This window comes from Desmodus rotundus, chromosome 2 (genome assembly GCF_022682495.2).
Source record: "Desmodus rotundus isolate HL8 chromosome 2, HLdesRot8A.1, whole genome shotgun sequence".
Classification (NCBI taxonomy): domain Eukaryota; kingdom Metazoa; phylum Chordata; class Mammalia; order Chiroptera; family Phyllostomidae; genus Desmodus; species Desmodus rotundus.
This window is the reverse complement of record NC_071388.1, coordinates 127,900,114-129,053,546: the sequence shown is the minus strand read 5'-3', so window position 1 is coordinate 129,053,546 and position 1,153,433 is coordinate 127,900,114. Positions and strand designations below refer to the sequence as shown.

The 1,153,433-nt window shown below is 38.0% G+C and overlaps 1 protein-coding gene, 1 non-coding gene and 2 pseudogenes across 4 annotated transcripts; 2 read left to right on the top strand and 2 right to left on the bottom strand.

Annotated features, from left to right (window-relative positions):
* Positions 1 to 244,474: 244,474 nt before the first annotated feature.
* Positions 244,475 to 249,689, bottom strand: LOC128780305 (large ribosomal subunit protein uL4 pseudogene; annotated as a pseudogene).
* A 6,673-nt stretch (positions 249,690 to 256,362) lies between these two features.
* THSD7B (thrombospondin type 1 domain containing 7B) lies at positions 256,363 to 1,121,846 on the bottom strand. 3 transcript variants are annotated; one of them, XM_024569693.3, is made up of 28 exons: positions 1,121,704 to 1,121,846; positions 998,332 to 998,504; positions 834,919 to 835,729; positions 802,219 to 802,467; positions 789,062 to 789,231; positions 750,690 to 750,845; positions 740,534 to 740,731; positions 664,084 to 664,275; positions 662,214 to 662,448; positions 653,829 to 653,944; positions 624,414 to 624,543; positions 620,893 to 620,996; positions 504,429 to 504,623; positions 498,939 to 499,202; positions 460,494 to 460,672; positions 363,900 to 364,033; positions 359,730 to 359,880; positions 307,708 to 307,852; positions 305,717 to 305,832; positions 303,292 to 303,409; positions 284,984 to 285,129; positions 278,600 to 278,759; positions 277,346 to 277,519; positions 277,151 to 277,246; positions 274,824 to 274,906; positions 273,231 to 273,423; positions 269,684 to 269,771; positions 256,363 to 257,540 (listed from the first exon to the last, which is right to left on the bottom strand). In XM_024569693.3, the coding sequence occupies exons 2-28, from the start codon at positions 998,468 to 998,470 to the stop codon at positions 257,459 to 257,461; spliced, it is 4,824 nt and encodes a 1,607-aa protein (XP_024425461.2). In that variant the 5' UTR covers positions 998,471 to 998,504; positions 1,121,704 to 1,121,846; the 3' UTR covers positions 256,363 to 257,458. The 3 variants fall into 3 exon arrangements, with proteins under 3 accessions (XP_024425461.2, XP_045059111.2, XP_053774600.1); XM_045203176.2 differs by having other exon boundaries at positions 256,378 to 257,540; positions 269,684 to 269,735; XM_053918625.1 differs by lacking the exon at positions 664,084 to 664,275 and having other exon boundaries at positions 256,378 to 257,540.
* LOC112313204 (U6 spliceosomal RNA) lies at positions 453,341 to 453,445 on the top strand. Its single transcript, XR_002975668.1, has one exon. It is a non-coding gene; the product is annotated as a U6 spliceosomal RNA (small nuclear RNA).
* Positions 902,169 to 903,020, top strand: LOC123480671 (procathepsin L-like; annotated as a pseudogene).
* Positions 1,121,847 to 1,153,433: the final 31,587 nt, after the last annotated feature.

Here is a 1,153,433-nt window from a genome sequence, read left to right as displayed (position 1 = left end):
CTCAGCATTATCAGCATTATTACCTCTGTTTCTCTCACTCCCATTTCCAACCTGTGAGGAAATCCTGTTGGTTTTACCTTTGGAAAGAGAGTAAAGTCCCAAAAGCAAATGCCAATTTGCTTTCCTGAGAAACCCAACCAGACCAGACTCTGGCCAGAGCCTAAGGCTTTTCCCTCCCCCCAAAACATGTATTTTTGGTACCCTTTCTTCCAGGCATTTTAAAGATTTGTTTCTCCTTCCCCTTGAAATTAGGCCTGACAATGTGACTAATTCTAGGCAACAGATTGTAGCTGGATGTTTGCTATTTCTAATTTGCACATTTGTCAGTTGAGGTGTTTTAGGAACTTCTTCCCCTACTGCCACAATTGGATATGCTTCAGATGGTAGAACTTCCATCACCCTGAGCCCTAAAATAAGGATAATACAGAGTAAACCCCTCACAGGTATGTATTGGTCATGCAGTGTAATGTAGAAATAAAGTTTGGTGGTTTAAAACCACTGAGATTTCAGGATTTGTTACCATAGCATGGTGTAACCTGTCTAGATTAATATAACCAGATTACCTCTAGCTTGAAAGCAAGATGGTTAAATAACGAATTGCATACAATAGAATAAATAATTAAAAATAACATCTACACTTGTGAAATATTCTAATTTTGAGAAACATGCTTTCAATTACCTAGAGGGAAATACAAATATGCACACACATGTGCATACATACCTGATGTGTCTACAAGGCTTCATTCCAGGCGTAGCAAATAGTATTATGGATTTGACTAGATAACCCCAATGACATTTATAGTTACTCATCTACCTCGTATGAGCTCTACCATGCTTGCGCCTTCCCGGCCTGCATGATCAGTACCTATCCATTGGCCGTGCATTGACCTTTAGGGATAAGCCAGAATGAAGATTGGTGAGTATAAAATGGGGTATGGAAGTATTTGGTCCAATTATTGAAGAAATAGTTACTAATGTCAGAAACAAAGGCATAATTTTTTAAAAAAGATTTTATTTGTTTTTAGAGAGAGGGGAAGGGAGGGAGAAAGAGAGGAAGAGAAACATCAATATGTGGTTATCTCCAACACGCCCCACACTGGGGACCTGGCACACAACCCAACTGGGAATTGAACCCGCTACCCCTCAGTTCACAGACCCGTGCTCAACCCACTGAGCCACACCAGCTGGGGCAAAAAGGCATAATTTTAAAAAAATATTTAAATATTATGCTTTTACTAAAGAGAGGAAGTAAAAATTCTGAGGTTATTTCACAAAGGAAGGTGGATGCATTGTTTTGGGGGCATTCTCCCCCTGTACCTAGCAGTGACATACAAGCGTACCTCGGAGTTTTTATGAGTTTCATCCCAGACCACTGCAATAAAGCAAGTGGTCATCTTTTTGCTGGCAGAGGGTCTTGCCTTCAATTTGTATAAAAAAATGCAACATTTGTGAGGTGCAATAAAGTGAAGTGCAATAAAATGAGGCATGCTTGTGTTTAGCTACGAGTGAAAACAACTGTATAACGCTTGATTACTGTTGTCTGTGTTAAGCAGGTTAGAGACTGAGGGCAGAAACATCATCTGCTCTGCACACTGCATTTGATGCACTCAAACACAGGCCCATCTGTCCAGGTGCCTTAATTACACTCTCCCATATTCAAAAGAAATGATTTTCCAGACAAATCATGAGTACCATCTCCTCTGTAGAGCTATCCTGATTCTTTCTAGCAAAATTAGTTGCCCAGTTATCTTTATCTGCTAATGGTATTAGATACATAATTACAGCACTCACCAGGCTGTCTACTTCTTTACTTGCATGTCTTTTTTTAAAAATATATTTATTGATTATGCTATTACAGTTGTCCCATTCCCCGCCCCTTCACTCAACTCCATCCTGCCCCCCCCCTCCCTCCCACATCCCCCCACTATAGTTCATGTCCATGGGTCATACTTATAAGTTCTTTGGCTTCTACATTTCCTACACTATTCTTAACCTTCCCCTGTCTATTTTCCACCTACCATTTATGCTATATATTTTCTGTACCTTTCCCCCCTCTCTCCCCCTCCCACTCCCCTAATGATAACCCTCCGTGTGGTTTCTGTTCCTGTTCTAGTACTTTGCTTAGTTTGCTTTTATTTTTATTTTAGGTGTGGTTGTTAATAACTGTGAGTTTGCTGTCATTTTTACTGTTCATGTTTTTTATCTCCTTTTTCTTAGATAAGTTCCTTTAACATTTCATATAATAAGGGCTTGGTGATGATGAACTCCTTGAACTTGACCTTATCTGGGAAGCACTTTATCTGCCCTTCCATTCTAAATGATAGCTTTGCTGGATACAGTAATCTTGGATGTAGGTCCTTGCCTTTCATGACTTGGAATACTTCTTTCCAGACCCTTCTTGCCTGTAAGGTCTCTTTTGAGAAATCAGCTGACAGTCTTATGGGCACTCCTTTGTAGGTAACTGTGTCCTTTTCTCTTGCTGCTTCTAAGATTCTCTCCTTCTGTTTCATCTTGGAGAATGTAATTATGATGTGCCTTGGTGTGTTCCTCCTTGGGTCCAGCTTCTTTGGGACTCTCTGAGCTTCCTGGAAGTCTATTTCCTTTGCCAGAGTAGGGAAGTTCTCCTTCATTATTTGTTCAAATAAGTTTTCAATTTTTTGTTCTTCCTCTTCTCCTTCTGGCACCCCTATAATTCAGATGTTGGAACGTTTCAAGATGTCCTGGAGGTTCCTAAGCCTCTCCTCATTTTTCCAAATTCTTGTTTCTTCATTCTTTTCTGGTTGGATGTTTCTTTCTTCCTTCTGGTCCACACCGTTGATCTGAGTCCCAGTTTCCTTCTCATCACTATTGGTTCCCTGTATATTTTCCTTTGTCTCTCTTAGCATAGCCTTCATTTTTTCATCTAGTTTTCAACCAAATTCAACCAATTCTGTGAGCGTCCTAGTTACCAGTGTTTAGAACTGTGCATCTGATAGGTTGGCTATGTGTTCGCTGCTTAGTTGAATTATTTCTGGAGCTTTGAAGTGTTCTGTCATTTGGGCCTTTTTTTTTTTTTGTCTTGGCGTGTCTGTGACTTAAAGGGGCAGAGCTTTGGGTGTTCCCCGGGGCAGGGTAACGCTGGTCGCTGTGCTGTGACGATATATGTGGGGGAGGGACTGAGAGGGAGCAATGGCATTTGCTCTACTCTCCACCCGATTTCAGTCTTTACCTCTGCTACCCACAATCAAATTGGGCCCCTCTGGTGCTGGTTCCCGAGTGGGTGGGATAGTGCAAACTCTAGGCCCCTGCGTGTCTCTCCAATGACCTCTCCTGTGAGGCTGGGAGTTTCTCCTGCTGCCGCCCCAACCCCCATGGGCGTTTTCTTTTTCTTTTTCTTTTTCTTTATTTTAATTTTTTTTAAATTTTTATTGTTATTCAATTACAGTTGTATGCCTTTTCTCCCCGTCCCTCCACCCCACCCCAGCCGAACCCACCTCCCTCCCCCATCTCCACCCTCCCCCTTGGTTTTATCCATGTGTCCTTTATAGTAGTTCCTGTAATCCCCTCTTCCCACTGTCCCCCCCCCCCCCCCGGCTATTGTTAGATTGTTCTTAACTTCAATGTCTCTGGTTATATTTTGTTTGCTTTTTTCTTCTATTGATTATGTTCCAGTTAAAGGTGAGATCATATGGTATTTGTCCCTCACCACCTGGCTTATTTCACTTAGCATAATGCTCTCCAGTTTCATCCATGCTGTTGCAAAGGGTATAAGCTCCTTCTTTCTCTCTGCTGCGTGGAATTCCATTGTGTAAATATACCATTGGGGGGGTGTTTTCAATCAGAGGTTTGAGGCTTTATTTCCCCGTGCTGGAGCCCTGGGTTGCATGGTCTGCTTCGCTCCCCCGCCGTTGGTCCCAGTTTATCTATGCGCGAATGTGGGGCCATGGGTGCTACCCGCCGCTCTGCCTGCCCCGTCCTCTGTCACTCTGAGTCCGGCCCTCTTGGTTTATCTGTGTGCAAATGTGGGGCCATAGGGTCTGCTAGTGGCCTGCCCCGTTGGTCCCACACTCTGCCAGTCTTGGTCCCACCAAGGCAATGTGATTCCTCTCTGCCCCAGCTGCCCGTCTCCACCCCTCCTACTGGTCTGGATGAATGTTTCTTTTTTTATCTACTTGGTGTCGGACTTCCTTGCCGTTCGATTTTCTGTCAGTTCTGGTTGTGCGAGGAGGCGCAGTGTGTCTACCTATGCCTCCATCTTGGTTCTCAAATCTACTTGCATGTCTTTATCCCTGACCAAACTGTAGGCTTTTTCAAGGGCAAGAACTTCATCTTCATCATTTGTGTCTTTTTCAAGGCCATTTCTTGGTTCCCACAGATCATATGGGAAAGAGTTGAGGGTAAAAGGAAAGAGGAATGACTAAAGGGAAAATAGAGAAAGAAGAAACAAGGAAGCAAAGAAGCAAGGCTACAAAGAGGAAGGAAGGGAAGGAATCTGCACCTTCCCTTGGACCTGCCTTTGGTCTCAGGTATCCATGGATCAACACAGGCTTCAGCACCAGCAGAGCAGGAGGACAAGTGAGAGAGGCTTTCTCTGTGTCAGGGTTGCCACAGACCTCACACCCAACAATGCAGTCAGTACTTAACTATTTCTAGGATATTCTACCTCTTCTCACCAGCCACCCTAGTTCAATGTGTGAGACTGTTGCCTGTTATGTCACTGACTTCATAGAGTCAATAAAAGCTAAGTCAATAAATTATATAACTTATAATATAATAAATTTTATAGTTCAGTGGAATAGCTTAGTTTGATAGGTTATTCTAGTTTTATATACAGTTTACCCTTCAACAATGTGGGGGTGCTGACTCACCATATAGTTGAAAATCTGCATATAACTTTTGACACCCCCAAAACTTTAGTAATAGCCTCCTGTTGACAAGAAGACTTACTAATAATGTAAACAGTCAATTAACACATATTTTAATGTTATATGTATTGTATATTCTGTTATTACAATAAAATATGCTAGAGAACAGAAAATTGTAAGGAAGAAAAAATGCATTTACAGTACTATATGTATTTATTGAAAAAAATTGCATATAAATAGACCCATGCAATTTAAACCCATGTTGTTCAAGGATCAACTATATAAGGAACTCAACCATTTTATACCAGATGATAAGTTGGTTTGATATATTCTATCAATGGATGAATAAGAGAGACTCCCTTAAGGTAGACTGTAGCATGTTGCTAGGCTCCAGGAAGGTCTCAAGCCTCTGTGTGACTAGCCAGCATGTCTGTGTTGTACTTGTTCGGTCAATTCCTCAACTTCTAAAGAACAGTGATGTTTTTGCAAAAATTATTTACAAAGCTAAGTATTTACATTTTGTGCTCCTGCTCATTAAAATCTTTGTGGACATCATCAATAAATCAACAAACAACAAGTGCTGGCAAGGTTGTAGAAAAAAGGGAACCCTAGTACTCTGTTGTTGGGAATGCAGACTGGTGTAGCCACTGTGGAAAACAGTATGGAATTTCCTCAAAAAATTAAAGATGGAACTGCCTTTCAGGCCAGTGATCCCACTGCAAGGACTATGCCCTAAGAATCCTGAAACACCAATTCAAAAGAACCTATGCACCCCAATGTTCATAGCAGCGGTATTTACAATAGCCAAATGCTGAAAACAGAGTAAGTGCCCATTAGTAAGTGAGTGGATAAAAAAGCCACATACATTTACACAATGGAATAGTACACAGGAAAAGAAAGAAGGAACTCCTACCTTTTGTGAAAGTGCGGATGGAACTGGAGAATATTATGCTAAGTGAAATAAGCTAGGCAGAGAAAGACAAATACCATATGATCTCACCTATAAATGGAACCTACTCAACCAAACAAATAAGCAAAATAGAACCAGATACTTAGAAATAAAGAACTGAAAATGATCAGAGGGGAGGAGGGAGAGGCATGATGGGGGAAAGAAGGAAAAGGGGCAAGCAAAGGAACACAGAGGACTCATAGGCATGGACAATGGTGAGGGGATTGACTGTGGGAGTTGGGGGGATAGGGTAGGGTTGAGCAAAGGGGAAAAAGGTGGGACAACTGTAACTGAACAACAATAAATAAAAAATACAAAATAAAAGACATTGCTTAGAAAAAAAATTCTTTGTGGACTTAAAGAATTGAAACCCTTAAGTTTAAAATACATTAGAAAAAGGAAAAGGTAGTCTTATGAGTTATTGGAGACATGAGTTATTAAATTGAGGATTGATTATGATTTTAATGTTTATATTGTTTGATACAATAATATTATTTCCAAAAAATTTATGCTACAGAATCACTAAATTGTCCACAAAGTGAGGGGTAAAAATATGTGTGGCAAAATAATTTATAGCTATGCAAAATTCAAAATATTGCAAGTGTTTTTTAAGTATATTTTATTGATAATAGTATTATAATTGTTCCATTTTTTTCCCCTTTATCCTCCTCTACTCTGCACCACTGCTGCCTCCAGCATTGTCCCATCTTAGCTCATGTCCATGAGTCGTACATATAAGTTCTTTGGCTTCTCCATTTCGTATACTATTCTTAACCTCCTCCCCCATCTATTTTGTGCCCACCAATTATGCCTCTTATTCCATGTGCCTGTTTCCTCCATTCTCCCCTCTCCCCACTGGTAACCCTCCATGTGATCTCCATTTCTATGATTCTGTTCCTGTTCTTGTTTTCTCAGTGTGTTTTTGTTCTTTTTTTTAGGTTCAGTTGTTCATAGTTGTAAGTTTGTTGCCATTTTACTGTTCATGTTTATCATCTTTTCCTTAGATAAGTCCCTTTAACATTTCATATATTAAGGGCTTGGTGATGATGAACTCCTTTACCTTATCACTCCTTGACCTTATCTGGGAAGCACTTTACCTGCCCTTCCATTCTAAATGATAGTTTTGCTAGACAGAGTAATCTTGGATGTAGGTCCTTGCTTTTTATGACTTGGAATGCTTCTTTCCAGACCCTTCTTGCCTACAAGGTTTCTTTGGAGAAATAGGCTGACAGTCTTATGGGCACTCCTTTGTAGGTAACTGTCTCCTTTGCTCTTGCTGCTTTTAAGATTCTCTCCTTATCTTTAATCTTGTATAACTTAATTATGATGTGTCTTGGTGTGTTTTTTCTTAGATCCAACTTCTTTGGGGCTCTCTGAGCTTCCTGGACTTGCATGTCAAGTTCCTTCACCAGAGTGGGGAAAACTTTCCCTCATTATTTGTTCAAATAACTTTTCAATCTCTTGCTCTTCCATTTTCCCTTCTCATACCCCTATGATTTGGATGTTGGAATTTTTAAAGTTCTTGCAGAGGTTCCTAAGCCTCTCCTCATTATTTTGAATTGTTTCTTCATTCTGTTCTGGTTGAATGTTTATTTCTTCCTTCTGCTCCTAATCATTGATTTGAGTCCTGGTTTCCTTCCTGTCACTGTTGGTTCCCTGTATATACATAAAACTATATTTAACAGAGAGTATATAGCAGGTTTAAAAAAGGATTATTTTATATAGGGAAAAATAAAAGATTCTATGATCCATATTCAGTGAAAAAAGTTTCAGGACCATATATATATATATATATATATATATATATATATATATATATATATATATATATAATTCTATTTCATAAAACAAATAAGAATAAAACCAAAAGCTGCGTGCACACACACATACACTAGGACACTTTTGTGAATTAAAGGTGTCACTGTTGATATTTACATCTGAATTCTCAGCATGATTCAGGAGTGTCTAGAGGAAACCAGGATATATAGCCTATCTTAATTTAAGGAACTTTATATTCTGGATTAAATGTTTTTGTAAGCTTATTTTAACAGTGAACCTGCACTACTTTGTAATAATAAAACTAAATTCTCCATACTTAAAAGAAGTGTTTTCCAAGAAGAACATTGAGCTCATCTTATACTTAGGTCTCAAGTCTGGTACCTTCAGTTGTCTCAGAAGTACCTCCCTTTGTTCCAATACCCTTAGACTAATCTGTCTTCTTTAGAACATGCTCACAGTATTTTAAATTTATGTTTCACCAGGACATTCTTTTACCCTGTTCTTTTACTGTCAGAACACACTGTTAATCATTCCTGACAATCTGACCATTGCGAAGATCCTAAGCTTGTCGATTTCATCTTTTATCATCCATGTATCCAGAGCAGCAGATTTATGGTACTAGATAGTCTGTATTTTTTATTCTTTGAGGCTTTCCAAAGATAAATTTCAGTATCTATTTAGATGGATGATAGGTGACCACTGTCTCTTCCTGGTTACATTGCTAATGAGGCCGAGGCAAGGGCCTTTGCTGAATTTCTACGTTATCTTGGTGATCAGTCGTATTTTTATTATAAGTTTCAAGCCACATTCACATGGCAGTCTTTCAATAGAGCTATTGGTCACAAAGACTGGAAAAGAAACTGCAATGATAGGGATTAATACAAAACCATTTCTCTAAGAAAACACATAATTCAAGACATATGTGTTATGAAAGTTGGACCAGGGATATTATCTTCATATTAAAGACTAGCATATAGTTATTAAGGATAGAATTGTAAAGAAAATAAACAACTGGATGATAGAATTGTTTCATATTTATTATTAGAAATCTTATGTGAAATGCAAGAAGAACAACTGAGTGGATTAAAACATGTCAGACAATACAGGACAAGGAATACGAGAAAATTAAATCTTTATTTTTTCCATTAATTTGACACATTTTTTAAACCAAATTCCTTACTTGACTGAGTGAATAGTCCAGCAAGGATATGGACTCAGGGAGATATTCTTGCTGCCATTGTTACAATCTGTGATACAGGTAGTCTGGGGTTTGCATGCTGCACTGGTCACACTTTCTCTCCTTCAACAAACATCCACTGAACGTGAAATCAGACATCTGGCACTGGGGCTACATTTCAAAATAAGTCAAAGGTTGTGAAGTTTACCTTTAAGTCTAAAAATAATAAAAGTTTTTGAATATAAAAATACATTGTGATAATCAAACATATAAGATAATATCATTGTGAAATTTGATTCAAAAACCATCAACTTTTTAAGTCTTTTTCTATTCCTAAGTTAGAACATGTTTAATAGTTAATGGTCAGGAAGATGGCAGAGTAGGAAGGACCAGGAATCTGTCTCCTCATCCAGAAAATTGCACTAGTATTGATAGAATCTGTCTAATGTAACTGTTTTCGAACTCTAGAGTCTATTGAAGGCTTAAAACAAACATGGAATAATTCAATAGTAAACTGCAGCTAATTATGGTCAATTTTAGCTCTTAATACAGTAGCATCTATCCATCCCCATCCACAGCCAGGTGGCAGCCAGTGGTGCACAATATTCTTGAAGCAGCTTGCAAACAGCTGGTAGGAGCAACTGTAAACCAAAAGGACCCTTTTCTCCAAAAATCAATGTTCTGATCACTGATTGCAACTTTTGATCTCATAAGTATAGACAAAGAGACAAGCACCCATTGTTTTTACACATACTTCATTGTTGCAAGTTCCTTCCTCTCCCAATAAATTGACTTCCAGGTCATTTAAAGGACTAATGCCCGAATCTCACTTCATTTTCCTATTTTTTCTCCTTTTGTGAGCCATATATTAAACACTAGGTTATTTAGAAACAACTTTTATACTGGGAATATTAGAAAGTGACCATGTATATCCAAGAAAAGGCTCAGAAAATACTTTAGAGCCCAGATTGGTCCTCAGCCAGAGACAACCTACTAAAGTAGAGAAACAAAAAACAACAATAAAAAAGGACATACATTGGAAGGTGGAAATATGATGTACCGAGCTACCACAGTGTTAGATTCAAACAGCCAGTTTTCAACAGAAAAAAATCACTAAGGACACAAAGACACATAAAAATATGGTCCATTCAATGGGAAAAAAACAAATAGGAACTGTCCCTGAATAAAGACCTCATGGCAGATACTAGACCAAGACTTTAAAACAGTGTCTTAAAGATACTCAAAGTACTAAAGGAATATGTGGAGAAAAAAAAATGTATGAACAAAATGGAACTGTCAGTGAAGAGATAGAAAATCTAAAAAGAAACCCCAAAAATCAAAAACTGGAAATAACAATAATGATATAGTAAAATGATAAATTCACTATAACAGGTCCTCAAATAACACTTTCTCCAACATCATTTTGTTATAACATTAATGAGATGCCATAGGGACTTAACTCGTGTTTTGTTATATGTCATTATGGTTAAAGCTGCAGTAGCTACCTTACAACATCGAGGACTTGCTACAGAGGGATACAAAGTCAGATTTGAGCAGACAGAAGGAAGAATCAGTGAATTTGAAGATAGGGCTATGGAAATTTCTGAGTCTGAGGAACAGAAAGAAAAAAGATTGAAGTGAAAGTCCTAAGGGATCTGTGGAACAACATCAAACAGACCAACATATACATTGTGCAGTTCCAGAGGAGAAGAGCAAAAGAAAGGAAAGAGAGAATATTTGAAGAAATAATAGTTGAAAACTTCCTAAATTTGATGAAACTCATGAATATCAACATCCAAAAAACTCAAAGAATTCCAAGTAAGATGAACTTAAAGAGATACATACTGAAACATTATAATCAAGCTTTGGAAAGACAAAGAACAAATCTTGAAAGCAAGAGGACAGAAGCAAATCATCACATACAAGGAATCCTCAATAAGATTGAATCATATTTCTCATCAGAAACTTTGGAGGCGAGAAGGCAGTGAGGTAGTATAGTCAAAGTGCTAAAATAAAAAGTCTGTCAATCAAAAACCCTATATTTTTCAAAACTCTTTAAAAACAAAGAAGGAATTAAGATAACACAGATAAACAAAAGTTGAGGGAGTTTATTACCACTAGACTCAAGACTTTCCCTGCAAGACATATTCAATTCTGCAGAGTGAAATGGGAGGATACTAGACAGTAACTCAGAGCTCTATAAAGAAATAAAGATCTTGGTAAAGGTAAAATAAAGAACTCAATAAAGCTAGTATTGTGATTGGACATTAACTTGTAACTGGACTTTTTTATTTTTTGCATGATTTGAGAGACTGATATATTAAAAAACAATTATTAGTCTAAAAGGTAGTATTAGCACAACTTTGGTTTGTAACTCCAATTTTGCTTTGTACCTAATTTAAGAGACTTATGAATTTAAAAGAATTATTATTTTATGTTTGTGGACACACAATGTATAAAGATGTAATTTTGGGAGGGCATCAACAATCAAAAGGATTAAGGATAGGCGATAAAAGAACAGAGTTTTTTATGTTACTGAAGTTAAATTGGTATAAATTCAAATTAGATTGTTATTACATTCAGATATTAAATATAATCCCTTGGTAACCACAAAAATAGCTATCAAATATATACAAAAGGAAATGAGAAAGGAACTTAAATATTTCACTATAAAAATCAACTAAGCATAAAAGAAAAGAGTAATATAGGAAATGAAAGACAAAAAAGCTATAGGGCATAGAAATAACAAATAAAAATGACAGAAGTTCCCCCTTATTATTAATGACTTTAAATGTAATTGGATTAAACTCTGCAATTGAGAGGGATTGAAAGAATGGCTAAAAATACATTGTCTAATTATATGCTGTATACAAGAGTCCCTTTAGATTTAGAGACACAAGTAGACTGAAAACAAAAGGTTGGAGAAAGTAACCAAAGAGAACAGCCATACCTACACTAATATCAGACAAAATGAATTTTAAATAAAAAAAGAGTATAAGAGACAAAGAAACACATTATAATTAATAAATGATTAAGCAGAGCAAGAAGAAGATATAACAACTACAAACAGTTACATATTAATGATAGACCACCAAAATATATGAAGCAAAAACTGAAAGAATTGAAAGGAGAAATAGACAGGTCTATAATAATACCCCACTCACAATAATGGATACTTCAGTACCCTACTTACAATAATGGTAGAACAACCAGACATTATATCCACGTAAGGAAATAAAGGACTTAAGCAACATCCTACTAGGTCTAACAGATATAAACAGAACACTCTACCCAACAACAGCATGCACATTTTTCCTCTAGTGCACCTGGGACATATTCTAGGAAAGACTGTATGGTAGGCTACAAATTAAGTCTTGGTAGATTTTAAAAGAATGGTATTATACAAAATATTTTCTCCAATCACAAGAGAATAAAGCTAGAAATAAATAACAGAAGAAAAACTGAAATGTTCACAAAATTGTAGAAAGTAAACAACATAGCCTTAAACAACCAGTGGATCAAAGGAGAAATTATAATGACATTCAGAAAATGCTACAGACAAGTGAAAAGGAAAATACAACATACTGAAACTTTGGGGATGTGAAGAAAATTGTGCTAAAGGGAAAAATTATAGCTATAAATGCTTATATTATAAAACAAGAAAGATCTCAAATAAACAACCCAACTTCACAACTTACAAAACTAGAAAAAGATGAACAAACTAAACCCAAAGTGTACAGAAAAAAGGAAATAATAAAGATTAGAGAAGAGATAAATGAGATAAATAACAGTAAAACATAGAGAAAATTAGTGAAACCAAAGTTGGTTCTTTACAGAAATCCACAAAATTGATTTAGCTATATAGACTAATAAAAAAATGGCTCAAATCAACTAAAACACAAAATGAAAGTGAAGACATTACTGATTCCACAGAAATCAGAATAATTTTAATTATACACTAATTAAATAATTATACACTAATAAATTGGATAGCCTGGTGATTTTCAACCTTTTTTTCTCTGTAGGCATACATAAACCAATTACTAAAATTCAACAAAAAATATATTATATATGGGAAACCATTCCAAGTGTGGGAAATGTGGCCCAGCCCCAACTTGGAAAAGCCAGTGGGGAGCAAGGTTTGGCGGGCAGGACCCACACCCACAGATAGGTTCTCTGTGGGGAGTCAGGCCCTCGTTGTACCTAGGCCGCTTTGAGACTTGCTTTTTGCTAAAACTCCCTCACCCTGAATTGAGGCAGCAAACGTTTACTGCATATCTTTAAAATAACTTCCTAAAATCTATGCTGAACCTTCCAAGGACAAGTGTAACCAGCTTAATATCCCTTTACATTTGCAAATATCCTTCCTCTTTTATGTAATTAGCAACATCCTCTCCTTTGTTTTCTGGAACCAACTAAAGCAAACCTGTGCATAGTAAATGAGGATCATCCTCAACACGGATCTCGAGGGCCAGGATCCGTATCAATTATATATTTTGCCAATGTAACAAAAATAGGTACAAATTTTGATTCATTTACACTAAACTGCTATTGTTGTGTTGGCTATTGTAATTTTTTTATTTGGAAATCTAAGGGAAAAGAGGTCATTGTAGAAGAACAGTTGAAAAAATTGCTAGGATAACATAGATGAAAAATACAAAACTTAAAATACTAAATCATGAAGAAATAAAAAATTTTAATAGACCTATAATTAGTAAAAGCTAATCAGTGCAAACTAATCAATGCAAATCAAAACCACAATGACATAATCGAACACCTCTCCCAAAAGAAAGCTGTATACCCGATGACTTCACTGGTGAATTCTACCCTAAAAATACTATTATCAAGGCTTCTCAAACATTTCCAAAAAACTGAAGAGGAGGAAACACTTCCTAACTTATTCTATGAGTTCAGTAACACTGTAAAACCAAAGCCAGACAAAGATGATACAAGAAAGGAAAGCTACAGATCTAAATTCAGCAGAATATTAAAGGGATTATACACCAAGACCAAGTGAAATTATTCCTGAACACAAGGATAGTTTAACATATGGAAATCAATCAAGGTAGTACATCACTTTAGCAGAAAAAATAGTAACACTCTTTCATGATAAAAACACCCAAAAACTAGGAATAGAAGAAAGTTACCTTAATATAATAAAAGTCCTATATGAGAAATCCCAGTGAACATCATTCATAGTCAGTGGTGAAGATTGAAAACTTCCCCCTCAAAGATCAGGAACAAGGCAAGGATGTCTGCATTCAGCACTTCTATTTGACAGAGTAATGGAAGTTCTAGCCAGAGCAATTAGACAAGAAAAAGAAATATAAGCATCCAAACACTAAAAAAAATGTTAGAACTAATAAGTGAATTCAATAAAATGGGAGGATACTGTCAGGACACAAAAATCATTGCATTTCTATATACTAACAATGAACAATCTGAAAGGGAACAACAAATACAATTTAACTAACAAAAGCATCAAAACGAATAAAGTATGTAGGAATTAACTTAACCAAGGAGGTGAGAGACTTGTGCAATGAAGACTAAAAACATTGCTGAATAAAATTAAAGAAGATGTAGATAAATAAAAGCATGACATGTTCATGGATTGGTAGACTTAATACTGTTAAAATGTCAATATTACCCAAAAGCAATCTACAGTTTTAATGTAAATCCTATCAAAACCCCAAATGACATTTTACAGCAATAGAAAAATACATCCTAAAATTTATGTGAACTAGTATGGACCATGAATAGCCAAAACAGTTTGCAAAAGAACAAAACTGGAAGACTTATACAATAATTCCTGATTTGAAACTTACTACAAAGTTATAGTCATTAAAATAGTGTGGCACTGGAACAAAGACAGACATATAGACTAATGGAATAGAATATAGATTCCAGAAATAAATGCTCATGTGTATGGCCAAATGATTTTTGACAAGGGTGTAAAAATCATTCAAGTGGGAAGGTCAGTCTTTTCAACAAACCAGGCAGAAAAAGTGGATAACCACAATGAAAAGAATGAAGTAAGACCTTTACCTAACACCATGTACAAAAATTAGGTCAAAATAGATCGAAGACTTTAATGTAAGACCTAAAGCAATAAAACTCTTAGATGAAAAAAATAGCAGAAAGGAATTAGAGTATTGGATTTGGCAATGATTTGTTGGATATGACACTAGAGGCATAATTAACAAAAGAAAAAAGCCAATTGGACTGAATGAAAATTTAAAATTTTGTTTATCAAAATACACTATTTAGAGTAAAACAGCAACTCACACAATGAGAGGAAATATTTGCAGTGAGGATTAATATCCATAATATATAGAATACTACTAAAATTCAACAACAAAAATAACCTGATTCAAAATTGGACAAAGGATTTGAATAGGATATTTCTCCAAACAAAATAAACAAATAGCCAATGAACACACACACAAAAAAAGATGCTCAACATCATTAATAATAAGGGAAATGCAAATCAAAACCACAATGAGATAACACCTATTAGGATGGCTACTATCAAAAAACAATCGACAAGATGCTTTGGTGAGAATATGGAGAAACTGGAAACTTTGTGCACAATAAGTGAGAATGTAAAATGATACAGTCACTCTGGAAAACAGTATGGCAGTTCCTCAAATAATTAAGAAAAGAATTACTATATGATCGAACAGTTTGAGTTCTGGGTATATACTACACCCCAGAAGTTGAAAATAGGTTATTAAGGAGGTATTTGTGCACCCATGTTTATAGCAGCATTATTCACAATAGATAAAATGTGGAAGCAACCTAACTGTCCATTGATGTCTGAATGGGTAAGCAAAATGTGATTATATATATATATATAACATACATTATATATACATATATGCTATATATGTGTATATACACACACACAATGGAATGTTAATCATCCTTAAGAAAAGAAGGAAATTCTTCAATATATTATACCATGGATATAAACCTTAAGGACCTTATGCTAAGTGAAATAAGCCAATCACAAAAAAAGATAAATACTGTATGATTCCACTTAGAGTAGTAAAAATCATAGAGACAAAAAGTAGAATGGTGGTTGCCTGAACTAGGGCTTTGGGTGATGGGCACTTGTTTAATGGGTTCAGAGTTTCAGTTTTACAAAATGAGAAAGTTATGGAGATACATGGTGGTGATGTTTGCCAAACATTATAAATGTGTTTAATACTACTGAACTGTACATTTCATTAAAAAATTTTTTAAATGGGACTTTCCATTTAAAAATTTTAAATAGTCAAGATGGAGGCATAGGTAGACACACTTTGCCTCCTTGCACAACCACAAAAAGGACAACAACAAATTTGAAAACAAAAAAGAAAACCAGAACTGACAGAAAATTTAACTGTATGGAAGTCCGACAACCAAGGAGTAAAAGAAGAAACATTCATCCAGACCAGTAGGAGGAGCAGAGATGGGCAGCTTGGCAGAGAGGACTTGAAGCAAGGTGGTGGCTGGCAGAATGGGTGGACCCACATTTGAATGCAGATAAACTGGGAGGAACAACTGGGGAGCAAGACAGACTGGGCAATGCAGGGTTCCAGTGTGGGGAAATAAAGCCTCAAAACCTATGACTGAAAAAATCTGTGAGGGTTGAGGCAGCAGGAGAAGCTCCCAGCCTCACAGGAGAGTTTGTTGGAGAGACCCACAGGGTCCTAGAACATACACAAAACCATACACCCAGGAATCAGCACCAGAAGGGCCTAATTTGCTTGTGGGTAGCAGTAGAAGTGACTGAAAGCCAGCAAAGAGCTGAACAAGTGGCATTGTTCCCTCTTGGAATCCTCTCCGACAGACCGCAACACAACACTGCAAAATGCGTTGCTCCGCCCTGGTGAATACCTAAGGCTCCACCCCTTACTACGTAACAGGCATGCCAAGACTAAAAAAATGGCCCAAATGAAAGAACAGATCAAAACTCCAGAAAAAATACAACTAAGAGATGAAGAGATAGCCAACCTATCTTCTTAGGTAGCCAAGCCATCTCTTCATCAACAGATGCACAGTTCAAAACACTGGTAGTCAGGATGTTCACAGAATTGGTTGAGTATGGTCGCAAAATAGAGGAAAAAGTGAAAGCTATGAAAAGTGAAATAGAGGAAAATGTACAGGGAACCAACAGTTATGGGAAGGAAACTGAGACTCAAATCAATGGTTTAGATGAGAAGGGAGAAATAAACAGTTAACTAGAACAGAATGAAAAAAAAAATTCTAAAAAGTGAGGAGAGGCTTAGGAATCTCTGGGACAACCTTAAATATTCCAACACCCAAATCATAGGGGTGCTAGAGGAGAAAAAGAAGAGCAAAAAACTGAAAACTTATTTGAAAAAACAATGGAGAATTTCTCCAATCTGGTGAAGGAAATAGACTTCCAGGAAGTCCAGGAAGTCCCAAAGGAGTTGGACCCAAGGAGGAACACACCAAGGCACATCATAATTATATTACCTAAGATGAAACAGAAGGAGAGAATCTTAGAAGCAGCAAGAGAAAAGGAGACAGTTACTTGCAAAGGAGTTCCCATAAGACTATCAGCTGATTTCTCAAAAGAAACCTTGTAGGCAAGAAGGGTCTGGAAAGATGTATTCCAAGTCATGAAAGGCAAGGACCTACATCCAAGATTGCTGTATCTAGCAAAGCTATCATTTAGAATGGAAGGGCAAGTAAAGTGCTTCCCAGATAAGGTCAAGGAGTGATAAGGTAAAGGAGTTCATCATCACCAAACCCTTAATATATGAAATGTTAAAGGGACTTATCTAAGGAAAAGATGATAAAAAATATGAACAGTAAAATGACAACAAACTCACGGCTATGAACAACCAAACCTAAAAAAAATAAATAAATAAAACCAAACTAAGCAAACAGCTAGAACAGGAACAGAATCACAGAAATGGAGATCACATGGAGGTTTATCAGCAGAGAAGGGGTTGGATAATGGGGAAAGATACAGGGAATAAGTAGCATAATTGGTAGACAGAAAATACACTGGGGGCAGTTAAGAATATTATAGGAAATGGAGAAGCCAACGAACTTAAATGTACAACCCATGGACATGAACTAAAAGGGAAGGGGGTGTGTGTGTGGGAGGTGGTATGCAGAGTGGAGGGGAATAAATGGGGGGGGAAATGGGACAATTGTAATAGCATAATCAATAAAATATATTAAAAAAATTTAATGGTAAATTTTGTTATATGTATTTTAGCATAATAAAAATGGAAATAAAGGCACTAATGAACAACATTGTTTTATGTTTCAGTGGACAAATAGCATCTTCTAATAAGTAAATATTTTGTATATATCTAAGTTTTCTCCATTATTTTAAAAACATTTATTATTTTTATTTCGATGAAAACATCTCCAAAATGTTTAATAATTTATTCTTTGAACAGAGGAAATTGCATATAACTAAGGGTCATCATAACTAAGGATCATTGCTAGAAATCATCAGCATTGGGGCTGTGCTTTTAATATGTGATGCTCATTGGGTTTTGAGGTATAATACCTGCCCCTGAACCAAATGATCCCAAACTGCTTTATAGTTGTTGATTTTGCTACTAATACTGTTTCCTTCTTCATTACGTTTTGTTTTTGAGTGTATCAAATTCTAAATGTTTGTTGCCAACTGTAACATGAGAAGAATCAAAAGTTACCAAGATAAGTAATCATCAAACAAAAGAGCAAATGATACATTTTTGCCAGAGGGTGGATGGATGAGTTTACTGTATGGATAGCAGGAGTTCTCAATCTTGAGCAGGCCTCAGAAATCATCTGGAGGGCTTGTTAAAGTACAGATCACCGGGCCCACCCCAGATTTTCTGATTCAATAGGTCTTGGGTGGGACCTGAGAAGTCCACATTGCTAACAATTTCTTAGCTCATATTGCTGGTCTGGGAACCACAAAACGAGAACGTCTGTAGCACAGCAAAATGGGATGGGAATAGTTTAAAATATCAGTAAGATTGAGGTTTTAGGAAGTGTTGGAAATATCTAGACATCTATAAGTAGAAAAAGAGTAATGTTTCTTTTCCCCCTACATATTGAACATTACATTTATGAAGATTGTAACATAGAGAAATGCTGAAAAAAAATCCAGGAGTATAATTCATAATTTGATAGATTAGAGTTACATGTGAGCTCACTAAGAGATTTTCAGAAGATATATTATATCCATCCATCCAAATATATAAACCGATACCACATATATAAACATGATCTCCAAAAAGCCTCTCATGTTACTTCTGTAGTAGGCTGGCCTGGATAGACCAATGGCTTGCCCCTGTGTGGCATTCCTAATGTCTCTACATTCTAACTGGTTGCCACTGAAGTGCTTTGCCAACAGATTTTGTCCTCAGATAGTGCACAACACTGAAAAGAAAATCACTTTGCAAATCCAGTGATTTCATGGACCACTAGGCTCTCTACTTTCTCTATTACCCAGTTTATCTTTTGTTCATTTAATGCACTGCAAACAACATTGAATTCGTTTGTTGGACAATTAGGTAAGATATTAAACTAAAGATGTACATATAAATATGTCAAGTAATTATTTTAAGAATACATCTCTAAGGAGTAACTGGAGAACACACTTTGTGAAGGTTTTTTCTCCTGATTTCTCTAATAATTCAACATATCCCAACTTTTACAAATAATACACCTTTTTCTAAAGTGTAAGCAGCAAAATAACTTTCTGTAATGAATGTTTAAAAATTCATTTCCAAGGAAATCAGCTCTTGTAAACATTCTGGAATATGTCAGGAAATTACATGGGTGTTTGTTAGAATGAACATCCCAAATCAAATTCACTATTGCAAATATTAGCCCAGGCCTGGTTTCTAGTCTCTGTAAGTGCCTTCCTTCCTGAGCTGTGGCAACCGAATTACCTCCTGCAGTTTCACACTGCCTCGACCTTCAGCACTAATCTTGAAATGTTGCTGGGGACTTTTATATGGCTACATGTCTGGAAGCTGTGGTTTAATCCTGTTTCCTTTGGTTCTGCTTTAATGTCCTACAGTAGTTCTGATAAATGGACCTCAGTCTGGTCCAAGCTTTAGCTTGATCCCTGATCCCGAGCTCCTATTTAGTTATCTGCAATCGCCCTTCTCTCAAAGGGTGCCCAGTCCCAGAACATGGCCATTAACTTGGACCCTTCTCTGTAATGACAGATACCCCTCACCCAATTAGCTGTCCTTCCTGTGATTATCTCACATTCTACCCATCTGTTGGGACAGGCCAACATTTCATTTTAACTCTTTGTCGACATCTACTTACCTAGGGCATAACCTGCTATCATTATTGTATTGGACACTCCACTTCGGTCTCTATTTACAATTGTGATGGGATCCACTCACCCAGATCCTATTCAATGATTGAGTACTTTTCCAAATTTCAGCCCTTTCTCACCCGAGCTATATGATAATACAATATGTAACTGGACTCAGCTGGTTTGTTTATTTGGAAAACACTGGATACCCGAGGTATACTGGCCAATGGGGAGATGGACATGAACAAGACAAAGTTTCTCTTGAAGAAACTCGTTCTGGATGACAGAAAAAACAAACTAACGATTGAAATATAATTTTTAAACAGTAGATTCTCACCATAGGTCAGATAGTTGTCCTTCCATAAACATTCATCCTACTAATGTTTGCTCAAAACCTACTGTATGCCAGGCATTTTATTAACACATTGGGACTGGACCTAGAGGTTCCCTCTGGAAATTGTGAATGAGATCCAGACATTCACCCTGGCCTGGTGTCTCCAGGCCTCAGACCTCCCAGAGACAAGTGGTATGTCTTCCAGTCAAAAAGTAAAAATAAAAATAAAGAACAGTAGGAGACCTTTATAATAGATTGACTTTGAACCTGGCTCTTGCTCCCTCAATCTCCAGATGATCTACCTTGAACCCTGATTACTATAGAATGGGGTGGGGAGGAGGTTGTAAGTTCAGTCACTTTGTTGTCAAATCTGCTTTCTTTCCAGAACTTCTGAATCAAGTGTCAGCCTGTTTCCTTCACCCTCTTGATTAGCTAGAGCTGGATATCTTGAAGGGATGAAAGTGTTTCAAGTTAGTTGTATGCTTGTTGGAACAGGTAGAAAGAACCCGGAGATAAACCTACTGTAACTTTCAGAAGTCAGCATTCATCCCTGAGTAGCAGAGTTGCCTTCAGTTTCTATTCTGGTGGAAGTGACCATCAAGATGTCCCTACTACCTCCCAACCCACGGGCAAACGAGCAGTCACTGGAACTCTGTGAGTGAATAGCGGCTGCCTGAGGACAGCCAAAGCTCTCCTGGGGCTGAGTGGTTAAGGCTGCCCATGGCCTTCGGACGGTGGAGTGATGTCTGGGCCCCAGACAGACAGGACAAGGGTTCCTCAGGACATCCGGGGAGTGCATGTGAGATTGCCCTGGTGCCTGCTCTAACTCTAGAGCTAGCAGACGTTTTACCAAGTCCTTTGGTTTCTTTATCCCAATTCTAAAGCAGCCCTAGACCACTGGAGGATAATTCTGAAACGAACTTGGAAATAACTTCCCTACTCATCCATGTTCCTCAAGTTTCTTAGGATTCTGAAGAGAAGAGACAAGTGTTTGGCTTAGAGAGGGCAGGAGGGCCAAGGTGAGGAAAGACCCGGGGGCAGGGCCATCAGTGTAGGGTGCTCCAGAGACTTGCAGCAACTAGGACTAAAGCCATGACCCCAGACACAAGCGGCAATCCTAAATGCTAATTTCAGTTGTGCTTTGGAGATCATGGAAATGCAAAATCAATTACTTAACTTCTCTTAACGTCAGTATTCACATCTGTAAATCATACACATTCTACCTCACAGCATTCTTCCCATAGTCTAATACGAAAAATCATGTTAAAGTGTAAAAATATTTTCAGGAGTTATGTATTATTAGGGCAGATGATAGGTTATCTCTTTCCCATTTGCTTATTCCCTAAGAAGCTCTTATAAACTTTCAGTTATTTTTCCATCCTCTCTTATTTATGAGCATGCATGTCTTATTTAAAACATCATTTCAAAGTTAATAAGGTATTTCAAAATTCTGTATTCCTTATTTGCTCACAATATTTTATCTGGAATAATTGTTCTTAAAATAAAAAAGAAAAGCACTGATCATAAAATCGCGATATGATCAAGGCCAACCAGAAACAAATGCTCACAGGCCACAGGACAAGTATGTCCCACAACATGGATGACTTCCCAGCATATCATAATACCACCTTAAAGCTGTTATAAATTGTCCCATAAACGTATATTTAGAGACCTTTAAAAATGCAGATTATTGGCCTGAGAAAGCATCGTGTCTCCAAAGGAACATTGGCAGGCTGTCGTGCAAGCCTGCATTTGAGCTATTTGCCCATTATGATCCTAGCGAATTCTTGACCAGATGGACTTGAACAGCTGCCACCCATGCCCAGGAAGTCCCTTTGCCTGAGAAGACAAAATAGCTCATTTGTTTGTGATTCCTTACTGAAAGGACACAAGGGCGATTTTCTACATTGTGAATTCCTTCTATCAGAGCCGCATTTTCCCTGAGAGACCATAGCTCCTTGTGCTCTTTAGAAACAAACAAAAAATATGCACAAACATTTTTTCAGGAGTCTTACAATTTGTACCCAGAAGGGACAAGTTCCTTTTCAGATTAAGTTTTTTAAAAATGTTCTCTAGTTGCCATTATGTTCAAGCTGACATGGAAGGTTATAACTGAGAGAACCCCCTCTGAAATAATAACGACTCACATTTGTGGAGCACTTTATACTTTTCAAAGTGCTTTCAGACACATTATCTCAGCTGATCCTCAAAACAATTCAAGGAAGCAGGGAAAGCAGCTGTTTTTATTCATTACTTTTAGATAAAGAAATATATTTGCTACACAAATACTATCTGATTATCTACTAACTCCATTGTGTTATCCTAAAGGTATTACAGAGGAGAAAATAACATGTATTCCTAACAGGAATCTATTTTGTAGATAAGACATAAAACCACAAAGCTAGATGATACAAAAAGCGTACAATATATTTTAAAAGATGACCAAAGGCTAAAGACAATATATGGTTAAAATGTTAGAGGTACTTATGATGAGCTAACTATGTTCTGGAGGATTCAGGGGCACTTTTTAAAGCAGATGGCACCTAGAATACACATGCCTGGAAGGGGCCCTAGAATTGGGGGAATCTGTGAGATTATTTACTCTTTGGTGTCACAATCATATTCTTATAATCTTAGAATATAAAAGATTTTGGCATTCACCTAATTTATCCTGATACTCAATGCTGGAACTATTTCTATGACACCCTGGACAAAAACGTTGGAACAGCTATAGTATTTAGAAAATTCTATCTCATACAAAGTTACAGTCTCTAGCTCTATAATTCTACTCGCTGACTGGAGCAACACAGCACTAATCTGTTTCCTTTTTTTTGGAAAGCCTTTAATATCTCTGTAGACAGCTATCAGATCTGTCTTTAATCTTTTCTTCTTTTCACTAAACCTTTTAACCCTTCTAAGTACTGACATCATTATTATACTGCTGGACCGCTGTCTTCTTTGTACAAATTATCTGTAACTCTTGTCATTCAAAACTGTTATAGTATTGTAGGCATAGAGAGTTAAGTAAGAGTCTTACTTCCTGGGCTCTAAATACTATAGAGTTCAATTCACTTTCAGCATGTAAGTTAATACTGCTAGGATGAACATTTATCTCATGTGATAATAACTAGTAACTATCACATAAAAGCTGCTTAGTTGATATGGCTGGAATGATTTATAAATGATTTCCTAAGGAACAAAGCGTACTTTCATTGCATTGCTTTATTCCCTTTAAAAGTTTTTCTGTTCCTTAGTCCTCCATGATCTATGCAAAGCCACCCAGATGATGCCTGCTTAAAGAATTGATACCAAAGCTCCAATATAACAATGATCCTTTGTATTTTATTTCTCTCGTTTAACTGGGAAAATAAAAATGAATGGCTCAAGTAAATTAACAAGCCAATACTGCCCTCTGGTGTGTAGTAAAGGAATTGCTTACTGGATTAACTAGTGGATGGTTGGGAAAAGTTCTGTTTGAATGTAGTAACATTCAAAGCAAAGAAGTTTTTCGAGTTACAATTACAAATGTAGGAATTGTGGAATGTAAAACTAATGAACTGAATAGAGAATTTCTCTGTGTTCGCCCCTTGTGGTAGACAGGTAAGTAAAGAGGAAAAGAGCACTGTCGACACTGGTGTGCCCCTTAGATGAGTTGTTCTACCAGTTTGCTCAGCTTCCACACAACTCTGAACACAGAGAGTTAAATGGCCTATCCCTTCACTCCTGACTCCACAGGAACTGGATTTTTTCTGAAGGCCTGTTGTGAATTTGTCAAGTTGATATATATAACAATAGGTTATGGCTACACTCATCAATATGAACTCATCCAAGAAACTGCTTTCCAATTATTAGTAATAACTATTTTAATTTTATAAACCCCCACTTTTCCCATTTCTGCTGATACTTTAAACAAATGACCTACTTTTTGAAGATAATTGGTGGGTAGAATAAAAAAATTATCCATTTCCTGTCACCAAATATTTAAATCTGTTCTTCTGAATTCTTTTTATTTTTTACTGGTTCCTTTCCATCAATATTTAACCAACCAAGGTCATTCCTCTTTTTAAAGCATAGATTCAGAGACTCAGAACTATAGTTGTGTGTGTCCCTGGGAGAAATAAAATGAGCCTGCCAACAAAAGTTTCCTCTAACCCACAGGTGCCGAACACAAGGCCTGTGGGCCAAATCCACCCTCCGCCCTGTTTTATCCGGCCCAGCATCTTGTTTCTACCCAGCAGCAGTGCCGAGCTCCTTGCTCCCAGTTAGGGAGTAGTTAATTACATTTAAACAGTCCTAAAATTACATTCAGCCCTTTGAAGGCAACCTCAAGGCCGATGTGACCCCCCCGTGAAGATGAGTTTGACACCCCTGCTCTAACCAAAACAGAAAAGTAAGGTTTATTAGATTTTCATGCATGTGAAGTAGCAAAAAAAGTGACAAAAACCCTGGATGGATTTTCACATAGTTTATTTAGCAAGACAGAAGCAAAAGTAACTTCTCTTATCTCCTCCAGGGATAAAGGGCCACACCTGGTGGTAGTCTTCCTGTGAAAGTGTCCTGAGTTAATTTCAAAGGTATATGTTTACAGTTTCAAGGATCAGAAGGTCCCTAAACTTTCATTGTAAAGCCAAAGGTCAGCTCTCTTACTGGGCCTGTTAAGATCTTGAGGACACACTCTAAGGAGGAGAGTGAGGGAGGACTGCCTGCCCCCTCCTCAAGTAAAATTTTATCATTTTATCTTTACAGTGTGTGTTGGTTAGTGCATACATCTATATCCCTTAGTTTTGTCCAATGAGAGGGCATAAAAGAAAGGACGTGCCAGTAGAATACATGAGGAATACATGTCTACATAAAAAGCCTGTGGATTGAAGCCAGAGCTGGCAAAGGTTTCGGTGTATGGAGGTGGCCCCACATGGGCTTTCAGAATCCAAACAGGCTGAGGTGAGAATCCTGATGAAAGCATTTTCCAGCATTTAATGTCTAAGCTAAGGGTCTAGTGGGAGGAGAACACCAGTGCTGGCCTTAGGCTTAGAGTAGAACTTCAGAACCAGAAGGAGGAATAAAACAATGGGGTCCATACGGAAGATAAAGTTCAGTGTTGTAGAATTTTAGAGTACAAGCAGGCTAAGGAGGGCATCTCTATAGGAAGGCTTCACACTACCAAGTACTGAAGCCACGGAATGGGAGCTTGTGGCCATGTAGAAGTGGAGGCTGGCCGGTGAGGGATGCCAGAACCAAAACAAGATGAAAAGGACCTTACCGCAGAAGTGTGGCATGGTTTGGAGCATCAGAGCCTGAGCAGGGTGGGGCACACACCCATGTGAGGTTAGCCCAGGAAGGATAAAATGTGTATCTACAATGTTACACTACAATGGGTAGTCACCCAAGCAGGGTATGGAAGCCTGATAATTGAAAGTCAAGCGTGGGGTGTTGAAGCCACAGTAGAGTGAGAAGGGTGATGACAAAGGGGTAGCGGTGCAGAGTGTCAGAGTCTTGTGTGGGGTGTGAAGATTAGATAGTAGCAGTGTAGTAATGGCTATACAACCAATGCCGAGAGTTCATTCTGAATTAATAGGAGAAATCTTTTTTGTGTAAGAACTATAACCCCAAGTATTAGAGTTGTTGGGCCGCTTACTCTCAAATGAATAAAGAAAAAATTTCTGTGTATTGTACTTGCAACATTTTTATAAGTTTGAAATTATTTTAAAACTTAAACAATTTCTTTGAAAATTTAAAATAAAGCTAGAACTGGATTAAAAAAACCCAACCATACCAATAAGGGAAAAAATGTGGAGAAACTGGAGCATTAATGCATTGCTGGTAGGAGTATAAATGAGTACACCATTTGAAAACTTTAGTTGTCTCTTCTAAAAAACTCAACATATACGTACTTTCTAAACAAGCAAATTCAGTCTTAAATGTCCAGAAAGTATCCATCCATGTACTATGAAAAATAGAGACATTTATTGAAGAAGATACAAGAAAGACTGTATGTAGGACAATGACTCCTCAGTCCCCTTCAAAGTAGGCACCTTGGGACCTCACACAGTTCCCCAGCACATCTTCCTCTGTTCAAAACACTCTACAAAATCCTTTGTGGAATTGCCATCCTGCCCCATTGTATTTTCCTGAATCTCATCAACACTGTGAAATCTCTTCCCTTTCTAAGGTGATTTTACTTTTGGGAAAAGCCAGAAGTCACAGAGCGCCAAATCTGGGCTGTAGGGGGGCTGAGTCACTTCGGCGATTTGATGTTTTGCCAAAAAACTCTGAATGAGACATGATGCATGAGCAGGCACATTGTTGTGATGAAGCTGCCAGTCATGAGTTGCCCATGCTTGTGGCCTTCTGAATCAACCGAATAGTTTCCATGGAGGAATGTCAAGCTTAAAGCAAAATTTGATGCAGATAGGTTGCTCTACTTGCTCAGTCATTTTGAATGCAAAGGCGTCTACCACCCCCACTGACTAGTACAGGGAAGTCATTATTGTTCACACATGTGCATTCCAGTCCACTCTCCTTGGCTGCCAGGTTACATCAATGTCTCACAGACCATTCTTGTTATATTAACAATGGCTGGACAGTTTTAAGACAGACCTTGCTGTATACATAAAGCAAAGATTTACAAAGTTTGGATATTTGAGAGAGACCACTAGAATATACTCATATGAGGCATTTCTTTAAATGCAAGGAATATGGTGCAGCAAGTGAAAGATAGTGAAGGCAAGCATTGCAGATCTGAAAGACATCCCATGTGCAAGCTCCAGAGGTCTTTCCTTATTCACATACACTGGCTATATATTCTCTCCAGCCTGAGCCACTTGAGATTTGTGCTACGTACCTTGCTTTAAGGCACAGGTGGCCAATATAAGGCTTATGGGCCAAATCCGGCCCTCCACCTTGTTTTATCTGGCCTGGCACCTTGTTTCTACCTGACAGCAGCACCGAGCTCTCACTTAACTGTTAAGGAGTAGTTACATTTGTACAGCCCTAAAATTACATTTGGCCCTCTGAAGGCAACCACAAGGCTGATGTGGCCCTCAGTGAAAATGAGTTTGACCCCGCTGCTTTAAGGAGAGCTGAAAGAGAAACCCTCTGCAAGCCTTTTATATCGTCTTGACCATGCATTCAAGCTAGACTGTCAAACCGGTTGCAAACCATTGGTAAAAGAAAGACAAACAAAAAAAACCCCTGATGCTTCAGGTCACCAGGTGATATTTCTTGACTGTAAATTTTATTTTAGACATCTATTATCTTGGCCAAGAGTTATAATTTAGATAGCCAGGTTTTCCCAGAGATTGTCTAGCTGTAAATCCATACATATTATCATTTTAAAAAAGAATGGGACTATTTAAAGCATAATATTCATTATAAGCAAAAATGGAAAAGAATACAAATATTCTTCAGGAGGAGAAAAGAAACTGCCATCTATTTGCACATGGAATACTATGGAATAATGAATACATATGCATTACTGCTCTGTAAAACAGCACACATGTATATCACAAATAATGTACTTAGTGAAGATATCTGACAGAAAAAATAGGTATTGATAACTCCGTTTATATGTAGTTCATTGTTCAGGCAAACCAATCTTTGTATGAGAAATCAGGATAATAGTTGCCTTTCAAAAAGAGGAAAGGAGTAATTGATAGCAAACGTGAAACAGGTAAGAGTAAGTGTAAGAGTAAGTGGTTAAGTGTTATTGCTGATTTGATGGATGATTAAATGTTGTGTTTACTTTGAAAAAATTCATCAGGCTTAAACTTTGTCCGTATATGTACATATCTGATATTTAAATAAAAGTACTTTCCTTTTTCTTTTTCTAAATATAGTTAATTGATTATGCTATTACAGTTGTCCCATTTTCCCCACTTTATTCCTCTCCATCCTGCACACCCCCTCCCACCTGCATTCGTCCCCTCCTTAGTTCCTGTCCATGGGTCGTACATATAAGTTCTTTGGCTTCTCCATTTCCTATACTATTCTTACCCTCCCCCTGTCTATTTTCTACCTACCATTTATGCTACTTATTCTAGGTACTTCTTCCCCCATTCCCCCCATCCCCTTCCCCACTGATAAGCCTCCATGTGATCTCCATTTCTGTGATTCTGTTCCTGTTCTAGTTGTTTGCATAGTTTGTTTTTGTTTTTTTTTTTTTAGGTTTGGTTGTTGATAATTGTGAGTTTGTTGTCATTTTACTGTTTGTATTTTTAATCTTCTTTTTCTTAGTTAAGTCCCTTTAACATTTCATATAATAAGGGCTTGATGATCATGAACTCCTTTAATTGACCTTATCTGGGAAGCACTTCCATTCTAAATGATAGCTTTGCTGCATAGAGCAATCTTGGATGGAGGTCCTTGCCTTTCATGACTTTGAATACTTCTTTCCAGCCCCTTCTTGCATGTAAGGTTTCTTTTAAGAAATCAACTGACAGTCTTATGGGAACTCCTTTGTAGGTAACTGTCTCCTTTTCTCTTGCTGCTTGTAAGATTCTCTCTTTATCTTTACTCTTGGCTAATGTAATTATGATGTGCCTTGTGTGCTTCCTTGGGTCCAACTTCTTTGGGACTCTCTGAACTTCCTGGACTCCTAGAAGTCTATTTCCTTTGCTTGATTAGGAAAGTTCTCCATTATAAGAAATTGAAATAAGTTCAATTTCTTGTTCTTCCTCTTTTCCTTCTGGCACCCCTGTGATTCAGATGTTGGAACATTTAAAGTTACCCTGGAGGTTTCTAAGCCTCTCCTCATTTTTCCAAATTCTTGTTTCTTCATTCTGTTATGGTTGATTGTTTATTTCTTCCTTCTGCTCCAAACCATTGATTTGAGTCCCAGTTTCCTTCCCATTACTGTTGATTCCTTGTACATTTTCCTTTATTTCACTTTTCTTAGCTTTTACTTTTTCCTCTATTTTGTGACATACTGAACCAACTCTGTGGGAATCCTGATTACCAGTGTTTTGAACTGTGCATCTGACAGATTGGCTATCTCTTCATCGCTTAGTTGTATTTTGTCTGGAGCTTTAATCTACTCTTTCATCTGGGCCTTTTTTTTTTTTTTTTGTCTCTGCTCACCTGTTGTGTAGTAAGGGGTGGAGCCTTAGATATTCCCCAAGGCAGGGCACCCCAGGTGGCTGCATTGTGATATTGGGTGGGGGGGAGTGTCCGAGAGGGAACAATACCTCTTGTTCAGCTGTCTGCCAGCTTTCAGTCACTTTTGCCACTACCCACAAGCAAATTGGGCCCTTCTGGTGCTGATTCCCAGGTGGGTGGTTTTGTGTACATTCTAGGACCCTGTGGGTCTCTCCAATGAACTCTCCTGTGAGGCTGGGAGTTTCTCCCACCACCTCAACCCCCACAGGTTTTTTCAGTTAAAGCTTTTGAGGTTTTATTTCCCCACCTTGGAACCCTGGGTTGCTTGGTCTGTCTCACTCCCCAGTTGCTCCTCCCTGTTTATCCACATACAAATGTGGGACTGCCCAATCTGCCAGGTTCCCCCTTGCCCGTCCCACTCCTCTAGCTGCTGCCTTGCGGACGCTGCCTTGCTGCAAGTCCTCTCCACCCGGCTGCCCATCTGCACCCCTCCTACTGGTCTGGATGAATGTTTCTTTTTTAACATGTTGGTTGGCAGACTTCCATACAGTTTGATTTGCTGTCAGTTCTGGTTGTTTTTTGTTTTCAAATTTGTTGTTGTCCTTCTTTGTGTGAGGAGGCATAGTGTATCTACCTACATCTGCATCTTGGCCGGAATTACTAAGTACTTTTATTTTTTTTAATTATATTTTATGATTTTGATATTACAGTTGTCCAGGTCTTTCCCCCTTTGTCCCCTGCTACCCAACCTCCCCTATTCCCTCAGGCAATCCCCAGACTGTCGTTCATATCTATGGGTCATGCATTTATGTTCTTTGGCTATTCTATTTCCTATGCTGTACTTTACATCCCCATGACTGTTCTGTAACTACCAATTTGTACTTCTTAATCCCTTCACCTTTTTCACCCATTCCCCTGACCTCCCTTTTCATCTGACAATCATCAGAAAATTCTCTGTCTATGATTCTCTTTCTGTTCTGCTTGTTTATTTTTTTAGATTTAATTATTAGTATGTATTTATTGATATTTTATTGTTCATATTTTTATTGTCTTCTTCTTAATGAAAATCTTCTAACATCGCATATAATATTGTTTTGCTAATGGTGAACTCCTTTAGGTGTTGTTGTTGTTGTTTTTTTAATTTGTCTGGAAACCTCTTTACCTAGCCTTCAATTTTAAATGACAGATTTCCTGGGTAGAGTAATCTTGGTTGTAGGTCCTTGCTTCTCATCACTTTGAATATTTCTTGCCAGTTTCTTCTAGCCCAAAGAGTTTCTTTTGAGAAATCAGCTAACAGTCTTATGGGAGCTCCCTTGTAGGTAAAACTAACTGCTATTCTTTTGCTGCTTTTAAGCATCTCTATTTGTCTTCAACATTTGGCATGTTAATTATGGTGTGTCTTGGTTTGGGTCTCTTTGGGTTCATCTTGTTTGGGACTCTCTGTCTATGGCATGTCTATTTCCTTCACCAAATTAGGGAAGGTTTCTGTCATTATTTTTTCAAATACATTTCCAATGTCTTGCTTTTTCTTTTCTCCTTTTGGCACCCTAATGATAAGAATGTTGGAATATTTGAAGCTGTCCCAGAAGCTGATTACCCTAGTCTCATTGTTTTGGATTCCTTTTTCTTCTTGCTGTTCTGATTGGTTGTTTTTGCTTCCTTATATTCCAAATCACTGATTTGATTCTTGGCTTCATGCACTCTACTGTTGAACCCCTGTAAATTTTTCTTCATTTCAATTAGTGTATCCTTCATTTCTGATTGGATTTTTTTATGCTATTGAGGTCCTAAGCTCCTTGAGCATCCTTGAAACCAGTATTTTGAATTATGCATCTAGTAGGTTGCTTGTCTCTAATTTGTTTAGTTCTTTACCTGGAGTTTTTTTCTGTCCTTTCATTTGGGCAATGTTTCTTTGCCTACTTGATTTATCAGACTCCCTGTATTTATTTCTGTGTATTGCACAGAGCTACCATGTCTCCCAGGCTTGGTAGAGTGGCCTAATGTAATAGGTATCCTGAAGAGTCCAATTGCACAGCCTCCCCTATGACCCATGCTGGGTATTCAAGGTGTATTCACCATGTGGACTGTGTACACCCTCCTGTTGTAGTGAGTCTTGATTGCTCTTGGAAGTCCAAGGCCAGCCATTGACTGTGTTCTCTCAAGAGTTACACAGCATAAGCTACAAAGTGATCTGCAGATGGCTGTTACTTGTGCTGGTTTGAAGGTGCCCAGGTGGGCCAAGCTGTGAACCAAGGCTGGCTGCTGCTAGTGCCAGGCCTGGGGCAACTTATAGCAAGAGGTACAGTACTCACTGAAGCCAGATGCTGCTCATTTGAGAGAATTTAGGAAAATCTGAAGCATGGATCAGGACAAGCCATTTGTACAGAAAAGCCACTGGAAAAAGCTTAGATGGGCCCAAAATTTGGATGGGGCAGAGCATCAGGGAATCAACAGGGTGGGACAAACTGTGTGAGCCAGGTTGATGGAGTCTCAGATATGGTGCCTGCCTTCTTGCTCTGTGGTTCTGTGTGAGCAGACTCAGAAAAGGACCCACGACATTTGCGAATACTTCTCTCTGGGATAAAGCTGACCCCAGCTCCTGCCCTGATGCCGGATAATTCAGTTCCTCCTCATATGTCTCTGGTGCCTTTCAATCTGCTGTCCCCATGCTGGAGCTCAGAGGGAGTGAGTGCAAGTAACTCTAGGTGTGGGCCCTTTAAGAGGAATTGTCTGAGACTCCAGCAGTTTGTCTTTCACAGGGTCAATCCCCACTAGTTTTTATAGCCAGATGTTACGGGGAACCTGGTGTGGGGCTGGGACCCCTAGCTCCTCAGATATTCCTCCTGATTTTTGTCTGTCTCATGTGGGCATAGTACCAGTCTGTTGTACACCTCTACCCCTTCTACCAGTCTCGATGTGGTCTCTTCTTTAATTCTGAAGTTGTAGGACTTCCATTCAGCTCAATTTCTGATATTTCTGAATGATGGGTCTATAGCTTAGTTGTAATTTTGATGTGGTTGTGCAAGGAAGCAAGCCCTATTTACCTATGCCACCATCTTGAATGGAGGTCCTCCAATAAAAGTACTTAAAAAACATTTTAAATATAACACACACCACATGCATGTGCACGTGCAATACACATGCTATTTGTGCTTGTAGGATCTTTTCAAAAAATTAATTTATAGTTTTTTCTATTATTTCTTTAAGTGTTTCTTTCACCTTATTTTCTCTGTTATATCCCTTAGTGACTTACTTAGGTAGATATTATAATTTATGCATTTAACTTCCTTGTTATTTAGTTTTTCTTCATATTTATCATCTTTTTATATATTTTAAAATTCATTTTGCAGTAGTTCACTGAGGTTGATCTTCTACATTATGAATTAACTACAAAGGTGTAATACACTCATTCATAGAATACTAAGCAGCTATTTTTTAAAATAGTATACAGGTGCCATAATGTATGGGAATGTTGTTTGCCCTTTTAAATGAAAAACAGTAAAATTTATATAGCCTGATACTTTAATTTAAAATATCTCTGCATGTATATGGTCTGTGTTTCTTGGACATTGCTAGAAACATACTGTATTAATTGGGCACATGGGGTTATAGATAACAGGTGAATCATTAATTCATTAATAGTGGCTTAAGCAATATATGTGTGTATGTGTGTATGTGTATACACACACATATATATATATATATACACATACACAAGGCCTCTGAAAATGGCAGCTATCAGGTTTTCTGCAGCAGTTCAACAGTGTCGTTAAGCACATAGCTTTTCTCTAGCTTACTTCTCTGCTATCCTCAGCATGTTTGATATTCATCCTGTATAAATCTTCAAATTAAAGATCACTACCACAACTCCAATAATTATTTCTTTAAACAATAAAGCCAAAGAAATTTAAAAACACCTCTTTTGCTGTGTTTCTTTTTCATCAGAAATCAAAACTCTCTCATAAGCTCCCTTCCCAGCATGCTTTCTAATATGTCTGATTAGCTACAAAAGGATCACATTTTATCTCTAAATCAATGACAAGCAAAGAAGGATTAAATCAACATTTGTATTAATCAACTTTTGCTATAGTACTGTAGCTGCAAATACTCACTGATATGTCAACACACATTTTAAAAATTATTTCTGGCTTATGCATCTGTGGATTAGTCATAACAGTTCTGTCTCAGAGCAGTGTCAGACTCAGGTATACTTTATGAGTCCCTTATTCCTGGAAGGTTGAAGGACAGAGGCTATTTGGGGCATATGATTTTTATAATTTAGGGAAGGAGTGCAAGAGGAGAAGCAGAAACACGTGATGCTTCTTAACAGTTCTGCTTAAAATAGGCACTCTCCATTCTACCCACACTCCATTGGTAAACCAATCATATAGCCAAGCTTAAGTCGATGAGACGGGGGAATGTTTTCTTCCTTATTCAAGCATGGCAAGGGTGGTGAGGGAACAAATAATTATAAGATAATAATATAAACTCTCACATTTATGGCTTAGACCAATCCCCTTGGATTGGAAGAGGAGTCCATGTTCTGTGAACTTACTGCTACATGCACAAATACGATTATAAACTAAGGAAATAAGGGATAGAGACACACATTACCAAGGATGTGATAATGATGTGAACATTATCAAGGTTCACATCAACATCATGATGAGTACACAGAGCCATAGAAGAGAGAGAGGGATAGGCAAGGACCACAGTGAGGCAAAAGTAAAATAGTTCTGTGTTGATTTCTTAATATTTTTTTCATTTTTTAAATTTTATTTATGTGTTTTTAGAGAGAGGGGAAGGAAGGGAGAGAAACATCAATATGTGGTTTCCTTTCACGTGGCCCCTGCTGGGGACCTGGACCTTAACCCAGGCATGTTCCCTGACTGGGAATCAAACTGATGACCCTTTAGTTCACAAATCAGCACTTAATCCACTGAGCCACACTAGCCAGGGCTTGATCTCTTACTATTTAAACAAATCAACTAGAATCCTCCTGTAACCGAGAAAATGTACCCAATTGGAAAGGCAACTCAAATATTGATGAAAATAGCACTGATTTACTTAATGACTAAGCATTTTAATTCAACAATTTGCAAAGAGACTCTACCTTTCAGAAACCATTCTGCCTTATTTCAAAAAGGCTGAAATTCATGTATCGATATGTGAAGTATTAATTCACAATATATTCAACAGCTCTCTGACACCTTGGGTGAAGAAATTCCAATTGTCTTGCCTGAAGGACAGCAATATTTACATTGTATTAATTCTGGCCCATCCACTGGCACAAACTGTTCACTTAGGCCACTGTCATGGGCAAGTGATGCAGGAAGAGAAACACAGCTAATCTGTGAAATTGGACAATACATTAAATCTGTCTTGGTATTTAAGCCACCATGAGTACCACACTTAATTGGGTTTATGAAATGAGATCTTGTTCAGGGCAAGGGTCAGTATGGAAGAGAAGCTATAATGAATGCTAAATTAAATGCCTAAGTTAAACCTGAACTGTTACATGTGCAAGTCAGTGAATTCAGAACTATGGCGCCCAAGTGAATCACAAATTGACCTCTTTGTGTGATATCAAATGGCATTAATTTTAAAAGCCTAATCTGACTTTCCAATTATATGCCCAAAAGCCATAACTGGGAGCTCTCTCTCTCTCTCTCTCTCTCTCTTTTTGCATTTCCTGACAGTTTTTTTTTTTCCTGTAGTACTAAGTTAATAGAGGCTTCAGAGGTAAAATTATGAGAAATGAAAGAGTTTATACAATTCTTAATATCTGGATCTTAGGATTTTTAAACTATGGAATGTCTAAAGATACAAAATCTACCTTTCCTGGTTTTGTGGAACTTCTAGATGTGGAAATAAAATCCACATTGCATGTGGGAGTGCCCTACCAGGCACAATTTTCACAAAGGGAATTTAAATGGCTATTTTAGTTTGTAGACCAGACTGTATGTGCCAGGAATATAAGACTAAATTAGCTGCTTTCTCAGAGAACTGCCTCTTCTAAATAAACAAGGCCTTTTGCACTGACCCAGGAATATGAGTTGCAGCTGAAAGACTAATTATACCAATAATATAATGGACACATTTACACCAATACAAAAGAATATTCTCCCCATCTTCAAAGTTAGATGCTCATTCAAATGAAATAGTATTTATTTATTTGGATTGTCTTTAATGTTTTCTTGTGAACTTCTAAAGGAACTGAAAGAATTTTTAAAGAAGCAGTTTGATAATCCATTATTTTTATTATTTTTTTCAATATATGTAAAAATTCCTCTACAAATGAATTCAAAAACTAAATTTCTCCTTTGGTAATTTGATTTGAAAGGAAATTAGAACAAATATTTATGAGCAGAATGCTTTCAATGAATATATAATTAAATTTGGAAATGTAGAGTGTAATTCGATATGCAATTAGATGACTGATAATACCAGAAATCTAATTTCACACTTAAATTGCCAACCACACCCCTATCTTGGGCTATTGACCCACATCACTCATGACTACAAGGTTGGACGTAACCTCCAGAGAAAGTGTTTCTGTGGATTCATGTTATTGCAGTGATTCTATAATCAACTGACAGTGTCTGTCTTTAGATAGAAGTCAGATGCAACATGCATAAAGAAGCTTCTTTCTTGCCTTCTTATTTTTCAACTGGCATCTTATTTGATTTTAAATAAGTGGTACAAATCTTGGCAACTTGTGAAAGACTTCTTTTATTCCTTTGTACTTAGTAACTCTTTTCTATTCAGTTACTCTTTAAAAGAAAGTTGATAATCAAAATATTAAATGTTAAAAAGTACTGAACTTTGAATATTTTAGAAATTATTTGATATTGTGTTTTAAGTTGTCTTTAAGTTTTAGATATAAATGTCTGGAATCTAGACTTTCCTGTTGGTGTTTATGGGTCTTTTGGAACATCCTAGAGACAATGAATTCTATTGCTCTAAGGAGCAGGAGGGTTGATGAGCAAGGTTTGTAACTGATATATGAAATCTGTCTGGAAAAAGTCCAGCCATTATTAATATAATGAGAATGGTTTCTGTAACATTGATGTAACCTGGCAGCCAAGGAGAGTGGACTGGAATACACATGCATGAACAATGATGGCTTCATTGTACTAGTCAGTTGAGGTGGTAGATGCTATTGAGTGAGCATGTATATTGTGTGGTTGTTGCGTTCAAAATGACTGAGTGAGTAGAGCAATGAGCCTGAATCAAATTTTGCATTAAGCTTGAACAGTCCTCTGCAGATACTCTTCTGATGATTCAGAAGACTTTTGGGGATGATGCAGTGAGTGCAGCACAAATAACAGTGTGACACAAACACTTCAAAGATAGTCAAGAATCTGTTGAAAATGATCCATGTTCTGAAAGGCCTGCATCAAGCAGGACACCTGGGAATGTTGAACCTATATGGACCACAGACAACAAAGATCACCACCTGATAGTGCGAGAATTAGAAGCTGATCTGGGGAATTCCGAAAACTACTGTGTCTGAGAATTTGACTCAGGATCTTGACATAAAACATGTCCTGGTAAAATTCGTTCTGTGGCTTCTGCTACAAGAGCAGAAGGAAAATTGTGCTATAGTTGCTAGTGACTTGATTCAAACCACTACCAATGAACCAGATTTCCTCAAGAAGGTGAAAACCGGAGGTGAATCGAAAGTCTATGGCTATGATCTAAAAATGAAGGCCCAGTCATCCCAATGGAGGTTGCCTGGTTCTCCACACCCAGAGAAGATGTGGCAAAGGTATGGCAAATTTGCAGCAAGATCAAGACCACGTTAACCATATTTTTGGATTGGGAAGGTGTTGTCCAGGCCAAACAATTAATAAGGAGTACTACCTCAATGTTCTTTATTGGTTGAGAGATGCAATATGATGAAAATGGATGCAGCTCTGGGTGACTTGTGATTGACAGCTTCATTATGACTATGTGCCCATTCATGCATCACATCTCAAGCAGAGATTTTTGGTGAAACAACAAATCATCCAGGTGACTCAGATCACCTACAGCGTAGATTTGGTGCTCAAAGACTTCAGGCTTTTCTAAAAACTAACATCACCTTTGAAAGGGAAGATATTTCAGATCATCGATAGGATTCTGGAAATCACAATGGGGCAGCCGATGGCGATTCCAATGAAGGATTTTACAGTGTTTGAACAGTGGAAGAGACACCAGGAAAACTGTGTGAGGTCCCAAGGTGCCTACTTTGAAGGAGACTGAGGCATCACTGTCCAATGTACAATGTTTGCTGTATCTTGTATCTTCTTCAATAAATGTCCCTCTTTGCCATAGTACATGGATGGATACTTTCTGGACAGACCTCATATATCAATGTTGATCTAAAATTTGAGTAGATTCCAACACATACTTAAAATAATTTACATTTCCAAGAATTGGCTAGAGTCAGTATATACCCTCTAAATCATACATTGTTTTAAGTTTCTGAAACTTGAAAATTTGTGAACTGTGAAAAAGTGGGTCATTGGGGAAGGAGAAAAGACTTAACAAAAGTGAGAGTGTTTGTTGAGTGTGTACTGTGTGCCAGCCAGTTCATTAGAAATTCTATTATATTTTGTCTATGTGTTTCAGTTACTCACATTTCATCTCTCAGCTCCATATTTCCCTATCTTTTCCTGTGGTGCTGGGTCTGGAAATCTGTAAGCTGAGTTTCCCAAAGGCAGCACACTTTTCCCACAAAGCATCATGGGAATGTCTTGGAGCAAAGATATCTCTCTAGCCTGAAACACAGCCATTAGTATTTCAGGTCATTAGTTAGACATGTTCCTCTTCAGATGACTTTTGAAAATGCAAATGTTCATCAAAGAAGATATCAGTCATATTTTGGATCACTGAATCTTCAATAATAACAGTTTTGTCAGATATTTTTCTTCGACAATAGTGGGCACTTTGTCACAAAGGCAAAATAGGGATCTTGGGGTAATAGGAAAAAACAGGTATAGAAAAAAGATAGATAGCATCAGAGCTTATTGATCTTTTAATTGTGTCTTATTTTGATCCTACGGATATTGAGAAATGATCCAGTTTCCCTTTTTTTTTTTTTTGTGGTTCTTCAGTCTAGTTATGATCTGACCTCTGGGGGCTGAATATAGGAAGAACATTAAGAAATAGGCAAAGATATGTTATGTTAACAATTACTAGAAAATCTCAAACAGTGGTTCTCAACCCTAGCTAATACCTAGGTCCTACACCCAGAGATTTAAAAAAAAATCTTGAGATGATTCTGACATTCTAGTAAAGATGGAGAGTCACTGCTCCAAAGAGTGAATCAAATGAACATTTACCACGGGCTAACAGGATTTATGATTTAGGAAGACCTAGCACAAAGAAAAGATGAGAAAACTTCCAGTCAGCATCCCATTTTATGCCCATGCTTTTCCTTATTTCCAACCCCATCTTTTCCCCAAGCAACATGTGCTTCCTGCTGCTTCAAGGGAGCTATCACTTAAGTGAAAATTCCAATGCATATCTAAAGACCATGGTAGTAATAGAAAATATGAGCTATCAGAAAGCCCTACCGTTAGTGAACAGGTGCAAAGAAAAGCATGTTTTGCTAGAGAACTCTGAGTGATGCAAAACTCCCTAGAAATTGCTCACTTTTTCAGCAGTTGGTTTTCTGTGAAGATGTAAACTGAAATATGAATAAAGAACAGAAAGTTAAAGATTTTTCTCAGGAGCTGAGTACCTGCTTGTAGAAGGCAATCAGGAGAGTCAACAAGGTAGGTGGAGCCACACAGGAGTTGGCAAGGTAAGAAAACAAGCAAGAGATAAGAAATAGGTATGTTGTCATGGACAAAGCCAAAGGAGGAGAAGGAGTGAGGGTGTGACAGGGGAAAAGTGGTGGCAGGAAAATTGAGACAACTGTAATTGAACAACAATAAATAAAAAGAAATAGGTATGTTGTGATTCTTTTTGAAGACTCAGTTTCTTCTATGGACCTAAAATTTCTGCATCTTTTGTGTCTTTTTCCCACTTTCTACCTACAATAATTGGGTTAGCTTAAGTTTAACTATAGCTTGAGAAGAAGGTTTAGCAGAGTCAGACTAATACAATTTACTGAGACGCTGCCCTGGAACCAAACCCCAGGTAAATGGTTACCAAGTTTCAGTATTGGTCAGAAAAAAACTGAAGGGCTTGTTTAAACAGACTTCTGGGTCCCAGGACCAAAGTTTCTGATTCAGCAGGTCTGACCTGTGGTTTGAGAATGTGTGTTTCTAACAAACTCCCAGCTGATGCTCTTATTCTATCTGAAGACCACACTTTAAAGACGACTGCCTCTAGGGCTGAAAAACGAAATCAGATATCAGCAATCTGTCCTTAATAATCTTCTTACAGAGGTGTATTAGAAATATAGCTTGTCACATATATGACAAAATAAGAATACTGTCAGGTAACATATTATTCAAATAAAATATAGTGCAATACATTCCAGAAGTCCTAAGATTTATGTCTGGTTAAATACTAGTGTGGCAGAAGAGGTTAGAGATGACAAGAATCATACAAAGACCCTGGGCTACAGAGGTAGAGGTGGCCAGTGGAATTGAGTTTATTAAGGAACATATACCAGTGAAGAAATTTACTGAATATTTGGGCCTAAACAGCAAAGCTCAGGGTTTTTTTAAAAATTGAATTTATTAGAGTGACATTGGTTAATAAAATTATGTGGGTTTCAAGTGTATAATTCTATGATACATCATCTGTATATTGTATGGTGTGTTCACCACCCAAAGTCAAGCTTCTTTTATTACCATTTATCCCCCTTTACCCTCTTCTATCTCCCCCCAGCCCCCTTTCCCTCTGGTAATCACCATACTATTGTCTGTGTTTATGAGGTCTGTTCCTTCCTTCCTTCCTTCCTTCCTTCCTTCCTTCCTTCCTTCCTTCCTTCCTTCCTTCCGTCCTTCCTTTTTCCTTCCTTCCTTCCTTCCTTTCTTTTTTGCTTAATCCCTTCACCTTTTTTACTTATCCTCCCCCAACAGCTGCCAATCTGTTCTCTGTATCTACGAGTCTGTTTGTATTTCTTTTGCTTGTTTATTTTGTCCATTAGAGTTTTAAATGCTAGAAACCCTGGCATTTAAAAGAAATCCTGGACAGCCATGGTTCTTATGCTAATTAAGCATCTAAGACTCACCTTTCAGATAGGGCTGAGGCCTGTGCATGAGATCTGTAAACTAGTCCCCTTGTTTGGTAATGAGTCTTCAATTCTGGTATCTGGAATCACTCAAAGTTCCTAGTGGTTCATTGACTTCTGCTGGTAAGGACACATGGTAATGAAACATGACATCTAATTTTGTTATCTCTTGGGCAAGGGCTTCTGTAAGCCCTAATTTTCTTTTTATAGAAAAGAATAATGGGAAGGACCATTCAGAGACATGTCTCAAAAGCAGTGCTGGACAGGGATTGACAAAGGGTTGAGGAGTAGGCCAGAGGTATTAGTGACAGAAAAAGTACCCCTGAAGTTGAAGATAGCAGAACCCTTGGAGAATTTTTGAGCAGATTAGGTTGGCTTCAGTGAGGGGACCATATGGTCTAAAAGGAGAAATAAGAATATTTATGCATCTGTGCAACATTTAAAAGGTGTGACCATAAGATAGTAAATATAATTCCTCCAAAATGACCATTGTATTCCATGTGTGTGGTGGATACCTGAAAATGTTAAATATTTAGAATTGTGTTCAAAATATTTTTTTATTGTTGACACTATTACAGATATCTCCCTTCCCCACCTTTCCCCCCTCCCCTCCCCCTCCTCCCCCTACCATTACCACATTATTTTCTGTACCCATGGACTATGCATAGATGCATGTATGTTCTTTGGCTAATCTCTTCCAGTACCCCCCCACCCTTTCCTCTGAGAGCTGTCAGTCTGTTCCATGTATCCATGCCTCTGGTTCTATTCATTCAGTTTCTTTTGTTCATTAGATTCCACATATGAGTGAGATCATATGGTATCTGTCTTTCTCTGACTGGCTTATTTTGCTTAGCATAATTTTGAGACACCTAAGAAACTAGAACTTATACTTTGTTACATGTGTGTGTGGGTACACACACATAGTAAGAGTCAGAGAATTTTCCCAACTATATTTATACAACTGTATACTATATTTTTTCCAATCTTAGTCTCTATGACTACATAGGTTTTACTGTATGTGATTTTGGCTGCTTTCAGATGGCATATATAGTCTCAAATGATCACTGAAGAGATTCAGAAAATCTTTGATAGGCTCTGAGGAAAATTATTTGAAAATATCAACACATGTAATACTAATAACAGCAACAGCATCATCATGGGGAACTTTGGAGAGGCAACAGTTATTTAAACATATAAATTCTGGTGTGTTTGATAAAGAAAAAAAGCCTTAATAAAGAAATTCCAAGCCCGTACATTTACACCACTGTAAAATATTTATAGGTGTTCAGAAATGAGAAGAAATTAGACCCAAAGCATGCATGGGTATCCAGTATGGATACACTATGTAATCAAGGTCAATATAACTTCTCAGACTGTTCTGCTGGGTTAGCCAATATACTAAAGCCAATTTACCATAGAGATTTTTTAATTTAGCAGAATTAATTTCTATACTAATTAAACAGCTTAAGATATCAAATATTTTTCTTTCAATTGAAAACTCAGAGAGAAAATCTATTTGTATAAATAAGAAAATGAAAGGCAAAATAACCATTTTCTCTTCTAGTCATAATGATGCTAGGATTTTCTGATGGACTGTAGACTCAAAGAGATCTCCATGCCCTGATGCTTCGGGTTACGGTAAGGGTACCATGAAAGGTGCTGCATACGGATGATGGTTCTAGGCTCCTTTTAACTTTTTTTGTGTGCCCAATGCCTCTGGTGCAAACAGATGGAAATGGGAAGAATTTCCAAGCAACTGATTTGAACAAGCTGCTGTTCAAGGTACAGTTTTGTGGGCCTGAGAAGGATAATGGAGAAAGGGAAGAATTTAGATGATTGTCAGAGAAAAATAGAGAAGGGAAGCTATTTCTGGATTCTTTATTCTATGTCACTAATCTATTCCTGTCTTAGACAAATACAATGAGGAATTAATTATAATATTTTTAATAACTGTTTAATCATCATGGTCTTTTTCTTGGCTATATTTTGGTAATGGAAATCATCTTTAATATAAACTTTAAAATCAGTTTCTCCAATTAAAAAAGAGTTATTGAGTTTCTGGTTGGAATTCCATTAAATTTATATGTTAATTCACAAGAATAAACAATGCCCTGAAATTAGGCTTTCCCCTCAAAGAGTGTGTTCCTTTTAGATTTCGTTTTACACACTTCAATACAACTTTATAATTTTCTTCATATAGATCAGTGATCCTTAAATTCAGTGCCTCACTGGAATAAGTTAAGAGCTTTAAAAAATGGTAATGCATAGAGTTTACACCTGGAAATTCTGACTTGTTTTGTCTGAGGACATCAGAATAATTTAAAGCTCCTCGAGGTGATTTTAATGTAAAGCTAAGGCTGAGAATTACACATATGTATATTGTGTCATTCACAATAAATTTATTCCTAAGTATTTTATGCTTTTTTGAAACCTTTTCCAATAACATACTCTTTTTTTTTTTTTGGTATTTTAATAATATTTTATTCTAACACATAAGAAAATTTCACAATACTTTTTCTTTATTGTTACACTTTTTTTTATTGTTATTCAATTACAGTTGTGTGCCTTTTATCCCCAGCCCTCCACCCCACCCCAGCCAAACCCCCCTCCCTCCCCCACCTCCACCCTCCCCCTTGATTTGGTCCATGTGTCCTTTAAAGTAGTTCCTGTAATCCCCTCTCCTCACTGTCCCCTCCCCACTCCCCCCCTGCCCATTGTTAGATTGTTCTTAACTTCAATGTCTCTGGTTATATTTTGTTTGCTTTTTTCTTTTGTTGATTATGTTCCAGTTAAAGGTGAGATCATATGGTATTTGTCCCTCACCTCCTGGCTTATTTCACTTAGCATAATGCTCTCCAGTTCCATCCATGCTGTTGCAAAGGGTATAAGCTCCTTCTTTCTCTCTGCTGCGTAGAATTCCATTGTGTAGATATACCATAGTTTTTGGATCCACTCCTTTGCTGATGGGCACTTCGGTTGCTTCCAGCACTTGGCTATTGTAAATTGTGCTGCTATGAACATTGGGGTGCACAGGTTCTTTTGGATTGGTGTTTCAGGGTTCTTGGGGTATAATCCCAGCAGCGGAATTGCTGGGTCAAAGGGCAGTTCCATTTTTAGTTTTCTGAGGAAATTCCATATTGTTTTCCACAGTGGCCTCACCAGTCTGCATTCCCACCAACAGTGCACGAGGGTTCCCTTTTCTCCGCATCCTCTCCAACATTTGTTTGTGGATTTGTTTATGTTGGCCACTCTGACTGGTGTGAGATGGTACCTCATTGTGGTTTTAATTTGCATCTCTCTGATGGCTAGTGATGCTGAGCATCTTTTCATATGTCTCTGGGCCCTCTGTATGTCTTCCTTGGAGAAATGTCTGTTCGAGTCCTTTTCCCATTTTTTCATTGGGTTGTTTGTCTTCCTGGAGTGGAGTTGTGTGAGTTCTTTATATATTTCCGAGATCAGGCCCTTGTCTGAGGTATCATTGGCAAATATATTTCCCCATACTGTTGGTTCTCTTTGTATTTTAATGCTGTTTTCTTTAGCCATGCAGAAACTTTTTATTTTGATGAGGTCCCATTTGTTTATTCTTTCCTTTATGTTCCTTGCTTTAGGGGATGTGTCTGTGATCCAATAATATACTCTTAATCACCTTTCCAATCTCTTAAATGGGGTGTGGTCCATCCAAGTTTCCCACTTCTTAATTTGGCCATGTGTGCTTTGTTGGGAACTCATTCATTTACTCTAGGTTTTCAAGTGTATTTCTATGGAGTTCTCAATTATCTTCTATTATTATTATTATTGTTGTTGTTGTTGTTGTTATTTTGCACTTGAGTCTTCTTATGTAATTTGTTTTAGGTTTTCTTCATTCTCTCTAGCAATTATATTTTACTGGGTACATATGATGCTTGTTACACTTGATCTTCCTCCCTCTTGCTGCTGACCCTACCTTTCTTAGTCCTCTCATTGGGATACATTTCTAATTATTGGAAAAATACAGATAGTGCAAAGGCAGATTTGTCCTTATAGGCCTGCTCTAAGAGGCCCCTGCAAACACACCTGGAGGAAGCCTCTTGACTCTTTCTACTCTAAATACTCTATTTACTGCGAGTGCACAAAATCCGCTGCTTACCATTTGGCTTTTTCACTTTTGGGGGAGGGATCAGGAAATCCCTCCTTACAGGAGATCCCTCCTTTTCACCTTATAGGAGAACCATGTTGCCATTCTCCCAGATATGGCTTCAGATCTTTGAAAGCCAAGCTCTCCCCTAGAAAAGTCATCTTCTTGTCAGTGCTCATCCCTGGGCTCAATAGTATTCTCTTGTTCTTTGGTCCCTTGAACCAAAGAACACAAAAGGGAGAAATGCCCACATGTGTGCTCTCAGTTGAAACTTTATAGAGGCTCAGGTGGCCTAATCCCTTCCTGCTGAGGTGAAGAGGAAGGTAGTTGTATTTAGGAGGCCACATTCCCTACAATGGTAGAACAAGAGATCACTTAGTTTCACTGAATCTCTCAACTTTTCTGCGTTTGGTGCACATTCAACTTCACCCTCCCCTGAACTATCTTATCCAAACTCTTAACACAAAGATATTTTTCATAAATTTATAGATGTATCTAGTTATTTTCATACATGTGTTTGGCTAGTATTGTATAAGAAGAGAAGGAAAAAATCATGCATGCAAGAAGTACATATTAGGAAAAATAGACCTTACTGGGCATAGAATGGGTACACATAAAATCTGTTGTATATTAACTATAAATACACTGCATAAAATTTGATCCTTTAAAACTTCTTTTCATTGTTGATAGCAAATAAATGCCCCATGTCAAGCAGAGTGTCTCATAGTTATTCTAAATACTGAAGAGACATCATAAGGTTAATTGGGGAGCTTATATAAATAACCATTTCACTGACTTAAGTTTATTTTGGTAGTGTATGATCTATAATAATAGAGGATGAAACAGTCATATGTAAATTATGTTTTCGGTGGTTGCATGACTTTCTGATCTTGTATTAGATTTCCCGGGTCAACTAAAAACAAAACCCAAGGTGAAAAACGGGAGCAGGGATCAGAAACATAATATTCTCCTAATTTTATTCTCCTAATATTTCCACTTTAGCTACAGACAAGAGGATTTCTGTATCTCCTCCAGCTCAGGGAGTATGAAGAGAACTAGTCTAGTCTTGTTCTGTCTTCACATTGAATAGTCTTCTATTTTATGAGACTTGATTTTTATGCCTGAAAGATACTGGCTCATGTTATTAGTGGAAGAGGTAACTAGGTCCCCCAGAAGAAAACAGGCTTCTCTTAGGTTTTTAAGTCTAGTTTCTTTCCCTTTACTCTGTCTGGACTGAGGCACAGCATGCACTTACACTTAGGGTCCCATACTGCATGCTGTTAGGGGGGAAATTCCAATGTTTTGCAACTTTTCTGCCTGAGTTTTGATGGATAAGTAATATCAGCTGTGCCTCCCACAGTCACTTCTCTTTATTCTCATGCCCCATTTTGACCTCATTTTCCAGAAGTATTTCCAAGTAAGCTGTGACAGAAAAGCCTATCCCATGGGATTTTTTAGACCTCTGCTGATGCTGCTAATACTCCAGATCTTCGTATGGAAACTCAAGTTTGTTTTCCATACGTGACCGTGTGAAGGAAAGGATAGGTGGCTCACTGTCATTCCCATTCCCAACAATTTGTAGAATTACCTCCATTGTTAAACTGGCTAATGACTAACTTTTTAATAGAGCCATTTTTCCAATTAAATTTAACACTGATTAGTGCCTTTACATATAGATAAACTTAGACTTCATGCATTAACCTCAGTGCTAACAATTTCTAAAATTTTATACTTTCTCCATGCCTTAAGTCATCTATGAAAAACTGAGTTTTCAAAGATCACAAAGGGCACTAATCCCATTCAGGAGGGCTCAGCCCTCATGACCTCACCTCCCAAAGCCTCCACCTTCTAATGTCATCACACTGGACATGAGGACTCGACATATAAATTTGGGGGAAACACACACATTCAGTCCATAGCAACAGTTAACACTATTGGTGCTCTAGCAGATATCCTGAATCCCTTCTGCTCTTTCCGTGAACCCTCTACCAGTGCTTTGTACTTTGCTTCAGAAGGCTGTACCTGAGACTCTCTTTGGAGACCTCCTCCAAGCAGCAGTTCTGCAATGGCTGACATTCAGGCTCAAGTGTCTGAAAATCCAGTGCTCTGGCCTCCACTTGGAAGAGGCTGGAGCTAGACTTTGTATGAAATTACAATCTTACTTGTCTTTCTCTCTTTCCTAGCCTGCCCCTCTCACTCCTTCCCTGTTTTCCTCTGATATCACTCTATTAGTAAAGTACTTTCACTTGAAGCCTCACCTCAAGGTCTTCTTGAGGAGAACCTGACCTGAGACCACATGTAACAAAGTGCCTACAATAAAATAGGAGAATAACTCTCATAATCAGAATATGAGCAGAGCCCATAATGGCAAAGACTGTATAGATTATTTCTTAAACCAACAGCAGCTCAGTGCTCTTTAGTGATTTCTCAGAAATACTTGGGTATAATTAGAGGAGGGAAATAACTCTCATGAGACTTGAAACAAAAATTAGTGAAAGTGGACTTACTACAATGATTCCATTTCCACTCCCAGGTTGCCGAGGTCTAAGGAAATGAGGACTGCATGTTAGGTGGATAACGTGATACCAGCTCAGCAGGTGAAGGGAGGTGGCAACTGGTTCTATATCTAAATTTGGAATTTAGACCAGAAATCTGGTCTATATGTAAATTTAGGATGCATTGCCAGAAGGTATTTCCTTTACAGGTTTTCCACAGAAGCTCAAATATATTTATAGGAATTTATTGAATTAAAGATAGAGTTTTGTCTAGGAGTAGGCCATGGAGCATAGAAAAGACAGATCTGGAAAGGGCCAGAGATGGCAGAAGACTTCTGCAGTCCGGAAAAAAATAAGCTAAAATGTTATAAGTGATTACATTAGGAAGGGAAGAAATGGAGATAAATTTGTTTTTAATTTGCTGTAATTTTCTTTATTCTCCAAATTTCCACAATTACATGTACTATTTTTATAATCTAAAAAGTAAATTAAATTTTGATTATTTTATCACTTTTTTCTTAGAAGATATTTAAAAATAAATTTTAAATTTCCATTATTAGGGAATTGTTAGTAATTGTGAACATTCATATAAGGAAATTTGTGCAATCATTAAAATAATGATTACCAAGTGTTTTGGATGAGATTGAAAGACATGAGATGTCAAATAACATAGACAAGATTTGAAACTATCTACTATTTGATATCCTCTACATTAAAGTGTATAGAAAATATACTAAAAGGAATTATAGTACATTATGAATTAATTTTCACTAGATTATTAGGTTATATATCTTTCTTACTTTTTACATTTTCCAAACATTCTGTACTGAATATTTACAATCATATGAGAATCAACTTAGTAAAATTTGGAGCTATGTGCTTAGTTGTAGGTCTGAAATGCTAACAACCCGAGGTGGTACTTCTTAACAGGTCTAAGAGTAATCAGTTGTATCTAAAACATTTGAACTAATTTATGCCTTTAAATGGATTCCATTTTTCTCTGCTACACTTCCCCATTTTCCTCTAAGCATCTGTCTTACTTTGAATGCCTGCCACTTCTTTGTCTCAGGAAAGCTTAAATTTATTTCCAGCAAATTCCCTCACATTCACATGACAAATACACATCTGCTTGTGTGTGTTTCTTTTTTTCTCGCCTCTCACTGAGAGTGTGCTAGCATTTTTCTGATGATTTATGGAAAAGTAAATATAGTTTTCAGTGCTATTCACCCCATGTAAATTTCTAATGATCCCAAATGTGAGGGTGTGTATGACAATGACGCCTCGGTAAAAAGCCAGCTGCTCTTTTCATTTGAGCAATAGTTTGATATTATTCAACTCACTAAGCACGCTTGTTTGTTTCAGCAGCTGTTGACTTTATCTCCCTCTCAATGGATGGAAAGAAAGAGAAAAAAGGGAATGCTTCCCTCCATATGCCTTGCCTGGCTACCTTTGGCAGGACTCTTTACTAGGTGGCAGACTTATCTATTATTACAATCTGGAACATTTGGAGCTAGAAAGATCTAATAGATTATAACTGTCAAGTATCCTCTTTGTGAAGTAATTTTGCGCTGCATACATTATGGTAAGTGTAATTAACCACTTTCTGTCAGGTAAGAAAATTGAGGCTCAAATTCATTCAGTAGCTCAACTACGGTCACAAATATTATGGAGTGAGAATTTGGGTCACTCATTTCCTTCTCTCACAGATAGAACGGTGAAGGCCAGTAAATTTATTCAGCTTAAGGTCTAATAATGGATATGGGCCATAAAACAAATTTCTTGCTAGGCTTGAAGACTGTATACTTGGTTACAATCTTAGCCCAAGGGAGCTACTGCACTCTAGCAAGAGGATGTGGGCCCTTCAGCAGGCCTAGAGCACTCAGGGGTCCTGTGGTTCAGGTGTCCAAAGGGTATCTATTGATGTGCTCTAATTCCAAGTCTCAAGGCCTCCTTCTTCCTTATTGAAGCCATGACTGCTGCCTAGGGCACTTGCTTAGACTGCAAACTCAGCTTCTCTTAGACGGACAACTCTAATGGTTGGCTCTCAGCTTCTCTCAGCATGGTCCATCTCTGGCAGTAGGCCATCTGTTTAAAGGATGTGAAGGGGTTTTCTGACTTTCTCACTGTTCCTGAAGTTAACCAACTTGAGCCTTTCATTTTCTGTTTTCAGCCTATTTTGGAACCCACTCAGTCTTTGTAATTACCATTCATTCACTTTGTACCTCTCAAAGGCCAAAGGAAACTGCACAGTCTGGAATACTGCCTTCCGTCAGTTTGCTAAGGATGCCATCATGGAGTACCACAAACTGGGTACACCAGAAATTTATTGTCTCACAGTTCTGGAGGCTAGAAGTCCAAAATCAAGGGCTCAGCAGGGCTGCTTCTGAGGGCTCTGGGAGAATCTGTTCTCTGCTTCTCATAGCTTCTGGGAGCTTCAGGTGTTCTTTGCCCTCCCTTCATTTTCCCCTGTATGTGTGTCTGTCTGTGTCCAAATTTCTCCTTTTCATAAGCACATCAGTTATATTGGATTAGGGCCCACCCTAATGACTGAATCTTAATTTGATCTTCATAAAGATCTTATTTCCAAATAAGGTCACATTTAGAGGCACTGAAGTTAGGACTTCAACCTATTTTCAACCTACATTTCAACTCATTTAATCATTTTAGTTGACCACAGGTGCAAGCTTAGGGATTGCAATACTCTAACATGCCAGGGACTCTCAAGGATCCACAACCACCTGTTGTATACGGCCTTTCTTGCCATTCAGCTGGTGACATAACTCTGGACCCCCATCCATAGAGTCTGGCTTCGTGAACCACCCCTGCACTCTTGGTACCAAATATATTATGTAGGCTTCCCAGCAGCAGATCCTGAGACACAGCTTCATGGACAAGGGATTTCCTAAGGGCCAGGTGAAGCATGTAAAGGAGAGGGGAATGTAGAGCAATTTTAGACGACTCCTCAGCCTTAGGCTGATTCTTGGGGAGTTTTAGACTATACATTATTGAGTTGGCCAAAAAGTTCATTTGTTTTTCTCTGTAAGATGGCTTTAGCAGCCCTTAGCTGTCTTCATTCAAAACGATTTTGTTACATTGTATTTTGACAGCTGTCATATCAGCGTTCATTAAAATATAATCAAATTGGTGAGCTTTTGTATAGCCATTTTAATAGTGAAAACAGAGGAAAGTACACAACATTTGTGACATGCTTTGTTATTTCAAGAAAGATAAAAACATAACTGAAATACAAAAATAGATTTGTGCAGTGTACAGAGAAAGTGTTGTGACTGACTGAACATGTCAACAGTGGTTTGCTAAGTTTTGTGCTGGAGATTTCTTGCTGGATGATGCTCCAAACTCAGGTAGACCAGTTGAAGTTGATAGCAATGAAATTGAGACATTAATTGAGAACAATCAATGTTATACCACACAGGAGATAGCTGACATACTCAAAATATCCAAATCAATAAAGTTATTGGTGAAAATGAAAAATGTGTCTTCTATTTTATAGAAAAAAACCACACAAAGTTTTTGGCCAATCCAATTGATCAGAATCTGCCCCACTTTGAGGCAAAGGAACCAGGCTGTCAGACTCTTACAATAGTCTGTCTAGGTTACAGGCTGCCTCAGAGAGACGTAAGCTCTCTCCTGTTGCCGGCCCTTTGAAGAAGGCCACAGGTAGTGCAAGATACTGGAACAAAGCACAGGGACTGAAGGCCGTGCACATACATAGCTGGTGAGGAGGATCAGAGTGCATGGGGGTGGGGAGAGCAGGGGCAGGGTTGACTGCACACTTCTTCCCACCTGTGTGTGAAACTTACCGCAGCTTCCACACATGAATGTTTCAGGTAAAACAAGGTTACTTTGGAACACTGAAGGGAGGACCAGGAACGCCTCATGATAAGACCCAGCCTGTTCTGGGAGCAGGGGGTCATGGTATATGAGGGGAGGTGCCTGGCAGAGGTCATTCTCAGATGGGTGGCAGCTACAAAGGCAAGTCAGAGGTAGCCCTACTACGGGCTGGGGGACGGCAGGAACCAGCCCTTCAGGGTCTGCAGAAGAAAGCAGCAGCCTTTGGTCCTGGATGATACCTTGTTTATGAGATTCCTCCAGAAATTTCCAGAGACAAAAACAAGATAAGCAACAATGGAGAGGCACTGAAAGCCTTGCAGTAATAAGTCTGTGTACAGCCAGATGAGTTAATGCTTATAATTTTAACATGTCACACTTCTTCATTTTAATGCTAGACAGGTATAGCCATCCTTTGCGAAGGACAAAATTATTTTATTTTCTGCACAATGGTACAGAAAATGCACAGGGTTAATTAGAAAGACCTAGTGGAGGGAAAATAATATGAAGAAATAGATTAAGTTGAAAATAATAATTAATAATAATTAAAATAAGCCAGAGAGGGGAAGAAAGAATATAGAATTTACTTGAAGGCAGGTAGATCAGAGATATATGAGGAAAAAGAGGACATAAATTCTGTCTTTGAAGTGGGAAGTATGCAGGAAGGGAAAAAAGAACTGTCAAAATGCACCCTGACAAAGGCCTCAGTATTCCCTTGAAAAGAGGTTTGGGAGTATAGATTAAATATATTTGAGGAAACTGAGGTTCCGAGGGGTTAATTGATTTTTCTCAAAATTATGCTGAGGATTTTGCATCTAAGAAAACGTGAAAAGAAAAAAACTAATAGGAATTATAAATGAGAAATAGGTGTTTTTTTTCTAAGAGAATATTCTATGGCTAATTCTAGATGTAGGTTCTTATAACCATAACTCCAAGTTGTGCTCAATAGTCACTCACTTCCATGTTCCCATTTTTATAAGAAAGGCCTGTAAATTAAGTTTCTTAATGTGATTTCTCTGATCTATTTGGCCGGCGTTAGCACACAATTGCCAATTAAGTTGCTTAGGCAAATTAGCATTAGCTTTGCTACATCTGAGCAAATGTCTTTCCTGTAACTGACCTTTTTATATTTGCGTTGTGTCTTATATTTTGTCGCACTTTCGTCACTTGTATCCTGCTAGGACAGATTTGTGACCACTGGCATGAAGCTTTTTTCAGAGAAATGTTCAGATATGAGGCAGCTAGCTTCTGAGCTGGTAACTTCCAGACTTGGGTTTGGGATTGCCCCAGGCTGCTGAAATAAAATTTGTAACTTTTTTTTACATATGTGAATTTAACATCCTCAGAGTCAAATCTAATATGCTCCAAATGCAATGCTTAAACCACAGAAAACAGAGCAAGTTAGGTCAATATTGTGCTTGACCTTTCTAGTGCTATTTATGGAGCTCACTGGAAATCTTGTCTCACTGGATGAGGTTGCCCTCTCGTGGCCAATTATCCCACTGATTCAGTAACAGCCAGATCACAGTGAATGAAGGTTGCAGGCTTTGCAGAAACTGCAGATGAGGTCAAAAATAGTAATCCTTTCACTATCTCTTCACGTTCCAATGGCCAGCGCAGCTAACCTTACATTCTAACTTAAGGAAAATTGTGTTGTTGTTGTTGTTGTTGTTTTATCCTCACCTGAGGACATTTTTTTTTCTTTTCATTGCTTTTTAGAGAGGGAGGGAGGGAGAGAGAGAAACATGGATACCTTCCATACACACCTGGACCAGGCATAGTAGGTATAGGGACTGGGAATCGAACCTGAAATCTAAGGCCCCGTAAGCCTTAGCCCTGACCAGGAATCAAACCCGCAACTTTTCGGTTATGGGATGATGCTCCAACTAACTAAGCCATACGAGCCAAGGCTGATTGTGTTTTTTATAAACGTGTTTCTGTTTGAAGAATAGTTTTCATTCTATTTTGACAAAGTAGCATTGGAAAAAGACTTAGAAATGCTTGCTTTGAAACGTTATTTGAAATACTGCTTCCGAAGCTGACCATTGCTTCTCTGTGCGCACGACCCTCGCTTCATGGCAAGGAGGACACTAAAGCTCGTGTTCTGTAAGAGCCAAGCTTGGTTCATCTTTTCATGTGAGCTCTTCCTTCTCAGAGTGCACTTTGAAGTATAAACACTTGCCAAATGGTAACTACTTCTCCAAGTTTTACTCCCCTGTGTGCTGTTTCTAAACAAGAGAAGTTATTTTACAATTTATTCATTATATTTCAAGGTATTAGAATATAGAAAAAATTAAACCACCCAATCTCACCTCCCACTGGCCTATAATTTTAATGTACCATATGTTCTTTTATTCCTTTTACATGCATATATGTATGTGCTTATAATACATTTAAAATTTATGATTGTATATAGTATATGCTATGTAGTATATATTATAATTATATATACCATAAGTTGTTTCATTATTTGTAGCTTTTTTTGATAACATGGATCAATTATTACCTGGGAGAATTATATTCAGAGAATATACTATACGTATTAAAAGCTTAATAACAAAAATCTGGACTAAAGTGGACCTGGCATGTGCTCGCATCCAATTTCTTTCTTTCTCCTGGAAGCAAATGAGGTTATTAAAATGTAACTTGTTTACCATTACTTGTGTGCCCCTTCACCAAAGATACACTACAAGGAGGAAGAAGAGAATTTTACACCTGAAAAGTCTGAGACTTTGCTGCCTTGTATCGAATATTCTTATAGCGTTCATCCTGCCTCAAGCTCAACAGGGCATTCTCCTCCTGTTTGCCTGGTGAAACTTTATTTACATACGCTGATGCCCTGGAGAAGCTATAACTGTGTTCAGTCACATTCCACTGTGGTTTTGCTTTTAGTTAGCCAACCATGTCCATAATTCACACAAAGGATATTAAGGTCTATTTTGGCCAATCAGGCAGCCCCCGACAATTTGGGAACCACAGGACATTCAAAGTCCCTGAAATCACTCCACACACTGGGGGCAGTCCCCACTCCAGAGTGGGCCGGTTCCTTAGGCGAGCCCCACAAAGCACAAGGCAGTTCTGTATCTATTCTCTCCTTAAGTCAGAGACGGCAGTACCATACACACATTTTTCCAGGAGAGTACATAAGTGTGATAAAATACTGACATTGGTCACAAAGACAAAGATAGATCATCTTGAACATAATGGGTTTGGACTTCCAATCAGCAGCAAAAATTACTACTGGGCACCCTTACTGTCAACTGGGAATGGGGAGTCTGCACTTGAGAACTGGGGAGTACGAGGACTCCTGCTTCCAGAGTCACTGCTTCCAGAGAGGAGTTTGCTGCCTTCACACCGCTTTGCCCTCTGCCAGGGGCTTGATGACTCGTACCCGGGAGGCGGAAACTGGAGCAGAGTGCATCACAGCTGAGTAGAAGATTGGGGCTGATTGCTTCTTATATTTCATTCTAATATGCGTTATCACTCAGCTTCACATCACTGTTTTTACATATATATAATGTCTATATATAATTTTTAACTGAAAAGAAAAATTCCTCTTCTTTTCATTTTTGTACCTGAAATTATCGTGAACAATTTGGTTGCTATTTGTCAGTCACATTTGAATTATCTTAAAATCTACTCACATGTTGTTGTCATTGTTACATGTCTGGCAGGCACGCACCAACGTATGTTGTAAAATATGCTTGTGGGTATTTAATGCCAGACATAGTTATTCCCTTTCAACTTTGGTCCACAGCATGGGACCTCTTCCGAAAGTGCATGTAAAAACGATCACTTCCAGTGTGGCCCAAAGTGTTATCTTCCCTTCTGTTCATTCCTGGAGAACATTATATTTTATCCTCCCTCAAGAATATTGTAATTACTGTGGATGAAGGAAAAATTAAATGATGCTAAATTTCCTGAGTGCAAATTCCTTAAAATTTCACAGGTAAAGTTGCCACAAAAACATTTTCTTCAAGTGGTTTTTACCCCTGCTTTAATGAAAGAATTAACTGAACACTTGATGTCTGATATGAAATTATACTATTCTCAGAATGTCTTTCCTCTGTGGTAAGAATTTATAACCCTCATGTCCCAATTTAGTTTTATTATCTGTTATCCCTAAAATATTGTCAAGCTAATATGAATTTCCTTGCCCCATCCCATTTTCCTAGTAAGATCTTTAATTGCTCTCATTTACTGAAACAAGTTTAAAAGTTGAATGCACATGAGGGAAACATTAAGGAAATACCACACACTCATCGTTGTATTATAACCAAACACTTATTTTTTGAGCACGTACTAATTGCCAAGCCCTGTGCCAGGTGCATTACATTCCGTCCTCGTTTGTTCCTCAATCTACGAGCTAAGAATGATGAGATTTTGCTGGTGGGCAAACACATTTAGAAAGCTTATTTATTTTTCTAACATCACTGTCCTGAATGTAGTGACCTATGAGAATGCAGTTCTGTCTGTCCTCACATCCCGAGCGCTTAACTATTCCCCTCACTGCCTCACGCATTCCGTCAACAAGGGACCACGCGCCGGACTCCCTGTGCCTTCTCTTTGTGGCTGCAGGGCCTTCAGTTTGTCTTCCGCCTTTACCCTGAACCACTCGGATTGCCGCGCTTTCTGAATATGGACAGTTCTCCAACTCCACACTTCCTCCAGATAATTCCACCCAGTGCCACAGCTTTAAATATTAACCAAACGCTGATTGTTTTCTAACTGACAACCCAGCCCTGACTGCCCCTCAAATTCCAGCTTTAGATTCCTAACTGCAAAATCAGCACCTTCACTGGGATGTCTCATAGACACCTAGATTTTATGTCCAAACAGAAAACTTAATTCCTCTTAGTCCCAAATCTGATGCTTCCCCTCACTTCCAACCTTAGTAGAAATATCTCTGATCACCCAATTGCTTAGCCCCCAAATTTAGGAGTCAGCCTGGATTCGCTATTTCTCACACACCCCACATCCAGTCCATTAGTCAAGCCTGTACTCTCTTTTTCACAATACATCCTAAATTGAGTTCTAATTATTTTTTTGTAGCTACCAGGCCAGAATACGTTTCCATTATCTCACTCCTAAATGACAAGGAAAACTTCTGACTTGTCTCTTTACCTCCATTATTATTTCTTTACCACCCCAACCCCAGGCTATTTTCTGAACAGGAGCCACACTTATTTTTCTGAAAACATCTGATCACATTGTTTTCTGCTCAGATTTTTTTTCAGTTTTAAAGATTTTATTTATTTACTTTTAGAGAGAGGAGAATGGAGGGAGAAAGACAGGGAGATAAACATCGATGAGTGAGAGTGACATCGAGGCAACCGGGGACTTGGCCCACAACCCAGGCCTGTGCCCTCAATGGGAATCAAACCCCCGAACCCTGGGTTCGCAGGCCAGCGCTCAATCCACTGAGCAACAGCAGCCAGGGATTTCTGCTCAGATTTTACAATGGATTTCCATCAGGTGGAGAACAAACCCAGAGTCTTCGCCAGGATCTGCCAGGCCCCAGGTGATCCAGGTCCTGGTTATCTTCTGCATTCACTGCATACCAGTTTTCCTTCACTCTCACTTCTGCACCATTTTTCTTGCTATCTATTGAACTCTCCTAGCTCTTGCAGCCTTTGGGCTTCTGACTGACTATTTTCTATTCCCCCAAATATTGGCATATGTCTTTTGTCATTTCTTTCACCTATGAACCCTCTCTCTATGATGCTCCCCCACCTCACCTCATCAATCACTCTCTTCAACCAGGTTTTATTTTTTCCTCATTGTCCCTACCACAACCTAACCCTATATCATATACTTCTTTCTGAATGTATTTACTCTCAGTTTTCCTCATGATAATGGAAAACCCATAGGGGTAGAGATTTGGCCTCCTTCATTCATCCTTGTATTCCAAATGTTTTCAAGTGTGCTTGGCACAGAGTAAGTATTTAAAAAAATGGAGATTAAAATTATTTAGACATTTTTTTCCCTAAATTAAGCTTTTATATCTTCTATTCTTGGATAATACCGAGTGCAACTGGCTTTGCTTTAAGATTTGCTAGAAACGCAGGTTGTGCCAACGTGTTAGAGTACGCTTATAGCTGGGGAAGTATGACAGGGCACGGGAGGCTGGAGCTGACCGTGGCCTCAGTCTTCGCTTTGACTGACCATCAGTGTCCCAGCCACGAGGGGAGGCTCTTCTACCCTTTACACTGCCACTACTGATTACACTGCCCATATTTTCCTTCTGCATCCCTATGTTCTACTTCATGAAATATATTTCTCTTACAGTTTAGTTGTTTTTTCTCTCCTTTCTTCCTGTTGAATGCCTATTTACACCTCAAAAGGCAGTTAAACTTTACCCTTATCAGGACTCATGTTATAATATTTTCTTCCTCGTTTTCAAATATATAGCTACTTATTTGCAAATTTCCTATGAGATTTGTTATATTATTGTAATTTGCTTATTGAATTCTTTGGACTTGATGGGGTACAAGTAAATAGTAGCTACTTGTTTTATCTACTTTCACATTCTCTTTCTTTCATCATTTGTCCACACCTGGAGGTTAGGAAGCCTGTTCACAGGATCTGGTGTTAAATGTAGTCTTCTCTGACCCACTAAGTCTCCTAGGTAGGTACCTGAGAGAAGCAGTTGTACAAATATGCTCACGGGCAGTTTTATTTGTAACAGTCAGGTCCTGGAAACAACATGTTCGTGCACAGTGCGATGGATAACAACGGTGACACATTTACACAGGAAGTGTACACAACAGAAAAACTGTAGCGCCACTACAACATCCTGGATGGATGACAGCCATAGACCTGATAGTGAGCGAAAGAATGTTTCACACAAAGGATTTCATACTGTATAATTCCACGTATGTGAAGGTCAAGGAGAGTTAACCATCTAAGTGAAAGAGGCCAGGAGAGTAGTTAGTTACGCAGAAGCTCTGCCTGATGATTACATATATAGAGAGATACATAAAAAGTTACCTGGCCATATACTCAGAATTGTTTACATTATGTGAACAATTTCTTCAAAAGAAAAGAAATAAAAGCCAATCTAGCCTAGTATAAAAATGCATTTCAATTCCCTGTTCCTGCCCCCGACCCCACGCTTGGCCCAATGTTCTTCACACTTGAAGACGGGTAGGAAGAGGCACTTGCAGTTTTCTCCTTTCTTTTACTTCATCCTCACCTACTCACTAGCTGAACACTTTAAGGTCAGGCCCAGGAATGAGGAGGATTTGCAGAAAAGGCCAAGTATTTCTTGGTTGGGGCTTGTGTGGCAGACATACCAGTCCTGCCTCTTTATTCTCGGGATGTGTAGTGGCTGGGGCCCTGCAAATTAAATCGACAAGAGACATTTGCGGGAGAAGAGAAAACAGGGTTTATGCTTGCAGAGTGAACACATGCAGGGGAGACATGGGGGTAAGTAAGTCCAATGGTGGTTAGAGCTTGCGTTTATATACTTAATGCAGTAGATGATTGGGAAAGGGAGACAGGTCACTTATGGGAAAACAAATGACTTTTGGGGAAGATAATAGGTTCTCAGGAGAAAAAAGAGGGAATAAAGTTCGTGATAATGTTTGTCTATATAGGGGCCCGTGGTCTTTCCATCTCCTGCAGAGCCATAAAACTCCTCTGGAGAAGGAGTTTGGAGAAGGTTTCATTCATTTGCTGCCTTCTAGCCGTAGGTCTGTGCTAATGAAGAATTTTTGGCAGTCCTGTTACCCAAAGCCGCTGTTTTAGTCAGGTAATGGGAGCTCCGAGAAAGCTTTTCAGTTTTTTTCTTTTTTTGTATTTGTTGAATCTCAAATGTCTTCAGCTTAAAATGACCTTTTTTTTTTAACGAAGTGGGATATTTCGAGGTGGCATATTCCGATCTGCTGTGGCCTATTCTTTTGGGATGGCCTACTGTGGAGGTCACTTCCCACTGCACCTTTACTTAGCAGGAGCAGAGCGCCCCCTGGTGGACACTCAGAGGCACCTCACCCTGGCAGGGCAACCCCTCTGGCATTAGGGTCTTCACGATGCCTACATTTCTGCTACCTCCCATGAAATGAACTTCTCCCACATGCAAACTTATGCCTCTCCCTTTGTCTTTCTAAACTCTGGAATTACAGACTGCTTCTATCATGTGGTTCTCTTTGCTCTGCAATGCAAAACACTTCAGCCAGCCTCTCCCAGCGAGGTTTTCTGACTATCTGGTTGCTATCCCTAGACCGCAGGGGTTTCTGTCAGGCTCTGTAAGCTGGTGTTTGGGTGCAGCTTTCACTGGTCTTGAGGGGGTGGGGGAAGTAGTTTGAGGGAAAGGAAAAGAGTGCAATTTGCTAACAATTCTCATCAAGGAAAACCTCATCAATTTCCTCTCCTCAGTCTTCTGGCCTCCTCTTTATAAATACTCTTGTTAGGGGGTACACAATGGGCTAAGATTTGCAGAACCAGCTTGGGGACCACCCACCAGGGAAGTCCATTAGATGGTCTGTCCTCTGCACCTTTCACCCATTGTCTTTATTGTTCAATCCTAAGAAAATAGCACAGACCACTGAAAAAATACACTTAATATCTGTTATAAAATATATTTTGATCTATTTATTTTAGGCATAACTACTTTCCCCATATATTATCCACAGATTGAAAACATAAACTAAAAGGTTTTTCTTTGTATCCAAAGTGCCCAACTCATGTCTGATAAGCCTGATACTTAATCAGGATTGCGGGTAAAAAAAAAAAAATACGTGAGAGTTACATCCATTTAGGACCAACACACTACTCCCCTAAATTTATTACACTTTAAACCTTCATAGAAGTACACTCTGAATACCTTTGCCTCTGTAAGGACATGCTACAATTGCTAATAAAACAAAATCTCAGCGACTTAAACACAAAAGGCTTACATTTCACAGGAGCTACATATCCAGTGTAGATTGGCCTGGGAGTTTTTCTCATCATAGTGACACTGGGTTCCAGGCTGATGGAAGCTTTATTTCTACAAGTTTCCATGATCATAGACATAGGAAAAAAGGGAAAAAATGTGAACCACATACTGGGTTTTCAAGATTCTGCTCAGAAAACTCATGCTAATTCCCCTCACATTTCATTGACCAAAGCAAGTTGCTGGGTGAAGACAGATGTCAACGAGATGAAGTCTAATCCTCTCCAAGAGAAGGGCAATAAAGCTCTGTGAACAATACTGCAAGTTAGCACACAGTAGTCCTTCACAGACCAGAATTAACCACTGTCTATATTGACTGTATTTTCCTCTGGTACTTCTGTTACAAAGATGACTGTATTTCATATCCATGGATTGCTGTATTCCAGTCACTGCTTTAAACATTTAAATACTGTATAGAAATTAATCATCACAATAGGCTATGAATTTAATACTACTGTTATTTGGAAAGTGGCATAAAGCTGGCCCAAGGAGAAGGAGAATCAATTAGAAGTGTTTAAGGCAAAAAAAAAAGGAGAGTCAAAGCAAACTCAGAAAGAAAAATAAATGGTGGGTTTTTCAAAGAATGCTCATGTGACCACCTTGCATATTTGCTCAGGTAGAAAATAAAAATGAGAGCAGAACTTTTAAAATTAAAAAAATAAATAAGTAAATAAATAAAAAAGAATTTTAAAATGAGAAAAGAGAATTTCCAAGCAGTTAGGTAACTTGCCCAAAACCACACAGCTAGAGGAAGAGCGATTCACACTCAGCAAGTCTAGTTGCAGAGACTACAACGTTAATCATTGTCTCTCTGTCTGAAACAAACTATACAATTTCTACGTATAATGTGATATGTTATATAGCTGGACACACGTATAAATGTACATAAATGTATGAAGCATATGCCCCTCTTCCATTTAGAACATTATAAAATGTAGCGAACCTTTCCTAGACTTCTGTCTTCATTTGGATCACACTTGTCTGAGTACTGTGGACGTGGTGTATGTACTTCCGATCTTACTCGGCACATTTTCATAGCAAAGTTATCCATAAACATGTATAATTTTGTGTTTTATATTTACAGAAATGACAACATATTTGCCACTTGCTTCTTTTACTAAATATTATGTTATTGAACTATGTCCTTAGTTCATACATACAGATCAGTTTATTTCTCTTAAATTCAGTTGACTTATTTTCTAGTCTCATGTTATAGTTACTGGATCATATACTTGATTTATCAAAGGTAAAAAAATTTGTTTTTTTTATTTTGCTTTAAAATTTCTTTCCTCTAAAAAAGTTAGAGTGTATTTACATACACTCTGTTTTTTCATTTTGTTTAAATTGTTGCAGATGACTGAAGGGTGTGTGTTAAAGTCTTTCCCTAAGAATGCCTTTTGCTTTTCCTATTGCAATGCTATGCTATATATGCATAAGTGTTTACAAAAACACAGGTATCCATAATAAAGCTTTTTATCCAATTTAATTATTTGGGCATTAAGTTCTTTATCATACATTAATATTTATGCTCATTCACTCTTTATTGATGCATATCTGTTCTCATCCCTTCCTCCAGCCTATAAGATCAGAAGACCAAGTTAGAAGAATAATGCTTTGTAAGAATATATAAAACAAAAAGAGTTGTATGGATGTGAGTAGCTACTTCTTTTCACTACAGGCAAAGCTACACTGTTATGATGAGAAGTCTGTTATTAAGGAATCAAATAAAGGGAGTTCATTAGGCGACCGGATACCTAAATGGTATTCTGTTAAGAGAGGTAATAATACATCCACCTTTATACTGAACAACTCCAAAAAAGGGAGGCCTAGAAATATTTATAGCTTGAAGTTCTCTTTCTTGTTTTTACCCCTTTGTATTTAATTTCCTCATATTATGTTAAAAATTTGAGTCTTATAGATAACATACTCTAAGTCTCTGACCCAACACAGAATAGATTCTTGGGGGGTCAACTGCAGACCCTCCTTCCCTGTGTGTGAGGATGGACCACGGGCATTACAAGGCTGGAGTTCCAGCTTCCCCTGGCCATGTGACAGATCTCAGTGCCTGCTTCCACTGAGATCTTTTTTTTATTTTTTATTTTTAAATACAGACTTTTGTATTTTCTTTTGACTTTTTAAAGTAATTATGATTTTGTAATTTTTCCAAGACAGATTAGAACTACACGAAGTCTCTTACTTTGAACGGCACAATAGCATATGTTTATGGTAATGATGCGGTTTCTATCAGATTGTCTGAATCTCTATTTAAACTCTTGGGTCCCAGAAAACGAGAGAATGGAAACGTTTAGATTATGATAATGTGAGGTCAGATGACAAATTCACTTTTTTGTGGTTAGTGAAAATATGAGACTTGGCTGGGGGAAGCACTGAGGCGTTGCACCGGAGTTGTCCTCTCTGCACTGGTTGTGAGGAACCCAAGTACCTGCAGCACTGCCTTTCTTCTGTGAGACCAGGCCTGACAGTGGCCGGTGCTCCCCCTCCCCCCACACCCAAACACAGAGCGCTGCATCCCCCAGTAAGGGCACGCTGAAGTGCCCACCCTGGCTGACACTGTGGGCCAGCACTGGAATGCTGCTCTCAGGAGAGCTGGAAGGATCACTGTTTACGTCTCATCTATTGCCCTTGCCACCGAGCACCTACCTTCTGAACTTGGCAGCATTAGTTTCTGCTGGGTATTATATCTAACTTTGACATTGTCCATGGTGTCTTAACTGCTGGTCAGCTTCCTTCGTTCTGATCTCACTTGCACTACATTTTCCAGAGTCCACGAAATTTCTGGCATGTAGCTGGCACCCATCCTCTGTTTCTAATGTGGTGTCATTAGGTCCTTATGGTTTGGGGGTAGTTGAAAGGATTGTGGGGAGAGTAGTTAAGTGTGCAAGGCCACTTTGCCCTGCTATACTGAAATACATCACTTCATCATTTTAGATGTTTAATTGCCATATTAACCTTTTCATGAATATTTCTATATAATAGTTAGAGGCCTATTGGACTAAGGACAAATCGACCTGTTTATAAGTTACTGCATGATCTTACGAAAGCTTCTTAGTCAATCTCGGCTACATACTGAAATACGAGATAAAAAGCGTTGATCTCTAAAGTTCCTCTCACTCTCTCATTTCATGACTCTGTGGTTTTTAACAGTGCACTTAACTGAAGCATTTCACCGGGACTGTATTTGCGTAGTGTGACTTTACGTGTTAACCCTCACATTTATATAAAAGTTCATTCCTACATGAAAAGACAGTGTCACGCCCTCTGAAATCTGAGCAGACTTCAACAATAAAAAGCAGCCACTTTGTGCCCATTTTGCTTATCTATCACATGGTGATTGCTCATTGACAGTATTTTATGCTGCAGAAATTTTAAGGGCCACTTCTCCTGGATGTTCCTGATGAAAAAATGTTATGCTCCATTACTCAGCACTTAGAACTAATGGCTGTTAGTCTAGATTGTTGTCAGCCAGCTCTCACTTTTATCTCCAGAATACTTGTGATGGCAAAGGGCATTTTTTGAGATCTTTTGAAAGATTAGGGTCAAGAAATGTCAGGTTCATAAAATCCTTGCTTCCTGACAATTGTCCAACAAAATACTTAGTTGCAGTTCCAGCTGATAGGCAGCGAAATGCTTGTTGCAAAGCATTATTTCACTAAAGAAACAGCAAACAAGACTACTTCCCATAGAAGGGGGGTAGTACTTGTTCTCCTAACAGTCCAGTCCGCTCCTGGCTTCATGCCATGGTAAGTCACACATAATGTTCAGGCGTAGAAAATGTTCTTTTGCATTGGTATACACGATCAATTATAGGAACTAAATTGATCAAATAACTTTTCAAGAATCTTAATTATCTTATATTTAAAGCAGTTTTTAAAATTGTGGTTTGAGATACCACTGACTACTGGAAAGGACCATCAGTGTTACCTGAACAGCCTCCTGACCAGACCTTACCAATCAGAAGGTAAGTCCTTCTGATGTAGCATGACTGGTGGCCGCCCGGCTCCGGCCCTGGTTGGACATGTCTCATTTCAAAGAAATCTCTATTATTAACATAAATATTTCTGTTTTTGCACTAGTTTTTTAAAAGTTAGGTTTACTAATTTCCTCTTGGTTCTACCAATCGGTCCTGATTTTTGACCTATACCCTCATCCCCAACCTCATTCCCTTATTTTTCACCCCTATATCTGCACAGAGAAAGGAAAGGTTTTCCTCTTTCGTGTGTGCATGCAATCGTCTGAGTCAACTAATGTATACAAAACGCGTGTGTGCAGGTGCACGTTTGTGTATTTCACGCTCGTCTTCGCACCACACACCAGGTCAGAATAGTGATCGGAGTGAACACCGCGGCAGCCCTCGGAGAATTTGCGGGCTAGGAGAAACACGGACAAGTGAACTGTTCATTTCCCTGCATGGCCAGTGTTTCAAATCTTTGTCTGCAAGTTTTGGGGAGTAAGTTTGCAGCTAATAATCTTATATGTGTTTGACCCTCTCCATCCTCCCAAAGTAGTAATTTCAACAATACATTACATTTGTATGGTACTTATGATATTGCATTGTAGCTGTACTTAATAAATACTAATTAATACATAATAATTACACTAATAATTAATAATAAGCACTTAATAACTAATAATTACAAACCTTGTTTATAATAATGGAGAGTGTCATTTCAATAGTCCTTTAATGTGTATTGTTATCTTGACTGTATTTTTAAGTCTGAGGAAACAGATTCATCTAAGTGACTTGTTCAAAGTCATGGAACAACTGAGTAGAAGAACTAGATACAACACCCCGTTCTCCAACCTTAAGTTTCTGCTGAGTATCAGCCATGGGAAAAAAGCCTTTACTTTTTCATGGGTAAGAGGCATTCTTCACCTTCGAATCAATCCTATAAAACGTTACTAAACAGCACAAATGGCGATCAGCCCCACCCAACAATGAAAGGGACATATAGAAAGGACTCGTATGCACGAATCTTTTCAGGAAAGTGGTTTTAATCTTGTTCAAATACTACTGATATGGGGATTAGGAATACAGCATTGCGATTTTAGATCTAAATAATTTTAAATATTTTATAAGAAACAAAGACATTTCATTGAATAGCCCTGAGAGAAGTATTGAGGGCATCTACATTTACTATTCCAGTGGACTTCAAGCTTCACCCACTGAGTTAAGCACACTGTAAATAAACTGCAAAGATGGCTATAAAATACACCCCTCCAAAGCACAAAGTTTGGGACTTCATAACTCTCAGGATGTTATCTTGAATGATATCTGATAGATGCACATCACCCTGTTGTTAATCAATGCCAGAAGAAGCAGGGGTAAGTCAGTCATCCCCGGGACACTCTACTGTACAGAGCTCTTCTTCACCTCTTTTCTGTTAGTGCATACACGTGACCAAGAAGATGTTTAAAAAAGACATGCAGCTATCAAACTGTTTTCCTGCTACGGAAACATTTGAACCTCAATAATAAAGGCATTTAAGTTTTTCTTTCTTAGACAGAGATTACCAATAACAGACAGAATTCACATTTAATTGTAACCTTGAATCATTATTTCTAGTTAATTTCAATTTACAAAATATATTAAACACACACATTAAATGAGCACATAAAATGAGCAATATCTGAGATTTTACGGCCTATGTTTTCTACTAGGATTTTTACGGTTTCAAGTGTAACATTTAAGTCTTTAATCCATTTTGAATTTATTCTTGTGTGTGGCATAAGAAGGTGGTCTAGTTTCATTTCTCTGCATGTATCTGTCTAATTTTCCCAACATCATTTATTGAATAAACTATTTTTAGCCCATTGTATGTGCTTGCTTCCTCTGTCAAATATTAATTGACTATAAAGGTGTGGGTTTATTTCTGGGTGCTCTATTCTCTTCCATTGATCTGTGTGTCTGTTTTTATGCCAGTACCATGCTGTTTTGATTACTATGGCCTTATAGTATAGCTTGATATTAGCTAGTATGATTCCTCCAACTTTGTTGTTTTTTTTTCCCTCAGGATCATTGTTGCTATGTGGGGCCTTTTGTGGCTCCATATAAATTTTTGAAACATTTGTTTTAGTTCTATGAAATACATCATTTTACCTCGATACAGATTGTGCTGAATCTATAGATTGCTCTGGGTAGTATGAACATTTTAATGATGTAAATTCTTTCTATCCATGAACATGGTATGTGTTTCCATTTATTTGTATCTTCTTCAATTTCTTTCTTCAGTGTCTTATAATTTTCCAAGCACAAGTCTTTTTCATCTTTGGTTGGATTTATTCCTAGGTATTTTATTCTTTTTGAAGGAATTGTGAATGGGATTGATTTCTTAATTTCCCTTTTTGATAGTTCACTATTGGCATATAAAAATGCAACTGATTTCTGGATACTAATTTTGTATCCTGCTACTTTGCTGAATTCATTTGTCAGTTCTAGTAGTTTCTGGGTGGAACCTTTAGGGTTCTCTATGTACAGCAGTGGGTTTGTCATATATCATCTTTATTATGTTTAGGTATATTCCCTCTATTCCTATCAGGCTGAGAGATTTTATCACAAATGGGTGCTGGATTTTATCAAATGCTTTTTCTGCATCTATTGATATGATCATGTGGTTTTTATCCTTCATTTTGTTCATGTGGTGAATCACATTTATTGATTTGCAAATGTCATATACCAAACTTGCATTCTTGGAATAAATCCCACTTGATCATGGTGGATGATCTTTTTGATGTATTTCTGTATTCAGTTTGCTAACATTTTGTTGAGGATTTTAGCATCTATGTTCATTAGTGATACTGCCTCTTGGTGTTTATTTCTATGTATTAGGTAGATCTGCAAAGAGTCAGGTGCAGATCTATGTTGGATGCTGCCTGTGAACAGCCCTGAACATCCTTTGGAACTATCAGCAATCCACAGCTTTTGTCTCCCTCGTCTGGGGCTGTTTGTGTGCAGAAAGAACCAGGCTGTACACCAAGACCAGACCGACTTTTACCAACACTGGGCCCAGGGGAGGGTCAACTGATGCCTCAGAGTTCCCAGATAACTGCCTACACCTGGAGGTTTTCTTTTAATCTTAAACACTGAAATTGCCTCCAGTTATATTCCTTTGCAGAACTTAAGGAAAACAGGGTGGGGTGACAGGGATTCCTGTGGGTGGGGCTATCGCTTCCCCCCAGGATGATGCCACGTGGAGGGGAATGCTCTGCCTGAGAAGGACGGCTTCTGCAGTATGGGAATGACTCAGCACAGGGATCCTTGTGGCTGACCCTTCAGCTCTCTCCCCACAGCCATCAACGCGATTCTCATGTGTCCCTAGTGTGATCTGTCCAGGAAAACTAGCCACAGATGAAATTCTGTGCATTGGCCCTTTAAGAGTCTCTGTATGTCTCTAGCTGTCTTTCCCCAGCAGACAGAAACCCCATTGCTTTCGCAAACAGGTATTACTTGGGTTCCCTTCCCGTTCTGGTGCTACAGGCTGGGGAGCCTAGCTTTGGGTTTAGACTCCACGCTTCTCCCGGCCACTGAAATATCCCTCCAGGACTTCAGCTGCCATCCATGGGAGCCCAGCCAGCCCTTGTGCACCTCTGCACTTGCTACCAGTCATGTGGTGGTGAAGTGGTGTCTTCCGTAAGTCCTTGGTTATAAGGCTTCTCTCCAGCTGGTGTTCAGTTGGTTTTCCAGGATGATTTTTCCATAATTAAGTTGTAATTCCAGTTTGGTCCAGGGAGGGGGAGAGTGTAGCTTCCGCCTACTCTGCCAACATCTTGGGTACTAACCATGCTGTTTTCTGTCATGGCTGTCCTAGTTTACATTCCCAGCAGCAGTGAAGGAGGGTTCCTTTTTCTCCACAACCTCCCCAACCCTTGTTACTACCTGTCTTGTTCATAATAACCATTCTAACAGGTGTGAGGTGGTAGCTCATTGTAGTTCTGATTTGCATATTCCTAACAGCTAGTGACGTTGACGTTTTATCATGTATCGGTTGGCCATTTGTAAGTCTTCTTTGGAGAAGTGTCTATTCTGGTCCTCTGCCATTTTTTTAATTGGATTGTTTGTTTGGTGTTGAGTTGTATGAATTCTTTATGTGTTTTGGATGTTGACCCCTGTCAGAGCTGCTGTTGGCAACTATCATTTCTCATTGTGTTGGTTCCTTTCTGTTGCTGTTGTGCAGAAGCCTTTCAGTTTGATATAGTCCCATTCGTAGCCCCATTCATTTAGTTTTGCTTTTATTTCCCATGCCTTTGGGGTCAAATTCATAAAAACTTCTCTATAAACAAGGTCCATGAATTTAGTGCCTATGATTTCTTCTAGGTAATTTAGTATTGAGATCTTATGTTTAAGTCTTTGATCCATTTTGAACCACTGCACACTGTTTTGTTTTTCCATAGCACTTCTTACTAACTAGATATTTTACGTATTTACCCTACTTAGTGTTTTCTCTCACACTAGAAAATAAGTTTGATTAAGACAGATACTCTATCTGTTCTAAGACAGAACAGATTCTAAGACAGATATTCATATCTGCCTCCCCCACTCCTGGTACAGTACCTGTGGCATTGTAAGTATCCCATAAATCCATGTTACAGAAGCCAATGTATGAATATTACCACTGGGTTCAGAGAAAACGTTCTCATTAACCAATACATGAATGTGTGCTAGGACTTTGATTCTACTTAAGTTGTTGATGATAAAATAGACTTATTCATTTATTGTCATTGTGGCATAATATTAACCAAGTTACATTCAGTGTTTGGTACCTCCCTGTGCTCAATACCATTAATTGACCATCATGACTACAGGTAGATTTGCTTTCCTTACTGAGGGCATTGAAGTTTCTATTGGAATTCTCATGATTTCAGAATGACAAATTTCTTCTTTTTTTGTTCAGTGAGGATAGCCAATTTGTGCAGGGAGAAAGACAATTTGAATGATTTTATATGGATCTAGATATTCTGAGAAAATTGTGCAACACACAACTCATCAGAAATGTGGAATAAAGTATAGAGAAAAGTAAAAATTCTCCTTTGTTATGTCTTAATTTAAAGCATTCATCCTAACTTGTACTGTTAGGTTTAATGTTCATGTGCTTAACTTATCAAAGCCCTCAGCAACTGTTACCTCATATTAGTTTTGTAACCTGTGTACCACAAAGTGCATACCTACTCCTCTGTCATACCACCAACTATGGACCTGTCTCCTCCAGGGGCTCTAGTGCCCTAAAGGTAGGGATTATTTCTTCATTTTCATGCCATAAAATTAAACATCTGTATATATTTTTTAAAAGTCATAAAATACATATTTTAGAGTTAAGATAGATGATAGAGAGATAGATAGATGACAGATAATATCTACATAGTAGTTGGTTATTGATTACTTCTTGGACTTGGAATTGGTGGATCGATTCTTCCTTTGAAGTACTAAAAACCAAAAGAGTCCTACTTTCTGATTCTATTCTGTTACATACAAATTTGACAGTAAGATGGGCAAACCTATTCAACTAAAAATCATTGATACAGAGGTTGTGAAAGTTATGATTTATTCCAGTTCACCAATCACAAGATCTTACCAAAGATTTAAAAGGTCTTAGCACAATATTAGGTAATTAGAATATGTTTTTGATGTTATAAATTTTCTATGCCTTCAAGGAATATACAGTTTTTGATTCTTTGACAAATGGACCACTCTGCCCCAAATCAGAGGCTTATCTGCCAATGCAGAAATTTATACTTTTGTGTAGAAATGCCTTTAATTTTTGCTTGGTTTAATATTGCTTCATAGTACTAAAATTCAACTCATTCCACTAATATACCCAGTGTTAACTCTTTTGTCTTGAGGATTTTATAAAAATACTAGTTTAAATTATTGCCACATAGAAACATAAGCACTTCAAAATGTGAATTTTTCCAACCCAAATTTGTTATTAAAATTCCATGAAGTTTTTTAATTAGAAGTCCAATGCACTAGCCATTGTGCCACGGAGCCACCTAAAATTCCATGAAGTTTTTTCAAGAGCTTACCAGTCATCTTAAATACTGTTCACTGCTGTGAGCTTCTTAGGGAGAAAGCCAATGGGACACTGCTGAATTTTTCCTGAGGCTCACCATTGCAAAGATTATGAAGATATATCCGAGCAAGAGCATTGAAGGGCAAGTCTACTCTTATTTTCAAAATTTGTTTCAACAACCACACACTGCTCCACAGGTCAGATGATTGATTGGAGGTTTTACCCTCCTTGTCTTATGTACTTGGTAGGCTGCCACCAACTGAATTTGTATCATAATGAAAACCAAGGGTTTACTTAAGATCCATGTGATAGCCTTCTCTTAAAATATATTGGAAGGTTTTTAAAGAGATGGTCCTATCTTTGAGTCCTAGTTTCAGATTACTGCCAAGATATGCTTGATTCCACAAGCTAACAGAACACACGGTTGCTTGCTGTTTCTCTGCCTGACTTCATTTTCCTTGACCCTCCCTCCATATATGATGAAGAGTAGAGGTAATTGTGTTATACACAAATTTATGTTATGGGTTGTGGCATGTTAACATGAGTTTTAATGTTTGGAGGTTTCAAATTAATACTCAATTTCACTAAAAACAGTTTTTCTTAAACCTTTTAGTTTATGTAACATTTTAAAATTTATAAGGAATACTTAAATACAAATGAGAGAAATCTCTTTTACTTTATTTTAAAATTAATGATTGATTAACCCAACTAGTGTTGATGTTAATCAATCATTAACATGATGTCCCCTAACTAGTGGTTCCCACTTATAAACTTAGAAAGGCACATTCTCTTAAGCATATTAAATTGAATTTATAAATTTAATATAGTTTTATTTTTAAACATAAAGAAAATTATTAATCTAATAAATAAATTAATAAAAGTTGAGAACTGAATTCCCATGAATATTTCAGTTCATTTCTCAAACTTAATCATAATTTCTCATAGATGGATATCATAAAACTAATGAGATGATTTTGAACATGAAAAGTACTTTAAATAATATATACAAATTATTCTAAATGTAATGTAAAATATTAATGCCCTGGGCTTTATTATTACATTTATTCATATTTATCTGGCTGCCCAGTGCTCCAGAAAGTTCTCAGTGAAGTAATCTCATGTAAGTCTTCTTCCTAATATCTTAGTAGGCTGACATTACTAATTTAAAACACTGGAGTCTGAGAAAAGTGCTTATCAGTTTAAGCTTGAGATGGGGGCAAGAATTCTCCCAGGATGATTTTGCTAAGTTTTTCTTATAGTCACTAGGTCAGCAGGTACAGTTCCCTGCCTTTCCCTGGAATTTGGTTTTACATTCTATGCCCTTAGGCAGTGTTCTGAATCTCTTTTATGTTTTTATAATTTTAGTTGACAAAACATTGCCCCCATCCACAAGTTCTTGAACTTTCTATCATCTGTCTCAGTAGCAACAGCTCTGTTATTTAGTGATGTCCTATTGACTTTGGCAGCCCTTTTACACTTTTCTGGTTTTTACTTGGCCACAAATATGTAGACTGACCACCTCACTGAATAACTATTTAAAGAACAATTTTTTGAAAGTAAAGATGACATATTATCTATTTGATACAGATAGTTCCAAAATATATTTATTTAGTATTTAGTATTTAGTATTTAGTACTAAATATATTTATTTAGTATTTCACTTCATCATGAGTCATTTGGACACTGACTAGCAGCTATTCCTGTACTTCCAAATTTTTCTAATAATAAATTATAGACATCAGTAAATCATTGTTTGGAGATCTCTAAATGGAGAATGTTATATAGGGGCTAGAAAATCCAACTATCACACATATATTTCAGATGCCTCCAATTTGAGAGTTAACTGCAATGTCACAAAAGCAGTTAATTATTTCCTAATGGATAATGTTAAATATTGCTACATGTCAGGTGCATAGGTTCAAGGTCATGACTAGCTACATGTTTGTGTGTGACTAATGTTAACTCATAATGTCTAAGCCATCCATTTGGCTATAATATGTGTTTTGTAAGGGTGTGTAATATTTGATACATGTGACCTAGGCTGTAATTTTTTTGACTGTGACCTTTGCAGGGTTAAGAAAAGAGTCTGTTTGTATCTCTCAGATGAGCCACAACCTCCACAGGGTAATGGAACATATTACTTCGCTTACATCCTATATAAGTAAAAAAATGCAATTACGTCCAGGGAAGATAATATATTGTTTAGGACATAATAAATATGGTGGTATACACTTCATATACAGATATATATCAAGAAAATCCACCAAGTAAGATTTTTAAGCAGAGTCAGTATGTTGTTTATGCAGGTTTGCAAGAGACAGAAAATTTGGAAATACTTGGCTTAAAAACAGTGAAGTCATAGTTCCTTAGACCTAAATGCTTTCCGTGAGAAGTAAAAAGATAACAGTAGACATCAGGTGACATTTAGATTTATCCTGAGTGTTTCTAAAGACAATGCTAAAATTAACAAATCTTGATTCATTTGTATGCTGCCATTGAGGATACTGTTGAGAAAAAAATGGAAGCAGAAAATAAGAATGTCCCATGGAAGCCTATCTACAGTCTATGACTAATCTTGTAAAAAAATAAACATCTTTTCACTGATTACAGTAAGGTAGCTTGAACAAAGAAAAATACGCAATTCTGAAAGATAAATTTATCATCTAAGACAATATTGGTAGTTATTGTGAAAATTAACCAACCAGCCAGATCTAGACAGCTGGTGAAGGCAGCAGTCATGTTACCAGTTATTAACCATTAAGACTTAAAACAACTCTGAAATCTTTAAATAACAGTACATATGAGACAGCTTTTTTTTCAGGGGCATATACAATGCTAAAATAATTGAAAACAAACACCTCATAAATGTTAATCTGGGTGTGGTTTCAAAGAGTGAAAAATACGTATAATTTATAAGTGAACAAGATAACAGTTATTGTTTGTGCAAAGACATAAACTTCAATTGAGAAAGTGCCTTTAAAAATATCTATTAAACAAGTAAATATGTTTATTTAAAAAAATACAGGAAAAAGTCAAGTTATTTAGTTCCACTGCACAGAAAGAACTCTTACGGAGTGTTTGGTGTACTTCTCTGCAAGCATTCTTGTCTTCCTATGGGGGGAAAGGAAGTGGATATTGTCAAGTGACAAGTTCCACAGCAGTTGCAGAATTGGAGAGAATGAGAGAAGAGAGAAAATTGATTGTTGTAGTGTAGTTGTGAAGGATGAATTTAATAAACTTCAATATTCTTTGATACCCATAGATTTTATATTTGTTTTAATTAATTTGACCTTTGGACATATTTCTCTAAATTCAAATCCATTCAGAGTTTGTATCTCATGAAACCTCTAGATTTATTTAGATTACAGTCATGTCTTAATTTTATTCCACAACAACATATTGTGAAAACACTTCTACGTTAATACATATATTTCTACTATATCTTATAACTAACTTTTATAAACATGTTTTATTAACTAAACTCTTAATATATAGACATGGTTTTCTTCTTTATTCTATCATATGAAGTGTTAGATAAATGTATTTAAGAATTAATGCCTAAAGTAGAAAAAGATGAATTTTTTAGAATTTATGATTTTTTTAGGATTAATACCTAATAGTAGAAATATAGGAGTTAAGGATTGATGTGGACACTGGCCCACAGTGTCTGTGGCATTATGGATGAGATGTGGATCCTGGCCCGCGGGATCCTGTGTTGTGGCGGCAATAGACAAATATGCACGGACTACAGAAATCCTGTGGGGAAAAGGGGGCTGCGCTGCCACTCTCTAAGTGAGAGAGAGGCCCCGAGCCCCCTGCCTGGACAGGCTTTTATTGTTTTTCTAGGCACATTACATCAAGGATGGTCCTCATTTACGATGCACAGGTTTGTTTTGGGTGGTTATCTTTTACAGACAACAAAGGAGAGGATGTTGCTAAATACATCAAAGAAGGATATTTGCAATGTAAAGGGAGAAGTGGCTGAAACCGGTTATGCTCCATACTTGGGAGGTCTAGCTCAGATTTTAGGAAGTTAAAGATACTCAGTAAACATTTGCTTCCTCAATTCAGGGTGAGGGAGTTTTAGCAAGAGCAAGTCTCACAGCAGTCTAGGTACAATGCAGGCCTGATTTCCCACGGGAGAACCTATCCATGGACGTGGGTCCTGCCCACCGAACCTCGCTACCCACTGGCTTTTCCGAGTGGGGGTTGGGCCACATTTCCCATGCTTGGAATGGTTCCCCATAAGATAAATGAATTTAAGAATTAATGCCTAATAGTAGAAAAAGATGAATTTTTTAGAATTTACAATTTTTTAGGATTAATGCCTAATAGTAGGAATACAGGAGTTAGGGATTGATGTGGACACTGGCCCGCAGTGTCCGCAGCGTTATGGATGAGATGAGACAAATTCACACTGACTACAGAAATCCTGTGGAGGAACAGGGATGACACAGCTGCTGTGTCAGTGAAAGAGAGGGCCGCCCTGTCCCTCACCTGGTCAGGCTTTTATTGGATTTAATTTGCATAGGAATACGGGGCATATAGTTAAATCTCATCAATCATTGTCAGGCAGAAATGATTAAACAATAGATAACACTCAAAGAACTCAGGGCTTCTTCTGAGTCAGGGTCAGTTAGCTAAAGGGCCATAAAAGTTTGGGGAACAAACTCATTTCATGCTTGGACCCTTATTATTTAAATTGAAGGTATTAGCAAAGTAGGTTTCATAGGATTTTATGCATTCTTTCTTAGGCCTGATCATGCTAGGGAACCTGCCCTTTCCAGCACAGGGCTGCACTGCCTTCTGTTATTGTTTCAGGCTTAAGTCAGGGAGGGGAAGTAAGGCGACCAAGAGATGAGGAGACTTTTTGCAGACAGAATGAGGGCTCAGGCTATGTCAAAGCTGAGGGGCAAGGTTCCATCACCCCCTTTTTCTATAGCCCCCCAGGTCCTTCCCTGAGGGCTCCTTTGCTAATGTGCCTGCCTTAGGTCATCCCTCCTTTGAGGAATCTTACCCATCACTGGCTAACCGGTCATCCACCAGGGGCCAAGCAAGGTGAAGTAAAAGGGGGCAGAGGCAGCACCCCTGCCAGGGAGATAAGCCTTGTCTCCTAAGTGGCTTATGGTCCCAAGGTCTTTTTACTCAGCCTTAGCCACAAGGGGTTACAGTTTCTGAAACCAGGCAGGGTGGTTCCCAACAAAGGATAGTAGACTAATTCCATCCATCTGCCCCTTCCCTCTCCCAAGCGCTCATTAAAATGATTATAGATAAATTTTGAAAAGCATAAACCCTAACATTGAGAGTAAATAAAGAGATTCATTGGTGGGCCTATAGTTTCAATAAATTCTGGGATATGGATAGCATAGCAATGGATAATACAAAAGGAGAGAAAATAAGAGCAAGAACAAGGAATAACTCAGGAAGACGCAGATTGACAGGCAGATTTCAGAAGTACTTGGTTTTCAGTTAGCATATCAGAGATCCATCAGAAATAAGACAAAAAGGAGGGGATTGATTAAAAGTCTACCAAGTTTTTCCTCCATATCTCCTTCCCACAAACTAGTAATGCAGCGTTCACTCCCATGAAAAATCTTCAGAGCTCTTTCATAAAGAAATAAAATTTTCTCCTTGGGAATTATGAATATCAGGATGAGTGTTGGCACTATTCTTTTGCTGGTATGTACATTACATGTATATTACACAGAGCTTAGAGTCAGATCTCTGTCCTTTTATGCTAGAGTTAAGCCTGAAATTTATAAATGCACGGGCTTTCTGGTTTTCCTTCACTAGGTGGAAAACCTCTCAGTCAACAGAACGCACAGATACAAAAGAAGAGGAAACCGCAGCAACTTCCTAGGAAAATCAATCAGAAGCAAAAATTACTTTCTATGTGAAGTTGACTAAAAGATAATACATAACATACTTTTAAGTTTAAAATCCATTACTAACATTCTCTCCATCTCTTTTGTGAGTCTAGACAATCAATAAAACAAAACAAAAAAAAATCAAGCCCTGATTGTTAGTGTTTGCCAATTTCTGTGGTATAAATGCTCCCACCATTGGGGATTTGAACTATCAGTGTACCATCTTTGAGCACAGAATCTGGAAGAGATTCACAGAAGTTTATCCTTATATACTATTTATAGTATAGAAATATTAAATATAAGTAATCTCAAGAGGATCAATAATAGTTAAATAATTTTTTTAAAAAGGAGAAAATTTTACCCTTTGAAACAGCATGAACATGGATGGATGGACTGATGAACATTATGCCAAGTGAAATAGGCCAGTCAGAGAACAACAAATACCATATGATTTCACTTATATGTGGAATCTAATGAACAAACTGAACTAACAAGCAACGTAGAGACAGATTCATAGGTAGACAGTGGGATGACAGCTATTGGAGGGGGGACATTCGGGGGTGGGGGAATTGAGCAAAAAGAAAAAAGGAGTCATGAACATAGACACCAGTGTGATGATTGCAGGGGGGGAGGAGTATAAGGGGGTTAGTGGTAATGGGAAAAAGTACAATAAAATTTTTTAAATAGAAAGAAAGAAAATAACCAAAAAAGCAAAATATAAAGTAAAATAATTAAGAAATGATGAGCATTTAATACCTAGCTTTGTTTTTAATATATCTCACTTAAATTTAAATTAACTATTTGTTTTAAATATAGTTCACTTAAATACATTTAATTTAATGTTTAATAATGATCATGTTTAAAACCAGCTCACAAAATTCCTAACAATTTAACAGCTGGCTTTGCTGAGGAATTGCAAGCCAAATCCCACACCACTGCACCTCCAGGACTTTGCTCCCACTGATACCTCTTCCAGGATCGTTCTTCCTCCATTATTTTCAATACATTGTTCAACGTCCATTTCTTAATAAGATCTATTCTGATCATACAATTTAATAGTGCAGTCTGACCCCCTCTTCTTTGTATGCTCTGTTCTACTAAATGTATTCCACTAATTTTTTCCTATGTAATTTCTCACCTCAAATATACTATAGTATTTATTGATAGGTTCACCCCTCTATACCATCTAAAATGTAAGTTCAATGGGGCAGGAATCTTTGTCCATATTTTCAGTATTGTAGCCAGTGATGTGAAACAGAGATTCCACTTATAGTTTCAACTCATATTACTTATTTAGTGACTGTTTAAAAATCCCAAACACTCCCATTTGCCACTTTAATCAATCTTCCTGTCTGTCCTTGATTCTGCTTGTCAATATGCGTCTATTCTGTCAAAACAAGTGGTTAAAATTTTAAAATTCAATCAAATTATTTTTTACAAACTTAATCGAGCAAAAAACATAGCTTATTTGACTACTTTCAAATAACTATTCTTGGGGAGATTTTATGCCAAACAGCTCGCTGGGTATGTCAATACAATCTGTGCTTCATAGATAACAGTTAATATTAATCCTATCATAATATATAACTGTAGTCTGATTTATTATCCAAACAAGAGACAATTGATTATTCTTAGGTACAGAATTGCTCTTATCAAAGTTCCTAATCGCTTGAGTAGATATGCTCAGAGCTTATGAATATGCATTTATAATTCAACCAGGTTCTGTGTTTAAATTAGAGCTAATATATTCTTGAACTAAAACCGTATAGTGTGAGTAGTAGGGGTGTGTGAGTTCTATCTTCTGCTTATTAAGAAGGTTGTTTTATCCATAAATGTTAGTCATTACCTATTTACCATACAGCTTAATGAGCTTTAGTTAGAAAGAAACAATTGATTTAAAAGCAACTTTAAATATCTTTAGGAGACTGGAAATTTGTGTGAATTCCTTATGTTTTCCTATAAACAAGATTTGCTATCAGCAAATATAGAAGGTTTTACTTCTTTTTCATCTGTATGCATTTTCTTTCTTTTTTGTCTAGAACATACAATACAGTGTTTAATAGAAATGGCAAGAAGGATATCTTATAATGTTCCCAATCTTAGAAGAAAGCTTTCAGCTTTTCACTATTAAATATGATTCTGGCTGCAGGGTTCTCACAAATGCCCTGTATCAGATGGAATGTATTTCCTTCTATTGCTAGGTTGTTGAGTTATTTTTTATTGTTATTATTATGAAAGGTAGTTGGATTTTTGTCCCATGCTTTACAGCATCTATTGAAATGATCATATCCTTTTTTCCTCCGATTCTATTAATATATTACATTAACTTTCACAACTCTGAAAATATTTTGCATATTTAGAACAAACTCCACTTGGTCAGAGTGTGCAATTCTTTCTGTATATTAATAGACTTATTTGTTAGTATTTTGTAGAGGATTTTTTTGTCTTTATTCATAAGAGCTATTGGTCTTTTTTTCCCCTTTGTGCTGCCTTTGTGGTATTAGTGTAGTGGTGGCCTCATAGAAAAAGTTACATCTTCTTTTCTTATATTCTTTGGAAGTGCTTGTAGAGCATTGGTCTTAATTCTTTAAACATTTGGTAGAATTCACTGATGAAGTCATTGGGTCCTCCCCTTGTGAAAAGTTTTTGATTAGAAGTTTAAACTCTTTACTTGTTTTAGTTCTATTCAGGCTTTCTATTGTTTCTGGATTCAGTTTTAGTAGGTTGCATTTTTTCTAGGAATTTGTACATTTCATCAAAGTTATCTAATTTGTTGGTATACAAGTGTTCATGGTGTTTACTTATAATTCTTTTTATTTCTGCGTGACTGGCAATAATGGTTCCTCTTTCATTCTTCAGTTTAGTAATTTGAAATTTCTCCTTCTTTAACCTCCTTGACCAGTCTAGCTAAAAGGTTTGTAAATTTTGTTTATGTTTGCGAAGAACCAATAGTTGGTTTTATTGATATTCTGTACTGATTTAGTTTTCTATTTTCTCTACATGCTAATCTTTATTATGTCCTGTTTGCTTTGAGTTTAGGTTGCTCTTTGTCTTTTTACTTTCTTAAATAAAAGGTTATTGGCTTGAAACTTATTTATCTTTAATGATGTGTTTACTGATATAAATTTTTCTCTAAGGACTGCTTTCACCACATGTCATGTATTTGATATGTTGTGTCTTCATCTTCATTCATATCAAAATATTTTCTGGTTAATTTTTCTTTAAACTGTTTTTATACCCATCAATTACTTAGCAGTAGGTTGTACTGCTAAGTACAAATATTACCAAATATTTTGATTTTATTCCTTTCTAATTTGGTTCCATTTTGGTCAGAGGGCACACTTTGTATGATTTCAATTCTATTAAATTTATTGCTACTTGCTTTATATCAACATATGATCTATTCTGAGAATGATCCACATGAATTTGAGAAGAATGTATATTATGCTGTTGTTTGATGCAGTGTCCTACAGATGTCTTAGTTCTAGCTAGATAATAGGGCTGTTCAAATTAATTTCCTTGTGGATCTTCTCTGTCTAGATGTTCTGTCCATTATAAAAAGTGAATATTGAAGTTTCTAACTATTATTTATTTATTTACATATTTATATTTTATTATTTTATCATTGTTCAAGTACAGTTGTCTGCATTCACCCCCATCACTCTCCCTTCACCCCACCAATTCCCACCTCCCTCCTCTGCTTCCACCCCTCCTTGGTTTTGTCCATGTGTCCTTTATAGTTGTTCCTGAAAACCCTTCCCCCCTTCCCCCTATGACCCCCTTCACCTCCCCTCTGGTTACTGTCAGAGTGTTCTTAATTTCAATGTCTCTGGTTATATTTTTCTTGCTTGTTTGTTTGGTTGATTCTCTAACTATTATTGTTAAATTGTCTATTATTTCAAATCTGACTATTTTTCTTCATATAATTTAAGGTTATTTTAACAAACTCATATATATTTAAAATTGTTATGTCTCACTGAATTTGCCTTTTTATCTTTATAAAATATTCTTCTTGCCCTGGTCAGTGTGGCTTAGTTGGTTGGAGCATTGTCCTGTAACGGAAAGGTTGCAGGTTAGATCCCCATCAGGGAACATACCTGGGTTATGGGTTTGATTCCTGGTCTGGGAACATACGATCCTGCATTTGGGTGCATTTGAAAGGCAACCAATTGATGTTTCTCTCTCACATTGATGTTTTCTTATCTCCCTTCCTCTCTCCCTAAAAGCAATGAAAAAATGTCCTCAGGTGAGGTTAAAAAAATAAAATAAATAAAAAATAAAATATCCTTCTTTGTGTTTAATAATTTTTGTTTTAAAATCTATTTTGTCCGATATTAATACAGAACTATAGCTCTCTTTTAGTACAGCACTATTAGCCTCTGTTTGCATGGTATCTCTTTTCTTTCAAACTGCTTCTATTTTTTAATATAAAGTATGCCTCTTATAGATTGTGTAGAGTTGGATCATGTTTTTTTATCCACATCAATATGTGTTTTAATTGGGGTATTTAATTAACATACAATGTAACTCATAATGTAAGATTTACATCTAGTCAATTTTGTATGTTTTCTCTATGTTTAATGTCTTTCATTTTCTCCATTACTTCTTTATTCTGTATTAAATAGATATGTTCTAGAGTACCATTTTAATTCCCTTGATATTTATTTTAGTGTATATGTGTATATAAATATACACATAATTTATTTTCATAAGGGTGACAGTGGGAATTATAATTGATACTTAAATTTGTAACCATCAATTTTGAATTAAAAACAACTGAATTTCAATAGTATACAACACTTTTGCCCTTATATGGCTTCCTACTCTCCCCCATCTTTATGCTGTTACTGTCACACAATTTACATCTTTCGGTATTGTCTACCCATCGATGCAGATTTATAATAAGCACTTGTGTAGTTGCCTTTTAAATAAAATAGAAGAAAGAAGCATTACAAAGAAAAAATACACTTAACTATTTTTTATATTTATATATATAGTTAAGCTTATGAGTGCTCTATTTTTATGAGGCTCCATTTACTGCTAATGTTCTTTGATGTCAGCCTGAGGAAATTCCTTTTGTATTTCTTGTTGCTAGGTTTGCTGGTGACAAAGTCTTTTTAGGTTTTATTTATTTGGGAAAGTCTTATTTTTTTCTCCATTTTGAAGGATAATTTTACTGGATATAAAATTTTTGATTGACAGTTTTTTTTCTCTCAGCACTTTGAGTATGTCATGCCACTGCCTTCTACTTCCCCTTAGTTTCTGATGAGAAATTAGTTGTTTATGTTATTGAAAATCTCTTGTACAAGATAAGTTGATTCTTTCTTACTGCTTTCAACATTCACTGTATTAGCTTTTGAAAATTTTTGATGTATCTAGATGTAGATCTCATTTAGATCTCATTTAGATCTCTCTACTTGGTGTTTGTTAACCTTCTTTCATGTGTAAATTTATGTTTTTCATCAAATTTGGAAAATTTTTGACCATTATGTTATTAAATATTCTTTCTGTAAATATTCTTTCTCTCCACTGCTTTTTGTAGTTTCATTATGCATATGCTGGTATTTCGGATTGTATCCCCAGGTCTCTGAGTCTCCATTTATTTTTCTTCTTGTATTCAGAGTGAACAATCTTAATTGACTTATCTCAATTTGAGTTTAGTTTGCTCTTTGTCTATTTACTTTCCTAAACAAAAGGTTATTGGTTTGCATTCTTTCTTCTGCCTGCCAGATCCATTATTGAGACCCTCTGGGGAATTTCCTATTTTATTTGTACTTTTCTTTTTTTCATTTTTTTTCCTTTAAAATTTTTTTATTGTTGTGCAATTACATTTGTCCCCATTTCCCTTAGTTGTATTTTTCCACTCCAGAATTTCTATTTTGTTCCCTTTTACCTATAGATATTCTCTATTGTTGTGACATTGTTCTCATACTTCCTTTTATTCTTTAGACATTATTTTCTTTATTTCTTTGAACATATTTAAAACAGTTGATTTAAAATAGTTATCTATTATATCACTTGTCTGGATTCCTCAGAGATAGTTTCTATTTGTTGATTTCCCCCTAGTTATGGATATCAGTTTCTTGTTTCTTTGGATGTCTCATAACCCTTTTTTTTTTTTATAATGAACATTTTAAATAGTATAATATGGCTACTCTGGAAATCAGATTCTCTCCCTTCTCCAGGGTTTAATGTTGTTGCTTTGTGTTGTTGATGTTACTTGTTTAGTCACTTTTATAAATCCATACTGTGAAGTATGTACTCTTTGTTGTTTGTGGTACTTAAACTCCCTGCTCATTTAGCTTAGTGGTCAGCTAATGATTGGGTAGAGATTTTCTTCAGTATCTGGAATCAAAATATCTCACAGCCTTTGAAAAGTGATTCTGTGTATGTGTCCAGTAATGCCTTTAACACCAAGACAAGAAATTCATAACTCTACTTCAATATTCACTTCCTGCTTGTGTAAAACCTCAAGTTCAGTCAGAAGTGAGAGGCTGCTGGGCCTTCTCCCATCTTTCCTGAGCAGGTACACAGCACTGGGCCTGAGCATGTCCTTCCAGATTTCCAAGAGTATGTCAGAGCTTTTTAAAGTCCCTGTAGACTTCTTATACTCCAGCTTTTCATTTGTAGCTTTAAAGTTAGCCTCTTTTTTCCATTACCTCATGAAGTTTGAAGTTAAATAATTGTCTCTTAATGTTTTCAACAAATACCTTTTGCAAAGAGGCTGTTCATGTTGGGTGAGGTATGAGTCAGGTAAGACCTGTGAATGTTGTCTTCCAGACAACCACTAGGTGAATGAAATAATGACAATTCTCTGGGAAAAGGGCTTTCAAGTAGCTTCAACTCTGGTAGCAACTACCAGACTTTTGTTTTCCACTGTGATTTCAGTCTGTTTGTTTTCTAAGTTACAGCAAATCTGGAAGGGATTGAAATAGAGCAGGTAAAGCCATAAAGCTCACTGTTTTTTATTGAGATTCTGCTATTTTTCTTGAACACATACTTTAATTAGCTTCATCTTAGTTAATTTTCAGAGTTGTAAAACATTTAATTCTGGCAGTCTTTGACACTTTTCTCATTACAATTACAGAAATAAAAATATTTGGAGGTTGCTACTCTACCATTTTTATTGACACTACCCCTGAAAAAAAATTGTTCCTTTTTAGTTTTCTTATTTTTTATTTTATTTTTATTAAAATATCATTGAAATGCCATAGTATGAGTTTTAGGTGTACAACATAGTTATTAAACATTTATTTACCTTATGATGTAATCACCATGATAAATCTAGTAAAATCTTTTAAATATAATTAGTAATGGTGTGTCCATTACAGTGATAAATACTTTTATAATAATAAACTATATAAACTTCACACAATGAAAGATAAACTTTTCATTATGAAATAGGAGGAATGTCATAATAATATATGTCCTATGACTGGATTTTTCTAGCAGAAGTCATTGGAGCAATAGTGATTTTCTGAGGCATTTGGGAAGGAATCAGCTTATCTTGGGTAATCTCATGGCACAGAAAATAGCAGCCAGCCAAAAAGTTTATATACCTCAATAAAAAGAGGGTTTTTAAGCAAAGGCTCCAGAGCAGTTCGGAGACCAACACACAGCAAGTGGATTTGGAAAAGAGCAGAGGTGATATTTGCCAAAGGAAAATCATGCTTAGATGAAAAGCCAATAGTCACACACCAGAGCTTTTAGACTGATCTGTGAACACAGCTTTACCCACTTTGGAAAGGTCATATTAAAGTAGGAAGGCCAAACTGTAACTATTACGGAACACTCTAATTCCGGAATGTTCTGAGGGGCTGGTTGTGTATTTGAGATATCAGATAAATTTTGGATTTTTCTTCTATAGTCTTATGAAAAACACAAGGATGCTCAAAAGGGTAATTCTATATTGTAATAATTTTTCAAATCCTATATTTGAGAAGTCTAGTTTAGGATTAACTTCAGAATTCACCTATGCATTCTATCATTACAATATATTTTAACCATCTCGTTATTGTTTTAACATGGATGCAATGTGAAAGTGAGGTAAAAGTGATTGATATGCTTTGTTGTTTCAAAAGATTCCAAAATAATGCAATTTGATCAATATTTAACAGAAAATTTCCTGGAAATCAATCTAATTTACCAGTATAAAACATCAAGTATTTTATTTTATTTTATTGTGAATATACATATAGAAAAGTCTATATGGCATATGTAAATTTTAACAAGTAATTATTTATGTGGTATCTTGCAATAAAATATTGGGTTGACCAAAAAGTTCATTTGCTTTTTTTTCCCATAAGATGCTTCTAATAGCACTTAGTTGTCTTTAACTTCATTTGAAATAATTTTGTTAGATTGTATTGTGACAGCTGTCATATCAGCATGCATTTAAAAAAACTTACCAAAATTGGTGAATTTTTGTGTAGTCATTTTAATATTTGAAGATGGAAGAAAATACACAACATTTTGTTTTATACGTAGTTACTAAATTTCCAGTTAGAAAGTCCATTCCTCTTTATACTTGTTTTATATTGTGCTGAAATCAGACATTGTCAATTTGTTATGTCTGCTTATAAAAAAATGGGTTTAATTTGCTCCTAGTAAATGGTCAACATTCATGACCATTCTATTTCTTCTCACACATCCAATACTGTCTGTATAGTTGTGTTTGATATGGTAACATAACTGATCATTATTATATCCTCTTTTAAGTCATACCCTTTATCTGTGAATTTTTTATCTAGTTGAATGCTTTCTGAACTGAATTATATGTTTTCAGATATCAAAATCCCAGCCCCTATTTATTACTGTTTGCATGTACCTAATATACATTGCCTATCTCTTATTTTATGCCCCCTGAACCACTTTGGTTTAGGTTTAACTCTTATGTAACATACAGTTGGAACTTGTTTTGTGAGCCATCTGAAATTATTTTCTATTAATAGAAGTGGTAGGCCCAGTTATACTTATTTGAGTGATATTTTGGCCTCAGCTCTGTGATTTTTTTAAAAAAATAATATTCATTCCCTTTTTTTCTATGTAGTCTTTTCTGACTTTATCTCCATTCAGAGAGCTGTGTGAATATATATCTTTAGGCACATACAATAGACTATGTGTCTTTTTGTTTTAGTTGTATCTTTGTAATAATATTTTTATATAATGTCTTTAGTTCCCTTTTTTTATTAGGACTTTTACTAGTTTGTCAGAATTAAATATCTTTGACTTTCCTTTATTATATATATGGCATTCAAAGACTCTACTCCTCTCTTTGCCTCTCACATTCCAGTTTTAAGAGTTATGCTTTCTTTCTTTTTATTAAAGTTATTGGGGTGATATTGGTTAATAAGATTACATAATTTTCAAGTATACATTTCTATAATACTGGGTGTCCATATTGCGTTTGGGGTTCATATTGCATTCATCACCCAAAATAAAATAACCCTCCATCACCATATATTTGATACCCATTACCCTTTACTCTCTCCCTACCCTTTTCCCTCTGGTCACCATCATGCTGTTGTCTGTGTCTATGAGTTTTTGTCTGTTTGTTTGTTGCTTTCAGTTTTATATTCCACATGTGAGTGGAATCATATAGTTGTTAACTTTTTCTGTCAGACTTATTTCCCTTAGCATAATATTCTCAGGGTTCATTTATGGTGTTGCAAACGAAGAATTTCATCTTTTCTTATGGCTGAGTCATAACCCACTGTATAAATGTACCACACCTTTATCCAATCATCTGTCAAAGGACACCTCAGTTGTTTCCCTGTCTTGGCCACCATGAATAATGCTGCAATGAACATAGGGGTGCATATATCTGTATGAATAAATATTTTCCAGTTTGGGGGATAGTTACCCAGAAGAGAGATTGCTGCATCATATGGTAACTCTGTCCTTAAATTTTGGAGGAGACTCCATGCTGTTCTCCACAGTGGCTGGGCCAGCTTACATTCCCAGCAGCAGTGACTGAGGGTTCCTTTTTCTCACAACCTCCCCAACAGTTGTTGTTACCTGTCTTGTTGATAATAACCAATATATCAGGTGTGAGACATTATCCCATTGCAGTTTTGATTTTTATTTCCCTAATAGCTAGTGAAGTTGAGTATCTTTATATACCTGTTAACCATTTGTATGTCTTCTTGGGAGAAGTGTCTGTTCAGGTCCTCTCCCCATTTATTAGTTGGATTGTTTGTTTGGTGTTGAGTTGTATGAGTTCTTCATATATTTTGGATATTAATCCCTGTTGGAGCTGTTGTTTGCAAATATCTTCTCCCTTTGGTTGGTTGCCTTTTTGTTTTTTTGGCAGTTTCTTTTGCTGTGCAGAAGCTTTTTAGTTTGATACAGTTCCATTCATTTACTTTTGTCTTTACTTTCCTTGCCTTTGGGGTCAAATTCCTAAGATCTTCTATAATACCAATGTCCATAAGTTTAGTACCTATGTTTTCTTCTATGTAATTTATTGTTTCAGGTCTTATATTTAGGCATTTGATCCATTTTCAGTTAATTTTTGTATATGGGGATGAACAGCAGTTTAGTTTAATTCTTTTGCATGTGGCTTTCCAATTTTTCCAGCACCATTTATAAAACAAGGTTTCTTTGCTCCCTTGTATGTTTTTGGCTCCTTCATTGAAAATTATGTATTTTTTTTTGTCTGAGAATATAACATTTGCATTTTCCCTCCATCTTTACCAACTTCTGAGTCTTAGATATAAAATTAAATATTTAGTTCCTTTTACCAATGACTTGTCAGTTTCTTCAATCATCTTTTAAATGAAAAATGTTTATCTACTAGAAACTTTAATAAAAAGAATGCCTGAGAAAATATTAACAGATTCTTAAGAATTTATAACTATTTTATTCCTATATCCTGATATTTCAAAGAAAACTGAACTGAATATAAAATCTGTTTTTTAGAAATTACTTTATTGTTGTTCAATTACAGTTTTCTGCATTTCCTCCTCACCACTCCCCCTTACTGCAGCCAAACCCACCTCCCTCCCTTGCTTCCACCTTCCCCCTTGTTTTTGTCCATCTGTCCTTTATAGCAGTTCCTGATAAGTCTCCCCACTGTCCCCTCCCCTCTCCCCTCTGGCTATTGCTAGATTGTTCTTAATTTCAATATCTCTGTTTATGTTTTGTTTGCTTTTTTCTTTTGTTGATTAGGTTCCAGTTAAAGGTGAGATCATATGGTATTTGTCCTTCACTACCTGGCTTATTTCACTTAGCATAATGCTCTCCAGTTCCATCCATGCTGTTGCAAAGGGTATAAGCTCCTTCTTTCTCTCTGCTGTGTAGAATTCCATTGTGTAAATGTACCACAGTTTTTTGATCCACTCATTTGCTGATGGGCACTTAGGTTGCTTCCAGTATGTGGCTATTGTAAATTGTGCTGCTGTGAACATTGGGGTGCATAGGTTCTTTTGGATTAGTGTTTCAGGGCTCTTAGGGTATAACCCCAGCAGTGGGATTGCTGGGTAAAAAGGCAGTTCCATTTTTAGTTTTCTGAGGAAATTCCATACTGTTTTCCACAGTGACTGCACCAGTCTGCATTCCCACCAACAGTGCACTAGAGTTCCCTTTTCTCAGCATCCTCTTCAACACTGTTTGTTGATTTGTTTATGACAGTCATTCTGAGTGAGGTGGTATCTCATTTGGTGTGAAGTGGTATCTCATTGTGGTTTTAATTTGCATCTCTCTGATGGCTAGTGATGCTTAGCATCTTTTCATATGTCTCTGGGCACTCTGTATGTCCTCCTTGGAGAAGTGTCTGTTCAAGTCTTTTGCCCATTTCTTAATTGGGTTGTTTGTCTTCCTGAAGTGGAGTCGCATGAGTTCTTTATATATTTTGGAGATAAAACCCTTGTCTGAGGTATATAAAATCTTTAGATGATAATTTTTATTTAGTTTCTTGAAAGTAGTTCTTTATTGTAGTATTGCTTTCCATGGTTTTGTGATCAGTCTAACTTCAATGTATTTTTTTATTTTTCATTTTTAAGTGATTTTACTTTTTTGTCTGAAGCCCACAGAATTTTTTGTTTATCTTTAAAGTCCAATAACTGAACTAGGAAACATCTAGGAGTTGATAATTCAGGTTTTCTATCAGGAACCTTTTCTTGAATTATGGTCTTAAAAGTTGGTTCTCTTTCTATATTTTGTTTTTCTTTTCCATAGACTCCAATTATACATATGATAAAATCTTCTTCAATTCTTTATCACTCTCACTGGACTATTTTAAATTTTTAATTTATTTTGGTTTTATTTTCTTTGCTCTTTTTATTCCTATTATCTATAGTACTCCTATTGAACTTCCAGTTGTACTTATTTTCCCTTGAGCTTCTTGTAACCTCTTTTACTTCTGAGATGACCTTGTTTATTTGTTTGTTTATTTATTTATCTTCTTATTTATTTTATCTACTTATTTATCTTATTTCACATATCTCCTCATGCTGAGTTTTCAAATTTATGATTTGTGGCATTTACACTTGTTCTATTGGTTGTTACAAAGAGTTATATTTTGGGGCCCTCTCTTCAGCTGCTTCCTAACTTTTTTGTTATTTAATCAAGGCAAACCCTTTTTCCACATTTCCTGCCCCATTTCCTAAAACCCAGAAACCGTTTTTCCCAGGCTGTCCCCTCTAGTCCCTCACACTCTCTCACCTTTTTTCTTCCCACTTCACTCCCCAGTAGTCAGAGCTCTGACGCACCAGGATTAAGACCTATTCTCAGGCTTCTCTACTCACTGAGTTTCTTTCCATACAAGGGTCAATCCTAACTGATGTAAGCTGTATTCCCCTATGCGAACCCTATGCATCGTTTGTGTTCTGTGCAATTAACACCTGACTTGCCACAAATGCATGCACTCTGCATCCTACTCTGATGGCTTCTCTCTTTTATTCACCCACTTAGAGATAACTTGAAATTCTAGCATTCTCTGTCTTCTAGCTATTTGTAATTATGCACTCTAGGATATTTTATTTATTATTTATAGTTAGCCTGTATGATATTTTTGATGATATATGGGTAAGATTTGAAATTAGGGGGCTGTTATTTTTTTTCAGAATCCTTCATGAGGAGGTTCTAAGTTAATGAGAATATTTAGTTTAGTTATTTTGTTTACTATATTAAATTGTGAATTGGTGATTAAGTTGAGTTAATAGTATAATAATAATGATGATAATAACAAGAAAATAGAGAAAGAGTTATTTTTAAACTTTACACAGTGCTTCAGGGCATTTTTTTTCATTTCTTTTTGTTCATATTTTTTAATAGGTATTTAAAAAGGCAAAGAGCTAATGCTATTATCATGATTCCCAAACTTCAGATAAAGTCAGTGGAATCAATGATATGCTCTATGATCTAACTTAATACGGTCCATTAGGTGTGTTAAACAGCACATTACAGCTTGTCAGAGAAAATTTAAAAAGAAGGAAAAGTAAGCTGTGCTAGTCAAGGGGAAATTCTCACTTTTTAACAATTTTTTTTATGTTGTAATTAAATTGCCATTTCATCTAACTTCAATATATTTGGTTGAATAGAAAATTTATCATATTTTTGACTCTTTTCAGTCTCTCCCTCAATACTCTTTTCCAAGATGTTGACATCTAGAAATATTGGTGAATGCATCTTTAATTATTACTCTGAAGTTATCATGGCATTTATGTGGTTAAGATGTAATTCAACTGCCTCTTCAATGAAAATTAAGCATCTCAGATTTAAGAAATATAGGTTAAGAGTGGATGTCATCAATTAAAACATCTTGCCATCTCCTGTGGAGATAGGAACATCCAGTAAAAGAGATCAGCTTATTTCTCTTTGTCACTACATGGACATGCATGATTAATTTTAAATATTTTGTCTGAGAGGACTTAGTAACCCAAAACTTCAAGGCATATAATACTTATCAAAGGGAATTATATTTAAAATATGCATTTAAATTTTCTCTGAAGCCTATGCAAAGTATTAGATGTCAGCCATATCTCAGTTCAGTGAGGCTCAATTAGTTTGAATCCATTGACACTTGGATATAAAGAATATTATATTTGGTCTCTCTTTCAAAAACTAGAATTGAAGGAATCCAGTTAAAGTGTTCTCACTTTTTACAATTAATGTTTAAAGTTTAAAAGGTATCTGGATGTACAGAGAATTATAAGGAAAGAATTTACTAAACTGAAATCTATTCCTGAGAAAGCTACTGACTGTTGACAAAGGTTGTATTTTCTTCACCCCTGATTAATTGTGATATGATTGGAAAAGTTGTTCCTCTGTGTTTCTTTATTTAACTCAGTGGTTTTAACCATAAAAGTACATTACAGTTACCTATGAAGGTTTAAAAAATGTATATGGAAAATTAGAAAAATAGCTTGGAAAGCAATATCACTATCAAAATACAAATCATGCAGGCCTTGGAACCCAGCAGTTATACTTCTACAAATTTGCATGACAGATATACATGCAGAAGTACACAAGCATATTGTAGAAAAGTATCTAGAAACTAAACATTAAATAGCTATTTGGTTCAATGCATAATGGTATAGATATATTAAGAAATACACTATTGGTGGGAATGCAGACTGTTGCAGTCGCTGTAGAAAATAGTGTGGAATTTCCTTAAAAAACTAAAGCTGGAACTGCCTTTTGATCCACCAATCCCACTGCTGGGATTATACCCTAAGAGCCCTGAAACACCAATCCAAAAGAACCTGTGCACCCCAATGTTCATAGCAGTGCAATTTACAATAGCCAAGTGCTAGAAACAGCCTAAGTGCCCATCAGTAAATGAGTGGATCAAAAACCTGTGGTACATTTACACAACGGAATACTACACAGCACAGAGAAAGAATGAATTCCTTCCCTTTGCAACAGCATGGATGGAACTGGAGAGCATTATTCTAAGTGAAATAATCCAGGCGGTGAAAGACGAACACTATATGATCTCTCCTATAAATGGAATCTAATCAACAAAACAAACAAGTGAGCAAAATAAAACCAGAGACATGGAAATAAAGAAAAAACTGACAGTAACTAGGGGGGAGGTGGGGAGCGAGATAATAGGGGAAATAAGGGGAAGGGTTGTCAAGGAACATGTTTAAAGGACCCATGGACAAAGACAACAGGAAGGGGAGGACTGAAAGTGAGAGGTGGGGGGGTGGGTAGAGCAGGGGAGAGTAATGCTGGGAAAATGGGAACAACTATATTGAACAAAAAGAAAAAATAGAAAAAGGAAAAAAGAAGAAATACAATGAAGCTTTTAGTAAGGAGAAAAACAAACATAAAATATGTTTTCAATTTGTTTTGTGATAAAACAAGTTGCAAATCAACATACATGCTATAATGCCATTTATGTAAATATTTATGTATGTAAATATATACATAATATATGTGCATACACATATAATTACAATATATGGGGTATACACATTAAGTAGTAGCAGAATAGGAAGATGAGTTCAGAAGATTTATTTTGTATCTCATATGTTATGCTATTATACAACAAAGGACATATATTTACTCTCTAGTATCAGTAACAATATTTAATGCAAAAGCTTGAACTCAACACCCAGAGGTTCTATTCTGACTCAATAACCTGAGGTGGGGCCCAAGCGCTTTTATAATTTTAGAGATTCACAGCTGATTTTTATGCATACTACCCTTATTTTCTGAACACTATTTGTTGGCAACCCCACTAGCACTGCATATCAGAAATAGACATAACACGCACACATGAAGCTCAGAGTCAGAGGAAATATATTATTCAATTTACTTTCAGTAACAAATCCACCCCAAAATATTTATGATTTCCAACAATTAAAAGTTACAACCATCAGCAGGTCAGCTCTGGGGCCCAGGTTGGGGGAGCAACAGCTATCTGGTGTCTGCTGTTCTCATGACAGATGTCGGGAGTGTCAGTGAAAACAGGCAGATACAGACAAGATCTCAAAGCCATTGCTCTGTTTCACCCAGATTAAAGACTGAAGTTCTTTTGGCTAACAAGACCCTACGTAATTTGTTCACCAGGTATGTTACTATCTGTGTACCTCCCCTCTACTCCTTCTGCTATGTTTATTCTTGCTATTCTTCAAGCATTCCAGACATGTCTGTTCCTGCAGCTCTGAAGTTGCTATTTCTTCTACATGAGGCAATCACTCATTATTTGCAAAGGAAATTCACATTGAAAGAATATTTTATTCTCTGTTCTTTAACATTAACTCTTGTACATTTATTTCAAGTCACTTAGAATATTTGAATTTGTAATAGAATGGGTGCTTTTTAAAAAAAATATTTTATTTATTTATTTTTAGAGAGAGGGGATGGGAAGGAGAAAAAGAGAGAGAGAAACATCAATCTGTGGTTGCTTCTCACATGCCCCCTACTAGGGACCTGGCCCACAACCCAAGCATGTGCCCTGACTGGGAATCAAACCAGCGACCCTCTGATTCTCAGGCCAGCACTCAATCCACTGAGCCACACCAGCCAGGGCTAGAATGGATGCTTTTTAAAACTTAATCAGCAAAATGAAATATTTTTCAAAATTTCATTTACTCAAATCCAAGGAAAATTATATTCACATAGTATTTTCCTGACTGATATTTAGGATTCCTGAAGAGTGGTTATTGGTTTATTCTACAGACATCATCTGAATTTCAAAACTAGCAATGTCTTGCTGCCCAAAAAACAAAACAAAAAAACTCTTGCGAAGTACAGCTATGGCTTACATATTATCTTCTTCATTACGGGGAATAATGGGACAGCTGAAAGTTGTTTCAGCCTCACGGTAAAGATGGCAGAATCACTTCGTGCTTTTCAATTATTCTAGATAAGACAGGCATGTGAATTCTCCCTGAAATATTCTACGTTTTGTAGAGCCTTTGCTTACATCTTGTAAACACATTTCCAGTATAGTTGAATACTTAAGTGCACCTCATTTTGCATATTATTTCCTATGATATTTACATTACAATAGCAAAGTAAGATACAACCAGAATAGCACAGCTGATGTCCCAGGTATCAGTTCATTTTAACAGCACAGGTACTTTTTTGGTGGTAGCCATTCTGGCAGATGTGCGGTCTAGCTCACTGTAGTTTTAATTAGCATCTCTGTGATGACTAGTGACATCGAACATCTTTTCATATGTCTAGTGGCCACCTGTATGTCCACTTTGGAGACGTCTCTTTTCACAACCTTTGCCCAGATTGGGTTGTTTGTCTTAACTCATGTTGATCTGTATAGTTTTTTTTTATACATTTTGGAAATTGAACCCTTATAAGATGTATCATTGGTGAATACTTTCTCTCATATAGTGGGTCCTCTTTTCATTTTTGATGGCTTCGTTAGCTGTGCAGAAGCTTTTAATTTTTAAAAAAATATTTTATTGTTTATGCTATTACTGTTGCCCCAATTTCCTCCCTTTGCAACCCCTCACTTCCATAGTCAATCCCCACACCTTTGTCCATGTCCATGAGTCCTTCATATACGTTCTTTGATTAATCCCTTCACCTTATTTTTAATTTGATGTAGTCCCATTAGTTTATTTTTTCCTTTGTTTCCCTTGCTTTTGGAGATATATTGGCAAAACTATTGCTACACAAGATATCAGAAATTTTACTGCCTATGTTTTCTTCTACTATATTTATGGCTTAGCAACTTATAATTAAGTTATTATCCATTTTGAGTTTATTCTTGTATATGGTATAAATTGGTGGTCTAGTTTCATTTTTTGCCTGTACTTGTCCAATTTTCCAAACACCATTTATTGAAGAGACTGTCTTTACTCCATTGTCAACAAAAAGCAAGTGTTGGTGAGGATGTGGAGAAAAGAGAACCCTAGTACACTGTTGGTGGGAATGTAGACTTGTGCAGCTACTGTAGAAAACAGTATGGAACTTCCTGAAAAAATTAAAAATAGGACTGCCTTTTGACCCAGTGATCCCACTTCTGGGAATATATCCTAAGAATCCTGAGACACCAATTCAAAAGAATATACGCACCCCTGTCCACAGCAGTGCTATTCACAATAGCCAAGATCTAGAAACCACCTAAGTGTCCATCAGTAGATGAGTAGATAAAAAAGCTGTGGTACATTTACACAATGGAATATGACACAGCAGGAAAAAAAAGAACTCTTACCTTTTCCTACATCATGGATGCACCTGGAGACTATTATGCCAACTGAAATAAACCAGTCAGTAAAAGACGAGTACCATATGATCTCACTTATATGTGGAATCTAATGAACAAAATAGGAGCAGAAACACAGTTACCTGGCACAGACTGACAGCTGTTGGAGGAGAGGAGAAGGGGGACTGGAAGAAAGAAGGTGAAGGGATTAGCCAAAGTACATGTATGCATGACCCACAGACACCGGTGATGGTATGATGATGGCCTGAGGGTGGGTAGTAAGGTGGGAAAAGGGGGAGAAGGTAATGGCATAAACAATAAAAATAATGTTAAAAAGCACTGATACCTTAAAATTAAATAGGCAATAGCATTGGTCATTGATTTTCCCCTCAACCCTTTTCATCCTATCCCTGCATCACTTGCCTTTTGGATAGGGCTTGCCAGGGAGGTGGATAATTCCCTCCCTCTATGTTTTTTTAGTTCTTATGACGAGACTAACAATAAAATAAAATGGACACAAGACTTGGTTAACCGGAGAAAACCCAACTTAATACATGTGCATGGGAGACTCACAATATGATGCTTAGATATACAATGAAGCTCAAACAAATGGTCAAACTCTGCACTTAATATTTTTTAGACAAAAGACACAATAAATTTGTGAGAAGTTGACAGGACAAAGAAGGTTGGTGCTCATTAGAAAGTAATCTAAGCAAAGTCTGGGCTTAGGTAGTAAATTAGTAGAGGTGTTATAAGGTTTGCTATATAGGCTTTTTCTACCGTGGGAGTGATAACTCTTGTGAGAAGGTTGTTGCTCAGCCCTCAGGAGCAGGGAGGGCAACTATCATGGAGATTTACGTCCTGCTTTTAGGCAGACAGAGGAGAGTCAGAGAGCTCCTCCTGTTCCTGCTGCTTCTCAGGCAATTTATTGTACTTTTAAATAATCAATCTGTCATTGTGAAATATCTTGGGGCATCCTGTGCTGGGCCCTGAGAGACCAAAAGAGGGCACTGATAAAAAGTCCACGCGTAGAAGTGAAACTGGAAAAGCCAGTGTTCGTGCTGCCTGTCAGTCACTACCAGAACCAATAAGCAGAGAAAGGGATTGAGTCTTTTGGGGCACTTTATTCAGATGGCCAGCCATCTGAGAAGACAGCGGGTTATGTCCCCTAACAGATCACCTTAAATTCCATTTTAAACTGACCCTTTTTGTAAGGAGATGAAAAGTGTGGGTGATGGGTTAGGAATTCAGGGAAAAAGTTAATCGGATGAAAGCTGCAGCACTCATCTCTGTCCTGGGTGGTGGGCATCTCGCCCTGGAGCCCCGTGGCTCGGCTACATCTTGACTGCTTGCAGTCCTCCTGAGCACAAAGTGGAGGAACTGTTTCTGGTCTTGTGGAGTCAGGGTGGATCATACCTTCAGTTCCTGGAAAATAGCTTTACATGCATTGATTACTAAGTTTATTGGCTATTACCTTAACTAGAATTTTCCAACTCTTGAGTCCCTCATCAGAAGGAGAAAAGTTCTGGTTCCTCAGGGCACCTCTCACAGTTTAGGGGTAGCTGTTCTCCTCCCACATCCAAAGCTCCTGGGCGGCCCCTTTCTTACAGCTGCGGCTCTTACACATTCTGGCCCCACTCATCCCTTCTTTCAGGCCTTACAGCTGTGTTCGCTCCATACAGTGGCAGCCGTATTCCTCAGTGCCTCACCTTTTCTTGTGACTTCCTTACCTTGGCCCTCAGCTTTCTAAGTAGCCCCTGCATTAAACTCTCACAACGACCCTGCACCCTACACCACCTGTTTCCTCTCCAGGACCGTGACTCCCAGTCACTGCCATGCACTGCGTCCTACAGAAGATTTAAAATAAAAATTATAATGATGAAAATAAGTTATAGTTTTCCAACTGGAAAACTTTAAATCAAACTTTCAAATCATAAAAATGAGATGCAACTGACCTCACTTCTATTTCTAGGTCACTTGTCCCCCATGTTCTTCTGAAAACTGGGCTGACCTTAGTCTTGCTAATCCTCCTTTTCAGTCTATTTCCCCAACACTTTGACTCCCCAAAGCCGATGCAACCTGATGTCCATTGACAGAAGCCATGTGGCTTACCTGCTTGCTTTGCTTTGCTTTTTTTTAGCATATTTGGATAATCATAGCTTTTCAAAAAATTATTTTGTACAGGCAAAAGGTTTTTGCTGTGGTTATTTAGAAAACTTGGGCTCCCTTTCTCATGGCATGAATAATACACGAATATATTATTATTTCACAGTAATATGAAAATGTTATTTCAAAAGTAGAATGTAAGAGACCCTCCTTGTTACCTTCCGATCTTACTTTGGTCTCTAGAAACAACTGCTCTTTGTCAATCATCTGATATGCATCTTATTTTCATTTTTAACATCAATGGAATCATATTATACGTATAATTATGTGACATGTGCATGTTACATTTATGATATATCTTATAGATATGTTATATAAAGGCATGTCTCTGTAGGTTTGTTGCTATGTGTCACATATTATCATATAAAAGGCATAATCTCTGTATCTCAAAATGTCTAGTGTATTTATATATGCCTTTGGTCTCTTTCCATGTCTCTACACGTTATTACAATTTGTAAGTGCTGCATAACACTCCACAGAATTAACATATTTTCACACTATGCAAACAATGTGGTGGTAATAGTCAACTTTCTCATATATATTCGATTGAACACCTTCTTTGGGGGGATCTTGGAAAGAAAAAAAGATTTCTGAGTCAAAAATTATGTTCTTTAAAATTCTTAATAGATAACTGTCAAATTGCCACACCCATTTAGCAGTCACACCCCATTGCCCCTCACCCCGAGACAACCACTAATCTACTTTCTGTCTCTGTAGATTTGCCTATACCGCATAATGGAAGCACAAACTTAGCACAATATTTTCAAGGTTCATCATGTGTGGCATGTGTCAATATTTCATTCTTTTTTATTGCCAAATAATATTCTATGTTGTTGATATACCACATATTCATGTATTTATTGGTTGGTGGAAATACGTGTAGTTTTAACTTTTTGACTATTATAAATAATGCTCCTATGACCATCCATGTATGAGTTTTTGTGTAGACAGATGTTTACACTTCTTATGAGTTTACAGGAGTGGACTTGCTGGATAACCTGGTAACTCTAATGTTTTGAAGGACTAAGAACTCTGCCAAGATTAATCAACAATAAGTTCAGCTTTACTTGTATTGGTGGCATTTATGTCACCAATAGATATTGAGTCTATAAGGTAGGTAAAGTTTGATGAAGATCATAAATATTTTGTCTGTAAAGTTAATCAAGAGCTATTATAACTTTGCTCAAAACATCAATTGGCTATTCAAAAATATTCATAGAAACTATAAAGAGAAAACTGGAAAAATAAAGTCTGTTTTGGTCCAATTCAATTTAGATTATGGTCCAGGTGGAATGATTCTTAGAAATATTTAGAGCTTAAATTTCAAAGCATTATAGATCTTAAAAATCATCATTGCAAATGTCTTTATTTTACATGGAGGAAATAAAGTAATTGTTGTTCACATATGACAGAATTACAAAAAAAGCTGGGTTTTATATTAATAACCCAATTTTTTATTGTGAGGACCATAAGATTTTATGTCGTATACCTGTTTTGCTTTTTGGAGGGTTGTCTGCTCAAAATTAATATTTATCTCTCTAATGGAAAATAGATGGTTTGGGAGTACACACAATTTTTTCAAGAAAGCCTGACTGCTTTGGTATTGGATAAAGTACTATGTCCACATAACAGATGACCTTCTGACAATGATAAAGTGATCTTTGATTTTTATGTAGAAAGGTTAGTTTATGGCTATGTAAAAAATTCATCTCTATATGCTAATTAGTATGATAAATACTTTAAGTATTTAACTTATTTTTTAACAAGTTATGCTACAAAGATATATTTTGTTTATATTTTTGGTAGAAACCAAATAAATGCTCAGAGTGGTAATTGACTTGTTTACATTCAAATGTTAAGCAGCTGTAATTTCAATCCCTGTCTCCTAATTCCACATCTAGATTTTTACATCACAGCAAAGAAAGTTGGAAGGTATAAAGGAAATTTACTTCATAGATTAATTATCCATACCAAGTGACTTTCAGTGAACTGTGAATGCTTCATAAGCATGTTATTTAAACCTACTGTACCTCTACAGATTGCCTGGGGAGATTTTGGGTGTGGTGAGTCCTGTAAGATACGGTGCCTCTAGGAGGTACCGGCCAGGGTCTTATAATAATACCTCCTAGGGCTTTTCAAGGAGCTCGTAGGGCTGAGTTTCCTTTCCTCTCCACCTTATGTGAGGGCTGTGAACACTCCTAGGTATGTAATTTGTGATTTAAAAAATGCTTTAAATCAAAACTATGACCTCCATTGCTGTGTCACAGGTATAGTTATCAATGATTTTCTTAAAAGTTACTACCAATTAATATTTAAATTTTCATGTAAAAAGCCCCAGGCCTCTAGTATTCATCTAAAATATGTTTTTTAAATAAACACTATCAACAAAAGACATTAAAAGTGATGACTTCTAAGTTCTATAATTCTAGATTTATAAATTCACTGTCTCCTGGATTTTTTAACTATATTTTTATTTCCTATTCTTTGAATTAACTACTTTCTTTGGTTGTCCTGCCTTCCTTCCTCCCTTCCCTCCTTCCTTCCATGTTTCCTTCTTTCTTCTGTATTTCATATTTATTTTCTTCTTTTGTATTCATAATGTCAACTGTTCTTGCATGCCTACAGATTCTTGGTTTTCTGTTCATATTTAAGAAGAAGGCCATGAAAAGTTGATGTGGCTTTGGTTTACGTGAATGAGGATTGTCAGTTAGTAGGACTAACTAAGGGAGAAGTAGATAAACTATCTCATTAATTAAGGAAATTTTAATTAATTGCAGCTGGATGTCTTTGAGCCAGGGCACCAGTGCCCACAGTAGTTGAGCTATTTCACAAAATGGTGTGTTTTAGTTACCATTGTGTATTCCTACCTTAGAAAAAAGAGAAGATAAGCATGTAATCAAGCCACTAGATAGGAATACATCATTTAACACCTATTAACATCATTTTGGGAATTGCTAGACTCAATGGATACAATGACAAATCTCAGACTTTAGTCTAAATGAGCCCATACTGTTTTATTGTTATTAAACCCAAACTTATTTTATTACTGGAAAACAGCATATTATATGGTTTTTACTTGTTCTCTTAGTGGTAGTACTGCTCTCCTTGTATCCCGTATTCAGACATGGGAAGCTGCCCTTAGATACGCATCTTTCTGCTGGAATTCAGTTTAGTATTTATCTGGCACCTGCCCCTCATTTCCATTTCCCCTGGAGCTGCCCTTTGCCTGGACTTCTAAAAGCTCTTTTAACAAATAAATCATATTTGTTATAAATGTGTCCACGCTTGAAGAAAGATAGTGTATGTACTCTAGAGCCAGGTAAAACCAGTTAAAATTCTGACTTTGTCACTTATAATCTGAAAGAAATACAGAATTTATCCTCTTTAACCTGCTGTTTCCTCTTCTACAAAGTTGATGCAATCATATTTCTTACCATAAAGGATTTTGAGAAAGGTTACATGAGATTAAAAAGGTAAAACACTTCAACCAGTGAGGACACATAGTAAGTAACTGAAGTGTTACCTATGGTTATTTTTTATTTTATTACCTGTCAATTTTTAAATATTATATTTGGTTGGCCAAAAAGTTTGTGTGTTTTTCTGCAAAAGACACATTTTTCATCTTCACCAATAACTATATTCATTTGGGTATTTTGAGTATGTGGGCTGTCTCCTGCATGGTATAGCATTGATTCTTCTCAATTAATGTCTCAATTTGATTGCTATCAACTTCAACTGGTCTACTCAACCATGGAGCATGGTCCAGAAAAAAATCTCCAGCACAAAACTTTGCAAACCATTGTTGATATGTTCGATCAGTCACAGCACCTTCTCCATACACTGCACAAATCTTTTAATTTGCATTTTCATCATTCTTGAAATAATATAGCATAATATGCCAAAAATGTTACTTACTTTTTTCCATCTTTAATATTAACATGGCTACACAAATTCACCAATTTTGAGGTTTTTTTAAAAAAAATGCATGTTGATATGACAGTTGTCACAATACAATCTAACAAAATCTTTTTGAATGAAATTAAAGGCTAAGTGTTACTAGATCCAGCTTACACATAAAAAAACAAATGAACTTTTTGGCCAACCCAATATTTAAGCCAACACTCTCAACACATAAAATACGAATTATAGTTATTTCTTTCAATTATTTTCTCTTTTGCAAAGCAAAGTACTTCTAGACTCTTAGTGACAGATCAACCCCTTCCAGCTTTCTATTGCATTTTTAACCACTTGCAATCCACACCTCACTTACAATCTAAAAATTACAGATTTCTATAATGTCTTTTTGCATGGAAACCTTATACTGAGAAACCTTGATTTTTCTCCCAAATACCTAGATAATAGAGATGAGATGTCTTAGCTGATATTGAAGGTACTTTCCTGTCTCATCTCTATCTACTTTAGATTTTTCATTGATGCCCCATTATTTTGTTAATTTCAGCAAAATTCATCTGCTTATTGTTTGCGAGTATACCATATGTTTCTGTTCTCATTCTTTTTCTGATGAAGTAATCTAAATTATTCCTTGAATTCCAAATTCCAGTTTTCATCCCTACTTGAAGTGTGAAATTTTATGTTTTCTCAAATTTATACCTGTTACATAGTACTTTTATTAACCTTTTTTACAAATGTGACAAATATCTACACTTAAAATTAGGTACCAGATACATATAGTTCACCATTACCAGTATGCAGATAGTAAATAAGGAGAAGAGAACTATTTGTAGTGGGATGCTTATAAAAAATTCACTCCTTTGATACAGAGTTCAAAATTCACTCCTTTGTTCCAGTTGGCAAAATCTACAGTGAAGAACAGCCCAAAATGCAGAAAGTGTTACGCACACAGATGTTCATGATATTTGTTTACAATTGCAAACATCTCAAAATCACCTAAATGTCCCAGTACAATGAGGTCATGAAAAACATTATAGTGCATTCACTGGTGAAGAAATACATATGGTTAAAAATTAGGTTATAATCTGCCTGAGAAACATACGGAAATACTTCTTGCTTTCCTTACCATCTATCAAGTACTCACTCAATGCCAGAGTTGGGTTAAGAGGTTACGAACACCCATTAATTTCATTCTATCTATATTACCTGATGAAGTTGGTATTCCTGCAGTTTTTCTATTAATCTATTTACAGCATGGTTCAGCTCCCATGTCATTGCCAAGGTAGGTGACCTGCAGTTAAATACTGTTGTTATGGGTTCTAGCTTTCCCTAAGGGCGATCTCCCATTTGCAGAGTAAGTGATCTTCATAACATTTAGAAACTAAAAACAGCATGGGCACTGACCAATCAGAACAATGCCACAGCCAGTAGGAGTGGATACCTGCGCAGCTAAACAATAACACCATAGCTGTGAATACCTGCCCTGGCAATTGGGGATAAAAAGTTACTTGTGTTAATCTGTCCCCTTTCAGTCACACTTTACCAGCTGACTCAGAATTAGTAGAGTCTTAGGTATCAACTTGTACTTGCCTGGATGGCTGAGCAAAGTTTAGACACTCCTTTAATGCATTGAAAGCAGTTTCTCACAAAATCCCAATAATCAAGATAAGTAGGTCTCCAACAAGTTATATTGGGAAATCTGTACAGAGTTCTTAATGAAGTGGCAAAGATAATTACGGACTTCTAATTAACTACTTAATTGCTTTCAATTAGTAAATATCTCAGCTTGGATAGCTCTTACTCAGTTTTGTGGTTGACAAAATACATTCTCTTCAACTTTTTCCAGTGTATTCTTTCAGTGTAAACAACCATTTCCTTGTACCAGTGACCTTTTCTAAGAGTCATTTAATTATTGTTAATCCTTACTCTTGTTTTTAATCATCAAAAAAATAATGACTTTAGCAGCAATAAGCACCTTAGCCTAGAACTGGGTCCATGTAAGTTATAGAACATTGAGTCATGTGACCTTGAGACTAATGTAGCCTATGTCTTACATAGATGAGAAACCGTGCCAAATATCTATTACAGTAAAAGGAAAGCATTAGTTAACATTTTATGATATATTTTTGATTTTGTTATATGTTAATGCATTTCTTCTCATCATCACCTCCTCATTATAAGAGAGAGAAGGACATCGTGAAGAGACAATTGAGTTTCATATTTAATTCAAGGTAATGAAGGGGAAAGCATTAAGAATGCTTTCAAAACAATCATTTTTATTTACTGGACTTATTCACAGAAGCTTCATATAAAGACCCATCAATCCGTTTCTGTTGGTTGTAGAAATAAAGATTTATAGAGTAGAAACAAAATTTTAATTCAATGTGTTGACAGAATCTAAGAAATTTTGTCATAAGTAATATATGATATGTGATCTAAATTATCACACAGTTGTTCTGTCTTGATCTTATGGGTGGGACAAAATATTCCCTTGTCTCCCATCCTCTCCCACTAGTTACTGTCAACAATTACTGCATCCATTTGCTTACCTACTCTTTTATTGTTTTATTTAATACACTTTTATTTATCATCTGGATGATTGAATTCAGAACAAAGGGGAAAGAAGAATCCCTGACCCATTAGAAATGCTCTTGATGAAAATCCATCTGATGAACAATCCAAACCTGAGCCCTTTCTGAGTCTCTGTCTGCAACCTCAATGGGAGGGTAAGGAGGTGAACAAAGTTGCAGAGGGACAAAGATAAACTGTGCCTGAGGAGACTGATCAGTTGAATAGAAGTTAGAAGAGTCAGTTAAATATGTTTAAGACTTGTTAACATATATGTGGCTGCTGTGTTCTCATGTAACATGGGGAAAATCAAAGAGTTTAGAGATACAAGGGGACCACCAGCACCCCTCTTTACTCTCTCTGTGAGTTTAGGCAAGTCCTTTGAGTTCTTCAGGCCTCAGTTTATCAGTGATTAATTCTACCCCCCTTCCAGTGTGGTTAATAAATGATGCATATATATTTCTTTTTTAAAATATATTTTATTGATTATGCTATTACAGTTGTCCCATTTCCCCCACTTCACTCCACTCCATCCTGCACACCCCCTCCCTCCCACATTCCCCCCCTATAGTTCATGTCCATGGGTCATACTTATAAGTTCTTTGGCTTCTACATTTCCTACACTATTCTTACCCTCCCCCTGTCTTTTTCCACCTATCATTTATGCTACTTATTCTCTGTACCTTTTCCCCCTCTCTCCCCCTCCCACTCCCCTGTTGATAACCCTCCATGTGGTCTCCATTTCTGTGGTTCTGTTCCTGATCTAGTTGTTTGCTTAGTTTGCTTTTGTTTTTGTTTTAGGTGTAGTTGTTAATAACTGTGAGTTTGCTGTCATTTTTACTGTTCCTATTTTTTATCTTCTTTTTCTTAGATAAAAGATTTATTTTTCTTAGATAAATCCCTTCAACATTTCATATAATAAGGGCTTGGTGATGATGAACTCCTTGAACTTGACCTTATCTGGGAAGCACTTTATCTGCCCTTCCATTCTAAATGAAAGCTTTGCTGGATAGAGCAATCTTGGATGTAGGTTCTTGCCTTTCATCACTTGTAATACTTCTTTCCAGCCCCTTCTTGCCTGTAAGGTTTCTTTGGAGAAATCAGCTGACAGTCTTATGGGAACTCCTTTGTAGGTAACTGTGTCCTTTTCTCTAGCTGCTTCTAAGATTCTCTCCTTATCTTTAATCTTGTTTAATGTAATTATGATGTGCCTTGGTGTGTTCCTCCTTGGGTCCAGCTTCTTTGGGACTCTCTGAGCTTCCTGGACTTCCTGGAAGTCTATTTCCTTTGCCAGATTAGGAAAGTTCTCCTTCATTATTTGTTCAAATAAGTTTTCAATTTTTTACTCTTCCTCTTCTCCTTCTGGTACCCCTATAATTTGGATGTTGGAACGTTTCAAGATGTCCTGGAGGTTCCTAAGCCTCTCCTCATTTTTCCAAATTCTTGTTTCTTCATTCTTTTCTGGTTGGATGTTTCTTTCTTCCTTCTGGTCCACACCGTTGGTTTGAGTTCCAGTTTCCTTCCCATCACTATTGGTTCCCTATACATTTTCCTTTGTTTCTCTTAGCATAGCCTTCATTTTTTCATCTAATTTGTGACCAAATTCAACCAATTCTGTGAGCTTCCTGATTACCAGTGTTTTGAACTGTGATGATGCATACATATTTCTTAGTAGAGTGTGTACCACTAGGTATTACATAAATATAGGCAAGCAGTCCAATCTAAGTTCTGAATTAAACTAACTGCTTCCTTATAAAAGTTAAATTATATACAATTTTAGTTTTCAAAAAGTTCCCAATGAAACAGAGAGGAACAAAATATGAGGAGTTCTTGGGCGAACTCTTTCCAGTATGACTCTGACAGTTCCCCGCTAACTCCCAGGCTCCACTTGAAGGTGGCTGTTGTTACCTCCACGTGGACTGAGCCGTCTTGCTACACTGGCCTTGGCACTTACAGTGAGCTGAGGACAGAAGACTCCTTGAATATGAAGCTCCATGAATTTCTCTGAGGAAGGTGCTTGGCATGCTTACAGCCATGCCATAGAGCGTTCTTTCCAAAGGACAATTTCCCACAATCTACAATGGTCCCGTTACCCAAGCCGTGATGCTTCCCCACCAAGTCAGCCTCAGCTTTAGCTGGGTAAACTTAGAGGGTGGTTGGGTTTGTTGAGGTGCCTTCAATGTCTCCAGGCTGAAGTCTCTGGGTATAATGAAAGCCTAAGTTTGTGCAAACCTGAGAGCCGTGCAGATTCTAGGTTCTCCAGTCCCTGTGTAGTCCTCCATCTCCCAAGGTTTATGGAGATGCTATCAGGAGTAGAGCTGTAGCCACATCCATAATGCTTCTCAGTGCTACACCTACACGGGAGGGTTGGCAGAAGCCCAGGAAAGACTGGTTGTGTCCAAATCTTCCCTGTTGGCTCCAGGCATGTCTAATGGGCCTCTCCCTCCTCCACGTCTAATAGGCCTGGACTGAAGTATCCTGTTGTCTGATCTTGTGGGGGAAACAAAAAGACCATAAGGTAAGTAAAACTGACAAAGTAGAGCTTTGATGTCCTTTTTATATTTTTAATGTACAAAATTGCATTTAATACTCAATAGTTTCTATATTTAAGGAATTCATCCATTATAGCCAGAAAAGAGTTGTATAAAATCCTAAAGGAAAATATGTATTCAAAACATATTAGATGCCACAAATCATAATTTTTTACAAAAGTTGCAGAAATTACCTTCACAATGAACATGTTCCTATATAAGTTTGTTGTTGGAGCAAGATTTAGGCCTGGCTAAAAGCATACTTTTTTATCATAACTTAGGTACATTGTTTATGGGTATCTCATAACCAATAACCTTTTTCATTCATTATTTCAGAACTCCCACTTGAGAATAAATTTTAGTATTCTAAGAAGTTTTCAAAAACATTTTAATTTCGCTGCCAAAAATGTATCTTATTAGAGTTAAAATAGGTTTCAGTATAACTTGATGGTATATACATATGTGCATGTTAGCAATACACATGCATGCCCACCCATGGCGTTATTGCCCTCAATTAGCTTTAGGAAACAAGTCAGAACGACCATCTTTTTATGTACACTTTGATACAATATGTAAATAGTCACTTAGGTATTGACATATAGGTAAGCATGTTTCAGAATATGAAAAATAGAAAAGAATAAAGAAAACATGTTCTTTCTTTCCTACGTTGTCTTCAAATGCATGTACAGCTAACAGTGTCTGACTGAGCAAATTCTGTGCCCACCAAGGGCACAGTGGATGCCTCCCCTCTCTATGTCAGAAGAGTATCATCCCAGTAAGTCCTGTTTGTGCCTCTAATTTCACACGTGAAATCTTGTCTCATCCACTGGAAGTTAGCTCAGCGAGGATGGACATTGTCCTGTCCTTGTCCCCAGGCATCCAGAGAAGTTTTTAATCAGATGTTTAATAAATCTCCCTTTAAAGATTGAATGGAAAAATTCTCTTTCTCAGAACTTATTCCTTTGGACAATCTGAGATCCTCATAGACTCGTGAGCTCTGCTAAGTGTCCTGTGGACACTCTATTTCAGCTCTACAGCAGTAACTATGAGGAAGGTATTATGCCCATTTTAAGAATGAAGAAACTGAGCTTCAAAATGTTAAGTAATATACTCAAGTCTTCATAGGATAAATCTGGAATTTCAAGGTAAATCAGTCTGAATCTATGCTCATATCTATTCAATGTGACTGGCAAAGTGAGGGTAGAATCTCACAGGATTGTGTTCTCATGTGTGCTCACAAGGCTTCTTGCAGTTTGTGAAGGAAGGGGGAGGAGGGAGAGGAAAGGAGTCCACAGGGGCTGGCTTTCCCCGTGCTGCCGTGACCCAGCAGGTAACTCCCCAGTCCAGGTCTCCCTCCTCTGGGATGCTGAGGAAACAGAATAATGTCCCCCTGCCAGCTGTCCATGCCTTAATCCTCAGAACTTTTGAATATGTTACATTAAGTGGCAAAGGGGGAATTAAAGTAGCAGATGGGTCCTGGCTGGTGTGGCTCAGTGGATTGAGTGCCAGCCTGTAAACCAAAACCAAAGGGTCACTGGTTCAATTCCCAGTCAGGGCACATGCCTGGGTTGTGGGCCAGGTCCCTGATGGGGGGCGCATGAGAAACAACCACACATCAATGTTTCTCTCCCTCTTTTCTCCCTCCTTTCCCCTCTCTCTAAAAATAAATAAAATCTTAAAAAAAATAAAGTAGCAGATGGGATTAAGGTTACAAATCAACTGCCTTTAAGATACAGATATTGGATATTATCCTAGTTTATCATAGTGGGTACAATGTTATCACAAATTTCCTTTAAAGTAGAAGAGGAAGATAAATGAGGGAGAACCAGAGGAATGGCAGCATGGGTAGGCCTGGAACCAGCGTCGCTGGTTTTAACAATGGGCGAAGAGGCCCAGGCAGTCTCTAGAAGCTGGAATAGGCTAAAAAGTTGATTCTTCCCTGGAGCATCCTGAAGGAATGCAGACCTGTTGACATCTTGGTTTTAGCCTATTGAGACCCATTACAGATTTCCAACTTTCAGAAATATTGAGGTAATAAATGTGTTGTTTTAAGCCACTAAATTTGTGGTACTTTTAAGGCACTAAATTTGTGGTGATTAGTCACCAATAGGAGACTAATACTAATAAGTTCTGTAGAAGCTTCAGAACATATATTTTACAGTGGGGTGATTCAGAGAAGTTCCTTCCCTCTCCACATTTACACAGAGCTATTCAGCATTGAATTACTAACATGTGGCCTTACTCTGGCTGTCAGCTCGCGCACCTGTGCCCTGGGTTTAGTACCAGAATCAGCTCTTCCATGAACTTAACATAGAAGCTATCTTTGATGGAACAGAAGTTTCAGGTATGAGTGATTAAAAGCAAATTTTAGTAATTTTTGTCTGAATTTCTCCCTAAAATTTTTGTCCAATTAGACAATGCCAAAGGCACATGGTGTCACCAGGGGGAGTTAGGAGAGCATGTTTGCATTGTGATTTTAACTCCTGCACATTTGCAGTCACAGTTCGAGTGCTGAAGATGCACCTATTTCTTTAACTTCTCCGTTGCACAAAAGATGACCAGGTGGGGTATGCGTATGTGGGACAGGTGCACAGAAAGATTATACATGAGTATGTGTTGGCAGGAACGGGAAGTTGATATGGGTTTTGATAGGCTTACTGTTTTAAAAAGCAAAATTTTAATACCAATTAATTACCAATACCCCAAATTTTGATTCCAGAAATGTCACCTGCTGCCATTAATTATCTTCCCACTAGATGGCAGTATCATGTAAGCAAAAAGAAAATCAGGCTCCTCAGCCTTGGGCTTGTCTTGCTGCTGGTAAAGCATGTTTTGTTGCTATTTAAAGAGAAGAGGAAAATCAACTGCGTCAAAACAATCAACTTAGAGGGGAAGAGATATTCTAGACTGATTCTAGGGCAATGGAGTCCTAGAAAGAGCATGGACTTTGTGGGTCTCAGTGCCTATAATTCCCAGCTGTGGGTTACTGCCAAATTGCTTACCATCTTAGAACCTCAATGTCCACGTTTGTACAATGGTTGTGAGTATCAATATCTTTTTACAGAGCTATTATAAAAATAAAATAAAGTAATATAGATTAAGATCTTAGGATACATGGGCAATCAATTTTTAACAGTTTGTTCTGTCCTGTTCGTAGGGAAAAAAATAAAGTCTATTTAAAATTTTAGACCTTAAGCTCATATAATCTCTAGGAATGACTGTAATAAGAAGACGGGCCTTAAAAAGCAAGGAGAAATGATTCATTATTTGCCCTGCTTTCGTTGGGCTAACACTTTCCAGAAAGCAATGCCATCACCTTCACTGTGCCCTCAAAAGCAGGTGCTCCCTTTCCCGTCTTTCCCTTAGAGCTGAAGTCAATCTTCTGTGAGTTCTGCAGTGCTAGACAGCCATTCACGGCCTTGACGCAGGCAGGAGACCACAGTGGGACTCCAGTACTCAGCATTTCTAGCTTCCTACACCTGCAGCAGGCGGGCCTTCAGTGTGTGGGTGTGTCAGGATGTTGCCCAGGGGCAGAATTTGATGATGTAGTGAGTTGAAAGATGACCCCTGCAAAGACAGGTCCACCTGCAACTTGTGAATATGACCTTATTTAGAAATAGGGTCTTTGCAGGTGTAATTAAGAGTCCTGAGATGGATCATTCTGGATTATCCAAGTGGGCCCCAAATTCAATGACAAGAGTCCTTAGAAAGGCAGAGAGAGATTTGAGACAGGAGCAGAAGGCCGTGTGAGATGGAGGCAGAGACTGAACTAACGCAGCCACAAACCCGGGAGCACCTAGAGCCGCCACGAGCTGGACGAGGGGGGTGTGGATTTCTCAGAGTTGTCGGAGGCAGCGGGCCTCTGTCAACATGTCGACTGCAGACCCTGGTCTTCACGATTGAAAGAGAAAATCAACTTCTGCTGTCACAAGCCACCAAGACGGCGGTACTTTGTTACTACAACCCAGGGGAACCAGTACAGATTTATATCAAGAAAATTTCTTTCCTCAAATATGTTTCTAGTGTTGCTAGAAATTTCATTATTAGCAAATTTATTTATGTGGTTTAAATTATAGCCTCTAAAAATTAAATACATGAGGTCCTTGGGAAAGGTAATATATTTCAGAGAATTAATTTTTCACATTATGTCTTCTGAATGGATGGCTTGGATTTGTAGAAAAGCACTGGGTATGTACTTGGAAGGAAGTAATTCTAAAGATGTGACAGGATTTGGCTTTAAAAGACCAGCTTGACTTGCAAAGTAAATTGTCTTGCGTTTAGCCCAGTTATTCCTCATCATGTCAATGATTCTCAATGAGAGAAGCCATGATTTGGAGAAATCTCAAGCAATATTGCCATCAAAGAAGATGCCACTCTAGACTAATTTCAATAAGCCATTTGCCTTGACATAAGCAATCCATAAGGCCAATGAAACCTCCCCACAACTAGTATCTTCCCCTCTCACACCGTGATACAGTCCCCTAGAATCCCAGACGTCCTTGCCCAAATAGCCTAAGCCACTTTCCAAGGCGATGCAGCCTTCTCTTCCAGGTCTAACCTCCCTAGTGCAGACCACGCTGACGTGCACACACACCTGTGCTCAGGGTGGTTAGTATAAGAGGTCTTTCTCAGCACAGGATGGAGGAAGCAGTGGAGAGAAGAGGCTCCCCGGGGCCCAGGACCCACCTCTTTTGGCACTACCACATTTGGGCAAGAGTTTTGAAAATTCTGTACCCAAACATGGCCTTCCTGGTCTTCATCAAGATATATTTCTCAAGTTAGAAGGATCAGACACATTTTATTAAACAGATTGTTAGCTTGATATATGAATTAAATATTTAGACAAATGAATGTGGACCCGCATGTATACTCTTTCCCTGTGCCCAGCAGAAGCTCGGGGGTGGCCCTGCGTCTGAGACACACAGCACTTTAATAGCACTTTGAAGGTGAAGTAGGGAGCCAACAGCAGTCCATAAAAGGCAGAACATAAAAACAGAATCACAGTGCTGGAAGGGCCATAGGAGGAAAAAGTTGGAAGGGAATTGGTAGTAAAACTTAAGAACTGCATCAAACGTGTACATGGTTACATGGTAGAAAGCAGACACAGGCTTCACCAACTCTTAGCTATTTGACTTTAGAAAAGATACTAAAAGTCTTTGAACAACAATTTCTTCGAATATAAATTTGGAATGAATAAACCTATGCCAAAGAGGTACGATGCGAATTCAGGAAGCAGTCCATGAAAGTCATTGCTTTAGGTGAGGACACATGCTCTCCTGTGGTGACCACTGACAGTTTCTCTCATGATGATACGAGGCTTAAAAATAGGCTGAGACTTGTCATGGGGTATACAGCACTGGAACGCACACCTTACCTGCAACATCAAGTGTCCCAGGAAAAGAGGCAAAACTGTCACCCAAAACTGAGTTTTGCATGGACATATTCCTATGGATGGTGAAAGTGAGCTGCCTGAGACAACACTGTGAAGGGGATCACTTATCAGTCAGCCCATTCTAAGCCCAGAGTCAAACGTGAGTCGGAAGTGGGATTTTCCTTTGGGTTAGCTCAGATCAGATGTCTCTCTGACGTGATACAGAGGGAGAGCTGTTACTAATTTTTAACAATAGGGTTCTTTCTAATTTATAAGAAAGTAGGTGGATTATTAAAAATAAAACTCTCTGTAGCCTATTAAAAAGCAATTTGAGAATAATTACATATAGTAATATAAAAGTTATCAATAGTACACTCTTAAACTTCATTCTCTCTTTACTAGTATCTGGTGGGTCCCCAGTGAGCTGGGAACGCTGATGGGAATGGCTTTTGTTTTGGTTCTGCTCAGAGTCCGTTACTCCTTTCTCTTCCCAGAATTTAATTTCTTTTGTGGGCTGCATCTCCCTGGGTCCTTCCCAGGTGGCTGGGATAAAGGCTTCCTTGTATCACAATCTTTACTGTAATTGCAGAAAGTTTTCCTTTGTACAGCCATAGCCACTAAAAAAGTCCAGGTTTTAAGTAACAAAGTCTTTACTAGGTCTTCCTAAGGGGGACCCTTCCTCCACTAGAGTCTGCAAAAAGCCCACGTGCTTGCTGTGGGTTATTCAACGCCCAGGGCAGAATGGCCTCTCTTTCTGCTCTCCTGGGTCAGCATATGCATTCTGTTGGGGCCTCGTGTGGGTGCTCTGTCTGCCCACTTGATTCCATGTTGTTCTTAAAGCAGGGGCAGTGAATTGGATTTTAAGATTCATGGAATTTTTTTTCTGTATTTAAAAAGGAACTTTTCAATTTGATCATCGGCATTAAACAGAAACATAAATACCATTTTATTTCTTGTGTAACAGCATTAAACATCCTCCTTGGCTGTGGCAGTTTAAATTTTATGATGTTTCATATTTCTTGCCAGTAGTCATTTGGCTGCTGGAGCACCCAGGACTGGGCAAGGTGAGGAAAGGAGACGAGAACAGTTGATATTATATCACTAGGCAAGAATGCTATAGCTTAGTGGTGACTGACAACTTCTATTTAAATTTGTAGGCACCGTCCAGTAAGATTTTTCTTAGGAGCTTCTCCATAGCTTGATGAAAGTGGAAAGCTGAAAGATGTAGTAATATATTACAAGTCAGAATCAGGGGACAGTAATATCTTTACACAGAAGTGGTGAGCAGAAACCAACAATGTCAAGCGCAGGATGGATAAATGAGAATTTCTGCACTGAAGCTGGAGTACGTGCCCATCTGGTGCAGTGCAAGAGACGTATCTTAGCAGCTGGGTGTTTGCCAGAGGCTCAGTCTTCACAGCAGCGTTAGAGGCTGATGTGGCCTTCAACACACTTCATCTCTGGCCTTTACCACCCTGTCTAGCTTCATAAGTAACGACATTTTCGCCCAACCCACTCCCTTCACACGGGTAATAGGGGAGTTAGATGTGAGCTCAATGTAAGGAAGAATTTCCTAACAACAGAGCTGTCCAAAAATAGAATGGACTATCTCCAGAAGCAGCCAGTCCCCCCCAGCAATAACAGGGGTTCCAGCTGAGGCTTAATAACCTTTCGTAGGGTAATTGGAAAGGGGATTGAAACAGTGTAACTAAGAAAATAGACTTTGGAATAGAAAAATGCTCAAAGGCTCTCTCTAAATAGATGCATTATTTTGGACAGAATGGTGGTTTCTGGAGCTTGGTGGCCTGGTTTCCAATGCAGATCTGTCAGAGACTAGCTGTGTGACCTTGGCTTGTCCTTAAAGCTCTCCTGGCCTGAACTGTCTCCTGTATAAAAGTGGCAATAATAGAACCTTTCTCACAAACACTATCTTCAGCATTGTGTGAGGATTAAGCAAATAAACATACGTAAAACTCTTAGAATAATATCTGGCATATAGTAAGCACTTACAAATGTTAATAATAATAATTATATTTAACTCCTTAAACCTACGTTTTTTCTTTGGGAGACTAAAGATAATATTTACCTCTTAAATTTCCTTTGAAAAGGAAATGAAGTATGGTTAACATAATGTTTAACACATTAAAGAGTTATGGTTATTAGTGACAAAATGTTTTGTAGTATATAATATCTAATACTTCTTATAAACCTGAGGTTCTTTGGTTAAATAACTCTCCAATGGCCAGAACTCTGAGGAATTTTCCCAGAATGTTCTGTGGAGGTAGATGCCTATAACTTGTATATGGAAACAAAACTTTTCACCAGTCCATCCAATTTAATACATTGATGATAAAGGGAGGGGGATGTGGGAGAAAGAAATAAAGAAAACAAAAACTTGAAGATAGTAATTCTCACTCCCAATATTCCATAAAACAACCTAAGGACAATTAGTTACCAAAATGGAGATAACAAATAATACTGCACTGGGACCATATCTTTTCTGATAAGCAATATATTTGTTAGTCCTCATTATCATTTTAATTGGGTTTTTAAAATGTGCATTTTCCAGGTTGAAGAATAGAAATTGATTTCAAAATCTCTGAACAATTTTTCAACTATATTCTAACAACTCTGAACTCCTCTCCAGCCCAATCACCTGCAGCACACTGTCGGTATCGGGATGCGGGAGGGTTGCTGTTGTCCCTCCGTGACAGTGGTTTTTAATGCATTTCTTGATACTGTGGATTGAAAGGCATCTCTAATGGCCATTTTTAACTTCTTTTATCCTGGTACTAAAATGTTAGAGCCAAGACACCTATTCTCAAAGTTTCAATGCTCCTATGAATTGGAATTGGGCTCTCCCTTCAGCTGCCTTTATTTTAATTTTCTAATTCATTTACACCTCTGTGTAACAGACACTAACTTGACTGCACGCAGTGGGCCTTCACAAAGACACAAAGGGAGAAGAAGGTCTCACCCCAGGTTTTTAGGTTAATACGTTGTAGTGGGGGGTGCAGGAAGGAGAAGGAAGTTAGAAATATGTCTACAAAATGGTTCATTATTAGCACAAATAGTTGGCAGTTTACAAGGTAGACACTATTAGTAATCCGGGGTTCAGAGATGACTCTGGTCTGATGTGGGGGAGTTATCCTTAAGTGGTGTTGCCCACACTCGAGAGCGAATGCTGGCCCCTGACACCTACACTCTGTGACAACGGGCAGAATAACCTCACTGAGCCTCCGCTTCCTCATCTGCAGAATGAGTGTAACCAGGCCTGCCTCCTCCCTTGCTGGCTGTGAGCACCAAAGGCTGTGTATGGATGATGTCTGCCATATGGAAATAATGAATAACTGCGAGCTCGTTATCTTTACCCTGACATGTAACGGAGCTAGGGTTTCAAAGGATAAGTAGAACTCAGAGGCGCAGACAAGGACTTGACTCTGAATATGCATGACACCCTGAGAGGAAAAGGAGCAAGCCAGAGAGGGTCCGAGGTGACAGCCGCTGGCAGACGGGAAAATTTGACAAACTATGGGCAGCCCAGAAGGGAGGGTCAAACTAGTTGTAATTTTTTAAATGCATCAATTTTTTAAAAACTGAAACTTATATAATTGGGTATTTCTATTAGAGTTTTCATACAACATTAGCTACAAAATGAGTATTTATTTCGAGTGAGGAAATAATTACAACACATTACAAATTTTTAAAGGCTGACAGATTCCAAAAACATCACAAAATTTAGAAACATAGCACAGTGTGATTGGGAACCAAGAGGGATATATGCCACTAAACTGAATGAAAATGTCTTCTCAACTAAAATTGCTGTCATGCAGATCCAAAGTCAGAGTAGCAAGATGTGGCGGTCCTAATTGATTTGGGTTAAATATCACACTTTCTCTGAGTTTACCATAACATGTCACCACACAAACGTGATGCTGGATTTGCTGGGGGTGAGTAGCCTTCAGTGTTAATCCTCGTTCTCTTTGTGGCAAATCCAGCTCCACATAAAGGCAGTGAGAAAACCACTGAGGTTAAGTCACTGAAACTCTTGTTTTGGGAAGATGAACCTAGCGTTGTCATAGCTAGAAAAGCAACGGAACGTGGCGCGCCCTACACTTGGAAGTCAAAAAGGTGAGAGACATCAGAGAGGGTATCACCACTTATTCAATGACTGACCATGACAGAGAGGGGGATTCCAAAGTGACAGAAATGTTGACCTCGTAAGACTAAGAAAATACAGGGTGGGGCAAAAGTAGGTTTATAGTTGTTCATATGGAAAGCGATACAACAATTAACAAAAATATGAGAATAAATGACGTAGTTTACATACTCACAACTGTAACACTACTTTTGCCCAACCCTGTACATACTAGAGGCTTTAACGAGGAAACCGCTGCTGTCTGTAAGTCTGTCTACTCACACTGGCCGTGGACGTCAGAAGGTAAACGCATCAAGTGGTCTGAAAGAAAGGGAAGTGTCCCCTTGCAGCCTGATTGACCACATCAAACACAGAAATAGAATTAATAGTTACTCCAGGGCGTATGGTGGTTAGGAATCAGGAAAAGACTGGGTCCCTTCTATGGCAGCACTGTCGCCAGAGTCTAGGGGTTCCCGACTTGACCTAGACCCTCACAGCATACAGAGGGTAAATTGTTAATTGGCTATTCTGGGAGCTCCCGGCAAGTCCCCAATGGGAACTGTAGTGATGTGGGATGCACCACATTACTTAAATCTCTCCTTGAATCTAGTCCTGAATCCCAATCCCAGCCACGATGGGGGAAGGGAAGCAGAGAGACATCAAGTGAGAGAGTGTTTGCCTGTGGTGCCTACACTGAGCTGCCTATGCAGGAGTCATATTCTATCTTCAGTCGGCAAGTGGACTCGATCCACCATCCTCCTGGACACTAACTTGGGGAATGATTCCAACTACTTGACAGCAAACTTACTTTCTTATTTGACCACCTCGTCCACTAACAGGCAAGCATTGTCATTCACTTCTGAGATGACCCAATAGACTCCAAGCTTAGCTACTTTTCAAGACTACATGGCTATGAAGCAAGTACCAAGCCTATAGTAACTACAGGTAACATAGTACTTCAGTACAATAGTTTAACCATGTTAGCTCATTTAATCATCACCGCAACCCTATAAGGTACTGCTGTTATTACTATCTGCAGTTCACGGGTGGGGCAACTGAGGCACAGTGAAGCCAGGGAGCTTGTCTGAGGTGAGGCTGGAAGTTGAACAAAAGCAATTAAGTTCTAGAACCTAGAATACTTACCATGTGCTGTTCCAACTCCAAAAGTTCAAACTATGACTTCTGACTCCACCCACAGTCATCCTCCTTGAGCTCACTCCACCATCCTGACCTTCGCTCACAGCCAGATCTCGTTCACGTGCAGAGGATGGATCTTTTCAAATGCCAAGAGAAGTAAGTAGAGGAAGAAGCACGCCGGGGGAAGGTGATCAGTCCATTACTGGAAATACAAAATGGAGATCTGTGATTGTCCCTGAGGAACAGGAGCCTTTAGGGACTTGTCCTAGGAATGTAGATTGGGAGTCAGCAGCAGGAGGAAATAGAGCCGTGAGATAGGATCTACTCACATATAATTATGTGATTAAAATAATGACAGCTTTGAGTCATTTAGTACTTTATAATTTCCAAAACACTTTTACATGTACTATTACATTTAATCACCTGTAATATTTTTAAATTTAAGCATACTTAAATGTTGCATGTTACAAAAACATTTATGCCACAGATACAAGAGCAAGATGATGTAGGAAGGTGAGGAACCTGGAATTTGTTGCATTCATGCTGTGTATGTAGAAATGTATGAGATGTATATGATTACCTTACTTAATCCAAAAACAAATTTTAAGAGTAAATCACATCCTAACACTACAGATAGGGAAACATCAGACAGCTACCCAGTGTTCAGGCCTGCTTCTCCCGGGTCTAATGATGGAGTTTGTTTTCCTAGGCAACACTGCAACATACCCTTTTTGCAAAGTCTTCCCACGTGTTCTAGGCCCTCATCTGTCATCCTGCAGATGACATTGCCCAAATATATTTTTTTAGCTCTCATGCATTATAGTATTCCATTAGTATGTTCTCTTCTGGATGTGTCACTCACACATCCGTACAAAAAGTGGGATGAAGATTACAACATCTGTGTCAACGCATCTCCCCATGACCACCAAACTCCTCCTGTTCTGAGCCAGCTCACCTGGTCACAGCTGTCTTCCACAGAACAGCCTTTACCTCCACTTCTTCTCATACACTAAGACTTGCTGAGTGAATGGATTTTCTCTGCTTCTCTATGTTTCCTGTATTCTTCACTGTAGTCTAGCAGGAGGTCATTGGCTTTAACCCTGGCACCAGCTGTTACCAAGCCTGATTGTTGGCCCCTTTGGCTGAGAGATTTCGGGGTCAGGAAGGCCATTTAAAGGAGCATGACATTATACCAGATATTGACAGAAAAAGCCCACCATGCCACTTGAACAAATGTGTTTGCTGGATCAAGTCTTCCTGAAGCCGGCCCCAGGCTACATGTTCAAAGTTACTTTTCAAGCACCTAGCATGAGGGGTCCCAGTTAGGAGCAGCATGGTCAGGCGGTTGAGACAACTGGTTTGTGGTGAATGTTGTGTTCAGATTCTCCCCCTATTCTTTATTTACCTTGTAATTTTGAACCATGTTTCTAAGACATTTGAGACTCAGGTTCCCCATGTATAAAATTGAAGAATACCGCCTGCCTCAGTGTTGTTACATGAATTAATGAATGTGAAACATTTGTTACCTATGGAGTACTCAAGGGGGCTACTGCTACTATTAATAAATACCTTTTATCACTAAGAATTATAAGATTAAGATTTTTGAAGATTTATGAGCCTTTTCAAAGTGTTACTGTAGTTGCTTAAGGAGCTAAGTGTGATATAGACCAATGGTTCCCAAACTTTGCTATCGATTAGAATCACCTGAGGACCTTTTCAAAATTCGGATGCCCATACTGTCCTAGTTTAATCATAATATCAGGGTGTGGGAACTAGGCATCTGTAGTTTTCAAAGATCCCCAAGCGACTGCGATCTGCAGCCAAGTTTGGGAACACTGAGACAGAGTTGCTTTCAGTTGTTCTTACACCTACCTCAAAGACTAAAGTCTCTGCACTCTCACCCCTGGTGACCCACACAGGAGGGCCAGTGACTTCCGCTTCACCGCTGTGGTCTGCCTTCCTCCGCTCGGTACATGCACTTCACCCGTGGAAGCCTCCTGAGCCTTAAGGAAAATGATGAAAGCAGAAGAATGTGGGCTATTATGCAGGGAGGTTGGAGAGGCCACAAATTCAGGAAGATAGGGGCTGAAGGATTTAGGCCTCTGGTGCTCCAAGATGATAAACTCAGTTATTCAAATCCTAGTCAGTCCCTTCTGGAGCCAGAGCTGTTTCAATTATGCAGGATCTTCTCAGGATAATTCACTTCCACTTCTGCTCCTGATAATGTGCTAAAATGGAAAAGTGCTGAGCTTTTCAATGGAAGTTTACAATGCCCCTTCTCAAAGGCATTAATGAACAGGAGAGATTAAAGGTGCCAAGAGAGTATTCTTATGAAGACTGTCCGAGATAGAGCTGGATGCCAGTTAAAGGGTAAGGCCAGATTTTAATCAGTAGTACCCAGGCCAATAAAGAGTCCAGTGTGAACTGACTTGGCTTTAGTTCATGACTGGGTATTCAAAAAGGAGGATGAGGGCATGAGTGGGTGAGGGTGAGCAGGGGCTCAGAGTCAGGGAAGTGAAAAATTGCACGTAGTCGGAAAAAGATTGGGCCCTATGAAATTCGTCTGGGTTTGCTAACTGGATTTTCAAAGTTCAGCTCCTGCCCCCCAGTACACACACAGACATGGGGATTCAGGGGCAGTGTCTTCAGGTAGTCACTAGAGCAAACAACAAATTCTTTAGGCACCTCGAGTTTTCTCAGGAAGGCACTTAAAGGGAAGCTGGGGTCATCCTAGGGATGAGGCCTTATTAGGGTGTTAGAACCCTGTTAGTGTTGTTCAAGTCTTTTTTTTTAATCTTTTTATTCAAGTCTTTATAGGCCCAGTTGAGGCCTAGTGGAGAAGAGTGCTCAGAAAAGCATGGCTAGCCACCATTTGGTTAAGGAGAGAGTCTCCATCAAGACAGAGGACTGGAGAATGTTGTTTATAGTCTTTCCTTTCCCTTGGTGTCAGCAGGTGACTTTCTGCCATTTGGTAGGATTAAGGCTAAATTCACATCTCTGCAGCTGGTGCTGTGTAGCACATAGCAAAGCAAGTAGCACAGGCCCGACTCATAATGAAAGCGGTCTGTGCACTTGACATCAGGACCTCCTCTTGTTGAGCACCGCCACAGACCCCTTGTTCTTCCTCAGTGTCCTCTCTTCTCCCTCTTATCAAATACGAGGCTCTACTTGGCCTCTCTGCTAGTTAAAGAACCACCTCCCCCCCCCCCCCCCCGCCCCGCCCCAGAAGTGATGCTGGCCTTCAGGGCCGCAGAAGATTCTGCTGCCTGGGGCTGTGGAAGCTGCAGTGTCACCGTGACAGCAGGAGTCACCCAACCCTTCCTGGACTCCAAGTCCCTGGAAGGGATTTTTGTTTTTTAACTGATAATGAAGAACGCTGAGTCAGGTTATCCCACAAACCACTATTACACAGCCAGATGGGAACAGCTGTCACTTAGTCATTTCACAGGCTGAAGCCTGGTTGGTGCAGGTGTCATTCTCCTGAAACTGGCACGATGGTGAAGGATGTTCATGCGTGGACTGGACTCACTGACTCAGCTGGTGATGTGGCAGCTCTGCTACTTACTAGCTGAGTGACTTTGGACATTGCTCCTCTGTGTATCTGCTTCTAATCTGTAAACAGGATTAATAAACTTGTGGTAATTAGATAATTAATATGCATAAAGCACTTAAAACAGTTCCTGATACATAGTGAGCACCTTTCAGGTATTTGCCGTTGTTATCCCAGTTTCTGACAACCGTCCAGTCTCACTCCGCTCTTGTAACAACTTCTACTGTGTATTATGAATTTTTGTTGAAACATCCTTCCTTATTTTCTGTGACTGAGACCCACTTCTATCTTCTGATTTCGCTCCTCTCCATATTCTTATTTCTTCCTATTTGTCACTACCCACTCAAATTAGGCTATCCCAATATTTTGTTCATGGCAATATTTCTCTTGATCTTTGTGTGTTTCCTTAGAACAATTTGCTTTTTTCCTGTAGCGCCTTCTCCCATGACAAGATAGATGACTCAATGCCTCAGTTCCTGCCTTCAGAGGAAATCTGGCCTTTTGGTTGGAACCTGTGGACTGATTCGGTGGTTGGTCAGCTTTGATATCAGATAGACTTAGTTTGGGTTTGGCTAGATGAATGATATAATTAGTTAATCACTGAATTTCTCTAAGTCTTAATTTTTCCCCCTATAAAATATAGGTAATAATAATAGTTTCTACTTCATAGAATAATTATAAGCATCACATGAGTATTTTACATCAAATACATGGTAGAGTGCCTGATGCATGAAATGCGTTCTAGCTCAGCATTTTGACTTCTCAAATCCAATGTATTGAAAACTCTGATTAATGCCACCTTCCCACAAAAGCCAGCTCCTGTTCCACATTTCTTATTCCTGTTAATGGTACTATCATGTTCTTAGTCTCTTGTTTCCATGAGTTATGTTATCCTTGACTCTTTTCTCTCTTTCACTCCACATTTCATGGGTCAGCAAATTCTGTTGACCTTATTTATTCAGTTCTTGTTAACATCTATCTTCCCTTCCACCATTTTATTGTCACAGCCCTGTATCTGTTTTGCTTTAACAAGTAGTCTGCTAAGTAATCTCTTTGGTTTGGGAGCTTCACTACTATTTTGCTACTGACAAAATGATGGTCACAGACAATGGTCACAGAATAGGGGTGTGTGTGTTTAAAATTTTAACATTGAATGTCCTCACTTTTTCTAGTATGTCACAAGTCTGCCATTTCCTTTGCTTTTTGATTCTGTTTGGCACCTGAAGCTATTAAAATATTATTATTTACAACCTCTGTTAACCCTGTTAATGCCAATCCTTTGATGACATATGGGCAGAATTGCCCAAAAGTGACCCTGGAAGCTAACTGGACCGTGGGACCTCCATTAAAACTTAAATTCTGAAGTGGCTTCCTACCTCCACAGAGGATACTGCAACATCTTATGGATTCCAAGGTCTCTAAATTCTGACTCTCTACCTTTCCCAGACACTTCCTATAAATAGCTTGTGCCCCACATGGTCGGATAGCTCAGTTGGTTAGAGTGTCCTCCTGATACACCGAGGTTGCTGGTTCGATCCCCTGTCAGGGCACATACAAGAAGCAACCAGTGAGTGCATAAATAAATGGAACAACAAATTGGTGTTTCTCTCTCATTAAAAAATTAAGTAGCTTGCACCCCAAATTCAGACTCATGTGACTAAGACATATTCATTCACTGTGATGCATAATTTTAATGTGTAACTTCACTGGCCAAGGGGTGCCCGGATTAAACATTATTTCTGGGTATGTGCATGTAGGGATCTCCTGATAAGGTTAGCAATTGAATCCTGCACTCGAATCTTGTAAACCAGACTGTGATATCTATGCACATTGTGGAGGGCAATGTGCTGAGGACCTAAGTGAAGCAAAAAGGAAGAGAAAAGGAACCAACTTTCTTTGCTTCCTTTCTGCCTGCCTGAGTCTTCTCTTGCCCTTGGACTGGGGTTTATGCCATTGGCTCCTCTAGTTCTTAGGCCTTCAGACATGGACTGGAACTATACCACCAGCCTCCCTGGGCCTCTAGCCAGCAGGCAGTAGATCATGAGACCTCTCAGCCTCCATAAGCACATGAGCTTTAATTCCTAATAACAAATCTCTCCACATATGTGTATATTATTGGCTCTGTTTCTCTGGCTGACCTATTTTCCATACTTTCCTTGTAAGAAGTGAGAGTTAAATAGAAGTGGACTGTCAACTATGGCTTGGGCACTTGTCAAGATGAGCAATTTGCCTTGAAGGCAACATACTTCTCTGTGGAATGATAGAGGAATCAGGGCTCCCATTACCTCTTTTTCCCTTGATTATCTTTGGTCTATGTAGGCTTGCCTAATAAAGCCAGTTCCTTAATTCACGCCATGTGAAGTAGTCAACTTTGTACCTTACCCTGGTGTGTTACAGATGGGGACTCAGAAGTCCACCTTACTAAAATAGCCTGTCAGCCTGTCCTGAAAAGCTCTTTATAGCCCCATGACCAATTTTTCCTTCCAGATTTTTCTTCCATTAGCCCTTCCAGTTAATCTTTATGTACACTGAGGAACTCACCATTTTAAATTTACTACCTACCTTGTGGTTTGCTGCCTCTACCCTTAGTTATCTCTCATCTCACCCCTACCTCCTCAAACCCTCCTCATATTCTACCACCTATTTAAAGTCACCTTCTCTAGGAAAGCTTCCCTTGCAATTTAGAAGAATTTTCTTCCCCTAGATGTTCTTTCTTCAGACCATCTTTATGACACATAACTCATACAACCTTGGATTGTGAATATTTGGACTTTTTTTTAATCTGCTTTCCTTCAGAAATGAGATTATTACTCATCAATGTATGCCCCATAGTTATCACACCCAGCTCTGCTTGAAGTATTCAGTAAATGTGTGGTAAACTAGGGCTTCTGTGTCATGACACACATGAAGAAAAAGATGGATCATTGGAATGTTTGCAGCTTTTAAAACTAACACACAAATTTTTTTTCCTTTAAAGGTTACACAAAGCCAATGACTTATTGAATGCAAACTATAACTACAACCTTTCCCTGCCATTCGGAATCACTGGAGATATGTCTTCCAAGTCTAAATACCTGGCAAGTCTTCTGAAATGAGTTTTTTGTTGTTGTTGTCTTTTTTTAGCTACACATAGTGAGTAGTCCTGATATTTTTACTTGATTGTGTATGGACCATGGGACCTCATTTCCTAGCCAGCCTTCTTATCAGCAAACCAGCTGTTTTCTATATGTGGAACACACACCTATTTTAGTGTTTTACAGTCTTTTATATTCAAATACATTTCAAAAATGAGTGAATACTTGAGATGAAGTCTGAATGATAAAATGTCTTTCACCCTACATAAAATAAGGCTTTATCAACAGGGTGTAAAACTTCTGGATATAAAGTCAAACAATCTAGGTGCTTGACACAAGCCATACATCCTCCAAGTATTTGCCTTTTGCCTTTTTCTCCCATAGATGTTTGGTATCTTTTAAAATAAATTATTTAATCTGTGGTTTATAAGTTGATGTTTGTCTAGCCGAAAATAGGGATGAAAGGAAAGCAAAGCTGTCTATATCCATATTCTAACAACTGGTTTTATTGACCAGATTCAAGTTGACATAAAGTGACTAAAATTTTAACTTCTAATCGAGAGTAACAGAAACTGACTTTACCTTGTATGGACTGAATGTCTGTGCCTCCTCAAATTCATATGTTTCAGCCTTAACCCTCAATGTGATGTAATAGCAGGTGGAGACTTTAAATTGGGTTTAAATGAGGTCACAGATTTAGAGCTTCCATGATGCAATTAGTGTCCTTATAAAAAAACAAACAACGGCCAGAGCTATCTCCCTCTTGCTCTCTACTTCTAGCTATGAGGACACAGCAAGCAGGCAGCAGCCTTCTGCAAGCCAGAAAGAGCAGCCTCACCAAGAACCAAATCTGTTGGCAGCTGACCTTGCAACTTCCATCCTCCTGAGCTGTAAGAAATGAATGTCTGTTGTTTAAGCCACCCAGTCTATGGTATTTTTGTTATAGCAGCCCAACCTGATTAAGACATGCTCCCGATTAAAACAATTAAAAAACAAGACAAAATATGCAAAGCAATAGTTTTCACACATTAAACAACAGTGATCAATGTGTAGAACAGTGATCCCCTAGAGAAAGGAAACAAACAAGATGAGCCCCGTGATTGTCCCTACTAACTGTACAATTGTGAGGTGACACTGTAAGGAGAGCAACCATAAATGGAGCCTGGTAATCCATCTGAGTTGAGGAAAACAATTTGGATTTTAGGGGACCAAGGAAATTGGCATTTGTGGGGCAGAATACCAGAGACAACAGAGCTTCACAACGAGAGAGTTCCAGAGATCTTCAGAGGGTTCTGCTTTCAGCCTTCAGCGCAGTACTGATCAGTGCACATAAACAAACTACCAAAGCCTAGCAAAGAACCATAAAAAAGAGGCAAGAAGAACAATCCAAAGAGCTCACACGGGGCCAGGAACAGTTTGTATTTCCATCAGCCAAAGTGGGAATATCTCCTAATATATGTGCACAAAGTGGAGTCTTCAAAGGACACTACCTTATAAGTGGGATAAATTAGCTCCCAAATAGAGGCTGCTCTATCCAAAATCAACAAATTTTAAATACAGTCCTCAAAAAGATAATCCAAGTGATTTAACTGCATCTCAACACAAAGTTCCAAACTACTTAATGGAATTACAAACAAATAAATAAATAAACAGAAATGCCAGCACCCACCAGCACAGAATTCACAATATCTGGCATGCACTGATAGGGTCACATATACCCTAACTCACTGGGGAAGGCAGGAGCTGTTTCCTGAATGAATGAGGAAAGCGCTATGTGAGCTGTCCTTTTCTAATATTTTACATAGTGAGGAGGATATAGTAGGGATCACTAAACCAGCTTAACCTACCCTCACTGTCTCCCACAGTCTGTGAGCATCAATGTTTTAACCTTGATCTGACATTGAAAAGCACTAATATTTACATCTTTGTCACTATCTCTGAAAAAAATCAGAGAAGGAAAATGTATATATTTATAATCAGTGGTTGGATTTTGATGAAAAGCAGGGACACAGAATAAACTGCCATTTATGCCACCGATAAAATACATTAAAATTTTTTCCCTTTAAATAGGATTTTTCTGAATTGTAAAATGCAAACAAATAAGATCTACTATTTCTTGTGGTATTCCCTTACTTTAAAAAACAATAAAATGCAAACAACTCACAATGTTAAGTATCCAGCTTAAGCCATTCATGCAGATGATTTGGAGACAAACACATTCAGAGTTGGTTCTACTATTTATTATTCCTATAACTGCACAATTTAAACTACCTGAGCCCCTATGTATATGTTAACAAAATGGAGATAGTGACACCTCATAGGATTGTTGTACATATTAAATTAGGTCATGAAAACAAAGAATTTTTCTCACTTAGCTCTTGGTACTAGTAGGTGATCAATAAATATTAGTCCTCTTTTCTTCCCTCCCTATAATATCATTACCTAAATATCTTAGTATAATTTAAAATTTCAATGTAGTGATGATCAGATTCATACCTTTACTCAGCATTTGGAAAAACAAATTTGTTTGCTTCCTGATAAAAATGGCAGACTGAGACACATGCATTTCAAAATATCATTGAAATTATAGTATACAGGTACAAAATGGAATGACTCCTTCTTAGCACCACAAAGGGGAAGAATACCTCTGTAAATCAGATATTTGGGGAAAGTAGATGGGACGACATTAACATATGAGGCAGGATACAGGAAAAAAGCCAAAAGAGGCCACATTAGGACTAGGAGCTATGCTTCCTGACAGAACCCTGGAGAGACTTCAGGCTCAGAATCATTAGGCAGAAAAGCAAAAAGAGTTGTGGGATAATAATCTGAATAATTCACTTTGAAACTGTCTATATAAAAGCAAAGTTAATTGACTCTTTCAAATATACATTTATACACCAAGAATCAGAAAGCAGTAGAGATTGCCTCCCTAACTGAAAGTTGAAAATTGTTTTCCAGAGATTTTGAACAATCTCTCTGTGTAAGACTGGATTCCTAAAAAGAGTATGTGTGCCTAAGAGTAAAGCACTTCTCTCTCAGTAGAGGGGAAGGGCAGTTTGTTTGCACATGCGCACCTGTGTACCATGAAAGAAAACCTGACGGCGAGCTTGTCCTGCCCCATCACCCAAGACTTGTGGTCAGCCCTTCAATTTTAAGGAGGGTTTTTTGTCTGTTTGTTTCCTGTTTGGTTGTTGTAAGAACCAGATTGTCAGAAGAAGCTTAGACCAACTATCCACTCATCTATGGTCATCTGCCTCATTGATTACTAATAAGTATAATAAAAAATAAAAGACAACTAGGCATTTTAGGAAAACAAATGGCCTGATATAGGAGTGCCAAAATGATAAGTAGAGTAGGATAGCGTGGGGTGTGAGTTTCCTCCCCCCTCTTTTTAAAAATCCTCTGTGGAGGACATTTTTTTTTTTCATTCCTTTAAAGAGAGACCAGGGGAGAAAGGAAGGGAGAATGAGAAACATCGATGCAAGAGAGAAGCATTGATTGGTTGCCTCCTGCACAGGCCTACACCAGGACCTGACCTGCAACCCAGGTATGTGCCCTGACTTTGAATTGAATCCAAAACCTTTCAGTTATGGGAAAATGCTCCAACCAACTGAGCCTCACTGGCCAAGGCTGAATTTCCTCTTTAGGTGTGAAGTTCATAGAACAAAAATATTGGCCCAGGTATTTTATTTACATTTGTTTGTAAATTATTTAGAAGAACTAAAATAATACGTCTCAAAATTTAGAATAAAGGGAAATACTTAGGATGTGGTGGAATAAATCAACTGAATTTTTACTTTTCCACAGTTGAATGAAAGAGAACTATCTTAAGTTGATAAATCAAGCAATGGAGTCATATCCATATTACTAAAACACTTTTAAACAACAGAAATCTGAAAACATAAATAGTTAAAAGTGGCTACCTGTAGGGTAACTAGGAATGGCATTTACAATCAATTTTGTCTTTTTCATTAAATTTTATACCGTTATGTGTACATATTATTTTTATAAGTATTGATCAAATTGCAGCAAATGTGATGAAATTTAAATAATTTTAAAATCAAAGTGTTTAAAAGTTATCATAATATTTACATGGCAAAATTATTTGAGGAATAAATGAGATACTGTATTCGAGAATGATTAGCACATAGTAAATATACATCCACAAAATTATATTGTATATACTTATTTTCTCAATTTATATGTCTCAATCTAGTTTTTTTAGTTCCATTATGCAATTTGTTTTTGTTTATTTATTTATTTATTTTTACCGTTGTTCAAGTACAGTTGTCTCCATTTTTCTCCCACTACTCCCCCCCACCCCAGCCATTCCCACTCCCCATCCTAGATCCTACCCCACTTTGGTTTTGTCCATGTACCCTTTACACATGTTCCTAAAAACCCTTCCCCCTTTTCCTCCCATTGTCTCCTCCCACTTCCCCTCTGGTTACTGTCAGTTTGTTCTTAATTTCACTGTCTCTGGTTATATTTTGCTTGCTTGTTTTGTTGATTAGGTTCCACTTATAGGTGAGATTACATGGTATTTGTCTTTCACTGCCTGGCTTATTTCACTTAGCATAACACTCTCCAGTTCCATCCATGCTGTCTCAAAGGGTATAATCTCCTTCTTTCTCTCTGCTGTGTAGAATTCCATTGTGTAAATGTATCATAGTTTTTTGATCCACTCATTTGCTGATGGGCACTCAGGTTCCTTCCATCACTTGGCTATTGTAAACTGTGCTGCTCTGAACATTGGAATGCACAGGTTCTTTTGAATTGGTGTTTCAGGGTTCTTAAGGTATAATACTAGCAGTGGAATTGCTGGGTCAAAAGGCAGTTTCATTTTTAGTTTTCTGAGGAAATTCCATACTGTTTTCCATAGTGGCTGCACCAGTCTGCATTCCCACCAACAGTGCACTAGGGTTCCCTTTTCTGTATCAACCTAGTTTTTCAATAGCCTTATCCCTTTATTACAATCCGATGTACTTCCTCAAAGGCCCTGGAGGAAATCAAACTGCTTTTGAGTATCATGTCTATATTCATTTTTCTGAAGCAATCAACAAGTTGATGTCCCATTTAACCAGAATATTTTTCTCATTAAATATTTCCTTATACGGTACTTTACCATGTGATAATATCTGGAGAACCTATCATGTGCCAGGCATCATTCTAGGGACTGGAGATGGTGCCCATTCACCCAGATATCTACCAAGGGCATGCTGCCTTTCAGGCTATTAGGGAGGAGGCAGTATCAGGACATTGAGGTAATTTTGAGGATAAAAGTAAATTAAGATATTTTAACAATGCAAGAAAAGGTTTTCAAATCCAGCCAAATGGGATCTGAGAGGTGTCCCAGAGTATGTGATGTCTGAGTTGCTCTTTAATGGCTAGAAATTGGTGGTCAAAATAGAGTGAAGAATGGGATGCAGCTTTCTAGGCCAAGGGAGTATGAAGTGCCAGTCACGGAGACAAAAAACAAGGCGTGGTTTTAGGGTAAAATTAAGTAGTGTGTGTGCCTTGTTCACCAATTTTACATTAGACACTGGGTGAGGATTCAGCCAGAGACAGAATTAGTGCAATTAGGGAAGAGTTTATTCTGGACTATTGTTCTGGAGCTGCTGCTTCTTGAAATAGTAACCAGATCTTCTGGACCAAAGTAATCACTCCCTACTCAAGACTTTCAATTCAGAGTCTTATTCAGGTTGTCTTCCACTCATTCAAAATGTCGTGCATTTCATTTTTCCTCGGTAAGACTCTATGTTCCGGGAGAGAGAGACTGTGGGTTATTTGTACTTCCATAGATGTTAGCATTGTTCTTAGTACACAGTGGTACTAAATATATACTTGTTGCATTAAAATGTTTAGGGACATATATATTAGATAAAATAGGATAAATCTTTAAATCTAATTCTTAGAATCTCAGCTAAATGGATAAACACAGTGTCATTGTAGATGTATTTATTTCTTCCATATGAAATTGTGCACATCTGATTTTAACATATTTTCTTTTTGAGGTCACTGAGATTGAATAAGAAATGTAAATGAAATGCTATACTACTTTCTCTATTTTTATAATCAAGACTTTCTCAAAGTTTAAAATGGAAATGCTTTCTGTCATCAGAATATGCCTACATATTCAAGAATAACATTCAAGAATAAAATGAATGTTAAAAATAGCATTTTTTTCTCTTGTCAGTCCAAACTAACAAAGCATCATGGCATTTTTAGCAAAGTCTAGATTCTCATTTTCAAATGAGGGCTTGATTTATCCTCTAAATTCTGTGCTATGTATCAGCCAGACACCTCATTAAAACCTGGGTTTATTAAAATCAAGGAAATAGCAACTTCTAGCCTTGCTTCTGAAGTGTGCGCTATCTATAACAAAGCCAACAAATAAAACTGGAACAGCTATACAGTAAGACAATAACTAATTAGTGAGATTCATTATAGTGAAATAAGAGAAATTACAAAATACAACATGAACACTATAAGGCCAGAATATTTTGTATATAATTATATGGAAACTCTAGAAAAATATCATACGAGTTTCAACTAATGAAAAGCATTGAGTTCCCCATAAGAGAAAAGATAAATAATCTTTATCACTTTTTATTTAATTAACTCTTTTTATGCTGTGGTAAATTAAACTATTGGTTATTTCGTTATGCAAGACCATCTCCCTCCATGCCCTCCTTTTTCCTGTGTAGACTGTATGTCTCGCATATAATAAGTGTTCAGTACATGTTCCTTGTTGTCTTTTCCTGAGACAAAAGATAAGAAAGCCAAGGTAGAATAAATTCCATTTTAAGTTTTTTAAAATTTACCGCTCTGCTGCCCACATTACTTATTCTTCTCAGGCTAATTTGCATCCACGTCTCTTACCTTTTCAAGTACCACATCAGGATCATGTGGTTTCATAAGTTGAATTATATTATGCCCCTTTTTATCCCCAGTACAAACATTTTCCTTCTCACTTTTCTCCGAAGTCACATACCTAGGCACTCCTTACTGTTATAAATCTTTGGTTACCAACTTCAACCAGACTGCCATTTCTGCATTTTTCTACTCAAGTCTCTCTCATTTTCTTTAATCCTCCAACACCTACCTCTGTGGGACTCACAGTAGAAAATCTGTCTGGTCTCCCATTTCCTGGAGTAAACAGATGCTAAAAGAAGCAAAGTATTTCAACTTTTTGGTGTGAAAACCTCAAATCTTCTTGCCCTTAAACACATCCATTCTGCCTTGCCTCCTGTCAAGATGAAAGCAAAGTCTCTCCACTGGTCTAAGGTCAATCAATATTCCTAGTACTTCAATGCCATCTCAAAATTCAGATTCTCCCATCAGTGCCCATCAGCAAATGAGTGGATAAAAAACCTATAGTACATTTACACAATGGAATTCTACCCAGCAGAGAGAAAGAAGGAGATAATATCCTTTGAGACAGCATGGATGGAACTGGAGAGCATTATGCTAAGTGAAATAAGCCAGGCGGTGAGGGACAAATACCATAGGATCTCACCTTTAACTGGAACATAATCAACAAAAGAAAAAAGCAAACAAAATAGAACCAGAGACATTGAAGTTAAGAACAATCTAACAATAGCTATAGGGGAAGGCGGAGACAGAGGGGAGAAGGGTTTTCAGGAACTGCTATAAAGGACACATAGACAAAATCAAGGGGGAGGGTGGAAGCAGGGGAGGGAGGTGGGTTTGCTTGGGGTGGAGTAGAGGGGTGGGGAGAAAATGTAGACAACTGTAATTGAACAATAAAATAATTAAATAAAAAATAGTTAAAAACTCAGATTCTTATGATTATCTTCTTTCTGTTTCTTCAAACTTTCTCTATCAACTTGCACATACTAGCTTTTCAATACTGTATACTCCAGACTTCCCTTTTTAAACACAAACAAAAACTCTACTTACCCTACTTTCATTTTTAGCTACTACACTCTCTTCTTGAGTTTTCTGGTTGTTTTCAGTTCTTTAAACTTTGTTTATGCCTCAACCCATGGCAAAATAGCTTACTCTGTCCTATGTGTTTGTCCTACTTTAGGATGTCACCAATAACTTTGTCACACAATTTAATCAGACTCCTCAGTTCTCTTTAGCTTTAATCCTAATAAACAGCACGTTACACTTTGACACATTTCAGAAAAGAATAAAAAGCAGGTCTGACTGCTTTTCCTTTGAAAGCCTTGCTTGTAAGTTTGGCCCTGGGAGGTATCTGGGAACTTGGATTTCAGGGTTCCTACTATTCCCAGAACTAATAACAGTGGTTTCCTATACCTAAACTGCCTGTGCAAACAATAGGGTTTATGTTTACTCTTGCTTCCTTCAGGGAGTGTGGAATTTTGACATATGCCAGACAAAGGTTACCTATATGACCAGCTCCCCCACCCTGCAATGCCCACCCTCCCGCCCCATAAAAACTGGCCACTGAGTTTCTCATGAGCTTCCATAGTGGGCTGTGTTTTACTTATGTTGTCACAACTTGCTGCCGGAGGGATTGGGTGTGTCTTTTGTGACTACCTCTAGGAGAGGACACTTGGAAATTTGTGCCTAGTTCCCTTTTCTCTTTGCTGATTTTATCTTGTACCCTCTCTCTGTAACCAGTCATAGGTGTGAGTACAGTGAAATGCTGCATCTCATTAGTCCTCATAGACAATCATGGAACCTGGGGGTGGTCTTGGGGACTCTAACACAGACAGCCACTCCTTTTTAAAAGCTCTTTCCACCTCTGGCAACACATTTTCCTGGTTTTCTTACTGTCTTTCTCTCCTAAATTTATTTTTTAGATGCCCTTTTCTCTCTCTGTCCATGAAATGTTAATGTACAATGGGCTTTTTCTCTTGGTGATATTTCATACATTACAGCATCGCCAGTGACGGACAGTTTTTACTACTAAACATGTCTTGACACTAGCCAGCATTATTTGCTCCAAGGCACAATTATGATCCTAATACTTGTGTGTTTCCATTTCTGTTCTTGATCTATAATCTTGGTATGAATTGAATTGTATCACCCAACAGTTTATGTGTTGAAGTCCTAATATCCAATGTGACTTGACTATATTTCGAGATGGGACTTTATGGAGTTATTTAAGGATAAATGAAGTCATAGGGTGGGGACCTACATCCAATAAGACTAGTGTTCTTGTATGAAGGGAAAGAGATACCACACCTCTCTCTCTGTCTGTCTGTCTCTCTCTCTCTGCACATTCACGAGGAAAGGTCAGGTGAGGACACAGTGAGAAGGTGATCATCCCCAAGCCAGAAAGAGAAGGTGTTAATCCTGCTGACACCTTGATCTTAGACTTCCAGCCTTCAGAAAGGTGAGAAAATAGATGTATGTTTAAGCACCCTAGTCTGTGGTGTATTATTATGGCAGCCAAAGCTGACTATTGCAAATCCATTCTCCATACAGCAATTAGAGTAATCCTTAAAAATCTAAAGCATAGAACAGTAACATCAGGACATGTTACCTTCTGCTTAAACTTTCAATGGCTTCTTATTGTTATTCAAATGTAATCCAAACTCCTTACTATTGCCTAGAAAGTCATGAATAATACACCCTTAAGTTCACCTTGGATCATTCTCCCTTTCCTTTTATACCCCAACTTCTGTAGCCATCTTTAATTTTCTGAAATGTCTCAAGATATTTTCCCCTGGCCTTTACGCATACTGCTCCTTTGCCTGGAATCTTCATCCATTTTTCACATGGCTGCCTTCTCCTTCTTCACTTGTCATCATGAATTACACTACTTTAGAAAAATCTCTACATGACCGAATGTAGCTGTAAAAGGACTGTTTTCTTCACTGTACTGATAAGCTGTATTACATACTTGTTTCCTTATTTTCTTATCATCCACTCTTCCAACTTCTGTATAAATTCACAAAGACAGCAACTATGTGTAGTTTATTCTCTAATGTAAAGCTAATCCCTGCTACAGAGCTTGTCACATAATAAGCAGTTAATAAATACCCGTTAAACAAGCATAGGGATGGATAGATGTATGTATGGGTGATTAGGTTGATAGCTATCATAAAGAAATTTCCAACACCAAATCTAAATCTTTTAAAATAATTTATAAGACCCTCCACAAGCTGACTCCTTGTGGGTAGTGGGCACCTGAGAAAAAATAACCTCCTTATTATGAGAACAATAATCTGATCCTATAGACATTAACTGAGTCAATATTTTTCTCTAGTAACTACTTATGCTATTTACTGTGCTAGCTCCATCTGTCCGCAGTCTCTCCTCACCACACCATTATGTCCGAACCATAATGGACACGTTGTATTTCCTCCCGGGGACAATGCTCCCTTTCTTTTGCTTTATTCTTCACACATGCTGTTCTTGCTGCCCAAAATACTCTCTACAGATACTTTCATTTGGCTAATCCTATTTGTCCCTGTGATCCTGGCTTAAACATCAATTTAGAAAGGAAGGCCTTCTCTGCCCCTAGATTAGTCAGGCCTCCTGCTGTAACTTCCCCTAGCTGCCTGAACTTCTCCAACATAACTCTCTCCTTACAATTTCATTATTGTTTGTCTTAACTGTTTTCCTTCCCGTTAGACGAGCAGCTCAGTGGCATTGCATGACACACTGTGCACCGTTGTATCTCTGGGAGCTAGCACAGTGGTGAGCAAAAAATGGCTATGGGATTATTTAGGTATTCTCTAAATCAGCAAAGTCTGATTCTAATTACAGGGCGTTCTGCCTCAACCATCCGCTCACTGGTGGTTGTAAATATGAAGACTCTACTTATCTAGTTACCTTCAGAACTAAAAGACTTTTAAATTGTGCCTTAAAAAATGTGCCACAGTGTTTTCTGAAAGTACCAGGCTACCTGACTTTCTAAACTTTGTTCAGTCTCTCCTTAAATCAATGGTTCTCCTCCATGATTCCGTAATGATCAAGAGGTTTACGAATGCTTAAATGAACCCCAAACAAAATAATCCCAATTATGCTGAGTATCTTTAATTTCTCAGCTCTTTACATAGGATTTAAATAAGCTAAGCGTTTTCTTGAGAAAGCAGGCTTCCGCAGACTCTGGAATTTTGCAAATGATTTCAGTGTTAAATCAGATGGGTTGTTATCCTTGTCCAAGGACAAGCATTCTACTAGGAAACCATATTGCTTGGAGGCTGGCTGATGGATAGCAACATTCAGGAGTGTGAGCTCAGAGGCAGAGACCGTAGTTATTGGCCGCTAGAGGGCTAGGACCACCCTCAAGACGTTAGCAGTTTCATTGGGTGCGCTATGTGAGTTGGCAAAGTTCCATACATGAAAAGACTATTTCCTGTCCTGTAATATGTATTCTTGTCTTTGACACTGACACACATTCCTCAAGCTCCATGCCAGCTTTGCCTTCTTCTACTTCCCTGTCTTCCATCTATCTCGCCTGTCCTTCAAGGGTCCGTCTTTGACATAGAACCTGGAATACACTCTAGCAACTCCTTTTTCTTCATTTCCTAGCTAAAGTCACTATTCTAATCTTTGTTTTTTAAAAAAACTCCTAATTTCATGTGTGGTTGAGTCATTTTTGTGCTCTGACTACCAGATGATTTATCAGTTCACCTTATTTATCTTTATAATAGGTCAAATGATGCAAGGAAGAATAACATAACCGAAAGCAGCTTGAATAAACAATAAAATTGGGAGCACTTATTGGCTTAGGAAACTAGAAAGGATACCTGGACTTGAGGTAAGAGCTGTAAGAACAAAGGACTCACCTCATAGACAAATACCAGGATTGAAATCCCATTACTGTTTTTTTTATCCTCACTTTGAAGATATATTTTCTGTAGATGGATATAAGACACTTTCCAACAGTTCCAGATTCCAGTTTATTAACCCCAGTGCAAAGTTAGCTTCACTCTCTTAGTACCAGCATATCAAAAATAAAAATAAAATAAATAAAAAGCTAAATGTCAACAAAAACACTAGTGTCTATCTCTTGGACCAACCACTTATTCAGTGAGAAGGAATATAATAATTGGCCAGACTTGGGACATGTGCCCATTCCTATATCCTGAGGAAAGTAGATGATTAAGGATGGATAGGGTAGGATTAGGGTTAGGGCATGATCTTCCTACCCCTGTTCCTCACTTGTTTTTACATAATAACCTCAATTTAGATCCAATCCTTTTACCCACTCCTATACTGAATTTTTTTTATGGTTGTAAGGAGAAAGTATAAACATATTGCATTGGTAACATATTTTTTTCAAAGACACTTAGAAATGTGGGATAGAAAAGAACTTCAATGTTTCATTCATTATAGGAATATGTGTTGCCTTCTCTCTGCACCTAGGAATTCACTTCCACAAAAAGAAAACTGATACAATCTTTGGCCCTTATGCAAATCAGCACCCCTAATGGTAGAATTTTGCCCTAAGATATTTAGAGGGTGCCTTTCCTTCAAATGCTCTTAACTCTTTGGTTAATCCATAACCAAAAGAGTTAAGACTAAGAGAAAAGGTTTGCTGTTGTTTGACATGTGAGCCACAGTATTTATGCAAATTCTTTCCTGCAAAAGTAACTGGGCTTAGGGCAGGAGCATGAGGCTTCACTGTCCAGTGAGCAACCATTCTCAAACCAGAAATCCAGACCTAATTTTCAAAGGGAATCAACCCAATCATTTATGCATGCAATTTATTCATTCATTTATTCACTGAATGAATATTACTTAAACAGGCCAGGTACTGTTATACTCTGGGAAAATCAATAAACTAATGTCCTTAGATCTAGAGGAGTTTTTAATCAAGGGGAAGAAATAGATATATAACTTTTCTTTGTAATTTAATATTTAAAGTACTGTTAAGAGATGTATGAATAGACTGTTATAATAACACAGAATGAATAAATCGAACTCCTTGCAAGTGCCTAGAGGGACCAGAATACTCTGGTTATCTGTCTCCTGGAAGATCGCAGTAAGAGTAAGTGAAGGACTATTAGCTCAAAACTAAATCTTGAAATAACTAAGGCAAGATTTTGTGCAGTTTGAAAGAGTCCAACAATAATGTATCCTGATATCTAATGAATAGGATGACTGTTTAATGTATATTTAAGCTGAGAAAGTTTTGTAGGTCAAAGAAGGCTCTTTTCAAAATTACTCAAAGACAGCAAACTTGTCTTGGGGTATCTTCCCTCAATGTGGACTTGGAGACAAGCATTTGAAAACAAGTCATATTTGTGGGGAAGTTATCCCAGAGAGCAGCAGTGGGAGAGTGAAGAACTAGTACAAGAACATGAGGGAAGCCAATAATAGATATGGGTCAAGCCAGTTACCACTGTAGTCAACTGGGGCTCAATCTCACTGAGAAGCTCTGAAAATCAGTCAATACCGCAGAGCTATCACCTAAGCAGAAAGGAAGCTGGGCTTTTTTCCATTGTCTACGGTCCTCTCCCAGAGGCATAAATAATGACACACTTCTGGACTGTCTCTCTTTTGAGTCAAGAAAAAGCCCTTATAGCGACAGTCCCAAGTGATGGCACTAGAACACCGTAGACATGGACTTGCATGTGACAACAAGGTAGAAACCAGTAGCCTCTGCTAGAAGATGTTAACTAGGACTACCCTGACGAACGGACATATGATGTCCCTGCAGATCAGGTGTACATGCTGTTCCATCTCTCCTTGAGTGACTGTGAATCTGAAGAGTACAAAACAATTAAATTTTAGGGAGGCGAATAAAATTTCCATTATTAGACTTCTGCTAAGATCTTCTTCTAATATCTTGCTTATACAATTCCACAATTACATAAAAGCTCACCGGATTGCTCTATTCCTTCATTCAATTACATTTGCTCCATCTGTACTCGCTCGTGAAATCTCTCTTAATTACCAAGCACACATTTAATTAAGCACCTTTTTAGTCACTTAGCATGAAGTTGTTGAAGTTGTAAGAATGAGAGTCGGTCATGTGAGACAAATAGCAAAAAGCATAATAGACCCTCCTGTTTGGAACTGGTGTAATAAAATGAATGCCTAGCACATCAAATATTCTGAGGAACAAGTTCTACTTTATTGTTTTGCAAAATGGCTTTTGAGTCATCATTAATACTCTCAGTAATTAATGAATACCAGATGGAATATGAAACAGGGCCACATCCATCAAGAGGTGTTTTCTCAGAGTTAAACGAGATGGCTTGAAAAGTTTTCAGCTTCTCTAGTCTTGGTTCAAGAAACATTTTGAACATACTTTGGAGGAAACCTGGATGCATGCCTTGATCTTTCTGATACCCAAATATGAAATACAGCACCTTCTTTCCACTCATCTGTTTCTAATACAGGATTCTGTGATCTGACCTCAAATGTTTTTGAGCAATTTTCCTTCTTCCCCACCAGGTAGAAAGAAGAATTTTGAAAATCTAAATAGTGGGTAGAGAGAGGACAAAAGTAACCCATGTCATGCTATGGGGCTCAGTCATGAAATAAATGAGTTAGTAGTTACTCCATGGGTCTCTGCTTGGGAGGCAGGGTATATTTATAGACCAAGCATATTGTCAGTAATTAGTACTTCTAAATAGTAATAGAAACAGAGGTTCCAAGGCTTTCTAAGGTTCTGAAGGACAGGAAATCAGGGTCATAACCTAAGGAACCTCAACATGCAGGAAGATGATTAAAGAACAGGTGTGAGATAGGTGGCAAGTGAGAATGTAATGATTGTGTTCTGTGATATAAGAATGGAAAGATTATTTGTTCTTTAGATTTTTCCATAATTTTCCTTGTAATAGAAACTTGGGAATTCTCAAAGGGAATGGAATAACTCCTTTGTCTAGCAATGAAAATTTTATCGGTAGAGTAGTTTCTGAGGAAGCCAGTGGAAAAGATATGAAGGTGAGTCAGAGGTCATGGTCAGAGATGAAAAAGGGAGGATGGCCTATAATATAGGGAAGCTCTCCTTAGAAGTAAATAACACATAAATGTATATGAATACCTCAGTTGATTAAACTCCAGGTCTTGAGTTTGATTCTTACCCAAACCAGTCAGAAAGTTGGAAATAGCCATTTTGCAAGTAGAAATGAACCAATTTCTACCATTTGAAACTGATGATATATTGAGCCCTTTTCTTAGTTGACCTTATTATGTTCACTTCAGATCTGTGCTCCTGGCCTTGTACTTCCCATTAACTGGATTACTATTACCCATTACCTTTGCCCTTTAATTCTTCTACCTGTTGGGTCTACCTACATTAAACCTAAGTCTAGTCCTCTCTAGGGAGATTTTCTTTATCCTTTGAATCCACATTGATCTCTCCCTCTTCTGACATATTCTGATATTCATGATTTGTTTGACCTAACTCATGACTAAAGTATAGTCTGCTCCGTAATGCTGTTATTTCACATGCATAGCTTTGTATCTACAACTAGACTGTGGTGCCCCCAGTCATGACTGTGACTTCTACTTCTGTATACACATAACATTGAACATTAACATGGATTCATGCACTGTTGGAACAAGAATAGAGATTCAATTTAAAATCCAAGGTTTAAGGATGAGGTAACTGAGACTCAAAAAAAAAAAAAAGAAAAAAAGAAAATAACTTGCCCAATGCCTTTTAAGAGTTAATTACAATGTCAAAACTGGAATATAAAATTTCTGACCCAAGTCTAATGTTTTGCTATTATTATGTTAGAGAGCCTGCAAAATCTGATGGGCAATGAGGCACATTTAATTACCTTAAAGTACCGGAAATTATTGTGGGTATTCTCTAAAAGACAAGGATCAGACTCACCACTTTTGGGGAGGGGGAAGGGAGCCCTTTAAAAGTTTGCAAATTGATGTTTTTTCCTCCAAAGAACATTTAACCTGTTTTGGTTGGAGCGGAGAGCTTTGGTTTTTCTCATCACTGTCTCTGCTCTTTGGTTCTATCTAATAATCAACAAGAAGGAGGGGTAATGTCATTTCAAGTAAATCAGTCCATCTGAACTTAAGACCATCTTTCCGCCTTTTCTATCAGTTAGGAAGTCTATAAATTTGGTAACAAGTGCCAGGTGGAAAAGTTCTAGCTATGACTCGAGACTTCATCAAAAACCTGCCTGTCCCTTCTAGCTATAGATCACTCAGCATTTTCCCAGCAGCATATGCGCTTTCTTCCAAAGAAAAAGGAACAAACACACAGTAAGAGAAAAAAGAGAAATGCAAGACAAAAACACGAACTGACACAAAACACCAGTGAAGACTCCCTTTTGCAAAGCTTATACTACCTGATGTCCAAACCTGACTCCTAAACCCCACCCAAACGTAAGAATGTGATAGCTGCCAGTCTGCAGACACAGGCGCAAGCTGCTGAAAATACACAACACTTGGGCTTCTTGGAATCTGACAGCAAAGATTAGCTTGCAGGAGTCTTATAGGGACAGTGCACTTTGAGTGTAGGGATAGAAGCTGCTTGAATGCAGCAACAGCGGGGCTCCCATGAGTGCTGTGAAATTAACAGTCAGTATATATTTTACTTGAATTCTGAACAAATAGCAGAGCATTAATCTTGGTAAAGCTTGACTAGTTAATCTAGACTTGGAAACTTGAAGCGCTTCTAGTCAATTTCTTGACTTTAAAATTTGTTTTGGACTACTTTTCCTTTCTGCTGGGCTAGGAAGTTGTCAGCCCTGCCTTAAAACAGTCTCTCACATTTCTCTTTTCAAATGCATTCAGAGTTGGGTTTCTGAAATGTGCCAACCTTTAAAAAATAATTCACATAGAAGAGAAAACACTAGGCAAAAATTACATGTTTTAAAAATTATAAAATTGAGACTATACTTGACAACTAAAGGAAAATTTATGTTTAGGTCTCCCTCTAAAAACCACCCCATGATTTTCTCCCTATTATGATAAACCAAAATGATTCCTGAACCAAAGACAAAAAAGTCATGTCCTATATGGTGCTGATTCATTATAAAATAATTTGTTACTGAAATATATTATATTTATGAGTGTATTCAAATTTAGCATTGACTTAGACACAATTCAATACAAGTTAAAGCTGATTTATTTTTCCAAGCTTTGGATGCCATTATACATTTATAGTTAATGTGAGTTAATGTTTCAATTCAAGGCCAGGAGTAGGGTGAAGTGAGCGAGGGTCCTAGAAGCTCACGCTGCACTTGCACGACCCTCTGGGTGAGTGCTTTCTGAATTGCACCCTAGGAGTTTCACCGGCCTGTCCCTACTGTGAGCCCTAGTTGCAGATGGTGCCCTACACTCTTCTCCAATAATTGATCTGCCATATTTTCTTGAACTGAGTATTATAGTGTTGTCTGCCTTGATATAGCTTCTCTTATCTTTTTGTGTTCCACTTAACAATTTAGAGCTATAAGTGTCTGATTAAGTGTATGCAAGGAATAGGAATGAAAAAAAGACACAAAAAATATGTCATATTAGAAACTAAAATACCAACTATATCATGAATAAAAGAAATGGAGGGAACCATACTAAAATAACAGAAAGGAGTTGGGATTGGGAGAAGTGTTCCAAATTATGAAGAGTGGTTTAAACTTCCCTGCCTGGGAAAACTGACCAACCATTATTTGAAGTGTAGCTGAAGAAAAAAAATACACTGTGTGTGGTAGCATATTCTAACTTCGGGGGATCTGAAGTAAACAGAAGAAAAATGGCTAGTATACGGATCTGACAACCAGCTCCTCAGAGACTAACCTATAAAAACTTAATAAAGCTATGATTCAACTATGTCTAGAATTCATCATTTTGTGAGTATCTACCTTGTTCTATCCAGTTTATCTCTAATTCTCACAATCGCCTGTTGTACAGATAAAGTTAGAGTGACTAGGGAGATTAGTGGCACCCATGAAGCCAGCAACTGTCAGAACCTGCAGTGTCGCGTGACTGCGAGATGTAAAAACAAAGTAATTTCTGTAATTTAAAAAGTCAGAATTATGTGATAATCCATTACTATGTGCTGTGATTAGCCTTATGACTTGGGCAATATTTAAGCATCTCACCCTCAATCCAGGTCACTAGACTCTACTGTGTGTATTCTCACTAGATTTCCCAGTAGAATACACTACACTACACTATACAGACACGCCCATAGACACACAAACACTTGCACACAGATTCAAACAGAAACATGTTTTCTCATCTCAATGTGCAGAATTAAAGATCAGCTTGCTCCTCCTAGGTTACACACTTGGAAATAATCAGGTTCCCAATTGTGGTGCGACCCTTCAAGCCCAGGGAGGTTCACTTGGGATTCAGGTAGATGGAGGAAAATGCGCAGAGCCCTGGGAAGGCCTGACATACCTTTTTTCACAGGTGGGGAGATGCAAGCTGGTGTCACACAGCAGGAAGCCCCAAGTCCCTTGTGTGCTAAATGTACACAAAGCAGGCAGGATGCCAAAACATTGCGTAACACAGTGTGATTCTGTGCATGCTGGCCCACTCAAGGCTATGGGAATACACTTTATCAGACCCGTCTCAAGGCTATGCGAACACTGCTGATCTTAGTTGTTCAGACATCTGGATGAGGGATCCTGACTGATGCCATTCACCCTACACCATCTTCAAGTTTATCTAGTCTAATGTTACAAATCTGAGTACATCAGGCAATTTTACAAAGGTTATAATTCTAATAAATACAATCTTTATTTTTCTGCTTATTAGTCTCATTCAAATCTTTACATTATTTGTTACGCTATAAAAATATATTGCTTTTCTTAAAGTTTTCCAGACAAAATATTCTCTCTTAACCATCATTTCACTCCTTGATTTATCTATTTGGAAGCTATTTTTAAAAATTTTTTATTGTTGTTCAATTATAGTTGTCCCCATTTTTACCCCATTACTCTCCCCTGCCCTACCCACCCCCCATCTCCCAAATTCAATCCTCCCCCTTTTTGTCTTTGTCCATGGATCCTTTATACATGTTCCTTGATTTGTCCCTTCCCCTTCTTTACCCCATTACCGTCCTCCACTCTCCCCTCTGGTTACTGTCAGTTTGTTTTCTATTTCCATGTCTCTGGTTCTATTTTGCTCACTTATTTGTTTTGTTGATTAGGTTCCACTTATAGGTGAGATCACATGGTATTTTTCTTTCACTGCCTGGCTTATTTCACTTAGCATAATGATCTCCAGATACATCCATGATGTAGCGAAGGGTAGGAGCTCCTTATTTCTTTCTGCTGCGTAGTATTCCATTGTGTAAATGTACCACAGTTTTTTGATCCACTCATTTACTGATGGGCACTTAAGTTGCTTTCAGCACTTGGATATTGTAACACTGCCATAGACATTGGGGTGCATAGGTTCTTTTGAATTGGTGTTTCAAGATTCTTAGGGTGTAATCTCAGCAATGCAATTATTGGGTCAAAAGGTAGTTTCAATCTTAGTTTTCTGAGGAAATTTCATATTGTTTTCCACAGTGGCTGCACCAGTCTGCATTCTCACCAACAGTGTACTAGGGGTCCCTTTTCTCCACAACTTTGCCAGCATGTATTGTTTGTTGCTTTGTGATGGCCATTCTGACTGCTGTGAAGTTGTATCTCATTGTAGTTTTAATTTGCATCTCTGATGGCTAGTATTGCTGAGCATCCTTTCATAGGTCTATGACCCTTCTGTCCTCCTTGGAGAAGTATCTGTTCAGGTCATTTTCCCATTTTTTAAATGGATTGTTTGTCTTCCTGGTGTGGAGTCATGTGAGTTTGTTATATATTTTGGAGATCAAACCTTTGTCTGAGGTATCATTGGCAAATATATTTTCCCATACAGTTGCTTCCCTTTTCATTTTGCTGATGTTTTCTTTAGCCATGAAGAAGCTTTCTTTTTGATAAAGTCCCATCTGTTTATTCTTTCCTTTATGATGTCCCTTGCGTTAGGAGACATATCAGTGAAAATGTCACCGTGTGGGATATCTGAAATTTTCCTGCCTATGTTCTCCTCTAGGAGTTTTAGTGTCACGACTTATATTTGAGTCTTTTATCCATCTTGAGTTTATTTTTGTATATGGTGTAAATTGGTGGTTGAGTTTTTTTTTTTTTTTGCATGTAGCTGTCCAGATGGGAGCAACAGCACTTGTTGAAGAGACTATTTTTACTCCATTTTGTGCTTCTGTCCCCTTTGTCAAGTATTAGTTGACCACAGAGGCTTGGATTTATTTCTGGGCTCTCCATTCTGTTCCATTGGTCTATGTGTCTGTTCTTATGCCAGTACCAGACTCTTTTGATTACAGTGGCCTTATAATATAGTTTGATATCAAGTATTGTGATTCCTCCTGCTTTGTTCTTCTTTCTCAAAATTGCTGCAGCTATTTGGGGTCATTTATGGTTCCATATAAATTTGTGAAACATTTGTTCTATATCTGTGAAATATGTCTGGTATTTTAATAAGAATTGTGTTGAATCTATAAATTGCTTTGGGTAGTATGCACATTTTGATGATGTTAATTCTTCCAATCCATGGTACTGTATATGCTTCTATTTATTTGTGTCTGTCTTAATTTCTTTCTTCAGTGTTGTGTAGTTTTATGAGTACAGGTCTTTTACCACTTTCATTAGGTTTATTCCTAGGTACTTTGTTTTTCTTGTTGCTATATCAAATGGGACTTTTTTCATGGTATCTGTTTCTGATATTTCATTGTTGGTATACAAAAATGCCTTTGATTTCTGAGTGCTGACTTTGTATCCTGCTGTTTTGCCAAATTCACTTATTAGGTCAAGCAGTTTTTTGGTGAAGTTTATCAGGTTTTCTATGTACACTAGCATGTTGTCTAGTGTCACTGCAAACAGTGACAGTTTTACTTCCTCCTTTCAAATTGGGATTCCTTTTATTTATTTTTCTTGTCTGATTGCTGTATCTAGATCTTCCATACTATGTTGAATAGAAGTGGTAAAAGTGGACACCCTTGTCTTGTTCCTGATCTTAGTGGGAAAATTTTTAGTTTTTGCCTGTTGCGTGCAATGTTGGCTATAGGTTTTTCATATATGGCCTTTATTTTGTTGAGGTATGCTCCCTCTACTCCTACTTTGCTGAGTTTTTTTTTTCATAAACGGGTGCTGTTCCTTATTAAATGCTTTTTTCCTCATCTGTTGATATCATCATATGATTTTTGTTTTTCATTTTGATTATGTGATGTATTACATTTGTTGATTTGTGAATTGTACCCTCCTTGCATCCCTGGGATGAATCCCACTTATATTGGCCTGTAGTTTTCTCTCTTTCTTGTGTCTTTATCTGGTTTTGGGATTAGGATGATGCTGGACTCATAAAAAGAATTTGGCAATCTTCCCTCTTCTTGAATTTTTTGAAATAGTCTCAGAAGGATAAGGGTTAGCTCTTCCTTAAATGTTTTGTGAAATTCTTCTGTGAAGCCGTCTAGTTCAGCGCTTTTGTGTGCCACAAGTTTTTTGATGACTGCTTCCATTTTACTAACTGTTATAGACCTGTTCAGGCTTCCTGCTTCTCTTTCATTCAGTTTTGGAAGATTACATGTTTCTAGAAATTTGTCCATTTAACCCAGGTTTTCAAATTTTTTGGAATAGTGTTGTTTGTAGTAATTTCTTTCACTCCTTTCGTAATTTCTGTGGTATTAGTTGTAATTTCTCCTCTTTCATTTCTGGTTTTATTTATTTGGGCCCTCTCTCTTTTTTCCTTGATGAGTCTGGTTAAAGGTTTGTTGATTTTGTTTATCTTTTCAAAGAACCAGCTCCTAGATTTATTGATCCCTTGAATTGTTCTTTTAGTCTCTACATCATTTAATTGTGCTCTGATCTTGGTTATTTGCTTCTTTCTACTTGCTCTGGGCTTTCTTTGTTGTTGGTCCTCCAGTGCTTGTAGGGTTAGGTTGTTTATTTGAAATATTTCTATCTTTTTTTTAGGTAGGTCTGTATTGCTATGAACTTCCCTTGCAGGGACGGCATTTGTTGTGTTCCATAGGTTTTGATCTGCTGTATGTTCATTTTCATTTGTTTCCAGAAACTTTTTTGATTTCTTTCTCCATCTCACTATTAACCCATTTGTTGTTTAATAGCATGCTATCCAGTCTCCATGAATGTGAATGTTTTCCAGTTTTTTCCTTGAGGTTAGTGTCTAGTTTCAGGCTATTGTGGTCTGAGAAAATGCTTAATATGATTTCAGTTTTCTTGAATTTGTTAAGGCTTTTTTTGTGTTCTATCATGTGGTCTCTCTTTGAAAATATTCCATGTGCATTTGAAAAGAGTAAGTATTGACTTCGGAAGATGGCGGCAACATAGGTGGGAGCGGAGTCCACTTCCCCTCAACGCCAGGGAAATACCTAGCTGATCTGAGGAGCAGAGCGAACAGCCAACAGTATTCCAGCATATACGAAGATCAGAGACCAAAGATAGAGGACACTGAAAGATCTGACGGTAAGAAGAGTGCTGAAGGACAATAAGGTCCACGGGACCCAGGACCGCGCGGTACAAGGGCGGCAGAAGCGCCAGCCCTGGCGCAGGGGCTGCGGCAGGAGTCTTGGGAGAGGGCCAGGCTGCGCTGTGAGCAGCCAGGTGCTTGATTAGACCAGGGGGGCTTGAAAAGGAGGAATTTCTCAAAAAGAAAAAGAAAATAGAGACACTCAGGGGCTAATTAGAGAACTCTCGGTAGTAGCCGAGGCCCCTGGCGCCCCTCCCCCTCCACCCCTGGACTGCTACGCTCACCTGAGGTCCCGTCGCGCGCGCGAGCAGATTAGCGAACGGGACCCACACTTGAAACCCCGGAGGGGCGCCCACACCTGAAACCTCCGAGATAATTTGGAGCAGAGACTAGCTGCTCCACCCACAGGCCCAAAACCTCGGAACCGAGTGCCGCGTGATTCAGTCCCAGGGCGGCCCCGCCCGCCCGAGAGACTCAAGCCCAGGGCGGCTGGATCGGGCCCCCAAGCACAGAGCCTGTGGCTCAGCGGGCTGCGCGCGCTCACCAAGCTCAGGGCCGGCTGGGTGCCTGTTTTCCAAATACAAAGCTGCTGGCGAGTGTCCTAACCCCAAGGCGGCTGAATCCGCCACCTGCGCGCCAGCGTTCCAAGCCCTGGCGGCTCGATTGGTCCGCCGGCTGCGCGCTCAGGGCACAAAATAACGTCACAGACCCAAAGCGGCTGGATTCCCCCGCTGCGCACGCACGCGTCACAAGCCAAAGCGGCTGGATTGGCTGATCAACGGACTGATTGACTGCCAGGGACCACACCTACAAAACAGTGAAGAGTGTGACCCAGGAAGAGAGAAAAGTGAAACCAATCCTTCCAACCACCCCCTCCCGTTGCACAGACAGGACACCAGCAGAAATAACCTGACCGGTTTAAAGCCAACAGAAGGTTTTTTTTTTTTTTTTATCCTTTTTCTTTTTTTTTCCTTTCCCCCTGAATTCCTTCTTCCTCTCTCTTTTTTTCTTTTTTTTCATTCCTTCTTCCTCCCATCCTTTACCATTTTTATGTCTTCTTCCTGCCTTCTTTTATCTATTTCTATGTTTTAATTTTTGCTAAAATTCCTCCTTATCTTGCCTCCGATCTTTCTTTATTCCTTCTTCCCTCCTTCCTTCCTTTCCTCCTTTCCTATTTCCTTTTTCCCTCCTTCCCATCTTTGTTTTGGTTTGTTTTGTGTGTGTGTGTGTGTTTTTTTTTTTTCTTTTCTTTTGCCCCCCCTTTCTCTTTTTCCCACAGGTGAGACAACAAAACCTGGAGTGCTGAAAAGACTAGAGTTAGACCGTGTTAAACACATAAACGTCAGCTCAAGACCAGTGAGCACAGGAGAGTAAGGAGACAGCACCACCGAATCCCATTGGCATTCTACCATAGAAGTTCATATCATAAATCCAGGGAGTCAGAACAAAGCAATTTAAGACGCAGAGGCCAACAAGAAGAGCCTCACAAACAATGGGAAGACAAAGAAACAATTCCCAAATGAAAGGAAAGGAGGAAGCCTCAGAAAGAATACTAACCGAAAAAGAGGCAAGTCAACTATCAGATACTGAGTTCAAAGCAATGGTCATCAGGAAACTCACTGAGCTCTCTGAGCTCAAAGAGAACTACCAGAAACTACAAGGAAACTACAATGAACTCACTGCAAACTATATCAACATGAAAAAGGAAATAGAAAATATCAACAAGAGCCAAGAGGAAATGAAGAATACAATTTCTGAATTGAAGAACACAGTAGAAGGAATTAAAAGCAGACTTGACGAAGCAGAGGATCGGATCAGCGAGCTGGAGGACAAAGTAGAAAAAAACACCCAGAAGGAGCAAGAAAAGGAAAAGAGGCTCAGAAAGAATGAAGAGGCAATAAGGGAAATGCAGGACAACATGAAACGTAACAATATCCGTATAATAGGAATACCAGAAGGAGAAGAAGAAGAGCAAGGGATAGAAAACCTGTTTGAAAAAGTAATGATGGAAAATTTCCCTAATCTGAGAAGAGAAAAAGTCACCCAAATCCAGGAATCACAGAGAGTCCCAAACAAGAGGAACCCAAAGAGACCCACTGCAAGACACATCATAATTAAAATGGCAAATTTCCAAGACAAAGAGAGGATCTTAAAGGCAGCAAGGGAGAAAAAGGAAGTAACATACAAGGGAGCCCCAATAAGGTTAGCAACTGACTTCTCAATGGAAACGCTCCAAGCCAGAAGAGAATGGCAAAAAATATTCCAAGTACTGAGAACCAGAGGCCTGCAACCAAGACTACTTTACCCAGCAAGGCTCTCAATCAAGATAGAAGACCAAATAAAGAGTTTCCCAGACAAAAGAAGTCTAAAAGAATACAGCTCCACCAAACCAGCTCTGCAAGAGATGCTAAAGGGACTGCTTTAAGGAAAGGAAGGAAAAGAGAAAGACAGAGGAACACAGGTAGGAAATAATGGCAATGAATAACTACCTATCGATAATAACCTTAAACGTAAATGGATTAAATGCTCCAATCAAAAGACACAGAACAGCTGAATGGATAAGAAAACATGACCCACACATATGCTGCCTACAAGAAACCCATCTCAGGACAAAAGACTTACACAGACTGAAAGTGAAGGGCTGGAAACAAATCTTCCAAGCAAACGGACAGGAAAAAAAAGCAGGGGTAGCAATACTCATATCTGACAAAATAGACTTCCAAAGAAGGGCCATAAAGAGAGACCCAGAAGGTCACTTTATAATACTCAAAGGAAGAATCCACCAAGAAGACATAAACATTGTAAATATATATGCACCCAACATAGGAGCACCCAAATACATAAAGAAAATCTTGGAGGATTTCAAGAAAGATATTGACAGCAACACAATTATAGTAGGGGATTTTAACACCCCACTATCAAAAATGGACAGGTCTTCCAAACAAAAGATCAACAAAGATATTGTGTCACTTAACAATACCTTAGAGGAAATGGACTTAACTGATATATACAGAGCTTTTCATCCCAAAGAAGCAAAATACACGTTCTTTTCAAGTGTCCATGGAACTTTTTCAAAGATAGACCACATGATAGGACACAAAGCAAGCCTCAACAAATTCAAGAAAATTGAAATCATATCAAGCATCTTCTCTGACCACAAGGGTCTGAAACTAGAAACCAATGCCAAGGGTAAAAACCCAAAACACTCAAAAGCATGGAGACTGAATAGCATGCTATTAAACAATGAATGGGTCAAGAACGAGATTAGGGAAGAAATCAAAAACTTCCTGGAAACAAATGAAAACGAACTCACAACAACCCAAAACCTATGGGACACAGCAAAGGCAGTCCTGAGAGGGAAGTTCATAGCAATACAGGCCTACCTTAAGAAGTTAGAAACAGTTCAAACAAACAACCTAACCCTACGCCTACAAGAACTGGAGGAACAACAACAAAGACAGCCCAGAGCAAGCAGAAGGAAGGAAATAACCAAGATCAGAGCAGAACTAAATGACATAGAGACTAAAAGCACAATTGTAAGGATCAATGAATCCAGGAGCTGGTTCTTTGAAAAGATAAACAAAATCGACAAGCCTTTAAGTAGGCTCATCAAGAAGAAAAGAGAGAGGATCCAAATAAACAGAATTAGAAATGAAAGTGGAGAGATTACAACTGATACCACAGAAATACAAAGGATCGTAAGAAATTACTATGAAGACCTGTATGCTAAGAAATTTGAAAACCTAGATGAAATGGACACATTTCTAGAAAAATATAATCTTCCAAAACTGAATGAAGAAGAAGCAGAAAACCTGAACAGACCAATATCAGCAAAGGAAATTGAAGCAGTCATCAAGAAACTCCCATCACACAAAAGCCCTGGACCAGATGGTTTCACAGGAGATTTCTACAAAGCATTTAAGGAAGAACTAACCCCTATCCTTCACAGACTATTCGAAAAAATCCAAACTGATGGAAGACTCCCAAACTCTTTTTATGAAGCCAACATCGTCCTAATCCCAAAACCAGATAAAGACACAACGAAGAAAGAAAACTTCAGGCCAATATCGCTGATGAACATAGACGCTAAAATTCTCAACAAAATATTAGCAAACCGCATCCAGCAATATATTAAAAAGATCATCCACCATGACCAAGTGGGATTCATCCCAGGGATGCAAGGATGGTACAATATTCGCAAATCAATAAACATAATACATCACATCAACAACAGCAAAGACAAAAATCACATGATCATATCAATAGATGCGGAAAAAGCATTTGATAAGATACAGCACCCATTTCTGATAAAAACACTCAGCAAAGTGGGAATAAAGGGAGCAGTCCTCAACATAATTAAGGCCATATATGAGAGACCTACAGCCAACATCACACTCAATGGACAAAAACTTAGAGCTTTCCCACTAAGATCAGGAACTAGACAAGGATGCCCTCTCTCACCACTCCTATTCAACATAGTATTGGAAGTCCTAGCCACAGCAATCAGACAAGAAAAAGCAATAAAAGGCATCCAAATTGGAAAGGAGGAAATGAAACTGTCACTGTTTGCAGACGACATGATAGTGTACATGGAAAACCCTATAGACTCCACTCAAAAACTACTCGACCTAATAAATGAATTTGGCAAAACAGCTGGATACAGAGTCAATACCCAGAAATCAAAGGCATTCCTGTACACCAGCAACGAAACTGCAGAAACAGAAATCAGGAAAAAAATCCCATTCGATATAGCAACAAGAAAAATAAAGTACCTAGGAATAAACCTAACCAAGGAGGTAAAAGACCTGTACTCAGAAAACTACACAACACTGAAGAAAGAAATTAAGGAAGATACAAACAAATGGAAGCATGTACCATGTTCATGGATTGGAAGAATCAACATTATCAAAATGGCCATACTACCCAAAGCAATTTATAGATTCAATGCAATCCCTATTAGAGTACCCATGACATATTTCACAGATATAGAACAAACATTGCAGAAATTCATATGGAACCATAAACGACCTCGAATAGCTGCAGCAATTTTGAGAAAGAAAAACAAAGCAGGAGGGATCACAATACCTGATATCAAACTGTATTACAAGGCCACTGTAATCAAAACAGCCTGGTACTGGCATAAAAACAGGCACATAGACCAATGGAACAGAATAGAGAGCCCAGAAATAAACTCAAGTCTATACTTGAGATCAATTAATATTTGACAAAGGAGGCAGGAGCATAAAATGGAGCAAAAACAGCCTCTTCAACAGATGGTGTTGGGAGATCTGGACAGCTACGTGCAAAAAAATGAAACTCGATCACCAACTTACGCCATACACGAAAATAAACTCAAGATGGATAAAAGAATTAAATATAAGCCGTAACACCATAAAAGTCCTTGAGGAAAACATTGGCAGGAAAATCTCAGACATTCCACGCAGCAACATCCTCACAGACACATCCCCTAAAGCAAGGGACATAAAGGAAAGAATAAACAAATGGGACCTCATCAAAATAAAAAGCTTCTGCATGGCTAAAGAAAACAGCACCAAATTACAAAGAGTACCAACAGTATGGGAAAACATATTTGCCAACGATACCTCAGACAAGGGCCTGATCTCCAAAATATATAAAGAACTCACTCGACTCCACTCCAGGAAGACAAACAACCCAATTAAAAAATGGGCAAAGGACTTGAACAGACACTTCTCCAAGGAAGACATACAGAGGGCCCAGAGACATATGAAAAGATGCTCAGCATCACTAGCCATCAGAGAGATGCAAATTAAAACCACAATGAGGTATCATCTCACACCAGTCAGAATGGCCAACATAAACAAATCCACAAACAAATGTTGGAGAGGATGCGGAGAAAAGGGAACCCTCGTGCACTGTTGGTGGGAATGCAGACTGGTGAGGCCACTGTGGAAAACAATATGGAATTTCCTCAGAAAACTAAAAATGGAACTGCCCTTTGACCCAGTAATTCCGCTGCTGGGATTATACCCTAAGAACACTGAAACACCAATCCAAAAGAATCTGTGCACCCCAATGTTCATAGCAGCACAATTTACAATAGCCAAATACTGGAAGCAACCGAAGTGCCCATCAGCAAACGAGTGGATCCAAAAACTATGGTATATTTACACAATGGAATTCTACGCAGCAGAGAGAAAGAAGGAGCTTATACCCTTTGCAACAGCATGGATGAAACTGGAGAGCATTATGCTAAGTGAAATAAGCCAGGAAGTGAGGGACAAATACCATATGATCTCACCTTTAACTGGAACATAAGCAATAGAAGGAAAAAGCAAACAAAATATAACCAGAGACATTGAAGTTAAGAACAATGTAACAATAGCAAGGGCGGGGGTGGGGGGTGGGGGCGGGGACAGTGGGTAGAGGGGATTACAGGAACTACTATAAAGGACACATGGACAAAACCAAGGGGGAGGGTGGAGAGGGGGGAGGGAGGTGGGTTCACCTGGGGTGGGGTAGAGGGATGGGGAGAAAAGGCATACAACTGTAATTGCATAACAATAAAAAAAAAAAAAAGAAAATAAGATAAAATCTTAAAAAAAAAAAATAGCAGGACATGCAGCTGTTTATATAACATGGTTACAACCACTCTGAGCAATAATTAAAGCATATAAAATATTTTTAAATTCTAGTAAAAAAAAAAAAAAAAAAAAGAGTAAGTATTTTGCTTCTTTGGGATGAAAGGTTAGATATCTATCAGTTAAGTCAATTTGATCTAGTGTGTCGTTCAGTGCCATATTGTCCTTGTTGATATTTTGTTTGGAAGATCTATCCATTGTTGACAGTGGGGTGTTAAAATTCCCTAGTATAAGTGTGTTGCTGTCCATATCATCCTTGAAGTTCTCCAAGATTTTCCTTATGAATTTGGGTGCTCCTATGTTGTGTGCACATTTTACAATATTTGTATCTTCATGATGGATTCTTCCCTTCAATGTTATGAACTGTCCTTCTGTGCCCCTTTTTATGGTCTTTGTTTTGAAGTCTCTTTTGTCTGATACAAGTATTGCTACCCCTGCTTTTTTCCCCGTCTATTTGTTGAAATGTTTTTTTTTTTCCAACCCTTTATTTTCAGTCTGTGTAGGTTTTTGTTCTGTGGTGGCTCTGTTGTAGGCAGCATATTTTTAGGAGCATTTTTTATGTCTTTTTGCTGGAGCATTTAATCCATATATATTTAAGGTTATTATCCATTGGTACCTATTCATTGCCATTTTTCCCCTTTGTACCTGTGTTCCTCTCTCTCTCCCTCTTTTTATTAATCTTCTTAAAACAATTCCTTTAGCATATCTTGCAATGCTGCTTTGGTGGAGGTGTATTCTTTTAGCTTTCTTTTTTCTGGAAAACTCCATATTTCACTTTCCATTTTAAATGAGAACCTTGCTGGGTAGAATAGTCTTGGTTGCAGGCTTTTGCTTTTCATCACTTGGATATTAATAACAGGACCCCTTCTCAATGACTGGCCAGTATCTTGGGGTGTCTGCAAGGGAGCCATTATAATGAGGGCACATGTGTGAGGGAGGGCAGGACAGTGAAGAGCTGGTGGAGTAACAGATGGGGCCCCAGGGCCCTGAGAGGGGCTGGGATGGAGCACTGGGGCCAATGTAGGCGATGGCATCAGAAGAAACAGACGTGAGGGAGGAGCTATGACAGGACACCTGCCATTGGTGGCTTGATGGGGTTCAGGCTTTCTGGGGCATTTGCTTGGGGACATAGCAGCAGCTAGAGAAGACAAGGGGTTGCTAGATTTCTGAGGTGAGTCCATAAGACTCCAGACTCCCAGGTTCCTTAGCCCCAATTGTCAGTTTCATGGAGTCCTAGGAAAATTCATTGTCACATGTGGGAGGGTGTGGGTTTGCTCCTTTCTGTGCCAGGTTTCCTGAGTCTGGGGTCCAGTGCTAGGAAACTTCCACCATTGTCCTGGGAAGTCTTGAGGTCCTTCCAGATATCCAGAAAGCAGGGGACATTACTGTGTGAGTGATGAGTGACCACACAGAGGGGTTTCCTCCCTGATTGCGGTCACTGGTCCTTCTCCTGGGCCGGGGCAGGGAGCCAAGGGAGACAGGGGTGAGCTCAGGTCCTCTGCCTGGCTCACTGTGTCCTAGCACACAGCCCTGGGAGGACTCAGCTGCCCAGGTTCTTGCTTCTTGAGCAACACCTACTGCTGCCCCTGTTGCCCTTCCTCCCCTCGGCCAGGGATGTCCAGGAACAAACAGGGCTGTCCCTGTTCATTCCAGGAAATTCCTGAGTCCAGACATCTTCTGGGCACCCAAACTCAGGGACCGGCTGAGCCCCTTGACCCTCCCATGGAGGGGCTACTGGGGGAGGGTGGATGTGCCCAGGAAGGAGGGGCCACTCCAGAGCACCAGCCAGCCCAGCTGTCAGTCAGCCTCCCTGGGCAGCAAGCAGGCCAGGATGGAGCCCCAGCCCAGGTGACTCAGGCTGTAGAGAGGACATGCTCTGGCTCTGGCTCTGGCCCAGGCAGTGCCTTCCGCAGTCTCCATTAAGACCTCAGTTTGCTGATCCCTACAACTGCACAGAGTTGTGCTGCAGGCGGGCCCTCTAAGTCACTCTCTCCAGAATGCTCTTCTTCTGATGTCACAAAGACACACCCTGAGGTAACAGAGGCAGATATCTGAGATTGTAAACCCCATGCTTGAGTCAGACTCTCACTCTCTGCATTGGCAGAGATGAAGAAGAAATGTGTCTCTTTTGCTTCTGTTCCCAGACCACGCTCTCCCATTCTTCCCTCTGCCTCTTCCCTCTCACAGATTTCCCACTCCCCCTGTCCTCCACTGGCCCCCATTTCTGGGCTTTGGACTATCCCTCCCCCTGCCCCACCACCTGACCAAACCAATGTCCCATATCTCATCATTAGGCCAGCTCCCCTCCTGCCAGCCCGCAAGCCCATCAGCCTCTGCAGGTCCTCTTAGGACCTCTTTCCCCCTACCCTGTCAATGCCCATTCATCCCCTTCCATTCCCCAAGTGGTCTCCCACATGGCTAGTCAGTATCCTCTCCTCCCGAATCCCCCCTCCTGGTCCTTTCTGGCCTCTAGCCCCCTGGGCAGAGGGTCACCAGCCTTTCCCCACCTCCTGCCAGGTCACCACTTCCCACCATCTCCCCTCCCTTGGGCCATCCTGCAAACTTCCCCAGGGGCCATGAGTCCCTGCCACAGGGGAACACTCAAAGATTCAGGTGTCAGACACCTGCTGTGTTCAGGGAGGAGAATACAGTGGGAAGCAGTCACAGGTAATTCTGGTGGGACCCCCAGAAATCCAGGAAGCCCCTCTCCCCCAACCATCTCCACAGTGAGATCTCGGGCATGTGGGTGTCTAGCCTGTATCATGGAGTGGATGCCCCTCCTGAGCACTGGTAGAGGAGCGATGGTGCCCTGTGTCTGGTATATACCCCACTCCCCAAACCAGCCTCCCTGGGAGAGAGTGACTAGGGTCCCTCTGGTAGAGCAAAGAATGTCTGGGCTGGGGGTGGGAGGGGGTGCTTCGGCAGTGCGAAGAGAGGTTAAGCCCCACTGTAAAGTATTGGGGCCTGGAGGCTGGGGGAGGTCTGGGACCCGACTGGGGCAAAGCACCCTGTTCACTCTGGTCTTGGGCACTCAGAGGGCAGTTGCTGAGCTCTGCAGTTGAGCCAGCCATCAGCATCGCTGAGTCAGGGCCCTGTTCCTGCAGCCTCCCTGGGGCCAGCTGTAGGCCTCTGGAGGTGTGAGAGAATGTTGCACCTGGAGGTGAAGGCTGTCTGCAGGGTCTGCTCTGAGACCTCGGGGGACCCCACCACACCATCCTTCCCTCCCTTCCCTGCAGGGCCCAGGACAGCCAGGGCTACTCCCAGTTCCCATCTCTGACATGATTGAGGACAGCCCTGACTGGCCAGACAATGTGGAACCTACATTCTGACTCGTTTGTCGGCCCAGCTGACCCAAGCAGCTTGAGAGTGGATGGCCAAAAATTGGCATATTTACCCTGTGTCCCTAGGAAGGTGAGTCTGGGGAGTGCTGACTGAGTGTGGGGAGGGAGACCCCTGGACACTCAGAAACCACACAGGCTGTCTGCCTCCCAAAGTGGGTCCACCTGGGCTGGCTGTCCTGACCACAGCCTGCTGTGCTCAGGGTCCACAATGATGCTTTCTTTTGGCCCCAGTAACCTGCTCAGTTTTGATCACCTCCTTCGGGCCCAGTGAAGTCATGCACTGAAGACACACCCTGTGACTGGCGCCCCCTCACCAAGAAGCACAACGTTTGCAGGCCAGGGGAGCCGGACCCCTCCGCCCGTGGCCTCCAGTTTGCAAAAGATCATCAGGTGAATGCAGCCTGCCAGGACCCCAATCTCTGGCTCTGCTTTCTAATGCTCAGAGCAGGTGGGGAGCCAGGCAGAGCTTGAGGACCTCCTCCACGGGACCCTTCCTGAGCAGTTAGCCCCCTTCCCCTTCTATCCATCTGCTGGGGGCAGTGGGTAGGTCCCACCACAAGTGGAACTTGTGCGGGGCACTGGTCCAGGCACAGGCCAAAAGCCAAGTAAGAACCCACTGCTGGAGGCTCCAGCGTCCCCAGGACCCAGCATGGAAGGACTGGAGGGTGGGAGGACTGGCTGCCTCTGGAGCTGCCTCCCAGCTCAGCCCATGTATTGTCCAGTCAGGGGAAGAGTCATGGCCTGATCCTGCTTCCAGAAGAACGACCAATTCTACTCCTGCACCTGACCCCCAAGTCCCTCTTGTCCATTCTCTCTCTATATACATACACAGCAGTCCTCCAAATCACATATGGGTCACCTTGGTCCCTCAACATTCTTGATGGGGTAAATGGGCACATTTGGGCCTGTGTTACTGCCAGAGACCCACAGACACTTGGGCTTTGGGGTCAAGAAGACCTTCAGTCTCCTGCTCAGTGACAAGGAGACATCGCTGGGGATGCCTATGGAGCCAGCAGTATGATGTCCAGACTCCTGCAGCCTGGGGGAGGGAGCTGGGCAGCCTGAAGGACACAAACTGTCCTTTCAGGACCACAGAGGTGGACAGCTTCTATGAACACCTCCCCAGATCACACCCATCCTTTTGGGTTTGGAAACTCCTCTGGGAAACATCTGGGGCTCCAAATAGACCCACCCTTGAGGCCCCTGCCTTATGCGCACAACCTGAGGCTCCTCCAGACACCAGCATGTCAGACAGGACACACCAAGGACAGAGCTGTGCCATGTCTACACAAGAAACCTGTGACCCAGCCCCTTGGGGCCATGGGACAGGAGCCTTTTCCCCTAGAGCTCCTTAGCCCCCAGCCCAGGGGAAAGGAAAGACTGGGTTCTCAGAGGCTTAGCCCAGATCCCAGGGATGCAGGGCAATGGAGAAACTTGGGAAAAAGCTTGTGGGGAGGGGTCATGGTTGGCTAGCCCCTCGCTCTCCATCTCGCAAACTTGCCCTCTCAAGAGATGCATCCGACATCCAAGTGGGGAAGTGGGAGCCGTTCTTCAGCCAACTTTTCTTCCCAAGTGCTATTTAGGGTCAACGTTTTATGAGCTCTGATACACCAGGCCCTTCTGCCAACAATAGAAGTTGTTTAAACAAGACCTGTAAGAGGTGCAGCTGGAGTCAATGTTCCCACGAACACGTGACCAGACTTGGAGGCTTTATTTCTTCCCACCCAGAAGGACATCCTTCAATTTTCTGAGGGAAATGGAGGCAGGTCATGAGAACTCATGGAGAGCTCCAGGCTGCCCCAGGGCTGAGGAGGGAGGGCAGTGGTGGCAGGGCCTAGAGCTCCCTTGGAGCCCTGCTGCTAGGGGTCCCAGAGACTTCCATATTGCTGAGAGCTGGTAGAATGGAGCCTAAAGAGGGCCGGCAACCTCCCCTGACTCTTCTCCTCACTCCAGGCTCCCAGCACCGGTCAGCCTCCCCTTGTCTTTGCTCCAAGTGATAGAAAATAGTTGTTAAAACCATTTCACAGAAGCAGGGCAGAAGGCCAGCATACGTGAGGCTGGCTGAATCATTTTTTGTAACCTGGTTACAGAAAGATAATTTTGATTGTTGTTCTTAATGTGCTTTACAATGAATAAACAGTGTTAAATGGTCTTTTGTAAAGACAATTGATTCCGTCTGAAGCCCACCCTGACAGCTTCACTTCCTCAGGCGGCAGCTCAGAAGGCCCTGGCCTGAGCTTTCACACGACCCACCCGACCATCGGTATGAGGATGACTGACCAAGTTTTAGAGCGCTCCCACGTCTAGTGCTCCCTGGTACATTTTCTCTAGTCTATTTGGTGATCCAACAGCATCTGTGCTGCCTGGTGTACAGATTCTGAGAAATTAGCATTAATGTTCTAGATGAGGCCTGTGTCACGTGATTGTTCTTTCTGAATGAGCCAGGGCAAGACTTTTTTCAATGGCTTTCGTTTTTACCCAGAATCCACAAAACAGGTGATTGCTAATTATTATATACTATATGTTTATGTAATGTTAAGTCATAAGGCCCGAACTAGAACCAGGGCCATCTTATTCAAGGAAACCTATTTAAAACTTTTTTAAATTTGTGTTTAATTTGTTAACATGTATTTTAAAATGTATCAATAAACTTAGGAGACTAGGGAGACCAAAGGAAGACTAGGGCAACGTTTTTTGGCAAAGGAGATTCAGCTCAGTTTGGACTCAACAATCGCCACTTCTAATTCTTTACATGGAAGCTAAGAGGAATCATCATAAATATTGTCTCCTTGTCATATCACCTCCAGCCAACCACCAATAAGCCCCTGAATTCTCCAACACTTGTTTTCTCTGTGTTTGATTATAACCATCCTAGTGTGTTGGAAGAGGTCAAAGTATACCCTTTTGGACACAAGCCTGAGATGTCCCGTCATCTGCTGTGATGTTACCCTTTGGTCTCATGAGGCCACATAAAGCTTCCATTCTCCTGTAAATCCGGTGAGCCTGTGCTATCTTACAGCTAAGTTGGTGATCCAGGGACTCACACCTCTAGGAGAGGGATCCTGGTGTACACTAAGCATGAGGTGAGGTGAATGTTTGCAAAATGAAGGACCAAACAAACAAACGAAAAAACTCAAAGAAACTGACTTTTCCAGCATATGGCCCATTCACAATATACTTGGGAGTACAGGAAAACAGAGGTGATATTAACTTGGGAGGGGTTTGAAGTACTTGAGACAGGTGACCCTTAGGACTTTTTAAAGCTACGCTATGTGTGTGGTGGGAGTGACCTGGCCCAGGCCTGCGGTATCCAGGCCTCCTGAGAAAACCACATTAGTGGGGGAATCACCCTTCCAAGACCAGCCCTAGCACTGAAAATTTTCAGCCAAGCACCTGTTGTTTAGGGTCTTGTTGGCATAGAGACCAATCTTTGGGGCTGGGGACCCCAGTGTCAGAGCCAGAGAGCAGTGAGGGTGAGAATGACCACTTCCTGTACCTGAAAGACACTCAGAGGAACGCCAGTTTCCACAATGGCCAAGAATCAAATCAGATTCTTTCTCCATCTCTTGGCTTCAAGCCTCCCCACAAACTCCCAGGGAAAACCAAGGCTCCGACCACAGAGCTTACATGGGGAGGTCAAAGGTAATTTTCCTTACAGCTGGTGGATGATTTTAGTTATGGTTATTCCTCACGCTTGGCAGCCGAACAGAGGTCAGTAGCATTCATTCAATAATCTAGGTTTTCTCTTGTGTTAGCCTCACACCATGTAAAGTACCAACAAAGTTTGGAAGTGGAAAGTCCCACCTAGTGCATCAGGAGAGGCTGAACAGATAGAGGGGTGTTTTGTGGAGACTTCTCTTAAAGGGTGGATGGCACTGAGATGGAAGAGGACGGGGCAGGGAGGTAAAGGTGTGTCCCACATGCACGTATGGACGGCTGAGCCAGGAAACCAAAGGTGAGTGTCCCAGAGTACAATGGACTTCTGGGATAAAACTGTAAATCTGAAATGTACCCAAAATTTTATGTCAAAAGTCCACTGGCCAAATTTTAAAAATCTGAGGTATTGGAACAGAGTTCATTATTTCTTGGTCCTGTTAATTGTGAGATTTCTTCCGTAGTTACTCTGCCGAACATTTGCCAGACTAAGTTTTCTACTGAGGCCGGTGGATGTCTTTCTCTGAGGTAGGAGCAGAAGGTTTTGGGGGCATGTGGGCTACCCAAGACCATCACATTTATTCCCCCCAAAGTGTCCCAGTTTGGACAATGCATTATAACTGTTACTTTAATTATGATGGCTTATTTATTTTTATAATTGTAGTAAAATTTGCCATTTTAACCGGGTGTACAACTTGATGACATTAAATACATTCTCATTGTTGTGCCACCGTCACTACCGCCCGTCTCCAGAACTCTCTTTCTCTTTCGAAACTGACACTCTATGCTCACTGGGTATCAGCGCCCCACCCCAGCCCCAGCTCCTGGCAGCCAGCACCCTGCTCTCTGTCTCCGACTGCTCTAGGTCTCTCATGTATCTGTGATCATTACACAGCCTTTGTCTTTTTCTTACTGGCTTTTTTCATTTAGCACAATGTTTTTCAGATTCATTCACATTACAGCATGTGTCAGTTTCCTTCCTTTTTAAGGCTGGGTAATCTATTGTGTGTATGTATAAATTCCACACTGTTTATCCATTCATCTGTAGGAAGACACTCAGTTGTTTGCAGCTGTTGGCTATTGTGAACATTTGTTGTGTGTCTGCTTTCAGTTCTTTTCAGTTCAGGAAGTGGAATTGCTGGATCATGTGGTAATTCTCTCTTTAATTCTTTGAGGAATTTCTGTACTGTCTCTGTTAGTGGCTATTCCATTCCACATTCCCATCAGAAGAGCATAAGAGTTCCAATTTCTCCACATGCTCTCCAGTACTTGCTTTAAATAATAATAATAATAGTCACCTTTGTGGGTGTGAAGTGGAATCTCACTGTGGTTTGACTGCATTTCCCTAATGACTATCATGTTGAACATCTTTTCAGGTGCTTAACGTCCATCTGTATCACTTTGGAGAAATGCCTATTCAAGTCCTTTGCCCATTTTTTTAATCAGATTGTTTATTATTTTTTTATTTTTTGTTTTAGGAGTTCTCTATGTATTCTGGATATTTATCCCTTACGAAATATGTTATGGATTTTGTTTTACATTATTGTGGAACTTTTGTTCCTTGTAAAATTTGGAGATATATAAAGTCCCCCAATTGGGCTTTTACGTAAATAACTCCATCTGCATGATTGAATTGTATCATTAAAAAATTAGATACCAGCTGTCTTTCAGCCTCTCAAGGCCAGGGAGGTTCACTCAGGATTTGGGCAGATGGAAGAAAATTTGCGGAGCCATGGGACATGATCCACGTACCCCATAAGCCACATGTCACACAGCAGGAATCACCACATCCCTTATATACTAACTAAATGCACACAAAGCTGTCGGGGTGGCCAAACATTGTATAACACAGTGTGATTCTGTGCATGTGGGCCCACTCAAGGCTGTGGGAATAGAGTTTATCAGACCCTGTCTCAAGGCTATGTATGGGATTACTGCTGATCTTAGTTGCCCAGACATCTGGGTGAGGGATCCTGACTAACTCTGTTTACTCTACACCTATAAACTTTAAGGAAAGCAAATATCTCAGTTCAACTAGAAATGAAAGCAATGTGACATGTGTTCAAGAAGACTAAAGTTTCTCATGGCTTTATGAACCTTACTTATCAATAAGAGATTTTTCATTTGCATTTTCTGTTAATGTATTTGGAGAGGAGCTGCTATATCTTGTGCTTACAGGAAGTGAAGAATAATAACTCTCTCTTTTATAAGAAAACATATGTCTGACCCCATATTTATAAAGAGGTTTATTTTCTAAGTTGCTTCTTTCCGATTTGGGGAATAAATTTGAACAACCCCATCTGTTCTCATGTATCACTATTTGTGTTAAAAAACTCAGTGTGTGTGTGGGTGTTGGGACTGAGATTTGTTAAACATCTTATATGTGACTGACCCTCTGTTTAGCACTTTATGTCATTTTTTTCATTGAGTACTCACAAAATTTGATGATGCTCTATATTTTTTGGAACTCTTCTGGTCAGAGGTGACAGAAATCCAGCTTAAAGTGGCTTAAGCCAAAAGTGGTTTATGAAACAGCCTCATATAACCACGAATGCAGGGGTTGGCTAGCTGCAGGCATGGGTGAAGCCAGGGGCTCAGACACTACCATCAGGACACAACACTACTCTCCAGCTCTGAGGTCTACATGGTGTTGCTCTGGTTAAGTTCTCCAACAGCCTCTCAAATGACATTAGCAGCTCTAGTCTTATATCTGTATCTCGTCAGCCTGATAGAAAGTAAATTCACCTCTCAGAGTTACTTCACTGAGTCCTAGGATTGGGTTCAACTAGATCACTGTGGGTCACATGACCAGCTTTGAGCTAGAAACAGTGACAAGGAGAATTTGGTGCTTCATTGCCCACACCTGCATTCCCTTTCCTGTTTAGTGCTGAGTCCAGACAAACTCTACCGGAGACAAATGGGCTTATTTTGGGGGAAAGGTGGTTTCCTGGGGAAAATCAGGACTTACCAGAGAATGGGGTGGGGATGGGGTGGGGTGGGGATAGTAAGCATAGAGTAGCTGGATAAAATACAGGATTCTTATTTAAATTTTAGTTTCACACAAATAATGTATTTTTTACTATAAGTATGTCCAAAATATTGCATAATTTAGTACAAACATACCCCATGCAATATTTGGGACATATTTGCATTAAGAAATTATTCATTGTTTATTTGAGATTCAAATTTAAGTGGGTGTCCTCTATTTTTATTTGCTAATTCTGGCAACCTTAATAAGCAAAAACAATAAAGGTTCAATACAGAGGTCCTATTATTTACATTTTTTACATGAGAATATTTTAGTTCAGAGAACCTGTATATTAATTTTAATTGTATAGATTAAATATGTTGACACGATATAAACCCATGTCTATCTGATTAAAAAGACCCCATTTACTTTACTTTCAATCTTCCTCATTTCATGCCTCTTAAAATGTTCCAAGAGTTCACTAGAAATAAGGACCTAACATTGGCTTTCAACTTAATAGTGCTCAGCTGGGATAAATCAAAATGACCTCCTGACTCATCAAAACTAACTTCAGCAGGATCAGCAAACAGTTGCAGCTACTAATAATTCAAATAATTCAATTTAGTCAATATTCTTTAAAATATAGATTTCCCCACCAGCTTCCTTCTCATTCACCCTGCTCATTGAGAGGAACATTCAAACGCGGACAGAAAGATGATCTGGGAAGAGGCGCAGAGAGTAACTTCCATCAGACACAGTTTACCAGTAAAGAAATACAGGAGAGGTTTGGGAGTGACTTGAACCAGAGGGTTTATAGGGATGAGGAGAATCGACAACTTGGGCTCATTGGAAGGCGCAGGAAGTCAAAAACTTAACAGAAGATTTAAAGAAAACAAAATTCTTGTTTCATTGGCTTTAAGTACATAAAGCAAACAGCAATTTTAGACTTAGTGTTATCACCCTTTTGTTGTCTGCTTTGTTGTCATTTCAAAAAAGAAAAATGCAAGTGGTTCCATTTCATTTCCTGTTACAGTTTATTTGTAATTTATCACCTCACAAAAATTGGTACATTAAGGATAACTAGACCTTCTCTTTTAATTACCAACCTTCTCATTCTGATTACAAAATTCCCTCTGCAGACAAAGCACAAAGAATTGAGAACACAGATGACAAAAGAGCCAAGAGCGTGCCTGCTTACACGGGTTTGCTAGCTCATTGGGATGGATCAGCCTCTACCACTTACAGACATGTGGTTTGGATGAAACAAAAACAAGCAGTCAATCCAGACAAAATAAGACATAACAATAAAATCAATAACTGGATTTAGTTAATGGGTCATTCTGTTCAGTCCATCCATGTTTCCTGAATGATCCAACATCACCGAGTTGACAGGACTAGTAACCATGACAACACTTATTTGACATTTTCAATGATGAAGACTATAAATACTCATGGTTATTTATTTAAAATTTACAACAGTTACATCAGGTAGATTTTATCTTCACATTTTGGATTTCAGGAGACTATGGTTGCAAGACAAGTAATTGAGCTTACTCAGTGACAGAGCTGGGTTTCAACACACATCTATTCTGTTTCAAAATCCATGCCATTAGCCACTGAATCATACTGCCTCTGTAGGCTGCAAAATAAACATAAAACCAAGGTTAGAAAAAAACTTTAAAAAGTCTTTAAAATGTTTGAAAACATATTTATTTGCACTTTGGCTACTCATTAAAATAACTGAAGCAGATGACCTCTAAGATTCCTTTCAGGAAAATAATCACCCAGGGCCTAATGCCCCCTCAGGATTCCAGTCAGACTCTCAGCTGCACTCTGGTGCCCTTGGCTCCTCTTGGGGCCTGACCTAGGACTTCCTTCCCTGGTCAGCTCCTGAAGGTCCCCGCCGAATTCCCCTGGCCTGGAATGCTCATTGCAGCTCTCATGTGGAGAATCTTGTATGACCCTTTGTGGCTAAGAGCCCTGGGAAGAGGAGGTAAGACACTTCATCAAACACCTCATCCTGGGCCCTGGATTTTCAGTTGCTACTCCTTTCTGAAACATCCCTTTTTATTTCTAGTCCATGATGATCCAGCAAGCAGCCAATTTAAATAAACTACTATTCTTCAGGATATAATAATTAAGGAACTATCCAGACATATTTTTTGTGGTAAAAGCTATATCAGGGCTGGTGCCTGATATATTATTTTTCTTGATGCCCCACAATTCCCAGTGTGTGACTAGCACCACCACTTTGCTGGTCAGTCCACCAATCCTGATGGGTTAGTCAAGTAACCAATTACCTATGGCTGTGGGATGTAGGGGTTGTTAGAGCGAAAAACAATCAAATGAACTGAGCCACCTGTCTGAGGACTCACCACATTTAACTCCGTGACTGGTCAGCTTTGTGCATGGTGCTACCACTCAAATTAGCTGTGAGCATTTTAATAAGGACAATAAAGAGATATCCTTTAGGAGGGTATCTCCTAGAGGGATGAATCTAATACCTGGAATCTCCAGTTCCAAGTGATGAACTCAGAAAATTACATAAAGAGAAACATAGTTTTTCATACCTTGAATAATACTTTATACATTGATGTCATTTTATGTACATACAAAGCCAACCTTGGCCGCGTGGACCATGGAAGAAGGAACCGATTCCAGGGACCCCTGTTGTAATATTGACTGCTGCTAAAGCACAAGATTTTGGTGCAGAAAGCCATTTAATATCTTCAAGACTGCTCATTAAGTTGTAGATACTTTCTAGAACCTTGTCCAGATTGCTATGCTTTTGTGATTCTATAAAATCTAATCAAAGAGCAATCTCTGTACTGGGAAGTGTGTGAGTGAGTACTTACTCGTCTTAATAGTCCTAGCTGCTACACCAGAATACGAGGGCTGGGTGGGTGAGGCCTGCTTCCTGGTTTGCAGAAGGCTGCCGACTTCTCTTGAACACCTTGAGGGGGGCCAGGATGGGGATTTTGTGTCTCTTCTTTTTCTGAAGACATTGGTCCCATCTTGAGGCCCCTAATTATCTCCTGAAGGCCTCACCTCCAAATACCTTCACAGTGCATATTAGGGCTTAAATTTGGGGTGGGGGGAGAACACACAAACATTAAGTCTATAACAGTTTTTTTTGTTTGAGCATCACTATCATTATACTCACTGAAAGTATTAAAGAAAAGTTTTTATTAAGTGCCTGCTTATGTTTCTCCACCAATAAGAATTCCATAGTGATGGAACTCTCCTGGGTAATTCTTAAACAGACAATGCTAATACATGTTCTAATCTTTCAAACAATTCTTCTGGCTAAGCATTATTAATTCCTCTTTGCAGGTAAGAAAACTAAAGCTCCGTGAAATTTTAACTTATCTGGGGTTAAAAAAAGAAAAAAAAAGCCTGGTTGGTAAGTCAGCAAGATTTCACTCCAAATAATCGGATCCTCCATCTGTTCATTGGCATGAACAGAAAGCTACCCTTCTTTCTGTATTATAGCTAATTGGAGCAAACTGGACAGAGAAATGCAAGGGATGAAGGAATATTATGGAAATCCTCTAATGAAATATAGCAGAATCGTAGGGATTGACTGCTATGTAGCCAGACCTAGGTTCAAATTCTGTTCCTGCATTATTAGCTTTGTGACCTAGATTATCTACCATGTATTTCTGACATTTGGACATGTGGGTCCTTGCTGACCCTGAACAGACTGCCCTTCCCAGGTTTAGCCAATTCCTAGAGAGAGTAAAGGACTCACCTAAGAGTCCTTTCAACTGCAAACCAACAATCCAGAAGCCATATCCCCAACAACTTTCTGTATAGGACGCTTGCACACCAGGCCAGTGTCCTCCTACCCTAATTGCCCAGGTCCAGGTGCCAGATAACCAGGGGCAGCCCCTACACCCTAGAACCACCTGAAATTGTTCTAACTAGCCCGTGCTATACCTCCTTACCATGCTCTGTCTGCTCCCTTCCCCAGAAGCCACAATAAAACCTCTTGCTCACATTTTCTCTCCTCGTCTGCTTGATCACCCCTGGTGCTTCCCTGTGTGGCCTTGTGTGATGCAGAGTGGTGTGATGTGTCTCCTCTTGGGAACTGTGAGTAACAAATTCTTTTCAATTATAGTCATCTCCCAATCTGTTGGCTTCACCATAATTGAATAATAAAATCTACATTTTAAAACATGTTGGGAAATTGATTTAACCTCTCTGAGCCTAATTTATTTTCTATAAAATTGCTGATCATAAGTTTCTACATGAGAAAGTGCATGAAAAGCATAGCACAGGGCCAGGCAGGTGGTAAGAAAGCAACAACTGATAATATTGTTGATCTCCCTCAGATAACTATTATCATCACACCGTGTGCTTCCAGAAAACACAGAACAAACTGATTCACCTCTGCATCTCTGGTGGCTGGCAGACAGTAGGCATTCAACAAAATGTTTGTTGAATTTCAAGGGTTAGGGCATTTATGTTTCCCAGAGTTCTCTATGACTGATGTTAAAAAGTTACGTGAGTGAACCTGCCTTTATCATCAGGGTGCTTTAAGTTATCAGCACCTGTGCAGAATGACTGAGCAAAACCTGTATTTCTTGGGTATATGTAATTTAACCTATTTATTTTCTGGGTAATTATGTGAACACAATAAACATTTACATACCACAAAACAAAGACATTTCTTCCATGTGAAGCTTTCTCAATCCTGCCTTCTAAACTATTAAGAATCTGAAGCTTGGGATACATTCTTGGAGGAAAAAAATTTACATTTTCTTTTAAAAATGAAATAAATGTTCTTTCCTCATAACACAGTATCTGCTGGGTACAAATGATTGCCACATTAAGTGGAAACAGCATGAATCCTTTATAAAGAGGAATTTCAAATTACTCTTTATTTTTTTATTCCAATTGTGCATTCCAGAGGCATATTATAGCACAGAACCCTGGGGGGGTGAAGCGGAGCCACTCGCGGGAAGGCGTTGGACTCAAACGACCATTAGTGAGGAATGAGATGATCTGAGTTTCTGTCCCATGTGTGCAGGCTCTGATCCACCTCCAACACGATTTCTCTGTGTGTGCTGGGGAAGCATTACTCTGTCTGCCAAGCAGAAAGGGTTGGTATTAAGAGCAGATGCTGTCAAGTCTGGGCAATATTTTCTCAAACTAAAATTCTCTAATAATTCCAACATTCGTAGTAACTGTGGGGGAACAGAATATGAGAGAGAAGAAATGTGGTTCTGTAAGCATTTCTACCATGAGCACTGATGCTGACTGACAAGAGCATTCCGTGGTCATGGCCAGAGTGCCCGCGGACAGCCGCCTCCCCTCAGTCTTGCCCCTCTCGCCCTCTCTGTGTGTTGATGTAGAATGGTTTAAGAAAGAACTGCAGTTTTTCACTTCCAGGTCATAGTCTTCATTTTTATTTTCCCCTTGGTAGTTTGTCTTTTCATTTGCATTGCAACATCTACCTCTTATTAGGAAAATTTGGACCAATATCAAGACCACGTGCCTTCTAAATAATTTGTGTTTTTATGTGCTTACAAACCCACTGATGTTACTTGGCTGAAATTGCTTGGCCTGAAAAAAATAATCTATAATATTTAAATCCTCATTGATTGTGTGCCTGTGCCAAATTTATTGCACTCATTATCTATAATCCTTACAAAAATTCTCTAGGCTATACTCTGGTTTCTCTTCAGATCATATAAATCTTTTGCCCTTTACAAAAATTCTCTAGGCTAGACATATGACTGGAAATGGGACCAGCCTGGAGCAGGTCTGCCTCAGGCCTGCTGGTCGTGTGTGGGCTCCTGACTTTGTGCAGGAAAGATTTCACAGCACAAGTCCAGGTGATCTTGCGAGTACACTTATTAAGGGGGCAGGGAAACAAGGAAGGGCCTAGAATAGAAGAAGCAACAGGAGAGAGCCTAGGTGGGGTTACTTTGGCTCCCTAGAAATGTTATGGGAAAGAAGTGAGCCAAGGCAGGGCTGCTGTCAGCTTACTGAGAGTCAGAGAAAATGGGGCCTTGAAGACAGAGCTTTAGCCTGGGATTAGCCTGCCCATTGTTGCCCTAGTTGCAAGGCTTGTGGAGACCTTTAGAATTTAAGAGAAAGAAAATTCAATTCAAATGGGTGCGTCCAAAGGAGGGCTTGTGCTGGCTTCTGTGACTTGAGGGGTTTTTTTTCTGCTTTCCGAAGGTGGGGATTTTAGGCAAGGTTTCAGGGGAGATCTCAATAGACAATTAGCTTTTCCAGGTGCGCCCTTTCAGGGTCATGGTCTCCACTGATTGGTCAGTGCCAGGGCAGGGGGTCATTAGTCACAGCAGCTGGTCCTGGCATCCCCTGGCTGGTTTTGCTGCTTTTCTGAGCCTGGTGCTGAAATACAGCTGAGGCATAGAAGATCAGGGGAAGGTCTTAATTGCATGACCAGCAATACACCAGGGGAGGAAAGGCAACCCTGGGGTGAAGTCCAGCACCAGTTTTGCCGGTTGCTAGGCACCTGTGGCTTTCTACCCTGACTGACCTTCTGTATCTGGCTAGGAATTGCTCGACCAGTTTGTTCAGTTAGCTGTCTCAGTTTCCCTATTCCACTTGCCAGGAAACTTTCCCAGCTTCTTACTGTCCTGCCTCAGAGATACTCATTTTACAAATGTGGATGCTGAGACTCAGAGGTTAAATCGGGCAGCAAACGTCACTCAGATATAAGTAGTGGCATAGGGACTCTACAGTCCATGTATTCTTCTACTTCCTCTTGTGTTTCATATTACTATTCATTTTCAGTGAATTGCTAGAGTTTTAAAAAGCATTTATTTGATTTTATAATACAGAGATGCATACTATTTCTATTCTTTATCATATTAAAAAATAAAGGGTAAATTTTTCTGGTTGATTCTGGTCTGCCTCCATAGCATTTCTGAGGAAAGTTGTTCTTTTCGTCCTTGTCCTAACTGGATGTCTGACTCTATGCTTTTCCCTTTCCTGTGCAAACATTTCTACTCAACCGGTAAGGAGCCCCAGGCACCACCAAACACCTTCCTGATGTCAAGTTCCCCGAAGCTGAGCTGGGGTGGCAGATGTTACTGATTTCCTGACAATGGGGATCAGGGGGCCTTTGCACTAGGCATTGAATTTGGAATCGAGCTTTCTTTCATTCATCAAGCACTACTGGACTATTGATAATACCTGGGGCCCAGGCTTTTAATCAGTGGATGTTTGTTTTGTCTTGCTAAGGTGATTTCTTCAGCGTAGCATATAAAACAGTAAGAATTATCAAACAGAGAGTTGGTTGAATGCCAGCAAAACAAGCACTGGGATACAAGCTAAATCCAAAAAGTTTAATAATGAGTGTTACCCACTAAAGACTCATCAGAGGGATAAACTGAAATTTAGAGGAGAGAGAGGTCCTCCCTCCAGGAACCATGAATTAAAGGGCGGCCAGCCTCTGGGTGAGCTCCCTTTATCAGCACCCCACATTAACCGACCATCGTTGTGGCTGTGTTTGTTGCCCTTTCTCAGAGCAGAGGATTGTTTTTGGTTTTTTCCCCCAGCCTTATCATAAACAGTTAATGCTGAGGAATTGGAAACCTCAGAACTAATGTCCCTTTGTGGCCCCCGCTGTTTAGTGGTGACAGAACGCTCTGCCGTGCCGTATGTGCCTTTCAGATTAACCTGAGGGTTTCACTTGTTCAGGAGTTGGCTCCCATTATTGTTCTGATATTTTTGTTGATATTGGGAAACATTTAAAAAAATACTGGCATGGGAAAGAGAACATGGAAATGCAACAGACTGCAGAAGAGGAGGGGCAGTTTGTGCAATGCAGCTTTGCTACGGGTAGAATCGCGGTAGGCAGTTAGACAGACATGAGTGGACAAAGACGATGGGCCAGGTACAGAAGGTCTCAAGGTGGAAAGCCCCAGGTGCCTAGCACCAGGCAAAACTGGGAAAACAAAGACTTTGTCCCCATGGTAACCTTTCCTCCCTTAGTATATCCCTGGTCATTCAGTTTGGACCCCCTGACCTTTTCTCCCTAGAGATACCATCTAAGCGCCAGTTTTATTTCAGCTCCAGACCCAGAAAAGCAGCAAAACCAGACAAGCGATGCCATGGCTGACATCAGGACCAACTGCAGTGACTAGTGACCCCCTACTAGTGCCCACCAATCAGTAGAGACCATGGCCCTAAAAGGACACACTGGAAAGCTGATGGATATTCTATTGAGACCCTCCCCCTGGGACTTGTAAAATCTCCACCCTTAAAAGCCCTTAAGGATAGAGGATGCAGCTCACTCCTTCCCTCCTGGGAGCACCCCTGTACTTTTCCCCACCCCTCTTCCCCCAGGTGTGTTACCATTACCTTCCTCTCCCCTAAACTACAAAGGCCCTTCTTGCACCTCTGCAACTTGTTTCCTGAACCCATTTCTTCTACAGCTCACTTCTCCTACTTCTGTGACTTTCTAAGTAAACTTGCTGTTACAGTTTGAGTCTTGGCTCTGAATTCCTTCCTTGCCAGAACTCAAGTACTGAGGTTGCTAAACCGAGATCCAGTCTGACCCCACCTGTCTAACACCTGGTGCTGTGGGTGGTGTCTACCACCACCCACAGAATAGAGGGAAGCCAAAGTTCCCCAGGCACATCTCTTGTTGGACATGAGTGGTATCAAAATGCCATAAACATAGAATATCTCTTTATTCTTTGATTTTGTTCATTAGAGTTTTATAATTTTTCTTATGTAGATCTTATACACATTTTGTTAGATTTATGTCTGTCTATTTCACTTTTGGGAGGGCTAGTGTAAATGGTATTGTCTTTAATTTCAAAATCTATGTGTTCATTGTTCGTTAGTAGGAAAACAATTGACCTTTGTACATTATCTCCGTATCTTGCAGTCTTGGTGTAACAGCTTATTGGTTCTGGAAGTTTTTGGTCAGTTCTTTCAGATTTTCTCCTTAGATGGTCATAATATCCATAAATAAGGACAGTTTTCTTTTTTTCCTTCCCAATCTATATATCTCTTATTTTCCTTTCTTGTCTTATTGTATTTGTCTATCACTTCCAGGACAACGTTGAAAAGACTGGTGAGTAGGGACATCCTCATCTTATTCCTCACCTTAGTGGGAAAGCTTTTAGCTTATCACCATTAAGTATGATGTTAGCTATAGATTTTTGAAGATGTTCTTTATCAAATTGATGAAGTTCCCATTTATTCCAAGTGTGCTGAGAGTTTTTATCATTAATGAGTGTGGAATACTTTTTCTTCATCTACTGAATTGATATGCAATGTTGTTATTAATTGACCTCTATTGTATTTTTGGTAATTAACATGTTTATAGCTAATCTGTCTGTGACTGATTTCCTCTCTCCCCAGGGAAAATTAACTTTTGCTCTGTCACATGGTTAGGCTAAGCAAATTAACGTGAGCTAATATGAAGTTGGACTTCTGTAAAAACTGCCTATTTCCAATTACTTTTAAGTGTGTAGCTCTCAGGGCCTTCTAGTGTGTGGCCCTTTGGAACTGGTTGCAACTAGAAATCTGGAACATTTACCAAGGCTCTTTATCCCTGATGTTTCCTGATACCTGATTTTTGTTGTTCATTCCTGTGAAATAGCCCAAATCCCTTCTAAATGTCTCTACTTCTGCCCAGATTCTCAATCTCTGAGCCACAACTTTCAATTAGCAAAGTCTGAAGTGGAAACGTGGCACAAATATAGGCCTCACCTCTTTGGAATTCCTTTTACTCTATGCCAGGGGTGTCAATCTCATTTTCACTGGGGGCCACATCAGCCTCCTGGTTGCGGTTAAAGGACTGAATGTAATTTCAACTCCTTAACAGTTAAGGAGTAGTTACATTTATACAATCCTAAAATTATTTCGGCCCTTTGAAGGCAATGGTGAGGCTGATGTGGCTCCCGGTGAAAATGAGTTTGACACCCCTGCTCTATGCTTTTAGTTCTGCACTCAAGTTTTTGCTTTATCTCCAGTGAATTTTAATATAATATATATTTAATAATATAACTATTTTGTCCATCTTCTTTTATTTTTAAAGTACATTTTATTGATTATGCTATTACAGTTGTCCCAATTTCTTTCTCCCCTTTCTCCCCCTCTACCCTGCAGCTCCCCCATCCTCCAGCAATCCCCCCTTAGTTCATGTCCATGGGTTGTACATATAAGTTCTTTGCCTTCTCTATTTCCTATGCTCTTCTTAACCTCCCCCTGTCTATTTTATGTCTACCAATTATGCTTCTTATTCCCTGTACCTTTTCCCCCCATTCTCCCCTTCTCCACTGATAACCCTCCATGTGATCTCCTTTTCTGTGATTCTTTTCCTGTTCTAGTTGTTTGCTTACTTTTTGTTTTTGTTCTTTTAGGTTCAGTTGTTGATAGTTGTGAATTTGTTGTCATTTTACTGTTCATAGTTTTTGATCTTCCACTTCTTAGGTAAATCCCTTTAATACTTCACATAATAAGAACTTGGTAATGATGAACTCCTTTAACTTTACCATACCTGGACAAATAATGGAAGAAAACTTCCCTAATCTGGTGAAGGAAAAAGATTTCTAGGAAGTTCAGAGAGTCCTAAAGGAATTGGACCCAAGGAGGAACACACCAAGGCACATCATCAAGTTACCCAAGATTAAAGATAAGGAATCTTAAAAGCAGCAAGAGGAAAGGAGAGAGCTATCTACAAAAGAGTGTCCATAAGACTGTCAGCTGATTTCTCATTTTTCTTGTTATTTACTGAAGGAGGGTTGATCTTAATTGTTTGTCCACCAATGACAGACGGGGGTTTTTTGTTTTCTTTGCTCTTGAATCACATTCTAGCTGGGCCACATTTTTTTGGACTTTTTTTTCCCCTCAGAACTTTGAAGTCATTGCCTGTTGGGGGACTGCTCTGTATGGTTTCAGAGATTGCAGCCCCATGAGAGCAGGCTCTGAAAGGGGCTAGTAAGTCTCCCTGGAAAACCTGGTAAAAACGCAGGTGGCAAGCATGACTCAACTCTAACACCAAGGGACTCTAACACCAAGGGTTCCCGTGGGAATCAGGCCTGACATGTACATTGTATCCTTTGAAGCTTGCTCTGCTTTGTTTTGTGTAGCCCTGGTGATATAAACTGGATGTTTAAGTTCAAGACATAAGGTGTAAACTCCTTATCTCATGAAATACGTCTTAAAGACCCTCTGGTGTCAGCATGACTGACAGACCCTGTCCTATGACAGATCTCTGTGTTCCTTCAATTCCTATCTATAGATAATACCTGCTTTTGTATCACTATAGCCTTTTTGACATTGATTGATGAGCTATGCATGTATGCTGCATCCACCAACACATAACATTCCCAATAAAAGCCATTTGGGAGAAGGGCTCGGGGTGTTCTCCCCAGAGGGAATTGCCACCCCCTTCCCCACTGTAACAGCAAGATTGTGTCCGGAACAATTTATTTCTCATCTGTGGCAGACGGGAGGATTCTGCGGGCCAGAGTTCCTCCCACAATTGCCATTGTCTGTGACACTGAATAATGCTTAGAGAACTGTCATTCTCATCTTGACAATGATTTAAGTCTTTTGCCTTGGTATCTAAAGGTAAACTTAATCTTTCCTGATCTCTTACAGGGGTATGAGGTAAGCTGGGGTATGTTTTTGTAAAAACCTTTTAGGACAAGTTTTTTTTAAAAAGAACATGCAGCAATTCTACTTCTGGGAATTTATCTGAAAAATCCTGAAACACTAATTGTAAAGAACATAAGCACCCCTATCTCCCCTGCAGCATTATTTGCAACCCCCAAGATGTGGAAGCAGCACCTGTGTCCAGCAGTAGCTGAGTGGGTAAAACAGCTGTGGGACATTTACACAATGGAATACTTCTCTGCCACAAAAAAAGAAGAAATTTTTACCCTTTGTGACAGCTGGATGGACCTGAAGAACATTATGCTAAGTGAAATAAGTCAGTCAGAGAAAGACAAATATCATATGATTTCATTCATATGTGGAAACTAATGAGCAAACTGAACTAACACTCAAAATGGAAACAGACTGGTAGGTAGAGAGCAGGCTGACAGCTCTGCGATGGGTGGGAGATTAGAGGTGGAGAGACTGAGCAAAAAAGGAGAAAGGACTCATGGACATGGACACCAGTGTGGGGACTGCAGTGGGGAGGGAGTTGAAGGGTGATAAATGGTAGTGGAAAAAATGCAATAAAAAGTTAAAATGAATAAATAAATATGTTAAAATGAAAGCATCTTTACTATCATAGGTTAGCAAAATAGCCTTTAAATACACGTGTATGGTAAACAATGATCTTTTGATAAGAGAATATATATTTTTATAATATTTAGAAATTAGAAGTTTTCTTATATTTTAAATGTTTCTTTTTATATTTTTAGTGTTCTCTACCGATTAACATTGTGGTATATTATCTGTTGAATTTCTTTTACTATTTTTGTTTTTTTCTGTATTTCCTGGGTTTATAGAATATTTTTATCTGTCAGTAATTTGAAAAACAGAAATGTTTATTCTAGTATTTTCTCTTTTTAATTTACTTAATTCCATATTAATGTTTTTTGGTTTCTAGGTAACATTGTAGTTCCCTTTTTATATACACTTTTGTAATTTAATATGTCATTTTTGAGTCCTTGTTGCCATAAGATTTTATAATATGAAACAATTGATAGAAATTTACTTCTAATTCTTGAATTATAGTTTCATCTATCATGGGCTTTTCTGCTTGTTGCATGCACAGTGCATTTGTTAAGGTAATGCTGGCTGTCATAATAATTTTTTTAAATTTATAATGTTTCACAGGTGAAAGAACTTTATCTGATATATAGATGTTTCTGAGAGTGGCAGCTCTCTGCCAAGTTTATTTTCCAAGACTCCAGGCTCTATCTTATGGCACTACCATTTTCTTCTTCTTCTTCTTCTTCTTTTTTTTTTTGTATAATCAACTATATATATATTTGTTCAAGTACAGTCATCTCCATTTTCATCCCACCATCCCCCTGCCACTCATCCGTGCCTCCCATCCTCAAACCTACCCCCTTTGGCTTTGTCCATGTGTCCTTTATACATGTTCCTTGATTGTCCTTCCCCTATTATCCCTCCACCCCCCCCCCCGGCCGGTTACTATCATTTTCTTCTGTATTTCGGCATCTCTGGTTGTATTTTGCTTGCTTGTTTGTTTTGTTGATTAGGCTCCACTCATAGGTGAGATCATATGGTATTTGTCTTTCACTGCCTGGCTTATTTCACTTAGCATAATGCTCTCCAGTTCCACCCATGCTGTCACAAAGGGTAGGAACTCCTCCTTTCTTTCTGCTGCATAGTATTCCATTGTATGAATTTACCATAGTTTTTTGATCCACTCATTTACTGATGGGCACTTAGGTTGCTTCCAGCACTTGGCTATCGCGAATTGTGCTGCTATGGACATTGGCGTGCACTCTGCTCTGTAGCACAATGGATACCACTTTGGACTTCTACCATTTTCAACACATAGGTTTCAAAGTCAACATGTTTTGTCTGTATCCAGCTAGTAAAAGGCAAACAACCATATTGTATTTCATGTGGATTTTTTTGATGGGCTATTTATTTCTTCCTTTCCTCCCTCTCCTTCCTTTCTTATTTCATCTCTAGTTTCTTCTCTCCCTCCCTCCTTCCCTTCCTTCCTTCCTTCCTTCCTTCCTTCCTTCCTTCCTTCCTTCCTTCCTTCCTTCCTTCCTATTGGCCTACTTGCTATGATTGCTTTATTTTCTATTTTGTTTCTTTTGGGGAGTCTCAATGTACACAATTCTATTTGCCATGATAAATTGTGGTTAACTTTAAGACTCTCTCCCCAGAAGTGTATTTTTGCTTTTTGTTGTTGTTGTTCTTTTTCACCATGAGCTGTAGTGAGAGCTGGATACTTTGTATTAACTCTATTTTTCTACAGCCTAGGGAAATGGCAAAGAAATAGATAAAACTCAGCTGAGTTGGTGTATTTTCTTAGTTAGAATAGTTCAAATCTATTTTCTCTCCTGAGACTTTTGTAATGGGAATAATGAAGTAATAGCATTTATTCCTCCTCTCTGTGGCTAAGGTGAGCTTATTACAGCATTTCAATAGGAACAGACCAGAGGGATTAGTTTACCCAGACTCATTGCACTTTATCAGCTGGGGAAGGGTGGAAGCCACTACTCCCTTGGCAACACACATTAAACTGTAGCTCATATTTTTGCCTTTGTTAGATTGTTCTCAAACCCTTACATCTCTCCGAGAAGGTCAGTTCCTGCTTCATTTTTTTTTTCAATTTCCTGTCATAAGGATTTACAGTATTCTTTATAGTATTCTCCCATCACAACCCAGAATTAAAGTGTTCTAAATTATTCAAGTTATTCTGTTATTATATAGTCACCCAAAGCAAAATAAATGCCACCTTACGTTCCTTGAATAAACAGGACAGCAAATATAGGTTCCTGAAGATGACAAGCTACTTTACTTTAAAAATAAATGAATAAATGTTCTACCTACATCCCTAAAACAGGAAAAGTGATTTCTAAACCATATACCCTCCAGTCGGACGTTTTGGTTATTTCTTTTGGTCAGAGCCATGTACAAAACTCAGGTCTTCCCTAATGAAAAGAATCAAACCCTAGGTTACGTGAGAATTTTTACCTTAAAATTCTCCCTTTGGCAAGTGAATACTATTTAAAGATAAGACATTTATAGCCTAATTCAATTTATTAATAAAGACAGCTATCACGTTCCCAGCCAATTATGTAAACAATGCTACTTCCTGATCATGTGAGATCATTAAGCTTAAAAATGCTTTAATAGTTGTAACTGACAGTGAAAATTCTGATAAAATATCCTAATAAAGCTTTCAGCCCTACAATTTCAGATACAGTGTTTATACTCTGCGACATTTTATCCCCATGTCTATTATAGTCTCTTGACCAAGGAGCAAGTAAATGAAAGGATAAATATGACTACTTTCCTGAAAGAAAGGGGGATAATTTGGTAGATGCTCAAGTTTACTCAATTCCCCAAATACCGCTTCCAAACAGAGGTCCGTATCTAAAGGACACTACAAACTTTTTTTTCCCGATGAAACTTGAAGTTTTTGAGTTTTCTTAATGAATTCAGGCCATTTAAAAATCTCCAAAATATGCATCACATTGAAATTTTACCAAGTTCTAAGCAGCCACATTTGTTTTTCTAAGCTCAGCTGCTAATTACTGTAAAATTTTGACAAATAGTTCACACATTCCAAATTCTGCGCTCTGCTCCTCACAGACTCCGGGACCCTTTCATCATCTCAGCGCTGTCAGCTGTGTCAGAGGGAAGACAGGAGCGTAGCACAGCCAATGAGGAGTCGCCCAGTGCCGCTTTATTTCAAGCGTAAAGTGGCAGGCGGGATCCAAAGCAGAAGCTCGGGTGTCTTTTTCAAACACCTATTGAAATTTAATGAAAGGGGAAGGTTTCCTTTTAGCTGAAGAATCAGAGAAACAAAAAAAGTTTGAGACAGTTTACTTTTAGAGGAGTCAGGAAATAGCAACTTTGAAATGAAAGGATGTTTAGGGTTTTGAATACATGGTCAGGTATCAAATCCCTGCAAAAAATTGTGTAAGATCATGAAGAGGGAGAACAATACGGTACTTTTCATTTCTCATCACGTCATACTTTATTCACCCAATATTTACAACTTTGTGAATATTTTTATTCATCTTCATTGAGCTAATCATAAAAGATTGTCCATTCATTCATTCAGCAAACTAGTGTAGAATCACTTTATTAGATGCAGGCTAGGTATCAGGAAAAGATACAGTCTGATGCATACTTCATTCTACACAGTAGAATAAATCATACTAAAATATTTATGTAGCACTGCTTAAAAAACGTACAAAATACTCAGCTTAAATGTTTATACCTCACCTTTTGAATTGTGGAAGCAGATAAAAATACCTAAGTAGAAAATATTATATGTAAAGATTTCCAGTTTTTCCAGGACTTCCAGGGGCAGGCTGGCAGAGGGAAGGTGGAGTGCGTGAACCCCGACACTTGACTGTGTTTGCATCCCAGCTCTGCTTCTTTCACCTGGGCAAACTCGGCCAAAATTTCACTCCGCATATTTCAATTTCATCATCCTGAAATATGAACAGTAATAGCACTTATGTGGTTTTTGTGAGGATTACATCAAGTTAACATACATAATGTAGTGTGTTGCCTATCTCATTAAAAGTGGCATGTAAGTGGAAGCTATTACTACTTAATATACATCATTTAAATGTTTGGTAAAATTCAGCCATGAAGCCATCTGTTCTTAGCTTTTACTTGGTAGTTTTTTCATTACTAATTGAATCCATTTTTTTTATTATTAATTGAATCTAGTTACTTATTATAGATTTACTTAGATTGTCTATTATTTCTTGCATAAATCTCAGGAGCTTGTAATTTTTTAGGAGATGTGTCCATTTCATCTCAATTATTTAATATATTAACATACAACTTTTCCTAGTATTATTTCATAATTACTTGTGATTCTGTAAGATTGGTCATAATGTCTTCTCATTCATTTCTAATTCTAGTAATTTGAGTCTTCTATTCGTCACCCCAACCCCCCTCCTCAGCCAATCTAGCTAGAGGTTTGTGAATTTTGTTGATCTTTTCAAAGAACCTGCTGTTGGTTTTATCAATTTTCTATATTATTTTGTTATTCTCTACTTCATTAATAAATAATCTAATCTTTATTATTTACTTCCTTCTGCTTGGTTTGGTTTAGATATCTCCTTATTTCTCAGTTGCTAAAGTGGAGGGTTAAATTACTGAGATGTATCTTATTTTTTAAATATAATTTTTCTCTGATTTAGCTGCCTCCTATACGTGTTACTATGTTGTATCTTCATTTTCATTAGTTTCAAAGTATTTTTTAATGTTTCCTTTTTATTCTTACAGCCCAATGGTTATTAGGAGTGTGTAGTTAATTTCCACATATTTTTGATTGTTCCAGATTAATTTGTTATTTCTAAATTTTTATACATATTTTACAATAAGAAAGTCCAATAGACAAGATAGGAAGAAATACTGAGAGCTACTCTTAACTGAAAGTAGACAACAGTAATAAAATAGTATCATGGTAGACTTATAATTATCATAGTAATAAACACATTAAATGTAAATGGACAACAACTCAAAGCATAAATTATCAGACTAGATAAAAAGCAAGATACAACCTTATCATGCTTATGAAAGGCACTATAAATACAAAGACACGCTAAATATTTAGGTAAGTTTCAATATAGAGTCTTATTAAAAGGATGAAAAATATACATTGTGCAAATGAAGCATGAGGCAGCCAGTATGACTTCATTAATATTAGACAAACTAGACTTGAAAATGAGGAGTGTGACCCTAAAAAAAGAGGGCCATTTCCTAATTATGAAAGGAAAAATACCTTGTATATAAATTTGTGCTCTTAAAAATAAAATTTCAAAATATATCAAGCCAAAGAATTAAAGACAGAACTAGAAGGAAAATAGGCAATTCTACAGATGTGTTTGGATATTTTAGCAGCTCTTACTAATTAGTAGGAAAAAAACCCAATAAATAATTAAGTATACAGAACATTTGAGTAACTTTTGGGTTGTTCTAAGGTTGTTTCCTGAGAAACAGACTCAGAGACAGATGTTTGTTCACACTTCATTTTTTATCCTCAACCAAGGACATGCTTATTGATTTTTAGAGGGAGGGGAAGGGAGGGATTGGGGCGGGGGAGGGGGAACAGAGAGAGAGAGAGAGAGAGAGAGAGAGAGAGAGAGAGAGAGAGAGAGAGAAACATCTGTGTGAGAGAGGAACATCAATCAGGTGCCTCTTGTATGTGCCCCGACCGGGTACCAAACCTGCAACCTAAGTATGTACCCTGACTAGGAATTGAACCTGTGACCTTTTGGTTTATGGGAGGATGTCCCAAGTGAGCCATACCACTTAGGGTTGTGCACAGAATATAATGAAGAATAATTTTGTATACTTTACAGAAGTGAAAAAAGCAGGACTAAACTGAGGGACAACTGTATTTTGCCATTTATAATGTGAAATTTTTTGCCCCAACTTTTTTTTAAAGACTTTATTTATTTATTTTTAGAGAGAAGGGAAGGGAGGGAGAAAGAGAGGGAGAAAGGCAGTGTGTGGTTGCCTCTTGTGTGCCCCCTACTTGGGGACCTGGCCTGCAACACAGGAATGTGCAATGACTGGGTATTGAACCAGTGACTCTTTGGTTCTTTTGCCCAAACTTTTGAGGGAAAAATAGGGATGCATGTTATACATGGGTATAATGATTACATACCATGGGTGAAAAAGTGGGTGTAATAATCCTGTGTATAATGTGCACAAAAATGTGGGTGCATTTCACACATGGAAGTGCATTATACATGGTAACTGCTAAAGTACAAAATTATATAAATTGTGGTCTTGGTGTTAAGATAAATATTAACGTCCAGAAATGGTGAGTACACATACAGTCAATAAATATTTGACATGATGCCAACTGTGCACTAAAAACCTGTGTATTTTATTAGATGTAAAGTAACTCAATTTAAAAAGAAATTTAATACATTGCTTTTCAGTTCTTGAAAAACAGAACTACTTAAAGATAAATCCTCATAAATTAGCAGTTAATTAAGACAAAGACAGCAGGATGAAGTCATGGCTTAAAAAGCACTGAATCTATTTAAATATAGAATTAACATTAAGTGATTGTAGAAATTATGGTTGTAGTACAGAATATAAATTTTTAAAAATTGATCATGAAAATATTACTATACGTGATGGGGTCAGGATTGGGAAGAGGAAGTTTAAGCATATTTGTTTCATCATCTTTTATCATGTAAATAGTGTTCTAAATTTTACAGATAATCCTTTCATACAAATGTCAACAGGATGCTTGTGAATATATGTGTAGAAAGTGAGTTTTGGTCAAAAATTTTGAAATGATACCTTTATATATATATATATATATATATGTGTGTGTGTGTGTGTGTGTGTGTGTATACACATACACACATATATGTAAACTAAACATGAAGAGGGGACACAAGTTTATATTTATATTTAAGTATGCTCATTATTATCAAGCTCCACCACTAAAGGTATGCATTAAAATTTATAAAGATTTTTTTAATGAATATAAAAACTGAATATTTAAATTAAGTACAGAAACAAAGGTAGGAAAAACAGCCCAGAAAGCAGAGATATTAACAGCAGAGTTACTGGAATACGAGTATATTTAATATTTGAGATAACCTCTGGCACCGGCAGAAACAAAAGGATTTCTGACATCCTGAGCTACGTCAGTTTATGTGAACATCCCAAGAACTTCCAGCAGTATGAGCGAGCTCCAGACTCCCAATTCCTGTAGGCTTCTGTTACAAATTACATATCCCCTGAAGGAAAACTCGAATGGGCCCATCTTGGATCAGGATCTAACGTGGATTAACTGACTGTGGCTGCAAAGGCAGGGTGGTGGTGTTTAACACACTGAACAGGTGGCACTCACTCCAGTGCAGTTCTCAGAGAAGGGAAAATAGTTGTGAGCTGAGAAGACACACTAAGATGTGCTAATTAAATAAAATGTCTAATTTTCATTTATTTTCATCTTTTACACTCAGAACATTTGTTATTTCTTTTGTTGAAATTATCTTCCTGCATGTATCAGAAAGACTGGGTATATCTAGACAGGAAAGTCATTTCTCAGTTGTTCTAAAAGTGATCACTGTTTTGGTTTTTTTTTAAACATTTATTTGAAGAGCCCTCTAGATCAGTTAAAAGAGAAAGTAAACGAAAAATGAGACTTTCCACACTGTCTATTAGTCTTCTAGCATTAAACCAATACTAGTTCTATGCTTATATTCAATGAACCCAGTTAAGCTTCCAATAATCATTAAATAGGTCATGTGAGATTACCCTTTTAAAAAGTTACATATATGGCAATTAATTAATTTTTCTCTAATTACCTGGATTTATCCAAAGAAATTGGTCAGTTGTACTTATTTGCCAATAATTTTAATTCAATAATTTTATAGCATTAAACTAAGAGTTTACAAATTAGGAATACACTAAATTTAAACCTTGGTTCTGGTTCTTTAACAGCTATACAATTGTCTTAATTTCCTTAACCACTCCGAATCTTATTTGAGTCATATATGATAGAAAAATAAGGTTTTCATATGATTTGTTTATATGAAATACATTTTTAAAATGTATTTTTCAATTACAGTCAATAGTTTCAGGTATACAGCATCATGATTAGACATTAACATACCTTACAAAGTGCTCACTCCAATAAGTCTAGTATCCATCTGACATCACACATAGTTATTAAAATAGTATTGACTGTATTCTCTATGCTATAGTTAATATCCTCTTGACTGTTATTATAAGTATCAATTTGTGCTTTCTTTTTTTTCTTTTGACATTTTATAACAGTTTATTTGAACTGAACTGACACCATATGCCAGGAGCAAGATCTCAAAGGCTCCCTCAATTTGTACTTCTTAATCCCTTTCAACTTTTCCTCCCATTCCTTCCAACGCCCCCTCTCATTTGGCAACCATCAGTTTTCTCTCTGTATCACTAAATTTGTTTCTGTTTTGTTTGTTCATTTATTTTGTTTTTAAGATTCCACATATAGCCCTGGCTGGTGTGGTTCAGTAGATTGAGCGCTGGACTTCCAACACAAGGCTAGCGGGTTCGATTCCCAGTCAGGGCACATGCCTGGGTTGCAGGCCAGGTCCCCAGTAGTGGGCATGTGAAAGGCAACCGCACATTGATGTTTCTCTCCTCTTTCTCCCTCTCTTCCCCTCTGTCTAAAAATAAATAAATAAAATCTTTAAAAAAAAAGATTCCACATATAAGTGCAATCATACAGTATCTGTCTTTCTCTGTCTGACTTATTCCACTTAGCATAATGCACTTTAGGTCCACCCATGTTGTCCCAAATGGCAAGATTTTATTATTTTTTATGCTTAGGTATTATTTCTTAGCCATAATTTTTATTATCTATTCATCTATATCAAACTAGGTTACTTCCATATCTTGATTATAGAATGCTGAAATAAAACATAGGGGTGCATATATCCTTTGGAATTAGTGTTTGCATTTTCCTCATAAATGTGGAAAGATACATATTTTCCAGATAAATATGCAGGAGTGAAATTGCTGAAGCATAAGGTAGTTCTATTTTTAATCTTTGGAGAAAACTCCATGCTGTTTTTTACAGTGGCTGCACCAGTTGCAATCCCATCAACAGTGCACGAGTGTTCCCTTTTCTCCACATCCTCTGCAGCACTTATTTGTTGACCTCAGGAAGATAACCATTCTGACAGGTGTGAAGTTTATGTATATGTTTGGATTTACATTTCTCAGGTGATGAGTGATGTTGACCATATTTTTATATGGCTATTGGCCATCTGTATGTTTTGTTTGGAGAAATGTCTATTCAGGTCCTCTGCCCAGTTTTTAATCAGATTTTTTTTTTGTTCGAAATTGTATTAGTTCCTTATGTACTTTGGATATGAACCCTTTTTAGATATATTATTGGCAAATATCTTTCTTCATGCAGTAGATCATCTGTTTTTATTTATTTATTTATTTATTTATTTATTTTTTATTATTATTTTTATGATTCCTGTTGGGAGCCAACCAACAGCCGACCCTTGACACAGTCAGGACAGATGAGATGTGTCTGCACAGCAGAGGCAACTGTGGCTGGACTTCCTGTCTATCTCTTCTTGCATGTCTGTCTTTGCTATTAATAGGTGGTGGGATTTTTAGACACCTGTATTTTAGGCCCAATGATCCGCAGAATTCCAGTGAAGTTGTACAGAATGATGTTTTGGCCATGGAACAAAGGTCCCCAATAACCCCACTGCGGCCTACTTCCCCTATGTGGAAGGCTAGTATTAGACAATGGGCATACCAACTACCAGAGAAGTGGAGAAGAATTTTATTAAGGATCCCACCTGATGGGGTAGCCCCTAAACGTCTAAAAGTTGATGGAGTGGTAACCGCCCCCTGTCCCCCCGTGCCTTGGACAGGAGTGTATATGGATGGGTGGGGAGGCAGGGAAGCTGGTAGACTATTACAAATTAAGTACATGGGAACAAATACAAAGGAGGTGAAGTCCAAAGTGCATAAGGAAAGAACCTAGACAGGAAGAGAGATGGCTAAGTTAGACAGACCAACCACAAAGGTCTTTTAATAATTCCTATATAACCGCTGTCTAGTCTAGCGTATCCCTTTGACCTATGCCAAATTCTACGAACTGAGAGTCTGCCCATGTTGTTATGTCTGACTGTCTGATTGATGGCCTTCCTGGTCAAAATAACCTTTGTTCAGCATGATTAACTCTGTAAAACTTCCTATACTTTTCCAAGTTATTGTACTGATTTTTTCCACTTATGCAATCATGTCATGTACCTGTTCCTCTTTTCGTTATGAAATCATCTCTATAAAAATAAAGCGTGACTTAACACAGAGTCAGTCAGACCCACAAAGGGCTGGCTGTCCTCCAGCATCCAACTTGGTGTCTGACTCTTCATTCTTCGCCTGCACCGTCCATCCTTTGGGGACCCTGAGACCTGCCGAGGCTGGACCCGGGCAGATTCCCTTCACTGTTCAGAAACATTTCAGTTGATATAGTCCCACTTGTTTATTTTTTATTTTGGTTCTCTTGTCTGAGGATGTATTTCCCCAAAAAATCTTTCTAAGAGTTATATCAAGGAGTTTAATGCTTATGTTTTATTATGGGACTTTAATGGTTTCATGTCTTGCACTTAAGTCTGTATTTTGAGTTTGTTGTATATAGTGTAAAAGAGTGCTCCAGTTTTATTTTTCGCATGTGTCTTTTCAGTTTTACCAAAACCATTTATTGAGGAAAATATCTTAACCCCATTGTATATTCTTTCCTCCTTTGTCATAGATCGTTTGATGATGTGGTTGTGAACCTATTTCTGGCCTTGCTACTCTGTTGCATTGATCTATGTGTCTGCTTTTATGCTAGTACCATGCTGTTTAATTGCTACAGGTTGGTAGTATGATTGGATATTAGGTAGTGTGGTACCTTCAACTCTCTTTTTCTTAAGATTTTTTAAGGCTATTCAAAGTCTATTGTGCTTCCATATACATTTTAGGGTTAGTTTTTCCAGTTCTGTGAAAATGATTTGATATTTTGATGGAGATTGCATTGAACCTATAGATTGATTTTGGTAGTATAGACATTTTAATGACGTTAGTTCTTCCTGAAATGAGCACAGTATATACTTCCATTTAATTTTATATTTTTTATTTTCTTTCTTCAATGTCTTTTTTCCCAAGTGCAGGTCTTTTACCTCCTTAATTAAATTTATTCCTAGGGGTTTTTTTTAATCAATTGTAGACGAGATTTTTTTGCAGTATTTTTTCTTGACCAATTGTAGATGGAATTTTCAAAAAATTTCTCTTTATAATAGTTCATTATTGGTATATAAAAATTTAATCTATTTCTGAATATTAATTTTGTATCCTGCTACATTTCTAAATTCATTTGAGTTCTAAATTTTTTTGTTGTTGAAATCTTTAGTATTTTGTGTATATAATATCTTGTCATCTGAGAATAAGAACAGTTTTTCTATTTCATTTTCTATTTCAATGCCTTTTTCTTTTTCTTGTCTAATTTCTGTGGATAGGATGTGCAATACTACATTGAATAAAAGTGGCGAAAGTGAGTATCCTTGTCCTGTTGCTGATTTTAAGGAAAACACCTTTAGCTTTTCACTGTTGAGTATAGTGGTTGCTGTGGGTTAGTCATGCGTGGCCTTTATTATGTTGCGGTATGTTTTGTCTATCCTCACTTTACTTAGTTTTTATAATGAAAGAATGCTGGATTCTGACAAGTATTTTTCCTGCATCTATTGATACAATCATATGATTTAGGTGGTGTATCACATTAGTTAATTTGCAGGTATTGAATCAATCTTTCATCCCAGGATTAAATTTCACTTAATGCTGGTGTACGATGTTATCAATATATTGCTGAATTGGATGGCTAATATTTTGTTGAGGATTTTTGCATCTGTGTTCATCAGGGGTATTGGCTTCTTTTTATTTTTTTTTTTGTAATGTGTTTGTTTTGGTATCAGTGTAAATGCTGGCTTCGTAAAATGATTTTGGGAGGTTTCCTTTCTCTTCAATTTTTTGGAATAGTTTGAGAAAGATAGGTGTTAATTGTTTGAATGTTTGGTAAAATTTCCCTGTGAAGCCATCTGGTCTAGAGCATTTGTTTGTTGGGAGCTTTTTGAATACCAATTCAATTCTGTTAGCCTCCATGTGTTGTGTGTGTTTCAGTTTTCTTCTTGTATTGATTTCGAGTTTCATATCATTGTGATTAGACAAGATGCTTGATATGATTTCAATCTTCTAGAATTGCTGAGACTTGTTTTGTGTTCTAACATTTTTTTTTTTTTTACCTAGACAATGTTTCCTTGTGAACTTGTGAAAAGAATGTATATTCTACTGCCTTTGGGTGACTTGTCCTAAGAATATCAATCATTTGGCCTGATGTGTCATTCAAGGTCACTGTTTCCTGGTTCACTTTCTGTTTGGATGACCTACCTATTGATCATAACTGGGTGTTAAAGTTCCATTCTATTTTTGTCTTACTGTGAGTCTCTCTGTCTGTCAATATTTGCTACATATTTAGATGCTCTTACATTGGGTATACAGGTGTTTACACAAGTTATATTGTCTTGTTGAACTGAGACTTTATCATTAAGAAATGCCATTATTGTTTCTTCTTACAGTTTTTATTTTAAAGTTGATTTTGTTTGATAATAAGTATTGCTACCCCAGCTTTTTAAAATTTCCATTTGCATGAAATATCTTTTTCTATCCCTTTCCTTTTTATTGTGTGTGTGTCTTTTAGTCTCAAGCGGGTGTCTTGTTGGCATCATATGTGTGGGTCTTGCTTTTTTACCTGTTCAGCCACCCTATGTCTATTAATTGGAGCATATAATCCATTTACATGTAAGGATGTAGTTATTGCCATGTTAACAATTGTTTTCTGATTGTTTTTGTAGTTCTTATCTATTCCTTATTTTCTTGATCTCTTCTCTTGTATATTCATGATTTTCTTTAGTGTTTTTCTTGCATTCCTTTCTCTTTATTTTTGTTTATCTCTTATGGATTTTTGGTTTGTTGTTACCATGTGCTTCATATACATCAAGCAGTCTGTTTATAGCAGTCTGTTTTAAGTCGATGGTTGCTTTAGTTTGAACACATGCTAATCACTACATTCTTGTCTCACCCCTCCACACTTACGTTTTTTCATTACTTTTTACTTTTATGTGTGTGTTTGTGTGTGCCCCTTAATTTATTGTTGTAATTACACACAATCTTTTTACTTTTGTCTCTTAACCTTTGTACTAGCTTATAGTTGGGTAGCCCACTGCATTAACTAAGTTTGCCTGTGTCAGTGAGGTTTGGTTTTGTTTTTCTTATTTCTATTTTTTATCTTTATAAAGAAATGCCTTTAACATTTGTAATCATACTGGTTTAGTGGTAATGAACTATTTTAGTGGGCTTTTTTTTTGGTCTGGGAAACGCTCTCTCCTTCTATTCTAAATGATAGCTATATGGGTTGGAGCAAACTTGTTTGTAGATATTTGACTTTCATCACTTTAACTTTTTGTTTCAATCCCTTTAGGCCTACAAAGTTTTTGTTGAGAAATCTGCTGACAGTCTTGTGGGAGCTCCCTTGTATGTAACTGACTGCTTTTCTTTGCTACTTTTCTAACAATAGTCAGGCGGAGTGGGTAGGGGACAGTGAGGAGAGGGGATTACAGGAACTACTATAAAAGACACATGGACAAAATCAAGGGGGAGGGTGAAGGTGGGGGAGGGAGGTGGGTTCGGCTTGGGGGTGGAGGGATGGGGAGAGAAGGCATACAGCTGTAATTGAATAACAATAAAATTTTTTTAAAAAAGGAGTATCTATTTATCTTTAACCTTTGGCATTTTATTTATTTTAAAATTTGATTTAATTTGATTAGTTCATTTTTAAAATTTTTCTCTTTTTTGTTTTTCAATTATAGTTTACACTCAATATTATTTTGCATTAGTTTCAGGGATATAGTATAGTGGTTAGGCAATCATACACTTTGGAAAGTGTTCCCCACAATATTTCAAGTACCCACCTGGCACCATACATAGTTATTAAACATTATTGACTATATTCTCTATATTCTACTTTACATCCCCATGACCACTGTCTAACTACCAATTTGTACTTCTTAATCCTTCCACCTGTTTTACTCAGTTCCCCAATGCCCCTCCCCTGTGACTATCATCAGTCTGTTTTCTGTATCTATGTGTCAGTTTCAATTTTGTTTGTTTTTTATGTTCTTTAGATTCTATATATAAGTAAAATCATGTGATTTTTGTCTTCCTTTCCCTGATTTATTTTTTTATTTACTATAATTCTCTTTAGATCATCCATGCTGTCACCAATGGTAAGATTTTATTCTTTCTTATGACTAAGTTTCCATTGTATATATGTAACACATCATTTTTATCCACTAGGCTACTGGTGGGCACATGGGTTGCTTCCATGTCTTGGCTGTTGCTAATAATGATGCAATGAACATAGGAGAGAATATATTCTTTCAAGTTTAATTATGATATATCTCAAAGTGGACCTCTTTGGGTCCAATTTTTGGAGGGACTCTGCACTTTCTGTATTATATGGCTATTCTCTTTACCAGGTTAGGGAAGTTTTCAGGTTTTCAATCCCTTGCTCTCTTTTTTTTTTGTTTTTTCTGCTACCCCTATTATCTGAATGTTGGTTCATTTGATGTTACCCTAGACATCCCTTAAACAATACTCATTAAAAATATTTTCTCTTTGTATTCTGATTGGGTATTTTCTGCTACTCTGTCTTCTAGATTTCTGATTAAGTACTCTGCTATATCTAATCTGTTGTTGGTTTCCTCTATTCATCCTTATTTTCAATTATTATATTCTTCATTTTCTTACTGTTTCTTTCTTATGATTTCTATATCCTTTTCTATGTTTTCTCTTTGTTGAATTGTCATGGATTTCTTCCATTATTCCCTAAGTCCACTGAGTGAACCAGTGTTTTGAATACTTCCTCTGGTAGATTGGTTGTCTCCATTTTGTTCAGTTTTTTTGTTCTGGAGTTTTCTTTTTGGACATTTTTCTTTGTCTTCTCATTTTTTATGAATCCCTGTGTTTCATTCTGTGTATTATGTGGAGCTTGATCTTCTCTGAGTGTTCTTATGTAGAAGGTGTCCTATGGGGCCCACTGATGCAGCCTCCCTTGTCACCTAAGCTGGATGCTTCAACAGTGTCCTTCTTGGGTTTTGTGCCATCCTGTTATATTTGAGCCTTGATTATTGTTGGTATATCTGTGGGTGGAGTTGTCCCTCAGGATGACTGGCTATGATGACTGGCTCTGACTAAAATGGACAAGCTGTTGTGCTGGGGCTGACCCCACAGAGTGATAACCACTTAAGTGGGTCTCTGGTGCCAGCCAAGTTTGGCCTTCAGGTATGTTGTTTGTGGAGCTGGTTATGGGGTACTCTGGTGTGGTCTAAAGCCAGCCATGAGGTGTATTGATTTTAGAGCCTCTTGGGTGTGGTTCTGGTGCAGGCCAAGTTAAGCTGCCAGTTGTGCCAGTCTTGGGCATCTTGGCTGTAGCTCTAAAGCAATTGGCAGTTGGTTACCTCTTACTCTGGGCTTGGAGGCACTTGGGAGAGGCTACACTGCAAACCAAGGTTGGCTTCTACTTGTGTTGAGTTTGAGACCCACTGGTGATCGCCATGATGTGAGATAAAGATTGTTGCCACTTATGCTGGCCTTGTGGATGCTTAGTTTAAGCTATGTTCCAGGTTGAGACTGGCCATCAGTTACACCAGGCTTGCAGTTACCTTATGGGAGTTACAATGAAAGTTGAGGTTGGCCACCACTTGTGCTGGTCTTAGGGCAACTTAGCAACAGCTAGAAAGCATGCTTATGCTGGTTGCTGCTTGGTTGGTGTTTGTGGACCTTTGAAAGATTTGGGGAAAGTATGCATTGGATGGGGCTGGGTCATAGGAAATCACCAGGATTGGGTGCATGCTGCTAGCCTGGTTAATGGAGACTCAGAATTGGTGCCTATGCAATACTAGATGGGTGGAAGAAAAATTTAAGAAAGATACAATAGTGTCTGCCAGTGCTCCATCCCCAGAGAGTGGGCCCATCCCCAGAGAGTGAAATTAATAAGTTTGACCCATACCCCTCCAGCCTTCTCCATGAAGTTAGGCATTTTAGTTCCTCCCCATATGTCCTTGGAGCTTCTAGAGCTGCTGTGACTGTGCTGGAGTTCAGAGCATGAGTGAGTTTCTAGATTGAGCTAGTTTGTGTGCAGGTCCTTTGAGACCTGCAGCACCTCAGTCTCTAGCAGCCCTCTTCTTTGTTGGATTTAATTCTTGCTGGTTTTCACAGCCAAATGTTATGGGGATTCCTCTTCATGGCACTGAAGTCCTAGGTTGGGGAGCAAGGTGTGGGACTGGGACCCCTCACTCCTGAAGCGTGACCTCTGCAGCTGAGATTTTTAATTGCCAACCCATGGTTTTGGATCTGTCTATTTTGTGTCTCTGTACCTCCTACCAGTCTCTACATCCTTAGTTAGGAATCCTGACCAGCTAGTCTTCAGGTGGTTATCAATGATGGCTTTTCTATAATTTAGTTTATAATTTTGAAGTAGTCTCAGAAAAGGCCAGTGTAGAGTTTACTTATTCTGCCATCTTGACCAGAAGTGTGAAGTGTATTGATAATGAAAACACTAGGTAGAATATCACACATAGTGGTTGTTTCATAAATGGTTTAAAATCTTATAAGGAGTTTTTACTATAAGGTATGAGAACAGATGAAGAGAGAGGTGCCGACACATTGCTGAACATAATGGATTTTCACTGAATCTTTGCCTAAGAAGAGGGATGGGGAGATGAATAGAGAGATAATTTATTGGTTAATGGCAGAAAACACCACAAAGGCAATGATAGAAAATCTTGCAAAAAGCAAAAGAACAAGAGGGAAATTTTAAATAGCTTTTTATGTTCAGAAGTCATATGTATCTATAAATGTATGGAATTTGTGGTGTTTTCTATTTAACAATGTGTTCTTTGTTAATTTTACCCACCTTTTACGGTGACAGAAAACCTTTTATATTGTGCTTCTATTGTCCCTATGCCAGATATCTCTGATTAAATTTGGCTACAGTATCAACCTTCTAAATCTCAGTGACTTCAACAAAATTTGTTTTTGTTGTGTTGCATGTCCACCATGGGTTAAATGCAACTTATCTTTATTCTGGGACACAGGATGAAAGGACGCCCTTATTTGGGATATTTTCAGTCTCATGGCAGAAGAAAAAGGAAATAGTGAAAGAAAGACACTGTGACTCTAAAAGTTTCTACTCACCAGTGGCATACAAGATTTCTGCTCATAATTTATTCGTCAAAGTTATGCTTAAGTTATGCAAAGTTATTCAGTCTAGTTATGCTTAAGACTGAAATTAATAAATTTGAGTGTGTAATCTTCTCACAAGAAAGGGTAGAGATTATTTTGTATCATAATATAACTAGATTCTATCCTTTCCTCATTTTAAATAAAAATCTTATGGATTAAATATGTACTAAAATATTACTAAGAAAATAAAGCCATATTTTACTCTGATTTTAATTAGTGGTACATTCCAGTATTTTTTTATTGCCAAGTACAATGTAAACAAATTAAGAATCCCCTCAAGTTTCTAGCTTATGCATCCAGATATATAAAGGCTCAAATGTTGCCATTATTATACTATCAAAATAATTATCTTTAGCTTGCATGGATTCATACGCTACCAATATTTGAATAACTATCGAAACCTAATTCTTAGTAGAATATCTAAAGTCTAAAATATGTAAGAATTAGGAAAAGAATTGACTTTTAAAGGCAATTCATAGAAGTAACCACATTAGCTCGGCAAGATCACTGCTGACCTCTACTGGATGGAAAATTAAGCCAAAATGAATTAGCTGGGAGAGCTATTCGGATTGACGTGTGTTCCATTTAGAAAGAGTTTGCAGAACTGCCTATTAATTTCTTTTTGGCCATCCAACTATACTTGAAAGTCATTTTTTATAATGTTATGATGATAGCTATGGCAGACTATTTAATAGTAACATTTTATTGAAAAATTTGACTAATCCCTCTGTCGGTATATATTAAGCATCTACGATATGCCAAGTGTTGTGACATGCTAGGAAATGAAATCTTACAGCTTCCAATATTAAGGTTATTTATTGTACCTGCAACTATATTAACTGCTTATATGTAAGTTTCGCCTTATCTTATTGTCAGGAATTCTGAAGGTTCTGATATTTTTTCTTTTCTTGCAAGCTAACAAGTGAGTCTGCCAGTTTCACTGATGCTGGTAGATTACGTGAGACTCCTAGTTCGATCAGAAAAGAAATGTTTATTATGCAGAGTAATAGCATGAGCTAGGGTAGCTAGAATAGTTGCACGTTTTCGCAGAGTGCCTCCAAGTCCCAGTTCCCACGCAGCCATGTGAAGAGGAACAGAAAGCACCTACACATACTGTCAGTTGTGTTAGAGAAGAGGAACACTATGGTTAGAACCCTGATATTTCATACCAGGCAATAAACATGTCCTTTGCTCCACAGGGAAATATTATCTTCATTATATAGGAATACTTATCTTTTGCTCTGGAAGGAAATACTATCTCTGTATTCCAAGGCTATTCTTCTCTATACAAACATCCTTAAAAAGATAGTAAAAAATGAAGGAAAGTAATTACTTTCCTTCAAATGATACACAAAACATGAAAAGATCGATCCCTGTAAAATTATATCCCAATAGTATCTGCCCTCCTTTGCTACTCTGTCTTGACAGCTGGTGAATTTCCCCATGAGTATGCTACTCTCATTAGTCTGAACAACATGGGTTGGGACTAGGTCCATCAATTGGTTTCGAATATTATTTATAAGACTACCATCATTAAGACTCTAAGCAGCAGGAGAACAATCTCCAGTATTGACCATTTGCTCTAGGTGGACCCAGGTGGCTGAATAAATTCCAAAAATATCAGTGTCTACCATAGACATCCATATTATTTTCTTTTTAAATTTCTGCATTGACCTTTCTACTTGGTCCAAAACCTCAATCCAGGTGCAACGAGATGTATCGATGATCATACAGACTCTGTCCTGTACCATGGGTAGAAATCTAGGGCAATTTTATCATGTATTACAACTGTAGCTATTGAGTTGTGGCTGGTCTGAGTACATTCCAGAACTGAGGAAGTATTATTGATCATGTCAGTTAAGTTAGGGGATAATTTCATACCACCTTTTCTGATTGGATGGCTCCTATTGTAGGAGTGACTATCCATAGTGTATGCATAAATGATGAGTCATTTATCTCTCCAGGAATCTCTTCTGAATAACTTTGTGTGACCAAAGTTATTGGGAAGGTTTCCACAGTCAAATGAAGGCTACATGAGCCTAGTGATCATATTTTCTTAAATACTTTAAAGGTCCTACATTTGTCAGGGCCTCAGGCTGACAAGACTTTCTAACATGGTCCCCTCTCTGGCCATTGGACCTCAGGGTTCCCAGTTCAGTTGAAACAATTGAGTGAAGTCTTTGTTTTGGGGGAACTCCCTGAGGGAAGTCTGTCCAACCTGTTCTGTTTGTTTATGCCAGTAGTTGGGCGGAATTAGCCTCCCCCATGAGGCTGAGCAAGGAGTATAAGAATGGGGCTTGGGAAGACATCCAGATTTGTGAACAATATTCTACCTGGGAGGTACAGGAGATGCTTTTTCCAAAAGAAATATCAGCATGGTTAAGGGCGATGATTGTACCAATGATAAAGGGTCAGGGATGGTGCACCAAACAGTCAGCTGAATTGAAAGATCTTACAACATTTTTGTAGAGCAAAATAAAAGTATTTTCCTTTGTGAAAAGGGCTTTAGGGGTGATTCTGAAAAACAAAGATGATTAATCTACCTCCTTCCCCCAATCCTTTCTGATGTCTGAGGTGTTCCTCTCCCTGGTGCCAGGATGTTGTTCTCTCTGCTGCCACAAATACAATGCGCCTCCTTTCAGTATCAGTAAGTTTGCCTTTTTTTTTTTTTTTTTTTTGCAATCATTCCCTATTCACACCTAGAATTTTTTTACAAAAAGATCAGGTATGAGTAAAACACACATTTTTATAAATCATATAGAAACCTGTCAAGTTCCCCAATTTGTCCTGGATAGGTCACGGTACAGGGACTCAGTGAACAATACAGTCAGTCAGAAGATCATTATATATGACCTAGGACCATGTCAACCCAATGTGAGAACCCTGGTGGCTGAAGTAGAATTAAGTTCATATTCTTTATGCTACCTTTTAGCTGCGCTGGTCTCCAAAGGACATACCAACCAAACTAGCCTGTATTTTCCTTAGAAACAGTAAGAAACTTCATGCCCATGGATGGTGAAGTAGGAATGGGTCTATGTAATCTCTCACACCTTTGGTCTTGATCATTATCCAAGAAGCAGCCACAAGGAGTTCATCCCTTTCTTGGGACAGTTAAATTCTGTGACCAAACTGCCTTACTGAGGTGTGTAGACCAGGAGAAAGTGAGAAGGGTATAGTCAAAAACTATTTGTCAATTTTTGAAGGGACTGTTGTATTGTACAATATCAAGTATAGGTGGATGAAAGGGAATATCCAAATTCCATGAAACACCTTGATAGGTAACTTGTTAAGTGACTTTTGTGATTAATAAAGTTATCAGACTGCAAATGGTTTGGAAAGTGAATCACAAGAGGAGGATTGGTTTTAAGGGCCATAACTGTGGCCAGAAGCAGCTGGTCATACAGGAATATCATCACAAGAAAAAAGTATAATGAGTGGTGAAGCACTACTGCTAGCTTGAAGGAGGAGTCAAAGATTTGATCTAGTTGGTCTATAGGAGTGGATGAGAGCCATGCCCTGTTCAATATAGGCTTCTCCCACAGGACATGGCTCCCCTTTTGCCATGGGTCATGAGACTGGCAAGCTGTGGTAACCTCTGCATCAGAAATATAGTCCTTTATATTGCGTCCACTCTAGGATAGTGGATGTATTGCCCTATCTGGTGTGATGATGAATTTAGGCAGCAGTGGTGGCAATCTGAACTGTACAAGCTAGAGCAGTCTCATCAGAAAATGAACACTGTGTCTATGATGTGTTTTATTATTAATCTCTTTATCTTTTTTACCCAGCCCCACAACTCCTTCCCTCTCACAGCTGTCAGTCTGCTCTCTATCTATGAGTCTGTTTCTGTTTTTGTTTTCATTTTGTTCATTAGCTTCCACGTAGGAGTGAAATCATATGGTACTTGTTTTTCTCTGACTGGTTTATTTCACTTAGTATACTGCTCTCAAGGTCTATCCATGATGTTGCAAAGGGTAATATTTCCTTCTTTTTTACAGCGGAGTAATACCCCATTGTGTAAATGGACCACAGCTTTTCTATCCACTTATCTGCTGTTGGACACCTGGGTTGCTTCCCCAGCTCGACTGTTGTAAATAACACAACAATGAACATAGGGCAATATATCCCCAGCATATATGCTTTTGAATTATTGTTTCAGGTTTCTTTAGATATATTCCCAGAAGTGGAATTGCTGGGTCATAAGGCAGTTCCATTTTTAATTTTTTGAGGTAACTCCATACTGCTTTCCACAGTGGATGCAAAATCACGGTGATTACCAGAGGGAAAGTGGGTGGCGGGAGGTAGAAGAGGGCATGGGGCCATAAATGGTGATGGAAGGAGACTTGACTTGAGGTGGTGAACACACAATATAATATACAGATGATGTAGTAAAGAATTGTACACTTGAAACCTATATAATTTTATTAACCAATCTCACCCCATAAAATTCAATTTAAAAAAATTTAAAAAAGAAAGAAAAAGGGCCCTGATCTTGGACATCTGCATGAGTAACCCAGATGTAGCCAGGACTTGTTTTCACAGCTTTGTGCCCCAAATAGGGTTTACTTTAATCTTCCAGTCTGCAGTGTACCAAGTGGTGAGTCACACAGCTAGGCCATTAACAAGAGCCCAACAGCCGGTAAAAAATACAAGAAGGTTCACCAAGGGGATTATTACCTGCAAAACAGAGTAATTGCACTGATTTTGGTTCTCCAGAGGTAGAGCTGAGATACAACTGCGGCAGCAGCCCAGTGGGTACCCTCAAGTTTCAGCTTAGGTGTGTCGTCACATCTGAGGCACACAGGTCTCAACCGTGTATTAAGAGCACAACTGAGCCAGCAGCTTTGTTTAAATAGTGGAGTAGGTGATAAAGATTTCCCCCCAAGAGATCGTTGTCAGGTTTAATGTAAAGCCAAGATGGCTGTCCCAGGCCAGCCTGGCTGTGTTCTTAAATAATGCCAGATCCATTTGACAAAGTGAAGCTTGATGGACCTTTCACATCTTGTTAATTAATAAATTTAGACTGATCCACGCCAAAGTGGAAATATCAGCCTGGAGAGTCACGAAGCCTCCAAGAGTCCAGAGTTCAGCATCAACAAGAACCCAATAGCAAGCCAATAATTACTTTTCCACAGAGGGAGTGCTCCTGGTAGCCAGGTAAAGGAGGCAGCAAGTGCAACCCAGAGGGGTGCCTTCAAATGGAGGTTCCTCTCTTTGCATGGGGATCTAATCTGCAAAATCATGAGTCACAGAGATTTTTAGTTTAAAGAGTCATTAGAGAAATCCAAGCAAGATGAATACAATGAAAACCATACCTAGGCACAACAGAGCCAATCTGCTGAAATCATGAGATTAAATAGAAAGTTTTTAAGGCAGTAAGAGAAAAAGTGATATGTAGGTTAATAACAATAAGATACTGGCCAACTTCTTGTCAGAAACAATAATGGTCTGAAGAAAATGGAATGACTTCTTTAAATTGCTAAAAGGAAAAAAATTCTATATCTAGAAAAACTATCCTTCAAAACAAAGGCTAAAATGAAAACATTTTTAGGTGAAGAAAAAAGTAGACAGTTCATCTCAAGCATCTTGCATTGCAAGAAATGCTAGAGAAAATTCTTCATTCTGATGGAAGATGATAGCAGATGATAACTTTTCTCCAGATGGCCAGAAGCAAAGATCACTGGAAATGGTAATATAATAGAACACTAAATATAATTTTTTCTCAACATTTTATGACTGACATATATTTAAAGCAAAACTTTAACACTATACAATATGTGTATAATGAATATATGCCAGTAGCACAAAAGGCAATGTGGTAAATGGAAACATTCTATTGTTGCAAAGTTTCCATAATTTAAACAAATAAATAATTCTCATTAGATCATGATAATTTCCAATTTATATTGTGATCTCTAGAACAACCACTGAAGAAAATAATGCAAGGAAATACAGCAAAAAAAGACAAATGAGGAATCAAAATAGAATTCTAAAAATACTTGTTTAATCCAAAAGCAGAAGTGATCGAGGGAACAGAGTAACAAAACAAAACAAAACAAACAAACAAAAAAACAGATGAACCAAATATAAAACAAATACCAAATGGTAGGTTTAATATATATTAATATAAAAATAGACTATAAACTCCAATTAAAAGGCAGATTATCAGACTGTATAAAAAGTAAGACTCAATTACTTCTCACAAAGATGTGTTTTTAATATAAGTTAGAGTAATTGGTACTTGATATGCTCTTTGACAATAGGCACGCTGTCTTAGGTAGCTAACCTTAAGCCTTGAATTAGCCTGCAAATATTTACAGATAAAAAAAAGTGTAGAGACTGAGGTGATGTCAGACTGGAATTTATTATTGTTGGTATTATTACTTTTATTATTATCACAAGAGTGCAGTTCTAATTCCTAAAAAGAAAAAGTGAAAATCTGAAAGACATTTTAAAAGAAGAAAAAGATGGAATTGGTAACAAATTGGATAGGAAATGGGATGAAAGGGTAAAAAATGACTTAGGACTTATTAAAGAGTATTTTGAAATTAACATTCTACTGAGCAACCCATGTTTGTTGATTCAGTGGTTGTCATTAAGGACACGAATATAATTTTGTGTTTGATTTCTTTTTTTTCCCAGTTGGTCTCAGTTAGTGACAAATGAGTTCCAGATTGGGGGGAGAGCTAAACTGTGAGAAATAGCAGAACTCAAGAAATTCATGAGAGAAGAGTAATTGAGTTTCTAACTAATTTTCTCCATAAAGTTTTTTTTTTCAGCTAAATTTCCCCTTCTGGCACTATCAAAATGTTCAGCTTTTTTTTTTTTCTCCTTCTTAATCTTACTAGTTCTTACATGTGATCTTATATGTAATGGAAAAGCTTATCTTGCTGAGGGAGTAAAACTACAGTTACATAATTAAGTTATAGGACAAAGAACCCTGTGTCTCTGCCATATCAACTCAATATACAGAATTAGGCAGGTTACCACATTATGAGAATCTGGAGTGAATTCCACACACATTCAACTTGTGTCTCTAACTTATGAATAAATGATACCTAAAATTAAAGCTGCTTTGTTTTTTCCATGAAGCAAAATGTTCCTCTTTAAAATCACTCTAGAAATCTGCCTGGAGGGTTGGATTGATTGGAGAGCATGTTGAGTTCATTACCATTGTTTTTCATTTTGTTTTTTGTTTGTTTTAGCCAAGTCTCATGGGAATGTTTTCTGAACATATTTCCTTTTAATGTCTATGGTACTCCTATGTTTAGATGAGCTTTATAAGCTCACAGCAGAACAAGAATTAGCCTCATGGGGATAACATCCCTGAAAAAAGACATTAATAATCCAAACGAATTCCAACTGTCCTAAGGAGATAAGATATGAAGAAATGTGTAGAAGGCTGACTGTAGATTGAAAAAGAGACATCAAGTACATAAGAGACCATTCTGGGAATGAAACTACCTACCATTCTCCATTTGAATACACGCCGTTTTAGACAATGATGTAGTGATTTACTAGAGCAAACACTGCAAGGTTGATAAGAGTTACTGTATTTTTTGAAAGTACGTATTTGTAAGTCTCAAAACATATATTGCATTACAGGGTTAGTTGAGAAAGCATCATGTAAAGTAATTCTACAATTACCCTTCCTTCCTAATCCAAGGATATGGTCTAGGCTAAAGCAAAGGGACTTCATGTTCACTGGGTAAATATAAAATATTTTGGAAGGCAATGTTGTTTCCAGGGAATTAAAAAGCATGGTCTTGAATTAAATATATATTTTGAATAGTTATTGATTCTGTTTCTTGGGCTATATAGTTCTTCATCTGAGTAGAGTCTGCAGGAACAGAATAAAGCCTCATTAAGACTGTATTCTGTACCTGCAGCTGCTTACCTATTTAATCCACCAGAATCTTGACTCTAATTTTCTAAGATGGTTTTCATTCATCCCATAAGAAAACATTGAAAGCCCTTTACTTAGGTAATATGTCAGAGGACAAAAGGAGGGCAATAAGAGCTATATAACATTTTAGTTAAACACATATTATAATGAACTTCAAATTAATTCAGTGGCTTTTGATGTCTATTTGCAATTCTAATTACCACAGAGCTGATAAAAATCATCCCTCAGTTGTGATAAGGGGCTAGTTCTGGTCTTCTCTGGGCTCTCTTTGGGTGTGCTCTGATCTTTGCTGCTTTCTTTGGTCCTAATGACTTACTTTGTTTCTTCTACTTTTGCTTATGAGACAGCCTGTATCAATTGCTTTCATAGAAAGTGTGTTTTAATTCCATGGGCTCTGCTCAATGCTAGCTTCCTATTTTCATATTATCAGAAATAGCTGTGGACTCTTGAAGCCTCTACTCTCTACCTGAGGCAGCGGCTCCACTCTGTCATCTGTCTCCTCTCTGTGAGATCACTATCGGCCCAGGTGCTGTTGAGATGGGGGGGGGGTGGGCATTTCAAAACCACGTCAACGGGAAAAGTAATTTTCTGCCCAGAGACTTTATAGAAAATGTTCTGCAATCTAGTTAAGCTAATATAATATGGTTGTTCTCATTTATGAAGTTCTGTTTGGATTGATCCTAGGAAGTCTCCAGGTAGTTGAGAACTATAGTTATCTCCCTTATAGTCTGTCTCCCAAGTGGTAGGATACAAAGAAAACAAATTCTGCTATACGTATCAAGGCTATTATCAAGCACAAAAATATGCACAAAAATAATCATAAACATGTTCAGTTATATTGGTGTAATCCCAGCTCTCTGTCCATCTCGCTGTTCCAACATCACATTACATGATCACTGGGGACAAACGTGACATCATTCTACAGGTAGCATTGACTTAGTTATAAGTCAGGGCAAATGTCAACATTTTCTGACAGGTGCTTCTGATGGTTAATTTTATATATCAACTTTACTAGCCGTAAGGTGCCCAGATATTTGGTCAATCATTATCCAGAGTGTTTCCGTGAGGGTGTTTTCGGTCAGTTTAACATTTACATCAATAGACTCAATTAAGCAGACTGCTCTCCCTAAAGAGGGTGGGCCTCATTACATCAGTTGAAAGCCAGATTAGAACAAAAAGGCTGACCTTCCCCCAAATAAGAGGGAATTCCTTTTAACTGCCTGTGAGCAGAGATGTTGGCTTTATCCTGACTTTGGGCTCAAATTGAAACATCAGTTCTTCCTGGGTCTCAGGCCTGCTGGCCTTCAGATGAGAACTTACAGCTCTGGCTCTCCTGAGTCTCCAGCTTGCTTCCTGCCGGCCTCAGAGCTTGTGGGGACTCAGTGGTTGCTTTAGCCAATTCCTTATAATAATTATATATTATAACCTTTTCTTGGTTCTGCTTTTCTGGAGAATTCTAATACAATGGTAAAATACAGGTCTGATTTCAGAATCCTAAACTTAAGACAATTTGTAGGGTTGTACATTCTGAGTTTCCCAATTTTTGCTTTGTTTTTACAAAGGTGCTGGAGGGGGTCATGTTACTGTGAACACTAACTCTCCTTCGCACCTACCTGAAATGCCGCACGCTTCACTGATGAAAATGCATTTTATTATCCAGTCTGCTAACTTCTAAGGGATTCTGTTGATTGAAAATAAAGACAATTTAAGCCTCTGAACTGGAGGCTTACAGGACTACAGGCTGGTATATTCCCGTTAGAGGAACTCACTCCTGCCTCTAGATTACAGATTACGAATAACACATACAGAAATAGCCTATACTGAGATATGTTAAAATCAAGTACAGACAAAATATAGCAAAACGGGCCACTTACTGCAGGTACATGAGCAGTAAAACCCTCTCTATGTAAGCCAGTAATTTCCTCTCAACAGCAGGAACTTGAAGCCTGTTTCATTATTCTATGTCCTATATTATGGAGCTATCCAAGATAGATGGCATTTTATATTTTGTATAAGACCAAAACTCAGATTCAGGCTCTATTATCAACACTTTGAAGAGAATTTAGAAACAGGTGTCTTTGTGACACCCCCTTCCAGGCTTCTGTTCAGAATCCCAGCTCACATGCATTTCTGATGATATACCATTTAATTGCCAAAGTATAAATGCATTTTGAGACATTCCATGAAAGGAAATTACATGGCTCCTGGGTTCTTTTGAATATGTAAATTAACAGACACAAAACACATTCATTCCATATTATCCCAGCCTGTCAGCTGGATAGCTCTTTCTTGAAAATTATCCCAAGAACTAAACACTCTCCTTCATATCATATTCATTCCTTTGGGTAAAAAAATAATATATAATTCTCAGTCTCTTCCATTATTTTAAAAAATACCACAGAGCACAGGGCTGGTGCCCATCGCCTCCTGAGACCCTGACATGTAGATAGTATCATCTAGGGACTAAAATATCTTCCCTTTTGGTAATAGCCTTTGTATTTTTTTATTATTATTATCTATTGACTGGAGAGAGAGAGAGAGAAAGAAATATTGATTTGTTGCTCCACTTATTTATGCATTCATTGGTTGATTTTTGTATGTGTCCTGACCAGGGATCAGATCCACAACCTTGGCATGTGGGGATGACCAGCTGAGCTGCACGGCCCTTTGAATTCGAATATAGCCATTGAGGGTCCTCTTCCAGTGTGGCCTCAGCTTAGCAATGCCATCAAGGCACGTAGTTTGATTATTGCTAACCACTTGCTAACTGTGTTGGTTTTTAGCCCCCAGTGTTGTGGTCAATTTAAATTCCAAATTTAAGGAAAATACTGCTTCCAAAGAAAGGCCATATACAAATGAAGTGTCTCTCTTATTTGTTTGGCATTCAACACAAGACAGCAACAAATTAAACACACTTTCCGGTCTAACCAGAGTCCCTGGGGGGGTGGGAGGATGCCTCCCTTGTGTCTTCCCCGACTCACATCAGGCTCTCAGGAAGCTTCGGCTCTATTTTGAATTTAAGGTATAATGACAATATACTCCTTAAGTAAGACCACAGCTCATTATTTGGGATAAAATTTGGGCCATTCACCTGAATACAATCTGAAATGGAAGCATTGGGCAGCTGGTCCCTAGGCTCAGTCAACTAATGAGCAAAAATAGTTTTCTTTCCTTGATAGCAGGCCAATTAGCTTAAAGCAACAGTCCAATCAGTTATTTGACTAAAACGCCCTGTTATCTGATTAAATTTAGCAGCCTGTTTATGTAAAACGAGTAACCCAGAGATAAATGAACTGGAATCCCTTCTAGTATATTGGAATCTATTGGTAATCTCTATGGCCTAATTGAGTAGATTGTTACAGCACTTTCTAGATGGGATGAGACACCCAGTGTGAGAAAAACACAGTGGTTTTATGATTACTTTGCTCTTGCACCCTCCTTCTCCATTCCAGAGTGATTTTGGAAGCCCCTGTGGGGTCCAGAGAGACTACTACAGGCTGTGAACGCCGGACAGTTTTGTTTTGGCAAGTTTTAGTTTTGTCCCTGGGCCTGAATGCGTGGAGGGTAGGGAGAAGAGGGCAACACCTTCAGACTACTTTCACAGATGTGGGCAGAAAATGAGTCTAAAGCACAATTTCGGGGGGGGGGGCGGGGGGAAGGTGACAATATTGGAAGTTTATGTGGGTAGCCGGGAAGAAATCAGAGGCAGAAGACAAAGAACACAATGACCTGGGGTGACTAGGCGTCACTCCACTCAGCTCCCAAAATGACACAGCTGAAATGGTCAGGAGAGATTAGACACAGACAGGAGCAGCAGGGTGAAGTGCCTGCTTAATAATCAGATCAGTAGCTGCCTGTGCACTGCGATAAGGAAATGCAAATGCGACAGGGTTGAGGGGGAGAATAATGCACCGTGTCTTCAACTGACAAGTTCTGATTGTCCTGTAGGCCTGGAAAGGCTCAGCTTTTCGAGGGAAACACTTCTAAAAATACCAAGTGCAAACCTCAGACCTCTCAGGCTGCTCACAAATCCGAGCACCCTTTCAGTAGTGCTCGTTTAGAAGGGTGCTCAGCCTTGCCGCACTCCACTGGTGTTCAAGCGACTGAGGAGGAGCCGAACAAATGGGCATACACCAGGCTGAATTTCCAGCTCAGCATTTTGGAAGTCAGAGTTAAGATGGAATTGGTTTTTTCTTAAAGCAGTATTGGTAACTGTCCAGAAGAGAGTTCTGGAGTCATATCATGTAGTTAGTTTCACATTCTAACTCAGCCATCCACTCTGTGACCCCAAGTAACTTAATTTCTTTGCCCTGTTTTACTCAGCTTATACAATGAGGGGACTGATGTTTCTGAGAGGATAAAATGTGTGGTAGGATGGAGCGATTAGACTAGTGCTTGGCACAGACTGATTTCACTGCAAATGTTTGTTATGATTTCTGTGCCTCCCACATCCTGGCATGTGCCTTGGCTGAGAGAAAAGCCTTTAAAGTCTGTGCTTTCTCTTGACAATGAGAATGTACAGGATGGGGTGATCCTCTTTTGTGTTCCTTTCTAAGTGAGGGATTCGGGTGGTGATTATAGGAAGGAGGATGACAGATACCTCCAGGAAATGGTGGCACCCACGGAAGTCTATTCACAGGAGAATGGCAGGCTCCCACACAGGCAGGACTGGGGATCATTGCTCTCTTTGCTCACTTTCATTTCCCTATTTAACTGAAGCAACAAAGCTTCTTAAGGTCCACTCCTGGCATTTTCATCACACATGTGTTTAGCAAGTTCTAGGTATCAAAACAGGATAACTTGGTGGTGCTTTTTCCAGAAATTCGTTGGAAAATCAATTTCGAAGGAAAGAGGCCAAGCACCTCACACAACTAAACTGTTACAGGTATTGTGAGGGGTCAAAATCTTTGGCTAAATTAATGAAGTAACAATCATTCACCTACAACTTATGTCACCCTGTCAGTTCAATTTGCTTTCTTGCCCATTTCCCTTCAGAACGCGGGGCTGTTGGAACTGAACTTCATGTCTTTTTGTTGAGGCACCTGCTTTATATTCATTCGCTGTGAGGCATTTTTATGTCAAGAAAACCACATTTGCTGTCATGAAATGACCCTAAGGTAATAAACCATGAGTTATCTTTAAAACCTGGAAAATGACTTGAAGTTATAAACAACTTATAAAATAATTTGCAGGCTCTGTTATTTCCCCACCAGATTTACCTAAAGAGGCTATTTTATGACAAGATTGATTTGTTACTTAAGTCATTGTAAAGATGGCAAATGGCTATTACAATTTTTATTTGCTTTCAAATTAAAAAGAAAACCGGAGGTAGAAGGTGTGGGGAAAAGCTCTAACATCAAGTTAACTGAAGAACTAGAAAATAATTTTAAAATGAGCAAGCACTTTTATGGCCTCACATTACATTTCATATAATTGTAAGAGATGGGAAATTTGATTTAAATATGGTATATGGGATAAAATGTTTAACCTTTATACTTATGCACACACATTGACATTTCATATTAGTAAATACCTGCTGTGAAAATCATTGGGATCAAAGATGTACCACGAGGGTTTTCTTTTTCCGCCAGCAATAGGTGTTCTTACGTTTTGTAACAAAGCCTCTCTAAAGAACACTGACCAGTACATCTCATGTATGTGTGTTTACATGTGTATAAGTGTATATATGCATATATGTGTGTATGTATAGATGTGTGTGCCTACACATATATCCAGTTCATCAATCCCACTAATCATTTCATTTACCTCCTCTGTATATTGTTTAAAATTTTAGTAACTCAAGTATTTTGGATGGTGATAAATAACTGATTTTTCATAGTTGTAATGATATTTTAAAATGCATAAAATGGAAGAGTAGACTAAAGAAGCAATTGAGGTGAAGAAAAGATAAGAGAAGGGAAAAAGCAAAGGAGAAAGGTTCGGATAAGAAGGAAGATTCTGGGATGTTGAAGTAAAACAATGGAAAACTAGGGAAAGAAACTGATAAAATCATTATGTTGTATACCTGAAACTAATATAATATGTTAATTATACCTCAGTTAAAAATGAAAAAAGAAACTGATATGTCCCCTAGAGCAAGAAATATAAAGGAAAGAATAAACAAATGGGACTTCATCAAAATAAAAAGCTTCTGCATGGCTAAAGAAAACATCAGCAAAATGAAAAGGGAGCCAACCATATGGAAAGATGCATTTTCCAATGATACCTCTGACAAGGGTTTGATCTCCAAAATATATGAAGAACTCACACAACTCCACTCCAGAAAGACAAAAAAATCCAATTAAAAATTGGTCAAGGGACTTGAACAGACATTTCTCCCAGGAGGACAAACAGAGGGCCCAGAGACATATGAAATGATGCTCAGCATCACTAGCCATAAGAGAGATGCAAATTAAAACCACAATGAGATACCACTTCACACCAGTCAGAATGGCCAACATAAACAAATCAACAACAAGTGCTGACCAGGGTGTGGAAAAAAGGGAACCCTAGAGCACTGTTGGTGGGAATGCAGACTGGTGCGGCCACTGTGGAAAACAGTATGGAATTTCCTCAAAAAACTAAAGACAGAACTGCCTTTTGACCCAGCAATTCACTGCTGGGTTTATACCCTAAGAATCCTGAAACACCAATTCAAAAGAACCTATGCACCCCAATGTTCATAGCAGTACAATTTACAATGGCCAAGTGTTGAAAGCAACTTAAGCGCCCATCAGTAAATGAGTGGATCAAAAAACTGTGGTACATTTACACAATGGAGTACTATGCAGCAGAAAGAAAGGAGGAGCTCCTACCCTTTGTGAGAACATGAATGGTTCTGGAGAGCATTATGGTTAGTGAAATAAGTCAGGTAGTGAAAGACAAATACCACATGATCTCACCTATAAGTGGAACCTAATCAACAAAACAAACAAGTGAGCAAAATAGAACCAGAGACATGGAAATAAAGAACAAACTCACAGTGACTAGAGGGCGGGGGGGAGGGGGAGCGGGATAATGGGAGGGAAAGAAAGGGGATGGTTGTCAAGGAACGTATGTAAAGGACACTTGGACAAAGCCAAAGGGAGGAAGGATTGGGACGGGAGGTTGGGGTGGGTGGGGCAGGGGAAAGTGGTGGCAGAAAAATAGAGACAACTGTACTTGAACAACAATTAAAAAAAAAAAAGAAAAAAGGACAAGGAGGTACAATCTCTCAATTATGCATGAGGAAGAGACTCAGAAACAGTTTTTTTGTTAATATCTTCACTAATGTATGGGAGGAAAAGAAAATAAAATGACTACAGGTTTCTCATGATTGAAGAGATAATGGGGAAATGAAGTCTTGTCAACCCTCAACTAAAAGTACAGAAAACAGGCTTGAAAACAGTTTTTAAAAATTATCATCTCTTCTTCTCCACCTCCTAAAATATACATAATTTGCTTCCTTTTTATTTGTTTATATTTCCCTATAGCCTTTAACTGTTAGGGATTGAATTCATCTGCCTAATTTCATATAACTTGAAGAAATTGGGAATTTATAGTCCACTCACACAGTGAGAAGTCTGAGGACAGGTATTCTCAGGCAGGTATTCGCCCTGCTGCTAAAAGATACCCAAGTCCAGGTGTCTGGGATTCTCTTAGCTTCTCATTACTGGTCTTCAGATGGCTGCACCAGTGCCAGCTCTCATTCTCACACCAGGCAGGAGGAAAGGAGATGGCAAAGGGTAAAAGGGATTGAACCTGCTGAGTCTACTCCCATTGAAGCAGCTTTTCAGGAGGATCTGTCAGTTGTATTTACATCTACTTGACCAGGAGTGCATCACTTGGCCATCACTGTTTGAGAGAGGGACACCTTGATGCAGGGTTTGGTTTGGCTTTGTTTTTAAAGCTGAGCCCTTTGCTGCTCTCCACAAAATCAGGATTCGGTAAAGAAGAAGAGAATGGATACTAGGTAGGCAGTTCTTTTTGAATTACATAAATTAAATATACTGAAGTTAATACAATGGATCTAACTGAACTTTTTCTTTGCTGATGATAAAAGTATTAAATTTTCCAGTAAATACCTATGTTTTAAAGTTATTCATTCTAAAACATAACTAAATGTTTACTAATGATAACAATTCTTTTTATATACTCGAAATAATCACTAAGAAAAGTTGAAAATTTGACTTAAATGTAAATAAACTATTTCCATGAACAAAATCAACTTAAAATAAAAATATGAAAATACGTTAATCAGTGCTATTGATGTCCATAAATTTGTAGAAATACTTAGGAATCATCTGTAAGCAAATTTCCTTATTTTTAAAAATAATAACAGTAATGTTTGGCAGTTTATAAAGGTATATTATGACTATATAAATTAAGATTAGTATGGCTGAATAAGAGAGAAAATTCAAAATAACAGATGAACACATAAAAAGTAGGTCCTCCTGCTTACCATTTCATAACAAAAGCTCTCTCCAAAGAACACTGATCAGTACATGCATGTGTTTATGCATATGCATGTGTATTGTATGTGTGTGCATACATAGTGTGTGTATGTATATATATCTATTTATACATAGATCTCTCTCTCTCTCTCCCTCTCTCTCTATATATATGTATATATATACATCTGATGATTTGATGAGTTACTCAACCACCTAACTTCTAGTTTTATGTTCAAATATCTTTACCACTGTATCTTTTCTATTATCAAATTCGCTACATGGACAAAGATGGTGTCTGGGGTTACCACTTTCACTTTAATCAAGCAATAAGAAAGTAGGAGAAATAGAGGTGTGGCTTAAGTAGACTCCCCTTAAGCAATTTTCCTGAAAGTCCCATACAACACTCCCCCATATATTTCATGGGCAGTAATGTGTTCACCTGCCCACACTCTTTTGAAAGGAAGGCTGTAAAAAGTATTGGAAAGTTGATTATATTGTGACTCTAAATAAAGATTGAGTTCTGTTTTTATGGAAGAAATAGAGAATGGATATTGGGTGGCAATTTTCAGTATCAGCCACAGTGAGTTAAAACCATTCTACTTCAGCAGTTATCAGGGCTCTTGACACACAGTCAATAAATAGCAAAGTGGCCACCCAGCTCAATTCATGGTTACAAATGGCAGCTTCATGGCACATAAAATACGACAATACCAACAAAGACAAGTGGTTTGGATTGCTTATTGTAACATGTAGACCTTTGCAGCCTGTGCCCTTGTCTTGTGCTCCTGTTCAGGCCACGCTTAGCATTTGGTACACTCCCTGCCCCAATCCTAAATATCCAACCCTGAAAGACTTGCTGAATAATGCAGATGACAGCGAAGAGATGATCACTGCGCAAACAATAGAAAATGTCCCTACATGAAACTTTAAACCACTTGGTCTTTCTTCATGGGTTTCCTCCCTCTGGTAGCCCCATCTTTCCCCTCTTTTCCAACTCGTTCTTCTTCAGAAGCTTCCCCTGCCTTTTGTTTGGGCAAAACGCTTAAATTTGCAAAGCTTTCATGTCTCATCACAGTACCACCCACAATGGGCCCAGAAGTCATTCAAATGAAGACCACATAGTGTCCCTTAATTAATCTCAGCCATTGAACCTTGCCTATTACATGTTAAAGAGATATTAAATGTCCACTATTAGATCTAACAAGATTCTGGATTCTTAGCAGAGTACAAATGCATATGAGGCATTCTCGTGGAGCCCCAGAAGTTTGAGTTCTGTTGTAATATAGACTGTAAACGCCATGAGATTAGACTTGTTCTGCTTGTTTACTGGTAAGTGCTATGACCGTCAGTGCAAAAAATCACTGGCAAGCCTCATCTTTATTTCTGCTAGGGCCCAACACACCTTCTCTGCAGCTAAGTATTCTCTCCTTGGTGGCTTCTTTCAACAAATGCCATTCTGGAGTCTTCTGCTCTCATTTTTTCTGGCTTCTTTGTAATGAACATTAGGAATATAAATTTGTCTAATTTTTTTTGCATAAGTAGCAGAAAGTTTGCTTCCCATTAATAGAAATAGCTAACATTGTCTTACCTTTCTGTGTACCAAGCATAGTACTAGTGTATTTAAGGATATTATTTCTTTCCATCCTCTAAACAGTTCTATGAGCTAAGTATCTTAAGCAGAACATAACTAAAATATTTGGAGAAGAAAGTGACCTAGAATACTCTGATGGAATTTTGTAGTATTTTCACTTATTCAGGTAAAATAAAGCCATAGATTATGTTTCATAAGTTATTAGATGGCTTTTTTCTATTTTGACAATTTTATTATAGTTTTAATGGTTAAAATACTTCCTAACCAGCAATCCCTGGCCTGCTTCTGAGAGATTGAGAGCAGGGTCCCTGGTCCTGTTCTCTGGCCACCCGTACCTTACGTAGGTTAATTAACATATTTGTGAATTGTAGGTAAAGGAACTGAAGCTTAGAGACATGAAATAATTTGCCTAAGGTTAGGTAACTTGTAGTAGAGATTTAAAGTAAGAACTGATCAACCACGAAGTTCATTTTCCTAATTATTATGACATTCAGTCTTTTAGGTTCTTAATATTAGGAGAGGCTTTCCCATAAATAAAGAATAAAAACTCTTTTGGATCAAACCATGAATGACCAGATTATTCATTAAAAAGAGTGTGCTGGTAAGTGTTTTAGAACTAATCTCTCTCTCTCTCTCTTTCATGCACACACACACACAACCTACAAGAACCAGCTCTAACTTTTAGCATTTGCAGATTTCTGTGATATAAATATTTCCTCCATCGCTTATTTTAAGCAACCAATGGGACAGAATTGAAAGAGGAGCTGAGAAAAGATGTAAGCAAAAGGTTCTCTTAGCCAGAATGAGTCAGCAAATCACTATGATAATTAGTAACAATATCAGAGCTCTGCATTAACAATTAACTAGATAACCTACCAATCTATGTACTAAATAAGGCAGTATGTTTTGTGGGGCAGACAGACTTTGCAATCAGGTCAATCAGAATTGAATCCTGGCCATCCTGCTAAATAGCTGTGTGACCGTGTGATTGTGCACAACCTGTCTTCTCTGAGCCTTTGTTGCCTTATCTCTTACATGGTGATAACACCACCTGCCACATGAGATTAGCTGAATATTTAATATAAAAACATGGAAACAGCCTGGAACAGGGTGTTAAGTGTATTTAGTTCCCTACATAGTAACACATTTATTTTCATTCATGTCATTGGCAAGCATTTATTAATTAATGAGCACAAAAGAACAATTTTATTGGCCTTGTAAAGTACATTTTTTGTTTCCTTAATTATAAAAAGCCATTTTATTTTATTTTCCAAATTTTCAAAGAGATTTTAGTATAAGAAATACTTTCATTCCCTCTAACACCACTATTATACCCAACGTATCAACAAGCAAATCTCACACAAACTAGTGACTATTACCTTGGTCTCAGTATTAGGGAGACAGTAGGGAGTGGTGGGGTCTGCTCCATTTAAATACAGCAGCTACTACTCAGCTTCTGCCAGTTCCTATGAGATGGCATGTATTACCAGATCATTCCATTTTACTGAGAACCAGAAATCTGAATCTGTTTGTGAAACTTCCTAATTTTTATTTTCATTTTATAAACTGGAAGTTTGTATCTTTTGACTACCTGCAGCCATTTTGCCCACTCCCCATCCCCAACTTCTGGCAACCACCAATCTGTTTTCTGTATCTACGAGTTTGTTGTTTTTAGATCCCACATATAAGTGAGATCATATAGTATTTTTTCTCTGTTTGACTTATTTTATTTAGCCTAATAGTCTTGAGGTCCATCCACGTTGTTGCAAATGTCAGGATTTCCTTCTTTATACAGCTAAATTATATATATATATATATATATATATACATAATCACATTTTATTTATCCATTGATGCATAGCTAGCTTAGCTTAATTACATGTCTTGGCTATTGGATGCTGCAGTGAACATGGGGGTGCATATAACTTTTTGAGTTAGTGTTTTAGTTTTCTTTAGATAAATACCTAAAGGGGAATTGCTACATCATATGGCAATTCTAATGTTATTTTTTGAGGAACCTCCATAATGTTTTCCATAGTGGCTGCACCATTATATTCCCACCAACAGTGAACAAGGGTTCCTTTTGTTCTACACACTCGCCAATGCTTATTTCTCAACTTTTTTATAATAGCTATTCTAACAGATATGAGGTTATATCTCCTTGCAATTTAAATTTGTTTTCTTTTATGACTACTGATGTAGAGTACCTTATCATATATCTGCTGACTATATATGTGCCTTCTTTGCAAAAATGTTCAGATCCTCTGCCCAATTTTTAATTGGATTGTATTTTTTTCTATTGGATGTGAGGTAGACCTGCTTGTTCATTTTTGCCTTTACTGCTAATGGTTTTGGTATTAAACCAAAAAATCATCCCCAAGAATAATGTAAAGGAGCTTGTTTATTTTATTCTAGGAATTTTATGGTTTCAGGTCTTAACCTTCGAGTTTTTCACCCATTTTGATTGATTTCTGTATATGGTTCAGTTCTATTCTAATATTAAAATATCTTCTTTTAAAATACCATAAAAAAACCACTGCTGGATATGTCCGATCTGACAGATCTGTTACCAGTTTGCAACTTCTGAATTAATAGATGAGGAGGTCTTGGGTAGCAGAAGAAGTGGGGAGAGGAGCCTGAGCAAGGCAGAGGCAGGAATGATGAAGACAGGAGCATGCCTCAGGCAGAGTGGGGGCGAGGCTGCCGCTGCTGCAGAGAGGCACTCTGCAGTTGACAAGCTTGGATCAGTACCACTGGGAGTGATTAAGCATGGTCTAAAATTCTAAGAAATGACATTTTTCCATGCAAAATGGGCACTTTTAAATCCTATACAGTGACAGAGTCAATCTGCTAGTGGAAGGTAAATCTGAGAACGGGAGGAAGTGCCTGTAAGCGTCCGAAGAGCCCATCCTCGGTGCCAGGCTGCCTGGGTTTGCATCTGGCTCACCACCGTAGAAGTCTGCTGTTACGGAGATGTTTCATCTGTCCAGGTCTCATGGTAAATATTGTGGTGAGGGTTAATAAATTACTGATTACAAAGTGTTTAGGAAGTAACATAGTACATAGGAAATAGTCAAAACCATGTTAAAAATGATTATGTGTTTAAATAAAGGAAATAAATGGCAGAAACATTGTTTAAAGAGGTCACTATAAAATGCAAGTGCAAGTTTTTCAATGAAAGTTCAAAGGCATCTGATGGCCTTAAAAAGAGAAGAAAAGGGAAGCATAAAAGTAAAGACTAAGATTTTTTTTTTTAACTTGGCTAATAAGAAAAATGTCCTACCTTAATAAAAATAAGGAATTGTAATTGAGGATCTTGTTATCAGGGGAAGATGAGTTCAACTTTAAATATGAGTAGAACTGAGATAAAAATGAAGTAAAATGTGCTGTCAGCAGTTGAAGATGTAGGACAAGAGGCAGACTGCAATTTAAATACGACACCTTTACTGAATGGTGAATGACGTGCAACGCCTTATGTTTAATGCTGTAGAGGACAAACGGATTGTGAGACAATCTAGGCCCTTCGTTAAACAACAAGCAGTTTATTTAACATGGAAAACCCGAAAAAGACACAAATGGCCTTTCCACCAGGTAAGCACTGACAACGATGGTGGCAATTGGTAGTCTGGGTGCTTACTGGAGAGAAGATGGAGAATCAGGTTAGTCTGGCTGCAGTGTGGAGGTTCTTTGGTTGTACACATTGTTGAAGCAGGAAGATTGGTTAGGGTCATATTAGAGAGGGTCTTACTGTCAGGATGAGGACTTTTGTGCATTTGGTGAACAGTGTGCAATGAGCATTTGGGCAGTGCAGTAGTACAAGGAACCTCTGGCTTTTGAAAGATGACCATTATATATATATATACATATATAAATGAATATATATGACTGAATAGATGAAGGCAAATAACTACATGCAGTACAATTTGTATGATTTACACTGACTCTGAAGGTGGTGAGCTTGAAGGAGGAGAATAGAAGTGCCTTTAAAAGAAGCATCTAAGTTGCACAAAACAGCTGGTGCCCAGGAAAACATCTGTAACTCAGAAAAGAGACTGGGTTTTAAATTGCAAACTTAACAAACACCTAGTAATCATTGTAGAAACCAGAAAGTAAATGGGATTGTCAAAGGATCAAGTTCACAAGAAAGATTCTGTGTTAGAGCTTTGGGTGATGCCTGCATGGAAGAAAAGGGAGGAAGAAAAACTTTAGCGAAAAGGACAGAGAAAAAAGTAGAGAGGACCTAAGACTATCTGTGTCCTGTCATGGAAAACAATGACACATATCGCTGGGCAGCACAGAGCCAAAATCAGGATTGGGGACGGGTTCCTGGGCCTCCTTTGCTCTTCTCCTCCAAAGAAAGCAGGGTCTATGGAAAAGGAGGTGTGCCCGCTGAACTCGGTTCCACAGTGCAGGGGGGCAGAATCGGAACAGAAGGAATTCAGAAGTCCAGAGTATTGCAAATTACAACTGAACATGCAGTTGATTTTCTTAGAAATGTATCTAGGTGATATATGCCTATATAACTTGTTTAGATGTTTTAAAAGTTGCTTACTTTTTACACAAATGTCTGGTTTGATGCAGGCATATCTTGATAATGTAACTCCATTGCACTAAGAAAACCATTCTGTAGTTCAAGATGTAACAGCCTTGGCACTACCGACATTTCGGACTGGATATTTTGCTGTGCAGGACTGTCCTATGACTTGTAGGATGTTTAGTGGTATCCCTGGCCTCTCTCCACTACATGCCAGTAGCATTTTCCAACAGTAGTTGCCAAGTGTCCATTGGAGGACAAGATTCCCCCCTTCCCAGGCATGGGGAACCACTACTAAAGTTCAATATTAGCCAGAGTACGGTTTTTTCTTCTCTCTTTTTCTTTTCTTTCTGCAAGGGGAAAGAAAGTATACCTATGGAACGCAGTTCTTGGAGTAATGAAATTATAGTTACCAGAGTTGTGACATAAAGAAATGACATAAATAAACATATATATATTCGCAGATAGAAAGAGAAAGTTATGTTTTCAAGTATCTAACGAGTAGAAAAGGCTGAAGTTATAAAACAAAAAATAAATAAATTAAGCATTATATCTAAAAAGATATGCCAGAGGATAGTATTCTCATTTAGTGGCAAATACAATTAAACAGACATTTAGTTTGAAGCAAATAAAGTCCTCCATATATCGGGTGGCATCTTTACACTGATATAAATTGCAGTGAGAAGCAATTTGTATAAATCACTATTATTCCAGAGAGAGAAATATATAGACCAAGCAAATCTAATGAGACAGATGTTATAAATGTCATCATTTTAGTTTTTCATTTCAATTCCAGCAGTTTATAGACTTCCTCCACTGATTATATTAAAAAGAAGATTAGAGCTTTTCCTGTCAGAAAAGACAACAGTCTTGTCGCGTAGCAAATTTGTTCACCTAGGGTGAGCTTCTTTACCTTCCTGTGGATAAAATGGGCTCCCTAATATAGTTTTCAAAACAAATACCTTGGATCAGGAACAGGCTTAGAACCTATCTGAAATCATAGATTAGGAAAAAACAAAAAAGAAAATCTCGGTATGTAAACAGTTTTAGATAAGTCTATGCAAAAGAATGAATTTTATATTTTTTCATATCACTAAATATTGAAATGCATATACAGGGCCATATAAATGGTTCAAAAGGCCTCAATTCTCATAAGCAGAGACCACAAGAGCAGTCTTATTGCAGAAGCCAGCAAGTACCTTTTATTCCTTTAAATACGATGAATGATGTAGAGCAAGCAGAATTTATCTCTCTGTATTAGCATGTCTGTAAGGCTATTGCATGAGAAATAGTATTTCCACTTAAAATCTAGATCTTTCCTAAAATAACAATGTACTACTATCTATTAGAGATGAGTTGGCTGTGCAATCTTAATGGCAAAATACAAACTTCATTTTGAGATCCATTTCAGAATAAGTCAAATACTTATTATATACATAATATGTATGTAAATATTATATAATAATTTTATGTATGACATCTATTATATACACATGCATAAGTACACATTAAAGATTACTCTTTGAAAGAGAAGATACCCATGAAACTGGCATTCTGGACTTTACTGAATGCTGTGATCTGAATTCTCCCCCAGTTCATATGTTGATGCAGTGACTGTATTTGGTGATAGAACCCACAAGGAGATAGTGAAGTTTAAATGAGGACATAAGGATGAGGCCCTAAATTAATATGACTAGTGTCCTTATACAAGGAAGGCACATGTGGGATGCATGTGCTCAGAGAACAGGCCATGTGAAGACACATTGAGCACATGGCCACCATAGGCCAAGCAGAAAAGCCTTAGAAAAAACCATATCTGTCACTACCTTGATCTTAGACTTCCAGCTTACAGAACTGTGAGAAAATAAATTTGTTTTTATGCCACCTGGTTTGTGATTATGATATTTTATTATGACAACCTGAGCAGATAAATACACAGAGGAGGTTGTCTATGCCTGAATTTACCCAAACCTGACTGCTATCACTGCTACCATCTCTTGAACTTATAAGATCATATAGAATTTGAAAGACTCCGCCTTTGCAAATACCTCCAAAATTCCCTAGGAATGCATACATTTCTACTATCCACAAATGAGAATTTGGTAACACTTGCTGTTCTTTCCCCGTAGAATAATAATACCTATAGGCTTGTCAAAAAAAGACTTTATAAAACATTGGTTTTAATTACTCATCTTAAAAAGTTAGGCTATTGACATCTTGCTCATTGTTCCACCATGACAGTCTTATAAAGATCTGAAGGACTATTGCCTTGAAGGACTAGCCTGGAATATTCATTGCTGCTATCACATTCCAGAGGTCATTTCTACAGAAAAGAATAGTGCTGTTACCTAAACCTCTGTGGTAGTTTCTGAGCACAGATCTAAAAGCAGCAAAGACAAAGCAACTGTCAGTATGGAGCTAGTGATCCAGTGAGAGAAACAGAAGTTAGTTATCTTGTAATTAAAATGAGAGAATTTTTGGCTTCCAGACAAGATGGCCAGGTAGGCAGACATGGCGTGCCTCTTCACACAACCACATCAAAATTAAAACTAAAATATAGAACCACCACCACTCAGAAACATCAGAAATTGAGTTGAATGGAAGTCTGACAACTACGAAATTAAAAAACCACATCCACCCAGACTGGTAGGAGGGGCACGGATGTGGAATAGGCTGGCCCCACACTCATGTAGATAAAAATTTGGTAGGGAATTGCTGGAGCGAGGAGTCCCAAACCCACACCAGGCCCCCCAGCCCAGGTTTCCAGTGCCAGGGTGATAAGCCCCCACTACTTCTGGCTGAGAAAACCAGCAGGGAGTAAGTCTGTGGATGAGGATGCTGGAGTCCTAAGCAGTTCCTCTTAAAAAACCCACACATGGACTTACCTAATGAGACTCACTCACTCTGAGTTCCAGCACCAGGGTAGCAGCTTGAAGGACACCAGTGGTATACAGGGAGATACTGAAGTGTCTATTGGGGCGAGCAGAAGCCATTGTCCCTCTGCTGAACCCTTCCCCCACAAAGCCAGAAGCCTGGTGCCAGATCTGAGACTCTATCAACCTGGTTAACTCTGTGTGACCCACCTTGGAGATCCAAAGAGGCTCTACCCCACACAAATTACGGGCCCACACAAGCTTCTTTTCCATAAGAATAGCCATTGGCTGGTCTTGTCTCCTAAAACCTATCAAACAACCAACAGCTGGCTTCAGTGAGCCCTAGTGGCAGCCAGATTACACTCACAGCTTGGCTTCACCTGGGAATCTCCAAGCCCAGCACAAGTTGCAGCCTTCTCAGACTGCTTTACAGCTCAGGCAGGGTGCCTCAGGCAAAACACAGGCTGGGGCTGACCTTAGCGTATACCACTGGGAAACCCCAAGGCCAACCCACCCAGTGGGCAGCTACAGACCACGTCAGAGCACCACCACACTGATCCTGAACAGCTGTCCTTCCATGGAGGGTGGAAGTTTGTGGTCAGTGGTCACAGCCAGTCCTTGCAGCTGACTGGCATGGATAAATCCCTCCCATTTATCTGCCAACAGCAACCAAGGCTCAACTACAAGAGGTGAGTGTACTCAGCCCACACAAAGGGCACACCTCCAGTACCCAGCTTGGGTGATTGGTAGGCTGTGTCCTGTAGGGACAGAACACCTACTACATCAGGCCAAACTACCAAGACATAGAGTCAAAGTAGCCCTAGCTAACAAATAGAATAAAAAGGAAAAAAAAAATACCCAAGACAAACAGGGAGTTTGCCAAAATGAGGAAACAAAGAAACATGGGTCAAATGAAAGAACAAATAAAAATTCCAGAAAGAACAAATCAAAAAGCGATGTATCAGATGCAGAGTTCAAAATACTGTTTATCAGGATGCTCAAGGAACTTAGTAAGGACCTCAGCAGCACAAAAAAGACCCAGTAAGAAATGAAGGATATACTAATTGAAATAAAGAACACTTTACAGGGAAACAACAGTAAAATGGATGAAGCTGAGAATCAAATCAATGATTTGGAACACGAGGAAACAAAAAACAATCACACAGAACAACAAGAAGGAAAAAGGAATCCAAAAAAATGAAGATAATATAAACAACCTCTGGGACAAATTTAAGAGGTCCAACATTCGCCTTTGGGGGTACCACAAGAAGAAGTGAAAGAGCAAGGAATTGGAAATCTATCTGAAAAATAGTGAAAGAAAACTGCCCCAATTTGGTAAAGGAAATAGACATGCAAGTCCAGGAAGTGCAGAGAATCCCAATTATGATGGGCGCAAAGAGGCCCACTCCAAGACACATCATTATTAAAAGGCTAAAGATTAAAGATAAAGAGAGATTCTTAAAAGCAAGAGAAAAGAAGTTAGTTACCAGAAGGTTACCAGATGGGAGTGGGGAGAGGGAGAATAGGTGAAAAGGTGAGGGGGTAAAGAAGTACAAATAGGTAGTTACAGAACAGCCATGGGGATGTAAAGTACAGTATAGGAAATGGAGTAGCCAAAGAACTTATACACATGATCCATGGACATGAACAATGATGGGGGATTGCCTGAGGGAGTGGGGGCTGCTTGGTGACTGGGGACAAAGAGGAAAAATCAGGACAACTGTAACAGCATAATCATTAAAGTATAAATAAAAAATAAATAGTAAATGAAATGAGAGAGTTTTCGTGTATGTGAAGTACCTAACCTAATCTTGGAGGTTGGGGAAATTTTCTCTGAAGAAGCCACTTTCAGGCTGAGGCAAGAATGAGAATAAGTCAACTACTTGAAGAGCTAACCAATGAAGAACATTGGAGAGGACCTGAGAAAGCACAGAGGTGAAGGAACCCAGACAACAGAATGCCTATGTGACTATGCTGAGTATACACAGTGGGGCCGCATAGGCAAGTGGGAGAAAAGGGTGGTAAGAATACAGGCTAAAGGAAGACATGAGGAAACCTGATACAACATGATGTTTGCAAACCACTTTTTGTGTCTGGCAGAAAGAAAAAAGAAAAATCTACTTTGCAATAATTCCAGGTGATTAATTTTACTATGGCAAATAATTATAAAACTAATTACCTTGAAGTGATAATTTAATGTGTATTGGCAGTAATTGAGTGGTCAAGTGAGATTAATTCAATTATATGAGAATATTTCTTTGGAGCTGGTGCGGAACCTGCCTGTACTGGATCTCTTGCATGAAATGTATGCCTGTGGGAAGCCATTCAGTTGTTTGAAATGGAGCTAGAAAGTGTGTTCAAAATATGTAAAACTGACTCCTGAGAAAAGTCTTCACTTGCCCAGGAGAGAATCAGATTGTCTCTTAGTTCGTTGCAGCCCCAAAGGTCAGCTGCCTGAAAAATTGTCACTTCTGAGACAAATTCTTAGCCAAACCAGAGCTGCCCAGAGTTTGAGAGTTGTGATTGCTGGGGCCAGAACTGCACCCTCCTGACACATGCTATATCTCTAGGGCAGGGGTGTCGAACTCATTTTCACCAGGGGCCACATCAGCCTTGCAGTTGCCTTCAAAGGACTGGAATAATTTTAGGACTGTATAAATGTAACTACTCCTTAACTGCTAAGGAGTTGAAATTAAATTTGGCCCTTTGAAGGCAACCACAGGCTGATGTGACCCCCTGTGAAAATGAGTTTGATACCCCTGATCTAGGAGAATGGTGAGAGTGTGTGTTTCTCTCCGCTTGCTAAAATCACCATTAGGCTTAGTATAAGAATTAAATCTTTGCCCTGGCCAGGTGTCTCAGCTGGTTGGAGCATCATCCCATATACCAAAAGTTTGTGGGTTTGATTCACGTCAGGGCAAATACCTAGGATGTAAATTTGTTCCCTGGTTGTTGCATATATGTCAGACAACTGAAGGATGTCAATCTCTCTCTCCCCTCCTTTCCCCCTCTCTCCCTCTTTCCATCTCTCCCCTTCTCTCCCTCTCTAAAATTAATAAACATATTCTAAAAAAAATTATATCTTTGATGGCAGGTCAAGTAGTAAGTATATCCTCAGTTTACATTATTACAGAAAGATTCCTGCTTACTTTTGAAATAATTTTGAGTCACAGTAACTTTTCAAAGTGTTAAACAGCTGGTGCCTCAGCCACAATCTATTATAACCCAGCCTGATAATATCAGCAACTGAGTCTTCAATGCAAATTGCTCGACAATGCTTTTAGCCTATAATTTATATCTAAGGTGCTTCTTATTGTCTACCCCAGAGTTGTTGAAATTGTTTAAGATAGAAAAGAGATGCCTTTAAAAAGGGAAACTGTGCAATTAGGTATGGCTTTCAAAATATCCACCAGGTAATCACTGGATTCATAAAACAAAAATAATTGGTGAAATGAGAGTTTGCTTTAAGTCTGTATCATTGTTGAGCTGCTTGATAGTTCCTATAGTAAAGATTTAAACATTGTAGGTAAAAGTCTTGGTTTGCCCCAATTTTACTGTCACTTATTTCCCTCTTAACTCTGCACTAAACTTTAAAGAAAGAAAGAAAGAAAGAAGGAAAGAAATAAAGAAGAGATTTATTTTCTTCTCTTACAAAAGAGTGCATATATCTTTTCAAATTAATGTTTCAGATTTATTCATATACAGAGTCCAGCACAAATAATGCCCCTTTCTCATGACAAACTCTTTCTCTTCACTTATATGTGGAATTTATTTATTTATTTATTTATTTATTTATTATTGTTCAATTACAGTTGTCCCCATTTCCCCCCCATTACTCTCCTCACGCTACCCACCCCAACCTTCTGCATTCAATCCTCCCCACACCACATTGGCTTTGTCCGTGGGTCCTTTATACATGCTCCTTCATGACCCTTCCTCTTCTTTACCCCATTATCCCCCACCTCCTCCCCTCTGGTTACTGTCTTTTATTACAAAATCATAACAATGTAATTCTGTAACATATCAATATCACACTCAAGGACACTATGTGGCATTTTAGGTGAAATGTTCAAACTGAAACTATAAATTATCACACCCATATTGTTACCCTACCAACCATACTCAAGCAAGCCTTACTTCTGCCAGACCCTGTATATTCCCAGAAATGGAATTGCTGGGTCATAAGGCAGTTCAATTTTTAATTTTTTGATTTAACTCCATAGTGCTTTCCACAGTGGCTGCACCAATTTGCATTCCCACCAACAGTGCACTAGAGTTCCCTTTTCTTCACATTCTCCCCAACATTTGTTTTTGTTGATTTATGGATGATAGGCATTCTGAGAGGAGTGAGGTGATATCTCATTGTGGTACTAATTTGCATTTCTCTGATGATTAATGACGTTGAGCATTTATTCATGTCTATTGGCCATCTGTATGTCCTCTTTGGAGATGTGTTTATTTAGGATCTCTGTGCATTTTTAAATTAAATTGTTTGGGGTTTTTTTTGGTGAGTTGTATAGGTTCTCAATAAATTTTGGATATTAACCGCTAATCAGATGCATCATTGAAGACTATCTTCTCACTTTCAGTAGGTTGTCTTTTTGTTGTGTTGTTTTCCTTGCTTTGCAAAAAACCTTCTAGTTTGAAGTAATCCCTTTTTTTCTGTTTGTTTGTTTCACTTCCCTGGGAAGTGAAAAAGTCCAGCTATTGTTAATATAATGAGAATGGTTTTCACAACACTGATGTAACCTGACAGCCAAGAAGAGTGGACTGGAATGTGCATGCGTGAACAATGACGACTTCACTGTACTAGTCAGTGGGGGCAGTAGACGCTGCTGAGTGGCATGTGTACTCTGTGGCTGTTGGATTAAAAATGACTGAGCAAGTAGAGCAACAAATCTGCATCAAATTTTGCATTAAGCTTGAACATTCCTCCATGGAAACTATTTGGGTGATTCAGAAGGCTTTTGGGGACAATGTAATGAGTGTAGCACAAATAAAAGTGTGGTGTAAATGCTTCAAATATGGTCAAGAATCTGTTGAAAGTGACCCACATTCTGGAAGACCTGCATCAAGCAGAACACCTGAGAGCATTGAACATGTATGGGCTGCAATCAACAAAGATCAGTGACTGACAGTGTGAGAACTAGAAGCTGATCTGGGGATTCCAAAAACTACTGTGTCTGAGATCCTCACACAGGATCTTGGTATGAAACATGTCATGGCAAAATTTGTTCCATGTCTTCTGCTACCAGAGCAGAAGGAACACCATGCTACAGTTGCTAGTGACTTGATTCAAACTGCTACCAATGAACCAGATTTCCTCAAGAAGGCCATAACTGGAGATAAATAGTAGGTCTACAGCTATGACCTGGAAGGGAAGGCCCCATGGTCCCAAAGGAAGTTGCTTGGTTCCCTATGCCCTCAGAAGGTGAAGCAAAGTTGCAGCAAGATCAAGACTGTGTTAATTGTGTTTTTTGATTAGGAAGGTGTTGTCCACCAGGAGTAGGCCCCTCTAGGCCAAATAGTTAATAAAGAATACTACCTCAATATTTTTCATTGGTTGAGAGATGCAGTACAATGAAAACGGCTGCTGCTCTGGGCAACGGCTTGACAATGCCCGCTCATACATCATGTCTCATGTAGTTTTTTGACAAAACATCAAATCACTCAGGTGACTCAGCCCACCTACAGTCCAGATTTGGAGCCCTGCGGATTCTGGCTTTTCCCAAAACTAAAACCACCTTTGAAAGGGAAGAAATTTCAGACTGTCAATGAGATTCAAGAAAATACATCTAGGCAGCTGATGGCGATTCCAACAAATGATTTTGCAGTGTTTTGAACAGTGAAAGAGACACTGGGAGAACTGCATGAGGTCCCAAGGTGCCTACTTTGAAGGGGACTGAGTTGTCATTGTACTACATACAACGTTTCTTGTATCTTGTGTCTTCAATAACTATCTCTGTTTTTCATATTACATGGCTGGATACCTTCTGGATAGACCTAATATATCAGAAAAAAATTAGCTAAGAGAAATGTCAGATTTTAATGCCTGTATCTTCTCGGAGTTTAATGGTTTTGAATGTTACATTTAAGCCTTTAATCCCTATTGAGTTTATTCTTGTATATGGTATAAAAAGGCATTACTCACAATAGTCAAGATATGGAAGCACCCCAAGTGCCCATCAACAGATGAGTAGATAAGAAAAGTTGTGGCACAATATACAACAGAATATTAATCATAAAAAGGATAAAACCTTACCTTTTGGGACAGCATGTGTAAATCTAGAGGATATTATGCTAAGTGAAATGAGTCAGACAGAAAAAGACAAATATACTGTTTCACTTAAATGTGGAATCTAAGGAGCGAAATAAACAACCGAAGAAAACAGAAACACACTAATAGACGTGGAGAACAAACTGATGGTTGGCAGAAGTAAGGAGGGTTGGGGGCTGGGTAACAAATTTGAAGGGATTAAACAGTAAAAAAATAGCAATTACCAAACAGTTATGGGATTGTAATATGCAGCATAAAGAATATAGTCAATAATATGTAATAACTGTGTACGGTGCCAGGTGGGTGTTTGAATTATTGGGGAGATCACTTTGTAAGTTAGATAATTGTGTAACCACAATGCTGTAGACCTGAGCCTAATATAAAATAATATTGAATGTCAATGGTAATAGAAAAATAAAATAAAATAAATAATTAAAAAAAAGAGTGAAGTCCTATGTATATTGATTAGCTATTGAAGTAAAACTTTTATTGAGTGTTTCATATCAGATGTGGCTGGATGAAAATAAATTTCCACTGGAATTAGTAAATAAGAGTTTCAATTATAAAAATTAAACTAATTCCATCACAAAACATTTATACATACATAAACATTTACACATAAATATATAAAAGAAACATGCACTTAAGTAGTATGAAAAAAATAGATTTTCTTTTTTGTCAAAGTGAATGCAAAGAACTTTTTCACCAAGCGAGAATTTAAAATAGTTAAAATCAGCCCGGGAGGTGGATTTCCCTTTTTCAGTATTGTGGATTTAAAGAGCCTGGCTTGCTGCTCCTCCAGTCACCTCAGGTTAGATGCATCGCCAGCGCATGTATCTTTCCCCCAGACCAGATCCACACATATTTTTAATTCATCTCTATTTTGTTTCCATCGCCATCTCCTTCTTGATTCTGTTACCCTGTCCCCTCTTTCAGTTCTAAAATACAAATCCGAGTAGTGTTTTGCTTAAGTATATTGAATGGATCTCCAAGTCTTTAGATAATGTCGAGACTGCTTATTATGTGATGACAACTCTCTACAATCCAGCCCTTCCCTCCCTCTCAGGAAGTCCATCCTTTAATCCTTCTTACATACTCTTTCTGTCATACTGTTTTAATCATAGTTTCCAAATATTGCAGGTATCTTATATCTTCATAGTATGCTACTTCTGTTTCCTTTGCCTGGAATGCCATTCTTCAAAATTTAGTTCCAAATCCTTTATGAAGATATCTCCTAATCACTACAGGTAAACTTAGCATCTTGGGACCTCTAACATACTCTGAATATACCTTTACATATTAAGTAAAAATTTTATTATACCATACCACTTATGAGTTCTTCCACATAAGAGATTTATAAGTTCCTTGAGGGCAATATCTATTGTATCTTTGTTTTCCCTATAAATAACCACATAGAGGTGGGATGCACAGTGTCTTATACAAACTAGAAAAGACAAAGACATTCCAGATCGTAATGACTTGTGAAATTTTATTAAACCCCTGAAGCCAAGATTCCACCAAAGCAAATAAATGGAACTCTTATGGTCATCTCAAAGGTCATATTTTCACATAAATTTATATCAGAAAAAATACCTTTCTCTTATTTTAATTAAAATTTGCTCATGGATTTTACCCTTTAATTTGAATAATGAAAATATTTTTCTATTAGTTATCTTTTCTTGTCTTACCACATGGATAGGACATATTAAATAATATTGAATAGGCCCTGACCAGAGTGGTTCAGTTGGTTGGGTGTTGTTCTGCAAAGCAAGATATTGCCATTTCAATCCCTGGTAAGGGCACATGCCTGGGTTGAGGGTTCAGTCCTCAGTCTAGGGGCAGACAATAGGCAACTGATTGATGTTTCTTTCACACATTGATGTTTCTCTCCCTCCTTTTCTCCCTCCCTTCCCCTCTCTCTAAAAAAGACATAAAATCTTTAAAACAATAGAAATAGAATCAATCATTCTGGGCACCCATGTCTCCATTAGAAATGATAACTCATGTAAGTAACTTATATTAGGCTAAGAGAGTTTCCATTTATTATCAGTTACTAGCGGTTTTTAACATTAATAAGTATTGAATTTAATCAAATGATTGACATATTTTTTGAAATACTTGTTCCTCTTACTTTAATTTCCAAGTGTATCAAGTTAGATCTATAAGCCATTCTTAGGACTATACCAGGTATGATTTTAAAACTTTTGAAAATATATTTTTCACTAAATATAGTTGCTATGCAATATTATATTAATTTCAGGTGTACAACATATTGATTCAACATTTATATACCTTACAGTGTACTCACCACAATAAGTCTATTAAACATCTGTCACCATACAAGTTGTTATGATATTATAGATTATTTTCTCTGTGCTGTATATTACATCCCCATGAGTTACTAATTTTATAACTGAAAGATTGTACTTCTTATTTTCCTTCACCTTTTTCACCCAGCCACCCAGCTTTTTTCCCCCTGGCAAGTTTATACTCTGTATCTATGAGTCTGTTCTTGTTTTGTGTTGTTTATTTGTTTTTTTCCCCCTAGATCCCACATTTAAGTAAAATCCTATTTGTCTTCTGACTTATTTCACTTAGTTTAATACCTTTAGGCCTGCCCATGTTATCTCAAATGGAAAGATTTTATTCTCTTTTATGGCTAAGTAATATTCCATTATATACATACATATATATATGCACATATATACACACGTACACATACACACCGACATATACACATCACCATTATTATCTATTTATCTATTGGTGGACACCTAAGTTGCTTCTATATCTTGGCTATTGTAAATAATGCAATGAACATAGTGTGCATGTCTTTTTGAATAGTGTTTTTTTTTATAAGATAAATATCCAGAAGTGCAATTTCTGGGTAATATGGTAGTTCTAATTTTAATTCTTTGAGAAAGCTCCATCATCTTTTCCATAGCGGCTGCCCCAATATACATCGTACTAATATTGCACAATGGTTTCCTTTTCTCTACATTCTCTCCAAAACTTGCTATTTGTTATGATTTTATAATAATAGCCATCCTGACAGTTTGAAATGATATGTCTTTGGGTTTTGATTTGCATATCCATGATGAATAGTGACATTGAGCAACTTTTCATGTTTGTTAGCCTTCTGTATATCTTCTTTGGAGAGATGTGTGTTCAGGCCCTCTGACCAGTTTTTAAATCAGATTGTCTATTTTTTGATGTTGGTTGTATTCTTTATATATTTTAAATATTAACCCCTTACTGGATATATCATTTGCAAATACCTTTTTGCCTTAAGTTGTCTTTTTATTTTGTTGATGGTTTTCTTTACTGTATAAAAGCTTTTTAGTTTAATGTAGTCTCATTTGTATATTTTTGCTTTTGTTACCCTGACCTGAGGAAACATATCAAAAATATTGTGCTAACATGAATGTCAAAGAGTTTGCTGCCTATGTTTTCTTTGAGAAGTTTTATGGTTTCAGGTATTACATTTCATACTTTAATACATGTTGCATATATTTTTGTATAGGTATAAGAAAGTGATTACACTTTTTTTTTTACAAGGATATGTTTACTTTTCCCAAAACCATTTATTGAAAAGACTGTCTTTTCCTCATCTTATATTTCTGCCTACTTTGTCATACATTAATTGGCTATATGAGTTTATTTATGGGCTTTTTCTTCTGCTCCATTGATCTATGTTTTTTTTTGTGTGTGCCAGTACCATATTCTTTGGATTACTAGGCTTTGTAGTATTGTTCGAAAACAGGAAGCATGATACCTCCAGCTTTGTTCTTCTTTCTCAAGATTGTTTTGCCTATTTGAAATCTTTTTTTATTCTATATGAATTTTAAGTTGACTTCTAGTTTTAGTGAGAAAAAAAAAGCCTTTGGTATTTTGATAGGGATTGCATTGAAACTAGAGATTGCTGTGGGTAGTATGGATATTTTAACAATATCGATTCTTCCAGTCATGGGCACCATCTACCCTTTTATTTATTTGTGTCATTTTTAACTTCTTTCAACAACATTTTATAGTTTTTAGAGTATATAGATCTTCTACCCCTTGGCTAATTTTTTTTGTCCTAGATTTTTCTTATGCAATCATAAATGGGATTTTTTCTTAATTTTTCTTTCTAATAGTTTTTAGTATATAGAAATATTATTGGTTTCTATGTATTAATTTTGTATCTTAAAACTTTACTAAATTCATTTATTAATTCTAATTTTATTCTTGTGGAATCTTTAGTGTTTTCTATATATGATATCATTTCATCTGCACATAGTGACAGTTTTACTTCTTCGTTTCCAACTTGAATGCATTTTATTTATTTTTTCTTCTTTGATTGCTGTGGCTAGGACTTCTAAAGCTATGTTGTTTAAGCATGCTCACCATGAGCATCCTTGTCTTGTTTCTGATGTTAGAGAAAAAGCTTTCAGATTTTTGCTGTTGAATATGATGTTAGCTGTGAGTCTGGCATACATGACCTTAATAGTGTTGACACATGTTCTATCTATTCCCACATTGTTGAGGGTGTTTATGATAAATAGATGTTGCTTTTTGTGAAATGCTTTTCCTGTGTTTTTTGAGATCATGATTTTTATTCTTAATTTTGTTAATGTGATATATTATTGTGATTGATTTATAGATATTGAATCATCCTTGTATCCCCAAAATAAATCCCAATTGATCATGTGTATGATCTTTTTAATGTATTGCTGAATTTGGTTTGCTAATATTTTATAGAGAATTTTGTCATCTATGATCATTAGAGATATTGGTCTGTTGTTTTTTTGCAGAGTCTTTGTCTGGTTTTGGTATCAGTGTAATGCTGGCTTCATAGAATGAGTTTGAAAGATTTCATTTCTCTTCATTTTTTTTTGAATAACTTGAAAAGGATAGGTATTGCTTCTCTATAAATATTTGATACAATTCACCTGTGAAGTTATATAGTCCTGCACTTTGGTTTTTTGGGCAGTTGTTTTTTATTACTGATTGAATTTTTTCCTAGCCATGTCTGTTCAGATTTTTTGTTTCTTCCTATATAGTCTTGTGTTGGGGGGTTTTAACGCAGCCCCCCGGTCTGCCACGGATGAAGAAAAAGACTACCAAGACATGATCTGCTTGGGTAGGAAAGGTGGCCACTTCTCTCAAAGGAGAAGGGCCCAGAGCCTTTCTCTCCATGGGCTTTTATTAGGTTCATTCACACAGGAATACAGATAAAGCTCATCAATCATTGTTAGCCAGTAAGGGTTAAACAATACAGGATTTACAGAGAACTTTAAGGGCTTATTCTGAGTTACAGCCAATTAGTTAGAGGGCCATAAAACTTTAGGCGCCAGACTCATCTCAGGTCTGGACCCGTATCTCTTAAACTGAGGGTACAAATTAAGTAGGTTTCACAGGAATGTATGTATTTTTCTTAGACCTGATTCCCCAGGGAATCCGCCCCTCCCAGCATGGGACTGCACTGCCCTCTGTCATTGTTTCAGGCTTAAGTCAGGCAAGGGAAGTAAGGCAGCCAAAAGATTAGGAGACTTCTTGCAGACAGAATGAGGACTCAGGCTATTTCAAAGCCGAGGGGCGAGGGTCCATCACCCCCTTTTTCCACAGCCCCCCCAGTCCTTCCCTGCGAGTTCATTCCTGGTGACCAGAGCCTGTCTTAGGTTGATCCTCTCTTGAGGATTCTTACCTGTCATTGGCTAACTGGCCAAGCTCAGGGCCAAGCAGGGTGAAGTGGGCAGAGGTGGTACACTTGCCAGGGAGACAAGCTTTGTCTCCTTAGTGGCTTATGGTCCCAACTCTGACTCAGCCTTAACCATGGGGGGTTACAGCCTCTGAAACCAGGCAGGGTGGTTCCCAACAGTCTTGGAAGATAGTATGTTTCTAAGAATTTATCCATTTCTTCTAGGTTGTCCAATTTGTTGGCATATAACTGTTCATAGTATTCACTAATGATCCTTTGCATTTCTGTGGTGTTAGTTTTAACTTCTCCTTTTTTAAATTTCTGATTTGATTTCTTTGGGTCCTATCTCATTTTTTCTTGATGAGTCTGGATAACAATCATCAATTTTGTTTCTCTTTTCAAAGAACCAGCTTTTAGTTTTATTGATATATTAGTCTCTATTTTAATTATTCTGCCCTGATCATTATGATTTTCTTCTATTAATTTCGAGCTTTGTTTGTTCTTATTTGTATGAGGTCCTTTAGGTGTAAGGTTAGATTGCTTATTGAGGTTTTGTTATGTCTTGACGTAATCCTGTACCATTATGGACTTCACTTTTAGATTATTTTTATTTGCTATGTGCCATAGATTTTTAAATGTGCTTCCATGTTATTTCAAGATACTTTTTAAATTGCCATTTTGATATCTTTTCTGGCCCATTGATTGCTTAGTAGCATGTTGTTTAGCTTCTATGTATTTATGGGTATTTTCCATTTTTTTCTTGTAGTTGATTTCTATTTTTATTGGGAAATCAATCACCTTGTGGTTGGAAAAAGTACTTGATAATATTTCATCCTACTTAAATTGATTGAGACTTGTTTTTGTGGCCTAAAATGATGATCTATCCTGGAGGATGTGCACTTGAAAAGAATGTGCATTCTTCTGTTTTCGGATAGAATGTTATGTAATAATCTATTAAGTCATCACCTAATTTGATGTTGAAGGCCAATATTTCCTTGGTATTTTTTTTTCTGGATGATGTATTCAATGATATAAGTTAGGTGTTTATGCCCCCTATTATTATTCTTTATACTGTTCTTCTCCCTCTTTGCTTTATGTATTTAGGTCCTTCTATTTTGGGAGCATAGATGTTTACAAGTATATATCCTTTTGTTGGATACATCCCTTTGTCATTATGTAATGCCCTTCTTTATCACTTGTTACTGTCTTTGTTTTAAAGACTATTTTATCTAAGTATTGTTACTCCACTTTTCATTTTTGTTTATAGGAAAAATTTTTCTCTGTCCCTTCATTTTCAGTCTGTGTGTGTCTTTAGATGGTAACTGAGTCTCTTGTAGGCAGCATATGCATGGGTCCTGTTTCCTTCTTTTTAACAAATCTATTTGATCACTTAGTCCATTTGCATCTAAAGTAATTATGGATAGGTATATATGTATTACCAGCAAAGTTTTTGCTAAAAAATTAGCTGATAATCTTTTGGGGATTGCCTTGTGTATAACCAGTAGCTTTTCTTTGGTTGCTTTTAAAGTCCTCTATTTTTGACTTTTGGCATTTTAATTATGATGTATCTTAGTGTAGGTCTCTTGAGTCTATCTTCTTTAAGGCTCTGTGTGCTTCCTGGATCTCTTTTTCCTTCACCAGATTAGAGAAATATTCAGCTATTATATCATATAGATTTTCTGTCCCTTTTTTTCTCTCTTTTCTCCTTCTGAGACCCCTATGTTGTGAATGTTGATACACTTGATGTTATCTCAGAGGTTCTTTACACTCTTTTTTCTCCTGTTTTTTTCTTTTTGTTGTTCCAATGGGTTATTGCTATTACCTTATCTTCTAGATTGTGGATTCATTTTTCTTTATTATCTAATTTGCCATTTATTCCCTCTAGTATATTTTTCATGTTAGTTACCATATCCTTCAGGTCTAATTAGGTCTTTTTTTACATTTTATGTCTCTTCTTGAAGTTCTCACTAAGTTCATCCATTCTTCTCCCATGTTAATAGAACATCTTTATAACCATTGCTTTGAACCCTTTACCTGGTAGATGTCTTCTTCATTTTGTTTGTTCTTTTTCTGGACTATTGTCTCATTCTTTCATTTGGAGTGTGTTTTTCAGTCTATTCACTTTGCCTATCTTTTTGTGTTGTTTCTATGCATTAGGTAGATAAGCTATGTCTCCCAGTCTTGAAAGAATGGCCTTGGCCTGACTGGTGTGTCTCAGTGGTTGAGCATCATCCCACAGAGCAAAAGGTCACTGGTTTAGGTCAGGGCACATTCCCAGGCAGGGTGCATGCCTCAGTTGTGGGTTCAGTCCCTGGCCAGGGCCTGTACGAGAAGCAACTAATTAATGTTTCTCTCTCACATCAATGTTTCTCTCCCTCTCTTTCTCTTTCCCCTCACCTCTCTCTAAAAATAAATAAAATATTTTTTTAAGAAAAGAAAAAGATGGCCTTAGAAGTTGTCCTGAGGGCCCCAGTAATGCATTCCCCCATCACTAGAGCCATGTGGTAAGGGGCATTCCTTGTATGAGATGCATGTGCCTTCCTGTCACAGATGAGCTGCAATTGTTGTGAGTGTGCCAGTGCGGAGTTGACCCAGGCTAACTGGTTTTGAGGACCAGCCATGATCTGACAACATCTCTGCCCCTCTAACCCATCTCGACATCACTTCTTTATCTCCTTAGTTGTAGAAATTCTGGTCAGCTAATATTCAGGCCATTCTCAGCAATGATTACTCTATATTTACTTGAAATTTTGGAATGTGTTCACGGGAAGAGATGAGTTCAGGACCTACCTACTCTTCCATCTTGACCCTGCCTCCCATGATATATTTTTAAAGAGAAATGTTTGAGTTTGGTACACTGATATTTTTACAAAGATTTTTGTCTATGGCCAGAGTGAGGTTGGTCTGTAATTTTCATTTTTATTTATTTTTGGTCTCTTTTTCTTCCATTTATGTCATTAATACTGTATAGTTTATCTTATATTTGCACATGTTTATTCACTGTAAAAAATAATTAAATTTAGCTATGTACTTTTCTTTATTTAAATTTGTCTAATTCTCCTGTTCTCATTGCCTTTCAACACATATCAATCCTCACCTTCTATCAAAGAACATACACATTATTCAAGAGTTCTCCATGCTCTCACAATAATATGTAAAAATGTATATGAATATTAATACATGATGTATATTCAAACACACTGAAGTGATTTGAAGTAAATATATATTCAAACATAATAGGGTGATTTTATAAAAATCAAACATTCTACATCCTTTTCTTACTTTTCAGCATCTTGCTTTATTCACTTAGTATTTCATGGAAATCTTTCCAGGTCAGATAGTAGAACTATAATTCTAATGGCTGCATAATTTTTTATGTTGTACACACACCATTACTTATTAAAAAGTCCTCATTGGACATTTACTTCTTTTTATGATGATGAAAATTGCTACAAAAAACAACAATGTATGTATGTTGTTATGCACTGGTAATTTCTATTATATGCTTTCCTTGGAAATGGATTCTTGGAAACATGAATGTATATTTGTATAACCAAATGTATATTTGATTCTTTTTCAGCACACTTTTAATAATGTCTATTGTTCATACCAAATAGTATACAAATCATAAGTATGTACCACATAGTTTAATATATATAAGTACTTTACATGGAATCATACTCTCTTGTATATGACTTCTTTTGCTTAATATGTGTTAAATTAATTTTTGTTGCATATAAAAGTATTTATATCATTTTCATCGTATGATATTCAATTATATAAACAGACCTTACTTTATCCAATCCACAATTAAGCATTTGGGGTGTTTCTAATTTTGAGAGTTATTACTAATTGTGCTGTTATAAACATTCTTTTATATCTTTTTGCACACATAGGTTCCTACATACACTGAATGGTATCGATGGGTCATAGGATGTGCTATGATACCACTTTACTGGATACTGCTATTAAGTTTATGTAAAGTTGCAGTACCAATTTACATTTCCAATAATAATGTATAGGGTTTCCATTGTTTTACGCTCTTAGCAACACTTTATAGTCTTATTTTTTTATTTTATTTTTATTTTAGCCACTTGTCAAATGTGTGGTAATAACTCATTGTGGTTATAGTTTCAGTGTCTTCAGGACTAATGAAGTTTGGCACTTTTTCATTTATTGGTCACTTGAATATTATATTTTATAAATTGCTTATTCAGGTCTTTTATTTTCTTATTGTGTTATCTTTCATTGGTTCATAATTGTCCTTCATGGATTCTGGATACATGATATTCATGCACTATGCTTTTTGCTTTACCTTTCTGTAATAATGTTTTTTGATAAACAAATGTTTTAAATTTTCATGTATGTCATCTATGTCATATTATTCTTTGATCTCACAGTTTATGTTTTTTGGTCTATTATAAGTAACCTTTGCCAGCCTTAAGCTTAACATAGTCTAACATTTTCATGCAGAAGTTTTTATTGCTTTATCTATTACATTTAGAGTTATAGTCTTTCTAGAATTGACTTTTGCATATGTTGTGAGGTATTTGTGAAGATTAAATATTTTTCTATATGCATAGCCTATTGACTCAGAATTAATTATTGAAGATCTTTTTTCACACTATATTACATAGTCATCTTTGACATAAATCAAGTGACTATATATGTAACCAGTCTTTTTCTGCATTCCCTATTTTATTCCTCTGATTTATTAATCTGACACCAACACCACATGGCCTTAATTGGTATAGCTTTATAATAAATTTTGATATCTGGTAATAAAGTTTTCCCAACTTTGTGTTTCTTCTACAGATTGGTCTTGTTTATTCTTGGCCATTTGCAGTCTCATATATATATAAGAGCCAGCTTATAAATTTATACACACAAACACATACATATTCTGGAGTTTTAATTTATAGATAAAGTTAGAGGTAACTGGCATCTTGTACTTCTGAATATTGTAATTTATAAAGCTCCATTTAATTAGCTAGGCCACTTTTGATTTCTTTCCAAAAAGTTTTATAATTTTTCTGTGTGTATGTCTTATGCAACTTTTAGTTTCTTTGATTTTTTTATCATTCCTTTAAAAAAAAATTTTATTTTATTTTATTTTTTATTTAATATTATATTTTATTGATTACGTTATTAGTTGTCCCATTTTCCCCCTCTATTCCCCTGTGCCCTGCACACCACCTCCCACCCACATTCCCCCCCTTTAATTCATGTCCATGGGTCATACAGACAAGTTCTTTGGCTTCTACATTTCCTATACTATTCTTAACCTCCCCCTGTCTATTTTCTACCTACCATTTATGCTATTTATTCTCTGTGCATTTAAAAAAAACATTATAGCCGTTTCTTTTAAAGATTTTATTTATTTATTTTTAGAGAAAGGGTATGGGAGGGAGAAAGAGAGAGAGAGAGAGAAACATCAATGTGTGGTTGCCTCTCACGTGCCCCCTATTGGCCTGCAACCCAGGCATGTGCCCTGACTGGGAATCAAACAGGCGACGCTTTGGTGAAGGCCGGCACTCAATCCACTGAGCAACACCACCCGGGACTGATTTCTTGTCATTCTTGATACTAAAATAAATGGTTTAATTTTTAAGAAAACAAGAGTTTGTAATTTTATCTGTTATTCCATAGGAATATATACTCATTTACATATTGACCTTGAATCTAGAGACTTTGTTACATTCATTTTTAAAATGCTATTTTAATAATTAAAATTTTCTATATACACAATTATGTTATATTTGAAATATGACCTTCCCCCAAACCATGTGCTTTATTTTTCTTGCATTTGCTATAGGGAAGACTTTTCATGATGTTGTACAATGTTGAGTGCAGGTGGTGATTGTGGAGGACATCTTTATCTTATTTTTGAACTCTTGAGGTAAACTAAATATTTTATTATTAAGTAGAACTTTTTAATATGTGTACTTTATATTGTTTTTAAATTGAGTTGGAATTTACAAACAGTAAAGTACACAAATATTAAGTGTTCTGCATAATTAATTGTTACATATGTACGTACTTTGGGAATCACCAGTGGATCAAGATATGTGAGGTATATTCCAACTGTCTCAGAAGGATAATATGTGCCCTTCTCCCACTTCTACCAGTGCCTCTGGCTTAGTGACTGAACCAAATTGGAATTAAATGGGTAAGGAAGCTCACTGATAAAATTCAAAAAGTATTTTCTGGAGGATAAAGCATGGTAGGAAAATGTGAAGGTTAAATAAATCTACAGGAGTAAAAGAAACATATTCAGCCTTTTACCTCTTCAGAATTAACTTTTGCCTTTTGTTATGTGGAAAAACATTAGTCCCCATGCCAAGTCCTACCAGCTACTGTATTATTCTAAAATTATATCAATTCATGACCCAGCTGGTATGGCTCAGTGGATTGAGTGCTGGCCTGTGAATCAAAAGGTCACTGGTTCAATTCACAGCCAGGACACATGCCTGGGCTGCTTGCCAGGTCCCTGGTTGGGGGGCACATGAGAGGCAACTGATTAATGTTTGTCATACACATCAATGTTTCTTTCTCCCTCTCTTCCCCTCTCTCTAAAAATAAATAATAAAATCTAAAAATATGAAAAAATAAAATTATATCAATTCAGTCATACTTTTTCCCTGAAATATAAAAGACTGTTTTTTTCCTTAGGATAAGAGAGCAGTAAAAAAAATTAGTGAAGAGTGGGAAAAAAATTAATTGACATAAAATATGTATATTTGAGTTTTGATCTCTGTTAAATTATAGGTAGTCAAAGAAGAAAGTTGATAACTCTGTTAACATTAGGAAAAACTTAAACCTTAAAAATTAGATAGTTTTTAAAGTCACCAAGTAGCTACAGGAACAAAGAAGTCTAAATAAAATAATTTAGGGGTTGGGTTGGTAAGGGGAAAGTGGAAGCGGGAAAATGGAGACAATTGTACTTGAAGAACAATAAAAAAAATAATATTACAGAGATATTAGCCCTTTGGAGATGAACAGAGATTGGTAGTATTCTTTATTTCCTAATGCAGTTGCTTATTCTAAAGAAATAATTGGGTTGAAAAGTAAGACCACTTTAGGGAGAGGGACCTTAAGAAAAAGAGAAGAGATCAATTGAGAGTTTTGCCCCTGCAAATTGGCTGTCATGGATGTTGACAAATTCTCCACATAAGGAAGTTGGGTGACTTAATGATCTTGGACAACTGAGCGCTGACTGGACAATGAAGAGAAGTTGCTTAATGTGAAAATGTGACCCATAATAAATTACAAGTTAAAAAGTCAAAAAAAGCAGAACATAGATAACACAAATGCAGAAATAAGTAGTCTAAAAATAAGTATTATAAATAAGAGATTAGAGGAAAGCTAAATCACTGGATGAAACTAAAAAACTGAAATTCTATAGCTAAATAATATAATATTTGAAGTAAATAACTTATTTGATTGGATTAAAAAAAGACTGGACACAGAAGCAAAAAAATATTAACTTCTGAAAGAGTCATTTGAAATCCCAGCTCATAGAGAATGAATTAATTCTCCCCTCACTTCTTTGTTCTATTTGGGCCCTTAATTGATTGGATGATACCCACCTACACTGGTGAGGGTGAATCCCTTTACCCAGTCTACTGAGTGAAAGCTAACATCTTCCAGGAACATCCTCACACTCACACCTCAAAACAATGTTTTACCAACTATTTAGGTCTGTTTTAGCCTAGTCAAGTTGACACATTTTAATCATCACAACAAATATTGTGGTAGAAATTGTATATCCATATTAAAAAAACAGTTTACAAAATTAGCTACCATTGACACCTCCCTACCATAACCCTTACACCAAAAGTAATGCAAAATAAATTATAAACATGAATGCTAAGGATAATATTTTTAAAGCTTCTTAAATTAAACAGAGAATTCTTCTGGAGAAGGAAAATATTTGTTAATTAGGATAGGTAAGGCACTAACCATAAAAAGTTGAAAATGGGACTTAAAATTAAAATCTTTGACACACCAAAAATATGAAGGCACGGAAATAAAAAGACAAACCACAGACACAGAGTATATTCATTAAACATATATCTGGCAAAGAATTTATATCCAGAACATATTTAAAAAGCCTACAAATCAATGATAGATGACAACTTTATTTCTGTGTGGCCGATAAGCACGCAAAAAGGTTCTCAAGGCAATGACAAATGCAAACTACGTCCAAAATGGGGTTTTAAAGTTAAAACAAAAGCAAAACAAATACTTACTACATGTACCAGATCAGTGAAAAACTCCAACAATTTGTGAGGATGTAGAGCATCTGAAACTTGTGTATTGAGAGTCTAAAATTGTACAATCATTTTGGAAAACTCCTAGTCTCTAATAAAGTTAACCTTGCTTTGATTATATGATTCAGCAATTTTCCATATATGACTATGCATGACTTGCACAAGAATAGTTATTAAAATTTAATTTATGAAAATACCTAATGAGAAACAACCACCATTTTAAATAATAATACATTAGAGAAATAGCTTGAGGTCCCCAAGACCTCCAAGCCCACAATTCTGAAGCTGCAATGCATGGATGCAGTTTTGTGGGTTGATTGGCAAAATCTTGAGAGAAGTCTATTCTACCTTGAATGTGTGTGTCCCGCCAAAATTCAAATATTGAAACCTAATCTCCAGTGTGAGAGACTTGGAGGTGGGGGCTTTGGGGAGTGATTAAATCATGACGGTGGAGCCCACATGAAGGGGATTAGTGTCCTTATAAAAGAAGGCCAAGAGATTGCTGTCCTATCCCGTAATGTCGAGGTTAAAGTGAAAAGATGGCTGTCTAGGACGTGGGCTCTAACCAGACATTATATCTTCTAGTGCCTTTATCTTGGACTCCCCAGAACTCTTAAGTTCTTACACTTCCCAAAACCATAAGAAATAAATTTCTGTTGCTTATGAGCTATGTGGTCTGTGGTATTGTGTTCTAGCAGCCAGAACAGAATAAGCCATGCTCTTCCACTTTGATTTTAGAACTTGTTCATGGGGAAGAACATTGCTAGCTGAAGACAACTTAAATGGGTTTGCTGGATCTTTTAGGAATGCTCCTCCTGACCTTGGATATGTCAATCTCCTAAATGTTGCCATCCATAAATAATTACACTATTCAATCCAGTCAGCTTCTTACTAGTTATGGGAACATATAGTAAGAATGGTGAATTTAGTGAGCTTATTTTCTGATGCAGACCCTGGCTGGCAGGGTCCATGTGTTGTGGCTGTGATGAACAAACTCACATGGACTACAGAAGTCCTGTGGAGAAAAAGGGACAGCATGGCACTATCTAAGTGAGAGAGAGGGCCCTGACCCCTGCCTGGACAGGCTTTTATTGCTTTTCCGGGTGCATTACATCGAGGATGGTCCTCATTTACTATGCACAGGTTCACTGTAGGTGATTAACTTTTACAGATAACAAAGGAAAGAATGTTGCTAAGTACTTCAAAGAGAAAGATGTCACAAATCAAGGGGAGAAGTGGTTGAACTGGTTACACTCCCTACTTGGGAGATGTAGCACAGATTTTAGGAAGTTAAATATATTCAGTAAACATTTGCTGCCTCAATCCAGGGTGAGGGAGTTTTAACAAAAGCAAGTCTCATAGCAGCCTAGGCACAATGCAGGCCTGATTCCCCACAGGAAAACCTATCCATGGGCGTGGGTCCTGTGTTCCAGACCTTGCTCCCCACTGGCCTTTCCAAGTGGGGCTGGACTACATTCCCCACTCCATGTGGAATGGTTCCCTATAATTTTCATGCTTCATGTGTTGTAAAATGTGTTTACTAGTTCAAGGTAACTTTGTGTGGAATACCTGACAAATGATGATACTTTCTGTTAACCCATTAATGGAGGTTCTAGGAGAAGTGTGGCAAAGCAGTCTGACCCCAGAATATATGTCTGTTTCTGTGAGATCAACTTGCTCCCTCTGTGATGAAGGCTCCAATATAAGCAATTAGCCATCTGGTAGCTAGTTGGTTTCCTTGGTAATTGGTTTCTCTTATTAGCAGGGTTTGTTCTCAGTAGTGATATATAGTTAAGCTTAGGTGAGGGAAAAAAGAAGGCTATTGAGCTATGTATAACTTCCATGACTATCAGCAGGGCCCCATTGTATATAAGCCCACTGAGCAAACACCAAACTTCCTGGGAAAAGAGGCAGACCGACATCAAATAATCGATCTTGTGCATTATATTATTGAGAGTATCCTCATATCCTCTAGTGGGCATTTTTGTAGAACATAAATATCATTATATTCTGTGCCAGGATATTCATCAACTTAAATCACTCTCAAATCTTGTCACCAGTATTCCAATTTTGTTCTTTTTAAGTCCTTAACTTACCAGCCAGCATAAAGAATTACCTGTGAATTGGTGTCAATCTTTATCGTGAGCCATCCCCATCTCATGTAGGGTGAACCACCAACCCGCTGGGAAGATACCGCATAACCACAGTCTTTTCTTTTTCTCCATTTCTTCCTGGTTTTAAAATACTGGACCTGTTCGTTCATAATCCAGATTTTTCCTTTTCCATTAATTGGTCTTACAGTATTTTCAATGAGGCTGTGAGTAGGATGATGAAGAGACAGTGAAGCAGCAAGAGGAGGCACTGAAATTGGAACCACTTTGTGTAGTTTACACGTGCATCCTGGACCCGCGAGTGCTGGATTGCCTGTTATTTCCACTTTGTAATGCAATGGCTGCTGAAAATGTTCCAATTTTGTGATTTGGCAAATTATGTAACAAGTGCATAACAGGAAATTTAGATTGCTGAGACACCTGGTGCCCCACAGTCGCGTATTCAGTTTTCCCTCATGCCCAGTAGCAAGCCAGGAGCTGCTTTTCAAGTAGAGTATAGTTGTCAGATGAAGAGAGCAAAGGGTGTGTGACCCCACTCCAAAGTCCTCAGAGTCTGCACTGTGCTGCTGCTATGGGGGGTTTAGATGTTTCATTTAGTTTCTCTCCAGCACATATATGTCTAAAAAACAGTGTGTCTGTGGGCTATACATCCCAAGGGACAGGCCAGGTTGCACCAAAGCCTGTACTTGCTACAGAGCACAAGTACCCTTTTGCTTCAAGGTCTCACTTGAAGTCAGGGCTTACAGTTATTCTAGTAAACATAATGAAACAGCATGTCTGAATAAATTATAGTTAACCCCACACCTAGGATATCACCTCTACTGGGTCCCTTCAGTGGGGAGAAGGGCAAAGAATAGCAGTTCCTTTTTTACTTCATAAAAGATATCCCAATGTGCCACAAATCATGGGTGCAGAAACACTTACATAGCAGGTCTCTGAATGTGCGTGAGTCTTTATTGCCCACCTCTTGGCTCATGTGTTACTTCCCACCTTAGGTACAAGAGGGACAATGTTATCAATATAATGAACCAGTGTAATTTTTTTTAGGCTATCGGGAAAATCAAGGTCCCATTGGAATATTTTAGGGACAGAGAGCAGGAAGGTTAATACGGTCTGTTGATAAGATCATAATAGTGTACTGTTGTTCCTAATATGTTAAGAAAAAATGGCGTCTAACTAACTTTGCTCATAGAAAAAAGAAAAAAATTGAAGTTAATATTTGTCTACTAGGTGCCAAGGGCTGTGTTGTTTTGCTCCAGAAATATAGCTATCATTGACACCACTATCTAAGTTTGTGCTGATGTATACTAGAAGACATCTGGATTTTGCACTGTTCACACAAGAGAAAAGGAAATGAAAGGCCTTCATTCTATGAATTAGAAGGTCATATTTTGAAAAACCACTGATCTTGAATGCCCCAGTGGATGCCTGAACCAATTGGGTAGGGCTCTCAGATTATAATCTTCAGACTAAAAACATCCCTATCACTTAGAAACTTAAATATACAAATAGGTCTCCAGAAGAGAACCATTAAGGCAGCACTTTGGGGATGATGCTCAGCAACCTGTGTTTTAACAAGTCATCTGGTGACTCTGGTGTATGACCAACCATATCATACACCAGGTGACTGTGGTGTATGATATGGCTTGAAAAGCAATGTTCTCTTTACTTCCTATACCTTTCTCAAGTCTGAATTCTTGGGTAGGATACATCACCATAGGATATGTTTGAGTTTTCTCTGGATTCATTGTGAGATGGATTGAAATAAGTGGTTTATCTGTCACCTGACTTCTATAAATTCCCTCTTTGGCTTGTGAAATATAAGTAATGTTTTCAGTACCTAGGTATTATTATTAGTGAATAGCCAGAACCAAGTTATATCCAGAAACTGCGTGTTTGCATTTTTGTAGTGCACAAAGGTGATGGGAAATGGCCACAGGTATCTTTGGGGAGGCCTTGAGGTATGATTTAGGGTATACTGCATGATTATGCTGCATTGTTTCATTTTCTATGAAGAGACGCTAGATCCATGAACTAGCTTAGTTAGGTCTTAGTATTGTATAAGAGGCCACAATTCTCTGCTATGGGGAGCCAGATCTTTGGCACCAGACCTAGGAATTTTGTCCTGTATATATAAAACAGTGCCTTAATAAACTTTCAATCTATTTCATTTCTAGGAAACTTATAATCAATTAAAAATCACCAAAGACTCCTATGGGTCAAAATACTCTAATTACCACCCTGACCCTATGAATAATTGTCACAATTGTGCCGAATTTTAGTTGCTGTTTTTAAGCACAGCAACCTGATCTTTTCTGGGTAGGATGTTATAATTTTTATTATAAACAGGGAACCCAATTCCACTGCTGCATCCTCCACCACTATCTCAGACCTACAGAAGTCAACCAACACAGAACTTACCATGGAACCTGGCATGCTCTTAAGAATACATTTCTCTTTTATTTTTTTTCTTTGTTTTATTGAGATATAATTGACCTACAGTACTGGATAATTTTAAGGTGTGCAGCAAAATGACTTATGTATATTGCAAAATGATTACCACAATAAGTTTGGTTAACATACATCTCATATAGATATAAAAATATTTTTTCCTGTGATGAGAATTTTTGGGATTTATAATCTTAGCAACTTTCTATAGGGAACCTATCCCTGTGGTATGGTGAATGTAGCCCAGCCCTATCGGAAAACCAACAGGCGCGAGCCAGGAAGCCAAACCCATGGATCAGTTTTCCCGTGGGGAATCAGGCCTGCATTGTACCTAGGCTGCCTTGAGGCTTGCTTTTGCTAAAACTCCCTCACCCTGAATTGAGGCAGCAAATGTTTACTGTATATCTTTAAAGTAACTTCCTAAAATCTGTGCTAGATCTCCCAAGTAGGGAGTGTAACCAGTTCAACCGCTTCTCCCCTTGATCTGCAACACCCTTCTCTTTGAATTAGCAACATTCTTTCCTTTGTTATCTGTAAAAGTTAATCGCCTACAGTGAAACTGTGCATAGTAAATGAGGACCATCCTCGATGATGTAATGTACCCAGAAAAGCAATAAAAGCCTGTCCAGGCAGGAGTCAGGGCCCTCTCGCTCACTTAGAGAGTGGCCATGCTGTCCCTTTTTCTCCACAGGACTTCTGTAGTCCATATGAATTTGTTTGTTACAGCCCAACACATGGACTCCATGAGCTGGAGTCCGCACCAACTTTCAAATATATTATACAGTAGTATTAACTATACTCATCATGTTTTACTAACCTTATAACTGGAAGTTTGTACCTTTGACCACCTTCATCCAATTCCCCTACTCCCTATTGTAGTTCACCACAAATAGGATCTTTTCCTATGAGTCTGGTGGGTTTGTTGTTTGTTTAAGATTCTACATATAAGTGAAATTATATAATATTTTTTTTTCTTTGTCTTATTTTACTTAGGATAATGGCAAGAATTTCTTCATTTAGGTACTTAATAGTGTCCCATTGTGTATGTGTTTTTATCTATATACCAAAATATTTTATCTACTCACCTGTTGATGGACATATGTCTTAGATTATAAATAATGTTGCAATGAACATTGGGGTGTAATATCTATTTTTTTTCAGTTTAACATCTATTTTGTATAGCTATGTCTGCCTTTTTTGGTTGCCATATATTTTTTCCATCCTACTTAGCGTGTGTTTTTTCTTTATTTTATTCTTGTTCTGTTACAGTTGTCCCAATTTTTTCCCCTTTGCCCTCCTTCATTCCATCCCATCCCCCACTCCCACAGTCCATCCCCACCCTGATGTCCATCTCCATAGGTCAAGCAGTTTTTTGGTGGAGCCTATAAGATTTTCCATGTAGACTATCATGTCTTATGCAAATAATGACAGTTTTACTTCCTCATTTCCAATTTGGATGTCTTTTATTTCTTCTTGTCTGATCACTGTGGCTATAACTTCCAGGAATAAGTTGAATAAGAACAGAGAGAGCAGAAAACATTGTCCTGTGCCTGACCTTAAGGGAAACACTTTTAGTTTTTGCCCATTGAGTATGATGTTGGCTGTAGGTTTTTCATATATCACCTGTATTATGTTGAGCTCCCTCTATTCCCACTTTGCTGAGTATTTCTATCATAAATGGGTGCTGGATTTTATCAAATGCTTTTTCTGCGTCTATTGATATGATCATGTGATTTTTGTCTTTCATTCTGTTTACATGATGTATCACATTTATTGGCTTGCAAATATGCTACCATCCTTGCATTCCTGGAATAAATCCCACTTGAACATGGTATATGATTTTTTTAATGTATCGATGTATCCAGTTTGATAGTATTTTGTTGAGGATTTTTGCATCTATCTTCATTAGAGATATTGGTCTGTAATTTTCTTTCTTTGTTGTATCTTTACCTGGTTTTAGGATCTCTTGTAGAAAACATGATCCAGCATATATGTGGGTCATGTTTTCGTATCCATCCAGCTACCCTGTGTCTTTTGATTGGAGCATTTTACCTACTTATAGTTAAGATTATTATTGACAGGTACTTATTCATTGCCATTTTTTCCCTTTGACCTGTGTTCCTCTCCCTCTCTCTACACATATATATGTACTTAAATATATATAATATATATCATATTTATTATACAATTTATATCGATAAATTATACTCATTTATTATATTTATTATATATTTACACATTACAAATACATTATATATAATTATATATTATAAATATAATGTTTATATATTATTTATTATATTGTATAAATATATATTTAATATATGCATTTATTTTAAAAATACATTTTTAAAATTTTTATCAACTAGTCCTATAAACCAACAGGAAACAAGTAATGATGGTAGTTGATCCTGAGGAAAGATTGCATCTGCTGTGATACAATTTTCTAAAGTTTTTATGCAGGAAAATGGCTAATTTCCCTAAAAAAGGTAAAAGGCGCACTTTTGTTGGCAAAGGAATCCCAGGGGTGTTTGGTGATTTACAGTTGGCAGGATTATTTCTGTGTGCTCAAATGCCCAGTCCCATTCCTTATGGTCCCACTACTTCCAGACCAGTGGCCTTATTTTACTGTAAGATACATGCGAGAATTACAATCAAGCCTTGGGCTTAAGTTTGACCCATAACTATTCTGAGAAACCAACTGCCATACAAATATTTTGCACCCATGTTCTGAGTTGGCATTCAGGGCCCTTAATTTTTCCTTTGCTGGTTCTTGCTTCCTTGCATCATTATAATCACTTTTGTCATCATGAGAATGGCATGCCACAGGTGATCTCCCAATGTCTTGCTCCGTTTGCACTCTATAAAATTCTACCACCAGCGTGAGTCTGGTTAACTGTGCATCTAGTGAATGCCGTAAATACAGGGCAAGAAAGTAATTTGTGCTCTCCATGAGCAAAGCAATGCTAGAGTCCCACTTCCTGAGGTCACTCTGGTACAAATTACTTTATACTCTGAGTTTAAGCAGAAAAGAAGTAGCTTACTTAAACAGTTGATTTGAGTTTAATAAAAGTATTTTTAAATAAACAAGCAGGGGTAAGTGAAATTAACAACCATAACCCAGTATCCCTCTCTTGCCGAAGGGGCAAAGGAAGAGACACAGAGGGAGTAGGTACTGGAAGGCAGGGAGAGAACCTCTAATTGTACAAGAGAGCAACTTGACAGAAGATCTAGCCTTTATTAGAGGAAAGTAATAAACTTATGGCAATCGAGAGGGAAGCAGTTGTTTGAACAAATACTCTGCATGTTCTCATTACCTGCCAGTACCTCTCATTGGATGATGCCTACCAGAATTCAGAGTTCAAGGGAGCCCATTGAAGTAGTCCATAAATTCAGTCTTTAAGAGTTGGTGAAGAGTTGAGAGTGGGTCTGGGGAGGAAAAAAAATGGAAACATCTAGCACATCGACCATTTAAGTTTTCTTTATTGCCTCTAACAAGATGTTATCTTACAGGAAAGTCATATACATCCTTTCTTGAGTTTACTCCCTGTGATTTTTTTTGGGGGGGGTTATTATTTCAAGTGGCATCTTTTATTGCATTTCTAACTATTTATTTTTGGTATGAAGAATTGCAATGGATATCAATATTTTAATTTTCTACCTGACTAACTTACTAAACTCTTATTAATTTTAATAGTTTATAAATTCTTTTCCATTATTTATTGAGACAACTTTTTGTCTGTAAATAATTAGGCTTTTTTGTCTTTCACAATCTTTATAAATGCCCCCCCCCACACACACCTTTTTGTTTGTTTTTGGTTTTCACTGCCTTTTTGATCAGGTCCTTGTTCAAAATAAATTTTCCAACATGATTTGGTCTTTATGAAGTGAACATATTTAAGTTTATGCAACAGGTTTCTTTCCTTCTTAATGCATTTCTTTTCTGCTGGCTTCTTTTCAGCAGCTGGATTCTTGGTGGCTGCAGTCTTTACTCCAACCAAAGGCTTCTTTCTTTTCTTCTCTGCAAGTCTTCCTGCCTGGACCCCCCTTCTCACTTGATTTGGTTTCAAGTGATGCTGTTGCTTTATCCACCTGGAGTTTGGACTATTGACCTGGCAAAAATGGCATTAAAGCTTGTGGTCTTTGCATATGTGTTCAACTTCAACATAATTTCAGGATTTTCAGGGAATTCTTTTTTAGAACTCTGCAATTAATCTTGTTGCGTGGTACATGAAAGGCTCTTTAGATCTCTGGTCTTTTCCAGATTCTGTTAAGGTCTGAACTGAGCACATTGCATGCGGGGAAATTGCAGCTACTATGAGGGAGACAGTTTTATGCCAAGTGCCATAAAAATCATCTAACTTATGAAGGGCACTTCTAGTCCAAGTGCAGTAATGTCCCACAGGCCCACTAGGAGTAAGTTTCAAAATGTTCAGTTTGCCACATTTGTCTTCATCATAGAAGACGCCGGTCCCTTGCACTGGATATAATGACAGCTTCTTGTTTTGCCTTTGCCAACTCTCATTTGCTGAGAGGCAGTGACCTTTTTATTACATCAGGCCTTACGTTTCTAAAGAAGCTAGACAGTTTCCTTAATCTTTTCATGGTTTTCAACTTTATCTTTAACCACAAAAGGAAGTTCAGGAACTTCCTCTTATACAATGACCTTCAGATGTGATCAGCCTTGGCAAGGCCAAGGCGCCCAGTGCAGAGCAGATGGCGTATGCTTCCATGTAGTGTTCACTCTGTGGGGCCAACAGTGCCAGGTTTTGGTTGGTGAAAATATGTGGCCACCACAACACATATTTCCAGAAACACCTTGTCAAGAACGTGAGTACCCACCATCTCAACCTCTGGGAATTCAAACTCCAGCTCTGCCAGTACCCCAGGACTCAGCAATGATTTGCTGACACACCAACTCACTGATGGCATAGGGCTCTTGTTTTTATACAAGCTGGTATGAGAAAAGTTCACAATAGCTAGTCAAATGAGAGCCTTGAATATAGCAAGCAGTGACATTTTTGCCAGATGACCCTATTTTGGGATATCAGTGAATGAGCACACACCATCGTAAGGAGAGGAGAAGGCCCGTCTCCTCTCAAACCAGAGGCCTCAATAGGAAATGCTATCCCCACCTTATTGAACTGGCTAAACTTTCTAAATATATGACATTGTAAACAAATGGTGATATCAGGATTCCCTGGTTTATTATTTTTTTAAACATAAGTATTTTAGTATTTCATTACTGTTTATTAAGAATTCTGTAAGTTTTTATTAAAATATTTTTCAGTTTTTTTCAGTTATCCATTACTGCATGACACATTACTTTAAAAATTAGTGTCTCAAAACAACAAACATATATTATCTATAGATAAAGAATCTGAGAGCAGTGTAGGGGTACGATGATGTCTTGGGATCTCTCGTGAAGTTACAGTCAAATATCATCCAGGGATGCAGTAAGTTGTAGTCGTCTGAAAGACCAGAGTTGAAATATCAGCCTCCAAAATTGCTAATACATATGGTTTTCCAGTTGGCGCCTGTTGTTGGGTGGAGACTTCAGATCCTTTCTTCATGGACTTACCTTTCAGATGTCTTGAGTGTCCTCACAACATAGTGGCTGGCTTCCCTTAGAATGAGCAACCCAAGAGACTGTAAGGAAGATACCAAAATATTTCTATAACAGCATTCAAGGTCATAAGCTATTATTCTTGCATTGTCTTATTAGGTTCACCGATCAGACACTGTGTGGGAGGGATTTACATAAGTACATGGATACCAGGAGGTGAGGAACATTGGGGGACATTTTTGAGGCTAACTACTAGTAACAAGTTAGTATTTTTCTTCTATTTCTTGTATTAAGATTTTTTTGTCATGAATTGTTTTATCAAATTATCTTTCGGTATTTATTGAGATGATCGAGACAGTTTCTTGCTTCATTACTTTGGCCTATCACTAGATAATCAATCTTATATTCTTTGATATATCTCCAAATAGTCATAATGTATTTTGCTAGATTAAATCTGTTAGTATTTTCTTCTGAATAACTCTTATTAAATTGACTGATGGTTTTCATAACCCATGCAGTCTTTTAGTGTTTTGGTATCAATGGTATGCTAACTTTGATGTGGAAAGTTTTATGTCTTCTAACAGTTCGTATAAATGTTTGTGATCACTATTTGGAATTACATTTTGAATGTTTGCTACAACTTACTAATAAAACTATCTGTGCTAGTTGTTTCTTCTATAGGAATATATTTAATATTAAGTTGGGTATTTTAAATATTAAAAAATCTATCCAGGTGATCAATTTCTTTTTGAGTTTTATTTTTTCTGGAAATTTTATGTAATCTGTACATTTTATTTTGGGGAAGTTGATCATGTTATTCCTATTACTTTTTATGCACTATACCATGCAGTCTGTCCCTTTTTTAATTCTATGTATTCTTTATTTGTAACTTTTTTTCTCTTGGTCAGTCTTTCCAGGAGATTATCTTATTTGTAGTAACTTTTAAAACCCAACCAAACTGAACTAACAATCAAACTAGAGACCAACTCAAAGAAAGAGAGCAGGATGACAGCTAAGCAGGGGGAAGGTTAGGGAGTGGAGGGGTCAAGCAAAGAGAAAAAAGGACTCATGGACATGGACTAGAATGTGGTGATTGCAGGGCAAAGAGATGTAAGGGAATTAATTGGTAATGGAAAAATACAATAAAAATTAGAAAAAATTAAACCCAAACTTTGATATTGTTTGTCCCCTATTTTACATTTTTTTTCAAAAATTTTCAAATGTATATGCCATTTTGTCTTTGTAATTTATATTTACAATTGTGATCATACATGCTTTTTCTTTGCATGGAAACACACATATTTGTCCAGAAACTTACTCTTCCAAACAGACTTGAATGCATTGACTGGATGCTGGTTGTAGAAGAACAAGCAAGGTCATCCTGGTCTGAGGGAAGGTGAGCTTGTAGGCAATTGAACCCACAAAGCTGGACAGCTATCTGCAGACAGGGACAACAATAGAACCAGAATGAACAATAATTGAAAAAAAATCTCTCAAAATTTGGGAACTGGATACAAAGACCTGATGAATGACAAATGAGCTAGTGAGCATGTTCTGCAATGACTACTTGAAGCCCAGAGGCTTTTCGATATATTGTGTTCATGGACAGTCATTGCTTGCTATGTGTATTGGACTGACATAAAAGGGTAGCCACTTTGGGCACAGCAGGTTTTGTCTCTTGAGATGCAAGCCCGTGATTTACTAGTGACCAGAGCAGTGAAAGAGTCTGACAATAATTTTCAGTTCAAATGAAAAAAAAAACCAAACAAACCTAATCCTTTATGCTAATGTAAACCCGTCAAACATAGGACGATGATAGTTATGAAGAAAATCTGTCCAATGAAGCGATTATGAGGTCTTGGTGACCGCCAGCATGACAATATTTGATGAAAACCACATTTCTATTGCATCAAAACATCCAAATTTATTTTAAAAAGCATGATTTTCTTTAACATTTAAATATATTATTAGTGCCTGTCACTGTATAGCATGTAGCAATATGCCACTCTGACTTGTGCTTCTGATTCAATATGACTGAATGACTTCCTTAAAATACATACAGTAATGTGTCCGTGTTCACCAGCTCCCAGGGAACGGTGTGCTTTAATTAACATATGCATTACACAGATATCTGCTCATCTTAGTTCTCTACATAAAAAGTATTGAAATTTGTTCTACCTAAGAAGCAAGATCAACACACTTAGAGGCTGGGTGCAGATTTTAACATTTCAGAGGTTCAATTGTCATAACTGGCTTAACTAAACAATGCTGTAATGTACATTTCAGATAACTGCCAGAAAGGAAAACCAATTTCATGTTTGAATTGAATTCAAATAAATCTAGCACAGTGTATCCGTACTATGCATATCCCTGCTAAGGATTTCTACAAATTAGTTGCAAAGTCTTAAACTTGCTTGAAAAGAAGCATGGGATTTGCTATTTTTCTTAAACTGAAATTTTTGTCTGTATAGATTTATGGAAATACCTTGTGTCCTTAAAAGTGACTATGCTATTTTTCAACTTCTAGCTAGGTGTACTTTTTAATACTCTAAACTTTAATTACAAGCTTACTCAATTTACTCATTTTTGGAAGGGGACATGGGCTAAATGAATTGGTTCTGGTGTATAATACCCAGGGTCAGATTAATCAATGGAAACATTCACTTAGACAACATTGGAAAAATGGCAACCCCCCTTGTGCAACTAATGGTGCATGGAGCTCCATGGATCTGGGCCATCCCCCCTTGCAGCCTCCAAGAGGACTGTGAATATTTCTTATCTTTTGTTATCAAGTGCAGAGAAAGGAGAACTTGAGACTTTTCACTAGCTCATCTCTTTCTCTCCCCTTCCCTCCTTAAACATCCCCCATTAATGGTATCTTCTCCATTCCTCTGGAGGTGATTAGCCTCATTGGCTTGTCCCACCCTGCCGTTCTATCCAAGGGAAAATACTGTACAGAGCCTTTGTTATCTCATTTTGTTACAGACGAAAGGATCTGAACTGTAATTTTTAGGATTCTTTTGCGGCAGCCTCATGTCCATGCTTGACATCAGGAATAAATCTGTAGGAAGATTTTCATTTGCCATATGATAACCAGCCATTCTAAACGTTAGGAGACAAGATTGCAGGCAGCCAGTCTGTTGGTGAAAGATTAATTTGTTAAGTAGTTGTAGGCATAATCTAGTGAGTTCATTACAATTTACTGATGGTGTAATCATCTTTTAAAGAACCTAACCTCATCTGTGAACAGAAGATAATAATTTATTTCTTGCCTAAGTGAGTTGCAAAATATTAACTCTTGAGTTGTTTTAGATCTGCTCTTATTAGTTTTAAATTTTGGTTCCCCGAAGAAATGCTTACAAATACACACAGCACATGCACACACAGGCTTGTGCATATATGTCCACACACATATACATATTCTCAGACAATTTTACAGTCAGGAACACAACTTTCATTAGCTGCTTTTTATGGCAATGTCTTTGGATCCTTTCAATTAATGATTCAATAACCAGAGCTAAAGATTCTCTCCTTTTTTTACTTCCATTCTTTCCATTTCTGTATAACTTTTTGCCACCTCCTGTCTGCTGTTCCAGTTGTATGTTCCCTGTTTACCATTTTGTAATATATAAATAGAGTTATGTTAGACAGGTGTTAATGACAGGTGTTTTGATAAAGGGTCTGGTCATAGAAGACTTGGTCGGGAATCCCCATCACTGTATTTTAAAGAAATGCTCTGTGAAATAATATCTGTATGGATCATATTTTCTAGGGGCAAGTGGCTATGCACATACAGAAAGTCCTTTGACTGCTTCCCTTGTACTTCAAACATGGAGCAAATCAGCAGTGTTTGATACAGAGGTATTTGGAGATTTGGGAAACAAAGCTGCATGTTTAGGAACAAAAACAACAAAAAAAACGTGGCTCACATGGTTATTCAGCCCTGAAATGGCAAGCCCACAGAAAACAGACATGGAGACCTGGAACCCCGTGGTAGTCATGGTCCTTCATAAACACAGCTCTAATTTGCTGTGTATCAAAGGTCTCTTTGGGATTACACTCACCAGTGATTACAAGGAAAGCACAGCAAAATGAAGCATCTGTCAGGTGTGATATGAACTACTAGCTTGAGGTAGTTTCTATTTCAACATTAGATTGCACTATTTTGTGATGAAGTCACAGTGTTTAAAGCTGAGTTTTCATTGATCGTTGTGAACAAAATGAATGGTGAGTAAGCATCACTGTGGAATAGGAAATGGGGGCAGCAGCGTGTAATCTGAATCCAAGCTGGAAGAAGGTCCAAGAGCACACCTCCACTTAATATGCTATTGTGGTTATTTAGAATTAAAAAAATTAATTTATGTGTATATAGTTAAATGTTACTAAGTTAAGCATAAATTATTAAGTTGTTTGAGCTTAACTACTTCTTAAACAGAAGGATTAGGTATTTTTTCTAACTAGTGAGCACCATGAAAAAATGACTTAGACACTAAGAGTCCTACAAACCAAGAGTCTTGAAACCTCTGAATTACATGATTTCTTGTTTTACTGTTTGTTTTAATCTGTTGATTTTTCTTTGAGAATAATCAAGAAAGACTAATGATGCTGTAGGAAAGTTGTTTTATTTATTTTTTAAAATATGAGGTGTGTGTGTGTGTGTGTGTATGATTCCTACACAGTGGCTAAGTATTTCCAGGTCCCCAGGCTCTAACCACCAATACACCGAGGCAGGGGTTTTTTATATGACATATCTGAGTACCGTGATGTGCTTTCTACAATTCCCACTTCTGGTGTGAGACTGATGAGGCTGCTCCATGGTGGACACAGGATAAAAGCCCTTTCGTATGAAGACTTCTAGTGATTTGGCCCAATGAAAAGGGTGTGTAAATAAAGAACCTTTTCAAACTGTTTGATGAAGGAATTGATATATCTCACTTTAGGCTTATTGATTCTTGGACCAACCCGACAATGTGAAAATTATCCTCACCTTGGTCTTTACTCTACAGAATGTGAAAATTATCAAAATCTCTGGGGCAGCAATGCCAGGCCAATTAGCAGTGACCTTGCCCTCTACCTGTCAAAAATCTTCATTACTCAGTGTGTAGCCCAAATTCCAATTTTTTCCTGAGCCTTTCCTTAATCTCCCAAATGATGTTTGTCTAGTCTTCCCATGAACTGATTATATCAGTGATCCTTATTGTTTATATACGCTTCTCCTAGTTTGTAAATTCATTAGAAATAGAAATATACTCAAGAAACCATGGTCAAATTGTCTCAAGGACACTCATAATTTTAGCCATAGCCACAGTGGAATGACTTCTCTTCTCTTCTGGAAAACAATGACCATTAACAACTTATGATTGTCCATTGCAGGACTACTTAATATTATCACATTCATTTAAAATGATATTAATTCTATAACATCTGGATAAATGAATGAGGCCTTGACTAAATAACCCCCAGAATGGAGGAAAATTGATATTTCAGCACACCCATAACCCCCTGACACACCAGTGCACTCTAGTGCACAGATTGGTAAACTGAGTCTTGGGTCTTATGCTGCTTTGGTTATAATAGTATCTTTGTGTATATTCCTCAGAAGACAACTTATAAGCATTAGAGCAAATGTAATATCTAAACCTTATAAAATTCCCATAAAATCTCTCTGATTAAAAAAAAACTCTCTGATTTAAAATCATTGAGCTTGCCAGTTAATGTTGTTGAAGAACTATGCAGCACTTGCCGGTAAACCCATCTTTTCCTGGGCTTCTGCCCCCAGAGGAACGTTTGAGGTGGAGTCAGTGAAGACTGTTGTTTTGAGATTCCATCACCATATTTATTTCTCCATCATGGAGTATTCGCTGCACTAAGGCCCGTAGCACAGACCAGGTGAGGAGCACGGGCCTGCTTGGTGCAGGGCAAGGAGTGTAAGTCATGCGACCGCAGTGGCCTGCTTCATGTCATGTCACTCCACTGTTTAAAAACCCACTGGGACTGCACATAAATTTTGAATAAACTCCAAATTCCTCACTATGCTCTCCGTGGTTGTATGCTGTGTATTTCATATTTCTCCAACCTCATTCAGTTATTCTACAAATATTAATTGAGTACCTACCATATTCCAAAAATTTCGGAGACATACATGAACAAAATTAAGATCCTTGCCCTCATGGTGTTAACAACTTAATTCAAGAGATAATGGACAATAGCTATAAAATAGAGGTGTGTAATAAAATTATTTGAGAGATAATAGGAATATGAAAACAAAGTTGGGGAAGTTGGAAAAGTTGAGAGTAGCAGCAGGAATTGAGTCAGACACTCTTTTCTTTGTAAAGGGCCAGGTATCATTTTAGGCTTTGCAGGCCAAGGCTCTTGGTAGCAACTGTTCACCCTTGCCTTTGTAGCACGAAGGCAGCCATGGGCATAAGTTAATGAGTGGGTGTGGCTGCGTTCCAGAAAAACTCCATAAAAACACGAAGTTGGCTCATTCGGTCAATGAACTGTAATTGGAAGATTCCTGGATTACAGTATTAAGTGATCACTGGGGAATGCTTGATTGAGAAGGTAGAATTTGAGCAACATTACTTTCTGTCCCATTGTCCTGGGTAGTTTTAATAACATGTGTCACCATGTTAACATGTTCTATGTGCATGTTTGTAGGCAAGCTTTTTTCCTCTCTCCCTATAAGTATACAAATGCCGTGGGGGCAGTGAGCTGGTCTTGTTGCTCATCACCTAGTGTAGTGTCCAGAGCATAGTAGATACTCAATAAATATTTGTTAAATGCATAGGGAGTGAATGTTGTTCCTAAAGAGGGCATTTAATATTCAGTTTTAGCAAATTATTGCCATAAAAGATTGAGGCATTTGTTATCAGATTTTCTGTTTCAAGCAAAGCTAGATATCCAAATTATTGTGTAAAATCTCTCAATTTTATTTTATTAAAAAATATACATATATATTGACCTTTTTTTTAGAAAGACAAGAAGGAGGGGGAGAGAGAAATATCACTGTGTTGTTCCAATCATTTATGCATCCATTGGTTGATTCTTGTATATGCCCTAGCTGGGGATCAAATCCATGTGACTGCAACTAATATAAAAATATAAACATCTTTGGATGTCAAACTAAATATTTCTGTAAGCTAGTTCTGGAACTTCGACTACATGCATATATCTTCATGGGGGAAAGCAACTGGTATTTTATTTAGTCTTTTTTCTACACTGTGCAGTATGAGAGGTGATGTGGGCAAGTTCTTAGGGTCAGTGGTGGGTAGCAACAGCAGGTTACACTCACTCCTTAGGACTTCCTCCCCACAGTCTCTGACTGTAAGAACTGCACATGTTGAAAATGTGTTTACTGTTGCAGCAATATGCTCTCCTAAGAAAAAGAGTTCGCAGACTTCATGCATACAATTAGAATCTCTATCACCCTATGGAAAATTCTTTTTCACTTGCATCACACCTGTCTACTTGGCTTGCTCCAGAGAAGTGAAGGTCCCACATCTTTGGATCTATGTGCTATAATTCTCGAGTAAGGTAAAAGTCAGAGGAAATCGTATTTCACTGAATCAAAAGTATACCTCCTAGCACTGTGCCTTGCCCATGGTAGATGTTTAATAAATAGGTATTGTTAGAATGAATTAATTAAATCTGTGTTAATTGTTATATTTGAAGTATATATGTATATTAATTGGAATAAAAATATTTTGAATATTTCAGAATTATTGTACTCAAGCCATGGATGTTGAAAATTTCATATATAAACACCAATTCAATACCTGGATAATTGTTGAATCTATAATAAATGAAAAACTTGAAAGATCTAAGGGTTACAGCTGAATATGCTATATAATACTAATTGTAGGTAATATTTATTGTATTTTTGACATGTGATTAATACTAATTATCTTACCTTTATTATTATTATTATTTAGGTTAAGGTAAAATATTTATCGCTAATGCCATGAGGATGAAAAGTCATATGATCTATACAGTTGCAAAACCATGGCAGGTGACTGCTGTGACCTGAGTCCGAGATGCACTAGCTTGTTTGTCAGTACTGGGGCTACTTATTCCAGACCATTTTCAAGATAACAGAAAAGACAAACAGATAAACACATGGTACTCTAACCTATGAGATAAAGGCAAAGGATTGAATACTGAGCGTTTTAAGTTTATGATACTTTGCAGATCAGATTTGGAAAGAGCATGAATGATCTATATTTGCATTACCTTCAAGGGATGAAATTATCACAGATACCTAAAAACATATATAATATTGAGGATTTTTTTTTCTTTTTGTAAAATCACATTCTCAGTCTTCTGCCTTAAGCTAAGACCAGAACAATTAGTTCATACTGATGTACATGCTGGATGTGTGCCCAAGGTCCTTTCTTGGGGATACTGGTGACCTGGGTTTGGGCACAGGGAGAGCCAAAGATGGTACCCAACAGCCTCCCCAGTCTCTGTTGGAGATTACAGTCAGGCTTCTAGAGGCATGTTTAATTAGAAGTCTGCCCCTCAGGCTATGGCTCTGGAGATAAATTAATAAGCTTCTTTCATAGAAAAACCGGGTGTTTCTCTCTTGCCGCTGAGCTGTACCATGGAGGGGTGGGTAGCTGTGGTGAGTGCCTTTAGGACCTTTAGGCACCGTTTCTCAGTTTGCTATAGCCTGGTGGGTTTTCTGATACAAGACCCTTTGGCTTGCAAAGCTAGTGTTTGGGGCATCATCTTTCAGGTTCAGGTCCTAAAATTTGGATTGCCAGGTATTGGATTCAGACCCTTTGCTCCTCAAAGAATCACGGGGCACTGTGAGTTTCCTTCCAATTATGGACTGCTCTGCTGAGAGTGAGGTTCATGGTGAGACTGTCTCAGCCTTTTTTGTCTGTTTTGATGCATATTTTTCCTCATTTGCCTGATATGTAAGAGTTGCTCAGCTAGTTTTTTAGTTTCTTTTGTACAGAATTGTCCCATATGTAGCCATATATTTGGTGTGTCTGCAGGAGAAGGTTCATTCAGATTCTCATACTTCACCATCTTGAACTGGAACTCCATTTTACATCATCGTCTTCCTTAAGAGGAAATAATTTTATTATCTTTATCTTGTGGGTCAGACAACAGAGAGACAGCTGTTTTGCAATTCTTGTAGGGTAAGTGTTCCACAGATGGTAGAGGGCACAGTCAGGTTTTGATCTCCAAAGCAGGATCTCTTGCACTGCTATAAACAGTATTGAAAATTTAGCTAAAATAAACTAATGAAAGGACAGCTAGGAGTTGTCTCCTCAACCACACTATTGACAGAAGATATTATCTTTTCGTTTACTCTTTTGATTTAACCATTTAAATGATAAATGGTTAATGGAAACCATATTATTGATACAAACAAACATCCTATATCTCACTCATTGTATCACATTGCTAACATTCCCATTTTCTGAGCTCTCTCAGGTCATTTACATATCTGCATTTGCCTTATTTCAGTTTGTTCTAATACTGACTGAGCTTTGAATATTCCTTAAAAGCTACTCCGTAATTGTGGTTGACTCTATTTTACAGTATACAAAATGGTGTTGAGAATGTGGGGTAAGATTCCTTTTTTCTGTCAGTGATTTCTCTCAATCTCTAAAACCGTGACATGGGGAAACTGTTATTAAAACTGTTTTTGTCAAAGTAAGGGCGCTTCAGAAGTGTGTAAGTACAGAGCGGTTAACTTCTCAGTCTCTTGAGCACTTTATTTGTTAGAAATACAAGTCAATACCACAAGATGGCACCTTCTTACTTTCAACATCTACAATTACAAACAATTATCTTCATAAAATGGTTTCAGGTTTTTAATGTGTTTTAGATATTATTGAAACCTTATAAAATCAAGACTTGCCACAAACAGGATCGGCGTTTGATGTATATTAAATGAGGTCAGATAATTAAATTCAAAAAAGAATTTATAAATTTTTGGATAAGAAAATTGAAATTACAAAGGCAGAGTTGGTCATCATTAAACTGAATTACAACTGTGATTAATTCTATATCTACGTTGCTAAGTTTTTGTTAAAATGCAGTTTTAATAACTAAATAATCTACCCCATTCTCCAATATAACCACCTACTTCATTTGTACACCCCAACATTCAGTACACATTTCAACTAGAAACCACCAGCTTTCATCTACTCCATCAATTACGCACACTCCTTTTTTCCAATAAATGCAACCCATGAAGTGCCATCATCCCCTGGCTACAAAACAAAATACAAGATTTAAAGGTTAAAAACTCAGAGAATTTCTGAAATGGCAACCCATTCTCTCTGTGTTCATGAAAATAGTCAATCCCATTTGAAAGTCTTTGAAGTCATGTAAACTCTAGAAAACGCAGGGTTGAAGTATGGGAAGAGTAAAGACTTGCACTAATATAGTGCGTAACAGCGCAGTGTCAGACTCTCATTTACAGTAAGTGCCTGGATCGGACTTTCCTCCGGATTGTCGTCGTGCTGCTGCAGATGAAGTTGACTCAAGTCTGTGGAGATTCCATCTCGTTTCTTCCTCCCGTTTCCAAACAGGAAGAGAAGGGTTTTCAGTTCCCTTGGGAGAATAAAAAAAATAAACACACCCACAAACAACTTGAACTCAAAATGGCAGACCAAATAATCCTTGACTCCATGTCCAAATGAAGTTGAGGCAATATTACTTTTGCAGTATTTGTATTCTGCCTAATATATCACACCGTGAGATTCCTCAAAAAACTGAGAAGTCTGAGAGCTACAAAAGAGAAAGCAGTTAAGGCAGTTGACGTCTACATTTGGATTTCTTTTTCAGGTTACATATCTAAGTCTCCATCGTAGGCTAAGGTCAGAGGCTTCTGTTGGGGAGGTGTGCTTTGATGTTGTTTTGGCTTCTTGCTGCAAAGGGAAAAAAAGAATTCCTGAGACAAAGTTCACAGAGCTTTGTTTCATCTGCTAAAGACAATTGTGAGGTTCAGAAATTCAAGTGGATAAATGCACTTTTGCTTTTCGTACTTGTACACTTTGATGTTGTTTTTAGCAGAAGCCATAGTGCTTTCAAAGTCTTAACAATGGTTTAGTGGAAACAAGGAACATAGTAGAGATCTATTTGCTTTCCTTTCTTGTTCTTATTTATACTCAGTCATGTGAACATCTGCTGCTCACTAATTCCCTTGCTACTGCAACCTTCACATCAGAGATGTCTATCATCATAAGCTGCTAGAGTAGTCAGACCGGTGTCTTACCCTGATCTTGTTTTTAAGTAAACAGAACAGAAGTTCTGAGTTTTTTAAGTAAACTTCTGCTCTGGCCTGAAACCTGATACTTAGCTGCCAAGTCTCTAGAGTCTGTCAGGGAAATTAAACTGAGTCTGCACTATGCAAGGCCATCCTCACCTGGTCGGTTTTACCTGAGGGCAACAACTTTGCCAGGTGAGTGGGGGCTGCTATTCCTTCTTGTGGAGAGAGAAGCTGAAATGGAGTACCATTGCCAATTCACATAGTGATGCCCCAGATCTGGGGCAAAACTACCTCCCTTATACTCTTTGGCTCTTGGTATGGGTGACTCTCACTTTATGTTCATGAATATTTATGGTTTGAACTATGCCTCACACTGCCCCGCCATGCCGATCCCCTTCCTCCTCCCTGTCTTTGCTTTGCCCTGCCTCTAGAGCCCAGCTCTCCCTCCGGTTATCCTCACTAGCAGGGAGACATCTCACTCCCTGCCTCCAAATTTCTATACTATTATTTTACAGTAATATCTATGATTACTTAGATGCCCAGTAAGTGCCAAGCTCTCTGATGGACATTTTACATAAAATATCTCAGAACAAGCCTGAGAGGGAAGAATCAGAATACTTGCTACTTTACAGAGAAGCCACCGAGGGAGGCAGAGCCTGGATTCTATGCAAGCCTAACACCCAGACCCATGCGTTTAACCTCCTTAGCACATTCTCTCTCTACACATGCCATTCTGTAAGCGCTTAGTAGAAACGACTTGTCTATATGAATGAATTTTTATACCCTGAGGAAATTTAAGTTAAAAACAAACATTTTAATGTGTACAGTTCAGTGACATTTAGTACATTCACCATGCTGTGCAACCATCTCCCCTACCTAGTCCAGAAACATTCTCGTCACCTCAAAGGGGACTCTGGGAGCAGTTCCTCTCCACCCCTTCCCCACACCCAGCCTGCCCAGACACCATGTACCCACTTTCTGCCCCTGTGTGTTTGTCCCTCGTGGAGGTTTCACATATCTCCCATAGATGGAATTATACTGTATGTGAATTTTCTGTCTGGCCTCTCTCTTTTAATGGTTAAAATGGAGAATTTTATGATATGTGAACTTTACCACAATTTAAAAAATGCTTAATAAAATTAAAATGGTTGTAGAGAGAATGTCCTACCTAGTTTAAAATGCTTGAGTTCTAATTTAAGGAGAAAAACCTTTTATTTTAGGTTTGATGTATAAAGCAAATTATAGGAGCTAAAGAGAGAAATCAAAATGATTAAAAATAAACTCTGAGAAGGAGCCCATCAGCGCCCCCACCTGGCAGCTGGCCTGCGATGGGCGCTCAGAGGACATGGGCAGCAGGCAGCCTCCAGCAAGGGACGTTGAAAGGCAGAAACAATTTCCTGCTTCCCAGGTCTTTTCCACTTCTCCAAAGGTCCAAAAGGCATTTATTATATAGTTAGATGACTAACATTCATCTTAACTATATATATACACACACACACTCTAGTCATATTGATGGGTCAGGCTTTAATATGAAGAATGGACCCAGACTGAAATGGGTTCCTGAGTACTCCAATCTGAAACACTTAAAGGTACTAAGAAAACACACAAATAAGAGTTTAAGACAACTTGGAAGTGAAAATTTGTATGTCCGCCCTGGTGGTGCTGGTAGCAGTGATATTGGGGGTTTTCTTAAGGTCAAAAGAGCACCTGGAGGTCCATCTGAAATGATGGTAAGGGTCCCCTCTCTCACCTGTATTTTTCTAAGGCTGGGGAAGAGAAAGGTAAGAAACACTGGGTTGGCCAAAAAGTCAGCTTAGTTTTTTTCATAAAATACAAACACATTTTTCATTTTCACCAATAACTTTATTGCTTTGAATATTTTGAATATGCTGGCTATCTCCCACATGGTGTAACACTGATTTTTCTAAATAAGTGTTTTATTTGATCACTATCAACTTCAGCTGGTCTAGCTGACCATGGAGCCTCGTCCAGTGAGAAATCTCCAGCACAAAACTTCACAAACCTCTTTTGACTCGTTCCATCAGTCATAACACCTTCTCCATACACTGCACTAATTTTTTTGTGTGTTTTTGCCACTTTTGAAATAATAAAGCATAATATGCCAAAAATGTTGCTTATTTTCTTCCATCTTCAATATTAAGATGGCTACACAAAAATTCCCCAATTTTGATACTTTTTAAAAATGTACAGTGATATGACAGCTGTCACAATGAAGCCTAACAAAACTGTTTTGAATGAAGTTAAAGACAATTTAGTGCTACTAGAGCCATCTTACAGAAAAAACCAAAATGGACTTATTGGCCAACTCAATATAATTGCTTTCAAAGAGTTTTTGGCAATCCACTCTCAGCTGGCATTCACTAAATGTAATTAGGCAAAGTGAGATGGGATTGCTGAGTTCTAGGGGGTGGGGAGGAGGGATAGAGATGGCTGGATCTTTACAAAGAGAGGATATTTCCTTGGAGACAGCTAATAAGGTCTAGACACTGTGATCTGGGCCTGGAAAATTCTACTCAAAACATTACTGATATTTTTATAGAAGTTGTCACATACGGAATTATAAACAGTGTGTCTACCTCTAAAAAAGAAAAGAAAGAGGACTCCCAAATATAAATGTTGGATTTTTGTAGGCTATGGGTGTATTGGGGATCATTGTGATGAAGATCTCATTTTATGATGATTTGTTTTTCATGTCGTATAACCTCTCAACTGACAGATACTAAAATCATAATTGTGAATGCATGAGATCTGAGATTATAGAGTTTAAAGGGTCAAATGTTGGCAAACATTGAATAACGTGGTACTTTGTGGGGTAGCTGTGGCTTTACAAAGCTCCTGCTCTTGTAAAAAGCATGCTGAGGGGGAAGTTGAGTGGCAGGGCCACCCCCTGCAAAGCCAGTAAGCAGGAGGCATTTCGTTTTATTTCAATTACAATTGACATGCCATATTTTATCTGTTTTGGGCATACAATAGTGATTAGATGTCTGTATAACTTACAAATTAATCACCCCAATAACTCCAGTACCCATCTGAAACCATGCATGTTTATTACAGTATTGTTGATTATATTCCCTGTGCTCTATTTTACATCCCTGTGACTATTTTTATAACTGCCAATTTGTACTTCCCAATCCCTTTACCTTTATCACCCACATCCAACCCCTCTCCCATCTGGCAAGCTTCAATTTATTCTGTTTATCTGTGACTTTTTTCTGTTTTATTAATTTTATTGTTCAATTACAGTTGCCCCCATTTTCCCCCCATTACTCTCTCCTGCCCTGCCCACCCCCCCCCACATTTAATCCCACCCCCACCCCCCTTTGTCTTTATCCATGGGTTCTTTATACATGTTCCTTAACTTGACCCTTCCCCTTCTTTCCTCATTATCCCCCTCCCCTCTGGTCACTGTCAGTTTGCTCTGTTTTATTTGTATGTTTATTTTGCTTTTTAGATACCACTTTCAAGTGAAATATGATATTTGTCTTTCTGTGTCTGACATATTTTACTTAGCATATTACCCTCTAGGTCCATCCATGTTGTCGCAAATGGCAAGATTCTATTCTTTTTTCATGGTCTAGTAATATTACATTACATATATGTACCACATCATCTTTATCCATATCTTGGCTATTGTAAATAATGCTGTAATGAATATGGGGTGCACATATCTTCTTGAATCAGTGTTTTAAATTTCTTCAAATAAATACCCAGAAGTGCAACTGCTGGATATGGCAGATCTATTTTTAATTTTTTGAGGAGACTTCGTGCTGTTTTCCATAGTGGCTGAACAAATTTACAACCAGTGGTCAAGGGTATCCTTTTTCCACATTCTTGCCAAAACTTGTTTATTGATTTAGTGGTGATAGCTACTCTAACAGGTGTAAAGACCTATGTTATTTTGGTTTTCATTTGCATTGCCCTGGTGATTGGTGATGTTGAGTATCATTCCATAAGTCTTTTGGACATCTGTATGTCCTCTTTGGAGATGTGTTTATTCAGGTCCTCTGCACATCTTTTTATCAGATTATTTTGTGTGTGTGTGAAGTTGTATGAGATCATTACACATTTTATATATTAACCACCTTATCTATGTATCGTTGGTGAATATCTTCCTCCATTCAGTAGGTTGTCTTTTTGATTTGTTGATGGTTTCCTTCACTGTGCAAAAACTTTTTGTTAGGTGCAGTACTATTTGTTTATTTTTTCCTTTGTGTCCCTGGCCTGTAGAGACATATCCAAGATAATACTACAAAAGATTATGTCAAAGAGTTTACTGCTTGTATTTTCTTCCAAAAGTTTTATGGTTTTGTGTCTTACATTTAACTCTTTAACTCACTTTGAGTTTATTCTTGTTTATGTGTAAGAAATTGGTAGTTTCATTTTTTGCATGTATCTGTTCAGTTTTCCTAACACCATTCATTGAAAAGAATGTCTTACTTTGTATATTCTTGTGTCCTTTGTCATAGATTGGTTGATCATACAGGTGTGGGTCAATTTGGGGGCCCTCTATTCTTTTCCATCAGTCTGTGTATCTGTGTCAGTACCATATTTTGATTATTATAGCTTTGGTGTAGAGTTTGATATCAGGAAGAATGATATCTTCAACTCTGTTCTTTTGCAATTGCCTTAGCTATTTGATTTTTTGTGGTTCCATGGAAGTTTTAGGATTATTTGTTCTAGTTTTGAGACAAGTATCATTGGTATTTTGTTAGGGATTATACTTAATCTGTAGATTGCTTTGGGCAATGTAGACTTTTTAACGATGTTAATTTTTCATATCCATGAGAATTTGTGTGCTTCCATTTAATTGTATCTTCTTGAATTTCTTTCTCTAATGTATATAGTTCTGCAAGTAAATGCTTGTTAGTTCTTTGATTAAATTTATTCTTAGATATATTATTCTTTTTGATGCAATTGCAAATGAGATTATTTTCTCAATTTTTCCTTCTTTCATTATTGGTCTATAAAAATGCAACCTATTTCTGAATATTAATTTTGTATCATGAAACTTTACTGAATTGATTAGTTCTAATAGTTTTCAGTGGAATCTTGAGGGTTCTGTCTATATATTGTCTTGTCATCTGCAAATAATTACGTTTTACTTTTTCATTTCTAATTTATAAGCCTTTTATTTCTTTGTCTTGTCTGTTTGTGGTGACTAGGATTCCAATACTATGTTGACTAAGAATGCTGTGAGTTGTCATCCTTGTCTTCTTCCTGATCTTAGAGAAAAAGCTTTCATGTTCCCTGTTGAATGTAATGTTAGCTTTGGGTTTGGCATATAGGTCTTTATTACGTTGAGTTTTTTCTTCTATCCCCAATGTGCTGAGAGTTTTTGTCACAAATGGATGATGGATTTTCTCAAATTGTTTTTTTCCTGAATCTATTGATATAATCATATTATTTTTATCCTTCATTTTCTTTATGCAGTGTATCATGTTAGTTGATTTGTGGATATTGAGCCAAACTTGCATCCCAGGAATAATCCCACTGATCATGGTGTGTGATCTTCTCTTTTTATTGCTGAATTTGGTTTGCTAATATTTTAATGAGGAACTTTGCATTTATTCATCAAAGACAAATGCTTATAATTTTCTTTTTTTGTGATGTCTTTGTCTGGTTTAGGATTCAGGGTGATGCTAGACTCAAAATAATCTTGGAAGCCTTCCCTCCACTTGAATTTTTTGGAATAGTTTAAGAAGTTTAGGTGTTAATTCTTCAAATATTTGGTATAATGCACCTGTGGAGCCATCTTGTCCAAGACTTTGCTTGTTTTGGTAGTTTTGTTTTTTATTGTTTCAATTTTGTTAGCAGTTGCCAGTCATTCAGATTTTCTATTTCTTCCTGATTCAGTCTTGAAAGATTGTATGTTCTTAGTAATGTATGTGTTTCTTCCAGGTTGTCCAATCTGTTGGCTTATTATTGTTCATAGCGTTTTCTTATAATCATTTGTATTTCTCGTTACCTCTACTCTTTCATTTATGATGTTATTTACTTGGACTCTTTTTCTTGATGAGTTTATTGATTTTTAAAAAATCTTTTCAAAGAACCAGTTCTTGGTTTCATTTATCTTTTAAATTGTTTTTTAGACTCTATTTTGTTTATTTTTACTCTGATCTTTATTATTTCCTTCAACTATCTACTTTGGATTTGTTTGTTCTTATATATATATATATATATATATATATATATATATATATATATATATATATATATATATAGTTCCTTTGGGTGTTCATTTAGATTGTGTATTTGAGATTTTTCTTGTTTTTCTGAATTTCCATCTTAGAATCACTTTGGCTATGTCCTGTAGATTTTGGATACTTGTGTTTTCATTTTCATTTGTCATGAAATATCTTTTGATTTCTTCCTTGATCTCATGGTAACTCATTCACTGTTTAGTGGTATCTTATTTAGCCTCCACGTGTTGTGTTTCTTGGTCTTTTCATTGATTTCCAGTTTGATATCACTGTTATCAAAAAAGTTTAAATTTATTGTGACTTGTTTTGTGGCTGAACATGTGGTCTATTCTAGAAAATGTTCCATGTGCACTTTTTTATATTCTGTTGATTTGTGATGAAATGTCCTAAAATATCAATTAAGACTCTCTGGTCTAATGTTTCATGTAAAGCCACTGTTTTCTTGTTTATTTTCTGTCAGAATGGTTGATGCATTGCTATCAATGGAATGTTAAAATCCATTACTATTACTTTATTACTGTTGATCTCTTTATGTATGTTAGTATTTGCTATATATATATATTTAGGTGCTCCTAAATTGGGTGCATAGATGTTTACAAGAGTTACATTTTCTTGTTGGATTGATCCTTTATTATTATAAAGTGTCCTTCTTTCATCACTGAAAGAAGCTGTTGACATGTCAGTGGGTGGGATTGATCCTCATGCTGACTAGCTGTGAGGACTGGCCATGACTACAGTAAACGTGCTGTTGGTATGAGGTGACCCCATGGAGATCGATTTACTTTAGCCGAGTTCTAGTGCTCACCAAGTCCATACTTGGATGTTTCATTTGTGGTGCTGGTTGCATGGTACTCTGGGTATAATCTGAAGCTGGACATTGGGTATGTTTGTTCTATGCTCTCTTAAGAGGGGCTCTGGTGCAAGCCAAGGTCAGCCATAACATGTGTCCAGCCTGGGGCCATGTGGTAGGGGATAAAAAGTGATCTGTGGTTGGTTGCCACCTTTGCAGGGTTTGGAGGTGCCTGGGAGATGCTGTACTGTGAAGTGAAGCAGGCAGCCACTAGTTGTAGAATTGGGTCTGCTTCCCAAGAGGTATACTGTATGCCAGGGCCAACTGTAATTTGTTTGGGGTTTGTGGACCTTTGGGAGATTTTAGGAAAGTCAATAGCATAAGCTGAGACAGTCTGCTTGTGTGAAAAAGCCTCTGAAAGTGGTTCAGACCAGCCTTGATGTGGCTTCTTTATATTTTTAGTTATAAGACTTTTGTTCAGCTAATCTTCAGATGATTCTCATTGATGATGGTACTATAATTTAGTTCTGATTTTGATGTGATTGTGGGGTGATGGGAGCACAGCATTTACCTACTCTGCCATCCTGACCCAAAATTCCCAGGAGACTTGTGTTTAGAGGCCTCTGCTCCCTTTTCTTTCTCCCTTACTGATATTCATTATACCCTTAAAATACATTTTATTTTTATACATATTTCACCTCAATTTTGGTATCAGAAAAGATATGATCGCACTAAATCAGGACCCATAAATGCTGGGCACATAGGGCACCACCGTCATTCTCTAATACATCATGCAACTGTGGCGATGAGAGATCATTGAGGGGCACATTATAAGTGACCTCTTCCACAACCATTTGCATCTTAGCAAAGTATAAACCCATTCAGCCAGAAAAGTGAGTTCATTATGAACTGACAGGCAAGCTGCTAGCTCTTAGCAATGTTGGATTCAAGCCACAAGGACTCATCACCAGGCCAGTGGAGATTAAATAGTTTGATGAAAGCCAGACACTGTCTTTTGTGTAGGCAGATATTCCTGAGGTCTGACCCTCTGGAAGTGGGGGCACCACTCTCAAACTTCAGCAGAATAAGAGCCCATTTATTGAGTTGTGCTGAGCAAGGTAGAATGGATGTCATTATCTGGAGTAACTTCCAAGCATTATGTCTAGATTAACTACAAGCTCACCTAGTGGTTGTCCCCATTAATTGCCTCATGGATCTTTACTGCCAGAGAAGCTGTAACATCAGCAATATTTCAAAAACTTCAAAGAGTATTGGCAGAGGTACAGAATAGTGTCTGAATGAAGAAGTTTTTAAGAAGACTACTTTTCTATATTTTCTCAAAAGCATTTCCAAATTTTATTATAAATAATTTTCATCTAAAGTGCATACCTGAGACTTGGCATATTAGGCAGTTGTCTTGTCTTAAGCCTTTTATTTGGGGAGGAAAATATAAAATCTCCCAAACTATCCTCCTGCAACTCTTTTGCAAGCTATTTAATAGAAGTATATGCTGTGATAGTATCTACTTGGATTCTTTAGGAAGCTCCTAGACAGCTCAAAGTTATATGCTATGTGTTTTGATATCAGTTAGACCTCTTCCTGAGTCTGTAGCTTAATTTAAATGAAAAATAAAGAGCCTCTAAAAAACATGGAAACAGCAGACACTGCATTCTGTCAAAAGGAGTTTGGAAATTACAAAAATGGAAACAAACTATGGAGACTGGAAGACCAGTGGAAAGAGCACATGCTCTAGAGTTAGGAAAACCTGGAGTAGATGTTACCAGGCTGATGACCTTGGGTGTATTATTTAACTTTTCTCTATTTAAAGTAAGGATGATAAAAGCAACATCTCATTAGCTTGTCATCGGGGCTGAATAAAGCAATCCGTGTAAAGTATTTTGTTTGACATATAAATATTCGGCATTTTCCATGACCTTTGTCTCTAAAAATAATGAGTAGTACATTATATGTTTTACTTACATACTCATTTATTCATTTGTTCATTACACGTTTGTCAGATATATCAGTAAAATATAGCCATTACACCTCTTGCCCTCCCTCCCATAAAGTTTTTGGGGTTTGGTAGAGGAGGAGGATGCTTATACAAATAACTACAATACCAGTATGGAGTAAATGACATGAGGGAGGAGGCATGGACAAGTTATTCTAGATTGTGTGATAAGGAAATGTTGACATTTGAGTTTTACTGGGGAGGAAGGGTGGAATGCCAGCAGCTAGAGATGAAAAACTTATTCTTGATGAATGGGATATAAGGAGTAAGCCACGGAAGCAGAAGCCTCCATGTAAAATTAGAAGGTCCATCCTAAGTGCTCTAAATAAAGTTACCTCTCTCTCCCAAATTATCCTGCACAGAGATGTTGTAGCCTTATATTCAACCCCTATAAATCTTTATATTACGAAGAGCTACCTTTATAATGCATAAAGTTGTTTTTCTTAATGGATAGAAACAAATATGATAAGCTTGAAAAACTGAATTTGTAGGATGGGAGCCTACAATAATGATTAAGTGATAGATCTGAAAGATAGGTATGAACTTTGAATAAAACTGTTATGAAATTAGATAATTTTTTAATAAAAATGAAATCATACATAGTAGAGAATTATTGATGAGAAGGTATAACTAACTGAATGGTTAAATATTTTTAAAAATAGGATAAAATTGACTATTTTATCAAAATAAGATAAAGTTTATCAATAAAGTAATATTTTTGTGTTTTAAAAATTTCTTCAATGATAAAATGAGGACTTAAATATATTTGGGAGTATACAGCCCACCAGACTTTGCCAGGCATAGGCTAATGGTAGAAGCTGGAGTTGAAAGAGTTGTTTAGGTGCAGACTGTGGAAGACTTTTGTTGACTAGTTGGGCAGGCAAAGCACAACTTCATTTTGCTGTCAATGCGGAGTCTCGGTTGGTGTCTGAGTAGGGAGGGGCCCGTCACCTCACTAAGGTTAAGAAAAACTAATCTGGCTGCAGACTGGAGAAGGGAGCATTTGTAATGAGTCCAAATATGGACACATTGTATCACTTGCCAAAGAGGAATGGATCAATACCACCAGGCACTGAGGCTGAACAAAAATAGATGTGAGAAGTAATGCACAAAAATATTTATGTAACTTGGTCCTCACTGAAAAGTGAGGAAAAATTCTATTGATTTTTTTAATATTAAACATTTCTAGAAAATTGTTTGTTATCAGAATTCAGTGTTGTACCTGATTAACCACCAGAGCTTATAGTCAGGGAGGCAGAGCCTCAGTAAATACTTGTAATCAAAGGAATGATTAAGGTTAACATGGTTTTAAGTTGGAGGGAATGGAGAAACATAAAAAGGCAAAGTTTATAAGCATTATTGATACTAAATGTTAATTTTAGATCTCTTATATATTCAAGGAATGTGGGAGCCATAGAGTCTGGAATTAGGGATGTGGCTATTAACAAATAGAACACAGTCAAGCTTTGAAAGACCAGTAGATTGTCTGATTACCCTAATGTATTAGGCCCTTGTTTGAAGAGCAGTTTCTCGTCTCTCAAACTTCATGTCCTTTGTTGCAATTTAAAACTCTCCTCTTTTTCTAGCCTTTTCTGGTGGTGGATGCGTCCTATCCCTCTAAACTTCACATAAGGCTTTCAACCTCCCATTTTTTCATTAAAACAGCATCTAGGCAATTCAGATATTAAAAATGGTTAAATCATTTGATTAAAGCGTGAATGACTAACTTAGGGTGTTACTTTTTACTACAACCCTGTTGAAGGTAAAATAAGGTGAATAGTAATACAATTTCTAGAGATTCAATTTCAATCACTATAGGTGGTAGAAAAAACATTAAAGTCATCTTTTTTGCTTCACTAACTTTTGCTGACCAAGAGCAAAGGTTTAAGAACCTATATAGCATTGGAAACCAAATTTAAGGCTCTATGTACAAGGCTGGATTTAAACTGAGATTAAAACTTGGATGAAAGTTTTAAGGGAGAAAAAAGTAAAGTAACACTTTGATCTCATGAGAATAAAAAAATCCTTTGAAAATTCTGCTTAGGAAGTTAATAAAATATTCTCAGCATACTTGAAAACATTCAAATGTATTTACTTCTGTCTAGTTTCAACAGAAGCTCATCAACTAAAATATATTCTGTACAAAATCTAATCATCCTTTTCTGAGAATAATAAATTTTCAGGAACTAATCACTTACAAAATGGAGTTCCTGGAATTGACAATCAAATTTTCTTGAATAGCTGGTTGATGTAGATAAACACTTGGATCTATAATTACAATGTTACCAGCAGGTTGTTTGAACCAACCTAACTGGTAAAAAGAAAAATTTAAGAAAAAAACTTAGGAACTTGAATTACCTAGAGTAATGGTTCTCAGCTTTGTCTGTACATTGAAACTAGTCAGGATACTATTAAATGCCTAGACAACCTGGCCACACATAAGATCCATTGAATCAGAAATGTCTGGGGCTGGGACTCAGGAGATGGCCACCCATAGAAACCACTGCCAAGCTGAAAAGTGCTCATATAAGTCAAGGCTAAAAAAGGAAAGTCCTAACCCATGATTGGTCTCATGTACCTTCTGATGTTATCTGAAAATTAAACAAAAGAATGTTATTTCAAATGAGGATCATAAAGATAGTGATCTCTCATTCCAACTGTTCAATAATTTTGTCATTTATTTGTGGGTTCAAGTGTCCTGTTATAATGGTTAATTGTCCCGACTAGTATAACATGATACCCACAAAAACATGGAGTACAAACTAATAATCAGTACTTACCAAACAAGGTAGGAAGTAAATACTAGGAAAATCATGATAAGAAAACCACCACCTGAAACACCATAAACCCAAATTTTTACTCGGCCATCTGTTTAAAATAGAGATAAAACAATAAGCTTAGCATACGACATCTTTACTTTTCATCTGAATTCTGAGTCTTCCATAAATCATAAACACAAATACCCAGTTTTGACAATTATGAAATGTAAAATGTTAGTCTGAAAAATTTCACAGTGCTAACCAACACCAACAATCATTACTTCATAAAATCTAGCTGGCAAGCTCTTTTGAATTTATTTTCGTGTGTGTATTTTCTTGTACATGTAACACAATAGTACTGTAAAACATCTTGACCACATAAATAGAACAAGAAAATAAATTATTAGTAAGAAACAATCCTGCATGCAAAGAAAATTCCTGTGACCATTTTTGGTGACTTTGCTTCCTGAATGATGTTGAGTGAACAAAAACTTCATGACTAAATAAGCTCATCTATTTACCAAATTACTGTAAAATTATAACTATATGTGTACAAATATATATTTTTATTTGATATTTGCCAGAATTAAAGAAAACTAGATTAACTCAACAGTCTGGTCGATTCTGTGACTTCTATATAAGGTCTGACGTGAGAGTACACATGTTTCTCTGTATATGGTAGATACTGACTTGTTCCTGAAACCAGCATTGTTTGCTCTATTTTATATGAGCATACAGTTAAGTAAACATAGAATTCTACGCAAGAAACTGTATTCCTTTCTGAAAGATATACACACCCAGAAGGTTCATTATACTATATGAATTTAATTAACTGCGGGTCTAAGACACAGATATTAGTATCTTATTCTAAATGTCTCCATAAGGGGAAAAATAATCAAAATCTGTTGTAAACAATACTTCTTTGGAATAAAGGTGTAATTACATTCAGTTATATAATGACCACTTACAATAGTTTTTGCTTACAAGACACTTTCAAGCCTCATTCAGGTTTTAGGTTGAGGTTTCAATGTAGTAACGATACCTTTCTGTGGTCCAAAATCTTTTACAAAGCTCTGATTGTGACCTCGTTCAGACACTCACGATGAAATCCCCCAGCCTGACTCTTTTACATTGATAATTTTAAAAAGGCTCCCGTGAGTGAGTGAATATGCACCATTACTCTTATTACCCCTACACCTAACAAAGTTGAAGTATCGGGAGAATCCAGTGCTTTTAAATCCCCAATGGAGAGGTATGTGGTCCATGACCTGTAATTATGTTACTTAAACAAAAAGAATTCATATAACTTTTTATAATAACATAATGGGTAGGGCCAAATTTCAACTACACAGAGAGATATGTGGTGAAAAATACGTCTTCCTGCCACGATCCCTCAGTCCCCCACCCAGGGGCCGTCAGTTACCGGTCTCCCTGTGAACACTGCCCAGTTGTTTCCACAAACGCAAGCGTGAGTTTGTGCACACCAGCACACACACAGGAGTGATGCACATCATTCCCTTTGATTTGGACTTATTTTCACTTAAAATATATGTTAGAAGTATTTTCATTCTAGCTTGTAAGTCTATTTTATTTTAATATCTCTATGATATATGTTACATAAGTGTACCATTTTGTTTTTCATTGTTCTATTTTACACATTGATGTTGCTTCCACTCATTTGTGATCCAACAAGTGGTCATGTAATGAATAGCATTTACATGCTTATTTTAGGATGTGTGTATATATTGGAATGATGAATGGCTAGGGCAGACACGTTAGGTCACAGTGCTCGGCAGGTCACTGAGTATTGCACAGGTGCCCTCCTAGAGGATGACTGAATTTACATTCTCCTCATGAAAACAGTACAAGTTATACCCCCTGTGCCCAGACTAAATACACAGTGTCAGGCAGAAGTGACGCCTGCTTGAGTGTGGTTGGTAGAGTAATAATATGGGTGTAATAATTTATAGTTTTAATTTGAACATTTCACCTAAAATGTCATACGGTGTGCTTGAGGGTGATAGTGTTATGTTACAGAATCACATGCTCATGATTTTGTAATAAAAAGGGGGTGTCATTTGTCCCAGACCCCATATATTATATATATGCTTATATATATATATATACATACATACATACATACACAATAGTTTGCATGTGAATATATATTAACATACATATTATTCATGCTTTAATGAGAACCCACAAGGTTAAAGACTTCACTTGTGGATTTGAAGACTCATTTCCCTGAAATATGTCTTACCCCAATTCTCTTCTGAAATATGGTCTATAAGCAAAAGGGGAGCCTGGCTACACTTTATATCATGTACCTTTTAAAGTTAAATAAACTGATTAACTCAGTCACAACATGGATGAGATGTTTTTAAACATCTATGGCATACCTAGACATATGGGGGAATCAAAAGTGAGTTAAGATATTGTAGTCATCCTTCAAAATTGGTGATCTAGGGGTCTTTGGGCTGGGCTCTGGTTTTTGCTTTATTGAAGCACATCATCAAGGCATTTTTGGTCCAGCGAAGGCCTAGGATCTGGAAGCAAAGTTCCCAGGGTATATTTTGCCTGAGTTTTGTCTCTAACTTCCCTCTCCCTGCCCCCTCAGTCATGCGACTTTGCTCAGTCATTAGCAGCATTTTGTTTCTTAGAAAAGGAATATGTGATAGGCAGAGTATCTCGCTTTCACTTTCTGCCTGCTTTACAAGGTGGGAAGCAGAGACCAGTGCTCTGTAAGGGCCTTAACGATCTACCTTTCAAAGCTTGCTGTCACTTACTAGTAGTGTGACTTTCCTAAAATTAATTTGCATGGGCAGTTTCAGACTCCTAATCTCTAAAATGAGAATAATAGCATCTCATTAGGTTGCAAGAACGTAATGAGAAGATTCATGCAATATAGCCAGCACAGAACCATGGGGGTATACAAAAATAGTAAATGTTCATTCCTGTCCTTAATAACCACAAATCCCTGAACCCTGCAGGCCTGGCGCTGTGCTAATACTCATGGCGGTCCTGCAGGGTAGGTGCCTCTAGACTGATCTCACAGAGGAGGCAGGCCCCGAGAGGTGAAGAAATTATACTCAGTCACAAAACAGGCACATTCTGAGCCACGATGTCCACGAGGTCTGGCTGCATTTGAAACTGATGCTCTCTGCTGTTTCACCTGTTTCTCAAACCAGACAGGGTCCTGGGACATTTCCTCAGGTATCTGCATGTTCCTGAGAATCCGTTCCAATTTTTTATTTTAACTTAATTACATACACATTTACAGTTGTAAAAGCATATACTGTTGCAGAGATCCTTTACAGTTAAAAGGTATTTTTAAAGGTTAATATTTTGATTATTTCAGTGTCTCTTAGACTGGGATTGACAGACTTATCCTAAACAATCCATGAAAAATTTTACATTTAAAAGGGATCACATTGCCTCTTCCTTTTTTCTTCCAGTCCTCTCAAAGTGAACCCTAATCCCCCATACGAAAATGTACATTTCTTTTTTGTTTGTTTATTTGTTTTTTTTGAAAATGTACATTTCTTAACACATAACTGAAACATACCTGGATCAAGGGGTTGAAGAGACCATCCTTTAAACATATCGTGAATTTTTGAATTCACAGGTCTGTTTTTCCCAGACAGGTTTTTCACATGAGCTTTTTTGTCCTCTGAGCCTGGTACTTTCATGCAATAATCCAGAAAACCATTTGATCTCATTATCTCTGTATAGCCCTTCTCACAACCGCAGACTCCACCCTACAGCGTAAAAAAATATTTTTGCGGTTACACGTTGAATTGTGCAGATGACCAATTTATTGGAATCATTTAATATCTGCATATGTCATGACAATTTTGGGGTTTTCATCAACAGACTTGCCAAAAAGATGAAAATCCTATTAGTTCATCTTTCTGAATTCTAAAGTTAATTGGTAAGGAAATCATCAGCTTTGTCTAGTGGTTTACCATTCTTACATCTTCCAAATATGAAATTACAATTTGTCAGTAGAGGGTACTAACTACATGCTTTTTTCTCTCAGGGAGATGTTTAAGGCATTTAATCAAATTGTCCTCAACTTTTCCCATTAGCTGTTTCAGATTCCTGCCCACTCACTCCAATCTGCCCTCGGCAGTAAGAAGCAAAGCAATGGAACTGTGTACATATCTTCTTTGAGATATGTGCTCTTGGAGCTCTGTTGCTGCCCCAGCTGCTGAATGCCTCTCTCACCTGCTACCATCCATCAATAGCTGGTCTGAACTATCTCTTTGCTTGTAGGCTTGGTTCTGCACTCCAAGAGGGCAGCCCAAGGGGAGAAAAAAGAAAACTTCACCAAAGGCACATGTGTATGAAAAGAAACCTGTTTGAGGAACATGACACAACTCTTTAAAAATTATATATGCATTTACAATGGCAGATTACAAGTGCCATTGATTAGAATACATTGCGCATTTTGCATTATTTCCTGAGCATTTGGTAGATGGGAGTTATGGGAGAACAGGGAAAAGGACTTCTGCTCTAAAAATGTATGTGCATGTGTGTATGTATACATATATAATTTTTATACATAAGCATTTATTTAATTTAAATTGAACTATACACCAAAGAACATTTATGCACAACCCATGAACACAGACAACAATATAGGGACTAGCTTGGGGTGGGGAGACAGTGGGGCTGGGAGGAGGTGGGGAAAGGGAGAAAAGTGGGAACTGTAACAGCATAAACCATAAAAATTAAATTAAAGCAACAAAAAATAAAAATGTACACTACATTATTTGTAATCAATTTTGCTAAATAATATTTAGCAAATATGAACATGTATTTATAATAACTTTCAAAATAGTTTAGGTAGATGAAAGGCAAAGAATCAAAGAATAAATCAGTAGAGAATATTTATTGACAACTAGAGCTAATATAAATGAGATATCTGAAAAAACAGATTTGCCTATCGACAGATTTATAGAAAAAAGACTACTTGCCATAACACATGCCCCTGCAAAAACGTTCTGAATAGTTGTGGTTATTCCTACAGACGCCTCTAGATGGTATCGTGGGCACGTGGAACTGCTGCCTGACTCTCACGGACTGGCAAACATCCAACAGCATATGTACAACACAGCAATTAAAATACTTATAGGAGTCTCCAGCACAGACTCACCTGTGTGCAGTAGGAGAAAGGTTTTCTGCAGGCTGGGTTACACTGGCGAATGGCAGCCGGACGTGCCTGAGGGGAGCAGCCTCCTACAACGGAAATCCCACCATCATTTGCAGATTTTTCTATGATAAACGTTAAAAACATTTTTTTTCCCTTTCTGGCATGGGCCACTTTGTAACAGTTATTATTTTTTTTATAAATCCATTGGCTGACATGTGGTCCAGTCTTTTATTGATTATTACAGGATGGATTGAGATGGGAGGCTCTGCTAACAGAAGCTATTTATAGTAGATTTTTTTATACCTGCTCACTGGCAATGTGGTTCCATTGTACAGCTATGCTTGAGGGGATAGTCTTTGCTGCCAGCATCGGTAAAAGAACTGGTGAAATCTCAATTTAAGTTCAGGAGCATAAAATACATCTGCTTGAGACTTATTCTACATATATTTTTCTCCAGTTCTAGAATACCCCAACTAGACACTAGGTCAATTCCCAATAACCAAATGCTAAAAGAAGGACACTAATCAATTTGTGGGCCCAGAATATCAAACACTTTGCTAACATTTTAAAACATTTCAATCAGGACACAGGCACACATACATACATACACACCCTCTGACCCCCACACACATTGTTAAGAGCAAATGTACAGGCTCCAGGAGGAGCAGTCATACAGCCGACACAGTAGTTTGCACAGAACTCATTAAATGCTTTTGAGTAAGGGGATGGAATGATGCATGCTTCTGTAACCTGAAAATCACTTACATGTTAGCCTGGCATTCCTACATTCTGAGTACTGAGCAAAGAACTTGCATACTATTCAAGGGCAGTATTTAAGCTTTATTTATAATATTGGTTGCATTTATACTGTAGCCTTTGCCTTACTATAATCGCCAACCCATTGTAGTTTGATTTTATAGCTATCAAAAAGCATTGGCCTATGTCTGTCAAATCTACACTTTCCCTAAGAACGAAGCAGCTAAATCCCCAGTTACTTAGAAAATAATCCACACAATTGTTTTTTAAAAAACCACACTCCAGACTTAGCACTTTGGTGTGAAATTATTAATTGTGGGCATGAGTGGCAATAACCACACAGTTCTGTTGCTACCAATTGTGTTCGGAGGTTTTTTTTTTCACTTTTTAAACCAGCGATGTCCAAAAGTGCAGTGTGTGAACCCCTGCAGGAGGGGTCTTGTGAGAACCAAGAAGAAAATATTTGAATTTACATAGCTTATACAGCATTTTTGCTTACACTTTAGAAATGAAATTAAGCTCTAAGAACACTCAGCCACCTGAGCGCATGCATCAGTGTCCACGCGTACTTTGTGCGTGAAGTACCCTGTGCAGGGAACGGGAGAACGAGAGCGCAGCCCGCGCCCCTCTACCCCTCCCTATGTGGCAGAGTACATGTGGTGCTTTCCGTGTTCCTGCTCAAGGTGATTTACAAAAGTTTTAATAATAACATAAAATGTACAGGTAGCTTAAAATAAATTATTGAGTGAATAAACATTGGATTGAAGGGAATACCAACAATGCAAAAACAAATATACAAGGAAAAGGCAGAACTGACGATCTTATTCCTCCTATAGAAGAACAGAAAGTCTCCCTACAATAAGTTCTTTGTCAGTCTAGTACTAATAACAACAATGGCAATTTAATGACCTCTGATAAGAAGGCATAAAAATACACTTTAGGATAATTAAGGCTGCTTGTAGATCAAATCATATCCATTGTCAGGAATGAGGAACCCTCCCCTCAGTCTACATGTTGATATTAAATAATAATCATGGCTCTCACCATCTTTAAAAACTAAGCTTCCAGTGAATGAATATAAGCATCTATACAGCAAATTTTTTGCTGCACTAACAAATACAATGTATTAAATTGTTATATATCCTAATAAACCCTTTAAAATTTAATTTCTGTATGTTTCATAATATATAAGCATATAATATGATACATAAGCATGTGATATGTTGAAATAAGCCCTCAAACACTTTTTACTAAGAAAGAACATGATTTAAAATTTTAGAGACCATTGTTTTAAGCTAGCATCTGTCTTTTCAGTCTTTGTCCCAGATCATGATATTTAAGAGAATTTAATTGTGTTTCAGCCTATTTCTTTAACTTCTGTGATATATTACGGGTCTTCATATAGAATTGTTTGCTTTCTGAGATGCAAAGGCCTAGTGGCAATTTGACAAGAAGATCATCTAAGGTCATCTGTCCAGTCTTTCCATTCTTATAATCTGTAAGCTAATTCTCCTCACAAACAGTAACACTCAGCAACTTTTGGAAGTACCCACATGGACCTTAGGTAGAAATACCTGTGACATTAATGCCATCTGAACGCTGGCACCATACAGTCCGCTCATTATTGTTCCAAAGACTAGCTTTCCACGTGTAGTGGTAACATTTGCCTCCTGCAAGCAAATAAAATAACAGCAGTGCTATTATACCTGACATAAGAAAAGAATAAGCTTCATCAATCACAGCTGAGAATTGAAAAGTGCTCTTGGTACCTGTACAAGGACGTGTTTCTAGAACCTGCTGGGGGCAGCTGTCTTGGTTTTCCAAAGACTGAATTATAAATGTCCTTGACCTAGATTGGCGGCCCGTTGTCTCGAAGCTTCTGCCATCGATGCAGGTTAATTCACACGGGCTCCACGCTGACCATTCCGTTAAGTGGCAGTCTCCTGGGCGATGGTGCGGTGCAAAGCAGGGGAAACAACACGGAAGCTGACACTTGACAACATTTACACGAACAGGTTCACAGTGAGATTCGTGGTGGTGGCAGCAGTGGTGGGTGGGTTCAGGTACCACAGCTGTGCCTTGACCAACTTCCCAATTAGAAAGTACTAAGGATGATTAATTACTTTATGATTCAATAGAGGTTAGGAAGAGAGTGCCAGAACTAGACTGGCATTACTTTGCTTCAAATCATAGTCATATTTAGAGAACACTATGTGTCTGCCAGTGATAATAAACATTTTAAAAAGGAAAATGTAAAGATTAAAGTAAGTTTTCAAGAGGCAGCATAACATAAACTTGATGTTCAGAGAAACAATATAAAGAGAATAAGTTGGTCATTGAAGTGAATAACTTCGAGCTTAAAGAATGTTGAATTTAATAAACTAAATATACACACACTTCTGTGTATATACGTACACATGTATGTATATGTTTATATACATGCACATGTATTTTACATGTCATACTATAAAATATATTAAGCCACCTTAAACTTATGCCATATACTGTAAGTTATTAGAATTAAAATAAACTTATACACTTTATGTAACTGTTAATGACCTTCACAATTACATAGGACATAACAGAGTGCTTTCACGAACAGACAGCCTTACTTGTCCCAAACATGCCATCCCCAGAGGTTCATCCATTCACGGATTCAGTCAACACTTTCTGAGTGCAGGCCAGTGTGCTAGGTGCTGTCAGGTCAGGTATTATTAACGCATTTTCTATGCTCCAGGTAAACCACCAGAGAAGTGAGAGACAGGATTCTAACTTAGCTCTTAAATTTCCACGTCCAGTGTTTCCTTTTCCTCTGGCCTACACTGCCTCCACTGAAGCTATGTGTACATTCCAAAGTTATAACCACAATTAAAATGAGTTAAAGTTAGTTTAAAAGTTCAATTTTGATGAGATAGAGCTTCAAAAAAAGATAAATAAGTAAGTAAGTAAGTAAGTAAGTAAGTAAGTAAGTAAGTAAGTAAGATCACCATGGAAGGCACTCCCAATTGTTTAAAATTGCATACCTGGGCAAGGCACAGAACACAGCTGCTTCAGGATGGCATCCTGAAGGGGTGTTTCTTTACACCTTGTGTCGTCTACACGTATAGCAGAAGCAGAGCCTGAACCATTGTGGACCACACAGGAAAGGCTGCGGATCTGGACTCCTTCCCCACAGTCTCCACCCTGTGAGAGGAAAGGATACTGTCAGAATTACCCAAGTAATTAGTATCTTAGAGCTTTGGCTCCCGCTACCTCTTGTTTAAAAAAAAAAAAAAAAAGGCAAACCCTCCTAGCTGTATATTTCAGCAGGCTCCTCCTCTTGGGAGTTACCTTTCAACTATTAACAATAAAGTATCACTAAGCAATTTTTCAAGAGTTAATAGAGAAGCTGAAGAAAAATGCAAATTTATGCCATGAAATTTCTGTTCTCAGAATATGACCATTCATTTTGGAACTCAGCCAGAATTGACTGAAAAGGAAAAAACAATGTGTAATTTGTCTAGGAGTATGTGATAAAATGGCCTAAACTATAATCACTCTCCCTAAAGAACATGCACAGCCACAGGGCATACATTTCTTTCTCACTTTGCTTGTTTTCCCCCAGGGGGAACTCAGCGCTTTCTCATATGGATTAGGCTGGGGTTTCCGGTGCAATACTGATTTTCTCTATTGCTGTGAGTTGATTTCCAAGCATGCGTTTTGTGATGAATAATGTTCTTTGAAGATATTTACAAAGACCACTCAGATTATTCTTGGCAATTAGAAAAAAACATGTACAGTGTCTCTCAGAAACAGAGGCTTAGAATTGAAGGGGTCTTACTGGTCACCTGGCCTAAGCATTTGTTTGATGTAAGGTTTCCTACTCCACATTTTGGCCAGATGTTCATAAAACGAGTGTTCTTTCTTCAGTTTTAGCCAGGTGTTTGTTCATACTTCAAAAAGAAGTCCATTGGCTATTTTGATAACTTCAGATGATAGCTCTCTTTTTGCACAAATACCTTAAAAAACAGAGCCTCAGGCAAGCTTTTCCCATAGGGAGGTAAACTCCCTCCTTGCAAGATCAAGGGTAAAAGAAATGAATCAGGAACAGAAGGAAAGCAGATAGAAGGTGGTGTTACTAAGGTGGCCTCAACTTCGAAGTTAACACAGTTGCTTTCTTGGTCACCTAACATCTTTCAGACAGGCCACGTGGTATCACTGTGCCTCAGTACCATCCACGAGGGGCCGAGGAGGAAGGGAGAGGCATATAAGTGCCAGCTCCTCCTTGGATCCACTTCTCATTGACCAACCATCATCCCAGGGAGTATTAACTGTTCTGTGCTTCCAAGGTGTGCTACTCAGTTTCCATTAAGTCCAGAAGTTGGTGGAAGAGCTAGAGCTTTTCTGACTACTGCTGGTATGGTTGAAGGGTGAGGGTGAGCATGAGAGGGAGAGGGGAGAGAAGAAGTGTGCAAGCCTTTGCATCTCTGTTCCTGCAGCCAGGAACACTATGTGCTATAACACACCAATCCATTATTAGGTAACAGTATGGTAATTGTTCTCTGCACTAGGACACTGGATTTCACCTCCTTATTCCTCTCCACCACTGGACTCAAACTGCATTGCCTCGGGCTTGGAGCTACTGTGGCTCTTGCAGTGGCAGGAGTAAAAATATTTCAGGTGGTCAGCTAAAGCAGTTGGAACAGTTTTCCAGGACATGGAACAGGTGATTGGGGCTGATGGACCTGCTGGGCACCAGCCGGGTCAAGGCACAGTGGCAGCCAGGTCAAGGCACAAGGCACAGTGGCTGCCTTTGTGTCAAGGGCAGCTTGTAGATGGACCACTGGAGGGGCAGGATGGTACACAATGGCTGTGCTGAGAAAAATTCTTTATGTGAGGAAGTCAGGATTCAAAGGCGCATTGGCAAAAAGAAAAGGTGCAACTTGGAGGAGGTCCAAATTGTAGGAACTTAAAGCCTCCAGAATCCGAGTAGGCACAGAAACCAGGACCATCACATCCTCTCCTAGAGATGTTTTAGCAAGAATTATAATTCATTTATCCAAGATGGCAATTCTCACAGTTGATTTATCAATACCCCATAATTGCTCTAATCATTTTTACAGCTGTTATGAAATTGGCAAAAAATGCACCTTAATTTTGAATCTAAGTACTTTTATTTTGAAGATAAGTGGAGGTTTAAAATCAGTTTACAGTAGGTTCATTCAAAGCAAATGCTGCAGAAAATGTTTACTCCGTAAAGTAGAAAATAATTATTGTAAGTTAAATTTCATATTAGGGGAGGATTCTCTCTTATAACTTATTATTCTACATACTGGATCTAAGAATCGTCTAGGGTGTTGTAGAGGGGCTCTGCCCGCAGGACCCCCCCCCCCCCCCCCGCCCACCCGGCCACCACAGATGAGAATAAGTCTACCAAGACTTGATCTGTTTGGGGACCAAAGGTGGCCAATCTCTCAAAGGAGAAGGGCCAAGAGCCTTTCCTCAATGGGCTTTTATTGGGTTCAATTTGCACAGGAATACAGGTAAAGCTCATCACTCATTGTCAGGCAGTAAGGATCAAACAACAGATAACATACAAAGAACTCTGAGGGCTTATTCTGAGTCAGGGTCAGTTAGCTAAAGGGCTATAAGACTTTGGGAAACAAACTCATTTCAGGCTTGGACCCTTATCATTTAAACTGAGGATATTAGCAAAGCAGGTTTCACAGGATTTTATGTATTCTTTCTTAGGCCTGATCTCCCCAGGGAACCCGCCCTTTCCAGCACAGGGCTGCACCCATCTCTGGCATTGTTTCAGGCTTAAGTCAGGCAGGGGAAGTAAGGCAGGCAGGAGATTAGGAGACTTCTTGCAGACAGAATGAGGACTCTCATTCTTCATTTTTGACAAAGCTTTGACAGGCTTTGTCAAAGCTGAGGGGTGAGGATCCATCACCCCCTTTTTCTGTAGCCCCCCAAGTCCTTCCCTGTGGGCCTCTTTGTGACAATGCCTGTCTTAGGTCGTCAGTCCCTTGAGGAATCTTACCCATCATTGGCTACCTGGTCAGGTTCAGGGCCAAGCAGGGTAAAGTAAAGTGGGCAGAGGCAGCTCCCCTTCCAGGGAGATAAGCTTTGTCTCCTTAGTGGCTTATGGTCCCAAGGTCTCTGACTTAGCCTTAGCCATGGGGGGTTACAGCTTCTGAAACCAGGCAGGGCGGTTCCCAAAAGGGTGTGTATTTTGTTTTAGAGTATCAGACTTTGTGTACTTGGAGAGTAAAATCTGAAGACCCAGCAGCATGTATGAAATTTGAAAACACTGCCATCTGGAACCTCAGAAATAGAACATGTAATTGACCCGAGTTTTGTTTGACATTCCAGGAGATGGAGTATAAGGAAATGGTAGGAAACAAGTCTACATCAGGGGTCACTTTAAAAACCGAAACAAACTATAATATGCTCTTAGTCTGTATCCATATTCAACCTTAATCTCTCACACCTTGGATGACAGCAGCCACATATGAAGATGAATCAGAATGATAATTTCACTCATAAAGCAAACATTTGCTCACTCTCACTCCCAAGACTTTATACACGAGGGTCTGAAAACAGAACCTGGCTTTTTAGAGCAAGATTGTCAACACCAAGGATCCTCTCAGTAAAACTTTCCACTGGCGAGATCATTAACGGACTTTGCACACTCTTAATTGGCATCACCAGATGTGGCTAGGCAGATGGTGCTAATAATCATAATTATAGTTTTAATTAAAATTTTAATAGCCATTACAATTTATAAGCTCTTCTTTTTGCCAGGTACTATGCTAAGCATTGTAGAAAGGAAAGGGGAGGGGCAAGGGGGGAAAGAACGGGAAGGGTCTAGTCAAGGAACAGGTATAAATGATGCATGGACATGGATGTGGACAACAGGGTGGGGATTGACTGTGGGAGTGGGGGATGGGCGTGGCAGGGGAGAGCAATGGAGGAAAATGGGACAACTGTAATAGAACAACAACAACAACAAAGAATTCTCTACTGCCTACCGAAAATCCCCAGTAAAATTTGTACTATTGCTATCCCTATTACATAGGATTTAAAAAGAGGCTTGGAGAATTTAGAAACTTTGTAAAAATTGCAGAGCTAAGAACTGGCAGACCATTGATCAAAATTAGGCCTGCTAATCTCCAAGAGTCTGAGCTCCTAAAACAGATGAACCAACATATGTGTGGACACAAGTTATCCGCTGAGGAACTTGGAAAGAATGAGGGGGAAAAAAAAGTGAAGACTGAGGATAAACACTCGCCTTTGCTCATCTTGTTCCGTGTCATATAAGGGCAAACTTGGCATATCAACAGGGCTCTGTGCAAACTTCTCTTATTATGGTTTGACACTTGTTGATAGCAATCAGCCACTTCAATATCATCACCACCCTCAGTGAATGAGCAGGTTATATGCCTGAATTTGGTGGGTTAGGATATGATAGGACAAGGAGAAGCAGAAGTGCAGTTGCGAGAGCAGTGTTTTTCCCTTGCATGCAAAGGTCCACATGTATTTTTATCAGTAATTCCCAAACCTCAGCTTACATATGAATTTAAGAAATGGCAACTCACTAAAAAGATACTGTGTTTTCTGTCTCACAAAGGGTTCACAATTAGGCTTTGGAAAAGCAGAAATGCAATTTGAACTCAGGACAAAGTCAAATCCAATATCATCATGATTCCCTTTCCTTTTTGCCTCTGCTTTTCTTTGTGTTACTTTCTTTATTCTTTCTTGCTTCTGAATGACTGGCTTTATCTACAAGGTGGGATAATGAGGCAGCAAAGAGTTCCTGAATACAGTACCTTTGAACAGCTTTAATTCCATCCCAAATTCTTAGGGAAGAACTGTATGTATCAGTTAGTGGGAATAACCTCATCTGGAATTCTGAGCAGCTCTGAAGTTTCTGTATACACTTGCTCTTATGGTCTCTAGGGCCTCCAGGTCTGGCTATTGCTAGAAGATGCCATAACCCCACATTTCTCACCTCACTGCTACAGAATGTTCTCAACCCACCACTTGTCCCTATGGTTCTGTCAAAAGCTCAATAGGTAACAACAAAATGAAACATTACACTTGGCATTTCTCCATCATGTTCCTGGGTGGGGGGTGAAGGAAAGGCTCCTGAACCCAAGAAGACAGAATGGAAAGTAGGAAGAACTAGTAAGGTATTGTATGTAACACTTGCATGCCTGCTAAGACCTGGAGAGTGGAGTGTGTCAGTCCCCCCTCCCTCCCTTGCTCCTCCCTCCTCCCTCCCTCCCTTCTTCCTAAATTTCTTTTTCCTCCCTTCCCCTGCAATGGGTTGCTGAATTGTTTGAGCTTATTTTCTCTACTCTGTCAACCTTTATTGCAATTATAAGAAAAAATATTCCTTTCATTTTCTTAATTGTGATTCCAAAGCCTTATTTAGAAACTGCTAAAGGTTTAGGAAAGAAGATGTTAGACTAGTAGACAAAAAAAAAATCCGTATTTAAAGCCATTAGTTTAGTATTGAATTACTTAGCATGGTTACATTATTTTCTGTATAAAGGAGACTGAAGAAATGTACTGCACATTTTTGTTCCTCTGGGATTTATCACAGTCCATGGGCATTTAACTCCTGCCAGACAGAAATGCTGCATGAAAATGTCATCTGACAGGAGCGCCAAACATCTTTATGAGAATACTCTGCAGATTTCTTAATGCACAATTAAAATGATTGTTATCTAATTAAAATAAGCTTTGGAATATGAACTGAAGGATAAACTAGAAAAGTAAGAAAATAGGAGAAAAAATCAATGTGCATTTTCTTATACAGGAAGCCAGGGAGAAAATGCAGTGGAGGATCTTTGCTGACCCAGCAAAAATTCTGGGTATGTGATATATGATGATGTTTCTAGGCATTTATATTTCAGGCCAATAAAAAAGTAATCATTGAGGAAATTATAGGAACCTTGGTTTGTATAATAATGTTAAAATATAACTCTCATATGCTTTTGGTTTTCTGCCCATATGCAAGACTGTGTCTAAGCCTAAATGTGCCTCTTACAGAAATACAGTCTAAAGCAACCTGTGCATTTCTCTAGCATCAGGGCTTTGCCTAATTAAATAATATTTTGAAATTTCCAACAAGCCAGGAAAATAACAGAATTCTTGAGGGTGCCAAGGAGATTGACAGTCCCTATGACCCCACTTATTACAACCGGTGCCTAATGAACAGTTATGTATTTTCCTAGCAGTATTACTCTGCTTGAGGTTAAATCATCTTATTGAATTTCCCCCTGTACTCCATTGCATAAATATACATTGTGCCAGGCCCCTGCTGCTGTGAAATTTATTCCATCAGCACATGGGTTTGCCCGGACAAGTGCTTTTGACATATGAAGAGGTATTTCTCTAAGCATCATTACATGACCTACCTCCAATTTACATGCAGACCAGTTGCTGAGGACCCAGCTGTAGCAGGGGGTCACTGGGCAGGTTTTCTGCTGAGTAAGCTCTGGGGGGCATGGCCGTCCTTCCCCTTGGGTTGGCAGCATGATAAATCGAGTCCTGCTCATTCGACCTAAAATGTTAAGAAAGATGTGAGCTTTTCAGGTAGAACTTGGCTTAGAAAGGGAATTAAACGACAAAATGTTGCCTTCCATACTCAAGTCTTCAATAAAATACACTGAACTTTGTCATGTCCAGCTTTCAATTTTCCTGCTATCTTAATTTAGGTTTCTATAGAGACAGGTTATCTAAGGTCTGCATGATGCTTAGGATCTAAAATTCTGTCTTCTACTTCTTCAGTGTTCCTAAGTTCAAGCTGTGTATTTTTGCCTAATAAACTGATCCTGTAAACATTAGCAGAATATTAATTCATTCAATGCATATGTATTTGTTAAGCTGTAGTATCACCCAGGCATCCTGCTATGTGCTACGGATACAGCAATGGAATTGCCAGGTGTACCTTCAGCCATCACAGAACTTATATTTTAGGCCAGGATTACAAATATTAAAAATAGATACAGTTGCATCTTCTTTATCTGTTAGGCTATACATTAGCAAATAAGTTAAAAATTACACACAATCCAAAATACCCTAGACAATCCCTTAGGAAGGTTCTACTCTAAGGGCCCAATTGTTTTTCTCAATTATTTCAACACGGCTAATTTTCCTAGAGTTTAAAACATTTTTTTTTCCTACTGAGCACAAGATAAAGTTGTTGCCTTATGGGAAGGAGACGTGCTGTTTAAAAAACATGTTCAAATTCTGGTATTCCATAATGAAATAAAACTGGTTAATAAGAATAACTGAGGAAAGAGCAGGGCCCTCCTGTCAACTCATACCCATACCCAGGGGCATTCGGTCATACGCTCATCAAGTAGAATAGTGGATGGAATTTAAGTGTCTGTGTTTCTCTCTCCTGATATCTCTCTCTCTCACTCTTTTCGCTACTCTTCTTTTACTGCTAAGGTACTATGCACATACAGTTTCATTACTATTATATCTGTGGATATAATGTTCTCCCGTTGTTGTTACAGATTAATTATGTAATTGTATTTGTGATAAAACATTCAAGGAAACACCAAGGGTCCTATTAGAGAATGTGATAGGGATGCATCCCATTCTGGGTTGGAATCAGGAAACATTTCCTTGAGCAGTTGAACTTTAAGCAGAAATCATAAGTAGTGTAAGCCAAACATAATACAGAGTGTGTCCGTGCGTGCAGAAGAAAGAGCACGTGAGGAGGTCATGAGATGAAAAGAAGTAGAACACATTTAAGGACCTGACAGAAAGCCAGTGTGTCTGGAACAGAGAGAGTCAGGGAAAGAGTAGGATGAGACAATGTTGGTAAAGCTATTAAAAGTGAGGTCTTTTAGTCAATTCCAAAGATTCCACATTTATATCTTCAGAACTGGAAAGCTAGTGATGACTTCACTTCTATGTAGAATTCAGGCCCTGGGTAGGGACAATTCTTAGATGCTTTCAAATTTAGAGACAAGCAGGGGTGACTCACATTTTCAGTGCACTAGATATCTTATTGGCCACCAGAATATTATCATAGATTTGGTGGTAAACTAATGCTGTCTGAGAAGACCCTTGAAGAAAACCAGGAAGTTCTAACCACTGAATTCTAAATTCCTTGAAGTTTGGGCTTCTGTCCCTAAAGTGGTGTTTCATATATTTTAAGTACTAACTAAATATTTGTTTAATTCATATATTCATAAATTATCTACATGATATTATCTGGTATCAGATAATATGTAATAATTTAATAATACCAGTATAATTATTAAGCAGGTACCACATACTAGGCAATATTCATAACAATCCTAGAGGGAAATTCTATTATATTCCCTATAGATGAGGGAACTGAGTCACAGAGAGTTTAAATCACTTTTCTAAGGTCAAAAAACTCCTATGTTGCAGAATAGAATTCAAACTGTGGAACTTGTGATCCAGCAGAAGCTATATTAGTCAGGATGCTGGGTAGGTACAGTCAAGACAGCAAGGATAGTACCAAAAATGTTTAAAAAAAAACTGTGGGTGATGGTAAAATTTTGTCAGAGATAACATGGGTTTGGTGAAGAATAGGGTCTACCCATTCTGCATCGTTGGCTGTTTGGGTAAATGTTCTCCCCAGCATCACCACTCAGATCAAATCAGATAGGTCAGACATCACCTCATCCATATGAACACATTTGGCCTAAGATTTGATGTTAGTTCTTGTGTATATACTCTTCAGTATTATAATAATCTTTATGTTTATTTACTTGACCTAAATATCCATTACCTTAATGTCATTATAATTGCATTTTGTCCTAAAACCTGTTTTTGTAAGAATAATGACAATTCAGTATTGCCTTTATCATAACTATAGAAGCTCTATTTCATTATAATCAAATAACTCCAAGCTTGTTCTTGAATTGATGGCACGTGGATAGCTATTATTTTAGAAATATTTTATTTATTTCCACTAATGTGATAGATATCCTCTCCTGGACATAGGGGCGGAGGGAACCTTCCTAATGGACACAACAGGGAAAAAATGATGCTATTACTTTTTGAAATAATGTAGTGTTGAAACCACTCACTGAAAGCATAGTCATATGATTTCTCTACCTTTTGCTATCCAATCACAAAGACTTCCAAACAATGCCAATTACTATCAGCAATATATTTTTAAAACCAAAAAGCCTATAACAAACCTAAATTTTGCAGTATGTTGTTATATTTAATTGCCTGATATTAAAGTTCAGTTAAGAATCATAATTGTTAGGCACAAAATAGACAGGGGGAGGTTAAGAATAGTATAGGAAACAGAGAAGCCAAAGAACTTATATGTATGACCCACGGACATGAACTAAGCGTGGGGGATACTGGAGGGTGAGGGATGCAGGGCAGAAGGAGGATAAAGGGGAGAAAAAATTTGGACAACTGTAATAGCACAATCAATAAAACATAAAAGAAAAAAGAAAAAAATTGCTAATAAAGGCACAAGAGTCTAAAAGGTAACTCCTAGCCCTGGTATTTCTGTGGGGTACTCGACATCTTTAATGTGTGTCTTTTTCTTTGTAAGTCAGGGATATTTGGTTGTATAAATTAAATAATCAGAGAAAGCACCCCTCAAATTAGGTACTCTTTCTCAAGTCTCAAAGTTTTAAATATAAAATCTAGCTACATGGAATGTGGACGGTATGACAAGGAGGCCTGCCATCTCCAATGATAGTAATCCGACACTACCTGGGATTCTAAACAGCAGACTGGATGGAAAAGTCAGCCAAACTCTATCTCAGCAATGACTATTCTAAAAGGGACCCCTAATGGCAGGAGCATGACGGAACTGTTTTGGCAATAGTGAACTTGCATGTGATGGGGGAAATAGTGGAGGTTACTGCCAAAAAAAAAGATACTTAAAATTATGATACAATATAGAATATTTTAAAAAAGATAATCTAAAAATAACGGCTGTGTGGTGAAAAGAAACCTGGGCTTGGCACCAAAATTCCCTAACTGAAAACAGTTTTCTCAAATTAACAGCTAGTAAATGTTGTGAGTGCATGAAAGCATTTTAACTCCTCTGAGCATAAATTTGCTCTTCTGTAAAATAAAATTAAGTATACAATAGTCCTTATAAACTGAGGAAAATCATGCTGAGGAAAACCCTACTTAAAAGTGAATCTATTTAAAATGGGGATTAAATTACTTGAAATAGATAATAAAATGTCTAAATGGGACATTTTCTGGAACTAAAGAGTGTGCAGTGGGTTTATTTGCTCTAATATCAACTGCCATGCGTATTATAACTGCAACTATGCACTTATTATTCGGACAAAGAAGAAATCAGCCACTGATATTTAAAAGATCCATTGGTTCATGACTGGCTTGAGCAGTTTGATTATAACATCTTTTGCCTTTGAGTCTTTTCATCAGTTTTCTCAAGAGCCCCCTTTCATCTCTGGTGTACAGATCTCTCTTTTTTGTACTCCGTTTGCAACTCAAGATTGGCCAGCAAATACCCTGATGCGGTGACAGCACAAGTGTGTCAGTGGAGGATGCTTGTCGACTGGGGATGGCTTTATAATGGGTGAGGCCTTTAGTGAATAATTTGATATTTTGAGGGGTCTTACTCCCCACAGGGACTCACGATTATGGCGATTTAGGTGAAGAATGCTGAGACGATGTGGACTCCTCACACTTACCTCTCAATGACTGGATAAGTAAAACATATATAAACCACCTGATAGCATATCTAAAATATAGTAGATACTTGTTAAAATTTTTGACATGTTAATCATTTATTTTAACAAGTACTATTTCATATCAATTCCTAGAACAAGCCTATAAGGGGTACATCAAGTGTGCTACCTGTATTCACACTAAAAGCACACAACTATGAAATCCATAAAGATTCAGCCCGTTCCCAACCCACCAAACCCCCCAGGCCCCCGCCTGGACTGCTTTTGTCCTCAAAGTAAGAGTGAAGTTTGCCGGCATGCATATCCGTAGGTTTCCAGTCTGGTGGTGGGAGATTTTCTTAGAAACTGTCTGGACTTTTCTTGTTTGGGTTTATGTTTTTCAATAAAAGCATAATATATGGGTCTAGGAATCTATTTGGAACCTGAATTCAATAATAGATATAGACAATCTGCTTAATGAGCAATACCAATGAGATGTAAAGCAGAAATTGACTATTCATCTGCTCCTCAGGCTATATAAAAGAGAGAAAACACTTTCTACAAAATATGTTTCCACTTATTAAAAACCCAAATTATGATAGGGTAAGTTTGCTAGCAATTCTCTCTGAGCCTTTTTCTCTCCTTGGGAAATAGTTGAAACTCATTATAATCAACAGTGGCATTAGGCCTACTCTTAAATTAACAATAATTACAATACTTGCAAAGAAGGAAAAGGGACTGCCTGGTAAGCCCTCCAATTACAGAAACAGGCAATGGGGCATATTAGTGTAAGACACACAAACACCACTCAAAATTCGAAGAGAGACCAGAAGTTTAAACCTGCATGTAGGTATAAAGCATATTGGCCTAGGTCACATTCCTATTGAACTGTGGTCAGACTCTACTCTGAGGCCTCAGGGAACACAGGATGTGGGAAATTTTAAACAATAACCCACCCCTCCCGAAAGTTTGTGAAGAACTTGTCAGTTTATACACTCATAAAAGGAAATTAAGTCAAAGTACATGGTTTCCTGTTCTGACTGTACTTTCTGATCCAAGTGGCCAGCAGCCATGCACCTTTACAGTACTGTGTTTTAAACAGTGGTTCTTTTGTGGCCCTGATACATGATCAGTTGAATTACCTGAAAATTATCATTTTGATAGCTCTGGACAATTTCAATATGACCCAGGCAAACAATGTAAAAGTAAGTACGTAGAGGAGAATGGGGAAGGGAATACATTACTAATAGAGCAAAGAAGAACATACCTATTTAACCTTACATAGTTCATTCTCATTTCCTATGTGGTAAAATGAAGCTCATAAAAGTTAAATAATATTTGCAAAATCACACAGCTAGAAGGACTGGAGCAAAGATGTGTCTTACTCCAAAAGCACGTGCTTTCCGCAGATGTCAATCCCATTTGGTCCAAGTCAGGAACCAGAGTCTATGCTGCGATTGTTAGGCCACTTGTACAGTTTTGAGAAGGGCACTTAGATCGACCTCTGCAATAAATGTGCTACGTGCATTCATTGGTTTTATATTTTCCTTTAGTAAAAAGTCATTAAAAGTTTCATGCTAATAGCTTTCTCTGTGATAACTCCTCATTTGCTTTTGGGTGCTTGTCAGAATAAATTTCTGAAAGCAGTGAAAAGTTAGGTTATTTTTAATAAAATGCTGAGTTAATTTCATGCAGTTCTTTATGCTGGATATCTAGTTTTTATTCTCTTAAGTATCATCTGGAATGTTTATCCCAGGTTAATTTAAGTGCAACGTTTGTTTTAAATATACACCCCAGTAGACATGGATTTGGTTATTTTCTAATGTAACAGAGGACAGAAAAATTGGGGACAGAGGAGAGAAAAACTGTGGCTATGATCTGAAACATAAAGACGTATCTTTGGCAATGTCTACAGAGATGGAAGATGCAGTAATGGTTCTCATTTGCAGCTATAGTCCATGGGTTTTCCCCAGAAATGGCTTTCTTGGTTTATCTGAATATTGCTTCAGGAACCCATATACCTTTCCTCCTAAAGTGCACTCAATTGTAGGCAAGGTACAGATTTATAGGCTTTTCAGAGTAAAATAGACTAGTCCCAGCCATGACCATCTATTGGGGACTGAGGTCAGCTAAACAAGGAACTAACAAGACAGAGTTTTCAAGGTCAAGACAGAACACGGCGTCACAGGAGTAGCATAGTTATTTTTAGGGCAGAAGATTAGGCACTTTTGGTTTTTCTTGGAAATAAAGAACTCCAGACTCCTCTGTGGTAGAACAAATTTATATGTTCTAACCTCTTACCTCAACAACAAATGTGAGTCCCATTGAAAGCTAACAAAATTTTATGATAAATCACTTTAAATACCTATGTACCCCAAATGAGATGCTACCCATGGGATGGAAAAGGAGAAGGTCAGAGAGAGTGGTTTTGGCAATCCTGGATCTCCTCTGTCCATCATAGGCACACATCCTCTAAGTATAAGATTGGCTCCCTGCCTATAGTCCAATTGGATGGACTAGATAGTATGCAAAGTTACTGATTATGAAAGAAGTATTTAGAGAGACTTCCTAAAGCCCTCACCACTTTGTGTTCCAATCTGAAATCCATTGCCTCTGCCTATTTTTATATATACCTATAAATTCTGAGAATTTTTATAAAGTGACATAGCACCGAACCTAGGTCCATGCACATTACAGGAATATTCACGTGTATAGAACGTCCATTGTAAAGGGGCATATTGGAATAAATGGGGCTTGGAAATCCTTGAACTTGGGTTCAAATTTTTCCTGTTACTTAAAAGCAACATGACCTTAAACAGGCTGCTTAATTGCCTAGCACAGGGGCGTCAAACTCATTTTTACTGGGGGCCACGTCAGCCTCGAGGTTGTCTTCAAAGGGCCAGATGTAGAGCTCCTTGTCCCTAGTTAAGGAGTAGTTACATTTATACAGTCCTAAAATCACGTGTGGCCCTTTGAAGGCAACTGCAAGGCTGATGTGGCCCCTGGTGAAAATGAGTTTGACACCCCTGGCTAGCACCTCACCTGTAAAATTATGCCTATACTTCATAGTACTCTTGTAAAAAATTACTAAAATACTCCTAGCATCTATAATTGTGCCTTTGACCAACAGATATTTAAAAGTAGTTATTCTAATATTTTATCATTTTACAGATTAAAAAATAATGCAAGTGAGTTTGCCAAGAGCAGCTCAAAGTCCTACAACTTGCCATTGTAAAGGCCTGCTCTAAAACACAGATACTCTGGTTTCTTATCCACGCTTTCTTTTCCTCTTCTACCATTTAGCTTCTTGATCTTTTGTCATAGGAGCTAACTAACTGGTATGGTAAATAAGCGTGAACTGTTATAACTATTGGACTGCGCCTGATCAAGAACACCGCACTGATCCCATTTTATAAAGACACTAAAAATAAAGGTGTCTGGCTTGCCTTTGAAATCTAAAAGAGAAAAAAAAAAGCTGAGAAATTTCAAAGTTGTGATGCTTTGTAGTTAATATAAGATTACTTTTTCATTATGAGCTATAATTGACAAAAATTATATGTCACCTTGGAATCACAAGAGGCAGTCTGGATTACATAGAATAGAAAAACTATTAAAAACTCATGTACATTGAATTAAAAATATGAACAGGAAAAAATCATGGCCTTGGATTAAGAACATTCTTATAATGTTATCAGCTAAATAACTATAAATAATTCATGCTATGCTAAATTTAGGGAGTTCTACATTCTATTGAACTGATGAAAATTCAACAGAGAATATGACTAATCCAAATATTAAGCTCTTCTATTACATGCTTTGATCTTTGAAATCATCTAAAAAATGCCTTAGTGGAAGCTTAGAATCAGTCTCTTTCTAACATAAAATAAATTGGATTAAAACTGTTCTGACCTTGAAATCTTTAACACAATTAGAAAGTATATATGCCAAGCATCAGGTGTACACTAAAGAGGCAATCCAGATGCCTGGAAAGTAAGGAGGAACTCATTTCAAAATTTCCCCTCAGATCAATGTAGTTCTGTGGATTTGAAGGTGAAGTGCGGCTCCTGGGGAAGCATATTCAGAATATCCAGCATACCAGGTTTTGCCCGACAACCTACTGAATTCATAATCAGAGACAATCAGACAATTGCGTGAGCTTCTGCCTTTGATAAAGAAGTCAGCTGGGAGCTGCAGGTGCTAAAGTCAGACTCCTCAGCAACTTGCTTCCCCACATTAATGTGACTCAATAAACTCTACCTCCACTCATGGTCCCTGCCCCATTTCCCCAACCAGGTGGAGAAAAGACAGCACTGGTACAAAAAGACAGCTTCTGGCAGACTGTCTTAGGAGAGACAAGCTGCAGATATTTTTTACCTTAAACAATTGCATTACTTTCTCTTTTTCATTGCTTTTAATTGTTATTCTTACAGTTGTCTCAATTTTTCCCTCTTTGCCCTCCTCTGCCCATCCCCCCCCACTTCATAGTCAATCCCCACACTGTTGTCCTTGTCTGTGGGTCATTCATACATGTTCTTTGTCTAGTCCCTTCCCCTTCTGTCCACCATTATCCCCCTCCCCCCGCCCCTCTCTGCTCTGAATGTTCCATGTTTCTTTGCCTCTGCTTCCATTGTGCTCATTACTTTGTTTTTATTCACTAGGTTCCTCTTACAGGTGAGATCATATGGTATTTGTCTTTCATCACCTTGCCAATTTCACTTAGCATAATATTCTCCAGTTCCATCCATGCTGTCACAAAGGGTAGGAGCTCCTTCTTTCTTTTTGCTGTGTAGTATCCCATTGTGTAAATGTACCAGTTTTTTTTATCCATTCATTTACTGACAGGCACTTTGGCTGTTTCCAGCACTTGACTATTATAAATTGTGCTGCTATGAACATTGGGTTGCATGGGTTCTTTTGAATTGGTGATTTGGGACTCTTAGGGCATATTCCCAGCAGTGGAATCAATCGGTCAAAAAGCAGTTCCATTTTTAGTTTTTTGAAGAAATTCCATACTGTTTTCCACAGTGGCTGCACCAATCTGCATTCCCACCAACAGTTCACTAGGGTTCCCTTTCTGCCACATTATCGCCAGCACTTGTTTGTTAATTTATTAATGATGGCCATTCTGACAGGTATGAGGTGATATCTCATTGTGGTTTTAATTTGCACTTTTCTGATGGTTTGTGATGTTGAGCATCTTTTCATATGTTCATGGGCCCTCTGTATGTCCTCCTTGGAGAAGTGTCTATTCAGGTTTTTTTCCCTTTTTTAAAAATTGGATTGTTTGTGTTCCTGGTGTGGAGTCATATGAGTTCTTTACATATTTTGGAGATCAAACCCTTGTCCGATGCATCATTGGCAAATACGTTCTCCCATACAGTCGATTCCCTTTTCATTTTGATGATGGTTTCCTTAGCCATGCAGAAGCTTTTTAGTTTGATGTGTTCCCATTTGTTTATTTTTTCCCATTATTTCTTCACAATACTTTCCAATCTCTTCAGCTCCACATTTTGGTCTCTTTTAAGAAACAAGTTTGTCTGTGCCATACATTTCTGCTTTTGAGTATGGCCTGTTTGTTGTCGTAGGTTGTGCGGCATGAGGCTTAGGGAAACATTCTGCTCTGCCAGGGGCTGGTGATCAGAGGAGAGCGGCTGTAAAACTGGCACTGGGGGTTGGAAGGGGGGTGAGTTTGGGACTGGTGAGGAATAATATACACGTAATATTCCACACAAGCTGTCTTAGCAAAGTCCTGAGGGTAGATGCTTAAAATTTCAAAGGCCGTATGTCCTATTCTTTTTAGTACTGCACTATCTTTTTTAATATTGAGGTTAGACACAAATATAACTAGAAAAAGTCATTTCTATATTTTTGCCTATAGGTTATAACATAGAGTCTCGAATGCAACAGTAAAAAAATGTAGCTAGTAAAGAAAACAACAGTTATAAGAGCTATTGACTTTGTCATTCAATTTTGACATAAATGTCACCTCCTCAGCAGCCTTTCTTCCCCCATCCCTCACTTCCCTGAAAGATACTTGTTATTCTCCATCTCATGATCTGTTTTTGTTCCAGCATCTGTTAGTTTTGTGTTTATTTACTTGTTGATTTCCTATCTCTCTGTCTTGTCATCGTCTAATTTTCCTGTAGGTTATTAAATTTATGAAGTGAGGGACTTAGTTCCACACACAGTACCCCCAGTTCCTGTCACTCAGGAAGCATCCAATAAGTATTTGCATGAATAAATTCCTTCTACAGTTCTGCATTCAAGAATAGAACTCAAAATATCAGGGTAATTATATCATTTATATTCCACAGTGCCACTCTTGAAAATAAAAGAGGATACAATTGGATGCCTGAATAATAGGTGTCAATTTTATAAATCTTGTTGAATAAATAAAGAGAAAAACAAGAATATATATACATTTAGAGCAGATCACTGAAGGGTTTGTCAGATATCAGGATTAAGGAATATTTTCTAAAAGGCATTATTATCTTACAATTTAGGAGATCAAGACATCTAGGGTCAAGAAAGGATTCCCAAGAAATTAGCTAGACTGATTTAAAACTAGTGTTTTATCTATGTGCCAATGGATACTATTTATATAATTTCCAAGTGTTTTGTGTAACTTGACTTCTCCAAGTACCATATTTTGCCTTGTATAATGTATACTTTTTGCCCAAATTTTTGAGGGAAAAATAAGGATGTGCATTATACATGGGGAGTACTAATTCTGTATCTATATAAATGTTTTTCTTTTATTTAATGCTTATGTATTAACCATGTGACTCCAGAAGGCAATAACAATATCCATATGCAAAATAATACCCTGGAATACAATAATCGGTTTTGTTGAACTTAGATCAACTTGTAATGAAAGCAGTTTCAGTCAATGATTCAATGAAATGGAACAAAGAGCAATGTATTGTTATCCACAGAGTATGATAGATGATGCCGATTGTCATCCACTCAATAAGATAGGTGATGCTGACTTTATTACTGCGGGGTGAACAGCATGACATCTCTCTGTGCAATTTAGGAGGGAGATATTATTGGAAAATCCCTTGGAAAATGTTGAAATGTACACTGCAAGCTTTAAGACAGAAGTTAATAAATATGCTACAAAGCATGGCAATAGAGCTGCCAAGAGACTCTTTGGACAGTCTTCCTCAGAGAATGTCAGCAGATTGTGGAGGCAACAGGAATAAAAGCTGCTTCAGATGCCAAGACAGAAGTCAATGTGAGGGAAACCCCCATCGTGGCTGGAGGTGAAGACCTGGATTCTGGAGCAGCCACAAACTGGGATCTCTGTTTTGACCAAGATGATACAAGAAGAAGGTAAAAGGATTGCATGAGAAAAAAAGCATTGATGATTTCTCAGGGACACCTAAATAGTGCTTTAATTTTATGAGGAGAAGGTTTCAGTAAGAGGCCATGAATGAAACTCACCCCAAAACTTCCAACAGCCTACAAGAATCAAGTTTTGAAATTTCATTCTTATGTTATCAGTCTTCAAAAGGCTTAGTAGAACTTTGAACTATCCCAAATTGCCAGTATGGATGAGGTCCCATTCACATTTGATGTGCCATCCAACAGAACTGCAGATGCCAAAGGAGCAAAGACCGTGGCTGTTAAAATGAGTGGTTGCAAGAAAACACATTTCCCCGTTGTTCTAGCCTGTTGTGCAGAGGGGACAAAGCTACCACCTATGACCACCTTTAAAAGAAAAACGTTTCCAAAAGAAAAGATTCCAAGTGGAGTTAATGTCCATGTGCATGAAAAAGGATGGATGAAAATCTGGTTTCACAAAGTCTGGTCAGGAAGGCCTGGAGGATTACTTAAAAAAACAGCTTTGTTTGTTTTTGATCACTTCCAAGCCCATGTTACACAAAGGGCAAAAACAATCGCAGTGGACTTGCTGTGATACCTAGTGGGCTAACCAGCCAACTGCAACCTATTGATGTATCAGTAAACAAGCCCTTTAAGGCCCTAATGAAGAAAGAGTAGATGTCATGGATACAGTCAGCTGGTAATGACTTAACACCTACAGGCAGGGTGAAAAAAGCATCCATAGCCCTTTGTGGTTGGATCCTAAGATTGTGGAACTGTGTCAAGAAGGAAGTAGTTGTAAAGTTGTTTTAAAAATGCAGCATCAAAAAAAAGGAGCCGAGAACCAAGATGGCAGCGTAGGTAGACACACTGCGCCTCCTCACAAAACCAGAACTGACAGAAAATCGAACAGCAAGGAAGTTCGACACCAAGGAAAGAAAAAAATAAACATTCATCTAGACCGGTAGGAGGGGCGGAGACGGGCACCGGAGCAGAGAGGACTCACATGGCTGTGGCGGGACGAGACTGGCAGAGTGTGGGATGAACGGGACAAGCAGTCTGACCACTAGCAAACCCTACGGCCCCACATTCGTGCACAGATAAACTGAGAGGGCCAGACTCAGAGTGGCGGAGAGCGGGGCAGGCAGAGCGGCAGGTAGCACCCTGTAGCCCCACATTCGTGCACAGATAAACCGGTCAAACAGCGGGGAGCTAAGCAGACCTCGCAACCTAGGGCTCCAGCACGGGAAAATAAAGCCTCAAACCTCTGATTGAAAACGCCCGTGGGGGTTGGGGCAGCAGCAGGAGAAACTCCCAGCCTCACAGGAGAGGTTGTTGGAGAGACCCACAGGGGCCTAGGGTGTGCACAAGCCCACCCACTCAGGAAACAGCACCAGAGGGGCCCAGTTTGATTGTGGGTAGCGGAGTGAAAGATTGAAATCCTGAGGAGAGTGAGGCAGGCGCCATTGTTCCCTCTCGGCCCCTCCCCCACGTACAGCATCACAGCACAGCAACCAGCGTTACCCCGCCCTGGTGAACACCTAAGGCTCCGCCCCTTAAAGTAACAGATGCGCCAAGACAAACAAACAAACAAAAAAAATGGCCCAAATGACAGAACACTTCAAAGCTCCACAAAAAATACAACTAAGCGAGGAAGAGATAGCCAACCTATCGGATGCACAGTTCAAAGCACTGGTTATCAATATGCTCACAGACTTGGTTGAATCTGTTCGAAAAACAGATGAAAAAATGAAGCCTATGCTAAGAGAAACAAAGGAAAATGTACAGGGAACCAATAGTGATGCGAAGGAAACTGGGACTCAAATCAACGGTGTGGACCAGAAGGAAGAAAGAAACATCCAACCAGAAAAGAATGAAGAAACAAACATTTGGAAAAATGAGGAGAGGCTTAGGAACCTCCAGGACATCTTGAAACATTCCAACATCCGAATTATAGGGGTGCCAGAAGGAGAAGAGGAAGAACAAAAAATTGAAAACTTATTTGAACAAATAATGAAGGAGAACTTCCCTAATCTGGCAAAGGAAATAGACTTCCAGGAAGTCCAGGAAGCTCAGAGAGTCCCAAAGAAGCTGGACCCAAGGAGGAACACACCACAGCACATCATAATTACATTACCCAAGATTACACAGAAGGAGAGAATCTTAGAAGCAGCAAGAGAAAAGGAGACAATTACCTACAGAGGACTTCCCATAAGACTGTCAGCTGATTTCTCCAAAGAGACCTTACAGGCAAGAAGGGACTCGCAAGAAGTATTCCAAGTCATGAAAGGCAAGGACCTACATCCAAGATTACTCTATCCAGCAAAGCTTTCATTTAGAATGAAAGGGCAGATAAAGTGCTTCTCAGATAAGGTCAAGTTAAAGGAGTTCATCATCACCAAGCCCTTATTATATGAAATGTTAAACGGACTTATCTAAGAAAAAGAAGATCAAAAATAGGAACAGTAAAAATGACAGCAAACTCACAGTTGTTAACGACCACACCTAAAGCAAAAACAAGAGCAAACTAGGCAAACAACTAGAATAGAAACAGAACCATAGAGATGGAGATCACATGGAGGGTTGTCAATAGGGGAGTGGGAGGGGGAGGGGGAGAAGGTACAGAGAATAAGTAGCATAGATGATAGGTGGAAAATAGGGGGAGGGTAAGAATAGTGTAGGAAATGTAGAAGCCAAAGAACTTATAAGTATGACCCATGGACATGAACTATAGGGGGGGAGTGTGGGAGGGAGGGGGTGGGCAGGATGGAGTGGGCTGAGGGTGGGGAAATGGGACAACTGTAATCGCATAATCAATAAATATACTAAAAAAATGCATCATCAGACTGGAGAGCATTATGCTAAGTGAAGTAAGCCAGGCGGTGAGGGACAAATACCATATGATCTCACCTTTAACCGGAACATAATCAACAAAAGAAAAAAGCAAACAAAATATAACCAGAGACATTGAAATTAAAAACATTGTAACAATAGCCACAGGGGAGTGGGGAGGGGATAGTGGGGAGAGGGGTCTATAGGAGCTACTATAAAGGACACAAGGACAAAATCAAGGGGGAGGTTAGGGGTGGGGGAGGGAGGTGGGACTGGCTGGGGTGCGGTGGAGTGAAGGGGAGAAAATGCGGACAATTGTAACTGAATAAAAATAAATTAATTAATTTAAAAAATGCAACATCAGCAATGCTATGGATGGAACTGAGGATGATGAAGTTTACTGGGATGAGGAAAGTGACTCTTCAGAAGACACCGGTTATGTAGAAATTGAAGAAGATGATAGCTCTGATATTGACAGTGACAAAGAGTTCTTGTCCTTCTATGATGCGTAAATATCATAAATTTGTTACTGGAACATAACATTTCTTGCACTTTGCATCTGTTCTTGTGTTTTGTAGTTATTTGTCACATAAAATTTCTTGTAACATATTATGTTCATTGACCATATTATGAAAATTGCTTTACAGTACAGAAAACAAATATCTAAATACAAATAAATAAAAAAATTGAATTAAAAATTAAAACGATTTTGTTCCCGAAATTTTGGGCCAAAAATGTGGGTGTTCATCATTCATGGCAAAAGTCAGCAGTTAACATTCCTTCCCTCTTTCCACTATGCATTAGTTTATACAATGACTTGCCTTAAGAAATTTTTGTTTTATTGTTTATTTATTGTTTATTATTCAAAGAATATAAAAAGGTGTATTGAAGTTCAAACTAATTGCCTAGAATTTTTCAATAGTGGGACCCAGATTTGGAAGGTGTTTTCTTTTTTTTTTCTAGTAGTCAGGCAAGCTCTGATGTGTCCACATCACTAATAGAGCTCTTTGAAAAATTAAAGTGATATTTTAATATTAAACTTACAATTTGGGGTCTAATTTTTAAAGGTGATTTGTTAGCATAACATGGCAATCTGTCATGTTACACTGACTTAGCATGGTGGCAAAATTAGGACTTTCACAAAAATAATAACAGACATCTTCTGTTTCATTGCACTGAATGGATTCTTAGGTAATGATACCAAAGATTGATGTATTTATTTAGGAGGAAAGGGAAACAGCCATGGCCAGAGGCTGGCTGCCTTTGAACTTGTGAGCTAGTTTGCAAGTTCTTCCTGTTAAGGCTTTCCCCTATAGTCCAGAACCACCTTGTGCAATGACAAATATTAATAAAAATGTCTCCAATATGCCAGGTACTATGCTTCATGGGAACTGGGGGAATTCACCCATGAAGAAACCAAACAGTGGGGTTGCTTCCTTAGGTAGACAACCATTAAAATTTAATTCATGCAAGATAAAAGTAGTAAGAGGCAGCAGTGGGGGTGATGGTGAGATGTCCCACAGAGGGAAAGGTGCCAGGGTGCAAAGAAGAACCCTTTCAAGGATATGACTGAAATGTACAATAGTGGAGCTCAAAACTCCAGCTGGACAGAGGAAGGTGATAGGGATAGAGAGGCAGACATGGGTGAGATCCTGCTGGTTCATGGGGACCATGCTGTCGACACAGGACATCGTCTTTCTCTACTTTTCCATTCTACCTTTTAGCACTCTCGAGTCACCCATACCAGCAGAGGCCCATCCGGACAAGACTGTGGTGTTCATGGCCACGGGATAACCAGTGTAGGTCACCACTGGACAAAAGAGGAACCAGTCATTCTGATGAAAGACATCACCGATGTGAATACCACCTCTCACTTGTATGAGTCTTTAGTGAACTCATCAACATACAAATTACCTATTTTTTTTTACTTACTATTTTCTCTCAACTAGAGTGTAAGCTCCATGAAAATAGGTAAATTATCTTATTCCTCTACTGCTGCAGCCCCAGCACCCTGAACTAGAACTGGCACATAGGTATATCCTTAATGGATAAATGAATTGATGGATGACTCTGAAGCCCACAGGAAAACAACTGTTCAGATTTGCATTTTAAAAATTTCACTTAGGGTATGAATGGAGCATATGGATGTTTAGTGAGGTAACAGAGTAAGATGAAAGTGGGAGATGAGAGTGACTGAGTTTATAGGATAATCTTTAAAGATCCTAGAGAGTTTCTGATAACCTTTTCTACTGGTGGGTAGGAAGATGATGATGGGAATGAACATATATTAAATTAACATATTCTAGGCACCTTCATATGCTTTACATCATTTCATTCTCAAACCAACAGTGCCTCTAATATGTGCATGCATTCTATTATAGATGAAGAAGCTGAGACTCAGAAAACTTAAGTAACTGGCTTACACAGCTACAATATGAACCTAGGTTGCCCAACTTTAAGGTGGATGCCCAACTGGAAATTATGTCATGCTGCCAATCAGAAAACTTGAGGAACTATATAGGTCAATCTCTGAAATCCAGATCCTAAAACTTACCATTTGGTTTTCGGAGGTTCTTTGCAGGCTCTAAATTGTGCAGGAAATGGTATGTTTTTATTAGATACTGTGATTCCTACACTTTCATTTTGAGTAATGTTCTTTGCAGAAATAGTTTTCAACTTCCTTAGCCACATTTAGCTAATTCATATTCTAGCTACCATTTTTAGCTCTGCCGTTTCCAGGATTTTCAGTCGAGTTCATGGAAGAGCCCCTTTTCCATGTTGCATCCTGCCTTAGTTTTTCAGATGATCCCAACTAAGGCAGAGAATTATCAATGACCCCAGCACACTTGTTTGTGAGTAGCTCAGAAAGGAGCTGACATTCTAGTCCAGTGCTCCAGTGACAGAACTTTCAGACACCCACTTTCAAATATCTCTGACTATTGGACGCAGGTGTGGGCATCCTCTTCTCCCACCCAAATTCCATGATTCCTCCAACTTGTAGTTCACATTCCCTTCCTGTCCCCTGCTTAGTGCCCAGCTGTATAACAGGATTTCTCTTTAGGTCCAAGTTTCTGACATTTACTTAAGATAAATTATACTTCTCTCTCAAGACTAGAGTTCTATCCTATCCTAAACCACAGTCCGTGCATGCCTGTTATCCTCTTGTTGACTCTCGTGCATGGGCACATGTTTCAGTCCCTACTTCAGCCTGGTGGCTGGGGTGCTGTCTACACTTCTGTTGGTGTGGCTTCTGGGTATCAGTTGACTTCTGCATTTCTTGCCATTGTGGAAACTTCATTTCCTACCCTGCCATCTTACATGGAGCTGCGAAAGTGGCACTGACTTTTGCCTAGTAATGTAGATGGGAGAGATGTATGTTACTTCCAACCTGGTCCATAAAAATCTCCACAGAACCAGCTGGATATAACCCTGCAGAAAACCTTGGTTATTTTGAAGTGCTAGAGCCTCTACCAATCAGTATCCTTGACTGGTTTCTGTGGCATAAACTACTCTACCTTTCTTGTGAGTGAAAAATTAGTCTCTGGTCTATGATGTTAAGCCACTTTGATCTGGGCTTTTACCTGACCCAGAGGCCAGAGATACTTGTATAAAACCTACTTCTTCCAAAAAGAACAGAGGCTGACATTTTTATAATTGGTTGAGCTTATGACCTTTTGAATAAATACTGTCCCACATAGCCATCAGCTCCTCTGGCAGTGGCCACCATTCCCAAGTCAGTCCTTCAACCCTTGTCTCATCATAAAGGACTGATATGAGGCCAGCCCACTGTCTTCTCCCCTGTGTCAGCATTGAGTTGCTTTTAGCTAACCACCATGAGTACAGCATACTGAAAGATACATAAATCTAAATTGTTTAGTAGGAAAAAACATAGGGAATCTAAATACCTCCATGGCCACAAGTCTGTGAGCACTCTGTCCAAGCTGTCCACCCCGAGAGCTGACAGTCTACCACACATTCCACTAGGCAGTGAGTGCTCATCCTCTGGGGCTTCTCCAAGTTACGCTGCAGATGGAAATAAAATATGATTTTACTAGAGAATTCCTACCAACAGCAAATCAAAACATTATCCTTTTATGCAAAAGACTGCCCTTTGTTCTATGATAATAATCTTTGTACATTTTTGTGGGGAAAGATACCCATTCTTATATAAATTGTTGACAATCACAGAAAATGGTTGTCCTTACTTCACAAAATCAAAACTTGTCAGCTGAAATTTCTTTTTATAAACGTTAGAATACACCTGCATTTATGGTACTGGGAAAGCAGGTGGTTATATGATAAAGGGATCTGTCCTGTCTGTCACTGATCTGGCAGTGAAGCAGAAGGCGGGCTCAGCGCTACATTCAAGCTCGTTGTTGTTGCTCTGGGTGCTCCAATAGTACATAGAGAGCTCAACAACTAGCTAGGCTGATACATAAATAAAATAAGAATAAAACCAAAATCAATAACCAATCTAAAGTTTATTTAAAAAGAGCAATTATGCAAAAAAAAAAAAAACATGGTCATGGGCTTAATCACAGGAAAAGCTGATGATACAGTTCGTTTTCCTCTTGTTCTCTCTGAAACCCGAATCTAGGTAAAATCTACAAATTTTCTAATGATCAAGGTAGAAGAGGTCTCAGTAAAACAATAAATCACCTAAGAAACAGAAAGAATAATTACAAATTCTGCTTTAGGAATGACACACCGTGTGCTTCTTTAGCAAATATTTGACAGTCAACACATGTTAAATGTTAGAAATGTCCATACCAAAATAAAATTAAGGATTATAGTATAATTACTTGACAAGTGGGCAAAATGGAAATTAGCATATGGGATCTATTATCCATATAAGATATATGGATGTTCAAGTTAGGTTAATAATTCGGGACTACCTTAGACTAATATGTTTAAAAATAATTATTGGACATACGGTATTTAGAAAGCAGAGAAATTGATTTTTCTATTAACGAAAATTTTTATCTTTTTTTGTGGCAAAAGAAAAGATTTATTAGACAAAATAAATGTAAGACTTTCAATTATTTGAGTTATTGTAGACTGCTGATTTATTTTTCTTGTAGCTGACAACTTTTGAGAGGCAGATATACTGAAATAAAATGCTGACACAAATCACTGACTCCTGGTTGACAGAACTCTGCCACGCATTAGCCAGTTTCAGAATTTCACCAAATGGAACATCCAATTTCAGACGGTCTGGTCTTAGAGTTGGTGTTGGTCTGTAGGTACACTTCTGCTTTAGAGAGCATGTTGTTGGGACACTACTTAACATCGTTAAATCAGGACAGATGAGGAAAGTTTTGTATTGATTTCAATTTCTACTTGTGGACTCCACCTACGTTAGGAGAAATGTGACAACTTTTTGTTCTGTAAGTTTGTTTAAAAAAAGTTTCTGTGGTGATCTGATTTAACTGGCCCCATATTTTCAATTTATTCCAAAGATTGTTTAGTGATTCTTATAGTGTGACAGCATATGGTCATTTTTATTTCTATTAGATTTCCCCCTTGGTGCTTTCACTTGTACATCAAGAAGGTAATGCCAACTTTTTTGGAACAGATTTTAACCAAACTCCATATAGTTGGTCACAGGAAAAACAAGGGCAAAAATTTCCAAACCTGCTAATTTAAAATTGGGTAGGGAGGCACTTTAACTTAGTTTGAGAAGAAAAATACAACTGCACTAATTATCTAGCAATCAAATACTAAAAAAATTAGCACAGTATCCTAAAAGCAAGTGTCAGTGTTCTTGTTACATGCCAGGGACAGTGTTTATCACACATGGAAATGAATCGCCTGCCCAACACAAAGAATCATATCTAAATATTAGAGCCACATGATGTCAATGGTTTGTTGGTCAGATAATACATATAAACGAGTTATTAAAAATAATAAAAATATATATTATTTATTTATTATTGATTTTTTAGAGGGAGAGAGAGAAAGAGACATTGATTTGTTGCTCCACTTGTTTATGCATTTACTGGTTGACTCTTGTATGTGCCCTGACCAGGGAAAGAACCCACAAACTTGGAGTATGAGAACGATGCTCTAAAAAAGGAGCTACCCAGCCAGGGCAAAATATATATATTTTAAGGAACACATTTCCCCACTGCAAAATGGCCTTTGCTGGCCATTGTGACTAAGTTCAAACTAGTGAGATATTACTGTATTATACTAGTACCAATTTCTCTAGCTGAACCTAAGCTGTGATAAGAAATCAATCTGCCACCTGTATCAAGAATCCTGGAAGTTACACACCAATATTAATGAAAACAAAGCCTTGGGTGTGAAATGCAAACATGAACAACTTACCTGCTCACATTGGTCCATGCTGACTGGCTTGCCATCACTGCGTACACAGCTCAGAAGGCGGGTCCTGACACCTTGCCCACATGTCGCATTTTCACTCAGCTGGCATGTGCTCCACTCTACAGGCAAAGAACCACCAAACTGAATTTCAAAACCATGGCCATGAGCCCTGACTGGTGTAACTAGTGGACTGAGCATGGGCTGCAAACCAAAGTGTTGCCAGTCCAATTCCCAGTCAGAGCACATGCCTGGGTTGCAGGCCAGGTCCCAGTGGGGGCCACGTGAGCGGCAACCACACATTGATGTTTCCCCCCTTCCTCTTTCTCTAAAAATAAGTAAATAAATTCTTTTAAAAAAGCATGGCCATGAGAGCAAAATACAACAAACCTTTGATATCTGCATTGGTAGAGGAGGATAGTGTGCCCATAATCCTGAACCCACTTTCAGCTGGCTTCAAAAACATCATGCAATCTCTTTCAGAACAACAATCAAATGGAGAACAGTGAGTCACCTTCCTAAGTTTGCTTTCTTGAGGTAAAGCACCAAGTATTTGTTAGAAACCATCTCACAGTTGGCTAGGAAGGAAAGGAAAGGCACTAACCAGGAAAACCAGTTTGGAATCATCTATTTGCTGGGGATAATAGAGAAAAAAACCCAGAAATAAGCTAGTCTTTGATATAAACTTGAAAATGTTTTCAAGGAATAAATATGATCATCAGAACAATTTGGTACATTTGGTACAGTGAAACCAAGAGAGATACCCCAAAAGGAAAGAGTTTAACATATTCAGAACTATATGGTCTGTCCCCAAAACTCTGTATTTAAAAAATTATTCTGTCATCAAAAAAGGTTTTATATATTGGGATAGTTGTTTTACAAAGTAGACAACTGAGAGCTCAACCCAAATCTCCCATAATTAACCTACTTCTTAAAAATTTTTTATTGTTGAGGATAAAAAGGACAATCTTGATTATATGCAATCAGAACCTTTTAAAGGAGCTTTTCCATATTTGGTAGATGATCTGAGAGTTTAAAAGCATAGCAAACTCTTGGTATAATAAAATCAGTGTTTTAAAGACATGCTTTTTTCACTAAAGCAAATTTAATTGTATTTCTGAAAAATCACTAGGAAAACCAAGTATCCGAAGCACCTTTAACTAAAGAAAAAGAACAAAAACATGAGGCCATATTTCACCTGTAAAGACAGCCATACTGCTCCACAGAACTTACTACAAGGTTTTCTACATGAGAAACCTCAGCGGTGCCACTGGGATTTCAGCAGGGAATTTGTTTCGGAAAACAAGACTGCTTTGCACTGCAAGCACATGGCAGTTTGGTCGTCAGTATTGAGTTCAGTGCTGAGACTGAACGTGGTTCCACGTTTTGTGGCATTTTGTATATCTGCTACTGTGGGAAACGGTGGGTAGCAGATCAGTGTGACTGAACAGTTTTTGGTGTTGTACACTGAGCACTGTGGTTCCCAGGAAAGATCTTGGCGGCTTAGTAACAATGCTGTTAGGGTTCTCAGTGCCTCTCAAACATCCCTGTCCAGATGGCAGGCCTATCATTCATCCGCACTGAGATCCATAGAGCACGTACATCACAAGCTTGAGTTTCTTGAAATAACAGAGACCATTAAGTAGCTAAATTCCATGACAGGATGAATATGTTCTTTCCTAAGTGGTAAATTACCCCCTGATATTTTTATTGTTCTGTTTATAATAGCTTAATTTGACTTTATTCTGTACTGTTGCCAAATTTTTCTAGGCATCTTTGAATTCAGAGATTCCAGGTGGCGTTGCTGACTCTACATGCCGAGAGTGGGCATTTCTTGCTGTAAAGGAACACTAGAAATATCAAACTCTCAGCCTCTCCTGCAATACATTGGTACATTCTATTGTTGGTCCTTAATCTGGAGAATGAAAATACATATGAATATCCTCCCATCAGTCAACATTAAGGGAAAAGGGCATGGCCGTGGATCTCAACTATACCTGTCAGATCGTACTGGAACTGGAAGCAATTTTCATTGAGGAGGCAAGGCCGCACCTGGGAGTCTTCAGCACACATCATCCTGGAGCTCAGAGAGGGCCTCAGCAGGTGGCGGGTTCTTCTCTGCATTGTGTGGGGGTCACATGACTATGAAAGCCAGAGAGCAGGCAGAGTCAGGGGAGACACAGAGTTAGCTGATAAATTATGATTATCTGTATACATGTGGGGACATGTACAATAACTATAGGGAAGAGACTATTGAAAACATTAAACATAATATTTCGGACATAAAACCATTATGTTATGCAATGTAAATAGGTTTTGGTGTTGTTGCCTGACAACTCTTTGTTTTCTGTGTTAGAGTGAAGCCTACATTTTTATATCTCCATGTGTAATTAGGTTCAGAGAGCCTATTTCATCAAATAAAATGTACTCTGTGCTCTCAAATAGGCGGCCCCTCAGCAAGCGAGTGCTGCATTGTGAATGTTTAAATGAATGAAGAAAGGAAGACACTGTCCTGGTGCCCTCGGATAGTCTAGCCCAATAGAAAGAACCACGCAGAACATGTTAATGAGGACATCGCTTTTAAAATCGTGGAACAGAGAGATACACATTGAATTATGAAATCAATATTGCCAACAGACCAGAACTTTCCTCATCATCAGGAGGCCCTCTGTGTCACCGACAATGAGCCACTGCATGCCATGGCTTTTTCAGCAAAATAAATGTACAAATGTGAACTTCAGAGATCTCCTGAAAATATCACTTTTCCCATGGGTCCGCATGTTCTCTCAGCTTCGATGCATGTAATGCCCTTGAGCCAAGTAAACCAGCCTACCTACCACATCTTCTCCAGCTGCTTTATCTACAGTGGACCTCAAGCCTCCCTGACTGGAATAATCTCCCTTCAGCTGTCCTACAGCTTATCCTTCCCCTCCCTCAGAACGCTAATGGGGCCTTCATCACTGACATCATTAAAAGAAAGCCTCATCTTTCTTTTAATAATTACAAATTCTTCTCTTCTTTCCTGAACAACATTCCACCCATGCTGAGGAATTACTCCATGTGACCTGCTTCTAAACATACATGCACACACATACACGTATATGTTATACCTGCCTCTATAATATTATTATTCTTTATTACCCTGGCTCCTTCCTTTTTTTTATAAACTCTTCGGATCATGGTTTCTACTTGCATATCATGCCCTAAAATCTTGGTATATATTTTACACAGTGGTTGTTCAAAAAATAACATTAAGTATGGTCACAACAACACAATTCCAGACCCAGAAGTCTAAAGAGGTACAGAGATGCTTAAGCCACAGGAGAAATAAAAATCTCTGAATTAAAGTCACCAAATCATCATGTCCATATTTGGGATGTTCCATTTATTTTGTATTCCTTTTACTGTTTCAGATATTGCAGCAAGAGCATAACCTATAAACTGAATCTTCACTGTTAATCACCATGATAATGTTTGGATGCACTAAACTATGCAGAACGATGCCACAACCTTTTTCTAATTTGAAGCATCTGGAACCAATGAAAGACATTTACTATTCATGTGACTTTATAGCTGGATAACCTGTCAATACTTATAAAGTAATTTTATATTTTAATTGTATTGAATGATCAAGAAGGGCCATTAAAATCAGGTAATTATTCTCAGTTATCTGCAAATTAATCCCATGCTAAATGCTTACCAATAATTTATTATTGGTTCACTAATGAATATGTCTGCATGGGAAGGAATACTAAATATTTGCCAATGAAAGAAAATGAAGTTACCTGGGTAGATATTCCTGATTACTTCTTTTCTACATTATAAAAAATTAACATCCGGACCAAGTGAATATGCATAAGGACTTACGTACCAGTTTAGCCTAAGCCAACAAATAAAGCGAAAGAGAAAATGACGTACAAACACACACATATACAAATAAAATTACTAGGTAACCTTGAACAATTCACTTATGTACATTGTACCTTATTTCTTTATCTAAACCTAGGTGAGAAAGGGGTATAATTTGATAAGATTTAAGGATTTCCTCACAGTCTATCAGTCTCTAGTTTCTAAGAATGGTGGGTATGGTTTTAAAATAGCTTCTTGAACCTAACCTGTCATTCATAACCATGTGATGTTGATAATCACCTTTTAGAAATTAACATATTAAAATCTGATAATGCAGCAAACTCTCCCACTAACACTTTTTCCGAAGAAACAGGTGAAGAGGGGAGCATGAGGTACTAAAATCTACAAACACAACCCAACCTCATCTTAGGCAATATTTTCACATTCCACCTTATAAACATTGTCCTAGCATTGCTTTCAAATGATAGATGCGCTACCGTTTCTCACAGGGACATAGGCATGGGGCTAAGAAAAAAAGAACAGGGAAGGAGGCTTACATCTGATGATTTCTTTATTGGACCAAGACTCCTCAAATATAAGCTTGGACCTCCTGTTTCCTAGAGCATGTACATAAAGATGTGCTGTCAACTTTATAAATAAAAAAGTGAGAAAGCAATGTGTGGATCACTAACCCAAAGTCAACTCTGGGCCAGTTCCATTATAAAAAAAATCAATGTTATATAGCTCAAGTTTACTTGCTAGGAAAGGCGATAACCAATAAGTACCAATTATAATACTCTCTACTTCTCTGTGATTTTTCTTTCTGTGGTTTCAGTTGCCCAAGGCCAAATATAGTCCAAAAATATTCTATAGAAAATTCCAGAAATAATTCATAAGGTTTAAATTGCTGTTAAGAGTAGTGTGATGAAATACCACTCCACCTCACCTGGTGTGTGAACCATCCCTTTGTCTTGTGTCGCCACACTGTGTATGCTCCCCTGTATCTGAGGGAATAGAATTATTTCTCTAATTCTCATACATTTTTTATAAAATCTAGATGACGGTTCCCAGAATCTATCATTAAATTAATAAGCATACCAATAAATCAATTTTATTTACCCATATAAATAACAGATAATTTAGATACTTTAAATAAATCCAAATAAGAATGCATAATTTGATATTTTTCTCATTAACACTGAACTATTAACAATCACAGTTTAATAAAATCTGGCATAATTACAAGTTCTTGTGAATTTAAGTCACTCTGCAAATTTCTTGTCTGGAGATGAGCATGATTCCAAGGCCTGTCCTTGTCAGCTCTCATTACATATCGATACCCAACGCCTTTATTCTCTTACAAAGTTTATCTGCTGATTCTGAGATGGTCTCTCCCTCATTTAGTCAATTAGCTTTCCTGTCAGTAGCTCTGCTATTTCTCTCTATATCTTTCATAAGGCAACAATGGATATATGCTATGAACGTGAGTTTTCTTATTTGGAAAAATGGGGTAAAAAGATTCACAAAATTTAAATGAAATTAAACCATCATTCTCAAAGTCTGATAAAGGATAAGAAAACCTCTAGGGAAGAAAAATCTGAGACTGAAGAACTATTAATCATGCCTCTCATACTTAAAATTTTCTCAGAGACTCTAAGGGGATGGTTATAGAAGTAAAAAAAAAGTTCTTTGCACATTACAGTGAAACAGGAGAGCAACATCAAAAATAGATAGTATGCTCCTTAAAATTAAGTGGAATGTTATCTCCACAAGCCTCAAAGTGAGCACAGGTGCGGCCAATGACTGACGCTACAGGACCTCTATGATGTCAGCATCCGATAAGAGAAAGAGAAAGGTTAAAAAATAGACATTTGCATACCCCAAAACTACAAAATGAAAAATTAAACCTGAGAGTCATGAGATTTTTAATACACTTAAAGCAGGTGACTGTAATGTTTCCATGGAAACGTTTTGGGAGCTGATTCAGTCTGGGTCCAATGAACTCTCAACATCAACAAGCCAAAGCTCCCTTCCAGGAAGGTTTCCTGCAAGAGAAACTGGCAGGAAGAGGTTCCAAATTAAATAAAACAAGGACGGTAGCAATGAAGAAAAAGGAAGGGAGGGGCAGTAAACACAGTGGGGAGGGAAAAGGAATCCTGTAAAATCTCACAAAATAAGCTAATGTATTTTTGATCTTGCAGAGAGAGACAGCACACTATGGACAATGGGAATGAAAGCAGGAAAAAACAATTCTCAAATACACCTCCTTCTAAAAGTTCACAAAATTTGATTTGCAGGAAAGTAAGCAAAGAAAAGGATTAAGTTCAAACCCCACAAAACAGTATCATGAGGAAAAAAAGAACAAATGTCAGAGATAATAACCCCATAGGTAGAAAAGTGCATCAAGAAGACATGCATGAAAAACAAATGAAAACTACTATTTCAAAATGAACTAATAGTCACTTAGGAAATAAGACAAGATATGAAAGAAAAACATAAATAAAAATACAAAAACACCCAAAACTCAAGTGATAGGACTTAGTAAACAGAAATAAATTTTTTTTTCAGAAATAAATATAAAACTAGGCAAAAAGAGAATAAAAATACAACAAATATGCTTCAAACATAGAAATGGAAAAAGAAAATAAGAAATTAATAAAATTATTTTAAAAGTATTTGAGAAAAACCAATGAGTAGAAAAGTGAGACAGAACAGATGCCACGTGCACATAAGAATCTATGAAAAAGAAAACCTAAGAGAACAGAACAACACAGAAAGTTTCAAGAAAATTTTTTTAAAGACTTGAAACTACTATTTAAAGGGTACATTGAAATCACTAATACTGAGATATATTCTAGTAAAATTATTAAGCTTTAAAGAAAGACCTACAACCTAGATTACTCTACCCAGCAAAGCTATCATTTAGAATGGAAGGGCAGATAAAGTGCTTCCCAGACAAGGTAAAGCTAAAGGAGTTCATCATCACCAAGCCCTTATATGAAATGTTAAAGGGACTTATCTAAGAGAAAAGATCAACACTATGAACAGTAAAATGACAATAAACTCACAATGATCAACAACTGAACCTTAAAAAAATCAAAAACAAACTAAGAAAACAACTAGAAAAGGGACAGAATCACAGAAATGGAGATTACATGGAGGGTTATCAGCGGGGAGGAGAATGGGGGAGGATGGGGGAAAAATAGTCACATGCAGTGAAGGATGCTAAGAAAACACCTCCTTATTTTGAAAACTGGTAAATAAAGGGTAAATACACGTTTTTTTCATGCTGCCTTTTCTACATAAATTGGATTAATCATTAATTAAATAGCAGGATGATAGAATATAGGTGTTCCAATATTTTCGTATTTCCTAAATGGTAAAAGGGTCTAGGAATTGAACAACAATGATACCTAAACTCATAAAAAGAGATAACCAGACATGACCTTCTGAAAAAGAGCACACATTCTATGAAGGAGTCTTGCCCTGAATCTGATTGCACCTCCCAAACTCCCAATTTACAGGAAATTCAAGGACAGAGGGCCATATTAAGCTTCACTAGTGGGGATGCATTTTCTAGACAGACTGGGTAATTCTATAGGGAAGATGGCCTGTTTTCCTTACCAATGAATCGTTATTGAGAAAAAAAGAAAGAAATGAGAGAAAAAAAAAACAAGTTAAAATATATCTAAAGTCATCATAAAAACAGGTAGAACTAAGCTATAATGTTCAGCCACCAAGATTATATTCTAAAGGAAAAAATCATCACAGAAGTCGGTACAGAGTTTGCTTCTGAGGGAGGTGAGGAAGATATATTAGGAAGAAACAGTGAAGCTTTTTGCGGGTAACTGCCAAGTCTCTGCCTTCTAACCTGGGTGGCTATTTGATGACTAAACTGAACATTTGTTTTGTGTGGTTTTCCATATTTGTGTTAAAGTCAGTATTTTAAAAAGTTAAAAGAATTTTCTCTCATTATCCTTGGTTTCTTTTCATTTTAGGATTTGATAGTCTCCCATGAGCAGAGTTTTCCTAAGTGTGTTGTTTTCTACAGTGTGTTAATAGATCCCGACAGAGAAAAAGCAAATGCATTTAGAAAACATTGAAATAAATAGTGCTAAACGAGGATGTTTTTACAATAGATCTTTACTATATTTGGCAGAGTCTTCTATTAAGTCATTGAAATTTATTCTCTCTTTCTTCCTGTGCATGGAAGTGAACCACATTTCCCCGCCTTCCTCGCAGTTGGTGTAACTGTGCAACTGCAATTTGACAGCTGAGAAGGAAGTGGGGGACTGTGTGTGACACTCCCCTCCTGACCCTAAAGGTTCCCACATGGCTCCCCCATTCTCTTCGCCCTCCCCAGTGAAATGGAACAGCAACAACAGGAATGACTTTGGACACCAGGTTGAAGATGGCAGACCCTGCATACGCTGCATTAGTCTGGGCCCAGAATGACTGCATGAAATGGACAGTGTCCTTGCCCCATGGAGGACCTTTTTCTGGGAAACAAAATTGTATCCCATTTGAACCATACACTTTTGGGTTATATGTTTTTGTAAATTATCTAGAACTACTTATGACTCTCTTAAAGTCTCAGGTTTTTAAGTATCAGCTTAGCATTTCATATGACACATTTGAGAAATATGGATGTTTCCCAGTCTCAGGTTTAAAGACATAAATGAACATGAAATTCCTTGTAAATTATAAATTGTTAAATTATTATCTACGTGAGTCAATTCCTGCCTTTGAAAACTCTTGTAGTAAAGTCTCCATATACTTTAAACAAATACTTTTTGAGAATACATTAAATGCAAGGCACTGCACCAATGAATAAAACATCATTCAGGGAGGATTTTCTTATTATACTTTGGATTTTCAAGAGATCATACCTTGTCTGCACAAAAGACTTACAATTTAAAAGAACATGTTAAGGATTTAAAAGGAAATAGAGTTATTTTATCCTTCCTATACAACAAAAGCATTACTGAACTTGCCTGTAAGGAAGTTAGGTTTAATTTACTAATTATGTGCATTGGAAGGTAAGGTGGCAGGTAAATGAGGTTGGTGTTAGTCAGAAAAAGATGTGCCCATCAGTGAATGACTGTATCAAAAAACTGGGGTACATTTACACAATGGAATACTATGCAGCAGAAAGAAAGAAGGAGCTTCTACCTTTTACCACAGCACAGACAGAACTGGAGAGCATTATGCTAAGTGAAATAAGCCAGGAGGTTAAAGACAAATATCACATGATCTCACCTATAAGAGGAACCTAATCAACAAAACAAATAAGTAAGCAAAATATAACCAGAGACATTGAAATAAAAAATAAACTGACAGTAAATAGAAAGGAAGGGGGAGAGGATAATGGGGAAAATGGGGAAGGGCCATCAAGGAACATGTATAAAGGACACATGGACAAAGCCAAAGGGGGGGTAGGATTGAGAGTAGGAGGTGGGGATGGCAGGGGGTAGGGGGTGTTGGTGGGGGAAAAATGGAGACAACTCTACTTGAACAACAATAAAAAAATATAAAAAAACACAGTGTTTTTTTCAAATGTCAAGTTGTGATATATTAGTGGGTTGTGAATACTATATTACTAATAATTTTACAATGCTTATGTTCTGGTCACTGTTTTATGTTCTTTAAATTAATTTATTTTATCAACATAACAGCCTTATAAGGTAGACATATTATCTCCCCATTTTACAGATGGCACGGAGAGGTTAAGTAGTTTCATCAAGACCACACAGCTAGAAAAGGAAAGAGCCAAGATTCCAATCCCATCAGTCTTACAGAGTACAAGTTCTTAGCTATGCTTCTTGGTTTTCCAGTTAGTGGGCCAAAACAGCACTTTTGAAACTGAGAGAGCATAGCATAGAAAATGTCTATCATATACTCAGAATGAAAATATTTTGTGAAGTGGTTATTTCTGAATACACACACACACATATATGTAAGTAAATAATCATGTATATGCCCATTTGTTATATAAAATGTGTATTTCCTACTGGGTCTCATGGTCAAAAACATTCAAAAGCCACCAATCTAATAAAAATGCTTATCAAAAGAATTATTTCATTAAATGGACTTTCATGATCATTATTGCAAGACTATGTTTTTATTATTTAGAGTTTTTTAAATTTTTCAAGTATGAACTGTAACTTTTTTTAAAGGGGTGGATGTTCATTCTTTCTACAGTATTTCTCTCTATCATAAAAACTATTTGTGTCTTTAATTACCAGGATTAATTTCAGGACAGAATACTTATTAAGTTTGTACCTAGAAAACTCCTGTTTATTTTCAATATATTTTAAATATATTCCTGTAAGAAAAATTAATTTATTAAGCATACCCCTTCCCATAGGAAATGAGTATGGATGTAGGTTGCTGCCTGTATGCTGTCTAGATAAATTGGAACTAGCCAGAGGGGAGACCAATATGGGGTGCCTGTGTAAACTTTCCATGTATTGGAAGAGCAACTATATTCAGAATATTCCCTTCCACAGCGTTCTTTAGGACAGAATAGGAAGTGGAGTCAAAACAGAAATATAGTTACTCACCCTTTAGGCCTGGAGTAATACACATATACCATGGCCATATATTGGAAGGGAGTAGAAGGTACAGTACCAAATGAGGCATTCCAGTAGTAAGGCATAGGAAGCATTTCAGTGTCCATGTTTTAACTCCTCTCATCTAATGATCTAGGCGTTCTTTTGACCTTAGCTAAACTCTTCTGTAGGTACACCGTGGTTCAAGTGTGGTTCCAGGACCAGAGCATGAACATCATCTGGAAATGTGTTAAAAATGCAAATCATTGTGCCGTATCCCAGACTCAATGAATCAAAAACTCTGGGGGGAAACCTCACAACCTCTAGGCTGGGGTTAAGCAACCTATGCTTTAATGAGCCCTCCAGGTAATTGTAACATACTGTCTAGTTTTACAACCATGTCCTCAAACCTCTGCTTCCACTTTACATGTGCAACAACACACTCCTCATTTCCAATCCCCAGAATCCTCCTCCAGTCTTTCCTGCCTCTGCTAGTGACAACTCCAGCCACGCCCCCCCCCCCCCCCCCCCCCCCGAGCTCAGGTCAAAACCTTTAGAATCATCCTTGACTTCTTCGATTTCTCTCACATACCCCAAACAAGTCCTTTCAGCTCTAACTTCAAAATAAAATGTATAAAATGTATGATCTATCTGCTTCTCATCATTTGCACCACTCCTACATTGGTCAAAGTCACTATTACCTTTCACTCTGATTATAACAGTAGCCTCATAACTGATTCTGCTCTTTTTGTTGGACAGATGACATTGAACTCTAGAGCCAGAATTAACCTGTTCAAATAATACAAATTAGATCCCTTAACTCCCCTCTTCCATGTGCTTCAAAGGTCCCTCAACTTAGTGTGAAAATCAAGTCCAATTCTATTGCCTACACAGTCCTACACAGTCTGGCCCTGCATTACCTCCAAATCTCATGACCTTCTATTTTCCTGTTTGCACACCACTCCATTTACCACTCGGGCCTCCTAGGTGTTCTTGGATAACTCCAAGCATCCCCTCATCTCAAGGCCTTTGTTCTTGCTGTTCCTTCTATCTGCAATGCTCTTCTTCCAGGACCTGCATGACTTGCTCCCTTACTTCCTTCAGTCACTGCTGTCCTAGTTGAGAGGCCTTCTGTGACTATGCTGTATAAAATATCAGTGACTCCTCCATGTCACTCTTTGTCCCTGTGTATATTTTCTCTATATCATGTATGACTACCTGACATTCTTTTACATATTAAATTAATGCTTTTTGAAGTGTTTGTTTTAAATTATACATCTTCCCACTATGAGAATTAAGCTCCATGAGAGCTAGGACTTGAGCTTGTTCATTATTGATGTTTCCAGAACCTGAAAGAGGCTCAGACTCATAAGAGACACTTTGATACATAGATTTCAACAGACAGTATATTAGTGAGTGACACCCTATGCATTGCCAGGGCACTCTGGCTTTTTCATTGGCTCAAACAGAGAGAGCAATTATCACTTAGCATCCCCAGGACTTTGGGGTAGCTAATGAATTTAAATGAGAGTAATACTTGTAAGTACTCTGAGTCTCTGGGAGTTTGGGAATTTACAACTACAGTGAATTTTTATTATTAATGTATTTTGCATAGGTAAAAAGATAGCATACAAAAAAGTAATGTTACTATGACATCATAGAAAACCTGATCCAAAATTAAAACTGTGCAAACCAAAAGTGACTGGTAAATGAGAAAGGTCAGAGGTTGGATTTCTGAGTGCTACAGTGATGGGGTTTGTTTCTTCCTACTTACTACCCTAGATTTGAGGGGTCCAACAAGTATGTATGCAAGAACAGGCTCTTACAGCTTCTGCTTGTCTTTTGGGAATGTAAATGGATGATAACAATGGGAATTGAAATCATATTTTGGATGCTGTTCTATATCCCAAATAATAGCAACAGGCAACATTGTAGAGTATGAACACATGCCAAGTACTGTAATGAACATTCCACAGCAATTATAAAGTCCTTCTCCCTTAATCTAACCTCCCAATAATCTAGGCATACTTTTAATATTCTTAGTATTACAGATGATGAAATTGAGGCTTACAGAATATAACAACTTTACAGTAGGTGTTCAAGCAAGACTTCGAATCTGGGAGCACTAATGTGCTCCTTAGTATCTTCAAATGTAGTTATACTCGCAGAATATTTTGCAGTAGGGACAGTGGGTAAAACAATACACCACAGAGCAATATTGTGACTGTGGCTTTTGTGGGTACTTATTGTAACCTGAAAAACACTTAGTATGGATAGTGGTAATTAGAGATGGAAAAGGAGAGACCAGATGTAAGGAACCATGGCTTATTACCTAACCAGAAAGCAAGATAAATTACAGGCTGAAGAACAAGAATCAGCCAGGGATAGAACAGTGAATAAGGCTTGCTGCCTGCCTTTGAGGAACCCACCGATGCTCCCAGTCTAGGGTCTGGCTTGTCAGATTTAGGGAGTTAATTGGAAGCAGGAGTGCCAGACACATGTCTCAGTATAATGGGACTGACAAGGGCAGGGGCAGAAGCTATGATATCATCAAAATGATATAATGTCCCTCGTAAGGCTTTGCTGGCCTACTGCTAAGAGGAAGTTAGGATGACACATAAATGTCAGGAGATTGTGGGTTAGCTAAGATGTTTGGGTGAAGGTTTTATAACGGTCACAGACATACCCACATAGGCCTTCTGGCTGGTATTTTATAACATTGAGAAATTGTGAAGGTACATATTTACAAACCAACTAGAGGGCTTGGAACAGATGAATAATATGTGGTATATCCAATAAGAGAATCTGAGGTTGTCAGTTTTTTATATTATTTTTTGGGATTGGGCAAGAAGAAAAGACCCAAGCAGAGGCCAAATACTGGCCTTTCTTCCTCAGAAATGTCAGAGTCATGCAAGAGAAATAAAGACTGAAGAGATAAAGGGATATGATCATTAAATGCAGTGTGGTCTGGATCCCATAATCAAAGGAATATGAATGCTACAGAGGGCATTGTTGGGACCACTGGTAACATGGGAATATAGCCCATACACTACCTGTAAGTATTGTATCACTTTAGAGTTCCTGAATTTGTTAACTGTGCTGTGCTTATGTTAGAAAATATCCTTGAACTTAGGAAATGCACATGGAATTATCAATAATAAGGGTAAAAAGGTGTGATGCCTTCAAAATACACTCAAATGGTTCAGAAATGATAATAGCATGTATGAATATACACACAAATGCCATTCTTCACGTGTGTGTGTGTGTGAGACTGTGTGGAGAAGGCTGGCAGAGAGAGAGCTAACCAAGCTTATGTGGCAAACTTAAAAGTTCTATGTGCACATTTTCTGTAAGTTCAAAATATTTTGAAATAAATTTTCTTCAATAAAAGAGAACTATAAATGGCACTGGCATTTATACCAATGCATTTGGCATTTATACCAAATGGCACTGAACACCAATATTCAGGAGACGCCAATAAATGACAAAAATGAAACATGCATTCGTAACTACATGCTACTCAGATTCTTTATGTGGCGACTCCTATTTGAATTGAGGGAACACTCTTTTTAAAAATTAAATGTATTGGGGTGACATTGCTTACTAGAATTACATAGGTTTCAAGTGTATGTTTCTATGATACATCATATGTATTACATCGGGTTCCCACCACCCAACGTCAAATCTTCCATCACCATAAATTTGACCAACTTTACCCTTTACTGCCCCACCCCGGCTCCCTTCCCTCTGGTAACCACCTTACTGCTCTCTGTGTCTGAGCATTTTTGTTTGTTTATTTTTCTTGTGTGTTCATTTATTGCTTTTAGTTTTATATCCCACATATGAGTGAAATCCTGGTTCTTAACTTTTTCTGTCTTATTTCGCTAAGCTCACTAAATCTTAATCTCAATCTTTCTCTCGTTCTCTTTCTCCTTCCCTTTCTTCTGCGTCTTTTCTTTTCCATGGGATGCTTACTTTCTTTCATCACTCTAATTCCCAACCATGTAAGGACCAAATGACAGTCAAGCCAAAATAAGCAATAAACTGCACTGGGGCTCCTGCCAGAGCCGGGCAGGATGCTGTTTGTAATGAAATCCCAGGACAAAAGTCCTGGTCTCTGCCTCCGGGCAGGAGTGCCGGGCCGCTCTTTAGGCCCCAGAAAACTAAAATGGGGCCATTTCTGTGATATTCTTGTTTGACTCTTTGTGCCTCTCTGTAGTCCCTGTCCTCACCATAAACCAAAGAAAAGTGTCAAACTGCGTCAAGGATGTCTCTGGGCTCTCACTTTCCTTTTGCCTTTCCCTTCCCACCCGAGATGTTTGGGCCCCTTTCCCCTCGGAAGAATCGCACCCTTGGTTAGCCAAAGTGTCTTGAGCCAGAGGAATAATTGTTACTAAGGGCTGTGCCCAGGGCTAGCAACACAGAGGGAGACTCTGATCTAGGTTTATTCTTCCTATTCACACTATTGTTCTAGACTCTCATTCTCCATCTTTTCTTTCTTCTTTTTAACTTTTCCGCCTCCTTCCTCATTACTCCCCTACTCTTACCTAACTAACCCTTACTCATCTCTGAGGTTTCCATGTAAACAATCTCTCCCTGGAAAGTTTACTGACCCTCCAAGGGATTAGAAAATGTGTCAGGACATGCCCTCATGACACCCTGGGCTTTTCCTCTGGGAACATCCTCTGCTCTGTTGAAATTGATTAGGAATGCTACATGTCTTTCACAAAATTGGGTAGGTTACTTCAGGACAAGGAATCTTCATCGTCATAGCCCCAGTGTCTAACATAATATTTGTCACAAAGCAAGCACTTCATACTTGTTGAATAGAAAATATTTACTATTTATTTCTGTCGAATGACTCACACATATCAATCCCTGCCTGTTGTAACTTCTGAGTTGTGCACTATTTTCCAATTTTCCTGAATTACTGAGGTTAAATAACCTGCCCAAAGTGCCAGAGCTAAGAGGGGGACAGAGAAGAAAGAGAATGCAGCACATTTGGGTTATTTCTACAGCTCAAACTTATTTCCTACAGTTGTCTACTCAGCATTGCTATGGATCTAACACTTGCCGGTCAGCATGAAAGTCAGCATCTAAAAACTAAGATACACAACTTAATTGCATCTCATCTGAATGCCTTCTGAAATAGAAAAAATAATATGGGTGATGGAAATATGATCTCCAGAAAATCTATAATTATAAACAAATTTAAAATAAAAAGCACCCATAATATTAGTATCTGCAATTTCAGAATTATTATTTTTTATTAGTACCAAATAATCAATGAAGTATTTAAACATTTAAAAAATCCTACAGATAAATATCAAGAGCTAGGGAATACTAGTGGGATATAATAAATCTAATATAGTGAAACACATTACATATTTATTTAAGAAACAACAGTTCATGGAAAATTATTCATAGATATTTTTCAAGGTAATATGTATAGTGTAACCTAAATGGAAAGGAGGTTGATACTTGGAGAGAAACACATAAATTTTAAAAGGCTGAAGTGCATACAAAAACCAGCAAGAGATCTTTCTGTCCATTATGGCTCATCAGACATGCCATTTTGTGGCGAGTTTCCGTGGAGATCAATACTGTCACGTGCAGTGGGCATTGGTACATTTCCATACAACCAACCTGCGGGATGGAAATGATGCAAAGAAGGACTTGTAGGATAACCTTCAGGCACTGTAAACACGTTTAAAATTCAAAGTGAATATCTGGCCTTTTCTTCTCGGACGTGAAACATACAATTGGGATGGAATAGAAATCACAGGTAAAATAGGATACAGATCCCAAACCTGAGTTCAAAACTGCTAATGTGTAGTAGTTTGATACTGAAGTTTGAATAATAGCCATCATTGACAGTAAAGACATCTCACATAGCTCAAAGACAGGAATTAAGTCATTTCAAAAAATTAAATTTTATATTTCACTATTTAAAAAAGTTGAAATAGTCATGCATTTCATAATTCTTGAAGACAATTCTGTACTTTCTATAAGCAGTGAGAAATATTCACTATAAGTGAATTTGGGTTCAGACCCTGTTGTTTTAAAATTTTCAGTATTACTAATGTTTATGCATTTATAGTCCCCAGTAAAAAAATCACATTTGATATTTCAAAAGTAATTATTATATTCACTTTTATAGATCAATAAACTGAGTTTCAAAGAGTGACAGCAACCTATCAAAGTCACATAGCATAAGAACAGAAACCAGAATCTCAATATCCCCCTTCTGCTACCTTCTTGGATGCCGAGCACTGTGTGAAGTGCTGTCTTTATATACCTGCTTTATTAATCATGTTTTCCTAATACTAATTCAATAGCAAAAATAATCATTTTATTATTATAACAGTGGCTAATTAATTAGTCTCCATTCCCCATTCTAAATTATATAGTTGACTGAAATCTTTTAAATACACTAGGCAGTGATTTGGATGTTCCTATATCAAATTTTAGATATAGGAAATTTTGATATAGGAAATTCAGATATACGAAATCTCTAACTAGAGATTTTGAGAATCTATTTTAGCACATTGTGATTATGAAGGGGACATTGGCAGAAATCTATTTCCTTAAGAAACTAAAGTCATTGCCTCTAGAAATAAAAGTCATTTTTCCATGTCTCTGTTTCTTTACCCATAGATTTACCCTACATCATTCATGATACAATGAAGACAATGAAATGAGATCAATTTGAGATTACTTTGAAAAACAACAAACTCTTTACAACTACAAAGTGGTGTTGTCCGATTGTGGGGCTCTCAGGGGAAGAGGAAGAGTTCATGCTGTGCCATGAGAGAGCAGTTCATCAAAGTGTCCTCTGAATGAAAACCTAGAGTCCTCCAGTTTCAGCTCATCACCAATTACCCAAAGGTTGGAGCCATTAAATCCAGTTCCACCAGAAACAAATTGAAAATTGGTGGAGCACAAAATAGATGACAGTCAGACCCTGGGTGTGAGTCAGTGAGCGTGAGGAGGGCTGATGGCATGTGTGGCACAAACAGAATCCCCATTGCAAGGATTCTCCACAAGGACTCAGAAGTAAAGAATACTTGTCAAGGAGAATTGGGAGTGTATTCCTTTAAGAAGCATGGCATGTTCCCTTAGCCTGGAGGCCCGACAGCACCACACAGAGGCAAAGGAAAGCAATAGGTTAATGTGGGAGGTAGCAGGCCACTGTAAGTTTGGAAAGAAACACAGTTAACGGAGGCAAGATAAGATGAAATCTACTAAACAGACATGATGACTTTTCATAAGATTAGAATAACTTCCTATAATTATGAACAAATAAGTCAAACTTTAGGAATATAGTTGCCATCTTTTGAATTAGGCGCAATTTCAAATTTGAAACTTCCAACCTCAGGTATTAGGAGTCTGATTAGTTATTTTACTTCCATATCTTTTACTTTCCTTCCTAATAAAAAGGGACTAATAATGCTATATGAGTATTAAATAATATAATACATACAAAATGCCTAGCATAGAGAAACACTATTCGTTTGTTTGTTTTTTAATTGACTTTTACTTAAGAGAAAGGTTCCAAGAATACACTGAAACCAATGGTGTATACTGTTTCCAAAGGTGAATGCCCACTTTGCTTTCTGATGGGTCTTGAATTCTAATGAAACCGATAGAGTTAGGAGTGGACAAAATGTGTCTGCTGTGATTCCTACATAGTTGTGTGGGGGTGGGGGAAGAGAGGAAGAAGGAGTCAGAGAAAGAGCAGAAGGAGAAGAAGGAAAAAGGGAAGAGACAACACAAAGGAGGCCTAAAGACATCAGAAAATAGTCACTTCTTGTGGCCACAAGCCTGCAGGAATTCTGAATGTTCCAGGAAGGGCAGGTTCGTAGGGAAAGGGCAGTGAGGAGCCGGTTATGAGCAGTGAAGGTTACTCCATATGCTTCTTGTAGATTTCTTCTTGTTATATATTAAATCCCCTAGTTTCTATTAAATAGCAAAGCTTTATAAAAGCATTCAAAATGAATTTCTTTGAGCTAGATGTTTATCGATATCATATGAGAAGAGAGGAAAAACCAGAAAAATCTCTAAGGTTTTCTTTAGAGGGTTGTAAATCATTGAATTATGAGTTACATAGATATTTACAAGCTTGGCCTAGATAGAGTATAGTAATCTATAAATGCTGTTCAAGTGATTTATGATACAACTGTTCTAACACATTAACAACAGCAGGAAATGCATTTAATTTATTCTCAAGGAGGCACATTAACATTATTCACAACAAGCCATTTATGGGGAAATGTGCAACCCTTAAACTAAAGTGAATGCATCTCTAGTGGGCTTTGAACAGTTATAACTGTCTAATGAATGCTCATATCCTAACTGACTGTACAAGCCAATGTAAATGTTCTCCAGCTAGCCTGTGAGCACTTTGTTCTGTGAATTAGTGAACAGCTCTGGCACGCATGGTAGCATCTGTAGACTGAACTCGTCTGGGTCCTGAATGGTAAAGAACCTATGTTACTTCCTGAAATTTTGCAGGGGCATGAAAAAGAAAATCATCTATTATTCCTGATCTTATAGGTCAGATTTGTCAGATGTAGCAGAATGATAATTTAAGGTTCTGAGAATCCCTTAGAACTTTTGGCTACTGTCTGGAAAATGAACCATTGCTCTGATTTGTGCTCTTCTTGCATCAAGAATGAAAATAGTTCTGGGATTCTCTGGCTTCATTATTAAAAAATACACATGCATACAGCTTGGAGACTGAGGTGAAGAAGAAAGAGTTAAAAGAAGAGACAGGAACAGGAGTGGGAGTGAGAGAGTGAAGGAGCAAGAGACATAGCAGCAGGGAGCCTCATGCTAAATTACCAGTTGCTTTTACATGTTCTATCATTTATTTCTCCGAGGAGCCTCTTGAGGTACAGTTACCTAAATAATTACTATATATGTGAAAAGTTCCTCACTATTCCTCTAGACACAATTACACTTCTAATAGTCAATCTTTTATCAATAAACAGTGTAGCCACAATTTAAACCATAACTGCCAAAAATGTGGACTCTTTGCACGTCTTAGCTTAGAAAATTCAGTAAACAGAATATTGCTCTTTTACTAATTTAGACAGCTAAGTTTTATAAAATTAAATTATGGCATGTCTTTGAAACATAATACATTTCATTGATTTTGGGTATTGTGTTCTTGATGATGCCTCCAGTTTCTCTAACGATATGCTCTCTGTCTCTTGGTCATTGGTCAGGTCACTCCCTGTGACTATGCGAGGTAAGTGAACTAGAAGCCTGCTAAACTCTGTTGTAGTGATACGGTACCTATAAACAACCACCATCTATTATAAGACAACAGTTTTTCCTCTCTTTTGCACACTCGACCTTCTTGGATTAATAAATAACTTTGACAGCAAGCTCATATACCTGATGCATTTAAAATACACACTCAAAAACCATTTGCATGCAGTCAAAGGCCATAACCTGAAGCCTGATGGATGTTGGAGAGTTTCATGGTTTAAAACTGGTTGAAAGCCAGGAATCATAACTCAGTGTTACAGGTTTGTGATAATATAGGCAGAGTTCCATTATTCTAAATGCCATTACGTCAGACTGTATTGCCCAGCACAGTCTAGTTCTATGTACCGCTCAGCTATCCACGGCCACAGTCATTTGCTGTATTAATTACCATGAGGTTCTATTGCAAGAAGTTGCTCAACGAAAATGTCAGCCCAATCCTTTCAAACTAAGGATCATTCTCAATGAGAGCAAAGTGTAAGAGTCTAATTCAGTAACAAATGATTCTTATTCCTAGTTCTCTGGAAAGGGAAAAGTCTGAGTAGGGAAGAACAGAGAAGAGGGCAAAAAGCTTTATAAAAATGAAAGTGTGACATTTTACTTTATTTAAAAAGTTTTGGCTCAAAGTGTTTTACTAACCCTTTATAGAAAAAAGAACAAGTTAGTTTTGGTGACTGACTAGACCATGACTAACTGTTGTCCTCTAGGAGTAACTACTTAGCCTTGTATCTCACCCACAATATGGACATGATTATATCTACCCCAAATCCTTCATTGTGCAAGTATAATCAATGTTTCTCTCACTTTAAATTTCCTCAGCACTCATTGACACATTCTGAAGAGCCTAGTTTTATTCTGTTTTGCTATTTTGTCTGGTGACCATGTGAATATGTACATGTAGAATGACCAGGGAGAAAATACATGTATATCATTATGTAATAAATTTTATCCTGTTTATATAGTTCCCACAACATCTAACTTTTTCAAAGTTGTGCTGAGATTTACTCTTAAATCACCTCTAACAGTAACACCTTCCAATGTATTAATCTCCATTCTAATAAAATTTCAAAATCCCATACCACATAACCTCATACCCATGATTTTGGAACCTGGCTTCCAGACATGCTACTTACAAAATATTCCTTTTATGTGAAATACCACACAATAGCTTAAATATTATGAAACTAATGAGCAAAAGTTATTGTACCCTTATACTCTATTGTATCTATGGCAATCAATGCACACTCTAGCATCTCTGAAATTTATAGAGAGTCATGTTATTTTATTATCTCATTTCAAACCTTTGAAAAGAATGAAAAATTTATAGTAACAGGAGAGTAAATATACTTATCAATCCACTGACACTGGATCATAGAAAATATCACACAGTACTAGCGATGTTGAAGTAGAAGAAAAGACGAGAGGTAGCAGGAAGAGGAGGAGGAGGAGGAAGAAGGGAGAGGAGATGGGGAAGGAGAAGCAGGACAAGGAGAGGGCAGGGAGGGAGGAGGGAAAAGAGGGGAAGAACAAGAAGAGAGAGAAGGAATAAAACAAGGAAAATTAAAGAAACTATACATGGGAGGAACTCAGTACAACTCTCACTTTAACTCAGTTTGTGTTAAACTGAGGAATTTGAAGTCAATTCATTTTATTTTGATGTCAGATAAGTACAAGCTGAAATACCCCTAGAACTGTTTGATACTGGATCGGTGTGTTTATTGGGATACGATTTTGGTGTGAGGAGCTTCATCTGCATGTTTCAGAAATCAGAAAATGATGTTCAAACACACAGCTAAGTGAAGTGTGTTTAAAGAAATATCTTTAATGAAAGTTTTTAGGAGTGTGCAGTTTTCAAAACACATATTAATTCTATGTGCTGGCAATTAAAAAATAGTTCCTTAATGGCAATTGAAGATCTTAGCTCTCTGCCCCTATTGAAATGAATCCCTGCAGTTTGTTAATAGCCACACTGCACTCCAGCTGAGACAATTCCTGCCCATGGCTGAGGATGCTGCATCCTCCATCCTGTTCATGCTGTCTGTCTGTGTTGGTGATTGTCTATGTATCTCCACGCTTGCAAGTCATGTGACTTTTACTATCTGTCTTGAGCAACCTCTTGGTTTACAACTGTCTCATTCTCTTCTGATCTTACAATAAGATTTAAAGGGTAAAATGTTTTCATATTGTTTTTTGTTTTTTTTGTTATTTACTTGTATAAATATTTGTTTTTCTTCACTGATCTGCTGTTTTTTAAGGATTAGAAGAATGTAATATATATCTTCAAAAGTACCAGGCAATAAATAAACTCTGTAAAACTTATACTCAATACTTAATAATACCATATGATCTCACCTTTAACTGGAACATAATCAACAGAAGAAAAAAGGAAACAAAATATAACCAGAGACATTGAAGTTAAGAACAATCTAACAATAGACAGGGGGGAGTGGGGAGGGGACAGTGAGGAGGGGATTACAGGAACCACTATAAAGGACACATGGACAAAATCAAGGGGGAGGGTGGAGGTGGGGGAGAAAGGTGGGTTCAGCTGGGGTCGGGTGAAGGGATGGGGAGAAAAGGCATACAACTATAATTGAATAACAATACAAATTAAAAAATAATAATTTCAAATAAATATTAAATAACCAGCTAATATAAACTTCACCTAAAGAAGTTTGTAATAAATAACATTACTTTTTAAAGGTTTGTGTAACTAATAAGTCATTCATGATAGATCTGTAATTATAACTATTTTTTCATTACCGCATATGGAAATGTGTATATACAAGGTCTGTCCAGAAAAAGTTCAGCCATTGTTAATATAATGAGAGTGGTTTATGTGACATCAATGAAACCTGGCATCCAAGGAGAGTGGACTGGAATGCACATGAGTGAACAATGACAACCTCACTGTAGTAGTCAGTGGGGGTGGTAGACACTCTTGAGTGAGCATGCGTACTGTGTGGCTGTCACATTCAAAATGACTGGCGAGTAGAGCAATGAATATGCATCAAACTTTGCATTAAGCTTGAACATTCATTCCTCTATGGAAACTATTTGGATGATTCAGAAGGCCACGGCTATGGGCAACTGGTGATTGGCAGCTTCATCACAACAACATGGCTGCTCATGTATCACATCTCATGCAGAGTTTTTTTGGTGAAACATGAAAACACTCAGGTGACTCAGCCCCCCTATAGACCAGATTTGGCATCCTGAGACTTCTGGCTTTTCCCAAAATTAAAACCACCTTTGAAAGGGAAGAGATTTCAGACCATCAGTGAGGGTCAGGAAAATACGAGGGGGCAGCTGATGGCAATTGGGAGAACTGTGTGAGGTCCCAAGGTGCCTACTTTGAAGGAGACTAAGGTGTCATTGTCCTATGTAAAATGTTTCCTATATCTTGTATCTTCTTCAATAAATGTCTCTATTTTTCATAGTATATAGATGGATAATTTCTGGACTGATCCTGTATAGATCCTGTATATACAGGGGTGGGGTAAGTAGGTTTACAGTTGTTTGTCTTTAAAAATAAATGAATAGTACAAGAATAAGCTCTGTGTTTTGTGTATTCACAACTGTATACCTACTTTTGCCAACCCCTGCATATATTTCTTTTTAAATCAGTTTCCTTCCAAAGGATAATCAACAAAAAGAGATGTTAGCCTATCTATAAAAGATAATTCATTCTGTTTTAAAGTAAAAGTTGACTACTTCCAAAATCAAGCCAACATAATAAATTTTTTTATTGTTGTTCATATACAGTTGACTCCATTTTCCTTCCACCACTCTGCCCCCCCACCTCCCACCCTTAATCCTATCCCCGCCCACCCCCCCCCCCTTAGGCTTTGTCCATGGATCCTTTATACACGTTCCTTGACAACTCTTCCTCTTCTTTCCCCCATTGTCCCTTTCCCCTCCTCCTCTCTGGTTATGGTCAGTTGTTCTATATTTCAATGTCTCTGGTTCTATTTTGCTCATTTGTTTGTTTTGTTGATTAGGTTCCACATATAGGTGAGATTATGTGGTATTTGTCCTTCACCACCTGGCTTATTTCACTTAGCATAATGTTCTCCAGTTCCATTCACGCTGTTTCAAAGGGAAGGAGCTCCTTCTTTCTTTCTACTGCATAGTATTCCATTGTATAAATGTACCAGTTTTTTGACCCACTCATTTATTGATGAGCACTTAGATTTTCAATTAAATTATTCTGGATTAATATTTTTAAAAGTTTAAGTTAAACAGCAATTGATGTAAAAGTTGTACAAAGAGGGCAACAAAAATTTTAGGAATCAAGACTTTTTAAAAAATATTATGCCACTGCTACCACCTCTTTAAGAAAATATTTATTTTTTGAATGTTGGAATGTGCTGACTTTTGGCCCCTTAGCTGACCATACAGCATAAATAAGCCAAAAATCATGAAAAGACTTATGGAACCCACCACAACAAGGTTCTCACATTAATCCCCAGATAAGATATGGTAGAGAAGGGAGACCACTTGAACAGACTGACAAATAAAAGAAGCATGCATGCCATTTTTATAGTTTCTTGTAAGTATTGCCATTTTAGACTAGATAATGGAGTATAGGAAAAGCACCAAAGAGGAGTATTTGAATTTTGGAGGCGATCACATACACTGAAGTGGTGAAACATCACAAGGAAAGGAAGTCATCTCATGAAGACTGGAAACACTGGGTTTTCTACAAATAAAGAGTACTTTTAGACTAGTGAATTTAGTATAGTAATGACTTACAAGATTAATGTTTAAAAATTAATGAATATTTGGCCCTGCCTGGTGTGGCTCAGTGGATTGAGTGCTGGACTGTGAACCAAAGGGTTGCCAGTTTGGTTCCCAGTCAGGGCACACCTAGGGGTCACTGGAGAGGCAACCACACATTGATGTTTGTCTCCCTCTCTTTTTTCCTCCTTTCCCTTGTCTCAAAGAAAATAAATAAAATATTTTAAAAATAGTGAATATTTGGATAGTAACAATATTGGGAAAATGAAGATAGCAATTTCATTTATATTAACATCAAAAACAGAAAAAAATGGAGGCAACTGTACTTGAACAGCAATAAAAAAAGGAAAAAACAGAATTAATGGATTAAGAAATGCAAGACTTCTTTACTGAAAACTATAAAATAATCCAAAAAGAAATTTAAAAAGACCTTAAAAATGGAAAGCAATATGGAAGGCTGTGGTTAAGATATCCATCCTCTCAAAATTGATCTATAAATTGCATGCTATATCAAACAAAAATATAGCAGGAATGTTGGAAGAAATTGCCAATTCAATTCTAAAATTTATATGGAAATGCAAAAGACAGAGAACATTCCGACAATCCTGAAAAAATTTAAAAATTGGCAGATTTATATGTTCACTCTAAATTCATTGCAGTTAAGGCAGTGTGATATTGGTGTGTGGACAGAAAAATAGGTCAATGGAATAGAATAGACGCCTAGAAATAGCAACCCCTATCTGTTCACTTGATGATATACAAAGGCAAAAATGTAATTCAATGGGAGGAAAAGAAGGTCTCTTCAACAAATGATGCTCAAGAACCTGGCTACTTGTATGGGGGGTGTGGAACGCAGCCTATAGTACACTCTTGGTGCACCATTCAGATTCTTTGGATATTTTTACTAGCTCTGAGCACCCTTTTCTCGGTTTCTGCATGCTTTGCTGCAATTGACTTGTACGTGAGACTTTCACACGATTTCCCTTGGACACTCATCATATCTTCCTGAACCCCTAAGGAAAATTATAAGTGCCTACAATATTTAATCCCCACTTGTAAAAACGTGGCCTATAGCTGGTGAAGAATTGGTGACAGCAGACATGAGCCTGGTCCCTTTGCTGAAGAATGAACACTTCTGTGGTATAATTATGCTTTACAGCATCTTTCAAGGTCAGGCTGAGTTGGGGACTTCATTTGAAGTGGCACCCTTGTTTGGTTCTTTCCTATTAAATTCTTCTTCCCTATTATCATACACTGACATTGAATTACTCTCAGGCTCTAGCTTTGGAAGAACCTAACTTAAAATGTTCTAAAAGCATGTGGCACATGCAAGTTTTTTGAGATGGATTATACATCTAAATGTGAAAACTAAGCTTATGAACTTACTAGAAGAAAATACAGCAGAACACTTTCATAGCCTCAGGTTAGGAAAAGATTTCTTACAGGAACAAATAGATACTAACCATGAAATGAAACAATAAATAGATGTCATCAAAGCTAGAATCCTCTGCTACAATAAAACAACACACTGTAGTGAAGAAAATATAGTGATTTTCTTCCAATCACTATATTTTTAAAAAAATATAGTGATTGGAAGAAAGTGTTCACAATGCAAATATCTGACAAAAGGACTTACATCCAGAATGTTTTTTTAAAGATTGAAAAACAAAATAAAAATAGGAGAGTGACACCAGTAAGATGGCAGAATTGGTGGTCCTTAACTTCAGCCTCTCTCACACAAAGGCCCCTAGCAACTGTCAACAGACCAGATGCCTTCGTGAAAATCCCAGAACCTGGCAGTGAGGCTGATGCCACCTCCCATCTTGGTCAACAAAATCCAAGAAAACTACATTAGAAGGGTAAAGGAATAGTTTTACTTTGACTGTATGCCCCTCCCCCAGGATGGCACAGTACTGCACCCAGAGGGTTCCCCTGAGCCTGGTTTCCACAGTGGGAAAAGAAAAGCCGAAGACTGGCATCCAGCTTCCCCAGTATTACAGGATGTTTCCCAGAGGCCCACTTAGGTTTCACCTCATGAGGATGGCTTGGGGAATCAGTGAACAAGACTACTACAAATCAGCTGAGGACAGAGAAGGGTGTGGCACTCACAGCAACAAGTGTGTGAACTTGGCAGACCGTATTTCTGCTGCCAGTGGCACCTGAGCAGATATGCCAACCAGCAGTCTGCCCATTTCCACAGGGGAGCTGGTGGCTCCATCTACCCAGGGCACTTGTTCAGTTTTTCTGCCCAGTCCCAGTTTGGGTCCCCAGACAATGAGCACTCCAGGCCATTTTACAAACCCCAACCTTGAGAGTAAGGCAAGTCAGCAGCCCTGCCCAATTGCTGAGCTCCGATTCCAGCCCCACCCAGTCAGGAATCCTTGGCAGAGACCTCAATCAGCCACAAAGCCCATGCAATGGACAGCCTGGGCAGCAGACCTTGACAGCAGTTCTGCATAATGATTGAGCAGAACCTCCAGCCTTATCTGAGCAAGGACCCCAGTGACACACCATAGGCAGCTATGGGGCCATCTGATAGCTCTGTGCAGACAGAGAACCTAGTCAGCAGCCTTGACCAAATGCAGAGCATAACCTCTGGCCTTGCCTGACCATGGAGCCTGACAGTGACCATGAGAAGCCTTGGAGCCCAGTCTATATTACCACCCCATTGTAAAACTCAGCATACAACCCACCTGGCAACAGAACCCATCCTACAGCCCTGCTCAATTGCTGACCATAGCTTGTGGCCTTATTCAGGCAAAAACACCTGCCAGCAATCCTTCTCAACCATGAAATCCAACAAGTTGCACTGCCCTTTTGTGAAACACAGACTGTGACTCTGTCCAACCAGATGTCCACTTGAATCTGGAAATCAGCCAGCAGCCCCTCAACTTCAGAGCATGGGCAATGGCCCTTCCTATCTAGAGACCAAGACAGTAAGCCTCACTGCCACAGATGTTACCAGCTGACCCGTTCATAACCCCAAGCCAAACTGACTGATGGGGGTTTTTCCCTACTGAAGGGAACCTCTAAGGGCTGAAAGAGAAGGCTACTTCCCCAAATGCAATGATACCAATGCAAGGATAATAAGATCACAAAGAATATGGTCAATAACTGATTCTAAAGAAATGGAGATTTTTGGACTGTCTGAAAAATATTCAGGATGATCTCCTTAAAAATTTCAGTGAATACACAGATAGACAACTAAACAAAATTTGGCAAACAATTCATAAATAAAATTAGAAGTTAAACAAAAAATAGAAGTCATCCAAACAAACACAGAAATCCTAGAATTAAATCATACAATTGAACTGAAAAATTCAACAGACAACTTCAACAGAAGACTCCACAAATCAGAGGGAGAATCAGTGAACTCATAAACAGGTTACCTGAAATAAACCAGTTAGAGGAGCAAAATAAAAAACCAATAAATGAGTGAGGAAAGTCTATAGTACTTATGAGACGACATCAAAGAACCAATATATAGCCGCATAACAATGTTCCAGTCAATGATGGACCACACACACAGCAGTGTTACCGTGGTCCCCTAAGGTAACAGAGATGAAAATTTCCTATCACCTAGTGACATCATAGCCTTTGTAACGGAGTAATGCAACACATTACTCACATGTTCATGGTGGTGCTGGTGTAAGCAAACCTACTCGCTACCAGTCGTATAAAAGTATAGTGCGTACAAATATGTATAGTACATAATACTTGACAGTGCAAATATGTTTTGGTTTATGTGCTTACTATACTATACTTTTTATTGTTATTTTAATGTGCATCTTTTCAGCTTGTGGAAACAGTTTTCTGTAAAGCAGTATGCCCTGTTACGTAGGTAGAAGCCTCCTACACCTCCTGTTTACTATATCAGCCAGTTGCATTATTTTCTCTTGTGCTTGATTTAATCTTATGGTTTTTCTTTGTACATACTTCACAGGCTTGTAGCCTAGAAGCAACAGACTGTAGCCTAGGGGTTGAGTAGGCTATAACATCCAGATTTGTATAAGCATGTGATGTTTCCACAATGACAAAATCGCCTGTGATACATTTTTCAGAATATAACCCCATCGTTAAGTGGCAAATAGAGGCAGACAAAGGGGCAGAAAGTTTGCTTAAAAAATAATGGCTGAAAACTTCTCAACTATAGGAAGATAAATGAATATTTAGATTCATAATGCCCAAATATCTGCAATAGAATTAACTTGGAAAGAGTTACACCAAGACACATAAATTGTCAAAAATCAAAGACAAAAAGAGAATTTTGAAAGCACAATGCAAACATACATAAAAATCAAGAATATATAAATCAGTAAAAGTAAATATACAATCAAATTTAGATAGTTTAGTATTGTAATAGCAGTTTGCAAATCATTTTCTGCTCTAGTTTAAAGTTAAAATAAAAGGTATTAAAGTGACTATAATGATGATAATTTGCATTTGAACACACATTTAAAAAATGTAAATTGCAAGAGCAATGACTTAAAATGTGAAGGAGGAAGGTGGAAAAATATAGGTTTTTATGTATAATCAAAGTCAAGTTGTTACCAGCTTAAAATAGGACATTGTCCCTAAAAAGTATTTTGTGTATTGGTAATTCCCATGGTAACTACAAGAGAACAATCTGTAGTAAGTACATAAAAGATTAAGATAAAGCCCTGGACAGTGTGGCTCAGATGGCTAGAGCATCATCCTGTAAACAGAAGGTAGTGGATTCAATTCCCAGTGAGGGCACATGCCTGGGTTGCTGGTTTGGTCCCCGGTCAGTGTGCATGCAAGAGGCAACTGATCAATGTTTCTCTCCCACATCAATGTTTGTCTCCCTTTCTTTCTCCCTCCTTTCCTCTCTCTCTAAAATCAGTAAGCAGTCCGAGGATAAGGATTAAAAAAAAAAGATTAAGATGAAGGATCTAAAGAATACCACTACAAAAATACATCAAATCACAAAGAAAAAAAATAACGAGAGATGAAGAAACAGAGGAACTACAAAATATCAAAACACAATGAACAAAATGGCAACAGTAAGACTGCATTTATCAATAATTAATAATTTTTATTAATTATCAGTAATAATTAATATCGTTAACAATAATTATTAACATTATTATTGATATTAATAAATAATTATTTTAAATACATATGAAATGCCTGAATGGATAAAAAAATGTACAATGACATATTGCCTAGGAAAGAGTCATTTTAGTTCTAAGGGCATATAAGTTGAAAGTAAAAGGAGGGAAAAAGATATCCCATGCCAATAGAAACCAAAAGAGAACAGTATTGGATATACTTACATCAGACAAAATAGACTTCAAGTTAAAAATAGTCACAAGAGATTAAAAGTTCATCAATATATTAATGAAGGGGTCAATGCATCAAGAAAATACAAGAATTGTAAATGTTTGCACACCCAACATTGGAGCACCTAGATATATAAAGCAAATACGTGAAGAACTAAACAAAGAAAGAAAGAAAGAAATATAAAGCAACGTAATAGTAAGGAGCTTTAATACCCTACTATCAACAAAGCATAGATCATCCAGACAGAAAATCAATAAAGATAAAGTGAATCTGAACAACACTATAGACAAACAGACCTAACAGACATATAAGGAACATTCCATCCAGCAGTAGTAGGATACACATTCTTCTCAAGTACACACAGAAAATTCTCCAGGATAGCTCATATATTATGTCAGTCCACAAAACAAGTTCTAAAAATATTCAAGAAAATTGAAATTATAATCAACGATCTTTTCCAACCATAATAGTATGAAACTAAATATTAATAAAAGGAGGAAAATAGACAGATATGCAGGAATAAAACATCACACTCCTAAATGAGCAATGGGTCAAGAAGAAATCAAGTGAGAAATCAAAAAAACATCTTGAGGCAAAAATGGAAACAACATAGCAAAGTTTATAGGATTCAACAAAAGTAGTTCATAGCTCTAAAAGTCTACATTAAGAAAAACATCTCAAATACATAACCCAACATAAAATAATACAGATTAGGGCAGAAATAAATAAAATAGAGCATGTGAAAATATCTACAAGGCAACGACCTGGTTATTAAAAAGATAAAAAGTTGAAAACTTTTAGCTAGACTCATCAAAGAAAAAAGAGAGGGGACTGAAATATATTATAAATAAAAGGGAAGGCATTACAACTGATAACGCAGAAATACTGATACAAATAATCATGAAGGATTGCTATGAACAATTACATGCGAACAAACTGAACACTTAAAAGGAACGGAGCCCTGGCCAGTAGCTCAGTTGGTTGTAGAGTTATCCATTACACCGAAAGGTTGTGAGTTCTATTCTCAGTCAGGACACACACCAGCATTGCAGGTTCAGTCCCTGGTTGGGGTATGTATGGGAGGCACCCAGTCAATCTCTCTCTCTCTCTCTCTCCCTCCAACCCTCCACCCCGAGCCCTCACTCTTTATTCTCTCTAAAATCAATAAATACCCTTGGGTAAGGATAAAAAAAGAAATGGATAAATTCCTAGGAATACAAAATGCAACAAGACTGAATTCAAGAATAAATAGAAAATGAAAAAGACCAATAATGGGTAAGAAGATTGAAGGAGCAATCAGAAACCTTCCAACACAGAAACCCCCAAATCAGATGGTTTCACCCGTAAATCCTGTTATTTTAAAAAAAAAGACAACTAGTGCTTCTTAAACTCTCACAAAAAAAATAAAAGAGGAGGGAACCCTTCCAAATATTTTATAAGGCCAACATTACTCTGATAATAAAACAGTACAGTAAAAAAAAAATCAACAAATTTAAAAGGTAAACTATGGAATAGAAGAAAATATTGTTGAACTATATATCTGATGAAGAGTTTATATAAACTCATACCCTCAATAGTAAAAACAAAATCAAATAATCCAATTAAAAATGGGTATGAGACTTAAATAGACATTTTCTAGTGAAGACATACAAATGACCAACAGGTACATAAAAAGATGCTCAACATCTCTAATCATTAGGGAAATGTAAATCAAAATAACAATGAGGTATCACTTCACGCCTGTTACAATGACCATCATCAAAAAGACAAGAGATTCTTCTTATAGGTGAGATCATATGGTATATTTCTGCTGCATAGTGTCAGTTTTTTTGATCCACTCATCTACTGATGGGTACTTAGGCTGTTTCCAGCATTTGCCTATTGCAAATAGAGCTGTTATGAACATAGGGGTATATAAGTTCTTTGGAATAAATGATTCAGAATTTTTAGGTTATATTCCCAAATACCATATGATCTCACCTGTAAGAAGAATCTAATGAACAAAATAAGCTATTGAACAAAATAGAACCACAGGCATGGAAACATGGAACAGACTGACAATGACCAGAGAGGAGGGAGAACAGGAATAATGACAGAAGGGGAATGGTCTAGTTAAAGAACATGCATAAATGACCCATGGACATGGACAACAGTGTGGGGATGGACTGTGGGAGTGGGGGCTGGGATGGGCTGAGGAGGGTAAAGGGGGAAAATTTGGGACAACTGTAGTAGAATAACAATAAAAATTCTTTAGAAAAAGAGACGAGATAACAAATGTCAGTAAGGAGGTGGGGGAAAACATTTTGTACTGTTGGTGGCTGTGTAAATCAGTAAAGCCATTGTGGAAAACAGTATGCAGATATCTGAAAACATTAACACTAGTACTACTATAAGAGGTAGCAATCCCACATCATGCCACTTTATTCACTACAGCCAAGACTTGGAAACAGCCTAAGTGTCTGATATATATCAGATACGTACACTGTACGTATCAAATGTCAGTGAGTCAAATACAGTGAAATACTATTCAGCCATATAAAAGAAGAAAATACTGTCATTTGCAACAACAGGAAGAAACCTTGGGGGCATTATGCTAAGTGAAATTAGACAGAAAAAGACAAATACTGTATGATATCATGTATATGTGGAGTCTAAAAATGTTTAATTCCTAAATCCAGATTAAAATAGTGGTCGATCAGCTGGGGGTGGGGAAAATGGGGAGGTGTTGGACATAGAGTGCCAACTTGCAGTTATAAGGAGAATAGTTTCTCAGGCTCTAATGTACAGCACGGTAACCACAGCTAATAGTACTGTATTGAACACTTGAAATTTGCTAAGAGAAGATAAAAATCAAGATTAGAAAGGAGTGCATATATTTCTTCAAATTAGTGTTTTAGAGTTCTTCCTATAATGGGTCCAGCACAAATAACACCCCTTTTTTTTATTACAATAGCTTTCAGTGCAAAATCATAAGCATGTAATTCTGTAACATAACAATATCACACTCAAGCACACCACATACCATTTTAGGTGAAATGTTCAAAATAAAACTATAAGTTATTACACCCATATTATTACCCTACCAACCACCCCCAAGCAGGCCTTACTTCTGCTGGACCCTGTATATCAAATTATCACATCATATACCTTTAAACTTATACAATGATATCTGTCAGTTGTTTCTCAGTAAATTTGGGCAAAAAAAGACTCCTCCCAAATAAATCATTTCATTAAAAAAATAACAGGTAAAAGACGTAAACAGGCACTTTACAAATAAAATGTCTAAATGGCCCAGAGCATACGAAAAGGGATTCGACATTAATAGTCATCAGGAAAATGCAAATTAAAATCACAATGGGATATTACTACTCACAGTGGGATAGCTAAAAATTAAAAAAAAAAAACACCTTGAAAATGCTAAATCTGACTGAGGAAGTATTAGAATTGGAATTGTCAAACATTGCTGTGGAAAGTGTATAAAATGGTTTCTTAACTTTGACCGTTATTACAATGTTTCTCACAATAGATCTATATCTACCCTGTGATGTGGCTCTTCCATTCCTAAATATGCACTCAAAGAAATGAATGCATTGAACCTATGGATTGCTTTGCATGGTATGGCTATTTTAATGATGTTAATTCTTCCTATCCATAAACACAGTATATGATTCCACTTATTTATATCTTCAATTTCTTTCTTTAGTGTCTTATAACTTACTGAGTACAGGTCTTTTACATGCTAGGTTAGATTTATTCCTCAGTTTTTTATGTTTTGGGGGGATGCAATTGTAAATGGGATTGTTTTCTTAGTTTCCCTTTCTGGTAGTTCATTACTGGTGAATAGAAATGCAACTGACTTTTGGATATTTATTTTGTTTCCTGCTACTTTAGTGAATTTATTTATCAGTTCTAGTAGTTTTTTGGTGGAATCTTTAGGGTTCTCTCTCTTGTCATCTGCAAATAATGATAGTTTTACTTCTTCCTTTCCAACTCAGATGCCTTTTCTTTCTTCTTCTTGTCTGGCTGCTGTGGCCAGGACTCCCAGTACTGTGTTGAATAAGAGCGGTGAAAGCGGACATCTCTGTGTTGTTCCCAATGTTAAGGAAAGTGTCTGTAGTTTTTGCCCATTGACTATAGTGTTGGCTGAGAGTTTGCCATTATGGCCTTTATTATATTCAGGTATATTCCCTCTAATCCCATTTTGCTGAGAGTTTTTTTTTTTTATCATAAATGGGCAGTGAATTTTATCAAATGCTTTTTCTGCATCTGCTGATGTGATCATGTGACTTTTACCCTCCATTTTGTTTTTGTGGCATATCACATTTACTGCCTTGCAGATGATGTATCAGACTTACATCCCCAGAATAAATCCCACTTGATCATGGTATATGATCTTTTTAATGTATTGCTAGATTCAACACAATTTCTATGAAGGTATCAGTGGCATATATCACAGAACTATAACGAACATTCCAAGAATTTATATAGAATTGAAAAAGACCCTGAATAGCGACAGCAATCTTGAGAAAGGGGAACAAAGTTGGAGAAATCATGCTACATGATATCAAACTATACTACCAGGCCACAGTGATCAAACCAGCATGCTACTGGCATAAAAACAAACATGTAAATCAATGGAACAGGATAGAGATCCCAGAAATAAACCCACACATATTAATCGTGGTCAATTAATATTTGACAAAAGTGACAAAAACATATAATGGGCTAAAGATAGGCTATTCAATAAATGGTGTTGGGAAAAGTGTACAGATACATGAAAATAATAAAACCAGACTGCCTTCTTATACATGAATAAACTCAAATGGATAAAAGACTTAACTCTTAGACTCAAAACCATAAAATCCTAAAAAAACAGAAGTAGTAAAATCTTGAACACTTCTCACAGGAATAATTTTTCTGATATATCGCCTCAGGCAAGGGAAACAAAAGAAACAATAAATAAATGGGACTACAACAAACAAAGGTTTTTGCACAGCAAAGAAAACCAACAAAATGAAAAGACAACCCACTGAATGGGAGGACTTATTCACCAATGATACATCTGATAAGGGGTTAATATCCAAAATGTATAAAGGATCTATACAACTAACCACCAAAAAACCCCAACACAATCCAATTAAAAAAAAAAAGGACAAAGAACATGAATGGACACTTTTCCAAAGAGGACATACAGATGGCCTATAGACATATGAAAAGATGCTCAATGTAACTAATCATCAGAGCAATGCAAATTAAAACCACAATGAAGTATCACCTTACACTTGCCACAATAGCTATCATCAATAAATCCACAAAAACTGAGGGTTAGGATGTGGAGAAAAGGGAACCCTCATGCACCTTTGGCAGGAGTGCAGATTGGTGCAGCCACTGTGGAAAGCAGCATGGAGTTTCTCAAAAATGAAAAATGGAACTGCCTTGTGATCCAGTGATTCCAGTTCTGGAATATATCTGAAGAATCCTGAAATATTAATTCAAAAGTTTATATGCATCCCTATGTTCATTGCAGTGTTATTTACAATAGCCAAGCTTTGGAAGGAACCCAAGGCCCATCAGTAGATGAATGGTTAAAATGCTGTCATACATTTACACAATAAAATGTAACTCAGCCATAAAAAAGAAAGAACTCTTACTCTTTGCAACAGCATGGATATACATGGAGAGCATTATGCTAGGTGAAATAAACCAGTCAGGGAAAGACAAGTATCATATGATTCATTTGTATGTGGGATCTAATGAACAAAATAAGAAATAAAACAAAAACCCACTCGTAGAGAACAGACTGACAGCTGACAGAGTGTAGGAGGCTTGTGGAGCTGGGTGTAAAAGGTGAACAAATTAAGAAAAAAACTGACACACACAAACAACACTATGGTGATTACCAGAGGGAAAGCGGGGAGCGCAGAGGTAGAAGATGGTACAGGGGGAACAAATGATGATGGAAGGAGACTTGACTTTGGCTGGTAAACACACAATATACAGATGATGTATTAGAGAATTGTATATCTTAGACCTATATAATTTTATTAACCCATGTCACCCCAATAAATTTAATAAAAAGGAAAAAAATGAGTGCAAATATTGAAAAAACAACTCACAGAATGGTCAGAGTAGTTATACTCATAAGAGAACTAAAGTAGAAAGGACCCAAATGTTCACTAACAGGAGAATACATAAATAAATGATGCTATATTTCTACAGTGAAATACGTGGCAACCAAAACGAACAAACTAATAACCTCAACAACAGTTATACACCTCAAAAACATTGTATTGAGCAAAATCAGCCAGACAAAAAAGAATATATGCTATGGTTCCATTAATATAATGTACAGGATAATATTAAGCTAATGAGATCAGACACAAAAGGGTACATGAAGTTCAAGGCAAGCAAAACTAATAGATAAGATAGATGTTAAGTGTAGTGGCTAACTTGGAGTGGGGAACTATTTATAAACTGAAAAATGGTACCAAGGTGCCTGTAAAGTGCTGGAACTGACTTATGTTTTTATTTGCTTGGTGGTTAATCAGGCATATGAAAAGTAAAAAAGCTGCACTTTTTAGATTTGTATGTTTTAAGGTATGAAATGTATACCTCCTCAGAAGACCTTTAAAATTTCCTAGAATTGGAATGGGAAAATGCACATATAATACTCTAAGCCATCCTACAGTGGATAATAGAAAAATTCAGTAAGAATAGAGATATATGCAGTAATAGAAGATAATGAAAGGTGGTATAGAACTAATGATTACGGTCTTAGAATACGTAAAAGCACTGGAACTTGAAATTTTGTCATAATGAAGTAAACAGAAACTCAAGGTATCATCACAACTTGCCGGAGGTGATATTTTCCAATTACAATACAGCAAATAAAGAGTACCATATTTTTTTCTTTTTAAAACTAATTTGGTGTTTTTATTTTTTTAAGATTTTATTTATTTATTTTTTGAAAGAGGGGAAGGGTAGGAGAAAGAGAGGGAGAGAAAGAAACATCAATGTGTGGATGCCTCTCGCATGCCCCCTACTGTGGACCTGGCCTGCAACCCAGGCATATGCCTGGACTGGGAATCAACCAGGGACCCTTTGGTTTGCAGGCTGGCACGTTTTGCACTGAGCCACACCAGCCAGGGCAAGAGTACTCTATTCTTAATGGCAACAAATGGTTTAATAGAAAAAGAGAAAAAGATTAACATTTTCTGTGTGGAAATATACAAATTATAGAGAAGCTGGCAAAAGGTAATCCTCTAGGTCTATAATTTCAAATTATATTGACCAAGTTGGGAAGTTTTGGGGAGAAATAAAATAAGCTAAATATCCCTGATATACACTGTTCATAATTTAATGTTTTGTTCAGCAGTTTATAACAAAATTATATGCTCACGACTTTTTAATAAAAATTACAGATAACTAATAATAATATTAAATTACTCAAATGCATAGAAAAATACAAGGCAGAGTCCATCAAGCCACTGGAAACAATAGAAATTTCAAGGATCTTTTCTTTTAAAAGTGTGCATACAGATATCAGTTATAAAAATTAAAATAAATTTTAAACACCCCTATGAAAAGCCAAAAACATTAATGCATATGTGTAAAAACAAGTCTTTTTAAAAGAAAATAATGTAAAGGGAAGAAAATAATGAGGGAAGATAAAGACACACAAAAACAAAAATAAAGCAGGAGGATCTGTGGAAGACAGAATAAAATGACAAAGTTCTAAAGGAAGAAATATCAACTGAAAATTATTGAAGCAAATATTTACAAAGCTTATTGTGCTGAATAACATGGTATCGAACTATAGAAATAAAGCACAATTATAAAGGCAAGGAGAATTTGACAGAAACACAATCATAATAGCATACTCTAGCAGACCTCTGTCAGACTATAATTTTTCAAGTTGGTAATGACAAATATGGACAAAAGAATATTGAAAAATATAATAAATAGAGCTGAATTTTTCTATATCTATAACATGAATTCTAAGGAAGGAAATAACTCATTTTTAATCATAGTGGAACATTAGGAAATATTGATCTTACACCATTCTCTTAGCAAACCTTAATACATTTCTAAAAGCAAACAGAAAATAATACATTAAAAAGATTAAGTAATTAGGAAAGGCTTTGAAATGTAAAAATTTAAATGTACTTTGTATAACAACTATTTAGGATACAAAGATGTTGCAATTTGGTGGGCTTTTCAGACAGTAGTGAAAATAAGAATACTTCATATTAAATTTAAGGTCAGCGCCAAATCCTTAATCTTGTAGCTGGTTTCCCCCTGTCCAAGTTCAAGTACAGATAAATCCTGTAATATCTTTGATAATAATAACCTTGAGTGTTTTCATTACTACAAAAGAATAAATATATTAAAAAGTATTATTATTCTAGTTGGAAAAATATATACCTTAAAACCCAATGAATACAGGTTAAGTACAAGAACTAAAAATTACAAATGAGAATATTAAAATAAGACTAGCATTGATCATGAAATAAAACTTTGAAAATAAAATCTCTAACACAAACTTCTGACAACCTGAACCAAAATAAAGAAAACAAATAAACAAGAGATAAATGAAAGCAGATACAATAATCAATCTAGAAAGTCTCTCTCTGAGGGAATTTTTAGAAAGTATCAAAGAAAAATGTTCCCACAATTAACTCAGGAGATAATAGAAGACCTAAATGGACTGATAATCTTGGGAAATTGATGATGTGACTAAAGGTTGCCTACTAAAAGGCTACATTCAAACAGTTTCACAGATAAATTTCAGGTATCACATTTTTTTCTTAGATAGGCAAACTTTTACAAAGCAGAAAGAAAAAAAAAAAACAAGCAATGTTTGGTTTATAGCATGTGATAACCTGACTTCACTTATAATGGTAATACATAAAAAGAAAATCATGTCAGTCTTTCTCTCTCTCTCTCTCTGTGTATATGTGTGTGTGTGTGTATAGATAGATAGATATATAGAGAGATACATATCTCTATGTATATATATACACATACACACACAACTATGATGACAATGTACTAAAATGCTCATCTATATAATATAGATACTAATTCAACAAAAAAGTAGCGTTACAATATATCACACATAAAAATAAAATACACATAAACAATTGGATTGTTTTTCTTGGGAAAGCAAATATGCCTCATAAAGAACTTTCAAAATATCATAAGTCCAGTGATGTACACACATACTTCTACATGGATGCACAAAGTGACTGCAATACCTACCAAGTATTTATTAAAGAAAATCGAAGTCCATGCCTGCTAAAACCTCATCCTTGTATAGAAATAAGCATGTGACCATCACAGTCAGGTATACTAGGCAAGTTCTGGTGCCTATTGTGCACTAATTCCCATTCCAGCTGGCCTCACACTGCCCACAGTTCTAGCTTGGAAAACAGTCATCAAGTTGGTAGCTCGATTGCTGTGTCTTGGGCAAAAAGTGTTTGTCTGGTATTAACCTTGTTTAATAGCTTAACCAGTGGTCTACTAGTACCCAGTACTTCTGTAAGAGAATATTTTGAGTACTGCTCAGGGAAAAAGGAATAGGGGAAGCCAAGCCCAGACATGCAAAGTAAAGCACAGGTAGGTACTGAGAGCAAAGAGAAAAATCAAGAGGACCATGAAAGAGAGATGTGGAATCAACAGACAACAATTTTACTTTAATATCCTATAATTCTTTAAAATACAAGTGACAATTTTGTGGTCTTAGTTTTGGTTTTTAATCCTTGAAGCCCAAAGAAAAATATTATAAATTACTTATCTCAATATAACTGTCACAACAATTGTGAAATACTTTTGACTGTGAAACTCAAGAATATGACAAAGATGCCCAAATCCAGTAGTATACGCGTCAGTCATGGTTGTTGTTAGCTCTGCTCAACTAAAAGATCTGAGAAAAACAATAATCATACACACTCATGTCAGAATAAAGACATTCATTGTTTGAGATGATATATTATGTGTCTTAAAATACCAAGAGAATAGATCCAAAACATGAAAGAACAAATATAAGAAGCCAGTGAAGTAAGAACTGAAAAAAAGTGAAGAAAACCTAACAGTCCGCCTCCTTCCATGTCAGCAATAACATTTTAAGTAGTGCCATTTACAATATTAATGCCTATGTATAAACTTTACACAAAATGCCTATAAATTTTGTATATGAGGCCACAAAATTTAACAGATATACATTAAAAAGGGTTGCATTTTTAAAAAATTAAGTACATGAATTAAGATTTTACTAAGCTACAGGCTGGACACCAACATTTTATATACATAACTCTCTGCAGTTTTCTATATGCTTAAAATGCTTCATAGTTTAAAAAGGAAAGGAAACTCTACGAACATTGCACAAGTATTCCCTTTCCTATAAAAAACAGTAAGGAAGTTCCTCAGAAAATCAGAAACAGAACTACTATATGGCCCAGTAATTTCACTTCTGGGTGTCTATCTGAAGAAAATGAAAACACTAGTTTGAAGAGCTACTTGCATTTCTGTGTTCATTGCAGCATTTACAACAGCAAAGATATAGAAGAAATCTAGGTGCCCATCAATGGATAAATGGATAATGAAGATGTGGTACACATACACAATGAGATCTTACTCATCCATAAAAAAAGTAAGATCTTGCTATTCGTAACAACATGTGTGGAAATAGATGTAATTACACTAAGTAAAATAAGTTAGAGAAAGACAGATACCTTATGATCTCAGATGTAGAATCTAAAAAAAGAAAACAAATGAATAAACAAAACAAAACAGAAATATACTCATGGAAATAAAGAACTGATGGTTGCCAGAGGGGAAGGGGTAGGAGAAAGAGTGAAAAAGGTGAAGGAAATAAAGGGTACGAATTTCCACTTATAAAATAAATAAGTTGCAAGGATGTAATGTACAGCATAGAGAATATAGTCAATAATATTGTAATAATCTTATACAGTATCAGAAAAAACATAGTGTATTTATAAATTGGTAGAATAAGGTCAAAATCTTTTCAAATTAAATATTGATTAAAAAGTTAATGAATTTCCAAGTATATTTTCTTTCAAAGTTTAATAAAAATGTTAGATGATTAATAGCAGTATGAGATATGTAAATACCCTCAAAATGGAAAAGAAATATAAATGAGAGATATATTTGCTCAAATGCTGAAAATATATGTTTAAGGTATATGAATTAAAACAGACTAAGCAAAAATCAAATACCAGTACCAGAAGTGTCAAAATGTCAGAAAAACACACTCACACCCATAGATGGGTGTGTATATATATATATATATATATATATATATATATATATATGAAAAAGAACATAATTACAGATATATGGGATTAAATTACTTAAAACAAAATGTTGTATACTTTATTTGAATAAGTTTTTTTTAATTTAGCAAAAATTGCCGTATCCATACATTATATAAATGACTAAATTTTATTCAAGAATGAGGTTTCAAAAGAACATAACTGCAGGAGAAATTGGAAAGATTGTCAAAAATATACCATTGAAAAATATTCTTGCTACAGATGTTTAACATTTCAGGGAACTAATTCCTATATTTTAAGAAATTGGTTCAGAAAAAGAGTAGAAACCTTTCAAATGAATTTTTCCAAATAAGCATGATAGCATAATATTAAATCCAATATAGTAAGATGGGAGGATTGGGATGGGGGTAAGAGATATTCTGAACCAGTTAGAATAATAATAGACTAAATTCTTAAGTTACAAAAGTGTCACTTTTTTATTTAATTTATTGGGGCTTATAGTAACAAAACTATATAGGTTTCAGGTTTTCTATGTCTATTAAGACTTCTGGACAAGATGGAGGTGTAGGTAGACACATTGTGCCTCCTCACACAATCAAAAGGACAACAACAAATTTGAAAACAAGAAACAACCAGAACTCACAAAAAATCGAACTGTATGGAAGTCCAACAACCAAGGAGTTAAAGAAGAAACATTCATCCAGAGCAGTAGGAGGGGTGGAGATGGGCAGCCAGGCAGAGAGGACTTGTGAAAAGGTGGTGGCTAGAGGACTGAGCAGTCCCACATTCGTGTGCAGATAAACTAGGAGGAACAACTAGGGAGCAAGACAGACCATGCAACCCAGGGTTCCAGCGCATGGAAATAAAGACTCAAACCTTTGGCTGAAAATACTTATGGGGGTTGAGGCGGCAGCAGGAGAAACTCCCAGACTCACAGGAGAGTTCATCAGAGAGACCCACAGGGTCCTAGACTATACACAAGACCACCCTCCTGGTAATCTGCACCAGAAGGGCCCAATTTGATTGTGGGTGGCAGGGGAAGTGAATGAAAGCTGGCAGAGAGTGCAGCAAGTGGCATTGTTTCCTCTCAGACCCCTCCTCCACATACAGCACCACGATGCAGCGAGGTGGGTTGCCCTGCCCTGGTGAACACCTAAGGCTCCACCATTACTATGTAACAGGTGCACCAAGACAAAAAAAAATGGCCCAAATGAAAGAACAGATCAAAGCTCCAGAAAAAATACAACTAAGACACAAAGAGATAGCTAAACTATCAGATGCACAGTTCAAAACACTGGTAATCAGGATTCTCACAGAATTGGTTGAGTATGGTCACAAAAGAGAGGAAAAAGTGAAAGCTATGAAAAGTGAAATAAAGGGAACCAATAGTGAAGGTAAGGAAACCAGGACTCAAATCAACAGTGTGGACCAGAAGGAAGAAAGAAACATTCAACCAGAACAGAATGAAGAAACAATAATTCAGAAAAATGAGGAGAGGCTTAGGAACCTCCAGGACATCTTTAAATGTTCCAACATCCAAATCATGGGGATGCCAGAAGAAGAGGAAGAGCAAGAAATTGAAAACTTATTTGAAAAAATAATGAAGGAGAACTTCCCCAATCTGGCAAAGGAAATAGACTTCCAGGAAGTCCAGGAAGCTCAGAGAGTCCCAAAGAAGCTGGACACAAGGAAGCACACACCAAGGAACATCATAATCACATTATGCAAGATTAAAGATAAGGAGAGAATCTTAAAAGCAGCTAGAGAAAATGACACAGATACCTACAAAGGAGTTCCCATAAGACTGTCCACTGATTTCTCCAAAGAAACCTTGCAGGCAAGAAGGGGCTGGAAAGAAGTATTCCAAGTCATGAAAGGCAAGGACCTACATCCAAGATTACTCTATCCAGCAAAGCTATCATTTAGAATGGAAGGGCAGATAAAGTGCTTCCCAGATAAGGTCAATTAAAGGAGTTCATCATCACCAAGCCCTTAATATATGAAATGTTGAAGGGACTTATCTAAGAAAAAGATAATAAAAAATATGAACAGTGAAGTGACAACAAGCAGCTATTAACAATAGAACCTAAAATAAACTAATAGACCTGAAGTAGCTTTTCTCAATTAAAAAAAAAATGAAAATGAAAACAAAAACAAAAATGAACTGAGCAAACAACTAGAGCAGGAACAGAATCACAGAAATGGAGATTATGTGGAGGATTATTAGCAGGGGAATGGAAGGGGGAGAAAGAGGGAAAAGGTACAGAGAATAAGTAGCATAAATGGTAGGTAGAAAGTAGACAGGGGAGTCTAAGAATAGTATAAGAAATGTAGAAGCCAAAGGACTTATATGTACAACCCATGGACATGAACTAAAAGGGGGGGATGCAGGTGGAAGGGGGCGTGCAGGGCAGAGAGGAATAAAGGGGGGAAATGGGACAACTGTAATAGTATAATCAATAAAATATATTTTTAAAAATGTCTAATCATTGTGGTGTACAAATGTCAACTATAATTTAAAAATGAAAATAAAATATAAAAAGTGTTAAAAATAAAATAATCATAGACTATAACCAAATAGTCTACTTTAAGAATACATGCACATTTCAAAATTATATGTTCTATTTTAAAACCATAATACATGTAAAGGACAAATTCTAAAAATTGTATCAGAAGAAAGCATTTGATAACACTGAGTAGTCATTAATTCCACTGCTGGGATTATACCCAAAGAATCTTGAAACATCAACTCAAAAGAACCTATGCACCCCAATGTTCATAGCAGCACAGTTTACAATAGCCAAGTGCTGGAAGCAACCTAAGTGCCCATCAGTAAATGAATGGATCAAAAAACTATGGTACATTTACACAATGAAATTCTATGCAGCAGAAAGAAGGAATTTCGATCCTTTGTTACACCATGGATGGATCTGGAGAGCATTATGCTAAGTGAAATAAGTCACTTGGTGAAAGACAAATACCATATGATCTCACCTATAAGTGGGACCTAATCAACAAAACAAACAAGGGAGCAAAATAGAACCAGAGACATTGAAATAGGAAACAAACTGACAGTAACCAGAGGGGAGGTAGAAAGGCATAATTGGGGCGGGGGGTGGGGAGGAGGAAGGGTTGTCAAGGAACATGTATAAAGGACACATGGTCAAAGCCAAAGGAGGGTAGGATCAGGGGTGGGAGGTGGGGACGGCTGCGGTGGCTGGAAGTGGTAGGGGGAAAATGGAGACAACTGTACTTGAACAACAGTAAAAAAAGAGAGAGAGAGAAAAACCCTATGTATATACAGATATATTATAGTTGCAAGTATGTTAAAAGAAATTTAGAGAAAATTCTTAAACCTGAGAAATGAAGATACCGTTTGAAATGGCTAACATAATATTATTATTATTAATATCAGGAAAAGACTGACATAATTTTTATTTTGTTTTTAGTATTATTTAGAAAGTCCTTATGAATAAAGTATGTCCAGGATAAATAACATAAGAATGATACAATCACTATTTGCATATTGTACAGATTATATGATTATATGATGAGAAAAATCTTTAGAATGTTAACTAACTAAAATATCCCAGTAGAATTAATGAGATTATTTAGAAAAATATGATGGATATAAGATGTACATAAAACCTAATAGTGTAGTTAGACACTATAATTAACCAGTTAGAAATATTCACTAAAAAACACATTAGTACTAGTGATGAAAAATTTAATAGGATGCAACAAGAATATAAAGAAAATTCTCAAGAACAGATAAAAACACCTAGAATATAAACACAGAAACAGTCAGTGGAGAAATATTCATTTAGAATTTAATTGAAAAGCCTATCTTATACTATATACAAAATTAAATAACTAATGAATTAAATATTTTTATATATTTTAAGCAATTAAAATATCGGAAATGAAATTTTAAAATAGTAAATCTGTGAAATATTTAAGCAAGAAAGAAACTTGGTTTCATAACAATTAAATACTTTTCTGTGGTATAATATACCATAAACTATGTTAAAATTAAATTAAGATTTTAGTTAAAGATGGAGGGTTTTAGAGAATTCCTTCCAGAATTACTACTAAAATGATATTAAAGGGATTAAAGTGAGAGTAAGTGAATTTGCTTTTAAAAGTGTACAAATGATTGTATGTTAATAATATTAAGAGTACAAAAGCAACGATATTGAGGAAACTGACAAACTGGTGGGAAAAGTGCCTTAGCTGACCTGAGAGTACTGAATCCCAAACCAGCAATGGGGAAATTGGTTCCTGATTTGTTCTGCAAAGCCTCAAATACTAGGAATGTGAGCAGCAAGAACACCTGAAAAAGGAGGTAGAATTAGGCTCAAAACTAGACTATTCACTGAAAGGGAGTTTTTGAACTCATTAGACACCCACATAGTCTCTGCCCACTGGCATAGCCAGATGCCTGCCTTCTACAACACTAGCTAAAGACTAGAACTTTATTATTCTTTTAAAGGGAAAGAGAGGGTTTTTTGTTTTTTGCACTGTGGACACTAGGCACAATTGAGCATGGAGCTACCATTTTGAAAATAAAAGGATTAAAGTGAAAGATTGTCTATGTAATAAACATTGAGATCTCTAGCATTTTTTCCTATTTCGTTCTTAGAATATTGTCAACCAGGTTTATGTGATTCAGATAATAGTTTCTGAGGACTACAGTCACATACAGAATAACTTTAGCCACTACTTCTTTAAATATTTTTCTGTCCATTCCCCATGCTCCTGAAAGGACTCCAAATATATTGAGTAGTTATTTTATACAACTTGCTAATGTTCCACAGATCACTTAGTCTATTTATTTTCCTTTGGTCTTTTTTTCTTTATTTGCCTTAGTGTAATTTCTATTACTATGTCTTAAAGTTCACTCATCTTTTATTTTGCACAGTCTAACATTTTATTCCTCCCATTTGGCACATATATATATATTTTATTTCAGACATTGTATTTTAGATCTCTAAAATTTATATGATTCTTTTCAATATCTTCTATTTCACTCATGTTCTTATTTTCCTTTAAATTTCAGAGCATACTTAAAATATTTATCATAGATTTTTTTTAATTTTTATTTATTGAGAGAGAAAGAGAGAGAGAGAGAAACACAGACCTGTTGATCCACTTATTTATGTATCCATTGGTTGCCTCCTGTGTGTGCCCCAACCAGGGATTGAACCCAAAACTCTGGCATATTGGGATGATGATCAAACAAACTAAGCCACCTGGCCAGGGTCTATCATAACTGTTTTTAAGTTACTTATCTTCTATTTCTGCTTGTATTGACTGGTCTTCCTCTTACTTATGGGTCACAATTTGTTGCCTCTTTAGATGTGTGGTAGTTATTAGGTATAAGATACATATAGAAAACTACACGTATAATAGGAATGCAGCTCCAAGACTTTTCATACTGTGAAAACACCCATATCACATGACCAGAGCTCAAGAGACAAAATATTACCAGCACTACCTAGGTGCCTAACATGCTTTCTAGTCACCACTCCTAGACATTGTGAGTGCTACATTTATTAAATTTGTGTGTCTTCCATTTAAATACATTAACATTTATTTTGGCAGACAGGAAGGTTACTTGTGGATCAGGTGTTGGGAACCACCCTGCCTGGTTTTAGAAGCTGTAATCCCCCATGGCTAAGGCTGAGTAAAAAGACCTTGGGACCATAAGCCACTAAGGAGACAAAGCTTATCTTCCAGGCAGGGGAACCACCTCTTCCCCCTTTACTTCACCCTGCTTGGCCCCGGGTGGATGACTGGTTAGCCAATGACGGGTAAGATTCCTCAAGGGAGGGATGATCTAAGACAGGCACGGTCATGAAGGGGCCATCAGGGAAGGACTTAGGGGACAACAGAAAAGGGGTGATGAACCTTCACTCCTCAGCTTTGTCATAGCCTGAGTCTTCATTCTATCTGTAAGAAGTCTCCTAACCTCTTGGCTGCTCACATACCCCCACCTGACTTAATCCTAAACAATGCCAGAGGTGGGTGTGGCCCTGTGCTGGAAAGGGCATTTCTCTGGGGCGATCAGGCCTAAGAAAGAATGCATAAAATCCTGTGAAACCTGCTTTGCTAAGAATGCCCTCAATGTAAATGATAAGGGTCCAAGCATAAAATGAGTTTGTTTCCCAAAGTTTGTGGCCCTTTAGCTATCTGACCCTGTCTCAGAATAAGCCCTCAGAGTTCTTTGTATGTTATCTATTGTTTGATCATTACTGTCTGACAATGATTGATGAGCTTTACCTGCATTCCTGTGCAAATTGAACCCAATAAAAGCTCATTGAGGAACAGGTTCAAGGCCCTTCTCCTCTGAGAGACTGGCCACCTTTCCTCCCCAAGCAGGTCATGTCTTTGTAGACTTATTCTCATCTGTGGTGGCTGGGGGAGGGGCTCTGTGGGCGGAGTCCCTCCCCCCCATCAAGTTGACTTTTCTAAGGTTTGCCTTCAAATTTCATTAGGGAAATTCTAGAGTAGAATTTACTCCAGGGCCACTGAAGGCACCACCTTTTTGGTCATTATCAATTAGCCTGAGGGCTTGAAGAAGTACCTGTGTTGGCTGGATGGAATCAAAATGTCTCCCAGGCCTGTGTGAGCTTTGGAATGTTTACACCTGGTGGCAAACCAGAGGTCATTCTTTGCCTCTACTTTCAGAGTTTCACTCCGTACATGTATAAATTAGAATTTAGGCAAGAACTCAAAGAAGCCCTTATTTCAATATCTAGATTTCTTTCTGTGCCTAGCTAACCCTCTTCAGTATTTTGCCCTTCATATTTTAGCTTCCTCTACTTCTCAGATCTCTAATCTCTGGCTCCTCATTATGCTTTTGTTATGATCCCATTCCCAACACCATCGCCCAGAAAGTATCTCCATCCTGAAAAGGTGATTGTTAAGGTTCACCCTGCTTGGTTTTTCTTCCCTCAGGATCATAGTTCTATGCTATGTGTTATCCAATGTCTGAAAACTATTGTATCTACTTTGCTCTTTTTTTAGTTTTCTACAATGAGAGCATAAATCAAAACAATACAAATAAATCCAATGACATTCCATTATTGCTAGAAGTGAAAGTTCTCTGCCTTCTCCAATCCTTGCTGGACCAGCCTTGCAATTGTGCTGGTTTAATCATTAGTAAGTTAATTAATTTTTATACTTTGTGTAAGTCCTGTTTTTAATTTTTTGAAAATTAAACTCCTACAAGGTATAAAAGGTATTGCGGTTATGTTTTGCTGTAGTTGTGATTAGTCATTATCCCTTAAGAAGATATATAGAAGTATTCATGAATAAAATGACAAACTGTGGGGTATACTTTAAAGTCATCTATAGGAGAATAAAAGGTGGGGAAGAAGAAATAAATAAAATTGTCGTATGTAGATAATTGAGGAAGTTAGTGATCAGTGTTGAGTGGGTTGATCAATTTATGGGGCTCATTCTACCATTTTTTGAGAGAATTTCTACTATACAATAGAGATGAAGATAGGTAGAGAGAGAGAGGGAAAAGAGAGAAAGGAACAGAAAGAGATTGAGAACCATAGAACCCTATTTTATAATTCAAATTGGTGATAGTGAGATTTGAATAAATCACATTGTATAAGAAAGAATAATAACACTGAATTTTAGAAACGGGAACAGCCCAAAGATTGCTTTCATCTGATTGCCATTCGCGGCTGCGCTGCACGAAATGAGGCACCCTTCCTGCAGGGCCTAATGTGGTTCTGGAAATATTGATGGTTCTAACTGACGTTAAACCTTGCTGCATTCAGGGTACCAAATATCCCACAAGTCCTTGAGTAATGAATTATGGGCTTCTGACAAAACCCCTTATTAACTTAGCAGAAGTGACCAGAATTTTCAGTGCAAAATATAAAAAATTTTAATTGTTCTCCTCTGGCTTTTAGTTGTGAGCCAAAGAAAAGCACCAGGCAGCTGGGGGGACATGACCATTAGATACGCCCTCCAGAGACAAATGCAGGCTGTCACCTGCATGTTCCAGACTGTGAAGACAGGTTGATGAAGAGCTTGCAGCTGAGTGCTAGCAGGAAACACTGGGGCAATTTGCTTCCCTGGAAATAGAACTTCCAGGGATAGTGTTAAGGTGAGGAGAGTGCTGAGTCACCGGTAATGGAATGTCATTGTTGATGGCATTTACCCAAAATAACACTGGAACACGATGAAAAAAAAAGGTATATTGTTCTTAACCTCAAATGCTTAATTCTGGAGCACGTGTCAGAAAACTGGGGAGCATTTCTCTTTCTCTTTTAAAGAGGTGTCATTACTTGCAGGAGTAATGGTGGTGTGTACCTGCTGACATGTATCCACATTGGCTCTCACTAGAGTGTCCTGTACTCAAAAAGAGCTGGAGAAAAGTATGAAAATAAGGTGTATTTTTGAAGCGCAATATTAAGGCTATGATAGAATTCAGATTTGATTACATTGAAGCCCTATGCAGTCTTCCTTTGTGATCCTTCTTCAAACATTGCCTCACAGATAATTCAAAGATCTGAGTCACTGACCATAGGTTGCACTGAGCCACTGTGTATTGAACCCCCTCTTGCTGCAGTGAAAGGGAAAGCCAGGCCAGAGTTCCAGCCAGCCTTTGATGCATTCAGCCTGAAGGAAATTGGTTTGCCAAACGTGAGTCATCTTTCTGGAAAGGGATTCTAAAAGCTTGCTCCCCTAAAGTACATAGTAGTTTGGAAATTCCTCTCCAAGATCCTCTTTGCTTTTTCCCATCAATATTATTGGTTACGAAATTCCTTAGTCAAACCTTCAAGGAGAGTCATAAGTAGAAAATCTGTATTAGTGGAAATTTTCTGTAGGGATTGGTGGCATAAATAAAGAGAACCGTGTATTCGTTCGGATATGTCAGGGGATGAACAGTGTCTGAATTTGGAAATGTATAAACCTCTCTTGAAGAATGTATAATTTTACAAATTTTCATTAGTATAATGTCCAAGCATGAACAATAGAGACAAAAACTGAAAAATTAGGTAGATAAATGAGGAATACAAGTAACAAACAATAAACTACTACATATATATGGGCATGCATTTGCACATATGTGTGGATATACATACGCACATGTATATTTATACACACACAAGAATATTGCAAGGGTTTTCATATGTACAATTTTGTCAGTTTCCTTTTATGTTAAAACAGTCTAGAAAAGTAAGCATATTAGAGTCAAAAAAGAAATTTTACATAGAAGGTGGGGCAAAAATGGATTTACAGTTGTTTGTATGGAAAATAATATAATAATTAATAATTAATAATACAAGAATAAACTATGTTTCATGGACTAACAGCTGTAAACCTACTTTAGCCACACCCTGTATAGACTACCTGGGCTTAAATGGTCACTGTGCCTTTTACTGGCACAGAAAAACAGCAGGTAACTAACCTCTCTGAGAATCCATTATTCATCTATACATTGAGGGGGTAGTAGTATCTAACAGTGGCATTGTGCAGATTAAATGCAATAATAAGTGTAAATGCTAAATACGTTGTGTGGCACATGAAAATCATTTGGAAATATAAGTTAAATTTCTACATGATATTGTAGTTAAAGTGAGATTGAGAAAAAAAAAACATGACTTGAATGTAATAACCAACAAGCTAGTGACCCAAAGAGTGATCCCCAGAGTAGCTGAATCAGCATCACCTAGAAACTTGTTGGAAATGTCAGTTCATGGGCCCTACCCCAGACCTACTGAACTGCAGCCTCTGGGATGGGGCAGAGGAGCTGTGTGTTAACACACATCTAGGTGATTCTTGTGTGTGCCACTGTGAAAATCATTGCCCCAGAAGTTAGGAAATATACTTTGAATAGCATCACTACTTTGCTAGTGAACACTGTGCACCAATAAACGCTGCTACTCAGCTGTTGACCCCTCTCCTATTCCTGCACAGCACGTTTTCACAAGGACACAGAGGACCGTGAGCTCCTCAGTGCCAGTGAGGCTCTGTCACACACGTTTGGCCTCAGAGTACAGGACACGTACTGGGAATCAAAGAAATGACTTTAATTGATTAATTGGCTTTGCTAAATTTCTTTTAAATAACTGGAAAATCTACTTACTTTACCATGGTTAAAAACATATTAAGATATTTCATATTAAATATAGTTTCTATAACTAAATCAAAGCATAAATTGCAGAGCATTCTGTGGGTATATGAGAAATATAAGTATGTTTTTGTATCAGAAATATCCTATTTTTTTCTTTGAGTTTAAAAAAAATTATTGATTTTTAGAGAGGAAGGGGGTTGGGGGAGAGGGGGAGAGAGAAAGAGAGAGAGAAAAACATTGATTTGTTGTTCTACTTATTTATGCATTGGTTGATCTTGTATGTGCCCTGACTGGGGATTGAACCCTCAACCTTGGCATATTGGGATGATGCTCTAACCAACTGAGCTATTCAGCCAGGGCGAATTTATTTTTTGTTTTGTTTTTTGTTTGTTTATGTGTTTGGCTTTAAAAACTGCCCTGGGAAGAAAAAGGAGGAGGAAAAGAACATAGTGAATTTTGTTCCATTAACATATGTCACACTGCAGACTCTCAAAGGAGAATTTGGTAAAATAATGGCCAATATTATACTGTGATTCAACACAGGATATAGAGAACAATTATACAATAACCATTTTTTTTTTCTCAGAAAATGCACATTAACATGCTAATCAAACTGCAGGCACAGCCATCCAGCTGGCTGACTTTGCCATTATCATGATCACGGTCCTCGTCAAGTGCTGTTCAAGCGTCTCTGAGATTGGCGTGTTATGCTAAGACATTGCAATATATTAAAGTCATGCAATATATCTAGAGATGGGGAAATTTATAAATTATGAGCGCTAATTAGCATTTTTTCCAGTTTAAGGTCTTTATTTATACCGGGGAACAGCATGACGTTTGTGGAAGAAGAAGGCCCAGGCCACTGAGGTCAGGCAGACCTGAGTGAGCATGCGCAGTGTCTACCTTCACAGCACGGTGCTGTTATAACCCTGCAGCGCAGGGTCCGTTACCTCAGCCGTGCTCACTGAGAGTTAGCCTTGCTGTTGTCGTAGCGATTGTTGCTGCTACATGATGATGGTGGTGATGATGATGATGATGATGATGATGATGGTGATGTAATTTAGAAGGCACATAAGCAGTTGAAAGACAACCCTCTCAACTTCATGGTAAGGAACAAGTAACTATCAGCTTCCAGAAACATAAAAGGAGGTTAAAATATTCTCTCTATGTCTAATTTATAAACACACCAAAATTAGAGTAACTATGTTTAGAAAAGCAAATCTCAAAGAAAATTGTCTTTCAGAAACCCAGAGAAGCAAGCACAGGATGCCAGTCGTCATGAAACTGTCAAATGCTTCTACACCGAACATTGTAGCTTGTAGTCAGATACTTTGACTTCGGAGGGCGACATTTTCATTGCAAAGTGATCACAGCTTTATGGATTCTTCTTCGAGAAAATTAGAAAAGAAGTGAGAGATCATGACCTCTACATTTAATTAAGCTTTTTCAGTTGTTAATTATTTGCACGTTGATTAACAAAGAGTGTATGCTACTACACTTTCTAAGGTGTTAGTATATGTACGCAGTCATGTAATAATCATATAGATCATTATAACTTGCTAAAAGTATCTCACTTTACTCTTAAAATAAATGTTGCATCTTAAAGAGAAATATTGAGCCTAACTCTACTTAATTCTTCCAAACTAAGTGAACCACAGATGTAAGAGCAAATGTTCCGGCTTCATCAGATAGAATAAGGTTCATGTCCAGCTCCATCACTTAAACACTGTGGAGGTTTGTGTAAGCAACTTAGCCTTCCTGAGAATCAGTTTCTTCATTTGTACAATGGGACTGGTAACAGTATGTACTAAATAGGACTGGAGCAAGGACTGAAGGGAGTAATTCTTACTTACACAGGAAGTGCTCAATAAATGTTAATATTCACTGTATTCAACTCACACACAAAATAACTTAGTCACAGGACATATACCCTATTCTTACAAATTATCCTTTATTGATACCTCTGCATCTTAATATTATGTTGTTGTATTCCCAGCAACTCTATAAATAAAAAATAACAATAACAAAGCAACTCTCTTTCAGGAATATAACTACAGAAATGTGAAAAATAGGATTGCAAAAATTAATAAGGAATCAATGGTTAAAAGAGCAAATATAGGACATTAACTGATTGCAAACATATTTTCTATTTTCATATAAAGATTTTATACATTCTTTCCACAAATAGTATCACCATTAAATTCAAAATATCCTAATTCTTTCCTTTCTAATGTTTGGACCCATATAATATGTTCCTTATCCTAATTTTATTTTGTACTTCTTTAGGCAGAAATATAAGACTAAAACATCAAAACTTATCTTCTGAAAATATTAAGGTGAACCACCCTACTTGAAGAACACTTATTTTGGTATATTCAGTTATGTTTTCATTTTTTTAAAAAAGAAGAACAATGAAGGCAAATACTTTAGACTTCAAAACAGATTTTTTGTGAGCCTTGGGAAAACGACCAGAGAACAGCTCATCTTCGGGAACACAGCAGAAGACAAAAACAGATCATCACTAACAGAAGCTGAATTACACAGCAGAGTTGAGCTACTAAGAGAAAATTGATTCTGCCACAATAGAAATGGAGCAGAACCAAGAGACTACAATCGGAATCATTTGGGTACTTAAGAGACCCCTTTAACAACGGGAATGCATTCGAATCCTAGTGCCATCATTACAGGCTCATTTTCCTTGTCCAGTTCCCATGACAAAGGCCTAAAAAGAAGCCCTGGCATTTTAAATTGCTCAGTTTAAATTTCTTTTTTTTTTCTTTCTTAGGTAAAAACATTTTCCCCTATTACTAGAAGAATGCTTCTGAGAGCAGCACTGTGAATGTCTGGAGAACAATAGTGCAGGCAGCACCAGAGGTTTAGGGTATTGACAAGGGGAGAGAAATTACCTGCGGGCATTTGCTCCAAGGTCCCCACTCGGACATGACACACTCATTGGGACACAGAAGAGAGCAGGGCTGGGTTTCTGGGGGCATTTCATCCTGGCTGCAGAGGCTTTTGTCCACTGCTCCCCCTCCACTATCTGCAGTGTTCACACATCTGTAAGGCAAGACCACAAGGTAATTGGATCACTTAAAACAGTAGAGAATAAATTTAAAATAGCTAAGATGTATCACAGTTACTTATTCTTCAAACATAAACATAAGGCCGGCAGAGAAACAAGGAAAAATAATTCCAGTCGGCCTTCATTGGGTGATAACTCTGCGCAGAACCTTTCATTCAGCAGAGCAGGAAATCACAATGGGGACTAGAGGCACTAGTGTCCTTGAACAACTCTCAGTCTACAGAGACCTCCAGCATATCTGCTCAGGTCTACCTAGAGCAAATTTCCTTTTTATTGTAGCAGATCTCGAAGGCTCTCCTTCCCTGAATGAATCCATCTCTTTGTAATACCTAGAGGCTTCATGGTCCCGTGATCCCTGGGACCTCTCCTAGACTTTCATTTCATATGATACCATGTAAACCTCCCTAATCTTGGTCCAACACTTTTAAGGTCATGACAAAGTAAAGTAAAAATTAATTGAATATGTTTTCTGTTAGGTATTTTCTGCAACTCAGTAAGGAGTTTTGCTATCATAATCCAAAGGGCAATGAGCCAGCATTTTCATGGAGCAGCTGGGCACATGGTAGAGACACACGCATTGTCGTTGTTTGGACTGCCCCTTGCTGGGCTTTGAGATCGGTGCTGGTGAAGACTAGACAAATGACCATGCCATTGGTTCCATCAAATAAAACCCAAAGTCTTACACCACTACATACCCTGTCCACCCACCGAATGGCTTAAATACAAACATGAAAAATATCAAGGGTTGGCAAGAATGTGGAGTAATTGTAACTTTTCTTACTCTGCTGGTTGGAGCACAAACTCTTTGACAAACTAGTTGGCAGTATGTACTAAAACTAAACACATACAGACTGCGAGTCCCGACAGTCCCACATATATACTCATCTGCAAAAGGAAGGTGGACAGATGTGCATTGCAAGAACTGACCGAAAACGTTCATGGCGCCACCACGCATGACCGACCAAACTAGATTACATGCTACAAAGTGGTGAGAGTGCATGGGAGCTCCCGTTATGTAAGAGAGCATGGGGGAAGCTTACAAATATCATGTGGAACAAAAGAAACTAGACACAGAACATTCACCGGTACCTTATAATTCCATTCACATAAAATTAAGAAGTAGACAAAGCTCGTGTGTGGCCTCAGAAGTCACGATAGTGATTACCCCTGGAGGAATGGTTATTGAGGGGCTTAGGTGGTCCTGGCAATATTTCGTTTCTTGGTCTCGGGGCTGTTACACAGTGTTTACATTGTGAAAATTCACCAAGCTGCAGCCCTATGATGTGAGCATTTCTCTGCATTTATAAAGTACATACCGATTAGAAGGTCATTTTAAAATTATTTTCTGAAAATGTTTAATAAAGATTTGCTATGTATATGCCTCTTTTGCTAGGTGTTGGGATCCAATGTTATTATTTGTTAATAATAGTCCATTTAGTTACTATATCTGAGGGCTTATGATGCATCTAATCTTTGCCTGGATGCTGGGGTACCGAACTGAAAAAATGACAGGCAATATGTTTATTGTTACAAATATTTTCTTCTAGTGACAACGAGCAGAGGAAAGGTGGAGATGACAGAGGTGATGAGATAGATAGTGCCAGTTGCTGGCCTGGATATTTCAGACACAGGGCCACAGCCAAGGAGCAAGCGTTTTAAGAGAGGCGCGCAGAACTTCTGTTACTTCCCGAATCACACTGTGTTGGAATGAATTATCCTGTACATTAAGAGTTTCTTTTTCACATATATTAAGAATTGCTTAAAAATTCAGGAAAATTGTAAAGCGTAGCACCTGGCACAAAATAAAATAAACTTCAGTAGGTGGTAAGTAATGGGAAAGGACTATATAAAGGAGGCTAGCAGAGACTGGCAGATGGAGAGAAGACACAAGTATGAAATGCCTTCTAACACAGGGGGTGTGGCATAGAGTTATCTATGGACTTTAATTTCTTGTGTGGTAATAGTCAATAGTGAAAGGGGAAACCACGAGATGGCTTATATGTCCTTTCCTAGACAAACTTAAGAGCTGGAAATTGCTATTCTTCTTGACTGCGTACCCTCAGCTGATGGCCTTTTATTATTTCACTGAGAAAGAAGAGGTAAAACTTCTGGTCAATGGTGTCCCACTAAACTTACCCATTAGTCTTTGTTTACTTTCAATATGCCGCAAACACAATATTAAAAGAATTTATTACACATACACATACACACACACACACCAAGTGGGAGGGAATGGTATTCCCCTGCAAGGACAGAGAACAAGGGAGAAAACAAAGGTGATAAAATGAAAATGGAAAATCCTGGTAACTCTCACACCAAGAACTCTGAACATAAGCCTGCAAGGCAAAACAAAGGAAGTAACTCCATTTACAGCACAGAACACATGAATTATTTGGGATCTGTGGCATTAAGTACCTCTGGAAATCTGAACAAAAGTAAGGCTGAAAAAGTGGAGAATTTATTGAAAGTATGTTGAAGTACTTAGGCCCCCAGATCCCCTCCCTGAATCCACACAGCTAGGGGAAAACCCCTCCCTGCCGCTGCAGGGAATTGAAATTTGATTAGCTAGAAAGGGTCATAAAAAGGGCCTTCATATTGAAAACAAGGATTTAAGTTAAAGTTAACGTACTGAGAATATCAGCACAAACGCAGTTCTTAAACAATGCAAATTTATTACCTTATGATTCTGTAACACAGAAATCCAACGTGGTTCTCACTAGGCTAACTCAGTGCTCTGGCAGAGCTACATTCCTTTCTGGGGGCTCGAGAGGAGAATATATTTCTTTACCATTTTTAGGTTAGTAAAAGGACTAATCTCCTTTTACCTTGTTTTAAAAGACTACACCAGTAGTCTTTTGAGTACTGGCACCAGCCTTTTGGGCCAGCTGGTGATTCATCTTGTTACAACAACCAAGAAGTTTCCTGCTCTGGACACGTCTTCCCTGGAATTCTCTTTCTATCGATCTTCACATTCATTCGGGTCTCTCCTCCTCAAGTATTTTGCTGATCAGCCTCTCCTAAATAGTATTCTTCATTTCTCTGGCCCAATTATATGTTTTTCTTGGCATTTCATACCAAAGACTTTCCAATATATTTATTTATGTGTATTTTTTCTCTGCTACTATATTGTAAGTTCTTTGAGGACAGGAAGTTTCTGTTCACTTTTCTTATCCCCATTTCCTAGAACAATGCCTGATAATAGAAGACAAATATTCAAAGATATTTTTTAAATTAATAATGATAGTCACAGATGAACCATGAAGATGTCCTCCAGTTGGTGGGTTTTAAGAAAGATAACAGACAAACTGTTTTGTTCATTAGAACAGCATGCTAGTAACGTCAACAATGGTTTGCAATCCAAGATGCCTGGAGAATCTGCTTCACATTTAAATGTGATCATAAACATAAATCACATAACACAGTGAGCATGTGTGAGTTGGCTAGAGATGTCTTAACAAAATGCCTCAGACTGGGTGGCCTAACTAACAGGAATTTATTTCCTCACAGTTGTAGGAGTTCGAAGCCTGAGATCGAGGTATTGGCAGAATCAGTTTTTTTTTTTCCTGAGGCCTTTCTGCTTGGCTTGTGGATGCCCCACTTCTCCCTGTGCCTACACAAGGTATTATCCTCTGGTTGTGTCTGTTGTGTTCTAATCTCTTCTTGTTCTGAGAAACACGGCCACACAGTGAAAATCTCCTAGTGCAGTGATGGCCATGAGTCGGGGGAGGGATGCAGCCAGCTCCATGCAGCTGGCTTTCCCACTGAAGTCATTTGCAGGAAACAGTAAGGATTGTGGCTTCATTGCAGAGAATATCCTGCTACACCCATGGCAGTTCAGGGCACATGTGCTCCACGGATACTTAAAGATGAGCAAAAGCCAGAGTATACTGTGTGAAAATCGGGGTGTACTTGGATAAGCAACACTTGTGTTTTTACAGAAACGTCTAAATTCTACTACCCCATTTCCCAAACATCTCCATTTATTTGCACACACCTGATTTTCCTAGATTGTGTTCCTCCTCCACAGCGCAGGGACCTCAGCTCATTGTGGACTCTGCATGGAGACCAGTGTTCTACGGCCCAGGAATACTGATTGCACTCGCTGTAACATGGGACTGCCTCATGCACCTGCGCAGAACAGGAACAGATAAAAATCACGTTAAACCATCCAAGTTACAAAAAAAGTGCCTTTTTGTAATGACTGCTGAACATAATCTGAGAACACCACTCTGGTCCAACCAACTAAATTACATCCCCCAGAAGCAAGATATATTTGGTTTCTCTGAAATTACTGATTTACCTCAAAGAAACATACAGAGAAATCAACTAAAATATGATGGTATGCCTTTGCAGAAGAGAACAAAGGACAGTCATTTCCTATCAATGACAAAAGGAATTCCATGATCATTTCATTTCCTCGAAGAGCTCACACAGCATTATTAGATGGTGCAGCTCTCAATTAGAGAGTATACTGAATTCTCAGATGTACTTTAAGATGTCATTTGCAACAAATACATGTAAGGAAAATTTACTCTAGAACATAAGAGTTTTTAGAACATATAAGAAAAGTGGTATTTTTTGCAACAAAAAATTCTTTTTATGTCCCCAATGATCAATGCTAATACGCAATCATTTAGCCTTCTGGGATTGTGGCTTTATAGGAATTTAGCTATTTGTAGGATGTTTTCTGAGCATGGCTAAAACATACGAACACACCACACTCAACAAATACTGTCTAACTGTTGGAGGCTATGCACAATTAGTTGACTGAATATTTACAATTTCATGGTAAATACAATCAATGAATGCCATAATTGAATTCTTAGGTTACTTCCTATGTATTTGTTTGTGATGACTTTTTTTCTGAAATTGTATCCCAATGGGTAGTCAATTGAATTTGTCTGCCTCACTGAGGTTGAATTTAAAATGCATTAGTCCTCAATATAAAGCACAGTGTTCTCCCTCAGTAAGGGGGGGAAAACCCAAGCTGTTCCATTGTGTTGTGTTACTCTAGACCACAAAGATGGCTCTAGTTTAGCATGCTGATCAACAGTGGTTCACCCCATTACCAAAATACTTAATTAATGCCTTTCTTCATAAATAAGAATGTAAGTCTGGTTCCTTTCCATCCCTTGCTTTTCTAATTCCATAAAATTGTAAACGATGACTAGGTAGTGCTATCCAAATAGAACCATCACTTCTAGGTTTACACTAAACGCAAGGGAAAGCACTATGTGATGGAATAACCAGAAAAGAAGGCCGGGGCACTTTCAGCATGCTAGATAGAAATCAAACGAGAAAAGATTATTTGCGAGAATGTGTCTTTGGAATTACAAATAATGTTGGAAACTATCTTTAACTGTGGGGTTGTATTTGGCTCTCACGTAGAGTGCACAAGGATAAGGGAAACCACAAAGTGAAAAATATGTGAGTGCAAAATGAAAGGAGATGGAAAATAGAAGTGAAATGGGTGTAGGGAAAGTAGGGAATTAAGTAATAAAAGAATCACGTTCCATGCTGTGAATGCTGACAGAAATGAAATGAAAGGGTCAGATGCAGTGTCTACATTAGAATAACTTGTAAGGGAGAAAAGTGCTCAAAAAATCTGATAGGATACTAGAGGTTAGAAAAAAAATCTGTAAAAAATGAAAAGACATGACCCCAACCAAACGACAGCAGGAAACTGAATTCATAACAGCTGAAGGTTTAGCTGACTCATCTGCACCATGGAGATGAAGCTTCCACTAAATTCATATGTTTGTTCTATAAACTCTTCAAAGAAAGGCTGTGGGTTTGCATATGAGATGCAAGCAAGTCTGTCAAACTACTTTGCACAAACAGGGGATAGAAGAAAAGTTGATTCAAACATAATTTTTGCCACACCTTATGATGAATCAGTCTGTAAGCAAACAGATGGGATATCCTCCCTAAATGGACTCATTTTTCTAAAGTCATTGATACTGAGCAGAGCTTATATTTCTGCCCTTCCTCCCATATAAAGCCCCAAGGTCAAACAGAAAATGAAAAACTGTTTAGTTGTATGTACTTCTTATATAAACACGTGAACACTTGGTGATATATTGATTTACTGTGTTGTTTTTATTTTTTATGTTCCAGAGATCTCCAGCTATGGCAGCATAGCTAGCCTCAATGACAGGTTACTGAAAGAGGGGGAGCAGATTCATGTAGGAAGGTGTTGACCCACCTTCTTGCTAATGGTGTGAAAATAGCATCTCTTAAAGAAGGTTCTCTAGTCCCATGGATTTACTTGATCCCTGCTTCCCATGTGCATCTGCTAAATGTGTAGCTAAATTACAGCGTCAGGGTGCACATGTACAGGGCCGGGACAGTGGGGGTGGTGGTCACGGCCATAGTATGTGTTGTAGGGGGAGCAAACACCTTTGATAAAGTCATCACTTTGATTTCTCTATACGTCTCCTATTCTCTCAAATTAATTCAGCCCTTTTTTCACATTCATCTTAATATCATATGTTTCTCCTTTCTCTTAAGTAATATTGAGAGAATATGCTCAGAGAAATACAATTTGCACTTGCAATACCTAAATACACTTCTGGTCAGCATATTTAACCAGAAGTCGGAACTGGACTATTAGTACTTATTTATGAGACTACTTCAAACAAACAAGCTTGAGAGTCTTAGGCAGGTAGGGATGAAGTTTCAGTGATACCTGCATTTCAAAAGACATGGAGAGGAGGATAGTGCTCAATAAGTATCTGCTGAATTAAAACTAAGTTTTGAATGTGCCCAGGTTCTAAATGGTTCTTAGTTAACTTGCCATAGAAAACAGGCCCACTAAATGGAACACATAAGAGGTGTTTTACAAAGCTCAAAGGCCAATAAGAAGGAATAAAAATGAAAACTTTTGCTTTACATCCTGGGGCTTTGGTGAAGAGCTGTAGTCACTACGTCTTGAAAGGCACTGCTCGATGAGCTTGTTATGGGAAAGAAGGTCCATCCCCTAACAGTTGTGAAAATTGTCTCCTTAGAGTCCTTGTCCTCCAGGCAAGGAATCTTACCTAGAGGATCAAAAACACTGAGAAGAGGCAAAAAGGCAGCAGGTATTCAAGAATAAAAATTAACTACCAAGAGGATGTGTCCAATTTCTTCTCCTTTAAGTTCCGCCTATTTCATATTGCTATTTAGTTGGTGCTCATTATAGTTTTATATTAGAAATGTGTTAAAACTTGGACTTTATCAGGGAATCATATGGAAATGATCTAAAGGAAGAAATGAGCCATGGGAAAGTTAAATGAAAATCATTTTTTAATGGCACAAATTAGGAAGAAAATAAGAGAGCTTAATAGGGCCATCCAAGCTAAAAGAATGTCAGCTGAAAAGTCTAAATGCTCTGAGAGAGGTAACATTACATTCTTCCAGTTATGAGTACTATTTATTACTTCTTTATTGGGAAGCCATGTTTTTACAATTTTGCTAGTTCTACAGTCATATCATACACAAATTCATTGAGTCAATCTTTTGAAATTTATTAAATAAGCCACTGCTTGTGGTAATTGATTACTTGAATTAAGTACTGTTTTCTGATACCGCTCTCCAATGACAGACTGACTCTCCTGAAAAAAAAAATTGGAATCTAATGGGCATCAGTGGGTGTCATTATTACATACCAGAATTTTAGGGTACAAGGGCTCAAATAAAGCAAACAACTCAATATAAATCACAATAAAAACAAAGTCGAATAGTCCTGATCAATATGGTTCAGTTGGTTGGGTGTCGTCCTGCAAAGTTAGAGGTTGCAGGTTGGATTCCCAGTCAGATCACATGTCTGGGATGGAGGTTCGGGGCAAATACAAGAGGCAGTCAATCAATGCTCCTATCCCTCTCTTTCTCCCTCCCTTCCCCTCTCTCTAAAAATAAATAAATATAATCTTAAAAAATGTAAATAAAGGAAAATTCATGGTCTCAAATTTTCTATAGCAATAACCCTTTGCTCCAATGGAGCTGTCCATTAAGACCAAGGTAGAAAGCTTCAGATTGAGACCTACATGCTGGGCACTGTGGCTACTTTGTCCAACTTGAAATTGGTTCAAAGGCCCATCTGGGACCATAGTCAGAGGCTGTTCCATTGGAATGTGAAAGGAACTGGTCTGCGGGAGTGGTGAGATCAATGAAACATTAAGGGTTCCTCACTCCTTCAAATGTTATCAGCTCTTAACATAATATGTACAAACTTGCCTCTGATCAGATCTGGGGCTCTCATTCCATATCCATGTTTCCTCTCTGTCCTCTCCAGTCCTCATGCCTTCCCTCCTGAAGGATCTCCTAGGCTACACTTTCTCTCAACTTACCGAATTTACCTCTTTTCTTATTCAACCAGCAACTAAACTTTATTCTCCTCCATTAGGACCTGTCTGATTGACTGGAAAGTATCACTTTTACACAATTAAACATTAAACTTTTGCTTCCATTTTTATTAATTATACACTTAAATCTGTTCACAGTGTAACATAGGCAATTGAACCCATGTGCTCTGCAATGTGCCCATCAACAGTCCCTGGTCACCCCAATAATGTTGTGTAAAAGGTTATAGCTTAGACAAGACATTCTATGTCTTAGGTCTCAATTATCACAATCATTTCAGTTAGACCAGATCGGTATGATCTCTATTTACAGGTAAAAATAAATAACTTTTGAAGAAGCTAAGTTAGTCATTCATGGCTGGTGCTCAAAATGAGAGTGAGAATCCCAATCCTGTGATGCTAACTGTGCACAGCCTGCCTGTTTAGCTTGTTCAGGCACATCACTCTGCTCTGGGAGTCAATAGCTTTTCAGCAATAATGTTAATATTTATAAGTTCCTGGAAAAGGAAAACCAAGAACAGAATTTTAAAAGATGTCTATGTAGTGGATGGTGTCCATAACTCTGTACAGCAGAAATATTGCATAAGCAATGCATTCCTTGTCTTTGAGTATAGAGTCTCCTCTGACAATTTCAAAACCCAAACAGTGTGTTTGGAAACTAAATTCCATGTTTAAAGAAAGAGCAGGATGATGCATTTTAGACGGTTGCAATCCTTTGTGTGAAGGTGGTGGGTTAAAAAAATCCACAAGTGTTTTTACATTGGTGTCTGTGGGAAAACTATTATGCCTGTCACTGTGTGCTATGGGTTGGCTCAAGAGTACAACATTTGAGGTGATGGTTTTTCTGGAGCTCTCGCAGTCCAGTAATCCATACTCAAAGGTGTGGATGACTCAGTTTTAACCCAGATGCTCAAGCCAGAGGCCCTCTGGCTGCCCTCCTTTTCCTGGGCATTTTTGGCCACTACCGTCTTTAGCACAGCAACTGCAAAAGCTTCCTCAGGGTGCTCGGAGCTGACCATCATGGCTGCTTTGTGAAATTCACCATTGGTTTTATTTATTTGTTTGAAACTGTTGCCAATATTTTAATATTTTAATTAATTAATTAATATTTTTACACAATGTCATTCTTCAGAGAGAAAAAAAACTTAAACCTATTATATCTTCCATTTACCAGTGCCCAAGAATAGCACAGAGAAAACCTCCATCAGAACAGAAGCAGGTCCATCTCAACTTCCAGAGTGTGGTTATCTGTCAGGATTCTCACCTTATTGTCCCATATATCTAGACTTTGAGTGTTTTCCTTCCCACCAAGTCTTTTGTTTCTATTCTTCTAAGGCAAGACTGCCAGCATGCTCCCTTACATTCACTGCCAACTCCAAACAATCTCAAAGTGCCATTCCCACCCCATACACTTAACCCTTCCATCTATCAGCAAACCAAATATGTATTATGTGTTTTCTTCTCAATTTTGACATTAAAAATCAAAAGTAAACCTAATAATAATGAATTGGTTTTATCTGTAAAATTTATTGACAAGTAAAATCTTGAGCATTATTATTATTATTAGAATAATAACGGTGGTAGGGATGCTCCATCTCCTAAAAACTGCAGTTTCTGAGCTAGATGTGCCCACCCCGAGAACCAGAGCACCAGTGAAGGGGCCCTTGAATGCACACCCATGCCAAGCCTTGTCTGTGGTCTTAATGAGTAATATCATCTCAGACATGTTGGTACCACCACTTGTAAACTGAATTTAGGCAATGTTGTGATTAATGAAGTTTTAATGTCATTTAAAAGCACTGCTGAATTTGAAAGCACTTATTAGAACATTTGTCAACATAGGCTAAGAACATAAAACCCTAATACCAAAAACTCAGGGAACCATTGCTGTTACAAATGAAGAAGAGAAGAAATGGACTAACATAAACACATTACTGTTTGTTTTGATAAAAATTATATTGTACAGAATAGCTATTTTTCTAACACTGAATATTGAAGAACATTTTTTTGCTGAGAAGTTCTAAGCTCCAGATTCATTATCTTTCATTTTCTAATTATCTACACCACTAAACCCCCTCCCTCTGGCCTAAGTATCACTGATGATCTTTTAAGCACAGAGTCTTCAAAATCAAGACCAACATCCATGCACAGGTAAACCATCTCTGTCACGCACATGGTCCTATTTTTCCGCCCCGTGGTAGGAGAGGGGGGTGGGTACTGAGACTGAATAAGACCACAAGCAACGCATGTACATCCTCTCTCCCCCCCATGTTTCCTGCCTTCTCGAAGGATGTCACACATGGCCCACCCACTATAGGAGGTATTTACTAGAGGGGAGCCCCAAAGTCCTCATCTAAAAGGGCATGGTTAAAGCTCTGTTATCTGTGCTGAGGTACTTTAGATTATTTTTAAAGGCAAATAAGTAAAAATGCCCTAGCTAAAGCGTAGTATTATATTACTCCCTATAGCAGATTTACATTTCTTATTGTGTGTGATTTAAGCAATTAGGAAACTAAACCATGGTCTTAAAGTGCACTGAACAGTAAGGGACTCTCAGCAAAAAAATCAGTGTTGTGCAGATCCTTTAAGTGCGTGGTGGTCTACAGTAAAGCTGTAACACACAAGCCTGGTCAGACTCTCGCTCTGTGCCCTGTATGAATCACAGAACCAAGTGAACATACTGGCATACGCAACTTGGGGCAAGTTGAACTGCACAGCCCACTCTGTTCCCCGGAACTGTGTAAACAATCATAACGAAATAGAATGAGAGGAGGAAACTCACTCCAAATCTGCACTGCCTTCTCCAATACCCTGGGAGATGCCGCCCACTACCTGGCTGTGTAATGGCAAGACACCAGATGGAGTTTTGGAGATTGCTCACAGCATCTCACAGCATGCCATGGACTGCTGTCATGGTGGCCCTTTGCATTTTCACATAACAGATTGCAGTTATCAGTCAAGCTGAAGTAAAAAAAAAAGGCAACACTATGTCCGCTATGCTTGATACTTCCAGAAAACTCTGGCAGGACGGAGCCCATAGTTCTTTGGAGAAGAGGTTATAGACAAGCCTTGAGGACATTATGCTAAGTGAAAAAAGCTACTCACAGGAGTACAAATCCTGCAGGAGTCCACTTCTATGAGGCACCTCAAATAGTCAAACTTATTGAACCAAAGAATAGAATGGCGGCTGTCAGTAACGGGGGGAGAACAAATAATGCGATGCTAATCAATGGGTACAAAACTTCAGTTATGCAAAATGAATAAGTTCTGAGGTCTACTGGCCAACACTGTACCCATGGATAAGAATACTGTATATTATACACTAATGCCTGTTAAGTGTTTTTACTACAATTAATTTTTTAAAAAACTAAAAAGAGGTGTGTGTCTCAGAGGGAACTGGGCTGTACCCTAGTTGACGGAGTGGTGGGGAGGACTTATGCCCTGACCATGTGGAAGAAGGTGCGTAAGAGCCTAGTGAAAATAATAGAGCAATAGACAGAGACTGGATACCAGAAAATGACCACCAGAAATTGGGTAAGAAAGAAAACCTTTCTCTGTTGCAATAAAAAGAGTGTGAAATGAAGACTACTCTGCTTCCTGGCAGGTAACAAACCTTTTATAAGTTATAGGCATGAGGCGGCGGTAAAGCAGAGTTTAACAGATCCTGGTTCTCAGAAACAGATGTCTGAGAGGTAAGTAAATCAGAAAGGTCTATGGTAATGTTTGGGGTTTATTAAGAAATGAGGGAGAAGGGGTTTAAGCCTGAGGCTTGCAACTCCTTAGGTAAGTGTCAACAGAAGTGAAAGCTTTGGGGAAAACCCTTCCTTTCCTTATTGGCCTTTGCTGGGAGAGATCTTTTACAGCTCCACCTCTTCCCAAACATCACTGCCAGTTTTTGGAAACATTTAAGATTAGTATATTCTAGAACCTGGGCACACATGAAAACATCCTCTTTTTACCAACAGAATTGTGAAGAAAAAGATAAGACATCAGCCTTCCAAGTGCCCTGATTCCAGGGAGGTTTGCTAATGAGCAGATCAGTAGATACCCTCGAGTTTGCCAAGAAAACTTCTTCGTAATGTATTTACCATCTTCTTCCATCTGATGTTGGCTTAATTGGGGAAAATTGGATGCTGTGTGTGACCTGAAAAGCAGTCTGGACTTTGGAAGGTTTGCCCAGAGTTTAGCAATATTCTCAGTAGGCAAGCACAAAACTGGCTTCCAGGACCACATCCAAGAGGAGAGCCCTGTAATGGGTAAGAAATTCCTTTCTGCATTTCTTATTATGCGAGGAGAGCTCTGGGTCCACCATGCCACAGTCTCTTTTTTAAAGATTTTATTTATTTATTTTTAGAGAGCGGGAAGGGAGGGACAAAGAGAGGGAGAGAGACATCAACATGAGAGAGAAACATTGATCGGTTGTTTCTCATACGCACCCAGACCAGGTGTAGAACTTGCAACCCAGGCATGTGCCCTGACCAGGGATCAAACTAGCGACCTTTTGCTTTGTGGGTTGATGCCCAAGCAACTGAGCCACACCAGTCAGGGCTTACCGCAGTCTCTTAATTGTCATCGCCGCAGAGAAATGTTTCCTACTCTGAAGTGCATTAGACTCTCAGGTATCACAGCATTAGAGAATTAAAGAGAACAGAACAGAAGAAGCCATCAAAAATCGCCATTATTCTGTCTAGTGAGACCAATATTTAAAAAAAGAAGGAGAAACATAAGAATTGGAGTCTGCAAACTCCATTTTTAATTTGGTTAATTTCTAATTGATCTTATCATAGCAAGCAGGAGGACAGGAGAAGATCACTGTTCTTTCCATCCAAGAAAAAGAAAGACATAATTATTAATTCTTCATAGTTTGGAGCAAAAGAGAAAAATTAAATTTACTACTATAAAATATCTCTAAAGAGACTATTTGCACAAAGATGTTACGTGTTATACACCCACAGTGATCTTTTTCTTCTTTTGTAGATAAATGTTGGAGAAAGCAACTCACAGGCCACAGTGTGCTCTAAACAGTTTGTTGCCCTGTGTTAGAACACAAGGCTAGGCACGGTGCAAAATGGCTTTTCAAAATTCAAACTCTAGTGAGAGTTCTCCCATGACAAACCTAATGTACTGGGGCTAAGTTAAAATGAAACAAAGAGCCACAAGTGATGTTTTATAACCAAGGATGGCACAGCCTAATCTTTGCAGAAATGAAAAGCAAGATTGATTGGATAAATGCCCTGAGTTGTGTGGCTCAGTGGGTTGGGCGTCATCCTGTAAATCAAAGGGTCACAGTTCAACTTCTGGGCCAGGTCCCCAGTTGGGATGTGAGGGAGGCAACCGATTGATGTTTCCTTTCTTCTCTTTGTCCCTCCCTTCGCCTGTCTCTAAAAATAAGTAAATAAAAATCTTTAAAAACTGATTGATTGGATAATGGAATCCCTGCCATTCATGTACATGGTGGTAAATTGGGATCTTGGCACTGATTCCCACCATAATTTAATCAGTTGGAGACACTTATTAGGGATTAATTGAAAGCTGTTGTATTATGCAATAAAGAGTATTTTGTTGGAACCACTCTTCCTCTGGGGCAGACAGTGAAGAGAGACAAGGGCTGCTGATACAGACCTATTTGGATCCTTACAAAATGAAAACAGAAGATGATTATGGAAGAAAAAGGAATATTTAAGGCAGACCTGTACCTGGCCTCCATTTTAGAAAACCATATTTTGACCAAAGGAAAGACAACTGATGGTAAGGTAGAAGTCATGTCTAACACGAACAAATATTACTACATACAACATAAATAATAAAACAATCCCTGGGTACTGGCAACACGGGTTATTTGAAAAACTTGACAATGAAGACATTCAAATGTGTTACAGAATGATTGATTAACTCATTTACACAAAGTTGACATGTTTCTACAAACTTGGCCTCAGTAAAAAAGTTAAAACATAAATGTATGTGTGCATGGGCAACCACCTGCGTTTCTGAAATATTTATTATTTAAGACTAAGAATTTCAGCAATCATTTTCTGCAAACAGCCTTTCTGTGTGCCAAGACAAACAAACAAAAAACCACAAAAATGAAATCAGAAGTGCTTTATACACCATGTCCCTGGTTTCTACTCTGTGCTCAATAGATGTATATGGGCTTAAATAATAAATGAATGACTGCAAGAATATTTTCTGCACGTGCTTCCTGACAAGCAGACCTAGTCCAAACCATAATGCTGGTATCACTGGAAGCTAAAAGTTTTGACTTCTCTGTAATTAATTTTACTGGGATTTTTGGTATTAGGTATCAATAATTCAAATCCAATTGTTTGTAACTATACTCTGGTCCCAGCATGTGAAAGTGGATATACAAATAAATTCACAGAGTCTTCATGATATTTCTTAGATTTACGCAAATTCAAAATTCCCTCATTGCTGAATTCATTTCTGATTTATTTGAATATAGATGGCAGTAGCACCCCATTTCCCCATCACAATTAGGGACATGTTGAATTAATTAAGAAAAATACAAGATTTGAAAGGATTGCCTTTTTCTTCCCTTGAAGACAGGTAATATTCAAGGTGGTCAGCACTCACCATGTTGAGTAAAGGTAGACCCTACTGGCATAAAGGAGCCAGGCTCATCTGGACAATTGAATCTCTCAGAAGGTGGGAAACATACCTCTCGTGTTGCACATCTCGTATGTTGTACACAACCTCTGGCATGTACTGGGTCCCTGTGCATGAAGAATGCACGTTGAATGTAACTGAAGTCTAGGAAGTACAGGGCTTATGGTTCTAGATCTGAGCTTTTATACAGTACTTGGTGAGGGTTGGGGGTCTGTTAAAATATTCCTTAGCAGGATCAGCACTGCTTTGGGTTGATGAAGTCATATCTATAGAGCAATTGAGGAGATGGGTACCATCAAGTACTCTATTTGTATTGGATTTCTGCCTTCCATTGTTGGATTCCTTGGTTGGACCCACTAAATTGATAATGCGGTCCTCTATAGGGTTGGCTTCATTTCAGTGATGGGTGAAGGGATCCTTTGCACTGTGTGAGAGATCACCTGTGCTCTAGTGAGCAGAGAAGTATGAAGGAAGCTGCGAGAAAGGAGTGTTGGTTCAGGATGTGTCATTAGTTTCCTGGCAGCTTAGTTAAGGGACTCTTGGGGTCTTGCTTTTCTCTTTATAACCTGATATTAATACTTATTTTCAAAAGAAGTACAGCATGGTATGTGGGCTTTAGAAACTTTGAAAGAGTTTACTATAATAAGTAATATTTGTTTTGAGTAAGATTAGCACTGAGGTATGGAGTTTGAAGAGGTTTTGGAGCTGGAAGTAAAATATATATGATCACCTATTTCAATGGCATCATTTTCATCAAAATTATACCTGTGGTCCCATGTAAATTAACATAATAAACTTTGAATACTTGCTAACATTGTATCCAAACCTGGGAGAGGTGACAGATTGAAAGAGACAGATAAATGCCTTAAATGTTTTATGTTTTCTCTTCTTCCACAGCACCTATTGCATTACTGAGAAAAAGAGATGCACAATCAGTATCAGCTAAGCCAGCAGAACAACCCAAGTCACTCCCAAAATTGCCCTATCATTTCTGATAAAGATACAAAGGAGTATTTACAAATTCTGTAGTCACATCAATTTTTGATGTTTCCCTTGAGCATGAAATGATTCCTCCTAAAAAGAAAAAGTCTCTAATTTTATAGCTTAGGCATATGAAGTGCCCTATGCTGCAAGACTTAATTAAAAACCATTATTAATCTAGGAATCATTTGCTACATACAAGGTAGAGTATAAGATATTGGTAAGGAATAAAAAGAGTATGAACATCATAAAAATTATACAGTATTAAAGAGAAGTATAATCTGATAACAGTTAGAGATCTTTTGACAGTTGGAGCTTTTAACAGTAGCAGCAGTATCTCTTGCACTTGCTCATTTAACATGCATTAATTCATCAGACATTTACTAAGCTCTGCTATGTAAGACTCATAATCTCCTTAGGTGCTACATAAATAAAGACCCGAATCCTTTCCTCCTGTGGAGGTATTGACAAACTATGAGCCATGGACCAAATTTGGCCTGCTGCCTATTTCTTTCTTGTTTGAAAATGGGATATAATTTACATATCATTAAGTTCATTCTTGAAAGTGTACAATTCAGTGTTTTTTAAGATGTTTGCTAAGTTGTGCAACCATCACCACTATTCCTGGTTTATGGTATATTCATCACCCCCCAAAAAATGTCCTTTAGCAGTCACCACCCATTCTCTCCTTCCCCTGGCCCCCAGCAATCAAACACCAATACACACTCTCCCTCTATAGATTTTCCTTTCCCAGACACTTAAAATAAATGGAATCATACCATGCCTGGCCTCTGTGTCTGGTTACTTTATTTAGCAAATATTTTCAAAGCCTGCCCCTGCTGTAGCATAAATAAGGACTTGATTATTATTTATGGTTGAGTAACATTCAATCGTTTGATACCATATTTGTTTATCCATTCTTCAAGCTGCTGGGCATTTTGGGTTGGTTTCATCTTTTGGCTTAATGAATAATGCTGCTATGAACATTTGTGTATAAGTTTTTGTATGAATATATATTAGAGAGAGAGAGAGAGAGAGAGAGAGAGAGAGAGAGAGAGAGAGAGACTATTATATGCCCTAATATATGGCCTATCATGGAAAATGTTCCATGAATGATTGAGAAGAACGCGTGTTCTGCTCTTCTTGGGTAGAGTGTCTTGTACTTATTTAGTTACCTTTACCTTTAGCGGTACTCTTTATGTCTTTATCTGTATCTGAATTATAGTCCATGCCTTTTCATTTGAGTGTGAAAGACTTCCTTTAGTATTTTGTGTGGGACTAGCAATGATTTCTTTCAGTTTTGGTTTAATTGTTTTTTAATTATATTTTATTGATTATTCAATTACAGTTGTCCCAATTTTACCCCTTTGCCATCCTCCACCCAGCACCTCCATGACCTCCATCAATCCCCACACCATTGTTCATGTCCAAGGGCCATGCAAATAAGTTTTATGGCTGCCCCATTTCCTACAACGTACTTTACACCCCCATGGCTCTTCTGTGACTACCAATTTATACTTCTTAATCCCCTCAGCTGTTCACCCATTTCCCCACAACACCCTCCCATCTGGAGATCATTAAATGCTCCTTGTATTCATGATCTTATTTCTGCTCTTCTTGTTTGCTTAGTTTTTTAGATTCAATTGCTGATAAATATGTACTTATTTCCATTTTATTGTTCATGGTTTTGATCTTCTTTTTCTTTAATAAGACCTTTTAACATCTCATATAACAATGTTTTGGTGATGATGAACTCCTTTAGTTTTTTCTTGTCTGGGAAGATCTTTATCTGCCCTTCAATTCTAAAAGGTAGCTTTGCTGGATAGAGATTCTTGGCTGTAGGTCCATGCTTTACGTGAGTTTGAATATTCTTGCCAATCTCTTCCAGCCTGCAAAGTTTCTTTTGAGAAATCAGCTGACAGTCTTATGGGAACTCCTCTGTAGGTAACGAACTGCTTTTCTCTTTATGATTCTCTCTTTATCTTTAACCTTTGGCATTTTAATTACTATGTGTCTTGAAGTGGGCCTTTTTGCATCCATGTTGTTTGGGACTCTCTATGCTTCCTGGACTTGCATGTCTATTTCCTTCAGCAAATCAGAGTTTTCTCTCATTATTTTTTTACATAGATTTCTAATTTCTTGATATTTCTCTTCTCCTTCTGGCACCACTATGATGTGAATGTTGGACCACTTGAAGTCCCAGAGGCTCCTTACACTATCCTTGTTTCTCTGGATTCTTTTTTTCTTACTTTGTTCTGCATGGTGTTTTTTTGCTTCCCTACCTTCCAATTTATTGATTAGTTCTCAGCTGCATCCACTCTACTGTTGTTTCCCTATAAATTGTTCTTTATTTCAATTAGTGTATCCTTCATTTCTGACTGGATCTTTTTTTATGCTGTTTAGGTCCTCACTAAGTTCCTTGACCATCCTTATAACCAAGGTTTTGAACTCTTTATCTGATAGATTGCTCATGTCCATTTTGTTTAGTTCTTTTTCTAGAGTTGTGATCTGTTCTTTCCTTTGGGCCATGTTTCTTTGTCTCCTCATTTTGGTAGCCTCTCTGTGTTTGTTTCTTTTATCCAGTAGAGCTGCTAAGACTCCCTGTCTTGGTAGTGTGGCCTGATGTAGTAGGTGTCCTGTAGGGTACAGTGGCACAGCCTCCCCTATCACCCAAGCTGGGCACTTGAGGTGTGCCCTCTGTGTGCACTGAGCACACCCTCCTCCTGAGGTTGAGCTTTGATTGCTGTTTACAGGTCAATGGGAGGGATTTCCCCAGGCCAGTCAGCTGCCAGGAGGCTGTGACCACTAACCACCAACCTCCACCCTCCTTGGAGATCAGATGTGCAGGAGAAGAGTGGTTGTGCTCCAGTGTAGCCTGTAACTATCTGCTGCGTGCACAGGCTCTGGGGTTTCCTGGGTGGTGCAGACTAAGGTCAGCCCCCACCTGTATTCTGCCCAGGGCCACCCTCCATGAACTACCAAGCAATCTGCAGATGGCTGCTACTTGTGCTGGACCTGGAGATTCCCAGGTGAAGCCAAGCTGTGAATCTAGGCTGTCTGCCACTGGTGCCAGGCCTGGGGCCACTTAGCAAGAGGTATGAGGGCTGGGGGCTCACTGAGGCCAGCTGTTGCATGTTTGAGAAAATTTAGGAAGTGGTAAAGTATGAGCCAAGACCAGCCATTCATATGGAAAAGTCACTGTTAACAGCTTGGTTCGGTCCATAAGTTGGGTAGAGCAGAGCGTCAGGAGATCTCCTGCACAGGGCAAACAGTGTTAGCCAGATTGGTGGAGTCTCAGATATGGCAACTGCCTGCCAGCATGGCTTTGTTGGGGGAGGGTTCAGAAAAGGAGCAAAGTCTACTTCCTGCCTTTGTGTCTGAGACAAAGCTGTCTACCAGCTCTCGCCTTGATGCCAAACACTTCAGATCCTCCCTGTATGCTCCTGATGCCTTTCAAGCTGCTACTCCAGTGCTGGAGGTCAGTGGGAGTGAGTCTGAGTAAGTCTGTGTGGGGGTTCTTTAAGAGGAGCTGCTTGCGACTCCAGAAGTTTCTTCCACCAACTCAAATCCCTGCTGGGCTTTGCAGCCAGAAGTTATGAAGGCTTATCTTCCTGGCACTGGTAAACTGGGTGTGGGGGCCTGGTATGCAGCTGGGACTCCTTGCTCCTGAGATATCCCTCCTGAACATTTATCCACCACACATAGGTGTGGAACTAGCCCATTCATTTACTCTGCCCCTCCTACCAATCTGGATGGAAGGGGTTTCATTAATTCCATAGCTGTTGGACTTCCATTCAACTCGATTTCTGATGGTTCTGAGTGATGGTTGTTCTACAGTTTAGTTGTAATTTTGATGTGATTGTGTGAGTTGGTGAGGCATATTTACCTATGACTCCATCTTGACTGGAAGTCCTCAGTTTAGTTTATTTGGGAGTTTTTTAATTTCTCCTTACTTTTTGAAGAATGCTTTTCTCTGGATATAGAATTCTTGGTTGAGTCCTCTTTTTCAGCACTTTAGGTTTTTTCTTAAGATTTTGTTTATTTTTAGGAAGAGAGTGGAAGGGAGGGAGAAAAGGGAGAAACATCAAACAGTTGCATCTCACATGCCCCCAACAGGTGACCTGGTCTGCAATGCAGGTATGTGTCCTAGCTGGGAATTGAACCAGCAACCTTTCAGTTTGTGGGGTGACACCTAACTCACTGAGCCACACGGTCAGGGTCTTTTTTCAGCACTTTGAATATGTCTCACCACTGCCTTCTGTCTACAAAGGTAACTGATGAGCACTTGGCTGTTAATCCTGATGTTGATCATTTGTAAATTATTATATCAATCCCTTCTGTTTTGCTGTTTTCAAGATTTTCTTTTTGTGTCAGATTTGAGAATTTTTATTATAATGTGTCTAGGTATAGACCTTTTTGAGTTTATGCTATATGGAAATTTTTGTGTTCTTGAATATGTAATGTATTTTTATTAACATAATTTAGGAAGTTTTGATCCTTATTTCTTCAAAATTGTTTCTGCCTCTTCTCATGTTTCCTGTTTTTCTGGGACTCCAAGATTTCTGAAGCTCTGTTTATTTTTCTTCTTTCTTTTCATTTTTTTATCTTTCTGTTGCTCACACTGGATAATCTGATTCTTTTTTCTTTTGCCTGCCCAAACCAACTGATTAGAACCTCTAGTGAAGTTTTTATTTCAGTTTTTATACTTTTTAACTCTAGAATACCTATTTGATTCTTCATTATAATTTCTAACATTTTATTGATATTCTCTATTTTGTTTGACATCATTCTTCTATTTTCCTTTAGTTCTTTGAACTTATTTAAAATAGCTTACTCAAAATCTTTGCTTAGTAAGTGTAACATCTCAGCTTCCTCAAAAAATTTCTATTGATTGCTTCCTGTGTATAAACCATATTTTCTTTTTTCTTTGCATATCTTTAATTTTTTTGTAGAAAATTGAACATCTAAAATAATATAATGTGGCAGCTCTGGAAACCAGCGTCTTTCCCTCCTTCAGTGTTTGCAGTCATTGTTATTTGTTATTATTCTTGTTGCTTGGTTTAGTGAACCAATTCTGTGAAGCCTATGTTTTTTGCCTTGTCTAACAATGTCTTTAATGATCTGACAGAGATTCTCTTTAATGTCTAGTAGCAACGAGTCTCCTAGTCTTTATGAGAGATTGTATGTGTTTTCTGTGGCTCACATTCAGCATTTAGCCAGGCAATGTATAGCTCTGCCTTTGTCTTCACTGTCTGCTTGCACAGAGCCTCGGGTCTGAGGTGAGAAGGTCTTTTAAGTGCTCTCCTAAGTATGTGCACAGCCCTATGCACGTGAATGGCCTCTCTATTCCCAAGAATATGTCAGAGTTTTTCAAAACCACTATGGACATCTCACCTGCTTAGCTTTTCCTTTTAAGCTGTTTGTCATCCTGTTGTTTGTTTCAACTATTAGCTGATATCTCAAATAGCCACAAATTAAGAACAATTGTCTCTGTTTGGTACTAATAATCTGTTCCAACTGGGACAATTCTGATTCTTGTCAAACAAAAACAGACTTATAAGTCGGGTCTTCTGGGGAGCCACCAGATAGTCAAGTAATGGCAATTCTTTAAAAAAAAAATAGGAATTTGAAGAAGCTTCAATGCTGTTCAGCATTCTCTAATGGCTACCAGAATGAATATTTTTCACTAGGACTTTGGGCAGTGACTTTCAAGACTACTGCAGAGCTGGGATTGGGGTCATGGAAATAAGACAAGTTAGAATACCATAAATTTTACCATCCTAAGATTCAGCCATTTTTGCTTGAATACATGCTCCCCAGATGGCTGCGGTCTTTGATTAACATACAGAGTAATGAGAAACCTGATTTGGACTTTTTTTTTTTTACCAGTGTTTTTGTTGCTTTTATGCAGAGAGGATTTTGGGATGTCCTTTCTCTACTATTTTTACTGACATTGACCATTTTTTAAAATCAAGTTTTATTAAGTCTCAGCCATTCTCACTCATATATGGATTGTCTGTGGCTGCTTTTGTGCCACTAGGGCAAGAGCTGAGAACCTGTAAGAGAAATTTTGTTGCCTGCAAATTTATATTTGCTTAGCCTTTCTCTTCATCTTACAGTCCATTTCACATATGACATCATAACCTATATTAAACTCTTAATTTTTTAGCATTTGTGTTTTATATTGTATGAGCAAGTTACAGAGAAAAATCTTAAATGGGATATTTTTTGTTGTAAGGTTAAATAAAAATAAAATATACTAATGAATGAGATAAAGGATTGATTATTCAGAAAGAAGTATGTCATGAACTAGGAGAAAAAATACCCTCCATCTTCAATGTAATATAAGAATATGACTCTCTGTGTTAAAGCTAAATCCACCAAGTTGCAGGTATCATGCTGTGTGGTATGCGCCCTTCTCAGCAGAAGGTCATTGTTCTTACTGCGATAAAAGGGTTTCTTTTGCACTCTAAAAATTGATCTTGACAGTTATTATTATAATCTTGAGAGTTAAATATGGGGATGTGAAGTGAACATTTACTTTTAGCAAATGTGTCCTCTCTATATAAGCTATTTATATATGCCCAGAGCATGAAATGAGAGACAGCCCTAAGAAGATCATGCCATGATTTTATATATCATATGACCAGAAAAAGCCAAGAGGTATGACACCACAGAATTCTTTGGATTTGAAACTCTGCTACCTAACCCTCATTCAAAAGAAGTCTAGGTAGGTCAGGAGTTGTACATAATACAGTCCTTCCCTCCTGATTCATGGGATCCAAACTACCTGGGCTTTATTTTTTCTTTCTTTTAAGTCCTTGTAAAACCCTGCGCATAATAAAATCTGGATGGTCCTGTGACTGACAAACTCACTTTAGCTGCACTTAGCTTCTGGCCCCTAAGGCACCATCAATATCATTCTAGCCTGCTACTCAGGGAGCCTCTGAAAAAACATTACTGGTGCTTTTATTCATTATATGACCAGCAATATTTCAAACAAAAATTGGGCTGGTCAGAAATAGCATGTGAATATATTGAAGCCATAAAACTAAAGAACTGAGATTTATATGAGACATTGATGTAATCTTGAAGAAAGATTAATGCCTTTACAAAATAAGAGAGAGATTGAGAAAATGCTATTTTGAGTGCTATTTGATAAGAGTTTGGTAACTCTAGAATAAGTATCTTAATAGGAAGCTGTGTATAGAATCCTCACTACCGAGTTTGGACCTACAGAGATCATGCACAATCCACTAATGTACTCTGAGAGTAGAGAGCAGACTTAATATCAAAACATTTTCAGAGCCAGGAACATTCTGAAATCTCAGAGTACTGTTTTTTTTTTTTTTTTCATGTCATAAAATAAGTCAGGCATGGTAAATTTAAACAGATATAAACAATTTTCTGGGTTTCTGAAATAGTTATTTTGCTGATGTTAAGGAATTCATTCTATAGCAACATGTAAGAAACTGACTGTCCTCTGTGACTATATTTTTCTTCCACGTGTGAACAATGTTTTGATCAGGATTTACAAAGAGAAAAAAAGCCGATTTGTGAAGAAAAACATCAAAGCTTCTTTTCACTAAATGAAAACAGTAAAGATCAAAACAGATTGCAACACCAACCTGAGCCTTTGTAGAAGTCCATGTTGGCAGTGCATGACAAGCAGAAGGGAAAGAAAATTATATATTCATTAGTTGAGTTGCTATCATAAAGCAAAATTGAAAAAAAGTAGAAATCCTTTCACTTGGCTATTTAAAATTAATGGCTTACATTTCTGCTAGAGTTGGAATGTTTCCCTCCCCATTCTCAAAGAAAAGACCCCCTCTAAGTGGACATCCAACACATGATTCTGTGGGAATAAAGAGCAAATACATGGATCTAAGAAAGTGGAGCAGGTTTTATCTGGCTGTCCGCTGGCTCTGAGAGCAGATTCTTAGAACCGAGACTTAAGGAAATACAACAAATCTCTGAAGCTTAACTCAAATTCCCTAAAAAGTATCACAGTCATAGCTTATCAATCTTGGTGCAAAAAAAAAGGCACTAGATTTATGATTTTTGAGGAATACAGAACATAAAAACCAGGCAAACTCTTAGAATGTGGATTCTATGACACTTGTTCCTACTGCTCAATCCCACCTGCGCCTATGTGTCTTCTTTACTCCTTAACTTCACCACAATTTTCATTTTGAACTAATTTGACTCGTTACTATCATCTCTGTAAATAGACTGTGCTTCCTGAGGGCAGGGTAGCATAATTTGTTGTTGTTGTTGTTGTTGTTGTTCAACATTATATTCTCAATACTTATCCATTGTCTGGCATAGAGTATTTCAAAAATATTTGTAAAAAGATGAAAGAATGAATTCAGTTCCAAGGCAATATACATTACAAGTATTTAGGTACATCTGAAAAATTATAATCCAAATCCAAATGCCATTTCAATTTGAATTAAAGTTTTACTCTTTTATGTAACAGATCAGAAATTTTAATTTACAGAATATATCATTCCAAAAAAGCTAGGCTGGGTAGGTCATTCAATATCCATATATCTGACATCTTGGGAGTTGTAATCACATTTCAATCATGCTATCATCGCCACAATTAGTAAACAGTGGTCGCCTTCAGCCAGAAGTTACTGAGCCCGCAGGGCTTTACAACCGTGGCAGGTAGCCAGGCTTACTGTCACTAGTTCAGAAATATAACTAAAATCAATACAGTTTCCTGCTCTAATTACACAGATTAATCAAAAGAACAACATCTTTGGCTTTAGTCAGAAGTATAAAAACGTTAAAAGGGCTTAGTGATGAGAAAGGTGGGGAGATTCCTACAATTAGAAAGATGTCTGTTTCATGTCAGTGCTGGATAAAATTAATTTAAGTGATCAATGGACAATGAACAATGTTCACATGTTTATTTTATTACACACTAATATTAAATCTACAAAAGTGATTCATTCTCAGATCTAATATTACTACCAAACCTTGAAGATTACTGTCCATGGATTAGAATTTAGATCAATGAACAAAGAAATGAGGGTGTATAGCTTGTTTCACCCTGTTCTTGTAGAGATACCCTATGTTTTTTGGTTTGTCTAGAGTTTAGTTTGTAGGATTCTAGGATACAGCTCCACAGTTCAAGAGCTGCTAAAACTACTTAATTTCAGTTCCTTGCACTTCTCCAGGAAATATGTACAACTATGTCTAAATAATAAAAGCATTATTAATATAAAGGCCAAGAATTCTTTCAATAAATATAATGGGTAATTTTTCATATAAATGGTTAAATACATTTCTATAGGGCAGTAAATAAAAGCTATCAAAAGAACCTTTTCACTATTCCTCAACTTACTGAAGAAGTTTTCCAAAGCATTAATAAACTTATTAGATATGGAAATATGACTGTATTTTGATGAACTAAGTTGTTTTCCTGAAATTATACACATTACTTTTGCTTTCTGTTTTGAAATTCTTGGTGTTACAACTAATATCTGGTTAAAATATATAAATTTTAGATAACATTAATCTTCTATTTTTCTACCTCAAAATTCTTCCAGATATTTCAACCACTTTTACCTCTATATGCAGCTGCCATCTTTCTTTTTGGCTTTACTCAAAATGCATTTGGCTATTTCTATTTTAAAATGCTGCTATTGTGTCAACTTTAATGTGCCTAAACAAAACCTGCTTGATTTCCCAGCTGGGCCAACTTCATTTCGACACGTCTAAGTACCACTCTTTCTAATTTAGCTCAGTTTAGGTCTTACTTTCTCTTACCCTAATTTTTTCTGATTTTGTGCTTCCACATTCCCTTGAATTCTGAGGCACAACCAACAGTACCACACAGATCTGACTTTTTAAACCTCAGTTCTACCTCTCTAGATGGAGTAGGAGTCTGTTTTGATCTACAGCATATGAGGTCTGTCTGGAAAAAGTTCAACCATTGTTAATGTAACGAGAATGGTTTGCACCATATTGATGTAACCTGGCAGCCAAGGAGAGTGGACTAGAGTGTGTATACATGAACAATGATGACTTCACTGTACTAGTCAGTGGGGGTGGTAGACACCTTTGAGTGAGCATGTGTACTATGTGGCTGTCGCACTCAAAATGACTCTGTGAGTAGAGCAATGAATCTGCATCAAATTTTGCATTAAGCTTGGGCATTCCTCCATGGAAACTTTTCAGATGATTCAGGAGTGGGCACATTGTTGTGATGAAGCTACTAGCTTCATGTCTTGTGCAGATATTTTGGTGAAACATCAAATCACTCAGGTGACTCAGCTGCCCTACGGCCAATATTTGGTGCCCTGTGATTTCTGGCTCTTCCCAAAATGAAAATCACCTTTGAAAAGGAAGAGATTTCAGACTGTCAATGAAATGTAGGAAAATATGACGGGGAATCTGATGGCAATTGGGAGAATTGTGCGAGGTCCCAAGGTCCTGCTTTGAAGGGGACTGAGGCGTCAATGTCCTAGGTACAATGTTTCTTGTATCTTGTATCTTCTTCAATAAATGTCTCTATTTTTCACATTACATTGCTAGATACTTTCTGGAAAGACCTTAGACGGACCTTATATACATCAGCCAAACTCAGACCAATTCACTTAACCATTCAAAACACTGCAGAGGCTCCTATCACACTGGGGCCCATACCCGTGGTTCTCTTGGTCATGGCCCACTGAGTTCTAGGTGACCTTCCCTGCCTATTTCTCTAAAATTATGTCCAAATCTCTACCTGTAGTCATTCCACTCCAGCTACATGGCCCTTCATTCTGTTCCTCAGACACAGAAGTGATGCTTGCATCTGGGTCTGTTCCCTTTAGCTGTAATACTCTCTCTTCCAGCTACCATAGCTTCCCTTTTCACCTCATTCTTGACGGTGCCCTGATGTCACCATCAAAAAAATCTTCCCTGATCACTCTATCCTCCTACCCTTGTTTATTTTCTTCATAGTTCCCATCACAATTCACAACTCTTCATGTATATGTTTATCTGTTTGCAATCTATTTCCCACTAGAATACCATATGAGCTTCATTACAGCAGAGCTTTGAGTGTTTGATTCTTAGATGTATCCTAGCTTATGGCACATCGGAGGTACTAAAATATTGCCTATTACATGGATAATTACTTTCTACCTGTTAGGCACCTGGTAAAACGTGTTAAGCATGGACTGAGAGTATTGATAACTACAGAATAAGAAAACTTGGTAAAAAGACACTTTGAAGCTATATTGTATTGCATAGAGTAAACTGTGGTTATTACACTTGAAGACATAGGGATAGGTGCTATAATTTCATTTTCATGCAATTTATTTATTCATAACCTGAAATATCAATTATAGCTATGGTAATTAAGGCAACTTTCTTGGAGATATGAACATCTTTCTTTTTTTCCCCCATATGTGTTCTAGCATAGACCTCCTCTGCATTTCCACAAATAATGAATTTTCAGTCAGATTGTTAGGTAGTAATCAGAAAATTAGGAAGGAGGAGAGAAAGAATGGCATGGGGTTCATTGTTCTTAACAGAAAAGCAGCCCAAAACAATTTTGACTAACTGCCTCTGGTCGTGCACCTGTTTCACAATGGATGACCAGATGTTGCCTGGGGCAGAAGGTAAGGACCCTGGGAACAGATCCTCTACTCATGTCCATGTTTAGGTGGTCATGTCCCCTGTGGGAAAGCATGCACGGTCAGCACCACCATTATCCACAAATCAGCATGTAACTCCCGTTCTCTAACACCATACTAAACCTCAGCCACCACACAAATCATGTAGTCCTCAGAACAGGGCGCCCATGTCTCTCTTGCCAACCTCAGCAAGGCCCATTCTCTCCCAGGAGCACGTATAAGTAAATCCTGCTTGCATACTACTTGACTTGCTGGTCTGTAATTCTTCACTGCGTAGGCAGTAAATACAACAAGATGTATTTTTGACAGCAAGATGTATGAACATGAGTGGAGAGAAATGGTATAGACTTATACAGGGTGGGGCAAAGTAGGTTTACAGGTGTTTGTATGGAAAATAATACAATAATGAATAAATAATAATTCAAGAATAAACTATTTGTTTTCTGCACTCACAGCTGTAAACCTACTTTTGCCTACCCTATGTAAATAATGAATGCTTACTGAGGAAAATATAAATCTGAAATATTAACTACAGCTAAAAATGAACAGAATTATTGCCATGTTTTATATATTAAATATTTCCCATAGTACTACCATACCCAAACCTTTTAACATAATCAAATACCATAAGGTTATATAAAATGTTAGAGTATTTGAAATCCTCCTTAGAAACATTGGATAAGAATAGGGATTTTTATAAATAAGTGATTAAGGAAGATGTAATACATAAAAGCACATTTAAATTCTAGGAGGATAAATTAATTGAATGTTTATTTATTTATTTATTGTTGTTCAGTTACAGTTGTCCCACCTTTTCACCCATTGCTTCACTACTTTAATATGGGATCACATGAGAGAACATGTTATTATGTTGTTTTATATGAAAATTATATGACATGCTCATAACCAATATGCTTTTTAGCTTATTTTAGAACCTAAGAGATGCTAATGACATATTTATTATTCACAGATCTATGTGTATGTTTCCACAAATCTTAAACTTTGAGGGGAAAAGAAATCATCTGATAGCCTACATTTTTAATACGCAGCACACAAAATGTTTCTATAAGTTATGTATTTGTTTTGTATTTGGTACAAAAATAAATACATGGTGGTAAGAATGAATTAGGTATTATATATACTTTATAATTAAAGAAAGATGTAAAAGTTGTTTGACACAAACGCAACTCAAACATGCTTCATCTTTCCTTAGAACACCTGTATTTTGCTGTCTCTTTAAAGACCAAATGAGAAAAAAAATTGCCCAGGAATCTCATCAATGATGTTTTTCAAAGAGTTCAACTTCTAGTTGGTCATAAAATGTTGTTTTATACTCACAGTGACACAAAAGGGATTGCTATATACTATTTAATAGCCACCAATGACTTCTCAAGATAGATGTACTGATATTAGAGCCCTGGTTCTCATTAATCCTCTGAAATCGTCCAAAAACAGGTAAGAAGGCAGAAAGATAAATGACTCTATTTTATGGTATGGAATCTAAAAATAGAGGAGTAAAGCTGAATCAAAGGCAAAGGGGGAAATGGAAGGATTAGGAAAATAATTGGTGTTTCAAATTATAGAAAATCAAAGTTTGGAACAAAATAAACTCCTTTCCTAATATTATTGTAAGTGTATTTGTATGTGAGCATGTCCATGCATCCTCACATTGGCACATGTGTGCATAGGTACAATTATTTTATACTTTTCTTTAGATATTTCAATAAACGGGAGTGACATTGGAGAGAGGGTCCTAAAATTAGAGTTGCCAAATCAAGTGTTTAGTTAAAGTTTTCCTTATGTTCTGTCTAATGAGAGGATCAAACAGGCAGTCAAACAGACATCATCATCAGAGGCAAACTGCTGGTTAGGAGAGTCCCTTAATCATGTGCAACTTGCTGAGATCTCGACCTAGAAAGCTCAGTGGCAGCCCAGGCTAAGCGCATCCATTCATGCTATGGCTGCATTAAGAAAAGTATAGTCATCTATGTAGGGAATCATTACTTTTTTCTTTAGCAGAGGGCTATTCACATAACATTTATAACACAATGTTTTGTGTGTCACTAGACTAGGTCCCCAAACAATGCCTCTGTTTAAATAAAAAAATTTAAAACAAATGTGCCAGTACCATAAAGTAATAACTAAGAATAACAACTAATGCTCTGGCCATGTTGTTTAACGTCTTATATATTGAAATAACAAGAAATCTTCTTTTTTAAGTAGGGTGTTGAGATAAAGGATGAGTAATTAATTGAGTTAGTGGATTAAGGTAAATCTGAAAGTCATAAAATAACATGACAATGAAGTTGTTTTTCATGTAAATAGAGAGAAGAGGTAGATTTAACTAGTGCTGGAACAGAGGGTTTTGCTCCGTATTCTACTTGTTTCCCACGGAATACGGTTCTGGACAGTCATGATGTGGCAATCAGAACATTCCTAATTCAAAAGTCAGGAACAACGAGTCTTCTGAAGAAATTAAATTAACAATAGGGAGTCATTTACACTTAAAAGCAATTTGGTGAGTTAAATAAAACAAGTATATTTTGTCTTTTCCATCTAATATTTTAAGCTACATTGTTAATAAAATAAGCTATTTTGTTATATATACCTGTAGCCTTATGTATTTAACTTTGGTTTATTATTTGTCATCAGAATTATTTATCCTAAGGACTGTGATTTTATCTTTATAGTCAATAAATAGCTACTTGATAGGTTTTTTCATAGTTTTCAGTTATTGAGAATTTCTAAATTACTCCCTATTAGAAAAGCATCAGTGAGCTCATAAAATCCCACAGATAGCAGAGTTAGACTAAGACAGACAAAGAGGCCAGGAGAAAGCTAACCATACTCTGTATCTTGAGACAAACTCGGAGGGACACAAACAACATATTTTGTCTCTATTCCCTCACCAAACAGTTTAATTGTTTATATAGCAACTCATTTAATTTCTAGCACTCTCTAATAACATTACCTCAGAGATGTTCATTTTCACTCAAGGGTTGTGATCCCATCAAATTAAATCTGAACTATATGTGTTTTGCAGAAGTCTTGTAAGTTACAAAACTCAGAAACAGAATAATCTAAAATAATTCTTTTTTAAATCTAAAAGTTTTGCTTTTTCTATATCTAGTTTTAGTTTCTTTAGTGATTAGCAATATCAAAGATCTAGAATTTCTCTTTTGGGAGCCACGTCAGTAATGGCTTTATGTATTTAGAAAAATATCCTCTATTCACATTTAATATGCAGAGAAACCAGCAAAATGTATTATGACCCAGATGCTTCACAATTGATGTTTCTCTCCCTCTTCTTCTCTCTCCCTCTTTCCCTTTCTCTCAAAAAAAAAAAAAAAAAAGTAAGCTCCAGCCAGCATGGCTCAGTTGGTTGGGCATCGTCCTGCAAACTGAAAGGTTGCTGGTTCTATTGTATTCTTGGTCGGGGCACGCACCCGGGTTGCAAGTCCGATCCCCATTTGGGGCATGTACCGAAGGCAGCCAATCCATGTTTGCCTCTCACATCGATGTTTTTTCTGCCCCCCCTTTCCCTTCCCTCCCCCTCTCTCTAAAATGGAAAACACAAAAATAAAAACATAAGACGATATTCTAATGATACCTCAAGATACAAGTTCAAAATGATCCTGGAGTAACGGCATGGCTTGTTCAATCATTCACCAAACACCTACTGAACACCTACTGTATTCTCATTATTATTCAAAGCAATTGAGCAACTAACTTGGTAAATCAAAGGCTCTAACTCACTTCTTTTAAGAATCAACTGCAAAAATACAAGTAAAATGAACTCTTCTTTCCAGATATACCTTGCTATGTCAAAAGAGACATTCTCTCTGTTATTTTATAGGAGCCTAATCATTTCTACTTAGCTTCGAGTCCTGGAATTGGGCTCATTTCTTTGTCCACAGTACTACTTGATATTCTGTGAGCGGAATTTTACAACTCACCCAAAGTCTCTAAGTTGCTCAAGCAAGATACTTTTCCTACTAAGAATTTAAAATGATGCTGAATTAAGCATAAGCCACTAGGTAGTGGTATAAAGCACATGAGTATTAAAGGGAAACAGTCACAAGGGCTCTTTGTCTTAAGTTTACCTGTAGCCCTTGCAATTAACTGCAGGTATCCAAAATTGCATGCAAATGCATCTGCAGCTGAAATTAGCTCACTGCTGGTGCAACTGGTCAGGCGAACCCTCCCAAGGGAGGACTTAGTTAATTATAACAATTCTTAGGTAATTACAGGTATAATGGTATGACATTCTGTTGAATTTAAGCAATAATTTTATTACTTGAAAATCTCTAATACAGAAAATAAGATGTGTACATAAATTTCATAAGATGTTCATTAAGTGAGATTGCTTCCGGATTTCAAGTCCTCAAGAACTGAATTTCACACCAACATTTCTTTGCCTGGGTGCCTGCCTCTGCACTAATGGTTGTTTCCTTGAAACATACCCACCGCATACTTGTTCAAACAAAGTGATGTGGCAAAGGCATCTGTGTTCGGATGTTTTCTTGGGTTCAGTATTAAGTCTAAATGCCTTCATTATCTGGAGAAAACATTTTACTTTGATAATACTGTTTGACTGATCTTCAGAGCACAACAGTGTAAATGTTGTACAGTCAAGAGCTGTTTTCAGAGGAAAGTGGGGTAAACACCTCACGTGGTCAGGACTTCCTGCTGGGGGACTGAATGTCTGTATGCCCCTAGTAAAATAAGCCTGCTCATTGTGATTTTGTTTTATTTTCTGGATGTACAGACAATGAGTTTGCAATCTATAAGCCCATCATTTAAAAAGAAGAAGTTCAGGCTACAAAAATGTTTTGTACTGAGAGAAAATCTGTCCTAAATGTGGCATGTTTGGATATTTAAGAACTGATGAATCTGGCTGATTAGTTCAAAATCCAAGGATCCTCGGTGCCCACATGCTTCAGTGTCCTGATCCCAATAACTAAGCTCTTGCCATTGAGCCCTGTCTCATTGCCGTCCTAGTAATAGGTCCTACTCTTGTTCTCTCCTACTCATTAGTCTCTTTTGTGCTTTGCAGAACCCTGCTTGTTCTTTCCAGGGATCCTGGAGTCCTGCTCTGCATCCCGGCCCCTAAGACCACGCCTGTAAATATTGATCACCGGAACTCTCCTTCATGTGGCTTCTCCAGATCCCCAGTTTTGCCGGCAGCAAGCAGTGCAGCCCATCTTCCTGTCTTGGTAAGTAAGAGGAAAGGCCCGGGTGCTCAAACAGCATAATCATCCAAACAAGACCAATGACCAAGTTAAAGCCCTATCTTGTCACCGTAAGGGTCATCTGGCAAATCCAGGAAGTATCAGTCATGCTGCAGCTTAGTCCCATTTCAGTCGTGCCCCAGGGACACCATTTGCAGGGACTGTACTGTGAATGGTGCACCTTTCCAGTGGGAAACACGGTGAGGCCCAGCAGGTCAGTTTAGCCATGTCGAGCAACATCCTCATGCACATTTCACAAACGGTTCAAGAGATCGTATTGCAGCATCCTCATGGTCAAAGAAAAGACTGAAAACCTGTGAAATGCTCAACTTTCAAAACATTGTTTAATTAAACATATTTGTAAAACATTGCATTATACATAGATATATGCATAATACGTGTGTGTCTGTATACATATCCCCTTTCATAATGAACATTTAAATACCAGAGTTCTGAAACTTCCAAAAAGTAGGTTTAAATTTATTAAAATCCATGATTTCAAACTTATTTTAACATGAAATCATTTGGGAAGAGAATATCTGAAAATAACCTGTACCACATCCTTGGAACCTGTGTGGGGGAACACTATTCAAACATTCCGTATGTATACATGGCTTGCTCATTTTGGGTCCCTAGAACTTCTTTACCTAAGAGTCAACAATTGACTACTGGAAAGGGTGGAAGGATGGACACGTGCTAGAGCTACTACAACAGCAGTAGCAGGATGCTGATGCTTCTCTACGGATCTGCACAGCGTTCAAACTCTAATTCTCCCAGGTGTACTACAGGGCACTAACAGTAAGTGTTTTTCAATTAGCTGTCGATATTTAGAGGGGGTAGTTAAAAAAAAAGATTTTAAGGCTCCTTTCTACTTCATTTTTACCACACACTACTTAAATGACATGCTCTTTCCCTTTTAATGTTAATGAATCATCATGCACTTGTCACTGGAATTTCAAATGCGTGGCAGGCGCTCCTCTGAGCGCTGCCGGGTATGCTAATGAGATGGCCGCACTGGGGCCCAGGTGTGTCTATCCTCACCCCTTCTCTCAACCACAGCAGGGACAATAGACGCGATGTCTAAAGGGCAGTTTAATTCTTCTTCTGGTGATTTAAAAAATATATCCCTCTCTAAGAGCTTAAACCTTAATTTGAATTTCTGAAGTTTCCTATGGCATCTAAGAACAGGTACACTGTGGAGGTCTTTTTGTTGTTGTTGTTAAGATTCTAAATTCCTTAAAATATCCAGATTTCTTGAACATTCTTTATATATTACACCTGCCTGTCAAATGCTTGTTTGTTCTTCTTGAAGGCTCAACTCTTAATTTTACTTTCTCTACAAGCCACCTGCCCACCCAAAGCACAATAAAATTATTCAGCCTTTATTTTTTGGACAACCTTTATTCCCTCAGCACATGCAGGCCTTAGTTATTAAATACATTTTAGATGAAAGAGCTAATTCCTCAATTGCATTGAAAATCCCCACTTGCATGCATGTCATTGTATTCTTAATGCTTGTCACAGTGAATCATTCATTCCTTCATTTAGTCAACAGACCTCTTTCAAGTACCTCAGTAAATAATAACAACCATGTCTGGACTGCTCACAGTCCAGTGGGGAAGTGAGGGAAAGAGGCAGGTGACCGTCATGTGAAACAAACAATTCATTAATTTGAAAGTGTTTTAGAAAGAAGACGGACTAACCCTGCTTGTGAATGTGGGAAAATCTTAGATTTAACTTAATCTCTATCACTGGAGGTAAGTAGGAATTTACTAAAATGTAAAGGGAAAAATTTTCGGGTAAAAATAATTGCATGTATGAAATTTTTAATGACTAAAGATAATTATATGCTTAAGGAATGCCAATAATGTTTGGTGTGGCTGGAACTTACAGGCTGGAGGAAGAACAGAGGGGCAGAAAGAAGAGCCTGCAATGCGGCAGACCATCAAGCACTCGTGCGCCACCCCAGCAAGTGTGGTCTTTACGCAGCGGGCCAGGTCACACACTTCAGCGTGTACTGCAGAAACGCCTAAGTATTCTGATGAAGGAGGTCTACAGCGGAGTCCAGGAATGTGTATTTGTAACACCTCTGGTGCCTCTGATGCTGCATGACCTCAAATGAAATTCCGAGAAACGCCATGTGCGTGCAGCGAAAAACCTACCGCGGTGGTTATTAAACAGGCAGCATGGGGCTGGATTGAACTGGGGAGTTGAATCCTCCACTGCGGAGATTTAGCACTAAATCAGGCAAGGGGTGTCAGTGATTATAAATAGCTTCATTTAGTTAGTTACTTAGTTGCTGCTATTGTTACATAAAACAAGATTGTGACTGAATGGTCTGGAAGTACACTTAGATGCAAAGCACCATAAGTAAAGACACTGCACTGTAACTAATGACACTGAAAACCATTTTGTCTGATTTGCGGTATTCCAGCAGATATCACTCTTCTCTTGTTAGACCACATATTATCCCAATTAAGCCTCATACAAATACGATGAGGTAGACATCACTATTTCTAACAGAGAAGGAAACAAGGGCTCAGAGAGTTGAAATGACATGCTTAGTGTTACACCATGCATCCATGATGCCGTGTGGATTAAAATCTGATTCCTTATTCTATACCATACTGCCTGTGTGACTAACTGCAAAGTAACTTCCAAAGTATGCAGCGAAATACAACAGACATCAACTTTGTGAGTAAAGTTGAACATGAACATGATATTATCGAAGGTTAAAAATGTAGGTATCTGATTAGCTTGTGTCAGAATTGTTCTTAGTGCAAATGGCAAATACAAGCCCAAACAGTTAAAGCAAAATGAATATTCAATGATTCTTATGGCTGAAAAGTCCATAGTAGACTCTAGGCATCACTTGTTCTGGGAACTAAAAAAATGACCGTAGAAACCAATTTCTCCCTCTCCCTTTGTTATCTCCAAGTTCAGTTCCGCTGGTCCTGGCAAAATAGACTCCTCCAGAGCTCCAGCCTCATATCCTCCAAAGTTCAAGTCTAGTGAAACAGAGCACATTTCCCCCTCGGCAATCTCTGTGAAGATCATTTGCAGTTCTTCCTGGGTCACGTGTCTATTCTTGAGTCAACCTCTGTAACCAGCGCTACTCAATCCTGAGATTCTCCACGTGAAAGTCAAATGTTTATCTTGGTATCCCGCATAGAGTCACCATCACCCAGACATCACAGACTAGTGGGGAAAAAGTAGTTCTTCAAAATAAAATTGGATTAATATTACTAAAAAGGGGGTTTCAACTTGGAGACATCAACATTAGCAAACATACATGGGGTTTAGCTAAAGAAAACAGCAGGATAACTGAGCATAGCTTTACATTATTATGACAGACTAAGTATGGTGCTGGGGGGTTCTGGAAGTATAGGGGAACACTTTGTAAAGTATGTGCTTGCTTAACCAATATGCTGGACACCTGAACTAATATGAGACAGCACTGAATGAAAAAATCATGTCACTTAAAAAATAATTCACTATGACAGAATAAATTCAGCTCGTGGATTAATGAAATGAACATTTAACAAGGAGTGTGTTTTAGATGGCTTCTGCACACATGTGCCTGCACACACACCGCACACGCACTGGTTCTACAAGACTGCTTTGTTACTATGGATTGAATCCATTCGAATAAGGGTATTCTGTAAACAACTGACTGAATTCTGTTATTCTGTTTTCAAAATAACGCACTGTTCAAATTCAAGCCCTTAAAAACAAACTTTAAACCTTTGTGCGCCCATAAAGCCACAATAATTCTTTAGCCAAAGTACATTGGTTGGTTCTCTTAATTATTTAATCAATACTTCCTTCCAGCAATTCCTACTTTTTTATTCCCTTTCCAGAATCACTCATTTCTCTAAACAAAGTGGAAGGGTTTCCTGATCTCTCTCTTTAATGGTTTCTTTCAGTAGGAAAAGCAGTAAAAAAATTCCTGGGAATTTTCCCCTTTGGTGATATTTTATGTTCTTGTGAGTGCTTGTGTTCATTTTCAGTCTTCTGATGGTTCAAACCAGAGTTCAAGCCTCTGAGACACCTGTCCTCTATGATCCAATCGTCCCTTATTTAAAACCTTTATCATAGTGTGTCACAATTATTAAGTATTAATACCATAATGATAAATTTAATTAGTTATACACAAAGAAATCAATTAAATTTAAAAATCAGTTTCTTCCTCCATAAATGAAAACACACTGATGTCATGGTTCTAGCAGGGTCTTGCAAATAATAATCACTGGTTGAGTAAATTAACATATTAAAGAGTCGTGTATGTAGTAACTGAATATCTCATATTTTCAAAATGGTGACTTTGCTCCACCTTCCTGGATGAAATGGTTAGGAAGGGAACACACCCAGTAGCCAGGTATTCTATTCCTGCCTGACAGAGACTGGCAGGGGCATGGCTCTGCCCTGCTCTTCCCCTAACACTAAGTGTTCTGACACCTCGGGAAGGAAGGAGAAGGGAGGCAGAGAAAAGGCCTCAGGATGTCAGGGTGGGAGGGGCTGGCTATGGGCAAATATGGACTCCTAAGTAGACGTGTATGACAGTACTAAGAGCTAGGAACAAACAGAAGGAGTAATCTGGCTACACCGACATTTACTTACCCAGACCCCTCTCACTCATTAAATCCTTATAAATGTGTGAACTCACCAGCAGCTCTTTGCTCACCAGCTTTTTCCCCCCATTAGTTGCTACACTTTCTGACTATAATGTTTTCATTTGTAAGCATGGTACATTATGAAATTTTGGTATTGGTGATATTTAAACGAATTAAATTCTACTATTATGTTTGCAAAGTGTGGCCCACATCGATCAATACAACAAATTACGAATGCAAAACACTACTTAAGCTGCATAATGACAGCATATTATAAAATTTGTCCACGTGGCAATTAGAGGTTTCAAGAGAGGAGAGAATTGCCATATTTTTCAGACTGTAAGACACAGATGCACCTCGGTTTTAGAGGAGGAAAATAGGAAAAAAAAACCCTGCTCCACCACCACCCTGACCCCTCCAGTGAGCCAGGTAAGCTACATTTGGACTATAAGACGCACCCTCATTTTCCTCCCAAATTTGTGGGGAGAAATGTGCATCATATAGTCTGAAAAATATGGTATACATGCCTGGGAAGTGGATAAATAAGTATAAGTACTTGCTTCTTGGAAAAGGGCTTGCCTAATGAAAACTGTGCCCCAAAGATATGCTAATAAGCTGCCCACCAAAGTGAGGAAACATTCATGCTACCTAGAAGCTGCAAGTTCCCACCTCCTAGTCTATTATCTGGGTAGTGGTTCTCTTTCGTAATGTTAAGAGTTAGAATAAACTGGGATTTCTGGATCAGTGAGAAAAAAAAGCTAGAAATCGTGCAAGGTCTGTGTCTTTTATTTTCTTTTTAGCAGTCCCTGTTCAGACAGCATCCCTTGGAAGTATACTGCTCATGTGAACATAACAGTCATGTGCGGTCCAGCAGCAACTCTGGCACTTTGAACCTTGGAACTGAACAGCGGATATCAATTGCATACTGCCTGGGTGCCAAGCATATGGAAAATAAATCAAACTCAAGCCACCTAACACACACACAAAGACAAGCCGACAACAACCCCACAAAACACGAAGCAGCAACTCTTCTTATCTTCAGTGCAGTTGCTGACATACATGAAAAAGAGGGTGAGCAGCAAATCGCCAGAGTGCTGTCCGCAGTTCACGTGCAGACAAGTTTTAGAGCAGTGATGGTATGCAAAATAGTTAACAACCTGTATGACTGTGTGACATAATAAAAAGGTACATTTGGTCTGTGTCCTTAGTTCTTGAGATAAACAAGGACAGCCACCATCTATTAAAATTGTGGGTGTTTCTCTTCTGGACAGTGTGGGAAGGTGACGAGGCACCCAGCACTCCGAAAGAGTGTGGACCCGAAAGGAGTAGTAAGCAGGAAAGAAAGAAAAATAAACAGAGAACTCTAACAAGCATGAGCCTCACATTCTGCCAGCGCAGCAGGAATTTCCCGTGGCCCCACTGGCCCATGGCAGGGATGGCGAGGGGGCAGTTCCACATGCGTTAGGAAATGTCTTTTAGACTAACGGCAAAGCCGCTTACTGAATATCCTATTAGTGTCTCAAGGCATTCTTTTAAAGGGGTTTTCATGCCAAATCTTTTGACATTTTGACAGGCTACAAAACTCAAAGCAGCAGGACTTTTGGTTGTTGCTGTTGTTCAGATTTCAATGCAGTAAACACATATGTAGTTTTACTTAGTAGACTGTAAATAGAGTTGGATGAAATCCAGAAATTGATTAGTCTACTTTAATGGGAAAAAAATCCATAAAAACAACCTTGGCATGAAATTAAACCCCCTCAATGTATTTTTTAACTAAGAGGCATGTGTTGAGAACTTATGTGTTCAGAATATGCCAGAGCAGTCATTTTCAAGCTCACATTTAGAATCATATAATGTCCTTAAAAAACGGTGGTGCCTGAGTCCCATCCTACAGCTTAAGAGTGTACCCCAAGGTCTACAAGCTGAGGCTATAAGAACTAAGTCACAAGCTGAGTAAAACAGCATAATGGAAAAACCACGACCCGCTTAGAGCCATCCTGATGAACTCGGTGGAGCTAGATGTATAATTGACTGAGCACATTGGGCTCTGTGAGCATGCAAAAGGAATGGAAGGAAGAATGGCTATTGGGCAGGCAATCACTGGGTAGGCAGCTCACTGTGTCTGCCATGTACTCCCGGTATCTCAAATCGTTCTTAGGAATCCTCAGAGTGAAATGGGAAACTTACCAGAGCATAGTTTGAAAACGATAGTATTTATCCTATCAATTCTTCTGGTACCCTTCCTGTTCTGGGTGAGCACACAAAAGTAATTGACAATGGCTCAAGAAAATGTGGGATTGGATTCAATAATTGCTAAGCTTCTTCCTACCTCTTAAAGCCCATAATCCAAGACTCGAAGGGGAATTTCAAAGGTGAGAAGAAAAGAGCTTTCTGGCCTTCAAAATAGGATAATCTTATGGGGACATATCATGGATACACAGAAAACATTTGAAAATGTTACCATCAAATGAAACGGATGTGGCAAAAATTGAACTTTGTATTTATGATAAAAGAGGCTATTAAAATAGCAACTGCCACCTATAACCAGAACACTGAACATATGCATAGTCTAATTCTACATATGTGAATCTGAACTGATATTTATACCATTACATCGGCCTAGGGAAAATACATCATTCTGTGCAGCTCTTTTGGATTGTGGCATTTACAATGTGAAACACTAATCCTCCAGACATTCATTCAAAATACACATCGGTTTACTAGCCACTGTGTGGGCCTTACACGACCAGGTGTTTGGAATATGTAAAAATGAGCGAGATGTCATCAGACAGATCAGCAGCTTGTTTGAATGCAATCACCCAGCACGAACGGTAGTAACAGACAGAGTCTTAAATACTGAAATGGGTAAGTATATGTTGTACTACAACATATAATTCTAAGTGTTCTGTTCTGCTCTTTTGAGAGATTTCTAGTCAAAATCGGCTTTGTTCTCATTCAAGTAGCAGGTGTTTTTGCTACAAAACTTTGTCCCGTGAAGCTGGTTTATAACAATGTCAATGAAATAATATAATGAGGTGGAAAGTCCAGAGCAACAGGAGATGCAACTAAGGTTTCTAACTGCTAAGGAATCCCACCATTGCCCCTTTCTTATTCTTTTCTCTCCATTAATCTAAAAGGGGAGGAGCAGTTGATATTGCTTTGCATTCTTTCTCTCCCCAGCAATTCCTTCAACAAACATCCATCAATCACTTCTTATGTGGGAAGAAATACGTTAAACGCAGAGGAAGAAAGCAAGTACGCAAGGCAGTTGCAACTCTGTGGAATTTCTGAATTGTTATTCTGTTTTTTGAAATGAGCAAATAGAGATACATCAATTTACTTAGTCACAGTACAGAAGAAATAAGTACAAAGTTAGAAATTAAGCTTAGGTCTTTTACTCTGAGGTGCTGTTTAGACAGGGCACCCATGGAGGTGGCTTTGTTATTGTACCAAGAGAGGTTTATCTGAGCTGGTCCAAACCTCAGAAGAAGATAGCCCAGTCCATATGGCCCTCAGGCTGAATGCAGAAGAAAGGGAAGTTTGCCTCCCTTAAGGAGACTGTTCCGGCTCATAAACTGCAGGACCAGGCAGGACTCATGGGATTACACTTCATGACCCCCACGGGAAGAGACCTGAGCACTGAGCATCTTGCGCATGAATATAACCCAGAGCCCGGAGTGAGGTTACCTCCCAGCTCAGGGCCCATGCCAGCAGAACCCGGCCTGCTGTATGGACGTCCTATGGCTGATAGGACCTCTAATGCTCCGCTGTGTGACCCAGTGACCATATGCTAAGGAGCACTCCTGCTCCAAAGGGAGCTGGATTGTCAGAGAAGTCTCAAAAGCCAGGCAGATGCCAGCATCCCCTCTACTCTTCCTGGTCTATCAGAAGCGGCCTTGCCAGATGGCATGTCCACCTCCTACAAGCATATTCTGATCACGGAAAACAAACAGGCTGGCACACTAATAACTCTACCCTCTGTGTCAGTACCGCTCTGCCAGTAAGATGGGCATTAATGGGCAGGGGAAGAAGTCCAAAGAAAAGGAAAAGAGGCCTGGGCTGAGTGTGACTGTGCCTTCCTCCAGCTCCTTTTCCTTAGACAAGCTTGTGTTGCATTTTGCATGGCCTATTATAATTATCTGTGGAGTAATTTCTCTGTCCCATAGAGTTCGAGCTTCTTAGTGACAATGACGGTATCACTGACTTTCGTGGTCAGAGTTCGTACGTGGCACAATGGCTGGCACAGAGTGACAGCTCAATGAATATCTGCTTTGCTGTTTTTATGGATGATGTTGTAATGAACACCTACCAGAATATCTATTAAATAAGGACTGTGAAGTTTACATAACAGGATGCCCTGAGATCCTGGCAACAGCTCCTACTCGTGCAGGAATTCATATAAATTACACGTCATCTCACGGCCAATGCCCACATGGCTGTTCGCCTCTACAGCAGTGTTCTCCTCTGCCAGCTGTATTGCCAGGCAGCAGAGAAAACACCCCCAAGCCCAGCCCCAGGTCAGAGAAATCACTAGAAATAAAGGGATGGCTAAAATTTTACTTCTCTCTGACCACAGAATTCACCCACAATAGTTCATGAGACTTTATTTTCAAACAATTTGAAAATGGTAAAAAAAAGTCCAAGTGCTGATGATTTCTAAGAACTAATTATAATCCATCTAGCACACTATATTATCAAACATAATTCTGTATAAATTTCATAGCATTATAAAAGCACTATAATTGTGATTTATTATGAACATTGCCACGTCCATCGGTTTCCTAGTGCATATACCTCACCACAAAGATTCTGCATATAAAAGTACCTTATAGCAAAGCATAGCATGTAAGTGGACTGGCAAGATGAAATCAGCCAATACACGACCTGAGCATTCTTACAAGTGCTCCTGCTGTGACAGTGGGTGCTAAGGAGACCACGGACATAAAATATGTCTAGTATTTCTCTTATCATGTAATGCTTTTAATGGAAAGTTGAAAATTAGTTTTCTGGATTCAACTACTTACATAAGCAAAGTAATTAGTCCTTAATTGTACCTGATTTACTCCTTTGGGGTTTTTTGGAAACATTTTTAAAGATTTTATTTATTTATTTTTAGAGAGAGGGGAAGGGAGAAAGAAACAGAGAGAGAAACATCAATGTGTGGTTGCCTCTCGCGCACCCCCAACTGTAGACCTGTCCTGCAACCCAGGCAAGCGCCCTGATGGGGAATCAAACTGGCAGCGCTTTGGTTCACAGGCCAGTGCTCAATCCACTGAGCCACACCAGCCAGGGCATCCTTTCTTAAATAAGGATACGTCACACATTAACGATGATTATTGTGTATGTACGGAGTTATTCTCCAAGTCTCTAGCAGATTGTTAGCTTTCATGATAATTAGATTCTATTAGTTCTAGAAGTTATCACCACCGCCGGCATGATCATCCTTTCATCTGGTGCTGGGACAGCACAGTGAAGCTAGATAAGACCTCAGGAGATTTAACTAATTCAAACTCTCTTTTTTTCCTTCCTAGATGACACACTCTGCTAACTTATGTATTACCAAAGTCACCCAACCAATTAGAGAGAAAAATGAAAAAAGGAGAGTATCCTAACTCCAAGTCTAGCACCTTTTCACCAAAATATTAAATAATATAAAATGTTTTTAGGTTACTAAGGGCATTGGAACAGGGGCTCTTTATCCCTCAGCACCTCTCTTGCCAAGTTCTTGTGACAATGTGTCCCACACCTCAGGGCGCCCTGTTAGAAAGGAAGTGACAACAGGCACTGAAAACTTCTGATATTCTTTTCCTGGCATTAACTCATTCTCAGAGATATATGTTTCCTTTAAAAAGTCATAGTGACAAAATAAAATGTATTTTTTAAATATTTTAATTATTTATGAACTGTTTCTAAGAAGACATTTCTAAGTAGATTTGGAAAACATTATAAGAAGGTCTGAATGTATAAAAATAGGCCCCTACCTAATGACAGATGCTTTGTTTTTTGTTTCCTTTTAGTGTGTTATTAAGTTTCAGCCCCAAACTTGTCCTTCCATATTTACCTTCAAACTGCTGGGGTGAGAATCCTGCCAACTATGGATTTCAAGCTTCCTGGCTAGCAAGTCTCTGGTTATATTCTGTCACTTAGAAGTACTTATGCCGGAGAACCAAGATGGCGGCGTAGGTAGACACACTGCGCCTCCTCGCACAACCAGAACTGACAGAGAATGGAACAGCAAGGGGGACCGACACCAAGGAAATAGAAAATAAGCACATCCAGACTGGTAGGAGGGGCGAAGACGGGCACCGGGGTGGAGAGGACTCGCGTGGCTGTGGCGGGACTGAGACTGGCGGAGTGTGGGACAAATGGCGCAGGCAGTCCGAGCACTAGCCGACCCTGCGGCCCCACATTTGCACAGATAAACCCAGAGGGCCGGACTCAGAGTGGCAGAGAGTGGGGCAGGCAGAGCAGCGGGTAGCACCCCGCGGCACCACATTTGCCCACAGAGAAACTGGACAAACGGCAGGGAGCGAAGCAGACCACTTAACCCAGGGCTCCAGCTCAGGGAAATAAAGCCTCAAACCTCTGATTGAAAACGCCCGTGGGGGTTGGGGCGGCAGCGGGAGAGACTCCCAGCCTCACAGGAGAGGTCGTTGGAGAGACCCACAGGGGCCTAGAGTGTGCACAGGCCCACTTACTCGGGAACCAGCACCAGAGTGGCCCAGTTTGATTGTGGGTATCGGAGTGAAAGATTGAAATCTGGAGGAGAGTGAGGCGGGCGCCATTGCTCCGGCTTGGCCCCTCCCCCACGTACAGCGTCACAGCGCTGCGACCAGCATTACCCCGCCCTGGTGAACACCTAAGGCTCCGCCCCTTAAAGTAACAGACGCGCCAAGACAAAAAAAAAAAAAAAATGGCCCAAATGACAGAACACTTCAAAGCTCCAGAAAAAATACAACTAAGCGATGAAGAGATAGCCAAACTATCGGATGTACAGTTCAAAGCACTGGTTATCAATATGCTCACAGACTTGGTTGAATCTATTCGAAAAACAGATGAAAAAATGAAGCCTATGCTAAGAGAAACAAAGGAAAATGTACAGGGAACCAATAGTGATGAGAAGGAAACTGGGACTCAAATCAACGGTGTGGACCAGAAGGAAGAAACAAACATCCAACCAGAAAAGAATGAAGAAACAACTTGGAAAAATGAGGAGAGGCTTAGGAACCTCCCGGACGCCTTGAAACATTCCAACATCCGAATTATAGGGGTGCCAGAAGGAGAAGAGGAAGAACAAAAAATTGAAAACTTATTTGAACAAATAATGAGGGAGAACTTCCCTCATCTGGCAAAGGAAATAGACTTCCGGGAAATCCAGGAAGCTCAGAGAGTCCCAAAGAAGCTGGACCCAAGGAGGAACACGCCAAGGCACATCATAATTACATTACCCAAGATTAAACGCAAGGACCTACATCCAAGATTACTCTATCCAGCAAAGCTATCACTTAGAATGGAAAGGAAGATAAAGTGCTTCTCAGATAAGGTCAAGTTAAAGAAGTTCATCATCACCAAGCCCTTATTATATGAAATGTTAAAAGGAGTTACCTAAGAAAAAGAAGATCAAAAATTGGAACAGTAAAAATGACAGCAAACTCACAGTTATTAATGGCCACACATAAAACAAAAACGAGAGCAAACTAGGCAAACAACTAGAACATGAGGGTTGTCATTAAGGGAGTGGGAGGGGGAGAGAGGGGGAAAGGTACAGAGAATAAGTAGCATAGATGATAGGTGGAAAATAGACAGGGGGAGGGTAAAAATAGTGTAGGAAATGTAGAAGCCAAAGAACTTATAAGTATGACCTATGGACATGAACTATAGGGGGGGAATGTGGGAGGGAGGGGGGAGGGCAGGATGGAGTGGAGTGGGGGGGGGAAATGGGACAACTGTAATAGCATAATCAATAAATATATTAAAAATAAAAAAAATAAAATAAAATAACTTTAAAAAAAAAAAAAAAAAAAAAAAAAAGAAGTACTTATGCCAAAATGGAAATCAGTAAAAAGATATTCTGCTTCTACAAACCCTCCCAGAGGGGTAGCAACAGCAGCCTAGTGTGCAGATTATGCCATGAAGATGCTGAAAATAAAAGAATCTTATTTAGTTAAGCAGCAGCCCAAGTTCTAATAAAGAAGCATTTTAGAAGCGGCAACTAACAGTTCCATCAAATGCAGAGACAGCAGCTCCTGCTCACAGCCGCTGACCATGGTTTCAGTAGCACTGAGTGAGCTGTTCCAGCGGTGTCCCTGGCAAGACTGCTCTTACGGGCAATCAGCCCAGAGAGGGTAGCACCTTCCTGACATCTGAGTAATGCCTTCCGCTTTGTCTTCTCCAGTTCTTCTAATACTTCTGTAAACTCTTCTACCAAAAATCCCTCCTCTGACTTAAATACCTGATTGGTGTTGATTTTCCTACTACGATGATTGATAGGTACATTTTACAATGACTCTTCAAGCCATATCACTACGTCCATGTTGCAGATGAGGATAATGATGCTAAGTGACATGCTCGGGACAATTTGGCTATCAAATAACTAGACTGGGACCTCTAGTTTGTTTGGGCTCAGATAGCCTGGTTACTCAACATTAAAAACTAGTTAAGCGAGTTATGAAGTTTTTTAATGTATTTTATTTTAAATTTGAAACAATGCAAAGAAATTTATAAAACTTGGGAAAATACAAGAAATAAACATGACTTGACTTAAAAAGCCAAATGAACTGAACAGCACTCCGATCATTCCCCATGGACTTTAGAGGATGTGACATACAATGCAATATACATCACACATATTGTCATGTATATATCAGCAGTTAAGACAGGGTATATTTTGGGGCATTCATCAATTTTTAGTTGATGTCCAGTGGGAAAATACTATTGACAGATAAGAGACAGACAGGCATAGAAAGGGGGAGAAAAGAAATATATATGCATGGTGAGACATAGAGTTAGAAAGTAAATCAATTACCACTTTGAGATAAAAAAAATTATATTTCACACAGGTAAATGGAATGATATAGTCACACTCTGTGTCTGGCAATTGGCATCCCTTCACCTTGCCTCTAGATAACACCTGTCTCAGGCTTTGCTCAGACTGACACCCTGCTTCCACCGCTGCCTCATCAGCAACCTCTGCTCCTTGTCTGGACAACCCCTGAGTACGTGTCAGCTTCCAGAGCAGCCTTCCTCTAGCTTTGCCTCAGGACACTCATACTACAAGGATTTTGTTATGTTTGCTGTGTGACTATATACTTCATAACTGATTGAAAGTTTGAAATCAATGTAAATAATATATTTGTGCCTAACATAAAATTTTGGATCATAATTTGTCTACTATAAATTTTTAGAGGATACTATCCTTGCTTTTTTGTTCCATTGGTCAACCTCGATATTTATGTGAAACTGAATCCTATACTCTCCATTTCCTCCACCTCCAATTAAAACATCAATCCTAAAGCAGTCTTCAATTTTTCAACAACTCACTTTATTATGCCCTTTCAGAGAGATGAAGCAGCAAAACTTCCTATCTCCCCAAACTTCTTGACCTCAAAAAATCATGTAGAATTGCACTGCTATTATAACTTAACGGGTTGAATGTACTAACTATAGGGAAAGAATTAGAGAAATACACAGTATTGTTTAAAAACTATGACAAATAAACCCCCATGACTTAAAGAAACTTGAATTCTTTTTTTTAAATTTGAATTCCTTAATGTGGACAAGAATGAGGAAGACACTGGGAAATATCAGGGACTGTACGCCATTCTGAGGTTTTCAATGATGTTGCTTGGACATTTACTACTTTTTAAACCTGTAAGTCAGTGAACATCAGAATATGAATAACAGTTCTTGAAAACTTTTGATACTATCTTATACTTACCTCTCTAATGATATAAAATAAGAGACTGTATGAAGTGTGTCTGGAAAAAGTCCAGTCATTCTTCATGTAATAAGAACAGTTTGCATGACATCCATGTAACCAGGCAGCTGAGGAGAGTGGACTGGAAGGCACATGTATAAACAACGACAGCTTCACTGTACTAGTCAGTGGGGGCGGTAGATGCCATTGAGTGACCATGTGTACCGTGTGGCCATCACATTCAAAATGACTGAGCGAGTAGTGCAACGAATCTGCATCAAATTTTGTGTTAAGCTTGACCATTCTTCTGTAGAAACTGTATGGATGATTCAGAAGACAAGCTATGGGCAACTGGTGATCGGCAGCTTCATCACAACCGTGTGCCAGTTCATGCGTCATGTCTTGTGCAGAGATTTTTGGCAAAACATCAAATCATCCAGGCAACTCAGGCCTCCTACAACCCAGATTTGGTACCCTGTGACTTGTGGTTTTTCCCAAAACTAAAATCACCTTTGAAAGGGAAGAGATTTCAAGAGTGTCAACGAGATTCAGGAAAATACGATGGGGCAGCTGATGGTGATTGAGAGAACTGTGCGAGGTCCCAAGGTGCCTACTTTGAAGGGGACTGAGGCATCACTGTCTTATGTATAATGTTCCTTGTGTCTTTTATCTTTTCCAATAAATGTCTCTATTTTTCACATTACATGGCTGGATACCTTATGGAAAGACCTTATATATAATGATGACTATTCCAAACTGCTTGAATTTGACTCCTGTCTCCATAATTTAATAGCTGGGTGATTTTAGGCAAGTCATTTGTATTGCTTATTATTAGTTTACTCATCTAAAATGAGGACAACAATACTCCTTGTGGGAGTTCTGTGAAAACAAAGTGAATTTCTACATGTAAAGGATTTACAATTATGCCTGCACTAAATTAATCTTAATATACATGATATCTTTTATCATAGGGATTTCCAGGTCTTTTAAAACTCTCTAATGTTCATTTAAAGTAAAGAAACTTATATAATACATACCATTCCATGAATGATTTATGAAAACACTTAAAATAAAATGAAATAATTTTTCTTCTAATAATGCCTCCATGAGAGAGCTGGCTGATTATACTCTACAGACAACAAGTTTAAAATTAGTCAAAATTATTTAAAATTATCATTTAATGACATTGAAAACTGACCAGAGGAGATAATAAGTTGAGAATTGTTTATTTGTGATACACTGTTAATTCACCCATAAGAACAGTGATTTTGTGGCCATTTTGCTGGGAACATTCACTTTCTTCCACTCAGGTGGCAAAATCCCTAAGCTTTACAAATTGGCGTTTGCAGACTCAGCTCAGAGCAGATGGCAAAGTAATTAGACATTTAAAGGAGGAATTGTGAAAGTGAGGGAGATGTAGTGTAGAAACACTGAAATAATAAATTCTCTGTATATCACTGGCTTAGTCTTGAACTACACACGTAGGTAGGAATACCAGGGATTGAGATGAAAGTTGAAAGTCTTGAAGGATTGAAGATTTGCCATCCCTTTCAGTCCATTTCTCAACCGACACGCAGCTCAAGTGACAGAAGATGGACCATACTGGACTGGGGTGTATGAGTGTAGCCTGTGCATATGTCACCGGTCAACCACGGAACTCTGCAAAGGATCCAGGCTATCAGATGCTGGACAGACACAGCATCTACTGCGCACTGCAGGGCAGGCAGATTTTTCAATTTAAGTCCAAGAATTCCATCGCCTGTTAAAATGGCCCAACAATCATCAGAAAAAAAAAACTGGCATAAAAAGTAACCGACATGGAAAATAAAACTGACATATATCATCTACATTATCCAATTTCTCACAAAAATAAATTACTAGACATGCAAAGAGACAGGAAAGTTACCAATGCACAGGGACAGAACAGTGGATAGAAATTGACCCAGAATAAATCTAGCAGATGAACTACAAAGTATCTATTACAAGGATGCTCAAATGTAAGGACAATATATTCAAAGGAAAATATGTTCTAAGAATTTAAAAATATGGAAATAATGAGCAAGCAAATGAACCTGAGGATAGATCAATACTTAATACAAAGAACAGAGAGAAAAAATGTTTATGAGAATAAATGGAGCTTCCGAGATCTGTGATATGCTATCAAGCATTAGAACACTCAACAGTCTCGGGAGATAATTAGAGGGGGAAAGGGGAAGGAAAATATTTTAATAAATAATGACCAAAATTCCCTAAGTGAAAAATATTAACTCTACACCCAAGAAGCTCAAGAAACCCCAAACCGCATAGACACAAATGAGACTGCCCGTAGACACACGATAGCTACAGCTGATAGCCAAACTAAAGAGAAAATCTTGACAGCAGCAAGAGAAAAATGACAAATCATGTAAAAAAGAAAAGCTACCTAACTAATGGCAGAATTCCCTTCAGAAGCAGTGGGACCCAGAGACATTGGGTGCCATTTGAACCACTGACAGAGAAAATAATCAACAAAGAATCCTATATCCAGAAAAATCATTCTTCAAAATGAAGGTGAAATAAAAACTTTCCCAAAATAAAGAAAATCAGAAAGAATTTGTTGCTAGAAGAACTGCACTATAAACCATGCTAAATGAAGTCCTTTAGGCTGAAGAAAAATGACACAGAATGGTAAGTTAGCTACACGGGAAGAATTGAAGAGCACCAGAAATCGTAAATATGGGGTAAATATATAAAATACACACACAAACACACACATATTTTTCTCTTAGCCTCTTTAAGACTTCAAGTTGTGCAAAGCAGAATTTAAAATACTGTATTTGTGGGTTTATAACGCATGGAGATGTAATACACTTCGCGGTAATATAAAAAGGATGGGAGGACAGAGCTACATTTGTGCAGTTTTTCTATATTTTATCAGAAGTCAGTGTTAATTTATGTTATAATAAATTAGAGATGATATTATAATTCCTAGAGAAATCACTTTGAAAGAGTAAAGGGATATAGGTAAAAAGTCAATAGAGAGAGCGAAATGACTACTAAAATATATAAAAGAAGACATAAAGGAAAAAAGAGGAATAAAAATAAATGAGAGAATTAGCAATTGTGTAGCCAAATACCATATCTAAATCCAACCATATCAAGTATTATATTAAATGTGAATTTACTAAGTAGATGAAACAGTAGAGATTTTCAGACTAGATAAGAAACAAACTCTAACTATATAATGCCTATAGCAAACAATTTAAAATCCAAGACATAAATAGGTTGAACAATAAAGGGATAGAAAACATTAAATGAACCAGCCAATAAATAAAACAGGCTTCAATTGCTGAACTAATTCCAGACAAATAGGCTTCAAGAGAAGAAATAGTACTAAAGATAGGAATATCATATATAATTATAAAATATGTCATAAGCCTAAAACAATTAACAAAAGTGGAAGCACCTAACCATGGGACTGACTGCAGATGGGCATCAGGGACATTTTGAGGTTGATGGAAATGTTCCACAGCTGGATTTTGGGAGTAGCCCAAACTCCCACTGTATACTTAGGACGGCTGAATTTCATTGCACATACATTAAGCTACACAAAATAAAATTAAAAAAATAAATACGCAGAGAGAGAAAGATGACCTTTTACTATACAGGGCTGTGACAAGCTGCAGGGCCCTGGGCAAATATTTTTGGTGATGTTTCTGTCCATATAAGTAATTTGAGTCCTCTAAACACAGCATCAGCAGTTTTTGGCAGCCTTATCTCATGTGATCCTGAAAAAAAATATTGCTGTGGTTGCTGAGAGTCATGATTCCCTTGCTAAGTTGCCTTTCGGGAACCAGGACCTAGCTATGGTTTCCCAGGAGAGTGAAACCATGGGCCTTCTTTGTTCACCCCGCTTGGAAGAGAGTGTCAGAGATCACCCCGAGACGCCAGACGAGACAGGCTCCCACGCAGACCCAGGTCTCAGTCCAACTCAGGACCCCACCCAGAAGATACTGCTGATCCCGGATGATTCGAGGCACAGAGCATTTTCTATCAAGCATGGTATCCCAACACCCAAAGTCCCTTGAGAAGGGCCAGGGGCCCCACTGGCCCAAGTCTTGGGACATTGCTGAGACTACACTTATGCCTATCAATTCAGTTGAACTAATTCATTTTACAAAATGATTTCTTTCAGGCAACTGAAATCTAAATGCAGTTCAACTCCTCAGTTTTCAAATAACACTTTAGGTACTGCTTAGGGTATCTAATTATCATTTAACAAATACAGTGATTGTTGTATGCCAGTCACTATTTTAATTGGTTAGTAAATATTAACCTATTTCATTATTATAAAAACCTCATGAAGTAGATGCTATTACTTTTTTTTGTTTTAAGATGAGGAAACGGATGCACATAAAAGTTAAGTAACCTGTTCATGTTTACACAGCCACTAGTGGTAACAGGACTTAATTCCAGGGGGCCTGGCTCAGCAATACCGGCTCTTCATCATTATGTTATATTATTTAGCCTAGAGCTGCAGAAAATGTATCAATTGGAGTAATGCTTTTAGACCAAACCATCTTTCTAAAATGTTTATTTCATCCAGCACAGAAAAAAAAAAAAAAGTAAGAAAGGAAGGAAGGAGGGAAAAAGAGAGGGAAGAAAGAAAGGAAATAGACTTGAGTATAGCAATAATAATTCAGGTTTGAAATTAATTTCCTATTTGAAGGGAATTATTATAACTTTTCAAGTTTTATTCCTATTTGTTACTTATTTCAGGCCCTTATTAAAGTCACAAGGGACAAAGAGGGGATTTTTGACTTTGTGGAGTTTAAGCCAACTTCCTAACATGACCAAGCAAGCTAGTAACAAAGGGTTTTAACTCTGAGCCTCTCTGAGCTTATTCCATCAAACCTCACTCCAGAATTTTCAAATCACTGAACTCCAAAGTCAAGGGAATTTGTTGCCGAGAGGCACAGACAGTGGACCCTCTGGTATGATTTATATTCTGTAAATCCCAAACCCATAATGTGTGATTGCAGTTTGACCTCCCTGGGGCTGGCAATTCATGGACTCTGTGTGGGTGGTAGCTCGATTTTCAGGGGTTCGGAGAAAAGCCTGAAGGTAGGATTGTTACTTTGTGGCATAGGAGTGAACCCATTTGTAAGTACCTTCCCATTGCTAGCTGTCATTGTCAAGTGATGGTTGACAAACTGGCCAGATTTTGGATGAATGAGAACACTCTATGCCTGGAGGGTTATCTATTTTTCTTTCAAGGATGTAATTATGAATTGTGTTGCCCTCCTAAATATCTGCAAGCACCTGGAGCTGGCCAGCTGAGTTTGTATTGTTATACTAAAGTAAACACGACTTTCTTCTGAAAACACCAATTACACGATTGTTATTTCTTGCAAGCCTCTCTGGAGATGAGTGTGTCTGCTGAGTGAAAGGCTACCAATTCACCTTTCTTTAAATTTTCAGTGCAGTACTCCTTTCTGATTCATACATTTTTACTATTAGCTGCCTCCTGAGCCCAGGAGCCAAGCCAAGCAGTCTAGCAGTAGCTTCCAGGACATTCCCAGACAACAAGGACTTAAAATTCATCACCACAGAATCAGGTTTTCATTAAGAGGTCACCACAGAGCCTGAAAGAACACTGTAAGGGAGAGGGTTCTGGAGAGAAAGCTGTCTACTCTGAAGCTTTTTGTGTGGTAAATGCTAACGGGCGGGTCTGTTTGTGGGCTTTCTTGAATCTCCCTCCTGAGTATTTACCTGAGCCTTTCCGCGCAGCCCTTCGCTCTCCACAGAACAACGTGTGAGAGAAGTGCAGGAAGTCCGAGCCGGAAGACTCAGTCTTCTCAGAGCAATAAAAGGGGGGCTTTCACTAGCTGATACTAGTTTAGAAATGAGGATTTAAATATCTTTTCATTCAGCAATACTAAAAAAATTATGAGTAGGGAAGGAAATGCTGATCTGACTACAAAATTGTTTTCCAAGGGCATAATAATTCTTTAGAGCAAGTCCCTTCAGGTATGAGTGATAATGCGTATGATGAAGGGGCATCTGAGGACTTTTTGCGCCCATAAGTCACTTCTGAAACAAAGCCCTGTCTGCATTTAACATCGTTCTGGTTTCTATAAATTTGAGAATATATTCACATGTGCCTGACATGCATACGCCAGACATTCCTTGTTTTGGACAGCCTGATAACATGCCCGAGTCACTCTGCCATGACCGCCTGCCTCCTTCCCCTGACCCAGCCTCTCCTCAGGAGCAATTCCCTTCTGGGGCTGTGGATTTCAAATACAGACCTGTCAATCCAGAGCCCACATCCCAGACACCTCGTTTATAGGGCTGTCATACTCCAGAGCACTATCCACCTGCCCTAATCACCCAGGGCCAGGAAACAGACAACGAGAGACAGACCCCATGTCCCAGAGCCTGTTGAAATGATTCCAAGTAGCCAGACCCAAGCCTGCTTACCCCGCCTCACTCATTCCTTCCTGCAAATATCATAATAAAGGCTCTCTCCACAGCTCCCCTCTTCCTCCTGCCAACCTTAGCACTTTCCAGGGTGGCCCTAGGTGCTCTGGTGTGCCCCTGTACTTGGCATCTGTGAGTAAGAAGCTATCTTTTCAATGGCAGTCATCTCTTGATCTTTCAGCCTTACTGTACCTCCAATTTCCCATTAATCCAAGATATTTTAAAACAGTAGCTATATATTATGCAAGGTTACCATACCTTGTATTCCATGTCTTATCCCAGAAAGCTGTTCACATATTATTGGTCCCTGGATGATCATGTGACACACAGCAGCCCTGTTCAGACTGGACAACAGCTTGTAAGTTGGTCTGGTATGAAAGTTTTATGGAAATGAACTTCCCTGACTGCAAGTGAAAAGAGGAGTAATGGGTCCCTAATGTAGGCCCATCAATAACTGAGCACTCTCTTCCACTGCAACCTAACGTGTGGTCCTCGGACCAGTGACGTAAGCAGCCCCTGGGATCTGGTCAGAGCTGCAGACTCTCAGGTCCCTCTGAAGACTTACTGAATCATAATCTGCATTTTAACAAAAATCTGTGATTTGTGTGCTCACTAAAGTCTGAAAAGGACCACTTGTGGTGGTCATGAGAATGAATCTCTCAGCACCACACACTGCTGAACTCTGAAATCCTCTCATGTGTTTGCACCGAGGCCAAGCTTCCCATGGGCTGCTCCCAGCCTGGTAGTGATTGCAGCAGGGATAGCAAGCCCGTCCATTCTCAGGAAACGTGGGACTCCCTGACTGGTAATTTTGGCTCAAGGACTCTCATGACCTTGCTGAAGTGCCCTTAACACTGCTTTCTGAGATGTTTGTGCCAACCGCCCTTCCTTCTCTCCTTTGCTCAAGATCAGACCTGCATTGTTCTCCAATGGCTCTCCCGGCACCACTGCATTTTCCCTCACAAGCACACAAAATTAAACCTGCTTGAGTTGCAGTTACATCCTGCCCCACCAGCAAAGCTGCAGTCTCATATGGCCCTTCCTAAAGTTGTGATCCCAGACTGAATATCACATGGATGTTGGACCCTGGATGACTATAGGGAAAAGACAAAAACGGACAGTTTACCAGATCTGTAGTGAGGATCTAAGTTTTGTTTGGCTCAGTCATATTCGTATTATAGCAATAGCCATCTTAGGTTAAGAGAGTAAGTATCCTCATTTAAAGGACAGATGTTGGGATCATTGTTATTATTTGAAGCAAACTCATGAAGAAAAATATTCAACCTACAATTATTAGAAAAGAAGGAAATAATCTAACACCAAGTCTGGATTTCAGCAGTGTAATAAGAGTTGAAGGAGAATGGGTAGACCTTTCAGGGGTGTCCAACCTTTTGGGCCCTCTGGGCCACACTGGAAGAAGAGTTGTCTTGGGCCACCCATTAAATACACAAACACTAAGGAAAACTGATGAGCAAAAAAAAAAAAAAAAAAGGTTTTAAGTAAATTTATGATTCTATGTTGGGACACATTCATAGCCATCCTGGGCCGCATGTGGCCCACAGGCTGTGGGTTGGACACCCCTGACTGAGGTAATAATGACTATTATCTTCTAAAAAATACCCAGAAAAAAAAATTTTCCAACTACATTGTATTCCATGTATGCACATATGTACTTTGCTTGAATTTCTTCAGTGCTCTAAGAAAGTGCATTCAACTCATCATCCTGAAAAGAAACATTATAAACCATGACCCAAGGAGTTAGAGGTATTGCACAGGGCTAAGACCGACCCCAAGTGGTCTTCAGAGTAAGAGGAATTTGAAGGTGAGGTATGGTCAGCACCACAAAGGTGACAATCACCGCACTGGGTGAATCATCCACATGGTCTGGTCTCATTTTTTCTTTTCTGAACTCTGGAAGTAGGTGGTATGTCCATTTAAGAGGGAAGGAAACCAGGGTTCTCAGAGGTTATGTAACTTGAATGAAAACTATCCATCAAGAAAGTAAGTAATTTGAGCCCTGGCCAGTGGGGCCCAGTTGGTTGGAGCATCATCCCATACACCAAAAGGTTGTGGGTTCAATCCTTAGTCCGGGTACATACTATCTCCAGTCAGGATGCCTACAAGAGGCAACCAATCAACATCTCTCTCTTTCTCTCCCCTGGTCTTCCCCTCTCCATATAAACCAATGGGGCGGAAAAATGTCCTTGGGTGAGGATTAAAAAAATTGGAAAAAAAAAAAAAGTAATCTGGTATTTGAAAGCTGGTCCATTCTATGTGAAGCTCAGTTCTATTTGTATTACTCCCTAGTTGTATAGTATCTTCATGTGCAGCAATGTAGAATTTTCAAAATACATTCACGTGTCTCCGTCCCCCAACACGTTTATCACTACTGAGTGTGGTGACAAGTTTGAAATGAGGAATAGCTCTGATTTTCAGCCATACTCCAGGGACTGAAACAAGAGTGATGGTGACTGGGAAACAGCATGAGGAAGCCCTTTTGGGAGAAATGTTCTATATGCTGATTGGCGTGGTAGAAATGCTCTGTGTTTTGACTGGAATGACAGTTACGCAATTGTACACATTTCATGGGATGGTACACTTAGAAACACGTACCATATACAAATTAAATCTCAATAAAGTTGATTATGAGTAAAAAAGTGTTTCAGGGTTATAGCAATGGTATGTTCACAGATTGTATCTTCCCTTTAGATACACGATATTCTGCAAATAGAAACAATAGAATGAAGTTTTTGCTTAAACATATACATTTTCCCCTGCTGCTTCTTTGGAAACATTTCTCACTGTTTACAGCATATTATTATGCCATATATATGTGACATATACCCAATATGTGCAGATTATATATGTATATAATGAAATAATGATCCTCATCCTATAAAATTACACACAGAAGAGATGTTTCCCAATTATATTATATTCTACCAACACAGACATTCAGCATGATTTTCTACAGTACTCCAAGAATATAAATTCGTCACCCGTGACCCGTGGAGGCAGAGGCATCATGTGGGGCTGAGACTGACAAGGAGTCTTCAAGGTAAGGGCAATCTGAGTACAAGGTATGTCAGCTCTGGGTTCACCAAAGTGAAGACTGTCCCAAGGAGTATGAAGGCCAATTAATTTAAATGTATCTAGCTAACACTTATTGCAGCCGTAATAAAAAATTTTGCTCCCCTGAATTGGCTGGTTTCACCACATTTCAGTCTTAATCTGCAAGAAAATTAGTTGAAACAGAAGCATTTGCTTAGTGCCAAGGGTCAAGTATAGTAAGAGCTACATTGTATTCATTTTGCCCTCGGGATTTCATTAATAGAATCAATGTCCTTTAAAATGTTGAACTTGTTTGCCTCCTTTTTTTTTTCTGTCTCAGTGGCTACCTTACTGTCTCCTTGTCTCTTTCTATACATGTATATATGCACACAGACCCAGATACACACATAGACACATGTATGTATGTATCTATTTTTAAGGATTTATGTTGAACAGTTTGCCTTATTGACTTAGAGAACTGCTAAAGTGCAAAATCATTATAACAGAAGAACATTAAAGTTGGAAGGATAGTAACTACAAGAATCCTGTCCCCCATGCATAGAACCTGAGTTCATTATTATTGGTTTTATAATCTAATATATTTTCGTTACACTAAAATATTTCACTATGCATCATTTATTGGTTTATGAGTTTCTTATAGTATTTGGGCTCAGGGTAAGCACTAAGAGCCGACAAATCAACACTTTTAATCTCTACATTGATCATCAGTGCCCATTTAATCCTTTTCTGTTTAAATTACTCAATTCATTAGCTACCACAGCTGCCAAAGAAAGCACTTCCAGTTGCATTCAGGGGAAGCTCAACATTCTTCATTGAGGGAATGCCCTGCTTAGATTTTTATAACTACCCTCACAATTAGTTGCTAAATTTAACTTACCTCTGCTCTTCTGTGCTTCAGAGATATTAATTTCCTTGCTAACCCACAATTAGAAGAGTAAATCACAGGCAATTTTCTCAAGAAAATCTTGAATTAAATGCAAATTACTTGAGCGATTCTTATAAGTACAATCATATTGGTAATTTATCAACTACCTTTTCCACGGAGTCTGGGGTGGAGAAGGCGTGACTCCAAGTTCAATTCTACTTTAAGGCAAGTTTCCCATCTTTGAAGCCATCTAAACAGGTATTACAAAACAGGTGGTGTACCAGGGAGTCTCCCCCATCAGCCAAGGTGGTGGCAGGGCAAGGCTCTTACACTGAGTGTGTGAAAAGCTAGCAAGAAAATTGGAGAGAGAAAGTCCCCCTGCCCTGCTCTGGTGCCGGAATGGGGGCGGACCCAGGGGAAGGCAGGCACGTGTGCTATAAAAGTCAAAATGGTGCAGGGGGAGGTGCTGGACCAAAGAGGCCTGCCAGTTTAGCCGAGGGAAAAAGGGACTGGTTGGGAGGTGGATCCACCTGAAGCGCTTGAAAGTTTGGAAAGCTGATTGGTAATTTTCAGAAAGCACCTGGCTGGTCTCACACCCAAGTTAATATAATACCAGGGGAACAAAGAGATGTGTGCTCTCTTTCCCATGACCTGTACAACTCACAGGGTGCCCTCACCTCTTCTCTCCATGTGGCTGCTAAGGCCACACGGCCCGTGCCTCCAGGAGCACTCACTCACCTCTCTCTCTCTCTCTCTCTCTCTCTTATATCCACCTGGTGATGAACTTGTCCATGTGTTCATATGGCCCGAGGCTGGAGCCTGAAATGAACAGCAGCAGGGAACAAGCTAAGCCACCTGGATGGGAACTAAGACCACTCAGCAGCTGCCCTCAGGCTCCAAAGGACCACACTTTCAAATGCAGCAGAAACTCTGGACACTGGCTTTTGTCGTGGCCTTGCTGAGGACCTGGTTGAGCTTTTTCCGTGGCAGAAAGAGAGCTGGTATTTTTGATAGGAGTTCACCATTCTTCCATGCTGCGCAGCACCTGAACAAAACCTATTTTCTTTTGCACCAGTATCTACCTCATGAGTTTGGCTTTTGTGGAGGAGGGTAGCCAAACATCCATTTTTGTTCAGTTATAGTATCAAGTAATATGAGTAAAGTGAAATGAAGTGAGAAATGGATTTATTTTCATAATGTCATAGAATAAAACCCAATCAAACACTTTTCACAATTACATATTTTCACCTCTTTAATAAAATACCTTTACTAAATTTATTGTTTTCTTTTACAAGGTGGGTATAGAATAACTTGACGTACTGAGGTGACTCTAATTTAGAAATAAATTCATTCGGCATTCCGCACCTACTGGCCTTGCACTTGCTGCGAATAAGTACTTTGCGGGAAGAGAGACCCCCTATTCTATTAAGCGTGGTCATTTCTCCCACCTCTTTTTGGAATCTTGTCTTTTCAATCCATGGGTATCCTTCAATGCTGATTAAAGAGACATGTTTCTTTGTATTGGTGGTACCCAATTTCAAAAGGATAGATTTAGTGAATCCTTAGTTCTGTAATTGTAGGAAGGGGTGCTAGGCAAAGCAATATACTTCCCTGATAGAACTGACCTTTTGAAGTAAATTTCACAATTCAGGGTGATTCTAAATGTTAAGTGTCACTGCCAAACAGTTTATTCTGCCCCTGTGTGGGCTACTAGAGTGTTTAATCATACAAATCTAACAAAACTGGAAGATATTCCTGGTTTTTCCCTTTATAACATATAAAGCCACAAACCCTGAAGGGTACTAAGCTTGCAGTCACAATGCATATTTCCAACAATCCTTTCTTGTACAGCTATTGTGTTCTAGGCCCCAGGCCAGGCTGTGACAAGGCACCGGACAACGGACCTACTGGATATACAACATTCATGTTTCGTGTGTGCTAAAATGCTCAGAGATGTCTGATACAGTTTATCAACATGTGTGCAAACAAAATAGTACATATTAACAAGTGCTTGCTGCATGTCAGGTTCTATGCTAGGAAACACACACAGATTTTGTTCAGTCCTCACAGAAACCCCCAGGAATACATATTAGTGTGCCCATTTCACAGATTTCAAAAGTAGCCTCAGAGAGTATCAGGGTCGTGCTGGTAGTAAGGGAGAGAGCTGCACGGCACACATGGGTGTGCCTCACTAACCTTTGACCTTTCGATTTTGCCTCCTGTGCTGTGTTGGTGTGGAAGCTCTACGCCCTGGCTAAAGAAGAAACTGTGGATCATACTACAGCAAAATGAGAACTTGGTCACGAGCCTGAACATGGATATCTACAATATCTAGATCTTTGCTACCAAGTCGGAATGCTGTGTTTGAATTATCCACACAATTGCTTTAATTTGTATTTCCCATGGCAGATCTATACATAGAGTCAAAGTTTACACTCGGCTTATGTTATATTGTTACATTATCCCATCATAGGCACTCAGATAGGTTTTGTTATTCAACGTTCAATTCTTTACTCTGAGATTTCAAAATAGGGATTTTAATTAGGTCAGTATAACACTCGTGACAAGTGATGGTTTTTCAAGGAAAGGGTGTTTTTAATTAGAAATGAGGGTTTTTCTGAACTCCATGTTTAAACAATGGGTATCTCAAAATCTGTCTTCCTCTGTTAATTCTTTCTGTACATTATCAAGGGTTAGATACCACTACAATCCTTTATTATCCTATTTTTCTTCATAAGCTGCATTCCTTTGACTTAAAATATGTTATGCTCATCTTCCCCCTGCCAAGGTTTATATAGTTTTAATGTTCTCCTCAGTGATTACAGGTCATGTAGTATTGCCCGATCTCTTGCAATGTTTTCCTTCTCCAGGAATTTCTGATAGTCTTCAAGTTGTTTGGGGGAGGGGGCGGCGAGGGGACAGGCTCTACCAACTCACTTTGTCACCACTCAGCCTAGGCACCACGTGGTATTTCTCAGTCTATCCGCTCACTCTCCAGCTCATGTTCCCTATTGCTGACGTGCTCTGTCCTCAAAGCCACATGAAAGAACTTTGATATTTTCACGGCTCACGGAGCCCTTGGAGAGAACACTGATATCTGTTGATAGGTATTGGTGAGAATGTAAGCAACTCAATACTTGTTAGGTGTGGATGACACCTGAACCATATGAGAACCCGTCAGTGCTGACAGGCTGCTTGCCTTTCTGTAAAATGCGGAAAGATCTTTAGTAGAAGATGAGATGTACCTTCTAAAGCAAAATTGGAAGACGATACAAAATTAGATGCATAAGTTGCAAAGATAATGAAACATTGGAATGAGTTTGTTTTGTTGTTTATGGAAGCATTGAGTATCACATATTTGTGCTTTAGCCAGATTGAAAATACCCATATTCTTTTTTTCTGCAAGCACCAAGATGTATTCAAATGTTCTCAGAGTTCTGCAGGTTGGACAAGTCCTTGCACTCTCCATTTTGCTTTGTGTTTTCAATGAACAATTGAGACTACAAGAGGAATTGGACACCAGAATAGAACATACTGAAGAAGCAAGTGTCCTCAGGACCTCACTCTTACATACACACAATTAGTCCTGTTACACCAGTCCCTGAGATTCCATGATCATGCTTCATCTGCTCATAGCAGACCTCCACACTTACCCCTCTTCTGGAAGAGGCTCACAGATGACCCCAAGTTTCCTGGGAGTTCTGGACAAGTGTCCACAGAAGCTTGCAAGACAGGCTCTCAATCACAGTCACACATGGAGGATCCAGAACCTTCTTGCCCAGGTTCTGCACCCAGGAAGCCACCTGCGATAGCCTCAGTACTGCCTCTGTAGTGGTCATGGTAACAGTGCCTATGTCCATGCCAGGTGTGGAGTCTGCCTTGATGCTGCAGAGGCCAAATATGGCCTCCTGGCAGAAGTGGGAGCATATCCCCTCTCCCCAGCGTGGGGCAGCCCACTCTCATCTAGGCCCTGAGATACTTTTGCTCTCTCTTAGAATTTCACAAAGGCTACCATGAACATCATTTGTTCACATATAACACTCATTTGTCTCCCCTCCTACAATGAGTCTAAGTGGCCAACTCCTACCTTTCTCTTTTTTATCATTTGTCTCTAACTGAATGAAGGGTTTCTATAGATGACTAAAAATAACCTACAAACAATTAAGAGCTCCCCTCCCCACTTTTACTTCTCTTCTGTAATAAAGTGCATTGTCCTGACTGGGTGGTTCAGTTGGTTGAAGCATCAAACCAAAGGTTGTGGGTTTGATTCCCAGTCACAGCACATACCTAGGTTGCAGGTTTGATCCCCGATCAGGGTGTGTACATGCAGCAACTGATGACATTTCTCTGTCTCTCTTCCTCTCTCTCAATAATGAATAAAACATATCCTTGGGTGAGGATTAAAAAATAATAAAAAAAGTAAAATAAAATATCCCATCCAATAGACCCAAAGAAGGATCCCTGGCCAGTGAACTCTGTAAGCTCTGAAATTTAGTTTGGGATTGGTGGGACATCTTGTCCTAGATTATTCAGCTTGAAAAGATGTATGGGAACCCGACTCGATCCTTTCATTTAAGGGTAAGAAACTGTGACCTCAGGGTCATAATCAGTGTTTCAGAGCTACTTGGTTATGGAATCAGTTTAAGTTGTCTAAATCATAATACAATTTCTCATGTAAAACAGAACTCCACTGTCTCTTCAGAGATGTAAAATACTGAACTCAAGAGTCTTAAATCATCTTTTTATTCCCTGTGTTTAATGTGACACTGTGGCACACAGGAAGTAGGGGCTCAAGATTTCCATCCTCGATGAAGTCAAAGAGAGGGCATTCTAATCTCCAGATTAATTTCATTTCACATTTATCTGAGAATACTTTTTAAAACCCCAAGAAATCACAAGATATATTAGTTATCATACCAACTTTTTACATGTGGCTAAATTCTTCATGCCTTACACAATTAAAATTACGATGGAAGTGAAGGCAGAATTCTATGCTACAATGAATCCTTCATGTCCCAGATTACAAGGAGAATAAATTACCATCCAATCTTAGTTCTCAACAGGAAGGTTACATTTTGTTTCACCTTGGTGGAAAATATCCCTTTGAGATTTTTGAGACCCGAAAGAAAACCAGCTCTCCATGAAAACCTGTATTAGTTTACTCTCTGAAAGCTGCACACAGGCAACTTGAAGCATGGAAGCCAGCGAAGGAGTGGAGAAACCGTTCACGAGCCTTTCCTGACATTTAATATGCCTTTATTCCATGAGGGTAATTTTAGTGAGGAGTGTTTGGCAGTTGGAATAGTTATCCTGCCATTAGGGATTTTTTTTTAAGGAGTCAACAATTTTTCTTCATATGCTAGAGGAAATTCTTCATTCAGGAAATTAATTTTTTTGCTCTATTTTATCACAGAGAGGTTGTGTGTAATTGGTGTATTTGGAAATAGACCCAGCCTCAAAACAAAGCTAAAATTACCTGGTTAATTATATGGAGTTCAAGGGAAATCTATGTAGTTTACCAACAAGTTGAAAAAAAAGTATCATATGATTTCACCTATATGTGGAATCTAAAAAACAAAATAAGTAAAAAACATAACAGAAACAAACTCATAGATACAATGACAAATTGATGGTTGCCAGATGGGAGGGGTTGGGGAGGGCTGGGTGAAAAGGGTGGAGAGATTAAGAAGTAAAAATTGCCAGTTACAAAAGCAGCCAGAGGATGTAAAGTACAGCATAGGGAATATAGCCAATAATATTGTGATAACTATGAATGATGTCAGACCTATCGGAATAATCACTCTGTAAGTTATATAAACATGTAATCATTATGTAGTACACCTGAAACTAACCTGATACTGTATATCAACTGTAGTTTTAAAATAAAAATATTTTCAAAATCAAATCCCCATTAAAAGTTTTTATGAGCTATGACTCTTTTGCCAGGAATTAGTTGATAGAAAAACTAATTTTATTAAAAGTTATTGTACTACTGCCCCGGCCGGTGTGGCTAAGTTAGTGTGGTGGCATCCCACAGAGCGAAAAGTCACTGGTTCATCCTCGGTCGGGGCACAAGCCTGAGCTGTGGGTTCAATCCCCAGTCAGGGTGTATGTGGGAGGCAACCAAACCATGTTTCTCTCTCATATCAATGTTTCTCTCCCTGTCTTTCTCCCTCCTCCTCTTTCTAAAAATAAATAAATAAAAGCTTTAAGAAATGTTATTGTACAGCCAATGTTCATAAACAGATCTTTATTTTAACAAAAAGAAAAAGGCTTAATGTGTGTGTGTACATGTGTGTGATAGAGAAAGAGAGAGAGGGGGAGGGAGAAAACGCATGCGGTATGTGTAGAATTTCACTTGTAAGAAGTCTAACAAAGGGACCAGTGATCTTTCTGGAAGTCTGTACGTGCATTACAGTTTGGGCAGGGGTTGGCCTATATGAGCATTTCTTAACCTTTTTTATTTTATTTTTAAAAATATTTTATTTATTTATTTTTAGAGAGAGGGGAAGGGAGGGAGAAAGAAAGGGAGAGAAACATCAATGTGGGGCTGCCTCTTGTGCTGCCCCTGTGCTGGGAACCTGGCCTGCAACCCAGGCATGTGTCCTGACTAGGAATCTAACCAGCGACCCTCTGCTTTGCAGTCCAGTGCTCAGTCCACTGAGCTACAACAGCCAGTGCTTAACCTTATTTTAGGTAATAAATCTTTGGAGAATCGAATTACAATTATGCCTGTTTTCTGCAGAAAAAATAAAAGAATGGAAATACAGTCACACAGAATTTTCCCTACAAATTCAGGTGACTCACTAACCAGAATATACGGGCAAAATGATTGGGATTCCTCAGTATCTGGGTATGTTAATTTCCAAATCCCTAAGGCCACGTACATTGTAGGCACTCAAATAATATGGCTGAGATAAAAAATTATCTTTATAAAAAATTAATGAGAAGTCACAACTGTATGAATAGAAATTAAATCCATTTTTAAACTGTTCTTATTCACAGCATATTTACAACATAATGATCACTTTAGAACTCTTCTTATTATAAGATTTTATCTTATAAATAAGTGAATCAGAGATTTATGCTGTCAAAAAAAAGGATCAAATATTGCCTATGGTCTTTTAAATGTGCAGTGAAGGAGAAAAGTTATTGATGTAATGGTAATTATAACCAAAAATAATTTAAAAGAGCTAATTGCATGAGGGAAATCTGTATATAATAAAAGCTAGAGTATAAGAAATTCCAAAAAAAACCCTCAAAGATGTGGAAAATGGGCCTATAGGTGTGAGGGTACACAATTCTGACAGAGCCCTGATAAATAAATCTAGATTTAAGTTTACCTTTCAAATGTGGGAGGAGATAGACATAGATTACCTGGAGTTAAAAGAGTATTGATGTGGTTATCAGGAGCCCAGGTGCTTGTCCAAATCTATCATTCTTTGGCTGTACAAGAAGACCTCAGGTAAGTCACCTAAGAGCACTGGGCCTGGAATCTATCCTACTTGCAAATTGAGGAAGCTCATTAACTGAGCTTGAAAGTTTTGGCAATATTAAGAAAAATGACTTTGATCTCTACTTCCCAAATTTCAAAGACTCAAACTATATTTCACCAATTCCAAATTCTTCTTTCTCAAAATTTTGCAACTCTGGTCTTGAGGGCATAATATTTTTTTTAAAAAGTGTAAAACAAGGTACAAATAAGTCTAAATAGAAATGATATTCACTTGAATGAAAACTGTAGATTGTTTTTTATATAAAAAATGAAGTAAAAAATAAAATTTGCAAATGAACGAAATAAGCTTGAAAGGGGGTAAGTTTTGTAAAAATGTAGCATTTAAAAGTTGACAGGCATATATTTGTCCAAGTATAAATATCAAAGACATATTTAGAATGGTGATTTCTCTGCTAAGAACCATGCGCTCAGTCTCTTTTAGTTATATAACCAACCCCCTGTTCAGAAGCTGTGAGGTCAGGGGGCCCTGGGAGAGGTTGGCAGGTAGTTGGGCTCTCAGGACCCAGTAGGCAGGCCTTGAACCCATCACTGGGTGGTTAATGAGAACTGAGTTGCAGATCTTTTAAATTACTAACTTACTCTAGAGTCTGTCCCAAGGTAGCCCTTGGGGCATTGAATTTTTTCCCCTGTTTGTGCTGAAGGGAACATTCTTTAAAAGCTGAGGAAGTAAATAAACCCAAGGGTAAACCTTCCTGGATTTTGGAATCATTGTGAGTAAAAGATTAAAGGGAGTCAGACTGAATTTCCTGCCAATACCAATAGGGGAAAAGTGTTCAAGTGGGCAAAGTGGCTATTACAGCTGGGGATCAGAAGGCAGCAACTTCAAAGAAGAAAGAAGGCAAAGTAAAGGGCCTGCTGTCTTGTTGCCTGGCTATGGCAAGTATTATATCTTCCCTTTTTCCTTGGGTATTATTTAATTTGAAATGGTATACTCATTGGAAATTGTCTGCATTGTCCTCATGCACTACTGCATAGAAAAGATTACTAATTTGCTGAACTAATATTTTGAGTACACAGTACTGAGCACTGCCATATATAGAAAGACAAAAGAAAACACAGTACACTGTGTTAAGTGATAAGTGATAACGTCTACCTCAGTGAGCACAAAAGGCAGAGCAGCCCTTGGTGTGGTTCGGGAGGGAGATGGTGATCAGGGCAGCAGTGTGGGGGAAGATACAGAGCACAGAGACTAAAGCATGAAGCTACAGCGCAGAGAAATGGATTGAGTGCACAGGATGTGGACTAAAGGAAGTCCATTGTTTGTGGAAAAGAAAGGAGGTTTGAATGAAATTCTAGATGACAGCAAAAGATTGTTCATAGAGGCATGGCACCAGACCATAAAGGCCAGGGTTACAAAGCTAGGGTGGTTAAACCTTCTCTTGAAATAATAAATGGTAGCCAAAAAATGATTATAAAAACAAAGTATAGCTTAAGAAGTTAAAAGTAGATACAAAGTGATAAAAATATGCAAGAGTAAGGAGGTAGTGGGCACAGATGGTCAAGTGCTGTTTAATAAATGCTCCCTAGAACAATGAGATTACCATCTTACTTTTACCTGCTAACCTAGGTCCTTAAAGAGGGCAGAAAAATGAGAAAACTGTATTTTCTGTCCATGTATTAAATCATCACAGGTTTATTTTTTATTAGTGTACAGAATAAAACCACAATGTAGGATCTCAACTAAATAATATCCTCATTTTTTTCAGTACTTAACTCCCAGAAATAGGGACATATTAAAAATGGCAACAAGCACCAATTTATTTTGTAAAGAGTACATTTTAAGGAATATTTTATAGTTGATACAATCCTCTCTCCTGTATCTGATACATCTTGATCTACTGAACTCTCAGGTACAAATAAAGATATGAAGGATATACAGGTATCTGATCATGAGAGAATATGCCATTCAGGAGATGATGCTCTAGTTAATAAAGCTATGAATGTGATTAATAATTTTTAATGTAACTTCACCAACAAAGATTAAATCAGTAACTTTATGTCGGCCACAGCTTTAAAATTTAATAACGAATGCCTTTTCTTTATGCATCTTGGTTAATCAAGAGGCAGGAAGATTGATTTCTCTTTGGAAAATATGCTATTGTTCAATTTATTTACTAGTAAATATTTATGTTCAAAACTTCATGCATCAAATTTAATTACTAAGCAGACAATTCCATATAAAAAAGGTCAAAGTCGTATGAAATGTGAGGATTTGCACTGAAGTTTTAATATTATCGTTTTCCAAAGGATGCAGAGGGTATAACACCCAGTGCTAGGTGCATTTCCCTGAGTGGTGATAAGACTCTTCTTAAACTACATTCTGATCAAAATGAAAAATAAAATATAGAAAATAAAAAATGAGGTAGGAGCAGGGAATAACACTTTTCCATTATGTTACTGTCATCTGCCCTTTTGATTTCAGCCTTCAAAGTTGTCCATATTTTGCCTCACATCCGTGTGGCTTTGTTTCTCTCTGCTCCACACACCGAAGGTAAGATCAGACTCATGGGCTGACATTTGCCACCAGCCATTCTTTTACTTAAAGACGATAATGGATTTTCCTTACGGTGGGAGTTGTAGACATGAGTGCCCTCACTTACGTCACTGTTCCAGTGTGGGAAGTGGCAGGATCGCAGGCCAGCAGGAGGAAGCAGCTCTTGGGACAACAGAGGGCAGGCAGAGCCACATCATGGTTTGTTAGCTTTGGAATGTTCTGTGATTATAATAAAGTTAATCTCTTGCTGACTTTAACCTGTATCTTTGTGGCCAAAATATTATAATAAGACCCATTCTACAAGCTTTGAGCAAAAGCAGTTGTTAAAACTGCAAAACAAAGGCCTCAGTAAATTTGGCTACTAAATTTCTATAAATCTCTTTCCAAAAAAACAAGGAAGGTTTGAGGAATCCTATGGATAAAACACAAAAACAACAGAGAACTGCTGTTCAAAAATATCTTCCTTAGCTCTTTGCCAGAGTACTTGAAAGTACACCATCTCTAAGTGCTAATTCCTTATTATCTTTTAACTGCTATTTTATGTTAGACATTATGCTTGAAGCTTGAAATACATAGTCTAATTTGACCATGAAAAGTAGCCATTGTTAAACCTTTTTAGAGAGGAGGAAAGAGGAATACATGGGCACAATGACTATTAAGCTATTCTTATTTCCAAATTGCAAGCTCTTTCTGTTAAGACCATTCACCTCTTACCTCCTCTTCACTTAGCTTGAATAAGAACTTCTTCTTTGCAAGGCAAACCATCCTGGGTAGATAAAAATAGTATGCCTATCTGACACTTATTCACTTATACTTTAGTGTGATTTATTTCAATTCAGATAATTTCTTCCCTAGAGCATGTTTGGATGATCCTAGAGAAGGGATGGGCTGGTTGCTAATATAAATTAGAAAGAGATGTAAGAGGCCCCTAGCAGGCACATGGACACAATGAACAGTTAGTGGATAGGGACACTCAACCTGGAAAATAGGTGTAAGATGGAAAGAAAAGGACTTTTCAAAAACTAAGCTGGATATCTCAGTTGGTTAGAGCATTGCCCCAATACGCCAAGGTTGCAGGTTTGATCCCTGGTCACAGCACACACAAAATCAACCAATGAAGGCATACATAAGTGCATTCATTGCACTTAAGATCCATAATGGATCTCTCTCTCTCTCTCATATCAATAAATTTTTAAAGATGGACAACTGTAACTGAACAATAAAAATAAATAAATATTAAATTAATCATTTGCTGTTAGCCAGTTCTGCTTAACTGGATTTGGAATCTGTTCTGAAAGTTGGCAAATGAAGTCTCATTTCCCTTCTGTTGCAATACTAGGTGTATATTTGTACCCTAAAGTAGCAGAAAAGGAATTCGGGATTTAATGTAATACTGTAAAGGATGGATGCAATTGACAATAGAGCTAATAAAAAAATTGCTCTTGTCTTCCTTATTGAAATGCAAAGATCAGCTTAGACCAGGACCAGATTAGAAGTAGTACTTTTTACAAAAATTAAAAAAAAAATGCTTTAGATTTTGCAAAGATCAAATAGCGCCAATTGCTTAATAAAATCAGGTAATAATCATGGCACGTGGAATACTGGAAAAAATCTAGAAATCAATGGAGTAGTATGCTAATCTGCTACAAACCACTTAATTCATTTTCTTGAAAGGATTTCCCCAACCTGTCATTCTTAAACGGTTTATTTACCTTTCTTTCAAGTGACATTGAAAGTAAGGTGACATTGAAAGGAAGGCCACATCTTTTAAAAAGGAACTGGAACCGAATTTCAACCAGGGAAGCACCAAATAGGTCTTGGCTCAACGTTGTGGCCAACATAGCAAGCTGGCTTTCAGCAGCCTGAGGTGAAAATGCTGTCAACAGCTAAGCTTTTTAGACAACACTGCATTCAAACTTTTACCCACATAATGGCAAAATAATAGTCCATTTAGTTAAAAATATTGAGAATAGAGGAGTGAAATGCAGTAGTTAAATACATTGCATGGTATCATGTGAACAGAACTGACTTGACTTTATATATTTCCTTTAGTTCCTAGCTGTTACAAAAACCCAGATTAATGAAGTCAGAAATAGTAATAGCTCTAACAAAAACGTTGGCCACACCTATAATTCCCGATAGTATTTTCTAGTAGTTAATTCAGAAAAAAAGATGAATCTGTTTTCTCTTTCCTTCTCTTCATCCTTCCATCTCCTTCACTTGCTTTAAATCTTGTTAAGAGGGAAAAAAATCACTATTTCTTGTGCGTACATGTATGGGCCAAATGTGTGTACATGCATGTGTTGGGTGTGTGCATGTGTGTGTGTCCTTCAGGGCTAAACTGAAAGACTTCCTCTTGGCTCACTTACAGGTGCTAGCTTTATTACACAGGGCTATCACACACATAGTAAGTACTCAAATTGAAAACAGCTTATGTGCTGGTGAATCTATCCTTGGAGTCATCTGGAACAGTGTGTCTCTAACTTAGAAATACAAGGATATATACAAACTCCATTCTTATGTTCACTGAAGCATTATTTATAATAGCCAATATGTAGAAACAACTTAAATGTCCACTGGCAGATGAATGAATAAAGAAAGTGTGGTATACATATACAATTTTTACATGGAATATTACTTAGCCTTAAAAATAAGGAAATCCCACAGTATGCAACAACACGGGTGCACCTTGAGAACAGTGTGCTAAGTGAAATAAGCCAGTCACAGAAAGACGAGCGCTGCATGATTCCACTTGCATGAGGTACCACAGCAAAACTCACAGAAGCAGAGAGTACAGTGATCATCGCCAGGGACTGGAGGGAGACACGGTGAGTTGCTATTCCACAGGCATGAAGTTTCAGCAACACGAGATCAAGTTCTAAAGACATGTTGTACAACCCTCTGCCTTTAGTTAATGGCACTGTATGGTGCACTTAAAATTTTATTACGAGAGATGTCATGTTGTGCTCTTACCACAGTGAAAAAAACAGGGAGCCAACTGAATAATTCTGTGAACTGTCATTAGTCTACGGATCTCAAATCAAATTTAAGAAGAACCATTTAAGTCATTACTTTTTATTAGTGTGACCAGAAACACAAATGTAAAAAAAAGGTTCAAATCTATCCTTTGAACCATATAAAGGGTTTATTTGGATAATCCAAAATGTACTTAAATTAATTTTTTGTAAAAATTATCATTGTAATTAAAACAATCATAGTCACATGAATGCATAGTTCTTTTAAACAACTTACGCGCTGTCTGGACTGCGGCCATTTTTCCCTGGGACCATCAGACCACAGATGGGTAAACGCTCATATAGAAGATTAGCATATTTGTCACTTTCTCAACAACAATGCTGTTAGAATTTTCTGAATGACAAAAAAATAAGTTAAATTAAATTTAAAAAGCTCCAGCACCCTATTAAAATCCTAAAATGGACTTTTGAAAATATAAGTGTGCAGTCTTGTGTATCTAAACTTCTTGTGTATTTAAACTGTGAATTGTCACCAATTTAAAACATAATTAAATTTACACTTTGAATTTTATACAATCTAGCAAAATGAAAGGTTTCGTAAGTCATCATCTTGACTGTTCATGACCCATAGTAACCTGCCCTTATTTGTTACTTTAATGGATATCTTTTGAATGTTTGTGGCCAAATGTTAAGGCCAGAAAATACACATTTTTAGTTGTACTCACTTTACCATTATTTATAACATCATTATCCATATTAGCTCTGTGATTACTCTGATCTTATGTTCTGTTCAATCAATTTGCATTTCTCCTTGGTGAAACTCAAATTGCCATTGATTTTTTCTGATGGATTTTTACTAATGAATACCTATTGTTCTAGAGTTGCTCTATGTGATACCACACAGAAAAAATAAACAGAGAGTGTTGCTCCATGGACTTCACAACCATGTGTTGCAGGTCAAGGGGTGCAGCGATGGAGAAGGAGACGACAGTGAAGGAAGAAGAGGTTTTCTTTTGAAACTATGAGGCTTAAGATATGGCTTAAGATATGGTCGGTGATTTGGGGCTGGCAAAATGCCATATGTCCAATGCCATATTGAGAATGTATTTATGTGGTGTGTATATTTGTTTGTATTTGTGTGTACATGTGTACACATCAGAAATAATTCTGGGTTCCCATTCAGGATTTCCTTTTCTTCTCCACAGCTCTAGTAAGGTGCAATCAACACACACTAAAAGCTTCACATGACTGATGTGTATGCAATGCGATGTTTGACAGTTGCATGTTGTAAGTCTGACGTGTACATATCAACCCATGACGCCATCACCACCATCTAGTCAACAGATGTGCGCATATCATCTTCAAAAGTTTCCTGTGCTCCCCTTTTTAGCACTATGAACCCTTAAGAGGAGAATCTTCCCTTTTAACTAATTTTTAACTGCATGACACTGTACTGTTCACAAAATTTTACATGCGTAACACTGTATTGTATTGTATATAGGCACTATGTTAGGATTTCCTATTTTTTAACCATTCAAATCATGATTAACCTGGATCACATCACCTATAGAGTGACTCAATGGTGATTTTAAAGCCTCCCTAAGAATTTTTAAATTTACATACAATTTTACCTCAGTGAATGCCATTTTTAAAACAAAAACAAAACAACTTATGGTCACTGAGACTAAATTGGTAAACACCAAAGAAGCCAAACCTAATAAACTATATTCTACTTGTTACGGGTTTGAGTGGGTTGACACTTGCTTGAGAAGAGATACATGAGACCAATCCTATGTCTTTTCTATTTATAGTGTTATAAGCCACCTAGGAAAAATGTAAAGTTCCTCCTTGGGTCAAATATTAACAAGTATAGGAAAATATGTTACCATGAATGGAATTTTGACTTTATCCCTAAAATCAGAGAACTGAGGGCAGCCAGAATAAATGCTGTTTTGGGAATTCTGGAAAGTCCATTCCAGTCCTGCATTTGCCCATCTTGCTAGGAAAATCATATTACATATCTGTGGCTCATGCTGCAAGAAAGGTGGAATTTTGTCATGGACAGACTTATTTCCTCCTTAGTGTGTGGCAATTTCAAATTCAACCCTAGTCCACTCAGTTCTAGTGATTTGCAACTCTCCTCTCATGCAATGCACAAGTGATAGGGCATGTCTTAGCTTATCCATCTCAGATTTGTGATTCTGAATAATATGTTACATTTGTGTACATGTACACATATGAAATAGAGGAAAAGAGAACCGGAAAAATGATGTGAGATGGCAGTCCCATTTGGACAGAGCCACTTTCTTAATAGTTTTCAGAGGTCGTCCTCTTTATCACAGATATCTATTGTGACAATCATTATTTCTCTCAAAGAGTAACACTTGGGACACTAGCAACTCTATCTCCACTTCATCATTAATCAGTGAAAATATTATATTTTATATTGCAAGCAGTTGAAAAAATAATGGGTAGGTCTAATCTTAAATAAAGCCATACCTCCAAATCTACTCCTATATCAATGTTTTGAAACTCAAAGTGCCATTTCTCATGGAAGACATACAAACATATAAACATACATATTTTTATATATTTATACACACACAGGGTGGGGCAAAAGTAGGTTTATAGTTGTGAGTATGCAAAAGAGTGTTTATTCTTGAATTATCAATTATTGTATTATTTTTCATATAAACAACTGTAGACCTACTTTTGCCCCACCCTGTACATATGTCCAATATACATATTAGGTAGTTACAAAAATTTACATATGATGATATGTATGTTTACACATGTGAAAATATCTAGTTAATGAATATCTATTTCATAATAGTCTTTACGTATAAGAAGTTCTGGTTTTATTACAAAAGTTAGTATCAGTTGAAATATTTCACCTTTTTGTTCCACCTCAGTATTGAGCATTTTGCTCTGAATCAAATCTAAAAATCCAACTATTGACTGGACATCTGCAGCTAAGGAACCACAGACTAAGCACGTCTGGATCTAATCATCACATCCGCCCCCAAGGTGTGTCTGTCCTTGAATGCCCTTAGCATCTCACCAGCCATCCAAGCTTGAAAGAAGGTTCTTCCTTAGCCCTCTCAACCTCTAGTTTCAATCCATCAACACACCCTGTGAATTCTTTCCCTGAAATGATTCCTAAGGCTGTAAGCAATGGTACTGGATGACTCACTGTTCCCTGCCTCCACCAGCGGCTGTGGGCCTCTGCACTTTCCCCTGCCCAGAGGCTTTCTTCTGTTTTCTACCTGTTAAAATCCTCTAACAGGCTCAGCTCAGTTGTTACTTCTATGAAGCCTTCTCTAGCTTCATCAGCTACAATAAGTCGTTCCCCTTTAGTGCTTTTGAAACTCCACCTATTAAAAAAAGACAGTAACTACAATTCAGTGAAATAAGTGCTACAGGGATGTGTCTTCAGGTAAGAATTAGATCATGTTCTCTTCTGAGTGTACAGTTCCTGGCATAGTGCTCAGCATAGCTGGTGACCATATAAACTTTCCTTTGGGATTAGGGGATTCTGCTCCCTCGTGAACCAGATCATTGGAGACATGCATTAGCTAAGACTCTGGAGACAAGCTTTCTTGGGTTTTAGTCCTAAATTCATGACCTACTAGCTGTGCAACTAGGACAAGTACTTAAACCTTCCTGAAGGTCACTTTCCTTGGCAATAAAAAAAGGCATGACAGTAGTACCTTCCACACAGGATCAATCCAAGACTAAAACAGGCAGTGCAGGTAAAGCATTCTGCTCATTAGTTTCAGCTCTTAATGTTATTACCCCCTTAAGCAGGAGAGCCACCAGAACATCAAAACAAATACAATTGGGTGCAGCTGAGGGCTAACGGGTGAGGAGCTATAGGTCTCAGGCATCAGATTGGGGACACTTCTCAGTCCCCAGAGGGACAAAACCTACTTTCGTGCTTTACCCATGACTTTGGTCATGTAATAACTTCCCACTCTCTCTCTTTTACCAAGCTGTTTGGTAGAACCAGAGCACCTTGCAATGTTTTTATGTTCCAGGAGTCTGAAATACAATTCATCTATATTTCAGAAAATCTAGGCTGTAAAGGTCTCTTACATCCTTCTTTCTTTCCCTCATTCTTTCCACTTCTTGTTTTGGAACAAGGTGAGAAGTTGGAACCCAATCAAGGTGGAAAGGGTAGTTCTGAGAGGTAGAAGGGAAGGAGAGAAAGTCCTAAATGGAGGTCAAAAAGGGGAATAGTTATCTTTAGAAGGCTAAGGAGCCTTTCAGCAGGGAAAGCTATTTCCAGATGGTCAGTAATAACTACAAATGCAAGCAGGCACACCCAAGCCCAGGGCTTCCCCTACTAGCAATTCTCAAACTTTGCCCCATGTATCTCCTGTGATTATTCAATGGGGGTGTATGATTAAATATTTTTAGGAAATATAACATATTCACCTGGAAATTTACACTGTGTATTAAAAGTTTTATAAGTAAAAAAGTAAATAAGAAATTTAATTTAGTTCAATCCTGTGTTTCTGAAAGTTATTTTTGATAAACACAAGAATTTCTATAATTACCTCTACCCTTAGAACATAATGAACTCGTGGGTGAATATGTAGAATGCAGCTGAAAAGGTGGCCTGTACTAACAAGTAGTCAACAGTTTTCAATGCATAATAAACCATACGGCTAAGCGCTTATGGAATGCTAGTTCCATCATCCCAAAGGAACCACACTATTGCTATCCTTTTGCTTTTATCTATTGGTGTTCAGTTGCAGTTGCCCTGCCTTTTCCCCCATTGCTCACACCTACCCTGTCCCCCCACCCTTAACTCCCATAGTCAATACCCCTCATTGTCTGTGCCCATGAGCTCTCTATTTGTGTTCCTTTGCTTGCCCCTTTGCCATCCCCTCTGGTCACTGTCAGTTTGTTCTTTATTTCAATGTCTCTAGTTCTATTTTGCTCATTTGTTTGTTTTGTTGATTAGGTTCCACTTATAAGTGAGATCCTATGGTATTTGTATTTCACTGCCCGGCTTTATTTCACTTAGCATAATGCTCTCCAGATCCATCCATGCTGTAGCGAAGGGTAGGGGCTCTTTCTTTCTTTCTGCTGCGTAGTATTCCATTGTGACATTCTATCTCCAGATATTCTAAAAAACTGCTCCTATTTAGGGGGCTTTAGGGTTAGCAAATGACAGCCCATAAGCCAAATCCGGTCCACTGTTTGTGTGACCCAGACGTGCTAATTTACTTATTTATTGTCTATAACGGCCTTTGCCATACAGCATCAGAGCTGAGGAGTCCTGACCGAGATCATGTGTCCTGAGAAAATTAAAATACTTAGTAAGGACCTTGCTGACCCTGATTTCTAAATTTAATTTAGATGATATCTTTCTAAATGTAATCTTACAGAATTTGTTATCCATATTAATCCAACATGCAAAATATTTAGTTAATAACCTTGTCTAATATCAGGATAAGAACTTAAAACTGTCACAGATATAAAACTAAAACCTCAAAAAATGGTATTTCTGTATGACCTGCAAAAGTTGTGACATTTTTTTTTAAAGCCTCAGTTTTTTGAGAGGTAAGTAAGAGTTGTTTGCACAGTACTTCTGGAAGAAAACTTTCTCTATTCAAAATTATAACTTGATTTTCCAATCTTTACAAAGTTATCTCTGTAAAAATATACTTCCCATTGTCTTTAACATGGTTAAAATTTTAATCTTGTTAATTTATTAATGCACTTAAATTTAGCCTCTTCTCAACACTAATGAAAAACTCTTAAGTAATAATTAATTGGAAAGTTCTCTAGAATTGCAATTTAGCTTCATCAAAAGTGAAAATTCTGATCTTTTCTTGTGACAGAACTTCAGAGTAATTGCTCACTATGTAGAACACTCTACATGTAAATTTAATAAAATAATCTAATACTTAGAGCTACTTTTTTATTGAATTGCAGCATTTGATGAGTGAGACCTACATGAGTACTATAGTAAAAAGTTCTTGTATTAATATTTTAAGTTAGCATAAGATACTGTTAATCAAAATGAGTCTTTGAAATCTTGATACAATGACATGGACACAAAGTTTTTGTAAATGTTAAGGTGATAACTATGATTTTAAATTGCTGATGCTAGAATATCCTGAGCAATTCTTTGTAGAATCACTACTGCTAGTCTATTACTGTATTTTTATTCCAAATATTAAAGAGCATTCCAAAAGCATTTACAAGGGATAAGTCTAAGTCATTTACATCGAATGTATGTCTAAATACATGTGCACAAAACTCTAATATGACTGTTAGAAATACACACGGACAGTAGGTGACATCGCTGAAGCACACTGAGGCCGCTGGTCTTTCTGAAAAGTTTGTTTCTTAGAGTCACTGAAAAAGAGAACCTAAAAGACTTACACTTGGACAGAATTATAAAGAGCTAAGAGAAAAAGTGAGTAGAAATAGAATATAAGCCCTTAGAATTATTTATTAACAGCAGTACAGCAATCATTTCTTGAGTATTAATGTAGCCATACACTGTGGAACATGATTTTTGTGTGTTATTTTCTCATATGCGAATTCAATATTATCACCATTGGTGACAAGGATGTTGGGATTCTGGAGTTTAATCTTACCAATGGTCAAACAATAATTAAATAACTATATATCTTAAGACATGTTTTTGTGTCCTAGGACACTGATGGAGAGGCTCACCAGTTAGATAAAAAGATAGACCAAGATATTACAATTATGTTAAAACTCTGATTATCACCTAAGTGTCTGGGTTATGATGTGGAGTTATGAACTAATAATACACAGCTTGCAGGGGTAAACAAAGGAACACTTTCTGTGAGATATCTGGCATTCTCAACCTTCCTGGTCAAGTTCATTTAACTGCATGGTCTCTATCTTGGAAGCGGAGGGGAAGAGAGTGCCACTGGTAAAGCTAGGAAAAGTAGAGAAAAGGCAGACCTAAGGGCATAGACTCTGCCAAGTAAAACCTGAAACCATTCCATTTCCTTCTTCCAAGTCTGATGACTTACAGGAGACCTGGAATAAATAGGAAAGAATCCCGGGGGAAGACCGATTAATGGCACACAAAATACGTTTTAGAAAAACACTGAAGTTTCCAAGAAACAGAAGATTGAGGATCAACTTAAGAGCAGTATTTACAGAGAGGAATTATAAGTAAAAATGTGTACCAACACAGTAAACTTAAATTTCAGTAGGAAGGATTTTGATTATGAATGAAAATAGCTTTCTGAAAGTAAGGAGCAGTTAAGACTTTTAATGTTTTGACTAAAAGGATTAAGTAGTATTCTTTCCAAAAAAAAACCCTCTAAAGTTGTTTCATAATGGGATTATTATGACTAAGTAAGAAATCTAAGAGAAAGATGCAATTTCATTTCTTTCTTCTCCACCCCCTCCCATCCCCTTTCCTGAGGTTCTACACTCATCCTGCCACTTCTAAGGTAGCGGTTTTCAAAGTATGATTCGTGGACACCTAAATCCTTGGCACACATCCATAGGGTCTACAGATCAAAACTGTTTTCATATAATAATAATAATAAAGATAGTTCTGGCTTTAAAAAACACAGCATTTGTAGTGACGATATGAAAGCAACAGTGGGTGAAACTGCTGCACCTAAAATGAAAGGCACGGCACATCGCTGTACAGCAGCTGCTGTACTCTTCACCTCTGTGCACTTGACCACACGTTTTGCACCACGCTGCGGGCTGATTCCGAAGTGGGCAAAAAGACTTGCACTGCACGCTGAAATTTGGTGGTTCTCACAATGAAAGGCACCTGTGTGAGTGACTTGTAACACCAGCTTCTTTGTTCATGGGACGTCATTTCACCTAAAAGAACATCTTGAAGACAAACTATGTAACCATGCACATAGACTTCAATATTTAGCAGATAACTTATCAAAAATTTAAGTGAGTCTATCACTGAAAACAAGGAATACATCTAAGAGTTTTTGTTTACAATGATAAAATTCAAGTGTCCAGAAAAAATTAAAATTAAAAAAAGAAAAACCTTGCATTTGCCACCATAAGCTTAAGAGTGTCCTAACACTTAAAGACTTTCCTAATAAGATCAGAAGTGGTATCAGTAAGTACGAATTTTTGATACTGTATATTGAAATGTTAACTTTAGGCATAATTCAGTCAACAAATGTGTTCCAAAGGATCACTGCATGAAGTTACAAAATAATGCATGGATTAACAATGGATTCAAAGTGCCAGAGAGCCCAGAGAATTTTAATGTGACAGTATGAGAAGTGGATTATAATTTCAGATTGCACACTGAACTAAACTTTGAAAAAGTATAACTTGTCAAGTTTTGTTATAGTTTCAAAGACTATCCAAACTTATCTAAAAAGATCTACTAAAATACTACTCCTTTTTCTGCGATAAAGCTGTGTGAGGCTGGAACTTCTCCACACACTTCACTAAACAGCCCATTGTGCAGGACTGAGTGCAGGAGCAGATATGAGAACTCAGCTGTCTTCTGTAATTCCAGATATCACAAAATCGTAAAAATGTAAAATGATGCCATTTTTTAAACCATTTTTGTCTTGGAATATGGCATTATTATTTGTAAAAGTATTATGAATGTTAGCATGTGAAGGATTAAATTAAATTATATACTTTTAAAAAATGAATAAATCCTTTCTCAATTCCTCACATTAAACTTTAGTACAGTAAATGTATACAGATATAACCCCAACCAAAGAAAGAAAAGCTCTTTTGAATCCTTATTAACTTTTAAGAGAGTAAAGGACCCAGAATACGTGATACTCACTGTTTTATTTTTGTTCTTTTTAAAATTATTTTATTGTTGTTCAAGTACAGTTGTCTGCACTTACCACCCCCCCCCCCGCCCCGGCCCCTGCCCCGCAACCCCAGCCATCCCTACCTCTCTCCCCTGCTGTTTTAAGGGCACTTTCCCCAAAAGACTTTTAGGTGAAACTCTCCTAAATTCCTATTTCAACTAAAATAATTTAATAAGTGTTTCACAAATCTCACACTCAGGCATTAAGACAAGCAATTAATATTCACGAGCATCTACTAATCAAGTCACTAAAAAAATGGACAGGAGGAAGATGACTAGACCAAGGTCCTCAAACTTAAACACTTACAGATTCTAAGCATGTGACATAAATAAGTGAAATAATCTCTATCTAAGAATTAAGGCCTTTCTACTTTCTTGCAACTCTTCACATTATTTTTCTATCATTCATATTATCATTTTTGACAGAGACCTGAATTCCAAGAATAATGCTTTCATCTTAAAGCTACCGTAGAAAGTTATAGTACAAGTGTCAATATAAACGGTCATTGACAGTACCACCTTCTGGCTTTCCCACCCTCCACCCCCACCCCATCCCCAAACAGGGAAAAGCTCTCTGCCCCTTCTCCATCTGAACCTCTTTTCTGTGGGCGAATAACCTGCTGAGTGAAGGGCACATGCCCAACAGCAGCCTGTTCTCTCTGCGTCCTTCTAGACTGAGTATATTAGACCGCATTCTACAAACCCTGGACCCCAGAACTCCCTGCCAAATGAGTGTGAGCTGCTTCCATGACTCGTGACATCCTCTTCCCTAGATCTATCCTCCCAGGAGGTAGGACTGCACCCCTCACCCCACGTGAGTAACCTAACCCTAAAGAGTGGGCACTGGGTATCTGCAGTGGGCAGAGTTTGTACAAGCAGACTAAACACTTTCCATAATACAGTAGTTTGTTGCTTTGACTCACACTTAATTATTGAAACATATGAAATGCAGGTATTTATTTGTACTCTCCCACAGTTCACAAATATTAAGGGATGAGCCTGGCTATTGATGCTTGGGATGGGTGTAGAAGACTATGGGAGAGGGAAGGAAGATGGACTATAAACTGGTCTTATCAGATTCACCAGAAACTTGTCAGACATTCTGATAATAGAATACAAATTTTAATGCAAAAATTCCTATTTTAATAATCTTGACAACTAATCAAAAAATTAACACCTGGTAGCAAACACTGAACAGTCCAAATAATGCATTCTTCAGTCTAGAACTCGCCAACAGACCACCAGGTTATAGAACCTGAACTTTAAAACAGTGTGTAATATAGTGGTGTTTCCAAAGCCCTCCTCCCAGGATCCTCATAGCATTGTTACAGTAGGCAATTAGTCGTCATTAACAAAAGAAAGGGTGCAAACGAAACTAGCCTGATTAAGTAGGAAGAGACGGCTTTTTGCAGTCACCCTGGCAAGTCCTGCTGATTAACAGGGGAAGGGGGAAACGGTGCCGGGGGAAGTCCTTTTGCCAAGCACATATAGAATCCAAATGAAGCACAACTATGAAGCATCCACACTAGGAGGCAAAAGTGGCAACCATAAACGTGGAGAAGACTACCCTGGGAAAAAGACCAGATAGGTAGGGGCACAAAACCCTAGAAAATACAGGAAAGGGATTGGATGTGGGGATGGCACTAGCACATCCCCAGGAAAGCCAAGCCAGAAACTGGATAGACTGAAATATAGCCTGCCCATTCCCAAGCCCACAGAAATATAAGTAAAGTTGAACAAAGGCCAGACTCTGGGTGACAGCCACAGGCCTGAACACAGTGCCGATCTCAGCCTAGGTGCCATTGAGCCTTGCCAGCAGATGTACGAGTCAGAAAATAAGGTACAGAGAAGTTAAGTAACTTGTCCAAAGTCACACAGCTAAGAATTTTGATGCCAGCCAGGAGCAGAGACAGCTGGACTCCTGCAGCCTTGGGTGCCAGTGGTGATGGCATTACAGCTGTGTGCCCTGACCCTTCTGGGCCTTAAACTCACAAAAGCGGGCCTGCAGCCTGGAAGCTACACTTCTGCAGCGAGATGGAGCTGAGCGACCTGGTCGTGGATGAGACATCAGGTGTGGTGTATCTGAGGGCAGATCAACAATATTGACCAGCTTCTGCTGCTGGGCCCATCAGAGAAGCACCCCTGTGAGTCTTTTCAAGGGGTACTCTAACAAGTCTCACCACTATTGCTCAAATCCTGCTTCCCAGTGTTCCTGAAATGCTTTTCCCATGACACAGCAAGAACCTATTTCCAGATGGGTCTTTCTCCAGTAACAGCATTGTGATTAATAATGATGTTAATAATAATGCTTATTACTAATAGAATGCCTAAGACACACCAGGCATTATATTAGGTCCACTGAACACATTATCTCCATAGCATCCATGCTTTCAAATGTTTTTTGCATCTATCAGAGAGATTTGAAGCTCAACCATCAATTTTCACTTAGCCAGCCCCTTTATGTTATTCTTATCCAGAAATCTATTTATACTTTTGCTTGATGACTTGACTGTAGCAAGTATAAAGTGTGTACATGTAGATTAGAACAATTTACCTGGTCTGTGGAGGAATTAAAGCTTGTACAAGCTGTAATTAACCGAGTTAATTGGCTTTCCATATTGATTCCAGGGCTGTAATTCAGTAACAGGTTCTGGGCAAGTGAAACTTGAACCCTTCTGAGTAATACAGGGATTGGGCATGAAACTCTTCTGCTTCTGTGCCAATAAAGTATCATCTCTTGCTTATGACTCCTTTTATAGACTTTCTATAAGACATTTAACTGGTATTCTAGATGGGCTATAAAGTAGTTAATCACAATAAATTAAAATTTGTACTTAGTACTAAAATGTAAATTAATTGCATGTTTTCTCCCCAATTGAACCTTTTTAAACATCTGGTGTATATATGTATATATCTGGTATGTATATATACATATTTTTAGTGCTTCATCACTCTAATAGTGATAATTTTAGCAAGTTGTTAAAACTACTTTTCACTTTCTCACAGCAATCCAAGGGATGCAGCTAATGTGTCAGCATTGAAGCATCTCTTACAAACTCATTAGAGGCACAACCAGTCCTCTTTGGTTCATCATAAAGTAAAACAGAGCAGAACATTATCATCTGCCCATTGCCAAGCAGACAACGAAACAAGTGGTCTCAATGTGAAAAAAGTTTCCAGTTTTCAAGAATCAAGGTCATCAAATACAGACAATTAATCTTTTCACTGCCAAGTTTTATACTTTTGAATATCAATTTCACCAGCTTGTGGTAGTTTCAGTGTAACATCTTCCAGTGTAGAAAAGATGCACAGTGATTCTACTTAAGTGCAATCATGCTTTTTTCAATGACTAAGGCCAACAGAATTATGAGGAATTCATGATGTACAAATGATATAAATTCTATAACAATTAAAAATGATCATAACTTACTTTTAATTAAGTAATAAAAGCCAGGACAGATTTTCAGTAGTTTTTAAAAATGGCCATTTCAAATGGCAGGCAATAACTCATGCAAAGAGGATCATATATTGAGAGCATTATGCTCATATTTCATTTTTACATTCTAAAGCACTTTCTATCCAGTTTCTCTCAGTTCCTTACCATCCTTATTTAGCATTACATAGTTAACTTGACCCATTGTTTCTCCACAGTTGCTCAGTATTTTGTTTAATTATCTTTATGGTTTGGTTTCTTACAATTCAGGGGATGTGGGTGTGTGGCAAGTAGAATCCAGATAGTCCATATAGGTCTATATTTATATCACCCTATGTGCCATTTTTATGGATATTATTCCTGAAATTTATCGAATTTTTCATTTGTTTCAGCTTCAAACAGACATGGCTTCAGTCACTACATGTAGAAAAAGCGCCATTTTTAATAAGTGAACAAATATTCAGTGTTAACAATTCAGTTTTCATCAAAAAGAGAAGAATGAACCACAGTGATAGACAATATGACTGAATCAAACTTCCCCCTCTTCCTCTAGATGCTACGGTTTAATTGTGCTTATCTAGTTGCTAGTTCCAAGTTTTTTTCTTTCTTTTATTTTATTGTTGTTTAAGTACAGTTTTCTCCATTTTCCCACTACGATATTCTCCCACCCGACCCACTCCCACCTCCCACCCTCAATCCTATCCCCCTTTGGCTTTGTCCATGGGTCCTTTATACATGTTCCTTGATGACCCTTCCCTTCTTTCTCCCATTACCCCACACCCACCTCCTCTCTGGTTACTGTCAGTTTGTTCTTTATTTCAATGTTTCTGGTTCTATTTTGCTCACTTGTTGTTTTGTTGATTAGGTTCCAATTATAGGTGAGATCATATGGTATTTGTCCCTCACTGCCTGGCTTATTTCACTTAGCATAATGCTCCCCAGTTCCATCCACGCTGTTGCAAAGGGTAGGAGTTCCTTCTTTCTTTCTGCTGCATAGTATTCCATTGTATAAATGTACCACAGTTTTTTGATCCACTCATTTACTGATGGGCAGTTAGGCTGTTTCCAGCACTTGGCTGTTGTAAATAATGCTGCTATGAACATAGGGGTGCATAGGTTCTTTTGAATTGGTATTTCAGGCTTCTTAGGTACAATCCCAGCAATGGAATTTCCAGGTCAAAAGGCAGTTCCATTTTTAGTTTTTTGAAGAAATTCCATACTGTTTTCCACAGTGACTGCACCAGTCTGCTTTCCCACCAACAGTGCACTAGGGTTCCCTTTTCTCCACAACCTTGTCAGCACTTGTTGGTTGGTTAAAGCAGTAAACGTAAGGCTAAAATGCAATATGAACATAACATATCTTAAACATACATGCTCACTATAGCAAAAATACCATGGACTGGTTGTATTACAAATAACAGTTATTTCTCACTAATATGTCCAAAATCAAGGTGATCACAGATTCTGTACCTGGTGAAAGCCCATTTCCTGGTTCAGAGACAGCATCTTTTCCCGGTGTCCTCCCTTGGTAGGTAGCTCTCTGGGGTCTCTTTTAGAAAGGCACTAATACCATGAGAGCTTCATCCTCATGTCCTCATCATAAGCCAAAAGCCCCCCCTTTCAATAAAGTCACAGTTGGGAATTAGGGCTCCACATATGAATGTTTGATGGACACAAACATGCAGTCTATAGCACTCTGGGTATTCCTGAAGGACTCAAGATTCACTCAGAGCAAACAATGGAACACTTTGACCATGTCAGAAATTCTACCCACACACAAAAATCCATTTGCCTCTAAAACATTTTCTTTCTTTTTTTTAATTGCTAGAGCACATGAACTTTGAGTATCATGGTGGTGCCTGAGCAGCTTCTTGAAGAATTGTGGTGGCAATAGAAGATGAGCTATCTACCTTCTACCAGCCTCGAGTCTCAGGATGAACGACAACAAATGCATGCCAAACAGAACATGAGCAAATACCTGCATGAGCACATAGATATTAAACGAAGCCCTAAGTGTCTGCTGTCTCATTGCTTTGCATTTTCTAATATTCCACCCTTACCTATTCTGAATGTATCATCCCCTAGGGGCTTTTTAGATATTTTAAAGCAACTCTGTATCTAAATTTAAATATATAAAAATCCTTAAAGAAACAATTTTCACTGGTATTTCTTTACCATAAATATGGGATCTCATTTCACTTTTATACATAATGATCTTCAGCTGTACTTATCCCAGCTCTCTACTCACATTATAAAATGGTGTCACAACACTGAACAGTATGTAGAAGGGTTAGTTTAATTGAATCATTCTGGAAGACTCCAAAGGAAATATGAGATGTATGTTTCTTCATTAGTATTGCTATGAAGGCCCACCAATATGTGCATAATTCTAGTATGCATTTAAATTATTGGTGAAAAACTGAAGAAAGGTTTGCATGAGCTACATAGAGCAGGGAAAATGGAAGGCAGATGTGGTGTATGAATGTATTGCTTCCTTCATTTGAAGTCTGCTTAACATACGAGGCAGTGGAAGATTGGCTCTGCCAAATAATCTGCAAAATAGAATGATAACCTCCTAATGAAAAAGAAATGAAAGAGCTCTAGTCCACACGATTCATATTCTCAGAAGGAAAGTGTCTGGTCATCTTTCTTAACACAAAAGAGACTTTCTGATATTTGATTAAAAATGTTGCTTACCTTCTCTATGTAAATGTGAGGCTCACAATGTTACATAAAACTAATGATGCTTTTATCAAATTAAATGCCAAAAAGAGAGTAAAATGAAGAATATATAGCAGATATTTTGGTTCGTTCCTCCACAAGCGCTCGGCCCCAGGTGGTCAGTTGGATCCGCATCCGCATTCCCGAGTGCAGCCTGCAGACCAGCAGCTTTAGTACTATCTGGGAACTTAGTACGATTACTGTCTCTATCCACATTCCCCCGATCTACTAAATCAGCATCTGCATTTATTTATTTTTTTTAATTTTATTTTTTAAATATATTTATTGATTATGCTATTAGTTGCCCCATTTCTGCCCCTTCCCTCAACTCCATCCTGCCCACTCCCTCCCTCCCACATTCCCCCCCTATTGTTCATGTCCATGGGTCATAATTATAAGTTCTTTGGCTTCTACATTTCCTACGCTATTCTTACCCTCCCCCTGTCTATTTTCCACCTATCATTTATGCTATTTATTCTCTGTACCTTTCCCCCTCTCTCCCCCTCCCACTCCCCTGCTGATGACCCTCCATGTGGTCTCCATTTCTGTGGTTCTGTTCCTGTTCTAGTTGTTGGCTTAGTTTGCTTTTGTTTTTGTTTTAGGTGTGGTTGTTAATAACTGTGAGTTTGCTGTCATTTTTACTGTTCATATTATTGATCTTCTTTCTTAGGTAACTTCCTTTAACATTTCATATAATAATGGCTTGGTGATGATGAACTCCTTGAACTTGACCTTATCTGAGAAGCACTTTATCTGCCCTTCCATTCTAAATGATAGCTTTGCTGGATACAGTAATCTTGGATGTAGGCCCTTGCCTTTCATGACTTTGAATACTTCTTGCCAGTCCCTTCTTGCCTGTAAGGTCTCTTTGGAGAAATCAGCTGACAGTCTTATGGGAACCCCTTTGTAGGTAACTGTCTCCTTTTCTCTTGCTGATTCTAAGATTCTCTCCTTCTGTTTCATCTTAGGTAATGTAATTATGATGTGCCGTGGTGTGTTCCTCCTTGGGTCCAGCTTCTTTGGGACTCTCTGAGCTTCCTGGACTTCCTGGAAGTCTATTTCCTTTGCCAGACTGGGGAAGTTCTCCACTATTTTTTCAAATAAATTTTCAAGTTTTGTTCTTCCTCTTCTCCTTCTGGCACCCCTATAATTCGGATGTTGGAACGTTTCAAGATGTCCTGGAGGTTCCTAAGCCTCTCCTCATTTTTCCAAATTCTTGTTTCTTCTTTTCTGATTGGATGTTTCTTTCTTTCTTCTGGTCCACACCGTTGATTTGAGTCCCAGTTTCCTTCACATCACTATTGGTTCCCTGTACATTTTCCTTTGTCCCTCTTAGCATAGCCTTCATTTTTTCATGTGGTTTTTGAACAGATTCAACCAATTCTGTGAGAGTCTTGATAACCAGTGTTTTGAACTGTGCATCCGATAGGTTGGGTATCTCTTCCTCGCTTAGTTGTATTTTTTCTGGAGCTTTGAAGTGTTCTGTCATTTGGGCCATTTTTTTTTTTTTTTTGTCTTGGCGCGTCTGTTACTTAAAGGGGCGGAGCCTTAGGTGTCCCCAGGGCGGGGTAATGCTGGTCTCTGCGCTGTACATGGGGGAGGGACCGAGAGGGAGCAATGGCGCCCGCTCCCCTCTCCACCAGGTTGAAGTCACTCCCTCTCCCACCCACAATCAAATCGGGCCCCTCTGGTGCTGGTTCCCGGGTGGGTGGGCTTGTGCACTGCATGCTCTAGGCCCCTCTGGGTCTCTCCAACAACCTCTCCTGTGAGGCTGGGAGTTTCTCCTGCTGCCACCCCAACCCCCACGGGTGTTTGCAATCAGAGGTTTGAGGCTTTATTTCCCCCGCACTGGAGCCCTGGGCTGCGCAGTCTGCTTCGCTCCCCGTTCATCCAGGTTTATCTGTGCATGAATGTGGGGCTGCAGGGCCTGCTAGTGGTCCAACTGCCTGCCCCGTTCATCCCACGTCCCACACTCCACCAGTCTCAGTCCTGCCACGGCAAAGCGAGTCCTCTCTGCCCCGGCTGCCCATCTCCGCCCCTCCTACCGGTCTCAATGAATGTTTTTTTTTTTTTTTTTATCTACTTGGTGTCAGACTTCCTTGCCGTTTGATTTTCTGTCAGTTCTGGTTGTGCGAGGAGGTGCAGTGTGTCTACCTACGCCGCCATCTTGGTTCTCCAGCATCTGCATTTTAGCAAGATCTGGCACAGGATTCATACGCACACTGGAGTTTAAGAAGCAGCCCTACCATGCCTGCGTCTCACAAGTGGATTTTGGGTGTGCCTGAGACATGGATGTTACTATTTCACACAGCCTAAGGTCTCAGACCATTAGCTCCTGCCACAATCAGGTTTGAACGCACACCTCAATGTGCCAGAGAAATACAGATTTCTATATGTGTCATGGAGTTTAAAAAATCAGTTTGGAAAAAGAAAATAAAAAATATGAACAGTAAAAATGACAGCAAACTCACAGTCATTAACGACCACACCTAAAACAAAAACAAAAGCAAACTGAGCAAACAACTAGAACAGGAACGGAACCACAGAAATGGAGACCACATGGAGGGTTATCAACAGGGGAGTGGGAGGGGGAGAGAGGGGGGAAAGGTACAGAGAATAAGTAGCATAAATGATAGGTGGAAAATAGACAGGGGGAGAGTAAGAATAGTATAGGAAATGTAGAAGGCAAAGAACTTATATGTATGACCCGTGGACATGAACTATAGGGGGGGAATGTGGGAGGGAGGTGGTGTGCAGGATGGAGTGAGTGAAGGGGGGGGAATGGGACAGCTGTGATAGCATAATCAATAAATATATTAAAAAATAAAACAAAAAATAAAAGTTTGGGAAGTACTTGTTTGAGCTAATCTAGTTCATCACATGACTCCTTCTAGACCAGGGGTGTCAAACTCATTTTCACCGGGGGCCACATCGGCTTTGCAGTTGCCTTCAAAGGTGAGAATATAATGTTGGGACTGTGTAAACGTAACTACTCCTTCACCTGGGGCAAGGAGCTTGTCGTTGCTGCTGGGTAGAAACAAGGTGGAGGGCCGAATTCAGCCCATGGGCCTTGTGTTTGTGACCTGTGTTCTAGAGATTAGTTTAGGAAGGACACATGATCCTACTTCAGCCAATGAGGTGTGAAGTCTTTTAGGCAACCAGGGAGGCTCAAGGAAAGTTTTTTTGTTTCTAAGATTGTCAAAGGAGGGGCACTCTTATTCTCTTGGCCATTGCTCCGTCAGGAGGCTACACCTGAAACCGCTGCTGACAGTCACCCTGCTAACACCCTGAGGGTGACGCCAGTGCTGAAGATGACGACACAGAAAGACTGACAGAAACTATGTCTTTCCTAATACTTCTGAGCCACAGAAGTCACCGGTCCCAGAGCCTGCATTACCACGGGATTGCTTGTTATAGCAGGTAAGATATTTCCTTCTTGTTTCAGCCAATTTTGGTTGAGGTTTCTGTTAGCTGCAAATCATTCTACTATAGAAGAGGAACAGGTAATTTTGCTGAGTCCAAAGAGGTTTCATGTATTTTTAAAGACTTTAATACAGTTCTGATGCCATGAGCATCTAGAGTGTGACCATATCCACTTTCAGCCTGTCCAAGCACTCATTCGAGTCTCCAGGAATGCAAGTTCCCAGTGGAAACTCCTTGAGCAGTGGTTGAAATGGGCTTCATCCATATCTCCTCCTGGCACATCATTATTCTCAGTGTGTTTGCTGAAAGAATGGAAGAATGAATAAGTAATGGCATAGGGGCACAAAATTAAAGTGCCCTTCCAACACCTTTACAGTTACCATGAATTCATTTTATTTCTACATCTTCTCTTTTTAAAAGCTACCAGAGCTCATTAATAAATTATTGCTGCTACGGGTTCCTGTCCACGTCATATACTTTTGTAATTTTACCCACTGCATTGCATTTCTATAGGTATCCTTTCACAGTCCCTGATTGTACATCATGAGGATAGACATGTGATATTTGTTCAATAATGCAAAATAAAATACATTTACTACCATATCATGCCACCCCAAACCATGGGTTTATCAGATACCTTATATTTTAGTTTTCTACATATTCAGGGGTATTTGCACAGCCACCGGTTAAGTTACCTCATGGCTGAGGAAATGGCCATTGCTGGAGGCCACATGTTTAGTTAAATCATCTCCCGGAAGAGGTCACTTGCTCAGGGTAAATGCCATTTGCCTTTAACAGTGCAGAGGGAGTCACTGTCAGAGGAAATGTTGCAGGACGAGGTCAGCGTGCCCCTTACCTGTTCTAGGAGAATGATGAACATGCGGGGCACATCCGTGTCACTGATGTTTCTTACTTCACTCGTGTTCATTTGGATGCAAGAGGTGTTCAAAGAGGAAAAGAGCAACAGTGCACTGCGAGGCAGGGCCCCTGCTCCAGTCAGCAGTAACTACAAGTCACGTCACCTCCCTGAGCCCCAGCTGCCTCACTTACAAGATGATGGGGTTGCATTAGATGGCAGTTCAGTACATTTTTATCGGAAAAAGTCGACTTCTGATTATGACACAGACAGCACAGACAACATACCACCCCCAGGAAGCATAAGCAATCGAGCAACTTCAATGCCTCCACGTACTTTAAATCACATGGGGATAATACCAGTAGCCAATTTTCACCATGTTCTGGCCATATTTCAACTGCTAGTGTCTGTATCTCTGTGTCGATGAGCTTTCTTTTGGAGCAGAGGACGACTGCCTATGCTTAACCCACAGTGCGTAGATTAAGATTCCTCTCAACAAGGAACTCCCAGAAATTTCCCCATGAATATCCCAGCTTCCTGGCCCTCCAAGACCAATTAATCTTGAGCATGTGTTTTGTAGAGTCTCCCAGAGCCCCCCACAAGCGTCAGCCTTGCAGACCACTATGAGACTTTTCTTACTGGTTTCTTTCCTTCCCTGTAACAACACTCCTCGTTCACTTCACTTCCCTCATGGTGGTTCCTGCACTTGATAAATACAGTTTTTGTTCTTGGATCCTATCTCAGGCTTCCAGGAGAATCCAGCCTAAGACAACACCATTATTAGCTGTCAAGGTGCTCGTCAGGAACTGGGGAGTATAAGTGTTTTGAGAGTGGCAAAGAGAGACAGCCAAAAATTGAAACCAAAAATAAATGAGAAAATCATAGTAGGAAAAGGAGAGCCAATAAAGGGTAAAAGAGAGGAGTGGGCTAGGGAGAGACAAAATATAGTATTAAGTAGGCAGTCAGGCCACATTTGTAAGTTAAAAATATATAAATACAGTATACATTACCACATCTTTTTAAATGAACAAACTATAAAATCTTGAATCAATAATAACTTCCATTCACTTGTGTTCCCCTGCTCTGAAAACAGAGCACGGCAACAGCAATTGTATTGTTTGCCATTCTGGCTAATGACACATGGTCCCTGCCGGCCCCTGTTTCAAAGACAGTGAGTGTCCTGGAGGGTCAGCTCATTTCAAACTTCTATCCTACTACGGGTCACTACTCAAATTAATTTACCTTCAGGCCTAAGGGTGACAAGATTGTGTCTAGTAGGGTGGACCATGGCTTTGTACAATACAACACTTTTGCTGTTTTGAAACATTCTTTGGAAGCAAACTTTGCAACTGGTTCCATACCTGCTTTCAGCACAGGCGATAAGCACAGCGTCTCTTACCTTGTTATCTAAGACAGAGATTTCTCTTCAAGGAAAAAAGTAACAACTTCAATCTACCTTGGGCCATTTATATTTAAATTTCAGTGAGACATGATTTTAATCCAATGTAGAGGGAATTTAATAAGTAGCTTCTAGAGACAGGGCATTAGAATAAATCCAAATATCTAATTTCATTAAAGAAAATTTGGTGAATTGTAAATTGAAAGGAATTTCTGTTAAAAGACAGCAAATTGGACATTAAACAACTGATTTATATGATCATCCAGAAAATGTGAAATTATAATTCTTTGTGACAAGCCCTGTATAGGGGCTGATAAGGGGAAAGTAACAGAGAAGGGGCTCCTTCCTCCTGGCTCAGCAGCAGCTTCCCTGGCCTAAGTAAGGGCCTTGCTGACGCTGAGCTCAGAGAATGTGGTTGGGACCAGGTCATGAAATTTCTTGTAAACAACTTTGTGTAGTTTGCACTTTATCCCAAAGGTAACAAGAGACTCATGAGAGACATTAAGTATGAACAGACTTTTGATTTAGAAAGTTCACTGAGACTTCCGTGTGAGGAACAGAGTGGGGGGAGGAGAGATTAGAAACAGAGGAAATGGTGGTTACGAGGACTGTTTAGGAGAGAGATGAGCAAAGTCTGGCGGGAAGGTAGTGCTCATACTTGCTCTCCTGGGAACAGAGACAAGGCTTGGGAGCCAGCAGCCGTCACTGCTGTGTGGTGTGTGAGAAGTGCCGAGGCAAAGCTCTAATGCATCCATAGGGCTTTCACACCTCTTTTCATGCTGTCGTTATCTAGGTTTATACGTTACCTGTGTATAGGAAGACCTGCGACAACGTACAAGTTAAAATGAAGTGCCAATCGTCTACTGAAGTTGAATATATGCCTATCCTATGGGCTAGAAACTCTAGTCTTAGGTATGTACCCAACAGAAATGCACACATCTGAGCACCAAAGAAATGTGCAAGAAGGTCACAGCTGTGTCCTTTGTAATAGCCCAAACTGAAAACAAACAGACAAATATCCACTCATCAACGATATACATTGATAAAATGTGGCACACACAACAAAATAATGGAAAATAAACATGGACATTACATAAAGCAATAAAAATGAACAACATATTGCTACATATCACAACACGGACAAGTCTGACAAAAAATGCTGAGGAATAAAAGGCAGACAGAAGAGTACAAAATACAAAATCCGTTTATGTAAAGTTTCCTATATGCTACAACTAATTCATAGTGTTAGAAGTCTGAAAAGTAGTTCTACACATGAGAGGAAGTGGTGGTGCGGGAGGCGGAGCACAAAGGAGGTCTCTGAGAGGCTGACAATGGACAGCCTGCCCTCCATACGCACAGGTGTTGCATTCACTTCTCCAATGAACCACCAGAACCCAAACCACCCAGGACAATAGTTCCTTTGTTGCTGACAGGTACTGTGTAGTTAGGCCTAGGATGGCTGCACCTGTACTGAACACGTACAGACTTTTTCTGGTCATTATTCCCTCAAAAATACAGTGTAACAACTATTTGCATAGCATTTACATTGTATTAGGTATTACAAGTAATCTAGGAATGATTTAAAGTATATGAAAGGATACAGAAAGGTTATATACAAATATTATGCAATTTTCTATAAGGAATTTGATTATCCACAAGTTTTGCTATCCCAAGAAGGTCTTGGAACCAGTACCCAATGAATACCAAGAAATGGCTGTATTATTTCTTGATGGGGGTGGTAATTGAATGGGAAGGTGCATTTTGTGAAAAATTCATAGAACTCTACTTATAATGATTTGTCTATCTTTTGGTTACTACACTCCTTCATAAAAACATTTATATAAAGATCCAATGAATCACAAATTCATAGGAAATTAGTTATAAGTATGTAAAAAGTTATATTCGTTTTTGCCACTAGAGAAGAATCTACAATGCTGAAAAAGTTGTTTAGAAACAAAATAAAACAGATTTCCCAGAGAGGAAGCAGCGACAGTAGCTTTTGTTATGCCTCCAAGCTGAGTTATTACAACTAAATTATGTGTCTTTAAATGTTTCGGCAGAGTGCTCACTTTGGCAGCACAGGCACTGAAACTGGACCTGTAGGTAGGATTAGCACGGCCCCTGCGCAAGGACGACACGCAAATCTGTGAAGCATTCCATATTTAAAAAAGAAAATGTTTCAGTAGAGAAATGTAAAAAGAGAAGCAGTCTGCGTAATTCAGTTCTAAAAGGCAATCTGGTACAGGCGAAAGCAAACTGAATTTGGAACAAATTATGTATCAGAGACCAAGAAAAAATAATCCTGCCTAACATGTATCAAGCACTTATTATATGCTAAGCAATGAGGTAGGAAATTTATATTTATTTTATTTTATTTTATTTGATTGTATATCAATACAATAATCTTATGAGGTAGTTGCCATTGTTACACCCATTTGACAGGTTATAAAACTGAGACTCAGGAAGGTTAAATAATTTCCTCAGGTTCCCACAGATAGTAGAGGGCAGGGCAGCATTCAACCACAGATCTGACTGACTCTTCACCCTTTATATTCATCAGTAGGAGAAGCTGGGTGAGCAGGAGAAGCTGGCACACCCCTGTAAGCCTTAGGCTCCTCTTCTGTGAAGTGAGAGTCTGGCCATATTTGCTGAGTGGCAAATGTGGTTGTGCCCACTGTTTAGATTGGAAAGGGAAGGCTAAGTCAACTGAGAGAAATCTTTTCCAGAGCTAAACTCAGAAGAAATGGCAGCCTCAGTGCCAAGAATCTCTATTCTGGTATGCTCACCACTTGCCTAACCAGAAGAACCAGCAAAAACCACCTCTTTTAACAAATACACATTCCTAGATCCCCTGGAAATATACTGATCATAGTCTGCAGAGCAGCGACCTGGGAAAGCTGTTATTATTGACTTTCCCCCAGCTGACAGTGATTTTTCTATTCTTATGATCAATAAAGGGTTTGAAAAAATAAACTACGGATTTCAAAAAATTTAGGCAAGCGTCTCAGAGAGACTATTTCTATCTTGACTCAAGCCGTGTAGAAAATATAAATCATTATTCAACAAATGCTTTTCTGTATGGATCTATCATAGGATGTAGTCAGGGTCTAGGTTATTTGCTTTCTGGTGATTTAATATAGAAAAAATGGAAAATCTAAAGGGTAGAAATTTGCAACTGGTAGATAAATCTGTCCTGGGAGTCTAATGCACAGCATAGAGATTATAGTCAATGATACCTTATTATAAACTTCAAAGGGGCTGACAGACAGATCTTAATTGTTCTCACCACAACAAGGAAATGATGTCATGTGACCTGAGAGGTGTGTTAGAGAATGCTAAGGTGATAATCGCATTATAATATATAAACATATCAAACCAACACATTGTACATCTTAGACTTACAAAATGTTACAATATTGTTCATTAGCTCAGTTAAAAAAGAGAGAATTAGCATGCCTTTTAGAGTCTTTTAAATACATCTTAAACAAGTTATTTTTTTAAAGAAGGTGCTGTACTCTGGCCAGTTCATCATTTAACTTTCCAACAACAATGTTTAGTAAAACCAAATGCTGTGGCTAAAGCCAGATCCATATTCTTTCAAGGCACTACAGAAGGAGGGACATTTCCACTCTGTAGTGAACGTTTAGATGACAGGATGATTTAGCAAAGATATGAAAAGTAGGCTCTGCCAATATTTTTTCTTGAAAAATACTTGAGAATGTCTACTTGAAGCACTTGATTAAGAAGACAGTTTTTCAAATTGCAAACACAAATGATGTGATTTTTCTGCTAAAGCTGATGTTATCTAATGTACTATTTCAAGAGTTCAAGAGTTCAGGTCCTAAGAATAATATTAGATATGGGAGCACATTGAGAGAATCCCAAACACAAAATGTGAAAAAATGTGCCTGCTTCACAATTACACAGCCCAGCCAATCCTGCAAACCATGCTTAGAAACAGCATTTGTGACATTTGCCAAGCCAGTCTAGTGTAGAACATTCTAGAAGTGCATAGAATATCTTGAACAACAATTAAAAGTAAGTTTGAGTTCATGCAGAGTAGCAATACCTTGTATTTAAAAACAGTAAAATGCAAGACAGAATGGACAACGGGTATAGGAAAATTGCATCTCATGAATGATTTTGGTATCTCTCAAGAAAAATGATTAAAGTTTCAAAAGATTTTAACAAGCCTGAGGGATATTCTTCTGAAATGATTAAGATCAGAGTACGTGTGGACACAAATGTGTGGGAGAGGAATGTGTTGAGAAGAAAAACATTTTTCTTGGAGAGGCTGACAGGGCAAGAACAAAAAAGAAAAATCGCCTCTCCTCTGCGCTCTACTCAGCTCAATTAGGGCCACACCACAGCTAGAGCGCAGCACGCTTGAGCTGGCACACAGGCATAAGAGATACAAATGGAAGACCACTAGCCCTTAGGGGCCACTGCACGCCACCTCTGAGACGGGGTGTAGTACACTGGGGCCTTGGGATAATAATTACTATGTTGGGAAGTGGTAAAATATTTTAGGAGTATGGGCCCCATTAAATTATCTTAACCCTAAGAAGAAATCATTCTGCATCCTTTAATGCTATGACATGATATTTCATACTTAAAGAAAAGGTGGAACAACAAATCCCCACCCCTGCCCACGCAGGAACAGTACACCTGAACGTACTTAATCATGGATAAACTTGGGCTGCCTTCCATATGAATGCTCAAGAAGAAGAATTCTTGCTCCATTACAGTCTGGGGCTCCTGCCAAGTACTAACTCCAACGTGATCAGGTCTGTGCCAGGAGTGATCTGGATTAGGTTAGTGTAAATGCGACTCTGCCTAGTTGAAAAGAGGGTGCCAAAATTGGTTAAATCGAGTTAAACCTTAAGTGTTGCCATATTTTCCTGGGTAAATACACATTCAGGCAGAATGACAGTTATCCTATTTCTCTATCCTAACATGCTGCTAATAATTAATGAAGCAGTACTAAAATGAGTAAAAACTCTCTCTCTCTAGGAACCTTTTCTCATCCGGAAGTCTCCTTCTAAGAAAGAAATGCTCACCTGTATGTATCTGAGGGGGAAAAAAGAAGATATTCTTTAAAACATTATTACCCTGCTATGAAAAATAAAATGCAATGAAAATAAAATGCAGCATATTCATCATTTCCGAATTTAGGCCACTCTTCTCTGGGGAGAAGACACACCTTTCAAATAGCAACTGTTTCTAGAGTTCACACATATTTAATTTGTATCCTTTCAGTCTGTTGCAAGCAGAATAAAAAGCCTTTCGAAAGTGCATTTACATAGATAGCACGCAGTTTTAAAAGTACAGGTAACAAATCTCAGTCTAAGATTTTTATTCATACTCTGTGAAAACAACATTTGCAACATATAAACACAATATAACTTTTTGGAACTGGTTTGTCTTTCATTGTGTGAAGGACTCATAAAGGGAAATGTTAAGTCCAATGACACTTTAATGTCCCCATATTTAATCTTCTATTAAGCAGAACTCCAAAAGAAAAAAAATCACAAAAATATATAGTACAAGTGCACTTAAATCTACCCAACATATTACAGACTGTAACAAATTAAAATGTATTATGTCTTTTATTATGCACAGTATTGTCAAAGGCATCAACCAACTGATCTCATACTCCATTCAACTAATTTAGAAGTTTTCCACTTAGATAAGAGCTCTGGGTAAACTGCATGTTGGAGCTATTTAGCATCACAAATATACTCAGCAGAAAGCTACTCAAGTATTGCTGTCATTTTGGCACTTCTAGAGAAAGAGCTATCACGTTGATAGGTTTTGGTTTAAAAGGGAGGCTTTTTATGAGATATCATAAATATTGATTTTACACTCACAGATTCACAACAGTTTATGAGCTTTGTGTATGTTACATAATACCAACCTTTCCATTTATATCACTGAGTTAGATTTCAATGGGAATCCAAACACCCAGGTCTTTTCAGTCAAGTCTTGAAAGACCCTGGGCAATAATAATTTGGAGGTTCTTATTTCTTTTCTCTAGAAGAGCTTATGTTTTTGAGAATTCAAATGAAAAATCACAGCATAAGAGAGTTCTAATCTATTTTGCCTTTCTATGGAACTATCTACCCACAAATCCAGAGAGAAGGCTTCTTTTCAAACAAAGCATCCAATGGATAGGCTGGAATGCACTATAAAAGGAGGAAGACAGCCCTTGCCCTCAAAAAGACCTAAAGAAACATAAAGAGGAGAATGAACAGGCATATGCAGGTACACTAACATTTACAAAGGAATATGCATAATAGGCAATGTATACACATGAGATAGTTCAGTATTTCTTTTACAAACAGCATGTTAGGCTCAAGCTGAAATATGCTGAATTTTCCTCATGCACAGGTACTGAAGATATATGCCTCTTTTCCTGATTAATTTGGTTATATATTTTTAAGGTCTTTATGGGTGAATGGATCATAGAGTATTAATATGGTTCCAAGAATAGGAAAATATATCTGAACATGAAAACCAATTGGAAAGAAGACAAATATCCTAAAGCCAGAAGTGAAATTGAACTTTACAAAAGAGCCTCAAGTGGATGCACCTCTAACTAGACCATATTTCCAGCTTAGAAAAACAAATAGCAGCCGCTCCTAAAGAAGAATCACCACTAATAATAGAAGCTTAGGGATATTTCCTAAGTAATGAAAATTCCTGACAACTCCATTTATTTTCAAATGAATTTAAAAATGTGGATAACTTCAATAGAATTCTATGTAAACATAGCACACAGGGGTTTCTACCATATGCAAGAGCAAATATTCAATGGAGTCACCACAGATAGCTTCCCACCAATGTACTAACAGGTATGCATGTACTTGCTTTAGAAAAAATTGCTCTGAGGAGGGTTTCTTTTAAATCCAGGACTCTTCACACTGGTATCTTCCCATGCCCTTCACAAACTTACGAGTGAGAGGCAGTGCTTAGTACTTATTGCTGTGATCATGAAACATACCGTGTGCACTGGGGTGAAGTTTTCTGATTCAAGTTTAATTAAGCCATATACATGCTAGATATCTGAAACCTCTTTTTGTTGGAATATAGGGCATTCTAAATTCAATTCCTGGGGCATTAAATCTCAGGATTCATTTCTGAGCATCACAACAAATGTCTTTGGAATGCTACATATACTGCCTCTCTTGAACTTAAAAGAAACATCTGCAAACAGGCCCACCTGAACTTAATTTTAATTTATGGAATTTATCTAAATTATTGTTGAACTTGGGGTTTTTCATTTGTACTACTTCTTAAGGTTATAAGCTTTATATGTCAGTGACATGTTTAGAGCAAGTTTCTGTAAGTCAAAACAGGCTTACAAGTACATTTATCCTATTTATACTTTCAAATTTATTAGACAAATTTCTATACATTTGCCTTTGCATACTGAAAATAGTGTCTTAAAGTCTATGCTCAAATAAAGTTATTTTATTCCTTTGATAATTTCCTAGTTCATAAAATTAACATATCAAAATTAGTATTTAATACCAGTGTTACAAAGACTTAGCTTTTATTGATGCTTTTGAGAAAGATATAAGAATTCCATACATTATTTATAGCTATAAAGTCTTAGTAGTTATCTTCCATTTTAAAAGCCTAGAAAATCCTTATGGGAAGGTCAAATATTTTTCACACTGAGTATTTACCTGAAAGCCTTCTGACCAAAAACCTGTATTATTCCTTTCTTTGTACTGAAGTCAGGCTAATCTAAGAAAGATTATCTCTGCTCTGATTAACTCCCTCCTATTTTCATTAATCAAAGCCCTTCATCAATCTTCATTAATCTTCCCTTCATCAAACTACTATACTTGTGGAGCTTTTTTGCAAACTTTATGTTGATTTTATGATCCTCTGCCTTGTCTTCCAATGGGTTTACATATGCTTTGAGGGGAAAACTATTAACTGTTATGTGGTTATTAACTATTATGTGGAAAACTATTGTGTGGTTATTTTACCACATAACTTTAAAATAAAAGACACATCACACTCTGGCCTATCTTAGAACTTAAATATCTTTGAATGATAAGTTTTTGTTGTCAATAAGCTATGTGCCATTTGTCAACACATAGGAAAAAATAGGTAGAGATGTTGGTCTTGAATTGACAAATGATACCTAAACCCAAGTAGAAGTAGATATGCTATTCAAACTAATTAAAAACAGATGCATGAATTTCTCTTCCATTAAACACCCCATACAGAAAGTCCAATCAAAATGGAGTTAAGAGGACAGAAATTAATATACTAGAATTAGTAATAGAAGCCTATGTAACTATTCTATTAAAGCAGTTTTGGAGAATAAAGACTTTACATACTCATAGAAGACACACTGCACCTCTCTAAGAATAAAGCACTTTTTTTTAGAATAAAGAACTTTAAAGTATCATCATCTTTTTCTCCACCTATTCAACTAGATTAAAATATTTATATTGGCCTTTGTCTAATTACCTGTATGCAATTGTGGGAGAAAACTTAGTTCTTTATTACAATTCTTAACTAAATCTGAGAGGCTCTGCTGTATGGGTAAAGTCAGCTGAAATACTCAAATCAACTTTGATTGCTTAGGATGGCACTTTATACATCTGTATGGAAGGGTATCCTTCAGGGTTCCATTTATGGAAACAGCTTTGACTCTTTAGGAAACAGGTAGAGAAATAGTTCAGAAGAGACACGAAGAGCTGTGGAAACACTGGCAAGACTGAAAACCCCCCAGAAAATTAGAATAATGACTTACGTGAAAGAAAAATAGAAAACCATTTTGGGAGTGTATGATGACACCAGTAATTATATTGACGGACACAAGTAATTGACCCCCCCCAACATTAGTGCATTTAGATGTGCATGCCTGTGTATGCATGTGTATCCACACACAACTTTTATAGTATTACGAGTAATCAGATTACACCTCAAGATTATTTGAAATCGATTGGATCACTTTGTGTAAACTTTGTTACTGCTAATAACATCAAGTTGAACTCCACATTACATGGGAGCGGCCAAGGCTTCTACTAATTGTATTATGTTACCTTCTGCTTGCTGAACCCCCTCCCGAATTTGTGATAACCTTGCACGAGCGGCTGGAAACAAGATAATGGCTTCAATTTTAATAGGAAATAAATAATAACGGGGGTAATTTTTTAAAGCTTTTTATGTGCTGCTTCATGCACTTTACCTGATTCTTGAGATCCAGTTTGGGACATGGGCGACCTCCATTGTAAGGTTTTTCTTTTAGCCATTTGGATCGAATTCTCACTCCAGTCCCACAAGATGAACTGCAAGACCCCCAGCTGGACCAATCGCTTAACTTGCAATCAAATGGGCAGGGGATGACACATTCTTCTTGAATATAACCTGCAAAAGAAAAGTTCAAGAGAAGGGAAAGAAAGTCTGACCAAAATGTAATAATCACATTCACTTGGAGCTCAGAGTGCTCAACAATACTGCCACAGGGGCTTCGAGAGTTTTCTACTCAAGTAAACAGACAAAGGTTCTCAGAGATAGCTACATATGATTACCATCTGTTTATTTCATAGACAATTCTGGGATGGAACAAGCTGGGAAAAGTGCACAGTTAGCTCTGCTTTCTGATAAGAAGAAATAAGGCAGTTCAGGGCTAATGATACCATCTCCCCCGACTGGGGATTGCACCCCACCACTCCTATAATTCGGTCTGGAGACAGGAAGTATAATAGAGTCAATCTTTCTTGGTGTCTGCGATCCTCAAGGCTTTCACTATGAAAGCTCTTGATTCTCACTTCCAGGTACTGTGACTTGGAGTGGAGCGGGGAGAAGGACTCTACACAGCACATCACCAATTAGGAAGAATGGAACATTACTGAAGGAAGAAAACAGAGGCATAGTGAAAGGCAGTCTAATGAGATGTTGGACTGGAATGAAGAGATTAGTGTTGAAACACAACGTTCTGATTTTACTTGGTCCTCAGCTCAGTTCTTGCTACAATCTTTCTCTAGACAATCTCACTATTTAACTATCACCTCAAGTGATCACTATCAAATATATATTTCCAGTTCTGATCCCTCTACTGAGTTCTAGACCACCTACTCATCCACTCTAACTGGATGCCCAGTTACCCCCAAATTCAACATGTCTAAAACTAAGGCCATCAATTTCCTCCTAAAACATTCTAACTCTCTTGTATTAGTCATTCTCATTTCAACATATCTGAGTGCTATACACTAGAATATATACATGCCTGTATGCTCTCTTCCCCTTGAATTTGTACAGAAGCTGTGAATGTGATGGGCTGGCACGCCCACAATTAGGTTCTGGTGTGCAGCAGAGGGGAGGGGAGCTCACAGATATAATCAACATGCCAAATTCATTGATTTTGAGTTAACCAGAAAGGAGGGTATCTTGAGTGGGCCTGATAATAAGGTGAAAACCCTTAAAATAGTGACTGGGCCCTTTTTGTGGAGAAAGATTCTCCTGCTGGCCTTGAAAGAGCAAGAACTGCTGTGCTATGACGTGCCTCTGGAGGCCCCATAGAAGGGCACTGAGGGCATCCTCTGGGACCCATGGGCGGTCTCTGGCTATCAGCCAGCAAGGAAACAGGGTGTCAGCCCTAGAAGTACATGAAGATGAATTCTGCCAATAATTGCAAAGGAGCTTGGAAGAGCTACTTGGAAGCTTTCCCCAATCCAGCCTCTGCTGAGACATTAGCCTTCGCCCACACATTGACTTCAGCTGGTAAGAACATTATGCAAAACAGAATCTAGAGAAGCCAAACCTGTACTCCTGAGCCTTGGGAACTGAGATAATGAATGTTTGAGCAAAGTCTGCAGTAACTGGCGATGGAGCAACGGAAAACTAACAGATTATCCAAAATAAAAAATCTTGCAGTCATCTTAGAGCTTTCTCCATTATTTTACACAAAAATATCAACAGGTGTAATAAGTTCTTAGGTTAAATGTGTCCCCTACTCTACAATTCTTTAGTCAGTCTTTGGTTCCAGGTATTTACTGTTTCTTGTCTGGAATGCTGCAATGTTCTCTTCACTAGTCTCCCTTTTTCTGAATCGTTCTCTTTTAATATTGGTCAGTCACTCTGAGGAAAAAGTTACTCTTCTAAAACTATACCAACTATAATGAAAAAATAAATTTAAAAAGAAAGATAAAAATGCATAATTTATGCTACTTCTTGTAAAATCTTTGCTGATTCTTCATTGCCTTGAAAATAAAGTGCTACCTACTTTGCAGACACTGTAAGATTCTTTTCAAGAGGCTCTGAGCAAGGGTTTTCAGCTTGGCTGTAAAACACATTCCCGTTGTTCAGGATACACGACGTACCAATTTGACCAGAATCTCAGGAGATGGATCTAGGCCTTAGCAGTGTTCAGAGACCCCCAGGGGAGTCTAATGTGCGGTCTGGGCTGAGAACCACCGTCCTAACTTGTACTGTTCCTGCCCTTCCCTCCCGCCTTTTTTCAAATCTGTCCACACAGACTACCCCAACTTCTCCAGCAACAGGTATGCCTTTCATCATGCAAAGCGTCTCTTTCTCCAGCCAGCTCAGCCTTCCTGGGTCATTGCTTCAACCACTCTCTTGACAATGTAATTGCCCGCCTGGCCCCATTGTTCTTCTGCCATGGCAGTCTGGCAAAACTTCAGACCTAGATCGTCCAGCTGTTTCCTACTCTGAGATTAACACTGAGCTACCAAGCAAAGATGAAAATAAAATGCTAATACACACTGGTGACCACACCATGTACTCTCTTCCTTCAACAAAGTTCTCATGCTGCCTAGTGATTCTTCTGCATTTTCTTCTCAATTCTACTTCACATTATGGCTTTTTCAAACCTTTTCCACATGCCTTCAGACTTTTAAGAACTCACCTCTTCTCTGCCCCCCCCAAACTGAAAGAAATGAAAAAGAGCTTCTTTAATTTAATTTCCTATAATTATCTCTGTATACAGTCCCATTTTTTATCATCTCCATATTACAATGGGAAATGGCAGCCACTTTTCTATTAAAGGTACATTTCACCACTTGATACCTTTCCAGACAGTTTTAGGACCTCATCCCCTTTACTTCCCCTCCCTCTGTGTGTGTGTGTTTGTACACACACATACATATTATATGTGAAATATAATTTTATACTTCTATTTCTCTTAGATTAATATTAGAGTGACTTTACATTTTCCAAGTAACTCATTGACAAGAGAAAGTACAGCGAACATCTAAGAATCATCAGGAAGGATCAGGAAGGGGCTGAAAAACCACTGCTCTACTTGAAGGTGTTAAAAGACTAATTCTGTATTGTTTAATGCACTTGTGATTCTGTGGAGCATTGATCAGTATTTCAGTACTGAGTACATAAGAAACCTAAATACAGGGTTAAATAGAGGCTACAGGCATTACTTAATTTTAGAGAAACTGAGTCACAAAATGATTCCATTCGTTACTGAATGGAAAGAACAGTCCTAGTAATTATGTGGAATTAACTCTCACGGCATGCATACTTCAAATATGAAATTCCAGGAGACCTCATATAAATAACTTTTAAGTATTTGAGTCACTATATAGAGTCTATGTTGAAGCATATTTTGAATTAGATGCCCTTTTAATTCAATGAGACTTCATTTTTACTTATATTTGCATATTGCAGGATTTTAATTAGAGAGCCTCTAAAGCACTGTTTTATTTTTTCTCTTGATAAGAAATAAACCCAGAGGATCTCTATGAAAGTCAAGGTCATAAATTCAATGAGTATAAAATAGTGTTGAAATTCAACAGGGCTAAGCAACAGTGACATTTATTTTCCAGGAAAGTTATATTTATGCTAGAGTATACCCCAAAGGAAAGCCCACAGTGAAAACTACTAATAATTGCATATTCCTATCCCTATCTCATAATTGAAAGGATTAGTTTTACCCACATACTTAATACTTACAATATTTGGCAACAGAATATGATCAAACGTGGCTACATACAAGGTTAACCTGCAAATTGAGAATTCAAATTCCTGACTATGGGAACTTCACTAGTGTTCTCAAAACTCATTTACATAAAATATACCTCAGAACAGCTTCTCTGGCAATATTCATAAATCTAAATTCAATTGCTATGAAAGAAGAAGATTTTCTACAAAAAAATACACTACGATTAATGTGCAGAATACATTGCTTGGACCATCATATTATTTAAGCTGGGGTGTTTTCATGTTCTATTTTAGTTATCTTTATGCATATGAAGTTAGGTGTAAAGTATTTATTACAGAATTATCAATAAAACATACACCCAACATTGTGATTTTGTACAATACACATAGTGGGTACTCAAAAAAGTATCTGTTGCTATTAGGAATAGAGGTGAACTGAAGAAGATCTATGATTAGTGTCTTTATGTTACAACTGGAGGACTTTACTGAATGACATACCCACGCAGGCTGAAGCCCAGAGGTCTGCAATGACTTTTCCATGTACATTGCTAACCCTCCAAATATGGCTCGTTAGGTTAGTGCAGTGGACATAGGTAAAAACACAACTCTATGTATAAGGCAAGGCTACTGATAAAACTACCTCCCAGAATATTACCTCCTGTGCATTTTTCTCCCTCCATCATTCAAGTCCTAACTCATGTTCCCCTCTACAACAGTGTGTTTTAAAGTATTAGAAAGAAGAAAATATTGATAGTAATTAATAGTCTGAAGAAATAACCTAGATTGATTCTACTTATATTTTCTACTGTGTAAAGTAATGGCAAACGTCCTACAGTACATTGCATGCTCTATTTATTGACACTCTGCTAGAAAAATGAAGGCACACTACCCAAAATAAGATAGGTAAATGATGAATAGAATGCTGATTGTCTCTTCTCCACTTCACAGTGAAGATCTGGGAGAAACTTGTAAGTTAATATGTTTTCATTTCTCAATGCTTAAAGATCACTCTTTTAATCCATAAGTTTTAGTACTACTATTTGTCTAGTAATACACCATACTAAAAAGTATCTGATGACTTAAATCAAGGTAGTTGAAAGTATACATTTATTTAGAAAAGGTGGAGTATATGGGGGCAGATGTTTCTGAGATGGTTGCAAGAAAGACAGTTTGAGAAATTAGATCAGTACTTTGCATTGTATTCAAGGGAAGACAGACAATATTAGACATTTATTTAAAGTCTCAATCTATTAATATGTGGAAATGTAGCTCCTCAATAAGGTCACCAGCTTGCTTTGGTGAATTTATATTTTGGCCTGGGACTACTACCCATGAGTAGCAGTTACAATCTTTCACAGATGGTTTCAACCTTGTTTAGGCTTCTGTGAAGCCTGAGAGGAGAGGGTTGGAAAGCGCCTAACTTTTCATTATCTCTTATTTTTAAAATTTTGAGCTATTAAAAGAAATATTTTGAAAATACCATTTACTAGTAGAAAACTACCTTTACTGCATATATAAAACCTTACCAGCATAGACTCTCCAATGTTAAACAGGGTATGGTACCACAAATAACAAAGTATCTTATTTGGACCTAAAACCTAATCAGTCACCTGAAATACTACTGATTTAGAAGTTACACAAAATTCAATAATTATATTTACAAAAAATATTTCCCTGGTTTCCTTAAAACTCAAATATATTCTGCTGTGTAATTATTTATTAAGTTTTATTATGTTTACCAGAAAAAAATCATCTAAGTGTCTAATCACTTTCATTTAATCATCTAATCACTTTCATTAATAATCAAAAATGTAATTTACTGTTGCATTTTACTTTAGATGTAGATTCAAGGTCATCTAGGCCAGTAGCTTCATTGTATAGTCTGGTCAGAAATAGAAAGGGAACTCGAACCCAGACTGGACTATAATTACCCAGCTCACTATCAAGTAGGAAAAAACTAATTATTATGGCCCCAGAATGTTCTCTGTAGTGCTGGAGCGACAAAGTAGAAAATCAACCCCTGCTCTTAATGAAATTCATGTCTTCTTAATGAGAAAAAAAATGGTATATAATCAACTACTTAATTATATGATACAAAAATATATACACAAATTTTATGACAATTTGAGGTAATATAAATGGATTCTGGCTCTAATTTTCTAAGTAATTCATGTGAAAATATTTACTGGCATACATTGTGGTAAAAACAGGTGTTTGACTAATTGCTTGACCTGGTTCACTTGCTATAACTAAATTTATCACTGTAAATGTAATCAGTCAACCAAATCGTATAAAGAAGTGATCTTTTAAATTGAATTGTCCAGGCAATTTCATCAAGATGGTATCTACAGTTGTTCATATAGACAGAGTTTCAGCATTAACAACCTTGTGCCAGGTTTCCCCAGGCAGATGAGAAATGTTTTTCTCTTAGAAGCTATTGAGGATATTAGGGACAAATGGAACACTATACGCAGAACAATCTGAACTGTATGTACTAAGTGTTTCTATCATGACTGCAAATAAGTGCGATTGAAATTAAAGTGACTGAATGCTTTAACCACATAATACACTTGGCATTTGAAACATTACAAAGATATACAGATTGTTGGCAACCCAACGTTACCAAGTAATTCTTAGAACTGTATAAAAGCCTGCATGAAGTCCTCTCATTACATCTAACTGCCCTGAGAAAATCCTAAATTATGCCAAACACTATCTACACTGCCTTTTAAAGTTCAGAAAGCTGATCTCAGAGCATGGCGTGTATTTGTCAGTGCTGTTCCCCAAATATTTTAGGTTTTGGTCCTTGACACATAGTATAATTGTACTTCCCTGTCTCTTGAAATTAGGAATGATCTTATAATTTGCTTTAGCCAATGAAATGTGAGCAGAAGTGAACGTGTTACTTCTATTGTAATTTGCCACACTCTCTCTTTCCTATGCCCAGGAACTAGGAATGTTGCAGATAGCAGCTGCTCCATCCGCCAGAGTCCTGGAGTGAAACGGCTCTCCCGCCGACGCAATGCTGATGAAAGAGGGACCGGAGGACTGAGTGCTCTCAGTGGTACTCAGCCCCTGAGACTCTGCATCATCTGTTATCGAATGCATTTGCTGCTGCACCATAACCTATTGCAGAGCCCATGGACTGATGCTGGCATAGTAAAGTATATCTTCAGAAGATGAAATAAAATGCCCCGTGAAATATTTAGAAGAGCTTGAGAGTCTTTATGTAATGCTCTGAAAAAATAAGATCGGGCTGTGTCAGCAGTCAGCACAGTCTGAACAGCAGCACCATCAAATTGGACTGTGACTTTGCGAACGTTGATGAGCATATGGATATATATTTCAGGACAATTTATAATTTATTATTTTACAAAGTACTGGCAATATGGATTATATATAAATCAAGGTTAACCTTGTGTGATCTGGAATAAAATTTTCAATTTCAATAATTCAGTTTCTTCATGTAAAAATAAAAATGTAATAATACTTGCCTTTTTATCTCCTTTTGATACAGTAAAAACAAAATATAATTAGAAGTTTATGGAAATTTTCATATATAATGATATACCAATATTTTCCCACTACTAAAAGCTACATAGCAATGTAAAAATGTTTTTTCCTTATCCTGTTTTTAGTGCTGGTTATTGATAGAGAGTATGATTCTATAAAGATGCTTTAGCAGAAAAATTATACAGTAATAATTACCAAATTTGGGTGCCATTTCACACTCCAGATCATTTCCATGTAAATTAAAGGCTGCAATAACTTTGACAAAATGAGAGTTTCTGTACTGGATCAGTAACGCAATTGTTGTTTGAATCCATCTCTGTCTTTCTGAGTCTGCCGCTGCCACCAGCCCGAATCAGACCCTCATTACCTCTCACCTGGCTTATTTTAATGGCTCCGTAACTGGACTCCGGGACCCCAATCTGTTCTAATGCATTCCACGTCTGATCAACTGCTATATTAATATCCCAAAGTTGCAACTTTAATGTATCAGAGTCTAACTTAAACTCAAAAAAAAAAAAAAAAGATATGTAGATGGCAATCTAGGCAGGAGAGAAACCACAAATTAAATTAGGAACATGAGAATGAACCCAAAATGTTCACAAGTCAATAGAGAAATCTGCATAAGATTTGATGTTGAGGAGAAGTATAAAATTGGCCAGGTGAGGCGGAGCCACATGGGATGTCATGCTGGAGGGCTTAGAAAATTGACTGAGAATTCTGATGTTAATTCAGGTGTGCCATTGAATAGAAGACAAGACAGCATGAGAACAAGTCACCTTCTTAGAAGATAATTGAAAAACTTAGAAGTGACTAATGGCTCGGCCTTAGGCTTAAACACCACTGTGATGTTTTGTATATATGCATAAATATATGTATTATGTATAAATACATACACATAATGTATATATACATAAATATTACAAATATATATTTTTACATATTGCAATTACATATGTTGAAAATAATAAAACATGATAGAATATGACTTATAATTAACTAGCTGTGACATATGCAATGGCTAACATACTGTCTAAAAGGAAATTACCATTGTCAAAATGACCAGTGAACTAGCTCTTTAAATAGGGGGGAAGGTGGGGACTGGTTGTAAGAAGGGGAAGAGACTAGTCAAAGAACACAGATGCGTGACCCATGGACATGTACAGTGGGGTGGGGATTGATTGACTGTGGGGGTGGCGGTGGCCTGTGTAGAGGGGGGCAAAGGGGGAAATAATGGGACAATGGTAATAGCATAAACAATAAAACATTTTAATAATAAATAAATAGCAACTTCATTTGCCAACTGTTGAGGCAGGTTTAATGTAACTAATTCTAAAAATGAGCAATAGCCAATTTGTGAGTCAATAGATGCTTTTAAGCACCCCATGAGATTCTGAAATATATAAGCTTAGAATAAGTGTCTTTGTCCTTTTCACTGCATCTTGGAGGTCCTAATGGAAGCTTGACCTGAGTCCAGATATTATATTGGGCCAGCATATTGGATGTATTTATTGTCTACCTGCTTATTTATTTTCATGTTTATTTATACAGGGTGGAAAAAAGTAGTTTTACAGTTGTTCATATGGAAAATAACATAATAATTAAAAAATAAAATAATAAACTGTTCCACATACTCACAAGAGAAGATCTACTTTTGACACACCTTTTATATTTATTTTGAGGCCAAGAGCTCCATATTTGGGGGTTTCATATGAAAATAAACATTTCTCGCTTCTCTTGAAAACATGGAGGATCTTGTCTGGGAATGTCTGGGTCCTCATTCACGCATGGTGTCAGTTGTGTAGTGGGGCTTCAGATGAAATGCTCCTTTGCAGCCCTCTACCGCCCCTTAGAGTGATAGTCTAAGTGTCTAAAGTAAAGATTTCTCCTCCAGCTAAAGCAATGCACACACGTAACTCGTAATTCCAAATAAAAACAGATGGGGGCGTGCTGCTTGTGTTGCAAGGAAAGACAGAAGATGTAGAGACCTGCTGGCCAGGGCTCACCCTGCTCATCACGTGAAATGGTCTACTGGAAATCTAGCTAGTAACCTCCACTTGGAAGATGCCCAAGCAAGAGAGAATTCCTGGACCTTAAGCTTCGTTAAGTGGATTGTGCTCTACTGCTGTAAGTACCCTCCATAGTACTAACACGAGGATTTAAAGAAAACTGCTAAAGGTGGCAATAAGAGACATCAAAAATGCCTGGAACAAATGGCTTCCTAGAACAAGGTGGATGGGGGCATTGTGCATTCAGAGCCAACCTCCTCCAAACTCTGTAGCACAGAATGAAGCTCATAAGTGATTTGGTTGCATGGGACACACTTCAGAGATAAAACCCCATTTTTTTTGTTTGCTGGAATGTTGGGTCATCCCAACAATGATTTGTGTTCATGAACAATAAAACAAGCTGTTATTATAAATTCTAAATTATGGATTACATGATGAAAAAAATTTACCTGCAAAAGTTTGCTTTTGCCAAAGAACTACATCTTTCACTGAGCTAATGCAGAAATCAATGTACTGGAATGAATTCACAGTCCATTAACTCCTTCCAAGTTACTGTAAAAACCTCTGAAATATCGCCAAGGTGTAGAATTAAATATGATTCCCAGGCTTGATTTATACTGTGTGCAGGTAATGGTGAATTTGTTTCATTTACCAATAAATTTCTTTCCTAATGGATTGTGCATCTGCTAATCCAGAGACTTATACTTAGGCTTCTCTTGTCTTCTGTAGCCAAACAGGTATCTGAGATTTTATTTGTGGGTGTTTAATCATATACCTGCTAAAGGGACAAAAATTGCAGGAAGGATGAGATACTTATTTTCCTCAAGAAAACTGGAAGGCAGCAATCTCCTAATTATACTAATAGCATCAAGGAACAGTGGATATGGATAATTTCAATTCACAAAAAAAGGGAGAACCTTTTCAACCAGGAAAAAGTCTCAAAAGCAACCAGAAATACCCCTTGAAAAAGGGAACAAAAAAGAGGGGGGAGAGTTTATTAGTGTCCTAGGGCTATCATAACAAATTGCCACAAATCTGGTGACTTCAAATGATAACACTTTATTTTCTCATTGTTCTGGAGGCCAGGAGTCTGAATTAAGGTGTTACTGGGGCTGTGCTCCCTCTGAAGTCTATAGGAGAAAACCCTACCTTGGTCTTCCAGTTTCTGGTGGTTCCTGGCTTCGTTGGCTTGTGGCAGCATAAGGCCAATTTCTGTCTTTTCTTCCCAGGAGCCTGTGTATCTTAAATATCCCTCTCCTTTCTCTTAGACAGATGCCTGTCATTGGATTTAGAACCCACTCTAAATCCAGGATGATCTCATCTCAAGTTCCTTAACTTCATTATATCTGCAAAAATCCTATTTGCAAAAAGGTCACATTCACATGTAGTGGGTGTCAGGACTTAAACATATCTTTTGGGGGAACATAATACACCCATTAATGAGACACATGAAAACTATGATAAGGAAGACAATATAACAAATGGATGAGAATCTGGACTTTGAAATTAAGTTGACCTAGGCCTATATCTTACCTCAAGGTCTGCCTAAATCCTCTAAGCTTTCATTTTATTATCTGTAACAAAGACTGGCAGGTCAATTCCTGCCTCTGCCTGTTTTTGTAAATACAGTTTTGTTGGAATAGAGCCACACCCATTTATTTTAGCATTGTCTATGGTGGCTTTTATACTGCAAGAGCATAGGTGACATTGTGGAAGAGACGGTGTGACCACAAAGTTTAAAATATTTAGTATCTGGACAGTTACAGAAGACATTTGCAAACTCTGATTTATAAAGTAGGGATGATAATAGTGCTGACTGCATAAAAGTATTAGGAGGATAAAATGAGCTCACTGAGCAGTGCTGAGCACGCAGTGATGATCTCTCAGTACGTGTGCTGCTGCTGTTAAAGAAGCATGGTGCCTTGATGGCTTAGAAATGCAGAAGACCTAAGTTTGAAGTCAACCAGAACCCTTATTACAGTGGTATTAGTTTGTGTCTATCTTTGAACATGTTCAAGCCTCGTTATCTATGTCTGCAAAATGGAGATAATTATTATACGTACTTCAAATAATTTTTCTGTAGGTTACAGGGTGTGAAACAAAGAGTTAGCTATTGTTGCTACTATTATTATTCTCCAAAAGAAAATGTATAACATCATCTTCAGTGTATAAAATGGAGATGACAGGTGTGAAGACACTCCCAGATTGAGAAATCTCATGGAGAAGATCCAACATCTTGAGTCATCTCAATAATGCTGCTTTCTCTATCATTTAGAATGGGATGGGCAGATAAAGTAAAAAGTTAAAGGAGTTCATCATCACCAAGCCCTTATTATATGAAATGTTAAAGGGACTTATCTAAGAAATAGAAGATCAAAAACTATGAACAGTAAAATGACAACAAACTCAACTATCAACAACTGAACCTAAAAAACAAAAACTAAGCAAAGTAGAACAGGGAGAGAACCAGAAAAATGGAGACCACGTGGAGGGTTATCAGTGGGGAGGGGGAGAGGAAGAATAAGGGGGGAAGGTACAGGGAATAAGAAGCATAATTGGTAGGCATAAAATAGACGGGGGGAGAGTTAAGAATAGTGTAGGAAAGAGAGACTCCAAAGAACTTATATGTATGATCCATGAACGTGAACTAAGGGGGAGGAATGTTGGAGGGCAGGGGAGAGGTGCAGGGTAGAGGGGGGATAAAGGGGAATAAAAAATTGGGAAAATTGTAATAGCATAATCAATAAAATATACTGAAAAAATAAAAAGAATGCTGCTTTCTCCTCAAGGCCAAAACTTGTGTGGCATGCAGGGATGGGCAAAGCACTCTTGTGAATTTTTGTCTATTTGTTGATCAAACACATGGAGCAAGTAATGATATAGGGCAATTAACAGTCCCACGCTAATTTGAGCAGGCATGTACAAAATATTAAACACATTTAACTTGGAGGTTACTAGAGATGAAAATTAGGTCAAAAGACCTTAAAAATATACTTACGTTAAAATGATTATCTCCCCCACCTCATACCCCTAACCAGTTATGTCCTGCCTTTCATGTTCCTTATTCTGACCCTATTATAAAGTCCAAGCTTTTTGACATTGTTTACTGGGACTTCCATAATCTGTTGCGTCCATATCTCTCCATTGTATTAGTGTACTTGACATTCTGCAACTTCATAATGCTCAACATGTGGTAACAATTTCACAAATTGCAGATACAATTAGGAGGCATTCTAGACATCTTCCTTTGTTTTACCTCATGCTCTATCTACACAACTATTTTAGCTTTAAAGGGATTTTTTTACAATCCTCATCAGCTTAGGATGTTGAGGTTATAACTGTGTATTTTATTTTTATTTTTTTATCCTCACCCAAGGACATTTTTTCATTGTTTTGAGAGAGAGAGATGTTGGTTGCCTTCTCATATGCACCCCGACCAAGGATCAAACCTGCAACCTGGTATGTTCCCTGACCAGGAATGGAACTTATAACCTTTCAGTCTACAGGATGACACTTCAACCAATTGAGCCACACCAACCAAGGCTATAGCTCTATGTATTTAAAATATAGCTCTGATCCAGGAAAGTAATAAATTATTCCAGCTGGAGTTAAAATGTACTGTACTCACCCTTCCCATGTCCCAAAGGATGACTCAGAAAAAAGAGATGAGATAAAAATCTGCAAGTCTTATCATTCAAGAGAACTGATATAGTGCTAAGTAAGCTATTTTAGAATGTACATTTTTTGTTTTGGAGCTACTGGAAATGATCAGGTGAAATCAATTCATACCTAGATTATTCAAAATTCAGGGACAAAATATACAGACCACAAAACCAAAAATTTGGCTCTGGCTTTCGTTCCACATTGAAACTCAAAATCTATGGCTTTTCAACAGTACAATATACTATGTGTACAGATACAGGAGATGTAAGTAAAAAGGGGAAAGTGTTGGAAGAAGGCCTTCTCACCATTTAAAGGCTACCAATTATTAATATCTTGGTATATTTTCCCTTTTTGGGTTAGTAACTTTATTCCTAGTATTTGTTTTGCTGTTAAACTACACTTACACTATCCCGCCAGCTCCCTGCTGGTCGTGCTGCAGCACACGGTGCCATTATTGGACTATTTACAGCATCCTTAGTTGACCGGCCAAGATTTGAAGGAAGCCTGCGTAATTTATCACTATCGAAAACAAAATGTAAAATGCTAAATATATGTAAAAGATGGAATACTACGCATTCCCCCCAAAGAATAAACTAGCCTACATGCAGAAGAACAGTAGTTAATCTACTAAGTGACACACTCTAGAACCAATGAAATGGGTGAGGAAACAAAGTCTGTCATTCCCAGCTGGTAAACCTTGTGCAAGTTCCTTAACTTCTCTGTTGCTTTTGTATAACACAGGAATGAAAATAATATCCAACTAATCCTGTTGGTAGCAGAATAAAGTGAGTTACTAGAGAGAGGCAGAGTATTTAGAGAACAGTATAACATATTGTAAATAATCAATGTTATTTATCATTTATCAGGAAAAAATTAAAAAGGGAATTACTTTATGATCCAGCAGTCCTACCACAGGGTATAACCAAAGGAAGTAAAAACACTATGTCCATGACATACCTATACTCTCACTGCGGCATTGTTCACAACACGGGCATGTGCACGCATGCGCGCACGCATACCGGACTATTACTCGGCCTTAAGAAAGAAGGAAATCTCGCTATCTGCAACAACCTGGATGAACTCAAAGGAGGTTATGCTAAGTAAAATAAGCCAGGCACATAAGGAAAAACACTGTGTGATTTCACTTACATGTGGGATCTAAAATAGTTGAACTCTTAGAAGCACACAGTGGAACGATGGTTGTCAGAGATCGGGTTTGGAGAAAAAAAGGGAAGATGTTGGTATAAAGGGTACAGAGTTTCAGTCATACAAGATGAATAAGCTCTGGAGATCATACAGTACAGCATAAAGACTACAATACCATACTATATACTTAAAATCCTTAAGAAGGTACATCTTGTCTGAGGTATCATTGGCAAACATGTTTTCCCATACTGTTGGTTCTCTTTGTAATTTGGTGCTGTTTTCTTTAGCCATGTAGAAGCTCTTTATTTTCATGAGGTCCCATTTGTTTATTCTTTCCTTTATGTCCCTTGCTTTAGGGGATGTGTCTGTGAGGATGTTGCTGCATGGAATGTCTGAGATTTTCCTGCCAATGTTTTCCTCAAGGACTTTTATGGTGTTACGACTTATATTTAAGTCTTTTATCCACCTTGAACTTAGTTTTGTGTATGGTGTAAGTTGGCCACTGTGGAAAACAATATGGAATTTCCTCAGAAAACTAAAAATGGAACTGCCCTTTGACCCAGCAATTCCGCTGCTGGGATTATACCCTAAGAACACTGAAACACCAATCCAAAAGAATCTGTGCACCCCAATGTTCATAGCAGCATAATTTACAATAGCTAAGTACTGGAAGCAACCGAAGTGCCCATCAGCAAAAGAGTGGATCCAAAAACTATGGTATATTTACACAATGGAATTCTACGCAGCAGAGAGAAAGAAGGAGCTTATACCCTTTGCAACAGCATGGATGAAACTGGAGAGCATTATGCTAAGTGAAATAAGCCAGGCAGTGAGGGACAAATACCATATGATCTCACCTTTAACTGGAACATAATCAATAGAAGAAAAAACCAAACAAAATACAACCAGAGACATTGAAGTTAAGAACAATCTAAGAATAGCCAGAGCGGGGGGGCGGGGACAGTGGGAAGAGGGGATTACAGGAACTACTATAGAGGACACATGGACAAAACCAAGGGGGAGGGTGGAGGTGGGAGAGGGAGGTGGGTTCACCTAGGGTGGGGTGGAGGGATGGGGAGAAAAGGCATACATCTGTAATTGAATAACAATAAAAAAAATAAATAAAGGAAACAAAACAGAAAATCTAAATGAAATAATGAAGCTTGAAAAAAAAAAAAGAAGGTACATCTTAATTGCTCTTAACACACACACACACATACACAAAGTGCTAACTACATGAGGTGATGGATATGTTAAGTAGCTTCATTGTGGTGATCACTTTACAGTGAAGACATATATCAAATCATCAAGTTGTACACTTACATATATATGACTTTTACTTGCCAATGATACTTCAATAAAAGTGAAGAAACAAAACATGTTATTTCAAAGCACAATCAAAATAACTATGTATGTATACTTTTGGAATACATCTACTTTAATATGAACAGATGCAAAGATGGAAGGTTTTAAATTAAATATGAGGAAAGTTAATAGGATTGGGGATACAGAGTAAAAGGAAAATTATGAAACTGAATTAAAAATAAAAGAAGGATGTGCAGGGACTAAAGATGAGAACATGCAGAAACTCAGTTAGATCCTCTCTCCAGGAATTTTAAATGTCAGGCAGAGAGAAAATTGTATAGACCAGGAGGAAGGGGAAGGCTAGGCTGTCAAGCAAGACTCGAGACCAAAAGACTCAGTCTCAAGAACAGCAAACCCACACTGCTGGCGCAGGAAACAAAGGGCAGGGCCAGGAGCCACGATCCATTTCCTCCTGAGAGGAAGGAGGGTCTCTTTGCTTCCTTAGCTCCCCGTGTACCCAGCAGTGGGTCCTAGTATCTGAGGTTACTTCAGTCTGTCCTCATTCTTGGAAATTAAAACTAGCCTAGTAAACATCAGTTCAATTAGGCACTCAGTAGAGAAAATTTCCAAGGGAATTTTGTTCAGCTTGAGACATAAAACACAAAGGCCCAGAAAACAATTACTATGACCTTTCAGATAAGTCTTGTTATTTCTCTCCTGCTCAAAGACTGCAATAGACATTTGGTGGAACAGCAATGAGAAAAATATTAATGTATTTGGCATGTTAATCCACCCTCCCGATCCTTTGTATCATTTCAAGAATTTGAAAAAAATTAAATATTTCAGTTACTTCCAATATGATACCACATCAAGACTGGGCTGTGTGGGCCCCGACATTCTATCCTCATTAAACAGATGTTATAAAATAACATAACCAAAGCCCTCCCAGAGTGCCTAACACGTAGCATACATTCAAAAGCCAGTATCGTGTCCCTCACCTTCCCCAAGCACAACTCCATTATCCAAGAAAAACCTGTCAAAATTCATGAAATAAATTGATGGTTACTGACATTGATGGTATGAGTGGGAAGGAATATAACTGATGACAAATCTGGAAAGTAGTTCCTGAGACTTAGTCTTACATATGAAGTTAAGGCACTTGGTGTAAATATAGGTGATATTGTGGTATTAGTAGTTTCTTTTTTTCCTAGACGTCTTTGAGAAAAAGAGAAAGAAGGGGATAGAGAATAAAGTGTTTGTGATTTAGACAGCAATGAAGAATAAAATTAAGTTTTTCAGGCTGTGAATTATAATAGAACTATAGGCAAACAATTAAGTTCTAATAGGAGAGATAACAAAAGCTGGTTTTTGCAGATGACATGAACTGTAGGTCTTGAAGCCAAACTTGAAGAAGAGGGAGGAAATATGTACAGGAAAAAATATGAAACTGAAAACCCAACTAGAATCCAAAGTAGACAAGGCCCAAGTCCTTGAAAGGAGAAAGTAATTGAATAGAAATTGAAGAATTATAATTGTAACCACTGTTATCGGTAGACCAACATACAGAATATGGAAAATAAACACAGTAAAGCAAGACTGAGGTCAAATCAGTGTAGGAAATACATTCTGCAGTTACATCCCCACATGGCCCTGTCTGCCTACTGAACGGCATCACTCACCTCAAAGGAACTATCATCTATTAAAGAACTCACTCTCTGGGTGCTGTGTAACTTGGCCTGGGTTTCAAGGCATTGAGACCTTACCTTTGCCCCGAAGGGAGAGGGCTAGGCCTAGCCAGAGGGCAAGTTCTCATAGGTGGTTATCACAAAGCTATGGCGATGCTCAATTCTGACAAAATAATCCATGAACATACTATTAAAAAGCTTGTGAATATTTTAATAAAGAAGAATTGGGCAAAAAGTATCAAAATGGGATTATTGAGATCAATTCCAGAGAAAGTGACATAATTTTATTTCTCATGCATTTACTAGACTGGTAGTAAGAGAAGAAAGAAGAGGATGTTATAGGCAGAAAGTAATCTGGCAAAAACTCTCTCCTCATATTCTCATAAACAATTATAGGGACCAAGATGGATTTTTATAGTTACCCAAAGTTGATTAATGGATCAGTATGTCTCCCTGTAGCTGAGTGGTGAGGGGGGAATGCTGGTCTTTTTCATTCAACATTTTGATTAAGGGCTTAGATAAAGACACAGATGGTATGCTCATCAAATTTTGGGATGATGTAAAGCTGAGAGTTATTACTAATATGTTAAATGTCAGAATCAAGATTTAGAGTGTTTAAAAAGCTAGAATAATGAACTGCAACTCATTATTATATGAAAGATAATGCAGAGAAAAATACAGTTCTATAACACAGCATCCAAAAGGCAACTGGACATCTATACTCAGAATGGGAGATAACAAAATTTTATAGCTGTTCCTAAAACAAAACGGCAGGATTTTTTTTAAATTGACCAATCTAAGAGAGAGAGAGAGAGAGAGAGAGAGAAAGTAAGCAAGAGAGAAAGAGGGAAAGGGTAGAGGGAAAGGGAAGGACAGAGAGGGAGAGAGAGAGATTTGTTATCCACTTATTTATACATTCATTGGTTTATCCTTGTATGTGCCCACTGGGAATCAAACCCACAAACTCGGCACATCAGGACAATGCTCTAACCAGTGGAGCTACCTGGTAGGATTTTTTTAACTACAAAATGACAATGTACTAAGAGTCACTATACAAAATAAATCATGCATTTTGTTTGTTTTAATGTAAATTTCATCTACCAACAAGTATTATAAAACAAAACCTACACAAAAGTACTATTAACATGGTCTCAAGAAAGTGGGAGAATATAATATTGGGAATATTAAACTCCTATTTATTCAAGAGACACCATTTAAGTACCCACTCTGGTTGAAGATATGTTCCTTCCCTATTATACACCTACTGAGCCTTCACTTTTCAGATCCCTAGAGTGAATGGCCTGCTCTGATTCTCTATCTGAGCGATCCCCCTTGTTATTCTTTCACAGTGCTGATCCTTTTTATCATAGCACTTAAGAAAATTTATACAACATTATATATTCTGTGTATATATTTTCTTAAGATCTCTCTCAACTACCACACTGCAAGCTCCAAGCTCATGAAGACAAGGATGCCTTATGTTTTGTCTGACGCTACATACTCAAGGTATGTCACAGTGCTTGGCACGTGGGTAGGTGTTTAATAAATATGTCCTGAATTAATGAATACATGAGCTAATAATTGGAGGCTAATAATTTGGAAGGGGGCAAAAACCTTACAAAGAGATAAAGTCTAATAAAAACCATGCTCTGCATAAAAATCTGACTACATTTCTGTGAGAATGTACAATCAACCAGACTGATGGAAAAGTTGGAAAAAGTGCTCTTTGAAAAACTGAAGAAACCGCCTTGCTTAAGGGCTCAAAAGATTAGTAGAAAAGTTCAGCTTAAAGAGAAAAAGAGATGGCGACTGAGAGAAGAATGTAGGCAAAGGAACAGAGTTATGCGAGAACAGAAGGTGTACAGGGAAGAGAGGGAAGAAGCCCAGTAGGGTTGCAGCATATGGGGCAGGAAATGTGTGGATGAAAGTGACATTGGGACATCATGTTTCTTTTGCTATCATTTAAGTGCTTATTGTCAAATGGAAACATACTGGAGAAAAGAGAGCACAATAAGGAAGAGACTAGAAATTATGTATGAGTCAGACTACAGTACACTCTGGATATTTAGCCAAATTCATAAATGTAGGGGAATTTCATATATTTTCAGAGTTTTGAAATGCTCTTAAGGAAATATTTTAGATTTGTTTTTAATTTGTTATGTATTATAGTCTGTCCAGAAAGTATCCAATCATATAATATGAAAAATAGAGACATTTATTGAAGAAGATACAAGATACAAGAAACACTGTATATAGGACAATGATGCCTCAGTCCCCTTCAAAGTAGGCACCTTAGGACCTCACACAGTTCTCCCATTTGCTGTCAGCTGCCCTGTCATATTTTCCTGAATCTCATGGATGGCCTGAAATTTCTTCCTTTTCAAAGGTGATACTAGTTTCGGGAAAAACATAGAAGTCTCAGGGTATCAAATCTGGGCTGTAGGGGGCTGAGTCACCTGAGTGATTTGATGTTTTGCCAAAAAACTCTGCATGAGACGTGATGCGTGAGCGGGCACGATGTTGTGATGAAGCTGCCAATCAACAGTTGCCCACAGCTGTGGCCTCCTGAATCATGCTCACTCAATGGCATCTACTGCCCCCACAGACTGGTACAGTGAAGTCACGATTGTTCACGCATGCTCATTCCAGTCCTCTCTCCTTGGCTGCCAGGTTACATCAATGTAGCACAAACCATTCTTGCTTTATTAAAAATGGCTGTATTTTTTCTGGACAGATGTCGTATTTGGAATCACTTCAAAATGAAGCCACAGGACTGCCTTGCATGTCTTCTGCCTCAAACCCCTAGAACAGGGGTGTCAAATTCATTTTCACCAGGGGCCACATCAGCCTCACCGTTGCCTTCAAAGGGCTGAATGTGATTTTAGGACCATATAAGTGTAACTACTCCTTAACAGTTAAGCAAGAGCTTGGCACTGCCACTGGGTAGAAACAAGGCGCTGGCCGGATGAAACAAGGTGGAGGGCGGGGTTCCGCCCGCAGGCCTCGTGTTTGCCACTGTGCTCTAGAATGTTAACATAGGGCAAAGTGACCTTTTCACTGGGCCTAAAGCAACCTTGTTTTCCAAAGAACTATTTGCAAGGCTAACAAAAAAAGGAAATATTAGGACTACAGAACTCATGGCAACTGGACTAAAAGTGTAAAACATTGTTCAGAATTAGCATCACTATGTTAGCGTACCTATAAATACCCTTGGCCTTTGTGTCCTAACTGGAACACTATTTAGGCTTCTGCCTGAGTCACTGCTTCCTGAATAGCTTGCTAGCTCGCTCTCTCTCTCTTTTTTTAATGTCAAGTAAATGATTGTTGCCTCTCACTTTGGCCTTTTATTTTCAGGTTAAATGGAATAGTTAATTTGGAACCAATGGATGGAGGAAGCTACATTTAGACTTAAACTAAAGATCTTCCCAAGTTTAGAGCTGTCCAACTGATTTGTAGCAATGAACTTCCAGTCAGCAAGGAGGCTGTAAGCACACGGTGGGGAACAATACTTCTACCACCATTTCAAATAAAAATATTTCATCTCTTCGAAATGTCAACACCGTTCACACCACCTACCTTACCACCTATAATCTATTCCAAACTCTGTATCCCAAATGTCTAATTATAAAAATTTTTCTTCTGACTTAAGTATTTTCAATTATGTTTTTCTATATCTCTAATCATTGCCCTGCTCAGTGCCCTGTTAAGCTGCACCTGACCTTGTCAGTGTCTCCATCCATCACTGACCCAGCTTTCAGTTATTCTTGAGCCCACCCTGTTTCTCCACAGCTTGTCAGTGTTATCCCTCCTCCCTGTGGTCTTGGTCTTTTTTCCCTCTCACGGGGGCTACTAGAACGTGATCCTCATTGCTTTCTCTACTTTTAATTTTTCTTTTATCCAATACATCATCAACCTGGAAGCCAGAATTATCTTTCTAAAACCAACATTGGCTCTTAGTACAACAGCCTTGGTTAACAGTTCTACTTTGTAAGGCACCAGCTCAGGATTTGAGGAATCAGAGGGAAAGAGAAAGGGGGACAGGGGCTCCTGGGTTTCTCATAACCTCGGGCAATTTTATCTATGGGCGGCCCGTGTGCAATACTCACTTCCTTCCAATGAATATTATCTAGGGAACATGATTAGGCAAATGTGACCAGAGGGAAGAGGGCAAGAACTGTCCTGAAGCACAATTACGGAGGAATGGCTCTTTGCCTCTAAGCATTTGCAGATATTTGCAGAGAACAAGACATTTCAAAATTTAAAATGTTAAATATTATGTCTCAGTAGATAGTTTATATCCTATAAATATAAGGTTATGTTCCATTCTATTTGATAGATATAAGAGTAATTTTATCCTAAAATTAATTTTAGTTAACACTGAAGCTCCGTTAGATGAGTCCCTTAAAAAATAAAAAATAAGTTCAAACATCACTCGTGCCTTAAAAAGTGTCTTGAATAGTTAAAATCTTTTTAGCATATGAGTTCCTACATAAGTTAACTCCAACTGACATTTCTAACCTTGTCTTCTACCGCCTACCTAATCATGGTCACACTGAGACAGGCTGTAAGCCCGCACAAGTGGCAGAGGGCAACTGAGACAGGTAGTTGAACAAAACAGTCAAGCAATTTACAGCCAGGTACAGAAGGTCATCCCCAGAGAGCACAGTGGCAAACACGAGGCCCGCAGTCTGAACCCGGCCCTCCGCCTTGTTTTATCCTGCCCAGCACCTTGTTTCTACCCGGCGGCAGCGCCAAACTCCCTGCTCCTAGTTAAGGAGTAGTTACACTTTTACAGTCCTAAAATTACATCCAACCCTTTGAAGGCAACGGCAGTGGTGCTGATGTGGCCCCAGTGAAAATGAGTTCACCCCCTGCAATAGAGATAACATTTAAGTGTCAGTTGTATTCCAGCTCCAGGTGCAGAAAAACAGCAAAGTCAGGGGGGCTACACCAGGACCAGCTGCAATTATTAATGACCCCCTGCCCTGTTGTCGAGATCGTCATGCTCACGATACAGCCTTTTCTGTAAGCCAGCCTTCAGGCCCCGCTCGTATCCTCTGACCCAGGCCTTAAGAGCCGAAAGTGCCCAGCCACCTATACGACCACCAGTTCTACAGGTGACACTGGCACTGAGAAATAACAGGGAGCAACAAAGGTGACTTATTAATGCAGGTTCATAACTTGGACTTTATTAATGCAGGTTCATTCAGCTTTTATTAATGCAGAATTAATCCAAATTTATTCTAACCTAATAACGATACTAATCACTTAGAAACAATCAGCAATGACATCACATGAGAGAATTGGAGGATAACAAACCCGAGTCCCAGTCTCAGAGTCTCAGTCTGTGGGTCTGGGAGACAGCACGTGAGCAAGGAAGCTGTCAGTGCTTTTCAAGGAAGAATGTCCAGAGCCAGGAGGGCAGCAGGGCAGATGAAGTCCTAAGTCCAGCAGGGCAGAGCCTCTGGTGGCCAATGCCAAGGGAGATCAGCGTGGCATGGAGCAGCACGCTGGGGTGTGCAGCTCGGCTCTCTCAGCAGTGGTCTGGAAACTGCCTCAGTTATATCTTGAGGGTGGTGTACTCCACCCTTCTGGGTCTTTCTGATAAATGTCTTGACACCCCTGATGGCAAGTGGGGAATTTGTCCAGGAGCCTATTGATGGGTGGTCCCACTCTGCAGACACGGCTACTCTGACCATGTGTGCAGGTATCCTGGGTGTGTCTCCTTGTCAGATGTCTCGTGTGACTTAGGTAGCTTCCCTCTTGAATGAAAGTGTCATTGTTCATGGGCAGCCATCTTTGTTACATGACTGACTCCACTTTGTTTTATATACTTTATACTATCTTGACCAGACCAATGCCATTTTATTGCTCCTGCTGGCCACACCTGGCACTGACCAATCAGTGGAGACCGTGACCCTGAAAGAGCACACCTGGAAACTGAGGACTATCTTGCTAAAACCCACCCCAAAATTCCCACCTGTAAGAGAAAGATAAAAGCTCAAGACAAAGGACACAGCCCTCCCCATTCCCTTTCCCTGTTTCTTCCTTCACGTCTTCCCCACAGGCACGCAACTCCTAAACTCTAAGGGACCCCAAGATTTGCAATCAGGGCAGCAATGGGCAGTGTCAGTTTGTTCCAAACTAACCCCCTGCATCTATTCTCGAGGCCACCTTTTCTCTGACTTTCCAGTGAGTTAAGGCAGCCCAGCCTAGGCTCTCCCTCCTGCTTCTTCTACCCTAAGCCCTTCCTTAGTTTACTGTCCCCAGTTTTAATAAATATACACTCATAGGCAGCTGGACTTGTGAAATCTTTTCCTACACAAAGTCAAGAACCCACACACTGTCAGCAGCCCTAGGCAGACACACTGTGGGCCAGGTTGCCTATCCAGTAACAACACAGCACTAGCCATCCTTACCCAAACGCCGTGCACCCTTTTCTTTTTCGAGAGCCAGGTCGCATATCCTCACTCTTCTGAGCACTGTACAAAACCATCCTAGAATTAGCTCATCGTTGTCTTCCCAGAATACTTTGTTCATACTTCTCTTCTTGCATGTTCCACATTTAAGTTTACATGTTTACAAACCTATTGCTAACATAAGACATTCTCAAAAAATTCCTCTAAATAAGTCAAAATCCCTAGTGCCAATAATTTAGATATGCCTGTGAATGTGTGTATGTGTGTGTGTGTGTTCACATATATATATGAGAAGGGACCCCCCAAAAAATTTATTTATAAAGAACTGTGCATTTATTCTTACATGTTTAAACTTCAGTCACCTTCAAAGCACTGTCCATTTGATGCTACACACCTATGGAGACTTTTGCCCACTGCGCAAAACAGTTTTTGAACTCGTCAATGTTGAAGCCACTTAAGTACTCATGTTGTTCTTTGTTTAACCTCTTCCACATCTGCAAAGTGTTTCCCCTGCGGACTTTTTTCATCCAGGGAAACAAAGTCGCTTGGGGCAAGATTGGGTAAATAGGGAAGGTGGGACACATGGGTCATGCTGGGTTTGGTCAGAAACTGAACACTAAGTGAATTGTGGGCAGATGCGCTCATAAATCACCCATCATAAAATGGGCCAACACATTGAAAGAGTCTTCAAAAAAATCACTGAAGCCGAACAGAGCCTCTCACAATGATGCCAGCTGGCACACGGATACAGATGGGTTCCTAGAACACTCACCTAGCGGGGGAAGTCTGTACTACAAGGGGCCCACTCTCCAAAAGGGAATTCCATTTTTTTTTGGGGGGGTCACCTTTGTACATGTGTAAACATACATAGATATGTTACACATATTTTGCTCTAAATTATTCTTCCAAATTATTATAAATTGTTATAAAATTTTAATTAGATCTCAAAATTTATTTTTAATTTTTTTAAACTTTTGAAACATAGTCCTTATACAATTCATGCATTTAAAGGTAATAGGATTGAGGGTTGGAGGTGGGGATGAGTGTGGTGGGGAAAGTGGCAGGAAAATGGCGACAACTGTACTGAAGCCACAATTAAAAAATTAAATAAAGTTAATAATTCAATGCTTTGTAGTATATTCATAGAGTTGTTCAACCATCACCACAATTAAATTTGGAACAGCACTGTGTCCTTCCCAAATTCAGATAGTGAAGCCCTAACCCTGAATATGATGGTGTTTGGAGATAGTGCCTTTGTGAAGTAATTTGGTTTAGATGAGGAAGGGAGGGTACGGACCTTATGAAGAAATCAGGGCCCTTTACAAGAACAGACACCAACGAGCTTATTCTCTCTCTGCCATGTGAAGGCAAGGCAAGAATGTGGCTATTTGCAAAGCGGGAAGTAAGCGAAGCTGTCAGAACCAAATGATAATGGCATCTCGATCTCAGATTTCTAGCCTCCTGAACTGTGAAAAAAAATACATTTCTCTTGTTGAAGCCACCCCAGTCTATGATATTCTGTATGGCAGTATGAGCTGATTGATATAGAATCCCTCCCTGTTCCCATTCCCTCTCAGGCCCAGGCAAACACTACCTACTCTCTATCTCTATAGTTTTGATTGGCTTGAACATTGCCTGTAAATATTATATACTATGTCATCTTTTGTGACTGACTTATTCCACTTACTGTAATGTCAAGATTCATCTATGTTGTAGTAGGGTCAACACATCATTCTTTTAATTGTCCAGTAGTTTATATTATATGATATGTTACATTTTATTTATCCATTTATCAGTTAATAAAAATATGAAGTGTTCTCGCTTTTCAGCTTTCATGAGTAATGCTGCTCAATATTTCTGTATGTTTTATGTGAATGTGTTTTAATTTCCCTTGGGCATATATGTCATTTCTGTTGGGTCATATAGTAACTGTATGTTTATCTTTTTAAGGAACTGCCAAACAGTTTTTCAAAGCAGCTGCACCTTTCACATTCCTACTGGCCATGTATAAGGGTTCAATTTCTTCACATCCTTATCAACACTTATTTTTTGTCTTTTTTATTGCAACCATTCTAGTGGGTGTGAAATTATATCTCATAGTGACTTGATTTGCATTTCCCTAATGACAAATGATGTTGAACATCTTTTCATGTAGTTATTAGCCACTTGTATATCTTCTTTGGAGTAATATATATTTAAATCCTGTGATCATTTTTCAACCAGGTTATTTGTCTTTTTATTGTTGACTTATAAGATACCTTCATATATCATCAATACAAGTCTCTTATCAGATATATAACATTTACAAATATTTTCCCTTTTGTAGGTTGCCTGTATACATTTTTGATAATGTCCTTTATAACATACAAGTTTTTAATTTTGATGAAACCCAACGTATCTCTCTTTTTTTGTTGTTGTGGTTGCTAGTACTTTTGGTGTTGTTTCTAAATGACTTAGCCTGGCCAAAATCACAAATACTTACAGCTGTTTTCTTCTAAGAGTTTTATATAGTTTTGGCTATTACATGTAGGTGTATCATACACTTAATTTTTGTGTATGGTGTAAGCAAGGGGTCAAGAATCATTTGTGTGTTTTGTGTAGATATTCAGTTGTTCCAGTTCCATTTGTTGAAGAGGCTATTTTTTCCCCATTAAATAGTCTTGGCAGACTCCTTAAGCATCAGTTGAGCATAAATGTAAGGGTTTACTCGTGGACTTCCAACTACGTTTCACTTATCTCCATGTCCATCCACGTGTTAGTGCTACACTGTCGTGAATGCTGTAGCTTTGTAGTAAGTTTTGAAATTGGGAAGTGTGAGTGCTCCAACTTTTTTTATTTCTTTCAAGATCGTTTCATTATTCTTGGCCTCTTGCATTTCCGTGTGAACTTTAGGATAAAGTTTGTCAATTTCTATTAAAAAAAGGAAGCTGAGATTTTTTGATAGGGATTGTATTGAACCTGTAGATCAGTTGGAGGAGTATTGACATTTTAACACTATTAAGTCTTCTGGCCCATAAACATGGTACATCCTTCCATTTACTTAGGTCTTCTTTAATTTTTTTCAACAGTGTTTTAAATTTTTACATATATATATATATATACTTTGATTAAATTTATCCTTAAATATTTTGTTCTTTTTTATGCTATTATCAATGAAACTTTTTAAAAATTTATTTTCTGATTGGTCATTGGTAGTGATTAGAACTACAACAGATTTGGTATATTGGTCTTTTACTTTTCCAGATTTATAATATAATTGATGGTATATTGACTTTGTACCCTGCAAACCTGATAAGTTTATTTATTGGCTCTAATGGTTTTATAGGGTAATTCTTTAGAATTTCCTGTTTACAAGATCAGCTTATCTGTCCACAGATACAGTTTTACTTCTTCCTTTATAATCTAGATGCTTTTTATTTCTTTATCTGCCTAATTGCCTTATCTAGAACTTCTATCAGAGTGCTGAGTAGAAGTCAAAATTGGACATCCTTGTTTTAGTCCTGGTCTTAGGGAATTGAACTATGTTTTTACAATGTAGGCAGAGTTATTTGGCGCTTCTTCATCAGATATCTGCTGGTTTACATATAAAATATTTTTATTATTTGATTCCTTAATTTAAAAGCATTTGTTTAGAGGTTCTGTTTACTTTCTAAGATAAGACATGCTGCTTCTTATTTCAAGTAGGTTAAAGGAAAGTTGCACATGGATTTAATCATGGGCCCACAATTTCTCCCTGAGAAGGGTTACAACACACACGGCCTGTCCCAGAAAGGTCCTGAAGTACCAAATACAAAGATACAAGGTTATAAGTCCCTGGTAATGCTTTCTGTCACTGTCCACCTCCCATCACCACCTGAGAAACCTTGACTCTATATCTGGACATAATTCTGGATAAGAAATATATGTATATGAAACTGTCTGATGTCCTGACATTTTTGTCTCATTATAATTCAAAAAACTAAAGTACCATCTGACTCAAAAAGGGGAGATAATCCCAAAGGGGAAGTACTTAAAAACAGCAGTGTATTAGACTGTGAATATTTCCAATGAGTATTGATTTATCTTTCTATACTGTTATATAGGAATGATGTGGATGAAAACAAATAGTTACATGGATGTTTGTTAAAGAATAAATGAATTCATAAACAAATGAACCAGTATTCCCAATGTATTCCTTCATTAGGTGAGTTCTTAGACTGAGTGTCTCAAACATTGTCAACAGCAGAACTCTCTCTTCAAATGAGGTCTTATCCGTAAGCCTGTTTCTAGGAATCATTAAATAGGTCAAAATTAGAAAACAGGACATAAAAAATCAAGAACAGAAAGCCAAAACATGATTGGGAGACAAATGCAAACAATATTAGTTCCATATGTCATGTTCAAGGAAATAACTGAAAGCAATTTTTGCTTTCTTCATTATATTTTAGCCAATGACATTTGCCTAACAGTTTGCAGAATTATGATATCGATCCTTTCAATAAAGATCACTGTGTAGGCACCACACACAGAGAAATAAAATAACACTATATGAATGCTTCTAACATTTCAGAGAAGTTTTCCTTTTCTTTTCATTTGCTCATCTTTGAAGTTTAGCTCAAAAATGTAACAAAATCAACATACTGTGGTAGGCTGAACAATAGCACCCAAAGATATCGGGGTTATAATCTCTTTAACCTGTGAATGTTACCATAATCTCAAAAGAGACTTTGTGGTAAGAAAATTGAGGTGGGAAGATAATCCCGAAAGATTTGACATTGAAGGGCTGACACAGAAGAAGGTCAGATGCACTAAAGCGAGACGCTGTGCCTCAGGTCTTATGGCCCTGAGCCCAGGAATGCAGCTCTAGAAAATGGCAAAGTTCAGGAAAGAGGTCCACCCCCTACCCCAAGACCTTAAAGCTGGCAGGGCCCTGATTATCCCTTGATTTTGATCCAATGAAACTGACTTTGGATTCTGACCTTTAGAACTGTGATAGAAAAGATATATATATATATATATAGGTGTATATATATATATATATATATATATATATATATATATATATATGTGTGTGTGTGTGTGTTTTAATCTACCAAGTATGCAGTTTTGTTACAGCAGCTGTAGGGAACTCATATACCTATGTGTATTAAGCTTCCTTGTACATAAGCGAGGATTTATATTCTGTGTTTGGTTATGAAGTATTGCATGTGTGTAATAAGATTACACTTTTCCAGGTGTTCGTCCTGGTAGAATTGTGAAGTAGACACAGCCCCTTCCTAAGAAGCACTAGGACTGGGGAATCTCTATCTTGGTAAAAGACACGAAGCACCTATGCTCAGTTTATAACGGGTTCTAAGGGTTGGGGAAGGGCTGACTGGCAAGACTGCCTGTGATTTCCCAAAGGAGGTAACATTTCTCATGTAAGTCCAGAAAGGTTATCGCGAGTGGACTAGAGAAACGGGTTGCAAGGAGGAAAAAACGAAAGTCATAGCAGAAGTAGAGTGAACGGATACAGAAGGCAGAAGCCCCATGAGAACAAACGGTACATACTGAGACATGCAAAATTAGAAGATGACTGGAGTCCAGCCTGGAAAGGAAGAAAGATATGGCGTTAGGGGTTAAAAAAGGGTAAAGTCATGAAGGGCTGGTAGTCCCTGCTAGGGGGTCTGGACAATCTGTTGACATTGAAAGTTTAAACTTATGTGAGCAACAACCAGATTTGACTTTTGGAAAGATTCCCGTTATTGAAATAGGAGAAATAGATGGCAGAAGGAAGGACTGAGTGAGGACTGTTGAGGGACAACGCCACAGAGAATATTAGGAAATAGGAGAGAAGTCCGAGCTAAAAAGAGAGCCACAGAGATGGAAAAACATGGAGAGAGTAGAGAGATATCTCTAAAGTGGAAATATCATAGCAATTTTTATAGCAACACTCACATTTTTCAAAAAAGCAAAAGAAGCAAAACCTCAACATTAAATAAACAGAAACATATTCTCCATATTGTCAAAGTTAAATTTCCTTGCCCCAGAGTAGGCATTATTAATGCCTCCTCAAGTGCTGTGATGTGAAGACTTTTACAATGTCTCAAGAAACATGAATGTGTGGCAGGGGTGTCCAACCTTTTGGCATTTCTGGGCCACACTAGAGGAAGAAGAGTTGTCTTGGGCCACACACTAAATGTAAAAACACTAATGGAAACTGATCAGCAAAAAAAACGGTTTTAAGTAAATTTATGATTTTGTGTTGGGCACATTCATAACCACCCTGGGCCGCATGCAGCCCACAGGCCACAGATTGGACATTCCTGGTAGACGATTTAAGAAACTGGTCATGTCAAAGTTCACATGACTTATCTTTTTTTCTATAAGGGAGAGTAAAATATAATTACTCAGTCTCTTCTCTGTGATGGATTTATGAGGACAGCTCAGAATAGGTAACATAAATCTCTCAATAATTTAAAATTTAACTCATTCACAGGAAATATGAAGTATTTAAAATGTATTAAGATTAAATTCACATATTTTCCAGTAACTGCAAATAAGTGAAATGATAATTCTTTAAGTCGCAAAGAGATTCTTTATGTTATTTATTTATTTAGCTTTGCTATCTATACCTCTTAATATATGATAACAAACTAATTGCTGCAATAGAGTTAAGCTGCTAGTGCTAAGTTACTTCTTGATGAAATATTAATGAAGATAATTAACTGCCTATCAAAATCATATTTCATCTAGAATCAAATATAAAACAGATTGTATTTTCACTTTATAGTTTGATGAATTAAAATTTATTTACACAGTTATCACTGAATCACTGGGAATATTGTTTTTCTGCATTTTCCATTCTTTCAAAAACATTGCCTGTCCACTTGTAGCAATGCAACTTCATTTCCTCTAATCCCAAACTGTGTATCAACCACAAAGCAGAACCGCGTGTTCTCTAAAGTTTGTCTGGCCATGTAACGCACAGCTGACTTGTCTCTGGACCTGCCTGCATTATACACAGCTATTTTACCTAAAGAGCTGTTTGTAAACAAATTTTCCACCTGACGATTACACTTAAATTAGATCCAGACTCTTTTCCTTTGTCCCATAAGATTCTGCCTATTTCTTCATCCTCACTTCCAAAACTCTCTCCTTACTCCCTACATTCTAACCACTGGGCTCCTTTGTTATTTTGGCCAGAATTTCTTTCCTGCCACACATTCTCTGGACATGCTTGTCCCACAGACTAAAATTACCCTGAATGTACTTTTCACAGTTGCCTGCTTTGTTCTTACTCTTCACATCTCAAATTGTTATTTCAGTGAGGACTTCCCTAAAATCTAAGATTTTCTATTCATAGCATCTTAAGAGCTAATCAAGGTTTGAAATTTCTTTTAAAAAAAAATCTTTTTTCTATCCCCCACTAGACAATAAGCTGAACAATTCTCTGATTTATCCCTAACTTTATATCTAAATTGTAGAAAAGGACCAGATTCTATATACAGCAGGTATTGACTATATAGGTTTTTATCAAATAAATGAATAAATAAACAAATGTATAGGTGACATCAGAATCATGGTAGAGTAAAGCATTCCTCTCTCCTCTTCCTTTTTCATAACAACTAATTAGACATCCATTGCCTACCAGAAACGTCTCTAGCATTACAATGAGAAACTTGGATGTTTCTAGTTCACTTGTGCTTCCGGAAAAAAGAAAAAAAAAAAAAAACAGAGAAAACTGGTGGAGGCTTCGAATGCAAGGCAGTTGGTGAACGGGCCCCACCCCACTCACTGAAATCAAGAAAGCAAGAACCTGGAGAATACAAGACTTGGCAGATGCCCAGGGGCAAGGGAATTTTTAGAAGTTCATCCTGACTAAGGGGAGATTCCAGAATTCCTCTAAAGTGGAATAGAGAGGTGTTTGGATGCAGAACAGAGGGAAGAAGTTGCCAAGATGACTTCCTGTCCCCAGGCGACAAGGCAAGATGCTAGGATTTGGTGCTTGCAGTGGTTACCTTTCTGGCAGAGGAGGTAGAGAGCAGTGACCTTTCTCACAGAGGAGGTGGTAACCACAAGCCAAAAATTTAGAATATATTCACAAAATATAAAACAGATGAAGACAGCATATCACCATGAAAACCCACAAATTTACAAAAGCAGGTAGAAACAAAAGAAATATAAAACAATGGAGATTAAAAAACTAGAAGCAAAACAATAAGATGGCAGAAACAAGTTCTCTTATCACTAATCACTCTAAATGTAAATAGACTGAATTCACCAATCAAGCAAAGAGCAGCTGGCTGGATTAAAAAAAAACTAAACAAACAAACAAACAAAAAACCAAGACCTAACTATATGCCTATATGCTGCCTATAGGAAACTAATTTCATCTCTCAAGACACACACAGGCTCCAAGTGAAGAGATGGAAGAAGATACTCCCTGTAAGTAGAAACCAAAAGAATGTGGGTGTAACCATACTTACCAGAAAAAACAGACTTCAAGCCAAAAATAGTAATAATAGATAAGTCATCATATAATGATAAAGGGGTTAATACATCAATAAAATAAAATAAACATAAATATATATTTATATAAAATTTAAATATATATACTTTTATTTATATAAAGTATAAATATATATATTTTGGGGTGTACATATATATATATAAGAGCATCTAAATATATTAAGCAAATACTAACAGATGGAAGGGAGAAATAAAGACATGATAATACTAAGGGACTTTCATACTCTACTCTCAGCCATGGATAGATCATTCAAACAGCAAATCAACAAGGAAATGTTAGAACTAAACCAAATGGGTTTGACATACATAGTATATTCTACCCAACAGTAATCAATACACATTCTTCTCAACTGCACATAAAATATTTTCCAGATTAGATCTTTATAGGACATAAAACAAATCTTAGCACATTTAAGAAGATTAAAATTATATCAACTATCTTTTCTGACCACAATGATATGAAACCAGAAATCAAGAAAAAAGCTGAAAAATCTAAACGACACACTTCTGAACAATGAATGAGTCTAAGGAGAAGTCAAAAGGAAAGTAAAAGTTATCTCAAAGCAAATAAAAATGGAAAGATGGCATATGAAATCCTATGGAATGGTGCAAAAGCAGTTCTGAGAGGAAAGTTTATAGTGATAACTTGCTATAATAATAAATTAGAAATATTTTAAATAAACAACCCAAATGTACAAATCAAACAACTAGAGAAAGAAGAAGAAAAGTAAGCTCAAAGTTAGCAGAAGAAAGAAAATAATAGAGTGGAAACCAATGAAATAAAGAAAAAACAAAAAACAATAAAAAGATCAAAGAAACTAAGAGCTGGTATTTCAAAAAAAAATTTTAAATAACAAACCTTTAGTTAGACTAAGGGAAAAAAAGGGAGAAGACTCAAATAATTGAGAAATGAGAGAGGAGACATTACAACTGATACCACTAGAATATACAGGATCATAAGAGACTACTATGAAAAACTCAGATAGCCTAAAAGAAATGAATAAATTTCTAGAAACATACAACCTACCAACACTGAATCTGGAAGAAATAGAAAATCTGAAGAATAGCCCAATAATGAGTAAAGAAACTGAATCAGTAATCAAAAAACACAGGGGAAAAAAAAAACAAAACAAAACACTAGGAGCAGATGGCTTCACTGGTGAATTCTAGCAAACATTTAAGGAAGAATCAGTGTCAATCCTTCTCAAAATCTTACAAAATAATTGAAGATGTGGAAACACTTTCAAACTCATTCTACAAGGCCACCATTATTTTGATACCAAAGCCAGATATGGGAACTACAAGAAAAAAAAAAAAAACCATAGACCAATACCACTGTAACTATAGATGCAAACATTCTCAATAAAATATTAGCAGATTGAACTGGGCATATTCAAAGAATGAAACACCACGACCACATGGGATTTATCCCATGAAGAGAAGGATGGTTCAGGACACACTAATCAATAAATATAATAAATTCCATTAATAGAATTAATTATATGTCTGTTCTTATGCGAGTACCAGACTGTTTTGATTATTGTGGCGTCATAACATAGTTTGATATCAGGTATTGTGATCCTTCCTACTTTGTTCTTCTTTCTTAAAATTGCTGAGGTTATTCAGGGTTGTTTATGGTTCCATATAAATTTTTGAAATGTTTGTTCTATATCTGTGAAATATGTCATGGGTACTCTAATAGGGATTGCATTGAATCTATAAATTGCTTTGGGTAATATGAACATTTTGATGATGTTAATTCTTCCAATACATGAACATGGTATATGTTTCCATTTGTTTGTGTCTTCCTTAATTTCTTTCTTCAGTGTTGTGTAGTTTTCTGAGAACAGACACATATATCAATGGAACAGAATAGAGATCTCAGATATGTATCCATGTCTCTATGGTCAATTAATATTCAACGAAGGGGGCAGAAGCATAAAATGGAGTAAAAATAGCCTCTTCACAAATGGTGTTGGGAGATCTAGACAGCTATAAGCAAAGAAATGAAACTCGACCACCAATTTACACCATACACAAAAATAAACTCAAGATGGATAAAAGACTTATAAATATAAGTTGCAACACCATAAAACACAGGTAGGAAAATCTCAGATATTTCACGCAGCAATATTTTCACTGATATGTCCCCCAGAGCAAGGGACATAAAGGAAAGAATAAACAAATGGGACTTCATCAAAATAAAAAGCTTCTGCATGGCTAAAGAAAATATCAACAAAATGAAAAGAGAACCAACCATATGGGAAAATATACTTGCAAATGATACCTCGCACAAACGTTTGATCTCCAAATATATAATGAACTCACACAATTCCACTCCAGGAAGACAAACAATCCAATTAAAAAAAGGGCAAAGGATCTTAACAGACACTTCTCCAAGGAGGACATTCAGAGGACCCAGAGACATAAGAATGAATGTTCAGCATCTCTAGTCATCAGAGAGATGAAAATTAAAATCACAATGAGATACCACTTCACACCAGTCAGAATGGCCATCATAACCAAATCAACAAACAACAAGTGCCAGTAAGGTTGTAGAGAAAAGGGACTGTTGTACTGTTCCTAGTGCACTGTTTGTGAGAATGCAGACTGATGCAGCCACTGTGGAAAACAGTATGGACTTTCCTCAGAATTCCTTTGCTAGGACTATACCCTAAGAATCCTGAAAAAACAATTCATAAGAACCTATGCACCCCAATGTTCATAGCACAATTGACAACAGCCAAGTGCTGGAATCAACCTAAGTGCCCATCAGTAAATGAGTGGATCAAAAAACTATGGTACATTTACATGATGCAATACCATGCTGATGGAATACCATGCAGCAGAAAGGAAGAAGGAGCTCCTACCCTTTGCAACAGCTTAGATGGAACTGAAAAGCATTATGTTAAGTGAAATAAGCCAGTTGGTGAAAGACAAATACCGTATGATCTCACCTATAAGTGGAACCTAATGAACAAAACAAACAAGCAAACAAAATATTACCAGAGACATTGAAATAAAGAACAAACTGACAGTAACCAGAGGGGAGGTGGGAGGGGATAATAGGAAGATAAGGGGGGAGGGTTGTCAAGTAACATGTATAAAGAACATGTGGACAAAGCTAAAGTGGGTAGGATTCAAGGGTGGGAGGTGGGGATGGGGTGGTGGAAGGGAGAGGTGGGGGGATAATGGAGACAACTGTACTTGAACAACAATTAAAAAGAGGAAAAAAAGAATTATAAAAAGCAGATGATCATCACAATGAATTGAGAAAAAGCATTTGACAAACTACACACTATTTCAAACAAGCAACAAAAAACCCTCTCAACATTGGGTATAAAAGGAACATACTTCAACATAATAAAGTCCACCTATTACAAACCCATGGCTAACATTAAACTCAATTGTAAACGATTAAAAGCTTTTACTGTAAGATCAGGAACAAGACAAGGTTGCCCACTCTCACCATTTTTATTTAATATAATACAGGAAGTCTTAGCTAGAGCAATTAGGCAAGACAAAGAAGTAAAAGATATCCAACTAGGAAAGGAAGAAATAAAATTGTTGCTATTTGCAAATGATATGATTTTGTATATAGAAAATCCCAAAGACTGAAAGAAAAGAACTATTGTAACAAATAAAAGAAATTACTGAAGTTGCAGTATATAAAATGTACTTACAGAAAAGAATCACATTTTTATACATTAATAATGGGACATTTAAAAATAAAGAAAAAAATTACTCCTTTCACAATAGCATTGAAAATAATAAAACACCTAGGAATACATTTAGCCAAGGAAGTGAAAAATCTGTACAATGAAAACTACAAGATTTTGTTGAAAGAAATTGAAGAAGACATAAACAAATGGAAAGACATCCCTGTTCATGGGTTGGAGTAATTAATATAGTTAAAACGTCCCCACCACCCAAAGCCATTTCTATATTCAATAAAAGCCCTACCAAAATTTCAATGGCAATCTTCAAAGAAAAATTTCTAAAATTTGTGTGGAACCACAATCCTAAAAAATAACAAAACAGGAGGTATCACACTTCCTGATTTCAAACTATGTTACAAAGCTACAGTAATTAAAACAGTATAGTACTAGCATAACAATATACACTTAGACCAATAGAAGAAATCAGAAAACTCACAATGGAATCCCCATATATTCAGTCAACTAGTATTCAACAAGGGGGCCGAGAACACCTGATGGGGAAATGAGAGTCTTTTCAAGAAATGTGTTGGGAAATCTGGACACACACATGCAGAACAATGGAAGTGGACCCCTGTCTTACAAAATTAAATTGAAATGGATCAGAGACTTAAACCTAAGACTTAATTTTATAAAACTCCTAGAAGAAAATGTAGAGAAGAATCACCTTGACAATGGTATTGGCAATGATTGTTCTGATCATGATACTAAAATACACACAAAAAAGCAAAAAAAGGCACTACATCAAGTCTAAAAGCTTTTGCACAGCAAAACAAACAACAAAAGGAAAAGGCAACCTACATAATGAGAAAAAAATGTTGCAAACCAAATATTGGATAAGGGGTTAATATCCAAAATATAGAAAGAATGCATACAACTCAACAATAACAATAACAACAAAACCCCAACAATCAAATTAAGCAATAGGCAGAGGAATTAAATAATCTTTTTCCAAAAAAAACATCTGAATGGTAAACAGGTATGTGAAAAGATGCCCAACATCACTAATCATCTGGGAAATGCAAATCAAAACTACAATGAGATATTACGTCACGCCTGTCAGAATGGGTAACATCAAGAAGAGGGTAACAAGTATAGGTGAGGATGTGGGGGAAGGAAACTCTTGTGCCCTGTTGGTGAGACGCACATTGGAAAACAACATGAAAATTCCTCAAAATATTAAAAATAGAACTACCATATAATCTAGCAATTCTACTTCAGGGTACATCTGCAAAGGAAATGAGAGTAGAATATGATATATAGGTACAGACATATATATTTCCATGTTTGTCGCAGCAATATTTATAATGGTCAAGATATAAAAACAACCTAAGTGCCCATCAGCAGATGAATGGATAAAGACGGGGTATATACACAGTGGAATATTATTCACCCATGAGAAAGACATCCTGTCATTTGTGACAACATGCGTTGACCTTGAGGACATGCTAGGTGAGATAAGTCAGACAGAAAAAGGCAAGTGCCACATGTTATCACTTATATGTGGAATATAAAAAAGCCAAACTTATAAAAACAGAGAGTAAAATGGTGGGGTGATAGAGGGAGTTGGCAGATGCATACAAGTTGTTTAAGGGTAAAACCTTGTAGCAGGTAAACAAGTACTAAGTCCTTGACACCTAATGCACCGTAAAGTGCATACAATCAACAATATTATGTTATAATCACATTTGATACAAGACTACAACTTCTTTTGTAAAATGGGTCCGTTACTTGCTTGTGATGTCTTTAATGTTTCTAGAGGTCAAATCACTGAAAACAATTGTGTAGACTAACCCAGGAAGCAGAGCAATGATGGCACCAATTAAAAAAAAATCATTCAACTTTAAATTGCATTCATATAATGATACAGATATATCTTAAATAAAGACAAGCCAATATACACATTGGCAATAAAGACAAACTTGCATGTTAGAACTAAATTCAATTTGCCTTTTCTGGTACTATTGAGACAGCTTATTTGGAACATAAGATCTTGATGACAGAGACCAAAAATCAATCATTTTTCCCAGAGTTTGTTATTCAAACACAAATTCTTTCCGTACCGTCTGTAAAATTCCTAAGTTGCTTAGTCTCTTTAAAAAGGAAAAAATGTAGTAACCCCTCCCCCCAAATAGAACAGGAAATTCATAAAGTCCATTGTAATCATAGTCTCAGCCTCCTCCATCAACGTTCACTCCACCTTCATCCTTTTCTCCATTGACCCATATTTTTCAAATTCTCTTAAAGTTTGAAAAAAAAAAAAAAGTCTTCTACCTAATTAACATCTTGCAAACTCTCCCAGCTGGCCTAATTTCTTTTTTTTTTCAATTTTACTCTACTATATGGGTGAACTTATATGTTGTATTATAAAACATTTAAAAATTAATTTTTCATTGGTATTTTGTAAACTCACTTATTAGAGACTAAAGGCTTAATCACATGTAACATACATGTGAAGAGCATCAATGAACACCATTTGTACCGGGCTTTTGCTTTCTCAGCGAACTGGAACAACTGTGCTCTCCGCCAGCAAACAAACGACCAGAGGAGAAGTATAGAGTGAGCTGAGGAAGGGCCTGAAAACACATTCCAGAGACTCATGAGATATGGATATGTGCATTTCGTGTGTCAATAATGCATGAGAAGCAGTGTGTGATATTGACAACGGAGAACGGAAACAATTCTTCAATAATAACTTCACTAATTCTAGACCTCGGACAAACCTCCTGGGTTATTTGTCAATGTTCTCATCTCTTACTCCTCACCCACCTCCTTACCAGAGCTGCTGCAGTGGGAGGGGTCCACAGGTCTGCCGTTTTTATCCGAGCAGGCTATTGCTCGAAAGCGCGTGCCCTTTCCACATTGTTTGCCGTCTCCTTGCGCCTGCACTCCTCGCAGGGGTTCCCTTCTGCTTTCAGGAAGAATGCAATCTGACCAATTTCCATAAGGTTGAGATATAAATACATCACAAGGACATAGTTCTGTTTCCACTAGAGGGTACAGGTCAGGTTCCTGGCATTTCTCCTTCTTCCTGCTTTTTCCTGTTCCAACAAGAAATATTGATGCATTAATTTCATATCCACTGTTTTGTTAAAAGTCACTCACATTATTATATTTAAAAGCTCTTAGAATATTAAGTCTTAAAGTGAAACGTTTCTTATTTTCATTCCTTTGTACATAGAATTAAATCCTAGGTCAATGAAAGCAACTCCCAGAGTAACTGAAATTCGAATAAACTTGACAAAAGTGTTTTTATGAAGGAGATTGGTACAGAATACTTAGGAAATGTTTGCTATAGTGGCTCAACAGCTAGAAAATTCTTGTTTATTATTTTCCCAATAATTTGTTGATAAAAACAGATTGATTACCATGTTACCATTTTCGTTGAAACTAACAGTTGCCAGGGAAACTGACAAAATGGTATGAAACAGACTCCTTCCCCTTTTTTTCAAGCAACTTTTTAAAAACAGAGATTATTTATTCAAGGAGTGCGACTGAGGGTCAGCTGGGTGTGACAAAGTGGAACTTATTTTGGTTCCCATTATCCGGCAGCTCACAAATACTGACAGAAACACTAGACTGAGATAAAATGCTCAAATCACATGGGTTAATTTAATCTGAGAAAAAGCAATGGCTTCTACCTTGAGAGACCTTTTATAATTAGGTATTCTAGAAAGTGACTCTACCTTACCAATGACTTTCTGGACTTTTTAGTTGTGATCCCAACTTTCAAAAATGACAATGCAGACTCATTTTTTCACAAGTACTCTGAGTACTTGATAATCACATTTAATGGATTCCAAGTCTGCCTGTAATTTGATTCAACTTTTCTGTTAACACACTTCTAGATTCCTAAAAGTTTTCCAGGATCTAGTAATTCCACTTCTTGTCTCATTAGTAGATCATTAGCTAGTCATGATCAGTTATTAAAGGTAGGCATCTTTACTGATGCATTTCCAGTCTTTATGGCTCTTTTAGAAACACTGGGTACAAGCTGATGTATGAACTGCTTTCTCCTTGGCAGATAGTTTACATTACACACAACAATTCTGCAGTTATCACCTGATGATCGGCTCTACGGCCTTCCCTGATGCTTACGGCCACAGTAAACAAGGGTTCCTACAGGTCCTGAAATGATCTTGCAGAAGCTTCAAACACACAGCTAACCCTCTGGGGGCATGTATTTATTCACTTGCCTCTCCCTTTAGGGCCGCTTACTGAGAATGTACTTGAAAAACACATCTCTATTATGGTTGTGGGAATTTACTGATTGAAAGATATCTCAGTGGGTGGTGACTGGCTTCTTCCTCTTAGCATTTCACTTACCCAGTCTCTGGTGAATACATTTTCCAAACGTCCATAAAGTACTATTGTCTCCATCTCTTCTATTTGTACTGTATTCTCAACACACTTAACCCTGGATTCTGAGTCCACATATAGCTTGGAACTACTTACTCCTGCCACAGTAATGAATAGAGCCCCGGGATATCTTTTATTCTTTTTTTTTTTCAGACTTGGTTGTTCAATGATAGTTCAGACATGACTGCACTATAATTCTTGAAATATTCTTTCCAAGTTCCATCACACCTCCCCTGTTTGTCCCTCACTTCTACCTTGCACCCCACTCTCCCTCTAGGCAGTCTTTGTTTGTGTTTGAATTTTCCTCTCTCTGTAGCTCCCTTAGCTAATGGGCTTCCTGGAGTCACTGCCCTAGATTTTCTTTTGTGATCCTGAATCTTTGCCCACCCGAAGAGTTTAAATAGCCACCTAGAACTCTTAAATCCCTCATTGTTATCTTCAGCCCACATTTCTTGCTCAAGCTTCTCAGCCACAAACTAGAAATCTACACCTAAGAAACCAATCAAATACAACCTGGCAAAACCCACATTCATCCTCTTAATCTTACTGTCTATCTTTCTCCTTGTGTATTTCCCAATTCTATCAATGTGACCAAGTCAAACACTGGAATGTCATACTTGAATCTTCTGTTGTATTACCTATATCTGTTTAATGGCAAACACCTATCATTTCAAATACCTATATATTTCTTGAGTCTGTTCATTGTTTCCATTCTAACCAATACCACCCACATTTAATTCACCTCCAAATCACCAGCTTAAATTACTACAGTGGCTTCTTCCAAAATCTTATTGCCATTTCTATCTAGTTCCCAAACTGCAGTCAGGACCAGCTCACAAAGATTGAAATCTATCACATCACTCATCTACTTTAACTCTCTAGTGACTTACCACAGTTCATGGAATGAAATCTGGACTCCTCACCATCGTTATCAAGGATCCACAGGGTCTGAGCCCATATGTGCCTGTCTCCTGCCTATGCTGAACCGCTCAGCCTCTGGCATATGTGGATGAAAAGGGTGCAGTAATAAATAAGTCACAAATCCCTAACTAGGCAGGTCATGGTGGGTAGTCACGTCCCATGCCTTTCACTTCTTTAGTGAAAGGTTTTTAAGTAAGTCCCATTCATTGTTCTTGTGACTCACTCTAGGTTAACACACCTTTGAAATGACAGAAGAAATGCCCCTCAAAGGGGTACCCACCCTTAAGGAATCATGCAATCTTGTAATCCAATCCCTGCCTTACTTTCCTCCACCCTCATGTAATCATCCTTAATTTCTTTTATTTTTAAGATTTTATTTATTTATTCTTAGAGAGGGGTGGGAGGAGAAAGAGAGGGAGAGAAATGTCAATGTGCGGTTGCCTCTTGCAAGCTCTCCACTGGGGACTCAGCCCATGACCCAGGCATGTGCCCTGATTGGGAATCTAACATTATCTTTCTTAATTATATGGTGTCACTCTCTGAAGGGTTTGAGCAAGTTAGTTAATACAGACATGGTTCTCGCAATGAGGAGCAAATGCTTACTGGTCCTTTGCTTTGCGTATCTTCTAGTCAAAATTAGCATTAACATCTGAATTCAAATGAGCTACTACTAATTTTTTTAAAAAATCAATCCCTACTACAACTCTAAAAACAATTTTTCCCTTTAAGTCAGAGGGAAATCTGTGCTTGATCCCACAAAAACACAGAACTACAACTAAGTATTAAATATGTGTGTATTTGTTATCCAGTTAATATATATATATTAAAACCTGGACATATATTTTATGTAATGATTTTTCCATCATTATATAACAACTGCTTTAATTACCACTCATTCCAAAACCTGTGATGATCTAGTTCAGATACAATGCACAGAACACCCAAATATTGAAGTCTCCTGTTAAAAATGGGCAAAAAGAAAAATAAACACCCTAGATGGTCCCCTATTTAATGGAGTGGCTTGTATGTGTGTGTTTGTGCTTCTCCACGTGTGTCTGTTTAGTTAGAGTCACACTGTTATGGTCTAAGTTGTCACTCATGTCAACGGTTGCTTATTAAGTTTACTACCAAATTACATGGAAGAAAGTAAAATGCAAGCATTATATCACAATAAAAATAAGTCTTCAGAAGTTGAAAATTTTAATACACTATCTTTTTTTTCAACAATGACATTAAATAATTTATTTCATTGGTATTTTTGCACAACCCATATATTTCATTAAATTGACCACTTGTTTTTGTATAACTTAGAAATTAAGACACACAAAAGGTCAATTTGCCAGCTAAAAGCATAGTAGTTAACAATTTAGAAAAGAAATTCAAGTAATTCCTAAGATAGAGGTTTCAGGAAAAATGTTCAACAATTCTTCAATTACTCACATAAAAAGTATATTTTGAATAAATTAAACTTATTAAAGTTTTGACAATTCATAACAAACTATGCAGGATGTAAAATGAAAAAAAATATCCTAGGACTTTCAATATTTTTCTTTCTCAATTTGCAAGTACAAAATATCATTAGTTAACACAAAGAAAAACTGGCCACTAATTAAAACTTCTTTTTCCCCTCTAAAGGAGAGTCTCACACATCTTTTTAAAGATATAAAGTACCTAGGATATGGCTTCTAAAGCACTATGTATGAACACACAAATGAACTTTCCCTACAGTTACCACTGAATTTGAAATTATTCCTGTCATACACATTGTATGCCATTACGTTGTTTTATGTTAGAAACATAACCAATGTTGCCTAAAATTATATATGCAAAGATTTTTGTAGAAGAAAAAACACAATGTGCAGCATATTTTATTTGATATTTCTATTTAGGATTATAAGTTTCCCCTACACTTATGACTGGGCTCCTGATTTGCATGCAGAAATACTGTTAAAGGCTCTCACCCATTAAGTAAACCTATTAGAATGAGTTAAATTTAAAACAATCGAATAAGCAATGCATTCAAACAAAGGGGTCTTGAAAACAAGGGAATTAGCACTTGAACTGCTGGTAAGAATGAATGGTCATTGTGCTGAGTTCTTCACTGTCAACACCAATTTTATTATCTCAGTGACTATTTTGGCATTTTTCCCTGTGGTTCTCCATTCACCGAATTAAGTTTTCTATATATGCAAATACATGTACAGTTAAGAGAAGTTCTGACATATTTGCCTAGACAGGTAGAAAAATATATTACTGAATCAAGTATTTGTATATTATAGGCAAAAAATGCTCCTAGACCTTGATTAAACTAGTAATTGCTTTAATTTCCATTAAATTTCATGGATGCAAACAGCAGTAATTAATAATATACCACAAAAGCAGAATCTATGTATGCAACTTGATTTTTACCTCACACTACTAAAATTTTAAAATGCTAAATTGCTCTTAAGGCAATGGCGAAATATGATGATATTGGTTAAATTACCTTTGATGTTCTTTACAAAACAACGGCTGCTTTCAACCTTGTTGAAACCCTGGCATGACAGACACCAGAGTCTTAGCCATTAACTACTCCAGGCAAGTTGGTGCGTATGTAGTCCCTTATGACTACAGGGTGTGTCAAAAGTAGGTTTGCAGTAGTTTGTATGGAAAACATACAATAATAAATAATAATACAAGAATAAACTCTGTTTTGTGTACTCACAACTGTAAACCTACTTTCCCCTCACTCTACAACAATTATAAAGCTGTATACAGAAGAACTTCATATCTATCGAGTGGTTCTATACATCTTTCATTTATTTCACAAATATTAATTGAATACAAAGGATGTGCTAAGAATAGACACAGAGGATATAATGGCAGGGAGGGGTGGGGAGAGGCGGAGATCTGATACAATCACCTTTCTTTCTAGAGCTTACACTGTCCTCCGTAAGTTCAAGAGTGCATCACTGGCCTGAAGCTAGGGCATACAAAGCACACCTCACCTGTGAGCTGTCGCCGTCTGCTTCGGGTTGCTTCGCAATTTGTGGAGCAGGGAGTAAACTTGGACCAAGCAGTGAAGGTGCAGTCGTCTCGACATGGGACAGTGCATTCTTGCACTAGGGGAGGCATGTTACTTGTCCCCTTGAGGCATTCGGTCATTTCTGCTGACTGGTTATCATTAGTGATGCATGAGACAACTAAAAAAAAATACACATGGATTATTTTGTTATTTTGATTAGATAAGCCTGCTGATGGTTCTTTGACAAAAATAGCAGAATCCCCCAATGTTTGAAAATGTAGTTATCACTGTGATTTCAAAAGGTGCTCAGCATGGCTATCCTTACTTCTCTCTGAAAGTTAAATGTTTATTGTTGCCAGTGTAGGTATTTGACAATTTCATTGTTTACCTCATTAATTCAAACCCTGCATTGACAGCACCCAAAATAATTTTCAGTAATTTATTATATACGTCCTGCTTGTGAGCATCTGATCTCTAGGGGTGATAGAAAACGAAGTAAGAGATCCTGTAACAGTGAATAGTATGAAGATAAAATGAAAAATACCACAAAAACATAATCTGAACTCTTCCTCAAGTTTCTTGTTGGTTTGCTTGTTTAAATGTCACTTATGGAAATGGTCCTGTTTCACTTCACAGTCAATATTTTAAAAATCATTTCTGTTGTCAATAAGTAAACTTTTTTCTCCTTATTAAAATTTCAGGAATAGTTAAATTTTTAACTTTTATTCAAGTATAGGCATAACCTATTCAGATAATTCCCACTACAGGTATCCTACCAATTGCAGATACCCCTCCAAAGTTTCTTTCACACACTTTTCAACTGGAATGCCTCTGGTCATACCATAAATTAAGTAAAACATTTATAAAATTTTACTTTTTTTTGGTTTTTGCATCATTGATTTAATTATGAACGATATATCTGTGCATCTTTTACTCACCCTGGTTAATTATGGGCTCTCTCCAAGGATCTATCTTTATATTCTCTAGACCAGAATTTCTCAATCTTGACATTACTCACCTGAGGACTTTTTAAAATTACCTTTAGAGAGAGAGAAAGAGAAGGAGGGAAACATCCATGCCAGAGAGAAGCAGCAGTTGGTTGCCTCTGGTAGAAGCCTGGACCAGGGACTGCAAGCACCCATGCCCAGACTGGGGTCATACCTGCATGCTAGGCATGTGTCCTAACTCAGAATTGAGCCCTCAACCTTTCGATTATGGGACGATACTCCACCCAACCGAGACACACCAGCCATGGTGGCACTATTGATATTTTAGATTGAAAACTTTTTTTATGTGGGCACGTGAGTTTCCTGTGCACTGCAGACTTTGGCAGCATCTCAGGCCTCTACCAGTTAGATACCAGTAGTACACATATCCTTCCAGTCGTGAAAACCAAAAATTACTCCAGACATTGCCAAACACTGCCCCCAGTGGAAAACCATTCTTCTAAACGGATTCCTAACCATGGCCATCTAGGGGAATAGAGAACTTCCATGGCATGAGTTTAGACACACTGCTTCAGCATCTCTGGGGGAGAACCCCAGGGATATTTGGCTGTAAGGGCCCCAGGTGGTTCTGACCACCCACATTTGGCATGGTGACCTTGGACATGGTATGTGTTAATGGATATTTGCTGAGTTCATCATTGTAAAGAAACCATAGTGTAGGATCATTTTTTATTATAGTTCCTTAAAATTTACCAAGTTACAAGGAATATATAGTCCACAGCTTAGGATCAACATTGTTAGAATTCTTTATATAAACTACTCCAATATAGGGTTAGTGTTCATAGGGAAGGGGTTCCTTTAAGTTGTTCATTCTTCTCATATTCTGAATTATTTTCTTTATTCTGAGTGCAAAAAAAGGACAAGTCAATCTGAGTAACAATTTTTTAAAAACTGGTGAAAGCCAAGCCTATCTAATGTTTTAGGACCAAGGAATTAGCTAAGGTGACAATGACGCACACACAATAATTCCCAGTTTGTACTACTGGGCAGGTGGGACTACTCATTCAGCTGGAATAGTTCTGTGTTTAATCACATCTGGGAGTGAAATTCATCACACAGAAAGCCAACATCAGCTGTATTTTTTATTGGAAATATATAAATAATGTATTGGGAATATTTTTATTGGGAATATTTGATTAGGAATATTGGGAATTTTTATTGGAAAATTTAATTGGGAATATTTAATATTTGATATTTATTGGGAATATTTAATATTTAATATGTCCAATAAAATATAGTAAGATACTTTCCTAAATATGGTACAAGCAAACATTATTTGAATTGCATGTTTAGATAAATAATTTAGATTCAATTTAGGGGCTTTTTATCAGGGCAAGTCAATTGTTTTTTTTCAAAATGGCAATGCACTGAAAAACATGAAGAATTTTAAATACTGCCAAAAAGTGTTAGTATGTGACATTTAAACCTCTCTCTTTATATATAAGTGAGGATTTTTCCAACAATACATTATTTACAACGCTCCAAAGAAATTCTAGAAACTGAATGCCTAAAATTTGAATACTATGATAAATAAACTTTAAATAATATTTTGAAGTTCTACAAACTATTTAAAGTAGTATACTCTGGAATTTTGAATGTCTATATCAAAGTATTTTCCATTAATAAAGGAAAGTATAAGAAATTTAGAAAGAATATCTTTAGCATATGTTGTAATTAAAAGACATTGTTGTCCAATGGCATAAATGCAAACACAAATCTAAACTCTTGGGATTTATGTGAACTGAGATTTGTGACTGTATTTTTCAGACCATAAGATGCACCCAGGTTTTAGAGGAGGAAAATAGGGGGAAAAAACCCACTCCACTGCCCCCACCCCAGCAAGCCAGGTAAGCTACATTTGGACTATAAGACACACCCCCACTTTCCTCCCAAATTTGTGTGTGGGGGGGAAGTGTGTCTTATAGTCTGAAAAATACAATTTTACATTTTTTATGCTTTAGTCTCCTCATTTTTTAAATGAGTATAGTAAGAACACCTATAACAAACAATTGTGAGAATTCTAAACAGCATCTCATACATACTAAGGGCTCAGTAAGTGCTGTCAATTGTTATTAGCCTTTATATTTGTTTTTAAATTTGTTTTAAATCAATGAAGCCATAGTTGTCCTACCAAGCATGTGTGCAAACACACTCACTCTCCATGCCTTATTTCTTCCTTGGCCGTCCTCAGAATCTGAAGGATAAAGATGATGAGAAAAGTGTGGTTGAACCTTCACCTTATTCTGGCACTACACTGAGAATCATCACTGGTCAACCAATATATCAGATAAGCCTTGAACACATCCACAGAGCTACGCAGAGCAAATCAGATCCACCACTCCTGTACAAACCGATTTATTAACTAGTCTGGTGGAGACACTAGCGGTGTCTAAGCGCCACATAACACACTCAAAATGGTAGCATGAGGTTAGCAACACCCACATTAATCTGAAGACTGATACTCTGAGTGGCTGCTGATGATCAGTAACGCAAGGGTGAGCAGCCATTGACACACTACACAGATCATGCAATCATCAGTGTGGTCTAGGCACTACGCTTTTCAGATTTCTTCAAGTTCAAGATTCTGATTTCTTTTCGAGCGTAAAAGGAGTAACTAACAAAACAAAGAAAACCAAAGTTATACATACAGAGTGGTTATCAGAGGGGAAAGTGGGTGGGCAATGCAAAGGGCGTAAAAGGATCGAATTGATGGTAACAGAAGAAAACTTGACTTTGGGTGGCGAGCGTACAATAGAGTATACAGGTATCAAACTATCATCTTTTATACCTGGTTATTATATAATGTTATTAACCAATGGTACCCCAATACATTTAATTAAAAATCACTAAACTACTAGAAACAAAAAATCAACAAGTTAAATAAAGCCATTTTCTTCTTGGAAGTGTTCTAGTATAAAAAGTCATTTAATTAATAAATATTTGATGAATGACCAGGTATTGAACTTTAGTAAAGGGTAGAAAATCACTGAAGAAATTGCAAGCAAGAAGTCTGAAGAATTGGAAATCCAGCAAAGAAAACATACATGTACATAGAAATACATGTACAAAGAAAATGATAACTGAAGACAGAGAAAATAAGGAAAAGTGGTAGCCAGAGGTACAACCCAAGGCAGAGGCCTGTTCCACAGGGCAACGATAGGCAAAGATATTTTTAAAATATTAATTACTTTTTACACACCATATAGTGCTGTATAAAGGTATACAGACTCCTTAATACAAAGAACCTCTTTAGTAGAGTATGCTCATTAAATTTTAGGCCTTGGTGTCAAACAGAACTAATGGTAACTCTCAATATTTTTACTGTTACCTTGGGCAAATTATGTAAACTCTTTTAAGACTCAATTTACTGGAATCCAGATGATGGAGATGATAATAATACCTACATCATATAATACATTGATGCCGATGAAGTGCTAGGAATAGAACTGAGCACTTAGTACATTGGTACACATATCTTGAGAGTTATGTATCATTATTAAGAAAGTTACTGGAAATGAAATGTAAGAAATGGTATTAAAAAGCATCCATCACCACTTATCTTGATTCTTGATTGAGGAATAATTTTCCAAATCCCACCAAACCCTCTTGACCCCACAGAAGTGCGACTGGAGCCTAATCTGAATTACAACGCTGCAGTCAGTGGCTTCCTCCATGGACAGCCTTCCCGAGGATATTGTATTTCCAAATGAAGCTCTGTGTGTTCTGCTTGGTGTCAACAACAATTAGGCTACAACACAAGTTTGCAATTCCAGGAAAAGTCAGAAACTGAAATCTAAGACCTGTAGGGAGTTCTTCCCAGAAGTAACAAGATCAAAATTCTTAACAAAGCTTAACAAAGAGCTTAATGAAAGGAAAGTGAACATTTGTACTTTTGTGAGTGCTGGCCAATTTTACATATTTATACCTCACTTCCTGAGGTGGTCACATCTGGCAGAAATAGGCACCAGTGCTGAAGCTGACTTCACAAGGATTTTAACCTCTAGGTAATATTTAGGGGCATCTGTCAAAGCTTTTCTGGCCGTTAGAACCATTTGGGCTTCACTACTGAAGAGTAGTGAGCACAAATCAGAAGACATAGCTTATAACCTGGGATCAGGTGTGAACCTTGTTAAGGTTCTCTTCCTCTGTGATGGTCTAGTCTAGTGTGGGGGAGCTTTGCCGCAGAGCCCCACCCCCGTCTGCCACGGATGAAAATAAATCTACCAAGACATGATCTGCTTGGGGAGGAGAGGTGGCTGATCTCTCAAAGGAGAAAGGCCAAGAGCCTTTTCCTCAATGCGCTTTTATTAGGTTCATTTTGCACAGGAATACAGGTAAAGCTCATCAATCATTGTCAGGCAGTAAGGGTCAAACAATAGATAACATACAAAGAACTTTGAGGGCTTATTCTGAGTTAGGGTCAGTTAGTTAAAGGGTTAAAAGATTTGGGGAAACAAACTCATTTCAGGCTTGGACCCTTATCATTTAAGCTGAGGGTATAAACAAAGCAGGTTTCACAGGATTTTATGCATTCTTTCTTAGGCCTGATCTCCCTGGGGAGTCCGCCCTTTCCAGTACAGGATTGTACTGCCCTCTGTCATTGTTTCAGGCTTAAGTCAGGCAGGGGAAGTAAGGCAGCCAAGAGATTAGGAGACTTCTTGCAGACAGAATGAGGACTCAGGCTATGCCAAAGCTGAGGGGCGAGGGTCCATCACCCTCTTTTTCTATAGCCCCCCGAGTCCTTCCCTGTGGGCCTTTTTCATGGCCATGCCTGTCTTAGGTTGTTCCTCCCTTGAGGAATCCTACCCATCATTGGCTAACTGGTCAAGCTCGGGGCCAAGCAGGGTAAAGGAAAGTGGGCAGTGATGGCACCCCTGACAGGGAGATAAGCTTTGTCTCCTTAATGGCTTATGGTCCCAAGGTCTCTGACTCAGCCTTAACCATAGGGGGTTACAGCTTCTGAAATCAGGCAGGGCGGTTCCCAACAGTCTAGTCACTAGACTTTGTTTATATACCTATATCTTTATGACCTGCACCTTTGGCCCTAATAGACCTTACAGAACTTTATCTATTCATCCATCCATACACTTACTTGGTCACGAAATACTATACAAAGAACTGTGACCCATGATCAAAGCAATGCGTGTGCACACACATACATGTACAGATAAATAATCAGCTTCTGGAGGCTACTAGAGTAGTGGCAGTGACAGGCAGGTAGACAGATAAAGAACATATCACTGTTTCCCCCATAGTGATAACCAAAGGGGAAAGCGTGGCACAGAAGAAATAAGTAGGCACTTCAGTCTTGAATGGAAAGGATGTATAACATGCAGGCAGGAAAAATAAGCCGTTACAGAGAATTTATCCATCAGACATCTGCTATTTAGTTGAACTCTGAGTCCTGGGCCTTTCGGATCATAGCAAACCACTTGCAAGCCACAGTCTAGAGAAAAGGTCTCCTTAGGTGCTTTTAAGTATTTAACAAACTGTACTATACTGGTGGGAAAGGTCTTTCCATTAGGAAAGAGAGAAGCAATTGCTACTGACCCTTTTTATCGTATATTTCTACCTGAACTGAATTGTTTAAGGGAATTGACTCTTCAGTGCTAAATTATATTTTATTTATTAAACTTGAAACAGTCATCTTTTCTGGAGGAAAACTGTACTCCCAGGTAAAGTTGGTTCAAATAGTTCCAAAACAATCTCACTATTGTGCGCTGTTTGAAATGTAGCTATATTAAACACCGGGCAGAAAGCTCGTAGAGCAGCTGCCTGGGACAGCTGGGAGTTCTTGTTAAGGAATGACGGAGAAGCAGGGGGTTGAGCCGGGCCACTCGGACAAGAGCTCTCAGACAAGAACAGTCACCTGGTAAGTGGGTACAGTAGGGTCACAGGGAGCCCTCCAAAACCTCCGTGAAGCCTGAGGTCAATTTTCCTACTCAGTGTCCAGTAATGCATTTCACACAGAGAACCGCATTCAGCTACTTCATCTGTCTCTGAATTACTAGACCCACTGAGCCCTGAGAATCACCAGAAAGGGGAAAAGAGTTACTAATTGCTTTCCCCTGTTATCTGAATTTCAATTCTAGCAGCTTGGGGGAAAAGTACCCTGACACAAAACATACAGTTATCTGAGAATCTAATAAAAGAAACAAAGCAAATACTTGTTTGTATAAATTCTCGGATTACTAACTATAACTACATAGCTAGTCTTTCTGTTCCCTGTCACCTCTACACTGTGATAGTCAGACAGGCCATGACATGTCTGCTGCCTTTTCAGTTATGACATGAAGAGGGTGGGGGTTGCTGGCCTTCTCACAAGGAACTATGATTTCTGCCTGGAAAGACTAAATAAGAGATGGGGCCTGCCCACGCTTGTCACCTTCACCAAGGACACCAACATTACTGTTCCTAAGTTCCTCCTGACCAGAGTTCAACTCTAACAGTTGGCAAGAAAGAGCAGGAAGAATTCCTTTCAAGAGGTCATGATCGCCAGGAAATAGGGGTGACGTGCTAGAAAGACAGAAGGGCTATCAGCTTGCTGTCCTGAGATAGTGAACTGTTTCCGTTCGGGTACAGAACTCAGAACTCAGTTTGCACGCACGTTAAGGAGCAGAGAGGGTGGGTAGCAACTGCCCGGCTCAACCAACATTCAGACCACATGTTCTAAAGGCAGGCCCTAGTGACCTTGGACACACAGAGGAAGAACAGAAATATAATTTCACTGCAGTTGGGGTCCTGCAGGAGCACAGTGCTGGGGCCTCAGGCACTGGGCAGTCAGAGGAGCCCTCCGAGGAGACGCCGGAAGATGAGTGGCATGTACCCAGTGGCGATGACGTCATCCAGCCCGGGGCCGGGTGCACCACACGCCTGTGCGGAGGAAAAAGCGAGGTGACTGGCCGGCTTCCTGCCCTTGTTATGCGCACGTGTAGGTCTCTTCAATTCCCCTTCGCTAAGACTTGCAGAGCTTACAATTACGTGTTCCGTATCTGTGTATCGAGGTTACTAACTTAATGACACTATGCCAGGCTGCCCCTGATATGTGTGGGGTCCATTGTTAGAACACGAGAGGTTACAAAGTACTCTAAAGACTTAAGTTATAACTGAAATTAACAAATGTGTAATGGATGGTTCTCCCACCTTAACATGCGTATCTTCGTAATGTCTTGGAAAGCCAGTTTTCAACATAAATTCTGGACATCTTGGAGTTTCAGGCTGGAATGTGGCAGCACAAGGACAGTGGGCTCAGCCCTGAGTCCCTTGTCAAAGATGTATTCCAGCCCCAGAGGGACCTTCTTGCAGTCAATCCCCGAAGCTCAATTCACACACCAGCCCCCATCCCCACGTCCACCCTCATCCACCCTCTGGGCCTGGGGTGTACACACAGGCACTGCAAGCTTTCCTCAGAGGCCACGCACAGAGAGGAGATGCCTGCACGCTGCAGAGCAGGGGGACGGGTAGGGGGAGCATGGGCTCTGGTGGGGCTCCTTATGGTGGGAAGAAGGGGAGCTGGAAGCAGGCCAGAGAAGGGTCCTCCAAGGCACAGAGACCAGGCATCCCACCTCTTGCTGAGTTTAGGGCAGAACTGTACTCCACTCCAATTATTTCATTAAAGACTCACATACTTATCCTTAACAGCTCCCTTCCTGTAGGCAATCAGGAAAGAGACAAATGCCAATTAACACTCTCTCAGCGTTGGCCACTTTAATTAGTTTACTTCCTATTTAAAAATATGCATATATATTTTAAATAGGAAGTAAACTAATTAAAGAAACCATAGTGTAGGATCATTTAAATAGAAAGTAAACTTATATATATATATATATATATATATATATATATATATATATATGGTCTATGATCTGCATAATGGTCCTTCTGAAGCTCTCTGGGTTTCTGCCAGCATCTACAAGGAGTGGCCTTTGTCCACTTGGTGAGTGCTTGCCCTGGTGACATTCACTGTTCAGGTCTCATCTCAGACTAAAAAATCTCATGACAATCCCCTCTTGGCCTGGTCAGGACCCATAGTCCTTTGGCTGATGAGCTCTCGCCCTGCCTTGGTGTGGGACACTCAGCTGGGGCTCCGTGATCTGAGTCCTGAGAGATCAGGGTAGGTGCGCCTGCTAAGCCTGCCAGATGGCATCATCAAGCAGCACACCTGCCCTGGGGCAAGGGAGAAGGAACTTCTAGAGAGTCTCTATGACACTGGAAACTCAGGGAGCATCTAAGGAGGCATTAAGGCACTCCTTCTGAACTGGGGCCCCTATAAATCATCTCTTCTCAGAGTTCCAAACAAGATATGGAGAGGAAACACTTCAGTCTTTTTCATTTTCCTCTAACTCTCCATGTCTGGAACATCAGCCCTGAGTCAGGGGAAAGCACGACACACATTCCTTCTGCTCCCGCTCCGCCTCCCCCAGGCTCTTCTCTTTTCCTTCCCATCATGGCCCTGGCAAGAAGAGCAGACTTTTCCCCCTAATTTCTGTATGAAAGACTTTCCCTGCATTGCATCCATCTCCTACCTGAGGTGGTGTTTATCCCTGTCTCTTCCTGATGTTGTAATGGCAGTCGGAATGCAGAGGGAAATCTGATTGGGTTAAGGATATAAATTGAGGGGCATTGTTTTAAATATTAAAAATATAAAGCCTGTCATGCACATACTTCACCAGTAGGTGCAGAGGCTCAGTAGTGCTGAGCCTGTGGCTGGCTTGTGTGCCTATGTGTCTCTTAGAAAGTGACTGGCATACATTAAGCTGCCACTAAATACAGCTGATGGATTTCTTCAAGCCCACCATGGAGTAGGGGAGAGGGGTAGTTGGGGTTAGGTGCTGAAGGACTTACATGCTCTGCTCGATAACTCTGTTGATCCCTCATTAAGGACATATCTCAGTTTATTGCGCTCCACTTTATTGTACTTCACATAATTTCTTTTTAACAAATCGAAAGCAAGACCCTCCACCAGCACAAAGATTGTGAATCGTTTTATTGCAGTGGTCTGTAACCACACCTGCAATGTCCTTGAGGTATGCCTTTATTGGGAATGCCCCATGAGAGGGTTTTTTTAGTGCTAGTCTATTTATGGGGTATTATTGTTTTCTTGTTGCCACTGTAACAAATTACCCCAAATTTAGCAGCTTAAGAACAGAAATTTGCTTTCTTACAATTTGGGGAGTGAGAAGTCCAAAACCGGTTTCACTGAGGTGCAACGGTGTCAGCAGGTCTGGCTCCCTCTGGAGGATCTGGGGAGAGTCAGGTACCTTCTCCTTTTCAGTTTCCAGAGGCTGCCTGCATCCTTCTCCAGCTTCAAGGCCAAGAGTGTAGCTCTGTCTCTCGGTCCCTCTGCTTTCGTCATCACAGGGCCTCCCTTTGATAAGTGCTGCTGTGATTACCTTGGACCCACCTGGAAAACCTTCCCACCTCAAGATACTTAATCATACCAGCAAAGTACCTTTTTGCCATGTAAGGTAAGATTTGGGGAATTAGAAATTGGGCATTTTGGGGGGCTGTTACGGAGCCTACAAGACAGGTATTTCTTCCTAGCCCTGAGGCATTGCCTCATCCACTAGAATAAGAACCAAGCCTGCTTCATCCACCCTCATAATGGAGGAAAGGCAGATCTGACACAAGTGTACCGTGACTTCCCTATTCCTGTGCTCACAACAGGTGTGTCTTGCTTTGTTTAGTTCATTTTCAATTACCCTGCCTCAGCCACCAGGTTACCTTTAGAACTGTTCTCCACACACCTTGTTGGGGTGTCCTTAGAAAAAACAGACTGGTGGACTTATTTCTTATTTAAGACCAAGCATAATTAAGAATGTACATCTACACTAAGCAAAAGTGCATTCCAATGACAAATACCAGTATTTGGGCCGGTCTGAGCCATATAAAGTACAAAGCCACTTCCTTCCAACTATCATGCTTCAATTTTTGTTTTAAGATTTTATTTATTTATTTTTAGAAAGAGGGGAAGGGAGGGAGAAAGAAAGGGAGAAAAACATCAACGTGTGGTTGCCTCTCACATGCCCAATACTGAGGACCTGGCCCACAACCCAGGCATTTGCCCTGACTGGGAATCGAACTGGCAACCCTTTGCTTTGCAGTCCAGCACTCAATCCACTAAGCCGCACTAGCCAGGATTCAATTTTTGAATTCATAAATGACTATAGGGAAAATCTCAGTTCTGAATATAAACTGGAATATCTTCAATATTCAGAGAAATATTGGAGTTGGGAAGGACATGAGAACAGGCAGAAGTAATAGAAAGTTATATGTCTTGGAAAAGAAGGCTAACTCTATGCTTTCTTTCACAGCAAGCATGTTCTGTTGATGCTACTACAGGGACGTGCTCTGAACTGTCCACCTTGAGTAAAGGCAGCCCTGAGCCACTCCCATATTCCACCCCTTGCTCCAGAGCCAAGAGCCGGCGGGACCAGGATGCATATCAATATGGTCACTGGATGCTGTGGGGGATAGTCTCCCTCACTTGTCCATGCCTAGTTATTCCGGTGGCAGAGGAGAGGAAAGGACTGCTCTAACCCTCTCCCTCAGTGGCCAACATTTGTGTGGGGAGGGCCAGGAACCCTGGTAACGTAAAGAGAACCGAAAAGGTGGCCCCTGAGCACTGGTAGTTTCCAGGCACGGAGAGTGAATTCACCCCTGCCTCACCAAGCCTACTTTTCCATTTAAAGATCCAAGCCTTTTCCCTTTGGACCTGAATCACCTCAGCTCAATTAAGCAACTGCTCCACATACTCTCCCTCAGCGAATATCCTAGCAGTTCTGTTTCTGTGATCATTGTAAGTAACGGAGGAGATATTTTTCCTTGCTATTATCAAAACAACTCTATTTAGAAGTAAAAGCAAGTTCTTTCCATACCCCAAGTGCTTTCATTTTATCCTTCAAATTTTTCTCTGGGTGCAGAGCACAATGTTTAGAACACAGTATTCGGAAGTCCTATTCTTCAAAAGTAGCATTTGAATAAAGTATGTACTTATTACTATATGCTGACTGACATATGCAACTTTTGAGTGGAGCAGCATGAGTTGTGGAAATCGAATTAAACAATAAACTCATAATTGCTTGTTAGGGTGCTTTAATTGACTCCTAAGTACCATATGTGAAGCTGTGTGGCTGCAGGAGCCCAATTATAAGCTTGCGTATGGAAAGATGCAACTCATTTTGCATGTTGGAAATGTATGCTCTACTTATTGTTGCCCTCCCAGAAAAAAGTCAAATAAATAAGAAATGCTTCATAAGCTAATAAAGTATATTTAGTCCTTAGGTAAACTTGAAGCACTTTATTTAGGCTCTAATACAAGACTGGAGAATGCACAGTTAAAACTTCCATTTGCTTTATTCCAAGGTATTTGTTAAGGGCTGGAGCTCTCTGTGTTTGTAGCCAACCAAAGAAATGTACACAGGCAGGGCTTTTGATTTCAAGGAATCTGCCCCCCTAACTTAAAAATATTGACAAGAATGAACATTTCTGGGGGAAAAAAGAACAAAATAAAATGACAAAGAATTCATAAATAAAATCTCACCCCCCAAAATAGCTAATACATGTGAGGGTCACATAAGGGGGAAGCAAGGAAATCTTAAACTCTGGTTGTTGACCTTTGTGGCAAATTCTAGAAAGGAATGCTCGGAATTGTGGTCAAGTTATGCAGCCATGGTTGAAAGAAAGGTGGTCGGCAACAGCCATCAGCCTTGAAGGTGGGTGATGAAAACGAAAAGCACAGGAGATCCAAGTTGACTTATTGAATTCAGAATATCAGGAAGTCCCATAAAAATAGAGTGAGCAGCTTCAAAAACTGAGTGTAGAAAGAGCATTCATTGGAAATCCTAAATCCAAGGAAGAAAAGCATTAAATTGTCCTTCTCTGGGACACAATGTAGCCTGATAATAATGTTTGCATGAATGCCAGTGGTCCTGGAGTAGCTTCAGATTCCAAATGATCTCCATTAGCCACAATGAAACCATCCAAAATAATATGTAAGTACAAAGTAGCTTGCTTGCAAGACAAGTATCTTAGTCCCCAACCTCACCCTTCCCTAAACTAGACGTTCTCTATATATACACACACTCTGAATAGAGGGGACATGTGATGCAAACACAGTTTTAAAAGTTTAGCCACTTCTTCCATGTAGATGCCTCTCTGAATCATTTCTCCTATAGAGAAGTATTAAAACCTACATTAAAGAAAAAACAGTATAAATGCATATAAAGCATCACATTTAGCAATGCATTTGGTAGTAATCACTCTAAATTGTCATGACATGGGCCTGGCCGGGTAGCTCTGTTGGTTAGAGCATCTATCCCAACACACCAAGGTTGTGGGTTTGATTCCCAATCAGGGCACATACAAGAATCAACTAATGAATACATAAATAAGTGGAACAATAAATCAATATTTCTCTCTCTCACCAATAAAATAAATAGATTGTGATGATAGTAAATATGAAGGAGTTAGCATGGCAACCAAACTTTTTATACATCCCTGATTTTACAATGGCGAGATTAACTGCATTTAATTTAGTTGACGTTTTTTTTTCCATTAAAAATAATCCAATAGAGAAAGACAGCTAATGATATAGTGTTTCTTTTGGGGGTGATTAAATAGTCTGGAGTTAAAGTGATGGTTTCACAACTCTGAATGTACTAAAAACTAAATTTTACACTTTTAAGAGTGAAATTTTATCTCAACAAAGCTTCTATAAAAATTTTGAGTCTCAAACAAATAAATGTACTTTTAGAAAAAGAGCTCAGGATTCATGTCACAAAGTCATGTCAAATAGATGCTGCATTTCCAGAAATCCTAGGAATCATAAGCATTTAGCAGCTAGCGAAGAAATTATTCCTCCAAAAGCTATGCTCAAAACCACTTACATTAACTTTTATAAACAAGAGTGTGCACATAAATAATAAATTAATAAGACTTTATGTTAGTGCAGTTCTTTCCACATGCTTCTTATCTGAAAAGTTCTATATTTTTTCCTGCATTAAGAAAAAAAAGGTACCTGCCTAGACTTTCTGTGGTGCCATATTTACTAAGCTAGAATTCTGCAGAATGCTATTTGGAGGATACAGTCAGTGGATCTATGAAACATAACAGTAATATAAGACAATTTCTGCCTAAGAGGGCTTATAATTTACATGGAATATTCAACTTCTAGCATGTGGGGAAAAACACTAAATATATAAATGTCTATGAACCTCCTGGACTTAAATGTATACACAGCGCAGAAGCATTGCATGGCGATTAGAATTAATTTCTCACCATGTTATAAAAATCTGTCAGGTAAAAAATCATCTAACTCCCTTACAAATGTGCACTCTTTTTCTTTCCTTCTTTCTCTATCACAGCCTTATTAGACGTGTAAACTAATGATGAGATGCTTTCTAATATCTCCAAGCCATCTTTTTTCACAGCCACTAAAAACACCTCAGATCATTTTCCTTCAGTAACATCTCCTACTTCCAAATTCTGTGTCTTATGCCTAATTAAGCTTCCAGTTCAAATAGTATAAAAGTTTTTTTTGACATTTCTTCTTTATATTTGGGAAAATAATTTCTACACACTTGATTCTATAGAATATTGCCTATAACTATGCAATATGCTAGAAGCTTTAATTCTTCTACAGCCCCTATTTTAGGTACATGTGCAAGGGAAATGTATATTTGGCATATGGGAAAGAATAAATATGCTAATTTACACACTGCCTGTAGAAGCTGATTTATTTCATTTTTAAAGGAATATGGCAGTATTTACATAAGTTTCACCTGTATCTCTGCAAACAGCTGCTATGCAACCAACTTCCAAATCAGGAGAAGAAATGGGCTGGACATTTTTTAACACTTTCTCTGAGTTTCACAGATGGATGATTCTTCAGTTACCTGCTGTACTCCACATAAAAGCACAGCAACGAGCTGGGCCAACTCACTATAGCAAGTAATTATAGACCTTTAAAAATGTACCCACTTTTGGAGTACATTTTGGAGTACAAGAGGTAAGATTCTTAAAAGCCTGTGTAAAACAGAGATTTTAACTATTACCTGCCATTAAATAAGCTATCTCTATAATAACTGCTGTTTCATTTATCAGGAAGCTAAACTTTATGTCATATAATCATTCCAATAACAGTCACTAAGTAACAAATGAGACGTGAAACTCAAATTTCAAAATAATTTGTTGTTCTCTATTGAAAAACAACTGCAAAGACCCAGGATATCAATTATCTCACTGCTATAGAGAAACAATATCAGTATAACATCATATTTATTCCCCTCCCTCTCCAAAGTATACTACATTTTCTTGTGGATCTGTCTGCCTAAAACTTCTAAGGAACTCTTTTGTTTTCTACAAATGATCTCTTTCTTCTTTGTAGCTCGCTATGAGTATTCGCTTTATATTCACAGGGCAGCATAAGCACCAGCATTATAACAAATTGTCTATTATGTACAAAGTTGATGCCATGTCAAGAAGACTTTTGTTTTCATTTTGTGGGGTCTCCTCCATAAACTCTGCAAAGCTACTGCTGAAATCATGTTTATTCATCCACATTTCCTCTTTGGTCCCTCAGGAGAACGTACATTTGCTACATCCTTTATGAAAAACAAATGTGTTGCAACTTAATTCTGTTTTATAACCTCAAACTTAATAAAACTTTATAGTAAAAGGATGAGTAGTGGTGGGTTCAGAGGGTCATACTGTAGTTCTTACGCACGTCATGTATATTCAACAGTCACCCAACTCAGTGTCTCTCACAGCAGGAAAGCCTGATGTTGATAGACTTTCTGTGCAGAATAAGATTCATGTTTCAATGTAAACAACCCATCTTGTGCTTATGTAACACTGAATTAGTTTAAAGTAATATATATTTCAAAATCAAATGACTCCTGATTTCGTATGTATCATTTTTTTACCTGCTAAAATTAGCTGAATCAAAAGTAAAACTGCCTTCCAAAGTTTTATCAGTTATGAGTTAAGTCAGGAACTTGTTCCTTTTTCACTTCTAAGCACTGAGAAATAATTAATCTCAATGTGACTAACAATATCCAATACATGCATTTAAATATTTTGAGGTAATAATGGTCACCTGCAGGATTCAAATTATCAAGGTGAATTGGGGCCTGTAACTCGATCTTCTTCCTATGATACATTCTTTTGCACATTTGTTTGAAGTCTTTTTCACACCACTTAAGTGAAACTTGTTCTTTAACCTGAATTCCATGCTACTGACCAAGAGCCACGCACAATCTGTGGAGGCGACCCAGCCGGCCAGGAGAATGGGTCTAGCACTGGCTTTTGCTTTTCCTGTGATAGTGGCATGACCTACTGGGCGAGGCCCATTGAAACTTAAGTATATTTATATGCAAAATGAAGGAGTCAGACCTGAATGCTCTGTATTCCTTCCAGCTCTAATACTTTTTGATTACATTATGGGTTCAGGCATGTACAAAGCATTCTCATAAGTATTGTTAAATTTTCTATGGAAAATCTGCAAGATTAGCATAGTATTGCTAAGTATAATAATATACTAGTATATTAAATAACTAATACACAAGAATACTAATTGAAAATTAGTATAAGCATTTATGCCTAATTGTTTTTACTTCACTCGCTGTCCTGTTAAGTACACAAAGCATGCTAACACATGAAAGAAAAATACTCTACTAATTTGGTAAAAAAAAAATTCCATACGTCACTTAGCAAGACATTTTACGTAACAAATACATATTAGTTAAACTTCCAAGTAAAGATTGCAGAGTGCATGCTTGAATATACTTCTACTTCTTTCTAAAACCTCATCAAAACTTTGTTAAACATTAAAAGCATGGGACAGAACAGAATGGTGTCATGATTTTTGAAGCTGTAAGTCACTAGATGTGAGGATTGAACAGACCAAAGAAAATATTAAATTCTAAGGTGAAACCAGCAAAAGCCAAGGGTTAACCTGTTATCACAGAATCTCTAGAAGTGAGGTTGAATGGAGGAAATGGATGTGCTTAAAAGCCCAGAGTGTGTGTAAAAATCAGTCAGACCTCCTGCTTGCTCACGCTCATCCTCCAGTCTCTTTGTAAAAGACTGGAAGATAAAAAGATAATTTTTTTAGATAATTTTTTTAGTGAAGATAGTTTTTTCACCAAAAAATTTGTGCTGATAAGATAAACACAAAGGAAAAATATCTAGAAAATTAACAATGCCAGGGACAATAAAATGTTGCATGGGAAAAGAAACTATCATAATTTACTACACATTTACATTATTAACTATAATTATACTTATTAATTTAATATTAAAGACTTTCAAAAACATTTCTATTATTCTTTAATTGGATTGTTTGTTTTCCTCATGTTCAGTTGTCTGACTTCTTTATATATTTTGGAGATCAAACCGCTGTCCAATGTGTCATTGGAAAATATGTTCTCCCATACAGTCAGTTCCCTTTTCATTTTGATGGTGGTTTCTATACCTGTGCAGAAGCTTTTTAATTTGATGTAAGCATGGATGGAACTCGAGAATATTATGCTAAATGAAGTAAGCCAGTCGGCGAAAGACCAATACCATCTGATCTCACTTATAAGAGGAATCTAATGAACAAAATAAACTAACAAACAAAATAGAACCACAGGCATGGAAACATGGAAAGGACTGACAGTGACCAGAGGGGAGGTGGGAAGGGAATGACTGTGGAAAGAAGGGGAAGGGACTATCTAAAGAACATGTATGAAAGACCCATGGACATGGACAACAGTGTGGGAATTGACTGTGGGAGTGGGGCGTCTGATGGGCGGAGGAGGGCAAAGGGGAAACATTAGGAATAACTGTAATAGAATAATGATAATAAATCTTTAAAAATAACAACATGAAATTAAACATAATTTTGAAATATTGCTTCTCTAAAACATTTACATTATTAATTATAATTACACTGATTAATTTAATTTTAAGGACTGAATATATTGATTTAATAAAATTATCCCAATAACACTAGGGGGAAATAGGAAGTATACTACACAGAGAGGGCCAGGTGAGAGGAAAGCTAAATCCCTGCTTATTCATAGTGGAAAAGCAGAGGTAGTGCTTAACTCTGTATATATAAGAAGTCATGAACAAAATGTATTTTCTGGAGATGTGGTTTTAAAAACAACATAATCAGTTATACTAACTGCAAATAGTTGACTTTGGCAAGGGGCAACTAGAGGCCAATGTTACAGAACTACTTTAATTTTTCACTTTTGTAGTAGAACTATTTGACCTTTTGAATTATAAGCATGTATATATTTGCTTAAAATAAAACAAAAATTAAATGAGTGAATAAATAAAGCATATTAAATCTAACATCTTTAAAGTACTGTCCAAGAATATAAAATAGTGTGTAAAACCACATACCTAAAACAATAGATTATTTATCATTAATACATTCTTTATAGGCCAAGTCTTTCTAATTTTCCTTCTTTTGTCAATGAAACAAACAGGAGCATAATTTATATTTCAGTCCTCTAAATATTCCACCTATTTATTTCTTATCTTTCTCAACCAAAACAAAAAAGAGGTGATTTTTTCTTTTGATTTTGTGAAGATAACAGAAAGTTATTAAGTTATTAACCGAAAGTAGACCATTTTTAATGGTCTACTCCATGCCAGGTGTTCTATTAAGCATTGTGAATTAAACGCGCGCACACACACACACACACACACACAAAGAAGCCCAGTCCTTGGCTTTTGACAGCTAAAGTTCTTGGCTGGAAAAGAAGTAGGTTAAATGGGTGACATGATTTATTTTTAACCTCCAAAAAAGAGAAACTAGAATAAGACACACACACACAAAACCTCTGTTGGTGGCAGGGGTCAAAATGATAAGGATGAAATGCCGTCATTATTGGCTCACGATGAGAGATGAACTAGCAGGAACACCCTGCCTGGCCCACACAAGGGAGTAATTGTTACTGCTGCGTGGAGAAGTAAAATAAAGGTAGCTGGTTACTTAGAAGTTCATGGTTCACTTTTCTTACTTATAACTATTTTTCCCCTTCCAGGACATTCACTTTCCTAAAATCACAGATTTAGAAATAAAACAATCTGATTTTATTTCTACATTCCTATTTCTCCATTAATAGAAGAGTAGAACCAGTTTCATTGTCCCTTTGATTTTACAAGTCACAAACAGTAGGGAGCAGACAGGAATTCTGGTATTGAGGGCATCTCCACTCCTCCAAGCTCCTGCTTGTTAAACAAATAATTCCAGAAATCAATTTGAGAGACCGCGCAGGACAATTAACAAGCCCAAGCCAAAAATAATCTCATTTTATTCTCAGCCAAAACAAACTGACTGTGAAGTACCTGCTTCCTTCCAAAGGGTCTGTAACCTTGTAGGGGAAAAGGCTGCAAATGTGTGATACAGTCTGTGGTTGCTTCAAAACAAAACAAACAAACAACAAAAGAATATTAAAAAATGGAAAAAGGTAGTGGGCAAGTTCAAATCAAAACATCCAAGAACACAGATATTGGCTGGTGTATGAAAATAGTAAAATATTCTAAAAATACTTGGATTTAAAACATTTAAATACTGCTGCTAACAATCATATCTCCCATTAGTCTGTTTACATGAGAAAGGTGAACCAGTCTAAAAAAACCAAGATGACTCGTCGATCTCTGTCAAAACAAAACTGAGTTTGAGAAGTTCCAAGCAGAGTTCTAAGACTCTGTCTTACTTAATATGACTGAAGATTCTGAAAATTACATGATATCAGTCTTTTTGTGGTCAGGATGTCAAATGCAAGTAATATAATGAACACATTTTCTAGGTAGGTAGGAACTGAGAATTAATGAATCAGGATACAGCTACACCCTACTCCCCGGGGTGAATATAAAAGTTTATAGTTTCCTTTTAAGTTACTTTCCATGTGCTGGAAACTTAGATACATTTGTTATTTATTCATTCATTTATTTATTTTATGTATGTATGTGTGTATGTATGTATGTATGTATTATTTTTCAATTACAATTTACCTTCAACATTATTTCATATTGATTTCAGGTGTACAGCCCAGACGCCAATCACATACATCACAAAGCGTCCCCGCCCCATACCTCCAGCACCCGCCTAACACACAGTCATCACAACACTATTGACTATACTTCCCATTTTAAGCCCCACATCCCCATGACTATTTTGTAACTACTAGCTTGTACTTGCTAATCCCTTCACCTCTTTTACCCAGCCCTCCAACTTCCCTCCCCTCTGGCAACCACCAGTCAGCTCTATGTCTATGAGTCTGTTTTTTAACAACGAAATGTTCTTGGTTTTATACTCTTCAATTCTGGTTTTATACTCACTCTTCATTCTTTTAGTAAAGTAAAAACCTAGTAAAGTAAAAAGTAACCTAGACATTCGAATATAACATGATTGATAAAATGAGTTTATGTTGAAATCAACTGAATAAAATGTTATCCTTTTTACAATTAAAAGTAAGCTAGCTGAAGAATTCAGAATTAATTTAGCTAATACCTCCTTATTGATAACAAGAGAAACCAAAAGTGCTAGTTAGATAAATACCTCATTCACTATTTTGCATTTTTAAGAAAAAAATAAGAAGGAAAGTGGAAAATAGCTTAGTCTTTTGGCAGGAAATCTTAGAATAAAATTGTGTAATTCTTTTCTAATCTGGAGATTTAGGTTAACTTCTAGATGTTTTTCTTTTATATATCCTAAATCCATTTCTATTTAATTTTGGAAGATAGTTCCTTTTCTTTCATTAACAAAGACAAAAAACAGTGAGCTCATATTCTGTACATAATCCCCAGATACAGGAAAGCTTTTACTATTTCTCAGTCATCCACTGTCCAAGGAAAATGTCTTTGTGTTCTTTAGAACCTGTAACTGCACAGCTAACCCTTTCCAAGATTTTCAGGCAAACCACTGAATAGGGTATGTTATGGACTGAACATATTTGCCCCCCTCCAAATTCATATTTTGATGCCCTAACCCCTAATTTGATGGTGTTTGGAAATGAGGCCTTTGGGAAGTAATTAGGGTTAGATCAGCTTATACTGCTAGGGCCCTCACAATGGGATTAGTAACTTTATGAGATGAAGAGCAAGAGAAATATCTGTCTCTCCACCTGCACACCCCCAGGAAAGACCATCGCAATACGGAGGCAATCTTCAAGCCAAAAAGAAAGCCTTCACCAGACCTAACTAACCCTCTGACACCTTAATCTCGGACTTCCAGTCTCCAAAACTGTAAGAACATAAATTCTGTTGCTAAGCTCTCCAGTCCTTGGTATTATGTTGTGACAGCCTGAGCTGACTAATATAGGTGATGAATGTTACAGAATTAAAAGCTCAAAAGGTGTTCAGAGATGACTAATTCTGAGGGTTAAAAACTGGTGGCTTTTTGAATTAGCCTGCAATTTGCTTTGTCAGTGTTCACACAATAAAAAATACTTTAAAAAATACTTTATAGGTGATAACTGTAATTTTGCACAACCCCATTGATACTGGTGTGGTGCCCAGACTAAGGGAGGGACCACAGGCAAAGCCAGAAGCAGCAGGGGCAAATTCATGTTGCCCCAGTAACCGAGCTAGTACAGTCAGTGTGTGAGGACTGATGCACACCCCCAGGCAAAGATGCGGAAGGAGGAGGCCTTATACGAAGTCTGCATGAGGCTGGTGAGGGTGACTGGCAGAGGCAAAAGCCCTCCTACCCTCTTCTGGTTCATGATTGAATGGGAAACCATAGGACACAGAGGTATGTATACCTAAAGGTTAACTTGGTGGCAGAGGGAGGTGCAGACCTCTCAGTCTAGCCTGGGAAAAGGTTGGGATTGGCTGGGGAGCTGAAGCCTTCCAGAGTGCACTGAAGCTTGGACAGGAAGATTTGGACAGAGGGAGGGCAGAGACTCACCTCTTCCCTTCTTCTAGGATCCATGGCCTGTGGTTGGAGCCTCTGCGCACCCAGCTGCAGCTGTCAGCAGTGGTCCCAGGCCCCTGGTGTGTGCTGTGGCCAGGGAATGGAAATGGCAGTGCTGGCCACGTGCACAGACTCCTGGAAGCCTGGAGCTAGAGAGCAGTCCACCTAGCAGCCTTGTGCTCCGAAGGACACAGAAGGATAGAGTGGGATTTCTGGGCATGGTTTTGGGTCTCAGTCTTTTTTGGGTTTTCTGCGTTTTGTGGAAGAGAGGAGCTGGTAACAGGGGAGTCTCCTGTCCTTCCAAATTGTGAAACATCTTAATAAAGACCTTTTTCCTTCTCCACCAACCTTTGTCTTATGCCTGTATTTGTTAACAAGATGCTGAACCCAACTTTTGTCCCGTAATACTATCATTGTTAACTGCATTACTCCTACCAAAAAAACATATTTGCACAGCTTCATGCCTATGTCTCTGATTTCCAGCAACCATCTCCTTTTATCCTCACCAGAGGACATTTTCATTTCATTGCTTTTAGAGAGAGAGGAAGGGAGGAAAGGAGGGAGAGAGAGAGAAATATGATGTGTGAACGAAACATTGATTGGTCGCCTTCTGTACACATGCCCTACTGGGGATCAAACCCCACAACCTAGGTACATGCGCTGTGCCATAACCAGGAATTTAACCTGCAACCTTGTGGTATACAGGCCAGCACTCCAGCCAGCTGAGCCACACTGACCAAGGCACAAACCTCCTCCTTTTAAACAGGAGAAAACTAAAATTCAGAGATGTAAGGTGACTTGCCCAAGCTAACTAGTTAAATGAAAAACTAATTAAAAGTAATTAAAATGAAAAATTGGGCTAAAGAAAACAGCATTAAAATAAAAAAGAGAACCAATGGTATGGGAAAACATATTGGCCAATGATACCTCAGACAAGGGTCTGATCTCCAAAATATAGAAAGAACTCACATGACTCCACTACAGGAAGACAAACAACCCAATTAAAAAAATGGGCAAAGGATTGAACAGACACTTCTCCAAGGAAGACATGCAGAAGGCCCAGAGACATATGAAAAGATGCTCAGCATCACTAGGCATCAGAGAGATGCAAATTAAAACCACAATGAGGTACCATCTCACACCAGTCAGAGTGGCCAACATAAACAAATCCACAAACAAATGTTGGAGAGGATGCGGAGAAAAGGGAACCCTAGTACCTTGTTGGTGGAAATGCAGACTGGTGAGGCCACTGTGGAAAACAGTATGGAATTTCCTCAGAAAACTAAAAATGGAACTTCCCTTTGACCCAGCAATTCCACTCCTGGGATTATACCCTAAGAACCCCGAAACACCAATCCAAAAGTACCTATGCACACCAATGTTCATAGCAGCACAATTTACAATAGCCAAGTACTGGAAGCAACCTAAGTGCCCATCAGCAAATGAGTGGATCAGAAAACTATGGTACATTTACACAATGGGATTCTATGCAGCAGAGAGAAAGGAGCTTATACCCTTTGCAACAGCATGGATGGAACTGGAGAGCATTATGCTAAATGGAATAAGGCAGGCAGTGAGGGAGAAATACCATATGATCTCACCTTTAACTGGAACATAATGAACAAAAGAAAAAAGCAAACAAAAAATAACCAGAGACATTGAAGTTAAGAACAATCTAACAATAGCCAGAGGGGAATGGGGAGGGGATAGTGGAGAGAGGGCCTTTCAGGAACTACTATAAAGGACACATGGACAAAATCAAGGGGGAGGGTGGAGGCGGGGAGGGAAGCAGGTTTGTCTGGGGTGGGGTGGAGGGATGGGGAGAAAAGGCATACAACTGTAATTGAATAATAATAAAAATTTTAAAAAAAGAAAAAAGAAAAATGGGTCTAGAATCCAGATCTCTTAACACTGTTTCAGGTTTTCTACTACACAGACTGCCTAAGGGATATGTTAGTTAACTATAGCTCCAGGACATGGGACTAACAAATAATTTGGCTCCCTGAAGCATAGATAACAGGGGAAGCTACCAAGAAACAAAAAGAAAAAAAAAAGGTCATTAATTTTTCATTTTATCCATTCATCTACCCCAGTGATTTAATTCTGAAAAAGTAAATTGTAACTTTGAAGATGAAATATCACTTTGCAAGTAAAGAGGCAAAAAAAATTCTAATGCTATATTTCTTGGAGTAGTTTTTTTAAAAACTGAGTTCAGAAAGAGCTTAAAGAGTTTTAGGTAGTGAAATATGATAATAGAAATTATAGCAAAGGGAATAACAGAAAAAAGAAAAGAGGTATAAAAATTTTCTAATTTAATATTCTATAAAAAGTGAGTATATCTATCAAAATGTCTATATTTTAACCTAATTGTTTTAATATATATACTTCCATTAAATATTAGTATAATTAATATCCCCCAAATTTCCCTTTCCATCACCTGTATGCTTCATCACCTTCTGATATTTTTTCTCCTCAAATATGCTGAGATATACAATCAGTATAAACCTAGGCAATGATTATACCTTTCTTGCAAATCTTACAAAGATCTGAAAGTGGCAAATAATCAAAGAATCATTACCTAGTTAATAGGGCCTCGTGCTCCTCTAAATGAATGTGTTTATCAGTAAACATAAAGAGTAATATTTGTATGATGTGAAAATTTACCAAGAAATTTCAATAGATATATATTTTTTATCCTTCCCAAACCTCTGGGAAACAGGTAAGGCAGGGAACTGTCTCCATCTCACAGATGAGGAAACTGAAGCTCAGAAGTGCTAAACCCCGTGTCCAGCAGAGCTGGTCACAACCCGACTTTGCTGTAGGCATTCTATTCAATGTTTCACATTGCAGGAGGTAATGTTTCTGAGGACACTGTTACATTCATTTACAAAGTCCATAGACTTCAGATGTACTTGTTTGGCAAGTTCATTGTTAGTAGGCTTAAGAAAATGTAGCAGTTGCTCAGTTAATGTAGCCCTGCAAGACATATTTTTAAGCCCGCTTTTATCCATATTACTGGATTCTATATTAAGATTCTTATATTACAAGTGACTTACTTAGCCATTGATTTATTCATTGTTTCAATAAAAATCTTGAACACCAACTCTCTTGGGAGCTCCTGCGCTTGTGAACATGGGGTAGGGGAGCTGTGAGAAAGGTGGAAAGATGAGTAGGGAACAACCTGCGCCTTCCAGACAGGCCCTTCCTATAGAGCAGGAGAGAGATGTCCTGCACACATCGCAAAGAATACCTGGGCGCGACCTGTGTTTCTAGAAGTTCATGGTGCCCAGGAGGGGACTGAATGTTCTAGCAAGTGTTGAAGGTTACAACAGCCCACAGGGTAGCATGTTCCTTTAAAATGCAGGAGGGATGGAGAGAAAATGCAGACAATTGTAACTGAATAAAAAAATAAAATAAAATAAAATAAAATGCAGGTCTGGAGTAAACCCAGATCAGATAAAGGCCAGAGGCCTGTCTGCAGCACCCTGCTACCCTCCTTCACCAGAGCCTATCCTGAAACCACTCACCCCCAGCCTGGTGGTCTTCCTTGGTGGCGACACAGATTAAACTTCTGCATAATCCCTCTTGATGTCACCCCCTTTTCCTCTGCCCTAATGGCTTCATACTGACTCCCTTTGTTTTAATTGACTCTCACACCATTTTTTAGATGAAGCTGTGTTTTCTTTCCTGGTGCTAAGCCCTACCAGGCAGGCCTTTCTTTCATGCAGCCTGTCAAAGTCCTGGTCTGCTCACCATCTGTTGCTCATGCCACCTCTAGACTGAGTGGTGGCAGAGATGCTCCCGGAGGCAGCTCCTTCTCAGGACTGTGAATGGCATTTTTGCCTGATAATATGGAGGAGGGAGACGTCCCACAGAGAGGGAATGCATGGCTAATTAGGTCTTCTCAGACTAAAAGCTAAGGTTGGGGAAAGTGAGAATATAAAAGTAAGCACAGAATATTGGGGAAGGCCTTGGATGCCCTATTAGGGGCTTTGGTCTCCATAGGTAATGGAATCTGAGAATATGTTTTGTTTGTTTTCAGCAAAGGAATACGTATTTTAAGATATCTGATGAATGGCCATAGTAAAAGCCTATGAAAAGAGCTTCAGATACTCAGAGAACCCTAAGATGCACACATTTACAACCAAGACACTAATACAAATGATTTATGAAGGCTGACAACCAGGTCGTGAAACCTGGAAAAGTAAAACTACTAAAGCCCCACTGAAACAGTCACCCACTGAATACGTATTTAGTAATAAGCTTCTTCTCAGTGTGGGAGGCTGTTTGACACTGAGGAGATCCAAAGTATAAGGTATGGCTTCTGCTCTCAGTGGGTCTGTGAGCAGCTCCCAATTGCTCTCACTTCCCTTGAACCTCCATAGGGTGACAGGTGGCACCAAAGTAGGATGTAGAAGGTCGCTGAAGCTGCAGGTAGGTTATCTGCTTACCTGAGAGCCTTTGTCCAGAATGCGTACCCCCAGTTTTCTGTGATGTTACCTTTGAAACATCAATAACAGGCCTACTATTGTTTAAGATGTTTTGTCAAATTAATTTGATATATTCATATCTGGTCTGAAATACATATTTTTATGGCATAATAAATTTACAACTGAATCATCTACCATCTAAATCAGCCCTTTAATTATGACCACAAATGCTCTCGCAGATGCTGTTACCTGAGACTGAAAAGTAAGCTCTAGGTTGTATGATTTCATAAAACAAGAGAAAGATGTTTTCTTTTGAGCCTTGGCTGGTTATTAATAAATGTGTCTTTTCAGGGCACATGTCTATGAGGAAATTTGTGGAAATCTCAGAATTCCTTTTGTGGGCAGGAACCTAACTAAAGTCTTGGACCCTACAAGAGAAAGTTGCTTAACTATCTCAGATATTTCAAAGAGGCAGTGGCTCAGAATCAGTACCTGAGGGCACAAATGCTCACTTAAGTAGAGAGGGGGAAAAAACGAAAAAAGTCAGCATGAAACAAAGAAAGTGTCAGAGCAAAGACACAAGAGAATAAATAGAACACATATTTTGCTCTGAAATGTGAGTAAGTGATAAGATTAAAATGCACACTTAGAAGGGGATTATTTGAAACCCAGGGTAAAGCCTCAGTCTCCATTTGAAATGTTCTAAGAGGTTAAGAATGAGCAGCAGAGTAAAATATCTTTGCAGCCCTTCCCAGACCATTACTACATGGACGATCACAATTTTATTACTACTGTTTGTCCCATCCTACAACAGTGCTGACCAATGCCTTGGCATTTGGGATGGAAGATTAGAGAGTGGGGTCAAGGTATTGGGCATTCCTTTAGTCCTCAAAACAGAAACAAGTTAGACTATCCATCTGCTCCAAATATCTTTTTCAAACAGCAACTCTTTCCAGTGGTTTCATATGTCCAGATGGCCTCCAAACCGGCAAACTAGTGATGGGGAGAAGAGAGAATGCTGACTGTACTGAACAACTACTAAGATGTCAAGGGCCCAGCATTTTTCTACATAGCTTAAAATTTATTGTCTAATAAAACAAGCCTATAAATTAGATAATACAGTCTTTGGTGTGTAGATAAAGAATCTAAAGCTCAGAAAAGCCCATAGTGTTTCCTTAAATAAAAAACTAGTAAACTGAGGTGCCAAATTTATACCTACAACGGTGGTGACTGAACTTCACTGCAGTGGTCACTGCGGTACACTTTGCAACTTCCTGATAGGGAAACAGAAAGTTTGAAGCGTAAGTACATCTGAAGATGTTTAATTGTAAACAATAAACTTTTTTTTAATCTCTTTACGTGTTTTCCTTAACACTGACTTTCCTTAATACTCAGCAGAACTTTTCCTATGTATATATTGAAATTTTCCTTCAGTAAATTTTACACATATAATGTCAATAATAGGGTTTGATTAGTGTAATTAGAAAATGCATTCCCTATTAACACATAATGCATTTTCAGGCCAAGTATAGCAATGGTTATACCAAAAATAAAAATGTGCAAGTGCGTGTCTTCACTTAAGAGAGGTGTTTGAAAGTCCTTTAGCTTGAACGGGGGGGCTGCATCAATTACCTGCTGCTACACACAAACGAGCGGCCATAGATGGGATAGCTGGGCTTCCTTTCCATGTGGTGTTGCAGCCTCCAGATGTGCAAGCCTTTGTCAAATGATGGCGGCCGCTACCCAAGAGGGCAAGCTGCAATGGATAAGCACTTATCCAATCTATGCTTGTGTCATCCTTACTAATGTCCCATTGGCCAAACTAAGTCACTCGGGCAAGCACAGAATCGATGTTGGAAGGGATTACACCAAAGGACATACATACCAGGCTCTGAGATTTATTAGCACCTATTAAAACAACACTCCCACAGAAAACTTTTTGGACTTCAGAATAGCTTTCCTTTGAAGGATTAGTGAGCAGCCTTGTTATTTAGGCTTCTAATATAATCAGGTGCTTGGTTTTTGAGATTTTAAGGGGAAGAGATACCTTAATCTTTAAAGTCAGTTCATTTGTATTCACTGCAGCTTTATTCATGGTGGCCAAGACATGGAAACAACCAATGTGCCCATCCATAGAGGATTGGATAAAGAAGATACGCTACACATACACTATGGAATATCACTCAGCCATAAGAAAAGATGAAATATGTACTGCCATTTGCATCAACATGGACGGATCTTGAGAATATCATGCTAAGCAAAATAAATCAGAAAGAAAAAGTCAAGAACCACATGATTTGAATCATATGGGATATAAAACTGAAAGCAACAAGTGAAGAAACAAGAAAAATAAACAAAAAACCTCATCAATACAGACAGCAGTATGGTGGCTACCAGAGGGAAAGTTGGACTGGGGAGGAGTGAGAGTAAAGGGGGTCAACTTTCTGGTGACAGAAGATTTGATATTGGGTGCTGAACACACAATGTAATGTACAGATGATGTACTATACAATTATACATTTGAAAACTATATAATTTTATTAACCAATGTTACCCCAATACGTTTAATTAAAAATAAAGTCAATTCCTAAAGAAAAGCTACTGAGTTGGTAGCTCATGAAATCAGTGCTGAATGGAGACTCTAGACCAGGTGTGGACCTGAGAAGTGCATGTGTGTGGAAAATAAAAGTCCTGAGCGCGACAATATGCAAAATCAGTAACACACCACAGTGCACCCTTGCATGATTGTTTGCGTACTAAGAACCCTGGTGGCCCAGTGCTTCTCAGTGAGGATTAACACTACAGAACCATCGCGGCAGTCTAACCTCAACCGTAACTCCCTGCATCACTGAGAAGCCATGCTTGCCCGTGGACTTCACAGATGTCCACTTTCTCCTGGTTGAACATGAGTGACAACTACCATGTCTGTGATTTTCAGAAAACAGGATGAGGCAGATGGTCAAAAACCCCATAGCATTAGCTAAACTTTACAAAGTGCTTACAATATATTCCATGTATTATTCCACACACTCTATAGTTGGATTCTATTATCATTCCTATTTAGGAAATAGAGAGGAAAAAAAGTTAATTAACTTAGAAAACCCAAACAGCTGTTATCTGGCAGAGCTAGGACTCAAAGCCAGGCGGTCCCACTCCAGATCCTGGGTTCTCAGTCACTGCTCATGCTGCCTTCATAGGAGGTCAAGTAATTAAAAAAATAATGGTGCAATTATATTTGCAACCCTTTGGAAAGTTCGTGCTGATTCTGATTTTAAAAGCATTCATAAATTAGGAATTGTCTATTAGCATATTTTAATCTTAACTGGATTTCTGGGGTTTTTTTAGATCCCCATGTCTGTGCAAAGATATATTTACTTTTCTCTATAGTAAACAGATATTTCTTAAACTTTTTCTTCTCATTTTGAGATACTTTTAGAAGACTATATAGGTGTTACAATATTTATTTACAAAAGAAATCCTTAAGTCTTAGTAAAATAGTCCTGCTCATGATTGGGTATCTACTACCTTATAAAATGAATATCAGTCATATGATATTATTTATTTTGTAACACAGCTTTAGCGGGCCATTTTGATTTTCTGGACTTAACAGTATTTAAATGACCATCCGCATTTCAATGTTAGAGTTGATGGTACTGGTTTATTTTTATTGCTCTGGCTTCAGAAAAAAATAAAATCCACCGTAAGAATGTGAAGCACTTACCAAGTTTTAAAGGTTGTGGCTCTTCTTTTAAAAAGCATAAATATTTGAGGTCTGAAATTCTTTCACAATTATGCCTTTCACAAACAACCATAACTTGAATCATTTCAAATAAATGTATTAAAGAAACAGTAGTTGCTTACTACACTTTTTCATTTGGTTGTTTACTTTGCCATTTCCTTGCTAGACTGCCATAACCCCTTAGTATTCTTTTGTTTTCTTCCAGTTTTACTGAGAAATAATTGACATATATCACTTAATTTACATGTGGTATATAATTTACATATACTGTGAAATAATTACTACAATAGGTTCAACTAACATCCATCTTCTCATAGAGATATATTAAAAAGAAAAGAAAGAAAAAATATTTCTCCATGTGATGAGAACTCTCTGAATTTCCTCTCTTAACAACTTTACAGAAGATAGCAGTTAGCTGTAGTCAGGTACAGTGCACCCCTAGTACTTACTCATCACATAACTGAACTGTGTATCTTTTGTCACCTTCTCCCCCCTCACCCCAGCTTCTGCCTCTGGTAACTAAAAATCTAATCTTTTTAATGAGGTGTTGGGGGTTTTTTTTGGTTAAACATGTAAAGGAAATTATACAATATTTGCTCTTCTCTGTCTCAGTTATTTCGTTTAGCAAAATGCCACAGATCTATCCATGCTGTGTCAAATGGTCGGATTTCCTCATTTTTATGGCTCAGTAATGTCCCATTGTCTGTGTGTGCATCACACCATCTGTATTCATGCATGCATTGATGGATGTTTTCATGTCTTGGCTATTATAAATAATGCTGTTATAGGAGTACAGATACCTTTTGGAACTACTGTTTTTGATTTTTTTGAATAAGTACACAGAAGTGAAGTTGCTGGGTTGTGTGGTAGTTCTATTTTTAATTTTTTACATAATCTCCATAGTGGCTGCACCAATTTACACACCCACCAACGTGCACAAGTGTTCCCTTTTCTTCATGCCATCACCAACACTTGTTATTTGCTGTCTTTTTGATAACAGTCACTCTGACAGCTGTAAGAGCAGTTTCTTATAAAATCTGCACTTCCATTTGACCCAGCAATGGCCATTCTAAGAGGTGTAAGGTGATATCTCATTGTGGTTTTAATTTGCATTTCCCTAATGAGTAGTGATGCTGAGCATCTTCTCATGTACCTGCTGGTGTTTTGTACACCTTCTTTGGAGAAATATTTATTCAGGGTCTTTGCCTACTTTTTAATTGTTATTTGGGGGGGGTGGGGCTTATGTTATTGAATTCTTTTTTTTAGTATTTTATATATTTTACTACTACAATTGTCCCCGATTTTTCTGCCTTTGTCCACCTTCACCCAGAATGCTTCCCCTTCTTAGGCAACCCCCATATCATTGTCTGTGTCCATGAGTCATGTATATATGTTCTTTGACTAATCCTTTCATCTTCTTTCATCTGGTTCCCCCTGAATTCTTTTTTTAATATTATTTTTATTTTAATCCTTACCTGACAATATATTTATTGATTTGAGAGAGAGAGGATGGGAGAAAGAGGGAGAGGAGGAGGAGGAGGAGGAGAGACAGAGAGAGAGAGAGAGAGAACATTGATATGAGAAAGAAACATCAATTGGTTGCCTGCCTACCATATGTGTTCAGCCTAGGGATCGAACATGCAACCTAGGTATGTGCCCTGACCAGGAATAGAACCCATAACCTTCTGGTGTAGAGGACAATGCTCCAACCAATTAAGCCACCAGGCCAGGGTTGCTATTGAATTTGTTATATATTTTGGATATTAACCCGTTATCAGATTTATGGTTTGCAAATATTTTTCCCATTCCACAGATTAACTTTTCACATTTTTGATGGTTTCTTTTTTGCTACACAGAAACTTTTTATTTTAATGTAGTCCTATCTCTTTTTTGTTGCCTGTGCTTTAGGTATCATATTCAAAAATTAATTACCAAGACCCGTGTCAAGTCACTTTATTCCTATGTTTTCTTATAGGATTTTCATTGTTTTAGGTCTCACATTTAAGTCTTTAATTCATATTTTAAATTGTTATTCAGTTACAGTTGTCCACCTTTTTCCCCATTGCTCTCCTCTGCCCCTCATTTTCAGTAAACTTTTGTGAGTGGTGTAAGAAAGGTGTTCAGTTTCATTCTTTTACATGTGAATATCCAATTATCCCAGCGCTTTCTATTGAAAAGATTGTCCTTTCTCCATTGAGTATTCTAAGATCCCTTGTCAAATATTAGTTTACTGCATATGCTTGGGTTTATTTCTGGGGTTTTGATTCTTATTCCATTGGTCTATTTGTTTGTTTTTATGTCAGTATCATGCTGTTTTTATGACTGTGGCTTTAAAATGTAGCTTGAAATTGAAGGGTGATGCTTCAATTGGACTTTTAGGAGGGATTGGGTTAAATCTGCAGATGGCTTTTGGTGGTGTTGACATTTTAACAAGATTAGTTCTTTCCATCCATGAGCACAAGATATTTTCCCATTCACCTGTGTCTTCTTCAACTTCTTTTATCAATGTCTCATAGTTTTCAGAGTAGAGATATTTTACTTCCTTAAATTTATTCCTAAGTATTTCATTGTTGTTTGATGCTATTGTAAATGAGATAAATTTCTTTTTTTTTCAGAAAATTGGTTGTTAGTGTATAGAAACACATCTAATTTTCACATGTTCATTTTAGATCTTGCAAATTTAATAAATTCATCAATTATATCTAACAGTTTTTTGGTTCAGTCTTTAGAATTTTCTATATATAAAATCATGTCATCTGCAAACAGACAGTTTTACTTCTTCCTTTCCAATTCTGATAACTTTTATGTCTTTTTCTTGCCTAATTGCTCTAGCTAGGACTTCTAGTACTATGCTGCCTAAGAGTCAAGACAGTGGAAATCCTTGTCTTCCTCCTGATCTTAGAGAAAAAGCTTTCAATCTTTTACCATTGGGTACAATGGTAACTTTGGGCTTGTTATATATGGTCTTTATTATGGTGAGGTATGTTTTCCTATACCTAATTTGTTGGGTTTTTATCATGATTGGATGTTGAATTTTGCTAAATACTTTTTCTTCATCTATTGAGATGATTATATGTGCTGTTTCATTTTACTGATATTATGTATCACATTGATTGATATTGGTATGCTTGCATCCAAGAGATACATCTCACTTGATCATGTTGAATGATACTTTTAATGTGCTGCTGAATTTGGTTTGCTAGTATTTTGCTGAGTATTGGTTTTGCAGCTATACTCATCAGGGACATTGGCCTGTAGTATTTTTTTCTAGTGGAGTCCTTTTTGGTTTTGGTATCAGGATAATGCTGGCCTCATGAAATGAGTACAGAAACCTCTCCTCTTAAATTTTTTGGAAGAATTTGAGAAGAATTGGTATTAATTTTTTATCAAATGATTGATAAAATTCAACAGTGATGTCATCTGGACCTGTGCTTTTCTTTGTGGGAGATTTTTGATGATTGATTCAATTCCCTTATTGTAATTGGTCCATTTAGAATTTCTGTAGTCTATACCTTCCAATTCAGTCTTGGTAAGTAGTATGTTTCTAAAAATGTGTCCATTTCTTCTAGATTGTCCAGGGGTTTTTTTTGTGTGTGAATTGTTTATAGTAGCATCTTATAATCATTTGAATTTCTGTGGCATCCTTTGTAAAATTTCTTTTTTCATCGATACTTTTGTAATTTCAGTCCTTTATCTTTTTCCTTGGTTAGCCTAGCTAAGGGGTTGTCAATTTTGTTTATATTTTCAAAGAACCAACTCTTAGTTTGGTTAATCTTTTTTTTATTATTTTTCTGTTCTCTACCTCATTTATGTCTGCTCTAATGTGTCCCATTTTCTTTCTTCTGCTAACTGTGGGCTTCATTTGTTCTTCTTCATCTAGTTCCTTAAGATGTGGAATTAGATTATTTATTTGGAATCATCCTTGCTTCTTACTGTAAGTTTTTATTGCTATAAACCTCCCTCTTAGAATGGCCTTTGCTACATACCACATATTCTGGTATGTTGTGTTTCTTTTTCTTTTTCTTTTTCTTTTTTGTCTCAAGAAACTTTCTTACTTCCCCTTTAATTTCCTTTTTGGTCCATTGGTTGTTCAGGATGTTCTTTTTATTTAACAGTTTCCAATCTCTCATAACATCTGCTGAAAGCTTTACTATTAATTTTAGGCAAGATAAAAATGCATTCAGAATATTCCCTTTTGATTAGATGATCAAGGTACAGAAAAATATGGCTGTTTAAATACCCAGAGGGACCTGAAATTTGAACTTTATTCAAAACAGGATTGAGTTTATGAGCTATTTTTGAACAAAAGTAGTCCCACTTTAATTCTAAATTTCACAACTATAAAATGCAATATTACCATAGATTTCATAATATGAAATATAGCCATAAAGGCAATTGCTAAATGACTGTCACAAGTCATGATAAAACCTGTAGGCAAAACTCTTAACTTGTGTCTATTTCCTATCGCCAGTTGTATCCTATTTTATTTAAAAGGAAAAATTATAAAATTATTTTCCTAGATATCTATAACAGAAAGAAACTAGGTGTAATAATATGTTCTTTTATATCACTTACCAGAGGGTTCAAATGCATGAGCATTAAAGTCAAATTCACTTGGTGGTAAAACTATGAATATGATTGTAAGTTACTGGCCCTTACCAACATGCCATCTGCAGGGAATTTAATCAGTTTACTTTCCTCTTAAAACAGGGACTAATAGCCCTAACTGGTTGGGTCGGACATTGTTCTTAAAACCAAAAGGTCACTGATTAGATTCTTGGTCAGGTCATATGCCTGGGTTGTGGGCCATGTCCCTGGATGGGGGCATGTGAGAGGTGACAGACTGATGTTTCTCTCTTTCTCCCTCCCTTCCCTTCTCTCTAAAAATAGATAAATAAATTTTTTTAAAGTAGGTTAAAGAAGAGGGAGTTTTAAAAAGTAAAGTGTTATGCATTACACATTTACCAGAATTAAGATATCAAGAGTAAAGAGATTTTTTCTGACTGCAATAATTATATTCATGCATTTGACATGTGAGATCTATGAGACCATGGGAATGTGAAAGCAAATAGATGCTACTCTAGCCCTTGAGAAGCTCATAAGCTCAGAGGAAAGACAAATATATAAAGAAATAACTATAATAACAATGTAATAAAATCTTTCAGTAGAGATATGCACACAGGTGTCTGGAAGCAGAGGGGAGAGAAGTACTGGTTCTGCCTCCGAGGCCAGCTGCTGTAACAAACAGGATTAGTTGCAACAGAAGAATATCAGACATCAGACCCAGTTGGGAGACTGGAAAAGCAGACCAGATGGCTGTAAAATTGCCTTTCTCTAATAAAAAATGGACACAGAGATTGATTTGAAAATATTGTATTTCTATTTTGTAGCTATGGCATACTAGTTTTTCAAAAATATACCTCTTTTTCAACCACAGATGGTATCCCCTAAATTATGTAAAATAAGGAATCAATTTGAAGGAAAGTTTCTATGTGGTTGAAGCTTCTATTATATCTGGCAGAAATAGGTATGTGATTCTTTTATTCATATGTATTTATTTATAAGCTTTTATCTATAAAAATAAAAAAGGATGAATCTAGGTGAATTTGCATTGCTAGAGTATCTACAAGAAATCCAGGCATTAAAATTAACTACCTAATTTACAATGGGCTCTAGGAGATCTAGAAGAATGATTCTTTTAGGCAAACCCATGCCATCATCCAGGATAGGATACAGAGTCTACTACTGCTTAGAAGACATTCCACTTGCAAGGAACAGGATCGTGGTTTGCTCAGATCAGTGAAGGATACACAGGAAGCTGGGGTACAAGGACCACTGTACATAGCTGTACACCTGGTCTTTGGGAGAAATGGAACAAAGGTTCACCATCATTAAGAGGCTGACAGCAACAGGAATGGTCTGACAGTATCTCCAGTCACTGATATATCTTCCTAAACTCAGATGAGGTTGTCTGTTTCCCCCTATGTTAGCATTCCACCATACTCATTGCTCATATTCTTTCTATTTTTCTTACTATCTATATTTCCACTTATTCCTGATTTCTCTCTAGCACTGCCTTTCTGTCTTTCCAACAATGAGAAACTTACTAGGCAATTAGTTATCTCAGTTGAGCAGAAATCTAGAACTAGACCAATTAAAAATAGGTGCTTCATCTCTTTTTGGCTAACTCCACATTTTTACTCTATTTTAGGGGACACAAACTCCAGGTGATATTAGGCAGACATTATTCTACTATCAAAAATGTTAAGGAAAATGCATAGTAATTCTACCTGTTAGAAACTCACAATACATATTTATATTAGGGAGACTCTAAAATGTTCAAGAGAAAAAAAAAGAAAAACCTGTTTATCTCTGCTTAGACATTAAAGAAATTTATTTTAAATATAAGACTTTTTTTCTGAACACTTTTACCCCTCTGAACATTTTAAAACATTTCCACAAGAGCTTAATCTTAACTGTACTTTGAGAAACATGGTTCTAGTGCTCAGTTGGAGTGCTGATAGGTTCCATTTGCTGTGGGAAGAGTGTCTAGGATTCATAATGCATCTCAATGATTTACATGTCAGGAACCACTGATGGACACTTGCCTCAAGATGGATGCAATCATGGTAGCAATCTTGTAAGTCTACCTGTAGGTAAACTCCATAAATCATGAGACAATAACTTTATTATTTTTTTATACTTGTGTCTTTTTTAAAATTTTTTTATTGTTATTCAATTACAGTAGTGTGCCTTTTCTCCCCATCCCTCCACCCCACCCCAGCCAGTCCCACCTCCCTCCCCCACCTCCACCGACCCCTTGATTTTGTCCATGTGTCCTTTTTTTCTAATTTTTTAATTTTTTATTGTTATTCAATTACAGTTGTGTGCCTTTTCTCCCCATCCCTCCACCCCACCCCAGCCAGTCCCCCCTCCCTTCCCCACCTCCACCCTCCCCCTTGATTTGGTCCATGTGTCCTTTAAAATAGTTCCTGTAATCCCCTCTCCTCCCTGTCCCCTCCCCAGTCCCCCCTGACCATTGTTAGATTGTTCTTAACTTCAATGTCTCTGGTTATATTTTGTTTGCTTTTTTCTTCTATTTATTATGTTCCAGTTAAAGGTGAGATCATATGGTATTTGTCCTTCACTGCCTGGCTTATTTCACTTAACATAATGCTCTCCAGTTCCATCCATGCTGTTGCAAAGGGTGTAAGCTCCTTCTTTCTCTCTGATGTGTAGAATTCCACTGTGTAAATATACCATAGTTTTTTTTTTAATTTTTATTGTTATTCAATTACAGTTGTATGCCTTTTCTCCCCATCCCTCCACCCCACCCCAGGTGAACCCACCTCCCTCCCCCACCTCCACCCTCCCCCTTGGTTTTGTCCATGTGTCCTTTATAGTAGTTCCTGTAATCCCCTCTTCCCACTGTCCCTGCACCCCCCCACCCTGGCTATTGTTAGATTGTTCTTAACTTCAATATCTCTGGTTATATTTTGTTTGCTTTTTTCTTCTATTGATTACGTTCCAGATAAAGGTGAGATCATATGGTATTTGTCCCTCACCTCCTGGCTTATTTCACTTAGCATAATGCTCTCCAGTTTCATTCATGCTGTTGCAAAGGGTATAAGCTCTTTCTTTCTCTCTGCTGAGTAGAATTCCATTGTGTAAATATACCATAGTTTTTGGATCCACTCGTTTGCTGATGGGCACTTCGGTTGCTTCCAGCACTGGGGTATTGTAAATTCTGCTGCTATGAACATTGGGGTGGACAGGTTCTTTTGGATTGGTGTTTCAGTGTTCTTAGGGTATAATCCCAGCAGTGGAATTGCTGGTTCAAAGGGCAGTTCCATTTTTAGTTTTCTGAGGAAATTCCATATTGTTTTCCACAGTGGCCTCACCAGTCTGCATTCCCACCAACAGTGCACTAGGGTTCCCTTTTCTCCGCATCCTCTCCAACATTTGTTTGTGGATTTGTTTATGTTGGCCACTCTGACTGGTGTGAGAAGATACCTCATTGTGGTTTTAATTTGCATCTCTCTGATGGCTAGTGATGCTGAGCATCTTTTCATATGTCTCTGGGCACTCTGTATGTCTTCTTTGGAGAAGTGTCTGTTCAAGTCCTTTGCCCATTTTTTAATTGGGTTGTTTGTCTTCCTGGAGTGCAGTCATGTGAGTTCTTTATATATTTTGGAGATCAGGCCCTTGTCTGAGGTATCATTGGCAAATATGTTTTCCCATACTGTTGGTTCTCTTTGTAATTTGGTGCTGTTTTCTTTAGCCTTGCAGAAGCTTTTTATTTTGATGAGGTCCCATTTGTTTATTCTTTCCTTTATGTCCCTTGCTTTAGGGGATGTGTCTGTGAGGATGTTGCTGCGTGGAATGTCTGAGATTTTCCTGCCAATGTTTTCCTCAAGGACTTTTATGGTGTTATGACTTACATTTAAGTCTTTTATCCATCTTGAGTTTATTTTCGTGTATGGCGTAAGTTGGTGATCGAGTTTCATTTTTTTGCACGTAGCTGTCCAGATCTCCCAACACCATTTGTTGAAGAGGCTGTTTTTGCTCCATTTTATGCTCCTGCCTCCTTTGTCAAATATTAATTGACCGTATAGACTTGAGTTTATTTCTGGGCTCTCTGTTCTGTTCCATTGGTCTATGTGCCTGTTTTTATGCCAGTACCAGGCTGTTTTGATTACAGAGGCCTTGTAATACAGTTTGATATCAGGTATTGTGATCCCTCCTGCTTTGTTCTTCTTTCTCAAAATTGCTGCAGCTATTCGGGGTCGTTTATGGTTCCATATGAATTTCTGAAATGTTTGTTCTATATCTGTGAAATATGTCATGGGTACTCTAATAGGGATTGCATTGAATCTATAAATTGCTTTGGTTAGTATGGCCATTTTGATGATGTTAATTCTTCCAATCCATGAGCATGGTACATGCTTCCATTTGTTTGTGTCTTCCTTAATTTCTTTCTTCAGTGTTGTGTAGTTTTCTAAGTACAGGTGTTTTACCTCCTTGGTTAGGTTTATTCCTAGGTACTTTATTTTTCTTGTTGCTTTATCAAATGGGATTTTTTTCCTGATTTCTGTTTCTGCAGTTTCGTTGCTGGTGTACAGGAATGCCTTTGATTTCTGGGTATTGACTCTGTATCCAGCTGTTTTGCCAAATTCATTTATTAGGTCGAGTAGTTTTTTGGTGGAGTCTATAGGGTTTTCCATGTACACTATCATGTCGTCTGCAAACAGTGACAGTTTCATTTCCTCCTTTCCAATTTGGATGCCTTTTATTGCTTTTTCTTGTCTGATTGCTGTGGCTAGGACTTCCAGTACTATGTTGAGTAGGAGTGGTGAGAGAGGGCATCCTTGTCTTGTTCCTGATCTTAGTGGGAAAGCTCTAAGTTTTTGTTGATTGAGTGTGATGTTGGCTGTAGGTCTCTCATATATGGCCTTTATTATGTTGAGGACTGCTCCCTTTATTCCCACTTTGCTGAGTGTTTATATCAGAAATGGGTGCTGTATCTTATCGAACGCTTTTTCCGCATCTATTGATATGATCATGTGATTTTTGTCTTTGCTGTTGTTGATGTGATGTATTATGCTTATTGATTTGCGAATATTGTACCATCCTTGCATCCCTGGGATGAATCCCACTTGGTCATGGTGGATGATCTTTTTAATGTATTGCTGGATGCAGTTTGCTAATATTTTGTTGAGAATTTTAGCGTCTATGTTCATCAGCGATATTGGCCTGAAGTTTTCTTTCTTCGTTGTGTCTTTATCTGGTTTTGGGATTAGGATGATGCTAGCTTCATAAAAAGAGTTTGGGAGTCTTCCATCAGTTTGGATTTTTTTGAATAGTCTGTGAAGGATAGGGGTTAGCTCTTCCTTAAATGCTTTGTAGAATTCTCCTGTGAAACCACCTGGTCCAGGGCTTTTGTGTGATGGGAGTTTTTTGATGACTGCTTCAATTTTGTCTGCTGTTATTGGTCTGTTCAGGTTTTCTGCTACTTCTTCATTCAGTTTAGGACACATTTCTAGAAAAATATAATCTTCCAAGACAATAACTTTAAAAACAAGACTGGTTAGAGTCTCTACAACTGAGATTAAGTTACTCAACCTATGAGCCTGCTCAAGTTCCTGAAGGTCCAGCAAGACCAAACTGTTCTTGAGTAAGAAGGAAAACAAGTTTTAGACCCTTCTCAAAAAGAAGTAAACTCAAGCATGTGGATTTTCAGAAGCTATCATGGTTCATCCATGCCAACCATTTCCCCAATGACTTCCATTTGCTTCATGTAGGCAGATAAGAAAAGTAAAGGAGAGCTGAATCTCTATTGTGTCTATATGATTAGTACTCGGAACTCAATCTTTCCTTTATAATTATGTGAAGTGGGTCTCTTTTATTTCCTCTCCTTTTTTTGTCCTTTTTTAGGTAAAGTGTTACTACAGGGATAGAATAAATAATGTAACAATTTAATGCTTTCTGCTTTTAAGGAGCATTAAAAATATCAGTATTATTAAAAGGTCATCCTTAAATAAAACTTAAATTTGACAACATGCTTTTCCATCTCCTAGTTCTCATAGCTACATCTCATGTGACAAAAGTACCATACTGTTAACCTTCTGCATTTTATCTCCTTCCTAAACCCTACCCAGACTCGTCCACCTGGTGCCTTCTTCTATCTAAACTCTGTGTGTTCTCTTTAGTTGGAAATCATCCATAGTAGAAATAGCTGCTAAATTGATAATTTACTCTGCTTATGCACAGACAGTTGTAAAGTCTAATTTTGCCAACAAATAGATCAAAGTTTTGGAGGCCAGGACTTGGTTGAAATCTCAGAAATATTGTAGTGTCCTGCTGAAAATACAGTACTTCACTGGACAGTGATAAAAACAATGTATCAAATGTGTGATTTTAAAGTTCAATGTTAAGCACATCTTGCTAATTCCTTATATGTTATTAAATGATACCTAAAACTCATACCATGTTCTGTCACTTGAACTTTATTTTTTTTAAGATTTTATTTATTTATTTTTAGAGAGAGGGGAAGGGAGGAAGAAAGAGAGAGAGAGAAACATCAATGTATGATTGCCTCTCAGGAATCCCCTACTGGGGACCTATCCCACAACCCAGGCATGTGCCCTGACTGGGAATCTAACCAGGGACCCTTTGGTTCCCAGGCTAGCACTCAATCCATTGAGCCACACCAACCAGGGCAGTCACTTGATCTTTAAATGTTGGAGTGCCTCAGGGCTAATCCTTAAACTTTTATCTCTTCCCACTGGACATTCTCCCTCTCTTTTACACTAGCATTGCTGATCTAATCCCAATGATTCAATTTCCAGCGGTGATATCAATGATCACCAGACTTGAACCTGCAACTCAGATTTGTTCATTTAGCTCTAGTTGTCTACTAGATATCTCCCCTAGGCTTTTTTTTTTCTTTTTTCAGGCTTTTCAAATTTGATATGCCCAAAGTTCTATTAGTGCTCTTCTCTACATTCTGCTCCACTCTCCTGCCTGACTCATTAGTGGCATCACCATCTGTGCTGTCTACTCAAGCCAGAAACCTGAGTCCTATCCTGGATAGCCTCTCTTGTTTACTCCCATATCCAACTTATCTTAGGTATTCTACTTTTAACTATCTATTCAGCACATGCTTTTCTTTCTCTACTGGCATCTTGATAATCAAAGCTATTAACATGTCTTCATCAAATTACCAAATCAGCCTCTTACCTGATTTCCCTTAATCTCCCTTCTCTCCTCACCCCAGTCATTCTCCACTGCTGCCCAAGTAATCTTTAAAAATATACAAATCTAATCATGCCGCTCCCCAAACTAACACTCGGCAATGGTTCTGTTGCTTTCCCCACAGATTCTCAATACATTAGCATGGCTTACATGCTCCTTTGTGATTCCACCTTCCCTCCTCCGATATAGCTTTACTGTAACCCAATCTCTAACTCTCACCATTGCTAGCTCTACTTAGTCATAATATTTCAATTTCAATTATGTCAATGCACTGAACAACTTCCTTACATTCAGAAATAGCCTTATAAATTTGGAATTAGCCTATCTCCTTTTTATCCAGTATTGGCTTATATATTTACTTTGGAAAACTTTCCAGGATTCCTCAGCTTTATTACATTCACTCATTTACTCTGAAAGTTTCTTTTGTAAGACTTATTGAATAATAATTGATTATTTTATAAATATGTGTTTAGTACATTATTACCAATTACGTTAAAAGGTCTACAAGGGTAGCCTTGCATACACCTTGTTCTCCATACTATCCCTAGTACCTTGGCACATAACAGGTTATCAAGCAATACTTCTTTTTAAAATAAAATAATGAGAAACAACTAATATTTAAGTAACATTTTCTGTTACATGTGTGTTCCATAGTAGAACTATGAAAAACTCAGTATAGAAAATTATAATGAACAATTAGCATATCTTATGAGTATCTGGGATTTAGCAGACAAGATAGATACCTTAAAAAGACATTTATCCCTCTTAACTTCTTGTAGTTCTTTTGATATTATGACTCTACATATTAAAGTTCTCATTGGCTAGTCATTATGTAAGATTATGATAAAATATGGGCTCACTTTAGAAATGACAGAATAGAAATTTGAAATAACTATCACAAGTAACTACTTGAGTATCCAAGAGTCAAAGGAAAATGGTCTCAGTAAAATGTTGAACAGAGCAGGTGATATCAATAGCCTACTTGGAAACTGTAACTGGAAGCAGAGTTTGCAATAACTGTAAGTGGGTCAGACAGTTTTGTCCTCCTGGCACAAGTTTTTAAGGCAATTGAAAGGTTCATGAATTAAAGATGGACTTTCTAAAATATAAATCTATAGCTATCACCTGGCACATTACTTAACAAATTTCTAAGGATTTTTATGAACTTTGCACTTGCCACGTCTGAGCCTTATAAACCCCATTGGGGTATCATGCCCCAGCTGGCTTTAATCAGCTCAAATGAAATGCAATCAGCACCACAAATTAATAATATTCCTTTTCATAATCATTTTGTTCCATAAAGATGTGACAATCTGGGAAAAAAGGATGTTAAAAATCACAGATAATGTCTCCATAGGGAACATGATTTAATTTGATTAGAAGATTCTGATGGTTGCTTACATACGATTTCCCAAAGTAATAAATTTGTATGGATGTTTCTGAAGCCATTTTCCATTTTGATCATACAGTCAAATAATTTTGCTATAGGACAAAATGCATCATCCTCCTTATCGAAATGTATTCTAGTCTGTGGAAATACACACACACAGGCACACACGCACCCACATGTGCATTCACCTTCAGAAAATCACCATTGTAGATGGCCAGAGACATAGTATTTCATTATTACTTTATAATACTGATGTTTAAAAACTCGCAGATTTTATTACCACATTTTAAACCCCAAGTAAGTAAAAAACAGTATCTCTTAGCCAGCAGTATGTTATCCATGTTCACAAATTACTAAAGTTTCAAGAAAATGGCAATGGAAAATGCAGCACTTAGATTCCAGTGTCTTAACTTTGTGCTTAAGTTAAACTTTGGCACTTGAAAGCTTTTTCTCTAAGATTAGGGAAAAAACCAAGGATACCCATTCTACACTTTTATGCAACATACTTTTGGAAGGCCTAGCCAGAGCAATGAGACAGCAAAACGAAATACAAGGTATCCAAATTGGAAAGGAAGAAATAAAACTGTCACTCTTTGTGGACGCATAATTTTATAGGTAGAAAACTGTGTGGCTCCACAAAACAACTGTTAGAACTAATAAACAAATTCAGTAGTGTTGCAGGGTACAAAATCAATATATTAAAAAAAAAACCTGTTGCATTCATATACACTAACACAAACTATCAGAAAAATAAAATAAGAAAACAATCCCATTTACAATGGCATCAAAAAGAATAAAGTACCTAGGAACAAATTTAACCAAGGAAGTGAAAGACATGTACACTGAAAACAATAAGGCCTATGAAAGAAATTTAAAAAAGAACAAATAAATGGAAATATATTCCATGCTCATGCATTGGAAGAGTTAATATTGTTAAAATGTCCATGGTACCCAAAGCAATTTACAGATTCAATGCAATTTCTATCAAAATTCCAATAGTATTTTTTACAGAACTAAAACAAAGAATTCTTAAGTTTGTATAAAACCACAGAAGAGCCTTAGTAGCCAAAGCAATTTTGATAAAGAACAAACCTGGAAGTATCACTCTCCCCAACTTCAAACTATATTACAAAACCATAGTAATCAAAACAGCATAGTACTGGCATAAAAACAGACAGACACAGACCAATAGAATAGACTAGAAAACCCAGAAATAAACCCATACATATATACTCAATTAATTTATGACAAAGGAGGCAAGGATATACAATGGGGAAGAATAGTCTTTTCAATACACGGCATTTTAAAAAACTGGACAGCCACATGAAAAAGAATGAAACTAGACTGTTATTTACACCATACAAAAAATTTAACTCAAAAATAAAGACTTGGACATAAGACCTGAAACCATAAAACTCCTAGAAGAAAACATGGGCAGTAAGCTCCAAGACATTAGCCTTGGCAGTGATATTTTGGATCTGACTCCAAAAGCCAACACAATGAAAGCAGAATTAAACAAGTGAAGTTACTTCAAACCAAAGGAAACCATCAAGAGGAAAAGGCAACCTAATTAATGGTGGAAAATATTTCCAAATAACATATTCAATAAGGACTAATATGTAAGTATGTAAAGAACTTATATAACTCAATAACAAAAAGAAAAAAACAGACAGTTTTAAAAATGGGCAGAAGATGTGAATAGACTTTTTTTTTTTCAAAGAAAACATACAGTTAGCCAATGGGTACATGAAAAAGTACACAATGTCACTAACCATCAAGTAAATGTACCGTATTTTCAGACTATCAGACACAATGGACCGTAAGATGCACCTAGGTTTTAGAGGAGGAAAATAGGAAAAAAATTTTTGAAGCAAAAAATGTGGTCAATTATTTAATAACATCCTTTAAAGCAGAAATCCTTTTCTGTTTTGACATCTTTCCACAGTTATGGTAGATTCAGCAGGAGACTACAGTACACTATCATATCTTTCTACAACAAAATACAGTAATGACAGAACTATCAGCACTGTGCCCTTCACAGTTATGGGGGCGCTGTAGCTGAGAACATCAGTGGATGACGCACTGTTATGGGGGGATCTGCTGCTGACGCTGTTATGGGGGGATCTGCTGCTGGAGGGCCACAGGTTGTGCAACACTCTTGTATGGGGACAGCAGTTTTACACAACCTGTGTGGCTCTGCAGCTGTTGCCAAATTACAGCTCCCATCATCCCACCCTGTCCAAGCATGATGGGAGTTGTAGTTTTGCAACAGCTGCAGGGCCACATTGACAGGTAACCCTGCAGTGGAATTTGCCTATGTTAATGTTAATGGGGGACACACCAGTCATGTGATGGAGGCACGTAAGGGAGCTGCAGGCTTTCTTCTCCTAATGTGCCTGCACCGCCTGTACCCTCCTCCCTAGCACTATTGTATGCTGCAGCGGGGACTCCGTTCCTGCCTCCCGTTGCTTCACACCACCCGCACACCCCCTCCTCCCAGCCCAGGGCCCGCAGCATCTCCCCACTGCTGTTGCCGCTGACTTCCAGCAGCAGCAACCCTGCTCCTGCCTCCTGTGACCCTGCTCCACTGCCGACACCCCCCCACTCACCGGCCAGAGAGTCAGGTAAGCTATATTCAGACTGTAAGATGCACCCCCACTTTCCTCCTAAATTTGGGGGGAAAGTGTGTCTTATAGTCTGAAAAATATGGTAAATCAAAATCACAGTAAGATATCACTCACACCAATTAGAATGGTTATTATCGTAAAAACGAATAAGTGTTGGGGTACATATGGAGAGAAAAAAAAAAACAACCCTTGTGTACTATTGGAAAAAAGTGTAAATTGGTGCAGTCACTGTGGAAAACAGTATAAAGGTTCCCATAAACAGAACTACCACATGATCCAAAGATTCCAATTCTGGATATTTATCTGTAGAAAATGAAAACACCAATTTGAAAAGATATATACATTATTTTGTGCACTGTGGCATTATTTAAAGTAGCTATGATGTGCAACCAACCTAAATATCCATCAGTGGATGGACTGACAAAGCAAATGTGATGTGTATATACAATAGACTACTACACCATTAAAAAAATAAAATCTTCCATGTGCAACAACATGGATGGCCCTCAAAGGTTACCCTAAGAGAAACAAGCCAAAGAGGAAGACAAATGGTGTGTGATTTACTTACATATGGAATCTAAAAAACAAAGTAAATGAACAAACAAAACAAAACAGAACAGGCTGGTGGTTGTCACTGGGGAGGCGGATTAAGTGATACATAAAATAGATGATGGAGTTAAGAGGTATAACTCCCAGTTTAGTTATAAAATAAGTAAGTCACGGGAATGTAATGTACAGCATAGTAACTATAGTTAATGGTATTATATGTGTAACTGAAACTTGATAAGAGAGTAAATTTTTAAAATTCTCAGCACAAAACAAGTAGCTCTATATGGTGACAATGGTAACTAGACTTACTGTGGTGATCGTTTCTCAGAGTATGCAAATATCGAATCACTATGTTGTGTAACTGAAACTAATATAATGTTATATGTCAATTATACCTCAATTAAAAATCAAGTAAACTTTTGTACTTTCCCAGCTCCCAAAACTCAACAGGTAAAGAACACAGAGTTGTTAGGATAATGAACTGTTCCATACAGCTCGTGAAATACTCCTGCTGTTTCACATGGACACTTTGATTTAACGTGCCCTGGCAGACAACTGAAAAATTATGGCTGAGCCCGTATGGGGCACACAGACTCACCACAAAACTTGAATTACTCACTTGTTTATTTCATAAAGTACAGGCTGGAGCACCATAAGGACATATCTAGCAACTCCATGGAGACATAATCTGTAACTGTTTAAAATGATAAAAGTCTAACAAAATACATTGAACACTGCATATCAAGGACATATGATTAACGGCAGCCAGAAAATCAAAAACTAAAGAAAACACAAGAAAAGCATGAGTCTGAACATTGGGCCCTAAAGTTATGGATCTTGTCAACAGGCATTCAGTGGCAAACAATTGCTTTTTAGTTCCTGAATCATGTACGGCTTTTGATGCCACCCTGCATAACCTGCATCTAGATAGTCTACCATTGACATTTTAATCCTATCTTTGGTTGAGTTTCTACTGAAATTGGATATCCATGCAATTTTGCACTTTGTTTTTCACGATATCTTTCTTCACATGAGAGCTTTCAGGATGGGTCAAATGCCTCCACACAGACTTTTCCACATTGTTGAATTAACACAAATAAAATGATTAATGGCCCAATTTAAGTGCAGCTACTGTGAAACTGATCTAGATTCCCTCTAGTAATGCTAAGGTTTTTTTTTTTTAAATAAAGCCCCTACAACTCAACAACAAAAAGAACAAATAACTAGATTAAAAATGGACAAAGAACTTGAATAGACGTTTCTCTTAAGATATTCAAATGACTGAAAATGTCCAGTGTCACTAGGGATCATGGAAATACAGATCCAAACCATGAGATAACATCTCACACGCATTAGGGTGGCCACTATAAAAAATGCCCCACAAACCAACAACAAATAAAAAGTAGAAAATGACAAATGTTGGTGACAAGTCGGGATACTTGTGCACTGTTTGTGGGAATGTAAAATAGTGCAGCTGCCATGGGGTTTTGTCAGAGAATTAAATACGATCCAGCAATCCTAACTGTGGATATATGACTAAAATAATTCAAAACAGGATTTCAAAGAGATACCTGCACACCTATGTTCCATACAGCATCATTTACAATAGCCAAGTTGTTGAAATAACCTGAATGCCCACCAACAAATGAATGGATAAACAAAATGCAGCGTATATACACGATGGAATACAATTTAACTTTCTTTTTTTTTTAATTTAATAATGTATTTTATTTAACCCAATATTTCCAAAATGTCATTTCAACATTTAATCAATATAAAAAATTATGAAGGAGATATCAGACATTCCTTTTATTATCCTAGGTTTTCACATTTCAATTTTTTTAAATATATTTATTGATTATGCTATTACAGTTGTCCCATTTCCGCCCCTTCACTCAACTCCATCCTGCCCACCCCCTCCCTCCCACATTCCCCCCTATAGTTCATGTACATGGGTCATACTTATAAGTTCTTTGGCTTCTACATTTCCTACACTATTCTTACCCTCCCCCTGTCTATTTTCCACCTATCATCTCTGCTACTTATTCTCTGTACCTTTCCCCCCCTCTCCCCCTCCCACTCCCCTATTGAAAACCCTCCATGTGATCTCCATCTCTATGGTTCTGTTCCTGTTCTAGTTGTTTGCCTAATTTGCTCTTGTTTTTGTTTTAGGTGTGGTCGTTAATAACTGTGAGTTTGCTGTCATTTTTACTGTTCCTATTTTTGATCTTCTTTTTCTTAGGTAACTCCCTTTAACATTTCATATAATAAGGGCTTGGTGATGATGAACTTCTTTAACTTGACCTTACCTGAGAAGCACTTTATCTTCCCTTCCATTCTAAATGATAGTTTTGCTGGATACAGTAATCTTGGATGTAGGTCCTTGCGTTTAATCTTGGGTAATGTAATTATGATGAAAAAAGAAAAAAATCCTGTCTCATGCTACAACATAGTAAATCTTGAGGATGTGATGCTAAGTGAAATAAGTCAGTCATTAAAAGACAAAAACTGTGGGTTTCCACTTATATGATATATCTGAAGTAGTCAAATTCTTCAAAATAGAAGGTGGAACAGTGGTTGCCAAGAGCTGAGGGGAAGGGGGAGAGGGGCTTGTTTTCAATGGGTATAGCATTTCAGATTGGCAACGGGAAAATGTCCAGAGATCTGTTGCACAATGAGGTACACGTAGTTAACAATTCTATACGATACGCTGAAAATGGTTTTAATAGTTAATTTTATGTTCTTTACCACAATAAAAAAAGAAAGAAAGATAAAGAGTGGAAAGAAAGACTTGAGAAGCAGCTGATGGTACCCTGGCCCTACACAGAAATGAGAGACAAATTCTGCATCTACTCCCTCACCACACCAAGAAACCCAGGACACCTCACCAAGGTGGAGGGTGCAGGTGCCTACTAAATTAAAAGATATATATTATATATATTTATGTATAAGTAATATATATATTTTGTATATGTGTATACATATATAAATATATATACATACAACAGTGTGTGTTGTTTAGATTTCTTATACTGTTTCTTATACTTTTGCCATTTATTTATTTATTTAGTATCTGCTGAATTGCTCACATCAGAATAATTTCTTTCCTAATCTCATAAGCTTTCTCATCTGTTGCATCCACATTTCCTCTCTTTCCTCCAGGTTAACTGTTCTCTAGGCCTGATGTGCTGTTGTTTTTTATCTGTTTTTCTTTAATTACTCTTCTTGCTCACAGTCACTGTTTCTTGGATCCCATATTCACTTTCTTTCTCCTAATCCTTTTATTTTTTCCTATTTTTCTCTCCCTCTTTTTAAAATTTTAGGTCTTATTTTGATTGAGGATATCCTTAAGTAACTGTGATTCTTAAATCACATCATTTTTCTAAATCATTTTTCTTCTTTCTGTGGTGTATCTTTCAATTATTTTAGAAAGATCTATGTCTAAAAAGTATTATATATTTCTGTATGTCTGATTTAAGTTTTCTTTTTTTCCTCACGCATGAGTAGAATAGTGTCATTTTGGCACAAAATTCTAGGTGGTAAGTTATTTTCCCTTAGCTCTCTGAAGGTATTTTCCAGTTTCTCTGTGTAGCCAGAATGTTTAAGCAGAAAAGCAGTATCCAAATCTGCCTTATTCCCAGTGTGCTTCCTCAGTTAACTCCCTTTCACAGTAGGTTCTTTCATTCATCGAGATTTTTCTTCCTTGTTTTGATGATGGTGGCTCTCCTTAAATGTTTGATGAATAATTATTATTTATATTTGTTTATAGTTGAGATTTTCTGTTAGACTACTTGACACATCAGTATATACTGTATGTCTGAGGGTGGCAGTTGGGAAGGCAAGAGGTTATTTCTGTGGCTTGTATTAATACCTGTTTTCAGAAGGAGGGGGTAGGGGGCTGAATATGTAATCAAAGAAAACCTGGGGTCAGTCCATGAACAGGATACTTCCTATTCCATTTGGGTATCACCAGCTTGTCTTTTCCATTTAAGTTACAAAATGTCAGGCTCCTTCATAACGTTTACCACATCACTGCTGCTTGACTCAGGATGGTATAGGGAGATATGCACGGAAAACCCCTTTCTGTTCTATAAATGATAACTAACTACCCACACTTTCATTCGTCCTTAGGTCATCCTCATGTTCTTTCTGCTTCTTCTATCAACTTCTTGGAGACATGGTACATGCTTGCTTTTGCCACAGTTACTGCCAACATAATAGAGAAATATGACTCTTTCCAACTCGTGATGTTCCCTCCACACGAGGGACTGGCTGTAACACTCCTGGATTGTCTCTTCCTCTTACTTGTCCCTCCCCTGGAGGGCAGGAAATTGACTGGGGTATTTGCAATAATGTGGACATACAAAATCTAGCATCTTGCTTTTTTTTTTTCCTTATTCCAATGTGGGTGTCCTACAGAAATCAAGAAGTTTCCTCGCTCATCCATATAATGGATGTTACAGGGTAGCAACCACAAATGTGGGAAGGCCTGTCTCAGTCTGGTGTTGAAATGACTAGCTGATAAGTCTGTTTCAATCTCATATTCTGGAACTCATTTGTCCCCAGAATAAAGCACACTCTCCAATATTAGCTTATTTAATTACCATATAAATATTTAGTTTCCTATGTTTTAACCCATTATCTTTTTTCTCAATCTAGTCAGAACTCAAAGAAGCATAAGGAAGAGAGTTAAGCCATCTCAAAACCAAACATGTATGGTAGATACCACTGTTTCTATAGGGAACCTATCCGCGTGGCAGTGGTGAATGTAGCCCAGCCCCTGGATTCAGAAAACTGGAGGGGAGCAAGTCGGCACACAGGAACCAAGTCCACAGATCAGTTTTTCCGTGGGGAATCAGGCTTGCATTGTACCTAGGCTGCTTTGAGACTTGCTTTTTGCTAAAACTCCCTCACCCTGAATTGAGATAGCAAATGTTTACTGCATATCTTTAAAATAACTTCCTAAAACTTATACTAAACCTCCCAAGTATGGAGTGTAACCAGTTCAACCACTTTTCCCCTTGCATTTGCAAATATCCGTTTTCTCTGAATTAGCAACATCCTCTCCTTTGTTATTTGTAAAAGGTGACCACTTAAAGCGAACCTGTGCATAGTAAATGAGGACCATCCTCGATGTAATGTGCCTATAAAAGCAATAAAAGCCTGTCTATGCAGGGGTCGGGGACCTCTTTCATTCAGAGAGTGGCCATGCCATCCCTTTTTCTCCACAGGACTTCTGCAGTCTGTGTGAATTTGTTCGTTGCTGCCACAACACTCAGACCCCACTGGTCAGGGTCTGCATCATGTTTCCATTACCTTCATGTTAGCAATTTCTGGTCCACCAAGGACCTTTGCAAAAGAATGAAGCTATGCATTAATTAAATTATCTTTTATATAATTTTTATTTATTTTTATTCTAATTTTTCATTTTTATATTTTTATTGATTATGTTATTACAATTGTCCCAATTTTTTCCCCTTTGCCCCCATCTACTCAGCATCCCGCACTCCCTGAGGCCATCCCTACACCATTGTTCATGTCCATGGGTCATGTGCATAACTTCTTTGGCTGCTCCATTTCCTATATTGTACTTTATATATTTTCCTATATTCTGTAACTACTTACTTGTACTTCTTTTTTTTTAATTTTTATTGTTGTTCAATTACAATTGTGTGCCTTTTCTCCCCATCCCTCCACCCCACCCCAGCTGAACCCCCTCCCTCCCCCACCTCCACCTTCCCCCTTGATTTTGTCCATGTGTCCTTTATAGTAGTTCCTGTAACACCTCCACCAAACCAGCTCTGCAAGAGTTACTTGTACTTCTTAATCCTCTCACCTCCCCACCAATTGCCTGACACCTGCCTCCCATCTGGCAACCATCAAAACACTCGCCATACCCACGATCTGTCTCTGTTCTTCTTGTTTGCTTAGTTTATTTTTTAGATTCAACTGTTGATGGATATGTATTTATTGCCATTTTATTATTCACAGTTTTGATATTCTTTTTCTTAGATAAGTCCCTTTAACATTTCATATAATAATGGTTTGGTGTGATGAACTCCGTTAGTATTTTTATTGTCTGGGAAGCTCTTTATCTGCCCTTCCATTCTAAATGATAGCTTTGCTGGGTAGAGCAATCTTGGCTGTAGGTCCCAGCTTTTCATGACTTTGAATATTTCTTGCCAATCCCTTCTAGCCTGCAAAGTTTCTTTTGAGAAATCAGCTGACAGTCTTATGGGGACACCCCTGTAGGTAATTAACTGGTTTTTTTCTTGCTGCATTTAAGATTGCAGCAAGATGATGTGTCTTGGAGTGGGCCTCTTTGTATCCATCTTGTTTGGGACTCTCTGTGCTTCCTGGACTTTCATGTCTATTTCCTTCACTAACTTAGGGAAGTTTTCTTTATTTTTTCAAATACATTTCCAATATCTTGTCTTTCTCTTCTCCTTTTGGCACCCCCATGATGCAAATGTTGGAATGCTTGAAGTTGCCCCACAGGCTGCTTACACTGTTCTCATTTTTTTGTATTCTTTTTTCTTCTAGTTATTCTGATTATTGCTTTTTGCTTCCTTATCTTCCAAATCATTGATGTGATTCTCGGCTTTATCCTCTTTACTATTATTTCCCTGTAAATTATTCCTTATTTCAATTAGTGTATCCTTTGTTTCTGACTGGATTTTTTTTATGCTGTTGAGGTCCTCACTTAGTTCCTTGAGCATCCTTATAACCAGTGTTTTGAACTCTGCATCTGATAGATTGCTTATCTCCATTTTATTTAATTCCTTTCCTGGAGTTTTGATATGTTCTTTCATTTGAGCCATGTTTCCTTGTCTCCTCATTTTGGTAGCTTCCCTGTGTTTATTTCTATGTGTTAGGTAGAGCTGCTCTGACTCTGTGTCTTGGTAGCATAGCCTAATGTAGTAGGTGTCCTATAGGGTCTTGTGGCACAGCCTCTCCTATCACCCAAGCTATGTACCTGAGGCACACTCTTTTTGTGGGCTGAGTACATCCTCCTCTTGTAGTTGAGACTTTATTGCTATTGGCAGATCAGTGGAAGGGATTTACTCAAGCCAATCAGCTACAAGGACTGGCTGTGACCACTGACCACCAACCTCTGTACTCTGTGCAGGATTAGCTGTTCAGGGGCAGTGTGGTGGTGCTTTTATGTGATCTGTATTGCCCACTGGGTGTGCAGGCTCTGGGGTCTCCTGTGTGGTGCAGGCCAAGGTCAGCCCCCACCTGTGTTCTTCCTGGGGCCACCCTGCATGAGCTATAGAGCAGACTGAGATATCTATTACTTGTGCTGGGCTTGAAGATTCCCTGGAGAAGCCGAACTGTGAATCTACACTGGATCCTGCTAGTGTCAGGTCTGGGGCCATTTACAAAGAGGTACAGGGGCTGGGGGTTCACTGAGGCCGGCTGTTGCTTGTTTGATAGGATTTAGGAAGTTGCGAAGTATGAGCCAAGACCAGCCATTATATGGAAAAGTCAGGTTAACAGTTTGAGTGTGGCCCATAGTTGGGTGGGATGGAGTTTCAAGAATATCAAGGGTGGGGCTAACCGTGTTAGTCAGGTTGATGGAGTCTCAGGTATGGAACCAGCCTGCTTGCTCTGTGGCTCTGTGGGGTAAGGGCTGAGAAAGGGACATTTGCCTTGGCCCACCTTTCTGTCTGAGAGAAAACTTTCCCCCAGCTCTTGCCTTGATGCCAGATACTTCAGCTCCTCCCTGTATGCTACTGGTGCCTTTCAAGCTGCCACCCCAGTGCTGAAGCTTGGAGAGAGTGGATCTGAGTAAGTCTGTGTGTAGGCTTCTCAAGGGGACCTTCTTGAGACTTTAGAAGTTTCTTGAACTAACTCAAGTTAGTTCCCCACTGGTTTTTGTAGTCAGAAGTTATGGGGACTTATCTACCTGGTGCCGGAACCCTGGGCTGGGGGGCCTAGTATGGGGCTTGGTCCCAAGATATTCCTCCCAAATTTTTATGGTCATACATGGTTGTGGTACCTGCCCTTTCTGCATCTTCACCTCTCCTACCAGTCTAGATGGATGTAGTTTCTTTCATTCTATAGTTGTCAGGCTTCCATTCAACTCGATTTCTGACATTTCTGAGTGATGGTTGTTCTGTAGTTTAGTTGTAATTTTGATGTGGTTGTGTGAGGAGGCTAGCTAGCCATATTTCCCTATGCTGCCATCTTGACCAGAAGTTTCTTTTATATCATTTCCAGGGATTATGTATGGGAGTTATATACTATAGTATATGCCCAGCCTAACTTCAAGAAACATTCTACTTGTATTCAAAGAAAGAAAGAAATAGAGGTTCGTAACAAGGGGTAACAGTGCTCCTCTAGGTAGTTAAAAATGAGAAACATTGTGGTTGTTGCAATGACTGTGGCCTGTAGGGTCTAGAGACAGAGAAGCTAAACAGTGTGCATTGCCCTAGGGAGACGTGCACAACAAAGAGTCACCCTGTGCAGGTTACCGACGGTGCCACGGCTGAGAAACTCAGCTCAGCCCAACACTTTGACTAATTAGATGATTCTCTCCTGAATTCCTTTTAAACCATTTACATCTCTTGCATATGAGTATTAAGATATATGTTATCTATAACTTGAAAGTTTTAAGTCTAAATTACTTTCAATTATACAATGTGGAGAATATATCTTAGTTTTGTATATTTTTTGATTAAAGGAACGTTCTGGATGTAAGAGCACAGTTCAAGATAAAATGTCTGGCCTTGGCTGGTGTAGCTAGTGGGTTGGGCATCATGCTGTGAACCAAAAGGTTGTTGGTTTGATTCCTAGTCAGGGTAAATGCTTGGGTTATGGGCCAGGTCCCTGGTTGGGGGAGCACGAGGAGCAGCTGATCGATGTTTTCTAACACATGGATGTTTATCTCCCTCTCTCCCACCTCTCTCTAATGAAATATTTTTTTAAAAAGATAAATGTCTGTAACAAAGGAAGTGATTTAAACTTGCATTGGCTATATGTATTGATATTAACTATTAATAATATCTCCTATATGATGGGTATCTCCAATAAGTTTCTGTATCAAAACAATCCCATGATGTAGTTTTTAGACCTTCATTCTAGAAAAAAGAAAACCGGGGTATCAGAGGATTAGGCAAATTGTGAAATGTCAACTGGTTAGTAACTAGAGAAATGGGGATAAAATCTCAGATCTGTCTGATTTTAAGTGAAAAATAAAGCCCGTCTGTTCCTGAAGTCAATGCTGCCTCTCTGCATTCTTAAATTAGGGAGCAAGGAGAGAGCTAACAAGAGAAATATGGGCAGAGTCACATCCTGATAATCACTTGGCTCAGAGCACTTTCCTTTATTACTCTCATAGAGAAACCGATTTATTAACAATAGCTGACTTTAAAATTACCAAAAACTTCAAACCACAAGTGAAGAGCCTTACTTTCTTTTTGTTTTTTTTTTTAAATTCCATTTAGAAATTAGGACAACCACTAGTTCCCAATCCACAACTTTACAGTACTATGCTTTTCTCTGTGCTTCATTTATTCCCATATTGTCAAATATAGAAAGGAAGACTCTCTCTTGATATTTTTTTTTCTTTACTCATAGCACTCAGTAGAGCGTTAAGGAGCTTATGCTCCTCTGGTCTTGTCTAGTTATTTTTGCGTCTACCACAAGCACCCCTGCTCCAGTGATTCCTGCGTACTCGAGATGCTCACCGTCTGACAGAACCAGTTGTGCTTATTTGAGCAGATGGACTGCATTTCTAATGGCACAGGACTCTGACTGATGACACAGTTCTTGGGAAAGAAGTACCAGAGGTCAGTCCTGAATTTGTCTTTGAAGGTATTTATTCAGAAAAAAAAATGTTTGTCCTTTGTCAATTTTTAAGAGAAAGTTCAGACAGGTACTTTCTTATGTCACAGAGAAATAGTCTCCTTGAGAGTGGAGACTGTGTATATTATATATGCTACCTTGAGACTACACACAAATAGTCAGTCATAGACTCATGAAAAAGATAACTGTCTGAAGCCAACAGACTTTCATAAAATCTTTAATAACCAATTTGCCTCCAGAGACATGAGTTTTACTACATTTTCTGTACTTCTTCCCTTCCATCTCCAACCATCAGCACATAATTTCATGACTGCATTATGGAGGCTTTGTAATTAAAGAATAAGGTTTTGGCATGTCAGATGCAAAACCGTATCTACAGTACTTAATACCACATTCTAAGTAGAATTTTGGTTTCAAAGAAATAACATTGACTATCATGTTAAATCAGTATTGTTAATTAAAAACACATGAAAAAAGGACTCATGGATATGGACAACAGTGGGGTGATTGTGGGGCAGAGAAGGGTATAAGGGGCCGAAATGGAAAATACAGTAAAAAATAAAATAAAATAAAAACATGGGATTTGGGGTTTTTTTTCCTTGCATTTAACTCATATTACTTTATAATTCATAAGCACTGTAAGCATAAAGAACACTTTTAAGTTTTATGTATTTAGAAGTGGCATTAAAATTCAACTACTTTAATGCCAGGTGTGTATGTCAGTTTGTCTCCAAGATGCCATCATTAGTTTCTTCTCTTCTTTGTGTGCTGCCATCCCCCGCTGAGAGTAGGCCAGCCCTCCCACTCCTCAACCTCAAAAGCCCTGGCCTGTAACTGCTTTGATCAATGGAATTTGGCAGAAATAATGATGTATGACTTCTGAGGCTAGGTCACCAGGAGCCTTGTCGCTAACCCTTGGGTCACTTGAAAGACTTGCTCTGGGAGAAGCCACTTACCACAGAAAATGTCCAACTACTTTGGGAGTGCAATAATGTGACTAAGCCTCACCAGCCATTTGGAGGGACTATACAGAAAAATATAATCTTGACTGGGCCCCTCCTGTTTCCCCTGTTCTTGGCTGGTCTTCAACTAACTAAGCCTTTAGCAGTCTTAGTGGCTGTTTTAACTGAAACTGTTTGAGGGATCTCAAGTGAAAAACAGTCAACTCAGACGGCCATCCCCAGAAGCTTGCGAACTCATAATATAATTGTATGTGAAGGCACTAATTTTTGATTTTGTTACATAGTATTAAATAACCAGAAGTGCATCCATAAGAATACATTTTTTTCTTCTTTAAAAAATGTTAAAATATGGAGCCAACCTTAATGAGGTCCCAATGGCCAAATCTGGAACAATTAGAGCTATACAATAATGATAAGTAGTGGATTATAATTCATTGAATATGATAACTATCCATGGGTCCATACTGGTTTAAGTAATTAAATAAATAAATTGATGAAAGAGATGAAATAATCCTTCCTCTTCATAGTATTCACATGAATAAATATAGTAAGAATGACAGAACTAGAAAATCACCACTTGACAAATATTACATTTATAAATTTTGCTAATGAGAGTTACTGATGGTTTCTAAAATTAACGGGCAAAAGAAGAATGGTAAACAGGATATTTGGATAGTCTCAAAGTAACTTTCCACAGAAATACTTATTAACTACAAGAGGAAACTAGCTGCCTCACAGCAGAGAAACCTGCCAGATAGCACATTAATAAGGTGATCAGAATGAAGCTATAATAAGACATCTCAGTGTCACATAACGCCTGATTTGACACATTTTTTCCCAAAAAAATACATAACCCCAATCTAAAGAAGAGAAAAATGTCAGACAAGCCCAACCTGAGAAACATGATATAAAATAGATGACAAGTGATCACAACTGTCAGGGCCATGAAAGAGGAAGACGGAAGTACTGTCCCAGATTGAGGGAAACGAAGGACGGGTGACAACCAAACACCATATGCTGTCATGGGTGGACCCTTCACCAGGTAAATCAAAACAAAACAAAAATCAAAATTCATGGGACAATGGTGCAGTCTGAATAAAGTCTGAAGATTGTTAACAGTATTATGTCAATTGTGCTTTCCTGGTTTAGGTAGTAATCGTTTTATTATTTTCACACAAGATGTTAACAACAGGGAGAACTGGCATGCAAATAATCAGTGCACTATTTTACAATTTGTTCGTAGGTCAAAAATGATCTTAAATAGAAAGTAAATATAAAGCATTAAAAATTTTGGTGGAGGAGGATTAGGTGTGACTGCATGGATGCTTCATTTTATGAAACAAACTAAATGGTTATTTTTAAAGGCATAAAAATGGGGAACTTTTATGTAGGTCAGACTTCAGTGAACAGTTCCCTAAAAAGTTGATCTGTAGCTCAAGTTTGACACAAACAGTTGTGTGATCTTCTGTCTAAAAAAAAGGCTTTAGAACTGAGTTGCTCGTCCTGTGGTCTATCTGATTGCAGCCCTTCGTGTTCTCAGCACAGAGAACCGTGAAAAGATGTGCTGTTACTGCCATTGATCTTACTGACAGTTTTACACACTTTTTGAATTTGCAACCCATTCTGGAGGTGGAGATGGAAGGGAAGGAGTTCCCCCGTACTATCTCTGTAAGGTATTTTCTGATGCACAGTGTACATCCTCGCCTGTCACACGGACGTTGCAGAATCCTGCCCCACTAAATCAAGAGTTGAAGGAATAAAAACTAAACTTATGTATGTTAAAGTGGAGTAAAACAGATGCCATCATTCAATTCCAGCACAAGCTTCCAAAAACAGTACAGGGGAAGTTGGGAGAAGGTAGCTTGCTTATGAACTTTTCCTGCTTCAGTTCTTCATGTTGCAGCCTTGGCAGGTAGTTAAATTTTCTCAACATCAGATATAAATATTAAACTATAAATAGGCCTCAAATATTTAAACTGACCTTGAATATTTTTGATGATCTAATCCTCATAATCAACTGATCCAGATTCTTCAGTATTGATAATCGAGAACTTTATTTTCCTGTCTCAAGAAAACAACACTTGTACTTCATTTATATTTCTCTCATTAGTAAGCATATGTGCTCTTTGAAAATCAAGGTTATTACATAATATTCATTAATGGTTCACTAATGCAATGTATCTCCACCACAATGAAGTTTCAAGAAAATATATAAATACATAAATTAGTAGAAATAAATTACTGCAAAGTAAAGAAGAAAAGAAAAGTAAACATTTCAAACTTGCAAGAAACTGATGCTGATTTATTTAGAGGTTGTAAGCATGGGCTATTAGCTTTGGCAAGAAAATTCAATGTGGACAAGGAAAAACTCTCCCTAAGGGAGGGGAATGAAAGAAAGGTTAAGATAAAAGAAACGAGAACTGATGCCTCAGTTGCTAATCTGACCCTTCATGGAAATAGCAGGAGGACAAAGATCAGACAGTGCTTACAGAACACATGGACACAGTCCTTCCTTGGCCACCTATTACTAATGGTCAGTGCTTTAGTTACCTTACCTGTGAGCACTCAAAAATTCCCAACACTAGGCAATTCTTGCCTTGATTAGGATTAAGGGGTAATTTCTAATTTATGAATGCTTATATTCTAAAAGTTCATTATATTAAGATTAACTCACTTTGAATCTCCAACTAACTATTTTCTCCTAGAAATAAAACAGTCCTGGGGGAATATTATAGAGATCTACTTAACCCAATTCTAATTATATATCTTCTATAACAAAATCTATTTGGTAAAAACTGACTCAGAAATAACCTTGGAATGCCAGGAGCATAGGTTTTTACCAGATGTCCTGCTGGGTTAGTCACTGGTGCCGCCCTGCTGGGGCAGGAGAAGAGGAGATTGCGGGAGTGGGGGTGAATGAAAGCATTTGTTAGAGGAATAGTGGAAAGTTAATATTGAGTTGAAGGGTCAAGGAGAATTTTGCACAAGATATTTGGAGGGCGGGCAGGTGACAGAAGGGATGAAGGTTCTTGAAAGTAGAATGAAGGTGTGGAGAAAAAAAAGAGGCAGAGTTTATCCGCCCCTCCCATCAATTCCTCCTCTCTCCCTATGGAGCCTCTAACTCCTGTGTAGATGGTGCTGGGGCAAGCAGAGGAGAGCAGAAAAGAAGAATGATGGAACAAAATGTACCAAATATGCTTCTTACATTTTTTCCTTTCTTTTTGGGAACTAGCATTGATCTAGAAAATGGATGGTGTATAATAAGCCTCAGCAAACCATAGCCTATGGGTCAAATTTTGAGTTGCTGCCTGTTTGTAACTTAAGTTTGATTGGGTGACAGATATACCCATATGTTAAGGCATTGTCTATATTTGCTTTTGTGCTAAATGGCAAAGTTGAATAGTTATGCCTGAACAAAAGTAAAAATATCTACTATTTGCAGCTTTACAGAAAAAAATTTGCTGACTCCTAGTATAGATCCATACTGGAGAATGGGTTTAGTATGAGTTTTAAATAAGTCCTATCAAGGGAGAGAGTTTTCCCATCAGAGCCTGTCTTTTCTTCTTCACCCCAACATCACTATGCATGTCCTGCTCCAGGCTACTGTGGCCTTGGGATAATGCAAGAGAAGGAGGCCAGGGACAATGCAGAAGAATACCAGAAAGACAAAGGGATCAGGCATAATAAAGAATAATAAGCAGTGGTACAAAGTGCAGAACCCAGGGGAGGAAGTGAAGAGAAAGTACCTGGGAAATCAAGAAGGGAATGGATTATCTTTAGCTACCCAAGGAAAGCTACCTTTCTTGCAAAAGCTTTGCTAAAGACTCATTGGGACTCTCCCTTCTCTAGTTGTCTTATGCTATAAAATTTTAGGTTTTGTCTACTTCCTGGCTCTTTTTTTTATTCATATGGGAATTTTATTTCCTCAACTTGGTAATAGCTTTTTTATGCACAAGGACTACATGACTTGTATGCCTTTCATAGTGTCTGGCACAGTTAAGAAACAGGCTGACTAACGTACCAAGGGGTGATCAGTTGAAGGATTCAGTACAGAAACTATTCATGTAGATGTACTCCGAGAAAAGAAAATTCAGATTTTATACACTGAGGTGGGCGTCTCTTGAAATTCTGGAATGTACTGATTAAAGAACTACTATCTCTTACAGATTTCTCTAAATTTTCTTTATTTTCAAAAAGGTACAACTGCAAAATAAATGCATTTTTACTAAAGATGTTTGTTTATTATCCATTTTCGGGAATTGCATTGTGAGAAGACTGACATTTTATCATTATTTTTGTCTTTTAATATTAACTCTCCATTGCGTGCTTGTCATGTGATGACATATGGTGTCCCAAGTCCTTACACGCTGAAGAAAGGACAATGTGGAGACACTCCAATGATGAAACAGAGCCAGTTAAAAGAGAGCCACATCGTAGACATAGTAGACAGACTCCAAAATTTCATAGCATAGATAAGAGAGCAAAGCAGACAAAATCCAAAATTTTATAGTGTAGACAACTACAGAAATGAGAGCCAGAAATAATGTTCAACTCTTGATTTCTCATGGCTCTCAAGATCTTTAATGAAATACTCAACAATAAAAAAATTGCATTTTTACCATCATGCTAACTGCTCACTTAGCTAGCCTGCCATAAATTGCCCTTAAGGGAAATTAGAATGCTGGTTAATGCAATATTACTGCAGTGCTAAATAAGATCATAATAGCATAACATTCCTGTCAGTAATTTTATTGAGACATTATGTATCTTTATTTGTCACATTATTAGCTGTTTTGAAAACTGAATCTACGAGTCGTTACACAACCAGACCAAGGTTACACAAATAAGGAGAACAAGAATGGAATTCCAGTCTACCTGATACCAAAAACAGATCTCATGTCTGCTATCCTCTACTTTCCCTTCATGAATATTTATTTATTCATATATGCATAGAGTCCCTAAGCATTATATTAGATACAGGGGAATTATAAATAGACACAACTGACATGAGTTTATAACTTGGTTATCCTGGAGTTTATAATCTGTCTTATCACATCACTCATTAAAGAGCAGATATTAATCAACTAATCACACAATTTCATAAATCAAAGTTGTGATGCATGCTACATCATAAGACAGGGCAGAGAAGTTTCCCCTACTGAGGTGAGTATTCCAGGAAGATGGGAGAGACCTGTAAGGGGCCAGAGGTTGAAGAGAGGAATGTCTGTTGCCAGAACTGGAAAAGACCGGTGTGGCTGGAGCACGGAGTCTGAGGGAGGAAAGGCCTTTCCAGACTGCAAAGGAGCACTGACCTTCAGGACTTTGTCAGCCATGTTAATGGTTGTGTTTTTGCCCTAATAGTAAAGGAATATCGCTCAAGGGTTTTAGACAAGTACATTATTTTTTTTAATTTATTTTACTTTTTCTATTACCATTTGTATCCCATATATCCTCCTCCATCTCCACCCATCCCACTCTTCCCATAATCCCCACACTGTTGTTCCTGAATGATATTTAAAACGTTACCTAGTCTGCAGAATAGACAATGGGTTGAAATGCTTATCTGAGCTAGGGTAGTGGTGGTGGAGATGAAGAGCTCTTAGTAGGCCAACGTGTGAAATTTGGTGATGGGCTGAAGATGAACGGGGAGAGATGCCAAGGATGCCTATTAAACTCCTCGCATGCATTAACCTACCCCTCTGCTTGCACAACTATTTCCTCTACCATGCAGACCTTGCCAATATTTCTCTGGGCAACCTATGGTGAGCTGATGCATGTAGCTTCTTTAGTTCTTGGATACACAGCTACCTAACTCATTTCGCTGCTCACTAAAACTTTCTGCATCAAGAGGATTTGGGAAGGTATGGTGGAGAACTAGTCAGGCATCACTAGACAGTAGCCTTCTAATACTCCCTTCAAAGGAAAACAATGAGTTGCTACTGGCATATTGCGTCGGGTAATTGTTGATGGTATTCTCCTGTGTTTTCTTGATTAAATCTTAGGTTGAGAATAAAAGGATTTTTCAAGTGTGTGTATCACACTGAAAGGAAAATAATGGGATAATTAACTTACGATTTAAATGTTTTATATTAAATTTCAGAAGTGTTGTCCATGAAATTCAATACAATTCACTTTAGAGCAAGAGTAACAGACAACCAAAGCCTGTTGCTACTGGAAACTGGCTACTCTATTTGTTCATAAACTGTTTTCTGTCCAAATTTAGTAAAGAAACTCTTATGAGATAAAATAAATCCAATGAAAAAACATAGCAGTTTTTCCAATTTATTTTTAAATGTTCTCTTTATATGATTGATTAGATAGATCTATCTACATTTTTCTAAGAATGAGATGTTAAATGCTAGAGATCTATGCCCCGCTTTTAAAAGGGAAGCAGTGAAATACCAATTATTTGTAAATACCTAATTAGAAAGCAAAAATCCCCATATAAATAAGGTAAAAGACATTGCAAGAGCTACATTATTCTTTGCCTCAGAGGTGTCTTGAAAATTCATCCAGCTGAGAAAAAAAAATATCAACTTGGACTTCCTGCCTTTTGAAATGTCAATGTACCTTTCAGAAAAAGCGCCCTGAAAAATAATCTGGAAATTCCAAAGGCCACATCTGTAGAATTTGACAGCTTTTATTTTATAATGATTAAACAATGTTGTTTACCCATTGTGCTATAAAGAAATGCACATGTAGGACTAGAAATTATAGTTCATTTCATTCTCTAGAATTCTGAAATTGTTTCTTGAAAACATTCTTTTACTACAACTAGCTTTACACATTTCAAAGTTCGGGCTTACTTAAAACTACTTACTATAAATACTGCCTCACTCCTATTTCTTGCTCTATTATGATAAGCTTGCAATAAATGTTTAATGATGGAGAAAGAGGAGAAAGGAAGAGAGATGAGGGAAGAAGTACAAAGGACTGGAGGAAAGGACTGTAAGGAGAGAGAAGGCAGGGGAGAAGAAGAGTTGGAGGAAAGGGGGTAGTGGAGCAGAAAAGAAAGGAAGAGGGAGGAGAAAATAGTATATGGAAGTAAAAGGAGAAAGACATCATTGGAAAAATTGCAGTCAGAAATTAGGTTAACTAATCATGGTAAAACTCTACTGAATTACTACTACTTGGTATATTATAAGTGAAAAACAACAACAACACTATAATAAATTACTTCTAACATTAACAGTAACAAATCAAAACTAACCAACCAAATCCTGAATGCAGAGTGTTTGTCATGAAACAATGCTTTGGGGCAAAATCAGTAAGGGGGTACAATATGCTCAGCAGATGTCACCGAAAGTCTCAGGCTTGCCATACTGCACCTGGCCAGATTGCTCCAGCCCTCTCTGACGCATGCCTGCTCCTAAGAGCAGGGACTTCAGTAAGAGAATATGCAAATACTACAGGAAACACACTCAGCTTTGATCTAGAAATCACAAACAACTTGCTAACCACCATGGGAAGGAAGGATGACTTAGTCCAGTAGAAATAAAACCATTAAATATGTGGATAAATGTATTTTCCAGGAAAGAACAAGCTTAAATGTTCTAACATTGACTCACAGAGGGATTTATATGCATTTTATTATTTCTACACTTAAACATTTATCACAAAACACATTTAAGCATGCTTGCTGTATGAAACTACTTTCTATTTTTTGCTCCTAGAAAGTTATATGTTTACAAAGAAAAAGGACACATATAGACATACAAGTTAACAGATTGACAAACAGCCTTTTAAACCACTATTTTTTAACTGCCTGTTTCAAGGGGGGGCGCATTGTTCTGACATCCTTATATTGATCTGTGCTGGTTTGCTTGCCATTTTGTAAAGATTCCAGTCGTTTTCACTTGTGTACATCCAATTTCACCAGCTATTTTGCTTCTAAAGAAAGTTCATTCCAGTGTCTTCTATTTATTTCGATATCTCCAAGCAGCTCTCCATCTGGTAGACCTGAAATCAATGCTTTGGACTGACAATTTTTCTTACTAAGAAGGACAGTATAAGAGTACTGGCAGGCATGATTTTGGTGGATTTTATGGTTAAAAAAGTAAACAGAGCCACTGTTCCCTCTGTCAGCCATTCAGCCTATCACTTTTAGGAATGTAAAAGGCCTTGTATAAGCTACCATGAAGTTTCTTTAGTTAAGATTACATTGATCATCAATTACATGCCAGACAAAGACACAGGGATGTTCACATATTGTTATAATGCCATTTTTCTCTACATAATTTATTCACTCTTCCCTTTCCTGAGGAACCCTAATTTTCCTTTGGGTATCTATCCCTTTCCACATATGATCACGTAGCTCCACAGAAGTTAAGCCCCTCGCCTCTGCCAAAGGTAGGCTTGAATAGTCTAAAGGTAATACACCTTGAAATGCTGATTGAATTAAGAATGTAAACTTAAGCAAATCAGTTCTTGATAGTCCTGTATAACAAGAATAGCTCTAGAATGGGGTTATGACCCAATCCAAGTCAACGTACATGAGAGGTTTCCAAGGGCTTCTAGAAAAAAAGTCCCTTGCCCTTAAGAAAGCACTGGGAAGCTACTTGTCCTCTACTTTGGGTGTCAAGGCAAAATAAGGATGCTGAGTCTGGAACTGTATTGCCATGGAGAAGCCAGTGAACCAAGGAGGCACAGATCAGTCAATACAATCAGAAAGATGAGGCAAACCCAAAGTCTTGACTTCTGGATTGTAAGACAATTGGGGTTTTAAATTTTACTTGCATCAAAATAATCCATCCAAATATATTTATGTCATTTTATTTATTCCTGTCAAATAAAAGAAATGGGTGTTATTCCCATTTTACAGGTACTGAACTCAGCTAACATGTACTGAGTGACAGACATGGCCCTATTTTCATTTTGTTGTTGTGTGTTTGTTTTTTGTTGTTTCATTTAGCTCTCAGACAGTTGTCTGACATGTGTCCCATCATTTTAAAGATCATGACCCCTATGAAGGGCACATGATCTTACCACAGGCAACAAACACATAAAAAAAGCAGGTCTGGAAAACCCCATTATCAGGTTGCCTTCTGCAATATTATTTTTGGGGGCACTGATATTTTTAACCTGCTTTCATTGTTGTTCTTGCTCTTTTCCATGGGAATCAAAATGGGAAATTTCAAAAAGCTGTAGGTGAAAAGCAAGCCAAAGTAGAGGTCAACCAATTGCTTTCACTTGAGTTTGGAGCCTTCCTTCTCCTGGCGCAGTCTGTGATCAGCTTTTTTAAAAAAAAGACAAAAGAGAAGGTGAGGATGCGTGCTCAAATTTAGAGAGGCGATTTCTTATTAACTTAAATCTGCCTGTCTGGTAACTTCTTTTTACAACAAAATTTTGAATAGATGCATCACTTAATGCCAATACCTATGGCAAAAACCACAGGCTAGATTAGAAATAAAACCACTGAATTTGAGAAAATCTGTTGTAATTTATCATGGAAACTGAACAACCAGTTGAACACAGTTAACTATAAAATGGATTTGCTGACCTCTATGCTCCAGGAGGAGGTGTGTATTGATCAAGCTGACTTAATGTCTGAGGCTTTTTTCCTCCTGGAAGAAAGCTTCTACGAAAAGGGTCAGTAAGAGGGAGCTTTTGTTCTGACTCTCATTTTAATTCATCTTTTTGGTCCTTTCTTTTAACCAGTCCCCTCCTGTTTTTATGCCTTTGATTTGATTAGTTTTGCTCTTGGCTTATACAAAAAACTTTTTCAACTTTTATTTTTCTACAAACTGCACATTTTTCTTAAATTGTTCATTGTTATAGAATCATATAAATAAGTAGCAATCCCTCCAATACGTATGTCTGTTAGTAATCATGTCACTTATATACCTTTAAACTCTAATCATTTTGAGGGTATGAACTATGGAAGCTATTTTGTTGTCGTTGTTGTTGTTACTTCACAAGGTGTCTAGTAAAATTTAAAGCAATCAATGAATGGGTTATAAAATATTCAGTAATTTCTCAATGAGTAGAATAGACATGATAAATTTCATTAATTACTTGCTGACTTCATTTTTCTCCTTAGGAATATTAATTCAAGGTTATTGATATAACCATGGACACATAATTCATTAAGGAAGAGATTTAATATCATTAGTTTATTTTTTGTCCATGAATTGAACAAATATTTATTGAATGCCAACTATGTGTTCAGCTACACAAGGCTCCAGAGCTATACATGTCAAAGGAGTTGATCCCTGCCTTAGGGTGTTTAGGACACAAAGAGGTAATTAAAAACTGCAAAATAGTGTGATAAGCGAAAGGAAAATAGCACTATGTGTTAACTTCCCAGTGTCACCTCTCAGTTTTAACTCTGAAACACGTTCTATCCCTAGGAGTTTAGACAACAGCGAAAAGGATGATCTACTTCTCAAATGATGATCTACGTCTCTTTTGTGCCTAGTCATTGCCATGAGCCTCAGAGAGTGATGCATTTTCCTATTTAAAATTCACTTTCAAAATTATTATAACCCAAGGAAAACATGAAAATAAATGAAAGGTATTACTGCTGACAATAATGCAATATTTTGCTTTGCTAAATCAAGAATATTTATTCTTGTCAAATAGAATCTCATTCATCTTAAATTTTTTCATATAAAGTGATGAATATTCCTCTGTGAAATCTATGGAATTAATATCTTTCAAAATTACCAATCCCCCACAGTTTATTTCTAGTTTGGCTTGGAAACAATTTGTCATCTGGTTTCTAGTCAAGTTCATTCACATAAGCAAGAGACTAAACACTCACCTAGTCATTACCACTTATTGAAAATAGCTCCCTTCACTCCCTCAATAGCTGATAAGTGTCAAAGAAGAGATTCAAGTCCAGAGCTGTGTGCAGCCAAAATTCTCTCCTTAAGGCCACAAACTACCTTCCAACATAGGTAAGAGTAAATGCTTTCATTCATACTTTTGATTAAAAATGAGAAAGTTACTTATATTTCAGTGGGGAGTAGGAGAGTGCTGTGAGGTTATTTTGCCAGGAATTAAGGAGGAAGAATTTTGTGGAACTACAAGAGGACACTCTGAACACCAAGCTTCTGGTGAAAGACATTGGGGTCCTTGACAGCTAGAAGGCCAAGCTATTGTTCCACTGTGCGTGGGCTGAATGGTGTTTCTACCATGCCACCTCTGCCATCATTTTCATGTTTATTCCAGTCTAATCTTTTTGTCAACTATGATGGTTTTTTTTTTTTTTGCTCCTTTATTTTGTAGATTATTCCAAAACTCATGGTTTCTATTCACTCATAGTTTTTCTTGTGCAGAATTTCTGACTGAACATGATCCATCATGGCCTCCTTGAGTTTCTATTAAATTATATGTGTAACTACGTGTTGACTGGCCTGGGCCAGAGAGCTTGTCCAGAAGTTAGGAATAGGGAGCCAAATAGCAACGAGTGTGGTTGGGTAAGGGCTGCTCTTTTCACTAGGAGGCTTGTAATGACTTCCCTTTACAAAAGGTGTGTGAGTGTCAGTACTCTTGATGTGTTTATGATGGAGATAATGAAATACCCTCTCCTCCATGTCCTCTCACACCAACTAAAACTAGGTTTCAATACCTGCAAGACAACAAGGAGAGGTTCTGTAACAGAGATGTTCCAAGTCTGAAAATCAGAATGAATGAGAGGGTAGAGAATAGTCTTGTGCATTTCTTGTATCTTACCTAAATTTATCATGACCATTCCTATGGCTGCGATAAGTAAGCAGTATCTGATCAAATCTCAGTGCCAGGTAAAAATAAGCTTTTGTCTCAGCCTTAGTTAAAGATTTGTCAGCCAACATTTATGAAGTGAAGAAGAACAGAGTTAAGAATATCCACTCTGGAGTGAGACTGTATGAATCCTGACTACATACTTTCCTGATGAATAAGCTTAGCAAAGTTCATTTCTCTAAGATTTAGTTTCCTCACACATAAAGAGGGTACACTAATAGTACCTCCTTATAGGATTTCTTCGGTATTAAAGACAATAATCCATATAGTTAGAACACAGCTGAAAAGTTACTTTCACTAACTGTTATTGTTGCTATATTCCAGGCTCCTTGCTACATGCTTTACTCCTGTAATTGCATTTTAATCATCATAACATCTTCACTGGGAAAGTGTTATGACCCATCTTTGACAAAGAAGGTGGTAGATCTGGGACTGGAATTAAACTTTTCACAGATACTTCCAGCCCAGAGATTTGCAACTTTATAAAATCTTCTACTCAAAATCCATACATGGTTTAACTTACAATCTCAGACCAGGGTGGAAAAGGGAACTGAGTTTTGGAATGAGCAAATGACTTTTTAAAGTTTCACAACTATATTCCCACAGCGGTATTAACACTTGACAACCTTAATGCTCTACAACCTTAAAACCCTGCTTAATTCAACATATGAGGAGTAATGGCAGTGCATAGACAGCCACAATGCAGAGTCTTGGAGTGCATAAAAAGCATCTGCTGCCCCATAATGCCTCAATGAATCATTATGACAAACAGAAATAAAGCCAATGCATCTCACTGTATAGCTGATGCTGCTTTTCTGCTCATAAGGCACAGAAGTTAATTATTATGAACAGATGTGCTTAGATTGGACAAGAATTTATACTCCATGAAATTCAGCATGAACTAAAACAACACAATATGGTTGGTATATTTGTATTTCTTGGTGATTATGAAAGGGACACACTGCTCACCATCCCGGAGTGTTGCTTTGAGTGCCCTGAGTGCCTGATTTTCCTATTGCCAACCACTTCCCATGCATTTTTCTCCAAAAGAATCCACTTTACACATTGCCACACTGCCTCACTCACTCCCAAGGTGACTGTGATTAGTTGGCTCTGCTGTTGATGTGCCCGACAAGTGAAGCCGGGATTATGGATATCTTCCTGATGCGGGGAAGGAAATTCATTTTATTCAGTATCATTTTAAGGCTTTCTCACTCTTTCTGAAGTACACAACCAGAAAATAATAAATATGTGGACTCATTAATAGAAATACAACACTCTTCCCATATAATAACTCCAAATGCAACAGTATGATCTCCATATAAAAAGCATAAGGCATGTCAAACCAATCAATGATTAATTACTTAATTAGTTCAAAAGATACCAAAATATATAAAGAAATCATACTATTAAATTGCAAAAATATCAAACAATCTGATTAAAAATGAACAGAGAATTGCAATAGATATTTTTTTCAAAGAAGACATTAAGATGGCCAATGAGTACATGAAAAGATTCTCCAAATCACTAATCATCAGGAAATGCAAACCAAAATCACAATAAGATACCACTTTCCACCTGTTAGAACTGCTATTATCAAAGAGACAAGAGATAGTAAATTCTGACAAGGGTGTAGAGAAAAGGAAACCTGTGCACTGCTGGAGGAATTGTACATTAATGCAGCCACTATGCAAAACAGTAGAAGGTTCTTCAAAAAATTAAAAACAAAACTACCATATGACCCAGCAATTCCACTTTTTGGTCCTTATCCAAAGGAGACAAACTACTAACTAAAAATGATATATGCACCTTCATGTTCATTGCAGCCTTATTCACAATAGGCAAGCTATAGAAACAAGCTAAGTGTCCCCTGACGGGGGAGTGGATAAAGGGACACACACATGCATGGATACACACAAAACAGAGTAGTATTTGGTCTAAAAAAATGAGATCTTGACATTTGAGACAACATTGATGGTGCAAAAGGGCATTATGCCAAGTGACATAAGTCAGACATAGTAAGACAAATACTGTAAGGTCTCACTTTTATGTGTGACCTAAAATAAAGCAAAAATAAAACAAAACAAAACAAAATAAAAAAATATGCTTACAGATAAAGGGAAGAGATCATTGGTTGCAAGAGGTGAAGGTGAGGGATGGGTGAAATGGGTGAAGGAATTCAAAAGATACAAACTTCCATTTATAAAATAAGTAAGTCTGGTGTTATAATGTACATGAGAGTGACAACTATAGTTCATAACATTGTATTGCATATTTGAAAGTTGTTAAGGAAGTAAATCTTAAAAGTCCCCATCACAAAAAATTAAAATTCTATAACTACGTATGGAAACATATGTTAACCAGACTTATTGTGATGATCATTTTGCAATCAATATACATAAATACTGAATTATGTTGTGCACCAGAAACTGATATAATTTTGTATGCCAATTACAACTCAATAAAAAGATACTTATTTTATTTACTTAAACATGTTATTTATTGATTTTAGAGAGAGAGAGAGAGAGAGAAAAACATCGATTGCTGTTCCGCTTATTTATGCATTCATTGGTTGTTTCTTGTATGTGTCCTGACTAGGGATTGAACTGGCAACCATGGCATATGGAGATAATTCTCTAACCAACTGAGCTACCCAGCCAGGGCAAAAAGACACTTGCTTTAGATTTACTATGCTCAATAAATGAGTAATTCACTATTTAGGTCTAGGTTACTCAAAGATGGATGAGAAACTTTAGCTGCTCTACAGTATATAGAATTTAGCCTCTAAGGGAAACATTCCTCTAAATTACAGCATGTTCAGTATAAAAATGAAAAAAATGCATAGAGGTATTGAAGAAAATAATCATTATGCAAAATTCTATAAAGTAAGGCATAAATGTAGGCTGATTTCTCTGTTAAGTCCTTACATAACTAACCTCATTTAATCTCACAGCTACTCTGTGACATTGGTATTATTACTATCATTTCAAGATGAGCAACGTGAGTGAGGTTTAAAGAACCTCAAGGTTTGTCTAAGGCACAGGCAAGCTCAAGTCATAGAGTCTGGATGAATTCCCAAATGTATTTTGCTGCATTTCTCTGGCAATCTGTAAAAGGGTGAAAAAATCCCATCTTAGAAGCTGAGAAGGCTTCATAGAAAAAGTGCAATCTGATTAGGGCTTTGAGGATAAGTAGGATTTTATCAGACAAAGAAGGAAAAGCATGTTCAAGATGAAAGAATAGCTGGCCCAAGCCAGGAGCAGAGAGAAATTAATGAATTTTCAATAATTTGGACATGCTTACTCCGTTCTACCATTGTGGGCATTTATACGGTCTGTCCAGAAAAAGTCCAGCCATTGTTAATATAAGGAGAATGGTTTGTGCAACATCGATGTAACCTGGCAGCCAAGGAGAGTAGACTGGAATCCCCATGCATGAACAATGATGACTTCCTGTACGAGTCAGTGGGGGCAGTAGATGCCATTGAGTGAGCATGTGTACTGTGTGGCCATCACATTCAAAATGACTGAGCAAGTAGAACAATGAATCTGCATCAAATTTTGCATTAGCTTGAATGTTCCTCTGCGGAAACTATTCAGATGATTCAGAAAGCTTTCAGGGATGATGCAATGAGTGCAGCACAGATAGAAGCGTGGCACAAATGCTTGAAAGATGGTCAAGAATCTGTTGAAAGTGATCCACATTCTGGATGGCCTGCGACAAGCAGAACACCTAAGAATGTTGAACGTGCTGGGGTTGCAATCAACGGAGGTCGGTGACTAGCACTGTGAGAATTAGAAGCTGATCTGGGAATTCTGAAACTACCGTGTCTGAGATTTTGATGCAGGATCTTGGCATGAAATGTGTCATGGCAAAATTCATTCCACGTCTTCTGCTACCAGAGCAGAAGGAACATCATGCTGTAGTTGCTAACGACTTGATTCAAACCCCTATCAATGAGCCAGATGTCCTCAAGAAGGTCATAATCAGAGATGAATTGTGGGTCTACGGCTATGATCTGGAAACAAAAGCCCAGCCATCTTGATGGAAGTCGGCTGGGTCTCCATGCCCAAAAAAGGCACAGCAAAGTCACAACAAGACCAAGACCATGTTAACTGTGCTTTTTGTTTGGGAAGGTGTTGGCCATAGTAGTAGTCCCCTCCAGACCAAACAATCAATAAGGAGTGTGACCTCAATATTCTTCACTGGTTGAGAAATGCAATACAACAAAAATGTCAGCAACTATGGGCAACTGGTCACTGGCAGCTTCATTAGGACAGTGCACCCGCTCATGCATCATGTCTTCTGTGGAGTTTTTTGGTGAAATATCAAATCACCTGATTTTGCAGAGTGTTTTGAACAGTGGAAGAGATGCTGGGAGAACTGTGTGAGGTCCCAAGGTGACTACTTTGAAGGGGACTGAGGCATCATTGTCCTATGTACAATGTTTCTTGTATTTTTTCAATAAATGTCTCTATTTTTCATAGTGCATGGCTGGATAATTTCTGGACATATATATGTCTATAGATCTGTATATATATGTCTAGAAATTATTCAGCCATGCACTATGAAAAATAGATCTATAGATATAGATCTCTATATAGATCTCTATATATACATACACACATATATATATATATATATATATATATATATATATATATATAACTCATTCTTGATACAAAGTTAGAACTGCAACACAAGTCCACATATAGTCAATTCCTACATGGTTCAAATATAGAGATTAACTCAAAATTAATCAGGCTTTATGAAGGACAAATTCTGTATCTAATGTTATTTTCTTAATCAAAGAGTATAAATCTTACTGAAAGTGTGTAATTTTAAAATAGCCATACTTTCTAATAAACTTGGACAACTTTTTTAGAGAAAGAAGACAATTTTTTCTTGGTATAAATATGATAAAGTGGGCTAGGAATCTTTAAAATTATTGTTCCACTTAAAAATGAGAAGGGGCAAGCAAAGGAACACAAATAGAGGACTCACGGGCATGGACAATGGGGAGGACTGGCTGTGGGAGTGGGGTGCAATGCAGTAGGGGTGAGCAATGGGGAAAAGATAGGACAACTGTAACTGAACAACAATAAATTTAAAAAATAAAAATAAATAAAATAAATACATTAATATATTTAGAAAAATATAATTCTCAAATATACTAACTGGGCTATAATGCACTATAATTATGGTATCATATATTTGAATACCATATATGCATATGTATATATATATACACACATATGGTATATATATATAGTATATATATTGTGTATAATTATGATCACTTGTATGATGTCATATACTAAATATGTGTACTATGGCAAGAAAATGAGAGTCTGTATGGGAGTGTTATTAGTTAAAAATTGTATTCAGCTGCTAGTAAGAGAAATCCAACTATAGCAGTTTAAACACATTGAGTTCATTGAGTATTTTATTATCTTCTGTAAAGCAAATCCAGTGATAAGTGGTCCAGGGTTGGTAGAGCAGCTCCTTTGGCTCTCGCTGTCTTTGTGCTCTTTAGTCTGTGGTGCATGCCCTCCATCCTTAAGGTCACAAGGGGACAGCTGAGCTCCAACAGCAGTTTTACCCACCAGCCAGGCAAGAGCAAGCTGGAGGGCAAGCCAAGTTAGCTGGATTTAATGATAGTTCCCCAAAGTCCTACCCAATAATTTCTGCTTGTAACTCATTTGCTACCTCTACCTTCAAGGAAGCCTGGGAAACAATGATTTGGGGTTTTTTTTAGTTATAAACCCTCAAAAAGTTAAGTTTCTGTTATTAAGAAAAAGGAAAAAAAAATTAAAGTGTGCAGGCAATAAAGGTTTCACCATAGTATGGCATAAAGCATCCAAAGTGGTAAATAAGTTCCGAAAGCAGCAACAACAGCAATGATGATATATTTGCAGTGCTTTAAACTTTATTACATGCTTCTGTGGGTCACACAATACTGAACGTGAAGCAATTAAACAGCAATGGCCCAGCTCAGAAGGGCTTGGGCACAGAGATCTGAAACATGGAAAGGATCACTGAAGGAAGTAACAGCTGAGAACACTGGAAACCACTCAGTCCTCTGCAGCCATGGCGTACAGTGTCAGGTGAACACAGACGCTGTTTTGAACATCATCCTCAGGTGAGAGTTACAGCTTTAGCTGTTTTCATGCAGTCATGTTCATTACCATGTGGGGAAGGAAGGCAGCAGACTGCAGAGCACACCGGAGGCAAGAAACATGTTCCGCAGATAGCAACAGATAACCACCCATTTTCCTAAGCTTTGAACAAGAGCAATGTGAACAAGTGCTTGGGATAAGAGAACAGCCAGACTAGCATCTCTCTCTGTAGATATTAGTAAGAGCCCTGAAGGCGGATTTGAACATCATGGTAGAGATCACATGCAATAAGACCCAGGAGTCATAACGACATGCCCCAGACAAAGAAGAGCACTGAACAGAACATTTCAAAGCCAAACGTGTGGCACATTATCATCAGTACCTTCGTGATGAGCAGCTGGCTATCAGAAACCACACACTATCTGTCCTTCACAGAAGTAACAAAGTTTTTTTCCCCCTGTGTTTAATTACTTATTTTTGTCTTCAAAAAGGCCCAAGTTAAGAATGCTCTATTTTCTTCATGGAATTATAGAGAGTACAGAAATACCTTGTAGGATGTATTACACTCTAATAAATATTTTAAGGTCAGAAACTGTAAGACAGATAGGCAACTTCCATTAAAAAACTCTGCTAATGAGTCTTATTTCCAGATATGGTATACATTACACTTTTGAATATTTGATGCAATTCAATCTTTATAACATCCTTTGAACAAACTGTGGGACACGGAGTAAAGAAAGTTAAAATCAAGGTTACAAAGCTATTAAGTCTAGAAACGAAATTCAATCTCAGATAATTAGATTCCAAATCTTATGCCGTTTCTGCCAGAAAGGCATAATCTTGTAGGATTGTGATTTTCCAACGTTACTGCTGTCCGGTGTACACTCCCCTGTATCCTCGGCTGTGAGCAGCCTGCTTTTTCCTCAGAGAGAAACAAGCTTCTCCTTCATGTTCAGCAGTTATGTTTGGGAGAAGCTGGACTCCATCTGGGTCACATGGGGTGGACCAAACTTAAGGCTGGCCAATGAGAGTAATGGTGACTGGTTCAGGAACATGGCTCCAAATCAAGGCGTTAAACCTCAATTTGCTGTACTCTTTGGAAAGGAAAAGTTCTCATTGCCTTGTGGTTAAGCCTGGACTGGAGAGGTGTACTTCTTCATGGCTGGGGACAGGTAGAGAATGGAACCGGTACATAGGGAAACAGAGCCAAGCAGAAAGGTCAAGCTCTGATGACATAATTTCTGTCCCCAAATTCAGTTACACTTGATGCAAGATATAGACCCTAGAGGTTTCAACTATGTGAGACAATGTTTCTTCTTTGTAATTATCCTAGTTTGTTATATACTTTCTACTATAGTAATGAAAACAGTCTTGACTAATAAAGTTAGTTTACAGAAGATAAAAATGTGATATAATTACTAGGATGTACTTAATATCAATTAATTAGGACTCAATCAGGGAATAGCTACATGTAAACCACAACCAATACTTTTTAAAGTCCGTGTTATGAGTTAGTGAAACTGTTTTACTCTGAGCAGATTTGGGAATTGTCCCCCTCTAGTAATGTTTGTAGATACACTATAAAAGTATTTGACTAGAATGTTCTAGAGTCCTTATATTTTTTTGACCTGGCATCACTCAGTCCTCTAAACTAAGTAGACTAGTTACTGTATTTCATAAAATGCAATTTCACAAAATTGCAGAAAATGTGAGGTCTCTCCAAAAAAAGTCTAGCCATTGTTAATATAATGAGAATGGTTTCCATGACATTGATGTAACCTGGCAGCCAAAGAGAGCAGACCGCAATGCACATGTGTGAGCAATTATGACTTCATTATACTAGTCAGTGGGGGCAGTAGACACCCGTTGAGTGAGCATGTGTACTGTGTGGCCATCACATTCAAAATGATTGAGTGAGGAGAGCAACGAATCCGCATCAAATTTTCATTAAGTGTGAACATCCCTCCGTGGAAACTATTTGGATGATTCAGAAGGCCTCAACAATGGGCAATTCATGATTGGCAGATTCATCACCACAATACTCCCATTTATGCATTGCATCTCCTGTAGAGTTTTTTGGCAAAACATCAAATCACCCAGGTTACTCAGCCCCTCTACAGCCCAGATTTGGCACCCTTCTGGCTTTTCCCAAAACCAAAATCACTTTTGAAAGGGAAGAGATTTCAGATAGTTGATTATTCAGGAAAATACGACAACTGGGAGAACTGAATGAAGTCCCAATGTGCCTACTTTGAAGGGGACTGAGGCATCATTGTCCTATGTACAGTGTTTCTTGTATCTTGAATATTCTTCACTAATGTACTTTTTATATGACAGGGCTGGATACTTCTGCACAGACCTCATATAGTTATAACATGTCATCAGAAAGGTTTATGTGCAATAAGCTTATTATGCAATTATCAGTAAATACTAACTGAACATCTTGCATATATAAAGAATAGTATATAAATGGGCTTGAAATGACTGCTCAGGTGTTTAAAGAAAATACAACTCGATCCCAGAAAACTACTATGTAGACCAATGTCATTTTACTGATAAAAATAGTACCTGATCAATATCTTGCAAAGATAAAGAGACAAGAAAAAAATCAGGATACACAAAAATTTATGTGTAAATATCACCTGGGAGAAATTGTCAACTGCATTCAGGGATTGGTGGAACACTGTTAATAAGAATTACATTTATAAGTGATTTCAACTTATACTTTAAATTCTACAGATATTTTCCCCTATGGTTTTACTTTTTTATTCCTGAAATATGGATTATGTCAGAACCACCAAGTCAGAGAATTAAAAGGCCTTAATTGTCCACTGAGAATAATAAATTTATATAATGTTAACAGTACTCAATAATTATAAATTCTACTTTTACTGGCTCACTTTCTCCGTCTATTCTTCCCCACCCAAGTTAGGGAATATATGAATCTGATCACTGTTTCCTCACAGCAATTAGTCCTTATTTAGATGACTAATTTTGGTGAATCTAGGTTTTTTCAATAGTTTGGGAAATAGTATATGAAAAATTGGAAGGAATAAACTCATCATGGAAACTGCTAGAGCAAATTCTTAATAAGTTTTTTTTTTTTGGCTAATGTCAGAGGTTATTTTTAGCATGAAATGAGGACTGTGTCTTTCTGTTAAGATAAATCATTTAACCTTTATCATGTTTTAAGGATTCAAAGTTACCATTTGTGGTAATCTTCTCTTCCACATACGCAGCCTTTGCAAAAACTATCATTTTTAACACGTCTGTGCTGATATTTACTTCCTCGCTGTAATAGCCAATATATTTCCATTAGATTTATCCTGCTGAAGTAATGTCTACCCAAGTACCAAATCTGAGATGATATCCAGAACTATGGGATGCACACAATACCAAGTCTTAAAAGTCAAAATAAAAATGTAATCGAGGATTCAAAAACTCACATGGAAGAATAAATATACAAAATTCTGAAAATAAGTGTATGATGGGAACAATTTGGCCCATATTTTAAAACATATTATAACACTAGGGATATTACAACAGTGAAATTGCTAGTGTGTGAGTGAACAGAGCTAAGAAAGAAAATAGGGTTAAGGAAAAAACTCTTACATGTGAAATTTTCATAAATGACTTTTCACATTGTCGTGCAGTTTGGGGTAACTAACTGGCTACTTGGAAAACAAAACATTCCATCTCTACCTCAGTCTTTCTCCCAGATATATTCTAATGCAACACAATAATTAAACTTAAAATTAATGTAACAGATAAAGGGTGTATACTTAGATATTTTTATAATCTTGGGACAGAGGAACGTTTCTAATTTAATACCAAATCTAGAAACCAAAAAGTGTAAGTTGATAGATATACCACCAGAAAATGTTTTAAAATTATGTTCATCAATCCCTGAACACTGTCCAATAATTGTTATAAACACATAAAATGTTCTAAACAAAGTTAAAAGTCAAATACGAAATTAGGAATAAAATTGAAAAATATGTGACAAATAATGGCATACTATTCAAATTATATCAAATAGCTCTTTTGAATTATAGGGAAAGACAAAAAGGCAAACAGCTGGTATAAAAATAGACAAAGAATTTTAAGAGGCAATGTGTATAAAGGCATATAATTGGCTAAGAAATGCTAGCAATCAAAAAAATACAACTACAAAAACAGATCATCACTTATATATGAGGACTGACAAATAGTAATAGTCTTGAGTAGACCTAGCATTAGATAAAGGAAGAGTGAGCACTGTCCTGTTCTGTTGTTGAGAGAACAAAATGAGGAAGTGTTTCTAGAAGCCAATCTGGAAATATTTACTAAACTTTTTAAAGATACATTATCTCTGATTCAGCAATTCCACTTCTAGAAGTAAAGTCCAAAATTAAAAGTGGACATCGTTATAGTTCAGTGCTGTTTCTAATAGAGAAACACCTTCACACTAGGTCAGTAATAAATCGGTTACTACAAAATGGAGTATTCATATAATCATTAGCTTTGCATCAATAATAAAAGGACCCTTAGAAATACGTATTAGGAACTATTAGGAAGCAACAAAGCAGGTGTGTCCCTATGTATGTGCATATAAAAAGGTGTTTGAAAGGTTGCTCACTAAAATGTAAATAGTGGTTTCCTCAGCTGGTGAAATTTCAGGTGATTTCTATATATTATTTTTTCACAGAATTCTGCGTAATGGTGAGATTTAAAAAATACATAATGTTTTTACAATCATAACAAAGAACACTGTATTTCAGAAAGAGGAAAATTATTATATAAATATATAAAAGCAAACAAAAGAAAGAAGTTGCCTGTCTGATGATACCTGTAACTTAATAACTGTGTTAATGTGTTATGGACAATTTAGAGCTACAATGCTTCAACTATTCTTAATGGTTCTGAATGAAATCTAAAATAGGCTTTTTTAAATGTGGCATGTTAGATATAATTGTACTCCATCTCTTATAAAGCTCCTACATGACTTAAAAGTAGAGAATTTCTTCTGCCAGATCCCTATTCATAGATGAAAGAAACCTAAACAGAAAATAAGCTGGATTGGAACCTGATCAGAAAGCTCTGTCAGTAAAATGAATGATCACACCATGTTTAAAAGTGACCGCTCCCCTATTCCTGGTGATCTTTTTTGCTTGGAGTTCAAATAGGGTAGAGCCACCTCCATCACAGCTGGTGTTGTGGCTTGAGATTATGAGTGTGAGTGCCAGTGTGTGCAACTTACACAAGGAGGTGGGGGGTAGCTGGGGGAACAAGGGGGGATTAACTTAGTGCCTGGAGGAAAGGATAATGGAAAGCTTCCACTCTTTACAGCACGTCACATATATTTATCACATGAGACAACCAGGACAGAATGATAATAAGCTTATATTGCATGATAGGAAGTGGTTGACTTATTTGCAACTATTCCCAGAATTCTTACCTCTTGCTGGCAGGTGGTGGCAGCTTCTGTGAGTGAACTGTAAGATATCTATCAACAGAGTCCCCCGAGAGGGACATCCCTACTGGTCAGATTCTGGAGTCCTCTGACTGACAAAGGCACACAAGTCAAGAATGATAAGCCCTAAAAGACATGCTCATCCAAAAGATTACCCTGATAAGAATATAATTTATTCTGTGCAACATAAGTCCAATTTATGCCTAGCAGTCCCCAACCTGCACACGGAACAATAAAATAATCTTCAGTGGCACATGGCCTTGCTTTTTACCTCTCATAAAAATATCTGTATGGTTTCCTAGGAGTGGAAGCCTCATAGCATTTTTATGAACACATTTTACATTTGTCTTTTGACATTCCCATTTCCACATTCCCATAAATAATGCTGCAATTTATCCAGGGCATTCTTATGGCTTTTCTAACATATGCGTCTTCAGAACACCACCTTTATATTCTGGATGAAGTGGACATTGACATTGATTCAGGGCTGCCTCTTATTTCTGGGCTGTCAAGATGTGTTCCTAGAAAGTTTAATGTCTCTTTTGTTTTCTTCCTGTTTTTTATCCTAATGCTCCCTCTTCTAGTGGGGGATCTGGGAGTTACCTTGACTGGAAGTCAACCTGTGGTAGGAGAGTTGGGAGCACCATCATCCCTGGTGTCAGTAAGACAAAGGTCAACCTGAGCTCTTCTATTAAGGGTTCATATATGTTGTATGAAACCTGAAAGAGCTGCCAATCACAAAATAATCTTTCCCTTTTAGAGAATGGATACACCTGTTTTTTAAAGCCACTGTTGACGCCCTTGTTTCAAACTAATCCTTCAACTGAAATATATAAATGAACATCCAAGAATCTCAAGACAAATAAGGAAAACCAACAGTTTAATAAAGGCCAAGATGAACAGAGATAATGAAGATTACAAAAGAGAATTTGAAGTATTCCTGTCCTCAAAAATTTAAGAGGACTTTGAAGCAACTTTAAAAAAGGTTGTTACTTGAAAATATTAATTTTATCTATCTATTTATCTATCTATCTATCTATTATTCATTCATTCATTCATTTATGTCTTCCTTACATGTTTTGAAAAAGGGACAATAACAAAATAAGAATAAATTATTACAATTAAAAAAAATAACATAACAGGTACCTACAAACACTCAGTAAAAAATTAAAAAAATAAAATGCTTCAAACCCTATCAGCAATCTGGATAATAAAACAAAAATTAAGTTGAAAAGGGGACAGATGGTAAGAAATATAAGTAAATTATAGAAGCTAAATGTAGACAATATATACAGTTTAAAGTTTTCACAGAAAAAAAGAGAATAGAAAGAAAAGAACCATAAAAAGAATAAAATAAATTCTTCTTCACTAAAGAAACATGTACATCATTAAATGTTGTCCCACTAAGTACGAGCAAAAAGCTGGAACAACAAAACAAAGCCATCTTACTTTCACAGTAAACTACGCAGATGGGGTTAGAACGCAGATGATGGTTAATAAACACATTGGTTAATTCTTGTTAAATTTTAGAAGTTCAGGTTAAAAAAATCTTAAAGGTTTGGAGGAAAATAAATAAAGTTAACAAAAGTAGACTACCACAAACACCTAAAAATTCAAGGTTTCACGACATCCCAACTGTAGAGTTGCCCAGAAACTTGGTTACATTTCTCGGAATCCCCTTATTTGTGTGTCCAGAGTAGAGTGGGCCACGAGAAAGATTCTTCTGGATTTGAAAGGAGGAAAGGATGCAGCAGCCATTGTGCAGCTCACAGACATTGGTGCTGATCCTTTGTAGCTCACAGACATTGAAGCCAGCAGGCTTGCTTCCTTGGCCTGAAACAGCTGCTAAGCCAACATTTTTTCTACCTTCCCCTGGATCCTCCTTTAGCTTCTCTGTCCTGAGCAATTGTGTGTTTAACTCTGGCACAGAACCCAGCTTCTGCAGGTTATCCTCATTATTAAGGTCACCGACACACCTGAGTTTCAGTCCTTATGAGGTTCCTACTAGTGCTTGTGGTTTCCAGTCTACGCCTGATGGCTTTCCCTGCGTGCCTTCCTTGTAGTTTTAAGCTTCAGCATTGGATGGGGATAGCCTTACAGAAAGTGCTTAACTGGTTTCCACAACTACATAAGCCAACTGCCTTAACAAATCCATAGTTCCTGCTGATTCTGCATCCCTGTTTGATCCTGAACTGAAACGGTGAGTGCCTGATTAGCATAATATTTCTGACCTGAGACCTGGGGCGGGGGGTGGAATTATTTCAAAGCCAGAATGCTGCACCCAATCAAACTGCCATTTTAGTTTGAGAGGAAAATAAAATCATTTTTAAACACACAAGAGCTCAGAAAATTTAACACTTCAGGACTTCTGAAAAATAAGTCAAGGGAAATTAAATACAAATCCAGGAAATAAAAGTAGAAGAAAACTTGTGTTCAAATCTAGTTTTATAGTCATGTAGCTGTCTAGAGAACCCCACAGATAATGTCTTCAAGAAGACAGCGTTCATCTAAAAGCATATGCTCAAAATCTAGAAGTATGATTATGGTGCACAGTTGCTAAGAAAACTAATGGTATTTTTTAAAAAAAATAAATAAAAAGGAAACTCCAGGAAAAGAAAAAAAGAGAGAGAGAGCACCATGGTTCAAAAATGAAAAAAGCTAAATGTGATATGAACTTGAAGCAATTAACAGGGTATATTATAATTTTCCAGAAAAATCACAGCAGGCCTATACAAGTTAAACAATTATGGAGGGATAAAGGGGCCTACTGAGAATGTGAAGTCATGTGATTTATATTTTTTATTTAATTTATAATAGGTATTAACTATAATCGTTATTCCTAATGCATTTTTTCTTAAACAAATCATTTGGAAATTATGGTAAATTTGCCTTTCAATCAACATTTCCCAATTATTTAAGTCTAGATTTGTGTCTCAAAATATATTTTTTTGTTCTTAAAATGACTGTAAGCTCCATGAGGCAAGGCCTTTGCCTGCATTGAAATTACTGCATCATCGCTTCCTAAAGTAACACCTGGCACGTTGTCAGTGCTCGATAGACCTTTCTTAAATTAGTTAATTGATATTAAAAATTCAGAAAAATTGCATTTGCTGTCTGGGCATCAGTGGTACATTCTGATTTTTAGAATACAATTGACCAGCAATTATTAATGCAAATAATCTTATGGCCATTAAGCAATACAATTAAAGTTACAATAATAACTTTAATTTCTTCATGTTTCTATGAATTTTTTTAATGTAGATTAATTTTTGAGAACCAAATCATTGTTTTTTAAACTAAATAAACATTTGAATTACAAATAAACATTTGAGCAAATCTCTGAGGTTCATTTCTGTTCTTTTTTGTGTTATATTCATATAATATTAAACAACAATTTTAGATAAAAATAATAGCTTTTTCTTCTGGGAAGTGAAGTTAGGAAAAAAGTACTTTCCATATGACAGAACTTTTCCTTACTTTCTAACTTTATAATTAATGTGTATCAGTTTTATAACCAGAGAAAAATTAAATGCACTTTTTTTTGCTGTGTATAACACACACCCACGTTTTTCTGCACATTATACACAGCAAAATACAGTAACTTACAAATGAATGAAGAATATGTCCAAGTTATTATTTGGAAATACATTTGTGTCATTAATATTTAAAAAATTGCAACCGTTTGCCCTGGCAAGTGGCTCAGTTGGTTGGAGCATTATCCCGTACACCAAAAAGCTGCAGGTTTGATTCCAGGTCAGAGCACATAAGGGAGGTGACAAATTTCTCTCTCTCACCCTCTTTGTCTCAAATCAATAAAAACCTATCTTTGAGTGAGTATTTTAAAAAACTGCAATAGTTACAGAACAGTATGAACCAATATTTTAAGAGTGCCTCTCTGCGTGCCTGAGTGGATATTTGCACATGCTTTTCTAGAGAGATGCATATCAAGGTACTTTTAGGTTCATTTGAGAAGTGAGATTTTGTTTGGATGAATGAAAGATTAAATAATGAATTTATACTGTACCTTTTTCTTCTCTCTTTTTTAATGGTCTTAATTTCATTTTTTAATATAGAAAAGATTAAAAATATAAAACACATCACTTTTGCCTTTAAGAACATCCTTCCGGCAATTTCGTCTTCTTTCTCCATCATATAATAAGTTTCTCTTTCCACTGAACCATTCCTTTAAGCTATTATTTATCCAATATTAGAAACAAATAAAATAAATGAGCAAACAAAAATATCACTTGCCTGACTCTACTGCCCCTACTACCCCACTTCTTTATTCCCTTCATATCAAAAGTTGTTATAAGATTTTAATTTTTTTCTAGTCATTGTGTCATTTCTCTCTTGAACCCACCACAACCATGTTCTTGCAATCCTCCCTTGCCACCTCATATAACTAAGTGTTCTTATCAAGATCAACAATGACCTCTAAGTTGTTACATCTTATGGACAAATCCCCAACCCATCTTATTTATGCTTGTAGCTACATTTAGCACAGCAATCCCTCCCTCTGGTTGAAATATTCCCCTTTCTTGGTGTCCACGTCTCCATACACTCTTTTGGTTTTCCTCTTACAGCTGGTCTCTTTTCCTGTCTCCTTTTCTGGTTCCTCCTCATATCCCAATCTCTTAGGCTTAGAGCTCAATCCTTGCTACAGGGATTCTCAATTCCCTAGCTACACGGAATCCCTTGGTAATCTCATCTAGTCTCATGGTTTAAATATCAACTATGTGCCCAAGGTTCACAAAGCTATCTCTAGTCATCCTAGGATAACCTGTCTGTCATATGATTTATCCAATCCTTTTACAAATCCCAATAACCCTACTCTCAAAACCTATTCAAAATCTGACCATTTTGAACCTCTAATGGTAGCGTCTTGGTTGAGGTCACCATCATCATTCCCTTGGATGGTTCTAGTAATCTCCTAATTGAACACTAGCTTAGATTTTTCCACTTACAATCTACTATCGACTCAATAGACATGTAAGTCAGATCACAACAGTTTTCTGCATAAAGCCTTCAATGGCTTCTTATTCAACTCAGAATAAAAATCAGAAGTTCTTAAAAGTCTCTTCTCTACCTTTCTGACCTTCTATCTCCCTTTTCTCCTCCTGGGTTTTCTGCTCAAGCTCCACTGTCTTTTCCTACCCCTTGAATATAAGCTCTCTACTATCATAGGACTTCTGCGTTTCCCAGATATAAGCATCATTCACTCCCTTCCCCCACCTCCAAATCTTTACTTTCAAATGCCACTTTCTTAACAAAAGCTTCCCTGATCAACATATTAAAAAGTGAACCCTTTTCTTTACCAAATTCTTGCATTCCCTATCCCTCTTTCCTGATTTATATTTCTTCAGCACTTCATTTTATTGATAACACATTTCTCTTTACCAAAATATAAATACCAGGAGGTTATAGATTTTATTCTGTTTATTAATATATTACAGTATCTAGAACTTGCACTTATGATATGGTTTGAGTCTATGAAATATTTGTTTAATTAATTAACAAATAAATAAGTGAATGGTTTAACAATCATGCCTGAAAAAGCCATAAGTATGTATTAAAACCTGGGGTCCAGAGCTAGTCACCTGTGTGTCAGGAAGAAAAAGCAAGAGCAGCAATTCAAACGGAGCCTGGGGCAGTTGGGTTAATGCCCATAATACATAGTAATGAGACAGCTGTGGTTCTGTGCTGTGTGCAATAATTCCCTTAGAGCCAATAAGAGGGAAATATCTTTAAATATATGTCTGTTGATTTTAGAGAGAGAGAAAGGGAGAGAGATAAATATCAATGTGAGAGAGAAACATTGATTGGCTGCTTATGCACCATCACTGGGGATTGAGCCAACAACCCAGGTATGTGCACTGCCTGGGAATCGAACAGGTGACCTTTTGGTGCATGGGATGCTGCTTAAACCAACTGAGCCACACTGGTCAGGGCTGGGAGGGATGTTTTTATGGTGTTTTATGAAATATAAAAAAGATTATAAACCCCAATTATAAGAAGACTTTAATTCCTTTTGTGTGGTGCGAATTGCAATAAATGGTAATGGAAGGAGACATGATTTGGGTGGTAATCACAAATTACAACATAAAGATTATGTATTGTAGTATTGTATACCTGAAACCTATATATTTTTATGAACCAACATCACCCCAATAAATTCAATAAAAAAGAACTCCACAGCTAGCATAGCCACATATATTTTATTCTTTGCACCCACAAAGGTGGATTTTAGAGCTTGAATGTTTTTCCTGCATGTCCCCTGCTGCCTTTGTCCTCACTGGCCTGCCCTGTTTTCCACTCTCCTAATTCTCTGCAAGAGCTCTTTCAATTTTTCTTCCCAATACACATTGGTTCCACTATCTCTTACTTTTCCAATATTCAATATCAAATGAACCCGTTATCACAAGCATGAATTTTTTTGTGGCTGATTTCACTTTTCCTTTCTCCAGCATGCTCCTTCTTTATACAGCACTGCTATCCTCTCCTGAATTCTTATAAATTTCCCATCTCTAGATTTTCAGACTATAAATTACATGTTGGGGACAACTTATTCCCTATATTCCACATATAATTATTAAAAATTTTTGAAAGTTTCATTTTCCATGTGCAAATGTCTTAATGAACAATTGTTGGATTGAAAATAATTCTATAATCAGTAAACCAAGTTGTGTCACTAAGAAAGTAGGTAAAACAGAGATAACATACCACACAATTATCATTTGAAGGAAGGAAGGAAAAGTGGGAAAGAAGAAAGAAAGGGAGGGAGGAAGGAAGGAAGGAAGAAAGGAAGAAAGGACGGCTTCTAAATTTGCATAACATTTTATATATTATAAAATAATTTGCATAGTTTAAGCTCTTCATTATAACTGATTAAATGATATTGATATACTCAGTATGGATATTTTATTTGGAACAAGTTAACTTATTTTTCTTTCTTTGGTTTAGAAACTTGCAGAGGGCATGGCTGAGTATGAATAAGAAGCAATTAAAGTAGCATTAAGTTTATAAATGCTAAGTATAAGGAAATTCCCATTTGATTTCCCTTAGCACATAAAATGTAGAGGAAAATTCCATATATGAAACAGAATTTTGAGAAATCATATTCAACCTTTATCTACTCCTATTCATTCAATAAAATAGATAAAATATTTTTCATCAAGCATGTAATAGTGAGACACAGCAATGTTCCCGTAAGGAGTACTGTTCAATATTTTATTGCCCAATTGAGAGAACAGATGTAAATGTTTCATATAATACATGTTTATGGTTTAAAAGAAATTTTTCAAAAATATAACAAACATATAGAAAGAGAAAACTTAAAAATCACATCTATCATTCACTTGAGCCAAATCAATTTCTCATACTGAATAAAGATACAATAACAACTATTTATAGTTAAATATATACAATGCTTAAGTTTAATAGTCAGTTAGAACATTAAGCCAATAAGTTTAAATGTTTTTAAAAGTGTGATAAGAGTATATTGCTGTTTTCAAAAAAAAGTTTCCCCAAGTCTTTCTGTATCTTAATAAAGCAGTTGATAGTTGAACTAAAATGTTATTAACATTTTCCTCTGAAATTTCTGCATCTAAAAACCTAAATGAAAACTTTTAATAGTACAAAATAAAATCAATAGCTTTCACAGTTCGTCACATATTTATACACGTTTAAGACTACAGCAAACTCCTTTGGAAACAGTGCTTTGGAACATGGCCGTACTACAGAGGCCGGGCGCTTGGGTTAAGTCCATGAGAGTGAAAGGAGAAAATGATGTACAACACTGACTTCAAGGAATATGATGTCATAATGGAACTTGGCTTTAAATATTAAAATTGCCATATTTATGGAATCAGTTTTGGTGATCAATTTATTTCCTTTTAGATATCTGAGTATTTCTTATCTGAAATTTGTGACTTAAAAAAAATTTTCAAATCTGACCAAGCTGAACTCACTATGCTTACTTATAAAGTATGTATAAAAGGCTGGGAAAAGGATGATAGGACAATGAGGTAATCCCACCAGCTATTTTGTGGGATCCCCTCTGCCCTTCATATCTACCCTTCTTTGGAAAAGCAAACAAGAATTTTAGAGAGAGAGGAAGGGGGAGAGAGAGAGAGAGAGACATATAGGTGAAGGAGAACAATCTATCAGTTGCCTCTCATATGTTCCCTTACAGGGGATCAAACCTGCAATCTTGATATGTGCCCTAACCGGGAGTCAAACTCTGTAATCTTTTGGTGTATGGGATGATGCCCCAACCAACCAAGCCACCAGCCAGGGTGAAGAAGATGTTTTTTTGTTTGTTTGTTGTTTGTTTTTCAAGTTGAGGAACAACTGAGTGTCTTAGAATAGCCCAAGCAATGCACAAGGAAGCCACAACATCTATGAATTCTTAGTCACTGCGGCTTCCTCCCTACGGACTAACTAGTTGTGATGGTTAATGATGTGTGTCAACTTGACTGGGCTACAAGCTGCCCAAATATTTGGTAAAACATTATTGTGAGTGGGTGTGTGATGGTGTTTCAGGATGAGAGGAGCATTTGTATCGATAGACTGAGTAAATCAGATTGCCCTTCCCAGTGTGGGTGGGCCTCATTCAATCATTAAAAGAATAAAAGCCTGAAAAACAAAAAGACTGAATAAATGGGAACTTCTGTCTCATGTCTCTTTGAACTAGGATATTTTCTCCTTCTGGCTCTTCCTGGATCTCAAGCCAGCCGACAGAACTTACACCATCAGCTCTCCTGAGTCTCCAGTTTGTGGATGGCAAACCTCAGCACTTGTCAGCCTCCATAATCATGCGTGTCAATTCCTCATGACAGTTCTCTTTGTATGTATGCTATATAGTATATGCCACATGACCTATGTCATATATGATGTGTTATACATTATACATTGGTACACATATGTATATATGATTTTTCACCCCTGAAGGACCCTGATTCATACAGCACCCAAAGCAAGGTGGTAGGAGCCTTATTTTTCACCTGACTCTGTGCACTTACTGCCTTCTATTAGGATAGTAAGAGAGCAGTTTATATGACCTTATATGTGCAGAGTCAAAACTTGTCATTTAGAATTCAAATATAGTATTAATTTTAATCAATCATTACTAAATATAAATTGCACAAAATAATTAAAAATTATATCTGGCACCATAAGTTTAGAATTAATGGAGTTCAATCACAGAATCTGCAAAAGAGAATGAATGTCTTCTACAGAATAATTGCCTGCCTTCAATAGCCCCATGAATGAAGTCTTAGTACCTCAAACGTTAGCCCCTCACATTGCGGGGTGCCTGCAGTTTGTAGGGAGTTCTGTGTTAGTTGGGAAGCATACTGTGTCACTGTAACCAAGAAAGTAACACCAAATGATTTTTTACAAATAAATGAAAAAAAATAACCTTTTATTTCAATGACTCAAGCTGAAGATCACTAGCAAAAATTGTAGGTAAACATAGTATAAATGACTTAACTTTGCAAACAACATGAAATATATTTTCTTCATTGTCTGAGAGCTTATGCCTCAATAGAGGATGTTTAGAAGAAATTTTTGACATGAAATATGTGAAAAAACGTCAGCTTCAAGCAAAATGGATTTTTTTTCTCCAAAAGAATCTTGATTCACTTATAATAGGAGGATAATGGTATTTGACTTTTGATGTCCAGGAAAACATGTTGTACTAGGATTTACTGATAGTCATGAAACATGTATCACATGTATCAATTCAAAGGAAGAACTCAATCCTTGGTGAGAAAAAGAGGTCAGGTGATGGAGAACACAGATTTACAAAGCCTAATCTAAGGTGGCAAACAGAAGGTAAAATATTTGAGCATATCTGATATTAATGAAAACAAATTAATCACCATGAATGTCAGCATTTAAAGAAATATAAGCCAGGATATCCCACTAACAAAAAAGACTTTCTCACTTCAGTAGGGCAAGATGTCCTGTTTAAGACAGATATGTTTTCCTCTGTCCATTTGGTATTTTTGTTGTTTGAGGGACAGGGACATGATATGTAGGAAAGTTCAAAATTTTCAAGGAAATCTTATAAAGGCAACAGGTGCAAAGAAAAAAAATAAGTGTATATAAATGTATTTAATAGAAAAAGACTAAGAATAGTACTAATACAGTACTATTCACAGTATTAAGGTAAAATAGGAAAATAAATATGTATTTAATTGACAAGTTGTATTGTTTATTTAGCTATTTCTTTAAATTTGTTCATATAATATTGCTGGATGTGTTAGCATTTTGATTGAAACAGATACTGCTGTTTCCCTATAGTGACTCCAATGAGAAAATGTGAAGAAAAAGGAGGTAATGACAAGCTCATCTAACAAAAAATGTCTGAGACATGTGAGCAAGTAGCAGTGGCACTGAAGGAAGGGAAGGAGGAATAAAGAAAACATGAAAGTAGTAACTATTTCTTGTGGATATATGTATATGTATGAGGTGAATATTTGAAACTTAATTAAAAAAACCTAAAAACATCAGCATTAGTTAGAATTTCATGACCACAAGAGAAGATAAGCAACATCATTGATTTTCTAGGTATCTACTGGATGCTGATAATGTGCCAAATAGTATGCATAGGGTTTACAGAGACGAATAAATTATAATTTCAGCCCACCAATAGAAGAGAGATAATTAAACCAACAATTATAAGAGCACTAAAAGAGCCTGAAAGAAGGATTTCATGGGAGAAGATAATTTCCCATTCAGAAAGCACAGTAAAGAGTTTAAGCAAAGAGAGAGGACAGCACATCTGGGGAAAATAAATTGCATTGGTGAATTAGGTATCGGAGGGATAGGGCCAGGTGAGGTAAGAAATGAAAGTAGGGGCCAGGCCATGAATATCCCTATATTTCATGGTTTAGATGTAAAAAGGGATGTATTAAAATGTTAAACAGGTAGTAAAATGTGAAATATTAATTCTAGAATAATCATTTAGAAATATCATGCATAGATTTGGAGAATGATCTATTGTAGTCCAGAGGTGGGGATGAGGACTTGAACTACATTGGCAATAGTAAAAAGAGAGAAGAGAAGAGATTTGGGGAAGATGGTGTAGGATCTTATGCTTAACAAGATATGATTAGTATTAGTATTAGGAATATTCCAGAATAATTTCACAGTTATGCCACTTTTTGAATATGGAATATAGGAATAACAAGCTGGAAATATTGATGTATATATCAGTTAGTGATTTAAAACTGCAATAAAAAGAACCAATACTGACTAACATGAGAGAGAGAGAAACAGAAAGAGAAGGATATGAGGTATTTCTGAAAATAGAAAGAAGAGACTGCATTAATTCCACATCTCAAAAGAAAAAAACAAAACAAAACAAAAAACTAGGGCCATTCCTAAGTTGTAATAGCAAGAAAATTCTATTGAAAGCACCACTACTGTTTCACTCAACTTAATATTCAAAACTTTTTTATGACAAGAGAATTATGTCACTTATACCTTGGCAAGGAGAGGACATACAATCTGACCTACATTTTCAGTAAGAAATAAGAAGATTCACTTGCAATTGGAGATATGGAGTGTTAATGTACAAATTTAGCTTATAAGATAAAATAAATGGAAACAATGAGCCAAAGAACGTATCTTCATAACCCACAGGCCCAGAGAACAATGCAGTGATGGCCTCAGGGAAGTGGTGGTGAGGCCTGGGTGGCGATGGGCAACGGGGAAAAACTGGGGACCACTGTAATAGTGTAAACAACAAAAATAAAGCTAAAAAAGGATAAAATAAGTGAAGAGCAAGCCATCCTATACATAGAAAAGGCCAATGCAGATTGAATTCATGGTGAAGTAATGGTCTACAGCAGTTAGAATTAGCTAAAATGTTGTAATTCCTGCTGGAAGTTAGGAAAAGGAAAGGGTCTTTATGCCCAACAAATATTGGTAGTTAACACTAGAGAATAAAAGATCTAATATGGAAACATATTAGTACATAAAAAATTTTGTGGAAACAAAGTTATTCTTCTGGTAATATAAGAAAAAATAAATAATAAGTGCAAACTGTGTTAACAATAGATTAGATTGTTACAATAATACCACTATAAATTAAACTTAGCAGATTCTGAAATATAAACAGAGAAAAAATAGCTCTTTATGTAAAGTATAATTACATCATTCCCTTCAAAACCCAGACTTCTAGGAGAAGTTGCCGATAAGGTGGCACAGTTCGCAAATATTCGGTCAACATGAGTGCTTCAGAATTAAATTACAAGTTTGGAGTTTTGCAGTTGTGATATTACCACTGACCATCCAACTGTAAACTCTGAAGCTCCCTGGAACCACATGTTGAAGAAAATTCTTTTAAAAAGCCTTTAACACAACTTCAGCTTACAATGCATTTGTAATTAATTTATAGCTATACACACAGTTAGCCAATGAGTTTATGTTACTAACAATAAGCACAAATTGTAAGAAATATTATTTATATGGGAAGCATTCTGATTAGTCCTTTAAATGAAAAGGGTACTTTAAAATTAGACCTGTTTAATCGTGAGAAAATAAAGCTAACACTACACGTCCGAGTCCAGAAGTAGGATTTCTTGAGTTTGGCACTATCAATATGCCACAACCATACCAGCTGTAACTTCTGGTCCCCAGCAATGTCTCCAGATGCTGCAAATGTTCACTGTGGGGAAGGGGCAAATTCACCACTGGTGGGAAACTACTGCTCTGGAGAAAGTGAAGCATGGCCTTTGCCCCCACTGCTATAGGCAAGGGACTAATGCCTCCCACTGTCACATAAATTGATGAGGAAGCATCTGATAATTACAAAAGTTCAATTCATGATCTTGACATCAGAGAATCAGGTTGTATGGTATTTTATCATCACCTCATATCTTACACTATAAATGTACTTTTGAGGCAATTTGTAAAATACACACACTATAAAGTTGATACAGACTACTCTCTAGGAGATTAAACTCTTACAAGCAGAGTTCTATTTTCCCTTACTTAATTTAAGCATAAAGTATTTTCTAATAGTAATGTTTAATGTTACAAGTTCTGTTATTTGCTTCAAAGAGTAAAATTATATATGTACTACACATACTTTGATTCATCATATTTTGACCAAAGTCCTGAACTTCCTATTCTTGTACAGAGCATAATAATTATTGAGCAAATATTTATTGAGGAACTATTGTGTTTATAATTTAGGACTATTTGGGGCATTGGAGATATAGAGATGAATAAGGTACAGTCTTTGTATTTTGGGAGCTAGAACATATAACACACATACACACACATATATGTATGGCATTCAAGATATAATATAATTACAAAACATAAAGTATGAGTAAGTAGGGACTATACACTGAGAAGTCCCTACCCACAACTGGGAGAATGGAGTTGAAGTAATATCTGAGATGGGGCTAGGAGGAGATATAGAATCTATGTAAGTGGAAGAAGATAAAAGATTTCCAGGCTAAAGGAGAACTTTATGTTGATGAGTGCTTTGTGTATGATACATAGTTCCTGGGCAACAGCTACTTGGTGGGGACTCTGGGAGACAACATTGGGAGAAGTAAAACAGAGTAAGAGCTTAGGAGGATGACATAATGACTTAGAATGACAAAAGATCAGTCACTGCATATTCTTTAGTAGGTGAGGGTTAAACTCAGATGGCTTACTCTACACAGATAGCTCTGGCCTCAGAACTTAAGGATGAACTTCTAAGAAATGTGCCTGTGATATGAACAGCTGGAAGGTCATTAAAAAACCCAGAGACTACGGAAGCTTTCTGCAGATGAACCTTACAGGATTTAATGGTTGACTCTTTCTATGAACAGATGGGTGGAGATGCAACTATTTGAGATTCAAAACTCAGGATAAAAAATTCAGCCTCTACGGTGAAAAAGTGTGTTCATTTTTTTAAATATATTTATTGATTATGCTATTACAATTGTCCCATTTCCCTCCCCCTCACTCCACTCCATCCTGCCCACCCCCTCCCTCCCACATCCCCCCCCCCCATAGTTCATGTCCATGAGTCATACTTATAAGTTCTTTGGCTTCTACAATTCCTACACTATTCTTACCCTCCCCCTGTCTATTTTCCACCTATCATCTATGCTACTTATTCTCTGTACCTTTCCCCCCCTCCCCCTCCCAGTCCCCTATTAACAACCCTCCATGTGATCTCCATCTCTATGGTTCTCTTCCTGTTCTACTTGTTTGCCTAGTTTGCTCTTGTTTTTGTTTTAGGTGTGGTCATTAATGACTGTGAGTTTGCTGTCATTTTTACTGTTCCTATTTTTGATCTCGTTTTTCTTAGGTAAGTCCCTTTAACATTTCATATAATAAGGGCTTGGTGATGATGAACTTCTTTAACTTGACCTTATCTGAGAAGCACTTTATCTTCCCTTCCATTCTAAATGATAGCTTTGCTGGATACAGTAATCTTGGATGTAGGCCCTTGCCTTTCATGACTTGGAATACTTCTTGCCAGCCCCTTCTTGCCTGTAAGGTCTCTTTGGAGAAATCAGCTGACAGTCTTATGGGAAGTCCTTTGTAGGTAACTGTCTCCTTTTCTCTTGCTGCTTCTAAGATTCTCTCCTTCTGTGTAATCTTAGGTAATGTAATTATGATGTGCCGTGGTGTGTTCCTCCTTGGGCCAGCTTCTTTGGGACTTTCTGAGCTTCCTGGACTTCCTGGAAGTCTATTTCCTTTGCCAGACTGGGGAAGTTCTCCTTCATTATTTGTTCAAATAAGTTTTCAATTTTTTGTTCTTCCTCTTCTCCTTCTGGCACCCCTATAATTCGGATGTTGGAACGTTTCAAGATGTCCTGGAGGTTCCTAAGCCTCTCCTCATTTTTCCAAATTCTTGTTTCTTCATTCTTTTCTGGTTGGATGTTTCTTTCTTCCTTCTGGTCCACACCGTTGATTTGAGTCCCAGTTTCCTTCACATCACTATTGGTTCCCTGTACATTTTCCTTTGTTTCTCTTAGCATAGGCTTCATTTTTTCATCTGGTTTTCGAACAAATTCAACCAATTCTGTGAGCATCTTGATAACTAGTGTTTTGAACTGTGCATCTGATAGGTTGGCTATCTCTTCCTCGCTTAGTTGTATTTTTTCTGGAGCTTTGAAGTGTTCTGTCATTTGGGCCATTTTTTTTTTTTTTTTTGTCTTGGCACGGCTGTTACTTTAAGGGGCGGAGCCTTAGGTGTTCACTGGGGCGGGTTAACACTGGTTGCTGTGCTGTGATGCTGTACATGGGGGAGGGGCTGAGAGGGGGCAATCGCGCCTGATCCCCTCTCCACTGGCTTTCGGTCTTTCACTCCACTACCCACAATCAAACTGGGCCCCTCTGGTGCTGGTTCCCAAGTGGGTGGGCTTGTGCACGCCCGAGGCCCCTGTGGGTCTCTCCAATGACCTCTCCTGTGAGGCTGGGAGTCTCTCCTGCTGCCGCCCCAACCCTCAGGGGCGTTTTCAATCAGAGATTTGAGGCTTTATTTTCCCGCACTGGAGCCCTGGATTGTGCTTTGCTCCCCGCCCTTTGTCAGGTTTATCTGTGTGCGAATGTGGGGCTCCTGGGTGCTACCCGCGGCTCTGCCTGCCCAGTTCTCTGCCACCCTGAGTCCGGCCCTCCAGGTTTATCTGTGCGCGAATGTGGGGCCATAGGGTCTGCTAGTGGTCAGACTGCCTGCCCTGTTCGTCCCACACTCCGCCAGTCTTGGTCCTGCCACTGCCACGAGTGTCCTCTCCACCCTGGTGCCCGTCTCCGCCCCTCCTACCAGTCTGGATGAATGTTTATTTTTTATTTCCTTGGTGTCAGACTTCCTTGCCGTTTGATTTTCTATCAGTTCTGGTTGTGCGAGGAGGCACAGTGTGTCTACCTACGCCACCATCTTGGTTCTCAGTGTGTTCATTTTTAGAGACAATAAATTTGAACTATCAGTATACAAGGTCTGTTCAGAAAGTATCCAGCCACATGCTCCCTCCAAGTTATGACCTTCTTGAGGAAATCTGATTCATTGGTAGTGGTTTGATTCAAGTTATTAGACACTGCGGCATGATATTCCTTCTGTCCTGGTCACAGAAGCTGTGGAACAAATTTTGCTACAACATATTTCATGCCAAAATCCTGCATCAAAATCTTGGACACAATAGTTTTGGGAATCCCTACATCAGCTTCGAGTTCTCACAGTGTCAGTCACCAATCCTTATTGATTGCAACCCAAACACGTTCAACATCCTCAGGTGTTCTTCTTGGGGCAGTCCTTCCAGAGCGTGGATCACTTTCAACAGATTTTCGACCATCTTTGAAGTGTTTGTTCCACACTTTTGTTTGCACTGCACTCACTGCATTGGCCCTGAAAGCCTTCTGAGTCATCCAAAGTTTCGTCAGAGGAATGTTCAAGCTTAACACAAAATCTGATGCAGATTTGTTGCTCTACTCTCTAATTTTGAATGCAATGGCCACACAGTAGACATGCTCACTCAACAGCATCTACCGCCCCCACTGACTAGTACAGTGAAGTCATCATTGTCCACACACATGCATTCCAGTCCACTCTCCTTGGCTGCCAGGTTACATTGATGTCTCACAAACTGTTTGCATTATGTTAACAATGGCTGGACTTTTTCTGGACAGACCTCATATTGTCTGGGGGCTGATTACTGTTCAGCAGGTGAAAATTCTAATTCCATTAAGAGTGATATTTTCCTCTAGTGATCATCTTTAGAGCTTACGTCTTGGAAAGAGTTGGAGTTATATGGGGAGACATTACGGATGGAGGTGATAAAAGTAAAGAGGAGAACTGTGAAGAATGATGTCATGTAAGGTTTGGATGAAGGAAGAGAAGTCAGGCATGGAAATTAGGACACAAGTATTCCAGAGAGGTAGAGAAGCACTGGAGCAAACTAGGGCATGGGAGTATTGGTGAGGAGTCTCAAAAAGAAAGATAGGCCCTTTTGGCATTAAAAAAAAAAAAGATTACTGAATTTACAACGTGAAGATCATGTGTGATTACTGAGAAAGGGGTTTCTATGACATAGAGCCACTTTATAAATGCTCTTTCATGCTTCTTCCTCACTTACTCCACATCTGTGTTCTGATAATTTCCTCTAGAGTTTAGAAAACAGGAAGACAGACCATCTTTCTTCGAAATCCAGAAATCACCTCCACATTCAACCACATCCACTCTTGTCTTCGGAACCACACTCACATTAGTTTTTTCTCCCTCTTTCACAGCTTCAGTGTGTTTCCTCCAGTACTTACTTCTGTTTTATCTTCTGTTTGTAGAGCATGGCCTTATTTTCATACTTTGAACTCTGAGCTATAATGCTATTTCTTTCATTCTTTGACAAATATTCAGTAAAGTTACCTATTCAATATCTGTTTCCTCTGAGTCCATGGTCTCAAAACTATATATATGTGTATGCATGTGTATGTGTTTGTGTGTGTGTGTGTATATATACACACACACACTTTTTTAAAAATCTACAATTACTTTGCTAAGACTGGACTGAATATTCAGCTATGTCCACTCAATTGCCAAATCCTTTCCTCCATCTTTATTTACACACTTATTTCTAAAACACTGGCATTGCCACATACATACTTCTTGAGAATTTCCCCTCCATGATTTTATAATACTGTGCTCACATTTTTTCAATAAGAAAAATATGTTAGTTGGTATTTCAATAAAAATGACTCTGTGGGCAAATAGGTTTGGGAAAACTCTCTGATTAAAAAAATGATTGATTTATTTACTGCAGCACTTGTAAGAGCCTTCAATATGTTAATTCTACACTGAAAAGCTCTAAAAGGTATTTAATTTGGTCACAGATTCTTCCTTCCTTCCTTCCTGCTTGCCTTCCTTCCTTCCTTCCTCCCTTCCTTTTTTTTTCAGGTAACCAATGAATATCTCTACTAAATTACTTTAAAACCACGCTTAGTGATATTATATCTCCCTGAGTTCTATATATGTATTCCTAGCTTCCAAGTTTTGGAAAAGGAAAGGGGATTAATATTTCCCGAGCAACTATAAATGCTGTAAGAGCAGCAAGAAACTGGAATCACTATTCCTAATGCAGAAATTAAGGACAGAGAGGTGAAGCAGTTTAACCACTCTCACAAAATTAGTGATTGGAAAAACCAGGATTTGAGCCAAGGGTCTTGATATTCTGAGGTGAAAAAAATGTCTTTTCATCACACCAGATTGCTTCTAGGTCTTAGATCTCTTTCTCTCTCTGCTTTCTCCTAGAAAAAAGTGACATTATATACAACCTTTAACAGGTGATTCCAAAAGGTGTTTTCTAGATATGATTATTCTCATATACTCAAATACTGCATCTAGCTCTATATCCATTTTTATGTCAGTTATTTATATCAATTATATTATTTTTGCATCAATACTGTCTATTCTTCCTGGTCTAAAACTATAATTAAGTTCTTCCAATTCATCACTATCCTTTGCTCTGTATATAAATTTGGCTATTAATTCCAACTGATTTTTTCTTAAAATGCTTTTTATATATATTGCTTCTAACTCATCTCCAAAGTCTGGCATAGGGTTTCAAAGCCTTTGTATAGTTACAAAATCCCCATGAACCTCAACCTTCTTACTTCTAGTTCCTCCTTTCAAGAATTCCCTATGAGGTTGATTATTTTATGTATCTGTTGAATTTAATCGAGTCTAATAGGTTTACAATTGTCATTCTTCATGCATCTTGATTAAACCACTGTGTTTTATCACACCATGTGAATCCTTCATAACATGGTTGGCCTCAAATGGCACTTACTTTGCAACTTTTGTGTCTATTTGAATTCTGAATAGTAGTGAAAAAGAGTTTCAGTTTTTAGAGCCTCAGAGAGGTAGGAGCTCCTCTTCCTCTTGCTACTACTAAAAAGAGTGTTGGATTTTCTGATTTTTGTTTTCCTTTTTCCTAAATGAAAATAAAATGTATAAACATTACCTCTGTCTGCTGCAATCATAAATTGGCTCCTGGGCTACAAACAAATGTGTATCTTGACCTTAGTAACCTGAGAGCTAAGGGAAGCCAAGAAATTCACACTATCTGAAGAGACTATATTCTGGTTCTGGACAAGAGAAAAATAATGCTATTACATTTATACACTTTGTGGTAGACTTTGAAATGCATATTAACATTCCTGAAGGGAAAATAGTTCTGTAACAGGAGCCAGGTAGTCAGAAGGGAAATGTATTGCTCTTAGTTTAGCAAATAACTGCATTCCTCAAAAACAAAACATTTCTCACTACTCACTACCCACCCTCAACCCCAACATGATTTCATCAGGGAAATATCAGCTAGGGGGTATGACTGCAGTTTTGCGGGGACTGAAGAGTTACTTTGTGCTTTGTGTTAGAGTTTATTACGTTAAAAGTGGAGAGGCTGGTACAAGACTACATCTCTGAATCTGTACTTAGTTAACATTGTGTTATTAAAGCATTACACCTTAGGTCACCCACCTCCTTTAATATTTATTTAGAATTTCTTTCCAAATTAAAAAAAAATGCATATTCTACCTGTAGCAACCATAAAAGTCACAAAGCTAATCCTACCCCAATACATGCAAAGGAAATAAAAAGTACCTCCCAGAATCATTATTCTCTTACATTAAAATGCAATCTTTGCTATCAGTCATACATTTACCTCCTCAAGCCAATGCCTATGATATTGTAAAACTTATTCTTCTGTTAAAATCTGAGAATATTTTAATTTGGAGAGTTTTATGGAGAGAGGCTGTTCCTGTGATGGGACCTGTGAGTTAGATCCGGGCCAGAACAGAGATGGCTTCTTGTAAATCCCCTCAGAGACTGTCTAACCAACCCCTCCCCTCGGCCCAGGAGTGCTGGTTCCTGGAATAACCCACTGCCCTGCCCAGGGCAAGCACTAGGGCATTTTCCCCTTATCTGTGGCAGGTCACACACCAGTACCCTTGTCCATCCTTCCCTGTTCTCTACATATAATTTTTAGTGCCTGCCAGGTGGTGCAGAAGATACCCACACAGTCTTGTTGCTGCCTAAAACTTGCCTCATATGTAAGTCCCCTTAACAAAACCCTGATGGGATTGTCAGCCTCTTTCTTTAGTCTCAAGGCCCCAGGAAATTTTCCCAGTAGGTTTTCCTACACTGTCAATTGAATTTTTACATCCTAACTTGATCTTTCTTTTGTTTTCACACTTCAAAAACATATTTAAAACAGAGGTTTGTAAAGTTTCTTAAAAATATTTATAATCAATCATTCTGGTATCAGGAGTTAATTATTAAGGTACATTAATAACAAACATTATGTCTTTTAATTGATTTTTCTGAAGGTGTGGGGTTTTTTTGTGTTGAAGTCAGAAGTTAGGAAGGTCCCCAAGAATGACCTTTGTACAAAGAATATTGTGGTCTGATAATTTTTTCCTATGAGGTCAGAACGGTTATTAAAAATAGTATCACAAAAATTGTTGAAAAGTGTTGTACATTATCTAGATTACAGACTCTACAATGTTGATTTGGGACCATAAGTGATATCATGGCCTCCCTTGAATGGATGGTAAACATACTGGTGAGTATTTTTGCTTGTTTAAGAAACAGTAACATCTGTGGAAGGAATTCCTGGGGTAGAAACAATTGCTCCCCATTATCTACTGGAAGCATCCCTGGTTCATAGCTAATGAAACTCATTTTTGTTCAAGTTTTGAAGTAAACAGAAATCCACTTTCCTTCCCAGCAAACCCTTTCCCTCCCTCTCCCACATCTAGACTAAAACAAAAAATACGAAAGGCTTTCTCTGTCTTTCACTACTTTTGATACAGACAGATCTGATCAGATCACTGGGGAGGAGGAGGAAGGGGCAGTAGGAGGAGATTGCCAGAGACCATGGTAAACAGTCCAGGACGGGACTGGCTGAGAACCTGAATGCCTCCAGAGTGCATGGAATTATGGGCAGGAAGATTCAAGCAGAAGGAATGCAGAGATTGGCTTTCTTTCTCGTCCTCGAGGATGCCTAGATGATCATGCTGTTTCAAGATGATCAAGCACTTGTGTTTCCCAAAGGATGGCATTTTAAATGGAAGAAGGAACACCAGGCATAGCCTAGGATTGGTCTGGCCTGGCAGAGGGTGGAAACGTTATTTCTCTTTGGGATGTTCTGGAGGGGACGAGCTCTGGGGCACAAGCCTGCCATTCTTCTGAAATTGTGTAGCATTTGTAACTTATGTTGTTTTAGTTTGTAAACAAGTTGGTGTAGAAATAAGATAATTAAAAACTAACAGGGGGAATAATATCAGAACTCAAGAGTTGAAGATTTTAGCCATAAGTGATAGGCTTAAATGATTAAAGCTGAAACTCAAGCATTAAAAATATTTCATCCTTAGTTGATAGGCTTAAGTGACTAATGCATGTGGAAAGTTGTTATTCCAAAATTGTGTAGCTTTTGAATAAAGACTCCTTTCCTTTTTCACCAAACCTCTGCCTCCAGAATTTGGCCTAGAGGGTGGCCACGGGCAGCAGGACCCTACTTGCTGTTCGGTAAAATCTTAAGTCATATTTAAAAAACCTGCATATTTGCTTCCTTCTCTGAATCTAATGAAATGACTTCTCGTTGTAATGTATGTAGATGAATAGCACAGAGACCAAACATTATCAACTTATAGGGTTAAATGACCAAAAATTTCTCCATCTAGAGAATTAGAAAGTTCAACCTATCCTAAAGAACCTGAAACAGTAATTTGAAAGACTATTTGCATCACTGTAGTCATTGCAGTGTTATTTACAATAGCCAAGATATGGAAGCCGCCCAAGTGTTCATTAATGGGTGAGTGGATGAACAGCTATGATACATTTACACAATGGAATACTACTCAGCTGTGAAAAAGAAGAAAATTTTGCCCTTTGCGACAGCCTGGGTGGATCTGAAGAACATTACGCTAAGTGAAATAGCCAGTGGAAGAAAGACAAGTACCGTATAATTTCACCCATATGTGGTATCTAATGAACAAACTGAACTAACAAACAAAATAGAGAAAGCCCCATAGATAGAGAGCAGGCTGAAAACTCTGTGGGGTAGTTGGGGAGATGGAAATATTGAGCAAAAAAAAAGAACTGATGGACATGGACAACAGTGTGGTGATTGAAGGGGAGGGGGGAGGGGGGTAGAAGACGGTATGGGGAATAAACAGTAATGGAAAAATACAAGAACAATGAACTATTAAAAATAAATACAACAAAGAGCTGATTTTTTCATAAGATGAATAAAATTGACAAACTCCTGGCTAGACTTGCTTAGGAAAAAAGAGAAAAGCTTCATATAAACAAAGTCAGAAGTGAAAGAGAAGTTATCACAGGCATCACTAGTAAATGTAGGATCATACTAGAATAGCGGTCCCCAACCCCTAGGCCAAGGACGGGTACCATTACTGGCCATAGCCTGTTAGCAAGTGAGAGAGGCTCGCCTGAACTCCGCCTCCTGTCACCATGGCCCCTATCCATCCACAGGGGGTGAGCAAGCAAGTCTAACCTGAACTCCAACTCCTGTCCTGCACCACCCCCATCTTCCAAAAAACCAGTCCCTGGTGCCGAAAAGTTGGGGACCACTGTACTAGAATACTATGAAAGAGTGTATGTCACCAAATTCAATAACCTAGAAGAAATGGATAAGTTCATAGAAATATATAACCTTCCTAGACTGAATCATGAAGAATTGGAAAATCTAAACAGATCAAACAACAGAATGAAACAATGAAACCCTCCCCCCACAAAAAAGTACAGGACCATACGGCTTCATTAGTGAGTTCAACCAAACATTAAAAGAAGATTTGAAACCTACCCTTCTCAAACTCTTCCCCAAAATTAAAAAAGCCTAACACATTTATGAGACCAACATAACCATGATTCCAAAATCTAGCAAGAATAACATACATATACACATAAACTACAGAGTAATATCTCTGATGAATACAGATGGTGGGGACTTGGTGTAGGTGGGCAAAGATGGTCAACAGGAGACATTTCTAATAGTGCCAACAGTAAAAAAGAGATTGAAAAAGACAATGAAATGGAAAGATACTCTGAGTTCATGAATTGGAAGAATCAACATATTTAAAATGTTTATATTACCCAAAGTAATGTATAGCTTTAATGCAATCCCCATCAAAATTTCAATGTCATTTTTTGAAGAAATAAAACAAAAACTTATCCAATTTGAATGGAGCCACAAAAGACTCTAAATACCCAAAGCAATCTTGAGAAAGAAAAAACAAAAATAAAAGCCAGAGGTGTCACACTGCCTGACTTCAAATTATACTGCAGAGCAATAATAATCAAAATACCATGGTGTTGGCAGAACAAAAAACACACTGACCAATGGAACAGAATTAAGAGCCCAGAAATAAAACTACATGTATAATGAGAAATATTTTTTGATAAGACGCCAAAAATACACAACGAAGAAAAGAAAGCCTGTTCAGTAAATGGTGCTGGGAAAATTGGAAAGCCACATGCAAAAGAATGAAACTAGACTATAGTGTGTCCCTAGTACAAAAATCAATTCAAAATTGATCAAAGACCTAAATGTAAGATTTGGAACAATAAATTACATAGAAGACAACATAAGTACTTGGTCTTAAAAAAGATTTTATCAGTTTGACCCCAAAGACAATGGAAATAAAAGAAAAAAAAAAGAACAAGAATGTATCAAACTAAAAAGCTTCTGCACAGTAAAAGAAACTTCCCATGAATCAAAAGGCAACAAACCAAATGGGAGATGATATTTGCAAATAACAGCTCTGACAACAGGTTAATGCCCCAAATATATAAAGAACTCATACAACTCAACACCTAGCAAACAAACAATACAATTAAAAAATGGGCAGACAACCTGAACACACACTTCTCTGGAGGAGACATCCAAATGGCCAATGGATACATGAAAAGATACTCAATTCACTAGCTCTTAGGGAAATGCAAATCAAAACTGCACCTGTTTGAATGGCTATTATCAACAGAACAAGTAATAACAAGTGTTGAAGATGATCTGGAGAAAAAAATTCCCATTCACTGCCTGGTGGGAATGTAAACTGGTGTAGCCACTGTGGAAAACAGAATGGTGGTTTCTTAAAAAGTTTAAAATAGAGTTACCATACATATACCCAGCAGTCCCTTTTCTGGGTATCTACCTGAAAAACTTGAAAACATTTATTCACAAAGATATATGCACCCCTATGTTCATTGCAGCACTATTTATGGTGGCCCAGACATGGAAACAACCCAAGTGTTCTTTGATAAAGGGTTGGATAAAGAAGATATACATATATGCTATGGAATACCACTCAAATGTAAGAAAAGATGAAATACTGCCATTTACCATAACATAGCTGGACCTTGAGAATATTCTGCTAAGTGAAATATGTCAAAAAAAGCTAAGAATCATATGATGTCACTCATGTGTGAGATATAAAACTGAAACATAGACACACACAACAGTTTAGCAGAGGGAAGGTGGGTGGGAGGGTAGTAAAGAGTGAAGGGAAAATGATTACTTGGCGATTTGACTTTCGGTGGTGGTCACTCAGTGCAGTGTAGAGGGCATGTGTCATAGAAATCTACAATTGTAACCTATATGATCTCAAAACCAATGTCACCCCAATAAAGTTAGTTTTTAAAAAAATGGTAGGTAGAAGTTTAAAAAGAGAGTATTCTAAAGTTCTTAGTAGTGAAGCAATAATGATAATAAACATGAAAATTTGTATGAAATATATATGCATATATCTGCCATTTTAGCAAAGTGTGCTTTTTTTTTTGTCTCCTATATCCTGATTTAATTTTCTATGGCTTTTATATGTAATTGAATCTTTAAAACTTAATTTTTATAATTTTTCTAAGGTTATATAAACTATGTAAGTAACTATATATCCATATAAAATAGAGGCAATTGAGTATATTTCATAAGTAGATCTGAATATTCAAATTTTATGACCAAAATTTTTTCTTTTCTAATTGTGTTGATTTCATGGGGAGATAGTTATAGGTAAAGTTGCTAACTCAAAATCAGCGCATCAGCCGACTTTTATCTGGGAAACACACAGAAATGAAGCAAAAGCACTCCTTTTAAAATAAACAAGTCATTGTAACCTGTCAGTAAAATGTCAAGACAGTCAACCAGCTAGTCACGCTCTTCTTTCTGATGCCAAGTACCCTTGCATTTTGACAGAGGAGGAAAGTATCTTTGTATAGGATAAATTCCCAGAAGTGGAATTGCTGGGTCATAAGGCAATTCCATTTAAATTTCTTGAGGTGCCTCCATACTGCTTTCCACAGTGGCTGCACCAATCTACATTCCCATCAACAGTGCAAAAGGGTTCCCCTTTCTTCACATGCTCACTAGCACTTGCTGTTTATTGATTTATTGATGGTAGTTATTCTGACAGTTTTGAGGTGATATCTCATTGTGGTTTTAATTTATATACATCTGATGATTAGTGACATTAAGATTCTTTTCATATGTCTATTGGCCATCTTTATGTTCTTTTTGGAAAAGTGTCTGTTTTAGGCCCTCTGGCCAATTTTTAATTGTATTGTTTTTTTGGTGTTCAGTTTTAAAAGTTCTTTATAAGTTTTGGATATCAACTCCTTATCAGATATATTGGCAAATATGTTCTCCCATTCAGTGGGTTGTCCTTTCCTTTTGTTAATTGTTCCTTTGCTGTGCAAATACATTTAGTCCCATTGGTTTCTTTAAATTTTTTGTATAGTCATTTTGTTCTCTATTTTATTCAGTTCTGCTCTAATTTTTGTTGTTTCATTTCCTCTGCTGTCTTTGGATTGACCTTGTTCTATTCCCCCCACCCCCTAGTTATTTAAGATGTAGTGTTAGGTTGCTTACTTGGAATTTCTCTTGTTTCCTAAGATAGGTCTGTAATGCTATAATCACATGCTCGGTATGATTTCAAGCTTCTTAAATTTGTTCAGGCTACTCTTGTGACCCAACACGTGGTCTATCCTTGAGAATGTTCCATGTGCACTGGAGAAGAAAGTAGAATCTGATGGTGTGGAATGAAATGCTCTGTAAATGTCAATTATGTCCATTTGGATAACTGTGTCATTTAAGGCCAATATTCGTTTATTGATTTTTGTTTTGGATGACCTATCTAGAGCTGTAAATGGAGTATTTATGTACCTAGTATGATTGTGTTTTGTCAGTTTCTCCCTTTAGTTCTGTTAGTAGTTGCTTCAGATATTTTGGTGATCCCTGATCGGGTACATACATACTGAGAAGTGTTATTTCTTCTGGATGTAGGGTCCCCTTTATCATTACAAAATGTAACAAAATTGTCTTTTGTTACCTTTCTAATTTTGAAATCTATTTTGTCAGATATAAGTATGGCTACACCTGCCTTTCTGTAGATGCCATTTGCTTAGATAATCATTTCCCATTCTTTAACTTTGTTTTTGCCGCTTAACTATATCTGCTGAAGGCAGCATATCATTGCTTTTTGGTTTTTGATCCAATCTGTTACTCTGTGCTTTTTTTTTTGGTAAATTCAGTCTATTTACAGTGTGGGTGATTATTGATATGTGAGGATATGCTGGATATCCTATAGCCATTTTATTTTTTGTTTTCTGATAGCTCTGTACTTCCATTGGTTCTTTTCCTTCGTATCTCTGTCTGTGGTTTTTGTTTGGTGGTATTCTGTATTTGTTTCCTCCTTTTTTAAGCTATGTTTCTCAGTATTTGTGTGTGTGTGTTTGTGTGGCTACCACTAGGTTTTTGAAAAGGGAGTTTCATACATATGGTAGTCTTTTTTCCTTTGAATGCATCTGATCTCCATCCTCCTTTGCAAATTCAGACCTTTATTACCTTCCCTTTTATGTTTTTGTTGTCACAAATTATTCCTGTTTATGCTATGAGTTTGTTGGTGATCTTAAGCGTAGTTTTGTGACCTTTTGTTCTTTATTTTAGGTACAATAACCCCTTTGAGTGCTTCCTGGAATGGGAGTCTTCTGGTGATAAATTCTCTCAGCTTCTTTATGTCTGGAAAAGTATTTATTTCTCCTTCATAGCTAAAGGATATCATTGCTGGATATATTATTGTTGGGTGATAAGTTCTCTCTTCCTTTAGTTTGAGTATTTTGCTCTATTCTCTTCTATCTTACAAAGTGTCTTCTGAGGTTTTTGATAATTATTTAATGGATTTTCTTTTATAGGTTACTTTCTTCCTTTTCCTGGCTTCCTTGAGAATTTTTCTTTGTTATTAACTTTTGACATTTTAATACAACGTGCCTTGGTGAAAGACTTTTTTGATTGAGGTAATTAGGTGTCCTCTTTGCTTCTTGGATTTGAGGATCCAGTTCTTTCCTCAGGTTTAGGAAGTTCTCATCAACTATTTGTTTGAAAAGGCTCTCCATTCCCTTCTCCCCCTCTTCTTCCATTATGCCTATTATTCTTCAACTGCTCTTTCTGATGGAGCCAGAGAGTCCTCATAGACTACTTTCATTTGTGTGTGTGCTCAAGTCTCTCTCTTCTTTCCTCTGTATTATTTGCATTTCTATATTTGTATCTTTGATATCACTGATTCTTTCTTTCATCTGTTTGGATCTATTTTGTATGCCCTCTAATTAATTCTTGATTTCTCTTATTGAGTTCATCTCCAGAATTTCTGTTTGGTTCTTTTTTATTTTTTAATTGATTTTAGAGAAAGAGAGAGAGAAGAAGGAAGCAAGAGATAGATGGGGAAGGCAGAGATTAAAGTTCCAATGTCTTTGGTCAAGTACTCATTTTGTTTGTTGACTTGTTTTCTGAGATCTTTAAATCGCCATTTTATTTTTATTTTTTTGCATCTTGTTGAGTTTTTCTCAGAACTGCAATTTTGAATGCACTGTCATTTAAGTCATTTATTTCCATGTCTTTAGATGTGTTTTCTGGAGATTTTTCATTTTCTTTCTGAGTTGCCTTTTTTCTTGGTTATTTGTGGTATTTGATGGATTTTTTCTCTGTCTAGGAATTTATGTATGAGTGTCACCTCTCTAGTAGATTGATAGGAAGTCTTTTCATTGTTTTCCAGTAGGTAGTGTTGAATTACAAGTTTTTTAGCTCTCTTGAACTTCTCTGGCTTTTCAGATCTCCACAGGGTTGTGGAAAATGGCCTATGATTCCTTGGAAGGTGGGTACCTCCCCTGTGACTTGGTCATCCCAGTCCCAAGGGACCAGTCTTGCAAGGTAATGGGGTGGGCCGTGTGTCTCCAAATCCTTGAAATTCCAGGGCTGTCCCCTGCAGTCACAAGCCACTGGCAAAGTATCCAAGATTCATGGGTGTGGGGTGAGCTGGAGAACGCAACTGCCTCTTCTGTTGCTTTGCCCTCCTGGCAATGGATACCAGTGAACCTCTGAGGCATCCCCCTTGCACCTCTACCCAAACCAGGGTCAAAGAGTGTGCCTGTCACTCAGGGAAAAAGTGATTCTGTAGTACAAGTTCTCAGGTTTGCTGATAATGTGTTCTATAACCTGACAAGAAGGACAAAGGGAGGCGAGCTCTGGGAAGCTAAGGAATGCCAAGGTTCCATGGCTTTGTTTCTCTGCCTGGAATGCCAATTGCCAGCATATGGCTACATCTCTGTGCTTCATCCTTGCCCAGGTTTCTAGGCTCAGCTGCAGCTCATACTGCCCACTTTGGGCTGAGCTGGGGCATGAGATCCCAGCTCAGGAGCTGTGTCCCTGGCTTGTCACAGCTTTTCTTCATTCTCACCTCCATGGTTCATTCCCATTGGCTCACGTTTAGATGTTACAATGTGCAGATCTTTCAGACATGTTTGTGCATGGAACAGGGAATCCTTTGTTGAATTACAGGTGTTCAAATTATTAAAGTTCAAGGGGAGAAGCCAAGGGGATCTCTTACACTGCCATTCCTCAACATCACTCCTGCCTAGCAATTTCTAATCCTCTCCTTTTATAAAAATAAAGTAATCCAGAACCTATTTTGAAAGTGGGTTATTTTGCCCAATTTTTTTTCTGGAAAAGTACCTTCATTTTAAGGAGATTCTTTGACTGTCAAGAAAAAGGAACAGATTTCATAAAAATTATTGTGTAAGAAGACTATGCCTTTCGTGGTGACAAAAACAAATTAAGGAAGAACAAAAAAATACTTGACAGAGATTAGAGATCTGCCTGCTTTGGTCCACATAAACAGTGTTCAGTGAAAATGAACGAAAAAAAGAATGCAGGTATTTCACAGAAGTCAAGGATATCTTAGACAAAACAATTTTGATATATAATACCTACTCTGTTTTCATTATATTGCTTTAGATGTTGAGTCTCTATGATATAATAGTGTATGCTTGCAAGCTTATGAATGATAAGAAAATAATATCCAAAAGAAAAATAGTGGCAAGTCCATTATGCCAGTTTTCAAGGGGCAACAATGAGCAGCAAAACAGGAATCAGACCATATCACTCTACAGACAAAATCACATGCTTCCTAGAATGTCAGCATCTTCACTTTTTCTGTTTTTAAAAGTAAAGATTTACCCTATTAAGGTCAGTTTCATCAAAGTATGTTAGAATATTTAAGTTTCTTCCTCTTACACTTTCATCTGCCATAAAAACTGAGCTACTATCCTTCTTTATTCAGATAACGCACAAGAAGCTAGGCACAGAGTATACCTTTGTCCCTGAATTATGGGATAGCTGGAACAGTGGAACCCAAACTGCCTGTCTTTGTGGAGATGGTATGGACATTTAGCTACAGTTATAATCCTACCTGCCCTTGTTTTTTTTCCCCTCTTTTTTCAATTAGAAGTACATTGTTTAAATATGTTTTTACAATAAATAAATTAACCAGGTCAGAGACATAAACACAATAAGGTAAAACAAGGACTACTTCTATTTTTGGCAGTATAATGGCTTAGATGTCATAAAATACCTTTCTAATGAACAAAAAAATAATAAACAAAATACTTATCTTCTGAATGTATTGCTGGGCTGGCCCAAAACAAAGTAGCCCATAAAGCATAACAAGGTAGAAGCTTGGGATGGAAGCTAAACAGGAAAGACAATTTTTATCCTGAGGGTTTCTCTCAAGCCATGGAGACCAAAGTTTCCACTTCCCTGGCTTCACTTCCCATCACCTGTATGGAGAATTTCATAAAAGTCCCCATACCAGAAGTGATGACCTCAAAAGCTGGCCCTCAGATTAAGGGTGAAGGTTAACTAAGGATAAATTTGCCAAGCAAAAGGTCTTAGCAAGGTCAATTGCATGTACAAAACTTAACACTGAATGGTGAGGGGAAATTTTTCTTGTTGGAATTTGTAAGCCCAAGCTGGCCTTTTCAAGACTTTATGGTATGAATAAATTCATGTTCCCTCTGTGATTCAAAACATCTTGAAAGATAAACTAAAATTTAGAGTGTTTCCAGACTGATAGGGATTCCATGGGACTAAGGAGTGTAAAAGCCAACGGGCTAGTATGTTAAAGCAGCTGGAAGGAGGGCACTGAAGGTCTCCTGATTCCTTACTCAGACTTTCCGTTGGTGATTCTGATTTGAGTCCCTCCCCTCATCTCCATCCCTTCTGCTTGTTGCTCAAAGTGTACAATATATCTGGTTTTATATCCCCAGAGAATAAACCTCTAAGGTCCTACAAGAACAGAAAGAACCTGACCGTGCATAGTCAAAGATGAGAAAATGAGGGGGCAGAATGCTCACTGATCTTTAATCAGACTTTCAAAAGCCCCCTGTTTTTTCTCCCACCCCCAACACACACACACACACACACACACACACAACCTCGCATACTTCCTTTTGCAGTACATAGTACTTTTATGGAGGTGTCCAGGCTAAATTGCTTTGTTTCCCTTCAGCCCCAAACCTTCACCCCTGCTAACTGTTCTGAGAAGTACTTTACCATATCTCCATTCACGTTCCACATCATATGTTTTTTTTCTTTAGTTTCTTTTTTTAAAATTTTTATTGTTATTCAATTACAGTGTAAATAGCCAAGTACTGGAAGCAACCTAAGTGCCCATCAGCAAATGAGTGGATCCAAAAACTATGGTACATTTACACAATGGAATTCTATGCAGCAGAGAGAAAGAAGGAGCTTATACCCTTTGCAACAACATCATATGTTTTGATTGAAGTTGCAGAATGGATCCTAATGTACTTGAAGGTGAACTTACTTTGTCTACTTCTTGTTCTCTGGAGAAATTTTATAAAGGAGATCTCATGGGAGAGTAACTTTATATTACTATTTCATGTTTGCCTTGCTGGTTTTAAAGTAATTTTAGAGAAAAGATGGTAGTATAAATGTCTTTGCTCCACTATCGTAAAATTGGAGAGTCGTCCTACTACTTTAAAAGTGCAGCCCTGGCTAGGTTGGAGTATTGTCCCATACTCCAAAAGATTACCAGTTCGATCCCTGGTTGGGGCATGTACAGGAGGCAACCAATTCCTGCTTCTCTCTCACACTGATGCCTTTCTCTCTCTCTCTTCCCCAACCATTCGTGTCTCTCTGAAATCAATAAAGATATCCTCAGGTGAGGATTTAAAATAATAATAATAATTAATAAAAGTGAAAATTTCTCCACAACTAAACACTAGGAATTCTCTGGCATTGGTGTTTATTTTGGGGAAAATTCAAGTAGGTCACTTGCCTAAAGGACTATCAGGACTTAAATTGAAATCCAAAGTAGAAATCTTCCAAGACAGATGAAATAATTCACCATTTATTTGCAATAAGACTCTCTCCAATTTAGAAGCAGTGTCTCTGAAGAACTTCCTAAAAGTTTTTATAATAACCAACCATTCTGATACTTAGTATTATAGAATATCAAATCCAGTTCACAATATGAAGTTATGCACCACACGAAGGTACCATTTAAGAAAATGCTGATCTAGATGTTTTATAACAATTTTCTAGCTGAAAGTAGGCAAAGGTAACAACAAAATCACATTACTACAACAATTTTCTGACATGGAAGTAAATTTTTTTTATGGAGCCCATCCCTTATAACTTACACAAAGTAATTGACTGTACAGCCTCATCACAGTCCTATATCAAACAACCTTGCCAATCTGTAAATTTTCTGATGGGAGCATAATTTGCAAAGTGTAACTGTTATGAACTGAACTGTATCCCCCTAAAATCATGTGGAAGACACAGTCCCAAATCTTACTGTATTTGAAGGCATTAAACACCACCAGAAGCAGTTTGCTTTTAGCTGGAAAATCCAGCAATACACATTCACTGTCTTATATCAGGGCATAGCGACTCTCTGGCCCTATTTTACAATTTAGTTTGTGGTCATCTTGATCAGTCTTTTCCTTCCATAAGATATCACACTTGTCCAGTAGGTTAATGATATCATGCTGTTTGGAGCTAGGAAGCAAAAAGTAACAACTAATGTGGACACTCTGATAAGATGTTTCCTGTCACTGGGTATGAAACATATTTGAAAAAGTTCAGGGGCCTCCTACCTCAGTGAAATTTCTAGAGGTTCAGTGTCATGGGGCATGTTGAGATACCCCTTCTAAAGTGAAGGGTAAGTTGTTGTATCTGGTCCTCCTACAACCAAAATAGACACAATATCTAGGATGCCTCTTTGGATTTCGGAGACAACATACTCTTCATGTATGTGTTATTCCAGCCAATTTACCAAGTGACCAGAAAAACTGCTAGTTTTGAGTGGCACCTAGAATAAGAAAAATCTCCCAAACAAGTTGAGGTTACAGTGCATGCTGCTCTGCCTTTTGGGCCGTATGATCCAGCAGATCTAATACCACTGAAGTATTAGTGGCAGATAGGGATGCTGTTTGGAGCCTTTGGCAGGCTGCTATAAGTGAATCGCAGTGCAAGTACTTCGGATTTTAGAGAAAAGCCCCACCACCCTCTGTAGATAACTACTATTCTTTGAAAAATGGCATTTGGCTTGTTATGGTTACTTTAGACTAGAGACTAAAAGCTTAACCATGGGCCACCAAGTTATCATGCAACTCAAGCTGGCTCTCATGAATTGGGTGTTATCTGACCCACCAATCCATAAGGTAGGGTGTATACAGGATACTCCATCACTAAATAAATGGATAGATATGGACATATATTAGATATAGATATAGACATAGATGGATATGGATATGGATATGGATATGGATATGGATATGGATGACTGGACCCAAGCAAGCCCTGAAGGTACAAGTTAGTTACATAAAGAAATGGGCACATGGCCATGGTCTCCACTCCTGCCACACTACCTTCTCTCTCCCAGCCTGCACAGAAAGGCTCATGGGGAGTTCCCTAAATCAGTTGATAGAAGAAAAGACTCAGGCCTGGTTTACAGATGGTTCTGAATGATATGTGGGTACAACCCCCACATGGACAGCTGCAGCACTATGCCCCTTTCTGAGATATCCCTGAAAAACAAAGGTGAAGGGAAATTTTCCCACTGGATAGAACTTAAAGCAGTGCCCCTGGTTGCTCACTTTGCTTGGAACCAGACATGGCCAGACATGTGATTATATTTAGACTTATAGACTGTGGCCAATGGATTTCCTGGAGGGTCAAGGTCTTGAACAGAATATGATTATAAAATTGATGGCAAGGAAATTTAGGAAGAGGTATGCAGGTAGACCTCTCTGTATGGGCAAAAAGTGGGAACATATTTATATCCCATGTAAATGTTCACCAAAGGGTCACTTCAGCAGATGATTTTAACAATCATGTGGATAGGATTACATATTAGGTGGATACCAGTGAGCCTCTTTCTCCAGCTATACCTTCCATCACCCAATGGGCTCATGAACAAAGTAGGCATAATGGCGGGAATGGAGGTTATACTCTTAGATGGAGTCAGCAACATGGACTTCCATTCACCAAGGCCTCACTGGTTATGTTCACCACTGAACACCCAATTTAGCAGCAGCAGGGACAGACGCTGAAATCCCAATCTGGCACCATTCCCCAGAATGAGCAGCCAGCTAACAAGATGGCAGGTTGATCACACTTCCATCATATGGGGAGGAACATTTTGTTCTTATTGGAATAGATACTTATTTTGGATATGAATTTACCTTCCCTGCATGCAATGCTTCTGCCAAAACTACCATTTGTGGACTTTCAGAATGACTTGTCTATAGTCACGATATTCCACACAGCATTGCTTCTGACCAAGCAGCTCACTTCATAGCAAATTAAATGTTGCAAAGGGCCCACGGAATTTACTGGTTTCACCATATTCCACACTATGCTGAAGCAGCTGGCTTGATATAATGATGGAAAGGTCTTTTTAAGACTCAGTTACAACACCAGCTATGTGGCAATACCATGCAGAGCAGGGATGAGGTTTTGCAGAAGGCTATAGATGCTGTGATTCAGCATCCAATAATGTTTTTCCCATAGCTATCGAAAGATAGCAATGGAAGAATTAGGAAAGATCATTTGAGCAAAGATGTGTCATTAGAGATCGAGGCTAAAATCATCCTCACCCTCATAATCGAAAGTTATTTTGTATGGATGCAAAAGTTGGACAGTGAAGGTGGCTGATAAGAAAAGAAAGATTAATTTGAAATATGGTTTTGTAAGAGAGCTCTACAGATACCCTGGGCCACCACATAGATAAACAAGTGGGTCCTAGAGCAAATTAAGCCCAAACCATTGCCAGAAGCAAAAAAATGACAAAACTGAAGCTGTCATACTTGGGGCACATCATGAGAATGCAGGCTTCTTTGGAAAAGACAATAATACTGGGGAAAATAGATTTCTGCAGGAAAAAAGAAAGACCAGTTATGAGATGAACTGACTCCATAAAAAAAGCCATAAGCATGCATCCATAGTAGCTGAACAGGGCTGTTGAGGACAGGACATTGTGGACGTAGAGTCACAAGGAGTTGGATGAGCTGACTCAGTCACTGGTACATTTGAACAAACACACCACTCACTCTTACCCCTAGTGACCCACTAGTAAAATTTTTGCCTTTGGTTCCCTTGATCTTATGCTCTGCTGGCCTACAGGTCTTCATTCCAAAGAGAGGAATGTTTCCTCCAGACAACACATCAATGATGACATTGAACTGGAATTTAAGATGGCTACCTGGCCATGTTGTGCTCTTCAACAAAAGGTATCTACTGTGCTGTCTGCGATGATTGATCCTGACTAACACAATAACCTATGAAACAGGGAGCTAAACTTAATTCTAAGTGTGACATTTAGAAGAATTAGAAAACCAGTGTAATGCGGTTGGTCCCACAAGGTCTCCTTTCACTACACACATCTCTCGAGTGACAAAGTGGTAAGATTTTAAGACTAAAGCGCTTCTTATCAAACCTCATATTACTAGCACCTGGATTATAAATGAAACACAGAAGTGAGCAGCCTGATGAGTCTCTGACTGCTTTTCAGAGATTTCCACAGGACACACCTTCTAGACATTGATGATTAAAGACACTATTACACAGATCCAGAAACCTATTCACAATGCCTTCGAGAAAGTTTAATAGTTCCTTTCTGTATGTATTATATATAGAATATATAACAAATATATATATATATTTACATAACACTAAGGTTTAAGTCATTATTAAGATCAGTCAATCAATTAATTTTGTTATCCTTTCATTCATTTGATAAATATTTAATTAGTACTAATTAGTACAATGTATACTATTGGGTCTAATCTTGACATACCCTTCATTCTTTGGCTAATACCCAACATGCATTTGGAAGCAGCATTGGGTGTGCTGACGACTGAGAACAGATGTTCACTTACATAGCATCAGTCCTTAGAAGCATTAGCTGATTATGGTTAAAAGATGGTCTAATACCAGCATTCACTGATGCCAAACTTAACTTCAAATGCTAACAAATAAGCCAATCTAATAACATCACAACTCATTCCAATACAAATATAATCAACAGTTTATAAGAGTAACATAATTTTAAGCTTCATTCTAAAGAGTAAAACTTTTAAAATCCTCTTACCTCTTGTTTGCACCCCTTTTCCACAGGCTTCAGTGGTGCTCATGACGCCCTGCCTGACAGACTCTGGCACTAGGATGCAGGGGCTCCATTTCTGTGGCTTCCACCTGTGGTTACAAAGAATGAGCAGGAAACTTCACCCGACAAACATACAAAAGAAATACTTGCCATGGATAAGTTTGAAATCCAAAAGCATAGAGATAGTAATTCAATAAAAATGGATTTGAAACCGATGTCATAACAAGCAGCCCTGGCACGCATGCACTTGAGATAATGATCCACTCTGCTGTAGATTCATGGTTAATGCCGTAATTCCATTTTTTTAAATGTGGACATTTTGCACATAAACCTTAGTTCGTATAGCAAAGTGGCAATAAAAAGCATTAGAAGCACAGATCAAATCTAGAGGGCTTAGTTCTTTATGAACTTAAAATTGTTAGGGAAAAAAAGAGACAATTCTTATATCCCATTAAGGGATTAGAGACTTAAGTTTTGAATATCTGAAAGTTTCAGGTGAAGACCTTCATACTTGATCTTCCACTTCAATTTTTTAATAATGTATTTCTTAGGACTTCAAAATAACTCAAAACCACCCAGTAGGTTGTAGAGTAAAAGGTAGGTGAGGGAGACACTATTTATGTGATAGTCCATTCCAAGGAAGAGGAATTGATTGGCCTCTGATGAAGTACCAATATTTCTGTTCTTCTGGGGAAATAGTCTCTAAGGACCCCTTCTGGCTTTCCCCACTTTTTCCCTTCTCAGGTCAACAAAACTCTATTTTTATGACCCACATGACAGACTGTTGACCTGTGTCTTTACACCTGTCTCTTCAGAATGTTCCACAAAACCCAAACCTTAAGTGAAACCACAGATTCTGCTCCTTTGCTTAGTATATTTTATATTTTTTCACATAAGCCAGTACCTCCAATAAAAGATGCTACTTCAAAGAATAAAACAGAAGCATGAAATAAAATATCATTGTCTAGGTTTGCAAGATAAAAAAAGTTCTAGAGATGTGTTGTACAAGTGTGTGTATAATTAACACTACTGTGATGTACACTTAAAAATGGTTAAGACAGTCATAGAGCAGACTTACTTTGCTCAGGAAAAGTCACTGTAAAGAACCCTCCTAGTTATGTGAACATAGCTTGATATAGTACATAGCGCAGCCAGGCCATTAGTGTCAGCACTCACAACCTCCGCTCATTCCTCTAGACTAAGTGAGTCTCTGGGACAACTGGGGGTAAGTGAGGCAGAGATGGTCTTAAGGGAGGGATACAGACCATCCTGAAAAATCAAGTACTGTACATTAAAACATAAAAGCTAAACAAATATCATCGACCTCATTCAAATGGCCTCCTTATTGGGAGGAATTGGAGAGAAATCAGGAAACAGCTAATAAGAAAAAGCTGTCACTTTTAAATAAATCACCTACTGATTTTAAGTAGTTCTAAATTTACTCTGTATATGCACAGACTCATTTGGTATAATTCCAAAACACAGAAACTAAAATGGTAAGAGGTTTTAGTCTGCCTTGTCAACTAAAATATGTCATTCATTTAGATCTCTTAAATTTACCAAAATGAGACCAAGGAATTCAATCTAATCTAGTGTTCTGCGTAGACTGAAATAGGAGGGAGGAACTTTCAGGACTCTCTGGTTAGACGCTGAGTGGTGGGATGATAAACTGGAGCTCAGGTAAGTGGTGTGTCTGAGCCTGAACAACACAGAGCAGGCCAGGTTTCGGTCCTGACCCCTGGGTGCTCAGCAACACACCCCGACACCCATTTCAGGAAGGATATGTGCCCATGCTGTCTTCCCTTTGGCTTACTAACCTAACATGTTGGAAAGGGCACAAACTCGCAGAAATATTTCTGTGACCATTTTGATTCTGTTTTAATTTGGTGAATGTGTGTGAACATGTCCCCTCAATGGAGTCAAAAAGAAGAATCACAAGAAAATGATAAAGGTCTACATTAACTTGCTTCCCTAACATACCGATGAGGGAGAAAGGAAAAACTGAATTGGAACCATATTACTCAAATTTCAAGGATGTTTTCCTAAGGAGCAGAGACTCAGGCTGATAACCTGGACATATGTTAAAGTGCACACATCAGGAGAAAGGACACAGTGATTCAACCCATACACAGTGCAACTGACTTCTGGGGAAAGTGGTGGGAGGCGCCAAGGGGAGCAGCTTAGACACGAGTGCCTCAATGAAGTGCAGCCAGAGAGTCAGGGGAGCGGATGACAGAGAGGAACAGCCCACTAATGGTTCCTAGGATTTTCTTTGATTATAATAGCCCTAGGTTCACAAAACTATGTAATCATATATGATTTAGCTATTTTTTTCCATTGGCTACTATCCCCAAGAGATCTTCAGCTGGGCTCAGAAGTGTCAATATTTATATATAGGGCACAGAAGGATAGACATGGACAGTGTTTTCACAACGCCCCTGTGGTTGATGAGAAAAAACTAGCAGTCTGGGCTTGTTCCCAGTGTATTACCTGCACCTCCCCACACAGGTCATCACGTACAAACCATGGGAGTAAAGGGATGACAAAATGGGTAGTAATTTAGATTTCTTCAATGACACCCTAAACTTTACCTAATGTAAGGAGTCTCCTTAAAAGAAGAAAAAGTAACTTGTATTTTTATGAATAAATTAGCCCTTCAATTTCACGGCTTTAGGATATAGCTTCTCAAATAATCCAGGGAGACACTAAGCATTTTTGCCAAAGGCATTTTTAAGTGTGCTGATAACTATGTTTTTTAAGACCAGGAGACTTCTTTACATAATAGTGAAACCCAACAGTGAATTTAATCAAGGTGTCCTTTAAAGCGATGTTTAAACCCAAATGTTAAAAGAGTGGAAAATTTATGAGTAGACACACAAACCTCAGGTATTGTTTTTTTATAAATAACCACCAACTTGCCAAGAAAAATATATAGGTAACATTTATAGTTTAAAAGTTTCTCATATTCTTTAAAAGAATATCCATAGGTTAAACCTTTTCTTTTTCCTAACTGGATGTTTTCTTAAAATGTGCATATAGTTAAAACTAAGAGCCAAAAACATTCTTGAGATGTTTGAATTAAAATACTTATTAAATAAGTACAAGTTCAGTGTGTAGTTCTCGATAAAAGGCTGCAGCATGAGAATACCAGGATGAGGCAGGTTACCTTTGAGTAGGTTACCTTGCTCGTGTGTGTGTTTCAGGTGAAGAACCCTCATCCTGCCTCTCTCTAAGTCATGATCCTAAAAACTGACTTCCTGAGTGGCAGGACTCCAGAAGCTCACTTACAATCAAAATATGTTTCTTTTTTCCTACAAATTAGACTTTCATATTCCTTACTGACAATCAAAGTATATTCCAGATAGGAAGGGAAAACATAGCGGCATCTGAAGATAAACAACATTACCTCATCTTATCCCTCACTAAACAACCATATACTACATGAAAGAAAATAAGTCATAATTTATACTGCAGTTTAACGATTATTCAAAAAGGTAACTAATTACCTGTATACGGGGCACAATGAGACATCTTCACACTCTCGCTCTTCAAATAAAGTATCTGGGCATTCTTGACCTCCATTAGCTGCTTCTTGATTGATGATCCTGTATCGAGACTGTTTTATTGTGGCATTTCCTGAAGTAAAGAAAAAATAAAATTATAGTGCCCTTTTATGTGGTTGCAGAGAAAAACCCAGGGTTAGATAGCAGCTGAAAAGAAAAAAAAAAAGAAACAAAGAGTTGGAGTAAGAACATGTGGAAAGGCTGCCTGGGAAATGAAAATAACAAGCAAAAACCAGGGGGTAATACTCAATCTTATAGAGATAGACACTTTACACTTAAAATTGTGGTTTCAAATATATGTGTTCTGATATGCTAAGGTTGTTTCTCACTGTCTTAATGTGTTTAAAATAATCTGAACCCATATTGCCTCAGGCATAAGAGTTACATGGCATAATCTGAGAGGCCACAGAAACCCTCTTTCCTCTCAGAACAATAGCTCAGGGCCCTACCATTTTACTAGTAGCGAGTCACTCTCTCAGGTAAGGCATTTCCCTCTGCAGGCTACTATTCACAATGCAAACACTCTTAAAAAGTACTACATTAGTAACATATTTATGGATATCAGTTTATTAGATTTCCTATTCCTTATAACCTGAGACAATATGTATATAATTGAAATTTAGGAAGGCAGCACTAAAATTGTGACAGAAGACTGTCTATTTCATGGTTTTGCTAAGAAGCAGAAGTATTAATAGGCACCTCGATAAAAGGGCAGCTGATGTTCACGTTATGTGTTGCGGCATTCATTCTATAACTTTAGATGCCTTCTGAATCAACAACAGCAACAAAAAATCAATTATAGATATAGTGGTTATCAACTGTTTCAATTACTATGTGCAACATATTACGTTAGCTATGTAGAAACCAATTCATCATCTTACAATTAAACAGAAAGAGAATGGACCAATAGATATACAAGTAGGTCTGAGTAATTGTAGAGCAAGAAGAGTCAGACTGGGGTGTAGTGTTAGGAAAATTCAGAATAGAGCATAAACATTCGTGTCTCTGGTAAGCAAGGACAGCTCAGCGGGGAGGCAGAATTTATTCTGGGACTTGAAGGCTGAAAAAAAAATGCTGAAGCCATTTCAAGCCAAAGAAACTGTCTGAGAAAAGGCTCTGAGATGCATAGGATTTATAGAGAAAGACACAGAAGTGCATTCAGAAGGCTGATGTGTGTGTATGGCTTGTGTGTATGCACAAGAGGGCGCTTATGAAAAATGGGGAGGTGGTGTGTATAGGAGGAGATGGAATTAATGTGTGGGTTTGGGACAGATAATGGACCTAATCATGTTAAGAAGGAAAGTTTTAGAAATCCAATAAACTAAGTGGAGTGAAATGAAAGGGAACTAAAAGGAGGCTTTATTAAATTATTTATGCACATGGTTTTTAAAAAATCATTTTTACAAAGAGACATATTGGGAAGCAACTGACCCACAACCCGTTCCTTGCCCTCCTCCCAAACATTGTGAACTGTTTCTGTATTTAGTTCTTTTGTGGTTACTTCTAAATCTATAAAGAACATGCTTATGGCATTACTTTTTGATTTATTAACTTTAGACATTATCTATTGACTTTCTGTGATATAACTGATGAGAATTTACTTTGTAACATCTTTCAATTTTTTATAATTATATTGCTATTTCTACATGTCTACTGGTTATTTAAAGGCTTTATATAACCCACTTTTTTCAGCCCCACTGCTCTCTCCTGTCTTCCATCAGACTAGCCACCAATGTTCTAAAAGTCTTCTGAGTAGATGGCTTCCTCTTCCTCTTCCAACCGTATTCCTGTTAAGTTAGGTCACGGCTTCCTGTGATATCATCAGCTTCTCTGCTCTTCACTCTTTGTCCATTAAGTCTTCCATACACGAATCTCTCACCCACTGATGGCCCCCTCCTTTTGTTTTTGTCAAGGAATTAGGGCCTTTAAAATTAATTTCTATGATTTTAATGAGATTAAGGGAAAAAAGGTACATTTCATGATCTCGAACTGTATGTCAAGAACATGTATGGGATCTTTTCCATCTGTTCCATTTTTGGTTACCCTTATTTAACCTGCTCTGTAACAAGGAGGCTGCCCATAGAAGGAGTGTATCATTAGTCTGCTTATCTGTTGGCTTCTGGTCAGTTTTGGCCAATGAGGAATGAGACACACAATGGAAGAAAAATGATGGCAAGAGAAGAGAGAGAAATCAAGTAGTTTACTCCACCAGATTTCTTCCTCTGGATCACTGCAAGTCTGCGCCCCACCCTATCAGAAGCCACAGTTCCTATGGAGTGGAACCCTCCTACTACTACTTCCTCTGAGTTCTACTAACTGTCCTATGAGCTTTCAGGCTCCAGGCTGTCACTAGTCCAGGTACTGTAAGTTCACATTCATTGAGTCCACTGCTTTGTAAATTACCCATTTCATTGTCTCTGGTGGCCCTGTTTGAATGAGCCACCTTTTTCCTGATAGCCAATGCTTAAATAGTCAAAAGACATATACTACTAGTACTTGACAGACAGGAATGCTGTAATTGGTTCCTTTTGGAATGCAGTTAAGGCCCTGTAAGAAGTAGAGAGAAAGGGCATTAACAGGAAAAAAATAAAGTGTTAATCACAATGGTTCTGCATGATAATATTAACGCTGTGTTCATTTGGGCAGGGACACTTGTAAATAAGTACGCTTTTGGGAAAAGGTCTGCTCCCCACTCTCAGTCAATTCCAATTATATTGCACTTACTCTGAAAGTCACTGTTTACCTTTAGGATGCACACACGGGTAGTGTGGGTGTGGGTGTGTTCTGTCCGAGTGTTACCAAAGGAAACAGACAAATGCAGAGGCCGCCTTTATTCCACTGAGAGAGAACAGGAGGGGCACCTCCTCCTTCACACCACATACACACGTGCACGCACACACAAACACATGCACAGTGCACCCCACACTCAGGTATTCTGCTTCACGGTGTAATTCCAGGTCAACTATTTCAAGCTTTGGGAAAACTAGTTGCAATGATTTTCATATCCTATAGGTGTGAAGGTGAAGGTTGAGAAGGAAAGACAGTGGCTTTGCAGGTAGAATGCATTTGTATTACATATGTGTGTAAGATGTAGTGGAAGTTTCTAAGTATTATGACCTTAATCTACATCACATCCACTTCTGGGCATTTGGCACACGATATCTCATTTTACTATTACAATGTTTTAGGAAGTTGGTATTATTACTATCATTATTATTACTATGCCAATTTTATAAATAAGAAAACAGAGAGAAGGAGATATTGTGCATTTGATTTGCACAAAGTCACCTAACTAGAATTAAAACTGCTCCTAAACAGACATCAAAACCCATGATTTCTTTTTTCCATAAAAGAAACTTCATAGTAAGATAAAGATAAAGAGAGGGCATTCCAGGGAGGAGTCCACTTAGCAGGTCCTCTTGTTATTCCCGAAGGATAACTCTTCCTTTGTAATAAATTCTTCAAAAGTACCCTGTTCACAGAAGGCTTTAGTGTCAATAAAAACAGACTTTGTGGGGCTTAGTGACTGATGCTTCCAACCTCATTAGGCCTATGAAAAATTGCAATAAATTAAATTGCCTGTTTGCAAATATAAACTACTGCTCAAGCATGATTACGGCTCATAAACAACTAGTCTAAATTCAATTTTAATTTATGCATATTTTATCATCACTAAGTCATCAGGCATAATTAAGTTACTACAGTCAAAAGAAATGACATTTAGAAAAGATGCCAATTTAAAGATCAAAAAACTATATTTAACAGGAAATACATGAGTGGGCTCCAAACGTGCAGGGATACACATAGATTCACTGTGAACGTCTATACCCACCTTTCCAAAAAAGAAGGTAGGAAAGGTGGAGAAAGTCAGTATGTAAGGAGGATTTCTGGGTGATTCACAGCCAAGTGAGCTTGGGGCGCATCACCCAGAATTGAGGAATCGTGAATGTTGAGCACTGGTGCCGGGTTATTCAACGACAATTTGCAGTAAAGAATTGATCCCCTATGTTTCCAACCGGTTCGGAGTGTGAGAGCAGCAGCAGAGCAAGCAGAGCATGGTGGAGCGTGTGAACATAAGCGTGGCTGACAGGAGAAACAGGGTTGGATATGAACACCAGGGAGGGACCCTATAAACAGGTGGATGTGCAAAGTAGAAGTGGGATGAATATTTATCAGCAATGCCTGGCAGTTATTTCACCACCAATCTTCAGAACTCCGCTGGGAGATACTAAAAAAATATGACCTCTCTATCTTTCCTTTGTTTCTCAAATATCTCCACTACTAATAGGTCTAATAAATCTCAATAATTCATTTGGCTTCATGGCACCAATAGTCTTTAAGGCTGATTAGCCTCAGTAGGCTTCATTCTCACCTGGTGCTCTGTCCCTCCTCCCCACTTACACTTATAAGTTACCATTAAACAGAAAAAAATGGAAATCTGCTGATTATTCACCTCACTGATCTTGAAGTAAAAAGGTGGCACCAATGATATTTAAGATCACACCATAAAAACAACCACAGATGAAATACTGTCTGGGGTTGTGTTACAACCCTAGCACCTACTGGACTCAGGCAGTTCCTTTTGTCTTGCTAAGCCTCAGCTTCCTTGGCTGTAAAACAGGTCAAACAAATGTTTCTATTTCACATGGTTGCTGTAAAAATTAAACGAGTTACTGTATGTAAAGCATGTACAAAGTGCCTGCTATAGACAATGTTCTCTATAGGTAAAAGTTTCAACAGTTGAGGCTGTTTCTAATCAAAAGAAAAATATGACACAAACTACTCTTCTATTCAGTGCTGGGTCTCGTCCATGTCCTGAGCATCGAGGAGACCATAAATGACTTAAAATCATTCCATGTCCCCGGTAAATTAAACTATGATTGCCAGACAATTGGTACCAACCATCTTCTCATATCATTGGAGAGGAATGGATAAAGTGATCACACATCTTGCTTGCTAAGGGAAGGCAGAGTTATTGTCTATTATGCTGGCTTAGATATTAATAGCTCATTCACTCCTTTCAGAAGTGCCTTAGTTTGTATGAAGAATTATATGAACTCTCAGAAAAAGATCACCACACAATGTGAATGTAAGAAATATACACATTTTGTTTTTCACTGCAGTATAAGGCTACATTTCAAATGTATAGAAAAGGAAGACTACACTGCTGTTCCTAATGTTATCTATTCAATCTGATTACTGGACCTTTTTGTTTCTTGCCACAGAACTCTGCTTGAGACGGCAGTTCGTGCATCTGAAGAAGACTGCTGTGTGCTCCAAGCACACTAGCTCGTGAATCATTAAATAAAAAATTCAAGGGAAAGAGAGTATAGGGTTTACCTCAAAATAATCAGCGGGAGCTACTTTATGTATTGCTAGGATAGAAACATCACAAATAGATACTATGTAACTAAAGAGAACTGGTGTTTTCTCAAAGTGGAGCATGGATGTGAGGAGCAAACAACTTTCACTTGGCAAAAATTCTAAATGGTCATTAAGTAGTCTGTTGCAAAGTCAATTCCACAGACAGAGATCACAGTGTGATGTTAGGCAGCCTGGGTTTCAGCGTTAAATACCCCCAAAGTACATTATCTTTACTCATTAATTATTCCCAACAGAATAACACTCTAGTTTATTCACAACCATTATTAAGATTCAGAATTGATTTTCTTTACAGAAAAGGTACAAATCTAGGCTCACCCCCAGCACAACTATCTTCCACTTAAATTTGGAGAAATAGATACTGTGACCCCAAGTTCTCAGAGGGAAGGAAGCACGTGCCATATACAGTGTTGTCATTGTTGATGAATATTTATTGGGAGTCTGCTACTTGTAGGAGACGCACCTAGGTGCCATGAGTTATACTGAAACATATATACATGCATCATTAAGTCTCCCAGTGAAGCAGAAGTAAAACTTGATGGATGGATAATAATGTGGTCTCCATAGTTTTATAAGCACTCAGAAATGATAATATAAACTTTGTATGAGTTATCCAAAGGCCATCAATCCAGTATGCTCTCTCTTTGTTCAAGGAGAAATGAAGGGCTTAAGTGGTGAAAAACCCAATGCCCTAGAAAAACGATGAGTGGGAAGTTTTCATGTACTTCCTTCCTATTTATCTTGATGTCCTATATATAGAGCAGATACATCAAGAGCAGTCTCCTCCCCCAGAATCCCTGCCCAGCCTAGCTCAAGTACTTCAACATTAACACTGAGCCTGTATGAAATTAAACAAAACTGAAAAGCTTTTCTGCTAAACTTTCCAGGAATGCTGAAAATAGGCTCCAGGACATCCATATACTTCCTTCATTTTGAAATGTTGCCTGAAAAAATGAATTCTATATTCTTAAATTTTCATAATCATCATTCACTTTGCAACTGAGGCCAAATTCAATGGCTCTGGCAACAGCCAAGACCTCCAGGGCTCTGATTTCTAATCCCAGCTCATTACAGAATTGCATTATGACCTTGGGCAATGCACTTAACCTTTCAGAGCTTCAATTTTCTTGCTTGTCCTCTGTGGGTAATTCTGTGGAGCCAACTCACAGGACAGCTGTTAAGAAAGCCTAATTAAATGGGATTTAAAGCATTTGGCAAGGGTAATACATATATAACTAACCGCTTAACTTAAAATTCTTTATATGTAAGCCCTTAACATAGATTTTAGAAGGCATAACTCATGCCTGTGTCTGCATGCACTATCTAGGATGGCAGTCCAGGCAAATAAACATGTTCTCTCTGTGGCAGGCCCCATGCACTGCCTGTAGCCTATGCAATAGTTCTGATTCCTAGGGACTATCTCCAGTACCCTCTACTTCCTGTTCTCACCACAACCCCTGCTGCTCTTAAAACATCTCCAGTTTGGAGAGCTAACCACATCAGTGATAAGCTTTGAGTCTGGCCCTTTCTCTCTCTAAGTATGACAACTGAAGTCATCTTCATTCAGATCTACTGGACCCATGAGAATCTTAATCCTAGCTGCACATGAAAATCACAAGGGAGGCTTTTATAGACACTTAATTCCCAGCCCCCCAACCCAAACCATTTAAATCAGAATCTCTTGTGGGTGAAGCCCAAGCACTCGTGTGTTTTAAAAATCTCCAGGGCAGAGGACCACTGATTTAGCATATTTAAAGCCAGAATTTCTTATTCATCCGATATGCAAAACAGGACAAAGACAATGCAGCATGGTTAATCAAGCAATAGACAACAAATGAGCACTAGCTAAATCATAACTGCTCTCAACATATTTAAAGAATGCAAACTGCCCTGTAGCTAAATACATCATAATGGGTATAATTGAAAATGTGTGCTATAAACGTGGAGGGTTAACAGCACAATTTATAAAGACAAGCGGCACTTGTTTTTTCTTCTTGCCAATGTGTGTGAAATAATAGGCATTTATTTACCCCCATCCTGACCCCTTGCGTTTTAGCAGATGAAATGTCAGGGCTGCCTGCTACAGGGCTCCCTAATGGGCTGCTCTCCATCATCGATACTGAAAACAGCACAACAACATATTGCATTGTATATAAACAGGTTTTTGAGGGCACAGATGTCATCTAGAATACAAGCTCAAGATGTTACCATCATTATTAGGCATGGATACTGAACTATACGAGGTCTGTCCAGAAGATATCCAGACATGCAATGTGAAAAATAGAGACAGTTATTGAAGAAGATACAAGACACAAGAAACATTGTACATAAGACAATGATGCCTCAGTCCCCCTCAGAGTAGGCACCTTGGGACCTCATATAGTTCTTTCAATCCCCATCAGCTGTCCCGTCATATTTTCCTTAATCACATTGGAAGTCTGAAATCTCTTCCCTTTCAAAAGTTATTTAATTTTAGGAAAAACCAGAAGTCACAGAGTATCATATGTGGGCTGTAGAGGAGCTGAGTCACCTGGGTGATTTGATGTTTTGCAAAAAAATCTCTGCAGGAGATGTGATGGGTGCATTGTCCTGATGAAGCTGCCAATCACCAGTTGCCCATAGCCACAGCCTTCTGAAACATCTGTTCTTATTACATTACAATGACTGGACTTTTTTCCAGACAGACGTCGTATATTAGAAGAAGTCTTTTAAACAATCCATGTTGTGTAACATATTAATGCTTTATATCCTCATGAGCATTAAAAGATGCTATTCATGTCTAGCATAAGTTGACAGCTAGAGGACTGGACGGCTTCCAGGTCAAGCTTACATGTCATAGAACAGACAGGGCACAACTCAGAAAAGCAGTTAATAACTTCATGTCCTCAGATCCTCTGTTCTTACAAGATGTCACTTGGCCATGTGCTATATGGAGATTGCCACATTCTAAATGCTCCACCACTCACTATGGCTCAACCACATACATCATACATCCTGATTTCTGCCACTTTTCGCACTGCCCCTTCTAGGATGTGTCTACATGTAAAACCTAGTCTACCTAAATGTAAGGTACCATTCAGACACTGATAACACATGATGCTAAAGTTTTTGTTTGGGGGACAGTGGTAAAACAAATTACAGGAAAGTAACTTTGTACAGGCAAACCAATTATAATAAAGCTTTTTACTTTTAACTATACATTTTATCACAATGTAGACAAAAACTCTTAATTATTCCTTTTATGCATGAAGCACATGTTATTGCTTGTCTTGCTGTCTTCACTATTTTGCAGCATGAACATAAAGTCATTGGCTTTTGAAATTTTTTTTATGACTTAGTGTTGATAAAATAACATGACTTTTTAGAATCAGTGATTCTGGAATACCAGCTCTGTGAATTTAGAAGAATTACTTGTCTCCTGTACCTTAAAAGGGAAGAATTAGAATACCTCATTTGAGGCTTTGAAAAAATAATTCGAATATAATAGCAATATACAGTAGATAGTTCAAGTTTTGGCATCTGGTAAGCATGTGCAATTGTTAGCTGGTAGACAGGTTAGTGTAGAGGATTGGTTAGGTGTATTTTCTCTCCCTTTTCATCTAGATAACCTCAGAGACTGAACAGAGGGCCAAGTCTTTCCAGAAGTCTTTCCTACCCCACCTCTGACAAGTAGCCCTCTTCATGCTTCCTGTTGTCTTCTGGACTCTCTCTGCCTGCAAACAGTAAGCATCTATAGGATTTATTTTAGAGAAACTCCAGTAGGCAATGATAACTTATTTTTGAATAATGAAAAGGATACATGAGTGAAAGTCATGATTAGATGTATAGCCTTTGATAACTTCCTTTTTTCTTGAGTGAAAATTTGGAGACATTAGTTTCTGCCAATGAGACGGGAAACTATTGGCACAGAGAGACTAGAATGCTGGAGAAGTTTGTTTTAATATAATTTAAAATGTTTATATTTTTAATTTTATAAATTTTTGAATATATCAAATGAACTCAATGTATCCCATCATTGTCATCAACAATTTCATGGTAAGCTTGTTTCCTCTATACGCCTGCTCACGCAAACTCACACGGATTATTTCAAAGAGCTCTTAGCTATCATATCATTTTATCTGTAAACATACATATTTCATAATAGATTTATAAAAGATAGGAGCTCATTTTAAACATAGCCATAGGAACACTATCATACCTTGAAACATTAATAACAATTATCCTAAAATACTTACAAGTACGCACTGCCATTGGGTCACAATGTGGATCCTAACTGTTACCATTGGTTGCTATGTCCTATAGGCCCCTCTCCCTTTTGTTTTTGTTTCCTTTGCAATTCTCTTTTAAATGCTTTCAACATATTTTTTAAATGCATGGCAAAAAAACTAGAAAATTAAGGGAAAATTTTGGAGCCCTAGCCCTTGGGAAAATGTCTCGATTGTTGGTAGTGAGGCCTGGCTTTTAACAAATATGGTAAAATAGGAAAGAAGAGACAAAGCCTGCAACCAGAGAATAGGGCAAGGCGGGGTCAGAGACACCAACCACACACACAGCCTTTGGTGTGTAAACTGTAAAAAAAATCCATCTGACTGAGAGAAAGACTGGGAGTGCTCTCTGCCTGGGCTTTCACTTTAGATGGAACAGAAAAGTCACCCAGAGATTTCCTGCACAAATGCCTCAGTCAGTACATGTGTGGAGCTAAAATTCCCACTACTCTACTTGGAAGATGAAACCCAAGACGTAGCTGTTATAAGGTATTCTGGAAAGAGAATAATGAAATCCTCTAAGGAAGAGATATTGTTCTAGAAATTGAGAATATAGTACAACAACAGAAAAAAAAAACAACAACATTATTCCCGTCCCTGTGGACTTTACATTCCAGTGAAAGGACTAAGACAATTAAAAAAAAATAAGTTTAACCCTGGCCGGGTAGCTCAGTTTGTTAACAGCTCCTTCCTGATATACTAAAGTTATGGGTTCAATCTCCTGTCAGGACACATACAAAAGGCAACCAGTAAATGCATAAATAAGCAGAACAACAAATCAATCTCTCTCTCTGCCCACCCCTCAAATCAACCAATCAATCAATCAATCAATCAATTTTAAATATTTAGTGTTTCCTTTGACAACTAAATTTTGTGCCAAAAATGCAGACTGAAATGTTAGAGTGAGTAGGCATGTGTGTGTATGTGGTGGAGGAGGGTGATAGTTGTAATTTTACACTTCAAAAGCCTCAGTGATGAGGAACATGTATGAAGCACCCAAGGTAATGGACAACAGGGTGAGGATTGACTGAGGGGGGGGTTGTGGGTAGGGGAGAGCAACCGGGGGAAAATTGGGACAACTGTAATTAAACAACAATAAAAACAAGAAATAAGCTATAATCATGCAGAAAAATGGAAAAAATAGAAAGATGTTTTATACTGAATATGAAAAATAGAATATAAAGAACATCTCAACTGAAAAAAAAAAGCCTGAATGAGAATGGAATATTTGAGTAGGAACATAGAGAAGATTGGTGGGCCATCTGCATAATATCTAGGGGCAGAGAAGTCTAGACAAGCAAATAGTATGTGCAAAGCCCCAGAGTCAAATCCCAGAAAGAGCAAGTAAGACAAGAGTGGCTGGCTCACTGGTCACACTGGGGTGCAGGGAGAAGATAGAAAAGGAGTGCAGTCTCTACAGAGAAAAAAGTTGGATTCCCATCAAATATCACACAAAAATTATTAAAAGTATAAACTTTTCTGAAGAGAAAGATAATGCAATATCATTATGTTTTTAGAATAGGAAAACTATCTAAAACACAGAAAATAAAAAATATGTAAATAACTGACAAATTGAGCTACATTAAAAGTAAGTATTTTTGCTCATCGAATGACAAACCTCACCGTGAATGTTAATACTTATGCTACATGGAACCAAGGAGAGTTTACTCTCCAGAACATAATCATCAAAACAGTAATTAAAAAAAAAAAACCTACCCAAGCACTTGCCACGTGTCATTCATTTGCCAAGTGTTTTACGTGAACCAACTTATTTAATCCTCATAACACTCCTATTCTTGTCACTCCCACTTTGCTGATCAGAGAATGGAAGTACAGGGAAGTTTCCTACCTTTTCCAAGGGCCAGTGGTGATACAGAGGACTTGAAACTGAGCTCTCTGAGTCCCGAGCACCTGTTCCCACCCAGCTGCTTGTCGCTCTACCTGGCCTTGCTGAGAATCCCCCTGATTCTTGAATGTTCTCAGCCCAGTACCAGAAGAATTGCAATCCAAAAATCAGGATCAGTATAGTAGTGCACATGGCAGATGTCCCCAGGAAAAAAATCAAATTAATGAGGATCCTGGGCCCTAGAGAAAGCCCATAAGGACCAGGACCCTGGTCTTGGGCATATGATCTGTGCTGACTCACAGAGCCCCAGGCTCAGTGGGGCTCTTGGTTTAATACTCTGCTGCAGCTGTCTTGAAATTCTTAATAATTTTATTAAAGCAAGTTACTTTATATTTTCATTTTGCGCCAAACCCTGCAAGTTATGTAGCCAGCCCAAGTAAGAAGAGATGGTCATGTGGGGAATGAGTGAGATCCTCTTGGTCTTTGAGATTTTTTTCCTTCTTGGAAGCACACACTCAGAGAGGTGAGATAGAAGGGTTGTCTCTGCCTTGGAGTTCTGACCATTGCTTATGGTTTTGTTTCTCTCTTAGCACTTAAGTCCTTTCATCAGGAGAGAGGGTTTGCATGATCATTGAGTTACACGAACTCCATAGGATGGGCGAAGAGCCCAATGCACACCTGCACATCAGGTCATGTAAACATGTTATTAAGCAATGTTGAGTTATAGTAATTTATACACTTATCTATGATGCAGGGTTTTTATCCAAAATAAAGCAAATTATCCTCACTCCTTGCCCAGATAATTGAATGGTCTCATAATTTTCCCACTGATTTCTAATGCTGCCTAATCTCATTCTTTTCTGTACTGTTTTTTAAACACAAATCTGATTTTATCACAGCCATACTTAAAATTTAAATTGTCTATAAGAATTCCAGGCCATGTCCAAACTTCTTAGAATAGCATAAATAAGCTGGCTCCTGCATATATATCTCTCTCCACTTCTTATCACTCCCTCATAATGCATTATGCATCCCAAATGTCACAAGTTTCCTGTCTATAACTCATTTAATTAAAATGTACTCTCACACTACCAAGCCTCTCCACTCACATGCCCTATACTACCTGTAAGATACTTCCACCCCACGTTTGATTGGAAACTCCTGATATACCAAATCTTACCTCCTTTGACCACTTATCTAGAGAAGACCCCCTTACTGTTTAGCTGCACAATACCCTGTACTCACTCCTTATAAGAATATATTTACATACTTGATTTCCCTGTTAAAAAGCCCTATGATTTAAGTAAACTTGTCTTGTTCACCTTAACGTTTTTAGAAGTTTACACAAAACTTAGTGTATAATAAGCCCTAAAAAAAGGATTTACTGAATTAATGATGCATCCATCTATTATGATTCATTCCATAAATATTTATGCACTTATTTTGTGGCAGCCACTGCTCAGTGTGTTTAAGCGATGCACAGCACATAGAGCTTATTTAGAGAGTGGTACCTGCTATGAGGGAAAAGCACGGGGTAATGAGTGAGAAAGAGAGTGGGAAATAGAGGGATTCCTAGTAAGGTTGTCAGAGAAAGACTCTGAGGCATGACATTTGAACTGAAAACAAAGTGTTGATAAAAAAGGCACCATGCCAAGGGCTGGGAGAAGAGCATTTAGAGGGGAAGGAGCAGCAAGTGCAAGGTTGAACATGATGGTCTGAAAGGAGGCCATGGCTAGAGGAAGACAAAGGAAGCAGTGGAAGGTAGGATGTGGGCTCACAAAGTTGCAAAGCAACAGGCTGTGAGGCTGAAGCCCTCCTGGTTATTCTTTCATGTGCAGGGTGATCCCTTGCACAGCCTGCATTGCCCCAGGACTGACAACCTCCCTCATTTGTTTTTTCTTTGGAAAGAATGAATGGCATCTGAGTCATGGCTTTGGAAAAAGGAAGCGGAGGTATGTGGCCCTCTTTCCCTCTCCTTTTCTTTCTTTAGGGTACATCCCCTCAGGGGATGCACATAGTCTGGTCTTTTCACAGACACACTAATTCAAGTTTTCAGGTATAGATCATGGCCTGTGACCAGGTGGTTAAGCATGTCTAATTCTGGGGTTGAGAATCAGCTGTCATTTCGAGTTCTCTCTGCTGTGACTAACTCAGTGGTTTCTGAATTTGGGTTGGGGGGATCGGTGTGTGGGACTTCATCAATGACCAAGATGATGTGTGAGCTTGTTCATCACATGCCCTTATTTTCTTTATTAAAATAAAACTTTTATAGCTTGATCTTGAGTACTCTTTTATCCTACAACTTATGAAATAGAAGACAAGGAGGGACTTCACACATACTAAACCACTATTGCTGAGCTAGCTTCTACATGGAGGATAAGTAAACCCTAGGGAGCAAGTTGTCTCAAGAATGCTACGTTATAGCTACATTAAAGAGGAGAAACACAGTCTCAGAGAGGTTAACTAAGTGCAAACACCAGGAGCCCATTATAGATACGTTAGATTCTACAGATCAAGCTCTTCTACCACACGTGACCAAATTAATGAGAAGCTCAAAACAGAATATATTTAAGTGGCATACTGAATTTAATCAAAGATCAGTTCAAAAAGTGTTGTGTCATTCAGCAATGGGAGAGAATATTGCTGGCCCAAGTAAGAAATGAGCGTACTTCCCACAAAACTTGTCATCACAGTCTATACCCTACTTTGGTTATCATTCATAAGGACTCTTTAAAAAAAGCATATTTTAAGTATCAGGACAAATTAAATATAATGCGGAAAGATCTCAAATGGCAGAGAATCTATCCTTCCTAGCATACTGATTTTGGAATACTTTATTCCATATCATTGAAAATATGTAATTCAGTAGATGTTCTGTCTGAACCATTTGCATGTGGTGACTTAATTTTGAAGGAACTTCAAGAGATAAGTGGTGAAGGCAAGCAGGGGGCTGGGTGGAAGGGGGTGAAGGGGAGGAAAATAGGGAACATCTGTAATAATGTCAACACTAAAATCAAATGAATAAATAAATAACAAGAGATTACCTGGACATCCAATGATAAATTTTCTATGAGGAAATACTCAAAAGTTGCTTGTCTAAACCTGTGGAATCTACTTCATTTTGAGCATGAATTTGCTACCTTCTTTATTTGTTACATAAGTTATTTGATGTTCTTATAAAACCTGAAGTTCCAACTTGACATATTAAGATCCCAACATTTAACTCTACCTCTAACTCTAGGCACTCTGGGCTTTGTTATAATAACACAAATTAAAGAGTCTATAAATCTACCATCATACTAGCTAATCCAGGGAGTCAAAAACCTCCTAAAATCACATCTAATTTAGAATCATATTAAAATGCAACTAAAATCAAGGAAGTGAAAAATAATGTATTCTTTTTAATCCTAGAGAATTATTTAATAAAGTAACACCTTGCTGAATCAAAACTAATTTATACTAGTTCTTCATAGGAAGTACATTGAAAGCCTGAAAATAAACTTCTAATTAGAATAGGAGCCTTGGTTTCTGAACAGCAACTCATTTACCTCTATAAGCAAATAAGGATTATATTGAGTTGCACTGTATTGTCTGCAGAGAATTCTACAAATATGAGAAAGAAACCAGCCAGAAGTAAGAACATTTTGAAAATAAAGAACATTCACATCCAAAGAAACACAGATTTTTGCCACTAAGGCTAACAATAAATCATTATAACTATCCATGTGAGCCATAGGATTTATTTATGGTAATGTAACTTGACTGTTGAATAAAGAAGATTAATAGTGCTTTAAAGGAACCATTAGATGCAAACTAAGAAGACATAACAGTGGATTTCAGGTGTAAAGGACAGAACTTCATGCATAAAATCGACATTTGTTTATTTTGTTTCCTTTTTTGTTTATTTGATTTTGTTTGATATGTTAGTTTATTTTATAAGACAACCAAGACAACACTGTTTATGATAGAATATTCCAAGGAATGATAGCCTAGGCATTTTAGTAAGAATTCAAGTACACAGAAACTACATATTTTGTTTGTTTAAAGTATCTAGTCCAGATCATGCTCAAGCTGAGTCCTTTCTGTCTCCTCCAAGTTTTTTTTTTTTTTCTACATGAAGATGTTATTCTCCTGCATTTATATTCCCTGGAGCTTCATTTCCTTTTCTATATTTCTACCTTATTTACAACAGCTCTTTTCTTAAACTGAAGCTCTCAAGTGGCTTTTGCATTGGAAATAAGGAGGTAGTCTTTGGCCCTCGTCTGCCTATCCATCAGCCTTTAGGGGAACCCGTGGAAGCATAAGGGAGGAAATTAGTCATATTTGAATTCTCCAAACAGCTGAGCATAGATGTTTTACAGAGGTCAGTCTCAGTGGTGAACAAGCACTCTATCTGAGGGGAAGGCTCCCATACTCAGCTCATGCTGCCTTTCTACACAATGTCCCTTTTCCCTTCTAGATGGGTCCTGATGTTAAGGGACCTATTCTAAAGGCTGCTGGGTGATTGAGAGACCTGGCACAAGCTGGTCCATCAGATTCCCTTTCTTACTTGGTAAGTTGAATAAACGGTCCGAAAGGAAGTTTCTGTCAGTGTTGGGTGCTTGATTTAAACAATTTTGTAGAGCAGGGACTGGGACAGCAATTCTTGAGTTCTCTATCTGCTAGTTCTGAGCGTACAGAGGTTCAGAGCCAGCCCCTTAGAAGGCAGAGGGCAGCATGTGTGCACAGACAAGCAGAGGCAGGGGTAGAGGGGGAATCGCATGGGCTCTCAGAGTGGAAAAGAGGACTCTCAGTTCCTGTTCACATTTCTAGTTCCCATACCACCCAAGGGAATTTTTTTTTTGTTATATTTGGACATCTATAAGGATTCCTGTGTTGCCCCAAACCTGACTGGTGTGGCTCAGTGGATTGGGTGTCATCCTGCAAAGCGAAAGTTTGCATGTTCAACTCCCAGTCAGGGCTCATGCCAGGGTTGTGGGCCTTGTCCCCTGTTGGGGTGAATGTGAAAGACAACCAACCGATTGATGTGTCTCTCTCACATCATTGTTACTCTTTCTCTCTCTTTCTCCCTCTTTCCCCCTCTCTAAAAATAAATAAAATCTTTTTTAAAACTCCTGTTATAACTTCCCAACAAGTTTCTTTTTATCTAATTGAATAGATTCGATTAGAACAATATAGTAGATGCAAGTTACACATTTCTTAAAGAATTCATTGGCTCATGGTTAAATCAAATGTTTCTATAGTCCAGTGGCTCTCAAACTTTAATGTGTCTTAGAATTACTAAAGCAATTTAAAAATGCAAACTTTGAGGCCCAGGTCACAACTTCAAAATCAGAATCTCTTAGGATTTTAGCAAACATCCCAGGGAATTCTGAGCTGTAAGTTCATGGGCCACACTTTCAGGAGCCTTTCAGTCTAGGCCACTGAAAGACTGCACATGACCATAATTTTGCATTTTAACATTACACCCTTGGATAAGATATCACCTCATACTTGCTAAAATGGCCACCATCAATAAACCAACAAAAACCAAGTGCTGACAAGGATGTGGAAGCAAGGGAAACCCTAGTGCACTGTTGGTGGGAATGCAGACTGGTGCAGCCACTGTGGAAAACAGTATGGAGTTTCCTCAAAAAATAAAAAAATGGAACTGCCTTTTGACCTAGCAATCCAACTTCTGGGAATATATCCTAAGAATCCCAAAGCACCAATTCAATAGAATATATGCACCTCTATGTTAACAGCAATATTATTTAAAGTAGCCCAGACCTGGAAGCAACCTCAGTGCCCATCAGTAGACAAGTGGATAAGAAAAACTGTGGCACATTTACACAATGGAATACTATGCAGCAGTAAAAAAGATGGAACTCCTACCTTTTGCAACAGCATGGATGGACCTGGAGACTATTATGCTAAGTGAAATAAGCTAGTCAGTGAAAGACAAATACCATATGCTCTCACTTATATGGGGAATCTAATGAACAAAATACACTAATGAGTAAAATAGAATCAGTAGCATAGAAACATGGAACAGAGTGACAACTGTCAGAAGGGAAGATGGAGGAGAGGAGAAAGAGATGAAGGAAGGTGAAGGGATTAGCCAAAGAACATATATGCATGACCCATGGACTAGGACAACATGTGGGGATTGTCTGAGGGGGCGGAGGCTGGGTGGAGGGGAGCAAAGGGGGAAAAATTGGGGCAACTGTAATAGCATAAACAATAAAATATAAATTAAAGAATTGTTGTCAGGTGTTCCCAAATCAACACTAGGGCTTTGCCAGTTTACACTCCCTCCCCCTATGTATTGTAATTTAATTAAATGCTTCCCATTGCAATGGAGGGAAAATCATTACTTTTTTTATAATTTGCATTTCTGCGATCACAATGGAAGAGGAACTCTTTATCACTCATGTATTGACTATTGGTATTTTCTGATGTGTCAATTGCCTTTTCAAATGGTCAGGCCATCATTTTCTACTCAGTTGCTTTTTTCTTTCTGGATTGTCATGAGGCCTTTTCTATTGAGGGCATAAATCTTTAAAAAAAATTTTTAAAATATATGCTTGGGTTTCATTAAAAAAACAAACAATGAAACCCTTTTTCCATTTCCTATAGATATATTGCCTCAGTTGGAGTCCTCTTGAAATGTGAAGTTCCAGTAAGAAATGCCTTTTAGAAATTAGCGATCAAATAGCCTTTGCTTCCCGTGAGATACTGCTAAGAGTTCATTAACTCTTCATCAAGTAATAAAGAAATGAATGGATAGAGTATAGAAGTAAACAAAAGAGATAAAATGCGTTTCCCTTTTAACCACATTTGCCAGGAAACCAGGACAAATCTGATTCTCATGCTCACATATTCCGTCTCCAGCACCATTGTGTGTGTTGTTGTGGTAAGCCGCACAAACCACTTATGAAAGAAACTTAGCTGTAAAGGCAGATCAACATTTTTTAGCAATTTGTTACATTTGCTTGAGCATGTAGGTGTTAACTGGCATCCATTTATTTGACACATATTTACTGAATTCTAGTCTGTATTAACTTTATTACTAGGCATTTGGGGGGATGAAAATGGAAAAGGTTCCAGGCCTCAAGGACTTAACATTCCTTCTGAAAAGAAACAAAACACATTTACCATTAGCTAAAATGCAAGCTAGTCATACAGGGTTCTGGGACTCCAGAACGAGGAGCAGTTATTTCCAGCAGGAGGATCAGGACAAATTCTGTGGAGAAGGAAAGGATTTACATCCTTTCCTTCTGGTAAAATTCTGGAAAAATGGGCAAACAGTAGGGATGAAGAGAAAAACCTAACAAGAGGGTCATTCTGATTTTCCTTACTACTTCCCCCTATAGTACCTTGAGCTTCTTCAAGCACACACCACATTTTGTAGCTGCACATTCATTTGGGTAATTATGTATTCAATTGCCCTATCTTCCTCCTCTGGACTGTACTCTCTATAATGAAGGGATGTGTGTTCAAGTCACCACTCTACAATACACACACAGGACTTAACAAAATTCCTGGAGTACAGTGATTGTTCAGCAAATGTGTACTCCTGAATGAGTAGTCAAGAGTCTAGGATTCCATAAGGTTTTGCCATTACTTTTGCGATCTTGAGCCTTATATCAAAGCCTCTATATCCTCATATGTAGCATGGGGTTGTAATAATTATTTTTGTATAGGGTTGCAATAAGAAATAGGATAATGAATAGATGCATAATAAATTACAGCTATTACTAATTTGGTAGAAAGGGGCAGTGAGATGAAGCCAAGCCATGTGGAAGTTACTATAACCTGTTTCTGAAAAAGAGTGAGAACTTGTCCAGCTTTGTTTTCTCTGGGACCATAGAGGTTCACCAGGTAAGGCAATATAGCCAGTTTAATTGAAACCGGGTATCCTGATCTGGTCTTTGCCTCTAATGGAGCAGGTGACCAGGAGTGCTTCCCTTGAAGATCCTCATTTACAGAGCAGGACTAATGGAACGGCTGTTCGTTTGTCATCAAACTGCCCTGCCAGTCAATGAGATAGCACACCTGAAAGCAAAGTGTAACATATCTGTAATGTGCAGAGCCTGTGTCACAAGTCTGAGAGCACCAGTCTTCAAGTCCTGCTTTTAAAATTTAAATTACAGTTCACAAACAATATTTTATTAGTTTCAGGAGCATAACGTAGCGACTCAACATTCACATACCCTACAAAGTGAAAACTTCAATAAGCCTAGAAAACATCTGCCGCTGTGCAAAGTTATTACAATATATTGACTATATTCCCTTGCTGTACCAGGCTTCAGATTGTTGAATCGGTAATAAACAAAGAAGATGAGCTGTGCTTATGAATATGAGAAATAACTTGTTGTGGGATGAAACAGGCAGGCTCTGGAGTCAGAGAAGTCTGGATCCCAGCCCTGGCTTTGCCTCTGATGTGGTGGGTGAATTTAGATCAGTGACTTCATCTTTCTGAGCTGGGTGCTGCTCACCTGTTAGTCATAAACAATTAGACCCACACTCCAGGGCCATCGTAGGAGGTAAAAAAGAACTGCAGCTGGCGATACTGTGAACTCCATGTCCCTGTAAATGTACATCAATCTCTGGCCCAGAAGGAAGAAGTAGAGAATAGGAGGAAGTGTGTGGACTGAGAATGCTTCTCTATCAGCTGCTACTTGCACTAACATTTACTATGAATAAGAAGTGTAGGTACCACCAACCAAGGGTCCTGACCTCTGAGCAGCAGTTCCTATCAGTGAGGTTTCTCCACATCTAGATGTGGTCATAAGGCTATAAAAAAATGTTTTGTTTTGGTTTTTGCCAAATCAAATCAAATTCCTACTGGGTTTTGGTAGAGACAGGCAGAAGGGAGGAAAAAAACATGGAAGGAAAAACTTTAAAAAATGAGAGAATTTTATCTTGTTTTCCCCTATGAATTAAGAAAAGTGTCTTTTATGAATTTTATTAGCAGAATGCCTCCATTTGGCAGGTCTATGACTAAGAAACGTAATCTCTAAAAGTCCGAGAGCTTGTCACTCCTCCTACTAAATTTTCAGGAGTATTTATTGAGTAGTAGGACTATGTAGGGATCTGTAGGCTTAGGAGGCATGTCACCCCCAGTGAAGCTTTAAAATCAAAGGCACCTATACTTTGTATAATGGAGTTTAGGCTTGGGATATCTATAAGGTCTGTCCAGAAAGTATCCAGCCACATACTATGAAAAAGGGGCATTTATTGAAGAAGATACAAGAAACATTGTAAATAGGACAATGATGCCTCAGTCCCCTTCAAAGGAGGCACCTTAGGACCTCACACAGTTCTTTTAATCACCATCCACCATGCTGGAGTATTGCCCTGAATCTCATCGACGGTCTGAAATCTCTTCCTTTTCAAAGGTGATTTTGGTTTTGGGAAAAGTCAGAAGTCTCAGGGCACCAAATCTGGGCTGTAGGGGGCCTGCGTCAACTGGGTGATTTGATGTTTTGCCAAAAACCTCTGCATGAAATGTGATGCATGAGCGGGTACATTGTTGTGATGAAGCTGCCAATCACCAGTTGCCCATAGCCATGGCCTTCTGAATTATCCAAATAGTTTCCATGGAGCAATGTTCAAGCTTAATGCAAAATCTGATGCAGATTCGTTGGTCTACTCACTCAGTCATTTTAAATGTGACAGCCTCACAGTACACATGCTCACTCAATGTCATCTACTACCCCCACTGACTAGTACAGTGAAGTCGTCATTGTTCATGCATGTGCATTCCAGTCCACTCTCCTTGGCTGCCAGGTTACATGGATGTCACACAAACTATTCTCTTTATGTTAACAATGGTTGGTCTTTTTCTGGACAGACCTCACATCTGAGACACACATCTTATTTCATTTTTCAAAGAACACTAAGAATATACAACATCCAAAATTTACAGACTCGGTAACTGAGACTTAGGTTAAATTATTTTCTGAAGAAAAGTCATTAGATTATTACATTCTCTTCAACACTATTTTGAGGGCCAGTGTCCAAGCCAAAAATCTTAATTACTTAAGAGCAGCAGACTACTCGTCATTTGGGAGTAAATTAATACCTTATCCTCCACCTCCCAAGTGGACAAAAGTACACGTGAGTCTGAGGGGAGAAGAAAGGAATCATGTGCTAAAAGGGGTAAATAAACAGAAAGGGTGGTGACCATATGCCTTTGAGTAGGAGAAATTCTCAGGTCCAGAAGAGGATATATTTGCCCTATTTGAAATTCTGAATGACCACTATCTTTTTCTCTGATTAGCCTTCATCCACCATACAACCCATTAATCTCATTCCACCTAAATGAAAACAAAATCTTTAGGAATTAGAACTTGCTGTGGAACCAATGGAACCGAACAGAGAGCCCAGAAATGAACCCAAGTCTCTACGGTCAATTAATATTGGACAAAGGAGGCAGGAGCATAAAATGGAGCAAAAACAGCCTCTTCAACAAATGGTGCTGGGAGATCCTGGACAGCTACGTGCAAAAAAATGAAACTCGATGACCAACTTACACCACACACAAAAATGAATTCAAGATGGATAAAAGACTTAAATATAAGTCATAACACCATAAAAGTCCTAGAGGAAAACACTGGCAGGAAAATCTCAGACATTCCATGCAGCAACATCCTCACAGACATGTCCCCTAAAGCAAGGGACATAAAGGAAAGAATAAACAAATGGGACCTCATCAAAATAAAAAGCTTCTGCATGGCTAAAGAAAACAGCACCAAATTACAAAGAGAACCAAAAGTATGGGAAAACATATTTGCCAATGATACCTCAGACAAGGGCCTTTTCTCCAAAATATATAAAGAACTCACACGACTCCACTCCAGGAAGACAAACAACCCAATTAAAAAATGGGCAAAGAACTTGAACAGACACTTCTCTAAGGAAGACATACAGAGGGCCCAGAGACATATGAAAAAATGCTCAGCATCACTAGCCATCAGAGAGATGCAAATTAAAACCACAATGAGGTACCATCTCACGCCAGTCAGAATGGCCAACATAAACAAATCAAAAAACAAATGTTGGAGAGGATGTGGAGAAAAGGGAACCCTCGTGCACTGTTGGTGGGAATGCAGACTGGTGAGGCCACTGTGGAAAACAGTATGGAATTTCCTCAGAAAACTAAAAATGGAACTGCCCTTTGACCCAGCAATTCCGCTGCTGGGATTATACCCTAAGAACCCTGAAACACCAATCCAAAAGAACTTATGTACCCCAATGTTCATAGCAGCACAATTTACAATAGCCAAGTGCTGGAAGCAACCTAAGTGTCCATCAGCAAATGAGTGGATCCAAAAACTATGGTATATTTACACAATGGAATTCTACTCAGCAGAGAGAAAGAAGGAGCTTATACCCTTTGCAACAGCATGGATGGAACTGGAGAGCATCATGCTAAGTGAAATAAGCCAGGTGGTGAGGGACAAATACCATATGATCTCACCTTTAACTGAAACATAATCAACAGAAGAAAAAAAGCAAACAAAATATAACCAGAGACATTGAAGTTAACAACAATCTAGTAGTGGGCAGGGGGGAGTGGGGAGGGGACAGTGAGGAGAGGGGATTACAGGAACTACTATAAAGGACACATGGACCAATCAAGGGGGAGGGTGGAGGTGGGGGAGGGTGGGGGTTCATCTGGGGTGGGGTGGAGGGATGGGGAGAAAAGGCACACAACTGTAACTGAATAACAATAAAAAGAAAGAACTTGCTGTGGGAAATGTATACAATTCATTTATTTACTCATTTAAAAATTACTGAATGCCTATCATGTGCCAGACAGTGTGCTAAACATTAGAAGTTCATTAATGAAATCAGAAGACTCCTGCCCTTTAGATCCGATAACCTGATTAATGAATACGTACAGGGAAACAAGCGCCGTGTTACCAGCACATGCAGGACTATATACTGTAGGACACTGACACAATAAAAGAGCAGTTCTCTGATCTTAAGGAACTCACATATTAATAATTATTATAATAACAACAATGAAGACAAACTTCCATATACATGACATTCTCCCATGTGTTCTATTCCCAATCCTTACAGCCACTCTATGGAATAGGTGCTAATATTATTTCATTTTGGAAAGGAATAAATTGGAACACAGCAAGTTTAACATGAGTCTACATTGACTTGTATAACAAAAGGGGATCTGAACCAAGGAACTCTAACTTAAGAGTCCATGCTCCTAACCACTATACCCAGGCATTGAAAAAACATTACTACAGGGTGGGGCAAAAGTAGGTTTACAGTTGTTCATATGGAAAATAATACAATGATAAATAAATAATAATATAAGAATGAACTCTGTATTTCATGTATTCACAACTATAAGCACACTGCTGCCCCACCCTGTGTATTTGATACTGGAAACTGAAGACATAAATCCAGGTGATTGGACATAGGAGCAAATGAACCACCAAATGGGGTTTATGACCAATTTCCAGCAGCAGTTTGCCTTTGGCCTTGGTCTTCCTGTTACCATGACACTGCTCTCTAGCTGGTCCCATGGGGATCAAAGTTAAGGGAGCTCATACAGCCTTTAATTATTGAGACTGACAAACAATTCACCACTAGCTCCATGGTTTCTATGAGTTTATAGGAGGAGTTATTTTGAATGTGCCACATTTTATCTCCCAGTCTAATAACTTTAGCCCCTACCTAATATTCCTCTCCATCTAAGTGGTATATACTTCTGGGAATTACCTGAAAATAGTCCACTGGCAGTGGAAGGGGGGATAATGGTAGTAGAGACAAAACATGACTTGAGGACTACTTTCCCTTGATCAGAGCTATAAAAGAGTACATTCTATTAATCACTAACATTTTACACTAACATCATGTTAATTTAGGTCTATGTCTAATATTTATATTACTAAATATTGAAAGCATACAACAAGGCCCTACAAAGGCAGCCTGAGAGAAATCTTGAAAAGTCAGCACTGACCTATGACTGTAAATTAGATGTGGGGGTAATGAGAGCAGAGGCCCAGATAATTATTTTCCAGTACTATCAGACCAACAATTATCAATGATCTCTTAGGTTAAAATGTGAAGACATACTATAAAGTATAATAAAGCAATAAATAAGTGTTTCTCAATCTTGTCCACTTATAACAGTCACTTATGGAACTGGGACCCCTCGCTCATCAGGAAGAACTTCCATAGCCAAGATATCCCTCCCAATTGTGATCTACCACCTGTGGATGTTGGACCAGCTTGTCCCTCATCTCCACCCCTCCTATCGGTCTCCATGTGACTTCTTCTGCATATCCTTACCTATATGACTTCTGTTCAGCTAGACTTTAGGTGCTCTCAATAATGACTGTTCTATACTTTAGTTGTAATTTTTATGTCATTTTGGGAGGATTCGAGTACCCTATTTACCTACACCACCATCTTGACCAGAATCCTGGAGAGATTTAATATTGCAAAATTCCCTTAAATATGAAGAGATTCTGACTAACATGGCTGAGGTGAATCTCAGACATCTATACATTGGAAAAAGCCCCACAGATCTGAGAACCTCTACATTTACAAACTGTTGCTATTATTAAGCAAACAGCATTGGGTACTTCATGCAGGTATTTGCTTTATAGGATAAAGGAAATATGGAAAAAATAGCAAAAAAAAGTACAAAATAATGGTTCTTGATTATGTGCCTAATCTATCACTAGAACTTAAAAACTAGAGAGACTACAACAGGACCACAACCTGATAAACATCTGGTTTGCTAAGAAGAACGTGGGACTACCATTAACCTTTTCAGAAGAAACTCAGGTGAGGAAGGGGAAGAAGCCAGGAAGTGTGGCTAGCCACTACCAAGACAGTGTTCATGGCTTGAATACTTTTAGGTTGTAAGAGTTTAGCTCATGAATCCAGCCAGGACCAAATAAAACCGGATACAAGTCATCCACTGCTAAGGCATCGATCATTCCTGGCACACTCCACCCCCTGGAATTACCTTGGCTTTCTGAGAAATTTGAAATAGACTTGGTTTGGAATTCACATAAACTATTAAATTGCAATGTCTTGGTGTGTTTTAGGGATCTCCAGGTAATTCCATTATGCAGCAAATTTGGAGACCATGGGAATAAACTCTTCTCAACATTGATGACCCAACCTAAAATCACAGCTATTAAAAAAAGAGAGAGCTCATCCATCCTCATTAGTTGAGGCTGTCACCTGCTTAGGCCTATCACTCTTCTGATCTCTCAGTTTAGGTTAAACCACCTTTTTCCACCTAATATGCTACCACACCTATGTCCCCACCTGCTGGCTCTCCCTAGTCCATGATTCTTATCACAACTTTGACTATTCATTGCCTTGCTCAAAACTTTCTAATGACCCCCACCCCCACACACAATAAATTACATTCAGGTATTACCTGGGAGCTTGTCAAAAGATATAATTTCAGGGTCTGTCCGGGTCAACTGACTTAGACTGTATCTTAATAAGCCCCCAGGGGACTTGTATAATCACTTAAGTTTGGTAAGTACTTCTTTGGAACACTATTTCTCAAAGTATCTTTTGAAGGACACTCTCAAGAACAGAGAATCCACTACCTAGATTCAAAGCCACACCTGTCTCTCTCTTCAAAGGACATCTATCCATTCAAAAAAATATTTACTGAGTGACAACTATGCCCCATATTATGCTGGGGTTAGAGGATCCAGCAGCGAAAACAGCAGAATTGGTCCCTGAATTCATAGTCTTACAATCAGCAAGGGCAATGTTAACAAGGAAAGAAAAGTAAGGGAGCGTCACGAAGGAAACATGTGGGATGCTGTGGGATGATCTAGTTAGTGAAGTGGATGTGGGCACAGTCTAATGCAGTTTCGGAGATGAGAGCAGCACTCCTGAGTAAAGGCTGTTACAGCAGGTCCTCACACACAGCAGGTGAAAAGGCTTGAAAAAACTAGAAAAATGCTTTCCCTGTGCCTATTCCATGCAAGGAATTGGTCTAACTGCTTTCCTCCTATTTAGGTGCTTTACAGATGAGGAAACTAAGGCAGAGAAAGACTGTATAATGTACTGACCATCACAGAGCAAACTTTGGAATTCAATTCTGTCAATCTGGCTACATCATCTATGCTCTCAGCCAACACACTTACAACATTTGAGCTCCAAAGAACACAAAGCATTCAAGAAGCTGAAGAAACACACCATATATCCAGATTTAAAGCAGTGTTTGCTCATGTATCTATGGTCCTTTCTCTCTCATAAGTGGAGAATGCATCACAATTTAGCAGCAGCTTCCGACAACTCGAACTTCCAAAAAACACCCCATAGTTACTGAATCAAAATTTCTAGCCATGGAATTGAAAATATGCATTTTAATAATGCTTCCAAGAGATTCAGAGGCAATCAATTGAGAACATAGGTTTAGAGGTACCATTTCCTCCAATAATCTCCTCCTTTTCATAGGCCCCCAACCCCCAAACAATCCATGGTTACCCAATAATATACAGAGGTGGGAAAAAGTAGGTTTACAATTGTTCCTATGGAAAAAATATATAATAGAATCAATAATAATACAAGAATAAACTCTGTTTTGTGTACTCACAACTGTAAACCTACTTTTGCCCTCCCTTGTACTGGTCTCAAGATATAGCTAAACATGAGGATAGATGGAATTAAAGTGAAAAGCTAGAGAAATCTGAGAAATGAATCTTTGCTGCTCTGGGTCCCTTTGGTGCCAGACTGAAAAGTATTATCTAGACTTGAAAAATTGGAGGCAAAAAGAGACCACAGAGGCTTGGAACTATTTTCATTTCATTGCCAACATTTAAATAACTAAGTGAGTTTCTGGGAAATGAAGTAAAATTTCAAATTGCTGGAAGAGCAATTACTTCACATTCTCTATCATTAGCCAGTGCTAGGAGAAGACTCTCGGGCAGCAGAGGGAATTTTCTTGAATGTAAATACATGCAACAGCAGTAGCTGAAGAAATCTCTGGCCGCGAGGGTGCACTGGCTCAGCAAAACTAATACACCTCCTGAGTGTCAGGGGACCCAGACAGCTCCACCACCAATATCTGGCTGCCAGCAGGGTATTCTCTGCAACGCAGTCTTTTCCTTCTTATAACCATTTAACAAAAGAATTATGGTAATCTTTCATGGGGAAGGAACTAAAAGAAATAGCTGAACCTCAATAAAATTCTGTCATCACAGATTATTTTCTTTGTGAATCTTTCCAATATTTATCTTTAAGAGTTGGAATGTTTTTCATTCATTATTATTAAAATTCTTCCAAAAGCCAGTTTCATAGATGTTGCCTTTCAAATGGTTCAAAATATAGACTGCAGTTTTTCTGTCTCACTCTGTCTGGAAATGACATCCCCCTAACTACTCTGAAGAAACCCTGTTCATTCAGTTCACTTCCAAACTGCATTCACAAAAATCAGTTCTGGCGAATTTTTAGAAGAGATTGTTGTTTCCACCCCTTGAAAGATCAGATAAATATTCCATTGTATTTTCCAAGCTCTTTTGCATTCACTATGTTTGTTTCTGATTCTATCCATAAGCAAAGCTCATTGGATGCTACTCTATTAATGCTGGGACGAAAGGTCATTACGAAGATGAAGCCGCACATCATAAACACTTTGCGCAGGTACCCCACCACTGCAGACGCAGACGCTGATGATGATAATATGCAACAGCTGTCACTGCGCTCGTGCCAGTCACTGAGAGGTGGCCTGAAATGGCAGCCAGAAAATATATCAATGCTGGCCATACTGTCATGTCACTCCCATGAAAATATGTGACAATCAAAGTACTTTTGGAGGATCCCACATCCCTGGGCCTGGAATCTTGCAGAGAAACATGTTAATGATCTCACTCTCTGTGACGGATTCTCTCTCTGCAGAGGCGCAGAGCAATACTTCCTTCTCCCTTCCTCTGGGACGTTACTGCAGTGATAGCAAGGGCCATGCCTCGCTTGGGAGGACATGACGAGCAAGAGAAGGCCTGGGGTGTGTGGATGAGGCCCAGTTTCCTCACTCTGGGCACTAAGGTTACTACTCTTTCCTTCCTTCCTTTTCTTGAATGGGCCTTTTTTCTTACTATGACAATGGTAAGATCTACAGGACTAAAACTAAGGTGTGAGACTAAGGAAGAGGAACTAAATTATTAACTCCTGGACTTAGGCTTAAATGGAGCTTTGGGTCTTGGAGTATTTATGTCTCCATGTGGACTAGCTCATCAGGGAACTGTCATAATCATGGGAGGGTATACCTGTTCTAAGAAAGAGGGTTTTTTACCAAAGTGCTCCTGTGTGTTTACTAGGACTTGGTATTAAGTTTCCTGTATCACAGCCTCCAAATACGCTGAGGTGTCTAAAACATAGCCATTAAAAGTAAAGAAATACAAATCTTATACTGCCAATTTGGTATCCAATCAAAGATTTCAAAGCTATTGGCCACAGGTTTTTATTTATCAGTAACATAAGCATTGTGCTTCAAGCCTATATTCCAATGAAAATACCTGGGGTCAGGCTCCAGGCATATAGGAGCAACAAAGAAATTATGATGGTGATGATGGTTTATAAGAAACCACAAGCAGATGGTTCAAAATGGCACAACAGGGTTAACAGAAGATGAGGCCTCCTGCAGTGCGCACCAGTAAAATTATGGCACAGAGCAACTGACTACGGTTTCCCTGCCTAGTTCTGATGAGTCTGGGAATCCAAGACTTCCTTTGCAAATTTTACAAACCTTGTCCCCAGGGTGGCTTGCAAATGAAAAAGAAGGGGCTCCCATTCTCTCACCTATGTAGCAGTTGGGAAAACAATGAGGTGGTTCAGAAATGAAGCGCTGAGGAAACAGCATCCACCTACCTGACTGGCACAGCCTCGGGCAGGGCGTCCACTCACTGAAAGCGGTCACAATACAGTCTTTTTTGCACGGGAGGAGACAAGGGCGCACTGTTTCCGGCCGGGTAGAATCTGGACATCTGTCAATGTGAAGAGATCACATCAATGCCTGCTGGAGAAAGTAAGTGCTTTAACATAGAACAGTAGGATTTCAGAACACAAAACATCACCTTGTTTTTTTTCATTAACTAGACGAGTTAAGACAGACCCAGGAAGGTAAAGATACTTGCCCAAGGGCTCACAGCCAGAGGCAGAGCAACAGTAGACTTCAGCTCTTTAGTCCCAGACACCAAAATACTTTTCCTTAGACCAGGAAAAGAATAATCCCTGAAACTAACTGAAGACAATGTCAAGAAAGTGTCTCCTCATCAGCATCAATTCAAACAACATTTGATTTTTTTTTTTCAGAATGAGTATATATTTTTTGAAAAGTGTTTTATTCAGGGTAATATATTAAATCAGTGATATCCTTCAATAGGGTGAGGAAAATACAATGCAATATATGGATATATTGGGAAAGAAAAATCACTGAAGACCACTTCACTGTATTACACATCTTTGATTATTAACAGAACTTTACAACAGTTAAATAATTGTCAGGTGTCTCTTTAGAACGTGCAAGCACAGAGATTGTCCAAATTTCAAATACTAAGAAAAAGTAAGAGGCGATAACATTTGGGGAAGAAGAAGAAAAGCGGGTCATCTAAGAAGGGAGAAGAATCTGACTGATATTAGATCCCATCGATTTATGCAGTTATAAAAATTAAAACATCTTAGTTTTAAATCTTTACAAACAATAAACAAAACATGGATGCTGAATTGGGCTGCGGAACAGAATGCACTTGTCATTCTTGCCACCATCAGGTGAAGACGCAGTGGGCAAAGGACTGCGGGTCTTAGAGGAAGAAAAGAAAGTGGAGGCTGGGATGGCCTCATCTGACAGGGCAGGGGGTCAGAAAGCCAGCCTCCATATAAAACTAAGAAACAAAGTCAACCATGTGGGGAGTCAGGGGAGGAATTAGTGTAAATGGACTAGGTTCATTGCTTTCATAAGAGGAATCAATAAATGCACATTTTCACTTGAGAATGGATATATAAATGATACGTGAAAAATATATCATGTAGCATTAGGAGCTAAACCTCAGAAAGGGAGGACAGACAACAACATATAACCAGGCTGGTATGTACTGGTATAAAGACATAGTGGATAGATAAGAAGCTAATAAAGCGGGAGCCAATGGCAGGGCAGGCGGCAAGGAAGGGGTTCATGAGAACAGGGGAGGGTTAAGGCTTCTTGTTGTTGTTACTATGACCTCCTTGTATAGTGTTAATATTTGTGAAGTATGTGAAGGCTCATCCAGTCAAAGTAAAGGAGATGGGGAAGCAAACCACAGCAACTATTAAGAAGTGGTTGTATTTGGGATGTGGGATACTAAGCGGACTAGGAGATGGTTGGTGGCCGGATGCTTCCCATCATCAGTTTTTTTCATCAGCCACAAAAAAAGTGTATTATTTTAATTCTACTATGGAGCATATCATACTTTGATGAAAATGGAAACTATATATATACTCACAGAAAAAGAATTGCTCAATTAATTAGTAGTGACATTATTATTAATCGTACTTAATACATACAAAAACCTGTCTATCAAATAGTTCAATTCAATGAACATAACAATGGAAAGAAAAAAGAGTGTTCTTAAAGTGTCTTTATGAGGATACAGTGTTATTTAAATGAGCAATGCTAGTAAGGAAAATTTAGGTCAGACTTTAGTAGAAATAGCAAAAGAACACTGAAAGCATTCCCGAGTTCTTTATTCATGCTCTGATATCCACTAAAATTAAATTGATCTGCTATTGCTAGAAATGAACGTACAACCTAAGCCAACTTTCTGTGTACTTAGTGGGGCAGGAAGGCCCACACTCACCTAGTACTCAGTCCCTCATACATTCACGACAAAGCTTAGAAATACTTGTGCTAGCTTTAGGCTTTCTGGAAGGGTGGCTAACACTGCAGGGCCTTTGTTCACTTCAGTTAGGAGTGGGTGTTAATTTTTCTAGAGAACTGACATTGTCCATTTTATTTACACTTTTTTAGTATCACTCAATAAATGCTTGCTGAGCCCAATGTCAACTCTCCACAATATGGCTGCCCCCCTTCTCTCTGTGTTCTTCCACCAAGTCCATAAGTAATGGTATCATCCCCTCAGTGGCAAAGGTCAAGTTCAGGTTACAGTGCTTTTATAGACGCCCCACACTGAGGGCTCTCCTGGAATGGGATTTCTGGTCTCATAGGAGCCAACTATTCCGTTGTAGGTAAAACTGTCTTTTTTTGCTCATTTCTTCTTCCAAAATGGGCAGCCTTTTCTTTGGGTATTCAACTTTCTCTTCCTTTCTATTTACACATTATCTACTGCTTCAAGGATCAGCACATTTCCAACATTCATAAATTTCCCCTTAGTCTTTAAAAATATTCTCTTTGACCATTAGCAACTTATGTATCTATCCTCTTCTTCTAAAACTATAAGGTTTTATTGTCATCGACTGAAAAAAAAAGGCTTTTAACACCTTTGGTGCTGATGTTTTGTTGTGTGTGTGCAAATGTGCACAGGTGTGCATGAAAAATACATACATTAACCTTGAATGCTTTTGCGGTAGAATTCTATCGTACACTGTATCTTAAAAATGCCATATATTCATGCATTGTAAACATCAGAAAGTGCATGGTTGAATAGTATTTTATGCTATTGGAGCCTGAAAACAAATAAATTGCTAGGGATATTAGACAAACTTATCCAGCCATTTCCAAAACAAAATTGAAGCCTTAAAATGCAAGGGAATATGGATTCACTTAGTAAACAAAGTATGACCCCTGGTATTTTGTCATAATTTATATTTCCAACTTTCATGTAACAAACACTCTGATCCCAGATTGGCAGTGCTCTCGACAAAAGGATGAGAGCATTTCATTTGAGCGCACATTCCTGGACTTACACTGCAGTATTCTCCAATGATCGGCTCCTGGTCACCCTGTAGGCTAAATTCACTTATAAACACTGTGCTGAATTGCATTAAATTGAGCTACAAAGACCTGTCATTTTTCAGTTTCTCTCCATAATCAAGATGCAGACAAGAAGAAATGAAATACTGCCATTTGTGACAACATGGATGGACCTTGAGAATATTATGCTAAGCAAAACAAGTCAGTCAGAAGAAAGCTAAGAATCATGTTATTTCACTCATATGTGGAGTATAAAACTGAAACTTGTAGACACGGACAACAGTATGGTAGTTACCAGAGGGAAGGGGCTGGGGAGTCATTAGCAGAGGGTAAAGAGGGGCCAAATATTTGGTGACAGAAGATGATTTGACTTTGAATGGTGGGCATGCAATGCAATATACAAATCATTTATCATAGAAAGATACAATTGAAACCTATATGATCCTATTAACCAATGTCGCCTCAATAAATTTAATTTAGAAAAGACCTGGCATTTTTCAGTTTGTCTCCATAATCAAGACGCAGACACAGTGCTCCATCTTCTCGAGCAGTCCTCCTACCAGGAACTGACCTTCCATCTCATTCAGCAAAGGGGGCAAACCTGTCAACTTTTGAAACAGTGCATGTTTAACTGGAGCTTCATATTCCTGTATCTCACAAAATGCCAGGTGTTTATACATTAAAGGCAGAAAGTGCCTTATCAGGATCTTTGGAAGGCTTTGAGTTGTGTGTTTTTAATCTTTACTATTATTTTTCTACAATGCAGCTGAAAAAAAAAGTGGTGAATGGTGAAACAAACCAAACAAAGCCCCCAAAATATATGAACAAGCTCTCACAATCTGTTTTGGTTGTGCCCTAGCTAGTTCTCATTTTCTGATAGGATCAGTTCTATTACTCATACAATGGGAACATTCTTACCTACACAATTGCATGGAAAACAAACACCAGCCCAGAAACAAGAACTCGCAAGGAGTTCTGTGCATCCCAGTGCAATGAGTTCCGAGATAAAACACATTAGGTTAGCCCATCCATCCCGTGGAGACATGTTTCTTTCATTCTACCTGAAGGCCACTCTTTTTTAGGATGTTTTCTTCTCCTTTCCTTTTTTGATTGCCCCACCCCCACGACAAGGATTTGACAAATGGCCGTGGATCTTTTTCCACTGCAATGGCTTTCACATGAAAAAGAACAAAAATACACAGGTTTTGAAAGGGCAGAGAAAAGAATATTTTCTACTGCTGGTAATCTCACTATCTCACAATGTGCTTCACTGGACAATAGGTATTATTTTCTTAGCTCAATTAATCTCATTAACCTCAAGAATTTTAATTAACTTCACTAAAGTCAATTGAGGCTCCCCGTGTTTAGTAGAAAGTTTAGTAGAATTGTTTGGAGACGTACAGTGAGACTTAAAATTAGGTTAAGTCTCCAGCCTCATTAACAGTGCAAAAAGTGATTAGTAGTATCTGTGTGTGTGTTAGGGAAAACATCTGTGCAATTCACTTTTCTGTGCTGAAAAACTGAGCAAACCTGGAGGTTATTCACTGTAATAATAAGAGTTTAGTCTCACTTATGTAAATTTTCAAAGAAATGCATATTCATTTGTGAATTATGCTTTTAACTATAAACTTTTGGTCTTGTGATTTTGGGGTCATAAAATAGTATTAAGGTAACAGTAGAGTAAGCTGATGTGCTCAGACTTTAATAAAATAGTGTAATTCAAAGTAATTATGAGGATAGAGGAGAAAAAGAGGACTATTTGAACATATAATCTAACTTTTCATGTCCAACTAGCCCTTAAATTGTAACGATAATTTACTTGGTAGGTGTCAGTCTCAATTCCAATGCCTCTTTGTGCTAAGAAATAAACAAACTGCATTCCTATCAAGTGGGTTTTTCTTACTGTGATTCAGAACTAAGGGATTTTTTTTTCAAAGGTAGAAGATCAGACTACAAGTATGCTACATTTTCTCATCACTATAAGCAACTTGCATATCATGCAAGGTTTACTTCTATATCTAGGACTATTTATTTTTATTTATATATTAAAGCTAATATTTCATGCATCTTTTTTTAGCAGTTGAACATTTACATCATAAAAATAATATTATCAAAGCTGAAATCCTTTCCAAGATAAAAAATTCTTTTACATAATACCCTTTTAAGCCATTTAGAATTTTACCATGACCCCAGGAATCAGGTAATCACCTGAACTAGGTGATATGAAAACATTAATGTGCATGTTTGGTTATAACTCCCATTGGCTCCATCAGTCCACATGGTGTTACGAATACCAGGCAAGTTAAACCACAGAACTGGCATAATTTGATGTTTCAAAAAAACATCACAAGCAATGTAGCTTTGGATGCTAAACAGAAATAACATTTATGAGTTAATAAGAGCAGAAGGTCATATGTATGATCTGTTATTCATTAGTCTTGATGGCAGTCCTCTTTGCCAAAATTTATTATGGTAGATAAAATATATTTTTGAAGCAAAGAATAAATATGTATTCTCAGTTTTCTGTAATTCATGTCCAATCCTTGGCAAACCCTGTTACTTTCCTACACATAGGTCAAGTTAATTCATACATTCTAAAGTGTTTATGGAACACTAAATTTCCACCAGACACTGTGCTGAAGTCTAGGGTTCTTACGATGTAGAACATCCAACCCTACCCCGCTGGAAGCCACTATTAGGAGGAGAGGCAGGTGGGGTCTTCCTGACTGTGCTTTACTTCAAGTCATAGTTATCTCCACTTACATTTGCAGAGCCAGCTGCTCATCAGATGCTCCAACACCAGCAGCATCTGGCCAGTCTGCACTATTTCTGTCATCAGCACTTCATCTCCCTTAACTGAGCTTCTGTGACTTTCCTTACACACAGTTAAGTGTGGTTTCCATGGCAGTGTGGCTCAGGCCCAGAGCCCATCATCACAGTGCCCCAAGATGAAATTAATCAGGTGTCTGCGTTGCCCATGGCAGCAATACAAATTGGCTTGAATTAGGCAGAAGAGCAAATATATTGCCTAGGTTGCCAGGAAAGGCAGAGGTATAATTAGGGAGGATGCAACCAAGGGCTTGATGCTGCCAGGATTTGTTCTGCTTCAATATCTGCTTCTTTTTGAGCATCAGCATCATTCTGCCTCCAGCTTTTTCCACCAGGCCTAGCATGGCTACGAAAATTCTCAATCCATATACTTAGGGCAACCGGTACAGAAAAAAGATAGGATTTCATTTTCCCATCTTGAAAATTCCTGAGAACCTCTCTAAATTGCCTATTCCATCCTGGTGACCCACCACTCCTGTGGCTGGGTGGGATGTTTCACCACAAAGAAGGGACTAGGTCAAACACAGCCACTTGGATATCCCTATGGATGGGAAGTTTCCCAGTCTCTGTATACTGCATAGGCAGGCCCCTTACATTTGTTTCTCCATGAGCCTTCTGACATGGACTTGAGGAATTGAGTTGTGTCTCCTCATTTGGTCTAGACATGCACACTCCTACGGCTGAGCTCTCCCCTCAATTACTCCTTTTCTTCCATCACTTGCGATTATTCCTGATCCTTTTTGGTATCTATATCCTAGTCTCCATGTCCAAACTATCTTATTCCTTTCTTTTTTTTTAAATTACATCTTCATGTGCATAGTGTACATGAGATTGTAAACCTGCTCAAGGGCATGGATTAGTCTATTCAAAATGGCTGTATGGATTTATTGCTCATTGCAGAAAAGATAGTGGGACTTAAAAAAGAATATAATACAACCCTATATTTTCTCTTTTTTTTATCCTCACCCAAGGACATGTTTATTGATTTTAAAGAGAGGAAAAAGGAGGAAAAAGAGAAGGAGAGAAACATTGATTGGTTGCCTTTTGTATGTACCATGATCAGGGATCACCTCGCAACCTAGGCATGTTCCCTGACCAGGAATCAAACTTGCAATCTTTGGGTTTGTGTGACACCACCCAACCAAGCCACACCAGCCAGGGCACAACACTATATTTTCTTTTTTTTTTAAATATATTTTATTCATTATGCTATTACAGTTGTCCCATTTTCCCCCCTTTATTACCCTCTGCCCTGCACACTCCCTCCCACCCACATTCCCCCCCTTTCCTTCATGTCCATGGGTCGTACATGTAAGTTCTTCGGCTTCTACATTTCCTATACTATTCTTAACCTCCCCCCCCTCTATTTTCTACCTACCATTTATGCTTCTTATTCTCTGTGCCTTTCCCCTATCTCTCCCCCTCCCACTCCCTTGCTGATAACCCTCCATGTGATCTCTATTTCTGTGACTCTGTTCCTGTTCTAGTTGTTTGCTTAGTTTGTTTTTGTTTTTATTTTTGTTTTTGTTTTTAGGTTCAGTTGTTAATAACTGTGAGTTTGTTATCATTTTACTGTTCATATTTTTGATCTTCATTTTCTTAGATAAGTCCCTTTAACATTTCATATAACAAGGGCTGGGTGATGATGAACTCCTTTAACTTGACGTTAGCTGGAAAGAAACATTCAATCAGAACAGAATGAAGAAACAAGAATTCAAAAAAATGAGGAGAGGCTTAGGAACCTCCAGGATATCTTTAAACATACTAACATCCAAATCATAGGGGTGCCAGAAGGAGAAGAAGAAGAACAAGAAATGGAAAACTTATTTGAAAAAATAATGGAGAACTTCCCCAATCTGGCAAAAGAAACAGGCTTTCAGGAAGTCCAGGAAGCTCAGAGGGTCCCAAAGAAGTTGGACCCAAGGAAGCACACACCAAGGTACATCATAATTAACTAGCCAAGATGAAAGATAAGGAGAGAATCTTAAAAGCAGCAAGAGAAAAAGAGAGAGTTACCTATAAAGAAGTTCCCATTAAACTATCAACTTATTTCTCAAAAGAAACCTCGCAGGCAAGAAGGGGCTGGAAAGAAGTCATGAAAGGCAAGGACCTACATCCAAGATTACTCTATCCAGCAAAGTTATCATTTAGAATGGAAGGGCAGACAACCCCATATTTTCAAAGTTCATAACCTACTTTCATTTGGACCTAGTCTTTATGTGATTAAGAAAGAGTGAAAAATACCTAGATCAGCTGTAGGAAATTTGATTACCCAAATAGGTTCCATATTTGTGGGTCTTATTTACTGTTATACATTAACTAATGTACATATTATAACTTAGTAAAGTGTTTATTTTTGTTAGTATATATTTTTTAATTTTAAGAGTCGAACAAAACAAAACAAAAATATATTATCCTAGCACAGACTGAGACATATTCAGTGCTTGAAAAATGCTTTTGACTAAAATCACTCTACTATGCAAAAATCCTATGCACTTTCACTGAATTATTGATAATACCTTTTGGTCATCACTTGTCCCACATGACTCTTGACACAAAGGACTTTCCGAGTCTGAATGCCTATACCACATGCAGCTTCTCCATTCCATCCAACTGTTGCATTGAGGGCAGTAACCGACGTGTCTTCTGAACAGGGGCCCCACGGAGATGTCTCCCAATAGAGTTGCATACAGGAATGGTCATTGCATGTGCGATATTCTTGGAGGGCCTGACTAGGGGGACATGGTTTTCCACCTGCAAAAATCAAAATAGAAAAGAATACATAGCTGTTGGTACTTTTACTAACATGTTGCTGTTGTTACTGCTCTTCTTATATTTGTTGTTTTTGCTGTTTTTATGGCACAGCTGCCCAAAGGCCTGGGCCATGGCACCCTTTTGCCCACTTTAAGGCCATGGCTCTTTTGCCTTGAATAACAATCAAAGGACAATACATTGTGCCATTCTCTACATAACAGGGAGCAGTACATCTCAAGTATAGTTTTAAAAAATGACTGATTCTACTGCCCACCTCTGAGTCATGTATCTCTGAGATAAACTCCCAAAATTTTTAATTTGATATTGCTAGGCCTACCTAAGTTAGCAGTTAGATAAAATAGCCCATGAACTCAAACAGCTACTAGATCTAACACACACACATTGCCACTACATGGTCTTTCTTTCCTAGGAGAGCATTATTATTTATCAGAGTAACATTTTAAGATGCCCATCCTCCATCAAGCAGTGCTTTTTACTGCAATTTGAGAAATCCAGAAGTCTCTGCTAAAGTCTGGCAAGAGAAAGCCCATCTTTAAAACAATATCTGACGATGTATGATCCCCTGGCTGGGGGACCAGACAGATGTGGATCCTTCCATTCCTGGGTGGGTCAGACAATCACATTTCATTACTGTCTTTTCTTTCATATTTTTATATCCATGTAAAAACTGGTATTTGTCTAAAGTATTGATTTTTTCCTCTTCTTCCACACTATAATGTTTTATTCAGTGGGCCAAATGCTCAAGAAGATTTGTGACTTTGGTTTTGTTATTCTTGTTATTTTTCCCCATTAAATTCTATAGACTTTATTCCTCCTTCCAAAAATATAAAAGACAAGAAGGAGAAGCAACTATTCTTTAAGAATATAAAAATCTTCATTTATCTTGACCCTGGCCCCTTTTCTTGGGATCACAGAACAGAATCTTATTTAAAAGGGAGCTCCTTGCAGCCTGTGGCCATACTGCCTTGCTGTTCCAGCTGAGCTGTAGGCAGACAAAGCCAAGGGAGGGCCTGAGAGAAATGATGCGTGTTGTCTGGAGACAGAGCCCATTGCTATAAATGATAGGAACAGCTGTTCCTCTAATTTCTTTCTGATGTCATCCATTTACATTACCATTGCACAGTTTAGCTTCTCAAAGCCATTTTTGCAGCCTTCATCCTTTTCCCTCTCACTACATGGAAGCATGACATATCAGAAAATCAGGGCACAGGGATCAGGTAGCTTGCCGATATCATCAGCAGTTCCCAGTTAAGAAGCCATGTCTCTTAATTCTAATTGGGAGCTCTTCTTACCATTTTCCAATTATGTTTCCAACTTCATGAGCTATCCGAAACTAGATGTAAACCAACCAAACTTTATTTTCTTCCCTAAAAAAATCTAATGAAAAATAACACAGAATGGATTAAAATAGTTCTTGTAAATACCAGAACCCAGCAGAGATACACTTGAAGATTACAGAGAAAAGACACACAAGGAAAGGCAAGTGTTCATTTGGACTCAAGGAATGTAAATATCACCTCAGTGAGGCCTCTTCCACCACAGGACCTTCACGATTGCCTGTTGGAAAACAAGAATTGGGCAACTGACTTCATTCAAAACTTTACTATTGCTCACCTTCTCCAGCCAATGCCAGGATAGTCCTTGACCTGGTTTGTTTCCCATCTGAGTTTTTATTTGAACAAGACTGGGAGCAGGATGACCACTCTGTCCACTCGCTCACCACACAATCCATCCTGCAGGGAATTTCACAAGCTATCCATTCGGGAGGAGAAGATGCTGGGCAGAGATTCCCTGACACATCTTCTCCTGTAATCAACCAGATCAAGACAGAAGCTGGTTAACACATAAGTGAGGCCAGTCCAAGGAACAGTTAGGTTCATTGCTTCCTCTATTACTTCACTTGAGCTTAGAAGCCTTCACCTGGTATCTAAGCCAATAAAGAGCAAAGTAGGATGGTTTCTCTGGCCATTCATAATAGTTGTGTCAAGAAAAACTGCCAGGAGATCATTTGGCATTTAGAAAGATAGATATCACAGGAACACTGGCACTTGTCATCCTTCACAGGAGCAAAACGGGCTTCTTCCAGCCACAATTTAGCTACAGACGGCTGGGGACAGACACAACAGGCATTACTGACAACCACATATAACAAGTGTATGTCTTTCTGTAAGTGGGGGTCAGAATACTCCGCTGGCCTGAAAAAGCATAATTTATGCTAAGCATTCTATTCTACCCTATAAAAAAATAATTCCATCAATCTAACTTTCTGATAAGTGCTTTTGCCTCCAAATATATAATTTAAGCAAGATTATCACACCATTATTCTTTTATTCTATTTGTTCATAGTGGCAAATAATCCAAAACTATAATGAAAAGGGGTCCATGGCCAAATGATATGTGTTTGAACAAAGTTGAAAATCTGTCCAAAATTCTTCCTAATGCATTTACTATTACCCATTTAAATGAGCTAATGAGTTACTTTATATATATATATATATATATATATATATATAACAAATATATATTTATACATTTATAACATTTATGTTTACATATTTATTATATATACATATATATATTTACAATTAACAGATGTTAGGACTAAAGGGTTCATTTCTAAGTTACTATTCCATATCTCAAATGATTACCATGTTTTTTAAAAAAAAACTTGTTTTAGGTTATTTCCTCCCTAGTTTAGAATTAATATTCTTCTTTATAGGTAATAATTCAACTTCTCCTCTTCTCCCCATCCCCATTCACAATCATGCCATAAAAACAGAAGACACCAACGACAGTCACAGCATTTATAGTCTGAAGATGTAACATAAAGTATGAAATGGCAGCTCTAGGAGAGAGGCTGTTTGTGTGACTTTGTGCCTGTGGAATGCTCCTGTCATAATCTGACATAAAAAAGAACTGCAAAGGGGGTTCATATTTACACAGTGTCTCCCTTGTGCTAGGCACTGTCATCGCAGGAAACTCCTGAGGCAGGTGTGAGCCATCCCCTTTTGCAGACAAGGAGTCAGTGGCTCTGGAAAGAAAACTTGGTCAGGGTCACACAGGCCTGAGTTGGGAATCAATTTAAAATTGTCTCACTCCGAAACTTCTGCTTGTCCCTTTAAACGTGCTGCATCTAATTTCAGGGAGATGGATATTCCTTTTCCGAGGAAGTAAATACAACAACGTGACCGTAAGCAAGACTGCCTGGAGAAGAGAGGGCACTGCTGGTGTCCACATTCATATTTGTAAATGAGGCCAGACTCATTGCCCTTGAGGTACAAATAAAATTGTTCAAGCATATTATGAGGCATAATAGATATTCTAGCAGATAATCAAGCTGAAAGACCAGTTCCAATCATTCTCTTTTTAGCCTCAATCTATTCTCAGGTTGAGTCCACAGTGCATGCTGTGTATCCACACACACACACTAATACAGCTAATGGGTAGTGCTTTTCCAAGTACAGAGGGAAGCAGGCCAGACAAAACACCCAAATTACATCTAATAAAAATTTAATTACTGTATTTGTGATTATTAGTAGCAACATTTGTATGCAAAACACTTTAAAGCAGTGTCTTGCAAAAAACACTTTGAGGAATAAAAGATAAAAATGAGACAGGCTGAGAAGTACTGGGTTAAATTAGCAAAATAGTCTAGTTACAAAATAACTTTTCTGAGATTTGAAAATGCCAATGTACAGTGTAAACTTCCTAGGGTGGAAATGGCATGCAGGTTTTTCAACCTTATTTGACCCATGTTGTCCTTTTTTGAGGAGCATCCATCCCAGAAACAATATTTTTATGAGTATGTGTTGAGAAAACTCTGCCTTCAAGAGTTGTACAATTATCAACTATTTGATGAGCGCACAGGACACCCATGGCATGTGGTGGCATATAAGTGAAAATGACTGTTATTTATCCCACTAGAACTCATAGGTAATAACAGAGATGAACTATAAACACACAAGACTACAACCATCTCCAAAAGTAAATATGTGTTTCGAACAGGAACACTGCAGCAATTCAGGGAAGAGGTGGACCTCTGGGGGGTTAGCTTGACAGCGGAAGGCTTTCAACATGGAGAAAGAGAAAGGCTGAGGGTTGCTGGCAATCATGGTGGGTATTTCAGGCATCAAAGTGTCAACAGACGTATAATGGTAGAAAAATACAAGGTATTTGGAAGACAGTTAATGCTGAAGCTACATAAGGAAAAGAGAATGTCCATGTTGGAAGATTTATTGGATATTCAATTCTGAATGACGTAGACTGAAACACAAATTCTTTTATATTTCTTCCTTCTTTAAACTCAGGTGCTGAGGTTTCACATGACCCAAATTTAACATCCTCCTTAGTCCTCACTCAGCACCCTTAGTATTCACTTTTGGTGCCCCAATGCCTTTTAAGCCTAAGCTTTCATATGAACTGATCAGCACATTTTTAGTGAAGCTGTCATTACTCCACCAACATTTTGATACCTTGTTTATATAGGCTAATTTAGAAATGAGAGCAAAGAGAAGAGCCTTTCCTTGAGGGAGCCACACTAATAGTCATAAGCATACTCTGAAATATGTGTACAAGGTATTTTATATAAAGTTTTATTTAGAAAAGAAAGCTGCACAATGGGACTCTCGTCACCAGTTGCCCTCGTCTGACACAGTGAGGTATCTGAAGGGGATTCTTAGCACCACCCCTGAGTACATCATTTAACATCTTTGAACCTCAGGTATTTCATCTGTGATAATGAAACAATGTTTACCTTTCAGGGATATAATAAGGATTATAAATCATTTATGCAACATACATAGCAAGATGTCCCACACATAGAGGACTCTCAATATATAGGAACCTTAAAAATGTCCTTTGCAAAGATGTATAGCACAAAAACCCAGTGGGCTTATTCATCTGAAAAATCTAGGTATGTATGCCATAGCTATGGAAAGCACTTGCTTTACCATTCATACATATGTACAAATAACTACCAACAGCTTCACAGGCTGCTTCACACAAAATATAAAAACTATTTATAATTTTCCATATTATTTTATTTCTATGATCGGCTAATCTAAATGATTTATGAGCCCAAAATAAAGCACTTGTGCCTGAATAACACCACCTGCCCATCTACCTTGGTATAATTATCTTCCCATTTCACAGAGAGAACCCACCTCAAAAAAGGAGCATTCATTCTCCTGCTTTCATTTTCTTAGATAGATCAATGAGGCCAACTGAAATCTCAAACAAGCATGGAAAACAAAGTAGGACATGGCACAGAAATACAGCCATTAAAGGTCATTTTCACCAGCAGTGATCATCTAATATCATAATAAAATACAATATATCTAAGAGGAAAATTGAATTCATCTTTCAAGAAAACTATAAAATTACTCCCAGCCCTCATAAGCTTCCCAGGGATCAATAAAGACAAACTCTACATCCTCTCTTCATGGACTAGACTTATTTAAACCAGTTGTGATTCTGAGAATATGGGAGCTGGTGCTGCTTCAACCTTGTCAGTCAGTAATTTTTTTCAAATAATTGAATATGCTGAATCCACATTACACAAAATGAACAATTTGAGAGCAAACACTAATGGCATTTAGTAAATCACAATGTTGTGTAACCACCACTTCTACGTACCTTCAAAACATTTTCATTGCTCTAAAGCAAAATCCTTTACCTACTACGCACTTTCTCCCCACTACCCACTCTCCTCGCTCTTTAGCAGCCAATTTATGTTCTGTGTCTATGGAATAAATTATTCTGAATATTTCATGTCAATGGAATCATATAATTTGTGATGTTTTGTGCTGGCTTCTTTTGCTAAGCATAATATTTTAGAGATTCATCCATGTTATAGCATATATCACTACTTTATTACATTTTATGATAAAATAATATTCCATTATAAGTGCATCCTGCAACATTTTTATCCATTCGTCTGTTGATGGCCATCTTTGGGCTGTTGTGAGTCATGCGGCATGAGCACATTTATACATGTACATGTTTGAGTACTTATTTTCATTTTTTTCTGGTCTGTATCTAGGAGTGAAATTCTATGATCATATTCATCACTAATTTTTGTTTGTTTGTTTGTGATTCTGGGAACTGTGGCACAGTGGCCAGATGCCTAGCTCTTTGCTATAGTTTACACTCCTGTTCTCATGCTTGACCATTCCTGGAAGAGAGCAAACGTACTTAGATGAGAGAAAGATTCTTGAGCATATCAATATACTTAAGATTCCCTAACATTTTTTCCAGTTCAAATGCATATGCTACATTAAGTTTAAAGGGGTGGGGAGGGAAAGGCAGGAAACTGTACTTGAACAATTGTACTTGTACTTTAAAAATTAAAAAAAAATTTAAAGAAAGGGAAAAAAAAGGTTTAAATGCCTAATGACAAACATTCTATGGCTAGTGGTCGAGCAATTGTGTCAATTTAACATGAATACAGCTCTCATAGTTTGGGCTTTCTACATCAAGCTAATGTTTAAATCATATAAGTGCTATGTACTATATTCTGTGGTATTTGCTGTCTTGTGACTTCGAAAGAGCTAGAATTTAATATTGTGAACTACTATATTTTATAACAATAGAACAAACAACTATAATTCTTAGTTTTCTGACCTAGACTATAGGTGTCCAACATGAAAAAAAGATACAGACAAAAAAGAAGGAGAAGCCCAGATAGCCACAAATCTACAGTAGGATTTGAACAATATACCAACATTCTGTCATTAGACATACTTCAAATTAACATATTCTTCCCAAAACAATGCACTCTCGGTATTTTATGGATGTTTCCCTTTATATACTATTACATCATCTATGAAAATAATGAAAGTTATTGAAAGTACTCGACCTGTCATAAAATTTTATGTCCTATTTAAATCTCAGAAAAGAATGCCAATAAACGTTGATCAAATGCTTATCGACAGCTGAGTAAGACTTCAACAGATAGTACGTAGCAAATTTAGAATTCATATGTTCTTAATTCCACTTTTAAAATTTAAGTGTTATCTCCTTACAGGTAAGTAGCCTGTGGCCACTTCTGGACTGAAACTCTAATCAGCTAAGAAAATGTTTATATTGCAAACCGATATAACATGAAGCAAAGCTAAGGGCTAGACAGAAGCTATCTATGTTCAACAATGCAACGCCACTACTGCAATGAATATTTCTGCTTGCTAATCTCACTGTATATGAGATGCTTATCTGGCTATGTAGTGTACACATGTAAGAGGACAGAGAAACCTGATGTTAAGTAATCATATTCATAAAAACAAAAAACCCAACTGCCTTACAATAATATCAATATCTTGTATTTCGGTAAGACTGGGCTATACTATACTACACGTAGTGATGTAATGAATATCTATATCACTATTATGGAGAGGTTAAAAAACCTTGCTCAAACTTATGTGGGTAGTAAGTGTCTGAGCTGGAACTGGAAAAGCTATCTGTTAGACGTCAAAGCTATATTGTCTCCATTATGCTGTATTGTTTCCTGGTTTAAATCTCACATGTATCATTCCCATTACATTACTTTTAGCTGATGCCAAACCATAAAGAAGGGATATTCTACAATTCATTGTCAGTTTCTCGGTAAATTTAGTATTGAAAAAGGTAAGTGGAATGGAGTGGGCACCTTGATTATCTGGGAAATGCATCATGGGATGGGGCAGGAAGGACAATACCTTTCAAAAATAGGATAGATATGCAGATGAAAAAGCTCAGAATGGAGAGATGGAAAATCAGGCAGAATGCAAGAGCAAATAGAGAACATAGGGACATTCAGCAGCAACAGTACAATATATGATTAAATAATATAGTAATCAGGCAAAGATGCTCACAAAGGGAACACAATAAAACTTTAATCACTGATTACAAGTGGAGACAATGTAAAAGCAAATACAAAAATGAACGTGAAGAAAAACTCAAAACAAATATTAAAAAGACAATAGTAGGTAGCAAATAATTACAGCTAAAAGAGGAAAACAATCTTTCCAAATTAAACATGTTTACAGAGGCCAGGAGTTAGCTGAAATTTCATCTACATGGCTTGTGAGCTATTGTTTCAAAAGCCTGTATAACTGAGTAGCTGTATGGAGGTCCTCAGCACACAGTCCTATAATAACAGCAGCTAACACTTGGTCACACAGAATCTGCCAGCACAATATTATAATATCTAGACCTGACTCCAAGCTAGTTCCCATCTCCTGGGGCAGCCTACACTTCCACACCTCACACTGGGACATACAGGGACTTCAGGATCACCACTGTGTCATAAGCAGGCCTGGGGAGAGCAGGTTGGGAGGGTGGGTAGCTGCGAGCTCAGGCTCACTCTGTGACTAAACACAGCACATCACTGTCTCACTCCTGAAGCCTGTCCCCTTATGTTGGGGTGCGGGAAACCCTGTGTGACTCTTCCTGAAGTCCCAGACAAGGGAATGAGGCACTGGCCCCTCTGCTTTGCTTTCCCTTTAACCTATCTGAAATGTCCATAGTTTTCATTTCTTCAGCCCAACATTTCATCTGCAGAATGAGAGGGAGGCAGGGACCCAGCTAATGCACGTCTTTTCCATATCCTCACTAGCCACTACCTTTCTGACGCAGGCCAAGGTAGGATCCTGGATTATGTAAAACTGCATCCTGAGTGCTTTTCCTCCCATCTGGATATCTGAAGAGAGCTTTTATCCCATATGCCTGCCTCTTGCATATGGTTAAGACTGGTTTTTAGGATTATTTTCTTAATTAAGCTTCAAGAATCCATTTTTGAGCACTGACTTGCTCTTTCTGTTCGCGTTCAAGGAATAACCCTAACTCTTTTGGACACAGTGGATAGCTCAGAAATCAACAAGAGAGCAGGGGTCCTGTCTAAGAAGACACAGAAGTGCACACTAAAGAAAAAATACCACACTGACATATCTCAAAACACAATCTGAAGACATTTTCTTAGTGCAGAAATTCTGTTTCTCCTGCGAATTTTATAGAGAGAGTATAATTTTAAAAACATGGACCCAGAATGACAATAATGGAATAAATGACCTTTGTAACAGGATATACTTCTTCAGAATGAATACTCTGGAAGAAATAAACAGTGCATTATGAACAGAATATTTGATGAGGAATTGTAACATCTGGATTGGTGTTCTGACTTTAACACCCAAATATTAGCAAAATGAAAAGGGAACCAACTGTATGGGAAAATATATTTGCAAATGATAGCTCAGACAAGGGTCTGATCTCCAAAATACATAATACATACAGAACTCCCACAACTCCACTCCAAGAAGACAAACAACCCAATTAAAAAATGGGCAGAGGGTCTGAACAGACATTTCTCCAAGAAGGACATACAGAGGGCCCAGAGACATGTGAAAGGATGCTCAGCATCACTAGCCATCAGGGAGATACCACAATGAGATACCACTTCACACCAGTCAGAATAACCGTCATTAACAAATCAAGTGCTGGCAAGATTGTGGAGAAAAGGAAACCCTACTACACTGTTGGTGGGAATGCAGACTGGTGAGGCCACTGTGGAAAACAGTATGGAATTTACTCAAAAAACAAAAGATGGAACTTCCTTTTGACCCAGCATTTCCACTGCTGGGATTATACCCTAAGAATCCTGAAACACCAATCCAAAAGAACCTGTGTACCCCAATGTTCATAGCAGCACAACTTACTGTAGCCAGGTGTTGGAAGCAACCTAAGTGCCCATAAGAAAATGAGTGAATCAAAAAACTATGGTACATTTACACTATGGAATACTACACAGCAGAAAGAAAGAGGAGATCCTACCCTTCACAACAGCATGGATGGATCTGGAGAGCATTATGCTAAGTGAAATAAGCCAGGTGGTGAAAGATAAATACCATATGATCTCACCTATAAGTGGAACCTAATCAATAAAACAAACAAGCAAGCAAAATATAATCAGACACATTGAAATAAAGAATAAACTGACAGTAACCAGAGGGGAGGTGGGAGGGGATAATGGGGAGAAAAGGAGGAAAGTCATCAGGGAACATGTATAAAGGATACAAGGACAAAGCCAAAGGAGGGTACGATCAAGGGTGAGAAGTTGGGGTGGCTGGGGTGGGGGGAAATGGTGGGGAGGGAATGGAGACAGCTGTACTTGAACAACAATTAAAAAAAAGAGAGAGAAAAGAAATCTTCAAAAAAAGTAACAAACCACATCATAAAGAGAGAAAAAAGAAAATGGTTACCCACCCAGAGAACTTAGGATGAGAAAAGATTTCTACAACTGTCTTAAAGAAAATGTGCTTCAAGGAAAAGCATCCGCATGTCCTTGGGGTCAGCAGAGGACAAGGAGAGGGTAGAAAATGGCATGACTGTGCTTACCAGTTCTATGCAGTAGAGCAAAGGCCTCAGGGTTACTGCAATGGTCTTAGTTGTGAGCTTAGGAAGACCAACTGAGTCAAGCGGCAAGAGCCCAGTTCATTGACCCTCATTGCAGAAGATGGCCAGAAAAAGAAGCAAATGTGTGTGGGGAAAGACAGCATGTGGAGCAGGTGCTACACATCCATTCATCAGGTTTTGACATTAGTCCCAAAGTCTGGGGACTCAACCCCAGCCTTCATGGAGTTGTTACTGTACTGATCAGTTGGTACACACTGGACATGGCTTCATGGGGGACCAGGACAGAAGTGGACACAAAGTATGTCCATGAGGCTCCCGCAGTCTAGTAGGGGATAGAGGATACACCAAGCCATTTGGCACAGGGCAAAACAACCGTTCACAAAAATAACTGCCTGCTACACTCTGAGAATCTTAAAAGCAGGACTGTATTTTCTACATCTTTATATTGCCTGCAAGATAGTGCCTTGATTACAGTAGGTGCTCATAGATGGATGGTGTTTGAATAACCCGAGGAAGAATCTCATTCTATAACATGAAGTTGCATGAAAAAGCAGAAAAAGCAGAGAAAGCAGAAAGAAACCCATTTTGCCTGGGGATAATGGGAAGGCTTGGAGCTGGCTGACAGTTCCAAAGTAAAACCTGCCCAAGTTAAAAAAAAAAGAAAAGAAAAGAAATAAGAAAAAAACCAGCAAAATTGTTAACCCTAATGCTTCAGAGGTCTGTGTAAGTGAAGAAGGGCCATTACTGTCACCCCTGATTATATCACTGGGTCTGCTGATGAGTCAAAGAGGCTAATGTAAAATAATATTTCAGAAATTGCAAAGCACCACCTATATATAATGTGGCTTTTTATTACTGGTGAAAATGGGAGTGAAGGACATTCCACATAGAAAAATGATTTGTGTGAAAGATACCAGTTCTATCCTCATCTCATTTGTCTTAGCTTGAAAAAGAGGAATTGAAATGATTATAAACGCAGAAATCATATTACTCATTTCATTTATCTATTTATCTACCTATATTTATACATCTATCTATCTATCTATCTATCTATCTATCTATCTATCATCTCTCTATCTATAGCTATCTAGCTATTCAGAAAAGGATTTGAACCAACTTCAACATGTATAGAAAGTACTTCAAGTTGCCTAGAAGTTTTCAAATATTTGGGAATCAATATTTTAAAGTTAAACTGGATAAATCAATAGAGCAAAGTGATAGTACATCAGTAAAGAATGCTCATTTCTCTCTGTAATTAACCTTCAGAAATATATTGTAATGCCTATAGGTGGGAAATATATCTTAATTTGTTTACCTACCTACTAGAATTGTGCAATTAAGATGTTTTCGATTTCTCTGTGATAAGTAATACTGCAACAAACAGTCTGACCATATTGCTGACGGCTGCCCTAAGACCGCGTTTCTAGAAATGGAAAGACAAAGTCCAGGGACTCAAGGGTTGTGAACTTCATTAACGTTATTGCACAAAAAAATGTTACCAATTGTTTTTTATTATTATTTATTATTTTTATTATTTGCCAATTTTTAAATTTACATAAAATAAAATCCACTCCTTGTGTTGTAAAGTTCAATGGGTTTCAGCAAATGCATCGAGTCCTATATCCACTGCCAGAATCATGGCACAGAACAGTTCTGTCACCATAAAAGGTTCCTTGTACTGCACCCTTGAGTCAGCCTTCTCCCCTCAATCTCAACGCAGGGAAACCACTGATCTCTTTTTTGTCTCTATAGTTTTCATTTCCCCCCCTGAGGATGTCATGAAAATGGAATTATACAGCACGCAGCCTTTGTAGAAAAGTGCATTTGAGTGCATCCATGTAAAGAAATCATTTTTTTTTGCAGCTGAGTAGAATTCCATCACATGGGTGCAGTGCATTTTGTTTATCGATTCCCCTGCTGAAGAATATTGAGATGTTTCCACATTTTCATAATTATCAATAAAATTTTTGGTGAATATAAGTTTTTACTTATTTTGGGTACATAATTAAGAATGTTATTGCTGGGTCATATAGGTGTAGGTTTTATAAAAAATACTGCTGTTGTACCTTCTGAATAACTATTATCAAAAAGACAACAAGTAAGTGTTGATATGGATATGGAGAAAAGGGAACACTTGTGCAATGCTGGTGGGAATGTAAATTGTCATAGCCACTATGGACGTTGTCCAAAAAATTAAAAATAGAATTAAGCCTTGGCCAAGTAGTTCAGTTGGTCAGAGCGTTGTCCTGCATCAAGGTAACAGGTTCGATCCCTGGTCAGGTCACATATAAGAAACAACCAATGAATGCACAAACAAGTGGAATAACAAATCAATCTCTCTCTCTCTCTCTTTCTCTCTCTCTGCCCCCCTTCTCTCTCTCTAAAAATAAAAAATAGAACTATCATACAATCAAAATTCTAATTCTGGATATTTATCCAAAGAAATCAAAAATATTAATTTGAAAAGATATATACACAACTATGTTCATTGCAGCACTATTTTCAATAGCCAAGATACACACACACACAAACAATGGAATATTACTTGATCACAAAAAAGAATAAATATTGCCATTTGGGACAACATGGATGGACCTAGAAGGTGTTATGCTAAGTGAAATGAGTCAAAGACAAATACCATATAATTTCACTCACGTAAAATCTTTAAAAAGCAAAACAGAGGCAGATTCACAGACACAGTGAACAAAATGATGGTTGCCAATGGAGAAGAGGGTGGTGGGAGGGCCAAAATAGGATTAGGGAATTAAGAGGTACAAACACCTAGTTATAAAGGAAAGAGTCAAGGGAATATAATTCACAGCATGGAAAATACAGTCAATGATATTGTAAGAACTTTTTATGGTGAAACATCATTATCTGACTTATTGCAATGATCACTTTGTATGGCATATAAATGTCAAATTACTATATTGTACACCTGAAACTAAAATAATATTGGATGTCAACTATATTTCAAACAAATAAATAAATAAATTTCCATCATAAAAAAATAAGAAATGACCAAACTATTTTCCAAAGACATCATTGTATCATTTTTCATTCTCTTTGATCATATATGGGAGTTCTCAATGCTCTGCTTCCTTATCTGCACTTAGTATGATCACTTCTTGCTGTTTATATAGTTCTTATGATTCTTATAGAGGTATAGTGGCATTACATTGTAATTTTCACACACATTTTCCTAAAGACTAAGGATGCTGAACAAATCTTTTCATGTGCTTATTTGCCATCTCTGTATTGTCACTGGTGAAGAGCCTTTTCAAATTTGGATTATTGTTTAATTGGTTTGTGTTATAGAGAGAATGTTTATGTCCCTCTGAAATCCATTTATCATAGTCCTGAGGCCCAGTGTGATGGTGTTTGGTGGTGGGCTCCAAGGCAGGTAGTGAGGGTTAGGTCAGGTAATGCAGGTAATGAGAATGGGGCCTCATTATAAGATGGGTGTGCTTAGGGGAGGAGGCGGAGCACAAAGTGAAAAGGCGGTTACCTACAAACTAAGAAGCAGGCCCTCTGCAGACACAAATGGACAGGCACCTTGACCTTGGACCACCAGAACTGAGAAATAAATGTCTGTTGTTTAACCATCCAGCCTATGGTATATTTTTATAATAGCTACTCATTATACAGAATGTTTAGTTTCATATTGCTGAGTTATGAGAGTTCTTTATGTATTCTGCATACCAGTTCTTTGTTGGACTTGTGATACCCAAATATATGCTCAAAGTCTGTGCTTTCATTTTTCATTTTCTTACATGTGTCTTTTGTAAAAGTTTTTCATTTTTAATTTAAATCTAATTGGTCAACTTTTCCTTTATGGACTGTGCTCCAGTGCCATATCCAGATACACTTTCAAGTATTGTATCTGGACATCTGTGTATTGTCTGCTTCAAACAAACAATGAGTTGAAACTTACATATTAGGATCTAAAATTTCATAATTTTGGGTATAGTGACTTCTCCGACCAATGCATCCTAGTGTTTAAAACAAATACAAATTTTTCAAATATGAAAGTAAAGCATACCTTTTCTATGGCAAATATGAATGTATCAACTGAGAAGCATTATAACATACTGATAATATGTGTGATGCAATGGAAATTAGCTTCTGGCTAACATAACATTTATGTAACATCCAAGTAGTATAATGCATGATCTCTGAAAGCGATGCTTTGTCCTTTACAAAATTGCATCAAACATCTGGCACAATGCCTAGTGCATAGTAGGTTTCAAATTCTGGATGAAAAAACAAATGAGATATAAAGAGAAAGATGTTTAGTCTGTTTAAAGTGTAAACACTTTTTTATGTTTCTGTACTATGCAACCCAACCCTACTACTGATATACACCTATGATGAATCCATATGGAGATGTCAGGCAGTAACTGGTAAACAGGTCAGGTTTCTAACCCCAACATTAACTGAAAGGCAGTATGGCATAATGGACTCTGGAGGCAGACTGCCTGGGTTCAAATCCTAGATCTGACACTTATTTACTAATACTTAACTTACAGTACTTCAGTGTCTTCATCTGCACAATGACTTGCATTTCAAAGGAGACTGTAATGATAATATTTCCCATAGCTTTCCCATAGCACTCCTATTCTTCTAGATTATTGTAAAAATGCAATCTCTTGGTATATACAAAGTCCTAAGATGGTGACCTGCACCACAGTAGTTAATATGTTATTATGATATAATTGTGATAGTATCATGTTAAAAGTTGTAGACACTGGCAACTATTTTCAATCCAACAAATGCTTAAGCTCAGGACTCTTGGAAGATTTTACTTGAATAAAGTACAATGAAGTCAAGATAAGCTTGCCTTTTTGAGTTGGTACATTCTTCTTTTCTGTCTAAATCATATGCCCATTGCTATAGAAATTCTGATATTACCAGCTCTTCCCTTCAGACCCTGCACAATTTCAGATCTGTGAAGAATGTGTAAAGTTCCCCAAAATCTTCTAAAACTTTTCATTCTGGGGAAGAATTCCACAAAAGCAGAATATTTCAAAGCAGCCAATATCCCTGATTGTGTAATTCTCAGAGGACAACCATAGTGATTCCCTTTAAAAAGCGCTGCCGCTGTCTTTTTCCACGCTTGATGCCCTGGCTATTAAACTGTTCATATTCAATTTTGCAGAACATAGCAGGGGTCTGATGACTACTTTTGTACCATATTAAATAAGTATAATAAAACACCAAACCATAAAACTATTGTATATTGAAGGTTTACAGTGTTGAACTCATGGAGAATCATATTACATCATTTTCTAGTTGAAATGTTACAAACTAATTAAGTCTGCATGGCTAAAGAAAACAGCATTAAAATGAAAAGAGAACCAACGATATGGGAAAACATATTTCCCAAAGATACCTCAGACAAGGGTCTGATCTCCAAAATATATAAAGAACTCACATGACTCCACTCCAAGAAGACAAACAACCCAATTAAAAAATGGGCAAAGGACTTGAACAGATACTTCTCCAAGGAAGACATACAGAGGGCCCAGAGACATATGAAAAGATGCTCAGCATCACTAGCCATCAGAGAGATGCAAATTAAAACCACAATGAGGTACCATCTCACACCAGTCAGAATGGCCAACATAAACAAATCCACAAACAAATGTTGGAGAGGATGCGGAGAAAAGGAAACCCTAGCACATTGTTGGTGGGAATGCAAACTGGTGCAGCCACTGTGGAAAACAGTATGGAATTTCCTCACAAAACTAAAATGGAACTGCCCTTTGACCCAGCAATTCTGCTGCTGGGATTATACCCTAAGAACTCTGAAACACCAATCCAAAAGAACCTATGCACCCCAATGTCCATAGCAGCACAATTTACAATAGCCAAGTACTGGAAGCAATCTAAGTGCCCATCAGCAAATGAGTGAGTCAAAAAACTATGGTATATTTACACAATGGAATTCTATGCAGCAGAGAGAAAGAAGGAGCTTGTACTCTTTGCAACAGCATGGATGGAACTGGAGAGCATTATGCTAAGTGAGATAAGCCAGGCAGTGAGGGACAAATACCATATGATCTCACCTTTAACTGGAACATAATCAACAGAAGAAAAAAGGAAACGAAATATAACCAGAGACATTGAAGTTAAGAACAATCTAACAATAGCCAGAGGGGAGGGGGAAAGGGTTTTCAGGAACTACTATAAAGGACACATGGACAAAACCAAGGGGGAGGGTGGAAGCAGGGGAAGGAGGTGTGGGTTTGGCTGGGATGGGGTAGAGGGGTGGGGAGAAAATGCAGAAAAGTGTAATTGAACAACAGTAAAATAATTTTTTTAAAAAGACCCTAAAATAATAATTGTATACTGCTCTTCCAATTTGTTTCACAAACTTATTGCATTATAGGATTACAGTAACATAGAGGACACATCAACTAATGCTGACAGTATTTCATTATTTATCAGAATTTGAGATCCAAAGAAAAAACAGCTTTTAAAATTTTAGTTCAGACTTTCATAAAACCAGACTGATGAAAAAAAATAAAATTTGCAAATAGAAATTAAGTAGCCAATGATTATAAAAGCAAAATGGTAAAATAATAAACATTGACACTTCATTAAAGTTCTCATTCAAGTCAAGCCAATGTTAGCTGGAAATCTGTACATATGTAAAAATGTTTTCACCTAGATTAATTAGTTGGATAGGATAAGGTCCAAGAATAGACAGATGTCTGCTATTATTACTTTCACCCACTGCACATCACCATTATTGTCTTAAGACTGCCACTGATGTCTTCCAGCAATCATATGAATTCTCAAGGAGAACCAACCCAATCTCTATTTGTCTGTCTTCCTCCAACTGATCTTCTAGTTGTAATAATTCAGTCTGGAACTGCCATTTTTTCAGCCAATCTCAAGTTTTAAAAAAAATCAATAAAAGTAAAGTTTAAAGTCAAGTAAACAATATGCCGAGATATTTCAAAATACAATGAATAAACTTGAGCAAACATTTCAAAAGTCCAGACTTCTCTTTATAACATTGCCAGGTTCTCCTTAATGCTTCGTAAGAGTCATTGTGGCACTTGATTAAGACTCTGTGCTCAGAATAATAAAAGATGAATACAAACACTGAAATCCATGTACTCCTTTTACTTCTGCACTGAGACCAAAAGGAAACATGTTCTTATTTCATGAAATAAATATTATTTTATTGAATGTCTTCTTTACTTAAGAGGTCAAATATTTAATTACATCATTAATAATTATGTTGGCATTTATTGCCTGCAGGGCATGGCTTCTTTGGAAGCAATTTAAGAACATTAGATATTTATAATCATTTATCTTATTCTAACTGGCCCACTGGTTAGAATAATAATTTTCTAATTCTTCTAGGCAATGGAACTAGCAGTTATTAGGTTATTTGTACATAGGAATTTTTTCTGAGATATAATAAATGTAGAGAAACATCTAATCAATAAATTTTAAGTTATATAATGCCTCATATCTTTAACCCATTATATTGCTTGCTTGGCCAGAGAAAATGATGTGTCTTTTGTATTTTTGAACTTCCAGTGCCTAGAACAGTACCTCACTCACAGTAAGTATTCAATAAATGGTAATTGAACAAAAGTAAATATAACTGAGCTGAACAGATGTTCTAAAATCTGAGACATTTCTGTCATTCATAGGGATAGCACAAATTGAGGAAATTTTAAAGTACTTAAGAATGCACCAACATTACCCTGACTGGGTGGCTCAGTTGGTGGGGCATTGTCCCACAAATGAAAAGGTCACAGGTTCGATCCCAGTCAGGGTACATGCCTAGGTTACAGGTACGGTCCCCACTCAGGGCGTGTAAAAGAGGTGACCAACTGATGTTTCTCTTTCACATTGATGTTTCTCTCCCTCTTTTCCTCCCTTCCTTCCCTTCTCTCTAAAAAATAATAAATAAAATATTTAAGAAATACCAACATCAGTCAATATATCTGATCAAGGTCTACTACCATGAGTAAAAACACTGGTTTAGAAGCAGAAAGACAGACCTGGGTACGAATTCCAGCCTGTCGTTAATAGTTGTGTGTCATTGGATAAGTTACTTCAATTCTCTACACACTGACTTCCTCATCTAAGTAAGGGAATATTGATTCCTACCAATGTTCCACAGAGATTATGTGATGATTAAATGAGGTGAGATTAAACTAGCAGGCATACAGTCAGTATTCAATATGTGTTGGTGATGATGATAATGATGACATATGTCTACCAACCTCTATTACTGCCTTTAGATTTTGCATAAATTCATTATAGATATTAGATACAGTCAAATCTGTGAAAGACTATTCTAGCACAGGAGAGTTGTTGGGAAGAATGTAAGATGTGAGGACATAGCAAAAGGTATTTAGGCACAGCTTTGGGAGGCACCATGTGATTTGTCAGTTTGCTTGACTTGGCAGTTGGTTTTATTTTGTTTGGGGTAGCATACTAATGGTATGCTAATCCATGGGCATATATTTCCTCAGGGTAAAATGCTGAGACAGGATGCGGTATGGAAAGAGGAATACCTCAAAAGAACACTTTTGCTGCATCAACTCGCATTTAGGTAATCAAATGCGAAGATAGCAGAATAGATAGCAGAGAAGATAGCAGAATATTAAAAAAAAAGTTAAATTCCCACTACCCATTCCCCTCCAGAAGGTACAGGAGCACACTTGCTCTGAGGCAGCCAGGGGAAGGTAGCCTAAAAAGTGCCATCAGAACTTCCTTTAAAGTGCGACACTGTCATTGGCAGCTTGCCCATCTGGTATATCTATCACTCTGCTTATCCACCTGACCTCATGTGACTTTCCAGTTTAGTTTATGGAGATCAGGCAAGGCCCAGGAAACCACATTTTTTCCTGTGAAGTTTCACAAACTATGAAGGCTTAATCAACAACCTATTCTGTGTATCAAGCCAAAGCTGAGCTGACTGACCAGATCTTTGGTGAGCATGTCAACCTCATCCTCGGACGTCAGGGTACCATGGGGCACTTGCGTCCAACTCAGAAGTAACTGTATATTGTTGACCACCAGACGATGACAGGTTCCTATAATTTTGTATATGTGAAATTTCAGTAACATGGAAAGGTAAACCTATTCTGCTTTCCTCATGTATTATTTTACCTAAAATCTTAAGACTGCAAAAAATAATTTTGATCCACTCTTCCAAACTGAGATATTGAAATGGAAAAAGTGTACATGTGAAAATTTGCCTCAAAATACAAAAAGTCCCAGAGTTAGAGAAAGCAATATTGTTTCTCCAAGTTAAAAAATATTCTACAATTCTCTTCATTTTATTCAGTTATTATAATGGAAGAATATTCTGAGAACTGGTTTTGGCAGATTTTATACTTATGTGTGCAAAGGAATAAGTATATAAACATAGAAAAATATTAAAAATTTCAATGTTAATCTATATTTTAATACCCAAATACAGAATGTATGAAATTCCTAAAATATATATAAGCATGATTATATTACCATTTCTAATTTATTTCCCCCCTCACCAAATTTCTCTTTTCAATTCTTGTTTATTATGCCTTTTATTCAATTGAGTACTCAGGCAGAAAATACAATAAAGCTTTGCTAATTTTATAAAATATTGAAACATTGACACTGCAAATAGAATTTCACTATCTTTAAGTACTTCTGGGCTTATCTCATAGTTTAATCTGAAAGCCTGGTTAAGAAATGCATAATTTCCTAGACCCTAAATCTGATAAATTACTTTCAGCATCTTAGAGAAGAAATATTCAAATAAAATTCAGAAATAACATTTACACTAGCTCAAAAGTAGTTAAATAGCTAATTCACAAAGATCGAGAGATTAAAAAGACAACAGCCCAGGTCGTGTGGCTCACTTTGTTAGAGTGTTGTCCTGTGCATAAACCAAAAGGTCACAGGTTCAATTCCTAGTCAGGGCACATACATAGGTTGTGGTTCAATCCCTGGTCAGGGAGCATATGGGAGGCAATCCATTGATGTCTGTCTGTCTGTCTCTTTCTCTCTAAAAATCACTAAATATATCCTGGGGTGAGGTTTTTTTTTTTTTAAAAGAAGACAACAAACATGACCAATGCTTTGGCATAATCTTTCTGAAGTAATTATGTTTCTTGCCCTTTTGTGAGGTTTACCTTTGAGTTGAAATCTTGGAAGAAAATAAAGACTACTTCAAGGTGCTTATCTTTATAGGTCAACATTTTAAGTTTACTGTACTGTCCTAACTTCCTAATTAGTAGATCTTCAGCTGCTGAGGGCTCACGGAGCTCTCCAGGCCGGTATGTTCCTCCCTACATTGCAGAAGGCAAACTCCTTATTCCAAGTGGCCCCTCTCTCGATAGGGACTGGACTATCAGTTTTCAGAATTCATACAACCTGCCTTGGAATTCACAGGTCTTGTGAAAAAGGATAAAAATAGTTTCTGTTAAAACGCCTGCAACTACTTTTATCTTCTATCAAAGACACAACTTCTATGGGTCACATTTACTATATAACATACCAAAGGTATTTACTAGAGTTTATATCCTTTTTTTTTTTATCCTCACCTGAGGACATGCTCATTGATTTCAGAGAGAAGAGAAGGAGGAAGAAAGGGAAAGAAACATAGACATGAGAGAGAAACATTGATGGATCGCCTCTCATTCACTCCCTGACTGGGGACCAAACCCGTGATCTTGGTATGTGTCTTGATCAGGAATTGAACCCACAACCTTTCTGTCTATAAGATAATGCTCTAACCAACAGAGCCACACTGGCCAGGGCTAGAGTTGACATTTTTATTTTAATAGATCCATTTGTATTTGTTCCATGGCCCTTGATGTCAGTAAACTTATATTCTAAACATAGTGAAGGTGGTAAACAGAAGGAAAGTCTGTGAAAAAGCATATAATTCGGCACAGTAACAATATTAAATGCATCCTATCCCCCATCCCGCAAAAAAACAACATAAATGAGAAAAACATATATACTGCCATTAACACATAAAATCTATGGGATAATTTTATTAGCCAGAATCAGAGCTTTCAATTTATTAGCTTATTTCTTTTCCTGCCAACTTGAAACATGCTAACATGCAAATTCTATCTCAGAATAAAATATATTATTTTTTATTTTAATTGTATTTCTGTATCACTTGTTTATTAAGACATTATGCTTTGATGAGAAGTGTAGCAAGTAAAACTGGCTTAGGTCTCTGGTTTAACATTGGTCTTTGTCATAACTTTTTTTTATTTGAGAAGGAGAAGATGATATTTTGTGTATACATTTAGAAGTTAACTTTGCAGGCTAGAAGGGACTGGCAAGAAGTATTCAAAGTGATAAAAAGCAAGGACCTACAACCTAGATTACTCTATCCAGCAAAGCTATCATTTAGAATTGAAGGGCAGATAAAGTGCTTCCCAGACAAGGTAAAGCTAAAGGAGTTCATCATCACCAAGCCATTTTTATATGAAATGTTATAGGGACTTTTTAAAGAAAAAGATCAAAACTATGAACATTAAAATGGCCATAAATTCACAACTACCAACAATTGAATCTAAAAAAAAACTAAGCAAACAAGCATAACAGAAGCAGTATCATAGATATGGAGATCACTTGGAGGGAGAAGGGAATAATGGGGGAAAGGTATAGGGATTAAGAGGTACAAATTAGTAGGTACAAAATAGACCTGGGGATGTTAAGAACAGGATAGGAGTAATGGAGAAGCCAAAGAACTTATATGCATGACCCATGGACATGAACTAAGGGGGAGGATTGCTGGAGGGAATGGGGAGGGAGGGGGGAAAGTTGGAACAACTGTAATAGCATAATCAACAAAGTATATTTTTAAAAAGTAAAAAGGCAATCTTACTTAATTTTGAATAGCATTGACTTTAATTACATAGAGCCTAAATAAAAGGTGATCCTAGACATTAAAACCATGAAAAGAACCTCAATTAATGGCTTCAGTACATTAAAACTCCACACTAATGCAATAAGTGGATTCTATAAAGTTTAGCTGCATAAAATATATCATATACAGCATTATTGTGAGGTTGCGGGAAGGACTGCAACCCACGTGAGTCCCAGATCTGGCTCTGTGACCAGCTCTGCCTGCCATTGGGCATCACCCAGTGGCTGCTGTCTTCTTTGGTTTAAATGAGGAGAACAATTCCAGGCCCTAAGCCTTGGCTGACATTTCCAGGATCAAGATCAAGATTTCAAAATGGGATTTTGGTATTGCTTTTGTCAGTCCATCTGACTGGGAGAACAGTGGGGCTGAGGAAATCAACGCTGTGCTTCTTTACTTGAATGTTTAGTATTGGTAGATAATCATATGTATTATGTAAAATTATATGTGATTATCTGCTATTATATATGTTGTACCATACTATGAACTATATTATAGTATAATATAAACTGTATTATATTATATGCTATATAATCTAATATTAATGTTGCAATCTAAAAATTGTTGATTATCTTACACATCACCTTTATAATACTACATTAGCCTAATAACAGTAATGAATGTAAAATATGTTTTATATATGAGTATATAGCTATCTATATAGTATACTATATAATTATGTGCTACTTTAGTAAAAAATATCAAGTGGAGAGAGAAAGTTAGTAATATATAGCACCTAATATAATGAAGAATTATCAGATATATATTATAATAACTATCTAGCTCATTGAAATATAAATTTTTTAATTAGTTCACAATTTTGACAGAATCTATGTGCTCTGTCAAAGAAAAACCAGATGTGAATAGTATTTAAATTTGTTTTAAAAAAGCAGATTGAATAAAGGATTCTTGCAATAGGGGAAAAGAAATCTCAGTATAGAACTGGGTTCAGTTATGAATACAAGAAGTAAAAGAGGTTTCATAGCCAAAGAACAGAGTGACGAGTTGGTGGATGGAAAACTGTAAAAAGTTTAGTGTAATTCTTGCTAAACTGACCTGACAGGACTCTTGCTGAAGGCAGGCATGATGATCACGTATCATTTGGTAGGTGATGCAGGATGAGGAATTCGGTCACATTTGATGGGGATCAGACATCAAGGGTGAGTATTCTCTCTAAACTGACTTAGCTGAATTCTTGTTAAAAGTGGACTTCACAGGGATTAAGACTGACGCTCTAGGTGGGATTTAGTCATGCAGAGAGAGGGCTCCAAGGAGCCTGACAAAAGTTTGGCCAAAGAAAGAATCTTTTTCTGTTCCTAATATGTTAATAACCCTTAGTATATTTTAAGTCACCTCACAGACTTCTTCAAACTCAGGCTTCCACAGATACTACATATTTGATAAGATTCCCCTATAACATTTTTTAGCATACATATATTAGCATATGGAGTTTAGGACAATTTCTGCTTAAACAGATGCCATATGAGTTGAACTACATTCTTAAACCTTTACTCAGCTATCAACTATCAAGAAGAATGTTCTTATTTTGATTTCTGAGTCATAATTTTATATCATTTTCTGTTCTTTCCCAGCACTTCTCTTTATAGCATCTTAGTGTTGTCCCTGAAGCTATCTATCCTCAATACTTGGGGCATCTTTTTACTCATTAAACATACTCCCTTCCCATTGCAAAAATGCTTTATGTCCATGACTGACTATAGATGGCCTTTAATTCATTTCCAAACTAAAAGCAGAGGCAAAACTGATATTCTTTGTGTAGTAAAGAAAATGTTAACTTAAAGATGAGGCCTTACCTTGAAGCATTTAGTGCTACCATGTAAGACAATACATTCCACTTTGAAAGCCATTTGTCTCAATTCAGACTGTCTTTTTCAATTTCTTTTAAAATCATTCTACAAACTATTTCACCTGGACACATTTTCAATTATTCAGTTTGACAAAAATCTTGACAGATCAAATTAGACCTTGAAACATTTCCAAGCATTCTCAAATCTTGTCAAATATTGGTAAAGAGTATCCTCATGAAGTCTTTTCATAATTCTGATAAGAATAGCTGATTCTACCATTTAAGTGGCTCTAAAATAGTGAAGGCATGCCTTTGAAAATAAACTTTTAAAAATGTCCACGTATTCCAAAATAAATCCAGCAAAAGCTACTGATAAAAAATAAAAAAATGTGATATCTTCCAAAAACAAGCAAAAGCTGAAAACTGATCAGAATCAAAGGGGAGTGAATCCTACAGTAACATTTTAACACAAAGTGTAACTTTTGAAAAATATTTAATAAAATAAGTATTTGGCAAAATTGTTGATTTTTCAAGAAAGTTTTATATTTGTGTGATTTTTAAATTGTAAGGTAATGTTACAAATCCTCTTCCTTTTGCATAGCTCCAAGTTGACAGAATCTGTTCCTATTTTTCTCACCATGGGATACTCACTGCCAACACTGAAACTACCACAGAATATGCCCTCAACGAAGATCTGCTGAATGGTTGCATACAGGCCTAACAAAAAGGTTGATATTTCCCAGTTTTATTGAGGCATAATTGACATATGGCATTGTATGAGTTTTAGGGGCACAATCTGATGATTTGATACATGTATATACTGCAAAATGATAACCACAATAAGGTTAGTTAACATATACTTACTTCATATAATTATTTATTTTGTTAAGATTTTATCTATTTATTTTTAGAAAAAGGGGAAGGGAAGGAGAAAGAGAGATAAACATCAATGTGTGATTGCCTCTCGTGCCCCCTACTGGGGACCTGGCCCACAAGGCAGGCATATGACCTGACTGGGAATCAAACCAGTGACCCTTTGCTTCACAGGCCCATGCTCAGTCCACTGAGCTACACCAGCCAGAGCTAATTACTTTTTCTTTTCTTTTTTTTTTTCTGTTGTGCTGGTGGCATAAATACTTAAGATCTACTTCCTTAGAAACCTTCAAGTACGTGATAGGGTATTGTTAGCTACACTCACCACACTGTACGCTAGGTCCCCAGAACTTATTCATCACACAACTGAAAGTTTGCATCGTCTACTTATCTCCCCCAGGCCCCAGCCCTGACAACCACCAATCTACTCTCTGTTATTATGAGTTTGGCTTTTGAGAATCCACATATAAGTGAAATCATTCAGTATTTATCTTTCTCTGACTTATTTCATTTAGCATAACCCCCTCAAGGTCCATCCATGCTGCTGCAAATGGCAGGACTTCCTCCTCTTATATGGTTGAATAATATTCCCTTGTATGTATATATAACATGTTCTCTCAGCTTGCTCCCATGTCCTAATTAAGAATAATGTTACAATGAACATGGAGGTGCAGGTACCCCAATAATGGGATTGCTGGATCTTTTATTCTTAATTTTTTGAGAAAACTTCACACTGTTTTCCATAGTGGCTGCACAGTTTACATTCCCACCAACAGTGCACAGGTCACCCTTTCACATCCTCACCAACACTGATGGCCACTCCAACAGGTGTGAGGTGCCATCTCATTGTCATTTCCATTTATATTTCTGTGATGAGTAGTAATATTGATTATCTTTTCAAGTATCTGATGGTCATTTTTGTTTTATTGGGGAAAAGTGCCTATGCAAGTTATTTGTTAATTTTTAAATTGGATTATTTGGGGGGGGGATTATGGCAAATGAGCTGTATGAGTTCCTTGTACATTTTGGATAATAGCTACTTACCAGATACATAGTTTGCAAATATTTTCTCCTATTCCATAGGTAGCCTTTTTCATTTTGTTGATTGTTTCTTCTGTTATACAGAAGGTTTTTTTTTTTTTTAGTTTGATGTTGTTCCCCTTGTTGATTTTTGCTTTTATTGCTTGTGCTTTTGGTGTGAAATCCAAAAATTCTTGCCAAGAAATTTTTCATTTTTTTTTTTTCCTAGGAACTAGTTTTACAGTTTGGGGACTTAAACACTTAAATCCTTAATCCACCTCAAGTTAATTTTTATGAGTGGTGTAAGACAAGGGTCCAATTTCATTCTTTTATATATAAATATCCAGTTTCTCCCACACCATTTATTGAGGAGACCACCCTTTCCACATCGAATCTTGCATGCTGTTGCAAGGGTTAAATTTTCTTTTTTATGGCCGAATAGTAATCCATTGTATAAATGTCCCATAGCTGTTTTATCCACTCATCTACTGATGGGCACTTTGCTGATTCCATTTCTTGGCTGTTATAAACAATAATGCAATGAATATAGAGGTGCTTATGTTCTTTCAAATTAGTGTTTTGGATTCCTTGGGATCCAAAGCACTTGGGAATAATTCCCAGAAGTGGGATCACTGGGACAAAAGGCAGATCCATTTTTAATTTCTTGGGGTAACCCCATACTGCTTTCCATAGTGGCTGCACCAGTCTGCATTCCCACCAACAGTGCCTAATGGTTTCCCTTTCTCCACATCCACACCAACACTTGTTCTTTGTTGATTTATTGATGATGGCCATTCGGACAGGTGTGAGATGACATCTCATTGTGCTTTTAATTTGCATTTCTCTGATAATTAGTGATGTTGAGCATCTTTTCATATGTTTCCTGGCCATCTTTATGTCCTTTTTGGAGAAATGTCTATTCAGGTCCTTTGCCATTTTTAGTTGCATTGTTTGTTTGTTTTTTTGGTGTTGAGTTTTGTAAGTTCTTTATAAATTTTGGATATTAACCCTCTATCAGATGTATCAGTGAATACATTCTCCCATTCTGTGGATTGTCTTTTTATTTTGTTGATGTATTCCTTTGCTGTGTAAAAACTTTTTAGTTTGATGTAATCCCATTTGTTAATTTTTTTCTTTTGTTTCCCTGGCCTGGGGAGATATATCCCATAAAATATTGTTATGAGCAATGTCTAATATTTTACTGCCTATGTTTTCTTCTATAATTTTTATAGTTTTAGGTCTAACATTTAAGTTTTTGATCTATTTTGAGCTTATTCTTATGTGTGGCTTAAGAAGGTGGTCTAGTTTCATTTTTCTGCACATACTTGTCCAATTCTCCCAGCACCATTTATTAAATAAACTACTTCATCCCATTGTATGCGCTTGCTTCCTCTGTATAATGTTAATTGACTATAAAGGTGTGGGTTTATTTCTGGGCTCTCTATTCTGCTTCATTGATCTGTGTGTCTGCTTTTTTTGCCAGTGCCATGCTGTCTTGGTTACTTATAATAGTACAGTTTGATATTAGGTAGTGTGATTCCTCCAACTTTGTTCTTCTTTCTCAGGATCACTGTTGTTGCTCTGTGGCGTCTTTTGTGGTTCCATTTAAATTTTTGGAATACTTGTTCTAGTTCTGTGAAATACGTCACTGGAAACTTGATAGGAGTTGCACTGAATTATAGATTGCTTTGGGCAGTATGGACATTTTAGTGATGTTAATTCTACCTGCCCATGAACCAGTGTGTTTTTTCCACTTATCTGCATTTTCTTCACTTTCTTTCTTCAGTGACTTATAATTTTCTGAGTACAGGTCTTTTACATTCTTGGTTAGGTTTATTCATAGGTATTTTATTCTTTTTGAAGCAATTGTGAATGGGATTGCTTTATTAATTTCCTTTCTGTTAGTTCATTACTGGCATATAAAATGAAATGGATTTCTGGATATTAATTTTGTATCCTGCCACTTTGCTGAATTCTTTTGTCAGTTCTAATAGTTTCTTGATGGGAGCGGTGGGATTCTCTCTGTACAGTATCATGTCTTCTACAAATAGATACAGTTTTACTTTTTCCTTTTCAATTTGGATGCTTTTTATTTTTCTTCCTGTCTGACTGCTGTGGCTAGGACTTCCAGCACTATGTTGAATAAGAGAGGTGAAAGCAGACGTCCCTGTCTTCTTCCCAATCTTAAAGGGAACACTTGTAGTTTTTGCCCATTAAGCATGATGCTGGCAGTGGGTTTGTCATATATGACCTTTATTATGTTTAGGTATGTTCCCTCTAATCCTACTTTGCTGAGAGTTTTTATCATAAATGGGTGATTTTTCTGCATTTATTGATATTATCATGTGGTTTTCATCCTTCCTTTTGTTTATGTGGTGAAACACATTTATTGATTTACAAATGTACCAGGCTTGCATTCCTGGAATAAATCCCACTTGATCATGGTGTATGACCTTTTTGAGGCCTGTCTGTATTTAGTGTGCTAATATGTTGTTGAGGATTTTGGTGTCTATGTTCATCAGGGATATCGACCTATAATTTTCTTTCTTGGTAGTGTCTGTATCTGGTTTTGGAATTGGGATAATGCTGGCCTCATAAAAGGAGTTTGGGAGTCTACCCTCATGTTGAATTTTTTGAAATAGTTTGAGAAGGAAAGGTGTTAGTTCTTTGAGTGTTTGGTAAAATTCACCTGTAAAGTCATCCAGTCCATGACTTTTATCTTTCTTAACTCTTTACCAAGCAATTTTCTACCTTATGAATTATATGACCCTCATCATAGGTATTAGTAGAGCTATTGTCTTATTTTGACAAGGAATCTAAGGCACAAGAAGATTAATTGGGTTGCTTCAAGTCAGCTAACAAATGGTAGAGCCTCACATCAAACACAGATCTTCCTACTAATGTCATTTACAAAATCAATACTAAAAGTTCATTTCTATAATTAAGGTACATCATTATATTAAAGTAAATGAATTAAAAATGAAATGTACATAATATGTATATGTATCATCAAATAGTTAAATGTTTTGGAATGTGTTCACATAAAACCCTGGCTTTTTTGAGAAAATCTTGAGTGTAAGACATAGAGAGCACAGCCATGACATATTCCTGTCTGCGCACGTGTGTTTTGTGAGTGTAGGGCCAGCAGAGTCAATGTGAAGTAACAGAGAGGCAACCTAGCAGTTTTAAATGGGTTGTGTCCCATTATTCAATGTCAAGTTTTATGAACAAAAATATGAAACAGCTGAGTCATAAAACACCTTTTCTCATGACCAGTATCTACATCTGTTTATGCAAATCTTACCTCCTGAGCTGAAGCGAAAGATAATTGAGGTCACTTGACCCCTTTGAAACATTAAGTTCCTGGAAGTACCTTGCTATAAAAGAAGTCCACCAAAAAAAAAAAAAAAAACCAAAAAAACAAAAACGGAGGGGGGCAAAAAATAACTAAGGAAGAATAGATTTGTTCCTGCAAATAACAGGATCTCAGTTTGAAAGAAATAACTATAATATGAATAAATTCACCTTTTTTCCCGAATGAATTATTCTTTCAGAATAAAGAGACATAGATAGGGAGTTAAAAACCCAGATGACATCTAAAAGTCTGATGTACTTAAGAGGGCTAAATTCTATCTTTTGAAATAACTTTTTTAAAACTTTAACTAGAAATAATCTCATTAAATGGCATAATGCAAAAGTGAACATAAAAGTTGTAAAACAGAAATGATAAACACTTTCAGAAAAAAATTAATGTTCATTGCTATAATCTTCGATACTCCTCTCATTTCTACTTAAATTCTGTTTAAATGTATTACTATACATCATACCAAGCCAGCCTAGTAATTTCCTATAAATTTTCCTGCTCAAAGTCTATAATGATTTGACAATGACTTATAGGTAATTTAAAAAGATATTTATGCCTGAGTGTTTCCAATGTTTAAACTTGAAAAGAAAGAAAATAGATGCTCCTACATGACTGTAAGAGCAAATATTAATATTTCAAATCAGCTGCAATAGGTGATATTATTTTCTAAGTCCTTAAATTAAATTCATAATGGTGACATTGATTATTAAAATTATATAGGTTTCAAGTGTATATTTTTGTGATACATGATCTATATATTGCATTATGTGCCCACCACCCAATCAAATCATCTCTGTCACTATATATTTGCCCTCCTTTACCCTTTACTACCCTGTTGGGAACCGCCCTGCCTGGTTTCAGAAGCTGTACCCCCCATGGTTAAGGCTGAGTCAGAGACCTTGGGACCATAAGCCACTAAGGAGACAAAGCTTATCTCCCTGGCAGGTGTGCCACCTCTGCCCACTTTACTTTACCCTGCTTGACACTGAGCTTGACCAGTTAGCCAATGATGGGTAAGATTCCTCAAGGGAGGGACGACCTAAGACAGGCATGGTGATGAAGAGGCCCACAGGGAAGGACTTGGGGGGGCTATAGAAAAAGGGGGTGATGAACCCTCAGCCCTCGGCTTTGACATATAGCCTGACTCCTCATTCTGTCTGCAAGAAGTCTCCTAATCTCTTGGCTGCCTTACTTCCCCTGCCTGATTTAAGACTAAAACAATGCCAGAGGTGGGTGTGGCCCTGCGCTGGAAAGTGCAGGTTCCCTGGGGAGATCAGGCCTAAGAAAGAATGCATAAAATCCTGTGAAACCTGCTTTGCTAAGAATGCCTTCAATTCTCTGATAAGGGCCCATGCATGAAATGAGTTTGTTTCCCAAAGTCTCACAGCCCTTTAGCTAACTGACCCTGACTCAGAATAAGCCCTCAGAGTTCTTTGTTATCTACTGTTTGATCCTTACTGCCTGATAATGATTGATAAGCTTTACCTGTATTCCTGTGCAAATTGAACCCAATAAAAGCCCACTGAGGAAAAGGCTCTTGATCCTTCTCCTTTCAGAGATTGGCCACCTTTCCTCCCCAAGCAGATCATGCCTTGGTACATTTATTTTCTTCTGCAGCAGACGGGGGAGCTCTGTGGGCAAAGCTCACCCACACTACCCCACCACCATCTTCCCTGTGGTAACCACCATACTGTTGTCTGTATCTGTGAGTTTCAGTTTTATTTATGTTTTTTAATACAGAATTTATTTTTAAGATTTTATTTGTTTATTTTTAGAGAGAGGGGTAGGGAGGGAGAAAGAGAGGAAGAGAAACATCAATGTGTGGTTGCTTCCTGCGTGCCACCTACTAGGGACCTGGCCAACCCAGGCATGTGCTCTGACTGAGAATTGAACCAGCGAGTCTTTGGTTCACAGATTGGCACTCAATCCACTGAGCTACACCAGCCAGGGCATGGTTTCGGTTTTATATACCACATATGAGTGGAATTATATAGTTCTTAGCTTTTTCTGTCTGACTTTTTTCGCTTAGCACAATATTCTCAAGATCCATCCAGGTTGTTACATATGGTACTATTTCATCTATTCTTATAGCTGAGTAATATTCCTTACTATATATGTACCTCATCTTATTTATCCAAACCTCTATCAAAGGACACTTTGGGTGTTTCCATGTCTTGTCCAGCATGAATAATGCTGCAAAGATCATAGGGGTGCATATATCTTTGCCAATAAATATTTTCAAGTTTTTGGGGGTGGAAAAGCAGAAGAGAAATTGCTGGGACATATGGTACCTCTGTTCTTAATTTTTTGATATAACACCAAGCTATTTTCCATAGTGGCTGTAACCAGTTTATATTCCCACCAGCAGTGAATGAGGGTTCCTTTTTCTCCACAACCTCCCCAATAATTGTTATTATAGTTGTCTTGTTGATAATAACCATGATAACAGATGTGAAATGGTATCTCATTATAATCTTGATTTGTATTTTCCTAATAGCCTGTGAAGTTGAAAATCTTTTCATATAACTGTTGGCTATTTGTATGTCTTGTTGGAAAAGCTATCTGTTCAAATCCTCCGCCCATGTTTTAAAAATTATTTTATTGTTGTTCAATTACAGTTGTCTGCATTTACTCCCCCACCACTTCCCCCAACTCCAGCCATCCCCACCTCCCTCCCCTGCTTCCACCACCACTTGGTTTTGTCCGTGTGTCCTTTATAGTTATTCCTGAAAACCCTTCCCCCTTCCCTCCATTATCCCCTCCCACCTCCCCTCTAGTTACTGTCAGATTGTTCTTAATTTCAATATCTCTGGTTATATTTCACTTACTTGTTTGTTTCGTTGATTAGATTCCAGTTAAAGGTGAGATCATATGGTATTTGTCTTTCACTGCCTGGCTGATTTCACTTAGCATAATGTTTTCCAGTTCCATCCATGCTGTCTCAAAGGCAGGAGCTCCTTCTTTCTTTCTACTGCATAGAATTCCATTGTGTAAATGTACCATAGTTTTTTGATCCATTCACTTACTGATGGGCACTTAGGTTGCTTCCAGCACTTGGCTATGGAAAATTGTGCTGCTATGAACATTGGGGTGCATAGGTGCTTTTGGATTGGTGTTTTGGGGTACTTAGGATATAATCCCAGCAATGGGATTCCCAGGTCAAAAGTCAGTTCCATTTTTAGTTTTCTGAGGAAAGTCCATACTGTTTTCCACAGTGGCTGCACCAGTCTGCATTCCTACCAAGAGTGCACTACGGTTCCCTTTTCTCCTCATCCTCTCCAACACTTATTGTTTGTTGATTTACTAATGATGGCCATTCTGACAGGTGTGAAGTGGTATCTCCCTGGTGAGAATTGGATTGGTTGTTCTATGTTGAATTGTATGAGTTCTTTATATATTTTGGATAATAACTCCTCATTGGAGCTATGTGTGCAAATATCATCTCCCATTTAGTTGGTTGCCTTTTTGTTTTGTTCTCAGTTTATTTTCTTATGCAGAAACTTGTTTAGTTTTATATAGTCCCATTCATTTACCTTTACTTTCCTTGCCTTTGGGGTCAAATTTGTAAAATCTTCTATAAGACCATGGTACACAAGTTTGGTACCTATGTTTCCTTCTATGCAATTTACTGTTTCAGATTTTATATTTACGTCTTTGACCCCTTTTGGATTAATTTTTGTACATGGGTAAACTGTAGTTTAGTTTCTTTCTTTTGCATGTAACTTTCCAATTTTCCCAGCACCATTTATTGAAGAGGGTTTCTTTTCTCCATTGTGTGTTTTGGCTACTTTGTCAAAAATTATTTGCCCATATACATTTTTTTTTTCTGGGCTCTCAATTCTGTCCCATTGGTCTGTGTATTTGTTTTTCTGCCAGTATCATGCTGTTTTTATTATTATTGCTCTGTTGTATAATTTGAAATCAGGTAGTATGATGCCTATGACTTCATTCTTTTTTCTCAGCATTGCTCTGGCTATTCAAGGTGTTTTGTGGTTCCATACAAATATGATTATTTTTTGTTCAACTTCTTGAAAACATGACACTGGGATTTTGATGGGGATTGCATTAAATCTGTATATTGTTTTGGGTAATATGGACATTTTATATATGTGGATTCATCAAATCTATGAACATGGAATATCTTTCCATTTCATTGTTTCTTTTTCAATCTTTTTTAATAATGTTTTATAGTTTTCAGTACATAGGTCCCTCACATCCTTTGTTCCTAGGTATTTTCCTAGGTATATTTTTTTGCAATTGCAAAATAATTTTTATCATTTCTTTTTCTGATGTTTCATTTTTATTATGTAGGAAACCAGTAGATTTTTGTACATTGATTTTGTAACCTATAACTTCATTGTATCTGTTTGTTTCTAAGAGCTTTTTGGTGAAGTCTCTAAGGTTTTCTGTATACAGAAACATGTAATCTGCAAAGAGTGACACTTTTACTTCTTTCTCCCCAATTTAGATTTCCTTCATTTCTTTCCCTTCCATAATTGTTCCGTCTATGGCTTCAAAAACTATGTTGAATAAGAGTGATGAGAGTGGGCATCCTTGACTTGTTCTTGATTTTAGAGAAAAAGCTTTCAGTTTTCATCATTGAGTATGGTATTAGCTGAGGTTTTGTCATATATGACCAATATTATATTGAGATACTTTCTTTCTACACCCTTTTTATTAGGTGTTTTAATCATAAATGGATGTTGTATCTTATCAAATGCTTTTCTGCATCTATTGATAAGATCATATGATTTTATCCTTTGTTTTGTAAATGTGGTGCATTATTATGCATTGATCTATCTATTTGCATATGTTGAACTATCTTTGTGCCTCTGGAATGAGTCCCACTTGATTTGATGCATTATTTTTTAATATATTGTTGTGTTTGATTTGTTAATATTTTGTTTAGGATTACAAATGCAATATTTTGCTTTGCATTTGTATTCATCAGATATATTGGTCTGTAGTTGTATGTGTGTGTGACCCTTGCCAGGTGTTGGTTTCAGAGTTATATTGGCCTTGTAAAATGTGTTAGGAAGCACTGCCTCTTCTTCAATTTTTTGGAAGAGTTTGAATGTTTGGTAGAATTCACTAGTGGAAACATCTGGTCCTTTTATATATATATACATTTTTTTGATGGTTGTTTCAATTTCTACATTGTTGATCAGTCTATTTAGATTTTCCAATCTTCATGATTCATTCTAGAAAGGTTACATATTTCTAGCACCTGAGCCATTTTTCTAAGTTATTGAATTTGGTGGCATATACTCTTTCATTGAATTCAAGCATGATCCTTTGTATATCTGTGATGTCTATGGTTGCTTCTCCTCTTTTATTTCTGATTTTGTTTATATGAGTCTTTTCTCTTTTTTCCTTAGTGAGTCTAGCCAGGTATTTTCAATTCTATTAATCTTTTCAAAGCTTTTCAAAGAATCAGCTCTTAGTTGTATTAATTTTTATAGTCTTTTTATCTCTATTTCAGTCAATTCTGCTCTAATTTTTATTATTTCCTCTCTTCTACTGACTTTGGGTTGCTTTTGTTCTTCTTTTTCTAGTTCTTTAAAATGCAATGTTGGTTTGTTTACTACGGATTTCTCTTGTTTCTTGAGATAAGCCTGTAATGATAATAACTTCCCTCTTATTACTGTTTTCTCTGCATCCCAGAAGTTTCGATATGTCATATTATCATTTTTGTTTGTCTCTATATAACTTTTGATCTCACCTTTTATTACTTTTATCACCCAGTTATTTTTTAGTACTTTGTTATTTAATCTTCACATATTAGTGGGTTTCTTTAGTTCCTTTTTGCAGTTCATTTCTAATTTGAAAACCTTATGGTCAGAGAATATGCTTGGTATGAATTCAGTCTTCTTGGATCTGTTGAGATCCAAGTATATATAACATATTTTGTGCCACGTATATAACAAAGTCTGTCTGGGAAAAGTCCAGCCAGGGTTCATATACTGAGAACTGTTTGTGCAACATCAATGTAACCTGGCAGCTAAGGAGAGTGGACTGGAATGTGCATGTGTAAACAATGATGTCTTCACTCTACTAGTCAGTGGGGGGGTGGTAGACACCATTGAGTGAGCTTATGTACTGTGTGGCTGTTACATTCAAAATGAATGAGCAAGTAGAGCAATGGGTATGCATCAAATTTTTTGCAAAATGCAAACCTTAATGCAATTTTTTTTTTTTTTTTTTTGCATTAAGGTTGAACATTCCTCCGCGGAAACTATTTGGATGATTCCAAAGGCTTTTGGGGATGATGCTATGAGTGCAGCATAAATAAAAGTGTACCACAAATGCTTGAAAGATGTTCAAGAATCTGTTGAAAGTGATCCACATTCTGGAAGGTCTGCGCCAAGCAGAACACTTGAGCATATTGAACATGTATAGGCTGCTTCTGGCTTTTCCCAAAACTAAAATCATCTCTGAAAAGGAAGAGATTTCAGACCATTCATGAGATTCAGGAAAATATGACAGGGTAGCTGATGGCAACTCCAACAAAGGATTTTTCAGAGTGTTTTGAACAGTGGAAGAGATGATGAAATAACTGTGTGAGCTCCCAAGGTGCCTACTTTTAAGGGGACTGAGGCATCATTGTCCTATGTACAGTGTTTCTTGTATCTTGTATCTTCTTCAATAAATGTCTCTTTTACATATTACATGGGTGGACACTTTCTGGACAGAACTTCATATGGTATATCCTTGAGAATGCTCCACGTGACTGGAGAAGAATGTATAATCTGATGTTCTGTAAATGTCAATCATGACTATTTGATATAATGTGTCACTTAAGGCCGACTTTTCTTTATGGATTTTCAGTTTGGATGATATATCTAGAGCTGTCAATGGAATATTAATGTCACCAACTATGATTGTGTTTTTGTCTGTTTCTCCCTTCAGTATTATTAGTTGTTGCTTTATATATTTCTGTGCCCCTAGACTGTATGCATACATATTGAGAAGTGTTATGTCTTAGTGATGTAGTATCCCCTTTATTATTATAAAATGCGCATCTTTGTCTCTTGTTACATTTGTTATTTCGAAATCTATTTTGTCAGATACAAGTGTGGCTACACCTGCTTTTCTGTGGATGCTATTGCTTAAAGAATCATTTTCTACCCTTTAACTTGGAGCTTAACTTTGTCTTTGTGGCTTCTATGTGTCTCCTGAAGGCAGCATATTTGGGTTTTGTTTTTTTAATCCAATCAGTTACTCTGTGGTCCTTTATTGGTGAATTCAGTCCATTTACATTTAGGATAATTAATGATGTATGAGGGAGGATTTTCTATATTATTTTATCTTTTGTTTTCTGGTAGCTCTGTGCCTCCGCTGGTTCATTTCCTTGTGTGCCTGTCTGTGGTTTTTGCTTCCCGGTACTCCATACTTGCTCCTTCTCTTTTCTCTTTTGTTAAGTCATGTGTCTCCATTCTTGGTTTCATTTGTGTAATTATCATTAGGTTAATGAAAAGGAAAGTTTCACATCACAGTAGTCCTTTTCCTTTTGAATGCATCCGATCTCCATCCTTCTTTGAAAATTCAGACCTTTGTCACCTCCCCTTTTTTATGTTTCTGTTGTCACAAATTACCCCTGCATATGCTGTGAGTTTGTTGGTGACCTTACTTATAGTTTTGTGACCTTTCATTCTTTGCTTCAGGTAGAATAACCCCATTGTTTATTTCACACAGTGGAGGTCTTCTGTTGATAAATTTCCTCAGCTTCTGTATGTCTAGAAAAATCTTTATTTCTCCTTTGTATCTATAGGATAACTTTCCTGGATCCCTTATTCTTGGCTGGTAATTTTTCCTTTTAGTAATTTGAATATTTGGTTCCACTCTCGTCTAACTTACAGGTATTGCCAAGAAGTCCGATGACAACCAAATATGCTTTCCTTTATAGGTTACTTTCTTCATTTCCTTAGCTGCTTTGGGAATTCTTTCTTTGTCCTTAATTTTTGACAGTTTTAATACAATGTACCCTGGTGAAGGGTTGTTTGGATCAAGATAATTAGTTGCTCTGTTTGCTTCTTGGATTAGAGGATCTAGCTCTTTTCATAGGTTTAGGAAGTTCTCATCAACTGTTAGTCCGAATTGGCACTTTGTTCCCTTCTTCCTCTCTTGGCCTTCTTTTTCTCCTCCTCCTTCTTCTATTGCTCTTTTTGATGGAGTCACTTCTTGTAGAGTTCTTTCATTTTTTTATGCTCAAGTGTTTCCCTTCTTTCCTTTGCATCATTTCTAGATTTCTATTTTTGATATCACTAATTTTTTCCTCCATCTGGTCTGCTCTATTTCCTATGCTTGCTGTTTCATTCTTGATCTTTTTTATTGAATTTTTTACCCCCAGAATTTCTGTTTGTTTCTCTTTTAAAGTTTTAATCTCTTTGGTAAGTACTCATTTTGTTTGTTGACTTGTTTTCTGAGCTTTAATTAAACTGCCTGTCTGCATGTTCTTGCATCTCATTCAGTTTTTTCATAACCATAATCTTGAATTCTCTGTCATTCATATGTATATATGTGTGTGTGTATATATATACATATATACACTCACTACCATACACTCCATGTCTTTAAGTTTGTTTTCTAGAGTTTTTTTCATTTTCTTTCTGACCTGCCTCACTACCTTGGTTATTCATGGTATTTGATGGATCCCTTTTCTCTCTAGGCATGTATGTGTGCTTGGCATTTCTTTAGCAGATCAACACAGAGTCATTCTATTGTTTTCCAGTAGATGACACTGAATCACAGTTGTTTAGCTCTCTTGAACTTCTCTGGGTTTTCAGGTATGTGTGGGGCGTTGTTTCCTGGGTGGGTAGTTTCCACCCCTGTGATCTGTGCTCCCAGGTCCCAGGGAGCCAATCCCACAGGAAAATGTGGTGGGCCATTGGGCTCCAAATCCATGAAATCTCAGTGTTTTCCTCTGCAGCCACATGCTGCTATCAGTGAAGCGACAAGGTGTGGAGGTTCAGTGGGCTGGAGGAAAACCAGCCACCTTCTTTGTTGTTTTGTCCTTGTGGTAATGGTGATCTTAGACCTATTTGGGACCCTTGCTGTCCCCTGACCCCAGGACCACAGAGTGCCCTCTTTGCTCCAGAAAAAAAAAGTGACCCTGTAGTACCACTTCTCAGGTTTTAAGGTAATGTACTCCACAACCTGACAACAAGGGCAAAGGGAGATGAGCTCTGGTAGGTTATGGGATGGCCTGGCCCCAAGGCTTTGTTTCTCTGTCTCAAATGTCGACTGTCCAACACCCATGGCCACACCTCTGTGTCCTTGCCTAGGTCTCTGAGCTCAGCTGCAGCTCATATTGCCCACTTCTGAAGGAATGCCCATTAAATGTTTTTGCTTTTTCTAGCTGAAGGGAGTGCCGGCCACAACCTGATTCTTCCCCTCCCGGGCTGAGCTCTTCCATGAGCTCCCAGCTGTAGAACTGTGTCCCTGGTTTGTCTCAGCTTTCCCTTCTCACCCCTCACTCACCCCCACTTGCCCACCTTTACATGTTTTAATGCATGAATCTCTCAGGTGTGTTTGCATGTTGAGCAGGAAATCCTTTGTTGAGTTATAGATGTTTAGATTGTTGGAACTTCAAGGGAAAGATTATGGAGATCTTTCACACTGCCATTCCTCTCATGTCATGTTCAATAAGTGATTTTAAATAAATTCATATATTTAACATTATTTGACAGAGTACTCCTTTTTCCTATCCCAGTATATCTTTGCATCAGTTAGGCCAATTTTTCCAACTACATGTGGCTGAACTTTTTAATATTGTATATCCACATGCTTATGCATGATCTACTTATGTTTACTTATTACTCAATGGTAATAGCTACTTAAATGTCAAAAAGTGAAAGCTTGATTGATTATGAAGAACTAAGATGAATAGCATCATTGAAAAGAAAAATTAAAAGCATGCTATTTTAGATTTCTTAGGTTGTCATAACAAAATATCACAAACTGGAGGGCTTTGAACAATAGAAATTTGTTTTCTCATAGTTCCAGAAGCTGAAAGTCCAAGATCAAAGTGCCAGCAGATTGGGCTTCTTCTTCTAAAAGCCACTTTCCTTCACTTTAGGAAGTCCACCTTTCATTGTGTCCTCACATGTGAGGTCTCTCCTCTGTACACAGTCCCCCCGGTGCCATTTTGTGTGCACAAATCTCTTTTTAGGAGGACACCAGTCACATTGGATTAGAGTTTGCTCTAAAGGCATCATTTTAACTAACTGCCCTTTTAAAGGCCCTGTCTCCAAATACAGTCACATTCTAAAGAGTTGAGGGTTACAACTTCAACATATGAAGCACATACCAAGTTACTGACACTGTAGCATTTCTTAACTTTAGATAATACTTTGTAACTTGCTTTCTATCTCCCATGGTTAGAGTTTCTCCCAAGACCTATCTGATCAGTATCATAGGGATTTCAGAACAGCAATGATGGACAGATGGGGACAAAGGAGAAAGAGATCAGAAGAGGCTTCACAGTAGAGATGGCAAAGGGGTTGAGGTTTGAGAATAGAAAATCACTAAATCCCAGGAGAAAAGTGCATAGTTCCAGTTTTCTATTCTTGTGTTCTGGCCCCTTGTTCCACTTCTTAGTGGACCTACTACCCCCACAACTGTCTACAAATAATTCAATCCAATACCATCTCCTAGCATTGCTCCCAAAGCCGTGCTGTGAACCCATCCTTACAGCTCACTTTATGTCTCTTTTTTCTCTTTCCACCTGTTTTTATGCTGCATGACTTATCAACATGCTTTTCTTCCTGCAAATCATTTGCCTTGTGCTCTGGTGGCCAAAAGTTGAAGATCAAAGCAGTAGCTACAGATGCGTCACCACCCGTTGCTTCACATTCATTAACACTGATTAACTGATGGCTCTTTATGTGCCCTCTCTACCACGAGTGGCTGATAGAAAAGTGAGGGCATTTAATGAGCCAGGCTTTGAACCAGAAATACCTAAATTTGAGCTATAACATCACCAATTTCAAAGTTTTGGACCTTATGCAAGTAATTCAGATTTGCTGAGCCTCAACTTCCTCATACATAACAAATAAGATATAGATAATAAACTCTTCCTGGTTGTTAACATATGAAGGCACCAGAACATAGTAAGTGCCCCTGACTAGAAGATACATTCACTTTCACATCCTGCCTCCTCTCCTCTTTCCTCCATCCTGCCCTAAATTTCCTATTTAAATATCTATTCCTGTCTAACATTACAATCGTCTGGGGATCTTAAAATCAAGTGATGCTAGAGCTCAATACAAATTCAATTAAATCAGTATGTATAGGATGAGGTCCACTATATATTTTTTAAGTTAACCAGGTAATTTTTAAAAGTATAATGTTTATTGATTTTGAGAGAGAGAGAAAGAGAGAAATGGATGTGAGAGAAAAACATTAACCAGCTGCCCCCAACATGTGCCTCGACCAGGGACTGGACCCACAACACAGACATGTGCCCCAACTGGGAATCGAACCCACAACCTTTCGGTACATGGGATGATGCTGAAACCAACTGAGCCACACCAGCCAGGGCCAGGTAATTTTAATGTATAGGCAGGGCTGAAAACCTGTGAGTGGCAACTGCCTACATATGATATTATGTTTGAGGTTTAAACACTTTCATTTATGTTTATGATTTTCCCTCATTAATTAAAGTATTAAACATAAAATCCATTTTCCCATTCAGGTTGTCCAGGCACTAGATGCCCTTAGGCACCTCTCATAACACACTGAATGGTCTCCCTCCTCCCCAGGCAGGGCCCGGAATTCAGTGCGAGTGCAGCTGTGAGACAACTACACTGAGCAGTCAGCAGCTGCTTAAGAATCAGCCACTAAACATAAAGTGTCCTGCTTCCCAAAGCACCCTCCATAAATCCCCCTTTACAAAATAGAAGGGAATATGAAAGACATGCAGATAAAAATGCAACAGGAGAATATCTGCTGAAAATATAAACTACTTTCTTTCTCAGAATAGGCACAGATTGGTATTGTCAATTTCCTTGAGTAATATAAGGAAATAAGTTAGTGCACACTATGAATTTGGAGAACGATGCTGACAACAATTTACTGCTGACTTTATTCTTAACACAATGATAAATAATGTATTCGAAGAGCAAGCGGGGTCTGAGTTAATGCATACAACTATGAAATAAGTGCACAGCTGTTGTAGAATCACTACCCCGGGATTTAAGATGCACATGTTAAAAGTGAAAATATTTAAATTCAAAGGTCTAGTCCACATGTTAATTCATTAATTAACAAATAAAATTAGATGTTATTTTTCATCTTACCATTGAGAACTAGTAAAATATACCTTTTTAAAATTCGAATTAACTTTCTTTACTCCCTTACATTCAACTTAATGCCAGGAAATAGAGCATAATTATTATTTTCCTATCCAGTAAAGGACAAATAAAAAAAATAGCTTTATTTCAGGCATTTGAAATATCAGTGAGGAAGATAAAGAGGGTTTTTGTTTGTTTGTTTTTTTCACCGCTTGGTACTTCAGACTAGGGAATAACTTATGTAAGAATTAGGAATAGGTCCTGGTTGCTGTGGCTCAGTGGATTGAGTGCCAGCCTGTGAAATGAAGGGTCATTGGTTCAACTCCCAGTCAGGGTACATGCCTGGGTTGCAGGCAAGGTCCCCAGTAGGGGGCACTTGAGGGGCAACCACACATTAATGTTTCACTCTCTTTCTCCTTCCCCCTTTCTCTAAAAATAAATAAATAAAATCTTATAAAAAAAGAATTAGGAACAGTTATTTATCTTTCTAGAGAACGAAGTAAATTTTAAATAAAGGGAGAATTCCAATTTTTTAAAGAAAAGCAAGTTTATGTCAAACTTCTGCTTTTGGCTATAATGCAATGCTTAATACACACCAATAACCCTACTAATGACAAACCAAGAAAAAACAACAAATATAACACTATCTCTATCTATCTATCTATCTATCTATCTATCTATCTATCTATCTACCTATCTATCACCATAGGTGAACTGTTGAGTCAAATAGGAATCTGGAGGACAAGATTCCACAAACATGGAATCACAGAGACGTGGCTAAATTCAGCAATCTCTCTCTCTTCAGAGCATTTTTCCATTCTTAGTGTGAACCTGGGCCAAATTCATGGGCCATAAACCTGAGAAACCCTATGGAACCTACATTAGTTTCCTAGGGCTGCTGTAACAAATTACTGTAAACTGGGTGCTTAAACCAACAGAAACTTACTCTCTCACATGTCTGAAGACAAGAAGTCCCAAATCAAGGTGTCAGCAGGGCTCTACTCTCTACAGAATCTCCAGGGGAGGATCTGTCCCCTCCCTCTGCCAGCTGTCAGTAGTATTCCGCATTCCCCGCTGTGGTCACAAACCCCTCCAAACTTGGTCATCAAGGAAATGCAAAGTAAACTGCAAATGACACACTGCTACTTTCCCACCTGCGTGCCTAGAAGTGGAAGATGACCAACAACAGCGCCACAACTGACGAGGGCCAGTAGAACCTTGGACTGCCTTCCACTGAGCCTGGGCTTTTCAACGGCACAGCCACATTGGAGAACTGTGCAGCAACTGAGTACATGCACACAGCGTGACAGAACTCTGCACTGAGGCTCAACAGACACATATACACACATAGAAATGACCATCGAACTAGAGCAAATAAATAAATCTATGAGAGTCAAACAATGGATTGTTATTTGGTAATGAGAAATGAACTACACAAATATTTAACACGAATGAATATTCAACATGAATGAATCCTAGAAACATAATGTTGAGGAAAAATAGTTTATTCTACATAAAGTTCAAAACAGACTATGATGTAATAAGTCAAAACCAGAATTACCTTGCATAGCATGTGTAACGGGGACTGGGCACAGGAGGGATTCCGGGACTTAAGCACATCCTACTACTTAATATGGGTAATTATACTTTTAAAATTCATCCAGAGAACATTTTGATTTATACTGATTTCTATATTGGATATACTTTATAAAAATTTTACTTTAAAAATAAGCAGGGGAAGTATCTGAGATCTTGCTCCTGGGTATATGTGCTCATTTTGACTCGAACAAACTTTTATAAAAAATTTAAAAATAATAAAAAAATAAACAGGATTAACTCATTAAAAATATCAGTTCCTGATAAATCAAGAAAGAAACAAAAATGTAGAGAGAATTCTAAAACAACTTGAACACTCGATTTAAAGGATTTACGTAAATTTAATGCAATGCCACAATAAAAGAGACTCAGATGGAAATTTAAATCAAAACTGATGACTTAGTTCTCTAGCTCAATAAGCACTTACAGAGCATTCATATCACACCCAGATGGGGTGGGAATGGCTGAGGTATATAAAAATACGCAAGGAGAAAAAAGGCCCTTCCATGCGCTTGAATAATTCAGTGCCATCACAGAGAAAGCATCTATGTGTCTGAACCATCTAAGGTAGAGTGCAGTGGCCCAGATGTAAGAATTTGAGTAAAGGGAAAATCATTAATGGCTAAAAAATATTCAAATTTCTAATGTTCCTTGCAGAGTTAGAAGGACATGATTATGTAAAGATTCTGCAACAGTCTAGTCAGATTCTGAGGCTATTTCTTTGCAAATATCTGCTGTGTCTCCAGAAATATTTGGCCCCCAGCATTGTTTTCTCATTAATAATTCTAGTCACCTGATCTTTAGAAAAGATTTTGTACTCACTTCATATTTTTCATTTTTTTCTACTAAAACTTACTTCCAAGTTCAAAAGTATAATATAAGATTCTCATATTTGTATATTTCCCTTAGTTAAGCAGAAAATAAAGAATTTTTAAAAACCTGAAACAGGGAAATAAATCACCCTCACTTATCAAAAGCAAAGATGTAATATGTTCTATTTACTCTGAAAATTATTTTAGGCACACTTACCACAGCATGATTTTTTCCACTACATGAAATGAGTGTCGGAATTAGCTTTCACAATCTTTTCAGGATGATCGTTGCTAAAACCGAGGATGTGAGATCCTTGGTAATCACCTAAAAAGAACTAGCTAATATGTATGCACTTCAATATGTGACAAATGTAAACATATTTATATGTGCATATAAAGTATTTTCAAAACATGTGAATCATGTTGTGAGTTACTGGGACTGCAGGGAGGGGATGAATGGGGAGGAGCTATGAGAAGGGGAAGGTTTTTTTTTTTACTTTATATAAATCTCTACTTTTATGTATGTATTCTTAAATTATAAATAACTAGGCATATCATATTTTCTTTCAATAAGAAACAATGAAAAAATCCGGATAAAGGTATTGTTCTTAAACCATGTTCAACATTGCCAGTGAAGAGTGACATGTAGAAGGTTATGTACTACAACTCACCAGAAGACTGGGAGGGTACAGCCATTATTTATCCAGTTATATTGTAGACCACCCAGGGCTGTGCTGTGGATACTCTGTAACTCAGTCCTGCCCCCTAGTGGTAAGATGAGGAACCTGAAACTCATCCATTCTTTGTTTTCTTAAATACAAAAGCTTTTAATAGTTTCTTGGACACCAAATAAAGAAAAAATGGTCAAACACAATATCACAATAACAATGACAACAAATTCCTACAACTCCTCATTGGGCACCTCTGTCCCCAGAGTCCCCTTGGGACCCAAAGCTGCTTCCCACTCCATTCCCTCCTCCCTTCCACACTCCATCTTTGCGTAAATAGCTGCAGTCAGTCCTGTTGTCTTTCCAGGCCCCTTCCAGTTATCGTCCTCAGCTTCACACTGACCGGCAATTCTGAATCTTTGAAAGGATCTGATAGAAAGCTGTGTTACAAGTTAGTAGTTTTAACCCTATCAAAAGAGTTTATTTATTAATTTATTGTGTCATAGGTTCTTGTTGATTGCTTATTTGCTGAATCAGGCAGTCTATAGGTAAAGAAAAGACACAGTCTCGCAAGTTCCATAATTATACCACATGTGAGGGATTTGTATGCAAGACAGAAACTCATAACTGCTTTTTTAAAAAGTATGTAGCTTTGTAATGTATCTTGTATTCTTTTCCTTGAATATTTATTTTTATTCAATTTATTGCGGTGACATTGGTTAATAAAATTATATATGTTTCAGATGTACAATTCTGGAATAGGGCATCTGTATATTGTAATGAGTGTTCACCACCCCAAGTTAAGTCTCCTTCCATCACCATTTATTCCCTCTTCACCCTCTTCTCCCTCCCCCTTGCCCTTTCCCTCTGGTAATATCCCTACAGTCGTCTGTGTTTATGAGTGTTTTTCTTATTGTAAATTTCATACAGATAATGCAAATCCAGGACATTCAAACTCTTCTACTCAGAGGTCTTAGGAGAAGCTATGACAATACTCCTCCAAAGGTATCCTAATATGCAAATAATAAGGGTAAAAATCTAATGGCAAGGTAATTTAAATTATTAGTCTAGAAAATAAAACCAAATATGCCTTCCAAAGGTTTTTTATGTATAACTGCTCAATTACCAACATATCTTAGAGTAAAGGTCTGTGTGGAGGATACAACTTAATGAGAATCTGTAATCAGGACACACATTCCCATTTATCCACAGGGAGATCCTACCTCCAGCATTTTGCTAAACACAGTCTTACCACTCAAAGAGCCTGTGTACAATGGAGGGGAAGAGGGCATTATCTGCTCATCATTCAGATGGTTGAAAAGTAGCACCTGAAACCCCGACTCTCTTTTCTTCAGAATGTTAAGTGCTCGAAGTTGCAGCCGAATTGTCCTGCACGTGAAGCTACTAAAGTCTTGGGAGGAGCTGGGGAGGAAAGGCGGACTGTTTTCCCCATCTACTCTCCGTGAGCAGCTTTTGGTTAAACATGAGTCATTCCTGTCTAAGTGTCCTGATCTACCTTTCAGAGGTTTAGGGATAATATTGCAGGTTACACCATGAAATATTGTAAAGAGAAAATACTCCTTCTCTTATTCTCCCTTTAAAATTGGGGGAGAGGGCCAGGCATTGGACAAAGAAAACGCAGAAGAAAGAAAACAAATGAGGACAAGAGAGATTCACCCATCCCATTGATTTCCGTACCCATAAAACTTCAGAAGGATTTCTGACTGTATAAACTCATTAGTATTTTCACTTCACTTTTTTTCCCTTTAGGGAAAAAAAAAGAAAAACTAATGAAAAGTAGGAACCGAATAATTAAAAAGCAGGAGAAGCAGAAAGATGGATATAAACAGAGACATGAAGGATGTACTTGCTTCCCCTTGGAAATAAAAACTGAACTCACCCGCCTTCCCCCACACCCTCGCCATGCATGTGCACACGTGTGTGTGTGTGAATGGTGCTGAACAGGAATTGGCAGGCAGGTCATACGACTGGTATGGAATTCAACTGCTATCAGTGACCACTTGACTTGGGCATGTATTACACTGAAGGGAATCGTGCATTTTCATGCACAACTCCATGAACAAATGCTGATGCCCTAACATTATGAAGCGAGAATGCTGAGGCTGTTTCGGTATTGTTCCTAAGCACCCAGAACCCAAGAATAAAGATTCCTCCTGCTCCTTGTACTCAGAGCATTTCTGAACTGGCAACTGCGCTTCTCGGGTCCCCCATTCACCTTCATAAAACTGATGACTCACTCTGACATCTCCTAGCCAAACCTTCAATAGGTCGTCATTTCATAATGCTCAAATTTCTCTCTATGTAATACGGTGTCTGTATTTCTCTTGCTTCATGGGTTTTACCTGACACGAATTTTGGTTATTTCATCTTTATTTCAATTTACTTTTTAAATTTGTATACGATTTCATACCGTCATAGTCTGTCTCCTGAAATTACGTGTTAAAACCTAAACCCCAACGTGAAGGTATCTCAAAGTAAAGCCTTTGGGAGGCGATTCAGTCATGAAGGTATAACCCTCACAAGTGAAGTTAGTGCCCTTGTAAAAGATCCCCAGAGTCCCCTTGCCCCTTCCGTCATGGGAATGCACAGTGAGCAGATGGCTGTCTATGAACTACGGAGCTGGCCCTCACCAGACCCTGAAAGTTCTGGAGCTTTGACCTTGGACTTACCAGACTGTCTATAGTATTCTGTTAATAGCAGCCTGAATGGATTTAGATACAGAATTACATAAAAGTTACAAGAATGAAGCAAAATATTCCTACATATCGTTCAGCGAAATTGCACGAATGATATTACATTTCCCCCCACACTAAAATCACTGAACTGAATATTCTCTCTCTCTTGCCCTTCTCTGTCTCTCTCCAATTCCCTCCCTCCTTCCCTCCTCCAACCTCTTCCACCTTCTCTCTCTGCTGGGTTTCATAAACAATGTAAGAATATCATCATCTAATTTCTAGACCTTTTTAGATTTTTCTAGTTACACCAGCAATGCCAACCACTGTTTGGCATTCACTCGTCATGACTTTTTCTACATCAATCTGAAAGTGCTCTTCTGTCTTTCTGTGTTATTCATAACTGACATTTTTGAAGTTATCTTATAGAATGCCCCTACTCTGTGTTTTTCCATAATCACAGTGGATATTTCCTCATGATCAGATTCAGGGTAAATACCTATGACAGGCAGAAATAACACAGAAATGTTCCTGAGCTCTTGTTAGGGTGTCAAAACAACAGGAGCATGCTGTCCATCAGCCTCATTACTGCTGGTACTTAATTATTTAAAGTGGTGTCTGCTAGGTCTTTTCATCTGTAAAGTTACCTTTGTTATTAAAATGTATCTTGTGGACTTATGCTTTCAGGTTATGTAAATAGTCTGTTCCTCCTAAAACTTTCATACACGAGTTTCAACATCCATTGATAGTTGTTGCCTGACTAAATTATTACTATGATGGTTGCGAACGGTGATTTTCTAACTTTATTATTCTCTGCAGGCTTACTGGTTAGTTTTCTCCTGCAAAAAAAAAAAAAAAAAAAAAAGAGCTTTCCCTTCTCCCCATTTATTTAGTCATTCATTCTTTCTTTCATTCATTAACTTATTTTTACCAAAGCAGATTTATACTTAATTCTTAAATATAACTTATTCCTAGTTATATTTAACCACAATTTGAACAAAAGGAACCCCGTCAAAGTGGCTCTTGTATTCTTTTCCTATATATTTACCATTCTTTATTTTTTTTACTTTTTTAGTACAAAATAATGTTGCAGCCTCATCTTATTCTTTTCTTAACCCAGTCCTGGAATCAGCTATTTTCCCGAGAAGCCTAGGCTAATTCAGTGGGTAATGACATTTAGAAGTCAAGATGTGAGCTCTAGAAGTATCCATTGCTACTGAAGTATCACTGCTTCTAGACTCTAAGGATAAAGCTTGAAAACAGATGAATGTTTACATATATATGTACACACACGCATACATGCATATCTATACATATACCCATGTACACATCTACACGTATACTCATTTACATGCATAGTTTTATCAGTTTTTAAATATTTTTTTAAATGTAGTATAGTTTCAGATTTACAGGAAGGTTGTGAATACAGTACAGAGAGTTCCCACACATTCCACACTTCGGAAATGATTAGAAAGAGTAAAACTAAAGGCAAAAGAAACATACATGAGCAACTCCAGGTTATAAAATTGTTTCTCACACAAAGGGATATAGGCTAACAATTTTTAAACCACTGTACATTTATACAGTTAAATAAATAGGTGAATGGTGGGAGCCAGAGTTCTCTCTGTTAGAGTGGAAGGTTACAGACAAGGAAGGGGTGGAGGGAACCTGGAATGATCCGTGTGATAATAATTTCGAGTTGGAGACATCAGTATAAACTCATGGTTTCCTTAATGTATACACAGATGAGTAATGAATAGAACCATTTATAGATATGTGTACCTACATGGGTTACTATATACACATATATTTCCTACTTCTGTCAGCTGAGAGAGCCTGGAAGCAATGGGATAGATAATTTTAGAGTCGAGATTTGGTGAAGTCCTTTCCCAGGGCACGTAGGCCTTCGTGATGGAGGACACAGCATATTTCACAGCCGTTACTCTTTCTCTCCCTGGGCCAGAGCCAGCAAGGATTTTCCTGGGATCTTGACCGTGAGAACATGATACAGTTCCTGAAGAAGGGCCGATAAAGGTGTGAGCTCACCCTCTGACACCACAGCACCTAGGAGCTGCTCACTGTCAAGCTGCCCCACCCGGCATGTCTAGTGTTTCTCGAATCACTATTTCTGTGTTCCTACTTATTTGTGGTCCTAGCAGCTTCTCTTCTATGTACACATAGGCCAAGTGCTTTATTTATGTGGCCACACCCATCTACCTAGCTCTCTAGGTGTGAGGATAGCATTTGCTATGAGGCCTTAGTTCTCTAATGGGTCCAAGAAAATTAGTTACTTTTCAGTTACCTAGCTTGTCTTCATTGTAAATATGGAAATTAAGACTTTCAAGCTCTTTACATGTTGGAAATGAAGCCAAAAGACTCTACATACATGTTTATCTGTATCTATCTATCTATCTACCCATCACATACTGAAGGTCATTATTTCATACTGATATTGCCAAATCTAAACCAAACTACAGGGCTAATTTTATAATTTCCCTTTTCCAGATTTAAAAATCACTTCCCCAAGAACAAAACCTGATTCATAAAATGAATTAAAAAGTAACTTCAGAATGGCTAGCCCATGTCTCTGCAAAGAATACTTTTTATTAGAGAATTGATGTTCAGTATTTCTTTAGAGGTTTTTAGTTAGTTTTTATTTTGGTCTTTCAATCAGGACCATGTGATTCAAATACAGTTAAGTCCTCACTTAAAGTCCTTGATAGGTTCTGTGACTTTAAGGAAACATACAACAAAACCAATTTAATCATAAGCTAATCAATCAGCATCTCATCAACATTATAACAAAACAACATTGAATGAAACAATGCTGCGGACAAACATTGTGGATCTGTTACAAAGTTCCTGGAGTCAGGTCTCCCTGGGCCCCACTTTATTGTGATTACCTTTATTCATTTCAAGTACAGGTCAGTTCATTTACTTCTATTTGCTTTTGCCTTAACTCCACTTCTCCCTTTTCCTTGTAGACTTTATTTCTTTTCTACTCTTCTTATTTTTGAATATGTGACACATCGACAAGGTTCTAACAATCAGGTCTGTAAAAAAGGTATATTCACAACAGGGTCACTCTCTGCGAATACCATTCCTAACTCCTTCTATCCTTCCCGCTCGATTCCTACTCACACGCTGTGGGTAACCAATCTTAATCTCTGGGTTTTCTTTCCTGTGTTCCTACGCGTTTCTTACACAAAAGGTAGCATAATACAGTAACATTTTTGCCCTTTTCTTTCATTTAACAATATTTCCTTGAAATCTGTCTACATCAGTTCATGACATATTCCTCATTCTTTTTTTTACAGCTCCATATTACTGTAATGTGTAGATGTATCATAGTTTATTCACTACTTTCCATTCGATGCCTCTGCTATGTATGGCCATTAAGATTGCTGCCAGCATTTCCAATCACAAATAATGCCACAAAGAATAACCTTGTGCACACATCTTTTTATACCGTGGGAGACACGCTTTCCGGATAAATGCCTGTAAGCGAGAATGCCAAATGAAAATAGAAATTCATACATAATTGCAAAAGATATCTACAAATTTCACGTCTTAAGGGTCATGCCAATTTTTATTGCACCAAGCAATATGCAGGGGTGCCTGTTTCCCCACAGTTTCACCATCTGAGTGTGTGGTTAAAATTGTTAACTTATGCCAATCCAATAGGTGATAAATAATATCTCAGTGTAATTTTGATTTGCACCATCATAAAAAAGGAATAATTTTTGTGTCTGAAGTTCATTATATATGTAAATTGTCTATCTATGCTATTTTCAAAATTTACATTTGTTTTCTTACTTTTCACTCTTATTTTAAAAGAAGTATTTATATAGTAGGAGGGTTAACCTTTAGCTATTATAGACTAAGTAATTCAAGAAATAACACTTGAATCAGAAGGGAAGTTTTAAAACACCACAAACTACTTGGTAAGCCTCTATATAAAAAAAAATTTGAAAATCCAAATGAAATGAATAATTCCTTAGAGAAACACAGTTTACCAATATTGACCTCATTAAAAATGGAAAACGTCCATGTCTTGGCTATTATAAATAATGCTGCAATGCACAGAGGGGTACACGTATCTTTATGAGTAAGTGCTTTCAAATTTCTGAGGTATATATCCCAGAAGAGGGATTGCTGGGCCATATGGTAGCTATTTGCTTAACTTTGTAGGCATGTCATACTGTTTTCACAGAGGCTACACCAACTTACATTCCACTGGCAGGGTACACGGGTTGCTTTTCTCCACAGCCTCCCCGACACTTGCTATTTCTTGTCTTATTGATAATTGCCATTCTACCAAGTGGGGGTGGTATCTTATTGTGGCCTGGATTTGTGTTTCCCTTATAATTAGAGAATTTGAGCATCCTTTCATATACCTGTTGGCCATTTGTGTGTCATCTCGGGAAAATTGTCCAGATCCTCTGCCCATTTTTTAATTGAATTTTTGTTGTTGTTGTTGCTGTTGAGTTGTATGCATTATTCATATATTTTGGATATTAGTGTCATTCAACCAGTAATTGAATACAAATGATAAGATACATAGGAAACAGCCCAACTGTCCATCAGCAGGTGAGTGGATAAAAGAGCTGTGGTACATTTACACAATGGAATACCACTCAGCCACAAAACCGATGCAGTATTGCCACTTGTGTCAATATAGATAGAACTTGAGAGTATCAAGCTGAGTGAAATAAGTCAGATGGAAAAGAACAAGAACAACAAAAGAACAAACAAAACAAAAAACAAACAAAAACTCACAGACACAGATAACAATATGGTGCTTACCACAGGGCAGGGTGGGTTGGGGGAGGGTGAAGGGGTCAAGGGGGTCAAACATATGGTGACAGAAGGTGACTAGCACACAATGCGGTATGCGGATGGTGCATTATATCGGTGTACACCTGAAACTTACTAATGTTATTAACCAGTGTCAAACCAATAAATTTAAAAAATAGAAAACTTGAACAAGCAGACAAATTTCCCTAAAATAAATACTGAAAGTGATCATCAAATTATACTGCACCAGGCCCATATGGTTTCATAGGGGAAGTCTTTCAACCTTCAAAGAGCGGAGAGCACCCACACTCTATAAATCGTTACACAACACAAAATTAAAGACTGAACCTTATAAAGAATAAAATAATGCAGAATGATGCTCAACGCCACTAATCATCAGAGAGATGCAAACTAAACCACAATGAAATATCCCATCACACCTGTCAGAATGACTAGCATCAATAAACCAACAAAGAGCAAGTGCTGGAGAGGATGTGGAGAAAAGGGAACCCTAGTGCGCTGTTGGTGGGAATGCAGACTGGTGCAGCCACTGTGGAAAACAGTGTGGCATTTCTTCAAAAAATAAAAAATGGAACTGCCCTTTGACCCAGTGATTCCACTTCTGGGAATATATCCTAACAATCCTAAAACACCAATCAGAAATAATATATGCACCCCTGTGTTCATAGCAGCATTATTTACAATAACCAAGACCTGGAAACTGCCCAACTGCCCATCAGAAGAAGAGAGGATAAAAAAGCTGTGGTACATTTACACAATGAAATACTATGCAGCCACAAAAATGAAGGAAATCTTACCTTCGTGACAATGTGGATGGACCTGGAGATTATTATGCAAAGTTAAATAAGCCAGTCAGAGAAAGACAAATACAAATGATCTCACTTATACAAAGAATCTAATGAACAAAATAAACTGACCAAAAATATATAAGCAGAGGCATGGACACATGGAACAGAATGAGAGCTGCCAGAGCACAGGGGGGGTGTGGGACTGGACGAAAGAAGGTAAAGGGATTAGTCAAAGAACATAGACGCATGGCCCAGGGGCATAGACAACAGTGTGGGGATACAGACAACTGTGGTGAGGGCCCAAGGGAAGGGATGGGTGGAGGCAAGCATGGCGGAAGGAGGAAATGGGGACATCTGTAATAGTGTCAACAATAAAACTAAAGGGAGAAAATAAAATAATATAGAATATAAAACACATTTATATGTTACTAAATAAAATATTAGTGAACAGAACCCAATGCCAAGCTAATGATACACCATAACCAAGTGGGACTTATCAAAGGAAAGCAAGGTTGGTTCAGCATTAGATAATTCATTTACAAAATGCACCATTTGACAAAATTTTACATGCATTCCCAATAAAAAAAAATTGCCCGAACTGGTATGGCTCAGTGGGTTGGGTGTCATCCCACAAATTGAAAGGTCACCAGTTCCATTCCAGGTCAGGGTACATGCCTGGGTTTCAGGCCAGGTCCCTGGTTGGGGGCATGTGAGAGGCAAGCGATCAATGTTTCTCTTGAATATTGATGTTTCTCTCCCTCTCTTCCTCCCTCATATCTCTTCTCTCTAAATATAAGTAAAATCTTTTTAAAAATACAAGAAAATAGAAAGAGATGGAAACACTCTTCCAATATATTTACTGTAGCCCTAAAGCTGGCGTCTGCCTTAATGTGAAGACAGTAACAGTATCTCCACTAACATCAGGAAAAAGCAAGATTTCCCACTGTATCTACCACTACTCATCATGTAATACCCAATGCATCTAAACAAGATAAGTTAATTTTTTAAATAAAATTTAATAAAAAGAAGCAAAACAATATTTATGTGGGGATGACATAATTTTGGGCTTGAAAAACTCCGGAAAGTAATGGTACAATTAACCCAAAAGTAAAAGAATTCAATAAAGTTTCAAGCTATAAAATTAACATAAATTAACAGCCTTCAGTTATACATCTAATGATTAATTAGAAGATAAGAAGAGAAAAAACCATTTATAATGGCAACAAAAGTATGAAATATCTAGGAATAATTTTACCAAGAAATGTACAAAACCTGTGTAAGGGAAATACTGAAACACCCCTGAAAGACACAAGTGTTGATCTGAGCACAGATTGACTTGACAGGAAGATTCAACATAATAAAGATGGAGATTTCTCCTAAGTTAATTTATAAGGTTAATACAACCCAAATAAAAATACTAACATACTTCTTTCTCCCCGGGGCGCATTATCTTTCCAGGAGTGCCTGCTCAGATCAGGCATGCACTTTCAAATCTCTTCCCAGGAGTAAAAGCTCTGAACTGAAGTGCATTTTTCAACATTTTCACACATAGAGTGATTTTTTTTTTCCCTCTTTCCTATGGTGGCTTTATGTCCTTTATGTCCTTTATAAAGCCTGTGGCTTTTGTCTGCTGTTACTTCCCATTTTCTCTTTCCTACAGCGCTGCCCCACCCCTCAGGTACCCTTGCACTCCCTGAAGGCAGGGAGCACTGGGCATAGCTCACTGGATTTCATGTTCATTTTTCTTCTTAATGCAGCTGGAAGCTCACATGTCTGTCTGTTATTTATGCTGATGTTGTAGATTCTGTGTAGCTTTATTTGCTATGCTTATTATTTCTTATCATCTTTTGGAGGAGAAGATGGAAATATCAATCTTACATGGCCTGCATTGCCTTGGCTATCTCATCTTTACAGAGCCCTGTGAAGGTGGAACATTAACCCACTTTCCAGATGAGAAAGCTAAAGACTGAAAATTCACACTCTCATCTAATGTCAAGTAACTGAAGAGGTCAGGAGCAAAAAAAAAAAAAAAAAAGTACAGAATCAGAAGTATTTCTAGAATCCACATGTTTATTTCTGTGATTTGCTGTTCAGGTCTAAGAAAGGATTAATGTTTCAAGGCAAGCAGGTCAGAAGTTTTGTATCTATCCTCTATCCTATGGCTTCTAGCTCTCATATACAACTTTATACAACTAACCGTCCTTAAACAACAACTTCTTTTTAAAATTTTTTCAATTGTTATTCTACTACAGCTGTCCCAATTTTCTTCCCTTTGCCCTCTGCCCACCCTGCCCCTACTCCCACAGTCAATCCCACACAGTTGTCCATGGGTCATTCGTACATGTTCGTCGACTATCCCCTTTCCTTTTTCTACTGTTATCCCTCTCTCTCCTCCTTCCTGGTCACTGTCAGTCTATTCAATGTTTCAATGCCTCTGGTTCTATTTTACTCACTAGTTTTTTTTTTTTTTCATTAGAGTCCTCTTATAGGTGAGATTATATGGAATTTGTCTTTCACTGACTGGCTTATTTTCACTTAGCATGATATCCTCCAGTTCCATCCATTCTGTAGCAAAAGATAGGAGTTCTTTCTTTCTGCTGCGTAGTGCTCCAGTGTAAATGTACCATGATTTTTTTTGATCCACTCATGTACTGATTGGCTATTGTACCTAGCACTGCTATGAACATAGGGGTGCATAGGTTCTTTTGAATTGGTGTTTCAGGATTCTAGGGGTATAATCCCAGCACGGGAATTGTTGGGTCAAAAGGCAGTTCCAGTTTTAGGGGGTTTTCTGGGGTTGTTTTTTTTTTTGAAATCTATACAATTTTATTAACCAATGGCAGTGGAAATTACTGTATGCAATCCAACAAAACAGTTTTAGGTTTTTGAGGAAATTACATACTGTTTTCTACAGTGGCTACACCAGTCCACATTCCCACCAAGAGTGTACAAGGGTTCCCTTTTCTCCACATCCTTGCCAGCACTTGTTGCTTAAACAACTTCTTGATTCTATGGGAATCTGCTCTCTTTACAGAAAGTCCAATGATGAGCTTATCATCAAGGCATCAACAAGGTGGGGCACAGTACTGCTTAGAGTATTTGCAGCCATTCTTTCCTTGCCAAATATGGATCTCCTACCTCAAGATGCTTTCTTACCAATCAGATTTTTTCTGTCACCTCTTGTTTCCATCTTCACAGCCATCTCAAAAATAGGTTAACATACACTCATGTATAGCCTGGCTTACACACACATGAATGTCTGTGGGTGTGTACACACACACTCTTTACCACTAGTGTAGCATGGGTACTCATCTGGATTATGGTGAGGTCAGGTAAAACAAGGGGCAGATACATGTGGGACTATTTACTAACCCATACTAACCTCTTTAAATATTTCTACAACTATTACATACCCTCTAAATATCAGCCATGCAAACACACATACACATATACATATACACATTCTTACACACACAAGTTTTGCTTTCTAGGCTATGAAAAAGATACATCAAGATCAGACTTCAGCGCTGACTGATGTGGTTTAGTGGAATTGAGTGCTGACCTGCAAACCAAAGGGTCGCCAGTTCGATTCCCAGTCAGGGCACATGCCTGGGTTGGGGGCCATGTTGACAGTAGAGAGAGCACAAGAGGCAACCACACACTGATGTTTCTCTCCCTCTCTTTCTCCCTCCCTTCCCCTCACTCTAAAAATAAATAAATAAAATATTAAAGAAAAAGATCAGACTTCAAGATGTGCTCAATAACTTGGCTTAACAGAAATCTCACTCAGCATTTTCTATGACTCCACATCTTTGTCCCAGGTTTTCCAAAGGTAAATGTGAACAAGGAAATACTGATTTTCCTTGTAAGGTACAATAGTTTTCTTTTTTATATATTTCTTTAATTAACAACACTTATTAGATTCAAAATGCATATTACATAAATAAAAGCATGCAGTTATAGCAAGAGGCAAGAGAGGTGGTGTTCAAATGATGGGGGTGAGGGGATTGGACAACTGTAAAAGCATTGACAATAAAATATTCAAAAAAAGAAAAAAACATTAAAAAGGCTGAGAACGAACCCTGAGCCATGAAGCCCGCACTGCAATGTATTTATTTAACTGCTTTACGTTTAGGAGTGTCACAGCAAGTCTGCCTGATTTGTGAACATAAAAATAAAGCATTTTCCTGTGAAAAAATAAAATAAAATAAAATAGTGAAGTAGAGAGTAGGATGGTAGTTGCCAGGGGCTGGGAGGAGGGGCAAATGGGGAGTTTAACGGGTACAAAGTTTCAGTTTTGCAAGATGGTTAAGTTCTAAAAAAAATAATAATAATAAATTTTTTTTAAAGTACAGATATTTCTTATTCATGTGGCAATTCTGGAAACTCTCGCTATTCTGGAAAAAATTTTCATTACCTTTCTTCTTCTAAGCTTTGCTTTAGCAGTTCTGTCCACATAGAATTTTCTCTCCACCCCATATTTCTCTTTTCTAGTATACAAATCACACCAATGTCTTATTTTAAATACCACCTTATCCTGAAAACTCCCTACCCACAATCACCCTGGCCAGCAAAGGCATTCATGAGTGATCACCAACAGCACTATAGTCTTCCCTTATGAGGTTTTCCTTGTTTGAAGCATTTCTGAATGAATTTTATTCACCTCCTATACTATCAAATACTTACAGTATATTTTATGTGTCTTCCCACATCCTAGAACACATGTACATGCCCTCACTGTCTTTTATTGAATAAATTTATACTGTGTAATATAGCATATTATTTATGCTATACCTGTGATCAAATTGGAATTTGAGAGTTGTAGGGGCTTTCCCCACGCTCATCTTCTTTCCCACTCTATAGTCATTCCCTCCACTCCTAGTAATACTGTAGGAGGGAAAGACCCCAAAACACAAATGTTAACAGTCACAATTCCTGTTCTAACAAGTCATCCTAAGGAAAGCATAAAGATTCAGTTATATACATATTTGTCTCAGCAGTATTTATAATAGCCAAAAAAAAAGACAGAGAGAGAGAGAGAGATCTACATATCCAATAATAGATGGTCCTCTCAATAAATCATGGTGTGTTTGTCCTATGATGTACAATGAAGCCTTTAAAATGACAGAAAAATGTGTAAATGATACATAAAGAGTCATTATTCAGTATATACACTATAACCCATTACTATAGTCTGGGTAAGACTGCCTATGTGCTGCAGTGGTGGGATATTTGGGGGAACCCGACCAAATGAGGGACCAGAGAAAGCTTTCTGGAGACAACACCTGAACTGAGACAAGTGACAGAGTGACAGAGCGACAGCTCTGGGAATGTGACATAGAGCATGCTCCAGGTAGACGGGATGGTGTGAATAAAAGAAAGCATATGTTTGGAACACCCCAGGTAGTTTACCCAAGCATTATACTCAGACGCCTGGTAAGAAAAGCAGCAGAACTGGGACTAGCACCAGCTTCCACTGTGTGCCAGGCTGGCTCAGAGCAGAGAGGCCACGCCTCATCCCCATCTAAGCCCCATACTCAGTTCCCATCTGAGCCTTGAGGATACAGCCAAAGGAACAATGGAAATACAATAGTTAGAAAATTCCTATAAACTTCAGAAAATAAATTATATATGGACCATGAAGGAAACACAATGATGCATTGCAATAATAAACTAATATGGAGAGGATAGAGTTGAGAAGAAAAATCACAAATCCTGCCCCTACTGGACAATAGTGTTTGGTTGAATAAATACTTGCCAGAGTACCAATATTTTTGTTTTTAAAATTTCTTGCCATTCTCAGGAAGAGTGGCACCACATGCAGAAATCATCGTTGGCACTTCCGCAGGCTGAGCAAACCCTCACTAAGAGAGAAGTCTCTGCTGGTCCCCAAGACCTTCTGTAAGGGCCATGACACACTGCAGTGGCTTGCAGGCTCCCGTTAACAGCCAGGTCCCCATTTCCTTCCCACATGAGGGAGAATGTGAACTTCCCTGAAAGCCCTGGAGAAAAAACCCTGCCCTTGTCAGAAATGCGACTCCCTGACCTTGGGAACTGCGAATCATCCCCTCTATGAATTGAAGTGGTAGATACGCATACACACCTTAGCCAGCCCCGTGGAAGCCTGTCCGGTCTTCAGCACGAAAGCTAACACTCTGACCCACGAAAGCCCAGGAAAGGATGACCAGAAAAGCCATGCAGTTCAAAAGCCAAGGCCACAAACAACCAAGGATATTTTGTCCAGTGTCATCAAAGTCAAAGGGTTCAGAAAAAGAGCAAGCTCCCTTGCTGTAGGCGGGGCTGACAGAATCTCTGTCACCATGGCGATCCCACACCCCCAGCCCTCCCCAGAGACAGCTCGGAGTAGATGTTAGGATGTCAATTCTACATCATTTGCTGCCAAAACTGAGACAGTTTGCTCCAGGTCCTCAAGCAATTTGAACACAGAAAACTTAAACTGGGGTGAAAACAATTGATATGAACTCTAATACACTAAGTTCCCGATATGTCCCCAGTTCTGAGCAACACATGACATATACACTCATGTAACCCTGAAGCCTGCAGAGCTTGTAAAATCATCTCCATGCTGTTGATTATGGGAAATACTGAGGAGACAATTAGGGAAGACACTCCCCAGTCAGTCAAACCCAGAACAAGGTCTGAGTCATCTGGACCTTCCCAGCCTTAATTATGGACTACATCCTTATTCATCAACAATTTTTTCTGGAAACCTGGATTGTCCTTCCACACATAGATGACCTTATGCAAGTTGCAAGTTGTTCGACATGTTTAAGAGCTGAACTAATGATGTCTAAAATACCTTCTATGGTTGAAACTCTCTGATTTCACTTGAGCTTTATATGTTAGGCATGGTACACAATTTAGAATCATTAAGACAATTTCTATTTTCGAGGAGCATATATTATATGAAAGAATTTAAAATTAAATGTACAGTAGAGCAGTTAGGTGCAAGGCTGCATAGTAATAACTGCATATGACATAGGAGAGCAGCGGAGAGGAGTCGATTGGAGGAGCACACTCGCAGAAGCCCCCACCTGAACACAGAACAGAGTGCCACAGCAAGTAGATTAAGGTAGTCAAAGAACCAGAAGACCTCAGTAAAGAATCCTGAGGCTTGCATGAATGGAGCACACTTGAACCTGGGCTCTAGAGAGTGCAAGGCCTGGATAATGTGGGCCTCATGGCCTCCCAAACGGTGACCCTCTGGGCACAATGAGAAAGACCATGGCCTACAGTGGACACCATGCTGGGTGTGCACAACACAGAGCTGCTGCTGGGACTATGTTACCCAGCCTGTTTTATAAAGTTGTTTCAATGTTTCTTATTATTTCTCTCACAGGTTCTTAGCAACACACACGAAAATCCTTTGGTAGGGAGAAACCAGGTTCCATATCAAGAATTTCTGGAAAGGCCATGCTGGTGGAAAGAGCCTGCCCCAGGTTTCACACAGCTAGCTGTGACTCTGCCTAATACAGCAGCACTGGGGGAAGGGAGAACTAAAGGTGGTGTGGAAAAAGGTCAAGGAGGAAGGTGGGATGGGAACTAGCTGCCAGAGGACAGAATGAGTTGCAGAGGAATGGTGGCTGATGTGGCGGGGGTGGGCTTGGGAGAAAAACAATGTGCCCAGACCAGGGCACTTCTGAGACAGGAAAGGGGATTTGTGACTGTGGAAGGACCATAGGAACAGACTGGGTTTCCCTGAGTAACCAGGGGAAAGGGTCACTCTATGCAAAACCCTTCTTCTATCTTTCCTATGAAAATTTCATACATTTATATGTTTCTCACAAATACCTGGGTATGACTAATATCTTTGGGGCAGGGGAGTTCAGGTCTCATTGATATTACCCCACCATGGAAAACAGAAGCATAGAAAACAGAGGTTGCTTCCCAGGACAAGCAGAGAATTGAGTCACACTTAGTCAACCCTGACAGTGAGATGACAGCAATCGCCAAAATGTCATCCCTGGGAATACAAAGTGTCACTATGCATGTTACAAATAAAGTGCTCAATGCTATGGCAATTTTAGGAAACTTCCAAGGAAACCCACTCAAAGGTGTCCTTGGAGCCCTTTCTACAGCAATCCGCTTTGTGGCTTTCCAAAGGAGAGAGAACATATGCAGTATTTTCCAATTTTATTTAAACCAGGAATTTTTTTTTTTCAGTTACTCATTAGGAAGCCCTGGAACTAATGTCCCACAGCACAGGATTTGGGACATGCTCTGTTACAAAAGGATGAGTTCCATTTCCAGATATAATATCTACCCACCATGCTCCAACTCATAAACTCAGAAACGTCAAGGTAGCCCTGCTTTGAGAAATGGAATATCCATTTGCTGATAAATGAAGTGGTGGAAAGCAGACTTGGCAAGCTATAAGGTGACTGGATTCTAATCTCGGTTCTACCTCCTTTGAAAAATTAAACCCCTTTGAATCTCAATATAATGGCAGGGTTGCATTCAATGCCTAAGAATCTTCCAGCTAATATATCTTATGAGTCCTATGGTGCCATTAGGTAGGGCTAGCATTCCTTTCACCCATCAAACAAACATGAGCGCCTACCACATGCCAGGCACTGTGCTAAGTTGCAAGGGTACATAAGTGAGCAATGGGACCTACTTTCAGTGTCTGGAGCTGCTATCTTTATCCCCTGGGGGGTTTCACAGAGAAAACAAAGGTTTGTTTGCTTGTTTGTTTCAAATTCGGCATAAAAGTCCTAGATGATGAATTTATGCATTGATAGGAAATGGTGCGGATAGAGGGTACAGTGGAAAGAAAATTAAAAATAATTAAAATGGATTACCCAAAATGAGAAACACTGAGCTACAGACAGAACCACACAACAAAAGAAATACCAGTTGTACATTGTAAACAGCATAAGATACTAACTATCTCGTACAAAACAAACAATAACCTACTTGTTTCACCACAGCACAGCTGGGGGAGGGATGGATAAGATCCGTGGTTGTTACTCTGGCATTCACTTCAGGACTCCCAGATCTCATCTGCAGATCTTGGACTCCTAGCATCTTAAAAGCCGAAGGATCTGTCTGCCTGAGCTGCGCACAGGCTGTCACATTTATTCAAGGTTATTAACACCCTTTCAGGACAGAACTTCAGCCAAGGCCACTTAGAATTCACAGCACTCCCTGCCCTCTAGACCATAGAAAGGCATTGCTGAGCTTTGTGTAAAACCGACGCACAAGGTGTATTTGTTGGGTCATTTGTTAGGTCATTTGTAGGGCACACCAGTCTCCTGAGGAATGGACCCGATGTTCCTTCCTGACATGCTCCCACTCCCTGGTTCACACACTCACCATCCATCTCAGCCTTTGAGAAGCCACTCCACCATTCCCTAACGCCTGCCTCTCTCTTCACAGAGTGCTTTCTAAGGACAATATTTACCCAATATCAAAGATAAAAGCAATTAACTACATTTCACAGCCACAATAATGACCTCAAATGTCCTCTGTTAGTGAATGAATTGGAAGATGGCACAGGGCAACACGGCCCAAACTCGCTTTATCCTATCTCTTAAGCTGCCTGGCTTTTTTAAACCTAGTTTTTAAAAAGGCATCTGGGATAAACCTTTGTGGCCAGCCCTGTGGCTGGAATGTCCCCAAGACCTTCTTTTTAAATAACGTTCAATGTGTTGATTTTTTATTGTGAGGAGCTTCTCCTTCTCCGGGCAGGTGTTTGCCAATTCTGGGGCTCCTTTTTGAGAATACCCAAACATTTCTTCAAGCGCTATTTCTGCTTTCCATAATGTAACTCCATATTATTTGTTGTAATGCATGAGTCAATGGGAAAATGACAAAATAAAATAAAACTAAAAGCTAAAAGTTGTTCATCTGGACTATAAATAAGTACATGTAGTTCAAAACAGAGTAAAGAATTCTTCCCAATAATTTCATTTTGGGTGAGTGAAATAATACCTCATATCCCCAATGTTGCTCAACATTTCCAAACATATTTCAAATTAGTTTTGGCCCATTTATGTCTTATGAATGGATTTCTAGTACAGTGGACATTCTATTATTCTGCCTTACTCTGGCTCCCGGGCTCCTTTTCCACCTCTTCCCCAAGATGTCAGTCTAGGAAAACAGAGTTTTATATGTAACTGGATAGATGTAGATAAGAATATAGATATAAATGTAGATACGTATAGATAAAAACATAGATAAAGGTATAGATAAGATACAGATACATAATGATATAAACATATACGATACAGGCATAAATGGATATGTTGATGTGTATTTTAATCAATTATATATACATAATTTATTAGTAGCTGTCTCAACTCCATGTTCCGTATAGAATCCCAGGATTCAGTAGCTAAGATGTTACAGTTATTACTGGTTCAGGAGTAAGAAGACGGCACAAGCATTTGCCTTGTGACCACAGGCAAGCCAGATAAACATCTCATCTTCAATCTCCTCTACCACACAATGAGGATAAGCTACTAACTCCTGACTGCCATGCATGCAGGTCGTTGTGAGGAGTAAAATAAAATGATGTAAGTAAAAGTAAGTGTGTTGAAAAGTGTAAAGTAGTATATAAATGGAAGATGACATTATCCTTAATCAAAAGCATCAGAGAACGCACGCATTTTTTCATCCTTATTGCACACCATAAACAAATTTGAGCTCTAAAAATGAAATCAGCCCAAAGTAAAATGTTAGGAATGACAATGAGTCATTTTTCACAACAAAGAAATTGATTTTCCATAGATGTTCTTTCCTGTTGCATATAAAGGCCTATATTCATCAATGCCTATGGCCCCTGTTTTGACATTAGGTATAATTATGGCTGATCAAATAGTCGATTGGGTCACATTACTATCAGAGCCTGAGGTCACTAAGTTGTCTCTCTATTACCATAGGGATATGCCAGGATTTATAATAAATTGCGCTGTTTGCAAAGCATTTTCTTTATTTAATTAAAAATAAAAGTAATTATTCTCCAGAACGTGATCTAAGCTTGAATGTCAGGTTTCGCATGCAACTTCTAGTTCAAAAGTTCTAAATCTTTTATGATCATCATTTTTAAGCAATGCTTTCAAACATCTAGATGGACTGAAGATTACTGGACATTCTGCTTTTGCAGACAAGATCAAATTCTAGAAAAATAAAAATTGCTTCCAGGTCCTCCATTAAGCCTTTACATTATTTCATGTAACCCTCAAAACTAATTATATTGTACAAATGTTACAATAATTTTTGGTTCTTGATAATTAAACAATGGTTATGTGAGATGTTAACAATAGGGGAAGTATTGAAGAATATAAAGGAATTCTTTGCACTGTTTTTGCAACTCTTCAGTTTTTCTGTAAGTCTGAAATTAGTTTAAAATTAAAAGTAAAAACTAAAATAAAAATCTTACAAAATAGCATTATATTCCCATGAGTCTGGACACTAAGCCTTTGACATATTAATTATTTGTCTAAAGTCACTTATTACTTACATTAATTTATACCACCAATTTATTCTAAAGTACCTAAAGCAGCTTATTTACACAAAATAAAAGATAGCAGTTACTGATGTTATAATTACTATAGTTATTATAGGCATTACAATAATTTTTGCAGCAGTAACAACATGGCAGGATCTGCCTTAAGAACTTGACATATATCAAATGAAGACCTGTACCAACCCTGTGATGTCAGCACTATTCTAGTTTCCATGTCACATAAGAAAACTGAGATGCCACAGAAACCAGTGACTTGTTCAAGGTCACACACCCAGCAAGCGGGGAAACGAGGCTGATTCCCAGTATACAAGATGACATTCAAATGGCAAGGAAGAAAAGCAGAAGCTAAGCACGGGAACATGAAATGAGCCCAGGAGGAGGCAAATATGGCTGTTCAGAAAACTGTACAATTTTCCGAGTGCATTCAACAAACACCAAACGTATGACCAGGAAACATGCTTGACCTTGGGCCGGCCAGTGTTTCTCCTAAGGATCCTCACGTAGGATGCTGATACGAACCATTTAAAGCACCTAACTCTCATACCTTTTGAGGAAATGACAATGTTTCGTGAGGAAGAGTCATAGCAACACACGATAGGCAGCTGACGTCTCGGCAATAAACAATTCTGTACGAACAATTTTGTGGGTTGTCAGTCATATGCGCTCCAGGCGCACAGGTCCAGGCTGACCTCTTCCTTGACTTAATTCAGGGAAAGATTTAAGAATATCAGGACTAATATTATTTCTCTCAGATGCACTTGTGTAAATATTGGATGGAAATAATTTTAAGAGTGTGCTCCTGCAAAATTCCTGAAGTACAGGGTTCTTCTTATCTCAATAAACACACTCCCATAAGTGTTACCATTCCTCTAAAGAGGAAGTCACACTTCTCTCACTTCATCTCATACCTCCTAGAACACCTTATAAAGTGAGAAACCTAATTTATCAGTCAGGGAGCGGACTGGCCCTTCTGGATAAGTAGATTTCCTGTTTACCTGAAATCTAAAATTTTAACTTGTGGCATGATCTTCTTTTGCAGTTTGTTTTTAATTGCAATGCATTCAAATGTCCTTGCATTAATTCGTATTAATCATCCAAAATAAATCAACTAATTAAAATTAATTATAGAATTAAACATAACCTTTTCTTAATAACTTTGAAAACACTCTGGGCATCTCCTTGCCAGTGGCTTTCCATGGGGAGAAATTCAGCCTGTGTTTTCCTCTCGGGGGAAGTCCTCCTGGGGGTGACTGGAAACACGTGGGGCCATTTGGGGCTGACAAAATGATTACAGCACAGAACTGACGTATTGCAGGGAGCACCAGAGATGCTAAACATCCTCAAAGGAAGTAAAATCAGGAATGATGCAGAACTGTCCTATCCAAAATGGCAACAGAGGATCCACAGAGTCTCCCTCTCTTACTGGGTGACACGAAGGTGCCCGCCGCAGTGACCCTGACAGGAGGTCCCCAGCCTCTGTGTAAATGTGTTCAGTGACATGGGGCTCCTGATTCTCGTCACCTTTGTCAGACAGCTAAAATGGAACGTGTGTTCACATACTAAGCCAAAATTGGTCATCTTTTAATTTCTACCTATTTGCCTTCTAGAATGATATATCACACGGAAATTGCATACTCTTCTCAATGAAACTCTAAGTATATTTTACTGAAACCTGATGTAATATGAACCACTTTGTGTGTAGAATTTTCTTGCTTTTTACCATACCCTCTCAACGTTCATGATAGGATTTTACTAGCAGTCCTGTCTTTGTGTTTCTTCCTTTAGAAATGCCCCTACTATGAAGGAATAAAAAGCTGCTTGTCCCTAAATAGCTGTCTCCCACCTCCTCCTTGTGTGGTTTCACATTATCTCCTTTTTCAGAGAATCTGCTTCTCTCTCTACTCCCAATCCAGTCTGATAAATACACTGCATGCTGTTTAGCTGTCTGAAGAAAATCGAGATAAGGCCTAAAGTTGCCAGGGAAAAGCAGATAACTAAGTACAATATATCTAACTCAAACGCGCTTTGCACCAGAAGGAAACATGTATGGGCTTTATGTCTCCATTGTCCCTGGCCATTCTTCTCTTGCTGTCAGCTCTCACCAAGGGAAGGAGAAAGAGAGGTAAAGTTCTTCCTTAGTGTGCAGTTAGAAATGGGTTTCACTGTTGGACCTACACCAGGCAAGTTGGCAGTGATTGCCTTTAGTGTAGCAGTACAAGTAAATCTCAGGCCAAGTCTCACTTAAGAAAAAAATAACATCTTAACTAATGAATGTCACTGCCTGTGTCAGAGACATGTCTGGTGTTATAACTGACTAGTTAAATGGCTTTGGGCTGTCAACATCTCTGGTCTATAATGTCCTCATCAGTAAATTTGGATTAATAATTTCCAATTGGGCTGTTGGGCAAATCAGTCGAAATAACTCTTTAACGTTCCATAAATATTTATTGGGTATATCCTAATATGCTAGATACTCTGGCATATCATACCAGGAATAAAATGATAAATGATTCAAGGTCTCTGCCCTTGAGAACCTGAGAGTCAAATGGGAAAAAGAGACAAGTGAGCAGATTAATTTCCGTATAGCGCAGTAATGACATTGATAACTGAATCACAAAGTGTTACGAGAACACAGAAGACAGGCTCTCTATTAGGATGATTTCTGCAGCAGCTGATAGAAACTCTGATAGAAACTGGCTTCTACAATAAGGAAACCTATTGTCTGACATAACAGCCAGGGCTCAGAGTGTTAACTCAGTGGCTCAACAATGTCTTCTGGGACCCGGGGTGTCTTTACATCTCTGCCCTACAATCATAGCAATGTCTTCATTCCAAAGCAACGTAACCTCTACATCATACAATGGATCACGGCAGCAACCGAAACAAACCCCTTCCTTGCTCATGTACTTCTTCTCGTGTCTTCTTGGCCAAAACAGATCGAACCTGACACATTTCTGAACCAATCATCTATAGAAGAATTTGAATAATCATCATCAACTATGACCATGTGAGGTGGTTGGTAACTATAACATTCATTTAAGATTCTAGACCACCTTAAGAGAGGTAGAGTGAGAATGGAGGGATGTTTTTCTGAACGACATCAATCCAAGATTTTAAAGGATGAGAAAGAATTAGCCAAGGAAGAAGAGGAGGAGGAGCATCTCAGGGGAACACCATGAACACGACTGTGGAGGCAAATCGCCACAGAGGTAACAATGAGGAGGAGGAGGAGCACTTAGTGTGAGCTGCGGATCCCCTGAGGCTTGTTGGTGACCAAAGCTTACCTGTGCAGGAAGAGAAGTATCAAGGTCTTAAGTTATCTCTAAATTAACTTTTAACACATTTTTCCTTTAGTTCATGTTTCTTTGAAATAAAATGTATGATTTCTCTCCATAGATTTTTTATTTCTACTTCTCAGATATCATCTTCATGGAAAATCATATAATTCCTTGGGCACCGTAGACACTCGACTCAGTGAATATGAAATGAACTACGTAGAATGTTCACACAGGCACATATGGGATGTCTATATAGGGGGAAACATGAGATGTTATGTCAGGAGGTACCAGCTAAAGGCCGTGTCAAACAGCCAAATACCACTTTAAAATGAAGTTCAGAATGAGCAAACAAAATTATATCCCTGTGACTAATGCTACAACTAATCCCTGTTAGTAACACTAGTAGAATACACAATGGAATAGGGAAACTCACAGCATGTCCAAGAGGAAAGTTGAAAGTAATGACAAGGGTGATAATCTCACATTAACTCCCACTGAAAGGTTGGATTGACCATTTAATCACATAAACTACAGTTTGATGTATGAATACAATCTACAATTCGTTTTGCTTTTTGAATCATATGGAATGGGAACAGAAAATAGACTGCCCAGTGAGAATTTTCAAAGACATGGAAAAAAACCCAGCTTTTCTAGAATAGACATAGTCCTCCTTCTGCCCTGAACTGCTTCTCAAAGTGTGGTCCCTGGCTGGACCGGCCTCATAAGCATCACTTAGGAACTTGCTAGGAACACTCAGGAAGCAATTTCCTAAATATTCCTAAGCAATTTCTAAATACTGAAATATGAAAAAATCAGACTATACTTAGTCTGATTGTGAAATACTGTTGAGGCAGTGATATGAATAGAGTCATTTGTCTAGAAACCTCTGGTAAAAGAGAAAAGATGAAAGCTATCTTGTGATGTCTAGGTATGTAACAGAGTAAAATGAGGAAGTAATTCAAAATACAATACCTCTTTACTGACAGATAACATACAGTAAATATATTTAAAATCATATTGCAGTTCCTCTCCCTTTAGCATTTAAATTGATTCACAAATTTACATCTGCTCCCCAACTTCCTTTCAAACGTAAATGGGGAAACTCTGATTAGGACAAGTCTCTATTTTTCTCCTTTGGATTCTTTCATTGCCAAATGTTATTAAAGTTTCACCTTTAATTTCACTACAAGACATCTAAATGAAAGGGAATGAGGAACTTGGCTACAGGAACTCTCAAATTTAATCTCCTTTGTGGTCTGATTCCTGTAGCGTGAATAGCAGCCTGATCTTATTGGCACTTTCAACTGCAATGTCAGGTTCATTTCAAAATTTAATACAACATATGTGTCATCACCACACTTCTTTCGGTAAGAACATTGACACCAAACTGCTACCAGCTGGTGGTCTGAAAAAGAGAGCTTGCTGAAAATGAAAATTCTCTCTTCTAACCCTAAATAACTCATCTCACATATTATGTGTCTTCAGTTTCTGTAAAAGCATACTATTGCTTTCCATTATTTGATCTTTTAGTAATCCATCTAGGTAACAATAAAGAAATAAAAGAATATTTATGTACCATTTGCTTCTGGAAAAACAGTAATGTATTTTATGGATTTCAAGAATAACTTCCTCAGCAGGAAACAAGAAACAACAACAGATTAGAGTCAATATTATGTGCATTCTAAGTGTAAGACATGCCTTTCATTGTTCTACTCTACTTCTATTATACAAGAACATTATAATTTTGCCCATAGTCCTCCTTCTGCCCTGAACTGTGTTTCTCAAAGTATGATCCCTGGTCGGACCAGCATCACTTAAGAACTTGCTAGAAATAGAAATCTTTGAGCCTATCCCACACCTAATGAATTAGAAGCTCTGGAATGGGGGCCAGGAATATGTGTTTCTATCATCCCTGTGAGAGATTCTGACACACACTGTAGTTTAGAACCACTGATTTACAACCAAAACCAAAAACAAAACAACAACAAAAAAAACACAGAGTGATGTGTTCCCCAAACATTTACAATTCAATTTCCTCACACAAATAACTTCCTTAACTTTCAAAAAAAGTTGATCTCTTATTCTTATTAAGAAATGTTTAATACTCTCTGGAATCTACTACAAAAGGAAAATATGTATAAGCTTCTCCTCTTCTGAGAGTCATAAAATGACTCAATTGTTGGAAAACAAGACTCAAGGGGATGGTATAAATTACTGCCATTGCCTAACTGGGGAAAAAATGAGTTCAATACTATTTTTATGTTTTCAAAGGGAGCACAGAAGCACATATTGAAGCCCTTCAGGTATTACCAAATAATTGATAAATAGGGAGGGATGTTCAAAATAGTGAATAAGCTCTCATGAGAGACTGAATTGTGTCTTCCTTGGAAAGAAATTCTTTAAATATTTCATCAATATAGTATGATTGAATTGGATCCTACATCTCCTGGATATAGGAGTAGATTTGCTAAATACTTCGAAGCATCCTTGCCATGGTTTGAGTTGCACCATAACCAAACTCTGTGACAGAGATTCTTGGGCTAGTATTTATGGGATAGTAAGGCCAGGGAACCAGTACAAAGTCAGGCAGTGAGACAGGAAAGGGAAGGAGGCTGATAAAGGATGTGTGATTACTGTGAGTAAGTAGAGCTTAATTTCACCAGGGAGTCTAAGAAACAGTCATGCATACACCTCAAGGGTACGCTATCTGAGGAACAAAGCAGTGGCATTTTTATACCAGCTCTCAATCATTAGTTGAAGGCTACTCTCTGGGATGGTCAATTCTCTTGCACTTTTGACTGCATATGTGGGCACAGAAGGCTGCAATGGCCAGAGACATTCCTTAGGCAAAGATATGCAGGTGGTGTCAGTGGAATTTCAGGCTGACATGCACAGAAATATCAAATGATCAAGGGGATCTGGGCAGGAAAAAATAGTACATGATAGTCTGATTATTCCAAAAGCCTTTTATGTGAATTTGGATTGTGAATACAAAATGCATGTCCATGTTTGTTCTCCTCTCTTTTGATCCCTCTGAACACTTGGTGATATTGTTCTAAGATTCCCAAACCTTATGCAAAGGTAAATGTGAATTTTTTCCTAATTAAAAAAAAATTGAAACATTAATTGGATAAGAAAATGATACTTTCTTTTAAAAAAAGTATGCCAATAACTATCATCCATTCCAAAATGCACATCTTCATAAACTGCATGTTTATGTCAACTGAGATGACATTGCTGAAAACTTTTATAAAATTATTATTTGAAATTTATTTTAGAGGCTTTGTTTTCTCTGTGGTGGCTCTAATTTTGTAGTGTCTCTTTAATAGTTGATTCACTGAAAAAATATACTTTTGTCACAAAGAGATACTTAACAAATAATCTATTCTTCATTCTTCCTAAATATAAAACGATACTGTGCTGAAATAACAGTTCAAAGCCTTGTAAGAAAAAAATAGATGTATACAGAGAAGTAAGGCAGAGCGTGCTGACAAAGACAAGATACAGCATGATCAAAGGGTTTAGAAAATATGACTTGAAAACACAAAGGAGGTTCTATTTAAAATTCTTGTGAATCAAAAAATGTTTCAACAGATAACTTATCTGAGTGGAGTTCGACCTTATTCACATAAGACAGCCAAAGATGATTTCTCAGGATTTAAAGATATGAGACAGGGGATCCACAATGGCAGTGGAGTAGGTGGGTATTACACTCACCTCCTCCCAGAACCAAGCTCAAAAAACAACTAAAATATAGAGCAATCAATGTGAATAACCAATGGAAAATTAGCTGAAGGACAGTCTTATAACCAAGGACTTACAGAAGCAGCCATATCAGCACTGGTAGGAAAGGTAGAGACACAAAGAGGGTTGGCCATGCTTGCACAGGCAACTACTAAGATTCTGGAGGCACAAGTCAGCTGCAAATGTTCCCCTTAAGAAGCATGGGGTCTCAGCCTCAAGCCAGGATCCCCAACCCACAGCGTGATAGCTGGGGAGATGCACCCCTGCAATATCTGGCTGTGGAAATCAGCAGGGATTCTGTCTACCAGGAAGAGACACAAGGGAGGATGGTAAGAAAATATTACAAATAATTGTATGCCAACAAATTGACAATCTGGGTGAGATGGATAAACAACTACAAACATACAATCTTCCAAAACTGAATCAGAGAAAATCAGAAAATCTGAATAGCTTGATTACAACTAATGAAATTGAAACAGTAATCAAAAAACTCCTAATAAACAAAAGTCCTGAACCAGATGGCTTCACAGGTGAATTTTACCACATATCCCGAAAAGAACTGACACATATCCTTCTCAAACTATTCCAAAAATTTCAAGAGGAGAGAATACTCCCAAGCTCATTTAATGAGGTCAGCATTATCCTAATTCTAAAACCAGATACACTACAAAGAAAGAAAATCATACGCCAACATTCCCAATGAACATAGATGCTAAAATCCCCCAAAATATTAGCAAGCTGGATCCAGCAATACATTAAAAAGATCATACACCATGATCAAGTAGAATTTATTCTGGAGATGCAAGGTTGGTACAATATCCACAAATCAATCAATGGAACACACCATATAAAATTGAAAAATAAAAATCATATAATCATATCAATAGATGCGGGAAAAGCATTTGTTAAATCCAGAACCCATTTATAATAAAAAAAATCTCTGTAAAGTGGGACTGGAGGGAACATACGAGTACATGAATGCAATAAAAGCCAAATATGACAAACCTCCAGCCAACATCATACCCAATGGGTAAAAGCTAAAAGTGTTTCCCTTAAGATCAGGAACAAGACAGGGGTGTCCTCTTTCATCTCTCTTATTTGCACAGTCCTGGAAGTCCTAGCCACAGACATCAGACAAGAAGAAGAAATAAAAGGCATCCAAATTGGAAAAGAAAAAGTAAAATTGACATTATTTGCAGATGTCATGACTGTATATAGAGAACCCCAAAGATTTTATCACGAAGTACTAGAACTGATAACTAAATTCAGTAAAGTAGTAAGATAAAAATAAATATACATGCCCTAGCCTGTGTGGCTCAGTGGATTGAGTGCTGGCCTGTGAACCAAAGGGCTGCCAGTTCAATTCCTGGGAATATATCTAAAGAAACTTGAAACACTAATTTGAAAGAATATCTACACCTCTGTGTTCACTGCAGCATTTGTTACAATAGCCAAGATCTGGAAGCAGCCCCAGTGACCATCAGTGGATGAGTGGTTCAAAAAGCGGTGGCACATTTACACAGTGGAATACTAGTAGGTCATTAAGAAAGAAGGAAATACATTTTGTGACAGCATGGATGGACCTGGAGAATATTATGCTCACTGAAATATGCCAAATACTATACAAATAAGACAAATATCATATAATTTCACTTATACGTGGAATGTAATGAACACAATAAACTAACAAACAAAATAGAAACAGCCTCATAGAGAATATGCTGACAACTGTTAGAGGGAAAGGGGCTTGGAGGGCTGGGTGGGAAAGGTAAAGGGGTTAAGGGAAAAAATAAACCTCATAGACACAGACAGAAGTATGGTGCTTACCAGAGGGAAAGGGGGTGAGGGTAGGTAGGAGAGGGTAAAGGGGGGATGAATGATGATGGAAGGAGTCTTGACTTGGGGTGGTGAACACACAATACAATAAACAGATGATGTATTACAGAATTGTACACTTGAAACCTATGTAATTTTTTAACCAACATCTCAATAAATTCAATTAAAAAATTTTAAGTTAAAAACAAGATAAAAAACAAAAAAGCAAAACAAAAACTCACTAATCATAGATGTATCATGTTAATCAAAAATTTAATCTAACTTGGGTAAATAATTATTCTAGCATGCATTGCACCAATGAAAATTGTTCTTTAAAAGGTTCTTATTGCATCAGAGCTTGTAAGCACATGCCATTTTAGTCAAGATTAAAAGATCAAATTTTTGGATTGTTCAAGGTGAATGATACAAGGCTAGTACCCACAGAAAGTTGCCTCTGACATAAAAGCTACATCACCTTAATGACAAGAAGTCATTCCTCACGCTTTCTGTGCAAATAAGAAAACTATTTGCACTGGGAAGGTCTGATGCAATTGTGAGAAATAAGAAACGTATGCGAGGGGGCGTTGCTGCCACACAAAACTCGGCCCCACGAACCCGTTAACATGTGAATGTTCGTCTGGGTGTATGCTCTCCCCCGGTATGTGTATTTGTTTTGTGTAAGTGCAGACTTTATATTTGATTATTTCTAATAAAGGTATTTGGTGAAATATGCAAACACTTGCTTCTTCAAGACAGCCCATTTAGCAATTATGGAGCACAGTATGTGGTGAGTATCAGGGTCTGACTGCTCCAGCAGGCAGTCTGGTGTTCATCCAATAACCATGTTCTCTTACCCACTTTGCACCAATGAGAGATGATAAGTAGCGGTCACTTGTCAACCACTGGGATGCCATCCTCTGCCCACAGCATTATGAGGATTTTCCCAATCTGCTCTGGGAAGATGCACCCACAGCAATGATAAGATGTTGTACACAGGTGAGAAATCAAAGCTGATCCACCACAGTATTGGAAATAAGATTTCAAATCAGAATATTCCTTCATGTAATCGATTATACAATTTCCTCCCTGAAAATAAATATCATTGATTAACAAACTGTTTGTCATGATCACAGCCTGGGTAAGAAATAGGAACTTCACTAAGACTGATTGGACAATGTCACTAATAAATCAAAGTAGCAAATGGGTCAAGTGTATCTACAGAGATTAACTGTAGAGATCCGTAGATGGTACTTGGATCTTAGGTGGTCCAAAGCGGATCACATTCTTGAACGAACCCACAATTCTTAGGTATATCAGTTATTTCCTGGCGTCCATGTGACATAGATTGTGATTTCTGAAATTTTCAGGTTAATAGTCTGAATGACCTTCTGTGAAGGAAAATATGTCTTCCTAGTGGCACAAGTAATGCCCAGAAAAACAGTGACAAACATCCTACACAATCTTGATCACAGCTATGTAGCAATCTCTTTGCTCCACAGTGTGAATGGGATATAGATGTTTTGAAAGGATGTTGGATGTTCTTTTGGTACACGGGGTACCTGGAGTGAGTCAATATGCACAAGCCCAAAGATAAGGGACAAAGCAAGTTATTTTGTAGATGATAACAAGTCTCAAGTCTGACTAGATCTAACATTTTCTTTGGTCTTATCCATTTATTAGCTCTGAATAATTCTGAAAGAAACTTTTTGAAACAATTAACTCAGAGTGATGGAAACTACCAAATGTTATAAGAAAAATAATCATAGAAGACTTATTAAAAATATCTATATATTAACCCCTTTTTCTCTCCAAGCATTTTCATGTGTATCAACAGTTCTGTCAAGTCCTGTAGCTATGGGAAGACTACAATAATTCGTGCAGAGTCAGAAAGAAACACTTCTCTGTCGTTCTCTCATCAGTCATCCCGAATCTCACAGAAGCCGAATGGCAGAAAGTGCAACCAGACCGTATTTTCAATCTCTCACTGGACAAAAGATTGCTTCAGCTATGAGGAGACCAGCATGTTCTCATATCCATGACCATGGCTGTTGCCCCACAAATGATGAAGGAGTCATTCATGTATTTAAACACCACAAAGACACCATGAAACTGATATGATCCAGCAGTGATTCCTATTTCTCCCCATAGAAACTGAGAGTGAGACCAACACTGAAAATTAGTCATTTCATAGGAAACAGTAATAAAAGTCTAGAACTGCTATAAAATGGTAGCTATAAATCAGAAGTTCCTAAGACCCCTTCCTTGGGTTCTGCTAATTTGCTAGAGAAGCTCACAGAACTCAGGAAGCCTGTTTTACTCACTAGGTTGTTGGTTTGTTATGACGGGATACTCAGGAACAGCCATGTGGAAGAGCGGTGTAGGGCAAGGTCTAGGGAAGGATGTGCAGCTTTGATTTGCCACTCTCCCCAAACCTCCACGTGTTCACCAGCCAGGAGGCTCTCTAAACCTCATCTTTTTGGGTTGTCATGGAGTTTTTATTACATAGGTATGATTAATTAAATATTGGACACTGGTAACTGATTGAATGTCCAGCCCCACTCCCCTCTCCAAAAATCAGGAGGCGAAAATGAAAGTTCCAACCTCTGTTTGCAGTGGGCTCCTCTGGCAACCAGCCCCCATTCTTAGGTTATTTTCCAAAAGTCAACTCAGTATTGAAAACCCAGTTGTGGTGGGAAGGTGCTTGTTATGAATTAGAAGACATTCATTTCATCTTTAGGAAAACAATTTCAGGAACTGAGGACAAGAGACCAAATTTAATGACAAAAGATGTTTCTATTGCTCTTATTACTCAGGAAATTCCAAGGATTTTAGGAGCTCTGTTCCAGAAACTGGTTCAAAGACCAAATATATATCATTAATTTTAAATCTGAGTATCACATTCTACCATATTGCAGAAGGCACAATATGAAAGTGAAAGAAGTCCCAATCATTATGGACATTATATACCATGAAAAGCCTTTAATACCTGCTATGAAATGACAAAGCATGACAGTCACTTGTTAGTGTGTCTCAACCAAACAAATGATCTTTGTGTTTTCACAGCTGGAGTTTGGGAGAAAGAAGTATGGTTTTTCTAAACCTCATAATTATTTTCATTTATAAAAGAATGCTTTTTGCATTATTCTCTCATGCCAGAGAACAATAATAAATATGCATTACAAGTAAAATATGCTTATAGCTTATTTGGAATGGTTATGTGCCAGGCATTTCACTAGTCACTCTTGTATAACTAATTTAACTTTCACATTCCGGGCAGGAGTGGCAGGTGTTGTTATCCCCACTTTTCAGGTGAATGAAAGGATGCTTCCACAGTTAAACAGTTTCCCCCAAATCATCTACCAGATGAATAGATTTAAAACTTCAACCTGTCTGATTCTAGAGCCTCAGTTCTAAGCCCAGGGTATAAATCTCTATATTACTCTTCCTGAATTCGAGGGAAGGCAATACAAATGTGATCTGATTTGCTCTGTCAACCAACTGCACATACTTACAATTTGAAAATTATTTGGTAAAATTAGAAGCCACTCCTGTTTTAACTATTTAGTCAAAAAGGACTGAGCTAATGTAACTTGTTGTTGTCCTCTATGTAATTAACCACCTGATTTCAGAAATTACCAATTACATCACTTGATAAAATGTGTATTTGTCTAATTACAGCAGTGATAAAACAAAAAGAAGAAAGGGAGGACTGAGGGAGAGAAGGAGGAAAGAAAAAGGAGGAAGGAAAAAAGAAAGTGAAGGACAAAAGGGAAGAGAAGGAGGGAAGGAGGAAGGGAGGGGAGGAGAGTGTGGAGAGAAGAGAGGAGAGGAGAAGGGGAGCAAGAAAGGAAACAAGGAAATGCATTGCTGAATGTCAGGCCTGCACAGATGTTAATATCCATTCTAAATCCACTCTGTAACGCCCTTCTGTTCTGTGGCTTACTTCATTCCACAAGTCAAAACATCTTACTCCACACACCAAGGGCACTTCGCATGGCAGAGCTGATTAATAGAGGTACTCGATATTATTCCAAGAGACTGAATTTCTTTAACGGTAGGATAAAGTTTTTTTTAAATGTCACTTTTCTCATTTCCATGTGACTTACATATTTCTTAAATCACATTTCATTTCAAATAACTATTGCACTAGAAGCTTGGCGATGAAGGAAAGATGCCATTGTCAATAGTTTTGTAAATCTTGACAACATATATTTAAAAATGGTTCTTTAGAAGTGTTAGTATTATGTCTAGAACTGATTCTAGTCTAACGTTATATAAGTGAAAATATGTAGTTTAATATTTCTTTCAGGAGTGGTAGATGTAAAATCTTCGCAAACTAGTATTTGTTAATAATATATAAAAGCATGTTACATAGCAACCTCCAAAAAACCAAATAAAACTTGTTTTGTGGTGATAAGTTGAAGACTGTACAGACAATTTCTGTATTTCATGCTTTGATAAATTAAAACCTTCAGAGAAATCTCCAGGTTCACTGTACTGCATTTAGGCAGAATCAAATAGCCTTTTTTTGTCATGGAGTATGTGGGCCCATATTAAGTCAAGGCAGCTTACTCTCCAGTAATGTGACACCTGAATTAAACGTATTCAAGAACAGAAAAGACTGTTTCTCCCCCTCAGGAAAATGACTACAGACTGGTGATGTTTCATTTGTCAGATAGCACTTAGAAAATACTTATGTTTACTGTGTCTGACCTCTGTCATTCTGGCAGACAGCCTTCAGGATGCGACGTCCCAAGCCACACTTTCCATGATCAGGGATACAGATCCCTTCAGATGTCAGCCATCGGTAACACACGGGATCCTCACAGGGAGCAGATTCAACCACATGAGGGCAGCGTCCTGCCGGCCCCGTGGATTCCATGAGGACATGGCGCTGTCTCATTCTAAATCCTAGGAAGAGAAAGAACAAGAGTTTCACAGGTTTCCATCACTACCCAACAAAAGCAAAGGGCAGCAGCTAGCAAAGAGATGAAACTGTTATTTGAACACCTATAACTCTAAAACATGTAGTATTTTGATGTGTTTTCTTTTGTGGGAAATGAGAAGGATAAGAAGAGGAAAAGAAAGAAGTAACTGGAAAAGAAGTAGAGCAGGAAATCTGTCTACCAAAGATTACAGCCTAGAAGTTGGAAAGGTCAGGCATAATCAAAAGAAATAAGAAGTAGCGTGTGGCCAATGGTATCAATAAACAAGTAAAAATAAATGAACCCTCACAGAAATATATTAAGCATAGATTAATCTATATTTTCTTTCCTCTGTAGTTTCTGACATTCTTGTTACTCTGTATTAAGTCAAAATATAGCTACATTTTGGCATATCCCTGATTCCTGAGCATTTACAGCCTCGTGCCCTGAAAGTTTCAGGTCAGCCTGCCCTGTGAGGACAGAACCTCTTTGGCCCTGCACTCCCCATCCTGGCTAAGCAAGAGTCCCTGGGCTATTAGTTAATTTTTTTTTTACAGTACTATGAAACTAGGGCACAAAGTCCCACTATAATTAAGATATAAATGGACCTTATGCACTCCAAGCCTACAGAATCACAAACTCAATCTTACAGGATTCAGGAGTCAAGAAGAAAATGGGTAAACCATGAGACTGTAGGGAGTGGTGGGGTCTGTGGCAACATGGCAGATGTGTCTTGCTGCAAAATGGTTGGCTCTTCCCCAGCTTCTACTGACTGTTGAAGAAACATGGACTCTTTTGTCAAATCTTCTGATTTTGTCTAAGACTTAGCCAGAAATCCAAGTTATATTTTTTCTTTATATGAAACCTATTTTCAAATGAGACAAATTAATAATTTTTTTTAAAGTGAGCTAAAGAAAAGTGACTGAGAACTAGATCAGTCCCTTTAGTCTGAGTTTTATATCTGTGGCCCTCTGGCTGTAGTGCTACTAAAGGCCCATTCTTTTTTTATTGTTGTTCAAGTACAGTTGTCTCCATTTTCACCCCACCATGCCCCCCGCCCCACCCATCCCCACCTCCCACCCTTAAACCTACCCCCTTTGGCTTTGTCCATGTGTCCGTTATACATGTTCCTTGATGACCTTTCCCCTATTATCCCTCTTCCCCTCCCCTCTGGTTACTGTCAGTTTGTTCATTATTTCAATGTCTGGTTGTATTTTGCTTGCTCGTTTGTTTTGCTGATAAGGTCCCACTTATAGGTCAGATCATACCGTATTTGTCTTTCACCACCTGGCTTATTTCACTTACATAATACTCTCCAAGTCCATCTATGTTCCATTCTTTAATATACCAAATTCAAGCAACTGATTCAATTCTTTAATTCATTTTAAAATAAAACCAGTCTTATTGAATGGTAACATTTTAAGAAATTATCATTCATTTATGTCTTGGAGTGAGTAAAAACAATAAGAGTCTTTGATAGGAAGATGGCATGAAAACACTGGATTTCCAGAATGTGAGTTAGATACTCTACCACCCTTTCAGCACGAGAAGGACAAGTTAGAAAGCACAGGGGTAATACAGCCAGGGTCATCTCGCCCACAGTTTTGCCAGCGTCCTGCCTATTATCCCACCAATAGTAATGAAATGGAAAGGTTGCAAAGCCCAAGGTGCCATTGGCAGAAGAAGACTTGCTCCTCTTAGACAGCACAGCCAAGGAGACTAGAACAAATTGATACATGGTTTTAGGCCACAAGAGGGAGCCAAGCTTCCTTAGAATATTGCAGGGCTGGGCAACTATTTTAAACAGTCATAACTGCTGTATTTGGGTTTTCTTGGTCTAGAGTTAATCCACCACCTGCCTTTAAAAGAAACTCTTAGATTCTTACTTTAAGGATCAGCCACCTGTAGAAAGACATCATTTGGCCAACAGAGATGACATTCTCACAGCATCGAATATATTAGGAGTGGTTAAAACAAAAGATGGCTTCTGCCTGCTTCATACCTCCAAGTCTACACTGTTAATTAGTCAAAATAAAACCCAGAAGAGAGCTCAGCTCCCTTCCTGGGCCACCTTGAGTAGAGAGAGATGCCTGAACACACAGGGCTCTAAACTACACTAAACATCACCTGTGATGGCCTCTGATTCCCACACACTTGGGACGACCTCTATCCTCACACGTAATGCCACTCATTTCTTACCTATGTTTGTGCTCGTCCAGTTTATATCTCTGAGTAGGACACAACATGGTCTCCGTGACTTGCGCTCTTTGACCACCGGCTCAGAGACTGAGCCGTCTGTACTGAGGGACTCTGGTGTCCTATACCTGCACCTTAATGCCACTGAGGGGCATGTGCAGTTTTCCTCTATGAATCAAGTTGCATCTATCTCGCCATAAATCTATAGATTAAAGGTCCTCGGATAATAAATTCTTCCGGTCTTTCATTTGTGCTGCCCTTGTCCTGACTCTCACTCGGATCAAATCATAGCACAAGCTCAGCATAAAACAAAACCCCTGGATTCTCTCTTGTTAGCACTTAACTTTAATCACACATTGGTGTTCCTGCCTGCAATAGAAATCAGGCTTCCCCCGGGTGCTTCTGTTCCGAAAGATACACAAGCGCCAACTCCATGGTGGCTGAGGCCAGCCAACCGCTTACCTTCATTTACTAAATTTCATATTAATCAGATAGTATCATTCCATAAACATTAACTGCTGCATGTAGATCACTATAATGTACTGTGGGAAGCCGCAGGAGGAAGAGAAACCATAAATCTAAGCTTCATAGGGAATGTAGTTCAACAAGGGGGAAAGGCACGCATTAATTAAGCATCTATTCTATACCAAGACTGTGACAGCCACTTTACTTATATTACCCCAAATTAATAAATCAAAACTATTTCATCAGTTACTATTCTCATTTTACACATTTAAAAACTAAGGCTAGAAGATATTTTATTGCCTGTCCAAAGCCTCATTACTGATAAAATGGATCTGTATGAAATTCAGCTGAGGTCTTTCTGAGTCGATACCTCCTCACAAGAAAGGATTCAGGTCAGTTCTTGTTCACGAGGTGCCCCAGCCCCGCTTCATGCAGTGGATCTGCCAGGACCCATGGATCCTCCCCCCAAACCAAAGGTGTACAGATTAGGAATTCCAGTCCCTGGATAGCAAGAAGGAGGTGAATAATGACTCTCTGACCACGGATTCAGTTCACCTTAATGAGGCTAAAACTTGTAGGTCTTAATTTTTCCATGAACCTAAGGATTTAGTGTATAGTCTACTAGTTTAGTGTTTATTCTACTGGATGTAATTAGAAAAAGAGTGATTAGAGACTTTGGGGAAAAAGGAGAAGAACAATAAGTATCAGAAGGGTCAATGTTTTTTAACTGAAGCCATAAACAAATTAAAGGAGGCTCAGGTGGGTATATTCAGGTCTGAGCACAGTAGCTTTCCTGTGCTAGTGCCCCGAAAGCGTTCGCGTAAACTTTGATGAAGCTATCCATGGCCAATGCTGTGTCTCTACACTAACTCCATTTGGACAGACTTGAAGTAAGACCAAAGATGACAGAAGCTGATTTCATCTTAAATATTTTATTTGTCCTTATTTCTGTCAGCCTTGGACATTTTGACAACTCTAACTCAAAGAAGTTGAGCAGATAAAATCTTTCATTCCAACTCTAGAAATCAAATCACCATCCCTGCAGGGGTAGCATCTTATAGCGTCATTACTGATTTACACTCTGTTGTGAAAACACAAAAGAAGAGGATGCATTGATAGGGTGATCGTGAGCATGGAAACTCAATTCTTAGAATGAGAAGCGGGTGTGGCCCCAACACACTAGACACAACGTAAAAGAAATAAGAAAAATACTTTCTCTTACTATACATATTATCTGTGACAAAGCAAAATGACTTTATATATTTCTCATTAAAGGTGGATGTATCTAGTCGATGAGGAAGGAACATGAAAATTCCCCCCGTTAGTATTATATAAGATCTAAAACATGTATTTCCTTACTTTAATGTGCTGTCTACATTGATTTGCTTGAGAGCATAAAAGACTGTCTTTGTTAAAGACAGTCATGGCTTCTCAGTTTCAAAATGCCCTTTCCCATGGAGAGGTTGAGGACTTTAGGAACTGCGATTGGCGGCAGGATGGAATTCCTGATGTCCTACCGCAGAAGAAATATCTACTGCGACACTATATCAGATCTCCATCAGCTCCTCTTCTCCAAGATCAACTACTGTGGGCAGGACGACCTTTTGAAAACATGTCTGAAAGGGACAAGAATGTATGTCTATACGTCAAAAGTAATTTTTAAAAATGCATTGTACCTATAGGTAGCATTCATCCATCAGTGATTTTTTCAGGTTATTTCTCTTTCATGTGTCTCTAGTTATAACTCTTTGGCAATGCATCAAAGTTAAAGCAATGAGTGATAAAACCTGATCCAATTTAAATCCCTCTGAAAGGTGTTCTGGCCTCACTTGACAAGTACCAACCTGCAGAGTACCGTTCTTGTCCACTTGCCACCGACCTGATAGAAGGTGTGAAGTGTGTGTACATGGCTGACTCTCTAATGCCCTTGGAATGGCTGACAGACACAACCCTTGTTCCTTATTGAATGGTGTCTGCCTAAGAATAACAGCCATCTGAAGATAATATGTGTAGTTAACTAATTTCTTCTATTAGGTAATAAAATATTTAATGCCTTCTTATCCTTTCTTATTATTTTTTTAAAATGTGAACAAAAGTAACATACTAAAGTTGTAACACAGGGTCTGAGAAAAAGATTAAATGAGGGAAAAAAAGTAATTATCTACAGCTTTCCACATTTATTTTCTTGCTGTTATTTGCTTGTGTTTTCCTCAAATCCTATACCACAAAGAAGATATCCAGAGAAGGATATATATATATATATATATATATATATTAGATACAGATATAAAATCTAGGAAAGTATGAGTATCCTAGATTTCTGCTAGTAGATCCGCTGCATTTCTTTAGGGTAGAGAATTCAAATGTGAAGCTAAACAATTCGGATTTTGCCCAGAGTTCTGCGATGTTTAATGCATTAGCCTGTGCACTCCAGCCTCCGTGGAATCTAAAGCATATTTAGTTTGTGCCAGTCAGTGACTCTGGCAGAACCCATGGTAGCACCATGAGACAGACTGAGATTGAGAGGATCTCAGACCTCATGCTCACAAGTCAGTAGAAGCAACAAGAAGATCACTTACTGTCCTCATAACATGCCTGGACTCCTGGTAGGCACAGAATCATTTCCCTAGAAGAAAATCTCCATTCTTTTCTCCCCAAAAGGGATTACAGGCAGGTGGTCCTAGCAGGTTTTAGCAAGACGTTAAAAATCAAAACTCTCTCTGCTTTAAGGGAGAATTTATAAAATAACAAACTCCCAGACCTGAATAATTTAACCTTGGTATGGGCCCTTTAAAACAGAGTCTAATTCTTATTGATCCCAGCCTGCCCTAAACTCTGTAGGAGGCTGTGGTGATACTTGGGTGAGAAGTTCTACTGTTGCTGCCCTTTCCTTTGAAAAATTTGTGGATTGGGGCACAAAATGCACATCCCAGGTAGTTGGTGCTCTCAAACTATTCTTGGCAAACCCGCCCTTTCTCACACATTGCAATCTATTTTCCCTCTCCCTCCAAAGGCAATGCACTGGTGCAAAGAGGCATCCCAGACCCCATGCCGTATCTCCTACATCAGCTCAATGGCTGGCTGTCAGAGCTAATTGTTCCCACTGGCCAATGTCGTGCACATGGGCAGTGGGCTTCTCTGCTAACCTCAGGTATAATTCTGTGTCTTGTTTCAAACTTTTTGAGGCTTATAGAGAAAATCCCTAAGGAAGCTTAGTGTTTGAGGAAGACTCTACTGAAGAGACAGAATTCCATGTCATTATTGCTGGTGTGGCTGTGATTAAATCACTATTGTACAAATTGCTTTACTTCTCTATACTTCTGTTTTGGCATTTTATGAAGTGCTGCATTCTCGCTGAGCCTTTATGCTGATGCAAATGTGGGCAGTAGATTAGTGTCCTAGGGTTTTCAAAACAAAGTACCACAAATGGAAGCTAGAAACCCAAAATCAAGGTGTCAGTAGGGCCACACCCCTCTGAATGCTCTAGGGAGGGACTGTTTCCATGCCTCTCCTAGCTTTTGGTGTTTTCCAGCAATCACTGCACTCCTGAGCTTGTAGAGGTATCACTGCTAAGTCTGTCTCTGTCTTTGCATGGCCTTTTCCTATGTCTTCTGTGCCGCTGTATCTCCATGTGGCACACCCTTCTGTGTGTTTCTCTGTGTCCAAAGGACATCGGTCATTGGATTAGGGACTATCCTAATTATATATGACATAATTTTGACTTGATTACATCTGCAAAACCCTATTTCCAAATAAGGTCACGTTCACTGAACGTGAACATATTGAACATATAGCATTGAACATATGTTTTTGGAGGACACAATTCAACCCACAGCATGTGATGTCTAATAAATAATGGAGTAGGCCATATTCACAAGAGTTGACTTCCACAGCAGGGGAATGGGGGCCAATGAGGAAAAAGGTTGGTCAGAATGTTGTGTGTTTCCCAGCTGAGTTCCATGGACCAGCCCTGAGTTATGTGGAAAAGGAAGACTAAAATAAAAGTTAAGAGAGCAGTTTTTCACCAAGGTTTTTGTGAAATTTTGGGCTCCAGTGACAAAAATTATAGCACAGGGTTAGGAAAAAAACAAAAATGATTGCCTGAATTCCTGTAGAGACTCCATGACCCAGAACAAAAGGGACCAAGCATTCAATAAATGTCTCTTAAGTCTGACCAAAGAATTGCTTCTACATTCTTGTAGTATCAGCACCTCATATGTCTGGAGGGAATTCCTTGTCTCCCACTCTCAGGCTGTAAGGCGTGAATGGAGCTGTCAATTCACTGGAGGGGGCCACTGCAGGCCCATAGCCCCCCATCGGAGCAATCGGGTCACGGATTAGCATGTGACACATACTAGCCAATGAGATTCAGTGCCAGGACTCTTCCTGAAACTATTAGAAAAGGCATTTCTTTCTACTTTATTTACTACTTAAAAAGGAATTTTTTTTTGATGGTAAGAATTTTAAGATCTGCTCTCAGCAACTTTCAAGTATAAAATATAGGGCTGTTAACTGTAGTCACATGGTATACATTAGGTTGTCAGAAGGTACCCATCTTAGAACTGGACGCTTGCATCCTCTGATCAACAACTCTCCCCATTCCCCCACCCCCCCACTCCTGGCAGCCACTATTCCACTCTTGGTTTCCATGAATTCAGTTTTTTTCGAAGACTCCACATACAAGTGAGATCAAACAGTATTTGTCTTTCTCTGACACTTCACATAGCATAATGATCTCAAGGTTCATCCATGTGATCGCAATGGCAGGATTTTCTTCTTTTTATGGCGAACACTCATGTGTGTATGTATGTGTGTGTGTGTGTGCGTGGTATCTACAGATATATATCACATTTTATTTAACCATTTATCTGTTGAAAGACACTGAGGTTGTTTCTGTGTCTTGACTGGTGTGAAGAACGCTATAATGAACATGAGGGAGGTACAGAGAGAGAGAGTGGATCTTAGGAAAGTTCGTACCATAGACACACAAGCACACACACACACAAAAGGTAACGAGGTGAGGTGATGGGTGTGTTAACTAACCTTATTGTGGTAATCATTTGGCAATATATATGCTTACCAAATCAGTATGTTATATACCTTAACATTATACAATGTTGTAGGTCAATTATATTCAATAATTGACCATTAAAAATAATAAGATGCCATCCTTTATAAGATACTATGTTGATTTTATTACAATGTTTTGGGAAAAAATACCTCCATATAAAATGAACTTACTGATTTTTATGGCACAATTAGATCTGAAAACCTATAACATATGAAAAAGTGTGTCAAGGGAAAAACTTAGGCTCATTCTCTAATTTGCAATTTAGACCATGATGAAGTTATCTTATGTCTGAAAGTTTAAATGAAGTTGAGAGACTTTTACAATCTTCTCTACTGAAATCCTAAATGGAATTTTATGTTACTTGAACATAGATTATTAGGATGATTATTAGGATAACTTAGTGTCTAATTTTTTTAATCCTCATCCAAGGATATATTTATTGATTTTAGAGCAAGAGGAAGGGAAGGAGGGAGAGAGAGAGAGAGAGAGAGAGAGATTGATGTGTTTCTCAGTTGATTGCCTCCTACGTGCACCCTGACCAAGGATTGAACCCGCAACCTATGTATGTGCCCTGACCTGGGATCAAACCCAGATATTTGGGGGAAGGGTGGGGAGAAAATGCAGACAACTGTAATTGAACAACAATAAAATAATTTTTTTAAAAAAAGATATTCTGTTGTACAGGACAATTCTCCAACCAACTTAGCCACCCCGAAAAGTATTTGTCTAATTTTAGATCAAATGTCAATTGGATAAAGTAATGTTTAAAGGTTATGTTGCCTTCAAAAAAACAGGGAATAACTAATTTATCACTAAAGTGATTTAGAACAATATCCAATCCTAGATTTTTGTGCACATGTGGACCCTAAGACCATGGATTGTGGGTCTTAGTATTAATGAGAAATTATTGGTATCCATAAGCTGGCAAGGCTTAGGGAATGTTATGATTAATGTCAAATAAGAAAGCGGACTAGCCCCAACCACCCCTGGTTCCATTGAGATCCACATTTCTATTGTTTGGTAACAAAATTACAATTAGCTGCTGCTTCTTGCTTTCAACTCAATACATACCCTCCTTTCCTGCCTTAGAACAAGAGTCAGAATAAAGGGAAAAGCCCAGGGACATAGATAGTGTGTGAAAATGAGCATGCATATAATATGCATTTGTGCATTGCGAGGACTGCTGAAATATGGGTTTTCAAATTTCAGCTGAAAGAACCAGCTTTAGAACATCAAACACTTCCTCATGTTTTCGTTCTTTGCATGTGATCACTAGAATTAGTGCTTAAGAAATGCGACCTAACTTCTGGAATGTCCTTGGTTCTTAATAAAGGAAGGGAATACCGCAATCCATCGGTACTTGTTAATTTGTTCCAAAACTCATGGCGAGTGCCAAGACTGACAAGTACATAGCAATGAAGAATTTTCTTCTGCAGGGTGGGATCGTGATTCATACAAGTTCTAGCAAGTGCAACAAGTCCTGAGCAAGGGCCGAGAGCTGAAACATTTTTCTCTCATCAAAATGCCACGAGTACAGGGTTTGACAAGTTCTGAAGCTGACGAGTACTGAGGTATAACTGTGTTTCTTTTTAGCACTGCCATTTAAGGGGACATAATATTAATGTAAACTGATGAGCCAATGCAAGAAAAGTCAAGATGTCACCAGAAATGAACTGCTGAAGATGAAGATGTGTAGTTTTAACAGCAAATAAAAGAAAACAAGATCACAGAGCCCTACAAAATTAAGCACATAAAGTTTTAAGATTTCACTTTAAGGCCGAGGACATCTGAAAGTAAACAACGTACATAAGCGCCCCTCATGAAAATATAAAACATAACATCAAACTCAGCACGTGGAAATCTGAAAACAGATATATAAAACATTTGTTTCCTGATGTGTTTACAGAAATCATGTCTGGTTTCCTCGGTATACCATTACGTATGTAAAATATTGTTACACCATTTTTTGAATAATAGTCACTTCCCTAGCTATGAGCCTTCTTGGAAGGTCAACCAAGGTCAGGGTCTGTGTTCATGGAAATGTCCCCAGTGGTCTCTGTAATAACTGAATGCTGTCAGGCTTGAGCTGGTAATCTAAATTTTATAAACATTGTCTTAAACAAGTTTAATCAGCTACTTAGCTACCAGGATAAATGTGTGTGTGTGTGTGTACAATGGACGTGAATGAAGCACACACAAACAGGCCACTCACCTTTTCTCCCCTGGGGATCGTGGCAGTTTTCATGGATGCATGGACCCCAGGCTGACCAGGAAGACACTATACAGTCTGTAGAGCAGGGAATACTGCAGAGCTGAGAGGCTGCAGGGGCAGGTCCCAAACATAATGTCTTTTCCACCGGTCTAAAGACTAAAGGACAAAAGAGGAAAAAAATAATGGACCATGTCACATTCTCTGCTTATCCCTAGAACTGTCTCCGTCTTTGTGAAAGGGTATGCGCGGACAAAATATGAAGCACTCTCTAATGCTCACTGCTGAACTGCACATTATTAGCAGTGGGGTGAGAAAAGGCAAAAAAGGCAGTAAAAAAGAACATGCACTTAAGTTTCCTGCTTCACAGAGTATTCCCTGGGACTCAAGCGAGGGCTAAAAATATAGATACAAATTATCTAGAGTTATGACTAAAAAAATTAAATGGTTTTGTGAAGTTTCAAGATGAGTCGTTCTCGACTATATAAATGACTGGATCACTTGAAAAAATCAAAATTGAGCCCCTGAGGTGGGGTGTTTAGCATAACCAATCTACTGCTGTTACTCCCCTGAGTGGTGGAGCTTGCAAAGACACAGAAGAAAAATGGTTCTTAAAACAAGAAGAATAATCAGGATCTATGATTGCAGGATTAACCCCTGAAAGGCAGTTTCATTAGTAACGCTACCCAGAGACACAAGGAGTGTCTAAGGAGCCACAGGAACTGCTAATCTAGGAGCCTCTGAACTCTCCCTGGTGTGCCCCTGCCCCCAGAGCACCCCCTGAACTGGGTCACTTCAGGACGCAGAAACCACCTGTGCATCAGTGGCATTCACCAAGTCCTCTCTGTATGCAGACCCATCTGGGCACCAAAAACACACAGGGGAAGGAATGGATGAGAGGCTGATCCTTGCAGAGTTTAAAGCATAAAAGTAACTAGGATAGTGATACCTAAAAAGTAACACAACAAAAAACAGACGCATGCCTACCCACACTTGCACAGAATGGTCCCACATTAAGAAGGTTTGGGAGCAATTCAGAGTTCAGGAGCAACTGGTTTAAGTTCAGAAGGTTTCGTCTTATGAACTGGCTTATACTACTGTCTAAGTACGCCTCCTGTTATTTCCATGCAGTTAAGCAGATTAGCATCACTTCAAAGGCAGAGACTGGTGTGAGGGGATTGGGTGGTGAATCATGTCCTCCGTTTTGCTCCCTCACACTTTCCGTGAGATGTGAATTAAATCAGGTGAAGTTGGCACTGAATCACTGCTCTGACCAGCAGAACTGTGAACATAATCCAAAACAATAGTAAAATTAATTTTGTTTAAAAATACTGTCGTGACCAAGGTATAACCAAGAGGGGAAAAAAGGGTTTCCAATGAACAAGGAAGCAGCCTGAGGTGATTATGAGAGTGAATGGGAAAAATAAAGGTTGCAAAGAAAAATGCTTTGTTTGAAATGAATTCTTTTAGTTTAACAAAAGGACTTGACCTGACTTACACGAAAGGCAGAGACAAAGCAAGATTGCAAACGTAAATGTCAAAGGTCACAAGCCAGTGGAGGAGACAGGTGAGGGTAAAGAGAACAGGTATTGGGGGAGTGCGAAAGGGAGGCTGAAGAGAGCTGCTGGTCAAACGGGGACAGTGCTGGTGATGGTGACAGTGGGGTGGGGAGGCTGGAGTGACCAGGACTGGGGATGAACGTGACACCGATGGATTGTGGGTAAAGAAGAATCTGCAAGATGGAGGGAGGGGCTTGTGATTTCTTTCCCAGGAGTGAGCAAGAGAAGACACACAAGGCAGTCGTTCACTGAGTAAATTATGCACTCATTCCAAAACCACTGAGCAGCCACGCTCAATCAGGCTCTTTTGAATGGTGTCTGCTTTCAAGGAGCTGTAAGTCAAGAATAAGTCAAGTAGCTTATTTAACAAAACTGATGGAAAGAGCTGCTTCGGAGCATGCTGCATAGCCACAGGTCTTACGGCACAAGTGTGTTTGCATCCGGGCCCATGCCAATTAAAACGTGTTCTTACAAACTCAAACTTTAGTTCTAAAAACCAAAGCTTGATAATGATGGAAAAGAACGGGGCATGTAAACTGATTAATCTCCTCATTTAATAAACATTTACAGTGCATGCCAGCACCAGTTATAAATACCAATCCATCTAACCTGCATAACTTCCCTTTGAAATATACATTATTGTTTCTAGTTTAAAAATGAGGAAACTGTGACAGAAATATTTACTCTCTTTTCCACAATTCCAGTTACTGAACAGGGGAGCTGGGATTTGGATCCAAGGGTCTGTCTTTTAACCACAGCACTAAGTGGCGTCTTCACTGATCAATCAAACTACATTGCTAAGTGCCTCCCATCTGCTAACATTGTGTTAGGCGCTGAAGCCAGAATAGTGAGTAAAACAGACAAAGCCCCTGCCTCGCGGGGCCCATATTCCAGTGTGAGTTGACACTAATCATACATGAGTCCACATGCTCCAACAAGAGTGGTGAGCTGTTAGGGCTGCTTCTCTGCCCCTTGCCATGGCTGTCTCCCTGCATCGCCGGTCAGACAGAGCTCAAGTCTCTGATGATCAGTGTGGAGAAGACACCCCAAACCTCTCAGCAACAACATCCAGAACACACTTGCTGCTATAACCTCTGCACCGGAGGTGAAACCAGTCAATCCACCAGTGCAATGACCACTCACACAGTAGGTCTGCATTAAATCTCATTGGAAGCTCCAGATTGTCTGTGTCAGTTAGGCTCCCGGTTGACAGTGCAATTGAAGAGATTGGGAAACTTGTCCTAAAGCTGTTTGTTTGTTCAGATATGCTGATATGACTCATTTTTGGAGGGCTGTTGAGGGCTATTGGGAATTGTGGGGTTAAGTCCCCTGAGGTCTCCTTTGATAAATACTTAACTGCCAATCAGTTGACTATCGGACGTTAGGGCTAATGTTACCACTAAGATTTGAAAGTAGGAGAGAGGGACATGGTGTGCTGGAGAAGAACAGGGAGGGACTTCCCTGGGGACTACTAAGTGACATAATGGAAGCCCAGGGGTGGGACTGAGGCCATTTGTCAGAGCTCTTATGCCTCTCCAGCACCTGCTGCTTTGACAGACGGTAGATCTTTACCCATATCAATAAATTCTCCCAGTCCCAAGCGACATGTCTGAGATGTTTCATTTAGGCATTGAATCAATGTGCTTGGGTCAGCCGATCTCTATCTCAGACCCCCTGGGCTACATTTGTTCTACAAATAAATCATGAGTAAGTCACAAAGCACTTACCAGCTTCAGACCACTTAGGTAGTCATCTCCCCAAGAAGAGTGAACACAGGATATTTCTACGACTATTGACTGTTAGAGCTAGAAGGGAGCTTTTGAGCTAATTAATTTAGTTTAATTCAACAGTTTTACTGAAAATCTAAGCTCCAAAGACATTAGGTGCTTTTTCCAAATTCACTCAGTAAGTCCAGAGCAAAGGAAGTCCTAAGTCTTGTCCCAGATGGTTGATTTGCCTCCACCTGTCCCTCTTAATTTTCCTTTCATGGAATGAAGGCATCAGACAAGACATATGAGGGCATTTATACCAAGGAGATTTTGCTTTTGAATCTCAGTGACTGCAACTGGAGGCCGCCAGTGCCAAGACAGATCTAAGGTATCCACCTAGGAAGGCTGCGGGCTCCATTTAACCCTTTAAACAAAACCTAGGTCCTTCTCCTCCTTCACTGATATTTCAAAACTCTCCCCAGACCTCCCCCACTAACCAGGAGGTGGTGAGACCAGAATTTGCTCTACTTTCAATGACTATTTTCTAGTTTTATTGGGAGCTGTTCATCCTGTAATAAGATTATTTTGGGGTGGCTGGGGTGGGGACCATGACCTGGGCCACCTGGAAGTAGATGGTCTGTGTATTTACTTTTTATGGAGCCTTATTTATTTCTGACCAAACTCCAGCCATGATGTCTGTAGGGAATAAAAAAAAAAATGCTGCTTTTCTACTCACCTACACTCGTTTCTCTGAATCTATGGACTGAAATGACTTTAATTCTATTTACTAACTCTGTGTTCTCTAAGGCAATGAGGTCTTGCTCTAATTAGTGACCTATTCAGTGAAGGGCTGTGCGTGTCCCTTGTCCCACCTTTTCCAGTTGCCTTTTAGATGTTGCCTTGAAGCCTTCAGCCATTCTCTTGTTAACCAACTGCCTGACTAGATAAGCAATTACCCAGGGCCATATAGGCTGCTTAGCCTTTGGATGCAGCAATGTTAGGCCCCGTGGAGACCTCTCAAACCCATGAAGTGTTAAAGAGCCAAAATAACATATAACTAGGATACATTGACATCATTACATAGTGGTAGCTTTCTAAATGCTAGAGAATATATTGCAGTATTGCAAGCAATTGTACATGTGCAATAGTCATTAATATTTTGTGTGTTTCAGTACTTAACCTGTAATTTTTTATTTGCAATAAGAAATTATTACATTGACCTGCCTTATAAGAAATGTGAAAGTCTGCTACTAACAATTGCAAAATTGCCCTAAATAATGAATTACTCCATGAACAGAATGGTAATTAATAAGAGGGAAAATATGGGTAGATGATATGCTGAATGTTTAAAAAATTATTCTTAATTCTAGAAATGCACAAAGTTCATGATTTGCCTTAATCACTAGGTAATTTCAGATGAGCATGCTAATTCAATCAAAGTGAGTTGTAATTAAGATGAAAAATGCCTGTTGTGATTGTTACCATGTGACTCCACTGCAAAGAAAAACGAGTCCCTTCACTTTTTATTTTTGAAACTAAATCAAGTTCTAATTCAAACTAATGTGAATTAATACAGAAATAAGTTGGCAAAGATTCAATAAGAATATATTACTCCCCACCCCCACTGGTGGCCATTTTGTAAGATTTAAACTTCAAAGCTTTTTAACTCATCAAAAATAAATTAAACTGAAACTTCATAAAAATAATATTTCATTAATTATAATTAGTAACCTGGCATCGCTCTCTAGTTTACTTAAAAAATGAGTTATATTTGCTTAAAGTAAAAAGGGTTATCATAGGAGTCATTGGCATTTTCTTATTTTTTAATATATCTGTTATTGAATGAAAGTGTTTAGTCTCTCAAAATTCAGAATGTATTTGAGGTAATTACTCCATAGCATAATGGAGTTCACCTTCTCCTCCCGAATGGAAAAAAGCATCTTGAAGGTGGTCAAGGAATTAGTTACAAGACAGTGCTTTTTCCTAGTATTTTTAAGGAGATGAAAAGAAAATAAAAGCTGATTCTACTTCCTGAGAACTTGTAAAACCTGGATTCTCTGCTAGCTTTCTATTAGGGTAGTAAGTACACCTACGAACAACACAGTCCATTTTCAGTTGATTTTACGTAACAGATCTGACTTCCAGAGTAACATCAACCTGCACAAAAAGGTCAGACAAAGAAGTTGCCGTCATCCCGATTTTCCAAACCAAATGCAGGCACTGAGAAACACAAGGGGATTCCCACTCAAAACTCAGGACCCCCGCATTCCACAGGCTCTCCAAGAAATAACAAAAATAGAAACAGCCATTGCTAGGGTTTAATTCAAAACTAATGGAAGAGACTACTTATGCAAAAATGCTGCTTTCTAAATGATTTTTGAGAAACAATATTGCCTCTGACATATTCATTTAGCGAGTATACTGACTTGGCAGAAATTCAATCCACCTCACTGCTAAAATAAATAGTCCTCTTCTGCAGACTGAAGGAGTCAAGTGGTTGAAGGGGAAAGATAAATAATATTACAATTTTAAACAGAAAGCTATTTTCCTTCAAGAAGCTTCATGTATTATTTCAATCCCCTTTTGCCACTGGGATTTGCAAAATAATGTATCATTCTTTTAACTTAGTGAATAGAATAAAAACAAATCTGTCTTCCAGCACTTACACGCAGCTTAAAGAATTAAATCACATCTCATCCTATTATACCTAATAAAGCTTAATTTAGCCATATTGTAACTCTTTTGACAAAGTACTGTGCAACACAATTTGGCAGGAGATGGGTGTGTACATACAGTAAATTAAATGTCTAAAAATTGTTCCTTCAATTAGAAATGATTATGTGAAATTTGGCCACATGTTGAAGTTTTCCAAATTTTATTCATTTCACGTAGCCAATTAGAAAATGTCTATCAGCTATTGATTTTTTCAGTGTTACAGAGTAACACTATAGACAACGATGAAAAACAATATTCAGACTAAAAATGAAGACAAAAGAGATGAAGTATGTGTATAATTTTAGAAAGTAATTAGAACCAAGTCCATCAATTACACAATTCAAGGAGAAATACAGTAGATTTCAGACCTAAATTTATATATTACTATCATCAGATATTATCTCCTCTGTTCCAATTTTGAGAATTTTTTTTTTATTGTTTGCCAGACTTCTAGCTGAAAGCAAGCACAGGAGTCTGGAAAGGATGGAAAGAACAAGAACTGACCTAAATGGCATCTTTTATACCTTACAGATTTAAAAATACCATCAGTGATGAGAGGGAATGGAAAGAAGATAGTGAAAGCTGGGGAAGTGGTCAGGCAAAGGGACAAAGTGAGAAGGCAAAGAGGCAAGTGAGATAAAGTTATCTCCAGAGATGTCAGCGACAGCATATGCAATGTCAGAGAGATGCAACTATTGAAAGGGTTTTATCGCAAGAGTCCTCTTCGTATCAGCACTCTGCCACCTGCAATTCATTTTCTCATCCAAAAATGACGAGAGCTTAATGAGAGAATGACTGCAAGTGCCTATTTCCCTGACTGATGTTACTAATGACAGCTGATACGTATTGACAGCCCACTGGGTTCTAGGCACTGTGCTAAGCACTTAAATACAACTTCTCACTTATTCATTACAATCACTCCCAGGTAAGTACAATTATTGTTCCCATTTTATAGATGAAATAACTGGGGATAAATTACTGGCCTAAATCAACAAAGCTAGTAAGTGATAAACAGTGAGCCAGCGCTCTTAAAAGCCCGTATCATTTAACATTATACCGTACTATGATGTTGTATTTGTAATAAATTATAACAGAAAATCTGCTGTAATAGTAATAATTTATCAGAAAAATAAGCTCTGGCTGATGTGACTCAATGGACTGAGCATCGGCTTGTGAACCGAAAGGTCACCAGTTCAGTTCCCAGCACATGCTGGGTTGTGGGCCAGGTCCTCACCTGGGGATACATGCAAGAGGGAACCAGTCAATGTTTCTCTCCCTCACTTTCTCCCTCCCTCCCCTTCTCTCTAAAAGTAAATAAAATCTTTTAAAAAAAAAACAAAATGAGTGAACATTCAGTCCACTTCCAATTTTTTTTCAAGTGAGATCAAATTGAAAAAAAAAAAAAACCTTAAAAATTCCAGTAATAAAGGCCAAACCTCAGTAAAGGCAAGTGTTAAAGGAGAATGAGGAACAAGATTAGTAATTTTGATGTGATTCTGAAAGGTACTTATGATTGTTACTTAGGGTGTGAGGGAGTAGATGGAATTAGATTACAGCCCTGGCTGGGTGGCTTAGCTGGTTAGAGCATCATCTCACAGACCAAAGGGTTGTGAGCTCCCTCTCCAGTCAGGGAGCAAAGGCAAACAATGGATGTTTCTCTTGTATCGGTGTCTGTCTGTCTCTCTGTCTATCTGTCTCTCTCTCTCAAATTAATAAACACATCCTTGAGTGAGGATTAAAAAACAGAGGCAGAAATAAATTAAATTATAATGGTTACTTTCATCTTAGGGCCATTCCTGATGAATTACAATGAGTTCACAATAAACACCCCTCCCCCCCTTTTAAGATTTTCTTAAGAGTAAGGGATTTTGCCAAAGAAACCACTTAAGCAGCTCTGAAACTGGGGAAAGACAAGTGTATGCAAAGTTCACCTCGCACTGGGTCCACATGGTATTACTAGCACAGTTCTGTCTCCTACCAACCCTATGCAACCCATCAACTGAAAAAGGGCAGAAATTACAGAGCAATGTTCCTAGGTCCACTGGACAAGAATGGAAAAGGAGAAGGATGCTTTAAAAATACAAAAAAAAAGCATGACGGAGATAAGGATTTCTCAGAGGAGGAAAGGGAACAGGAAGATCTGGCATGAAAGTTAAGAAGGTGACAGAATGCAGAGCCAGGACTTCAGACTTCAATACTGGTCACAAGATGTCCTCTTGGTTCATCAGAACAAAGCACGTCACCTTTATCTGTGTTGATTTAGAAGGTGGGCCTCTGAACCTGAAAATGAACTGAGTGAGCAGTTGTTAAAATCTTAGCAAGAATGGGAAATCCATATTCTCTAAGAATAACATGGTTCAACCAGAAGCTTAAAGTTCTTTCTCAAGAACCAAAAACCAAATGGGAAACTGTGTACTTCTTAATCCCTTTCACCTTTCACCCATCTCCCCTAGCCCCTCCTATCTGGAAACCACCAATTTGTTCTCTGTATCATAAGTCTGTTTCTGTTTTGTTTGTTCATGTATTTTTTTAAGATTCCACATATAAGTGAAACCATGTGGTACCCGTCTTTCTCTATCTGACTTATTTCACTGAGTATGATGCCCTGTAGGTTACAAGAGTCACAGGGATGTAAGTCATAGGGAAAATAGTCAATAATATCATAATAAGTATGTATGGTGTCAGATGGGTACTGGACTTACCAGAATGATCACTTCATAGGGTATATTAATGTCTAACAACTATGTTTTACACCCAAGACTAATATAATATCATATGTCAACTCTAATTGAAAAATAAAAAATGTTAAATGCTGTGATTATTTTAAAGGGTCAAGAAAGAACTATTTGTCCCTAAAATAAATATGCACACCATCCTGTTTTTAAAGGGAAGAAAACCAAAGGCCTCACTCTACTTAATATCCTTGTTAGCATATGTTATTGATACTTTAAATTTCAAATCATTTAAAACTATAAATATAAGTTAATTTAACTTCAAAGGAAGGCTCATGGGATTCACCAGGTCCCTATGTAGCGATAGGGACAAGACACTGCATAATAATTTTTAAATGCAAAATAGTTATTTCTATTACATGAGGAACTGTATTGTGAATTTTTACACATAAAACAAAAATTACAAATGAAACCTCTGCATGGAAAACTGGATGAAATCTCCTTCCTCACAGGCCTATTCATATATGACAAGTCAAAGCTAACATTATAAATTATTAGCTTCTAACCTGGCTTTACCAGTGGGATCTCACAAAGACCCAACTCAGAAGCACTGTGTCAGAATTGGGGAGAGGGTAGCAGAGAGCTCACGGATTTATATCTTCAAAAATCTTTATAAATTACAGGTTGGGGACTAAATCTTATGAATAATTTATGAAGTAAGATTTTGAAAACCCATTTGGAAAAATACTATTATTAAAAATCCACTATACCAAGATCCTACCACTATCTGTGTGAATTGGGCAAATCTCTTGGCAATTGGGCTTCTGTACAATAAATAAAACATCCAGTGTTTCTTGCTTTCGCTACATCATCTCCTCCTTATGGAGCCTCTGTAAACACTTTCCCCCTAATCATCCCTTACTTCCCCATGACATTTTCACACCACAAATATACTGTGAGTATATGTGCATTTATTCTGTATGGATAAAAAGTATAATATTTTTTCACCCCAAGAACCAATTTTGGTCCTTTTGGGGTCAGTATCATCCCCATTGGGAATGCCAGGACTAGAACTCATAATGAGCTTACATTGTGTGCTCTCAAGCAATTTGCAAGTATGTTATGATTTCATTAGCAAAATAATTCTATGACATAAGTACCAATAGTACCTAAAGTTTCCAGTGAGAGAAGATTTTAAAACCCTGTCCAACTTTTAAAATTAGTAAATGACATAGGCAGAACTTGAACTCAGCCAATACGAGTTTGGTTTTCCCTCTTCATTACCATCTCAAGCTCTGAAATTCTTAGATTCATTGCACATTTCCATAGCTGTAAGCTGGAATCTCTCTTTCTAACTTGGCTACAGTGCTTTTTAATACCTGTGTTCACTTGACATTGTGTATATTTTCATAACAATAATCAGGGGGTAATACATTAGCCAATAAGATATGCTATTTTCTGGTAGAGTTCTGATGCATGTAAAGAATAGGAACAATTTAAACTAGCTGATAAACTGTGCAATTTTAGGAATTTAGTTTTTCTTAAGTAGCTGTCATGTTATTAAAAAGCCATCCTGAGAAGTTATATACTCTAATTTCTCATAATTATATACGTCAGAGCAAATAGGTTATATGCTCAAGAGGACAATGATATACATTTTAAAATATTATAATCATCTTCTATGAAGTCTTCATTTGAAAGAAAAAGCAGCAAAAATAATAAAATAATAACTGCTTAACTTTAAAATGTTCTTATATAATTTTACATTAAAAGCAACACAGATGTGTTTATAGGTTATTAAATGCAAATAAACATTAATCCTGAAAATGTTATTACCTATTTTTAAAAGAGTAGTTGAATCAAATTTTACAATGTAAAAAAATAGTTTTTTATAACATAAAAAGAGATATAGCTATAATAATTGCTTTATTTTTTAAACATTTATATTTTCTTAACTGAGGTGCTCTAACAAATATTGTTTTGCTCAACCCAATGAAGCTCAAAGACAAGATATGTTCATCATAAGGATTATTTCTTGGGGGAAAAAGCCCTGCATGAATAGTAGTTATGGCTGTTCAGATAATTTTCAGACCTCCGGCAGCTCAAGATCTTTAAAATAGAGAACTTGGCACAAAAGTCAGGGAGCCGTCAGGGCTCCCTACCGGGGTTGCAGATATGAGCAAGCACCTACCCTGGGGACCACCAGTGTTACCTTCCAGGACCATCTTGCCTCCAGTCTGGCCCTAACACCACCGTTCTTGCTCTCTGACGTATTTCTTACACTGAGAACAGAAACACGACCACATCTTGCAGGCCGCCAGGTAATAGCCAGTCTGTTCTCTCTACTTTACATTCATAATCAACTCTTGTCATTATATGAGACACCTTTCATCTAGAGTTATTTTATTATTATATTATAATTATCAAAAGCAGATATACATTGCTACATTTTTAGAGAGAAGAAACTTCTCAATCCTTTTTGAGGTAAGACTCGTGCGTCCGAAGAAGTTTTATGTCTCAGAAGTAATCAGACAAGTCCTAAGGAAAGTGGAAGCCTATTGGAATAACCTTTCCCCTCAGAGATGTGCTCCCTCATGGAATATTGGAACAGAAGAGATATTAATGATTACTTTTACAATACCCTGTTTCTAAGAATGAGAAAATCAAGGCCTAATATGGTTATATGACTTGCCCCAAACCAACATATAGTTAGTTTAAAAAAATACCCACCTGGAATTCCCTGTCCTGACATTCATTTCACTCATTTAGGCTACCACTGGTTGAAAAGAATTTTTAAAAAATGCTTTATCAATCCTATCATTCCCTAATCACTCCTATTCATCACATTCATTCAGGGCATATTTTATTCTTTAGAAGACGATATTTTGCCATGAAATGGCAAAAAAAATGGCAAGAAATATTTCTTCTTTTCAATTAGGTTGCAAAAAATCCCTCTTGTTAGGATTGAAGTATATACTTCTACCCAAAAGTAAATATTAGCACGTTTTTAATTACTGAAGTGCCTATTGCCAAGAAAAAAAAGTCAAAACTTTTCCCAATAAGCAGTTTGAAAGAAACATTCTAAATAAGATGAAAGACTGTGTAGATATTTAAACAATAACATAAATTGAGTTAAACTCTCACTGCAATACAAACTCCCCAGAACAGGCATTCTTTTGTCCTGCTCATCATTTTAACCCCAGCCCCTCCAATACTGACTAGTGGATAGTAAGCATTCAACACATTTTGAATAAATGCATAAATAAATTAATGTGGTTATGTGAGTTTCAATTCTAACCCAGATATTAAATAAAGAAGGAGCAAGGTAACAAATATTTGATGAACATTGGAAAGAGCAGGAGGATAACTGAAGAATGCTGATATGCAGGTCCTGCAAAAGAGTCACCTTGCCGCCAGGCCAAGTAGGGCTGACATCCAGACGGGTTCCTCTTGCCACATGCCACCCTCTGGTTTATGCTCAAGAGGATATCCCTTTCTAATACCCCTCCTCGGGGGGGGGGGGGAGCTTTTTTTAATTCACACCAAGATGCAGTTTATGATGCCGACCTGCAGAGTCATGTCAATTTAAGAGTGCCCCTTGAAATTGAAGGCATCTTTATGGTCAAATTATAGTGAGTTGTTTTATAATTGAAAACTTTGAAAAACAGGAACTTCATCAGCGACGTTTTTTAGAAAGCTAAGAGAAATATATTTTCAAAAGTAAAAAAAACCATACAAGTGACTGATCAAGAAAAGAAATATGATCCCACACCAATGAGAACATAGCAGACAGAAGAACTAATCTGTAACAGACTCTTAGGGTCTGAAATTAGCCAGGATAGTTTATTAGAAATAAGCGAGACACAATGAGAAATGGCTAGTGGAACTAACAGCCAGGTTAATAGAGGCATGCATTAAAGGTCAAAATGTTAAATTTTTTTGTTAATGATTCCAAAGTCCCAAAATTTAAATAGAATCAGTGCGGTAGGGTCCATATTAGGCCACTTACTTTGCTAACCTCTTAGCAAGAAGCAGTGCAATTTTAAAGGGAAAGAATATATTCTTCACAAAAGGAAATATTCTGGAAGCAGAAAGTACCTACTTAACACAAATCACCGTCAAATGAGACATGCTAACTGAGCTGAAATTGCAATATAATAGAACTACTAAATCTTTCTTCCTACCCCACTCCACCAACTGCTTCCTCAAGGCAAAGCAGATCGTTAACTCCCAGCTCTTTTTCTAGGCACTGCTACACAGTCCCAGAAAAGAGATCGCATAATCCTATGTTTTGGGAGCCCTATAATTTGATCAGAGAAATTAGATTCACACATAAAAATAAGGGGCCATTATAAAACAAGTCTTAATTAGGTTTCCACATGCCTAGTACCAATTCTACATGAGATAGGTATCTCCAGAAGAAAATCAGCACCCAGGGGAGGGATTCTATTTTTAAAAAGTTATCATAAAGTAAAATTGTATTTTAAATAAATTGCATTATGAAATGAATGTGCAAAAATCGAAATAACAATAATTCAAAATATTCCTGTTTCTGCTATGTTCATGGTACTAGAGATTTAACCCAGTAGCACATTAAAACATTAAAAGAATTGAAAGTATGAAAGAGCAAGATATTTTTTCCTAAAAACGTGAAAATGTTTCAACATCGGAGTATCTATTAATTTATCTATTACTGTATGAGTAGATTAAGGAAAGAAATTCAAAACCTCAACTCAGGAAGTACATACATACACACATAACTCTCTGTGTATATGTACATAAATGTGTATATATATAATGATACATAACATGCAACTTCCACAATTATCAATAATCAAAAACTTGATTCCCAAAACAAATAAAGAAAAAAACTTTCTTACTTCATAAATGCCATTGACATAAATCATAATAACCAAATCATTTAGAAGTGACAATTTTAAAATATTTGGTCAGAAATAGGGCAAGAATATCAGCTAACGTGTTATGACCTACCATTGTACTAGAATTTCTAACCAATGCAATAAAATTTAAAAAGGCATAAAAGTTATAAATGTTAAATGAGAAAATAAAAACATTATATATGATTATTGCTTGGGTAATTTAAGAATATCAAATAAAAACTATAAGAATTTATAAGATAATATAATAAACAAAATTTTAACAATTGTCCTTAATTTCTGGGTGTTACTTATGCTTATTTTGTATTGTTACCTAATACATTTTGTAACATTTCTTTCTCCAGTTAAAAAATATTATTGGTGTATTGTCATATGTAAAAACAATGTTTGTAGGGATTTTTGGTAACACTTTAAACAAACTATCTGTGTCTTGATCCATATTAAAAACATAAGTTCAGTGAATCCACTACCCAGTGCTTTGCAGACACGAAAGGTGATAAAGAGAAGGAAATGTAAGTCCGAGGCAGCAACAGCGGTACCAAGTGTGGGGCGGTGGGAGGGGCCTGCCCCAGGGGAAGAGGGTTTCATCACTGATATTACTAAGAACCGCAGGTCCTTGGTGATACCTTTTTTCACTTTTTATTTTGAAGTAATTATAGAGTCACAGAAAGCTACCAAAAAACGTGTGGTAGGGGGCAGGTCCTGGGTACTTTTCATCAAGTTTCTTCCATGGTAATGTCTTGCATACTAGAATTCAATATCAAAGCCAGGAAATGGACATCGGTAATACACACAGAGCTTATTCAAATTTCATCAGCTTTACATGCATCCATTTATGTGTGTATGTTTATATAGGTCTATGAAATTTTTCGTACGTATAGATTTGTGTGATCAGAAGCACAATCAAGGCACAGAACCATTACATCACCCCAAGGTACTCTGCGCTAACCCTTCATAGCCACGCCCACCCCCTTGCCTCACTAACTAACCTGACAACCACTAATCTGTTTTCACTGTATTTTTTCTGATTGGTCTTATCACAGCTTATACATTCTCTACAAGACAATGCCCCCTTACTGCCTGACACAGGCTTACCACTTGCATTGCTCGGCCCTTGGTTCACCACTGGGCTGTGATTATGCTCAGAGAAGTCAGACATCTCATCTCACTGGACTACGTCGGAAACACTTGCATAGGCCGGCTGGCCTCTGCTTCATCTGGCCCTGGTCCAGGCTATTCCCTGGACTCAGCCCCCGTCTGCCTTCCCTGCCTCACACTCCTCCGTGTGAGAACCTTTGCTGCATCAGGGAACAGTCCAAGCTCACTGCTGCCCTAGGACTTCACATTTTTTCCCTCAGTATAACAGATCCTCTCATTACTTAGTCTTTTCAAGGTAAAAATTATCATCCAAAGAACTTCTCAGATATCGTTAGGAGAATGGAGATGTCTAAGCGCAATCTGGTTAACATTACTTGACAGTAAATCTGTGCACATACTCTGCTGACCCTCAGTCAACAGCATCATGTCTATTGAGTAGGGGCTGCATATTAACACAGCAGTCAAGACTCAATGAAAAATCAGAGTGTACTTCAAGCTGAAAATAAATGGCAAGAAAAAAGGAGCAATGTAAAGCTGCAAAATGGAATAAATGGAGGACAGAATGTTGAATGATAGGACAGAAAAAAACAACAGTGGAGGATGTGCTCAGCAATTCACGGGAGTAAATCTAAAGTAATACAATAATACTACTGAATGAAATGAACTAGAAATATAATGGAAGGATTTAAATAGGATATAGTAAATAATACCATGATTTTCTGGGTTAAGGCATTCAGCTACAGTACAGCACATAATAACCTCTAAAAAAACCTCAGTTAGATATTAAAGGATGTAGGAAAATAATGCAAATTTGTAAAACTTTCAGAATACAGTAGATTTGCATATATTTTCATATTAAATATCACAGCTATGGTCACCTGCTTGGAAATCAATGCACCTACACATATGGTGGGTAATTCAGGGGAGGCATCAGGAAAAAAAATATATATATATATGAAGAAAGGGAAGTAACATTTGGGGAGAATGATAAGCCCAGCCCATCTGCTGAAGAACATGGACATTATTATTCTAGACTAAAAATCTATCACAACCCTTCCCTAAGGGATAAAAAATACTGACATTACAAAAGAAAATACACAACAAGCCCATGAAAAAGATTTGACATCTTCAGTTACCAGGGAAATGCAAATTAAAACCACAATGCACCCGTAAAAATAGTCAAAAGTAGGTAAAACAAAAAACAAAAAAACCCTGAATGTTGGTAATGATATTATAAAGTGACCAGAACCTCATATTTAGACACAGCCAGCAGGTGTATAAAACTGTACAATCTATCTGGAAAAAATTTTTGGAGATTTTATTAAATAAAACTATACCTACCCTATTACCCAGAATTCTATCCCAAGTATTGACCCAAGATAAATTAAAGCATTTGTTCACAAAAGCTTTGTCACAAGAATGTTCATGGTAGCTTTATAAACAGTAGTGAAAAAAAATCCTGATGTCAATCAATAGGAGAATGGATAAACAAGCTGTGTTATACTCACAAAGTGGAACATTACTCTGCAAAAAAGATAGCATGGATGCAGTTCAAAAATATTATGCTGAGTGAAAGACAACACAAAAAAGGATATACTACCATTTATATAAGTGAAATATACTTCCATTTATATAAAGTCCTAGAAGAGTACCATCTAACTGGAGGCTACAGAAACCTGATGAATGGTTGCTTCTAGTGGGAGTCAGGGTTGGAAGCAGAATCAGGCTGACTGGGAAGAATTAGAAGGGAACTTTCTGGAGGAATGGAAAGGCCTGTGTCTGGATGTGCCTTCATCAAAACATACACTCATCCTCTGAACATTTTATTATATGTAATAAATGTTACCTCAATTAAATTACACCTTAATTAAAAATCACAGAGGTGGGGAGGGGGGAGGGGGGGAGGGAGGGGGGTTCGGCTGGGGTGGGGTGGAGGGATGGGGAGAAAAGGCATACAACTGTAATTGAATAACAACAATTTTAAAAAATCACGGAGGTTATATTAAAGTAAAATGGGCATTTCAGCTGTGCAAATACTTCGTGAAAATCTCATTCAACTAAAAGCAGAGCATCTGGGAAATTCTATTGACAGTGCATTCATAGTTGAAATTATAAAGGAAGTAGGAAAAGGAGCTGCTAAGACAGGACAGAATCTGACAGCATAAGTCATCTTTGGTAGCGTGGGCATGAGAGCATCAGCAGAAAGCAATCTGCGTGGGACTGAGATTCTTTCCCCTACAGTTCTATTTAGTGACAATATATAAGCACTACTTTTCTAACCTTCAAACTTTGATCTGCTAAGTGTAATATAGTAAACATCAAAAGAATTAATTTTTAAAAGAATAAGAAAGTTATGATTTAAAGAAGAAAAAGAGATAAAGAAGCCAGCAGAAAATAAGAATGTGGAGGATGATATTGAGAAAGAACAGTTTAGTCTAATGGCTAATGAGGAATGTTATTAAGTTGTTGGATATAAGATTTGTCTCTTCATTTTCTTCTTCCCTTAAATTTCCAGGAAGACATCCATTTCTTGTTAAATCATTGTTTCATTGAAGCTCTATTTTCAGGTTGCATTCAGAAACTGACTCTTGCTCCAAGATGGAGATGGGTCAAGACTGGGGACCACCATGATGGTCCTGCTCCTCCCAGACTTCCCTTCAAGTTCCTCTAGAGTTTGTGAGAGACACAGAGCTGAGCTAGCCTTGCACCTCAGACTTCAGAAATGCAAGTTCCAAAAAGGTCTTAAAAAGGAATGCATTTTAAGATGTAGACTCCCCCAAAAGGGATCATGACTCCCAAATTGCAAGAACCCCAAAGAAGATTCAATAAAATTCTGAGGGGGGGCTCATGGTGCTGCACAGGAATTTCTCAGTGAGCAAATATTTTAGACTTGCACGAACTTAGAAAGAAGGAAACAGCCAAGAGCAAATATTAGTGGCATTAGTGTGGCCTTAGAATAATGTTGTTGAAAATAATGCTTGGAATAAATTGGGCCTCAAAAGTGCTAAAGGAACCAAAAGAGGGGAAGGGACACTTCAAACATTTTAAAGTAACAAAATAAGAATAGTGACTGGATAAATTTTCATCTCAGGAAAACAGAATAATAACATAAAAGAGTAAAAGTGGCAATGATACGTTAAAAGGTAACATTTACTCAGTATTTTCTAAGTGAGAGGTACTAAGCAAAGCATTTTATATTTACTATTTTATATGATGCTTACAATAGGCCTGTGAGTCCAGTGCTATTATTAGCCTTATTTTTAGACTTACAAGTAAGTACCTGAGGTTCATAGTGGGCCCGTGACTTTGTCCAGATCACACAGCGATCAGGGAACAGGCCGGAGCCTGCACTCTGAAGCACCATGCAGTAATTTACCTTTCAAACTTGCCTTGTCGCTGTTATTACCAAAACCCTGCCCACGTATGGAAAGGGTAGAAACAACTGGGTGAAGAGGGGTTCAAAACTCTCAAGCAGCCAGAGATCATGTTGTTTTTCACAATAAAACTAGCCACCTGTTACAGGTAAGTTACAACCCAAAATAGATGAGGAAATACATATAGTAGTGCCCCTCACCCACAACTGAAAATATTAAATAAATCTTCCAGAAATAAATAATTCATAAGTTTTCAATTGTGTGCCATTGTGAATAGCATGGTGAAATCTCCAGCCAACCTACTCCTTCCTGCCCTGAGCCTGAATCATCCCTTTGCCCAGCACGTCCACCTTGTGTATGCTCCCCACCCCTTAGTTACTTAGTAACCCTCTCATTCGAGGTTTCACAGTGCTTTTGTTCAGTAACCCCTGTCATAGTCTAGCTCCACGTCACAATGCAGCAGTATGCATCTCACTTCATCTCATCACACTGGCATTGTCGTCTCACACCATCAGAAGGGTGAGTACAGCACAATAAGACATTTTGAGAGAGAGAAGAGAGAGAGACCACATTCACCTAACTTTTATTACAGTATATTGTTACAATTTTTCTATTTTATTATGTTATTGTTGTTAAGCTCTTACTGTGCCTAATTCCTAAGTTAAGATTTATTATAGGTGTGTATGTATAGGAAAAAACATAGTATATACAGGCTTCAGTACTATCTGTGGTTTCAGGCATCCAATAGGGTGCTTGGGACATACTCCCCTTGGAAAGGGTGGCTCCTATAGGCCCAATGCCTCAACCAGTATTGACACAGGAAAGAAGGGCCTACAGCTGTGTCGTTTCCATTTGGTATACTAAAAATCATCAAGCCTTCACCCAACATGACTATTTTCTGCTTCCCGGGAATGAGTTTGAGGATACTCCCAGAATGCTAATTTACCTCCTATTATAATCATCCTCCCTTCATTATCAGGACCAATGGTCTAGCTGACCCAGGCACCTGTCACCTTGCCCTGCCACTGCAAGTCTATGAACCAGAGCCCCCTTGATTGTCCTCCAACCATAATTCCGGTAGGCACTGTTAATAGGAGGCTACTGTTACTAAGCTATAGAAGTTAATTAACTTTACCAAAGGCTTAATGATACCATAAGTAAACTGTATGCACCCCATAAGAGGAGATTTGAAACGGCCTTAGAGTTTAGTGCCCACATCCCTCCAAAAAGAATCTTGTAGTCTGCCTTTCCTGGTCAGGCTCTGTTGTGCCCATTCCAAGAGGATGTGTTTACCTCAGGAGGTTCTCTACCCTGGGGCACGGTTGAGAACATGGGCTTGAGTCACACTTTCTAAGTTCAAATCCTGGCCTTGCTGTTGTGACATTAGACCAGTTAGGGCCAGCTCAAAATCTTGCTTTCTTCATCTGTCTAGTGGAGATAATAATGTTAAGGTATGGGGGTACCATAAGGATTTTATGAGATGATTCATCTAAAGCATTTATATGGCACTAACATCTCATAGCAGTGTTATACACATAGTAAACACCAACAAATATTAGTTTTTTGTGCTATTTGCAGGTTCTGAGAGATCCAAATATCAAGATCTAGAGCTGTGCTATCCAGTATGGTAGCCAGGGGCCACACGGCCACACAGAGCTGCTGAGCACTTGAAATGTGGCTTTTCCAATGGGACACATGCTGTAAGTATAAAATACATACAAATATAAACAAATTTTAAACAGTACAAAAAAGAATTTAAAATAGCTTCATTATTTTTATAATGATGGCATGTTGAAATAGTAATGTTTTACATATGTTATGTTACATAATATATATTTTAAAAATTAATTTTGCCTATTTCTTTTTTCTTTTTTTCTTTTTGCATTTTTAACACAGTGACTAGAAAATTTAAAGTTACCCATGTGACTTTCAGATTTCAACTGACAGTTGAAAGTACAGTCCATGGAGCAACAGCATAGGCGTCTCCTGGGAGTTCATTAGAAATGCAGGACCTGCTCCTCCCTGGACCCCTGAATCACAGTCTGCATTTTAATGGAGCCCCAGGAAATATGCATGCTTATTAAAATCTGAGAAGCACTATTCTGGAGAAAAACATTGGCTCCCACATTGTCAGCGTGGCAGAGAGGGGAATCACTTTTACTTTATTAGATCTAAACGTTCAGGTCAGACTCCAAATAACTAGAAAATACATTAAAATCTCACCCACCTATCCAAGAAACGCTGTCCTTTCAGGCTGTTTTAAAATAATTTGGGGCCTCAATTCATGAAGAATTTGGACATGGAAGCACAGGGAGAAAACAAGCCAATTTTGGACAGTTGTTCCAAAAGGGGAAGAGGGTAGATTCCACTGTGTATTCAGTGTGATAAAAATACCAGGCAAAAAGTCAAAGGCTTGCTTTTAATAGGCAGTGACCTCCAGAAAAGAAAGCATACTTCACTAAGAAATGCTTAGAATTCATTAAGCATCCTTTATAATGAAAGACTACAAAGATATGACCCATGAGTGAAAGTTCAGGACTGGGGGTGTGGTACAGAAAAGAAAAATATAGACAGCATAGCATGGCTGTTTTTTAATTTTTTAAGGGTCTTATATGAAAAATAGAATAATTTTATGTAGCTCCTAAGTGCAGAACTGGGAGAAATTAATGGAAATTAACAAGAAGCGATTCAATATAAAAGAAATCTATATAATAATTGGGCCTTTATAGAGCAATGAATTGGTTATCACTAGCATGCAATCTGAAACTACACTCAGGGACACTTCAAAGGGAAATCACTATGTCTGAGAATGGTTTGCACAAATCCCCACCTTTTCATTTGCAGACACTATCTGAGCTAGTGAAGATATCAGGAATGGTCACAAGACACTAAGGATATGCTTCTAGTCTTATTCTTCATCTGCATAAAGAAGAGGCTGGACAGGTTAGCTCTGAGCTAAGAGATAGTCACTTAATACTGGACAGTTAATAAATGTATTGCTACTATGCTATATGAATGCCCATAAGAAAGTTTCCTTATCTTACCAATAGAAAAGGTCTAGTGCATTAATCTCCAATTAAAAATAAACATTCCCAAAGACAAACATGTACATGGCTTCTTTACATACAAAAAGGAGGTGGGGATGCTAGTAGTTAAGGAGATTAAAATGAAAGCACAGTACAACCCTTTGCACAAGTGAGGTTTACTACATATACTGTTAAACGAGTTAAGGAATTAGCCAAGCAATATGTGTCTTTTAAGGGACTGTCCCATCCAGGTCCTTTAAATCAACCTCACCTGTCCATATAACCAAAGGTAGTTATGAGCCCTCACCCTTTGCCAGTTCCATCCCCTAATCCTTGATCTCTCATTCCCAAGCTCTCCAGTGCAACCCCCTCCCATGTTGGTTCCCTACTTGAGTTTTCTCCTCTACAAAGGATAAAAGAGAAATCAGGAGAAAGTCATAATAAATTGAACATCATAGCGCCAAGAAGAGAGTAAGCAGATTGGTACCTTGTATACATTCACCATGTCTTTTAAGCTTTAAGTCCCTTCTCAAGCTATTTAAAAACTGAGTAAAAAAAAAAAAGACAAATACCATATGATCTCGCCTTTAAGTGGAACCTAGTCAACAAAACAAACAAGCAAGCAAAATATAACCAGAGACATTGAAATTAAGAACAATCTGACAGTAACCAGAGGGGAGGTAGGAGGAGATAATAGGGGGAAAAGGGGGAAGGGTTTTTGGGAATAACTATAAAGGACACACGGACAAAACCAAGGGGGAAATGGCATCAGGGGAGGAAGGTATGGATGGAGGAAAATGTAGACAACTGTACTTGAACAACAATAAAAAAATCATCACCATCATCTTTGTCTTTATAACAGAATCTTTGATAGTATTATCACAGTAAGTTTCCTGCAGCGTCATAAAGAGATGCCATGTGGCTTATATCCAATGTAAGAATAACCAGAAAACAGAAATCCATAAAATTGTAGCTAAGAGGCAAATAGAGTAACTCGTGAAAAGCTTCGATGCTAAAGGTACCACCTACTCACTTAGCCATGACACCTAAAGTCCTTCCAATTGGAACAAATTCTTTAGGATGTCTGTGATACCTGGGCCTGTTTTCCAGTCCCTGGGGCTAGTATTGTTGTTGAATTTACTGAGGAAGAAATTGTAAGAAAAGTGAGTAAATAGTGTGGTAAAGTTGTAAGTAGAGATAATGCATATTTGATAACCACATTATCTTTTATCCCAGAGTAATGGCTGGAAAACTAAATGAGGTGTTACAAGTCTAACCCAGGGACCTAAGGTCTACAACTGACCAACTCTGAGAAGCATGTAAGTTTCAACTGTTGTAGGTCTCAGTTTACATATTTTGGTGTAAAAATATTGAATTGTGTCAATCTTTCCCAACCTTCTTCATTTATAAAAATCACCTTTTTATTATTTTAAATATAAATTTTGAGGGCCACACCAGATATGCTAAAGCAGAATCTTTAGGTGAGAGGTCCAGGGAAAACATATTTAACAATACCATAGATGATTCGTATCACCAGATTTGTTGATAAATGCTGCTTAAATGATACACATTTCCTCTCAGTTCCAAAATTTAATTTTTCAAAAACTTGCTTCAAATAATAGTGTATTATAAGCCTAAACAGATCAATAAAGTACAATTAAATCAACAAAAAATTACTTTAATAAAATTAGTCTTGAAAATGAAAACCACTGTTTCAAGCTTTATCCAGTTTAAAGAATACTAAATGAACCTGACCAATTTGACAGTATATTCTAACAAGAATAAAATTACAGGTTTAGAATTTTGGGAAAATAATATACTTATAGTGTCTCCAATCAATGCTATTTCAGTGAAAGAACACATTACACATAACAACAGAAAAAAAGAGTATTACATATAAACAAATTTATTAAGAATATAACTAATTTTTATATTTATATTTCCTCCTAGTATTTAATAAACCTATGAGATGAGAACAAATATATTCTATTTCCCTCCTTTATAAAAGGATAAATTAAAGCCAAAATCTAGTAACATTATCTACCCAATTTAAGTATTATTTTCAGTTATAAGAGAAAATTTAAAAATCTGTTTACTTAGTCCCAGTTAAGTATTTCTTTCTGTATAATTTCATATTATCAAAAAGTAATCACTATTATCTCCACTTTATGTACATTAAAAAATTACCAGAATAATTTTTTAAATGTTTGCTACCTTGAGATTAACAGGATGCAATTTATAGATAAAAACCCTTAATTGTCTAGAGTAGAATCTCCAGAATATTAGCTCTACCAAACAACAGTTTGGGCAAAATCACTTTAAATTTCACATCTCGAAAATGTCTGCAGGAGAACCTAATCTGTTATATATGTATTTCTTTATCCTTAATAGATTCTTCTCATGGTGTGTTGTATAAAACTACACATCAACAGCCCAATACCTCTTCAATATCTATTTGTTTCAGGGAAATGGAACACATTTCCTAAGAACAATGTAGATGCTGCCATTTCCAATAGAGATAATTTTTTAAATAAAAGTATTTGTTGCTATTGTTGTGTTTTAGGGTTTGTTTGTGGGGTTTTTTGGCATGGTGGGGAGTGCTATAGTAATTTCCTTCTCTGAATTAACACTACAAGGTGGGACATCAAAATATGAAGTTGCCTTTATCCAATCAAAGATGTTCAGAAACATAAACATTTTATTGTTTTATATAGTGGAGATACTATTTTCCGATTGTAATTGGAAAACCAGAAGTTCACTCACTATACTCGTATACAGTTATCTTAGTTACCTTTTTAATGAAAAGGGACAAATTAACCAATGTGTGTGTGTGTACACATGGATGGTGCTATTGTTGTGAGACAATTTCTCCATAGAGCTGTCATATTTCTGACTGATGTGTGACCCAAAATGCAGGTAGCTTTTGTTCCAGACTATCTTTTCAAGGATGTTTATATAGCAAATAGCCTTGCAAAAGAATGTCACCCCAACTGGCAAAGGTTATGCCTGTTTGTATCCAGCCTCCTTGTAAGAGATCAGGGTATGTGAAGCTCAGTGTCTCTCTCCTGGCCCACAACTCACTGTGTGTGCAGGCATCACACGGCCCCTGTGTGTTGTACTGTGGCAACTATGGCTCAAGAAACTAGTACAAAAGGTGATATTCTGGCTGACATTTCTGTGAGTGACAAACTGACCTTTGTCTCTGACCAAGGGGTCTTATGTCTTCTGCCAGTATCTGTGAAAGAGTTGCAGCCTAACATGTCATATCTGAGACCTTTCATAGCTCTTGATATGTGTGAATGACAGTTATTCACATTTGAGTTTACACGTAGCTCTTCCTCCAATGACTCTGCATAATTCTTTTAGAAGTGTTTGCCTTTCAACTCTGTTTCTGGCTAAGAAATCCTGGACAGCAATTTTATTGCTGGTCATTTCAATTAAGTAACTAAACAGCCCCAGGAAATTCTTTGCAAACATCAAAACTTTTACTATATGTTTTATTATGTCATTCCAAAGTCCTCACATCTATCACTTTTTTTTTTTGTCAAAGTGTTACAATAGCATGTTTAAGTCATGGTCTGTGGACTTCTTCCATTAAAATCAACTGAGGAGCTTTAAATGGAATGATGATATACCCAATTCCCAAATTTTGAGGGAAGTACCAAAATTATTAGCAGTAGAGTCTGAGAGCATTCACAGAGAACTTATAGGATACTTCTGGCCAAGATGGAGGTGGAGGTAGATACACTGTGCCTCTTCATATAACCAAACAAGAACAACAACAAATTTAAAAACAAAAAACAATCTGAAATGACAGAAAATTGAACTGTATGGAAGTCTGACAACCAAGGAGTTAGAGAATAAACATTCATCCAGATCAGTAGGAGGGGCAGAGATGGACTCTCGGCAAGTTGGAGGCTGGCAGACCAGGTGAGGGAGCAGCTGTGGACTGGGCAGTCCCACATTTGTGTATAGATAAACTGGGAGGAACAACTAGGGAGTGAGACAGACTGCACAACCCAGGGTTCCAGTGCAGGGAAATAAAGCCTCAAAACCTCTGACTGAAAAAACCTGTAGGGGTTGCAGCAGAAGGAGGAGCTCCCAGCCTCAAAGGAGAATTCATTGCAGAAACCCACAGGGTCCTAAAATGTATACAAACCCACCCACCTGGGAATCAGCACCAGAAAGGCCCAATTTGCTTTTGGATAGTGGAGGAAGTGACTCAAAGCCAGTAGAGAGCTGAACAAGAAGCATTGTTCCCTCTCTGACCCCTCCCCACCTACAGCAGCAGAACACAGTGATGTGGGTTGCCCTGCCCTGGTGAACACCTAACGCTCTTTCTCTTACTGCATAGCAGGCACACGGAAACAAACAAACAAACAAAAAAAGGTCCAAATGAAAGAACAGACTAAAGCTCAAAAAAATGCAACTAAGCAATGAAGAGATAGACAACCTATCAGATGCAGCATTCAAAACACTGGTAATCAGGATGCTCACAGAATTGGTTGAGTATGGCTGCAAAATAGAGGAAAAAGTGAAGGCTATGAAAAGTGAAATAAAGGAAAGTATACAGGGAACCAACAGTGATGGGAAGGAAACCAGGACTCAAATCAACGGTTTGGAACAAAAGGAAGAAATAAACATTCAACCAGAACAGAATGAAGAAACAAGAATTCAAAAAAATGAGGAGAGCCTTAGGAACCTAAGGGACAACTATAAACGTTCCCACATCTGAATCATAGGGGTGCCAGAAGAAGAAAAGGAAGAGCAAGAAATTGAAAACCTAATGAAGGAGAACTTCCCCAATCTGGCAAAGGAAATAGACTTCCAGGAAGTCCAGGAAGCTCAGAGAGTCCCAAAGAAGTTGGATCCGAGGAAGTACACACCAAGGCACATCATAATTACATTACTCAAGATGAAAGATAAGGAGAGAATCTTAAAAGCCACAAGAAAAAAAGAAGAGTTACCTACAAAGGAGTTCCCATAAGACTATCAGCTGATTTCTCAAAAGAAACCTTATGGGCAAAAAGGGGCTGGAGAGAAGTATTCAAAGTCATGAAAGGCAAGGACCTCCATCAAAGATTATGCTATCCAGCAAAGCTATCATTTAGAATGGAAGGGCAGATAAAGTGCTTCCCAGATAAAGCCAAATTAAAGGAGTTCATCATCCCCAAGCCCTTATTATATGAAATGTTAAAGGGATTTATCTAAGAAAAAGAAGAAGATCAAAAATATGAACAGTAAAATGACAACTAACTCATGACTATCAATAACCAAACCTTAAAAAAAAAAACAAAAAAACCCACAAGAACAAACTGAGCAAACAAGTAGAACAGGAACAGGATCACAGAAATGGAGATCACATGGAGGGTTATCAGTGTGGAGGTGGGGCAGGGAGAATGGGGGAAAAGGTACAGGGAATAAAAATAAGTGGTAGGTAGAAAATAGACAGGGGGAGATTAAAAATACTATAGGAAATGTAGAAGCCAAAGAACTTATATGTATGACCTAGGGACATGAACTAAATGGTGGGGGGGGGGGGGGGAGGGAGATGTGGGTGGGAGTAGGTTTGCAGGATGGAGGGGAATAAAAGGGGGGTGGTACAACTGTAATAGCATAATCAATAAAAATTTTAAATAAAAAAATGAATTTATAGATTAGTTCCTGTTCTCAGTGATTGACTAATTTCAAATAGACATTAGCCAATACAAAGCTTAAGTAGTAACCCCTTGTACAAAGCCTGACCAGATAAGGAAGTTAAATGTCCAGGCCAGTGCCTGGGCCATGCCCTACTGGCTGTTAAATATTTTTCACTTTACCGCTTCTCAGAGAGAACAGACCACATGACTTACTACTGAAAGAAACTTTGCCATTAGATCATATTCCAACTTCTTCTTTTTACAGATGAGAAAAGTGAAGTATTTGTATTTTAATACTAACTTTGAAGTACATACTCTTTGTCTCTTCTAGGTTATTGTGCTGTGTCTAGTCCGCATAAAGGCCTCAATAAATGGGGGAATGCACCTAAAAGTAAAGCCTTTAGCGTCTAAAAAGATAAAATAAAACACTACCTTAGACTTGTTGAGTATTTACTATGTATCAGCTACTGTGCTCTGATGTTTTCTCTTTTAAATATGAATTGTCTCTTTAACCCTGACAATTCTCTTGTTACCTCCATTTCACAGATGAGAACACTGGAGGCTCACAGAGGCCACGTGCCTTGCCCAACCTCACATAGTCAGGGAATGAGGAGGCTGGTGCTCAAAAGTCACAATCACCACTTGAAAGCCTAAATTCTTAACTACTAAACTAACTAAACCTATGCATCCCTTCACTTCAGATCACATAATCCATGTATTCATAAGAACTACCCTCTTATTTAATTGTAATACTCCAAGTATTTCTTTCTCTCTCAGATAGAAGAGAAGGGGTTTCAGTAGACAAAGTAATAACCACACAAACATGTCTAAATCTTCATCCCCTATCACCTGTGAATATGTTAGGTTACATGACAAAAGGAAATGAAGGTTGTGTAGAACTGAGATTGCTAATTAACTGACCTTGAGATGAGGACATTACCTGTCTTATCCAGGTAGGCCTAACTTATTCACAAGGGTCCTTATGTGGATGAAGGAGTCATGAGAATCACAGTCAGAAAGATCTTTGAAGAAGTTATGTTGCTGATTTTGAAGACGGATTTAGGAGCCATGACCCAAGAAATGCAGGCAGCTTCTCGAAGCTGGAAAAAAGCAAGGAAAGGCTCTCCCCTAGAGCCTCCAGAAGGAAGACAGCCTTGCTAATGCATTGATTTTAGCCCAGTGAGAAACATTTCGGACTTCTGACCTCCAGAACTGTGAGATAATATATTTGTGTTGTTTGGAGTCATTAAATTTGTGGTAACTTGTTATAGCAGAAATAGTATTTGATATAAGGGTTCAAAGCACCATACTTCCCTTCCAAAGTGTACAGTTATTGCTAACAAATGGCTGCCTAGCAGGATTTGTATTTTCCAAGGACCCCAAATCTTCCTATCCTCATTCCTTTACATTCAGACTGGCATACAATGGCTGGTCTCCATAGTGGACTGTGGAAGTGAATCAGTTCAGAGTCAAGATATTTTGGCTCTGGGTCCCTGATTCTCATACTCTATGCTGCCTGGGTGATGCAATGCTAGCTCTGGCCACAAGATGGAAACTCAAGGACAGAATGGTCAACTAAATTGACCAAGACCACACAGTAGGGCTGAAATAGAATGAAAGGGACAGTGGAGTCTGTTGAAGCTCGGGAGATAGGCAAGGGCCAGATATTACATGGCTCTGGTAGTGATGTAAAAAAGTTTTTTTAATTCAGAGGAAGCCTTTGACATCATTTTCCATGGGGATGATGAGCTCAGGTAAGCTTTCCTGTGAGATTGCTTTGGCAGGAGTTTGGAGAAGAAAAGTAATAATAGCTAATCGTTATTAAGTGCTTTCTGTATAAGGCTCTGATTTAACTGATGTGTGTGTGTGTGTGCGTGTGTGTTTATTTAATCTTACAGCACTCCTATGAGCTAAGAATTCTCATTATCTCCATTTTACAGATGAGAAAACTGATAGTAAAGGATTAATTAACTTGTACAAAGCTACACAGCTTGTGAGTTACAGAGTAAGAATTTGAATAAAGGTAAAAATTTTTTAAAATTGCATGATGAGGAAGAGGAAATATAGAAGAAGAGGAAAAATGAGGGTGAGAATAAGAAAGAGAAGAAAAATAAACTAGGAAAAGCAGAGCCCATGTGCTGAGCCACATGAAACATGCCCTGCTCTCTTTAGGAGTAAGAGTAGAAGGAGGAAAATCAGTAAGAAACCCATGATATGACTTCATATGGGAAATAATGTTAGGAGGGAAGATGGATGGAGATAAAGAAATGGAATAAACACATAGAATAAGTAGAATGAACAGAATTTGGTGATAGATTAAATGTGGGCCAAGAAGTAAATGGCAATAAAATATTAAGGACATAGCCCAGGTTTCTAGCATGAGCACCAGGCTGGAAGAGGAACAAATTCCTGAACTGTGGAACCCTGGAGAAGAACCTGAAATAGGGTTGGGCAGGATACCATAGAGCCCAATATTGGGAACACTGAATTTAAAATACTATAGGTGCCCTGGCCAGGTAGCTCAGTTGGTTAGAGTCATCCCCTTATGTGAAGGTTGCGGGTTCGATATCTGGTCAGGACATATACAACAATCAGCCAATGAATGCATAAATAAGTGGAACGACAAATCGATGTTTTTTTCTCTTTCTCTCCTCTCTCTCTCTTCTTCTCTCTCTCTCAAATCAATAATAACATTTTTAAAAGTAAAATGCTATAGATGATTCAAATAGATGTAGCTATTTAAAATTCTGAGATCCAAGCCTAGAAAAAAATTGGGATAACTTGGATAAATTTTTTTAGGAGTCAGATACAACTGAAGCCTTAGGAAAACAGATCTTAAAAGAATAAAAGAATCTACAATGATACATTCTGCTCGGAGACATATAGCATCTTAGTATTAGCATCACAATTCAGCTCATTTTCCAGGTTTTCTCTTGATGTGGAAATTGATTCTCCTCCCCATGATGCCAAGAAAATGGCCAAAATACATAGGAGTAATTCTTAAGCACATATAGATCTTACTGAGTCTCCTCTCTGAGGAAGGAATTGATAAGAAGTTCAAAATACAGAATGGAGAAAAATGTTAAATACTAGAATAAGTTGGTAAGTAACTTGCGAAACTTTCATGCAGAAAGATTTGAACAATAAACAGATGATACTTTTGTGTCTTACTTGCCAGGTCATTTACATATTCAACAAGGCTGGAGAAATAGATTTGGAAGGAATAAGTTTGTTTCAGAAATTACGCTGCCAAGAAGAACTCATTACCTTTTGGCTTGGTGCTCTAGAAAAAATCTTGTCCGGCTGACAAAATGAAGTTTAGTGAGATACCAAACTAAACACAGTACATGCTCCAGTTTTGACACGCTTTTCCAAATGTAATCTTCTAGTCTAAAAAGGAGAACTTAACTGTCCATTAATGAAGTGCAGGTGGATGTGGGCAATTGAAATCAAGAGAAAAGTTGCCCCAAAGTGAAAAGAAAAGCCTAAAACTGACAGGCAAGACTATATGTGGGAGATTACATTCCTTAGTTCAAGAAATACCTATTGAGCTCATATGATCTTGTGCCAGGGAATGCGCTACTTGCAGGGAAATCTACCACAGTTACTGACTGTTCTTGCTGAAGATTTATGCCAGATTTTTTTTTAAAAAGAAGAAAAGGAAGACAAAGGGAAATTTTTAAGAATTGCGTGATGAGGAAGAGGAAACATAGAAGAAGAGGAAAAATGAGGTTGAGAATAAAAAAGAGAAGAAAAATAAACTAAGAAAAGCTCATACTAGGTCTCCTGTAGACTATTATAATAAATTCTGGAAAACAGTGTCTCTCATGCTTAGTTTTGACACATATTCACTGAGTTTTATTATAGCTGATATACCCTAGAAAGCAGAGCTTACAATGAGAATCAAGGTGTTAATATTTTATTTGGAAGTCACTCAGCCAGGAGGCAGTGTTAGGGAGAAAACAGCAGGAGGAAAGGAAGGATGTGAGGCTCTGCACTGTTATTGTGCTGACTAAACTTTCCACATTAAACCACAAAGACATACAGCAGATTTGTGTATTTGAACGTATATTTCTCTGGAAGGGCTGCAAGACTATACTGGCATAACATACAGGTGCACTGGAAAGAGCCTAGCTCTCTCCCAAATCACGTTTCCCATTGGTGAAATTTTAGTCCTCAAGAAGCTGAGTCTCCTGCACTTCCAGGTTCTGTTTTCAAGGCTGCAACATCCAACTCCTCAGCTGCCACTCAAGAAGCTAGATCCCATGCACCACAATACAGTGTTTTATCTAAGTCTGGAAGCAGACTGCTAAGTGCATGCTTGCAGAGAATCAGCCAGGAGAAAGAAAAAAGGTGGTAAAAGAAATAGAGAAGGGGCAAAGCCTTGAATTCAATACAAGCATCTTTTATGCACTAGATACCATGCTAATCGCTGGGGCAACGATGGTGAACAACAGAGATGTGGTCCCTGACCTCTTAGGCTGTGCCCAGGAGCCCAGTTAACAGGGCATACAAACAAGCAATTATAATGCAGTGAGATAATGTGCTTCGATGGCTGAGCCAAAGAGACCCTATGTTGTCGCCTGGGTTCCCAAAAGGAACAGTTTCTAAGTAGGGTATCAGTTATCAGGGTAATACGTCTGAGTCAAGGATTAAGTGTTTCAGGGTGTGGGAAAATGGAGATCTTAGGATAGAGGTCAATGGTCAGACAGAGACGGGCTCCAGAGGCCTAGAGTATGAAAGAAAATGTTCGGTCTTTGTTGGAGCTCACTGTTGGGCAGGGATGGAGACTGGAATATTCAGTCCCGCCACCTCATGCTCTGACCATCAGCAGGCCAAGACCATGGAATTCTACCTTTGCCCTAAATCTACAGCACTTACCTTCATCCACCCTGCACTCAGGTCCAACGTGTTGATTGATTTCACCCTAATGATGGTCTAGGACTTTCCACCTCTGTGTCTTTCCTCGTATGGTTTGCTTCCCCTGGGACTCTGTCCCTGTCACAGGAACACTTATCTAAGCCGTGCCCGTTCTTTAGGCTCACATAAAAGTTTTTTCTTCACAAACCGATCTGGTGTCCCCCACAATCCACTGGTTTAATTTCTCTTTCTCCAAAATCCCCATTCTCTCCTATCTCATGCCCATAGTCGTTGTATGACTGTCTCATAACCCCTTGCAGATTGTTAAAGAAATAAAAAGCAACATTGATAGAAGTAAATAGTTTTAAATCATTTGTGGTTTTCAGCATGTCTTCTCTGGAGAACAAAAGGATATATTTCACTCCAGAAATTATTCAAAAATCAACTACCTAGTGTCGTGGTCCAAGAGCCTGGGGCAAAGGCACTATTTCAGTCCAAACTGGTCTCCCCAGTTCAGTGGTCCTCCTTGTTTTTCCCTCCTTTACCCTCCTGCCCAGTCTTCCCCTATGGACCATGTCCATCCCTCTAGAATCCTCATATCTCTTATGTCATCTGATTCCACTCCAGGTCCTCTAGACCCCCTGGCCTTGCCACGCTCATACCCAGACAGCGGATCACTTTGCTTTTGTCAACAGTAAAACATTTCTTTCTTTGTGCTACCCCAAAAGCAAAACAATTCAACAAAACTGAACATTGTCACTCTCTCATTTGAGAAGGTTATCATTTTCAAATCCATAAGCATGTGTAATTTGCCACTTATAGGCCAGGCACTGATACTTCAAAATACAAAGAAGAAGGACCCCCAAGCCTAGTTGTTAAGGTCTTTACTGCTTAATGGATGACAAAGGTAAACAGATTAATGGCTAGAAACCAGGCAAAAAGTGATGCGTTGTTGCAGGAGTGTGGACTTAGTGCAGTAGGATTAGGAAAGCTCAAATATTACTGGTAACACCATTAGAAAAATTCCACACACACCTACTTCTTGCTCTTTGACAATCTTGCTCCCTTTGATGTCACATGCTTTAGTTTCAGTACCACACAGTATTAAATCATTAATTCAGTTATGTTAGTTTTGAATAAATATAAAATATAATGCACAAAGAAGAAAATGTGTTCCTTCTCTTCATGAGATAAAATTAAGCGGGACTCACATGCTATCAAAAAGGACCATATCTTCACAAGCCATTCCCCCCCCAGGAGTAACCTTCACTTGGTGCAAGACTTTCTCCTGAAATAATATCCTGCCTCTATATTTTCCCCCCCAGAGCTGTTCTTTCCTGCTCTCATTTCAATCATGTGAATTACACCTTGAGCTAAATAAATTAAGAAAATTTTAATGTCAAGAACAGCTTGATAATTTAATGAATGCTTAGAGTAGGAACTCTTCAATATTTTTGCTAAGCACAGTAACTCAATAAACACTTGCTATAGCGCACTAAGATAAGTTTGTTACACTTGATTCAAAAATCACTAAACTGAGGTACAAACGCAATGAAACAGAACCAGTAGAATCCAATCTTGATTTTAAACTCTTAGTGACCTAATTGGCTCTAAGTATTCAATGTTTTTTTTCTACACTTAACTTTCCCACTTTTAGAATTTTGGAGAGATTATCTGAACTACATGAACATATATATTGAGTATGTTTCCAAGATGGAAAGTTTACAGGCCAGTGCCCTTCTGTTTCATGGTCTCAAGTGAGCTACCATCAAACTTCCTGCTGTTAATTAGCAAAGATCATTTCACCCAGTTATCTCCCTGTTAGCATAAAGCAAGAGAAAATGCCTGTATAACCCCCTTTAATCAGCCTCATTTCTCTGTAAGGGTTAACACTGAGGGAAGTTTTAAGTTCATTATTTTCCTGACACTTTATTCTCACACCCAAATGAGCTATTGACTTTAAAACCAATTGCTAAAGATGGGCAAAGGACATTTCTAGACCCTCAAATGATGGTGAAATATCTCCTTCAATTGCCCCCTAAGAAATCTGTTAGTCTGTTCATAATGTAAATTACTTTATTTCATGTCTAAAAACTTCTTGGATACTCAGGTAAGTTTGCAAATAGGACATGACCACTTGTGAGAATTTTGTTAGCATACTGACATTTCTACATTTTTAGATTCAGCTAAGAATATGAGATGTCTGCTTAAAAGCCTGCAGTGAAAACAAAAGAAAAAAAGACTGCAGTGGGTACCCATAGTCTCAAAAATAGTCTTGGCTTGAGCAGTGTGGCTCAGCTGGTCAGGCATCATCCCACAACGTGAATGTTTGATTCCTGTCAGGGTACATGCCTGGGTTGCGGGTTCGATTCCCAGTTGAGGTGTGTGCAAGAGGCAACTGATGGATGTTTCTCTGTCACATCAATGTTCCTCTCCTCTCTCCCTCCCTTCCCCTCTCTGTAAAAATAAATTCTTAAAAATAAATAAATAAGTAATTAGGTAAATAACTAAACAACTAAATACATACATACATATATACATACATAAATACATACATACATAAAGAGCCTTAACTCCAGAATAGCCCAAAGGCCTGGTTTTCCAGGGTCAGTGTAGCTCTCCTCGTGCTCTCCTCACACCAGTGCACATGCTACCCATGAATATAAACATCTCCTTTCTTTTCCATATGTCCTCCCTGCCCCACTTCTGACATTCTTTCCTGTTGATCCTCCAAACTCTCACTAAGCATCACCTCCTTTACGAACACCTCCCTCAGGCATCATTATAGCACGGCTTTAACCATGATATATATAAACCTATTTTTGCCCTATCCTGTGTGTATGTGTATGTGTATATATATGTATAATGTGTATTGTACATATATAAAAAATATATATGTATTACACATAAAATATATGTGCATTACATATAAAATATATATTATATATAAAATATATATGTAATGATCACATTATTAATGTGATAATTTTATATATGTGTGTATGTATACACATATATAGTGTATTATGTATAGACACAATAGCCTAATTATTAGTTCAACTGTCATTCTAATTAAGAGACTATAAATTAATGAGGGGTAACCTGATAATAACAGTGTCTAGTACATAGCCTAAACATAGCTAGGACATAAATTATATTTAAAAAATGAATGTGTGATAGCCATACACCTTGTACTTACCTCACCAATATATTTAAAACCAATTTAATAAACTAGAAGACTGGGACATTTATGTGGCTTATCAAAGTTCCATAGAGGTCAAAATAAAATCTACAACCAAAACACATTAAGTCTTCATACACTAGTTAGACTGAAGATATATAAGGTCTTCATTTACTGCTCAACATTCCAGGACATTCCCTCATCCGAGTATGCACTTCCTTGCTATCAACTCTGGGCCCAGCATGAGAAGGACTTAGGACTTTCAAGAACTACTGAATATTACTGGAGTGCAGGGGTGAACTAACGTACTCGACAATTCAAAGCTAAAGCATATTCCGTTTTTAAAATAGCTTTGTCCATTTGACATCAAATGATGAATCTGAAATATGAAAACAAAGAAGCAAACAGGTAGTGGCCTGCTTGGTTAAAACCACACCAATACCGTCTCCCAATTTTTAATTTAGTTTTTGTGGGGTTTTGGTTTTATTTTTCTTCACCTAATGAATACATTCTATCTTCATGCTGTTTCACTCTATATTTATTGATATCCCAGTCTCTAGGCAATATGGTTAGAAATGGAATGATTTGTCCCAGTGTTTATTTATTAGATTTTTAAAGTGTGCTCCTTGTTTCAGTGTTTATCTTCTGAGAAATCACCCTTGAATGCACACTAAGTAGCTTTAATTTCATTTGAGGAAAGGGCAAAAAAGAAAATGGTCTCACCAAATCCAAGCTTCTAGATTTGCTTGGATTGAACTTTGCTTCTAAGCATCGCTCTTGCTGGTGCTTCTGAATTATAAAAGAGAAACACAATTTCCTCTACAACAATAAGTTGTAAACAAAATCATAAATACCCCTTTATATTTTTATCCCCAATTCTATTGGCTTGGCTAGTATTACTGGTAATATTTCTCATATTGATTGTTACAGCACTATTTTGACTGCAGCTAAAACATCATATGAACACTGAACAACAGAACCGGGTAAATATGCCATAACTGTTATTATACTCTTCCTACAAACACCATGAATTGTGGTCAAATGGAAATGGGGACATCAGAATGACTACGTCACCATAAAACAAATTTAAGCCGCAGCATCGAGCCTGGCCAAGAGACTTGGAGGCCGTAGGGAGAGCATTAGCATTCTTCACCCACCCTTGTTCTGGCATCTGGAAATTCTATTGTATTCTATTGCATGTAGATACGTAGAAATAAATCTTTTGTTTTCTTCTTCCAACTCTCCAGGATTGTGGATTTCTCTACGATCGGGTTCTTAGGAAGCAGTGATGCAACTAGCTCAGTGAATGGTAAGATTTTGTGAGGAAAAAAAGTCAAGCAGCTCCACTCCAGAGAATGAACAGACCATCCTGGAGTCTAAGGAGAAATTAACGTTGTGGGAAAAACAGCTGTGACTGACAAGAGAGTTTCCAAAATTGATGCTGTTAAAATTGTTTCTCCCTCCAAAATCTAATATAATAATTTAAAAAATGTTCACAGAAATTGAAATGCAAAATTGTCATCAATTTTGGCCTTCTTCCTGTATTAGCAGAAAAGGTTAGGAATATTTACATTCTGTCACTTTAATTGGGCAAACCCACTTATTGGTCCCTAACAATGACAATTCAATTATTCTCTTTGATAACTTGAGCCAGAAGAAATTCTTTTGTTGCCAGATTTGTCAAGGTGTATCTATCAATGATAACAGTAGGAAAAGAAAGCATTTATAAGAAAGGAAAGTAATTGCTGAACAATCTTTCTGGTTCACTTCCATATAAGAGCACAAAAAATAAAACCTTTATTAATGTCTACAAAGGTAAATTGTAGGCTACACAATGCTTTAATGCAGTTATAGCTGTGCTGTATTTTCCAATACAAAATAGTGTGATGCATTGTATTCAACTTTGCACAAGAGTAAATGGTCTTGGTATATACATCAATGTGTTTCCATCTTGTCCCCATATCTAAGACACCCCCACCCAACCTCAATCCCCACCAAGAACTAGGCTACCAGGTGTAGGGCCTTCTAAGTACTTTTTATTTTCATGTGAACCCACATACTAATCTGGAAGTGTAACTTGGCCTAAGATTTTTCCCCTCTCCTTCAGATGCTTGAAGCAGATTGTAGCAGGGTTTAAAAGGCTGCTAAATCTATATTTAACACCCCTCTGCTATTTAACCTCCTCACCAGCATGCGATTTCCAACTCTAGAACATGACTTTTTCATCTTCTTCCTAATTACAATCTTCCTGCCCAATATGTTTCCACTAAGAAAGCTGGAAAGATTAAGGTTGCAGTAACTTTAGAAATAGGTGACCCATAAGTAAACCTATTTTTACTGAAGAAACTTTAGGAAGATGAAAATGTCAAGAGAAGACTAAAAGTTGAAGCTGAAAATAGATAGGTCATAAATTCTCATTTATGTGTTGACCCCTGAATACCCTAGAACTGTAGGCAATAGTAAAAGGGGAGAAGAAGAAGGTGGAGTAGAAAAATCACCAAGGTCTGAAAAAATATGCTGAAGCTTTTTATCTAAATTCTGTTCTTCCAAATTCAGAGGAGTAAGCATAGTCATGTTTTGTTCTGGAACAGAATGTATATAAATTGTGACTTTCCCAAAGTGACATTAAAATTTAACTATCATTTTTAAAAAGCTCTAGCCCTGTAAACATGGCAGTAATTTTAATTGTTGAAGCAAATGCTGAAGGGGTCTGTAAAGATTATCCCCGTGTGAGTTATAAGGTGCAGCATCCAAGGCTATGGCGACAGATGCCCCTGGAACAATGAAAGGCCATGTCAAAAAAATAGGCGATGGGTTGAAAAGCTTTACAGGATAAAATGGATACATTTACATAGCAAGTAAACTCACATCTTACCTCTCTAACTAAATTCCACAGAAGAAAATGTATGTGTACACCCAAGGAAACATTCCCACCTTGGTCACTCCTGCAGAGGGAACTGTTGTGTTCTCCAGTGTGGCTGGAACAGGTCACACCTTCTTCTAGAGTAGAAGCATTATTGTCTACTCTTGGATTTTCAACCAGTGGACTAAAATAAATCTGGGCCAGTTTTCAGTTTCTGTATGTTATCACTGTCTCAACCTCTGAAACAAATGGACGAGGGCTGAGGTTGCACCTGCCCAAGAGAAAGCCTACCTTGGAGGAAGCAGTTTCTGCTCCGCCTCCTTCTTTTCATAAGACTGAAATCGTCAATTATGCAATAAATGGACATTGACCTTGACCTTTAAAAGTGATACGTTTGTAGAAATTCCCAAATTCACACATACAAAAAGCACTACTGGGAAAAAAACAAAGCAATAGTACTTCTCATTCATTGCTAAATGAATCACCCCAGCGTCTCAGAGTATAGTATTCACCTGTGCTACAGATCTTAGGTATAGTTTCTCACTTCACTTTCACAATGGTCCTTTGACGTTGATGTTTTCATTATTATTACTCTTTTTAACTATTTCACATTACACCAAGTAGCAGAATTTAGAAATGATTGTCAAATAGTCAACAAAACAAATATTAAATTTGTGAATGCCGAGGGTCCATTGTACCCAGAAGAATATGAGGATGAAGGGTTGGAGTTGATTTCCTGTCCAATCAGTAGCTCTATCTGCCCCTGGGACTGGCTGCCTACCTTCCTTGGCTCTCCGTGCGGTGGACGCTGGTATGCTCTGGGCACAGTACACCTCCCGGGTCTGGATCCCACCTCCACAGATGGGTCCCGTCACATGCCAGTGGGGGTCCTGCTGCTCCAGGAGGAGAGAGACTTGGCATTCTTTCCATTCAGAAGTCCTCCAGGAATACCTGTTTGGGTTGATTTATTTAAAAGAAGAATAAGTAAGAAAAATAGAAAACACTAAAGGAAACTTAAGTCATGACACCAAGTGTGCATGGTAATCTCTCTAAGAACAAATCTTTGCCTATGGATAAAGAAGTCTACTATCTTTGAATACTAAATCCCTTTTACTTTCTAGAAAAAAAATCACAGCAGCCTAGTAGGATAAGAGGAGTTAAGGAGGGACATACAGATAAACAGTAGAGTTTTCTTAGCTTTGAACCTGCAAGAGAGAAAGAATTAGAAGGAGTTAGAAACCAAATGAGCCTCATTCATAGGAGCTGAACTTGTAAAGGGGATTCATTTCAAAAAATTCTACATAGCTTTGTGTAAAATCTGACCTTTTTTAATTTGTAGGATATGGTCTGAATGTGTGAAGTTGGGAATATATTAATTTAAATTAATTGAAATGACCTCTAACATTTTAACTTTCTTGGTAAAGGAAAATATTTCTATGTTTGGCCCCATGGGGAGAAAGGTACACATATTAAAAATGAGTTAATAAAGCACCCTATATTTCATTGATGGGTCCTTTGTTTTACATATGCAGACATGTTGTTATTTAAGCTGACTTAGCAATATGTCCTCCTGGCTTAGAAGTGGTTGAGATACATACTAATGGACACGCACACACATACCAGCAAGGAGTGAAAACACAATGGAGTTTGTACACAGCCAGCAAAAATCAAAACTACCACAACACCACCGCACTCATACCTGAAGAATTATTTCAGACAGAATTTCCTTTTGTGGGTCACTATAACAGGTGGACTCCTTCCTTAGAAATGGGGAGGGGGTGGAGAAGCACCAAAGATGGCACATGCGTGCATTGCTCTGGCAACCGGGAAGTCGCACACAAGATGCAGCAAAAAGAGGCACTGAGGGCTGGTGCCAAAAGCCGGGGAGGCAATTGGGTGGGAGGGACATGCCCTCCCATCTGCTTCTGCGGCACCGGGGAGCATGGGAGCAGTTTTAAAAGGCAGAACGCATAGAAAATGCACATTTTTGCTCCCATATACCCTGACTGGTGGATCCGCAGCTGGGGGCTGAGGTTCCCGAGTCAGCAGCCATTGCTAGAAGGATTCCCATGCCCCTGGCCGAGTGTTCCAGGACCTGCCTGGCCAGGAGCGCAGCAGGTTCTAGTAAGAAGGCAGGGGAGAGGCTCGGCCCACAGGTTCAGGGAGCGTGGCTGGCCGGCAAGCCCCACACCCATTCTCCCTACTGGAAGCGTGGTGGCTGCCGTCTTTTTGCGGACAACGCAGGCCTGTCAGTACAGCCCAGGCACGGAGGTGGGGAATAGGCCCCAATGCCCACACCCCTCCCCCAGCACTCCGGCCTTGACCAGCAGTACTGCGGGGGGATAGGCTGATAAGAAGGGTAGAGGAAGAGGCTTGGGCTGGTTGACCGCAGGTGATGGTGCAACAAGGTAGCAAACCACGTGCCCCTCCCACGCGCCCCTCCCCCGTGGGCAGAGCAGCAGGGAGCTGCTGCAGTGGTCACCCGCCAGCTGCTCATGCACTCCTCCAGCAAGGGGGACCCTATCAAGAAGCCTGCTGTGCATATTTTAAATTTAAAATATTCTTTTTCCTTTCCACCGGACTCTGTCTCTAGAGTCTTTGCCTATGGGGGGCGAGCAGGAGGACCCCAGCGATTGTTTGGTTACGTTCTACAACATTCCTCAAGTATTAATATAATTCTATGGCATTCCCATAAATACCAAGAGAGTCATTAACTTCCGAAAGAATAAACAAAACCTAAGAAAATTTTCATATCCGCTGTCCCATTTCAGATGTTAGGTAAAAATTCTCAGCTTTGTGATTGTTTAAAAGAAAACAAGGAGCAATAAATAAAAATAAGCACGTGTCACCAAGACTATGGCCTTACAGAAACTAGAGTAAAATTGAAATCAAGTAACATGTCAAAATCGGAAGACATATCTCTAGGAAACCTAATAGTGATCAAACCCTTCATAATAAATGTCATGATTCTAAAAGGCTTGAGAGCTGAAACTCATTAGTCTTGTAGCAAGAAAAGCCCACTGTAGCAAAAAATTGGATAATCCTTCCGGGGTTGTTGTAACACAGTTGTTCTCCCTCTGCTCACTATTTCCCCTTCACTCATATGGTTTTTCAAGGCTTGAAATGAGTGGGTTTGGAAAGAGATTGGGGTACAGAATTCAGGTCATGTTTATGCTGGTGAATACAGATAATAACATGTTTCTAATTCCTGGGCATGAGGGACTGAGAAGTTTCATTCTTCACAGAGGTCCTCCTTCTCCAGAGGTGCAGCTCCTAAGCCCTTTCACCTTACTCAGAGTTGCCTCCTTACTCACATTCTCTAAATCACGGAAGCACTAGGCTAGTTCTTCTTGTCTCTGCGTCTTAGGGTACAGGTGACTGCATTCCAGGTCAAGATACAGTAAGGTAGGGGTGTGTTGGAGCAGATGGCTACTAAGGCTTCATTTCAACCTTCTTCCTACAAAGGTTTCCTACGAAAGGAGGGCTCTGGCTGTTAAAGAGGAGGTGAGATACAGCAGCTGATTCCAAGGGTCCAAGGCAAATAAGATATGTAAAAAGAGGGTAGGGTGGTGTAGTCAGCAAGCATGCTTTAGAGTGAAACTGACCGGGGCCTTGCCACTTACTAGTTATATGACTTCGGCCCAGTTCTCTTTTCTCATCCATAAAATGGGGTAATAATACAAATGTGGAACCTGGCATGTGATACATACTCAATAAGTATGAATTTCTTCGTATGTCCTCCTACATGTGGCTTTTGCCCCCTTGCTGCCACAGAAAACCCACAGACATATACATACACAGTTCACATTTTGTTTATGAGGATTTCATTGATTTTATCAAAAATCCTAATATTAGGGATTCAGGAATGCCACTGTCTAACTTCCAGCAACCAAAGTTAGCAAAGAGCATAAGGGAAACAAAGTTGAGAATTAGAGGAATTCGGAGTTACTTGTTTGCTTGTTGGAAAGGAATGGCCCATTCTGTAGGAATTGCTTTTTCAATTAATTTACCATGACCCTACAAGTCAGCAATGGAGAAATTTGGGAAGTCATTATAGAGAAAAATGAAAAGGAAAGTTTAATGACTTTTGTTTTATATAAGGTAACAAAAACCCTGTTGGTAGCTCATTAAGCAAAGACACAGAAATCCCATTCACTTGCAAACAACAAATTCTCTAAAGAAATATAAGACAATTATCACTATTGCTCAGAATAGTTTACCACCTCAGAGAAAATACCAACCCAGCAAGTGGCAGAGAAAGAAGCACACCAGTAAAGGACTTCTATATTCCTTATTAAAATGAGAATTTTCCATAATCTTTTCTCATCCTTTTATCTTTATTTTTTCAAAAGCACTATCTATGTTTAGTCACAAATCACCCAGCAGCCATGAAAACTGATCATCCTGAACGCCACCAACTTGGGAAAGTGTCTCCAGGATCTGACGGAATAAGAAATCAAAGGAGTTCACTCAGCTAAATGTCACTCGCTTCTGCTTTAGAAGTTGTTACAGTGATGGTCCTCTGGCCTCTGAACAACTTGGCTTTCTGACTGCCTGGGATACTCTCTTTCATGGCCAAGTCCATGTTACAGACCTGGTCTGTTGCATTCTCTCTCTCCCAACTCAGATGCCTCTCAACACACCCCCGATTTGTCCTTCTGCTCAGGACAGAAATGTGGGGATTCTCAAAAGTCAGAGTCCTCGCTGCTGTGCGTGAGCAACAGCTTGAAATTGATTGTGGAAATGCCTCGAGTAGAGTAGATGGCCGTAGAATGAAAGAAATCACACATCCCTCACAGCCACTCTCCAACGTGGCTGCGTAGGACCCGCTCGTTCTTGTCAAAGGGTCCAGGTGAACAAGACAGACAAGCCATTAATTTATTTTGGCTACTAGGGTATCATAACATACCCCCTAAGTAATAACAACCAATATTTTCTGCATGCTTTTTCTGACCCAGACAGTAAGTACACTTACCAATTTAGGTGCATTCCTTCATTAAAGCCTCAACAACCCTAGGAGGAAAATGGTACTTGCCCTTTTACAAATAGGAGAATTGGCTTAAAGGATAAGCAATTCTCCCAAGATCACATAAAGCAGTGGAAGGACAGGATTCAAAATCAGGTTTATCTGATTCTAAAGCACATCTACTTAATGAAAGGACAATCTGGTAGATTGAAATAGTGAATTGCAAACCAATGAAACTTTATGAGATGATATAGGAAAAAATTCAGCTATCGGCCTAGTTAGTTTGAGGACAAACAAATGTTGGTCTTGGTATGGGGAAGAGTGTTCTAGAATGAAGCAAAAAGCAAAGCAAATCCTGTATTGGTGAAAAAGATATTGTCAGTGACAACTAACCAACAATATTTTGCAATGTCAAATAATTTTTCTTCCAGTTCAAACACAATACAGTTTGAGAATACATTTGAGGACAGCCAGTCATTTTATAATTAAGCGCGCTGTGGTCACATAAGGTCAAATTTTAGTGCATTCAGGAAATATTTTCAAGTTAATACCAAAAACAAAATATAAACCAACTAAAGGAGTCTATAATTAAAAGTTGAAATTACTACTAAAGTTACAGCCAACAACTTTTTGAAGAAAAATGCCTTTTCAAGGCCCTGCAATCAAGTTCCCTACATTTCTCCCTGGTGCTTCTGAATCTCAGGTAAACCTGCCATTACCCACTCACGTGAAAACAACGCCAGAGCCCCCACTGTTAGCGAGAGAGCATACAGTCAGCCACTCGGAACCCCAAATCTCTGAAAAGGGGAATGCTGATAACTCAAATGCTGAATGCACAGGGAAAATAACTCATATAAGGATATTTCTGTTATTACAAATATACGTATGATAGACTGAAGGCAGGAAGTAGGTAAAAGTCAGGATTCGTGAAAAAAGAAATAAGCCTGGCCAAACAGTAATTGAATCACTCGACTCAACCATGTGTTCATTCATCTCTTCTTTCAGTAAATAATTCTTGAGTGCTAAGCATGTTCCAGACACAGTTTCAGAAAACAGAAATGCATAGCAGTGAGCAAAACACAGTCCCTGACCTTGGAGAGGTCACCTTCTGCAAGGGCAGGCAGAGAGAAGAGCATCGTACATAACACCGCATCAGAAGATGCAGGGAAGAGAGATGAAGAAAGCTATTTCAGTGCCACGACCAGGGGAGTCCTCAAAATCCTGCATAAAATGATGGAGTGAGTACGAGAATAAGTGAGCAAGGAGTATTCCAGGGAGAGAGAAGAGCTTGTTCAAAGATCCTAGGGAGAGACAGTGCTTGGCATTTTCTTGGAAAGTACTGAAATGAGTGTGTTTGGAACAGGCAAGTCACGACAGAAAAGGATGAGGATCATAGAAAATGAGGGGTAGGCTCTGTAGTCAAGAGCCAGGCTACAGAGCACCTCGTAGGCAGAGTAAGAACTGCATTGTTCCCAAACACACTAGGAAATTATGAGGAAGTTCTGAGAAGAGCAGTAATAGGATGACGCAATTGCAGTTTTAAAGGACTGGTTTGGATACTGAGTGACTAGACCGTGCAGAGGTGAAGGAAGGGGACAAGTTTGGGGGCCTTTGCAGGTTCAGAAAAGTTGATGGTGGCCTCAGCTGAGGCAGTCATAACCAACATGGAGAGAAGCGACCAGGTTCTGGGTAGACCATGACAGTGTAGACAGCCTTCGAATGAACTAGGTGTGGATGGGAGAGAAAGAAAGAACATTGTTTTTGCTCTCAGTATTAGTAGCACCATTTGAATGCACTAAATTCTTAGGTGAGACAGCCCAGGAATGGGGACAAAAAGCAGAACATCAGGGCAACCATGTATTAGAACTCTGAAATTCAGTTTTTCTTCATTTTCCTCCTAGAATATGTTTTCTGAATATTTTTTTCATGCCTAAAAATAATCACCCAATTTCATTATACATTCCCCACAATTTTAGTCTACTCTTAGGAAATGGTTAATAAATGTATTTACATCATACACTAATAATTAATATTAATTATTAATTGGATAACAATTAATATTGTTATCCTTCTAAGGAGTTATATATAGCTTAAAAAAAGAAACCAAGATTAAGTCAAAAAAGGAATCTTCTAATGGTGGAATGCTGGAAGTACATATTACCATGAAGAGCTAAGAGACAATTTCTGGATTAGAAAAGCCTACTCCTGCAGGGTACCCAGCTTGTCTTCCTGAGGGTGCTGCTGCGTAAGCCAGGGAGCCCTATAATCAAACTACCCCAGAAGTGGGGAAGAGGAGAAAGACTAAGGAATTTATTAGTTGCTGTGAAGTAATGACAAGCGATGTCCTAAATTAGCAAAGTCAAAATTAGAAAAGTAGGCACATTCAGCAACTATTTTTAAAAGACCTCCATCCTACTAATGTGACATAAAGTGATTTTAACAGCAATCGGACAGTGGAACCATCTGCGGTTTGTAGCAACTCTGCCCATTGGAAGGCACACTCCGTTATTTCATAAGGCTTAGAGTTGCTTAAAGTGTGACTTTCTTTTCTCTGTATTGCAAAGGCTTAGACTTCAAGCAAAGCGACATGGAGGAGAATCTTAAGTGATTTAATGATGACAGATTGAAAGAATAATTGCAATAGTTAATGGTCATGTTTTGACTAAGCACATATAGATTTGCAAACACACTTGGATTTGAAATGCTGGTGCAAAGAATTCAAATTAAATGTGTGTACGTTAAAAATTAGTTACTGCAGCATGACTAATTTATGATAATGTCTGTTGTCCTTTTAAAGTTGTAAATGCATTTAGAAAGAATTAACTTGTCTTTTTTTTTTCCTGAACAGACAACCAAAATACAGGGAACCGATCAAGCTTTATACATTTTATGCTCTAGTAATTTTTTTATTGAATAGACTGGGACTATTGATTATGGAAAGCTACTCCGAAGTGCAAAGCTCTTTGCTGTTCAGCAGATGGTTTTGTCAGCCAAACTCCACATATGCATTATTAATAGAGTTCTAGCGCTATGCACGGCACTTAGCAGTACGTTAACTTTCTTACGCTAACAGAGGAACACGTCTTCCATCCAGGAGGACTTAAAGTGGCACAGTGGGGACTCAGGAAACGACATGCATCAGTAAAAGATGGACTCAATAAAAAGGCAACTCAGTTTCCTTCTGTTGAAACAAGTTATACAAACTTTGAAACAAAGTAACAGATCCTTTGTTTCTTCTCTAAAACAGGTTCTTCTAAAGGTCCCAGTTCACAACCCCTTTATTTCTGAAGTGCTGCAGAAAAGCTGTTTAGTTAATTAAAAATTCCTATAGAATTCATTTGACAGCCATTTGCTGAGTCCCTATTATGTGCAGCATGTCAGGTGCTGTGGTAAATGGAGGAGGGTGTAGAAGACGTGGTAGGTGTTGTACGTGCCAATTTGTTCTGCAAGGCAAATGTTTCCAAATCAAGACCTGAATTAACTCCTCACTCTTTCTGGAGCTACTCTTAACTAATGACAACAGCAATTTTTCTTAGCTGGCAAACCAGATATACAGTTAGCAGAAGCAAGGAGGTCATTGGGGACCACATCACCTCAAGTTTGGTGTGTCCACCACTTCCCTGAGTAAGTGCCCTTATCTGATTTCCTTGGTGATACCAACTTCACCAGTTCTTTATAAGAAATTTAAGAAATGACTTTGAACCCTCCACACATACATTATATACTAAGTATAAGCATGGAATAAAGTAGCCTGTGCATAATATTATCCTAGAACTGGCCTACACTTGAGCATTCATTATTCATTCATTCACACATTGTTTACTGAGCATTTACTATGAGCCAGGTACAATACTTTTACAGGTGCTATCCATTCCAAAGTAGTCATAATAACTATATATATGGGATAATGTGTGCAAACACTACTATTAAAATCTCTTAGAGGACATAGTTACCATACTCGATATGGTCTAGTTTTTAAAGAGTATATTTTACCAGATTGTTAAGATCAGTAAACTAAGTGAACACAAGTGTAAAGTGTTCAGTTTCCCAAGCTGCACAGTTTCAGGCTGAAGCACGTGATGAACAAACATCTCTTCACAACATGTCAACCTTAGTACTCACTCTTCCAATGGACAAAGGAAGCCGAGGACCTAGCCAGCTTTTACTGCCATCCTTTGCCTTGGCTCTTTCCCTGGCTACAACACTCATCTAAACAGATCCATTAACTAACTCCCAGAGTTTTCTCACGGAAAACTGATTTTTATCTAGAACATCTAAAATTGGTTTCAGGTCCCCAGAGAGATCTTAAGGAGAAGTATGCTGGTCACATTGGGTTGTGTTACGAGGGCATTAAAGTGGGCTGCAGTTGACTCAGATGTCCACCTCTTGGTACGAGTCTGCATAGATTAGCTTCTGTGAAGAATCTCTAGATTACCCATGATAAGGATAAATTCACATATACTAGTGTCAAGGAGGGGTGGAGTATAAGAGTTTATCTACTCACTGCCAGACCCAACTATTGGAACAATGTCTTACAAATTGGCTTTTCTATGTAGTAATATCACACTATCAAGGGCACAGTCTATATACCATCAGCCATGCAGCTTCTCCCTTGAGATCTTTTAAGAGGTTTACTTCATATTGGTCACTGCCACCTTCTACTGGTGCTATCTTATATTCTGTTTCACATTCTACAGGGTCATTTACAAGGTAGAAAAGCCAGTTTTGCATGAAAGCTGCTACCTCCTGGTGAGGTGGTAGAAGGTTCTGGTAGGTCTTCTAAGCTTCTACTTCCAAGAAAGATGTCTGCAGCTGATGTTTGGCAATATCCGCATGTGTTACTATGTCTTCAGTCAGAATGGGCTCTACTTCAACACAGGGGATCTGGAGTCAGATGTGCTTCAGCCTCTGGTCATGTCTGAGCTCTCTGACATCAGCATTTACAGTATGATAGCCCCTGTGTCCTCTGCCTTTCCTTAGGCTATCTAGTAAACAGGGCTGCCTTATCATTTACGTCTAGAATGTGTTTCACCCTCCTCTTAGTTGCATCTAATACTTAGATGTGAAGCAGAACATAGGAAAGGACCCAAGTGCCAAGGTACATTTTCACATAGTTTTCAGGCCAAGAAAAACATAATGCCCAAGATCTTAAAGATCAATATGAGATAAACACACCAAGACAAAAGGTGGCAAGTGACAAGTAAATTTGTTGCTCTCTCATTTCTATCCCCACCCCATAATATACAATATGAGTTCTTAATGTTATTTTGGAGGGAGCCATAAAATTACAAGTAGATTATGTAATGATGGAGGAAGAGGTCTCTTTGCTATAATACTCTATGTCTTGGTCAAAAATAACAAACTCTTGAAACAAGCTTAAAGCTACACACAAAGTAACTCCTGGTAGTGCTACAATTTCCCAAATTAGCATAGCATAGATGAGTCTGCCTTCTTTCAAGTTAAATTACTCGCCCCAAGGCAACTTCCAAACTGTTTCATTCTCAGGAAGTGCTTCTGGAATGGGTTCCTCTTGGCCATAATTCCTTGTTGAAATAATGCCTTAGGGACTGGTATTCATAGTGTTTTAAGCTAAAATGCAGGTCTGTGGAGCCCAGAGAATCACTAAAGCTGGGCAACGAAAGAACTTTTTGAGCAATATTCTTATACAGGTACTGGAACCCTTTCTAGCACTACCCTCTTCTTGGAAGAATATCCTTCCCCTACTTACCAAAATAGCTTATTTCCTCACTTCCTGCAAGCCCTCTGCCCCCAAACGCTGCCTATTCAAATGAGGCTTCTCCAGTGACCCTGTTTAATGCTGTACCCTAAGCTGACCCCTCTCACAGCATCCCATAAAACTCAACCTTTAATCTGCTCTAATGTTTTACTCTTTCCACAGCTCATACAAAAATATATACATAGTTTGTTTAATTTATCATATTTACTTGGTGTATCTTCACTAAATTTTAAGTCCCGTGAAGAAGAGGGAACTTTATTTTGTTCTCTGGGGTATCCCAAACACTTACCACAGCGCTAGGCACACAGGGACAGCACACTGCATATTCACTGAATTAATGAACGTGTCTCATGGCAAAGATGGTGGGAGGGTAAAAGCCAAACTACATTCCAACAGGGTTTTAAAAGCACTATGAAAAGTCACAGAAATGTTCCTTTTTCCTGCTGGAGAGAAATGTGGTGAATAAAACTGCTTGATGAATATGAATTGCTCGTGAATTCTGGGAAAGGAAAAATGGGCATTTTCGTCCCCTAACAGATTTTGGTTTCCATTTCCCTTGTTCACAGTGAATTTTAATCACAAATGTCAAACTAGAAACAAAAGTTAGTAGACAGCTTTTATGCTTTCCTGCGGCAGAGGCCACAGCTCAGATTACAGACAAATAAGACTGTCAGCCAATGTTAATTTTGTTGTGGTTATTTATGCGTTCCCCTTTTTACCACCAAGTGCAACCATCAATTAATACACCATTCTCCCTTGGAAATACTGGTTGGTATACAGTGAATTTTCCAAGACTCCTATTTCCTGCAAATGTACTATTTGAAAAGGTGTTTAAAAATGTTTAGCTCAGTAACATCATCAAATAACAGAACTAGAAGGCCAGGTTCATCAACAATTAAATGTTTCAGCCTCTATTTTCAGGTGTTAAGGTACAATAAAATGAAGGTCAATACAGAAATTCATCTTGAGTACATCTTAAATCATTATCATTCCCATTTTGGGGGGAAATGATACATATGAATACATACATATGTTTTTATGTACCCACATCTTGGTGTGTCTTTACTGTGAATATCTTGGCAGTCATTACAATTTAGTGGAAAAAACACTGACTTTGGAGCCAAATGAGCTTCAATTTGAATTTGAACAATATCAATTTATGTATCTTGCACTCTCAAAACTTTTGCTTTGGATGATAAACTTTATGTTATTCTAAATATTTTAGATTATGTTATTCCAAAAATTTTCTGTAAAATCTCTGATAAAGTTATTTGCCATCTGGAGGTCCTCAATAAAAGTAGTCATTATTTAATAAATACAGATGCAAGTCAACTTTCTCAGCATATCAGGAAGGCACCAGTCTCACTTCCAAGAGAACTGTAACAGGTATTAACCAAGAGGAGAAAAAAATGGAGTGATATCTATAAATCAACAAACTTTTCAAAATATCTGGAAGACATCACTGGCCACTCCATGAAAAGAATGAAGGAAAAAGGCACTGTTACCAAGGTCAACATTAAACCCAGATTCTATTCCTGGCAGTTTACCATTGAGAACCCTTCTGAATTATGCCTCCATAGGGAAAAAATTTCCAAATTATTCAGAAAAAATAAGTTTATACCCCATGGAATTACTACAGTATGCCTTATACTGTAAGGAAAGAAGAGGTCCGTTCTGAAGGAAGTAAGCACAGCAGCACACGGCAACAATACAGATCGCCGTTCTTACAGTGCCTCCTACGCGCTGAGCACTGGGACTGACATTTTACGTAGCTGGGATGTAGCTTTCAACCTTCAATACAGACAGCAGAATTAGACATATTTTGCTGAAGACTTAAATCCCTTAGAGAAATTATATAGCTTGTCCAAGGACACGTATCTAATAAGTGATGGTGATTCCATTTTAATCCAGGTCTCTCCCAATTCAAGAGCATCAGAGATCCCGAGTTTTATGCTGTTTCCAATTACATGTTTTGTCACCAAACTACTGTTTTGAAAGACTGGACACATACTCAACACGAAGAAGGAAAATTCTGTGAGACAATATCTTAATCTGTAAAGGATCACGAATTGTACCTACCATCTCTGCTTTTAAGGTAAGAAATAATGAGAATCTAAGGAGTCATCTTAGTAAAAAATGAGCAGTCAGTATGGAAAGAGTATGCTGAATCTACACTACTATCAATGGTGAGAGAGAGGAAGTAAACGGCTAAGAATCCAACAAGAGAAACTTGCCCCTCTATCTACCCCCAGCAACGATACACACAGCATTTCGGGTTTAAGAGCACCTATTGGGTTTGTAACCCAGTACTTTTCCCATATCCTCAGATGATTTATTTCTACAAGAAGCTATTTTTGCCTCATCTTATTTTTAGCTGGGAAAATTATTCTCAAATCTTAGAAACTGTAAGAAACTGCAGGGAAAGGTCTATCTGAAATAGCTGCAGAGTTCACAAATATAGTTCAGGGCAGCTGTCCGGCAGGGGTTACTATAAATCCATCCCACACAGACTTCTGAACAACCAGCTCTCAGTGACCTCTGTCACTATCAGACTGGCCCGTTATAAGCCAACAACGCAAAGGAAAACACACTGGAGGCCTTGCCCAAGGGCTATTAGCTGGAAACGATATAACAAGTATCAAGATATTAAAATATAGCTACTAATCTACAGTAACCTTTTGTTCAACATTCTCTGGCTCCTGAGAGGCTGTGGAACAGAAATGGCACTGGATGGCAGGTAGATCTGCAGACCGAACTAAACAACAAAAGGAGTCTTCTCACTCATTAGCCATGTAACCGCAAGGATTGTTTAACTCTCAGCGGCAATGTCCTCACTTGCAAAAGGACGGAACTATGAATAGTTTCTTAGTTTGTCAGAAGTATGGGGTATAACATGTCAGGTAATGATAACTAACAGTTACTGAGCATTTATTATGTGCCAGGTGATTAGTGAAAGGTTGTTCGTATACACATATGAACCATACACTAGAATTTAGTCACTTGCCAAAATTTACATAATTAGAAAGTCACAGAAATAGGACTGGAGCCCAGAGACTCAATTCCAAAGCCCATGCTCTTAACCTGTTATGCTATACTGCCTAATATGGAACTGTGTACTGAGTACAGACTCAACAAACATGAGTCACAACTGCTGTTGTGATTGTTAACACCCCTACATCACATAAAATGAGGCTATATGGAAAAGTGAATACTCACGCTGCAGAATGCACAGTACCTGGGACATGGCTGCAAAAGTCCTCCTTCGAAAATGCAGGCCTGTTTCTCGAGAAGTTCAGGGCACTCCTTTCCACCTCCGATAGCAATGTGTTTCACACTGCGGATCCTGCTCCGAAATCCCGGTGAGAGACTCCCTGAACGACACGTCTTGGAGCAGGGACTCCAGGAGGACCACTCGGTGGTCTCACAGTCTTTCGGCATGATGCAGGACTGCACAGTCAAAGGGAAGGAATCTTTCATGCAAAGGCTAAAGGGACACAAGCAGAAACCAGTCGGCCATAGATTAAACCGGTGCAACCAACATTATGAAGTGCCTATAATTTTTTTAAAAATGAAGTCTAGTTTAAGTGTTCAAATTTGAGGATTTAAAAAATCTTAAGAGACATCATGATAAAAACATTAAAGAATGTGCATTTTAAAAATGTATGCTCTATTTCATTTGAAATGGTAAACTTATTTCACTCTAGCAAGACACATATGTAAAATGACTACACTTTTTACTTATAATGGTGGTTCTGCTAGACTGTTTTCACCTACAATACAGACTACAGTTACAATTTATTGACTGGTGCCCAGGTGTCACACAACCTTGCACTTCACAGGCTCTTTCTCTCCACAATCTCATGAGTTCACATATTATTATGTCCATTTATAGATGAGAAAACTTTGGCTCAGGAAGCCTAAATCATTGGTCTAAGGTCAAACAGAGGTAAATGTGAGCTTTGGAGTATTCATCTATCCATTCTTTTAAATACTAGGCTATTGAACATTGTTTTTAAATGTAGTATTATGTTTCCCTATACTTTTAGGCTCAGAGCAGCAATTTCCTCATCTGTAAAATTTTAGTGTTATCAAATATTAGTAATCTAATTGGCAAACATATAAAGAAATAAAATAGTGTGATAATGTGATGAACTAAATATAAAAGCATTTATAGTGAATGATGAGGACAAATACTGATGAGACAATGATGGACCACCTGAAAAGGCAGGGTGGAGGCAGGATCTTTTAAGAGAGGACATCTGAGCTGTATTTTTAAAGATTAATAGGAGTTTCTCAGGCACAGAAAGAAGACCAAGTTAAAAAAAAAAGAATAGCATATTCAAAGACTTGATATAACACTTTATGGGAACCAGTGGTATTCTAGAACTAGAAATACTGTTTCATAACAACCAACTGTTAAATTTTCAGGAATTCTGGAAGCCAATTGAACTCATGCAAAGTCACTTAAAATTGTCATGGAGGGAGTACTTATACTACAGATATCAGTAAATGCTATAAATCAAGCCCCTGACAGATGACCCCCAAAGAATGGTGCTTAAATATTTATAGGTATACCACTGAGAGAAACTAAAAGCCAATTTGACAACTATCATACATTTTTCAAATTAGGAAGCATAAGGTACAAAGAGGCAAGTGAATATATTTAGGTATGCAGGTTCTTCAAAAGTATATTTAGAAAGATTTCTTATGAGACTTCTGGCCAAGATGGAGGCATAGGTACAAATGCTTTGCTACCTCCCACAACCAAAAGAAGGACAACAAAGAATTTAAAAACAAACCAAAAATAAACAACCAGAACTGTCAGAAAATTGAACAGGATGGAAGACCAACAACCAAGGAGTTAAAGAAGAAACATTCATCCAGACTGGTAGGAGGGGCAGAGACGGGCAACTGAGGAGGAGAGGACATGTGGCAAGGAAGCCACTGGCAGACCAGGTGGTCTCACATTTGCAAACAGATAAGCCAGGAGGAACAACTGAGGAGTGAGACAGACCACACAACCTAAGGTTCCAGCATGGGAAAAGAAAGCCTCAAAACCTGTGACTATAAAAACCTATGAGGGCTGTGGTAGTGGGAGAAACTCCCAAACTCACAGGAGAGTTCCTTGGAGAGACCCATGGAATCCTAGAAGATACAGAAGCCCACCCACCTGGGAATCAGGGCCTAATTTGCTTGTGGGTAGTGGGGGAAGTGACTGAAAGCCAGCAGAGAGCCAAACATGTGGCATTGTTGCCTCTCTGAGTCCTCCCCCACAGACAGCACCACAACAAAGTGATGTGGGTTGCCCTGCCCTGACCAATACCTAAGACTCCACCCTTTACTATATAACAAGAGTGCTGAGACAAGAAAATATGGCCCAAATGAAAGAACGAATCAAAACCCCAGAAAAATAACTAAGCAACAAGGAGATAGCCAACCTATCAGATGCAGAGTTCAAAACACTAGTAATCAGGATGCTCACAGAATTGGTTGAGTATGAATAAAAAAACAGAAGAAGTGAAGGCTATACAAAGTGAAATAAGGAAAAATATACAGGGAACCAACAGTGAGGGGTAGGAAACCGGAACTCAAATAAACAATTTGGAAGAGAAAGAAGAAACAAACATCCAACCAGAACAGAATGAAAAAACAAGAATTCAAAAAAATGAGGAGAGGCTTAAGAACCTATGGGACAACTTTAAACCTTCCAACATCCAAAAAATAGGTGTGCCAGAAGGAGAAGAGGAAGAGCAAGAAATTAAAAACTTATTTGAAAAAAATAATTTAGGAAAACTTCCTCATTCTGGCAAAGGAAATAGACTTCCAGGAAGTCCAAGAAGCTCAGAGTCCCAAAGAAGCTGGAACCAAGAAGCAACCCACCAAGGCACATCATAATTACATTACCCAAGATGAAAGATAAGGAGAGAATCTTAAAAGCAGCAAGAGAAAAGGAAACAGTTACCTACAAAGGACTTCCCATAAGACTATCAGATGATTTCTCAAAAGAAACCTTACAGGCAAGAAGGGGCTGGAAAGAAGAATTCCATGTCATGAAAGGCAAGGACCTACATCCAAGATTACTCTATCTAGCAAATCTATCACTTAGAATGGAATGGCAGATCAAGTGCTTCCCAGATAAGGTCAAGTTCAAGGAGTTTATCATCACCAAGCCCTTATTATAGGAACTGTTAAAGGGACTTATCTAAGAAAAATAAGATGATCAAAACTATGAACAGTAAAATGACAACAAACTCAATGCTATCAACAACTGAACCTAAAAATAAACCACACACACAAAAAACCAAACTAAACAAATAAGTAGAACAGGAACAGAATCACAGAAATGGAGATTGCATGGAGGTTTATCAGCAGGGAGGGGATGAGGAAGAATGGGGGAAAAGGTACAGGGAATAAGTAGCATAAATGGTAGGTATAAAATAGACAGGGGGGAGGTTAAGAACAGTATAGGAAATGGAGAAGCCAAAGAACTTATATGCATGACCAATGGACATAAAATAAAGGGAGGGGGGAATGCTAGTGGGAAGGGCGGTGCAGGGTGAAGGAGGATAAAGGGGAGAAAAAATGGGGCAACTGTAATAGCATAATCTATAAAATATACTTAAAAATAAAAAATGTCTTCTTTTCAAGGGCTAAGAAATTTATATCTAATCGAATAGTCAATCATTTTAAGTGGAGGAAAGTCAGTGAGAGTTTCATATAAGATAATATTCCAAATATTGATTGGCATTCTTTCTTTTTGTTATTTTTCTTGGTGTTAGCCTTGACCTTATTCAATCAAAGGTATCCATTACCTTTGGGAAGAAAGGATAATTTTAACAGGAATGGGAAATCAAAGAAAGAGTCAATGTTCAAATACTGACTGTCAAAAACTAGGCCTAAGATATTTTATGGAATAATGAGCTTTGGTAATGGTTCGTCTGTAGGTTTCTAAAAAAGGAGTGAGGAATTAATATGATTCCAAGTTTCTGACTTGGGAAAATATGCACATAAGGGAGCCACCGACAGAGGGATGGATTATAAAAGATAGCGTGAAGGAAGAAAACAAAACATACGTGACCATATCGATAAGCAAATCATAGTGAGACTTCCATATTCATATCCTTCAGGAAACCATGGGTAGTTAGTGTGTCTTTCAAAAACCACAATGATATAAGGTAAGCCTTTGGTCTAATACTTTATTTTGAAATCTATTCAGATCACATTATTTCCTTCCAAATGAAAAAGGCAATGTATACCTAATTACCATTAATCATTCCCATGTGACAGTCTGGGGGCTTGGAATCAAGTCACATGGGAAAGAACCTCTCTTGAAAATAAATGGCCCACCTGAAACAAACGTACAGTCACTGTACCATGTGCAGGTAGGTGTTAATCAACAAGAAGTTCAAGTTTTTGACTTTTCAGAAAGTGTTATTGGCTGAGCTGTGACCCTTCCCAAATTACACATTGAAGTACTAACCTCTAGTACCTCAGATGGGTTTGTATATGGAGTCGTTAAAGAGGTAATTAAGTTAAAAGAAGGTCTCTAGATTGGGCCCTAAGTCAACAGGACTGGTGTCCTTATATGAAGGTGAGGACACAGACCCAGAGAGGGAAGACTGTGACGACACAGAGCGAAGACAACCTTCTACAAACCAAGGAAAGAGGCCCAGGAGAAACCGACCTTGCTGATACCTGATCTTGGACTTTCCGGCCTCAGAATTGTGAGAAAAGTAATTTTTATTGTTTAACATCCAGTCTTTGGTGATTTGTTAAGGCAGCCCTGGCAAACTTATACAGAAACTTAATAAAGTTTTTCAATGTGTGTAAATTTTAGAATGAGTTTCAATTTCCAAGATGGACTTTCTTCTTCCTCTTATGAAGAAGGTGCCACACCATGCTATTCTCTGTCTACAGTTAAAGTGGTCATTTGTTTCTTCCCATTTACCAGCTTTCATTATCTTATGCTATTGAACTGACTTATGCTATTAAAAAAGTAGAATGGATAAGACACCAATAGTACAGGCACTTGCATGGAGCTGCAGGGCTCTTGTGTTCTTGTGTTTTTTTAAAGGGCTCCTAATTCTCAAAATCAGAAACTGTATATAGAGGAGGTGAGAATATGGAAGCCAAGTAAGTAGAAGCTGAGCCCTCTTGCTCATTCCCCCAGCATGGATTTTCAGCTGATCTTCTAACAAGTGACCTGAATAATCAATGGAATCTTAGCTGAGATGAATTTTTGAAGCCAAGGAGTACAGAGGAAGCTTTGCACCATCTTGTAAGAGATTTTATAAGTTGAAGGGGACATACCCTCAGCAAGGTGCCTGCAGCAGAGGAGAGAACACAGGGAGCCCACCACCCTAACTAGGAGAGACTTGGGAGAACATAGGAAGTCTGGAAGACTCAGGTTGCACACACAGCGAGCAGAATGCCCATAGCTGCAGTGCCAACAGGGAGAGTTCAAGAGAGAAATTCTGTCTCCTAAAACTGTCAGAGGCACTGGTAGGCTGTGGACAACCCTGACTGAGAAAGACTTTTTGCCTTTTGGGGAAGTGGAGTGCGCAGAGAGCCAGTCAGTGGCTCGAAGCTGCAGTGTGGATGCCACATAAGGACTTTTTCTAAGAGGGCAGTGGAGGTGTGGCTGGGCAGGGACCACATGCATGCACACAGCTGCCTTGGCATCAAAGAGGCCATATTTTAAAGAGCAGTCCATGTCCAGTAAATCATGCTGGCTAGGAAGAGTAGAAGCCTGCAAGTTGAAGGGATTTCAGAGCCCCATCCACCATGACTGGTGAGCAGGGGGCTGTACTCATAATGGAGGGTTTGGGTGTGAGCCTCCTGTAAGAGCACTGAGCTAGGAGCTGGACGGGCAAAAATTCAGTGCCTGAGAGCAGCCGGGTAGGGCCACTCACACATCAGACAACAAACTTCTGGGAAGGGGAATGTGTGCCCACCCCCCACCTACAGGATTTGCAAACTCTGCAGAACTGTAAGGCCAAGCTCAAGAATCCCCTGCAGGACCCACATCCACAGGGGAAAGAAAGAGAATCTCCTAAGAAGCCCTTTATGAACTTTTACCAGACACTGTGCTGGCTTCTCCTCCGGTGCTGTTCCAACAGCAGAGCAGAGATTAGAAAGTAGCGCAGCAAAACGTATCCAGGGCCCCGCCCAGCCTCAGCTCTCACACAGAGCTGCCATCAGCACCAAGCAGGAAAGAGCTTATCCTTTTACACAGATTGGCCCCTCAGACAGCTAATTCATCTGAAACTATACATTATTGCAAATAATCTGGGACAGGCCAATACATGTGATGTAGGGTTGGGGGAACATACCCACATTCTTCCCTGAAGACTGAACAGTGTCTCTTGGGGGATGGCCCAGGAACCCCACCCTCCTGATCACAAGAGGGGCCACCTTTGGAGGCAGGTGGAGGTGTTACATACAGTGCTGTCGAATGTTAGAGGAACCACCCCTAGGCCTTGCGCTGATAAAAAATCAGCAGGGCAGAGCAACGAGAACCATCCAAGCTTGAAGGAGGCAACCAAAGACTGGATTGCTTGCAGCCTTGAACAGGGTGCCTAAAGCTAGACTGGGACACCAGCTGACATCAGGGACAGATCCTGAAGGAGAAGACAGTAGGCCAACAAACACTGGACTCTGCTGAGATGAATTCTACCTCCTTCTTTTTCATTATTTGTGCTACTTTTTCTCCTGCATAGCTTTTCAACATGGTTTCTTTGTCTTCAATTTTGTTCCTATTATTTCACTATTTTTAATTTTTTATTTTCTTTTGTTTTACATATATTTTATTAATATTACTATTTTTAATTTTTATTTTAGTTTTCATTCACATCCCATACTTTACTCTTCCCTTCTCTTACTCCATTTTGCCTTCATCCTTCTCCTTATTTTTGGTTTAAATTTATTTTTCCCTTTCTACCTGTTTCCCTTCTTTCTATTCCTCACTCTTACTATTTCTCCTCTGCCCAATCTCTCAAAACCATCTTTCTTTCCATCAGTCATCTCACATTGTTTTCCCTTTCTTATAATATCTTTATTATAATTCCACTTTTATTAATATTTACTCAGTTGTGATTGATACTGGGATTCTTGTGGCATTTCTGCAAATATATCCCTAGTGGTTCACTATTTTCTTCTTATTTTAAATCTCATATTTTACTGTTCACCTGTCCTACTTTATTGCACCTTCCTCCTGCCCTGTCTTATTTTCATTTTAAATATTATTTTCTCCCTTTCTTAGACTAGCTTCTAACCCTTACACTTATTATTTCTCCTCCCTCTATCCTCTCAAAATCATTTTACTTTCCTTTAGACATCTCTTTCCACCTTTATTAATCTTTGCTCTCTTGTTGTGGATATCGCTGCTGTGGTTGTTTTTCTTCAGTTTGGTCCCTATATTTTCGTTATGTTTTTCTCTAAACCTCATATTTTACTCTTCCCTTTTTTTATTCCATTTTGCCCTATGCCCTCCCTATTTTATTTACATTGTAAATTTTATTTTCCCCTTTTCTTCACTTTGTTTCTATTCTCTACTCATAGTATTTCTGCTCCTCTACCCTCTCAAAATCATTTTTATTTCTATTAGTCACCTCACATTCTTTTTATATTTCATATAAAATTCTTATTCTCTTTCAAACTTTACTAATGTTAACTCATTTGTTGTTGATATCATGGTAGTGGTAGGGGGTATTTTTGCTGATGTGGGTTTTGTAAGAGAAGTATAGACAAATGTCTCTGATGAATATAGATGCTAAAATCCAAACAAAATATTGGCAATCCAGATCCAGCAATACGTTAAAAAGATCATACACCATGATCAGCGGGATTTATCACAGGGATGCAAGGATGGTACAGTTTTGCAAAAAAATAAATGTAATACATCACATAAGTAAAATGAAGGACAAAAACCACATGATCATATCAATAGATGCTGGGGAGGATTTGATAAAATCCAGCATCCATTTATGATAAAAACTCTCAGCAAAGTGGGAAGAAAGGGAGCATACTTCAACATAATAAAGATCACATACAAGAAACCTACTGCTAACATCACACTCAATTGAGAGAAACTAAAAGCATTTCCCTTAAGATCAGGAACAAGACAAGGGTGTCTGTTTTCATCACTCTTATTCAACATATACTGGAAGTTCCACCCACAGCATCCAAATTCAGACGGAGGAAGTAAAACTGTCATTATTTGCAGACACTTGATTGTGTACATAGAAAACCCTATAGCCTCCACCAAAAAACTACTTGACCTAATAAGTGAATTTGGAAAAGTAGGGGGATACAAAATCAGCATTCATAAAAGGCATTTTTGTACACCAACAATTAAATATCAGAAATAGAAACTAGAGGAAAAAATCCCATTTACTATAGCAGCAAGAAAAATAAAGTACCTAAGAATAAATTTAACCAAGGAGGTAAAATACTTGTACTCAGAAAACTCTAGAACACTGAAGAAAGAAATTGAGGAGGATACAAATAAATGGAAGCATGTACCATGCTCATGGATTGGAAGAATTAACATCATCAAAGTATCCACACTACCCAAAGCAATCTATAGATTCAACACAATTTCTATTAAAATACAAGTGGAGTATTTCACTGAGGTAGAAAAATACTACAAAAATTTATATGGAACCAATAAAGACCCCAAATAGACTCTGCAATCTTGAGAAAGAAGAATAAAGTCAGAATGATCACAGTACCCGATGTAAAATCATACTACAAGGCCACTGTAATCAAAACAGCCTGGTACTGGCATAAGAACAGACACATATCAATGGCTGTGGAATAGAGAGCCCAGAAACAAACCCATGTCTCTATGATCAATTAACATTTGACAAAGAGGGCATGAGCATATAATGGAGTAAAAATAGTCTCTTCAATAAATAGTATTGGGAGAACTGGACTGGTACCTGCAAAAAAATGAAACCAGACCACCAACTTCCAACATATACCAGAATAAACTCAAAATGGACAGAAGACTTAAATATAAGTCATGACACCATAAACTATACACCTATGTTTTCCTAGAAAACATAGGTAGGAAAATTTCAGATATCCCAGGCAGCAATATTATTGCTGATAAATCTCCTAGGTCAAGGAAAATATAAACCAATGGGACTACATCAAATTAAAATGCTTCTGTATAGCTAAAGAAACCATCATCAAAATGAAAAGGGAACCGACCAAATGGGAGAACGTATTTGCCAATAATACATTGGACAAGGATTAATTCTCCAAAATATGTAAAGTACTCAAATGACTCAAAACCAAGAAGACAAAAAATACAATTAAAAAATGGGCAAAACACCTGAATAGACATTTCTCCAAGGAGAATGTACAGAGGGCCCATACACATATGAAAAGGTGCTTAACAACATTAGCTGTCAGAGAGATGCAAATTAAAACCACAATGAGATAATATCTCACACTTCTCAGAATGGTTTTCATTAATAAATCAACAAACAAGTGCTAGCAAGGATGCGGAGAAAAGGGAACCCTAATGCACTGTTGGCGGGAATGCAGACCAGGGCAGTCACTATGGAAAATATGGAATTTCATAAAAAAACTAAAAATGGAATTGACTTTTGGGCCAGCAATTCCACTGCTGGGAATATACCCTAAGAATCCCAGAACACCGATTCAAAAGAACTTATGCACCTCTATGTTCATAGCAGCACTATTTACAATAGTCAAGTGCTGGAAACAGCCTAAGTGCCCATGAGTAGATGAGGGGATCAAATAAACTGGTACATTTACACAGTGGAATACTATGCAGCAGAAGAAAAAAAAAAGAAGGAATCCCTACCTTTTGTGACAGCATGAATGGAAGTGGACACTATTATGCTAAGTGAAATAAGTGAGTTGGTGGAAGACAAATACCATATAATCTCACTTAGAAGAGGAATCTAATGAGCAAAATAGAACCAGAGACATGGAAATACAGAACAGGCTGACATCAGCCAGAGGAGAGAAGGGTGGAGGATAATGGTAGAAAGAAGGGGAAGGGACTGGTTAAGAAACATGTACGAATGACCCATGGACACTGACAATGGTGTGGGATTGACTATGGGGGCGGGAGGTGAGTTTAGTGGAGGAGGGCGAAGTGGGGGAAATGGAGACAACTGTAATAGAATAACAATAAAAAAAGAATATATTCTCCATTGATTATATATTTACTTATTTTTAATGTTATTATGTCTTTGTGTTTTTAAAAAGATCTCCTAATTCTTGGAATTCAAGAGTATATTTTCTGTTGATTACATATTTACTTATTTTTAATGTTATTTTCACTAATCAGCCCCCTTGGTTAAAAAAGTAATCATAAAAGGTACTACACAGGGCCTTGGTCTAACTTGACCTGTGAGATTCCATTTTACTAGAATACTGGACCAGAATTAAATTGTGAATCAGAAATATCTGGGGCCTGAATTTTGCATCACAATGAATGGGCATGACCTTAGTCTCTTGGCTGCTTAGTTTCATTACTACAGGAAAAAAAGGATAATGAAATGTGATCTGCTCACACACCAGCGTTGTGGCGACCTTTACTGTAAGTAGAAACACCTTGTAAACGAAAGTCCATAACAAAGTTTCTTGTCTACAGACAGAAATGGGGACCAATCCTTTCAGGGAGGTGCTGTGCCTTTTTAATAAAACAGACATGTGTTACTGATTTGTCTTTTTAAAAAGAATACGCCATGGTCATTGCACACCCTTGACATTTACAGAGTATGTTGTCATTTATAAATTACTTTGCAAGTATTCAACTGTAAAGAAAATCTCTGAAACAAAAAATTACTCTAGTAATTCTTACTTCCTCTGTATTTATATACAAAATAAGGACAGAAACCCTTCACCAGAAACTTTTCACAGGAAAAGTACCCTCACTTCATTAAGCCTTCAATTACTACTTTAAAATAATATTAAATATCTCAAACATTCAGAAAAGAGTAATATAATAAGTAGTCCCCCTTTTTCATAGCAAAGGGCAACATCTGCTTCAGGTTTCATTAAATAAATTTAAAAAATTACAAATGTAGGTAAAATCTCCTCTGTTCTCTGCAATCCCAATTCCATCTTTTTTTTCCATATACAGCCACTCTCTTAAAAATAATGTGCATTATTCTCTACTATGTTTGCTTGTATTCCTCTTTTTTTTTTTATCCTTACCCAAGAACATTTTTTCATTGCACTTAGAGAGAGGGGAAGGGAGACAGGAAGGGAGAGAGAGAAACATCAATGCAAGAGAGAAGCATCAATGTGAACGAGAAGCATTGATTGGTTGTCTCCTGTACCTGTCTGGACCAGGGATGGAACCCACAACCCAGGCATGTGCCCTGTCCAGGAGTCAAACCCACAAATATTTGGTTTAACTAAGTATGTGTATGTTCATAAATAGCATTCAGCATTCTTGTTTTGCATGTTTTAAAAACCTTTGCTTAACATAAAAATTACTCCAGAAATTATATTCCTCTTTTAATATTATGACTTCCAGATCTATCCATGTCAATAAATTCAGATGACGGTCATTAATTTTTATTAGTGAGTCATATTCCAATGCATATGTATCCACTCTCCAGTTTACCTTTTAGTTTTGCTTAATTTCTTGTCGTTCCACAGGACTATGCATTGAACCACCTTTTACACGTATCTATTTGTTACACATGTGAGAGATTTTTCCCAGTATGTTACCCTGGAGTTGGGCCATAAATATTCACGTTATCAAATGTGTTATATATTGTGAAAATTCTCCTTTCCTACATGTTCAAAACTATTGGCATTATTAAACTTAGTTTTTCCAAATCATAGAGAAATGCATTTGGTTTTACAGATTACCATTGAGTTTTATAATCTTCTCATATCTTTAGTACTACCCAAATTTTCTGTTCTATGAATTGACTCGTCCTACAGTTTGTCCATTATGGTTGGCTGAATACTGGCCCCAGAAGATGTCCATACTCCAATCCCTAGAAGCTGTGAATATGTTACCTTTCATACCAAAAGAAGTTGTGCAGATGTGATTGTTAAGGATTTTCAAAGGAAGAGATCATCATAGATTACACAGGTGGGCCCAGTGTAATTACCAGGGTCCCTGAATGAAGAATGCAAAAGGACCAGAGACTGAGAAGGACACGTGATAACAGTATTGCAGGTTGGGTTAATACAAGACCATAAGCCAGGGAACGTGGGCAGCCTCTGGAAACTGGAAAATGCAACGGACACTGCCAAAAAAATGGAATAATATTCCCATTTCAAGATCTCTTAACTTTCAGGCTTCTGACCTCCACATCTGTAAGAGAATACATTTATATTAAGCCTCTTTGATTTTTTTGTGTGTGAATTGTTATTTAATCAATGGGAAACTAATATACTCATTTTTCTAGTGGGCTGTCTTTCTTCTTATTGAATTTAAGAAGTACATTCACACACATATATAGATAAATATAGACACATACATTTCTCCTTCATGTTTAACTTATATAATTATGATCTTTTTTTTCTCCAAGTTCAGTGTTTTAAAAAGATTTATTGAAAATTATCTTTGAGCTTTTTATTAATTTTAACATACATTGCAGTCACATTTTTAATGTCTAAGATTTCTTTCTTATTTCCACCCTGGCTGGTGTGGTTCAGTGGGTCGAGTGCTGGCCTACGAACCAAAGGGTCGCTGGTTCAATTCCCAGTCAGGGCACATGCCTGAGTTGGGGGCCAGGTCCCCAGCAGGGGGTGTGTGAGAGGCAACCACACACTGATTTCTCTGTCTTCCTCCTTCTCTTTCCCACTTTCTAAAAATATATAAATTAAAAAGGAAAAAAAATCTTATTTCCTATTTATTTCTTTTTAATCACACCCTGCTTTTCTTTCATGAATGAAATACATCATTTCATGTCTTTGACAATGTAAATTACACTTTTTTTAACTTTAGGGAGCCTTTGCTCTTATGGATTTAGAAGAGGCACCATAAGCCCAGATTGGAAACTCTGTGAGTACAGGTGTGGTTCATCCGATAGTAAACATTGCTGTTGACCGACTGTGCACAACTCAGACATTTTATTTGGGACCCTCAAATCTTGGTCTCCACCAGTCTTTACTCTTTTTCTCATCATTTTTTCCAAAACTGCAGTCTCCCTATCTCTTGCGGCACGGTTCTACACCTGGCTGCTCACTTTAAGAAAGCTGATTAGAAAAAGGGAGCTGGCAGGGCATTCTCACAAACTATGTATAGACCTTTATGTGACCTGCATTTGCACAGAATGATGTCTCACACTTACACTATAGTCTGTAGGAAAAGGAATAAGTCTTAGGCACACTGAACACATTTGTCCTCAGAGTTATGTACCATCTATAATCCTTAAGCCTTCCAAGAATCTTAGAATAGAATGGACTATACTGTGGTAACAAATAAACCCTGAAATCTCAATGGTTTCACAGAGTAAGTGTTCTTTTTCCTGTTGCGTACAGTCTCATGCAGGTACTTCAGCTCTCCTAGAAGGAAAGCATTCCTCTACCTGAAGACTTAAGGATCCATTCTGATCTATCTTACAGATTTACCATCTAGAATATGTAGCTCCCAAGTTCACCTTTAGAAAAGAAAGGTAGAGTAGGAGGATGGCCCAAAGTGATTTATGATTCCAAACTGGTTGCCTTTTTCTGCCACCAGTCAAACTAATAGAAATAGCTTTTAAAAAATAAGAATAATAACCTGAAGAATGCTTTATAGAGTGACATGTTACAACTGCCCATATTTCATTGTTCAGATCTCAGTCAAATGCGTCCAATATAACTGCAAAGAAGACAGGGAGAGACCTTTCTCTGTGCTGTGGAAGAGGCAAAGTGTGATAAACCATAGCTTTGTGTCTGCTCCAGCTGCGCCATGTGAACCAGTTTGCTTCTTGCAGCTCTTCTGGCTACAGGGGGTCTGTCAGCTTTTCCCCTCTGCCAAGTGAATTCCCACTCAGCCGTCTGCTTTCCAGCTCCGAAAGTCTGTTGACATTTCTTTTTTAGCTGTTATAGCCTTATTATTTTGTGCCTCAGAGTTTATGGTTTTTTATTATTTTACTTTATTTAAGTAGGGTTTCAGAATGGAGCAGCAATAAATAGTTGTGTTCATTTTGCCCTATTTAACCAGAAAAGTTATTTAACAAAAAAAATCTTTGATCAAGTCACCTTATGACCAATTTTTAAATCAAAAAATTCCTAAAGAGTTAAATCTACTTGACACATGGAAAAATACTAGCTAAATTAATTTAAAATGTATGAGTAAACTATTAAATTGTGAAAGTTTCATTTCTGTTCACCTTAATCTAAATTATATAATATTTGTTTATAGAATTTAAAACTTCCAATAATATAAGCTTTACAGTTAAAAAGTTTTATTTAGAAGTGAAAGCATAACTAAGAAAGTACTTTAGAAACCTTAAGAAAACAATGGGCCATTCAAAACCGCAGTTATTCCAATTATTAGCAAAGCACTGCTATCTTTATGGTAGTGGCTTACACAAATTATAGCATACTAACAAGGGAACTGTTGCTTCAGGAGTTTACAAATTCTAATTTAAAGAATTACTGCAGGATAACGTCATGAAAATAACACCAGGGAATAAAATTTGAATGGGGAAATGAAGAGAAATGAACCAGAACTGAGGGAGGCTTTAAAAGAATAGATTTGGGAAATCAAATAAAAATATATGCTATTTATTTTCATCATTTTGATTCCAAACCAGTAGCATTTTTCAGCCACCAGTCACACTTACAGGGATATTATTTTACAATAAGAATAACCTAAAAGAGGAAAACATGTACATGTCAAAGTTTATATGAAATACTTGGTTGCTTTAAAAACTGAACTACACAATGACCTGCCTACTACAAGATAAAATTCAGCAAGTAAAGACATTTGAATAAACAGAGGTTTTTATTAAGTTGACTGAAAGAGAATTTTGAAATATAAAAAAATAATTTAAAATTACCAAAAAGATATTAAAATTTACTGAGAAATTTTAGCTGGAAGATTATGAGTTTTATTTTCTCTATTATCTCCTTAATTGGCCAAAATAACCTGATGCAATTTATGCCTTATTTGACAAAAATAATGTTTATGTTAGGTTAGAATTTATACCAGTTGGGGGACACTACATGAGCTGAATAACATTTTTTCTCTAATTATCAATAAAATAAAACTGAGCTGCTAAAATACCTCTTAATTTCTTATTTTGATTTATACCATTTTAAACTTGTTAACAGTTAGTAAGTCTAATGTCATGCATTGAAGCCAAAATAGCAATATAAAATTGTATTTTGAATATCCTGTCCAGCTACTTCTGTAGGACAGAGACAATTCTACAGATATGAGGTAAGCACGCGTCTACTAAGATTTAAATTCTTGAGAAGGAATATCCTAGAGAGTGATTATACTAAAACAAAATAAATATTTTTAGTATTGTGATCATTTCTTATTGCTAGAAAGCATTATTTAACAGAGATATGAAATGCAACGCAAGTCACAGAATAAAATGGATTTTGTATTCTCCAAATTTATTAGAAAGAGTACTAAGAATGACACATAGCTGCATACTTGTGTGTGTGTGTGCGTGTGTGTGTAAATGATTGGACATGAAAGCAATATCAACAACCATCTAACAGTCTTAGCCCCTACCCTCTTCTACTGAGAAGTAAACTGATACCCAAAAAGGTTATATAATTTTGTAAGAGACACACAGCAAAAATACAGAATGGCCAAAGCTACAATTAAATTCCTCTGTCATTCAGACCAAACTGACATTTACAGTTGATCCATGTGACAGTTCTGCTCAACACAGGCTCAAATTTATAAGACCTGAAAGTTGCATAGAGGAGGAAAGCCTGTCTTGATTTCCAGGTTTGGAAAACACTGGCAGTTGCCTAACTCTGAATTTCTGCTATGACTACTACCCCCAAAAAATATCAATGAGAAGAGCAAATAAAACCACACTGGTGACAGAAAACATGAACACACACACACACACACACCTAAGTAGAAAAATATTCTAACAGATTACCTATTGACCACCTACAGATGCAACTTACTGGGTGTGGAAAGCAGGGAAGGGGCATCCTAAGAGAGTCCATAAAAAAGACTACAGAGATGTAAAAGACTTCGATAAAACACAGACAAATCACTTCCAGAAAAAGGGCATTCACTGATAACTGTAGAATACAGAATGTTGATCAGACCTTGGTGGTTCACAGCACAGATACAGAGGAGAGCCTTGAAGGTGTGCAGGACTAGCGGTGGCAGTTTGGGAGAACATTCCTTTGGGGGTAATTATACACACAAAGAACTAAGGTAGTCCTTAGAAATGAGGCAGTAAAAGAAGGAAGAAAATAGTGGGGTGAAATTAAGGATCCTGCAGAAACAAAGGTGAAACAAGACTTACCAATCTTTCTCCACCACCACTACCAGCAGTAACATCGATAAATGAAACCTCACAAAAGAGGGCAGAATTGACAGAAGAGGATGTTTTTGAAATAGCAACTGTTCAAGAAATGAATAGGAACAGAAATAAAGCAGACTACAGCCATTCAAAACTACAAAGAAAAATCAGAAAATGTAAAAGATTTTCCGCTGGTAAGAAGTCACCTCTAAACAAGCAGGAACAAAGAAGAAAAATACTGTAATACAGGACACAAAACTGCAATAAGAATCCTCAAGTAAAATCTGCCTTGAATCAGAAATACAAAAACTAAGACCACAATGGGAAAAAAAGAGTAAATAAAATGAGAATTGATGGTACTCAGAAAGAAAATAGAAGAAAAAGTCATTTCAAAAATAAGTACTGAATTATAAGATGCCTCAAGACAAATTCAAATAAAAACATAATATAGGCCATTGAGGAAAAGTAGGGGGGGAAACAAAGATAAAAAAGATGAGATAAAGAAGTAAAATAAGTCAGAGAAAGTAAATGAAATGGTCTAACATACATGTATTTGATTTTCTGTGGGGTGGGGGACATTAATATACTGGAACAAAACAACATTTATAATATAACCCTCTAAATAACTTTCCCAAACTAAAAGAACTGAATAAATACATTGAAAAGACACAGCAGGTAGCACAAAAATCTGACTCAAAACAATCAGCTCCAAAACACATACTAGTAAAACTATCAGACTTTAAAGACAAAGAAAAATATTCAGGCAAAAACACGAAATAAGTTCCAAAGTCCAAAAAAATTAACTGGCAACAGACTTTTCAAAACCAACATAGAAATCAAAACTGCAGTACAGTAGCAATTTTCAAAAAAAAAAGAAAGAAGAAAATGTGAACCAAGAATATTATATCCTGCTCAGCTGCTCTTCAAATAGTTTTTAATCTGCCAAACTCAAGTAAAACAGCAAATTCTGATTTTTCCATAGGAATTTGACAAAACTTGAGTTTTATCTGACCAAAGGCAATTTGTAAAGCTTTTGTAAAAACAAAACTTCAGCATTCAATATATATTAACTATAAATCTAAGACTACAGTGAGAATGGGATCATGGTAGAAGAATAACATACAAACATTATATGTCTGACAAGTAGAAATAATTCAGCTTGAAGATAAAGAGATATGAGAAAGCAGAATAAGATTATAGGTCACAAGTGGGAGTCATTTAAAAGTGATATAACATAGTAATAGATTAGATTAGAAACTTATAATGTAGAATATACCTTCTTCTTAAGTGAACATAGAATATTCACAGAGATTCATTATAGATTATAACACAAAGAAAATATCTATAGGTTCTACAAAGTATAAATATTACAAACAGCAATCTATTTACAGTGCAACAAAACTAAAAATTAGAAATAAAACAAACAAAAACAGACTTCCAGCCAAGATGAAGGCATAGATAGACACACTTTGCCTCCTCACACAACCAAAAGAAGGACAACAACAAATTTAAAAACAAAAACAACCAGAACTGACAGAAAATCGAACTGTATGGAAGTCTGACAAACAAGGAGTTAAAGAAGAAACATTCATCCAGACCAGTAGGAGGGGTGAAGATGGGCAACCAGGGTGGAGAGGACTCCACCCTGCAAGGTGGCAGCTGAAAGACAGGGTGAGGCAGTGGCTGGCAGAGTGGGCAGTCCCACATTAATGTGTGGAAAAACTAGGAGGAACAGCTGGGGAGCAAGGCAGACCACACAACCCAGGGTTCCAGTGGGGAGGAATAAAGTCTCAAAACCCCTGACTGAAAAAAACCTGTGGGGGTTTATGTGGCAGGAGAAACTCCCAGTCTCACAGGAGAGTACATTGGAGAGACCAACAGTGTCCTAGAATGTACATAAACCCACCCACCCAGGAATCAGCACCAGAGGGGCCCAACTTGCTTGTGGTTAGCAGCAGAAGTGACTGAAAGCTGGCAGAGAGCTGAACAAGCAGCATTGTTCCCTCTTGGACCCCTCCCCCACCTACAGCGCCACAACACAGTAATGTGGGCTGCCCTGCCCTGGTGAATTACTAAGGCTCTGCCCCTTACTATGTAACAGGCACACCCAGACCAAAAAACGAAATGGCCCAAAGGAAAGAACAGATCAGAGCTCCAGAAAAAAATACAACTAAGTGACAAAGAGATAGCCAACCTATCAGATGCATAGTTCAACACTATGTAATCAGGATACTCACAGAATTGGTTGAGTATGGTTGCAAAATAGAGGAAAAAGTGAAGGCTATGAAAAGTGAAATAAAGGAAAATGTACAGGGAACCAGCAGTGACAGGAAAGAAACTGGGACCCAAATCAACAATTTGGACCAGAAGAAATAAATACACATTCACCCAGAACAGAATGAAGACACAAGAATTCAAAAAAATGAGGAGAGGCTTAGAAGCCTCCAGGACAACTTTAAATGTTCTAACATCCAAGTCATAGGGGTGCTAGAAAGAGAAGAGGAAGAGTAAGAAATTGGAAGATCATATGAAAAAATAATGAAGGAGAATTTTGTAATCTATCAAAGGAAATAGACTTCCAGGGAGTCCAGGAAGCTCAGAGAGTCCCAAAGAAGTTGGACCCAAGGAAGCACACACCAAGGCACATCATAATCACATTACCCAATATTAAAGATAAAGAGAGAATCTTAAAAGCAGCAAGAGAAAAGGAAACAGTTACCTACAAAGGAATTCCACAAGACTGTCAGCTAATTTCTCAAAAGAAGCCTTACAGGCAAGAAGGGGCTGGAGAGAAGTATTCCAAGTCATGAAAGGCAAGGACCTACATCCAAGATTACTCTATCCAGCAAAGCTATCATTTAGAATGGAAGGGCAGACAAAGTGCTTCCCAGATAAGGTCAAGTTCAAGTTCATCATAACCAAGCCCTTATTATATGAACTGTTAAAGGGACTTATCTAAGGAAAATATGATGATCAAAACTATGAACAGTAAAATGACAACAAACTCACTACTATCAACAACTGAACATTAAAAAACAACAAAAAACAAACTAAGCCAACAACTAGAACAGGAACAGAATCACGTAAATGGAGATCACCTGGAGGATTATCAGCAGGGAAAGAGAGGGAGGGGTTAGGAGAAAAGGTACAGGGAATGAGTAGCATAAATGGTAGGTATAAAATAGACAGGGGGAGGTTAAGAACAATATAGGAAATGGAGAAGCCAAAGAAGTTATATGTATGACCCATGGACATGAGCCAAGGGGGGTGGGGATGTGGGTGGGAAGGGGTGTGCAAGGTGGAGGGTAATAAAGGAGGACAATTGAAAAGCTGTAATAACATAATCAATATAATACATAAAAAAATAAAATCTAGGGGTGGGGTGGAGGGATGGGGAGAAAATGCAGACAACTATAATTGAATAAGAATAAAAAAATTTAAATAAAATAAAACCTAAAAAATAAAATATATAAAACAAACAAAAACAAAACAAAATGTCTTCCTTAACTGGAAATTAAAACATCTTGTATTAACAACTCTTGGGTTAAAGGGAAATCATAATAAGAACTTACAGATTTTTTTAAATAAAATGATAATAAAATCACTACATGTTAAGAATCTGTGGGACCTGTTCAAGGTAGTGATCAGATAAAAACTGATATCCCTAAACCTTTATGTCAATGCAAATAAAGATAAATTAATTACATACTACCCCAAATAATCTACATATTTAACCTAAAACCTATCAAAATTCCAGTAGCATTTTTTGAAGAAATAACCCTAATATTCGTATGAAACCACCAAAGACCCCAAATAGCCAAAGGAATGTTGAGAAAGAACTAAGCTAGAGTCATCATGCTCCTTGATTTCATACTATACTACAAAGCTATACTAATCAAAACAGTATGGTAATGGATAAAAACATACACATGGATTAAAGCAACAGAATAGAGAGCCCAGAAATAAACCCATGGATATTTCATCAATTCATTTATGACAACAGATCTAAGAACACATAAAGGGAAAAGGACAGCTTCTTCAGTAAGTGATGTTAGGAAAACTGAACAGTCACATACAATAGAATGGGACTGGACTACTGTTTTATATACTACACAAAAATCTGCTCTGAATGAATTAAAGACTTCAATGTAAGACCTTGAACTATAAAACTCCTAAAAAAAAACATAGGCTATAATCTTCTTGACATAGGTCTTGACAATGATTTTTTTGATTTGACACCAAAAGCAAAGAAAACAAAAGTAAAAGTAAACTAATGGGATTACATCAAACTTCTTATGTGGAGAAAAGTAAATAATCAACAAAATAAAGGCAGCTTATCAAAAGGGAGAAAATATTGTCAAATCATATATTCAATAAGTTCAGTAAGGGTTTAATATCCAAAATATGAAAAGAACTCATGAAATCAATAGCAAAAAACCAAACATTCAGTTGGCCAACAGATACATGAAAAGATGCTCAATGTCACTAATCATCAGGGAAATGCAAATCAAAATCACAATGAGATACCACCTCATACCTGTTTGAATGGCTATCATCAAAAAGACAAGAAACAACAAGTGTTGGAGAGGATATGGAGAAAATGGATCCCTAGTGCAATATTGGTGGGAATGTAAAATGGTGCAGCCACTATGGAAAACAGTATGGAGTTTCCTCAAAAAAATGAAAATTAGAACAATCACATGATCCACCAATTCCAATTTTGGATATTTGTTCAAAGAAAAGAAAAACACTACTTAAAAAATATATGAGGTCTGTCTAGAAAATGTCCGACCATTGTTAATATAATGAGAATGGTTTGTGTGACATCTCTGTGACCTGGCAGCCAGGGAGAGTGGACTGGGATGCACATGCGTGAACAATAAGGACTTCACTATATTAGTCAGTGGGGGCGGTAGACACCACTGAATGAGCATGTGTTGAGTGACAGTCGCATTCAAAATGACTGAGTGAGTAGAGCAAGAAATCTGCATAATATTTTGCATTAAGCTTTTAAATTCTTCCATGTAAACTATTCAGATGAATGTGCCAGTTCATGCATCAGGTCTCGTGCAGTGTTTTGGTGAATCATTAAACCCAGGTGATTCAACCCACCTACACCCCAGATTTGGCACCCAGGGACTTCTGGCTTTTCCCAAAACTAAAATCACCTTTGAAAGGGAAGAGGCTTCTGACCATCAGTGAGATTCAGGAAAATAAGATGGGGCAGCTGACGGCGATTAGGAGAACTGTGTGAGGTCCCAAGGTGCCTACTTTGAAGAGGACTGAGGCATCACTGTCCTATGTACGATGTTTCTTGGGTCTTTATATCTTCAATAAATGTCCTATTTTTCATATTACATGGCTGGATACCTTTTGGACAGACATTGTATTGCATACCCATGTTCATTGCATCATTAATTATAGTAGCAAGGCCATGGAAACAACCTGTGCCCACTTACAAATAAATGATGAATAAAATGTGGTATATGTACAATTACCATATACAAGAACAGTATAAGTTGAGCAAAGATTCGAGACAATTTTTGCATAACAAAAATCCCCATAAGCAAAGTCAAAACACAAACTGCCAGCTGAGATACAACATGAGAAGATGCACGAGAGATACAGGGCTAATATCCCTAACTCCAAAGATTTAAAAATGAGAGAAGAGACAAAACTTCCTTCAGGAATACAGGCAAACAAGATAAACAGACAATTCATCAAATGATCTGTAACTATGGACCCTAGGTATATGGGTAAATGTCCAAATTCATACATATAATATAAATAGAAATTAAAACTATTATGATACCATTTCTCATATTTGGTTGGCGAAAAATGCAAAAGCTAGCAGAACACTCTTAGTAAGGTTTTGTATGGCAATGCAATATTGCATCGCTCCCATGAATGAGAATTTGGCAATATCTAACAAAATTTGTATGCATTATTCTTTACTGAGCAATCACATCTCCTAGAATTTATCCTGAAGATACAATTGCAACAACATGCAAATTACGAGCAAAAGGTTATTCACTACAGAATTATTTGTAATTGAAAAATGTTGGAAACTACCTATATGCCCAAGCAGGAGTTTGTTTAAGTAAGCTGTGCCATACACATTCAATGAAGTACTATGCAAATGTACAAAAGGAGAAAGGAAGACCTTAAACAACTGATATGGAGTAGTTTCTAGGAGACAATATTAAGTAAAAAATGCTGAAGAGATTATGTTACTATGTTACCCTTCATGAAAGAAAAAAAGTTAAAATGAGAAAATATAAAGAAACATAGAAAATAAACTGAAAAACAAAAATGTTTATTGCTACAAGGGGCAGGCAGAAGATATAAAATGAGGTATTTAGGAGCAAGTAACACTTCTTTAAATCTGACTTTTTGTATAATATTGACTTCTAGAAACATATTAATGTTTAATATATTTTTTAAAAATTAATGATAAGAAAAGGAAACTAAAATCTAAGCTGAAAAAATTGGGAAAAAAAAGAAAAAGAAAAAATGCTCCATTCCTAACAATACAACAAAGATGACAAAATATTCTCTAACATTTTCATAAAACAAATTATGAAAACTTTTTAGTATGTGGTCTGCATTTGTTTATATTTTGGTAGGGATAAGAACAGAAAATTTCTTTCCATTTCTACTTTGGTAACAAAGTAACAATAATATTTGAGCTTTAGCAAGGATGTTTCTTTTACAGAGTTAAAATTTATTAGCCTTCAGGAACTCCTTTCAGGGTAAATCACTCTAGTGGCCTGAGAATTTAAGGTACGTTTCACTTGTACCAAATGATCACAGGTCTTAAAAGATTGCCAGTGCCAAATGTTCTCCTATGTTAAAATAAGAATAAAATCCATAAAATTTACCTGAATTTCATTCACACAAACAATAAATGGAATGCCTTTCATACTCATATAAATTGACTGACTGCCCAGTCTACAGATCAGATTTTATAATTCAGATCTACTTGTACTTTAAAAAACGAAGTGCAAAAAACTGAATATAGAAGACTACTTCATTTTATTATTTTAAGGTATTATCAAAATGCAATAACAATATGACTGATATCTCAGAAAGAATGATGTATAGGCTGTAGAAAAGCTACTTTATTTTTTTAAAGATTTTATTTATTTTTTAGGGAGAAAGAGAGGGAGAAAAATATCAATGTGTGATTGCCTCTTGCATGCCCCCCCTGCCCCAGGGACCTGGCCCACAACCGAGGCGTGTGCCCTGGCTGGAATTCTAACAAGTGACCCTTTGATTCAAAGGCCAGCACTCAATCCACTGAGCCACACCAGCCAGGGCTAGAAAAGCTACTTTAAAATGTAATAATAGGATCTCAGAAAAACTCCTGTTAAAAATAAAAGAGGAAAAAATAGGATATGCAATGAGACAATCAAAACCAAAAGATCTTTAAATCCAATAGATAAATCAATGATTAGGGAGCAGAATGGCACCAAGAATAATACAACTGTCTACCACACTGTAAATATAACTTGAAGGGACAATTGCTTGAGGTGATTATCAAAAGTTACAGTAATCAATGGGACAGTGAGTAAAGGGCATTAATTAAAGCTCCGCGGTGTCCTAGATTGATAACGTGATTTCCCAGGAAGGCACCAGGAGGAGCTTTCATTATGGAGGTAAAGGCAGGGTACTCCTATTATAAATGAAATGATAAACAGCCATTGCCATAATCAAGAAAGAGAAAACAAAATGCCACTGGTCCCCACAGCCTCACAGAGTACACCAAAAGGAAAGTGATCTAATGATAGATACAAGAGCAAAAGGAATCCACACTTGAGGACATTTTTTAATGATTAAGGGAAACTTCAAGTTCGTCCTAGTAGTCAAAAGACACACAAAAATAACAATGCTGTCCTGAATGCATCAGAGCCGCACACACAACATGTGCTTTTCAGAGATACCTGTAGCCTTTTTAGCAAAAGCCTTGACTGACTATGCCCACATAGTTCATCAGGCTGGACAGAAATGAGACGCCTGTGTAAACGACACGGCCTCACAGATGTCGAGAGTAATTTTGTTTGTTTGTTTACTTCAGTGGAAGATAAATAGAAATGTTCCTATTGAACACTATACTTTCCTAGTAACCTAATCATGTCAAGATAGTGTGTGAGTAATTTCATAATGCTTTGATGACTGAATGAAATGAATAGTATAGATTTTATGACAACCATATAAGAAAAAAATAGTTGTTTGGATTCAATATGCTGCCTAGAACTCAAAGAAAACATGGTGATTTTTTGGCTTCCATTTCAGCTTGGAAGGTGTTGCTGCAGTTCTCACAAAAACAACAAAAAAGCCCAAACTGAAAAGTAACAACTTTTTTTAGATCTCTCAGAAAATTTTAATCATAGGGCAGATGCCTGCCCTCAAAATTGGAGAAACAGACAGGTGGATGCAGAGAATCGCACATGACTGGAGGAGCAGCCCAGGGGAAGAAACTGCCACAGGAACCAGTACCAGTATGGGAAGAGTTAAACTGTGATTGACAAATTGCTGGTAGACAAGCATTTTAGTGAAAAACTGGGTAGGAGGGTCCTGGTAGACATCCCACTTTCCATGAGTATCACCTCACAGGTTCACACAATGAAGAGAAAAACCTCCCCATGCTTCCAGCAGGGAAGGGGGAAATTAGCCATTTTGAAATGTACCTGGAGAATTCTTCTTAAAAAGGCCTGCCCTCCAACTATTTAACAAAAACCTAATCAACTGGGATTTTACCACAGAGTAAGTGATCTGGGGAAAAAGAAAATACCCAATTCCAGCCCCCTCTAGCCTTTCTGTATTATGTAAGGTGTGGGGTGGGGGAGGGAACTAAAAAGTATGTGTGAAGGCCATATCCCAGGGCACAGGTTCAATAAAAGATTAAGATCTAATCACAGGACTATAAAAACGCTACTCCTCTCCTTAAAACTTAGCGTATTATCAATTAGGCTTCGTGTAATAACTGGGAATTACAACAGAAAGAGCTGCATGTCCCAGGCCTTATTTAGGAAGAATTCCCTAAGGAAACCCAAAGACACTAAGGAAGAAAAAATAAAGAAAAAAAGAAGAATATCAGAGAAATATTTAATATCTTAGCCTTAACACCTATAGCTACAGCAAACATAGCCTAACCCTAGGCATATAAAAACCCCACACTAACAAGCCTATCTCTCTCAGTTAAAGCACACAATTTGAAAAGACAGAGGAAGCATCAAATTCAGACTAAGATACAGCAGAAATTTTGGTACTATCACACGAGAAAATTTTTAAAAGGTATGATTAATATGCTAACAGCTCTAATATAAAAAAAAAAGACATGGTGCAACCAAAGATGGGTATTATGAGTAGAGAGATCTAAATTCTATGAAAGAATCAAAAGAAATCATAGAAATCAAAACACTGAAACAGAAATGAAAAATGTCCTTTGATGGTCTGATAAATGGACTGGAAAGAGCCAAGTTTATTGGCTTAAAACTGAGCTTAAAAAACATGTCAATAGAAACTTCCAAAACTAAAATGTACAGGAAAAAAATTAAAAAGACATAACAGAATACCTAAGAACTATAAGACAATTGCGAATGATGTAACATATAATGGGAATACCAGAAGAAATGTTTGAAATAATTATAAGTAGGAATTTTCCAAAATTCATGACAGACAACCAAACCACAAATCCAGAAAGCTCAGGGAACACCAAGCACAGGATAAAAAATAACATAACATAGCACAGTATAACATAACTTAAAATAAAATAAAATTTAAAAAAACTATACCTGGGTATCCTATATTCAAACTGCACTAAATGAAAACCAAAGAGAAAAATCTTAAAAGGAGCTGGGGAAAGGGTGAGTGGTGGGAAAACACTTTATGTATAAAAGAGAAAGGATAAGAGTTATATCAGATTTCTTTTCAGAAACCATTCAAGCAAAAAGTAAGTAGAGTGTTGAATTAAAAAAACCCCACAAACTGGAATTCCAGTGATAGTATGTTTTAAAGATTTAAAATTTTAAAATTGTATTTTAAATGTAGAGAAATAATGACTTTCTCAAAAAAAAAATTGAGGGAATTTGCCTTGCAAGAAATGTTGAGAAGGTCTTCAAAGAAAAGAAAACAATACATTTAGGTCAGAAACTTAGATTTACATAGAGAAGGCCTATTGAGGAATAAATGAAGGTAAAATAAACTATTTTATTTTATTCATAATTGATCTAATAATAATAATTTCTTCAAAATTATAATAACAGCGTATTCAGTGACTTATGATTTTGGGTTAGTGAAACTAATACCACAGTGTTGTAAGTTTTGGGAACAAAAGACTAGGAATACTCTGCTATAAGGTACTTGTGCTACATGTGAAATATTACAGTGTTATTTGAAAGTGGACTTGGACTACTTGTAAATTTACATTGTAAACTCTAAGGCAACCATTGAAAAAGGTTAAAAAAAGTGTAATTGATATGCTAAAAGAGGAGACAAAATGATATAATATAAAATGTTCAATTAAAAAATATGAACATCAGAAGTTAATAATGAAACAAAAAATAAAGGCAATGAATTGGCAAACAACAGTAAATGTGGAGGATATTAATCCAATTAATATCAATAATCATTTCAAAGGTCAATGACACAAATATGTCAGTTAAGGGACTGAGACTGTCAGAGTAAATAAACAAGATCCAATTTTATGTTATGTACAATATTCTCTCACTAAATACAAAGACACACAGATTAAGAAATAAAGGGATAGAAAAAGATATACCATGCGAACAGTAATCAAAAGAAAGCAGGAGTAGTTATATTAATTCCAGACAAAGCAGGTTGCAAAGCAAGAAAAATTATCAGGCATAAAAAGAGGTATTAAGTAACAATAAAATGGTCAATTCTCCAAAAAGACATAGAAATCCTTGAATATGTATATTCCTAACAACAGATAGAACTGCAAGGAGGAACAGATGATTCCACTGTTATAGCTGGAAACTTCAACAGTCCTTTACTGGTAATGGACAGATCCAACAGGCAGATAATCAGTAAGGACATAGCTGAACTAAACAACACAATTAATCAAGTGGATGTAATTGACATTTATAGAATACTTCACCCAACAAAGAAGAATGCACATTCTCTCAAGCTTACACAGAACATTCACCAAGGCAGACCACATTTCTGGGCTATAAATCACTCCTTAACAAATCTAAAAGAATAGAAATCAAACAAAGTATGCTCTCAGGGCAACGTGGAATTAAACTACAAATAAATAATGGAAATATGGCTGGAGAACACCCAAAACACTTGAAGTTTAAACAACACACTTTTAAATAGTACATAGACCAGAGAAAACATATCAAAAAATTAAACAATATTTTGAACTAAACCAAAAATAAAATTTGTGGAATGCAATAAAAGCAGCGCTAAGAGGAAAACGTGTGGCATTCAATTTTTATATTAGAAAAGAATATACATCTAAAATCAATAACCTAAACTTCCTTTTGGAAACTAGAGAAACAACAGCAAATTCAATTCAAAGTAGGAGGAATTAAATAACAAAATTTAGAGCTGAAATCTATAAAATTGGAAACAGAAAATAAATTTAAAAAATAAATGAAATCAAAAGCTGGTTCTTTGAAAAGTTCAATAAAATTGATGAACCTCTGGATAGGTTAACTAAGTAAAAAAAGAGAGAGAAGATACAAAGTATTAACATCAGTAATGAAAGAGGAGTCATCATTAATGATCCATCGGACATTAGGATAATAAAGGAATATTATAAACAAGTCTATGCCCACAAATTTGATAATTTAGGTGAATGAATAAATTCCTTAAATGACACACTCTGCTAAAACTCACAAAAGGAGAAATCTATAATCTGGATAGATCTATATTTATTAAATAAATTGAATCAATAATTAATAACATGTCAAAACATAAAGCACCAGGACCAGATGGGTTCCCTGTTAAGTTCCACCAAACATTCAAGAAAAAAAAATCCCAATTCTCTACAACCTATTTCAGAAAATAAAAGCAGAGGACATACTTCCCAATTCATTCCCTGAGGCCAGCATTTCTCTAATGCCAACACTGAACAAAGACATTGTAAGGAAGGAAAATTAAGGCTGATATGTCTCATGAGCATGTTTGCAAAAGTTACCAACAAAATATTAGCAAATAATATCCAAGAATATATGTTAAAAAATACATCTCACCCAAGAAGGGTAGCTCAGTTAGTTAGATCATCACACCAATATGGCAAGGTTGTAGGTTCAAACCACATTCAGGGTACATACAAGAATTAACCAATTAATGCATAAATAAGTGAAACAACAAATCAGTCTTTCTTTCTTTCTCTCTCTCTGCCCACACACTAAAATCAATAAGTAAAAAAATATATAATATGCCCTGGCTGGTGTGGCTCAGTGAATTGAGCTCGGGCTGTGAACTAAAGGGTCACCAGTTTGATTCCCAGTCAGAGCACACACCTGGGTTACAGGCCAGGCCCCCAGTAGGGGGCACTTATATATATTTATATATATATAAATAAAATCAAGCAAGAGTGATTTATTCCAGGTATGCAAAGCTTGTTCAACATTCAAAAATCAACTAATACAATCTATCATATCAACAGACTAAAGAAAAAAAAATCATGGCCTGGACAGATGACTCAGTTGGTTGGAGCATTGTCCTCTACTCCCAAAGGTTGCGGGTTTGATTACTGGTCAGGGCACTTCCCTAGGTTGGAGGTTCAATCCTAGATTGGGAATTATACAGGAGGCAACCAATAAATGTTTCTGTCTCACATCACTGTTTCTCTCACTCTCACTTTCTCTCTCTCTCTCTCCCACCCCCCTCTCTCCCTCCCTCCCCCATTCCTCCCTCTTTTTCTCTAAAATCAATAAACATATCCTAGGCATCCTCAGGTGAGATTTTTTTTAAATCATATAATCCTATCTAAACATACACAAAAAAGCATTTGACAAAAACTAACACCTATGCATGATAAAAATTATCAGCAAACTAGGAATAGAGGGTGACTTTTTCAACTGGATAAAGAATATCTATAAAAATCTACAGTTAACATCACATTTAATCGTGCAAAAATAGATGCTTTCTTGTTAAGATTAGGAACAGACACTCCTATTTTATATCATAATGGAAGTCCTAGATAATGCAATAAGACAAGAAAATGAAATAAAAGGCATAGAGATTGTAAAGGAAGAAATGAAATTGTTTGTATATGATATAGTTGTCTACACAGATAATCCCAAAGAATCAGCAATAATAACCACAACAATGAAAAACCTCCTAAAATTAATAAGTAATTATAATAAGATTGCAGGATACAGGATTAATATACAAAAGTCAACTGTTATCTTGTATAAAAGCAATGAAAACATAGAGTGTGAAATTAAAAACACAATACATTTATATTAGCACCAAAAGTACATGAAACACTTAAGTATCAATCTAACAAAATATGGACAAGATCTATATGAAAAAAGTATAAAACTCTGATGAAAAAAATCAAAGAAACTTCAAATAAATAAAAAGAGCTAGTCCATTTACATAAATAAGAAGGTTAAATATTATCAAGATGTTAGTTCTTCCCAGATTGATCTATACAATACAAGAAAATTACTTTGTGGATATGGACAAAATGATTCTAAAGTTTCTATGAAAAGACTTAAGACCCAGAACAGTCAACACAATACTAAAAAAAAACTTAGAGGACTGACACTACCCAACTTCAAGACTTCCAATAAAGTTTTAGTATTTAAGACAGTGTGTAACTGGCAAGGAATATATAAATGGATCAATGCAATAAAGGTAGTCTTAAAATATATCCATACAAATAGAGTCGACTTATCTTTCACAAAGGATCAAGGAAATTTAATAGAGAAAGGATAATCTTTTTCAACAAATGGTGATAGAAAAAAAATGGGGGATCAAGAACTTACACCTCTCAGAAAAATTCACTCAAAGTAGATCATAAACCTAAGAGTAAAATATAAAACTTTTATAAAATAAAATAAGAAAAAATATAGTTGATGTTGTTTTTGGTGATTTCTTTTTAGATTTAACACCAAAGAAAGATCCATCAGAAGTATTGATAAAGTGGACTTCATTAAACTAAAAAACTTCTTTGTAAAAGACATTGTTAAGAGAATAAAAAGATAGGTCAGAAATTGGAAGATATTTTCAAAACGCATACTTGATAAGGGCTGGTATTCAAACTATCCAAAAAAAAAAAAAAACCTCTTAAAACTCAACAATAAGGAAAAATTCTACAACTCAATAAATAGGCAAAAGGTCTAAAGAGACACCTCACCAAAAGATTTGGCATCTTTTCAGATTCCAAATAAGCATTAAAAAAGATAGTGAACACCATATATTAAGGAATTGCAAATTAAAACAACAGGGTACCATTACTTATCTATTAAAATGGCTAAAACCCAAGTCATTGAGAAGAGCAAATCTGGTCAGATGTGAAGAAGTTGAAATTCTCATTCGTTGCTGTTGGGGCTGAAAAATTACGCAGCCACATTGAAAGATATTTTGGCAATTTGCTACAAACTAAACATATACTTACTATAATACTACCCATGAATTGTGCTGATTGGTATTTGCCTAAATGCACTGAAAACATGTGTTCACATAAAAATTTGCACATGAATGTTTATGGTAGCATTATATATAATTACCAAAACTTGGAAGTAACCAAGATGCCCTGCAATAGGTGAATGGATAAATAAACTGTGCTACATCCAGACAATGGAATACTCAGTAATAAAAAGAACTGAGCTATCAAGCCCTGAACAGACATGGAGGAACCTTACATGTATATTGCTAAGTAATGCCATATACTGCATCAATCCAATTCTATGACATTCTGGAAAAGGGAAAACTATGGAGACAGTAAACGATCATTTGTTAACAGGGCTGCAGGAAGAAAAAGAGGAAGATTAACAGATGGACTAGAGGAGATTTTTAGGGCAGTGAAACTATTAGGCATGATACAGCAATGATGGATACATATCATACATTCGTACAAACCCATAGAATGTATAACACAACAGTGAACTCTAAAGTACTATGGCCTACAATAATGTATCGATACTGGTTCTTCCATTGTAACACATACTACACTAATGCAAGGTGTGTGTGTGACAAGCTGTAGTGCGGAGGGGAGTGGTAAGAAGGTATATGGGAACTGTATTTTCCACTCACTTTCTCAGTAAATATAAAACTGCTCTAAAAATAAAGTCTATTAATATTTGTAAAAGAACGTAATATAAATGAACAAAGTAAAAATGAAAATATTCTGTGTGATAATCTAATGTGGAATATAAAGAAAACAATGTTTTTATAGAATTCCACATCCATATTCAAACAATAATCACCCAAATTATCTGCTTAATCTTGTGGGCTTCATAGAGGCAGTCAATAAAAAGGCAGAAAATCACTTTTCAATGGACTTGAAAACTATATATGGCATAAATCAGAATGAAGCATCAAAGATAAAATATGCTCACTTGTGAAGTCAATTAAAAAAAAAAAATCATCGCATTACTTCTTCTTGAATTGCAGAGGTAGCCTTTTGAGGCTCTCCCAGGCGGCTGTGGATCCCGAGAAAACAGTAACTGATGATAATAATTAATTCTACAGATGAGTGTTTCATCGTTTGGTAATTTAAATACTATTGAAAGGCATCTTAATTTGGAAGAAACTTGGCAATATACCAGAGCTTTCATTTAAGATTTTCTGGGGAAAATTAAACAAATATTACTTTCAACATAGTTCTCTGGGCTTATGTCATGATGCATTATAATAGAATTTAAAGTAAAACAATTACAAATAATTTTGAAACCTAAACTATTGCTTTGAAAAGTTTTCAGTTATTCCTTCTGTAGGTTGTAGTTCTAATTCTTGCTGTTCAGGTTAATATTTTATCAAATCAATGCCAAAGAAAGCAGTCTTAGATTAACTATTGATATTATTCAATATCACTACTGTAAAAAATCTATATCTCAAATATAAAAAAATCTTCTTAATCATGAAAACAAAACTAAACAAACAAAAGATAAGTTTAAGAAACAAATATTATGAAAAGTGATAATTAAGTGGTAATTTAACTAATTTATATCACACATTTGAGAGTGAACTTGATTATCATATCTTTGTTACTATGGTAACAAAAGATTTTTGTTTTAACTGGTTGATATTTGATGAAATGGAATTGTACGACATCCAATACAGTTGCACTATCAGTTTTGCAAGAATTCAGAGCATTGGCTGGTCTATACTCTAAAACTTTTATAATTGGTATAGAAGACTTCTCAAATAAAACTTCTAAAATCTCAAACTCTAAACCTAATTACAATTTTCCTTTTGTAGGAAATCAGAAAGCAACCTTATAAAATTATACTGTACAATATTTAGGTAAATCAAAGGTAGAAGCACTGAAGGCCTCCTACCTTAACATAGCATTTTTTCCATCACTTCTGGTACACCAAACCTGGCGGGTTTGGTAACCTATCTCTATGTCCCAGGGCTTGGCGTGGTGATGTGGCTTGTAACTTTGATGTCTAAAGGTGACTGGCTCCTTTGAATCAGAGCTAAAATCCACAACAATTCTTCCACTTAGGTTAATTTCCTTAAGATGAGGAAGTCTACATTTACTCCATGGTCCAACTTTAAGGCTAAAAGTATATTCCTCTTCCCCAAGAGGACAGGAAATGGGAGTGTCACAGATTCTTGACTCAGTCAGATTGGGACACTGAGAACCTCCATAGAGAGGCGGAGCGATGGCCACTCGAGTTCTGTGCTGCGGCTGCTTCCCACATCCGTTGCTACACTTGGACCATTGTGAGAACTCGGATACAACACAGTCCCGGGGGCAAGGAACGAGGCAAGCTTGTTCTGTGGGGGGGTGAGGAGCAAAGTGTTCACATATTTCATTTACAACCCCGGTTCTGTTCAACTTCTGAACACAGCGCACAGTCCGGTGCTGCAGTCCATGCTGAGCCGTCACGCACTCGGCTGTGCGAGGCTTGGCTGGGCCTAGGGCAGAGGGAACGAGCACACAGTGGTGCCAATCAGAAACCTCCCAGTGGAAGAGGTCGCTGTGCCAGTCACAGACTCGGAAGCAGCTTCTTTCCTTTGGAGGCCTACTGTTCTCGTCACAGTTAGAGAGGTGACTTGTCCAACCTTCAAAGTGAAAGCACCACAGTGTGCGAGTCTGGACTCCTCCAGGCCCACAGTCTCCTGTACACCTTCCCCAGGGACCTACAGGCAGAAACACAAGGTGTCAATTATGTCAATTACGCAGAGATCCCGTGCCACCATCCACACAAAAACAGGACAATCTGCATACTCCCCAACACAGCAAATGTTGAATTACGAATTTTGGTGGACAATATAATTCAATGGTTAAGAATACGGACTCTCCATCAGTTGGCCTGTATGTATCTCTTACCAGCATTGTAAAGTTGGATGAATTACTTCAAATTTCTCAGCCTTAGTTTCCTTAAGTACATAGGGAAAAGATAATAAAAATCACTGACGTATAGAGCTGTTCTGGGATCAATGATATAATGTGGTGCCAAATAGATAATGCACGCTCAATTATTGGAATCATTGTAGTTATTATGTTCCAAAGCCTATATATCTAACTCAAAATTAATACTTTCTAGTTAGGCAGTGTTTCATCTAAAAGAAAGCCCTAAATCCGGGTTTTAATAAAGTAGGATTTATCAGGTTTTCAATGTTTCTGCACATACCCTGAAGAGCTCAGAAGAGAAATGTGCTATTAAAAAATAACCTGCCAAAGTAACCTGAATACATTTTCATTTTCTAAATAGTTGTCCTAATTTTGGGTTTTGTTTGCAGAGTATATTGCATAAAAAAGAAAAAATCTGTTAGGGGGATAAAAATAAGGTAATAAAAGAAGAATTAGCACTGAACTGCTATGGAAACCCTGCTCCTACAATCTTTGAATATACCCATTTTGATTTCTGATAGGTATTGACTCCTGGAAAAGCTTCCAATATTACCTTGCAATATGCCAAATCCTTAATTAATTAGTTTCTATGGGAAAATGTCCAAGAAATGGACAAATGAAAGACCTGTCCATGATGTTTCTCACACTTTTTTCGATCTATTCTATAGACACACCGGCTGGCATGTCCAGAAGGTTGATCATACACCTTTCCACAAGGACTCCCAGTAATCCCCTTTTGTGTCAATGGAAACAAAACAGATTTATCCTTTTCACTTTACTTAAATATGTAACATGAACCTGAAAAAATGTTTATCAGCTGACTCATGTAACCTTTGCCCCTATACTAGGATTGTGATAATCATAAAAAAAATTCCACAGCCTGAGAAATGTTTTAATTTACACAAGTGAAAGGAAGAAAATAGAGTCTTTCTTTCCCCAAATCTGATCAAACACCCAAAATGCCACTTAGCTACTTCATGGAATGTATTTTCAAGCACATCTATTACATTTCTGGGAACAGTACGTGTATACACAGGCATTTAGAAAGAGACATAAGCAGCCCCAGAGAAACGGGTATTTGCATTGGGGCCACGTGCCACAGTGAAGGTTCTCTCACTCTAGCAGGACAATGTTTGGGGGGTTCTAATGCACGGAATTATCCCAGTTCTTCCTCACAGCCCTGTTCTGGATACATAAACTTGGAATTGTAGGCAATACCATGCACAGCTATAGTTCCAGTGATCTGTTACTTTGTGGGAGAGATTAACCTAGAAAACACTGCCCACCTTTAGTACCTCAGTACTGGAGACTCCTCTTGCTAAAATGGACAGAGGAGTTTTATTGGAAACCTTTACTCACTGAGTGGCCCTGGGTTTGTCAAATGGTTTCCCAGGCATGTTGTCCAGCGTTGTTTGTGGCCCAGGAAAGCACCTGGGAAGTGGGCCCTCAGCACAAACTGATCTAATCAACTGCTCTCAAGTCTCAGGATATCCTGCTAGAGCGCCCAGTTTTCCACTTTGTATATTGAGATGTTCACTGTTGCGTGAAAAGTATTTTCAGGATTAGTATGTCCAGATGGTCTAGAGCAGTTTCGGTGTCAGTACGCCATCCCTTGTCCCGCACATCAGACTATATACTTGCAAATTTTATTATTACCAAAAAAAAAATCATCAGTTAGTAGAGGAATACTTCAACCAAAAAAAGAACCATATGATTGCAGCAAACTTTTATAATAAAAAATCAGCTTTGAATGATATAAAACAGCTACTGGATAAAACCAAAGGAAGCTTTTTGGTAAAGCATTGGGCTTTAAAATAATGGCTGTCAATTTATCACTATTTGTTTAGGTATCAAACACACAATTTCCTCATTGGAATTTTTTTGTACAGATTAAAGAAACTAAAACCAGAAAAGTTGAATCATTTCTAACCTTGAAAAAAGTTAACATTAAATTTAATTCACATAGAACCTTTTACAAAGTGATCCCTATTATTACTTTTAGGTCATTTAATTAACACATTTCTTATTATTAAAAGTTGTTTTCTTATAAATTTTTCACCTACTTTCAAAATAGTGATGGTAGTGTTTCTGTTATTTGAAATCATTAATATTTTAAGCATTATAAATTACTATTCTTTCCTTAGCTTTCATACCCTTCATCTATATAGGATTTTACCAAATAGGACAATGTTTCCTAGATCAATGGGATACAAAAGGTAACTTTTAAGAAATAATTGCTGCCATTTATTGAGGTGGCTGTTAAATCATTCATAGTTGGAAACTGGACATGGTGGGAGGATTTACACCACACTACAAATCAAGGCAAATCAAGCTGGTTTTTGTTTTTGTGTTTAAGAGAGCTGGTTTATATTACACCTCTAGTGATTTGCCAAGTACCTTCCTTTCTGTTCCTTATGGCAGTCCCATGAGGTGAGGCTAATGAGCACATTTTATCAACTGGGAAAAATGAACCTCAGAAAAGTTACAAAGCACTTGTAAGGGTCCACAGCCAGTGCTACGTGGTCGACTAGAATGGGACTCCAGGCCTGTGTGACTCCTAGTGTGAGCTCTTGCCCTGCATTTGAAAAGAGCCCCTTCCAGGGTATGTACTGGTATATGTGATGCTAAAATCACAAGGCAGATTTGTTTGTAGCTTAGCTATGTTCCCTTCTATCTGTTAGTTAACATTCTTTTGAATACGAGTAGAACAAATAATCGTGGCAGTATGTGAGCAATGATTTCCCCCTCCTGGCCCTGGAAATATAGGATAGTAACTCTTGCAAGATAAGATACATGCATATTTATATACATTAGTCAGCATATTCAGGAGGGAACAGTCAAGGAATAATAGTTTCTCCTTATGTTAAAGGAGACGATGAAAAAAGCATGTAAATGACAAGCAAATGTAAAATGAATTGTGTTTGCTTAGAATAAATGGAAAACAAATTGCAAATAAGACATATGAGATGCAGACGAGATCTCTCAGCAATTGACCTATAGCAATTTTTGTTTTTCAGGAATGGAGAGAAAATGTGTTACATGATGTATTCAGTTACCTTTGGCTATGAACTTTAAACACACACAATAGTGAAAATCACACAGCCCTGAGGGGTTTTGCCATTTAAAAAAAACATACATATTACAGTGACATGTGACCTGAAGTTTAAGATATCTTACATCCTTTATCCAAGTTCAGAAATAAAAGAACATATTAAAATTGTGATCAGTTGCATGAAGAAAAAGAATACCACCTTTAAATTTATTGTATACATAAAATATACTATACTCAGAATGTAATGAGTTCAATAGTTTAAATAAATATAACAAACCTCTGTTTTTAAACATCAATCATTTTATATTTTTAAGTGAAAACAAGTCTCAAGGAATACAAATAAAACAAAATTTAGAACAATTAAAGAATTAAAAGTTTAACTGCAAACATAATCTGTCTCTAAACTAAAACTCATATTGTGTTATAGTTACAGAAAATGTGTTTTTTTTTGTTACTGTAACTTTTACATCACAATTAAAACCCAAACGGTTTTTTAAAAACAGTGAACTCAATCAAAACCCATTACTTCAGAATCAATAGCTTCTTTGAAACCACAGTAACACTAAAATATGGTTGATTCAAATGCAGAAATTTGGTTAGTTGGAAAGCTAATTAAACTTTCAACTTGCTCAAACAGAATTATAAAAAGGCGAAATTGTGTTTTTCACAGAGATACAGCCCACTGGAATCACCAACACTGGACAGCTGTTAGAGTATTTAGAGTCCTGAGATAAGAAGAAATCCTGGCATCCTTTGGTCAGTCTTCTGTTGTTCTTTCTTCCAAGAGATTTGTGGATGTGTGGAATGACACCACCACCAGCAATTGTAGCCTTGATGAGAGAGTTCAATTCTTCATCTCAGTCTGGATGAATGTTTATTTTTCTATTTCCTCGGTGTCGGTCCCCCTTGCTGTTCGATTCTCTGTCAGTTCTGGTTGTGCGAGGAGGCGCAGTGTGTCTACCTACGCCGCCATCTTGGTTCCCAATCTAACGGTATATTAGGAGTAGCAATTCTGTACTTGTTTAGCTGGACCAACATTACGTAAATACATCCACCTGCAACTCACTACTCTTTCTGTGACATAAACACAGTTACCCTGGAATAAAGTGCTCTGTATTTAAAGTCATGTCAGTTTCAATTAACACATTAAAATTCTTGTGTAGATGTAAATTATTGGACTGGAAGGGTAGCATTGATGAACTCTCAGCTCACGTTCACATTTAAGACTGTGATTTTTTTTCCTGCCCCTGATTTTGCAGAAGGTGCAATTATCTGAATGCTCTAATGTAATATTCCTCTAGAAGCAGAAAAATGCTGGTGAATTTTATTCTCTTAATTAAGTTATCCTTAACTGGATTCGTTTAGATGTATGTATCACCCGACCTAAATCACCACATTTAAGATAGCCTGCTGAACGCCTGAATGTTAGGTGTGGCATTCACTGTGAGGCCTGGGGGAGGAGGGAAAGAATTCTAGAGGAGAAAGACACTGAACACATTCCCCAAAGCTTTTCCGCTGTTGGAGGCAGCAACCCTGACTTAATGCCACTCAAGTAATAGGAAGAGATGTTTGTTTTATTATTCATTTTTAATCACAGCTTTTAGTATCCTGACATTGCTTTGTTTTTAACTTGAACAAAGGGGTTGAGGAATGACATAAATGCCAATGCAGACCGTTAGTATCTTAAAGAAATTATTTGTAGGTCATCACTACATCAAAACACTCATAAAATTCAGAATTACAAAATGCAAGATCAAACAGCATTTGCTTACCTGTAACATGCCTCAGCTCCAAGAAATACCTTGAACTTTATGTAGTAACTTTTCAAAAAGCTTTCATATCAACCATGAAATAATTAAAGTAATATCTCCATTAACATAGTGCACAATTATCTAAGGAATGGCATTCTCTAGAAATCACACTTTCTAAAATATATCAAATAACCCAAGAAATGAAAAAAGTGTCATCTGAGTATTAATTCATTAAAATAACAATGATTAATTACCTGCTACTTGAAAGCTTGTGTATTAGACTCTGGCAATATATAAATGAAAGAGACAAGCCCTAGCTAGTGTGGCTCAGTGGACTGAGCGCCGGCCTGGGAACCAAAGGGTCGCTGGCTCTACTCCCAGTCTAGCGCACATGCGTGGGTTGCGGGCCAGGTCCCTGGTTGGGGGCGTGTGAGAGGCAACCGGTTGATGCATCTCTCACACATCGATGTTTCTCTCCCTCTCTTTCTCCCTCCCTTCTCTCTAAAAATAAATAAATAAATAATCTTTAAGAAACAGGAATGAGACATGAAATACCTCTCAAAACCGGTGCACTACATGTCATGCCAACTTGCTCATAAAGAGGACATTTGGTCCTCCGGCAGGCCCGTCTATACTTACTATAAACACAGGGTTAACAGTGTCGATGCTCTGACTTTCTAGAGCCCGTTAGCTCTAATGCAGTAAACCCAGAGTTGGGAGAGGACACTGCCCACAGAAGCCAGAAGAAATGATAGTTTCCAAGACTACATTTCTAAATCTATAACAATAATTAATAACCTTCCTTAGCAGATGGCACACAAAGCCATTCCATACTCTCTAAACTCGCAGAGAAAACCTGTTCATTGGTGACGGTCATTAGTGAGTTATGCATCAGATATCAATAGAAATACAACATAGAAAATGTAACAACATAGAAAACAATCATTAAATGAGAAGGAATTTAAGCCTTAATGCATTTCATTAGAAAATTCCATTGCACTTTTTATAGAAACCAAAAATATCTTTTATTAATAGTAAAGCTATTTCCAAAACATGCATTTGTGATCTGAGGGATATGTGTACTAAAATATTCCAATAATTATCTTCAGAAAAATTTAACTGTTGCTGTAGTTAAAAGCTTTCAAATATAACTTCCTTTTCATTTACATTTGAAGACAGTCTGTGATTCCATGTGAGAATACCACTGAGCATTTGGACTGAATATTTAAACTCCAAAGTAAGCACAAGCTTTGCTGCTAACATCCCAGGCTCTATCCATGTGATTGTGTTTCTGTTTGACACTTAACAGCATGTTCTAAGTCCATTTCATCTTTGTGGACAGATGCCTCTGACTGAAAAGCAAAGTGCCTCTGTTACTTACCACTTATGACTACAAATTATTACTTGCCAGTGGCTAGAACATCCATTAAAAGTAGTTCGACAGCAAAGCAGACTGGAAATATATATCTGGATGACTCATCAGTTAATGCAAACACCACAGACAGAAAACTACCCTTTAAAAATTGTTTATCGATATTTTTGATTTCAGTTCCACTTGCTAAAAATTCTGAAGCCTAAAAGAGACTCTCATCTCATACACACAGGGTCCAGCAGAAGTAACGCCTGCTTGAGTGTGGTGGGTAGGATTATAATATGGATGTTAAAATTTATAGTTTTAATTTGAGCATTTCACCTAAAATGTTGTATGGTGTGCTTAAGTGTGATATTGTTATGTTACAGAGTTACATGCTTATGCTTTTGTAATAAAAGATTTTGTAATGAAAAAGCGACTTTATTTGTGCCGAACCCCGTACTTCACTGCATTCTGACACAAAGTGGATCTTTTTAGATCACTAAACCCTATAACCTGCTAACTGCCTAGAATGTGGTAATGAAAAGGGAATGTTATAGCCCACAGTGTCTGGAGGAGGAGATAAAGCCCAAACAAATCCAATTACTTGCCCAAGGTCACATAGTCATTTTGAGCAAAAATGGGACTGACAATTCCATCCCAGACACCCAATCCAGTGACTGTAACAGCTCTAAGACTAGAAGGGAAGAATAAGGTATTTAAATGGTTGCAATCTGAGGTATGCGGCAAGAAAGGGAGAAAAAACAACAAAAAAGTGGAAATTACATAAAAACACAAAAAACACAAGCAATAAACTGCCTGTTAATACTGAGATTTTTTCGGTCTCCTGGGCTAGCACCTGAGGCTGATGGCTGCTCTCAGGGACCCTTCACAGTTGATCAAGTGAAATGGGGTCCCCCGGCCTTTGCCCACTGGAGGACATGACTGAGTTCCTGTTCAAGAGCGTCTAGCAAGTTTTGGGGGTTTAGCACACACAAGAAGCCTCAGGCACCAATTAGAAATTATGTGTCCCTAGAAAAACTATAGCAATATTAGTAACAGCTGAATGCAGTTTTCTGAATATGTACTCTCTTCCCAACATGCATTATTGATACTGCTCTGCTTTGCTACATGAGACTATTCAAAGCATGAAGTCAAAGAACTTGGTCAAGGTAAACAGCTGAGAAGCCCTGAGGCTGCAGGTCCCCATAATTCTACTGACTTCAAACCTTTTCCTATTGAAATCAATTCTATTGAAATCAAACCTATTGATTTCAAACAATGACTGTTTTTAACAGCAATATCTCTTAGGCAAATGAAGCCTTGCAAAGTCTGCAGGTAAAATATACTTGGAAGGGGTTCTGTTCTGAGTGAAGCTGGTGTGAGGACCCAGAGCCCTGCCCCTCCTCTCCCACCTAAAGTTCCTTGTCCCAGCACAGCGGCCTGGCTCCAGTGGTGGCCCCGGAATTCCTGTGGCTCTGATGCCTGTCAACTGATATTTATGGTGTGATCTCATCCCATAAATGGCGCTCCACTCAACACTGACTTTACTTACAATAAACGCTTCAGTTCAGCCCTCTCGATTCCCTGGAGTAGTGGATGAAAATCATTTACTCAGCTGTTTTGTATCAGTTAAGTGGAAAAGGCAAGGAAGATTAAGTTAGAAACAGAGTAAAGCCAAGTCCCTCACCATGTTCTTCGTAAGGACTCTCTCCCTTAGCTCATGGGCCATTCAGGCAGTGAACACACTTCAGGAGGCCCAGAAATCTCTTTTCTTTATCCTACACAGAGAGCATACTGTAACAGGTGCTTGGGATGTGCTTCTTCAACCGTATCCCTGGCCGCAAAGATAATAAAGTGCTAATTCCACAGTGAATAAACAGTACACATTGGACTTGATAATGGAGGCCTTGTGTGTTGTCTATCAGAGGTTCACTGCAAAGGCAGCAATGTTGGGATATGCACACCGGCTTTACAAATACATAAATCAAAAGGGCCAGGTGGCATCCATTTTGTTTGCTACTAATGCAACTCAAAAATTAATTTTTCCTAGGACAAAATTACTCTAGAACATACTTGAGATAACATTTTTTCTTAACTTTAATTGTCTAATGGTTACATGGAGTATATCTGCTTCTCAACACATCTCCCTAATAGTGGAGATTCACAATGGGCAGTGAGAGAGAATAAAACATAAGCTGCATTTTGGTGGACAGAACATTTAGTCCATCTAATTTCTTTTTCAAAGGAATAAATATTCCTGTGTTGAAACAGCAATTTTAAAACTATTTGAGACACTACTCTTATGTTCTGAAAAATATTTCCCGGTTATTGTATTTGAAAAAATATTTGACAAACAGCAGTACGATGGCTGAATCACAACATTTTTTCTATGTAGAAACAACTAGAAATGCCTATTTACTCTATATAGTCTAGTGAGCATCCTGAACGCTCTATGTACAAACATCAAATCCAATCACCCCCATCAGCTTTACCTCCCAGACACCATCCAACCTGCCCATGCTTCTTCATCCCCACTATCACCACCCTCATCCAAACCACCACTTTTCTCGTAAGAATGAGAGGAGTAGCCTCTTGTCTTGGCTTCCAGAGTCTCCTGTCCCACCCCACTCCACTGATGACATCAATTCTTCCTCTATATTGTAGACATGTATCTTTGAATAATTCAAGTTTGTACCCCTTTGGGTGCAGTGTGACATCTGTTTGCCATTTCCATACTCAAAGCTCATCCACAGCTTCCCATTCTTCTCAGAATGAAGGATAACAAAAGTGTTAACATGACATACCAGTGCCTACCTTATCTGGCCCCATTCTACCCCATTAGCTTCTGATCTCCTGGGCCACCCATGCTCATCACTGGTCTCCAGTGACACTGGCCATCTTTTGGTTCCTCCAATGCTCCAAGCTTCACCTCTCATACCTGGGCAGCAACATGTATTGTCACTTAAGCTGCCAAGTCACGTGCTTCACCCCTTGGAGCCCAATTCCTACTCACTCTTCAAATCATAAGTCACTTGCTGAGGGAACTCTTCCCAATGCTTTGATAGTACCTTACTCTTTTATAAAGCACTCATCTCTCTTGCCATTACAAAGCCAACTGTATAATCCACGGTTTAGTATTTGTCCCTCCTACCTGATTCTAAACTGCATGATGGCAGAAACACGTGAGTCCTGTTCACCACTCTACTTCCAGTGCCAATACCACACGTTACTAAAGCTGAAACAAAGAGCAGTGTAGGAAGCAGATTCATGTCTGAGTACATTTAGGAGTAATGTCACCCTCGGAAACTCATCACACCAATAGATCGATAGTTTTGCCCCAAAGAGAGAATTAAAAAAAAAGAAAACAAAACAAAAAAACCTCTCTCTATGATTCCTAGCTTATGCTTAAAAGAAGAAACCTCCAACATAATGCCCAATAGAATTCTTAAGTACTGGTTTTTCCCAAATCCATCTGTAATGCCATTATTCTTTGTTGCAACTTTGGGCCCCTTCTTACCAGGCTCCATAAATTCCATGCATTCAGGGACGGTGTGTCCAGTGTTCTTTGGGTTACATGTTAAGGTACTGAAATACTCACACCTATAGAAATACCTTTGATCTTAGAGCTCTAATCTGGATGCCCTAATTGGTAAAGCAATTTAACTCAATCAGATACTATTATTTTTTCTGATACAAATGAAGGATTCAAATAAGTGACAGTTAAATATCAGATCCTATCATGCCAGCCTCCTAGTCACAAACTTAAAAAGTGATGGGAGATGGAATCATCACAATAGTCACAGGTTCATTATAATACCAGCAACAGCGGTGGGGCAGACACTATGCTCAACATTTTACAACAACTGGGTCACACAGTCCTCAAAGCAGCCTTGCAATTTTAAGAAGAACTTCCAGGTGCCTTAAGTTTCTTTGATATTTTCAGGAAAATTGGCAGAAGGTATAAAAAAAGTGTGAATGTGGATTCTTTAGTTTGTTGACATGATTACATTTTTAGACACCCAGGAAAACACTTAGAAGGGAAGGGCCTGAAAGATGTGTGTTAAGGCTGTTAACTGGGACCACTGTTCACCTTAGGAGGAAGCACCAGAAGCGGAGGGAACTGAGCAACAGCCAGAAATCTGCCAGAATGCAGGCTCCCCTCTGGAACCCTGAGGACTCTGCAGAAAGTGTCTTAATGCTCACAGCCGAGCAGGGCTTTGAGTGGCATTGTTTTCTGAAGGGTGGGGTTTGAGCCAGAAACCCAGTACCCACCAGTGTGTGGTGGGGTTGGGAGAACAGGAGAAACATGTTTAAGAAATATGTCTTATTTACAGAATCACAGAGATTTACCTGAAGAAAGTGATGGGAAGACATTTTTGAAAGTGAATGCAGCCAACAAGCTTCGGATTTCTGTGTTGCCAGAAATCTAATATATTAAGACAGTTCTGTTGGATCTTTCTGAGAAAGGGTCTTCTTCCCCAGGCACATACCTTCTAGCTCAAAACAAAAGCCTCCTCTCTGGCACCTCTCCTTCCTGGAACAAAATTCATGAGAATAGACAGGGGAGAGGAGGAAGGGGTTGATAGAGAGGGAGAGGGAGAGCCTGTATCTTCCTTTGTCAGAAAGAAAACAGCAGCCTGGAGTGTCTGAGCAGAGAAGGCCAAGGCCACTGAGCTTTCCTAGTCATCCAAGAGCTCAGCACTGTGGGAAAACAGCTTGAAGGAGGACCAAGAGTGGCCCAGAAGTTCTAGAGACTCACCAGCCAGCCTATCGGGAGTAAGGGTTGTCTACATGGTGACCAGCGTGCACCAATAACTCAAGGATGGCCTCCCAGAGAAAGAAATGAGGGGCTCTGATGGTATAAAGGGCTCAAAAAATAATCAAACTAAGATAAATATGAATACAAATTATATTTCTAATATACCAAATCTTTTTAGTTAAGCTGGGTACCCACAATAATAATCACCACTACATATGATAATTAAAAGGAATCAGAGAAGTAATAATAAATACATCCCTCATCAGCCCAAGGGCTGACAGTCCCACAGGATAGTCACACTCTATGCTCAATAGCACACTAAGAAAATCTGCCCTCATCACGCTTTTCTAGCTGGGTGAATATGTAGCAGCAGCCTGCAGCCCATGGCAACTCTTTTAGCCTCGCCATGTCCTCTCCGCCCCCTCCCACCACCCTGAGTAATTGCAATTTCACAGAGTGCTTTGTAGGAATTCCACTTACAGTGGAAAGAAATTGAAGAAATGTCATTTGGGTTATGAGGGAAGTTTACACTTACATAATGAAAATAATTATTATAAGTCAGCACTTACCACTCGATAGGCTTAGTACTAGTAGAAAATGATTAGCAAAATATACTAAATTTTAACAGTTCCTGGGGACAAGGAAGTACCGTGCTGCCTCTCTGCCTTTCCTGGTATAATCGCTATGCAACTGGAACTGAAGATAACACGGCATCATTTGGGAATTTTCCAAATGTGTCCAGTGGAATAACAGCATCCTCTGAGATGAGTAGGCAGGGAGGAGCCATGCTATTAGTTAAATTTGAGAACAATGCAGAGTTCAAATTTAAAGTTCTCTTTTTTGTACAACTTCCCAAGACTTTTAATACACATTGTGAATCTAAGAATTTATCCCTAGTGTGCAAAAGTCTACAAACTTCTTTCTTTCTGTCACTCTTTATTAGAAGAAAGACAAAAAATGAAATATTTTGTATGTGTGATGCTTTACTCTTGTTAGATGAGGTAGTTGGTCATGTTTTTTAATCTTAATTTTTATAGATAACACAAAATGAAACATTTTTATAATTTTAATCTTAGGATCCACATCATAAATTGAGGTTAAAATGCAACTTCCAATCCAAAGCCTATAGTTTTATCCCTTCCTGGATACAAACACTCAAGCATACAAAGCAAAGAAGATGTCAGAAAGTGTCTCAGGTTTGCCACCAGTTCACAAAGAATGAGATGGAAATAAAACCCACAGCAGAGACCCACATGTCTGCTAGGTGTTGGCTGAGCACTTTCAAAGATCTAAGACAGGAGATCAAAGTCCATGGAATGGTGGCGAGGCTTAATGTTGGAAAGGCATGAACCAATTCAGAGCCATCATTGGACATGTCACTAATTTAAAGTACAGTGAAAAAGGGTCCATGTCCTCTAACCTGAGATTTTTCTGTATTTCAAACATAACTTCTGTTGTGCTGAGTTTTACTTCAGGACATGACAAGATGTACTTTGCTGGCCACACATTAGTGAACTATAGTTATGAAACCATCATTTCAAGTCTAGAACACTGCTCTGTGGACTCTGGATGCCACGTCAGGAAGAGTTCCTGACTCTGACGTCCTGCAATAGTGCACAATGAACAGAATTGATTCACATATATTTGTAGAATTATATTGACCTTATATTATTATTATATAAAATATATAATAGTAATATTACATGTATTCAAGCCAATTCTATATCTTATACACTATACACTTTATATTATATATATTTAGTTATGTAAATATATAACAGGACAATATATTATATTATATTAGAATACATGAAGTCTGTCCTGTCCGGAAAAAGTCCAGCCACTGTTAATATAACAAGAATGGTTAGTGTGACATCAAAGTAACTTTGCAGCCAAGGAGAGTGGACTGGAGTGTGCATGCATGAACAATGACGACTTCACTGTACTAGTCAATGGGGGTAGTAGATGCTGTTGAGTGTTGCATTCAAATGACGGTGAGTAGAGCAATGAATCTGCATCAAATTCTGCATTAAGCTTGAACATTCCTCTGCAGAAAATATTTGGATGATTCAGAAGGTCACAGTTATGGACACATGGTGATTGGCATCTTCATCACAACAACATGCCCGCTCATGCATGACGTCTCATGGAGAGATTTTTGGTGAAACATCAAATCACCCAGGTGAGTTAGCCCTCTTACAGCCCAGATTTGGTGCCCTGTAACTTCTGGCTTTTCCCAAAACTAAAATCGCCTTTGAAAGGGAAGAGATTTCAGACTGTCGATGAGATTCAGGAAAATATGACGAGGCAGCTGCTGGCAATTGGGTGAACTGTGTGAGGTCCCAAGGTGCCTACTTTGAAGGGGACTGAGGTGTCATTACCCTATGTATGATGTTTCTTATATCTTCTTCAATAAATGCCTATTTTTCATATTACATGGCTGGATACCATCTGGACAGACATCATATATGTGTGTAAGTGTGTGTGTGTCTGTATATACATTGCCTGCTGATTCTCTTAACCTCTTAGTATATTTCATTAGTACAGCCTAATACCCACCTCTAATATATACTGCCTCTATATCAGAAGGTACTGCTTATCTGCATCTCCCATCCTATTCCACCCTCAGTACCCTCAGGGAGACTTCCTTCTATACTACACGTTCCCCTTAGTTAGATACCATGCTTCCGAATGTAAACATCAGTGTACTGATATCCAATGTGTAAGGAACTTTAGCTCATTGTCCACACAGAGCCCACAGAAATAAAACAGGGAAAAGTATTTCTGAATCATCCATAAAAGGATGAATTTACATTCACTCTCACTTTAGAGTGAACTACCTTCTGTTATATCCCTATCCCACAGAAATCAATACCTACCTAATTCATGGTCTAGATATGGAAATTTATTGTGGACCATAACATGCTACTCACTGGGTACTAACTAACTGTAACATGCCATTACAACTCTTCGGCCCCCTTGTGATTTCAGATAATTATTCTGGGCACATTCTAATTCCTACCTTGATGAAACACATGATCAAAAGCCTATACCACTTGGAAGTACAGTGGTCTCCCATTATCAGCATGACCCCCAGCGGATGCCTGAAACCACAGATAGTACTAAATCTTATATATACTGTGTTTTTTATTTATACATAAATGCCTATGATAAAGTTTAATTTATAAATTAAGCACAGCAATATATTAACAATAACTAATAATAAAATAGAACAATTACAATACGCTGTAACAAAATTTACATGAATGTGTCTTCTCTCTCTCTCCAGACATTTTATTATACTGTATAATTAAAGAATCACCTTATGGCTACTCTTTGGCATATCTGAATTGCCAGCATCGCTACTCTTGTGCTTTGGGACCATAATTAAGTCAAATGAGAGTGACTTGAACACAGGCTCTGTGATAACATGGCAGTGGACCTGATGACCACAAAGGCTACTAAGTAACCCACAGGCTGGGAGCCTGAACAGTGTGGAGGCACTGGACAAAAGGATAGGCCATGGCCCTGGCGGGGACTGAGCAGAACTCACGAGATTTCATCATACTACTCTGAATGGTGCGTAATTTAAATCTTATCAATTGTTGGTTTCTGGAATTTTGCACTTAATCTTTTTGGACCGTGGTTGACCATGGGTAACTGAAACCATGGAACACGAAACAGTGGACAGGAGGGGGACTACTGTAATTGAAGTGTGTGAGTAGGCTTCCTAACGAACAGTAAGACTTACTTAAGGTTTTCTTTTACTCTGCTCACAAAAGCTACAGTCTCGGCATGAATCCCTTTCCTTCTCTCCAGCTGACCATATAAACCATGGGATATGTTGGGCAACTCATCTACTGCCTCTCAGAAAAAAGATAACACTACCTCTTTGCTCACTTAGAGGAAGACAAGAATCTAAATTAGCTTTCATACTCAGGCTTGGGGGAGCAACCCCACAGCTCTGGTCTTCCTTTCCTTTGGAACATATGTGAAAGCAATGTCCAGTCTTTGGAACGCTCACTGAAAAGAGTCCCTTTTGGGGTTAACACCACTATTCCTCTTTGACCTGCTTCTTCTCATAACAAGTGTCATAAGTAATGGAGGCAGAGCATCACTTACAGTGTTTCCAAACCCTTTGCTGTACCATGGAGGTGACTGCAGATATGAACAGTTTGTCATTGGCCTAGAAGCGTGGCCTGAATTGAGAGTAAGAAGGAATAGTGGGGCAATACCAGCCAACTACAACACCTTCTCTGATCATCTGGGCATGTAAATAGACACATAGACAGTACAGTGGGCTGGGCTCTGCTCAAGTATCTCACAAAGTAACCTTAAATGCTTATGTTTATTTATCCTTCCAAATATCTAAACCAAACAGTCAGTGACAGTAACTACTTTAAGCTAAGAGAAAGCAGGTTTGTACGAAGTACTTTGGAGTTACATGGGCTTTAGTCCAAATCTTGATTTTGCCCTTTAGCACTCTGTCATCAAGGGCAGCACTTTTTGCCTTGATCTTCAATCATTTTAAGCTGTACACTTATAAAAAGAGAGATGATGTATATAAAGCTCTTGACATAGTTTTTGTCACACAGTAAACCCTGAATGAATAACAAGTCCATGTGGGAGGCGCTGTCTGTTACCAAGCTTCTGATCTACACAAGTGTTGATCTCAAGTTCAGCATTTGACATTTGGGGCACACAAATGTTTGTTGTGGATGGTTTTCCTGTGCATTGTGGGAGGTTTAGGAGCATCTTTGGCCTCTACTCATTAATGGTAGTAGCATCCCTCCACCCTGTGTGTGACAATCAAAAATGTCTTCAGACATTGTCAAATGGCCCCAGGGAAATTGTTACAATTGAGAACCACTGATCTACACTGTATCACTGAACTGCAACAGAAGTCCTGAGAGGTAGGCGACATATTCACTCAACAAAGAAGCCACATTACCTGCTCAAAATCCCAGCAGTAATGAGGGGAAGACCCAGGACGGTAAGACAAGAGCCTGAATTCTGTCCCTGTGCTCCACATTTTTTAAGTATGTACTTTAAAGAAGAATAACGAAAGTGCCCATGATGTCTATCCACATTCTAAGTTTAGCTTCTGGCTGCCCAAAGTAATATTTATATGACTGTGTGCTTCACCTTTTATGTATTTATTTAATAAACACATTTTCAAATGGAACCCTCCCCATACATTTCAGGTATACCTCTTTAACATTGACTTTACTGTTTTCATCCTCTGCGATAGAAACAGCCTGGGCTTTGAAATCAGACAGCCTGGATTTGAACTGTGGCCCTTCCACTCTCTAACTATATGACTCTGGGCATTTAATCACTTAATTTCATCTTTCCATCCTACAGAAAAGTAGACCAAATTTTGTTGACCTCACAGTTGTCCCGACAGCCAACTCTCCAGTGCAGCCTGCTAAAAAAGCAGGTGTACAAGGTATTGGGGTGGCCAAACAGATCATTTGGTTTTTCCCACAAGATGGCTCTAGTAGTACTTAGTTGTCTTTAACTTCATTAGAAGCAATTTTGTTAGATTGCACTGTGACAGCTGTCATGTCAGTGTGCATTTTAAAAAAACATCAAAATTGGTGAAATTTTCAGTAGCCATTTTAACGTTGAAAATAAAAGAAAATATGCAACAATTTTGACATATTATGCTTTATTATTTCAAGAAAGGTAAAAAAAAACTGAAAAGCAAAAAATAAAAGATTTGTGCAGTATATGGAGAGAGTTCTGTGTCTTATCAAATGTGTCAAAGGTGGTTTACAAAGTTTCATGCTGGAGATTTCTTGTTGGACAATGCTCCGCAGTCAGGTAGACCAGTTGAAGTGGAAAACGATCAAATTGAGACAGTAATTGAGAACAATCAACATTATACCACGTGGGAGCTAGCTGACATACTCAAAATATCCAAATCAATAAAGTTATTGGTGAAAATAATAAAAATGTGCCTTTAATTTTATGGGAAAAAAAACATGTGAACTTTTTGACCAAATAATACAAAATAGCAGTTGTGGAGTATAAGCCTGCCCCCAACTCGTTTCTACCAAGCAGAGTCAATATGATTCTTTCCCTTCTATTAAATACATTCTGTCTACTCACATGCTCAAAAAACTAATCTTACCTTCCTCACAGAAACACAAAATCATCCAACTTCCTCAAAAAAATCGGTGCAGGTCCATCACATCCCAACTTCCCCATCTAGTCTTAACTAAGACTGTGGAAATGGGCCCAGCAATGATACTTGTTGGAAAGGACAGCGGTGGCTCTTTTCCAAGAAAAGGGGTCAGGGTCATCTGCAGTACAAATTGTCCACACGCGGGCAACAAGCCCTGCTGCCCAGAGCGGACAAGTGAGTCCTTTCTATCACGTATGTTTGACCATTTACCTTTCAACCCTTCTCTGTAATGACTTTGAATGAGGTTTTAAGAAGATGCTTTAAAATCACATAGAGAAAATATCAAATATTTCCATCACTTTCCCCCACTCCTAGAACTTCGAAAATCATGAACCATTCTTGAGAAAGGACATTTTTAAGGGTACACAGCCCCTTAAATTCCAAGCTGAGTAGTAACTATGTGACCATTTTGAGCCCAAATGCAGAGTGAAATGAAAAACTATGGGTGAAAGTTCAATGTTGTGTTCAAATTTTACATGGTTAAAATAATTTCTGAACTCACTGATTCTCCAAAGAGAAAGATCAACAAAATATTTTTGTTTTTTAAGCATTAAATAAGATAAATATCTTTATACATATGTAAGAACATTTGGAATTCTCCTCATAGGTAATATGACCAAAACTGATCTCACTTTATCCACTACCCCTGATTTCAAACATCCTCCTTAACATTCCTAAAGCTTTTTTTTTTAAATGTACTTTGGATTCTCTTTTCCATATACTCTATAAGATATGCAGCTAATACAAACTACCTTATTTATACCATTTGTTACACAATTGATAACATGTGAGAAAAAACAATCCTAAGATGCCACTCATTAGTGCAAAGAAGAACTGTAGCCAGATAAATCTATGCTCATCTCATTAAGGGATGAAGAGAGGAGGGGGAAAAGCAAGACTGTGATCCCCCCTACCAGCTCAAAACTTGTTAGGGAATAAAAATAAGACCTTCTATCAGATACAGAAATGTGAAAAATAAAAACAGCAGACAGTATACACATGGAAAAATAAACGGGATTCATAAACAGAAATACAGCATTCACATTACACCCATGAGCTCTGCTTTCATATGGCTCATTAGCCTAAGTAAAAGAATACAGTGTCCATTTATATTTAGATAACTTAGACTTAGATTTAGATTCAGATAAGGACAAAATATTCAGAGTTGAAATAGTACCCACATATATAAAACATTCAATTCAGTATTAAGTACTGTAAATAGAATCCCCTAGGAAATAAGGCCTTAGCTAAAATAATGTTAATATGAAGAATGAGAAGCTACTCCAAACAATGTAGAAAGGCATTAAAATCACCGATTCAGAAAAATTATTCACTCAGAGAACCAGATGCTTCATGGAAAGCAGAGTATTTTTATAACTATGCTTTGTACTCAGAGAAGGAGGAGAAAAAAGGAGTAATGTCAATAAATTCTGAAGAATTCATAACAAACAGTCTTGATCTCACTAAATAGGAGAGAAGCAGAGAAAGGCTCAGCCCAGCCACTGTGGAGCCCAGTAGGGATGAGTAATTGTCCCTCTTAGACCTGCTGCCTGGAATTGTGTTATGCAAATATTTAAAGGTTACTGTGTATCTGTGATAGAGATACCTTTTCAATGATATTCTCCTATTCTGCTAAGTCCCTCTGAGAAAGGAATACACACATCATTCTTATTTAATACCTGCAGAATAGTGTTTTTCTATAGTTACTATACAGCAGTTGGAGGTCTTTGGAAATAACCCTATTTAAGCAAAAGTCTACTTGTGACAGATATATCTTTTTATGCTTTTGAAAATCATATTTAGAAAGTTGTTCCTCCAAAGATATTTAAGTGATTAATCACTCTTTGGCAACACTGATAATGATAACCTATTTCCATCATTTACAGTTAGTTCCTCATAAGTTCATATTGTGAGGAGGAGAAAGGAGTATTTATTTGAAAAAAATGTGATTATATTTGCCATGTTGGCAACATAAAACAAAGAGGTAACAAAAACATTAAGTGTGCTGACATCTCATTAAAATCTCTGTGAACATTTGTATATGGCTATTAAGCAGGAACATCAGAAAACAAAGATTATTTTTTTATTTTTTGGCTTAACTACAGAAATTTATTTCTCACAGTCTTAGAAACTGGAAATCCAAGATGAAGGAGCTGGCAGATTCAGTGTCTGGCGAGGGCCCACTTTCCGGGTCACACATGGCTGTCTTCTCATAGTGTCCTCACACGGTGGACGGGCAAGGGAGCTCTGCCAGGTCTCTCAGAGGAGCCCTAGTCCCGTTCACAAGGGCTCCACCCACATGACCTAATCACCACCCAAATGTTCCACCTTCTGATACCGTCAAAGATTACTTTTCAAAAAAAGAAATCATGAGGTAGTTCTGTTGAACATTTCGAAGTGAGTAGCATTTCATGTGAATTACTCAAAATGACTAAAAATTTCAGGATTCGTGATAATGTATAAAAATACTTGTAATTCCACATGAAAAACTTTGAATCATTTAATCACTTTTTCGAAAGCACATAGTCATTTGTTTTAACTGTCTACACATTTTGAATATACGGAAGCACATTTAATGTACGTCAGACTACTGCTGATGTAGTGAGTGGATGGTATATCATCAAACCACAGCTGTGGCAATTGTAAGGTCAAAGCTATTGCTTTTGGATTTGATACATTTTGTACATGATTGATGGATTAATATTATGAAAAATATGTAAGCTATATGTCCCAAAAAGCATTTTATGGCATTATAACAATAAGACATAGTTATGCTATGCTTTCTTCTAGGCATAGCAAAGCCCTTTCCTGACATTAGTTAATCTTTGTGATACCCCTCAGAGGCAAAGCAGTATTAACCTCTACTCCTTTTTTTTTTTTAGAACACAGAAAGCACTGGGGATTTTCACAAGTCTACTTAGGTTTACAAATACTAAAAATCACCCATGCATTTAGTCATTCATTCTACCTAGCTAGAGCCATAGACCTTGTGCTAAGCACTGAGGATAGACTGGTATGAAAAACAGGAGCATCATCGCTGTACTCCCTGTTGGAATTTATTTTGAAATATATAAAATGTTTTCATTTATGGGAAATAAAACAATATAGTAACATTTCTCTTATCTATGACCTCACCCTAATAATCTGGAAACATAGCTCTCTGCAATATTTCCTAGCAGCAAAAAGCAATGCTTCCAAGTTGTGAAAATGCATCACCAACAGGAAAGCTCCTCGTGCAATAAAGCTTACTAAGAATCACTTTAACATATTCCTAACAGACATTGGACAACTGGTTTCTAATCAAGTGAGTCAACATACAATTTGAAAAGGGAGGAATATAGCTAAATGGCTGTAACAAGATGGTATAGCAACAGAAAATAGAACATAGAAAGCCTAATGACAAGAAAAAAGACACATACACTCCAAAATGCAAAGAGTAGAACTCAAAAGTTCACCCTAGTCTGAGGCCAATTAGCATCAGACTTAGAGTCTTGGACCTCATTCATTCTTGATGTTCTTGCAGTAGATTGTTTTCAAAATAGAGCCCCATGTTTTCAACCCTCTCTGTACCCATACCCTTTGCAGTATGACTTTGCAGCAATTCCATCAAAATGAAAAGTTTACTTCTCCAGCCCCTGAAACTGGGCCAACCTAATGACTTACTTGGCCAAAAGAATGCAGTGGACTGTGCCAGGTCTCAGGAAGCCTGTGTATCCCTGCTTCCTGTGTACCCTTCCACTGCCAGGTGAACTGCCTGGGCTAGCCGGCTGAAGGAGGAAATGCAACATACAGCAGAAATGAATCACACCAGTTTTGAGCATGTTTCATCACCCAACTTCTAGCAGACCCTCTCTAACTGACTAGATATGCAAGAACAAGTCCAGCCCAGATCAGCCAGGTCTAGCCCAAGTAAGCAAAATCATGTAAATGACCTGTACTGTATATATGGATATATGTACAATCATAAAATTATATTGGTTTAGTCCACTGACTTTGAAGTGTTTTACCAAGCAATAAGACTGTTATAACTATATTTTAGCAAATATTAGCTGTTCCAAAATGATAAACTTGGATCATCACAAAAAAATAATAAAATTAGATCGACGGGAAGATGGCGGCAACATAGGTGGGAGCGGAATCCACTTCCCCGCAACGCCAGGGAAATACCTAGCTGATCTGAGGAGCAGAGCAAACAGCCAACAGTATTCCAGCATATACGAAGATCAGAGACCAAAGATAGAGGACACTGAAAGATCTGACGGTAAGAAGAGTGCTCAAGGACAATAAGGTCCCCGGGAACCGGGACCGTGCGGTACAAGGGCGGCAGAGGCGCCAGCCCTGGTGCAGGGGCTGCTGCAGGAGTCTTGGGAGAGGGCCAGGCTGCGCTGTGAGCAGCCAGGTGCTTGATTGGACCAGGGGGGCTTGAAAAGGAGGAATTTCTCAAAAGGAAAAAGAAAATAGAGACACTCAGGGGCTAGTTAGAGAACTCTCGGTGGTGGCCGAGGCCCCTGGCGCCCCTCCCCCCTCCGCCCCTGGACTGCCAACGCGGAACGCGGGATAAACAGCACTGGCGCTCACCTGAGGTCCGGTTGCGCGCGGTCGAGCGCGCGCAGATTGGCGAACGGGGCCCATACATGAAACCCCGGAAAGGCGCCCACACTTGAAACCTCCGAGATCATTTGGAGCTGAGGCTAGCTGCTCCACCCACAGACCCAAAACCTCCGAACGGAGTACCACGTGATTCGGTCCCAGGGCGGCCCCGCCCACCTGAGAGACTCTAGCCCCGGGCGGCTGGATCGGGCCCCCAAGCATAGAGCCTCTGGCTCGGCGGCGGGCTGCGCGCTCACCAAGCGTAGGGCCAGCTGGATGCGCGTTTCCCAAGCACAAAGAGGCTGGCGAGTGTCGTAACCCCAAGGTGGCTGAACCAGCAGCTTGCGGCACGCCAGCCTCCCTAGCCTGGGCGGCTCGATCGGTCAGCTGGCTGCGCGCTCAGATCCCAAATAACGTCACAAACCCGAAGCGGCTGGATTCCCCTGCTGCGTGCGCATGCGTCCTGAGCCAAGCGGCTGGAGCGGCTGCTCGCCTGTCCCAAGAACAAAGCTGCTGGATTGGCTGATCAACGGCCTGATTGCCTGCCAGTGACCACACCTACAAAACAGTGAAGAGTGTGACCCAGGAAGGAAGAAAAGTGAAACCAATCCTTCCAACCACCCCCTCCCGTTGCACAGACAGGACAACAGCAGAAATAACCTGACGGTTTAAAGCCAACAGAAGATTTTTTTTTTCTTTTTTTTCCCCCTTTTTTTTTTCCTTTTTTTTTTTTTTCCTTTTCCTTTCCCCCTGAACTCATTCTTCCTCTCTCTCTCTTTTTTTTCGTTCATTCCTTCTTCCTCCCATCCTTTACCATTTTTATGTCTTCTTCCTGCCTTCTTTTATCTATTTCTATGTTTTAATTTTTGTTAAAATTCCTTCTTATCTTGCCTCCAATCTTTCTTTAATCCTTCTTCCCTCCTTCCTTCCTTTCCCCCTTTCCTATTTCCTTTTTCCCTCCTTCCCATCTTTGGTTTTTTGTTTTTTTTGTTTGTTTGTTTGTTTTTCCTTTTCTTTTTTTTTCTTTTTTTTTCTTTTTTCTTTTTTCCTTTTCTTTCTCCCCCCCTTTCTATTTTTCCCACAGGTGCGACAACAAAACCTGGAGTGCTGAAAAGACTAGAGTTAGACCGTGTTAAACACATAAACGTCAGCTCAAGACCAGTGAGCGCAGGAGAGTAAGGAGACAGCACCACCGAATCCCATTGGCATTCTACCATAGAAGTTCATATCATAAACCCAGGGATTCAGAACAAAGCAATTTAAGAAGCAGAGGCCAACAAGAAGAGCCTCACAAACAATGGGAAGACAAAGAAACAATTCCCAAATGAAAGGAAAGGAGGAAGTCTCAGAAAGAATACTAACCGAAAAAGAGGCAAGTCAACTATCAGATACTGAGTTCAAAGCAATGGTCATCAGGAAGCTCACTGAGCTCTCTGAGCTCAAAGAGAACTACCAGAAACTACAAGGAAACTACAATGAACTCACTGCAAACTATATCAACATGAAAAAGGAAATAGAAACTATCAACAAGAGCCAAGAGGAAATGAAGAATACAATTTCTGAATTGAAGAACACAGTAGAAGGAATGAAAAGCAGACTTGATGAAGCAGAGGATCGGATCAGCGAGCTGGAGGATAAAGTAGAAAAAAACACCCAGAAGGAGCAAGAAAAGGAAAAGAGGCTCAGAAAGAATGAAGAGGCAATAAGGGAAATGCAGGACAACATGAAACGTAACAATATCCGTATAATAGGAATACCAGAAGGAGAAGAAGAAGAGCAAGGGATAGAAAACCTGTTTGAAAAAGTAATGATGGAAAATTTCCCTAATCTGAGGAGAGAAAAAGTCACCCAAATCCAGGAATCACAGAGAGTCCCAAACAAGAGGAACCCAAAGAGACCCACTGCAAGACACATCATAATTAAAATGGCAAATTTCCAAGACAAAGAGAGGATCTTAAAGGCAGCAAGGGAGAAAAAGGAAGTAACATACAAGGGAGCCCCAATAAGGTTAGCAACTGACTTCTCAATGGAAACGCTCCAAGCCAGAAGAGAATGGCAAAAAATATTCCAAGTAATGAGAACCAGAGGCCTCCAACCAAGACTACTTTACCCAGCAAGGCTCTCAATCAAGATAGAAGACCAAATAAAGAGCTTCCCAGACAAAAGAAGTCTAAAAGAATACAGCTCCACCAAACCAGCTCTGCAAGAGATGCTAAAGGGACTGCTTTAAGGAAAGGAAGGAAAAGAGAAAGACAGAGGAACACAGGTAGGAAATAATGGCAATGAATAACTACCTATCGATAATAACCTTAAATGTAAATGGATTAAATGCTCCAATCAAAAGACATAGAACAACTGAATGGATAAGAAAACATGACCCACACATATGCTGCCTACAAGAAACCCATCTCAGGACAAAAGACTTACACAGACTGAAAGTGAAGGGCTGGAAACAAATTTTCCAAGCAAACGGACAGGAAAAAAAAGCAGGGGTAGCAATACTCATATCAGACAAAATAGACTTCCAAAGAAGGGTCATAAAGAGAGACCCAGAAGGTCACTTCATAATACTCAAAGGAAGAATCCACCAAGAAGACATAAGCATTATAAATATATATGCACCCAACATAGGAGCACCCAAATACATAAAGAAAATCTTGGAGGATTTCAAGAAAGATATTGACAGCAACACAATTATAGTAGGGGATTTTAACACCCCACTATCAAAAATGGACAGGTCTTCCAAACAAAAGATTAACAAAGATATTGTGTCACTTAACAATACCCTAGAGGAAATGGACTTAACTGATATATACAGAGCTTTTCATCCCAAAGAAGCAAAATACACATTCTTTTCAAGTGTCCATGGAACTTTTTCAAAGATAGACCACATGATAGGACACAAAGCAACCCTCAACAAATTCAAGAAAATTGAAATCATATCAAGCATCTTCTCTGACCACAAGGGTCTGAAACTAGAAACCAACCCCAAGGGTAAAAACCCAAAACACTCAAAATCATGGAGACTGAATAGCATGCTATTAAACAATGAATGGGTCAAGAACGAGATTAGGGAAGAAATCAAAAACTTCCTGGAAACAAATGAAAACGAACTCACAACAACCCAAAACCTATGGGACACAGCAAAGGCAGTCCTGAGAGGGAAGTTCATAGCAATACAGGCCTACCTTAAGAAGTTAGAAACAGTTCACACAAACAACCTAACCCTACGCCTACAAGAACTGGAGGAACAACAACAAAGACAGCCCAGAGCAAGCAGAAGGAAGGAAATAACCAAGATCAGAGCAGAACTAAATGACATAGAGACTAAAAGCACAATTGTAAGGATCAATGAATCCAGGAGCTGGTTCTTTGAAAAGATAAACAAAATCGACAAGCCTTTAAGTAGGCTTATCAAGAAGAAAAGAGAGAGGATCCAAATAAACAGAATTAGAAATGAAAGTGGAGAGATTACAACTGATACCACAGAAATACAAAGGATCGTAAGAAAGTACTATGAAGACCTATATGCTAAGAAATTTGAAAACCTAGATGAAATGGACACATTTCTAGAAAAATATAATCTTCCAAAACTGACTGAAGAAGAAGCAGAAAACCTGAACAGACCAATATCAGCAAAGGAAATTGAAGCAGTCATCAAGAAACTCCCATCACACAAAAGCCCTGGACCAGATGGTTTCACAGGAGATTTCTACAAAGCATTTAAGGAAGAACTAACCCCTATCCTTCACAGACTATTCGAAAAAATCCAAACTGATGGAAGACTCCCAAACTCTTTTTATGAAGCCAACATCATCCTAATCCCAAAACCAGATAAAGACACAACGAAGAAAGAAAACTTCAGGCCAATATCGCTGATGAACATAGACGCTAAAATTCTCAACAAAATATTAGCAAACCGCATCCAGCAATATATTAAAAAGATCATCCACCATGACCAAGTGGGATTCATCCCAGGGATGCAAGGATGGTACAATATTCGCAAATCAATAAACAGAATACATCACATCAACAACAGCAAAGACAAAAATCACATGATCATATCAATAGATGCGGAAAAAGCGTTCGATAAGATACAGCACCCATTTCTGATAAAAACACTCAGCAAAGTGGGAATAAAGGGAGCAGTCCTCAACATAATTAAGGCCATATATGAGAGACCTACAGCCAACATCACATTCAATGGGCAAAAACTTAGAGCTTTCCCACTAAGATCAGGAACAAGACAAGGATGCCCTCTCTCACCACTCCTATTCAACATAGTATTGGAAGTCCTAGCCACAGCAATCAGACAAGAAAAAGCAATAAAAGGCATCCAAATTGGAAAGGAGGAAATGAAACTGTCACTGTTTGCAGACGACATGATAGTGTACATGGAAAACCCTATAGACTCCACTCAAAAACTACTCGACCTAATAAATGAATTTGGCAAAATAGCTGGATACAGAGTCAATACCCAGAAATCAAAGGCATTCCTGTACACCAACAACGAAACTGCAGAAACACAAATCAGGAAAAAAATCCCATTCGATATAGCAACAAGAAAAATAAAGTACCTAGGAATAAACCTAACCAAGGAGGTAAAAGACCTGTACTCAGAAAACTACACAACACTGAAGAAAGAAATTAAGGAAGATACAAACAAATGGAAGCATGTACCATGTTCATGGATTGGAAGAATCAACATCATCAAAATGGCCATACTACCCAAAGCAATTTAAAGATTCAATGCAATCCCTATTAGAGTACCCATGACATATTTCACAGATATAGAACAAACATTGCAGAAATTCATATGGAACCATAAACGACCTCGAATAGCTGCAGCAATTTTGAGAAAGAAAAACAAAGCAGGAGGGATCACAATACCTGATATCAAACTGTATTACAAGGCCACTGTAATCAAAACAGCCTGGTACTGGCATAAAAACAGGCACATAGACCAATGGAACAGAATAGAGAGCCCAGAAATAAACTCAAGTCTATACGATCAATTAATATTTGACAAAGGAGGCAGGAGCATAAAATGGAGCAAAAACAGTCTCTTCAACAGATGGTGTTGGGAGATCTGGACAGCTACGTGCAAAAAAATGAAACTCGATCACCAACTTACGCCATACACGAAAATAAACTCAAGATGGATAAAAGACTTAAATATAAGCCGTAACACCATAAAAGTCCTTGAGGAAAACATTGGCAGGAAAATCTCAGACATTCCACGCAGCAACATCCTCACAGACACATCCCCTAAAGCAAGGGACATAAAGGAAAGAATAAACAAATGGGACCTCATCAAAATAAAAAGCTTCTGCATGGCTAAAGAAAACAGCACCAAATTACAAAGAGAACCAACAATATGGGAAAACATATTTGCCAATGATACCTCAGACAAGGGCCTGATCTCCAAAATATATAAAGAACTCACATGACTCCACTCCAGGAAGACAAACAACCCAATTAAAAAGTGGGCAAAGGACTTGAACAGACACTTCTCCAAGGAAGACATACAGAAGGCCCAGAGACATAAGAAAAGATGCTCAGCATCACTAGCCATCAGAGAGATGCAAATTAAAACCACAATGAGGTATCATCTCACACCAGTCAGAATGGCCAACATAAACAAATCCACAAACAAATGTTGGAGAGGATGCGGAGAAAAGGGAACCCTCGTGCACTGTTGGTGGGAATGCAGACTGGTGAGGCCACTGTGGAAAACAATATGGAATTTCCTCAGAAAACTAAAAATGGAACTGCCCTTTGACCCAGTAATTCCGCTGCTGGGATTATACCCTAAGAACACTGAAACACCAATCCAAAAGAATCTGTGCACCCCAATGTTCATAGCAGCACAATTTACAATAGCCAAATACTGGAAGCAACCGAAGTGCCCATCAGCAAACGAGTGGATCCAAAAACTATGGTATATTTACACAATGGAATTCTACGCAGCAGAGAGAAAGAAGGAGCTTATACCCTTTGCAACAGCATGGATGAAACTGGAGAGCATTATGCTAAGTGAAATAAGCCAGGAAGTGAGGGACAAATACCATATGATCTCACCTTTAACTGGAACATAAGCAATAGAAGGAAAAAGCAAACAAAATATAACCAGAGACATTGAAGTTAAGAACAATGTAACAATAGCAAGGGCGGCGTTGGGGGGTGGGGGCGGGGACAGTGGGTAGAGGGGATTACAGGAACTACTATAAAGGACACATGAACAAATCCAAGGGGGAGGGTGGAGAGGGGGGAGGGAAGTGGGTTCACCTGGGGTGGGGTGAAGGGATGGGGAGAAAAGGCATACAACTGTAATTAAATAACAATTAAAAAAAAAAAAGAAAGAAAGAAAAGAAAAAAAGCTGAATTTTCCCTGTGGGTCAAACTGAATTTATTGAATTTTTAGCCTTAATTTATGGAGAAAAATGTCCTCCATTGAGATTGAGAATTAGTAAAGATTTTGAATCACTTCTGAAAAATAAATAAATAAATAAATAAATAAAAGATCACCTTGGTGATAAATTTATGTTTGAAAAAAAAAATAATAATAATAATAAAATTATGCCCTGTATCTCCTAATAAATAAAGCAGAGACAAATCAACATGTTTTAGTGGTATTTTCATCTGAAGTGGCCTTTAAAAACACATAGAGGAGACACTCTGAGCAAATGGCATCTAGGGAAAATCAGGTGTAGCCATACTTACACTAAATAGATTTCAAGACAAAAAGATAACAAGAGACAAAGATAAACATTTTATAATGATAAGGGGGTAAATTCATCAAGAAGACATAAAGCTTATTAATATATATGCTCCCAACCTAGGAGCAACAAAATATATAAAGCAATTACAAACAGACCTAAAATGAGACACTGACAAAAAATACAATTATAGTAGGAAACTCGAATACCCCACTTACAGCAATAGATAGGCCATGCAGACAGAAAGTCAATAAGGAAATGTCAGCCTTAAGTGACACATTAGAGCAAATGGATTTGTTGACACTTCTACAACTTTCCATCCCAAAAGGATAGAATATATGCTCTTCACAAGTGCACATGGAACATTATATCAAGGATAGACCATATGTTGGGACATAAAACTAGCCCTCAAATAAAAGATTGAAATTATACTGAGAATATTTTCTGATAACAAAACTATGACACTGAAAATCAACTACAAGAAGAAGGCTGGATAAACGATCAATATGTAGAAATTAAACAAAATGGCAATAAACAACTATGGGTGCAAAGCATAAATAAAATAAGAAACCAAATGATACATAGAGATGAATAAAAAGGAAAATATGACATACCAAAATTTTAGAGATGCAGCAAAAGTGGTACTATGAGGAAAGGTTATAGTATTACAGGCCTACTTCATGAAATAAGAAAAATATCAAATAAACAATCTATTACTAAACTTTAAAGAACTAGGAAGAGAAGAACAAATGAAGACCAAAGTCATTAGATGGAAGGAAACAACAAAAATTGTAACAGAAATAAACGAAATAGACAACAAAAAGACAGTATCAAAATTAAATAAAACGAAGAGCTGATTCTTTGAAAAGATAAACAAAATGACAAAACTTTACCTAGATTTAACAAGGAAAAAATGAGAGAAGACTCAAATTAAATCAGAAATTTAAAAAAAAATTACAACAGATACCCCAGAAATACAAAGGATTGTACAAGAATATTATGAAAGGCTATACCCTACCAAATTGGACAACCTAGAAGAAATGGCAAATTTTTAGAAGCATCCAGCCTCCCAGACTGAATCATGAAGAATTGGAGGGCCAAAATACACCCATCACTAGTAAAAATATTAAAACAGTAATCAAAAATTTCCCCAAAAACACAAGTCTAGGACCAGGTGACTTCATTGCTAAGTTTTACCAAGCATCCAAAGAAGATGTAATAAGTATCCTCAACCTCTTCAAAAAAAAAATGAAGGAGAACAAATGCTTCACAACTCATTTTAAAAAGTCAACATTACCCTGAACTAAAACCAGTTAAGGAAATAAGAAAAAAAAAAAAGAATATCATAGGCCAATATGTATGATGAACATAGACACAAATATCCTAGAAAAAAATACTAGATATCAAATACAGCAATATATTAAAAAGATCATACATCACAAGGGGGGTTCATTCCAGAAATGCAAGGATGGTACACCATCTACAATCAACCGTGACACACCACATTAACAAAAGTAGAAATCATACAATCATCTCAGTAGATTCATAAAAAGCATTTTACAAGACATGACATCCATCTTTTAATAAAAAACACAATAAAATGTGTATGGAAGGAAAGTATCTCAACAAAATAAAAGCCACATAAGACAAACCCTCAGCTAACATTACATTTAATGGTGTAAAACTAAGAGCTTTTCCTCTAAGATCAGGAACAAGGCAAAGATACCCACTCTTGCCACTGTTATTCAACGTAGTACTGGAAGTCCTAGCCAGAGCAATTAGGTAAGAAAAAGAAACAAAAGCCATCCAAATTGGGAAGGAAGAAGTAAAACTGTTACTATTTGTAGATGACATGATTCTGTATAAAGAAAAGACTCCACCAAAAAATACTATTATAAACAATAAATGAATATAGCAAAGTTGCAGGACACAAAAATCAATATAAAAATTTGATGTATTTCTATATTGTAACAAAATATCAGACAGAGAAATGAAGAAAACAATCTCATTTATAATCACAGCAAAACTAATAAAATACAGTAATAAGAATAAAGATCCCAATGGCATTTTTCACAAAAATAGAACAAAAATATCCTAAAACCTGTAGAAAACCACAAAAAACACCTCAAATAGCCAATGCAATCCTGAGAAAATATAAAACACATAAAGAAAAATATTCAAACCTATGAAAACTCCATCTAGTGTGTTTTATTCCCAAGGGTGCCATACAGTCTTAATTGTGCTAGACATGAAAATCAGAATAATAACAATGACAAATCACTTGAATTTTTATGCTTTGTAAATGATCTATTAGATGGTTCCAGTATGCATTTAAAATATAATCCAATTTTGAAAAAATTTACCTGTCGAGCAATTTTTGCAGAAACACTATATGACCCAAAGAGCACTTCAGGTCTATTACTGTCTCCAACCCAGAGAAAATTCTGTGACAAATCGTGTGAAAAGCTAATTTTACTAAATGTGCTAATACCTTCTAAGATAGTCAAGAGTTTGTAAGCACCTGCTGGAAATGCCTTTTCCTTGTGCAGGGAAGACCTGGAGCATTTTGAGGTAAGTCACCAGCTGGGAACCACTCATTCCCTCACAGACTGAAAAAACAATCTGTGAGTAGTTATTATGCGGTTGGTACAGTGTCAGGCACTAGTACAAACAGAGATGACTACAACAGGGCTTCTACCCTTGAGGAAATGTAATCTGTTTAGTGAGACCAGCAAATCCAAGTCAGAGATTAAAGTGCCAACAAAAGATCTAAAGTCAAATATCAACACACAATGTCAGTACTTTTTTAATTTCATGCCTTAACTTATCAGGGTGCTCTTGGAATGCTGTGTAAGCAGGTTTCTGAGAACCTTTCCAAGCTCATTAAAAAGCATGCATTGGTTGGTTGGTGATGTAATATATGGGTAAGAGAATGTGATGTACTAGTATGGGTAATTTTAAAGCAAACATGTTTAACAAATAAACATATTTTACTATTTTCCTTTGTGAATACATGAAGTGAGGTTTTACTCTGAGCTAGGCATTGTGCTAATCACTAGGTATATGCTGGTAAACCATCCCTAGTTACCTATCCCTTCCCTCATGGAGATTGCAATCTAGTTTCATCCCTGTCATACTGCCTCTGAGACAAAGTGTGACCAAATTCAAGGACTCCAGTAAAAATGAGAGACTGCTGAGACTACTTTCAACAGAGAATTGGTAAAGGTATATCAATATTTTTTGCTACTTTAAATTCACTCTAGTCTGTTGTGGTATGCAGGTAGTAGGGGCATAAATATTAAAAGTAAAGATAATAATAGTGATGACAACAACTACAGCCTAGTGACTATTGAGCTCTTTGTGCCAAGTGCTTATCATATGTTATTGCTAAATCTTCACAACACAGTGATCATACCGCTGTGGAAAGCTGGAACCTAGCAAGGTTAAAACTTCAGTTCAAGATCCCATAGCTCCTGAAATGTAGAGCTCGATCTATACCCACAACTTTCTGACTCACAGCCCACACTGTTCGTGCATAGGCCGTGCTCTTTTGACTAGTATCTGAAAATATTCTAGATAAACTTCATCCAATATGTCATGTCACTAGTGATGAAGAGCCACAAAGTTGTGCTCCACGGAACACTTGTCTTGTGAGAAGCTGTATATAAGTAGGATAAAATGATTAAATCACTCTATAATTTTTTAAAAAGAAAGAAAAGAGTCAATACAATAAAATATTTTTAGAATTAAAAAAAACATAAATTTAGCTCTACTTGAAAAAAAATAGCAGTATACCTCCTCCCTTGCAGATTAGCAATGAACGTTAGCATGTTAAAGGCTCCAAGAAATCCCACAACAAATCATTTCAATACTGACCAACATTTTGAAAAACCTGTTGGTTCACATAACACAGGAACCTTCAATAAAATGCTAATTCTAAGAAGGGGAATCTAGAGAGATAATAAATATCAGAAGATTCTACTTTTGCAGTCACAGGTAGCCAAGGAAAATTAATTCTTCCTCAATTTTTCTCTATGAGCTATCCTCAGGAGATGTAGACTTTGCCATATTTTGACAAGTATTGACATGTTTGCATACTTTTGAATATATTTAAAGTAGAATGTTAAGTCCCAGTGAATTTTAAAACACTAAAAACAAAAATAATCTAAATATATAACAATGAGGTAAGTGTTGGATTTATCCACTAGATGGAATATCTTTTAGTCATTAAAACCATGCTTATAAAGAAACTGAAATATGTTTCCAATATTATTCTTGCTTATGAAGAAATTGAAAAATGATTGTAATATTATTTTAAGTGACAAAACAGGAAAGTATTTTATTCGCTTATTTCAATTATATAAAATTTACACAGAAATAAGAATAAAATAAACTAAAATATTAATTGATTTTCTCTGGTTGATGGGATATGAAAAATGTATATATACATCTGTATATTTTCTATATTTTTCTAAAGCAAAATATCAATTGTAGGCCATTGGAAAAAGCCAAAGTTTTGTTGACCTGACTAGCTCCTACTTATTTTCCAGATCTGAGCTTACATATGATTTCCTCGGGGAAATAGCTGGGACCCCATAACTCTAGTAGGTGCCTTTCTTGAGAGTGCCTATAGGATGCTGTACTCTTTTGTGGCACTTATAACCTGGCATCCCATTTTCTCATTTATTTGTTTATATACCGGGTGGACTATCACCCCTCTCTGTCTAGCTCATCACTGTACTCTCAATGCCTACCACAATGATAAGAACATGGTAGGCATTAAATGAAAGTTTAATTAATAACTGAAAGTTTGGATGTTTCCTCATTTCCTGAGTGTGCTACATAAAGTGTGCCAAAGATAATGCAGTATCATTCTAAAACAACAATAAAATTTCCCCCTTAAATGATATGTTTTATTAAGGCAGCTGAATTTGATGCCTTGTCAATAATTTGAATTTCCCATAAAATATTATTTCCTCCATGTCCATTGTAAAGGATAACAGGGATCCCTACCATCTATTATACAATGTTATCAGCAAGACTCTCTCAGTACTACAAGGTTACATATGCTCCTATTTAAGGCTTTTGATTTGATTTAGGTTGGAATATAATCCTCTAAATTTATAAATCCAAAACAGTGAATTGTTTTAATATCAAACTCCTATATAGGTCCAAAATGACCTTAATAATGGGATGTTTTTAATTTCAGAAGTAAAATCCTATTCAATTATCCTCAAAATCTTATGATATGGTGTATTTGTGTATATATATATATATATGTATATATATATATAATAACAGGAATAATAATAATAAGATTAGCTAGCATTCACTGAATGTTATGATGACTATGATGACTATACTTACTATGTGCCAGAACAATGTTAAGTGCTATAAATATATTATGTCATTTGAACTCTGTAAGGTAGATAATATTTTACTTTAGGATGATGTGAAAATTGAAACAATTACCTTGGGTTTACTATAAATGCCAGAGTAAAGATTATGAACCCCAGAGTCCAATTTATTAATCATATTGGTATTTCTTCTATAAATATTTGTTGAGTGAATACTCTAACCAAGACATTGCTCTGTGTCATGGATCTCTACCAATGAACAAACAGGAAGTCCCTGGCTCCTAGACCTTACATTTTAATCAAGATACAACATAGAGAGAAACGTAAGCACACGCATGCATGTGGCAAATATGGCTGAAAGTCCACCAAAATATATATTTATTCTTTCATAGAATGTATTTGTCACTGGGAAATAGTTGTTTAGTCAGGATTAAATTTATCAGCCCCCTCTTGCATATAAATGTGACTACTTCTTGCCAATAGAATGTTAAAGAGATCTGCGTCCTTTTTAAGCAAAGGCTTCAAGGAATCAGCTACGGGATACAATTTCCCACTTCCCTTTGTCCTTCTGTGACCTAAATGGAGATAATAATAAACTCCTAAGGACTAGAGGAGCCTCCACATGGAAGTTGCCTGGGTCCCCAAACCACTACGTGGAGGAAACACACCTGCTACCCAGGAAGATGTGCCCTGGACGGCTCTGTAAGTGAGGGGTAGTCATCTCCAGGCCAAGCCAGTATAGTGTTAGGTCTGTTATCTAACACTGTCCTAAACGATATAGACCACAGTACCTTAATGTGGGTGCTGCTATGAAAATAATCTAAATATGCAGAATTAATTTAATGGCTAACCAGTGAGTAGCATGGAACAGATATTTCAGGCTACAAATATGAAGAAGTACATCATACAGTTACAAAATATTTGAGGACGCTGTTACCCACAACAACTGGGAAGGCTGACCCAGCACCTACTTAGGCTGTAGGTCCAGGGAGCTTAACTTTTGAGTACTAGTTTGTGTCAGCAGTAAACAGTTACTGCTTTTTCCAAGGTACTGTAAGAAACTAATAAGCTCAGGGGGAAATTGACTGCTTAGCAAGCAGAAACTAAGGGACTTTTTGAGATGGAGAGACAAATGATAAATTACCATAAATACCAATACATGAGAGTAAAAATGAAGACAAGTGCATATTAAAATTATAATTTAAACAAATAAACTCAGCTGGAAACAGAAATAAGATGATAGGTATTGCTTTCCGACTCCACATGTTGTTTCCGGTGACCCCCATAGGGCTGAGGGGGAGAGAATGGGTTTCAGGAAGCAAAAAGGACGTACAGCAGGTCTTCAAATGATGGCATTTCTTTCAATATTGTTGTGTTATAGTGTTGCTGAGATACTGAAGGGACTTAACTCTTTTTATATCAATGAAGCCCAAACTGTTTTCCTTGCATGTCATTTTGCTGCATTTCCTAGAACCTGTCAACGATGTTAACTGAGGACTCACTATATAGGGAAAAACAGTGCACATACAACATCGATTGGAAGCAAATAGCTCAAAACGCTAATAAATCTTGAGGAAGACTCATTGCCAAAGAAACCAGGAGCCTGGCCTTTAAAAAGCCTTGCACTCTCAAATCTGTAAAGCAGGCCTTGGCCTCCCAAAGCTTCATGAGCAGGAAGCAAGTTGCAAAAAATGCCCGGCCTCTAGAGAAGACATGCTCCCAACCCTCACTGCAGATGCAGCCATAGAATAAACTGAAAAAGAAAGAGCTTCTTAGAAAACAAAGCAAGAACCACAAAGAACAATGAAGAAGGGAATTCCCCTCAAATGCATTCTAGATTCTAACTAGGAAAATTCCTTCACTGAAAAAGCAGAGAGTCTTCATAATCCCTGTCCCAAACATTTGGTCACTGGTCTGGACTCTTGACTTTATGTGTTTCCCAATTTGAATGTCAAATTTGTTTTCAAATTCCCATTTTTGAATGGGAACTGTGTTATGCATATATTGTCCCTGCTATACCATTTTATCTAGGGGTAGGAGAATGGTTGCTCATCTTTCAATTAAGTTATCAGAACACAAGGAACCACCATCTGGGCCTGATGAAAAGGACTGAGAATTACTCAGAGACTGGAATTTGGGAGGAATGCAGAATCTGAAACAAGACTTTGAGCTGTCTAACTTGGAGAGGACACGAGTGTATGCTCTATGTGGCAAGTAAAAAGCTAGCTACTCAGAGAAGCAAATGTGGCAGAATGTCTAATTTTCAACAAAATCTATTTATCTCCTTCCATGGTATATTATTATTGGTAATTAACATCTTGACAGTTAGGAACTCTATGCCCATTATCTCCACTTCCTTGCAGGTGGATGAGGCCATGTGACCACTTGTCAACAAAACAATTTGAACAGAAGTAATAAGTGCCAATTCTGGTCCAAAGAATTTAAGAAGTGAGCATGCTTCTTAGTGACATATTTACTGTCTAGAGAATAGAAGAATCACACAGTGAAAGACATCTGGGGCCCTGGATCCACGCACGGAGGACAGCTGTCTGCAAACAGAACTTACCCTGGACTGTTCCATGAGCAATAAACATGTTCCTCTAGTGGTAAAACTATGATACTACTTGGGGATCTATTTATTACTACCACTTACCCACCCCGAATAATCCACATCCACACATAAGGCTGCAAGTTGTGAAGTTTAGGAAGAAAATAAAGCAAGGTGACGGATACCTTTATCCTAATTAGTTGGGGTGACTAATTGAGATAGGAATCAGAAGGTCTTTCTCAAGAGGTTACATTTGAGTTGAGAAAGGTAGAGTCTGGCAAAATCTGTGGGACAAGCACAGATTTATTTAAGATAAAAATTTAAGGCAAAAATTATATTATGTAAAACTCATGTTCTGTGTAACTCTATATTGTCACAAACCAAATTTATGCTTTTAAAAAAGAAGAAAAAGGCCAGTGTGAAAGAAGCATAGAGAGAAAAGGGACAGAGGCAAAGACTGCTGGTTTGCGGGTCTCACTGGCTTGGTGAAAGACTGGACGGATTTAAGTCTTAGGGAAACTCAAGGAAACTCTTGAGAAGTTTCAAGCAGTTCATTCTTCTGGCTGCAAGGAGATGACTTGGTAGCAAGATGGAAGAATATAACCTGGGTTATATATTAAATATCAACCTTCAGTACAGGTATGCTAATGTATGTTTCTTGCTTTCAGGATGCTCCTATTATGAGAGAGGGGTGCTTAATTTGGGGTGTTTTAGAGGGACCCAATAAATGTATCACATACCCCATTTCCTCCTGAATTTAAAATTGACTAAGAAACAAATATAGGAATCACCTGTACAGAGATCTAAATATCACTTTTATAAATGATGATTCTGATTAAAAATATAAATATATAGATGGTGTATATAGAATTATTTACTTGAAACCTATTTAATTTTATTAAGCAATGTTACACAAATAAATTTAATTTTAAAAAAGGAACATAAATTTAGACCCTCAATTAGGTGCCCTCTCAAACACTATCTCTTACCTCTTTCCTTATTACAGGTAGCTCTGAACAAAGGCATGCCTACACTGCAGTGAGGTCCCTAAAGACATCACAAAGAGCATGTGACAATACATGCTTGCTAAGAAACGAGCCCAGCAGGGCCTCAGACACATGACTGGATTCTTCTCCCACATCCCGAGCAGTTAAGTCTGTCCCAGTCTCCTGAGAAGAGAGTCAGACAATGACCATGAGACCAGGAATGTCACCTTATATAGAAATATAAGGAAAAGGAAAAGGAGTTTCTCTCTTAAAACAATATGACTACGTGAATGTTAAAGACATCCGGAAAGCATCTGGGCAGGACACAACGAGGGAAAAAGGAGGGACTTTTCACGGATAGAGGCCACTGCAAAGATGAGTGGACATGCAGTCAATGGCCTTTATCTTCACACTTTCAAACCCAGCTCTTTGAACTCAGCAACGGATTGAAGCAAACTTGAAATTTTACCTTATTTCAGATAGTAAAAGAAGAAAAAATAAAAGGAAGAAAAAAATGTCTTGCCCCTTAGTTGGTTTTATAATGAAATGCAGTCTTCCCAGGTCTCAGTCTCCTATTATACGGGTGGCTCATACCCCGGGGGAAGAACTGCCACATTTCCTCCAGCTACACAGAGCCAGCTCCCATTCCGGCACTGCCGTCACACCTGGCATGCTCCCGATGATTTACTGACAGAACTGAGAGCTCCATCTGAGCACTCTGGTCCTTGGGCCTTATATCTTATTCTAACTCGACTACCTTCCCACAGGGATTAAATACTAAACTACTAAGAGAGCGTCCACATGAGGAAGGAAATATGCTTCACAAATGCAGTTGTTGGCCATCAGGCTAGCTCAAGATCCTTACCTCCCTTTAATTTTAGGTCTAGGTAGATTAAAAAGGCGTTTTCTCTCAGGTCTTTTCTCCATGCTTCCGGGCTCTGCTCTGCATTGTAGAAATTACATTTCCCAGATTCCCTTCCTGAAGGAGGCTCACCTACTGTGCGGCGCTGGCACGGACTGGATGGGCAGAAAGCAGGGGGAACCTTGGCAGCTACTGGATTTTCTCCAGTGTCTAGATTAGTGAGAGCCATTCGCTCTGCAGTTCCAGCCCCCGAATGGGAGCCCCCAGCCTGGCATCGGCTCCCCCCAGATGAATTCTGAGAACACCCTCCTCCCACCCATTGTCCTCCAAATCTAGGGGTGGCAGAATTTTCCAGTGGTTGCTAATTTCTGAGATGGTTCACCATCCCTTGTTTAGCTTCTCAGCTCTTTCATCCAATACCATGTTAAATTCCCTCTGTTGAAATATTGAAAATGGTTTATTTTCTATTGGCAAGAGCATGTGTGATATAGCCAACATATGTGGGGGATTTTTGCTGTTCATTTGTTTATATTCTCTAAACCAGGAATAGGCAAACGATGGGCTCCTGTCTGTTGTTGTAAATAAAGTTTTATTGGAACACAGCCATGCTCACTCATTTAAGTGTTAGCTATAATTGGTTTTATGCTACAACAGCAGAGTTGTGCCGTTGCAAACTCAAAAAGGAAACCTTTAAGAACCACAAAGTCTAAAATATTTACTAGCTGGCCTTTTGCAGAATATGTTTGCTGACTCCTGCAATAAATAAAGCGAGGTTCTCCATCTAGAGGCTTAGGTGAGCTATGTGATTGTTACAGTCTGGACCAGCATTGTCAAACAGAAATATTATAAGCCACAACATAATTTTAAAATTTCCAGTAGCCAGTTTTAAAAAAGGAACAGGTTGAAATTAATTTTGTAAATATATTTTATTTAAGCCAATGTATCCTATAATCCTTTCAACACATTACTCATACTAAAAAAAATAACGATATATTTTACATTTTTAGTACTAAGTCTCCAAAATCTACTGCGTACTTTATACCTAGAGCACATTTTATTTTGGGTGCTAAATTTTCATTACAAATACTTGATTTCTATGTAGATTTCATAAAATTTACAGTTGAAAAAGTACATCCCTACTACATACCTCTCAGAATGAAAAAGAAAAAATAGTGGCAACACTAAATGCTGGCAAAGATGCGGAGAAACTGCCCCACTCATAAGCTCTGGTAGAAATGCAAACTGCTACAGCCACACTGAAAATAAGTTACCAGTTTCTTATGAAACGAAACATGTAACTACTACATGACTTTTACCCTTGGGCATTTACTCCAGTTAAATAAAAAACTTATGTTTACACAAAAAGCTGTACACCAATGTTTATTGCACCTTTATTCATAATAGCCCCAAGCAGGAAAAACTAGAGCTGTCCCTCAGCAAATCAATGGTTATAAAAACTGTACTACATTCACAGCGTAGAACATTACTTAGCAATAAAAAGAAATAAACATGCAACCTTGTGGATAAATCTCAAATAAATAATGAAAAAAGCCCAGATTCAAAAAGATGTCTACTGTATGATTCCATTTATATAGCATGCTTGGAATGACAAAATTATAGAAATGGAGAACAGATGAGTGGCCGCCTGGGTCAGGGCTGAGGGAATCTGTGCAGCGATGTGGGTGTGACTGGAAAAATAGAAAAGGGCACAGTGAGGGATCCTCGCAGTGATGAAAGTGCTGCGAATCTACATCAGTGTCAAAACCCTAATTGTGATCATGTGCTATCAATTTGCAAAATGTTATCATTGGAGAAACTGGATATAGGATGCACAGGATCTCTGTACTATTTCTTACAACTGCATTTAAATTTACAAAATAAAAATAATTAATTTTAATAAAAGTAAATTCATACAACCAAGTTTTGCAAATAACTGAACATTTTCTAATAACTGAATGAAATATCAGTTTTCAATTTTTAAAAATTAAATCAATTTTAAAAAGAACATATAGCCCTGGCTGGTATGGCTCAGTGGATTGAGTGCCAACCTATGAACCAAAGGGTCACAGGTTCAATTCCCAGTCAGGGCATATGCATGGATTGCAGGCCAGGTCCCCAGTTGGGGGCGTGCAAGAAGCAATCATACATTGATGTTTCTCTCCCTATCTCCCTCCCTTCTCTTATCTCTAGAAATAATAAATGAAATCTTTAAAAAAATAAAACAAAAAGAACACATATGCATAGCCCATAGACATGGACAATGGTGTGAGGATTGCCTGAGGGAGTGGTGGGGGACTGGGTGTAGGCGGGCAAAAGGGGAAAAACTGGGACAAGCATAATAGCATAAACGACATATAATTAAAAACAAAAAAATTAAATAAAAATTAATCAAACTTTAAAAAGATTAAAAATTTAATCCTTAGTGCCTTTACCACATTTCAAGTGTTCAACATCCACATTTCAGTAGTGGCTAATGAATTCACAGAGTGATTCTAGCCCCTGTCTTGGGGCTGGAATGGCTAAAATTTGAATTTGAAGCATTAGATTAAAACAAAATGACCTTACAATACTACATACTTCATACAAGGAAATACACATTTTTACTCTAAAAACTCTGAAGTTCCAAAAAAGGTAGCAAAACCTTCATGGTATTAAAAACTAACCAATTGTGACAAACTGCTTCTAGCGATGCATTGTTCTTTAGACAGTACCTCAGCCAGCTAATAAGATGCTGTCTCCAAGATAAGATGTACATTTCCTCCTTAAACTCCTTTATTTAAAAAGAAGATGAATAAAATAAATAAAACTTGTTTTAGATTACAGCTGTTCCCAGCAACCCTATATCCTCATGAACAATGGCATTTAGAATGATGAGTGGTGATGGCAATATTCACAACAGAGAAGTTGACATTCTGCTCAGAAGGCTCCTCGCTTTGATACGTTGATCAATGAAATTGGAAAATGAAGTGAAATCGTGGCTCTTCCGGGCACCAGTTGCCTGCTGTGCAGAAGGGCCATGGAAGACAGGTGGGAATAGCCTCTGTTAATGGAACACTGGAAAGAAGTGTGCAGGGTCCAATGGTTCAACCCCCCTTGGAGACCAATGTGATTAGGTTCCCCATGAAATAACAGCTGGGGACAGGGGTGGCTGGCACAGCTTAACTTCCAGTACTACTTACATGTGTGTTCCCATTGATGGGGACTTGGGTAAAGTATGCTCTTTTTGAATGGACAGCAACTGGATCACTTGGGGAGAAAATAAGCAGTAACAATTTTCTAAAGGGATTGCTGTGGGTTAGCAGTTCTGGAAAGGAGTCAATGGACAGCCCCTCAGTCCAACACTGAAGGCCCTCTGCCAAGTGGACCTTGGTGCCTGCTGGCTTCATGTCCTCCACCCTTCGCTCACACTGGTCTACTTGCTTCTTTCAGAACAGCGCCTGGATTAATCTGTACCTTTGCTTAGGCCATTCCCTCTGCCTGCAGTGACACCTGTCCCATCTCCTTTAAGTAGGGTCTTACTCCTTCTTTCAAGTCCAGGTAAAACTTCATCTCCTGGAAATCCAGCCCAGTTGTGAATGCTCTTGACTTCTGCAGGATTCCCAGAACTATTAAGAATAACACCTGCCATTCACTGGGTGACTGTATGTCCCCAGGTCAATGGCTGACATTTTCATGTTCTCCAACTTCATCCTCACAAATCTATTGAACATAAATTATTATCCCATTTTACAGACAATTGATAATGAGAACTATTAAGTCTCTAGCCTAAGCTCACACAGCAGATAAAAATCAGAACCAGTATTCAAACTAAATATTTATTTTCTGTCCCCAAAACCTGTGCTTTTATCCATATACAATTCCATTAACTTAGGACACACTTAATCAAACCACATTTACAGAGCATCTTATAGATGCCAAGGACTGAGCTAAACTCTAAGGATACAACAAATAATCGATTAAAAGCATTCACAATACAATCACATAAACACACTTGATAAGACATGTATGAAGAATTGTCAGGCGTCACAGAAATATGACACAGTAGGTTTGCAAGATGTATGAAAGTTCACCAGGTGGAACATCCACCAGCTGGTTAAAGGCATGACATGGGGATCGGAGGGTTCAGGATGATATATTCCAGGCAGAGGAAATGCACGTGCAAAGGCGGAGAATCATAAAAGTCCACAGGGTTGGAGATAGTTCAGCAGCATGCTGGAAACATGGTCAAGGACAGCTTGTAAGGGCTTGCTGTATCACATGTAGGAGTTGGAGGTTATCCTCTGGGTAACTGAGAGCCACAAAAGGGTTTTAAGCGTAAGATGATTATATCACATAAGCACCTCTTTCTTTGATTTACCAAGTGTATACTGAGTACCAATTATTCTTTTCCAATTGGAGTCATAAATGAGTTATCAGTTGAATGCAGGAGAGAATCAAATAGACCGACGAGTACAGAAAAACAGGGTAGCTCCTGAACAGAGGTGTGTGTAGAGTGATATGGAGCACAGACGATGGGGCACTGGTTGTAATGTCAGGATGTGGCAAATGTCAGAAACAGTTCCCTACAGGAGATGTCACCAGTGGGTGGCTGGAGAATGGCCTGGAAGGTGTTAGAAGGGGAATAATAAATTGAGGGAATTGAAACTGTAATGCAAACATATCTTGGAATTATTTCACAGAATGCTTAAAATATTTAGTGATTTACTGGAATGGATGTGGAAACAAGGAAGAAGAAAAGGAAGATTAGGGGCCGTGACTAAAATCTTTAGCCCATCGTGTTTATGAGATGCAAGGTTTGGGGAACAGAAAAGTCAGTATGTTTGCAGAGAAAACAGTCTGCAATCAGTTCTGTACGCAATATGAAGAAACTGCTAGTAATTCACAAACAGGACGTAAAAGAAAAAATATTAGAAATGGGATAATAGAATGCCAGAGAATAGTATCATTTTTTTTAATCCTCACTGAGGATATGTTTTTATTGGTTTTTAGAGAGAGAGGAAGGGGAGAGAGAGAAACATCAATGTGAGAAACATCGATCTGCTGCCCCCCCTACTCTCTCCACCTAGGGATCGAACCCACAACCTAGGCATGTTTCCTGACTGGAAATTGAACCCACAGCCTTTGGTGCACTAGACAATGCTCCAACCAACTAAGCCACCCAAAAAGAGATGTTTTTTTTTAATACTAATTATTATATTACTTGTCAATACTAGTAAATATTGAGCCATATATCACTTATCAACATAACACATTTGAGCTTACTAAAATAATAAATCCTATTTTGTTTGGGGGGGTTTTTTGGGGTTTTTTTTTTTGCTCCATAGATGTCTTCCACAATGCAAACCGAATTTCCTGCAAATATGGAAACTGCAGTTATAAAAACACACAATAACATTTTCAAGACACTATATTTTGTTTGATGACAGCCACTCTGAAAGCATAAATGTCTGCTTGTGAATCCTTGTGTTTTCCCCAATTTTCCAATGTTTATAGTACAGCAATGCAAGTGTTCAGTTTATGTTTTCAGTACTTCTGCTGTGCTCATATGAGGTTTCTTTGGTTTCATCTGCTATTATTTTTTGAAACCTTATTGCCATCCAATAAATTATTGTTTTAAAATCTTAAAAATTTTCTTATGCCTACATGGAAATACAAAAAGAAGCAAGCATATTTTCTTATCTTATTTTACAATATCTCCTAATTTTTTAAAAACTTTTCTAAAGTTTAAAATTTTATCTATGTGTTTCTTTTAACATTTTAATCTGAAATAAAATAAAATTTATTTACAGTGTATGTTCCTTATGTTTAAGGATAAAGGGTTGGTCTTTAAAAGAGCGAGAACTGAACATTCACTTTCTCAGCTCACAGCAACATTAATCTACATCTAAAGATGCTGAAAAAGATAAGAGTTCTTGACTGCAGAAGGTGAAGAATCTACTCCAACAAAGTTAAAATGCAAATAAGACAAAAACTGTCTTTCCCTCAGTCTCATAGATATTAATTTCTCTTACTCTATAGTATACAACAGAACCTTTGGAAATATATTTATAATGGTTCAAGTTAAGGCACAGCATAAATTGTGAACCCAAATGCTCAGCATTTAAAGAAAAAAAAAGTGGATATTCCTTTTTGATGAGACCTTCAAAAGTTAAAAATAATTTTGTGCCACTTTCAAACTAGAAATAAGAAAGCCACAAAAACATCCTATAAGGTAAGACATCACACTGCATTAACTGGAGAAGGGCCCACAGCACCTGGGGCTACTGCAAGCTGTACAGTGGGCAGAGCACAAGGGATGTCCCGACAATGAAGAGTTTGAGAATCAAGAATCTCAAACTTTGACTAATGCAGAGGCTGATATGAAACACCAGAGATTTCTGATGTAACAGCTTTACATCAACTCTTAAATATACTCTAATTAGTACAGGAAACCATAGACAATGAACTAACGGAAACAAGGAAAATAATGTCTCACCAAACAATATTAACAAGCAGATGGAAACTAAAAAAAAGAATCTATGCTTCAGCTGAATCCCACTTGACAGTCTGTTTCACACATTAACATTTGCCATTCCCGACCCTATATTGTCCCTCTGACATTGAGCAGATGACATTAGGCCCCAAAGATGACTTGAAGACCTAGTCATCAAACCTGTACTTCCCTGTCCTGCCTCCCTTCCTCGTCACACAAACCAGCTGTTCACCCACGCTCTCCTGTCTCCTCCCCTCCGCCCCTCCTCCTGGCTACAGGTGGCAGTCCTTTGCCTCCTGTTCTCCCAAAGGTGCATGTCTCTCTTCCAATTTCTTCCCCAAATTGGTTCTATCCCTACTAATAATTAAGTTATGCTTATAAAGAGAGAGAGAGAGATCACAGAGCGACTTCTTTCAGCTCCAGTTTCACCTCAAGTTAATACTCCACTTAATTTGTTTTTGTTTTCATTCTGGTTAAAAATAGTGGATAAATACTACAAGTTTCCCATCCACAATGCTAAGGTGCATAAAGCTATAAAAATTAAAAAATAAAAAATAATTTTGCAACTTATTTGAGGGAAAAACCTGATCTTCTAATTTGGTAGTAAGTTCCAATGAAACTGATACTTGAAGTAAGTGGTGTTATATTTTGCTGAGGAAAATATCATGATTACAGTGTGCGGGGAGGCTAGGAAACAGTGTGTGAGCACGGTATTTCATATCTAAAACAACTGTATTTTTAAAATCATCTGGCTCCAAGTACTTTGGGTAAAAGATTGTAAACCTACACTATCAATCTACCGATCTCAATATTGAGGAGCAATCGTAAAAGTATTTACACTGTATTTGTGATTGATGCAGAGGCTGGTATGAAACAGCAGTGGTTTCTGACTTAAGTTTGCCTACAGGACTGTGGTCCAATTCATGCTACAGAACTGCATTAAGGTGCATTAACGTGTCTAGACAGTCTTCATGTGGCATTTCATACTCTCGGAGAATGTATTCCGGTCTAAGTATAGAGAATTGTATTAATGAGACAAACCTTGATGATTCCCATGGGAATCAAACAACAGATGTAAAGTGAAACTAACTGTGCCTCTCTCGCTGCCAGGAGCCTTGCAGAGCAGTTTTCAGAGAAAGGTGTGTGCAAGGGGCATGGGTTTCACACTCAGATGTCAATGTTTGCCCAACTTACCATGTACATACACTGTCATTCCGAACTGAGGTCACAAACTGAAGCTTTCTTTTTGTTTGTTTGTTTGGTTGGTTTTTGTTTTTTAAGCTTTCTAAAAGATGTTGTTGGTGAGAGATGGTGACAGTTGACATCTATCAAAAATATCTCCTGGAGTCTACTGGATGCTCTATTCTGGTATACCCCGAAACTCTCATGTTTATTATTATTCTTTTACTTTAGAAAATGAAACTACATTTTTATTATTAGTGGGTTAGGAAAGCTTTCAGGGGGCATCCTTTATCTAATTATTCATCCAACAACCCCTCATCAGCCTTTGGAAGGGAACCGATAGTGGAGGTGAGGCTGCTAGCTCTGCGGCCAGGCTGGCTGGGCTGGAATGCGCTTCTGTGACTTCCTGGCATGGCCGAACCTCTCGGAGCCTCCGTTCCCTCATATCTGAGATCATTACAAAGGGTTCTTCTGAGAATCCCATGTAAAGCATTCAGCACAGTGTCTGACACAGAGTGAGCATTCAACAAATGGTAGTTGCAGGATATGAACATTCACGCTCTTTTATTATACAAATTTCATTGTTTTGTTTTGCCATTCATTGCTGCACTAGATGAAAGAAACACAAATGTGTCTGTGTCTCTTAATCTCCTGGGAGGTTTTGATGATTAAAACCCTCTCTGCTCTCAAGAAATGCGGAGCTAATTTTTGTGTGGCACTAGTTCAGATTCTAAATTTTACAGGACATCAAAGTCTACTTTTAAAAGAAAAAGAGAGTGATGGTGTTTAGGGAAGAGGTAAAGAATCTTAGAGAAGCAGGAGGCAAAGAGGAGTTTCCTGAGATTAGAAAAGGAGTCTTTAAAGTAGGAATAGTGGTACAGGAATAACTCTGAAATAATAAGGACTGAGCTCCTGTAACACTGACAGCACCCTTCAAGGATCTGAATACGGTATGACAGGGGAGAGTAAAATTCATGTGGAATTTCACATCAGATATGGCGGCACGCAAGGGCAGGTGGGCTCAGAAGGCCTTGAGGTACCCGTCCTCACCCATGGCTTCTATCCCATCCGTGTCACCAAAGCACCAGGAACCTGCAGAGACAAGGGGTGTCTCAGCAGTAAACTCTGTGGACATACAAGTGATTACTAGAAAAGCTCCAATATTATGACTCAACCACAAGGAGGGAGGAGCCCCCAAGTCTGACCAAGTTGAATTTCCTGAAAGTCCATCAGAGTAATTCAAAGTAAAACATTATGTTGATTCATAGCAATAAATAAAGGCCACATCACTTAGATACCTGGTCCTTAGCAAGAGACTGACATTCTCTACTTCAGCTATCACTAGTGTAACTCTGTACACCTATCGGTGACAGAATCTGGGTGTACAACAGTCACTGCTCCCTGAAAGTTTATACTTTAATGAGGGAGATATATATATATATACTTTTAAATCAATTTTAATACATGATAGTGTTATGATGCAGGAAGTATAAAATAAAAGTGGATTCAAGGGAACAGAACCAAGCCTTGCCGTCATAGAAGGTCTCCGTGATGACATGTGAGGAGATATGAGAAGGAGTTCGATGGGAGAACAGCATCTTCAAAGCTTCAGGGATGTGAAGAGAGACCATGAGGTAGTAAAGGAAATAAAAGATGTCCAGTTGGACTGGAAAACAGGAAGCAAGGGAAGGATGGCTTAAGAGAGGTTTGAGGGAGGCAGAGGACTGATCACGCAGAACCAATTACTCCAAATGACTCTGATGAATGATTAGGGCAGTTCACAGCTGAGTCAGGGCAGCCCCTGTAGCCATAGCTATGGAAGCCAGGCAAAGCCTCTCAGGGAGCAGAAGAGGAAGAGGCCAACGCTGAGTAGCCTGGATGGGGAGTTCTAAAGTGGGGACCAGAGAAGCCGGGAGCAAAGCATGAAAGAACTAGAAGCGGTGTCAATGCTCGTGCACTTCTGTGATGCGAGAGTGCAACTTATCGTTAATTAATGAAAACGTTAAATGGAAGTTAATTAAGGACTATGACCCTCCTCATCCTTACTGGATATAGAATATTATTATGGACTAAATGTTTGTGTGCCTCCAAATTCATAAGCTGAGGCCATAATCCTCAATGTAATGGTATTAACAAGTGGGGCCTTCGGGAGGTAATTAGAGTTAGATGATGTCATAGAGAGCAATCTTTGTGATGGAATTAGTCCACTTAGACAAAGAAACCGAACTGTGCTGTCTCAGTCTCTCTCCCTCCCTCTCCCCCCACCACGCCTACCACCTCCCATCCCCTGACCAAGTGAGGGAATACCCAGGAGGCAGCCATCTTCTAGCCAGGAAAAGAGCCCTCACCGGTACCCGAACAAACCTGCTGGCACCCTGATCTCAGACTTGCCAGCCTCCAGAACTATGAGAAAGAAATACCTGTTGTTTAAGCCACCCAGACTCTGGGTATTTTTTATAGCAGCCTGAGCTGACTAAGGCATTTACATGTTTATGGACTAAATGAAAGTGTTCCAGGGCTGACAATACTTGAAAACTCTAAGCTGAGGGATGCCTTTTAGCAAGCAGGTATGGCTTAAGCAGTTGTGGGAAAGCAGCGGGGAGAACTGTTGATCCTGTCCTGCAGGTGAGGAAATATGTTTTATGCAGTGGCCCCAGCTGCATGCATGTTCAGCAGCACAAGGAAAGGGACAAGCTCACACAAGTGATGGAAACCACGGCCAAGCAAATAATTGCAGAGACATCAGAAGACTGAGCACAGGGCTTGAGTATTGGTGTGGACGTGTCCTAGCTGCACTGCTCTGGATAAGTAATAGGTTTCTTGAAAACTTTTCTCACTAAGAAAACAGGACATAATTTCTTTCAAGGCTCTGTTGCTGGCAGAAAGCCAGTCAACCCGCACGAGTAAAAGAAGTTGACTTTGTTTTAAGGATGAAAATGATCACATGGAACCTGCTTATAGGATGAGTAGTCAGGTCTCCAGGGCAGGGAAATAGAAACTAGAATGCATGTGGAAAGCCAGAACTCTTGCAGTGGCTATGATTCCCTACCTCTGCTCTATGTTTTCCTCACATCCTCTGCTTTCCCTATGTGAATGTGATGGACTGTGCCTCATCAGGATGACCAGGTAGCATTTAGTTATCAGCAGAGACTAATTCCTTTCTCTGAATCTCAATATCTAATTCCTAGGAGAGTACCTGGGTGGCCCAGTTCTGCCCCAGAGGCATCAAGTCCCATACAGGAGCCTGGCCCTTAAAGCCCTCCTTGAGGGAGATGGGGAGTGGGGATGGGAGGAGTCTTAAGGAGGGTACTATGGAATTACTTTAACCCTCAGTGTAGGGGGTACAATTTCCCAAAAATTGTCTACAGGAAACTCTCACAAAAGGCTGTGTTTAGGATTCATTGAATTGCTATGTGTAGAATAGCTAGCACATAAAATAATCAATTTGTTATCACCTAGCCCCTTACTGTACCCTCACAAAAAACTTAGTAAATATTCATTCCATGCAGGGCTATCATGACTGACTAAAATGAATTATTTGAATGGATATAGCATTTTCTCTGTGAATTCTTCACCATGTCGGCATTTTTTAGGTAAGTGTATACCCTAGGAAGTTTATATCCAGTTATTATATTTGGAAATAATACAATTCACTTTATAATTTAAAACAATGTATTTATAGAAGTATGAGATAGGCCCATGTTTCAGAAATCCCTATACAGCCTGTTAATGTGCAAATGAACGCAGCAGAAGGATGACTACCAAGTATAACGTAAGTGGAGTAAACACTGGGAGACTGGAGACACCCCCATGCGATGTTAGAAAGCTATAGTTATCATATACTTATCAAATGTCATTGAGAGGACCTTGATTTTGGTTCTTCAATGTTCAGTCATTACTGAATGCCACATACGTACTGAATTTAGTGAACAAATGGATATACTCTGAATAACAAGCTGTATTCAGGCAGAGAAAAATTGAATGTTCAGGCTCTTCTTCCAGTGAGACCTATTAACCTTCCCTTCCATAGTGAAGCAAAACCATCAACTGCTAGAGCTACACCTGTTTGACTTACCTGAATGGATGCCCCTTCCCATACATCCCCCTCAAAGGGGGGATACAGTCTATTCTCTGTATCTATGAGTCTGTTTCTATTTTGTTATTTAGATTACACATATAAATAAAATCATATGATATTTGACTTTGTCTGTCTGATTTATTTCACTTAGCATAATACCCACTAGGTCCATCCATGCTGTTACAAATGGTAAGATTCCATTCTTTTTATGGCTGAGTAATACTCCATTAAATATATGTACCACAACATTTTTATACACTCACCTATTGATAGGCACTTGGGTTGCTTCTAAAACCTGACTATTATAAATAACACTGCAATGAACACAGGGATGCATTTATTCTTTCAAATTAGCATTTTGGGTTTCTTTGGATACATACCCAGAAGTGGAAACACTGAGTAATAAGCCAGTTCTATTTTAATTTCCTGAGATATCTCCATACTATTTTCCACAGTGGCTGCACCAGTCTGCATTCCCACCAACAGTGCACGAGGGTTCCCTTTTCTCCACATCCTCACCACTTGTTAGTTGTTCATTTATTGATGAGGCCATTCTGACAGGTGTGGGTGATATTTCATCATGGTTTTAATTTTCATTTCTCTGCTTCAGGGAACATTTTCAATTGTCATCACTGAAAAGGGAGTGCTACTGGCATCTGTCTATAAGGCACAGGTCAGAGATGCTGCTGAATATCCTACGATGTACAGAACAGTCCCCTGAAACAAAATTACCCAACCCAAACTGTCAAAAGTGCCAAGGCTGAGAAACCCTACTATAAGAAGAACTTAAAAGGGATTTGAAGAAGCTCACTAAAGATGCCTTCTTTACACCAACAGAGAGAAAAAAAGGGGGAGTTGCTTAGGAAACAAATTTAGAGGCAAGCCTCATCACAGAGGTCTTCACATGCAGACTGGCTACATTAAGGTCACGGGTTTGACTCACTGCATAGTCAAAATCTCCATCTTATAGCACTAAGATGTACCACAAACCCCATTTCTTACTACTGGTCTCAAGGAGAACCAGGTCAAAGAATATAAATAGTTCAACATCACTATGAGGAAGATGAATCAAAGTACAAGTCCTACTAATGAAACATTAATAGCATTACTTTGATGATAAGGTAAATCATGATAATGATAAAAACTGTGATGTTAATTCCTTCCTGAGAAGGCTTTTTTGCACTCCCGATAAAATAGCCCTCTCCATCACACTCACCTCACCTCACTACACTCTTTTTCATAGCATGCATCCCTTTACAATTACCAGAAATTAAGGAGATGGGTAGATAGATAGATAATTAATGGAGGTTTCAATTCTTATTGACTGCCTGGTCTACTAGCTTGCAAGCTCCTTGAAGTCAGGCACTTAAATCTATTCTCTGCTGTCTATATTTCTGGATTCACAAGTGTTCCAACTGGGTTTTATAAAGTAGGTGCTCATTCAAAACCTATTGAATGAACAAATGACAATTGCTAACATTTGTACAGTGTATGCTATTACAAGGCACTTTCATTCCTTGAGGAATAACATGTATAGGCACTGTGACTGAGAGATCTGAGCCTATCCCTTACATACTTTACAGGCCAGCAAGAGTGGCAAGCTGTGGAAAGTGTAATTATTAACAAGTGTGATGAGTATTCCAATACAGAATGTTGAGAGTCAGCTGGAAAAGCAGAGCAGAGACCCCTAACAGTGGCAGGGAGGAAGATGTCATTGTTCTTTTAATTTTATCAGTGAGAAAACAGCAGGTCAGAGAACTTAGCAGAATTGTCCTATGTCATGTAGTTGAAAGGTGAAAATAAGATTCTTGTAAATATATGCTAACTCCTTAGATACGAAGATTAATGAAGTGTTACTATTTTGATGTACAAGCATGACTGACGTAAGAGCCCTATCTTCACTCTGCGGAGACCCGGTGTCTTCCACCTCGGCTGGTGTGAGGGTGTTCACGAGTAGCTCTGTATCTGATTGCAATGTACTGCGTGACTCCTCGAATCAAAGTGAGCTGCAGATGTCTGCACAGTGAGATGACCTGCTGTTGCATTTGTCAGCATCGCACAGTTGCAAGTCCTCAAGCAGAGGCATGTGGGGCGGGGGGCGGGGGGCATGTGGAGAAGGTAGGTGGAGAAGAGAAAGTCACCCGATTTTCTTCAGAGTTACGTAAGAACACTGGGTTTGGGATATCAGAGCTATTTTACCACCTTGACATGACTGAAGGACATTCAAAATCAGTCAAAACCAGAACAAATTGCTGAATTCACAGTTAAAGATGTTAACGTTTTATGCGGCATTGATAATTGCACTTACTTAGTCAGAAAATATTTACTAAATGTCAATGACGGGCGAAACATTGAGCTGGTCCTCATCTGGAGACTGGGGCTGGGGTGGGGACCTGGAGCCTAGAGGACAGAGGACAGATGAGGTGCTAAACAACTTACAATGCACAAAATAGCCCCCGCAACATAGAATTATCTGGTACAAAATGTCAGTAGTGCCAACTTTGAGAAATCCCAGGGTAGACCTAATTATCAAAAGAAAGAACCTCTGCCTTCAAGGACTCTGGGTATGCACATAACAACAGCCCAACGTGATCCGCCCCATAGCAGAAAATACGGAATGCCGCTGGAGCACAGGAATGCAGTTCCTAGGTCCCCACTCTTGAGAGAGTCACAGAGGAAGGCATCATTCTCCACCCTTGTTCTCTGATTACCAACATCATTCCTATGTCATAATTAATCTTGGTTTTTAATGCTGGTGCCGGATATCACATCAAAGACTTAAGGAATTTAGTCCCAATGATTTTTAACTTACCCTGTTCTTTTCTTTCTTCAGAAGAAGAAAAACAAGCCCACACAGCATTTTAGGTATAGAGACTGTCAGAAGCAATTTTTAGGTCAACCTTTAAAGGAAGTTTCAAATAACATATTACACTGCACTTTGTACATGGATTTGGAACAAAGAACTTAATTCAAAAGTTAAAAAAATGAAATGATATCACTTTAAGATTAATCTCCACTGGTTAACAACAAGTACAATTTATAAACTATCACTACTTCCTTCATAAACAATGATATTTTTATTAGGATTCTCCTCATTTACGGGAAACAAAATGTGCTACAAAGTGTGATGTCCATGCAAATAGAAAGGTTTCTATAATATAGGACCTTACAGAAAAATTAGAGTTCTGCCTTAAAACATTAAAGAAAAACACACACATACAAACACAGACATTCACCATAGAAATCAACCACATCAAACAAAAGAGCATAATTAATATTCTGAGAGAACTTACTTCCATCTGGTTGACTAAAGAAATACACCAAGCATCCTGGGTTATTCATTAGGTCATAAATTCAGTTTTATTAACAACTAATGAAAACATTTTACAAGATAAGATGACATCTGAAGACACAATGTACCTTTGGGCTAAATGATTTTTTAAATGGTTTCCCCTTAGTTAATTTCCTTCTTATTTTTTCAGGTTTTTTTCCAAAAGGCCTTCTTAAAATAATTTATTTCTACATGTTCAGTTCACTGTTTACCAAAAAATATTAAGTTACACTTCTACCCACTCCTCTATCATCACATCATTTAACAAGACTTAACTCTGGAGAAATAGACATTTTGCAAATAGAAAAAGTGTAAATCAAAATTTTGGTCAGAGCATATTTTCCTGATCCAGCCCAAACTAGGTTATAGTCTTTTTGTGATAATACAAGATTTACACATGCCTTTGCTGGTACCATGGATTTGATATAAAACTATTAAATCTTATTGCCTTAACATCATATAAAATGTATCCAGATATCTGAATCCTACAATAATTGTTGCTGAAACCAAGCCAAATAATATCTGTCATGCTCAGAAAAGTAGTCCACATACCATTTCATATTCTATGATGGATATTTGTCTCCCAGATATTAAAAGAATTAATAACAACATCAATCAATCTGGAAGAGAAGTGATATTTAGGTGGTTTGTAGTTAAATAAAAAGATTTCTGGCCTAATTAATTCATGATAGAAAGTTATTTGTCCAAGTTTTTCATTGGCAATATGGTCCCTATAGCAACATCACTGTTGGCATTTACCTTAATTTCTGCTTTGTTACGTTACCACCAACATGGCATAAGAGTGTCTCTGTGCAATTTTTATCTCATAATGCTATACCTTTGTAATAATTAATGGTCCAAGTTAATTATTCCAAGTGTGGGATTCAAGGTCTGACCAGGTCACAAATTTCAATTACCTTTCACTGATGCAAATTTTACATGCCATCTTCCATGAACTTGTACTTTCTTTGTGAGTTATTTATTCCCTGATATGGAAATATATTAAACTAGGTACTTTCAATCTTTTTCAGAAAGCTTCTGCCTTCATTTCTCCATTACGTGGTCATCTGTTTCTATTGTGATGTTAATGTGACTTGAATCCACAGGAAACTTTTAATTGCTGAAATGCTTCAGAGTATAATTTAAGCATTCCCATAATATTGGTATACATTTTAGTTGTCTATATTTTCTAGGATGTAATTTAAGCTGCCCACAATTTCTTCCCTTCAAGTGACAAATCTCTGATTTAACTGTAACTCCATTCCCTACTGCCGTTTTTACCACATGAATATTTACCCTCTTAGAACTGAGACAGCCTACACATTTACACTCAGGAATGCCTGTCTGCATGCAAATTTTCACTAGGCATCATATGCAATAATGTGACATAAATTTTTTTAAAGTTACACTAATAGATTTACATGCAATACCTTCAAAACTAACAGAACACTGAGATTAATTTGCTTGTCATCTACATAGCTAAGGAGAAAATGTTTTGTGCAATAGTGATTTAAGTAAAATTTATATTTTTTGTACAGAATAATCTCTTTAAATTGTTTATATTCCAGTGTTTGAAAGCAGTGTTTCATATAGTCCATAAGCACTGGTTCAAAAATATTCAAATCTATGATAACATAAAAATATATTTGTGTTTATAGAGCTATAGGGAACATAGAAGACCAGATGATACAGAAATTGCAAAATGTAAAATGGTCAACAATATGAAACGAGATGTACAATATTCAATTAATTCATATTTGTTTAATCAGAATTAACCTGTATTGAGATAAATATTTAAGTATTAAGTTATGTCTCACTTTCTAAAAGATTTGAGAGAGTTGGCTGCTTTCTCTTTCGGCACTGATGCTGGAGGTTGGGGGCTGCGTACAGCAGGACTCACGGTTCAAACAAGTAGAAGGAGGATTACAAGAGGCATTCTTCAATTGCCTTTCCCCAAATCCCAGGCCATGTCACCAGCAAATGTGTGTGCTTCTCACAAACACCCCACACCTTTTCCTGAAAACAGCTCAGGTGGGTATTCAGTTTGCACATTTTTGAAGTAGTTCTTACTATTTTAGTATTTAAAGGTGTGAAAATGGTTCTCTATTTAATACCATTAGCTCAGATCTTCCTCTTAATTTTAAAAAGATGGAAAGTTTATGATTTATTATAAATCTGTACAAAGTGCATAAATAAATATATGTGCACATATATAAAATCTCAAGTGAGTTTTCTCCCCATTCTAGGAACACTCAAAACCATGTAATTTGATCAATACTTTATTAGATTCAATTCTAAGGCAGAGACAAAAAATAAAACCTTTAGAAGGTGAAACTTCAGTTAGTATTATAATGTGACTGTGCTATTTGAAATCTATACAAAAGAATCTAGAAAAATAGCTTTTCTTTCTCTTCTCTGTATAATGAAAAGCCTAGATTGTAAGTTCATTCCTCTATAATAAAAGCCAAATTAATTGGTTAGCTTTAAATTCATGAAATTTGGAAACTGCAGAAGTAATTATGACATGGAGTAGCCAACTATATAGGTATACAAATACTTCTATTAAGATATCTCAGTTTCTTCCCACAATAATGCCAGCACATGATTTCTGGTCACCGACCATTATAACACCTCACGGCTTAACTGATGTGAAAAGTCACAAAGTGCCAGTGCACCGAAGTCAAAGGATGGACAGTTTCACTGATGACAAAGCCATTGCCCCAGGGAAAAAAGACAGAAGATGATATTTTCTGTGTATACTTCCATTTCTTTTCCCTAGGGGATTCAAACATGAAACAACAAACATGCTCTGGCAAGCTTCAGAATCTTTCACCTCCACCAACTGACTTACTCAGAAACATTTGTTGGCTCAAGAGGAAAATTATTGGTAAAATAAATGGGTTAAGTACTGAAATCACATTTTCTTTTAAAAAGCCAAGAGGATGTCATGTGTTGTTCCTGACTTTGCTCCTCTTCACAGTAAGAACAATAAACAATTTTTCAAGAACAAGATGTCACTGAGGATCCACCAGGTGAGACTGAATCACCCCCCCCGAACCACAGAGACAAAGAAAGACTGCACTAGAGGGGAAAAGAAGTGGAACCCACAGGTTACCTGCACTGCCGCTCCCCGCAAACAACACAGCACCACAGGAAGAGGTCTCCCCTGAGCCTCTGGTTCCTCTAGTGGGTAAAGAAAATCCAGGAGGAACAACCAGCACCCCCGGAATTGTGGGTAGCTTTGCAGGAGCCCTTAATCTGATCGCACACTACTGGGATTGCGGGGGAATGTGCAAGGCCCAACCACTTGAAATCTGTGATGAATAAGTGAGGAGGGGCTTGCAATAATAACCAGCAAACTCAAACATGCAGTGCCCAAGTAGTGATCCCAACCAGTGGCTTTGCTCGTCTGCAGAACCAAGTCGGGGGCACATTCTGCAGGGAACTCAGTGGGGTGCAGACCTGCCTGACTTGAATCCTCCAAGGAAGAGTTTTGCTCATGCTAAAGCCCCATTTGCCCACACTCAGGCAACGGAAATGTCACATCGCTCTACCCCCTGTGGAGAATGTCCTTTGGCTGCATTTGACCAGAAGAGCGGGCAACAACTCCTGGAAGTTGTGTGGGCCAGTGGCACTTGACAACTTGCAGAGCAAATCCAGCAGCCCTGTTCAGTCAGGGACCTTGGGGTGCTGGTCAGCTTGAATCAAGACAACAACAAAGATATGTACTGGCTTTGGAGATGCTTTTCCAACTACACCACAGCAGGAGATCTAATTCATAGTCCTGCTCATTGCTGAAGACAGTCATCATTCTACCCAACCAGGGAACTGAACCAGAGCATTTAGGAAGCTGCACAGCCCATTGAACAGCCCCACATCCATGGCACTTGGACTGAGAGCAGAGCCATTGCTTCCCTCGTCTGCAGAGCAACACCATTGGCCTCACCTGATCAGAGAATTCAGTGCACACTCTGGCTTAATTTGGACCCCCAAACATTGAGCTGTGCAGTCCCTGGCTCCAATCCTGATGTCCTACAAAAGCAGGGGAGCCAGTTCATAGCTCCATTCACACCTGAATATAATAGCCAGTCCCAACCATCTACTAAGACTGACTGGAGAATCCAGGCAGCCTCCGAGCCCAACCGACAGCCTCACTGGAGTAGGAAACCAAGCCAACAGCCCTATCCAACTGTTCTCAGCCAGTGGCACACCCACCCCCATCCTCATCTTCAGAGTTTGAACAGTTGCTTTGCCTCAAAACAGAACATTATATAGGAAGCCTATCTGCACAAGGACATTACCAGGAGAAACATCCAGAAACCCAAGTTTGACAAAGCAACTAGAAGAGAAGCCCAATTACTTAAATATGCAGATATCAATGTAAGGAGTCAAGTATCATGAAAAAGCATGTAAATATAGTACCACTAAAAGAAATTAATAGAGATCCAATAACTGACCCGAAGTACATAGAGATCTATGAACTATCAGAGAATTCAGAATAATACTCTTTTTTGATATATTTATTGATTATGCTATTACAGTTGTCCCATTTCCGGCCCTTCACTCAACTCCAGCCTGCCCACCCCCTCCCTCCCACATTCCCCCCCTATAGTTCATGTCCATGGGTCATACTTATAAGTTCTTTGGCTTCTACATTTCCTACACTATTCTTACCCTCCCCCTGTCTATTTTCCACCTATCATCTATGCTACTTATTCTCTGTACCTTTCCCCCCTCTCCCCCTCCCAATCCCCTATTGACAACCCTCCATGTGATCTCCATTTCTGTGGTTCTGTTCCTGTTCTAGTTGTTTGCTTAGTTTTCTTTTGTTTTGGTTTTAGGTGTGGTTGTTAATAACTGTGAGTTTGCTGTCATTTTTACTGTTCATATTTTTGATCTTCTTTTTCTTAGATAAGTCCCTTTAACATTTCATATAATAATGGCTTGGTGATGATGAACTCCTTTAACTTGACCTTATCTGGGAAGCACTTTATCTGCCCTTCCATTCTAAATGATAGCTTTGCTGGATACAGTAATCTTGGATGTAGGCCCTTGCCTTTCATGACTTGGAATACTTCTTGCCAGTCCCTTCTTGCCTGTAAGGTCTCTTTGGAGAAATCAGCTGACAGTCTTATGGGAACCCCTTTGTAGGTAACTGTGTCCTTTTCTCTTGCTGCTTCTAAGATTCTCTCCTTCTCTTTCATCTTGGGTAATGTAATGATGATGTGCCTTGGTGTGTTCCTCCTTGGGTCCAGCTTCTTTGGGACTCTCTGAGCTTCCTGGACCTCCTGGAAGTCTATTTCCTTTGCCAGACTGGGGAAGTTCTCCTTCATTATTTGTTCAAATAAGTTTTCAAGTTTTTGTTCTTCCTCTTCTCCTTCTGGCACCCCTATAATTCGGATGTTGGAACGTTTCAAGATGTTCTGGAGGTTCCTAAGCCTCTCTTCATTTTTCTGAATTCTTGTTTCTTCATTCTTTTCTGGTTGGATGTTTCTTTCTCCCTTCTGGTCCACACCATTGATTTGAGTCCCAGTTTCCTTCACATCACTATTGGTTCCCTGTACATTTTCCTTTGTTTCTCTTAGCATAGGCTTCATTTTTTCATCTGGTTTTCGAACAGATTCAACCAATTCTGTGAGCATCTTGATAACCAGTGTTTTGGACTGTACATCCGATAGGTTGGCTATCTCTTCCTCGCTTAGTTGTATTTTTTCTGGAGCTTTGAAGTGTTCTGTCATTTGGGCCATTTTTTTTTTTTTTTTGTCTCGGCTAGTCTGTTACTTAAAGGGGCAGAGCCTTAGGTGTTCACCAGGGCGGGGTAATGCTGGCCGCTGCGCTGTGATGCTGTACAGTGGGGGAGAGGCCGAGAGGGAGCAATGGCACCCGCTTCACTCTCCTCCAGATTTCAATCATTCACTCCGATACCCACAATCAAACTGGGCCCCTCTGGTGCTGGTTCCCAAGTGGGTGGGCCTGTACACGTTCTAGGCCCCTGTGGGTCTCTCCAACGACCTCTCCTGTGAGGCTGGGAGTCTCTCCTGCTGCTGCCCCAACCCCCAGGGGCGTTTTCAATCAGAGGTTTGAGGCTTTATTTCCCTGTGCTGGAGCCCTGGGTTATGTGGTCTGCTTCGCTCCCGTCCCCGCCGTTTGTCCTGGTTTATCTGTGTGCAAATGTGGGGCCGCGGGGTGCTACCCACCGCTCTGCCTGCCCCATTCTCGGCCACTCTGAGTCCGGCCCTCTCGGTTTATCTGTGTGCGAATGTAGGGCCGCAGGGTCTGCTAGAGGTCAGACTGCCTGCCCCATTCATCCCACACTCTGCCAGTCTAGGTCCCACCATGGCCACGTGAATCCTCTCCGCCCCTCCTACGGGTTTGGATGAATGTTTCTTTTTTATCAAGTTGGTGTCGGACTTCCTTGCCGTTCGATTTTCTGTCAGTTCTGGTTGTGCGAGGAGGCACAATGTGTCTACCTACGCCACCATCTTGGTTCTCAGAATAATACTCTTAAGAAGTTTTAGTGAACTCCAAAAAAGCACAGATGGACAACTAAATGATATTTAAAAAAATAATACATCGTAAAAAAAGAAAGTCAACAAATAAATAGCAACCATCAAAAAATCCTAGAATTAAACTGAAATAAATAACTTAATAGAGTTTCAAAGGTAGACTCAACCAAGTAGAACAAAGAATCAGTGCATGAGACTATAGGAGATTAACTCATAGACAGCAGGCTGACAGCTGTCGAAAATGGGAAGGCTAGAGGGTGGAAGGATTAAGCAAAAATGAAAATAAAGTGACAGAACTCATGGACACGGACAACAGGACAATAGTGTGGTGACTTCAAGGGAGAAGGGGAGTGGAGGCAGATAGAGGAGGGTATAGGGGGATAAATGGTTATGCAACGAGACTTGACTGGGGGTGGTGAACACACAGTACAGTGTACAGATAATGTGTTGTAGAATTGTGCACTTGAAACGTGTATACTTTTGTTAAACAGTGTTACCCCAATAAATTGAATAGAAAGGGGAAAAAACAAAATTATCCAGTCAGAGGAGCAAAAGGAGAAAAAGAGGTAAGAAAGCCTATAGGGGTTATGGGACACATGAAATGATATTTGCATTTTGGGAATTCCAGAAGGAGAAAAGAAAGACAAAGGGACAGAAAGCATATTTAATACATTAGTGGCTGAAAACTTACCAAACATGGGGAGAGAAATGGACATACATATCCATGAGGCCCAAAGGACTTCAAACAGTTTGAGCTTGAATGGGACTCACTGAAACACATTTAACTAAATTTTCAAAAGTCAGAGACAAAGGAAGAGATTGACAAAACTAGGGGATTTTAACACCCCATTTACATCAATGGATAGCTCTTCCAACAGAAAATCAACAAAAAGACAGTGGCCTTAAATGACACACCAGATCAAATGGCTTTAATTGATATCTTCAGAGAATTTCACCCCAAAGCAATAGCATATATATTCTTTTCAAGAGCAGCAAGAGACAAGAGAGACGTTACATACCAGGGAACCCCCATAAGACTATTGGAAAATTTCTCAACAAAAAGGTTTTGGCCAGGAAAGAACAAGATGACATATTTAAAATGTGAAACAAAAATAACTCACAGCCAAGAACTCTACACCCAGCAAAACTGTTCTTCAGAATAAAAGAGGGAAAGAGACTTCGTCCAAAAAACAAGAGCTGAAGAAGTTCTTACCTGATCTGCTTTACAAGAAATGCAAAGGGAATTCTTTGAGTTAAAGGAAAAGAATGCTAACTAACATCATCAAAACATAAAAAGATACTATAAATCTCACTGGTAATGATATATATATAGTCATAGTTAGATTCTACAATATGGTAATAATGGTGCATAATTCCCTTACACTCTAGTTTAAAAGTTTTTTAAGTAGAGTAAAAAAACAGTAACTACAACAATTTGTTATTAGTTACACAATATGAAAAAACATTTACATTGTGATAGCTATAACCTAAAATGTGAGAGGGGAATACAAAAGTATAAAGTTTATTAACAGTTACACTGTTATCAGTATAAAATAGGGTATTATAATTTTAAGATATTTTATGTAAGCCTCAGGGTAACCACAAGGGAAAATCCTATGGTATTTACCCAAAATCTATGATAAGGAAGTCAAAGTGTACTAATACCGAAAGACATCCAAATACACACACACCAAAGACAACAGGATGAGAAACAAGGAATAATAGAACTACAAAACAACTGGAACACAATCAACAAAACAGAAACAAGTTCTTACCTAGCAATACTTACTTTAAACAAAGCAAATTAAATTCTCTAAACAAAAGACAGAGAATGGCTGAATAAGTTTAAAAAAAAACAACAAGACATGTTGCCTACAAGAGACTCACTTTAGCCTAATGACACACAAACTGAGAAATGGAAAAAGACATCTCAAGGAAATGGTAAAAAAAAAAAAAAAAAACACACACAAGGGGTAGTTATATTAGATAAAATAAACTTTAAACTAAAAAAAAAAAAGGTAGAAAGAAACAAAGAAGGTCATCATATAATGATAAAGGGACAAATATATCAAGAAAATATAATAATTGCAAATATGTATGTACCCAACATTGAAGCACCTAAATATTTAAAGCAAAAACTAACAGAGCTAAAATAAAAAATAAACAGTAACACAATAATAGATGGGGACTTAAATATCCCACGCACAATAATGGGTAGATCACCCAGACAGAATCAATAATCAAACTGGAGATTTGAACAACATTTTGGACCAAGTAAATATAACAGAAATAAAACAGAACCTTCTATTAAACAGCAGCAGAATACACATTTTTCTCAATTGAACACAGAACATTTTCTAGAATAGGCCATACAGCATGCCAGAAAACAGGTCTTAGTAAATTGAAGAATACTGAAATCAAATCAAGTATCCTCTCTGACCACGGTGGCATAAAACTGGAAATCAAAGAACACTGGAAAATTCACAAACACATGGAAATTGAACAACATTCTCCCGAACAATCAATGGATACAAGAAAAAATAAGGATATTAGAAAGTTTGTTGACACAAACAATATTAGAAAGCATGGTTACGAAACACAACCTAACCATACTTGTGGGATGCAACAAAAGCATTTTTAAATGGGTCTTTCATAGCAATAAACACTTTTATTAAGAAGCAAGAAGATCCCAAATGAACAACCTAACTCAAAACCTTAAGGACTTAAAAAAGAACAAAGTTAGCAGGAGAAAGGAAATAAAAATAAAGGTTAGAGCAGAAATTAAAAGTAGACAACAAAAAAACACTAAAAAAAATAAACTAGAAGTTGGTTATTTGAAATAATGAAATTGACAAACCTTTAGCTAGACTAACCAAGAAAAACAGAAAAAAATAGCAAAATTATAAATATAAAAGGAGAAATTACAACGGATATGATATATATCTGAAGGACCATAAGAGGCTACTATGAACAACCATATGCCAACAAACTTAGAAAAAAATTCTAATAATTTAGAAACAACCCCATTATCAAGACTGAATCAAGAAGAAAAAGAAAATCTAAATATATCAATTATAGTAAATATATTGAATAGTAATCTAAACTCTCCCAAAAAGAAGCTCAGGATGAGATGGCTTCATTGGTGAATTGTATTAAACCTTTAAAGAAGAATTAACACCAATCCTTCTGAAACTCTTCCAAAAAACTGAAGAGGAGGAAACTACCCACCCCCACTTCATTTTATGAGGCCAGCATTGTCCTTACACCAAAAACCAAGAAAGAATGTTACTAGAAAAGAAAACTACAGGCCAATGTCCCTGAAGAATACAGATGTAAAAATTCTTAATAAGATATTAGCAAACCAAATTCAGAAACACATTAAAAAGATCATCCACCATTATCAAGTGGGATTTATCCCTGGGATGCAAGGATGGTTCAACGTGACATGGGAAATTAATATAATGAAAGAAAATAATTATATGATCATCTCAATTTATAGAGAAAATTCACTTGACAAAATTCAACATTCAGTCATGTTAAAAACTCCTAACAAATTACACATAGAAGAAATATATCTCGACATAAAGGATAGCCTCTTTTCCCATTCCTAGTCAACATAGTACTAGAAGTCCTAGCTAGAGCTTTTAGCAAGAGAAAGAAATCAAAGGTACTAGAATTGGAAAGAAAGAAGTAAAATTGTCTGTATTTGCAAATGGTATAATTTTATACAGGGAAAATCTTAAAGACTCAACAACCAAAAAAAACACCAGATTCAATCAGAAAATTTAGTCAAATAAAATATAAAGTTAACATACAAAATCAGCAGTATTCTATACATTAACAACAAATTTTCTGTAAAATAAAGAAATTGATCTCATTTATATTGCATCTAAAATAACAACAAAAATATACTTCAAGGAACTGGATGATCACTACTCTAAAAACTATAAGACATTGAACCCATAAATTCAATGCAATCCCTATCAAGAATTCAATGGTATTTTTTCAGAAATATAAAAAATACATTCCTAAAACTTTTATGGAACCAATAAAAGACCCTGAAATAGACAAAAAAAAATCTTTAGAAAGAAGAACAAAACAGGAGACATCACACTTCAATTTCAAGCTATACTAAAAAGTTATGGTCATCAAAAGAGTATGATACTGCCATAAAAGAAACAAACAGAAGAATAAGACAGAACTGAGAGCCCAGAAAGAAACCCAAGTATATACAGTTAACTCATATTTGACAAGGGAACCTAGAATATTTGAGAAAAGACTGCCTTATCAATAAATGGTTCTTGGATAATTGGATATTAACATATAAAAGTGAAACTGGACTTACACCACTCACAAAAATTAACTCAAAAAGGATTAAAGACTTAAATGTAAGACCTGAAACCATGAAAATCCTAGAATAAAACATAAGAATAAAGCTCCTTGACATGAATCCTACTAATGATTTTTTTTATTGTTGACACTATTACCGATGTCCCTCATTTCCCCCTCTTCATCCCCCTCCACCCAACCCTTACCCCAGCCTTCACCACTTTGTTTTCTGTATCTATGGGCTATGCAGATATGTACTTTGGCTACTCTCTTCCTGTCCCCCCAACCCCTCCCCTCTGAGATCTGTCAGTCTGTTCCATGTACCCTTGCCTCTCGTCACATTTTGTTCATCAGTTTATTTTGCTCACTAGATTCCACATATAAGAGAGATCATACAGTATTTGTCTTTCTCTGATTGCTTTATTTCGTTTAGCATAATAATAACCAGGTCTGACCATGCTGTCACAAAGGGTGAGAGTTCCTTCTTTTTCATAGTGCAGTAGTGTTCCATTACGTAAATGCACCATGACTTTCTTTTTTTAATTTTAAAAGTTTTTTTATTTTTTTATTTTAATTTTTTATTGTTGTTCATGTATAGTTGTCTCCATTTTCCCACCACCATTTCTACCCCCACCCCTTCCACCTCCCACACTCAATCCTTCCCCCCTTTGGCTTTGTCCGTTGATCCTCTATACATGTTCCTTGATGACCCTTTCTCTTCTTTTCCCCCATTATCCTTCCCCCTTCCCTCTGGTCACTGTCAGCTTGTTCTTTATTTCCATGTCCCTGGTTCTATTTTGTTTGCTCGTTTGTTTTGCTAAGTGAAGTAAGCCAGGTGATAAAAGACAAATACCATATGATCTCATTTATAAGTACAACCTAATCAATGCACCATGCTTTTTAATCCACTCTTCCACTGATGGGCACTTGGGCCGTTTCCAGATCCTGGCAGTTGTAAATAACGCTGCCAAGAACACAGGGATGCATGTATTCTTTCTGATTGGTGTTTTGGGATGCTTAGGATTTATTCCCAGAAGTGAGATCGCTGGGTCTGACACCTAAAGCACAAGCAACAAAATCAAAAATAAACAAATGGTACTACATCAAACAAAAAAGCTTCTGAACAGCAACAAAAACCATCAGAAAAACACCTACAAAATGGAAAAAAAGTTTGCAAATTATATATCTAATAAGGTGTTAATATTCAAAATATATAAAGAACTCATACAACTCAATAGCAAAAAGAAAAATTAAAATGGGTAAAGGACCTGAATAGACTTTCCTCTGAAGAAGACATACAAAAGCCAACATAAAAACATGCTCAACACCACTAGTCATTAGAGAAATGTAAATTAAAAACACAATGGGACATCTCCTCATGCCTGTTAGAATGGCCATCAAATATGTAATTTTTCCCTGTGAAGTATCTTGTTCTTTTGTATTTCACTGACTTTTTCTTCAATCCATGATAGGGACCATATTGATAAACTTTAGTAATATCCACCAACCCATCAGTAAGCAGTTGTTTACTTAAGAAAAATAATGTGATTTACAGAATAAAAAGCTGCAGTGGTTCTCTCAGAATAATAAGTATGAAAGAGAGAGAGAGTGTGTGTGTGTAAATGTGCACACTTCTAATTTTACACAAAACCATCTTTGAATTCTCATCATAATGACATTTTTTTTTCTTTTGACTGATGACAAAAGTAATTTCCTACAAAGTTTCCAATTAATGTTGGCTTTGTAGCTTCTCACAATCAAAACTCTAAAACAGAACTGGAACTCTGCAACTGACTGCATTGCTTTCCAGAGGCAGCGCTGAGGGGTGGGGAGGTAAAGGGCATTTCTCTGGCGTCTATGGAAGAGGACAGACAGGTTAGGGTTTTGAGAGAATTCATAAAATCTCTATGATATTCTTAATAAAAATAAGTAATCTAGGGCTTTGGAGACCCCTGGACCTGCACACACTGACTGTGCTTGCGCAGCTGCATCTACCGCAGTTTTCTGAACAGGAATCCTTCACTCTTCCTGACCGCCCTTTGCCTGGGAATGCCTCAGCCGTGCCAAAATCTGATCACAGTTCAGTTGCATAATGGAACGGGTGGCAGACAACACATAGAAAACTAGATAATGAGAACGATGAAGCACAGGAGAGAACAATGTGGGAAAAGAATGTGAAAATTTTTCAGTTGCACAGTCAGGACTACAGCCAAGGGAAACACAACTTCACCATGGCAATGAATGCCTTTGGTGCTATGACCGAAGTAGAATTCAGGCAGGTGTAGAATGTCCTTCAAAACCAGAAGCACAGGAAGCGGGAAGTGTTCCAAGAACCTCCCTTTGCGAGATCCCAACATCTGTGAATGGGAGAGAGAAAGGCTATGTAACTCTTGTGAAGGACCACGGTCAGTGTGGTTCTTGCTGGGCTTTTAGTGCAACTGGTGCCCTTGGAGGACAGATGTTCCAGAAAACTGGCAAACTGTTTCACTGAGTGAATAGAACCTGGCGGACTGCTCTCAGTCTCCATGCAGTGAGGGTTGCAGTGGTAGCATGAGGGATAATGCTTCCCAGTATGCTGAGGACTACAAAGGCCTGGACCCAGAGGAATCCTATCCATATCGTAGAAGAGATTTATCCTGCAAAAACAAGCCTGAGTTTTCTGCTGCCAACGGCACTGGCTTCATGGACATTCATAAACAAGAGAGGTCCCTCACAAAGGCAGTGGCAAGTGTGGGGCCCATTTCTGTTGCTATAAATGCGAGTTGTAGATCTCCCCGGTTTTATTTTAAAAAGTCATTGATTATGAAGCAGAATACAGCACTGAAAACCTGGACTGAGGAGTTCTGGTGGTTGGCTATGGCTTTGAAGTAGCACAATTGAATAACAATAAGTACTGGATTGTCCAGAAAAGCTGGGATACAGCTTGGAGCATGGATGGCTACATAAAAATGGCAAAAGACTGCAACAACCACTTTGAAATTGCCACCACAGCCAGCTATCCTACTGTGTGAGATGATGGTGATTAAGAGAGATGTGATTACGAATAGAATATCCAGAGGGGAAATTTATCTTACAACTGGCCAGACCCATTGTGAGAGAGAAAGCACTGGAATCACTGAGGATCTAAGCGGTAATTTGAACTGTGACATTTTACAGTGGTAAAGGTTACTACATCTTTAATTATTGTGAAAACAGTTTTGTATGATTGACTTGCCTAATAACTTTTAAATTTTGATGTTTTAAAAGGATGTGTAAGGTTTCATCTTTTTAAAATAAAACTTAATTAAAAGGTAAAAAAAACATGTAATGTAGCCTAGAAATTAAAATGCTATAAAGTCAGGTAAATGTCAGATCAGAATCTTAGTTCTACCACATGCACTGTTTAACTACAGGCATATTACTGCGCTGCTTTGTGACTCTTTTCCCTGGTCCGTAAGGTGGACCTGAGTGTGTTCGATTCACCTCAGACTTAGCTGTAATAACTGATGAGCTGATGAATGCAAAGTCAGGCCTAATGCAGGGTGGGTTTATGGTAAGTAGGTGCATATGAAGAACATTTCTAGGGGAAGACGGTCATCTAAAGGTGGCACTTCAAAGAAATTCATATGAGCACCAGAGCCTTTTCAGTCCTGCAAAGAAAGGGACCCTCTCATCTGACGATTTTGTATTCTTCATGGCTGCCGTGCTGAGCCTTGAACATCGCTTTAGATCTAATAGGAGATTCTTGGTCATTGACTTCAAGAATGTAAAGTCTTCTCTATTACACCCCTATTATCTTTTTAATCCACTCTTTAAATTATGGTAAAGGCAAGAAAACACAATAAGCTGCTTCCCCTCTCCCCTCCCTCTAAGCACTTAATCAGGCCATTTCTCATTCCTGGAATTTCCTTAGCAAAACCTTCAACCTTCCTCTTTCAAGATTTTTCTGAAGGAGCATAACTCCAAGACAATCAGATTATGTCTCTGAGTTTTGTATGCTAAGCATTTATAAAAGGCAATATGTGGCCACTTCCATTCCATTACACAGAAAATCAGCATCTAGTTCAACTCTCCCCATTAGACAGACCAGCATATAGTTAGTTGTTAACTGACTGACAAATTAATAAATAAAGAGATTTCCTGGTGAAAAATGTTACACATTTGAAAAGTTCAACTGGATAAGAGGCTGAGGTGGTACATGAAGGCTAATTTATTCAGACACTGTATAAATAAAGTTTAAGACATCAACAATAATTGACACCCCTGCTACCAGTTCTTGCTTTCCACCCCTAAAAGGAGAGCCACTATCTACGTTTTATCTTCCAGCTTAAATCTAAATATGATATAAGAAGTATAAGAAAATTTTGAGCACAAAATGCAAAGTTAACATAATGTAGACAAATGTAATTTCGAAAGTGATGGGAATTGAGGGAAAAGAATTAAGGCAAAAGTGGCGGCGGGGGGGAGAAGAAACAGGAGCAATGGCATGGAATCATATATATAAATTAAGGCAAAAAACAGAAAATAAAAAATGTTAGAGTGAGATGGACAGATGTGAACAGAATGAACCCTGTTGAGAATTCAATTTATGTTCAGTGTTATGGAGCATGATGGAAGATAAAGAGGAAAAGCCAGAAGGAATGGTCCCTGTTTTCCAAGAACTTATTCTTTAACTGAGGGGGGGAAGGGGCACATACATGAAGAAAATGTTAAAAAAAAAAAAAAAAAAAAAAACTCCTAAGACCAAAGAGGAAATATACATGCTGAGATGGAGCAGGTGAAAGGAAAGGGCATGGACTTCAAAGTCTCCTGGGCCCTGTTCTCATGCTGAAGGGCCCCATAATCTTGCACAGCTCAGGTGACCCACTCTAAATTTCAGGTTTCTCATCTGTGATGTGAGGAGATTTTACTACATGATCTCAAAGATACTTAGAGTGCTCTATGTTTCTAGTTCACAGAGGAGGCATAGCTCATAACCTTGATGTAAAATTTCTTGAAAGAAAATAATTCCAAGGAGGAACTTAAAGGAGGGGTGTGAATGGATATTGACAAAGTGTTAAAGAGGAAATCCCAGGAAAAGCAAAAATCCAAAGCTAGAAATGAGAGTCCTATGTGAAAGGCAAAGCTTGTAACTGCTGGGTTGAAATGTGGACTTGGATGAAGTAACAGTAATGAAATGGAAAAGAGAGTAGGGACCTGGAGGCCAGCTGCTCAGTTGAAGACCGGGCAGGGGCAAACATACATAGGAATGAAATAATCAAGACAGTATCTGAAGAATGAGCAAATTTATTTTTTTAAAGGCAAGAGGAAACATTTTGATAAAAGCTAACAGAGAAATTGAAATGCAATTAAAAGTCAGAAAAGGAGAAAAATAGCTCTTGGTTTGGTACATAGGGAAGTAAAGTAAGTAGGAGTGAGAAAATGAATGAGCAGGTGATTTAGAAAAAGTAGAGTTAAGTTTAGAATGTCGATAAATGGTCAAGATTTGAATATTACTTCTGAATTGAAGCCTTCAGCACTGCATGAAGAAGGATATTTCAGGATCATTAACACTGCCAACAGAGTCTGGATTCTGTCACGGCTTTTGCTGCCAAACTCAAGATATCTCTATGCAGGAGGAGTGTAGAAGGGGAAGTGAGATTATTGGGGAATTCTAGTGAAATATTTACTCCTCCTGAGGTCAAAACCAATTAATTGGTCTAAAATTGGACTTGCAGCAATACTAAATGCAATGCAATCCTGACAATAATTATCTGAGCTAAAATTTAGGGAACCAGCATGTGTCTTAAAGGCACTGTCTCATTTAGTGATTCCTATGAAAGGATGGGAAAAGATGTAGGTGGCCAGAAAGTATGATTCTATCCAGTTCTTCCTTTCCTCATTTACATATGAAAGCCAACCCTCCTAATAAGGAAGAGTATTCAAGAGTTGGGCCCTGAACACAAAAGAATACTCTTCCCGAGTTGTCACCAAACCAGGGAAGTACCTGTGGAAGTGTCATTACCACCTCACACAGGAGATCCAAGTGCATCTACAGCATTAAAAAGAAATTAGGGAAATGTCAGACTGAAAAGGATACGATGCATAAAAGTTAAATGAGACAATATCATAGCACACAAGCTCTTGAAATCTTCATGCTCTCATTTTTATTCTATAATGTCAATATAATATTACTACTTGGAGGGTGGATGAGGAACAGCTGAGGAGACTTTAGTCCTCATGAGGAGTAAAATAAGGAAATATCACTTATATTTATAATTAGCTAGATCGTTCCTGTAACAACTATGGGAGACACCCTTTCAAAATGCAATGGCTTGTTGTTAAGGTTTCCTTCCAGTAAAAAAATAAAATAAAAACATCTGCAAAGGTATGCCTGGTAGTTCTCTAATTAATGATCAAAAATGCATTTACTTCAGCATAATTTCACATTTTCATGTAAAGTCTTATTTGATTGTAATTAGCACAGACTACAGAATTTAATTAGGACTAATCATTCCTTAATGCAATCAGAATCCCAGAAGAACAATATAAACAGATTTTTATTAGTAGTAGTGATGCAAACTGTAAAATATAGGGCCAATTAACCTGTAGCAATGCTTCCAAAATATAAAATAAAAATAAATGATGAGTGCATTACCAAACAGTTTCATGAGTACACTAAGAACATAATAACAGAGTTAATAATCGAACCCCACAGGATCAGTTTTCCTCCTTAGCTGCTAAAGATAGCAGTCACAATTGTGATGTATGTTTAAGTATGCTACCTCTTAATGACAATAAGCACTAAAAGACTTTCAAGACACTGCAGGTTCTATGATGTCAACACAGCTCTCCACTGAAATTCTGAGAGATAGAAAAGGCCATCATTTCTAGGTCACGTAACAAAATTCTGTTTTCATCACCTTATGTTTTAAAAAGTTAAACTTGGGGGAGGAAAGAGGGGAGGACTTAGGAAACATGTCTGCTTGGCAAGTTTCAGAGCATAAGGACAACTGTTTTTCTCCTGTCCGTTTATCTCCTAATTTTGTATATTTGCTCCTTCCGCCTCAGGAAATGGTTTTTAACACCCCTGGAGAGAAACTGGTAGCCAATACCTGCAGTAAGACATTCCTGTTTCGATTTATGAAAAGAGAGTAAATGTAATTTGTCTTAACACAGAACTCTCTAATAAAATTTCTCTCTTGAATTGGAATCCACCTTAAAATATCTGGAATATTTCACACAATTTGATCGGAAACTCCAATTATTCTCTACTTCCAAAAAGTGCCAAACTGAACACATTCGCATAGGATAGGTTCTCTTGACTGAGCTCGAATCAAAAGGTGAAAGTACCAATTGGCAAACCGCTTCCGCTGCAGCAAAATGACTTCCCAGCTGGAATTCAGTGAGACATTAACAGGGAGGTGCAATATCTGAAATATGTCATCCAAACAGTGTGCCCATATTTCTGAAATATTGTTCATCTCTGCTCACAATGTTGCAGAAGCACAACAGCTTGCTGGTGAGCCAGATGCCTAAATCATATGCTACAAGGTAGGGGACAGACTTTTAGATTTGGAGAATTAATTAATTTCTTACCTGCTGCCACAGCTTTTCTGTATTTATAGGATGAGTTCGGCCAAGTTCATACTGATGCACAAAAAGGATAAATCAAAACTCCCATCAACCTTGAACAAATAAGATCTCTGGCTTAAATCAATTATCCTCCACCTTTACCCAGAACCTTCCTAGTTCTTTTTCTTTTTTTTTTCCAGTCAACACACAAATTCATTATGCGCAGCTTTTTACTAAATATGACTTAACAGAGCTGATTAAAAGGGTTCACCAGGAATGTTAAAGGACTTGTCGATCTGGGATAGTTGTATGGCTTCCATGTTAGTCATCTCCTCTGTGCTCAGAAGAGTAGAGTGAGACCAAAGACATGGCTCTGACTTTATGAAACTTCGACTGTGTCCTGAGGAAACCCTGAACTCTCATAAAGCTGTTGATAACTCCCGAGGCCAAATACAATGAGTCCCTAACTAAGGAATACAAAAAAACAGACACTGAAAAGGAAAGAGACAGGAGTATTTGGCTAAGATTTCAACAAGGAGGGGAATCTTGAACAGGATCTTCACCCATGCCTAAGATTTGGGTAAAAGGAAAGCAGGAGAGAGAGAGACAGACAGAGAGAGAGGGAGAGAGAGAGACAGAAATTATTATTTCAGTGAGTGTAAAGTAGCAGATAATGAAAAAAATGAATGCCACTAATCACTTCTTTTACCCATCAACAACTATGATTTTAAGCTTCTCAAAGGTGTTGCTTATTTTTCTGCTTTTTGAAGCAACTTTAGACTCAGAAATTGGGAACCTGAAACCTGAACTTTGCATTCTCCTAAAAGAAACAACCACCAGCAGTATTTTTGAGAGACCTAAATACTAAAAGAAAGCAGATTTATACATCAATGCTAGGAAGTCATTCTCTGTTCTACACTAGCAAATACTCTCTCACTCTCAAAAGGGTCTGTGTAACACAATACTCCACGTAACTTGATATTACAAAGCTTTACATTTAAAGTCTAATTCTTCAGCAAATTATAAAAGCCCTTCCAGCCTCTGATATTAGGAGTGCCCTCCCACAGAAGGGATTCAGATGTCCTTGGATATCTTACTCTGAGTCATGCATTAACATGTACATAGGTTACAATCAAATACATAAGAAATCATCTCCCTATGCCATGAAAGCAAGGGGGATAAAACAACTTAAATTTGTGTCTTCACCTTTCTTTAAATATTATTTTGTATTCTTTTCTGAGGTATGACCACAAGAAAAAAACAGAGGAGAGATTCAGGAAAAACTAAGTCTATTATACTTACAGGTCCCAGAGAGACAGAGTCATTCACGCCAAAAGGGGACCACATGAGAGAAAGCACCAATGGGGTGGGCTCAACAGAGCAGAGAGAAGGACCCACAGGTGCTTTTATTGGGAGTTGGGGTGTGGGGCAAAAGAAAAAGTGCAAAGAGATTTCATCGGTACATTTGAGTGTTATTTGGTTACAGCTAGGCAAGGGTAGAAAGGAGAACTTGTGGCAGAGGCCCACCTTATGCCTCCCACTGGCACACCTGGTCACCTGGGAAGGATGCTCACAGCCTGTTTATGAGGCTGTTGAGGCAGCAGAAAAGTATGGAGTTTTAAAGGTTACAGTACCGATCTTTTTAGCCTCTGTTTATAAGATTATTTTAATGATATATTATAGGCTTTCAGGGGTTCTAATGCTTCCTCCTCCCAAAATGACATCTTAAGAGTAGCAGAAAGCTGAAGTGATACCATGGCAATTAGGAGGGACCCCTGTTTTTTGTGTGAGTCACTAGTTGGTGTCTTCTGCCAGTCTGGGTTTTCCTGAGTACCTTGTGAAGTTGTGTGTTAAAGTGTGATAGGTGAATTCCTGGCATTTTTCTTAGCTCATCCAGGTCCCGCCTCCTCTCTTGCTAGTGCTGCTGCCAGGTCCTGCAGCTTGACCTCAGCTTAAGCTCTGTACCCTGCAAAATGTGTAGCACTAGGATTTGACCTCAGCTTCCTCCTATATCCCTATAAGTTCAGCAGGGAATATCTCAGTCACTTGCAGGACATAAGCACCCTGGTTAGGCAAGGAGCCATTGACGCAGGCCCTCTCTGTGACTAAGCATTTTTCTTGTGCTGTGACTGGAGGAAAGAAACTAGGACATAAGTATTAGATCACTCCCCTCTATTTTTCTGCTCTCAAAGATTTGAGGACTTTAGCAGAGACTTCTGGTAGTGCCTATGCACCTGCTTTGCTTTTTCCAAAGTGGCTGGAGTAGAAAAAATCAGCGGATGAAGTTAATAAACCACGTTGGTTTAATATTTCCAAAATATTATCCCCATTGAGTGTAGGATATGACAACATCCATGCAAAATCAAGGACATAACTTGTATAAAATATTTCGTACTTTAATCCCCAAATAAACAAATCTCTAAAGCATGTGGATTTTGCCTTATATTTGCATACTAGTGTTGAAAGAATAAAGTAAATGTCAATGAAACAATTTTGTAACTAGGATTTTCACTAAAGAAAGAAGAGAAAAAGTAAGATTAGGAGGAGATAAAAAAAAAAGAAAGGGAGGAAGAAAAGAGGAGCAGCTTTCAACACCAGGGGTGTTCTCAGATTGACACAGATTCAGCACATTCTATTTTACTCCTCAATTTATAAAAATCCGTGATGTTTACTATGACTGATTTGGTGATGCTTGAAAAAGATCCCGAATCCAAAGAGCTATGAGTTATGTACTTACACTGTTACCAAGAAAAAAACTAGTATTAAATACTAGTATAGTATATAATGCTGTATGAAATAGTATTATAGATTTTCAAGAATAGGTATTTTAAAAAATGTTTTTCATCTCTACTTGGAAAATGCATTCTATACAGATAACCCACTCCCCAATCACTCTGGTCCGCAAAAGTTCAGTCATAAATGTTTCTGATTCAGTCAAACATTAGAGAAAGTATACTATTTCATTAATAAAGTGTAAAGCTCTCAACTATTTTATTAAAAGCACAAATTTGTATTTTTAGTGTTTCTAAATAATATGTTAGCAACACAGTCTGACTCATTTGTTAATAATTTAAAATAGTTGCCATGTCTGTTCCAATTATGTATTAAACTATGAAGTAACTTCTCCCAGTCTGCTAGCCTTGTGCACAGACAAGTCAGCAAAAACAGAAATTAATGCTACCACAGCATCTCTGTAGAGATGTCAACACACGCAAGATGAACACATTAAAAACTTAATGCAACTTCAATTAATTCTATTACATATTTAAATTATATGTTGTTATTCAGAGATACAAAATGTTATGTGAAATGAAGGGGGAAAAAGAGTTCCTTGAAACCTCTAAGAGAAATATCAGTTGGTGGATCAAGGGATAAGGATTAAAAAACACTTCTAGTGTGGGACCCACCACTATTGACTCTGATCCCAGTAATGACATGTACTCTGTCCTAACATGAAGAGCCCAGAGACAAATGCCTCAATACAGCACACAGGGTTCTACCTTCGACAAGTCTTTCTCAATTTCCTCTCTAAAATGAGGACAAAAAAGCAGTTAAAAACCACTTTTCTTTATTTTTTAAAAGATTTTATTTATTTATTTTTAGAGAGAGGAAGACAGGGAGAAAGAGAGGGAGAGAAACATCAATGTGTGCTTGCCTCTCACGTGCCTCATACTGAAAACCTGGCCTGCAACTCAGGTATGTGCCCTGACCAGGAATCGAACCAGCAACCCTTTGGATTGCAGGCCAGCACTCAATCCACTGAGCCACACCAGCCAGGTCCCACTTTTCTTTCTTAATGATGTCTGCATGGAATTTTTGTCTTCTTAAGATGATGAAATTATGAGATTTCATTATTGGACAACCCATAATGTTATTTTCCCTAATAAGGGGAAAATGATGACTTCAATACTCATCCATACCACATTTCCCCCAGAAATGTCCACCTAGATGTGATTATTCTATCTCAAGAAACAGAAACATAGTCAGACTAGTTCAAATTAAAAACAGAAATTTATTGGAAAAATTAAGAGAACAGAATAAAAATATGAGCAGGAAGAAGAGCTTGGTCTCTGAGATGCAAGAGGTAAGGAAGTGTCATTTCTCATGAAGTTCTGAGTTGGGTAAGATCCATCCTCCCCCTCTACTCCAGGTGCAAGCTTTCAGCTGATAATCTGTTGACAGAGCAACATAATGCTCTAAAATTTTAGCTAACCTGTAAGAAAGACCCCAGGGGACAAATGAATCCAGAGTCAGGCTAGCTCAGTCATCATGGAAGGCACATACTCAAAGTCAAGCAACACTCATCACCCTGTATTCCAAATAGGAATGTCACACGTGAATACACATTAATGCCTATTCCCCTACTCTCTGGAAAATGCAGACAATACTTGCTTAGAAAACCTTATGCAATGGGCTGTATACATTCTGTATAGGAGTCATGGTACTGATGTGTATTATTTCTATTATCTGGATCAAATTGTTTAAACTCCAGATCTTTGTATACCTGTATGTGCACAGGGGTATATTTTCCCTTCTTAAAAGTGGTTCCTGACACCATACAAGATTGGGACTGAAAGAGTTAACAAAGGCAAAATACCTATTTTAGGACTCAGCACCCAGGAACTATCGATATAATGCTGTTTTTATTCTCAGGTTACAATCCAAAGTCCTTACAAACCTCTCCAAACTCTCTCTTACAAAATAACCAGTTTAAATCTCTTACCTCATGCCAAACCTATTTAATCATGGAGTTCCCTCTAAATCTACCTACTCACCAAGAAACCCCTCTTGCAAAAAGTATTTTCCAATAAAGGCAAGGAGTCAGTTATGTCTGAGTTTGCCTTAAATTAAGAATGTAATTGAAATGGCAGAAGTATATGGAAAACAGTTAGCTTTGCTGTCTTCTCTATCATCATCTCAAAAAATATACTTATCTGTTTTCAACATGTATGTATACATATATGTACATGAAAATGTGTATGTATGTATTCATCATGAACACACTAGGTGATCCCTATCCTCTCTCTCATATGCATACAAACACACAAACACAGGCACACCACTCTCCCACCGCTGGCAGCAAAAGTCATCTGGTATTCACTCATCTGTGTCAGATACCTCCGACTGAATTTGCTTAATCTAGTCAGGATATGTGTTCTATTTGCCCTAAACATATTTGGGGCACATGGTATTTTAAATGTGTGTGAAATGTCAGAAGTTTCATGAATGAAACTTCTTTTAAATGAAACTTCTGACAATGTCACGTGAGCATCCATCTGCACCTGCTATGAAAAGTTCGGTTGATCGCCAACACTGGGACTGCATCTCCACTTGACAGCCCGTCCACTGTAGACAGAGCTCAAGTTCTCCCAGTTGCTGTTCTCTTCCTGACTGTGAGGCTAAATCACTCCCTATTTGTCATGTTACACGATCCTGCTTTCCATCCACTTTAACTTCATCACCCTTACAGGCATATCATGTTGTGTACTCTAAACTCTGCTTCTATACTCATCTCCAGGTCTTACTCAGATTTTAGATTCCAGTGAAGGAAGGAGCACACTGGCTTGACTTGCTTTCTCTACTGCCTAAAACTGTCCTATTCAAATGCAGATGTCTATCAACTGTGTGACAGTAATGACGACAGTGATACAAGCACTGGATAATTTGTTCTTGAGTATAGCCGAAGCATCTACAGCATCTTCTTTGTTGCAAAGGCCTCTCTGACAACCACCGATTATCCATGGTCTGCTTCTCCATTTTATGAATCATTCAGGTAACTGTTTCTTTTCCTTTTGCTCAGGACCTGATTGCCTCTGTGTATTTCCCGCAGTGCAAGTGCGTGAGTAGAGGAATGAAGACATCTCTTGATTAGACTATCAGTGAGGGAAAGATAGAATTAATGGCTTAAAAAAAACCAAAGATTTTAGGATTTAACATTGTTGTCCCTATTCTTCAGATAATCTAAAATGTGGTAAATGCATTATAGTAGCACTGTCAATGGCCCATACACTGTCCAAGGACCATTTTGTGTGCTGATATCAAGCTGACTTCCAATCACCAACACCCGACCTTTGTTCCTGAAAAGAGAGAAAGGTGAGTTGTCCAGGGAGGGGCTACTGCAAGGCAGGCCCGAGTTCCAAGGAGTTAACATTGCCAGGGGCAAGGCAGTCTTCAGCAAGTGTCTTGAGATTTAGTATACAACTGTCTCAACTCCTGATACCTCAGATATATGTTTTACATTATTTCCCAGAGTCTGCCCTCTGGGTCAAGGTCCAGGCACCCACTGTAATGCTGTGAACTTAATGGTTCACCTTTATTGGCTATATTCTCTTCCCTGCATCACTACCCTACTCCCTATGGGTTTTTCCAGCACTTCCCAAGCAAACTTCTGTCACTTGATCCTGGTCTGCAGACATGCTTCAGAGAGATCCCACAATTATATATGCGCATATGTATGTCAGAAACGGCTAGACTGCTAGGAAACAAGCAATTAAATTGGTTCCTATGTTTTTCACAGAACCAAAATCACACTGTGAGATGGAAACTCCTTCAGATCAGTTATAGCTTTCAGTCAGTAAAAGTTTTGCCAGGGAAGGAATTTTATGTTCATTACTTTAGTCATTTAAGATAGGCCTTGGTAACTTGAGAAGAAAGATTATTGTGAAACAAGGGCAGTTCCGTCAAGCTTTCTAGCTTGGTTGATCTAAAACGTTTTTTTATTGCTATATCAATCAACTAAATGATTATTTCCAAGTCTGGAATAAAATTATATATTGGTGAGTTGGGCAAGAGAGACAACAAGGATAAAATTTTAATTGGGTTTCATGAACACAACGTTGTAGCTTGCGTGACTGCTGAAGGGGACTCTACAATTACCATGAGGATACAGTGAGTAACGGAGAAGGCAGGTGCCAAATAAGAAATCCTGTGTTAGGGCTAGACAAGCTTCCAAAAATTGTGAAAACCAAACAGCTGTGGTTTGGCATTCAGAGTTTATGGACCTGAGTTCCAAAATAGTCTTGACAAGTTTAATTTGGTCTTGGGGCAGTGATGAGAAAGGAAGAGAATTCAAAGGAAAGAAGTGAGGCAGAAGGAAACCTAATGGGATGAAAGAACTGATGATGAGGACAGAGGGCAAAAAATAAGGCTAAGTGGAATTCTTAATTCTTGCTGCCTTGTAAGTGAGCGGCAAAGGAAAGGGCTCAAAAACAGAGTGATGTCCTGTACCCAGTTTACTCAACTCCCCAGCCACTCAGAGATCACTGGCAATCATCCAGCTTCCATTTAGATCTTTGCTGCTCTGGAGCCAAGATGATATAAGTACAGAAGTCACTAGCATCGCACAGCCACGCATGTTAGTGACTGCCGACAGCACAAAAGTAAAATCAAGACAGACTTTTTTTTCAAATACATCATTTAACCAACCCATTTTTCCCAAGATCATGGTTGAGCTTCACATTTTAATTTCTTTTCCACATGTCATAGATGTTTATCATTTATGGGACTGAAACATTTCACTTACCTCTGTTACAGCAGTTGTCTTAGAATCATTTTTTATGTGTACTTGCTGACTCCGTGATGAGTGGTGAGTGATTTGAGATTTGGGATCCTATTTTGTTCAACTTTTGCATCCCCAGAACCTAGCAGTGCATTTGGCACATAATACCTGCTCAAAAATTTTTTTCTCTTGAGCTAAAATGCTAAATTATATTCCTAGAATTTTCTGATGAGGTAAAAAGTGCTGCCTTCCTATTGAATCTTATATTTGTTCAAGCTCCTTGTATTTAACATATAGGCATCTTTTAAACAATTTTGGGGGGTATCCAATTGCCATCTCTGTTAGCAGAGATGATATGACAGTTTCAATGTCTCTCCCAAATCTGATCCTCCTAATTTACCTGCTGGTTTGTGTTACAGAATCACCTCATCTGTCAGGTTATGCATTGTTTCACTTCTGAATATTTTACTTTTAAGGGAATTCTAATTTGTGAAAACACTCAACGCTCAGAAGAAATGCCATTGCCTGGGTACTGTGGCATATCCTAATCGGTAAGTCTATGTCCAACATAGTATTAGAAGAAGAAGAAAACACTGCAAATATTTCCCTGCTTTCTCAATTTAGTGCATTTAATGTGGAAAGCTGTTGTGAACTCATCCATTGTTACAGCAAATGTCCTATAAAATAAGGGCGCTATCTCCCATGTTTTGCAAAGCACCTCCATCACTGTAATTAGTGTCATTGACAGTGCTACTCGCCCTATGATATGGTGCAGCCCATCTGCTGACTGTCCTGTAATGCCCTCAGACAGTCTCGGGTTCATTTGCTCCCTGCCTGGCATTCTCCCCTACAGTTCTGTCCATCTGCTGACTTCATCACTCTGACCTTTTAAAGTCCTGTGGATTTGCGGACTCTGTGCCACCCTTGCTCAGGCATCTTGATCTCCTTGTGCTGATACAATGAATGATCTCCTCTACCAGCTCATCCTACTACCTCAGGCCTCTTTGTCCATTGACCAATCCATCTAACCCCTACATCAGAGAATACTAATATACGCACATTTTATGAGAACATAAACAGGCTGGACATTAGTGGAAGGAGCAGTTGATAAGAAATCTGGAATCCTAAATTCTATTCTTGGCTCTGTCATTAACTAGATGTATAAACTCAGAAAAGACCCTGATTTCCCTCTTGACCTCAGCTGCCTCAATTCTAAAATGAGGGGACTGTACTATATTACCTCTGAAAGCATTTCTAACTTCAATGATCCCCTGACTTAAAGTCATCCCCACTTTAGGTAAGCCAATTCCATGAGGACTTGCCTTAAAAAGAGTAAATAAAGAACAAGATAAGTCGTTAATAGGATAGATGCACAAAGAACGAAGAGAGAAAGCATCACCTTAGGGACTGATGTGTGAAACTACCAGAGGGCACTATGACCCTCACACGGGCACGGTCATTATCATTTCCCAAGGGCCGCCCAGCTTCCGGCATGACCCATCATTCCTACTCCAACACCCTGTTTAGATTGCTTTCTATTATTGACCTCTGTCTGAATATACCTTATTTATTTCTTTATCATTTCTTTCCTGCAACTCAAATTAAACTTTTGGGGACTAAAACATTGTTCTTCTTATTCACACCTGCGTCCCTGTCATCTAGATTTTAGAACAAATGCTCAAAAAGACAAAAAGCCTGTGTCATGTAGTAGAAAGGCTGGTGGGAATGACAGGCTTCCACGCCTTTGACAGCCATCCCCTTACTACTCTGACGCTTTCATGTCCCACGGCCACCCCATCCTTACCTTCGGTCACTATTTCTCACCTTTAACCCATCCTTCCCTGCCTGACATCTTGTCTGTGTTGTTCCTATTCCATGTATTCCTTCTGATTCAGTTTTCACCCTACTTTTCACATTTGTAAAAGTGTTCCTTTCATCAAGGCACTAAATAAATGAATAGCCCTAGTGGTTCCCCATCATGAAACTGCTTCAGGGGTAGCATACCTTCCCAAGACGGACACAGCAACCTTTGATTTTGCAGCAGTCACGATCGTCACCCCCGCTCAACAACTTTGCTGAATCAAAAGAAGAGCCCTCTTTTATTTGCTCTCTAGAATATACCCTGAATGCCAGATGGCGCATATTGAAGTGTTGCTTGAACCACCGTGAATCTAAATGCTCTCATCTGAGAAGTGGAGGTACAGAAAACTACCTTTCCGTTTCCTGACAGGTGGGGAGATAACGCCATGGTGCTCTCACAAAGTAGGTGCTAAACTTAGGAGGCCTAAATAACTCATAGTCAATATTTTTGCTGTCACCAACATCTCTGGACTCTAGGATGTCATCAAGTTACTCCCCAAACCCAGTAGACAAATATTTATTGTGTCAAAACAGCACTGGCCTTGTTTCTAAAATTATAAGCTGTCAGAGTCACAGCTTCTTACCAGCAGGAGCTGACAAAGTTACAGAAATAAACTTTCTCGAATGATGGTTTACAAAAGTTATATCTGCTTCTATTAACAGTAATGACTATCTATCTACCCTGTGATTTGTATTTTCTGATAATTTACACTAATCTGATCTGAAAAAATCATGGCAAAGCCTGCGTTGGTTGACACTTCCTTAAGAAGCCCAAGAGAAGTATGCCAACCACCTCTACATTTAGAAGCCTATCCCACATACCTGTTCATTTCACATCCATTATAGCTAGCTTGCTGGATCGTACCTCTTCTCAGGGTTACCAGTCCTGGCCCCATACTGGCCACTCCTTGAGGTATTAAGTTCTCACGGCACCACTTCTGCCCTTTGTAATCCCAGCCCCAGGAGTGACAGCCTCTTTCTACAATTACCAATTTCTGGGTTTCTCTTTGACTACTTGATACTCTGTTTCCCAATATGTATATTAAATTCATTCTGATTTAAGTGCCTACAGTATTTTATATTTCTTGAATGAAGTCTAATGGACGTACTATGTAATGTATTTTAAAAGAACAATTATTTATTTAAAAGCAAGACACCGAATCTGGTTCAAACTCATTTTTGCCAGAAGACATGTGTGAATTTAGAAAAATTACATAACCTCTAAGTCTTTGACCACTCATATAAATTAAATATAACAGTAATATCTATTTAAATTATTATTATTATTATTATTATTATTAAGTTAAAAGAAATAATAGAGGTCATTCCTTCAACATAGTGTCTGGCACATGATACACACTTAGCAGATGTTTACCTCGTTATTATCATTACCATTCATCAAATGCAACATTCTACCCAGTGTTATTAGGCGCTCGTGCATATTTTTAAAACATACCTAAATAAAAACATATAATCAATTTTTACTCTAAGACTAAGATATTTTATATAAACCCTTATACAAAACATCATAGAAAGAGAATAGACTATGTTAACTCTTTTACATCTTCAAGGCATCAACTATAAAATCTCCATTCAAAATGAACTTCAGTATCTTGAATTGATGAAAGAATAAATTTTACCTAAAAAAGCAGTGTTTACCCTTTTACATAGATCTCAATACAAACTACAATGAATTGGAGTTTTAGTAAAAGTACAATAACATAAAAACTACATAAAAACATGTTGAATTAGAAGAATACCAGAATACTACAGACACAACAATAGACAATGCAAAGAGCAAATGACTAATGGCAGGATGAAAATAAATGTCATTAAGCTCCTATAGAAACCATAATGAAAAAAGAGCATAATCTGAATCATCATTTCTTATTTCCATTTAGTTTTTCATTAAAGTATAAAAAACTTTTTGAAATATGTGATTATACAAATCATTTTCTCATGATACTTTCATTTAAAAATATTATTTCCCTAGCCAATGCAAGTCATTGAGAATAAAATATCTGCTTTATCAAAACTCCACATATTATTTTATACTTTCCAGAACACCAGAGTTCAAAAACATTACCCTAAATATTAAAACTCAAGAGTCTTACTTTAATGAACTTAATTGTGCAAAACACCAAATGCAAGAATGTACTAACAAAACCACAGTTTGAAACAGATGGGTAATTACAACAGCTTGCTACAGATGGCATAGCAGTACAACGTATTTGAAAGTTTGGTTTGATAAAAAAAAAAGGAAATTGAAAACACTTTTCTACTGGTACAGTAATAGAATGAATACCTTGGAAGACTTGGAAATTCATTTTCACAAATAATTTTTGTAAATAATGAATTATGCTTGTCCTGTAATGACAAATTATTTTCAAAAATCTCCATTATAAGAAAACAGCTCAGTATAAAAAAAAACAAAGATATTTAGTCTTTAAATTCAATATATTTGCCATGATAGAATGTAAAAGTAGAACCAGTCTCCCACACCAAAGAGCTGGGGCCCCTAGGGAATACGAAGAACTGAAAATGTGCGGGTTATAATAATGCACAAGATACTCATTACACATTTGAAAGGAGACCAAGTTAAGGAAGCACATAATTCACAATGGCCAGTACAGATGGAACATCTTCTGCTCCTCTAGAAGAATAAGACTGGTTACAATATAAAGAAAGGAAAGAAGAAACAATATCCCCCAAGTTTAACCCTGTGCTTCCTTATATTCCTTATCTTGAAGCACGGGGACGGGAATAAGAGCTTGACAGAGAAGGCAAGACTGGAGATGACGGAAGCTATGAAGAGACTAATCGGTGTAAGAAATTATATAATCTTCATTCAATTTATACCACAGACATATCAAATGTTTTAAAATCATGGGGGTGCAGGCTTGGTGGTGAGAATAATCTCCCTGAATTCAGCGGTTCTCATTGGTGAGTATTCACTAGATCACTGGAAGAGTTAACCCATGTCTATGTAGCTGCCCCACCCTCAAAAAAGTATGGACTCAGTTGGTCCGGGGTACAGCTGAAGCACTGTGACACAGAATCCCTGCCAGTGATTCTTAGGTGCTGCCACGACATTTGAGAACCTCCATTTAATCTTATTTTCTCCCTAACAACAACTTGCCTCAAACCCAAGTCTATTTAATGTTTGTAAGTATGTCTAGAGGATTATAAACAAACTAAGGATTACTCTTCATACTTTGCAATAACAAATGTTTTCAACATCCTAAATACATTTTGATAAGGGATTGATTAAATGTTATAGAAAACCTAATGGAATCTTAAGCTGTTACTTAAAATTATGATATTAGGTCTAAAATTATGATAATAGGTTTTCATATTTAAACAATATTTTTATCAAATAATTACATCCACATTGTTTAAAGTATCAAATAACAATAAAAAAATAATATGGTATCAAAAGAAAGTTATTTCTCCCCTTCCTACCTGTTCCCCAGAGAAACTGTTTTATTATCTCCATTGATGATTACCATCAGATTTCTAAATAGTACACTTATATTTCTCTATCTTAATTCATCAGTGCTGGACATTGGTGGCAAAACTTTGGGGAAGTTACTGGGAAAGGTTTTCTTTTTTCTTTTTTTTTAAATATATTTATTGATTATGCTATTACAGTTGTCCCATTCCCCACCCCCCTCACTCCACTCCATCCTGCCCACCCCCTCCCTCCCAAATTCCTCCCCTATAGTTCATGTCCTTGGGTCATACTTATAAGTTCTTTGGCTTCTACATTTCCTACACTATTCTTACCCTCCCCCTGTCTATTTTCCACCTATCATCTATGCTACTTATTCTCTGTACCTTTCCCCCCCTCTCCCCTTCCCACTCCCCTATTTACAACCCTCCATGTGATCTCCATCTCTATGGTTCTGTTCCTGTTCTAGTTGTTTGCCTAGGGAAAGGTTTTCTAGGTCCTAAAAAGGAGACGTTAGCAGAGATGATCCTCTTTCTGCTTCTGCCTTTATCATGACGGATGGGATGCTGGAACTCAGCATACCTCTCACTATCTGCCTGAGGAGAAAGTCAAACAGGAGGAGGAGGAGAGAAGTAAACATGGAATGAGAAGTGAGCCCAAGCCTGCAGGCACTGTGACGGTGGCTCTCTATCTCAAACCTCTATGTGAGATATTAAATTCAAATGTTGGTGAAGCCACATTGAGTTAGCAATTTCTGTTACAGTTGACTGTATCCTAATACTCCTCAGTTTTGTGTTTTGAATCTACAGATGTTTGTTCAGGATAAAAAAAGACTATATTTGCTTTTGTACACAATATTTAATGTTCTTAAAATTTTAAATCTGCCTCATTTTTTAATATTTTTAGTTTGTTTTGTGCCTATGTTTCATCCTACACCATTTGAGACTTTCAAGGAGGGATTTCACATGGTAGAGCATGCCTCAGAAGATCAGCTCTGGGAGTGAAAGTACCTGTTATCAATGAATAAGCCAGAACCATAGGTATCAATCATGGCTGTACTAAGAAAACGAAGACATATAATCTCCATAAATATACCTAATAATCTGTCAATGTGCATTTTAATTAAGGTGCTCCCGCCATGGGTTCTCCTTTCTCCAGCTACAAATTAGATCAGCTTTTTAAGCCTGCAAACATTAGTTCTGTAATTTCCCATCACAGACTTCCTGGGAATTCACTTTGTCTTACTCCTTGTTTTAGGTTTGCATGTTTTTCTCTATATTTTGGTAGAAAATATTTTCTAATAGTTTCTTATTTTTTGGTTTATTCCTTTGTTTTATTAAAATATATCAGTAAATAGCTTCCTGAAAAATGTTAATTTTTGAAATATATTAGTCTAAAAGTCTTTTTATTCTATATGTTATGAGACTTTAATGAATCATCTGGCTAGAATTTTAAAAGCTTTCATATATTACCTACAGCTTCTAATCTTCCTAGCCAGAAATCTAATGTAATTATATTCCAAGTTCTTGGTATATAACCTGGATTTTCTTCCTCTCTCTTTTTCTCTTTGAAATATTTTAACATGTTCTCTTTATTTCTGTCATTCTACATTTCATTATTTGTACTTTGGAATAGATTTGTTTCTTTTACCTTACTGAGCTAGACCTTGGTAAAATCCTTCAATCTAGTTATTGATATATTTCAACTCTGGAAAATTTCTTGTTATTTATTTCTTTACCACATTTTTAAAGTTATGTCTTTCTGAAATTATTACTAATCAAATGTTAGAACTCTAAAGCTGACTTTTGAATGTTATTATATTTTCCTTTACTTTTTCTTATATTTTTCCTTTTTCTTGTTTTGTTTTTTAAAGCACTTGGACATTCTGACAGGATTTTTTTAAGTACCTTAATATTATGTCATGGATTCAACATGTTCTCCTATTTCTCTTCATATTAAGTTTATAAAATATAGTTCCAGCATTGCCTCTATTTCCTGAAGTTCGTTTTGCAGATTTGTAGTTGTCTTGCTGTTCCAGTTATGATGTTCACATTGGAGGCTTCCCTAAAATGTGTGAGGACCCTTATATTACACACGAAACACTGAAAAGTTGATTGAAAGCTTATCAACTGGTGGCTTTACTTATGGTGACTACGTGGTGGCTTTTTATAGGGATGCCTAAGTTCCCCAAATATTGTTACTTATAGGTCTTTCCTCTGAGGCTATTCAGGTTTTATAAAGAAAAATTCTCTCTGTCCTGCCTGATGTGTTCTGAGATCGGGGTAGCAAATGAGGACTAGACATCTCCATTTATTCCTTCCTTTTACCCTTTCACTACACAAAATATTTTTGCAAAAATTTACTCTCTTACAGATAATTCTTATAAACTCATGTTATGAAAAAATAAATAAAATTAATTAATGAACAAATTGGTTCAAAAAATAGTTTGAGGTCCCACAACATGCAAAGCATTATAGTTGATGCTCTCTGAAGTTCAAAAATTATTAGGATTAAATATTTGCTTCAAAACAGACAACAACCTACTGGAGTCACAAACTTTAAAACAAGATCTGTTTCGTGTTATTACAGAAAGGGAAGTCTGGAAATGGAGGCAGGCTCTAACCATGGCTAAGAGACAAAATGAGGTATGAGAGTAAAGCCAACATTTCTTATCAAAGGGACCTGGAAAGGTTCTGAAAATGAGCTAGACTTTAGAAGACATAAAGGAGTTCAGAAGAACAAAATCGGATAGAGAAAGAAATTAGAGCTTTCAAAGAAAAATGTATCTCAAATTTTAGGGTAAAAATGTTGGGCTGTTTTCTCTGAGCAGTTGAACGTTCTTAGTATTTTTTGTCCCATCAGCTACACCTCACTGTGTGCTGGGTAACATGCCACATACTTTTCATAAACAAATTAGCCAACCTGCTGTTTTAAAGATGAGTCTGGTTGCAAAGTGTGAGATAGATGGAAGGAGACAGAAACCAAAGGACAAACCCAAAAGAGTTAGAAGGCTATTGCCTTCCATTTAAAGGCTTAAACAAAGGATCAAAGATGGAATGAAGACTTAAATATTACAAATTTCAAAAAATAATATAAAATAACATCTACATTAACACAGGGTAGGAAAGGATTTCTTAAACAAGATTCCAAATATTCTAACTATAAATTATTGATAATTTTTTCTACATTAAGATTAAGAACTTCCATTTTTATTTATTTGTATTTTTATTGTATTTTTCCATTATCACATAGGCCCCTTAGATCCCTCTCCCCGCCCCAGCAATCACCACACTGTTGTCCATGTCCTTGAGTCTGTTTTCCTTTTTGCTCTGTCCTTCCCCATAGCTGTCATCTTACTCTCCATCTATGAGTCTGTCTCTATTTCACTTGTTAGTTCAGTTTGTTCATTAGATTCCACATATGAGGGAAATCATATGGTATTTGTCTTTCTCTGACTGGGTTATTTCACTTAGCAAAATGTTCTCCAGGTCCATCCATGCTGTTGCAAAGGGTGAGATTTTCTTCTTTTTTATAACCAAGTAGTACTCCATTGTGTAAATGTCCCATAGTTGTCTTATGTACTCATATACTGATGGACACTTGGGCTGCTCCATATCTTAGTGATTGTAAATAATGCTGTAGTGAACATAAGGCTGCTCATGTTCTTTCAAATTAGTGTTTTGGGTTTCTTTAGATATATTCCCAGAAGTGTGATTGCTAGGTAAAAGGCAGATTCATTTTTAATTTTTTGAGGTATCTCCATAGTGCTTTCCACAGTGGAAATGTACCCGTCTGCATTCCCACCAACAATACTAAAGGGTTCCCCTTTCTCCACATCCTCGCCAACACTTGTTGTTTGTTGATTTATTGATGATCACCATTCTAAAAGGTGTGAGGTGATATCTCATTGTGATTTTAATTTGCATTTCTCTGAAGCAGTGACATTGTGCATCTTTTCATATGTCTACAGGCCATCTGTATGTCCTCTTTGGAGAAGTGCCTATTCAAACCCTTTGCCCATTTTTTAATTGAATTGTTTGGTTTTTGGGGTATTGAGTTTTATAGGTTCTTTATACATTTTGTATAATAGCCCCTTATCAGATGTATTCATGAATATGTTCTCCCATTCCATGGGTTGTCTTTTTCTTTTGTTGATTTGTTTTTTGCTGTGAAAAAGCTTTTAGTTCGATGTAGTCCCATTTGTTTATTTTTTCTTTTGTTTCTCTTGGCTGGGAAGATATATCCAATATATATCCACTAGAAGATATATCCATTGCTAGAAGCAATGTCCAATATTTTACTCCCTATGTTTTCTTTTAGGATTCTTATGGTTTTGAGACTAACACTTACGGCTTTAATCCATTTTGAATTTATTCTTGTGTGTGGTATGAGAAGGTGGTCTAGTTTCATTTTTCTGCACATGTCTGTCCAATCTTCCCAACACCACTTATTGAGTAAACTATCTTTAACCCATTGTATGTGCTTGCTTCTGCTGTCAAATATTAATTGACTATAAAAATATGGGTTTATTACTGGGCTCTCTATTCTGTTTCATTGATCTACGTGTGTTTTCATGCAAGTACTATGCTGTTTTGATTATGATCTACTTTCACCTCCGTTACTCAATGTTGTATTGGATGTTCTAGCCATAGCAATCAGACTGGAAGAAATAAAAGGCATCCAAATTGGAAAGGAAAAAGTAAAACTGTCTTTATTTGCAGATGACATGGTACTATACATAGAGAACCCCAAAAATTCCACCAAGAAATTACTAGAACTGATAAATGAATTCAGCCATGTAGCAAGATATGTAACAAAATTAATATCCAGAAGTCAGTTGTTGCATTTTTATATGCCAATAATGAACTACCACAAAGGGGATTTAAGAACACAATCTGATTCATGATTGCTTTAAAAAGAATAAAATACCTGTACTCAGAAAATTATAAGGCGCTAAAGAAAGAAATTGAAGATACAAATAAGTGGAAGCACATTCAATGTTCATGGGTAGGAAGAATTAACATCATTAAAATATTCATGCTGCCCAAAGCAATCTATGGATTTAACATAATATCTATCAAAATTCCAATGATTTATTTCACAGAAATAGAACAAACATTTCAAAAATTTATATGGAACCACAAAAGACCCCTCATAGCAACAGTGATCTTGAGAAAGAACAAAGTTGGAGGAATCACGCTACCTAATATCAAGAACTTCTATATTAAAAGACACTACAAGTAAATGAAAATGAAGATACAAAAGGAATATAACTTGCATTACACGTAACCAACAGAGGGCTTATCCCAGGAACATATAAGGAATCCCTACAAACCAATGTTAGAGAACAGATGACAGCTAGTCAGGGGCAAGGTTATTGGGTGGAGAGACTGAGCAAAAAAGAAAAAGGACTCATGGACAACACAGTGGTGATTTTCAAGGGGAGGGGGTATGAGGGAACTAAATGGTAATGGAAAAAATATAATAAAGATTATATATTTTTTAAAAAATGAAGAGAAACCAAAATAAATAAATGGGCAAAAAGACTTCAATAGATATTTAACAAAAAGGAAATCCAAATGGCTAATAAACATGAAAAGACCCTCAACTTCACCAATAATCACCAAAATGCAAATAAAAACTACAAATGCATGCCTTTAAACATAAATAATCGCATACAATAAACAAAAAATATTTTAAGGTTGATAACACATATCATTAGGATATGAATAATATAGGTACCCATATAATGCTAAAACAATTATAAATTGATTTAGTCACTTTGAAAAAGAACTTGTCATTAATAGTTAATTCAATATATACACCCCCAGCAAATCCACTCCAACATACAAATCCCACAGAAACTCATGCTCAGAACAATACTATTTGCTAAAATGTTCAGAGCAATACTATTTGCAAGAGTAAAAATGGAAACAATCCAAATGTCCACTTACAATACAATGAAAAAATAAATTGTATAATATTCATTTAATAGAACACTCTGCAGCAATAAAAACATACAGCAACATGGCACTATAAGGATGAATCTCAAAAAAAAACAAGAAGAGTAAAAAAAAATTCACAGAAGACCCATATAGAGCATAATTTCATTTACATAATGTCTGCATAAAGTTCAAAAGCCCATCAGTGGTAACTCTAAAGAAAAGAAATGAAAACGTAAACATAAGGAAAAGTGCTTTCCTCTGGTTGAGAAGGAGATTGTGATAAAAAACAAGGCACAGGGGGGGCACAAGGTAATATTCCATTTCTTGGCCTAGATTGTTGTATCATGGCTCATTTAACAATTATTCTTTATCCTGAATTTATATATGTTTTTCTCTAAGAATATCTACCAAAAATAAAATAATATATAAATAATTTGAAATACACAAATAAGAAAAAAGACTGAGAGAAGATAACATTGAAGCAGAGGAATGAGGAACGGGTTATTGCAATGACCCAGGAGAAAGGACCTGAGGCCTTGGACAATGGCAGAAGCGGGGAGAAACAAGACTGAGGTATCATAGAGGTAGAGTTAATAACATTTGGTGAATACTGGACACAATAACAAAGATAAATAGAGAAAACAATGATGTCAAGACTGTATTCGGGTGACTGGTAGGATAAATACATCATTTAACAGGGACAAGCACGGTGGGGCAGATTATAGGAACAGCTAGGACATTTTGAGTTTAACACCCCTTTGTGACATCCCTGTAGAGATACCCGATAAGCTTAAAATATTGGTTTAGAATATAATTTCACTATGATAAATGTATTTTAAACAGCCAACCATGAAATGCTGTTTTGAGTGCCTCCCATCTGTGAGGTACCATGCTGAGCACTGTAGAGGCCACAATAAAGTACAGGAAGCATTCTCTTCCCCAGGAAGCTTAAAATATAGTCAAGGATACAGGACATGTATAAAGGGAATGGCAACGATGTAAAGGCAAGGCTAAATGAGTTCCAAAGATCATAAGGGATAGAGAGTTTAGTAAAGAAGGGGAAAAGGGAAAAAGGGTAGGTAGGTGGATGGATGAATGCATCCATAGATAGATACGCAGATAGGACATGGTAGGGAGAGAAAATCATTTACAACTAGTGATTTCTTTTGATCTATGCCTTGGAACATGTACAGGATTTAGAAAGAAGAAAAAAGTCTTTCCAGACAGGGAAGTTGCTTCACAGTATATTCAGAGGACACTAAACAGACCAGTCTGGGTAGAATTAGAAGACCAGTTGTCTTTCATCTTTTCAAGGCTGGGCAGGTTTACTTAGGATCTGGGCAGATGGAAGAAAATGAGCAGAGCCATGGGAAGGCCTGACATATCTTTATTCAAGGGTGGGGCGATCCACATACTCCACAAGCAGCGTGTCCCACACTGGGAAGCCCCAAGTCCCTTATATGCTAAATGTACACAAAGTCGGCAGGATCCCAAAATATTGCATAACACAGTGTGATTCTGTGCATGTGGGCCCACTCGAGGCTATGGGAACACTGCTTATGTCAGTTGCCCAGATATCTGGGTGAGGGAGCCTGACTGACTGTTTACCCTGCTTACCCTACACCAGCAAATGCAACATGAAAATGGTTTGATGGAACCAGAATTTTTTCTCCTATTTTTGAATAAGAGATAAGAAACAAAAGATAAAGAACACAGCTTATAAACAATGCCACTATGGTAGTCAAAACAAAAATATATAAGACCTGAGCTAAAATATAGCAGTAGAAATAAAAATAAAGAAACTGACTCATAAAATCTTGTTTATAAAGAATTTATATAAATTTTATTGGGGAGAAACTATAAAGCTAAAGCCAGCTCTGAAGTTTGGTCTAGACAGAAAGATCCCTGAGACCATGATAAGAAAGAAGGTAGCCAGGAGGGAAGATCTGGGATAGGGACATGTGTTCAATTTTCAGCACTGGGAGGATAATGAGACAAAAACTGATTAATCAAGTAAAAAAGCCCAATATGGTCTTGATAAATTAGAGCACTTACTTAGGAAAAAATGTTTGGCCAGCAGAAAAATGAAGATACATGCACAGAGAAGTGAGAGTTGAATCTAGAGAAGTGTTAAATATGAATTTAACACAAAATCATGAATTGAGCACCAACATGTGATACACCCTAATAAGAATACAGAAAAAGAATTACAGAGAAAAAATGAAAGAAATTCACAAGTTTAACAAGTGGGAAGAAAACAACCATTAAAAAGTTACTATGATAAGCACCTCCCGATTTCCCCCTCCTCGTAGTCTCTGGAAGTCACAGGTGTAAAGTTTCAACTATGCAAGATGAATAATTTCTAGAGCTCCGCTGTACAACCTTGTGACTCCAGTTCACAATATTTTATTTACACTTAAAATATGTTAAGAGGAAATCTCATATCATGTTCTTATCATAATAATTTGTATGTACATATGTGTATATATATGTATATATATACACATGTGTGTATGTGTGTGTGCGCAGTTGGCCACTTCACAACATTAGGGTTAGATGCATCAACTCCCTGAACATTTAAAATCCACATATAACTTTTGACTTCCCAAAACTTAACTACACTGGTTGCCCCTTGGTTTCTGCTGGGGATTGATTTCAGGACCCCACTGGAAACCAAAATCCACAGATGTTTAAGTCCCCTGTATAAAATGGCACAGATCAATGCATACAGTGGGACCTTCATATCCACAGAATCCCAACCACAGGTCAAAAATAGTATGGTATTTATTGAAACACATGCATGTATAAGTGGATGTTTGCAGTGCAAACCCATGTAGTTCAAGGGTCAACTGCACTCCAATACAATGAAAGAAAATAAAAATCAGAAGCAAAAAAGAAAAACAGATTATCTCAAATGAACAGTAAAAAAAAAAAGTGGTTGAAGCAAGGTTAATAGAACAATACAACAGACGTGTCGAGTTGAACAGAGAAAGGACCTCTGAAATGCCATTGACCATTAAAAAGTCAACGGTGAACTTCATGGTCCCTTAATGTGAAGTAGATAGAAGATGTATTAGGAAGGGAGGGTTCTGCACTTGGCCCCCCTTCTATCCAGAGCTTTTCCCTCATGGCTGCTCCTTCATCTTCAGCTCTTTGCCCAAATGCCATCTTCTTAGCAAGACCTTCCCTAATTCTCCTGTTTAAAACCATAAACACTGAGCACTCCGTTTCCATCCCTATACTCTATTTTCATCATAGCACTTATCACCAAATGTTTCTTATTTATATTTACTTACAAGCTATCTCATTGCATATAAACTGCATGAGAGCAGGAATTTATGTCATGTTCATAGCTGCAGTGCCTACAATATTGTTAAGCAGAGGATGTCCTGACACCAAGGCAAAGAGAAATAATAGGAAAAAGGCATATTAATTGTGTCACATGAAAGATCAAAATATATGAGGACAGAGAATTGACTGTAGGATTTTGGAAGATGACCTTAGCAAGGGCAATTTCAAATGAGCAACATGAAAACATATCTGATTGAAGTGGAGAAAAGCATTAACAAGTAGTGAGGAAGTAAAGCCAACAAGTTTAAACAACCCTTCTAAGGAGGTTTGCTATATAGAAACAAACTATAGAAGTGATCCCTGCAGGTATAGTATTGGTTTGCTATAGAGAAGTGGGATGGTAGTTTGGGCAATGTTTTTGTTTTGGGATGGGAGATAAGTCTGAGAATATTTGCATTAAGGATAAGATGTTCCAACAGAGAGGGGGCAAGTTAATAAGTCAAAATAAGAGAAAGAGTGAGGCTATGCACACGTTTGGAACTGGCCTGAGACAGAAGAAGAAACAGTGCCCCACTCAAAAGGGAGCAAGGCCTAGCATAGACGCAAGTCGATTGAAGATGATGCAATTCTCTTCTGATTCCTTCCTTAGTGAAAGGAGAGTTGGGTGTGCCGAAGATTTAAGAAAAGAAGACATAACAGTTGTCTTGGGCAGGAGGAAAACAAATTTTCTGAGGAGATGTGATAGAATCTCTAGGTACTACTGGGGGGGGGAGTCTATGGGAATTTCGTGATACAGAATTTTAAGTGCAAACATTCAGTAACAAAATTGTGGATTTTTTCCTGCCTGTGTTCAGTTATAAGGGTACAACTGTAGAGTAGATAGAGGCCTAGACTTAACCACTCTGCTTAGCAATATTTTCTACCAAATGATAACATAGTGATACAAATAGTTGTAACCCAAATAAATAGTAGTTCTTCATGTGGTCTAGTCTCACCATTTTAGCACATTAACATGTACATACATAAAGTGCAATAATAAAAAAGGAATTATTTATTCACACTTCTCAAAGAACACGTGAGGAGATCCAATTCAAAACACACAAATGCCATTTCTTTTCCCATTCACTAACTCTCTCCCTCAGTGCTACCCTTGAAACCTTTGAACACAATTTACGCGCACGTCTCCCAATCAAAAGCTCCGTGGCAGAAGATTAACATGGGCTCTGTTCTTCCCTTTTAATTTCCCTTTTCTGTTGCCTTCATTCCCTTCTACGTCTCTTGAACACACCATGAGCCTTTCCAACACAAATTGACTGTCTTGTCTTCTCCTCTGCTCCCCTACTAATTAATCTCATCCATAAAATAAATAGGGGAGTGGGGTAAAAGGGATATTAGAGGGCATGCAGTGCCACGCCTGCCAGTCCAAAGTCCTCCACGCAGAGCAGGGACAGGAAAGTGATGGCGAATCTTCATAGATTCATCCTTGTCGCATCATTTTAGTCACACAATTCTGATGCCCCAAAAGCAGAGAACTATTGTCTCCATCTCTGGAGCATAATATTCAGAAAGAGTAATAATTTATATTCTCCATTCTATTAGAACTTCTACTTTGATCCTTTGTTGAAACCAAAAACAAATGAACAACAAAAAAACTTGGATTTCAAAATAAATGTTATGATCAAAGTGAAATAATTAGCTTTTATGTACTTTCTTTCAAATTCTATGTATGCTTCATAACTGGCAAAAATGTCCCCACAAATTTGTTGCTTCCTTAAAAATAGTAATAGATTATGTATCTTTATTAAGTTATATTTCTCAGCAAAATATGTATTGTCTGTGGTGCTTTAACATCATTTTACTGAATTTTTTTCCTTAAACATCTTGTGAGTGTTTCTAAAGTCTTAGAATAGCTTTTGAAGCCCAGGCCTGCTCCTGTGTCCTTCCTTTCTTCTATTCAGCTATCCTCAGAAACTTTTTTCTTAATGTTTTCAGTGGCTTTATGTGGCCCTGACACCTAATACTTTGGAAGTACTGCTTCCTCCTTTACACTCAAGATTGCCTATGGAGTAGGGTAGAACCATCTTAACTCTGCTGCTTCCAAAGGCAAGGTTTTCTTCAACTTTTAGGATTTTTAGTGCCATATAAAGTATATACTGTGCAGAAACAGGTAACAAATTTTAATAATACAGATAGGTTATTTGTTTGCTACAGCTGCTATAACACATTATCATACACTTAGTGGCATAAAATGCAAATTTATTACCTTATAATTCTGAAGGTCAGAAGTCTGCAAGGGGTCTCACTAGAAGAAAATATCATTAATAATTTTATATTATTTTAATTTTTGAAATAATATTTTAGATATATTAGAGAAAATAAAATTATATCAACAGAAAAAAAAAAGAAAAGAAGATCAAGGTGCCAGCAGGGCTATGCTCCTTCTGGAGGCTCTAGAGAAGAATCCATGTCCTGGCTTTTGCAACTGCTAGACGCTGTGCCCCGTGGCTCATGGCCCCCTTCCATATTCAAGGCCAGCAACAGCATTCAGCCTTCCCCATGCGGCATCACTCTGACACTCTCTCTGCCTCTGCTTCTCTCTCTAACTCATAGGACCCTGGTGATTAATTACATTGGGCCCATCCAGAAAAACCAGGAAACCCGCCTCAACTCCCCATCTCAGATTCAGCTGGTTAGTAACCTTACTTCCACCTGCACCCTTAATTCCACTCTGCTATGTAAAATAACACATTGTAAGATTCCAAGGATTAGGACACGGGCATCTTTTTTGGGGGGGGGGCAGCATTTTTATGCCTTCAAGAGATACTAACATTACAAGATCTAGCAAATCTTTTTATTTTTATTTTTTAAAGATTTTTATTTATTTATTTTTAGAGAGAGGGGAAGGGAGGGAGAAAGACAGGAAGAGAAACATCAATGTGTGGTTGCCTCTCGCATGCCCCCTACTGGGGACCTGGCCTGCAACCCAAGCATGTGCCCTTACTGGGAATGGAGCTGGTGACTCTTTGGTTCACAGGCTGGCACTCAGTCCCCTGAGCCACACAAGCTAGGGTTAGCAAACCTTTTTAAATACTCAAGTTAATTTTCTTTAGTTCTCAATTCCTTTGCTAATCTATTAAGTAATTGAAAGTTGTATGAGGCTTCTATGCCTTTCCATTATTGTAAAAGATGAAGCTAACCACATTTCACTCTTCCTGAACTGCCCACATGGACTCCCCTTCTCCATGATCACCTGTCTTCCTTAAATGTACAGCTAAGCAAGCAATAAACCCAAAATAATGAGGGCTTCCTTGTTTCAAGTTGAACATGCATATTTGAAGACATCCACAGTAAAGGGCACCAAGTTCTTCCAGGAATGATCCCTCCCAGGCATTCCCTCTTAGCTTTACTATATACATTGAAGAATATATGCCTAAATGTCAACAATACCTACCAGCTAATATGATAGCTTTCCACCAAAAGCAGAAATCTTAATTTTTACCTGAGAACTTTCCAAATCTTTCCTGGTCTCCCATTTTCTAACATGTCATTGTTTTGTTTTGTTTTGTTTTGTTTTGTTTTGTTTTGTTTTGTTTTGTTTTCCCCCCTGCAAGCCCACATTCCATCCGCCATTCTTCTGTTTGTGGGACCATAAATGACAATGGTAGCTCCAAAATTCGTCTATATAAGGAGATTCAAGATAGAAAAATTATTGGATGAGGAAGGCCTGACGTCAGTGGCTGTGTGCTAAAGCTGCTGTTTGAAAAGCACGTCTAAAAAACAACACTGAAATTATCCATGTCAAAGAATGGAGTAAAGCTGAAAAAGCTCACAGAAAAGCTAGACTTTCCCTCTCCGAAGCAGTCCTGTTATTACCAGCAATGATGGACAAGGAACATAGAAACTTTACATCTGGAAGAGACTTCTAAGATCTTTCCAGTCTAGGCCCCAATCCACAGAATGCCCTCAAATGAGTGTCTGAGAGATGGCTCATCTAGCCTGCAATATGACTTCAAACAGACAGCCCAGAACTCTCTGACTCGACAGGGTTAGTTCTTCAGGTCTCAGTTCTGAATCTGGGTGATTTACATGCTGAATCCAGTATGCCTTCCTCCATTCGGATGTCCCGGTTCTTTACCTAAACTTAACACCTGATTCCTGCCTCTGCAGTCCCTCCACAGAGTTTCTCTTCCTTGCCAGTTCTCAGTTCCAGATGGGGATACATGTCACAACTATGTTAACCAAATGAACGGAAAAACAGCCCTAACTATCCCTGCAATATATTTATGGAGGTAATTGGTAGGGGCATGAACACCTCCCTCTACTTAGCCATGTACTTTATTTCTGGCCACCCAAATTTCAGACTGAAACACACTTGGCTTTGGAGAAATAATGGCTTTAAGTAACTTAAGGTTCAACCCACCCTGCTAAAAAATCAACAAGGAAACTCAAGATGATTCTTCTGACCAAACAAAATGTTATTCCTAAAAGTTCATGAAATGAGTGTTTTGACAACCAGGCAATTTTAAGAGAATGTGGAAAGTAGGCTTCAGAACCTGTGTTTAGGGGCAAAAGGTAGCAGTAAGTTTAGAGAATAAAAAGTGCTATGACAAGAAGAGATAGGATGTCAGAGTCCAGTTTCAGTCATTCACTTCTACAAACGCTGCGAATTGGAATGAGAGGATGTTGAACTGCTGTTCAGGAGGAGAAAACCTCCATTTACCTGTTCAATTTCTACTTCCCTAAGCAACGACAAGACATCTGGGAAGAAAGCAGGAAATCATTGTCATAATGGCTGGAGCAAATTAGTTGAAACTGTATTCTGTCAAGGTAGCCCCTGCTCTAGGATGTGCTAATAACCCCCAGATAGTGTCTAATCTGAGGTTTCCTTGTAACTCTGAAGCTGGTACCACTTAAAACCAATTCCACTTCTGAAAAGAATTTGCCAGAATCCCAGGCTGGAGGCAATCCTAAAAGGCAGATACACTGTCCCTCCTCTCCGCCGCCACCACCACCACTTCCACCAGGATTACCACAGTCTCTGAGGTGGCAGAAATCAACTCGGAGGAAATCCAGCCCACACTGGGGCAGTTCTGCCCATTACCTGCTCGGTCTTGTAGAAACCTGAAACCTGCTCCCCCCAAATCATGCCCAGTTTTGCTCTCCAATGCTGCTCAGGATAAATTTGCTCATTCTCCCACGTAAATATCCTTCAGATATTTAAAGACAGTTATATTCATCCCAAGTCTTCATTCTTTCAAGGCAAACACCCCCAGTTCTCTGGGAATTATGACAGGTCCTCTCACCCATGTTCTCTCCTTCCTCTGAGCCACTCCCTTCTGTCAATACTCCTCAGGTGCAATCCCCCAAACACCCTGATTCTTCAGATGTGGCTTCATTATTGCATAATGAAAGGTGACTATTACCTCGCAACGTCAGGGTTTTGCGACTGAATCAATGCGTCCAAACGCACCATCTTGGCCAGTACACCAGGTTGTTAAATTATAATGTGCTTACAATCAACTAAAGCCACTAAATTATTTTCAACATGCTGCAGATAAGTCGCACATCTCCTTTAGCCTGCGCTCTTGCAATCCGCAATTTATTTGAAGGACACAAATATAGATCATAATACAAATACTTAGAGCTACTTTTGCTTTTAGTTTTTAAAAAATTTGAGTTTCCAGTATGCATTTTGATAAATTATAAAATATCTTTCTTCTTACCTCTTCATTCATTACTTCTACATTTGAACTTGTTTCTGTGAAGTAAATTAAGATGAAAATATTAACCTGTTTTATTATACATATAAAAATGCCATAATTAATATGAAAAATAGACTTGACAAATCTTACCAGTGTATACCATTAGAGAAAAAAATCAGAATTCGGCCTGGCTGGTGTGGCTCAGTGGATTGAGCACCAGGCTGTGAACTAAAGCATTGCCAGTTTGATTCCCAGTCAGGGCACATGCCTGGGTTGGGGGCCAGGTCCCCAATAGGGGGTGCATGGGAGGCAACCGCACGCTGATGTTTCCCTCCCTCTCTATCGCTCTTCCTTCCTTTCTCTCTAAAAATAAATAGATAAAATCTTTTTAAAAAATCAGAACTAAAGTTCATCTTGTTACATATACATAACTATTCTAGTTATTGGAGACCTTTGCATATCCTGATTTATGTAGGAAAGATATTAGTCATCACTTTTAGCTTTGTGTCTGATTAATAAATATCCCCATTACTGGTTACCTTCAAGATGCTAAGGAAAATACTGACCAGATTTAACTACTAACAGCCCTAATTTTTCAGCTCCATTATAATCTTGTCAGACCACCACTGTCTATGTGGACTCACGTAGACTGAAAACTTATTATGCAGCACGTGACTAGTTGGCCAGGCTAAGCAACGTGCTCCTTCTGGAACCAGGGAGGGAAGCCCTTCCTGAACATAATCTGAGGAAGACAGAGGGAATCTGAGCTACTCTCACCAGAGGAAGAGGCAACTGATGTTAGATAGGCCCAAACCTTAAATGGCCAATCACTGCATAAGCCCAGTAAAATTCTCAAGGTACAATAACCAGAGGAGAACACTTTGTCAGATAAAAGAGAAAGATAGGTCTGCTATGGGTCAGACCAACTGGCAAACCTGTAATGTTTCCAAGCACAAACAGCCAAGCAATCTCTTCCAGATTTGCAAAGTGAGTGACCACACTTTCCATTTCAGCCAATGTTAAGATCCATTCTCACTCAGGGCCAAATTGGCATTGTGTGCTGCTAAATAATTTATTTTGCTGACACTGAGTTAAAAACCAGTCATGACTGCTTTGCCAAGTACCTCTGAGATCAAAGGTTTAGTTCAGGATTCATGCAGCTGGCTTCCTGACATATTTAAAGCATTTAGGATAAATTTAATCTTACTCCCTGCTTAATCTATTAATTAAATTTCTACTGCCTGTGAGTAGGAACCTTAATGTTTTTATGTTTTAAAAAATGTAGTTTCTATATTCCTCTTTTCTATTATCTCCAATTAATGAAATGCCCTTACTTGCCCTCTTTTTACATTTATTTATTTTATTTACAACACACTGAGAAATTTCTATATCAACCTAAAATCTCATTAAAAAGAAACCTCGAACTCTAAACCTTATTGATATCAAATTTTTTTAAAGGCAACTGCAACTACAAAGGAACCCCGACAGCTGATTTTGTGACTGGATTTCTGTGACTGGATCTGTTTCTCTCAGTTTCCTATTTAAGGAACATGAGAAGCTATTATTAACACATAGGAAGAATCTATACAGAGCAGATTATGTTAGTCATATCAAATCAAATTCCTTTCTGGAGTGAGGCAAATTCAGCTGGGTGATTTTCTAAATTAAGTTACAATTTGATATTACAGACTGAAACTTACTCAGTTAAAGATCTGGGCAAACACTAGCTCTCTAAATTTCCATTTATACATTAGCTCCATTGAGGAGACCCAATATATGTATTCCAGCACTCTGAAAATTACCTTAAATTTCCTCCAATTTTATTCTTAAATCTTTTCAAACAAGAGCAGAGTTCCCCCAAGCTGTGACTCAGCTCACCAGTAGATGGTCCTTATTTCTACTTTATTAGTGTGACTGGTCTGCCCCTCACTCTCTGTTATAAGTTCTAGGGTCTCTCTGATATATCATCACAAATATGTGACCTGGAAGGATAATGAAAACTAAGAAAGTAAATTATAACTTACTGATAAAAAGCAAAATGGTTTAACTCTAGAGCCTATTGAAAGACACAAGGAAATTTCTACAGAGAACCATATTGAAATTATCAGCAAAAAACACAATATCTGGATACTGTAGGCTAGAACTTGAGAAACCACACATGCATCCCTTCACAGTCTAATAGAAGAGGCCAAAGGAACAACGTAAGGCAAAGTAAAGGAAAGCTCTTGTGCGAAGTCTTAAAAACAAGGCAGAGACTCTAACTGGTCAATATGTCAAATGAAGAAGAAAATCACTATGAGATGAGATGACCAAAAAAGATTTGCAAAACACTTTTACCTTTTTTTCACCTGGCTACACTTTCCTGGATTTCTCCAAATCTCAATTTAACCATCACCTCCTCAGAGAGCCTTCTGGACCCTCAGACCACATTAACCCCCCTTCCATTAAACACCTGTAGCAGCCAATTTTTCTCTTTTGAAGCACTTTCCACAATCAAGACTCCATAATGAATAACAATGATTTTTAAACATCTGATGATTATATAACAAACTCAGTGACTTCAGGGATCACACCCTTCTCTCCAACAACTAGAAGCAAAAATAAATGATCCAATAAGTAATTTTTAAATGAATAACTAAATGAACCATTTAACTCTCTCACTCCCTCGAATGTAACTCTAAAATGAAATCCTTGCCAGCACTTGCTTTTTGTTGACTTACTGATGATAGCCATTCTGACAGGTGTGAGGTGCTATCTCATTGTGGTTTTAACTTACATTTCTCTGATTATTGACCTTGAACATCTTTTCATATGTCTATTGGCCACTTGTATGTCCCCTTTGGAGAACTGTCTATTCAGGTCATAGCCCATTTTTTAATTGGGTTGTTTGTTTTTTGGGTGTAGAGTTTTGAAGTTCTTTATAAATGTTGGATATTAATCCCTTATCAGATGTATCTGTGAATATGTTCTCCCATTCAGTGGATTGTTTTTTTTATTTTGTTGATGGGTTCCTTTGTTATACAAAAACATTTTTTAGTTTTATATAGTTCCATTTGTTTATTTTTCTTCTGTTTCCCTTACCTGGCAAGATATATGAGCTAAAATATTGCTACAAGCAATGTCCGAGATTTTACTGCCTATGTTTTCTTCTAGGATTTTTATGGTTTGGGGTCTAACATTTAATTTTAATACATTTTTATTTTATTCTTGTGTGTGGCATAAGAAGGTGGTCTAGTTTTATTTTTCTGCACATATCTGTCCAATTTTCCCAACACCATTTATTGAATAAACTATCTTTAGCCCATTGTATGTACTTGCTTCTGCTGTCAAATATTAATTGACTATAGAGGCATGGGATTATTTCTGTGCCCTCTATTCTGTTCCATTCATCTATGTGTCTGTTTTTATGCCAGTACCATGCTGTTTTGGTTACTATGGCCTTATAGTATAATTTGATATTAGGTAGCATTATTCCTCCAACTTTGTACTTCTCAAGATGGCTATTGCTATTCAGGGCCTTTTGCAATTCCATATAAATTTTTGAAATATTTGTTCTAATTCTGTGAAATACATCATTGGTATCTTGATAGGAATTGCATTGAACCTATAGATTGCTTTGGGTAGGAAGGACATTTTAATGATGTTAATTCTTCCTATCCATGAAAACAATTCATTCATCCACTTATTTGTATGTTCTTCAATTTCTTTCTTCAGTGTCTTACAATTTTCAAAGTACATATCTTTGATGTCATTGGTTAGATTTATTCCTAGATACTTTATTCTTTTTGAAGCAATTGTGAATGAGATTGCTTCCTTAATTTCTTTTTCTGACATTATTGGCATATAAATGCAACTGATTTCTGGATATTTTATATCCTACTACTTTGCAGAATTCATTGATCTAGTAGTTTCTTTTTTTAAATATATTTATTGATTATGCTATTACAGTTGTCCCATTTCTCCCCCCACTCCACTCCATCCTGCCCACCCCCCTCCATTCCACATTCCCCCCCCCCCCCCATAGTTCATGTCCATGGGTCATACTTATAAGTTCTTTGGCTTCTACATTTCCTACACTATTTTTACCCTCCCCCTGTCTATTTTCCACCTATCATCTATGCTACTTATTCTCTGTACCTTTACCCCCTCTCCCCCTCCCACTCCCTTATTGACAACCCTCATGTTCTAGTTGTTTGCCTAGTTTGCTCTCGTTTTTGTTTTATGTGTGGTCATTAATAACTGTGAGTTTGCTGTCATTTTTACTGTTCCTATTTTTGATCTTCTTTTTCTTAGGTAACTCCCTTTAACATTTCATATAATAAGGGCTTGGTGATGATGAGCTTCTTTAACTTGACCTTATCTGAGAAGCACTTTATCTTCCCTTCCATTCTAAATGATCTAGTAGTTTCTTGGTGGAATCTTTGATGTTCTCTATGTACAGTAGTATCATGTCCTCTGCAAATACTTCTTCCTTTACAATTTGGATATCTTTTATTTCTTTTTCTCATCTGAAAGCTATGGCTAGAACTTATAGTACTATGTTAAATAAGAGAGATGAAAACAGATATCCCTGTCTTGCTCCCCATCTTAAGAAGAATGCTTGTAGTTTTTGCCCATTCAGTATGATGCTGGCAGCAGGTTTGTCAAATATGGCCTTTATTATGTTGAGGTATGATCCCCCTACTCCCACTTTGCTGACAGTTTTTATCATAAATGGGTGCAGGATTTTGTTAAATGCTTTTTCTGCATCTATTGATAGGAGCAAGTGGTTTTCCTCCTCATTTTGCTCATGTGGTGTGTCACATTTATTGATTTGTGAATGTACCAACCCTGGAACAAATTCCACTTGAACATGGTGTATGATCTTTTTGATGAATTGCTGTACTCAGTTTGCTAATATTTTGTTGAGGATTTCAGCGTCTATGTTCATAAGGGATATTGGCCTATAATTTTCTTTCTTTTTCTTTTTTTTTTGTAGTGTCTGTATCTGGTTTTGGAATTAGAATAATGCTGGCCTCATAAAATGAGCTCAGGAGTCTTCCCTCCTCTTGAATTTTTTGGAGTAGTTTGAGGAGAGGTGTTAGTTCTTCTCAGAATGTTTGCTAAAATTCACTGATGAGACCACCCAGTCAAAGGCTTTTGTTTGTTAGGAGTTTTTTTTTAATTACTGCTTCAATTTCACTAGGTGTAATCTGTCTATTCAGATTCTCTGATTTTTGTAATTTAGTTTTGGAAGACTGTACGTTTCCAGGAACTTATCCATATTGACTTGTTTGTCCAATGTGCTGGCATATAGTTGTTCATAATATCTTCTTGCAATCCTTTGTATTTCTTGGTTTCAGTTGTTATTTCTACTCTTTCATTTTGGATTTTTATTTCTTTGGATCTTCTCTCTTTTTTTTCTTGATGAGTCTGGTTAAAGGTTTGTCAATCTTGTTTATCTTTTCAAAGACCAGCTCTTGGCTTCATGGATCTTTTGTATTACTATTTTAAAGTCTATTTCATTTATTTCTACTCTGATCTTCATTATTTCCTGACAAGGATGTGGAGAATGAGGAACACGTTTGCACTGTTGGTGGGAAAGCAGATTGTGCAACCACTGCAGAAAGCAGTCTGGAGTTACCTCAAAAAATTAAAAATGTAAATGCCTTATGACCAAATGATTCTACTTCTGGGAATTTATCTGAAGAAACCCAAAACATTAATTCACAAGAACATAAGCACCCCTAAGTTCATTACAGCATTATTTATAATTGCCAAGATATGAAAGCAGGCCGTGTCCATCAGTAGATGAGTGGATAAAACAGCTATGATACATTTACACAATGGAATACTACTACTCAGCCATAAAAAAGAAGAAAATTTTCCCTTTGCAACAGCATGGATGGACCTGGAGAACTTTATGCTAAGTGAAATAAGGCAGTCAGAGAAAGACAAATACCATATGTGGAATCTAATCAACATACTGAACTAACAAGCAGAATAGAGACAGTCTCGTAGAGAGCAGGCTGACAGCTCTGGTGCTGGGGATGGGAGCCTAGGGGGTGGAAGGATTGAGCAAAAAGGAAAAAGGACTCATGGACATGGACAACAGTGTGATGACTGCAGGGGGAAGGGAGTATAAGTGGGATAAATGATAGTAGAAAAAATAAAATGTTAAAAAACAAAAACAAAGAGAAGCCAGGGGTAGTCTGGCTTCTCTTAATATATCTGGGGTAGTCATGGGGGAATCTGGGTTAGGGTGGGAAGAATGAGAAAGAAAACATTTGACAATCAAAAGTAATAATAGTCACTTAAAAATAAAGAAAAATGCCTATTACAGTACCTGGCAAGTTAAAAAAAAACTAAATTAAATTAAAATCCTGGAGCTTATCGCTATTTAGATGACTCACTGAGGTTGTATTTCTGGCACTTTTGTCATTAAGTAAATCTCTTATATCTCTCACATTTCAGCTCTAGAAGTGTGGGCAATTTTTAAATATCTCTCAGTACCGTAGAGAGAAATGAGCATAGAAAACAAGATAACGTCCATGAGATTATCAGGGGAGAATAAAAATACTATTTAAGGATTCAAAATTACTGGTGCTTTAGGAATATATGCTAATTTGTAGACTGTGTTTGCATGTGTTTTTGAATTGATGAGATTAATTTATGAGCAAAATGATGTTTGATTAATGTGTAAAGATAGTGGAGTGGCTCTGGGAGGTCATTTCTCTTTCCACTATACTGCTCCATTTAAACTTAACCTGTGTGAACTCTTACTAATGACTTTCACACACTTCTACATAAATGACATAATAATGAAATTATCATACAAATAATGTCCACGTGTATAAGTAAAGCTTAAGTACAAGGATATGCAATTCTTTTTACTGTTTCTCTGTTTGAGTCCCTTATTACTTGAGTAGTAAACACTGAAGCCTAATGTGAAAAGAAGTTCCTAAGGCTGAAAATAGTTGTTTTTTAAAATAGCTTAATGGGTCCTTTGAAACCAATAATCAGATTAAGCAGCAGTGTCTTTGAAGGAGTTAGCTAGCTTGGAAGTCCAATAAAGAAGTCTGTCTTTCCCACAAAACTAATCTAAGTAAATTTTCATTTCTACAGAGGGGCCATTCTTTTCTTCTCAAAGTACGAGTTCAAAACTATAGCACTTACCAGGTGCTTTGTTAGAGTGCCATCCCAATACACCAAGGTGACGAGTTCGATCCCCTTTCAGGGCACATACAAGAGGCAACCAATGAATACATCAATAAGTGGAGCAACAAATTGATGTTTATCTCTCTCACTCTCCCCCTTCCTCTCTCTCTAAAATCAATAAATAATTTTTTTAAATCATCATTACAAAACTGTAAGTGAAAGATGTCAAACATGTTTATTTTACTGTTTTTTTCTCTACAATCATTTATTTTTGTAATATTCTGCCATTTTTTATTGGATTAGTAACAAATAAAAATTTTTCCATGTTACCAACACAATATTACATACTTATTTACTCACCTTGGTCTTTAATTATCTTTCCTGAGGATGTATAACTTTAACAAAATAGCATGTGATCCATCTAAAGTTATCCAGCTAAAGTTACAGATTGCCATATGCATTTACTTTAGAAGAATCCATGTAAAATGGTAATTCTAAGTGGTTCATGAATTTTTTATCCCCACTAATAGCAAATCTCAGATATACACAAGGGAGAAGGTAACCCACTCTGTTAGTGTCTACAAAGCCATTCCTAGAAATTCTAACTTGATAGGCTGTCCAAGGTCAAAGGTGAAATGGATTCGAGGTCCTCCTATTTGATTCTAGAGAACATGGTCAAGAAAACAAAAAATAACACCTCTTTGTTAGCCATACTCAACATAAAATACATGAAGAATTTTAGGTTCTCTGAGAATGTCTTTACCAGTGCTGGTAAATCATGTATTTCACATAGTAATTCACAAAGTAAAAATATTAAAATGGATTTGGGTCTCTTGGATGATTTACCATCTTACTCAGATGGAGAAAAAAAACCCTCCTAAGATTAGTCCTCTGCCACTGAACAAGCCTATACTTAAATCATCTCAGCTATTTCTAGGAAAGGCAATTCAATAACTTACGCTAACAAGCAAACAATATTCACAGTCAAGAAAGTATTCTGCACAGACTATGCCTCTCAGTGCATTTATATTTTCATGAAACCGAGAAAGGGAAGCCACAGTACATTAATCATGTTTAAGTGCGGGAAAAATCTCATTAAAACAATTGCCTTGACAAAAAATAATCTAATATCCAAAGTTACTTCCATATCATGACCTAGTGAAATATGTTTAGTTGAACTCAATTTCAGTGAGTTCATTATACATATTTTTTTTTTACTGGTACAGCTTTATTTTAAACATACTAGATATTAAAGATAATCTTAATGATGAGTTAACCACACAATAATGGCTAAAAATAGCTGACTTACAATTCAGGTTTAAATTTGAACAGATCTTTTTTCTGACCACCATGGAGCAATGATAATGCTGGTGACTATTCTAACGGAAATATTTGAATTCAAATGCCCCACAAAACTATCCAACCATCCTCCCTAATAGAACACCATTCTGTAGCTCTGGTAGTATCAGCAAAAGATGAAGAACAGAAAACAAGAGGAAAGTTGAAACAAGAACATTTAATAACTCTTGTCTCCTTTCAGATTCATTCTGTCTAGTGTATTCACTACAAAACCTGCCACACATTACCTGTAGTTTCTCTGCAGACATAATGGCCAGAAATGAAGTTTACATATACAATGAATTCTAACAGTATTTCTTTCCCAAAACTAATAGATGCTTTATTAGAGTTCACTATATATATATTAAAGTTACATATTTTTTAAGAAGATTTTATTTATTTTTAGAGAGAGGGGAACAGAGGGAGAAAGAGAGAAACATCTATCAGCTGCCCCTCGCACGCCCTCAACCAAGGGCCTGGCCTGAAACCCAGGTATGTGCCCTGAATGGGAAACAATCGGCAATCTTCTGGTTTGTAGGAATACGCAATCCACTGAGCCACACCAGTCAGGGCTAAACTTACATCTTTTACCTAAATACATATCCAGAGTACATTAATCAACAAACTACTTAAATTGAGTGTGTGTGCATGTGTGTGCAAGAGAGAGAGACAGTACTAAGAAAATGAGCAGGGCGGGTGGGAGAATATTTTATGGTGTCTCTCTACCTGAAGTTATTTAATGAGCCTGTCTCCTAAAGGCCAACTCTCAACTGCATGCTTCATCCTCAGGGAGGCTGATTCTCAATAGTAACTGCTGTATTATATCCCCATGACTTATTTATTTTATAACTGAAAGTCTGTGCCTTTTGACCTCTTTCACCCATTTTGCCCAGGATTGTATAAATTTTTGTCACTAAAATTGTACGGTTGAATTTGCATAAATTAAATTCACACATGATGTGACCGCCTTGTGCTTCTATGACACATGAGAGCATTTGCTCCTTCTTCTTCTCTACCTATTCAACTGCCCTGCAGCGCCAGGCTTTCTATGAAGTTGAACTGTGTTGATGAGAGAGTGCAATAAGGTCTTCCAATTTTTTAAATAGTATAAATAATGTAAATGATCTGTATGTCTTTTTAAACTACAAAAACTGAATGATTTCTAAAACAGCAGACTCAGTGAATTTTAAGTTATATCTCTATTATCACCACATACTTACTAAAATCAAGGTTTGTCGGGAATAGATTAAAGTCTTCAAGTTTTCTACTGTGCTAGGTCAGAACTTTCTCTTACATAAAATATGAGCCATATGTTGCCTACACGTTTATTTGGTGTGAGGATTAAGTGAGAAAAATGTCTCTACAGCTCTCATCACTGTGAGGGACAATTAGCTTCATTTTCCGTGTGTGGCATATATGTGTGTCATATGCAAATGCTGCTTCCCTTAACAAATTTTCTTCATTTTGCTCCACTGGAAATAATATTTTTCTTAGTGAGATTTTCATAATATTTTCTCTCAATTTTTAAAATATACTTATATATGACATATACATAAGAATATATGTTTATATTACATATGGTTATTTCTTAAAACATATATGCTTATATATGAGAATATATATGTATTTCTATATATATAAATTGGGAAGATATATCATTGAAATTTCTGGCAAGAAAAACACAATTTCAACGGAGTAAAACCAGAGGAGGTTCCTAAGAGACAACAGCATTTGCATCAGGAAATGAAAGAGAGAAAAATCCTGGCATTCTGAAGTGTGGCCTTGGGAAGAGCATTCCAGGGGAGGCAGCAGCTTGAGCAAAGACAAAGAGGTCATGGGTTGGGACGTCCATCAGTCAATGACAGGGAGTCAGGACTGTCTACTGGGGAAAAAAATAATAATATAAGAGAACTACGTTGGGTTGTCTCTAGATGATAAGGACCTTGGCATGTGCCCCCTTATCATCTTGGCATGCCAGAGTCATGGCATGTGCAGCTTGCATTTCTAAGAAAGTCAGTCTGGGGCATGCTGGGCAGTGATGATGGATTTCTTCATGTATGCAGTTCACAAAAGTTTCCTCTTGTTTCTATTTTATGACCCACACTATGCTATATTGAGTCATTAAAAAAAGAAAAACAACCTCTTATGGAGTTAGAAGGAGTAGTACTTGCGAACTGAGAAGATTTAGTTTACAAGGAAAAGGAAGGCGTTCACATCAACTCAGAGAGTTAATGCTGTCGCCATTCACAGAAAAAGACAAGACTGTCAGATGAGGGCAGAGGTGACAGAGCCCATTTTGGACACACAAGTGTGATGTGCCTGTAGTATCCCCACACAGACCAGAAGACACTGCACTGCACACCGGCACGTGGCAAGGAGAGACATATTTGTGAATGAGTTAAATTTAGGTGTCAAATTTCCAAGGCAAAAAAATAACCAAGAAAATGTTTCAATTATTAAATGCAAATCCAAAATCACATAAAAAGTGATCTGTAAAAATCCCACATGATCTATAAAAATTAATACTTCATTCTGATAACTCAGTCTGATGCGTATTTACATGCATCTTAGAATTAATGACCAAAGTAGGATTTCCCTTCTTTTGTTCCCTCATTAATGAGAGGGAAATGGCCCTGAGAAGTCAAGACAAATAGAAATGAGAGAGATAAATCAAAATAATCTTTAAGTTGGGTAATCTTTCATGGGGGTGGGCTATTATCACAAATCCTTAGATCTAAGGTGTCTCTCCTACATGAAATCATATCTATTAAAGAGTAAATTAAATGAAAACTCAATCCCTGGCATTTGATGTAATTTTCTTTCTCATAAAAGGTAGCATTGTTATAATATCCAAGATATGGAAACAACCTAAGCGTCCATCAATTGATGAAGGGATAAAGAAGATGTGGTATACACACAGACATACACACAATGACATGCTACTAACCCATAAAAAAGGAAATCTTGCCATTTGAGACAACATGGATGAAACCCAAAGGCATTATGTTAAGAGCAAGACAAATACACTAGGATTTCACTTATATGGGAATCTTTAAAAAAATTAAACACAAGGTACTAGAATTCCCTTTTCTCCGCATCCTCTCCAACATTTGTTTGTGGATTTGTTTATGTTGGCCACTCTGACTGGTGTGAGATGGTACCGCATTGTGGTTTTAATTTGTGTCTCTCTGATAGTAGTGATGCTGAGCATCTTTTCATATGTCTCTGGGCCCTCTGTATGTCTTCCTTGGAGAAGTGTCTGTTCAAGTCCTTTGCCCATTTTTTAATTGGGTTGTTTGTCTTCCTGGAGTGCAGTTGTGGGAGTTCTTTATATATTTTGGAGATCAGGCCCTTGTCTGAGGTGTGATTGGCAAATATGTTTTCCCATACTGTTGGTTCTCTTTTTATTTTAATGCTGTTTTCTTTAGCCTTGCAGAAGCTTTTTATTTTGATGAGGTCCCATTTGTTTATTCCTTCCTTTATGTCCCTTGCTTTAGGGGACATGTCTGTGGGGATGGTGCTGTGTGGAATGTCTGAGATTTTCCTGCCAATGTTTTCCTCTAGGACTTTTATGGTGTTATGGCTTATATTTAAGTCTTTTATCCACCTTGAACTTAGTTTTGTGTATGGTGTAAGTTGGCCACTGTGGAAAACAGTATGGAATTTCCTCAGAAAACTAAAAATGGAACTGCCCTTTGACCGAGCTATTCTGCTGCTGGGATTATATCCTAAGAGCCCTGAAACACCAGTCCAAAAAACCTATGCACCCCAATGTTCATAGCAGCACAATTTACAATAGACAAGTACTGGAAGCAACCTAAGTGCCCATCAGCAAATGAGTGGATCCAAAAACTATGGCACATTTACACAGTGGAAATCTACGCAGCAGAGAACAAGAAGGAGCTTATACCCTTTGCAACAGCATGGATGGAACTGGAGAGCATTATGCTAAGTGAAATAAGCCAGGCGGTGAGGGACATATACCATATGATCTCACCTTTAACTGGAACATAATCAACAGAAGAAAAAAGCAAACAAAATATAACCAGAGACATTGAAGTTAAGAACAATCTAACAATAGCCAGAGCGAAGGGGGGAAGGGAAAGTGGGGAGAAGGGTTTTCAGGAACTACTATAAAGGACACATGGTCAAAACCAAGGGGGAGGTGGAAGCAGGGAGGGAGGTTTGGCTGGGGTGAGGTAGAGAGGTGGGGAGAAAATGCAGATGACTGTAACTGAACAACAATAAAATAATTTAAAAACTGAAAAAAAATTTTTTTAAAAAAGACCTATGAGAGGGCAGAGAGGAAAAAAAAAAAGGAACAAACAAAACATACCAAAGGCATAAACACAGAGAACCAATTGGTGGTTACCAGAGGGAGGAGCTTGAGGGATGGTCAATTGGTAAAGGGTGTCAATTGTATGGGGACGGAGAATAAACAAAGACTTATTATGGTGATCAATTTGTACTGTATACAAGTATCAAATTATCACATTGTGTACCTGAAATTAGTATAATGTTATATACAATTTTACCTCAATTAAAAGGTAAAGGCATTGTTTATGTAGTTAAACATTTTTAAACATTGTTTATAAAAATAAAAAGGCATTGTTTATGAAAGCATTCCAACAAATTTAGGAATCCATTTCCTAAATCTGATTCCTTCCCTGTGGCTTAAGAATTGTTTTAAAAGGTAAAAGGCAGATTTAATATATCCCATAGTAGGGAAAGAAAAATAATCTCAATGATTCTTCAAATACCTCAATTAAGCAGATACATGTAACTGCCTGTTGTCGTGTTAGTGCCATCTCTCACCTCTCCATTTTGCCTTTCAGTGTGGTAAGAGCTGAAAACACATCCATAAATAGAAAATAACAAAGCTTTAAACACTTTCCGTGGTGGAAAAAAGACTTTCTCTTAGCTGTACACATCATGAATATTAAGAATGCATCAAAAATAAACTATTTGAGGGTTAGCTTTGCAGACCCCACTTGTACAGAAAGAAGGATTTCCTGGCTAGGATAATGGTTAGACACAACATACGCTTACCTTTCTACACAAAAACAAAAGACTTTCGGTCACTATTTGGTACTTTAGGATCAGGGACCAGTGGCAGGGTGGTGAGGGGAATTAAATAATCTAAATTCCCTTGGCTAGGGATCCCTTGTAATTGATGGTGCATGTTTACCAAGACACTTGGGAAAGTGTCTTCTTTTTGAGCACTTGAAAACTTGAAAACATTTATTTGAAAAGATATATGCAACCCATCTTCATTGCAGCATTATACACAGTGGCCAAGACATAGAAACAAATTGAAATGTCCTTCAAGAGGTGATCAGTAAAGATGTGGTGCGTATACACAATGGAATACCACTCAGGCACAAGAACAGACGAAACCCTGCCATTTCCAGCAACATGGGTGGATCTTGAGACTATCATGCTAGGTGAAATAAGTCAGAGGGGAAAAGTCAAGAACTGTATGATTTTACTCATACATGGGATATACAGGAAGCATCCAATAAACAAGACAAATAAACAAAAATCCATAAACACAGACTACAGTATGGCGGTTACCAGAGGAAAAGGCGGGGAGGTAGTAAAGGGTAAATTAGGTGGTCAGATATTTGGTGACAGAAGGGGATTTGACTTTGGGTACACACACACAAAGCAATATACAGGTGATGTATTATAGAATTGTATATACAATTGTATATAATTGTATTAACTAATGTCACCCCAATAAATTTAACAAAAAAGAAGCAAAAACCAGGAGGGTAGATGGCCTTGATAATCATTATCACTAAAGGGTCTTCAAAATTATCTCTTTTATAATTATTCTAAAATCTAGTAAGTATCTTCATATATGCCAAAAAATCTGACCGTCATTGTCCCTTTACTCTTCCCCATGTTCTGATTTACTCCAAAGTATGGCAGACTTGCTTAGCATTCATCACAGATTTGGGAAGAGTAAGGAATATTAGTCATACGTGATTTCTTCATATTGGAGAAATGACACTGAGTTTATAATGTATCTGAATCTCAGTGGACCACTGTCTATATGATCTCACTTTTATGCAGAATCTAATGAACAAAATAAACTGATGAATGAAGTAGGACCAGAGGCATGAACACATGGAACAGACTGACAGATCTCAGAGGGGAGGGGTGGGAGGGACTAGAGGAGATTAGCCAAACACATGTCTGCGTGTCCGCACAGCCCACAGACTCAGACAGTGATGTGGTGAAGGCCGGGGGAGGGAGCCTGGGTGGAGGGCACAAAGTGGGGAGGGGACAGGAAACATCTACAATAATGTCAACAATAAAAAGTAAAATTAAAAATTAAAAAGAGCACTCATCCCTAAACCCATTCATTCTGTTGATATACAAATGAGTTAAAGTACATTCCATCTAGCTCTATCCCCTACATTATAAAGAATAAAATGACACAATAAAAATAGCTTAATTATGCTATTATTAGCATGCTAAACATTTCCTATAGATGTTTCTCATTAAATCCTAACCATAATACCATGATGTAGGTTTAATGGCCTCCATCCTACAGATGAAAAAGCTGAGGATCAGGAAAGATTTCTGATTTTCCCCACCACTACAAGGTAGTGCAATCAGTGTTCATGCAGGTCTGCCTGACCCAGAGCCCATCAAAATATGTTCCAAAGAGAGAAACCGTAGAGTTTTGCATAAGTACAAACATTAAGTCTGAATAGGAAACTCTACTTGCCTTTTCATCCATGAGCCTATTCTCATGATCATATTCTGCAGAAATCCTGTAGTTTTGTCTTGGAAAACTGTAAACATCTTTCACATTCATCTTAATTTTAAAAGTTTTTTGAGTGCTTTTAAAATAGTGAATTATATTCACTAGCTGAAATTATGATGTGGTTTAGAAATAAAAATGTAAATACAAACTGAGCATTTTTATAAAATGAACTGGTAGAAATTTTGAGATAGGCTAAAGTGATTAAAAATTAACATGCACCAAGAGGAAAGGGGAATTACATGCTGAAATACTAAAAGGACTTGGGGATGCCTAATTTCTTTTTGTTATACTACATTTATTTACTAAAGTTAATGCTAATAATCTCTTGAGAAAAATGAATTTCCCCTCGTGCATATAGTACTGCTATCTATCTTCATCCACAGAACAGGTTGAGATTCCTCTGTCTTGCCAAATAAAATCTCTGTGGATCTACAGATTGACTTGGCAGTGATTTGTTTGTGCAACGGTGAGGCAGTGAAGTTATTCATGTTTAAGTGTAAAACAATGGAAGATATACATTTATTTTTAATGGAAATGAGGGAGTGTTCCAGTGTTCTGCACAACCCATTAACTACTATTCCTAAACAAAGTCTTTATAATGTTGTGTTTCTCATTTCATGAATTTTTATAGCTAATGTGTTTTCAACCAAAAATAATATCATGATTAGAAGAGAGTTCAATATGAATATGTGGCAATGAATTAAGTGTAAAAGTTAATGAATTTCTCAGTGACTAGAAAACAATTATTGATCACCAATTTTTGGAAAGTTTTCAAATCAAATGCTACCACACACAGTTTCCGGAAGAAAAAAAAAGAAAAAGAAACACCTTAAGGGGAGTTAGGTAAAATGTCTTTTTAAAGATTTTATTTATTTTATTTTTAGAGAGGGGAAGAGATGGAGAAAGAAAAGAACAGGAACATCAATGTGTGAGAGATACACGGGTCAGTTTTCTTACCTCTCTCAAGCGTCCCCAACCAGGGACCTGACCCACAACCCAGTCTTGTGCCCTGACTGGGCATCTGCGACCTTCTGGTTCCCGGGCTGGCACTCAATCCACTGAGCCACACTAGCCAAGGTGACAAAAGGTTTAAAATGAATAAGATATGTTTTCTTACTTTGTATGCTAATTTGTGGATTTAATACCCCCTAATTTAATTAGACTAATATCTTTTGTGTGAATATGACTTATAGATAAAGGCTCCCTGAGAAACTCTCCGAATTTCCGAATTGATGTCTCTCCAAAGAGGGGGAAATTAATATAGTTTTAGCTTAGGAACCTCAGTTAATAGCTCAACCTCAGTTAACTATGGATTTGGAAAAGCCATGTAGTTTCACAGTCGCTTCTTATTTACTCATCACTTTACATTAGCAGAGGAGATTAGAAATTGGTTAAATTTCAATTAGGTTCACTATCAATTAGATTAATGCAATCAGGATTAGAATATTAAAAGAGAGTAGAAGCTTCATTTCTGTGATAATGCTTAAGAATGGGGGAACAGGAAGCACAGAGAAAGGGGGAGAAAAAGAGTGATTATAGAAGAGAATAATGTAACTAAAATCTCTCAATAATAAAAATCTGGTTGGAATCTTCTTAACCAATCAATAATTTTCTACGACAACCCCGAGGTAGCAACCAGAGATATGACATATGAGCTTCTTTCTTATTATCTGAATGCAATCTACTGGTGAATATATTAAAAATACAATAAAATAATCAAATGTTAAGCAAAAAGAAAAAAACAGATAATCTATAAATTGAATAACTATCTCCCACACAATGTTTAAAATAAAGATACTCCCTAAGAGACACTAGATTTACAAATATCACATTTATCTTCTTTTAACCATTCTCAATGCAGTAAATGCTTTATTGACACCAACACCCCTGTGTTGTCCTCCATGCTTTTCTGGGATATTACCACCCCCTGGTGGCCAGAAGGGGAACTTTTGATCCCTCTTGCTTCTTTACCACCTTATTTCTCTAACTCAAAGAATTCACATTTTATTTTTCACTGTTTCCATATCACCCTGCTTGAGTCATCCCAACTCAGGTAATTTCATCTCAAGAAGTAAATTTTCAGAGTTATTCATATATCAAAGAATAAATTTTCTCCAATTACTATATTTCTTCCAACTCTTTGTAAATTTCAAGAAAATAATTTTCTATCTCTTTCTTTAACCTTTCTGCCCCACTCTTTGAACTCTATAATGAGTTAAAGGTGGATAAATGAGTTTAGGGTTCAGATTCAGGTAAGTCATTACTAAGAAATATATTATTTCTGGTAACAGGACTTTAGAAAATTATACCAAGGAGCCATAAATGGGATATAACTATATCAAGAAAAAGAAAATTCACAAATATAATTTAAATAAATATCAAAACCAGTACTATGTACATTCAATGTAATATTCAAATATGTTAGATGCAATAAATCTGCATTAAATGCAATTGAAAATAATTTTAAAAGTGACTAAAATGTCATTTGAAATCTTTACAACTGTTTCCCCACTTATTAAAACCTTTTAATTAAATATGCCTATATACTATAAGTGTTATACTTTAGAAGCTAGTCCTAGTTTAATTTCCCTGCTTTTTGTTTTTGGCAACAATACATTCTACTCTTTTTGTTATTAACATGGAATAGTTTATGGCCAGGGATTGATTAGATACTCTTTGTGACACTCTCTCCTGCAGGAAAAGCTTTCCGTGCTTTGTACAACTAAGAATCCCGTGGATGTAGAGAACAGAATGTTACCTTCCTACACAGCACAGAGCGAAGATACCATTGTCGCATTTGCTGAGAATACACCCTCACAGCATAAAGGAAAGACCAGGAGAGGGCAATTAATATTAATATAATTGGCATTTAGTCTGAACAGGACCCTCCACCATTGTGATGGAAAACCGTCTCATAAGGAGAAAAGGGCGATGATTTGGAACCAGACAGACTTAGACGTCAATTCTCAATCTACCATGCATGTAACTATTTAACTTTGTCCGCACTGCTCGGTTCTCTGAGCAATACTTTCCTCATCTACAAATTGTGGCTCGGTTTTATTCCAGGGTTGTTCTTATGAATTCTGTATGTATACATAAGACAAATACATATACACATGCAAATATACACACACTTATTCCTTCCAACCCCCTAGTTACTGATCTTATCACTACATCTTTCTGCATGCTGGCTTTACTTTCTCAGCCTTGATTCAACAAGAGTGGCAGGCAGAACTGGTGGCATATCTTTATAGCTTCAAGGGAATACAGGACTTTTCCTAACTAGAACAATCAGAAAAAATTCTGGGAAATGTACTGGCCCATATTCAGTTAAATACTCATGGCTAGCCAAATTACTCCAGCCCGAGTAGTGCAGTAATTTAGTGAACCAGCTTGAGCAGGACTTGGGGGCACAAGGTCTCAGCCAAAAGAGATTGGGGGGGTACCCTGAGAAGACACAGATGCTGGCCTACACCTACATCACGTTGGCATCTTGAATTCTTCATTTTTAGAATTAAGATACTCTTACATTTTTTTAAGTCGCTAGCCATTATTCGCATTCCTCAAATAAATCTATCAGCCAGGAGGACTATGTTAGCTTTCTAGCTGGGTACTATTTCCAGATTCATCTTCCCACCACTCTCCTTTCAGATTACTTTCAAGCTCAAGAACCAGCAAAGATTTTGCCTAGCCTGTCAAAAAAATCACACTCTGTCTTATAGCCATAAAGTCATTTCAATGCCTGGCCCTCCTTTATCCAGCCACTCTTATCAGCTACTGTTCCTCAATATAAACCACTCTTCTCCAGTACTTCTTATTTCCTGCTCTGTCACAGTCATTCTCCCGCAGGCCTCTGATTATGCTAATCTCATTAGGTAACCTGGTCTACTTTTGCATTTCCAAATCCAATCAACCTTCAAAACCTGATGCTCCAGTTTCATTCCTAATTTTTATATGCAATTCATACTGATTCTGCCCTTCCCTGAATTCTTACAAGACAATAATAATAATAATAATCCAAGATAAATGATAATAACTTATTTCCTAATTGCTTTGCCATCTCTCCATTTGGGTTACAAGTGCTTTAAGAGAACGGACACATCTTAGAAATATCTTCCCCTAAGACATCTTCCTTACGGACATGTCCTCACAGTGCTTGGTATAATGGACACTGAGCAACAAAATACTTGATTGCCATGCCCTTTGCAAACAGAAAACTTCAATACTCTGAACAGTTAACGCTAGGATAAAAACAAACAGAACTGTTCTGTGATTAAACTCATCTATCTCATTTCTCTGTAGCTGTCATGAAAATGTTATGTTTCTAATTCAACATTTAAGTCCAGTTCTGCTACTGGATAAAGGTCATCTGCAGATGGTCATGTGACATAAGGGGAATCAAAAACAGGAAATTTGCACATGTTTACAATTGTTTCTTAGCATGAGACTCTCCCATAGGGGAGACCTGGTGCTCTCATTCATAAATAGGTCAGCAGTTTGCCTCCCTGGACTCCAGCAACTGTCTTTTAAAAACATCTGAAAACCTTAACTCCTGAATTGTATTCATCTTTACATCAAGAAGATAAGAAAAACCCATTTCTTCATGTCTCAACTGAACTGATGTCATTCTTTGCTATTGTCAAGATTGATAAAAAATTTACAACTTAATGGCTTCTTAAAGTACCATTGTTTTTTTTCTTTTTAACTTCTATATTAACAAAATCTAAAATCTACAAAAAATTAGGTGAAAAAACCTGACATTCTGAAGCAAATAGATAAGGCCTATTTGGAACAAGATGTACATACATTAGTACTATTGATCTCTTTATGCAGAAAGCCTCAGAAATGGGCATTCATAGTGGGAAAGGATGAGGAAAGTGAACCCGTGCTGATTTAGAGAGATAAGTGTTTCAACATTAAATTGAATAAACTAAAGCAACCATCTGTTTTATAATCTTAAACAATTAATTGTTAGTAAATCTTCTGATGGGACACTATATTTGTGGCAGAGCATTAATTTACAAGAAACAACAAATGGGCAAGCCAGCATATTTCATAAAGGATAACTACATTTCCCAGTTATCCATCTGGGTCCTTTTCATCTCAGTGCTTTAATTAAAACTCAATGGTATTATCAATCTGTTACATTTTTCATAGTGATGGTTATTACATTTACAGTACAGCAGGAGTACAAATTAAAGTGAGAACATGATAAATCTCATCTCCAAATTTCATTTCTGTTTCTCTAGTAACTAACACTCTGGTAATATTTTTTAGTTCACTCATGTTTATAGAACAATTGCCATTATTTTTTTATGATTAAAATAAAGGGAAAACAAGAGAAGCATTATTTTTAATAGGTTTTTTCCTTTTTGTATGCATTATATTTTATGATTCTTCTATCAATAGAATCTGTAGCTCTATTTGAGTTGGGCTCCTTAAATCTTTAATAAATTTGTTTTTATGACTTCCTTTTTAAAAAATGAGTATTTGGGGGTTTTCCTGAATAAATCATTTTATATTAGGCATTCTTGAATTGAAATAAGAAGCATAGAATTCAATTATAAATTCTAAGGATTTAAATATATGTGTAATACATGGTTAATTTCTGTATATAAATCATGATCAAAAAGAAATGATTACCTGTTCATATTAAGGATATCTCTTCAAGCCCAGACCATTAAATATACAGGGTCTGGCACAAATAACACCCTTTTTTTTATAAAATCTTTTATTACAAAATCATAAGCATGTAATTCTGTAACATAACAATACCACCCTCAGGCATACCATATGACGTTTTAGGTGAAATGCTCAAATTAAAACTATGAATTATTACACCCATATTATTACCTACCAACCACACTCAAGCAGCCTTACTTTTGCAGGACCCTGTATATTCTTCAGGGTATGCCCGGGATATAGTCACATAATGTTGTAAACATAGGATTATAAGTTAGTTTAAGATAACCGAACACAGAATGCAGTGGGTTAGGGTTAGGAACTAACTTAAAAGTTGGAGACAAGGAGACCACTTAAGAACAATAGGATAGGCATGTATTAGAAAAGCAAGGAGAAATAACAGGAACATTTAAGACAGAGTCAAGGGGAAGGGACTTAAGAGAGTTGTGGGTTTACAATAAGGAATTATCTGTTAATACAACAAGCATGGCTAAGATCTCACAGAAATTCCCCAAAACGGCAAGCGGAACAGACTAAAGAGGTTCTCAGAGGTGCTGATAAACACCAGTTTGGACCAGTTGAGTTTGAGGTGACTATGCAGCATCCAGACAGATCTGCAGGCCATAAACCTGTGTGGATTTCACAAGAAATTTGGAAGTATGTGTGTGTATCTGCCATGTATATATCCTGAATCCCACATAAATATTTAAAATGTAGATGTGCTCCTGAGTGCAAGGACTCGAGTAGAGTGCGCACAAGGAGAAGAGAGCTGAAGGCAGATCCCCTAGGAATAAAGACACTAAAAGACAAGTGAAGGAAATGAACTTACCATGAAGAAAAAAAATTAATGACCAGAGATGTAAGAATAAAATGAGAGAAAGGTTTTCAAGAGAGGAAACAATTTCTATGAAGAAAATACTCCAGCCAAGTCAGATGCATCAGCAATGTCAAGAAAGGTCAAGACTAACATGTATCTTTGATCATCTTTACAATACAACTTTATAAGGGAGATAGTATCATTGTTGTTGTTACATTTATTTTAAATAAAGAGAATAAAGGCTCTAAAGTTTTCTGTAATGTATCAAACACCACCAGACAAGTGAGCATTGGAGCAGAATTTTGAATTCGCACTATTGTACCACATCTCAAGCTTGCTCTTTCTACCTCAGCCTTTCAAAATTTGACTATAGAGATACAGTGGTAAATAGAAGTGAGTAAAGGTTGAATAGAAAAGCATTAAAAAAAGAGAGAGAGAGACAGAACACAGAGAGAGTGGAGGAAACAGAGAGCCAGAGACAATATAAAAATGAGAGTAAGACAACTTTGGGGGCAAGTTAATAAAGAGATTATCAAGATGGAGATTCCAGTGGAAGAGATGTAACCAAAATAGTAGGAGGGATCCACCTGCCTCAGACATAGGGAGAAGGAGTGGGGAGTAGGGTGTACAGGCAAATGCAGCAGCAAGGATTCTGTGAAAGTGGAGAAATACTTCACCTGATCTTTTTTGTTGTTGTTTGTTTGTTTGTCTTCCCATTAAAGTTGATCAAAAACTATTTGCAGAGAGGAAGGAGATTGAGGGTATTAGAAAAACAACAATATTCTGCTTTACATTCCTAAATTATTTTACACTTTTACACCTTTAAAGGAGTTATGCCATATCCCTTTCCTTCATGAACAATAGCATAAAATACATATGTTGTATGTTTAGGAAAAAGGGAAAATCAAGAAAAGTGTGACACTAAAAGTTTTTGTTAATGTGTAAATAATAAGGAAATTGAAGCAGTAAGCAAAACTCCAGAAAAAGAAGAGCCCAGGACAAGGTGGCTTCTCTGGAGAATTCAAATACACATTTAGAAAGCAATTAACACAAGTCTTCTTCAAATTCTTCCAAAGACCTGAAAAGAACATTTCCAGATTCATTCTATGAGGCCACTATTGTTCTAATACCCAGCCAAAGACACAATAAGAAAACAACACATCAATACCCTTGATGAATATTTTTTATTTCCTATTTTTTCCTTTCTTTTTTTTAATTGAATTTATTGGGGTGACATTGGTTAATAAAACCAAACAGGTTTCAAGTGTACAACGCAATAAAACATCATCTGAGTACTCACCAGCCAAAGTCAAGCCTTTTTCTGTCTCCATTTTTCCTTCTTTTGCCCACTACTACGTCCTCTCACCCCCCTTCCCTCTGGCTATCACTATACTGTTGTCCACGTCTATGTGTTATAGATATGTATTTTTCCTTTAAAGTTTGTTTGTTTAATCCCTTTACCTTTTTTACTCAGCCCTCTAAACCCCTCAGCTCTGACAGCTGTCTGTCAGTCTATTCTATATATCTATGCATCAGTTTCTACTTTTATTGATTAGATTCCACATATAAGAAGATCATATGGTATTTATCTTTCTCTGACTGGCTTATTTCACTTAGTCTCCAGGTCCACCCATGCCTTCACAAAAGGTAAGATTATTTTTTCTTTTTTTTACAGCTGAGTAGTATTGCATTGCGTAAATGTACCACAGTTTTCTTATCCACTCATCTACTGATGAGCACTAGGGCTGTTTCCAGATCTTGGTTGTTGTACATAGGCAGTAAGATCTCAGACATCTCTCTTAGCAATATTTTTGCCAATATATCTCCTCAGACAAAGGAAACAAAGGAAAAAATAAACAAATAGGGCTACATCAAACTAAAAAGCTTTTGCACAGTGAAAAGAAACCATCAACAAAATAAAAAGGCAACTTATTGCATTGGAGAACATATTCACCAATGATAGATACATCAGATAAAAGGTTAATTTCCAAAACATATAAAGAACTTACACAACTCAACACCAAGAAGACAAACCACCCAATTAGAAAATGGGCAAAGGACATGAATAGACAATTCCCCAAAGAGGACTTCCAGATAGCCAATAGACATATGAAAAGATGCTCAATGTTACTAATTATCAGGAAGATGCAAATTAAAACTACAATGATATATCAACTCACCTGCCAGAATGGCTATCATCAATAAATCAGCAAATGAGCGCTGGTGAAGATGTTGAGAAATAGGAACCCCTGTACACTGTTGGTGGGAATGCGGACTGGTGCAGCCACTATGGAAAACAGTGTGAAGTTTCCTCACAACATTGAAAGTGGAACTACTTTTTGATCCAGCAATCCCACTTCTGGAAATATATCCAAAAAAACTGAAACACTGAATCGAAAGAATATATGCACCCCTATGTTATTTACAGTATCTTTAATGAAAACTGATGCAAAATTCTCAACAAATTACTAGCAAACTTAATTCATCAGCACATTAAAAGGATTGTACACCATGACCAAGTGAGATTTATAAGTGAAATGCACGGATGATTCAACACACAAAAATCAATCAATGTATTGGGATAATATACCATATTAGCAAAATGAAGCACAAAACCCATGTAATCATCTCAAATGACGTGGAAAAAGCATTTGACAATTTCAACATTTTTTCATGATAAAAACACCCAACCAACTAGTAATTTAAAGAAACTATCTCCACATAATGAAATCCATATATGAAAAGCCCATAGCTAACAACATACTCAATGGCAAAAACTGATAGCTTTTCAGCCAAGATCAGGAGTAAGGCAAGGGTACCCATTCTCGCCACTACAATTCAACATAGTACTGGAAGTCCTAGCCAGAGAAATTGATAGATAGGTAGATAGATAGATAGATAGATAGATAGATAGACAGATAGAAAAAATGCATCCAAACTGGAAAGGAAGTAAAATTATCCCTGTCCACTGATGACACGATCTTATTTGTCAAAAACTCAAGATTCCATAGGAAATAAAGACAAACTGTTACAACAAATAAACAATTTCAACAAAGTTACAAGATACAAAATCAACACACAAAATTCAGTTGTATTTCTATACACTAACAGTGATCAATGAAAAGAAGAAATTAAGAAAATCCCATTAACTATAGGTGTCAAAAAGAATAAAATACTTAGTAATACCCTTAAATAAGGAGGTGAAATAGTTGTACACAGAAAACTATAAAACATTGCTCAAAGAAATCAAAGATGGTACAAATAAACGTAAAGATATCCCATGCTCTTGATTGGTAGACTTAGAAATGTTAACATATCATACTACCAAAAGCAATCTACAAATTCAATGTACCACTCCCTATCAAAATCCTAATGACATTTTTTGTGGAAATATAAAAACTGTCCTAAAATCCATATGGAATCACAAGGGACCCCAAAGAGACAAAACAATCCTGAAAAAGAATAACAAATTTAGAGCCCTCCCACTTCCTGACTTCAAAACACAATACAAAAACAAAAAACAACCCAGTAATTAAGACGGTATGAAACTGCTATATGGAACTGGTATAAAGACAGATATATATAATACTGGAGTAGAATAAAGGCCCCAGAAATAAATGTATAGATGCAGCCAGATGATTTTCACAAGCATGCCAAGACTACACGGTGCAGAAAGAATAGTCTCTTCAATAAACAGTGTTGGGAAAATTGAATCTCCACATGCAAAACATGAAGTCAGGCCCTTATCTTATACTATATACAAAAATTAAGATAAAATGGATTAAAGACCTAAATGTAAGCACTAAAATGATAAAATTCTCCCAAAAAACACATAGGGGAGATCTTCAGGACCTTGTATTTTACAATGATCTTTCAGATATGACATCAAAAGTACAGGCAGTAAGGGCAAGATAGACAAATGGGACTACATCAGACTTAATAACTTCTGTGCATCCAAGGAAACACTGGAGTGAAAAGGCAAGCAAACTACAGAAAGGCAGAAAGTCTTTTCAAATCACCTGTCTGACAAGAAGTTAATATGCAGAACATATAAGGAACTTCTACAAAATACCAACAAAATAAATAACTTGATGTGAAAAACGGGCAAAGAACTTAAATAGACAATTCTCCAAAATAATAGGGTCAATAAGCATATAAAATGTGGCCCAACATCTCAAATCATAAGAGAAATACAAATCAAAACTACAATTCAATAACAGTTCACACTCATTAGGACGGCCACTATCAGTTGAACAGAAAATAATAGTTTTGGAAAAGATGTGGAGAAATAGGAACCCTTGTGCATTGTTGGTGGGAATATAAAATGAAACAGGAGGAACTTGAACAAATACCTACATATTCATGTTCATCATGGCATTATTTACAATAGCCAAGGATTGGAAGCAGCCCAGATGACCCTCAGCAGTTGAATGAATGAAGAAAATGTGCAGTATACAAGCAAGGGAATATTATGCAACCTTACAAAAGAAGGAAATGTTGGCATACGCTACAACATGCATGAACCTTGTGGATATTTTACAAACCAAACTAAGACAGTCACAAAAGGGTAAACAGTGTATAATTCCACTGATGTGAAACAACTAAGGCAGACAAAAATCATAGACACTGAAAGCATACAGGTGCCTGCTTGCCAGGAGCTGAAGGAGGGAGGTTGGAAATTAATGTTGCAGGGGTGTCCAACCTTTTGGCATCTCTGGGCCACACTGGAAGAAACAGAGTTGTCTTGGGCCACACATTAAATACATTGTGAAAGGTAATCACAAAAAAATCTCATAATGTTTTAAGTAAATTTACGATTTTTTACTGGTCTACATTCACAGCCATCCTGGGCCACACGCGGCCAGCGTGCCATACGTTGGAGACCCCGGGGAAGTTTAGTGTTGTAAGAGGAAAAAGTTCGAGGATCTGTTGCATAACAATGTGAATGTACTTAATATCACTGAACTGTACACTTAAATCTGGTTCAGATGGCAAATTTTATTGTCTATGTTTTCTATCATGATAAAAAAACCCCCACGAATCCAGAGCACATAAACTACATGAACATACAGAGGAATGGCAGTTGGGTAAAATAAAGTGACGTGCAGACAATAGAGTTCAAAGTTTGGCTTTCCTGTTTTAATAGGAAGTTAAGCTATAGCTAGCTTGCTGAAAAATAGAGGCTAGTCATGGAAAAGAGGATATTACAGAGTTTTATTTAAGAAAAATATGTAATTCTGTCAAGGTTCTCTGCTTTAAAAGTTAAATGTATTAGCAAATAAAGGTTCATCAATCAAGTAGAGCAAACAGAATATATGTCTCACACCAATGTTTCCTGCTCACTGAAGGAGCTGAAAACAGAAAATATAGAGATAAGGAAGCTCATTACATTTTTTAGGTACAATTTCTGGTTGATAGGTTGAAAGAGTATCAACTGGAAATTGGAGCATGGCCAACTAAACAGATGCTGTCCTCCAAAATAACATAGCTTTGTTAGACACACTTTCCTTCTTCTTTCTATCACCTTCAAATAGCTGGAAATGGCAAGATTTCCAGCCTAGAGAAATTGATTATGGGGAGGAGGAAGTAGGAAGGGTATGGTGCCAGTAGAATAAGGTGGGGAAGAAGGGCAGATAATATGACACAGAATTACATGACATGTTATAGTACATGTTATAGTACTATAGTACTATGTGGTATCAGGCCATTCTGATGAGAGAATGGCCGCAGTGAGTTCCCATAGTGGTCTAGGGAACCAAGTGGGAATTAAGGTAAGGGTAATGCTAGACAGTCACCTTGAACTTGGTTGCTCATGTCCACTAGAGGTGAGGGCAGGTATCCAAGAACCAAGAGACGATACAATGAAAAAGAAGTAAAGATTATTGCAGAGAAAATTGGGGCTTTTTATTCCTTTGCTAATGGGTATAAAATCATACCTGAGGTTAGCTAGTAAATGCTAAGGAGAAATGAATACTAAAAAGCACAAATGCAACCCCAGGCTCCAATTTCTCCACCCTATCTTTATAGCATGGGAAGTTTCTAAGGATGAGAGCCATCTGTGTGTGGAGCGATAACCAGTCAGAAAGATAAGGGGCATATTATGGTCCTCACAAACTAGGGACAGGGGTAATTTGGCCCCAAAATAGAGGCTTTATGAATCCCATCATCTAATTCAGGGTCTAGCACAAATAACGCCCCTTTTTCATTACAAAATCTTTTATTACAAAATCATAAGTATGTGATTCTGTAACATAACAATATCACACTCAAGCACACCATATGACATTTTAGGTGAAATGTTCAAATCAAAAATATAAATTGTAACACCCATATCATAATGCTACCAACCACACTCAAGCAGGCATTAATTCTTCTGAACCTTGTATTTTTTTATTAACATGCTAATTAATTCTATAAGAAAATGTTAGAAATCTTAAAAACCTAGAAAATCAAGGAAATGCTGATTTGAAATTACCATCCAGCCCTTAAGATAGTACTGCCAATAGTAAATATCTGGAACAACTTCCAAAACATTCTACCTTCTTTACAATCAAACTGTGCTTTCCACTTTCCTTAGCTTAGTACCTCTTACCTAGCCTGTGGCTTGACCTTATAAGAGAAATGAAATCCAGTATAACTGTATATAGAAGTTGTTTTGCACATAAGCAAAGTAAGCTACTTGACTATATGGTGTTGTTTATGGGTTTGCAGAATGAAAAGCCCCCCGATTTTCAGTTTGGACAAGCCTGCTTGCCACAATTGTAATTTAGTCCTTTGGGTATCATATTGCACACTTAGAATAAACCTATTGGGAGGTAAGCATGCCTCCTGAACATAATTTAATCCGGGTCCTCAGACTGAAGCAAGTCAGGATCCTAAACGGCTGCAAGGTTACTAGACACAGAGAAAAGAAAGAGGTGGGGAACACTGTGAGGGTAATTGCTCCCTTCCTTACTACGGTGGCAGGGGCAGGGCCTGGTCCTAATTACCTGGAAATAATTCATAATATATTCTGACAAAAGAAAACTTGTACTCCATGCATTACTGTTTTAAGCAACTATGTCTTTTGTGGTTGTTTCATGTGAGTGCCATCTTTAGTTAAGGGCTTCAAGGGAGTAAAAAGGACTAAAGCTATTGAACTGCCAATTATTTACTTCCGCTGTCAGAAACTGCATTGCATTTTTAAGAAATACATCCCTTAGAATATTGTTTTGCTCGGGGGCTCGGGAAGCACTACTTTAAAGGACTATTTCTAAAGTCACTTTGTAAAGGAGTTCTAAATTGAGTAAATGACAAAGAGGACCTGAGGTATAAAGGCCTCTACGAAGAGAGTGCCCAGTCGAGGCCAGCACTCCCACTCACAGTGTTCACACCCCCAGGCCCCCCACGTTAGAAGGACTTGTCTGCTTTATTTGCCCAGGTCAGAAGACCAATGTGGTGCACGCTAAGAAAAGGAAGATATCCATTTGAAGAAACTAATGTCCCTTTTAACTCAATTGGTTGAGTCTAGATATCTTTTTAAAAGGGACAGCCAATATCATGGAACCTCTGGAAAGATCACTAAAGAGGCCAGGTTCCCCAGTCTGGTCCCCAAAGCTCAGATTCAGAACCCCTATAACAGAGCAGAACAGAGCTTGGACACCTTCTGTTGTCACCCTTCTTCCCTCCTAGGAGTATGAGTTATAAACCTGTTAGCAGTACGTGTGTAACTATCAGACCTGTAACTTCAGGGATGCTGTCACTTGCCAATCTCCCCCAAAGTCTTCATTGCATGCATCCAGGAAAAACAGAGGACAGGCTCGAAGAACAGGCAGGTCTCATCCAGACAAAGATGAGAATCAATAGGATGCAGCAACTATATTTAGCAAGGTGATTCAACAAGGGGAAAAGGGAGATGGATTTAGTTCCCCTTTCTTTTTCTGGTTTCAACTTGCTGAAACCAGAGCAGGGAAATGAACATAAAAGAGACCTAGCTTTTTATTATCATTATTATTATTATTATTATTATTATTATTATTATTATTATTTATTCTATTACAGTTGGTGGGAAATGATATCACAAAAAGGTTCTTCCAGAAGTCAGGGGACTTGGGTTCTGGTTTTAACCTGATGACCTTCAAGTAGTCAATTTTGTTCCTAGACTTAGAGTTCATTGCATACAAACTAAAGAGATTATACAAGAATAAGTTCTGTAGTCTATTTCACCTTCCAAAAAAGTCCATGCTAAATGTATTTATAATCAAGCTAAATTCACAAATGAAAACGATAATACTTGAACTTTTCAGAATCAGTGGAAATTAATGGAGTTTACAGATTCATATTTCTACAGACTATAGCTACTAACACTGTGTTAGAACTGCATTAGTGTTCTAGGAATTTCTTCCATCTAACCCTAAGCCATTATATTTCAGTTAAAGGATGTTAAGCTTTTGGATATTGTACTTGAGACTTTATGCCAAGTAAAGAAATCACTCAAGATACATTTCAACTTTTTGACTAATGATGTCAGTTCACAAGGCTGACTATTTCCACTGGAATATAAAGTGTTCTCCAGGGTGACAGAACAGATGGTGGACCAACTTTGACTTATGGCTCAGGTTACATAGTCACTGCACCCTAAATAATTTATACAATGTGATCATACCAGGGCCTCATCTGTGGAAACAGACTGAACTGAAACCAAATATGTCCCGGTCTGTACACGAATCACTGCTCAATAGCAGAGACTCAGAGGAGAGTCCATTAGGCTAGCCAGTCTGGAGGCTCATGCTACCTAAGCACTGAGCAGATGTTCATTTCTGGTTAAAATGCCTAATTCTACCCCACCCCCAGCTGAGATCTCAATAAATGTAAGCTGACTCACTGACTCAGTTAGACAAGAGCTGGCTTTGGGAGTCCATAGACAAAACCGCACCTCAATCAGCCTCGTCCACCCCACCAATAAAACACAGGAACTAAGAAATATCTACAAACACTGGGATAAAGCAAATATACTTCCATCCACTAACAGGAACTAGGATAACAGAAACAAAGTGGAGAATGGTAATACCACTATTTCAAACTGAAGATTTCATATAAATTCAAACTTCAGGCTTCAAAGTTTGAGATCGGATAGCATCATCACTTATGAAAATCAAACCAAAGTCAATAATGCTCCTCATGAAAGTTAATTGATTATTTATACAAACTGCCTCTTATATGAGACCAAATAAAACCAGTGTAAAATGTGAATGCTATTTTTCTAGCTATAATAATGCCACCTACATAATGTAGACTAGATAACTCTAATTATATATTTTATGGATAGGGGCCCTAAGGTCTATTCAAAGAAGCATAACGTCATTATGAAAGAATCAAATTATTGATTCATGGCAAACAGTATTGACTCAGGTTCTTTTCCACTACAAAGTATTAAGTGCTGTTTGCCTCCACCCTTACTATGAGTGTGTAGCAAAGCCAGAGGAAGTGGCAAAGCCATCTTCTCACGGGTGAACTATCTGGATCAAGAAGGAGGCAAGAAAAGGGTACAGAATCCAGAAAAACCTCACCAGCAAGAAGCTGCCCAGCAAGAAGCAATGATGACAAAGCATTTTCTAGATCACACACTTGGACTATAATAGAAGGCACTATGGAATGGTGGCAAGTGGGAAGGAGTCCCAGAGATCCAAGGTCAAAACTGAGCTGTTAGCCCTAGCTTGGTAGCTCAATTGGTTAGAGTGTCATCCTAATACTCCAAGGTTGTAGGTTTGATCCCTAGTCAGGGTGCATACAAGAAGCAGCTAGTGAGTGCAAAAATAAGTAGAGCAAATCTCTCACTCTTGCTCTCCCTCTCGCTCTACCTCTCTCTATGATCAATAAATATATTTTTTTAAAAACTAAGCTTTGTTGCTTATCAGCTGTGTATTTAAGCAAATTTCTAAACTTCCTTATGCCTGGATCTTGTCACTTATAATACAGGGATAATGTGACTTCTTTTCAGTGTTGTTGTAAAGAAATGCATAAAGGCTACTTAGCATGTTAGGTGCACCTTTCTTACCACACCTGCTGCATGAAGTCACCAAGTCCTTTCAAGGCCATGAAGTTCAGTCTGAACCAATAGAGCAAATATTCCCATTGACTATCATAGGGAAGAATTAATACATGCTTTTTCCACCCAGTTCACTACAGGCCACAGACAGTCAAAACAATCTCACATCGAGCAAGCCCATTGAAAGTTGCTCTTGTAGCACTTTCTTTTTTGGGGTGGGTGGGGGGGACTTTGCTTCCCCACCTTTGCTTCTTCCTCTAGCAAAGTTTAGAACAAAAAGAAAGAAATTAAACAATTATTAGACAAAGTAAAAGTGGCTCTTATTCTCCTTTATATTTGAAGGTAAAAAGATGGTTGGTTATTTCTGCAATTATCTTAAAATGTCCTTCAAGTACACACACTTGAAAAAAGGTACAACCCTGGAAATGAACGGTCATGTTGGGCAGAAATTTTTTTTCTATATTTAAAACTAGATTTTTATTATAACCACTTTTAAAATATTAAGCACTTTTATTACATAAAGTATGAGTTTAGGACCCAGGTTCTGGAATCAAAATGGGTCTGAATCCTGGCTCTCCTAGTAACTTGCTGAGTGACCTTGGTTGGGATAATTAACCTCTATGTACTTCAGTCTCTAGATCTACAAAATCGAAATACTAATAGCACCAAGTTCCTAACAATCCGTGTGAGACAAAAGATATAACAATTCATGCAAAGCAACTGGAGTAGTGCCTGACTGTATTTAAAAAGTGGTAAAGCAATTACATTTCTTTATTAGTGAGTGAATCTTGCTAGTCTTAGGGAGAAATATGGTAAAGACTGGTTGGGCTATTTAAACTCTTAAGAGTCTGAACTAGTATTTCATAATAAAGTCACAGAAAAACCCTTTGATACTCATGTTATCTGTTGCTGTCACAGGATAAACAACATCCATCACCACATTCACACCTGAGACAGGACACAAAGCAATTGGTAAAATTCTCTAACTCTGGACAGAGCATCCTAAGTGACATCTTATCACCACGTTTCCATCTGATACAGGGTACATGGCAATTTATGATAAAATTCTCTAACTCTGGACTGATCACCCTGATTACTTCTACACTGTAAAAAACTAACCATTTCAGCCGGCTGTGGAAAAGAGTCTTTTAAGTCCCTAACTCAGTTCAGAGAATAGTGTGGTCCCCAAATGAATGTTTCCTCAATATCTAAATGTCTTGAAAAAGACTGGCATTTTGCTCTATTATGTAGATGTGGTTCCACTTTACCTAAGATCCTGCCCTGAAGACAAAACCATCTTTTGCTTGGGGCATTTTATTAGCCAAACAATCCAACTCCCATATGAGATAACCCAAAAGCCATATTTGGGGGGAAGGGGAGGGTTTCAGCTAAGGTGCAATTACTTTTATCTTGTATTGTTCTAATATGAAATGATATCTTCAAACTTTCATTTTACTTATCTCTTTATCTTGTTTCAATGTTACTAATAATATAGCTTCAAATAACATGGCTGTATAGTACCTATCATTTATAGACCCTGAAAGCAAAACTTCGCATAACTCCTTTCCATCCTTGCAGTGACTGACCTTTTCACAGGTGATAAAAGTGAGTCAGAGAGAGTGTGACTAAATAGCCCAGGGTCCTACAGAAGAAATCCACACAGCTAGAAGCACACACACCGCTATGCTAAACTCTTTAATTCCTCCCATTCTTCCTCTCTCCCCTCTCCTCATGACTGTCACCATTCATCTGTCCTTTTATCTATCTGTCCATCCCTTCATCTAGCTATCAACCAAGCAGTAGAGGGGAAGAACAGAGGCGTTAAGGCATATACTCAAGAAGAAATTTGGAATTTAACTAGTTCAAATGTACCAGTAGGATTTGGTGGCTGTAGAGTGCTCACTTGTAGTAGTAGGCTCAGCATGGTATGCATTATTAAAGAGACAGTACTTTAAATGCCTGTCAATTTTTCAAAATGTGAAGCTCTATTAGAGAAACCCAGATCGGAAGGGACATGTACAATCTTACTATACAGCAGCCATGTTACTAAATTATGAACATTGTATATATAAGCAAAGAAATAATCAACAATTGTTCCTTCCAGAAAGACAAAATCTAGGTAGGAGTATGTCTAAACTATCTTTCGTCTCTTAATGAAACTGCTATTGATTTTTCATCCTAGTGAAAGATTGCCTTGAAGCAATTTCTTTTAGCTGCAGGTTCTCACATTTAATTTGGATGTATGCTTAAGGGGGAGTTTATCAATAAAATCTCTAGAGGAACACCAAAAGGTTTTTATTGGAAAGAAACGGTGAAAGCAATTTTATCAATTTTGTTAAACAGAATGATGATCAGAGAATTATTAATGAATGACATTTAAAGAGCAATTTCAGTGTGAATATGGGTCATATCAACATAATCATCACTCTAAATGTTCTCAGTGGGTATGAACATTAAAGATTTCCATGAGCAGAACATAAATTAGCCGCCCTTAGAGGTGAGAGAAATATGTGCCTTCACCAAAAGCAGACATAAGCTGACTGCTGACCAAAATTAGTATCTCCTCCAGGCTGTTTAGCATCATCCTTTACTATGTATTCGTTACTGAACAAAGCATGAATTATGTATTATCTCATTGGATCTTATAAATCCAGCACCAGAAAGCCCAATTTATAAATAAATAAAATGAGGCAGTGAACTTAAAAAATTTGCCCCAAATTACATAACTAGCAAATGGCAGAGCCAGCATTCAGCTCATGTTTCTGTGTTTCCAGAACCCACATTATAACCCCTGAATGGTTTGTATATGCAAAGGACTTTGACTCTCCCCCATAAATAAAGCTGTTAAATAAATGCATATTTTCATAACCTTCATTAATGCTTCAGGAGCATTAATTTTTAGACTGATGAAGCTATGTCTGTACATCAATAACCACAAAACCCATGTGCATATTAGACTTTTTTTAATCCTTATAGTATTTTTTCCATTACCATTTAGTCCCCTTATACCTCCTCCATCCAGCAATCACCACACTGTTGCACTGTTGTCCTTGCCCATGAGTCCTTTTTCCTTTTTGCTCAATCCCTCCACCCGCTACTCCACCCCCCCCACTAGCTGTCTTCCTGCTCTCCATCTATGAGTCTGTCCCCATTTTCCTTGTTAGTTCAGTTTGTTCATTAGAGTCCACATAGGAGTGAAAGCATATGGTATTTGTCTTTCTCTGACTGGCTTGTTTCACTTAGCGTAATGTTCTCCAGATCCATCCATACTGCTGCAAAGGATAAAGTTTTCTTCTTTTTTTTTAAAACAAGAAAACATTCTTGAGATTCAACTTAGTTATTTTAGTTCTCAGTATATATTGGCATTATACAACCCCACATGGACATGACTAAGTCTCTCTCTAAACCTAGCCCCTTGTCCCTAGAAGTGTGCCACATTCCAAAATGACATCCCCAAGGACAAGACTAGTTCCAGAACTATCTGAACTTTGACCTTTCTCAGTCCTTCATTTTCTCTTGGCTTATATCCTGCTAGGCACCTCTTGTTCAACACCGTGTTTAATCTGTACTCAGTTTTAGACATTTGTAGTTCAAGTTGTTTTCTTCCTCCTGGCAGAGTTTCTCCACAGACTGCCACACTATGTGACTCCTCTTCCCCTAGAAACTGTTTCAGGAGTCCTAAAACCTAGGCCCTGCTTTTGAAAGTAGTTCAAGCCAAGAGAGATACTGCCCCACAGACCCCAGAGGGGCCTCTACCATCAGTGTGTACCTAAGAACTTGACTGCCTTTCCTGCCTTCCAACAACACCCCATCTACGTATGCTCTTCCTGAGGGTTCTCAGCAAGTCAGCCCACTTGCCAGGAATTAGTGTTAACCCCCAAGAAACAATAATAATAACCAAAACCAGAACAAAACTATCTGTAACAACAGAAAAGGACTTAAATAGTTTGGCCATACTATAAATATTGATTTATTCACTTTGAACATGGTTGGAACATGGTCACAAGCCCTAGATTAATAATGCCCTCCACTTGTAATTTTACATTATATGTTAGATACAACCTGAAAAGTATTCAGGGTTTCTCAGATAAGTAGAAGCTCAAACTGGATTTTCCAAAGTCATACATATATATTTTGTCATACATTCATTCTTCTCTTCACTACACACTTATTGAGCTCAAAACTGAGCAAGACTGTAGAATCAAAACTGTGAGGGATATAAGATGAGTGAGCAATAGTCCCACTCTCAAAGGGCTTTAGCTCCACGAGTGTAAACAGCGGAGCACCAGTCATCATCAGTGATGGACAAAACAAAAAGTGTTCTCTTGTGTCCTTCCCTGTCCTTTTCCCTGCCTCATTACTCACCCACTCCTCATCTTTCCAACCTCTCTCCAACCTTGCCTTCTTGTTGGCATCTAAACTACACATTTGATTTCTGTTCTACTCGTTGGTGCCATAAGCTAAAGGGACAATTCAGATGCATTTTCTAGGGCAGTCCCACTTTTCATTAATGTGCCCCATCATTCCCATAATAATGAGTTTACTTATTAAGTGACGTCCCATTCGTAGGTACTTAGAAAACATAATCCGCAATATTCATGCCTCAAAATGTCCCACTTTTTCCCTATATAGAAAACTCTAATTCATTCAGTCTTTGCAAGTTGTTGATGTAGCCAACACAATTACCTAAGGTGTGAGACATTCATTCAAAACCCTGTTCTCCTTTATCTGTCTATTCAATAAGCATGTGTCATGGTCACATGTGTGCAGATTTTCTGCTAGATGGATGATCTATAGACTTAGGGCTCGAGGGGAGTTAGTTAGTCTTCTCCAAGGGAGATTCCAAGGTTCATGATGGACTCTCATCTGAGGCTCAGTGTTCCATTTTTTAAAAGCAATTCTTTAGGAACACGAATCTACTATGAAGAATAGCCTAGTTCAAATTCCAGCTCTCCTACACACCTCATTGTGTGACACATTTTCCTCAGATGTAATGTAAAGATAATAATCTCATAGGGTATTTATGAAGATTCAAGAAAAGAAAGCATGTAAAAACAATCAGGATGTAATAACTTGTCAATACACATTATTATTATTGCTGCTATTTTTTCTAGACATTTTGTTAGAGTTTTTATGACTTTCCTTATACATTATTAATTTTAGCATGACACAATATTTTATATATCTCTACAGGTTTTTAAATGAGCCTTAGAAACAAATACTGGCAGTTACATTTAACATTTCTCTACCCCCCCAAAATAAAAATATTAAAAAACATGAAGTCATTTAAATCAAACCTATTGAATAAATTCCCTGAAAAAAAAATGGAAACTGAATCATTCAATTTTGAAGACTTTAAGATATGAAATTTTAAGTCAGATATAAAAACTCACAATAAATATTTTCTAATCTGATATAGACACCTATGCCAAATTTCCTCTATTATTACTGTTATCGCTATGACCTAAAATACTGCACCACATGAGACGTCCTGTTGCTTAATGTTGGTAATACCTACTTTTCAGCGTGGGCAGAAAAAGCACAAGCAACTGAAATATTTGCAGGCCAGTGAAATACAGCCGCTGCCTTTTCAAAAGAAGAAAAAACAATATTTCAGTATATGAAAATATAATTATTAGTTGAGTTTCTCTAAAATAAAACAAAATAAAAATTTTCAAATTCTTAGAAGTAGATTTTCATTACTAATAAAACAGTTCGTGAGACTAAATTGTCTATTATTCTAGGTATAAAAATTATTAGGATAATAGTTTCAATTATTTAGATATTAAATTAATTAAAGTTATTCCATGGTTCTTATCATTTTACCATTTTCTTATTTGGTTTTGTATTTTTACTCTTGGTTATCAAACATCTCTTTGATACAATCTAGGTAAATAAACAAGTGGGTTGAAATATACCGACTTGTTCACACTTGACAATAAAAAGTTTAAATTTCCACTTAAAATTTTAAAAATAATATTATCTAACTTTGTAACTAACTGACTTATTGAATATGTTTTGAAGACTACTATTTAACTGTATGCCATGCTTCTTTTTTATACATTTTTGATAAAAAAATGTATGGAAACTTTTTCGATTTTATTTTTTTATTTTTATTTTTTATTGAATTTATTGGGGTGACATTGGTTAAAAAGGTGAAGGTATTAAGCAACTCCCCCCACCCCGCAACAAAACCAAAACTCATAGTCAAAGACAACAGCATAGTGATTACCAGAGGGGAAGGAGGGTGGAGGGAGGGAGAAGACGGTGTAGGGAGGATAAATGGTGATGGAAGGAGACTTTGCTTGGGGTGGTGAACATACAATACAATATACAGATGATAAATTATACAGTTGTATACCTGAAACCTATAGATCTTTCCTTGGAATGTCACATGGACAAAATCAAAGGGAAAGGTTAGAGGCAGGGGAAGGAGGTGGGTTTGGCTGGGGTGGGGTGGAAGGATGGGGAGAAAAGGCAGACAACTGTAATTGAATAACAATAAAAAAATTAAAAAATAAATAAATAAATAAAAACTTTCAATTTTATATCTAGAAAATTTCTGTATTGTTTTAATTTCACATATAAATTATGTCATACAGTATTTGTCTTTCTCAGTCTGACTTATTTCACTTAGCATAATGCCCATGTTGTCACAAATGGCAAGATTTTCTTCTTTAATATGGCTGAATAGCATTTCACTGTACATATATACCATATTTTCTTTATCCATTCATTTGTCTGTAGAAGTTTACATGGTTTCTATGCCTTGGCTATTGTAAATGATATTTCGATGAACATGGAGGTGCAGATATTTCTTTGAAACAGTGATTTCTTCATTTCCTTTGGATATATAACCAGAAGTAAGATTGCTAGATCATACAATAGCAGTATTTTTAATTTTTGAGGAACCTCCATAGTTTCTGTGATGGCTGCATGATGACCTCCAAAATCTTGGGTTTCTTTTATGTGATCTTACCCATTCCCCTCCCCCAACTAAATCCACCTTTTCTCCTAGGAAGCACCCCACAAGTACAAGAAAACCAATGTGTGCATTTTCTCCACCCATACACCTCACTCTCCCACTCCCCTGCTCATATATGTATACATACACATATATGACATATATACATACATATGTATATACAAGGTCTATGAGGAAAAAGTCCAGCCATTGTTAATATAACAAGAATGGTTTGTGTGATATAAATGTAACCTGGCAGCCAAAAAGAGTGGACTGCAATGCACGTTTGTGAACAATGAGAACTTCACTGTACTAGTTAGTGGGAAGCGGTGGATGCCATTGAGTGAGCATGTGTACTGTGTGGCCATCACATTCAAAATGACTAAACAAGTGCAACAACAAGTCTGCATCAAATTTTGCATTATGCTTGAACATTCCCCCATGGAAACTTTTCAGATGATTCAGAAGGCTGCAGCTATGGGCAACTGGTGATTCGCAGCTTCATCAGGGCAATGCACCCATTCATGCATCACATCTTGTGCAGAGTTTTTGGAGAAACATCAAATCACCCAGGTGACTTAACCTTGCTACAGCCCAGATTTGGTGCCTTGTGACTTCTGGCCTTTCCCAAAACTAAAATCACCTTTGAAAAGGAAAAGATTTCAGATCACCAGTGAGATTCAGGAAAATATGACGAGGCAGCTGATGGCAATTGGGAGAACTGTGTGAGGTCCCAAGGTGCCTACTTTGAAGGGGACTGAGGTGTCATTGTCCTGTGTACAATGTTTCTTGTATCTTGTATCTTCTTCAATGGATGTCTCTTTCTCATATCACATGAATGGACACTATCTGGACAGACCTCATACACATACATAAAAATACACATTTTTTCCTTTTTACCCAATATTTAATACTCTTTGGAATACTAGATATTTTAAAGTTAGGAGGCTGTCAGAGGGCACCTGCCTGCAACTGAATACTAAGAGTTCACCCCCAACCTCAGATTCCCCTGAAAACTACTTCCAAACAAGGGAAATTGGATAAAAGAGAAAATAAATAATATTTTTAGAGACCTCAATTAAGAATGGAAAGAAAATAAGAAAAGAGATCACAAAAAGTAGAACAGAAGAGGAAGGTAGGGGAAATACCACATTAAGTGTGCTACAATGGTGACACAAAATTCTACCACATTAAGCAAGAATCTCAGTCTATACTTGCAAGGCTGTCCCAGACATGCAAATTGCCACAACTTGATTCTGCTGGTAGCTGTGAGTATCTCCCACTGGTTTTCAACATTCAGAGCCACCTATGTGCCTCCCCGCCCCAGTGTAAGAGGCTCTGATGCTAGCCCCAAATGATCTCTTCCATCTGGTTTTTACTGTTTTTCTGTCTTTGCATGAGACTACATGCTCCCTCAATTTCAGATTATCCATAATGACAATTTGTCTCAATGTTATGATGAACTTGCCTCAGATTGGTTATGGTTGGTTTATCTGCCTACAACTAAAAGTTATACAATATTCTATTAGACACCAGAACATTCTATTGAAGCTTAGAGAAGAGTAAAAGCACTATCATGATTAGAGAAGATGACTTTAATTCTAGCTTTAACTTAAGCCAATGAAATAACCTTTCTAATATAGAAACAACAAAATTCATGCTAAACCCTTAGCATAGTGCCCACCAAACAGACTATTACAGCTTGTTTCCACTGTTCAAAGCAATATTTCTCATATTGTATTCTCATAATGCTTTTGATATATCTATTAGCTTTTCTTTCTGTAATTATCTGTTTATGTATTACATCACCAACCAGGTGGTAAACTCCCTAGAGGCTGGATACTCCCACTGGCTTTAGGCATGCATGGGATTCTGGGAGAGGACTTTTGAAACGGAGTGCGCTGGGAAGCAAAAAGGCAGTTGGTTCTTTTCCCTCTGCCAGGAGGGGGACATTTCAACAGTTGCCAGCAGGCCTGCCAATGGTGGCCTATGTGAGCCTGTGACTCAGAAAGATGCCTCAAGCTGGACAGCGACTGCAGACCGGCTAAGCCACCTACGTTCAAGAGACTTTTGGGTGGGAAGGAGGTTCCTGGTGCAAACTTGAACTGAGCCAGCAGTTCAGGGTGACAGGGTGATTTTTCTTTGGGTGTCTTAGAGGGAATGGGCTTTGAGGCAGAAACTAGCTGTTATTTCCAAAAACCTTCATGATAATAGTTGGCACTGTGAATAGATTTTTGTTCTTGTGTTATTTTCAGTTCTCATTACAACTATGTAGTAGTTGGAATGAGACTATTTTTGATGTCATACTCTGACTTTTTCTTTCTCCTTACTTTTGTTCCCCAGATATTTTAAGCAGAAACTTGCTATTAAATAAAAGATTCCTTTCTTTTCCATTGAACTCCATCTTTGGAGATTTGCCTGGTAGGCAGCAAGCAGAAGAACCTCCTTGCCTACTGTTTGGGTTCAGTAACATGGTCTCTAACCACCCAATAAATTCGGCATATCCTGCATTTGTCCTCTCCTCCATTTCCAAGCTCTAGATTCTTTAGCATTCTCAGAATTTCCACTATGAAACTTAAGTGAACTCATTTCATATTAAGAGGCACCATTAACTTCAACGCTTTCACATTTAAAGACCAAGTAAAGTAAAATAAAATGAAAGTGAATAGATGGGAGGGGGGAGGGGTATATTGATGGAAAGAAGGGGAAGGGACTAGACAAAGAACATGTATGAATGACCCACAGACATGGACAACAGTGTGGGAAATGACTGTGGGAGTGGGAGGTGGGATGGACGGAGGAGGGCAAAGGGGGAAAATTGGGACGACTGTAATAGAATGACAATAAAAAATGATTAAAAATAAAAACAAAACAAATCAGATAAACCTAAAAAAATAGACCTAAAGGGAAGCACATTACTTTTACGTCAGCATGTGGGTATCAGACATCAGCAGCACATACTGTACATCTGTCCACTAATTCATTCTGAACACTGTCTCAACGTACCTGCAAATCTGATTTTGAGCCTTGGGTTCTGTAATAATGAAATCATTCCCCTGCTCTGAAAACTGGCTCATCTATTTCAAAATCAATCAAGAGCACACAAATCAGAGATTCTAACAAAGATAAAATAAGATATGGTAAATCCTAAATTTAATGTATCACTTGCTTTAATATGGAATACAAACTGCTTTTCACAAAAACTTTTTTTTTAAGTATCCTTGATTTGTAAAAGTCCTGGTGAGAGCACAGTTTCTTTCTTGAGTGTTACAAATATAACTCCCTGGAGGAATCTTGTCTTGTCAAAGTTCACCCATAATGGAAATGTCTTCCAAATATCAGAAGGACTTAAAGACCTAGAGTGACTTCCCCAATAATTGTTTAAAATTTAACCTACATGCTGAAGAGTTTTTAAAAAGCACTTAAAATTCCTCTCAAACATCCCCTTTCTACTTATCTTGTTACCATCCTTTAACACCCTTATTGTCTATGATATTATTTAATATTTAGGAAGCACTTGGGCTTTCTCAGATAGCCCTCAGAGCTTTAAGAAATGAGAACCACTGAGGAAAAGGGTATATTCTTAAGACATCCGAAGTTTTGCATGAATATAACTTAAAGGTAAATTTGTCGTGGTTTTCTTTGAGCATGGGCCTTTGAGGGCGGTGGTCTACACGCTCCAAGTGGGGAATTGGGAAATGGCAGTTCACCCTCTTGAAACAGGAGCTGTGTCTTGCTCTACTTTGTAACTCTCACAACACAGCACCTGTCACATAGAGCCACCCAAGGACCCTTTGATGCTTGAATGGAATCTTAACAGTCACGCCTAAAGACAAGAAAAAGAACCTAAGATATTTCAGACCAAAACTTTTCTCTATTAAAACAATCAGAAAATCCAAGGAATGAGAACGCTCTCTGGATTTACAGAAGAACTAAGTAAAAGTTATGACCATTTTCTAAGCAGTGTCATGAATTTATATGGTTCTCTAACCTCTTGCCTTGAGATAGAGATTTTTTGTATATGAGACACTTTCAAAAAGGAGAATGCATGTATTTTGTTTATCTAGGAACACACACCTACTCAGTAATAAACTCAGAAATGAAACTCATTAAATTCAAGATCCATGCTAAAATCACAGCTGTGCATTCTTACTTTACTTTCATTAAAATTTTAGCCCAGAATTTTTGATGTTTTATTTTTCTCTTAAAAAAGTATGTTTTTAGCCCTGGCTAGTGTGGCTCAGTGGATTGAGTGCTGGCCTGTGAACCAAAGGGTCACAGGTTCAATTCCCCATCAAGGCACATGCCTGGGTTGCAGGCCAGGTCCCCAGTAGGGGGCACGTGACAGGAAACTACACATTGATGTTTTTCTCCCTCTCTTTTCTCCATCCATTCCACTCTCTCTAAAAATAAATAAATAATTTTTTTAGACAGTAAATTTTCGATCGCTTTTAAATTGTCAAAAGTATTTAGAAAGTTACAGAATGCATGAAAATCAAAACAAGTGGTATAGGAACGATATGTTTATAATAATGTGTCCATGGAAATATGAAGTGTCATATAAAGGTAAGCTGATAAACATTAAATAAACAGACCCTTTTTGTTTTTATAAAATGTAATAAGAAGATTTTTCTTTATGGTCACACTGATTTAATATTCAAAATGGTTTCCACACTAAAATATAGAGAGGTGGTTATGCAGTGTGGATGTGTACTGTGTGTGTGTGCTAAATTAAACCCTAGTTTTGAGGCAACCTTGTGTGTATTGATCAATAGCAACGCACAACTTAAAGGCATCCTTAGGGTAAAGGAGACAAAGGAATCTTTGTAACAGTCACAAATAGCTTACTACAAAGACAGAGAAAGGCAGCAGGAACAGACACACTCACACATGTGTACTGCATTATGAGCAAGCAAGACCCAGTATTTTATAGACCAAGTGGACAGAGATCCCACTGGTGTAGAGATCCTATTCTAAACATCAATGGGACACCATGTAAGAGTACAATTCTCAGCAGCAAAGAACAACTCTTGGCTACAAAGATGTCAGATCTTCATTTAGAGCATTCCAATTGGATTCTCTTTGAACATACACCCTTTCAAGTGAAATTAATCAATCTCTCTATCACTCTCACTGCATCTGGGGCCATAATCATTACCCAACTGCTGAGAAAGAAATGAAACCACTAATAGCACAAGTCATGGGGCTTAGTATTCAGATCAGGAATGTTTTTATTAACTTCTAATTTGAAAAGTGATTTTTCATGACTAGGCATACAAGACCTGCTATGGGGAGGAAGCTGTACTACCAAAGCTGCCAGCAAAGTATCTACCAGCATATTCTCAACATGTCAACAACTATAGAACTTACACTATATCTAAAGTATTCAATGATTGCATTTTAATATCAATTTACAATACTCAACATGTAATATTCTCTTAGGAAGGTCAGAATCCATCTGATTCTCTGAGCCTCCTATATAAATGCTAGGAAGTATCAAACATATAAATGTTTACTTATTCTTAATCCTCAGATTTTCCTATCAACAATTTTGGGAAGATCATTTACAACTGTAAAATAAACTCACTGAAATGCAATGAACAAGATTCTCACTTACTTTTACTTTTTGAACTTTTCAAAACCTCCCACTGTTTCCAGACAATAAATATAGCTATGCTTCACTGGAAACTATAGGCATGTTCTTATACAAAACCCATTTATGTTAATTAAAATACATTGTTCAATAGACTTACCTTATAAAATTGGACATGTATTCCCAGAAGAAAAATTACAGTGCCAAAATACAGTTTTAAAATCACATTTAAGAATGCAATAGACACCTTTATGACATACAGTTGACTGATCAATAGTAGCTGAGGTATGTAATACATGATATTGATAAATATTAAAACAAAAATAAGAAATTTAACTCCCACCAGGTTAGAACTACAGAGCACCAGACAAAGGCTTTAGGATTGATCTTTGAACAGAGTTTTAAGAAACAGAATAACAACAACTCTCAAACCAGGTACTCTCAACAATATAAACTAAAAGATGTTGACCAGGTTCTGCTTTGTCTTAATAGTCTATTTATTTAACCAAGGGTATTTTTCTTAACATGGTTCCTTGGTAATTTAAAGGATATTTGTTCTATTGATTTGTTTGGGGGGGAAAAAAGATTCTTGCCAGGATAAGGTGCTAGGAGAGGCTGTCTGGACAGAGATTGCAGTGACCACTAAAAGGATCAGTACCCAAGTATTATATCCCAAGTGCAGTATAACACACTACACGCTTCTGTTAGGCAGAAAGTACTACGAGCAAATTTTACTTTTATAGTTAATATCTAGGAAGTCCAGAAAGTTTTAAAAAGCTCCCTAGTGATTATTTATTTATTTATTTATATTTTTTAATCACCCAAGAACATGTTTATTGATTTTAGAGAGAGGGGAAGTAATGGAAAAGGAAGGAGAGAAACATAGATGGGTTGACTCTCAAATGAGTCCTGACTGGGGACCAATCCCAAAATTTAGGCATGTGCCCCAGCTGGGAATCAAACCCACTACCTTACAGTTAACAGGATGATGGTCCAACCAAGCCACACTAGGTAGGGCTCCAAAACCAGGAAGTAGTTTAACCACTGAATAGTAAGCTTAATACTCACTAATGACAGGATACGAAATCTATATTAAATATCAGTGTAGCTCTTTGTACTGGCAGTGAATAATCTTAAAATGAAATTAAGAGAACTGCATTAAAAATGAATGCTTATGAATAAATTTAACAAAGGTGTGTAACTAAAAATTATAAAGTGTTAGTTACTAGGGGAAAAAGAAGAAATAGAGAGATACTCCATGTTCATGGATCAAATGACTCATGTTGTTAAAATGGCATTCATTCCAGATTGATCTAGAGCACAGTGGCAAACACAAGGCCTGCAGACCAAATCCGGCCCTCCCCCTTGTTTTCTCTGGCCCAGCACCTTGTTTCTACCCAGCAGCAGCACCAAGCTCCTTGCCCCTAGTTAAGGAGTAATTACATTTATACAGTCCCAAAATTACATTCGACCCTTTGAAGGCAACCTTGAGGCTGATGTGGTCCCCAGTAAAAATGAATTTGACGCCCCTGATCTAGAGAGTCATCATTATCTGTATCAAGATTCCAGCAGGCAATCTGATCCTAACATGGACATGCAAATGCAAAAAACTCAGAATGGCAAAGGCAATTTTTAAAAAGAAAAATAGTTGGAGGACTTTCACTTCCCAATTTTAAAACTTACTACAAAGTTAACATAAGCCTCAGTTATCAAAATAATATAGATCAGTGGAACAGAGCTCAAAGTCCACAAATAAAACCCTCATATTTTCACAAACATGCCAGGGCAATTCAATGAGGAAAGTGTAGTCTTTTCAACAAATGATGCTAATACAATCGGATATCCACATGTCAAAAACAAAAACAAAAACAAAAAACTTAGATCCTTACCCACATTGTATATAAAAAACTAATTTAAAGTGATCACAGGCCTAAGTATAAGGACTAAAATTATTTTTTAAAATTTAAAAGAAAATACAGGAGAAAAATCTCTGAGTACTCGAATAAGGAAAAATTTCTTAGCTATGGGACCAAAAATACAATCTATAAATTAAAAAAATTGATCAACTGGACTTCAAAATTCAAAACCTTTACACTTTGCTCCAAAGACACATTAAAAACTGAAAATGCAAGCAACAGACTGGCAGAAAATATTTGCAAACCTCGTATCCGATAAAAGACTTGTATCCTAAACATTTAAAGAACTCTTAAAACTCAATAACAAGAAGATGAACAACGCAATTTAAAAATCCAGAAAGGCTTTTAATAGACATTTTGCCAAGAAATATACAAATGGCTAATAAATATTGTACATGGGAAGACAACATCATCACTCATTAGTGAAATACAAATCAAAACCTCAGTGAGATACTGTTTCACACCCACTAAAATGAATTGAATCAAAAATATAGGTAATAACATGTTAGCAAGACTTCGGAAAAACAGGAACTCTCATATATTTCTTGTGGGAATATAAAAAACATTGATACTTTAGAAAATACTTTCCAGTTTCTAAAAAAGTTAAGCCTCTATTTGCCATACAATCCAGCAATTCCAACCCCAAGAAAAATGCAAATGCATACATGCATATGTCCACACCGAGACTTGCACGTGTACGTGCTTAGCCACATTATCCATAGTAGCCAAAAAGGTGAAAACGGGCCAAATGTTCATCAACTTGTCAATGGATTAAAACAATGCTGTATCGATAAAATAGAATATGTACTGCTCAGCAATGTAAAGAAATGAAATATCAATATATGTCATAATATAAAGTTCAAAAGTGTTATGTGAGTGATTGAAGCCAGTCACAAAAAGAAAATGCATTCTGTATGATTCCATTTACAGATGCAGAAGTGCACCTGTATGATTCCACTGACATGATATATCCAGAAGAGGCAAATCTATAGAGACAGGGACTGCATCAGTGGTTACCTACGGCTGGGGTGGGAACGGAATTAACTGTAAAGTTACACTGCAGTGATGGTTGCACAACTTGGAAATGTAGTAAAATAACTGAAATTTATATTTTATTTTTTAATATATTTTATTGCTTATGCTATTACAGTTGTACAATCCCCCCCATTAGTCCCTTTCGCCCAGGACACCCCTCCAACCCGCATTCTCCCCCCTTTAGTTCATGTCCATGGGTCGTATGTCGTATATATAAGTTGTTTGGCTTCTACATTTCCTATATTATTCTTAACCTCCCCCTGTCTATTTTCTATCTACCATTTATGCTTCTTATTCCAGGTACCTTTTCCCTCTTTCTTTCCCCTCTCCCACTGATAACCCTTCATGTGATCTCCATTTCTGTGATTCTGTTCCTGTTCTACTTGTTTGCTTAGTTTGTTTTTGTTTTGTTTTTTTAGGTTAGGTTGTTGACAGTTGTGTGTTACCATTTTACTGTTTGTATTTTAATCTTCCTTTTCTTAGATAAATCCCCTTAACATTTCATAGATTAAGGGCTTGGTAATGATGAATTCCTTGAACTTGACCTTATTTGGGAAGTACTTTATCTGCCTTTCCATTCTAAATGATAGATTTGCTGGGTAGAGTAATTTTGGATGGAGGTCCTTGCCTTTCATGACTTTGAATACCTCTGTCCAGCCCCTTCTTGCCTGCAAGGTTTCTTTTGAGAAACTAGCTGACAGTCTTATGGGACTGTCTTTTGTAGGTAACTGTGTCCTTTTCTCTTGCTGCTTTTAAGATTCTCTCCTTCTCTTTCATCTTGGGTAATGTAATTATGATGTGCCTTGGTGTGTGCTTCCTTGGGTCCAACTTCTTTGGGACTCTCTGAGCTTCCTGGACTTCCTGGAAGTCTATTTCCTTTGCAACATTGGGGAAGCTCTCCTTCAGTATGTTTTCAAATAAGTTTTCAATATCTAGCTCTTCCTCTTCTCCTTCTGGCCCCCCTATGATTCGGATATTGGAACTTTTAAAGATGTCCTGGAGGTTCCTAAGGCTCTCCTCATTTTTTTGAATTCTTATTTCTTCATTCTGTTCTGGTTGAATGTTTATTTCTTCCATCTGCTCCAAACCATTGATTTGAGTGCTGGTTTCCTTCCCTTCACTGTTGGTTCCCTATACATTTTCCTTTATTTCACTTTTCATAGCGTTCACTTTTTCCTCTATTTTGTAGCCATACTCAACCATTTCTGTGAGCACCCTGATTACCAGTGTTTTGAACTGTGCATCTGATAGGTTGGCTATCTCTTCATCACTTAGTTGTGTTTTTTCTGGAGCTTTGATCTGTTCTTTCATTTGGGTCATGGGGGGGGGGTCTCAGCACACTTGTTTCATAATAAGGGGCAGAGCCTTAGGTATTTGCCAGAGCGGGGCAACGCACGATGCTGCATTGTGGCACTGTCTGTGGGGGAGGGGTCAGAGAAGGAACAATGCCATTTGTTTAGCTCTCTGCCAGCTTTCAGTCACTTCCCTCACAATCAAATTCGGCCCCTCTGGTGCTGATTCCCGGGTAAGTGGGCTTGTGTACATTTTAGGACCCCTGTAGTCCCCTCCAACAAACTCTCCTCTGAGGCTGGGAGTTTCTCCCATCGCCTCAACTCCACAGGTTTTTTCAGTCAGAGTTTTTGAGGTTTTATTTCCCTGTGCTGCAACCCTGGGTTTCAGGTTCTGTCTTGATCCCCAGTTGCTCCTCCCGGTTTATCTCTACACGATTGTGGAACTGCCAGTCTATCAGCCGCCACCTTGTCATGAGTCCTCTCCACCAGGCTACCTGTCTCCACCCCTCCTACCGGTCTGGATCAATGTTTTTTCTTTAACTCCTTGGTTGTCAGACTTCCATACAGTTTGATTTTTTTGTCAGTTCTGGTTGTTTTTGTTTTTAAATTTGTTGTTGTCATTCTTTTGGTTGTGTGAGTAGGCACTGTGTGTCTACCTACGCCTCCATTTTGGCCAGAAGTTGAAATGTACATCTTAAATGAGTAAATTTTGGGTATACAAATTATACTTCAATAAAGTTGTTAAAATAATCTTCCATGCTAAAGATAACTAGTATTTTAACAGTGTAGAATGCTCTAAATAGAAGCCTCCGCTTAACATAAAACATTTATCTGGATCCTCAACAACCCAAATGATAACCCATTAACATAAAATCTGAGGAAATACCAAAAAGGTAGTGATATTTTTGGCTCACAAGCCTGTGTATTGAGAACAGCAACATCATATGCAGTTCTCTATTCAAAGCTTCAAAAGCAGAAAACCAACGACTTTCACAAATGAAGATTCAAGTAGTAAAAGGGTACCAGCTAGTAGTGGTTTCATCATTCAATATCTATGCTATTCTAACTCAGTTTCTTCCTTTGCAGGATAAATTGAGATCCTTACCCTGCCCACAACATCTCAGCTGTTGTGAGGACCTTGTATGTCAAATAAAAGGAAAGTTATTAGAATATAATCATTTTTTGACCTATTGCCAAATATAAAGGTATCATTTACATCCTTGCTTTTTCTCATTTCAAGTTGTCTGATGGAAGAAGTCAAGCTTACGGACCCATCTAAGTACAAACTAATGCTTGGTCAAACAGTCCTCACATTCTTGGTTCTTAAGAATTCTTACAGACTGCATTCTGCCTGGTAACTGCATTGATAGAATCCCACAGCCTTTGCTTTGAAAACAATAATATAGTGTTATGAATGGAAATGTCAGGGGGAAGTACAATATTAGAGGTCCAATATTTGAAACAGCTAAGGTGCATGAGGATGCACTAGAAATAAGCAATAAAATGGAAAACTTATTTTAGAAAATAAACTTTAAAGTGAAGAAAAATAATACCAAATGACCTTTCAAGATAAATGAAATTTATTATATGTGTATGTTTATATACCCAAAATAAATTGTATTCTACATGTCAGAAGGTGGGAAGGCCTAATGTCTCTTAAAGTAGCAACTATTAAATAACAATGAAAAGTAGCATTAATTGAGTACTTAATTATTAAGAAGTTTTATCATGTTATACTTATTGGAGTATAGAAAATGTATTTGAGTATGTACTAGAGAATATGAACGATGTTTTACCCAGATTTCCTTATTTATCTCCATTTTACTGATGAGAAAGCAAAGGCATAAAGCTGAGGTTACACCCAGCTTAGCTGAGCACCCAGGCAGTTTGTGTCCGAGCTCTGACCGTCACTCTGCCCAGTAGGTAGTGTCAGCATCTTTATTGTTTATAGGTTCTCTAAAAATACAGCTAAGTGATTAAGCCTCAAATGGTCTTCTAAAATAAAATTAAAATGCAGCCACTTCTTGTCAATATAGTGTGTGTGCTTAACAACAAAACCTTTGAGCAGTGGCATTCAATTAAAAAATTATTAACCCTGAGGAAAAATAAACACCCATACACACAAACCCATATCCATATGTTATTCTTCCCATTTCTTGTTACTTTCGTAATGAAGTGTATCCATGAATGAAATTCAATATTGAATGATAAAATTACTTATTTCCACAGTAATTCATTATTTTCCTCTTTTGGGGCAAAAGTGATCAGTGTTAGAGGGTAATGGTACTTCAGATTCTGTATGTTAACCACAGTTTGGTTACCATAGTAACTTTTTTTTATAGTAACTTGAAAAAGAAACATAAAATGAGATGGCTAATTCATATTCAGACTTTTGCTAAAAAGTTGAGCTTAAACAGTAAGTACATAGTATGGAGAGCAGTGAATGTAAGTGGTGCTAAACATACACCTTTTGACCTATTTTTTCTAATGAGTCTCAGATGTTATTTGTTGCAGCACTAACATCTGTAACACTGATGTCATCTGTAGCTGTAAAGTTTGAAGTACTTTGTTGAAATATGAAAATAATTACATGAATTGAGTTCATCAATAATCAACATACAAAAAATAGGCTTATTTTTTCTTCTCGGGTTCCAACCCAAACTGTATTATATGGTACCTGAGGTCATGGTTATGAAGATGTTTATAAAGTAAGCTTTTCAGGTTGTTTTATGACTTTACTGTCTTTTAGTCTTTAATTTTATTTCAATCCCACTTTGATAGGTCTAACTTGTCTTCATCTTTGACTTTTACATTTCTTTGCAGAGAATCTTATGTTTTCCTAGTTAAGAATAATTCAAACTTAAGCTACATATCAAAATTCTGCCACAGAGGAAAAAGTTGATAGGAGATACTTCCAGGTGGTTATAGAGGAAATTCTCCACTGATGCCCTGAGGGCTGGGGAGAAATCATCCCATATCAATCTCCAATCCAATACCTCAGCCCAACCCCAACCTTACAGAGCCAATAAACACTTCAATTGGATTTTTTAAAATTTTAACCTAGGCAAAGTTTGGTTGCTGCTTAATTTGATTATAGACAGATCTAGTAGCACATGCTTGAAGAGAATAACTGAGCCAATCACCACAAAATTAACATATTCCAACATCCTTTCCATTCCACAATAAATAGCCTGTACTAGAAGTGATAGAAAAGTAAGCAAGAAGACTTCCATTAACTTAGGGACATGACACAAACACATATTTTCACTTCCTCCTAAGCTCCTAATAACCCACTGAAATGACAGTAAAGGCATTAAAAGATTTAACTCAATAAGGGTCAAGAACAGAGAGCTAAAGGCAGGGAACAGAGAGCAATGAGACTGGGACATGGGGAGCAAAGAGCGGAGCAGTGAGCAACCTGACAATAAAAAGGAAGCTGAACTAGGCACCTACAGAACAGGCTGGTAACAACAACAGATAAAGCCAATTTATACTTGCACAACTCACAAAGTTTGGGACCTAGCAACATTAGGAAGGAGTAAGCCTTGTACCTTGATGGGGAATAATTAAAAGTCTATAAATAGAATTAGCCCCTCAGATCCCTTCCTCTGTCTTTTCCTCAGTTTCTGCAGGAAAACACACAGCAAAATCTACCTCTTCAGAGGACATTCTGGAGCAGAGCAAACAAACTGGAAGGGTTGAAAGATGAAGGATAATAAAAATTTTAGAAATTAGAAAAATACAAACAAAAGAAAAATAGGGAAACTATCTAAAAGTTGAGAATCAGTTAGAAGGTGAAAGATATACCTAAGGAGTTTCAGAAGAAACAGAGACAATGGGGTGGGGGGCGGATCATAGGGAGAAAAGCCTCAGAGCTGTAGAACACAGGCATGATAATTGAAATATCCTCCTAATGGTCAACACAATAAAAAAGAAAGCACTCACCCCCAAGTATATAATTATAAAATTTCAGAATGTCACGGGTAAAGAGATAAGTCTAGAGAGGAAAACCAACGGGTAATGTACAAAGAGTTGAGATCAGAATAACAACACTGGAGGTCGGAACATAGCATTTCCTTCAAAATTCTGATGGAAACATGCTTTTTAACCTTGAACTCCACACACAAGCTATCAGTCAGGTATGTGACAAGGACAGAGACCCTTTCAGATGTGAAAAATTACTTCCAACAGACCCTATTTTAGCAGTTCTGCAAGATAAGTTTAGCAGTATCAGCGAATAAAGCAACGGGGTTCAAGATAAGAAAACAAAGGGGGTTCCAAGGTGATGGGTACCGCAGGCTGAACTCACTCAGGAGGACAAGCGCTCTGGGAAGACCTCCTGAAGAACACATGTGATGCAGTTTGGGATGGTACATGAGCAGTTCAAAAAAATGTTAAATGGGCATGCAGGCTCAAAGAAAGTGAAGCAAAGAAAACATGAGGCATTTTTAAACAAATTTCTGTGTAAAGCAAAAATCCAAAAAGATCCAGAAGCATCGTATCCTGCTTGGCTCAGTAGAGAAAAATAGCTATGTAGATATAATAAGTACTGTTCACTGATTTAAATATTTTGATGTAACTATTTTTGAAGACAGGAAGTAAAAAAGGAAAGTAGGTAGGGAGATGAGAGAGAAATCCTCAACCAACATAACATAAAATCAATAGAAAATATCCAATATTTATAAATCAATAAATATAAATAATGAGGCTATTACTTAGAAATATGGAAATGAACATTGGAATAAATGGTAAAAAGAGTTGAAATTGGCTACCTCTGTGGAAACAAACTCTGGGAGGTGACACACAACTATATCTCATCATAACGACTGGAGTAATAGTTGAATTTCTACCTTTGTGTACCTATTACTTTTCATTAAAATATTGTTCAACACCTTTCCCAGAGAGATAATTAGATATGGTACTGGACCAAGCAGTAAGAACATAACAAATGGTTTATTTTTATAATTTACCAATTTATAAATTTGACTATTGTATTTTTCAGACTATAAGATGCACGTTTTCCCCAAAATTTGGGAGGAAAATGAGGGTGTGTCTTATGGTCCAAATGTAGCTTATCTGGCTCATGGTGGGGGGGGCGGCAGTGGGGTGGGGGTTTTTTTTCCTATTTTCCTCCTCTAAAACCTAGGTGTATCTTATGGTCCAGTGCATCATATAGTCTGAAAAATATGGTAGTTTTTATTCATAATATATTATTTCCTGAATATTAATGTCAAGTTCTAGAATAATGGGGACCATATTTTCTTTTTTATTGTTATTTTTTAAATATAGTTTATTGATTATGCTATTATAGTTGTCCAACTTACTCTCTTTATTCCCCTCCACCCTGCACACCCCCTCCCACCTACATTTCCCTTCCCCCACCCCCACCCTCACTTAGTTCATGTACATGGGTCTTACATATGAGCTCTTTGGCTTCTACATTTCTTATACTATTCTTAATCTCCCCCTGTCTATTTTCTAACTATAATTTATGCTACTTATTCCCAGTACCTTTTCCCCCATTCTCCCCCCTCCCGTTCCCCAATGATAACCCCCATGTGACCTCCATTTCTGTGACTCTGTTCCTGTTCTACTCGTTTGCTTAGCTCATTTTTGTTGTTGTTTTTGTTTTAGGTTTGGTTGTTGATAGTTGTGAGTTTGTTGCCATTTTACTGTTTATATTTTAATCTTCCTTTCCTTAGGTAAGTCCCTTTAACATTTCATAGAATAAGGGTTTAGTGATGATGAATTCCTTGAACTTGACCTTATTTGGGAAGTACTTTATCTGCCCTTCCATTCTAAATGATAGCTTTGCTGGATAGAGTAATCTTGGATGGAGGCCCCTGCCTTTCATGACTTGGAATACTTCTTTATAGCCCCTTCTTGCCTGTAAGGCTTCTTTTGAGAAATCAACTAATAGACTAATGGGAACTCCTTTGTAGGTAACTGTCTCGTTTGCTCTTGCTGCTTTTAAGATTCTCTCCTTCTCTTTCATCTTGGGTGATGTAATTATGATCTGACTTGGTGTGTGCTTCCTTGGGTCCAACTTCTTTGGGACTCTTTGAGCTTCCTGGACTTCCTGGAAGTCTATTTAGTTTGCCACATTGGGGAAGTTCTCCTTCAGTATGTTTTCAAATAAATTTTCAATTTCTTGCTCTTCCTCTTCTCCTCCTGGCACTCCTATGATTCAGATGTTGGAACATTTCAAGTTGTCCCATAGGTTCCTAAGTCTCTCCTCATTTTTTTTTGAATTCTTATTTCTTCATTCTGTTCTGGTTGAATGTTTATTTCTTCCATCTGCTCCAAACCATTGATTTGAGTGCTGGTTTCCTTCCCTTCACTGTTGGTTCCCTATACATTTTCCTTTATTTCACTTTTCATAGCCTTTACTTTTTCCTCTATTTTGCAACCATACTCAACCAATTCTGTGAGCATCCTGATTACCAGTGTTTTGAACTGTGCATCTGATAAGTTGGCTATCTCTTCATCACTTTGTTGTATTTTTTCTGGAGCTTTGATCTGTTCTTTCATTTGGGTCATTTTTTTTTTTTTTTGGTCTCAGTACACTTGTTATATAGTAAGGGGCAGAGCCTTAGGTATTTATCAGGACAGGGCAACCCATGATGCCGCATTGTGGCACTGTCTGTGGGGGAAGGGTCAGAGAGGGAACAATGCCATTTGTTCAGCTTTCTGCCGGCTTTCAGTCACCTCTGCCGTTACCCCTAAGCAAATTGGGCCTTTCTGGTACTGATCCCCGGGTGGGTGGACTTGTGTACATTCTAGGACCCTGTGGTCCCCTCCAGCAAACTCTCCTGTGAGGCTGGGAGTTTCTCCCACCACCTCAACCCCCACAGATTTTTACAGTCAAAGGTTTCCAGGTTTTATTTCCCTGCACTGGAACCCTGGGTTGCAGGGTCTGTCTCATTCCTCAGTAGTTCCTCCCAGCTTATCTGCACATGTATGTGGGACTGCCCAGTCTGCCAGCTGCCGCCTTGCCAGCTCTGCTTGGCTTGGCTGGCCATTTCTGCCCCTCCTACTGGTCTGGATGGATGAATGTTTCTTCAACTCCTTGGTTGTCAGACTTCCATACAGTTCAATTTTCTGACAGTTCTGGTTGGTTTTTGTTTTTAAATTTGTTGTCCTTCTTTTGGTTGTGGGAGGAGACACAGTGTATTGCCTACACCTCCATCTTGGCCAAAAGTCCCCATAATTTCTTTTTCTTCAGTCTTATCATTTCTCAACCCTTCTTAAAACACATATGCACATACACACAAAAAATGGCCCAAATGAAGAACACACACACAAACAGAGCTCTTCATTCCACCTGTACTTAATGCACTGGGAATATTTTATGCAACAGCTATTTATGTTCTAAGTACTTGGAATTTATCAATAAATAAGATTGGCAAAGATCCCTATCCTTTGGGAGCCTATATTATAGTACTATTTAAGGAGGAAAAGAGTAATTTCAGGCAACATGTATTCAGGTAATATAGATGTCTTCTGACTTTATCAGAGGCATGATAAAATTAGTACTTATGGTCTGCAAGAAAAAAATTATAATTTTCTGCCATGAATCCCATGCTATATGCCTGTTTTTTAATATCATAGAAATAACACCACTGAGAGATCATTATACATATGCCTCTAAGATAAATTAATATCCACAGAAATAATTAAAATAATTTTAATTTAATCAATTTCACAGAAGAAATGGTTCATGGACTTCTAGCACATATTAAAAAATTAGTTCTCTACTAAGAACATTTTATTTTCTCCAGGATTCCTAAACTTAAAATATACATATATTTTATAAATTGTTTTTCAAATTAGTTTCAACAATGAAACAAAACATTATTATGTAAGCTATAATTAAATATTAACTTATGTAAATTCCCTTTTTTCTTAATTTAAGTCATTTTCATAGTCTCTTTTTCTTTCAAGAAGACTAATTCTAACTTATCCACTTAGTTGTTAGAACACAGGTCATTATACTGACCCTTTTTATTCACTGTGAAGGAGCTACTGAAATTAAAACTTTCTAAGAGTCTGTCATATAGAAAGTGTGAGACCTAAAAAGTGAGATTACTTATGACCATTTATTAATAAAATTTATATAGCTATCAAACTGATCTTCTTTTGTGTGTCTAAGGAAGAAAAGTACACAAAAATTGTACCACATAAAAGCAAGAATATTTTAAACATCAAATTATTATATAATAATGATTATTAATAGCTCACATTTATTGAGTAGTCACTATACGTTTGGTACTTCAATATGTTATTTTTCATAATTTTCAGAACAGTCCTGTGAAGTATTTATTGTCCTCACTTTCAGATGGGTAAACAGAGCTCAGAGAGGTTAAATAACTGTCTTCTCTTCAAGACAGGATTTGAATGTGGGTATGCCTGTGTTCGAGGCTCTAGATCTCTCTAGTATACTAGAGTGATCTGTTAGGATAAGTTAAGATAAAGGAACCTCTCACAAGCCCCAACCAGAGAGCTCAGTTGGTTAGAGCATCATCCCAATACACCAAGCACCAAGGTTGTGGGTTCAATCCCTGGGCAGGGTACATTCAAGGATAACCACTGAATGCATAAACAAGTAAAACAACAAGCATACTCTCTCTCTTTCTCTCTCTCCCTTCCTCTCTCTCTAAATCAATAAATTAAAATGTTAAGAAAATAGAACCTCTCACAAAGATACAAATGTGTTTTTTTTTACCTTTCAGACCTAATTATTTATAGTAAAATTTGTTTTCCAGTCTTTTTTATAAACTCACTTACAAATGCAATTTGGAGCGATGAAAATGTTCTAGAATGGTGATGTTTCTCCCGCACTGTGAAAATACTAAATGTCACTTGATTATATGCTTTAAAATGGTTATAATGGTAAAGCTCATTATGTGTATTTTATCACGATAATTTTTTAAATGTCACTTGCCCCACAGGAAGTACATTGGAAACTTATCCTCTACATATACAGAATCTTACATTTCAAGGCTACTACTTCATCTCTAAGACCATACATTTAAATTCTACCTTTTTACTAGTGACTTCCAGATTTACATCTCTAGCAGAGCCCTCTCTACTGAATTCCGACCCATATATCTGGCTACCTGGTCAACACCTCCACATGAATTTCTAACAAGCTCAAAACTTTACACATCCAATACTCGGTTCCTAATACACTCCACACCACTTTCTTCATAGCCAGTCCATATTAAATGATGACAAATCCACTGTTCTAGTGGCTCAGGGCAAAGCCTCAGTATCATGCCTTTGGTTCCCCCCACACACACACACCATACAAACCTCAGTAAATCCTGATGGCTTTACCTTAATCAGGGTTTCTCAATCTGACACTATTGGCATTTGGGGACCTGGTATTTCTTTGTTGTGGGGTGCTGCCTTGTGCATAGGATGTTTAGTAGAATCCCTGGCTTCTACTCACAGATTTGAGTAGCACACCCCAGTTGTGACCATCAGAAATATCTCTGAATATCATGAAATGTCCTCCCACCCAGGGAAAAATAGCCCCTGGGTGAAAACCAAGGCCTTAAATATACATCCAAAATTCAACCCCTTTTCACCACCTTCACTGCCATGACCTTGGTCCATGCTATAACCACTCTTCTTTATCCATGGTGGCCTCCTAATGGGTCTCCCCTTCCATCATTCTCAACTGACTGTCCACAACAATTCTGTTAGAATCTTACTAAAAGTCAGATCATGTCACCACTCTCTCAAAACTCTCCAGTGCCTTTCTATCTCACCCAGGGTAAAAGCCAAACTTGTATTTTGCCCTGTGAGGACATACTTGATTTGAGGCCCATTCTTCTCTGACTGAACCTACAGTCACAGTCCCTGTGTTCACTCTGTTCTACACGTTGGCCCTCTCTCCGGTCTTCAAACATGCCACACGTGCTCTTGCCTCAGGGCCTTCTGCCTTTGGTTCCCTCCGACTGGAATATTCTTCATCCTGATATCCCCATGACTGGCTCCCTCACTAACTTCAAGTCTCTACTCAAATTCACTTTTTCAATGAGGCACCCTAGAGCCCACTTACTTAAAATCTTTGTCTCTCATTTATCACTATGTATTCCTCTTCCTTGCTTTATCTTTCTTTCTAGGCACTTAATACCATCTAGCATGCTCTCTACTGAGCTTCTTGATTGTTTTTCTTACCCTGTTTATGAGGATCCAGGATGTCTATTTTATTCTCAATTTATTTCACATGCTTGTAACAGTACTTGGCACATTGTAAGGTCTCAGAAAATATTAGTGGAATGAACAATAGAACCTCTTAGAACCAATACTGAGAAATTTTTTAAGAGTTACTGTGACTTCAGAAACCATGACCTATTCATCTCTACAAAGTATGCAGACATGAATAGTTATATTTACTTAAAACAACAAACATCACTGCTTATCTGATATTCTTGCTGACATGATCCTTCTTTCTTGTCATGTAAAACAGATTGCCTGACACTAAATACAGATCAAAGGATCTTATCACCATAATGACAGACATTCAACAACCTTACCAAATCAATGACCCTACAGCCTAAGGCTCTCAAGTCTCTCCCTGAGAACTGAAATCCTTAACAACACATACATCATTCTCTTAGTATCCATCAATCCATTGTTAATCCAAATCCAGGACTCACTTAGAAATGCCTCTAATTTGGATGAGGTTGATTAACATACAACCTATGGACTCGGGGGGGGGGGGGGGGAGGCGGGGGGGGGGAACAACAGGTACCAGCAAAGAGCTTAAGTGGTTGACACTACAGTCTAAACCAGAGAATGTTTTCTAGGTTTCTAAAGTAAAGTATATTTAACTGGGTCTCCATGGAAATCTGTTCAATTCCAGATTACATTGGACCTGAATTGCTGGATTTGATAACATACTCCAAAAAATTCAGCAAGTTTCAACTGCAGTACAGTTATTTTTAAAAATCCAAATGGAATATAATAAACTCATCCATAAGCACATTCTAAGATGTTGGGGGAATGTTTGAAGGTGATGACCCCGAACTGTTCTAGGACATATGGATCTGCAAACTGATTTATTGTTTATCTTTAAAATAATGTTGCATTTATGTTAGTATTATTTATAATAGCAAAACACTAAAAAACACTGAAATTGCAAGTAATAGGGAAAAAAGATAAAGCAACAGAGTGCTGGATAAATAACTTGTTGAATACAAATACAAAAAAATACCATGCAATCATTAAAAGATGAAACTGATCCGCATGAACTAATAAGTAATGTTCACCAAAGCATTATTATATGATAAAAAGGAAACTGCAAAAAAGGATGCAGAGCATGACTCTAATTGTATGAGGCAAAGTGTGTGTATGTATGCACATATATGTAGGTATGAATTTGGAATTTCTATATCCACATCCCCCACCATTCTCTGACATGCCCCTGCCCAGGAGGCTGTCTGTTTGGACACATCAATGAGCTCCCTTGGCTTCTGGTAGGATTAAGCCAATGGGAACCCTGGCAGGAGGTATCAAATACAAGGGTTGTTCATTCCCCTGTCCCCTACCCTACTTTTAATACAAGCTGGTTATATCCCTCTAAAGGTCACAGTGTTTGTCCAGAAACCTCTCCTTCAAGTTTTATCCCCAAACTCTAGAAACCACTTCCTTTCTTTGCCTCTGTAGACCCAGAAATCATAAAGATTAACACTAACCCCTGGGCACTCCACAGTTCCTTATAGTTGTTCTTAAAACCCGCTCACACTTTCCCACTGTTGTAAATAATGTTTATTAAACTCTTCTCATTTACCTACTTTGCATGTGCCATTTATTTTTTGGCAGAACCCTAATTAATGAAAATAGTAGTAATATTGGTGTGTGTGCTTTGTGTGATTTGTATATACAAATTGGTCTGAACTTTTGTTTTTAATTTTCTAAGGCACATAAAGGAGGGAAAGAAGTAAGGAATACCAGGAAAAGTGAGAGAGATGACATCAATGTTCATTTTGAACAATGCAATGTGTCTGATGGGAAGGACTCTTGCTCTGAAAGTTAAGTTTGACAGTTATCAAAGTAGTCAGCCACTGTAGAGTATGAGAAAAGGTTTGTAACACCTTGTTCCATTTACCTACTTTTAGAAAAGCAGACTTGCTTTTAAAATTTTGTTCAAAATAAGCCCATTTCCTTAAAACATCTCCTTAGTCAACCAATGGTAGTTGGCACCTATTCATTCCCAACAGGAATCCCAAAAGTCAAGTAGGAAACTTTATTCAATGCAAAACAGCTCAACGGTGGTATAGCATGGCTGTAGAACAGCTCCCAGGCCAGGCTCCGTGCTGGTCTGCTATGCACTGAGCTGGCCTGCTCCACTCTGTGATGGTCTGCTTTGCTCTGCTCTGGTGAGACATCTTCATCATTTCAGCTCAGCCAGGGTGATGCAATTTCTATTCTCTGGTGTCAAGGGAAAGTGCACTCTCTAAGTCAGAGGAAAGCACACTTATATGGATAGGAATCCTCAAACCTGGTCCATGATTGGTCCATCCACATGCAAATTTAGGACTGCAAGTCCTTGCAATTTGATTAGTCCAAAAGGCACTGTCCTGATAGGTCAAAAGAGCCAAATATGATTGGTCATAGCTGTACAGTTCCACTTGGATGGGGAAAGCCTCAGCCCTATTGGTTCAAATAGAATTCCAGGAACCCCTTTATAAGATCTGGCTCAGGTGGCAGAAACACAGTGCAGGAAGATAGTTCAGTGCGAAGACAGGCAGTTCAGTACAGAGGCAGGCAGTTCAGTGCAGCAGCAAGCAGTTCAGCATCAACTTCTCCATGAAGTGCAGTTTGCAAGAGAGGGCCCTGTGCAGAAATGGCTGCTAGGCTGTTTTGTAAAATTTGAGCTGAGTTAGCAACCAGAATCCCTTTTTGGTAGGTGTCTTTTTGTCTCAGGGTTCATACATTTGTGTTTCAGATTTGCTACTTTCCACTTTAATTGCAATTTTTTGAGAACTTTAGACAAGAGTACAGTCTAATAAATGTGCTTATTTAAATTTAATAAAATATTTAGTCTTTTGTGATTAAAATAAAATAGCCCAATTTATAGAAATGCAATATTGACTTTTAGAACTATTTCCACAGCTTCCTAAAACTACCATGTTAAAAAATGCAAATTACTAATGTGATAATATAGCCCACAATTAAATTAACTTATAGTGGATTTAATGCAATTAAATTTCCTCCAGACTCTATCGCTAATGGTACTGGGTTTTTTACTTAATATACTTTAAAGCATAATTTACTTTCATTTTTGCAAAGTCATTTAAATATTATAAATATCTCCTTTACACATATTCTCATGATGACACAATACATTTCCAGTCTACTTAATTTACAGATGATGAGACTAAAATGAAAACTCTTTGAGGATCATCTATCTTCTACAACATCACATTTTCCCATTCTAAGATATTAAGTATATAAGTTATCTGTATTTGCAAGAATGGACTGTTGAAACAGTAATAAATTTTTTAAATGATCTAATTGTAGAACTTTGAGAAAATTACAATCTAGAGCAAAGAAAAACATCAGTGATACAAAGAGCCAGGAGATCTGGGCTTCATAATTTAAGTTTATAAATTATTAGCCTTTGAAATTAAATTCAACCGATTTTTTCTACAGTCAATTAAGGAAGTATTTAGAGAAGGACATAAGTTATACAAAAACTCAATTCAACTTATTAATATAGTTATGTACAAAACACATTAAGGTGACTTTATAGTCACAACTAATGAGCCAAGTTGTTAGAATAATTTTTCATGCTCTCAAACCTAGATATACAGGTTTACTAGGAAGCATTCAATAATGAACAGCTAACTAGTCTGTACCCTAAAACACAGGTGGCAAACATAAGGCTGGTGGGCCTAATCTGGCCCTCCACCTTGTTTTATCTGGCCTGGCACCTTGTTTCTACCCAGAGGCAGTGCAGAGCTCTCACTTACCTGTTAAGGAGTAGTTACATTTATACAGTCCTAAAATTACATTCGGCCCTTTGAAAGCAACCAGAGAGGCTGATGTGGCCCCCAGTGAAAATGAGTTTGACACCCCTGCCCTAAAAGCAAGGGACATATGGAACTGGTCCATATCATTCTTAGCAGGGGATATCAGCTAAATTCAGATGTCTTTTTTGCTATAAGTGTGCTGCGCAGTGGTGATACAGTTGACAAAGGAGAAGCAGATGTAACAATGGAAATCATATCTTTAATTGACAACATGAAAATTCAAAAGGATAACAAGCATCATGGATTGAGACAATTGTGCAGGAATAAAAATCAAATATCAGTTTTATTACAATGAAGAAGAATCTATCTTTCCTCTCTGGATACTTCCCACTACTCCACAAATAAGAACAGAAATGGAAAGAATATTCTTCTCATTAATGAAAATGGGACAAAGGAACAGCCAGGACATTCCTACCTGGTTTCCAGATGAAATGATTATCCTTTTTGCCTTCCAAATGAACTGCATGGGACAGCAAGAGAGAAAGGAATACAAACAGCTTCCTCATCTTCCTCCATACCCAGCAAGTGACAGCCAAATTGCTCTTTGGAAACATTCTTCAGATTGTCAGCCTCTTGACTTGCCTATTCCTAAAAGAAAAAAGAAAATCAGTTAAGTTTCTTCTATACATAAATTACAAAAATTCACTTTGACTGCTTGAACTTTTATCAAATAGCATTAAAAATTTTCCATTGTCATCAAGAGAGTACATATAATACAATGGCCATGTTTTCAATCTTTACCCAAGAAAGGCATCATCAATTCTAGAAACTCCACAATCCCTCATTCCATTTACTATGATTTTTAAAAGGAGGGTTGACAGATACCTGGTATGTTCCACCTTCTATCCAGCCAAACTCCTTGAGAAGCTCATGATTTGGGGAGGAACATACACATACACAACAAAGACTAAAATACGGTGAGGACTGATCTAACAGTAGCATTAAGAAAGTCAGATGAAAAGATTGACAAAGAGGCAATAAAAATAGGGAAATCTCACACAAAATATTTGAGAAGAGACTTGGGAAAATATAAGGGCTTAAAAGTGCCAGGAATGGCATTTCTTGCCAAAAGAACAAGGTCCTGAAATGCATTTTGTGTTTGAGGACTGGCGAGTGGTCTGGCAGCTGCTGTGAAAGACACAAAAGGTGAGGGAGGAAAGGATGGAGGTGAGATTTAGAGCATCAGCGAGGGAGCAAATTATAAATGCCTTGAGTGTTACGTGAGGGATATGGCTTCATTTTGCAAATGGCAATAAGAATTATAGCAGAAAAAACGACTTTGAAATAACTGATATCAGTGTGCATAGTGGATTATTGGAGGATGATACCAGTGAACTTCAGTCCAGTTAGAGAACTAGTGAACTAATCTAGGCAAGCATTGATGAATCAGGAGAAATTTGAAAGGGAGGGCTGAGGCTGGATTAAACAGATTTGGGTGGGATATGAGAGAGGGAAGATAAAAAACGACAGCAAGACTGCACACTTAGATGACTGGACCCATGGGACCTCTTTACCAAAGATAAGAAATAAGAAGGGGGCAAGTTTGAAAAGACAAATAATTCCCTTTAGAAAATATTAAGTATGATGTGCTTATAACATATCCGAGTAGAATTTTCCAAATGATAATAAGAAAATTCTACCTGAGTTAGGAGATCTAAAATAACTTGCCAGGATACATGTATTAGAAAAAATTCATCAAGAGACATAGGCAAAAAGAAATAAAATCATTGAACCATAAAACAATATCAAGGATAGAATTTATAACCCCTGAGTGTTTAGCCACAGACATGCTAAAAGTGGGGTGATTGCGAGCTTCCTAGTGACCGAAGAAAAAAAATAGCTACTATAGTAGCCATAATGTATGTAACAGTAAATTATATATTCTTTTTTATTATTATTGTTTTAGAAGATCCATGACCCTGCTCAAAAGTGCTGATGGACTATACCCCAAGAGTCCTCAAAGATACAGATGATGTTCACTAATAAAACAGATAAGGGAAGTCTGTATATAGTGGAGTCTCAGGGTACTCCTAGAACAGTCCAAGGGTGCAGTGGCAAAGTACAAATCAGTAAAAATGATTCTACAAGGAGTCAAGCAATGAAGTTCAAGTATACAGCTCTCAGATGGCCTGCCCTGAGGCAGAGATGAAGGCAATACTTGGAAAAGCAACCAAAAGCTTTTCTTCACACTTCTGCATTGCATACCAATATTGAGAAGCATAAAAGTGGAGTTCTCTAGTAGAAATAAAATAGGGCTCTCATGCTTGACTCTTTTTCCGCAAGGGCCTGTTAGAATATTTCATGAATACTTTGGGACATTACTGGATACAATCCAAAAACCTTTGTCCTAGAGAATTAAACTGGCCACATTTCCTTGCAGCAAACATGCAAGAGTATGGCTTACCACAACTATGGTTTTACTGAAGGTTGGGCAACATGGATATTCATTATAGTTTATTCCAAGGCTATTGCTAGCTCATGTGGTATTTTTGTATGAATCAGAAAAAGTGAAAACCTTTTTAAATTAGTATGTTATTACACAACCTGAATTGTTCTGGCTATGAGATCTTTCCCAGAGCCCAATGGACAGCAATCTCGCCTGTGCGCACACAAAGAGCCACTTCACCCCCTGGCACACATGAAGACTTACGGACACGCAGGAGACCACCAGGAAGCCCACTCTGCGCTCTCCCTCTACTTTCTAGGTGAAGAAACAACCTCACATTCAGAGTTGGAGAAAATTCACAGAAAATTCCAGGGTATAGGAGATGACTCTGTCCACTCTTCTTAGTGGGGGACATACATCAAGCATATATAAAAACATATTCAAATCATTAAAATGTAAACTAAAAATAAGGAAGACCAAAAGCATGTTTGCTGTATTCTAAATTGCTATACGTGGTAAGCCAAAAAGAGCTATAAAAAAATTAGGAATTCCAGTGAGACTGCATGTGAGCTGGAAAATTAGCCAAGAATTCATATATAAATGCTTTGAATTTTGCATCAATCTTTGGATTTTAACTGCAAAAAAAACCACATTAAAAATACCTGAACATAGGCTGCTATGAATGCCAGTCTCCTCGGAGGCTTCCTCACTGGTCCAGAGCCATGTACAGACTCTGCCAAGGGACCCAACGTCTTTATGGTTCCTTTTCTGTTCACTTAAGCCAGGAACCATGACTCCATGGTAGGTCCCTGAGCAGGTGCTTGGAAAGCTTGTTAGACTCCTGCAGCCACCATACTTCTCTGCTATCAGTGAGTAACAAGGACCATGCCAGTAGAAACCCGACACTGATTTTAATAAAATTTTTAAAAAACACCCTGAAATACGATCTTAGAGAATGAACAACAGAAACATCTTTATTTAGGATGCCACAGTGATCCTACTCCTGAAAACACTCACACCTTTTCAGTGTCTGTCCTAATTATAACCCTATACCTCATTAACTCCTTTTCCCAAGAAGCTTGAGAACAGAGGATGGGAAACCAGGCTGGAGGAACCTTCCTCCATTTCCCATGCTGCATGGTTTACACACGTAAGTAATATGAGAATCTCTGCTGACTTGATGGAAAATGCAGGATGGAAACTGAACACAAGTGTGTCTTATCCCACTAAACTATATTACTTCTCTTTCCTCCAAATGCCTGAAACTCACCAAATTATTCCTTGGAAGACACTGAAAGTCATTCTTCCACCCATTACTTGAAAAGCCACACAAGAGTTAACAGCAAACAAAATGAGAGGAAACAAGAAACAATTAGATCCCTCTCCTTTGTATAACACAAAAGTTAAAAATACTGTAACAACGGTGAAAATATATATTGTGCAAGAAATATGTGCTATCTACAATGGCATGAATAATTTATATCATGAAGGTGACTGAGTTTCCAAATCAACTTATTTACTATATATCTTAGCATCTAAAATGTATTTGCAAGGTTAGCTCTAAACTGATGAATAGTAATAGAAATAAAAAATGCAGTTTCTCCTCTTAGCCTCAGTTTTGTAACCATTTAAAGACCATTCAAATTATGAAAAATGTATCTTAAACTTCATATGCATTTCATTTTCCCTTAAATGTATTCTTATGGCTTTAGTCCTTGAATGTTTAAAAAGCACAAAATTTAAAATAATAATATAAAGTAAAATAAAACAGTTCCAATTTGCTTTCAGCCTATAGGAACAGCAATAATTAGGAGAAAGGCAAACTTGACCATCCCTATCCCCATAGTGCCACCTCATGGCAACTGTGCAGAGAAGATAGTTCAGTGAAGACGGCTGAATAATGGGCTGGAGTTAGGACACTCATTGTCCACACCGCCTCAGCTGCTGGGATGAAGACTCCAACTAGTTGCCAATGCGAGTGATTGTTAACTAAATAATCACTGGAGAAAGCACAGAAGCACTTGCTTTTTCTCAGCTATCTGCCTAATTTCTGATTGCAATGTTGTACATTTAACTTCATCTTTTGTGATCTGTCAATATACAAATTATTGACTTACGTACTTCATTTAACTCTAACCGAAGCCCCATTCAGCAGTTATTCCTATTTTCTCCCATTGTAGAGATGGGGAAACTAAGACACGGAAAGTTAAATGACAAGTCCAAGGTCACAGAGACAGAGAGTTGTTTGCAAGTCATCTCAATGATTTTTTTCTGAAATGGGAGAGACTAACATTGTAACCCATTATTGATACAAGAAATTTTTCCTAACTCTGAAGATGTAGATCTTTTATTACCCCATGTTTCTCAGAAGCTTTTGCAAGGCAATTTATATATCATTTCACTTAATCCTCAAATAATACTATGAGCAATTATTCCTATTTTTCAGATGTAAAAGAGACTGCTCATAAGAATGTTAAATAATAATTCCAAGGTCTCCTCCACCAGAAGACATCAAAGCTGGATGACAAAACAGCCCCAATCTGTTTGCTGCATCACGTGTGGTGACCCTGGCAGGTCACCTGGCCTCGGAGTCTCAGGGTCCTCAACCACAGCATGAGGAGGCCAGTGATCCCATAACCCTCAGTGGGTAAGGATGGAATAAAGTAATGGATGGAAAGTAATCAGATGACTGTCAGCCAGAGAATGAGCCCTCACGAAAGGGTTACCATTGCCATTATTCTCTCAAAATTCAGGAAACCCTTCCTTCAGCAATATTTAAGCAACGCTTTGAGTGTAAACCTCCCCTGTAGCAGAGGAATGAGAGGTGATTTTTTTCAACTGCCCAACTTTGTAACTTGTTTCAAAGAGCTAAAAAGCACTGTGTACCAAGAGCTCCATTAAAGATTCACATACCCTATGAAGGAGAAAACAAGTATTATCATCTCTATTTTATGAGAGATTTACCTCTGGCCTTGCAATGACATGATGTCCAGTAACTTCCTCGAGCCTTTTAACCACCAACCTCTTCCTCCATGCACCTCACTCTGCAGAATCCTAAATTACATCAATTTAAGCACGGGATACCTGCAAGCATACCATAAAAATACACAACCTTGTGGTTTGGGATTACTGTATTAATAATTGCAACAGGTTTGCTTCATGTAGTGAGGCCACAGAAAATTTTGCACAAAGTCTACACAAATGTTTGACATATCTCCGAACAAACTTGCCATAGGACACAAAAGATAGAAATAGCTTGAAACTGGTTTGACAGTTTGACAAAACCTTTAAGACTAGAGCTGTGGCACACATTGCTGTACTCTCCCTTTCTTCTCGAACTACAACTTCTGCAGAATGTCTGCCTGCCCTGATTAAATATATAAATACCTATTCCACATATATATAACATTGCCAGATTTCTTTGCACTTAGAGTGGCCACATGACAGCTCCTGCCAATGATTTGCAGTGTGTCAAGAGGATGAGGATGCAGTAACGTCTTTCCTTCTCCAAAACAAATATAAAACCCCCAAGGAGAGAGTGTGAAAGTGTCATTCTTTGCCAGTGCTTCCTTTCCCATTATCCCTGCCTGGAAAGCAGATAAACTGCCTGGAGGTACAACAGCCACCTTGAGAGCATAACGGTGCTGGAGCAGGGATGGACAAGAAGCCTGAGACCCCAGGACGTTAAGGAGCTTCAGCAACTGCCCTAGATTGTCAACCTCTGAACTTTCTGCTTTGTGAGAAAAATAAATGCCTTATTTTAAGCCACTGTTCTGTGCTTTCTGGTACATGAGCTGAAAGCAACTATGATTCTGTCCATATCCGTGTCCCTAGACATAACTTTTTTGGGTGAGTGCCCCTCTACACAGCTTCTCCCATGATTCAAACAGCACTCTGAAACTCCCTATAAACCTGAGTGTGGATGTCCCTATTTCTAAGTGAGGTTGGTTTATTCCTTATATTTGCCTTATTCAAAGAAAAGTAATATGTCTGTTGTCATTTTTATTAAGTGTCACTGCAGTGAAGAAATGGTGCTGTCTCAAATCCCCAGTGAAAACAAATCCATTTATACAGACCTAGTCGAAAATAAGAATATATTTATGTAGCCATACCTATGCAGTTGTCAAGACCTCCCTAGTTCTGAAGTTATGGATATACTGTTATAATTTTAGAACTACCTTGTTATCATGGAAAATCTTATTACCTCATGGAATCATGTCCTCATTACCCCTTAACATTCCTGGTTGGTGCACAAATCTTCCACTCCCTCTTTCTTAATCACTTTTTTTTTCACTTGAGACTAGATCACCAAGCTTTTCTCACTTTTTTACTTCTTACCAGCCGCTTCTACTCAGCCTCCTTTTCTAGTGTTTTCTCTCATTCCGACCTCTAAATTCATATCTCTGACTGTCCTCAGCCTCCTTTTCTTCTCTCACTTTGCCCACTTCCCCAGTGGTTGTGTTTGGAGAGTTCCCCAGCTTTAAACACCATGCCTCATGATTCCCACTTCTTCATATCCTTTCTCACATCTCTACTCCTGATTTGTTCCTGAACTTGTACACCCAGCTTAGCACTGAACATCTCCACATGGGTGTCTGATAGGTAACTCACATGTAGCATGTGTAACAGAGCTCATGGGTTCCCTGTGTAGCCTACAGCCCCCTTCTTCCCTCAGCGTCCCTGACTCAATAATGGCGCCACACTTTAACAGACCAAGAACCCAGGAGTTGTCCTGAAATCCTTGTTCTCAAAACATCTGAATCCTTGTTCTCAAATCATCTGAAAACCATCCACAAGCAAGCCTAGTTGGCAACACCGTCACAATCTATGAGCATCAAGTCACTTCCCATATTTTTTGCTACTGCCTTCCTAGGCAATCTATCATCATTTCTCCCCTGAGCTACTGCATCAGCCTAATTGGTTTTTCTGCTTTTTCTCATGGTTGCCTTTTATGAATTCTTTATAGAAAAAATCCTGAATAACCTTTTAAAAAGAAAACTTCCCTCCTTAAAAATCATCTCATGGCTTCCCATTACAGAGTAAAATCTAAAGACTTTCCAGGTTGGGCCTTTGCTTCCTCTCTTTCATTCTCCATTCACTCATCTAGCCTAGACACACTGGCCTTTCTCTTGTCCTTCAAGGATACACCTTCTCAAGGTCCTTGTACTACTTTTCTTTAGGTATGCACATGCTTGCTTCCTCACTTAATTATTCTCGAAGGCCTTCCCAGACCACGAGCTGTTCATCACAGTTGCAGTCACTCTATCCTCTTAACGTTTATTTGTTGTTTGTTCTTAACACTTAGAAAAGATCAATACCTGACAATCTAGTATATATTGGTATGTTAATTTTCATTTCTTCAGTACACTATTCTATGCATACTTTACCTTGGTCACTGTTATATGCCCAGTGCCTCATACATTGCCTGGAAATCAGTAGATATTCAATACAAACTTACTAAATGAATAAATAGATTATGGAATCTATATTTGTAGTTGTTTTTCTAGTTAAGTTTTCTGGACCTTGGACCATAAATTTGATCAAGTTTCCTTAGCATACAATGAGAGACAGATGGTTAGAAAAGCCCATACACTTGAAAAACTAGACTGCTTTGAAATATATTAAAAATGATGTAGAAAATTCTCATATTTGGAACATATATAAAATATTCAAATACACAGGTATGGGGTCTTATCCAACACAGAGAACTGAACTAAAAGTGCTGACTCTGTTTCCTAATGAATCACATTTCCATATTTTCAAAAGTTTTTTCATTTACTTTTTTATTTTTTCCAACCAGCCTTTTTTTAAAAAATTAAATTTATTGGGATGACTTTATTTATAAGATTATATAGGTTTCAAGTATAAATTTGCATGATACATGATGTGTATATTGCTGTGTGCTCACCACCCAAAGTCAAATTGTCTTCTGTCACCATACATCTGGCTCCCTTTACCCTTCATTACCCCTACTCCCCTTCTCTCTGGTAGCCACCATACTGTTGTCTGTGTCTATGAGGTTTAGTTTTATATTCCACATATGAGTAAAATTATATGGTTCTTAGCTTTTTCTGTCTGATTTCCTTTGCTTAGCATAATATTCTCAAGATGCATCTATGTTGTCACAAATGGCAGTATTTCATCTTTTTTATGGCTGAGTAATATTCCATTGTATATATGTACTGCATCTTCTTTATCCAATCATCTTTCGAAGGACACTTCAGTTGTTTCATCTTAGCCACCATGAATAATGCTGTAATGAACACAGGGGTGCAAATACCTTCGTGAATAAATGTTTTCAAGACTTTTGGGTACATACCCAGAAGAGGGATTGCTGGGTCACATGGTAACTCTATTCTTAAGTTTTTGAGGAGCTTCCATACTGTTTTCCACAGTGGCTGTACCAGTTTACATTCCCACCAGCAGTGAATGAGGGTTCCTTTTCTCCACAACCTCTCCAATGCTTTTTATTTCTTGTTTTGTTGATCACAGCTATTCTAACAGTTGTGACTATCCATTTCACTGTGTCTTTTTCAATCTTTCTTAAAAATGCTTTGTAAGTTTAGTATGTAGGTCCTTCACATCCTTTGTCAAGTTTATTCCTAAGTGTTGTATTCTTTTTGTTTCAAACCAAAAGGAATTACTTTTTTCATTTCTTTTTCTAAAATTTCACTGTTAGTATATAGGAATGTAGTGGATTTTTGTACATTGATTTTGTATCCTGCAAATTTACTGCATCTTTTTATCGTTCCTAATAAGTTTTGGTGGAGTCTTTAGGGTTTTCTATATACAAGGTGGGACAAAAGTAAGTTTATAGTTGTTCATATTGAAAATAATACAATAATTCATAAATACATAGGAATAAACTCTGTGTTTTGAGTACACACAACTGTAAACCTACTTTTGCTCCCCGTGTATAGAATCATGTCATCTGCAGAAAGTGACACTTTTACTTTTTCATTCCCAATTTTGATGCCTTTTATTTCTTTCTCTTATCTGACTGCTCTGGCTAGAACTTTCAGAACCAAGTTAAATAAGAGTGGTGAGAATGGACATTCTTGTCTTTTTCCTGCTCTTAGAGGAAAAGCTTTTAGTTTTGTACCATTGACTATGATATTAGCTGAGCATTTGCCTTATATGGCCTCTATTATGTTTAAGTACTTTCCTTCTAAACATATTTTATCGAGCGTTTTACTCATAAACAATGTTGTATCTTATCAAATGCTTTTTTGCATCTATTAATAAGATCATATATTTATCCTTTGTTTTGTTAATGTGGTATATTAAATTGATGGATTTGTCTATGTTGAACCACCCTTGTGCCTCTGGAATGAATCCCACTTGATCGTGATGTAGTATTTTTTTAATGCATTGTTCTACTTGATTTTGTTTAGGATTTTTGTGACTATATTCATCAGATATACTGGTCTGTAGTTTTCTTTTTGTGTGTGTTTTTCTTGCCAGGTTTTGGTATCAGGGTTTTGTTGGCCTCATCATATGTTTTAGGAAGAATTGCCTCTTCTTCAATTTTTTGGAACAGTTTGGGAAAAATAGATATCAAATCTTCTTTGAATGCTTATGATAGAATTCACTAGTAAAGCTACCTGGTCCTAGTCTTTCAGTTAGTTTTTTTAAAGCACAAAGTAGTTTCTAAACATAAAGTTTTTGACTCTTATGGAAAAAAATAAAATAAAATTATAAAATTAAAAAAAAACAAAATTTATCTAAAAGGACTGGCTTCTAAAATGTATAATTTCCTACTTTTTATCTTACAACCTTCCTTGCATTATTTTTCAACAACTATTACTACTTAATGCTAATATGCTTCAACAAGAGATGTTGTGAGGATCCTAATCTTTGTATTTAAAGCAAAAAGAACATTGCTGATTAAAATACAAATTTGTCATTTTAACTTTTTTAGCTTATAGTCAAATGGAAATTATTTCAACTAAGAAGAGCAACAGGTTATCTCTCAAATAACATTTAAGTTAGTTTTTGCACAGGCCAATGATAAACTTTATACTGTTACAAGTTCCTTTTGGTGTGAGTTTCTGAATTCCCTCCTCTGTGCTCAGTAAACTTAATTTAGTAGTTGTGAAACCCTGAAAATCATTTTGATGATGGCAAATAGCTGAAAAATTCCTGTTACTTTATAAATAAATTACAAACATACCACTCTATCATCCCCCAAAGAACAGAAGAACAGAAAAAGTTATATGTTTTCTACACTTTTAAATCCTCAAGTGAAGGACTATTTTTTTTACAAAGTAGTGAAAATGAAAGTTAAATAGTTTAATGGAAATAATATGAAAAAACATAAGGTAGTCACCAGAGGAAAAAATGAAATCTTTATAATCTGTTTGGAGGAGCTTAGGTTAATTATAAAAAGAAAATGCATTCAATTTGAAAGCATTGAATTTTAGAAAGTAATAGAGCCAGTACAATTACTTCTGTACATATTTTAAGAAATAAAATAGGTACATTATATTAGTCTATAGTCCATTCTTCTTAAAGTTGTAGGAAAGAACTTGATAATCTCTTTTAACCAAATTTTACAAATAAATACTTATCTATAAAGTTTCATATATATGTAAATATGTAACAAAATATACTTGTATTTATATATAGACACATATATAAAAATGAAGAGAGTGATTTTTTATATGCTTACCCATAACAGTTATTCTAAAAAGCTTTATAAGAATTCAGTATACCTAGAATGTGTGAATAAGATAACATCCCCTTCTCAAGTTATTGACCTTTGAAATTAAAAAATACTTAATTACTCATTAATATTTTCTGCAATATAAGATTATAAATATTTAATGTCAACAGAATTATCCAGATAAACTGTAAATACAGCTTTGTGTTCTCTTGATTAATTATGCATCTACTGTTGCAAAGGAACTTATTGAAAAATGTGTCCACAATTGACATAAAAATAATAGCATGTTTATAAGCCTATAAAAATTTCTAGCAGTCTCTTCCATTATCTTTTATAAGTTTTCATTTATTATGGTTTGGCATTGACCAATAATAATTTGCTCATTAGATTCAGGAGATCTGAAAGAATTTACTTGAACCCTGTCTCATCTCATTCTTCCCGAAAGAGAACACTCCAAATTTAATTGAAATGCAAAAGGTGTTTTTACATCTTTTATTGCATAAACCATAAGGAAATTTTAAAGAACATTCTTGACCGACATAAAACAGATATTATTTCTACTAAACATCTCTAAGGGTTTTTCTTTTTTTAGTTTTCTCAGTGTTCTCTAGATGTGTTAAGTAGATCAACAAAGCCTGAAGGCACTTGTCTTGAAATATATTTTATTTACCATTTTCCTACCTTAAAAATTCAACCACTTACTTAATGTTATCTACTTCTAATTTCACAGAAACAGACAGAAATTGGTGATATCAAACAAAAATCCACTCTTCATCTTCATACCACCCCACCAGTGTGTGTACATATGTGTACACAAAAAAACTTCAAAATAGAAAATGACCAAAGCACAAAACCAAATTTTTCAAAGAGTGATAAGACAGAGAAATAAGACAAGTTCACTGGGCCCTCTGGCAATTTGCCACTAGAAATTTTACTTTAGAATTTTAATTACAAACTTAGGTAGGCAGATTATAATGAAAGACATCTCTAGCAAGGGAGCCCAAACAGATGCATCATGAATGCATTAAAGAAAACACCAGAGAGAGAACTTTCCATCAGCAGAAAGATTTTAATTAAATAGCAGTGGGATGGATCTCTTCTGCAAAATGATATTGCTATTACCCATAGTTCTCTAAACCTATTTACTGTGGAATATACTCTTTGAAACCATTTCACTCTATAAAGTGCGCCTAAGCCTGTCAATTTCTGTTATGAGAGTAGAGAAAACTGTGGGTATGGAAGAAGGGAAAGGTCTATTGGTGCAGGGTGGGAATGAAAAACCATTTCTTTGTTCACATGCTGTACTTGGTGACTCTACACTGCTTGGGACCCACAGGCTTCAGAAGAAGACAAATAGGCCAACAGTGATGACCAAAGTGTCCACTGAATGTTAGCACTGATCCCCTTGGGACAGCCAAGAGGATGGCTGAGATTGGTGCTTAATAATGTCACAGGCCTGTACTTTTATTCTTGGCATTAATTCAATTATTTACTTGGGGTATTTGGTTGTTAAATACATGTAGTTTCAAAAGACTCAATACACCACATAGAAAAATCCCAGTGATTTCTGAATCTGAAACTGAAGTGAAAATGAATTCCATAACCTACAAAAGAAAGCTAGATATTCTGCTAAATAAAAAATCTTCAGAAATCTGGTATTAGGAATGAGTTTACAAATATTGACACAATGGAATCTGATAAGATGAAGAGGCATTCCTTAGAATGTTTACTTGGTTTAATTCAGGATGAGAAATGGAATGGGAAGGGATTATAAGAACTTTATTGCTAAGTATTTAGATTTGACTGTGAAATATCTAGAGTGGCCACAAAGTAGTTGAAGACATAAAGAACTCCAATAAGGGACTGATTTAATGACTTCTAATCATTAATATGAAAGATGTTATCCCCAAAACAGAGAAATTGTGATTTATACACAGAATGGAGGGAAAATACAAATAACTTCTCACAGGTACTCTGTGGCCATCCTACATATGAGAAAAGTAAAAGTGAGTTTCATTTAACATTTCAGCCCTGGTCCTGACCCACCAAGAAAGGCTAACTGCATGAGGGGAGATGTGTTCATTAACTTGATAGTGGTGGTCACTTCATAATATATGTGTATATCAAGTGATCATGTGTAGACTATACCTCAGTGAAGCTGGGGAAAAATATTTCTACACAGAAAAATGCTGCTTTCTCACAGCATCACAATTTAAGAAAGTTTATAATTAAACTTACCATTATAAAACCTTAAAACACACACAGGGGAGACTCAACAATTTCCTGTGGCCTCTGTACTGTCCAACCAAAAGTTTGTTCCTTGAAGTAGAGTCATGTTTCCTCTTCTTGTATTCCTAGCCTGCAGCCCAATATCCAGACCCAGTAGGGAGCATGGTTAATGTTGAATAAGTGAAAAAAATGAAAGGAGCAAATAGCTACAGCAGGGTACATTCTAGTTTAATAAAATTATAATGAACAAAAAAGAATTGGCCTAGGAAAGCCATTAACCTCAAACACATACGAAAAGTTAATTCAAACTATGCTCCAGTAAAGCAAGCAGTGCAAAATTCACCTAAGGTTTACTATTCACCCAATAAATATTACATCTTTGCTAACACACGCATTCCAGACTTGCCAATTCCACAGCTACAGTAAGTACCAACGAGTACAATGTAGGAGGATCTCTAAAGGCCCAACAAGGGAAATTTTTCTGAGTGTAATAGTACATGGAAAATGAAGTCCCAAATAGATGTCAATGAAACAAGTAAACATTAGTGATTAGATAAAGTTCTTGAAAAAAATAAATGACTCGTGTCCCCTGGGTTAATGGTCTTGAACTGTCGGATGCCTTATAATTTCTAGAAATAATCACTCATTTTTAGAATTAAGAATGAGTTTCTAGAAGCTTTCAAAAAATCTGAGCCTTTAAAAATAATATGGCTTAGCATAGTAATTTTTATTAAAATTCACAATATATCTTCCTTTAGATCTAACATTTGCTATACCAGAACACTAGATATTAATAACAACAAAGGCAGGGCCTCTGTCAGGTAGGAAAAAAGGTGTAATGTCCAGAAGGACAAGATGTAAAGGTGTAAAATCTGAAGGACAAGAAGAGATATCTGTAGGAACAAAAGTTGTAATCTGAGAATGAGCGAAGAAATAGCAGAAACTTCTTAAAATTGCTTGAACAGAAATGATGCAACCCAAATGCATTAGTACATACACAAGGTTTTTTTACTTATGAAGAACCAGATGAATGACAAGAATGAAACTAAAATACACATTTCCACAAATGTTTAAAAAAGAAATATCCTTTCTGCCCCACTGGGAAAAACACTGGAAAAATGACAATTGCACCCACTCCAAAGGAGTGTATAATACTTTGGGGGAACCAGAGGTAAAAATCATCATTCAAGTTTATCAAAACATACTCATATGGTATTGTAAATTAAGCCCCCCGCCAAAGAATCCCGTCAAAGAAAGAGACATAAAGAAACAAAATGTGTCGCCTTTTGGGTTACTTGGATCACTTTGTTCTATGGCCACAGATGCACCTTAACACTCCATCTGTTTCAGAAATTCAAGCCCAGTCAAGATGGCAGCACAGAGAAACATGATTCACCTACTCACACAACCCCATCAAAATTACAACTAAAATATAGAACAACCATCACTCAGAACCACCAGAAAATGAGTTGAATGGTAATCTGACAACTATGGAATTAAAGAAACCACAACCATCCAAACTGGTAGGAGGGGCAGAGACACAGAATGGGCTGGTCCCACGTGCGTGGTGGACAAAAATTCAGGAGGAATGTCTGGGGAGCGAGGAGTCCCAGCCCCACACCAGTTCCACCAGCCCAGTTCTAGTTCCAGGTACATAACCCCCCATAACTTCTGGCTGCAAAAACCAGCGGGAATTGAGTAGGTGGAAGAAACTTCTGGAGTCCCAAGCAGTTTCTCTTGAAGAATCCACAGACAGATTTAATCAGACTCACTTCCTCTGAGCTCCTTCACCGAGGTAGCAGCTTGAAAGGCACCAGTGGCATACAGAGAGAAAGGGAAGTGTCTGGCATCAGAATGAGAACTGGAGGACAGCCTTCTCCCAGACAGAAAGGTGGGCCATTGTCCCTTTTCTGAAACCTCTGCCCACAGAGCCACAGAGCCAGAAACTGGTGCCATATCTGAGACTCAATCAAACAGTGGCTCACACCGTTTGCCCCACTCTAGAGATTCCTCAGAGACTCCATCCCACCCAACTTATAGGACCACCCAAGCTACTTTTCCATATGAATGGCTGGTCTTGGCTCATGCTTCACAACTTCCTAAATCCTGTCAAACAAGCAACAGCCAGCCTCAGAGAGCCTCCAGTCTCCCATACCTCTTACTAAGGAGCCCCAGGCCAGCATGAGCAGCAACCAGCCTAGATTCCCAGCCTAGCTTGGCTTTGCCTGGGAATCTGCAAGCCCAGCACCAGTAGCAGCCATTTCGGATGGCTTTATAGCTCAGGCAGGGTGTCCCCAGGCAAAACACAGGTGGAGGCTGACCTTGGTCTGCACCACCTGGGAAACACCAGGGCCTGAGTACCCAGTGGACAACTACAGACCATGTAGGAGCACCACCAACCTGCCCCTGCACAACTGATCTTCCATGGAAGGTGGAGGTCAGTGAACAGTGGTCACAGCTAATCCTTGAAGCTAACTGGCCTAGGAAAATCCTCCCATTGACCTGCCAACAGTAATCAAGGCTCAACTACAAGAAGAGCATTGTACTCAGCCCACATGAAGGGGCACCTTGAGTACCCAGCTTGGGTGACAAGGGAGACTGGGCTACTGGACCCTACAGGACACCTACTACATTAAGCCATGCTACCAAGAGAGGGAGTCATAGCAACTCTACCTAATACATAGAAACAAACACAGGGAGGCTGCCAAAATGAGGAGACAAAGAAACATGGCCCAAATGAAAGAACAGATCAAAACTCCAGAAAAAGAACTGGAGATAAGCAAACTATCAGATATAGGGTTCAAAACACTGGTTATAAGGATGCTCAAGGAACTTAGTGAGGACCTCAACAGCATAAAAAACAGCCAGTTAGAAATGAAGGATACACTAAAGAACACAAGAAAATCAGGGACCTACAGCCAAGGTTGCTCTACCCAGCAAAGATATCATTTAGAATTGAAGGGCAGACAAAGAGCTTCTCAGATGGGAAAAATCTAAAGGAGTTCTTCATCACCAATCCATTGTTATGTGAAATGTTAAAGGGACTTATTTAAGAAGAAGAAAATCAAAATTATGAATAGTAAAATAGCAATAAATACATATCTATCAACACTTGGATCTAAAAAACAAACAAAGCAAACAAGAAGAACAGAGACAGAATCATGGAGAGCATTTTGATGGTTGCCATATGGGGAAAGTATGGGGGAATGGGTGAAGACATCAGAGGATTAAGAAGTACAAATTGGTAGTTACAGAATAGCCATGTGGATGTAAAATACAGTACAGGAAATGGAGTACCAAAGAACCTATGCATGACCCATGGACATGAACAATGGTGTGAGGATTTCCTGAGGGGGGGGGGGGCTGTGTGTAACGGGGCAAACAGGGAAAAACTGGGACAACTATAATAGCATAATAAATAAAATATAACTTAAAAAAGAAACACATGCCATTGTCATAGGATGAGGTGTGAAATAAGCTTAGATAAGGACAGATCGCACAGTTCAACAAATCTTTGTTACTATTTAAAAAAAATAGAGTAGAATGAGTCTTATAGTCTTATGAGAAGAACACTGGTTTTAATTGGTGATGTCAGCTTCCAGTGATGATATCATTCTTTTTCCCCACTTCCTAAAAGACTAACTTTTTTTAAACAGTTTCAGGTTTACAAAACAGAGAAAGATACAGAGATTTCCACCTCCTCCCACACATGCATATCCCCTGCATTATCTATGTAACTCACCAGAATGGCACACTCTTTACAAAGCATAATCCTATATTAACACATCATAATCATCCAATATCTAGTTTACCTTAGCATTCACTCTTAGTGTTATAAATTCAATGAGTTTAGAAAATATATAATGATACATATTTATCATTACAATAGAGTGATGAGATCAACTCTTAAATGACCATGTTATATTCCCTCATCAATTTCCAATACACACCACTGTTTTTCTAAACCTGCCCCTCCTCTTCCAGTAAAGCAACTCTTCCTGCACCTATTCTAGCTCACAAGAATAAGAAAAAGTGAATGTTGAAATCAATGTTAAAACATATAAGAGAATAATAATAGACCAGACACAAACACTTAAAGGATCAAGGAACTAAAAGAATACTGGAAGAGCTCTCCATAACTCAGTTTCTCTAAAACCCTTAGTGGTAATTGAGTATTTCCAATGACAGGCAATTAATTCAATGCCCCTAAAAAGCAGCCCATTCCACTTGGGGATGGCTCCAATTATTAGGATTTGCATCTCAGTCTGGATAGTTGTTTTCCTTTCTTTATCTAAAGGCCTTGATCATAACACTTCCCTTGCAGTTATAGCTAAAGTATATCTCATGTGTCTGCCCTTGGACAAAACTCTAAGTTTCCTTTTTTCTAGGCTAAACATGCCCCACCCTTACAACCATTCCCTGTTATTCATGGTTCCCTCTTTCATCAATACGGCCTCTTTCTCCAGAGGCCGTGCTTCCAGAAAGTGCAGGGCAGTTCTCCGGTGACGGGCATGACAGTCAGGACTTATTATTATTGTTAATTAGAAACATGGCAATGTTAATTACAAAGACAGAAACCTAAGAATCTACCATAAGGAAATGATGGATTAACTTTATTATATCATCTCAATGGAGTATCGTGTAGCCATATTACACAATTACAAAGAGTATAAAAATATTAAAAATGTATATATGATAAGTTGAAAAATTCAATATTATAGTACATTTGATTAAAATTATAAGGGAAAATTTCTGCATTACCTTTTTTGGAAAAATATACTAAAAATGTTAGTAGCATTGATGTAGTAGAAACATCAGAGATTTTATTCTTCTTTATCTTCTTACGAAACTTTAAAAATTTTTAATTAGGATGTATAATTCAAACTACCTTTACTCTGCAGATTTTTTCAAGAAAACCCAAAGAACACACTGTGTGGGGTCAACATAAAATATGGCTCAACTTGGAGCACATATTGAGTGCTTAATAAGCATCTCCTGCCTCCTTGAAGAAGCTAACTCAGCCAAGTCATTTCACTGCACTGTGTAGATTTGGGCAATTTATCAGTGAAACGATGTTTTTCAGAGGAAGGAAAATAATCTGCTGCAAATGAAACTTTAATAAATACTTTAAAAAAGCACCGTTTCCCTGCGTAGCCATTCTTCTCCAAGTAGCAAAGAAGGGACAGGCTTTCCCTACTCTTTTGTGCTCCACAAAGCTCGTCTTTGTAAACAGAATTTACAAAGTAAATGGAGTTACTATCAACTTTTAATGTAAATGCTTGGAGCATGACAAAAAGTAGACCCTTGGGTTCCATGGTCCCTGTCAAAAATCAAGGCTTCTTGCAGGATAATTTTTATATCTTTTATCATGAAAATTAAAATAAATGTAAACAATTTGCCTCTTTCAAGTTTGATTTATATTTTTAAAGATTTTATTTATTTAATTTCAGAGAGGGGGGAAGGGAGGGAGAAAGAGAGGGAGAAAAACATCAATGTGTGGTTGCCTCTCACGTGACCCCCACTGGGGACCTGGCCTGCAACCCGGGCATGTGCCATGACTGGGAATTGAACTGGCAACCCTTTGCTTCACAGCCTGGCACTCCATACACTGAGCCAAGCCAGCCAGGGCATCAAGTTTGATTTATTTTTACTGAAGCTGCTCATATGTTCAATATAGTGAAAGCTTAAAATTATCCATAGATCATGATGTCTACTCCTTCTGCTTTCTTTGCCCATTCCTCATAGTTGTACCAGCCATAAAATCCTCTTCCTGTCCCCGAAGCCAACTGAAATCCATTGTAGTATCTTTTTTTCCAAGATTCTCTGACCCATTTGGCTGTCCATTCAGAAAAGTGAGGCCAAATTCTGTCACAATGGTAGTCACTGCCCCAGCCAACTTCCAGTTTATTTCATTTAATATTATATGAATTTCTAGTGCAAAAGGATCTGAATGTTCCCTTGATTGCTGTTAAAATCTAACCCAATTCCATGATATTATGTCTCAGAAATATAGTGAAAAGAATCCTATGATTCTGCTCCTACTCTGACACATTTCATACAATGTATTGCCATCATCAAATATTTAGTGAATACCAGAATGCAAAGACAAAGTATCATGCTAGGCTCAGGTGAAACTAAAAAGAATCAGACATGTTCCCTCCCTTTAGGATGCTTATTAACTACTTGAACTTACTGGACATATTATTAAGTATGGATTTACTTCACTAAACAAAGTAGTCTATGTAAGTGCTAATTTCCCACTACAGACCATGAGTTTCTAGAATGACTTCAAAGAGGACATTTTGAAAAATACATAGATTTTAAACAAGGTTGGAGCATGGGGTCACCCATGGAATTTCAAGGAGGCAATTGCATGAAGTTAAGTGCTAAGAGTTACAATAATGCTTTAAAAGCAGATTGGAACCACAGGGCAAATGGTCTGAAATGTAAAAGTCTCTGCTTTTACTCAATAGGCAATGGTGTGGTGATCAAGCGTTTCCCAAAAAGAGGCAATATAAAACTGTACCTCAGGGTATAACTAACTGACAACAGCATATAGGGCAGATTAAGAAAGATGAACTCAGAAAAGACTAGGGCAGTAACATTTATGTAAAGATCTGCTGTAGATAAAGTGACCACTGTGGAAATGAAAACAATGGAAAGACAGCAAGAGAAATAATGAAAAAAGTACACACAGGAGGGAATGGGAGATGGTCATAACTAACAACGAGGTTTCTAGCTGACAAAAAATTGGAAGGAAAAGTTAGTTAAGAAGAGTGATGACACTTTTGCTTTGTCACAAGTTTAATGTAATGATGTAACATCCAAGTAACAATGTCTATTACAAAGTAGAAGACATGAAACGGAGAGAGGTCAATATTAGATTTATGATTTGGAAAATCAGGTACATTAAGTTGGTAGTTAAGTCCATGAAAGTAGAAAATACGGCAAGCTCTTCAGGTGAGAGATTGCAGTACAGAAAGATCAGGAAGCTCAGGGCTAAGCCTGATAGTCTGCTCATATTCAGGACAAAGAAAAATAGGTTTTGTTCATGCTACCTCTTCTGGGTAATAAGCTCCCTCCTTTTTAAAAAAATATATTTTATTGATTATGCTATTACAGTTGTCCCATTTCTCCCCCCTTTTTCCCCTCCACTCTGCACACCCCCTCCCACCCACATTCTCCCCCTTTAGTTCATGTCCATGGGTCGTACATATTAGTTGTTTGGCTTCTCCATTTTCTATACTATTCTTAACCATCTCCTGTCTATTTCCTACCTACCTTTATGATTCTTATTCCCTGTAACTTTTCCCCCTCACTCCCCCTCCCATTCCCCCACTCATAACCCTCCAGGTGATCTCCATTTCTCTAATTCTGTTCCTGTTCTACTTGTTTGCTTAGTTTGTTTTTGTTTTGTTCTTTTTTAAGGTTCTGTTGGTAAGAGCTGTGAATTTGTTGTCATTTTACTGTTCATAATTTTGAACAGTTACTGTTCTTCTTTTTCTTAGATAAGTCCCTTTAACATTTTATAGAATAAGGGTTGGGTGATGATGAACTCCTTGAACTTGACCTTATCTGGGAAGCATTTTATCTGCCTTTTCATTCTAAATGATAGTTTTGCTGGATAGAGTAATCTTGGATGGAGGTCCTTGCCTTTCATGACTTTGAGTACCTCTTTCCAGCCCCTTCTTGCCTGCAAGGTTTCTTTTGAGAAACCGGCTGGTAGTCTGTCTGATGGGAACTCCTTTGTAAGTAACTATCTCCTTTTCTCTTGCTGCTTTTAAGATTCTCTCCTTCTCTTTCATCTTGGGTAATGTAATTATGATGTGCCTTGGTGTGTGCTTCCTTGGGTCCAACTTCTTTGGGACTCTCTGAGCTTCCTGGACTTCCTGGAAGTCTATTTCCTTTGCAATATTGGGGAAGCTCTCCTTCATTATGTTTTCAAATAAGTTTTCAATTTCTAGCTCTTCCTCTTCTCCTTCTGGCACCCCTATGACTTGAATGTTGGAACTTTTAAAGATGTCCTGGAGGTTCCTAAGGCTCTCCTCATTTTTTTGAATTCTTATTTCTTCATTCTGTTCTGGTTGAATGTTTCTTTCTTCCTTCTCCTCCAAACTGTTAATTTGAGTCCTGGTTTCCTTCCCATCACTGTTGGTTCCCTGTATATTTTTCTTTGTTTCACCTAATGCAACCTTCATTGCTGCCTGGGTCTTTTTTATGCTGTTGAAGTGTCCAGTGAGTTCCTGGAGCATCCTGATTACCAGTGTTTTGAACTGTGCATCTAATAGGTTGGCTATCTCTTTCTCACTTAGTTGTATTTTTTCTGGAGCTTTGAACTTTTCTTTCATTAGGGTCATTTTTTTTGGGGGGGGGTCTTGGCACACATGTTACATAGTAAGGGGCAGAGCCTTAGGTGTTCACCGGGGGGGGGGGCAACCCACATTGCTGAGTTGTGATGCTGTATGTGGGGGAGGGGTCTGAGAGGGAACAGTGCCACTTGCTCAGCTCTCTGCTGGTTTCCAGTCACTTCCCCCACTACCCACAATCAAATTGGGCCCTTCTGGTGCTGATTCCTGGGTGGCTGGGCTTGTGTATGTTCTAGGACCCTGTGGGTCTCTCCAACGAACTCTCCTATGAGGCTGGGAGTTTCTACCACCGCCGCCTCAACCCCTATAGGAGTTTTAAGCCAAAGGTTTTTGAGGCTTTATTTCCCTGTGCTGCAGCCCTGGCTTGAGCCATCTGTCTCACTCCCTAGTTGTTCCTCCTGGTTTATCTGCATGCAAATGTGAGACCACACAGTCCACCAGCCGCCGCCTTGCCACGGGTCCTCTCTGCCCTGCTGCCTGTCTCCACCCTTCCTACAGGTCTGGATGAACGTTTCTTCTTTAAATCTTTGGTTGTTGGACTTTCATAGAGTTCAATTTTCTGTCAGTTCTGGTTGTTTTTTGTTTTTAAATTTGTTGTTGTCCTTCTTTTGGTTGTGCGAGGAGGCACGGTGTGTCTATCTACACCTCCGTCTTGGCCAGAAGTAGCTCCCTTCTTTAGATGCCTTTAAAAACTTGTCTGCAACACTCAAGGCTAGCACAAATGACACCTCATCTGTAGCACCTTCTACAGCTCATCTGGGCAAAGTTACTAGTCAATTTATGATCCCAAAGTAGGTTGTGCAATAATCATTTACACAACTCTCATTCATTAGACTCATAACTCCACATTGATAAAGATTCTGCCTTATCAGTTTTTATGTTCCAAGCATGGTGCCTTAATGCTTATTAAATATTTGATGTCCAGCAAAGGTGAGGAAAAATAACCTGACAGGTAGGAAGGGAGCTACAATAGCAAAATTTTATGGAATAATAGTGATAACACCTGGATATAATTTAGATGGTGTGATTCTGGACACTGAGCTGATGCTAGAGATGGAACTGGGTGGGGGGTGGTCTGGAAAGGGGATGAATGGGAAAGAAGGAAATCATTGAGGGACATAGGGCAGACTGTGAAAGCTAGCCTCCGAGATAACCTTCAATGATTCTCACCTCTTGATATTCACACCTTGTATAGTCCCCTCCCACACTGAGTAGGAAACTGTGAAGGTGATGGTGTGTGACTTCCTAGAGTAGGTCATAAAAGGCATTGCATCTTTTGCCTTACACTCTCTTGCTCATTCACCTGAAACACCACATGCCATGTTATGAGGATACTCCAGCAAACCTACTGAGAGTCCACAGGGCACAGAACTGAGACCGCCTGCCGACAAGCAGTACTAAGGTGCCAGGAATTTACGCAAGTCCCCTAGGAAGCAGATCTTGAGTCCCAGTCAAGTCTTCAAATGACTGGAACCTCATAAAAGACTCCTGGCCAGATTCCTGACTTACAGAGATTGTGTGAGATGATTAATGTTTATTCCTGTTTTAGGCTGTTAAATTTTGGAGTAATTTATTACATGCAATAAATGACTAACACACTTACATTCTTTCCATTACTCTAGATCTCTTCCCCCCAAATAAAAAGATAATAAGGGTTAGTCAATGATAATGACTCTTACTGAGTAGATACATGATTATTCTGACAGATTAAAGACTGCAAAGTGGAGTGAACCTGACTCAGAACTAGAAGAACCAACTTTGAGTCCTCTTTCTGTCACTGACTTACTCTGTTACTCAGAACCTCTATTTCCACCTGCCTTGCAAAATGATAAAAATACCTAATGCACAGGTTTATTGTAGGAGTGTCTTAAATAAGATAAAATTTCTTGAGCACCCATCATCATAGGATCTAGCACATAGTTGATGCTTGGTAAATATAAACTGAATAAAAATCTAAAGACAACTCAAAAAGAAACCAGATTAAAAAGCTAAGAAATAAATGGGAAAAACCATTAGAGAACATAAACCACAAAAAATGAGTCCTAAAGTTAGATTTCTACCTAACACAATACATTTCTATATCAGGTTTTGCCTCCTTCATGTGGCAGAATAGGTCCACCTCACTTTTTCAGCAAATGCCTCCCACATTACCCAAATAGCTAGGTTAGCCTTCAGGTACTTATCTGTATTCAAAGTAATTTAATTATCTCAATACATAGCTAGTGAGTGCCTATTGTTCAGAGTGATGAAAATACAGCAATAAACAAAATAAAGTAGATAAGAAGTAAGCTATCTGGACATCTGGGAAATAGTGTCTCAAGCAGAAGGAACAGTAAAAGCTAAGTTCTCAGGCATGAAAGCCAATGAAGGAGTAAAGTGAGCAAAAGGAGAGATAGAGGAACTGATGCCAGAAAAGCAACAGAATGAGTACAGGGCCTCTGTAGACCACTATAATAATTTTGTCTTTTACTGTAAATGAGATGGGAAGCCACTGGAGTGTTTTGAACAGAACAGTGACATCATGTAACATAGTTTAGTTAGATCTCTCTAGCTACTGTTTTGAGAGTAGACTTTAAGAGGGAAAAATATAGAAACAGGGAGACTAGGCATTAGGCAATTACGAGTGAAGGTGGTAGGAATTAGTCAAGTTCTACCAATACTCTCAAGATAATGCCAACAAGCTTTGCTGATGGACTCGATGTAAGTAAAAGAGAACTGAGGATGACTCCAAGATTTTGGACATAAGCAAATGAAAGAAAAAATTACAAAAAGCAGAAAAGGGAAAAGCTGTGAGGTGAGAAGTGCCGATGTGAATTAGGAGGGATATCAGGACTTCAGTTTCAGATAGTAAGATTGAAGGGTTTATTATATATCCTAGTTGAAATGACAAATAAGAAGTTATATCTATGAATCTGTAGTTCAGGGGAAAGCCCTTAGCTGGTGATATTTGGAAGGCATTAGCTATAAATATTGTGAGGTTGGATAAGGTCATCAAGTTAACATGAGTGAGGATAGAGGAGACCAAGGACTGATTGCTCCAAGTCCACCATCAACAATCATATGCTCCTTCCACTCACATGTCTGTCTCTTCTGAGTTCTTCCTCATTCCACTCCCTGGCCTCCAGAGATAGTGCCCTTCACAATTCAAATAAACCATGAACCATCTTTTTCAATCCACTCTAATATTTAACTGAGTTCCATACTTAACTCTTCCAATTCCCATTGCTGGAATGATTGGGTTTCTCTTGCTGCTCTCATCATCCACTAAGAAACAATGGGAGAACTAATTATCAGTTCCTGCTATCATTCCCACTACAATTCAGTTAATGTGTCTAAATTCTACCTTCCCTCCATTCCTGACAACTTTAGATCTGGGCTTCTCTTTTGTGGTCATACCACTTCTCTTAAAAAAAAAAGAAAAAAATACTGCCCTGGCTGGTGTGGCTCAGTGGATTGTGTGCCGGCCTGTGAACCAAATGGTTGCTGGTTCAATTCCCAGTCAGGACACATGCCTGGGTTGCGGGCTGGGTCCCCAGTGGGGAATGCATGAGAGGCAACCACACATTGATGATTCTTTCCCTCTGTTTCTCCCTCCCTTCCCCTCTCTCTAAAGATAAACAAATAAAACCTTTTTAAAAAATGCCAACAAATCCTGACAGGTGTGGGTCACTGGGCTGGGCATTGTCCCACAAACTGAGAGGTCTCCAGTTTGATTCCCAGTCAGGGCACAAGCCTGGGTTTCAGGCCAGCTCCCCAGTTGGGGGCATGCAGGAGGCGCTAATCAATTTCTCACTTACACATCAATGCTTTTCTCCCTCTCCTTCTCCTTCCCTTTCCCTCTCTCTAAAAAGAAATAAATACAATTTTTTGTTGGTAACCACCTTGCCTGGTTTCAGAAGCTGTAAACCTCCCATGGCTAAGGCTGAGTGAGAGACCTTGGGACCATAAGTCACTAAAGTTTATCTGCCCGGCAGGAGAACCGCCTCTGCCCACTTTACTTCACCCTGCTTGGCCTCCAGTGCATGACTGGTTAGCCAATGAAGGGTAAGATTCCTCAAGGGAGGAATGACCTAAGACAGGCAGTCATGAAGAGGCTCTCAGGGAAGGACTTAGGGGGCTATAGAAAAAGGGGGTGATGGACCCTCGCCCCTCGGCTTTGACATAGCCTGAGTCCTCATTTTGTCTGCAAGAAGTCTCCTAATCTCTTGGCTGCCTTACTTCCCCTCCCTGACTTAAGCCTGAAACAATGACAGAGGGCACTGCAGCCCTGTGCTGGAAAGGGCAGATTCCGTAGGGCGATCAAGCCTAAGAAAGAATACATAAAACCCTGTGAAACCTGCTTTGCTAAGAATGCCCTCAATTCTCTGATAAGGGCCCAAGCATGAAATGAGTTTGTTTCCCAAAGTTTTATAGCCCGTTAGCTAACTGACCCTGACTCAGAATAAGCCCTCAGAGTTCTTTGTATGTTATCTATTGTTTGATCCTTACTGCCTGACAACGATTGATGAGCTTTACCTGTATTCCTGTGCAAATTGAACCCAGTAAAAGCCCACTGAGGAAAAGGCTCTTGGCCCTTCTCCTTTGAGAGATTGGCCACCTTTCCTCCCCAAGCAGATCATGTCTTGGTAGACTTATTCTCATCCATGGTGGATGGGGGGGCCCTACAGGTGGAGCGCCCCCACAATTTTTAAAAGAAAATTCCAAAGAGCTTGTAGGATGGCTCTTTCCAATGAACATTAAAAACATCCTGTGGCTATGTGTGCTTGGCCATTCAGTCTTCTCTCTTGGATGCCACTTGCAGGTACAGAGTTTATATTCATAGCTCTCAACCCCTCCTACCAATCTCTTGTAATATTACTTGGTGACTGCCACTCACCCCTCATCTGAACTCATTTCTGGGAACTTTATCAACTATATTCTCAGTGTAGTGTCTTCTCTGTTGGTTGCTACAGTTATCTGTCAGCATATCAATACAATGTTTGTTAAACTTGGCCAACATTGAGTCCATATTTTAAACCAAATCCAATTATTTGAGTGGAAATATTTAAAATTCTAGTTCAAATGACTTTTATAACAGCTATATGCATAATGCTTATCTCCTCTCAAAAATAACCTGCAGACATGTGGAGGTGTTATTTCACATAGGTCATGTTTTAGCTTTTTGAAAACAATGAAATTACAGTTCATCAAGATTAAGTGACTTCTGTAAAGCCATGATTCATAGTTAGCACTTACGACTCCTGGTTTAGGAACCTGTTAACACATCACAGTTAAAGAAATGACAAGTTGATTAATAACAGGTGCCAACTATGAGACTACTAATTTCAGAGGACATTAGATCGTTGATGTGTTATAGCTGAAACAATCTCACATTCTTTCCCATGCATATGAAAATAAAAGAATTGTCAGCCCAGCCCCAGTTTCCAGGAAGGTCATAAGAATGCAGAGTTCAAATTGTATCTCTACTCCCATAATTTGTCCTTCCCTGCTGTCACTCCCATTATGCTTCAATTAACAGTGGAAGCCGGGAGCAATTTGATGAACATCTGTCGCATCCACCTGGAAATAATTCAATAAGGGCACGCCACAGGAAGATATTATGGGATGTCAGCCTAAATTTTTTTCCATTTTCACACTGGGTGGCAAGAGGAATTCAGATAATGGGCAAGAGAAGGATACTTCATCACCTGGAAATATTAGGTCAATTTCCCAGTGTAGCATTCCCACACATATTTGAATGAAATATAAAAATAAGAACACAAAGGGATTGAACCTTTGAAGCTACATGATCACAATGGCATCACTTTGAGACCATATAAACAATATACAATGTTGGCAGAGACTGCTGTTAAGCAAAGTATAAGAATCCAAATAGTGTGCATTGTGTAAAAGAACATATTTTTGATATATTACCTAAGCACTTCACATGATGCCCAAGGTTGATCTGGAAATGGACAAAAAAGTGAAGGACCATTAGCCTTATATTGTTGAAATGAACAGACAATGGAAATAGCAATTTAAGATAAGCCTGGGATGAGCCACATTTCTTCATGTCAGAAATTTCCAAATTAGATGCAGTGATCATTGGATAGAACTAGATTTCTTTTTAAAATAAAATCTCTCTCATTAATTATTGATTTCTTCAAACTAGGTATTTTCAATCCCCAAAATAAAAGATTCCAAAAACATAGTAAAAATGTGCTGCCCAAGCCTAAAAAGCTATTTCTTTAATAATCATTACTTTAAAATTTTTAATTAGCATACCTAAATATCATATCTCTATTCATTTAAATAGTTAATTATTTTTCCTCCAATGTTGTGCTCCAATGTTATGTTTTTAAGACCGTTATAATGCTGCACCCATCCAGAGTAAAAAGTTAAGATACTAGGCTTAGGAAAAAAGGCAACAGGAACTACAAATATGTCAGAATACAAAAGAAGACAACCAGTGAATAAATATAATCACCTTCAAGCAATATGACGGGTAGTAGATAGACAAAGAAGGCAAACTGCTATTCTCTGCAGATGCTAAAACAGCAAGAAATGGGCTTAAACTGCAGGTGCAGGAGACAAGATTCAGTTTTAGACAGAGGAAAGATAACATATCAACATTCAACAATGTATAAAGATTATTATAGAAGACGTGACTCCATTTTCCTTTCACATTATTATAAAACTGTTCAATTATTGTGTGAGATTTTGTTGGGGTTGTCTTGTGTGAATTTTGCAACCGATTATCTGGTGGGACCTCCCAACCATTACTCCAGATATATTATGCCAGCAAATTTTACTAGCTATAGAAACATTTCATAGACATTGAACAAAATAGATCCAACTACAAAATTAAACAAGGGAGAAAAAAGACAGACAGTATGCCTAGAAGAACTTGGAAAAAGGACATCTGCTTTAACACTTTCAGGGGTAGGAAACAGAGAAACACAAGTTGCCATGGCTTCTAGCCACTGACTGCTGTGTCTAGTAGAAATGTAAGCATGTGGCTGGCCATGGGAGCATCGGCCTCGTGGGGTCAGAGCATTTCCACCCCACAGCCTCAGCACAGGGTGGATATACCAAATGTCACACAAACAGCCTGACTCTGGCAACTCAAAAACCGGTCATCTGTCTGTTGTTGAACTTTTAAACTCAGTCACATAATTCCATGAACTCACATTTCCAAATTGGTGGCAAATTTAAAATCAATATAACCAATTGAAAATTTTATTTAATGCTCACACATAGAATAATCTTTCATGGATGATGAGCTCTGTTTCTTAAGAGGAAGTGACATTCCTCTTAAGAGCAATGCTATGGAGTCATCCTAAAAGCAATGACATTCCAGCAGCAGTGAACATATTGAGTATTCTGATCTGGTCTTAAAATACCATCCTCCAGGAAAAATAGCTGTTTTCAGGCTAGGTCAGAGAAAGTACAAGATGACACGCTGAGCCTAGAATATCCTGTTACACCAATAAGTAAGGAAGTACTCAAAGAATGAGGAGGATATATTAAAAGAACATACACTAGCTTGGAGATCTACCATAGGCTAATCTAGAACAATCTGAGCATCAACAAAAGGAACAAACAAACAAAAAACTAATGAGAGTACAGAATTACACCCTGTTGAATAAAATAGGAATCCAAGACTCCTTGCTGATGTAATTAAAATAAATGAATGAACATATAAATGGGAAATCAGAGAAAATTCTTTCTCACAGCAAAATGCTAACCTACAAATGTGAAAAGGATGAAACTAGATAATCACCATTTGCCAATCATGATAGTGGTATTTAATATGAGCATAAATATCCATGAATGCCAAACCTGACCAGTGGCAGTTTGGCATAATATAGCAATACTTTCCCATAAAATGCTAATGAAACTTACAAAAGGGAAAGTGTCGTTTTTAAAGGAAAGAAACATAGCTGATACCCTCTTGACCAGGTAATCAAGGTTAGCATCAGTGGTTATCTGGTGGGCCAACACTGTGTCTCCTGATTTTCTACACTAGAAACACACAGAATTATTTCTATGGTATTCTGTCTATAATTCATGGCCTAAGTTTGGTCATGGGGCGACTTGGACCCTCTCTGACTGCCTCTTCTCTTATATCTCTTCTGCCTCCATCTTCTGCCACATTACTCATTTTGGGCTGGACAAAGTCCCTGCTTTTAAGGGCTCGTGAGATTATATTGGGCCCCTTGGATAATCCAGTATCATTTCCTTATTTTAAGGATCATAACATTAATTAAATATACAAAAAGAACATATCTACAGGGATTAGAGTGTGAGCATCTTTTGGGGACTATTATTCTGCTACTGCAAAAATGAAAAACCTATATTTGTTAAACATTGCATTACTGGCCTCAGTTCTTCACCTTTTTCCATGGCTATTATACCTTTTGTCATTAACTTTGGAATTCCTCCCATAAAGGCAGACTAGATCTCTCCATGCCTTGACTTTGGGCTCAGCCAACATGAATTACACACTTTGTTTAGTACAAAGAGGCATAAGTGATTCAAGACTAAACTTAAGAAATTTTGAGTGTTTCTGTTCATTCTCTTATTCCTCTAACAATCACTATGAGAAGAGCATCCCTCTCTAGTCCTGGACCAAGAAAGATGAGAGACACATGCAAAAACAAAAATATCCCACCCCGGCTGAGCCCAGCCAAGATCAGCTGATTTCCAGCTGACCCACAGACAAATAAGCAATAATGAGAGATAGTTGTCTTATGTCATTGAATTGAAAGATGATTTGGAGGAACAGTAACTAACACTATGGTGAGATAAATGTTAGCCCACAGAGAGTAAAAGAAAAATTTAAATAATTAGAAAATATTACAATTCATCCAGAATCCATTCAAAGACAAAAGAGAAATCAGCCACAACATGGTACAGTTAAGAGACATAAAGCGTACAATGAAGGGCTGTATAGAGGTGACTGATGGTACAGAAAAAAGAATAAAATGAATGATGAACAAGAATACTTACAGAGATAGATGAGAATTTGACATAATTTAGGGAAGACATGAATCCCCAGATTAAAAGAATATGTTGAGAATCCAGTAAGAAAATTGAAGATCAATTTATATCTGGACATATAAAAATACTACAGACAACAAATAAAGAAACAAGACTATGAATTGATAAAATGAGGAGAGAAATGATTGATAAGGGAACAATTATTCTGACGGCAGAGGTCTCACCAGCAACAAAAACAAAACAATGGAGCAATATATTTAAATGGTTGAGAAAACAAATTTAAACCTCTAATTTTATAAATTACCACAGCTGACTGAGCTCAATATTTAGTTTTAGGCATACAAATACTAGGGAAATTTAAAAACCTATTATAGAGTACACGTTAGAAGGAGGAAAAGTGAAAATGAAGAGAATATGTAGGATATAAGAAGCAATAGCACAAAACACGATGAAAATTAATTAGTAAATTTAAAATATAATTAAATATTAGCTATAACACAGTTTTTTGTGCTTAAAAATAGAGAAAACCATCCCTTACCCATTACTAAGCAACATGTGAAAAAAATGTTCAACATCACTAATTAGTAAAATGAAAATTAAAACGCATTAACATACCATTTTATATTCCCCAGACTGAAAAAGTTTTAAATATCTGATATTATAAAGTCTTACCACAAGGAGTTCTTATCAACTGCTAGTGGGAGCGCTCACTGTTACAACGTTTTTGGAAAACCAGCATTATCTGGGAAAGTAGGAGACGTGTGTGCCCTTCATCCCTGCAATTCCACTTCGAAGTACCATAAATCATTTGCTTTACCTTTCTTTTAGGAATATTACAGATATCTTTCAAATATATTCAAGGATAAAATATATAAAAGTGTCACTATATCACTCACTGCATTTAATAGCAGAATATGGAAACAAACTAAATAGCCATTCCGAAGAGGATGCATAAATCAGCACTAGTGTTCTCACACAATCCAGCATTACACAGTGTGAAAATCAATGAACTGAAATTACATTTATCAACATAGATGAATATCAAAAAATATAAGGTTGAGCAAAAAAGCAAATTGCAGAATGATGCATAAAGTATGAACTATGTGAAGTTCAAAAACATCAAACAGTACAATATATTTTAATAAATGCACATATATGCAGTGATAGTATAAAATATATATTGGAATTATAAACACCAAATATAGGCTAGTGCTTAACTCAGCAGAAGAGTGACAAAGAATGAATTTGAAACAAAGAACATAAGAGGCTTCCAATGCTAAAAAAAATGTTACAGTATTAAAAAAAACTTCTAGAATAATATGGAAAATTATTACAATTTGATAAAGCTGGCTGCTATACACACAAATGTTATGTTATTTGCTTTACCTTTATGTATTTCTCTAATATGCTATAACAAAAATATCTGAACATTTTTCTCTAAAGACCATTTGGCTCATTTCGACAGAAAATGAAAGGCAATCTGGGAGGGCACTTCAGTGCATTAGCCCTCCCAAGGGCGGACGCATTTGCAGGAGACAAATGGAGAGAGCCAGGCTGCATTTGCAGTGATAAAACACTAATGGAGAAATATCAGGCTCCCCGACCCCTGACGGTTTACCAGGGAGGCTGAGTGGACAGGACTTCCTCATACTCACAAATCTCTCCAGCAAGACTTCCTGTTCTGCCCATGGGTACGTCTGGTGGTGGTTAGGTGAATTAACCACAACAGTTACCAACTTTAATAACATTTAAAACCATTTCAAGGCTTACAGAAACACTGTTGTCTTCAAAAGAGTACATGTTTAGGAGCTGGAAAGACTTGAGTTCAAATACTGCTACTCAAATTATTTAACTAGGTCCCTTCTTGAAGTTTCAGAATTTTCATCCTTGAAATGAGGTTAGCATTATTTAAGTTGCAGGGTATACAGAGGAACAAATGAAATCAAATATATAAAATGTACACTAGCTGGTAGGCACTCAATATGTTAACTATCTTCACTTCCTTCGAGCAATATTGATGTAAACAAAGACAAAATGCTTCAGAAACCAGATTTATCATTTGGGGAGGGGGGTAATGTGTTTTGTAATGAAGGAAATATAAGTCTTTACAACACCAAATACCAAATTGCACATGTGTTTCAGTAGGTTACCTGGCATTTCTCAGTGTGAATCTCCTCATCTGGAAAATAGGAATAAAAACATTTAACTTGCAGAGTTATTGGGAGACTTGGAGACCCCAAATATTAAGGTGCTAGGAACAAAAAAGACAACTCAGCCATGCAGCAAACAGTAGCTGCTATTATTGTTGTTGTCACTGTTCTTATTCTCTAAAAACTGAGAGAGCAAAAGAGAAGAAGAAATTGGAATTTGTGATCAGAGACTGAGAAATTAATTATGATTTTAAAACCACTAAAACTGTTGTTCAATATAGTATGTCTCTGCACAAGCTTTCAAGAGAATAAGAACATTTCATCCTCAACAAAGCTTTGCATAACTAAATCCCCTACAGCTTTCTCAAAATGATTGACAGACTTACTCCTTGGCAAAAAGTGATTTAAAAGATATAATACATGCTTAGGTCTTAAGTCTTCAGTGCTCTCAAAAAATACCAGTACATTCATAATCAAAATTAAATCAGAAATTAAGACTTTCAGTTAAGAAGCACTTTGAAAAAGTTACTAGAATTCATATTGTACACTCAATTTAGCATCTTTCTTTATCTGATCTTTTGTTAAATTTCAAACCTCAGGAACCATCCAAAACTACTATATTTTTGTTCTCAAAGTATGGTCTCTGCACCAGCAGCACCTAGAAACTTGTTAGAAATGCAAATTCTAGGGCCTCATCCCAGGCCTGCTGAATCAAAAACTCCAAGGATGGAGTCCAGCAACCAATCTGTCTCACAGCCTTCTGGGTGATTCTGCCACAGACTAAAAGCTGAGCATACTGGGTTACATAATAGCAGAGCCTCAGTTTCCAAATCCTGAGGGGAATAGCCCAGTGTTACTTGTGGTACCCTGACCACATCTGCCAGAGGTGTGCTGTGCAAGGAACTCATCTGGATTAGGCCTGGATTAGACCTCTCAGCTCTCTTACATCTTTGATGCTACAAGATTCCTTCCAGCCCCAAAGTTCCACGAAAGACAAGTCACATGGCCTGGGGAGAACGCTCAAGTGAATGCTGTTATCTCACCAAATGTTTTCCTATTAGAACTGATGTATAAGGCTGAGTTGGGCTGTGTGGTTTTAGAATTCCACATGTTTTGCTTTTAACATATTTATTCAAACTAAATAAAAGCCTCAAGTACACAAAGAACCCTGCAGGTGTCTCAGGTAAAAATCAAAGGCAACATGGGATTCTCAAAAGACAAAGATCTGCTCACATGCTTTTTGACAGGGTTTTGGAGGGTGAGACATAAGCAGACAGCCTCACATGGGCACTGACAGAAAGACCCTATCCGGTTCAAGGATTCCGTGCCTCTATTGAGAATCAATTGACAACCGTATACATGCATCTCTTACTCAGACTTACTACAGAGAAACCTCTTAAAAAACTGTAATTACCATGCTGTATGTGACAAATCACATATTTTACCATTTCAAAGTTAACACTAAACCCAGATATGTATTCATCTGTTTCTACACTGGCCACTAAAGGCTTTCTCTGAAAGGCATGGTGTCCCTCCCAGGAATATCCATCCCCTTTGATCCAGGAAACAGAAAGCATCCCCCAAATCCCTCCCCACAAATATTCTTTCTCAACCTATAATCCCTATACAACAAAAAGAGGCTTCCTGATGACTCCAAAAATTGCCTTCGAGAGAGTTCTAGATGGTGCCAAAGTCAAGCAATCCACCATGCATATTCATTTCTATCATGGACGGTCCACTCTCAGATTTCACTGATGAAATCTGACTTTCTAATTCTGTGCATATTCTGGTTCCCCCATGACTTTGTCACCACAGTGGCAACTTGACCAAAAGCAGAGTGTTTCCTAAAGAGGGTGGCAGGTTTTCTTGCCAGAAGGTTTACTCCACATCAAAGAGATTGTATTTATTTCCATCCAAAATCGCATGTGTTCACAATACACCCTCATTCCCACATTTAATTCAGCAATAAAAGTCTTCCTCATGGGGTAGGGGGTGAGAGGGATCATAAGGATATTTTGTTAGATAAAAGCCCTTTCAAATATGTCTCCTGTGGCCAGAGCTAAGCTTTAACATAAACTTTAAATAACCCATATGGTTACATATTGATCCAGTAGGATGTATAAAAATTGAAGTCTCAAATTTTCACCATTATTTTTATGATAGGGATTTATTGCATATCAATGGAGTCCTAGGAAACAGAGTTGCCAGTAAATTCTAATGCTGTCCTAAAGTTAATATGGAATTTGTGTATCATAAAACCCCCACAGTGCCTCAGTGTGTGATTTTCTTCCCTACAGAGCAAGCTCTGGACATATTCTCACTGAAGTCCACATCACACAAGTAAAAAAGTAACATCCTAGTAAGGCAATTCTCAACATATAACTATGATGACGCCTTTGTTGCTTGCACTCTATGAATTACTAAGTAAGGTTAAAATGCAATCAACAGGTGCTTTGTAATAAAACAAGGGCATCTATAAACAATTTTCATGTTGATTGCTGAGCGTCAGCTTTATAACTAAAGAAAATCATGCGAGTACTGGGGTGTTGCTTCTGCTTCTTGCAATATATGTGTATGTGTGTATTATTATCAAATTACTGCAGCAGAAAGTGTTTTTATTTCTTTAATGAACACAATGATCGCACTACCTAGTTATGGCTCCTTTTCCACACAACACTAAGCATGAAAGAGAATCCTAAGAGGGTTTCAGACAGTTGTCTAACACCTGATGTCTCCTTGGTCACCATATTTAGATCCCTATTAGAAAAGTCAATGGCATGGGAAGATATTTTCTAAAGCCCTAATCACTGTGGAAGGAGCTATCAATGGCAACAAAGCCTTCATTTTACCAGAAAGGTTTTACATTTGTGATTTGTTCTCTGGTGATAAGCATCATCATCAATAAAAATTGAAATTCCCTAGTTGGTCTCAGGAATCGAATGGGTATCTCTGGGGCCACGATGAGCATCATCCACACCATAGCCAGTACTGAGGATGGTCCAAATACTCCTTCTGTGTACACACACATCCCAGGGTTGTATACTACCCCAAGAAATCAGTAGGAACATTCAACTCAAGCTCCCAAGGTCCAAGAGAAACTTCTGCCACGAGAAACTTTTAGGATACCCTCTTTCCTCAACATAGCTATAAAATATTATTTGCATTTTCAGCATAGTTATTTTCTTTAGAAGCATGGTAAATTCATGCTCACAGACAACCTCAATCTACTCTAGAAGAACCAAAAAACACACCCTGCCTTTTTGCACTAGCACAACTCCTTTCCTAAACCAAAGCTCACAGTAAGTTAGCACACCATTCCATTATGTAATTGCTTATGAGAGTGCCTTTCTGATTTTATTCCCTTCTAAGATAAACCACCAGAAAATAAAAAGAATTTGTAGTTAGACAATGACTTTTTCTACCTGGCTCAATTATGCTTTTGTTATTAAAGCTTTGTATGGGAAAAAATGAACCTGTACATACAATCTTGTTAGAAAGTTAATTTATAATCCATATGCCTCTTTCTGCCACACTAAGAAATGTTTTCCAAGATGCTGCAAAGTGTAAAAGAAATACCTCTTTCTCTTATTATGACTTCTAGTCCTTCTCTGGAGCAGAATTTAGTACCAATGCCAGGTCCTAAATTCTTGCACTAACTCTTTCCCTAAAGATAATAATTCCCAGTGTCACATCTTTGGTTGAGCTCTTCATCTCAAGAATCCTCCCTTCACTGCTATCCACCAGTTCAAATATCCCAATCCTTCTACCTCCTCCTTGACTTGCTCAGCTGCTCCAATATTCAAGGGACTCTTTCTTTTCTGCTGCCTCTCTACTTTATAAAGAGAGTTACCACCCTATTTCCCTCCTAGATCCATCCGGGACCTGTCCTTTTCCCCCTCTTCCCCAGATCATATCTGATGTTGGAGTTGATCAGTATACCAGTGTCCAAGTTCAAGTTATCTAGAAGCAGGTGCTGAAATGGAGTTTGGGGTATGAGATATTTATCTGGAAAAGAAAAACAGAGGAAGTGGAGTTGGGCAGAGGGAGGCATCCAACTGGTATTCGGGCTTGACAGAGTCTTGGCCAGCATGTCTGGGAGCTTTGGAGAGCACGCTGCTGTTAGAGCTGCACCACCTGCCCAGAAGACCAGGCCTTTATGTGTTCTCCCAGCTCACTCACCAGATGTGGGCTACCCCAGATTGGGCATGACCTCTGGCTCATGGTAGCTGAGGCAAACTAAAGGAGCTGACATTTGAAGGCCATCTGCTAACCACACTTCCCACAGCTAGGTGTTCCCTGAGGGAGGGCTCATCTCCATATCTGCCTCAGTGGTCATCACCTTTTCGGACTCAGATTCAATCTTGGATCTTCTCCCAGAAACTACCTTTCACCAGTTCCCAATTCTATTACTAAGTTTGGCCAACAGGAGGAGATTAGAGAGCAGGAGAAAAGTAGAAGCTAGGGTATTGTTTCCCTGTCACTCTATTTGGGTGGCCTCTCCCCACTGCTTCCACCTCCTGCTGGAATATCCTGCCTTCTATAGACTCAGCATCCAATATGCACACCAGTTATAATTCCACCTTCCACCAAATGCCCTCAGGTCCTGGGCTCCCTCAACTTTGTTTCTCCAGACAGAGGAATGTGCGTAGCTTCCAGCTGCCACTTGTAATTACCACACTGTCCATTGGTCAGCTTCACAACTCTTTATCACCTACATTACCACCTCCCTCTATTACATTCTCTGTTTGAAAAATCTACAATGATGTTTGTCTGCCTGACTGAGCCCTGACTAACACAACTTTGTCAGCTACAAAACCATACGCAGAAGCCCAACATCTAAAAGAAATCAGAGTCATGGAGCTCTGGAGAAAGGGAATTGAAAGCACTCTGCTCTCTGTCCCTGTCACAATGCTGGCCACTCAGAGTAGAGTTTGCAATCCACAATAGATGACCCTCAATTATCACTTTACACATTGCCCCCACAGCTGGGACAGTGCACAGCTGTTGGATCACGGAAGCATGCAAACTAGAGAAGATTCCCAGAGTTCAGAAGAGAACATGGAATACCCAAGAACCCAATCATGTGTAATATAGCAGATTAGCAGCCACCTCAGACCTGTCAGTGTGCCCTATTTTGGATACCTCCTAACCGGCCCAGTAGAGAAACAACCTAACATGTGTACCTTTTATCTGCAAACCATGTGATAAGTCCCTGCACATGAGTCACCTGTAGATACCTACAATAATAGATGTATTCTTCCATGATGGCACTGTGTCTGCCACTGGTTTTTTATATATCTGTCTCTTTCATTGGTATATGGCAATAACTGTCTTATTTATCAAATTCCATCTGAAGGAAGGGCATGGTATATAGTCAATTCTCATTAATTTTATCTTGAATGTTAAAAGGTTTTATTTACTATTTTTTCTCCATTTTTAAATTTTTGCTTTATATATGCATGTGGGATGGTTATGATACAGGAAGAAAGGATAATAGGTCCTTAATGAATATAATTCCATAATGAGAGAAAGTATGTTAATATAAGTATCATCAGAAAGAATTTTAGACAAAGCAAGAATTCCTCTTATGGAATGTAAAACAGGTGATGTCTAAACAGACTTTATAAAATTCTAACTCTCCCTCCAATAGGCACCGATAACTGTAACAATGGAACATTACCTTACTTCAAATGAATGATGGCCCTTGACAATAGAAGTATAAACAGTGCATTTAAGTCTGTTAAGTTAAATGAAAGAAAAGAAAGCAATGTCTTAGTTGGAAGCAAAGGAAAGAAAGAAACCATTTCATAAGAGTGAACAGTTATTTTGCTCAACTTCAAAATTACAATAACAGATTTTTGGAAAGGGAGACCGTGCCAATAAGTACATGATTAGAGTTTATTATTCGGGGGGGGGAGATATTTATTGAACAATTACAGTACATGAAGGATTGTGCATGATGCTTTTACATACATTTTCTTGTTCAACCGCTAAAGTAAGTCTGAAATACATTATTGCCCCACTCACGGAGAAAGAAACAGAAACCTGTAAAATTTAAATCCCTTGCCCAAAGTCAAACAGTGAAAGATGGCCTCAGGTTCAAAGCTAAAACAATCTAATGTCGCATCCCCATAATTCGTCACCCTCACAGTTCTGTGATTTGGGTTAAATTATTGTTCACTTTGTGAAAATATTTTATTTTTTCCAGAAACATTATCCTAAAGAGAAGAGAAATTTACTTTGTGCTATACTTCTAAATGTCAATTTTAAGACCATAGCTCAGTTTTTATTCTCCTGATAATCCTGAGGTAGAAAATGAAGGTTTCATTTGTGGTATTTTCCCCTGAAATTACCTCAAAATAATTTTTCTAATTATTGTTTTCTTTCTGAGATAATATCTGTTAAGTACATGCTTATCTGTGTACTGATACTCAACAGCTTATTAAAATTAACCTCTCTTTGGTCCTGATAATGGGACCAGATTGATATAGTTGAGATTAATGAGTCAATTATTTTTGGACAAAGTACAAGGAACAAAAAGTGTTTCACACTGTTAGTACCTCGTAGTATTCTTTACTTCCTGTGTAGCTTTTGACATCTATAAAATAACCTGGTGTGGTTATTTCTTTTCCCAACTCAACAATGATGAACACTGACATTTTTGCAAGAATACAGAAATCATTTGGATAAAAACAAAAGTGATAAAGCAAGGGTGTAAGCTATTTTTTAAAAACAGTTGTCTTTAAATCCTTCTTTTTGACAAGTTCAAGCTTCTAAAGACAGCTACCTCAGAGTATCATTTTTAGAGTTCAATTAGACTTCGAAAAGGACTTAGGCACCACACTGGTAAAGCAGGAGACACTGACAAATTAGCAACAGACTAACATAGGAAAACACTAGAAACCTCCAAAATCACTGAGAAAGGTTTATTATAAACAGCAGAATTCATACAAATCAACTTACACAAACTGGTCCTTTCGCTTCTTCGGAGAAAATCTAAAGCCTTTATTTTCTTTGTAAGGAGTCAGGCTCCATACAGTTGCAAGAGTAAGGAAGGTGTCTTTGGCATGGTTCTTTTTAAGAAATATATTTTCCCTACTTACGTGGTTTACATAGCACTCATCCACTGATAAGTTTCAAATATGTTTCTCTAACTGTGATTGCTAGTCTGAGATCCAGACTCAGATATTCAACTTCAGCTGTGTCATCTGCCAATGTCCCCCTGTCCTCACCTGAAAGTTCACTCAGAACAATAAAGTCAAGATTGGGCTTTTTGCATTACTAGCCATCAAAGAGATGCAAATTAAAACCACAATGAGGTACCATCTCACACCAGTCAGAGTGGCCAACATAAACAAATCCACAAACAAATGTTGGAGAGGATGTGGAGAAAAGGGAACGCTAGTGCACTGTTGGTGGGAATGCAGACTGGTGAGGCCACTGTGGAAAACAGTATGGAATTTCCTCACAAAACTAAAAATGGAATTGCCCTTTGACCCAGCAATTCCGCTGCTGGGATTATACCCTAAGAACCCTGAAACACCCATCCAAAAGAACCTGTGCACCCCAATGTTCATAGCAGCACAATTTACAATAGCCAAGTACTGGAAGCAACCGAAGTGCCCATCAGCAAACGAGTGGATCCAAAAACTATGGTATATTTACACAATGCAATTCTACGCAGCAGAGAGAAAGAAGGAGCTTATACCCTTTGCAACAGCATGGATGGAACTGGAGAGCATTATGTTAAGTGAAATAAGCCAGGCGGTGAGGGACAAATACCATATGATCTCACCTTTAACTGGAACATAATAAATAGAAAAAAAAATAAAAAGAAAGGAAACAAAATATAACCAGAGACATTGAAGTTAAGAACAATCTAACAATGGACAGAGGGGAGTGGGGAGGGGGCAGTGAGGACAGGGGATTACAGGAACTACTATAAAGGACACATGGACAAAATCAAGGGGGAGGGTGGCGGTGGGGGAGGGAGGTGGGTTTGGCTGGGGTGGGGTGGAGGGATGGGGAGAAAAAAAAAAAAGATTGGGCTTTTTGGGCAAGACCCTACTCAGATGACTGTTTTTCCTGTTCCTGTTTTTAGATGTTTTCTCATTTATATAATGAATGCTCATTACCTTTAAAATTACATTATATTAAAGATTAAATATATAAATTAAAATATTTTAAAGCAGATTATGAAGTCAGAATGGCTTCAAATCTTGGCTCTGACATTTACAATTGTATAACTTTGGCCAAGGCATCTAATCCCTTGGAGCTGAGGTTTGGGACATAGAAGGTGAGAGAGTAATGATTCTTATCTAATAGGGCTTTTGAATGATGAATGCAAAGGGCATGGCACATAGCATGTGCTCAATAAATGCTACTTACGGTGATGACAGCATAGGACACTCTTGTTTCTATGTTCCCTTTTCTTTGTAACATCACCAACAACCAATCAAACAAAGCCAAAACTCTCTAGTCATTCCATATTTTCTCTCTCATCTCCCACAGCCCTAATATCCTGTGCTTTCACTTACTGCATGCCTCTTGACCGTATATTTTTCCTATTATCTTTTGCTACTTCCTACCTGGTTTCCCAGCAGGCTCATCCCTGTATAGTCAATCTTCCACATGACAACAGAGCAAGTTCCCTGGAATACAAGTATGATCTTACTCATCCCATGTTTAAAATCTTGTAACAGCCTCCATCTTTAAAGTTCAAACTCTTTTGCAAGACATCCAAGGCCTTTGATGATCTGGACCCTGTTGACTTTAACAACCTCATTTCTTGTCAATCCTTTAAAATGACTGGCCTTAACTATATAAATTTAATTATAGTCCCTGAAACTCACTATGTATGACTCAATGACTTGCCTGTACTACTTCCCTTTTGTCTGCCTGCCAAGCTGCTCTTCAACCCCTAACTCTGTGGTAACCTCCTCACAGAGCCTTCCCTGATCTGACTTGCAAATGCCCAATAAAACTGGCAATTCCCCATTCCAGACTCTGTATGTATTCTTATGCATACATTTTACAGTGCTGCCAATCTGCCTTGTACTTATTTTTTATCTGCCTGTTTCCTTTACTACACTGGGTTCTCTTTAAATCTAAAATCTATGTCTTTTCATTTTAGTATCCCCAGACCATAATATAATATGAGGCATATGTCAGCATTCAATAAATGCTTATTGAGCACATGTCCTTGAAATAAGACATGTATATAAGATATATGTACATATACATTAGAGATGCCATTTTAAAGCCCATTGGCTCTACTCAGATACATGCACCTGTCTGGACCTGTTTGATTTCACTGATGGACATCACAAAATTAGCAAGAACAACATAAACTGGTGAGTTCTAGATGCTTATTAGGGCCCACAGAACCAGCAGAAAAAGGGAACTATAAAACATTTTAATGATGCCCTGGCTGGTGTGGCTCAGTGGGTTGAGCACCAGCCTGTGAACCAAAGAGTCACCGGTTCAATTCCCAGTCAAGGCACATGCCTGGGTTGAAGGCCAGGTACCTGGTTGGGGGTGCATGAGAGGCAACCACACATTTATGTTTTTCTCCCTCTCTCCCTCCCTTCCCCTCTTTCTAAAAGTAAATAAATAAAATCTTTAAAAAATACATTTTAATGAAATAATATTATCAATATGTTAAAGAGATTATTGTCATCTCTTTGAAAAGTCTTTCCCTTTTACTTTAAAGGTCAAGTATCTCCTAAGAAGAGCGGGAAGGTTTTGCCTGAAGGAAGAAAGTCTACAGTGAGACAATAATCTCGAAGGTCAGGGATTGGCAAAAGAAACAGTTCTGAGTTTATTATTATTATTATTATTATTATTATTATTATTATGCTCTTTGACTGTCTCTTAAATCAGTTGCTCCTCTATTCTAAAGGGACCAGAACATTGTTGAGTATTCACAGCAACACAGAATGGGATATAAAGAAACAGTTTAAATCATCGCGAGATGAAAACTAGAGAATGGGTAAGGATGTTAAGGCAAACAGATTAGCTTAATTATATTATTTATTCATTCACTCATTACATGCCAGATATCACTGCTGGAGAAACACTCAATGCCATGTTGAAACGGAGCTTCATACTTTCCAAGAAGCCAATGAGCAAAAGGTGAAATAACCAGTACTAATTCATGTAATGAGAAGTACTATAAAATATTAAGCAACAGTAGTGACGAGGTTGCTATTTTAGCTAGAGTAGTCAAAGAACAGCGTTCTGAAAGAGATGAGGAGGGAAGTCGTGCAGGTATCTGGGGGAAGCAAAAGAAGTTCTTAATGATGGGAGAGAGTAAGCCATACATGAGGCCCTGAGGTGGAGAGTTAGTGGGCAAGATGGGAGGCCAGTATAGCTTGAGTAGAGTGAATGAGGAGGGAGCAGAAGAGAAGTGGTAGAAAACAAACAAAGAGCAACAGACAATGGCCAGACCATGGTGGACCTCAAAGATCATGGTAAAGATTTCAAATTTCATTCTCAGTATGGCAGAAAGCCTTTGGAACACAGGGACACCAGGTTTAGCTTCACATTTTTATACTTACTCTGAATAAGAGGGTGTATACTGGCCACCATCAGGTTAACCGTGGAAACAAAGAGATATTTGAGAAAGATACAGCCAGTGCAATCTAGGAAGAGCTGCTGGGATTTATTTTGGAATACATGTGGGATATATCTTGAAAGTATAGCTGAAAGGACCTGCTAATGGATTGAATGTGAAATGCGTGAGAAAGAAAACTTCAAGACTACTCCCTAAGTTTTCTTGCCTTGGGCAACTGGGTAAATGGCAATGCCATGTACTGAGTTGGAGAAGACAAGAGAGAAGCAAGATGGGGAGAGGTATGGCAGGTATCAATAGCTACCATTTGGGGCAAACTTGGTGTGAGATGACTTTAGACATCCAAGTACATATATACAATAGACAATGTACACAAAAGTGTGAAACTCAAGAGCAACTAGGGCTGGAAATAAAAATATGGATATATTCACCTTATAGGTGGCATAAAGCCACAGGATTGGATTAAGTCACCTAAGGAGTGAGAGTAGTTAGATAAAAGGAGTGGTCCAAGAACTGAGCCCTGAGCATCCAACATTCAGAGGCCAACAAATGATGGGGATCCAGGGAAAATGATGGAGAAAGGACAATCAGTGAGGCGCTGAACTCCCTTGGAGAATAATAGGTTGTAAAGTGGTTTTCCCAATTATTATACTGTATATAAAATGCTGGTGCACAAAAACTAATGAATCTCATTCCTACTGATCAGAGAACTGGGCCATGCAGGATTAAAATACTGTGTGTGGGGCGGGGAGTGTGTGCACAAACCTTCTGACAATGAAGATAGAAAAAGGCTTCTTGATTCTATCTTCTTAACTCTGGCAAAAGTTGAGCATGTAGCAACTCAAAAAAAAAAACAGATCAAATTAATATCCTATTTGTAGCTGAAGCTCAGCATCAGTGAAATTTGGTTTGTGATTATACCCATAGGATGTTTGTACAGCAACTCACATACACATTTTTTAATAAATGTTTTAAATAATGTAATAACATTTCAAAATGGCCTATACTGTTTTGACTAGCAGTTTCCTTATCTCTAAAATTAACTTCAAATTCTTTAATTTCATATTTGGAAACAGACACCAGCTGAATGCTCTTCCCACATGCAGTGATCTCCTTTTTAATAATGCAGGCTGCTGTTTTCTGAAACAAAGATTAAAGAGTACAGTCAGAAATTTCCTAAATAACTTCGATGAGATTAGTTTTAATTTCTTCCCCAAAAGCAAAGATAAACAGCCATTAATTCTCAGTCATTTTCTGTCCTTATGAGTCTCAAACTTCTCTGTTCTTTTATCAATATCAAGAAGAGACACAGCCCTTTATCTAACATCTCAAATGCGTGCCAGTCTCTTTTATTTTTAAGCATGGAAGATTCAGAAAATATAGCAGGGTTTTCAGGGAAAAAAACGTACCTAAGTCTTTTATTTCACCATTGTTTGTGGGGAAAAATTCTAATAGACAATACTTTAGATACTCTTCCTTCTTAAGCATAAAAATATTAAAGCAAAATACTGATAACAGGGTTACCTCTCCAAGAAAAACAAGGATGTAATTTAAAGGGTTGTCCACAGAGTGAAGAGGGGAAAGGGTACACAAGTCATCTTGCCAAAGGGTCTAACCCACTGCTGACATCAGTGGAGGGACAATATGGCAGCCAGAGCCTCTTCACAGTGATGAAACTTAATGAATTCACATTCTACATTATGTAATTTACATCATCAATATTCCTAAGTTAAAAGTTTCCCAACACTCGATAACATCTCCTAAGAAGCAAGTTAGCATTAATAATCCTATTTCAATAACTGAAGAAACTATGCTTTAGCAGTCACTAGAGAATTAAACCTCAACTCAATTAAAAGCTCAAAATACTACCCTGCTCCCTCTCTCCATGCATGATGCAGAAACACAAGCACAGCATCCCCTTTTCACATTTGAACAGGAGTTTCTGTTTCATTCTGTTCTGTTTCCTAACTTTAAAGGTACCTCATTTGAAATGTTAGCCTTTGTATGGAGACAGTGTCCTGATAACTGGGAGATGCCCCCATATCACAGTGTGGGGAGTGGTTCTCTGTGGGCTCCAGGGCCAGACCCGAGGTTTGGCTTTAGTTTTATCATTCAGAAGCATCTGGCTCCAATCAAGTCACTTAATCTAAAAACTATACATAGTAGCAAATTCTAATTGATTTCATAAGACAATAGGTATATTTGAGTATCTATTTATATTAAATCTTGTTTCATTAATGATTTAAAACATTTTATTACTACACAAAATATAGAAGGTAACACAAATTTGTCAGAAGCCACCAATTTGGCCTTCTCTTAATTAATCCTATAGTCAAAAGCAATTCAACAACCTACATATAGAATGTACTTGCATCTATGCTCATATAGCACCAAACTATAATCCCCAATCCTAAACACCTGCAGCATAAAACTCTAAGAACTCCACAGATAATTCATACAGTCAACCTACATGCGTTCCTTCAGGAAATAATGCTAGTGACAAAACAAGAAAGCAGACACGGGCATTGTTCCACTCACTTTTGCCTAGATATCTGGGAATTTTGTAAGGCATGATACCTATTAATTGGAAGATTTCACTACTAATTTTAAATTGGAACAATGTCTATGAAAACAACATTTAAAAAGCAACTCTCCGGGCCCATCCATATTGTCGCAAAGGGTACAATTTTCTTCTCTTTTAGAACCAAGTAATATTTCACTGTGTAAATGCCCCACAGCTGTTTTACCCACTCATCTACTGATGGACACTTGGGCTGCTTCCATACCTTGGCAATTGTAAAAAACAATGAAATGAACATGGTGCTTATGTTCTTTCAAATTAGCGTTCTGGGTTCCTTTGGATATAATCCCAGAAGTGGGATTGCTGGGTCAAAAAACAGATCCATCTTTAATTTTTTTAGGTATCTCCAAACTGCTTTCCACAGTGGCTGCACCAGTCTGCATTCCCACCAACAGTGCAAAAGGGTTCCCCTTCTCCACATCCTCACCAGCATTTGTTGTTTATTGATCCTCACGGGTGTGAGGTGTTCTCTCACTGTGGTTTTAATTTGCACTTCTCTGATGATTAGTGATGTTGAGCATCTTTTTATGTGTTTATTGGCCATCGGTATGTCCCCTTTGGAGAATTGTCTATTCAGGTCTTTTGCCCATTTTTTAAATTGGGTTGTTAGTTTTTTGGGTATTAGGTTTTATAAGTTCTTTATTAATTTTGGGTATTAACCCCTTATCGGATGCATCCACAAATATGTTCTCCCATTCTTTGGGCGAACAAAAGAATGCCTTTTTATTTTCTTGGATGTTTTCCTTTCCTGTGCAAAAATTTTTGAGTTTGATGAAGCCCCATTTGTTTATTTTTCTTTTGTTTCCCTTGGGAAGATATATCCAATAAAATATTGCTACAAGCAATGTCTGAGATTTTGCTGCCCAAGTTTTCTTCTAGGGTTTTTGTGGTTTTAGGTCTAACATGTAAGTCTTTAATCCATTTTGAATTTATCCTTATGTGTGGCACAAGAAGGTGGTTTAATTCCATTTTTCTGCATGTATCTGTCCAATTTTCCCAACACCATTAATTGAAAAAACTATCTTTAGCCCAGGGGTGTCAAACTCATTTTCACTGGGGGCCACATCAGCCTCACAGTTGCCTTCAAAGGGCTGAATGTAATGTTAGGACTGTATAAATGTAACTACTCCTTAACGAGGGGCAAGGAGCTCGGCACTGTTGCCTGGTAGAAACAAGGTGCCGGCCGGATAAAACAAGGTGGAGAGCTGGATTCGTCCCTAGAGCCTTATGTTTGCCACTGTGCTTTAGCCCATTGTATATGCTTGCTTCCTCTGTCAAATATTAATTGACTACAAAGGTATGGGTTTATTTCTGAGCTCTCTATTCTGTTCCATTAGTCTATGTATCTGTTTTTATGCCAGTACCAATATGCCAGTCAGAGAAAGGCATATACCATATTATTTCATTCATATGTGCAATCCAATGAACAAACTGAACTAACAAGCAAAATAGAGAAAGATTCATAGATAGAGAACAGGATGAGAGTTAAGGAGTGGGGAGGTTAGGGGTAGAGAGATTTAATAAAATGGAAAAAGGCCTCATGGACATGGACAACAGTGTGGTGATTGTGGGGGGTGTAAGGGAACTAAATGGTAATGGAAAAAAATACAATATTTTTTTTTTTAAATAAAGGCTCCAAGAAATAAAAAGCAACTCTTAAGTTGGAAAGATTCAGGAAAGAGTCATGGTCACTGAGCTACATTTCTCTGCATGTTTTTAAAAATATTTTATTGTTTATGCTACTACAGTTGTCCCAATTTTCCGTCTTAGCCCCTCTGCCACCCAGCCCACCCCCCACTCCCATAGTCAATCCCCAAACCGTTGTCCACGTTCATAGGTCTTTCTGACCTGGTCTTTGACTAATCGCTTCACCTTCTTTCACCCAGCACCCACCCTCCCCCCGCCTTCTTACAGCCATCAGTCTGTTCCATGTTTTCATGCCTCTGGTTCTATTTTGCTCATTAGGGTTTTTTTTTTTGTTTTTTTGTTTTGTTTTGTTTTGTTTTGCTTCTCTCTCTCTTTTTTTAAATATATTTATTGATTATGCTATTACAGTTGTCCCATTCCCCCCCCCTCACTCCACTCCATCCTGCCCACCCCCTCCCTCCCACATTCCCCCCCTATAGTTCATGTCCATAGGTCATACTTATAAGTTCTTTGGTTTCTATATTTCCTACACTATTTTTACCATCCCCCTGTCTATTTTCCACCTATCACCTATGCTACTTATTCTCTGTACCTTCCTCTCCCCCTCCCACTCCCGTATTGACAACCCTCCATGTGATCTCCATCTCTATGGTTCTGTTCCTGTTCTAGTTGTTTGCTTAGTTTGCTTTTGTTTTTGTTTTAGGTGTGGTCGTTAATAACTGTGATTTTGCTGTCATTTTTACTGTTCCTATTTTTGATCTTCTTTTTCTTAGATAAGTCCCTTTAACATTTCATATAATAAGGGCTTGGTGATGATGAACTCCTTGAACTTGACCTTATCTGAGAAGCACTTTATCTGCCCTTCCATTCTAAATGATAGCTTTGCTGGATACAGCAGTCTTGGATGTAGGCCCTTGCCTTTCATGACTTTGAATACTTCTTGCCAGTCCCTTCTTGCCTGTAAGGTCTCTTTTGAGAAATCAGCTGACAGTCTTATGAGAACCCCTTTGTAGGTAACTGTGTCCTTTTCTCTTGCTGCTTCTAAGATTCTCTCCTTCTGTTTCATCTTGGCTAATGTAATTATGATGTGCCTTGGTGTGTTCCTCCTTGGGTCCAGCTTCTTTGGGACTCTCTGAGCTTCCTGGACTTCCTGGAAGTCCATTTCCTTTGCCAGAGTAGGGAAGTTCTCCTTCATTATTTGTTCAAATAAGTTTTCAATTTTTTGTTCTTCCTCTTCTCCTTCTGGCACCCCTATAATTCGGATGTTGGAACATTTCAAGATGTCCTGGAGGTTCCTAAGCCTCTCCTCATTTTTCTGAATTCTTGTTGCCTCATTCTTTTCTGGTTGGATGTTTCTTTCTTCCTTCTGGTCCACACCGTTGATTTGAGTCCCAGTTTCCTTCACATCATTATTGGTTCCCTGTACATTTTCCTTTGTCTCTCTTAGCATAGCTTTCATTTTTTCATCTAGTTTTTGACCAAATTCAACCAATTCTGTGAGCATCTTAATAACCAGTGTTTTGAACTGTGCATCTGATAGGTTGGCTCTCTCTTCCTTGCTTAGTTGTATTTTTTCTGGAGCTTTGAAGTGTTCTGTCATTTGGGCCATTTTTTTTTTTTTCTTGGCATGCCTGTTACTTAAAGGGGCAGAGCCTTAGGTGTTCACCGGGGCGGGGTAACGCTGGTCACTGTGCTGTGATGCTGTACGTGGGGGAGGGGCTGAGAGGGAGCAATGGCACTTGCTCCACTCTCTGCCGGATTTCAGCCACTCCCTCTGCTACCCACAATCAAACTGGGCCCCTCTGATGCTGGTTCACGAGTGGGTGGGCTTGTGAATGCTCTAAGCCCCTGTGGGTCTCTCCAACAACCTCTCCTGTAAGGCTGGGAGTTTCTCCTGCTGCCGCCCCAACCCCCATGGGTGTTTTCAACCAGAGGTTTGAGGCTTTATTTCCCCGCGCTGGAGCCCAGGGTTGTGCGGTCTGCTTCACTCCCCGTCGTTCGTCCCAGTTTATCTATGTGAGGATGTAGGGCCGCAGGGTCTGCTAGTGGTCAGACTGCCTGCCCCATTCGTCCCACACTCCACCAGTCTCCTCCCGCCACTGCAACGACAGTCCTCTCCACCCCCCCCACCTCCCCCCCCCCCGCCCCCTGCCTGTCTCCGCCCATCCTACCGGTCTGGATGAATGTTTATTTTTATCTCCTTGGTGTGGGACGTCCTTGCCGTTCGATTTTCTGTCAGTTCTGGTTGTGCGAGGAGGCCCAGTGTGTCTACCTACACCTCCATCTTGGTTCTCTCATTAGTTTATTTTGTTTATGAGATTCCACTTATAGGTGAGATCATATGGTATTTGTCTTTTACCAAGTGACTTATTTCACTTAGCATGATACTCTCCAGTTCCATCCACGCTGTCACAAAAGGTAAAATTTCCTTCTTTTTACTTCTGTGTAGTATTCCATTGTGTAAATGTACCAGTTTTATTTATTTTTTATCCACTCACCTATTGATGGGCACTTAGGCTGTTTCCTTGGCTATTGTAAAAAAATGAACATAGGTGTGTGTATATATATTCTTTTGAGTTGGTGTTTCTTATGTTACAACAAAGAGCCTGTATAACAACAGTCAAGGCAGACATTCAAATCACTCAGCCAATAACAGGATGGATGCTGGAAAGGAGCAGAGTCCTCAGCAGCTTCCAATGTACCAGACATGAACTCTCTAGCTCTTGGATTATGAGACATTCAAGCAGGTTGGGGCAGGGACTTTTAGGAACCAGCAAGAAAATACTTCAATATTTTGACAAGCAATGTGGTCATACTGCTATGTACTAGCTACACATTAGTCATGGAACAACTCAGCAGTGAAAAGTGCTGGCTATACTAGTGAAATCCAAAATTCCAGGAATAAACCTCTGAAAAACCTATAGCAATTTGGAAGGTATGCCACACCTTTTAGATAAAAAGTAAAAATACAGTTAATTTTGTTTTATTTTAATGTTAGTGAATTTTATAATTTTTATGAGTTAAAGTGATTTTCCAAGTCTCAACAAACTTTCCTTCTATCTGATTCTAAATTCTTTTCGTTCCTGTCCTCATCAAACACTAAACAAGTGGACCTATTACACATGAGGGAAAAACAGATGCTTCATAATGGTCTAAGTTTTTCTACTTCACCTTTTGCACTTTGCTTGAGTGAAAACACTGCCTTTTATGAGCCAGGATGTGAATCTGAAATTTTTAGAAATGTGACTTGGACACACGAAACTAAAATTACAACATCGGGTATTTCTAACAATATGCACTACAAAGACCTTTTAAATATGAGACCCGCACTTGACCCTTCATGATTATCCAGCCAGATTAACTCCAATTATTGTTTTAAATCTAAAAAGAGAAAGATGGGCTATTAAAAGTACCAAAGACCTAGTTATAACAAAAATATAGAATAAGAGCAAATTTCTAGAAAATAATCAAGATCTGTGCACCTAATTATCCTTTGTTTTTAAACTTAGAGAATTAATTTCTATCAGTATGATAATCACCCATCACACAACCCTCTAAGAGACTATTAAAAGAGTGATGGTTTTATCTGGAAAATCCAAACTGTTATCAAGCTACCAATATTCCCAGACAGAAGGCAAAGACAAAAGCAAGACTAAAGTTTTATCTAGAGGATGAACACTGGGCTGACTTCAGGAGACAGCATGGTGGAAGAAAGAGTGCATCCCAAATCTGCTACTTACTGGGTAACCTTGAGCAAGTTGCTTAGCTTCCTGAGCTGTGTGTCTCAACTATAAAATGGGGAGAGTGATACCATATGGATCTAGCTAGCATAGTGTGTGCTATATGCTAGATGCAAGACAATTGATAGCTGCATTTTCTTCTTTTTTAAAGATTTTATTTATTTATTTTTAGAGAGGGGAAGGGAGGGAGGAAAGGAGGGAGAGAAACATCAACGTGTGGTCGCCTCTCGTGCTCCCCTTGGCCTGCAACTGGGGACCTGTCCTGCAACCCAGGCATGTGCCCTAGACTGGGGATCGAACTGGCGACCCTTTGGTTTACAGGCTAGCACTCAATCCACTGAGCCACACCAGTCAGGGCTGATAGCTATATTTTCTAAACAGTATATGAAAGACTGGAGACTGGGACATCCAGTGACAAAGAAGTTTGTCCACTGGGGACAGTACCATTCCACCCACTGTGGCCAAACTGGAAATACAAAACAGTATAAGCAGGGTTCCTTCCTCAAAAGACCTTAAATCCTGTTGAGGAACTCTAGCATTTACAAAAACAGTAAGCTAGTACATTTGCTAAGTGCTAAATGAGCACAGCAGACAACTATTTCAGGAGTGTCCTGGGAAATCTGGAGAAGGCCTGCAAGGAGGGCTGTGCCAAACTTTAAGGCAGGAAAAGCCTTTATTCAAGAGAGCCAGGGCAGAAGAGGGAGACAGTGTATCAAGGGTCATCTGCCAAAACTAAGGAGTATATTTCCAAAGGGCGATATTTGGTAGAGCCTGAAATTCTAAAGCATCCAAAGCATTTGACTCTTCACTTCCCAACTTTTGTCTTTGGTACATGAACCTGTCATAAGTCCACCAACAGCTGATGTCCAGGGATTACTGATCAAGTCTGTACTACTAGACAAAATAGTGGAACAGATATGTCTTTACCATAGAGAAATGTCTTTGTTATATATTTTGGGAACTCCTCTTTGTATGGAACTTTAAGCATGTCAGTGTCCACTCTTGAACTAGCTATTCTCCCAAAAATATAGTGGAGATGTGCAGAGGAAAGCCCGAAGGATCTGAAGCCAGTTGACTAGGTTGAAGCTCAAGCTCTGCCATTTAACAGCTAAATGGCCTTTACCTGATCATTTTATACTTCAGTTTCATCATTCATAAAGAGAAAATAAATATGTACCTATCTATAGAATTGTGTGTTCTCAGGGTCAAATGTAAAGATGAATGAAAATATTAAAATATTAGTTACTAAATATGTATATTTTTCATTGTTAGTTAAGATATTTATTTCTTCTTAAAAGATACTATTAGGAAATCTCATTTTGAGTTGGCTCTCATAAAAAGAGGATTTTTAAAACTCCACTGGCAAAGAGAACACCCCTAAAAAGAGTTATCCTGCAGGCCTAGAACTTGAAGCACCATCCAAATAAGGCAAACCAGAAGATAAGGGGTACTGTTCCAAAAGATTGACAGAAGAAATGCTAAATAGTTTTACTTATAGCAATTACCAGTTGAGTGTTTTATGCATTTATAATTGATCCACATATGTCATTTTCTGCTAAGCAATGTGACTCCTTCCTTTACTAAAAACAATCTAAAATGAGTCAACGGGTATTTAAGTATCACCACAAGATCTAACTCTAATTTCAAGAGATCTACAATCAAGAGGGAGGAAAAATTAGCAAACAATAAACAAGGAGCAACTCTGGACAGAAAAAAAATAAGTGATAAATTATATATCGAGCTAAATTCAATAACAATAATATAGCCAAGGAAATATATTTGGAAAAAATATCCATTGACCATTTCAAATACCTAAGTGAAGGTGGTTAGGAGGGAAAAGGAGTTTTAGAAACTGGGAGAAAATGAGGAACTGAAAGTCTGGAAGACTAAAGAGAAGAAACATTTTCATTTATAGTAAAACTTGATATTGAAGAAAGAAAACATTAAAGTATCTTATTGAAACTCTATTTCCAAGGACTTTCAGGTTAGTGACAATCAAAACACCTTACCATACTATCTGTGTAAGCTAAATAATAGAGTAAGAAACAAAGAACTCCCAACAGGAAATAAAAATGAAACCTGAGAACCTGGAAAAAAGATATTCTGGAGGTCAGTGGGGGCCTAACTCACTTGTCTGATGGAGTTTCCCATTTTATCCCTTTTCAATGGACAGACATGTTCATTACAATATGCAGCTAGTTCTCCAATTTTAACTTGACGTACTATAACAGTTTTACATAAAAATTTTCACTTGTCAAATGCCAGACATCTGCACCCTTGACTGCAGACCTGCTATGGACATCCTGGTGTTTCAGGTACCATATGTCACATTATCTCCCCTCTCTACAACCTTCGTTTATGCACATTCAGGGGGGTGTATGTGTGTGTACACGTGTGCCCTCACACATGGGCGCACAGGAAAGACATGACATCTGGTACTGAGGAAAAGAAATGGAGTAAAGGACTAGGAGGAAAGTCAATGAGATAGGTGTGAACGTAAACTAATCCACACACACAACCACTCTCAGCTACAGAGTATGTGCCCTGTGAGGTCACAGTGTGTTTTGCATAATATCTATAAAAGTACATATAATAATAAATATATAAAAATACCTATTAAACATATAAAAATAAAAGGAAGCAAGAGAAAAAAGATTTTAAGGGGATTTTTATTGTGTAATTATTCTATAAATAAAAATTAAAGTAGCAAGGCATAAGGAAAATAGATAAAATGTGTATGCTTCAAACAATAATAAATTCTAGATAATGGTTTTCACCAAATATATAACCCATCCCTCCTTCACCTAACTTCACCTACACACCCAGATGTTCCCCGAGGAGCTTCCTGGCTTTCCCTGTTCCTATTAATTTCAATTCCCAGCACGTGTGCCTCATCCTGTTAATGAGAGCTTAATCTTTCTTCTCTAAATTTAAATGAGACGACTCAGCAGAGAACAATGAGCTTGGAATCAGGGGACCCAAGTTATGGCCACAGCTTTCCTTCTAATTAGTTATGCAAGCTGGTCCAATTTACTGTGCACCTGCCTCGTCTAAGGCAAGAGCTTCTCCTCCCCGGGTCTCACTCTCCTGACCTGAAGGGTAAAGAATTGAAGACTGCTCTCCCTAAGGTTCTACAAAGCTCCCACAGAGAAGTGAGTGTAAATCAATTATACTACTTCCACTTCTCATCTATCCCCATGAACTCCATGTCTAAAGACGCTGGAGGAGGAAGCCAAGAAAGAGAGATGCCATGTGTAAAAGATTATGGCTGAACTTCCACACATATGTGAACACAGGTAAGTCAATCCCCAAGTCTTGGTTCAAAACCTGCTTTGTACTCAGAATCATTTGGGGCACTGTAGAGGACTTTTTAAAGCTTAAGATATGGCTCTTGTTCTCAGAGAACTTACACTATGCCCTTAAAAGACTTACTATCTAGTTAGAACACCCCAATATATATGAAAAAGAGAACAAGAAAAACATACTTAAGTGATAAACATTAGAGTAACCTAGAAACCAGAGAACTTTGTGATATGAAGAGCCAATTAACATTTCATAGAGGAAGTAAGATTCCACTCATTTGACCAATATTTACTTAGTGCACACTCTGGGTCAGGTGCAAAAAGAAACAGGCATATTTCCTGCTCTCGTGGAGCTTACAACCTAGTAGGAAATAGTCATTAATAGGAGAGGCTCATGCTGCTGTGTGAGAGAGAAAAGGGGGAAGGAATCTAGTAAGGAAATTCAGCAGAATTCATGCCAAAGTCTAAGGACAAAAAGGCCTTAACCAGGTGAACAGAATAGGCAAGGGATATTGCAAGCTGAGGATCCCGTGTGCAAAGGCCCTGTGGCAAGTAGATGCTTGACAGGTCCTAGGAAAGCTATGTGGCTCGTGTGCAAAGAGCAAGGAGTGCAAGATGGATGCTTCAGGGAAACTCAAGACCAGGCATGCTGGGCTCTGCAGGCAATGTTAGCAGAACTTCAACAGACCACTTGAGAAATGACATGTTGGACTGGGGTGGTGGTGGTGGAGATGGAGGAGGTAAAGATGACCAAATTTGCTGATGGAGTGGGTATGGGTATTATAAAGGAGTGATCAAGGATAGGTCTATTTTTCTGATTTGCATAACAGAATGAATGATAGTGCCCTTAACTGAGAAGGAAACAGAGAAAGGGGTATTTTGAAGGAGAGGATGTTAAGTGCCAAATGCTCTTCAGAGTTAAAAACTTTGAGCTTAAAGACATAAAGGTTACCAGAGACCTTAGCAATTTTAGGTGGTGTGAGAGGTCAAGTGACAGATAAGTGTGCACTGAGAAAGGAACTGAGGATCAAGTAGTGCAGACAAGAGTAAAATTGTATGTCAGCCTTCACTCACCTGTTAGCATCTTCACGGCTCCTATGTTATGTCCACTAGTAGGACACCTAAGAACCACACGCTCACACACCACACACACACACACACACACCCCTCAGATCACTTACTAGGCATTGATACTCCCTCCCCTGAATAATTAAAAAGGTAAAAAATGGGCTAAATTCTATTCTTGTAATCTGAAATAAAACAAAGCATGAAAGGAGTTGCTTCTTTTATCCACTCGTGTGCTCCTTCTCTCTTTCCCTCTCCCTCTCTTCTTCCTTTCCATGTAACTGTCCCTAAATATCTTATTTCCATTGGCAACTAATATATCTTTGTTAAGTGTCAACTCAAGAAATCTTCCTGATTCTTCTACCAAAAAAATAGTCAATGACACACTGCTTCCTGCTTGGTTTTCAGTCCAGCATCTGAGGCTGTGAGGTGCTCTCAGGTACTCCTCACCCACCTGTCAACCTCCACTAAATGGCAGCAATACATCAGCAACCAAGGCTGGCCATTTAAGGAATATTCTTTGGTCAAATAAGACTTCCCCTTCATCCCTTAGTGTATAGATGAATTGTTGCAGTTTGCCTGACCTGGATAACTAAACTTTTATTTCTCTCTCCTTGCTCCCTAAAGCCACACATGATTCTTGTTCTGTTTGTCCCAAACACTTTAGGAATATCTTTTTTTAAGTATATTTTATTGATTATGCTATTACAATTACCCCAATTTTTTTCTCCCCTTTATCCTCCTCTGCCCCACACCACCCCACCCTCCTACATTCCCCCCACCTTAGTTTATGCCCATGGGTTATACATATAAGGTCTTTGGCTTCTCCATTTCCTATACTATTCTTAACCTCCCCCTGTCTATTTTGTACCTACCATTTATGCTTATTATTCCCTGTACCTTTTCCCCCATTCTCTTCCCTCTCCCCTTCCCCACTAATAACCCTTCATGTGATTTCTTTTTCTGTGATTCATTCCTGTTCAAGTTGTTTGCTTAGTTTTTGTTTTTGTTTTTTAGGTTCAGGTGTTAATAGTTGTGGGTTTGTTGTCATTTTACTGTTCATAGTTTTTGATCTTCCTCTTTTTCTTAGATAAATCCCTTTAACATTTCATTTAATAAGGGCTTGGTGATGATGAACTTTAACTTGACCTTATCAGAGAAGCATTTTATCTGCCCTTCTATTAAATGACAGCTTTGCTGGAGAGAGTAATCTTGGATGTAGGTCCTTGCCTTTCATGATTTTGAATACTTCTTTCCAGCCCCTTCTTGCCTGCAAGTTTTCTTTTGAGAAATCAGCTGATAGCCTTAAGGGAACTCCTTTGTTGGTAACTGTCACCTTTTCTCTTGCTGCTTTTAAGATTCTCTCCTTCTCTTTAATCTTGGATAACTTAATTATGATGTGTATTGGTGTGTTTCTTCTTGGATCCAATTTCTGTGGGACTCTCTGAGTGTCCTGGACTTCCTGGAAGTCTATCCTTCACCAGGCTGCAGAAGTTTTCCTTCCTTATTTGTTCAAATAAGTTTTCAATTTCTTGCTCTTCTCTTCTCCTTCTGGCACCCCTATTATTGAGATGTTTTAATGTTTAAAGTTGTCCTGGAGATTCCTAAGCCTCTTGTCATTGTTTTGAATTCTTGTTTCTTTGTTCTGTTCCTGCTGGATATTTATTTCTTCCTTTGTTCCAAATCATGTATTTTAATTGGGTTTCCTTCCCTTCATTGTCAGTTCCCTGTATATTTTGTTTTATTTCACTTTGTATAGGCTTGATTTCTTCATTTTGTGACCGAACTCAATCATTTTTGTGAGCATCCTGATTACCAGTGTTTTGAACTGTGTATCTAATAGGTTGTCTATCTCCTCATCACTTAGCTCTTTTTCTAGAGTTTTATCTGTTCTTTCATTTCAACCATATTTCTTTGTCTTGGTGCACCTGTTACATTGTAAGGGGCTGAGCCTTAGGTATTAGCCAGGGCAGGGCTACCCTCTTCACTGAGTTGTGGTGCTATCAGTCTGGATAAATGCTTCTTTAACTCCTTGGTTGTTGGACTTCCGTGGAGTTTGATTTTCTGGCAGTTCTGGTTGTTTTTAGTTTTTACGTTGGTTGTTATCCTCCTTTTAGTTGTGTGAGGAAGCAAAGTGTTTCTACCTATGCCTCCATCTTGGCTGGAACTCCAGGAATGTCTACTAACCCTCTTTTCAGGATGTTGACCCATATAGGTCTGGATATCAGAATACCATAAATATGAATTTCTTAAATATCTGGCATACTGTGACACTCCTTCTTATGCTGTGTATTCCACTTGTATGTGTCAGGGAGAGACAAATAGATACTCCCCCTAAAAAATTGGCTCGAAATCCTGGTAAATCTGGAGATGACCTAATATTGCCAGAGGGATTCATGACTTCTCATGATTCTCTCAGGTATAGTTTTTAGAAGGTCGAATCTGCTTGTTAATCACAGAAACTACATTAACTACATTAATATTCAGCATGTTCTTGTGCTGCTTTCCTAAATTCTAGGTCTCTATTTATCAGCAGTTACCCTTTGATAAAAGTCAGAAACTCTGTCCTCAAAGAGATGAGGATATAAATATACAAATTAACTAATGAATCAATAAGTCTACCCAGAGGTAGATACTAGGCTCAAGGCAGGTACTAAAATACAGATCAGATCACTCTTTTTCCATCACTGATCCTGTACCAACGGAGACATCATCCAGTACAGAGAAAATAGGAGCACAGTGTGATTTGAGGACTACCAAGAAAGTCTTATTGCTAAAAACATTTCTCTTCTATTTATTGGTTGCATTTGTCATTTTTCATCACCTCTCTCTTTGGAAGAGTTTATCACTATTACAATGTAAACAAACATTTTGCCAGGTATCAGGAATAAAGAATTTAACAGCAGATTTTGCCAGGACAAAAGGCTCCTCTTACCTTCCAGAGGAAGCAAGATGGAACAGTCTATAATAGAGGAGAAAAGAAGAAGGAGGAGGCTGAAACTGTAGAACAGTCTGAGCCTTGCCCAACTGACCAGCCCTACTGAGGTTACTTGGCAATCAAACAGCTCTTTAGCAGCAATCAAGAGAGAACAAGAAACCATGAGCTCAGCACAGAGCATGATCCTCTGGAGAAGAGAGGATGGGTCAACTTCACCTCCTTCAGTTGACTTGGGAGCTACAGTTTATGTGGGAGCTATAACAAACACACAAAACCACTTTAAACCACAAATGACCATAACAAATTTTCTCAATTGTAATCCTAGGTATCTGGCCTAACCTGGGGAAATTTAGTAAATAGAGACTCCCTCTTTCATATCTGCAATTTCCTGAAATCTACTACATTAGAGTTCACTGAAATTACTATGAACTATACTACATTTCAGAAAGTCTACTTCAGAGTATTTAATTCCGTAACTGAAAGGATGACAGTGACATTTATTTATAATAAATCCTTTTGCAATCTATGTCCTGATACTGGAGAACCTGAGGGAGGCAAAAGAATGCCCCCACCCCCAAAGGTGTCCATGTCCTAATCCCAGAGTCTGTGAATATTACCTTACATTGCCAAAAGGATGCTGCAGCTGCATGGTCTTGAGATGGGGAGATTCTCCTGAATCATCAAGGTAAACTCAATCTAAGCATAAGCCCTTAAAAGCAGAGACTCTTTGCTGGATGATTTAAAGAGATGAGATGGAAGAAGGGAAAGAGATTGGAACTCTTACAGGTGCTGGACTTTTGTTTCTGGATTTGAAGATAGAGGAAGGGCCATGAGCCAAAGGAGGCAGGCACCCCCTGCAAGTTGGAAGACCCCTGGTGCCTCTAGAAAGAAGCACAGTCAGCCTGACACCTTGATTTTGGCCCAGTGAGACCCATGTCAGACTTCTGACCTAAAGGTCAATAAGATATAAATAAACTTGTTTTAAGCCATCAAGTTTAGGATAATTTGTTATAGCACCAATAGAAATAATAACTTGTTTTCCTTTCTAGTTTGTCAACTGTAAAATGGCCAGAACTATCTTTTCATTTTTCTCTTACATTGTTGCAAAAATTAAAGGACAAATAGTAGACAAAGATTTTTAAAGAAAAGAGCTGAGTAGGAAAAAATAACATTTTTAAATTTTCTTCAATGCACTTCTTTTTCCTAATCTTACAGGATCCAGTCAATCAGAAAATAAACCAGACACCTTAATATAGCTTAACAGTTGCCTGCCATCCCCAGGCAATCAGAGGCAATCTTTCATATTGATCACAATCTACAACTAGTTGAGTTACAGAGACACAGATTTTTTTCAGTTCTTTGGCAAATGTAAAACCTCCCTTAGAGAAATACAGTACTAAAATATTCTCAAAGTCAGTATTCAGATCTCCGAGTGCCAGGCAAGTTAACGAGATGCATAGCTAGGGACTTAACATGCATCTCAAGTACTGGTTCTGCATCAGAAACACAGTTGATTCTGATCTCATCACCTTATCCATTTTTCACAGAAACATCTATCAGCAAAAAGAAGATGCTCCATGTATTAAAAGTTCCCATATCCACACTTAGCTATCAGAAACAGGACAGCAGGCCATGTATTTGAGTTTGCAAACCTTATAAAATATTTTTCAAGTAACATATTTAATCAGTCAAGCACTGATTATATTTGCTACATTCAAAACAGTGAAACGCAGCCGCACAAAATGATTTGTCAACACTCTAGGATTAGCCCTTTAAAAGAAATAACTTGGAGGTTTATATATTGGATAGGTCCCAAAAATGAGCTTCCCAGTTAACACAACAGAAAATCATCCTGTGGACATGGACATAAAATGAATTTTAGCGTCCTATAATGTTAAATAATGAGAAAGCACTTATATGTAACAAATAATAAAAATTCCAAAATTAATATTTATATCATTTTTTAAAAGAAAAGCAGAAACGGAACAAAACATGTCCAAAGCAACTCTCTCCATTCAAATCTTGGCTACACTACCTACTACTTTGTAATTTGGGAAAGTTCCTTAACTTCTTCTGTAAAAACATGATATAAAAGGAGCCACTTTAAAATGGAGTCAGAGCTGTGAACCCAGAGGACTGCCTTGCAGGTCTAATGCCTCAAACCTTTGGAATGGTGAAACAGAGCAAATTAACCTTTGGACTGGGCATAAAGCAACATCATATCCCAAACAACTTTTACAGAGAAAACTAGAAAGCAGGTATTATGAGTACCCACTGATGGCTACTGGACTGAAAATTAAAGACGCTTTAGAACTAGTGTCACTGTGTTAGCTTTTCTGCAGCAATAGCATGTCCTTCTTCTTCTGATGTAATTGTTCTTGTCTCTCCTGTAAATACCCCCACCTTTGTCCCCTAAGGAACACTATTTGGGTTCTGCCTGAATCAGTGCCTCCTGAATAGCTATTGCTTTAGATCTCAAATAAATGCATATTGTCTCTTACTGGCCTTCATTTTTAGGTTAACACTTTTCAAATCAGTTTCCTTATATGTAACAACATTTTCACATTTTACATTTAATATAGCCTTGAAAGGTTGGGGTCTGCTCTCCACTGCTCTCCCCACTGCTTTTCCTTTTGCCATCCCTCCCCACCAGAAGCCTAGCCCTTTGGTCATAAAGACAACCCCAGATCACTTCTATGTGAAATTTTCTCATTTATATTGTGGTGTCAAAATCCACAAAGAATGGGTTAATAAAAAGCAGCTTTTTATAAGCTTTTAATAAAAAGCTTTGTGGGGAATAAAAAGCAAATGGAAATGATATGAAAAGTAAAAGCTAGTCTAGGTTTAACATAAAAAGTAAATGTATGAAAATTTAAGTTTCAAAAATTAAAAAAATATTACTGGCAAAAAGCAGAAAAACATGGCAAAGAAAGGTTAACTGATAATTGTAAGGAGGTGCTTGTAGTTTCATCTATACCTTTAAAAATAAGTTTGCTTTCTCCTAACCAAAGCAAGTACCATCTGTCAAAGGAAAAAAGATCATGGAACCAGAACTCAGAGAGAATGTACTAAAATGTACTTTAGCTGCTGGATACCTTCAAATGAGCAGAGTCTTAATGGCCCGCTTTGGAGGACAATTGCAGAATTCCTAAATGTTATTGCTAACAGCCACATTCTCCTTGGCTATCCATTATCTTTGCCTTTATCTTTAAAAAATCATCTTATATTAAGATACCCTACGTGGTAATGCATGTATTCCAGATGATACACACCTCTTGTACATTAAATAACCTACCAACTAACAGAAAGCATGTGCTATGCCTATCATTATTCCAAATACCCAAATCATAAAAGAAGGTGCTTATTGATCGTACTGCCTTATAATTAGAGCTGAAACTTCTTCAAGGTAAGATCCCAAGCAGTATTAGACAAAAGGAATTAGAATTTACATGTTTGCATAGAATAAACAATTCAATGAATGTCCAGTGCTAAATCTAGGTAACTTGCTAGAGCAGTAAGGACATGAGAATCACCTGGAGTGTTTTTAAATGATTACACTCCCCATTCCACCCACTGCATCACGATGCCTGAAACAGGCATCTCCCTTTTAAACACTTTCCGAGGTGATGTTTAGGCACACTAAACATATGCCTGGGCCTTCTTCCACTGGCTCCTTCTTCAGAACGCTTCTTTCTCTTATTAGACATAACTATGCATATCTTAAGACAGGGCTTACATCAGAGAGATGCAAATTAAAACCACAATGAGATATCATCTCACACCAGTCAGAGTGGCCAACATAAACAAATCCACAAACAAATGTTGGAGAGGATGCGGAGAAAAGGGAAACCTAGTGCACTGTTGGTGGGAATGCAGACTGGTGAGGCCACTGTGGAAAACAGTATGGAATTTCCTCACAAAACTAAAAATGGAACTGCCCTTTGACCCAGCAATTCCACTGCTGGGATTAAACCCTAAGAACACTGAAACACCAATCCAAAAGAATCTGTGCACCCCAATGTTCATAGCAGCACAATTTACAATAGCCAAGTACTGGAAGCAACCTAAGTGCCCATCAGCAAACGAGTGGATCCAAAAACTATGGTATATTTACACAATGGAATTCTATGCAGCAGAGAGAAAGAAGGAGCTTATACCCTTTGCAACAGCATGGATGAAACTGGAGAGCATTATGCTAAGTGAAATAAGCCAGGCGGTGAGGGACAAATACCATATGATCTCACCTTTAACTGGAACATAATCAATAGAAGAAAAAAACAAACAAAATATAACCAGGGACATTGAAGTTAAGAACAATCTAAGAATAGCCAGGGCGGCAGGGGGGGGGACAGTGGGAAGAGGGGATTACAGGAACTACTATAAAGGACACATGGACAAAACCAAGGGGGAGGGTGGAGGTGGGGGAGGGAGGTGGGTTCACCTGGGGTGGGGTGGAGGGATGGGGAGAAAAGGCATACATCTGTAATTGAATAACAATAAAAAATTAAAAAAAAAAAAAGACAGGGCTTAACAGCAACGGACTTTGAGTCAGTCAGAGCTGGGGTCAAAATCTCACTATACATTGTAATAGCCAACTCACCTCCCTATGGCTCAGGTTCTTCCTCTGTAAAATGGGAACAACAATGCTTAATTCACAAATTTGCTCTGTTGATCTGAGGACTAAATGACTCCAAGTGTTTAAGTTGCTTAAGGAGTGCCTGACACTCATGTATCCTTTAGTGAAGGACCATTAGTAGCCCTCCAGGTGACAGCAGCACCAGAAGCCCACCTGAGGCTGGGTAGTAACTCCTAGGAGGACAGAATGCCCCTGGTTTTGTATGTCAGCACAAGCACCTACACAAAGAGCCGAAGGAATTCTTTGTGAAGTTAAGTTATCCTAAAGTGGGTTCAGTGGAGGCAGGCCTAAATAGGATTTCAGCACTACGGTCCTTCTAACTGGCCAATGAACTCATCAAGAATGGCAGTAGACTGGTCCCTATATCATTCCGAGAAACACAGGAGGAAAGAGGATTAAGCAGCCTCTCTGTAACTCCCAATCCATCCTCCAGTTATGCCCTAGTTTCCTCGTCCTGTCCAGTGCGAACATGGCTCACTCTCCCTCTTCAGAGGAACTTGAAATTAAACAATGTACCTTGATCCATGATCCAGGGCCAAGCCATCTCATTTTGTTGCTGGTCACTCACATCTTTATATAACTTGTTGTGGTCTCTGCAGACAGCACACAGTTATTGAACTCTTATCTGGTCCCATGCACACTGCAAGGCTGTGCCCTGCTAAGGTTTCAACAGAGCAAGGAGATTCACAGTCAAAGGTGGGCTCTGGCGGGTAACACAGGGCGAATTTTATAAAAAGACATAAAGGCTCTCCTAGAGGTCACTGAACTTGGAGCCAGGGCACAGCACCTGCATGTCTGGATGAAAACACCAAGGCAGGAGAAACTCACAGTAGACCACAATCAAAAAGAGGAAGGAGACCCCACAGAAGTCATGGCCATGTGTCATCAACACCAGCCAGAGAGGCACGTGATAGGGGAGAAAAAGAACCTCCTCCAGTTAGTCCAGCTGCTGTGCTTGTCACTCACAGAAGAGGCCACGTTACTTATCCCTACCCCACACCTACCCAGCTACCAGCTGCTTTGGAGATGGGGACTGGGAGGAGAGAGGGAGGGAGGAGAGAGTATACAGTCCCTGTGAGCCAGTCCCAACAGACACGTTCTAGGTGAGCCAGGGCCAGGGGGCTCTGAACTATTTATACAGGAAGGAGTTTAAAGTGTCCAACTGATTATAAATGGATATCAAGTATGACAAAATTATTAGTAGGGACCGAGAAGCCACTAATTGGAAACTACATTTCCTTTCTTTCCCTCAGCAAGTTCATGGACTATGGGATCTTAAAAAGTCAAGCTGATAAAAATTACTGGGGAAAAATGGTCCACGTAAGTACATTATTCAGTAAAGATTGTCCAGTCACACCCACAACATTTTCTCTCTTTTCTTTAATTTGCATTTAAAAAATCAAACAGAAAAGTTGTAAGAATATTAGATAAATTTTAAGTCGAAAAGGGCCAGCCATGGCCAGGTGGCTTAGTTAGTTGGAATATCATCCCCTACACAAAAAGGTTGCAGGTTTGATTCCCAGTCAGGGCACGTACCTAGGCTGAGGGTTTGATCCCCAACTAGGGCTTACAAGAGGCAGCCCATCAATGTTTCTTCCTCACATAATGTTTCTCTGTCTCTCTCTGTCTGTCTCTCTCTCTGTCTCTCTCTCTCTCTCTCTCTGTCTCTCTCTCTCTCTCTCATCAATAAACATACCCTCAAGTGAGGATTAAAAAAATGGCAAGAATTGGTCATTTTATATCACCCTACCTAATATTATTCCTACAATTTGCCTGTCTTTTTCATATAGAATACAGATACAGATATAGCTAGTGCTAAAATATTTGGAATATTACCCAAACACTGTGATAATTTACCCTTAAATACTTCAGTGTGTATTTTGTAAGAATGAAGAAATATATAATTACAGTATAATTATCAAATTCGGGAATATGACATTGATGGGCTACTGTTATCAAATATTCAGCCCATATTCAAATTCTTTCAACCGTCCCAGTAATGACCTTTATAGCAACGCCTGCTAATCCAGGATCTAACGTGCCTTTGATCACCATGCCTCTTTAGATTCCTTCAATCCAGAAAGCTCTTCAGCCTTTCTTTTTCATTTATCATATCGGTACTTTTAAAAAATAACAGCCAGCTGTTTTGTAGAATGCTCTGTATATTGGATTTATATGATGTTTTCTTACGTTTCCTTGCATTGCGGCAAGATAACACAGAAATGATGCATGTTCCCCTCAGTACATCACAGCCGGAGGCATGTGCTGTCATTCATCCCATTGTTGGTGACACTGACTTTGATCACTCGGTTAACATAGTATCCTCCAGGTTATTCCACATTTTCCCTTTGTAATTAATAAGTTATCTCTGGAGTAATTAGCTACCATTTTTATTGGGATGGCCAAAAAGTCCATTTAGTTTTTTCCATATAATAAAAGATACATTTTTTCATTTTTACCAATAACTTTATTGATTTGGATATTTTGAGTACGGCCATCTCCCACCTGGTATAACACTGATCGTTCTCAATTAATGTCTTGATTTGATCACCATCAACTTCAACTGGTCTCTACCCAACTGTGGAGCATCGTCCGGTGAGAAATCTCCAGCACGCAGCTTCACAAGCCACTGTTGACACATTCCATCGGTTACAGCACCTTCTCCATACACTGCACAACTCTTTTCTTTGCACTTCAATGGCATTTTTACCTTTCTTGAAATAATAAACCATAATATGCTAAAAAATGTTGTATAATTTCCTACATCTTCAATATTAAAATGGCTACAAAAATTCACCAATTTTGACAAGTTTTTTTTAAATGCACACTGATATGACAGCTGTCACAATACTATCTGACAGAAATTGTTTCAATTTGAAGTTAAAGACAACTCGGCACTACTGGAGCCATCTTCCAGAAAAAACAAATGAACTTTTTGGCCAACCCAATATATACAGTTCAACAAATATTTATGAGCAACCCTCTATCCAGAACCATTTGAGGTGCTAGGAATGCCACAGAAAATAAAAGACACAAACCTCTTCCTTCAAGAGTCTCATCTTTCATTGGAAATGGGGGGATCCTGATGGTGTGCATACAATTAGAGATTTTGCACGCTAAAAAAGCATTTCAAGGGGGACAAGGGAGGATATGCATGCTTCCATGTTAAATAGGAAGTCAGGGAAGGCGTCCCTGAGGAGTTGACATCCCAGCACTAATGTGAAGGTGAAGACCAGGGCCATGTGGAAAGGGAGAGCTTTCCAGACAGAAGGACCAGCCAATGCAAATGGCCTGAGCTGCCTCATGTCTCAGGAACAATTAAGAGCCAGTGTCGCCAGAGAGGAATAATAGATTTCTTGGGATGCTTCCTTTTACATTTGGCCAAACATTTCCTAAACTCCTGCACTGAATTAAGGTTGGGGGAGAAAATGTATTAACCAACATAATTTTGACATCCCTGGTAGAGCTCATTTCAGCCAAAGCTGACTGAGGGACTAAACAAGGGCCTCAGGAGCCTGTCTCTCTCTAGCTATTGTCTCTCATTTCTTCTCCCCAACACGTGGTTCAGATAGCCATCCCACATCCAGACTTTCATTGTATTTACTTAGTCATCCCTGGGGAAAGTGCAGCCTCTCTCCCCCACAGATTGAGGACAAATCCTGAGAACCACATTTATTTGCCTTGCTTGGCTCAGGCCCAATCCCGAGTAAATCCCTAACAGGTGAGAGGAGGAGGAGGAGGACGGGAAGAGTGTGTGGACACAGACAAGGCCTGGATCACAAATCCACTCACAAGGGTGAGACCAATCCCACCCTAGGACACAGAGGGTGAATAAATGAGTGATGATGCTCTCTACAGGTAGGTTAATGTCCTAATTCTAAGAAAAGGAAGAAGGTGTACTGAGCATAAAAAAACAACATACAGGGTGAGGCAAAAGTAGATTTACAGTTGTGAGTACCTGAAACAGAGTTTATTCTTATATTATTATTATTTGTTAATCATTGTATTACTTTCCATACAAACTACTGCAAACCTACTTTTGCCCCACCCTGTATATACATCATTAGTACATTAACATAATTGGACATTGTCTTCTTAAAAAAATAATAATAATCTTGACTTTCAAAGCCCCTAATAAATGACAATTTGACTGAAATTATTTTGCCCATTATTTTTTTTTAAGACCAACAGCTTGGACTCTTTGGTTCTCAGTGTTGACACTGAATAACTGGGAAGAAATAAGCAAAAGCAAAGCACAGTATTAAGCACACATCTTCACAGTGCTTTTCATGTTCATTAAATCTGCTTTCCCGCCTGCATAAATACCTAATTCTTCACTGAGATGCCAGGATATCAAGAGCGTAAAAGCCTGATAGCACCTAAAATGACAATTCTCCTTTATAACAGCATTATTTTATCAGAGCTATAATCAGCCAAATCCAGTCTAAAAATCAACTTATTTGAAAACCAATGGACATCACTAAATGAAAAAAAAAATTAGAAATGAGGAATCAGTGGCATTTTATTCTATGATTGTCCTTAACACTCTTTTTAAAAAATTTCACATAAAGGCTGAAAAACTAAATTAAAACATAAATTCTCTTTTAAGCTAAAAGAAGCAAGGAACTATAGCCATTTCCAAATCCATTCTGGGTTCTTTGTAATGCTAAACATAACTTAACTGTTTTCTAAAAATATTCATAGTCTCTCTTCTTTTTAAAACAAATTTGACAAGTAACACCAGACAAGACCTTAATATTTCTAAAAGTTCTACCCTTAAAGGGAAGCATCCAAAATTATACATTAATCCAGATGGATTCAGCCAAATTAGATCATTAGATCAGCATTTTACTTATGAGCATAGTTTTGGGACTTGGGTAAGAATGAACCAACAATAGAAGCTTTTATGTGCATCTCTTCACAGAGAAGAAAGTTTAAAAGGTTTTCATTCCTGGCATCTACTCTAACTTCTCTTGCCTAAATGCAAATGGAGAGAATCATCTTGTAATGGGGGCTAGGCTAAGGGCCACAGAGCCCCCCCACAAGTAGCCTGGAGGCTCGGAAGAGCACCAACACAAGGTTTGAGGGTTATTTTGCATATCAATAATAGCAGACTAGTCTTCAAGCCAAAGTGGAACCAGACGGTGTGCATGATTTTAACCCATGACATAACTGGGAGCCAGTTCCCCGGGTTACTATGCCTGGGGAGAGCTTGGAGATGGTTCACTCTATGCCTTGGGGCCACAGCTGCCTGGATTAACTATGGCAGCCAAGAAAGGCAGAGAATACGGGGAGCACTGGCAGGTATAGCCAATTTTGGAAGGAGTCAGAAATGGGGTCATGGAGGAGGGTCCAGGCTGGGATTTAAACTAAAGGCACGCTGTCACAAAGGATGGGATGGGGAGGGGGACAATTTGAGACCATATGGCAAGAAAAGGGGTGAAAGGACTTTTGCTAGTGGGGCATGAGGAGGTGCACATGGTTTTGGATTAAGAACTGGAGATCTCAGCTCACTGTTGATGGTGCTGGGGACTGCGGGAGACCTGCCCAACTGAGCACAGATTACTGGGAAGAACTGGGAGTCTGGCTCAGCTATGGACTTCTATTTCGTTTCCTGAGATACAGTATCCCTGACTGGCCTGGTTTAGCAAAGGGAGACAGGACTGTGTATGTGTTTGTGGGTGTTTTAAACAGACTTTGAGATTTAACAGTGACATTTTGCCATTACTCTAAACCTGTATATCTTTTGAATAAATAGTTCCTTTCATTTTCACCAAACTCTGGCATTGAGAGCCACAATTCCTAACACCTGGCAGCAGGCAAGACAGACCATAGTACAGGCCCCAGGGGAGGGGGCTTGTTTTGGTACAGTATCTGGGCCCCCCAAGGGGTTAATTCTGTAACAATATTAAAAACTTTTAGAATGAATGGGAGAGTTCAACAATACAACCACATACAAAATACACCAAAAATAATTCTTTTCCATTGTACCAGCAATAATGTAACAGGGTGCAGACAAGGGGGTCCCCAAATAGGGATTTGTAATGGGGTCCAGAACTCAGAGTGTCCAAGAAATATTAGGAAAAAAAAATATATATATATATATGATGTCTTCACCCCCACAAGTCTGAGCTGGGGGATGGGACGCATGGAGCAGGGCCATTGAGAGTTGTTTTGAATAGCAACAGCTTTGCAGCTAACCTCTGGCATAGTCATTTAGCATATCTATAACCTTTAACTAGTTTCATAGATATGTTAAATGGCTGTGGCCATGTTTTCAGCCAGCGGGATGGAAGTGACTTCCACCCAAGATGTAACTGGGAGGCATCTCCCCCTGATTATAGCACCTGCATGAGAGCTTGGAGATGATTGGCTCCACACCATGGGGCCATGCCTGCCAGGACTTACTATGGCAGCCCAGTAAAGGTGGATGAATACGGGAATGCTGGTAGGTGTAACTGATTGTGGGAAGGGTCAGAAATGGTGCTGCAGAGGAAGATTGGCGCTGGGATTTAAACCCAGGCGTGGCAGCCATGCCTAGGTGGGGACCCCATGGCTTGGGCAAGTGTCAGGACCATGAAGCTTTGGGTTGCTCCCTTTTGCCACATGGCTTAGGAAGCAGGAGAGACTTTGCCTAGAAGAAAAGGGGTGAAAGGACTCTTGCTGGTGGGCCATGAGAAGGTGCCACATGGCTTTGGATTAACTGAAGATCGTGGTGGCAACACAGCAGATGGTGCCGGGAGCCTGAATAACAGACTTCACCTTCTTTCCTGAGATACGGTACCCCGGACTGGGCAGAGGGAGAAGCAAGGACTGTGTGCATCTGTGGGTATTCTAAAGGGCTTTAGTATTTTAATGAAGATATTAAGTAATTATTCTAAGTCTGTATAACTTTTAAATAAATAAATCTTTTCCTTTCACCAATCTCAGGCATTGAGAGACGTCTCTCCCTGGCACTGGGAAAGGCGAACCTGGTGGGGGGACCTCCAGAGTAAAGGGGGGGGGGTCCTTTCGGTAATATTATATCATTCACAGATCACCCCCTGTCTGTTCTGTAACAGTAAGTCTATGAAAAATAATGAAACAAAAATCCTCATTCATTATAACAACAGATAAATAAATCTTTGGATATAATATTCAAAATGTGCCAGTCCTCTATTTAAAGAACTGTAAAACTCTTCTCAGATCTAGGGATATAGATATATAGACAAACTTTGCATTCATGCACATTCCCAGGGGAAATGTAAATTGTGCAACCATTCTGGAGGATAATTGGCACTACATATTAAATCCACAAATGTGTATATTCTTTAACCCAAGGAATCCTGTATAAAAAAGGAAATTATCAGAAATGTGCAATGAGGTATCACCTCACACCTGCCAGAATAAATCAACAAGCAACAAGTGCTGACGAAGATGTAAAGAAAAGGGAACACCAGCACACCGTTGGTAAGAATGCAGAATGGGGCAGCCACTATGGAAAACAGTATGGAGTTTTCTCATAAAATTAAAAACAGAACTTCCCTTTGACTCAGCAATCCCACTTCTGGGAATATACCCTGAGAATCCTAAAACACCTATCAGAAAGAAACAATGTACCCCTATGTTCATAGCAGCGTTGTTTACAATAGACAAGATGTGGAATCAGCCCAAGTGCCTATCTGTAGACAAGTAGAAGCTGTGGTACATTTACACAATGGAATACTGTGCAGCTACAAAAAAAGAAGGAACTCTTCTTACCCTTTGCGATAGCATGGATGGACCTGGAGGTTATGTTAAGCAAAATAAACCAGTCAGAAAAAGACAAAAACCGTATGATCTTACTTATATGTGGAATCTAATAAATAAAATAAACTGACAAACAACATAGAATCAGAGACATGGATATATGAAACAAACTAACAGATCTCATGAGGAAAGTAAGCGGGGGTGGGGAGCAGAGGACTGGAAAAAAGAAGGTGAAGAGATTAGCCAAAGAACATGTATGCATAGCCTATGGACACAGACAGTAGTGTGGTAAAGGATGGGGGTGGATTGGTGGAGGTGGGCAAGGGGGGCAGTGACGGACATCTCTAATAGTGTCAACAATAAAAAAAAGAAATGTAACTAAAGATGAAGGTTATCACATTATTACTTATAATAGCAAAACAAAACAAAAAATCTAAAATTTTAAAGAGAATTGATTAAACCATGTTTCATTCATGCAATGGAACCCTATGCAGCTATTAAAACCCTTTTTGTCAACCATATGAAATAGCCTTAAACAATAAATTTTTTTTTGGTGTTTCAAATTGTGACTTTATTTATTTTTTAATTAATTAATTTATTTTTATTCAGTTACAATTGTCTGCATTTTCTCCCCTTCCCTCCACCCCACCCCAGCCAGTCCCACCTCCCTCCCCCACCTCTACCCTCCCCCTTGATTTTGTCCTTGTGTCCTTTATAGTAGCTCCTATAGACCCCTCTCCCCACTATCCCCTCCCCATTCCCCTCTGGGTACCTTGCTTTAATAATTTATTGTTCCACTCAGCAAATGAGTGGAACAATAAAGCTTTCCAGTCCCAAAATCCCATAAGATACAATCAGATATAATGAAATAATGTTAGGAACCTCTTCACTCAGTACCTGAATGAACTCTAAAGAGCATGGTGCAGAGAAATGCCTTTTTACTGTTCCAGGTAATCCCGACCAAATTCTGATCTCCCTCCCCTGCCCATCCCTCCTCAATAGGAGACAAGCCTCACTTTCCGCTGAGCATCCCCTCATCTCATCTCTTCATCTGAAATTTGCCTCTGTGTGTTTCTGGCATGCCCAATATCTTCCAGCTACACTAATAACCTAATTTGGCTTTCTTTAAGTACAATTTTCCAAACTTTGGACATTTGCTTACTAAGTTCACAATATTTACCAAACTTACATATTATCTGTTCTTTATATCAGCTCACAATTTAACATAAATACTTTAATCTCTGAAATCAAGAGTTTGATGTTGTAATTATTTTTCTAATGTATCGTAAAATAAATACTTTGATCAAAGAAAAATAAGCATCTAATAAACTATCTCAATGTGTGTCCATCATTGCTATTGATTCCAATGGAAACCCCAGTGTAATGAATGCTGATAGGGGACGTGGATGTAGTTTAACACAGTTTATCAGGAGAAATAATGTCTTAATCCAAATTAGTGTCCCTTACACTCCTGTGAAGCTAGAAGGGGGAAGCTTTTGTAACAGGCCAAAATTTAACATCCTTCTGCTTCAGAGGCTGACTTAAGTCAATTCTTGCTGTAGATTAATGAATACTATGTTTCTTCATTCCAAAATCCAAGAGACAATACCTTTTATTTATGAAATAAAATATGTTCTTAAAGCAATATAGATATACTTTCCTGTAACTTTCCTTTAGATCAACAGTTGACAAACTTTTTCTGTAAAGTGCAAAATAGTAAGCATTTTTGAGTTTGTAGGCCACGCAGTCCATCACAACGACACAACCCTGTCTTTGCATAAGCAGCCACGGGAGGTACACAGACAAACGATCGGCACATGGCTGTGTCCCCGTAAAACTTTACTCCTAGATACCGAAGTTTGAATACTATATAATTTCACAAATTATACTACATAATTTCACCAGGAAGTATCATTCTTCTTTTGATTTATTTTCAACTATAAAAAAAACTTCCTTAACTCAAGAACCATACGTATCAAGATGGAAGGCTAGATTTGGGCACAGGCACCGTCTGCCATCCCGGCTTCAGACTGCCAGGGTCGGCAACCTCATGGCTCATTGGATGGAAGTCTGAGTCCGCGTGTCCATAATAATTGTTCCCGAAGGTTTCTTTCAATCTACAAAATATTATTTATCGGGGCAAAAACAACATGTATTTTATCCAAAAACATATTTTTTGGAAAAGACGTATAAGAAGGACTATTGTACAATTGATGTCATTTAATTACACATACATAATTACCAGCAAGGCCATTCTGAAACTAAGTAAGTGTACTTTAACAATAGAGCTTTAACATTTCCACTTCTTCCCATTAAAGGCCTGTTTTCATTTTATTTGGGAACTTGGGCATCTTCATCCAGTAGTAAATTAATGCAGTAGTATGCGGTTCATGTAATTGTTATTCAATAATTACTCTAAGGAAATTCTAATTCAGTTCAAAGATCAAAGAAAGATAGAAGTCCAAGTTCCTGACTGGTAGTTCTGGAGAGAACGTGCAGCAGAATGCTGGGAGATACGGAGAATTTCAAGGGCCTGCAACCACCCAAGTGAGAAAACCTGAGGTCGCCAGTCCCCACGGCCACATACCCAGCTCAGAAAGCTAGTCGCTCTGGTACATTGTTGAGCCACAGATCTTTTTATGTAAAATGGAGATCGCATGACCCACTAACTTTTCTGACAATCAAAGGAGAGAAATCCTCTGCAAACTAAGGAGATCAGTGTAAAAATTAATAAAATCCAAAACAGAAATATGGTAGAGTCAGAAGCATAGAAATAAGCTGACCATACTCATTACGTAACATAACAAGCAATCTCGCTATGAAGAATACAGCCATCCTCTCACTCTCCATGTCTGCAAACAACAAAAATGTGATTCTGTGAAGCTTGCTGAACAATGACAGAATAGCACTTACGTTAAATCATGGCATTTTCCTAAATATTATTCTTAATTTTGTAGTTCACGTTCCAAGTTGTGTGAGTGCGAACTTGAAAGCAGGATTTAAAAACCTTCAACTGTCTCCAAACTAATGCCAGTGTAAATACAGTCAAGCCGTTTGTCAATTCTGTCTGTGTGTTTAAGTCGTCTCGAAAAGCAGTCGATTTATTTTTCCTTCTCTTGGGAAATGAGAGGTATCCATCATTAATTTTTCAACCAATGTGAGCTTTGTAGTCACACTGTGGGGCTGATCCAAGGGTTTGACTGCACAGCAGTCTCCAGTGAACCACAGCAGGTCTGAGGGAAGGTTAAATGGCTTTAATTAAGAACAATAATAAAAAAAGAAAATCATTTTTGACACATAGGTCAATATTTTCCTTCAAACCCAATGCAGGCATACTGGGGAAAAAAGTCATTGCATATTCATCAAAAAGAAGTAAGTATGAGGCTTCTGAAAGGGTATTAATTAAAGAAAGGAAAAGTAATTAAGCAGAAAAAAATGTGGTACACAGGACACATTTTTATCCAATCATAGTATGATTTTATCTTGAAAACCAACTGATTTAATAATAGCTGGGGAATTTAACTTACCCACTGGTGTTGCTCATTTGCATCAGATATACGTGAGCAGGTTCGTATTCATCCAATAGAGACTGCTTGTGTGAGCTTTCAGAAATAATGTACTTTCAGAGAAAAACTTACCATAGTCCAAAAAACAATGGTATTCCAAATTAGAAGATTTGAGGTGAATACCAATGCTGTTATTTATTAATAGTATAACTTAGAGAGTGCATGGTGGTGACATTAAAGTTAAACAGGCCCAAGGCTGAATTCCACTATACTGCCTATTTGTGGGTGACCTACAGCAAATTGCTTAAGGTTTCTAAGCTTCAGTGTCTTCACCTAGAAATGAAGATATCAATTCCCACTTCTTTCAGTTGTTCTGATTAATAAATAGGATATTGTATGTATGTAGCACTGTGCCTGTCAGATGAAAACTTCTTAATCAATAGGAGCTGTTATTATTATTATTATTAATATCATTATCATTATGCTGAACTTCTGAATTTTAGTTTACAGTTCTTTCATCAACATCTTACTGGAATCATGTAAGCTACAGCACAAAAAATGTGCTTTCTATATTACAAAGAACCAAACAAATATAATATATTATGGTCAAGTATTAAGCTTCAGGTCAACTTAGTGTTATAAATTTTTTATATTCTTTTCAGATAATTCACTGATGTGCCATTAAAATTTTTAATTACCAACATTATGCAAGTAACATGATAAGATATTGCCCAATTAAACAAGAAAGAAAAATTACCATTTCTGGGCTGAAATACAAACTGTGCTCAAAATGTGCTCCAGCAACTTTTGAAGGGCTTTAGAATGATATCTCAAGTCATTGATGTTTTTAAACAAAGCTATACTTTGTTGAGAATGAATTAATCACTTATACATGATTCATATGGTGCTAAAATGTTCAAAAAACATTGCTATAATGAAGTAATTTCCTTCACACGGCCCTTAATAATTCATTTCATGTTAGTGTAGATAGGAGTAAAAAGTAAACCCTCAACTGCAAAGTGAAGTCTTTGTTCTGCACAGAGGGGGGATCTGATTTCCTCCTCCACTGTGCTCCCTACTACTGGAAATCCCTGACATGGTCTGGACTACACATTTATCTTCTTTTGGTTAAGAATTCAGATTCCATTTTACAAACTTCCTAAGCAGAGCTAGGGAGTAGTACTTTTCCCATTTATAGATCCTCAGGCCTTAGAATAAATGCACAGTACATGATAGATAAATAATTGCCAAATGAGATTGTGGAGGAATGAGAGTGAGGACTTGCATCTTTCTTATTTTGGAGATTTGCCCTCTGATTTCTTCAGATAATTTATTATCTAGATTAGAGAATGCTTAGCAATTACCATTGGGTTACTTCTTTAGATTATGTACATTTCTCAAAAGAAACCTTGCAGGCAAGAAGGGGCTGGCAAGAAGTATTCCAAGTCATGAAAGGCAAGGACCTATATCCAAGATTACTGTATCCAGCAAAGCTATCATTTAGAATGGAAGGGCAGATAAAGTGCTTCCCAGATAAGGTCAAGTTCAAGGAGTTCATCATCACCATGCCCTTATTATATGAAATGTTAAAAGGACTTATCTAAGAAAAAGAAGACCAAAAATATGAACAGTAAAATGACAAAAAACTCACAACTATCACCAACTGAGCCTAAAAAAACAAAAACAAACTGAGCAAACAAGTAGAACAGGAACAGAATCACAGAATTGGAGATCACATGAAGGGTTATCAGTGGGGAGGGGGAGGGGGAAGAATGGGGGGAAAGGTACAGGGAATAAGAAGCATAATCAGTAGGTACAAAATAGACAGGGGGAGGTTAACAATAGCTTGGGAAATGGAGAAACTGAAGAACTGATATGTATGAGCCATGGACATGAACTAAGGTGGGAGGATGATGGTGGAAGGGGGGCACAGGGCAGAGAATAATAAAGGGGAGAAAACAATGGGACAACTGTAATTGCATAATCAATAAAATACATATATATATTGTAAAAAGAATAGCATTCCCATGGCTGAATCTAGCCTTTAGACATGGTTTCCTTGGTCTAAAGCAATTGGTCTGAACAACATGTAGAATCTATTAAAGTTCATTTCTGTCATTTAAAAACTGGGAGGAGATTTGTAATTACTGGCTTCAGTTGAAACGTTTCCACATGGCAACGCAGGGATTGCATTTATACATGGTGACCGCCACGTATGCTCAGCAGTGGCTGTCCTCTTTTGAAGGCTGTGTGCTTTCCAGGTTCCCACAGGCCTCTGAACTCATTATTGTTGCATGTCTGATCTTAGTAGGTATGGGGGTTTGGGTCTTCTACTCTCGAGCATAAATTCCTTCAAGACTGTTTTGCAGCTGAGAATTTAGTCCCAACTCCTATCCAAATGAACATAAGATAAATTATGGATAAATTGTGCTGGCAGACTCACCTGCCACATTTACCAGCATCCAATGTTTTAGAAACAAGTTGATGGGTAGGATTCAGCTCAACAGAGGAGACCTGAAGAGCAAATGAGACTCCTCAGGACCTGCTGCCTGTCCAACTTCTGTTGCCATGGTTCCTATCACCTCATGTTCAGGGCAGGGGACAAGTCAAGCATGATACCCCCATGAAGAAACTCAATCCATGCCAGGACCATTGCCAACCCAAGGATTACAACAATATTATCACATTTTATTTCTGTATTTTTCAAACAGGTTTGGCACAGTGCCAAAGCATGATCTGCAGGAACATGCCTGAAGGATCAGGCCACGCTGATCTTAGTAGAAATGGCATACGAACCAATTAGAGTGCATAGTGCCAAAGGACACAACGGTGAAACATCCACGGCAGGGCCCACCACACTGCCAGCAAACCTGTCAGGGCAAAGCTGCCTTTTCTGAAGGAGCCCAACATAAACACTATCCAACAAGCTTGATTAAGACATTCTCAGAGAAACCACACCATTTCGGCAGCAACAGAACATATGATGCATCTTTTTATGGTTTCATTTTTGGACAAGACATATCTACCATCCACTTCTGCAGTAGGGAGCGGGAGATTAAGTATCACACACAGCTTGAAAACTGGCATAGGTGTCTGGCTCTCTCCTTTTATACTTAGTGGCCGCCTTCACAGTCATATAGAGATGTTTTTAAAGAGATTTCACTCCTATGTGCTCATGGAGAGAAGCCTGAAACAAATGACTAGGTCTGTTTTCCTTCTTCTCTGACAGGAGCAATTTCTTTGAAAGACTACTCTCTGGAAAATTCAGAGTTCAGCATAGCTCCTCCGTGGCTGCTCTGCTTTCCAGGAAAAGCTTTCATGGGCCATGAACTCAGGCAGCAGCACATGACAGTACAAGTGAAAACTAAAAGAGAAAGGCTCTTGTCACACTCTTCTCTGCGTATTAACTACCCGGAGTCTTCTGAACGAAATCCAAGCACAGGTAGCACACACCCTGCCTTTGCAAGAGTCACAAAAGCCACCCGCTATCTTCTAGGAGGACTTGCAAAAAGGGTGTCTCCCTTGCAGCTGATGAGTCACAAAAAAGCTTAGCATGTGGGATGTGACTGGACTACCATCCTAACCTCCCTACTCTTCTAGTACCTTGGGCAGTGCACAAACCACACAACTGTGCTAGCTGGCATTTTCCGCATTACTGCCGCCACCACCACCCAAGACAAAGCACCGAAATCTTTTATCACACTACAGCAGTTGCCTCCTAGCTGGTCTCGTGCCTTTGGCCCTCACTAACTCAGAGATTTCTCCACACACAACAGGCAGAGGAGACAAAAATTGTAAATCAAATAAAACTGTGATGAGAATCTCCAACTTTGCTATTCTTTGTGTAGTCCACAGACCAGCAACAATACCATCCAGGCTTTTTTCTTTTAACTTTTTTTATTGTTGTTTATGTACAGTTGTCTCCATTTTCTCCCCCACTATTCCCCCCCAACCCCAGCCATCACCACCTCCCACCCCCCTTGGTTTTGTCCATGTGTCCTTTGTACGTGTTTCGGAAAACCCTGTCCCATTTCCCCCCCCCCCCCACTATCCCCTCCCTCTCCCCTCTGATCACTGTCAGTTTGTTCTTAATTTCAATGTCTCTGGTTATATTTTCCTTGCATGTTTGTTTTGTTGATTAGGTTCCACTTATAGATGAGATCATATGGTATTTCTGTTTCACAGCCTGGCTTATTTCACTTAGCATAATGCTCTCCAGTTCCATCCATGCTGTCGCAAAGGATAGGAGCTCCTTCTTTCTTTCTGCTGTGTAGAATTCCATTGTGTAAATGTACCATAGTTTTTTGATCCACTCATTTATTGATGGGCACTTAGGTTGCTTCCAGCACTTGGCTATGGTAAATTGTGCTGTTATAAACATTGGGGTGCATAGGTTCTTTTGGATTGGTGTTTCAGGGTTCTTAGGGTATAATCCCAGCAGTGGAATTGCTGGGTGAAAAAGGCAGCTCCATTGTTAGTTTTCTGAGGAAATTCCATACTGTTTTCCACAGTGGCTGCACCAGTCTACATTCCCACCAACACTGCACTAGGGTTCCCTTTTCTCCTCATCCTCTACAACACTCACTGTTGATTTGTTTATGATGGCCATTCTCCACCCAGGTTCTTATTAGAAACAAATAATCTCATGTCCCACCCCAGACCTACTGAATCAGAATCTACATTTCAACAAGACTTCCAGATGATGCCAAGGCACATTCAAGTTTAAAAGACACTGATCTCTAGAAACCAACAAGACCCAGCTCAACCTTCTCCAACGCCATGTCCTCCCACAGTTGCTTACTCAGCTCCAGCCACACTGGATTTCTCATTGCTCCTCAAACATGGCAAACACCTTGCCTCTTCAGGGCTTCTGTTCTTACTCTTCCCTCTGCCTGGGATCCTCAACACTCTGGACATCGTCTAACTCATTCCCTCACCACTTCCTGATACCTGCTCACAGTCATCTTCTGAGTGAGCCTTTCCCTGAAAACCCACTCTCCCCTCAAAACTTCAGTGTTCTCCAAATCCCTAGACTCTGTTTTCATCATGACATCCATCACTGACTTATATTGTATTATGTTGCATTACATATTACACTGTGTTATATATTGTATAAAAATTGCTCTCCCTCTCCCCCACAAATGGAATCTCCATAACTACAAGGATCTTCTCATTTTTTTCACTGCTCTATCCCCAAGTCCCGACATACAGTAGGTGTGCAATACATATTTGATGAATCAGTGACTATATGAAACCAGTGTTTCTAATGAACACTGGCCTAGTCAAGTATCCAAACTAGTTTTTACCAATGTTTAAAAGGTAATGTAGGCAATTTTGACCTCTGAAAGAAAATTAGATATCATTGATAGGTAACATGGTCAAACCTTCAGCACAGGGACACAGATCTCAGAAAGACCACGTGACCCTAGGTAGTTTCAACCATGGCCAGAAGGTATAGAATAATTAAAAATAGGAAATGCATGTGTTTGAATTTAAGTATTTCTATGAATAAAAATAATTTTTTTCATTGGTGCTATTGAGGATGTAAAGCAGTAGGAATACTCATTCATTACTGGTGTGTATGCAAAATGGTACAGCTACTCTGGAGCTCACACATGTAGGTATTTACCCAACTGATTAAACACAAATGTCCTAGGAACCAAGTATTATTCTCACAGTTTTACAGATGAAAAACGTAACAATTATACAATGTGTCTGGAGCCATGCAACTGGGAAGTAGGGGAGGTGAAATTCAAACCTGTTGTTTTCCTGATTCTAAAACCCACACGCTATCCAGTATCCCATTCTGACTCTATAGTCTAATCCTAAAAATTCTTAAATACCATGGACTGAAAAAGTCAAACAAAAAAGTTTTCGACTCCATAATTCTAAAGAAATAGCTCCAAGATTATAACCTGCACGAGAATAAGAGTCAACTCTGGCAACACCTTGGCCAGCTTATCTTTGGCCATATTTAGCAGGAACCAGAGTCATCCTTAGCCTGAATCTCCTTGGGGACGCCCACCCTCTAAGTGGCACCAGCAGGAAATGACAGAAGCAGCCCAAGGTCCTGGCACACACAGACAGCACAATCAAATTGGGGATATGAGGAGAGTTCAATAAAGGTATTATGTACAAAGGTTGTCTGGGTCTGGGGAAGCCACAGGAAGTAGTGCAGTAACCTGGAGCTAGCAACAGCTAAGTTATCCCCAACCACAACCTGAAGAACCAGAGGAGAGAGCAGTTACCAAAGCCCAAGAGAAAGAGCCAGGCGAAGAAGGCTACCTGATAAGAACTCTAGATCCCGCAGGGAGGCAGCCAGGGGAATAAAGGCTCCAACCTTACTTTTCTCCCATCCCAGGTCCCCCCACTGGCCAAAGTCAGTCAGAAACCAATTGTAAAGGAGATTGAAGAAGCAACCAGTATGGTTTTGTCTCCTTAAGTTCACGGCAGGATAAACAAAGGAGGAGAGGGATGGATCTGGAGGGGCCAACAACAGCTTTTCCACACACATGGGAAATTGGTTAGTTGCTCTACCTACAAACACTACAACTGACTCTCTGCTTGCCTTAGGAAGGCTCGTTCACTCTGCCACCATTTCAGAGTTAGAGCTGTCTCTATTCAAACTCACAAAACAGATAACCTGTCCCATCCCAGTGGTTAAGTCACAAAAGTGTCATTTTAATGTACTATATTTTCCCCTCTGTTTATATTTCAAAGAAACCTAAAAATATGCAAGTTTGATCACTGGATTGATAAACTGTCACATATATGAGTCTATTCCATTTGAAGGGAGCTGATAAGAGACACTGCTTGTTAATTGATCATTTTCCCCTAAGATAAGGACTGTATGGAATCACTTGCACTTTCAATATTTTTCTCAGGAAAGAAAAAGAAGAGTAGTCACGGCCCAAGTCCTTGAAGGTTTAGCTCAGCCTGCAAGTTTGTTATGTGGATAACATGCAATCTTTTTTTTTTTAATTTTTTTTATTCAGTTACAATTGTCTGCATTTTCTCCCCTTCCCTCCACCCCACCCCAGCCAGTCCCACCTCCCTCCCCCACCTCTACCCTCCCCCTTGATTTTGTCCTGGTGTCCTTTATAGTAGCTCCTATAGACCCCTCTCCCCACTATCCCCTCCCCACTCCCCTCCAGCTATTGTTACATTGTTCTTAATTTCAATGTCTCTGGTTATATTTTGTTTGCTTTCTTCTTTAACTAGAACATAATCAACAAAAGATAACATGCAATCTTAACTTGTTTGTTCAGCCACCAGCCAGGAAAGGGCCCTGTGAAGCCCACTTCCTGGACCACCATTTTCATCAAATGACTGTAGGGGGCACCATTGCCCTAGAAGAAAAAGTCAATCTGGAGTAGTCTAAAGTACTGGCCCTGACTCTAGGGCCCAAGGAAATCATACTCACCGCTCTGACAGCGCCATGACCATCAGTCTTAATAATTAAGCAACTTTTATTTCTTTTTAAAAGTATCAAAACAGAAAGTACTTTTTTAAAAGTAAGTACCCAAACAGAAAAAGTGACTTCAAGAAAAGGAGTACGGATTACTGCAGAGCTCCAGGTTGTCTGCAGGAAAGATGATTCATAGCCTCCTCTTCACAAGCTGAAGCTTTCAAAGAACAATACCCAAGATCTTAACACTCTGCACTGTAACATTATTGAAACACCTCAAGCTAAACTTTGATATTCATATTAATACTCATCTCTTTAACTTTAATAAGGAATCAGGTCTATTTTCCCCAGCAATAACATATTTAAGGATAAATCTCAAATGAAAAAGAGAGAGAGTGTAGTAGTGGTACAACCATTCATAAGAGTGATGCTAAGGGGCTAAGGGTTAAAAAAAATGAACTAACAATGAACTTCAACCTCTACATATACACATTAATTCATTATGGCCTTGGAACAACTCTACAAGGAAGATCTTTGCAGATAAGGGCACTAAGGAAAGAGGAATTGAATTACTCAAGATCACACAGTTATAAATGGGTAATTAGTAGTCACAGACACTATATCCTACCGAGCTTTGTAAAGGAGCATATAATCTTATTTTTATTCTATATTAAACAGCCAGGTAAAAAGTTTCATCTGCATTTTTCTATCAAACAGCCACTGTTGGCCTTTAAATTTCACCATACCCAAAGTGTTGTACACATGGTCCTGTGGAAAATACTTCCTTTAGAATTGCATATGGATGTAAGGTTACCTTTAAAAATTGACATGGTCCCTCTTTCCTGACAATGAGAATTTTGCACCCACCATAGCAGGTCTCCTAGGCTTGCCTGCCAGGAAGGCCAGCATCAAATTTAAAACTCAATCACAAAAGCACAATTAAGGTTTTGGTAGAGAATTTGCTTTTTCTTTCTTTTTATGGTCTCAAATGTTTATTATATCAATTTATTATATGCTTACTAAAAATTTAGGCAGAACTAATTAAGTCCTTTTATATATGTTTATATATTTCAGAAAATATGATTTGATCCATGATATATCTAAATCCGTGAAGTAGGAATCCATAACATTGAGAACATTGCCGGATAGCTGATCAAATGTTCTTTTTATAAATAAGCATCTTTTTCCTTATTTTCCTATGGGTCATAAAAGTTAAGAGCTTAGATTTACTCCTTGAAAAACAATAGCACTGAATCTCTTGTTAGATATTAGCTCCACTTGGTGCAGAAGAAATGTTTCCTAGTGTGGCCATTATTAGGCAATAATAAAGATCTAAATAATAATAATAGTATTAATAATGTATTTGCTTATACAGCAAGTGTCCCTCTAAGTGAAGAAGGTCTCACATTTCTAAATCACTCTGTTGCAGTTCAGCTGGTGAATTAAATATTTAGTGGGCTGCTTAATATTTCATTGTAGACAAATCATAGTGGGTTGTACCCACTCTTGGGTACAAAAACAGCGATCAAATACCACATGTATATAAAAATTTAATTCATAAATCATTTTAAAAGGCATTACAGTCAACAGTACACATGTAGCAGTGCTTGAAGGACCACAACACTGGGTTATCCTAAAGCAATTACAGAGCTTTGTTTGGGGACTACTGTGTTATCCTCTCAGGAGAAATGACCTGAGGACAGGTACCCTTTACGCCTGCTCTGCACATTACTGAAATCAAGAGAAACTGTGCCCACTGTGCCTGTTGCAAAGGAAGTCAGTACTTCAGCCAAAATACTTTGGCTGTCTCACTACTGCATCGCTTTCCCATTTGCCTTCACCATACATATACTGCTAAATCTATTTTGAAATGAAAGGAAGTTAATTCTCCAAGAATTCATGAGTTCATATTGCCTCTGGCTAGTCTCACTTCCTTTCCCACATGGTACATTTCTATCAGCTTTGGAAATTTCTCCTGATGGTAATTGGCAGTTTACCCCATTAATGCTCCCCTTATATTTAAAGTGTTTTCCTCATTACCAGCTATGTTTTTTTTCCTGTCCCTAATCATGGAGAAGAATAATCCATCTCTACCCAAGTTATAATGACTCAGGGAAGTTTACAAGGAATTGCTTATTAAATAATTAGTAACTGTTTGGACAACCACACATGCATTTGTGTTACTGTAACAGCCCCTGATATTGATATAAGCAGCTCACTAAACATGCATAAGCCATTTCTCTACAATAACAATTTAACTACTGTGTCTACATTATGCAACCAGAATAAAATAATGCTCTGGTTTAAGGTACTATCATTTCCTTCTCTGAAATCTCCTTCTAGTTCTAACCCTCCAGATCACAGCATGTGCTGAAAATTATTGCCTCTCTTTCAGCCAGAGCTACACAATCACACTTCCACTCATTGCTTTTACCAATCGCATTACAATACCATTCAAACCATCCTCCTTACTTTCAAAATGTTCCCCTACACTTGTTAGAGCCTTCTTAATGGGCCCTTCCTTTGCTTAACTGCCATTTTTAGTCTCCTAATGTATGTGCACACCAAAGAATACTGACACAGAGAGCAGAAGGAGAAGGAGCAAACTGTATGAACCTTACCTGAAGAGGTGATCAGGCTGAGAACAGCTTTCTAAAAAGCTGGAGAAGAACCAGGCTGACCAGCACCCCCAACTCTTTCTCAAAATAGGTTCTACTCCAAATGTGTTCATCCAGTGTAATCAAATAATTCTAGATACAACCAAGTCTACTGAGTAGGAACAGGACTTTGGAAGCCCTCATTTTCTTTATCTGTAAAATGAGAAATCTGAACTGAAAAGTTATCTGTGCCTGTTTCTACAGCAGTCAGGACAGACTGTGCTATAAAACATAAAATACATCATTTGTCAAAATAAACTTCTCGCCTTCCAAGTGATAACTTATACTGGGGGGAAGGGTAGAGATATGATAACTTATACTGGGGGGAGGGGTAGAGATATGTAAACCATAACGATTTAGAACCATTCCTAGAAGGAACATGTGTACAGAAGATGAGGGAGCACTAGGAGAAAAAACTTCAGGTCCTCCTGGGAAAGTCAGGAAAGCCTTCATGAATGAGGTGGCTCTAGATGAGTCTTCAAGGCTGACAGGAAGTTTACCTGGCAGACCAACAGGGTGAGCTTATGATAAACCCAGCGAACTGCATTAGCCAAAATATTAAAGTCCCAAGACCCTAGCATATTCACGGAGCTGCATAAGTTGTTTGTAATCTGAGATGCTAGAAAGTTAAGCATAAGAAAATCTAGAAAGTTGATCATCTATCTCTATCTTTCTATCTTTCTCCTTCCCTCCCTCTCTCTGTCTTACCTCTTTCTCTCAGTGAAATCCTATAGAGGCTTAGCCCATCATCCCAAATGTTAAGATGAAAAACACAAGAAAATTATGGAAGACCATACAAATATACATCTACTTGTAAAATAGCTCATCTTGAAAACATTTTATTTCTAAAATACAATTTCAGCAGGTTTGATACAAGTTGAACAAATCACACTCTAAATAGAGTCACTTAGCTATGTAATTAACAGAGAGAAACACCCCAGTTTTTCTCTTGATTACAGGTTAAAATTTTCTACTCTGATTTGGCAGCAATAAGTCATACAATATTAAAACCCACTGTATGGGGAATATACCACAAAGTAATCACCTACTGGTAGATACTGAATATAAGGCACAGAGAGATAAAATAAACCATGCCATAGTGGAGACAGGTTTTAAATCCACTCGAAGCCAAAAATCTACATCTGTAACATTTACAGGGGGTAGTCACAAAAATAGTTACTGTAAAAAAAATGAAACTGATGCAAGTATAATGGCTGGTCAAAATTTTAGAGGTGAAAAATATTTTTAAGAATATACTATACAAGATTATAGAACCTAATTTAAAAGGAGAAATTGTGTGTAAGTTTAGGTCAAAACAGGTTAGGGTTTTCTTAAATCATGGTATATAAAACTGTTTTTCAGGTGAAATCAAATTTCTGTATATCATAAATTATCAGAATATTTTTATTCCATCAAGAGTAGATATATAGCTATATACCTATATCTATATATCTGTGTGTGTGTGTATATATATATATACACACTGTGTATATATACACACACTGTGTATGTGTGTATATGTATGTATACACACACACACATATATATCTTCAAGGAAACTCTATATGTTTTACAAAGCTTCCTTCTTTTAAATACCTTTTAAAAGTAAAACACAATTATTTTATTTGTGCATGACTCAATTGTGTCCATGTTATTCAAGGCAGAAGTGAAACCGAAGCGACCCAACTTGGAATCTGGAACAGCAGAGATGCCCTTGTATGTACAGAGATAAATGAAATAGAAAGGGCCTCTCAAGAATAACTTACTAGGGGATGTAGAAATTTCTGCAGATGCCATTAAAAGGCAGTATTCCAATATATGAAAGTTCTGTATTTCTTTCAAAGTAACACCAATCCAGGAGAAGTACTCTACAGTGAAAAAAAGGGTATGTATAATATACAAGGAAAGATGTGCTTGTGTATCTTTGCATTTGTGTGTGGTATGTGTACACTCAGAAATAAAAAAGTGACTTTGAAAAAATCAAATGCTGATTGGCTGGAAAAGAGGCAATGACTTACAATATATCTGAACTGACCTGAATTAAATAACAGAAACGCTTGGAACATGGGTCAGTGAATTTGAAGGTGAAATCAGGCTGCAAAAAAAAAAAAAGAAGCAATCTATGGAAACTATTGATGAATAAGGAAGGGAATCTTTTTTTTGTCACTGCACTAAAATAAATAGGCTCCAGTTAATGGTTCCAAATGTTCAAAAAGAAACATTTGTAACATTTATGAAATTTAAATGTTAAAATTATTTTTTCAATCTCCTAAAACATTTCCAAAATACATTTCGTACTAAGAAATCGGGCTATTACAGTGTAGGTCAGTGATGAAATCATAGTAAAATCCCAGAGCCAGTGCATGTTTTCTTGCTACGTGTAAATAAATCATTTTTCTTCTCATTCAGCTGACAGGTAAGTGTTAAGCACTATCCTACATGGCCAAATTTAGATGGAAGAGATTCTTTTGTTTAGTAAATAAAAGTAGATAGAAGAGTTCCTTCATCAGGAGAGCTTACAAAGGGGGGCAAATCCCAAAAGTCTCAGATGGAAAGCAGTATATGAAAGTCTAGTAGGGCAAGATGCCAATAACTGGCATCTAGTTAAGGCCTAAAGAAAGTTAGGAAATGAGTGTAGACCAAAAATCCAAGATTATAAACTACTTATAAACTACCTTATAAACTACTTCCATTGCCTATTGAATGAAAGTTTATGGGCATTTGAGTTTTCAAAGAAAATTGACTAGGTAAACAGCAAACAAATGGTTATTGTTTCACACAAGTTCAGCAGAGAGTGGTCAGTCAGTGTGACTTTGGCCAATGTTGATTATGCAACAGAGTAAAAATGTTTACTGGCCAGTTTGTTTGTTGTTGGTTTGTTTCATTTTTGGTATAGTGTTGATAGGTCATTGGTTCTCAACCTGGAACTGTACCCCCTCTCCACAGTGTCTTTTGGAAATGTGTGTGTAGACCTTTTCGGTTGACTTGAGGTAGAAACTAGCACTTAGAAGACTGGGAAGGAGGAAAGGATGCTCGGCATCCTGCAGCATGCGGGATAGTCCTACCCAGTGAAGAACGGCTCTGCCCAAAATGCCTTTAGTGACCCCATTAAAGAATACTGGAATACTTCCCTACCTACCCCCACTTCAAAATCCAAGTGATAGGAGTCTAAAGCATTCCTCATAACTTTACACCTTTGCAAAGAAATGCAAAACCTGAACACAAACTTTTCAAGGATCTGTTCCCAATTGGTTAGTAGTCAGTTAGACTAGTCTACAATCAAGCGAAAGTCAAGAATATCTTAATGTGTAAAATGGGAGTTGCTAACATGCAAGATTTGAGGAATGCAGCCTCTGAATGTTGTTCTTCTAATAGGGGAGGGAAGAGGGTCAAACTGCAGAAGTTGATGCAGATAGAATGTATAATTTTAGAGCTCAGTGTAGTGTTGTCAACCAACAGGCATCTTTGAGTCTCAGGTAGGGGCTCAAGAAATGACATTCCAAGTGGGGCATGGTCATAAATGACAGCGTGGGAGAGAGAGAAATTAAACTTAATGGAATGCACAATTTTCTAGATCCTTTGCTTATAATTTTAGCAGTGATAGTCCTTAAAGTTCTATGAAAATTGTCCTACATACCAGTTTTTGTGAGAATGTGGCTTATCTTGTGTATAATCCCATCCCAGCAAAAGTCAGACACATTAAATGGCAAGATAGGAAATTCACCAGCCCCTATGGTATATGTAAGTAAAAAGAAAAACAAAGTTCTAATTTTAAATAACTGTAAGTGTTTGCATATGATGGAGACTACTTAGAACTATCATTTTCTTTAGAAGAAGGTTTCAAACCAGCGTAACTTGTTGTCAGGCTAAATGCTTTGTTTACATGATAAGACTGAAAGAAAAGGCTGACTAAAAAATCCATGAAATGTTTCCCTAAAGGTTCAGAAAAATAGAAGTGCCACCATCAATAAAACTGATTAAAATGTGTGTAGAATTATACTGCATTCCCTCTGACCAGTCTCAAAAAGATCATAAGCATCCATGAACAAGCTCATTTCAAATAAGCCCTATTCCATGGTCTGATGTTTCATCTGCACTAGTGAGACTTCACCAGAATGATGTCTGCTCTGAGATTATTCATCAAGAAGTTGCCTATGGAAAGACTTATGTGCTCTTCAATTGTTTCTAAGTCCATTAATCCAAAATGCAGAGAGGTTATATAATTAATTTGTGCATTTTAGTGATTCATGGCCTTGAGAGAGCCAGAGAAAGTGGTTGTTTAAATCTTTCCCTTGGCTTGGGAGTGAAGGGGGGTGATGAGCATATAAACCAGCCAGTGAAGACTGGAATAATTTCCCAGAAAGAAAATTTCTCATCCTCTCTCAACAATTTGTTCCAGTGTCTGAAGGTTAGTGATACAGGGGAGTATTACTCTATTGTTCTTCAAAGGCTCTTGAACGAACAAAATTTGATTTCTACAAAAAATGTCCCAGGCACATCACTTATTACTGACATTCTTTCTCTCCTTTCTGACAGAAACAAATGAATCTTCACTTCTCTTTTTTTGTAGGTCACCAAATATGGTATCTTAATATTTTGACCAGTAAAATTGATGATGTTATATTTTGCCAACCACTTCCAAAAATTTAACTAGGGTTTCTTTGTAAATATCCCAGATATAAAAGTAGAGAAAATTCTGTTTATGATTTTAAACTACTATCAAAAACACTAACATTAAAAATAGAAGCTGTTTAAAGGCAAAGACAAGTTCATAACCTTGGTCTTGATAGAATTTATATATTTTGGCACACCTGTGACTTCAGAGTCTCTTTCCAAATCTAAACAAATATTGACTTTAGAGAAACTCAAAAATCTCAGAATTGTTTAGAAGCATTAAGGTCAAAATATTGGGGAATATTTCAATTTTATAATTTAGTAATTAATCACCAAATACCTTAAATTAGATTTTATAACTAAAAGCCTCCCTACTGCCACCTATGGGTAGTCCCCAACTCATATTCCACTCAAAAGACTTCAATAGGACCTTGGTACAACTAGAGGAGTTTCCAAAGGAGTTTCTCATTCTCAGGTGGTATGAATGAGATAACCATATAGCCCACTGTTGAACTTCCACAGTTCCCAACAGGAATATATGCCATGTCAAAAATTCACAAAACTTTCCAGGAAGAAACTACTAGAATCATAGGAAAACAAAAGTGAAGTGTCTGTTGCACACTAGCCGATGCTACTTCTAAAATCAATCCAGCATGCATACCAGGTTCCCTAACGATCTACCTGTCACACTCCGTGCAGTCCCTTTAACTCTTCTCCCTCATGAATGATACATCCTGGCTTGTCCTTGGAGGATGGTTTTGGAGGACTGGCCACATGTTGAAGTCCTGCTACAACTACTAAAAAGAGATAAATTTCAAAAATCCTATTTTTAAAAATCTGTGTGAGAAATAAAGTCTAGAAAAGTAAAATTACAGAAAGGGAAGAACACTGTCTAGGTGAGAAGAGGGTAAATAAGGGTAAGATATTATGTGTGTATTCAGGATGCAAATGAGACAGATAAAAAGAAATAGAAGCAGATTCACATGGGATCCAGGTATTCCAGTTATAGAAAAACTTCAGAACAATGCATGTGATAAAAATGATCATTAAATATGAACTATAATGTCATGGATACATATTGAAATCTCTAACATAACCACTAAAAAGTCATACAACTATGCATAACTAAAAAGCTTGGGTGAGAAAAAATAAAATAATAAAATACTTATTTAATCCACAAAGAGACATGAAGAAGAGGGCAACAAATAGAAAACAAAGAACAAGATGGCAAACGTGAACTCATTTATCACATTAATTGTATTACATATAAATGGATAACCAATCAAATGACAAAAACTGTCAGAATAAATAAAAATAATATCTAACTGCGAGCTGGTATGTTAGGCAGGATAACACCTCTCACAAAGACGTCCACGGCCTAATCCCCAGAACTAGTGAATATGTCACCTAACATGGCAAAGGGGCTTTGCAAATATGATTAAGTTAAGAATCTTAAAAGGGGAATATTATCCTGGAATGTCCAGGTGGCCCAATTAATCGTAAGTATCTTTATAAATGGAAGGGGGATTCAAGAGAGTCAGTGTCAGACTGGTAATTGCTGGACTTAAATATGGAGGTGGGCCATGAGCCAAGGCATGTGGACAGCCTCTAGGAGCTGGAAAAGGCAGGGCAATGGGTTTTTCCCTAGGGACTCTAGCAGGAATGCAGGTCTGCCAACACCTTGAGTTTAGTCCATTGAGACCCATTTTGAACTTCTAACCTCTAAAACTGTAAGAAAACTGGTTTGTGCTGTTTCAAGTCAACAAGTTTATGGTAACTTGTTTCAGCAGCAATAGAAAACTAAAGCAATTGGTTTTAAGAGAAACATCTTAAATATAAATACATAAGTAAGTCAAAGATAAGGGATAGTAAAATATATGTCAAGCAAACACCAAAAGAAGCAAGTGTGGCTGTATTAATACTAGGAAAATTAGACTCCTTGATGTTTTACTACACATAAATGGGGATAGTTCATAAATATAAACATGCCAGTTAAATTAAAAGACATGGTAGTCCTAAATATTTAAACTTGAGGAAAAACAAAAAAATACATAAGGAACCAGACAAATCCACTTTCATCACTAGTAATTTTGACAGCCTTCCCTCCAGCACTGATAAAACTACAGACAAAACCAGTAAGGGTATACAAGATATAAACAACACAATGATGAACTGAGCTAATGAAAAGTTTATAGAACAATGCCCAACAATTGCAGAATACACATTCTTTACCAGTACATATAGAACATTTCCAACCTAGATCATACATTGTGTCATAAAGCAAAACTCAACAACTCCAAGGGACTGAATTACACAGACAATGTGCTCTCATCCCAGAGAAATTAACTTAGGTATAAAAAAAGAAAAAACTAGAAAAATTCACCAAGTGTTTAAAACTTGAGTAATACACTTCTAAATAGTAAAAAGTAGAAATTAGAAAACATTCTGAAGTGAATGATAATGAAAAATATAACTTATCAGAACTTATGCAAGGCATTTTAGAGGGAAATTTTAGCTACATATATATATATTAGAAAGTTTAAAGATGAAAAATCAATTATCTAAGCTTATCTCAAAAAATAACAAAATGTTAAAGTTAAGCAAAGTATAAAACAGCAAATAAGAAAGATATGATAAAAATTAGTGAAACAGTAATTTTTGAATTCTGCTGATACACAGCATTCAATAGATCCAAAAAGCTAATTATTTTTAAAGATTTGTAAAATTTATAATACACTTAGCAAGACTTAATAAGTAAAAAAGAAAACATACAAAACACACATATCAGGAATTAATGAGGAACATCACTACATACAAAAAGATTAAAAGAGAATATTACGAGCAAGCTTATAGCAATAAGTTTGTCAACCTAGATAAAAGGAAATACTTAAAACTGAAAAATACAAATCACCAAAATGTATGGAAACATAAATAAAATCTGAATTCATAATTGAAAACCTTTATACAAAAGCCCAGAAGCCTTCGCTGATGAATGCCTTCAAATGCCAAAGGAGGAAACAGTACCAAACTTAAATATACTCCTTTATAGAACAAATAAAGAAGACATGATTTTCAATTTATTTTATAAGGACATGGTAACCCTGGCACTGAAACTCAAGAAGGATATTAAAGAAAAGAAATTACAAACTATTATCCCTCATGAACATAGACACAAAATTCTAAACAAAATTTTAGCGAATTAGCTATATATAAAAAGGATAATATGACATTTCATTCCAGAAATGCAAGATTGTTAATATTCAAAGTCAATCAATGAAGCATGAAAAATGCAAGATAAAATTTGTAAATGGTACTATGTCAAAATTAAATAGTTTCCTTTCAAAAGACACGGTTAAGCAAAGGAAAAACCAAATTGAACAGTAGGAAAAATATTGATATTACATGGCTTCTGTCCAGGATTCATAAAGAGCACTTTTAAGTCAATAAGAATACAAAAACCTCAGTTTTTAAATGGCCCAAAGATTTGAACAAACACTTCACAAAGAAGGTACACGAATGGAAAATGAGCACATGAAAAGATGCTTAATTTCATTAGCCGCCAGGAAAATGTAAGTAAAAACCAAACAAGATGCCACCACATACCCACAAGAATGGCTAGGTCAAAATAATAGGCATTGCCAAGAGTTAACAAGGATGTGGAGAAACTAGAAATCCCATACATTACTGGTAAGAATGTAAAATGATACTGCTACTTTGGTAAAGTGCTTACCTAGCAGTTTCTTAAAAGTTAAACACACACTAAAATACAACACAAGAATTCTACACATATATTATTCACTTAAAGAATTGAAAAAATGCCCACACAAAAAGACTTGTACCCAATTATGCATAGCAGTGATATTCATAGTAACCAAAAAGGGGAAACAACTCAAATGTTAAAAGAATAATTAAAATGTGATATATCAATATAATGGAATACTACTCTGCAATAAAAAGAAATTAACTACTGAACATGACAGAATTTCAAAAATATCTTGGTAAAAGAAAGAAGCCTAACATAAAATATTATGCTTGTATGATTCTATTTATATAAAATTTCCAAGACAGACAATATAACTATAGAGATATAAAAAAGAGTAATGGTTGCTTGTCTTTGGAATGGGGATTTATTGAAAATAAACTGAGAAACTTTTCAAACAATAGACTATTTTTAGAGTAATTTGGGGTTCACAGCAAATTTGAGAGGAAAGTGCAGAGATATACCACATATCCCCCAACTCTACCCATGTACAGCCCCTGCCCCATGTCCCACTATCAACACCCTTCACCACAGGCATGCATTGTCACAACTGATGGACCGACACTAACCTGTCATTATCGCCCCAAACCCCCAATTTACACTGGAGTTCATTCTTTGTGTTGTACGCTCTCTTGGTTTTGACAAAGTATGATGACATGTATTCAGCATTATAATATCATACACAACAGTTTCACTGCCCTGCTGCATCCCTCCCTTCCCTTAACTCCTGGCAACCACTGATCTTGTTACCATCTCCATAGTTTTGCCTTTTGCAGAAAGTCATAGAGTCGGAATCTAGGTATGACATGAAAAGATGTTGAGCATCATTAGCCATCATGAAAATGCAAATCCAAAGCACAGGATACCACTTCATACCCAGTAGATTAAAAAAAAAAAAAACCATAAAAGAGCAAAGATTGGCAAGCATGTGAAAAAATTAAAACACTGATGCACTGCTGGTGGGAATGCAAAATGGTGTTTTGAAAAACACTCTGGCAGTTTGAAAGGTTAAACATACAGTTACCCTATGATCCAGCAATGCCACTTCTAGGAAATACCCAAGGGAAATTCAAAAGGCCCAAACAAAACTCGTATATGAATGTTCATAGCAGCATTACTACTCATAATAGCTAAAAAGGAAAAACACCTAACTGGCCATTAACTTACTAATAAATATTATTAGATAATAAAAATAAATACTGATAGATCTTGATGAATGTGGATGGATGAATGTTGAAAGAGTATGCTAAGTGAAAGAAACCAATCACTAAAGACAACATACTATAGGATTTATTTACATGAAATTTCCAGAATTGGACAATCTATAGAGAAAGAACTTAGACTAGGGTTGCCAATAGCTAAGACAGAAGAAGGTGGGGAAGAAGAAAAGTTGGGAGAAACTGAGTGACTGTTAATGGAAACAGAGTTTCTTTGCGGGGAATGAAAATGACCTAAAGTTTATTGTGGTGATGGTTGCACAACTCTGTGAATCGATGTCTGTCCAGAAAAAGTCCAGCCATTATGAATATAATGAGGACAGTTTGTGAGACATCAGTGTAACACGCCAACCATGATTGGCATGTGCATGTGTGAACAATGTACTAGTCAGTGGGGGTGGTAGACGCCATTGAGTGAGCATGTGTATTACATATGGCCATTGCATTCAAAATGACTGAGCGAGTAGAATAACGAATCTGTATCAAATTTTGCGATAAACTTGAACATCCCTCCACAGAAACTATTCAGATAAATCACAAGGCTTTTGAGGGTCATGCAATGAATGAGCACAAATAAAAATGTGGCATAAACACTTCAAAGATAGTTGAGAATCTGTTGAAAGTGATCCACATTCTGAAAGGCCTGCACCAAGCAGAACACCTGACAATGTTGAGCATGTGTGGGCTGCAACCCACAAAGATGGGTGACAGACAGTGGGAGAACTAGACGCTGATCTGGGGATTCCAAAATCTGCTCTGTCTGAGATTTTGGTGCAGAATCTCGGCCTGAAATGGATTGTGACAAAATTCATTCCACAGCTCCTGCTATCACTACCAATGAACCAGAGGCCCTCAAGAAGGTCCTAACTAGAGATGAATCGTGGCTCTATGGCTGTGATCTGGAAATAAAGGCCCAGTCATCCCAGTGGAAGTCATCTGGTCCTCCACACCCAAAGAGGGCATGGCAAAGTCACAGCAAGATCAAGACCATGTTACTGTGTTTTTTGATTAGGAAGGTGTTGTCCATCATGAGTATGCCCCTCCAGACCACACAATTAATAAGGACTACTATACTTCAATGTTCTTCATCAGTTGAGAGATGCGATACAACGAAAACAGCTGCAGCTATGGGCAATGAGTGATTGGCAACTTAAGCATGACAATGCACCCACTCATGCATCACATCCTGTGCAGAGTGTTTTGGTAAAACATCAAATCACCCAGGTGACTCAGCCCTCTTTCAGCCTGGATTTGGTGCCCTACGACTTCTGGCTTTTCCCAAAACTAAAATTACCTTTGAAAGGGAAGATATTTCAGACCATTGATGAGATTCAGGGAAATACGATGGGACAGCAGATGGCAAGTCCAACAAAGGATTTTGCAGAGTGTTTTGAACAGTGGAAGAGACACAGGGAGAACTGTGTGAAGTCCCAAGGTGCTTACTTTGAAGGGGACTGAGGCATCCATTGCACATTCCGTTTCCTGTATTTTGTATCTTCTTCAATAAATGTCTATTTGTTATATTACATGGCTGGATACTTCCTCATCATATACTGAAAACCACTGAATTGTACACTTTGAATGGGTGAATTATATGGTATATGAATTGCACCACAATAAATTTGTCATATTTTAAAAATAAAGAATAAACCTGCTGTTCTAATGAAGGTAAAAATAACACGACTGGCTTGTGGAGATGGTTACACGACTCTACTTCACCAGGTTTCTTATCCAAGAGCAGGAACACGTGCAGTGTTTTGGGCGGTAGGGTGCTTAGGAGTTGCTCCATCTTCTGACTTTGTGATTTCATGATTTTGTTTCTCTAGGATCCCTAATGGTCCCTTCTTTCTTCTTTCTTTCCCATTACTACCCAGTGTGGTGGATGCCCCCCCCCCCGGAAGTCACACCCTTCTCCACCAGATGGAATGCCTCGCTGAGACAGCCATGTCTATTCCCATAAACATTCAAATTATTTCCTTTAACTCTCCAATAGCCAATACTGATCTACCAAGTCTTAGAGCTCTTCTTAAAATCTCCAATCTATGTGGGACTTTCCCATTGGCCAAAGAGTATTCTGTTTCCATCCACCCTCCTATTTTCCTTCTCCTCTTTTCTGAGTTTCCTCTGCTGGGCTTGAGTGTTTCTCTAATTTGAGGTAATTTGAAGTTTGTAGTGTCATAAGTCCCTTAGTTATGCTGTGGCTTCATTTGCTCTCATTGTTAACGTGTACTCTTTCTTTGGAAGATGCATGGATAGATTTGGAGTTACCTAAATGCCATTATCCAATGGGAACGTGGAAGTCCAACAAAGTATTTTTACTACCATGCTGGAGATAGTATATTACCATCCTTTAAATCTTCAAGGACCTCCATTTTTTTAGGGAGAAAACATTTAAACACAGACAGCAATAAACCAGACACAAGGCAATATATAATTGAAGTTCTATTGCCTATAGAAATTGTAAATGTTACAGAAATTTGGAATAAAAGTGAAATAATTGTGACAAATTATTGATAAAAACTTCAAAAAGGCAGGATTTTATTTTAATTTAAGGGAAAATATAATTTGTTATAGAATTAAAACCAATACTATAACAATAGTTCCATGAAAGTGGCCAGATACTATTTTTATAATTTGAGATATTAAATAGGTGTTATCTTCCTCCACATTTTGTCAGATTGTCTATTCTTTCCCCCATTCAGTCAGTAGGGCTTATTACATATGAGGAAGCATAATTATCAAAAGTGAGGTAAGAGGACAAACTGAGTTTCAAAAGCCTAATACCCAAAGGAACCCAGGGCAACTAGAATGGATAACACACCATGTACACACATATACACGCATGGAAATATTCCCCAGCACTAGGAAGAGACAGAGTTAGACAGAAAGGGTGAGCTTAGGATTCTCTAAGTCCCTGAGAACAAAGCCCCTTCCCATTCCAGGCCATGAAAGATCCCTAGGTAGATTTCAGAAATAAAACAGCATAGGATACCCCTGCATAAGGCTTCACACTTTTTCCACTTGAAATGGAAGGACCCCTGGCTCATACAATGTCACATCTATAAAAACTGGGAATTACAAAGTTATACATATTCTTCATTCTCTAAACTAGCCCCCAGACAATAAGGTTATAATGTTCATCTTTACTCTGTCATTGTTTAGATGCAGAAGCCAATTTTGAAAATAGTATGTTTTCATAATGTCATTCATTTTTCTTATTTCCCCATAATAAATTTAATTAATATTTCCTTTATAATATCCCCATTATATAATACATAAAGCTATGCATTGCTTATTTTTTAAGTGTCTGTCTCTTTTATTAGGTTGTAAGCCTCTTGAGGATAGGGGACAAATCTCTTAATCTTTGTATCACCAGTTTAGCATGGTGACCAATACACAGGAGTTGCTTAGTAACCAAAATGGAAATTATTCATTCAAATTAAAACTAAGTAGTGATTATCAATTCTTTAGAATTGGAAAGTTTGTATTTTATTTTCATGTTAAAAAGATTACTTCTTGCTGAAGACTGAAGTGAGGAAGGAAAAGGCCTAGAAGCAATTTCAAAAACTATAAAAACTTTAAAAACCAAATTGTTATCATTTTAAACATTAAATCTTGGCAATAATAAATTTTTAAATAGTGATTTTAAATATACTTCTACCAATAGCGGGGGGAGGGAGCCAAGATGGAGGCATAGGCAGAAACGCTTCACTTCCTCGCACAACCAAAAGAAGACAAACAACCAATTTAAAAACAAAAAACAAAGAGAACTGCCAGAAAAACATTGCATAGAATTCCAACAACCAAGGAGTTGAAGAAACATTCAACCAGAGGTAGGAGGGGCAGAAACAGGCAGCAGGGCACAGCAGATGCAGCAAGGCGGCAGCTGGTGGACCACACAGGGAATCCCACATTGGTGGCAGATGCACCTGGGGGTAAGTGGGGGAGCAACACTGGCCATGAAACCCAGGATTTCAGCGTGGGCAACTAAGGACTCAAAACCACAGTCTGAGGAAAAGATCTGTGGGGTTGTGGTGGCAGGAGAAACTCCCAGCCTCACAGGAGAGTATGTTATAGAGACCCACAGGGTTCTAAAATGAGCACAAACCCTCCTGCCTGAAAATCAGCAGCTAAACAGCACAAACCACTTGTGGGAAGCTATGGAAGTGACAGAAAGTGGGACGAGAACAGAGCAAGTGGCATTGTTCCTTCTCTGACCCCTCCCCCACCTACAGCACCACAAAGCAGCAAAGAGGGTTGCCCCACCCTGGTGAATACATAGGGTTCTGCCCCTTACACATAACAGGTGCACGGAGACAAAGAAAAATGGCCCAAATGGAAGAACAGATCAAAGCTCCAGAAAAAGAACTAAGTGACAAGGAGATACCCAACCTATCTTATGCAGAATTCAAAACACTGGTAATCAGGATGCTCACAGAAATGATTCAGCAGGTCACAAATGAAGGCTAAACAAAGTGAAATAAAGGAAAATACACAGGGAACCAACAGTGAAGGGAAGGAATCTGGGACTCAGATCAATGATTTGGAACAAAGGGAAAAAGTAAGCATCTAACTGGAACAGAATGAAGAAACAAGAATGCAAAAAAATGAGGAGAGGCTTAGGAACCTATGGGACAATTTTCAACATCCAAATCATACTTGCACCAGAAGGAGAAGAGGAAGAGCAAGAAACTGAAAACTTATTTGAAAAAGTAATGAAGATGAATTTCCCTAATCTGGCAAAGGAAATAGACTTCCAGGAAGTCCAGGAAGCTCAGAGTCCCAAAGAAGCTAGACCCAAGGAAGCACACACTAAGGCACATCACAATTACATTACCCAAGATTAAAGATAGGAGATAATCTTAAAGGCAACAGGAGAAAAGCAGAGAGCTACATACAAAGGAGTTCCCTTAAGGCTATCAGCTGATTTCTCAAAAAAAAAACAAAAACAAAAACAAAAAACCTTTACAGGCAAGAAAGAGCTGGAAAGAAGTATTTGAAGTCATAAAAGGCAAGGACCTCCATCCAAGATTACTCTATCCAGCAAAGCTTTCATTTAGAATGGAAGGGCAGATAAAATGCTACCCAGATAAGGTCAAGTTAAAGCAGTTCACTACCATCAAGCCCTTATTATATGAAATGTTAAAAGGATTTATCTAAGAAATAGAAGATCAAAAACTATGAGCAGTAAAATGACAACAAACCCACAACTATCAACAACTGAACCTAAAAAAACAAAAACTAAGCAAACAAGTAGAACAGAAACAGAATCACAGAAATGGAGATCACACGGAGGGTTATCAGTGGGGAGGAGGAGGGGAGAGAATGGGGGAAAAGGTACAGGGAATAAGAAGCAGAATATGTAGGCACAAAGTAGTCAGAGGGAGGTTAAGGAAATGAAGTAGTATAGGAAATGAAGAAGCCAGAGAACTTATATGTACAACCCATGGACATGGACTGTGGGGGTGAAGGGTGTGATGCAGGGAGGAGGGGGATAAAGGAGAGAAAAAAATTGGGACAACTGTAATAGCATAATCAATAAAATATACTTAAAATAAATAAATAAATAAATAAATAAATAAATAAATATCCTTATACCTCCAAGAACCTATTTTGTATTGAATATGCAAATCTGTAGGTCATTACATTTAATAAATACATAAGTCCTAATCAACTGCATATTTATGAAGTTAATCTGAAGGCTAAATTTCAATTATAAATTACAGAGCATCATTTCCTGTTTCTTGATTGCCTGAATTACCTATATCCAGACATTTCCAATATGTGGCAAAATAACCTGCTGAAAAAACAAATCCTTTTGAAGATCAATTTCATTCAACCAGGTGAGGCGAAAAGTGATGTCTCTAATTCCTAATTTTTATGCAACTCTCCTTATGCAAGATAATGATTTAAAACCACCTAATAGCTAACTTCACTAACTTAAGGCATGCTGCACAGCTTTGAATGCTCAAAATAAGCCATAAAACCTAAGATCCCCGAGGTTTGTAATTACAGCACACACTTCAGCAGGAGTATTTATCCTGTTCCAGTTCTGAGAAGTTAATTTGAATTGAAGAGAGACTGGTTTTTCTTCTCAATTCATAGGTCTCAGTTTATTCTGAGCATGTTTTCTCTTAAGGAAAGAAATCAAATATAAAGGAATTTTTTCCCAAGCCGAGTATGACATACATCAGCTGACATTTATACTTCAGTTGAAAATTAATTTGTGTGACTATAAAAACAGCAGATTGTGTTTTTTCGCATGGTGACACTACAACTCAAATAACTATCTCAAATAGCACATCTGAAAGAAAAATAATTATAAAGTCCCAGCTCACTTTCAGTTAATTGTTCCAACAGATCACTAGCGCTAACCACAAAGTTGAAGAATGCTCTGATCATAGAAAGTTCTTGCAATCAGTTGTGACTTACAGAGGTAGACATCACTGGTAGCTTAAGGTGTCTCCCAGTAATCACTTTGGCAGCTAACTTCACTGAGTCACAAAGCTGAACAGAAAATCCAGATGTCTTCAAATCAGTTATGCAAAGAAGATCACTGACTTTAAAATTTTCAACCCTAAACTGTAGTTATCAGCATAATCCTGTATAATATTCATGCATCTCATTTCTCCTCTGTAGCAGTCAGCTTAGCCTAAGTTATGCTGCAATGACAAACCAAAGTCTTAGTGGCTTCTAACCACAAACAAGGTTTATTTCTCAAATATGCTACACATTCAGCACAGATCTGAGAGCCACCACTATCTGGGACACGCCAGACTAGGGGAAGAAAGAAAAATAGTATTGGTTGAATCGCACAATGATTCCTAAAACTTCTGCTTGGAAAAAAGCCCTCATAATTTCATTGGCCAAAGCAGGTCACTTGGCCAAGCTATGCATGAGAGGCCCCTGGAGCAAGGGACAGTAAAGGTTTCTAATAATACAATCAATACTAAGGTACATCAATCATACTTTCTAAAACCATCAACCTTTATATTTCCCAAGAAAAAACTTCAGTCTCTACTTGAACTCTCCAGGAGATTCTGAATCCTGTCATCCAAGGCAACAAACAAAGGAACCAGCTAAGTTGGTTCCTTTTCTAAACTTACACTTCAAGAATAATTTACAAAGCAGCCTGTTCCTAAAAACTAGACTTAGAAACTCTTTAAGAATCCAATACCATCTAATTCTCACAGCAGCCTTGAAAGCAGTCGTTGTGCCAGAGCACAGGATAATTTACTCCTGGCAAACGGAATAATTTACATCTGGAGAGCTGAAAAGACAGGACTTCTGAACAAAGTGTCAGAGCTCATAAAAATCTGGAACTTAATCAAAAGTGTACTCTATGGATATTTTAAAAGAAAAGTATTCCAACTCAAGATTTTCCCTAAGAAAAGCAGGAGTCATCCAACTTCGATTTTAGAAGCACCTTACATTTAATTTTTAAGGTGCCTTAAATATTTTGAATACATTATACCAAGAATTCCACCATCTTGTAAACTTTCACCCTCCCCTTATACTCACCCCAGGCACAAACTCAGCATCATTCTTTGTTAAAATCCCCCTATGCTTCCTTCTGAATTTTAGGCTCAATGCTTGATACTTCTGGAAATCCTGTGTGTCTCAGCCCCCAAGTGGTTTCATCTAAAGACCACTGAGATCTGACCACCTTCCTAAGATGAACAGGAAAAAGCTGATGTGGCCACTTTTTAAATAATATTTGTCATGTCAATGTCTATCCCTACAACATACCAGGTCATTTATTTTTATTCAGATTCCTCTATTCACTAAAACTGGTGCTAAAACTATTAGGTGAGTGGTTTATGGGGAATTAGACAGGGAGAAGCATATTAATTGCCCAATGGAAGAAGTATCAGAGAGTCACTACCCTAATCCAGTCATTAATTTTAGAATTGCTAAAATTATGTCTTTTGATATGATGCAATCTGAAGCATCACCGATGAAGCAAAGTTAAACAAAATAAATAGTTTAGACAAACAAGAAAACAAGCTAAACAATACCTTGAATAATCAGTAAGACAAACCCAGAAGGTGAGAAATTTCAATAAGCCACTGACATTAAAAAATAGGCTATTCTTAATCAGATGAAATGTTAAGTGACATAACAAATAGACAGAATATGTGATCCTCTTTGGATACTCATTGGGATAATAACCAGCAATGACCAGCATCTTGGGAACAATTGGGAAAATTGAAACATCCTTTTGTTCTAAATGAGATAAAAGTTAACTTACAAATTTATATGTACATGTATATGTACAAGTATATGTAAAGAGAGAAAGAGAGCAATTAAAGGGAATATACACTAACATGTTAAGAGTAGCAATCTCTACATACTGGAATATGGTGATGTTTTTACTTATTTTTGCCTGTCGGTGTTGTCTAATTTTCTACAACACACATGTACTACTTCTGTGATTATACAAGACTATTTTTTGAGGTTTTGCCTCAAAGTAGATATGTGAGTAATACTCTGGATTAAAGCCTGAAGTTGGCTTTCTGACTTTATTTTATCTTTGTGTATCTACATCAGTTAAACCTTTTTCTGTCTCTAAACTAAGAGGGGAGGGAAAAGTGGAGGTGAAAGAACAAACATCTTTTTACTGATCACTGGTTTGGCACTTGACCTAATGTGTTACATTTAATCTTCATAATAACCATATAAACAGGATATTATAATCCCACTTATACAGGTGGGCAAATAGACTCCAAAGAGTAACACAACGTGCTTTTAGAAAGTGTACTGTGTGTTAACTGAGGCTCCCTTACCCAAGCTTTATTGAATTTCTCACCTGGGACTTTAAGACCTTTTCTCCCAATCCTAAGAACTTCTACTGAATTGCTCACTGCCTCAAGGGGGAGTCTGTAAGAGAATCAGGAAACAGAAATCTCACATCTTTGACTTTTAGAATTAAAAACTGATCTTGTATGTGTATTTGGAAAATAAAAGCAGGAACATTTAAAGAGAAACAGAACAGTTCGATAAGGTTTGGGTTTCTAAGAAATCGGGTGGAGGAGAACAGTGAGACCCCCAGAAATCATGTCCTACTTTCCTTCTGGGTCCCCAGGGAATGGCAAGTGGTCCTCTACCCACACATCTCACTGTCTCCATGGTGCCATGGCCCAGAAGTCTGGGCAGCAGTGGTGGCAAAGGACTAGGCAGAGAAGCTAAAGTGATTCATCAAGGTCTGCATTAAGTGATCGAACAGGGGAGCAGGCAAACACTAGCTTTATGACAAACAGGAGCAAGGCTGGGACAGGCAGGGTGACACAGCAGATGTGAAGGGCCTCCCCCAAAGACAGAAGATTCCATGTGGGGGCAGGATGGACCTAACAAAGAGAGAGCAGGTGGGAACTGGGGTATTCTGCTTAGGCTGGTTTGAGGAAGGCCTAACAATGCCCAAAGACCAGCAAAAGTGTTAACATCCCAGATGGTGCACCTCAGACCTCTGCAGATCCCCAAGGGCCAGACCCTCTCCCACAACAGGTGCCATCCAGGGGAGAAAAGCAAGAAGAATATTCATAATTGAATGAGAAAAAAAAAGACGCGATGAAATTAACTCACAATTCTGCCATTAGACTGAAAGGCATTCTGAAAATAGATATTGTCACACAAGAGTAAAATAAGGAAATCTACTTATTTGCACTCTTAAGTATGAGGTTTAAAAATAATATAGCTAATATAATTCATCCTCGTTTACAGAGCCAGTGGATGTCAGTGTAACTTCCCTTGTAAATTGCACTTCACAGTGCTACTAACAGAGGAAAGGCTAACAAATATTTCATCATGATGGCAATTTCACAGACTAAGAATAAAAAACGTACCTTGCATATAATGCCTTGGGAATTCAGACCTAAATGTATAGCTCTGAAATAGAGCTATAGACCATGTGGAAAGAAATTCAATATTTTTTAAATTTGAGATACATTTATTAAAATTAAATTGCATTTTAATTTCAATAATAATTCCTCTTTGTAAGGAGGAATTAGACAATGACTTTTAGAGCCTCTGATTTGTGCATTTTTAATTTCTTCATATATTTTGTAAAAGCAAAGAATGGAGCCTACGAAGTAAGTATAGTATTTTCCCTGGCCTGAGTCTTCAATATCTTGCAAAAAAAATCTATTCCTAGCCATTCCTGCAGTAATTTGGGCATCATTATGCTAAATGATACAAGGAATGAACTAAATAAAAAGGCAGCCCAAGAAGGATGTTCTCAGTCTCAAGGAAAACCTGTGCTCAAAATTGTTATTTGTAAAAGCTCCATTTTGATTACCTGTGTTTTGCCCTGGAGAATACTTTAATATTCAGCTGGAAATATAATTTCTGGAGCACAATATTGCCTATAAAGTGCAAGGAAAATAAGACAGGGTAAAGGGGAGAAGACTGCACTGTCGCTGTGACTTGAAGCTAAAGAGTTCACTTTCTGAAAAGTATTTTGTAGCGTGACTCACTAGGACAAAACTTCCATCAGGACACGCATTGCCACCCTCTGGTTAGCGGGACCCATGTGGCCCGCACTCCACACTTTCACACAAAAATCTATTAACCAGTAAGCTTTCTCAAATTAGAGTCTCAACAGTTTGTGTATTTCTCTTCATGAACTGATGTAGAAGCCTTTCACAAAGTGATCCTTAAGGCAGCATTCACATCATTGATAAATTTACTTGTTGAAAATGGGGTGATGAAACAGTGGGTCCATGCCAACCATTTTCCCCATTGCTGGCTGCCTCACCCCTGCTCTGTCTGCTCGGTGGGGCAGGGAGCTGATTCCTGCAAACTATATCCCCAGACTCCCTGGTCAACTGGCTTCTGGTTAAATTCTTACCAAGAAGGCACTGGCAGGAGATCAGGGGCATGACAGAAGAAACTCGGTATTTTTTACTCCTGCTCCAACTTTGGCAGCATTTTCATCCATGGCTGTGACTCTTTTGTGGTTCTAGGTCCCTCTGAGTAGCTCTGCCCCTCACTCTGGTACTTCGCACAAGGGTCCCTCCAGCCCTACAGTGGACAACAGCTTCCTGCTGCAGCTAAGCTCTGAGCCGCCTCACCATCCAGTTTGTTTTTGTTCTCAATAAAAATTGTACATACTTAAGGGGCACAACATGATGACTTGATATACATATACATAGTGAAATGATTACTACAGTCAGGCTAATTAACACACCTTCTCACAGTTACCATCTGGGGGAGGGGGCAGGGGGGAGGGAGATGAGAGTACCTAAAATCTACTGTCATCAAATATCCAGTATTCAATACAGTATTATTAACTATAGTCAACATGCCGTACTTTAGGTTTCTAGGCTTATTCATCCGACATAACTGTTACTTTGTACTCAGTCTCATTTCCCCCATTCCTGACCCTGGTAACCACAATTCTACTCTCCGCTTCTGTGTGGCTTGACTTTTCCAGATTCCACATGCAAGTGACATTATGCAGGGTTTCTTTTTCCCTCTGTCTGGCTTACTACACTTAGCACACTATCTTCCAGGTTCATCCATACTGCTGCAAATGGCAGAATCTTTTTTAAGGTAGAATAATATTCCATTCTGTATATATATATATATACCACAATTTCTTTCTCCATCCATCCATGGACATTTAGGTTATTTTTAGCTTTCAAAAACATCTTTTGAATGAGTACCCATCTTAAGTTCTCTTCATTGAACAAACTGGCATAAGCTTTGTTTTTCTAGCTCAATTCTGCCTATTACAGGGACCACATAGATAATTAATGAAGAAACCATCCAAAAACTTATTTTGCTCTCTAGGTAGAAAAACACACTAAGCTATAATCAGCCATAAACCTTTCACTCATAGGGTATATACCAGGCATAAGGGTCCTGAGAAAATAAAAGATAAGAGGAAAAGATTCATTCCTTCATTCGTCAAGGGCCCACCACTGACCAGGCAACACGCCAGATGATGGGGCTACAAAGGTAAGCGTGAGCAGGCCCTGCCTTTCTAGTGTCCGACCTAATGGGGACTATAGGCGTTCGTGGAAAATAATGCAAAGAAGTGTAAGTTTACAACACTGAACAGTCAGATCTGTTTAATACTTGTTTTAAACTTGTAAAATTTATATATTAGGGAAGATTTTGAACATAACAGGATTTTGATTTTGCTTATATAGCAACTTCATCTGTGAGAAAGTCTAGATGAACAAGCAAAAATGTGCAGCCAGCTGAACAGAGCCAGGTAGGAATGCACATGGAACACAAGCCAGGGACCTGCTTCCAGGGAACCTCACTTCACCTTGGGCCACACCAGCTGGAGGCACAGCTCTCCAAAGGATTTCACCACGTCACAACAACTCACAGGCAGCAGCCTTATCAAAGCCCACTTCCACAAGTAAATTTCAGATTTTTTTCAAGGTGAAATACAGTATTTATTGAAGTCTTTATGCATTAATGACTTTACATGTGCAAAAGCATTATTACCATTTGATATTATATTCCCATCTTTGTTTTTTAACATGTGTCTGGGTAAAATTTCAATGTTGTACTCCTATCCTATTTTCCCATAAGCCCTGTGTGATTTTTTAATTATATTTTATTGATTATGCTATTACAGTGTTCCAATTTTTTCACCCTTTGCCCCTCTCCACCCGGTACCCCTCTTCCCTCCAGCAATAGCCCCTTTAGTTCACGTCCATGGGTCATGCATATAAGTTCTTTGGCTTCTCCATTTCCTATACTCTTTTTAACATCCCTCAGTCTATTTTGTACCTACCAATTACGCATCTTAATCCTTGCACTATTTCCCCATTCTCCCCCTTCTCCCTCCCAGCTGATAACCCTCCAAATGATCTCCATATCTATGATATTGTTCCTGTTCTGGCTGCTTGCTTAGTTATGTTTGTTTGCATGTTTTAGATTCACGTGTTGATACTTGTGAATTTGTTACCTTTTTAAGGTTCATGGTATTGACCTTCTTTTTCTTAGATAAGTACCTTTAACATTTCCTATAATAATGCCTTGGTGATGATGAACTCCTTTAGCTTTACCTTGTATGGAAAGCACTTTATCTGCCCTTCCATTCTAAATGATAGCTTTGCTGGATAGAGTGATCTAGGTCATAGGTCCTTACTTTTCATTACTTTGAATACTTCTTGTCAGTCCCTTGTAGCCTACAAAGTTTCTTTCAAGAAATTTGCTGATATTCTTATGTGAATTCTTTTGTAGGTAGCTCTCTGCTTTTCTCTCACTGCTTTTAAGATTCTTTCTTTATCTTTAACCATTGGCATTTTAATTATGATGTGTCTTGGTGTGGCCCTCTTTCAGTCCAACACATTTGGGACTCAAACAAGTGTTTCCTTGACTTATATGTCTATTTCTTTTGTCCAATTAGGGAAGTTTTCTTTCATTATTTTTTCAAATAACTTTTCAATTCTTGTTCTTCTTCTTCTCTTTCTGGTGCCCCTATGATTTGGATGTTGAAATGTTTGGAGATGTCCTGAAGGTTTCTAAGCCTCTCCTCATTTTTTTGAATTCTTGTTTCTTCTTTTTGCTCTAGTTGAATGTTTATCTCTTCCTTATGTTCCAAATTGTTGGTTTGCATCCCAAATTCTTTCCCTTCTCTGTTGGTTTCCTGTAAATTATTCTGTATTTCAGTTAGTGTGACCTTCATTTCTGCATTCATATTTTTACCTTACTCAAGGAGTTGTCTGAGCATTCTCATAACCAGTGTTTGAACTCTGCATCTGATAAGTTGGCTACTTCCATTTTGCTCAGTTCTTTTTCTGGGGTTTTGTTCTATTCTTTCATTTAGGCCATATTTCTTTGTCTCCTCACTCTAGCAGCCTCCCTGTGTTTGTTCTGTGTCTTAGGTAGAGCTGCTTTTACTCCCTGTCCTAGTAGCATGGCCTATGTGGGAAAGGCTCCTATAAGTTGTGGGGGGGAGGAGCATTAGGTAATTGCCAGGCCAGGGAACCTGTTTCACCACTTCGTGGCTGTATAGGGAGGGCTGGGAAAGCCGACAATGCCCCTGCCTGCCTTCTGGCTGTTCACCGGGAACTAGCCCCATTTCCAGGACTCCACCCCCTTTCCCTGCACAACTGGCACCCTTCCAGCTGCTGCCCCAGTGGTGAATCCCAGAGTGGGTGGGTTTGCATACATTCTAGGACCATGCCACCCCTTTAAACAGCAAAAATCTGACAGTTTCTTCTGCTGCCCCAATGCCCACTGGTTTTCACTGGCAGAGGTAATGGGGATCTATCTTCCTGGCGCTGGAACCTGGGCTGTGCAACCTGGGGCTGGGATAGCTTGCTCCAAAGGTATCCCTCCCATCCATTCTCCCGCCACCTCTCAGCCCATCTCCACAACTCTGCCCCTCCTACCCGTCTGGGTGAATGTGTCTTCTTTAAATGCTTTTTTGTCAGACTTCCATGCAACTCGATTTTCTGATGGTTCTGGGTGAAATTAGTTTTGAGATCTGGTTTTAAGTCTTTCTATGGTTGCACAAGGAAGCAAAGTGTGTCTACCTATGCCTCCATCTTGACCAGAAGTCAGCCCTGTGGTTTTATGGTGGCATTTTGCATGACTTGGTGATTTTTAAAATGCATATGCTGCATTATAGCAAAACTGACTGTATTTGGGAGGAAAGGGCAATGGTTCCATAAAAACATGTACTAAAATAAAAGCGGCCTCGGGGCAGGGCCTCTGCCCTGGAGACAATGAGTAGGGCATAAGTACAAGGAACTGGAGGTGCGCCAGGCAGGAAGAGTAGCCTGGGAGGAGGCCAGAGAACTAGAGCTGTAGACAGGGCCTCCGTGTGGAATCTGCCAGATGTGGGGAGTAGTGGGGGGGGCCACAGTGAACTAACCAGGGGATGCTGGGCACCTGGACAAGTCTCCAAGGAATGATAAGTTGGCCAGACATAATGCAAGACCCCATATTCCCAATGATAAAATGCAAAATAATTTTTGGGGGGTCAACTTGAATGATATCTTCTCCCTCCCTCCTTCCCTCCCTCTCCCCCGTCTCATATAAATATGAAATTGAGAACACCTACTTGTAAAAATTTGTTATTAATCCTGTTATACGTGCAAATTTAAAATCACGTAACATGAAATCGTATAGTGATTTTAAATAATTGCTCACACATTTCATGAAGCATTTTATGTATACTCTTTATATGAACTAGTGGCATCAATGTTTATCTTCACTATGGCTATCCCTTCTACTAAATATTTATCTCTTCAACTACAGGTGGAAATATAGACCTGTTTTATACCTCTGTGGACTCAGGAACTTTGGGGGACCCTAACAAACTGCCACCAGGATTTTTCAATGAAGAATATGGGAAGCAGTAAGTGCCTGGTGGATATAAATGCTGGACCAAAGAGTTCAGATTTTGGACCAAGAATCTAAAAGGTTTGTTTAAATATGTATTCAAAAATTAAGTATTTGAGAGAAACTTATATGACAGACTTTGTAAGGTGATTTCCACTACTGCAAGGAATAATTTAGAGAGGGGGTATCCTTTATATATAGTGAAGACGAAAAGCAAGTCAGTCACAAACACTAGATAGGGGTGAGCCTTGGGGCAAAGTAGAATCTGCCAACCCTGCATAGAAGAAATCAAATTCAGTTGGAGTGGGGGTTGAGGACGCAGAAATGGAGACAGGCCAAATACACACACACACACACGTATCTGTGGTGGACAGCCAGTCTGCATCCTTTGCCAATTGACACCTTTAACTCTGGCCTTTAAATTTCACCTAGATTCAGACCAGACTCCTTTGTTCTTCTGTAATTTTTCTCCATTGTACTCTGAGTCCACAACCTTTTGCAACAAGTCTGACATCAGTCCTGCCATAGGACTGGCACCATTTGCATCAATAGCCAGTCTGTTCTCATTCTTCCAAAGGACTCTTATATGCTGAATGAATCTATGAGCATGCATATCTATTTTTATTTATAGTAAAATCTCATTTATTATGTGTCTAAAACCTCAGAAAACCTAAATAAACAAAATTTATAGTGCTATTCAATGGTAATTGATTTTCTTAGTGTTTCTGAGAATATTCTAAGTTCCTAAAGGAATGCTAACTCATCAAAGCAATATTAACCTGTATTCAATTAGGTGTCCAAGTTTTTTCACTCACACTAATATGATTCATTTAAGAAATGCTTAAATTAGCTCCTATTATATATATACCGTAATTTGCTCAGCATAATGAAGAGAATCCAAATATAGTAGAAGATTTGGGACCTTAAAGAAGTTACAATACTCATATGAAGAGAAAATCCAGAACATAAATTAAGCCACAATATAACAATATTTATATTAATGTCACTTGCCAACAAAGACACTTTTCTTTCTGCTCTAATGTATACTGAGAAACTGGGTCACAACTTGGATGATATTTCCCAGAGGAATAATGTTATAAATTATAAGTAGAGATTGTTTTCCTGATCAAGGGCTTGCCATTTTAAAGAATTACACACACGTGTGCACAAATGGACACACACAAACTCTATATGCACACATATTTAGATGCATATGATAACATATCACAAAACATATGTTATATTTGATAACATATCACAAAACAAAAATTACACTATGTTCTGATAACCACTTAACACATGTCCCCAAAATAGGATCATAATTATGTAGAAATTATGTAATAAAATCCAGTGTGCTCAAGTCTACACATAGCACAAAAATAAATCTCTAATGTAAACTCTAATGTATCATAAATTTTACTCAATGCCATAATGTCAGCTCTGACAAACACAAGCATATCATTAACCACAGTTTTGCTTGACTTGTTGGATTTGAAAGGGTACTTTGGGGATGACTTGATTGCCTGAGTCTTTTTTAAAAATGAGCTGACGCATTCTTTTCCTGTAGACAAGTTTCCCTGCAGAGTGTCTGAGCGCTCAGAACTTCTCACTGACCCTAGAGATGATGTAAAGGACCGGGGCAGGTGTTTCATAAATGTCTGTCTGCTCCTGGTAGCCAGAGTGGCATTAGTGCATCTTTTCTCTTTTAAAAGGACTAACCTAGCATTGATGCCATTCCATCTCTCCTCTCTCTTGAATTTTCTTAAAGTGGCAGTTTCTGAACAAATAAAAAAGATAAGGAAAAGGTAAATATGAAATAGACCTAGGGTCTGAAAACAGAAATCTTTGAATTTAATTAGGAAACCTTACCCACCAGCAATTATTAGATAGGGGACTGAGTGTTCTTTGAAAGGTGATTTCAATGGTAATGCTGTCAACCAGAATATTCTACAAGCATACCCTTTATTTTCTCCACACTATGGATCAATAAGTTTGGGGCTCATAAAGGCATCTGTAACTGAGTGTGTAGGTTCATCTTTATGCATTCCTTAAAACTTTGCCCCTTTTGACTTCTGCTTTAGGCATCAAAGTCTTCTGGGAAGAAGAACATGTCTGGGTACTAAGCAACATTTGCCTTCAACCCCTATGGAGAAAATGGTATCTTTTTTAAAGGATTGTTATATTTTCTACTAACAAATCCTAATTAAATTTTCTTTTGCTTACCCATGACTTGCTCAATTTCTAAAGGCTGACACTCCAATTTCAACTTTATGTTGGAGCTATTCTTTTTGGCGAAGTGCCATACACTTCAATCTTTTCCAGTTTACATTCAGTCCAAAATTGCCCATTTTGCTTGTCTACATCTTCAGTAGTTATTTTGGCAGCTTTTAAAGAGAGAATCAAAATGGCAAGATCATGGGAATTATGCCAATCCATTCTTGGCTTCTCTAATATACTAAAATTCTTCTTTTAATCATCACAATAAAAAGAGATTGGAAACTATCCGCTGGACTTGACAACTGGGAAGTAATCTGTGACTTTGGCACGAACTATTCCAGTTGGAGCAGCGCGGGGCAGAATCCAGGCTGGGTAATGTGAAGAATAACTGCATGGTGGTGAGTGTGACAAATTCTACTAGTTAGGGAAAGTAAGGCAAGAGATAGGGATGTGAGCAGGAGAAGAGTCAAGAGCAGATTCTTTATTTTAAATGGGAAAGACTGGGGCTTGCATATTCTACATGAACTTCTAACGGTACATTATACCTAGCATTAAATTTCACCGTATCACCCACTGCCTCATTTCTCTCCCATTTGTTTTTGCTCTTGTTATAAAGTTTCTCTACATCCATGAAAATGCATAATCTGACTGAGTTACGCATATTTCTCCCACCTTTGCAACCATCTCAACCTCTGAGGCAGTATGTGTTCTTTCCCAAGGCTTTTCCTCTACTCCCTCATAATCGGCTCATCTCTTGGTTTCAATGGAATGACATTTTCAAACACTTCTAGTCCCAACAGCTGAGAATACTTTTCTCCTTTCAGTTGAATAATTTCCTTCCACTGTTCCTCTTTTCCTGTCATTTCTCATCTTGCATTTGCTATCACTTCCTATCATTCAAATATGTGTATGTTTTCTTTGGGGGGATGCTCACGCATGCACCCTACAGATTTCCATCATTCTACGTTCCCATCTTAAGCCTTCACAGCATGAATGATTTCATACTATTCTGAGCATCTCTTAGCTTTCAATTCTTGGGGCTGGCTGACTACTTTGCTATTTCAGATGCTTTTATCTTGTAGGTATTTACCAAGCATCTATGCTTGCCAACCCTGTTGCCAAATCAATGGATAATTCTGTCTCTGTGTACATTTCCCTGCCACACAGTGACACATGCCAGGACAAGCTGTTTACCTTAGATTATAAGGATTTGGGTCTCACTTTATTTATACCGTGAGCATCACAAGTTTTCAAAACACAGCATTTGAGAATGAGATAAAGTTCTAGGCCGACAAGTAAACCAGTGATGAGCCAATCTACCCATATTGCCAAGCTGTAGGAGAGTTTGTTGTTGTTTTGGTTGTTTTCAATGAATCTTGAAGAGGATTCATAAGGCATGGACTTCAAAACACTATATGACATAAAATTTTATATTAAAGGGAATATAAATAACCAGTCTTAAAGACTAGCATACATAACATAGACTCAGAAACAATGGTGGGAAAACGATAAAAAAAAACCAACAGGTTGACAGGGAGCCCAGTGTCTTCCTTCCCATGCTGAATCTACTAATCAATAAAACTCCGCAGTTGCCATTTTTATCTTTGAAGCATCCTCCTTTTTTGTCCCCTCCTTCCATATGAACTCCATGGGAAATCCTGAAGGGTAAGGCCAATTCTCCGGAACGGCTGCACACCCCACTGGGCCAAGCACAGTGCATTGCATACCACAGAAAGGCAGGACACAACCACTGGCTAAATGATCCTTGAGGAACACGGTAGGCTAAAAAGAATCATTTCAATCTACCAAAGTATATTGAATCCCTCGCCTATAAAATGACAAAGAAAGGTCTTCCTAATGATCTGATGCCCTCACTTGTCTACACACCAACTTTTCTGTAGCTGATCAAATAGCCAAACTAGCAACGCAGCGCATTCTATGTGCTGGATGAGATACTCAAAGGCTGCTCCACCTCTGTAAGTTATACAGCCTTGCCAATTTTTAGCTGGCTCCTTTTGCTCACAGACACAAAGCGCTCGTCCTGATATTGGTAAGCACCATAATTCTTCAAGAGCCATTGGAAGCCCTATGCAGGCACACGTAAATATATTTCTTATCCCACCTTTCTCCCTACCTGTCATATGCACACTGGCAAGGATTGGTTAGCATTATTGAATGTCAAGGTTGTTCATCCTCAGAACAAAATAGGGGTTTTTCTGGTACACTGAAGGAGTCTGTGACTGAGGTTAAATCCTGATATGACCCTGGCATTCTGAAAAGAGAGGCCCACCCTTCGTGCAGGTGAAAACCATCTTTTCCAACTGCAGCTAAGCTGTGAGTCACTAACTGGAGTCAGCAGAGCAGATCCAGCCAGGAAATAGCAAAGAGGCTGGGATGAGACTTTATTCATCTTCATTATCTAAAATGAGTTTTTTATGTAAGTGGTCCCATTATAAATAAATACAGCATTAAAGCTATAATTTAATTCACATGTATAAATAAAATTAATGTGCCACTTTCATTTAATCCAACACATACCTATTTTGGTTATCTGTACAAGGTGCTAAAGATCCTAATATAAATAAGACGCATTTTCGGTTTTTACTTAGTAAAATCCCATACCTAGGAAGAGAGTTAGACATATATAAACAAAGTGACTTGGCTTTGCCAAGGGCAGAGAAGGTATATGTCACATCCTCCCCGTCAGACTGCAAATTCCTAGAAATTGGAGCTTTCATCCACTTGGTGCCATGGACACAGCAGGTGCACCATAAATACGCTTTGAATGTATTCACACAGCTTACAAACAAATGCATCCTGTACTTTCCTTCACTTGTCTTCCTGTGTGAAAACTGCTTCATTATTAAAAACAACAACACCTGAAAGAAGGGCTGCACTGGCGATATACTATGTCCAGAAGCATTATTTTTTAATTCCACCCACTCAGTAATCCAAATAAAATATCTAATATTTGTGAATATAATATTAGATGACACATCCTTAGACTCTATCTAAGGAAATTCCTTCCTATGAAGTTTCAAGTTTTTTCTTTCTTTCCAACTGATGCCTTGTTCTTAATATTTTTGTTTTAATGAGCCACTGAAGTCAGACTTAAGCTAACCATGTGATATGTCCCTCACCTCCAGACAGAGACTTGAAATTATTAAAATGTTTCACACTATCATGGGTAGCTGAATAGAGCTTGCACTTACAGCAGAAACAGAGGACTTTTTATATGTAACACAATAAAGGCATGTCACATTCTGCTTTTCCAATTGAAGTATTCCACAGCCCAGAGGGTCGGTTACTGTCAGAAATTCACCTTGAGAAAAATCCTTCGGATAACTGAGAAGAATTCTACCAGCCAGGAAATGAATCAAACCTACCAAAAAATTACCACATTTTGATCAGAAGTATCACTTTGGTGAGCCACATGTCATTTCTTACTGCAGTGATTGCAGTAAGGGTATAGAAAAAGTGTAAATGAGAAAAACTGGTTAAGTTCAGCCTTAGTTAAAGACTATCGTTTTCGTCTCATTTTTTGCTAGAGCTAAGCAGATCCTAGGCTATGCCCATTTCACACGCACCAGGCCTCACACACACACTAGCAAACCAAAAACAAAACAAAACAAAAATGACAAAAGAAACTGGGCCTATTTAGCCTGTAAACAAGAAGGACACGGTGGTTCCACAACGTGTACGAGTAATCGTAAAGTGGAAACAACGCAGACGTGCTCCATCTTCACAAACAAAAGGAACATGGGGTTTATTTTTACATGTAAGACACAGAGAAGTCTTCCCATCCTGTAGGTTTTAAAAGTAGATGTGTTCCTGAGAAGTCATACAGTGTTTTAAGTCTTTTATTTAAGAGATTATTCATGCTGGTATTTAAGGGCAAAGTTAATAAATAGATGAACGGCATCACATATGCAAAGACTGATGATATATGCCTGGGAAGGAAACTGGCGGCAACAGAAGCCAGGAGAGTGGAATTACTCATGGTGTGAGTTCTAGGCATGTCCCATAGGGTAGCCACCAGCCACATGTGGCTAGTGAACATTGAGACTAGACTAGTCTGAATTGAGATATTCTTGTAAGTATTAAATGCAGACTGGATTCAAAGACTTAGTACAAAAAAAAAAGATTTAGCCCTGGCTGGTGTGGCTCAGTGGACTGAGTGCAGGCCTGCAAACCAAAAGGTCACTGGTTTGATTCCCAGTCAGGGCACATGCTTGGGCTGCGGGCCAGGCCCCCAGTTAGGTGTGTGCGAGAGGCAACCACACACCGATGTTTCTCTTCCTCCTTTCCCCTCTGTCTAAAAATAAATAAATAAAATCTTTTTTTAAAAAAAAGATCTAAAACATCTCATTAATAACTTTCATAATCAATACATGTTAAAATTACAATATCCTAGATAGGTTAATAAAATATATTATTAAACTTAACTTCAATTTTTATTTCCTTTTTTCAATGGTGGTAATAGAAAATTTAAGATTTAGCATATGAATTTTATTTGCAACTCACATTCAATTTCTATTGAAGAAAGCTGCTCTAGAATCAGACCGCCTGAGGGCAGATCTTCACTTGGGGCAAGTCACTTACTATTTCTGCATCTGTAAAATGGCAATAAAAATAGTACAATTGACTCCAAACTTTTTGAGAGGATTTTATGTAGAACAGTATCTGGCACATAGTATATGCTCAATAAGCCTACTATTAAGATCCAATGCATACATCCTTTCTGTAGAATAAACACCCTAACATGTGCTCGTTTGCCTTCTGTTGAAATACCCACAAAGATAGGCAACACATGTTTCCCTGAGAGAGCCTATCACATTCCTAGATAGCTCTGAATATGAAGAATTTCATTCCTGAAATGAGTAAAAGTATCTCTTTACCATTTTGAATCTTCTGAGCTTCTTTATGTATGATTGGATCAGAGGCAAGGAGAGAAACTGGTCATACTCCAACAACATATTTCTATAGAAACTGTTATGAAACTTTGGTATCGGAAATGGGGATACTATATATTCCTATGGAAGTTCATATCAAAAGACCTCATGCTGACCTAGCAAAACACTTTTAAGAGGCAGACCTTCAGAAACACAATTTCTCATACATGTTTAACCAAAGAACCATCTTTCTCTTCTTCGTAAAGCTGTCCCTTCCACCAAGGACACTTTCCTGTCAAAATGCACATGGAGCAGAGAGGCCAGACAAGGACACCCACCTACCAGATCACTCAACCCAATCGCGGGAGTGACTGAGGCCACTACCAGTCTACGCACACTCACATCCGAAGACTGCTCTTCCTCTTTTCCTGATTTGTGGGCTAATTTCAAAAGTGAATGCTATGCATATTCAGCAGAACAGTACTGTCTTAATGATAAGCCATTAGTGAAAAGGAATATGATGTGGCTTTCCTAAGTATGTCTGGATTTTATGAATTCCAGTGATTCCTCAGGAAGCCAACATTTTTATATAAATACAAATGTCTCAAGCTCTTTACAAATCTAAGATATTATAATCTTCATGCTTAAGGTCTGCGCCAAATCAAAATGCAGTCTTTTTCCATATTATCAAATGACACTTCTACTTCCAGGAAAAAGTGATTCAGCAATACTCTGCCAGTGAGTCATCTCCATTGTGTGTGAAGCTCTGTCAGTGAGTGAGTGAGTGTGTGTGCGTGTACACGTGTGAGTACCCACGTGCGCTCTTGCATTTGGGAGAAAGAATTCTAGCAGAGGGTAAGACTAAATTTGACAACCCAAACTTCAGTCTCTAGAGCAGTCTGGTGTATTAGAAGCAAAATGGGCCTGGCAGCCTACATGCTGGAATGTAAATCTTGGCTCTGTAGTTAACCAGCTGCACTGGCCTTATGCCAGGTGCCTCAGCCTCTGTTTCCTAGTATGAAAAATGGGACTGAATAATAGGACACATTCTGCAACATTATTATGAGGATTGGACATCCTGATTCTAATGCACCTAACCTGGTACGGGAGCACGACATGGTCATCAATAATTGGCAGTCACTCTTGCTGCCTACCTGGCTATTGCTGAGTCTTGCCTTGGAAATCCTCAAGGGGCTCTTCTCACCCAGGCCCCTGCTCCTCATCAAATTCCCCTCTCAAACATTTTCCTGTGAATTCTCAGTAGAGAATGATGCCCTTTCTCATTCAAATCCTCTACTATCAGAACTCTACAAATAGATTCTAATGAGAAAATAGATTCAATCAAACATTAAAATTATAATTTACCACCTGAGTTCAGATAGAGAGAAGGCCGTGTGAATTGGCACAATCAGACAAAGTTCAGTGGAAGTACAATTAAAACTGGGTCTTGACTAAGATAGAATTTGGATAACTAGAAGCTGGGGGCCCAACACAGACACCATCATGGGCCTTTTAAAATAGGTGTGGGTCTTGTGAGTGACTTAAAGGAGAGGGGCTTCTTGGAAGAAGAAAGTGGGTAAAAGGAAGTTAATGGCTGACATAAGTAAATCTGATGTAGAATCTGGAACACTATTTTTTTTTCTGTTTAAGAAAGAAGAAAAACATCAGTTCTATTTTTTAGGGCCCATCTAACGGGGTTTGTGTTCATTTTAGCTAGAAGAGATCCAAAAGAAACAACCGAGGATCATTCCTTTAAGGGCCTACAAAGTCTTCAACATCCCCTTCTCCTCCATGATCGGCCAGAAGATATTCCAGTTCATTGAATGGGTCAATTCAGGTGAAACGAAGCCCTATTAACAATAGTCAATCACAAAAATGAATGAAGCTAGATACAAATAAATTGAGTTAATTCTGAAGTCTAGAAATGGAGAGAGAAACAAATAATTACTTTTCCCCCCAAAAGAAAAGAGCTTGTTTACTCCCATACACATATGTTTTAATTAAGTGTTCTGAGACAGCCATGGTCTAGGAAGATGTATATAGTTCTGCCATATGACCTAGGTTAGAAATTAGCTCTATTCCTTTCCATTGTGACTTAGTATGGTTAGGTTATGTTTGGGGGAAAAACAAAGGAAATTGAAGATAGAGTGGCTTTAAATGAATCAATAACTAAAAAGTATCTAGGTAACATGGAGCTCTTTAGTAATATAAGTATATGCAAATAATATTGTTTTGACAGATATAAATATTAGACATAAAAAAATTAAAATTTAAAGTTAAACTACTTGATAATGCCAATAGTTGCATTCATTCATGTTACGGGTAAAAATATCAAGGGATAATATACCAAGTGGTGGGGCTCAAGCACCAACCAATTAAAACACATTCCAAAAACAGCCCTGGAGCAAGTCCCAAGGCCCGCCTGTCACACCATGTAGCTGTAACAAAAAATGATCTAAGAAGTATCAGGGGAGTGGCCAGAAGGGCCTTCAGGAGGCTTAGAACAGCACCTGTTTACCTACTGGTACAGAAGTATTTCAATATTTGTATAACCAGTAAGGCTGTATCAGTGCACACTGGCCAAATCACCCTGAATATGTCTAACATAAGCACGAAATGCCAAAATCAATAGAGGAGAGCCCAGAAGCAAACTCTGCAAAGAGAGATTACCGCAAGCCTTAGTCTTACTATAATTAAAATCTTTCATTCGTGTACAACATGGTATGCTTTAAAAAAATAAGCACCTGAAAAAAATTAAAATATGCATCACTACAAAACGACAGTCTAAGATCACGGTGATGGTGCCACAAAGCTGAGTACTTTTCTCAACACTGTGACTCTGAGAAGCAATGAGCTGTTCTCTAACACAACAGTAGGGCACAAATCCGCAGCCAACCCTTGCGTAGGCAAATGAACACAGCAAAGAGCTCCTCTCCAGTCAAGGCACTGAAGAATTCTTTGTGCGTTAGTTATTTAGGATTCTGTTTTTAGCTGCAGCATATTTAATTACAAGAGGTTCATAATTAAAGTATGCCTCGAGAGGCAAAATCAAAAGCAAGCATCGTGTCCCTTGCTGCAAAACACCTAAGTTCAACAATGATAGCCTTTTGTTCCACATAGAAACATTTCCACATTTTTACAGGTCCTCACATCCAGGTCAGTACCCAACCTTTTCTGATATGAGGACCTCTTTTATTTTAACTTCAAAAAATTCTACAGATTTCTACATCGCAGAAGAGTTGTACTTTTAGAATCCATTAATTGCAAAAATATCTAGTGACCAAAAGCTAGTATGAATAGCGACATTTTTCAATGTAATGTGTTTTATTCATCACAAAAGCATGTACACAAACTCTTAAAATATAGAAGAGGTATTATATGCACTGGATGACTTAACTGTTCAGCTTACAAACCAAGCTTGCATTGATTGACCTGTCCGCCCCTGCAATAACTCCGAGCCCCTACCAGCAATGGAACTCCATTCTACAGCGTTGATTCTAGAAGTCAATCAAAAGACATGGGGCAATTGGATTTCACTAATATCCAGTTTCCTCTTCAAATGAGTTGCTTGATCTCGTAGGTATAGAATGATCACAACAAATCATAGGTGGATTACAACTGAAACATAACTAAGTATTCATATTTTGTACAACTGGCCCACTCCAGGCAACATGGCTCGGAATGAAAGCCCAGTCACAGGAATTCAGTGACTGCGATCCCTATCGCCTCCTCAGTCGAGAGCTACATACAAGCTGACAGGTAACTGCGCCTAATCTTCCTTGCTTCCTTTCATCAATAGCTACTGTGGGCTATGTAAAACTGCCCATGAAAATGCTAGTAAAAAACACCAATAAAATAACCCCAGTTAATGGAGAAATTTTAAAGGGTGAGTAAAATGTTTAACATCTTGGAGCAAGGGCACCACGGGCTTCACATCGGCTACAAGACCAATCCCATTCAAACTCACAATTTCTAAAAGGAAAAGTGGATTTTAAAAACCCATCTACTTTCACAGGTTTAAGATGTTAATTATCACTTAGATATTAATCCTGTTAACAGCTCTAAATTAAGGAACTGTGTTATATTTAGGAAGCTACCTGGTGTTAAAAGTGAATTCACCTTTTTCTTTTATAGTTATGTAGTGCAGAAAGTCTTCTTTTAAAAACATAAAGCACTTATGTGTAATTCATTTTCTAAAAAACCCAAAAGCACATCTAAGTAGCTTATGTAAAGGGCTTCTAATACTGAAATACCTTCCAGTTAGTCAAAGACCCATCCTTCACACTTCTTCTGCAGAGCGTCTCCGAAGCTGTGTTGTTAACAGTGCTGTTCTTTTCTCCAAGTAGTAGAGTTATCTCCACTTAGAATCTTTTAATCTGTTTGTCTTGATCGTGTATTTAATATATTGTATCATTTGTCATTTTGACTCTTAACTCAATAGGACCAGTCAACTATTCTTCATCATTCTATTCAAACTTTTGAAATGGTGTTATTACTTTGATGCCTAAGCTTTATAAATGTGTACAGAACAGCAAAATTGTAGTTTGGGCAAGATTTTTTTCTTTGAAGAAATCATATGACTCCAGCCTCAGTGTGTAAAGTATAATTAAAATGAATTGACATACTTTGGAGTTTGGGGAGGTTTGGACAATCCTCTTCTACTAACTTAGCTTCTAATTTTTTATCCTGCTTTTTCAGTCTGTTATTTAAAGACAAACTTTTTTAAACAAATATCTATAAAAGTATTACTCCTTTAGAAATAGGATCTGCAGCAAGTAGACAAGGTCTTAATAGCCTTCCTGGTAAAGTAAATTTTAGTCATGCCGTTTTTCTTTAATTCTTTACCTTCTTTCTCCCAAAAGGCACACTCAGCACAGAACAGAAAGGAACCTTTACTTGCCATTTAATTAATGTCGACCCTCAGAACTGTAGAGTCTGTGTTTATAATGTTATTATGATCAGTAATTAATGTCCACCTAACAGTCTTTCTGTTTTCTTAGCCCTTCAATTCTTTAACAAGCAAAAACTTTGATAAAAAACAATGGGGTATGGGATGACAGAGGATTAAGAAACATTGTAAAGATAATTTTTCAAGTATCAATTTAAATACTAAAGTAGATATAAAGTAATCCCCTTGTTATGAATCCTCAAAATGGACTATCAAAGTCCACCAGGAGCAGGCAGTCCTTTCCTGGATCACACATCTCCAAGCACTTATCAGGGATTACTCTCCAGTCTTCAGAAAGTTGAATGGTTTGTAGGTGTCAGCGCTGCTGGAACTGTCTGTGCTAATGTGCAAGCCTATCCCACATTTGTAAACTCAACGATTGCATCTGTGTGTGTTGTAATACGGACAGGAGAATGGTCTTTATAATTCTTAAATTTGCATGAACAGTTCCCAGTCCTCAACTCCCAGCTAGTACGTGAGAAAAATAGACAATACCCAGGCAAAGTAGGAAGTCAGTTCCAAGGAATCTACTCAGTTGGTTTATCTACCCACAGAAATTAGAAAACTGGCCACATTAAGTTTTGAAAGAAGGCTCCTGGTATTAATGGCACAGAGGTTTAAAAACAGTGGTACATCAAAGCAAAGGTTCAAGACAGGGACTTTATGTAGATTTCAACCCACAAATATATGAGCTTTTTCATTCACCAGCTGGATAGGGCTCCTCGATTTGGTTAGTAACATCCTAAATAGCTTTCACGAAGCCTTAACAAACAAACAAACAAATATCTGTAGTATATCTAGAACACAGAAAGGCTTCCCTGGAGATCACTGCCACCCAGTTACCCCAAAATCCCAGACTGCCCTGACACTGCCTGGGAGATAAATGCATCACTCTGACAACCAAATATTGCCTGTCAAAGGGACACTCCAGATGCCCCTGTGTGCACACAAACACACTGCCCCCACAGCCGGGTTGACATGCACCCAGCCTGCATGGGTCACCACTTTCATAACAGAGCACCCACAGGTACACTCCTGGAAAACACCAAAAAGGCTCCTCCAGCCCGGTTGTCACAAGAGCACAAATGCACGTAAAGATGGAAAATTGCAGGCTACTAGCAGACCACCCTGGCAATGAACAGAACACCAAATAACCCAAGAGTCTTCCAAATAACATAATCTTAGTCGAACACTACCTTGACCATACTGATGGAACTGAACTGTAGTATCTCTTAATGGATGCTCTGAATGATGGTTAAAAAAAAAGAGAGAGAGAATACCATCAGATCACTTGCCCTTCGCCCAAAATAAAGTCCCCCCGCTTTGTTTCAGAAAGAGATTGAGAGTGCTTAATGCGCCCCCACCCGAACACTCACCCCAAGCTTTCCAACTTCAAGACTCAAACTAAGCAGACTTCCAAAAGTGGAGGTTTTACTTGCATATTCAAATAACTATAATACTACCCAAGATGTTCGAAAGAAAAGGTAACAAGAACCTATGGGTAATGCTTCAGAATTATCCGTGTCCTCCTTCCCCCTCACTCTCACTCTCTGCTCTCAGTTTTCTCTTGATAAACAGTGCAGTGTCACTCTAGACAGGAATCCCATTCTCCCCAACTCGCCCCTCGCCCCCCGCAGGGACAGTGGAAATGTAAACTGTTGCTGCAGCCTCCTGACATTCCACAGATAAATGAGGGGAAGCTGCAAAACTTCTTGGCTAGCTCAGCTCTCCTCCAGGGGCACAGAAAGCCCACTCGCAGATACGCAGTCCCGCTCCGGAGAGGGAACCCTCAACCTGTTTGCAAACGCCAAAGCCCGCAGAACTCCCAGCCCTCGGATCCTGGGCTCCGAGGTTCTCCGTTCAGGATGGGGGACCCAGACTCCCTTCTTCATTACCCGCCTAAGCGAGCTGGAAGTGGAGGGAGCAGAGCTCTTGCCACCGCAGACCGATGACTCAGTCCCCTTGCCTGAGGTCGGTGCCCAAGGCTCAACGTGGGGTATTTCCTCTCCCCAACCTGGGGCTCTGGGCTCTGCGCCCCCGGCAGCCCATCCTTCCCGTAGCCCCCTGCCTCTGGCTGACAGAAGCGCCTAAGAAGCTCTGCTAGCAAGTTCCTGCGTCTGGCTGGGAGCAGGGGTAAGGCAGGCTACCCAGGGAAGACTAGGCAAAGTCTGTGCCCGCGGCGCACCCTCCACCCTAGTCGCTGCCACAGATCGCCCCTGCTGGCCAGGAGCCGGGCATCCCCGCTCCCCGCGCAGCACGCGCACTCACCCGCCCTGCCTGAGCTGCCGCAGCCTCTGGGAGCCACCTAGCCCCGAGCTTCCCAAGCGCAAGAAAGATGGTGGTGTGTGTCGGGAGACCACCCATTCCAGCGTCTGGCAACCCTGTGGCGACTCTGGCTCCTCAGCACTGAAGCAAGAGGAGGAGGAGGAGAGCGATGAGGAAGGAACGGCGCAGTCGGACGCCATCTGCTGTACAACTCTGCACAGCCATTGGCTGCCTAGTGCGTCCCCAGAGCCGCGCGGGCTCAGGCAGTGGGGAGGCACCTTGCTCCTTGCTTCCCCGGGCAGCTGATCCCCGCCTCCTACCCTTCTCCCTCCTCTGCTCCGCCTCCTCCTCCTCTTGCCTGAGCCCATTCACCTCTCCCCCAAGGGAGAGCCTCCACTCCCCGAGGCTGTGTTCCGCAACTTTGAAGCTTCGCGGTGCAGGTGCAAGGACAGTGTGAGGAGGGCTCTCTTCTGACCTGAGCCAAGCACTAATTGCCAGGGACAGGTGCGAGCGCTTTGTGCCTCAGGGAACCATAGAGTGATGGGGGACAGGGGTCGGGGATTAGGAGGCTGAGAGAGGGGGGGATGATTTACTCCCTGTTTATAACCCCTCCACTCCTACACACGCAGCATAAAGTGCACACACATAGAGCTGTCCCGCCCAGTCCGATGGCCGGGTGTCCCTCTGCAGTCCCTGGGCACGTGAGGGCTTCAGTGATGGGGCTTGGGGGTGGGGAGGAGAAGATTCTAGTGGGATATGTGGAAAAGACAAAAAGGGGGAATTGGCGGTGACTCAGAGGGACACCAAGAGCTGGGTCCTCACCTGTCTGGACATCCCCTTGTTCAGGGGCTCCCAAAGACTGTGAGTCCAAGCAGACCAGAACCCGAGAAAAACCTCTTTTTTTTTTTTTTCCACAGGGTTTGCAGTCTTTTGGCGTGGGAAGTGGCAGGCAAGAGGCGGTGGGAGGAGTGGGGAAGAGCCCTTTGGCTCCTGGATGGTGGGGGGGATGCAGGTGGCTGCTGAGGAGTCCGAGAGTGAGTCTGCTCGGGTGTGGCAGGGGGTCAGGCTAGGAGCAGAGCCACAGCTCTGAGAGTCCTTTGCTTACTCTCTGACACTTGTTCCAAACTCTCCTGGTTTTTGACACCTTTGATCTAGAGAAGTTCTCAGGCTTGTTCAGACAGATGAAGTTTCTTTAAAAGGTGGAAAGGGGAAAAAGCAGGACTACCCAATGCCAATTACAGCATATTTTGCCTGTCCTACCACTTCCAATGTGTGAGTCCGGGGACGCCGAGGAGTGCATCTTCTCTCTTTTATCCAATGCGTCTCACGCCGTGGGTGCTTAAAAAGAAGCAACACAACCATGAGAAAATTAAAGCTTGATGTCACAGAGCAAATTAAATTAAAGAGATAAATAGAGCGGTTAGAGTTGTCACACACAAAAAACAAAAGAAGGTGCCATTGAAAAGGAAAATATGAACACTCTGGTGAGGGATTCGGATCCATCTGGCTGTCGGACTGGACTCAGAAAGTGAGAAAGGGAACCTGCCTTACTCAATATGTAAAACGGCAATCGCTATTCTCCCAGTGAGCTACTGCCATCCCACTCTGGGTTACGCTTTTCTTCCTGATAAATCAGCTGCCATCCAGATCCTAGATTATTTTCCCAAATCCAAGACTGTGATTTATTACTCCCAAGAAATAAAATGCCAATCCTGTGAGCCTGGGGAAAGAGAAACTTGTCCATTATGTTTTATTGTAATCTCAATACATATGGATCAACAGTCAACAAGTCTCAATTAAATGACTTCAGGAACAACAGCCAAAGAAAAACATTTCTGTTTATCTGAACTGTTACATATAGGATTCCCAGATCTCAGTCTCCCCGAATCAACAGAACATTTTCAGGCCACATCCTATGCGCATACAACCACATGGTGTTTGCAGTCCTTCTGGGAAGAGTCCATCAGGGACAACTTCTTAGTATGTCATTTAGGGACAAATATCCCCCCCTCCTCAGAGGCAGCGATATGAATATTTTTCATTAGGTTGGCAATTTGATTTCAACATGCATTCTACTTTAATATGTCAGCCCCTCTCATTAACCCCTTGCTCTACGTCAGCGATCACTTACAGTACTGATAAGAATAATTTGATTCTTAAGATGTGACTTTCCTCCTTGGTCACTTTGTTTGTATTTAGTCCCTGTTTTTTGAATCTAGGAAAATAGCTATGTGGTAATTGTGTCCTAGACATTGGGCTTCTAAAAGTCAAAAATAATTAATTCATAAGAATAAAATCTAAATTATTTCTAAAATACAAAGAACCATGAACTTTAAACATTGCTATATTTTGTTAGCTTACTGACTCTTATTCTACAGAATAGTCACTTTCCATCAAGGCACTATCCTGACAACAGGTATTTCATTACAGTCCAATAGTGTAAGGTGTCCGAACTTTCTCTGACATCATTCAACTGCATAAAAATCTGGTAGAAGGAAAAGGCAGATATTTCTAGCTCAAACACCCAATTTATGTTTCAAATACATATTGTACTGGTAATACGAGTTTCTTGCCAAGATAGCTAGCTTTGTCCTCAAAATCTACATTAGGTTAGAAAGATTAAAAGGATAACCTAGGCACGGAAAGAGACCTTGTCAGCGAAGATTGAGGGTGAGGAGGAAGAGTTGATAAAATAAGTAAATGAAGGATTTGGGAGAAGGTAGCCCTAAAAAAATGGGTGACAAGTATAAGGAATAGATCAATGTTCTAATGTGGAAAATAAGCTGGAGATTAAAATTTTCCATAACCCTCTCCACACAGTTGCCAAAGGCTCCAATTACCTGCAGGCTTCCTGTATGGAACAAAACAATAGAACAATGGAAGAGGAGAAGGGGTGGGAGAAGGTCTCTTGGGACCCAGTCACTAGTGAGAACCAAGGGGCCACCAAAGAGGAAAGTAACCCTATACTACCCAAATATCACTGGAGTTTAGATTTTCATTTCTGTTGCGTGTATTTCGTATTGCTCTTTCTTAACGTGATATTCTCCGTACAGTCTAATGGGAAAGTGCTGTGTAAATAAAATAGACAAGCATTAGCACTAAACCAGAGATAAAGAAGACATGTCGATAAAGAAGCCCAATTTAAAACAAGATTGAGAAAGGCAAACCTGAGTCAGTATCTTGGGCCCACCACCCAGGAAGTCACTGCCAGTTCTACACTGGCCCAAACATGTGGGGGGAGAAACCATGACCGTCTCATTTACACAATTCATTCAGGCCAATTCCAGGTTGGATGAGATTCTTTGGTAAATCTGAACATTTTTTCTGCCAAAAAAGAGCATTTAATCCTGGCATATAAATGTAAGTTTTGAGCTTGGGCCAGTAATTTGATTTTGATATGTCAACATCTTAAAATACAATGTAAAGATAATGTATTGAAGAGTAGTGTAGTGGAACTCCACTGGCTCCTGGCCCAGAGCAGTCTCTCTGAAGGGCCAAAGCTTTCCCAGCAGACACTCAGCATCTGCAAACTTAGTCCTGAAACACAGCTTCAGTCATTCATTCAGCAAGATACTTCTCGAATGTCTGCTATATTCCTGGCACTATATATAGCATGTTGGCTATTCAGGGACATAGTGGGCTGAGTCCTGGTCCTCATGGAGTTTACAGTCTTATAGGAGCATCTGACCATAAACATATACACAAATGATTATAAATATAAAATGAAGGAAAAGAGTTTTGGGGAAAAGGAATGCTATAGAGGTAGGTAGAAAGGGAGGATCAGGTTCAGGCAAGATTTCTCAGAGAAAATAATCTTTAGGCTCAGATCCAAAAAACAATAAGAGGTAACATTTATTGAAATTTTTCTAGATGTTAGGCATTGGGCTAAGTCCTTTACATCTAATCCTCATAACTAGCCCATGAGGCAGGTGCCATTATCAACTCCATTTTACAACAGAGGCATAGAGAGTTTGGGCATTTTACTCAAAGTCACACAGATGGTAGGTAGAAAAGCTGTGATCTGGCCAGGTTGGCTGTAGTGTGTACATTTCTAACCCATAAGATAGAACTGTGTCTTGTATAAGCAGACATCAGCGAAGAAGAGGGGACACGAGGATAACATGACCAAAGACCCTGTGGCTTGAAGAGCTTGGCTCACAAAGAACCTATCAGAGCCCAAAGTAGCTGGAGCCTGGGGAGCCTGAGTGACATGAGGAGAGGGGAGGAGGGACAGGCCTGATCAGAGCTCACAGGCCCTGAGAGCCAATGGGTGGTTTTATTTCTGGGAGTGACGCGATCTAATGTGGTCCTTTCTTTCAGGTTTTGGTAATGTTCTATGTTTTAATTTTAGTTGTGGTTACAATAATGTATAAATTTTTCATTGCTCAAACTGTATGTTTTAAAATGGGAGTATTTTATATATATCGCACATCAATATAAATATTTTAATTTAGACTTTTAGAAGATGACCTGCATGCTGCTCAGAGACAACCATCAGAGCAGTAAGAGTGGAACAGCCCGTGCCACAGGCAGGTGGCCACGGTGGCTTGGTGGGAGGGAGGGAACTGTACGGGATTACGGCAGGGAGGAAGGCCTGGTTTACCTCTTAACTTCTTCTTCTGCCTTCCCACCGCACCCCCATGTCTTATTTATCTCGGGATCCAAAATCCTAAAATCTTTAAGTTCTGTGAGTGGACCTGGGGTCTGTTTTCTTGTAATATATGTGTATCATGGAAAAGATGAGCTCACAATTCTGCCAGCTCTGGGGCCTTAGCTTCTATGCCCTGTCCTAGAATACCCTGCCAGATTCAGAAATTAAATTCTTTCTTTTGCAGTTCATCCTCCAGTAACACTTATTGACCAAGAGATGGAGGGTTACCACAACCCCTTCTTTGCCACTGCTCTCTAACGTTACCAAGTCTAACTTTCGCAAGTCATAGCAAAATCAGGAGAGGCAGTCACTGGATTCACACTCAACAAGGGGACATAAGCAGGTAAATTCTATATATATAAGACACAACTCTGACTAATTTGGAAATAAGCCCCTGGAGTGACAATTTGGATCATATTCATAATGACTTGGTTTGTAAAGACCAGGTGTTATGTAGATTGGAGCTTGTTATTATACAAAGATTTGGCAACTCTAGTCCTCTTCTGCTGGGCACAAAGCCACACAATACTCACAGACCCGACTTGGACAAGATGGGCAAAAGAGCCTACACTTTCTAGTTTTCTGTTTTCCAAGGACATCGTCTCTCTGATGGGCAGCAGGTCCCTTCACAGGTACAAAGGGTGAAAACATTGAAAATTGACAGTGTTGTTAACAGTCTCAAGCAACAGTGTTCGTGAGTGTGGTACATGGGGTAGAACAAATGGAAGAGGATTTTCTTATTTTTTTATGCATTTAAACTATAATATCCAATTATCCAGGAAATAAAAATCCACAATACATATGATATTGAAAGAAAATTTACATAATAGAAACTTTCATAACTAAAATTTTCTAGCATGTCCTTAGATTCTGAATTATGCCACGTTTCTTACTGCTAGCTAATTGACTTTCCACCTTTTACTGTATTGTAGTATCTTCCTGGTATACTCTTTGTCACATCACTTTGATTCCCTGGAACTCACTATTCTCTTTCTTTTGTCACTAGGTCCCATCGTAATTATTAGCTCCTCAGAAAAGCCTTTCCTGGCACTTCGCTATAGGAAATGGCATGTTTCACCTCTTTGTGTCTCCTTCTCCTGATTTACTTTGCTTCATAGTACTTATCACAATCTGAAATTTTACTAGGTATTTGTTTCAGTGTTTATTATCTATCTTCTTATTAGGAATGTAAGCCTCATGAGTTCAGGACTATATGCAAATACACACAGACACAGTTATAATAATGCCTGGCTCATGGTAGGTACTCCATTAATGTTGAGTGAATGAATGAATGAATGAATGACATAAATTACTAATTTACTGACTTTTGAAATCCTTTCTAATCTGGTCCCATCCTACCTTTTCAACCATGTTTCTTGCCAGTGTACAGTAACAGCCTTTCCTCTGTTTTCCAGAATCTCCTCATTTGTGCTTTCAAAGTCAGTTAAGCTCTAATTCAGAACCTAGCCATGTCTCCCTCCACAGCTCTGTAGATCTGACCTTCCCTCAAAGTCCCACTCCCTCTAAGAAATTCTCCTAGATCTAATTTCATTTCACATTTATCTATTTCTTCCTTTTACCAAAGTCCTGCAATGCTCATTGTCTGTGCCGTTCAGTTTTTCAATTAACTGTATGCCATCTCATACTGTTCTCCAACGGTTTCGTGGTCGTAGCCTAGTCCTCTTAATTGCACTGTTACTTCCCTGAGTATAGACACTAAGAGGGATACTTTTTTTCTTCCCCTTCAATGCACATTGAAGCACCAGAAAGTACTTGTTGATGAAGCAGATATGTGAAGAATCTGACCGAAGTGGGTCAGGCTTCCTTTGGTCAGGTGATATTAACAGAAACACTTATCACCTTATTTTTGTGGCAACCAACACTCTTATCACTTTACATTCATGGGAGTTGATCTTGCCAGGTGCCAGGCAAGTCTGTTCATTCATTGAACAAACACTGAAAATCTGCTTTGTGGCAGATACCATTGTAAACACTGGGGAGAATCCTGGAGGAGATGATTATCTGAGGAAACAGGCGCTTAAATTACAATATAATAAGCCTTAGGGGCATCCTGTGGACACAAAGGAAACATCAAGGAGGAATATGTAACTGCACGTGGAATGAGTAAAAAAGAGCTTCCTGGGTTGGAGCCATTTGCATGTGCCCAAATTCAGAGTCAGGAAAAAAAAATTCCTCTGGTTGGGTGACCTGCTGGCTCGAAATACTTTATCCATGTAGCATTTTTACTGTGTGCTATGCTCCACTCATGACTCCATTCTACGAAATCACAACACAGGCTCCCCCTTACAACCAGCAGCCGAGGGAACACACAGTCATTCCAATATCTATGCATGTTGCAAGGCGTCCCTTATGCTCATGGACTCAGAATTTGAACTCTGAGGATCCTATTTTTAAACCTCATCTTCTCCTAGCTTCCTACATACCACATTATCTGGCTTTCCTCTTTTGCTCAACCCCTGTTTCTTAGACGATGTGAGAATGTTCTGGACTGGGCTCTCTTTTCTGCTCCATCTATACTTTCTCCTTAAATAAATATGTCTATTCCCATGATTTCAGGTAGTATCTTTTTACTGAAAATGCTTAAATCCATCTCTCTGGCTCTAGTAGTCAGTATAGGCTAAGTTGTGCTACAGTAACATATGAACCCCTACATCTTAACCTTGGCTTAACAGAAGATTTATGTCTCTTTCATTCTGAATGATCCACACAGGGTACCAGAGAAAATGGTGACTCTGCTTCACATAAGCAGCTAAAGGACCCAGGCTGAAAAGGGCTCTGCCATGGGGGACATTGCTGGTCTTTACGGCAGCAGAAGGAGAGATGGTGGAGAACTTCCAATTCGCTCTTGGGTGCCTCAACCCAAAGGGATGTAGCCTGTTGGCCAGAGTAGTCACAGGAGCCTCACCAAAATGCAAAGTGGTCAAAAATATAGAAAAGCACATGGATACACAGTGAGCAATAACTGCCTCTGCCACACTGACACTGAGCGTCCTCGGTGCTCCCACTCCATGTCCAAATGCTTGCTTGACATCTTTTTGACATCACCTGTGTACCTCAGAGTGAACACTGACTTTTTTTCCCCTCCAGACCTGTGTTCTTTGATAAGAACATTGATTCCCTCCCCCATCCCCAAACCTTTTTCTCTTCTAGTCTTCCTTGTCTCAGTGTGTATCACCCTCCATTTAATTGCCCAACCCCAAATTCTAAGAATTATCCTTCATTCTTTTTTTCTCACACTTTACCCACATGGAAATAACTACTTCTGTTATTTCTATCCCCCAGATAAATCCTACACACATCCACTTCCCTCCATCTCCTCTACCACCACACTGATCTGAGCCACCACCATCTTTCATGGGGGGACATGGTAGCAGCTTGCTGACCGACCTCCTTTCTTCCACTCTTGTCCTTAATGAAGTCCATTTTCTACAGAGCAGCAAGACTGATCTTCCTGAACAGTGCATTGGTAAAATATTTTCCCTGCTTAAAACCTTCCAATGATTTTCCAATACACGGAGAATAAATTTCAAATTCCTTATGTCTGGCTCCTATCTTTCTCTGAGAAATCATCTTCTATTTCTCTTCTACATTGTTACTACAGCCTTACACACCAATTGTAGTGCTATCTTAGGGCCTTTGAGCCTACTCTGTCCTGTGCATGGATTGCTCACCCCCAGACCGCACATGGCTGCCTTCCTCTTGTAATTCAATCTCAGCATTAATGTCACTTTCTCAGAAAGGCCTTTCTGAACTCCTAAATAAAGTAGCCACCAGTCACTCTCTATCACATCCTTCTACTTGGTTTTTTGCATAGTACTTGTCACTATTTGATATTTTGCTACTTCTGTATTTGTTTGTCCACTGAAGTGTAGGCTCTGTTATAGCCAAACATGATCTGCCTGTTTACTCTTGGACTTCAGTGCCTAGAGCAGCAATTTTCAACCAGTGTGCCACAAGAATTTTCAAAACATGCAATATCTGACTATTGAGTCAGGGGCACTGACCTCTTGTCCCTTAGATTGTTGAATTAAAAAAAAAAATGACAATAGCCCTGACTGGTGTGGCTCAGTGGGTTGGGCATCATTCTGCAAACTGAAAGGTCACTGGTTTGATTCCCAGTGAGGGCACATGCCTGGGTTGTGGGCCAGGTCCCTAGTTGGGGTTGTGTGGGAGGCAACTGATCAATGTTTCTCTCACACACTGAAGTTTCTCTCCCACTCTTTCTCCCTCCCATCCCCTCCCTCTAAACAAATAAATAAATAAAATATTTTAAAGAAAATGACAACAGCCAATACAACAATAGCTGTCTGATGTAAATGAATCAAAATTATACTTATTTTTGTCAAATCATCTGAAAATATAATTTTTTGGTGTGGCACAGAATTTTAGTAATTAGTTTATGTGTACCATGAGATAAAAATTGTTGAACATCTCTGGCCTAGAGGAACAGTGCCAGGCACACAGAGTAGTGCTCAGCTGACATTCACTACAGAAATGCATTCATCAGTTCCCTTGGAAACTGGTGCCATCTCATTCTCACCTTTATCTTAAGAATGAGCACTGGCTTCTTTTCCATGTATCCTTTTAATACAAAAGACTCAGGCTGAAATTCTTATTTCTAACTCATGAAGACAAATCTAAAGAAATGAAACAGTGAAGTGAACATCCATGTGTCAGTGATTTGTGGTCTTCTGCTTGCCAATCAGAAGGAGGAAGTTAACAGAGAGGCAGCTATTGTCACATCTAGAGGTTCTTTTGACCGCAGTGATTAAGATGATGTGCCTGATGTGGTGAACTTTTATATTATGTTGCCAGAGAACTGTGAAAAAAGCCCCTTTGTCACACTGAGTTCTCAAATTTGGTGATGGCTGTCACTGTTCTGGAAGATGACTTACTCAAGATGGGAGAAGGGGGAGTGGGGGCAGCGATGGAGTGAGAAACAGGACTGATCTGAGGGTCTATCTCCAAGTCCTAAAATAAATAGAAAGTAAAGGTGTCATAATACACAGGCCCATCTTGATGCCACAACATTACAAGAGTTTGGTCTAACTTCTTCTAATTTCTAAAGCCCTCAAGGAAGACAAGACCTCCGTATTCCTTAGCAGTATCCTCTTCCTAGACTGAGGCTGCCCAGAGATTAAGGGCCGGTTGTCTTCTAGTGTCTAGTTCTACCTGGCTTCCCAAAACTGTCAGGACAGGTATGTGGGGTCTCATAGTGTATCAACCTTTATCTAGCACTGATTTCCCTTCATATATTCTCATACTTTCTTCTGGACTTCCTCCTGATCCTTATCCCTGACTCCCTGATTTAGCATCTTGCATATGGCCTCCCGTTGGCCAATTACCTCAGCACCCCTTGGTGTGCTTCTCCCAGGACAATGTGCTTTCCATGTCAGCCACGACTTGGTTCATCTTTCAAGTGATATCGCTTCTGTTGTTTTAGGACAACACCTACACAGTCCAGTCAGTCAGACCTCCATGCCCGTTTGTCAAAGCAGACTCCCTAAGCTATGTTTACCCCACTTTAAGTCATAGCTTAAAGCTACAACTTTCTCAGCAGGCCTGTTGCTAATGAATGGAATGTGTGCCCCCTCACCCGCTCCCTTCCCCTAATTCATTTTGAGGCCCTAAATGCCAGTGTGATGACATTTGGAAGAGGAGCCCTTAGGAGGTAATTAGGTTTAGGTAAGGTTATGAGAGTGGGGTCCCATCATCCCCGTGATGGAATTAGTGCTCTTGTAAAGACAGACCTAAGAGCTTGCTCTTTCTGTTTCTCTGCCATGTGAGGATACCACAAGAAAGTGGCCATTTACAAGCCAGGAAGAGGGCCCTCACCTGAACCTGACCATACAGATACCCTGATTGCAGACTTCCAGCCTCCCAAAGTGTGAGAAATAAGTGTCTGCTGTCTAAACCACCCAGACACTGGTATTTTGTTATAGCAGCCTGAGCTGACTAAGACAATAGTTATTCACCTTTATGAAAAGTCTGTACATTTCCCAAGAAACATGTTCGATTATCTCATAACCTTTAGAGTCAAGGAGGGAGGGAGGAAAGTCCTCTATATTTCTTGTCTAAATTTCTCAGGATTTAATTTAATTAGAGCTCATACCAAACTAGAGATTTTGACCTCGTGGTAAAAAAAAAAAAATACATCTTACTTCATTTCTATAAAGAGAACTTTTTTCAGTCTTTAAAGAACCCTATTGCAATGGTATCTGATCTATCCCTGATTACACAATTATTAGCCTTTTGGTGATCTAACCAATGACATTTAAATGGCATTTATGTGCAGGGCTTGAATTATGGAATCATAAAACTTTTGAGCTGGAAGAAACCTTAGAGAAAATACAGTGCAATTCCTGTATTTTAAAGATAAGGAAAGTTGGGTCGCAGAAGCCGAGGTGCCTTGTACAAGGTCACACAGGTTGTCAAGAAACAGAAGGGGAGATAACACGTGAGATGGCCTTCTTACCGTTCTACCTGCAGTTGAAGAAACATTTAAAAAGATAAAGAGAAAAAGTTTTAGGCCATTACAAAAACAAACAAACCAACAAAAAGATACCAAAGTGGTGCCTTCCCCATGTATTTTATCACACTTCAAGGATGCTATGTCATTAACACAGAGAAATTCTTCAGAACATAAGGAGTTGGCAAATCATAATTCTGAAAAGAGAGGTTAATCCCCAGGTCACTGGGGTAAAGGGACATGGGGGGGAGTGGAAAGAGAGGCCTTGAGAATACCCACCTAAATCATGGTCGCTGGAACCAGTGTCTCCTGCTTCTCCCCTATCGGAAGCCTTTTGTAAGAGAAAACTGAAAATGTTCAGCTGCACACAGATTGCTTTATTTAGCAGACAATCTCAAAAAAAAAAACCCAACATGTTCCCTTGTGATTTGAGGCTTGATTATCTAATTTTCTCTTTGTGGTGCCCCTCCCCCAGCAACCACCTGCTAAATGGCCGGAAGAGACATGCCTACTCTGTTAATCATCCTTGGCTTTCTAGTTTTCCCATTCCCCTTGCTCTCCCTGGGAGTTCCCATTCACTCCCATAGCTCCCACGGAAGGGGCCACAACTCATTGTCTGACTCAACTCTGACCTTTGTTTTGAACTTTAAACTCATCTCCAACAGCCTGAGATGCATCTCTACCTCGATGTGGCATAGGCCCTTCAAACACAGCAAGTCTAAATCAAAATCCATTCCTTCCCTTCCCATGACCCCAGATCAGTCTCCCTTTATAACCTACCTAACATATCCAGGCTAACAGGGTCACCAGGCACTCAGTCTCCTAAGCTGAGCCCTCAGAAGCATCTCTGACTCTTTCTTCTACCTCACCCACCACATCCAGCTGATCACTAGTCTCACCTGCCTACATTTTAGGTAGCTCTGGAAAATGTCTCCTATACTCTATCCCCTCCCTCATCATCTGCCCAAAGCTCAGACTCTGTCATATTTTGCCTAGACTGTTACAACAATCTTCTAAAAAGATAATAAACTTCTTTTCCCTTCCTTCTCCAAATCCAATACATTCTTGCTGAAAACCACTTTCATGGCTCCCTACTGATAAAGAATAAATTCTAAATTCTTTAACAAAGAAAATAAATGACTTCAAGTTGATTTACTTTAAATTTAGACATACTGAGCATAAATATGCACTCTGAAACTTTTACCCATTGGTAATGGATCTGTTTTCAACAGCTGAATGTGGCATAAGAATCAACCTAATCCCCCATTCACAAAAAGGACTGTGAATGTCGTAGAGAGAAAGGGCACTAAAAGCAGATGGAGCTGGATGGAGTCCTGACTCCACCCTGAACCACCATTGTAATCTGTTCACTTATTTGTAAAATGGGAATGATAATAGTATATAAAGCTTCAAGTTGTGTGGGAATTACATGAGATGCATGCAATGTGCCTAATACCTAAAAGTGTTGATAGAGGGTAGATATTATTACTATAACAGCTTTTTAAATATTCTAGGATACTTATGATAGGCCACTCATAATTCTCTTGTTCAATCCAAACAGTCCCATTTCTTACAATTAGTTTCAAAACCACATTGTTTTGAGGATGGCTCTCCATCCTGGTTAACTCCTTTGGACCATTAAGAAACTAACAGTGGCCCCGACTAGTGTGGCTAAAGCTAAAGGTCACTGGTTAGATGCCAGGGCAGGGCAAACGCCTGGGCTGTGGCCTGGTCCTGGTCGGGGAGCTTGCGAGAGGCAGCTGATCAATGCTTCTCTCGCACATCAATGTTTCTCTCCTTCCCTTTCTCCCTCCCTTCCCCTCTCTCTAAGAATAAATAAATAAAATAAAATCTTTTTAAAAAAATAATCATGATTTCAGCATAAGACTTAAAAATAAAGAGAAATTCATCCTTCCTGACAGTTTAAAGGTGAGTACTAAATACAAAGTCTCTTTTTCCAAAGGTGTTTTCTCTTTTAATCATTATAACTCTAAAGAATTAAACTCCTCTTTAGTGTACACTTTTGCTTCCTAATTGGGGCTTTCAAGGAAATTCTAGAGTGACTGTCTCAGACCACAAATTAGTCTTGCCTTTCTAAAAATGCACCTTCCAGGTTTTGGCCAGAGATTATAGTCAGGAAGTGAGGGAAAGGCTTTCTCTTCCATTCTGTGGCTTCCTAAAGCAGTGTTATCAATCTAACACTTTTCATCAGCTCTGAATTTATAGTCATTTTAATAAGTAAAAGAAGGAAGGTAGTTGGTAGAACAGCAAATTAGTCTTCACTTGCTATGAAAATGTAAACAGATAAGCAAACACAGTATTCTATTAAAGGATGATAAGTACTCCCTAAAAGTCAAGACGTTGTTAAAGATATCTTCAAAATGTAAACAGATGATAAAATTGGGCAGTGAGCCAATAATATGCAAGCAGACTATATGTATTTAGTTCTTATATAAATTAAATGATCCTTCAACCAGAAGAGTAGGAACTTTTCATTTCACACATTCATAGTTACTGTCATCTACAGTGTGGATAGCAACAAAGTTTTCAAACAAATCACGGCATAATCTTGATAGAGGTGGCATCATGAGAAAAAGCTCTTAAGTCGAAATACCTCAGTTCTAATATTGGCCCATCACTTACTAGCCTTGTGACCTTGGGTGAGATACTTAATCTCTCTACACCTCTGTGAAATGAGGAAAGGGAAATAAGAGCATATTGTTTTGGAATTAGGAGCAAGCCAATTTACATCAGGCATCTAACAGCACATAGTAAGCACTCAACTGTTGGCCACATGTGACTACGGTTAGATAACAAATGAAATTGCTATGAATCTCACTTCATTTTTGCTTAGAGACCCAAGGTAGTGACAGCAAATGGAAAATTCAGTCAACTTAAAACTTTGTCTCTTCATCCATTTGTTTCTGATCTTCACAAAACCCAAAACAGTGGGTTTTTTCCACTGAAGTAAATAACCAGCTGTTCTATCACCATGTAGAAATGCCCTAAGTGAGTATTTTCTTTGACACATAGTACTTTTTTGTCCCACACCATTACACAGAGCCTGTAAACTCTAAAGAAATCTTATTCCTAAAGTTCTGCGCAATGTCAGGGAATAATATGTGATTTAAAAAAATAATAGTACAAATATCGTGATTGAAAGAATTCTCCAAAGTAAACTATTTGCCACGTTGGCAAAAGTGTTGCTAATGAAAGGAAAGACTTCCAAAGAACCCTTCCAGGCAAACAGGTGGCTTTAATTAAGTGTTAAATAAAGGAACATGAATAACTAAATCAAGTCACAGCCCTGTCAACCTAGTAAATATTATTATGTTTACTGCAAGCAGAAGAGATGTACACAGTAAGCTCAGAGAAGGTTGGGGGCCTGCAGGACAATTATCCAAAATCTCAGAATTCCTCAGACTGTATGGTGATTAGACTAGCCACTGTTCTGTTAAGACTCAGATGCGGAGGCATGCTATACACCCCCCATTGCTATATAAGATTGAAGTGGCACTAATTGGGTGGTGAGCACAGAATCATGATTAACTGCATTAAGTCAATACAAAATGCCAAGATGTATGTTTAATGAGCTGTTTTCCAGTATTAATATGGGTAAGTAAATAAACTACATTTTCTTAATTCAAGTATATGTAAAATTTATATTTTTAATTGATCAAAGTGTATTCTTAGAGAGTAAATTAGCATTCTTTAATGCAAAGTCCAGAGGAGAGCAAAATGTATGCTAACATTTATTAATTTCCTGATATGCACACGCATATATTTCTAAGCACTTCATGGATATTTAATCACTTAATCTTCCCAGCAACTCTGTGAATACCTAATGTAAATATTATTGTCATCCCATTTTATAGAGGAGAAAACTGAGGTACGGAAAAGTTAAGTAAACTGTCCATGGCCACTCATCCAGTAAATGGATGAGCCTGAATTTGAATTCAAGCATTTTAACCCAGAGCTTTTAATAATAACCTCTGTACCAGCGGTTCTCAACCGGGATGATTTTACCCCCGAGGGTATTTGGCAATCGGAAGATATACATACAGTTTTGATGATCATGACTGGGAAGGGAGAACAGTACTGTCATTTAGTAGGTAGCAACCAGGGATATTGCTAAATATTTTTTTAGGCACAGAACAGAGCCTCAAAACAAAGAATTATCTGGCCCAAACGGTCAGTAGAGTGGAGATTCAAAAACCCTGCTCTGTATTATACTGCCTCTGGGATCAGTTCTATTTTTGCTATAAAAAACATGTTCCACAGACCACCAACACTGTCACCTAGGAGCTTGTTAGAAACGCTCATGCCAGATCTACTGGATTAGAATCTGCATTTTAATAAACCCTCAGGTGATTCATCTGCCTGTTGAAGTTTGAGAGGAGTTACACTGTTAGCTCCGTAATGCTGTGAGAGCTCTCCAATAAGACAAACACATTTTGTCGCACGCAACACTCCCCATGAACAAGCACAGAGGGGAAATGTTAGGGGGGTGACGACAAGGGTAGACAGACTTATCAGAGACGTAATATTAGTGGCTGGAATTTTCTTCAGCAGATGGTTACTTGAAGTAGCAGATACAATAAGTCAAGTACTGTCTGGGCCTGTGAAAGAGGGACAAAAATAACACTCAAAATCCAAGTCTGTCCTCAGGACTAAGAATGACAGACACAGGCAGACAGCCAGGAACCAGGTAAATGCAGTCATGGAATAGAGGTGAAAGGAGCTAATACAACTGGGATGTGACAGTGGGGTGTGGGGCAGGATAATTGTCACAAATACACAAGCCAGTCAGGCTGGCAAAGCTCCTTGCTTCTGAGTACCAGCTGTGTAGACTGGGCATTGACCTGGTTTAAAGGCACAAGCACAGAGAAAGCCTATTCACCTCACGAGATTTGGATGTATTTCCACAAAATGAGATTTTTCTAGAACATCTTTTTAACAGTCAGTGAGGCAAAAGCACCACTGAAATACAAAACTCCAACAATAATGTGTTGTCCTTTTAAGAAAAGTTTCAGTCCTTTTAAGAAATGCCCCCACGGCAGCTAATGAGGGAGAGACTCAGGAAGAGTGCCTACTCTCAGTGGCCCTTGGAGTTGACCACAAAGTGCTTTAGAGCCAACATTGATGCATAAACCATTACATAATTTCACATTTGGAGATTTAAGACAACACTCTGGTCAAAACACGTTTCCTCCCCCACAGGCCTCTCAAAGCAATAAGCAAAACAACAATCTGTGAGTTTTACCAAATGTTAACTGGGAAACCCTATCATTTTTTACCGTGTTTGATAAATGCAGACCAGTATCTGTGAGTGCAAATACGAGTATGGTGGTTTCTCTTCCCTTTCCTACCTCCAAGTCAGCTTTGCTTTGGATGTGTGGGCATCCCCAAGGCAATGAGGTGAGGGCAAGAATGAGGCAAAACCCTGGGAGCCCAATCACTGTGAAAACCACTCATTTCACAGTAAACAAATCATCTATAAATGCTATTGTTGTGGTTATCCAAATAATTTCCTTTTCCATCATCCTCTACTCCTAAAATACCATTCTAACTGTTGCATTAAAACTGTAGACTTTGGGGATGAGTTGGATTTTAAGAGATTTTCTAGCACAATGATATCCAAATGTGGGGTCCTCTGCCTTGGTGAGAGAGAGCTCTGTGAGAGTGAGCCCAGAACCTTTTAAAAATGCGGAATCCCTGGGTTCCACCCTGAAGCATTCTAATTCAAGAGGGGCCAAGTGGGCCCAATGAATTTGTGCTTTTAACAAACTCAGATTATGTGATGCTCAGCAAGTTTGGGAAACACTATCTACTTCAACTCTCCCATTTTGCAAGTCAGGAAACTGAGAGCCAGAGAGTTAATTCATTCAAATGCCAGAGCTAGCATCCTAATCTCCAAACTTAATTTATTTTGATGACCTAATCCTATTATTTTTTCATTAGACCAACAACACTGCATAATAGTAAAATACAGTGTTCCAAGTATGAGCCCCCAAATGCAGAAGAACCCAGAATTCAGAGCTAGGGTCTCTTCTATTTTTCTAATTCCAATTTCTGCTCATTTTAATCCATGTCAAAATGATATTCCTAAACACCAGCCTCCTGGCCTTCACAGGGGATGACAGAAATGCTTTTCAAGTAACAGTCTGCAAATTAGCTGTACAATCAATGACATTCCATAATGTATTTCCTCCCTTTTAAGCTCTTACAGCTTTATTGTTCTGCAGATTGCAGGGAATCCCCAGTTACATTATTAGGAAAAGAAAAGAAAAATTGCATTATTGTAATTCAGGAACATCGAAGTGTCCAGATCAGTGGCTGGATTGTAATTGCCATTTTACCTACACAGATGCATACTTTTAAAGAGGAAGTTAATTTTAAGAACACATCTACTCTATTTTTTTAATTTCCCTTACTGAGTTCTCAATTTTCTAAGAAGTGACTCATTTAACTTATTCATAAAACAAATAGCATTAAGAAAGAAAAAGTGCCACCATTAACATAGTGGTATTGTTTCATTTTGGTCTTATGAGGTGTAAAGAACACCCTAAAAAATCATACATTAATTGTTCACTTTTAGGAAAAGTCCACTCTTGTTTGTAAAAATACACTCAAATCCTGGCTGAGTTCATCTGGCTTGCAATTCTGCTCTGGGATACAGGTGTACTGTTACTATGTCTATTTCTTTTTCAGGTGTTAAAATGGAAAGAAAAGAAGAGCAGGTGATCCTAAGAACCATGGCTTTCCATACAGTGTGCCTGCTGTTTAGTCTAGAAAATCGATACTCTTTTTTTGGTATCTTAATAGCCACATTATTTTCCTTGGTATTATGAAGTTAAAAACTATGTTTTCACAGAAGATCCCAAAGCATATATTTTGTCTCCTCCATCTGTCAAAATACTATACGCTTTGGGGCCCACACAGAATCCTGCCACCTGTGGGAAGCACTCCAGAATGAGTCAGCTTTCACTCTTCCTACACAGCTAGCTTCACTTAGGGCCCATGCCCTCATTACCCAAAGTGTGGACTTTGCACCAGCAACATCATCATCACATGGAACAGTGTAAGAAAAGCCAAGTCCCAGCCCCATTCTAGACCTACTGTATCAGAATCTACATTTTAGTAAGATCCACAAATGATTCATCTGTTTATTAGAGTTTGCTTCAAATCTCTTTTCTCCTCCAACTCCGTTCTTCTACCTACGGGAGAAACTTTTGTTTATTCTCAGCATTTGGTACCATAACAACTCTATGATGGAGTTTAAGATAATACTTGTGTAGCAGACTCAACTGGTTACCTGTCCAACCCTTATTTCTCACTTTAAATCTTGCTAACAGTACCTAGACTTCAATCAGGTAGGCACATCCAGGTGCCCCAAAGGAAGTGGGCACCAGCCCCATTTCGAGCCCCCAGCCAGGGGGAAAACCACAATTGATTTATCCTGATCACAATGATCCCGTTCCTCTTCCCAGTGACGTAGAGAGCAGGAAGTGTGGTCATAGGACACAACTGTAGCCAAGTTACTAACGAGGGAGACAGATGGAACCTAAACAATTAAAAGGGATATATGGACTGCAATACCCCATTTTCTGACTCTGGACATTTCTTAATGAAGATATGATCCCCAAAACTAATAAAAGCTATCATGTGAAAAGAATTAGCCAAAGGAGAACATTAAGAATGGTACAGTGGAAGGTTGGAAGAATCTGGATCTCTGCAGATATCACCACAGGATTGAATTCACCAACCCTGCAGCTGCTTTCACTAACCTCCAAATGCCTTGTAATACGACATATAAATCATCTTATTAAGCCATTTGAATAGGGTTTTCATGACCTGAAACACTAAGTATTCTGATAAGACTGTTGACTGAAATATTGACCAATAATTGAGGATGTCCATTTACTCGTGACATATACTATCTCATGCAATTATTATGCCAGTTCTATGCGGAAGGCACTGTTGTCCCATTCTACTGATGTCAAAGCTAAAGTTCAGAGAGATCTCTGGCTCTGGCATCTTTATTTATTCTTCTTCCATGGCCTGACAGGTTAATAGCTATGATAATTTACTTACACTATTTTCTTGGCCCTGAATAAGAGTTGATTTTGGGGAGGATTATGCTCCAGCTTGGGATAGGGAGGAGAGCCTTTTATAGGTTTTGTAGAGAGTGGTTTATTATTTGCTTTATTGATGACACTGCATGAACACACGTGTAGGTTATTTAAAATAGGAATCGTCTCATTCTACAAAACTGCATCCCCAAAGAATCCTGCAGCACGCCAAGCAGGCTCAGGCTGAATAGCGAAGTTCCTGGCTTGCGGAACTGTTCACCGTAAAGAGATGCTGTGTTATAAAATTAATGAATCCTTCCAAGAGGTTGATAACAATGAACTGATAACCAATTCCTGACACGTACACATGGGTCTGGAGGGAGATGAAACCTCTACAAGTAGAGCCAGAGGAAAACATAATAGTGTATTTCTTTTAATCTACCGGTTCACTTTGAAAGTACATGGCTCAGGTTTTAAATGTGCCCAGTTTAAGAGAACATCTACATTCACGTGTTCAGATGTTTTGTCTAAAAGAAGAGATAAAACATATCCAAATGGGTGAAATTCTTCAAAAGCACCACCTAAATATTTCATTTGCCATTCCCATGTGATGGACTGGTAGAGACACAGCACTTGAAATGAGGCCAACAGTTTACTCAGGCTGCACTCCAAAATTATAGGAGATGAAAGGCTTTTTGACCAATCTTTAGCTCCCAAAGGAGTACCATTCTTAGTCTTAGGAATGTCATTTCCCAGGTGTATATACACACATAACAAGCAGCAACCTTTCTGAAATAAAAGGAGAACACAAGTGTAGACACAATTAGCAACATTAAAGAAAAGAAGCTGGCTGTCCACCAAAATAAGGCCTTGGCCTCACACAAAACAGATGTCATGGGACACCGGCCTCCCACTTTCCACGTGCAGGCTATGCTTGGAAGGTCACTCTTATGTAGACAGATCTAAAGCTAGCTCTTAATTAGGTCATTTAGTCAATACAGTGGAAAATTCAGTCCCAATGGTTATGTAATGCATGTAAACAATGTTTGTCTTTTTTCATTTTTGACATTAAAAATCGTTGAAGTCTGTTGTTGGAAGTGACCAATTATTTCAGTTAAAAGAGATGAACTAATAATTCTGTGCAGACACAGGCATTGCTGATTAATTCTAGAACTGGCTTTAACTCACTCAGCATTTTTTCAAAATATTCACTTAAGTTTCTTAAAATAAGAACTCTGACTCATTATTATGAGAATCCGAAAACAGTTTCTCATGCTCAAGTCAACAGAACAACAATGCACAGAGACATTTCGGTATTCCATCTTCTGACCAAATTTCTGGGTTTGGCAGAGGCATTCCAGTAGCATGGAGGAAGACGACAGACATCTGCGAATACAGGAAAACGAACCATCCCAATTGCTAGAGTTAAGCATATTCTACCAATTTGTCATTAATACATCTATGGATTTTTAATTTTTTTCTTCCTAATTAAGAATTAACTTAAACTCATCATTTTTATTACTGAATTTATGGGGGTGATCCTGGTTAATAAAATTATATAGGTTTCAGGTAGGCAACTCTGCAATAGGTCATCTGTATATTGGACTGTGTGTTTATTGCCCCAAGTCAAGTCACCTTCAATCACGGTGTTTCCCCCTCGTTACCTCCTCCCACACCCTCCTCTCTGGTAAGCACAGTGCTGTTGTCTGTCACGAACCCATGGTTTTTGATAGATCGGTTCCTCTGTTAGTCAAAGTAGACCTATGATATGATTGCTGATTTGTATATATTTTTGAAAGAGGATCTCTAAAATATTAAGTCATCTTATCATGGAAGATTTTCTTAAACTATAGACATTTAGGAGACATTAGAATCTCACTATTTTCAGCCAATCCTTAGATCTGAAATTCTCACTAAGTAATAAGGCCTATCACTTTTAAGTTTTTCACTAATATAAGACCACGACTCTTTCACCATTTAGGTTAGATATGCTCCCTACTCAGAGGTATATAATTGTTATGTTTAAATAGATTAGTTTTAAAAGATGAGCATGTCTGACCAAGGAATTTTTACTCATTTTGTACAATGTTCAAAGCAAAGCTGAATGGCAGCTCAGTGACAGCCTCAAATTTTCTCTCATTGTAAATACTGCTTCTGATGCCAGAACTTCTGCCCCACACTTGCAGACGATGGAGATACAGAAGTCTTCGATAGCCGCTTACCGGGAAACCTGCAGAGGCTACTATTACTCTGACTCTTCTTACAGGCGAACTAAGGTTTTCTGGAGAGGACAAAAAGTTGCTATAAATGTGAATCCTAATAGCTATAAAGGAGGGAGAATAGAAGGCATCTCTCTCTTTTTAAAATCATTTCCCATCAATTGCTAAAGATTAAACAATGCTTTGGTTTAAAAAATTTGTAAAGAGGACCCTTTTCTGAATAGAGCTACAATTCAAGACATCTATTTTTCATTCTCCTCCTCTACTTGAAGATTTGCTGACTACCCGAAAACTGAGTCCTGTTCTTGGAGTTCTGCTTTAGGAGAATGGTTTACACAATATTAGAAAGCGGGAGGAGACAGCAGGAATGATCTACTCCAGGAGTTTTTATTACATTTCAAGGTGGGGAACCTTCTGCCTTCTTACGTTCCCCCAACCCCAGCAACTGATGTGATATGAGAACAGAGTTCGAAGGATATGCAGCAGTAACAAATGAAACATGCCTACCGTGACCAGCAGATCCTTGAAACTCCCACTTGAAACTGAGTTCATTAATTCCTCTAAAGACAACTTATACTTTACAGGTGTGCATCTCTTCCTAACTCAGCAAGCAGTGTGGACCTCTCTCTTTCCCATTCCCTATTCTTCCGACCCTGCCCCTTGCTTGAGCCACTCTAACTAGTTTTCTAAGCAATCAGCTTCACTCTGGTGCCACAAAACCCCAAGCCTGAACCGAGACCTACATCCTTCCCTTCCTGATCACTACTGCCTGGGAGCCTTTGAATAAATACTTCCTGTAATGGTTAATTTTATACACCAACTTGACTGACCAAGGGGTGCCCAGATTAAACATTATTTCTGTATGTGCCTGTGCAGGTGTTTCTGGATGTGATTAGCATTTGAATCAGTGGACTCAGTAATTGCCTTCCGTAAGGTGGGTGAGCACCGTTCAATCCTTTCTCAGCCTAAATAGAGCTAAAGATCAAGGAAGGAGGAATTCACTTTTTTCTTGCCTCATTGGTGAGCTGAGGCATCTCATCTCATCTTCCCCTGCCCTCAGACTTGGCTGTACACCATCAGCTTTCAAACTCAGCTTTCCTGGGTCTCCAGCTTGCACACAGCAGGTCATAGGACTTCACTCTGTAATTGAGCAAACCAATCCTTCATATTTAATCTCCTTTTATATCTTATTGGTTCTGTTTTTCTGGAAAACCTTGACTAATTTACTTTCTTTTTTAGACAGTTTTGAAACACATTAGGTTAGGCTCTCCAGTAGGTCTGACAAGAGTGAATATGTCACCTGTAGCAGTAGCCAACTCGGTCACATTAGTTTCCCTCTTTCCCAACCCACTTCCCGGGCCTCCATGCCTCTTCCCTGGACTCACTTCCCAAGACATCTACCTACACCCAAGGCTCTGACTCAGGCTCTGCCTTGAGGAGGACCCAGCCTAAAATATCTAGAACATTTTAATCATAACTATCATTTCCTTTGAATGTGAGCCTGCCATGAGCTAGTTACTTTATTTGAAGCTGAAAGTCATAAATAAAAAAATCGACACTGAGTGATGCAGTGAGGATGTAAATAAGATTCAAACCCAGATCTGCTGGAGACTCAACCTTGCCTTCCATGCAGGTCCATTCAGAACAACATTCTGTAAGCACTGCGAACTTGACATCAATCAAACATGACAGTTCAAAGTTCTTTCAAGTTGTCCAGGAGCTTCCAATTACTGGTATATATTAATTACTAGTATATATTGTGGGCCTCCTATGAGCCAGATTCTGTGCATATTTATGATCTCATTTCATCTTTACCACAAACTTGTGAAATAAGCCAGACCCAATTTCTTCATTTTTGTACCACAGTACCTGCCAAATAAATAGACACTCAGTATTTGTTTATTGAATTGAATAAAATTGAAATGAAGTTTAGAAACCACAGATTTGTTTCATCTTCCACTTCCTTTCATAAATATAAAGTGGACCTCATGCTCACAAATTTTCTAAAACTTTCCACTTTGTTCTGTGATAATACATTCCGATATCTCCAGAACAAAGAGAAGCATATTTTCAAATCACAGGGTAGTAGTATCTTCAAAGGAGGAATAAAAATGTGGGATTTACTCAAAGAGATTAGTACCATGGAATTATGGAGTTACAGGAAGCCTCAGGAGGTTGCCTCGTTTGCAGCCTCGCCTCCAGGCAGGAGACAACGCTGTCCTGAACAGGGTCCTGCCTGGGTCTGCGGGTCAAACCTTATCATACCCCACGATAATTCCCGCCTCCAAACAATAAAAGATCCCTTTGATTCAACAATTGGCCGGTCTCCTTCAAGCAGGGTTTGATGGGGCAAAACTCCAATAAAATCCATTTTAGTGGGCCAGAAAATGGGAACTGCAACAGGAGGAGAATTTCAAAATGCTCTGTAAAGGCCAAAGACTCTGGGAGTATGCATTTGCATCAGCATGTTCTTTTCATTTTTCGAAACTGAAAACCCTGGACTCGAAGAGAAATTAAAGAGCAAAAAAATTCTGAAACTATAACACTTCATTATACCAATAAAATAAGTGCCAATTTCTTATAGGTCAGAAGTAGATGGTTATCGTTACATGTATTTTTTATTGGATTAATAAACATGGCCTCTTTCAAGAGCCCATGGGAAAATGTACAATAAAATGTGACAAGAAGAGAAGAAGAAACATAATATGTTTGAGTATATTCTAACCCAACAAGTGAGTGTTAACCTATACTTTTTTCATTAAAAAACACGAAGATTGTTTATGAAACAGGATGATAACACCGGGCCTGAAGTGCATGCGTCAGAACCCCATTACAGCCTAGCTCATTATCAGATGCTTTTTGCATGTTGCATTGGTCAAGGCATCTCCACTGGGATATCTCAACTACATTCAGCAAAATACACTATCGGGTTTTCTCACAGTATCAGGTTTATTAAAACAGAGTCAAATATCTTCATTCACTATAAAATTAATGAAGATAACACATGAACTTCATTAATTAGCTGAGTTATTAATTAATTAAAGATACCCTAAAACTACTGGTTTGGTGCCCACTGAGGATAAAGATGCTGATTTTGTGGAGAGTTAGCTATATAGTAGTAGTTGAAATTGACTTTTCCATGATGAATTAACATAAAAGTAAGAGCATTAGTTTCCCTATCTCCCTTCATGCCCAGGTACCACTAACACTTTCAATGATGCCTCACTGTCACTCAGACCAAGGCATCAATATATGCAGTGTTATATAATTCATGCGCCTGTAGACTCTGCTCTTTTTATTTGTAGCCACTCCCTCCTTGAGCCACAACCAAACTGATACATTTCTGACCAGTGTAGGGGGAGGATTATCCTGCTATTGAATACCCCTAAGACTTGTGTCCTCTAGTTAACCAAAGATGTTTAAATTTTAAGAATTTCATTTGAGTGTCTTTGTAAAAGACATGTGTTTCTGCCTTAATATATTGGTATAGTGTAGTATGGTATAGTATGTGTTAGTATTAATAGTATAGTGCGGTACAATGCAGTACAGTATTAGTATTATAGGGTATTAGTATTAGTAGGATACCATATTGGTATAGTCTAGAAGAATATAGTAAATGTATATTTCCATGCATTGAGGTAAGTTAACATTAGCTACTCTAACAAACAAATCATGGAAACTGATACAAAAACTGTTCCTTTTTCACTGGTATGCCATCTAACTCATGAATACAGCAGGTAGGTTCCCGGCCTCCTTCCATCTCGTGCAGTGCTGTTGTCAGCTCCAGTCAGTGGAAGGGGAGTGAGAAGGTCAAAGGGTGCACCAGCTTCTTAAAAAATGAGTAGAAATGCCACTCATCACTTTCATTCTCATTTCATTAGTGAGAACCAGTCCGTGATTGGTATAGATAGAGGGCTACATCTGCAATTCTCCCGCCAAAATTTCATCATGTGGATGGTGCAAATGGATTTCATTAGGCAATTAGCCAACTCTCCCACAGTGCGCTAGAGCACATCCTTTAATGCTTCCCCTCTTGCCTGTTGTTTGATGGCTGGGTTTCAGAGAGGTGAAATTTGCTATATGGCTGAAAATACATGTGATAAAAGGGTAATCTCGCTCCTTAATATACTTGCTTTACTCACAGCCAATTCATTGTTGCAAGTTTTTTGTCCATTTGGGTAAATTTTTAGCAGCTATGTATGTGCCTCCTCTTCTTCCTGCTTCCAGATCCCTTACTATATGATACCAAATCATTAATATTGAAATTTTCAAAGAAAGTTTTTACTCACATGAGGGGTCTTATATAGATCTACCCTGTCTCTAAGATTTATGGGTTTCTCCTCCTGACTCTATTATAGATTCCAAGGTTGAGGCAACGTTCATTGCTTAAATAACTACAGACTCCATCTATCAGGGGGAAAAAGAAATTATGGTAAATTATTGGTTTATTTAACACACATTTATTGAGAAAATACTATGTACAAGATGCTAGATGGTGGATCTCCTGTACTACATAAAATGCAATTCCTACCCCCCCCCCAGAATTATAAGTAACATAAAGAAGAAAAACAGTCTTCCCAAAATTTTTCCTCCTCTTTTCTCTTAAAGAAAAAAAAAAACCACGTCAGGGAAAGACAAATACCATATTATTTCACTCATATGTGGAATCTAATGACCAAATGGAACTAACTAGCAAAATAGAGACAGACTCATAGACAGAGAGAGGCTGATAGCTGAAGGGGCAGTGAGGGGGTAGGTTACGAGGTGGAGGGACTGAGCAAAAAGGAAAAAGAACTTGTTAACATGGACAGCAGTGTGGTAGTTGAGAGGGCAAGGGAGTAATAAGGGGGATAAATGGTAATAGAAAAACAATAAAAAATATTTTAAAAAGAAAAAGAACAAACCCCCCACCAAACTCCCGAATACTCATTTAGGAATCAAGTCCAGTAGAGGGCAGCACACACACACATACACACGCCTCCACAAGCACCCCTGCATCCCCAATAAATCTAGCTAAGTAGATAGAACAAAAAGGAAGTTCTTTGCACAGTACCCATCATATGGTAGGTATGCAATTGATTCTAAGAAAAAATTGACATAGAGTGGCAAGAGAGGAAGCATTTACAAACAGGCAGCTGTGCCTTAAATAAAATTAGTATTCTAAAAGATTAACAAGAACAACCTAATTTATTCCTCATGTCTTAGTAATTGTTTCAAAGACACAGTGTACATATAATGCAGTAAAAATCCACTTAAAGTGAAAATGTTCTATAATTCAGCTCTATTATCATATTACTGTGTTTGATTTGTTTTCTCCGAACTCTGATACAGCTATGAAAATGAGAAAATCAAGTGTAACACTTTTTCATCAGTGAAAATAGAGATAGATGGAGCCTAATTATTAAAACTGTCATGTACCTTAGTTATCCACATGCTTAGATAAATCGTCCAGTTTTCTGCACATTTTAACCGTAAAAGAGAGCAAGAGATAAGCGCTAACTCATTAACACTGTATAAAATTGTTTCGTTTATTAATAAAAGACTCCATAATAACAGAGCCTTGTGGGTACATAAAGTAGATTTATAACTAGCATTTGCAGGGAAAAATGTGTGCATTTGCTGTTAATAAATTGAAAGCAAAAGTTTTTTCCTTGCAATAAGCCTGTATACATAGGTTGTGTATTGTGTTGTAATTATGGTCTTCAAACCAGAGAATTGCTAAATTAGCACATCTAATGAAATCAATCCATTCTGGGGCACAAAGAACATTCGTGAGGCCTGAAAAAAAAAAAAACTATTTAGCATGGCACAGCTACCTTTTGTTTCCACAGAGTACTGATTCATCGCCTCTAAGTAGCCTCCTACTGATTGAACATCTCTGGCTGGAAGCATAAGGTACGATATTAAGAAGTTCACTCATTCTTACTTAAACAAAAAGAAAAAAATCTCTTTTACTGAAGAGTAACAAAGTTTTGTTAGCAACATTAGTAGTACAAATGACTTCCCCCCCACCTCCCAACACCCCACCCTCTGCTAGATGAGTGCAATTGAGGTGAATAAATAAAAATTAGAAAGACAAAGATGGCAAAAGAGAGAGAAAAAAAAGGCATTTTCAGGACCCCCTGGGTCACATGAGATATTTTATTCTTCCTTCCACTAAGCTTGTAGCCCTTCAGATTTTCACCCTGACATTTGGGTTTTAATACTGTATCGGGTGTCGGAGTAAACATTTGCCATGCTTTCAGATCAATATTTTTTTGAAAAAAAAATCATTATTTTTAAAGAGTACGTGTCAAAATGTCCCTACCCTTTTCCCACTTTGAACTTTCTCAAGCATTAAAGTGTTCTCTTCATTTTTTTTTTTTGCTTCTAAAATCTAAGGGTTTCCCCCTGCCCCATTTCATCAATTATTGAAAATGAAAAAAAAATAAGACTATTCAATCTTGTTTTGTTGATAAAGGAGAGAAAATGGTTTCACATAACATTCTCTGTGTAGTGACAATTTCAAGAGCCATAATCTTGCAAATATATGGATTTTAGGTTTTTATTTAATAATTTTTATTGTATTTTATTCATTACCATTTAGTCCCCTTGAACTCCCCTCCCCCCAGCAATCACCGCACTGTTGTCCATGTCCATGAGTCCTTTTTCCTTTTTGCTCAACCCCACTACCCCCATCCTCCCCACTCCTTAGCTGTCATCCTGCTCTCCATCTAGAGTCTGTCTCTATTTTGCTTGTTATTTCAGTTCGTTCATTAGATTCCACATATTAGTGAAATCCTATGGCATATGCCTTTCTTTGCCTGACATATTTCACTTAGCTTAGTGTTCTCTCGGTCCATCTATATTGTCACAAAAGGTAAAATATTCTTCTTTTTAACAGGCCAGTAGTATTCCATTGCATAAATGTCCCATAGTTGTTTTGTCTACTCATCTACTGATGGACACCTGGGCTGCTTCCATATCTTGGCAATTGTAAATAACACTGCAACGAACATAGGGGTGCTTACGTGCTTTTGAATTAGTGTTTTAGGTTCCTTTTGATATAATCCCAGAAATGGGATCTCTGGGTCAAAAGGCAGATCCATGTTTGATTTTTTGAGGTATCTCCATATAGTTTTCCACAGTAGCTGCACCAGTCTGCATTCCCACCAACAGTGCAAAAGGGTTCTGCTTTCTCCACGTCCATCCCAGAACTTGTTGTTTGTTGATTTATTGATCATAGCCATTCTGACAGGTATGAGATGGTATCTCATTGTGGTTTTAATTTGCATTTCTCTGATGATTAGTGACATTAAGCATCTTTTCATATGTCTCCTGGTCACCCGTATGTCCTCTTTGGAGAAGTGTCTATTTAGGTCCTTTTAATTGGGTTGTTTGTGTTTTGGTGTTGAGTTTTGTTAAGTTCTTTATGAATTTTGGATATTTGCCCCTTTTCATATGTATCAGGAAATACGTTCTCTCAGTGGGTTGTCTTTTTATTTTGTGGATGATTTCCTTTGCTGTGCAAGAACTTTTTAGTTTGATACAGTATTATTTGTTTATTTTTCTTTTGTTTCCCTTCCCTTTTGTTTATCAGATATATCTGATAAAATATTGCTACAAGCAATGTCCAAGATTGTGCTGCTTATGTTTTCTTTTACAGTTTTTATGGTTCTGGATCTAACATTAAGTCTTTAATCCATTTTGAGTTTATTCTTGTGTGTGGTGTAAGAAGGTGGTCTAGTTTCATATTTCTGCATGTATTTGTCCAGTTTTCCCAACACTATTTATTGAATAAACTATCTCAGCCCATTGTATGTGCTTGCTTCCTCTGTCAAATATTAATAGATAGTAAAAGGGTGGGTTTATTTTTTCACTTTGTATTCTGTTCCATTGATCTATGTGTTTGTTTTTATCCCAGTACCATGCTGTTTAGACCATTATGGCCTCTAGTATAGTTTGATATTAGCATGATTCCTCCAACTTTGTTCTTTTTTCTCAGGATTGCTGTTACTATGTGGAGCCTTTCTGCGGTTCCATATAAATTTTTGGAGTACTTGTTCTAGTTCTGTGAAATACATCATTGGAATTTTGGTAGGAATTGCATTGAATCTCTAGATTGCTTTGGGTAGCATGGACATTATAATGATGTTAATTCTCCTATCCATGAACATGTATGTGCTTCCACTTCTTTGCATCTTCTTCAATTTCTTTCTTCAGTGTCTTATAATTTTCCAAATACAGGTCTTTTACATCCTTGGTTACATTTATTCCTAGGTATTTTATTCTTTTTGAAGCAATTGTAAATAGTATTGTTTTTTAAATTTCCATTTCTGTTAGTTCATTATTGGCATATAAAAATGCAACTGATTTATGGATATTAATTTTGTACCCTGCTACTTTGTTGAATTTATTTACCAGTCCTACTAGTTTTTTGGCATAATCTTTGGGATTCTCTCTGTATGATATCATGTCATCTGCAAATAAAGACAGTTTTACTTCTTCCTTTTCAATTTGGATGCTTTTTAGTTCTTTTTGTCTGATTGCTGTGGCTCGGACATCCAGTACTATGTTGAATAAGAGATGTGAAAGCAGACATCCTTGTCTTTTCCCAGATTTAAGGGAACACTTGTAGTTTTTGCCATTGAGTATGATATTGGCAGTTGGTTTGTCATATATGGCCTTTATTATGTCTAGGTATGTTCCCTCTATTCCACTTTGCTGGGTGTTTTAATCATAAATGGGTGCGGGATTTTATCAAATGCTTTTTCTGCATCTACTGACATGATTATGTGGTTTTTATCATTTATTTTGTTTACATAGTGAATCACATTTATTGATTTGTGAATGTTGTACCAACCTTGCATTCCTGAAATAAATCCCACTTGATTGTGTTGTATGATCTTTTTGATGCATTGTTGAATTTGGTTTGCTAATATTTTGCTGAGGACTTTAGCATCTGTATTCATTAGGGATATTGGCCTATAATTTCCTTCTTTTATAGTGTCTTTATCTGGTTTTGGAATTAAGATAATGCTGGTCTCGTAAAATGAGGTTGGGAGACTTCCCTCCTCTTGAATTTTTAGAAAGAGTTTGAGAAGGAGAAATGCTAGTCCTTCTCAGACTGTATGGTAAAATTCACCTATGAAGCCATCTGATCCAGGGCTCTTGCTTGTTGGGAGTTTTTTGATTACTGCTTCAATTCACTAGGTGTAATCTATGTATTCGTATTCTCTCATACTTCCTGATTTACTTTTGGAAGATTCTGTGTTTCTAGGAATTTATCCATTTCATCTAGGTTATCCAGTTTGTTGGAATATAATTTTTCATAATATTTTTTTCTAATCCTTTGTACTTCTTTGGTGTCAGTTGTTATTTCTCCTCTTTCATTTCTGATTTTATTTATTTGGGTCCTCTCTTTTTTTTTTCTTGATGAGTCTGGTTAAAGGTTTGTCAATTTTGTTTATCTTTTCAGAGAACCAGCTCTTGGATTCATTAATGTTTTATATCATTTTTTAAGACTCTTTCATTTATTTCTGTCCTGATCTTTATTACTTCCTTCCTTTTACTCACTTTGGGCTTTGTTTGATTTTCTTTTTCAAGTTCTTTTAAATGTAAAGTTAGATTGTTTATTTGAGCTTTTTCTTGTTTTTTGAGATAGGCCTGCAATGCCATGAATTTCCCTCTTAGGATTGCCTTCCCAGTGCCCCACAGAGTTTGCATTGTTGTGTCCTCATTTCATTTGTTTCAAGGTATCTTTTGATTTCTTCCTTGATCTCATTGTTGCCCCCTTCATTGTTTAATAACATGTTATTTAGTTTCCATGTCTTTGTGTGGTTTTATTCCTGTGATTTATTTCTAGTTTCATAGCATTGTGGCTAGAGAAGATACTCGATGTTATTTCTTCTTAAATTTATTGAGACTTGTTTTATGTCCTAACATGTGATCTATTCTAGAAAATGTTCCATGTACACTTGAAAGTATGTATATTCTGCTGCTTTGGGGTGAAATGCTGTGAAGATATTAATTAAATCCATTAAGTCTGTGATCTCCTTGTTGAATTTCTGACTGGAAGATCTATCCATTGAATTCAAAGGAGTATTAAAATCCCTGACTATAAGTGTATGTCTGTTGATCTCTCTGGTTATGTCCATCATATTTTACTTTACATATTTAGGTGCTCCTATGTGGGGTGAGTAAATGTTTTCTAGGGTTATACCCTCCCGTTAGATTGTTCCCTTTATCATTATGTGGTGTCCTTCTTTGTCTCTTACTATAAACTTGGTTTTAAAGTATATTTTGTCAGACATAAGTACTGC

Bases quoted from the DNA above. Each gene is read 5' to 3' on its own strand.
- THSD7B (XM_024569693.3), bottom strand. From the start codon at position 998,470: ATGTTTCCAAAGAGCAATTTGGCTGTCACTTGCTGGGTATGGAGGAAG. The intron at 750,846-789,061 runs GTAGGCAGCCAG...TTTGTCCTTTAG, and splicing joins CGCACGGAGAGCCAAGGAAG to TCTTTAGACCGGTGGAAAAG. The intron at 269,772-273,230 runs GTATGTTTCAGT...TATTTTAAACAG, and splicing joins TCTTCAACCCCTTGATCCAG to ATGGCCGAGTAAAAATTTGG.